The sequence below is a fragment of the Parasteatoda tepidariorum genome, chromosome 6, assembly GCF_982258835.1.
Source record: "Parasteatoda tepidariorum strain Cologne lab strain chromosome 6, Ptep-v5.0, whole genome shotgun sequence".
In the NCBI taxonomy this organism is placed as follows: domain Eukaryota; kingdom Metazoa; phylum Arthropoda; class Arachnida; order Araneae; family Theridiidae; genus Parasteatoda; species Parasteatoda tepidariorum.
In genome coordinates, this window is record NC_141760.1 from 50543838 (window position 1) to 51643259 (window position 1099422).

At 28.2% G+C, this 1099422-nt stretch overlaps 11 protein-coding genes, 5 long non-coding RNA genes and 1 pseudogene across 41 annotated transcripts; 10 read left to right on the forward strand and 7 right to left on the reverse strand.

Moving 5' to 3' along the window:
- The first annotated feature begins 13852 nt into the window (after positions 1-13852).
- LOC107436716 (uncharacterized) lies at positions 13853-455845 on the forward strand. 3 transcript variants are annotated; one of them, XR_015434629.1, is made up of 10 exons: positions 13853-14245; positions 123021-125832; positions 265690-265762; positions 320527-320644; positions 357554-357675; positions 362935-364593; positions 386211-386359; positions 417877-417956; positions 443298-443498; positions 445798-455845. It is a non-coding gene; the product is annotated as an uncharacterized LOC107436716 (long non-coding RNA). The 3 variants fall into 3 exon arrangements; XR_015434630.1 differs by lacking the exons at positions 13853-14245; positions 123021-125832 and adding an exon at positions 152303-152852; XR_015434628.1 differs by lacking the exons at positions 13853-14245; positions 123021-125832 and adding an exon at positions 197002-197461.
- LOC107436712 (nucleoside diphosphate kinase 5) lies at positions 208577-211235 on the forward strand. The gene has a single exon (XM_087165834.1). The coding sequence runs from the start codon at positions 210074-210076 to the stop codon at positions 210695-210697; it is 624 nt and encodes a 207-aa protein (XP_087021960.1). The 5' UTR covers positions 208577-210073; the 3' UTR covers positions 210698-211235.
- Positions 455846-457122: 1277 nt separating the features above from the next.
- On the reverse strand, positions 457123-581264 carry LOC107436714 (uncharacterized). Of its 5 annotated transcripts, XR_015434624.1 has the most exons (5): positions 580952-581259; positions 567577-567639; positions 514888-515081; positions 488115-488212; positions 457123-457235 (listed from the first exon to the last, which is right to left on the reverse strand). It is a non-coding gene; the product is annotated as an uncharacterized LOC107436714 (long non-coding RNA). The 5 variants fall into 5 exon arrangements; XR_015434623.1 differs by lacking the exon at positions 567577-567639 and having other exon boundaries at positions 580952-581257; XR_015434625.1 differs by lacking the exons at positions 457123-457235; positions 488115-488212; positions 567577-567639 and adding an exon at positions 509551-509686 and having other exon boundaries at positions 515043-515081; positions 580952-581255.
- A 49364-nt stretch (positions 581265-630628) lies between these two features.
- On the forward strand, positions 630629-649385 carry LOC122268980 (uncharacterized). Its single transcript, XR_015434631.1, has 2 exons — positions 630629-631346; positions 644155-649385. It is a non-coding gene; the product is annotated as an uncharacterized LOC122268980 (long non-coding RNA).
- An 85662-nt stretch (positions 649386-735047) lies between these two features.
- On the reverse strand, positions 735048-759356 carry LOC107446939 (uncharacterized). Of its 8 annotated transcripts, none has more exons than XR_011636416.2 (3): positions 758325-758473; positions 742121-742262; positions 735048-738972 (listed from the first exon to the last, which is right to left on the reverse strand). It is a non-coding gene; the product is annotated as an uncharacterized LOC107446939 (long non-coding RNA). The 8 variants fall into 8 exon arrangements; XR_015434634.1 differs by having other exon boundaries at positions 758306-758473; XR_001584454.4 differs by lacking the exon at positions 758325-758473 and adding an exon at positions 744723-745113.
- Positions 759357-761216: 1860 nt separating this feature from the next.
- On the forward strand, positions 761217-772415 carry LOC107455912 (BPTI/Kunitz domain-containing protein). 4 transcript variants are annotated; one of them, XR_015434639.1, is made up of 5 exons: positions 761217-761382; positions 762291-762380; positions 766302-766516; positions 769876-770118; positions 770547-772415. XR_015434639.1 is itself a non-coding variant. In XM_071178685.2 (3 exons), exons 1-3 carry the CDS (start codon positions 761235-761237, stop codon positions 766484-766486), a joined length of 423 nt encoding a protein of 140 aa, XP_071034786.2. In that variant the 5' UTR covers positions 761219-761234; the 3' UTR covers positions 766487-766560. The 4 variants fall into 4 exon arrangements, 2 of the variants coding, with proteins under 2 accessions (XP_071034786.2, XP_042896060.2); XR_011636415.2 differs by having other exon boundaries at positions 761224-761382; positions 762291-762467; XM_071178685.2 differs by lacking the exons at positions 769876-770118; positions 770547-772415 and having other exon boundaries at positions 761219-761382; positions 766302-766560.
- A 4536-nt stretch (positions 772416-776951) lies between these two features.
- Positions 776952-785188, forward strand: LOC107446948 (mediator of RNA polymerase II transcription subunit 24). Its single transcript, XM_087165835.1, has 2 exons — positions 776952-777406; positions 781564-785188. Exon 2 carries the CDS (start codon positions 781570-781572, stop codon positions 784669-784671), a length of 3102 nt encoding a protein of 1033 aa, XP_087021961.1. The 5' UTR covers positions 776952-777406; positions 781564-781569; the 3' UTR covers positions 784672-785188.
- A 7707-nt stretch (positions 785189-792895) lies between these two features.
- LOC107446896 (uncharacterized) lies at positions 792896-797991 on the forward strand (annotated as a pseudogene). The gene has a single exon (XR_015434632.1). The product of XR_015434632.1 is annotated as an uncharacterized LOC107446896 (transcript).
- A 3318-nt stretch (positions 797992-801309) lies between these two features.
- On the forward strand, positions 801310-822849 carry LOC107446962 (mediator of RNA polymerase II transcription subunit 24). 3 transcript variants are annotated; one of them, XM_087165837.1, is made up of 3 exons: positions 801310-801585; positions 810397-810545; positions 818667-822849. In XM_087165837.1, exon 3 carries the CDS (start codon positions 818673-818675, stop codon positions 821772-821774), a length of 3102 nt encoding a protein of 1033 aa, XP_087021963.1. In that variant the 5' UTR covers positions 801310-801585; positions 810397-810545; positions 818667-818672; the 3' UTR covers positions 821775-822849. The 3 variants fall into 3 exon arrangements, with proteins under 3 accessions (XP_087021963.1, XP_015917248.1, XP_015917254.1); XM_016061762.5 differs by lacking the exon at positions 801310-801585 and having other exon boundaries at positions 810460-810633; XM_016061768.4 differs by lacking the exon at positions 801310-801585 and having other exon boundaries at positions 810478-810564.
- LOC147808026 (uncharacterized) lies at positions 810468-815756 on the reverse strand. Its single transcript, XR_015434640.1, has 3 exons — positions 813909-815756; positions 812943-813076; positions 810468-811172 (listed from the first exon to the last, which is right to left on the reverse strand). It is a non-coding gene; the product is annotated as an uncharacterized LOC147808026 (long non-coding RNA).
- Positions 822850-826424: 3575 nt separating the features above from the next.
- On the reverse strand, positions 826425-851828 carry LOC107446996 (uncharacterized). Its single transcript, XM_016061829.4, has 6 exons — positions 851552-851828; positions 850489-850613; positions 845357-846268; positions 843433-843627; positions 829102-829234; positions 826425-826565 (listed from the first exon to the last, which is right to left on the reverse strand). The coding sequence occupies exons 1-5, from the start codon at positions 851602-851604 to the stop codon at positions 829122-829124; spliced, it is 1398 nt and encodes a 465-aa protein (XP_015917315.2). The 5' UTR covers positions 851605-851828; the 3' UTR covers positions 826425-826565; positions 829102-829121.
- A 79-nt stretch (positions 851829-851907) lies between these two features.
- LOC107446980 (tRNA (34-2'-O)-methyltransferase regulator WDR6) lies at positions 851908-913514 on the forward strand. Of its 2 annotated transcripts, XM_016061785.5 has the most exons (26): positions 851908-852048; positions 854559-854702; positions 857051-857149; positions 859531-859606; positions 861960-862136; positions 863075-863222; positions 864703-864927; positions 868317-868379; positions 869256-869324; positions 871003-871086; positions 872751-872843; positions 877396-877469; positions 878861-879015; positions 879100-879215; positions 879926-880123; positions 882128-882283; positions 884376-884450; positions 887518-887706; positions 888949-889015; positions 890379-890441; positions 893896-894072; positions 896482-896683; positions 900298-900569; positions 902870-903016; positions 905718-905889; positions 913311-913514. In XM_016061785.5, exons 2-26 carry the CDS (start codon positions 854603-854605, stop codon positions 913447-913449), a joined length of 3336 nt encoding a protein of 1111 aa, XP_015917271.2. In that variant the 5' UTR covers positions 851908-852048; positions 854559-854602; the 3' UTR covers positions 913450-913514. The 2 variants fall into 2 exon arrangements, with proteins under 2 accessions (XP_015917271.2, XP_087021962.1); XM_087165836.1 differs by lacking the exon at positions 857051-857149.
- Positions 913515-915742: 2228 nt separating this feature from the next.
- Impbeta11 (importin beta11) lies at positions 915743-960205 on the reverse strand. Its single transcript, XM_087165838.1, has 26 exons — positions 959825-960205; positions 958187-958287; positions 956236-956308; positions 954320-954523; positions 954095-954224; positions 953867-953974; positions 951921-951991; positions 949220-949319; positions 944744-944836; positions 943359-943511; positions 941981-942021; positions 940425-940560; positions 939164-939269; positions 937634-937797; positions 936689-936729; positions 934595-934660; positions 933216-933380; positions 931735-931927; positions 930038-930117; positions 927481-927561; positions 927298-927393; positions 924948-925061; positions 924140-924261; positions 920637-920735; positions 916654-916732; positions 915743-916441 (listed from the first exon to the last, which is right to left on the reverse strand). Exons 1-26 carry the CDS (start codon positions 959954-959956, stop codon positions 916277-916279), a joined length of 2913 nt encoding a protein of 970 aa, XP_087021964.1. The 5' UTR covers positions 959957-960205; the 3' UTR covers positions 915743-916276.
- Positions 960206-973991: 13786 nt separating this feature from the next.
- LOC147808027 (uncharacterized) lies at positions 973992-974630 on the forward strand. Its single transcript, XM_087166834.1, has one exon. It carries the CDS (start codon positions 973992-973994, stop codon positions 974628-974630), a length of 639 nt encoding a protein of 212 aa, XP_087022960.1.
- A 17719-nt stretch (positions 974631-992349) lies between these two features.
- LOC107446919 (lachesin) lies at positions 992350-1045047 on the forward strand. Of its 4 annotated transcripts, none has more exons than XM_016061700.4 (9): positions 992350-992724; positions 1026127-1026239; positions 1027596-1027803; positions 1030107-1030262; positions 1032317-1032445; positions 1032528-1032815; positions 1035208-1035282; positions 1036360-1036455; positions 1044740-1045047. In XM_016061700.4, the coding sequence occupies exons 1-9, from the start codon at positions 992676-992678 to the stop codon at positions 1044838-1044840; spliced, it is 1215 nt and encodes a 404-aa protein (XP_015917186.1). In that variant the 5' UTR covers positions 992350-992675; the 3' UTR covers positions 1044841-1045047. The 4 variants fall into 4 exon arrangements, with proteins under 4 accessions (XP_015917186.1, XP_071034783.1, XP_015917204.1 ...); XM_071178682.2 differs by having other exon boundaries at positions 992525-992724; positions 1026130-1026239; XM_016061718.4 differs by lacking the exon at positions 1035208-1035282 and having other exon boundaries at positions 992525-992724.
- Positions 1045048-1045096: 49 nt separating this feature from the next.
- RpL38 (ribosomal protein L38) lies at positions 1045097-1059879 on the reverse strand. Of its 3 annotated transcripts, none has more exons than XM_087165840.1 (5): positions 1059695-1059879; positions 1059498-1059538; positions 1057803-1057863; positions 1053590-1053712; positions 1045097-1045217 (listed from the first exon to the last, which is right to left on the reverse strand). In XM_087165840.1, exons 2-5 carry the CDS (start codon positions 1059498-1059500, stop codon positions 1045192-1045194), a joined length of 213 nt encoding a protein of 70 aa, XP_087021966.1. In that variant the 5' UTR covers positions 1059501-1059538; positions 1059695-1059879; the 3' UTR covers positions 1045097-1045191. The 3 variants fall into 3 exon arrangements, with proteins under 3 accessions (XP_087021966.1, XP_087021967.1, XP_087021968.1); XM_087165841.1 differs by having other exon boundaries at positions 1059650-1059720; XM_087165842.1 differs by having other exon boundaries at positions 1059608-1059720.
- A 22995-nt stretch (positions 1059880-1082874) lies between these two features.
- LOC107457374 (uncharacterized) lies at positions 1082875-1087873 on the reverse strand. The gene has a single exon (XM_043051548.3). It carries the CDS (start codon positions 1086009-1086011, stop codon positions 1083756-1083758), a length of 2256 nt encoding a protein of 751 aa, XP_042907482.2. The 5' UTR covers positions 1086012-1087873; the 3' UTR covers positions 1082875-1083755.
- Between the last annotated feature and the right edge of the window lie 11549 nt (positions 1087874-1099422).

Below are 1099422 nucleotides of genomic sequence, written 5' to 3' on the forward strand. Positions count from 1 at the left end.
CCACTGAAGGATATTTTTGTCAGCACTGTGGTCAGTGCGAGCCGTGAGCGAAATTCGTACCAACTAGCCATAATTTGATCAAGATTCATTTTAATGGGAGGCGAAAGCTCTATCCTCTGAGCCACAGCGACTTTTTCACCGAGATTTTCTTATAGCCCTCGGCTGTTCAACGACGGTAATAAAAAAATCATATTGAAAGTTTTGTATTTTAAACAAATTTAGATTTAAAAAAGACATCACTAAACCATTTTATCTTATTTTGAGAAGTTGTTATATATATGACTAATCGAAATTACATTCAAAGCTTCTATTTATGAAAAGGATAAGTTCAAAGTAGTTTTAAATGGCCTTCTCGAGGTTTACTTACGTAACAGCAAATAATAATTATTATCGAAGACTTGCAAGTTAAAACTAGTTTACTCTTTCAAATTAATATATTTTGCTTCAAATTTCCATTTTCATAACAATAAAAGTAATACAAAAATAGTTAACTAAAAAAATTTGCTTCAAACTAACTCTTTTATTTCCAATAATGAGCTTTAACTGATTTTTTTTATTTTTACAAATATATGGCTTCTGGTGTCTGCTTTACGAATCGAACCATATCCGACGAAAAAGCCAAACGGAGAAAAAAACGTAAATAAACAACAACAAAAAAAAAAAAAAAAGGAGAGAAAATCACTAGGGCAGATCAGGCTCCCCAATCGTGCGTTTACCTGAAGAAAGGAAGCCATTGCAGGATAAATTTTTGAATAATAAGTTACCTCAGTTAAGTCAGATAAGTTAAATGCACCATTATCCTACATGATTATAACTAAAAACGAAAAAACTAAGAACATGACATTTGATTTTAAAAAAAATTGCACCTTTATTTCTTAATAAGTGTCATGAATTACCTTTATTTTTAACCCGCTTGAAAATTATACCCTTCTTTACGGTATGAGTTAAACATCTGAGCATTTTGTATTGAAATAAAAAAGTACACTTCGAGAGAATAAGCATTGTCAATTTGCAGAGCTTGGAGCATAGTAGTGATAAACTTCATTTTTTTAAAAATGAAAACGCATTTTTACTTCACTCTGTTACTTAGCATTGTTTTGAAGTCGGTACTTTTAAAGTTTCCGGATCTTCCACTAGATAATTGTACAATTATAAATTCCCTTGGGGAAAAGATCACAGAAGCTCCATCTTTACCCCATTTTAAATCACACCACTGTCGCTTTTTCAGTGGTCACTTAAGATCTTTAAAATATTCAGGTGGTTCCAGGTGCTTTGATACCTGCACCATGTGGCATATTGAACAGGCGTCCCCTGGCCACATCCAGATTAGATATGACAGTTACTCCTCCTCTGATGCCATTGAACTTCTATAGGGTGCACAAAATCATGAACCTGATTTAGCCATGCTGATCTTGGGGATGTGCAGCAACAACAACAACGCAATTTTACATTTTATTTTACAACCATCGTTGAACATCAACCCAATTTTTAGGTTTACGGCTGCTAATGTTCAACTACGTAGCCTTGTAATTGTGAACCCAATCCAGAAGACAAGGGATCAAGTATTGGGAGAAATTTGCCATCGTGGAGGACTTTTTGATGGAACTACCCCGCATTTGCTTTACATGGAGAGGAAGACCACGAGAACCTCCCCCGGTTAGCCTGATGGCAAGGGGACTCTAACCCATGATCCGTCTACCACTGAGGATATTTCACATCAGCTCTGTGGTCAATGCAAGCCGGATGTGGTATTCGTATCCACCAGCCATCGCCGGGATCGAACCCCGGTTCACCTCATTGGAAGGTGAATGCACTATCCCCTGAGCCATCGCTGCTCAGCAACACAATTTGAAGAAAAGAAAAAGCTTACTGGCTAAATGAAAATAATGATGGTTAAGCTTATAACACACTCTGTTGAATATTTGGAAAATATGGCTCGTCTTTATATTGCCCTACTCCCTTTAATTATAAAACAATTTAATTAACAATAAATGCCTTAATCGTTAATATAATTAATAATAAAACTTGCATCCAATTCATAATGCTTATTTGTGAACCAAATAATCATTTCACATTAGAGCATAATACTGTAATGGCACTCAATTCACACCAAAGCATTTACTTAGACCATTGCTCGAGGAATACCGAACTAATACCAGTAAATACTTCTATCAGCAGACGTTATCTGGATATTGGTAGAGCTAAAAGACATCTATTAGACATCTTAAGCAGTGCATCTGCATGGATCGCGTGGCCAGAGTCCGGGGAGAGACGAACAGCTGTGGAGAAGTTGTTGATCGATCAGACCCGACTCTGAAGAAGAGATAATGGTCCTAGGGGGGCCTGCCTCCAAGCCACACGCACGCATAAAACCGAGACTACTGCTACTCCCTTCTGTCCCTTTCTTCTTCTTTCATTCTATCTATCCCCCCCCCTTTTCTTCCTCCCTACACCATCACCCTCTAACCATCCTTAGATCATTCCTTGTTTTGTTGTTGCTTTTACTCTTTCTCCTCTGAAGATGCTGTTTGTTGGTGGAGCATCTATTTGGAGCGAAGAAAAAAAATAATAGAAGAAAAATACTACGCCCCCGTATTATTTCGCCGAAAACGAAATGGATTCCGCTTTTCCTCTTAATTCACTTAAAAATATATAAAGGATTTTGTTTAGTTTAGCGTGGGATCTTCGTCAGATCGTGCAATGGTGTTTAGATGGATTGAAACTGTTTGGTTTGCAAACCGGTGATAGACATTTAATGAACAGAAATAAATGCTTTTTTTAAGACAGGTAAATGTATTTTATTAAGAATAATAGGTATGTTTGAAGTTTTTTTGAGGAGTAACCACAACGTTTCATTGAGTCTAAGTTACAATGAACAAGTAATAACGCAAAAAAGACATTTAGTAAGATCGTTTGCAGTGCATGAGCAAAATTTATTTTAAAATTTTTTGCTAAATTCTTTTATTCAATAATAAAAGATTTAAAATCAACTAAGACTGTAATTCTAACATATTTATGGATAAGAAAAAATGCAAGTTATTGTTGTTGTTAATTTACGTCGCACTAGAGCTGCACAATGGGCTATTGGCGACGGTCTGGGAAACATCCCGGAGGATGATCCGAAGACATGCCATCACAATTTTGATCCTCTGCGGAGGGGATGGCACCCCCGCTTCGGTAGCCCGACGACCTGCGCGCGAAGTCGAGCACTTTACGGTAGCACAGTTTAACGAGGACCAATACCGCACACCCTCGGTCCCTACGCAGAAAAATGCAAGTTAATAAAAAACAGCAACAAAAAACTGGTAATTGTTCGAATAATGCTGTATTATTAGACTATTAAATTTGAATTTAACTGCGTATGAAAAAGAAATTCGGAAAAATTACTTATGCCATCTTTGCTTAAGATTAAGAACTATATATTAATTTCTCTGCGAAAAAGTAAACACATGTCTCTGACTGTTTTAAAAAAGTAATTTTTCTTTGAACTTGCATCACAGCTCAAAGTTAATATTTTATGATTTTTGAAAGAAACCTTACTAGCTTAATATTGTTATTTCGTTTGAACACTAATTTAAATTTAAAATACGGAACTCTAAACCATAAATTAGTACAAATAACTATAGTTTTAATAGTATCAGCATAGATATTGCTCAGTATCTAAATAATAAAAAAGATGAATAAAATTTCGAAAAAAGCGTTATCCGAGAATTTTATATTTTAGGTGATGATTTTAGGTGAATTTTATATGTTAGGTGATATATTTGCACATATATCGACAACCATATTTAAATTCGGATTAAAAAAAGGGAAATAAAGCAAGCACTATCAAAGTAAATGACCATTTTTATTTTTGGTAAAACAAGTTTTTGTTAACAATATTTATTTTTGTCTGAAACCAGTCACGGTGAAAAAACCATTGAAAAAAAAGACCCCTCAAAAAATTACATTTTAAAACGCCAAAATTTTATACAGCAAAAGTTCTTATTCTATTTAGCATTACGTAGTAGCCCAGAAGCAACTAAGATCAAGCCTAATCAGTCGAAAAACTAAAATTAAAATTTATAAAACTCTTATTCTACCTGTATTGCTCTATGCAAATGAAACATGGACACTAAACGCAGCTCAGCGTACTCTTGGTGTTTTTGAAAGGAAAATCCTTAGAAATATTTTTGTCCCAGTACAGGAAAGAGGCTGCTGGCGAATCAGACACAACTTTGAATTATATAGATCCTATGGACAGTCACAGATAGTGCAGGTCATCCGAAACAATAGATTAAAATGGCTTGGCCATATCTGGAGAGGTCCAGAAAATAATGCAGTTCGAATTGCCACCTTTAAAAATCCTTCGGGATCTCGGGCTAGAGGAAAACCTCCAACTAGATGGCTGGATGACACTGCTAAAGATCTAAAAGCTGGATAAACAACTGGAAAAAAGTCGCCATGGACAGGAGGCGTTGGAGGCTACGTATGGTTGAGGCAGCCAAGGCCTGTAAGGGGCTGTAGTGCTGAAGAAGAAGTAGTAGCCCAGAAGCCGTAGTTTACTTTTTCTTCGTCGATTTACTTAATAAACCTGATATGTCATTACACGGAACCACAAAAAAGTTCTCATTTGCGTATAACAGGTTAGTGTAATACGGGAAAGAAAACAAATAAATCGGAATCAACTGATCACTAGGAAATTGTAGATAAATAGATTGAAAAACCATTTAAAAAAATGTATAGAAGTATTCCTTCGTAAAAAGGGTAAGCATTCTAAAAGTCTATTCTGTTGAAAAGAAAAAAAAAGAAAGTAAGAAAATGAAAAAATAACGATTTTGAAATGATTCGATTAAAGAGTTAGGTAGCTTAAGAACTAGAATCTGCTACACTGAGAAAAATATAAAAGATACGTAATAAGATATTACGTAAAGATATAATAAGATATTACGTACGATAATCAAACGTTGCTAGAAACTAAATCTGGTATAAAGAATGTAGATTACTGAGATGTTTTGTATTCGGAGAAAGTAACCCCTTTAAGGAGAAAAAGCAGACGCTTGCTAATGTTAAAAATCTAAGAGTAGTTTTGTGAAATAGTAGTTTTCACTTGAGTTATTTCATATCTGTCTCAAAAATTTTCCCTTACATTTAAATTGCAATGGTCGAAAAATTTTAATAGTTCTGAGTATCATATCGATATAATGCAGAAACGAAATACAAGCATATAATGCAGAACATACAAACATATTCAAACTTAATATGCTAAAATAGAAACATATAATATATAAAAAGCATACAGAATACAAAATATACCTATACATCCCATGCAATCAAATATTGCAGCACGTAAAATAAATTTTCCCAAAAAGAGACGAAACATTTAAATAATCATAATTAAATCTAAATTGCTCGTAATCAAAAATAATTATTTTGGAAAATAATTTTAACTTAATAATAATTGAATTATTTTTCCAAAACTGCTATAGAAGTGTCGGATATTTAAGAGAAATTTTTTATACTATGAAATTAACTATGCATTTAAAGAATCTGCTTAAGAGTGCGGGAGAAACTTTTCATCCCAAATTCTTGTTCATCCCTCCACATGTAATTTAAAATTTAAAGTATGGAAAAAGTGAGTTCACTCAAATCTAGGGTTAGTCAGGAAATTTCAAATACTGAAAAGAAAATTTCACAATATGAAAATGGAAAAAAAAAATATGAAAGGATAATTTTGGATTACGCAAAAGGAAAATTCTTTTCCAATAATTTGCTTGCATTTTGATATTTAAATTTTTTTCTGCAATTCAAATTTCATGACTTACTTTAGGTTTGCATGAATTCACTTTTTCAATACTTTAAATGTCAAATTTGTTATAGAGTTAAAACAGAAATTCACGATGGAAAGTTTTCGCCACAATATATCGTCCTTTGAAAAAGGGATAATGTATTGATTAGTTTAATTGTAAGATATAGTTTATATAGTAATATAGTTTGATATTGTTTAATGGTACGATAATTGAAAGTGACTATACTTTGGAAAAATTTAGAATGACATGTTCAAACTAATAAATTAAGTATTAACTCGATTCAGTTTAATATATCATTACCGTTTATTTATATTGTTTTACGTTATGATTTTTCTGAATTTTGCTTAGCTTTGAAGATTGTCCAATGTAACATCGAAACTTGTGTACTGACTGTTTAAATGCCTGTTTTTGATGTTTTACTTTGATTTTAGTCATTTGTTTGTAAAATTCCAGACAATTATTTTTAAACTTCATAAAGGGAAACACACACCTAATAAAAAAAATTCTAACTTGCTTAGAGCGAATGGACTCGTTCTACCATATATTAAAATCAAACGCATTTTTGCTCAGCATATTGGTAGAAAATAAACATTGATAAAATATTTCAGCGGGCCTTATCATTCCAATAATAATAAGCAAATTAAATATTAATGCTTAAAAAGTGTCTATAAACTAATACATGCTTACAAATATGGCATTAACATACATGTAAATAAATGTTAAAATTTTGAATGACACAATTCTGGCAGTACTGACCAAGACTCATCCATATTATTACAAAAGTCTACATATTGTAATGCAATGTATAAAAAAATTAAATCACACAATTAACTCAATCGAACTTAGTAATCAGTTTAAAAATTTTGCATATGAAAAAATACTGAAATCATAAAATAATAATGTAAGTTTTAAAGTGTATTCAACAACCATAGATTGCACAAATTGTTTTGAAAATGTTTATAGCTGATTAAATTGGAAAATGATTAACATACCTACTGTAAGCTTTGATCATCTGAAATAGTTCACTGATTTAAGGAAAACAAAAGTCTATGAATAAGTAATTGATAGACTTTAGTAAAATATGGGATTTCTTACAATTCAATTTGATGAAAACAAGCTAAACACAGAAGAAATATTGTTTACTGTGGACATCATAACGCGAAAATAGCAACAAGCAATATTTTGGATTAAATTGGACGAGAGGCGAGCTCTATGTGCTTATAGCTCTTGATTCCCAATGTTAAAAGTAGTACTGCTTAGAAGCGATGTATTCTAAACAATATAACATGGGTTCTATTCCCTTTTTCTTTCTTCTTTTTTTTGTTGAGGGAAATGAAGAGACAGTACCATTTTTCACAACATTTTAGTTTAATCTATTCTTTTGCAACGGGTTAAACTTGTTAATATTTTTCTTACATAAGCAGCGGGTTTAAACTTTTTTGTACTAGTTGCATTACCCGTTTGAATTATGAATAGAAAATACTCATAATTAGCACGGGAAAATTGGTGAAACATATAACCTCTCTACCAAACGGTCTCGCCGCTCCGCCAAATGTTCTGAATTGTAGGGGTATCGGGTTGAAATCCCGTCGTAACTCTGGGGAGTTCAACACCATGAACTTTGTGTTTGTAAGCCCGATTAAGCGTTATATTTTAAAACCACTGAAAAGATAGGTTTACGTTTAAAGACGCATCATTTGGCATATCATTTGATATTGCGTTTTAACGATAAGGTATTTTAGTAAAAACGTAAACGATCAGCACGTGATGTTTGCTTACATAATTGATGCTCGTAGCGAAGTAGCAAGTTCGAATCCCGCCGTAACCCTGGATGTATCTTCGTCCTGCCCTTCTATGAATTGTACTATCTGTCTTTCTACTTGAACAAAGTTTGTAAGCCGTACATATGCAATCGAGCACACAATCCAGTATGCATGTGTACTAGGGATGTAGTAACCCAGCGGTTAGAGAATCGGAATCTGGTCAGGAGGGGCCAGGATTCGATCCTCGACTCCACTAAGATTCCCCGAGTACTAGCGATATACGTGCTCGTAAAATCTGCCCTGTGGTCGGCCGCTGAGCAGTACAAGGATCTGGAGAAAATTTCCTCACCCTTCAGATCTATGTTTAAGTTGAGGATGTGGCTTGACTAATGAGAGACCTTCTGCAGAGGATCAAAATTGCAATGGTATGTCTTCGTATCATCCCCATGTATGTTTCACAGATCGTCGCCGACAATCCATTATGACGTAAATAAAGTTCATACCTACTTTCCGTATGTACATTTTATTTTATTTCATAACCGCGATTGAACAGCTGACCCACTTGTGAGTTTACTACCAATGTTCAACTCTGTAGTCTTGTAATTTTGTATCCTATCCAAAAGATTAAGGAACTCCTGGATCAGGTATTGGGAGAAATTCGCCTTTGTGCAGGACTTTTTGATGGAACTAACCCGCATTTGCGTTACAAGGAGAGGAAAATCAAGAGCAAACACCTCACACGGTTAATCTAACGGCAAGCGTACTCTAACCCATGATCCATCTACGACTGAGGATATTTTACGTTAGCACTGTGTTTAGGACAAGCCGGATTCAGAATTAGAATCCCATCCATCGCTGGCATTTGAACCCGGGTCACCTCATTGAGGAATCGAGTGCTTTATCCCCTGAGCTACCACGGTTATGTATGCATTAATACTATGTTTGCGCTGACCTATGACTAAATACTTCTCTATCTTATGTTACTTCTTCAACTTGACCAGGGCTTATAAGCCATACTTTGTAATGAGCATACACACTTGGGTATATGTTTATTTTATTTGAATGGCATACATTTTCAGGCCTGCGAGCTCCATTTAATCTTATAAACCTTTGTCAAATAGAAGGACAGCACGAAAATACATCCAGTGAAACAGTGGATTTCGAACCTGCTACCTCCATGCTTGGTATATGTGTAACAACAAATAAATAAATAGTAAAGTGTTTTTTATGAATTTAAATATTAAGCACGTGACTTGTGCATTAAAAAAATTATGAGCTCACATCAAATTGAAGAAAAGAAATGCAAACTAGAATATCGCAAGGATACAATAAATGATACATTCAGATTTACAGTGAGTATCGAAACCTCCACTTTCATGCTTCTGAGCTTTAGTCGGAAGAAAAATACTCCTCGGACATGAATGCTAAAAGTAAATTATATATCCTATCCGACGCTCATTCTCAATAATATTTGAAGTGAAATTATAGTTGTATAGAGGCACCAGTATCACTTTCAACTGCTAAGATAGGATACTTAACACCATTTTTCAATTATAAATAAGAGTAGCTTCAGAAATACAGGGCTTAAAATATGTAGATTGATAGGTACTTTTTTACGCTGCACTAGCCCTGCGCAATGGGCTATTGGCGACGGTTTGGGAAACATCCTTCCAGATGATCTGAAGAAACGCCATCGCAATTTTGATCCACTGTAGAGCGGATGGCTCCTCTGCTTTGGTAGCCCGACGACCTGGGCGCGAAGTCGAGCATCGTACGGTAGAACAGTTTAACGAAGACCGATACCGCGCACCCTTGGTCCCTACGCAGGCTGATCAAAGTGGTCACCCACCAACTTACTGACCGCAGCCAGTGATGTATGATGCTTGACTGTGTTCTACTGGAAACAGTGTCTTTACGATCGGTCCACTGCGGGACTGAGCAAATAACTGTTGTTGCAGTTGTAGTTCATTTACGTCGCACTTGAGCTGCACAATGGGCTATTGGCGACGGTCTGGGAAACATCCCTGAGGATGATCTGAAGACATGAAGACATGCCATCACAATTTTTGATCCTCTGCAGAGGGGATGGTAGTCCTGCTTCGGTAGCCCGACGACCTGCACGTGAAGAGCATAAAATAGGAGGAAAAAATCTTAAAAACTTTGGATTTCGGGGCCTCCCTGGCCAAGCTATATCTCCCGCCAAACACTGTGCAAAGCGTGGAGGTAACGGGTTCGATTCCCGCAGTTATCCCGGGTGTATCTTTTAGCTGTCCTTCCCTGAATTGTGTTATTTGTCCTTGTATTTGACGAAGGTTTATAAACCTAAATTGAGCACACAAGCCTGCAAATGTATGTAATTCCAATAAAGCAATAAACTTTTGATTCCGTTTGAGCAATTAAGCAGCCCTATCGGCAGCTCCGAACCGGGAAATCGCCTTTGGAGTTTAGGTTGCTGTTGCTGTAGTTCATTTACGTCGCACTAGAGCTGCAAAATGGGCTATTGGCGACGGTCTGGGAAACATCCCTGAGAATGATCCGAAGACATGCCATCACAATTTTGATCCTCTGCAGAGGAGATGACAGTCCTGCTTCGGTAGCCCGACGGCCTGCACGCAAAATCGAGCACTTTACGGTACAACAGTTTAATGAGAACCAATACCGCGCGCCCTCGGTCCCTACGTAGACTAATCCAAATGGTTACTCACACGCAGACTGACTGCAGCCAGCGATGCTTGAGTTAGGTGATCTGCTGGGAACCGTGTCTTAACGATGAGTCCACTGCGAGACTTAGAGTTTAGGATAGAGTGGAAGTTACGCTTACGGTTGCTCATACTTTTCTCTCGTGGGATATCCGCATTAAGTTCTAAGTTATTTAATAAATCTCTTAAACGATAATAACAATAATAATGATAATAAGGTAATATCTTAGAAATTTGTTATAATAAAGAAATAACTCTTCCAGTTTTAAACTTTTAATTTGGAAAACAGTCAAAATGAAAAAGGAAATAACGGCAAAGTAGAATGAGAAAAATACATATTACGTGTAAAATTCCCTTTAAATTTGGGATACAAAAATTTCTTACAAGAAAATAATACTTTTATAAATTTTATTAATTTTATGCTGATGAGAACAAACAATACGAAAATTAATGTGAGAAATTTGAACGGATATTATCGTGTGATTTTCCTGCCGAAAAAAAATGTACCGATAACAATAAAAAACTCCGACGCAATAATTAAATTTCTTGCATTTTAGAAATAAAGCATTCTTTTAAATAAAAAAAAATTAAAACTATTTATCTCATTGATTCTTGTTTTAATTAATTTCAATATTAAAAAATATGCTGATAACAATGCCCCATTTGTTTAAATAGCAATGTCAGATGTATGGTTGAAAAATAGTACTTCTTTTGCAGAAAGCCCTAATAACTTCTAAGAAGAGTCTGATCGTCTAAGAAATAGCCCCTTTCACTCCTCGTAAAAAAATGCAGCAGAAACAATAGCTCCCTTGCTTGTCCGGAATAAATTAAATTATCCCCTTCCCTAATAACCTCCTAAAAGGGGGATGCGTACAGAGGAGAATAGGGGAGTTTTTAGGCATCATTCATAAGGGCCAGTTGTCGGAAAAACTACATTTTCCTTGTAGTTAACTGTAACTACTTTATTATAAATGTAGTTAACTACAAGTACTTTCTTAAATGGAGCGACTACTAATTACTTTTGAAATGTAGTCACTACTTCACGACTTTCAGAAAAATGATTTTGAATAAAAATTTGCTTGGTAAAATATGAGGAGTTATTAAGAAGTTTTAATTCATATTTACGTGAAATACTTTTTATTTTATTCTAAAGCACTTTTCACGATTTTGTTCTCTTAACCTCCAAACTCTATTCCTTTCTCGACAGTGAATATTTAATTAAAGAAATGCTGGGAAATTATCAAATATTTGTGATTTAAGTAATCAATACTTTTTTACATCCAAGTACAATGCGAGAAACAAAAAAAAAACGGACCATCCTGTGAATAACTTTTGATCCAATGAACGGATCTTCACGTTCTAGGTCTCAATCTTAATGGTTTAAGGGGGTGACCTAAAATATGGTAATTAATTTATGCGGACAATATTTTAAGTCACAAAATCGGACACAAAAAGGCACTATATAGTTACTGTTAAATTGAGTTTTAAAAAGTCAGATATTTAAAATATGATTTCTCAGGAGCAAATCGACAGATTTCGCAACGATTTTTCCGATCAGCACACGCTTGGCCACAGCGGCGCCCGCGAAGAATTCAAATAGCAAGGATTCAGATTCAAAAGAAATTTTGTGTTTGAACTTTGTTTCTTTACTCAACTATAACATCAAAAGTAGTCGCCAGGAATCACTACAAACTGTTGTTCCTTTTTATATCACACTAATCACTATACTACTTAAAAAAATAGAAAGCCACAAAAGACGGAACAAAGAAAAAGTAGCGCACTGCGCAACAAAAGACGGAAAAAGTAGCGAGTGCAGTTGTTTCGCTACTTGAAATGCGCAACTTCCAACCACTGATAAAGACTCAACAAAACTTTTCATGAAACAAAATTTGACTGTTAAATTCTTCGAAGAAAATGTCTAATTATACGTGACTATATTTAGACCACACTTTCCAGATTTCAAATTCCCTCTTCACACACTTCGTCGAATTCAAATTCGTCGAAAAAAATGCATGTATATTCAGGGAAAGTATATTTTTGTGTCTGTAGTCGTAACTAAAAATATCATCTGCAATAATTTAAGTTAGATCTTTGAACCATCCAGATTGAGTCTTAGATAGTAGAAATCCGATCATTAGATCAAAAGTTTTTCAAATGTTTGCTTCTTTTCTGCACGCTTTATTTTATTTTACAGCCGAAGTTGAACAGCCGCCTCAATTCTGAGTTTGCGACAATCATTTTTCAACTTCATTGCCTTGTAATTTTAACCTCAACCAAGAAGACAAGGGAACTCCTGTATGAGGATTCGGGGATTCTTTGTAGAGAACTTTTTGATGGAACTAGCCAGTATTTGCACTATATGGAGAGGAAAACCACGGAAACCTCTCATGATTAGCCCGATGGCAAGAAAATTCTAATCCATGATCTTTCTACCACTGGGATATTTTTTGTCAACTCTGAGTTGATGAGAGCCGGGTGCAGAATTCCTATATAGTAGCCACCACTGGAATTCGAACCTAAGTCCCCTCATTAGAAGGCGGACGCTCTGTCCCAAGTGTTCAATTCCGTAGCCATGCAATTTTGAGTCCAATTCAGAAGACAATTAAACTCCTGGTCCAAGTATTGGGAGACAATAGCCAGCGTGGAAGATTTTTTTATGGAACTAATCCGCATTTGCGTTACATGGAGAGGAAAACCACGGAAATCTATTCTTAGCCGGACAGCAAGGAAACTCCAATTCATGATCCGTCTACCATTGAGGATATCCAGCACTATGGTCGGTGAGAGCCGGATGCGGAATTCATATCCACCAGCCACTGCTAGGATTCAAGCCCGATGCACTCATTGAGAGTCTTGTTATTACCATATATAATATGCACTTGTCAAAAGAACTTTTTTAGAACATTTAAATTTTTTTATATCATTTTAGTTTCATTTGAATTATACTATGTTTTAGAAATAAATGTTTCTTAATTTTTCAGAATATTCCCCTTACTGATATCGTACTTCAAACGATAAAGAACTTTTTACTAACTTTTAGAACGTTTCTTGTTCAAATACCGTACGTTAAACAATAAATGATCATATAGTATTTTCGAATTATTCCCTTTACAAATATCGTACTTCAAACGATAAAGAGCATTTTACTAGCTTTTAGAATGTTTCTCGTTCAAATACCGTACTTTAAACAAAAAATGATTATATAGCATTTTCGAATTATCCCCTTTACAAATATCGTACTTCAAACGATAAATAATATTTTAACAATTTTCAAAATTTTTACTTTGCGCACATCGTATTTCAAACGATAAATTATTTTTTTTTTGGTAATTCTCTAAATATTCATTTCATAAATATCTTGCTTCAAACGATAAATGATTTTTAACTGAAATCTTCATCATTGCCCATCTCAAACTGCAAATGAACTCCACCAAAGCATCGACCACTTCTACAAATCGCCGTAACGAAATCGCGACCTCTCGATTGTTTCTCCTCCCAGTTCGCTCTTTTATTTTTTTTTTAAAAAATATAAATAAATAAAACTCCACGTGGTTGTTGAGCTTGTTTTCACAGCAGACGACGACAAGACGAAATCTCAAACGATCGGTAGGGGTCTCCCGCATCAACTGAGTTCTCCCTCCATCACTCCCCATCACCTTTCTCTTTCAACGCATAGAACACTCTCCGCGGATCATCACACGAATCGTCTGCGGAGAATATCTGCAGACGATAGTTTCCTTTTCTCTACAACGGGTTGTAATTAATTAATCAGTGATACCATTTACTTATTAGTGGATAACGTGCGGTGTGTATTTAAAAGTGATTTTGTTCTTTCAAGTGATATGTTCGAAGGGATTTGTAACTAAATTGAATAATCACGTGGTAAAATTTCAAATGTGATATTTATTGCATCACCGTTGTTTATATCATGCTTTGTGGAATATAGATTTTCAAATCATATTTAAAAATATTGGATGTACAGAAAATAGTAAAGGTAAGAAATTTATATATTTATTTTGTAAATAAATGTGCTTATTTTTGCAAATATTTTTGATAGTGCGGGCATTTCTTCCAAGGAAGGGTACATTTTTATCTTGAGTTACTCAATTTTCTATCTTCCGATTCATGCTGTAGATTTCAATTCTATATATATTTTTTAGCTAAGAACTCAGATCCAAGTTTTTTAATCACACATAAAAAATAATAATTAAGATTACGTAATTCAACTGCTTAGATGTCTCATCGAACTAGTTAACGTCATGCAACTTATTTCATCAATCGAACAGTTAAAATTCACGAACTGTTAAAATTCACGAACTGTTAAAATTCACGAACTTTTAAAATTCATGATTGTTTTTAACTGATCGAGTTTATAAAATTGGTAATTAGCTGATTGAGTTAATTAACGTCATGCATTACATGTTTATTTAGCTGATCGATCTCCTGAACTCCATGCAATGTATTTAACTGATTAAACAAATAAACTTCATGTATTATATTTAACAGATCGAACTAATAAACTGCAAGCAATGATATTTAGATTGTTAAAAAAACAATGCAGCTAAAATTCAGTAAGAAAATTAAAATGAGTAATTGTATTTAGTTTGCAATGTTGACTAACTCATTCATGAAATCGGCCATGTATATGTTAAAGTTTACTTAAAAATAACATTTCCTTCAAAATTATAATTTTTTTAAACGCAAAATTTATTCCTGGAACTATTTTGTATATATTTCCCTAAAAAAAACAGAATTCGGTATCCATGTTAGATAATCGTTTTCAGAGTAATTCAAATATTGCTTGATAAGTTTATATTGCGTTTATAAGTCAAGTTTCATGCTCTTCCTTGCAAAATATATTGTAGAGATGTGAAAAAAGTAAAAATAAATTCGTGCATACATTCTCAAAATTTTAAATTTTGAGTTTTTTTTTAGTATGTATTATTGTCTAATTATGGAAAAGACATTTTTTTACATATTTTCACACAGTGAAAAGCTGGGTTTTTCCCCCATCCTACTCCGTTTATAATTAAGTTAAGTAATTAAAGGATTAATTCTTATTAAAACCCAAAAAATTCACCCTTAAAAGTTTAGAAATGTAAGTATTTATTACAAAAAATCAGCAATTAATCCATTCATTTTTATAGATGATGTATTTACTGCACTTGAGAGAAGTGCTGAATTTCCAAATTCTATAATTTTTAATAACACGAATTAAAAACTAATAATTATTTAGCAAAAAATATTAAAATAGACTATGTTGAGAGAAGACTCCTGATAATACCTTTCCCCTTGATAATATCGCAGAAATTGAATTTCTGCTGAAGCATCCTCTTCTAATAACAACTTACTATTCTTAACTTCATAGATAAATCCTACTTTCCGTCTTTTAAGAAAACTTTTGTGACAAAAATGAGTCAAAAATTATTTTGAACTAACATTTACAGATTAATTATTTTCATCATTTGTGAGAGCCCCTCTAAGTAATAACTCTTCATGAGAACGTTTGAAAAATGTTTATATTCATAATTTTAGTACCTTAACCCTTTAACGTGTTTGCACCCGATGTCCCGTTTATATATATTTTTCTGACTCTCTAATTACAAGAAAAAATATATTTCGGCATTTTTTAATTATGAAAAACAGTCTAATTGTTACTAAAAAATCTGTTCGATTATTGGACTCATATTTATACTGTAATATAAAATCCGAAAAAAGTGATTTGAAAAAATGTTTTTTTTTACTCTTATTCAAAAATGCATCAATAATTGATTTTGTAAATTAACCAAATTTCAATTATTTATAGCTTTTTTTCTTAGATCTAAATAATTGCTGCTAAGTGCACATTTGAGAAACTATTTTTCAGATGTGAGCCGCGTTTGGAAGATTTTAAACAGAAAAAGACACCGGTGTTTCATTCTGTATAATAACCATACATTATTAAAATATTAAATGTAATATTTTTTACTTATTTTGACCTAAATTAATTCAAAGTAATGAAAAAAGTACGAAAAATATGTTTATAAAAATTCTACGTCAATAGGATAAGAAGACGCTAAATCACGAGAGAAACTCTCCATGGTAAATTCTCTTAAATCTACATTAGTAATTTAAACTTGTAGTTTAGAAAAAAGTAGGTTCAGATAAACCTAGAGTAATCCATAATGTTTCAAATATAGAAAAAATATTTTCACAATATCAAAATGTAAACAAATAATAGCATGATTACTCATGATTATGCCGTGAAGGCTGCTATAACCTACTTGCATTTTGATATTTTGAATATTTGAAACTTTATGGATTACTCTAGGTTTATCTGAACCGCTTTTTCTTATATTTTAAATTACTTATGAAAATGAAAGCGAATTTTTCATGGAAAGTTTCTTCCCTGGTATAGCGTCTTCTTAAAGTAAATATTAATTCAACGATTTAGTAACTAAAAATACATGCTAAAAGTCAATTTATTAACTTAATATTAATAACTAAGCAAACATTCATGCGTTTTACACCAGAAAAAAAACATTCAAATCACAGATACTACTCAAAGAGGGGTATACATTATTCAAGTAAAAACCCACAAGACAAGATACACTTGTCTTCTTTCCTTCAGTTATTTTGTTTAACTCCTTTATTTTTGCATCAAACAAATTTATAAAATCATTTTATGTGAATTTGAGTTTGTTATAATTTTTGTATTAGGCAGAGCATAACCACTTCCGACTTCTGTGCTGCTAAACTTTACATTCAACACACTGTCATAAAGTATTTAAAACTAACAATCGTTTTATTGTTGAGTAGAGCAACTGCGAATTGCATTTATTTCTCAGCAAAAATTTCATCATGGATAAAATGAATGTAATTATAATAATTTTAAGTCCACAAGTGTAGGTTTATAAAGTTGTTGTAACAGTTTTTTTTATAAAAATTAATGTAAAAAATTTTTTCTTTAAATAAAGATATTGTGAAGCTACTCCCTCCGTATACTACAATAGTTGCGAAGTTTCAGGAATTGTAGATTTTTCTCCTTCATCCGTTTATGCAAAACAATTATTATTTTTCCTTCTGGTTTTTAAAAGCAGTTAAGGCAATGTCAGTTTTTACACGAAATTAAAAGTCCGGAAATTTTTACATTTTTAGTCATTTGTTTATTTTTTATAATTATTTGATTAATTAATTTATTTATTCGAAGAACAAAAGTTGAATTTTTAAATAACTCTCAGGATTGTCCGTTAAAGCTTTAATGATATGAATGAACAATCATATTTGAATGGTTTTAGCAAAGCAGTGGTAAGCCAAACTTTTTTCCCAAACTGTTCCTCGATATTGTTTCCAGCTAGGTGTTTCACAAGTGTTCTGAATTTCCACAACTATTTCAGGTAGTTTAGAATACCTTGAACCATAATATTTTTAAATTTTTCTACAAGGCCAAAATTGATCTAAGCATTTAAAAATTCAACTTTTATCAACTACACAATTTAAAAACACTGTATATACAAGAAACAAACAATACAAAAGCAATAAATATGGATGCAGAGTTCTGTAGAGTTCTTTTAACAATTTAATTTTTTACCAAGAACACAATTTAATGACACCGAACTATACCACATGTCAAACATTTGAATACAGAGTTCTGTAGAGTATTCAAAATGGCTAAACCAACAAAGGTCTTACATTCAAATGCGACGTTAATAAATCAATCCTCAATTATTCAAATTAAGCTACAAAATAAACATACTTAAAATATAAGAATCTGTATTTTGCTGAATCTGAAACAATTCTATTGAAATCCTCATGTATAATACATATACTATTGATCGAAATAATGCAGAACTATTCCAAATCGTTTATTACACGTATACCTATTTTCTTCTTTCTGTGAAGTCGTCACGCTATGCTTAACTAGGCTTCATACACGAAACTACTATTTAATTGTGTTGAAAGTGCGAATAGGCTCCGCCTGTCGAAGGTCTTTATCATACGTTACATATACATGAACGCTGTTTCAAGTCATTAATATTTACAAATAATAAATCACAAAAAAAGGAAAGTTTTTACATCATTAGTTAAAGGATGATTTAAATGCATTTAGAAGTAAAATATAATTGAAATTGTGAGAATTATAAATGGAATTTGAATAATGTAGTAAAAATGTTTTGTGTATTAAGAATGATTTGTAAAATGCTTTTTTTTTTTAAATTTGTCTCTTCGAGAGAAATACTGAAGTTCATTTTGTAAGGAATGTTTCAAAATAAATGTTGCCCTGTTTCGGAATTTCCAAGACGTACACTGGGGAAAAAGAATGGTCGAAACTACCAAGATATGGTAAAATTAACCAGGTTTCTGGCTCCGTAAGAACGTCCATCAGGCAGGGTAATTTTTACTGAAACGCTTTGGTAATGTTTTGGTAAAATTAACCATAAAGTATAGTTTTATAATAAGATTATATGAATGGTTTGATAATGATTTTATAAAAAATTGATAAATATATTAATATTTAGAAATTTTAATGTGATTTGCCCATTAAACTTTTTTTTGTGTATCACCTCATACTAAATTTTAACGAATACCACCAAATCTAATTTACTTAAAATAATAAAGAAAAATTAAATTTAAAAATTTAATTATAGTTAGAGAATTTTTGGAAATTACACAGACAACCTTTTCAAATTATTTGTCTTACAAACGCATCTCTCTAAAAATTTAGGTAAAACTGCATGGTAATGACTTTTTGTATAACATGCAATACTGTTTTATATAAACAATATTGCATGGTAATGACTTTTCTGCTAACAAAATCTATTATTCGGGTTAATGAAATCAAAAGATACAGCATTTGAACCATTTATTTAGTAATTTTTCCGTTCGTATCGCAATGGTTCACCAGAATTTCTGGGTTTAAAAATTATTTTTCTTATTACCTTTCATTTAGTAAAAATACAAAACTGAGATGTAAATTTAGCCAAATAAATTGTTTTCATGCCATTCTTTAATGTTTCATGATAAAATTTCCAAATTGTATCACATATTATAAAGCCATATTTTATGGTTAATTTTACAAAAATCATTACCAAAATGTTCCGGTAAAAATTGCCGAGCTTCTTGGTATTCCCATAAAACTAAAAACATTGCAAATTTGGAGATATTCTGGTAGTTTTGACTATAGTTTTTTTTCTCGGTGACTATATTTCTTTCCTAGTCTAGCATAAAATATAATTATTTGATACTTCAAAGAGGGCAAGGCTGATTTGAGTTTTAAAATGGATTTAATTTAAGTATTAAATAGATTTCATTTGAGTATTAAATAATTTTTTTACTTAATATATATTTTCTACTATATTATTTTTTCCTTTAATGTCTTAAAAACAAAAGCTATTAATAGTCACACGCAACGTTATAAGTATAATATACTGTTATCAATTCTATTTTAATATTTGAATTACAAGACTGTCATTGTTTTTCCTGAATTTCTTAATGCATGTTCTGGTATTTTAACTTTGCGACCCGATAACTTGGAGTTATAGTTCTCCATTCCATGGAGTATAGTTCTCTTTTTATAAAATGCCTAAATTCCCTTTTTATACATTCCCTTAAGTTACCTATTTATGTTGATTAGTTTTAAAAAAAAGGAAAATTCTTTCGTGTGCAAATTAGCTTTAATTCAGCCTAAAAATTAATTAGAATTTCAATACATCCAAATGATGGGTTATCTTTTTATTTAAAAATCTAAAGCATCTTAGACTTAATTCGAATAATATGTGTTTAGTAATAGTTTATATTCATATTTTTCCTTAAAATGGAAATTTAAAACAAGCAAAGTTTTATATCCCTTTATATACAACTACCTTTATTAACTAAAGCTAGTCCTTTGATTTAATTAACTTCAAAGCGAGTCAGTTTTATGATAAGAAGTGTAACAATAATAAAACATTGCGTATACGAACTTTTAAATTTTCTTTCAAAAATCTTCCATTATGTAATTAAAAATTTCATTCGAGGTGAAAACAAAAACAAATTACTTCATCCTTTTCAGGTTTTCGTTAGGCCAAGACAAGCCGTTAAAGGGAATAACAAGTACAGGTGGGAAAATAACTACAACGCCGTTTTCTTTATTCAAAACATCTTTTGTACAAGCCTTTAGAGTAATTATTCTGAAGTACATCTTTCCCTACTTGTTTATTTATTCATGAACTTCAAAACCGGCGTCTCTTTTCTCTCTATTCTTATTTATCCTGACAGTTACGGTTGTGACGAAACGGTTTTGCAAAAATGTTGCATCGGTGAGAGAAGAAGGTTCCTCCCAATGGATCTGAGAATAAATTTTACGCTAGAAAATTAATTAAATTTTTTATTTTAAATATTTTTAACTTTTACTCATAATTCTATGTTTATGCTGGGATTTCATAGTGTAGTATTGTTGAAAGGAAAGAAAAAAATATTGTATAAGATGAAGTATAAGAATAAAAGTATCTAAAATTTAATTAAGATCAAAATAAAAAAAGATTTTGTGAATTTAGTTTGGAAAACTTTTCATTCTCTGAAAAAGAAATATAAAATAATTCTAAATATTTTGTTTGCCTAAATAATTTTTGTTAATTATATTAGGTAACAAATTTAGCTAAAAAAATTGTTTAGTTAAACAAATATTATGTAATCTCTTATGTAATGTATCTCTTATGTAATCTACAGAGATTCTACTATGACAGGAATTGTAGATTTTCCGAAGAAATATTTTTAGATATCTAAGGATTGCTAATGTAAAATAAAACATTGGTGTACAGAACGTTCAGCAATCAACGCCATATATATATATATATATATATATATAATACACTCTATAACAAAAAAATCGACGCACCAAGAAGCAATCATCCGATTGCTTTGAAATTTCGTATGCATGAATGTTTTGAACAGATATGGCTGGAATGATGCCGACTGGGGACGTATAGTCTTTAGCGACGAATCCCTCTTCTAACTGTGTCCTGACGATCATAGATGACGTGTTTGGAGGCGCACAGGGCAGAGGGAGGATCCTGCCTTCACTATTGCACGCCACACCGACCCTCAACAGGGCATTATGGTCTGGGGTGCTATTTCCTTTGACAGTCGGGCCCCTTTGGTCGTCATTAGAGGTACACTTACTGCACAGCGGTACGTCGACGACATCCCAAGACCTGTTTTGCTACCGTTCCTTTTGCAGCACCCTGGACTGGTTTTTCAGCAGGACAATGCCAGACCACATCCGGCACGTGTTGCTATGAACTATCTGCAAGATTGTCAAACTCTTCCTTGACCTGCCAGATCACCAGATCTCTCTCCCATCGAGCGTGTCTGGGATATGATGGGAAGGCGATTGCATCTGGCACAGAATGTTGATGACCTCGTTCGACAATTGGATCGAATTTGGCAGGAAATACCGCAAGAGACCATCGGGGAGCTTTATCGGTCTATGCCACGCCGTGTGGCAGATTGTATCCAGGATAGAGGCGGGTCAACACCTTATTGAACTTGTTACTGTAACTCTGCAATAAATTATTCAATTGTTCTGAAATTTTATTCATTTACTATTCCGTACATTGTCTTCCTATCCACCAATTTTTGTTTCAATCGGACAACTCCTTCTTGGTGCGTCGATTTTTTTGTTATAGAGTGTATATCACTACCCTACAATAATAGAATAGACACTTTCAGTTTCTTACATTTTTTTAAAATTCTTCAACTGCATAAAGCAAAACTCAGCAAAATGGCTTAAATAATTTTCTAATGAAAATTGGTTTTAAAGTTTACTTGAATGAAATTTCTTTCTTTGTTTGAAAATTGTTTTCAATATAAAATTTCTATTCTTATATGTATGATGAAATATACGTTATGTCGCAAAATTTCAAGAAAAATATTTTTTATAAAAATACAGTTTTTTTAATTAAAAATTTGTGAACTTTTTTCTGTTTCATAAAGTGAAGCGTAATGTAAGGATTGTATATGAAGTAAATAGCCTCCATGGCTTCCCTAGTACATCTACATTCTTTTGTCAAAATTTTAAATGATCATTTTACATATAAGTGGTAAGATTTTCGCAAATACAGCGTAGGAGAAAAGATGTAAAATCCTATTATCTTGGCGACTAATTCTAATCATCAAAACGGGAAATTACTCAACTTGTTTGTGACTCAACAACGCAAATAATATTTCTCAACAACAAAATGTGTTATTTTTATTTATTTATTTATTTTCATTTGAGTAGCGCTCCATATTTAACACTCCCGAACTATGCCACTGTCTTCCTCATATCGTTGGCCAGGAATAACGCAAAATACAAATCTTATATGCACTTTGGAGCAATCTTAATTTTTTGACAAACACACTCTCAGAAACTAAATTCTCACTTTTGATGATTCAGCAATCCTTGATCCTTTCGTTAGTTTTAAGAACCGTTTCGTCTTGATTTGTGATGAAACGCGAACTCTCAAATGCACGGCGAAAATTGATCCACCTGTCGGCGCTTTATGGGAGATTGTTAACTAGAATGAAAACTCAGCGATCGAAGCTAGAAGGACGAAATTACCCATCGGATTGTAAGATGGTCAAGGAGTTGGCCTCATAGCAGGAAGATCCCGAGTTCAAATCCCGCTTCGGACATAGGTGTAATTAATCACTCTATTCTAACTGTTTCTGTGTTGATGAGACGACATTGTAAGGTGCCCTTGGAAAAATGGTCAACAGTACAGCCCGCTTGATACCAGGAAGCACTATAGTTTGTCTAAAGTAAGAACGCCCTAGTCATTCGTCTGGATTCGTGTCGGTGGCTATGGTAACGAGGTATAACTATTTCAAGTAGGGGTGTGGGATCATTGCTTATTGCAGATTTTGGCTCGGGTCGGCGAGAGACAGGGAATCTTTTTCTTCGGTGTATTGAGTTAGCCCAAGAGTGAAGAGAAGCTACCCTCCCTGAAATGCGCTATTCTTGCTTCCATAGCAGCAGACGGCCTTAGAATTTGTGGTGGGGGTAGCTCTTACCATAGACAAACTTTACGAGTCTCGCATGATGTTTTACTTTCTTCTTTCGCGAAAAAATAGAATGACGAAACATTTCTTTATATTTGACGAAATTCGTTTTCTCGAAGTGACAAAATGCTCGATCGAAACATTTACCAAGAAATGGTTTCGTCAAAAATGAAGAAAGTTTCTTAAAATTTGAGTGTCTATTTTTTTTTTTTTTTTTTTTTTTTTTTTGCAGTGCTCCTGAATCTTTTGTGTATTTGTACTAACAAGGGAAAAAATTTAATACTGTTTTAAACGCATCCTTGCAATTTTATAATTGCGCTGGAATATCAATGAAGATTATTAATAAATTCAACTACATCAAATGATTCCTATTTCATCAATTTACCTCAACTTGTCAGCCATCAGCAAAGTATCTCCTTTTGCATAAAAAATAGCGTTAATCCCAATCAAATGTAGCCTATATACAAATGAAAGCATTTATTCGACAAAGAAAAGTTCAATGAATTTCAAATAAAAGTTCGCACACGAATAAAAGATACATGAAACATCATTGTTTAAAATGAATGCAAGTAAAAAAAAAAAAGTCCAGACGCTCTTGTCTAACAGGAAATAATTTTTGTATTTACACAAAATACAAGGACATTCCGCGTTTAAATTATTCTAAATCGTTTGAAAAATCATTGCCCTAGCATTAAATAAATGTTTGCTTTGAAACATTTATTCTATGAAATATTTAATGCTTTTGAATGCCTGTATGAAATCAAATTTATTTTTACTTGTATGTATTTTTGCAACTTTTTTTTTATTTAGTAACTAAATTCGCTGCCACTGAAGCATTCATAAAAACTGTCATTATTATCAATATTACTACTTTGTTCTATTTGATAATATTGTGTAATATTTGAATTATTTACGTAAATTTTATATTAATTTATTCTCTGTATTTATTTATTTTTTTATTTTATATTCTGTTTATTCCTTTTCAAGCTCTTTTGCGACAACCATTTTTAAACACTTAACAAAAGAAATGCTGAATTAATATAATGAAAATATATTAATTGTTTAAAGCATTTCATAATTGTTAAACATTTTAAATCGTATAAAGTTTAAGAAAATGCGATGTAAGCGAAATGCGAAAGTTCCGAAAAATTTTAAATTTTTAATATTAGTCAAAGCTATTTTTTTCTCTAATATATATGTTACGGCGAATGACCGAAGTCGGTGGTTGTTGACTTTCACCGGTGAATGTCGGCAAACACCAAATACGTCGGTGAAAGATCGAATATTTCATTACATTCTTGTACATTCGGACCCTCACCGGTGTATGTCAACAATCACATAGTCGCTTTGGTGAATGCCCGAAATGTTTGTTATATCCAATTTTATATTAATTTATTCGTTGATATTATTATATTTATTTGATATATTTATATTTATTCTATATTTAAATACTTACTGACGATAGATCAGAAGAAGCATCAGTGTTTGGAGTATCGGGCAAATATATACCGGGCAGTGGCACTTAACCTTAAAAAAACATCAGTGTAGGGTATACCGAGCAAATTTATACCGGGCAAATGTAAATGTATGGCCCGATACTCCAAACACTGATGTTTCTTCTGATCTATCGTCAGTAAGTATTAAAATATCAAATAAATGTAATTATATCCACGAATAAATTCATATCAAATCGAATGTAATAAATATTTCGGACATTCACCAAAGCGACTATGTGATTGTTGACATTCTCCGGTGAAAGTCAGAAATAAGGGTATTTAGCAAATATTTCAGACAAACACCAAGCGACTGCGTGAATGTTGACATTCTCCAGATTTCGGTGTTTCACTGTAACATATACAATACTATATTTATGTAATAATATACTATATTACAGTGTTCTCCCTAAGCGTTTTAGAAGGACAGCCCACCCCGGTTACCCTTGATTCCTCTAAATGCACCCTCCTTGCCCTTTTTATAAAAATAAGCCGCCATTCCTTAAAAACACTGCCTTTTTATTTTATTTTTTCAGGAAAATTATGTCTTTTTAGTCCATTTCTGATTTATTCAGTGACTGAGAATTATTTAACTTTAATTTTTTACTTTATTCCTTCATTTTAGTAAAATTTTCCTTACGTTGTCTAGTTATATAGTTAAACTTCATTTGATATTCGGCCCCAGAGATATTCACATCTTTTATTTAAGGTGGGATATTAAGGAATTTTTCAGCTGTTATAAATTTTAAGATTATTTTTTAAATAAATACCTCTTCCTTAAAAATGCACCTTTAAATGTTTATTTTCTCATAATTTTCAGCTTAAATTATATAGAATAAGCTTTAAAGCTGTTCATTAATTAATCATTTTTCGCTTACTCTTTTTGAAGAAAGTTTAAACAAAGACGTTGTATTTTAGCTTGTCTCTACTTATTTCTTAAAAGTTCCAATTTTTCTGTTATTTTGATAATGAATGAGAATTACTTTGTGAAATATACACATAATACAGTATAAGAGAGTAATCTGAAAATCAGGTATTATATTCAGTTATTACATAATATTACATATTTTGATAAATTTTAACTGTGGTAAGTGAATGAATGCCCTTTCAAAACTCAGAGTCTTTTTCTGTGGAAAAGCACCCTGTCTATTTTTATTCCCAGAGAGAGCTCTGAATATATATATTTTTTTAATTTTGCTTTTATTTGATGAAACCAAATTCATAATTAATTTAAAATATTATCATGAAATTCAGGATTTACTTAATTAAAAATTTACTTTCCAAAATGTAAACAATTTTTTTGAAAATAATCTTAAATTGCCTAATGTGAGTAATATAAAATTGCTATTAAACAAATATTTGTTTAAAACCCTTTATCCTTTAAAGTATGTCCTAATTTTCATTAATATTTTATATGCTCTTTTATTAAATTTCGAGAATTCAGTTTAAAAATTACTAAGAATTACTCTTGTCTGTTTTAAGTTTATTTTCGGTTAATATGTTATTATATTATTTTTACAAATACATGCTTTAACATAATTTGCAAGTTTAGATTTCATTTTTTAATATGTTAAAAAATCAGTAAAATTTGTGATTAAGTAAAATCTATTTATCCACAGAAAAATGTATCTATAAATAAACCATAAATCTCTCAAAATTTAAAATTAAACATCAAAGGAAGGGATATTTTAAAATTTGTATTTAATAAAATATTTACTGAGAACAAACAATAAACAAGAGCTAATTATAGAAACTAAATTCGCTATTATTGACGTTGCGAAAAACTACTTTCGCATCTGTCGCTAAAATGGAAAAGCCTGCATTATCAAATGAAAGATGTTTTTGATAAACTTTGAAGTAAATACAACTTAAAAATTATTTGTGCCAAAAAATAATTTCTTTAACTTTAGGCATTATTTTAAACCACCCCTAAGAAAAAAATCTGTCTGCATTCGAGGATTAATCTTTGATGAGAATTCGGAAATCTTACAAACAAAAATTTTGTTGTTTAGCAAATTTTCGTTTCATAGTTTTTTGTTTGTTGGTTTATTTGATGTTTAAATAAAGATCAGAGTGAATAAAGTAACGATGTTATATGATTTAGATAAATTAGTGCGTACCACTACATGCAAATATTTTAAAACTTCAAATGAAACGCCATTTTGTTCCAGCTCTCTCGCGGTGGGACTTTGAAAATGTTGTTAAATTTACGAAAAATAAAATAGCTTTGAGTTTTTTTTTTTTTTAGTTTTTTTTTCCTACCATTTTATTAATTATTTTGAAAAAGAAAAACGTATTTGGAAGAGCTGATACCATATAATTGCTCAACATTTTTAATCTCTTGTCATGAACAGACAGAAAAATCAAAAAAGAGCGTTTCCAAATCCCACTGAACAACGAAGAAATTTTTTTTTATTGAACTTACTAAAGTTATAAGTTTGTATAATTTACTTTTTTACCCATGAATAAAATTCTTAAAGTGTTATATTTCAGATGCTAAATATTATCGTAACTACTTTAAAGTGCGTAATGATTAGAAATTATTATTTGAATATGAATTACGAAATTATTAGAAATTATTATTTAAATAAATATTTACTTTTTTAATAATTTTTATTTTTTAATGATTATTTATTTTTTATAAATATTTCATATTGAGCCGCGATGGCTCAGGGGGTAGAGCGTTCGCCTTCCATTGAGGTGAGCCGGGGTTCAATCCCGGCGAAAGCAGGTAGATATGAATTCCGCATCCGGCTTGCATCGACCACAATGCTGACGAGAAATATCCTCAGTGGTAGACGGATAATGGGTTAGAGTCCCCTTGACGGCAGGCTAACCTTGGGAGGTTCTCGTAATCTCCTTTCCATGTGATGCAAATGCGGGTTAATTCCATCAAAAAGTCCTCCACGAAGGAAAATTTCACCGAATACTTGATCCAGGAGTTCCCTTGTCTTCTGGAATGGGTTCAAAATTACAAGGCTACGGAGTTGAACATTAGTAGTCGTAAACCCATAAAACTGGGTCGGTTGTTCAACGACGGTTATAGAAAATAAAAATAAAAATTCATATTATTTGTGCTGTAAAATTTTCTTTTCTGTTCACGATTTATTTTTCACATAAATTATCAATTTACTAAATTTTTTAAACTATGGTTCCTACTTGATACTGAACTTCCTTCAATTTCAAATCAAAATTCTTAAATCTGAAATGCATCATTTTATTTATTTAAGAACGATTTTGCTGTAGCAGAATTATTCAACATTAAGTCACCTGAAAGAATGAAGGACAATAAGAGCTCTTATCGTTTAAAAACTAAATGTTTAAAATACACCAAATCACCCACAAATGTTAACAAAAATCTCGAAAATTCATTAAGCTTTTGAACAAGTTTAAAGAAAATATGTTTCTGAATGAAGAATTCAAAACAAGAATTTCTTTATATAATAAAAATACTATTATAAAAATAATTTTAATGTAATAATAATGTATTAGGACTTCAAGACGTTTACCATGTTGACTGTATGTATTCAAATTCAGATTTTGAAAAAGAGTAGCTATTTACATTTTAATGCAATATCACCATAATTAAGCCTTTAAATATATCCCAATACCAGAGAAATGCATGAGTCTGAACTAGTTAAAGCAAAACTAACTCTAATTTTTTTTTTCAGATTTCTTTAATTAATTGCTAATACGAACACTTTTGTGAAACCAAAATAATTTTTAACTTCTTTACGTAATATCACCACAATTATTGATCACCATAATAAATAATCAATATCACCATAAAATCTATCCCGATATCGGTAAAACGCATGCGTTAAAATCATATGGACGCAAAAGTAACTCTTGAATTTTTTTGGTAATTTTTTTAATTAATTTCTAAGGCAAACACTTTGTTTTTTATGTAAAGCCAAAACAAGTCTGAATATTTATGTCACAAGGAATTTCAATCTTTGAAAATATGTCACATGCTTTAGGAAGTTCGAAACGAGTAATAACCCAAAAGCTTTAATCTTTGAATTTTAATCAAGTCTAGTTTTTAAAGTAAGCGAAGTCATGCTACAAAATAACGTAAAAATTGCAATTTTTTAATGAATTTTCCAGATATTCATAAGTGTAATTTTTTTTTTTAAATTTTAGCTTCGGTTGTTTTTACATTAAATCACTGATTTTTCTCTTTTAAAATAATTTTAGTTGCTTCATTTTCTGATAATAACCACATCTTACAAGATATCTTCCAATTTACAGACATTTCCAAAATACCAATTCTTCGAAACTATTAATCTTGTTCGTTTTCCAACTTTATCATTTACTTCTAAAATGAAATTGAGAAATTATCAAATCTTCGGAAGTAGGTACGTTTTCTTAGTTTCGGAGCAAAGAGTTTTTAACCCTCAAGAATTCCATCCCATCCCGAAAGAAATTGTCCAAAGGCCCTTGGGCTATAAACGAACCAAGATGGCTTCCTACGAACATAGCCTCTAAGAAGAGGGAATGAAGTGTACTCCCTTGGGTTTTAAGGGCCCCGCCTTTGCCCTTTTAATGGTCGCCATGGGACAGGGCACTGGTCCTTTTCCACAACGGTATGGAATGACCATGTTACTGGATCGTTAATCCCGAGGACTTTATTTCATCAAGAGGTCTTGAAATCGAGTTCCAACAACAGTTGGTTTTTATCTTTTGTTCTTTGTTTTTAAAAGGTTGAGCCGGCAAACTAGGATATGGTTCTCAACCTCATTCCCTACGGAACTAACGGATTATTGAATTGGTCCTTCAGCTGTGCAGAGTTATGTGGTGGTTGTATAAATTTTAAAATGTTCCGAGGGGTGGGTGGAAGGAGATGAGTGCCTTCATTTAGAATTTATCTATAAATAATTAAAGTTGTGATTTGTCTTTTAAGCAATTTTTAAGTTTTGTAAGAGTATCTATTTTCTGTTTTATTTTAGAATTGTTCGTGTGTTTTATTTGAAATCTAGAATGTTTAAACTATTTACTGTTTTAAATATTTAATCTTTATTATTTAGATAACTTTTAAATCCAACATGGCAGCTAATGTTTTATACGGTTAAGCTGAGTTTTAAAAAAGTTTAAGGAAATATAAAAACTTTCCAAAGATGAACAATTGTGATATTTGTTTTTTATACACTTGCAAGAAGGTACTGTCAGTGTTACTTTTAAAATTTCTGATTATTCAATTGTCTTAATTCAATTATCTAATTTTTCAATTATTTTAATTATCATGGTTGTTTTCTTGAAATTTTTATATAATTTGTGCAATAATTATAAAATAAAGAGTAATACATGATTCTCTTTGCTAATTAATTTATTTTATAGTAAAGAATAACTCAAAAATTTTCCCATTTACATTTAATACTTAACATAAAACATTAATATTAGTTATTTAATATCTAATTATTTTTATCTAATTAAATCATAAAGAAATTGCTCTTTAATTGGATTTTTGCTGCTCAAAAATTAGTCCGCTGAAATACTGTAAGAATTATAATAGGGTTTTTTTTCTTACTTTATGTTTACGACGATGAAATATGTATTTTTTTGTACTTTATAATGCTTTTTTTCTAATTTTTTTATTACATCACATGATTTTTATATAGTTAACCTTAAATTGAATTTTGTTTTCATTGCTTGTTTAAAAAAATTCCGTAATTTTTATATAGTAATAAAGTAGTTTTGAAATACCGTGAAAATCTATAGTTAAATGACGAAAAGATTTTTTTACTTTATACTTAGAAGATGAATTATTTTTTTTTCATTTTGCTTTATTTTTCAAATGCTTTAATGCTTCATAATTTTATAAAATTAACCTATAATGAAATAGTGTTTTAATTTGATTTCTAACTGCAATAAAAAGTTAGTCTATTAAAATACCGGAAAAATTAGGAAATGCTTTTTTCAATAAAGGTCAATTTTGTATTTTCTCAAATTTTAACTGTCAATCCATAATTAATTCTGCCTACTTAAGATAAATATAGGAAGGAAACTTATTTAAACAAAAAATCCTAACTTTTGGCATTTATATAAAATACTTCATACTCCTGTAACTATCTATATTAAAAAGAATATTTTTAAAATGGAAAAATAAAACAAATGCGAAAAAAAAAAATATCGATAATCAATGAAGAACGTAAAAAAATGTGTGGGAAGAAAAACGTTCGAAAATGAAAGGTGGAAGTAGAGAAATTGAACAAACTACCGAGTTAGGGTAGAAAAAGTTCGAAAAGGTGGGAAATGTTTGTAGAGAGTGGTAGACAACGAGCTTTCACTCTAGGGGTAGCGGTACTCTTTTTTTTGTCAAACCTTTCAGGGGTGCCTTTTTTTCTTGCACCTTCTGTTTCTTTAACCTCTACTGGGAAAAAGAGAATTTTTTCCTTCACATCAACCTGTCTTCTAAACCCTCATCAAAAGAAGTTCACTGTACGGGATTCACTTCTTTTTTTACTTCCGGTTTTGCTATCAGGAAGAGTTGATCTTCCTATAAGCTTAATTAATCTTGTAATGGAAGTTTTTTCTTTAGAAGACTGTTTATAAAAAATATTCGAAGGTGGGTATTCACTGTGAACAAGTTTCTATTATTCTTGAATCGTTACAAAAAAAATCCTCATTATATAAAAATGATTTTATTATCTTTCTTAAATATATAATACATGTATCCCTGTTCTGTATGGATAACTCATTACTATGGAAGAAAAAAACATCTAAAAATAACTTGACTTTTTTTTTATTTGGATCTTACCTAGTGTGTGACGTTTAAAAAGGCCTATTTTTGGTAAATTTTTGAGAATTCATGGTAATTTGATAGAAATTTTAGCAGTTAGCCTTATTTTGTTTTATAACCACAGTTAAGAAGCATACTACTTATTTCACCCAGCCACCGCGGCTCAGTGGTAGTTTGCTTTAGAAGTAATTTGATTCTTTTCCCAAAATTATACCTACATATTTCTTTAAAATATGATAGACCTTTAGAAATAATTGATAATTTCTAACATTCATACTTTAAATTTGTCTTAAAAATAGGATAGATGTTCGGGGAAATTTTTTTAATTTTTTCCCATTTTTGTTTTGATAATGTTTTGTTAAGAAATATAAGAATGAATGTTCTATAGGGAGCTTTAGTGAATTGGAGCAAATTAGCTTTAACGTTAATGTATGTCTCTTTTGTGGGCGAGGAAATAAAGTATCTGCTTATTTTTTTCTTTGCAGCAAACTTCAAATTTTCGATGATCTATAAACTTTAAATGCACTTTTTTTGCTGTTTCTATTTTTGCGAAATACCCTTAGATCATTCTTCCATTCAAAGACTATTTGCATTCATTAAGATTGCTGGAATTCAATGACTCAGAAAAATTAATCCATGTTGCATAGGCTAAAATATGTTGTGTAGACTTTTTATCATTATTTGGACTCATATTTCAATAAACCGTTAATGCGAAATACCCTTAGATCTTTCTTCCATTCAAAGACTATTACTCGGTACCTGGATTCATTGAGATTGCTGAAATTTAATAACTTGGAAAAATTAATCAGCATTGTATAGACTAAAATATGTTGCATACACTCTTTATCGTTGTTTAGATTCATATTTCGATATATTCTTGATGGTGTGGTGGTACCCGGTAACTTCTTTTGGTACTTTTAGGTTAGGCGAGAGCAAAGAGAAAAGTCAGCAAACAATTTAGAACTGCTGCGAAATGAAATTTTGAAGAAAAAAAATTCATCAACTATCTTTCACTATACACCTTGACCAAAAAGTTTTTATACAACTTTTGAAGCAAGTTAGAAAATAATATAAGTGTTACTGTAGCCCCAACTCTTGCCAGACAATTTAGTGTAATGTATGTAAAAGCTAGTGGAAGCTTATATTTTGTACTACTAATAATTTTTCTCTACCTAAGTAGAATGATGAAATTTAGAGAAATTGTGATGAATAAATTAATCTAAGGAGAGCAGCCGGAGAGTATTTTTTGAGACTTGAAAGCCCTGGGGTGAAAAAGAGTTTTCATTTACAGAACTATCAGAAGGTATAATGAGATGTCCTCAGTTAATGACAGTAGAAAATCTGATAGATCGCGATCTGTTTGGACAAAAGAGACTGTGAAAAGGCTTAGGGAAAGGATACGATGAAATAGACAAAAATCTGCAAAAAATCTAGCCCGAAAGCTCAAAATATCGAGGGGATCAATTGTAAAGATTCTGAGAAAGGACTTCAGGTATAAAGCTTATAGAAAGAGCAAAATTCACGGAATTTCAGAGAGAGTAAGAGGAAAAGGAATCAGCATGAAAGGAATCAGAGGAAGAAATTCTTGCATGGTACGCTGGAGGTGAGTTTGTCTTTTCAGAAGAAAAATTATTTGGTTTGCAGTAATGTCTCAACCAACAAAATGATAAAACATGGTCAATTTCTATTGACAACATCCTTGAGAGCCAGCAATATTTTCTGTGGTATCAAAATGCTTCGTCTGTGAAAGTCTGGGGGGACTATTTCAAACTATTGTTACTTTTCAATGAAAAAGGAGTAAAAATCAGTGCCCAATATTTTAAAACTGAGGTTTTTAGAAAAGTCAAAAATTTAATTCAAAAGTATGGCTTGAAATGCCGATGGACGTCATGCATGTTGCATGTGATGGATTTGAAAAACTTGTTAAGAAAGTAAAAGGAGGTGTTATTCCAAAGCCTTTATTGTAAAGATACATAATGATTGCTATTTTAAATCAATGTAAAAAGTTTTTACATGATTTATTTTGTATTATTGTAATAAAAATTTTAAAGTGTTTGAGAAATTATTGGTCACCATAGAACTTATTAGTCAGTCATTGAGAACTTGTTGGTAACGGATACTTTCTTTCGTTCACTTGTTGAAGTAGCAAGGAAATCCCCCCCCCCCCAGAAAAAAAATTGTTGGATTGTTTTGCGTCCGACTAATCGAAAAATACTTTTCTTTCTTTTTACATACTTACATATTATATCAAAAATATACAATTTGTTAATTTTTACTGAGAGTATATGCTTTATAATATAATTATATATTAATAATATAATTTAATTCAGTATTTACTGAATTAAATTTTAGTTTTACTTCAATTTCTCGCTTATAAGAAAACTGGTTTAAAAATTTGGGGACTTCTCCTGCTTATAATTCGGTATTTTTCAAAAAAATGATTGATTTATTACAAATAATTGTATTTGGGAATAATAAATTTAACAGGTATTGCTCCCAGAAACAATTAATCAAAGATTGATCAACACAAAGAAAATCCTTTTTTTTTTCTTGCTAATAATTCGGTAATTTTTTGATACCATTTTAACTTTGTTACAAACAATTTTATTTGATGTTATGTAGACTAAAATAGGTATTTTTATCCGAAAAATTTTTTTGTCTTTTTTCATAGTTTTTTTTCATGAAAGAATGATCTTCAGTAAAAACAAATTCTTCTAATGTTCTTCCAGAAAATATTTAAAAATAAAAATTAAGTTGCGCATTCTCTACAGATTTAGAATTTTGAATAGATGCGATATTTTATTACTCTGTTAATAACTAAGTTCTCCCTGTTTTTTTAAAAAAAACTTTTTAAACATTTTAAGTTCTTAAGAATCCCATTTTCTCTACACCTTTTTTTGTCACTTGTTATGAATTTTTTAACAAAAGTTGGCTTAATCACTCTTTGTCGAAATCAACTAGGCTGTCTAAATAAAATGCTTATTTTTCCGAAATTTCTATTCTTACTCTTAATGTGCCAATCACAAGAAGATCTTTTGATTATGACCCTCTTGCAATACACGGCACAGATGGTACGAGCAGCTTAACCATTATCTTGCATTAGAACCTTTATCTTGCTGTCTTGAGCCTCTGTTACGGATTTACGGTTTTTTTACTCCGTAAGCTTTGCTGAAGAATTTTGGTAATGATTTTGGTAAAATGAAGATTAAAACTTGGTTTTATAATATGTGATGAAATTTAGTAAATGTCGTAAATTTTGGTAATTTTATCATGATAGCAGGGCATGAAAACCATTTATTTGGTTAAATTTACTTTACAGTTTTGTATTTTTTTTCTAAAGGAAACGAAATAAAAACTATAATTTTTTAAACCGGAATTTCACGTACTGTATGAAAAGAAAAATTACCTATGAATAGTTTAAATACCGTATGTACTGTCGTTGTTACCAGAATTGCTCATTTCTTTTACCAAAAATTTCATAACCATACTGTGCGGTAATTTTACCAGAATTTTTTCTCTATGTAGTTAGTATCATTTTCAATATTGGTTTTTTATTAATGACTTAATCTTCCATTAAATTAATCTTTTATTAATATATTATATTAATATACAGTTACATCAAAATATAATCATGCAATTTTAAAAAATCGTCAAAAAAAGATATTTTTAAGGCATTGTAAAAAGTACTAAATAATAAATAAACGCAAATTTAATCTTTTTCTTTTATGATAGAAAAAAAACCCAATTGAAGTAGATAGTATTGAGGAACGGATCAATATTTTAATATTTTTTACGTGTGCTTTTCATTTCTTATAGTGCAGTAAAAATAATTCAATTCTGTTCACTCTATTATAATGTAAAAATATTCATTTCTGCAAACACATATGTATTTTTCTTCCGTTCTGAGCTAGAAAACAAACAAATAAATATTTCATTAAATTAATAATACTCCTAGTTTAAAATACAAATAAAAGCAATCTGATATCCACCTGAATTTCCAAATGCTTTCTGCAAAAATATAAAATAAATAAATAAGCTATGAGAAATGTGTTTAAAATTAAATAATTGGGTCACTTTTTGTCAGAGCTGTCCTACACACACTCAAGATATAAATAAACAAAATTTTCATTCCAAAATAAACAGATTCAGTTGCACCAGTTCATCGTATAACGGGCATACCCCGTCATTTTTTTCTTTCTTTACAACACGTGAGGTATATCAGAGGGAGGGGTCGGCGTGTAGCACTTGTGACCTTACCTTCTTTTTGATTCCTCTGGGGGCAGTCATTGACCCGGGGCATACCCACGGCAGCCCTCAAGAAGAAGGTGACGCAATCATCTTCGTTCGCCTGAGTGCTACGTTTACAAACATTAACTCTTTTCTTACGCTGTGTCAAATTACAAGAAAAAAAATAAGATAATTTTTTTTTTCAGTTTTGGTTTTGGAAAGTGGACTTGATTCGTTACCTCTAACCCAGATTTACCCTCCTGAGTTTTTTTTCTACCCTAATAAAGGGTTTTTACGAACGGCTGTGGTTCATTAAAATGACATTTTCGCTCTGGTCGAAAGTAAGCTAAATGTGGAAATGAAGAAAGTCAGTTTATATATATTTTTTTTTCGTTGCTGTTGTTTCTGGTTTGTTTTTTTCGAGGGAAAAAAATTGATGAAAATGGTTAGTGGTGAAGGACTTGCTTTACGGTGATAGTGTTGCTAGGAGGCCTCTTTCAAGCCTGCTATTTTGTAAAGCGAAAGCATGAGATTTTATATAAATCTATAAAACTCGCGATTCAATTTTAAAATACTAATTCTAATCCTGTCTTATTGTTCATAATAATTATAAACCCTTCTCTTGCAGTTAAAAAAATTGTAAAAAATCTATGCATTGTTCATTTTTGTTCAATTGTGCTTATTTAAATACATTTTCCTCCTTTAGAAAATTTGAAGCATCTAAGGAAACTTTAATTTTAAAAACAAATCATATTTTGATGGATAAGATATGAAATAATAAATTTATATATATTCTTATAAGACCTGGTGCACAATATGCAAGATATCTGCTTTAAATATATAAATTAATTAATATTATATCACATTTTATGAAGTAGCAACAGTATTATATAAAAAGGGATCTAATTATTTTCATTAAGTTTTTATTGAATAAATACTCCAATTTTATTCTCTGTTTAATCTAAACTGTATCTAAATCAAAATAAAACATATTTATAAAACAATTTTCTTTTCTAAAAACGTTTAACTCAACTTTACAAACTTTATCTGGTTGTTCCATATATATTTAATTATTGTTCCAGAAAATTTAAAACTTGCTTCAAATATATTAAGTTTGATTTTATGTTTTCATATACTTGTAAATACTGAAACTTCTATTGCTTCAAAAGTTAAGGTGAAAAAGTTGATGAAGGCTTGTTTTTAGAGCTCAGAACTAGGCGCTCTTTCTCAAGACCAATCAAACGTGAGTGATAAAAACAAAACAGTTTTTTTTTTAAAAAATTAAAAATATAAAGTGTCCAAATTTGAATAAAAATAAAGGTGGTTCAAAGTGGCATTTTAATTATTTCGTGTAAATTTACACGTGTAAATTTGCACGTTAGAAAAAAAAATAAGAACAGTATTAACTATAAATAATATTCACTCATTTCAACAGTTCGTTTCATAGCGTTCACACTCTAGGTGTTTTATTTGAAGTCAGAGAATAAATTTTTATGAGATTAATGTTCGTCGGTTGCACTTTTCCCTTCTTTTACTCTAAAAATGCTAAATGATTCTCCCGTCACCTTTCCGTGGTTTTTCTCAACCTGTAACAAAAATGTGGGTTAGTTCCATCAAAATGTCTTCTACGAAAGCTAGGTTGCCACAATGTTTGATCCAAAAGTTCTTTGTTTTCTTGGCTGCGTTCAAAATTACAAGACTGAACAGTGATAGTTGCAAACTCAGAATTAGGTCGGCTGTTCAACAACGGTTATAAAAAAATATATAAAATGATTCTCCCTGGGCCACGGTGATTCAGGGAATAGAGCGTTCACCTTATAATGAGGCGACCCAGGTTCAAATGCCAGCGATGACAGGTTGAAGTGACTTCTGCTCTCAGCTCGGATCAACCACGATGCTTACTTGAAATATCCTCTGTGGTATAGGGAGCACAGAATTCCTTTGCCCTCGGGCTAACCGAATGAGCTTTCCGCGGTTTTCTTCTCTGGGTAACGCAGATGAGGATTAGCAGTTCCACTAAAAAAAGTCATTCTCTAAGGCTAGTTTCCTCTAAGGCTTGACCAAGAAGTTGCCTTGTCTTCTGAGTTGGGTTCAAAATTATAAGGCTACGGAGTAGAAAATTGGTAACCGTAAAGTCAGAATTAGGTCGATCGTTCAACACCGGTTATTAAATAAAATAAACTGATTCTCCCTTATTCCCTTTATTCCCTCTATGACTACAATCTCAGAAATTTCAAGATTTAACAAAATAAATTATTGCTCGATTGCTAAAAGAAATTAAAATAAGCTATTTCTTCGAGAGAAAAAAAATCAATTATTTCAAAATTTTCACTTCTGCTAAGTTTGTCCCCTTATTCCAAAATTTAATTAAATTTTTTGAGTACATTAATTAAATGCATGTGCTGTATTTAAAATGCATTGCTTTGTAAAAGCGGCAACATTACTTGAAATTTTTCTTAAATATACAGATTATTACAATTTCAAGATTGCGAGTACAATACAAAATTTCCCAACCCTAATATCTCTCAATAAATCACCAAATTAAATTACTTCGCATCACTAAAAGAAGAACACGCATTCTAGCATCTTGTTAAACGAAACTCGTTACCTCTTGCCGATGTTATCGTCTATGTTAACGTTCTTCCTATCCCATGTCATAAAGTTCTCGACAACTAAAAATAATCTCGCCAAATCGGCAATAAATCATCGTCTATACCAGCTATAGAGCCTGTCACTAACTGCCATACACTCCCTACCACCTCCCTTTCAAAGAAGTTTTTATATACAAGTTTTTTCTCACCTCCATCTTTTTAAATATGAGGATCCAGTTTTTTTTTCTTCCCCTCCTGTTATTCTTTGTGTTATTCTTTCCTTTTTATTAAAAGGTTTTCTTTATTTTTTCGATCATATTTTTGTGGTATTGTTAAAACTTTGTAAGTACAAGACATCTATCTGGTAATGGAGGGATTTAGCATTTCCTTATTGAACTTATTATTAGCCGATTCTGCTTGAATCATTTTAAAAAAAAACAGGTAATACTTTATACCGTTTTTTAGGCTCATTGGAAAGAACATTTTGAAGCTATTTGAAATATTTCATTTGACTGATGTAGTGAATTTTTGCGTCTTAGTATTTAGTTTAGCTTAGCATTTCCTTATTGAACTTATTATAAGCCGATTCTGTTTGAATCGTTTAAAAAGAACACGCAATACTTTATACCGTTTCTTAGGCTCATTGGAAAGAACATTTTGAAGCTATTTGAACTATTTCATTTGACTGATGTAGTGAATTTTTGTGTCTTAGTATTTAGTTTAGCTTAGCATTTCCTTATTGAACTTATTATAAGCCGATTCTGCTTGAATCATTTAAAAAAAAAACAGGTAATACTTTATACCGTTTTTTAGGCTCATTGGAATGAGCATTTTGAAGTTATTTGAAATATTTCATTTGACTGATGTAGTGAATTTTTGTGTCTTAGTATTTAGTTTAGCTTAGCATTTCCTTATTGAACTTATTATAAGCCGATTCTACTTGAATCATTTAAAAAAAAAACAGGTAATACTTTATACCGTTTTTTAGGCTCATTGGAAAGAACATTTTGAAGCTATTTGAAATATTTCATTTGACTGATGTAGTGAATTTTTGCGTCTTAGTATTTAGTTTAGCTTAGCATTTCCTTATTGAACTTATTATAAGCCGATTCTGTTTGAATCGTTTAAAAAGAACACGCAATACTTTATACCGTTTCTTAGGCTCATTGGAAAGAACATTTTGAAGCTATTTGAACTATTTCATTTGACTGATGTAGTGAATTTTTGTGTCTTAGTATTTAGTTTAGCTTAGCATTTCCTTATTGAACTTATTATAAGCCGATTCTGCTTGAATCATTTAAAAAAAAAACAGGTAATACTTTATACCGTTTTTTAGGCTCATTGGAATGAGCATTTTGAAGCTATTTGAAATATTTCATTTGACTGATGTAGTGAATTTTTGTGTCTTAGTATTTAGTTTAGCTTAGCATTTCCTTATTGAACTTATTATAAGCCGATTCTACTTGAATCATTTAAAAAAAAAACAGGTAATACTTTATACCGTTTTTTAGGCTCATTGGAATGAACATTTTGAAGCCATTTGAAATATTTCATTTGACTCATGTAATGAATTTTTGTGCCTTAGTATTTAGCTGAGTTTAGCATTTTCTTATTGAACTTATTATTAGCCGAGTCTGTTTGAATCGTTTGAAAAAACAGGTAATACTTTATACCGTTTAGGCTCATTGGAAAGAGCATTTTGCTACTTAAAATATTTTATTTGAAATGAAGTAATGAAATGTTTCCGCTTAGTATTTAGGTTAGCTTAGCATTTACTTTATACCGCTTTTTAGGCTCATTGGAAAGAGCATTTTGCTACTTAAAACATTTTATTTGAAATGAAGTATTGAAATTTTTCCACTTAGTATTTAGGTTAGCTTAGCATTTCCTTATTGAACTTATTATTAGCCAATTCTGTTTAAATCGTTTAAAAAAAACAGGTAATACTTTATACCGTTCTTTAGGCTCATTGGAAAGAACATTTTGAAGCTATATGAAATATTTCGTTTGACGCATGTACTGAATTTTTGTGTCTTAGTGTTTAGCTTAGTAATTTCGAACATTTTACAGCATTCCTATTTTTCTTTAAAAGTTCCGAAACTCTTCGAAAGGTGAATCAATTGAGCTTGGAAAGGTAAAGAAATCAAATTTTAAAATATCGTCATTTTTAAAAGTTCGATTGATCAGATACTGATTGATAGATTTCGCTCAAATTTCGTATTTTGCCTTATTAAAAATTACATTCTTTAAAATGATATAAAATTTGGTTACCGTGCAATTCAAAAATTTTCCGATTATTATTACATAAAATAATAAAAGTTGAAAAATGTTTATTAAAAATTGTTTTTTGCATTGAATTATCTTTGGATAAATGAACTTTCGAATTGTTTTTAAGTGAAATGAATTTTAAATTCGCTTAAAAAATTCTCAAGGTATGGCGAAATATAAAATTAACATTAAGGAGTCTAAATTTTGGATTGCTCTCCTGATCAAATTAATGGGGCCATGCTTATGAGATTTCGGCTACTTCCTATATTTTGGGAGTCAGAAATACGCATCTGTCAAAAGAATGTTATGTTTATTCTGAAAGCACGTTTTTGCGATTGATTTCCTAACTTAAAATATCGTCTGCGCTGATTAATTAGCATATTTGAGGTTACCACCGTGAACGATTAAGATTGATTTTTAGAACATAAAGATAATATCTAAATATTACTAGATCAAGAGTTATTCAGGGTGGTTCGTTTTTTGCGTATTTTACGCAATGCGTTTTAGAATAATAATTTTAGAAGTATTAAAATTTAAGAGGTTAAAAAAGAAAAATCTTCTAGTCTTCGATAAAACTGAAGTAAATAAAGAAAATTAAATGAGTTAGAAAAAGTCTATTTAATTTTTTAGTTTTTATTTGCGCATTTTTTTACAAATTGCTTCTTTTATTGCAATTATTCTTATATTGCGTCTAGTTCCCATATTTTGAGGGTTAAATGTCTGAATCCGTTATAAAAAGGTATGCTTATTCAGCGAAAGTACGCTTTTAGTGATCTTAAACATTTTACAATCGGTTTTTGTGTCTGATTTCGTAACTTAAAATATCGTCTGCACTAATTAATTAGTCCATTAATTAGTTAATTGAAGTCACCCCCTCGAAAGATTGAGTCCTTGTACATAAAGATCCGATGTTTTGATCAAAAGTTATTTAAGTTGGTTCCTTTTTTTTTCTTCTTTTTTTCCGCACTGTACATACTTTTATTGTAGGTCCCATAAAATATAGATCTGATGTTCCGAATTCATTCTGTAATAGAATACTTTAATTAGTTTAAACCGCTATTACTTGTAATCATATATTTTGATTGCTTCTAATCATGATTACCTGCAAGCATTTGTTGATGTGATACCAAGTACTCAGAGATCATGACTATTTGTAATCACAATTACCAGTAGACACGATTGCAAATAATCGATTACAGAGTAGTAATTATCTGCAATCAATTACAGTTTTACTCTGTCCAACTGTGGTTTTAAAAACAGAATTTGTCCATTTCCCCAAACACAAAATTTGAGCTACGTCCAGATTTATAAACTCACCAACGAGCGGATAAAATTAATAATTTTTTAAGTGCAAAAACATAGAACTAAAATTTGAGTACTAACATTTTAAGCTTAGTATAAATTATACCGACATATATGTAACAACTGTGAAAATAATAAATAAAAAATATATCATTAGAGAACTTTCATGTTCTGAAATTGAAAAGTGCCTCTTCTTATAGTGGGAAATGTTTACATTAATGTTTAATTGCTGAAATATGTTTTAAAAGTTAAAGAAAAACATATTTTAAATTGACAGAAAAATACCTTTATTTTATAGTAAGAATGAAGTTCATTATAAATTCCTGTAGGTTTGGGAAGAAGTTAAAATTATTAAGGGGCAAATTAAAGAAGAAAACTGAGCACACACTTCACACACGGTTGAAAATATTTCACTAACTGATATTTTTACACTACTAATGACTCTGTTCATGTGTATCAAAGTGTTCATATTTGTAAAAATTCAGTTAGAATGGATTCCATGTTGTGTCCTTAAACATAAAGTTCCTAATAATTATGCACCGAAATCGTCGTTTGTCTTACTTCTTTTAATATTTTTTTAAGGAAATTGCCAAGAAATGTATTAACCTCCTGAGTAATGTCATATGTTTAAGACAGTTAACACGCCATAAAGTTACCATTTCGTTTTATCTCCGAAATAAGTTTCTAAGCAGATATATCAACTGCAGGGGAAAAACACTTCTCCAACTATTCTATTTGTGTGTCTGATCAGGTCACGTCCTAGCAATCTTCCTTGTAACGGAGTCGACCAATGGTCAGTTGACCACTGCCCAAGAACGAAGCCTACTTTATGCCTAAAGAAAGAAGGAAGAAGAAAAAGGGTATAAGAAAATACGGCGAAGATAACAGAAGCCAATCGACCATCAGCCGACGTGGTGTTGGCAAGCTAAGCTAATTAGCGCGGTCTTCTTAATCAGGACCGAACCTGTGGCACGTGCCCCGAGGGCCACCCTTTACTTCGCTGTTTGGTGTGGCTAATAGAATTAAGAAGCAACTGATGGATTAAAGTGACGTCTTCTCAGCTGGTCGTGTGGAATAAGTGAACCTTGTTTCTTGGTAGAACCAAAATGAACTTCTGGATTCTATTTGTATTGATACAAGGCTAAAAAACATCTCACAATCATTTGTAAAAAAATCACCATAATATCGGACCTTAATTCAAAAATTTTATATCAAACTATTTTAGATTATGTTAGTACTCGTTAATCAAGAATTAGCAAAACATATTTTTAAAGATAAGTATATGGGTATATAGGAGTAATATACATGTTAGGTGTGGTTGTGATCAGGCCTTGAAGAGCTTTTTGTTTGATGTGTCTGATGGTTTGTTTTTTTTATAAAAAATTGAAAGCTATGGTTTGAAATAAAAGAAGAACTTAATTATACATTATTAATATTTATTAAATAATAGAATCTTACTAGAATAAAAATAAAAGAATATTCAATTTTGCTTTTGTCTACACTAAATAATTGTGTGCCGTGGCATCAACAGGTATCACAAGCGTAGGGGAAAGCAGAGTACTGGAGGACTTCAATTGCTTCTATTCTTGAGAAAAATAATCATGTTTTGAAAAAGCGAAGATTCCTTTCTAAGCGGAAAGTAAATGTAAAAGCCACAATTCTTCTAACCTTTTTATGTCTATACAAACTGTTTTCAGCAATTGCTATGATATAAAAAGAACATATAGCTTTCGTAAATTAATGTTAAACAATAAGTGCGAGTGGATGGATCAAATCTTATTCTGAGATTTGAACTCATGTGCTGCTCATTTCTTTAAGCACGTAGAATGTATAGATGAAACTGAGAAAAGATGAAATGTGGCTAATACACTGATGGCTATTAAACATGCTACATCATGAAGGAATGCAAATAACAGAATGATATTTATTGGACCTATACTTATAGTGGAAAGAACAAGTGGTTAAATTTCGCGAAATTAAGACGTGCAGAACCAGAGAAATAAGGACTTATAGTTGCCCTCTCTGACAGAAATAATACTATTTATCTGCTTGTGCAGGAAGTCAAACAGAAATTGTATGTCATTTTTATGTTCCCAAGTCAATACAGCTTCAAGACTATGCCACAGTTCATTGACAGTAATAATTTTTCGCGAGCCAATCACTCAGCAACCATTGACCACATTTTTTCTTTATTATTCAGTGACCAACAGCAGCTAGCTGACCACTTCAACAGTCGGACATGCTCTGTTTCTGAAAAAGAGAAAAAGTATAGTTAATATGTGTTGGTGCAATTTTTCTCGTCAAAAAGTAGCATTACAGGCTTTAAATTTAGGGCAGAACCATGGGCCTTAATATGTCTGAAATGTAATGGTTGATATTTGACGACAGTTGTATCCAGTGTCCACCCATATAGTCCCTGCTAGAGAAGGGCCATTATGGATCTCTCACGGGATAGGGCGTTCACCTTCCAATGAGTTAAACTAGTTCGAATCTCATCGATGGCTGATCGATACGAATTCCGCACCTGGCTCACACTGACCACAGTGATAACGTAAAATATCCTTAGTGGTAGACGGATCATGGGTTAGAGTCCCCTTGTCGTCAGGCTAACAGTGGGAGATTTTCGTAATTTTCCTTTCCTTGTAACGCAAACTCGGGTTAGTTCCATCAAAAAGTCCTCCACGAAGATGAATTTCCCCTAATACCTGATTCAAGAGTTCCATTGCCTTCTGGATTGGGTCCAAAATTAAAAAGTTATGGAGTTGAACATTAGTAGGCGTAAACCCAAAATTTGGTAAGCTGTTCAATGACGATTATGAAATAGAATAAAATATCACGATGTCAGATGAAAGTAGACAATGTGTGACAATATGACAATGTCAAGGCAAGTTTGTAACATGTGATTGTCATGATACCGCATAACACAGTTACGGTCTTTATGGTTCTGCATCCCGAACTGAGATTCGTCTTTTCATATGATTTGCCGCAATTCTTTTATCCAGGTACCAAGTTAATTAAACCACTAAAAGCTCTACTATTTGAGTCTCAGAGTATCTCAGAGTTAAAGCGAAAAGAAGCTATTGTTGCAAGTCAATATTGAAGTTAACGTCATCGAATTGTCTAAGCAAAATCTTGTTGCATAAATTACAACTCCGTTTTTTGTCTAACGATTCAGAATGTGGTTGTGAGATCCCTAGTGGCCGTGTGGATAAGATTCCTGTCTTTTCAACTGTTAGTAGAAGAGGTTGTTGAAATCTAGCACGATATTCCATCTAACCATCCTGAAACCACAGATTCCATATTCTGTGGACAGTGAAGGAATCGTTGTAAAATAAACCGCAACCCCAGAAAGTCATATTCTTTACTCAAAGTCAAACTTAAAGTCAAAGTGTATATTGATTTATTTTTCTTACACGAGGATCTAAAACACCTTTCCTTTAGCCGAAAATGTCATTAAAATTAAAATTGAATATAATTAAACTGCTGTCAAACTTCTTATTTAAAACTCATCATTGGTCTTTCGTCTACATTGCATGAATTTGCTGAAAATTGAATAATTTATCTATCATGCTAAGTTTAATCTGCCATAAAAGTTTCAAAAATGTGGTATGCCACCCTTCATAGTGTAGCAATTTTAATGGTTGACAGAGTAGAAACACCGTATAATTTCATCGGATAACTAAACTAGTTGTGATTTTATTACATTTCTTTTATAAATTTCATCAGCAGTGATTCCGGAGATACTGAAAAATTGCTTTACACACTTAAATGCTAATTTAAGTGTGAAAAAGTAAGGCGTTAAGTAAAGCGTTTTTAAAAAAATCTGAATATAAATGTGAATGGGGGGGGGGGAATTGTGGAATATCATGTATACTGAACCCATTGGAAGAGATTATAAACCTAAGGTGCGAAGAAAAATTGTTATAAAGTGTTATTCTCGAACAGTTGCACTAACTTGAATGATTTCAGAAACTTCAGCTCTAATAAAAACTAATTATAAGCATATTTACTCAATAATATTACTTAAATTACGTAATTAATTTAATTTAAATCGATTCCCTTTTGTAAAATGTAAATTAGTTTTACAATCAAACCCCTCTATAGTGAACACGGTTTATAGTGAACTCCCGATATAGTGAGCGAAATGTTCGCACCCGTGCCTTGCTACACACGTATAATGTTATTTTTTATGGATATAATGAACCAAAAAAAGAGAGGAAGTTGGATATTATGAACTTTTTTCTATCTTGGACTGATTTTCTTCATTTTTTTGTAATAATTTTGAAATTTATACTTCAAAATAAATACTTATGATTTTTAAAGCCATCTATAGCATGGAATGTAGCAATAAGCATTTTTTCTTGTTTGCTTCATTATTGAATAGCATTATTGAATTGGTTCAGCATTCAAAAAAGTCGCAATCTTCCAGTATCTGGACAAATGAATTTCCGATGAATTTGCCAAGCAATTAGGCGAGACTACTTTTGCGTGCTCGAATGGCTGGTTAGACAGGTTTAACCCCTTCCTTCTCGCTCCCGTGAATATGACGGGGTGAGGTTTCTCCCTCTATTTCTCGCTCCCGTGATATTGACCGGCTGGAGTGTTCTGTAGTAACGCTCCAATAAGAATAAAACTAATTCATTTCTTTTTCCCGGAAAACATTTTATTTCTCATTTTACACACCAGAAGATGACACCAGACCTATGATATTTTTAAGGTAATTGTGGATAGTTTATTTTAAACTAATTGCAGCACTAATCAAATACGTAATACAAATACAAAAGCCAAAAAAAATAGGCACTTTTATGACCGTTTTCTTGAAAATTAACCGATCATTAAGGGGTTAAAAAGCGGAATAACATAAATTCAGGAAAAATTATCGCAGAGTCGGAAAGTATTTCCATGTCTGATGTTGAAGATTGCTTATCAGATAAAGATTACTAATTTTTTTTGTACGCAAGACAAAGAGTAATAAAAAAAATAAAAGTTAACACATTTTTTGTTACTACGTACTCTATTTCAGTCATTTTTGTATTTCATTTTATTGGTTATTTATTTAAATAATGTGTAAAAAAGAGGGGTTAGTTAAAATTGTTGACGGATATAGTGAAGTCCCGGTTATAGTGAAACGAAATTTCGGTCTCTTGAGGGTTCACTATACCGGGATTTGACTGTATAATATGTTATGATTTTTAATCCTCTTATCGACGTAATTTTTTGATAATTCTCTTGGATTAACTTATGACTTAATATGAACATAAATAAATCTCTCAATAAATCTGCATTATCATAGATATCCTTACGCAATCAAAAAGTGCTATAACTCCTATACTGAGCAATATTATATCTCGATTAAAGCTGATACTAACAAGAAGAGGGAGAAAGTAGGGAATCAGCGAGAAGAAAAAGCCAAGACGGAGGGAAAAAAACACATAGTGGTCGACTAGAATTTCGTGTTTCTTTATTTTTTTTTTTTTTTTTTTATCCGTCCAGAAAACGAACAGACGGACGAACTAAGATACAGACTACCACCCTCCTCTGCGCCTTCACTGATGGATAGTAGTGCCAAGATCTTGGTTCAGCCAAGAGTTCTTTTTTTTTCCTGAAATTTTTTGTACCCATGCCTTTTCCGTCTTGGGGCATTACTTTATCCTAAATAAAGAGGAAAAACTGGCTGAAGATAAAGTTGTAACTACATCTACGGAATGGTAGTTTCCAAGTAAACTGCTTTGATGTCTTTTGATTCAGTTCAATTTAATTAAATCGAATCTTATTACAAAGGAAAATATAAAGGAAAATTTTTTGGGAGTAAAACTTTATTTAATGTGCATTAAGCAGATCTATTCTAATTTTCTCCGAAGATCGCTACGAAATGGACCATCCTATACATTCTGTAAAATGAACAAGAATTAGTTGTTTTTTTTTTAATAAATGAGGACACACGTGTCCAGAGAAACATGCTAATCTAACGTGCAGCTTTTTAATACTTAAAGAAAACTCTCCAAATGTAATAATGGGGAACATTTTTTGTATGTTTTTATTTTCAGTTGCATGAAATTTTTTTAACGGATCTTGGATATTTTCTCATCACTGATTTCAAATTTTCAGTCAATTTCCCAGAGTCCACTTTTTCTCAAAATGTATTATAATTCGGTTTAATAAAACCAAAATTTACGGTATTTATATGGTAATTCTGTTCATATGGTCACGGTTTACTGGAAATTTTGGTTCTCAAATTTATAGTTCTTCTAACCACACATTTAGTAAAAAATGCATAACTTGAAAGTAAATTTTAACGTATAAATTATTTTATACCATGCTGTAAGATATCATTACAAAATTACCAAATTTTATCACACATTATAAAACCATATTTTATTATTAATTTTACACAATGCATTACCAAAGAGCTTCAGTAAAAATTTCCCTGCTTTTCGGTATTCCCTCATAAATGAAAACATGGTAAATTTTACCTTATTATGGTAGTTTCGATCATACCTTTATTTCTCAGTGTGAGTTTTAACTATCAGTTAAATAATTCTTTTGCCTGATTTTTTTTACCAAAAGTTGTATAATGGAATGTCAATGTAATCTTACATCTTGAAATCAGAATTAACGATGTAATATGTTGCAAAAATTATAAATTAAGATCTCTTTTTCTGCTTTATTATCAGTGCCTGTGAGGCTTATCATTCTGAGTGAGCTTATCATCAGATTTATATATCCTCTTAATAGCAAGAGGAGGTTAATTTCCGTTTCTCTTACAATTTCTTTTTCCTTTTCTTTCTGTACACATAGAAGAAAATGTTCGTAAAATAATATTTTTTTCTGTCTGTTTCAAAGTTTGACGTAATTAATGCAGCAGTTAAGCTGAAAATTATCTATCGACCAAGTGATTAATTTGAAAACATAATAAAACCCGATACATAATTTAATAGCTATGTTTTTTCATGTACTTATTTTAATTATATTTTTATGATCTCTTTTTCAGTTCTACATTTGATTGATTTTTGCAATGTACGGCGTACTTACGCTATAAAATATACAGTTTCAATTTTTACTTAGAGAATTTTAAAATTGAAACATTTTAATGTTTAGTACACTGAGTAAAAACGGAAATACTTTTCTCTATCAAGTTTACACTCAATTTAATTTAAATTTAAGAGATTCGTTGTATTTAAGAGATTCGGTGTATCTGAGGGATGTATATTCTAGAACATCATTGCACTCAATATGGTCAGTGTGTTCCAAGAGTTCTTCAAGTACAAGTGCATTTTTAAATTCGGCAACCTTTTTGGCAAATTCAGCAATTTTTTTAAGTAAACTTAATTTAGTTACACTAAATCCTTAAGAGCTGAGGTAATAAAAAAATATTTTCTTAGATTAATCAATCAAATATAATACATCAAATATAAAAAATTTTATTGTCCTTTTTTCATCAATGCCAAACAATTATATAATTAACCTATGTTAATGTTAATTTACATAGTCGCATAATTAACCTATGCTACGTTTAAATTTTGAGTATGTTTGGTTTATTGACCTCAAATCATTTTTGAGAGGGATATTTTCTTTTTTTTTCTCTCATTTTTTTTACAAAGCTTTTGTTTTTAAGGAACATTAGGTAAATTTATTAAAAATAAAACTATTTTTATAATGTATAATTAACATGTAAGAAATTTATTATTATTATTAAATATTTATTATTATTATTATTATTAAATACTTACTAATACTAAATATTTATTATTATTATTATTAGGTATTTATTATTATTAAATATTTATTATTATTATTGTTATTAATTGCTTATTATTATTATTATTTGTTATCATTATTATGAAATGGATCATCAAGCCATGAAATCGACATTTTTTTTGCTAATGCCACTACCACTACTCCAAGGTTTAACTGAATGGTAAAAAGCAGTAAAAAAGTGTCATTATGCTAATTACTAAAAAATAAGACCCCGTCAAATCAAAAACAGTAATTTAGGAAAGTACGTTTAAATAGTGTTGCTTAGCAACTCTAGGTGAGAAATAGTTAGGGAGACTTCGCAACATAAATGATGAAAAAGTATGGAAATCTTAAAGAAAAACATGCGTGTTAATAGCATTTTAATGTGACTTTAGCATTTTGATTATGTGTTTTAATTTCGCTAAATGGAATGCCTGAAATTTAAATAATTTTCAATTATTTCGTCATAGTTATAAAACTCAAAATCCAATTTTGTGAAATTTTTATTTTTTTGCGTTTTAGTTTAAATGAAAACTAATAAACTAAACAGATATCTTCCAACTTATTTCATTCTCTTTATTTAATTCATGAAGGAGAGGAAAATATTCCGTTTAATCAAATTTTCAGTATCTTGCTTCAATAATTCTAACAAATATGATTATAAATTAAATACAAGTTTATTTTCGGCAACTTCCTGGACAAATAATTAACTTTAATATCTTAACAATATAAAAAAATATGTCAAACAGATATCGTCTACTTAATAAATGCAATTAAAAAAAACATTTTGTAAGAAATTCGTAAATAAAAACTGATAAGTTAAATAGACTTTTTTCTAACTCATTTCATTTTCTTTATTTAATCCCTAAAGTACAGAAACAAAAATTCGTTCAAACGAATTTTTTAGTATCTTGCTTCTATAATTCTACTAAGTATGTTCGTAAAAATGATGCAAGTTGAGTTTCGGCAATTTTCTGGAACTTTTAAATTTAGTTTCTTAACAATGTAAAAAAAATGTGCGAAACAGATTTCTTCTAGAAATGCAATAAAAAAAACAATTTGTATAACTGAGTTCATTGTTTTTTATTCTCCCTCAGTTAAAAATTTACAACTCTGAACAAGAAACTTAAATCCTTAAAATTAATTCATTAAATATTTAAGGAAACTAGAATGCATAAATCTGAAATTAAGATTATTAAGGAAATATTAATGCAATCAATTATCCTTTAAATGGTTAAAAAAATTATCTTAATAAGAACGTGAGATAAAACTCTATTTCATTTTTTTTTCTCATTTTAATGCTTTTAATATGTCTTAAAATTTATTTCAGATAACTGTAGGAAATTTTTTTTTTGCATATATTTAAGTTATTTTACTTTTATTTGTTATCAGTTATTTTACTCATATTTATTATTTTTAGATTTTTAATTCGTAGTTGTATAAAACGAAAACGAAACACTAATAGCAAAAACAGCTGAAAACTATCTTTTTTTTCGAAACTTAAGAAACTTTTAATTCGAAATAAACGAAAACATGCTAATATTGAGGCATGGTATTTTCAGTTTTATCAACAACAAGAAAAAAAGATTTTTTTTTTAAATTCTTGAATTTTAATATTTTTAGAAATTATTCTGAAACAATTTGTGCACAGTAAGCAAAAAAAGGACCACTTTGAATAACTTTTGATCTAGTAATGTTATCTTATCGCTCTGAAACTCAATCTCAATCGTTCAAGGAGGTAACTTCAAATATACTAATTAATTAGCGTAGACGATATTTTAAGTTAGGAAATCAATCGCAAAATCGTACTTTCTCAAAATAACCATAAAAAATTTTTCTTCAGATTCGGATTTCATTTTTGACCCCTAAAATTTAAAAAATAGCCGAAATCTGGGAAATATAGCCCCAATGCATTTCTTACTATAGTGGTTCAAAGTCTTATCTCCTTAATACTAATTTTATTTTTTGCGTGTTTCGCATTTCTTAAAAAATTGAAAAGTTTTTGCATACAATTATGGAACTCATATATTTAAAGATAATTCTATGGGGAAAAAATTATTTATTTAATATTTTATTAATAATGTTAGTAAGATAATAAATTATTTTATTATATTTTTAAAATTATTTTATTTAATATTATTATAATAGTCAAAAACAATTTTAGTTAACGTATACAACTTTTTGGCATCGTTTTAAAGAAAGTAACCTTTCTTAACAAAATAAAAAATTTGTGTGAAATCGATTGCTTCTGAGAAATTAAATTTTAAAAATATTTTCCAACAAAAATATTTTCTTTTAATTATGTATCTTTATATGGTACAATATCTCAAATCAATTACATCTGTATTTTTTAAAAAAAGCATCAAAATATCTCTGAAAACCATACAAATATCAAACTTAATAAAGCTTTAGTTTGATAAACTATTCACTACGCTAAAACTAAATACGTCTAAACAGGATATATTCGACAAACTTTTAATAGAATTCTTTAAGTAAATAAAATACAAAAGACATAAATTGTCTGTAACCATCTAAATTCGTTGAAAATAATGTCATTGTTTACTTTAATATGTCACAAAAATAATTACGTATTGCTTTATCCATTAAGTACTTTCATATAAATAAATACATTACCAGAACCAGTCAATAAATAAAGTGAACCAAGCGCTTTTCAATTAAAATCAATTTACCTAATGATGCTTTGTTCTCCTCCCCCAGCCAAAAGAAGAAAAAAAAACCACAATATAATCATCCAACGTCCAGCTAGAGGATATAAACACGCTTAAAGTACAGAATAACATCACGGAGTAGCTAAATAAAAAGAAAGATTTTTCCTTTCTCTCTATTTTTTTCCTCTTATCTTGAAAGAGAAAAGCCTCTGGTTCGCGTGCACGGTTCGGAAACAACAGGAGGTACCAACAAACAGCGAACTGTCCGACCAACTGTTGTTATACTTGCAATCAATACCTCGCTGGCTATTGCCCGCTGATACGCCACTGGATGTTGGCGGTTTTGGGCAGTTGTAAGAAGAAAAAAAAAATGAAAGTTTTCCTTTACTTCTACTGTACCGTGGTTCTGAGTATATTTTTGCTTTCCTCTATGTTGTAGAAATACCTTAGCAATATTGTTTTATTTATAATTGATGTGGTTTATTCTGAACTAGCTCAATTGAGTTTTTTTTTTCTTTCTAAGTTTGCAGGAGGGATAATTTTTTTAACCGGCATACTGAAAACGGGTAGATATTTCTTTAGGAAAGACTAAATTTTATCACTAAAAATCATTTACGATTGAGCTAGTTTCAAACCATCTCAAACATTTAAATTTTTGGATAATAATAAAATACCCTTCCAGAGTTGTAATGTTTGAAAAGAAGCAAATAATCAATTAATCTATGTTTATCAACACTGAATAATCCTACACAAAACTAAAAAACACGTATCGACACCATTAATTAAGCTAAAACAATTCCATAATTATTATTTATTACTCTTTTCGGGTGGTATTTTGTTATAAGATTAAGCAAAACATGTTTTTATAAGTTTATCCCATTAAAATAAAAAGTAATTATATTAAAATAATGATTAATTTGGCATAATGTTATAACTCATTGCTAACTACTAACAATCAAAAATTACCACAATCAGCAATTTTCTTCGCTTATGCCTTTCCGTGAGCCACAAAAACCAAGTTCTATAGAGCGTTTAGTAGGTATCTCGACAACAATTTCAGTATATTTAGTACTTAGTAAACAGTAATTAATACTACTTTAGCAGTACCTTTTACTAAAAATAATTAAGCATCTTTACTAAAAGTAATTAAGCATCAATAATATTAAAGCGAGTTTTTATGGGTATTTTAACAAGAATAAGCAGCGTTTCTCTATTAATTTAGCTTTTTAGAAATTATTTCAATTTGTGCCTATTTGAAAAATTAAATAAGTGTGGTTGCCGACAATAGCAATATGAAAATTTTTATGGTTCTCATATACGGACACGTACCTTTTCTCCTTCAACTTAGCTTTTTAATAAAAAGCATTTTTTTCAACTCAATTTATGTCTATCACAGAAATTCATTAATTGTAGTTCTCGAAAAAAAATTGTAACGAAAATTTAATTTTTTTAAAAATCATTTAGCTAATATCAATACTTATTTCGTGAAAAGTTACTGAACTATTCATAATTTCTCTATCTGTTTTATATTAATTAATAATGCAATTTAATATTACAATATAATTAATCCTATTCCTATTCCTATATTCCTATTTTATAAAACTATAGTATAAAAAAACCACCAAACTATTATTGACGACTGTGATGCTTTATTACATTTTGTGTTAAATACTACTTGTATCGCCGTTATAAATACTGTGGCAAAGATAAACTATTATACCATTATAGGTGTCAAATGTAAGTAATGTGGTAAAAATCCTATCCTCCACTCTTCGAAACGGATAAGTATCCTAATATCTCCATCCTACGTATACTTATGGCAACTAATATACAACTTTTATTCTTCACTATTTTGTATATTCTGAGCTGGTTTAACACTATTAAATTTACCATAATATGAGTTCGAAGTTCAACTCACTAAAAATAAAGATTAAATATAAAAATCATTTTTAAAATTTGATATTTAGAATTTGCCGCAATTTCTTCGTGGCTTAGTAGATTAAGCAAGATTTATTTCATTACTTCCTTTTGAGTTTCCGTGAAGTTTATGGAAACACGCTTTAAAATCGTAAATATCTATATAAAAAATGCATGATTTCATTAACCTTTCAAAATACGAATTCGTTGACGTTTGTTTTCCCCATTCGTGGCGAAATTATTAACGTTGATATTTTAACCTAGCATAAAAAACTAAAGATAAATAATTCATAGTAATATGTGATAATACAAATTTTTATTGATTAAACCTACAAACTAGCAAATCACTACTATTATAAAATATTTATCATATATTATGGAAAACTATTTTTTGAGAAGGACTGTCAAGTAGTTTCAATCATAAAAAACAGTTTTGCCCTTATTAATTTATTGAAATAGAGCTGTTTTTAAACCAACTCAATAAAAGAAGTTTGCTCCAAGCTTGTATATTATACGAATATTTAAATAAAGTTCTTTTGTTTATAATTGAGTTAAGAAGTTTCTAAATCAGCTCGAATCAACTGAAGAGGTAAATTATATCTCATACAATATATTAAATTTTTTATGGAATACTGCAAAAAAGTTCTTCATAAAGGATTTTTTCTTTATTCTATCATAATTTTGTTTGAGATGGTTTTGAAAAACTATTTGTGATTCGTTAAATTATATAAAGATAACAGTATTTTACTGTCAAGATTTCAGCCACTAAAAATTCATAATAAATGTTTTAAAAATTATTTTTAAAAATTATTTGTCTCAAAAAACATTTTATTGAAATAATATTATTTTTGCAATTTGTTTTTAAATTTTTTAGTATTTATATTTATTTTTTATATAAACTGTTTTTATTTTAAAGAAAAGAAAATATTGTATTTCATATTTTATGAAAAAACTTATGGTAACTGTGAAAAACAAAACGTTTTAAAAAATGTGCTTTAGGAATACGAAATATACGAAAGCAAATGATTTCAGGGAGAAAAACTGATCAAACTGGTTTCTAACAATGGCATTTGTTAAAACAAATACGTCAAGCAAAATTAGGCTCATTGAGTAGTTTATTATAGTTCAAAAAAAGCTTTAAATAAATAACAAAAATCTGATGTTGAAGAAACGTAACTAAACAAATTTACAGATATAAAAGTAACATCTTACTTTGAGAGAATTTATAAATATTGAAATGTCATAAATATATTACAACAAAACGCATAAACAATGATTTTTAAAGTTACAAAACAGCATTTATACACACATGAAATAAACACACAATATTGCGGTGACGTTTTCTTTTTTGGTGAAACTTAAAATTCGCTTTATTATTGTTTTACATTCTAACTTCAAACAAGAAATAACCATTATCAAACTGATGAAAAAGATAAAGATATAAAAAGATAAAAACGTGTATATCAATGTGATGTAAGTTATTTGAATACGCGACATTGTAATCGCTATAAAAACGACTTAATCCGATCTTCAAAATCTTGCCGGTCATAGAAAGAAAATTGTGCAATCCTGTTTTCACCACACGTAAACTTGTAAAGCAGAGAAATAATTTTACAGGGGAAACAAGATAATCCATAACGTTAAAGCTGTTATTCGAAGACTTTTGACTAGTTATTTATATTGACTTGTAAGACAGTGAAACACTTTTATAGGCGAAATATCAATAAAATTGTACGTCTTTATTCTACTATGGACTTTTTTAATCTTGTACAGTCTAATTAAAAAAGATCAAGTAAAATGTGCAAATCCGTGCAAGAGTGTTTAAATTCATGTAGACTAGAGACATGCAAAATTCCAACAAAATAATATATCTTAAATTTATTATTGACAATTATAAAAATTTATTATAGACATTGTTGATGTTGTACAAAATAATTGAAAACCGTAAAAAAGTGGAAGCTTCTGCTCCTTGTCCCAAGAAATGAATTTTTTAACAATGAATATATTTTTATAACTGTTATGACTTTCTAGCAGTTATTCAGGACAATTTAGATTTATCCAGGTTTAGCTTGCGCACTTTGTACTAATTATGAAAATTGCACAAAATGTTAATATGCAGAAAAGTTAGTGTTGTGCTAATCAAAAGAATTTTTGATGTAATTATTTAAAACTTTATAAAAGGTTCGAACACGGCGTTATTTATATAACAATATGCAGAACATGAGATTTACCCTTAGATTTTAAAAATATTTATGCTAATGAAAACATCTGGCCGAATTTTGTAATTTAAAAAAAAATATTATTTATGTATAAACTTATTTATTATAATTTATTTAAATGTTTTATATTAGGTGACCATCTTCTGCTCTCTTAACTCACCAGCCCAGTGTTTATGTCTTATTTATCATCTTTTTTTTTCCCTAAAAACCTATACTTTCTTAATAAAAAAACGAAGATCATTTTGCATCTGAAATATATAATTTTTATAGATTAAAATTTCATGTGGGAGAATTTTGTTAAGTTGTTAATCATAGTGAAACTAACAGTTGCCTGAATTTGAAAATAATAAGCTGTACTTTCAAAAACTATTTTAACTTAAGAATACAGCGTATGTGACACTATTAGTTTAATTAATTAGTTTAACTAATTTGAAGATACATAACGATAACCTAATGTTGTCATTATAACATTGAATTGAAAAAGGTTTTTGTCCCTCTTGAATTAATTTTTTTTTAATATTTTTAAAAAATAATTAAAATGTTAAGATTATATCTGGTAACCCCTCTATCTATCTCTTTGTCAAACTGTCTCTATTTATCTAATTAACTCTGAGTAAATAATTCGCAAACAAAACCTCACTCAAAACTGTAATAACTTTCAAACAAATTGGAATTTTGAATTCAAGGTTCATAATTTCAGTTAATTTCATAAATTAAAATAACTTTTTTAACTCATTAAATTCTAGCTCCGAAACCAATGTTGTATGAATTTTGTTAACTTTCCAAACTCTTAATTCAAAGCATCAATGTGAAAATTAGAAGACCATGTAAAAGTGTTTTCCTTTCATATTGACTTGTAAGACATTGAAACACTTTTACAGGTGAAATGGCAATTTAATTGTATGTTTTTATGCTAATTTAAACTTGTTAATCTAGTACAGTCTAATTCAAAATCATAGAGTAAAAAGTAGAAGCCCATGTAATAGTGTCTTCACTTCATATAGGAATGTAAGGCAATGAAACACTTTAACAGATGAAATTTTAATCTGATTGTTAGTCTTCAATTTTTGCTAACATTAACTAGTTAATCTAGTGCAGTCTAACTCAACATCATAAAGTAAAAAGAAGCCCATGTAATAGTGTTTTCACTCTAAATTAACTTGTAAGACATTGAAACACTTTTACAGGCGAAATATCAATATAATTGTATGTCTTGATGCTACTACAATAAACTTTGTTAATCTTGTACATTCTAATTCAAAAACCTGAAATAAAATGTAAAAGTTCTTGCAAGAGTGTTTAAATTCATATAGACTAGTGAGACATTTTTGCATGCAAAATTTTAGTACAATAATATATCTTAAATTTATTCTTAGGTAGACAACGTTGAGGTAGTGCAGTATTTAGATTTTATTTCCCCAATTTGAACCTTTGAACATAAACTTTTAAAACGTGAATATTGTTTAAATTGTCAGTCTTTAAAATTGTTCCAAAATTCTTCTTTATTCATCTACATTGAATTATTTACTTTTAACAAGCTTGATAAAACATCTTCTCTAAATTTTCATAAAATATTTTAATGAGTTAATTAATGTAAGGAATTAGTGCTAAATTGTTTAGTTAATATCTTTTTTCCAATGCCCACCTGGGGAATGACATTTCTTCAACACTGGCATCTGAAAGGCAGATTTGTTGGCTACTCTTTCATGGGCGCCATATTAGGTGAGCCAACGTTGCTCCCACAGTAAGGACAGGTAGTACAGAGAAACATCCATGAAAGAACGTCCATGCCTTGTCCGAGATTCGAACCCAGAACCTTTCTGATGCAGATTGGTCCGTTTTTATTTAATATTGAAACACTAATTGTAATGGTATATCATTCCACAAAATTATTCTTATTTAGAAAATAAATAACATCAGCGTTAAATTTGTGACCAATTCATATGTCTTCAATTGGATGTTGAATATAGTCAGTGTGGATACCTTTACACAAGCTCCACGCGTTTGTTTATGCCCAATGCTGGATATTTGAAAGCATACAGAGCCAAAAGTAATACGTAAAAACCGAATAGTTTATAACATATTGTCACTTTTATTTGAAAATTCTGACAGTAAAATATGTTGATAAAACAGGAATAAGTGAAAAGAGTAGAGAGAAAATTTGAAAGTTGCTGTTGCACCTTAAAAACGTTCTTTTGCAAGTTTCTATTCAAGTATTTACCGTCTGATTATGCAACTGTTCACGGAATTGTATTCATCATTGTTACTAATCTACGATATCTCACAGAAGAAATTTTACTAATAAATAAAACAGTTATACAAGATTTTCACTCTAGCCTTATGTCACAACCTCTCTCTCTCCTATAAAATAAATATGAGATTTTTTCCAAATTTTTACTTAAGTGCCTCCATATCACTTTTTCATACTGTTTTTCATTATTTCGTATTAATTTAGGTTGAAATAAGTGAAAAGTATTAAATTCAGTATTTTAATGTTTTACGAGTATAATTATGAAATGCAGCATGAAACAGGGGGGATTTTTTTTGGGTCAAATATAAAATCTGTCAATTACGGCTCACTTCCAAGCAATAATTTTTCAAATTTGTGTTTATTTGCCGTTCTAAGAGAAACAGTTATTCATCTCTGAATTTTTTTTAATTTGTAAAATCAATTATTGATAAATTTTTTTAAATGATTGAAAAAAAATTTTTTCCAACTACTTCGTTTGGATTTTATATTTAAAAAAAAATATAATTCCGATAATCTACCAGATTTTTTTAGTAACTATTAGACTGTTTTTAATAATTTAAAAATTCTAAAATATATTTCTGTTTGTAATTAAAACACCAGAAAAAGTATATAAAATAAAATATACCGGTCTCCCATCTGCGTAATGATTAAAAGGACAGTACTAGTATGGAAAGTAAAGGGTAGTACTAGTGTTTCATTAATCAGATTTATTTCGCATAACCAAGATGGTTCATCTGCCAAAATTTTTTAATAATATTAATATTTATATTGGATTCTGAATTTAAAGAAAAATGTTTTTTTTTTAATCAGAAAAGGCAGAAAATGGATTAAAATATCTGCTTGTTATAAACAAATATGTACTTCATTCATATGGGTATTTTGTTTATATAAACCACTTTATTTTGTGCTTCCATATTAATTATATGAATATTTAATTTAATTTAAAGTGAAACATTGAGAAAAATTAAGTTAAAAGTTGTTAAGTGCAGTTAATTAGATGTGACGGAACTTCTGTTTCAAAGCATTTTATTTAAATAGCTATAGAAAAATTATAAAATAATATAATAATAATAAAAGATAATTATATATTTTAAATTAATACTCATACATGCTTGGTATACATACGCTGTATCATTCTAAAAATAATTTAAGCAAGAATTCTGATATGTATAATTCCAGATATGCCTTTTTTAATATCTTAACTTGATGTTTATATTTCACTCGAATTAAACTTTTTTAAACTTCAGAAGATTTACCAGAGAACTAAACTTCTTTTACTAACTAGTACTACTGTTAGTTTTTCTTTGGTTATTAGGTATTATAAGTTATTAAGGCCATAAAAGATGACATTTTTGTCGAAGACCATTAACATGATTAAAGAATCAATACACAATGATACTCAATTAAGGTAATGCATAGTTCTCTTTTACTTTGCAGTGACAAACGTAAACGAAATAAACTGACAAAACGTTTTGAGTCCGAACAAAGTTTGCACAAAGGGAAAAAAAAGCATACAAACAGCTTTATTACGCATTATTTGTGAACGTGTCATGCTTTCTCTATTCAATGAAGCTGCCATATTTTCGGTCTGTGACGTCGACAAAGGGAGTAAAGACTGACAAACGATTTTACCCCCACCCCCTCAAAGAGATTCATCGAACAAAATAAAAAGGAAGAATGAGGGGATGTCTAAATTTCTACAGATGCGGGGGAGGGGGTTCGAAAGAAAAAAGAAGGCATTAAACGGAAGTTAGGCTGGATTCGAGAAATCCTGGTCACGTATCGACAAAGTGTGATCTTGGTTTTAAACTTGCGTTAGAAAAACCAATTCGGCCGAAGAAAGGGAAAACTTGATTCCGAACCAGGCTTAAGTATTTCCACAATACTGTCACGACCTCTTGACCAATCTTAACTCTACTGCCCAGCCCTCCCCCGCACTGGTACCGCGCGGAGTAATAAATGCTCTTCACTGATCCCAATCGTATTTATTAGTTCGGGGGTAAAAAACGGAGAAATGTGAAGGACGATTTTCCAGATTTAATTTGAGAGGACAAATATCGATATATCGTTCTTAAATCAATTGGCTTCAATTAATGTCTTTCCGTTTGTTTTTTTAATGTAAAATTTCGTGAAACAAAATGGAAAAATTAAGACGAATAATAATTATTAAGGCTAAATTAACACGGGAGTTTCCCTAGTGAATTGCGTACTACTACAACTTTATTAGCTTTATTATTATTTCTACTAGCGAACAGTAAAGTTTGTTGAATTTTGTAATAACTAACGGTCGGTAGAAAAGACCACTTCATAATTCTTGTTCTAATTTTAAAAACTTATTTCAATTTTTGAAAAAAATCATTAACTGAGCACATTACCTTGTTAATGTAAATGCAGATAAGAGAGACAAAATTTTAAATACAACAGTTCGCCAGATTTTCCGTTAGACTACGGAGAAAATTAAGACGAATAATAATTATTAAGGATAAATTAACACGGGAGTTTCCCTAATGAATTGCATACTAATACTACTTTATTAGCTTTAGTATTATTTCTACTAGCGAACAGTAAAGTTTGTTGAATTTTGTGATAATTAAGGGTAGGTAGAAAAGATCCCTTCACAATTCTTGTTCTATTTTTTAAAATGTATTTCAATTTTTGGAAAAAACATTTAATGAGGTGATTACTTTGCCCACGCGTATGCAGATAAGAAAGCCAGAACTAATTCAGTAGTTCGTCAGATTTTCCGTTAGTTTCTTTTAAATATTACATGATTTGATTATAAAATTTCGTAAAATAAAATAGAACAATTAATACAAGAAATAATTCTTATGCGATAAATTAACATGTAAGTGTCCTGCATACTACTACTACTTTTTAATTTTATTATTATTTCTATTAGTAAATTTCAAGGTTTGTTGAATTCTGTGATACCTTTTTTGGGATAACAAACGGTAAGTAGAAGCGATCATTTCCCAATTCTCTTTCTTGTTTTAAACGTATTTCAATTTTTGGAAAAAATTAACCGCTGTAACTACTTTGTCAAAATAAATGTAGATAAGAACTCGGTTAAATTCGTCTCAGTTAATGAAAATATTACTCTCTATAAAAAAAGAAATTTTTATTGGCATTTTCATGCAGTATATTTCATTTCATTTTTATACATTTTACTTTATATGGAATACCTTAAGATTTAAAATTTTATAATTTTCTTGCCTATTAAAATTTAACTTTGCTTAGGACTGAAAATTTTTACAATTTTCTTATGAAGGAAAGTATGAAAATTAAAGCGTATGAAAATTAAAAAATTTTCCTTATAAAAAGGAAAATTTTTTAATTTTCATACACTAAGAAAATAAGTATGTTCAAAGCTACCAGAATATGGTAAAATTTACCCTGCTTTCAGCTATATGGGAATTTTTCCAAAATGCTCGGTGATTTCTACCGAAGAGCTTTGGTAATGGTTTTGGTAAAATTAACAATAAAATATGGTGTCATAATATGTAATAAAATTTGTAAAATGTGGTAATTTTATCATGATACCTTGGAGCATGCATACAAAACATTTATTCGATTAAATTTACTTTGCAGGTTTTGAAATTAAATTTACTGCTTTTTATTTTTTACTAAATGTATGGTAATGAGGTTTATAATTTTGAAAACCAAAGTTTTTGGCAAAGTGTTGCCATATAAACAGAAAAACTAACAAATGAATGGTTTAAATACTGTATATTTTAGTTCTTAATACCAGAATTGGGGGAGGGGTAACCAGAAGTGATATTACCAAACGGTGATTTTACGAAAATATTTGTCTTCGTGTACGGATAAACATTTTACGATGGTTTCTGAAATCAAAAAATTTATATTTTTTATTGGAAATAAAATTGTTAGCGAAAATTTTAAATGTATAGTTTTGCCCTTTATATTAACTTAATAAATAAAATGTTTTAGTTTTAAAATTGTCGGCATTTTTAAAGTGTTTGAATAAAATGGTATTTGCTTATATTCGTTGCGCAAACAATTTAACAATCTGAGGCTGTTAAGGTAATACATAAATCAAGTGACTTATCAGTATTATCTTTGTTTGTTCAAGTTCACTATGACAAAAACATATTTTAAAAAAAAACTATTAAAGATATGATAAATTAAAATTTTTACAATAGAGATTTTGATATATATTACAGTAAAAGATCGACAGGCAAAGAAAAATTTTGATGTTTGTAATCTCAACATTTAAATAATTTACTAATTCTAGAGCATGCATTGCTCTGTGAAACAAGTTTTGATCAAAATAAGTATCTAAGAAATATATTATTTGAAAGGTCAAGAAGCTGAATCGGGTGGGAAAAAAGGATGATTATTCAGAGAAAGTATGTTTTACTGTTTGTTTTTGTAACTTATAAAACTAGTTATTTAGCATATTAAAGGTTAAGCCCTCAAATCATTAAATCCTAGTGCTCAAAATTACCATCATGAATTCATAAGTTCGGGTTTTTTGTGCACTGTACATGAAACGTCAGTCACAAAGAAAACTGAATTGTTTAATACAATTACTTATTTGTAGCGAAAGTAAGTTTTATTCAGGATATTAAATTGACAATATAAGTTTGTAAAAAAAATCATTGTGAGAAATTTCAGAAATCTTGCCGAATACGCGGTAAGGAATGCAACACTGGTGGAGGATACATCTATAATATGCTAAAAAGTGTGAATAAATTTCAAATGATCACTTGTTTGAGTTCTAAATCGTCAAAAAAGACTGTTCCCTTACAAAAATCTCTTAAAAGGAAGTTTAATGCTTTGGAGTTTATTTCTAAACAAAATAGAATTTTATTCTAATTTTTAGATTGAATCTTGAAGTTAGAGCCTTTTAAATAGTAATTATCAGAATTTGTGATTGAGCAGGAAATGAGTTATAATTTAAAGAAATCTCCTAAAACTAGCTCTTCGTCTATAGCAGTATTTCCAAAAGTTTTGTACGCGTACCACCAGGGGTAGGAGAGCAGCTTAGCAGGGGTGCGCGTGCTTATGCGAAATATCTTGCAACAAAATAAAATTTCAAAAAATTTTATTAAAAAACGAAGTTAATGAAAATTTACGGTTACGTATTTTTCTATTGGCTATTTATTGCAGAGTTAACAGTTAATAATTAGTGGTGTCAACAGCCAGTTGTGATTTTTAACTTTTGTGCAATTTTTTTACACAGCAACAGCAATATCATCCTTCTCACTGATACAAATTAACCTATTAACAAAACTTTGTACCAAAAAAAGCATATTTTTAAAAAAATACATTCATTTTTTTTATTAGTGGTACACTAATAAGAAATGACTACGAAAAACTTAGAAAGGGTACACAAAAGTCATAAATTTGGGAAACACTGGTCTATGGGATAATCAGAGCTTGGCAAAGTATCCGAGGTAAAAATTGTAGTTTTTAATAAATTCTTTTAATAATTACTTTTTAATAGACAAAATAAATTCCATGTGTTGTTTTTAACTTAAAAAACTGTCTAAAAAATTCATTCATATTAATAAGGTGACACTTCTGGTGTTTTTTACTTATTTCAGTTTCATTCCAATCGGCTTAAATACATTCCGTCGGTTTCCCTTAAATACGAATGATGTATTCCACATAATATGAGTTGTCGCTCCAATATATTTATATCTTATCATAACACTTCTTCTTAACATTTAAGCATCCACGCGTATTGCATAAAATGACCCAGTACAATACATTGTGTCATGATCAATTTTATTTTGTTGTTTTAAGAGCAAACCGCGTGAAATAATTGGAAGAAAGCCTTGAGTAATGTTTTCCCCCTCACGGTTCATTGCACTTGATCAATAAATCCCTATCTTCCCCCCCCCTTCCCTAAGTGTTCTCCAACAGAGACAGAGAAAGAAAACAGATTTATTTCTGTCCAAGTCAAACCAAAGAACATTTTACCTTTTCAACCACTAAAGCGATTCGGTTTACCAAACCAAACAGTTCTTCCATTTCAATCTTCTGTTTTTATTTCTACCCGGGTGAAACATAGGGGGAAAGTTTAATTGTTTGATTTCCCTTTTATAAAATGAAGCCATTTTCTATTTCCCGTAGAGAGGGATTTTTATCTCTTTAAGCTTTTGGGACTTGATCCTGATGAAACAAAGGTGACTTTTGTAAAGTGGGAAATTAGCTTGTAACTCTTGTAAATTAGACAGTTAACGTGATTATTTGGTAACCGTGGAGCAGATGGTAGTGGCGAAGAAAAACAGTTCATTGTAGATCGCGAACAGATAGACTATTATTTGAGTTAGGTTCTTATTTTAATTGTGGTTAGTGAAAACACGTGGAATTGGGGAATAAAAAAAAGTAGTTTTTGCGGTGGAAGTAAGAATTAAAACAATAAATCTTGATCTCATCCCATTTTAATGTTTCACTATAAAAATTAAGAAGGATATGATAATTTATTTATTATAATAAGCAATTTTTCTCAATTAATTAAATAAGAAAAATCAATTCTTTTAAAAAAATTTTGAAATAATGCTTCGTAAAAAGGAGAACTTCTTCAGATGAATTATAATCAACGTATAGTTGTTTATGAATTATGTATGAAAAAATTTCGTTTAATGATCAAAATTCAGAGTTAATTATATCATTTTACTAAAAAATAAATTTACAACTGCAATGAGTTTTATTTTAATCTGATTTCCTTCCTTCATCCAATTTGACCAATGAATCAGTTAAATTACTATTACTTAATTACTCTACGGCAATGGCTCCCAAATTTTTTACGCATACGAACACTTAATGATCGAACTTCTTTTGAAAGAACCATGACTTATAAAAAAAAGTTAATTAGCAAGTGGATATTCTAACCGAAGAAAAAACACTACAAATTAATTTAGTAACGTTTGAACTGTGAGAATGTTTATCGGAAAAAATAATTCTTTATTCATAAAATTGGTCATTTTATTTTGAATTTTAAAATTCAATGAGAATTACTAAGACAATCATTTTTAATGCATGACATTTCAGTAATTCATTCAACTCTTTCAATGCTGTTACTGAAAAAAAAAATTTTTTTTTCTATTTCTTTTTTATTGATATTTTACTTAAATAATATCATAAAAATAACCTAAATATTAAATAAAAAATTGATTCTAGGTTAGATACAAACCTATAACAGATTTAACAAATAATTACTTTAAAAAAAATGGTCTAACTCACTGATAACCCTTTGACCTTTGACCCACTCACTAACCCTTCGACCTTTCCCCGGAACCTTAAGGTTCCACAGAGCACCTTTTGGGAACCGCTGCTCTACGGGATAATTTCAGGAACTATTTATGTGTCTTCGCAAATAATTATTTTTATTTTTCCGTCAATCAACAGAATACTCAAGTGGGAGTTATAGTTAATAAAGTTCACTTTCTATGTCCTTTTATATTTTAACAAACTCAAAATTATTTTAAAATAACTTGTAAGGCAAGAATTGGAACATAGGCGAAAACTCTTTATGGAATTCTAATTCCTGGAATCTAATCCTCCTTAGCATCACATAAAAGAAGAAAAAACCTTCCATAGTCAGTTATTCCGAAATGGTGTCGTATACCATGATCAGTTTAATAAGGGGGATAATTTACGTCATCTTAGTAATTCGTTCTCCTCTAAACTAAATTCGAGATCAGAAAAAAGTACTTTCAATAAGGAAATCACTCTGACCTTCAAACAAAAATTGACCAATCATATTTATCTTGTGCACAAGAGTCCCTTTACGCTAAATTTCTATTTCTATTTTTTGCGTAGGTCACAAAAATGTTTGATTAACTTGCTAAAGTATGTAATATTGTTTACGTTTGTCACAGTAAACCAACTTCAAAAAATAAACTATTAAACTATACACTTTATTGATTAAATTTTGATGTTTGATATTATTCCATATCTACAGTAAGTTAAGTTTATAAAACTGCGTTTTATAGTAAACTCTTTGACGCAGAATTTTCATCAAACACATTTTTCATACTTTTATCATTAATAGTTTGTATTCATTTAAGTCAAAACAAGTGAAAAATATTATATTTAGAATTTTAATAATTTATGGTTATATATATATGAAATAGGGATAGATAGCGCAGATTGGGAAACTTGTGTCTCTTGGCAGGTATGAACTGACAACTCACTTCCAAATAATTATTTTTTTAAATTTACACTTATTTGCAGTTATTTAAGTCTAAGAGAAAGAGTAATTAGTCATTAAAATTTGTTTTTTTTTAATATACAAAATCAATTTTTGATAAATTTTTTGAACATGAATAAAAACAATTTCAAACTACATTTTCGAATATGCTGATAATCTAACATATTTATTTAGTAACTATTAAACTTCTTTTAGAATTAAAAAATACGAAATTTTTACTTGTGATTAGAGCGTCAAAAATATATATATATGAAATGAAAAATAATAATAAGTTTCATTATTTTATTAACTGCGCGTAAGCTGCAAGTATATGGAACTCATGCTCATAAAGTAATTTAAAAATATAGAGAAAACATGGGAAAAATACATTAAAGATTAATGAAAAGAGGAGAAGAAAAATTATTAAAATAAGATAATTTTCAATAATTTTTAAATCATTTTTAAAAGATACTGGAAAATGTGAATTCATTTGATTTCTCTACTCGCTTTGAGGATTGCATTTTGTGTTTTGTTCTGCATTTTTTTTTCTTTTTTTTTTGCATTTTATTTTTCATTTTCTCTTTTTGCTTGATTTGTTTTATTTCGTATATTTTTACTTAAAATGTTATATTTTCGTTTCAATTACATTTAACAACAAAAGGGAATGATTTTAATTCTACAATGTCACAGAGGATTCTGAATAGCAATCAATTTCACATAACTGCGCAATGCTCCATTTAGAAGTTTTGAGAAAGATTAACAAAAATCTCGTAGCCGTCATGCTAACCGTGGGAGATTTCCGTAGTTTTCCTCTCCATGTAATACAAATGCGGGTTAGTTGAATCAAAAAGTCTTCCGCGAAGGCAAATTTCTCCCAATACATGATCCAGGAGTTTCCTTGCCTTCTGGATCGGGATCGAATTTACAAGGCTGCGAAGTTGAACATTTATAGCCATAAACTCAAGACGGGGTCGGCTGTTCAACGGCGGTTATAAAATAAAAAACAACGTAATCTATTCCTTGTGATATTTTCTTAACTTCGATTTCATATTCCAATCCAGCACCCTAATACACGATTTTATCTCTACTTTCTAATGATTCCTTTCATAATTCACACAAAATTCAAGCAATCCACGCATCATCTATCGCATTTTCATCGCCAACTCATCCATCAGAATCTCGCGCCATTTGAAATATTAGTTCTTTTAACTGGAGTGTTTTGCGTGTCTTGGCATCACGCACAGATTTTGACTAATCCCCCTATTCGAGGGATAAAGAATCACCTGAAACAAATAACCACGTTTCTTGTTCTCAACATGATGATTGACACCGACTTTGATGGAAGAGGAGCGGAATCCATTTAATGTAATTGACTCCAATGTTAAACTAAGTATTTCCGCCGTTCCTAAATGCATGGATGACAGTATAGATCGTTCCCAAATTCTATTTGACATTCTAATGTGATACCTGCTCTGAAGCTGTGACATTCTTCTTTTGAAAAAGATGGAACGTGGGTTCGAAAGTTTCGGGAAATATGAAATGTAGCGACTTTATTGATTGCAGAAGTGAAGTTTTATTATTTTATTTCGGCTTATTTTAGTTTTATTAAATATTTTAAAATAAAAATTAGTTACCTTATATTTAAATATTGATTATTGAGTTTTTGCGGTTTAAAAGTTATAGTATATAATTATATACAGTTATGATGCAAAATGAGTTAGCATAAAGAATAATAAAATTCAATTTGTTTATGAGAACGAATTAACTCGAATATTATTGAAAAATTTCAGCAAACCAAAGCTTTTAATAAGCGAGGATATGCCGCAAAGTTAACTAAAAGTTAATTTTCATAATACCATTAAAAATGTCACTTACCTGGTTCTTCAACTAAACTCTTCAATTATGTCCGTATATGTCTTTCAGTTTTGTGTATGATTTCATAGTGTTTAATACTGATTAATTGATTTTTTTCATTCACCCCGTATAAAGAACGGGTATTCAGCTAGTAATTACATAAATTATTAAAAGCTTAGTTGATTCGTTCTTTTACTTTTAATAGTTTCTGCTTGAAATTAAATAATCAATCTTTAAATTAAAAATTAATTAAAATATAATTTTCTACATATTATTTTTTAAACTGTTATAAGCTTTCGATTGCTTTCCTGAATTAATCTGCAATCTATGATTAAATACTCAGAAGCAATCTTTTTCAAAGGGCAACACAACTAACATCTAAACGGGGGGTTTTTTTTATCACTAATCTTAAGAACTTACTTTTAGAATACTTGTCTAGAAAGATTCATAAGACTTTTCATGTCAGGGATCGCAAATAATTATCTAAATGAGAAACGTTTAACAAAATCTGATGCTAGAGATCAATCAATGAAAAGATGAAATTAAAGTCATTAAAAGCAAGTTTCAGCTAAGTTTCAAGGATTACCATGAGAATTTTATATAATCTTATAACTGAACCATTTTTATGATTAGATAAATGAAGCAACTAAAGAAAAATAAAGTTAAGAATCCATTTTGATATTCGATTCAGTCGCGACAGTGAATTAATGAGTTATACACTTGCATTGAATTAAAAAGTTAGCCATTACAATGATTGTTAAGAAGCGAAAACGAGAAATTATATTCATTTTTTCATAAAATTAAATAATTGGGTTAATTTAATTATAACAGGATTAAGAATGATTAAAAAAATTAATTTATCGAATTAAAGAAATTTTTATAAAGCTTTTAAATATGTGATATCTATAATGGCATCCCAATTAGCATCTGCCAGGAGCTATATGCTTTTTATATACTTACTTAAGAGAACATGAAAACACCGATATCATTTGAACATTAAAAAAAAAAAATTCTTTCAGTCACCGTTAAAAATCACCAGTCCACTGTCGTTCGGAAGGCTTCCGGTTTGACCCGATAGTCCGTCGCAAGAAAGAGAGATAGAATGTGGACATTGAGATTCTGGAGCGATGTGGGTGTTATCTGGAAAGGATTAGGAACTGCCGTTACTTTGTTAACCGTTCCCGTTATCCGGGGATTAAAGGAGCTAGAGGGTCGACTGTTTAAACGATGGATCATGCCAGTTGCTCTGACAAGAACTCCCTTTGCCAAAGCCATTTGATGAACTGAAGAATTTTTTTTTCTTCTTTCTTTCTTCAATCCAAAAGTTCACCATCTTCTTCATTCTTTTATTTTTTTTCTCACAAAACTACTTTTTTTTAAATTTATGATGTATTTCTTGAAGGTACGATTCAGTTAGCAATGGTTCAAAGTATGTTTTTCCATTTTTAAACTTTCATTAACTTAAATTTTTATTTTATTTTTAAACTTTTTTGTTATTTTTAAAAGAAAAAAATTTACATATATATTAGCAAGAATGATTTAGTGTTTTAAATATATTTGGTACAAACTTGAGCATAAGAAAAAATTCTAAAAGCTTTCTTCTCTAAAAAATAAATCAAATCATATTTAATTAATTTTAAACCGTTTGATTTTTTTCATGAAAAATCTGATCAAAACTACTCTTTACATGATTTTGATTAATTGTGTTAGGCGTCCTAAAAGAAGAGTTAACTTTGCTCATAAGCAATGAGACCTCAAATAATTTCACATAAACTTGAAAACTGCAAAAACAATATCATGTAAACATCGCAATGTCGATGCAATCGCTTCGGCACTATAATGAAGCGCCTTCTTCAGCGTTGAACATGAATTGAAAAAGGATAACACAGAGATGCAGAAGAAATTACAAATAAGGTACAACAAGGACAAAAAAAAGGAATTGTCTTATAGGGTTGGGAAGCAAAATCAAGCAAGATAATCAATCGAAAATTGATTAGAAAGGGAAAATAAAAGATGTTGCAGAGAATTAAGAGAAAATGGATAGAAATTAGGAGAAAATGGATTTCCAAATATTTGAACAGCTATTTATTCAAATGTTCTGCTTGCTTTTAAACCTCTTCTCAAACATGTAGAAATAGATTTTTTAATACTTAGAAATCTATTTCCTTTTTAATCTCTACATCTTGTAACATCTAAAGTTACTGCCACCTAGCATTTTTTCTTTTTTTTATTTTAAATCCTCCAACTTTGTTTTGATTCCACTGGGGAGAAAATTTTTATTGAATTATTTGATCTTGCGTAATTTGGATAGGGAGATTTTAAATCAGAAATTAGTTTTTTTATCCTAAAACTACAGTTTTTTTCAAATGTCCTTTTTAGTCAATTTTTGGTCGAAATGTGCAAGTTTAAAAGTCGAATTTATAACAGAGGGATGCACAAATATTGCGGCAAACTTCTAAGGGAGTTTGGACACATCATCGGAATTAAAATTTCATAGTACCCCATGCCCGGAAATGTCATCATATGCCTCTAGGGGCCATTCCCTATTATGAATTGTTTCTTTGTGCATTTCTGAACAAGTCATAATAGGAAGTGTCCCTATCTGCATACGATGACCTTTCCAGTCCAGGCATGGATTTCTATGCTAATTTTGCTGTAATTCTAATTATGTGCTCTAACTCTCCAAAAATTTGCCGTAACATTTACGCGACCCTTTGTTATATATAACGGGGTTTTAAACTAGTACATTTAGGCAAAAAGAATAGACTAAAAATGTCATTTAAAAAACTGTAGCTTGGAAAGGGATACCAATTGTAGATATGAAATCAGCTATATGAAAGTATCTAAGGTCCGTTCAAAAATTCTCATGCAACAGAAAACAAACAAAAATGGTTCCCCAATGTCATTTTTTTCCATGTGGTTGGTCATTCCTTTTTTCTTTGGTGTAGCTCATAATTTCTTCAGAATCTCTATTTTTCCCCCTATTTTTGACCTTAAGGTATTTCAATACTATGACGAAGCTATGATGAATTGACTAGTACAATCAAAAGCAGAAGAGTGCACTAATTATTTATCTTTCCAAGCAGGATAGTTATTTTACTCTCGTTCAAGAATGTCAAAACGATCATTACAGCCGTAACCATCCATCCAGCAGTCTAAAATTTCTAGTAAATCAGAATAATCCAGAAATCATCATTCTATAATTTCTGAATTTAACAATGATACTCCAGTATCTAAACCACATATTCAGAAAACCAGCAATCCAGAAAATCAGAGTACCCAGCTGCCATTATCAAAATAATTTCCGAGCAATTATCAAATCAGTTAACAATCAATTCATTAGAATAAATTCACACTGCAAAGTATATTTTGTCGTTTTTCGTTTAAAATTCACTTAAGTAAATCCAGCAAGCTTTGCTTGATATTCGATTACAACCAAACGCAGAAAAGCTCATTAATTAGTTTTCTTTCCTTACATGGTGGTTATTTTACTCTCTTCTACCTCAAGAATATCATAGCGATCATCACAGCAATAACAGTCTGTCCAGCAATCTTAAATTAATAGAAAACCATAATATCCTAGAAACCATCATACAATAGTTTCTTAGCCATAACAGTTATATCCCAACAATCATTATAACAACCTAAATAACCCAAAATATTCAGAAAACCAGAAATCCAGAAAATCAGAATACCCAACAGTCATTATCAAAAACATCACAGCAGTCATCAAATCAATAAACAATCAATGCAATTCAATAAATCTACACTGCGAAGTGAGTTTTAAATGCCACTTTTCATTTAAGTAAATCCTGCAAACCTTGTCTGAGAAAGTAGCACAACCAAAAGCAGCACTAATTATTTCTCTTTTCGAACATGGCCGTTATTCTCCACCCCTCTAGCTTAAGAATATCCCAGATATTGGACTGCGGTTGCAGCTCGTAAAACCCGAGTGAAAGCGAAGCAACGACACTAATTCCCCTTATAGCCACCAGGGCCAGGAGTCCCAGAACCCTTTAATACTCACCTTTAAGTGCCGCCCTGAGGAATCGAAACTCGGCCTTTTCTCCAGAATTTGTTTTTCTTTCCCTTGTAACTGCGCCAGAGAACATAAGAAGCGAGAGAAGGCATTTTTACGCCTAGGCGCCCTAGAAAACAGCCTTTCTTCTTCACTGATGTGATCCTCCACAGGCGCTTTGGTCTTAGGTTGGGGATGGTCTACGTGTAATTAGGCTGAGCCCATAATGAGTTGGTCTCTCAATATCGACCTAGACTACTGCTGAAGAAAGGATTTAATTGTTTTCTATCTCCGATGTTGTTGTGTTTGGTGGTTAGTGTTTTCCAAACCGACTATGGCTTAAGATAATATTATTTTTAAGTTTGCGGAAAACGGAAAATAATGTTTAATATGTTGTTGTAATTTTGATGAAACTTCATGGTGTGTAAAGTTATCTTTTTGGTCTGATGAGCTTTATTTATAGTGTGTAAAGTTACTTTTCGATTTATTATATTTATATAACACATACTTTTATGATAGTTATAAGGTCGTAGCGTATGATAATCGTGATGTTTCCTTTTGGATTAATGTTGTTTGGTTCAAAAGTGATAATAGTACGATTATTTTTTTTTAAAAAATGAACTTAAGAGTAATTTTATTCATTCATGAAGTGCTTTAGTGGAAATAAATATAATATTTTAAAGGCTGTATGTTACACTAAACGCTTTTTTATGTAGTTTTATGGAGTCTCTATGAAATAGTTGTGGATTAATGACAATTTATTTTACAGAATATATTATGAATTCCATTCTTCTTTTTCTTTAATCATTCATACCTATAAACTAATTCATTCCTTTTTATTTTAATATTTTCCCTTATTTATTGTTTATATATTTATTTATTTGGAAATCAATATTACTATGCGTAGAATGTTAAGTATTTTCGTCTATTACGTGCTTTGTTATATGCAATATGCAATTTTTCCTTTTTCACGGAATAAATGTTCGATACAAATTCTGTCCCTGGCTTACCTAGACCACAATGACAACGTAATATATACTCAATGGTAGGTTAGAATCCCCTTGCCGTCGAGCTAACCATGAAAGATTTTCGAAGTACACCTCTTCATATAACGTGAATTCGGATTAGTCCCATCACAATGTCCTCTACGAAAACTAGTTTGATCTAGAAGTTTACTTGCCTTCTATGTTACGTTCAAAATTTGAAGGCAGCGAAGTTGAGCATTGATATTTGTAAACTCAAAAATGGGTAATCAGTTCAACACCGATTATAAAAATTAAATAAAATTAGTTTACGGCGTCTATAACATACCACGTTTAAGCATTACTAGCTTTTGAATCAAAATGTCAATATTAGAATACATGGGGTTCGGTTTTTTATGAGCGATTACTGAACAATTTAACCCCGAATTTTAACTTATTATTAATCTACCGCAAATTTTCTTACAATGTTCTTGCTATAAAACGAATGATTCTGTTAACAAGGACAGCAATCCCGAGCTCTCGAAAAACCCTTCAACCTGTTTTCAACGCTTAAGATGCTCGTAAGATATAAATTCAGTTTCGCTGAAATAAACGAAATAAAAGTACCCCAGAAAAAAAAAGTTCTACCAGTGAAGTAAGCGTAAGAAGGAAAAAGAAAAATATCCGATCGGCGGTTAAAAAATGACAATAAATAACTGGGAGATAGAAATAAAAGGAAACGAAATTTCTATCGTTGAAAAAAGTGAATGAGATAGAGTAAGTAAACGGGAAACATAGGATTCCAACATGTTGATGGAAAACGGGCTGCTCTGTTGTCTGTAACCCCCCCCCCTCCCACAAAAAAAGCATTTATTTACAAGTGGCAGCATTTTCTAAGTCTTCGTAAGAGGATTAACTGTCGCGCAGAAAAGAACCTCGAATGTTGATCGCTGCATTGAAATTTTTGAGCATATTTGTATGATTTTTTTCCTTTTTTAGGCTAATTGTGACTTGATCAAAGAAGAATTATTATTTTTTAAATCGCATTTTATAAAAAAATAAATACATTGTAACTAGAACATTATAAGCGTTACCCTTTTGTGTAATATGGAAATAGTTTGCTGTTGTCTTTTTATGCTACAGCATGCAGTGTAAGAAAAACTTATGCAAAAATTTATCTTTGTTTAGCAAAAAGCTCTGTTAAATAAAGAAACTCACCGTTAAATGAAGAGAGAACCTTTGTTAAATAAAGAGAGAATCTCTGTTAAATAAATCAAGAATCTCTCTTAGATAAAGAGAGAATCTCTGCTTGATAAAGAGAGAATCTCTGCTTGATAAAGAGAGAATCTCTGCTTGATAAAGAGAGAATCTCTGTGAAATAAAGAGAGAATATCTGTTAAATAAAGAGAGAATTTCTGTTAAATAAATAAAATCTCTCTTAAATAAAGAGAATCTATGTTTTTGTTTAAACGCATATATGCGAGATTCTCGCTAACAAAGTTCAGAAAATATCAGTTTTTCTCCGCGTATTTCTCTAAAAAGAATTTTTCAGATAATTCAAAGTATTGCTCTTAATTTCATATGTAAATAACTATCCGGGCGAAATGGTGGATAGAGTTTTCGGCAGGAGTTCGATTTCCTGGAATAATTTTTCACCAATCATGTTTCAGTGCTTCGTTATAACCCATGTGGTTTCAGAGTCGAAAAAGATTTAAGGAGGAAAAGACGGGAAATTATTTACAAAAATTTTTGATTCTGTTTCTGTAAAATTATTAATTCCATAATTAATTTATTTTCAGAACGTTTTGTTTTTGATTCTCTGTAATTTTACATGAGACTTCTGATTCCTGATAAAGGATTTCCAGTTGATGCACCGTTATTTACAGGGATAAAAAAATTTACTGCGAGCAAATACTGTATACCAAATGTATTTAGGTAAACAAAAATACGTTTGGTGTTCTTGCAAGTTCGATGTAAATATGGCAAACTATCCTTTTTTGACACTGTATGGATAAACGAATGTACAGTGCGCCAAAAAGAAATAGACCACCCTGAATTACTTCTGATCTAATGATCGGATCTTCACATTATGTGCAGACAATATATTAAGTTACGAAATCTGACACAAATTAGACAAAATAAAACTAATATTAAATAAGAATAATAAATGATAATATAAATATTTACTAAAATTTATTTCTTGCATAGAATTTCCTTTGGATAAACGAGTTTTCTAATTGGGTGCAAAAAAATTTCAATTCACTTAAAACCTTATCGATATATAGCGAAAAACACAAAAAATAAAATTAACATGATGAAGTCCAAACTTTGACTCACTCTCCTAACAATACTATGGTAACCATGTTTCCCAAATTGCGGCGACACCCTATAGTTTGGAGGCTTACAAATCTGAATCCGTTGACGAAAAGGTATGTTTATTCAAGGAAAAGGCCTTTTTGTGTCTGATATCGTAACTTAAAATATCGTCTGCACTAATTAATAAGCATATTTGAGGACACCTTTTCGAAACTTTAAAATTGAGTTCTAGAACGTGAAGATCCGATCATTAGATCAAGGGTTATTCAGGATGGTCCTTTTTTTTATGAGAGCCGGACTGTGTTTCTTAATCTGGCTACTAATCCTTTTTGCATTTATAAAACACGCACTTACAAAAACAAAGCTATCTAAAATTTTAAAAAAACTACAATTTAAAAGAAAAATAAGAGCCTTGAAGCTTCAACAGAGGCTAACCATGATGTAAACTTTCAATGATTAAACAAATAGTTTATTTCTTTGATATTACCAGTAAACATATCAAATTAAGTCGGATGATTGAAATTCTCTGGTAAATTTCTAATTTTTATATTGTATATTTAACCAGTTTAGTACTAAATAAGTTATCTTTAGAATTGTTTCGCAGTTTTAGGGGCTTTTTCAATATTCCAACGCAATTCTGCCAAAATAAACTGAATAATCGCCAGTGATTTTTTTTTCTTTCTAAACGCATTAACTTAAAACATACGGAGGTATCTGTTTTTAAATTTGCTTGATGCTTATAGATCCAAATCTATGTCCTTCTTCTGCTGTTTATGTTATTTTGACTATCTATAGCCATAACAAAACCTATAGGCCAAAACGAGATGTCCAAAACCCAACCAATCCGTGATTTTTGATTATTCCTTTCAAAAATACGGCTCCGAAATAGCATAGATGAAAAAAATTCTCTAACTAATCTTACTATTACATTTTGTACCAAGGCAGTAGAAATAATTATAATATGTAAATATCTCGTGGTTCTAGCAGTATGCCATATTAAATATGTATCTCTGGGGGGGGGGCGTAGAATTCTCCAAATAATTTTCGGAAAACATTAGAAAAAAAATTGAGCAGTAATTTAGGTTATATTCATCACTTCTGAAGCCTCAATCCATTCTTTTTAATAAAAAGACACTCGAAAAAGAGAGTAGAGGTACCGGTAGCAATAAGAAAAGTACAACTTTCTCGGATAATCTTACAAAAGAACTCTTCAGAACAAGTACCACAAGACTAGAACTCATATGACGATTGTATCTTTTTATTTTCCATATCTGGCAGCAGTGTGGATTTTGTGTTCATAGGGTTCTTTTCAGTCTGTTCTCATCCCAGATTTCTACGAACAAAAGGAGTGGGGGTGGGGGGCATTTTCCCAGAATTCCTGTCTCTTATTACGTAATGGATGGAGAACGAAAGTGGAATTTGGTGCTGCCCGATAAGATCACAAATCTTTCTTTTGACAGTCCGTCCCGGAATCATCTTGCACCACCCCCTGCCCGTTTTTACCCCAAAATGTCCACTTGATATATATATAGAATGGATATATCTGTTCTGGATTCCTCTCTGGATGCGGATGCTTTTGTGTTTTCGGTGTGCTTTATTTCCTCGTTAAAGACGTTTAGAGACTCCCGCGGATGATGGCATGGTTTTGGTGGAAATATTGAGATCCATACTTAGATGTTTTCGGAAATGGATTATCAATCTGTATGACTTTGGAGAAGGCATTTTTATGGGAAAGGAAAATAGCCATAGATGTCTTTTTCCTTTTCTCAAAAGTATCTATTAATGTCACGGGGTTGCTTCATTTTTTTTTTCAAAGTGCGTTTTTATATGAGATGCTCTTAAAAGTTGAGTTTAGTGCTGCTCTTTGTTTTTTGTTATTCTTTTAAAGTAATCGTATTTTTGTAGTGCTTTCTACGCATATAATAGCATTTATATTAGTTTACACCAACCATATAGTACAGTGCACTCTTGATATCTCAAAGTCGAAGGGACGCTAAAACAATTTCGAGATAGTAAGTTTTCGATATAGCAAGTTCAAGGCTAAATATGTTTAAAAAAATAGAAAAATATATTCTGAAATATTACTCTAAAAAGTAGAGTCGACATAACATAAGAATAACTATTGATAAATGTGTATGTAATGACAGTTGACTATAAGTTTAAACACAACAATTATAATTTTATTTTAAAAAGTGAAGTAAAAATAATGAAACTTTAAATAGAAAAGAATTGGTTTACAATTAACTTATATTGTGATTTTTCCGAAAAGGTTTCAAAAAATTTCCTTTTCTGTTTCAAAAAATAAATTCGATATAACAAAGTATTCAGAAGAAACCTTTCAGTATTGGAATTCATAATATTCTATGCCTATTTCGAGATATCGAAGTTCAAGATAACGAGAGTATACTGTATAATCTGTTCAAAAATAGAGTATACAGATGTTTTGAAACCAGAAAAGGCATTTCATTAGAAAAAAAAATTACAAATTTTCATAATTTTTTTTTTACTGAGATAGTCTGACCTATTATATGAAATGAAAAAACATTTCACTACAAAAATTATTAGTTGAAATTTTGATATTTTTAACGTACAATAATGAAAAAAAATTATTTTGAGCTAATGAGAAAAAAGGAATACAATCTTCAATTAAATAAACTAAATATACTAGAAAATATTATAACAAACAATTTTTAAGCTATAAAATATTTTTCTTTTAATATTCGCTAACTCTAATTAATAATATCTTCATCTACATAAGCTTCAAAATCTTGATAATACATTAAAGTGAACCTTATTATCATCCTGTAATAAACAAAACTCACGCACTTAAAAACAAAACTTATTATATTGTATTATAAAATAAGATGTTTGCAAAAGTAAAAAGTTTCATTCTATGATTCATGAAATCGTTTAACGTTTTGTATGAAAGAGTGTAAAATTTTATGTCTTACTGCAAGGGCAAGCAGATGATTCGAAAAATAAATTAAGTTAAATAATTTAATTATTTTGTTCAATACAGACTTCGTGAGAAAAAATTAGCAATATCATTTCAATAAATATTTTGCGCTGTATATCATATATATATAATTACAGTTAATCCCAGCTTGTAAGCACCCTAAATACAATAAATTACTAGTTCCGAACCGAATTGTAAATTTTTTTGTTTTGTTACAGTGAGTGAAAAAAGTTTTTTGCGAAACTAACTATAATTATCAACAAAATGAAAGATCAAAATACTCCTTTCCTTTATTACATCAAAAACATTTTAAAAAAACAGTTTGATTCTCTTGATTAATGTGTGACGCTACTTATCTACTTCTGATTAATAGAAAAAAAATCTTTTATAAACAGAAATACAATATTTCATGCTTGCAAAAGGAAATTTAAAGCTAAAAAATTGCTAGTGATACGACCTTTACTTAAAAAAGTACGTTTTTATTACTTCTGAAATAAAAAAACTCGAGAAGTTTAAAAAAAGAAAATTGTAGAAAATGTGATGTTTATAATTGTATGCAATTTTGGTCTATTATTCATGAAATGGTTCATCGCTTTGTATGAGGTAATTTAAAATTTTATATTTAACTGCAGTGATAAAAAAATAATTCTAAAAGTAAATATATTTAAGTAATTTTATGTTCTTACGTGTTTTATTCAATACAGTCTTCGCAAAAAAAAGAGATTAACAATACCTTTTTTAATAAATAATTTACGCTCAATATTATATATATATTTATATTTAATCGCAGATTGTAAGGGCATTAACAACAACAATTTTATTAATTGCTAGCTCGGAATTTTAAATCATTTTCTGATTATAGTAATTGATAAAAAGTCTTCAGTCAAACTAACTATAACTATCAATGAAATGAAATTTCAAAACACTCATTTCTTTCATTTCTTCACAAACAGGAAAAACACAGTTTGATTCCCTTGATTAATACATGACACTACTTTTCTACTTCTAATTAATAAAAAAAATTACTTCTTTAAACAGATATGAAACACTTCATACATGAAAAAATAATAGAATAAAATTTTAAAACTGAAAAATTTCCAGTTCTACGATACGACATGCTGATTCCCTTGTCAACAATGCTAATTTCTCACCCACCTTCCATAGCGCTTGGAAATGCATTTTACCCTGATCTGCCCCTCTCTTCCACCATGGGTTTTCTTTTTCTGCTTTTTTATCTTTTTTTCTCTCTCGACTACAGTGGTTTTTCCAGTTTTGCTTTTCTACTTTCCATTTTCGTTACCAACTTTATGTTTTCTGTTTCAAATCACTTTCTTCTCTTCTCATTCACGTCTGGCAAGTCTTGAAAACGGGCGCCTATTTCTGAGTGCTTGAAACATGTCTACTGCTATTTCCATTTTGTATATTTTTAAAGGGAATGAAGTTTTTAATCAAGTAACACCATAATTTTACAAATTACTAGACAGAAATTGTAAATTATTTCCTTGTTGTAGTAATTTCAGAAAAGAAAAATTCTTGCAAGACTAACTATAATTATCAACAAAAAGAAACTTCAAAACACACCTTTTTTTCCTTTTCTTCAGAAACAGAAAGAAAAACAGTTTGAGCCTCTTGATTAATGTATGACACTACTTTTCTACCTCTGATTAATAAAAAAAAACATCACTTTTTTTAAACAGAAATGAAATACTTCATACCTGCAAAAAAGAGGAAAAAAAATTTTAAAGCTAAAAAATTGCCAATTCTACGATCTTTACTTAAGAGAAAAGTACTTGGGGAAACTTTGTCAGATTTTCTACTAAAGGAAAAAAAAAACTCAAAGTCAACTTTTAAAAACTGATAACTAATAGTCTTCAAGAATTACATTCTTTACTTTTTTTCAATTCTATTGATTTCTTTTTTCTTCTTTTATTTCTGCTTATGATGGTTTGCGCTTGAAAGGCCTGAGCTTCAACTTATTCCCTGGGGTGTATATATATTGGATTGAGCTATCATTTAAAAAGTTGACGAAAAGATCATTTTATTTCCGATTTGAGAAAGTGATGGATTGAAATGTCAATAATAATAATTCGAAATACTCTCCAGTCTTCATTTCTCGATTCCCAAATATGATTTGATACATTGAATCGACTTTTGCTCAGTTTGTTTAATTTTTTACTCTTGTTTCTTCTTTTTCAGTTATAAATTCAATTAGAAAAATGAAATTTTTGTAATTAATCGCTAATTTTTTATTTATTTTATTGTTTTGAATAATTCGGAAAAAATTAAATACATTTTAAAATATTGTATAACAAATGTGAAAATTGTATTTATATTTTATTTTATTTTATAACCGTCGTTGAACAGCCGACCCAATTTTCGAGTTTACGACTACTAGTTTTCAACTCCGTAGCCTTGTAATTTTGAACCCATTTCAAAAGACAAGGGAACTCCTAGATCAAGAATTTTTGGAGAAATTTGCCCTCATGGAGGACTCTTTGACGGAACTAACCAGAATTTGCGTTACATGGAGAGGAAGACCAAGAGAACTTCCTATGGTTAGCCTAAGGGCAGGGGACTCTAACCCACTATCCGTCTACCACTGAGGATAATTCACGTCAGCACTTTGGTTGGTGCAAGCTGGATGCGGATTTGTATCCACCAGTCATTGCTGGGATTCGAACATGGTTCACCTCATTGGAAGGCGAACTCTCTATTCCCTGAGTCATCGTGGCTCAAATGTATTTTTATTGAAAAAAGAATCGGTAATCTAGATATAACACGTAATAAGCATTACTAACCAACATTCATGTAAGTGAATTTCCAAGGGGAGCAGTGCACTTAAATAAAACCTGCTTTATTTGTAATTAGTTTATGTATATTGGATTGAGTTATCATTAAAACAATTAACGGAAAGATATTTTTATTTCCAATTTGACAAAGCTACGGATTTAAATGTCAACAATAATAATTCGAAATACTCTCCAGTCTTAATTTCTCGATTCCTAAATATGATTTGATACATTGAATTTGATACATTGACTTTTAATTATTTTTTCTTCTTTTTAAGAAATAAATTTAAGAAGAAAAATTGAATTCGCTGCCTTTTATTAATTGTATTGTTTTGAATATTTAGCAGAAAATTTAGCATGATTTAAATATCGTATGGCAAATGTGAAACTTGGTGCAGCCATTTATATAAAAAAAAAGAGGATCAATAATATCATCAATATCAACACGTAATAAAACATTATCGACAAAAATGCACGTAAGTTAACTTCAAAGGGAATCATTGGTGCTTATAAATGTTGCCAATTTAGAGCTTGCATAATTTATAATTGGTGTATGTACATTGGATTGAGTTAACATTCAAAACACTGACAGAAAGATAATTTTATTTCTGATTTGATAAAATGATGAATTAAAATGTCAATAATAATAATTTTAAATACTCTCCTATCTTCATATCTCAATTCCGACATATATTGTAAAAAATTCCTGATTAAATTGCACTATTAAGTATCGAGACTTTAGGTGCATCTTCCATAAAATCTGTTTCAAAGTAAAATCCATTTTTACCGTAAGTTATATATCTATTTAATTAGAGTGATTCAGTGATTTTTGCGGTACTTACTATTTTTTTTATGACCGTCGTTGATCAGCCGACCCAATTTTATGGGTTTACAACTACTAATGTTCAATGTAATTCTGAACCCAATCCAGAAGACAAGGGAACTCCTGGATCGAGTATTGGGAAAAATTTCCCTTCGTGGAGGACTTCTTGATAAAGCTAACCGTCTTTTGCGTTACATGGAGAAGAAGACCACGAGAACCTCTCACGGTTAGCCTAACGGCAAGGGGACTCTAACCCATGATTCGTCTACCACTGAGGATATTTCACGTCAGTACTGTGGTCGGTGCAAACCGGATGCGGATTCGTATCGACTGGAATTCAAACCCGGTTCGCCTCATTGGAAGGCGAACGCTCTATCCCCAGAGCCATCGCGGCTCTCGGTACTTATTATTGTTAAAATTACGGTATCTCAATTTTTTTTCGTAACATGTTACAGTTTTATGTGCTCGAATGGCTGTTTAGACAGGTTTAAAATTTGGAATAGCATAATTTGAGGAAAAATTATAGAAGAGTCGGGAAGTGTTACCCTATCTGATGTTGAGGATTGCTCATCAGCAATAGATTACTAATTTTTTTTTCTAACCGTATTAAGTGAAAGCAGTTAATAGACAGTTTTTCTCACAGTTAACAGATTGATTGATTTGACTGTTTTGTTTGAATATGGTAAAATGCCAATTAAATAAATTATTATTTAACTATTTTTTCCTAGAAATTTATACCAGTGTATACGACTTTTAACTATTTATGTTAGAAAATAGCTATTCCTTTCTACTTCTTCTTATTATTATTATAATTATTTAACATTTTGCCTGCGTTTATATCTAAAATAAAACTTTTAAATATACTTAATACAAGTTTCCACGATCGTAAAAGAATGTAATAATCCTTCATTTAGCTTAGAATCTATTTTCTCGAGTCATGAAAACTGCCTTATTCTACTATCAACTTATTGAACTAAAGGTGAATGCACCATAAAGAAAGCTTATTTACGCTGTCACTATGAAGACTTAGCGTCAAACACAACTGAGAGTTCACCTTTAACTTATGTTTCTGGCAGCGTTAACGGCAAATAAATATTGAATAGAAACTATATTTACAGTGTCTAGTCAAAAGAAACGGTAAACTATTGATGACGTAGTAACCGGGCAAATAATGAGGTAAAAAAAAAATGCAATTTGGAGGCCTACTTCCCGAGATCTTACTTTGCTAATAAGTTTCTGGGTTAAGCTGTCTGAGATTTTTGTGTTGCATCTATTTAGTTAGAGATGGATTAAGTACATCTTAGGATTACTAATGCTTAATGGCGGCGGTTTGTGTTATTTAAGAAAAATATAGTTACCAGATAGTAAAGTCAGGGGATTTCAGCTCTATTTCTGTGGTAACAGACGGTTAAGTCTGATTACTTTGATAGTTAAATTGAAAGCGGCTTTGAAATATATAGATGCTGTCGCTTTGCTTTATTTGCTTATCAAATATCAATTTATTTATTTGCTTATTCTTGTAAAATATTATATAGAAGAATGCGTAGCAGTCGAAAATACAGAAATTCAGGTGCTGCGTTTTCTGAAAGAGAAGTAATGGAGTGATTTTGCTCCTTTAGGGCTAGAAGTATACTTCAGTTGATAGAGCCAATGCGCCTGTTGGTGACTGGCTGGCTATTCAATGAATTTTTTAATTTCTCCTTCTTTTTTCTTATGTATATTAAACTAAAAGATAGATTTGATAAGCATTAATGAGAAATACTTAAATTACTTTCTTGAAAATTAAATTGAGAAATATATTTTTAAAAAAACTTATAAAGGTAAATCTCATCACATATCTGGTTTTCAAACTCTTATTTATGTTTATATATTTTGGTATATTGGTAAAACCCTTAACCGTTCTAATGCATTTTTCACGATAACTGATTTCTTGCAATATGGCAACTCACTGTAAGCCAATGAAAATTTTATTTGCTCCTTGGTTCTTTCTGGTGTTCAAAAAGTTGAAGAATTGGCTTTATAATATATCTATACAAGAGTAGCCTAAATGATTAAACAATTTTTTTAGAAAAAAGCTCTTTATTTACAAGTATACTACCTGTAAAGAGAAGTGATGCATGGAAATATACGTACGCTCATCAAGTCTCATCTAGTACAAACTATGAATGTTCTTTGTGTGCAACCTTGGTCAACTTGTACTCATCCCAATAGTAGGTTAGCTCCGTGAATATGTTCAATAGTTTATTTATATCAAAACTGATCACAACAGCAGTTATGAGTTCCTGCAATTTTTGGCATGGGAGATTCAAAAAATTGTGAGGTGCAAAGTGTATGCCTTCCAAGGCCAACTTGTGATAAAAAACGAAGTTTATGCATCACCAATGCTAACTTGTGATGGACAAAGTTAATGCTACCCCAATACGAAGTTGCGATGGACAAAATATATGTGCCCTAAATGCGAACTTGTGAAGGGAAAAGTTTATGTACCTCCAAAGCCAACTTGTGAAGGACAGAATTTATGCATCTTTAACGACAAATTTTGAAGGACAAAGTTTCTAAACTACAACGCTACCAAAGCTTATAAGCTCCCAATGCCAACTTACTTATGAAGGACAAAGTTTATGTATCGCCAATGCCAAATTTCGAAGGACAAAGTTTATGTACTCCAACGCCACCTTCTAAAATATAGAATTTATTTGCACCTAATGCCATCCTGTGAAGGACAAAGTTTATGTACCCCAAAGCCAACTTGTGTAGGACAAAGTTTGCACCCAATGCCAACTTGTGCAGAAAAAAAGTTTGTGCGATCCTAATGCCACCCTGTAAAGAGCAAAGATTATGTACCCCTAATCCCAACTCGTCAAAGGCAAAATTACGTACCCCAGTGCCGAATTGAAAAGGACGAAGTTTATGTGTTCCCAATGCCACCTTGTAAAGGACAAAGTTTATGCTCAATAACAACATACGAAGGAAAAAGTTTATGCAAACCCAATGCCAACATCATTGCTGCCTTGAGGAACATTAAAAGAAACATGCTATTGAACACATGTACGCTACTGGTTTGCCATTGGTAGGTGAGTTGGATGACTATGGGTATACTCAACGTTTGTTGGATACATCAAAAAATTAGAGAATGTATGTATTCTTGCCTGTATCACCCGTCTTTATACGCCTTGTTCGGGTAAATAAACAGTTCTTTGAAACTGTATGGATCATTTAGATTAATTCTTCTTTTCTTTAAATAGTTATAAAAATGATTTATTGATTCTACAAGGTGATAAAAGATATGCACAACATTTTTTGGATACATCAAGAAATTAATTAATGTATGTATTTTTTGCACGTATAACCCGCCTTTGTACGTCGTGTTCTGGTTAGTAAACAGTTCTTTGAAACTTTATGAATAATTTAGGTTAATTCGTCTTTTCTTGTGAAAACACAATTATAAAAGATGATTTATTGATGCTGCAAGAGTGCTAAATTCTCAACTTAAATGATCAGTTAACTTGTAATTTATTTGTAGGGGCTGGGGGGACAAGAAAACACATGTCTTTGGAGAAACGCATATCAAAAATCCTGATACTGATAAAAGAATACTGATTAAAATCACCAGAGAAGGACATCAAATTTACATTAACTTCAGTAATATTTACAGAATTTATATAAATTTTGATTCTATCATTGAACTGGATAACTTACTTTGTACGCTCTGTTATTTCACACTGGCCATTTTTTCTAATGGATTATAACAATAGCAAAAAACTTATGAACAAAATTCTTTGATCATAGGCTTATCATTTATTACTATTACTATTTAGTGTTTGAAAAAAAGCACATGTGTTTCTCTCACACAAACTAATGCAATTCTTTTCGATTTAATTTAATTTCTAAACTATATTGGTAAGAAAAAAACTGTAGTGGCGACTTGGCGAGTATTCAAAATCATTTCGATTGTTAAGTGCTTTTTATCTAATGTGTGTTTCTTAACAAGAAAAGATTAATAATGTGGCATGGTCAAAGTTATATCATCACCAATGAAGAAACTTGTTTCTTAGATATGTGCTAAAATGTGGTTAAGAACAATTCTTTGTAAAACGGAAACTAATTATAAATGATTTTTTCATTTCTAATTATTCATTTTTTGAAACTTAAGGTTTCTTTATCTATTTTTGTTTCAAATATACCTCAAATAATATTTATATTAATAGTTTTGATTCATAAAATTACTTTTTTTCCCGTTCTAAATATTTTGATCGCAAAATTTTTTTTAAATGTTGTGTTATATAAGTTCATTGAGTTTTAATTTCGTTCTTTAGTGATTTCCTTTTGTAAAACAAGGTCTTTATTTATTAATTTAAAAATTAATAATAATTTGCATTCTTACTTTATTAGAGAATAGTATCAGGAAAAAAAGCAATTGCATATTTGCAGATTTTTTATGCATATCTTCAGAACATATTTTCAAATTTTCAGAAAAATTTGCAACTAAATTAAAATAGCTACTCTAAGTAAACTACTTCAAACAGTGCTTCAAAACACGTAAACTCCAAAAGACATCTGCATCAATGAAAAAAATGTACCGGATGCAAAATGAAGAGCCTGATTTACTTTTAATCTAATACTTATATTGTCGCGCTCTAGGACTCAATTTCAATGGTTTGAGGGCCAAACCTTAAATAAGCTGATTAATAAGCGCAAACCATAACAGAAGAGCTTATATTGCTGTAAGTTGCTGTCAAAAACTATGTATTATAAATTTGTTCATATAGTTACTGAACTAAGTGCTATGTTTATTTAGGCCAATAAAAATAGATTAAAATTCAGACGAGACAAAGCTCAGGTGATTTCTTTTCCTAAAGGCGCCAAAGCTATTAAAAGGTAAGCATATATTAAATAGCAGATGTTAATGTAGTTAATAAACGAAGAAACGCAACATTTAAGAAAAAATGAAATCTGTAGCTTCTCTTGTAATAAATGTGAATACAGACAAAGAAATTTTTTCCTTATATTTTGAAGAAGAAATCGTGTCAAACAATTTTTCTCTTCCAAACCTAATCTGTCAACAGCACTCACACCCTTAACCGTCTCGGATCAACCCTTCGACACCTAATTGACTCGCTTCCAAATAATCCGTAAACGAAAGGAAGAAAAAGCCATCGCTGACCAACCTTTAATAATGCCTTGGACTGGGGGGTGGTCAAGAGCCTGGGTGGATTGGGTTCGCAATTAGACCCTCTTGCTCCTTGGTGGTATTCGCCATCTCCCGTTTGTGGCGTTTTCCTGTAATTGCATTTCTGGATATCGATAGTAGAGAAGGATATTTTGTTTTGATTCTTTTTTTCCTCTCCTTGTATGCCCCCCTAAGTCTTTTCCCTCCCCCATTCTATCCCGTGGGGTGGTCGGATGTGTGGTTAAGAGGTAGTGCAAATTCCAGGATTGATACAACGTCTTAAGGAATTCCCGAAGAGTCATAAGATGAAGTTTATGTCCCGGATGTAGACTCAATGTGGAGAAAGAAATACTGGGCAGTGATTTTTTTTTTTTTTTTTTTTTTTACTTATAGCCTAATTGATGCTTTGAGTTGAATCAGTTTATTTAAGTTATTAATAACAACATTAAAAAATTGTGACTCTATAAATATTGTTGTAGCTTTATAGATTAATAAGTTTACAATGTTGTATACAGTTAATTTTCCAAGTTTAAGCCATTATATTTCATGAAAGGAATTACTTAAAACATTTATTTAAAAAAACTAATTGAAACATTCATTAAAAAACTATAAAATTATTACTATTTATGAATGTATCTATGAAATATTATCCTGTGGCTATAAAACATACAGTTTTATTTTCTAAGGCACCCTGTGTGGTGCCTTAGAAAGGATTTTGACCTGAAATTTTCAAAACTGTTTTTCAACCTTATTTAATCTATTATTAAGTTTTCAGAGTTTTTTTTTTTTTTTTAATTATCCAACTTACGAATAGACGTACCTTTGCTTACTATAGCAACCTCTACCACAATTTTATTTTTTATTTTTCATATATATATTCTTAACAAATACTTGGTTACTTGAAAAACTCATTGTATGTTTTTCGTCAACGCGAATATTTAGTAATGGTGCGAAATGTTTTGAAATATGTTTAGAATGTTTTGAAATATGTCCGAAAATTCCATTTCGTTTCTCGCTCATCCTACTCAAATGGTTTGTCGTAGAATGTTAAAATGTCGACACTGCCCTTCCTTGTACTTCAAACTATCTGCATGCCAAGTTTGCATCGATTTCGATTGAATGGTTTACAAGTCTATAAAGGACACATGCATTCATTTATATACATAGATAGATAGATAAATGTATGTTACCGTTTTTTTACTATTTCTTAATTCTACAACAGTACGAATTTTCTATCTAAATATTCAATTTCTAATTAATTCGTTTCTAACTAGTTATCTCAACATATATTTCTCTTATATCCATCAACTCTGGTATTTCTCTACCTATTGGCAGCAATATAGTTATTATTCATTTTTTTTAGTTGTCTTAAGTAATAACATGCGTAGTATTGTATAGTTAATTATACATAAGGTATTTATTCAGAATAATTTTGTATTCAAATAGAAATAAAAACTACTTACGAATTCATTATTGAGATTTGTTTTATATTCCCTTCTAGAATGGCAGCATAAATATTAAACATAAACGAAGCAAGGGTGCTGCATACTGTCACACCAATTATTGGCGAAGGAACTTGCCTTTTTCATGCAATAGCATATTATATGTTATACGATACTCAAGTTATGACCCGAGAGGTGCGTGAGGAAGTAGTACAGAAGCATTGGGAAAAGTTTTCTATCTTATTTCAAGACAGGGATGGAAATAATTTTAATACTTCCGCTGCCTATGTTACAAACTCATACTTACGGTGCTTTGTGTGATTTAATGGCTGCTGGGCAGATATTAAATTTACGAAAATTCAATACATAAAGAAACTAGACCAAATCGTGGACATCTCTTGAAAATAGTTAAATTTGAAATTAACTTATTTTCGTATGAACTACAGCTAGATGCTGAAAAAATTCGGTTAATCTGTTGCTTAACCCTTTCAAAGCCGTGGTAAGTGTACTTGCCACCAATTTTTAAAGTCCATGCTAACTTTTCTACCATTTTAATTTAGGTTTCCATTTGTTAATAACTCCAGCTTTCTTGAAGTGCGTTTGAATAAAATTGGCAACCATTTTTTAGTATAAGAAAACGTATAAAAGTTATGAAATGCATAATTCCTTCTGAAGTTTGATGCATTCATAAAATTTATTTTATAAATAAAGAAAAATAAAAGTCAATAAGTTCCTAATAGATCGTGGTAAATATACTTACCACCAAAAAAATGGCATTAAAATTTAAATTAATTTTTTATAACCTAAATAAATTCTTCTTTTCTTATATCAATTACTATTCTCATACGAATTTCAATTCCAAAAGTTCTAGAAATAAATGGCCCACTAAAGGGTTAAAACTAATTAAGGTGTTAGGATTGGAGGTTGAGGTTGAAGAATTAGAATATTTAAATACATTTGTGTCGTGTGGGAAAATTAAAATTTTTATGTTGTACATGATAATTTTGGAATGTGATCAATCTGGTCGCCAAAGGCAGGTAATTCAATTATGCATTCATTATATAGTGAAAATACACTTAAGAAAAATTAGCTGCTAAAAAAATAATTCGTTGCTATTAAATGTTTCAAATATAATAATTAAAAAAAACCGTTCTTCCGTTAACCGAAAAACCTCTCTTCAAAAGTTAAACAGTTGACTCTAATATTAAACAGGTAGCATAACAATTAGTTCCCGCTAAATATCTCAACACCATTAGCCGTACTTTACCCTTTAATCACACCCCATAAATTAGATTCGCAAGTAATGAAAACTTATTTACTATGCAGGGAATAAACTTTAAATGCCTTAACCATTTCCTATTTTGGCAAATGCTCAAATAAGTACTTAACAAAAAAAAAAAAATTCTAATTCAGCTCATATCACGTCGTCTATCATTGTGACTATCAAGTAGGAAAACCTGTAGGAGTTCTTTGTTATATAGTTAACAGCTTATAATAGTTAAGGTTGCTGAAATAATTATTGTACTGACCACGCAAACTAAGTTTGGAACGTGTGTGTCAGTCTTTTACTTTATGGGGTAAGCAAAATATGATTTTTTTTTCTTTGTGTATTGATCGAATGTTTAGAGTTCGCGTGTGAGTTTCGTATGGATTGAGGATTAAATGGAACATAATATTTTTTATACAATTTTGTAGGTTCAATGGAAATGGTCGGTATGCGGAGTTTAGTAGAAGATTGATCATTTCTGTTGGCGTATTTTCTGAATTGCCAGAGGAAATACTCGTACTTAATTACTTTTATTGTTAAAAATGTTTTATTTTCATTTCGTAAAATGCAGTAATTTATTTATTTGGTCATATATTTATTTGTAAAATAATTTAAACACTTCAAAATACTCCTGTGGAAAATGTAATAAAAGTATTTCACATTCATTCCATATCTTCACTGAGAATAAGTCAAAACTACCTGAATATAGTAAAATTTACTGTGTTTCTTTTTCTGTGGAAACACTAAAAATACAATGTAATGTTGGAAAATTTGGTTAAATTTGGTAATTTTATCATAATACCTTAGAGCATAAGAACCATTTATTCGGTTAAACTTACTTTTTAGTTTCATATTTTCTACCGACTGTGTGGCAAGAAGAACTATAATTTTGAAAATCAGAATTTCCGGTAAATCAAAGGAATGGCTTAAAATCAGTATATTTTGGTTTTATTAACCAGAATCATGTTTTTTTCTTTCTTTTTTTTAAAAAAAAAGAGCACTAGATACGTATGACATTACTATATAGTACGGCAATTCTGAAAGAATTTTTTCTCCATGTTAGATTCTAGTTTTTTTCCCCCTTTTTTTCATAAATTATAGTAAAAATAAAAGAAATAAAATTATAGTAAGAATAAAAGAAAAATATCCTCACATTGAATTTTTTCTTTTTAATAAGTTCAGAATTTCATACTGTAGCATCCATGTTATTTTTAAATAAGACATTTTATTTAAATAAAACAACTTCAAATTTAATAATAAACACTTCATTGAAGGAAGGAATAGATCGAATCAAATTAATTCTTAACGTCAATATATTTATCTTTAATGAATTATAATAAGTTAATGGGACCATTTTGACATACATTTCTCAAAATAAGCCTGTTCTGGTTAATCTTTTCCCTTCGCTATTTTTTTCTCAATACTCTCCCATATATTGACATTCGTCATTCGTACATCGGAAGGACCACTTCCGATACAACCTTGACCACTCAGTCAAGGACACTATAATAGGTCGACCAACGTTATCTATATTGTAAGAAGGAAAGATAGTACAGAGAGAAAGGGAAAGAACATCCATGCCTCTGATCTGGATTCGAACCCGTGATCTTTCTTACTGGAGGTCAGCTCTCTGACCACTATATACGCTGTTCTTCTCCCATTGTTTTTACATTACTTTTTATTCCCAAAAAATTTTGAAAATTTAAGGAAAGGCTGATTCGGTGATCATGATTGCAATAATTAATTAATCTTTTAAATTTTTTTAAATACTAAGGGTAAACTTATAAGAATTAAATTCAATTTATTTATTTGGTTTCTCAAAATTCGTTTTTAAGTTATTATTTAGCGTTATCCCCTAATAATTACTTTTAATTGAAGACTTAGAACTTTGATTCTTCTCCTAGATAGCTTATATTTTATTTGGAGGGATGATAATCGCTTAGTATTCTATAATCACCACCCTTGATATTATTTTTTTGAAATTAATTGTTAAAAAATTAAATTAGAAAGGTTACATGTATGCGTTTCCATATTGATATTTTAGCAAGGAAAGGATGTAAAAGTTAGCGAAAGCTAACAAATCACTATTGATTTAAGGCGAGATTAAAAATTTCACAGTGCATCATACATCCGTATAATATTTGACAATAGATTTAAACCTCCTCTCAGTTTCTTTCATCGATGAAAAATATTTTGATTTTTTTTTTCTTGTTTTTCTCATTAATGAATTGACTGAAAAAGAACCGTTACTTTTTTTGTATTTAAATTTTACCGAATATGAAGAATAAATAATACTAGATTAAATTTTTCGAACGGTGTAAAGTTTATCAAACGAATTTAAGTAAGCAAACGAACTTAAGTTTAAAAAGACTGTGTTACTTTATTGATAGCATTTTAAATAATTCGTGTATTCGGATTTTATGTTTACTAAGGTGCTCCTTAACAAAAATTATTCAATAAAATACTAAAAACTCTAATAAATAGTTATTTTTATGATATAATTTATCTCAAATAATCTATAAAAATCGCATAATTTTTGCTTTTTTATAAAAGGCTGAGCAACTTTATTGAGCGTAAAAATAATCATTATTTTTACTTTTTCAGTCAAACAATGAAATAAGTAGGAGCTCTGAAAACTACCCTCTATTATACAGCTACGCAACAGTAAAAATTTAATTTTTTCAATGAAATACAAAGCAAAATGGCAATTACTCCTTTTTTTTGAAGGCTGCAACAGCCGGTATAGCAGCAACCATAATAAAGTTTGGATTGTAACATATAGTTTTAAAGTGCATAACCTTACAGTAAAAAAAATTTAAAAAATTAATTTCTTTAATTAATAATAATTATTAGCAACTAAAAAAAATTTTTTTTACTTTTAACTAAGCTAAGCAACACTTCATTCTCTTCAAATGACACCAGCAAGTATTAATTTTTGTACAAAACAACATTCAATAACCCCATTCAAAAAAAAAATATTCGTGAATGTCTTCTAGTTATTGTAAGAAGCCTCTCTTGCAAACAAAGTGAGGTTGGAACCAAAGAAAGTAAAACTTTTCCGTGAATGTCCCTTGGCGATGCTGAGTAGCTCAGTTAATGAGCAACGTCGCCTAGAAGTGGCGCATGATTCTGGGGGCTCGAATGGGATTACTACCGCCGATTACCCCGCTTAATGAATCCTTGGAGGAGAATGATCCTCAGCAATAACTCTTCCAAATGACCCTTCCCTCCCCCACACTATGTATTGTCCAGCCATCAATGTACTACAAAATCTGCCTTCTGCAATCATCTCAATAATTGGTTTGGTTTGCCTCTATAATATCATATCATTGTTTTGTTTCTTTTTCCCATGAGGTTTAAAAAAACGTGTGTGGATTTTATCACAGTACAATAATCTGCTCTGAAATCTGATTATTTTAGCTTTTTATTTAAATTTTATATATACTGTCAAATATGTGGTCTATAACTATGCATGAGATTCCTGTAGACATTCAATATACCGATCATCAGTTTCAATTACAATTGCTAGAATCGATTAGATAAAAAATAAGAATATGCTGCCTATTTATAATGCCCATCCAAATGGTTTCTGTCCCATTTGTTATTAATTGGAATTTTTTTTTTCCATTCACACGATATTTTTTCTATTATATTATTTTTTTCTAATTTTTATTTTGGTGTTGTGACATGTACACTTGCGCTAAAATATATATGTTTCCCAATAATATATTTTTCCAAAGGTGATCTATGCAAAATATGACTTTCAGTAAATATTTCTTATTTTTTATTATTTTATTTAAGTCTAATTTGAAATTCAAGTTATTTCTCAAAAAAATTTTGAATTGTACGGAATATAATTTTTTACGTCGTATGAAAAAATTCAATTTAAAATGGCAACTTGGCAAAATTTCAGCGAAATCGGTTGAACAGTTGTGAGAAATCGAATTTTAAAAATTTCATTTCTCAAAAACTATTTGACTGATTTCGCTCAAAATTTGTATTTTGCCATTTAAAACTGTGTACCTTATTTATAATTGTAAAATAATGTATACCTAAAAATTCAATTCTTTTCAACTGTTAAAAATAATAAAAAACAGTAATTATTTACTAAAAGTTTTTTTGCATGCAATTATCTTTGGATCAACGAATTTTATAGTTGTGTTCAAAAGTTTTTCAATTTGCTTAAAAAATTATTTATGGAGAAAAAAGAAAAAGTATAATTAATATTAAGGGGTCCAAACTTTGGACCACTGTCTTTCTAACTATTAGAACCATATTTCCCAAATAGTTGCTGCTCCCTATATGTAGGGGTCAGAAAAAATAGCTGAGAAAAAGGTGTGTTTCGTCTGAATCCGTCGAAAAAAGATATGTTATTTCAACGAAAATGCGTTTTTGTGTCTGATTTCGTAAGTTAAAATATCGTTTGCGCTAATTAGTAGTTAGCATATCTGATATCACTCCCTCAAACCTTTAAGATTGAGACCTAGAACGTAAAGTTCTGATCATTAGACCAAAAGTTATTCAGGGTTGTCCGTTTTTCATTCCAGTACATTCCACAGTTGTGTACAGACCACAAGAATAAAAATAAATACAAAAGTTTAATAGTATAATACAAAATATAAATTTTTTAGGCAAATTGTGATTCAACAATAGCTTTTTTTACGAAGTTCTTATAAAAAATATGGCAACAATTTAAAATGTTTAATACTTTTCGAAATCATTTTAGGCTAAATTAATATTTCTAATCAATTTATTAAAGACGTTTCGGTATGCTGCATTTAAAAAATAAATGAATACCGATATTCTGTTACATTCATCTCGAATACTAATATAATGAAACTTTTAATCAGATGTTTACTTAAACGACAGTTTAAAGTATTGTTAGTTAAAAAATTAAAATATTTATTACTTTGCTTTGTTTTTATACTCTTTATAAATTACTGGCCCATTTATTAAGGACGATGTGTTCCAGAAAAGTACCTTTTAAAAATTTATTTGCTTAAATCTTTATTCTATTAGATAAATGGCCACAATTATATTAAAATAATGAAACTTTTAATCAGATGTTTATTTAAACGGAACTACATGTCATTAGTCAGCTGTTTCAGGTACGTGAAATGCTTCACCAATCAAATAACCTCTTAAGAAAACTCTTCTCTCCTGCATTTAGTTTCTCAAAATGGTTTATCTTCATTAGTTCGTTCAGTTTCCTGATATTAATTTAGCTAAGAGCTTGAATGAATCAGGGAATACTGATTCAGCTAAAAGCTTTAAGAATACATCAGCGCTTAGCTTACAGCTTTATTTTTTTTAACCATCTCTTACATTAGATGAAATTTATTTTGTCCAACGGTGATTCTTAGACCTATGTCTGACAAATAATTTGGTCGTTTTTTTATTATTATTTATTTCAAGGAAGTAGCCAAGGCGTTGGATAACGAAACTTTTTTAAGCATAAACAATATTTCGTTTCTAAAAATTTATCTCTGTGTAGAAAAATTTTAAAAGCACTGCTGTTTTGGGTGTTCAGCTTAATGTTATATTTTGTTTTGCTGCTCAAAAACTGTAAATCTTAAATACTAGAAATTACTAAGATGGGTAATAATGTGTACAGTAATTACGAAGGAATAAAAAATTTTACATTCGACTATTTGTTTGAGAATTATTAGCTGTTAAACTTGTAGGGGGGATTTAACTTGTACCTATATTAACTTGTACCTTCTAAGATTTAACTTAACTTGTAGGGGGGGATTAACTGTTAAACTTATACCATACGGGCTGCTCTACAGGCCGCAGGAATTCAACTACAGGGTTGAAAGTTAGCAAGCTAAAAGAGCTACATTTGTTTATGAACTTAGCACTCGTGGTTTTCTTTCTTTTTTTTCAAAATTACAATTTATTAGGATTTTTTAATGATTTTTTTTTACATTTTTTGTTTTTTGTTACATTTTGTTTTGCTGCTCGAATTCCATAAGTCTTAGAAATTTAAAAATCACGAAGGTGCGTGGAAAAATGCGCAAGGATTTTGATGGAATAAAAAAAATCAAGATTCGATAATTAATTCGAGAATTAATAAATTCTAAACTTGCAATAAAAAAAAACATGTTGATTGATCTACTGTCTATATTTTGTATATACTGTCTATATTTGGTACATACTGTCTATGTCTGTACTATATTGGACGTATTGATAGGACCTCTTTGTTATATAATTTCAATGAGAGTTCTTTTCGAAATTCTTATTTGTTCAAAAGTTATCGCAAATAAGTGCTTTCCTCTTGATTTTTTTTTCTTCAAATTTTTGCTTTAAATATTAATTATTTATCCATTGTTGTAGAAAATTTATTTTTCTCTCAAAAAATCTTTATTTCCTTATTTAATAAAGCTCCCGCTCGAGTAGATGTCACTGAAAAGTAGCAAGCGAGAGAGAGAGAAAGATAGGGAGAGATTACATGTCACCTGGCACAAATCTTAACATTGCTTGAAAAATTGTTTTAATAAAAAAAAACTTAATGAATATTGATAAAAACCTTTCCTTATTTGCATTGTTTTAAGTATCTTCAACGAGTAAAATTGAATCTCATTTACTTCTTCTTATTGAATCTCATAATCTGTATTCCTTAGGGTTTAATTTTTTGACAGTACAAATTATTAGCTTTCAAATATAAGTAACCGTCGATTAACACATTAACAAAATGTTTTTAGATAAAACTGAAATAATTGTATATTTTTAAACTAAAAAGTACTGTGCTTTTGTAGAAGATATTGCGTTTAAGAAGAAATAAACAATGATGAATGAGAATCAATTACGGAGATCGGTGAGTGAAAAGAGCGGGGGTGGAACCTCCAAATTATTTTATATATGATGTTCATTTAGAACCGTTTTCCAATATTGAAAGTTAATTTTTACGTTTTTAAATTTATTTATGATTTTTTTCAGTTTATTGATTTAAGTAAATCAATAAGAAGTTTTTACATATTATTTAGCGTTATTATTACTATTTACTTATTTATTATTATTATTATTAATAATAATAATAATAATAATTTATTATTATTATTATTATTATCATCATCATCATCATTATCATTATCATTATTATTATTATTATTATTATTACTATTATTATTGAATAATACAAAACATTAGCAGAATAATGTTTGAGCAGCAAGTAATTTCTTAACAATATTTGATTATAAATTCAAAAATAAACTTAAGAAAATTGTGGGACACTTGCGAATATGAAACCTTCTTACCCTTCATATTCAATTAGAAGACAAGAACCAGTTAAGGTGGCTCTAGAAGCAATAATAATAATTTATTCCCTTACTCTAATTAATGTTTGTTTCATATGATAGGTATATATTTAAATTCGTGGGCCACAACCATAATCCCTTCATTTTACAAATTTATTATTCATACAAAATTTATTTTATTACATCAAAACTCCATTAAAGTTTCTAAAAACCTGATAGGTCAACTAATCACTTGATTCGGTTGCCAGATCAGAATACGGACTATTAATCAAATGTTAAAGAACAAACAACTGACCAAGATAAATATCTCAACAAACGTCGGGTCTTTAACATAATTCCAGCAGAAAATACAAAAATATGATCTACGTATTAGTCTTCTTTGTCTCGAAAGCCCAATGAATAAAAAGAGAAAGTGGAATAGTTTTCTTATTACTGCGATCATCATTCATTTTAGCCAAATAACTTGATTTTTTGTAATAGGGTTGCCCGAATAAGAAATAAACATGAGTAATATTATCTAAATAGCAGTAGCCATAGCAACGCAAATCAGGATTATTAATTGAAGTAATTATAATACACCACAGATTGTATATAAGTGATTGATCAGTTCGTATTAGAGCACTTAAACTAAATGTAAAGTCGTCCTTAAAATGGATGCATAGAGAAAACAAAATACTGATAGTATGATTTTTAGTGGAAGAAGGTGAGTTTAATGTGGATTGTAATGTATCCACCACTACAAAATAACAATTCCAATTCACTAGTATATAAGACATGTTAACTCGATTCTATGTCGGGGTACATTTTCATAGCTGAAGGTTGACATTGTCGATAATAACACTTCCCATAATGGTGACCCGGACGTGATGTGATTATGCCTATCTTGACAGTAACACCTACTTCGATCTGAACACGCCTACATCATTGGATGGTCCAAATTGAACAGTTGATTTGCTACTTGTGACTGCGACATTATCCACCACCTCGCGCTGTTGCTACTCAGTTTCAATCACACATAACGTACAACATATACACACCACTGCCAAAGGCAACACAGGAGTGACCATAACCGTAAACTTAATGCAGCTCTCACCATCAGGACTCAAAAAGTACGGTGATCTTAATACAGCTCACCCGGTTTCTCATAAAACAGCGATGAGTCAACTAATGGTATCCGTTCATTGAATAATGTCACAGCTATAATTCTGGTGGGAGAGTACTGTAGTATGTCTACCACTACAAAATAGCAATTCCAATTCACTAGTATATAAGACATGTTAACTCGATTCTATGTTGGGATACCTTTTCATAGATGAAGGTTGACATTGTCGATAACAACACTTCCCACATGGATATTTATCGTTACATTGTTACTGTTTAGTGCAAACACTTTCTAAAGCAAGGGGCTATAAATAAATATTGTAAAAAGAAAATTTGAACGCTGGCAATAATATTGAATCTGCCAAAACTCATATCAAGCAAACACCATAATATCTAATAAATCCAGTGCTGTTGATGAAATAATTAGTGGTTAATGAAGTGCTACGACTCATGGCATTTGTATAGTACTTTTCGTCAGGAAAGGAACAATGTTGCCACCTTCTACCACACTAAAAATCGTACTATCACGCACTATTCTATTCTGGAGGCATTCTTTTGAGCATGACATTACATTCACAATAATTGCTTTCGTGTGATTTGGTTAAGTTGTTAAATTCAGTTCAGTTCCTATTTTTTTTACTGTATTTCTAACGATAGCACACTTGTCTTGCCTTTTTTATTTGGGAACTTTCATATTTTACTCTATCAGGTCCTTTAGAAATCAGGTCCTTTAGTCCAATCTTTTTATTCAAGAATCATTTAGGTGAAAACCGCTAACTTGATTTCAATAGTCTCAAAGAATGTTCTTGTGTGGGAAATGTCCCATATACTAATTCCAATTTTGAAATCGTAGTAAATATCCTATTTATTCAAAAATGTCAATCATAATTGCCCAAAAAAAAATATTACATTTAATTTTCTTGACACTTTTAAAGAGAAGTAAGTAGAAACTCATTATTTTGATGAAATAATTCACGGTAATTATTATTATATTAGAAACAGTAATAATAAATAATATAGTCTAATAGTAATAAATTATTATTAGAAACGGTAAATAGATAATAGATTAATAAATTTTAATAAACAGTAATTAGGAACTCATTATTATAAATCATTTTTAAGTGATTTTTCCTTGTAATTTGTTGGACACTCTTAAAGAAAAACAAAACACTTTGTATATCTCTGATGCGTTCTAATTTAAGAATGCGTAAAAACTACAATGATTTGCAAATTCGACTATTACTTGCTATGCTCATTATTAAAGTTAATCATAAAAACGAAAATAGGCAGCACATCTGCAAAACCTACCGAAACAACTAATCTGATATATGTATTGTTAGATCAAAAAAGATTTCTTGCGGTGATACGTTGTCAAAAAAAAAAATATTATTTCAAAAATATTGATGCCATTTTTTTCTCCATTTTTGTATTTCCATGCTATAAGTACAGTAAAAAATAATAAAATTATTTTTGGCCTAGTTCATTTTTATACTTTCATACAAACTTATTCTCTACCGTATTTCGTGGTCTCACCTGTAGGGGGCAGTTTTTGCAGAGGTTGTTCCAACTTCCGGTAGACGATTTGCTTGCATGCATTGGTTTTATATATATATATATATATATATATATATATATATATATATATATATATATATATATATATAATTTTCGGCTTATTTTTTTATATATAATTAATCGATTGTGAAAAATTCGTTTGCAAGTGGCAGCAGTTGCTTTTCTTTTGTGTGAACTAATTTTCTATCTGTAACTACGATGTTTAATGGAATAATGCATTAAATAGTAAACACTCAAAAAAAAGAAATAGTCACGTTTGCTATGACATCAGAGAAAGAGAACAAAACTCTTTTCTGTTAATACAGATGGTGTATTCTCCTGGAAAAATATTACTCAACTCCACGTTCGTATTAGTACTGATATTAATTGCGTAATTTCTAAAGAAATCAGTGTTCTCACTAAAAATCGTCTTAACACAATCCACTAATTTTCAAAGTTATTTATAGAAAATCTATTTTCATTACAAAATCTTTATTTACTTATAAAAGATTACGTATCAAAGCTAGTGAAAATAAAATAAAAAATTGAATGGGGAAGTCGTAGCTTCTGCGTCATTAAATAATTTTTCATTGAATCCATCAATTGAAGCGAAACATTAACTGGTTCTGTGAAATTTCACTTTAATCAGCCGCATTCAACAAATAGACAAACCACCATAGATTAGGAGTTGCTTTTCCACCAACTATCTCAAAATGAAGGAAGGTAATGGTGAGGAACTACAGCACAGAAACACACACATAAAAAGGAAGAAGAAAAATGAAGCGAAATGCATTTCTTCATTACTTCCCATTTTCTTCTTTTTATCTTTAAATGTTTTGATGGATGGTGAAGAAATTTCTGAATTGGATAGTTTCACCTGAATAAATGGGCAATAGAGCCCGTGGGCGATGTTTGAGTTGGTAACATTGCTCATGTTTTCGTAAACATTGTTAGCCAAAATTAGTCCGCAATTTACGCATCTTTATCCCATTAAATATCATAGTTCGAAAAGGAATTTCTGTTTTAAGACGTTACAACCTGAACACAGAGCACCGCCATTATTTGATGTTGGAAGTGGTAAGATTGATAATGGCCCACATCTTCATAACAATTTTTAGTCAAAAAAAAAATTTGTCATTACTTATACAATTCTTTATTATTTGAAAAATTAATCTATATCAGCATTCGTGGGTGATGTTTAAAGTGGTAACATTATTAATTTCCTATTAAATAGATTCAAAAATTTTTGCTCATTTTCACATTATACTATATTATATTTTAATTTTTTTATTTAAATGTATTTCACCAGGTATCTCAACCTTTTTACGGATACGTTCCTCAATTATGAATGTATTTGTGCATAATATTTTAATATATAAACAAAATTAATACATTTATACAAAATACATGAATATATGCAGAATTTGAGCGAATATACAAAATGTATATGTATTTTCAAACTGTAACTGTATGCTTAAATGCTAGTTCCAGTGATTCTGAGCATCCTTGATATATGCATACATTTTGAAACTTATAAAGACATCGTGTGTAAATAAATCGATTTAAAATAGTTTTTAGTAAATCTTGATTTCGCACCAAAATTAAATAGATCCTGCGTTATATGGGAGCGAGAAGGGGGTTCTCGATTGTGTCGAAGTCTATTGTGAACAAACTCTGAATTGCAATTAACTAATCATAAAGAAAGGCCTACAATATTTCCGTGTTGTTGACTAATTCAAGGCGGATCCTCCCATTTTGTTTATCTTTTTGGGGATCCTCTCTTTAGAGCACAAACAACATTATTTTCATATTTTGTTGAACTTACACAAAATTGTAATTTTAATTTTGATAACCTGGTTGGTAGGGCAATGGGCCCATGTACAAGAGGTCGGGAGTTCAATCCTCGCGGCCCAAGACTACCCGTGTAGTAAATGGTGACTGGTGCACGTTAAATCTGTCGAATCTCATAGCCCTCCATGTTCACACAACAAATCAGACCTCTGGGGGTATTGATCCAGGAGTTTCCTTGTCTTCTATATTGGTTCAAAATTACAAGGCTACGGAGTTGAACATTAGTAGTCATATACCAAAAATTGGGCCTGCTGTTCAACAACGGTTATAAAATAAATCAAAATTGTAATTTTAATATAAATATAAAGAAATTCTTTGCATTTAAAAAAAAAGAAGAAAAAAAAGACTATTTAAGGAATTTTGGTTTGTTCTTCAAAAGTCTCATTCCCCGAGACAATCGCCCCCTCCCCTCTAGTGTATGATCTTGACTACATCACATATAAATAACATGCATAATTCTCTTAAATTGTCTCATAAAACAGAAATGCGTGCTACTTTTTTGCATTTCTAGAATACCCACAGAATTAACATGTGTACCCATTCTTAACTTACTAGTCTTATCCCGCTGACCAGGCTGAGTGGTTAGCGTGCCTGACTGCGGAGCTGATGGTTGCGGGTTCGAATCCCGTTCAGGACATGGATGTTTCTTTCTCTTTCTGTGTTCTATGTCCTTTATTCTGTGTGATTGTGCTCACTGGGTAACGATAAGAGAGTGGCATTTCTGAGGCCAATGGAAAATAGACCCAAGTGCCGCCATTAACCAAAAGTGTCTTATCCCAAGCCACGGTCTTACCCCACAAATAGATTGATTCTACTTTTTTTCAGTAAAAAATCATGTAAAAAAAAGCAGTGCATCCATAATCTTTAAGAACATAAGAAGATATTGCAAACTAATAATCAGTGAATATTTTGATTAAATCTGACAGTTTCTTGGTCAAACAGTCTAAATCGCACAAGCCTTTTAATCTTAACTACCTGGTCTCATCCCACTTTCCCATATATAAATTTTTTTATTATAACATGTAGTTACTAATTTTTATTTCGTAATAATTTTTATTATAACACATAAATATTCTATTATAATAACCCGAATAACAATTAAAATTAGCTGTAGAACATATAGAATCATAAATGATTTTATGTTAAGCAATTGTTAGTATGTACACTGAGAAAAAAAGTATAGTCAAAACTACAGGAATGTGACGAAATTTACCGTATTTCTGGCTCTATAGAAGCACCAAAAAGCTTTGAAATTTTTACCGGAGCGCTTTATTAATGACTTTGATAAAATTAACAATCAATTATGGTTTTAAAATTTGTGATAAAATTTGTTAAATGGGATACAGTTTGGTAATTTTTATCATGATATCTTAGCGGAATGGGATAAAAACCATTTATTCTGTTAAATATACTTTTCAGTTCGCATTTTTTTACTAAGTGTGCGGTAATAAGAACTATAATTTTGAAAACAAGAATTTCTGATAAACCTTTACCATATGAACGAAAAAATTACCAAATGAAGGGTTTAAAAACCGTTTTGGTTGTTAAAACCAGAATTTTTACCAGAAATATCCTTATCATACAGTGCGGTAATTTTAGCAGAATTCTTATTCTCCGTATAGTAATTGGTTTCATGAAAATATTTCGGGATATTTCAAATGAGAACTATTGCAGTATTATGTAATTTAGATTATATTTCAGTAACCAAGCAATTTACCCTAAACCTAATTTAAAGAACTGCGATTGCCAAATGCTACATACCACTTGCTAAATGTTACATACTAATGAATGTGTTTAACATATTATCTCGATTTTTCTAATGGCCAGATGTATTCAGAATGGGCCTTTTTTTAGACAGTAAAGCACTTAGAAAATCATTTGCAACTTGCGTAGCTTATAAACAGGGACTCAAACTCCATTAATCTTCTACAAAGTTAGGTTACGAGATTAAAAATTAAATCTCACTGTATTTATATCTGCCAAACGATGCCCTCACGCATATGAAATTGTCATACTACTAATCGTCTTTATGGCGACCTTATCATCTCAAATGGGTAAATATGTCATGTTGGCGAGCTTTTAATGATATTGCCATGCCACTCTTGCCAAGTGAATATTCTGAATTGTCTTCCATATGCATAGCACTGTATCGGACGTACGATATTTCATTCTGGTCTCTAGATATGCCATTAGGGAATTAGATATGGTCCGAGCGATAATTGCTTAATTGAGATTATGTTGCCACCTGCTATATAATTCAAGCCATAACGCTGACCATATAGTCTTGGAAATAATATGACTTGTGATGGGAAATTTTAAACATAATTAATGAGCCTAGCCGCTTGATATCTGAGATTTTAATAAGGAATCATAAAGTTTAAGCTGATGACAGTGATAATTAACTTTTGATGACTTTATATGACTTAATACTTTAAATTTACTGTGATAAATTATTTCCGTCACGTTGTATGCATAAATATAAATATGTTTATATTCCAACTTGCCATATTAGAATGCTTTATTTTCTTACCTACTTTGTTACTTACTAAAGAAGTTAATTTTCTGTTTTATTTAAAATGAAATTTTAAATGATGAAACCAATGACGTAAAGTGATAATATTTCACGTTTTTTAATGTTGTTCTTAGACTAGTAAGCAATAAAATTGATTCATTTGATTCAAATGGTTCATATTAGATAAAAAATTATTTAAAATACGTAAATTTTAAAATTTAATTAATAACAGTATCATTAGTTAGATTAGTAAGTCAAAATAATTATTCAAATTCTTGAAATAAAAGTCTTTATTTCACTCTTTTAGCCTAAGCATTTTAGATAGTAAAAATTCACAATATTTAGGAAAAGGCGGAGTAATGCCGGGTTGCTAATATACGGAGGCTAATATGCTGGTTGCTAATATGTTGGAACGTATCTGTTCAATCTAAAAACTGTCTGATTTAACCAAAATATTCATTGCATATCTATATAAAAACTACAATTTTGAATAAAAGGTCTTCATAAAAGTTCTACAAAATATAAAAATAAGGCATTTTGTGCTTTGAGGATGATGCCCGCAATAAATTTTGTCTTGGGGTCTGTCAAACATTTATTCAGCCTTGGATGAAGTTATCTTCCTCCTGCGTTGCATTGTGATTTTTGTTGGCCTAGGTGTGGAACCAACCCGCATTCACGTTACATGGAGAGAGAAACCGCGAAAACATCTCTCGGTAACCCCGACGTCAAGGGGATTCAAACCCATGATCCGTCTACCTCTCAGGATATCTCATGTGAGCACAATGGTTGGTGCTAGACGGGAGCAGAATTCGAATCGACCAGCCAACGCTGGAATTCGAACCTGGTTCACCACATTGGGAGGTGAGTGCTCTATCCCCTGATTCACCGTGGCTTATCTTAAAGCTTATGTGGAAATAATGTCTTTCATCTAAATGCCTTAAAGTGCAAAACAACGTTTTATTTATTTCTGATAGATACGTTATATGCCTTTTAAAATGATGCAATATAGTGTAGCTTTTGTTTCATTAAACTATATTCAATGCAATCTAAAGTTTGATTTCTAAAATAATGCTAGCAACATTTAAAACAAATTTTACTTCGTGTACCCTAAAAGTGGAATTTAATCTTTCAAAAGAAATGTTTCTAGATTTTTGTTCACGTTTTTCTTTTCTTTTTGTGAGTCATTTTATTTCTCCAGCCATGTATAAAAATGACTGATGGTCACTGCATCATTAACCCTCTGACTGCTCAATTAATGGATCGAATTCTCTTCAATTTATTTATTTTCCTTCTTTGCATATTTTAAATCTATATATATTGGAGAATTGAAATATGTATCTCTTCTTTCCAGAAAAGATTTTTTATGTAAATTTTTGACATGCTAAACTAAGCTGTCAGAAAAATCAATTTTAGATGTTATTACAAAAAAAAATTATAAATTTCAATTCTACAGTTACTTTCTATTTATTGCATTATATAACGAAGTAAATTGTATAAAACTTAAGAAAATGTAATGCAAAGAGAAAAAAATACCTTCAGCATACCGAAAAATCTATATCAATATTACTATCAAAACCAAAACAAATTTCAGAATCTGATAAATCATCTGAACGTTTTCTAGCAGCCATTTCTAATTAGAAAAAAGCGGCATAGTAAAGTTAGAACTATAAATACCAAGTTCCTTCAAATGCCGCAATTTATTGATTAGATGACTAACAAGGTCTGTAAAAACCTAGAAAAAAAACCAAAAACCTGGTAAAAGCCTAAATTAAACGTCTAATACTGTATAAAATTTATTTCAGTCGTTAAACGGTAAAAAGGCGACATGCGCTCCTCTATAAAGGAAGAAAAACACATGCCCGCGAAAAACACATGATGAGAAAATTTTGCTACATTTGAGTTGGACAGCCGGAGTTTGCTGCAGCTAGAGTGTTAAAATCTAGATTTTTTTCCAGATCTTTTTTTAACTATCTCCATTTCTGCCTGAACTAAATATTTTGCAGAAATGCAACCTTTACTTGAATTTTTTTGCTGAAAATTGCAGTGATCATTCCCTGATACGCATATTGATTATAAAAGAAGTACATTTTGAAAGAGTAATTTTTAGAAGCAAAGAAGATATTTTGAAAGCAGATTTTATTGAATATAAAGTCAAAGGTCATTGGACTTGAAGTCAAAGGCCTCGCAGTTTTTAAATATGTATTTTAATTTTCCAACATCATTTTATTTTACTTTTAGACTATATCATCAGACACAAAAAAAATCTTTCATTGTTCCATTTTTTCTCTTTCTCTTTACTTTTTATAAAACTCTTTTTATGAAAAGTCAATAGTTAAAAAATTCTGCATATCGCAGTTTACTGAATAATTTTTTGCATTTTTTTATTACTACTTGACATATTCTCAAAATTTTATTTATCATTCATCTTAATAGAACAAGAAGTTGCACCAGTCCAAAACAACGTGTTCCAGATTTATATTCAGTCCATCATCAATGCAATAAATTCCTATACCAATTAGGCCAATAATATTTGCCGAATCACCATACTTAACCTGTGCCTGACACGAAATTTCAATAATCGTTCTCAAATCAACAATACCGGAGGGACCTTAAGACTCTGATCCGACAACAGCTCAGAGCAGAACATATCAGCCGACACCCGTCAATCTTCATTGTTCTTCCAAACTCAATTCTCGTCTTTCGAACGCTTCTCGAAAACGATGAATATTAAAAGAGTGTGAACGATTATGATGCGTCTGGAAGCGCGTTCGTTCGGGCGAAAGAAGGCGATTGATCGACAAACGAGGAGAAAGGTAAGAGAATAGCTCTTGGTGAATGAATTTCCCGCTCGAGATGATTTTAACCTGTTGGTCGAGACTCGCGGATCGATTTCCTGTGTTTTAGCAAAAGCTTGGCGAGACGGCGATGATTTTCCTGAATGGGGTTCGTTTCCAAATTACGTCGTTATTTGAGGACGGGCACTTAGACTTAAAGCTATCGTCTGCATAGATATGAAAGCTCGCTCGTATTTTAATTTCTAAATTAGTGTATGCCTGCTTTCAATCGAAATTATGTTTCCAGAACAGGATGAGAACTACAGTTTCTGGTGCTCTGGAATGATGTTTCGAAGTTACTTGAGAATAGCACTTGCATTGACTTGAGAATGGCATTACGTTTCATATCCGTAAGTGCCAAAATATTTTCATCTTTAAAATAGTCTATAGCTATTTGCAATCAAAATAAAATTTAACTTTCAAAGTGCTGGAGATTATATATGATTTGCTATTTACAAATAGGGTTTTCTGGAAAACCGCATGTTGAATAAATTTGCCAACTTATTTTGTGATAGAAAGTAAGAATAAAATGGCGATTGGCAAGAGACAGCGTACGCAACCATACATGTAGAGTTGCACGTTCAACAACCAGTTCACAGATGACATACTTCCTAAATGTCATTTTGCTTCTTATGTGTATGCACTGGATATGATGATCTGCTATATCTGAGTATATTGCGTGCCCTGTAAGTTGTTTCTCTAGTATCCACCTGTAAGTTGCATACCTGTTTGGTATACACCTGTAAGCTGTAAGTTGTTTTCTGGTATTTTTCTGGTATACCGCTTCTAACATCGATTCAATAGAATTACTCTTTAATTTCAGAATGACCGCAATATGACCAAATGTTGAATAAATTTGTCAACATATTTTGTGATAAAAGGTAAGAATAAAATGGCGGTTGGCAACAGACAGCGTACGCAACCACACATGTAGAGTTGTTCAACAACCGGTTCACAGATGACATACCTTCTGACTGTCATTTTGCTTCTTATGTGCATGCACTGAATCATCATATCCAGTGCATGTACTGTATGCACTGGATATGATGTTTTGCTATATCTGAGTATATTACTCGCCCCGTAATTTGTTTTTATGGTATACACCTGTAAGCTGTATACCTGTCTGGTATACACCTGTAAGCTGTAAGTTGTTTTCTGGTATACAGCACCGAGCAGTTCCTCACGTTAGTTACGTATTCGAAAAGCTGAACTTCTTCTCCTATTTATATTCTTTGATCTAGGGCAGTGGTCGGCAAAGTGCGGCTACGGAGCCGCATGTGGCTCTTTGGCTCCTTAAGTGCGGCTCTGGCACAAATATCCACGGAAGGCGCAATAATATTTTCATTTTTAAAAAAACTTGGTAAGAAAAATAATTACATCTTATTTTGATAAATTAAAATTCTTCTATAAATCGAGAACATGTATAATTTTTTGTTTAAGTTAAAAGATAGATAGGTAATTAAAATTTTATATTGTAGTAAAAATACGTAACGAACATCGAGTTAAAGTTTATTAGTTTTCGATAACGTAAACACAAACCATGCACAAGCTACAGGCTGAGATTGTTCGTATGTTTTCGGCGTACACCAGTGTGATGCAAAGGTACCACAAGCATGCGCACATACTTTTTCTAAAGGAGTGGGGGTACAAATTGGCATCACAACACAAGTGGTCTGCTTTGAATGACCTGGAGAAGGAAGACATGATCATATTCAACGCTTGGAATAGTATTCCTGACTCTTACGATCAGCTAAAAAAGCTCGTGTTTGCTGTTCTTTCTCTTTTCGGTTCTACATATATATGCGAACAATCTTTTTCAAGCGTGTACATTATCAAGAGTAAACTGAGAAGTCCTCTTATTGATGAGAACTTGGAATCATGAACTCAAACTAAACTCAGTGGCGCGAAAGCCCATACAGGGCCAATGCCTACTGTGCCCATCTCAGTTTTCTTGACCTTGGGCTCTGGGGTGCAGGAGCAGATGTTCCGGTCAGGTGGTCAGTCGAACGCGGAACCCCCAGTGTTTAGTTCCCAAGCATGCTTGGTACTCATTTATCGGCCCACTGAAGAGATGAAAGGCTGAATCAACCTTGCCCGGTCCCAGGATCGAACCAGGGACCTGTGGCACGACAGCGCGAAGCGCTACCGCTCAGCCACCGGGCGTCGACTTGGAATCATGCCTAAAATTAAAAACAACAGCATACAGATCTGACTTACTCAAACTTTCCAAGGAGATGCAAGCACATTGTTCGCATTTATAAATATTTATTAAGTATGAAATTTAGTTTTATTTAGTGTACTACTTATTTAGTGTAATAAAAGTTTACTAAACAAGCAGATTTGGCTCCCAATTTGTTTTAAAAATTGTTGTAATGTTCATATTTGGCTCTTTGGCTAAAAAGTTTGCCGACCACTGATCTAGGGGATCCTGAGATCTTTTTCCAGTTTTATAGATAATTTGTACAGTTAGTTCAGATCAATGGCATTTACTAAAAATATTTTTAATAATTATTTTTATTGAAAAGTAAGGAATATCTCTTGGCTTACACTATAAAATGTCTGTACCTATTTTTGCTTAGTCTTGCATCAATAGGACACTGAAATAAACTCCTTGTTATAAATACAACCAAAATAAAGGAGTGTGAATGCCGAAAACCGCGATAATTCATTCTCGTTTTGTTATTTATTTTTCTCCTTTTTGGGAACAATAGATTAGTAAATTAATCTGATTCCTAATACGTAGTTGAATATATGTAATATTATTTTAATAAGAAAAATTAAGACATTCCTTTAAAAAAGATTAAGACTCCCTAACTAGGAACTATCTAATAAGGGTGAAACACAAGGGCTGTTTTTAAAATGACACTATTACAGCTCACCAAACCAAAATGGAAAAACGGGCATGTTAAATTGGAGTACTTTATTCTATAAAGTTCAAATCTGCAATAAAGATGAGGAGTTTCTGTTTAAGTTTTTGAACTTGCTCTCATCCGAGGGGATGAGAATGGTCGTAGAGGCTGGAATCATTTGATCCCATTCTTATATTATTGAGATTTATTATTTTTGCTATGCTTTTCAGACACTCTGTATATGGCTGTCTAGGAAATTCGTCCACTGTCATTTCTTCAAAGTAAATTATATCTAAGTAATAATCCAAGTAAATTATATCTAAGTAATAATCCAAGTAAATTATATCTAAGTAATAATCCAAGTAAATTATATCTAAGTAATAATCCAAGTAAATTATATCTAAGTAATAATCCAAGTAAATTATATCTAAGTGTCATCTAAGTAAATTATATGGATTACTAAATGTTGATTTAACGAGTTGAACAGCTTTCTGAAATAAACACAGTTCACTGAATCTGACACTTGTATTGCTCACTTCATAGCTATATTCTATATTTGATAACTGATTACTATCATAAGTCATACTAATGATTCATGAGATATGATGTAAATTAAAGGGCAGCGAAAGATTAATTTGAAGTGGAATATACAAGAAGTTAACTTAATCCTTAAGCTAGTTAGCACCTTTAATAGGTAGGCAACAAATAACTTCAGACAATTATTAATCATCTCTCATGATTCATTGGCATAACTTTTGATACTACTCAGTTCTAGACAAATATAGATATGAAGTTAGCAATGAACAAAATCAAATTTCTCCCAATACTTGATCCAGGAGTTCCCTTGTATCAAGAATTGGGAAAAATTTATTGAGTTCAAAATTACAAGGGTACAGAATTGGAAATTAGTAGTCGTAAACCCAAAATTGGGTCGGCTGTTCAACGATAGTTATAAAATAAGATAAAATAAAATCTATAAATCAGTACTGAATGAAATCCTGGGCAAAAATGTAAGTTATACAAGGCCAACTCATGGTATTTAAAATTTACCACAATCAAGCCATTTCCTCCATTACTTATCTTTTCAGATTGATCGTTCAAACCTATTTCCTCAAAATCTATATTAAAACTGTACACTATTGATGCAGTTTTGATAGATACAATATGCCAATGTAATACTTTGAATCTGTATTGGTGCATTTGGTACAAATTAAAACTGCACCATTTACCATAATACCACTAGTGTAGTGTCCATTACCAAAATCAATTAGGCATGGCAACAATACCATGACTGTTTTTTACGTTTTTTCTAAACAAATTAGTATCATTTCTCTATAAAGTTTGCTTTTTTGTACATAACTTATTTCTTTTTATTTCAATTGGCAACTTATACCAAAACTAATTAAGCATCATTGGCCTCAATAATAAAATGACGATTTTTACGGCTCTCCTAAACAAAGTCTCCTTTACTTTTTTTTTTATTTCATAACTAGTTTTTTTTATTTCAATTATTATCTACTACCACAATTAATTAAGTATCATTAGCGTCAAGAATAATTTGTCGTTTTTTACGTTTCTTTTGAACGAATCAATACCATTTCTACATTAATTTTTTTACCTTAATTTTTACCATACATATCTTATTTCTTTAATTCAATTTCCGTTAATTCAAATTTATTTAGTTTTATAAAAACATATTTTGAAAGCTTAAATATAAACATAATGAACCCGTTATTTTAGATGACTTTAGAAATACTATTATGGTGACGTAATTCGCAGATGCTGGCGCGTTTAAATGCTTATTTAGTTAATCTGACAATATGACAACATATTAAAAAGCGAACAATAAACCTTTTTTCAGTAATGAGAGCTATAAGCTAAAAGAAATCGATATTGATTTCGTCTTTAAAATATTTCACAAAAAAATAGAAAATCCATAATTTCATTTAAAACGACGGAATGAGAAAATTCCCTTTTTTAAGTAACTCAAATGAACGAACTAATTGAAAATTTTGAATAAATTTTAGCATCGGTGGCTAAATTTTCCTCCTTTGACCACTGTCCAAATTTCAGGACGACAGTGCAAACGGTTCTCGAGAGAGTGAGAGAGAGACGCTATAACTCTTCATTTCATTATAATATACAAACTAAACAGAACCTAATGCTAGTAATCTTACCACTCTCGATATAATCAAATTTACTATCTTTGCGAACATAACACCACCTTTAATTGATTTTCTGCCACACAATCAGCAGATAGTATCTCCATCACAATCCTATCAACGCTGTTCATCGGACACGTTCTGATTAAATTTATCTTACTTATGACATCCTAAGCCTCTGTTTAACAAGACATAACTAAGAAAAGAAACAAAGTAAAAAGAAGACGGTTTACCATTACTTAGTCACGAGTGACTGAGAACAAAGGACTGACAGAGCAGTGTACCTTAGAAGGACGATCAGACTTGAATTCCTCAGGGACACAGAATTTTGTTCCAAACTGTCACGTAACATGACTTCCTAGACGTCTTCGATTAAAATATCAAGGTGGATCACCGCCTCCATGGCTCGGTGAATCTCGTCAGAGCTATTTCCGGGCCTCTTCAGAAACCGTCTGGCAGCCGGTCTCTGAAAGCAAACGAGCTGGACACGGACCAGCTACCTTAAGAAATGACTCTCGATGGAGTTGTTGACAGCGTGACTAAATGTCACCCTATAAACGAGAAATTACCTTAAATTATGTCTGAAGGACTTCTTGCTGAAGCGCTTCGTAGTTTAATGCAAAAATGAGTAAATTTTTAATACGGAAAAACCAACTATTTCTCCATATTTTTCTGGTATCATACAAGTTTTGCTTCGAGATCTTTAAAGCATGGATCATTAATGCTTAGAATTTTAAAAATATTGATATCCTACTATTTTAATAAAGGTACACTAACTTCAGAAACTGTAGCATGTAGCATTTATAAATTTAGTATTGCAAAATCAGTTTCGACAAATCAATATTGCAAAAAAGAATAAATTTTTGGTATGGAAAAACCAACTGTCAATATCCATTTTACAAAGGTCAAAGAATAAAGCTCAATTTTTTTAAAAGACTTAACGGATCCTAATTAATAAAATTATGGGTTACTTTAAGGAAAATAAACAAATTTTCTACGGCTACGGAAATTATGGATTAAACTTATCAAAACGAGTTGGTAAAGCCTCATTTAAATTTCCAGATTTTTATCGAAAGTTAATTTTATATTGTGTCGCACGAATTTCTTATAAAGTTTTAAATGAAGCAGATAAAAAGTCTACGGTAATACGGAAACAAACGGGAAAAAAACTGCAGTATTCGTAAAAACAACAAATAAACCGTTGACTTTTCATACGCTATCTTTAAAAATTTCTTGAGAAATTCTTGCAACACATTTTAAAATTAACCTTATAATAAAAAATTAATATAATATCGAAAAAATTAACTAGGACTATATTATAAGCTACACCCAATGTTTTAATTCTTACTTTTCCAGCAAAATTTAATGATTTTTTTAAAAATCTTTTATTATTGTGTTAGCAATTTCGGTCTACCTGCGTTGAACCAGCGTCCTGTTATTATTACAGACTCAGGACTCCAAAACCTTCTCAATTTTGTAACATGTAAACTTTTTATTTTATTTTTTGTAACCGTCGTTGAACAGAAGTCCCAATTTTTGGGTTTACGACTACAAATGTTCCACAGCCTTGTAATTATGAACCCAATACAGATGACAAAGGAACTCCTGGATTAAGTATTGGGAGCAATTTGCCTTCGTGGAGGACTTTTTGATGGAACTAACCCGCATTTGCGTTACATGGAGAGGAAGACCACGAGAACCTCCCACGGTTAGCCTGACGGCGAGGGAACTCTAATCTATGATCCGTCTACCACTGAGGATATTTCAAGTCAGCGCTGTGGTCGGTGCAAGCCGGATGCGGATTCGCATTGACTGGGGTTCGAACCCGGTTCGCCTCATTGGAAGGCGAACGCTCTATTCCTTGAGCCGTCGCGGCTCTAACATGTAAACTTGTAAAAATCGAATCGTTATAGGCTCATTTAATTTCCTATATATTATCGTCATTTTAATCTAAAGCTAATATCAAATTGTGTTGTGCGAATTTCTTATAAAAGTTTTTAAGAAAGCAGATGAAACGTCTGCGGTATTCGAATAACAGTAATAATATCAAATATATCGCAGCCTTTTCCTCTTCTTTCTTTAAAAATTTCATGAAAAATACTTACAACTCATTTTAAAGTTAACCTTATGTAAAAATGAAATCAACCTTATAGTACCTAAAAAATTAAATGAGACTATATTATAAGTACACCCAATACTTTATTTCTTACTTTTTCCTGCAGAATCATTGAAAAGTTGTTGCATTTTTATAATTATTATTATTTCGTTGTTAATTTCGGCCTACTCGCGTTTAACTAGCGTCCTGATTCCTTTACCAGCTTAGATCTCGAAAAACTTTTCAATTTTAATACCCTAACATTAATGAAAGGGATTTTTACATAAATGTGATTATTTCTGTCGAATGTAAGAACAAATTTAAAAATAAATAAATAAGCGACTAGAACCTGATTCATTTCATCTGTATAAACATGAAATAAATTATTTTAATACCTCCCAAAGAAAATTCCATCTTACAAAATATATCTATGATAAACTGCTGTTATAAACTTTTGATTGCAACTTGCTTATTGTTACATATTTTTCACAATTATCCTAAACTGTATTACCGCCTCCTTTTAAAATATCACTGCGAATTGAGTTTTATGAGAGGGTTGTCGATCAAAAAAGCTGAGTTGGATAAATATCACGAAAGAATGCTATTAGTTGAATGTGCGTGTTGAAAAAGGCGGGAAATATGACGGGGACTTGCTGTAAAAGATGATTCTACGGAGAACGCCAGATGCGAAGATTAATCGAACGAATCGGCCTCTTGATAAAGTTGTAATGGAAGTTATGAAGTAAGATTAAGCTGGTTCGCTTTCGGGAAAGGGGAAAAAGAACTTTATACTAATACCTATTCTCTTCTTTCTTTCTTTTTTTCTTTCCTCTTCTTTTTATTTCCTATTTCATTCGATAAACGCTTGATAACTTACATTCTTCAGTCCCAAGCTCTGCTCGATTAATTTTTTCTTATTTTTTTTGTTTCGAGCTGATTCTTGATTGTATGAAATCATCTGGTCTATAAAGTTTTAGCTCATCTGCGATATTAGGTTTTTTTCATCGTATGTTTTTTGAAAATGGGTTTATTTTATTACTTTTTCTGTTATTTATTGCTTTTAATTTCGGAAATTTAAATGAATAAAATTCATGATATATTAACTGGCTCTTTTTACTCGTAAAATTAAGATGTTATACCTCTATTATGACAGACTCAGTGTTTGCGTATCATTCTTATATAGTAATCAACGTGCATATTTCTAATTACTATACTCTACAATCCTTTTTTTACTTAGAAATAGTATTAAATGATTGAAGACCTTCTGAGTAAAAAATGATTGCCCATCCTTATAGTATAGAGATTAAAAAAATTTCTTGGCTCAGATACTACAGAGATATGAGGTGGTTTCAATAAAGGATTTTAGAACTTGAACATAATGAAGGGAACTGGCTTTGCATCAGAAAGGTTCTGGGCTCAAATTCTGGATAAGGCATGGATGTTCTTTCATTCTCTGTACTATCAGTCCTTACTGCGGGAGCACCGTTGGCCCACCTAATATGGTACCTCTGAAAGAGTGGAAAACAAATCTGCCCTAATACGCCTGAATTGACGAATGTAAACCCAGGTGGGCATTGGGAAATAAATAAATGTAATCGAACTCTCCTTTATATATAATTCGAATCTCCTTTATAGATAGAATTCTCCTTTAATAATAGAAACTGATAGCAATAAAAACTAAAAGTACATAACTGTACAGAGTGGCCAAATGATTATTTCTTGGCTTGAACGGTGACTTGTCAGAGTTGTTCGTTCAACGGAAGAGCAACAGTATGTCAAAATTGCGGTGTACCTTAATCAAAAAGTACCAGCAAAAATTCCCTAAATGAACTGTTTCCACACATCGCAATGTATAATCTATGGCCAGATTGTATGTCTCAACTGCCTGCCCTTAACAAGAACGGATGTTTTCAGTTTGTAAACGATGGCAAAGATTAGGCAGCAGATGATTGGAAAATTTTCATGTGGTCAGATGAATCGCGCTGGAAGAACCCAACTGGTGGAGGCAATTTTACAGTTTTGGGAAGTTTACATGACTTTTTATACTCTTGATTCTCTTAAAACAACAAAATGTCCAAAGATGTTTAAAGGCTATCATATCATGTGCATCCTGTTGTACCAATGAAGTACCCTGCAGGTGTTTGATACTTCCATCATGAAAATGCTCCCTGGCATAAAGCTAGCATTGTCTGCAATTTATTCGAAGAGAATGACATAAACTTTATCTTGCATAATTGGCTTGCTTAATTACCAACTCTGTGAGAACCTATCGCACAGTTAGGCAGCTGAATCAGGCAGCTAGATTCAGTTTCATCAAATCTAATGAACTGGAACTATATTCTCTAATTCCTCTCACCACTTACCAGCATTTTATAGAATCATTGCAATATTAAGAACAACGGGTGAACCAACATTCTATTGTTAAGGTGGTCATAATATGGCCGTTCAATGTTTATAGCCAGGATTTTACCCATCATAGGTAATTGGTCATCTAAAAATTCATGGATTTCACCCAATATTTTATAATATTTAACCTGTTTCATTTTTAAACCAAAAAATCGGAATATTTTGATTTTCCAGCTTCGAAAATTTAGTCCTAAAAATTTGAAATTTTGAACTTTTGAAGACTTTTGTATAGAAGTACTTTATATCGCAAAAAGAAAATAAGGGTCCTTAGCCAATGATGGATAGGCTATAATTTAAAGATTTTTAACCTGAATCGTATGACTGTTCAATCATAATTAACTGGAAATGCAAACTCTTTCTTCTTCATTAGTGGCACGACAGCCCTGGTGGGACCCTCCTTTTGCAGAAGTTTTCTTCAAGGGCATCTCTACATTTGGTTACTACTCTCTATTTCTTAACCCTAAATATGTTTAAGTCATTCTTAACAGAGTCGATCTATCTTAGCGGGGTTCTACCCCATATGCATTCGTTTCCCTTTTCATGCATTCTTTTCAGATAACCAGCCAATTTAATTCGCTCGATTTTGATAAATTTTACAGTATCAGGTTCTTTAAAAATCCTGCAAAACTCTAAATTAGTTCTTCTCCACCATGAACTACTTACCTGGACCCAAACTTGTAAAATGTTTCTCCCGGAAGTCCCCAACGCCTCCGCATCACGTGAAGTCAATGCCCAAGTCTCGTATGCTAATGTCAGCTTAGATCTCATAGGACTTTAGTAAAGAAGCAATTTAATTCTCAGTTTAAGAGGGTCGGATTTTAAAAAAATTTTCAGATCCGAAAAACATGTATTTGCAAGTCTAATTCTTTTGAGTATTTCAAGACTGAAAATATTTGTAATAAGTTTCAATTTCTAAGATGGGAATTTATGGATCGAACCTTAGATGTGGCAAATATTTTGTTTTACTTTCATTTACTGACAAATTAATTATTTTTGCATTTCGCTCCAAGATTATAAACGCCTGTTTAGGAGCCTCCAATTTCCGGGACACTAAGCAAATGTTATATTCTCATAGGCCAGAATATTAACTGATTTATTAAAAATAAAAATAGTACCCCTGGTATTGATGCCTGAATCTCTAATTACTTTTTCGAGCGCTATGTTAAATAAGCGACAAATCAGTGCATCCCCTTGATACATTCCATTCTTGACCTTAAACTATTCAGTGAAGCCGCTCTTTGGGAGTGTATGTATTATAGTTTCTCTAAGCGAGGCTATAAAAGCAACAAGTTCTTCCGAAATATTTAACTCATTTCAAAACCTCTATTAATGCAATTACAAGCTGTTCTCAAATTGGACAAAGATATTGTTTATTCCGATGTCGAATTCTCTATATTTTTCAAAAATCTGTTTTAGTTAAGAAATTTGTTCAATAGCCGATCTTCCTCATCTAAATTAGCATTGATAGTCGCCGATCATATTCTCGACACATGGTAGGAGTCCTTCTTCTTCTATCTAATATCCTTTTTCGTTTCTTACCTTATATCATTCATCAATTCATCCGTTTTTGTTTTTGTTTTTTCAAGTTGTTAAGTCAACACTCGAAACTGAACTCTATGCGGTTATATGGTTTAATTTCAATTATATGTTTAATTATATCGTTAGCAAATATAAAGAATGTTATGCTACGTTAAAGGATAGTAGATGGAATTTTGCACGATGTAGAAAAAACTGATTCCTCTATAACTACTGCAGAGAGGCAAATCTCTTTCTTGTGTATCTTACAGATGGTTCTAAATTTTCATTCAGTGTGAAGTGCTTCAGTGTTCCATATATATTGAATTATGTCCCTGAATAACTGTCCACAGCTATACACTGCAGCCTTAAGAAATGTTGTCAGGTCTAGGGAATTTAATGATTTTTAGTTTCTTAATAACAGTTTCAATTCCTCCATAGAGAAGGAATCAACAATCTTAAGATTTCTATTTCTCTTGAGTCACTGTACTCTGTATGTAAATCAGAGTTCAACAGCTCATTTGGATCTTTGTAGAATATACCTCGTTGAATAACATATTTATCACTCAGTATGTTGTCTTCTTTTCCTCCGCAAAGCATTGTTCTTGGTTTGAATCTTTTTCGTTCATGATTAATTTCGTGAAAAAAAAGATCTGCTCTCTCTCGCTCCTCTAAGATCCTTAAAGAGATTTTCAAGAAAAATCTGCTTTTTTGGACTATGGATCTTCTTTTCAATTTTTCTAGCACATTGTTATTCGTCAACCACTCTTCTAGTATGCTTTCTTGGTAGCATATTTCAAACCCTTTCAATAAAAAAAAGTAAAGCTCAAGGCCATAAAAATCATATTTGTTTGTCTTTGGATCAAATAAGAATTCACATTGTAATTATCAAAACCAAAAATATGTGCTTATCCTTTATACTAAAGCAAACGTACTACGCTATCATACATTAAACTCGTTCCAAATAGATCATATCATTCTATTATATCGTAATTATCAGGAAAAATGGAATCAATTGAGCATCAAACTCTCAGATCTTTCACGGTACAAAACATACACAACTATATATACTTCATTACGGCTTAGGCCTAAATCTCCAAAACCAAGATCAGATTCTCCGTTAATGGTAGGAACCGATAGCAATAAAAGGTAAAAGCATCAAAGTATATATATATCTTTATACCACGAGAGGAAAATACTGTCCTTTAATTACGAAAGAGAGAGAACATTTTCCCTCAAGATCTCCAGAAATACCATCTCAGGTAATCTGAGTCTCTTGATTACCTCTAAAAGGACTGCGCCATAAGGTTCTCTCATTAGATCTAGGTATAATTAAGATAATGAAAGAAGGCCGCATTCAACAAGGCAGGGGCGATTCAATTTCGGGCCGTTTTGTTATGAATGTTAGATTAAGTGGTGTCGTTGGGCCACTGCCTCACCTGAGTGCGTGTCTGTAAACGCTTTAAAAGAGTTGCTGTTTCTTGGAGGCAGGTCTTTTGTTTTCGGTCCAGAAGTTGCGTTTAAAATTTGAAGTGATGAGTGGGTGGGGTAAGCGAGCGGGGAGCTGCTGCCAACACGCTAGTAAAAGTAATTGCCTAATGTGAGGTTAATTATTCGCGTAGTTTCTGTGTGTTGAAGCTTTTAAAGTCTTAATAGCGTTTTAGAAAGTTGTTGTGGGAAAATATATTAAGACGCTGCTGCGTGGGAATGTTTTCGGCTTATTCTGAATTTTAAAAATTGTTTGTTGCCTTATACGTACTTATTCAGGACAATGAAGAAAATTTCAATATCTAAATAATGCATCGGATGTTTATATAATTAACCCACCAGCATTATTGCAGACGAGGCATTTTTTATTGTATGCTGATCTAAAAATGTACACAAAACTTGAATGCCAATACCCTATTATAAAATTAGTAAACAGGACTGTAAGGTGCTTTGTATTTGCTGACCATATAGTTAAACATATAATTGAAATTTAACCCCACAACAGTTTTTGGTTCAGTTTCGGATATCAATAACTTTTAAAAAAATGGATGAATTGATGAATGATGTGAGGTAAGTAAAGAGGAAGAAGATCCCGGTTTAAAATTATGGTAAAAGTATTTACGCAATGTGAGATTAATTATTACAATAGTTACTGCGTGTTAAAGCTTTTAAAGTTTTAATAGCATTTGGAAAAAAACTGTTGTGGGAAATACATAAAATATAGCTTTACTGCCGTGCATTTGAAAAACCAATGTTAGTGCTTCACGGTTGATTCCGAGAATAGTGGCTTGACAACTATTTTCTTTCTACTGCTAATACTATGAAAGCTAAAATAGAATGCTGAAAAACTGATAAAAACAAAATTTAGTATTATTATTTTTTTTTTAAATATCCATACCATTACCATTTACAATATCCTTACCATTTACAATATCCTTACCATTACCATTACCCTTACCATACCACAAGAGGCCAAATAGTCATATTCACTCTATATCACAAACCTAATCATGATCTGTCTAAATATTCATGCATACATCTAATAACCCATCAGAAACAGTTGAATATTAATGGTAACTAAAATCGTAAATACTACACTAGCAATTGGTGGGTAATTTATTTTTCAATATGCGAAAGTAAACTTTAAAATAGAATACAAACAAGCCAGAAAAGTTTTCTTCCCTAAGCATAAAAACTTAATTCCCTTCTGAATTACTTTCACTTTCACCAGTGGTCTTTTGAATTAGTGGTTTCTGACTTGCTCTTCCTCTTCCTCGAACCTCGTTTCTTCAGAAATGTAGTCAAACATTTCGGAAGTTAAAAGAAGTACTATATGAAACATCAATTATTTTTTTCAAAATAATATTCACAAAAGCAGGTTTCGTCTATTTCTTGAAAAAAGCTTTTAATCGCTTGCGCTGGAAAGAAATTCACGCATGCGCTAACCAAAACAGTCGACTGCAACTCACTCTATTAAATGTTCGATACCTTATAGAAATTAGAGTCGGAATAGCCTGGCTACTCAGGTGTTGAACCAAGAGGTCGTGAGTTCGATCCCCGCCGGCCGAAGACTCCCAGAGAACAAAATGGCGATTGATGCTCGCTAAATATATCGGGGTCACAAAGTCCTCTAAGTTCTCATGAAAAAATCAATACCTCTGGGGGTACTGTATAGGAGACTGATTGTCATCCAGCTCTGGTCAAAATTACGATCGGCGGATAGGTGGTGTGTGAATGTGTCCTCCCTGTAAAACGGATGTGACGTATGTATGTTGTCACCAGATCATCCTCAGGGATGTTTACCAGCCCAGTGCCAATAGCCATTGTGCAGCTCTAATGCGACATAAGTGCCGTACCACAACTCACCACGAGGCATTAGATGTTCGATGCTTTATAGAAATCGGCATAATGTTTTGTTTTTTTAATTATTTCTGTGTCATGAAAAGGAATTTTTTTTTATTTCTGCGATAATTGCTTGCTGACGTGTACAGTACGTCATTGGAGATTTTGTTGGCGTGCGTGATACGTCTTTCCAAAAAAAAAATTCCTCAAAAGCTCTAATTTTTTTATGAAAAAGAAATATTTCAGCGTTTATATTTGTTTCACAACCAATATAATATAAAGCTAAATTTTATTAAAAGTTTACAAAATATAAAAATAAAATGTGCTATAACTTCTTTTTATTGAAAGTTCTAAATTTCCTTAGGCATTAAAAATGAAAGATAAAATTTTAAAAAGTTTTGAATTTTAGAAATATTTATCAGAATTTTTAATATTTGAAAAAGATTAAAAATTTTATAGAAAAATTAAAAATAATTTTGAAGAATATCTTTTTAATTGCAATCACTCCAAGTGGTTATAAAAAACAGCTTCAAAAATTTTTTAAAAAAAAGCTCAAAAATTTTAAAATTTTGCAAATGTTAAAATAAAAATCTTTAAAAAATTTAAAAATTTGAAAATATTGCAGCATTTTAAAAATTTAAAGACTTTTTAAAGTAATTTTGAAGGATGAAGAGGTTAAAGAATGGCATGCAGAAGAAAATAATTTCTGAAAGAAAATGAAATTAGTTGATTTCAGAACCAAATGCCTGAAATTCAAAAATATTTAATTTAAAAAGGCTTAACAGCTTCAAAATTTATAAAAATTTAAAAAAAAAGAAGAATCTTTAATGTTGTTTTATATTTAAAAGTTTATTCTAAATTTTTTAAAAAATTTAAACAACGAAAAAATTTTAAATATGTAACAACATTTCAGAATATTTACATGTTATTTAGAAGGTCATGTTTGTGATTACAACCGCTAGAAGTTAAGGAATAGCTTGCAAAAGAAAATAATTTAAGAAACAAATTAATTTCAGAAACAATATGAAATGAGCTGATTTCAGAACCAAATGTCTCACATCCATTCTTTAGTACATCTGATAAATAATGAACAAAATAGAATAAAATATTTACATTGCACTCTTTTTTTTCCAGATTATCTAAACTGACCAGACAGAGTCCTTCCACTTTTGGTTTTATTCACCAATCACCCATCTGATCAACGAATCTTTTCACTGAAAGAGAGAATCACATCTTGACATTTCATATTTGCCCAATCAGCCTTTTTACTAAAATACCTTCCATTCGAAGCAATCAAAAAGAAGAACAATAAAGTCTGCCACTTTTCTGCCTAACTATCCATCACAAAAGAGACGTCATCCACTCTGCAGATATAAAACAAGCTAAAGAATCGCCACTAAAGAAAAGACAATTCCTAAAAACAGGAGACGAAAAGAAAATATCTGCAGAGGCACGAAGCATTCGTTGACTCCTGGTCAGACGACGCGTGGGGTCAAGGATGACCATTAATCATTAGTCCAGCCATATCAGCCCATGAAAATAGAACAAAAAAGAAATCGAGAGTAGTGCAGAACGGGTTAGTCCAAAAGAAAAAAAGAACGATGAGTGCTGCAGAACAAGAAGGAAAAATTTTTCATCTCCAATTTGGCTCTCTCTTGGAAGAAGTATTCCAAGGAGGATTAGAAAGGAAATGTAGAAGATTGACTCTGTGGTAACACTGGCAACGAGGATTAATTTGTCAACAATTGTTGTCTGTATGAAGATGTCTGGTCTTACGGACCAATCGTTGGGGGAGGGGTAGATGAGATGCTTTTTTTTTATCGATTACGCCCCAGAGAAGTGAAAGTCATAACGTCTTCCAAAAGAAACAAAGATATTTGCTTTGGATCAAATATAAAATTAATCCTATGCTTTTTCTTCTGACTTTTCATTCCTTAAGATGTTAAGAAGTATTTTTGAATTTAATTATCCCACCCTGATCTCATTCATGTTAGTTAAAAATCTAATTTAAACACCTTTTTTATTTAAGCAATCGTAGCAGTTGATTTGAAGCTAATATCCTGTAGATATTACGGCCTAAAACATATTTGTTATTTTATGTCAGATATTTATGGTAAAGAGCCTCTTAAATTTAATTAAGATTTCTAAAAATGATTCTTAGTTAAATAATAATTATTTAATTGTTTATTTAATGGTTTACTGTCTCTAAATTTTGGTGACATTAACAGTTTTACTTAAAGTGGGGAAACAAATTTAAAAATTCAGATTATTTTAAAAATGAATCTTATTTAACTGTATTTAATTGTTTTATGATAACTATAAAACATCCTATATAATGAAATTGCAATTATGTTTTTTGGTCTTTAGGAGTCTTATTAATTGCAACTAAATTATCATTAGTAACAGTTATTATTAGATTATTAGTAGTAACTAAAAGTGAAATTTTTATTGTTTAAAAAACTCGTGTTTTACCATGATTTTTCTTTTAAATGTAAAAAATATTTTTTTTATAAAAATATTAGCATAAATAAAAATACGTATTACATTGAATTGAAAAAAAAACATGTATATAATAATAGCCATCAGAATTTTTTTAAATGTCATTATTTCAACAACAAAAAAACTAATTACCTAAAAGAAGTCATGTTATCTGAAAATTATCTTATTATTTTTCTGTCTCTAAATTTTGGAAACATTCACAGTTTTTCATATATTGTGAAAACAAAGTGAAAAATTCACATTAAATTAAAAATAAATCTTTTTAAATGTACCTAATTATTTTATGACTCCAATAAAATATCATACCTAATAAAATTGCAACTAAGTCTTTTCATTATACGGAATCTCCATAGATTTAAAAAAGTGATTACCAGTAGCAACTAAAAGTAAAATTTTTACCGTTCAAAAAGCTCAATTTTACCATCACTTTTTTTTTAATTTCAAAAACAAAATTTTTATGAAAATTGTAGCATAATTTTTTGTTTGTTTAATGAGCATTATTTAAAAAAGCTAATTGCCTGAAAGAAGTAATTTTACCTAAATTTGGTTTCAATTTAAATTTTTAAAGCACTTAATTATTTGAATAATAAATTTTGTTTTCTCTTTACCTCTAATCAAAAGATTTCCCGGCATGAAACATTAATGAAAATAATTTCTGCGTAACTCTTCCTTGAAGAAACTTTTCCAGAAACTGGTTATTATTTACTATTCTCTTAAAAACTTTAATCTTGGAAAAACAATAATAAAAAAGCATTTTCTAAAAAAAAAAGCATTTTAATCAGGAGATTAAGAAAACAAACCTGATTATTTCCAATAACCAATTATTCAGAACTTATAATTTTCTCCACCTAACTTAGGGTAAATCTATCCTCAGGCTAGCTTGTTAGCCATCCAACAAATGGAAAGATTGGGTCTCTTGACTTTAATTAAAGCATACATCTCAGAAAAAAAAAACCAATCCCAAATCTTTCATCGCACCTCACTCCCGGATTAAGAAGAACTTTCTACCCTCCAATCGACGCTTTTTCGAAAAGAAGAACTTGTGCCTCAGAAATAGAAGATAAAGAAGAAGACCGCAGAGGGATTACCTTCATTTGATGATCTTGGCTAATCTGCGGAAGAAGCGTGTCAAGACGATGGCGGTCTAGTTAGCAGTTATCCCTTCCCTAGCACTGCTTGTCTTTTGTGCTAAAGAATCAACTACGAGAAAGAAAGTTCTTTTTTTTTTCTCTACTCTCGGCACCCATCTTTTTTTATATATATAATTTCGTGTTCCATCATCTTCACGCATTGCTGTTATTGTTTGATTCTTTGGATAGCTTCAAGATGGATTATTACTTCTTTTTTTATTTTCCCTTTCCATCATACCAACCAGTTTTTGATGTGTCAACATTGTGTTAATAAAAAAAAATAATTACCTAAGGATGTAAACCATTAGGATTTCTAGGTAAGTGAATTACTATAAATTACTATTGTCTCAATATTTTATTTACTTGTTTAGATTTTAATTTAATTTCATTTTTTTTTCATACATGTTATATTTTATGCACCTTTATTAATTAGAATCGCTTTTTTTTTCTTTTTTTTTTTTGTCTGGCTTTAAAAATATATCGGAGTACCCGTGTGCTGTAAATGGCAACAAAAACCAATCAAACATAATGCCTTTTTTTTTCATGCAAAACATTTTAAGGGTATTTTTTAAAAAATTCTGATCACATTGAAATCTGTGGTGGTTGTAAGATATCTGCAAATCTCACCTTACAAAAGGATCTGAATTATACTTGTATTACCATGATTCTTAAGTTTTGAGGATTGTTTAGGGATTCAAAAGATCTTAGCACCTGGCATTACCCTGTATCATATGAATTGCTTAGAGATCGATGATTAAACATTCTTTAATGCCTTTTTTTCTCATGCAAAATATTTTAAGGGTATTTTTTTAAAAATTCTGATCACATTAAACCTGTGGCGGTTGTAAGATTTCTGCAGATCCCACCATACAAAAAGGTTCAGAATTGTACTTGCATTACCATGATTCTTAAGTTTTAAGGATTACTTAGCGATTCAAAAGAACTTAGCACCTGGCATTACCCTGTATCATATGAATGGCTTAGATATCGATAATTAAACATCATTTAATGCCTTTCTTTCATACATAATATTTTAGAGTAGTTTTCAAGTATTTCTGATCCTATTTAAGCCTGTGGCCGCTATACAAATTCTGCAGACCTCACCATACAAAAAGGGTCAGAATTATACTTATCTTACCATGGTTCCTAAATTTTGAAGATTATTTAGATTATTAAATTTTGAAGATTATTATCAAACCAACTTCTTAGTTCTTAGTACCTGGTACCATCATGTATCATATGCATGGTTTAGAGCTCGATAATTAATTAGCATTTAATGCCTTTCTTTCATGCAAAAAATTTTAAGAGTATTTTTTGAACATTTCTGATCCTATTTAAACCTGTTGCGACTATAAGAATTCTGCAGACTTTCCTATTACATGAATTTCATATTATATGAATATTGCTGTACTCATGGAGAGCGAATAGATAGCTTCAAAGCAAGGCTAAAAAAGCAAGAGAAAAATATAGTAGATCTTTAAATACATTTATTTGACTCAGATATGTCAGAATCTAGAAATAATTTTAATTTCTAAATTGCAGTTTGTTTTTTTTTTGGGGGGGGGGGGCAATAGGAATCGAAATCTGATATTAAAGTGAATTGAATTTCAACGATCAAAAGACTATTTAGAAAAAAGTTAAAGTTAAGAAAATTGTTTTCGTTACAGGTTTCATTGGTAACAGGAATTGTGATGATTAACAGATAGCTACATTTCAATGAACTAGATTCTTGAAAGTGTTGATCCGTTTTCGGTGATACCGAATGCTTAACCTGAGATTTTTTCACCTATTTTAATTTTAAAAAAATTTCACTAAAAATTAATAATGCATTAATTTTATCATTTTAGAATTATTCTTTGAAAGCGCAGACAAGTAGTTTGCAGAAAAAAGAAAAATTAACTATAGCCATATTTTGTAAATACTTTACAGCAGAAAAAAGTATTTAAAATTTATAAATTTAAAAATAAAAATAAATTCTAACTATATCGAAATTCCTATTTACTCAAAGAATAATATTGAGAATAGGTATGAGCGTTAATATGTATTTAATTTAAATATTTAATACACAGTATAAAAAATTAAAGAAATACACCGCATTAGTATGCATTGACTTAAGGAAAATCCTTCAACTCTAGTTTTTTTTCTTTTTGAACAAAAAGAAGGCAAAATTAAATTACATTACCTAAGTTTTTAAACATTAACACATAGATTGTAGTGATAATGGATAGAATTATTTTAATGGGCTAGATTTATAAAAACACCGATTTGTTTTCATGCAATACCGAATAATAAAATCTTCCCTTTATCTAAAGGTATACTACATCCATTCAATTTGTGACTGATTTTAATTAAGTAATTCGGCTGCAATGACGCATTATTTTAAATAAAAATAAATTAAATTAAATAATATTTTCCATGAATTTTAACATCACTGATTTCAGCTGAAAAGATATTTGATTCCTTGTGAAGAGCTGCATCCAATCATTTCTTCAGCTATTTTAGTGATAAATAAACAGTTTGAAATTTCAAAATCCTTCTTCCATTTTGCACAAACTCTCAAAATCACAAACTTATTTAACAAATTTTTTTTCTAGTGATATACTAAGGACGCTCATACGATATAAGTGATATAAAAACTGAAGGAGCATTGAAATAGCCTTAGCGGTTGGGGGGAGCACATGTGACGTCATAACCAATCAGGGATAATTTCTGATTGCATCACTTACCGCGACCTTTTTGGGCAATTTAAATGTCTAATAATTAAATTTATAAACATTTGAGGAAAGAAAAAAAACGATCAGATTTTTGGATTCAGGAGAGAACATCTAATGAATTAGGCTTAAAAGTTAAAAAAAAGTAAGAGATGCTATAATTGTCCATTGCAAGAGGTATTCGGTGGGTTATTTTTCTGTTTAACCCAAAAATGCATTAATTTCACTGAAAAACTTCCTTACAAAGGCAAATTTTTCTCTATCCAAGAGTTACTTTAACTTCTAAGTTGGGTCCATAATTACAAGTATATACAATAAAAATTAAGAACTTCAAAGCTGCTATATGGATCTTCTGTAAAAGTTTCTGCGTTCAAGAGTATTTCCGACTTGTCAGCTCTAGTTTAATTTCCAATAGGTCGGGTTTAAGTTCTCTGACCATTGGGTTAATTATGGAAGATGTTTGTGGGTCACTTCTCCCTGTAACTAAAAAGTAGATTAATTGCGCTAAAAAGTTTTTCACGAAGGCGAATTTGCGCCAATCTTAGAGTTACTTTAACTTCTGATAAAGAAAGAAATATATGATTAGATTCAAAATTACAAGAATATGTTTAGAATTAAACATTAGAAACTGCAAAGCTGCTATATGTATCTTCCAATCAATGTTATTTGTAAAATAAAATTTCCATTCGACTATCTAAAAATTAAAGAACTAAACAGAGACTCTCAGAAATTACGTTTAAAATTAAAGGATCTTAAAAAAGTATAATAATTGATAATTCAATATAAAATTACTCTATTAAAAGTACTTAAAAAATTTTTAAAAATACTTTACTGAAGATTCCTAAATACTATTTAAAATTCACTTTTCAGTGAATAATAAGCTATTCTTATAACTGTTAAGAGTTCGAAAATGCTGTAAAGTTTTGTCAAGGTGTTAAAACTGGTATTAAATGGTAATTTTCATGGTCACGGTATTAAATGCTCATTTTTATGGAATTTAAAGTACTTTACAGAAGGCTCCTTAAAAAATTAAATTTAAAATTAACTTTTCAGCGACTAATATGCTATTCTTATAACTGTTATGAGTTTGAAACCTGCTCTTAAGTTTCGTTCATAGATTTCGAGCGCCCTCTAGGTAAATTTTGAAAATAGCGCAGAGCATTGACGCAAAATGACAAGGTTTTTTAAAAATGAGGGAATGTGATATAATTTTTTAAAATTTGAAAAATTGCTCCTCTAAATTGCTTCGTCTCATAAAGATCGATTTTCATTATCGATCTATCTCTAAAAGGAAAAATCACGCAATCTGGATGATTTAAAACAATAATAATAATTTTTGAGCTTTGCATCTGGAAAATACTTCTTAGCATGATATTATAATTATAACTGTCGTTGAACAGCTGACTCAACTTTTGGGTTTACGACTACTAATGTTCAACTACGTAGCCTTGTAATTTTGAACCCAATCCAGAATAGAAAGGAAACTACTGAATCAAATAGTGGGAGAAACTTGCCTTCGTGAAGAACTTTTTGATAGAACTAACCAACATTTGCATTTCATAATGTGGAAGACCACGAGAACTTTCCTCGGTTAGCCTGACAGCAAGGGGACTCTAACTCATGATCCATCTACCACTGAGGTTATTTTTGTGTCAGCACTGTGATCGGTGCAAGCCGAATGCGGAATCTGTATAGACCAGTCATCGCTGAGATTCGAACCCGGTTTACCTCATTAAAAGGCGAACGCTCTATCCCCTGAGCCATCACTACTCTCGGAGCATGATAATAAATGTAGAACAAACGTAACGGTCGTGACCGCCATGGCGATTAAATATAACAAATAGCATTTAAAATTTTCTGACAATCGCCACTTTGGGTGAAAAATGTGCATTTTATTATTATTATTACTTTATTAATAATAGGGAATAATGAATATTTGATAATATTCTGAAAATCACTTTCCTACATGTTTGTTCCCTTCTTCATTTTAGAAATGAAAATTGTAGTGTTTATCATATTTTAAGAAATACTTTAAAAGAAATGCCTTACAACTGTTTTTTAATTGTTTGGAGTTTTCAATTTTAGAAAAAGTGGTCATATGTTTTCATGAGTAGCCACTGTCAAAAATGGTACTACTGGCTATTGGGCAATTAACAATTTTTCATTTTCTGATTTAGCTCTCTAATAATATATACAGTAAAAATTTGAAGCTTTGCTTCGGGTTGACGAGTATACGGAAGGGAAAAATGCTTTTTGCTAAATTCGTTTTCACTGACATAAGTAATTTAAACATAGAAAAATTAACTTCACATAAACCTAGCGTAAACCATAAAATTTTATAGCGTGAAAAAAAAATTCGAATTATGAAAATGAAAACAAATTATGTTAGGATTACGCAATGAGAAAGTACTCCTGCAATAATTTATTTGCAATTAGATTTTTTGAAAAAATATTTTTACAACTTAAAACATCATAGTTTGTCCTATGTTTATCTGAAAAAGAGCTCTGAAGAAGGCATTATCAGCAACAATCCATGGCATCATCAATCCAATATCACTCAAAAAACATTATCTCTAAATCTAAAAAAAAGAGGAATCTATAATTAACCAGCAAAGTCTTATAATTTAGTTGTACTAACATTCTAATTTTCACAAGCATTTATTAATTTAATTATTTTATGATTTCATTAAGATTCAATTTGATCTAATTAATTTAATTTATAGAAAAAATGCATCGTTACTGTTGAGTTTTCAGCCATTTTTTCTCTTAATTTTTATCAAGGCAAAACATAAATTATGAAAAAACAATAAAACAATTTAATAGCTTCTAGTTAATACTCCAGAAAATTTAAGATTTTTCTGCCTCTATTCTAAGCACTTTATTTCATATTTCGGACATAGCAGATATTCGAATTATTTCTTTCATCGCATTTTTTAGATTAAAATAAATAATAGTGAAAAGACGATTGTCATTAACAAAATGAAAAATCAGTGTAAAAGCGTCATGTTTTGCCCAAGCATTACAATAAAATATTAAATAACTATCATGGAGGTAGATTTGTGGGTCCCTTAGTCCTTCCACTTTAAAATAAAATTTTAAAAAATACACCTTTTTTTCAACCTTTCTGCTGAATATACATGTGAAGTAAATAAAAGAGGAAAAAAAATGCGTAAAAAAACATACAAATAATATAAAGATGCGGTGAAAGAATGCTCTGAAAAAGCACAACAAATAAATTTAAATTTGTTGGTTCTAAGAAATAAAAATAAAGACTGTTTATAAAGAAAGAGGGTGCAATAACATCGTAATTTTATTATATATTCAAAACCGCTCCGTACTTATTTCACTCTTCAGAAAACAGAAAAGTGAAACTGTTGGTGCTGCCATCTGCTGTTTTATCACATCAGATCGAGGTGGAAAACTATTTCAATTTCAAAAACATTGTCCTATAAATATTAATTTCTATTGTTGATAATTATTCTTTTATTAATATGAACTTTTACTTACTGAGATCAACATAATTAATCTATTATATAACTTTAAATCAAGCTGTTAAATTTAAAAATCATTCTCGTTTTTTTCTTTTTTTTTTATGCACAATTGTTCTAGATTATTTCTAAAATTTAAAAAAATATACATGTTTTAAAGGGAAATATATTTCTACGAAATTATTCAAACTAGATGTTAAGATGAACAGGGCTAGGAAAATCCACTTGAAAGATGTTTTTACACAAAGCTTCAATAAATGTCTACAAATAGTGCTGCACTCTGTTGAGCAAATTCGTAAAAAAGAACTACTTTTTAATGCTCTAAATCAGTGTTTCCCAAACTTATGACTTTGTGTACCTTTTCTAAGTTTTTCGTAACGCTATGTACCACTAATAAAAAAAATGAATGCATTTCTTATTGTAAAAAAATTGCTCAAAAGTTAAAAATCGCAACTGGCTGTTGACATCACTAATTATTAACTGTTAACTCTGCAGATAATAGCCAATAGAAAAATACGTAGTCGTAAATTTTCATGGCTAGCTTAGTTTTTAAATAAAATTTTATGAAATTTTCGTTTGTTGCAAGATATTTCACATAAGAACGTGTACCCCCGCTAAACTGTTCCCGTACCCCTGGGGGTACGCATGCCGTACTTTGGGAAACACTGCTCTAAATAAAAAAAAGTGCTTTACATCTTTTGCCTAATTATTTTTTTAAAAAATACCCAAACTTAATCTGTTAGTAATAGCAAAAAAAAGTAAGGCATATACATAATAATACAAAATGATATGATAATACAAAATAGTGTCAATGACAAACAATATACAATGAATAAAAAATGTCATAAAATTATGCCTTTGACACTTCAAATATACAGAATATTTAAATTTAAGTTTTTTTAGGTCTACCTATTTCAGTCTAAAAAGAGCTATAAATATTGAAATATTCGATAATTTTAACTGCCGTGTATACCGCTATTTGTAATATATATATATATATATATATATATATATATATATATATATATATATATATATATATATATATATATATATATATATATATATATATATATATATATATATATATATATATATATATATATATATATATATATATATATATATATATATATATATATATATATATATATATATATATATATATATATATATATATATATATATATATATATATATATATTGTAGTTTGCTAATGATATCGTAATTTATTTTGCTATATATTTTCCGTTTATATGAAGACCGTTCTTTATAGAAGTCATACGTTATTAAAATTCTTGATATAGTGAGTGAATAAGTGAATGAATGAATGAAGGATAAAATGGAGAACGAAGGGAAAGAGTGATTTCGTTCATGAATGAATCAGTCTGTAAATCGGCAAATTACATACGCAATACATAGACATACATATGTTAATGCTGAAAATGCTTTACTTCCTACCTCAAGTTTAATTTCTGCCAATCAATTTTAATTATATGTTTCTTTAATCTGAATGCTAGTTCTTATCGAGAAAAATATTCAAATACATATTCAAATGTGCAAATACAATTTTTGAATATGCAGTTAAATATTTATATTCAATATCATTTCGTTACATTCAGTTAGGTTTAAGGGGAGTCTGTCGAGCATATATCAATAACGCTAAAAATGACTTTTTTCGATGTACTTTTTCGAAGAAACTACTAATGATATCACTTTGAAATTTTTGGGGGATATTTGAGGTTTTATCATTTGCTTGCTGTGATAGTGTTTTAGCCTTAACAGGAATACGTTTTGATTTATAAAAGATTTTTGATGAAACTTTTTAAAATATAAAAAGTTCTCGGTTCATAATTTTTTAAAACAATTTCTGCCAAATACGTGCATTAACAGTTATTACAGTGTAAACATGCATATGTAAATATATTCTGTGAAAAATAACTGATAACTGCCTCAATATCTTGTTTAGATGCTGAGAAAAGGTTCATCGAAAATGGTTAGCTTTAGCATTATTGATGTATGCCCCCCCCCCCCCTATTACTATTTTGTCTTGAATCCGTTAAATTTATTCGACTCAAAGTGTAAAAATCTCAAACTCTCACTATTTTCTAATCACAATTTGTTCTCACTAAATGCTATTTTCATTTTTCTGTTTGACAAGTTTGGCTGGGTTAACTATGTACAATGTTCTAAACGTTATCAAAATTTGCAATAGTGTTGTTGCAATGGGTTTTAAGCGTTTACAACTTTACCTAATTAAATTTTTATTAACAGATCAAAGTAAATATAATTTAATTTTAATTAAATACTGATATCAGAAAGTTTATACATAACAATTCATTTCGTAGTGAAAATGTAATTTTAACATATAACGCATAAGCGCAACAAAAAGAAAAAGAAGATATGTTTATAGGTAAATGCAAAAAGGCCTTAAAGGATCGTTAAAGGATCTTTTCTACAAGCTATCATTTCTCATGAGATGTTATTTGCAGATTAAACATTTCATTGAAGTAAACCTTGCTACAAAGAAATAAATAAATAAATTTATAAAATAAAATAAAAAATAAAGTTTTACAAATCTAGACCCTATGAAAAAATCACGGCTGAAAATTTGAAATCGAAGTCGAAAACATTAGCTCGACTCTTAATCCAAGCTCGATTAATTACAAGAATCCTGTAAGTTGAAATAAGCATTTGAACGAATCAAACTGATATCATAAAAATATTTTCTACAATTTCCTAAAGGGTAAGTCTGCGTCGAATATTTCAACTACCGGCTTCAATAATCTGTACAAATATAATTATATAATAACTGTCATGGAACTATTGTATTAAAGTAAGCCTCGCAAGAAGAAAAAAAAATAATAAAGAAATAAAAAAAAATAGAAGATAAAGTTTCACAAGTTTAGACCCCGTGAAAAATCAAGGGCTTAGAATTCGAAATGGAAAACGATTTTGGTAAAGTCGAAAACTTTTGCTCAACTCTAACTCAATTTAGTTACATGTTAGGTGCTATAGGTTAAAAGAAGCGTATGACCTTATTAAAATTACATTATATAGATATTTTCCTCAAATTTCCTGAAGTGTAAGTCGGCGTTGAATAAATTCGAAGTGTGCACAAATATAATGATATAATAACTATTACAAAAACAATTAAAATTTAACAAGAAATATAAGAAAATGGTTTTTATGTTATTAAAATTATAACATTATCGGAAATATACAAATAAAATATTTTCATTTACATTTTTTTCATAAATAAAATACCACAGGAAAAATATACAAAAAAAACATGAATTTTCTAAATTCATAAATATATATATATATATATATATATATTTTACATCAGGCTAAATATTATTAGGAACTCTACATCACAGAAACCGAATTTGAGTAAAGAAAAACGTGATGTTGCTTAGCAACGCATCTCAATATAAATCTTAGGATGAAAGATTCAAATCTTTGAGTGTTTTGCAAAGATGCAGACACATTTGCAACTCATACTTTTGCTCCGAAACATCTCTGCGAGTGTTATACAAATTTATCGTTTATATTATAACAACTTTCGTAACAGAAAATGTGAAAAAGCCTTCTGTTTTTGAAATATTCTTTTCTATCCTTTTTCCATGCTTTTTTTCCTTCGGTTTAAAATATACATTTGCTGAAACAAAGTTTTTTCTTAATAATTTAAAGTGCAAATATTTTTTAACCATTGTTTTAATAAAAATGTATTGCTTTATAGAGAAATTTATAATATTAAAGAGAAGAGTTTATATCCTTTTTATAACTACAGCTTCATGTGCTAGGAACATATGAAATTTAAACATATGAACATATTGAATAGGAATTATGAAATTTGAACAGAGGGTGCAAGAAAATTTTAGCCTTCGATCATAAAATTCGTTAAAAAATTTTGTTTTACCCGTTCTGGATGGAAGTCTGGAAAAGGAATTTTTCTTATTATTTAACACTATGCATTGTTATAAATTAAACTGCGGACGATTCCTGTTTCATTTAAATATTTTAAAGATAACATCAGTAATGTTTGCTAGCTTACAGACTTTGCTAGCTTCTATTCAGTATAAAAGGATTTTATTCCAAGTTCTTCAATATTTAATTATTTTTATTCGTTATGTCTGCTAAACTAGACCAACGTGGATTGCAAGTGACGGCTATCTCACAAAATTAATATTTTTAAATTAGTTTCTGTGTTCGAATCCAGAGCAAGGCATGGATGTTCTTTCATTCTCCGTACTATCTGTCCTTACTGTGGGAGCAACGTTGGCCCTCCTAATATGGTGCCCCTGAAAGAGTGGCCAACAAATCTGCTCTTCAGGTGCTTGTATTGACGAACGGTCGTTCCCCAGGTGGGCATTGGAGAAAAAAATATTTTTAAATTTAACTGAAACTAAATGCTTATTTTTATTGTTATGCTTTTGAAACGTGTTACTATGAAACTATGTAGTTGAATGTAGTTGAACTAACGCAGTTGAATTTAAAAATCAACTGTATTGAAGTAAAAAAATTAGAACTGAAAATTAATGGAGAAAGTTTAGTTTTAAGGAACAGTAAAAAATGGTCTTACTGTTGTTGCCAATTTGTGACTGTTGTTGCCAATACTGCTTACTTTATTCTGATGTTAAATACGACTGACGTTGTGATATTTGGTTCTTTTTTAAAAAGTTCCAAATATACTAATATAGGTACTGTGGTAATAGGTTTTCTAGAAACCGAAAGTGACAAATACCGGAGATAATTACTTGATTGTGCTTAATTTTGATTAGCATCAGATAGTCTTGAGCAATAATATCATGCCAAATGATATTGAGTATAGATAATGTTTATGCTGGTGGAATAAAATCAGAATAGCGTAAATTCAATCTAATGGAAATCTCTCAGAAAAAATGGTTAAATAACAATTTATTTAATTGTTATTTTACCAAATTCAAACAAAACAGTCAAATAACTATAAATAGGATGGTATTCAAACTGTTAACTGAATTCAAATTGAAAAAAAATCAGTAATGCTTGCTAGCTTACAGCTTTGTTTAACTAAACGCGGATCTTATTGCATGCTCTTTTATAATTAAGTATTTTTAATTTGTTGCGTCAAGTAAGCTAAAGGATCCACGAGCATGGAAAGTGAAGAATAATTAAATTAGTAATCCTAAAATTATCCGAACCGTGTGTGTTTATTTTGTTTAAATAAACGTTTTTAATTCGTTTTTCTACAAAGCTTAAATTCAGCGGCCATTGCAGTAAAAAAAAATAATAAGTTATGCAACAAAGAGCAAAATTGTTGGGGAAAACTGCTCGATTGTGGTAAATTGAGGAGTTGAACATTAGTAGTCATAAACTGAGAATTGAGTCGGTTGTTCAACGTCGGTTATAAAATAATGAATTGACCACGAGCAATACCATAAGTCACCGAATGAGTTCAGATCTTTATTTAGATGAGGGGTACTCTTAAAATCGGGTTTTGCTTAATCTAATAACGTAAAGCCATCAGTAAAGTAACAAATAGTATTTTTTTTAAAAAATCATTATTATTTATGCAGGTATATGAATGAAGTTTTGTGAATGATTTCATTGAATTTAATTATATTGAGTTATTAATTTTTTTCTATATTTTTACCCCATACGAAGAAAGGGTATTCAGTTAATAAATAATCTATGTCATAATTCTATGGGAATAAATATTAGATAAGCAGGCTATATTAAAAGACATATATATATATATATATATATATATATATATATATATATATATATATATATATATATATATATATATATATATATATATATATATATATATATATATATATTAAAAGACGCAACATACAATAATTATTAATACGCAAATGAGAGAAGAACGCAAGTGAGGTCACAATAAATTATGCAGGAAAGTTTTATATGTGAATGCGAAAACACGAGACACTTCATTGATATGTGTATTAAATTATAGGCATTAATGAAGCATAAGTTTAATCTGAAGACCAATTTATAATGTAAAATATCATTTTAATTTTTATTCTACTTTTTATTTAGTAGAATATCAGAAATTATTTATTTAATTAAATTTATTGCCAAGCATAAAGATATTAAACAACACGCGCTCACAAACCAATTCACAAAATATACCACAACAAATCTAGTCGTAAAAACATTAATAATTTTAAAAAGAAACCTCTGAAAATAGCTTATTTTCCAGTGTTACTTTCTAATTATCAATGCATAAAATTCAATTCTCTTTTAAAAACCTTTATTTATTTTTTTTAATGCGCTTAAAAACCGTTTTTTGATATGCTTGTTTTTTTTTCTTCGTGAGTAAAAAAAATATGTCAACAATGAAATTTGTCTATGGGCATAAATAATAATTTCACTGTGAGTGAATATACAAACATTCATAACTTTAAATAATCCTAAATGTTTGCAAAATAGACGTTATTTGATTGAAAATATTTTGATTAAAATATTAAAAATATTTTACTAAAAAGGTTTTGCTCCATAAGCAAAAAAAAAAATCAATAGATCAATAAAAGTATGTGCATGGGTATAAACAATAACTTTACTGTGTGTCTACAAACATTCCAAAACTCAAAGAAATTTAAATTTTTTGTAGACAACATTATAGAATACATAATATTTTATTTATTTCTGTAATTTTCTTCCCATGACTAGCAAATATGTCAATAAAAGGTATGTCCATAATTTTTTTTTTCTGGTAGTCTAGAAACATCTTAAAACAGTAAACAAGCTAAAATTTTGATACGTAATAAACATTACATATTACATTACATATTACATTACATATTACATTACATATTACATTACATATTACATTACATATTACATTACATATTACATTACATATTACATTACATATTACATTACATATTACATTACATATTACATTACATATTACATTACATATTTCTCATTTAATTGCTAAATATATTTGTCAGCAAAAAAGCTCTTGCAGGGACATAAATAACAATTTTACTATACAACTACAAACATTCCAATACTTTAAACAAAAAAATTTGATGTAAAGCAAATATAATTTGATACAAAATATTTCGTTTATTTGCTAAATTCTCTCTCCATGAGCCAAAAAAATATGTCAGTAAAAAGCATGATTGTTCAGGTGCAAAGATGATTAAGCGCTCTTCAGATTTGACCTATTTTTCTAACACTAAAGGAGCTTAAAGGTATGTTAGAAACTTTCTCACGACTTTCACCCTTTGAACACTTTTTTTTCCCCTTTAAAAAAATCCACGCTCAATATGGTATTCAATAATTCTTCTGGGGAAAGAAGGGAGATTTTTAAGAAATAGTGCCATACCTCAAAAAGGTATGTTTTTCTAAACAAAGATACAAGTCAGATTACAAATAAAAATGTATAATTTTTTTTAACATTTTTCTACGTTTCTTTTAGTTTTTTTTTTTTCTTTTTTCAAAATACCAATCAATAAAATATTTAGATGTAGCTAAATAAGTTTATTCTTGACTTCGTAAACAGGGACTGAATTATATGAGATGAGGTGCAGGGCAGAAACCCAAACTTTTTTTCGTATTAGGCGAAACTGTTACTCCGATGGATGGATGGATGTATGCTCCGATCGAACATTTCGTGAAAGTGACGAAATAACTATCGTCACTTCTTTGAAGAAGCGTATTTCGTCAAAAGTAAAGAAATATTTCGCCATTATAATTTCGATTATCTAGTCTTCATTCAAGTTTCGTCATTCTAGTTAACAATCTCCCAAAAAACACTGCGATGAAGTTCCGAGTTGAGGAAACATTCTCGTCATATATTTGAGAGCTCGCGTTTCATCACAAATCACGTGATATCTTGATGAAATGATTCTCTAAATTAACGAAATACAAGTTTGCTGAATCGTTAGAAGTGAGAGTTATATTTCTGAAAGCGTACAGACATACTTTGAAACGTCTTTTTTTTTTTTTTTTCAATTGTCTTTTAAACTATATTTAATTTTTTTTTCATTTCAATTTTTTAAGTTATTGTTTTTTTTTAATTATATTTTCAGCTATATGAGATTTCGGAAAGAAGAAATTTTTGTTGCAAACCGTTGTACTTATTTTTTTTTTTTTTTTTTTTATTTCTTACCGTTGTTATTATTTTTTTTATTTATTTCGTTCTCAAAATCTGCAAGTTGATTTTTCTTCTCTGGAGACATCTGAAAACAGCAAGCTCGTTGTTTTTAAAAACTGCAATTAAAAAATTTGTCTAATTTTTTTCCTGCAGCAGGAAGCTCGATATTTTTAAAAATTGCAGCTGAACAATAAAGTAGCTTCATTTTTCTTACTAAAAGTTTCAAAATGCCAGAACTGATTTATGCCAATAACTGTGTAGCTTAGCTATTTCTATCTAGCTATTCAATCTTCCTCGATATCTTTAAAAGTTGCAATTGAAAAAAAGCTCAATTTTTATTACTAAACGTTTAAAATTCCAAAATCGATCTAAGACAATAACTGTATAGCTTAGCTATTTCTGTCGTGCAACAGTTGCTTAAAACATTCACAACCCTAACTCTGAACTTTTCCTAACATTGTTGAATTATTATTATTACTGTTATTATTATTACTGTTATTATTATTAGTTTATAAAACAATGTGATATTATAAATAATGAAAATCATTATTGTGCAGCCTATTATTTAAAAAAAATCACTATGATTTATTTTAAAATCGCTTTTGATATGTATTTGACGATTTTCGATTTTTTTTTTCCTTGAAAAGACATTCATATTTTTAAGCTTTTGTTTAATTTAAAAAAGTTCAAATTAAAAAAAAATTAAATCTTTTTTTTTTCAGCTTTCAACACCAAGAAATAGAAAATAGTACTAATTTTTCGAACCTCTTGGGCGATGAAATATTACTTCATCACGTCTTTTTTAATGTGAAATGCATGTGTGAACAAGCCCGTCCGCTTAACGTCATAGAATATAAAACAGAATTGAGCAAAAATATTTGTCATAATTCATTCAGTTGTTATAACTAAAAGATATCGAAAGCAATATAGGAAATATTTGCAACCTTATTTCTACGGGCAAAAATTTCAAAAATTTTTTTTGGAATGCTTTCAGTTTTTTACTTACATTCTAATAATTTTTTTACTGTAAAACTTTTTATTTCTTTTAAAGTTGGTTAGGTGTACAGTATTATTTATTTATTTTTTTACTTATTTATTTTATTTGCTATTGCTGGTCTACTGCAGGCACATTTGACTCGAAATACCAAATGTATTCACCAAGGGGCCGTTTAATTATTACATAAGTCCCTAATGGGAAAAGTTGCTAATTAAAAAAAGCTACAATTGACTAGTGGCAAAATTTCCTAATATCACCCTATAAGTCGCGATGGCTCGGAGGATAGCACGTTCGCCTCCCAATGGAGGCTGGTTCATATGCATTCTGCTCCCGGCTCGGACCCCCCACAGTGCAGACGTAAAATGTCTTCAGAAGCAGACGGATCATGAGTTAAAAATCTTCTTGCGATCGGACTAACCGAGGGAGGTTTTCGTGGTTTTCCTCTCCATGTAACGCAAAAGCTGGCTAGTTTCATCAAAAAATCCTAAATGAAATCTAGTTCGTCCCAATGCTTGATCCAGTAGCTCCTTTGTCTTCTAAAGGTTCAAAGGGTTAGGTTCAAAATTGTGAGGCTGCTTTATTAAACAGTGTTAGTCTTTAACTCGAAATTGGGTCGGCTGTTCAACGCCGGTTATGAAAGTAAAATTTCACCTCATAGTTAGAAACAATAATTTAAGTAACATTTTTGCATATTATTTTTAAAGATTATAAATATAAAATTTTGCCTCATAGTTAGAAAAAATAATTTATGTAACATTTTTGCATATTATTTTTAAAGATTATAAATATAAAATTTCACCTCATAGTTAGAAACAATAATTTATGTAACATTTTTGCATATTACTTTTAAAGATTATAAATATAAAATTTCACCTCATAGTTAGAAACAATAATTTATGTAAAATTTTTGCATATTATTTTTAAAGATTATAAATATAAAATTTCACCTCATAGTTAGAAACAATAATTTATGTAAAATTTTTGCATATTATTTTTAAAGATTATAAATATAAAATTTTGCCTCATAGTTAGAAAAAATAATTTATGTAACATTTTTGCGTATTATTTTTAAAGATTATAAATATAAAATTTTGCCTCATAGTTAGAAAAAATAATTTATGTAACATTTTTGAATATAATTTTTAAAGATTATAAATATGAAATTTTGCCTCATAGTTAGAAACAATAATTTATGTAACATTTTTGCACATTATTTTTAAAGATTATAAATATAAAATTTTGCCTCATAGTTAGAAAAAATAATTTATGTAACATTTTTGCATATAATTTTTAAAGATTATAAATATGAAATTTTGCCTCATAGTTAGAAACAATAATTTAAGTAACATTTTTGCACATTATTTTTAAAGATTATAAATATAAAATTTTGCCTCATAGTTAGAAACAATAATTTATGTAACATTTTTGCATATTATTTTTAAAGATTATAAATATAAAATTTCACCTCATAGTTAGAAACAATAATTTAAGTAACATTTTTGCATATTATTTTTAAAGATTATAAATATAAAATTTTGCCTCATAGTTAGAAACAATAATTTAAGTAACATTTTTGCACATTATTTTTAAAAATTATAAATATAAAATTTTGTCTCATAGTTAGAAACAATAATTTATGTAAAATTTTTGCATATTATTTTTAAAGATTATAAATATAAAATTTTGCCTCATAGTTAGAAACAATAATTTAAGTAACATTTTTGCATATTATTTTTAAAAATTATAAATATAAAATTTTGCCTCATAGTTAGAAAAAATAATTTATGTAACATTTTTGCGTATTATTTTTAAAGATTATAAATATAAAATTTCACCTCATAGTTAGAAACAATAATTTATGTAAAATTTTTGCATATTATTTTTAAAGATTACAAATATAAAATTTTGCCTCATAGTTAGAAAAAATAATTTATGTAACATTTTTGCGTATTATTTTTAAAGATTATAAATATAAAATTTTGCCTCATAGTTAGAAAAAATAATTTATGTAACATTTTTGAATATAATTTTTAAAGATTATAAATATGAAATTTTGCCTCATAGTTAGAAACAATAATTTATGTAACATTTTTGCACATTATTTTTAAAGATTATAAATATAAAATTTTGCCTCATAGTTAGAAAAAATAATTTATGTAACATTTTTGCATATAATTTTTAAAGATTATAAATATGAAATTTTGCCTCATAGTTAGAAACAATAATTTAAGTAACATTTTTGCACATTATTTTTAAAGATTATAAATATAAAATTTTGCCTCATAGTTAGAAACAATAATTTATGTAACATTTTTGCATATTATTTTTAAAGATTATAAATATAAAATTTCACCTCATAGTTAGAAACAATAATTTAAGTAACATTTTTGCATATTATTTTTAAAGATTATAAATATAAAATTTTGCCTCATAGTTAGAAACAATAATTTAAGTAACATTTTTGCACATTATTTTTAAAAATTATAAATATAAAATTTTGTCTCATAGTTAGAAACAATAATTTATGTAAAATTTTTGCATATTATTTTTAAAGATTATAAATATAAAATTTTGCCTCATAGTTAGAAACAATAATTTAAGTAACATTTTTGCATATTATTTTTAAAAATTATAAATATAAAATTTTGCCTCATAGTTAGAAAAAATAATTTATGTAACATTTTTGCGTATTATTTTTAAAGATTATAAATATAAAATTTTGTCTCATAGTTAGACACAATAATTTATGTAACATTTTTGCATATTATTTTTAAAGATTATAAATATGAAATTTTGCCTCATAGTTAGAAACAGTAATTTATGTAACATTTTTGCATATTATTTTTTAAAATTATAAATATATTGGAATTGTAAGCCTTCCCATTCTCCACTAATAAGAAAAGTTTCTTTAATGACGAGCGTGACATTTTGTTTTCTCTTATGTATACTCGAAGTTGTGCCCCCCCCCCCTCGCTATTTGTTTTTAGTCGCCATTTATCCGTCGATAACCGCCACAAGAGTAACTTCGTTTACTGTTTAATTTATTTAGGCAGTAGATTACCTACACGCCGAACACAATAAAATAATTCATCATCGTGATATTCCAGATTAATGACTCAAGTTGAAATCAAATATATCTTCGAAACATTAAACCGAGCATTGTTTCACTGCTGATGACAATAATAAAATCACGAGTGAGCTACATTTACAGATCATAACAGCTATAAAAATTAAAAGAAGAAAAAAAACAATCGGTGTCATCAACGGACGTTTTGAGCAGTGCTGACCGATTATCGTGAGGAAGTCAATGCCTTCGAAATTTCAACGGACATACAAGGTCTTCCATAACGTTCTGCTGAAGAAACCGTTTCATCTCATTTAATTGAAGCTGAGTCAACACGAAAGAAAAGGCTTTTGAAAAGGGAAAAGAAGAAACGTTGGAAAAGAAAAATGCTGGCAGACCAAACACAAACAACAGCTGGACAGTTTCTCGGCATGCAGAAATGGAAAAGGGTAGAAAATTATACTTCTTGAATGTTTCCCGCCAAAAAAGAGGCAAGCAAACGTTACGATCTCTAAAGAGAAAGTTCCATTCTTTATTGTCATTTTGTTTATTTTTTATTTCTTCTTTGACCAGCTAGCGCGTTTTTTAAAGCTAAAAAAATTCGACCTTGATATTATCTATTGCAGGCAAATGAGACTCTTTGATTATTCCACTGTGAATGTCTAATAAAAGTTTTTTTTTTTTTTTAATAAAAAAATGTAGGTTTTTCTCAGTTTGGAACGCGAAAATTTTGATGAAAGTGAATTTTTAAAAAAAATATTATTTTTACTATGCAACGCGAGGTAAAAGTGAGTTTTGAAAAATTATTTCCACCATAAGGAGTCAAAACTGATGAAAGTTCCTTTAAAAAAAATAATAAATAAATAAAACAAAATATTTCCACTGTGGAACGTGAGGGGAAATGAGTTTAAAAGAAAATTCCTCTGTAAAGAGCGAAAAATCTGAAACGTGAGATATAAGTGAGTTTTTTATTTTAAAAAAATGAAAGCGAATTCCTTAAAAAAAAATATCGTTACTCTGTAACAAAAATGAATTTTGAAATTTATTTTCAGAATTTTGAAACATTTTTACAAAATCTTTTTAGACTATATTCAGAAAAAGGATGCATTATTTAAAAAAAAAAACATTCACTTAAAGGAAAAATTGATTTGGAACTGTAAATAAGAAAATGGTGCATAAATAATAATGTGGGAATTTCGTAAAGATGAATCTTTCTAATGATAAAATGAATCAGTTTTAAATCAAAAAATTCCTAAGAAAAATTAAATATTCTATTCTTTAAACTTATTCAAATATCTTATTAAATATCTTACTTTGGAAAAATATAAAATTTGAAATTTAGTATGTTTCCACACTGCAAGTGTGCATTTAGTTTAATTATTATGACTACTTGTAATAGCTATGAGTAATGAATGTTTTTCCTCTTCTAATTATAAGGTGAAGATATCTAGTTTCAGAATATTCAGTTACTTCCTACTTATCCTCTTTGTGCCAAACTGGCACGTAAGGCCTCGAGTCTTTTTCTCCACACACTCCTGTCTTTGGCCAATCCTGTCTTGTCAATGCTCTTCTTCCCATCCAGTTAAACCTGCTCTTCTGAGATCTTCCTTAATGCATCCTTGCCATATTAGTTCAAGTTTCCCTCTTTTTCTCTTTTCGTCAGGCGCCCATGAGCTTGCAACATTTGCAGGATTGTTCCTATCTGTTATGGCCCAGCCATCTCCATCTTCGTTTCAAAATTTCTTCGTTAACAGATGGGATATTAGCTTTTGAATATTCAGTTAATCTCGAAACAAAAAGATCCCTTCTCTTAAATTATTGCAATTAAAGTTGCAATCTCAGATATATATTGCTGCTTATTTTCATTTCATTTTTCTTTTTGTTTGTTAATTTTTTTCTTTTGCGCAATGACCCACGCAAATGAATGATCTACTTTGTACAGAGCTGCATACTTGTACAGTCGGTGAGAAAAAGTTTTGTTAGAAGTAGCTACAAGTTTGTTTTAAAATATAAATCTTAGTTTTCGAAGTTTTTTAAAAATAAAAATAAATAAATGTTTTACCTACACTATGATAATTAAGAATTTATTCAAGTAGTCAGAATCTTTTTTCTTCCTCTTTTTATAATTGTACTATTTTATTACCACATCGTAAAATCCGAGGACTGTACTAGTTAAAAGCTGTAAATACGTAAAATGTGTATAAAAAAATTAGCTTTCCTTTGGATACATTTTTGAATTCTTTTTTACATACTTATTTCTCATGGCTATTCTGCTAAGTAAAAAAGAAAAATATTTATATTGGACTAGCTGTAGAGAAGACCATCTGCTAAATATCAATTCTTAAACATTTCATTAATTTTAAACATAGCTTGCTTTAAAATCCATGGAAAAAAAAACTCGTTTCTATACTTTTAAAAAAAAAGTTTAATTAAGTTTTTGAGTTCTACATAATTTTGATATCTAACGACTGTAAGAAATTCAAGCGTTATGACTTGAAAAAAAAGACGTTCTGTTTTTCAAAAAGCTCTATGACTTGAATTCGTTTTACAAAACATTTAAAGACATAAATAAAAAAAAATTATAGCTTTAAATTAATTTTTTTTTTCTTTCAGAATTTGCTCTTGTTTCAAAATTGTATTATTTGAGATTTCATGACTTGGATTTGTTTTCTAAAACATCTGAGACGCAAATAAGAATTTTTTTTTAAGACCAAACGATTTTTTGTTTCAGTCGATATTAGCGCTTGTTTTAAAATTGTATTTCTTGCATTAAAATTAATATGAGTTAGATTTCTCGTATAAAACACCATTTCAGGACATAAATAAGATTATTTTTTACGAACAAACGATTTCTTTTCCCTTTCGGAAATGATTTTATTTTAAAATTGCATTACTTATATTAAAAAATGTTATGATTCGTTTTTTTTTTTTTTTTTTTTTTAATAATTTAAGACAAAAATGGGCAATTTTTATGAACCAACTATTTTTTTCTTTCAAGAGCTCCTCTTAAAGTTTATTATTATCTTTCAAACATAGTTAAATAAATTTCTGTTTGGTAAGTAAATTGTCTCTTACATCAACTATAATAATTATTTTACAGGATATAAGAGGAAAAGCTCGCCTTTTTTTTAGGCTTTTTAACAATAGGGTAATTTGAATGTTGTTCTTAGCACTATCCCATCTAATTTAATAATTTAAAGCAGTCTTAATTAACAATATCGCAGCTTTCTTAAAATATTTTCATAAAAGCCAAATTATTGAAAGTTATTTGAATTTAAATACTAAAAAACTTTGAAGTCAGATATTTAGAATATTTTTGAGTTGCAACTTGCTTCGTTTCATTTGAAATTTCAAGTTAGGAGCAAAGAAAAAACGATGAAAAATAAAATCAATCAAGCGTTTTTTGTTTGAGACTTTAACCCCGAACTATAATTAAAGCTTCGTTTTGAAAATACAATATTGTGCAGCAACTATTTCTAACAAAAAATATGAGTGTAATTTTTTTTTATTTTTAACATTCAACATTACATTCCAATCTGCATAAACCGTACCATTTACAATTATTTCATTTTACTTTTAAACAAAATGTATTTTTAGTTAAAATACTGCTTAATCAAAAACTATATTTAAAAAATAAATTAAATTTTGTTAAAGCAGTTCATGTTTGTTAAGCATTTAACACACTTCAAAAATATTATTATAAAATTAGCTTGTTTTTGAGTCAGAAAATATTATTAAAAGATTTGTGGAAGATATTGCACATTCGAATTGGATATAAGTCTCTTTATTGAGAAAGTAGAGAAAAATTTAACCTGTCATCGAACATGAGACCGTTCCGTTAGCCAATATTTCCTCTTGCTAATGTGTCATTAAAACAATGTTGTGTTTCTAACTATTAAGAACTAATATAAAAATAAATCGACAGCAATCTCACATTTAATTGCAAAATTACAGTTTTTGGTTCATACATGACCTCGTTACCCAACATTATTTTCAAGCAACAAAATACATTTTTTTAGTTTAAATAACAGCAGAAATTTGAAACAAAAAGAAAATTAATATTAATACTACTTTAGAAAAATCATGCAATTAAAAGTGCTGAAGATCTTATTGGGTCTTGGATAAATTTGATTGAAATTTAGGATATAATAGATAATTTCGTGCTCTTAACTATGAAGAGCTAATATAAAAATAAACTGGAAATAATCCCACTTTTAATTACAAAGTTGCAGCTTTTGGTTTGAAGTATGACCTCATTACCCAACATTATTTTCAAGCAAAAAAGTACAATTTTTTCAATTTAAATAACAGGAGAATTTTTAAACAAAATAATTCTTCAAAAAGAAAATTAATATTAATACTACTTTAGAAAAATCATGCAATTAAAAGTGCTGAAATTCTTATTGGGTCTTGGATAAATTTGATTGAAATTTAGGATATAATAGATAATTTCGTGTTCTTAACTATGAAGAGCTAATATAAAAATAAACTGGAAATAATCCCACTTTTAATTACAAAGTTGCAGCTTTTGGTTTGAAGTATGACCTCATTACCCAACATTATTTTCAAGCAAAAAAAATACAATTTTTTCAATTTAAATAACAGGAGAAATTTTAAACAAAATAATTCTTCAAAAAGAAAATTAATATTAATACTACTTATGAAAAATCATGCAATTAAAAGTGCTGAAATTCTTATTGGGTCTTGGATAAATTTGATTGAAATTTAGGATATAATAGATAATTTTGTGTTCTTAACTATGAAGAGCTAATATAAAAATAAACTGGAAATAATCCCACTTTTAATTACAAAGTTGCAGCTTTTGGTTTGAAGTATGACCTCATTACCCAACATTATTTTCAAGCAAAAAAGTACAATTTTTTCAATTTAAATAACAGGAGAATTTTTAAACAAAATAATTCTTCAAAAAGAAAATTAATATTAATACTACTTATGAAAAATCATGCAATTAAAAGTGCTGAAATTCTTATTGGGTCTTGGATAAATTTGATTGAAATTTAGGATATAATAGATAATTTTGTGTTCTTAACTATGAAGAGCTAATATAAAAATAAACTGGAAATAATCCCACTTTTAATTACAAAGTTGCAGCTTTTGGTTTGAAGTATGACCTCATTACCCAACATTATTTTCAAGCAAAAAAGTACAATTTTTTCAATTTAAATAACAGGAGAAATTTTAAACAAAATAATTCTTCAAAAAGAAAATTAATATTAATACTACTTATGAAAAATCATGCAATTAAAAGTGCTGAAATTCTTATTGGGTCTTGGATAAATTTGATTGAAATTTAGGATATAATAGATAATTTCGTGTTCTTAACTATGAAGAGCTAATATAAAAATAAACTGGAAATAATCCCACTTTTAATTACAAAGTTGCAGCTTTTGGTTTGAAGTATGACCTCATTACCCAACATTATTTTCAAGCAAAAAAAATACAATTTTTTCAATTTAAATAACAGGAGAAATTTTAAACAAAATAATTCTTCAAAAAGAAAATTAATATTAATACTACTTATGAAAAATCATGCAATTAAAAGTGCTGAAATTCTTATTGGGTCTTGGATAAATTTGATTGAAATTTAGGATATAATAGATAATTTTGTGTTCTTAACTATGAAGAGCTAATATAAAAATAAACTGGAAATAATCCCACTTTTAATTACAAAGTTGCAGCTTTTGGTTTGAAGTATGACCTCATTACCCAACATTATTTTCAAGCAAAAAAAAATACAATTTTTTCAATTTAAATAACAGGAGAAATTTTAAACAAAATAATTCTCCAAAAAGAAAATTAATATTAATACTACTTATGAAAAATCATGCAATTAAAAGTGCTGAAATTCTTATTGGGTCTTGGATAAATTTGATTGAAATTTGGGATATAATAGATAATTTTGTGTTCTTAACTATGAAGAGCAAATACAAAAATAAACTGGAAATAATCCCACTTTTAATTACAAAGTTACAGCTTTTGGTTTGAAGTATGACCTCATTACCCAACATTATTATCAAGCAAAAAAAATACAATTTTTTCAATTTAAATAACAGGAGAAATTTTAAACAGAATAATTCTTCAAAAAGAAAATTATTATTAGTACTACTTATGAAAAATCATGCAATTAAAAGTGCTGAAATTCTTATTGGGTCTTGGATAAATTTGATTGAAATTTAGGATATAATAGATAATTTTGTGTTCTTAACTATGAAGAGCTAATATAAAAATAAACTGGAAATAATCCCACTTTTAATTACAAAGTTGCAGCTTTTGGTTTGAAGTATGACCTCATTACCCAACATTATTTTCAAGCAAAAAAAAATACAATTTTTTCAATTTAAATAACAGGAGAAATTTTAAACAAAATAATTCTTCAAAAAGAAAATTAATATTAATACTACTTATGAAAAATCATGCAATTAAAAGTGCTGAAATTCTTATTGGGTCTTGGATAAATTTGATTGAAATTTGGGATATAATAGATAATTTTGTGTTCTTAACTATGAAGAGCTAATACAAAAATAAACTGGAAATAATCCCACTTTTAATTACAAAGTTACAGCTTTTGGTTTGAAGTATGACCTCATTACCCAACATTATTATCAAGCAAAAAAAATACAATTTTTTCAATTTAAATAACAGGAGAAATTTTAAACAGAATAATTCTTCAAAAAGAAAATTATTATTAGTACTACTTATGAAAAATCATGCAATTAAAAGTGCTGAAATTCTTATTGGGTCTTGGATAAATTTGATTGAAATTTAGGATATAATAGATAATTTTGTGTTCTTAACTATGAAGAGCTAATATAAAAATAAACTGGAAATAATCCCACTTTTAATTACAAAGTTGCAGCTTTTGGTTTGAAGTATGACCTCATTTCCCAACATTATTTTCAAACAACAAACTACATTTTTTTTTAGTTTAAATAACAGCAGAAAAAAAAATTAATTAAAATATAATATTTAAAATTTTAAAAAAAATTCTTCCAAAAGCACAATTAATATTTATAATACTTCTGAAAAATCATGCAATTAAAATTGATGAAATTCTTATTGGGCCTTGGGTCAATTTGATTGCAATTTAGAATATGACAGACAAAAAGATACGCAGTATTATTTTTTATCTTTTTCTCCGTCCTTCACCGGCATGAAGGCATGATGAATTTATTTGCTATTCAAATCTATTATAAATATTTTTTTTTAAGCATGCACATTCCAAGAGATAAAAATATCAGTTTTTATCTTCTAATAGCTAGAAATAAGTGCCGAAATATTAATTACAATGAAAGTTCTAAGAAAAAATATTATTTAATGGGAGCGAATATTAACGAAAAGTATCATAACTGCTTTATTTTTAAAAATATTATTTGTGTAAAAGCAAAATTTAGTTATTTTTAATCACATTGAGTCATTTTTTCCCATCCTTTACTGGCATAAAAGGATGAGAAAAAAAACTGTTGTTTTTACTTTAAATTTAAATGAATTAATTGTCTATAAAGAAGTATGTAAATCCTAGAATATTAAATTTCATTTCTTAAAAACTATCACGAAACGGAGAATTATTCGCAAAATGTTAATTACAATGCAAATTCTAAGAAAAAATATGATTTCAAAGGAGAAGAAATTATCAAAATATAAGAAATGTTATAGTTTAATATATAGTATTTAAAACAAGGTAAAATTCAGTCCTTTAAAACTAATAAATATAATTTAAGAAAGATTAAAAGCAATAGCATGAAGAATAAATTAAATAAATATGTATATATACATCATGCCTCATTTTAAAACAAAAATTATTTTTCAAACTCTTCTCGTAGCAAAGAATAACCGTTTTATCACACATTGTATTTTTTTCGCTTATCAAGAGAATTATTTTTTATTCTGCATAGCCTTTTTCCTTGCTTGACAAAATTCAATTCATAAAAACATATGCTTGAAATATACTCAAAAAGAATGCCCCCTCCCTTCAATTAAGTTATTCCATAAGTATCGTATCTTTTAAATCAAATGATTATCATTTTCTAGGTATGCACTATTTACCCTTTTTATGCAATGTTTTTAGCAATTTTTTATAATATGGATTAAACAATAAATAAAGATTCTTATTATTCTTAATTATGATTTCCCAAGTTCGCCCTCATAAGTTTTGATATGGAAATAATATAGATTAAATTGCATACCAAGTATTCGAAAAGTATATTCTCATTTTTACCATTAAAAGGAAAATTCACAGAATGTTGTACAGTAAGAAAAACATTAAAAACATAAGTTAAAACATATGAAAAACAATTAAAACATAAGTTAAAGCATATGAAAAACAATTAAAACATAAGTTAAAACATATGAAAAACAAATAAACATAAGTTAAAACATATGAAAAACAATTAAACATAAGTTAAAACATATGAAAAACAATTGAAACACAAGAAAATGTATGACAGATGTACATTCAACTTCCAAATTATGAAAATTCCCCTCTCTTTCTATTTATGCAATTCTCCTATCTTTCTCGTATTCGTGAGTGGGCATCATTCCCAATTCCAAAATAAGAAGGAAGATTTGGTCTTTATCCAATCCAACCCCCTCACTCAATCTATGCAGGCCAATACTACCCTGACCTTTCCCTGCATACAATTCTCTCCTATCCACTCAGAAACTCCTAACCCCCCGCAGGGCTGGACATTCTGTAGGGGTGTCTTGTAAACTCCACCCCAGTGGTCATTCTCTCCTCCCCTATAACTGCCCATTGGTCGTTCTCCAATAAAATAACAATGCCCCTGGTCAAATCTGGGATCTGAGAAAGTTGACTTTTCCTGGGAACACGTGGCTAGATGAGGATTGGATATCTATGTTTAGATGGTCTATGGATGTGAGATAGATTGGTTTGTGTACAGCTTTGTGAACCTGTTCAAGTTATAAATAATATCATAGGCAGTAAGTTTATTTAAAATATCAATTGCGCTTTGAAAATTTTGAAAAAGATAATAATATTTATCAAAACTATTTCAGCTTACATATTACTTTTAAGCTGTTTATAACAAATGAATATTTTTGAATGTATAAAGTGAATTTTTTTTTTCTTACATCGTATGAATGAATTTAAATATTATATCATTAGTAAAATCATCAACTATTTTTTACTAGTAACTATTACTAACTATTGTTTAATATTTATTTTATTATTTAACTTTTTATCTATGAAAAAAGTAATGTTGTTTTTATTTATTTACTTTTTATTATATTGAACGCTTACCCTCCATATGCTACGTAACTTTCGCAGTTTCCGAAAACATTTTTAAGTTGCACTTAAGTTAAGGAATTAATAATAATTTTAATAAATAATTATGCACAAATTTTAATATCAATTTTAATAAATTAAAATTTAAACACACAACTTAATCCGAAACTACTTATAATTATTTATGCATAATTAAATTATAGATTTTCTAGTTAACCTCATTCCTTCTTCTTAATCCCGATAAAAAATATTTTGTCCTCATTTGTTCTGATTTTATGCATTAGTCTTTTCTCCTTAATTTCTTCTTGATTTTTGTGAGTTCAGAACATTCAATTTTCGGTAAATACGAATGATTATTCCAAAATAAACGATTTGCAGAATCGAATTTTCGATCAGCTTTTTCTTCTTTTAATTAATAATATGGTATTCGGAAAATTCAACCATTTTTTTTCGGGTGGGGGAGAAACTCTATGAATTCAGTGTTCATACTCATATTTATTATTTTTATCATATGCACGGTCAAATCTTGTAGGGTAGAGCTCTGAATAATTTCACAATTATTAATTATTAATTCATCTCTTTCATACTATTTTAAAAATGATCGATTCCAATCATACAGTAATCATACCATAAATCTTTTTATGGTTAATAGAGAGATCAATTACTAAATTACTTTTGTACGACAATGTTAGGTGGCTTAATCACTGAGTTTTTGCATTGAGATAATTGAAACCCTGAATTAAAATTATACAATTTTAGAAGTCTCGATTACAAATTTCATTTAAATATTGGTGTGAGGAAATATTACCTAATTGATGACGGTTATTTATTTATTTATTTATTTATTTATTTATTTATTTATTTATTTATGTATTTATCTTTTAATATATAGTGCTCCAATAATAAAATTATACTGGAAACTGTTCAAATTTTCTTTTCTAAGGAAGGTAATTTTGAAATTTAAAATAGTATATTAAATTACTCTTTTATGATAAAATATGCCTTTTTTATACTTTGGTAGAAAAAATTATAATTTCTTTTTTAATTTATTTCTTTCCCTTTTTAAAATTAATCGTGTATATACATACTACTCCAAAAAATTTCCTAAATTTTTTTTAAAAAATTTTTTGATCAAATTTTTTTTTTATTATTATTACTATTTATTTATTTACTTACTTATTTATTTATTTATTTTTTTTTTTTGGCCCGCAACTCGACTTGAAAGTATGTATGCTAGTGCATATAAAGTAAAAAAAAATGATTGGAAAAGTTACAGTTAGTAACAAAATTAAGCAATCTAGTAAATTTTTTTTAATATGTTTCTCTCTCTTTTTCTTATAACTCCTGAACTGTTTGTTCTATAGTTCTGAAATCCATAGTGGGCAAACGGGGTAATTTTAGCCCCGTTGCGAAAAAACGTTCGAAATTTCAATTAGATGGTTCAGGAGAAATATTTAATATATGGAATTTTCTCATTGGTTTACAATTAGTGTTATTGTTATAAATGAAACTGCAGATAGTATCAGTGATGTTTACTTGCTTATAGCCCACAATCAAAAAGTAGTTTATTTCATGTTCGTAGATATTTCTTTATTTTTTATTCGTTTTATCAGATAAATTATCAACGTGAGCGTGGTAGCATAGGTGATCTGCGTCACCAAATTTGTATTTCTTAAATAATATAAAACAACGTGTTTATTTTTTTTACATATAATTATTCTTTTAAAACGTGTTTCTATAAAACTAAATAATTTAAATTCAACGGTAATTGAAATTTTAAAAAAAATATGCTATGTAGTACTGAAAAACAAAATTAATTGAAAAATTGCACTTAATCATTTAAAAGAAAGGTAAAAAAATCGCCAAAATATTATTGACGCATATGATGTTTTATTAATTGTAGGAAACAGTATTAATCGGAATCAAAAAATATAAGCTACGTACTGCAAAGGAAAATTAATGGAGAAATAATACTACTTCATTCAGGAAATGCGCAGTATAACGCCATTCTATTATTGATGGCTATGATGCTCAATTAATTTTGGCAATAGGCACTAACTGAAATAAAAATAAAATAAACTACGTAAAAAAAAAGCATAATTAATGAAAAAATAGTTCTAATTAGTTCAGCAGGAAAGCGAAATCTCGTTATACTATTATTGAAGCCAATCATGTTCAATTAATTTTGGTAATAATGTAATTATTTTGATGAAATTGAACATTTTATAAAGTAATGATTTTTTAATACTTTAGAATACTATCAAGCAAAACCCCATCAAAAAGATTATTAAAATATTAACCTATATCATATGCTTTGAAATTCTGTTGGATATTACTGAAAAATTACTACTAGGAGAAAATAAATGTTATAAACAAATGAAACACCTATTATTTTTTTTTTCAATATTTGAAACAATCAGTTACAATAATTAGTAATGTTTACTGTCAGCATATAAAGTAATCCAATACTTTTTTTGTTAGTAATAACACAATATTAAGACCTCCTATAACTGATGCATCAATACATTCATGATTCTTAATAAAAATAATATTACTTTATTATTCCGTCAATTTGCAATTTCGTATAATTTTCCTTATAATTCCGAAAAAGTCTCCAGTTGTTGAATACGATATGCACAATCACTCTCGTAGGAAGCCCCATTCAGTAACTGAGATAGTTACTTATCTCAATGTTTATTTTTTTTAAAATACGAAAATCATTAAATAATATTTTATCAATTCAATCTCAAAAAATCCTTTCTGAAGATTTTTTTTTAACAATTTAGAATATCCAGAAGGAAATTTTTGACATTCACTACTCAAAAAATTTAATTATGTTTTCTCATTAATTCGAAAATATTCATAATTTATTAAAACAATGTTGAAAATCTAACAAACAAAGCATCCACGAATGCGAGATGATGATGTGCTCCGATTGTAAACTAACGAATCCAGGTCTAAACTCTTCTACAAGGGAATTTATAATATCACAGAAGAATCTAGGGAGAATTCCGTTCACATTTTCTTCCGTAAGCATGCGCAAAGCATCCGAGATGTCAGGTGGTTGCGTATCAGCAGTCTTATTCTTCTTGAGTTGAGAGTACCCCATTAAAATAAAAAAATAAGCAATACACTGAAAAACAAATTTAGTGGAGAAATGGTACTAACTTGTTCAAGAGGGAATAAGAAATCCTCATGAAGCCAATGGAGCTTAATTTATTTTGGTAATAGGTACTTTTGGTATTATGGCAATTAATGCCATTTTAATTAATACCAGATATACTAATATAAGTATATTTGGTACCTAATTAAATAAATTATTTCGAGAAACTGAAGTAAGATATTACCTAATTAAAAAACTTCATTCGCTTCAAAAATATGTAAATAGGAAATAACGGTAAACATGCTTCAAGCTCTCACCATTGCGCGTTAAAATGCAATTTACTCTGATTTGCTCTTTTCGGCCACTGTGGTTTTTCTTGTTCTGTTTATCATCTTTTTTCTCTCTCAGCTACTGCTGTTTTTCCAGTTTTGTTTCTCACTTTTATTTTTCCATTTTCTGTTGGCAATTTTTTGTTTCATATTTCAAATCACTCTTGCTTTTTCTCATTCACGTCTGGCAAGTCTTGAAAACGGACGCCTGTTATTGAGCGCTTAAAACTTGTCAACAACTATTTCCTATTTACATATTTCTGTTCCTTTAATAAGGTATTATTTGATACCTATAAAAACGGCATTAATGCTCTGAAGTTTTAATATAGATAATGTTTTAGTTTTAAATAACTATTAATATTTTTATTAACTTTTTTAATAAATGAGGAATATTTTTTTATTAATATTTCATGGTTTCCTAAGGAGCAAGCAATATCATTTAAATGCTGGAATTTAATGTAAATAGCTTCACTTTGAAGGGAGAAGATAAATTTTAAAGCATACGTTATTCTAAAAACCACAAATCGGATTCGAAAAAACTTCGTGAAACAAATAGCCATTTTTTTTTCAATTAAATAAATAAATAAACAAGCAAATTAACTCTTTGTAAAAAATTATACAATTTTCAATGCATAAAACGAAATAAGCAGGTCTCTGTGTAATTCGTATGTCGCTTTTTATTTACTTGTTTATTTATTTATTTAATTGATAGGTATATGACTTTGGGATTACTCGCATATAACTTCGAGTTCGCATTGAATTTGACATTAATTATCTTGAGTGACTCGTAATTGAATGTCAAACTAACAGTCGGAGGTTTTCTTGTCAGTGTTGAACAAAAAAGAATCAAAAAGAAGAAGAGTTTTAACTCAAAGAAAAGAAGAAGAGTTTTAACTCAAACAGTTAAACCCAGTTTCTCACTACCTTCCAGATGATTTCAAAATTTAAAAAATTAAAAGAAGAAATTAGTTGTAAACAGATCATTTCGCTCGACTGGGATAAAATAAAAATATGTTTTTCCTTTTTATTTAATACTATTTCCACGACATTCTATAATTCTCCTCACTTTTAATCACTTCATTTCACTTATCTAAAACCAGTAAAGATATAGAAAAAAAAAATTCTCGTGTGCCAAATTTTCCATAAACATGCAAAATGCGTTTATAAAGATGCTCTAACCATTGCAGACGATATTGGCCTAAGCCTAAGGGCTTTCCAGAAGAAAAAGTTCCTTCACCGTCTCGTCTAGCCATCCAGGGGTCAACGTCTGAAGAAGACCAACTAAAGACTGGTCTACCTTTTTGGCGTGGATAGGAAAGGGTATGAAATAATCCGACTTACTATATATTATTACTTCGCCAAAATCATCGTTTTGGGTCGTTGTACCCACTTACCCTTCCACTTTTTCCCTGCTTTGCCTAAGTGCTCACACAAAATGCGCATTTGAATTATCTATGCACACTTGCACAATCTGTTTTGCAAATCAGGTGCTTCTATTTTTTCTTTCTTTCCATTTATTTTCTTATTTTTCAAGCAGGTGCTAGAACATGCAAAATAGAAGCTCTTAAAAGTGTAAAAATTCGAATTAAAATAACAGGTGAGGAAATTAGAGTAAGAATAATCGTAATATATTTTAGAACAATAAATCGCTGCCAATAAAAGAAATAAAAGTAGTTGTGTGAAAGTTAGTGTTAATGCGTTATGTTGGAAAGATAAGACTAATTTTTAACTTTTTATACGTTGTGTCATTAAAACTAATGTTCACCTTCCTCTTTTTTTCCTTACAAGGAGTGAAATTGTCTATAAAGTTTTATTTTATTTTATTTTATTTTATTTTAAAAATCATATATCAGAAAAATGAAAGTGATACTAGAGATCAGATTGATTTTTTTTATTTGTTAGATTTTGGGGCTATTAAAAATGATTTTTTTCTTCTAACTCTAATAATTTTTTTATTAGTTTTCTTATCGACATAATTTTTATTTTATTAATTATTTTAATCTACATCATTTTATTTTTGTATTATAAGCTAATGTTGCGATTTATAGCTCTTCAGAAAGGTTTTGACAAAGATTATTTAAAATTAGAAAACGATTCCGAAAAGCCGCCATTTACAAAATCGATATTGGTAAAAAAAAATTATTATTATTTTATTTTAATTCTCTAAACATTATATTTTGAAAAAATCAGATTAAAAGATTAAGTAAATTTGTCGATTTCTCCTCATCTTAGCCGGAGATTTCTCCCAAATATTTATTAATAAACATTGGCATTTTATTCAAGCAAACACGTTAATTATACAATTCAAATATTTATATAAAATATTTGATTAGCATGTTATGATATCTTTAACCGTAGGCAAAGTTTTAAAAACATAATTTTTATTTCACTATCAGTATAAATATTGTGTGCAGGCAGAACCTCTGGGTTGGCATACCTGGATTAAGATATGTGAGCAATTTTTTTATTTTTTTATTACAAACCTCTTAAATACGGTGATGGGGCGCCAATGTTAAATATGGTAAGATGATCTCGGGGTTTAATTATTACAAAACGCCTTTAACATAAAATATTTTTAATAACAAACACGGATGATGGAATGATACAGTGGCACGGAGGAAGCTGATTACAATTAATGTTATGATTTCACATTACTGGGCAGAGCGCCATCTGTTTAGTTTCAGAAATTATTATTATTTACATTGATAAATATTATTAAAAGCTTCGGAGAGAGAGCGTTCGCTTTCTCGTCTTCCAATGAAGTAAACCGGGTTCAAATCCCAGCGATGGCTGGTTGATACGAATTCCGCATCTGGCTTGCACGGGCCACTGAGCTGATGTAAAATATCCTCATTGGTAGACGGATCATGAGTTACAGTCCCCTTGCCGTCAGGCTAACAGTGGGAGGTTCTTGTAGTCTTCGTCTCCATGTAACGTAAATGCGGGTTAGTTCCATCAAAAAGTCCCCCATTACGGAAAGTTTCTCCCAATACTTGATCCAGGAGTTCCCTCGTCTTTTGGTTTGGGTTCAAAATTACAAGGCTACGTAGTTGAACATTAGTAATCGTAGACCCGAAAAATTGGGTCGACTGTCAACGGCGACTGTAAAATGAAATACCTGACAGTTGGCGTTAACATATATCTTTAATCTAATGTAATATATATATATATATATATATATATATATATATATATATATATATATATATATATATATATATATATATATATATATATATATATATATATATATATATATATATATATATATATATATATATATATATATATATATATATATATATATATATATATATATATATATATATATATATATATATATAATATATTCTAACTACTCACCATACTAGATTTGCTCCCCTAACACCTGTAATTTCTATACAATCATTTATGTTTTGAATCTTAAGCTGATTTCAAATTAAAGTTTTTCAATTCAACTATCCCAAAACATTTAAATTTCATTTCAGAGATTATGTTTTTGATTCTATTAGGATGAAATTTATTTCTAATCATTTTGCACAGTTTTCATTCATTTTTGGATTTAAAAAAAACTGGCAGAATATTTTTCAATGTTATCTAGTAATAGAGCTAAATGTTAATTCTGAATAATGTCTCTTTTTTTTTTAAATAACATACGTTGACTGGGCACAGTTTTACAAAAATCTCATAATCAAAATAAATGTAACTTGTTTACTGCTCATTAATTATAAAACGGTGAAAAAGTTTAGATTCCGATTAAATTATATTTACCATAAAATATGCCATTGTAAGGTAAGGTAATATCGTAATTTTACTTTATGATAGCGACACATCAATTTTTTGGTTTTAATCCGTAATTCATAATAATTACCAAAATCAAAACCGTTCTCTAAATACATTTAAATTAAGAATAGCTTAAAAGTAAACAATAGATTTATAACTTTTAATTTTATGGTGATGATAACTGAAGACTGACTATGTCCGAGAATGCTCAAATCAGTCGTCCTCATATTTTTATGTCTACAGGCATGAAGGCTGTTCATCTTTGAATCAATTTGATTACAAAGACCTGATTTTGATACTTGCTTTTTCTTTATTTTCACTCAGTATTGAAAGTCACTAAAAAGAAAAACGATGACTACGACCTTCTTAACACCAAAAACCATTTGTCAAATTTGGAGTATCGTTACAAATTGTGATTTGTGCCAACTGCATTATGGATATAATAATATCCCAATTAATGGCTTTAATTGAAATTCATTGTTTGCAGATGACAGGGAGGCCTTACTACCAACAGTATGAATTATAAGTATTTATGTATATTCCAGTCTATATTTATCATCAAATACTGCTATTTCAAACCGCACTATATTCCGCTAAGAAATAATAATCCTTAACCTTTTCTTTATTTTGTACTTTTTTAGTTCCTTACGTTTACAATACTTCAAATAACTGATTTCTAACGAGTTATATATATTTTAACGATTCGTAATTTGTAAGCATAATCACTTTTGCTTTAAATTTTTTTCATCACCCACCAGTCAATTACGACCTATTTTTTAGAAGTGTGAGGAGGAAAAAATATAAAGGGATTTTTTTTTATAAAATTAGCTATCAATATTAATCATAATTATAATTATAATTAATTATAAATAATTATATTATTAATTATAAATAATAATTATAATTAATTATAATTATAATTAATATTGAAATAATTTATTAATTATAAATAATAATTATAATTAATTATAATTATAATTAATATTGAAATAATTTATTAATTATAAATAATAATTATAATTAATTATAATTATAATTAATATTGAAATAATTTATTAATTATACTTAATTATAAATAATTGTATTATTAATTATAAATAATAATTATAATTAATTATAATTATAATTAATATTGAAAAAATTTTTTAATTATAATTAATTATCGATATTAATCATAAATATTATGCATAAATTATCCGTATAGTTTGATTTTCTCCAAAAGACAACGTACATACTTCTTACCATTCATGTGATTTCTTAAAAATGTTCAGTTGAGAATCTACTGATATTAAGAAGAAGAAAAATTGAACACACATATATCCTAAGGCTGACTTTGGTCTCTGATGAAGTTGCTCTGGGGTTGGTGAGGCTGGCTTAGCTCATAAAACATGTACTGCCAAGTAACGAAAGTAAATTCCAAAAAATTTAATGTTATCTAATACAATAATTGCAATCCTATACAGTCTCTCTAGCATTTAAAATAAAAAATGCATTCTTAAAGATTAATAAACTTAGTCTTCAAATGTAAGAAAATAAAATATTACAAATAATCCTGCATAAATAATTAGTTTATGCAAGTAATTAGTTTATACTATTAGCTTATACAAATTCTTAGTTTATTCTGCACAATTATTTATTAAAAATGAATTTTTGGTGCTTGTACTAATTGATTTTGCATGCTGAAACATGACACAAAAAGTTTAAAATAATTTATAGACAATTTCAAAAAGTTATCAAAGGAGACATAAAGTAACAGTTAAGCAACGAAAATTCTGATATTTCCTGAAAAGGTTCAGGAAAAATAAGATTTATATCATCTTCAGGCATTTTTGTTCAGGATTTGTTGGATTCAAAAAGTATTTGCTTCATCAATGCATCACAAATTTCATTCATCAAAAATCATAAAGACAAGAAAAAAAAAAAAAAAAAAAAAAAAAAACATACGGATACAATCTGAAAATTAAAATGTAATAATTTTTTGAAAAAAAATTCAATGCTTGATGAAAGAACATCGAATTTCTCGTTTAATTTTTTAGGAGTGGGAATGCAAGATATTCTGTTTAACATGCCTTTTTGTCCAGTTTGACAAAAAGCAAATATATATATATATATATATATATATATATATATATATATATATATATATATATATATATATATATATATATATATATATATATATATATATATATATATATATATATATATATATATATATATATATATATATATATATATACAGAGAGAGAGAAGACAAATTTTTTTTATTTATTATGATAAAAACTAGCTTAGTGTAATTTTTGTAAATAAAATTAATAAAATGCATATTTGTAAACAAAATGAATTTAGAAAAAAAGTTTTTAAAGTATATTTTAAGAAATATTTGCTGCTAACATTTATTGCCCACAATTTTATTATTTGTCATTTCAGTCTATTAAATTAAAAATCTAACCTTTTAAAATATTGCAATTTATTTTGTTAATTTTGCAATTTACTGCTCTCTATTCTTAAAAAAAAAACAACAAATTTTAGAAACTTGCTAATGTAAAAGTGGTGCGTTTTAATTGGGCCTTGGGTGAAATGGTTTGGTAATGCTAGTGCAACATTTTAATGCAAAAAAAAAAAAAAAAAAAAATATTTAATGGCTGTAAAATAATTTACTCGAATCCAACATGCCCCTAAGTCAAATCCACCCCCCCCATATGTCTGCCGTGACCAAAAAAATAAAAAATCCTCAAAAAAAGCACTTAAAATTGCAATAACATTCAAACAAAAAGATATTTTATAAATAAAAATATAAAAAAAATAAAAAAAAAGACTGGACTTAAGTTCATAGACAATAATTGCCTTTTCTACATCTCAAATTTCAACTCTGCAGTTGCATTTCAGCGGGTATTTGGCAGTTTTTTTATTACACGTTTAGCACCCAATAATTCCAGAAAAATTATTCCATCGTACTTCTGCGTTTTTATACGCCTCTTTGCAATTTCAAGTTTCTAAATTTTATACGGTTTTTAAGCAACAGGGCAAAATGTAAGATAAAATTAAACACTCAAAACAGCGGTGTTTGCCAGCCGTGGTTCTTTTGATTTTTTTATTCAGACTAAAATTTCTATAAAAGAATTGCCTGAAAACTGTTTTTAAACAAAACTATGTAATAAAGGGAATAATACTTGTATTTCTGTAACGAATATAATTTTAAGCATATAATTTAAATTTCAAGTCAATCAATAAATATTTGTTCGAGTTACTACGCTTGAAAATAAACGCTTCGATTTGTCTTCTGAATGCATTAAACCTCTGTAAAAGTTTTAAATTTTAAGTTATTGAGATACTTTCGACCGAAAAAGAAAAAGAAAAATTCAACTTTTAGAACTTTTAGATTCCCAGTGACGCCGTAAAAATTTACACAGATGGTAGTGGACTCGGAAACCTAGCGGGTAGCGGCGTCTTCATTGAAAAATCTGAGCTAAATTACTCCATCTGTCTCCGTAATCCTGATTTCACTTCAGTCTTTCGAAGTGAATTAATCGCAATTGAACAGGGCATCGATGCTATAATCAACGAGAGTGACTTTGGAGATCTTTGGATCCTGTCGGACAGTCGCAGCTCCCTTCAACACCTACACAACTGGACTAAAGTTGGAGACAAAACAAGCATCTCCATCCTTCTTAAACTTCAACTTATTTCAAAGCACCACGACGTTCATCTTCAGTGGATACCATCCCACGTTGACATCTTTGGAAATGAGCAAGCGGATCGCTTGGCCAAGGAGGGCTGTAGTCATTTAACATCTTCGTCCTCAGCCCTTACCTTTTCTGAGTATCAATCCAAAACCAAAAGCCATTTATCAAAAAAGTGGAGGATCCCTCCCTCTCATCATTGGTATGCGGCCAAGGAACCGGGCTCTTCACTTGTTCATGTAGGTGATAGAGCATCTCAAACAGCTATTTCCAGACTGGCAAGCGGACACACGAACAGTCTCTCGTACTTTAAAGGAAGAAAGACTTATGCAGTCTGCTCTAAATGTGAAGCCCAGCAGGCCTCAGCAGAACATATCCTCGACTGCTTGGGCCTTTCCAAGGAGGACTTATATGCTTCTCCACTTCTTGTAATCGACTTTTTGAGGGTCAACAACTTACTGGATCTTGTCTGACCTCGTCAGACAATTAGAGGATAAGCAACAACAACAACAACAACTTTTAGAATGATGTTACTTTTTTTTTAGCTTTTTAAGCAAATCGTTGCATAACAAATATATATATATATATATATATATATATATATATATATATATATATATATATATATATATATATATATATATATATATATATATATATATATATATATATATATATATATATATATATATATATATATATATATATATATATATATATATATATATATATATATATTCAAGCAATCAATTATATTTTATGGTAAAACTAAACAATAAGATCTTAACTGAAAAAAAATATATGTATATAAAAACAATTTTGTTTTTGAGTCCCAATAATATATTATATCATTTTATTAGGCGTCAATTTATTTATTTCTCATTTATTTGTTCATTTTTTATTGTTTATTTTTTAATTTTGAATATTATTTTATTCATTATTTAAGCAATCAAATTGCAATTGAGTTCATTCTCAACAGGAAAAAGAAATATAATATTTTCTTCACAACATACTAACAATTTTTTTAAAATTGCATTCTGCTTTGCAAAGCAGCTGAAACATATTAATTATAGAGAGCAAAAACAATATGTAACACAAATTTTGTTATTTTTCGTTACTAACTGAGACTAAAACACTTTGACAGGACTAAAAGTCCCTTTCAAACAAGCAAACAAAACTTTCAAACTTTTGTAATATTGTTGTCACCATTTGATTCTATGAACGTGACCTGAAATTTCAGACATTTTTCCTAAAAGTAGTAAATCTCGAGGACAAATAAAAAGATATGCGTACCGATTTATGACTCTTCGGAAAAAAGCCGTAACTTCTGTTACGCGCGAATGTTTTTATAGAAGGAAATAAACTAATTTCAGACGGTTTTTAATAACATTTTTTTGGCCTTAATAAATTTCCCTTCGGCATAAAAAGTAACTCCATTTATACAAATGATTCATTGCTTTAATAAAACAGTCTCTTTGAAAGTTAAAATTTATTATATCCGTAACATAATAAAACGGTTGTAACCATCAGTGATTTATTCGCCCATTTAAAAGGTAGAATAATTACTACATTGTATTTCTTTTTTTGGAAATTTTAAACAAAAGTATGATAATCGAATTCCACTCTGACTAAGCATAATAACTAATACCACAACGCATTATAATTCAAGTTAAGGCCATATTTACCCAGTGGTTAGAAAATATAACATTAGTCCAGAGGGGCAGGGGTTCGATCCTCGACTCAGCTAAGACCCATCGAGTACATTAGATATACTGTGGCCGGTTGCTGAGCAGTATCTGGAAGAAATTTCCTTCCCTCTCAGATATAAGTAAAAATAAAAGTGACTTCACGAATGAATAGTGCTGCCATCTATCCGAGAAGTTTAGAGCTAAAACGTACTTTCATCTTTCATCCATACGGTGCTCTCCTATTAAACGAAAGGCGCGCCCTCATGCTTTAATTAGCAAAGGGTAAAGGTTGGCGTGCTTGGCTTGTCCAAGTGTCATTAGAATCATAAGTCAAATTCGACAAGCGGACTCCGCCTTTAAATTTCTTTAAAAAGAAACATAGCAAATGGATTCATAGACGTCGCAGGTGCCCACTTTTTGAGGGGGACGAAAATAAAATACACAATCATAGAGTTCTCAAAATTTTTCGCATAAGGAGGGGAAAAAATTTTATATCTACTGAATATTTGAAGAAGATTAATTATGTTTATCTCTTTCTTGTCTTTAACTTTCGTGAATTTAAATTTATGATGATTCATGAAAATTTTCTTTATTAGTCCGAAATATTGAGGGGGACTTTTAGTAATTTCTAATTATTGAGGGGGATATATACAGGCCGTCCTCTTCACCAACAACGCCCATGCATGTGATTAAACCTGCTGAACAACTTATACAAACTAAATGGCTTCTGTTAATTTTGTAATTTTTTATACATGTGTCTAAACCAGCTTAACCCATTTTCGACCAAGGATGCGCAAATCGCACAGTTCAACAAAAAGTTTCTTATTAACACTGTGACGTTTATTTTTCGCTAATTTTATTTTTCTGCTATTGTCAAGGCTTTTTAAAACATCTATGAAATATTAGTAATTCAATTGGAGTAAGCACTTTCTGTTGAGAAATTTTTAAACCACTCTAGTTTCTTGTCTTGAAACGGTTATTAACAAATTTTACTTTTTGAAAATGCATAATTATTCTACTTGAGATTAATCATATGTTTTTATAATGGATTAAAGTTGCAAGTTCTGTAAATAAAATAAAAATAGAACGATTTTCATTAAAAAAACTACTGTTCAACTAAATAATTTTTCCATTGATTTGGCCGATGGTGCATATACGGTGGTGCCATTTTGTTTCTTGAATTAAATGTTATTTTTCATGCACGAAACTTTTTCGTGTCTTAACGACTGTAATATAAGAATATTTCGATGATAATAAACCCACATTTTATAAAAAGTCTAATCTTGGCCAAAAATGGGTTAAGAATCTTTCACTAGTTAAACTAGTTTCTATTCGAAATATTTTTCTAAATAATATCTTATTATTTACAATTCGAAGTACGAACAAAGTAGCTTATCAATAACATTCTGGGAAACTAAAGAAAAAAAAATCATAACTTAGGGGTGCTTTAATTTTAAACTATAAAAAATATAAAATGAAACTTAAAGATTAATGATTTCTAACTAAATGGCATGTTTTGGCGTAAAATTACAGAAAAAAAATTCATCTTTATTTTATAAGTTGATTTGGATCATTATTCATAACAGATTGGACAACAATACTTGAAGTCACCTTAAAATTTGATTAAAGGTATTACGAAACAAATAAATAAATTAAAATTTTTGAGAAATAAATTTATAAATTTAAGAATAAATCAAATCTAAGTAACTTTTAGATATTGTTTCAGAAGTTGATTTGGATCATTATTCATAAGCGATTGAACAACTAAACCTAAAATAACCTTAAAATTTGATAAAATGCATTGTAAAATAATATTTAAATTTTTCACAATTAAAATTATAAATTTAAGAATAAATAAAACCTAATTAACTTTTATATATTGTTTTAGAAGTTGATTTGGATCATCATTCATAAACGGTTGAATAACTAAACCTGAAGTAACCTTAAAATTTGATAAAATGCATTGTAAAATAATATTTAAATTTTTCACAATTAAAATTATAAATTTAAGACTAAATAAAATCTAATTAACTTTTATATATTGTTTTAGAAGTTGATTTAGATCATTATTCATAGACGATTGAACAACTAAACCTAAAGTAACCTTAAAATTTGATAAAATGCATTGTAAAATAAATTTAAATTTTTCACTAATAAAATTATAAATTTAAGAATAAATAAAATCTAATTAACTTTTATATATTGTTTTAGAAGTTGATTTGGATCATCATTCATAAACGGTTGAATAACTAAACCAAAAGTAACCTTAAAATTTGATAAAATGCATTGTAAAATAAATTTAAATTTTTCACTAATAAAATTATAAATTTAAGAATAAATAAAATCTAATTAACTTTTATATATTGTTTTAGAAGTTGATTTGGATCATCATTCATAAACGGTTGAATAACTAAACCTGAAGTAACCTTAAAATTTGATAAAATGCATTGTAAAATAAATTTAATTTTTTTACTAATAAAATTATAAATTTAAGAATAAATAAAATCTAAGAATAACCTTGACGCTTGTCTTCTTTGTGTCTTTGAAGTATTGAAATAATTTAAGAAAATAAGAATTACGTACATCTTATTGGGTACGCAATTAAAACCAGCAGGATCATTGCTCTACTAGGGCCGTCTATATTCCTTGCAGCTATCAAATTCAAATAAATGTCATTCAAATATGTAATTTTTTTTCTTCCGCAAAACATTTTTGCCAAATCTTACCCCTCCTAAAAGATATGCTGGATTTTTATAATCAATAATCACTACTTAAAGTTAAGTAAGTAATAAATTTTATTAAATTATTATTAAAATATTTTAGTAAATTTTTATTAAATATTTTAGTAACTAGTAAATTTTATTAAAATATTTTAGACTGTGTTTGTTTGTTTTTTTCCAAAATATTTTTTTCTTTCAAAAAAGAAAAAAAAAATATGTGACATTTTCTGAGTTCTGCACCCCTTCAGGGGCAAGTATATATATGCTCACTTCTTTAAGAGAAGTTCAGGTAGGGAAGGGGAAATAAGGGGGTCGGCAAACACAAAGCATTTTTCCGTGCGTCATTCATGGGATTGGTCGTGCGAGCACTAGGCCAGTAGGACAGTTAAATTTTTTTTTGTTATTGTTACGCAACAAAAAGAAGTGTGGGGGTCTGATTCAAGGTCGTGATGGAGGGGAAAGCAGCCCTATTTGGAAAGGGGGTTACTTTATAGAAAAAAATGGTTGATTCTGTATCTTTAGGATTAGAGATTCAAAACATATGTGCCTACACTGTGATCATGTTAGTTCTTAATTGAGAACATGGATATAAACAATAAAACTTTGAATTCTGTTGTAATAAATATTTTTAATGTTTTGACCCAGTCATTTGGATTAAGTGAAAAAAAATGGATTTTCAATATTCTGTGAGTATTTTCTTTTCATTGATTGATAAAAAGCGTAATGTCAACCAGAGCTTGAATTCTATAGAGATATTACATAAATACAAAAATAAAATGCGTATTAGAATTTTCGAATACATTTTTGCTAATGAAGTTAGGTTTCATGAGTAAGCACGAAATCCAAGTTAAATTGTATAAATTTTAATTCCATTGTAAATTGCCATAACATAATAAAGTTCTAAAACTTGTGTTAATAATGTTTATTGAAAATTTACTTATATTCATATAGTATCTGAAATCACTCTTTGTAATTGTTAGTTGAAATACTATTGCTCGAACAGTAAATAACTAGACTTAATATTATGAACTAGAACAAAGACTACGTATATTACGAACACTATTTTTCTAACAGTAAATAACTCAACTTATTATAATAAACTAGAACATAAACAAGATATACTATGAACCCGATTTCTCGAACAGTAAATAGCTCAATTTAATATTAGGAACTAGAACAAAAACTAGATAAATTATGAAGAGTATTTCTCCACAGTAAATAACTTAACTTAATATTATGAACTAGAACAAAAGCTAGGTATACTATGAACACTATTTCTCGAACAGTAAATAGCTCAACTTATAATAAACTAGAACATAAACAAGATATACTATGAACCCGATTTCGATAACAGTAAATAACTCAATTTAATATTAAGAACTAGAACAAAAACTAGATAAATTATGAAGAGTATTTCTCCACAGTAAATAACTTAACTTAATATTATGAGCTAGAACAAAAGCTAGGTATACTATAAACTCTATTTCTCGAACAGTAAATAGCTCAACTTATAATAAACTAGAACATAAACAAGATATACTATGAACCCGATTTCGCCAACAGTAAATAACTCAATTTAATATTAGGAACTAGAACAAAAACTAGATAAATTATGAAGAGTATTTCTCCACAGTAAATAACTTAACTTAATATTATGAACTAGAACAAAAAACTAGGTATACTATGAACACTATTTCTCGAACAGTAAATAGCTCAACTTATAATAAACTAGAACATAAACAAGATATACTATGTACCCGATTTCGCCAACAGTAAATAGTTCAATTTAATAATAGGAACTGAAACAAAAACTAGATATACTATGAACTAGAGCAGATAAATTCATGGTTTGCACATTTTCAAAAATTAGCAGTAAAAAAATTCAATGATACTTTATGTTTTTGTCCTGATAATGTGTTACGGGTCCGTTTTCCTCCTATGTATAATGTCATTGAGATATTTTATCAAAATATATAGTGTATCAAAATATTTACTGTATCTTATGAAAACTGAGACAGTCAGTAGTAATTATAAAAGCGTATCATTGGGGCGAGTAATATATTTTTAGAGTTAATAGCGTTTCTGTCAGGTAAAGACATTTATTATTATTATTTTTATTATTATGCATTTATTAATCCAGGATCAGGTACTTATGTTTTACCTAAGCACAATTTGCTATAAAATTATTAGCATTAGCATACGCAGTGTGCAGATTATGATTTACCAATAGCTCTTTAAGTATTATTTTTTTGTTTAGAATTTGAATATAGAGATTTTTTTCCAAGTAAATTATAATATTATCCACCGACTACACTTCATGAGGTAATAGAATTTAATCCTCAAAAACTTCTCGAGACAAATAAAAATGTGGGACAAGTAGATGATATACATATTGAAAAACGTTTTAAAGCTTAAATACCAAAAAAAACTTATAAGTTAACTTGTCCGAAAGGCCTTTTTTAGTCGTTTTATCATAGCTCTATAAACTCTATAACATTTTTGAAAGCTCTGTGATGAATTAAGAAGTCATTACTTTAATTGACTAAATATGATGTAACGTGTTACGCATAAAAAAAACGAACGTGTTAATTTTGAATGTTTTTTCACTATTGCATTCAACTACCAACTATTCATAAGCATCTACATTAATTGCATCGATCCATATTGTAACTTTATCTTTGTTGTTTTTTATCTTTATTTAATGTCTTGCCCTGTATCACTATTATATCTTTGCACTATCCAATATATACTATTGCTATTCGTACGTAGCTTTCATACCATCATCGGAACATAGGTGCTCTTAAGACTATATTTGCTATTTCCCTGTGACTTTATGAAGCCATGTTCCAAATTCGAATTGTGACATTGTAATAATTATTATATGCAAAACTTAAACTTTTTTGTTTTTAAATCTGCACGTGTCACTAAGTTTGGATATTATCTCGCAAACTAGCGGTAGTTTGCTTAATGTTTTCTTGTAAACTGCATGCATGAATATAATTATTCTAAAATGTGAAAGAGTTGGAGAAACTCAGCATACATTAATCCTATTGGTTATAGTTTTACCCCAGATGTTGAAAGTATCCTGAATAGATTCAGTAATAAATAAGTATTACTCAGCTATTTATGCTAAGAGTTTTCTATATTATTAATTGCGACGAATTAAAAAATTAACTCATCTAAAAGAGGAGCAGCTTATACTCAGAATAATTTTATTTTTCACAAATATTTCAACAATTTTTTAATGTTGTGAAGAATTAATAGAAAAGAAAAACATAGCATTTTATATAGCTAATAAATTAAAGGAAACTTTTAGCGTAGGCCTTCTTAAAATTTGCCTTCCTTTGGGAAGGGGATTTCCTTATCAGGATAAAATGTATTTAGTTTTCTGCTCAGCAATAGATTGTTTGAATTGTTCCGTTCTGAAAATAAAATATTTTATCAGTCTTAGAACGCTCGTTCAGTCTTCAAAAATTTCAGCACGCAGCAAAATTCGCTAATACTATACAATAGAAAAATATGTGACCTAATAAAATGAAAATTCTTAAGCGAAATGAAATGCTATCAAGAAATATTCGTTAATTATAATTGGTTTTATTAAATAATAGTGTGATTTTTAAAAATTTTGTTTGAAATGTTTGTCTGAAAAGTTTAAGTACTTTAAGGATTTCTTAGTAAATACTGAATCAGTAGGATGAAGTGACATGTTTCCTGCAAAATATGAAGATAAACAGATTATATCCAATCAAAGGATCCGACACTAAGAATGTCAAAAGCAGCAGAATTCACTAAAAATTAAGTTTTGAAAACGTTTAGGTTAAAATCTGAAAAACCAAGTGTTTCTGAAATTTCTAGCATTTTTAATAGATCAAAGCAAGGTTTTTTATTTTATTTTATTTTATTTTATAACCGTCGTTGAGCAGCTGACCCAGCTAATGTTCAACTCCTTGCCTTGTAATTTTGAACCCAATCCAAAAGACAGGGGAACTCCTGGATTAAGTATTGGGAGAAAGTTGCTTTCGTGGAAGACCTTTTGATGGAACCAGCCACTACTGGGATTCGAATCATAGACGAAAGAAGACGAAAACTTTATCCCTTGGGCCACTACGGCTTCAAAGCGAGGTATTTATTAAGAGATGGCGTAAAAAAAGCGACAAATCTTTAGACCGATAGGCAAATTCAAAGAATAATAGCCAGGCAAAATGTGTCCTTTCGCCATAATAAAAACACACTATCGGTGAAGTAGTGTCTAAGGACACCATTCATAGGCATAACCGTGAAAGTAAATCTAGCATTTTTAAAAAAAAATTAGCCGCGAGCCATGTCTTAAAGCGCATCAAAATCTGGCAAGAATGAATTAAGAAAGAAAAATTTCAAGTTATATTGAAATAAATGTTTATCTGTACTATTCAGTAATAAGAAAAATATAGAACCTAGATGGGTCAGATGACTGGAACCTATATTGGCATGACTTCTAATAGAACTAAGGAGTTTCCTTAGCAAGCAGCAAGAAGACAAATCTCTATAGCAAGGTTGGCCAAGCTCCTTGATAGTCAAGCCATTTTTCAAATTTTGAAATTTTTCACTAGCCGCAATTAAATACGTATTTAAAAAGTATTAATTTTTTTTTACATAAATTATATTTATTGAAAACATATAAGTAAAAGTACAAAATATGTGTATTGAATTTAAATATTGAAAATTAAACACATTTATTTTACTTCTCTTGATAATTTTAAAATTTGGTGAATAATTGGTGACAGCACTTCTCAGTAATTCTTTGAGATGCTGGTTAGTTTATACTGATCGGTGTTTGGATTTCATGAATTTTAAAGTGGAATAAAATGATTCACATAAGTATGTTGGTCCGAATATCGAAATAATTCGACAGGCAGCCTTTTTTAATTCAGGATATTTTGATCCCGGTACAAATTTCCAAAATTCAGTAATCAAAATTGACTTATACTTTCATTGTAGAGCTTGATCTTCTTGCATCTCTATTAATTCTAATTCTCCAGATGCTTTTTGTGTCATAATTATACAGTCAAACCCCGCTATAGTGAAACTTCAAGGGACCGAAATTTTGGTTCACTATAACCGGGAGTTCACTATATCCGTTATGCGGGCAATTTCACTAATGGTTCCCAAACTCCTCCCTTTTATTACACGTTATTCAAATAAATGACTGAAAAATATTACGCAGTAGCAAAAAATTTGTTATTTTTTATTACTCTTCGTCCTGCGTACAAAAAAAAATTAGTAATCTTTAGCTGTTGAGCATTCCTCAACATCAGATATGGAAACATTTCCCGACTCTCAGATAATTTTTCCTGAATTTCTGTTAGTCCACTTTTTAAACTTGTCTAATCTGCCATTCGAGCAAGCACATAAAAGTAATCTCATAAAATCGCTTAGCAAATTCATCGACATTTGTCCAGATACTGGAAGATTGCGGCTTCTTTGAATGCTGAACCACTTCAGTAATGCTTCTTCAATATCCTTGTGATCTGCTTTTCTCAACTTTTTTCTGCCATTTAAATTTTTTTCATGAGCAGAAGTTGTTAATTGCCTACTTTTCCATATGTTACGAACTATAGATTTGGATAGTTTATATTCCCTGCAAATATCAGCTTGATGAAATCCATTTGCAATTTTTCTGACTATGCCCATTTTATCATCAATGGAGAACATTTTACGTTTACTGCAAGAAGCAAGCAAGAAAAAAATGCTTATCGCTACCTCCTCCACTATAGATGGTTTTAAAAATCGGTATATGTATTTATTTTGAAGTAGAAATTTCGAAATTATTACAAAAAAATGAAGAAAAAAATCAGTCGAAGACAGAAAAAAGTTCATTATATCCAGCTTCATCGCTTTTTTGGTTCACTATATCCACAAAAAATAACATTATACGGGTATAGCAAGGCACGGGACCGAACATTTCGTTCACTATATCCGGTAGTTCACTATAAACCATGTTCACTATAGCGGGGTTTGACTGTATTAGAAATGGAAAACTCACCTTGAATTGAACAACGTTGCACATAGTCTTTCATATTTGTTCTCAGTAATTTAAAAGACATTTTGAAACACATACGGAATTATAATAATTTTTTTAAATATAACAGCACAAAAATGAAAAAGGAACTCGGGTGCATTTATCGAGAGCCACAAATAATCCTTCAAAGAGCCGCATGTGGCTCGCGAGCAGCAGGTTGGCCACCCCTGCTCTATAGTATCAAGACAAACTGAAGCAGCGTATGCTCCCTTTTCAAAACATCTTCAGAGGATTTGAATGTATATTTCAACAAAACAATGCCTCGACACTCGTTCGACATAAATTGACTTTCCCAACAAAATGTTCAGGTACTGGATTGGCTTTCCCTGAGTGTAGATTTAATGCCAGTTGAGAACGTTTGGGTGCATTATTAGCTAGCTAAGTATATAAAAATAGGGAATAATATAGCACTATTGAAGATCTCCAAGACTTTATTGAGAAAACATGGTATTCTTTCCTCCCAGAAACACATCAGAAGCTAATTAATTCAATGGTAAAAAGCACATCAGATGTTATTAAGAATAACGGGGGATCAATCTCCAAGTATGATTTTTTTAAGACTACTATGCGGTTTCATTTAAGCTCTTGTGCCTAAACTTTTGAAAGACAAACATTTTTCTTTTAAATTTTATTCATCAAAGCTATGATAAAATAAATATTTTTCGGAAAAATATTTATGTCTTGTTTTTAATTACATACATGAAAATGTTTTTTGTTAACATTTTGTTGTTGCATTTAAAACTCATAATTTTTTGCTTCTGCTTAAACGTTTGAAACGGAGTATCATGAATTTACCATCATGGATAGAGAATAATTTAGAATCAGAAAGTTGACAGTAAGATTCGTGCTTGCATGCACACAAAATTGAAGAGCATTTTCAATAAAAGGAAAAAATCTGTAAATTCTTCGCTGGTAATGGTAGAAAAATATGCGTACTGCACTGTTGACGAAATAAATATAACGCAGGTGACTTCAGCATAATACAAGCATAAATTCAGATTGTTTTACTGAGATGAAAATGGTTCTCGCGGCTTCATTTAGTATCGGGATGGGTTGTTTTAGCTAATTGTAGAAATTTATTGCAATTTTGTTAACATATATAAATTTGATCTTATGAGTGGCGAATAATTTAGTATCGGTAAGTTGACAGCAATATTAGTATGTGCATACAGAAAATTTAAGTGTTTTTTTTCCAAGAAAAACCACCTCCGAATCCTTCTCAAAACATAAGTGTAACTGTTAAACAAATAAAAATGGCGCATGTTAACCAAAAAACAAATAGAATTTTCGTTAATTTCCCTCTAGCATAAGTCCAGATTGTTTTACTGTGTGATTTCTCTCGAACTTATTTCGCGTCGGTTTGGGTCGCTGCTCTAGCTATTTTTGACATTTATTGAGAATTTGTGAACAAATATATGAATTTGACCTTAAGGGCGGTGACTAATTTAGTATCAGTAAGTTGACAGTAAGATTAGTGTGTGCATACAGAAACTCGACCTAAAAAAAATCTTCGAATTCTTCGCTGAAAATGATATAAAAATATATGGCGCTGTTTTTCGAGTAAGAATGGGGTAGAAACTTTGCAATGTGTAATGGCGTAGTAAGAGTCCATCTTTTTACAAACATAAACTCGTATGTTTGCCAGCGCTAACGCCGCAATAGAGGATATATGTGCTATAAGAAGAATTATTACAACTGCAATGGCATCATCCAAACTTGTGCTGTGAGATGAGATCGTGTTCATGATGACCAAACATAGTGAGGGCAGTGGAGCATGAATGGCCGTTCTAAAAAGCCGCTAACGTGCCTTCAGTGATTTGATAGCCGGATGTATCACTGGTAAAAGATTTATCGAACCATGTCTAATAGCATAGTTTACGCAACACATACCAGCAGGGAATGATGTTTTTAGAACCTGCTGTCTCTTTGGCTAATTGATTTCGAACTCTTTCAGGTGAAACCACTGCTCTAGTTTCACTTTCTTCTCTTGCTTTTTCTTTGTCTTCACGAATTTTCTTCTTTCTCTTCTAGTGTGTTTACGATGGGGAAATAAGTTATATTTCTAAGGGATTCTTAAAAGTTCGTGGCTTCTTTTAAATCTGCCTGACAAGTGAATTTTAAGGCTGTTTATTGAAGGCTCTGTCGTCACATGAAATAACACTTTTTAATGAATATATGCTAAGTCTGAGTCTTCAGCCTATCTTTAGTGAATATGCGCTATCTGTGAGTTTGTAACAGTTCTTCGTGACTTTTAAGTTTTGCCTGTTTTTAACCAACACCTTCCTTTGTATTAAATTTGCGCCAAATATCAATATAAAGAAAGATCCCAGTTTTGTGTCACTGAAAAACGTTTGTGATCAAATTTTCCAATATTCACTCATTGTTTTGGCTAATAAAAATTTTAAATATATAAAATTGGAGAAAAATTTTGCAGAATTGACAATTTTTTTCTTTTTTAAAGTAGTGAATTTTTAAACTATTTATCCGTTCCAGAGACCAGATAATTTCTTAATACTAAATAAAGTTAAAAATTAATAGTATATAAATTCTTTTATATCATAGTTGTGATGATTTTCTTCATATTTTACGCAAAATTTTACTATTACCGTTACAATTTTTAAACTCGAGTTCTTACGCACTCAACCACATTTTGCCGCATAATTTACTAATATTCCTTTCTAGCAAACTAGATCATATATTTAAATTATTTTGCAAACTATACTGCTCTTAACATCGAATGATAACAATAAAGACTTGGAATAACAATGGTTTTCGCAAGGAGGCCATCCCCAAAGAAATATTTCTACTTTTTTTTTATTTTACTTGTTTCATTTTTAATTTTATTCATTTATTTGTTTATTTCTATTTATTTATTTATTTATTTATTTATTTATTATTTTTTTTTTTTTGATGAAAAGATAAACTTAAATTGCAAAATATTTAAAAAGGAACGAAAGAAAAAAAAATTCGGGAACTTTACGATAGTAATAAATTTAAGCATTTAATACTCTTCTTTTATATAATTTTATGATAAGTACAGTTACAAACCTTTGAGTTGCTAAAAATTTGCTTAGCAAAATAAACATTATTTACAAAAATCTTTATTACAAACAATAAATTTCTTAACTAAATTGTTTGCAATTCTGATAAATTGTTCGTAAATAAGATATTTACTTTGTTAATGATAATTTGGGTTTGAATTTTCCCTCAAATAATTTTTAAGTCACAGTACATTTTTAGGAACCTACTCGTAAACGTGCATAGGGGTCAGATATTCCTCTTTTTAGACGTTGACAAAGGAATTCCTTTCTTCTCAAAATAAATAAACTAATACCATTTTATGAAAAAAGAATTTAACTAAAGCTGATACTAAAATAAAAGAAATGTCAACCTGGCTGTCGAAGTCTGAAACGATAAATATCACTTAAACAAGGAATGACGTTACATATTCAGAGCGAGTCCCTCAGAAATACTCAATTGAATTTGTATTTTCGCACTCTCCTCAACGGATGAGATGCTTTATATTTATACATACCACTCTCTTTTTTGGCATTACCCCACCCCACACCATCTTTCCACCACCGCCTATAGATCTGGTAAATTTCATGCTGCTGTCAGGCAACCCCCATGATCATCGTATAGAAATTGTATTTGACACAGTGAGAAGATGCGAGTTAAAATAAAGCGAGAAAAATAGGCGCCTATACTGTTTGAAAACTACATTCGATTTCTTACTGGACTGGCGCATTTGAATTTAAATAAAGTTGTACACGAATTTAACTGAAATTGAATATTTTATACAATCTGTAAAATAGTTGGATAACACGTTAATTTAAAAAAAATTCAGTAAATACCGCGATTTTAATCATACGGTAAAGTTCGATATCTAGTTATCGGTTTTTGTTTGACGTTTAAAAATCATATATATTGAAGATTTCACTTCCTTAGATAATATATAAGGCAAGAATGGTTCAGAGGATAGAGCGTTCGCCTCTCAATGAGGAGTCCTGGATTCGAATCCCAGCGTTGGTTGATCCGCATCCGGCTCTCACCGACCACAGTGTTGACGTACAATATCTTCAGTGTTGATCGGATAATGGGTTAGAGTTCCCTTTCCGTCAGGCTAACCATAGGAGGTATTTTTCCGCTCCATGTAATACAAATACGGGTTAGTTCCATCGAAAAGTTCTCCTCGAAGGCACATTTCTCCCAATAGTTGATCCAGGAGTTCTCTTGTCTTCTGGATTGGGTTCAAAATTGCACGGCTGTGGAGTACAACATTGGTAGTCGGTTACTCAACGGCGGTTATATTATAAATTATGGAATTTAATGTATTACTATATAATCGCATAATATTATTTAAATAGTTTATATAATTTCATTGCAATTATATAATTTTATTCACTTCCCCATGAACTTTTATCCCAGGCCGGGAAACTTATCAGCACTAATGCAAATCAAACCACAATTTGGTTGTCACCTTATAATCCTTACTTAACCTCTCTTTCTTTTCCCGTCAAGAGCTTCGAATTAAGATTAAGGTATTTCTTTAAAGGAATCCATAAAACACAATCATTCTCATGTTTTATTCACAAATTTGTCTGGAATTAAAGAACTAATGATTGTTAGCTTCATTGTTTGTTTCAATTAGCTGAAAGAAATTAAAACAATTTTCAGACATTTATTATAAATACCTCTTAAAGTTTTTTTTATCGAATATTTGTGAAATAAAAATTAAAGAGCAATTGATACAGTGTTTTTTAATCCCAAGAGCTATAAATGCGTAGTATGATTATTTTGTCATAATATGTGCTCATTTTATTAATATGTAGCTATGGACAAAATTATTTAAAATTAAATTTAACTTTAAGAACTAAATAGAGAAGCAATTGTGTAACCACATTAATTATCGAAATAAAATCTTGCTTCAAATCCACAAAATTTTATAGTTATGCATTAATTTGAAGAAATTCGACTTTGCTATTATCAGACTTTCATAGATTCCATGTAAGACTCCATGTCTTTATAGTATTGCTTTATAGTTAATAAATAGTAATTTTTGTTTTATTTTAATACTTGAGGTTCTCTAAAACTTATGTAGAATTGTTATATACTTTCTCACGGTTCTGATTCTAATTTATATTACCATTCAGAAAATTTCAATTTCCATAGTTTAATTTATTTCACGACCCAAGCATGTTAAATCTCTTCTTACTTACGTAATATCCTTTTAAACTTTTTTATTTCCTTATCATTGTTTTGGTTTGATTTTATTCACGTGTATAACAAACTTAGCATTCCTATATTTCCACCTATAATCTACACAGCTGAGAAATGATTTTTATTTAAACTACAATATTTTATATAACATTGAAACCTCAAAAATTAGCATCTTTTACTGTATTTCAAACTATAAACACGTTGACTAAAACAACAGTTCCCAAAAGGTGTTCCGTGGTACCCTAGGGCTCCGTGGATAAGGTTACAAGGGTTTCATGAGTTAGAACCTTATTTATAACCAGTAATGATTCTCGAAACCTGTAATAGGTTTGTATTGTGGGTGAAACCTGCAATAGGTTTGTATTAAAGGTGTTCCGTGGTACCCTAGGGTTCCGTGGATAAGATCACAGGGGTTTCATGAGTTAGGACCTTATTTATAACCAGTTATGATTTTCGAAACCTGTAATAGGTCTGTATTAAAGGTGTTCCGTGGTACCTTAGGGTTCCGTGGATAAGGTCACAGGGGTTTCATGAATTAGGACCTTATTTATAACCAGCAATGATTTTCGAAACCTGTAATAGGTTTGTATTCAACCAATAATCGTCCATTTATTTAGTAATGTGGTTATTATTATGAAATCATTTAAGTAAAATGAAAATAAAAAAGAAATAGCAAATTTTAAAAAATTACTAAAAGGTACAAATGATTGTACCAGCATTTCTCAATGAACTTTAAAATTCAAAATAAAACAATCGAATTCAGGAATTAGTAATTATTTTCTCCGATAACCTTTCTCCCATTTTATATAATTTTCTTTTTTTAAAAACCATAATTCAGTTATTTTATTCAATTTGATTTTATAAATATGACAAAAATTAAAAATTGCTGCAGACTTAAGAATTCAATTGCATAAACATTTAAAACTGTTTTTGATGAAACAATGAAAAGAATTCATTCTTCACTTTTTATGTTTCTAAATTAATTTAAAGGTTTCCTTTTATTTAGCATATTTACACCTGCTGATTTGATTTTTTTTTTAATAGTCAGGGTTCCATCAAAAGAAGTTCGATCATTTGGGGTTCCGCAGCTGAAAAAAAATTGGAAACTTTTGGTTTAAAACACCCTTTCTTTAGGTTTCACGTTAATTACACGTTTTTTTTTTTTCCTTCCTCTCTCTCATTGAGCTTAATTTTCTTTTTCTCAAGCAATAACGTTATTTCAGAGAAAAGTTTAAATTCAAAAAATCAGAATTCTCACAATATTTATTAACTAATTCAATTCATAAGAATGCTTTTTTTTTTTTTTTTTTTGCAGCAGTAATTTGTTACATTGCAAACATATGCGATTCAATATATTTGCAGTCACATATTTAAATGATGTATGTACGTTTTTTTTAATGTCAGTTTAATCACTAGTCATTAGTTTTCGGTAAAACATAAACTCAGTGTTATAAATAAATAGCATAAAAAAATTTTTTTTGCTATTTATTTATTATTTATTTGATAATTATTTTTGAGAAAGTTTATGGCACTTTTATCCTAAGAAATACATAATGGACAACAGTTTTGTGCGGAAAAAAAGTTTCAAATTTTTTTTTATTGGGGAACGATTTGGAGCACAATAGTACGGAATGATGCAAGATTGAAACAGTCCTTTGATTCGAATAAATGTTTGTACTTTTTCGGATACGAAGAACCCTTAAAAATTACGGAAGTTTTCTTGCAACACACGTTTCCTAAGACTTGTCTCATGGCTTCATACTTCAACATTAATTTTTTGCTTCGAACGTTGATAAGAGATCTATCTATTCAATCAACTGGAAGCAACACAATTGTGAAGGAAAAAAAACTATTCGATCAACTACAATACAATGGAAACATCTTCAATTGAAAGCATGTAAAATTCTACCAAAATTAATATACTGGAGCGAAAAAAATCATCCAACTCATTAATCTCCATTAATTGGAGAGATCTAACCTAATAAAATAACTACTTCATTTCGACGACTTTTTTTTTAATTGTTAAGAATCTTAAAATATCTAACAATATGTAGATAAATTCAGATTTTGTCTAAATAAATACTAACAATAGCTTTCGTTTTCATAAAAAGTGGTGGAATTTCATTTTTTTTAGGGTTACGTTTGGAGGGGTTTCTTATAATTGTGACAAAGAGGTACATACCAAAAGTGGGACGTCATAGGACCGTGGGTGCGCGGTATCGGTCCTTGTTAAACTGTTCTACCACAAGTGCTCGACTTCACACGCAGGTCGTCCAAAGGTGTGACGTCATAGAACCGTGGGTGAGCGGTATCGGTCCTTGTTAAACTGTGCTACCATAAAGTGCTCGACCTCACACGCAGGTCAACCAAAGGTGTGACGTCATAGAACCGTGGGTGAGCGGTATCGGTCCTTGTTAAACTGTGCTACCATAAAGTGCTCGACCTCACACGCAGATCATCCAAAGGTGTGACGTCATAGAACCGTGGGTGCGCGGTATCGGTCCTTGTTAAACTGTGCTACCATAAAGTGCTCGACCTCACACGCAGGTCGTCTGGCTACCAAAGCAGCGGAGCCATCCCCTCTGTAGAGGATCAAAATTGCGATGATGACGTCGCCAATAGCCCATTATGCAGCTCTAGTGCGACGTAAATAAACTACCTAAATGCCTTATATTACCAACTCAGCTATATTTTGTAGCAGTTTGCAAACAAAACGTGTTTTCACTCGTGTAAGCATCGCCTTAACTAGATTTTACCTTCAGACCAAAAGGTCTTTTTTTAAAACTGACTTGATTTGCCTACAAAATAACTTAAGCAACTTTGAAAAAATATCCAATACTGAATATCATCATAGCATAATCAGAAAATGTCTGAATTTTTCTGGATGTCTTAATGCCCCTGCTCTGATTTTATTGAAGTTTACATGCATTAAGTTCTTTTATGCATCGCTAACGTTTACTGAGAATATTTAAATTTGACCTTGAAAATAATAGGAATAACTTAAATAAAAGTTTAAAAAAAGAAAAAAAAGAGCAACAAATAGTAAAATGGAAATGCCATTTTTATAGAAATATATAATCATTGCATAGGTCGAAAATGTCTGCATTTTATAGCTGCCATGCTTTCGAATATGAACTATAAAATCCTAATAGTACCAGAACTGGTATATATTTTATAGTAGTTTACAAACAAAACGCGTATCGCTCCAGCGTAAGCACTGCCGTAGGTGTCACGTAGAGTATCTAAACTTGACCTTGAGAACAATAGGAATCATTTAATACCCCCCCCCCCCGTTTCAAACGTACCTAAGTCTAATATACCATATACAACGCTGAGCGAAGTTAACCAGGAAAGGTTTGCTAGACAGATAGAGAATGTACGGGAGAAAGGCAAAGGAGAGCAGGCGGAGTTAATGACGTCACATGTCGTGCAATTATGTTCGATCTACGGGGAGGAGGAGCAATCGCGCTTCTTTGCCTAACGTGACGTCACGTAACCTTGAACTGACTAGCTCTCTCTATATATGCACAATGTCAATAACCCTTTCCTTCCACGTTATGCGGCCGTATTTTTTTTGCTGCTCCACGCCAGGCTATTTCTTTACGTTTTTTTTTTCCTTTGGATTTTTTTTTATCGTCTGCCTCCACCTCGCAAAAGTGTGTATGTACACTTGTACAGGATTGTGTCTGTTGCTAGCTGCATGTGTGCGTGCCTTGTTATCGTTTTCCTTTTTTCTTTTTCTTTTTTTGAGTGCAAAGCTTATTTTTTTTTTAGGCTTGTGATAATGGACTTTTGAAAAAAATGGGGCTTGCAGTCTGGGATTATTTTTAGCTTTTTTATAATCTCAAATTTTCGTTTGTTTTCGTTTGAACAAAATCCAGTGCTATAAGTCAGATTGTTTAGCAATGCATTTCAATTTTAGAATACTTTGCTTTTTTTTTTCTTTCGTTTTATTCAAATTTTTATGTCTTGGTGATTTTTTGTTACGAACATAATGAATTAATTTTTAAGCAACGATCATTGAATTGTTTAGTGAAAATAAACGCATAATTTCATTTTTAAAGCCAACATTGAATGAACGATCCATATCTGATTTATGCCAACTAATGTAGACTTCTGTAGTTTCGTAATTTTGAACCTAACCCAAAGGACAAGGATCGGTGCACCTCGCTATCAAGGAGGGCCTTTGAGTGGAAAGCCACAAAAACTTTCTTCGATTTGCAAGAAAAGGAGTTTTCAATCCCTAATTTGTCGAGACATTTTACTTTCGTACTGTGGTCGCCGTGAACCAATTATGAATTACGCCACGATGAGTAGGTATACGATTTAACCAGTATCGATTAGATTCGAACCTGGGTCGCCTCCCTGTTTGCAGAGGGGTGAGTGAGCCTCAAATTATATTCACATCCTGAAGTTGAAGAACAAACACATTTATGCGGATAAATTAAGAATTAGTAAAGAAAAATTTTGTAAGAAAATACATCAAAATATTACAAAAATATTTTGATGTCAAAGCATCAATATATAATATAAAAGCAATATATAATAAAAAAAAATATTTTGTTATCAAAAGCAGCAAGTGCTCTATCAAGAACATCCCAGACTGTTCGATGGGACTCAAATCTGAAGAACTGGCTGACCACTACATTCTTTGAATATATTCGGCTTCATGGTATTTCTAGACAAGCCCAGCCCATTGTGGAAGCGCTTTATCATCCATAAAAATAACTGGTGAACAACAGTGATTCCGATAAATATTACATAAGGCTCTAAGATCTTAGACTTGTACCTCAGAGAAGCCATGGTGCCTTTCTGATACTCCATCAGGTTACAGGAAAATCCACCTAAATTGGTGCATACAGCATCATATAACCTTAGACAAAAATACAGCCTGCCTATATCCTCTTCATTAAGGAACCCTGAATCAGCCTGAACGATGATTTTCAGCTTGTTCATATAGGTGAAGAGAACTAGAAAACAGGGAAACCATACTTCCAACAACATGTAAGTCGATCACATGGAGGTGTTATGGTGTATTGTAGACCAGTATAATGTTGCATGGCCCAACAGAACTGTCTTTCAGAGAAGCACTATGACTTCTATGAGGTATAGGACTAAAATCTTGGTGCTTTATGTAATATTCCTTCCGGTCCTTAGTTCCTTTTATATAGATAATAGCAAATTTCATAATATTTTCATTAAAAATTGAGTTTATTTTCAATTTTTGTGTATTATAAAAGCATTTTAATTACTAAAATATTGTTTATTTACTCAAAATAGTCCATTTTTAATAATTACGTTTAAAGAAAGGTACAATTTTTCATTTTGTGATATAAAAAAAATTTTTTTTCAGTCTTGCACTGTCATGTTTCCTGTTTTGCTTGAATTAAAACAAAAAAATGTAAATAACGAAAAACTTAAAGTGCAACATCTTTTCCTTCGTCTTTTTTTTCTTTTCTTTAACGATTTCATACTTTTTCGAAGTTAACTTTAAGATGTCGTTACTTCGTGAGAATCACCCACATACGAAGTCATCCAAGTTTAAAAATTATCTTTTCTCAGATGTGCTTAAACATAAAGGTAGTTGATGTGATATTATACGAGTGCGTTGAAGCGTAACACAAAGCAATAAATGCATATCGTCGTATATTTACGGTGTTAAAACACCTCCCTATGTAAAAGATGATTCACGCCTTTTGCTGATCTTATCAGACGGATGAATTGCATTCCCTTTTCCCGCCGTAATAAGACAATAAACTTGAAGACAAATAATGTACATCTTAAATTAAAAATAACAGGAAAATTTTTAGTTCAAAAGCATTTGATTTTTTTTTCTTGCATTATACTAGATGTATCTGTTTAAACGGAGAAACATCATGTTTTCAATTTATCAGGCTGACTATACCTCAGTAATAATTAATGTCAATCTCTCTCTCTCAAAAAATAAATAAATAAAAATAACTTAAAGCGCATCATCTTTTCCTTCGTCTTTTTTTTTCTTCCCTTTGCTGCAACAATTATAATATGCATTCTTCCTCAACTTAATAGCTCATTTATCTAAATATTCATTCGTTAATTTGAATATTCGAAGAGTGCTTTAACAAAGAAAATTCTTTGTTTACCCCATTTGTATTAAATAGGCAATTATTTTTTTAAATATTTTAGTTAAAAGAAAACTTTATTTTTTAAATATTTAATAGTTATTTAAAGATAATTACTATTTTTAATTTTAAATATTTAATAGTCATTTAAAGATAATTACTATTTTTAATTTTAAATATGAAATAGTTATTTAAAGATAATTACTATTTTTAATTTTAAATACTTAATAGTTATTTAAAGATAATTACTATTTTTAATTTTAAATATAATTACTATTATTTTAAATATGATTATTATTTTTTAAAACTAACTTAAAAAGAGACACATATTTTTTCTGATTTTCTTTTTAGTAAAATAAAATATAGACAACTAACAACTTTTATGTCTGTTGAAAAGTGTAGAAATTTTTAAATAGAGTACGCATACTTATTTGATAATCTCAAAAGTTGAACAAACATTGCATTTCATGTTTTAACATATGAACACAAATAATAACCTCAGTTTATGCTACAGTTAGAGTTTGCTAGGTAGTCCATAGTTTGCTATGTAGCTGTGTAGTCTACAGTCATACTTATGGAGTATTTTTCATACATCTAATTAATAATAATTTATTTCTCGTCAAAATTTAAAATAAAGATTTTGAGGTGAAAAAATAGATTTATTAATAAATATAACACTATGAAATGGCTGAAGAAAATGAAAATTTATAAGAGAAATATTAAAAAGAAAAAATTATTTTTTGTAATTAGATCCTTTCCATACGAAATTGAGTGATTGGTATTTTCGTTAGAAAAGGATCTTTTATCACAGAATATTTAATATTTGAATGAAATAATTAATCTCTTTAACATCTGAAAAAAAGTTACAGAAAATATTTAAAAAAAAAAAAAAAAAAAAAAAAAAAAAAAAAAAAAAAAAAAAAACAGAGACACTTCCGTAGAAAAAATCACACATTCGCAGTTTCCTTAAATTCGAATTATTGTGATAATACACACAGATAAAAACTGAAAAAGCATATAGATAATTATTAATAAATAAATTCAATTATAAAAAAATATAAAATAATTTGCCTAAAATTTTCTTTATAGAATTAGCTCTGTAATGTCACTCTGGAATTTTTGATATTTGAATGACATTATTAAGAACATTAATTGTGATTGACACGTTTTTACAGAAACAAACACTGAAATTTATGAATAGCAAAACAAAATATTAATTAGTAGAATTTAATAAAATTATTGTTATTCATTTAATTTTAATGTATGAGCAAACTGATTTATAAGGGAATTAAAATTAGTTTTACAAATTTAACTTCGTTTGTGTCCAATTCATCTATAATTGAATAAAATTATTGTACTAAATTATAATAGTTTTAATTTTATTGTGTATGTAATTTTAAATTTATAAAAGTATTATTATAAAAAACTGACAAATAACTGAAATATAAAATTATAATAACCAGGAATCAAACATAACTGAAATAAATTTTGAATGTATGACAGAAATGATGAAGTTGGGGGAAAATACATATTTTATAACGTCACTTTGACTCTATATTCAACCTGCAGAAATATCCCCTCTCCCCGTGGTAATAGAACATTTTTTTTATTGCTTCCCCTTCCCCTCAGTTTCTTGCATAAGTTATAGGTACTAAACTGCTTAAATGTGGAGACATTTATTTTTGAGTATATTCACATAAAAAGGGAGTTATTTGTTTCAACATATTGTTTTATGTAAGGAATAAATGTATTAACTTATTAAGGTTTTTCTGTGATATAAATTTCGGACTGCGTTAACACAAATGATTTTTAATGTTCTGTTTTATTGTACAACCACAACAAAAATTTGCAAAGAGACTCACCCGAAAAATAGGAAAGGGAGAAGTTTACATTTAAAGGACTTAAAGTTACAGAAAATATTAAAATAATAATTAAAAATAATGATTTTTTTTCATTTGTTATTAGTTTTTTATTTTTAACTTTCCGACTTTCCAATAATTTAATTATTTTCTTTAGCTTATATTTATTTAGAACCGTTGTTAAACAGCCGACACAACTTGAGTGTACGACTTACTAATGTTCACCTCCGTAGCCCTGTAATTTTGAACCTAATCCTGAAGACAAGGGATCTTCTGGATCAAGTATTGGGGGACATTTGTCTTCGTCACGGACTTTTTGATAGAACTAGTCCGCATTTGCGCTGCATGGAGAGCAAAACCACGAAAACTTCCCACTGTTTGCTTGACTGCAAGGAGACACTAACCCATGATCCGTCTACTATTGAGGATAATTTACGTCAGCACTGTGGATGGTGCGAGTCGGATGTAGTGTTCTTATCGACCAAAAACCGTTGGGATTCGAACCCGGTTCACCTCATTGGAAGACGATCACACTATCCCCTTAGCCACCGCGGCTCCCAAGCTTATATAAAAAGCACTCGCAATTATTCAAAACGATAAATTCCATTTTGTTCCACGTTAAACGTGCTTTTCAGTAATCTTTATATTCAGTAAACCAAGAAAAAATAATAATAATAAAATAAATAAATAAATAAAAAATGCAGAATAACTTTTTATCTAGTGATTGGATCTTCACGTTCTAGGCTTCTATCTTAATGGTTCGAGGGGGATGACCTCATGTATGTTAATTAATAAGTGCAGACGATATTTCAAATTGCAAAATTAGACACAAAAACGTACTTTCTGTGAAATAAACACACATTTGCTTTAACGGATTCGGATTTCTAACCCCCAAAATTGAGGGAATAGTAGCAATCTGGGAAACATGGATCTAGTTTGGTTAGGAGAGCGATGCGAAGCTTGGACCCCTTATTGTTCATTTTACTTTTTGTGTACTTCGCCATATCTCGAGCACTTTTGAAGCGAATTGAAAATTGTTTGCGCATAACTATAAAATTCGTTTCTTCAAAGATAATTCCATGCAAAAAATAAATTTCAGTAAATATATATTATTTTTTGTCATTTCATTTAATAATAGTTGAAAAAGTTTTGAATCGTAAGGTATAAAATTTTTTACATCATTTTAAAGTATCTAATTTTACATGGCAAAATACAAAATGTGAGCAAAATCTGTTGAATAGTTTGTAAGTAATCAAATTTTCGAAAAGTCGTATATTTAAAACTTTCGTATCGTAAAAGTCGTTCCCCTCCCCCTTTTTTTTTGAGCATTGTATATTGAACATATCAGAATGTTCAGAAATAACTGATCTATTCGTGCTCTAGCAAGCAACGACGTGTTTAATCTCTGTCTATTTTCTTACCTGTTCTGTATCACGGTTTTTTTTTTTTCTCCGTTATTTATTCATTTATTTATTTTTGTAAGCAAAAACAGGCTGAGCTAGTTGTACTCAATATTTTAACTGCTGTGTCCTATAGCTAACGTTTGCAATCATAACGTATTAATTATTTCCATAAAATAATTCCCCCCCCTGGAAATATCTTAGCATGCACCTGCTGTTTTATTCAATAGCAAAAGCCTGCAATTAAAAATTAGAAAATACATTGGGACAGCAACTATTCATTAAAATCGTTTATTCAGAGAAACTGTCCACTTTTATTAGATCGTAATCTGCAAAAAAATGTGAAATATCACCTTGACAATTGGTAATTATTCATGTGACAAAATTCCTTCCTATGAAAATGAGTTATTTGGACTTGAGTTGAATAAATTTGTTTTAATTGTTTTTCTCTTATTCAAAAGAATTTTTTTATAAATCGGGTTCTTGTATAAACGTCATCGAATGATTGAATTATTATTTATATCAAGCTAAAAATCTACAAAGATTATGATGGAAATTAAAATTAAAAACTAGACGTGATCTCCATACAATACTCTAGTATAGACCTAAAAATTTAAATTTTCTGTTAGTAGTTGGTGGTCGGTAGACTTAGTAGTCCCTTTTTTCTAAAACCTAATGAGTCGGTGACTGATATCAAGAGGACCTTTTCATTTAATACCCGTGTTTTGCGAACTTTTTTTTTGCTTGGATTAAATTATATTTTCAAAAAAATTCATATAAGATATAATGCAAAAAAATTTTTTTGCTTGGCTTAAATTATATTTTCAAAAATATTCATACAAGATATAATGCAAACATTTTTTTTTGCTTGGATTAAATTATATTTAAAAAAAAATTCATATAAGATATAATTCAATGGCTATAAAAAGTTGATTCAACATTAAAAATAACATAATTATGTGACAAAATTTAGTTAAATACACTGTCTGTAATGAATTTTTTTAAAAATATTTTAGGTGGGAAAATGCATTTAATACAAAACATTACAACTTTGAAATATGTGAATTGTTAAAGAACCAACTCTCCTTTCACGTGAATCTTTTTGTCATAAATTTATGGATTCTGATAGATTTTCTAGTTTTGTTTTTCTATTTTTCCATTTTCGCTGCCAACTTTACGTTTTCTGTTCCATATCACTTTTGTTTCTTCTCATCCACGTCTGCCAAATCTTGAAAATGGGCGTCTGTTTTTGTGTGCTTGAAGCATATCGATTGTTATATCCAATTTTAAGCAGATAAAAATGGCTTTAGTTTCTTGTGATTATGTATCTAATATTGAGCTGTTTTTTAAAAAGTCTTAAATAATTACATTATACATAGATATAATTTATTTTCTTTTTATTAAGAACTGGCAAGATTTACTGTTAAGCCATATATCAGACAGTTCAAGTGGAAATATTTTTCCAATGTAGCATCGTTACAAAATAAAAATAATGTTGTAATGCTTTATGATGATTCTACAATAATATATATATAATGATTTACATTCCAAACCATAAAACTTGTCAAAGACATATGTGCACTAATGTAGGCACTGACAAAGACTTCGAATCTAAAATGACTCGATCAATTTATTTATAGCCTCTGTCTCCGTATTTTTATGTCTAAAATTTTTTTTAAAGTGAACAACAATTGAAATAAGAAAAAAATACTTCTGATTAAAAGAAGAAAAAAAAATGCTGTTATAATCCTGTTGTATTTTTTACAATTAAGACGATGGTTGAATAATACATTCAATTCCTAGGCTTATTTACGGTCTATGTAAATTTTGAAAGTTTTAAATCAGTATTTTTTATTTTTTTTTCATAATAGTATTCATATAGTTTTTTTCATAGCTGTAAGCCAAGGGAGAGAATGTACTAAAACAAGTTTATTATTATTTTTGAAACAATGCAAAGCAATTATGTAAGTAAACATACTAATCTAAACATAATAATCTAATTAGAATTTAGTTTTAATTTATTTCCATAAATATATGAAAATAAATTAGTACATAAATTGGTCTAGGTGCATAATTGACAGACTGATTTTTAGAAATATATTTAGCTGTGTGATTCAAATTCTTAAGGCGTTGCTAGGTACCTTACTCCACAGCGTTATTAAAACATTGTTATTAAAGCATTTCTCCAAATCTCCATAACAAAATAATTATTTAGCCAAAATGTAAAAATAACTGCAAGAAAATTATTTTATTACAATCCTATCTCAGCATTTGATTTGCATAGGCAAGGTTAATTGAAATTTTGATTATAAACAATCATAATGCCAGAAGTACCTGATTTTTCGTAATATGCATTTTTTGTCAATAATATTATTAAAACGCTAAAAATCGTTTTAAAAAAATAGCTATCTGTGAAGAATACTAAATTATAATTGAATATTCTGTTCATAAAAATTAATAATTAATCTGCTGCATTTAATAAATGAGAAAAAGAAGTTTTATTACAATATCGCCAAACGTATGATTTATGCATCATAATTCTGATTATTAAAAAATTCTAATTAACGATTATAACTGATGTATCAGATACAGTGATACAAATGCTAAAGGCGCTCTTTTTTCAACAAACAATTAATTACGCTACATCTGATAATTGGATAAAAAAAATTATAATAATATCATGCTCATATAACAATTTTAATTCCTATAGAAATTTCTCAAGCAAAACAGAATCTGATTAGCTAAGGCTATAAACTGAAGAATGGGTTGCTATTGGCTTGACTAGTTAACTAGTTTTCTTTAGAAGTCTTTTCAAGCATCTTACACTATTCATGTGCATTCTGCGAATGACTGCACTGAATCTTTTTCAAAGGGTCATTTGATTGGCTGGTCAGCTTAACTTAAAATCTGTATGCTTTAGTAATCTGAACTTTCTTAACCAATCCACGATTCTTGTTATTCTTATTTTAGTATGATGTTAATTCTTAACTCACAAGTTTCAGCTTTGTAATGTATATATGAGCCTTTCTTGGGAAGTTCTCGACTTTTTTTTCTCCAACCAAACCAAACACACGCTATTCGTGATAATAATAATAATAATAATAATAATAATAATAATAATAATAAACCTTTTAATAGTTTACATTCTTTTGAATAAGGCATCAAGTAAAATTATCGTACAGTATGGTAATGACATTTTTGGCAAAAAGAAATGTCATGACCAAATCTCTTCGGTAAAAATTACCGTGCTTTTTGATATTCCCATGTTCCCAAATTATACAATATTCTGGTAGTTTAGACCATACTTTTTTTTTCAGTGTTCTATCATATTTTTCTTAAAATGATTGCTGTGGGGCTAATATTACGAAATTTTACTACGAATTTCTCTATTCTACTGTTTAGTGGTATTTTTTTAATGTAAAACTATTTCCAATGTGAAACTAACTAATGTTTACCATAATTTCAATTTGTTTATTACTTTAATATTGTTTTTCCAAAGATATACTCTATTTGAATATTTATAAAATCATTCGACAAATAAATTATGAGCCATTATGTTCGAATAATTTTTTAAATAATAGGTTCGTGTTACGCACCCTAGGAAAAATAAGGGTTCCTCAATAAGAGCACCTTTTTGTAATATTAATATTTATTTAGGTCGAAAGTCGAATGTGTATATTTTTTAATGCAAGTACTAAATAATTTCTTTATAATAATAAATTCATAATTATATTAAGAGGTAACATTTGTAATTGCTTTTTACTTTCTCAATTTTTCATATTTAAGTATGAATACATATGTATGAATAAAATTTCAAATCTATCAGAGTATTAAATTTTTGAATACGGTTACTGATTTAAATACTATCCTTGTATTGAATTTGTAACTGTCGTTGATCTATTTCGCAATTGAATTTTTTTTTAATGTTTTATAGCTAAAACAGAATGGAAAAATTAAACTGTCACAAGGATCGTCAAATCATCATTTTATGATAGTTGAAATTTTTCAAAAATATTATGACTTTGTTGATTAATAATTCATAAATGATGAAACTATCATTAGAATTGTCAAACAACGATTTTGTAATAATTGAAATTTTCCCCCAAATATTATGACCCTGTAGAATAAGAATTTATATGAATTTTAAGTTTCAAACAATTTCAACTAATGTTTTCGATATAAAATATAAAACAATGAGAAGGCACAAACGATGAAGTTTAGAGTTCATTCAGCCATTATGGTTTTATAAGCAAATACGATCAGCCTTGTCATTTCATTAGTGGTACTACTCGTTTATAATACCAGACTTTCTTCGTTACACTCTGTCTTTCTTTCTTTTTTTTCTTTCTTCTTCTTTTTTTTTTTTTTTTTTGCGTATGCTTAAAACGTTCTTTTTCTGTTAAGCAATAGCAATAAAATATCCTAAATAATCAGTTTTTTTAAACAATTTTTTTAGCAATAGCTTTGCAGATATTTTTCTTTTTAATTATTTGTTAAATATAATTTAAAAAAAAAATATCTTTTGTTTTCGTTTTTTTTCCCTGTATGCTTAAAACGTTCTCTTTCTGTTATGCAATAGCAATAAAATAACCTAAATAATCAGTTTTTTCTAACAATTTTTTTTAGCAATAGCTTTGCAGATATTTTTCTTTTTAATTATTTGTTAAATATAATTAAAAAGAAAAATATCTTTTTTTCTTGTTTTTTTTCTGTATCTTAAAACGTTATTTTTCTGTTATGCAATAGCAATAAAATAACCTAAATAATCAGTTTTTTTTTAACAATTGCTTTAGCAGTAGCTTTGCAGATATTTTTCTTTTTAATTATTTGTTAAATATAATTAAAAAGAAAAATATCTTTTTTTCCTGTTTTTTTCTTCCTGTATGCTTAAAACGTTCTTTTTCTGTTATGCAATAGCAATAAAATAACCTAAATAATCAGTTTTTTCTAACAATTTTTTTAGCAATAGCTTTGCAGATATTTTTCTTTTTAATTATTTGTTAAATATAACGTTTATTTGAAAAATCATTTTTGTTTCATTCTGCTTTTTTTTTCACTGCTCTAGTTTTATAAGGAATCAGGTGTAAAACTACATAAAAAAATACAAAGTTTTGCGTATTATTGAAATGTAGGCCTAGCATATAGTTGTGGTTTGGGGGGAAGGGGAGTAATAAAATATTTCGTTACAAGTTATAACGGTTCTATATCACAAATATTTCCCAGCAAAGTGGATGCCCTATTTAATCAAGGCCGAGTATCGTTCAAAAAATATTTCTCACACTATTCAATCGTCACGATATTCTTCTAAGATTCTTTCAACCCCCCATTCCCCCGAAGAAAGTTCAACCCTTTTATTTTACCCCTTTTTCTACCTGATTCGTAAGAAGCGAGAGAAACTCTTGTCCTACTTTAAAATCATCCCCTTATTCCCAGAGATTTTACCCGGTGACCTATTTAAATGAAATTTTTTTTAAAAAAAGAAAATATTAAATTCAAGAATACTCGTGAAGTTTTAATAGCGATATGTTTATTTTTTAAGACGTTGAATTGTTCAGTTTACTAACTCAAGTATTTCAAAATGTTTTTCATGTATTATTCTAAATATATATGCGTTCAATAAAATTTTAAGTCGTAAATTACAATATGATAAAACCAAACAAAACATTTCAACAGAGAGACAAAAATATTTTAATAAGCGTTCTTTGAAGTTTTTGTGGCTTAATTATATGACTCGCTAAATGAAATATTAAGAATGCAATTTTTTTAAAAATAAATGCATACTAAAATAGTATAAATTATAGGAATTTCGATGAGTTATAATTCATTTAAAATTACGATATTATTTTACTATTCATTTTAAGGATGTTAAACATCGGAAAATTTCTCGAACCTTCGCAATTTTTTTTTTTACAATTTCGCAATTTTTTAAATGAAATTTTAAAAAAATTGCACTCAATTCTTTTTATTCTAGAATATATTGAATATGAAAGATGTTTCAGTACATGCTGTGAAAATACATGTTTAAAAAAAAAGAAAACACTGAATGTTTAAATAAAAATATTTTTATTTAATTTACATGAGTGCTTGTTTTAAAATAATACATTTGTTAATTTATTTTTTAAAATAAATTTTAGGTTAAAAATATGAACCTTAATTTTTATATATGGTAATATAAACTATTTAGTACATTATGATGGCGTAAATCAAAATCTTTTTTCTTAATTCGTCTTTATTTAAAAAACTTTTCGTTTACAAATTTATTTTACAATTTTATTTAAAGTTTAATATTAAGTTAATTTTTTTTGTCCGGACCAACAGGAAACTAAGCCTACTTAACAAAATCTGTTTATAACTTTCCAAAAAATACCTTATGTAATTCTTTTAATAATCTTATTTGGTAATAAATACAAATCTGTGAAATGACAAAAAAGTGCCATATCATGCATATCAAATAATTTCTGACAGCATAAAAACCAAATCAATAACACTAATCATAAAAACATAAAAGCTAAGAAAAGAAACGAACTTAAGGTTATGTCCTAACTTTCCATGTGATTATGTTTTATACATTATCATGCAATTATTTTTTCTAATCGTAAAATCTTATAGGTGAATAAGTGATTCTATTTCACATTAATTTTTAAAACACAAATCTGATTAATAACTATATACTCTTTTGTAATTTTTATTAATTTAGAAATTTTACAAATAAACCCAATTAGAAAATAAGGAATGTTTTATAATTCATAAAAAATTTTCATTTTTCAATATATTTAAAAAAAATCGATACGTATTATAACCATGCCACAAAATCTATTTCAATTAAAAATAGTTCTATCACCGTTGAACATTGTATATGGATTAATATTTCCAATAAAGCCATATGTAACAACAGTTCTATCACCGTATGCAAACGCTATATTTCATAACATTCAGAACATCTTCCAACCCCTATTTTTTGTGATCTCGTTTGTATGGATAATATTTTTTAACCCTAAGCAATGGAATAAAATAAATTGAAATAATAATTAATTAAAACAAATAGTGATTTTATTTGCATTTTAAAAATTCTATGGACGTAATAAACATGCCACAAAATCTATCTCAATGAAGCAAACGCTATATTTTAGAACATCTTCCAACCCCTATTTTTTGTGATCTCGTTTATATGAATAATATTTTTTAACCCTAAGCAATGGAATTAAATAAATTAAAATAATGATCAATTAAAACAAATAGTGATTTTATTTGAATTTAAAAAATTCCATACTCGTAATAAACATGCCACAAAATCTATCTCAATGAATGTCTATCTATGCAAACGCTATATTTCATAATATTCAGAACATCTTCCAACACCTATTTTTTGTGATCTCGTTTATATAGATAATATTTTTAACCCTAAGCAATGAAATAAAATAAATTAAAATAATGATTAATTAAAGCAAATAGTGATTTTATTTGCATTTAAAAAAATTCCATACGCTTAATAAACATGCCACAAAATCTATCTCAATGAATGTCTACCTATGCAAACGCTATATTTCATAACATACAGAACATCTTCCAACCCCTATATTTTGTGATCTCGTTTATATAGATAAATTTTTTTAGCCCTAAGCAATGAAATAAAGTAATGATTAATTAAAACAAATAGTGATTTTATTTGCATTTAAAAAATACTATACGCGTAATAAGCATGCCACAAAATATATTTAAATCAATGTCTTCCTATGCAAGCACTATATTTCATAACATTTAGAACATCTTCCGACATCTATTTTTTATGATCCCGTTCATATAGGTAATATTTTTTTCCCCACTAACCAATAAAATAGAATAGAAAGATTACTGTGGAAGTTGAGGGTGTGAAACATAATTTTTTCTGTAATAGCCTGGCTGCTTTGGTAAACCCGCGGGGCACAAGAAGGCATTTTTTATGCTCTTCCCTTTACATATTACGGGGACAAACGCGACGATCGCAGCGCCAAAGCGCGTCGTTGCTATTTTACATCCCCGCTCAAGCGCTCAGTTCATCGTCTACTACAGCAACAAACAAATTAGGCTTAAAACCTCTACGCCAAAGCGAAGTGCGGTAACTCCACAGGTTGTGTTGTGTGTGTTCCTTAATATGGGCTTTCTGTGCGTGCATCTCATATTCGACTTTTCATCGAAAAGAACCGGCATGGATAATTTTACTTGTGGATTTTACTATTCAAGATTAAGTGTATTACGGATACTTAATTTCTTCCCTGATTTGCCTGCCCGGCTACCGGCATTCGGTGGTTGGTATCGCCGCTTTGGCGCCGTCGCCAATCGTGATCGAAGTGCCGCAGCTAGGCTTAGCAATGAGCCGTTACGGTGAGTTATGAAAAATCACGAAGTTAACTATTTTTTTTTTAACTTTCACTTAATTCATTTCAAAGAATTATTGACAACTGGAAGGTGTTCTAATTTTTTTTCTGGATTCATTTTCAATTTTTGTGTTCGTTTATCGTTAATTAATAATAAGTTGAATTTTAATAAGAAATGTTTTTGAGTTTTAGAGGATTAATCAACCTAATTAATTAATATAAAAAATAAGTAATATCTAAAGTGACCTGGATATATGCTTATTTAAATAGTTTAGTGATTTTTCAAACTTAAAGAAAAATATTCTTTGAAATTACTTTTTAAAAAAATCGTTTTCCTTTATCAATTTTAAATTAAAGAAATATACGAAGTCACGTTTTTCAGTGTATGGGTATTAATTTACGTGTGAGCTATACGCAAAACATGTGACGCATGAAGTCGCACTAATTCACCAAATACTCAGATTAGTATTCAATTTAAATAAATATGTAAATATGCTGTGAAAATCTAAAAATACATCGATTAAGAAATACACTTGCTCGTGTAGAATTAAACAGTGCACGGTTACCTCTTTTTGTGACGGCTGAAACACCGGTATTCAACCTCGTGTTTTCCCCGTGTGCGCGCGATCTTTCCGGCTTGTTCTATTTTCTCAGTAACATAACGGCTGTTTGTTTTTATATTGTCAATTGCTGGTGAGTTTGACTTATTTAAAATATAAAAAACAACATCCATAATATAGCTCCTAAATTTCCACAAATTAGTTTTGTATGAAATAAATTATGAGGTCAATAATTTATTGACAATCATAATGTGGTCGCCCATGTAACAACGAATATAAAAAATATATGTAAACAAAACAAAAAACAACAACCCCAGATTGACAATATATTTCTGCACAAAGCTATTTTTTTAAAATCAGTCATTTTAAGAGATTTAGAAATTTAAAGTGTTTAAGTTTTGCTTGATATTGTATTAAATGTTAAGAAATGTTTGTTAGCATAAAATAAATTTTGTCTCTCGTTTTATTAATGTTACCATCCCATTTAATTTTGTATTGATAAGTTATAATTAATAAATTCATAAATTTTTTATTAACTTTAAGTTTAGAGCTAATTTAAAAAACAAATGTTAATCAAGTCTTTTTGTATGTTTCCTTGATTTTTGCAATATAACCACCATATCATTTAAAATTAATGTTTCTAAAATCGTATTTTAAACACATCTTTCTAAAAAAAATTAAAAGTTTTTTTGTCTAGTATGTTTTAAAAAATTTTTAAGCTATACACACATTTTTGAAAGCTACAATACGTTTGTTTACTAATTCTTGCCCTCATTTTAGAAATATTGTTTAAATAAGAAACAGGTGTAATTGGTAGGTAATTTTTGCTGAATTTTTAAAATCATGTTTGTTTTTCTATTTTATTATGACTTATAGTTGTTAATTTCATAAAATCCATTCAGATATACATTTAAAGCAATTTTATAATGTTGAGTAATTAACTTGTAATAGTTTCACATTAAATGATTAATTTGCTGAAAGTTAATATTTCTGATATATTTTCGAAAAGAAGTAATTTTTTGTTTCAAAACTTCTAGTGACATTTTTTGAACTTTAAAATATGAGTTTAAATGTAATGCCACTCACTTATTTTAAATATTAATTTCATTATAAATATTTTAAAGAATAATTTATAATCAAGTAAGCTTATTTACTTTTTTTCTTAATTTTTCTTAGCATTTTAAAAACCAAAATACCTTAAATGAATAATTCAAACTATTTAAAAGTTGAAACTCAAGCAATTGTTTTCAATTAACTAAAAATTAAACTAAAAACTTCTAAAAACTAAATTTTGGAAAATATTGGTGCCCATAAATATTAACTATTTTACCAAGATTTCTTGGAAGCTAATTAGTGTTTGTTTATTAAGTCTTGCAATTCATTTTAATAATATGGAGTATATGAAACAGGAGTAATTAGTAAATTTATTGAATGTTTAGAATCATATTAATATTTTGTTATAATAGCAAGTTAGGCTCAGTAACTAACTAAAATATGTTTTACTCTAAATGTAGAACAATTTTTTTTAACAAAGTAATTTTTTAACTTGTAGTATTTCCAAAAAAACATATCTTTCTTTCTGTATTTTAATAACATTAGTTGAAACACAGAATGTGGTTGATAGACACTCTTTTTACTCACAATTTTACTGTTAGATTGTATAATTAAATGTATTTAAATGTGGTTTTATTATTTTAACACAAAATATTTTAAATTAATAATTCAAAAATTTTATTATTTAAAAAAAACAATAGATTTAAGCAATCGTTTCAAATTAAAATTTCTAAAAAATAAAGTTAGAATAAATTTTTTACTGTCTATAAAAATTTAATTGGGATTTTTTGAAAACTATGAAGTATTTATTTACTAATTCTACCTTTCATCTTATTAATTTTTGAGATTTTTAAACAAACAGGTGTAAGTGGTGATTTCTTATGAGTTTTTAAAATAATGTCTATCTCTATGCTAATTTAAGTTAGGCTTATTAACTAAATGGATTTAAAGAGAATTTCATTAATTATTAACTTTAAATATTTCTGCATGATAGATTTAATTAAAGATAATATTTCTGACATATATTCAATACAATGATACATATTTTATTTCAATTCCTAATATTAATTCTCACTCTCCCTATATATATATTTACATATCTTGTTCAAATTTTCAATTGTTAATAAAATACTTTTTATTCATCCACTTATGTTAAAATATATTTTTTTAAACTTCCAGTGGATAACACTTGATGTTAATACAGTTTTTTCAAAAATTAATTCATTATTTAAATTTAATTAATTAATTTTAGTTTTATATAGACAGCACAAAATTGCAAGGAAATTCGCTCTCTATTTTGCCACTTAATGTTGTGATTTTGCAATATGTATATACATATTTATATTAATTGTAATTATTTAATAAAAATTACTAAAATAACTTTGTTGACCCAAGTAGAATTTGACTTTAATTTTTTTGATATTACTTGTTATTACTAATTTTTTCGTGATATATTTCTTGAAATATCAAAGATTAGATAACTAATACCACGTATGAATTTTACACTTTGTTACGTAAATGTATAAGTGTCTTGTATAATTAAAAACACACTACAAGTTTTTTTATTATCATAATCTGAGTTTTTTTTTCTATCTTTGATAAGTTGGGTTTCTGAACCTCCAAAAATTCAACTTACTCTAAATTTAAGGCTATCTTAATGTTGAGCTTTGTTTACCAGTTAAATTTGAGAAATACTGTTATGACCTATTGTAATATTAGTTTTTTTTCCATCCATTCGTCACCAGTTCAAAACATAATGGTAGATATATAATTAAAGTTAACTTTTTTCTTAATATACTCTACGAATTCTTTCTTTATAATAACCAAAACCGAATTTTAATTCTCTTGGAAAGTATGTAGAGGTTATTCTACTTTTTTTGTGAAAATTCTACTAGTTTCAGTACTATGTGAAAGGTTCTGTTTCTGTGAATATATATATATATATATATATATGTATATATATATATATATATATATATATATATATATATATATATATATATATATATATATATATATATATATATATATATATATATATATATATATATATATATATATATATATATATATATACACCCTTGTGCAAATTAATTGAAACAAACTCAATAAATTCAGAAAACTAAGAGAAAATGCTATTTTATTTAAATTTATACAAACTCAAAAATTTTTAGTACATAATATGATCTCCACGACACTTTATTAACATTTGGACACGATTCGGCATGGATTCCACTAATTTTTTACAGTCATTTATAACATTTGTGTCCTTGTACCACACATGAATTAACGCCGTGATTAGCTTCTCCATAGTTGTACAGTCCATATTTAATAGGCGATTCTTGCATATGGCCCAGAGATTCTCAATTGGGTTGTTATCCGGAGAGTTCCCTGGCCATTCCAATGTCTCAATTTGATTCTCAGACATGAATTTCTTGACAATTTTGGACGCATGGCAAGGAGCTAAATCCTGTTGAAAAATCCCTGTTCCATCAGGGTATCGTTTCTTCAACTCTGGAACAACTTTTTTACCCAGAATAGTAATGTACTGCTCAGAACGCATCATACCGTCAATAGGCTGCAAAGGTCCAACCCCATTGTAACCGAAACAACCTCAAAACATCTTCTTTAAAAAAAAAAAACACGAAAAAAAAAGTTTGTTTCAATTAATTTGCACAAGGGTGTATATATACATATATTGTTATATATAACATGTTATATATAATATATATATTGTTATATATATATATATATATATATACTATATATATATATATATATTGTTATATATATATATATATATACTATATATATATATATATATATATATATATTATATATATATATATATTATATATATATATATATACTATATATATATATATATATATATATATATATATATATATATATATATATATATATATATATATATATATATATATATATATATATATATATATATGTATATATATATATATATATATATATATATATATATAGTGGAATATCTTTAAAAATTAAGCACTGATGATATTTGAATTCGTTTAAAACAATTAAAAATTAGAGATAAATGATAATATGATAGATAAATGAAAACTATTTTATTTATTTGCTTTGAAGTAAAATATATTATCTTAGTATAGCTTAGCTAACCCCTTTTTAAATAATTATTATACTGCTGTCTGGCAATAAGTAGAGGGTAATAATGCATTTATCAAAAAAAGCACAGGTTTTATATTCTTTCTTTTTCCTGCGTTTCTGTTTATGCCAATTCAAGATTTTATAAGTATTAAGTAATTTTTTCGTTTGAGATTTCTCTATTGTTTTTAATGTTTTCCTTGAATATTTCATTGAATATACCTCTGTATGTTATCAGCGATAACATCTGTGAATTGTTGTATAATTGGATTAAAGCTTTTTGAAGCATAAAGATTAGCTTTCGATAAAAAGTTATACTTATAGCATGCGTATACATCAAAAAGCATTTAAATCAAAAGCAATTATGATTTTGTTTAATTTTACAAATTTCAGTAGTGAGATACTTGGAAATTTACCTGAAAGACAGAGGGGACTGGTGTAAGCAATTTTTATAAATTTGAAAAAAAAAAAAAAAAAATGAAGCTAAGAATGATTTTCAACGGATCTTGTATTTTTTATTTTTATTTTTAAATTTTTTTTTTAAAGGTTTATCTTTATTCTGAATGGTGAACGTGGAATTATTTAATAATTTTTTTTGAAGTTTTTTTTTTACCTCATCGTAAAATTGACTGTTTAATCTAATGTTACTCTTAAAAAAGTAAAATCGAAATGGATTAAATTTTATACTTAAAAAGTACACTTGTAACAATGTTTATTTTTAGTTAATGGTAGGACTTATAAATATTAAATTATAATTAAGAAATGAACCATTTTCTTACTATGCTAAAATCCATCTTAATATTTATTAGATTCATTCAAAAACTATTTTAATACTTAATAGATTTAGCAGAAAAAGTATTAATTAATTGAAATTAACCTATTTAATTAGTTTGACAAATAAATATTAAATATCAACTGAGAAACAGGTCAATTAAATCTCATCAACTTACCATTAAATGAATTTCTGACTGACACATGTTATCACTGCTGTTAAAAAACAATAAAATCTCATGGATAACCAACACTTTAAATTAAAGCCTGAAACATCGAGAAAAAGTGTAAATATTAATTACTTTACCAAATCAATACGTTTAATTTATCATATTTAACATTCATTTTAAAATTTAATCAATTTTTTATCTCTTAATCTATGTATTTAAATACTGTATGTTATACGTAAAGTTTATGGGTAAAATGTTTTTGAATAAAATTCTTGTTAGATAACAGAATTTGCATTTATGTAAGCGCATTTATTTAAGTTTTTAAAGGTATATTTTTATTTTTTATGTCTTGGAAACCAAAAACTACTTATTAAATAACTTTTAGCGACATTACTTATATACTAATTATGTTTGCTAACATAGTTTTAAAATGATCCAATTTTGAATCTGCTACTTTTGTAGTAAATAATCTATAAAAATTAAAATTGCATTTAGTTTTCAAGATTGCATCACTTTTTTTTACTACTTAATTATTTTAAAATTGCATCAGTAACCAGTTAATTTGCAATTTTGGAAAATATTTACTTTGCTTGCATTTTTTAGTTTATAATTTTCTTTTCACTTTAAAATGGGTCATAACAATTTCATAAATTTGAAAGAATTTTTACTTCTAAATTTTATAGAGACTCTATTTTTATGTATTTTTTCCCATCCAATAGATTATACAATAAAGCATTATTTAGATCAAAACTTTTTCTACCTCACAAGTTTTGAAACTTTTGTCACCATCACTTGGAACCACATTTTTGCCCTAGGTCTTCCTGGTCCAAGTCCTGGGAGTTTTAAAATTTAATTCTTAGTAAAATATTATATTCCAATTTACATATTTGGACGCTCAGGACCATGGGCCTGAAGTCTAGTTCGTAGAGTTCCCAAATTGAAAACCTATATTAAGTTGTGAATATTATGTTCCGAATTAAATGTCTGAACACTCAGGAGATAGCTATTTCAAGGAGCCGAACTCCTGGCTATTGTTTTAAAGTTTGGCCCAAAATTTGAACAGCAAAACTGCATTATTGTACCATACAAAACTTTGACAATACAAAAGTTTCTAGCAATATTTTCCTATCTTTTATAATAAAAAGGTTTGTTGGAATATTTTCTACTTTTTACAGTACAAAAAGCTTATGGGTATATTCTTCTTGTTGTCTTGACATTTCTTTTATGTCACTATTTAACATTCCAATATCTTTTTTATCATTTGTTTAAGAATTTATAATGTGATAATCATTTATTTATCTTAATAATTATTCTGTAGTTTTAATAACAACGCATAGTAAACAGTTCTTTTTATCACAATTTGAAGGTATATTTCAGCTAAGATGGAAGTCGAGAGCATAAAATTGGGTGCAACTTTCCTCTAAAATAATTTTCTTATAAATTTTTAACTGTTAATCTGAGTTTGCTTCCCCCCCCCTTTTTTTTTTTCCTTCTTCTAAAGCTTAAGAAACGATCAAATTTCATAATTTAGTGCAATTTAATGTGGTTGCTGTGTAATTCAAAGAGAGGTCTAAATTAATTATTAGCCTGGATTTTGTTATTAAATTCATAAGAATTGGGAACAAATAGCCTTTTGGGAGCAAAACATCTTTTTGAATCTTAACAGAATTTTTTCTAGTTACTGATCATTTAATAGCTTTTGTTTAAAATCTATTGATCAACATATCCATCAGTTTCTTTCATTTTGTGTCAATGTAAGGGTTGTTGCATATTTTTGTGGTAGGTCCGTTTTTGTGAAATTGGGAAAAAATTGGAATCTAAAATTTCCGTACAATAAGGTTAATTTTTCAGGTTTTTGTTTTTTGGGCAAAGAAACAAGAAAGGAAAAAACAGAAACTAATGTTCTCTTTAGACTTTTTTTTCATTGTTTTGTTTTAGCGAATTTGTGATAAATCACACAATTTCCTGAATCTAAAATTACCCCAGAATCAAATTCTTTCTCCCAGGGTCCTATTTTTTTGAGTGTGTGAAAATAAGGTCTTGTTTTTTGTGAAGCAGAAAAAAAGAAAACCTCGTATTTCAAGAAGTTGTAGTTTTAATTATGAATTAAAGACTCCGTTTTTCAACAGAAAAATTTTGTAAAGGGTCCATTTTTAGAATTAGAACTGTTGTGAATGATTTTTTTTAAGATAAAATATTTTTTTGTAAAGGGTCCATTATCTAACCCAAGTTTTTTCTAAAATGATCTTTTCATTGGTTAAACTTTTAGTGATTTTTTTTCTTCAAAAATTTACAAGCAAAAAAAATCTTACTTAATGAAACATTTTTTGTTAAAAAATATTTTGTTGCTTCGTCTAAAATCTTTATACTCTTGTTTGGGTTTTCATTAGTTAAGTAAAGTTTTAAGTGGCATAAAGCTCAAGATTCTTTCTGTTTTCAGAAAATACGAAAGGCCACTAAAATTATTTAAGTAATAACAATTCTTTTATTCTTTTATTCTTTCTTCTAATTCTTTTATTTTATTAAGTTCGCGAATAAAGTTACAAAAAATAATTCTCCAAATTATGTGAAAACTTTATAATTATTTTGATGAACTTTAATTTTCATATTTTCCATTTTTCATTCATTAAATTTATTTCATACTTATTTCATCAAGTACTTGTACTTATTCTGTTCTCGTATCAAATGAAAGAAAGTAGCAGGTGTTTCCATATTTCAGTTATTATAATTTTCCACCGTAATGAGTGAGAGTGGATTTTTTTTTTCTTTCTTTTTTCCGAAAAATAAATTTCCTTTTTCAAAATATATTCAAGGTTTTGTGAGATAAATAATTAATAAATTATTTATCACTTCATATACTAATAATTTAAAAATAAATAAATAAATATCTTGTGTCAGTAAATTCTAACATTTGATGCTGATGTTTTTAAATTTTACTTTTTTTTTCGTTACATAATTTAGTTTACATAATTTCCTTTCCAAGTTTTAGACCTGTGAATTATGAATGATTTGTTTTAGTTATTGAAATAGTCAATTAGAGATACTACTTAATTTCGTATCAGTCTGTTATTAAGAAATTTAATATTTAATATTAGCTATTTCTAAACGTGGTAATTTGTTTTTGTTGCATTTTTTAATTTGAATGATTAACATGTGAAACTACGTTAGTAATTAAAATTTTTCTTAAAAATTGAAGAAAAAAAAATTAAACTGAAAATTAACGTTTTGTGAGTACAGTAAATTAAAAATGATTGCAATTAATAAACTAATTATTTAGCATTTTTAATGGAATAATATTAAATAATAATGAAATGTAAAATCATTTTTAAAAAATTTACTTACAAAAATTGTTATTGATATCAATTTAAAAAGCTTACAAAAATTGATATTGATATATAAAAACTTTCCCGGTTAATATCAAATGCTCATATGATAACCATTACTATTTCTCCCTCTCACAATTGATAGTTAATTAAAAGTTATAATTTCAAAATATTAATTAATGAGAATATTAATTAAATAATTGAAATCGTGATTTAAGTAACTTAATCTTTTCAGAAAAAAATCATTGATTTATATCAGCTTACTTTTTTATAGTGCTAATTTAAGTCAAAAATATTTTTTATGCAACATAATATTATGAGTACTATATTTTGAAGGGTGTGATTATTTTTGATTTTCCAAGTCCGATTTTCATTGATAATGTGAGTTTTTTCTAGAGAAATAGTGAATATGTAAATTATTGTTTGATGTTCAAAATAGATTGAAAAAAAAAAGAAAAGAAACACAAAGCAATGTGAATAAAAGTATCGTAAAACTTTAAAATTATTATTTTCTATTAACTTCATATCAAATAATTTGCTCTCTAGGTGTTTAGTTAACCTATTTAAATTATACCTATTTAGTTTTATTTTAATTTATTTTAATAGCTTGAATAAAAATTACTATGATTTGATTTATTCAGTGGCTAGTTCATTAAGTAATAGAAATAAAAATAATATATATCATATAAATAATAACTTAAATAATTTTAGCCATTTTGGTTTGAAACATTGAATAGTTTAAATGTATTATTTTTAAATAGATTTGAGTTTTAATAATACATTTTATCAAAGCGTTGATTGGTAAGTGAAAAAATATCTAATTTAAACCTAAATTTGTCTAATTTGAATCTAAATTAAATTAATCTAACTTAAATCTAAATTAAATTAATCCAATTTAATTCTAAATTAAATTATCAAAGCTTTGGTTGATTAATGGCCAATTATTGATCCCAACACTGTGATGTTGCATTATTTAATTTAGATTCATTTTACGTTAAATTATATAAATTAAGTGTTTATTTAAGGAGTATATCCTATTTTGAAAAAAAAAGATATATTTTCCAACTTTGGTTACAAAATGTCAAAAATGTTAACGACTTTCATAAATACATATTTTAAATTAGGATTTTTGTCAACCTCGAAAAAAATGAGTATGATTTCAAATGCCAAACTACTTCTTCTGATATCAATTTATAATTTCCCATCCTGAGCCTAAAAATCGAAAAAAATCTTATTCATATTAAGGCTAACAAAATATTTAATTTTTATATTTCAGTTTATTTTAAAAATAACACCGTTAGCAATTTTAGATCTAAATACCATTATTTATATTGTTTAAATGTCGTAGTTAAAATTTATCGTGTAATCGAAAAATAAGCAAAAAATATCCTAAGTCTCCAACTAAAATTTTATTCTTAGTAGGACACTGCGGCCACTGATAATAGTACAAATTTAAGTAGAAAAACACTACCAGAATTAATTTTTAAAATTTCATTTTGAAAATTTAATTAAAATTAATTGGAAATATTTTGTAAAACACATAAAAATAAATCTTACTTGAATTGCTACTTTTATTAGACTTGAATTGTTACTTTACTTACTTGTATTGTTACTTTATGAAGTTGCATTATTTAATTTAGATTCATTTTGCTTTAAATTATTTAAATTAAGTGTTTATTAAAGTATATCCTATTTTGAAGAAAAAAATTGAAAATATTTTCTAATTTGTTGGCTTACAAAATGTAAAAAATGTTCACGATTTTCATAAATTATTATTAATAGTTAAATATATTTCCCACCACCAGTAAAGTGCTATATTTAAAGATCTTTATATAGTTTTATATATCAATTAATTTTTTACTGAGTTTTGCTTCATCAGACGGTTTTTGTTAAAAGTGTTTCGCAAAAAGTAAGAATATATATTTTTAGAAAAAGGAATTACATTATTTGCGTTTAACTTTTTTATAATATTTTAATTCCAATTAAACCAACATGGAATCAGATTTCTTTTGTTACATGAATACTTTTATAATCAATAGTTTAATAAAACTGAAAAAAAGCTACACTAAGCAAAGTTAAAAGTAAACCATATTTTATGCATATATTCCACGTTTAAAGCAAAAAAATAATTTTAAAGTTATGTTAACAAGAAAATATTGTTTTTTATTTGTAAGCTTTCTATAATAATAAAATTTTTTCTCAAAAAAATTTATTGTATACAAAAATGTTTTACTTATGAAATAAAAACAAATATTAATAATTTTTGATGATTTGTTATTATCACCAACAAAAACACTACACTATGTAATTTTATGATGTAAATAATTTTTATGGATATCTCTATTGTATTCTAGGTTTTGAAATTGTTTTTTATTTATTTATTTCTTTTTGGATAAATATTAAACAAAATTATGATACTTATTCAAAATTATATAAGTATTATACAAAGCGTTTTTGACGTGACAATTTAAAAAACATGGTTAAAGGAGTATAAAAGCATCACTCGTTATATCCTATCCCAGCGGTTCCCAATTTTTTTCACCTTCGGAACCTTAAATTATCAATCTTCTTTCGACTGAGCTCCAACTTTATAAATAAAGTTTAAAGTAATTATTAACGTTATAACCTATAAAAAGACTATATTTAAAATATTTAATTAGAGAAATGAAGATTTTTCATCGTTTTATCATTAATAATCTTAAATTAGGTTTTATATTCAACAGCTAAATTTGCATTCCTTGTGCTAAATCTAGATTAGTTATGAATTTGTTTCTGGTGTTTATACTGATTAAAATAAGCTGATAATGATTAAAATAAACCGAACCTTCAAAATCAAAACTTAAAAGAACTGTTAAAAGAATAGTTATTACGAAAATTTATTTTTTGTTGTTAATGAATTTAGTTATTTTGATTTGGAGAGCATATTAAAGAATAGTAATGGAATATTATATAAATACTTTTTGTTCTTCATAATTTGATCAATATATTGTTATTAGAAATATTGTTATTATTGTATAATATATTGTTATTTTCCTTTAAAAAATGCCATTTCCATTTCATTGGGATTTTACTTGAAGTAATTTCATAAATGCAACCAAAGGATTGTATAAATTATGAATTATGGGTTGGTTCTAATTATAATCAGAAGTTTCAAACCTCATCACTAGTTATAAAAAATACTAGCTGGCGGAACCCCTTTAACTCTTACACGGAACCCTAGGGTTCCGTGGAACATCATTTGGGAACCGCTGTTCTATCCTACCTGCCTAACCGGAAACAGTATCGTAAACCCTGAACAATATATAAATCGCATCGAATTGTTTTGTTATTGCTGTTTTTTAAAAAAAATAACTAATGGATTTTGAAAAAAAGCATTATTGATGTAGAAAATTTTATTAAAAATCCAAATTCGTTTTTCTTTCTCCATTTTTTGCGGTATTTGTCTTTTTTTTGTATTAAGTTAACATTTTTTTCTTTTCTCTCTTTTTTTCTGGAGATAAAACTGTAGACTGAAGCGCTGTAGTTTAACGTAAATATTATTTTTTATGCAATTATTATAGCTTCCGTTTTGAATTCTATAGGACGAAAATTGTTCAAAACTATGAACGTTGTTTACGAAAAAACACTTGGGATAATCACCCCAAAACTGATTTCCAGGACTTCCGAAATCGAATGGATGATTAAATGCAGCGGCCTGGCCATTTTGAAGAAAAAAATCGTCCTTTTGCGAAGAGACCAAGCTCAGCGTTTTTTCTACATTAGCGGAGGTAAAGAAGGAAAGCATGACCCTTCGACTTTAGAACTCGAAAAAGCCAATTTCGACGATGATGATGTGGAACGAGATCTAAAAGCCTTCATCTATTCGATGACCACTGGTCATAGTGAAGTATTGATCATAGCAGGATTCGACGCCGTGTCCAGATGGTTGGAGCTCATTGGTCAAGCTAATACAGGACGAGAGCAAGCCAATTGCATTAACGTTTTGTTCGGCAATGGTGTACTCGGTAGTAAAAACGTTCGAACAGCTAGTAGAGAAATTCGATTTTTCTTCCCAGACACTCAATTTGAGGCTGAATTAAGCCTTGGTAGTGCCAGGGAGTACCTGTCGGAGACTGTAAACCCACATCTTCTAAAAGGTCTCGTTATCTTGTGTAAGGAAAAGCCGCAAATTCCTGTTCTTTGGTTGGCGCGGTGGCTTCTAAAAAATCGCCCTTACGAGTACTGAACTTGCCATTTAAGCTTTTCTCGAGAATAAAATTCTTTAAATTGGATCGCTTCTTATTTTCTTTCAACTTTATTTTTTGTTCACTCAATCACATTAAATAACTTATTTTCAATATAAGGGTCTTAATTATGAAGTAGAAAAGTTATTTAATTAATTTTTGATGTGTTTGTCTTGAAAATGATATAGTCGCTAATTGCCTTAAAATGTATTGAAGAAGCTATGTCTTTAATTTAAAATTTTTTTTTTTATAGTTTGTTTTATTTTATCGTCGTATTCCACTAAAATATTCGTTAAAAAAAAGTAATAAATTTGATATTTTTTAGAAATAAATTTTTTTTTTCAATTATGATTTATTATGATAATTTATGATGATTTTTTTATTTTTTCGATTTTATTAATTATTATTGTATTTTATCCAGCAAAAAGTACGGAAGTAATAATAAAAATTATGTCGATTTTAAAATTGGGGTTTATCAATTATAATTTTAAAAGTCTTAGAAATAAGCGTCAGAATAAAATCTGTAAAATATAACAAAAAAGGGGAAAAAATGGATAAAAAAAAAACCTGTTTTTTTTTCCTTATTTATTTATTATGAAACTGATAATTGCATTTTGAAGCCTTATTAACATAAATACATAGATGCATTGAAGATTTCTAGTTAGAGTCCTTATTTCTCCAATTAAAATAATTATTAAATAAAACTTTCTGAATAAGGTTTTGCACATTAGCAGCCTTCTTATAAAATGTTAATGATGTTGACTATATTTATTTAGTACATATTTACAAAAATGTTTGGATTTGTAGAGAGAATATGAAAAGATTTAAATTTTTTTTGTTTTAGAATCATCACCACTTATCGACATTGAATGCAGCTTGTTTTATATTTTTGAGTTTTGTTAAAATTAGATTAGCCAAAAGCAATTTTAAGCAACTAATTTTTTTATTTTATTTTGCAATTAGTAGTTTAAAAAATTAATTTTTGAAAAATATATTTTTGATTACTAATGACGAAAAAAAAGAGAAAATCGATTTGTAGTTTTTACGAACTGTAAATTTATTTCTTACGTTAAATTTCTCTTTTGTAAAATTGATACGTTTATTTACAAAAATATGACCATTTCTATTCTTATAGTCGTTTTTTTTATCATTGAAAAATTATTTATGCTATTAGATATCATTTTCTGATTGCAAATTCATGTAGATTGAAATTATAGTTTTAAGCAGCTGTAAAAACATAAATTTGCTTCTTCAAACGGACAAACTTGGTTCTGGAACTTGCCTTGGAGGAAAGATAAAATCTAAAATTATTGAACATAAATATCGAATAATCTGGAATTATTATTTTTATTCTTTATTTTTTGTTATGTTTCCTTATTTATTTATTTATTTATATATTTTTTTTCTTTTACGATGTGAAGGACCTTACAGATTCCTGAATTATTTATTAATAAAACTTATACATCGAGTTGCATTTAACAAGTTAAAAAATTTCCCTATTAAGTTATTGCCTCGTTTATCAACCATTCCTAGAAACGACTATAAGATAATTAAATGCCGCAGTTTAAAAATAGAAATTTCGGGTTGATATTATATTTGTAGGCTTAGGTTAGACGACTAATTTAGCAGTCAACTAATTATCTTAATCTGCTACAATTGCATTTATGCTTAACACATCAGAAAATTTAGTCTTCAATTACGAGGTATTGGAGACTACGAATTTTTATATTAGGTATTAAGAGGGGATTATTCTAAAACTTTTTTTTAATAATTAAAGTTATGATTATAAAATTAAAAAAAGAAATTACTTATTGAAGTACCGGAACCAATCTTCCTGATCTCATATCTCCTACCCTGTTGATCCCAGGCCAATCTAAAACACCTTTCCTCAAACTTCTCCACAAACATCACTCAAACAAGGTATTCAAAATGCAGAGAAAACATGGAAAAGATTACAGAATAATGAAAAGAGAAGAAGAAAATTGTTAAAATAAAATAAATAAAATATATATAAAAAAATCATCTCACACGATCTCTTTATCAGCTCACACGATTATATCGGCAAAAACGAGTGCTTTATAATATTGTATCACTATAGCGAAAGCAAAATATATCAATACAATAGTGTGAGGACCACTCAAAAAAATATTTGAAGCAAAATGGAACACATTAAGTAATATATATCACGTAAAAAACAAACAAAAAAAAATTTAAAGAAAAAACAAAACAAAATATAAAACGAAATCTATAAAGCGAGTAGCGAATTCATATGAACTTACATGTACGGAAAAAATAAAACTTTTTAATTTTCTTCATTTTTTTAATTTATAGTGCTAAATATATTTATATATATATATATCAATTTTTTTTCAAGGCAGACAATGAAATGATTGTTTTAGTGATAACCTACTAAAGGCAGCATCATTTAATAAGATGTGATTAACAAAATTCGTCCTTCCAATTTTACCCTGACGCAATCGGTTGAATGTAGAAGTGCTTTTATCAGCAAAAATTTGGCCAAAGTTTATTCACCTTTTCGTAAAAGACGCATTTATCGGAGGTATTATTGCATGACGTGTCCTTTTGTAACATTGCGACCGATACTACTGACAAAGAGTTAAGAATTCCTTGTGCTGTTAAGAAATCAAACAGCTGCTTTATATCTTACTAATGACGAACTGTGCCATTCTAAAAAACAAAGCATATATTACTCAATTCATTACGTCTCCCTTCGATCTGTTTATCAATCGCGGCCTCTATCACTCAAATCGTATTCAATATGCTGGACTCAGGCATTGAGAAAAAAAAGTATGGTAAAGCATTAAGTAGGGTCAAAAATACAAGAATACTGTAAAATTTAATTTGTTTCTGACTCTAAGGTAACACCAAAAAGCTTGGTAAATTAACTGAAGTGCTTTGGTAAAGGTTTTGGTAAAATTAGTGAAATATTTTTTTTAATGATTTGTGATAAAATTTGACAAATGTGGTTAAATTTAGTAATTTTATTATTATAGCTTAGGCCGTGGCATAAAAACTGTTTTATTCGGTTAAATTTTCTTACCGTTTTCCTTTTTTTTTTCTTTTAATTTATTACTAATCGTGTGATAATAGGAACTACAATTTTGAAAACCAGAATTTTCTGTAAACCGTTATCATATGAACGGGAAAATTACTAACTGAATGGTTTAAATACCGTATAATTTGATTTTATTTACCAAAATTTTATATATATACACACAATACTGTACGGTAATTTTACCAGAATTCTTATAATAATTACATTTTGTGTTATGTCTTCAAAATATTGTTGTTGGTGAAATGCAAAAGTTATTTATGCAATTTAAACTAACTATTAAGCGATTGTAATTATAAAAGACAATAAAAATAAAATTAATAAAATAGCAATAGTTATCTATATGTATATGTTTTTGTATGGTAATGACATTTTTGGTGAGGAAAAAAAACTATCATAATTTTTTTTTTTTGAAAAAACTAAAGTATACGGTATTAAACCCTTCATTTGGTAATTTTACCGTTCATATGGTAACGGTTAATCAAAAATTCTGATTTTCAAAATTATAGTTTTTATTGCCACACATTTAGTATAAAATACAAAACTGAAAAATAAATTTTACCGAATAAATGGTTTTTATACCTTGCTTAATGTATGATGAAATTACCAAATTTTATCTCATATTATTAACCATATTTTCTAGTTAATTTTACCAAAATCATTACCAAAGCGTTTAGGTAAAAATTACCAAGATTTGTGGCGTTCTCATAGAGACAGAAACACTGTAAGTTTTACCACATTCTTGCTTTGATTACTATATTCTTATTGTTTTACCACTTTTTGAATGCAATTTAATATATGTTGAAAAGTTAAAAAAAAATCCTTTTATCATAAATAATATATTTTAAATATAGACCATTAAAAGCTTAGAAATGATCTGTTAGGAGCTCTGTTTCATTTAAAGCTATCTGTAATTTGATTTAAAAAAGATGCTCTAATAAAAGAACTTTAAACATTCTAATATTTATTTATACCATTATTTATTTCCTAATCTAAAGAGACACAGGTAATATTACACTTCAAGTTTTAAAGTTAAACTACTGTAAGTACAGAAGCCTAAGAATCCTTTTATATTTTACTATTGTATTAAAATATATTTAATAACATGCATAACAAATAATGTTTTATAATTATATTAACACGTATTTTATTTTTACTATTTTTTATTTTTTGTGTAATTCTGTCGTGAAACTGTCATTAGAAAGGAATTAAATAATTCTACTTCAATAAAATGAAAACTAAAATAATAGTTCCACTATATTTTAGATTTTATTGGGTCTGTTTAAAAATTTCTTGAGAAGACGAGAACTCTCTATTGATCTGAAACAATGAAAGAAAATATGATTATAAAGTAGAAATTTTTTTTCCTTCACAGAATTATGATTTTTTTAATAATGCCTTATTGTTAATTATGTATGAATTAATTAGCATGTAATTTTATATTCATATATTCACAATTATATTTAAATATATTACAAAAACGTTCACATGCATATTACATAATTTCGTAAATATCATTCTAGATTTTATTAAGTTTTTGACGTCAAAAAACCACCCTTTGTTAGTAGCTCTGCGAATTTAAAGCATTAGTTATGCTCCATTTGTTTATAAAAATAAAAATTTGTTGTAGATATACTAAACTGGAGAACTCTTTTTCCCTAGTGACACAAAATTATTACAATAATATCTCAGTTATTGATGTCTACTAACTATTGGATTAAGATATCAAAAATAAATTTTAAACATTGTTTATTAAATAAAAGTATTTTAATTTAGATCTATTTTTTTTATTTCTTGGTAGATATCGAAAAGTGGAATTAAAGTTTTTATAACGCAGTCTTTAAAATGCAAACTATCCAATGAAGAATTCTTATTATAAAAAGTATTCATCCTCATCTGTGTCACGGTTACTACTACTAATATTTTCGATAGAATGGTTGGTAAACTTCTTTCTCAAATCTCTGAAATTAGTTTGTAAAAAATATCCATAATTTTTCAAAAATATTTACTTAACTTAACAAAACATCTGTGATTACAAGGAAACAGCATAAAAAAGGAAGTTTGTACTAGTATTTATAAATGAGACATAACAAAGAGATAGTACACCGAGAAAAAAGATATGGTCAAAACTACCAGAAATGGTAAAATTTACCGTGTTTCCAACTTTATAGAAACACCAAAAAGCTCAGTAATTTTTACCCACATGACTGGTAAAACTAACAATGAAATATGGTTTTATAATCTGAGACAAAATTTGATAAATGTGATGAAATATGACAATTTTATTACGATTCCTTAGAGCATGACATAAAAACCATTTATTCAATTAAATTTACTTTTCAGTTTTATATTTTTTTACTAAATGAGCTGTAATGAGAACTATAGTTTTAAAAGCCAGAATTTCCGGTAAATCATTACCATATAAACGGAAAAATTATCAAATAAATGGTTGAAATACCGTTAAAAAAAAAAAAGAAACAGTATTACTATTAGTAAATACTTTTTACCTGATAGTTCGGTAATTTTGCCAGAATTTTTTTCTCCTTGTGCAAGTCTGAAAACTTTACGTATAAACGAATTAATAATTTTTTTTTTTTTAATTTTCAGATTTAAATAAGGAATAGTAGTAAATATGTATGTATAACCCAAGTGCCGAATGTTCATGCAACCGATAAATTAGAAACTAGATAAGAAATCTGCTAAAAACTTTTTTAGTTGATTGAACTTTATCTATTGGCATTGCTAACGTTTTAGTTTATTGCTTGATTTAATCAGTTCTTTTATATTATTTTCAATATGGCTTGTTTGATTATTTTTGCTATTGGTTTTTAACATAAGCATATAATGGTATTTTTTTTCTAACATAATCCGTATAACTCTGCTAAGAATCTTATTCTGAATTGGTATCACTTCTTCTAATTATTCTTATCAATCTTTCTTCTATGAGATAAGACTTATAAATAAACGGATTTGTTTCAGGAAGGCCGAAGATACAATCTTTATTCTGTTAAATCGTTATGTAATAAGTTTTTTAAACTTTTTGTTTCTTTCTTCTTCAGCGTGTCTGCTCTTCAATGCACCGTCCGTAAACAGTACTATACAGTATTAAACAGTACTGTTTATTTATTTTCTTTCACTTTGAAGTTGCACATGCAGTCATACTTAAGCTTTAAAATGTATTTGTTTTATTAACGTTTTGGTGCATATGGGACACCGGTGTCTTTTTTATATATTTTTTTCCTGGCACTTTAATTACAAGAAAAAATATATTTTCGTATTTCTTAATTATAAAAATCAGTTAAATAGTTATCTAAAAAAATCTATTAGATTATCAGAATTATATTCGTAATAAAATATAAAACCCAAAAGAAGTATTTTGAAATTTTTTTTTTCCATTCATATTTACAAAAATTATCAATAATTAATTTTGTGAAGTTCAGTGATGATAACTGTTTCTCTTTGTTCTAAATAACTGTAAATTATTGAAAATTTCAAAAATTATTTTTTAGAAGTGAGCCTTGTTTAGAAAATTTTACCTTCACTGCAGAAAAAAACACCGGTGTTTTATGTTTTATTTCATAATTATAAAGGATTAAAAATATTTAACTTATTTTGACCTAAATTAATATAAAATGAAAAAAGTATGAAAAATATGTTTATTAAAAATTTTTCGTCTAAAGGTTAACATGATTTTTTTACTTTTTTAACTGCCATGTCAAGAAATATGTCAATGACAAATTTCTGTACTTTGAGACCATTTAAATGTTACATTCGTATTTCCTGATTAATAATTTTCTTTTCGATTAACAAGAACCAAAGTAGTTTTTGCTGGTTGAACTGTAAAAAACGCTTTCTGATTAATATTTTTATATTATAAACTAGCACAAATTGAAGTAAACTTAAAATACTAAAATAAAAATATTAATCTGAAAAATATGTTCTTATGAAATTTTTTTTATTATTGATTAACAAAAATCAATGTAAATTAATAGTAAATAATTTCTAACAGAAAACATTTGCTTATGAGTATATTTTTTTTATTATTATAAATCCGCATTTGTCAAAGTAAGCTTCTAATCAATATTATAATGATAGTCAGAAATAGGTTTTATATTAACCATTTATAATATATTAATACAAATTGCAGTTAATTTGTAAATAATAGTAAAGAATAATTATTAGAAATAAATTTTCTCATGAATATTTTTTTATGAACAGCAGTAATTTATTACAATATTTATAGGCAGTATTTAATAAACAGCAGTATAATAAAAAAAATATTCTCTAAAAAAATGTTTTTCTCTGAGCATTTTTTTAAAATTATAAATCAACAAAATAATTTTTGTCAGTTGGTTTGTTTAGAAAAAAGTTTTAAACTAAATTATATTTAAATTTGGCTGTTTAAATTTTTGTTTGACTGAATTTTAGTTGTTTTAATGGCAGAATCCATTGTCAATATAGAGACTCATTAACTAAGTTTCTAAATTATTTTAATTTTGAATTTTTTTCTTACCTGTCGATAAATTTTTGCTGTATATATTTTAAGCTGTTTATAATTTTCAACTAAAAGAAGCTTAATAACAGTTTTTTCTATTATTTTGTCCAATAGTATTGAAAAAATTGTGCTCATTTAATTGTTTTGTTTATTTAATTAATTTATTTATTTTGTTTATTTCATTTATTTATTTTGCTTATTTAATTAATTTATTTTTTGTTCTGTGAAAAAAAAAGGAAATCTTAATTTTTACTTCGAACGAAGCAATTGTTTTTATTATATATATAAATTTTATTATTTATATAAATAGCTGGACAAAATATAAATTTTGCTTTTTACTAAATCGGGACATTTTGATTTGAAGGACACTGGGACTGCAAAAAATTTGAGTTAAATGTACAAGATCATAAAGAAGCAGATTTGATATAGTATTCAGGGGTCTGTCTAGGTTTTATTGAGGGGTACCTATTTTGTGAAAATTTAGACATAATTAGACGTAATTTTGGTGTTCTCATAGAGCCAGAAACATTGTAAATTATACAACATTCTGTTAAGTTTAACCATATTTCTTTCTTAGTGCAATTACGGAATAAATACAGCATCTTAAAATTAAATTTCCTAAGTCACAACAACTGTGGTATATTTTATAAAGTCAGTACTTAAAATAAAATATTTTAAGTAATAATATTTTATAAAGTAAATTACTTTAGAATTATATTTGTTTTGTAATAACAATATATTTTATGAAGTGCAACAGATTAAAAAAATTTTTTTTTCAGTAATAACTTTTCTGACTGAATAATTTTATGAAATAGATAACATTTTATAATTACCGAAACTAATATTTTACCGTCTATTTTATTTCCTACATAACATTTGGGACCCAGATATTACATGTACTCAAATCATTCATTCAACACTTGCTTTTTGTAACGATGCGCATGCGCAAGTGTACCTTTTTTCATATAAAACATACCCCTCATTCCCTAAAATCCTTTCTCTCGTCGTTTAAAAATTAATCGGGCCTACAGGCCTTGACCTGATTTTTCAAGTGCGACCCCCTTTTCGCGGTTCCCTTTTTTATTCTCCCTGTATGGAGGCCATTGTAAAAAAGGGGAGGGGGCTCTCCCATCTTTAGAAAGGGGCCGGCACACGACTCCTCGTTGTAAAAGCGTGACAGCTATAACCATTGTGTTTCATTTCAGAAATTGCTTAATGTCAGGATACTACGAATTTTATGTTTTTCTTGTTGTAACCAACACTTTCATATGCTGCTTATAGCTCTGAAAATAAATAAATTAAAATGTTTTGTTTTAATGGTGTAAATAAGGTTACAATTAATAGCTTTAATTTTATTGCCTACTTTGGATTACATTGTTTTAGATATTTATGTATAATGCATGAAATAAAAAGACTTTGACCTTGGATTTCAAAATTTCATAATTTTATTTTCATTTCGATTGAAAGAAATTCAATATATTTAACTCCGTTATGACGTACAAATTTTCACTTATAATAATTTTTAACATGATTTCGAAATATTTCTATTAGCTGTTAAAAGTCGCTGAAATTATTAAGTTTTTTAAGAAATTTTCGAGTTATAGTTCACTCACTTTATAGGGCAGGATTGAAACTTTTAAGATAAAAACGTATTTCAGTAGAGCAAAATAAAAAGAATGAAAGTTGGTTGGAGTTAAAAAAAAAGAAGTTTTTTTTACAATATTGTGGGAGAGTAAATTTTTTAAAAAAAATAATGTCACACATCTATAATAAAATATAATTCTTAAAAACACTTGTAAATCTCAATATTCTTTAGAAAAGTTTTATTGCTTAAATATTAGAAATTTAATAGTCAAAATATTTATGGTTTGTTTGAATAAAAAAAAAAAGATAGGGGAGAGGGGGGCACATGTGAACAAATTTTTTTATTTCTTCACTTTTCGAAAAATATCATCAATTTTTCATAGTAAAAAAGTCCATATGTTTAAATAGTCTTTTCTTTGTCCCGTGGAATTTTTTGAGATTTTTCAATAAAATATTTCTTTACTTTATAATATTTTAGAAAAATGACTTCAATTGTTCACATGTGCCCCTATTGGGGGCACATGTGAACAGGCCTGGGGCACATATGAACAAGATTAAAAACACAAAGCAATCATCATATTTCAAAGAAAAAAAATCTTTAATATAACAGATATAGATACGCATTATACTGAGGGGGTTGTAGCTTACTATGTGAATTTAAATTGTACAACAGTACTGTCAATAAGAAAATAATTTTTCAGCTGTACAATAATTTTTCCGTAATTGGGTTTTTCGCAACTTCATGTTCCACGAGTGTTGTAATGGGCCTTTTTCTTTCTTCGCTAATACTCTTTCATACTTTTTTTTTCATTTTTTCTATCTTTTCCTTTTTAGCTTTAGCAATTCTATTTTCTCAGGTGTATCAGTTAATATGCGTGATGCGCGATCAACCATTTAATAAAAAAATAATTTTTCTTTGAAGGAAAAAATAATAAATTAATTATGGAAAATTAAATAATGATAATTTTAAATGCATGCATATTTTTTAAACTTATAATATCATGAGGATAATAATCTTAATACTATGTAGGGGCACTTGTGAACTGTTCATATCTGCCCCAGATGTTTTGTTCACAAGTGCCCCCATCATCCTTCTTAAACCTAACTTGAAAAATAAAGAACTTTTAATTGAGTAAAAAAAAAGAATAATTGTCATAAACTCACCTGAATGTTCATATAATGATCTGCAATAGTTAATTTTAGTTTATTAGTTGATTTATATTATGCTTTCACTTGAAGAAGCGAGTGATTATAATATATGCAACACCAGCTGATACAAAGAAATTATCAGAATAGATCAACAAAATGTCTCATTGTTCTGAAAGTTTTTCAGAGAGGTAGAACTAGTACTGCCATCAATTGAAAATTTTTCGAGATTTTTTATTTCAAATCATATTGGTAAAACATACCATGTTCACATGTGCCCCCTGTTCACATGTGCCCCCCTCTCCCCTAATTATATCACACTGTAGTTTACATATAGCTCTTAAGGTTCAGTTTTATTAAATTTTTCAACAACTTGAAAATTCTTAGTTGGCCCAATTTTTTTTCTAAGTGTAATTTTCTTACAAAAAATAAATGAAATATTTTTCACTAAGAATTATAATTTTTTTAGCAAAAGAACTTTCAATATAAAAGTTAATATAAGCGAAATAATTTCAAGAAATGGAGCAAATAAAACACATAAAGAAATAGCACACGTAAAATTTCCCATTGATTGTTTTTTTAAAAAAGCATTGAATAATTTATTACCACTTTTATATAGAGCATTGAGTAGATATTTACCATGCATAAGATAACTAACCTAACTACCATATACATTATACGTAGAAGGATCCATGTTGAAAACTACTGTTTTATGTTTATTTAAGAATGAAAGTGGAATGATTAGAATCGTTATTAGTTAAAGTGGACTTAAAGTTAAATCATTTGATAGCCAACATTGAAATCTGCACATTTATAAATTTTATAAGTATTAGATAATCTTAATTTCTATATGCCTTAAGTCATTTGAAGAGTTAATCATCATAACTTTTCATGACTGAATTTTCTATTTTTAAAATATTTTTACTTACTCTGCCACTTCTCTGATAAATTTTTGATTTTTCTTCTTTTTTTTCCGATCATTTTGTTTTTTCTGTTTAAACTACATAAATATATATGATATTATCTATAACCAATCCTACATCAAAATCTTCAGAAATATTTAAATTGTAATGAACAGCTCCCAGTACTAATTAATCATAGTTTAGTCATTTGAAAAGATAACCTTATTAATTTTTTTGAAGGGGAAAGAATTATTCAGAGAAAAAAAAATTTTTTTTCACTCTGCCCCCTTAAATTTCTACCTAATTTAAAATAATTTTTTTATTTGATTTTTATCGATTCAGATTTTGAAAAATGTTTGCCCAGAAATTTCCCCCTTTTTTATACTTTCTTAGAAAAATTGGTTCAACGTTGAAATTGAATATCAATATCTTGACCAATTATGTGGTGTTAAATTATTGTTACCCTATAAAGTATTAAATTTAATCATGTGTCTGTTCAAATTGAACAATAATATCGCGTAATTAAGGTTAAGATTACTTAATTTGCACGATACAATGGCTCAATTTGGTACCGTATTAAGGTTGAGCAAACTTGCAGGGTCCACTATTTCTAACAGAATAGTACAATCCACCGCGAACTGTAGATCGCGTACCAAGTATGATATTTTTATGATTCTATTTGGTGCGAGTGAGCAAGATTTTAAGAGCAGAATGAGTATGCCGTACACATTTTATGTTTTCTTTTGAAAAGGTAAAAATAATTATTAATCTCTCATCAAAGAAAGTAATAAGTATTTTTTTTTACTTAATTTCCATTTGAAATTATTCTTTACAATTTTAAATTATATTCTTCTATTTAAACGAATTATATTTTGCATAATCGTGTGTAAATCTTATTTGTTTTTATCTACCAGGTAGTCTATCTTTATTGTCAGTTTGAAACTGTAATTTTTCAGCCCCCACCTACCAAGAAAGGAATTAATACTGTTTTATTTTCGAAAATACTAAAAATGTACCAGTAGTTATTAAAAATTATTAAGGTTTACATATGTTTATGCAAATTTCAATTCGTTGAATGGAAGTATAAAATTTTGAATAATTTCATACTTCCCTTCAAAGGAATTAATATAAATTCGACTTAAATTTTTTTTTTAATAATTTGTTAGAGATTACTTATGCTAATATTTTTTATAAACATGAATTTCTATTTATTTTTTCGATTTAAAGTTCTATTTTAATTAAAATCTGCAATAACTTATTTAAAATTTTAATAAGTTTTATTTGTTACCAGATGCAGTCTAACCTATTGCTAGTTACTTTATTAACGATTTTTTGATAGAAAAATTAAAAAATTTGTAAATTCTTTTAACATAATTGCCATTTGAAAATTTTTTCTTTGCTACTTAAAATTCTACTGTTCTAATTAAACGAATTAAAATCTGTATGAACGTATGTAAATTTTAATCATTTTTAATAGCGACCCGAAATTCTCTAGTCACTCGAAACGATATCCTTAATAATTCTTCACGGCGGGAAGTAATGAAAAAGAAAGAAAAAAACTTTCTTTTTTACATAATCTTCTATTTAGAGGAATTTTCTTCCACTCTTCATTGCTTTAGGAAATTTCGTTTTCCCTCTCAACAAAAGGAAGAAGAAGATTCCGTGTGTTAGAAGAAGATGACGTGGAGACGAATTGATTTTCTATTTCAGCGAGTCTTTCTTTCTTTAGATGTTGAATAACGGCCCTTGTTAAGTTTTTTAGTGGGCAACAAGGACATTTTCTGACCTCCCTTCTTTCCTCCCCCTATCCCCTGTATAGATTTAAGAGATGGTGATTGATGGGAAAGCAAGTGCTCGTCTCTGAGGAGAATTCCACGACGTTTGATCAGTTTGAAGTATTTTCTGTCGCTTTTTGTCATCCGCTTTTTCTGTGCTCTTGATAGCTAATTTGCTTTAAACTTTTCGAAATGCATTTTTAAATTTAAAAAAAATGAACTTTTCTTTTATATTTCTTTTTCTAAAATTTTCTCTCGGAGAATTTAATGAAAACAATTTTTTGACTAATCAGAACTTACCATTTTAAATTACTTTTGACACTAAGGTGCTTAAATTTGTTGATCTAAAACGAATTTGATATTGAACTTTTAGGTTATTGATTTGTATTTCATAACTTAAGGACAATTTTTAGACCCATCCTTTCTTTCTGTTTTAATTAATTATGACAGAAAGATGTCAAAAATTGGCGTGATAAAATAAATTTGCTATTTAACCTTTAAGATGTTTATTTGTGTTTCGTAGCATAGTATTATTTCTAGATCATCCAATCTAAACTATTTTTTAACCACACTTTCCTATTTTAATTACTTTCGACTCGAAGGGGCCTAAATTTATCAAGCTTAATAAGTTCGGTATTGAATCTAAGATTACTATACTCTTTAAAATTTTTGTACCCATCCCCTCTTTCTGTTTTAATTAATTATGACACAAGGGTGCCTAAGATTGAAAAGCTAAAACAAATTTGATATTGAACTTTTAAGTTGTTTATTTATGTTCCGTAACTTAAGATAGTTTCTAGTGAAACCAATTAAAACAATTTTTTATCCACTGTTTCTACTTAAGTTACTTTTGTGCCTAAATTTGTCCAGCTGAAATTAATTTGGTATTGAACTTTTAGATTACCGTACTCTAAACTTCTCTCTTCTCTATCTAGTTAAATCTAATAGAGTCTAATTAAAACCATTTTTAGACCAATGCAAGCATTATATTTTAATTACTTTTTACACAAAGGTGCTTAAAAATTTTCAAGCCAAATTAAATTTCGTTTTGAATTTGTAAGTTGTTTAATTGTGTTTCATAACATAAGATTGTTTCTAGAAGTGCCAATTAAAATAATTTTTATCCACACTTTATATTTCAATTAATGCTGTCTCGAAGTTGTCTAAACGTAAGATTTGAAGCAACTGCGGATGCTCGCGTTTTCTTAGATCTTACGTATTTTTGTGTACATGGGCTCGAATTAATAACATGGGCGTGTTTCAGATAGATCAAAAAGAACGCCAACACAAAATGAGGAATTCATTATTACGAAATGTTAAAATGAATTTTGTGATGTTACAACAATTAATTGAGTTAATTAAGAATTTTTTTTTTAATGAGCTTTAGTTTAAATGGTTGGTTTTCTAATTGTATTAGGCCCATAAGAAGCTAAATATTTTTTCGTTACTTTAACAAAATCTGATTTTCATTCAAATAAATTTGATACCTTTTAAACAGCGTATGCGTACGTCAAGTGCGCATACGCAATTACTTCAAATCTATCATACGGGACGGAATGTAACATAAAAGTGCGAAATATCCCTATTAATTAAATTTGATACGTAGGTGCCTAAAACTACAAAACTGAAATAAATTTTACAGTTTTTTTACATTGAAGCAGTAGAAAATAATTTGGCAAACTGTAATTTTACAAAAATAAATAAATAAATAAATAAATGAATAAATAAATAAAGGAAAAAAAAACGTGTTTTTTAAAGGCAGTTTTTCTATGTTTAAAGGAAACAAGAATGATGGTCTTGACCAGATTATCAGGATTTTTTTGATAACCTGGGAACGAGCATTATCTTGTCTATAAGTCTTGTAGTCAGATAAAATATGGATTAAAAGAAAGTTTTTATATATAAGTTTCAATAACTCTAAAATATATTTTCGAAAAATCAAAACTTTCCCAATGCAACAATATGTTTATGGTTAAACTGCGAACATTTTTAATTTTTCACAGTGCAAATCAAATTTTCATAGAGCTGCAAATAATCACAGTGCTTACCAGATTTTTTCTCTTCACTGCGCAACACCAAATATGAGGCTTAACTCTTTACTTCTGTCAAAGTTAATTAACTAGACTGTAAAAAGTAAAAAATTAACTCCTTTGTATATTATTCAACTTCTCTTCAGAGGGGCTTATCGTAACGGCGAGTTAATTTTCATCGTGTGTAACTTTTGGGGCGGGTCGGAGATTGACATCTCTTATATATTATTCAGCTAGGCTACAAAAATTAAAATAAAGAGGCTACATTTATTACTTTTTCTGATCATGATTTTTACACACACAAACTGAGAAAAAAAAGTATGGTTAAAACTACAACAAAAGTATGGAATACCGTAAAATTTAACGTGTTTCTGGCTCTATGGGCACACCAGAAAGCTTCGTAATTTTAACTGAAGCGCTTTTGCAATGGTTTTGGTAAGTTAGCAATACTATATGATTTTATAATGTGTTATGAAATGAGGAATAATGTGGTAATTTTTTATGACACCTTAACGAATCCCTTATGAAATCACTTTACTTTTCTTTTTGGATTTTTTACTAAATGTGTGGTAATAAGAACTATAATTTTAGAAACTTGAATAGCCGGTAAATCTTTACCATAAGAGCGGAAAAATTACAAAGTGAATACCGTATATTTTGGTTTTATTAACGGGAATTAGGATTTTTTTTAAAACCAGAAATATCGTTACCATACAATACGGTCATTTTACTAGAATTTTACGTGCTGTGTAATAACGAATCCCTTATGAAATCACTTTACTTTTTTTGTGTGGATTTTTTACTAAATGTGTGGTAATAAGAACTGTAATTTTAGAAACTTGAATAGCCGGTAAATCTTTACCATAAGAGCGGAAAAATTACAAAGTGAATACCGTATATTTTGGGTTTTATAAACGGGAATTAGGATTTTTTTTAAAACCAGAAATATCGTTACCATACAATATGGTCATTTTACTAGAATTTTACGTGCTGTGTAATAACGAATCCCTTATGAAATCACTTTACTTTTTTTTTTGGATTTTTTACTAAATGTGTGGTAATAAGAACTGTAATTTTAGAAACTTGAATAGCCGGTAAATCTTTACCATAAGAGCGGAAAAATTACAAAGTGAATACCGTATATTTTGGGTTTTATAAACGGGAATTAGGATTTTTTTTAAAACCAGAAATATCGTTACCATACAATATGGTCATTTTACTAGAATTTTACGTGCTGTGTAATAACGAATCCCTTATGAAATCACTTTACTTTTTTTTTTGGATTTTTTACTAAATGTGTGGTAATAAGAACTGTAATTTTAGAAACTTGAATAGCCGGTAAATCTTTACCATAAGAGCGGAAAAATTACAAAGTGAATACCGTATATTTTGGGTTTTATAAACGGGAATTAGGATTTTTTTTAAAACCAGAAATATCGTTACCATACAATATGGTCATTTTACTAGAATTTTACGTGCTGTGTAATAACGAATCCCTTATGAAATCACTTTACTTTTTTTTTTGGATTTTTTACTAAATGTGTGGTAATAAGAACTGTTATTTTAGAAACTTGAATAGCCGGTAAATCTTTACCATAAGAGCGGAAAAATTACAAAGTGAATACCGTATATTTTGGGTTTTATTAACGGGAATTAGGATTTTTTTTAAAACCAGAAATATCGTTACCATACAATACGGTCATTTTACTAGAATTTTACGTGCTGTGTAATCAATTTCCAGTAAACCCTAGGAATTTCTTTTTTAATTTTAGACAAACTTTTAAATTCTTTTTTATTTCTAAAGTGTCTTTAATTTTCTTTTTTAACCTCTCTCGGTAAAATGACGAGTATAACACGTTTTTTCTCGAGTTAAATTTTTGATATTCTATTAGGAATCGCAATTATTTAATTTTAATCTTATCAGTAATATAAATTTTATGGACAATATGTAAGACTTATAAAGCAATTTTCTTAAAATGTAAATGATTATTTGATACACAATTTTTTATTATTAAATCTTGCTGGAAGGGTTTTCAACTGTGTAAATTTGTTCATTTCAAGTGAAAGAAAAAAAAGGAAAGAAAGTCATTTGTTCATTGTAAATTTAAAAATAAATAAATAAACAAGTTGTTAAAAAGTTTATTTTCTTTAAATAGTTACTTTTAAATTGAAAATAAAAATTAAAGAGTTTATTTTTTTTCATAAAATGTACACTGTTTATTTTTACAATTTAAAAGTAGCATTAACATTATGTTTCCATTAGTAGTACTCTGAAAACACACTTTCAATGAAATCACGATTTCTCCTTTAAAATTCGATTTTTTCCCCCTTCCTTAAGCCAAAACGAAAATGAAAAGAACAAGAGAAGAAGAAAAAAAAAAGAGTCCTTTTATTACAAAACTTTAAAAGCCGAAAAAGGCGGTATTTTTCTCCCCAATTCCCGTAAACTTTCTCTCTCTTTAGTAATGGATAAAATTCTCTGGGATATTGTTTTCAAATCCCATCGCGTAACGCTTTAACAGCCATTGGTATAAAACATTCTTTGCTTTGTGGTGTTATCTTCGAGGAATTTCTTCTCCTTTAGTGTATATAGATCTTGCTGCTATTCACTCTTTTATTGTAAAGGTAAATAACTAAGTTTCAGGGTGATGTTTGGCTGTGGAACAATTCCCTTCACTTTCACTGAAAGTTTCGTAAAATGAACTAAATCATGACTCTTTAACTTTCAAATTCTATTGAATTCTTCTACCTTTAAAATTACTCCATAGTTTTTTTTTTTTTTTTTTTTAATTTTTTTTTTAGATGTTTGAGTTATGCACCAAAAGCGTTTTTTCCTTTTGTAATTGAAGAGTGACATCACAATTCTATAAAACGGAAGATTCCTTTTTTTTTTTTTTTTTTTTTTTTTTTTCTTTGAAATTGCTGGATTATCTACGTGAAGAATTGTTTTAACTTTTCTATAGATAATCCTGAATAACGTGAAAAGAACGCAATTATGTTGAATTGTTCGTGCTCTTTTAATGTTGTTTATCTGTATTCATTTACTCGATAATTTTTAAAAATATTTAAATAATGCGGCGAAAGTATTTTCTTATGTGTAATTGAGGAATTAAGTAGAAAAACATGTTCAGTGATATCACGATTTTTAACTTTAAATTACCAATGATGCTTAATTAATTTTAGTAATAGATACTACTGCTGTTATATTAATTGATGGTTTTTAATATGCCAAATTATATTGAATATAATTAATCTTTACTTTGAATGAATGAACTTCTAAAAACATGTTTTGCTTAATCTGATAACGTAAAGCCTCAGGGAAGAACGACAAATAATAATAATAAAAAATGAATTGTAAATTAAAACAAAGTGTTAAATTATTAATATTAATTGATTGTTGATTAATATTAATGTAAAAAAATGCTTTAGTTTAATTAATTGTGTAAGTATCTGTTTACAGTCTTAAGCATGATTCCATAGTGTTGATTAATGCTGGTTTACATTTGCTTTTTTCCCCCCTGTACGAAAGGGTTATGGCAGGTTTTTAACCTTCTCTGTGAGAAAATTAGTTATATAATTTTTTTTAATGTAAATAAATTGATAACATTTATTAATTGTTCAATGATCTGTTAAAAAATTTTTAATTTTTAAATAAATCATCGAACTATTTATATTTTGAACACGTTTCAGCTAAAGACGACCATCTTGAAACCTTGAATTAGCACCTTTGCATTTTAGAGTTTTAATGTTATAATTTCTGCGTTTTCAAAATTTATCGAAATTAGTTTGAAAGGTAATTCTGAAATTTCTTGTGCCTGGTAAATATATATTTTTTCAATTTTATTTTGTTTGGAAGACAGGAAGTTGCATATTGCTCATTTGAAGTCCACAGGTTGTGTTCCTCTATTTTTACGAATTTTTCATTTTATTTTTTGTTTGACTTTATTTAAACAGCGTGTCATAATTATTTCTTTTGGGATCATGTGTGAAAAATTTTCGCGAGTTTATTACAAAAATTTCTACAATCTATATATCTCTTGAAGTTGGAAATTTCTGAAACCTTATTCAAGTCATTAGAATAACTGTAATAAAAAAAAGTTTTGAAATTACCTAACAAAATAATATTCATTTATCAAAACAAGGAATTTTTCTCCAGTTCTATAAAAATCATAATTTAATATTGGTAGTTAGTTTAATATCGGTTAGGTAGACTTGAAAACCAATATTTTCCGAAAATAAATTTCACTTTATTGAGCTATCATGAATCTTGAGTTACATGATGATAATATTTATTAATTTTTTTAAGAAAGTAAAGAATTTTAATAAATATAACTTTAACATTCATTGTGCGAAGTTAATTAAACTGATTGCAAATCTATCTATAGGTAGAATGAATGATTATATGTTGATGATTACGAGCATAGTACCCATACTATTAGTTTAACTTTAAGCATTTCATCATTGACACACAAATTGTTCTTTACATTCAAGCATTCATAAACATTAATTACTCAAAAGTATTTCCATTTTAATTCTTATTGCATGATTCGTTCGATTTGATCTTGATTCGATGTAATATAACTTTAAATTACAAAATACTTATAAACAAAGAATGTGTGAGTACTAAATAAATGTAAAGTTTTTGAATTATGTTGACTTTTAAAACTAGTTTCATTGATGCTGTTTGTATATTAAATATTTTCTCTACGAAGTAGCTTACAATATAAATAATAGTAAACTTTCTATATAGCTGAAATTTGTTTCGAATAAATAAACAAAATAATGAGTTGTTGTTGTTGTTCATTTACGTCGCACTAGAGCTGCACAATGGGCTATTGGCGACGGTCTGGGAAACACCCCTGAGGATGATCCGAAGACATGCCATCACAATTTTGATCCTCTGCAGAGGGGATATATAATGAGTAAGCAAAGGTTTTACAGGGAAGCAGTTTTAATCTTGATTTTTTTTTTAAATTGTGGATTAAACTATTAACAATAGCTGTATTCAAAATTAGATTTATGTTTAATTTAGTTCAAACCTTTTTCTATGTTTTTAACTATTCGTTTAAATTACGTTATTGTAAGTACTTTGTATTTAATATTATTAATATCGGTGTTTTAGCAATTGTATTTAATATTTTTTGATTCAGTTAATGTATCGTTTTTTTTTTTTTTTATTAAAGTGAAACTCTTATCTTAATACAAAATTATTGTATTAGTTTAAAAAAATAAAAATGAATTAAATTATATTTATTTAGAGTCATCTAAACTATTATTATCTAAACTATTTCAAACTGCATTAATACCTTTTAATTATTCAACCAGGAAGAATAATGGTTTTTAAAAAAAATTTTTTTAAGAATATAATTATGAATTAAATTGCCATTAAGAAGCAGATATAAGTTAGAACTGGTCACAATTATTTCATCCTTGCATTTCAGCTGTTCTATATAAGTAAAATAATAATAATAATAATCTTTTGTGTTTCGATACAAATATTATTGACATCTATAATATTAGTTAATGTCTTTAGTATTTGTAAATATATGTGATGCGTATATCGTATCGAATTTATAAATCTTATACTTGTAAAAATAATTATTTTTTTTGTTTTGTTTGCTAATTTCATTTGGTTTTTATTTCTTTGAGATTATGAATTAAACTAATGATTTTCAGAAGTTTCTATTATTTTTCATATGTTAATGCACGCTTATATTTCAACTATAGTTGAAATATATACAAAAACGAATATATTCGTCCCATTCAAATGATTGTTAGTTGTGTTTTTAGTTTATTAGTTATTGGTATCTGTTGATTTTGCATTAAACAAAGCATTGAGGATAACATTAAGTGTAATTTAGTGCTCCAGGAAGAATTTGAAAGCTTTAGAAAATATTTAAGTACTTTTTAACTTTAAAAAAAATTATATTGGTATGAATTTGCTGAACGGAAAAATTCAGTTAGTTGGTTCAGCAGGTAAAGTTGATATAGTCAATAATTTTGTTCCTCTAACATTTGATTAAAATTTTTCATCTCTACGTTTTTTCCCCCAAGAATTCGACGAATTCTATTTTTCCTCGGTATCGATTTTATTCAAGTTTATTCTACACGCTGTAAAAATGACTCCCAGTATCATATAAACTGCGATTGCTATGACAGAACGCGTTCCGATTTTACTTCTAGAATATTTTTTTTCCCTTACCCCCGCACTTTTACGTCTTCTTTTGAGTTTAAAGAAGAAAAAAAAAATTCGAAAAAAGAGAGGACATTTTTTTTTGTTCCATTTCGTATACATACACACATGCACAAAATAACTAGAAAAAAACGATGCTTGCAGACTGAGTTCTTATACAACTGGGGATGCTGACTCGGTGGGGGAGGAATGTGAGGGGTGGGAAGGTAGAGTAGAAAACGGAGTTACGCCCCTGGACATTCCGAGTCACCAATCGAAGGCGAAAAAATAAAAAAGAAGTCAAAAGAAAAAAGGAATGCTCGAAAGAGGCACAAACTTTACGATGTTGTCTGCCGAATTTACTACTCGCAAAATGGAAACAAAGTATAGTGGGAGCAGACCATAACTTGGGGGTGGCTATTTTATTTATTTATTTATTTTGATTTCTGGATCGTTTGATATTTGACCGTAGCGTTTGATAAGATATTCAAAAAATAATAAAGAAAACTTCTCTTGGGAATGATATTAGGAAAGACCTTATTTTGAAATTTCTTTTTGTTTATTTTATTTATTTACTTTTTTTTTCCTTTAAAAGAAATATAACGGTTTTATCTATATAATTTCTTTCAAAAACAAATGGTTCCAGATCTTTTATTAACTATTTCTGAAAACATCATTTTAGTGTGACAGTGGCGTTCGAAACAATTATAATTTGATAATGGCTATTTTTAAATGTTAATAAAACTAAAATTCTAATAATTAAACTAGTTATCCATGGCAGCTGTTCCCAAATTTTTCGGCTATGGAATCCTAAATCCCCATCTTTCGGTTGAACCCCAACTTTATAAACAAAATATATATAAAGACAATTGTGAATGCATTAACTATTTTATTAAAATACTACTTTATTTTGAAAATATTTATGAAGATTAATATTCTTCATCGTTTTATCATTAATAATCTTAAATTTGGTTTTAAGTTCGAGGGTTGATTTCGCAGCCCTGGAACTGAATCTAGTCTAGTTATGAATTTGTTTTTAGTGTATGTACATATGCTGAAATAATAAATAAAACAAGCCGAAAAATGCAGCAATGAACATTGGAAATGGTTATTAGGAAACCGAACGAATTTTGTAATTTATTATAGATTTAGAAAGTGTGATGGAAAATTTTCTTGCAATTGTGACAAATTTATCTATTTTTTATAAATTATTCAATACTAATTAAAAAAATTATGTTTCTTGAAAAAACAACTTGCTATTACTTATTTATTGGTATCTTACTTAAATAATTTTGTAAACTCCACTGAAACAAAAGTGAATAATGATTATTGATTGGATCTAATTGCAATTTCAGGATTCTAAAATGTTTTTTTTTTTGGTTTTGTTTCTTTTAAACTGTTTAAAAAAAAGGTTTTAACTCTCGGAACTTCTGAACTTTTCCACTGAACGGTAAGGGGGGAAGTTAAAGAATTAGTTAAGTTAAAGATTTATTATGAAAGTTAATCCATTGAAATTGTTCTGATTAAAAAGGAATACATTATTAAAGTTAAAGAATTTTTGTCATGAAAGTTAATGCATTGGAATAGGTCTTATTTAAAAGTAATTCGTAATCTAAGTTTACGAATTATTATTATGAAAGTTAATGCACTGGAATGGGTCATATTAAAACGTAATACTTTAAAACTTAAAAAATTATTGTTAAAGTTAATGCATTTAAATTGATTATATTTAAAGGTAATACATTATCTAAGTTAAAGAAGTATTGTTATGAAATTTAATGCATTTAACTTGGTTATATTAAAAGGTATTACATTATCTAAGTAGGTTAAGTCCCAGTCTTCAACCAATAAGTCTCTACGACTTTTTTTTTAAAGACTGTTTTCATCAAATGTTCAGAAGAATTATATTTTGGCATTGATTGTTTTTAAGTATTCTTTACTCAAACGTTTTAAAATAGGGTTACATTATCAAATTTTTGAGTTATCTGATAGCTATTTGGGCTATTTGTTAATGTCAAAGGCTGGCTACATTATCAAATTTTTGGTTGATAATGTAGCCTTTTATCTTCAAATCTGACGTAGATGTAAGTTTTTCGCAATTCTGTAAAAAGTTAATGCGTTTTTAATTACTTATGAATAATTATTTCTTGGTCTGAAAATATTTAAAAAAAAAGAAAAGAAAAAACTTTATTTATTATAATTTTTTTGAATAATTTGTCGCTTGTTTTTTCCAAGCTTTTATTATCTTACGAAATGGATATAAAATCATTTGCTTGGCGTGGCTTGTATTTTCAGGACATTGCGATTATTAAAACCTACATTCGATTTAATTTAATTCAATTAATTCAAATGTGACTTGGGCATAACTTTTTTTTAACATGAACTTTTTATATATGTGTAAATACATGGAATGCAAATAAAAGTTTAAGAAAAAAAGTACGAATAAACTTATTACATAAATGTAAAATTTTTGAAAATTATATATATTTTTTACTGATGTGAAATTAAACATACAATGTATGATCTGCAACGTATGTCTTTGGCGAGTAAATACACATAGCGACCATAAATACATTTTTTAAAAAAAATGCATTTTTATTAAATTTTTAAAATTCAAAAACATTTTTTCTTGAAATGTATTTACATTAGTGTGTTAAGTAATAAATTAATGTTTAAAAAAATATATAAATTAGCATATTAGAAATTCACTCTTGAGTTCGTTCACTTCATATTGTGTGACTTAAGTTATACTAACAGCGCATGCGCAGGAGCCTTCAAAGGAGGGCAGGAGAGTAAAAGCAAGATCCAGAGTAATAGACTTTAAAGGAAATTGTGTTGACTCAAAAGTCACATCCTATAATTCGGGAGTAAGTGCAGTTTTTCTGAGCTCGAAAATATGTATAAAAATAAGTTTAAAAAAAAAAAAATACGCGTAATTCCTAAAAATGCGTGTAATTCCTAACAATGACCTTTTACGCACTCTTAGAAATTAAACTCTCCCTTTTGACGAATCTTAGAGCTGTATTTCCTTAATTTTGAGAATTGTTTCGTCACGAAATCACATTATTTATATCAAAACTCTCAAATATATGACGAAAATGTTTCCTCAACTCGGAACTTTATAATAGTGCAATGTGGGAAATTGTTAACTAGAATGGAGACTATGCGATCGTAAATAAAATTACGAAATAAGCCGAATGGAGTGTATGGTGTTCAAGGAGTTGCCCTCGTACCGAGAAGATCCCGGGTTCGAATCCCGCCTCGGACATGGGTGATATTTGAGTATCCATTTTTTACAGTGCACGTGTAATTCTTTAAAATGGTCCCAGTGTTTTCATCATAGAAAAAAAATGGGTGAGAATTTCTCACCCTTTCTCAAAAACAGGGTGAGATTTCTAAAAACTAAAAAAACACAAAAACTCTTGAAAAAAAATAATTTCTTTAATTATAATACATTTTTAACGTCTTCTATTTTTAAAAGCATTGAATATTTTTGGTGCATCATCATAGAAGATTTTGCCTTTACAAGGTATTGGTCCATCTTACATTAGCACATAAAAAATTTGAATGTCTTACATGAAGAAACCTTACCTACGGTAAATACGTGGTTACGGAGAAATGCGTTCTGAAAGGGATTCCGTGGTTGTGTTCTGTTGTTCGAAAAGGTTCTGAACAATACTGGTAAATAGGGAAGCTCGAAAACGGGGCAGATGTTGAAAATAATGAAAGATCCAGGAAGAAAAGTGAAACGGATTTTATTCTAAATGGCATAATTCGAAGCTTTTTCCAAAGTGTGAGAAATTCGCGAATTTTGACATTTATTTATAGAATGCGCGAATTTCTCGCGGTAATCATTTTTTAATGTGAGAAAAGAAAAAAATATGCGAGATTCTCGCGTTCTCGCGCTGTAGTGAAAACACTGGGCCAAGTTCAGTCACATCTTTGTCTTAGAATAGAGTAGTTAAAATCTCAATTTTCTTGTAAAATGTGATTGGATTTTCAAGTTAAATTTACTCATTCATAATTTTTTTTTTTTTTTTGCATCAATATTTCCGTACTTTGTGCAGCTTTTATATTCAGATATTCAAAACCTAATTTTTTTCTTATTAAATCCTTCCAAGAAATTTATTATTCTAATAATTTGTCATTAACCAACATTTATTTTGAACCCAGGAAATTCACTTGAATAATTTTTATTAATATTATTGAAAATAAACCGAAAATTCTTAATCTTCGAAGTATCATTTATTAATTGTTCTGTGATTAATTTAAAGTTCTTATTTTTTAGAAAATAAGTTCATGAAAATTGATTAATAAAAATTTTCTAAACTGAAAGCGCAATTTTCTTGCAATTCACATTTTTAATAAAATACCCACGAAGTAGAGACATGTAAAACATAAATTATAGATATTCGCTGCATGAACCTATCTGCATAAACAGCCGTTAAGTTCTGTATTAAAAATTTGTTAAATGGCGTATTTAAAATTCTAAAATTTCCGAGTTTAAGAATATGACCATAAATTTTATACAATTTATTTTTTAAAGTTTAAAAAAAATAAAGGGATTTTTATTGGGAAAAGATGTTTTATAAATGGATGCCTTGTGTTTATATGCATTTTAAATCCTTTATAATGTTGTTCTGTACATTCTGTCCTCCAAACCTTCCACATTTTCAATTGAATTGAATATTTGTTATCTTTTTAGAGTTCAATATTTTTCGAATGATTTCCTTTTCCTTTTAAGCAACTTTTAAAAGCTAATATTAGCTATAAGGTGCATTGCATTACAAATATCTAAGATCCCATATTATAGCAGAATGTTTGTAATATATACTTATGAAATTCCTAAAATGCAGTGAAATGTTAAAAAATTGGTTCATATTTAATTTATATAATAAACATTATATAAATTTATATAATAAATTTATTTATATAATAAACAAATTTATTTATATAATAAACATTAAATTTATTTATATAATAAACATTATATAATAAACATTAGGTACATTTTTACTGATTAAAACTTTAAATTATTAAGAAATTTCTTACTCCTTGTAATTTTCTTTTTTAAAAAAACAATCGAAAAATGGCCATGTTAAAGTTGAACCATAATATCGATCCTTTGGTACATAATATGGTGCGAATTTTCTTCAATTTAATACGGTGAGAAATTGAACCACGTTTCCTTTGAAATTAAAGCGTATCGAAATAATATGGTTCAACTTAGCATCAGATTAATGTTGCAGCAATTTTGAAAGGTTTTTTAGTCAACATGATTCTAAATTTCTAACAATATTTAGTAAGATTATACAACAATCGTAATTGCTGCTAGGATTTTTTTGAGGCTGGTAGAAATAAATATAAAATTCATTCTATTCTTAAAAGTCGCCAAAATCTCTCTTAAAAACTGCAAAGATCGTACGGGCAGAAAAAAATTCTGGTAAAATTAACTTACTGTATTTAAATTATTCATTTGGTAATTTTCCGTTCATATGGTAACGGTTTACCGAACGTTCTACTTCAAAATTTATAGTTCTTATTTCCTACACATTTTGTAAAAAATAAAAATCAAATTTAACCAAATAAATAACTTTTATGTCATGCTCTAAGATAGGTAAAATTACTAAGTTTCCAATTTCCCCACATTAACCAAATTTTATTCCATATTATAAAACCATATTTTAATATTACTTTTACCGAAATCATTACAAAAGTTTCTCAGTAAAAATTGCCGAACTATTGGCTGTTCCCATAGAGTTTGAAACACTTTAAATTTTTATGATAGTTTTAACCATACTTTTTTTTCTTCTTAGGGTATCTTTTTTTTCCGGGAAAAAAATCATTGGTTTAAGTATATGACATTTACGGAAGCAAGTATATGTGTCGGGTTAACGTTACAGATAATTTTTTTCTTTAAAAAGAAAAAAAGGTAAAAATTTCAGGGAAAAAAAAAAGATCCCTACCCTTTTGATGTAGAACCACTGACCCCCAAGAAAAGAAGAAATGTTCTATAGAAATTTAGTAGTACGTCCTCTTAAACTATATTAGAAACCAGGAAGAAGTGTCTAGAAACTCGAGTACTTGAAATAACTAGGTCTATTAAGGAGGGAGATATCGGGAGAATATCTGTACATCACCATATATAGGGGCCGCAGCAGGTATTACACTCGTGCCATCTGGGCAAAAACCCTCTCCCCACGTGGCTGAGTTCTAGATTCGATCCCTTACCCCCCGGATATTCTTTTTTATGCATCTTTTATTTCTATAGAAAAAAATAGGAACTCTTCTGCGTCCCCAGGTCGCTTTAACAAAAGAGTTGAATGCATTTTCACCCGGCCCGGTCTGGTTTTTTTTTTCCTCTTCTCTCTTCGTTTCTTGCAATCTAAGTGAGTTTTTTTTTTTCTATTCGAGTTTTTCACACATTTCCTCCCCCCTTTTTGGAACGCGTTAAAAGATCGGGCTAAAAATCGAAAAGAAGGCGCGCGTGGAAGCATTTTTTTGTTATGAAAAAAAGGATGTAGTATTTGAGATTTTTTTTTTTTATGTAATGATTTTGATATTGCGTGTTATTCTGATTTTTATTTCCTTTTTCCTTATTTATTTATTTTTTTTAAGTTAAGTTTTTTTTCACGCATTTTTTTCTGTCCATAAATATACCGGAAACATTGCTCTTTAAGAAAGGTTGTGTTATGGAATAGGGAACTTTGTAGAAAAAAAATTGACACCGTTATAAAAACATTTGCTTCGTGCTTCTGGCACACGAGTTCCGTCTTTAAAAAAATGTAACTGATAAAAAAAAAGTTTCCTGACTTTTAGACTGAATTTTAATCTTTTTAGGTATAATGTTGTTTCATGTTTATAGTTGCATTACAAAAATATGGTTGTGGTCATGTTTTTTTTTAAAAATTTTTTAAATAAATATTCTTTGTTTTCTTTCATATAATTTATGTAATATTTCAATATTATATAGAACAGCGGTTCCCAAAAAGCAGTTTGCGGTACCCTAAAGTTCCGTGAGTAAGGACTTAAACCAGTAATCTTTTTGAAAGCTCTAAGATGTTTCTATCCAAGCAATGATCAATTTTTTGTATAATATTTATGTTAATTTTTGAAAATATTTAAGTAAAATATTGGTAAAAAAGAAGTAGCAAATTTTTAAAAAAATATTTTTTTTCAATAACAATATATTGAATAATAATGTTATTGGGAAAAAAAATATATTGAATGATAAATTATGCAATGCGTGAATGATATGCATTTACAAACGCTTGCATCAGTATCCCTGATTAAACTTAAAAATTCTAAGTAAAATAAACAATTTCAAGTCTAAAAAAAATAATGATTTTATTTAATTTGATTTGTGCATACGTCAAAAACTACTTAACTAAAAGCGGCTGCAAACTTAAGAATTTAACTGTCTAAACCTAATTTCAGGACAGTTATTGATGAAACAATGAAAAATGTTTAATATTTCACATAAGTACCTAACTTAATTTGCAGTTTTTTTTTCTGTAAACATACACACTCTTGCAATGAACTTTTTGTATAACTCAGGGTTCCGCCAAACAGAAATTCAATCGTTTGGGGTTCCGTAGCTGAAATAAAAATTGGGAAACTCTGATATAGAACACAAAATTTATCATATGTAATTATTTTTTGAGTCTTACAATTTTCTTTGAATTATCATAAATATAAGAAAATAAGATTTAAATCATGGAACACAAATATATCCGTGTATTAATTAGAAATTATCTATTTTGCTTTTTCTGTAATTGTGATAGTTTAATTAGAACTTAACTTTAATTTGTCTTTTGAATTATGTGAGAAATAAAAATATCAATGCTTTGAATTTTTATTTTCGAAAGAAATGTTTGAATATATTAACGTTGTATACGAAGATAAATATTGTACTTATTTAGTTAAATGATGTTAAGCAACACATGTTTTATGATACCAATTTAATTGCGGTTATTTTTAAGGTGTTAGCGATCAAAACTTTAAAATTATATGAATTAGTATTTAATAAGATATATTGAATTTGTGTATTATTTGAGTTTTTATGTAACGACTTTGATCATATTATTCTGATATTATTTCCTTTTGCTTATTTCTTTTTTTAAGATAAGTGTTTTTTATCCATAATTATATTGGAAATATTTCTCGTAGGAAAGGTGGAGTTATGAGAAAAGGAATTTAACTTAAGTTCTACTACAAAGGATAAAAAAAATGTTGCGTGGTTTTGTCACAATAGTTATTATAACATTAATATTTATCATTTATTTAAATGATAAAAAGGTTTCCATTTTCGTACTTTCATTAGCGCTTTCTTTCTTTCTTTATTTTTTTGCTTTCTACATAGCAACATCTTCGATGTTATATGCAACTAAAGTTATTTTCTTTAAAATTGCTTCTGTTTAAACAATTCGAAAATTTGTATATATATATATATATATATATATATATATATATATATATATATATATATATATATATATATATATATATATATATATATATATATATATATATATATATATATATATATATATATATATATATATATATATATATATATATATATATATATATATATATATATATATATATATATATATATATATATATATATATATATATATATATATATATATATATATATATATATATATATATATATATATATATTTATATATATAGTTTGAATTTATTATTGAAATAAATATTTTAATGAGCGTGTTAAAATATTTTACTAGTAACTACTATAAATAAATGTATAAAAAGTAAAATAAAAATACATAAATAAATGATTTAAAATAGTGTAAAGCCCTTCAAAAATACAATATTTTGAGATGTTTTCAATTATTTTATCACGTATATATTATATGTAAATACGCATAAAATTATATTACGTATCAAGATCGGTTTACAGTATTGTCATTTAAAAGTATTAAAAAATAGGTTTTAATGATGGTAGTTTACCTATACATGAAATTCTTATATCTATAGTTATAAAATGAGTGTTAATGTATGGAATTATTATATCTTGTTCAAAATAATTTGTGTTTTTTGTTAAAAAGAATTTTTAAATTCTTAATAAAGTTATAAAAGTGGAAATTTAAATGATACATTTTTCAGGAAAACGAAAAGTTACTCTTGTATTTACAATGGTTTAACAGTTGTTATTAACTAAATTATAGCATAAGTGAAAATGTAACACAATAATTATTAATAATTGTGTTAAATTTTCAGTTGATTTAAATAATGCCGACTGCACTGGGTTATTTTTCGACCAATACTTTGTGTATTTAAAGATAATGAATTTAGAATCAGGGATCTGTCCAGGCCAAATTTTCTACCGTTTAGCGGTACCCCCACAAATTCAACTCTAGGAGAAACGGTAGTTTCACAAAATACTTTTTCTTAAAATTTTATTTTTGTATCCCGTAGGAAACGATAAATCAATATTTTTAACATATTTTTGTGTTGATTTTTTAATATAATTTTTTTAATTTTCACAAATTATGTCTAAATTTTCACAAAATAGGTACCTCTTTGAAAAACATAGGCAGACCCCTGAGAATAAAATAATGAAAATAATAATTTTACAATAAAATATTTTCCCGATATCTAGGGAAAAGTAAATCCACTTGAAGGTTCAATGCAGTTTCAACTATTTAGTTATTTTAATTAAATTAATCGGTCCACCACATTTATCAGTTTCTTATGAAATGCACTCTTTGTTAAAGCAAAACCAATCTTGACCAAAACCGTTTTGTGAGCAACTAACTGACCAGTACCGAAATTGCGTTACCTATTGGCGGGATTTTTATGAGCGAGGAGGGGTCAATGTGTTTTCTTTTCTACCCCAATAAACGGTTATCACCCCTCGATATATTTCTCCGATTGGGTTGGTTGTCGATGTTTGCTCTAGGCTGACCCTTTTGTGTAAGGTTGAACAAATAGAATTGGGCGATATGGTTCATTTTTATAATTTTGGTTGCTTTTTTTACAAAATTGGTAGCTTTGCAGATTTTTGTGGAGGAAATTTTAGTTTTGTTTAGTAACATTTATTGCTTATTTGTGTTTTTGATTTCATTCGTAATTTTACTTAACTTTTAATTTTCAATTTAAATTACATGATAAACTATGTTGCGTTTTATAGAAAAGAGTGTAAATATTTGCTTATTATTTTATAATATAACCATTAATATTATTTTAATTCATTCAATTTATTTAGTAATATGTATAGTTTTAACATTATATTGTGCATCTAATTATATGAAATGAAAATGTTTTTCTAGTATTTATTATTTATTGACAAATTTGATTTTTGGAGGAAAAAACGTTTAATAATTTCATTTTATTTCAGTTCAAAGAGATATCAGTTTTGGATATTAGCATTTATTGTTTATTTGTGCTTTAGATATCATTTATAATTTCACTTAATACCATTTAATTTTTAGTTTAAATAACAAGATTGCGTTTTATAAAAGAGTGTGTAAAAATTTGCTTATATAATATAAATATTTTTAATTTAATTTATATAGTAATGGGTACTATTTAAACAATATTGTACACTATTGCACTACTGTAGTAATGGGTACTATTAAACAATATTGTATTGTTTAGTAATAGGTACTATTTAAACATATGATAAGGAAAATGTTTTTTTAAAATATTTATTATTTATAAAAAAAAAATTTTGGGGAGAAAAAATGCCTCATAAACTAAATGATAAATAAAATTTTTGAATCTGATTTTTCACCGCACAATTTCGTACCTTAAAATTTTATTAGTTATAATTATACTAGTACCTTTTCAATTGTTTTATGTTCTTTTATAATTATACTTTTTTATTTATGAGCTATTTCTTTTGATATTTTCTTCGTAAAAAATTTCCTAAAAGTTAAAATAAGGTGTAAAAAAATTTTCTTTAATGTTTTTAAGTCCATAATTATCTCTGAATATAATATGTAAAATATTATTTGTCTCTTAATAATACGTGAATAGAATTAAAATTCAACTTTTTGCTGAATATAAATATGAACAATTTTTCTCTAGTAACAAAAAGTCTTCGCACCACAAAATCGTGTTTAAAAAATAAAATTTCAATTTGTTTTATATTATTATACATGAAATCAAATTTAAGGGATTAAAATTCAACTAAAACTAAATATGAATTGTTTTTCTTGAATAATGAAAGATCTTTGCTTCATTGATTTAATTCAATAATTGTTTTTAATTATTGCACATAAAATCATGTTTAAGGAATAAATATTCAATTAAAACCAAATTTTTATTGGTTTTAATTTAAATAATAGTTATTTATAATAATTAACACTTATTTTTATTGGGCTATGAAATGTCGTATCATTCGATTCAAATTTTAATTTTGATATTACCTTTTTCTTTATCAAATATTTCTTTTGTAAATAAGTTTAGAAATCATGGATAAATTTTGCTCATATTTCTAAATGTAAGATAAATTTAATGCACAATGTAAAGGAAAACATACTTTCTTTTAGTAATAAATTATTTTTGTTTCAACGTTTATTATTGATTATTATTTTATTGTTAATATTATATAGAATTTTATTCTGTACTAACATGTATATTAAATGGATAGTACATTAATCTGATTGAATTTGCAAATTTTTTTAATAGTTAATAATTCAAATCTGGTTAAAGTAATGATATTATTTACCAAGCTATTAAATTTTCGATTTAAAAAATAAATAAAAGTAAAAATTGGAGGGAAATAAAAATTTAAGGAATTTCTTAAATTTAAAAAAAAAAAAAAGCTGTATTGAAAATGAAATTTGGTGATTATATAAAGATGAACTTTTAAAATATCGATAAAACTATATTAATACCAATTAATTTACATTTCACATTCGAAAAATGAATTTACAATAACAAACAGCCCAGTAACTTTTATAATGAAATAATTGTTAAATGTTAAGTATGAATACGCTAACTAACTTTTAAATAATATTGTATATAGGCTGTAAAATTATGCGTAAATCTGAAATAAATAGTTTAAAAATTGCTGTTTGTGTAAAAAAAAAATATAATAATAATTATTTTGATGTAGAAAACGTTGTAGTTTTAAATACAAAACAATTGTTTTGGTTATTTTTAGTTTCTTCCATTTCAACCAGTTTTTTTCCCGCTTAAAATTCCAACCCTGGTCATCAGAATTCCGTGAAATTTCTAGATACATATTTAAAAAAAATATATTTTTTTAAATTCATTATAAGACTTATCTTTTTTTTTTTTTTTTTAAAGTGTTGTCGATGTTATTTTAGAAAGCCATTAACTGAGAAGGTCCGTAAGTGGCACTCTTGTCGCATGTTTTGTTTTACGAATCGAATGTTTGCCAATAAAAGAGTAAAAAGTACTCTTTTATTGGCAGTCATTGGAACCTGCGTACTTCGATACAAGTTCGGAAGCAATATTCCTTAAGAATAAACAGAATCAAGTAAACCTTCATTGTTGCGAAAAGTACCTATAAAGACAGGAAATCGACCATTCACTGTATCGGTAAAAGCTCTTAGAACATATTTTATGTCAGAAAATATTTAAAATGTCCTGCCTCTCTCTCCTGTCTTCAGAAGGATATATTTATGGTTATGTAACTACTATGAAGCTCCTCTGGCGTTGGCTTCTTTCCAAATAGTTTTTAGTGGCTCATTACATTTTGCTTTTTTTATTCGGGCTTATTTCTGTTTCATTTTATCCCTTCTCCAGGGTTTTAGAATTTTCCTAATTTGTTTCTTATCCTTTGTTATGGAACTTAGAATGTCATTTATTTCGCATGTACTTTAATATTCTCGTTTTTGTTCCATTGTTGTTTATTGCGCTGCTTAGTAAATAAGAAATAAAAATAAGCTGGAATATATGGCTTAAAAAAAAGTTTTGTTCGATAAGCTATATTTAATTTATGTAGAATTAATAAGAGAAGAAAATGGCGATGTAAGTTTGTATCTCAAAAAATTCAACAACAATAATGATAATAATAGCAATAATACTAACAACAATAAGGAAAGAACGAAAGGAAATCGATAGTTTTTCGAATCAAAAAGTGAACACATACTTTAAGAAAAAATGTTTATATGATTAATTTAAAAAAATGTATTATAATATGTCAAAAAGTTATTCCAAAAACTATTTACTTGTTTTAATAACTTATTTACATGTTTAAAGTTCTTAATTATTTGCTTATTTATATTCTTACGTATTTTTTTCTTGTCGAATTTTTAAACTAAAATTATAACATAATAAACATAATAATAGAAATATCTGTTACTAATGAATTGCCTTTTTTTAAAAAAAAATTAATAAAAGTAATAATTAAAGAATATTTAGTTAACAATGATTCTGTAAATTTTAGAATTTTGTTTGTGGCATGTTCAAGTGTAAGCCAACAAATAAGCGTACAATCTTAGAAATATAACTTTACGGTTCAGCAATCCTTGACTTGTATTTAGTTAATTTTTAGATTCATTTCGTCTCAATATCACGTGATTTGTGATGAATCGCGAACTCTCAAATCTTTGACGAAAATGTTTTCTGAACTTGGAAATTCATCGCAGTGCATTGTGAACTAGAATGATGAAACTTGAATGAAGACTAGATGATTGGAATCCTAATGAAGAAATATTTCTTCACTTTTGACGAAATACGCTTTTTCAACGAAGTGTCGATAGTTATTTCGTCACTTTGACGAAATGTTTGCTCAGAGCATATATCAGGAATCAATTTTGTCGAAAACGAAAAAAGCTTCGTGAACTTTGAGTATCTATTTCTATTTTTTCTATTGAGTATCTATTTTTTGCAGTGTAACAAAAATTTTTTAGTTTATTTTTTATTTTTTTTATTTTTTTTTACTTTTAAAAGAGCGATCCGCAATAAAAAAAATTCTGATAAATTTTCTGTTACATCTATTGCATTTTTTAAATTTATTTAATAAAATACAATAAAAATAATAGTTATACCAATTCTAGAGTATTATGTTGTAAAAAAAAAAAAAAAAACTCTCTCTGTACGATTCTGAAAGATTTTAAATATGTGAATCAAAATGAAATGTGCATGTGAAGTGAATTAAAGTGAAAGCCAGGAATAAAATAAGTGGCAACATTAAAAAAAATAAAAAATAAAAGAAGGAAAGAGGAGGAGGAGGCTTGGCTCTGAGCCGACCCCTCACTGAAGTTCGGCGATCTCACACGATTCCGTGTAGGAGCAGCAAAAAGCAGGAGCATCCCTGCTGTCCTGGAAAGCATCTTAGAGCATGATGGATGCATGGAGTGATGCTCTTGAAGTATGGGCTGAGATTAAACATTCTGCCTGCCAAAGACAGAGAATGCATCTCGAGTAATCGAACAATCTCTTCCCATTCCTCTCATATCTTTCCGCATCTCTTTCCTTCTTACTTGGCTGACCATCTGGATTGGTTGGAGTTGAGTTGGGGTCAATTTTTTTTTCTTCCAAAAAATTTTGATGGATTTCTCTTTCACTACATTATATTTACATTTGGTGGATGTAATCGACCGATAGAAAATATTTGCTTAGATATTTAATTTGTTATTTGTGCCGTAGTAAAACGATATTTTCGTATAATAGTGGCGTTTAACGAATGCATCAATGGTCGTAGTTGCGCTTTCGCCAAAATTATCGCCAAGATAGTATATTTCGAAGTTTAATATTACTCCTATTGAACAAAATATATAAAAATTTTTTTTTTTTACAAAAACTGTTTTATGTAAAAAAATGTTACTTTATTTCATTTGTTTTCTTTTATTCTGTTTTCTTTTTTTCTTTTTTTAAATTGTATGAGGAGTAATACTTAAGCTTTGTTGTTTCTATTGCCACTTTCCAATTTCAGCAAGCCTGCTTGGTAAGACCAATTGAATTTAAGGTAGAGGGTGCGTTTCGTATTTTTCAGTGGCTCCATGTATGGTCAAGAATACGACTTTAACAAGCAAAGCAAAAAAATATTTTGGTATTTTTTAAGTATAAAAAAAAAACAAAAATCTGTTCGATTATTGAAATTACATTTGTACTAATGCATAGAATTAAAAAAGAAAGGTTGAAGTTTTTTTTCTTTTATATTCAAAAATTTATCAATAATTGTTTTTGTAATTTAAAGAGATTTCAATGATGAATGACTGCATCTCTTATATCTGAATAACTGCAAATTCAAACATTTATTGTTTGGAAATGAGCCATATTTGGAAAATTTTACCATTAACGCTGAAAGGACTCCGCTATCCTTTGTTCATTAACTTAAATTATTAAATTTGTATGTAAGAAATTTGTGTGAAGACTTGGTATGTACACATTTATAAATACCTAGCTGTATTTTATAACCATAAAACATTAAAATACTAAATATAATATTAAGAAGCATAAAAAATATGTTTTATGAAGATTCTGGGTCAATATAAGTTTTATGTCTTAAATACTATTTATTAATTTCATTTCTTCATCAGTACCCTTAGAGGAAAAAAACACTTTTTTTCCCTGTGGAATTTTTTTTAGTTTACAAACTATAGTTTCACCGTAATTTTTATGATTGATTAAAGAAATAATTAAGTTTTAAGAGATCTATTTAAACTTAATTACTTTATTCCCTACATTAAGATAAAATTCACATTAATTTACTCGAATGAATTTATTTTTTGAATGAGAATAAAAATCTTATTTTTCACTAATTTAAATAATATTAATAAAATATACGAAATGTTCGATTTTGTAACTTTAGCTGCAATTAAGATATTTGTAAAATATGGTAATTTTTTTAAAAATGCTTTATAATACATTAAAAGCCTTTTGCTTAAATGCATTATAAGCTGTAAACATTTAGTTCATTTACATTTCCTTGGTTTTAAATTAAATTAATGCTAATTGAATTTCATTTCTGTTTGATTTCAGTTCTGGAACTTAAAATGCTAAATGGTTTGGACATCTAAAATATATAAATTTATTTTAATTGCTCAATGTTAAGGCTTTGCATTGTGATTTATAGCAGTAGCATAAAATGTTAATTTTGAAATTAATTTAAAATAAATTTTATGTATTTTTTCTTCTTTGCGGTTTTAACTTTCGTAAGACAAATGGGTGAAAGAAAAAATTGATTTTATCTCTACAGTGCTAAAATTTGTCCAGATTTAATAACATGTAAAATAATGTTTTTTTAAATACTTTAAATGTTAAGAAAAGATTAAATAATGGAAAATTTTTGATGTATTTTTTTTTAAGTTGACGCTTTCAAAATATTTTTTAGATTTTTTAAAAATTAGATATCAATAAGAGTGTGAGGCATTTTTTTATGAATTTGTGGAAAAAGTACATTTTTGCACGTGCATTTTTATATTTCTTGCTGAATCTACTTCGGGGGTTGAGTTTAATCTTAAACATGTTTATCTTAAAAATCCTGTTTAGGAAATTACATTGCTCGCTCACATCGACTATTTTCCACTCAAATTTTAATTGTACTTGTAATTTCCCATTTATTATCCCAAATAGTACTGAAGATTTTCTCAATTTATTTTAAGATATTAAATTTTTTTTAAAATTTTGATGCAAATGAGATAAGTTATTGAAGACATTGGTATTGTTTACAATTACCAATGTCATTGAGGTGAGATTTTGAAGGATATCGACATTAAATAGCAATTGTTGATAGTTTTAATGCTGAAGAGATAAGATATTGAAGGATATAAAAATTGTTCAAAATTTTAATGTCACGAAGGTGATACATTAAATCTAAAGATGTTACTAATACAAATGGGATAATAGATATTGTATGTTATTGGAATTGTTTATAATTTTAATACCAATGAGATGAGACATTGTATTGTTAATAAATATTAATGCCAATACGATAATAGACGTTGAAGAAATTATTATTGGAATTATTTATTGTTTTAATGTCAAGAAATTATGACTTTGAAGAACTTTGGAATTGTTAACTATACTGATTCCAAAGAGATTAGACATGTTCATTTTGATGCCAATAAAATGAGACATTGAAGAGATTGGAATTATTAATCATTTTAATTCCAAGGAATTGAGGCATTGCAGGACTTGAGAATTGTTAACTATACTAATTCCAAAGAGATGAGATATGTTAATTTTAATGCCAATAAAATGAGACATTGAAGAGATTGGAATTATTAATCATTTTAATTCCAAGGAATTGAGGCATTGCAGGACTTGAGAATTGTTAACTATACTAATTCCAAAGAGATGAGATATGTTAATTTTAATGCCAATAAAATGAGACATTGAAGAGATTGGAATTATTAATCATTTTAATTCCGAGGAATTGAGGCATTGAAGGACTAAAGGATTGTTAACTATACTAATTCCAAAGAGATGATACATGATTATTTTAATGCCATTGAAAACAAAGAAATTGATAATAATTTTAAAGGACTTTGCAAATGTTAACTAAATTCCAATGAGATAAGACATAATAATTAAAATACCAAAGAAAGAATACGTTGAAGGCAAAGAATTTGATAATAATTTTGATGAAATATATATGTAGAAAAAAAAAGCTTGCTTTGTTTAATAGCTTAGTAGATTGCGTTTGAAAACACAATTTTAGCCGCTTTCATTAATTTTAGTCATTTTTAAGGGTATTTCTTATATTGCACTTCAACTTGTGTCTTAAAGAACGCGAGTACTATGGTAAGGTTTCCATTTTCCCATTGTTTTGTGCTCCATTGTACTTTGTTTTTTATATTTTCATCAGTGAGCGACACTAACTCTAGTATCTTTCATCCCTATTTCACAGGGAATAAATATGTAACGCGTCTTCGTTAATAATTCAACTTCAGAGCCGGGGCCATCCTTCCCAACACCATTTCGTTTTTCTGCGCCTTTCAGGTGCTGTGAGGGATCGATGTTTGAAATAAATAAGAAAAGGCAAAGAAAGAAAAAAAAGAAAAAAATTCAAGAGATGAAGTTAGAAAAAAGGAATGAAGAAATAGGAGTGGGGGTGGGAAGAGAGAGACATACAAGAGATGAGACTTATACTAGGACCTTCATCTCAAGGGCCTGCTTTCTCTATGGATATGTATGGGGTTGTACATATGTTTCGTGGGGGGCAATTCCCTCCTGGTCCATCTACGTGGGCTGCGTTGCTTGCATTTTAAGCGTCGGCTTTCTGAAAAATCCCGCTTCCCTACCTCCTTCTATCTTTTTCAAATGGATTCGTCTATCTTTTTTTTTTTTTTCATATATATACTTTTATTATTATTTTTAGGGATATATATTAAATTTCCGGAGCTCTGCTAGTTGCTGAGTAGAGCTTTTTTTTTATATTACTTTTTTTTTTATCTTTATTCCTTTCCCTCGAGGTAGATTCCCTTCTGAAATTGTATTTTATTTATTTATTTCTGGCGTGCGCTGGCCAGCCAGGGTCTTCGTTTTATTGCCTGGAATATAGTTTGGACTAGAATATCGGTTTATTTACTTTGTTTGCTTTTACGGCTACATAATGTCGACCAGTTCTCCTCGGGGGTGGACGAAAGAAAAAAAAAAAATGAAGGCGAGTGACTTAGCGTCCCGGGATCGTTTTGTGGTTATTGGACCGTTATGGCAATATTTTTAGAGGAGAAGTGACATTTTTTTTTTCGTTCTTCGTGTGTTCCATCTTTAAAATCTTCTCACATCTGTGTATGCGGCGCTGTTTGAATTGGCTGCTTTCTACAAAATGAATTGGTCCGTGCTAGAAAAATTTTTCGGGGTGAAAATAGAGCTTTGAAAACAGACTTGAATACCAAAGACTATTAATCTGCTTTCAACATCTGTGGAATTTCTGAGATTTTTAGTCTTTCATTTCGAAATTTTTGCTTTTATCTTCTGTCATTCATGCTCTTTTTTTTTATTTTCAAGATTTACACTATTAAATAAATATGTGATAAGATATTAATAATAAATGAAGAATATAGAATAAACAGCGATAAAAAAAAGGAGAAACTACCGAAAAAGAATAAATTATAATACTTGTGAATATTTGTGTTAATATTTTTCGCTTTGAGATGATAATGATACATTTTGAAAAATTCCCAAGCTGATATTGTAATGCAGGTTGAAAACTGTGCAGTAATAAAATGTTTTTATTTTCTACTAGCTGAATACCCGGGGATACAAAGAAAATGATTAATAAAGCGGTACAGAACGAAATTATGCACAAAACTAAAAGCTAAATATCGACACAATTTAAAAAACGAAGATGATTATTTTTTCTTTCCTTCAAGTTATTGTTAATTTTTCCCCTTTAAGTAGCTTCACGTTATTAAAACAAACAAAACATGTTTTTAGAAGTTCATCTCACCAAAGTAAAGATTAACTGTATTCAGTACGATTTGCCATAATGCTGCTGGCAAAATGTTCGAATTTTTTTTTTTTTTGTTTATTTATTTTCTGTTAGTATGATGCTCGAGGCTAATTCATGATATTCCAAATTTTCTACTATCAAGCAATTTTCCTCCGGTACTCATCATTTGGGGGGGGGGGCGTAAAAATCTATTTCCTCAGTATTTATACTAAAAGTACACAGCATTGATTCATTTGTACTAGGTACCAATTATACTAATATAATTTGTTTTGTACCTGTATTAGAGTATTTGATACAGATTAAAACTGCACTAATTACCTTAATACCAGCCTACTATCAAAATTAATTACTCATCATTAACGCTAATAACAGCATGGCGATTTGTTACGTTTCTTTACCATTTCTAGTACCAATAATATTATTTTCCTTTTTTATACATAGGTTATATTTTTTATTTTCAATTAGTGCAAATTATCAAAATTAATTGAGCATCATTGGCGTCAAAAATAGTATGGCGATTTTTTACTTTTCTTTTAAATGAATTGGTATGATTTATCCAGTAATTTTGCATTTTAGTACGTAGCTTGTTTTTTCGTTTCAGTTAATACCTATAAATTAATACCTATAAATTAATTAATCATCATTGACATGAATAGTATGGCGATTTTTACGGATACGAATCCAGTACATCTCATTTGAAGGCGAACGCTCTATCCCCTGAGCCAGAATGGCTCAGCATAGATTATTGTAGCTTCCGTTTGTTTTACTTTTCTTATTCATTATTTTTCTAATGAAATTGGACTTATTGCAAAATCTGGGTCTTTTGCAATGCTAATTGAATGTTAATTGAAGAAGTCGCAAGTATTTTCTAATATGCCGGATATTTACGAAGAATTACTCAATCAGACTTAATTTGCTTAGACTTATTGCAATAGTCCTTTAATATGGTTATTTGCAATACACCTTCACTACTTTAGACTTATTGCAAATTCCCTGATATAAATCGGACAGATTAAGCAATGAATAATACAATTTCTAATTGACAATGAATGATGCATTTTCTAATAGACAATGAATAATGAATTTAAATTTTCAATAGCCCTGTTGTATTGCAAAATGACCATTTTGTTCAATGAGCCTATGATATTATTGCTGTTAGAATTGCAGACTTGCAGAATTGCATAAATTTTTTTTCGATTGAAAATACTTCATTATTTTTAAAATAATTAAATAAGAATTGTATTGCAATAATTTTTTCAACCGTTATAATTGATTACGTTTCCAGAATGACTGTTTTATCCAAATAAAATGGAATTTAGTTGCGTAATACTAACTTCATAGAAATGTCTATAGATAAACTATCTAATGAAAAGTAAATATTACATAACTTATTTTGTTCTGTGAAGGTTCGTTTTATTTTGTCAGCTTCTAATAATACCGTTATTTGATTCTATAACTTGTAATTTGATTCTATAACTTGTATTTATTTTAATCAACTTAAGTGCTGTATTTAAAAAAGAACTGTGTTTTTTCCGCTGCTTTGTTGTATAAGTAATCAATTAAATTATACTTCAGCTTTTTCATCATACCAAATAATTTTTAATTTTTAACAGTGCCAAAATAATGAAATTCCAAATTTCATTAAATTCATTGTTTAATGAACGTTTGTTAAATTAACTTTGTTAAAATAATTCATGTATACGTAATTCTTTTGTTTCCTTTATTTTATTTATTTATTTTAGTTTATGAATTTAATTAAATATTTGCATTTTAAGATCAAATTAGGTTTTACGATTAGATCAAAGAAAATATATTTAACTTCAATGTTATTTAAAATATCACATAACATATTTATCAAAAATAATATATTTATATCCTTTCTATTCTTTTCTACATTTTTCATACATAATTTCTTTTATATATTTACTTTAGTTTATGTATTTACGTAGTTAGGATTAGCTACTTTAAACTATGGTTTAAAACACAGTTAAAAACAAACATTTTTTTTTTTTTACCAAACGGTAAATTTTCTTTTATTTATCTAAATTTTTTCAGTTTGAATGTATGGAGGAAAAAAAGGATGGTTTTCTCACATTTTTTTACAATTTCGATTTTTGTTAATATAAATTCGTTTATTTTATATAAACGCAAATCTGCAATTTTAAAAATTTACTTAGAATTCGAGCTCGCACGATAATTTAATGTGAGCAGGTTTAAGATAAAAGTTTGAAGTCTCTTAAAAATGCTTCAAATATAATAGGCTATCACAGACTGTTCTGTTAGTTTTTTAAATTAGCTAAATCATGTAATTATATAAAGAATTTAAGTTTCTCAAACTTTATTTTTATATACTTGTTAAAGATGCATAATGCTTGTTACAGTCAAAAGTATAAATGAGAATAAGATGCTTTTCTATATATATATATATATATATATATATATATATATATATATATATATATATATATATATATATATATATATATATATATATATATATATATATATATATATATATATATATATATATATATATATATATATATATATACGTATATATATATATATATATATATATATTTTTTTTTTTTTTTTTTTCCCAGTTTAACTTTAGATAAATTTTATTTTACTTGGGTAAACAAATTTATGTGGTATATAATATGCTAAGTGCATTCATTAATTATTGTAATATTTTCAAATTACAATTTTTATAATATATTTAAAAAAAAAGTGGTTTAAGAAAAAAATATTCAGAACTCATTTAAATATTATTATATATAACTAAAATATAAACATTAAAGTATTTTTCTTCTTCTTAATGCTGCAATACGTTAATAAAAACATTGTTATATTTTATATTTTAAGCTCCATTAAACAGGGCCCGCGCTAAACTTTTCAATTATTAGCCAGTATACTAGCCAAATATTAAAAGTATTCGGCAATTTTCGAAAGTGTTCGCCAAATGCAAATCTTAACAATTTTTTATATATATTTTTCTTTCCAGTGGAAAAAATCATTCTCCAATACTGTCTCCAAAACACAATTTTATTTGCGAAATTTGCGATTTTATCGCATTTGGCGTGTTGGCGAATTAAAATAAGTGATAGAAAAAGTAATTTATTCTTTTTCTAACCTCTAGAACTAAAACATACCTTTACTATTATGTGTTTTTATATTTATTTATTCCTTATTTCAATTTAATCCTTTTCATTATTCTATTATTTTTATATATTTTTTAATTGAAAAAATACATTTTCTTGTATATTTCATCCTCCTTTGTACAAAACCTCCAAAACCTGTAACAATGAGCACGAAATGTTCATCTTAACAATTGATATTAATGGCACAAATTGCACTGCTAAATTATGACATTAATGTAAATAATGCTGAAAAATGATATTTTTGTGCACAGTGATTATCAATGGATAAAACTTCTTTCTTACGCTTACTTCTGAAAAGACATTTTGATATTAAATGCTTATTTGCATGTTAAATGGAGTTGCAAAGTAATACATGTAATTTGAAATCTTTAGCTCTTAAGTTTTCATATTTGCATATTAATGGGACAAAAATATTTTTGAAATCTTTATTTGAAATATTAATTAATAGTTAAAAAAATGCCTGTAAATGCTTTTCAATGGTTTGGTTAGGGAGTGGGTAAAATTTTGAAAAAAAAGGAAGAAAAAAAAAAAAAAGACGCATTTCAGCACTGAATTTAGTTATAATATATTTTTATTGTAGTTACTTATCTGATTAATTATTTTTTCTTATTTTGACTGAATCTTTTTCATGCATATTGTCGTTGCTCTTTCCCCCCCCCCCCTCAGATTGACTTAAGATTTTAAGAGCATAGTTTATTTTCATATGCAAATGAGAAAAATAAATCTTGTTACTATTATGCGTTCTGTTTTAGAATTCGTGATTATTATTCCAACATGTTGCTTCTGTGACCTCTTTACGGTAATTTTATCCCTCAAACATTTTTTTCCCCTTCTCTCCCTGATTCTTCTGTCACCCCTCCCTCTTACTACTCTCTTTTATTATTATTATCAACTCTATCAACGGAGTCACCCAGCGGCACATTGCAAAAGAGGAAGTAAGTTTTAAAGTTTTCTTGGCAACAGAAAAAAAGAAAAAGCAGACGACATCGCCTCTCCTCATTCTTTTGAGCGCCAACGAGAGAAATAATAATAATATCAACGAAATGAATTGTGAAAGAAAAGAAAACCGTTTCTCTTTTCCACGCTGACAGATTATGAAATGGGATGGAAAACGATTTGAAAAAAAAAAGAAGGCAAAAAAAAATGAGGGAAAGAGAGTGAAAGGGGGAAGAAAGCAAAAGAATTTACTCTTCTTATGTGTCGTTTGGTTTTCTTGTTTTTATTTATAATCATGTCTTAAAGGGGTGTAAGAGTAGGTTGGACAGAAGGGTGGTTTATTGTCTTGAGAAATCTTATTTGTGGGGTATGACGTGTTTTCAGTGAGTTTTACACGTGGTCGGAATTTAAAGACATTAATGCTCATCTGCAGATAAAAAAGATCGTTTTCAAAAAGAGAAGATGATTATTTTATTTTACGCAGACGATTTTTTAAATTTATTTTCGAAACTTTTTTTAAGTGTGCCGTTTAAGATTTTGGGGACATTTTGGGTTTATTAATGCGTTTTAAATCGAATCCTTATCATTGAAAAAGAATATCTGAGCTGAACGTTTTTAGAATTCTTCACGTTGAAATTATATTTTTCTGTCTGGGAAACTTTTTTTTTTAAATGGCAGCTTTTTTTTTGTTTATTTTAAAAATTGATTTGATGTATCATTGTTTTTTTTTTTTCTTTCTTTTTTTTTCAAACTTCAGTTAATAAGCCTCTGATAGAAATTGTTTAAAAGAAAACAATCTTTGTCGATGTGTTTACGTTATGCTTATAATATGAGTTGGTTGCAAACCAATGAGTAAATTAAATTGAAAGCAATAAATAAGTAAATAATAAGCAAAATCCTTCACTTATTTACCTTTTTTTATAAGCAGTTTTTTTTTCAAAAATATATTTACTGACAACGTCTCATTTAGATTTAATTGACGTCATAATTTCTGCAAAATATTTTTTTTTTTAATTTTACTCAAGTTTCACCAATCTTGCACCTCATATTTTTTTTTCAGTCTTCAATAATGTTACTGAAAAATACCACATATTGTATGAGACATTTAAAGCAAACTTTAAATGTTAAAAGCTTCATAGAAATTTATATTTCAAAATTTTTGTATAGCTGGAGTATTATGCTTCAATATATTAATACTTATAATAAAAAGAATTAAAATGCTAATCTAAATCTTCTCTTTACCTACTTTGGCTGCAAACATTTAAAAAAAAAATGCCTGTCTTTAAAACTGCTTATTTTCTCTTTAGATTTATTTTTCAAAAAATTATGTATCAAAATTTAAAATTTGTGTCTTTTTTTTCCATTTCACACAAGCAAATCGAAGATAAATATTATATAATTTTTCAAATTTCATGTAGTTGTACTTTATAATTTTTGATATAAAGGGGAAAAGAAATTCCTTTTTAAAAATATCAAGTAATACAGTGCTTCTCTACCACGTTTTGCACGTATCTGCAGGATGAATTTTTCTCAGAGGGAGACGAATTTTTCTGCTGGATGAATTTTTTTCTATGGGGAAGAATAATTATCAAAGCATTTTTTTAACCAGTTTACAATTTGTTCTTAAAAGGCCATTATTTTAAAATTATTGTTGCGTATAATTTTTGGAATACGTGCGTATTTAAAATGTTCTATGATTGCGAAGTATACCAAATTACTGTATTAGTAAAGTATCTAATCTCAGCATCGCTTACCAATCTTTTCTAAAAGCAATCTAAGAAATAGAAACATAATTTAATAAAAATATGTTTTATTAAATTAAAAAAAAATATGTTTGTATAAGTGCCAATGTATACATTATTTTTGCATATCTTTTTAAAAATAGAAATGTGCTAGTATTAAAATGTTATTCTACCACTGTACAAATATGAGTTTAATGGTGCATTGTAGGATTTTAGAGCTGGGGAGCAATGATGATAGGTGAAAAATACAAGCAAATAAAAAAAAGTACAGAGTTGGAAAAATTGATTCATTTCAAAAACCAGCTCGAATCCATATTTTCCTTTTCAAGGAAAAATGATTTTTTTTTATCATCTTTAATTTTCAAGATTATACTATTTTATTAATTAATATTTAACCTGAGGAATTAATCTTACTTCGTAATCATGATGATAATATTAATCTCAATTTTTTGGATTTGGGTATTATAAATGAAGAAAATATCTGCTTTCTTGATTTATACGATAAAAGAAATGATTTTAATTTTAATATAAATAAGCTAATTACTTGAAATTCTAAAGTTTCTAAGAACATCTATTTAAATATCATTTAAATACCATTTTTAATCAAATGAATAAAATGAAAAGAATATGTAGTAATGTTTATTTATCCAAAAAACAAATATACGAACTCTTTCAAAATTTGATAAGAAACGATGGATACCCAACTAAAGTAATAAAATTCTATATAAAATCATTGAGTTTATTGTATATTATTGTAAATAAATTTACTAAGAAATTTTTTTGTCATTTTATATAATTTTTAGCATGTGCAAATTCATTTTGGGCAAATCCGTGGCTAAAATTATGTGCAAAACAGGCAATTCACGTTTCTTTCTCTTTTCAATTTTATTTTATTTTATTCTTAAATAAAAATAAATTTTCTAAAATTATCAATTTTAAAAAATTATTAATTTTCTAAGATTATTAATTTTCTAAAATTATAAATTTTTTAAAATTATAAATTTTTTAAAATTATAAATTTTCTAAATTATTAATTGTCAACTTCTTTAAATTATACAGTATAATATTACCTTGTGCACATCCATTTTTGGGCCCATCCTTAGTAACTAACAAATCAAACGCACTTCAGTACTGCAGTTAGAACGCACTATAAAATAAAACTCCTCTATTTACGCTTTTACCTCAATTTGCTCTTCTTTTTTCATATTTTGTTATCTGGCAATCTTGTTAAGAAAATATTTTAAATCATTCTTGAAAAATTTCCTGTTTATGTAAATTCATTTGAATTCGCAACTCGTTTTATGTTTTATTCTGTTTTTTCTTTACATTTTACTTTCTATTTTTGCGTGATATTTTTACTTTATGTGTTCTATTTTATTTGTTGTAAATTTGAGTGCTTCTCACACTATTGTATTGATATATTTTGATTTGGCTTTATTGATGCAATATTGGAAAGCACTTTTTGCGGATATAATCGTGTGAGCTGATGAAAAGATTATATCTTTTATTTTCCGGATTTTTATTAACTTTTTACTCCTTTTTTCGGATTTTTATTTTTATTAATATTATTATTTTTCTTTTTCCCCTTTTTCATTGTTCTGTAATTTTTTCCATATTTTCCCTATATTTTGATATTTGATAAACTAGATATTGAAAAAAATATTTTTAAAATCATTTGTTTTATCAGTTTTATGACATTCTCAAGCCACTTTTCTCGAAATCAATCGTGAAGCACTTACGTTTTTTTTATTTTATTGCACGGTAGTATAAAGTATATTCAGTGATGCGATTGTTGGAATAAAACGGGCATTCTTGTGCATGGGGGATTCCTAATTATTATATATATATATATATATATATATATATATATATATATATATATATATATATATATATATATATATATATATATATATATATATATATATATATATATATATATATATATATATATATATATTGAAGTGAAATTTCATGAAAAAATCCCTTACTTTAGTTGTTAGTAACAGTGCTGATAAATTTTCTGCAGGTAAATGCTTTTTTCAGACCAAATAGGGAAGTACAGCTACAAATAATTAGGAATCAACCACGTACAAGAATGCCGTTTTATTCCAACAATCGCACCACTGAATATACTGCTGTGCAATTATAAAAAACAACGTAAGTGCTTCACGATTGATTCCGTGAAAAGTGGCTTGAGAATGTCGAAAAACTGATTTTAAAAATATTTTTGGCAATATGTAGTTTACCATACAAAGCTGTCAAATATTTAAAAATCTAAATTTTGAAATTTTTGTCGTTTGCATTGATTTTTTAATTGCACGGTAGTATACATGAATTTAAAATTTTTTTTTCTTTCTCGAAGATGATATTTATAATCAATCCACTATTTCAAATAAATATTTCACAAAAAAAGGATGTTTTTAAGTAAGGGGATTCTTTTAATCCATTACACTTTTCCTCCCAAGAAAAACCAATACTTCTCTCTCTGCCGCATCCTTCTTGGAGAGAGAAAACTGAATGAACGGAGAAGCACATGGCTGCTCTTCGTTCAGATGCGCTTTCATCCCTTCACTCTTTCTGTTATGCGGTGCGCATGCTCTGATTATGTCACACACTGCTCCATATACCTCCTCTCTCCTTCACGGGGAGCAGAGAGAGAAGAGATTCCTCTTTTATTTTCGCTCCTCGCTTCTAAGGAGGGTGAAAAAAACATCTCTCCTCACACCTATTGTAGAAGTGGTTGTATCCGAAGTAGTAGTGTCGGACAGCCACGCCATCTATCGCATCCAGGTGAAATTGAAGGAGAGACGGATAATTCATTTCATTGACAGCACTTTTTTTGAATGCTAAACCTTATAATTTAATACTAAATCGTTTGGTGTTCTTATAATTTGATCATTGGCCGCTTTTTGATTGGATGTCGTGGTCTCCCTAAAGAAAATAACTTTAAATTTATATATAACGTTATTTTTTTAATATAAATGTTACTGAGGGGGATCTTTTTTATCTCTTTGATATGCCACTTCGCGAAAATTTTTGGTTTATATATATTAAGATTATTGACATTATAAAATTTCAATTTATTAAAATTACATGATAATTCGAAAACTTGAAACGAAATTAAAGGGCTATTTTTTTTTCAAACAAAAGTTTTATGGTACAAAATATGTATTTGTTATTGTAATATGTATTTTCAGGTATTGGTTTGATAATGGCTGTGCTAATTAAAAGCAAAATATGCTTAAAATAATTTTTGTTTTAAAATTATCTGGTAAAAAATTTTATTGTATATGAAATTTTTTTTAAAGTTTAAACAGATATTTATGGCAATATTACGAGCTATAAAATAGCATTGTTATTGTTTTCCATTCTTTGATATATTAACTGTCTGAATCATGTAATAGTAAATGGCAGTATAATGGTAAACCTCATTTTCAAACTGTGCTGAGGAGCATTTTAGGTATTAAAAAAAAATACCACGTGTTGGCGATTAAATGTTTCTGTGTATTGTGTTGTTATTTAGAGAGAATTCGGAAAAAATTGTAAACAATTGATTTAAAAATAATACCATGGTACAATTTGATAAAGAATGTTTATTTTTAGAAAAAATTTGGTTTATCAATATCCTGCTCCAAGCCCTTCTTTTACATTTTGCATGCTTTACTGCGATCAATATCATATAAAATCCTCATACTTTTTTTAAAAGCAAATATTTTTCCAGTAATAAAACATAAATAAAACTAACATTGTAATTTGAATTTAAAAAGATTAAGATCTAAAGCTTTGTATAATTTCCCAGGCACGGGGATTTTCACAATATTTGCTCACATTTTATAAATGGCTTCCGAATTATCAATTGTCTGCTAATGATATTTTGATGAACTTCCAACTCTCTTCATCCATCAACTGACGTAGTCGTGCAAAGATGACACTTCTAACTATTTTTCTATGCAAATATGTTAAATCGTTAAGGGCGGAATATTAACGCCTTTTTCATCAATTATGTTTACTCACGCAAGATGGAAACTTATTGTGCTGCTATTTGTCAACATTTTTGAGGGTTCGCCTTTTTCATTTTAATGTATAAAGTAAATTACAGCATAATTTTTTCTTCTTAATAATTCTAGCAGCATAAATATTTATAAAGGATTTAGCAGGTGTTGAAATCAATCATCGCGAAATATTGCCATGAATTGATGTAATAATTATTATATGTTTATTAATGGTAATTATATATGATGTATAATTATATATTTTATTTCAAGTGTTTTATTCCAACTGTTTCATTTTTAGAGCTGTTTCAAAATAACACAACACTCGTGGCAATAAGTCGTTACAACTCTCATTATTCCATCTGATTTTCGGTTATTGCACTCAGTATCACAATTTTTGAGAAATTAAATAGGTTTTTATCTAATTAAATCAAGTTTTTTATTTTATTTTAATATTAATATAGGTATTTTTTAGAATAGTTTAACGTATACAATCCAACTGTATAGTAAATTTATTGTCAATTAACATATTCTCTATACTAATAAAATCATATACTAATGAATATATCATATCTATAATATATCATATACTAATTAATTAACATTATGTTGTGGTATTATTAACAGTACGTAAAGATAATAAGTCAAACCTACAAGATAATAAATTCCTATTTTTGGTGTCCGAATTTTTTATATTTTGATTAGGCTGTAGATGATTTCAAATGCGAAAACTTATTTTTACTCATGCCACTCAAGGTTTTATTAGGATGAATGTCAAGAAATGGATAATGAGTTACGGTTGGAGCCGTAGTGGGTCAAGGGATTGAGCATTCGCCTTTCAATATAGTGAACGGGGTTTGAATCCCAGCGACGATTGGTCGGTACGAATTCCGCACCCAGCTCTCACCGACCACAGTGCTAATGTAAATTATCCTCAGTGATAGATGGATCAAGGGTTAGAGTCCCCTTGCCGTTAGGCTAACAGTGGAAGGTTTTCGCGGTTACAGAAATTTCGCCTTACAGAAATTTCTGTTTATCTACGGTTTATTATTTACATTATATGTTTGGAATTTTAAAATAATTCCCTACATGATTTTTCTAATTCTCTACATAATAATTCTAATTCTCTTCCTTTTGTTTTAAATTCTTCTTTTTGAAATTTAGGGTAGTTTATTGCGCAACATGTAATTATAGTAGCTATTTAAGAAATAATTGTTTTTTTTTTCCTTGTTGCTTTTTTTTTTTTTTTTTTTTTTTTTTTTTTTTTTTTTTTTTGTATTGATTCCAACTTTATTGATGTAGCTGTTTCAAAAATGCTTTAATCATTAATTTCATATAATCGAAAGGAGAAAAAAAAAAAAAAAAAAACGGAATAAATCTGCTGAATCTAGTGCATTTTAAATTCTTGCCAAATTTAAAGTCGACTGAAAAAGTTTTGTTTAATATTGGGACTTACACTTGTTGACGTTTTATTATATACTTAAGAATCATACTACTTTTGTTTGCTAGAAGTTAACATTAATGTTATCTTTACTGGCTATAAATAAATCTACTTCTTCATTATATAGCTTTATCAGTAATATGAATACAGCATACTCCCAATTAATTTGTGCACTGTTAGAATTTTCATTCTAAAATTATGGTAAAATAATCGACAGCAGTCATTCCATCCGATTAACCGTAAAGTTTACGGTGAAGGACATTTTTACCTTCACGGTTTTATAACCGTTTTTCAAGTAGTATTGTTAAGAAACTCTGAATACAAAACTATACGGTATTTTAACCATTTACTGCTAGGTTTTGAAACCGTGAAAAAGAAATTTAACTGGATATAGCAGCTGGGCGTTTCGTTAGGTAATGGGCATTGGGGAGTACAGGACAATCGTAACTCTTCTTGCGTTGAAGGAAATATTGTGGTATTATCGCTGGGACTTGAAACCCAATTTTGTCGATCATGAGACGTACAAATTAGCCCTATTAGCTATATTATGTACACAGTTGTAAGGAACTAAGTCGTTTCATTAGATGGGTTTAGTTGGTGCGATAAAATTCTGGTTGTTTAACCGTATTAGGTGAGCAATTTATAAGCAGTTTTTCTCTCTGTTTACAGGTTGATTACCATGTTATTTATGGTTATTTGACTGTTTTGTTTGAAGATGGTTAAATAACAACTAAATAAATTGTTATTTAACCATTTTTTTCCGAAAACTTTCTAACTGTGTTGTATTTGGATAATTTGGTAACCGCGCGTATATACAAGTTCATTAGATTATCCGGAAAGTGACAAGTTTCTGATTCATTGTGTTTAAACACCTCCAATTTATTATTTAATTTGAGCTTTGTAACATTTTATTTTTGTAAAAAGGACTAATTTAAATTAAGCCTAAATATGAAGAAAATAATGAAAAATCATGGGATATCTGCTCAGACTATCACGGGCGCTATCTTTAACTGATATGATACTAATAACATTAAAAAATTGTTTACATGATTGTAACAAAAAAATTAGTGTTGCAGTATTTCTAAAACTTAAAATAGCTTTTCCAGCATTCCTAACATTTTTTTTTAGAATTATTAATACAATAAATAGGTATAGCGAGATTTTGTCTTAAAACAAATCTTAAAAAAATAAATAAATGAGAAGGAAAAAAAATACGAGTTTAATGTATGTGTCGCAGTAGGAAAGATGTTGATCAACTAACAGAACATGTAAAAATAACAACTTTGTGGGGTGATTTCCCAAAAGAAAGTTTAAGTCAAATCTCGTAAACTGTTTTACTGGAAAGACGATATATTATTTATATATTATGGTCTATGTATTTGTAATTAATCGGTTAATGTTGTTAATCGCTGGTTATTATTCTGAATAACCAAGTGAGTCGGTTAAATTTAATAATCTATCAGAATCATTCTTACTTTCCGGTTACTATTAATAATTACCAATGAAGTTTAGTCAATTTAATAATAACTCAGTTGGCCAGAGATTTCAGGTGGTCAACTAGGCAATATCAGTTGCTTGTTTACCTTGGATGTAGACGCCCGCTCTTTGTGTTGTTGAGCGAATAATTTGTGCGAGATGGTTTTAATTCTTTTTACGTTTTTTAAGGCATTTAACATTTTTTTTCTGTCTTTTTAAAGAAAAAAATGAGTTTAGAATTTACTGGGTAGTTGCGCTTAACCTAAAATAAGTGTAGGGATGTATAGTAGTATTATATAGTGTGGTAGTATTGGTGTAGGGTATATCGGGAAGATATGTAGCGGGTAGTGGCACTTAACCTGAAAAAAAAACAGTGTAAACTGGGCAATGTCATCGGGTATACGATTATTAGAAATAATAAACAATGATTATTAACAAGAGCTGCATTGCATACACTAATATTTTCATTATTCTTTTGTAACCATATTAAAATTTATGAACTACAGATTTCAAAAATGATCTATCATCAATAATCATAATGATAAAAAAGTTAATATTTTAAAGTTATTATTTTTAATTAATTCATAGTAAAAATCAGTATGCTAATTTTCATCTTTTGTTTATTTCACCTTTATTGTTTTCATCCGAGCTTTTTGTTTCATATTTTCACCGAAGCAGTTAAGGGATTTGATCAATTCACTTACTTTCTTCGGTAAAATCATCCCACAGAGTTGTTATTTTAACATCTATCGTGAATTGGATCATTTACGTCAGATCAAATCTCTGTTTCCAGGTTTTTCCAGCGAAATATACACTCTCCGACATGTTGAACATCAACATGTCTGAGAGTCAGCATGTTGAACGTTGAATTATAATTCGGGGCACATTTGCTACAAACATTAAGCTGTTAAACTGAACCTTGTTTTCTTTTTAGTTGAACCTGTTAGAATTTTCATTCTGAAATTATGGTAAAATAACCGGCTGCAATCTTTCTATCGGAACATTTTTTTACCTTTACGGTTTTGAAACCGTTTACAACTAGTATGGTTATAAAACCATGAATACAAAACTATAAGTTTTTTTAAAACCATTTACAACTAGCTTGGTTTCAAAACCGTAAAAAAGAAATTTAATTGGATATAGGAGCTAGGCTTTTCATTAGGTAATGTACATTTGAGAGTGCAAAACACTGGAAACTCTCCGTGTGTTGAAGAGACTAGAGGATATATTATGATGTCAACGCTGAGATTCGAACCCCATTTCTGTCGGTCATGAGAATGGCAGATTCGTCCTTTCAGCTATAATATGTACCCAGCTCTAAAAAGTTTGGTTGTTTAACCGTATTAGGTGAAAGCAGTTAATAAACGTTTTTTTTTACATTTAACGGTTTGATTGCTATCTTGATTACGGTTATTTGACTGTTTTATTTGAATATGGTAAAATAACAATTAAATAAATTGTTATTTGTCATTTGTTCAGACACACTTCTAACAGTGTCATATCATATAATCAAGTTTAAGAAGTACCATGATTTATTTTAGCTTTGCATCATATTGTGGTTGCAGAAAATTCAAGCGATATCAGAACTCAATATTTTGCAAAATTTTCAATGCTGTAGTATAGGCAGTATGAATACGCATTATAATTTGTGTGATATAATGTGGGATCTTTCATTCTATTGTCTTTAAATTTGGTTTCTTTTTATTTTACAGCTGTTAAAAGTAGGACGAAGAAAGGAGCATGTTAGAATCCACTATGGAATTAGTCCGAAAGTCTCGTCAAAACGTAAGTCAATTTCTAATTTTTTGTTGTTTTTTCTTTTCTTTTATTGCTTTGAATTTTTCTTCCAAGGAATATATATATATATATATATATATATATATATATATATATATATATATATATATATATATATATATATATATATATATATATATATATATATATATATATATATATATATATATATATATATATATATATATATATATATATATATATATATATATATATATATATATATATATATATTTTAAAAGTTTAAGAAAAATATTGTAGGGAATGATTTACTTTCGAACTGGAAGTAGTCGAATTTATTTATTTTTGTATTTTTAAGTTGAACAAGATTTAGAATATTAAATTTAATATTGCATTGTGACAGTGAAGCTCTGAAGCCTCTTAGGACTGGGGAAGGGGATGTAAACACAGTCTCCATGACCTCATTATACTGCGTAAAAGACTTTTCTGTCAGACTTAGTTCATAATACCGTTTATTTTGTGTACGTCATTTAAGTCAATTAAATTTTGAAACTCTGAAAATCAGCCATCATTATTTGTTGAGCTAAGAGAATATATTGTGAGAAACAAAGAAAAGTATTAATTTTTTTTTTTTTTTTTTTTTTTTTTTTTTGTCGTGATGAGTTTTCTTTAATTTTGATAGTTTCTATACAATGTATAGATCGCTTCTGTGCATTGATTAGTGACTTATATACAGAAACGATCGATCAAAATTAAGGAAAACTTACCATGGTAAAAAAAAAGGATTTTATAACGGTTGATGAACTTAATTATGTAGATTTTCGTAATCTTGTAGTTTTTGAACCTAACTTTGAAGACAATGGAATTTCTAAGTCTTCGGAACTAACTTGTCTGCTTTTCTGCATTTTTTGTTTGAAATGGACAGTGGTTCCTGAATATTTTTACTATGAAGCCATAATAAATTGTTCTCCTTTTCGTGAGACCCTTCCTTTATATATAATTTTTTTTTTATTAATTAGCAGCTGAGAAATATACTAACTAAATGAAAGAATTATTTTGTAAATATTTAATGCAAGGAAGGGTACGTTTTAAATTCTAAAATTGTTCTTGGTTTATGCATAAGCTGAAAATAAATAAAATAAAATAAACTGAGTTATAGTTTTCATTGCTACAATTATTATTTCATTAATTTTCATTCATTGGTTATTTTATTGGTAATTTTATTTCACTGGTTACTAAAAATACACTAACCAAATAAAATAATTATTTTGTAAATATTTAATGCTAGGAAGAATACGTTTTAAATTCTAAAATTGTTCATGATTTATGCATAAGCTGAAAATAAATAAAATAAACTGAGTTATAGTTTTCATTGCTACAAACGTCAGGAATATTTAATAAAGAAATATAATTTCTAATTCTTGAATTTGGTTATTATTTCATTAATTTTCATTCATTGGTTAGGGTAACTTATTGGTAATTTTATTTCATTGGTTATTAAAAATACACTAACCAAATAAAATAATTATTTTGGAAATATTTAATGCTAAGAAGGATTTAAATTCTAAAATTGTTCATGGTTTATTCATAAGCTGAAAATAAATAAAATAAAATAAACTGAGTTATAGTTTTCATTGCTACAAACGTCAAGAATATTTAATAAAGAAATATAATTTCTAATTCTTGAATTTGGTTATTATTTCATTAATTTTCATTCATTGGTTATTTTATTGGTAATTTTATTTCATTGGTTATTAAAAATACACTAACCAAATAAAATAATTATTTTGTAAATATTTAATGCTAAGAAGGATTTAAATTCTAATATTGTTCTTGGTTTATGCATAAGCTGAAAATAAATAAAATAAACGAAGTTATAGTTTTCATTGCTACAAATTTCAAGAATATTTAATAGAGAAACATAATTCTTAATTCTTGAATTTGGTTATTATGTTTCGAATCGAAAAGTCCGAGGAAAACTGCTTATGATTTTTTTTTTAAATAAAAGCATATTCTTTTCATAATTTATTCTATAAACTGTTATTACAAAAATATTTTTTTAATAAAATATTTTGCTTCTTTTTTATTGGCATTTTACATAAATAATTTCATTTAAATAATCGAAATATTAAATTATGGATTATTTTTGGATATACATAAATCTAATTATTACTGGTTAAAAGAATGTCTTAGCTCACGAAACCTCTGTAAGCCTACTACGGAACCATAGGGTTCCGCGGAACTCCCTTTGGGAACTGCTGGAATAGGATATGAACTTTATAAACGAAAAATCACCAAAATCTCTTTCGGTTTGTGTGATATTACTAAACCCTAACTGATAATCCATCTATCGCTATATGGATCTTTTGCGTCAAAATGGTCCTTTTGCAAATAGGAACTGTATACGATTTAACAATCTTTGATCGCTACTTTCCTTGTGCCTAAAATCAGTTTTCCATTCACTGAGCTATTCGGGTTTACTTTAATAGTGTGTTGGCAAGTTAATAGTGTGTTGGCAAGTTTTTGACTTCTATCATTTTTTTGATTATTATAGCTATGGACATCACGTGTCAAAAATCTAGAAGCTTGCATTTATGTATTAGTATAAATATTATTATTTTTATTTTAAATAGCTCAATGCATCTAATTTTTAAAGGAGAAATAATAGATACTTTACTTTTCTCATGTAATTTGTCATATGTTTAAAAGAAAATGTCTTGAAAAAAAAGTACCCCTTTACTGTATAAATATACTTAAAATATAGATTATTATCTAAGAAAAGATCTGCTCTATTGTTGTAAAATTATTTTAAAGGAGACATTCTAAATTTTAATTGTAGTAAATGAAATTTTAATATTCTAATAATTGTCTATGCTTTCCCTTTACATTAAAAAAAAGATAGTAGGAGCCCTTAAATTTAAAATTTAAATTATAATAGATGTGCAGATTATTCAGAATCCTTAGCTATTTAAAATGTTAAAATTTATTTGATGCATACTTTTTTATGTTAGAGTTTATTAAATAAAAAAGTTAATTGTGTATTTATTAATTATTTTTCTTTTGGTAAATCATCTTATGTTAATGTTATCAGTTAAGTGAAACTTAAGGGAAAATATTTCTGGAGTCCTCATTTGGAATTACGATTACTTCTTTACATTGTTCATATAATTGTACTTAAAATGATTTCTGATGGATTTACTTTTTTTCTTCTTCTCAAAAGTCGGTTAATTTTTGTTTATATATTGATTTTTTACTTTTACAATGACTTTGACTTATGAATTTAGAGAGCTAAATTGTTTGATTGCAAAATGAATAAGAATTTTTTCGACCCACTTTGCAATAAAAAATAAAAAAAATTATACTTAGGATGACTTTTGACCTGGCTTAATGATCGCATTTTCACTTTGATGGTTTTAGGTACCCATCTGAAGTAAGGTAATTAATAAGTGTAGACGATAATTCAAATTAAAAATTAAATAGAAATTCGTATTTGTTTGAACAAATTTGCTAGTTTTTTTTTTAAATTTTATTTTATAGAATTGAATTTTTGAATTTGGTTAGCATCATGAAGGAATATTTTTTAAATTTTTTAAAAATATTTTTTGTTTTGTTTAGAATTAATGCCATTTTTCACCATTTCCCCAAAGCTGAAAAAAAACCTCTACGAAGCTTTTATGAAACTTTTTTACCGAAAAATTATTTCTCTGAAAAATAATTTATAATAGCTATTTATTTGTTATTTTCTTATTATATTAGTTAAAATTAGACAAGAAATATTTAGAGTGCTAGACAATTTTTACTTATTTTTTTTTTTTATACTAATGATGAAATCTAAGCATTCAGCGAAGTGTTTCTAACATTTGCTGAATATTTCAGATATTAATATATCTGGCATATTCAGCAAATGTTAGAAACACATAAAATAAAGAACAAAAAGAAAAAAAATTTGCTGAATATTTCAGTCATATTTTTTTTATTATTTTAGGCATCTTATTTCTTTGTTACTGCAAGTGAAAATTGCTTAAGTAATTCTCATTTGCCTATATCAGCGTTAGAAAAACTAATTGGTTTTTTCTTCCTTAGAGCTAGTTGTTTAACTTTACATAACCATTCATTCAAATTATTAACTTCGAGAAACTTTTAAAATTGAAATGTGTGAGTATGGACAACTCTTTCTTCCTGGGGTCACCTGACGTCCTTGGGGCAGGGGTTGTTGTCGACATCATGATGCCTGACCTCCGGCCCAAGGGCAGACGGGCGTTATCTAGGCAGATTTTTGGAAAACTGGGTTTTTGCTGCACTCGGCAAATATCCTGATACAAGGCGTATTCAAATTCTTACTTCGACCCTCCTCCTTCTCATGATGGATCGTTTACTCTTCTAAAAATTAATTTACTTTTAAAGGCTGAGACGAGCAAAAATTGGGCAATATTTCATACACTAAGTTATTTGTTTTTGCTCCTTTTAACTCTACTTTCATTGAAATTTACTGAAGCTTAGAAAATTTTTTTTTCTCTTTCATTTTCAGGTTTAAATACTATTTGCTTGTTATTATTACTTTATTAGATTTTTTAGCTTATTCAATTATTAATTTATTATCTCCATCTACCGACTAATTGTTAACCGGTTTAATTGTTATTTATTTTTATTAGTTTTTGAATTATTAGTTTATTATCCTCAGATTTCTTATTTTTTTTCTTCCTATTTAACTTTTTTCTCCCTCTTTTACAAGTGTGTTTTCTTTTTATTCAAGTTTAATAATTATTTGTTTATTATTCATAGTTTTTTAGTTTATTCGATTATTAGTTTATTGTAACCCTGTTTTTTTATCTACCCTTTTGTGTTTTTTTTTAAATTATTTTTTCACTCGAGTTTTTTTTCTTCTTTTCTTTTCAAGTTTAATTGTTATTTACTTCTATTAGTTTTTAATGAACTCAATTATTAGTTTATTACGAATTTTTTTTTTTTTTTTCTTATTTACCTTTTCTTTCTTCTTTTATTTGTGTGTTTCCTTCATTATCAAGTTTAGCTATCATTCGTTTATTATTTATAGTTTTTTAGTTAATTCAATTATTTGTTTATTATCTCCATGATTTTTTTATCTGCCTTTTTTTTCTTTACTTGTGTTTTTACTTTTTTGATTTAATTGTTATTTATTTTTATTACTCTTTTATAGTTTATTTTCCTCAGAATTCTTATTTTTTTCTTATTTTCCATACTTTCTTCGTCTTTTACTTGTGTGTTTTCTTTATTTTCAAGTTTAGTAATTATTCGTTCATTATTAATATTTTTTTTTTATAGTTTATTCAGATATTAGTTACTTATCCAGAGAATCTTGATTTTTCCTTGTTTAAATTTTTTTTGCTAGTACTGATTCATTTTCATCCTAGAGAAATTATTTAAATTTATTTTTTAATTGTAGGTAATCAAATTTTTTAGGGGTGCACAATCTCTTTCAGAAGAGAGTATCAAAAGGAAATCAAAAATTCTTTAATTCAAGAAAATTTAAAAATAAACAAATAAAATAAAATAATTAAATAAGTTAAGAAAAAAAAAATTTAAAAAGTCGGAATGGTAACAAACTTAAATCTTTTAACATTTATATTTTAGAATTTTAATGTCAATTGTTTTTTCATTTTTTTTAAAAATTAGTTTGAGAAACTTATAAAATTTATTTCCCTAGTTATCAAGATATTTTCAATTATTTTTTGGTTGCATGGTCGATTTGGTTGCATGGTTAATTTTATTTTGAAGGATGACCTGCCTTTATTTAAAACAATTAATTTTATTTGAAACATTTCCAGTAATGTTATCTCCACTTTAGCTGTTTCAAATTTTACAAGACAAGTAATGAGCAAGCATTTTGACTCGAAATTGTTCCCATGAACTTTTCCAAAATAAAACATTCTCCAAAACAAATTCATACATCACGGCTACAACCGTGTGACAGATCTCTTTCCAAATGATCGTAACCATAAATTTTTAAAAATGGTACAGTTTTAGTACAATAATATTTCTACAAATCACTATTTAAAATAGAGATTTGTAGATTTTCTTTTTTCGAGAAATATTTTTTATCACTCTTTTTTCATTTGCTCCACTGAACCTGCTCACGAAATTTTAAATTTTAAGAGTTAGGTTATGTTAAGATTTTTTTTTTCAGGTTTATTTTTAAAATAACTCTGAAAAGGTTTCAAAAATACTCACAAACCAAAAAAGTTTACTTGTTAACTGGTTCAATGTAGCATATTTCAATGAATAAAATAAAACAAAAGACATTCCAAAATATTAATTAGTTTATAAAAAAGGGTAATTTCGTTCACATAGGATAGCATACGCTCCTTGGAATAACATTGAGGAAGAAAATAACAATTCTTTGATAAACTTACTGTTAAAAACGTTGACCTACATTTATTATTTTATGTTTCACATGAGTTATTTCCGAATTATTTTATTGTTATGCTTTAATTTTAAACAACAGATAGTAATAGAACCAGTAAAGCTGTTTTTTCGCAATCTATGAGAGATAGCGCACGTGAGTAAGATATATTGTTATCAATAATACTTACAATTTAATCGTGAACAATAAGAATTGTAAGGAATCCGAACTGTTGCTAGGTAATCCTAAACAAATGTCCTAATATTATTATATCTAAAAGCAACTTCGGATGAAATGGATTTGGTACCCCTATCAGCAATAGTTGCCATATTTTGTCAGTCTGTATTTTGGCTTTTAAGAAAACTGCAGAATTTCTCTTACCACAGGAGTTGTATTTTCCTGCCGTTGTATTTTCCTGGTGTTGTATTTTCCAGCGTCGCAAACAACCAACAAACTCTCACAATTTAGTAGGAAAGATTGTGTGACTTCTCTTTTTTAACATAACCGCTTTAAAAGAAAACAATTGGTGTACGTACTGTTAGCCTAGGTCCTCAGCTTATGAGCAATCGTTTCATTTTTAAGTCCTTCACAAAGGAAAATTTCTCCCAATACTTGATCCAGGAGTTGCCTTGTCTTCTAGATTGGGTTCAAAATTACAAAGCTACGGAGCTGAACATTGAAACCCAAAAATTGGAACTCGTGAATCCAAACCCACTCGTAAACCCAAAAATTGGGTCATCTGTTCAACGACGATTATAAAATAAAGTGAAACCGTTTTATTTTAAAATATTTTATGCTAACGGCTTAGAAAATTAAAAGGAAGAGCTATGAAATAACAGGCACTCGATTTGGAGAAACAAACCCATTCATATGTTTTATCTTTGATTCTGATAACCATAAGCCTGCTCATTTAAGTATATAGTTCTATACTGCTGTTTTACAAATATCTAAAATTGTCGCTAGTATACTGTACTCTCCACCCTCCCCATCCTGGTTGTGCGCAATCTCTCTGACAACGCTACCATTCCTAGCCTTACTTTATGTGAAATATGTAGATTTGTACCATGGGTATAAACTTACCATTTAGTATGTTACTACATGTATGGTATTTATACATGTGTAATTTATTTCGGTGAAGTTTTCTATGATAGAATGGCATGTTTCACACATTCTAAATTTTGTAATACAGCTATCGCAATATTCCTCGATGATGCTGTTAGCATGTGTAATGAGTTAAACGTGAATAGTTAGTTAAAATAGTTTGGCATAACTTTGGGTACCTCGTAAATACGTATTAAACACAATGTAGATACATACTGAATTTTAATGTGCATTATTTATTTACGACTTTCTATGAATTAAACAAGCATTATTTTACGTTTTTTCATTTTTTTTAATAAATTCATTTTACGTTTCTTTTTGTTTAGTGGTTCGTTAAGGGGAGTCGGTAAGCATTGTGCGTAGCGTTTTTAAAATGTACTTAAAGATGCTTTTTTTATTGGGTGTTTTTAAAAAGTCCTTTATTTTCTCTTTCTAAAATGAGATATTTTTTTTATCATGTTGGTTTTTGTCACGAATAATGCCAAAGGCGTTGTTTCCACACTATCCTATTCAACGTTTTCACAATTCATTCAACCACAATAATAATATTATCAGGATATGCGCATTTATAAAAAATTTTTCTTTTCTAATATATATATATATATCCTAATTATATTTGGGGAGATTTCGTATCGAGATCTGTGGCAGAATAATCGCAAAATCTTGCCAATTTCCGGCAGCGGCCCGCAAGAACAGAAAAAGTAAATAAATAAAAAAAATCCACAGTAAGGGACCAACTCGAATCGTAACCACCCTCGGGCAAACATCTACAAGTTTTTTTTACCCCTTTGAAAAAAAGTTTGCAAGTTTAATATCTATTTGTACCTTGTCACCTTGGCGATTGTAGTTGGCACGATAGATCACGATGTGGATATATCCCCTTATATATATATATATATATTTAAAAAAAAAAAGAATGAAGAGTTTAAGAATATTTTTTGAGTGCGTGAAAAGTGCTTAAGATGTGCTTATTTTTCATTAAAAAAATTTGTCTGTGCACCCTGGGCAGGGTATATACCAATAATGCTAAAACTGACCTTTTTCAAGGTATCTTTTCTCAGCATATAAACAAGATATTGCTGCTGTTTTTTTTTTCAACCGAATATTTATATATACATGTTTGCACTGTGATAGCTGTTAAGACATATGTCTTTGGCAGAAATATTTTTTTTAAAAATTATAAACTAAAAACTTTTAGTTTTTTTTAAAGAAATTTTCATCATTTTTGAGCAAATATCTTTTATAACTCAAAAAGTATTTCTGTTAACGCTAAAACATTATCATAACATACAACTAATGTAATCTCAAATATCAGCCGATAAGATTGCAAGCCGATATCATATGAAGTTTCTTAGAGAAGTTACATCAAAAAAGGTCAGCATTATCGGTATATGCTCTACCGACTCCCCTTTTAATTCTTTCTTAGACGGTACATTTTTATTATTTCTTTGAAACTGAAGATAATGCCTGCCCATAAGCAGTCCGACAATACAGTTCGAAAAGCTCTGTAAGAGTCATTAAAACTTTGCTAAAAGAATCAATAATAAAAAGCAGCACGACAAAATCAATTAAAAAAAAGCATAGCATTTTTGGAACTTGTTTTGGAGTTGATTGTTTCAGACTGTTTTGGTTCAGATTGTTAAGTATAAAGCACTCAAACTATGGCTTTTTTATTTACCTTTGCGGCAGAGCTTCGAAAAACAGTGTTAAATAAGAAATATATGTAACGTCTAGTTGTGGAAGTATTTTTGTATTTAAATATCATAATATAATTTAATTTAATTTTTAAAAAGTATATATTTACTTTTTTAATATTCTTTTTTACCAAAATTTTACTGTAATATACTTTTAATAATTTCTTACGTATTGAAACACAATATTGTTCAAATTTGCAGCAACCTTAATACACTTAAAACTTGAGCCACTTTATCGTGCTAATTGATGATTTAAACTTGATTTCATGATGAAATGCACCTTGAATGAAAAATAGCTAATTTTAACACATTAATAAGATTGCAAGAAATTTTCTTTCTGTACTGGGAAAGTTTCCTACATATTATCCTATAAATTAATAATTTTAACTTGGTGAAAGGATAATATGCTTCAAATTGATCAAAGTATAGTTAAATTTTCACACCTTAATAAGGTTGCCGAAAATTTTCTCGCGTGAAAACTTCCTGCATATTATTGTCCAAATTAAATATTTAAACTTGTTAAAACAATACTAGGGTTCAACTTGAAAAAAATATGATTAAATTTATCACCTTAATAAGGTTGCTATTATTTTGGTTTGTATTATGGCTCAACGTTGAACCGTTTCACAGAGATTCTTTTATATAGTGTCTATCTTTTTATATGGAGGTTGGAAAGGGGCTGCAGTCATAGCTATTGTTAATTATTTATATTTAACCACTCTTTGGTTGATATTTTTTGAAAATTATTTATACACTCTCATAAAATAAAGGTTCAATGTTGAACCATAATATCGGTACTTTGAATCGCTCTATAGAGCAAATTTGTTGCAACTGAAATAATGTGTTGTTTGAACCATGTTTTCGTTCAAGTAGATTCACATTAACTAGTAATCAAGCTTGAAATTGAACTAAATGCTTATTGTCAAACTCGGTACTGTATTAAGGTTGCATCCAATATCCACCATAGTAGATCCACATTAACTGGTAATCAAGCTTGAAATTGAACTAAATGCTTATTGTCAAACTCGGTACTGTATTAAGGTTGCATCCAATATCCACCATAGTAGATCCACATTAACTGGTAATCAAGCTTGAAATTGAACCTAATGCCTATGGTTAAATTCGGTACTGTATTAAGGTTGCACCCAATATCCACCATAGTAGATCCACATTAACTGGTAATCAAGCTTGAAATTGAACCTAATGCCTATGGTTAAACTCGGTACTGTATTAAGGTTGCATCCAATATCCACCATAGTAGATCCACATTAACTGGTAATCAAGCTTGAAATTGAACCTAATGCATATGGTTAAACTCGGTACTGTATTAAGGTTGCATCCAATATCCACCATAGTAGATCCACATTAACTAGTAATCAATTGAAATTGAACCTAATGCCAATGGTTAAACTTGGTACTGAATTAAGGTTGCATCCGATATCCACCATACCCCGATTCAACATACATCATAATTTGTAATAGTGTAATTTTGCTATGAACGGTCAAAAGTTGTTAAAAAAAACTCATTTACGAGAGTATTTGTAACCATTGGTCGAATTTTTGTTTCATCAACTCGATTTTGTATTTTAATAAATAAAATAAAAATTATTGAATTTGATTTCATTTTAGTTCAAACGGAATCTACGGATACCCCAACTGTCCTTGTTCCATCCGGTCCGGAGCCGGTACAACCCTTTCCATCCTGACCTACATCCGCAGTTCCAGGGTCACTGGAAATCGGGACAGACGCACCTTGAACTTGTGAAAGCTCTCCTACCCCTCCTCACCCCGCTTCCCCGGCCTAGCCCACCCCTCATGTTAATGAGGGTGTGAAAATTCTCGTAATAATTATTTCTAACTTCATCCGGGCTTTCTCAAAGTTTCATCCCTCGTCTCATTATCATGTCAGTGGAACCCCGCCCTCTCTTGCTAAATCCCATGCACAGGGATGTTCGATTTAGAAGCTCATTTGCATTTTATTTTCGCATCGGGGATGATGAGTGGCAACTTCAGTTCCCCTGGTTCATGTCTGCTAATGAATAAACCAGAGAATCGCTAATCTTTTCTCTGGAGTCGTTGCACGCAGCCAAGACTTTGGTGAAGGTTGCTGGGATACGTTGCGTGGGCTTACTGAATATCCGATATTGCCCTAGAAGGTTGCTTTGCATAAAAATTAATGATTTTGCTAATTTACTTGATCTGGAAGAATCTTTTCTTTAAAATAACACTATGGTTGCCGTGATTTGCCTTTACCTTATCATCTTGTGTTTTACCATAGAATGCTCCAAAAAATTGGTTTTCTGTTGAAGGTTAATAATATCGGTACATTGAACATAGCTATCGTACATAGTTATGGTATCCATTTTTTCATTCAAGTTAAATAATTTTTTTCAAGTAGTAGTCAACTTTAAAAGGAAGATTATTATGGTTCAAATATGATTGAAAATCTTATTAAGGTTGCAGAAAATTGTAACGATGTTATCCTACATGGCTCAAAACCTTTATCACTGTTTATTTTTACAATTTATTAGTCTTTTTTGTTAGTTTCTAGATACAATCCTTTGTATTTTTTGTATACTAGAAAATCGCTAATCTTTTCTCTGGAGTCGTTGCACGCATTCAAGACTTTGGTGAAGGTTGCTGTGATACGTTGCGTGGGCTTGCTTATTTATCCGATACTGCAGTAGTAGATTACTTTGTATAAAAAATAATGACTTTGCTAATTTACCTGATCTGAGAGAATATTTTCTTTAAAATAACACAATGTTTGCTGTGATTTTTATTTGCCTTATCACCTTGTGTTCTACTGTGTTATATATACCATACCATGTTCCAAAAACATTGGTTTCCGGTTTGAAGGTAAATAATGTCGGTACCTTGAACATAATTATCGTGCAATCTTTTTGTAACCTATATACCGAGAAACTTTTCATTTCAAATTCTCTTTCACCTTTGTAAGTAATTTAAAGTATCGAGGAAGCAAGTTCAGGCAAACCTAAAGCAAGGTATGAAGTTTCAATTGTTGAAAAATATTTCATAGCATCAAAATGTAAACAAATTATGAGAGGATAACTTAGAATTACGCAATGGAGAAGTTCTCATCCAATAATTTGTTTGCATTTTTATATTTCGATAGTTTTTTTCTCAGCAATTCAAAACTTCATGGCCTACTCTGGTTTGATTTTAAATCAGCTATGTAGATGAAACAGAATTTACAATGAAACGTTTGTCGCGTGTTATAGGGTCCTCTTTAATGTTAAATAATTTTTTTTTCTTGTAGTAAACTTTAAGAGATAGATTATGTATGGTTCAAACATAATTGAAAATCTAAATATTAAGGTCATAATGTTAAGTTTAATCTTAAGGTTACAGAAAATTTTAAAGATATTATTCAACACACTCAAAAATTTTAATATTGTATTAGCCTCTTGCTTTATTTTTTAAATTCAATCCTTTGTATATGTAACTAAAAATAGATCTGTATATAACCGGTGGGTAACTGGTGATAAATGTTATTAAGGGAATTGTACGGGATAAAATGTTGTATTGTTAAGGCTTTATTTTACAAATAATTTAATGTATTTCATTCAAAAAGAAAACTCTGGGGAACATCTGATAATTTATGTAGCGCATTCCATTGGCTGTTTTTACTTTCATTATTAAAATCTCAAACGCATTAAATACATAAAAACGTAATAGGCTAAAACTGTTTCTTGTTGTTGTCGGCACAATCTTATTGGCCACAAAATCACTTAGTAAGATTCTTTAGATAATAAGGAAGGGTCAGATTTCTCTGGTGTTGTGATCAGCATAAAATTTATAAAAAGTAATAAAACTGCTTTTTTTTTTTTTTTTTTAACCTATTTGCGAATTGGGTCTTGGTTTGAATTTGATGGCGTGCACACACACTTTTCAACTGTGTTCAAGAGTAATAGTAAACACTGCGCATGCGTCGTCATTGCATGCGTTGCTATGGCGAACGCTTTTTTTTCTTTTTCTTTTCAGAAACAGGCATTTTTAATGCATTTACGTAATAATAATTTAGAGGAATTTTTATATTCTTTTTATTATTAACGTATAGTTACTGGCGGCTTGACGGGAATTTCAATCTAAATATGAATGCTGAAGAAGGAAAAGTATTTTGTGACGTCTTGAAACACGTACATAGGCAGGATTTGAAAACCAATCTGACGACAAATATCAATTGAGACAGTTTTTGCAACCCATGATTTGAAACGGAGTCAATCCAAAAAGAAAAAGCATTTGACCAATGGGTAACTAGTGATCGTTATGAAACGAGCACAAATTTTTTTAAAAATTTTTTATTTATTATTTTTTTTTATTTATTTATTATTTTTTTTTTTTATCGTCTGTAAAATATTTTTCTCTCACTCCAGATTTCTTTGGCGGTGATTTGAATAAAGTTAAATAATAAAAGACATAAAGTTACGGTTTTTTTTTTACTGGAAATTATTTCTTTTCTGTTTCCCGTTTTTAATTGCAATAATTGTTTTTTTTTTTCATTCATTGATAGGAATAAAAATAATAAAAGCTATAAAGATATTTTCCGTAAAATATTTCTCTCTCATTCATTTAACAGAATTTATTTATGTGTAATATTTACCATCCTGTTTTAGTATTTATTTTTCTCTTCTGTTATTTCTTTTTCGATTGTGATTATTATTCCAAATGAAAGGCTTAAAACTTAAAGCTTCCTTCCTGTGATATTATCTGATTATACAAGATTTTATAATAAGATATATAAAACTTTATCAAAGTTTATTAACCGTTTTACATTTATTAAACAGTAAAAAGGTTACATTTACTTTTATGTAAAACTGCTTTTAAGAAACTTGATGTAAAGCAGTCAGCAAATGCAATAGAAACAATGAATTGAAAATTTTGAAACATTATTAGGAATTAAGTTCTCGCACTGTTACTAATTAACTTTTGGGGAAAAAACACTTAACAAGTTTTTATGGTAAACAAAAATTGAATAGACATTTAAAAATATAATTGTAGATGAAGCTAGAATGGTAACCGAGCAAAAAGATTAGGTTTAAATTTTATTCCAGGAATTGAATTTGTGCTAATGCAATAAAGCATTTTGAAATTTTTCAATTCTATACTTTTTTTACCTCAAGAAAAGAAAAGTGCAGTAATTGTTGGGGTTGGTGAGCGATGCGAGCAGGCATTAGAGCCCCTTGGTTGCAGCATTTAAATTAATCTCTCATTCGTCAAAAGACATGAATTGAATTGAATTTCTTGGTCTGGTGCAATAAAAGCTGCGTCAAACTTAAACGACATCATTTGTTCGATTTAAGAGAATCAAACGGTCCATGTCTGCGGAAAGAATAACAGAAAAAGAAGAAAACTGATTGGTGTGCTTTAATCTCATGCTATCCGTGTTTACCTTAAGAAAATAACAGAGTAATTTTAAAATTTCAGCTCCTGTTATTGTGTGCCTAAAAGAAGAAAAAAAAGGACGACCCTGAATAACTTTTGATTTAAGAATCGGATCTTCAAGTTCTGGGACTCAATCTTAAAGGTTCGAGGGGGGGGGGGTGATCTCAATTATGCAAATTAATTAGTACAGACGATATTTTAAGTTACGAAATCAGACTCAAAAACGTTTTTTCTCTGAATTAACATACCTTTTTTTTTTTTGTTGACTGATTTGGATTTCTGACCCTTAAAATATAGTGGGTAGCCACAATCTGAGAAATATGGTCCCAATAGTTAGCCGCAATAGTGAAAAGTTTTGCACACAATTATAAATTCCGTTTTTCCAAAGATAATTTCATGCAAAATGTAACTTCTTGTAAATATAAATTTTTTTTATAATTTAAATAATAACAGTCGAAACCATTTTGAATTCTATTCGTTTTGAATTCTATGATTTGAAAAGAGCGGTTTTTTATAAATGCATGCCCTTTTCTTAATTTATTCAAAATATTATTATTAGAAAACTAATAATTTAAAAATAAATCTATTTCTTTTTCATTGGCAATTTAATTTCAGAATGAAAATCGAAATATTAAATAAATAATAGATTGATAACTAGATCTAATTACAAATACATATTTCAAAAATCTCTACTATGAGGCAAAAACAAGATTTTATTCTCGGAATTCCTTTCAGACTTTCACGGCGGATCACCATTATGAAACTACTGCCTTAAACCATAATAAAGTGTAAAATTTTCTGTTAAAATTGAATCATATTATGCTTTAAGAAGCCTTAGTTTGCATAATATTAGGGGGACTGGAAAGTAATGTCGTTTCGGTGCATTTGATATTTGTTATCAAGATTTTATTTTCAATCAATAATGTATTCACCTTCGTTAGCAACAACCTTTCAATGCCGGATCGAAAATGAATTGTTTTTTAAGACTAACGAATATATAATGCGCCGAAACGACATTACTTTCTACTATGACCCCCTACTACTATGGTTCAACTTATCGTATGGAGATTGCTGCAAGTTAGTCCAGTATTTTGTTTAACTGAGAACTGCCTTATAGTTGAGGACATTTATTTTTAAAAACTCTTCTCTATTTCATTCGTAATCGATGGATTCTCAAAAAATATTTTGAACTTGCCTTAAAATGATAAATCTAATTATATTTACGATTGCTCTGTTAAATTTACTCTTATAAGTTTTATTTATAAAAAATGGGGATTTTCATAAAATTGTTAAAAAGTTCCTTAAAATGTTAAATCACATTATTATTTATGATTGTACTTTTAAATTTACACTTTTAAATTTTACAAATGAAAAATATGTATTTTTAAAAAATTGTTTAAAGGTCCATTAAAATAATAAATCTAATTCTTATTTATTACTGCATTGCTAAATTGATAAATTTCCGAAATGAAAAATATAGATTTTCAACAAGTAGTTAGAAGGTGCCTAAAATGTTTTTTTTTATCCAATTATTATTTATGATTGCACTGTTAAATTTACATTTCTAAATTTAATATATGAAATATATAAATTTCGAAAGAATTGTTTAAAGGTGTATTAAAATGAATAAATTAATTGTCATTTCTGATTGCACTGTAAAATTTATACGTATAAATTTTATTTACGAAAAACATTCATTTATAAAAAAATGTTAAAAAATGCCCACTATATATTTATAAAAATCTTAATTTTAAAAATTGCAATTTTGAACTGGTTATTATTTTTTAGGCATTTTGATATGATGGAACTGTTTTATTGTTTTCTATAAAAATGTTACTATTTCTCGCCGTCTGGAGTGTTTGGCCACCTTTATCTAAGTAAGATTATTTATTAAAAATCGATGGCTGCGGTATCTGTGCCTATAGTTCATTCACTGTCTGGAAATTTTTATATATCTGGGGATTACAAAGTATCAAGGATGATTCAAGGGTAATTTCTATGCGATAGGGCGTTACTAATGTTTTGGAAGACAAACAGTAGGAAAAACTGGACCTTATCTCTCTCTTATCATTAGGAAATATTTCGTTTTCCTTTTAGGAAATTTTGCTCTTTTCTTAACTTAATATGCGTCTAAAGATGTTTGTTTTTATTATTCAGAATATATAGTATATATATACGTATTTATAATTAATAAAGAGAGAAAAAAAATTCTGGTTAAAATACCGTACTGTATGTGGTACATTTCCGATTATTATTTAAAGATTTTTTTTTTTAAAGAAAGTGTAAAACTAAAGCATTTTTTAATGCTAATATGAAATATATTTTCGTTTTGTAGTATGCGATTGCTTGAATCCTCATTTATTGGATCATACTTAAAAATTTTAAATTTGATATTTCTCATTTTGAAGATCTACTTAAATAAGTTCATACTGTTAATAAGTATTTCTGCAGAAAATATTTTTAATTTTTAGGCTCTTCCTCGAGAAAATATTTGGTATAAAAACCAGGTTTTTATGAAATATATTTTTACGCTCTGATTAAAAAATAAACTCTTTTTTACGTGTTGTTAAAAAAATGTATTTTTAGATGTAGGAAAAAAATACATTTTAATATGTTTGTATGAAATATATGATAGCTCAATTCCTGAATTATTGGATTGCAATTTTAAATCTTTTATCTTTCTCTTTTTAAGAAGTCATTTTATTAACTTAAATCAAAAATTATTGCCATTTTTTTTTGCAGGGATAACTTTAATGTTTAGTTTCTTCCAACATGAAAGCGTTAGAAAAATCTATGTTAAGATAAAATGCATTTTTACATTTTGAGGTGATATATTTGGTGACTTAGTTTCTGAACTATTGGATGACAATTTTAATTTTGTTTGTTTCTCTTTTTAAGGAACCAATTGATTAAATTCAATCATATTAGCAATGGTCTTTTTGCAGGCGTAGCTGTAATCTTTATCTTCTTTTCCCGTAAATTTGGCAAAAAAGAAAAGAAAAAAAATGCATGTTGAGATGAAATACATTTTTACATCTTGGTATAATAGCATAATTCCTGAAATGTTTGATTGCAATTTTGAGGAATTATTTGGTTAAATTCAATCATATTAGCAATTGGTTTTTGTGCAGGCATAACTTTAATCTTTACCTTCTTTCTCCGTGCATTAGGCGAAAAAAGTATGTTGAGACGATATGCATTTTTGCATTTTGGCACAACATTATTATAAATATTCGTTTCGTAATATACAATCGATTGATACCCGAAGTAAAGAATTGCGTTTTCAAATATTTTACAGCATAAATTAATATCGCTCTTTTTAAGAAGCACTTATACACTTTTATTAAGCAATTGGTATTGCAAAATTGTAAAAAACTATTCATAATTTGTGAATATAAAATAAGAGTTAAGTCACATTCTTTCAACCAGGGTCCTGCTTTTGTGAATTTGTGCAAATACAAATATTTGGTATTTAGCCTATATTGCTCAACACAGAATATTCGTTTCGGACGAATAATAGAGACAAAATCACTCACATTTTTAATAATTTCAACTGACACATTTTAAATATCACAACTTAGTTATGTATCACTTTTAGTGTGTTACGCATTAAGTAAAATTAAACAATTCTTAAATTTGTCATATTTTATTTAAAAAATTTAAAGAAATTAATTTTTATTTTCATAATATTCTATTAATTAATTTTATGAATAAATATAAATTGATCAATTATTTATTTACAGAAAACAAATTATGATTTGATATTAATAAGAATGCGCACACGATGTTTGTAAAAGTAGAAATATTTTCTTAGAATACTACATTTGGAATTTAAATTTCGGGAAACTTAGTTTGTCTCGAACCGTCTTTCTTCCCCCCCCCCCTCCGGGAAGGGTTTATTCGACTAACAAAGCAATAATGAAGATAAACAAATTTGTGAAGGGTATGATCAAAAGATAAATTATTTTGTGAAGGATCCGTTTTCATAAAAAGATATTTTGTGGTTAACGGTAACAAATTTTTTTCTAAACAGACCCCTGGTACATATTAGTTTAATAAGCAATTTAATAAGCAATCATATTGGCAATCGTTTCTACCGCAGACTCATCTTTAATCTTTAGCTTGCACCCTCTCTTAAAAATATGTGGCAAAAAAAAAAGGAAAGTGGTTTTTGAATTATGGATAGATGGCGTGTTTAATGTGATGTCGTACTCGTTGTTGCTTCAACTCATGAGGTTGTTGCACTTAAAATATTGCGATCTTTAAGTGAAATAAAAGGAAACTGTTTTTAAAATTTATTATTAAAACAAATCACTTCTTTCCTCCATTACCATCAGTTGTCTTGCTACGGCGGATCAAATCTTTAGTTGTCACAAATAAAATCGCTGTCTGGGTTTTCTGCCTAATAAAAATGTCTGGTTATACCACCAGACTAGAATTCCTGCCTCAGCTTCGATTAGGTGTTTAATCTTTATCGAATGACACATTATATAAAAGAAAGAATAAGCATTGTTCGACCACTTTTCATTCTGCTACATTAAAATCTAATGTTTTATAATGCCTGTTAGAATATCACTTTAAAACTGTCATTTTTGCAATTTCTAGACGAATTAAAAATTCAGTTTTAGAAAAATTCTATTAAATTTGAGATGCATTTTAAAAGTATATTATGTAGCTGAAATTCTTTTTGCGAAAATGTATTTGCGTAAATAATTGGAAAAGGCTATCGGGAAAAAAAATGATATACAGCGAAAAAAAGAAAGAAAAAATATCAAGACGAATAAACAAATAATGAATATAATTGTGGTTTAAAGATGAGTAAAAAGAAAAAAATCTGCACACGAACTGTAAAAATAGTATGTAAGCATGTTTTGGGTGATTTTAAATTATTTTTGTTTGCAAAATTTTTTTAATTTAATTTTTTCTTAAAATTAATTATTCTGACAATTTACTGGGATTTTATTAAAAGTTTTTTGAAAGTCAAATTTTATTATTTTCGCGATTCAGTAGAGAATAGAGTGTGGTTCTCAACTTCTTTTGAATCACCGTCTACTTTACCTAGGAAAACATTTGTATATATGTATTGTTTATATTTATAAACACAATTCACAAATCCCTTCCCCTCACATGTTTATGCAATATTTCGATAGTTAAACATTTGGGACATACTTAAAGAATGTTATATTTTAGGCTTTTATTTTTAACCGAAAAATACGTGGCTTAACATTATTTTATAATAAGGTCTCTATAGCAAGGGAGCAAAAATATTTTGTGACTTGCATGATTACTTCTTGTGATCCTAACCAATTGTTTTGTGGATTTTCCCGATTAGAAATATTTAGTCCTTATCTGTTCAGCCTTTTGGCTTTTTTTTTCTTGGTATTCTCGATTTTGTGTGTGTTCTGAACATCCTGTTTTTTACGAATACAAAGGCTAAATTTTTATTTTAAGGAATACAAATCACAAATCTTGTAGGGTTTAGCTTTGTAGTTTCACAATTCTTCTCTTTTACCAGATTTTAATAATGATCGACTTCAATGAACAATACCATACAGTAATCATATCCTAGACTTTTCAAGTAATGAATTAAGGCATCATCCCCCTATACTCTAGTGCAGAAATCTTAAGCGGCGCTAATTTGTGATTATTGAAACCGTATTTTAAAATTTTTGATGAATTAAGTCTTGGACTCGATTACAAATTTTAATTAATTAAAGATTAGAATGAAGGAATATTAACTACTTCATACTGATTGTTATTCTTTCCTTTTAATGAATGCTGTAGTACTAAAATACATTTGTCTCAAACTATTATGAGTTCATTAATATTCTTCATTAATAAAATTATACTGGAAACTGTTAGAACTTTTTCTCTGAATTCTGAAATTAAAAATATTATGTTTTACTATACTTCTTCGATAAAATTTACCTTTATTTTAGTTAAAGTAGAGCAAATTATATTTTTTTCTTCATTTTGTCCTTTTTTAAAGAAATAGTTAGGCATTGCATATTGAACAAAAAAAATCTGATTTTTCTGTAGAAATGTTTTTTCGATTTTTTGAACTTTTTCTTGCCCACTACAAGGCCTGCCTTAACGCTCATTCCAAAAGAAAATAAAAACAAGCCATTTATTATTTTTATTATTATTTAAAGAGACTCGTACTTTCTAAAAGCCTCTTACGCAAATCATGCAAGCGTAATGGGTATTTTTTTTTTTTTTTTTTTTAAATTTCATATCCGTCGTCGAACAGCCGACCCAATTTTTGGGTTTACGACTACTAATGTTCAACTCCGTACCCTTGTAATTTTGAACCCAATCCAGAAGACAAGGGAACTCCTGGATCAAGTATTGGGAGAAATCGGCCTTCGTGGAGGACTTTTTTGATGGAACTAACCCGCATTTGCCTTACACGGAGAGGAAGACCGCCAGAACCTCCCATGGTTAGCCTGACGGCAAAGGGACTCTAACCCATGATCAGTCTACCACTGAGGATATTTCACGTCAGCACTGTGGTCGGTGCAAGCTGGATGCGGATTTGTATCGACAAGCCATCGCTGGGATCGAACCCGGTTCACCTCATTGGAAGGCGAATGCTCTATCCTCTGAGCCCTCGCGGCTCAAGCGTAATGGGTTTAGAAAAATCTAAGATAACTTTGCCCAATCTAAGTCACAGATAACTTTTACATTATAATTGACTGTTTTGGCTGGATATGCCAACTTTTCCGTTCCCTCATACCCCTAAATAATTCAAGATTAATTAAGATATCATAACGAGTCGAAGAGTCCTTTGATTAGACATACTGATGATCAAGATGGGGCATTTTTAAATTTGTTCAGAGAGTTTTTTTTGTTCTGTAATTTTAGGAGATTTAGGATTATGTATATGGATTATTTCTGGTTTTCAGTACCTAATAAAATAAATACTTATTAAGTATTAACAGTATTATTATTTATGGAGTCTTCGAGATGCGGAGTTAAAACTATGATGGATTAACTCTCATCCATATTGAAACCTACGCAAAGATATCACTGAGTAATAACCGCAAAACCGTTGATGGATGTTAGAAATATATTCCTAAAACAAGGTGAAGTAATTTGAGTTGTTTAACGGCTATTTTTGAATCACGGCCTTTATAAACAAGCTAGGTCAAGGTTGTCTGGGAGGAAGAGAGAAAGAAAAAATGAATAAATTCTTCGGAGTGATTATCTGAGTGAAATGATAAATTTTTTAAATAATTCTTTCATATTTGCTCAATGCATTCACATTTTTCCTCACTTTTTCCGCTGAAGTGTAATCATTATTATTTTAATTAAAGAAATCGATTTTAATTAATTCCTAAATATGCATATAGGTCACTCAGCCGGTAATATAAATAATACGCGCACTGGCAATTAAAATTGATTTAACAATTGATTCCACTGTGACCTACTAAGATTTTGATAAAAGTGTGAATTTACTTTAAAAATATATTATCTTTAATTTTTTTTTTTTGGATGAGGCAATCTTAATGGCTCGAAGTGTTGACCTTAAAAAGCGCTACTTACTTATTGCAGACGATATTTTAAGTTATGAAATGAGATACAATAATGCATTTTCTCTAAATAAGCAAACTTTTTATCTTTGTTGTAAGATTTTGTATAACCATCCAGAAAATATGGTCCCAATGAAACGATTGAAAATGTGAACTTTTTAATGCTATTTTTATTTTTCAACGTGAATTGCAACGAAACCTTTTTTCCCCCAACCCTCCCAAAAGAAACAGATTTATTTATCTTACGATAATTCCGTACATAAAATAATTTATCATAATTATTTACTGCTTTTTGTTATAGATTATACTAATAATTAATTTAAAATTAATTAATGTAAAAACTTTTTAAAACGGCATTATTATATTAAATAAAACTTTTAGTCAGAGATATGAAATTCTAAATTCCCGTAACTCTGATATGCTTCAAAGAGGAAAATTCTTTTTTATTTTCTTAAATTGTTTTTTCAGTTTAAATTTAAAAGGCAGTTACGAAAAATTTTTTACAGTAGCAAATGACATAATATCGTAGACTTGTTTTCGGCATTTTTAAGAAAATAATAGCTTTGATTTTTTAAATTGTCGATCCTACAAAATTTTTTTTAATTTGCTGGGAGACGTGTAAAATTTAGATCCTGTAAACATATGTAAAAAATCTGTTCTCATATATCAAGTCTTATAATATTTTTTTTATTAATTAATAATTCAATAAATCTTTTAAAATGAAGAGTTTGTGTGCCTGTCTGTGTCTTTCTCTCTCTTATAACTCTTAAACTGTTTGTTTTATCGTCCTGAAATTTGGACAGCGGCTGCAAGGGACAATTTTAGTCCTCGATCCTAAAATTTGTTGGAAATGTTCAATTAGATTGTTCTGAAGATACGTTGGTCGAGGTAGCCTGGTTGGCAGGGCGCTGGACTCACGTTTATGAGATCGGGAGTTCGAATCCAGCAAACCGAAGATTCCCTGTGTAGTAAATGGTGACTGGCGCATGTTAAATCTATCGGGTCACAAAGTCCTCAATGTTCCCATACCAAATCAATATCTCTTAGGGTACTGAATTGGAAATTGATCATTCTCTGGTCCAGGTCAAAATTATGATCTGTGGATGAATGAATGAATGTAAGAATAGGTCCACTCTATAAACGTGTGTGGCAGAAGTCGAATTCTCGGCCACAGATGGCGCCAATGGAAAACAAGAACAATCGCATCCCCTCTGTCTTAAGGGCCAACAACAACAGGAGATTCGTTTGAAAAATGGAATTTTCTCATTGGTTAAATTTTAGCCATTAATTTAAACTAAACTCTAGAAGACGTATTTCGTAATATTTTAGAGATCGAATCATTGTTGTTTGGTAGCTTATAGTCCTACTTGATCAAAAAAAAGAAGAAGAAAAAAAGAGTCTATTGCACATACTACTTATTAAAAATTTTGCATATCTTTGATTAACTATGTCAGATAAATTCAACGATCAACGTGATAGAATGGGTGAACTATGTCACCAGAGTAGTATTTCTAAAATTATCTGAAACCACGTGTTTTTTTCGTTACGGTAATTTTTTGAAAGCGTGTTTCCAAAAACTAAGTAATTTAAAACCAACAGCAATTAAAATGACCAAAAAATTAGTTACGTATAGAAAAGCAAAATTGATGGAAAAGATGGTACTAATTCGTTTAGAAGCAACGTAAACAATCACTGTGCTGTTATTAACGCCAATGATGCTTAATTAATTTTGGTAACAGGTGCTAATTGAAATATTAAAAAATCTTGTTGTAAAAAGTAAGAGTAATAAATAAATGATACAATTTCGCTTTGAAGAATTGTAGAAAACATCATGCTATTATTGACGCCATGGTGCTTAAAATATAACAAGTAGGGGAGAGTGGGGTCGATTGTAACATTTTTTACTTAACTATTTTTAACTAACAAGAAATCCAATATGTTATTAGTATTAATTGACAGACGAGTAAAGTAGACTATCCTCTGCTAGAAAAAAAAATAATTACCTTATTTCAAATGTTATTATATTAGTTATTAACAATTTTTGACAGTCGTGCACTTGTTACAATTGTCCCCACTTACGGGGTCAACTGTAACAGTTCATGAATTCAACTAAAACATAGTTAATTATACATATTATCATAGTTGTGATATATTTTTTTATTGATCAAAGTAGTAGTGATATTTTAGAAGTAAAAATAATAATGAGCAGAGACCTAAAGGGTTAAACTTATAACCTTAAGAGGTTAAAAATTTTAATTTATGCTGTGAAGGGTGACAAATAAAATAATGCACATGCAACATAATATAAATGATATAGGAAATTATTGGTGGCTCCTAAAGAGTTAAGTAATCGTTTGTAAGCATAAGATTATTTATTTTCAACTGTTACAATCGTCCCTTTACTTATTGTTACAATCGTCCCCAAGACGCCATTTCAGCTTCATTTGTTAAAAACAATGCTAGTTAATTAACAAAACTAATCTTTTTTTTTAAATGTTAATTAAGGTGTCCACTTACATATTCGGTTAATAATTTTTATTTGTTTAAACAAAATTACTTTGTTACAATATAATATTCTAATACCAAAAAAAGTACTTACGTAGCGTGAAAATATCTTTTGTGATGTAACTCTTTCTAACGTACATAAAAATGGTTGCCAGCAGGGGTGTACAGTCCGCAAAAAAAAAAAAGATATCACCCTGAATAACTGTCGTTCTAATGATCGGATTTTCACGAACTATGTGTCAATCTTAATGGTTCGGGGGGGTGACCTCAAATATGCTAATTAATTAGTGCTAACTATTAATTAAGTTACGAAATCAGACACAAAAACGTACTTTCTCTGAATAAACATGTAATTTTTTTTACATATTTGGATTCCTTATCTTCAAAATATACGGGGTAGCCGCAATCTGGGAAATGTGGTCCCCATAGTTTGGTCAGGAGAGCGATTCAAAGTTTGGACCCCTTAATGTTAATTTCGTTTTTAGCGTTTTCAGTCATATTTTAAAAACTAATGAAGCAATTCAAAAAAAATTTCTCCCACTCATAAAACTCATTTACCCAAAGATAATTTCATGAAAGAAATAATTTTTAATAATTATTTATTATTTTTTATTATTTAATTAAAGTGAGGATGAAAAAATATTGAATTATTAGGTATGAATTTTTTTATACCATATTAATCCACATATTTTTTAATTGAAAAATCTAAAGTTTCAATTGTTTTTATTTATTAGAAGATGAGAAAAATTAAAATTAATTATTTTAAAAAAAATAATTTGGCGACAATGAAGAAATGATTTAATAGGGCGATTAATATTAAAATGTGATAAACTTACGACGAACTTTACTTAGCGCGAGTGGCGTAAAATTTCATTCATATTTTTTTTCGCTAATAATCGCTTGCTAATTTTTTTATTTTTATTTTTTTTAAAACTATGAAATACGATATTTCTTTTTTAGTCGTCTAAAATTCTATTTGCAATTTTGTAAAGAAATTGGAATAAAACATTTTAATCAACGAGTGCCGAATTTTATAAAAGCATGCTTGTGATAGAATATGACTATACACCAGATTTTGCCTATTTAATGTGATTATTTTTTTATTTTTTAGTTTTTTCCTCAATAACTGACACATTTTCTATAATATACCTACGTATGAATAGATTTGGAATCAATCATTTCTATCAATTATTCATATTTATCAATTTCTTGAATATATTTTTTATAAATATTAATAAAAATACATAGTCAACATTTTTAAGCATCTCTCACATCATTGCAAATTTCTCAACATCTTATATATCGTCTTAATATTAAAAGTAATTTTTTAGTCACCTATCCGGAAGTGTTTCGCAGAACTATTTTACCAACTATTTAATTAAATTTTAACATTTTTAAAAATCTTATTCTTTACCCTACTACGTTTATTATTTCATCATTATTATTTCATCAAGAAACATCATTGTAGGGTATACCGGGCAAATGTATACCAGGCAGTGGCACTTAACTAGACATAGTATATATTTCAGACATTTACCAAAGGTCTAGTCATACTAGTTCTAGTTAATTGCCACTGCCCGGTATGCATTTGCCTGGTATACCAGACACTGATGTTTTTTTAAGGTCAAGTGTCACTGCCTGGTATACATTTGCCCGGTATATCCTACACCAGTGTTTTGTTAAGGTTCAGTACCATTGCCCGATATATATTAGCCTAATACTCCAAACACTGATGTTTCTTCTAATCTATCTTCAGTAAGTATTACAATATCGAATAAATGTAATTATATCCACGAATAAATTAATATCAAATCAGATGTAATAAATATTTCGGACATTCACCAAAGCGACTATGTGATTGTCAACATTCACCGGTGAAAGTCAAGAGCCACCGATTTCGGTCATTCACAGTAACATGCACATCATTAATATAACATAATGACCTCATCAGTATGTTTTTTTTCATATTTTGCCTAAATAACATTTGTCATTCTATAGAATGCCTAGGGAAAGTATGTAATACCTCTCACATTTCATACTTTGCCTAAAAACATCCGGCATTGTATAGAATGCTTAGGCATTCTATTCAATACCGGCGTTTCATACTTTGCCGGTAACATATATAAGAAAACAAAAATAATCATAGTAGCAGTATTTGGTGGTAAATGTAGCTGTAATCGTATTTGAAGAATTATGCTGTGCGACATTTTATGGTGAATTTGCGAATGTAAGTTTTAGAATGCATCGAAAGATGAGGATGGTATTTGCTAATCATCTTTATTCAAAGAAAGCCTTGTAACCTAAATATCTAGCAGAATGAAGCGATTTAACAATGAATCTTACAATATGCAACATATTATTTCAATATCTTATTCTTAAACATAACATATTTCAGTGTTTTTAAAATACCACTAAACATTCAGCAATTCCTTGAGTTATAGAAAAAAGAAATATCGTAAATTATAGAAAACCTTGTGAATGCGCATTAGAATTACTATACAATATACATTTTATTTTTCAAGCACTTTTTTTCCTTCAAACTTTCTTGCCTAGAACACTCGATTAAAGTTGTAAAAATGATTATCCCTAAAATTTTGTATATAGCCATAATAAGTAATGTTAATTTGATTTTAGTATGAAATCCTCGAATTTTTATAGCAAAAACAACATAATCTAAATAATATCAGATAGAAAGTTCATGTATTTAAATTCTAAAAACTTATAAAATCATAAATAGTTTATAAATCGATTCAAATTTTCTTTTCAAAGGAGATTAAAATAAAATAAAAATTTGCTTTTTGGACAGAAATTAGCTTAAAAATTGTTTATATCCTAGAAACTTTGAGATATTTCTATTAAATTAAATTTTTTTACAGTCAGAAATTGGTTGCTTAGCAACCTAGTGAAATTAAGTCTTCTTCTTTTGAATTAGTCAATGGGTTACCTTAAAATATTAATTTGCGCTGGCGACTTTTATTGGCGGTTTTCTGGACTATCGCCAAATATATAAACCTTTATTGTGACCCAATTTAAGACCCAATTTTTTCAAAATTTTGTCTACCCCCCCTAATTCAAGTGTCTGGATTCCAAATATGCAAAAAAAATTATATGTTTATGCAGAGAAAGTACGATTTTGTGTCTGATTTCGTAACTTAATTAATAGTTAGCACTAATTAATTAGCATATTTAAGGTCACCCCCAGGAACCATTAAGATTGACACTTTGTTCGTGAAAATCCGATCATTAGAACGAAAGTTATTCAGGGTGATATCTTTTTTTTTTGCGGACTGTACATGTAGATTTATTAAATACACCTTGTGCGCCACCTAGGAATCAAATCTGGAACCCGACACTCGAAAGTTTTGCTCTGTTACAATCGTACCCTGTTACAATTGACCCCACTCTCCCCTACTGATATCAGGTACTGATTGATAACAAGCTTTTGATAACAAGTACTGATTGAAAAAAAAATAAGTTATGTACTAAAAAGCAAAATTAATGAAGAAGCAGTATTAAATCGTTAAGGAGGAAAATAAACAATCGCTGAACCATTTTGGTTGCATTTGGTTACAGCCGTTTTGGTTATAAATACTAGTTAAAATAAAATAACGAAAATAATTTATATTAAAAGCAAAATCAATAAGAAAATGGTACAAAATCCTTTAATAGAAGCGTAAAAAAATTTATTATTGCTTACATCAATTATACCTAATTAGTTGTAGTAATAGGTACTAATTGAATTTAAAAAAAAAACAATCTAAGAACTTTATGAACTATAATGCAAAATTAACGGAGAAATGGTGTTAATTCGTTTTGAAGAGACGTAGAAACTCACCATACTATTATTGATGCCAATGATTTTTTATTTTTACTATTATTGATGCCAATGATTTGGTAATTAGCACTACTGGTAGGTCATCGGTCCACTTTTAATAGGTAACAAATATCCTAATATAGGTACGATGTATTATGTTAGTATATTTGACACTTAATATATTTGACACCAAGCTTTAATATAGATACTGTTAAAAGAGGTTCTTCTGACGAGGCTATTCTAAACGAATAAGTGTCAGAGATAATCACTTGATTGCGGTCGATTTTGGCTATCATGAGTTGGCGTCGAGCAACAGCATCATGCCAAATGATATTGAATATAATCAATCTTTATTTGGATGGGATGAGCTACTAAAAACGTTCTTTGCTTAATCTAATAACGTAAAGCTTCCAGGAAAAACAAAATACTTTAAATAAAAAAATTTCAGTATTTTAGCTATGTATACATATTTAATCTTTAATTTTTTTACGTCATTCAATTAAATATATTAAGTCTAACTATTTCATTGTTGTATGAAATGTCTATTTTTAATTGGCTAATAATGGTAATATAAAAACCACAAACTCTTGCAAAATGAATGAAAAATCTAATCCTTAGCTTGAAATGTTTATAATTTATTTCACTAAGTATTGAAGTAAGCATTTTATTTAATAAGGATTGGCATGGCGAAGTATTTGAACTATTTTAGTTTCTGAAAAATAAATTTACTTGTTAAATTATAATCTAATAGCAAATTACTTTAAAAAAATTATTAACATATACCTGCAAATTAATTGTTTTCACGGATAATTTTTTAAAGCTGATTATATCGTTAAAATATGACTATTACATATTACATTGTCTTACATTTTAAATCAAGTTTTCAAATTCCAGCCTTACAAAAATTCCTTTGTATTTTTATCTTTTAACGTAGTATTTAAACACTTTATGTTACTTAAAACTAAAAACTGCATTCATTTTATTTAGATCAAAAATTTAGTTCATAGCAGCGAACGTTTCATACGCAATAATCTGATAACAGTAGAAAAATAATAATTTGCAAAATTATATTTTTTGAGAGTTTTTCTATAATTTATATGTGTATCACTGAAAAATCATGAGCAAAAAAAAAAAATTATAAAAAAAAAGAAAAAATAATCATACAAATCAATGTATACAATGCCTATGCATTGTAGAGTGCTCCAGACAACGTTGGTATAGAGCACTCAGTTTCTTCCCAGTGTTATATTATGATGCTTCGCCTACCTCTACATTTCATTTGAGTTAAGATCTTGACCTTCCAACGGACGTCGTCCTTAACTCTAAACCGATTGGCCGTTAGAAATAAATAAAGAATTTCCTTCTTTTCTCTTTTTTTTATTTATTGCCCTCCCCCCTTCTCTGAATGTGATGATGAGATTTTTTTTTGTCTAGTTTTCGCATATTTGTTTTTCCAAGTTTTTATTTTATTTATTTATTGTTTTAGTTTTTGAAAATTTGGAATAATAAATTAGCATTAAAGAGCTCCTTTATACCTTTCATATATTTATATAAACACCTATAGGTATTAGTGATTTGCTTATTTTGCTTGTAGAGCAGGTACGTAGACATATTGTTAGATAAATATTGTGTTTGACACTATATTTATCGCTGATAATCCATCATAAATTTAAAAAAAAAAAAATTGGTTAAAAAATCTAAAAACTCTTTGACAAACTATATTAGAACGGTTTATTTTATCACTTATTCTATTATATATATATATATATATATATATATATATATATATATATATATATATATATATATATATATATATATATATATATATATATATATATATATATATATATATATATATATATACTGTTATTCACTAAAATGCATTCTCAGTTTGGAAATGTGACTTATCATTATACTTATCCAAGTCCTTGTATAAAAATAAATACTTTTTAATTACAATGCATATTATGCTTAAATTTATCAATATATTTTTTGTATCGCATTAATACAGCGGTCAGCAAAGGATATGCTAAAGCTTACAACTAAATAAATTTAGTCTGTAAGATGCTGCTTCAGTTTTTATAAAAAAAAATTTAATAACTCTTATTTAATCACAACATTCAAAATATGTCAGAATCGCAACTTTAACGATTATTTTGATATGGACGATACACTAGATAAATCACATTCCACTATTTAGAAATCACTTTTTCAACCTTAGCATTTCTTCCTATTTATTTGTTTATTATTTTTACAAAAGAATATTATTGAGCTGCTGTACATCAGGTTATAAGAGCGTTCGTCTCCTATTCAGATGGCCCAGGTTCGAATCCCAGCGGGGAATGGTTGATACGAATTCAGCTCCCGGCTCGCACAGACGTAAAATATCTTCAGTGATATACGGATCATGGGTTAGAATCTTTTTGTCGTAGGGCTAACCCTGCGAAGTTCTCGTGGTTTTCCTCTACATGTAACGTAAATGTTCCATCAAAATGTCCTCCACAAAGGCTAGTTTGTCCCAATGCTTGATCCAGGAATTCCCTTGTCCTCTGGATTGGGTTCAAAATTGCAAGGCTACAAAATCGAACATTGGTAGCCGTAAACTCAGAATTGAATCAGCTGCTCAACGCTAGCTATAAAATAAAATGAGATTATATATTAATTTAATTAATGAGAATTTTCTAAGAGAAGGAATTTCCATTGATAATCCCTAATTTTTCTTCCCCAGTGGTACGCAATAAATATATTCTAAACATAATTTTCTCTTGGATGATTCCATTCCTGTTTATTTTTTGTTTCATTGTTCTTGTGTTCGTTTCTTGCTTGCCTCTCTTGAAGTTGCGTACTGTGTCAACGAGTTACAAAATTGCAAAAACTAATTGCAAAAGTAATTACAAACACTAATTGAGATGCCATCGCAGTCAATACTGGGCTGTTATTTATTTATTTATTTTAGTTTTTTCTCTTCATTTTTTCGCCTTCTAATCTGAAGAGATCTGATCCTACTTATGAAGCAATTTGACATCAACAACGACCTTAAACAGAAAAGCGGTTTAGTCGCGTGGATATGCTATACTAATGCATTTCTCCCTCTGTAGTATATATGATTACAATCAACTGAAAGCTGACTTCAATAGTAATTTACAATATCAGTTATACATCAATTAGTAGGTCCCAACTCACCCTAAATCCTAAACGACTATAATAAAATATCCATAAGTTTACAACATAAGAGAATTCAACCGCGCTCCCAAGTGGAGTTTGAGGCCAACTAATTTATCAGTTTTCATTAATTGGAAATAACTAGTTTATTAACTCAGAAAAAAAATCGCAAAACATTACATATTGCACAAAATGTAATCTAAAATTAAAGAAAAATCTTATTATAGAAATTGAACTATATTATTAAGCAACATTGAAATCGAATGCGAGAAAGAGACATAAACGGTTTTTTTTTCAAGAATCTTTCGCCAAAGAGAATAAAAATCACAATTTAAGAACCTTAAACTCTAAGCAAAGCTATGATTTTTAACAAAGAAAAAACATCTTGTTCGAAAAATTATCTAGGCTTTACGAGAGACATATAGCTAAGGTTAAAAAAAAGTTTTTTTTTAAATATTGCTAATTTGAAGAGATTTTTAAAATATCTTGATCAATAATCAATTATAATCAATAATCAATCATAGCTATAATTGAAAATAAATACTACTTGGGACACAGTAAAGCATTATTGAAGTTCTATTTAACTGACAAAGTGAAAAATTTTAAATTTTATAAAGATTGCAAAGGCTAAAAACACATTTTAATGTCACTCAAAGACCTTCTAAATCTGACTTTATGTAATTAATTGCATCTTTTCGAAAAGCAATCCATGATCAACATAAGTTTCTATACTCTGTCTATGGGATACCTGCAAGTGACGCGGTGTGGATATCTCGATCCTGATTGGTTGTTGAAACGTGGTATTTTTTTTATGTTAGCAACTGTATTTTTTTTCATTCCATTTTGAGTAAGCCAAGCTCGTCAAGTATCAATTTTCTCAAGTGACACATTCTATATTCTTTTACTAAGATTCTTACACAAAGATTTCAATTCTTTCACTAAATATTCCTTACTAAACACAAAAACAGACACGAAGCTATGTAGAACATAAACTAGTTATGCATCGAAGTTGACTGATACACAACACAAAAATATATCATTGTTATAAAATATATAAACAAATAATAAACCTAAGTTAAATAAAAGGCGTGGAGGAGGAAGAATTATATTTCAACAAATTCAATGTGCGATACGGCGCTGTGTTTAATTTCACGTTAACTAACATTCTAACTTATGTGGAGAAGCTTAGCTCAACTTTAACATGCCATTTTGCTTAAAAATCTGGCACTGACGTCATAGGTCTACATATGCGGGTATCCGTCATCTTCCTCTTCTCGAAGTGCAAGTACCCAATTCGCCAATACTTCTCTTCAAAGTGTTTTTAACTTTTTTATCTCATCCATATGATTTTTTCAAATTATGATCAGTTTAATGCTTTATTCCGTTGGTTTTTGTTGTTGTCACATGAAATAAAATTTTTTAGCGAATAATATACTATTATTATAACGGTTATTCATGACTTGGTTTAATATTATACCTCTTTAGAAAGCGCCCTCTATACTGATTAATAAAATGGCGCAAAATTTCCTTGTGAAGAGTAGCCACAGTTTTGTGAAAATGAAAAGCATTTTGATCTAACTTTTTAATATATAAAAAGTAAGTCTTGCTACATTGTCTGTACTCATTAAATTTTTCAAAATTTTAGAATTAATGATTGATTCTAATAAAAAAAAGTTTTATTGATTTTTTAAAAAAAAATATTCAAGTGTTTTGTTTGTTCTAAAGACCAGGTTATTCTTTATGACAAGTTGTTATTTATAGTTTAACATTATAACTTTGCTTTAGTTAAACTGTGCTTTTTATTATTATTATTATTATTTATAGTAGATTCTCGATCGATTGTTTCTCAAGGGACCCTTTATTACAGGCGATAAAAAAGGGAAACGATAAAAAATATTCAAGTGTTTTGTTTGTTCTAAAGACCAGGTTATTCTTTATGACAAGTTGTTATTTATAGTTTAACATTATAACTTTGCTTTAGTTAAACTGTGCTTTTTATTATTATTATTATTATTTATAGTAGATTCTCGATCGATTGTTTCTCAAGGGACCCTTTATTACAGGCGATAAAAAAGGGAAAACGATAAAACGAGAAATGCGGGTGAACTTTAAATATCTAACAAATAATAATAAATAAAAGTAAGGAAAAATAATAAAGAAGTATTCGATTTGAAAATAAATTAGCAATTAGTCAAAAAATTGAAAAAGTTATGTACTTAATGCAAAAATTTTGACGATGCAAAAGAAGGATGAATAGAACATATTTACTTATTTAAAATATTTTTAATGTTGGATTGAACACAATTTTTCGTTGCAGAAGCCATAAATTTTCGACATTTGTAACAGATTGCTGTTTATTTCCTGTAGGTTCCCAGGTTTCTTATTGTTTCTAAGTCCATTGTCATCACATTGCCCTTCTTCAATTTCTGCAACCATTTCTTGAACCGACAACACTACCAGTTTCACTATTTTCATCAACTGGTGTATGAACATCAATTGTGACGTTTGAGGCATTTTCAAGAAATTTTCTTCTTCATCATTAGCATCAGGAGTTACTATTTCCCCCCTTTTTATTTTCAAAACGAATTATTTAGCTTCAATATTTGTAGAAAATGTCAATAGAATTTCTGAAAGATAGACGCGAGAACCTACTAGTTTCAAAAACGATCCTCAAAAGAAAACGATTAAGATCATAGAAATAGCATTTGTGACGGGACAGTTAAATTAAGACACTATATTATATTCATATTTTTTCTTACACATTATTTACAACGCATGGCTTGCCTAACCTTTTCAACAGAAAATCTTTTTTTCTTATAATCAACTCAAGTCTTTGCAATTTAATGTCCCTTCTTCATAAAATCTACTTTAATGTGCATTCATATATAAAAATCAATCTTAAAAAAATGTTCTAGAAGATGCTTTTTTTTGCAATCGCTGGATCTAACCATGGAAATCTATCCTACAATCTGTAACAGTGGCTACCAACTAGCGCCAGCGGGCCATGTCTGGCCCGCGAAGCCTTTTTTTGTGTCCCGCGAACTAAAATATATTAGTTGTCATTTTTTTGCTGACAATTTTCGTTAAAAAGCTATATGGGTTTAATTAAAATATTTTTCTTTCGTTAAAAAAAAAAAAAAACCTAATTTCTTCGTTTCTGTGAAATTTAACATACCAACGGTGCAAAAAAATGTATTTCTCGGGTAAAAATCTACTTCTTATTTTAATTTGTAATGCAATACTTTTGTTTTATACAACTTGATAAATAGTAATATTTAATGTTCCTTCAAACATAAAAGAGTCCTACATGAAATTTTGATAAAGTTGCTGCCCGCCATTAGACTGGTGTTTTTAATTGCGTCTCCCGGCCTCATGTAAGTTGGAAACCTCTGATCTATAACCGTGTGATGTGATAACAAAATTATTTTATGGCATTATATTTCAATTATTATTATTTTTCTGCAATAAATTAACAGGTATATTTTAATTGCACGTAATGCAATCTTTTGTATGAACGCGTATACAAACAACCGTTCATTCACCTCAACGCAAATATAAACGGCATAGGCCAGACTATAAACAATTCCTCAACTGTTATTACCTATGTTGCATTTAACTTTAAAAAAAAATAAAAATAACGATGGTTAAAAAAGAATGAGACGATTTATATTGCGAGCATAATCGATAGAATGGGGAGGGGGCGCGTTTCAAAGATGATACACCTTGTAATAAGTCTTTGTGCTGTCTACCCCCCACCCCCCTTGAGGTCGCCAGACAGGCGTCTAAAAGCATACTTGTAACAATTACCTGGAAGGAAAAATTACACTACTAAAATATACGCTACACTTCATTACCTTCATCTGAAGATGACTCTTCTTGGAGTGTAGGGGAAGGGGTAAGAAATGATGAACGGTCTTCGGTAGACGGTTGAGATAGTGTATGAGGTAAGACTGGGCCAGATTTTCTCTCGATTTATATTCAAGGTCGAGGTATTTTTCTCGATTAGAATCCCTATCGTCTCTGCCTGGCTACTGGGTCTTTCTAAAGAGTCTGATGAGTTGCTTTCTTTATTTGATGTTCGGAACATATTGTTCCTTTTATTCATTTAATAGAAATATTTAATTGAGGAGCTATATTAATATGAGTGTTCGATTTCTCTTGATGGCTTTAAGATAAAATTATTTTCCACTAAACATTGTAACTGTTCATGAAAATGTCCTAGCTTTGGAAGGTTTAACTTGCAACAAGGGTGAAATTGGTGGGAATTATTTAACTAAACATTGTAACTGTTCCTAAAAACATCCTAGCTTTGGAAGGTTTAACTTGCAACAAGGGTGAAATTGGTGGGAATTATTTAACTAAACATTGTAACTGTTCCTAAAAACATCCTAACTTTGGAAGGTTTAACTTGCAACAAGGGTGAAATTGGTGGGAATTATTTAACTAAACATTGTAACTGTTCCTAAAACATCCAAGATTTGGAATGTTTAAATTGCAACAAGGGTGAAATTTGAGTGAATTATTTAACTAAACATTGTAACTGTTCCTAAAAACATTCTAGCTTTGGAATGTTTAACTTGCAACCAGGGTGAAATTGGTGTGAATTATTTAACTAAACATTGTAACTGTTCCTAAAAACATCCTAGCTTTGGAAGGTTTAACTTGCAACAAGGGTGAAATTGGCGTGAATTATTTAACTAAACATTGTAACTGTTCCTAAAAACATCCTAGCTTTGGAAGGTTTAACTTGCAACAAGGGTGAAATTGGTATGAATTAGTTAACAATTCAGTTCTACACAGAACACATTGACAACACTAAAACAAATCCAGTGACACTTTGGATTTGTTTTAGTGAAATATCTTTTCCGAAAGTCTAATATGTTTCTTTAAAAGATATGTTATACAAATTAAAATTGCTACTAAAGATTACAAAATTATTACTAAACCCGCATAAGCTAGTAACTTGTATATAGGTCATTGGAAAAATTTGTACATGGTAAGAAATTTCATGGAAAAAATGGTTAAATATCAATCTATTTAATTTCTGTTTCATCATTCTCAACAGAAATAGTCAAATAACTATAAAAAAAGGATAATATTCTAGGTGCTAACTGCACGAAAAAATTCGTTTATTGACTGTTGTTACTTAATATGCTTAAACAACCAGAATTTTGTCCGCGCCAACAGATGATTGGCACTTTAACTATTGATGGATGCTCATGCAGTATTGTTCTGTTGATATGTAAATCGTTCAATTTTGAAAAAAAACTGAACTTTTGAAAATGTTGCATAAAATTAAGGCCATGCTTACTGAAAATGGTTGTAAACTTTTAATTTTTTTTAAACTGTTAATTTTTGTAAATAAATATATAATTGATTTCAGGTATGTTTTCATAAAGTAATTTTCTATTTGACATGTTAGTTATTTATTAATTTTCGAAATTAAAATGGGTCACGATTTTATCAGAGGATTTACCAGGATTTACATTTTACAACAAGGAGGAGAGTGGAAAAAACATTACCGAGTTTTTTCCAAACATTTTCAATCAGTTAACACTTTGATCAAAAATGTTATAACAATATTAAATCACTCTAGGCATACTATAACTGTGAAGAATTTACATACTGGTGCTTAATACAACTGACGAAATGAGTCTTCGCATGAGCCTAATATTATTTGCAATTACAGTTAGATTTCATAGTTTAAAATCAAAGTTCCACCAAAAAATAAATAAACATGAATAAGCTTTTTTTGCTGTTTTATTACTGAAAACTCACTGTTCAATAAGTTTTCAGTTGTACTTAAGAAAATAAAATTGGTTCATATAAATACAATAAACGTTATCAACTTAATGTTTTAATGCTTAAAAAAGTGTCATTAAATTGGAAAATTACCTCTTAATGAAGACAGTGACACTAATTTATGTAAATATTAGAGCCATTTTCTTCATTAACTTGCAAAAAACCCGTCATGGATTGCCCAAATGTTTTAATATGACAAACGTTTTATATCCTTTAAAATTTTCCTTCTATTAAAGAATGTCTTCTTAGAATAGAATTGGGACATTTTATTTTAATTTTACAACCCTCGTTGAACAGCCAATCCAATTATGAGTTTAATATTACCAATATTCATCTCCGTAGTCTTGTAGTTTTGAACCCAATCCAGAAGACAAGGGAGCTCCAGGATCAAGCATTGGGAGAAATTTTGCTTATGCGGAGGAATTTTTAATAGAAATAACCCGCATTTGCTTTACTTGGAGAGGAAAACCATGAAAACCCACAGTTAGTCTAACACCAAGGGAACTGATCTCACTACCACTGAGGAATTGAGACATTGTCTTTGTCACCAGCAAGATACAAATTCAGCTCTTTTTGCAATGTTACGTTAGAGATTTATATGTGGACAATTCGCGGATATTCATAACTAACTTTTTATTTCAACCAAATAGTTATGATAAAATCCAGATATTTCAATTTGTGAGAACTTCCGTCATGATAAATATTTATAATACAAATTCTCGAATAAGCCGAATCTTTGATGTAGCTTTTCTCAATGACAGTTTCCATTTTCTCAATGTCAAGTATCACCCCAGACATCAAGATGAAGAGGATTTTTACGCCCGAAAATAAATCCTACTTGTATCGATCCAAACTGATCCTTTAAAATCCCGACATTCATCTGTAGCGAGATAGGGCCTCACTTCGAGAAACTTAAAAGGTTCCTTCAGGCGGTAAAATAATGATTTGGTCGAGATTTTATTCTCTATCTCTTTGCTGAGAGCGCAGGTTGTTCACGTCTTTTACTTGTCTGAGGACGGTCACTTACCTTATGCCAACAACTCCCACTGCTCACGTTCGATTCCCGCCCAAAATGTAGAATTTTTATTGGAAAAAAAGAACGCACACCTACTACGCGCACGTGTCTCTAAGAGCCACAGCTTTTGAAAAATGTTTCCATAAGCGCAAGCCAACTATAAATTTATTTTCCTCAAGAAATGACGACATTCTTTTATTATGGTTACGGTGCAAAATAATGTTGAGTTATTTCAGTTTTCATGATAAATCTTTTACTCGCCATTTTGTTTATTATTTTCTTCGTATGAGCTCATTTATTTCTAAACTTTTTTTGTTCGTTAAAAAATGTTCTAAAAAATGTTCTTTATTTTAGTTAAATATGATTATTCGTTGAATTTAGACATATTTAATATATTGTAACACGAAACACGAGATTATCTTATTCATTTTGTCGGAGGTAAACATTTTTTCCCCTTCGCTTTCAAGGCTTAGCATAGGATCAAATTAACTATCGCCCTTGGCCAAGCTATCGCCAATGGGTAATTTAATGTAACAAAGGGTAAATAAAAATGTGTCAGCCAGTCACCACTCTTTTTATTGAAAATGCAAACCATGAGCATTTTAATATTTTTTTAAATAAATATAGATTTGTTATGAATATTTTATAATATTCCGAAAAGCATTTTATTTCGTTCGTGTTTTTTAAAAATTCTTTTGTATTTACCGTACTTTATGAAATGTTTCATAAGAAATATCTTTTCTTAATTACCTTAAATACCTTTCCTTAATATCAAAAATTTTTTTTAATCGCTACAAAATTTCCAATTTTCTAAAAAGTGACCACATATTTTCAAAATTTTCCAATGTTAAATGTTATAATAGCCCGACAGCAAAATTTCATAATTTTGCCCTATACTTTCTTGCACAGGAGTGATTCTATAAATTTAGGATTATTTGCGGTGTTAATCGATATTTTTGTCCTGTTTCGATCAATTAAAAAATTGTTCAATAAAGATTTTTTCACTCCTTTTACCTTTCTGATGTTCAATTATACCGAAGTATTCATTTTTATTTTCTCAGTGAAATGTCTGCCTTGCCGCATACCTATATTTTGTTCATTCTAAAAAATTCGTACCAAATACTAAAATTTATTTTTTTCTGACGATTGATATGAATATATGAAAATACTAATAAAAAAAGTAAAATTAAATAATAATTTTATCTCAAATGTGAACTAATATTGTATCCTACGGCTTTTCAGCCATTTGGCTAAAAAGAACAAATTCACGACGAATTTCGTGAAGTTTCTCCTGGCCGAACTGCCTACAGTACCCTCTAGCTACACTTAATGAAAATAGTTGATTCTACAGATGTGAATAGCTGTCAGTCTTCATTATATTATGTGGTGTCTCTGTCGTATTTTTGTTTACTTTTGTACGATCATATTTGTAACATTGATGAACTAATAATTCTACACTATGGCTTCTTTAATTTCCTTGGCGACAGAGCTTCAAAAAACAGCGTTAAATAGTAAACCAAAACTTTTTCTAACATGTGTGTTATGCGAACGTACACTGAAAAAAAAGTGTGCCTAAACTACCAGAATATGGTAAAGTTTACCGTGTTTCTAGCTCTATGGGAACACCAAATAGCTAGGCAATTTTTACCTAAGTGCTTTGGTATTGATTTTAGTAAAATTAACAATAAAAAATGGCTTTATAACATGTGGTAAAAATTGAGTAAATGCGGTAAAATATGGTAATTTTATCATGATATTTTAGAGAAAGGCATAAAAACCATTTATAAGGTTACATTTACTTTTCAGTTCTGCATCTTTATTAAATGTGTGTAATAAGAACTATAATTTTGAAAACTGGAATTTCCGGAAAACCATTACCATATATGGACTGAAGAATGACCAAATGAATGGTTTAAATTCCGTATATTTTGGTTTTATTAATCAGAATTATGGTTTCTCATTCATTCTCTTCTTCATTATTATCTTATTCTTCCGTATTATTCCTATTCATTATCACCAGAAATATCCTTACCATACAGTACTTTAATTTAACCAGGTTTTATTTTTATCACGTTAAAAAGTTTTTTTCCCCATAAATTTTTTTTTTAATTATTTTTTTATTTTTTTATATTATTAAAAAAAATTTTTTTTTTTTTTTAAACGGCGTTCAAAAAATTTTGTCTTGCAGAATGGTCGGTGAGCTGAAAGAATGCTGGGAACCTATTAGATGGATTGATACCAATTTTTTTTCTAAATATGCTAAAAAAAAATTTAAAAAAAGTTTTACATATTGTTCCAAATCAGCCTATGTTCTGTTTCCCTAAACGTAACTTTTTTAAAAACACATCTATTTCTGCGAAAAATATTTAGTCAGTAATAACTGGCAAATATTGTAATAACTGTATATAATTCATTATATACTCATATTTCCTCTCAAGTCTTTAGTGAACACCAATTATAACTGCTTTATTAAAATCTTGTTGGTAGTCTCATTACGATTTAAGAGATTAGCGCTGACGAATAGATACTTTCTCAAAATATCATTGGATAGTGGCTGGCACCCTCATCCACTCGCCCACATTTTCTTTCCATTGAGGTTATTAGCCTGCCCAGTCTGTACCCTACAAAAAAATCTGGCCCCTCACTCTTCATCGTTCATTGGGCAAGACCCTAAAAGGGCCTCACTGCGATTAAGTATTTAAGAACCATTCGTATTTATCGCTTCTAAGAGCTCTTCTGGAATAGCGTGTTAGAAATCGCTAGATAGAATTTGGGTCATCTCTGCTTACTTAATTTGATTTTTCTTCTTATTAGTACACTTGAGTTTAAATGAAAATCTATTGATTGAATGGCTTATAAATATTCATCTTGTTTTAAGGCGAAATAGTATTGGTTTCGAATTAAGGAGCAGTTAATATTAGAGCTCATTCAAATGTTGCGTGAGTATGTTTTTTGACAGTTTTAAACTCCCCTTCCCCCTTGTCAACAAAAATAAACAAATCATTATCCACGCCCCCATGCTTACGTAAGAGGATCGCGACAACCCTCTCTTTATTTTTTGCTTCAACTTTGACTTTTACAGTAGTAATCTAATTTTAGAAGTATTCAAATAAGCTATGTAACTTTGAATGAGGGAAGAGATTTTTTTCAAAACTTTTTTTCGGCAAACTTAATTTTTTTTCTTCAAAATTAAAATTTTTCCAAGTGCGACTTTTTCCATTTTTGTTTTCTTTTTACTCTCTTTTTTTTAAATTTCAAATTTTTTTTGAGAATAGGATTTTTCTTACTTACGTAAGAGTTCGCTTACGTACCTGCTTACTCTTACTTAAGCATTGCTCGTACTTCTCCTTCTTTCTCGTCAGCAAAAATAAGCCATTCATTCTTTAATTGTTTATTGATAATGTTATTTAATTGTTGAAAAAAAGTCTCATGATAATACCTAATAATGGCTTTTTAATTTGGAGAGTAAATTAGCATTTAACTTTTTGTTTTAAATAAGCCAAAAAAAAGCAACAAAAAAAAATCGATTAAAAAAACAAACAAACAAAAAACGGATTTCCTATGCATGTTACTACGTGAGATTCATGCCAGAATGAGACGTTTACATGCCCAAACATCTTTTTCAAATGCTCATTAATTAAAGTTTGAACTTGTCAATTTTTAATCTGTTGATTTAAATGGCATTAACATTGCATCTACACAATAACTTTTATTTTACGTATAAATCAGAGCTGTTAAATATTATTAACAAGTTTGTTAAGTATTATTAACAAAGGAAGTATTAAGAGAAATATTATCAGAATTATTAAGTATTATCAGTATGCCCTTCAAAATACTATTTTGAAACGATATTTCAAAAACATTGTCGTCTTATAAAACTTAAGAATGCCGAAGTATGTTACTTTTGGAACAGTGGCTCTTAACCTATAAGGTTTTGCATCATAATATTTGCGATTGGCATGTTACGTATAAATATTTGTTACCCACTATCCCTGTTACCGAGGTGTGATTTAAGCTGATAAGAAACTCTGCTACACTAGATGCGTATTTCTCTGTTAAATTTCAGACGGGAAACATATTTGAAAAGTAGACCCTGGCAAACTGGATTTTTTTTTTTTGGGGGGGGGGGACTTCTGTTGAGAAATCTATTTGTTTCAGCTGTTCCGGATATATTACGAATGTTAACGAACCAATTAAGGGAAAAGACAAATAACTGCAAAAACATGTCGAGGTCTGCCATTTTTGAACATATATTTGTAAAATTATATAACATAGTAATATATTATATATTAGTCTAGTCGCGTAATGTTATTTAAGAATAACTATTAGGAGCCGTGACATGTTATTTAAAAGTAACCGCTACAAGCAGGACTTAATAACTTCTGGCTGCTTGTTGAAACAATCAAGTTACATAAGGCAGCCAGTCGCAAAAATTACGCCCTGATTACTAATTGCTAAATTACTCATAGGTTACTATTCACTAAAGTACACTGAGATTGATGATCAATAAATTAGCCTAAGATACTTATGCCTATATAGGAAAATAGAGTTTTGTAGAAAGAATCATCACGGTGATATAAGAGAGATTTTGTAAAGATTTCCAGTGCCCCCTATCTCTACAGCGCATGCTCGAAAATATTACAAAAAATAATATTTTTCTAATATAAAAGTTAAAAAATGAAAATTTTCTAATCAATTCCAAATTTTATATTTTAGTTCAAGAATGCTTAAAATGTATTTTGGTCATATTTTTAATGTTTATTTCAATCTCTCGTATAATAAATTCAACTATAAACAGAAAAAAAAAAAAAAAATCTGCATTAATAACGCTTTTCGCAATTTAAATGTGAGTTTAAAAAAACTTTAAAATGAGTAACAATGCTAGTCATTCATATAAAAATGCATTTTATTCAACATGAAATTTAACGACAAATTTAAAAATAAGAAAAATGGTGAGAAATTAAAATATTTAAAATAAATAGTAATTTACTTAGAGTAATGTATTTTGCCCCTTTATTAACGAATTAACATCTAAGCATTTTATCGAACTAAAATAAAACAAATGATCAAACGATCATAAAGAACTTTAAAAATTAAATTAAAAATAATTAATGAAAACGATAAACTCATTAATCTAACTGATACTAAAGTTTTTTTCCCCGTAGCGTGGCGCTAAAACTGTTTGGGCCAAACTATTGCCATGCAATGATAATAAAAAACGCTTCATCTTTCTTTTTATATGACCTAGCTTTAGAGTGGGAACTCCTTATTTATTTTTCTGTGGTTTTACATTAATAATAATAATAAATTTTTGGAGCACCTTGTATTAAATTTTAGTTTTCTTTGTCAGTAACAATCTTGTATAAAATCTTTTTACCTTTCTCTTTTTTGTATAAATTCACATTTTTCAAAATTTTATTTATACATTTTTAAAAATCTTAAATCAGTTTTATGCATAACTTATAAATTATATATTTAAAATGTGATTTGAAATTTTTTTTGTATTGTTTTATTTAATAAAACATTTTGAAAAGAAAAAGAAAAAACATTTTTTTAGTACCAAGAGGTTTTTATTTCTTCCAAAAGTAGCGCTTATTTGAAAAATATTAAAATATGATTATTTTATTCAAAGAAAGTTTAGTACATTGCTACTTAATGAATAAATAATTTTACAACAATTTCAAAGTAATGTTTCATGAAATATGTATGTAAAATATGTGTATTCCAACAGTCGGATAATACATTTTTAATACACTTCCTAAAAGAATTGCAATTTACATCAATTCTATCTACTAAATTTTATTTCAGAAATAATGTAGGCTTAGTTCACGAAATTTAAATTTGATGTCTTGAAATTCTTCAAAACTTAAATATATTTTATCTAAAATTTCGAGATTAAACAGAAAACGATAAATGAATTATCGATTAATCAAACGATATTTAATTTCTTGAAAAATAATGTATACTGTTTGGAACTTCTTATTTAGAACTGTAATTTCAAGTTTGATTTTGAAATTAAATTAGTTTTCAAATATCGTTTCAAAATTGTGTTTTATGAACGTAAGTATTTCTATGCTAACATTTGATTAGATATTAATAGATTCGAAGAATGTTTCAAATATACTTCAAATTTGAATTATATTAGTGATAATTGTTCCAGTTTATTTTAAACGCATTGTATATTCACTTAATCGTATTTAAAAAACAACTGTCTCCAAATAATGAACTTGAAATATGTTAAAAGCTTACATTTTTTACTTTTTCAAATATTTTTTTACTTAAATATTTTAAAAATATTATGCATAATAAATTTTACTAACCTTCGATTGAGAAAATATTTTTGATAGATTTCTTATACCTTAGAATTTGATTTAATATTTCTATTTAAGAAAACGCAATTCCTTTTTTTTTATTTATTTATTTTAACTATTCAAAGTTAGATTTAAAAAAAGAAAAAAAGAAAAAAAAAAACAGTATTCCCTACATAAATTGCTAAGTAATATAATCTAACCAGCTAGTCACATTTGACGATACATTTTATTTCAAGTAATTTTTTTAGTACAGTGAACCTGATGTATAGATTTGTTTTTGCATGTGGATGTATTCAAATTCTGAAGTAGAAAATCAGAGTTCATTTTGATAAAATCTGAATTTGAGTTAAAGGCTAAAATAAAAAACTCTTTAGTCTTAATATTAATTGTAAAGTGCTCTATCAATTTATTACCTCACCCTATTTAACTCTACATTTTATTTTTTGTAACTTTTTTTTATTTAATACTGAGAAGCCAATGTATGGAATTATATTTCTATGTTGATATAAGTAAATTATATGAAGAAAAATCAGAATTCATTTAAATAAAATCTGAATTTGACTTTATTTATAAAAAGGCAAAATTAAGAAATTTTATAATCTTAATATTAATTTCAAAGTTAAAGTAACTTGATCTACCAATTTACTAATTTACCTCACTTGACTCACTTTTTAAAGCAGATTTTTTTTTAAATCGTATAGATTTGTTTTTGTCAAAATTTCTAAGGATGCAGTCAAATTTCTTAAGGAAATATCAGAGTTCATTCAGATAAAATCTGAATTAGAGTTCATTTATAAAAAATACAAAATTAAATAACTTTATAGTCTTCATATTAATTGCTAAGTTATATAGGTCTTTAACTTGATATACCAACTTACCCTTCTTGACTCTACATTTTATTTTTGTTTATTTTTTAATACATTTAAAATTATATAAATATGTTGATCTAGTCAAATTTTTAAGGAAAAATCTAAGTTAATAAGGATAGTATATAAATATGAGTTCATTTTTAAAAGGGCTGAAATAAAAAACTTTACTGTCTTAATATTAATTGCAAAAATGATACCTTTTGACTTGATCTACCAAATTAATACTTTCCCCATTTGTAAACATTAATTTTTAATGCAGAGAAGCTGCCGTATTGATATGTTTCCTATTTATGTTTGTATTTTAGTTAAACTCTTACGTAAGTAATATTTTAGTTAAACCTTTTACATAAATAAATAGATAATAAAAAAATAGTAAGAAACCGACATATTTTAGAAAACTTTTTAATCTTAATTCATATTTAAATGAGACTTGAATTACTAATCCGCATTAGTCTGAAAATTATGATTTGAATTATCGAATGATTTATCAACTGTAAGGAATAATATATTAATAATATAAGGGTCTGTGGATATTCTTAAAGATCGAATTATTTTCACTGGGTAGCTTTATAGTGTCGTAAGTAGAATGAGTGATGATACACCCTTTCTTCTGTTAGTTTGTTCAATTGGTAAATATGAAACAAAAAATCGCGAATAGATCAGAAACTTGTTGATCGGAAATTTAGTAAAAGAGTTCAAGGTATAAAACATACATATGTCGATGCAAAACCTGCTAAATGTTTCCTATTCGAAACTAAGAAAATAAAAAATGATAATATGAATAAAGAATACAATACGGAGCATTCTGAGTATATAATTTTCTTTATCAGTTATGAAATTGAGAAATATCAACAGTACAGTTATTTAATTTGAATCAGATTTGACGATTTATAAAAGCTGATTCATAGCTTACATGTAAAGTTGTAGTTGTAAACATGTTGTAGTCGTGAGTAAATTAGAAATTTTTCAATCTAGAAATACTTTATATATAGTAACAATTAACTTGTAATTCGAATCAGATTCGACGATTTCCTTTTGACTTCATTCATTTTGAATAATCTAATTATTTATATTCTCCAATTTAGAGGATAGTCATGAGTAAATTTGAAATTTTTCATTCTCACATTTGGGGTACTAGTTTTCTAAATAATTTTTTCCTAAACGTTTATTACGATTTTTTTCCCTACTAATTTAAAAGTATTGGAGAAACTACAATTTTCAACGGAAAGATTTATTTAAACAACGTCCTGGAGTTTAAGTTTATTTGAAATTGTGCCTGGTAAACGTAATTTTTAACATTTTATTCCCTTTATTAATAAATATACTTAATCTTTATTGGTTTCACATTCGAAATTTTTTTTTTCCTATATAATTTTTTATTTCAATCTAAAACCAATCCTTAAATTTATTGAGGGGACGAAAAAGCGAATTATACCACTTCACGAAAGACAAAGATTTCACGAGCTACTAACTTCTTAAACGTTTTCACTGATCCAGTATCTTTTTATGACTTTTACTCGAAAAAAAAAATCTTTTAAAGGGGAAAAAATGATTTATAAATCCCTTTGGTAGAACCTTGCAAACAAACAAAGGAGGACGTGTATTTGCATTTGTGGTGAAGCACGCGTATGTTGTTGAAGACAGCGTTGCGCGAAATTTAACCGAAATCGTTGGTTCGTGAACGGACGACATCCCTCTTATTTTTTCTAAGGAGATGACGAGAACTGTTTAAAATTGCTCTTGATGCGAAGAACAATGGAGACTTAGCGTATCAAACAACATCAACGAAAGCTTGAAGAACTTATTTGGAAAAGGGAAATTTACTTTCGCTTATTTTTATTTATATATTTTTTCGTTTTTATTCAAGGAAAAAAATAAGTTTTTTTCTTTCTCCTTCGTAATGAGGAGGATTTTTTTTAAATACTTTTCATAGAGTGAAATTTTGTTTTGTCACTTTCCAGTTATTTTAAATGAAAAAAAAATGGAATACCTGTTATTTATTTGTTTCTGATGCTTGGGTATACGATTAAATTTTAAATAGATACATGATTTTTTTTTTTTATTGTTGGTCAAACAAACGCAGGAAACGTATCAGAAATATTTTAAATGCGTGGATCATCGTGAAGTAAATTCAAACTTTAGAATAGCATAGATGTTTAATTAAAAAAATAAACAACAAAATAATGTGTAATGGGAAATTTGTCTTAAATTTTTTTCTCATTATTTTTTGGGTTTTTATTAAGTTAAACAAAATTAAATATTTTCACTCTTCTATTTCGGGGAGTGATTTTTTTTTCTCTAGTTCATTTATTTTAGAATGTTGTTCCATATCTTTGTATATTTATTTCTAACAAATACAATTTTTAAAATTAAAATTGCATTTATACGTTAAACCATGAAATTATTTTTATTAATACCCTCTCGGTTTCATTGACGCCGACTTAAAAAATTACTGTAGAGAGACAACTTCAATTTAGATCTAACTAAAGCAAAATAAAATTTTTAATGGATTAAAACTTCTCATTTATAACGTGAAACAAACATTTAAATGATCATATTACAATTCTTTATGTGTTCTCGTGGTTCAAATTATAAACGGTGGTGTTTGAAGTTATTGTCTTAAATGTACCCTAATTTTTATTTATATATACTTTATCTGGCTTTGTATTCGTTTAGTTACTATTTCAAATCGAACTTTTAAATTTACATATTGTTCGAAATAATGTTTTTAATAATAACTTCAAACTTAGCAATAATTTAAAAAAAAAAAAACTATTCAGTTTAAAAAAAAAATTCTTGATACTAACATAAAAACTTACCCTTGAAAAGATCAGATCTTCGAATCTATTTATCATTACAAAAAAAAAAAGTTATAAATTAAATCTTAACTTGTGTTGGAATTGTTTTGAAGCATGGAGTAAATTTTTTACAGACGTAAAATGAATTTTTTGATTGATTAATCTTGAAATACATTTTCTATTTCTTTTTTTTATAAAATTTATTTTATTTTTAATTTTCTGGATTACGAAGATTGCTAGCAGTTATATCGCCTAAGAGATCACTTATTGCAACCAATATGATGCAGCTTGAGCCTCACTTTAAGACTTATGGAAGAATAGAGTATAAGAATTATAGATTTATCTAATAAAAAATCTACCTATCGAATAAACTGTCTAACTAGTTTCCATTAAAAGTTTGAACTAAAACGTAGTTTTGAATGTATAAAAAATTGGGGTTGATTTTTTTAGTTTACTCCTCATCTTCATCCATTTTTCACTAGATCTCTCGGTAGCAACGACACCTGGCGTAGAGAATAAGCAATTCAAAACGGAGACCTGCGCAGTTGCTCGGAATCCTTTTCGCCCTGCGCGGAGCATTGACGTTATCCGTTTCCCGCCTGTTGTAATGAAAATCGAATGTGGGTGAGTGAAAATTCCACTGGACATTGGCTATTCGAGAATTTTTCTTTGCGTTTTCCTTTTAAATCTCTTTTAATGAGACAATAAGTATGCAGTCAAAATTTTTAGCAATGAGCTGTTCAAAATTTTAATGGTCCAATGCCAATTTTATTATATTCAGATTTCAGGATAATGTAAGTATTTTCTAAAACTTTATTTCAGCGCTCAAATTTTCCTTCAGGTTAAGTAAGATTAAAATATTTTTTCTAGAAGAGACCTTTCTAAAGAGCAAGAAATGTTTCCATCTTTTTAACATCACGATCTGTAATATGCTATTCAAGTTTGCGGGTTTAATTAAGTAAATAAGTTGCGTCTTTGTATCATTACTAAATTTAAAGCCTTCAAATTCTTCGTTTATGTGATGCTTTCACTTCATGTTTGAAGAACTAGATTAACGTTGGTTTTGATCTGAAACGAAGATGAAATTTAACTTTAAAAATAAAATTGTGTGCCATCCTCTAAAATATTTTAGTTTATCCTGTCATTCATGAATTATTTTTGACATTACTTATGAAATTAACAATTTTTCAATTAATAATATAACTAACAACTTTTCTATTTTGTTTTACTAAAATGTAATCAAGTAGATTTTTAGGTTATAGATACTATCCCAATTATTAGGTTGTAGAAATATATATATATATATATATTTCAACAACCCCCATACTCCTGCTTAATGGCTTTTTTATAGTAAGGGAAAATATAGGGTTAGCAAAAAGTTTTGTAAATTTTTTTTGAGAACGGGCAAAACAGAAAAGTACTAATAAGGAAATAAAGTAAATCTAACATACAAATAATTGTGAATGCGTTCAGGCTATTTAAAAAATATACTTTAAAAAATGATTTTCCCAAATCTCCACTCGTCTAGCGTTGCTTGATAGTATTGAATACACACTTAAAATGTGTATACAATATTTTTTTAAATATTTGATGTTAATTATTAGCACATGAAAGTTTTTATATTACTTAGTTTGTATAAAAGGACGATCTCAATTAAGCAGAGATACATAGTTCCAAACCTAGTAAACCATAAAGTTTACTAGGTTTGTGATACCGCAGTTTAAATTTTATAATTACTTAAATTCTTATCATGACCCACAAATTTGTTTTAAATTGATATACAAGCATTTTAAAATACTTTTAAATATAATCAAAATTAAGTCAAAATAAATAGATAAAAAAATATGAGCCGATTATTTTTATTTTTCCTTTGGCTTATGAAAAAGTGTATTTTTTGTTAGATAAATAGTTAAGTTTTTAAGTTGCGCTGTGCATCATTTAATAATGAGAAAGGTATCGACTTTTTTCAAAAACTTGAACACAGAAGTTTATGATTTCTTGAAGACCTTATCTTATTGAAAGTTTTTAAACTATATACATTTATTTGAAAGGATAAAAACTTTGTGAAGAAGATAAAAGCATGAAAGGACAACTACAGATATTTCAGGGTTTTGAAACGATGTTCAGAATACAGACAAATGGTGAAGAAAAACAATCGTCATATCCTTTAGCATTTTTATCTGTATTCTGCACTGTAGATGCTCCACGGTTGTAGCATCGAATCCTGTTATGCAGTTCTAAACTACAGAAATACTTTTTTTTGGTGAATTTCAACGTTGCCTTTCATCTCTTTTTATTTTCCTTTTCTACATACTGCATTTTGAACAGATGAAGAGTAACTCAGGGAGGAATAACATAGTGAGTGACATTATGAAAATTTAAAATTTTTCGGATTTGAGAACATGATATTATGATCATAATATCATGAATGTTAAGAATTATCAGGGATTATATTCCAGACTTTTTGTGGAATTGTGACAATTCTATTCTCAACTTTATGAATTTGTAGAAACCTGATGATGTGAAAAATCACAAAAACAAGTTAAGATTTCTTATATATAAAAAAAATTCTTGTTTTTGTGAATTAATGAAAAATCTAATCATAATTTTTTTGAAATTTATTTGCCTTACAATCGGGTTGTTTCTGTCAGGATCTAGTTTTCATGAGTTAAGGAAAATAATCTCCTATTTTGTCGGGAGAATGGAAAAAAAAAAAACACTTTTTTCAAGGAGATGAAGTTTTAAAATCACAAAAGCGTCATCGATTCCTTTTTTTTTCTTTTCTTTTTTTTTAAAAAAAAAAGAATTTTGTGAACTATGTATTTTTGAAGTAAAGCAGATTGTGAACGTCCATTTTTAAGATAAATTTTTTTATTAAGGACCCATTTTTACAGTAAAATAATGTGTGTGGAGTCCATTTTGTGGTAAACTATTTCGCAAATGGTTCATTTTAACTATAAAATATGTGAAGGGTTCGTTAATGTACATCAATTTCCTCTGAAATGAACTCAAATAATGCATTTTTTTATCTTGTTGAGACGATAATCGAATGAGAAAAAAAAATGCTTTATAACAATTTCGAAATATTTGTTTACATTCTAAATTTTATTTCACAAGTTCATGGAAAGTGTCGTTTTACATGCTCTTCCACAAACCTCTACGATTGTGTTTTTAATGTTAACGTCGATAAGCTATATCTAGATTAAATATAGGGGAAGATTGGACAAGTTAGACCAAGGGGCACTTTGGACAGGGCTCAATTATTTTAATGCTATCAAATATGTTTTTTCCCCATTAACATGATATATCGTTTGTACTACAAATCCTATGAAAGAATCACATGGCTCGATTAAAGTTTTTTATTTATTTCTTTTTTGAACAATTTGTATGGTAGCAGTGTTAAGTAATTTTTGGAATTCTATTACTTTACCATCTAAATTTTTTTCGAAAAAGTAGAGCAATAATAAGGTTATAAGTTATTATAAGGTTTCATTGAGTTAAATCTTAAACTTAGATAATACTTGCAGCTATTTAAGTTTATATGATAAGAAGAGAAATTATCGTGGTCTTTAGTAAAACCCAGAACATGGGGTACGTTGGTGCTCTAAAAATCGGACGAGGTTGGTCCATGAAATAATTGAGAGGAACTTTATAATTAGCATTATTCTAGTTATTTTTAGAGTTAATGTTCTCTTTTTTAGCTTTACTTTACTCTTTATATATATATATATATATATATATATATATATATATATATATATATATATATATATATATATATATATATATATATATATATATATATATATATATATATATATATATATATATATATATATATATATATATATATATATATATATATATATATATATATATATATATATATATATATATATATATATATATATATATATATACACTTAACTTACACTTAACTAATTTCTCATTAAATAATGAAATTTGTCATAAATATTGCCATTTGTTAAACTGGATCAAAATTTCAATTATAAGAAATATTAAAAAGAGGAAACTGGCGAAAAAAAGACATTTTAAACAGGAAGCCTTAACAAGAAGTTAGCTATGTATTTTAAATTAAAATAACAGCAATGAAATTATTTCAAACGTCGTTACATTCTTTTTAAGGAAATATGAGTAAGAACAGAAATATTTTTTGAGCATACGATTGTCAGATTAGGTGTATCTTTTTAATGTCTTAATGTTCTATAGAGAATTAAATTGCAATGTTCGAGAGTGAATACAAATTGATAAAGATAAACGCATTTTTTATATCTAAAAAATGTGGGTAAATAAATGGTACATTTCGATGTTATAGTTCTTATTTTCTCCTGGAGGAAAATCGGAATTTCATTTGAACAGTTATTTTTTGATGAGCCCTTAAAAAACTTTAATTTGTTATGAATTATTTTAATTTATTATGTCATTTTAACTATGCAAAAATGTGTTATTAATAAAGTTAAAGGTTCAATATATTCATAGTGAAATCATTTTCATATGAATATTTTAGCTAGTAATCGCTATCCTTTTTTGTTAAGAAAATTCATCTCATTGTAAAAAGGAACTATGTATCTAATTAGGTCGTTGTGCCGATCTTTTATTATCATTTTTTCACACATTTATTCGATAATCAAGCATAATACGTGCTTTCCTCAATCCTCTTCCACGTATCACTGAAATTGTGCCCAGGCCGCGCACTATGCCTCTGTAGCATGCAAAATAAAATAAAATAAAAATGTGAGGGTAAAAAAGCGATAACTCGTCTTATGAAATTTCTTTTCCGAACTATAAATAACTATATCTAACATGAGCTTCTTTTTTTCCTGCTAAGTAGACCGAGTTTCTGCCGAGAAACGACAACGCAGTGTTCAGGAGTTATTCCAGACTTTTTGTGAAAGGTACAATTTTTTTATGAAATTGTGAAAAACCTTCTCATGATTTTGTGATTTCGTGAAAGTTAAGAGTCCTATTTTTGAGATTCCAGAATTTTTGTGAAAGATCCTGTTTATGAATTAGTGAAAAATTGATTCATTCTTTTCTGAATATAAACTCACCGTAAGAGCGGGATCTTTGTGTCAGGATCCTATTTTTTTGAACGTGTGAAAATAAGATTCTGGTTTTGTGAAATAAAACGCGAAAACAATATCTTTCAAAAATTTGTAGTTTTCTAATTGTGAATCAAAGACTTATTCTGCTCCGCTTAACAGAAGAAGAATTTTATAACTGGTTCATTTTTTTAGAATGAAAGCTAATGTGAATGTTTCGTTTTAGGATAAAATATTTTGCTAAAGGTCCGATATACCGACAGAGTAGTTTGTACAAAAATCCATGAACCGACCCTAATTTCTCTCAAAATCACCTATGATACTGCTTCACTTTCTTAAAAAAACACTTCGTCTGAAAGAAACCTATTTTTTTCAGAACAACGGAAGAAATTGGAAAAAAACCTGAATGAAATGGAAGAAACTGAAAATAATTTATAAATTGTTAAGCAATAAGTATAAGAATAGCTTGGATTTTAACAAATTATATTTAATACAGTACCATGAGGTCAAATCTACCTTTTTAAAAAAAATTATTGCAATTTTAGTATTATTTATTTTATTTTTATACATAAGTTTAGAATCTATATTTAAGAAAGAGACTTTTGAAATTTCATACTTAGCAGTATCTGATTATAAAAAATAGCATTTTCTTCAGAGCTACAGTTATCTTTATATTTTTAAGAACTTCATAAAATTTGTTATCATTTCCAATTGTCGCATTTTAGTTTTCACTTATTTATAAATGAGTTGTAAAATTAATATTATTATTTTATTGATATTACAGTTTGTTAAAGAAAATTTTATATTTAATATTTCTTTTCGAAAAAAGTTTCATCCATCTTTTCCTCTTCGGTTGGACGAACCTTATGTCTTACGGGGAAGTTTTTTCCATGGAATTTTTTCACAGATTTTTTTTATTCTTTACTGGAAAAAACTTGCCACCTCTGTTTATAAACTACAACAATGTGGGTTATCATATTTTATATATTAAAAAAAAATGATTGTTAATTTCTGTGTATTATATGTTGCCCGTCCCGTCCCGTTTTTTTGTTGTTGAAATAATTAGAAGAAAAATCTGACGCAGGTCTGAGAAAGACCTATAATGTATTTGATTAAAAATACTCCCCCCCCCCCCAAATGAAGAGAAATTCGAAATTCAATTTTTTGAATTTTTCGAGAGCTGTAACTTTTACTGATAACAGAGCTGTAAATTTTACTCAGCTGTAGCTGTTTACTGATTAAGAATTTACTAACTGATTAAGAAATTAACGTTAATTGTTTTTTATTTACTGTTATACTGATCTTATTATATTGTTTTTTTTTTTCTTTTATTAAAGTAACCAATGGATAAGAGATTAACGATTCCAATGAACGCAGTAGATGGATAATTTGGATTTGTTGTGGATTACTGGATTTTAAAGAATTTTGGATACATTTGCTTTTCACTTGAATGCGGTAAGATTGCAAACGTCTTTTTTTAATTTTGGTGTTTTTTTGTTTTTTTTTTTTGTTTTTTTTTCCAGTGCTGATTCATCAAAACTGAACAAATTCTTGTTTTTCGATGGAAAATGCATTAGTCATAAGACATCCTTCAAGGAAAGAAAAAAAATCGGTTTTACAAATATCGGCAGAATTTGCAATATATGTTCGCTCGAGGTGTGTGGCTTAATGTTTATCATGCCTTTGCTTTTTCTTGAAGTATCTGTTATTTCTCTATTTTTTCTGCTCTCGCCCCGTAAAGAAATACATTTCTTCAAAATATTTTCTCCTTCCTAGCTTTTAAAGCTACAATTTCCCTAAAAAAGTTTTAAATTGAAAGTGTTCACTTTAAGATATTATAATCTAGCGATAGGATTTAAAAAATTAAAAAAAAAAAAGAAAATTATTTTTTTCTTCAAAAAATATGAAGAAGCTTTAAAAATTATTTTTAAAAAATATTATTAAAGTCTTTTTCACTAGCAAACTGTTATTTAGTTTAAAAAGAAACGTTGATCTCTCTGCAAAGATCCACCTGCTTTGTTTGCATGTTTTTAAATGTTTTAAAACTAAAATAAGAAATTTATATAGCTTGTTTGACAAAAACTCGCATTTTTGGGTCTCTAATATTTTTAAAAAAAATTTCTATAACAGAAATAATCCATACAATTCATTTTAATCTTACTTACTTTTTAACCACATTTTAAATCTTAAAAGTTGCGATTAAAACTCAACTTGATTGCCGAGTCACACTTAAGGCACCTACCTTGTCCCACCAAAATATACTATTTAATTTATACTTTTTAAATAATTAATTTACAAAGTAATAACAAAAACTTTTTAACTCATGGGAGTCGGATTGTTTGTTCTCAAAATGTAGAACAAACCAGAATCTGCTATTTACGATCCCAATCTTTCAGCATGGTGTTGGTTAAAAGTTTTGACCCTATTATATTAGTTTTTCTTTTTGTGTTTTGCACTTTATCTCTGGAACCGAATATTTTTATTTTATTTAAATATACACATTTGCGCTATGACAATAAGAAGCAGTAAACCAAATCGAGTGAAATTTTATATGAAAATACATCAAAGTATGATAAAGCTGATGATAACAAAAAGGTATTCACACAAACCCAAGATCTTGAATTAATGAACATCATTACAAAAGAGTACAAATAAAAATTTTGCAAAATTAAAGTTGTAGAGGGTTTCATATGGAACACGATCTTCCCTGATTACAGTGCAGATTTTGTTATGAATTCTCACGTTATTTATAAGGTTGGCAAATGTTTTGAGACTTTAAAGGTTATTGGGACAGTAAATCCCATTATTCCATTTAGACAGCTCGAGAAGTGTCTGTGACAGGATTTTGCAAGGTGCAATTGCTTTTCCAAGAGCAATTCAGACATATTGTAAAGGATTCAGGTCTGGCTCATAGAGGCTGACGCTTTTCTCTAAATATATATGTCTCGACTAGTCCAACCCTGTGCGAACAAGTGTTGTCATCCATTAAAATGAACTGGAGATGATAGCGCTTTTAAACAATCTTACATAAGACTCTAAGCTCATAGGCATATACCTTAGAGAAGTCAGCGTACCTTCCTGAAAGATGCGTTCGTGTGAACATATACCTCGACCACCATAGCAGTCCATTTCCATTATGTTGGAGGGATGGTACCTGGTCCCCCGTTCATTCCATCTTTGAACTTTTCAAGAATCATTCCTTAGATTGAATCACGACTTATCAGTGAAGAGAATCATAAGCCCACCACACTAGTATCCAAGGTTGATGTAGCTTGCACCAGTTCGAAGTGCCTAACCCTGTGACCTGAATTGTCAGGAAGGTACCTTGACTTTTTTGAGGTATAAGTTTGAGATTTTTGAACCCTATGTAAGATTGTTCAAAGGTGATGTTACTCCCCAGTTCATTTTTAAGAATTCCACTACTCGTCTTTCAAAGGCTGGTCTCGAATACCTTTAAGTCGAAGACATTCAGAGAAGGAAGATAACGCAAAAGACATGGAAATGATTTTAGGGAATGGTCAGAGGGCATGGAGTGGCGAGCCAAATCTCCAGTACTGAATTCCATTAGAGCATAGTAGAAGTCATACTTTCCATACTTGATATAAACTTATTTTCCTTTGCCTTGGTGTTTGCTTTAAGTCACCAGAAGATTCCGCAAATATTATGTAGATGAAAGAACTTTTATTTACAATTTATAGAATTGATTTAACACTAGAAAGGCTAAAATACCTATATTGCCCAAAAGCAGTCAAAATGACTGCATTGTGAAAGAGTAACTAATGTATAAAGAAATTTGTTTAACATTAATTTTTAATATTTTAGGTATTATTTTCAGCTATATAACAAGTTATTAGTAAATATTAACAATAAAAAAAAATTATGTGTTGTGCAAAAAGTCACAAAATTCAAAGAAATTGTGTCATCTTTGTTTTTCTAATTGAAATTAAAAAGCTGTCAAAAAGACTTCCTTGGGCAATCCAGTGTTAAGAATTTTGTTGCTATCCCGTTTGGATTTTTCAAACAATCCTCACTTAGCACTTGAGTATATGAGTTTCTTATCATCTATGAATACCTGCTGCTCTGGAGAAAAAAATTTTGTCTTCAAATATGATTTTTCATTACTCCAGACTCATACCTTTATTTTTATCAATTTTTAATTTATTTATTTTTATAAATTTTTTATTATTTATACAATATTAAACTAAGTCTTTCATTGAGTTGACTTGCTCTTGCGAATCATTGCAAGAGTATCTCTAGACAGAGCAATTTGAAACTTGCCACACCCATCAAAATCCTCTCGGGGCATATTGTAAGAGTACACTACATGTCATCATCGCGATATTAAAAAATATCAATCTTTCATGAAACATTTATGCAACATTCAGTCATTATATGTACCACTTTTGATTAATATTTACGCTAATGAGACAGCCAATCTGATTGAAAATTATATCATAAAGGACAATTTTACTCAATGATTTTATAATATTACAAATTTGAACTTTGCATTGTAGTTCAGTCAGTGAGTTTCACCTTAAAATATCTCAGATATTTATTAAAGGCCACTAAATGCAGGGTTATGTTTCCCACTAAAAAAAAAAATTGTTTTTTCATCTATTAGATATAACTTTTTCTTAATGTTGCTGTGAAAAAAAAATTTTTTTTTACTAATTTTTGTAAAAATATTATGAAAGTTAATTATGCAGAGCAAATTTTAAAAAAGTGAATTAAGCAAAAGTTAAGAAATTGTTTACGAAATCTTGCATTAAGAATTCAAATTTGTTAAAAAAAAATACATAATGTACTTTCATACTTTTTTTCTTTTTTACAATTAAGCATTGCTCATAGATCATATAATATGGTTAAGATGCTATTTGCAATTTTTTGAGTAAGGCATTGTCCATACACTATCGTTAACACACTAAGGGGAGTTAAATCCTTGTAAAAGTAATGTTATACCATTTTGCATTGAACAGTATTTTTCACTTGCTCACAAATTCGAGTCACATTAGGGGAAAAGATTGCTCTTAGTTAATAACTAGTACTTAAAAATTATTATTTTTATAAAGCATTATTTGTAGCGTAAAATAAATAATGTATTTTCCTACTTTTTTTTTTCTTTTACAATTAGGCGTTCTCTATACTGTGGTTAAGATGTAGTACTTGTAATTTTTAGAGTGAGGCGTTGTCCATACACTATCGTTAACACACTAAAGGGAATTAAATCCTTGATATCGTTTCACACTTTTTTGATGAAACTACCTTTTAGTAATAGAAAATTAAAAAGCTGATGGTAAAGTATTTTTTATTGAAACTACCTGAATTAAGGAAGGAAAAAAAAACTGTACATGTAGTATTTTACCGTGTTGCATCGAACAGTATTTTTCGCTTGCTCACAAATTCGAGTAACATTAGGGTGAAAGATTGACTTAAAAATTATTATTTTTATAACGCATTAATTGAAGCGTGCAATTCTTTCTGTATAGAAAGTTTCAACTCGATTGCTCAAAATTTACAAAAAAAAAAAAAAAAAAAAAAAAAAAAACTCATAACTCTCACTGCACTTGAATATTTGCTTTGTATCTAGGTTTGGATGGCGAGACGAAATTATTTACGAAAAGAAAATGTGATTCTGTACATTTATCATTATGTATCATTGGAATCAAAGGTGTCTAAAATCATCAAAGTCGAAATATTATAAGCTTTCATCCCCTTACATCACAATATGAATGATAAATACTATGAGTAACACTAAATATCAAATGTATAATGCACGGTGCAAAAAAAAAAATGATAAACTTTTGATTTTAATGATTAGATCTTCACTCTCTAGGACTAAATTTTAAAGGCTCGAGGGGATTACCTCAAATATGATAATTAACAAGTGCAGACGGTATTTTAAATTACAAAATAAGACACAAAAACGTAATTTCTCTAAATAAGCATACCTTTTTTTCGATGAATTTTGGATTTCCGACCCACAAAATATAATCAAGGAAATATGGTTCATGTATTTCGGTCAGGAGTGTGCTCCTAAATTTCTCGAGATATAGTGAAATACGCAAAAAGGTAAAATTAACATTAAGGGGTACACTCTTAATGTTAATTTTACCTTTTTGCGTATTTCACTATATCTCGAAAATTTTTTAAGAGAATTGAAATATGGTCAAAATAGTTTGGTCAGGAAGACGTTCCTAAGTTTGGACACTTTAATGTTAATTTTACTTTTTTCTTATTTCAATATATCTCGAGAACTTTTAAACGAATTGAAAAATTTTTATAAGCAATTATAAAATTTGTTTACCTGAAAATAATTCCATGCGAAAATAACTTTTAGTAAATATTTATTATTTTATTTAATAAGGATGGGAAAAATTTTGAATTGTATGGGAAAAAAAATTTGACATCATTTTAAAGAACATAATTTTACCTGGCAAAATACAAGATTTGAGCTAATTCAAGTATTTTGCTAAAAAAAAAAAAAAAAAAAAAAAAAAAAAATTAAAAATTTATCTTGAAAAATTTAATTTTAAATATCTAACTTTTTTGAAATTTAATTTCTCAAGAACTATTCAACCGATTTTGCTCAAATTTTATATTTTATCATGTGAAATTATATTCTTTTAAGTAATGCAAAAAATTTTATATCTTACAATTCGAAATATTTTCGACCTTTATTAAATAAAATAATAAATATTAACTCAAAGTTATTTTTTGCATGGAATTATCTTTGGATAAACGAATTTTATTATTGTGTGCAAAAATTTTTCAATTCACTTAAAATTTTCTCGAGATGTAGTGAAATACGTAAAAAGGTAAAATTAACATTAAGGGGTACAAACTTTGGAGAGCTCTCCTTACCGAACTATTGGGACCATAATTCCCAGATTACGTCTACCTCCTATATTTTGGGGGTCAGAAATCCGAATGCGTTAAAAAAAAGGTATGATTATTCAGAGAAAATACATTTTTATGTCAGATTTCGTAACTTAAAATATCGTCAGCACTTATTAATTAGCATATTTGAGGTCACCCCTTCAATTTATTAAGATTGAATCCTAAAACGTTAAGATCCGATAATTAGGTCTAAAGTTATGCCGGTTGTTCCTTTTTTTTGGCGCACTGTAGATTGGTATTGTGATTATATTCGACAGCGATAAATACCGAACACAATGATATCGCAATAACGTCGCTTTTATCATCGACAGAACGATAGTTTCGAATGCTAGTTCTAGCACTAATATTATAGTTCTATTTAAAATCATTTTAGAATATTTTGAATTTTTTTCTTTACTTCTGATGAGTAATGAGAACAATAATGCAAATCAGTATAACTAAAAAAATATTTCGATATATCCTTAAATATCAACATTTTATGACGATATACCACCAGGGGTCTGTCCAGACATTTTGTGAAAGGTCCGTTTTTGTAAAATTGTGAAAAAATTACTCGTAATTTGTGAATATAAAATAAACGTTAAGTCACATTCTTTCAATCAGGGTCCTGCTTTTGTGAATTTGTGCAAATAGGGTCCTGTTATTGCAAAAAACTTTTTCAAGGAGTTTTTGAATTGTAAATAGATACAAAATTATGCTCAACACTGTAAAACTATAATAAAAGAAATTAAATTTTCAAAAATAAACAGCAATTGCTGTTACTAAATTAGAGATGCAATATACAAATATTTGGTATTTAGCCTATACTGCTGAACGCAGAATATTCATTTCAGACGAATAAAGGAAGAAGCTTCTGCCGAAGACAAAACTTAGCTCGTTTACATCTGTCTTCTCCCCCCCCCCCCCTTGGGAAGGGTTTATTCGATTAACAAAACAATAATGAAGATAAACAAATTTGTGAAGGGTCCGATTAAAAGATAAATTATTTTGTGAAGGGTTCGTTTTTGAGTTAAAATATTTTGTGAAGGGTCCGTTTTTGAGTTAAAATATTTTGTGAAGGGTCCGTTTTTATTAAAAGATATTTTGTGAAGGGTCCGTTAGCGGACCCAAATTTCTTCTAGACAGACCCCTGGTGTAAATTTTCGTTGTCGCCTTGCACTGGTGCATATTGTAATGATAAATAGTTTAAATATTTAAAAAAAAAAAAAAATGGCTGTCAACGGGGGTCAAGCAAACGTGTACACAAACGCGCTTACGCGACGGCACGAAGACTGCTTCAGGCTAAGAAGTTGACACTCCTGAAATCGAACTTTAATGATATGACAGGCTTTATCTCGAATTACGAGGAACGCTAGGACAGACGTTGCATGCGTGTGACGTTGCCTCTGTATAAACGTCGTATACGATATCCAGAGTTGAACGGCCACAGGTAGGGAAAGAGCAACTACTTCCCACCTACCGTTTGTCTGAGGTGTGTGTGTGTGAGTGTGCACCTTGCGATAGACCAATGTCAAGGTCAAGGCAGACTTGGGAACAAAGGCCTTTAAATGAGAGTCTGGGACTGGCCCTGCGTGAAACGTGGGCATGAATGATAAAAAAATGTAAATAAAAAGTTGAGAAATAAATGAGAAAAAAAAAAGTAGCTTAACCCTTTTTTTTATGCTGCGTCTGGTGGCTTTGCTTCCACCCCTGCGGCTGCCAGCAGGTTGGAGAAAGTATATTAAAAAAAATAATAAATAAATAAAGTAAGATAAACTTATTTTCTAATAGAGGTTATATTTATTGTGACTTCGTGGATGTTGTTTTGGTGGTTAAATAAATCATAGTTATATAGAAGTTATAACTGCTTTGTATTTCCACTGCCATTGTTATTTTAGGTTTATTCTGATCTTATATTCATGAACTGTAATGAAAAATTAATTGTTTTGAATGCGAGCTTAAATTTTATGTAATTATGCATATGAAAAAAAAATTATTTGCATTGAAATCAATAACAGTGATTAAAAAAATGTTTCTCAATTTGAAAAATAAAAAAAAATAAAACCGCTGTATATTTTATTTTTGAATAATTTTTTTAAATCTATTTTGCAAGAAAAAGTTATTTATTGTGTGGTGTAAAAAAGCGTTAACAGATTCAGGGATCACTTTGACGGACTTTTCACAAAAAACGAGCCCTTCACAAATCATTTTATCGTAAAAATGGAAATTTCATAAAATATTTTATTGTAAAAATGGACATTCCGCAATATTTTTTCATAAACTCTGCACAAATGAAAAGAAAAGTGAAAAATAAAAACGGAGCCAATGAGGTTTTTACTTCATAGTTTTAAAACTGCAAGTCCTTAAGAGAAATTTTTTTTTCTCACACAAAAGTTGGACCTTATTTTAACCCAATTGTTCATAAAAACAAAACCCTGGCAAGCAAAAAGAATCGATTATATAAAAAATTTAAGTTAAATATATTTATAGATTTTTCAAAAGTTCATAAATACGAGACCTTTCGCAAAAACATTGACCGAGGCTACCCTTTTCCAGGTTCTTCTAACTTAAATGTTAAATATCGTTTTCGTTGTAGCATCTTCCAGTATTCATCTAAGTTTCTAATCCAACTCCAGTTTAATATATATTCAGTTTAATAATTGAAATTCTAAATGTTCTTTTCTAAGTAACAATGAACATTCCATGTATAGGATGTAAAAAATTTAGAAGCGGTCCAATATCCCAAGAAATTTACATCTAATCGCAAAAGTGAATTCGGCGGATTCAAGGTATTTTTTTAAAGCTATCATATGATACCAGACTTGATCTTCCGCCTCCATCCCCTGGAGCTGGATAAGAGTAACTTTTAAAATGAACCTCTATTTTTTATTGCAGATTCAGAAAAAAGTAACCCTATTTCACAGGTTTATGAAGTTTGCCTCATAGATGGCGCTATAACCGAGACAAATGAAATGGAGATCAAGGTGTTTAAAATGGAATTATCTCCTGACCTATCAGAGAAATAAATAAAAATATTTCAATATTTTTTTTTTCAAGAAAAAAAAATTATACAATAATTTGAAACAAGTCTATTTTTATATTCTTAACAGCGATATCTCGAGGTCCATGACATAAAAAGATAAATAAATCAAAATGTTTCACTTCCCCCCCCCCCCAAATTTTTTTTAAAATAAAATATTTGATAAAAAGAAATTGAAACACGTGTATTTTATAATCTTACCAAACGGGATGAGTATCTGGATTCAATTCGCCATTCAAACAGTTTGTACCCAATTTAATTTTTCTCTGTTACAGCGCCATCTGTGAAGCATACTGCACGAACCTATAGGTTAAATTTGGCAAATAAAAAATAGGGATTCATACTTAAGATTTCAAAGTTGCCCACCACCCACTGAAAGCGTGGTGGTAACTAGCCGCCTCCAGGGGGTGATGTTGGAAAATCAAAATCGAGTTTGGATCATTAGATAGCATAAAAAATATCGAATGCATTTATTTTCACTTTTTTGATTCCATGCCTATTTCTCGAGATATTTGGCCATTTCCAAACTTTTTTACTCCCTGTACAATATCTTCTTTAAAAATACTAAGCAAACTGCTCATAAAGTTTAAAAAAGCACCTTCCATCTAGTTCATATAATCGCGAAATTATCATATGATAACGCGATCTTACTTCACTTCTACTCCAAAATCAAGTCGTTACACCCTGATCCCTCGACTCCAAATTGCTGCAGTAATCTTCTTTCTTCTCACCAGACTTAGTTTATAGCATTATTAAGCTTGCCTATTGTATATTTGGCTCATTATAACCGATTCATGTTCTTTCGTTCCAAAAATTCAGGTGATCAACCCTTATTCCATTGTATATGAAACCAATTTTTTTAAACCCGTGTACCGTTATTCTTTTTACTAAAGTCATATAATATTTACGGCTTTTATTAATAATTGAATACATTTTATATTGAAACCTAGAATAACTTATCAGGAAAAAATAATTATTCAACAATTAGAGCTGCTAAATAATATCGACTTACCAAAGTACATTTTTCAAATTTTAACGAATAAAAAGTATTGTGATTGTTGTAAGTTGAAGACCTGTTACTTTGTATGCCATGCAAAACTCCGTCTGGAAAAAAAAAATAAACAGGATGCCGAGCAGACAGAAACTAAATATGTGACACATACCACACTTGCTAATATCTAAAAACAATTAGCAGACACTCTCCTACTGAGATAGCTTGTGAGGAGAGGTGAGGAATATAAATTAAATTCTCTTAAACCTGCTAGGACATTATTTAAATCAAAAACACACCATGGTGTTGAAAAAAAAAAAAATTCTTTTTGAACCCCTGTGAACGTGATAAAAAGATATATTGCAGCACTCTATTTTTGAGTTGTAGAATCTTTATACATTATAGAATGGGTTGACATTTTGTCCGCAAGAAAATATACAAAATTGAAGAAACTGGACAGAAAGAAAGAAATTAAAAAACGACCAATACAAGAATAGTTATAAGAATAGCTAAAAATTTAGTTATTACCACCTGAAAATTATAAATTTTTACTTTAAAAAAAAAAAAAAAAATTATATATATATATATATATATATATATATATATATATATATATATATATATATATATATATATATATATATATATATTTAAAGTGAAAACTTAAAGTGATACTAATTTGTCTGTGATTCTGAATTGAAACGTTTCCGTGGTTATGACGTTGTCTGTGATTTAGACATGAATGCGTAATCGCTGATGTAATTTTGCAAAGAATCGAGGTTCCAGATTCATTTAGTGTAGTTTTTCTCCGTCAAAAGTGTTTCAGTTTTTACATAAAATTAAAAAAAAGTACTTTGATCGACGAACTGAATTGATACGAATCAATTATACACTCGATACTATTCAATTTGTATATCGGTAGTGTTTTGCAGTTATAATTGTGAGACTTCATATCCTTAGAATAGTATTAATGCATCCGTTCGCCACAGATAGACCACCGATGAAACGCGCTAAAAATAAGTGTAGACGACCTCTCTTGATTTTAATACGCAAGTTAATCATGAGAATTTCCCATTTTTGTCAGAAAATTGATGTTATATTACAGAGGTGGCCAACCTGCGGCTCGCGAACCATATTCGGCTCTTTGAAAGATTTTTTGTTTCTCTCGATAAATGTACCCTAGTTCCCTTTTCATTTTTTTGCTATTATATTTCAAAAAATTATTATCGTTCCGTTTGTGTTTCAAAATATTATTTAAATTAATGAGAACAAATATGAAAGACTAAGTGCAACATTGTTCAATTCAAGGTGAGTTTTCATTTCCAATATAATTATGACGCAAAAAGCATCTGGAGAATTAGAATTAATAGAGATGCAAGAAGATCAAGCTCTACAATTAAAATATAAGTCGATGTCGATTACTGAATTTCGGAAATTTGTACCAGAATCAAAGTATCCTGAATTAAAAAGGCTGCTTGTTGAATTATTTCAATATTCGAAACAACATACTTATGTGAATTATTTTATTCCATTTTAAAATTCGGTAAATTCAAACCCCGATCAGTATTATCTAACCAGCATCTCAAAGAATTACTGAGAAGTGCTGTCACCAATTATTCACCAAATTTGAAAGAATTTTCAAGAGAAGTAAAATAAATGTCTTTAATTTTTAATATTAAAATTCAATCTACATATTTTGTACTTTTACATATATGTTCTCAATAAATATATTTTATGTAAAAAAAGATTTTTTAATACCGCTTTTGTATACCTTTTAAATACGTATTTAATTGCGACTCCCGAAAAATTTCAAATTTCGAAAAATGGATCGACTACGAAGGAGCTTGGTCACCCCTGTTATATTGTTTTTAACTTGACCTATACTTACCTTACGCCTTGAGTATCATGCATTTAATGTTTTTTCTTTCTTTATTTTTGTTCTCTTTTGCTTTGCGGGGGTAATAGGTCGATTTTATGAGTAGCTGGTAAATGTTATGTACATAATATGCAGCAACGATTGAGATTTTTTCAGCTTCGTTACTATTAATTCGAGCAATCGGCAAACAATGTTTTCCTTGTCGCGATTTACATCTGTTTGTTAGAAACGAAACAATTCGGATGAATTACAGTATAACCCGAAGATTTGTGATTAGAACCCTAAGTTCTGTATTTAATATATATTTCGGATCATAACCCAAATGTTTAGTAAGCCACCAGACAAGACAAACTGCATCGTCTAATACGGAATCACGTGCCTTTCTGGCGTTAATAGTTTTAAGGGGTGTGGCATATTTATTTATTTAAATAAATTTAAGAAAATTACCACATTAAGATCATGTTGCAACTGCTAAACTCTACCAGTATGCTGGCTCGAGCCTCCAAAAGTGTTTGTTCCTTGATATTTTGCATTTGCCCTTGAATATTTTAATAGCATATCATTGACTTCACAAATTCTTAACTATTTGTTATTTCGAAGATGATTCATCGCTGATTTTGAAACTGAATAATGCTGCGATGATGTCATGAGGTATGTTTAAGTAAAGCCGCGAGAAATAAATTGCGATGATTTTTCGGTTGCAGGAAAATATTAAAGCAAACCAATTTTCCTGCATTGAACTGAAACATTCGGCTAATTTCAAACTAATACGTTTTCTTTTTATATCAAACTAATGGTATTTTAATTATTTTAGATGAAAATAGAAATAAATTTTAATGATTTTTCGATTGCCGGAAAATATTTACTATTATATTTGTTCGGTGCCTTTGTTAATTTTAAAACATAGCAATCATATACATTCGGATAATTTCAAACTAATACATTTTCTTTTTACATCAAATTAAGGGTATTTTAATTATTTTAAATGAACGTACGTGTTTTTTCATTCTTTCAGTTTTAACACCATTCACTTTTTTTTTCTCAAAAATAATTTTTTAAAAGATTTTTTTGAGTTTTTTTCCCATTTCCTAATTTTTTATTGAAAATTCTTGACAAATTAAGCTACTTTATGCTTGTTAAAATTTTGTTTTATGTCTTAATAAGTTCAGCTTTTAACTTGTAAAAGAATTCTCAATTGAAGAAGTATATAGAGACAGGCATCTCAACTGCAAAACAAAGCAAAAGCTTTAGAATTCTGCTAAAAGCACGAGGCCAACTGCTTCTTCTACAACCAACTTACAACATTCTTCTGCGAATTCATATCAAAATTTGTTTAATTCAATGTTTTATTACTGTATATCTAGAATCAAATTTTAAGCATCTTTGTAACTGAGAAATTAGTTGCATATTTTAAGAGTTTTATATTTTCACTTAAAATCCAATGAGTTATCAAATTAATACATTAGACCAGCGTTTCCCAAATAGTGTTCCGTGGAGCCCTAAGGTTCCGTGAAAGTGTTATAAGGGTTCCGGAACTACAACTTTTTTTTTTAAATCATGATTTTAAAACTTTAGAATACGTTCAATAATTCATTATTTCTTTAATATTTTGGTTATCTGTATGAAGCTATTTAAAATAAAGTGCCAACAAAAAACAGCTTTTCAAAATACTTTTTCATAAATTATTTTTCATAAATTATTTTTCTAACATATTGTATAACTTATGAAAAGAATATGCATTTATAAAAAATTGAATTAGTATTTCCTATCGGGATTTTCTAATAAAAATAAAATCACTAAAATCACTAATTAAGAAATATGCTTCCCTAGTAACTATTTTAAACGTTTGTAGCATTTTTTTAGTTTCCATTTTAAAGAAAATCATGATTTGACTTATTTTAATCGTTTTCAGCCTATGTATATACATCAAAAATAAATTCATTCCTAGACATAGATTCATTACTGTAGGATTATGAATTTACTGCCAGACATAAAATCTAATATGATAATTAATGACAAAACGATGAGAAAGTTCATTATTATTTTCAAAATTAAATAATATTTAATTGATTAATAAGCTCACAATTATCGTTATATACTTTATTTAAAAGTCGGGGTTCTGCTGAATTTAGGATTCCATAACCAAAATAAAGTTGGAAACCGCTGTATTAGACCATAACATGTTTTTAAACTAAATTGAAACCATTTTTCTTGCAGTGACCATTTTTTCATAATTACATAGGAAGTTTTTTTTTTTTTACCTAAACACTTGAATTATGAACTTGTGGCGAAAATTAAACCACTAAAAATATTTGAATGTTCGCATTCTAAAAGATTAAATGAATATGATTAAAATGTAAGCAGTTAAGATTTGTTTGAAAACCCCAAAGGGTTAGGAGATTTATTTTTGTTACATCAGTTGAGTCAAGCTGACAAGAATTGCACCCGAATATTTAACCTCCTTAATTTGTTTTACCTCCAGCGGCTTACGGAAAGAAGGATGTAAGAATAGAAACTATGTTTAGATGCATTGCACTAAGTTCGCGTAACATCTATTTTTCTTTTCTCTTGACTTTTAATTCAATGTCCTCCTTTATTGAAGAACCCTCATATATTAAGAAGAGCTTAGCTACATTTGTATTTCTCAGTTTTTAAAATATTGTTTAAAAATGTTGTAAGGCAGTGTTTTCCAAAGTGTGGTACGCGTACCCCCAGGGGTACGGGAGCAGTTTAGCGGGGGCGCGCGTTCTTATGCGAATTACGAAAATTTGAAAAATTTTTATTTAAAAACAAAGCTAGCCATGAAAATTTACGATTACGTATATTTTTCTGACGGCTATTTTTTGCAGAGTTAACAATTGATAATCGGTGGTGTCAACAGCCAGTTGTGATTTTTTCCTTTTGTGCAAATTTTTTATAGTAAAAAATGCATTATTTTTTTTTATTAGGGGTACACAGCGTTACGAAAAATTTAGAAAGCGTACACAAAAATCATAAGTTTGGGAAACACTGTTGTAAGGGCTTGGTTAATATAAAGCAGTGTTTCCCAAACTTATGACAATGTATTTTTGAATGAATGTATTTTTTGAATGAATGTATTTTTTGCTGTAAAAAAATTGCACAAAAGTTAAAAATTAGAACTGGCTGTTAATACCACTAATTATTAACTGTTAACTCTGCAAAAAAATAGCCAACAGAAAAATTCGTTTGCAGCAAGATATTTCGCATAAGAACACGTACCACCGCTAAACTGTTCCCGTACCCCTGGGGGTACGCGTACCACACTTTGGGAAAATTTATGATTAATTTCACATCAAATATGTTCATGGCTTTCATGGTCATCAACCGCTGCTTTGCCATTATCAAGTTTGCATCCATTTTTTAGGTATCCTTTAGAGTTCGACAAATTTTTTTTTTGTTGAGAAAACAGCCTTTATTAAAATTTTATTTTAATTTTTAGTAAGCAATGATCCTAAAATCATTAGTCTAAAGTAAACTTTGAGCTAATTTCAGCACAAAACTGCAAAAAACTCACGCTAACGGCTGTACAACAAATTTTAATGCATAAATATCAAAACATTTTTTTTCTTCTAGATCAGTGGTGCGCAAACTTTTTTCGACTGCGACCCCTTTAGTAGAGAGAAAATTTTTGGCACCCCTAGAGATAAATGTTCACAAATAAGATGTATATTTCGCGCATTTCTTTCGTTTCATCGAATAAAAACATCATCATATTTGACTCATATTAATTTTATTTATAATTTTAAGAAAATACTTTTTGTATAACACAAAAATCAGTAAATTGCCCTTTAATGAGATGTATGTGGCTGCAAGTTTCTAATTATCTCATCGATGTTTGGATGTATGTTGTTAATTGCAATTCGCATATCATCTTCAGGGTTTAAACGCGAGCGGTATTTTGTTTTTATTGAAACTAGTTTGCTAAATCCAGTTTCACATAAATACGTTGATGCAAATTGTATTAACACTCTGATGGCATTCTTGCATAAAATGGGATATTGTTTTTCCACGGATAGCCAAAATTTTTTGTCAAGGCTGAGTCTTAAATTGATTTCGACTCAGTAGTTCTCACTAATTTGAAGAGTTGAACTGCATATGTCAAAGGAAAATGGATCACGAATCCAACCAAGATTTTCAGGGAAATCCTCGAATCTTCTCGAAGAATTTTTCTTTAACTTTTCAATGTGATTTTAATGTTGAAATGATGTTTTTAAATGTAAATATATCTATATTATTTTTTTTTCCTTGATAAAATCGTTAAAGCAAGGGAACATGGTGTTGTTTTTATTCAGTTCAGTTTTGCCAGAGACTAAGCTTATTCTTCAGAGCTTGAATTTTACTGGCTGCAGTTATGATAGTTGAATTCTCACCCTGCAAGCTCAAATTTAAGTCGTTAAGTTTTTCGAAAATATCAACTAAATAGCTCAGCTTCCCTAGCCAAACTTCATTGATATAATAACTTGCCAATCTATGTTTCTTTTCGATTAAAAACGTGTACACTTCATTTCTTAAATCAAATATCCGTCGTAGTATTTTCCCACGTGAAAGCCATCTGACTTCGGTGTGTAACAGTAAATCTCTCATACGTTGAACCCATATCATTGCAAAGTATTGAAAAGAGACGGCAGTTGCATTTAATGTAGTTAATTGAACTAACAGCGTCTTGTAATACGTTGTGCAATTCTTCATCCATATCTTTTGCAACAAGAGCTTGCCGATGAATCATACAATGATTAAATACCATATGAGGCGCCACCTTCTGAATTAAGCCTCTGAGCCCCTTATTCGAACCTGTTAATGCTGCAGCACCATCAGAAAGAGTGGACAGCATGAAATTGCAATTAAACAGGGAGTGACGGCGCTTCACTCTTTATAAGTACACTGTATGGTATGCAGCATGCAGGGATAATGCATTTCATAAAAATTTGGCGACCCCCACAGGGGTCGCGACCCCTAGTTTGCGCACCACTGTTCTAGATCACTGAAATGGTTACCCGCGTTTTGATTTAAAAACTTTAGAAAATATCAAATATATAATGAAGCAGAAATGAATATATTGTTCAAAATTTATTTTTTGCAGAAAAAATTCTGACTTAAAGAAAAATACTTATTACTTTTTTAAAAAAAATACTAATACTTTATTACTTTCGTTATGTAGCACACCATCAAGCCAAAGACAAATTTGCTCATTGTTTTTTATATATATAAAAAAAGCACATTAAAATTTTGGAGGAGGCTAATAAAAGAAGCTTACTCATATAATTCCTCGATATCAACAACCTGCGGAACTGATAAATAATTTATCAACTCTTAGGGGTGGGGGGAAGGCCCAAACTGGTTCTTTTTTTGAAATACAAGTAGTTTCTCTTATCCTGAAATTCTGCATCTCAGGTGCGTCCACTCTTCAAAACTATATCTCAGTTTTCGTGTGTATTAAATTTTATGACGGAGACAAGATTGCCGTTGCAGGTCAAGGCCGAGGGCACGAGCTCAACTCGTGAAGTGGATTGCACTTTATGGAAGGCCGTTTCAGAAAAAGATTCCTTTTTTTCTTCTTTTTTTTTGGACAGCAAGAGTTTTTTGCAATTAATTATTAGCTTTCGAGTAATGACAGTGCAGCATTTGAACGCCACTGAATGCTCAAGCTTTTTGATTCATTAAGGAATGGTGATTTATAGGATTTTATTTTTATATCTCGGATTTGGATTGTGCTAACATCCGATCTGTAATAGATGATTTAAAAAAGAAAAAGAAAAATTGATTCCTTGTTTTATGAGGTTTCAGAAGTCTTAATTTTGGATTTGATGTATGAGTTTAGATAAGATTGATATGAATCGCTTTATAGTTTCACGCCATGGTTTTAAATTGTTCCAGGATTAAATCATAAATCAATATTAATTTTTGAGTAAAATTTTCTTCAATAATCTGCCAAAGAGTATTAACACCTGCAAAGGGTTTGAGAAGGCATTCTTTTCCCGCAGACAGACCAAACGCTGAGTTTCTTTTATGACGCTTAGAGACGTTTCACGATTTTAACATGTATGTTTTATTTACATATTTAAATTAAAATTTCGCGTTTTTCTTAAATGTTCGTTTAACAGAGGATAGAGCGGTCGCCTCCCAATGATGTGACTCATGTTAAAATCCAGCGGTATCTGAATAGTGCGAATTCTGCTCCAGGATCGTACTGACCACAGTGCCGACGTAAAATATCTTCCGCGGTAGATGGATCATGAGTTAGAACCCTTTTGCCGTTAGGCTAACCGTGTGAGGTTTTTGCGATTTCCTCTCCACGTAAAGCTAATGTTGGTTAGATTCATCAAAATGACCAGGAGTTCCTTAGTCTTCTGGATTGGGTTCAAAATTACAAGGCTACGGAATTGAACATTGATAGTCATAAACTCAGAATTGGGTCGGCTGTTCAGCTCAGGTTATAAAATATAAAATAAAATGAAACTATTTGAAAATTAAAAGAAAAATTTTGTGTCAAAAAAAAATATTTTTAAGCGTCGAAAAATTAGTGTTGAAAAATGATACTTTCTGGCTTTTTAAACTTAATGGTAAAAAAATAAGGTTTATACCTTATTTTATTTATTTATTTATTATTACTATTATACTATTATTATTGAATCATTCGCAAATATTGCTGTACCTATTAATTTATTTTTGTGTGCTTGAACAATACCATGCATAACATTTAAATTTCATAACAATTTTGTAGCGAATGGAGTTAATATAATAAGAGTTAAATATGTTACAGGAGCTTACATTTTGCTCAAGTAGTACGAGTCTCTTTCGAATGACTGCAACTCGGTATTCAAAAGTTATTCCAGATTTTTGTAAAATTGAGAAAAATCTACCCAGAATTTTGTAAAAACAGGGATCATATTTTGAAATTTTGAAAAAAATCTCAAAATCTAGTTGTCTATTATGACTTTAAGTAAAATGTATTGTTTTTGAGATTTCGTTTAAAATCTACTAATTTTTTTTATTTAAAATTGCCATAAAATCCTTTCTTTCAGCCAGGGTTCTGTTTATTTTCGGGGTAGATGACATTTTGTTACTTGTACATTTACAATTAGGAATTAAAGGCGCTATCGAATCAGTTTTAATGTAAAAAATATTGTGAATAGTCTGTTTTTAAGACAAAATGTTCTATTAACAGAGTAAAACTTCACCTAAATTACCACCTATTCTAATTGTTAAAGCTGAATTAGCGTTTCAATTAACAGAATGTATTTTATGTTAATTACCATTTTAGTTTTTTAAAATAATATCTTGGTATGCTTTCACATTCGATAGCGTTTTCTGTTAATAATAAAGATGATGGAGATGATTTGTTAGTTAACAGGTTGAGAATATTCCAGAAGCCGTAGTGGCTCACGGGACAGAACGCTCGATCTCCCAATGAGGTGAGAGAGGTTCTACTCCCAACAGTGACTGGTTGTTATGAACTCTGCTTCCGGCTCGCATCGAAAACAGTGCTGACTTAAAATATCCTCAGAGGTAGACGGATCATGAATTCGAGTCCCCCTTGCTGTCAAGCTAAACGTGGGAGGTTTGGTGGTTTTCCTCTCCATGTAACACAAATGCGAGTTAGTTCCATCAAAAAGTCTCCCACGAAGGCAAATTTCTCCAAGTTTCAGGAGTTCCCTTGTTTCCTGGATTGGGTTCAAAATTACAAGGCTTCGGAACTAAGCATTGGCAGTCGTAAACTCAAAATCGGGTCGGCTGCTCGAAGACGGTTTAAAATAAAATATTCCAGAACTATGCATTGAAAAATTTCTCAATTAATGTAAAACTCAGGCGTGTTTAAATTGTGTCGAATTCAATATAAACAAATATGAAATCTTGGCTCTTAGTTAAACAAATCGAACGCGACACTAAAGTTCAATGGCACTTTTTCTAATTTCACGAGATAAATTTTTTTTTTTTACATTTTACCTCTTGCTTTGTCTTTTTTCTTTTTTTCTTTCTCTGTCTGACTTAGCGACCAATCCTTTGGTCGTCTGGAAGCGTAAATAGACATCTGTAACAATAATTAGTCTAAATAAATGTTTGTATTCTTTTACCCCCACCATGTTGTGTCTGCAGGCCTGAGACTTTTTAATTCGCCTCATGGCTAGACAACATATTCCCATTTTTTCTTCACTATTTAGAATCATTTTTTTTATATATTCATTTCTTCCTTCCCCTTCTTATTTAATACTTGCCTTGTGTCTGCCGGTGCATGATAAGTCGTGCTTTTACACCCCCTCTCTCCCTCGTGACGTTTCATTGCTCGCATTATTTATTGTGATAAGTTTGGTTGATAACGCTCTACTGACGTCTGGGACCCAAAAGGAAATAACCCTTAGGATAACTTACACCAGAGATAACTAAATGAGTGTTTTTTTTTTTCGTTATTAAATTTATTATTATTGTAGTCGTGCTGCTTTCACAAAATTTCTACAATTGTCACGGTTATTTTACGAAATGCAATTTTTTTTTAAAAGTGCTTAAGCTTATTGTCGCCTTTGATTTGTCAGGTTTAAATAGGATGCATTTTTTGATCGTGTCTAAACTGTGAGTACTAATTTATAAAATAATTTTACTGTAAACTATTATTGTATATGTGAAAGCCATAGAAACCATTTGCTTTATTATTAATGTGTTTAAAATGTTTATTTTTACAATTTTTAAACATCTAATATATGAATAAAATATATGACAAATGTATTGCAGCAAAAATATTTATAAATAAAAAAATAACATAAAATAAAATAAATAACAGTAGTTTGAATAAAATCAATCAGTATGTTTGTTTTATTAATTTGGCTCATTATTGAATGCTTCACCGATTTCATTTTTATTTATTTATTTTTTTAATTTTATTTTATAGTGAAATATAATTTGAAGTAATTTGACATACTTATTTGTTATCCCTTTGACACAAAATTTTTATTAAACATATTTTTCATTATTTTTACTAAACATATTTTTCATTATTTTTATTAAACATATTTTTCATTATTTTATTGTAATTTTGTATTAATGTCAAAATGTCATTTAATGTAATGTCATTTTGTATTAAAGTCAAAATAATTGAAAAACATTATATTTAGCATTTTAATAATTTATGGTTATGAAATACAGCATGAATCACCGGTGTTAAAGATAAAAGCGTTAAAGATAAAAATTTTCTGTGTTAAAGATAAAAGTTTTCATACATGTCTCACTTCCAAACAATCATTTTTCAGATTTGCAATTATTTGCAGTTATATAGATCTAAGAAAAACAGTTTAACATCATTGAAATTTCTTTAATTTATAAAACTTTTAAATACATTTTTGCCAGTGCATGAAAAAAAATTTTTTTTTTTTTTTTACATTACTTTTTTTGGATTACTTATTTTAGTACAAATATAACCCCGATTGTCTAACAGATTTTTTTTCAGTATCTATTAGACTGTTTTTTATAATTAAAAAATACCGAAATATATTTTTGTCGTAATTAGAGCTAACTGTAACACTAGTTTGAATAGAATCAATTAATTATTTGATTTTTTAATTTGTCTCGTTATATGATACTTACCCTTTTTTTTAAATTTTTTTGTTTATTTCATGTAGAAGTACAATTTGAAGTAATTAAATACTTGTAGACACTTCTATGGGACGCGTACGATTTATCAGAGGCTATTTTTACATATTTATTTTATTTGTATCAGAAAAATAAACTTTCTAAAATTTGCATCGCATTAGTCAGAATTTACATAAATAAATTCAAAAATCATTCATTCATTAAATATTTAAAAGAGTAATATAATTTTGTGCGTTTGACTTTTTTTAGAATTTTATTTTGCTCTAAAGGTTCTTTCTTTTTTTATTTCATTCCAAAAGGACTTCCACTTTTATTTCACTCAAAATTTATTTTATTTCCTTTTAAATCTTTCTTTTTTATTTTGCTTAATGTAAAAATATAGTCTGAAATAATTAATAACATTATTACTTCAAACTACATTTCTACATTAAATTATAATTCATTACGTTTGAATACATTAGTTATAAAACATTAGTTGTGAATGCAAACATTTAAAAAATCAATAGAAATTTTATGCCTTTGACTTTAATCTTAATTACTCTACTGGTTCTTTCTTTTCTATTTCATTCCAAAAAAACTTCCTCTTTTATTCAAGCATAAATTCATTTTAAATGTTCTTTATTTATTTTTATATTACTCCAAATTTTTTTTAAAGTACTTGAATAACACTGAATTTCCCTGGCATCTGATCAAGAGAATATTGTGTTTAGGTAACAGAAAACAAGTAAAAACCGCTTTGAAACATGCAAATACAGCTTGGACGGAATAACCTGGAGATGGATCTTAGTCCCATAAATAGAATCCTAACAGGGTTAAGGAACTTTAAATTTTTAATTAACTTTTGAATCTTTTATTATTTATAGACATCTTGTGATGGTTTTGGCGGAATAATTTATTTCAATTATTCTGAGGTAATGTTAGCGACATTTTCCTCATAAACATCGATGTCAGTCATCAACACTGAGTAAAAAATAAAATTGTCTGTTTTGAGTCACCCATTTTTTTTTCATTGCGAAGAGTTTTGCGATATTTTTTTTTTTTTAATCCTTTGAGATCTTCGCTTTCAAGTTGAGGATCATTTAATATTAAAATTAAAAATATATGCCGACGTGTTAATTGAAATTGTTTTTGTCTTTTCCTATAAAAAGGAATAGAACTATAATTTTTATACCTAAAAAAATTGATAAACTTCACTTGAATTGATTAAGGGGCTATTAGCGTGGTAATGGGAGTGTCGTTTTTATAAACCTCTGAAATGGTTATTTTTTTTATTTCTGTCCTTTCAAATTTACTAACATTTTATCAAAATTAATTATAATTGTTTTGGAGTTAGCTGATGCATTTTTTAAAATACATGCATATTTTAAAATAGATATAACTAAATGTCAGGAATGACAGTGTTTAGTTACTCTGTAATTTTCCTGGATTCTTCGAGATGATTATTGGAGTGAATGACGCTCGTCTGTGATAATAGTTAGTAGCAATATATATACAAAGAAAAATTATTAAAAATTTTTTTTTTTAAATTTAATTTTTTTCAAAAAAGCAAAACTCAGAAATTAAAATAAGGAAAAGATATAATCTCGTTTTCAGCTAACACAATTATATCGACAAAAAGGAGTGCTTTCTAATATTGTATTAATATAGCCAAATTTAAATATATCACTACAAAAGTGTGAGGAGCGCAAAAATGTGAACGAAAACAAAACATATTAAGCAATTAATACAAAATAAAATATATCATGCAAAATAAAAATGAAGAAAAATTGAAGAAAAATACTGAATAAAACGCAAAATGTAACATATAAAGCGAGTAACGAATTCAAATGTCTTTCCATTTATCGGCATTTTCAAGAAATTATTTTAAATATTATCTTAACAAGTTTGCCAGATTATAAAATATGAAAATAAAAGAGTAAATAGAGGATGGTGAAATGTATTTTTAGGTTTGTTTTTACACAATTGAATCGGCTCAACATCCCTTGAATTGGATATATTATTATACAATTAATTTTATACAAGGTAATTTTATTATACTGGATAATTCAAAGTTATAATTATGAAAGAATCGATTCGTAATTATAAAATTTTAATTTTTATGTTTTTTGAAGAAATTATTATCATTTATTGAAAAAAAATTCTGTATTAAATAGTAAAAAAATTTTAGTCACGGGTTTACCCAAATTAGCTTTGCACATGATAAAAATATAAATTTAGTTAACAAATAAATTTTTGATAAATTTATTCATAATTATAACATACTATATTAATTATTGGTTTTTTTTTCTTTCTTTTTTTATTTTTTTTTTATCGTTTGGCATTCTACAGAATGCCCAGAACGTGTGGGAAATATAAATCGTTTCATAGATTGCGGCTAGTTTTAGGCATTATATACAACGCCTAATCATTCGATTAAAAGCCGGATTTCTAAGTTTGCTGGTAACCTATAAACAATTAAAGTTTTTTTTTCTTTTTAAATCTTATTTTTTACTTTTTTTCTTTTTTCATAATTTTAAACTTAGATTTTAACTTTAGAGTTTGAATTCTATAAACAGGGAGAACGATTCAAATTTTGAATGTGTAGGTGCTGCCATCTATTGTTATTATGACTAACTATGACAAAGGGACAATAATTATCATTCTGATTGAGTGGGAGAGACAACATTCACATTAATGATTTTTCTGCCGCTCTTCAAGAATGGTATTTTTCTCTTCATTATTTTATTTTTCCTAGTAATCGTAACTGGAAGACTTTTCATAAGGTTGATAAATATAGGAAACAGAGTTTTTTTCTTTGCTTAAATGAAATTATTATGTGAAAATTTATTCTCTTTTTATATTTAAATATATTTCAGAATGAGATTTGAATTTTTTGATAATTTATTGAATAGAAAACGCATAATAAAAGAGAATGTGAAAAAAAAAACATTTTTATGCGAAGTAAAAGAGAAATGTAGGTCAAAGCATTTAAATCGGACTCTACGTTTTTTTAATTTTTAATTTTTTTTTTTTTTTATAAAAAATAAACCTGAATTATTATTACTCCTTGTGATAATTAAGAAAGCATAGTATAGTAAAGCATACATACAGATACAATTATATTTGTTAATAATTACATCGATCTTTGTAATCTCATTTCAAAGATATTTTTTAAATTTAAAAAAGAAAGAAAAAATTTCTTCTTCTTTTGGCTCTTATAAGCCTATAAGATACTCAAGAAATTGACGATTATTTTTTAATTTAATTGATTGATATCAAGTAAAATTTAAAAGACTTTACACACCAAAGCATATCAGTTAATCTTAAAACGGTATTATGTTTCAAGTAAAAGAAATTCATTCACAAACATATGTTAATTCTAATCTTCAGTATCTAACCAAATCACACAACACTCACAATTGTCATCAAAAATTTAAAAATAAAATTTATAAATGTGATCTAAGTTTGAAACCTTTCTTCTAACTATCTATACCTTCTTTTTTCTCACTGTCTATCTGGGTTGCAGAAACCCTACAACACAGCAACGAGCGTTGCAGATCATAACAGCACCTACAGATTATTTTCCCTTTAAGTTTTAATTTTAAAATGCAAACAAACAAACGTAGAAAAATTGCCTGTGGCCGCTAATTAGACTGTGATGACTTAGTAGTAACCACTTTTTCTCAAACCTAATGAGTCGGTGACCAATATCGATAGGTCCTTTTCATTTAATGGACATATTTTGCAAAAAAAAAAAAAAAAAAAAAAAAAAAAATTGTTCTTTGATTAAACTTTATTTTTTTTTTAAAAATTCATATTAAAAATAATCTACGGTTATGAAAAGTTGATTTATCAATAAAAAATAAATAAATATGCGACAAAATCTATTTAAACATACAAAGCCGATACAAAGAATTTTATGTAAAAATATTTGGTTAGGTAAAATACATTTAATGTATGCATAACAACTTTGAAATATGTGAATTGTCAAAGAACTCTCCAAATTTTGATAGGTAACATTAGACATTTTAATGAAAATTCTGTTTTCCAGAGTTTCATTCTACACTGTGGTAATTTTATCATTAATCGTTTTTTTTTTAATTTTTATTTTTTTTAAAGCAATATGAAAAAGTGACAGGTTGTTTATTTAATTTAAATCGCTATTTTTTTTATTTATTTTTTATTTATTATATCTGCACCTGGAGTGGTTATTTTCATGTCTACTTAAAGGTTTAACTCGATTGCAGGCTTAACTTATTCCATTTCTATAGTATCATTGTATAAAATTGAACATAAAATCTCTATGTATAATTTTTAACAACCTCTTTATCTTTGCAAATTAATCTCGCGGTAAAATTTAATGTAGTAATCTGAAAAAGTAAGCATGATAACAACATGTACAAGTATATAATATATATATTATATACCTGCGTTGAGGTCGCAGACAAATTTGGATTTGTGAAGTTAGTGCTGCGGACTTACTCTGTAAATTCTGCAGCCGGGATTTTCTCCCAATAAGCGTCTGTTGAAGCCTATGTGACTTAACTTTTATTTTTATTAAGTAGAGAATATCGTTTAACGTATGAAAGAAGCAATTTAAATGGCATTGCTTTTTTGTTTGGCTGTATATTCAATATTGTTTATTGATACCTCGTCCCGCCCCATTCAGGGCACACGAGAGTAGAACAAACATTCTACAGACAAAACAGACATAAAACACAAAAAATTACATTTGCAGCAAGTATAAAGGACATATAAAGAAAAAATTAAAGTATGAAAATATTTACAACATTAAAGGCAAAGGCATAGTGAAATGCCTCAAACAAATGCATATTTTAGAATTTTGAAAGAATAAATGCAGAGCATTGCGACATCGAGATACGCATAAGAATTTTGATACACTTGTTAAGTACAAGAAAGTAAATGTAGATTAGTAACTGGAAAATATAAGTAGATTATTTTGACAGCTGTCGAAAGTGTAAGACCGAAAAAGGCAGTATAGGGCGAAAAAAAGCAAAATATGTATAGGTTAAACAAATTTTTAAAAAAAGTTTATTACCGATATTAGATTAAAACGTCATCTTGGAAAATTTAAAAATCTTTTATTTTAAATAATTTGCAAACTGGAAATACGAAGGAAAAAAATTTCAAAATGATGGAAGTCACTGTACAATAATTTTCTTAGTGTAAGGTATTAAGTTAAAAATAAATTGCAGTAAGATGCTAATCAGAAATATATATCTGCAACAGTTGGTAAATTGTACGAATATTTATTGATAATTTCTACAAATTTCTTTTAGAAAATGATACCCATGCTACAGTATTAAAAGAAGAAATCTTAATTGCCATATTGTTATAAGTCTTCTCTTAGTCGCGTAATTTGCAAGTTAAGTCATTTTCTGTCGGTTCTGCATTGTTTTAGCATCTTCTATAATTTATTTAGTTTAGGCTTGAAATTTTCTAATTAAAGGGGAATAAGCAATGAGTCGTAAAAACATTTAAACCCATAAGCAAATATTTTATCTTAATTATTTGCATTATTCTTAATTTGTAACTTCCTCAACTTAAATTGACTTTACAGAAAAAACATTCTTTTTAACGGACCTTCACTTCTACTAATAAGTAATGTTGTTACAGGGTGGCCATATGCCTGGAAAATCTGGAATTATCAGGAAATTTTTTTATACTGGAAAAAAACCTGGAAAAATCACGGAATTTTAAAGAAAATCTGGATTTTTTTTCTTAATTTAAATTATTTCACTATCCGTCATTCCTCTTTTTTTAGAGGGAAATTTATCGCTACACAGTTGAAATATTTGCTTGCTTTGAAATTTGCTCTATTGTAACCCTGTTAAACTAGAATGCCACATGAAACTCTTCCATAATTGCTGAATGAATGGACAAACCTTTGACCTCTTTGAAAACTATGGGACTATACAGTTTAGTAAAGGCAAAGATTATGATGGAGATGGAAAAAAGGGTTAGAATATTTGCTTCTGTTTATAAAGCAGTTTTTTCTTCTTCTGGTCTGTGGGCAGAATCCATTTATTGTTCAAGTTTGCTCTGATGATTGGGCGGTATTTTATCTTTTGACAAAACGATTCAAAATGTTTTAATTGCTTTATAAAATTCTCCAAAAAATAGTTGATTATAATTTAATAAAAGATTTTTTATTGCCATCTTTTTCTGAAAGCTTTTGTATTCCCATCCCACGAAATCAGTAAATTATTTTTTCTCAGCAAAGCCAACTAATTACTCATTTTCTTACAATCACAAACAGCAATATTAGTCGACATTAATGCTAATTTTCTCAATTTCATTTTAACCTTTTTAGCATAACCTTTTTAGGTTCTTTTACGAATCAACTATATGTTAACATATAGTTTTACTGTTTCGTTGGTAAATATTTGATTATTGATTCAAAATTCAAATTGGGTAGTAATGACAAAGTCGATAGTTCGTAAATTTTGCTTACATTCCAGAGTTCATAACTGTTTCTCCTCTTACCTTAAAAGAGCTGAAAAAAAAATAAGAAATGTATGAGAAACATGTCAAATGATGTATAAACATGGAATATAATGTTTTTTATTTATATGTGTTTATTAAGAAGAATGAAAACAAAAATTTTGTCTTTTTTGTTCTGCCCTATACAAGTAAGAATTTCTAGTTGGACAAATCCACTCTAAGGTCAACCAGATAACTAAAATTTTAAACTTAATATTTTTAAGCAAACAAGATATCATTTTGAAGGCAAAAAACTGAAGATTCATAAATAATGACTTTTAATTTTAAAATATCAGTTTTCAATATGTTATAGACTGTTAAATGAAAGGCTATATCATTTAAAATTTTTATCTGCAATAAGTAAATCTCTAACAAATGCAGTTTTTTTTAAAATTCACACTAATAATCGAAAATGGAATAAATAATATTTAAAGTAAACTGAAACAAGACAGGTTATCTTGCACAAATGTGTAAAAACATGTCACATTTTGATTTACGAAGAAAAAAAAATTCATTTAAATTTTAGAATTTTACATCCAACACAAAAATACATAATTAATTGTACTGTACCCCTAGGATTTAACATAATTAAATTATTTTTTCTGTGTAAGGCAAGATTCTAAGTTTTATTTGTATAGTCTATTTTAATTTTGAAAATAATAAATATTTTTATTGTAAATTAATATTTAATTGTTATTACGTTACATTTGTTTTTATCTATTTTCATCTATTATTTTGCTTTTTTTTTTTTTTTTTTTTTTTTTTTTTTTTTTTTTTAAATAAGGTGAAATATAAATAGAAACCATCTAAATATTCTTTTAGGTTAATTTATAATAATGTATTTCACCCTCAGTAACCTAATAAAATCTACTTAACTATGCTCTACTTAAAGTTATTTATGTGAAAACTTAAAATTGATCAATGAAGTTTTTTATATATTATTTTTCATTTAACTTTATTTGAGGTAAGCAACTCAGTTTTAATTTTTTAACAAACAATTTAACTTCCTTTAGAACATTTTAAATCAATCACTTTGCTTAGAACTGGAATAAGTGTATGTATTTAGGTTTAAAAAAAAATTTTTTTTTCAAAACATTCTGTAGTTATTTTTTTTTAATTAATTAAAAAAAATTTTTCTTCGATAAACGCAGCTCAGGCCTCTATTCAGAAACCGTTCTCGAGTTTAAACGCATGCTTATACTTAGGCTAACACAAATGCTTGTTAAAGGTTTGCCATATGCATTCAGATGTAAAGTATCAAATCTTACTTGCACAAATAAAGGTGTAGTTAGGGCTTTATATATATATATATATATATATATATATATATATATATATATATATATATATATATATATATATATATATATATATATATATATATATATATATATATATATATATATATATATATATATATATATATATATATATATACACTACCGGTCAAAAGTTTGCGAAAATTTTGAAATCTACAAAAAAAAGGTCTAAATTCAAATGTTCATAGAACTACGAAAAATCATTCAAAATGCATGAAAATTTGATATGTTCTAAAGTGAACCTTCTACAGTTAGATACATATGATCAAATTGCAATACTTCGTTTTTTGCGAACTGAATCCAGCTTTTCATCATGGGTTGTTTCTATGGTGAAAAAAGTTGTTAAGTTAGAACGCTTGCCAAACTTGCAAAAAAAATTTTCTGCACTTTCTGCTGATAGAAAATAGATATTTGAACCGTTCTATGTGAGTCCTCAAAATTTCAGATCGATTTGATTTTTTTTGACGAAGTTATAGAATTTTGAAAAACATGTGTACTATTCTCGATTTTTGAGCACTCCACATATGCGGTCTTTTGGTCCATACATCTTCTACCAAAGAACTTTTTAATTTTAACGTTTTCTATATTTTCAAATAATTAATATTGGTTATAAAACAAATATTCTTATTCATTATTGTAATTATTGTTATTAAAAAGAATTTATTATGAATATGATTAAAACAATGTCTCATAGATGTCACATTTCATCGAAAATTTGTTTGTTCTTGCAAACGATGCTCTGATATTTCGAATAGAAATCAGTTATGGGACATTTTACAACAGGAATGGAACTCTATATCACTTAAAGTGATTAATGGTTTGTTAGAACGAATGCCACGCATATGTAAGGCAATAATAAAAGTAAAAGGTGGATGGTTCGAGGAATCTAAGATTTAAATGTTAATTTATTTAATTACAAAATACGAATAAGAATATGCTATATATTTGACCTGTTGTAAATAAAATAGTTTAGAAAAATGCGAATTTTTTATACTACTGATATTATTTTTTAGAATTATTTATGTAATTATTGTTATAACTTTTTATTTTAATTTAATGTAAAGTAAAAATATCACAACAAGACTAATACACATGAGCAATAAATATAACAATAATAATTACAATAAAGAATAAGAGTATTTGTTTTATAATAATCATTAATTATTTGAAAATATAGAAAACATTAATATTAAAATTTTCTTTTGTAGAAGACGTATGGACCAAAAGACCGCATATGTGGAATGCTCAGAAATCGAAAAAAGTACACATATTTTTCAAAATTCTATAACTTCGTCAAAAAGAATCAAATCGATCTGAAATTTTGAGGGCTTACATGGAACGGTTCAAATAACTATTTTCTATCAACAGAAAGTATAAAAAATTTTTTTTTTGCAAGTTTGGCAAGTGTTCAAACTTATCAACTTTTTTCACCATAGAAACAACCCATGATGAAAAGCTGGATTCAGTTCGCAAAAAACGAAGTATTGCAATTTGATCATATGTAACTAACTGTAGAGGGTTCACTTTAGAACATATCAAATTTTCACTCCATTTGAATGATTTTTCGCAGTTCTGTGAACATTTGAATTTAGACCTTTTCCTTGTAGATTTCAAAATTTTCGCAAACTTTTGACCGGTAGTGTATATATATATATATATATATATATATATATATATTTCAGTCATTATACTGATTATCACTAACTTAAATTTATATCCAACTTGAAAAATATACATCCGAGACCGAAGTAAAAAGTTTCAGATTAATTATATATCATATTTACAAGTTAAGAATTGCAAAGAATTATTCATTCTAATGGCAGTTTTTAAATTCAGCCAAGTATACACTTAAATTACAAGCAAATTCATATAGTTTAGATAATTTGTAAATGAGTAATAATTTTTTGCTTTCGTGCAATTTACGACGGACACCAAAAATTTAATCCTTTTAATTTGAACTTATCGTAATCAGTTTTTGAACAACAAATTGTTTTTTGATAGGTTATGATGTACTAAATATTTGATATAAAAATGTTATAACTATAAACTTATGTTTTATGAGAGTTTTTCTAAGAAATTTATGTTTTTATAAACTTAAGTTTTATGAGAGTTTTTCTAGGAAATTTATGCTTAGTTTTTACGTCCGACACTATGGAATTGCTCAGTTGTAAAAACAAAACAATTAACTAATCTAAACTAAAACAACGAGTGGTTAGATTGGAAATCTAAATATTTTATTTTCAAATGTGTGAAAGGGGAATAAAATTTAAAGAATTTATCTAGTTTTTTTTCTATTGAATATGCAACAAGAAATTTGACAATTTTGCATTTGCGACATTCATTTTTGAATACTGAATATCTCTTAAAATAATAATGCTAATCCAAAGTAAACAACATTATTTAAGCATATGACTTTAGATATTGGTTTAAAGACAATTCAATAAAAGCAATATATTCTACAAACTAAACATATTATTTTCTCCGCATCTACCTTAATTTTTTAAAAATTAATGTTGTTCCACAATATGAAAAATTTTAAAAAATAAAATCTTGCTTTAAATACATTTAGTCTAATTATTTTTTTTAAGATGATTTATTAAAAAAATATTTTAAATAAAATACTGTCAACACTTTTCTTGTACTCATCCTACTCTTAATGGAGAAAAAAAAAATACTCTGACCTGAATTTATAAGCGTTTTTACTGGAAAAATCAAGGAAATTTGACTGGCCACCCGGTGGTAATTTTGTGACCAATTTCTTTAAAAGCTCTTAACTTAAATGCAGAAGTATTTACAATGACCAGCCAGGACTTTTCCGAAATCCAATTTTTCTCTTTTGAATGGTTTTCCAAGATTTGAACCTTTTGAAAGTGATCAATATAGTCTTGCTATGTAACGTGCAAATCTCTTAAATGCATCTCTCTCTTTTTTTTAAGGACATTTATATATTACATTTCCATCGAAATTTCTAAAAGTATATATGAATTCAATTTTTATTTTGATTTAAAGAGAAAATGATAGAAGAAATTGAATTCATTTATTAATAAAGGAATATTTTTAAATTTCAATTTTAAAGGGTTTTTTTTAAAAGCCGCATACTTTTATTTATTTATTTTTCTTTCTTCTTTTTTCTTTTTAGTTTTGCGTTCAACTTTTGCTAAATTAAAACATAAATTAAAAAATTATACGTCAAAAATTGTTGATCTATTATAATAAAATGAAGAGTTTGTGTCTGCATGTGTTTCTCGCTTATAACTCTAGAACCTCCTTATATACCTCAGCGTTACCGTCTTGAAATTTGGATAACGCTTACAAAGAACAAATTTCCTGATCCTAAAATTCGTCAAAGTTTTCAATTTGTTCGTGTGGTAGAGCCGTTTGAAAAATAATTTTCTCATAAGTTGAATGTTAGCCATTGTTTTAAATTAAATTAAAGACGATTTTTTTCTCCAAACATTTAACTGATAACATCAGTGATGTTTGCTAGATTATAGCTTCATTTAATCAAAAGAGAAGTTTTTTGTACGTTCTGTAATATTTAATTTTTTTCCGTTATGTTTGATAAACTAAATGCTAAATGGTCAATTTGTATTTGGTAGCATGGGTGGACTGCACCACCATATTAGTATCCATTAATTTAACTAACACCACATCTTTATTTTGTTTATAGTTATGCTTTTAAAACGTGTTTATATAAGACTAAAAATCCTTAAAATCTACTGAAATTCAATTAAGAATATAAGTTATGTGCGGAAAAGCAAAATTAATAAAGAAATGATCTTAATTCGTTTAGGGGAAACGTAAAAAATTGCCAAATTGTAATTGACGCCAATGATGCTTAATTAATTTAGACAATAGCTACATATTCGAATAGAAAAGAATAAGCTTTGTACTAGAAAATGAAATTATGGAGAAAAGGTTTTTATCTGTTTAGGTTTTCATGCCTGCCAACTTTTACCATCTTCAAAAAAGTTTTTATCTAGTGATAATAAAAGGAAATTTGAATTGACATTGTTAGCGTACTTTTCATTTATATTTAGCCCACTCATCGAATCGCATAAAGATGAATAATAGAGCTTAAATATTTATGTGTAATTTATCTAAACACAACGGTAGTCAAAATCATTTTAAATCAAATTTATTTAAACAAGAATCGAGCTTGAATGCATAAATTGTTTACGAAATTAGTTTTGAAAATAAAATCTTCCGGAAAATGCGGATGAGTTGACAGGTATAGTTTAGGGGGACCGCATTAATGCCATACTAATTATTGTTGGCGCCAATGACGCTATCATAACATTTTTATAATGCGTACTGCTGGTATTATAGTAATAAGTGCAGCTTTAATAATGAATTCTACGGATTTTCCGTAGTTTCAGAAAATATTTTTTTCTAATGATATCAAATATAGTGTATTAATATTTTTATGAATGGAACTCAAAAGAACTTTTTTCCACCATTATTTATAAATATTTTAAGCAGTATATTAAAAGTCGGATAGAAAAATAATCATGCTCTAAAGTCCTTAATAAAGTTTTATAAGAATTCTATGTGTTTTGGAAATTTCGACTTTAGTTTGCTGTCATTAATAAATGCATTATATTGGTATATTTGATAATTATTAGAACTGCACCATACTGGGCAATTTTAATACAGATACTGTGGAAATAGGTGTCTTACGGCCTCTAAAAAATTTTGGTAAACGAATATTCGGCCGATAATATTCGGCTCTTATAAAATTTTGTTAAACGAATATTTGGTTTGTTTGGTAAACATTCTTTTCGAGGAACCGTAATACTTTTGATCGTTCTCCTGAGTAAACCATTGTCTGATTTAGAAAGTTAAGTTATCAATTGCGCACATTAATATTCATATTTTAAGTAATGCCCTCGAAATAATAAGATTAGCTCCAGTACGTGAAAATCCGATCATTATTTGAAAAGTTATTCAAGGTGTTCGCTTTTATTATTTATATATTTATTTCTTCTTCTTATTTTTACTTACTGTGAATCAGTCTACTCCCCACATGAATTTAATAATTTTATTACAGATGAACTAAGTTACATTTTAGGAGCGGGCAGAAATATGGGTACTAATGTGTTGTAATGAAAGTAATAGAAAGTTTCACTAAATGATGTGAAATTTTCTCCCTATGTTATAAAGTCATTAAAGTTTTAAGTGTTCAATTTTCCATTACATTTTGTTTTGCTATGCAAAAACTATAAAACTTAGATATTCGAAATTACGGTGGGGTGTCGAAAAATATGCAGAGAGTAACGATAGAATAAAAAAATTACGTAATTTTTTTTGAAATTCCTATTTGTTTGAAAGTTATTACAACTTACAGTGTTAATTTTTTTTTATTATTTATTTATTTATTATCATTTTATTTTATTTATTTATTGATTTTTGAGAATTTTTTATTACTTTTTTGTTTTACATTGCATCTTTTTTTTCGGCTCAAAACCTATGAGCTATAAAAACTTAAAATTAGGAATGTATGTAAAAAAATGTGTAAAGAGTACGATGGAAAGAAAAACTCCTTTCTTCGAGAATTATCAGCTGTTAAACTTGTAGTGAAAACATTTCATGCGAAACGATATATAGTCCGCTAATATGCAATAACAGAGTTGAAATTCGACGCGTTGAAAGGGCTATTTTTTCATTTATAAGCTTGACATGAATTGGTTTCGAAATCCCAATTTGCTTAAAATTTAAAGATGTTTTAAGTCAGCGGTTCTTAACCTATGGGTCGCGACCCAAAATTGGGTCGCGAAGCATATTTCTTGGGTCGCGCTGAGTCGAACCAAAAAAGTTAGTAATACACCAAATAATAAGTAATACCAACATCTCCTAGAAGAAGTCATTGTGGCTTACTCAGCCTAATTTTGACTTTTTTTTGGGTCGCGACATGAACATATTTCTCAAATTTGGGTCGCGGCTTAAAAAGGTTAAGAACAACTGTTTTAAGTGACTTCTTTGCTTGAATTTTTTCCCACGTTTTTTATTTTATACATTGTTGTAGGAAAATAAATGAATAAAAATTTTTTTTTTAGAAATAAATAAATAAAAATGAATAAAATAAGGGAGTGAGAGATCAGATGTTGCCAGATATAAATTTTGACATTCTTGAAATGAAAATTTGAAAAAATCAAGAGAGATAAAACCATCATGTGATATAAAACCGTCATATGATAAAAGGTTATCGTTATATATTACTAACAATGAAAATGCCTTCTCACTTAATATTTTTGATTGTGTCACATTTTCTGTTTTTCTAAGTTAAAGTTTTTACATCTTTCAAAAATCGTTGACTATTTTTCAAATCCTGGCAACCTTTCATTTCATTACAATTCACGTCTTAACGAGACGTTCTTACATAGAATTATAATAACTATACATTTTATAAACTAAATATTGTTTAGTTTTCTTTTTTAAAGGGAAAAAAAATATCAACTAATGTGTGAAAAAATGTTGGTTAATTGTGGGGAAAAAAGAGCAAAATTTCCGAATTAAAGATTTAAAAAACATTTTTTGTAAATATTTTTGTAATAAGTAATGGTATTTTTTATCTAAACACAAAAGAAATAAATTTCAGAAGTCGCGAAGAGTTTTAAAATTTATTTTTTACTCCTATTTTCATAACTTGTAGAGAAAGTAGAAGTTCAGTTTTATATAGAACCTACCCATTATATTTATTAAAAATTGCTCCCAAAACCTGAAGTAATTGTTACAATTGTTCATTTCAACTTTTCAATCTTCTATCACATGTTTCTTTTATGATTTTCAATGTTGAATAATCTACTGTACCAAGTTTGACTCTATTGGAATATTTAAAGTTATAGCAACATATTGCAAAACGAGATGGCAAATTAGCAAAACGAAATAGAAGTAAGATTCTGTCTCAACTATAACAATTAAATACAAAATAACTTGAGAGGAAATAGTCTAGACATTTTGCTTATATATATTTCGTAGACTAATTGAAAAATCCATCTCTGCATTTCGACGTCATTATGCATTGATACAGTATCCAGTATTTTGTATTCAACTTGATATTTTTCTGGCTTTGCCCATTCAGATCATATGTAAGGCTAATTAAAAATTACTAGGATTTACTCAATCAGTCTGAATTTTCCTTCCCTTGTTATAATGAGTCTTGAAACCAAGTTGAAAAATAAATTTTTTAATAAGTTCTAGTTAATTAAAGGGAATGATTTTGAAAATAAATTCTCTCCAGTCAAAATGTCAACAGACTACCATTTTAAAATTCAAGTTAAAAAAGTTTTTGGACAGTTAACAAAATCTTTACTTATCCAAAGATAATAATTTCAATTCGCAGTGTTTTTTTTTTTTTTTGTCAAAATTCGGAACGAAAAATTTTTTCCTCTTACACTGAAAAAGAACATGGTCGAAACTACCAGAATATGGTAAAATTGATCGTTTCTCTGGTTTTATGGGAACACCAAAAATCTAGGTCCTTTTTTACCGAAGCACTTTGGTAAAACTAACAATAAAATATGATTTTATAGTATGTGGTAAAATGTGGTAAAATAGAAAAAATTTGGATTTAGTTTTTAGTTTTATATTTTTTATTAAATATGTAGCAATAAGAACTATAATTTTGAAAGTCAGAATTTCCGGTAAACCGTTACCACATGAACTGAAAAATTACCAAATGAATTTAAATACCCCATATTTTGGCTTTATTAACCAAAATTAAGTTTTTATGTATTTGTTTTCATCAGTAATGTCTTTGACATACAGTACAGTAACTTTACCAGAATTTTTTTTTATCCGAGAGTCTTCCATCAACAAAGATAGAAGAATCTTATATTCTTTCTTTGCTCTTTATTTTATTTATTTATTTATTCCTAATTCTCATAAATTTTCTCTTCTGCTCCTGTATGATTTTTTGCAAAAAGTTATTAAAAAACGATTTTGTATGTTTTGTTATTCGATATTTTGATATTATTGTTTGTTTTGATGGAAATCAAATTTTGAAATTCGTTTTAAAAATGTCTTCTGCAATGACAGCGCATTAAAATTTGATTTTTATAATACCTATCTATTAATTTTAAGCCTTTTTTTTAATGAATAATGTCCTTATTTACGTTGTGATGGATTGATTTCGATTACATTTATTTCAAATTTAGTGATGTATTCTTTTTCATTTTAGTATTACTAAGGGTACAAGTTTCTTTAGAATGTCAATGTCAACTTCGTCTTTATTTGAATACCTGCGATAGAGAAGCATGTTTATAAGATGTTGTTTGTACAAAAAATTATAGAAAGTTTGAAGTAAGTTTATTTAAGGCAACTTTCAATTTGTTTTTATTTAAGAGTATTTGTGAAAAAACAAAACTGGTATATTTAGATAAAAATATATAGGAAAAAAATATTCATACTTCTTTTTTTTCCAAAATAATTATTAATTGTGAAAAAAATTATTAAAAGAGGCAATTAAATTTTTTTTGCGTAAACCGAAAAAAAAATTAAAAAAATAGAATAATAATTAAAGGAAAAATTTAAAATTTAGATTCTTTGTTGTAAAGTGGCGTAATATTTTAGCTTGAACGTTTAAATTCTCTTATAAAATAAACACTTTTAAAAGCGTAAACTTTTGTAAATTTTTTTTGTTTCATTTATTAATTTGTATGTTGAAGTGATTCTCTACATTAACTCTAATTTTATATTTAATTTTGCAAATTTCTGTTGTAAATGCATGCGAAACTTTTCTATTGTTTGGTTATATTGGAAATATGTCTTGAAATTGAGTTGGCATTAGCCATTAATTATTCCTCGAAATAACTAAAATAATGAATTGGTGATAAAATATAAATTGATTTTTTTTAGGAAAAAGTTGTTAAATATTTAAAATATGAGGTGTGTGAGTGAGCTGGAGGTTTTTATAGAATTTTTTTTTTTTTTTTTTTAAGCTTAGTGCGCTATGTCTTTAACTGGGTGCTGTTTAAATATTATTTAAGCATATTCTTACCCCTCCCCCCATTGTCAATGGAAATGAGCCAATCACATATTTACTTACGTAATTTTCTTTTGTTTCAAAATGTTTTTTCTTTTTTCTAATTTAAATAATTTTTCTTTCGATAAACAAAATTCTGTCTTACCGAAGTCATTGCTCATACACGCCTCCCTACTTGCCTTTGAAAGTAAGCAATTTTCAAATCTCATTCATCGCTCACCTAAAATTATTCTGTGGCCTCTATTTCTGTGGTTTTTACTGCTATCCCTTACCCTTCAAAGATATAATGCTCCCCTAAACTATAACCTCACCCAAGTGTTCGTTAAATTTATCTAGATAAAGTTATTTTATTAATATATCCTTTAGAACTTTGGTTATGTTATTTTAAACTAGATCTAACATTTTTTCTCAATTAATGAAAAAAACGATAGTGTTTAAAGAAATCAGAAATTCCGCTCAAAAATTATGTCTTCTCTATAAATATTATTATTATTATTATTTTTTTTGAAATTTTAGAAATGGTCAAAATTTTAAGTTATGACCCATTAGATTAATCTAAAGTTTTGGCTAAAAGCAAATAAAAGTCTTACTATAAGAAGTGTGACTCTTTTTGAATCAACTTGCAGTGAGGATTTTTTTTTTGCAACATTCAATGTTTCAATAATTATAATTACAACTTTAAAATAATTGTTTGTTTCGTTGTTTTTGTAATGCCTAAAAGAAGTTTTGTAGCCTGAAAGGGTTGGTAATGGGGTTGAGTGCTTTCTCTCTGTAGTTTTACAGGCATTTAACCAGTCTTTTGGTGCCGGTTGTGTTTTAATGCATTATTATGCATAAAAATCAATGTTTATTTTATTGTTGTTTAAAAAATGTTCTGAAATGTATCTGGCAACTTTCTAATTTTTTTTATATATATTTATTTATTTTTTGAAATTTTTCGAAAAATTCTGGTATGGATTTCTTAGATTTCTTAGATCTCTTAGATTTCTTAGATTAGATTTCTTAGAAAATCTTAGATTTGGATTTCTTATAGTATCCTAAGCCATTCTATTTCTTTTCGCGAAATATTGTTTTAAAAATTTTTTTTAAGTGTATTGTGTTCCTCATTGTTCAAATAGGTCATTATTACCAGATTCATCAGCATTTAAAAAGTCTGCCACACAAAGTAAAATGACTAAATTTCCATTTTGATGAATTTTTCTTCTTGCTGTAAAGACTGATCCCATACTTTTTTTATGCATATTGTAGTCTTTTGAGCGTCGCAAATGAAAGTAAGATGCAGCAATATTTACATTCAGATATATTTTCCTGCTCAATGTGCTTGCATTAAAATTCAATATTAAATTTAAAGTTTCTCAATGCTCATTTATGGTATGAGTCACTTTACATTTAATAATTTAGAAAGTTAGAAACCCAAATCAAGTAAAAAAAGAGGAATATTTAATGACATGTATGTTAGCAAAACAGCTCTTCATCTGGGGACACACTGTCTGTCAACATACAGGAACCTTTCTGTCGTCAGTGGTAATACCAAAAACTGACTGTGCCTTGAGGCCCCATCTCTTTCTTTGATTAGATAATTTTACATTTACATGGTATTAAGAATTTCAAAGCTATATGAAAAAATATTGAGAGTTATTTTTAAGCTTTATTTTGAAAAAATAAATAAATAAATAAAATAAAAAATAAAAAAATAAATAAATAAATAAAATAAAAAATAAAAAAATAAATAAATAAATAAAATAAAAAATAAAAAAATAAATAATTAAACGTTGAAAATAAAAATAAACAGCTACTTTTGAATAACTGTCCCAATGCCATTGTATATAAATGCATGCAATGTATATGCAACTAAATATGTAGTTAGTTCAATAATTATAGCCCTTAATATGTTTTTTCTTTTCCTTCTTTAAAATTCTTATCAAAAATAAACTAAATTAGTAGATTAGCAACTAAATTAGTAGATAAATTAGGAAAAAAATAATGGTTGAATCACTAGTGAGGGTGGTGGGATGTAAATCCAATTTGAGTGTCTGATGAAATTTGGAGGAGGTTTTTTCTAATCGCAGTTCAATTTTTCTTTTCTTCCTAGAATAATCAAACATGTTTTGAGTTCTACCTTGGTCGGTAGTAATCCGTTAAACTTTGATTGTGTTTCTGTTCCTTCCTTTCTTAAATGTTATTTTACGGCCTCTAATGTGCGTAATTATTTATTTGCTTTCTTTTTTGACGACGATTCTCAAATTTGGTAGTTATAGAATTATCTGTTTATACTCATTAAAATTAATTTACCACTTAATTTTTCCCTAGATGTTAATGAAAGTTCATTTTTATCAAAAAGTTTTTTCTTTCCTTTACTCAGTGCAACCTTAATATAACCTTATTTTACTAATGTAAAAAATATATATAAATTTTTATATCCTTAAAATTCATAATTTTTTTTAAAATCAAAATTAATAAACACATTTAAATTTTGGGTATTACTTTTTTAATTGTGTTTGATTGTATTTAAATATTTTAAAAGGGAATTTTTTTATTTATTTTTTGGTTGCATTCTTGGAGTTTAATTTTAAAATCTTATTAAGTTACGTTCGTCAAATGGTATTTGGCCCCAATATGCAAAGAGGTTCAGGATTCTAAAGGTTAAACTCTTCATTTTTATTTTACCTTCTTTGAAAGTACATTAATGAGTCATTGGTAAGAGATGTTTGAGTCATCACTTCCTGATTTAGCGTTGGTAAACACCGAGCAAAGGAATACCTGTCATCGTTTTATTATTTGATACCTTATGTATTCTCATCGTACGATATCATGAGTCTTTAAATATAATTACTAATATGAGTAAATATTCTTCCGGTTTGACCTACTTATTATTATTTTTTCAACTTTTTTGTGTTTGCTTATATGTTTTTAAATACTTTTTTTTTTATCATGTTTATTTGCGTGATTTCTTTTTGCAGTTTTGGCATATAAGACCAGTCTTAATTTCAATATTTTATTTTTCCCTGTTTTCTTCTTTTTTTTATAACATATTAGTGTGTGAATTTAATTTTCTGAAGCTAACATTTTTGGAAAAATATGGTTCAAGACACCGATAATCACTGATATTTTGGAGTGTTGACTTGATTTAAATAATGAATGAAATTACTATTTAAATGACATAATTTTTTTTTAATGTCATTGATTTAAATCACTCTATTTTTTATAAAGAAATCATTGAATCAAGGCATTTCTTTATTTAGGATAATTTATAAAAATATTCTTAAGATAGGATTTTTTTAAAAATTGGATCTCATTGATATTGAAGACTTAATTACAGGTTATTGTATGTTGAGTTATATTTGACTTCCAAAGTATACTAAAATAAAATAAAAAATGACTAATTGTGGATTAAAGTGATATAAAACTTTTAAATTATAAATTTTCACTAGTTGCATGCGAGATAATTTGCTATTTAATAAATATATCAATTTAGTTTTGTGCTAATTTAAATAAGAAATGCTTTTAAAATTTACTGAACATTATTACATATAAATAATGACAACAAAAAAAAGAACTCATTTGATACGTAACTGACAAATTTAGTTTTTGTCTTTGCGAATTCTTGAAATTATTGAGCTTAAATAAAAACAAATTTGATTGCTTTTTTTCAATGATTAGTTCGTATTATTTATGTAATTATTTTAGCCATTTTAATTCGAAATAATAAATACTTTAGGTATTATATTGTTTTTAAATCATGTTATGAGCATTACTAATATATTTTATCTGACCTTTGATTGATATATGTAAAACAACCGGTATAAATTTTTTTTAAAAACTCGAATTTTTTTTTAAATTTATTTTATTTTTATTAATAAATTAATTAATTTATTTATTTTGAAAAAATGATTTTTGCCTGCCCTGTCTTTAAGCAAATTTTGTTGCGCACTTAATAAAGTGTTAAATTGACCAAATTATAGTGTAATGAAATATAAATCATGAGGTAATAAGGGCCAATTTAGCGCCTTATTAAAGTTGCCGCAAATTTGAACTATGCTATGGTTCTATCAGTGTACTAAAAATATATACGTAGTACTACCTGAAAATACGGAACAAATTTTTTGGTAAAATTGCCGTACTGTTTGGTAAAGATATTTCTGGTAAAAAAACAACAACATAATTCTGGTAATAAAACCAAAATATATTTGGTAACGGCTTTCGTTCATATGGCAACGGTTTACCAGAAATTCTTGTTACCAAAATTATAGTTCTTTCTACCACAAGTTTAATAAAAATACAACGAAGAGTAAATTTTACTGAATAAATAGCTTTTATGCCATGCTCCAAGGTATTATGATAAAATTACCTAATTTTAACTAGTATGATAAATCAATATTTTACTGTTAATTTTACAAAAAATCACTGCCAAAGCGCTTCGTGCTTGTTGGTGTTCCCAATGAGCCAGGAACACAGTACACTTTACCGAATTCTTGTAGTTATGGCTATACATTTTTTCTCAGTGTAAATGTTTTTTTTTCTTTTTTAAAGAAGAAAAGGTTTAATAATAAATTTAACTTCAATTCTTAATCTTTCAGGATATGGACATATATGAGAAGACGTTACATGCAGGATATTGGAACAAATGGAAGGATGTAAAGGATATTGGAACAAATACAATAATTAAAGATTCTGTATAGTCTGCAATCATCATCAAATTTGAAGTTAACCAAAACATATTACTTTCACTCAATAGTTGAAATAACTTATAAAGTTCTAATTGGGGAAAAACGAGAACAAATTTCATGAAGTCTTTGAATCTGGCTTTGAATCTTCTTTCACTTTGAATCTGGCGTATTTTGAATATAATAAAAGAAATTTAGCCTCTTATAAATTATTTATAGGTTCTACTTTTTTCGAAATCAATTACCATTCGGAAACAGTTAACTTTGTTTCTTATATTCCTTCATAAAATCATGAAACAACTTATTTGACGAAATACTAAGATTTTCGTTAAACAGTGACCTGAATGAAACAGTGACTTGAAATTGTACGGCGCCATAACAATAATATTTTAGCAACGGGCAATACTTGTTATGAGGGAATGACTTATACTACTTTATTGAAAACTTGGCAATTTTTTCAAACGTAGACTGATTACCCTCCATTTCATAGAATTTTAACAATCATTTCATGAGAATACTATTTTCAGTTTACAGTTTGAACTTAAATGGAATGTCTTGCGGAAAAATATTCATAATACGATACCAATGTTAAGAGTATATACTTTATGTACATACTTTATATTATACTACGAAGTAGAACATTGAAAATGCTCGGAACATATGCTGTATTAACACAAAAGCAAATACCATACGTAAATTAATACTAGCAAAAAATCGATACTTATAGTGAATCCTAAAGGATTGGAATATTTATCTAACATATCCTTCTGGGAATAGCATTTTCACGGAAGTCATCACCGATAATAATAATATTGCATAATCTTACATTTAGTTAATCGTTTTATCAGTAAATAGTAAATTTCAGTATTAGATTATTTCGCGGTGGTAATCTTTCATTCTCTTCAATTAACAAATGCGAATACATATATATGTATATATATTTGCTTATAAAAATGCTTTAGATACTATAGTTACAAATGTAGTTGGAAATTTTAAGCACGGCGTTAAAACAAAAAATTAAGGCTCGTGAAAATTTATCAGCGTTGTGAAGAAGCTCAAGTTGAAAACGTTATACTCATATTTATCCGTTTGAAAATTTCCTTGAAATTATTATTATCATTTAGACGTTGCATTCATAGCAAACAATTAGTATATGTCTCTCTTCTACAATTTGCCACCGTTGTATATGATGTAAACAGTTCTATGTCTCTCTTCTACAATTTGCCACCGTTGTATATGATGTAAACAGTTCTCAACAAAATTAAATTGAATAATACGAATGCATGAAATACAAAATGATTATGCATATGGTTATAGATGTATCAAATACCAATAAGAAAAATACAGTTGATTTAGGAATGTTTTGAAGTCGTCATTGTGCTAAGCAAGAAATTAAATCGAGTGCAGTTGCTTAGTGTGTGTAAAAATATCTTCGTCAGTCAAGTCGCATGGATATTCTGTTCGTAGTTGTTAAACTCAAACTTCTAAATGCTGTAACACATGAGAATAAGAGGAGACATTTTGGTTTTAGACGTATGCTGCACTAATTGCTTATAATATTACCAGAGGGAGGTAAGTATAGTTTTAAATTAATTTTAATTTTTACATTTTTAATTTAAACTTAAATATAATTTTTAATATTTTAACTTTAACTTATAAAAATCATAGAATGGGCTACCCATTTTCCCATATATCCCTATAATATATCTATAACACACCCAAATAATGACTACCTTGCATTTCAATCATCTACGAGTCAATACTGCTTACTGAGTTGTTTGTTTTACATAAACTCAAATTTCTAATTAGGTCTATATATATATATATATATATATATATATATATATATATATATATATATATATATATATATATATATATATATATATATATATATGCATATATGCATATATATATATATATATATATGTATATATATATACATATATATATATATATATATATATATATATATATATATATATATATATATATATATATATATATATATATATATATATATATATATATATATATATATATATATTTACTATATATATATATATATATATATATAGTACTATTTTCTGTTCATATCTTAAATTTGTGCCATAGTCGTTTTCTCATGGTGAGTATTTAAATGTACCATTACAGTCTGTTACAAATAACTTAGAGAGTCGGATATTAACCTTACTTTTAGGGATATAGCTAGTACAACAGTTATATCTTCCTAAGTCTTTTTTCTTTTCTTTTTTTATTGTTATAAAATATTTGATATACGGGAGGCAAATATAAATTTTGTTGTGCGACCACATTTGTTTTGTCTTCAACATAGCTAGTATACACAACTCAGTTGCAGTGGAATAACTTTTTAAAAAAATATATCAATTTATAACAAGAAAATAAGAGCATAGACATTTCGTTTGTTTAAATAAATGTTGTAACAGCCGTCCCCAAAAGATTAATATTAACTGCTTGTTGAATGTGTTTTAGAAAGAAAAAAAATTTATGTCGGTCCAAAAATTTAATTTTGAGTCATTTTATTTTATTATGGGAAGTAAAGTTACGAATAAAAAAATTTAATTTATTAAATAGTGTTTTGGGAATGAGGGCGATAACTATTGAGAATAAAAGTAAATTATTTAACGGAATCAAATGTAGAAGTATTTTTGTCTAAATTTTCAGTATTCACTGTTTATTTTTCACTTCTAATTATCTTCAGTACTTATGTTTATTTTCATATTTTTCACTGCTTTAAAAAATTTCTCGCTCTACATATCAACATTTTCGGCCTAATTTGAATAAGTCTAATGTCTTATTATCAGAGTATACCTGTCATGATCTGTTGGAACGATTCTAACCATTATGAAAATTACTTCGTATTTCATTTCTGTATATCTAACAATTTTATTTTTTAACTGTCGTTGAACAGCTGACCCAATTTTAAGTTTACGATTACCAATTAGGGATGTAACGAATAGTGATTTGACCTGATACCGAATATTCGGCCAAATACAATAGCAAGATTTTTTTGGAATTTTTTTTTATAAATATTATTTTTTATATCGAAATAAGTTAAGTGATCATTGAAAAATAATCAAAACTTAACTGTATTATTGCTATGGGATAATGGGAAAGAAAGTTTAATAGAAATGTTTAAAATAACAAAGATAATTAAATATTAAGATAATTAAAAATATTTAAGGTAAAAAAAAAACTGCTAAAGGTATTAAAAAAAGAAAACAACTAGACTAGAATTAATAAAAAAATTAGACTGAAATTAATATCCTCTTAATTCTTAAAACTAATATGTAATGCTAAATATGATATTTTCCGGAAAAAAATTATCCCTAAAACATTAAAAGAGATAATATGTCTATCTAAGACGCTTTTAAAATACAGCCCTATCTTAAAAACGCCTCTAAAAAACAAAGATCACATGCAAAAGCAAAACAGAAAAAATAAAAATTGATCTTAATTTTTGAAAGAAAATTTTACAACTCAACATTTCTATTTTCCAATTACCGTATTTAAAAAAAAAAAAAAAAAAAAAATTTAAGATTAAACTCTGATAGAAACCGCGCCGTAATATAGAAAACTATAAAATCATAAGTTTTTTGAAAAAGAAATAGCTAGATAGAAACCAAAAAAAAAAAAAAAAAAATTTCTTCTTAATTTTTAAATGTAAGATTAGAGCTAAAAATCTTAATTTAACTTTTTCAGATTGCCGTTTTTTTAGAAAAAAGTGACCATAAAAAATATAACTTTCATTAGAAACGCTCTCGTAAAATGCTGTCTTTTAAAAACGCTGATGAAAAGAAAAGTTAATAAAAAAAGAATCAAAAGAGTATGAGAAAAAAATTTGTTCTTTATTCTGTAATATAATTTTAATATTGAAAACCGCAGTTTTCTGTATTACAAGTTATCTACTTTACCATACAAGAAAAAAGTGACTATAATAGAATAAGTCTTTTAGAAACGCACTGTTAGCATGCTTTGCTTTAGTTAAAATAGAAAAACAAGAAAATATAAAGAAAAAAGAAGTTCTCAATTTTTAGAACCCCCCCCCCCCAAAAAAAAAAAATAAAAATCTTAGTCGAAAAACAATTTTCCAAATAATTTGCCGAATTTGTTGCCCTTTGGCCAAATATTCGTCCAAAGGGGCGAATAGTGGCCCAATATTCGTTACATCCCTACTACCAATATTCAACTCCGTAACCTTGTAATTTTGAACCTAATCCAGAAGACGAGAGTTTCTAGATCAAGTATACCTTCATGGAGGATTTTATGATGGTAGTAACCCGCATTTGCGTTACATGCAGAGGAAAACCATTAAAACTTCCCACAGTTAGCCTTATGGCAAGGGCACTTTAGCCCATGATTCATCTACCACTGAGGATATATTTTTGTCAGCATTGTGGTCGGTGCGAGCCGAATGCGGAATTCGTATCGACCAGCCATCGCTCAGCTCCGAACCCAGGTAACTTCATTAGAAGGTGAGCGCTCTATCCCGTGAGCCACCACTCATACGGCTCTTCTAACAGTTGTAAACTAAATTAGTTTCTGAAGTCAATTATGTAAAATCATTTAATTTCAGGGAGGGGGTACTTTTCTCCGACCCCCAAGGACCGCGAGTATAATAATAGTTTTAGTCTAATAATAGTTTTAGTCGAATTTCGTAACGCCATTGTCCATTAGACAAATTTCTTTAAAAAGACTATTCTCGGCACTTAAAAACATTTATTAAGATTTAAAATCAAATATGAATAACGAGTTATTAGATTTAAGATTCAGTATACAACTCAACAGTGAATTAAATTAAATTTTTATTTTCTTTGTAAGCTGATGATTATGTTATTATCATTTAATGTTCCTTTTCATAATGGAAATTTCAAATAAAAATATGAAACTCAAAAACATGCATAAATGTACACTAAAATAGCCGGAGCTTTACTTTATTATCTTAAGGGGAATTGGAGCATCGATAATTTTTCGACTCCGGGTTCTTTCTTGTAGAAAAGGAATACTTCAGATTTATATAGATTGAAGTCATTATTTAACAGTAAACAAACTTATAGTGTTAGTAGCAATTAATTGTTATGAAATGAACATTTCTTATCCATTAAAGCAATTGTATAAAAGACCATGACACTTTTAAGGCAATAAATTTTTTTCCCCACTTGAAAGTATAAGACAATTATGGTATGATTAACGGGAATAAAATTGACAAATAGGTTACCTTTAATATGTGGGTGATTCTTTTTAAACTTGACAATTCGGACGAAACAATTTCTTCACATTTGAAGTCTTCAAAATAATCTAAAATTTTTTGTATACTTCTTTTGTTACATTTATTAATATCTTACAGACAGCAGTGTAGTTTATTGGCATTTGCTCAAGAAAAAAAATAATAAAATAGAAATTCACCAAATCTTGAATGCCAGAAAAATGACATATTAGCTTAGAAGTTTAAAAAACAGAAGTTAATAGTAAGTAACTCAACTTAAGCCTTTATGTTAGATGAACCATAAATTGCTTAAATTAATTCTTTCTATCCACTGTGGCAAGAATCAAATTTTTTGTTGTTGCTGATGTGAATAGAATAAAATCGTGTTTAATAATCAATCATTAAATAAATAAATAACTTTGATTACATCCAACCATATTACAATCATACATAAACTTGGTATTAGGTTAATATTTGCTTTTCCTCCTTACAGTATTAGCAGTTAAAAAAAATTTCTGGTAACACTTCAATGTCGTGGAATTCATAAGTCAGGAGAATGACAGCCAGAATAATGACAAATTCGCCATTTTATAACATGTAACTTTAATTTAATATTTTGGCCTAAGACGTTTACATTCTGCAGAAAACAACAGGATTTCTTAAAATAACTCAGATAAATCTATGTAGTTAATGTTATTAATGATTTCAAGAAGCCAGGAAAATGACAACACAAAAACCTACTCATCTTGAAAATTTTTTGAAATAGATTTTGAACCAGAAAATTGGTTCTTTATTCATGCAACAAGACATGTTCCTATAGGAGGGTATCTAATCAATCTATTAACATAAGATATTGATTGCTGGCTCTATCTATTTTGGTTATAAACCACTAAATGAAAGTAGCCAAGTAAATGACAGATTTTCCTGGGACAAACAAATTATAGACAGAAAAAAATATTTTAAACGAAGTTTTTGTAAATAATACCCTCTGCGTATATTTTAGAAATGCTTACACCGGTTGAGATATAAAAAAAAATTATATATTGAAAAATTTATGGGAAGTTTTGAAGCTAAGTTATTATTGGAAACATTGGGACATGACAGGAAAATGACATTTTGAAGTTCAATTAAATTTTTTAACTATGCAAAACAGTCAATGCTAGTGCAAAGTCATTTTAAATTGCTAACAGCATCGCAATTTATTATTTTTTTAAAAAAAAAGTTCTTTCAGTATTATAGTATTAGATCTTGGAGCAAGGGACAGTGAATTGTCATAATTCGTGAGAATCAGCCATATAGATATTCTAATGAGTTGAAAAAAGAGAATAAAAATTAAGTTTTGTTATTTATTCTAATATAAAACAGCTTTAAATAAAATAACTCTTGTTTCTGTAGTTCTTCTTATGAATATTATTTAAAACAAATGGGAGTTAGCTGATAGTTAGTTTGAAATATTGATAAATTATATTAAAAAGATGAATAATCAATTATTGAAAGTGCAAGCTTTTTGAAAAAATTTATCTGAAAAATATGGGCTAATAGTAAATTTAACTAATTTAAATTAACCACACTTTAATTGAAATTTTTAATTTAAGGGAATCTAGGACACATTTTTTAAACCTTTTTCAAATTGCATGTATATATTTTTTTGTACTGAAGTATAATTTAATAAAAATACAAAATTTATTCATAAACGTTCGGAGAGACATTTAAAAAAAATTATATGTTCTAAAAGCTAATGTTTTTAAATTTTTTATGTAACTCAATATTACGTTATAACGATAAAAAAATTTAATTTATTTTCATTCAAATAATTTGTTTAATTTGTCTTCAGCATATTTTTCTAACAGAATTTTTTAAAAAAACTTTTAAAATTCCATATTTTGTCTTTTTATTAAGCTTTTTTTTAAAATAAATTAGTTGTTAAAATTTTTAACTTATTGGAAACAAATGAAAGTAAAATAACTAAAACATGCAAATTTCGAATTTCTTTGATTTATCATTTTTAGCTACTAAGATATATCGTTTTAAATATATCTTAAGATATAATTAAAAAAATTTTAAAAAAATGTGACAAAAATAAGTTATAGAAAACATTCAAAGCTTTAGTATCATTTGAAGTTAAATGTAAGGAAAAGGGATATAAAAATATTTTTTTTTTTTTTACTAAGGCACAAAAATAATTTGTTAAATCATTTTTAAGAGAATCAAAGATAAAAATATTTTCTTTCTAAGTAATGAAACAAATGCCTAACTTCGTATTATTTGCACCCTGGCCCCCTTTAAATAATTTTATAACATTGTTTAATGAAAATGCTATTGTGAAAAATGTTTTTTTCTCTCTCTTTGTTTTGTCCAGAGCCTTGTATTTTGACGGGAGGTTAAATTCTAATATTAACATCTCGTGAGATAATAGATATCACATCGTCTGTGAACCACAAACTGCTGTCATCCCATCTCTTTGCGTAATGACTGCACCTGATATAAACTCCTTATCTTTAAAACGATGATAAAGCGTCATCACAAGATTAAATAATCTCGGCCAATTTTTATGCATAATCTCGGTGCTGTAGGCAATTATTATTTTTTTTCTTCCTTTAATTGGCCACATCATAAATTGTTTTTTTTCTCGTCTAACAATAGCGATATCATCCAATCAGTATTGAACTATGCACTCAAAGTTTGCTTTTTTAAGTGTGAAAGGGAGGTTTTCGTCTGGCAGTTATTTGAGACCTGCATTGAATTGAAAAATTTATGTGATAAGAAATTGTGATAAATTATTCTATTGTGTATTAAATTTTAACACTTGTCACTTCCTAAAGAAATGTTACAATCTATCTTTTTATTTTCTGCCAGGAAAATAAGGGATGTTTTTAATTTTTTCAATCGAATTTAATATTAACTCAGGCATAAGTAAAAATGTATAAACGTTATTAAAAAAAACTCATTTCTCAAACGGTAAATTTATTAAAAGTTTCTTACACAAATTTTAAATGATAGACCAGGTTCAAAGAGATAAGAACATTCCAACCGAATTGCCTCAACATTTCAGTAAGTAATAAATAATAAAACAAAAAATATACAAGAACAATTTAATTCTGAGCATAGTGCAAAAACCTCAATACTGTCATTGAAAATAATATTTTGTAAGACTTCGTTGTAGAAGAAACAAAACAGAAGAAACAAACTAAAACTACCAAGCGAAAACCTACACTAAAACTACCAAGCTAAAAACTGAACCAACCATAGAAAAATCTCTACAAAGTATAAGGCTCTGTCCTCCTCACAAAACAACTTTCGAAAAGTAACTCTTACTCGAAAAGATTATTAAAAACAACCCACCACTTAAACAAATGTCCCTCCCTGTTTAACTAATTTATTGGTTATAAACTTGCTTCTTATTTTTGCTCTTTTATGTATTTCTAGAGCATTGAACATATAATTAATATAGCTGGAAAAATATTCCAAACCAAATAAGATTTTAAAAATTTCTCTTCTCAAAAGTTTGCAAAAATCCAAATAAACCAACAAAAACCCCTAACTCAATTTTACAGTTATGAAACTACAGGAAAGTATCTAAAATATTTAACTAAGTATCCCCCCAAAATTACTATTGCTTTCCCCCCCCCCTCTAGCAACTCTACAGAGAAACTAAACGCAAGCTAGGGCAGGTCAATTCAAAGCTTCTGATATGAAAACTAATAATAGATCGATCAGGTGTATACAAACATATGTACTATATACTAAATAACTAAAACATAAACCAAACAGGGGCAGGTTAATTTAAAATATCGTAGACTAAATTTAAGAATACGTCAATTCGTTCTTTTTCTCCCCCCCCTCCCCCCCCACCTAACGAGGAACCTGAGCTCACAAATTTAAAAGATACTTCTCAAAACGTCGTTTTGAAACAAAAAGAAAGAGTGTGAAAAGAGAAAGAGTACTACTAATAATGAAATTTTCATATCGTATTTTAGCGATTTTTAATCCAAAACAGTTTGAAAGCTCTCTTTACTTGATGCTATAGGCGGAGCCAAGTGAACGAGCTATAAATTTCAAAATGTTGGAAATTAAGTTTTTAAAATGCAGAAACATATTGTACTAATGACATATCGTTTGTTAGTTTAATACTGTACTAATGACATTAGTTTAAAGTGATTTCCTGTCAATTTCTGTAACGTATAATTTTGATTTTTCTGGCTGATCAAAATCAAAACATTTTTTAACCATTAAAAATGGCTGCTGTAATAAGACAACTTATATTCGTATATCTACTATACGCCTTCTTATAGGCTCAATAAATTAATTTCACGTGATATTTTTTATGTTCTTTGATTCTATTATTTTAACATAGTGGATCTTGAAAGAAAAAAAAAATGAATTTCCACTAAAATAATTTCTTTTTGGAAATCGAACAAAGGGATGCATAATTCACGAAGAAGCTGTCTAGACTCAGTATAAAAAATATGTGTATTTCTTCATAAACCCCCTGTATATGTCTAGAATGGTATGATTAAAATATAATATTTCTGTTAAAGAAATACTTTATTTTATCTACAACTGATAGTTGAAATAATTATGCAGTGTCTTAAAAATATTTTTATTTTGTTTATAAATTGAAATAAAAGTAGAACTATATAAAAATATTTTTGTTTTGTTTATAAATTGAAATAAAACTATAACTTTATAAAAATATTTTTATTTTGTTTATAAATTGAAGAAAGATATGTAATTTTAAAATGAATGTGGTTTACAACTTAAGGCTCTTCTGTAGAAGTGGGTACGCTAGCAAACAGGCTATAAGGAAAATTAATCATAATTTTTTCCGTTTATAAAATAAAGTTTAGATCATTCTCTTTTAAATATTAAAAAAAAAACAATACTATAATAATCATAATAAAAGTTTAACGAAGTTAAAAATTAATATTGTTTGTTTTTTATAAGGAAAGGACTAATTGATTTGCCTGATTTTGTTTTAAATATATAGTATTTCTAACTAAATAGTTTCGATTGACCTTTTATTTAAAGCTTAGATAATCGTTATATCTCAAAAATATTAATTTGTGGTGATTGGGCTAGTTTTGACATGATTTACATTTGCTATAACACACTTAAAAAATTATTATAATTTTTTTTTTTTTAATTTTTTTGATGAAGAAAAATAATTATTATGAAAAATAATTCTAAATTCATTTCATATAAAAAATACTCCCTGGAGACTGTAATAATTTTAAACCATTAATTTTTAACAATCAATAATTTACAATCAATATGTTTTAATATGATTATGAAATGTATTTATTTTTGAGTAAATGTAAAAATAAGTATCTTTTTGTAGATTAGCTTGAAAAATTTATGCATTTTTAAAAAAAATTAATTTTGCCGTCAATTTATATAACTTATTGTTACTGTTATAACTTATTGTTATGATAAACTTATTGTTACAATTTTATATTCTTATTTTTTAATTTAAAATATTTCAAATTCGTAGATTACACATTTGATGTTCATATCAAATGTACTTATGTTGAGTTAAATACTTTTCATTTTTTCACCCAAGCAAATTTTTCATGCCAAGTATATCTGTAACATGATTATGTTAACACCTGTTTTAGATTCTCCAAAACTTGCAATTTTAAAAACTATTGTAACACTTACAAAAATAAAAGTAAAGTAAATAATATTTTTACTATACATTATTGTTTTGATTTTGAAAACAGTTTGCAGTTATTACTCAACAACACATGATAGGCAAAATTTATGACAATCAGCAGTTATCTCTGGTACTTATCTGTTTTTAATAAATCTCTTTTCACATAATCTATAATAAAACTGTGCTCTTTTTAATAGGTACAAAATATATTAATATAATACTTGTACCAAAATTAGTCTATTTTCTATCTATTAAAACTGCACCAATTGATATTGTACCAGTACTGCTTATCAAATTAGTTAAAGATCATTGCATCAATAATAGTATGGCGACTTTTTAAAAGCTTCCTTAGCGAGCAAGTACCTTTTCTCCGTTAATTTTACTTTTAGTACATAGGCTTTTTTTTAAAATTTCAATTATTACCTATTACCAAAGAGAATTAAGCATCATTAGCGTCAATAATATTATGGCTATTTTTGAAGCTTCTCTTAAATCAATAAATACCATTTCTTCATTAGTTTTGCATTTTAGTACATAGATTATTTTTTATTTCAATTCGGACCTATTATCAATATTAATCAAGCATCATTTGCGCTGATAATAATATAGTGGATTTTTACGTTTGTTCTAAATTAATTAGTACTCATTTAGTAGCTCTCCATTAATTTTGCTGTTAAGTAGTTTTTTTTAAAAATTTAAATTGCCGTTGATTTTAGATTACTTAATTTTATCGAATCACGTTTTAAAAATATAACTATAAGCAAAATACGCACTTGTTTTCAGACGTGTAGCAAAATAAACGCGTATTTTTGGTGTCGTAGTCCGCCTATGCCCTACGTTCATCATTGAATTTATCTAACGTAGCGTATTAAAATAATTAAATATTATAGAACGTAGAATAAACTCTTTTTTTAAAAATATTAATGAGAGCAATCCGCTAGTAGATCTCACTGATTTTATATTTAAAACGTTTGATAAAACAGAATCGTGTGCTGTTTAATTTACATTAATAACGGTTTTCTATCCAATAATTCATACGTCTCTCAAGAACAATCTAATTGAAATATATGAACGAATTTTAGGATCGGGGACTAAAATTATCATTCCTTTAACCCTCAGTTCATATTTCAGGACGCTAGTTCTTGAGTTATAAAAGAAACACACACACAGACCTAAACACTCTTCATTTTATTATAATAGAATAATTTTTATTAATATTTTATTGAAATGAATTAACTTCTGAGAGATATGTTTTTATTTTGACTTTGAGGCTATCCATAAATAATGTTGCACTTTTTTACCCAGCATTTTTGACTCCTTTCCCTCTTCGACATTAAGTGTTAGACTTCATCATTATTTGAAAAAAACAAGGTTTATTTTTAAAAAGCTCAGAGTACCTGAGTTTTTTATAGAAAAAAAAAACTTTTTCGAGTTAATTTTAGAGAAATATTTTAAATCTTTTTAAGGAAATACTTTTTAACAGAAATATATTTTAAATCCTTAGTGATATTGCAGAATTGTCTCTCTAGGTCTCTATAACTTATGGTACCATAACATTTTGGAAATTTTAATCTACCTTTAAATTGCCAATGCATAAAACATCTTGGTTCTAAAATTCTAAATTTTCTTGAGCATAATTACATTTTTCTAGTATAAAAACTTTGGGGGAAAAAAATATAAAAATATTAATTGCAACGAATTTAAATGGATTTAAACAAATTAAGCGAATGAAAAAAACAAATAAAGCAAATAAAAAGCAAAGTAAAAAAGTAAAAAAAAAAAAAAAAAAAAATTAAATAAGTAAGGCACGATTTATGGTGACGAGAAAATAGGAGGCAGACCCTGTATTTACCTAGACTGGATTTAACTAACATAGTTCAGCAGAATCTTTTATAAAATTTTAATTCAACTTTTTAGTATTAATTCTTTTAATATATCCTTATAAATGAAATCTTTTATTCATGAAAAAAAGATTTTGGTTCACAACTGAATATTTTGTGCATAACTATCAGTAAAATGTAAAAACGTGCTCTTCTAGAAACTCATCAATGTTTACTTTCTCTAAGCTTCTTCATGCTTTTTTTCTTTAATATGAAAACAAAAATGTGATTCTCTATTTCTGCATTTAGCTTTACAACTGAAAAAAAAAAAATCTGAAACCTTATTCAATTTTAAAGCAATCGTAAAAGATTGAATACTACTTAGTTTCATAGATATGATTAAAATATATCAAAGCAGTTCTATATAATCTATAATATCATGTAATCCAAATTTAAGAAATTTTTTGCAGAGTTTTCTCTTCAAAAATTAAATAACTTTTTCAGGTTGCATAGATGATTTTATTTCATAAAAACTGATAACTTTTCATAAATAAAGTCAATTGTTGTTGATTATTGTTTATATAATTGAAATCTGGCAACATATTCAAAAAATGCATTATGATATTTGATTTGATGATATATTATGATATTTGATAATATAAATGTTTCATATAATTAATATAATTTTATTAATTTATGTAATAACCAATAAAATTTCATGTAATTAATATAATTTTATTATATAATATAATAATAAATATAATTTTTTATCATTAAAAAAATCGTAAGGTTTTACGAGCCTCAATCCCCAATATTTTGTAAGAACAGATGCTTTTTTTTTGATCCAAAAAAAAATTTTTTTTTAAACTTTAACTTTTTATTTTAATAACATTTGTGAGGTTAATAATTATAATAATTATTTTTAGTTAGGACTTAATTTAAACCAGGCTAGGGATTTTGTCCGGAAAAAACTAGACGAAATGGAATGAAGTTGATGAAATGTAAGAACCTAAACATGAGCAATGCAATTTCTTAGCCATAAGCATAATAACAGCTTAAATTTGAAAAAATTAAATTTAATATATTGCCAGAAAGTTTTTCGCAACTACTTAAAAAAATTATTTTAAATTGATCTGAAAAAAAAGTTTTTTGTTTGCAAGAAACTTTTGTTTCTTGTTTTGGAAAAGAGTTTGACAGTTTCCCACATTTCTTTCGGAGTTTTTTTTTTTTTTTTTAAATGATTCTTTTTACTGTGGAAGAAACTTTCCATCAATAGTTTAAACCATAATTACCATCAATGTTTTGAGATACAAAATAAAATTAATGTGAATACAAAACAAAATAATTAGACAAAAACAGCCTCTTTATCGTTTTAAAATAAACATAAGCTGAAAAGGAAATGTTCAAATAAATAATGTAAAAATATTTAATTTGCTAATTTCAAATGTTTTTATTTTAACCAAAGGTATGACGTCACATTTCTTGTTTACCTCTCCCCCCCCCCTTGTCACCAACTGTTATTATATCACTAACTTCTACTGCTTTCCAAACGTGATTTCATTTGTGGATAGGCCCTTTAAAAAATTTCATTTATTAATTTAATTAAATTTCCATTCTGTTTGATATAGGCAACAGAATGCATTATAATTTAAATTAAATTATAATGTTAATTTCAATTAAACGGCCAACGATATTATAATTTAAATGGCTAAAAAAAATTTGTTTTAGCTCAAAACTGCTTCATCAGTTTTTATAGTAGTAACGTTATGAGTTGGTTTCTTTTAGTAACATGTATTTATTTAGAAAAAATTATTTATTATTGTTTTAATTTCTTTTAAATTAAATTCTTCATATTTTTGCCACTATGATTATATTTACCTGCGAAAAAAGTATTTTCATTTTTATCTTATTTAAATTTTTAGCTCGATTAAAAAATTGTGGTTAATTGTTAATTGTTAATTTTTCATCGGCTGTAACAGAAATGAAGCATTTATTTATGCTGATAGGAGGTGAATTCATAAACATTTCAATTTGATTTTGTTGTGTCGAAACTCATTTCTTATGTATCAAATTTAGATATGAAGGGAAGTTCTATGCTTCCACATATGCTAAATTAATTCGCTAACTGAACCCAATAAATTACAATGCTCTCATTTATGATGTAATTTATATAAAATATTATCAAATATTTTTTTTAAATATTTATTTTAAATCTTAATCAATTCTTTATTTTCTGCTGTGGGAAAATTGTTAAATCCTGCAATATTCTAAAATTTTTATGTTATTGTTTACGAAAAACTTTTGTAAGCAGAAGGATTTTAAAAATTTTGTGAACAAAAATTACTAAAATTAAAATTTGATGATTTAATGAATAGTTTATCTCAATTCTTGGATTGTGGAAGAGCTTAAGAAAAACTATTAAACATGATATTTTATTAATAAATATCGATTGTAAAATCTTAATATTATTTGAAATTGCAAATGAATAACAAAGCAAAACTTCCTCTTAATATTTAATAATTATTAAAAGATCAATACTGTACAATTTATTTATATCTATCGTCCTCTATATAACCTTCAAAATTTCGTTTGCTCTTGAAGTTGTAAAGTGACCACCTGGTACCTAACCCCCGATGCAATATCGGTGCTATTATTGGTTAACTGGGTCAGTTAGAATAGTTTCACTGCCAACACAACTCTATTGTAGAAACCTGCAAGATTAAAATAATAGCAACTAAGGGAGTTAATACATTTGCGATTTGACCTGGTTAGAGAAAAAAAAAAAAAATTTTTTTTAAATTTATCTCCCTTCTAGTGCAGATGGTGTCTTTCCGGGAATGGTAAATCCCGAATCTCCATTATGGGAACGTTGGGACCTTTTCTCGAATTCCACCCTCCCCTTATTTAAAACCCCCTACACCCACTGGATTTTTTTTTCCCTTACACTACTGATACATATTCGGAAAAAGGGGAAGTAACGGGAAAAAAATGCATATTGTTCAAAACATTTCACCCCTCCCCCCTCTGTATTGGGGAAAGGAGTTGTGTTTTGGGGGTAAAAGTAGGTCATTCCCACTACCTTCTCTCAACCCTTTCTGTTTACCTGAGCAAAAAGGGGTAGATTTTCAAGGGTAAAAAGGGGTGTAAAGCTATGTAAGTGAAAACTCTCGGAAGAAAGCTAATTTTTTTTTCTTTCCTCTAGTCTACTCTAAATATTTCCGCTGGGATATCGTGTTATTGGAAATGGTTTTTCTTTAGATCTAGGATTTTGTATTTTTCAGTCTCACGTATGTTTTATGTCAAGGACGATCTTTATATAAGAATAGTTCTAATCATATTTGGGTCACTTTGACAACACGAAATAAGTAACATTTTACCACCTGTCTCTGTTTTAGAATTTAGTATAGTCATGTAATTGAATTTCGTTAAAATGCTTAAAAATATAGTTCCTGCCTTACAAATTTGGCTCAATTTTTTAGATTTTAATATTGCATCCATTTTTAAAATAAATTTAAAAATGCTTTTACAATTGTGTGAAAATGATTTAAGTTATGGGAAATACTATAAGATTCTTAGGAAAGGATAATATATCTAAGATTTTGTGTTTTTCAAACTCACGCTTATATTATATCAAGGACAATTTTTATAAAAGAAGAGTTAATCAGGGGTGGACTAGTGACTAAAAGATATTTATTACTGTACTAGTCCGCACTCATTTTAGCTGCCACGATTAGAATTTTTGCTAATAAATGGTAATAATATAAATTTGAATAAAAATACACTGTACTCTATACGGTAAATGTATTATATTCATAACTATTATGAAATATGATATTTTGCGACAATAACACAAACCAAAACGCGAAACAGAAAATCTAAAAGCTAATACGGAGAACCATCCTTTTTCATCAATTGCTGGTTCAGGAAACTACCGATAATTTTTTTATGGTGGTGGTTCGAGTCAAATTTTAGTGGTTTCAGACCAACAGACCACCTTTAATTTCAAGTTCAGGTTCTTATCATATTTGTCAATAATAGGATATATCATAAGATTTGTAAGATAGGATATCAGATTAGGTGTGTATTTTTTTTCAGTCTCCCGTATGTTTTTTGTCAGGAACGATTTTTATTTTATTATAATAGGTTTAATCATATTTGGTTCATTTTGACTACTCGAAGTAAGCAAATTTTCAATACCTGTCTCAATTTTAAAATTTAGTACATTTAATTGAATTTTGTTAAAGTGCCTGAACACATTTTTCAGATTTATGATTTAAAATAAATATTTTAGAATATGATATTGCATTCATTTTCAAAAAATCATTTAGAAATACTTTGACAGTTTTGTAAAAATAATTTAAGTAATGAGATGTACTATAAGATTCTTAGGATGGGTAAAGATATATTAGGTTTTGTGTTTTTCATACTCATGCTTATTTTGTGTCAAGGACGATTTTTTTTTTTTTATAATTTTAATCACGGGTAGATTAATGACTAAAAGATATAACTAGTCCCTACACATTTTCATTACTGTTCCGATTGCTTGCCTTTATTAGAATTTCGTTTTTAAACAAAAATTTAAAGAAAGGTAACAATGTGAATTTAAATGAAAATTACTGTACAGTAAATGCATTATGTTTACAATTTTTATAAAGTATATTTTAACACATACCAAAACTAGAAACCGAAAATATACCAACTCTTTACATCAATTGTTAGTCCCTGAAGTCACTAATAATTACTTTATGGTGGTTCTAGTCAAAATTTAGTGGTTTCGGATCAACAGATCTCCGTTAATTTCGAGCCCTAGTTTTAAACATATCTATCATAGGATCTATCAATAGATTCGTAAAATAACGTATAAGATTCGGTGTGTATTGTTTTTCTATCTCCCGTATGCCTTAGGTCAAGGACGATTCTTATATGAATATAATTGTTATCATATTTGGATTACTTTGACAGCACACTTAAATTAGCACATTTTACCACCTGTCTATCTTGCTGGAAGCAGCAAAGTAATGTTATTGAATTTTGTTAAATTGCTTGAAAATGACTTTTCTAATTTACTAAGTTAAATCTAATTTTAAAAAACTCCATTTTGTTGCTTTTACAGTCGAGGGCAAGATGATTGAAGTCGTTGGTTATGCCATAAGATTTATAGCCATAGATACCCTCCAACTTATGAGGATTTTGAAAATAATTCTTTCTAGTGGTAGCGAATCAAAGTAGAAATTTTTAAAGCAAATGGATCTCTCATAAAACTTTTATCAGAACTTAAGAATCTAGCCATATGGCATGCACTTTTATAAGTAATAGTGGACAAGTTACGCTAAAATTATTTTTTTTTAAATATTAAGACATTAATTTTGCTACCGTCAGAAAAGAAGATTTCTGAAACTACGGAAATTCCGTAGCAGTTGGAGGGTATGTACTATGTGAGAATTTTATTCAGTATACATATTTAATAGCATTTAATTGGTATACTGTTTGTAATAATGAATACAATATTTAATTTGTACATTACAATAATAAATCACTTGATTACGATACTTTAAAAGTTCTTTATATAACTATAAATTTCAACTATATTCCTTTATGCAAAATTTTGAAGTAAAAGAAAACTATAGTTGTTTTAATTTTTGAAGAAAATCATTCATTTTTCTTTTCATTTTGAAAGGAAATGAAATTCATTTTTCTTTTCAATTCATGTTTTTTATTTTCACTTATTTAAAAATTATTTATTAAATACTCGAAAATACAATTATAAACTATTTTTTACAATTTTTTTTAAAAGTTTTAGATTAATACTGAATTGTTTTATTTTTTTATTTATTTATTTTTTCAATGCTAAATAAGAGTTTTTTTCCACTTATATAAGTTGAAAGAAATTTCTTTTTTTTCGGGGCAGTTTTTTCCACTCTGAAAGGAACTTGCCCTACCTGATTTTAAGTAGTAAATTGATTATTTTTTCCCCGCAGAACATTTTTTTATCCCTTATCTTTTACTCCGATTCCAAATATCTTTTTTATCATTTTTTTTAATTATTCTTATTTTAAAGAAAAGGGTTGCAGAAAAAGATTTACGTATTCAATGAAAAACCTCAATTTATAAGATTTAGACACAGTAAGTTTATTTTATTTATTTACTAATTTTTGGTCTTAAGATTTAAAATAAAAATATCTTATCTTCCAAGTAAATATATAATAGTATTAACTTTGGAAGAAACACTGGTGCTTCGAATCATTTAATCAATTTAATACTAGTTCAATTTAATACTAGTTTTAATAATCATAAATCCGGGATAAATAATTTTGAGAAAATGTATCGACTGGTATTTATTTATTTATTTTTTGCTTTCCATTAATTGAGAAACAGAAATTAGTGACTGAAATTAATCTATTTCATCCTCTTATATATATATATATATATATATATATATATATATATATATATATAGTATAAGAATCTTGATCCATGAAATAATTTTTACAAGTATGCGTTCTACTTTTAGGTGAAATCGAAATAATTATTTTGCACTGAGTTGGTATTTGATACAAATAAAATTTACGTGCCCTATTTTATATTAGAACTTTATTTTTTATTTTAGAAAAAATACAAAATTTGTATTTAGTTTTATCTATAATTTTTTTCAGCATTCGAAATTTTTTTTTGAAATAAATCGAAATATATTATAATTTTAAAATAGTTTTTTTATAGTTATGCATAGGCCTCGCAAAAAACTGAAAAAAAGTTTATTTAAAAAAATAAACCGTGTTTTTGTTGTTGTTTTTAATCAAAGAGCATTTTTTAAAGTTTTGTGTTTTTTAAAAAAAATTTTATTAAAATTTCTTTTTCAGAGTTTTTTTAACTTCCATTTTAATATATTTATGTATATTGATTCCCAGTATCTCCAAATAGGATGTAAGCTGATAAATTATTTAAACCATGACTTGATAAATTGTTCCCAGCAGATATATCATAACTACAAAATGTTGCTAAAATAAGTAGTTTATTTCATAATGGGGATCCTTAGACTAATTTTGATTTCTTATTTTTTTATTCTGTTAGTAACAGTTTACGAAACTTAGAAATTTCGTCAACAAATATTGTTATGCTCTTCTGATTTTTTTTACTTTCCCTTTAGCAAGAAAAGTTGATATAAAGTACTACTACGCTCTGCTGTACTTTACCCATGTTACTCCTTGGTTAGCATTCATTTTGAGTTAGTTATCTTCTTAACTTGTTAGTTGTTTGAATTTATATACTCTTGCAATTAAAATGGCCTGCATAAGCTAAATTAAATGAAATTAATCACGAATATGATATTGAATAATATTCCTTTGGAATTTAGAAAATAACGTAGCAATATATATTTTAAAGTGCTGTCAAATATTTGTACTAACTGAGCCTGAACCTATCCAAAGCACTATACTGAGAATGGAAAAAATTTGAAGAAAATAAACAATTTTTCTTAAAAAAGTGTTTATATATATTCTCTCCTAAATTGGTGATACATGTAAAATTAATTCACTTTTTTTGATGTTCAAATTTTGAGTATTGATTTTCATAGCAAAGCATTTAGTTTTTATTGATGACAGTTATTGAGATAATCTCATAAAGTTTGAAACATCCTTTTTTGCTGAAAGTAGCTTTCCTGGAAAAATTTAATTTTATAAACCTATGCAGACATTTTCTTTGCTTTCAAAGTAGCATATTGAATATAATGTATAATTATTGATCATAATTATTCCGAATTCATTGAAATTTATTTAATTCAAAAATATTAAATAAATCATCTAGTTCAATTAAATTTTAATTATGGAAGCTATGTTACCCTTAACCTTTTCAAATGAACCTGCTGAGGGAGGTCTTATTGCTTAATACAGCACTACTCTGAGTGTTTGGTACTCATAAGTTCAAAATAGATTTTCAAAGGAACCTGCTGTACTCACAGTTTTGCATGCAAAATTGTTCAACAAATTTCAAGATTTTATTAAGTATAATTTGATTCCATGTAAAAAAAAAAAAAAAAAGAATCCACTCTTTCATTAATGCATAATTTTTAATTTTTTTTTTATATATGGGTCATTCTCACGAAAACTGTCATTTTTCAGTTCATAAAATCCCAAAAAAGTAAAGTGAATAAAAAGCTCTGAAACTTTTTATATTAATAGAAATATGTAATGGCATTATAAAGAAAGTATATATCCCATAAATTATACTTAATATTTAAATTATTTGATTTTTTAAATAATAAATTTATAATTATTAATTTATAATAATTAATAATTAATTAATTAATTTAATAAATAAATTAATTAATTTAATAAATAAATTTATTAATTTATTTTTCAAATTAATTAATAAGTAAATTAATTATTTTCACTATTTAAAAAGTGAGGGACTGACACTAATAGTGAGGGAATGATATTTTATTTTAATAAATGTTTTTATCTAAGTTACATCTACCTAAAGTTTGAAAATGATAACATACTAAGCATATCTAATATTTATTATAATTTAGTCTTATATATTTAATAGTTTTTACAGGTTTGGGAAATAAAATTGGCTGGCACGATTGAACAAAAAAAAATTTAATAATTTACTCATCTTGAATCATTCCCTCACTTCAGCGTCATTCCCTCACTTTATACACTAGTGAGGGAATGACGAATTCAATAAAATTTAAAAATAACAGTTAGGCTTTATTAATTTCTGAAGTCAATCACATACAATTATATTCATACAAGAGAGCAACATATAATTATCCACTTTCTCGATGAAGTTGTATTTTATTTTACTCTAAAAAACGACATGAGGGAATGACAAATGTAAAAAATTTTACCTGGTTTGATTCATTCAAATTTATTCCACAGCAAAGCTTCTTTAAGTTGAAGATGGAAACATACTGCAATTTTGTTCTATGATGCCAGTTGTTAACTTCTGAAGTTTTTATTAAAATATTTTTATTCTAAGATGATTGCAGGTGATAAGAACATTGTTGTGAGGGAATGACGCGAAACACTGGGGACAAAGTTTAAAATAGTGCTGTGTTAATATTTTTATCAGAAATTAAATTTAAAATTTATTTTCTGAATTCTATATTTCAATATTCTCAAATAAAAAACACAAATTTGGAAGAAAAAAATTTTTTATTTCAGAAACAATTTTTTTCTTTTTTTAAATCAGCAGTGGGGACAAGTGAGGGAATGACATATTGGTATATTTTTATTACCTAAAATTAATAAAAAATAAAAATTGATAATTTTATTTTTATTCTTTTGTTAGCTTGCATTCTGAAGGACACTTTCCATGAAAAAAATTTTTTCGTAAGTTGTAAAACAAACATAAAATATACTGGGGACATGAAAATGACTGTTTTTGTGAGAATGACCCATATATAAAAATTAACATTGTGCGTGTAATTTTATCATAAATGTTAAGTAAAAGAATGTAACGAAACAAATAAAAATAAATTGAAGGCTCAACTCTTTTTAATGTTTTCTTATGTCATTTATATATATATATAAATATTCTGATGATATAAGTGTTATGTTATTTTAATTTTTAACGTATATGATGTGTTCTATGTGTATATAATATATCGCTATTAACAAAGACCAAATGTATTACTATTTTATTATTTTTGAATCTTTTTTTCAATGATTTTTTTCTCTTTTGACATAGTGTAAAACATTCCTTAGGATACTCTGTGTGTTTGTGTTCCAATAACATCATGAACATAAGTCCACTTTCATTTTTTCTTTTTCTTTTCTTACATGGTAGGTGGGTGGGCCCCAGTTTCAACTGCACTTGTTGTAAGCCTCATTCGACAAGATTCTGCCAAAATCTGCCCGACCTTCCGCCTAGTGGCCTATTTTAAATCCCCTTTAGGATCCCCTTGTAGAACTATTTGGGAGAGCAAAAAAGGCGGAGTCAGCCCCTCCACCCAATGATTGCTCTATCCTTATTTACCAACGACCAAATAGTGATGTGCTTCTTAACATCTGCATTGCTTCCTCTGAGCCCGCCTATCCCTCAATCCCCGCCCCTCTCCTGTCAATCAAAGATGGTGTGAGCTTTATCTCGCTTCTCTTATTGGTTTATTCGAACGGTTTAAAGAAGAGAAAAAAATAAGCTAGAGGCGCATGCGGATAGTAATTGGCTACACCCCTACAACGGTCATGCTGCTCACGGCTTGCCTGCAGCGCCACGGCTTTGCAAGCGCTTGTGTTTGCCATAGCGGGTTCAGTTTTTAGGGTTAAGGAAGGATTTGAACTCGTCAGCTCAGGAATGTCGATTTCGACACTGGTGCACCTATTATTCAGCTGCCTGTTATCACTTGTGCCACATGTACCATTGAACCACTCCCTGATACTAAAATTTTCATTAGCCTTGGATTTGTGTTATGTGTCCATCATATTGTGTTACTTGTGTCTTTCTATCGTGGATGCTAAGCCTATCTTATACCATCATCTCTTCTTAATAGATTTCTTCATGCCCCTGAGTTGCATTTTAAAGAGGGAACAAATAACAGTGCCGCCACCTCTTTTATTGTTGCCAACAAGGTGTGATTATCATAGTTATTGGATTTTACTTACCCTCTGGATGTTGATGCAATTTTTTTCGCTTAAAAAGGTAGGTGTCACTTTTGTTTGATTGCATTATTTTTTAAAAAAAAATAATATCAATATATATTCCGATATTTATTAATGAAATAATTTTAAGACGAAAATTATAAGTGTCATAATTATTAAAATTGACATTTTAATTTTAACTACAGCACTCGATTCTCGATTTAGATTTAATAATAACAAATCCAAGTCCAATACCGGTGTTTCTGGAATCTAGCACCCGATTCTATTTTATCAATGAATTAAGGGTATTAGAATATGTGGTGTATGAATTTTTGGGTTAATATGTTAATTAAAATTAGGTCATGAGATTGAGACATAATTTTTTATTCTCTCACTAGTAACTACACATAATTCTTTCATAAAGGATAAGAATAAAAGCCAGTGTATTTTTTTTAAAAATCTTCGGTTGTTTTGTTTGCTAAAATTAGACTTAAAACTAAGCTTGGCACCTAATTCCTGGTCATTGAAATAAAATTTAATAAAAATCTGCTGATGTACTATTTCAATTGTTTTGTTTACTAAAATTGGAAATGGAATTTTCATAAGTTTTTTTTGTTCCTCACCATTATTCAATGAGACCTAAACCAAATACGTGTGATTCTTCAAGTTATATTCCATATTATATTCAGTTTAACTAAAAAAAATTCCCAGTGCTTCTTCATTATTGAAGTCCTATATCAGCATACCACTACTCTTTCAGCATCATCTCCCATTTTATGTTTAGTCAAGCAAAAACAAATTCCTTTTTTTTCCGTAGCATAGCAAAACCAAGGAAATAATTTAAATGTTTTGATTCACAAGAAATGATAAAAAAGAAGTAATATTTTCTTGTGATTAAATAAAAAGTACTACATGATCATATAGCATGATTTGATAGGAAGTATAAGTATCACTATACTCCACAAAAGCCTTGTGTTCCACTTTATGTTAATTTAGACTAGAACAAATAACAGTGCTTTTTTAAGATTATGTTATACAGTTGAGTATAACTGACGCATTAGCTTTAATGTTATAATTCACAAGAAAAGATAAGCACCATATAAGCTTTTGTTATTATTAAATAGAACAAGTACCTCATGATCTTATGTCATGGCTAGATAGGAAGTATACATATACTTCACTAAAGTATCCACTATACTCCACAAAAATTTTGTGTCACACTTTATGTTTAGTCAGACTAGAACTAATAACAAGGCTTTTAAAAATTAAATAATGTTATGTAGTTTAGTAAAACTGACACATTAGTTTTAATGATATAATTCACAAGAAAGGCCAAGTACCACATATTGTCTTGTTATGATTAGATAGGAAGTATGATATATATATATAATATCCTATATTAGAAGAAGAAATAGATCAATTTCAGTTTAAAGATTAACACTAATTTCTCAATTACTGGAAAACAAAAAATAAATAAATAAATACCACTAGATACATTTTCTCAAAATTATTTATCTCGGATTTATGCTTATTAAAACTAGTATTAAATTGTTTTCGAAGCACCAGTTTTTCTACCAAAGTTAATACTATTATATATTTATTCAAAATTTTCACCTCTAATGCTTACTAAGCTTTTCTAAGTTACTCTAAGCTTCTTGTGATGATTTTAATCATTGACCTGACTCTTTGTTAATAAAAACAGAATAAACACTCATATTTTGTTAAAAATACTGTTATTTGAGATTTTTTAATCCTACTCATAAATTTATTCTATATAATTACAGCTTGTGTTTTGTTTACAAAAGTTGGCAATATGAGTTTCAGACATAATATTTTCTTTTCTCTCTTGATCAAAATATTTTTCCTTTACCATGTCATGTTTTCTGAATTGAGTATTAAAATATATAATATGACATGATACTCCATTATGACTAACACAGATTAGTATCCATGCACATTATAAATATTTTTCGAAAGTGCCTTTTCTAAGCGAGTACTAAAAGTAAAATCTAATTCAATGTATTGTAGAGCAGAACAAATTACATTGTCATGTTTACTAAATAAGTTATTTGAATTTAGTCATAGTCCCTTAATATTTCACCCACTTTAAACGGATGATTTTCCATACAGGCCTATTTCTTTCCCTGCTATTTAAAATTTAACTACAGTGCCTGATTCTGTACATCCAACACAAAAAATACACACAAAAACACAAAAATTATTTTTAAAAAAAAATATTACAATTGAAAAAGGTGTGAAAATAATACTTCTCGGCTAATAAATACTGTTTTGTAGTGCAATTTAAAAAAAATCAAAATATTATATATGCAGTGTATTTTCATAAGTGTTTAGATACATTGTAGATGTTACTTCCTATTTTGGTGCTCTAAGTTCTCCTTAAAAAGAAAAATTATTTATTGGTTATTTAACAATCATTTCATTGTTTAGTTTAGTGCAAGTTATCCTTTTTTTAAAATGAGCCAACACAAGCATTATCCTTGATTTTTGAGCAAAAGTAACAATTATTATTTATTTTTTGTGACGTGCATAGCATTATTCGTCATATATTTTTGGCAACTATTAGGATAAACATTTGAGACCTGTAGACAAGAAAATTGTAGCTCCTTTTTTTAAAAAAATTTGTCAGGAACAATCTTAAAGCACAAAACAATATTAATGTTATAATGTCAATCATGGTTTAATCTCTCTAATCTAAAAATAAGTAAACATTCAAAATGGCTAAGTTTCTTACAGTTTTAAACATTAAATAAGTAAAATGGAGGAGAAACAAATATGTGTAATTTTTCTTCCCTAACATTGAGTCAGCATTTATATTAATTAACACTTGGGGAAATAAATTGTCAAACAGATCAAATTTGTTGTTTAAGTTCATAAGTTAACTGCCTATTTGTATGTAATATGACACCTTACATATTGTTAGGTCTGGGCCCCCTTTGTTAAGCAGTAAAGCATTGTAATCCAATTGGTTGTTGAATTTCATGTACGAACCAGCTATCTATGTGCATATGTTATGACACCTCACATTGCTGTAAATTCTGCTTCCTCTGCACTTATTATTATTATTTTTCTATTTAGCAGTTGAAATCGTATCTAAGGGAGTTTTTGTATGAATATAAAACTGTCTTTTGTGGATTTTTATGGGATGATAAAACTCAGTAATTTAATCAATCTCAATAATTTAAATTGTAAAATGAGAGTGCACCAAAAACACCTCAGTGGTGGGGATTTAGTGTTTGTTAATTTTTGCCCACAAGGTTAGGTTATAGATGCAATAATTATATAACATACCAAATTCTTTTTATTGAGGACATTTATCCCTTTTAAATTGCAAAATTAATAAATAAGGTAAAAAATTGCAGATAAATAGAGATTGTTGCAAAATTTTTTTACCCAATTTGTTAAGTTATTTATTTTGAAATTTAAAAGGGACTCTTCAAAAAGAATTTGGTGTGATATATAAATATTGCATATACCTTCTATCACCTTGTCAACAAAAATCAACTATATATGCACACTTGATATTTGTATGGTTCTTGATTTTTGATGAAACAGAGAAGAGAAGGCAAATACATTTAAGTTTGCATAAGTATAATTATTGATAATTCATGTTGTATTGATAAATTGTTCATGTTGCATTAAATGAAAAATTTCATTTGTAATTACAATTTCAAGTAGATTAAAAGTATTGCTTCGTAATTGATTATTGTCTCTTCAAACTGTCAGGAAACACTAACACGTGCAGTCATATCACTGTGTTAGATTAGATCTTTTCCATAAATAGGTTCATTGATAAAAATATTGCTTTAGTAGATAAATTTCATAAAATTTTCTTAAATCAAAAATTTATAAAATTTAGAGAGATTCCAACAGAAAAGCTAGTGTTTTCATTCATTTTCTATTTTCAAAAATTTTATGAAGCCAGCAGTTGAGGTAAAAAATTATAATTAAAACCTAAATACATTTATCAGAATGTTGATACATTGTAAAACAATATTTGAATTCTCATGATTATTTACATGATAAAATTTTATCATAATTGAAATTTGAACACCATTAAATCTACTATCGGTTTTGTTCTGTTAAAATTTAAGATATTAATTTTCTATAAAGTAGTGATTTGCATTTGCGAAGGGCTAAAAGCAGAAAATTTAAAAAAAAGGCCATCATCATAGTGATATCATTAATTAAATGTTTTTTTTTTTTAAAATTAATAAGTAAATAACTTTTGGTTTTGTTGTATATTCAAATATTTTAAACATATATAGTGTTATGGATTTTGCTTTGGTAAAATTACTTTGGTTATCTAGAAAAATAGTGATTGATACCTTTTCTTTACATTTTTAGAAAAATGGAATAACTAAAAAATAAAATAAAATAATTTAAAAAAAAACGTGCTATACAACTGTATTTCTTCCTTAGGTCGAAATTTTTTTATTATTACCTGCTATCTTAAAATTTATCCTTAATGAAGCAGTATTATTTTAATTTTAAAAAAGTGGGTTTGAAGAACTTACCAATTCATAAAGATAATTATATGATGTATATGGCAATGATAAATTATTCGAAAATTAGTATTGTAACTAAATATTTATCGATTTGTGATAAATGTTCAGCATTGCCAAATTCTCTGGATTTTGACAGTTACTCCTGATTTTATCAGGAGTTTTACTGATTTTTGGATATTTTAAAAAGTACTCTAAAATTGGGACAGTTTTGGAAAAATTTCGCGTGAAAATAAATTTTTTCCAGGTTTATTACCTGTTTAGGTATTCAAATAATTAAATAGTGCAATATGAAATGAACGTAATATAACGAAAATTTAAAAAAAATTAATGCTATTTCGTTACAGCAATTTATTGCAAAAAGCTGAATTTTTTTTTTTTTTTTAAATTGAGAAGTTAAAATTTTTATTTCTGTTTTTTAATGAACTGAAACATTTTATTTAAAAAAGGTAAAAAATAAGTTAAATGTAGTCAACCATTTAGTCAGTCTCAAATTCGAAAACAATTGATGTCTTTAAATTGGAAGCTTTTGGTGTAATGTTTTTTTCTCCCTGATTGATTTTTTGAAATAATCCCTAAATATTTTTATATGGAATTATTTTGTTTCGCATTCTACAGTTTGCCTTAAATTTTTACCGTATCGTGAAGTGTATTTTCTCCATTCCATATAGTTGGGTGAATCATATAAATTTACCAACACCTTTGAAAATATGCCTGTCAAGTTCTGTTCCGCAATACATTTTAAATAAAAATACTTCTATCGGATTTTATTATTTTATTGGGTTATATTATTTTTTAGAAATTCAATATTGACTAAAGCAAGTAACAACATGAATAAAACACAATTCGTGAACAAAGCACAAGTGAAATATTTATGTATTTTCTTTAGTGCTTTATTCATTTTTTTGTTTTGTTTTGTACTGTTCTGAAAAACATTGTTATTAGTTAGTTAACGCAAAAACTAAGTGCAAACATACATAATATTTATTTAATGTGGAGTTTCTCTTATTCTAATTATTTAGAAATGAACAGTGACTAAACTAGAACAGTGTTGCATCAGCTTTCTCAATCTTCGTTATTCATTTAAAGAAATGTGTTAGGGTCAATACAAAATAATTAATGTGCTATAAATATTTTACTTACATATTATAAATATAATGTATTCATAACTATATATTTTTATTTAGTGTGGGATAAGTATGTAAATTGAGACTCTTACTTCCTTTCTCTTTCCGGTAATGTAATGAAACATATTTAAAAACAGATTTTTTTTAAACATGCATTTTATGTTTTGTGCATTTACAGTTAAGTAATAAATGTGAATTTTTAGTTAGTTGATAATTTTTCGTTCCTTTGTTGATATATAAGTTAAGCAAAATACAATTGAGAATATTCTTTGCATCTTTTCTCTATTTCTAACCTTTACCCTTTATTATTTTCCCAAATTATTGAACCATATTACGCTTTAGGTTCCATTCAATAATAATAGATCAGCATTATAGTATTTCTTTGAAAAACTTTTTAATGAAAAGTTTATTTTGCTTTGTTGTATTAGGTTGAAAATGCAGGGAATTTCATCAATCTGCAAAAAAGTATATGAAATGTTAGGAAATGTAATAAAATACCCAAAAATTAGGGAAATGTACCTAAAAGTTTAATATTTTATCCAAAAAAATGGTCTTGCTATATATATATATATATATATATATATATATATATATATATATATATATATATATATATATATATATATATATATATATATATATATATATATATATATATATATATATAGGAAAAAAGATTATTTTCAAGCACAAAGAAGTGTGTTGTGATATATTTTCTTTATAAGAGTGAAACATAATTGAAAAATTGGTAATAAAATGCATGCCACGTGTTACAGAATCAGTGAAATTCGATAAAATCAGAGATTTTTTTTCATAGTATTTGTAATTATCCTGTGTCTGATTGCATTATGATAAAGACTGATTGTGATCTTAAACGTTATGATAGGTTTTTATGTAATGAATCGCATTCAAATTATTTTTAATAATTTTACTGCGCACAAAATCTTATTCTACCTAATCTTATTCTATTTTCTTGCAAAAAATCTGTTCAAAAATCTTATTTAGTGGTTCTTGAATTGTTTTTATTTATTGTGAGAGCAATTATTTATGTTTTTTTAATATTTATCAAATAAATCACTCTGGGAATGTTTTTATTCCCTACGCTTTCCACTTTCTTATTAATAGAAAAATGGTGCATCATTATATTTTAAATTGCAGATGCAATATTTCACATTAATTATGTCAATTAATTGCAATATATCACTCAGTATTCATATAAAAAGTATCTTTATAATCGAATAGCTGTTACAAGTTGATAATTTATAAATAGTTAAAACATACTTATAGTTTTCCCCCCTTCCTTTATCACGTTTTATTATAAAGTTGAGACTTGTGAAATCAGCCTCTTTTTGCTTAGTAAATGAAATTATTTCAGCGATTCTTTGTACTTATCTTGTGTATGCATGTAAGATTTATTTTTCTGTTGAATAGAACTAAATTTATAAAATCGAGATCCTCAAAATTTTAGGCGATGATGTAAAAAGGATTCAAAGTGCAGAGTCTCCTTAACCCGAATCCTTTGAAAAAAATCTTTTTATAAGTGATCATTGTTCTGCTAAGAAACACCTGCTCTGAAAACCCTAGTGGCCTATTTCGCAGGAGCCGTAGAAACACCGGTATATTCTGAAAGAAAGGGTTAACCTAGCAACGATTTTTTTTTTACCCCTCTCCCCTGACTCCACCACACTGAGACTAAGCAAAACCAGATTCACCTCGCGATGCGAGCTTCTGCTTTATTTTTGGGATTTCTCTTTAGTTCTTTGCTGATGGAAAAAAAATATATATAGTATATATATTCTCTTTCATAATGGAGGGAGGAGAAAAAGAAGAAAGAAATGTATACAACTGCCATTTTTTTTCCTTCTTTGTCTGTTATTTTTTTTAAAAAAAATACTAATACAAATGTGTAATTTTTCTTTTTTGCTTTTAATTTGTATACTTAATAATTCAATCAAGTTTTTTTTCCCCACAAGCTATAAATATCGTTTTAAGTATCTTTCTTTAAAGAAATGAAAGACGCTTAAAACTATATTATAGTTTATAGGAAAAAAAACTTGTTTGAATTATTTCAAATTGTTTTAATAATTCGTATTGTTTTAAATATCTTTTTTTTTTTAAAAAATGAAAGACGCTTAAAGCAATTCTGTAGCTTATGGGGTTAAAAAAAAAACTTGATAGATCACCTAAATTAGGAATGATGATGATTTTCAAAAAATTTTATTTTATTTTTTTAATGCGTATTGGAAGAGGAAGTATGTTATGAAAGATATACTACCCCCCTGCCTCTTTTATTATACATTCTATTCAAAATAACTTTTTTTAAATTATAGTTTTCAATTTTTTTTCCTGATGCACATAGTTCATATTTATAAAATTCTTTTTCTTCTCCAAAAGCAATATTGTTTATTATTTTCAAATTTTTCATTTCTATAAAATAATTCCAAATAAGGGTCATTTGTTTAATTCATCATTTATCAATACAAATTAGTATATATAATACAAATTAGTATATATACAAATACAAATTAGTATATATTAGTATTAGTATCATTATGACCATTCTTTCCTTAATGATAATTAAACGAAAATATATACCTATTGATTGGAGCAGTGTTTAATTAAACTCGAAACAACTTTTTAAAGTATTTATGTACTTTTTCTGGTTGTTTTCGCATCAAAATTTGAAAATTTAAATGTTCCAACACGTTTTAAAGAACAATCAATCTTTTGCATACTCAAATATGATTCGTGTATGCTCATCACTTTTATTCACAAATATAAATACATATTTTTTGTTCCCAAGCTGAAAATGGTTTATTAAACATCTAAATTATGAATGTTTAATTTTCTTTTTAAATATTCCCATACAAACACTATATTGTGCACTAATTTAAATAAAAATATTATTTTTAATGTTTAAATAAATAAAAGTTTAAATTAATATATAAATGTATAATTAGCAATAATTACCTCAAAGCAGAAATTATTGTTCAAAATATCACATTACTCAAACTTGATATTATGAGTTAATTTTAAATCGTTGTTAGTAATTTTATAAATATGGAGTTTCCAGCAGATATTTTGTTACATATGGTGGCTTATACTTTCAGTAAACCATATATGTTGAGTTTTTGATGACAACTGGTTTTCAATTTGACAAAAGTTGAAATGATAATCACGAAATCATAACGTATATGAAGTTTTAAATTGTACATTTACGATGTTAAATTAACGTATAAATATAAATATGGATTTATGCTAATATATCAATATTACAAATTTAATAAAAATTATGAAGTAAAAATTATAATTTTTTAGCAGAAAATTAATTTTTTTAAATGTTATATTTATAGTTTTTTTGTATTATTTTATTTGAGAGCTCTCATCTTTTAGTGATTTTTAAATAGTCTAAATGAAATAAAAATTTGTGCAATTATTATTTGACTTTTTTAACTTTTTAAATTAATTGCCTGGAAATATTTCATTTTGTTTTTATATCCTGTGAGTTTTTTTTAATTAATTATTTATTAGTATATATTTCGTAAAGTCCTACAACTACATAAAATTTAAATTTTAAAACTGCATGAAATTAAAAAAGAATGATTTGAAGAAAAAATATATTAAAAAAGGATTAGGAGGAATCTGTTCTTCTACGAATTTAAATTTTGTGTTTTAAGGTTTTGTGTTTTATTGTAGCTAAATTTTTATGTAAGATAATGATCGTCCAGTTAATTTAGAGAATGTTTAATATTATTTTTCCTTTTATTAGAATACCTACTATCCAGTACAACTTTTTCATTTCTTTACATCTTACAAGTTTTATAACTATAAAGCTTCCAATAGATTTTTTATTAACAAATAGGGGTCTTTATTTAATGGGTGTTTAATTATATGGCATAATAAGTATTTAATATTTGACATAACCCCTTCAAGACATTTTAAAAAAAATAGTTTAACAGCTGACTTTAAACACAATATGCAATGTGCTATTTAAAATATCAATAGAACTGCTTTTACCAATGCATAATATCAAGCATTGAAGTATTTAACAGTTTTTGTCACAGGGTTTTAAGTGTGACGTTTTTATCAAAACAGTTAAAAAGCTGTCAACCTGTTAAAAACCTGTCCGTGTCAAAGAAACTGTCATTTCCGAAGGTATACTATAAATATATATTCATCAGTTTACTAGATAGCTTTATTATAATAACAATATTCTGAGATACAATATTATAATAACAATATTCACTTTGAGGCAGTTATAGATATTCTTAGCAGTTGTGTCTTTCCCCCTCCCCTCTTTTTGGTACTAATATCTATATTGTTTTTAAGATTTTTTGTTTAAAATTATTTGCTTTTAAATTCTAGTATATTGAATTATTAAGTATCTTTACCAAGTTTCAAGTACATGCTTAACAATTTTTACTTTGCTAAGAGAATTTTTTTTTTTCATTTAATGGTTTTTTAGAGTAAGCGATAAAATTTTAAGAATTATAATTGGCTCTAAAAAGGCTTATTTTAAAGAAATGGTTGGACACTTTCAAGATATGGTAATGATAAGTTTAGAAACGTATGAAATATAAAAGTCTTTTTTTTTTTTATTTTAGACAAAATGAATTATATAAACAGGGCTTATCGCTGAGTTTGAGAAAAATCCAGGCAATTTCATTCTATTATATTCTAAATCTTAAATTTACTATTTTATTAAAAAAGTTGTTTTTTATCCATAAGAATATATTTCTTTTAATTAAAATATTAAAATCTATCTAATCACATCATGCTCACAATAATTATCCCTTTGTTAACTACAAAGCTATTTCTGATGTATGTATGACTCGTAGTTTTTACTTTTGGTGATGTGAAGGGAAACTGGATCATGTTATCCATAGATTAATTTAAATACTTTCTCTAGTTTTAAAAAAATGAATAATAAAAAATGAATAATAAAATGAATAATGAATAATAAAAAAAATCTAAATCTAAAAATCTAATGAATAATACTTAATGTTGGAATAGTAAAATAAAATATTACATATAAATCGATTAAATTCATCAAGCATTAAATAAGTTGTTTGTACCACTCATAGTATTAATTAACATAAAAATCATTAAATAATAAATTAATTTTTTAGTTATTATTTTTTTTAAAGTATTTTATCAAAGTAATATTTAAGTTTGTTATAAAAAAAAATATATTTATTATAGTATAAATTATACGTATGCCTTCATTATAGTATCTTCTGACAATTGCATTTTTATTCTAATGATACTTCATTATTCATTTAATTGAACTCTTTTAAATTAACCTAAAATCTTAGTTTCATTTTATCAACTCTTTAATTTAGTAAAAAATAAATTTAAGTTATTAAGCAAATCAAAATGTACTTTTAAAATCAAAAGTGATTTTTTACGTTTGAGGAAAAAGTAGTTAAATTTAAAAAAAAAAAAAAAAAAAAATATATATATATATATATATATATATATATATATATATATATATATATATATATATATATATATATATATATATATATATATATATATATATATATATATATATATATATATATATATATATATAAATTTTTTAAAATAACGGTCGATTGTTTTGGTGCACCCGAGTATATAGTGAGCCCTTCCTAGTATCTAAGTAACCTGAATAACTCAAAAAAGTTGGAAAAAAATTTGATTTCTGAAGAAAGTCATGAAATTTTTTAACGTTTAACGCAAAAAAGAAAAAAAAATTAAAAATCCTGTGAGGAAGATGGAATTTTTCTTTAATCAGTTTAAATTTTTTTAATATCAAGAAAAATGTTTTCCACTCTTGTGCAACTGTTTTTGTCTAAACTTCCTGTCTATTTTAAGACATTTTTCTAATATGAATAATTTGGTTTGCAATAAGAAGTGTACATTTAATCAAATATGTTCTTTTAATTGTACATTGTTAGTGAAAAAGAGCAATTTTTGTATAAGTTTGTGAATGCACATCATAAAGATAAGAAAATCAATCAATAAACACCGTTTAGATGTATAGAAAGTAATATAATCTACTACTTTACTTTTATTCATCAAATAATTTTCTTATTTTGCGATAATTATTTTAAACCTAATTACATTTTCAATGTAAATCTTTAATTTCTATTTTAAGTTTAATTTGTTAGTGAAGGTATAGAACAAGCTCTAATGTTTAAACACGTGCTCTATAACCACTTATATTTAGTTAAAATGTATATGGTTGATTGTACACCGGTTAATATTTCATAAGCTAGTACATTGGAGAAAATATTGTGAAAAGTTAATTAAAATTTATCATAAGAGTCTGGGAAAATCTGTCCTAACACAAATAGATTTCATGAAAAATGTAATTATGGTAAAAGCAATTGCAAAAATTTCACACGAAATTTAATAAAATTTTAATTTTTATTTTTATCATTAAAACAGACCATTCACGAAATAATTAAACGTACTAATGATGTCATTCATTCACAATTCAAAATTACTACTCTTTTAAAGGCATTTTTTTTAAAACTTTCTTTAATAAACAGGACCTAATTTTCACAATATCGAAGCTTTGGTTTAACGAAACAGATTTCTAGGCTAAATTTAGATTCTAAAATTTATGGGTATATTTTTCAAAATCAGGACTTTTCCCAATAAGATTGGAATGACTCTTGAAAGCATTGTATCTCGTTTTAAGCCAATTTTTAGATTTTGTGTTTAATAGATAAAAATATGAGTCAATTTTACCATAGCTATAATTCAGGAGCAGCTTGCAAAATATTATAAACGTTTCTATTAAATATTACATACCTTACCTGATTGAAAACTTCAATCGCTTCAAAAATAAACAAATATGAAATAACTGTCGACATGTTTCAAGCGCTTTAAAAATAGGCGCCCATTTTCAAGACTTGCTAGAAGTGAATGTAAAGGGGGAATGAAACTCGCTCACAGCTTTAGTTTCTTGGGATTATTTATTTAATAAAGACATTATCAAAATGTATTTTCAACTTCCTTCCAACATTTTTGTAAGAAAAAGAGTTTAAAAATTATTGTTCTATATTTTTGTTTTTATCATTACTCTAAAAGTAAAACAATCTCTTAAACAATGCTCTCTCTATTTTTATCTTAAAAAATTAAAACTAGGGTGAAATAATTAAAAGAAGATGAGAAAAAACCTCACTTTACAGAATTACAAAACTTTACAGAGTTACAAATTTTCCTTTTCTAAGCCTCTTTCATATTTTTTTTTAAAACTGCATGGTTGATTTAAATCTGAAGAAAAATAATTATATATTAAGTAAATAATACTCTCTAAAATTCTTGTGTAACCCCAATTCTGTTTACTTCGAAATAAAGTCAAATTCAAAATATAATTTTTTTTCCCCTCAAACTTTTGCTTTCTGCGTTTGATCTTGTAAATTCTTCTAGATGATGTTTTGATCTTGCAATTCTAATATTTTTAACTTTTCATCGTTACTGCGCGTTAATGTTATAAACATGTGTAAAATTAACGAATTAATCATTTATAGTTTTATTATTAAACAAACAATGTGAGTGTGTGTATGTGTTCATTGTCAAAATTAAAATTTGTTAAATTATGGGGTGTTGAGGATTCCTGGAAAAAAATTAATTTGGCTTTTGTGTGAATCGCTATAATTAAAGTTTTTATGTCAGTTAATGTCTTATTAATTAACCAAATCGATACTCCTATAGGAGTACCAAAGTGATCGTCTTATTTATGATCCTGTTCATCTGTGGTTTTTGCGTTTTATGGTTAATAATTTTTTAATGACCGAATCATTCTGTAATGTAAAATCTTAACAATTGTCTTAAAAATGAAAAGGCACAAAATTATACATAAGTATTTACCAAGTATCTGTATAAGCGTTCCGCTAGGTGGGCCCAGCTCAGGAAAACCCAGTGGGTTTTTCCAGATTCGGCCCACTTGAAAAAGCCCATCTTTATACCAAGTGCGGTTTTTTATTATTATTATTTGTTATTTCTTTATTTTTTTTACATTTTATCTTTTCCAACTAATTCTCGTTGTAATTATCAAAAATAATTACTCTTTACTAAGTTAAATTTATCAAACAATAAATTCAAAATTTCAATCTTCTTTTGCAAAACTTTAAAACATTTCAAAAATCTGATTTTTTTTTTTTTTTTTTTTTTTTTTTTTTTTTTTTTTTACAATAAATGAATTTACATACATAAAGTAAAGGTAAAGTACGTGATTAATAGAAACATATTACTAAATTATTATAAATTACTTACTTATCTATGAAACAAATAAACTGTAATACGCATACATATTGCACTAATCCAAATAAATTATTACATAATTTATTTGAATTTTAAACTCTTCATAGTTTGTTAAAATACACATTATTTATATCCAATATTTCAAAATGAACTTGACATGAAATTTTTAGACAGTGAATTCAGAAATAAATTGTTGAATTAAAAAAAAATGCCTTAAATGAATAAGTATTGTAAAAGATTAGACTAAACTATTCCCATTTTATTTTAAGATTTCTATTATAGACTGTAACTATTTCCATCTACTGTACCTTTTGCAAAAAAAATCCATGTTTAAAGATAAAGTTAGAATTTTGAACCATTATTTGAAATATGAATTAAAAGTTTATTACTCAATTATTCACTCTTTTTCTTATGACAGTTAAACAAGAAAGAACATTTTCTAATTCAGTTCAAATTATGAAATCGTTTAGGAGCTGCAAAGCAAAAAAAACTTTTTTTTACGCTTATATATTTAAAAAAATTAAAAGTTAAAAACTTTCTGGCTTTTTAAATTTTTAGTTTAATGAAATTGTCTTGACTATTAAGATTAATTTTATATTTTAACGAGTACAAAAGATGTGTTTTATTTAATTTTTTTGATTCTTATTTTGCTAATATATAATTGCTTGCTAATATTTTACTTGGTAAAAATTTTATCAATGACTAAAGAAAGATTAAATTATTTAGAGGACATAAAATTAAATTACTTATTTATCGAATGTGAATGCCTATTGTAGATATTAGTTGTCCATGATATGTTTATTAATACATAATTATTATGTACATTTTATGAGTATTTCTACATGTTCAGTAAAATTTTAGAATACGAATGTTTAAAATTTATTATCTCTTTTCATTAATTTATAAAGTGTCGTAAAGTATAATAAAAATTAATATATTAAATTAAAACTTTTTAAGTTTATAATTTTTTCCTACATTGTAAGACTTATACAAAATTCAAACATTGAAAAATAGAAATGAACATGTCATGTGCTGCAAAAAAGATACGTGCTTTTCATTTCATGAATGTATATATGTAATTTGAAACTAATCACGTAACATACTATACTTTGCCTTTTACAAGGAATCATTTCAATATCTATATCATTATGCAATTTATTATACATTTAAAAGGTAGAAAAATTATTGAAATAGTTATTTATTTTCATAACTATTTCTTTTATTAATCCCTTTGGTAATAATCAAACAATATTTTTTCAGTATATACTGGATGTTATTCTTATTTAGTATATATAAGTAGGCATAGAAAATATAATTTAAAAAAATACTTTTTTCTGGGTGAAATGGGGTTTTTTCATGAAAAAACCCACCCACTTATTCCTGGGATATCCTGGGAATTGGATTTAAAAAAATCCCCAGTGGTTCTGGGTTTTTTCTTAAAACCTGGGTTTTTGTGAACCCTGATCTGTATTGCAACGAAGTTGAAAATAATAATAATAAATCTTGCACTTGATCTTTTCTTCAGTGAATACCAGCGGATTTTTAATTTTCCTTTGGAAGAATAATTTTTTTAGTTTTTAATGCTTAAAAATAACTACCTTGCACGTTTATTTATTTATTTTTTTTTTTTAAATAAAACTTTGAACTACGTTTTTTTGAAACCTGTTTTAGTTTTAAAAAAATTAATTTCTTTGAGAAATTCCAAATGTCAAAAGATTAAAATCTTTTGACATTACGTTTTTTTAAAACATGTTTTAGTTTAAAAAAATTAATTTCTTTGAAAAATTCAAAATGTCGAAAGATTAAAATCTTTTGACGCTTTGAATTTGTACCTTTCTAGTAAAAAAAAATTATGCTATAATTTCGATGTTTTTTTTTCTTCTGTTTTTTTCAATGTTTCTTGTAATTAGTTCAGAACAAAACTTTAAAGTATCCTTTTGCAAATTATGATTTTTTTTAAAAAATTTCTTTATTAATTTTCTCTTCTTGAAAATGCGGTCGCTATAGATAGCAGCCGCCAGTTTTATGTATTACTTTGAATATTATTTAAGGTGAGATGTGTACTTCCAATTTTTTGTGTAAAGTTGTTCTAGTAAAAAATCTCCTTTTAATTTTCAAAAAATAGAGTTCTGTTTTTGTGATTTGTGAAAAAAAGTGTCTGTCCGAGCTTTTGGGAAAATAACCTATTTTTGTGATTTTTTTGAGAAATGTACTCATTTTCTGAATCGAAAAGTATTGTAGAAATGAGCATGATTCTCGTTTTATAAATCGAGTAAATATATAAAAAACGTTTTTGTGAAAATATGCAAAAACAATTTTTTAAGGGAGTTACAGTTTAAAATTTGTGAATGAAAAATCTTTTTCAAAATAAAAAATATTATGAAGAACCTGTTCTTAAGATAAAACATTTTGTGAAAAAATTGTTTTCACTGTAAAATATTTCTTGAAAAGTTAGTTTTTCTGAGTAATATTTTTTGAAGGATCCGTTTTAACGGTACGGATTTGAATTTCACCTAAAATGGCCCATGTACTTGCAGCGTTATTATTGTATATATATTTTATATAGATTTCATTTACAATAAATATATCATTTCACCATCATTATATCACTAACTGATTGGTACAGTGGACTACCATTGATTTAAATGGGACAAAAATTAACCTATGTAAACAATACTGACAAAGTTGCATGCTTTGAAAAAAAAAAGTTCTGACATTGTACTTTTATTTTCGTTGGGAAAAATAACAATTTATAAAAGTTGCTATTATAGGCGGGAATGTTGTCTAGACAGTATCCTTGAAAAGCACTCTGTTCTTTTTCAAAAATTCTCCAGTGGTCTCAGGAATGCACTTTTAGTGCGATTTCTCTTTCTTTTTTTCTTTTTTTTTAAAAGAAAAATAAATTTTTAATGAAGAATGACTGTCCAGTTACATGGGCTGTTCCCCATTGAAAACTATTTAGTTTTAAGTCCTGTCCTAAATTTTAATTGAGAGATTATGTGTGCATATGCTTGGAAAGAATAATCTTGATAAATGCTTTAAAAATTGTTTATTTTTTTAAAAAAAATTATTACATTATTAGGCCTGTTTCCCTCTAGTGTTGAATGCATGGGAGTATTTTCTTTCCCATGTCATTGCTTTGAATAAAGGACGTATATGTAACGGGCAATGTTTGTGGGGAGGAAATGTAAATTATAAAATTATATTATATTAGTATATTAATAAAATTTTCAAGGGGTGGATTTGTGACGACAAAAAAAATGCTGATTTGCAAAAATATTTGATTACCATTTGCTACATTTAATCGCTCTGCCGTCGGTGGCGACCATTAATTTTGCCTATATAATACATATGTTTTAATAATTATGAAGCTTTAAATTTTGCACAAGTCAAATAATTGCTGTAAAGCTCACTCAAAACTTTGTCTTAGTTCTTTCCCATTCGAAAAAATGTTTGATTGATTGGAAATGTATACAAACATACATTTCGGGATAAGAATTGTCATGCAGCAAGTTTTTGTAATATGTATTTGTAATTTACAAAGAACCATTTCTTATAGAAAATGATGGTTTTTCAACCTATGCTTTAAGACCGTGTCGAGACGGGAACTTTTGAGAAATATTTTGCTGTTCGAACATTGCCAAGACGCATTTTGGATTGTAAACTGTCCTACAATGATTTGAGGTGTGAATTGTCGTTTTGAACAGCCTACAATGGTTTTTGGTAAATTGTGCTTTTAAAATTTAAATTACTTCGGATAGAAAATATGAATATGCTATTTGCTCATAGCATTATAGAACAACAGCCTTAAATTATAATACCTCTCCTTGATAAATTTTTCATTTGCTGAAATTTTGCATAGGTAAGTTTTAGAATTGCTTATGATCTTTTATAAGGTTTATAGTTCCCATTTTATCTATATGGACTTACAAATGCTCTTGTTAATTTTTTTAAAATTTAAATACTGAAACTATTTTATTATTAATATCCTAGTAGGATATGCGTTTTCCCACTTATTTAATTTCGAAAGGCTTGTTTTCCAATTTATGTTGAAGTAGACACGGCACATGTTTAAGCTCATAAATTGAACTAATTACTGTTTTTAACAGTAACGTAGTTCTTAAGAATTATTTTGAATTTTGTATGTTTAAAAGAAATTATTAGTTTGTAAGGAATAAAAGTTTTTTTTTTTCTTTTTAAGTTTTATGTCCTTTGTTCCTTTGTTATGTTATGTTCTTTCCATGTGACAACAATGGAGTAAGAATTGTCCTGCTTTTAACTACTAATTGTTTTTTTTTTGTTTTTTTTCATATTATAAAGGATTTAAATCAAAAAATCAGAAATTGGTTCTTCAAATCATAATTATCGCATGATGTTTTAAAATTTATTAATTTAAACTATTAAAATATTTAAAAAAATTGAAATAATTTGGATATTTGTTTTAAGTAATTGGGGACATATCCTTTCTCAAAATATATATCATGGAAAAAAGGGATTTCGTTCTTTGTTAAGTGGAGAATCAAAGTTTTTGCTAATTAATAGAATAGTTTGATCGAAGTAGTTTTACAGAATAATTATAACTTGAAAAAAAACTATCTCCGCCTGATTTTCATTCAATAGTTCCATGTAATGAATTCAATAATTAAAGTTCAATTTTATGATTGAATTTTTTTTCCTGATAACATTGATAATTATTTTTCTACTTTTTATGCAACCTGGTTCTACTTATTACTTCTCTGTTACAGGGAGGGATAACCTTTCTCAGAAGAATGTTGCAGTAAAATTAAACAGGGGTCACAATGAATTCAAATTTAAATCAATTGATAATTTAGTGCACGGAGAAAATTCTGGTAAAGTTTACCGTATCGTGTGGTAATGACATTTCTGGTAAAAAGAACCATAATTCTGGTGATAAAGACCAAACTATACGGTATTTGAATAATTCACTTTTAATTTCTCCGTTCATAGGAAAATAGTTTACCAGAAATTCTGTTTTTCAAAATTTTGCAACCACATTTACCAAACTTTATCACATTATGAAATTATATTTTATTATTAATTTTTACCGAAATCATTTCTAAATCACTTCGATAAAATTTACCGAATTTTTTGGTGTCCCTATAGAGCCAGAAACACTAAATGTTTACCATTTTCTGGTACTTTCGACCATAGTTTTTTTCTAAGTTTGTTTATAAGTGTTGTAGTGAATAAGAATATCAATTTATCTTAAGAACAAAGAGAGAAAGTGCAGCAAATTATAGAGAATATTTGAAAAATATATATGTTATACATTTTTAAATTATAAAACTCTTAAGATTTTGCACACTTATACTTAAAATATTTAAACTAGAACTTCTCTTTTTTTTCCATAAAATTAAATATGTATATTTTTACATTGCGTAAATTACTTCTTCAACTTTTTAATAAACCTTTTATGTTTTAGTTTAAACAACATTTGTTTTGTTTGGGTTTTGCTTAAATAATTTTTTTGACTGTCGATAGATTGGAAATCTTATAACACATTGAATTTTTATATTGTAAATTCAGCACTTTTTGTAAGTTCATTCAAATCAGTTTAAATGATTATTATAAAATTTCTTATGATATGTAAGTTTTTCAAATTTAATTTTTTTTGAAGGTAAATGGCCACCAGTTGCCATTTTGGGGTAACATGTTGTGTACCCCATACTCTGACTTAAATGAACTTTCTTTTATTGGACTCTAATATGATCTTCTAACTCTAATAGAGACATTTCAATTTATAATGCATAATAATATTTGCTATGCAATTAACTGGTTTCATAATGTAGCCCCCATGAGCTTTCTCGTAGTTAATTATACCTTCTAGTGGTTAATTCGTAATTTAAATTATTTAAATTATGCTTATTCAAAATATACTGATCATCTGTTTTATTTAATGTAGCTCTGTATTGTAGCTGCATGAACCCTAAATGATCAAACTTCTTTTGGTACAACTCCAAACGTATAAACCAATAAAACACTATTTTATTTTGAAAATATTTAATTCAAGGATTGAATTCTTTTTTCATTGTTTTATCATTAATTATCATAAATTAAATTTTATGTCCCAAAGTTGAATTTGCAGTCTTGGCATTTTATCTAGTCTAGTAATTAATTTGTTTTTTGGTGTATAATTTGAAAACGAAAGAAATTCACAGAATTTTGGTTTTCTTTGAAAGGAAAACTAGAATGAACTGTTATAAATGTTGAAAATGATTATTAGAGAAACATATTTCTTTATTAGCGAATTTCTTTTTTCATTGGTACTTTACTTTTATTAATTTCTTAAAGTTAACCGAAATATTAAATCGATAGTGAATTATTGATTAAATATAAATAAATTAAAAATTCTGAATAAAATTATTTTAACTCTTCCACAGAAAGCTAGGTTTTCTACACACCACTTGGAAACCTCTGTTATAGATTATTGGTTATAAATATGATTTTTTTTGAATCCCTAAACCTGAATAATTTCTAGTTGCTTAATAATAAAAAGTATGCCTTTTCTGTTGGTTTATATCCATTCTGTAGCGGAAAGAAAGTCCTAAAATATTTATTGGATATTGCAATAAATTAAAGTACATTCGATAAAGTCAGTTAAGATAAAATGATCATACAACACAATTTAAACATTACTCTATAATTTCTTTTCAGCTTGTTTTATATGAATAGTAAAATGAGGTTGTATTGGGATAAATGTATCTCAACTGCGCGAAAATTATTTTTAATGTAAATATATTTTTTGCTGGAAGAAAAGAAAGATATAACAAAGAAAAGTGCTTAAACTGATTTTTATTTTCTAACTGCCACTTTAATTTCTAACTTTTTAACATACTTAATTCTAGCGATTCACGGAGATTTTTAACTTTACTCAACAAGCCAGAGCTTTCGTCATTAACATTTATGATGTATTGTATTGAAAATTACATAAATAAAAATGAGAAAAAGTGTAATTTTTTTTCAGTATATTTTCCAGTTATGTAGCATTATTCTGTTTGAAATTGAATCAGCTATAAATTTTTATTTCCTTTCAATAAATTAATTTCTTTTAAGAAAGAAAACTCTTTAATTCAAATATTATGAAGTTTAAGTTGTTTCAAAATTATGTTGCAAATGAAAATGTCCAAATCGTAGGCCTTGAGTTGATATAAGGCTACCCCTAAAACCATTAAAAAAAACATGCGTTTAAATTTTTAGTTAATTTTTTTTAAATCTTATTTATAAAGATTTATATTACATTTATCTCCAAGCATATTGTTCTTTAGACAAATTTTTTAACTAACAGATTTTAAACAATCTATTCTTTTTAACTGTTTTAAGTTTTAAACTTACGTTTTTAAATAAAATAAAACTTTTACGATAGTCAAACAGTTTTAATGCACTCATTGAGTTGCAGTTAATTCTATTTGGTAAATTTATTCTTTATATGTATGTAACTTTGGCTTGTTTTGATTAAATATCCACTTTTACCCAATTTGATTCGCTTTATATACCTTTTCTTCTTATTTCTCATATTAAGATATTTTTCATTTTTCGTGTAACATATTAAGGTATCCGACATGTTTCGACAACTGTTTTTAAAATATTTATATAAAACTTTAAAAAAAAACTTACACAAAAATTATTCTTATTTTATTTTTGTTTTTTAAATGACCATTTTTAGGTAAGGAGTAATTTTTTTAATTTTTTTTCCGAATATACGTTAAACACAGTAAAAAAAAATTCTGTCTTCCAAATGTGAAAAAATCTGATTTTGAAATAAACGCATGCAAAGACTTAAAATCACTAGTCTATCCACTGTTATCACCTTACACAAAAACTGCTATAACTTTGTAAATAAATGGAGTAGATGCAGGCATTCTAAATTTATAATAAACTTGATTTCGAAAATTTTGTCCAGAACAATGTTATTTCTCTAGTCTTTTTTAATAAATAGGATATAAAAAATGAATAAAAATGATATTTAAAATAAATATATGAAATATTTTTACTATTTCATGCTCTCACAATATTATATAAAATTAAATTTTAATTAAGCTTCGAAAATTTAAATGCAAATGTGTACCTATGTATAAGTTTATGTTGTACTTTTTTCATTAAAAAAATGCAATTAACGCCTATTGATTTAGAATGTTTCAGAAAGCATGATTTGGCTTTGGATCGGTTTTAAAGGCATACTGAGAAAGAAAAGTTCTCTGGAGAATTTATACAAAAATCGCATAAAACCCGTTTTATTTTTAAAACAATTTAACTGAACACTTTTTTGTCATTAAAATTCTCGCTTCGGATGTTGCATAAAATTTTCAATCTAAATAATCTCTGAGGCGTTTTCAATATTTCTTTCCCAAGTGTCTCAAATTTCTCAATTCTTCATTATCCGTTACAATCAATCACAGAAACTAATTTTTTTTAAAATCACACTTGTCGAAATTTTTGTTTGGGATCGTACAAAGTATCTGTTAATAGCTGTTTTAAATACTTTAATTTTAACCACCTTTGAATAAAATCTATTTTTTAGAAACAATTCTGGTAAGAATTCTATTGATATATTATTAATATAAACAGCTTTTGCCTACATTTCTTCTTCAAAAGTGTTTTTGGATATCGGTTATATTTTGTGAAATTTCAAATTTTGTTCTTGGCAAAAGGAGTATTTATAATAAATAGTTTTCTTTAAGCGACTTACAATTTTAACTGAGTCCGAAATGCTACTATACTTTTTTAATATAAATGAAATATTTGAAAATTTAATGAAGCTTAATCACGTACTAGTTGTTACTGAACATTTATCTATCTGAATTAAATATATTATTTAACTGGACAGTTTCTTCACCGTAGACTTCCCAAGTAGGATCGACTATTTTTTTTGTGTTTTAATTTTATGTTTTTTTTTGTAACGAATTTAGAGTAACTATAGACTTTAAAAACAAAAATTATTTTTTATTTTTTGGAACCATATAGGGTGTACGGAGTAATTCGGTCAAAGCAGCAATTTTCTAAGTTTGCATGCTTGCAAATGAAAGTGTATATATGTATGTCTCTCTCTCTATATATATATATATAGAGAGAGAGAGCGATAATTATCAGGGGTCTGTCCAGACATTTTGTGAAAGGTCCGTTTTTCGTGAAATTGTGAAAAAATTACTCGCATTCTTTCAACCAGGGTCCGCTTTTATGAATTTGTGCAAATAGGGTCCGTTATTGTAGAAAAAAAAATTTAAATGAGTTTTTAAATTGTTAAGACATACAAGATTATGCTCAACACTGTAAAATTATAATTGAAAAATTTAAATTTTAAAATATAAACAACAATTGCTGCTTCTAAATTAGAGATGCAACATACAAATATTTGGTATTTAGCCTATACTGCTGAACGCAGAATATTAATTTCGGACGAATAATGGAAGAATCGTCTGCCGAAGACAAAACTTAATTCGTTTACATCCATCTTTCCTGTTTTCTGCCCTGGAAAGGGTTTATTCGATTAATAAAATAATAATGAAGATGAACAAATTTGTGAAGGGTCCGATTAAAAGAAAAATCATTTTGTGAAGGGTCCGTTTTTAAGTTAAAATATTTTGTGAAGGGTCCGTTTTTATGAAAAGATATTTTGTGAAGGGTCCGTCAACGGACCCAAATTTCTTCTAAACAGACCCCCTGATTATATATATATATATATATATATATATATATATATATATATATATACTTTTTTTATGTAATATTTATATTTACACATTAAATTTTATATTTTATTACATTAATTTAAGCAGCTTCTGTTTGGTTCGCATTTATGATTTGGTTAAGTGGTCATGTAATATAACAAAAATTAAAATTTAATTTAAATCTGTATACTTCTACGCAGTCAAGTTATTCACTTCATTTTCTAAATATTACTTTTTTGGAATTTCTTTAACTTTAACTAGTTTTCAAATCTATATTGTTACAAATTTTTGTACTTTTTAAAAAAGTTTAATTTTGTTTTGTTTTTTAAACTCAATTTATAGAATGTATAATTTTATAAGAAATGAATTCACTAATAGACAAATTTTTAAAGGTTGCTGATATCTTGGTATCCAATGCATTTTTTAAGACAATTGAAACATGCTGATTCAAAATTTACAAACCATTTGTCTCTATAACCCACCGTTTTTTAGATATACTTCGTTGACTACTTAAATTTCAAAATAGCTATTTACTGTTTCATTGAGTACTCATTAGTTAAGAAAATAAGATAGAAATATCTAGTGGTTTAAACTATAATACACATCAAATCCATACACATTAAAACTGCTTCCTTTATTCCTACCTTACTTTCTGCGAAATATACGAAAGTTTAATACTTTTTATCTAATGTATACTTTAGTGTTGTGTTCCACTCCGAGGTTGACATTACATCTTGAACATCCACCACCCAGTAACAAATGTTAAACGGAAAACGAGCACAAAATGTTAAACGGAATCGAAAAAAAAATTTTTTTTCGCTTTCTTTCAGAGAAAAAAAGCACTGTAAAATTATAATAAAATACATCATTTTATCTGTTATAAGAATTTAACTTATAACTCCATTTCGGGCTTTGAGCGTTTTGAACATGAATTTAATCTAATTGAATATATTCTAATGAATTAGATAGTTTTTCAAAAATTAACTTTCACCCTTCATTCGATTTAAACCCTTCATTGGATTTTAAAAAAAAACTATGCAGGACTCTTAAGCAGCTGTAAAACTTTTCTGAATTCTAATTATTACGCAAATTTTGTTATGATTAAATAATGTGCAGTTAATGTTTTTCCTACTGGTAATTTTTTAAGTAAATTAATTATATTTCAATAAATATGTCATAATTTTTGTTCATATTTTTAACTCATCACAAATGAACCTCCTGAGGGATTATTGTTAATTAATACATTATAAATAATAATACTATATTAAGTATATTATAGGATTGTATTATGTACAATTAAATAAGGTTTGTAATGTGCATTAAAAGTAAGTTTTCACAAACTTCAAATTAAACTTTCTATGCAAATCGGTTTTTAAAAAAAGATTTAATTACATTCAAATAAATATCTAATTACATTAAATTCGTGTAACTGTTAAAATAGTGTCTGTGCTTCTTTTTTTCCGTTACTTTTTCTTCTGGGTTTTCCCCCCTTAATTTTCCTTCTAGGCTTCTTTGACAAAAATGTGAGTATGTGTAGTTATTTTACTCGGTGCGAGCAATGTCTATAAATGAAATATATGCAGTATTTCGTGAGATTTAAGTGGTGTTCAATGTAAATTCAACGGTTTTCCATGAAAGTTAATTTTTAATTTTCGAAACCTGAAGTGATAGAGCAAGACAGTTTTCAGATTTGAAATCAGCTGATTTAAAATCAGCATAATGAACTTCATTAAAAAAAGTAAACAACTGACCAGAATATATCAATGTTATGATTAGCTTTGTTTAGGATGATTAACTTTGTTGCAAAGGGGAAAAAAATTATAATGAAAGTTGCTGTTATTTCTTAGTTACAGAAATAATTCTTTTTGTGAAAACGAATTATAAAAAGATTAGTTAAAATTTTAAAACTTTTTATGCTTGGTGAATAAGTAACTTACAACATCAGTTTCAAAAATCTGTTTTAGAAAATATGATTGTAAAAGATTGTCTATATTAATGCTTAGGACAATACAGATTTAATGAAATTTTTTTTAAATTTTACAACTGATATTAATGCTATTTATTCAAGTTTATCTTTTCAAGTTCATTTTAAAAATAATATATTCTTAGATCCATATGAATAATATGAATTTAACTGGACTTTAAATTCTGTAAAACTTTAAAACCAGGTATATTTAGAATATATTATTTTTTCTTAAAAGAGTTATAACTAGTTGCATTTTGTATAAAATTTCCAGATAAATGTAAAAAAAACGATAAATAAATATTTTTTTCATCAAAACATTTTTAATTACATGTAAAATAATACGTCTTTAAAAATTTTTATTCAATGAAAATTTAAAATTTTGCTTTGAAAATGAATTCGTTAAGTGTAAAAATTTCAAAATTGTGTTAACAAAATATATGAACTTAATTTTTTATTTTTCAGCTTAAGATCAATAAATTTTAATTTCTATCTAAACTTAAAAATTATATCAGTATTAATTATTCTAACTTACCTAAAACGCATTTTTTATAAAATGATAGTTAACAAATAACTGCCACTAAAAATAAACTTAGAATATGTTACAGCAGTCCGTTTTTGTTATACCTAACTTTATGACGTTTTAATAATACTTTTTTTTTAAATATTTTAAATATAAAAAATTTGATTATGATATTTTAATAGTTATTTATATAATTATAAAATTAGGTTTTGCTATACTACTTTATGTAAAATATTGAAAGAAACTACGCTTGATTTAATTTCTTAAACTGTTATTGTAAACTATTTTAAAAAGTCGTTTTTGAAAAAGTGTTTCTTCTTTTTCTTCCACTTGAATTGAAAGAAACCAAATTCTTTGTAACAGTTTTTTTTCCGCGGGTTTTTTCGGCGGTTCTCTCTTCTTGATACCCCTGATTTTAAGCAGCATTAGAATTTCTTCCGGAAGAAACATATTTATACCAAATAACTGAAAGAAAGTGAGAAAAAAAACGGAAAAAACTAAAAGTGATCGATGCAAATAAGTGATGACTATTAAAAGAAGATTTTTAATTTAAAATAAATAAAACTTATCATAGTACTAAAAAGTAAAAAAGTTTTTCCCATTTAATTTTTTACAAGTGTTTTTAAACATTTTGTATAAAGATTGAGTTATTCGAAATATATGAAAATAAATGATACTTTTTTAAAAGATTTCTCTCGTGGTTAATTTTTCACTACAATTTTTTATTACCTGTGCAATTAAATTTTATATTTTTGATAATTTCTTTTCTTTTTATTAATTTTATAATTTCCTTTTTCTTTTCGACCTAAATCTTTTTTTTCTTCTTTTTTTTTCCTTTCTTTTTTTTTTTTTAGTGTTTTTAGGTTATATTATGGGTCCTATGTATTTGTAGCTTATGCGCTGTTAATAACACGTAATTAATCTGAAATATTTAAATTTCTTTGAAATTTTCTCTTTCTTTCATTCTTAATTGTTTATTGAATAGATATATACAAAAGCACAGAGAACAAAAAATATATAATATATTTTTTAATAATTTTCATTTTTGCATTAAAAATTCTTTTAAATATTCCTTTTTTTTTTTTTTTTTTTTTTTTTTTTTTTTTTTTTTGTTATATTACAGCACGCGTTCCATGCACTTATAAATGCAACTTATGTGCAGTTATAAAACTTGATTTTTCTTTGTAAATTTCTCATTTTTTTTTAATCTTAACTGTTTCTTACAATATAAATATAATATAATATAATGAATCAGAAGAAAAATACTGTAAAGCTATTAAAATGTGAAGGAAAAACAAAAACTATTACTTTGCTGTGGCATAATAAACAATTCAAAAATTTTTTAAGGTATACACCCTATAACTGAGTGTGCATTTTTCTGAGTTTAAGAATTTCTTCTTCATTTTCAAAAAGTTTCAATATCAAAAAAGCTTTAAAGTTGTTTAACAATTTATTATTTTGTAAAAACAAAATTGCAAGTTATAATTTATTAATTTGAAAATCAAAATTCAGAGATTTATGAATGAAACGTCACAATTAAAAATTCTTGGATTTATTTCAAAAATTATCACTAACTTATGATTTTAAGTTAAGGAATGTAAAAACGAAATTTATATCAAAAATATGTATTGATAAATGTCTTAAGCATATTATCTGCCTCTTAAACATATAACTAAAAAAATTGGTATGATTTTTGTAATTGTGAATACAATATGTGGTTCATTGTATAATACAATATAAAATTTTGACTATAATACTTTAAAAGTTCTTTATATAAGTAAAAGATTGAGTTTTATTATGCTCTGTTACGTAAAACATTAAAAGAAACTTCTCATAAATTTATTTTTCTTTCCAATGTTTGCTTTTTTATTTCCACTATGAATTTTAAAAATGATTTATAAAATGAATACATTTTTAAACTAGATTGCAACTATAAATAGTTTATTTTTCTTAATTGTTAATAACTTAATATTTTTTATTTTTATGGTAAGCAGTTTCTTCAATTTCTACTTCTGGGGGTATAAGAAACTTGTTTCTTTTCTTTTCGGTCTTTTTCCATGATTTTTCCGCTGTGGAAGAAACTTGCATGCTTCTCTGATTTAAATTAAGAAAAATTGGTCCAAGGTTCTACACGGTTTTGTACCTTGGTCCATTTGATGTTACGCCTTGGTTAACATTTATTTTGAGTTCTTGTCTTAAGGACTTGAAAATTGATTGAAATAGAATATTCAATTCAAATTTACTTTTAAAAAGTTTTCAAGTGATCTGCATTATCTAAAATAAAGTTTAAAAAAAGTAGCTTGATACCAAATAATATTGTGTTGATATATTTCAGAAATTTATAAATTTACTTAGAACATAAAATTTTAATCTTGTGATGGGAAATTAATTTTTCCTTCTTGTCAATTTTGCCTCATATTTAGTGAAGTCTACGAAGAATTACATTTGTGCTAATTTAATTCCTGTTGCACATGTTTTGAACCGACGGTCCAGGATACAATTCTAACAACACACACACTTTTCAGATTTTCTTAATCTTTCCAAAATATTGTTAAATATTTTTCTTAAAATATTGGTATTTTATCTTATAAAAAATGACATTTTGATACTCGGTGCTTACCCAACTTAGTATATTTTTTTTTATAATTTAAATATCGCAGGATTTTATTTTCAAATCAAACTAATTGAAGAAATTTGTTTAGTACATGAATAATCAAAATAAAAAAATATTAAAATTTTTTTTGATTAGGCTGAGAATCTAAAATGATCCATAACACAGCAAATATTATCGATTGTAACAAGTATCAATAACACAGCAGATTTTCTTCATTTAGGGACACAAATATTTTACACTGGTTCAGGCACATGCGGACCAAGGGTGCAGCATTCTCTCTTATTCACAAAAATTTTGTCCACAATAAAAATGAATATAATATTTTTTTATTTACTAAACAAACTGAACTGTCATCTTTTTTGTTCTGTTTAAACATTTTTTCCTAAATAACAATTATTAGAATTATGTAAGACATTTGCATTTGTTACTTTCAACATTTAATAAGAAATGGTAATCGAATGAAAATTTATACATTTGTGTCTCAAACTTCATTAAGCATTAAAAATTTTATCTTATTTATTTACTTCAGGTCAAAAATTTATTTAATGAATTTTCAAAATAGTCAAACTTAAAATAGTCATTTATTTTATTTAAAATTTTGGTAAATTAAAAATGATAGGGACGTGAGTTACACTAAGGTAAAATAAACAAATAAAATGCGCTTGAGTTAACTATTATTGTTTAAGAAACAGGGTCTTTCAAATCTTGCTTTTCTACATTTAATCATTAATTGTTACAATTGTTGAAGTAAATAAAAAACTTGATTTGAACTAAATGAAGTTTGATTTTTGTCAGTTTGTTCTTGGTTAACTAAATGTTTGAGTAATAGTTTTATCTAGTGTAGTAGGTTTAACGTACTACCTCATGTTTCGTATGGTAGTTTGAAAATATCTGAAGTGGTTTTTAAATTATTTATAGTTATGCAACTTTGTAGAAAAAGGAAGATACTATTTTTGTTTTTATTTTATTATTGTTTTTTGGAAAATCAAGAGCCTGATTTGCGTGCGTATTGCATTTAATCTATTATTATTTTACTGAGTTATATTTTCCTGTACAAAGGAAAAAGTGAAAAAAATGTCAATCTGGAAAAATCAGGGAAATGTCAGGAACTTAGACTAAAATAACTAAAGATTCAAGTAAAAAAAATATATATATATATTTGAGGAATCTAAAAATCCGATGTTTTTTCGAAAGAAATTGTACTTATAATAATTTTTAAAAAATTTTTATTTTCTAATCAGAAAGCACAGATATGTATTTTGTATGGATTTTATGTGTAAGAATAAGGATTAACTAAAAAATTCATAATGACAATTCTGTAACCAGTTGCAAAAATCAAAGAAATTCGATAATAACATTTGTGGCCACCCTGATTAAAAGATACCCTCATTAAATAATAAAATGGCCTTTCTTTGCCTTTTGTTTTCAACTACCAATTAAAATGAGGTAACTATTCTTTATGTTTGGTATAGTACTTAAAAAGTAAGTTTAAATTATTTTTAAATTGGTTTAATTCAATTAATTTTTTTCATCTGGCTGCAATACTGAGAAAAGGTTTGATGTAAAAATGTCTCATTCGGGGGGAAAATATATATGTCTTATTTTTAAATTATCCCAGGATCTCAAGTACTTTAATTATTTCAGTTGACTAGCTTTTTCGAATAATTTCGTTTTCGTTATCAATCTAAAAATAATTTTTTTTTTTTGACAAAGTATACAATGTAATTCTATTGAGCCGCAGTGGCTCATGGAATAGAGCTCTTATGTCCCAGTTTTGCGCCCCAGGTACGAATTCCAACCATGGCTGATCGATACAAATTCTACTCCCGGCTAAAGCCGACGACAATGCAGACGTAATTTTTTCACTGTGGTAAACGGATCATGAGTTAGAATCCCTTGCGGTCGGGCTAACCGTGGGAGATTTACGTAGTAACGCAAATGCGGTTACGTTCAATCAGAAAGGTCCTCCATCAGGGCTAATTTATTCCAGTGCTTGAAACAAAAGTTCCTATGTCTACGTGTTTAGGTTAAAAATTACAAGGCTACAGAGTTGAATATTGATAGGTGCCATTCATAAAATTAAATGTGAATTATTTAAGTTAAAAATATTTTAAATATATTAAACGAATGTTAAAAGTATCTTAAATTGATCGGATATTATATTGCATTTAAACTGTATTAGATTTATAGAAAATTCTTAATATAATAAAAAGGAAATTATTATTGAATTTGTTAAAAATATTAGTTCACAACTTAAAGAAGGAGTTCAGTTTACTTCAAAAAATTGTTGTAAAGTTATATTACTTGCAACCGAAAACAAAAAGGTTTGCTCCTTTATATGTTTTCAACGTTGAAGTATTTGTTTTCGGTTGTGACAAGTTTTAATATATAATATATTCAGCACAATAATTTTTTATAAGATTATTTTTCATGTATTGCTTGTTATCGTTGCATTAAATGACTGACTTAATGACTAAATGACTAACTAATGAAGTTGACTTGGGAGTTAGTTTCAAAAAACAATTATAAAAAATTTCTCATATAGTTTTTTTTTTTTTTTTTTTTTTTTTTTTACTGAAAGTTGGAAGTTGCATACTAACCACTCAAAATGACAGGTTATACTTTGAAAAATGTCTTTCCTGTCTGATAATTTTATTACCAATATTTCCTTAACTGCTATTGTAACCCATAAAATGAGCATACCGTATGCCTGTTATACTAAGTACTGGTATTAAATATTTCGGGAATCTGTACTTAGATTTATAATAAAGTATTTCTGTGCACTGTTTATTGCATACGGTTGATATAAGAAGCGATCAAAGCATTCGAAATATGGATGTATTCCCAATTTATATTTTACTCTCTTTTTTTTTGTTTCAGGAAATCATTTTTTTTTTTTTTCCTTTCTGGAAACACTTAGGACTACGTCAAGCCATGTAAATGAAGCAACTTTTTTTTATGTGAGTAATTATTTCATTTATTCTATAACACTTACTAAATAATGAAATATATATATTTCTAACAGTGGGAAATAATTAGTACTCATTATATATACAAATAATTAAAGCTTATGACTTTTTCTTCTTCTTTTTTGCCTGTCTTACAAACTCGAAGCAACTAAGCCTAGCAATTGTGTGTGTATTCAAACGTACCTTAAGAATAAAAACACTGTGTTGAACTTTTCTTCCTTACTATTCAATTTTTTGTTAATTTTTTTCCTTCACAATGATATAAACAAATAATGATAAGACTTATAAGTAGTATAAAAATAATTTTTTTTGTCTGCCTTCAAAACAATCTAATTAATATTCAATTTTTTCGTAAGTTTGCTTCTCTTATTTTTTTTTACAACTCCGTTGTTCTTTATTATGACCCTTTCTTGTTGATTTCATTTTTTTAATTGATCAAAATGCAAATTAGCAACGTCGGTAACTTCTATTAGTTTTTTACTTAGTTCTCAACTGAATTTTTTTTTCTCCTATTATCCGATTTCTTTCATCAGGGTAGAAGTTTTTCTTTTATAAACCTTTTGAATTTTTACAATGTACCTCTGTTTTTCAATTTGTAAATGTAAAAGGCAATGCTTGAAATATTGTGCTGGAACTAGTAATTAGATTTGATTAACTCCATATCAAAATGAACTCTTAGGTTAATTATTTTTGCTTTGTACCTTACTCAATTGCATTTGCAATATACCACACCATAAACAATTTGGTTTACTATAAAAAATAAAAAAAAGGCTTTAAGTTTGTAGAGGTTAAAATTGCGCATTAATAAATCAAACTTAAAGATTTTGGAATTATTAGAAAAATTTCTTAATTATTTACCTTAAAAAAGCATTCGAACAATAGTAGTTGAAGAATGACAACACAGATTTTTGTTAATTTCAACGTAACCATTTCACCTAACTACATTTCTATTAAAATGTATGATTTTTGAAATTATTACATAAATTATTTCAGCTGTCAGCAGTATTTAACTTAAATTTACATTTTTTCAGTTCGAAGAAGAATAGTCTAAAAATTGAAAAATAATTATTTTGATTTATTTTTAAACGTTATCATCCCAATCATCTACACTTCTACCAAAGTTTTCTGCATATATTTCATAATAGTATTAAATACGAAATATGGATTATGACTTTAAAAAAAAATATATTTTATTAAAAATTCTAACATAGTACTTTTAGCAAAAATTTGCCTGCTTAAAGCACTTAATTTTTTACTACATTTTTAGGCTTTAAAAGCTACGAATAAGAATTAAATTTTCTAATTATCATGAAAATATTGTTCATTATTTTTTTAAAAATTTACTAAGGATTTTTCTAATTCTTTTTAATTTCTATTTGCAAAATTAAGAAACGATAAATGTGTGTACTTTTAATTAATATTGAACTAGTATATTAGCCCTCTCTCTTATTATAATACTGGAGGTTTATAGAAAATGATTTATACATAAATTCTTGGAATAAAATTGACATGTCCGCCATAACCCCGCTAGTGTGTGTCCACACTATCCCCGTTTTGCCATTTGATTCTTTTAGACTTCTTAATCGTTAATTCCAGAAAGGCATATCAAAAGTGTGTTTAAAAATATGTAGTAAGCATATTAACGCATGACATTCTGCCTTTTATAATTAAAATTGATGAACAGTTAAAATTTGAAAATTATTCTTAAAATCACAATCGAAACACAAATTAAGTTTTTTTTTTATTTGCTCTGTATGTAGTTATATATAAATGCGTAAGAGTTTTGAAAATCTGCCGAAATTTATAGAGAAATTTTAAGTGATAAATAGAAAAAATGCTTCATTTGTCTACACTATCCCGATTTCTTCTATATAATATATATATATATTTTAAAATATAATGTTTTATTTTAAGTTATTGCAAAAGTGGATGACTTGGAAAAAATAATTAAATAAATAACAAGCTGTGTAATTAATGCTAGATAAATTATCCGTCAACGATATTATCGTTGATAGATTTTTTTTTTCTATTTGGAATGCTTCCTTGTGTATTTTATACGTTTTACCGCTGATTTTATAAATTAAATTTATGCTTAACCATCCTATATTTCTACTAAATTCGTTCTTCATTTACTAATTCTACTCTTTACTAATTGGATCAAATTATGGGTTTTGAAATATGGATTAATGGATGTAATAAATTTAAAAAAAAGTAAGTTGGTAGTTTTATAATTAATAAAAGCGAGGACGTTTTTCTTTCATGTTTCTTTTTTTAATTCTCCTTTTTTTGCAATAATTCATTTTACAAAACTTAGGAATGCTTATTATTTTCTTTTACTTTTTGCCTAAGTGCGAAAGAGCATTCCATGAAAAGGAAATTAGTAGATTCAAAAGCGTATTTTTGGTGGAATCTGGTTTATCTCCGTAGGAAAAAGAATATAAAATGGAGTCATTGAAATAAAATTCCCGCCAAAAATGCGAATTTGAATAATAATGATTTAAAAAAAAAATTTGGAATAAAGATCAGTTGAAGCCCCGTCAGCAATCTTCCCATCTCTATCGCTCAGGAGCTGATGCATGTACATTATCAAACTAGGACTGGTCACTCCTTCACTCTTGTCGAACATGTCCCCCTACTTGACCAAGGTCAATCATCCTCGTGATAAAAAGGCTAAAAGGGGGGAAAAGAAAATATTTGAAAATCTGGCTTGCTTAGGAATAAAAAAAAAAAAAAGAATGCACGTCGAAGTGGCCAGAGCAAGGCGAAAAGAAGGCGTGACGTTAGTTCGCGTCAGTCGGTAAGAAATAAAAAATAGCAGGCAGGTCGCTCATTGGTCAGAAAGCTCCAGACAGATCTTTTCTCAAAGTCCAACGGAATCCAGTAAAAAGCAAGAAGAAAAATGAGCAAGAATAAACATAAAAGATGAGACGGTATAGCTATGCGGAGGGGTGGAGGAGTGGACGGGCCATAGATAGCAATGCAATGTGTAGGGAGGGTTGCAGCTTACTTCGACAGTCAAGAAGAAAGTTAAAAATGGTGCTGTAACGGTCGACACGACGATTTGCCATGTGAAACTTTCTTACATGCTCCCCTGCAACTAGGCTTTTTTGGTAAGCAGCCAAACCTAATTTTTGCTAAGAGTTTCAATTTTTATGATTATAATGTTCTTTACTAAGGTATTTTAGTTAAATAATGCATAGTTTGGCCTCATACTTCTCATAAAATAGTATCGAGCCATTTTCCTAATTTTTTTATAAGTGAATGAAATTTTAGCAAGAAGTATTGCTTCTAAAAGCGCAACCAACTAATGTTTGATCATTTATGCATTTTATAATTAGTGATAATCATGATGATAATCATTTATCATGCTTATCACAGTAATGCAAATTTTTATAATTAATGCTAGATGATAATAGTGATAAGTCTTCATTAACGTTCTTCGATACACATCACTATGTAAAGTCATTTTTTATTGTTTTCTTTTAAAAACTTTGAACAGCATTAAGTTATCAGTTATTAACGATGTGAACCATAAACAGGATTTATGGTTCTCAAAATTTTCTGCAGGATGTGAATAAATATTTAACTTTTTTTTGCTTAAAAATTAAACTTAAAAGAAACTCAATATTTTTTCTATTTATGTGTATAAAAATTAAAAAACTCCAAAATGAAATACTGGTTCTAACCCTGTGACGCTATTGTCTCCTAATAATAAGAATTACTTATAATTTATTCTTTTATAATTATTTGTTTCGTAAAATGTTTCTTAATGTCATAATCCATTCCAATCAACAATAAAAATTCAGCTAACGATTTCGAAAAGGCACCATTTAAAAAATCGTTTTCTCAAGAAAAACGTATTGTTTTTGTATAAAATAAGTCTTACAATAATTTTTTTAAATCACATTTGGTTCTAAAGTAGATGAGAAACTATACAAAACAAATTTCAAGATATTTCTTCTAGAAGCACGTGTCGTGTGCATAGAAGTTGTTCACAATTTGATATATCCGATTATTGCTAAATCTTTAGGTCCTACAGCAAATATTATATCTATATATGCTTTCCTCATTTCATTATTTTCCTTGCTTCTGTTAGCTTCGCTGGATTTTATTCTTAAAAGTCCCTGGCAATCTTTTAAATTATTCTTTTGGTATTAAATGAAATAATATTATTGTTTTTATTGATATAAGAGCATTCGAGCTAATCTGACGGGAAAAATCGCTTCAAAAATTTCTAAGTACATTTTCGGTAATATCGGTTTAATGTTGAACCATAATATGGTGCAAATTTGTTTCAACCTTAATGAGGTATTTAATGTGCATCGTGTTAAGAATGCTGTAAATATGAACGTTATTCTATTTCTCTTTCAAAAATTTCTATTGGTGTTCAAATATCTTAATTATCAAATGTTATAAAAATCGTTGTTAATTGCTTAAGTTTTATTTCATAATGGAATATTATCAGCTGCAAGAAATATTATTAACTGATTGCCTTTCAACGTAAATAGAAATGTATGTTTAACATTTGAAATTGGAAAAAGGTGGCTAAAGAACTCCAATAATTCTGTTTTCATATATTTTTGTTCTGATGTTATTTTTCGATCAACTCATAGAGCATTATATTTTAGAACTGTTATAAAAATATTAATTGTGTAGTTTCCGAAACAAATTAGATATTTATATGAAAATTTTAAGACGTTAAGTTAATGTGTTTGATTATTTTACATTTATTTTCAAAGATATAATAATTTTCATGATTTGTTGGTTAAAATTTCTTTTTCATCGAAACGCATTTAAAATTAATTTTTTCAATCAAGTTTTATCTAGTTACAAGAGCAATCAATGAATTTAGTTGAAGGGTAAAAAAAAAGAGAGAAATCTGTGCATGTAACGTGTAAAAATTAAGAGCAACTTTGAAAAGATTCAAATGTAGTTTAATTTTGTATGTATTTTTCAATACAGTTTTTCCTAAGATTTTGCTATTGAGTCCGATCTCCCTTATATTTTGTTATTGAAAAATGTGTTATCTGTAACATTTACTGTTTCATTTTTTCTTTATTATAAAGGAGTTGTCTGTAGAGGTGATTTTGAAAAGAACCTTAGATTCTAGCTTCTTTTTTCAACTAAATTATTTTCTTTAAATTAGCTTTAGAAGAAAAGTTTATTTGAATCAAAATTTTTTCTAGAGATTATTTAACAAAACTTTTAATATCTCTTTATTTTAGTTATTAACTTTTTTTATGCAATTCAAGCACATTTAACGTGTCAAAAACAGTCCCATCAGTTATAATGGGAGATTTTTTGTTATTAGGTTAGAGAATTATTGTATATTGTTATTATTATTTTAAATCCTTTTTACTTAAAAACTTATTTGATAAAAAAATGTATAGGTGTAGCTTCTTTTAAAACATAATATGAATAATATTGTTTCATTTCGCATAAAAACTCATAATATATTTTTTGAAATGTATCCTTTTTTAAAAAAAAATTCTGTCATTTTCGATTTATAACTTTTGTATCACTACATGCCAAGCATTGTTTCCAATTTTAAGTTTGTTCCTATATCTGACTATCTAACAATTGTTTATTTCTATTTTGCTTAAACTCTCTTATAATTTCCTCTACCTGAGCACAACCTAATTGCAACAACAATTGTAAACATTGATATCAAAATACTAGTTGAAAGCAATTTCTAGTTGAAAACAATAAGTGTTTTCTTGTTAGAAACTCAGGTGTTGAGTTTCCTCTATACTCCCTCTAAACTCAAAATAATCGCTATTTTTATATCTATTAAAAATGAATGATTTTTCCCTAATTTCTCAAGCACTGATTTTACAAGAGAAATAATAAAAGAGGCCATTTTTATGCTTCTTGTTGATGAATGAAATGAAATGATGATGAAAATGATTTGTAGCATTATAATGAATTTGCAGAAATCACATTTAAAATGTATAAAAACACCAATAAGCAATCTTTTGAAAACAAATAGCCTTCCACCGACCACATATATCGACCTTTTTTATTTTCTTAAAACTGAGAAATTGAGTGTTTGCGAAATGTTCTTAAGATTTTCTGCCGTCACTAATCTTTTCAATTTTTCTTGCAATAAATATTCACCAAAAAAAAAAAAAAAAAGGTTTGCTGCAAAATTGATGATGCTTTTTTAAGGTTTGATGCTTTTTTAAAGGTTTGATGCAAAATATGGTTTAACCTGAAACATTAGATACTTGCCTTAGTAAATCACATGACTGTTTATTTTCTCCTGCACATTCCGGCAAATTTTTCTCAAAGTACTTATATTTAAGTATACGTTTCATTAAACCATTCAAGCTAGTATACAGAATTTTTATCCAAGGAGAGCAGGTGTCTCAAGCACCATAAATAGGAGTGGCAGTTAGTTGAAAAGCATCATATATTTTTCAACTAATTTATTAATATATTTAATACATCATCGATATTTGTTTAACAAATATTAGTAAACATGGTGCGTAGTGTTTTTAAAAATGCTTAATTTTCTCTTTTCGAAAATGAGCTTTCTTTTATTTTACCATGTCGATTTTCGCAACGTATCATGCAAACGCATAGTTTTCAAATTGTTCTATTCAACGTTTTCACAATTTACCACAATCCATTTCGGCATACCTTTGGTCCGTAACGTATGAAAGCACCAATCATTTTATAGTATGTTTGATATAATGCATGCAAGTCCGCATGTGCTTCTAGAGAGCTGGGTTCGGCGAGATTCTAATGCTTTCTTGTGCAACTCTGCTGTATTTTGCAAAATGTTTTCCATTTCAGGCTTCATTTTTCACCCCCTAAAATCGAACCGAAAAATCTCTCGATCTTTTTATGGTGTCTAATATGATCAAGAAAACAATTCTTTGTCAGAAACTAGTTATTTCATGATGATCATGTAAAGTCTTGGAAAATTATTTTGTTAATGTATATAAAGCTTAAAAATATTTTTTGAATGCTTAAAATGTTTTTAAAAGATGCTTATTTTTTGTTGAAAGATTTGGCTACGCACCCTGGTAAAATAACTGTGTGATTAAGTATAACTATATTAATAAGCATAACTAGTTTATTTTATATTTTAAAACCGTATTTGAATAGCCGACCCAATTTTGGGTTTATGACTACTAATGTTCCTTACCCTTGTATTTTTGAATCCAACCCAGAAGACAAGGGAACTCCGATCAAATCTTAGGAGAAATTTGCCTTCATTGTGGACTTTTTGATGGAGCTCACCCGCATTTGCTTTACAGGGAGTAAAAAAATACGAAAGCCGCCATCGTTTAGCCTAACGACAAGGGGAATCAAAACTATGATCCGTCTACCACTGAGGATATATCACGTCGGCACTGTGGTCGGTGCGAACTGGATGCAGAATTCGCATCGACCAGCCGTTGCTGGGATTCGAACACGGTTCACTTCATTGGAAGGCGAATGCTCTATCCCCTGAGTCTAGTATAACTATTAACTTTATTCGATAAAATTATAATTATTCTTGCTTATTTATTTATTCGAAAATCTTCTTGCGGAGAAATGACTTTGGTAGGTAGAGTTTAGTCCCACCTGGATTCCCCTTCGGCAAAGGTCCTGTTCTATATCTAAGTTCTAAATTTTTCTGAAAAATTATATTGATTGGATTTAAATCAGATTTTTTTTTTATTATAGGAAATTAAGTTTAAAATTAGTTGAATTTGCAAACATAGTAATTAAAAAATTTTATTGATAACAAATCGTAGAGTGCACTTCGTACTATATTACAGCACTAGAAATTGTCATATATGTAATACACAATTTGAATTTATTGAAAACAGAAAAGCATCTCATCATTAATTACTAAAAACCTAGCTAAAATGAATTTTTTTTAAAAATTACAAAATTATTTAAATTAATTAAAATTAATTAAAAAATTTATAAATAATTGAAATGATAAACCACATTGTGTTGTCTCATATTTACCAAACATGCTGGTAAACAAATATCTCTATGCTGGATTGCTTAACTGACCCATTAATTAAAAAAATATCTATATCAAAGAATTTATCCTGAATGCTTGAATTTATCCTTCAACGGCCTTTTTATGCCATATTAGGTTAGATTCCATTTAATACTGCAGATACAGTGAGAATCAGATATATCTTAGCAATATTAAAATGAAATGTGGCTTTGAGGATTTTCAATATGCTGTAAAATGCATATGTTATACCTGACCATCCCTTATTTGATATAAAACATCATTTTGAAAGAACTCCATATTACAATACTATAGTATATTTGATTTGAAATTGCTTTGCTAATTTGAGCTCGCCCCCAGCTTCTTGTTATATCGCATATTTGAGTATGTTGTTCTTTTTTAATGCGTCTTAAAAAAAGGAAAAACACAATTAGTTAAAATAGGTACCTCATGAAAATGGTAAAAATAAATGTAATCTTTTATTCTTATAAACATAGCTAAAACGTGTTTTTAAAGTCCAATCTGACCATATTTGTTCCATCGCTATTTTACTGGAATCATTTTAGACATTTTGTAATTTATTTACTTATTTATTTTTTAAAAATAATGCTACAGTATTTTAATAAAAAAATAATTATGAAGTTCACTTGACCATGCGATGGTAAAAATACAAAAAGATTACGTTACTCATTTGATTTTGGGAGTCTATAATATTAATTTTCTAAATATTTGCATTCAAGAACTCCTATTTTTTACCACAGTCAATAAAAGATTTTTTTTTCTAAAAATTAATGTTTTAGAAGATTGAAATTTTTACTTTTTTAATAATAAAAAATAGCATTACTTTAATATCAGGTTTTACAACAAATACCATGAAAATTAAATGTCTAATAGTGTTTCTAATGTGAAAGAATCTCCAATTGTGTTTTCAAAAGTACCTTGAAAAAAGTATGCATTTTTTTTTTTTTAAATTGCGGCATTTTATAGTAACTTAGAAATGTCTGGCATTTAAGAAAGCTAAACTATTCTTCATGATTACTATATGTTATTAAAATTTATCTTAAATTTTTTTTTTTAATTTTCTTAAAATTTTCCTGTCTACATAGTTAATGAGGAATACAAACTAAAGTCGAGCTATTGCAAACTTTCCACATTTTGAAATTATTTGCCTTAAATCTACTTGAAAAAATTTATGATTACATTTCAAATATTTAAACCGAGTCTCATTTTTTTCCTCAAACGTCAATCGTCATACCTTCATCCATCATGTATAAATTGCAGCAAACTTCTCTAAAGCAGGGTTCGTGATTTTTTTTTTTTTTTTTTTAATCAAAAGAATCAGATTTTTTTGATTTAAATCGGATTTTTTTGATTTAAAACTGATTTTTTTTATTTTTATTGAAATACACTGTAAGAACTTTAATTTGTGATTAAAAAAAATTATAAATGTTTAATCAAATTTACTTAATATTAAAACTATGTTGTAACAATATTTTAGAAGCTCTAACTAAAATAATTTTTCATTATAATACATGGCTTTGAATGCATAGCAACCATTTTGAAACAAATGCATGACTAAAATTTAAAGACTAGACGAAATAGAGAATTTAAAGAATACAGGGGTCTGTCTGGGTTTTTCTGAGAGATACCTATTTTGTGAAAATTAAAAATTATATTAGAAAATCAACACAAATATAGTAAAAATATGGATTTATCGTTTCTTACGAGACACAAAAATAAAATTTCAAGAAAAAGTATTTTGTGTGATTATTCTATCATTTTTCCTAAAGTTGAATTTGTAAAGGTACCATTAAACGGTAGTAAATTTGGCTTGGACAGACCCCTGTAATTATAACTATTAAAAGAAAGTTTCAGTTAGCAAACAATAACTTTAATTTAAAATTGTGATTTCTTTTTTTTCTCTTGATTTTTAAAATGACAAAACAAATGAAGCAGACTGTGTTTATAAATATAGTCATTCATCAAAAAATAAATAAATATTTAATCTATGTATTTTTATATTAAAATATTCATTTTTAATTCTATATCAGAATGGATAAGTTAAGCTAAAAAAAATTTTTAGAAAATCTATGTACTCATTGGAATTTTTTTTCACAAAATTTCTTTATAGAAGATCAGATAATGTAAAAGATACTGTAAACATATTATGAGAAAAAAATACCAGTTAATAACCCTACTGCATCAAATAGACTTTGAAAGAGTTTGAAAGGGAAGAATGATACTATATTAGGAAAAAAACATCTGAATTTATCAGCCCTTTTTTTTTTTTTTTTTTTTTCTTTCCTTTCTGTTTTTGGCATATTAGGGTAATTTCTTTTTAATATAACCTCAAGCTTCAGAAATATACATTTTCCACCAATAAAATATGATGTCGATTTTAATTCACGCTTTTTCATTCAAAAGGTAGAATTTTAATTAACATTACTTGTATTATTTTTTGAAAAAAATTCATGTTTATTAATTACTTTCTACAGCTATGCAAGTCTATATTAAGACAGCATTAAATGTTTACTTTAATCTATACTTTCAATCTCAAGAATCGAAACATTTTTAAAAATGTAATTTCAAATGTGTTGGAATTTAACACACACCAAGAAAGTAATTTCGTTAACTAAAATTAATAATTGCAGCAATTTATTTAAATTAAATTTTAATACTAGGAAAAGAAAATAATAAAAGTATCAAAAATTTAAAACACTGTTTTTTGACTTTTGAAATCAATATATATAGATAAAAAAAATTAGTTGATTTAAATCAATGATTTTTTTAAAAAAATCATTTGATTTAAATCATGATTTAAATCAACGAACCCTGCTCTAAAGTAAGGATTTTATTTTTATATTCTTTTTAGTTTTTTAAAAGTTTTTTTTTCTCTCTCGAATAAATCATTTTATTACCCTTCAAGGAGAAAAAATAATTCTGTCAAAATTACATCACTGTTTTGTTTTAACATTTTTTGTAAGAAAAAAATCACAATTCTGGTTAATAAAACCTCAAATTTCGGTATTTAAACCATTCATTTAGTAATTTTCCCGTTCATATGTTAATGGTCTACCAAAAATTCTGGTTTTCAAACTTATAGTTCGTATTCCCACACATTTAGTAAAAATGCAAAACTGAAAATTAAATACAACCGAATAAATGGTTTTTGTGATATGCTCTAACGCATCATGTTAAATTACCCGATTGTTAATCACACATACCAAATTTTATCACATATTGCGAAATCATAATAATTGTTAATTTTATCAAAATTATTGCCAAAGCGCTTCAGTAAAAATTACCGAGCTTTAATGATTTTCCCTTAGAGCCAAAAACACGATTAATTTTAACACATTAATATTATACGAAAGATGAGAAAAAATGGATTATATCTTAATATCTCTTACATGTGCCCTGTATTTGAAGGGTCCAATTGAAAAGAAGAAATTGCTTTAGAATATAATGTTATTTTTTTTCTACGAGACGTTTTTTTTTTTTTTTTTTAAATATTTTTTTAGAAAATAATATTTAATATAATGCGACCTAATTGTGTATAATCGTGTGATCTTTTAGGCTCAATAAACTCATTTCTATCTTACTACTTTAAAGGCTTCAAATATAAAATTGATATATATTTTTTAAAGGATTGTGTATTCATTTAAATTTATTGCATGCTACTTATTGTACCATTCTAACTAGACATTTTCATCTGTTGTCATTTATGAATAAAACAAGTTTTAAGCTTTAATATTTCTAAAGAACATTAATCCTCGTTTCTTTTTAAATGGCAGTAATTTAGTATTACCATTATTATTATTTGGGTCTATTATCTTTTCTATTTCATAGAAAACGCTTAAAATTCATTGAATATTATTAATTATTAGAATTAATTGTTAGATTCGTATTAAAACAAATTAAAAGAATAATATACATAACATTGAATTGTTATGAATTGTGTAGTATTTTTGTTTCCTCCATTATTATAAATTAATGTAGTGATCTGCATAATCCTGCACTATTTTCACTGTCTGAAATTGCAAGTTTTGCTTCATAATTGGCTTTTATTAAAAGAAATCGAAAATATTATTTTTATAGTCACATTTTGTACTCTTTTTTTTCTTTTTTTTCCATTATCCTTTTTTATCATATTTGATAAATTATTTACAAATCCCTTTATAAATTAGTTTAATTTAAACTTCCTCTATATTTGTATATACTTCGTTTCCTATTATTTTAGAAAACTCATATAAAATGACATTATAATATCAATTTATAATCAAGATTCTCTATTGTTCAAAGATACTATACAATTCATATCAATTGTTATGAATTGTTTAGTATCTTTGTTTCCTCTATTGTTCTAAATTAATGTAGTGATCTGTATATTCATTCATTATTTTTATTATCTAAAATTGCAATTTTTCCTTCATAATTGACTTTTATTAAGAAAAAATCAAAAATATTATTTTATAGTCACAGTTTGTCTTTTTTTCTTCTCTTATTTATTTATTTATTTGTTTTTCATTATCATTTTTTTTATCATATTTGTTAAATTATTTTCAAAAACCTTTATAAATTAGTTTAATTTAAACTTCCTCTATATTTGTATGTACTTCGTTTCCTATTATTTTAGAAAACTCATAAAATCACATTATAATATTAATTTATAATCAAGATCGGCAAAGTCTTTACTGGATAATCTTCATTTTCTTTCTCTCAAAAATATTAATATCAGAACTGATTCGAACTGCAATTGATAAATAAGATTTTTATATTATATTGAATAGATTATTATTAATTGAAAATAGAAGTTTATTAAAGAGGTGAGATTCGTTTTGCCGTTATATGAGTTTTAACAATCCAGGATTACTAGAATTTAACATACCATGCATTTCAAATTGGTCGTTATGGGTGTTTCTTTTCTGAATGTTGGATTGTACTAAAGAGGAAATTACAACCCCGAATTGCAATTACCTCAAGGTACCACCTTAAACTCTTAGGGGTGTGATAGTTAACTCTTATTAGGAGTATCTTAGCGTACTGACTGACGTTGAACAATTGATTCCAAATTACTCTGCTGCGCAATCTATCACAAAAATATTTCGCCAAACTTTCTGCAAAACAACCCACATTTGCGCCCACTTGCAAAATGGAGTATCGTATAGTGAGTCGCTTTTGTTTTAATTTAAATTTCATTAGCAGTTGCTTACTGCAGCAATTAAAGTGCGAGTTTGTAATAATCTACGCGTAGATCTGTCGCAAGACAGTGTTCCACTTCAGTTCGACTGTTCTAAATTTGTTTCAGCAAAAATCCCTCCTACAAAAATATTTCTACCAACTTTTTGAAGAACCTACTTGATTTGCAGTCCTCATCTGCAAGATGGAAGTTTCATTGCTGCCTCCTTTTTAATTTAAAATACCTATTTCCGAGGACATTATAAAGGAAGATGGAAGCCGTCATAGACCGCTCACTTCTACCCGTAGATCCGAACTTGTGTTCACTTGAACTCCACAAGTTTGATTTTACGGGTTGACGTGGGTAGGATTTTACACTTTTCCTGGAAGAACATATCTATCGTCTAGCTCATTTCTGTGGAACTCGTTTTAACATCGTATTTATTCTTCCTAAGTGAAACATTTAGCTTTAATAGGATATCTCTGATTTATTAGGAAAAAAATATTTTTTGTGTGATTTTGTTCTTGGAATAGATCTATCTGGCAGAGGTAAATAAATTTGTGTTGCTTTCATTTTTATATGTGCATTGACTACTTACTGAAACCTTGCTTCGATTTAAGCCGCAGATTTGGTTTCAGTTAATAAATCTTTCAGGCTAATGTAAAGGTTTTCTCAGAAAAACTGGCTATAATTTAATCTGTTATTCATTCAAGTCGTATTAGTTTTACCGTTGAGTTTACCGAGTTACTATTACGGTTTAAAATTAAAAGCAATGAAATTATTCTATAATTTTGCTGAATTGACTCAGTTGAGTTTTGCAACAACTATAAATATTTACTTTAACTGTTAAATTGTTAAAAAAAAAAAACTTTCTTAATGAAAAATGTTATAATTTTTTTACAATTGTTTCAAAATTTTAAAAATTTTACATAAAAGTTTGTAGGCATTTTTGAACAATAATTTAACTTTTCCTTATTGCAATTACTGAAGTAAAATACATAAGTTTGTTTCTATTTTTTGTGAAAATTTAAATTGTGTTATTCCAATAATTTCAGCACTTCCTTACTAATTAAAATTTCTATTTTGCCTTCCATTTCTTCCCTTTCCTAGTGATTTTTAACGTCTTCAGTTTGTTACTTTATTATTCTTTTTTTGGTTTTTGAGGCTGTTGTAGTTTTTAGCACCGTATAATTTTCGTTGGTTCTTTGTATCATTATTTTTTTTATCCTGAATTTGATGCATCATTGCCGTACCCGGCTGCTGGGCAATTCAGTATTTCATTCCATCATATCTCAAATCATACCTAAACAATCTGTGAATTGTTTATTTATCTTCACATTAACATTCCTTTTAAAAAAAAAACAAAGACGTATCTTTTAGTTATTTTTCCCCTCTTTTTTAAAAAGTTATCAAAACGTTTCTTGAGATACTTAACATAGTGTTGAGTTTCTTTCAGCATAAATCTATTGTTCCCAGAGAGTAAATGAAGCATGAAAACACCTAAAAGAATGGTAGAGATTTGCAGTGATTAAAGATAGTTTAAAAATTGTCTCAATATAGTTTTGAAACGAGTTTCGTATGTATAAAATGTAATTAAATGTTTATATTATTTTGTTTGCCCTGACTTTTCAAAATTGATTTTATTTGTTTTTTTAAAAAAAAAAGTTGAATTATTTTTCAAAACCAGTAATGTTTTTTTTTAAATTAAGTTTTTCTTATTGTGTTAATAGTATAAGAATGAATATTGAATTGCGTAATTTAATTTGTATTTTTCTTGAATCAGTATTTTTTTTAACACCAAATAAAAAATTCCTTTCGTGGTGTAAAGAAATAATATACTTTTAGAATGGAAGTTTAAAAAATATGGGCATTTATTAATGTATAATTACATGATTCACACGGAAGAAAAGAATTATTTAACGCTTATCACCACTTATCCTAATTATTTTTCATTAGACGTCATCCATACGAATTGAATTTATCATTTTATTAAATGATACATTTATTGGGTTCAATTTTTTTAGGTTTTAAATACCCCCTCATCATCAGCATCAAATAATTAAAAAATGATCTAAAATAAATTATTTTAAAATTACTTAATTAATTAATCAAAGTTAATTTTTTAAATATTAAATATACGAAGCAAATTTTTTATAGAAATGAAGCTTGTGAGGAAAAAATAATCCTTTAATATTATTTTAAATGTGAATATTAAAATGAGCAAGTTAAAAATTGTTGAGTTTGGGCATTATGATATCATTTCTAACAGTTTAGCCGTTGCTAAAACAGTGTAATAGGATTATGCTTAATAGTATTTCGCAGCTAATGCAATTGTGTCTTGGAAATTAACTTATGTGTATAGAAGTAATAAATAACTAATCGATTTAATTGAACGCTAATGAATTTTAATATAATATTAAATAATTAATATTTAATATAATATTTTGTACGCTGTATTTTTTTAATTTATGTATATAGTTTAACTTAACTAGTTATATAATTAACTGTTTTTTCCTCTCAATACAATAAAGATTTTTTATTCTTACTGATTAAGTAGCTGAATGCCCGTTCTTCGTATGGAATGAAAAAGAAAAAGGAGAAGGGAAAAAAAGAACCAACAAATTGAAATTGATCAATACTATAACAAAATCAATTTATTATTATTTGTTGCCCTTCAAGGTAGTTTTACATCATTAGCTTAAGTAAAATATGTTTTTAGAAGACATCCGATCAAAAGGGATTAACTATATTCAGCATTCTTTGACATAATGCTATTGCTCGAGGTCAATTCCTGATAGTCAAAAATTAGTTTGGCCTTACGGTAGGTCGTAAAACACCTAATTTCAGAGTACCTAAAGTAATTATCTTGGTATTAATATTAGAGTATTTAATGCCTTTTAAAACCACAGTCAACATAATACCAGTAGTACCTCTTTCCAAAACTAATTCAGCATCACTTCAGTTAATATCAATATGGCGATTTTTCATGGTTCTTCAAGACAAAAAAGTACCTTTTCTCTATTAATTTAGTTTTTCCGTACAAATTTTTTTTTTCTATGAAGTATCATTGGCGACAATATTAGCATGGCACTTTTTTTATGGTTCTCATATACGAATGCTTTTCTACATTAATTTAGCATTTTAGTGCAGAACATTTTTTTTATCAAATTTTATCCATTACTAAAATTAATTATAAGTCTTGATAATAATTATTCGACTAACTGAAGACACTAATATTCGGTTCGGAGTTGCGGACATTTATTATGAGGTTTGAGGTTCATACATATACATATAAACATTTTGCTTTATTTATATAGATATGAATCTAATCGAGAAATACTTAATTTAAACTAACTATAGAAAGCAATTTACGGCTATTCTTTTTGTTTTCTATTTTTTTTCATCTTTACTATTTTTTCCTTCTCTTTCCCTGTGATCTATGAAATACATGATATTTTTCCTAGTTCATAAATATTTCATAAGTTCACATTGACATCCATCTGCTAAGACCAATCGTGACTGAAATTTTCATATCGTAATGATAATATCTGTCCATTAACCTATAAGTACATAAAATACATTTTTCTCTTCTTCATGAAAAAATATATTCCGTTACACTAAAGTTTTTTTTTTTTTAATTAGATGGTTTTTTCTCTAAACTAAGTTTAACCCCCCTAAATGGAAAATAACGCTTTTTTAACAGTGTTATCAGTTTGATACTGTTATAACCACTTATCTAACCGTTTATTAAAATATTGATTTGGAAATTTAACTTCGAATGTCATTGTTTTTCAAATATGATCCTTATTAATTTCAACTACGTCTTAAAAGTTTAATTAGTTTAACAGTTAATGAAAAAGAGCAAAAAAAAATTTCTTTTACTCCTATTTTATGGAAATCCTCTCTTTTTACCTCCTCAATTGGATCTTGATAAGTTTGATATTTTTTTAAAACTAGATTATGAGACTTGGATTTAGAACTAGTTTAATCCAGATTCATTTCGATTTTTTTTCCTGTTATCTTGAAATTCTGATATTTTATTTTTATTTCTGAGTAATTCTGCTCAAAGTTTTTACCTGCTATTTCATCTTTTAGATTTATTTCCAGCTTTTGTAACAACATAATAATAAAGATATTTAGATTTATGAACAGAAATAATGTTATTTATTTGTTTTGGATAAATATAATCCTTAAAATATGGAGAATATCAACCTCCCTGGGCTCTATACTAAAATTACGGAATAAAAGTTGGTTCGTATTAAAATTGGCTCAACTTAAAAATATTCGCTTGATTTTTGTCTAGGTTAAAAAGTTTATTATTATTATTATGGAAAAAAAACTTATCCAGTGATTTGAACCTTAATTTAAACCTCTTTGAGTAATTTGGTTTTAAGTTTTGCTGTTAGCTTTATTTTTTAAGGCATTTCCAGCTGTTTTACTTAAATAAATAAACAATATTAATACTTAAAGATATTTATTTTATTTTTCAAACAAACAGAGGTATTTTTTATTTTATTTATTTGTTTCGGAGAAATAAAACTATTTTTAAAAATAAAAGTTGTTGGTAGTGCATCACCCTCTTAAATTGCGAAATTAAAATATCGTAATTGACTCAGTTCAAAACAATTTCCTTCAATTTCTCAAAAAAGACGCCAAAAATCACATGAAATATATAGTTATTTACTTTTAAAAAAATTAGCAGAATTCGAAAAAGAATGAGACTGAAAATTATTTTTGCGTGCAATAAAATGCGCACTTTTTTTAAATGATCATAATCAGCACTATTTCCAAAAACAATAACAATGATTCGATAGAATTATCTCAACCAATTCGAAGTATAAAATTTTCTAATTAAACTACAAAGTGGAAATAAGTTGTTTTCATAGAAATGCAATTCAAAGATTAATGTGTTTTTGTATATAACTGTATAATTTGTACTGAACTTCAATATTCCAAATAGATTAATTCAGTAATTTCAATGTTTAGAAATTTATCATTTTGGAATAAAGTACTTTAAGCTATTTTTTCATATTATATAAAAATAAAGAAAGATTTCTTAAGTCATGTTTGTGAATCTTCTGCTTCAAATAAACATTTATTCGGAAAATCAATAACCGAAGAACGTTAATAACATACAAAATGTTTTAACAACATACATTCTTAAGTCATTTATTATGGCTTGAATTAAGTAACGGGATCAGAAAATATTTTTTAAAAAAAAGTAGTTTCTCTGAAAATTCGATAGATATAACAAATGTAAGCTTGCAAACACTTTCTTATTAGCATATTTGTATTTTTAATGACTTTTAATGTTTTTGAAATGAATTAGAAAGCATAATAGTTAATAACATATAAAATTTTAAAAGCATACAATCTTCGTTATTAATTTAATATGATTTTTGAATTAAGTAACGAGATTAAAAAGAAATTTTTTAAAAAAATAGTTTCTCTGAAAACTCGATAGGTGGTCGTGTAAGCACTTTTTTTATTAGAATATTAATGTTTTTTTGGTCGACTTATAAAGTTTTTAAAATAAATTAGCAAATATATTTGTATTGTAAAGAAAAAAAGAAGTTGTTATTAATGCAATGTTTAAATTAATCTTTGTAAAATAAAAAAGCATGCTAAGAGTTAATTAAACCTTTGTTTCTTATTTATATATCTTTTAGAGATCATTAAATATTTTTACGTTTAACTTAAAAAGAATCTTATTTCTAATATGTGTCTTAAAAATCTTCAAATATTTTTATATAATTTTTTTTAATTAGTTTTTATTCCACTATTTTTTATTTATTTATTTATTTTTTTAGGATTCAGAGTGTACTAAAAATTTTAGAAAATCTTTTGATTTTTTTATCTTCATTTTTATCTATAACAAAAAATACAATGAAAACCCTTTTTTATCTTTACTCCGTGATATCTAACAGTAAAAAAATTAGTACATAGAGAATTACATAAATTTTCTTTGATTTCTTACGTGTATTTTAAATCTACCTCCCACTTTAAAGAATGGTTGTTTGAAGTCAGCTTCAAAACTAATATTTAACATCGACTTGCACACACAAATAATGGTAATAAATAAATGCACAATTCTTTCGCCTAGAAAGAAAAAAAGAAGAATAGCGTGGATGGGGCCGTTAACTGCTGTAACGGCACGTCTCGTCAATTCAAAAGTCTTATGCGTGTGCTCAGGTGAACAAACATCTTTGCGCCTTCTTTCATCTTCAAAACAAAAGGAAAGTAATTACCTGTCTTAGGAAATGACGAGGAAATCAATAAGTTGCTCTCTGCACTTTAAAACGGTTGAGCGCTAATTACGTCAGGTAAAATGCGGAATTTTAAAGTCGACACCTTCTCATTTCATTTTCACTTTAATCTAAAGTGTTGAAATGACATTTTAAAATCGAATATTGGTTTGCTCTTCTCAAAAAATTGACTGTTTTTTTAATATACTGAATTTAAGTACTTGCATTGTTCTGATTTTGTAGATTAGCTGCAAAGAAACACTTGTTGCTTCTGTCAATTAAGAGACAGCAGCTTTACGATAATATCAATCATTCGATGGTTTAATTTCAAAAATTATAAATCATTAGTGCAGATTATTTTTGAAATTTGATTCAGAAACGCACTTTTCCTGAATGTCTTTTTTTCTAACGAATGAGGATATGGTTCCAATTGTTTTTATTCAATATGTATCTAACATTTAAAGGGAAGGAGTTTTTAATATTTTTTTAATATTACAAATTAAAAGGAGGGAGTTTTTAGCGCATTTTTAATATTACGTGTAGGGAAAAAGTATTTATTTAATCGATGTCACATCAATATAACTTATCTAATTTTTTTAAAAATTCACATACTTTAGTAAATACAAATTGTATAAGATTGCATTAAAGTACTCGAAGTAATCATGCCTAAATGTTACTTTATACGATATCTAAAATAAACTCTAATTATGTTTAGATATTAATATTGCAGCAAAATCATTACTTATATTAAGTTAAGCAAGTATTTTACAAAAAAAATTATTTTAGTGCTTATGACATAAGAAAGTTATTGTAATGAGCTTTAAAGCTTAGTGTTTAAATTGGAACCATAGTGTTTAATTGGTTAATATTGTAGTTAATTTATTGCTTTAAATCCATATAGGACTTTTATTTTCTATAATGTATATTTATAACTTCTTTTCTCCCCCCCCCCCAAATTTAGTCAAGCATTGGGAACCTAATATCCACCGTATGGTTACTGCTGCGATAATTGCTCTTGCCAATCTGGGAACTTTCCGTTTAGTTAGCATCAAACGCTAATCATTACTCGATTATTTTGTATTTCAATTTATTTTGAGGAAATATTTATTTTTGATGGCAACTAATTGCTTATTGTGTTTCTTTTGTCTCTGTTTTACCGAAAATGACAAGCAACTCCTTTTTACCGATTATATTTTCGAAGAACTTTTTTAAATAAATTTTAAATTTCTTTTATTTTTATTCTTTTTAAATTTTAAAAAAAATAACGAATTTAATGGCTAACTGTTAAATATAAAGCCAAAATAATTATATGTATGTATAATTAAATAGTTTTATAGCAACTTACATAATTTATGCTTTGCTTTTATCTAATTCTTGTGAAATAATGAAAATTAAACGACATGTACTCGATCGCTTTATCTGTCAAAAGGCACAGTACGAAATTTCGGATCAAATTACGTTAAAAAGGGTCGGCACTCAGATTCATGTACTTTTTACCCGAAAATATTTCGGAATACATAAATCTAATAAACTATAGCTTTTATATTAATAATTACCATAAAATCACTGCATTACTCTTATTAAATAAATATTACTGTAAAAATTTCGGTATAATATTTTATAGTAAACATCGATTTTATGGATGATGCACCCAAAGTGCCGGTACTTTAAACCATAATTTGATTCGGAATTTTTTACTGTGTCGTCATTGATAATTCTAATTAATTATTAAAAATTATAAATTGGTTGCATATTTGGGAGCACTATAAAAATAAACGATGAATACAAAATTGTATAAGCTTTCATATTCCGTGTTTTATAAATTTGTTAAAAAAAATCCGGTACTCATCTTGGTATTGCCACCTTTTTTTTCATATTAAATAAGTGTTTCATAAATTTTTTAAAATTCCGATACTCAAATAAATGTTTTATAAATTCGTTTAAAAAAATCCGGTACTCATCTTGGTATTGCCATCTATTTTTTAAATTAAATAAGTGTTTTTTAAATTTTTAAAAATTCCGATACGCAAATAAATGTTTTATAAATTTGTTGAAAATTTCGGTACTCTTCTTGATATTGCCACCTTTTTTTCAAATTAAATAAGTGTTTTATAAATTTTTAAAAATTCCGATACACAAATAAATGTTTTATAAATTTGTTAAAAAATCCGGTACTCATCGTGGTATTGCCACCCTTTTTCAATTTAACGTAGTGAAAGGCCATGGGTTATGCTTTTATCCTAACCATCGGAGACACGGCAGAAAGAAAAAAAAAATGACCAATAGCAGCAAAGATGAGATTTTATCCTAAAAAATACATTTTTTCATGCCTCACCAATTAAGCAGAAGGAGGAAGAATAGTAATATATATATATAAAAAAAAGAGGGAAAAAAAGCTATGGCCGGTCCAGTTAGAAGTGGTAAAGCCAACGTGATGCATGATTGGATTATAAGTGGTTCCGCGTGGTTAACCAGAAATAAAAGTTTAAACATTCATCGGACGTTGAAAGGTAACTGTCCGTTCGCATTAGTTAAATTAGCGTGTTTTAAAGGGGAAATATCTGCCAATCACGAATTTCTGCTAGTTAAATGTTTCGTGTCTAATAAAATTCAATTATTCACCGATAACGCGATTATCGCGCTGCGTGTTGATAGGCTGATTTTATTAACGGTCTTTAGAATTCAATTTTTATTATTCGAATTTACGAAAGATGATTGCATTTTTATTAGTTCTCAGACAGCGCGGAAAGTTTTAGATGTAATTGAAGGTTTATATGTTTACTTATTCAACGCAATTATTTTGTATCAATAATATTTCTTTTTACTTATGTTTTTTTTTTCTGGTTACAATGTTATGTAATGTTTTTATTAAATTAGAAAATACTAGTAATACTGTTACTAAATTAGAAAAAGACAACACATGAAAAGCGTAAAGTGTCAAATTAATAAATTGAAATAGCGAGTTTTAAGATTTATAAACACATGTTTATTCACAAAATATGTTTTTGATTGAAAACCACCTCGACTTAGCATGAAAAATTAATGTACTACACTAAATACTGGCCATAAAGTATTCCTAAACTTGAGAAATAGATTGTATTCATATAAAGAGTTTTTTGGTCAATATAATACTAAGCCACATATACTTCAAACTGTTCTTTAGTATTGTTTTTAAATAGATTCTTTACAAGTTTAGAATTTCTAGTCTATAACAGCAGGGATGCAGAATATCTCCGAACGAGGTTCGGAAAAAATTCAAGTAGTCCTGGAAAATGATTTGGTCAAATAATAAAAGATTTTAAAAAAATTACAAAATTTTTAGTTCTTTGTGTCATACCAACTTACTCTCCAAAAAAAAAAAAAGATATTCATTGTTTTGTTAAATACATCACAAATAACTCTATGTGTCAGTTTTCTGTCTTTAATTTTACGAATGTTTACATTAATGGCTTATCTATGAACCTTAAGTTTTATTTTATGAATCATAATTATAATTTAATTTTATGAATTAAATTTGATTTCTGTTTTTTGAACACGCATGCTAATTTATTCACAAATCATCTAATATTTTTTTTATTGCTTTAATAAAATAAAATGCTACAAAATTCTTAATTCCTTGATCTATACCAACTTATTGTCTGAAAGAGATATTTTTTGTTATGCTAAATATAACTTTATATGTCAGTCTTTAATTTCATTAGTAGAACTTTAAATTCAATGTTATAAAATATTACTATTTTTCAATAACGGATGCGTATTTTGATTTCTCTTATTTTTAACACACATGTTAGTTTATTCAAAAACCGCTTAAATTGATTTTTTTTTTTTTAAAGAAAATTTTTGGAAAATTTTAAACCAAAAAATTTGTTTGCTCAGGAAATATTACTCTCTGAGATTTTTTCGCACCCCTGGTTAACAAAACGATACGAAGAAGCATCTTATTAACTATTTGGGAAAAGTAATGTTTTGCTCCCAAACCATTATCCTAAACAATTCAACATAACGTTCATTATATTACCCCCAGCCCGTTATATATTATCAATAGTTTGTAATAGTTTTTTTTTTTTCAATCCAGGGCATGTACTTTAATCGAATTTCAATGCGGTTTTAAAATAACTAAGTCTTATGACTTATTTTTTATGCATATTAGATAAATATATTTCTCATCAAAATGAAATAAAAGCTGAATTATCATTCCTTTCATGTACGTTTATTTATAATCAAGGCAATTTTCAATTATCTTCCATTGTTTGTGGTGTTAAGATTTTTTATTAATTAAACTAAAGCTTATTTAACTCAGAAGTTAAATTTGTTTAAGTAGAAAAATTTAAAAGTATTGTTGGAAGAAAAACAACAACATTTAAATGGTGTTTTTTCCCCCAATTAGTTATTTAGTCATCCAGTTTAGAGTCTGGACTTGTGCACTGCGTGTTGATATTTTATATATATTATTAGCAAAAATGTTTCGAAAATAAATTCTTAATTTTTCTTTTACCGTACAGTATCATAATCCAAAAAGGTGTTTTTGTGTGATCATTTCGAAAACACCCTTTGACACTTTGGGAATAAGCTATCGATCGAGGCGTGGCGATTTTTCGGCTGTTGCCTAAAATTATAATTGCATTTTGGAATGGGTAATTTTCTTTCGTTTTTCTTTTTTTATACTCTCTCGCTCTGTCCACATTCCTTAAAGATTATGATTTCCGCATTGATGATTAATTGTCATCTTAATTTGAAATACTTAGGCTATTAAAAACTAATCGAAAATTATACTTATTTGTTGAAGAATTTTTTGTGTTCGTTGCCAACTCATTGATTATGAAAATTAAAAAATTTGTTTTCGTTCCAATTTATACTGATGCTTACTTTACTTGTGACTTACTGATACTTTTTTTTTAAAAAAAAACTTTCTTTGCATGTTGAATAATATAAAATCAAATACAATCTTTTTTGTGAAGTTTTGTTTAGAGCACACACTGATTTTCAGTAACCATGTATTTATAATCAGTAACTATCATGTTTTTAAAAACACCAATTAAAATAAGAAATAATTTTAGAAATATATTACTGTTGCAAATGGTTTTGTCCTAAAATTGTTTGCAAACTGTTTAAACATTATTTTTCTGTTTAAATTAAAAAGAAAACTATTACTTTTCTATTTAAAGATAAATTTTTTTCACTTTACTAAAATAAATTATTTTAAATTAGCTTAATTGAATATCATATTTTTTCACTACTCACTTTTTCCCTTAGACTACGTGTGGTGGGAAGAAATTGCATGGCATGTAATTTTAAAAAAAGTAATAATTGAATTAAATTTAGATCATTAAGAAGAAGTTATGAAAGATATGCCACTTGTGAAAACTAATCTTAAGGCAGGGTTGGGATTTTATAAGAAGAAACATTTGATTTATTGTAAAACAGGAAAAATTTTAAGAAGCAACAAATGTAAGAAACTGCACAAAATATAAGAAACAGGACAAAATTGGAAAAAAAACTCAAAATGCCCATTAAAATTAATTATTATAATTATAAATAAGTATTATAATTATGAATAAATATTATTCATTCAATGCATTCCATACAAATAATTTAACCCATAATCGTAATAATTAAAGCTTAAGAAGGGAGGCGTATCAAATTTGATGACCTTATACGTGAGATTATAATTATGGTGATTAAATTATTTAACTCTTGTAAAACTCACGATTTGTCTTTTATTTAAGTATGCATTATTAATAAACAAACAGTGAAAGCCATTTTCCTATTCATAAGAAAATTTTGCGCAATTTCGGTGGTCAGTTCTGAAAATGATTATGATACTAATGTAATTTTATTATCAGATTATTATTATCTACTATTATTTGTCTAGTCATGTATAATTCCCACTGGCCGTCTTTAATTTCATTCCTTAATAAATAATATTTTATCTGTTCTATTTTTAGCTCTGCTATAACATTGCTTCTATTTTCTGCTGAGATAATGAGTTATGGTATGTTTTCGATGTGAGGTAGTAGGTTGTATAGTTTAGAACTACACCTTTAATGGGCGAACTATACAGCTTGCTAACTTTCCTCGATACATGCCGATTGCATCTTATGAAGACTCGGGAACTGAAGAAAAATTAGAGCTGTCTTTAGAAAAAAGTAAGAAATAAAAGACCTGTCTATTCTTTTCTTTTTTAAATGCATGTTGTCTGTTTGTATTTGCGCTTCGTCTTTGAACAATGCTGCATCAACAAAATTTTCTCGTTGCTGTAAGTACACGTCTGTAAGTTTAGAGTTGTCATAATTTTTGTTTTGTTTTACACCTTTAATGCGCGAACTATGAAGCTTACTAACTTTCCTCGATGAATGCTGATTGCATCTTATGAAGACTCAGGAACCAATGAAGAATAAGAGTTGTCATAAGAAAGAAAGAAAAGGCCTGTCTATTTTTTTTAATGCATGTTATCTAATTATGATAGTGCTTTGTCTCTTAAAAATGTTGCATCAACAGAATTTGCTCGTTGCTGTAAGCACACGTGTGTCAGTTTAGAGTTGGCATAACTTTTTGTTTTACGCCTTTAATGGGCGAACTATAAAGCTTACTAACTTTCCTCGATGAATGCTGATTGCATCTTATGAAGACTCAGGAACCAATGAAGAATAAGAGTTGTCATAAGAAATAAATAAAAGGCCTGTCTATTTTTTTTAATGCATGTTATCTATTTATGATAGTGCTTTGTCTCTTAAAAATGTTGCATCAACAGAATTTGCTCGTTGCTGTAAGCACACGTGTGTCAGTTTAGAGTTGGCATAACTTTTTGTTTTACGCCTTTAATAGGCGAACTATACAGCTTGCTAACTTTCAACGATGCATGCCGATTGTATCATATGAAGACTCGGGAACCAAAAAAGGATTAGAGCTGTCTTGAGAAAAAAGAAGAAATAAATAAGAGGTTTATCTTTTTTTTTCAACGCATGTTGTCTATTTGTGTTAGTGCTTCGTCTCTTAACAATGCTGCATCAACGGAATTTGCTCGTTGCTGTAAGTACACAGAGTAGTCATAATTTTTTGTTTTACATCTTTAATGGGCGAACTATACAGCTTGCCAACTTCCCTCGATGCATGCCTGTTGCATCTTATGAAGACTCGGAAATCAAAGCAGGATAAGCTGTCTTGAGAAGAAAAAAGGAATGGAAGGCTTGTCTATTATTTTTTTCCTTTTTTTTTTACTGTATTTGTCTATTAGTGTTTGTGCTTTATCTTTTGACAATGCTGCATCTACAGAATTTGCTGTAAGCACACGTGTGTTAGAGTAATCATAAACTTTTTGCTTTAGATTTAACTTAGGTTTGTCAAGAATTTATGCTTTAATACATACTGTGACTGGGCATACTTTTATTAGTTATGTATTCAAAAACTATTTTTAAACATATTTAGTCGAAGATTTCTTTGAAATAAGATCTAATTTAATTTCAAAGTAGTTTCGATTTTTGAAGCCCATATATTTGCATGTCAATAATTCATCTATATATTTTTATTTATATACAGTTTAAAATATAGAAATTAATTCGTTACGAGGATATAATTTACGTTTTCTGTACACGTTTACAACACACTTGTTGACTTAACTTAAAAATTATTCTTTAATAAACATTGCTGTTGTCATTATTTAATGTCAAAATAACAGTTTAAATAGCATTTTTAACTACAAAATGGGGCGTCACGATAGTTAAAAGGAAAAAATTTTATTAAATGTTTGTTAATGAGATAAACTAATATTTTTTAGTTATTTCTACATCTATTTTATTTAACAAAGTCAGCCTTCAGTGCCACTATCATTTCCTGAAAACTCAAAACTTGATGTATGTACAGCAATATTAAAATTTAACTGTAAACTTTGCGAGGAAAAATTTTTTTTTTCATTTTCATTACATTTTAAGAGACAATATTCGATCATATGTAATGAAAGATATATAGTTTTTGCCGAAGTCAGTAAGTATTAAAGGAAATTTAAATTTAAGACTTTATTTACACCAATGCCATTACACTAAAGCCTTTTACATCAATCCTACATATTTATTCTATTCAATTTATTTATTCTATTCAATTTGTTCTAATAATTGTTACTCAAAAAGAGAAGTATCTTAAATTTTCATGTACGTAAATTACTGTAAAATAAATTAAGTATTTTTGACTAAATATTATAGTATTTATGTTCACAAAATATTGTTATAAATTTTATCTGAAATAGCTGCAAGGAATTTTTCAATATTTATTGAAATGTCAGCTAAGTTTGTACATGTGACTAGTGAAATTTAATTTTATATTTAGAGTAATTAAAAATAAATTAATTTTTAGAATAACTATTCTGAAATTAAATTTAAAATTTATTCTAGTTATAGATTTAAAAAATATTCTATTTTTAGATTAAGTATTTTTATTTCTTTTACTCTGTAGCTTAACATTCTTTAAAACTACAGTTTGTTTGTGTTTCCTCACTTTGAATGGATATTTGAACTTTAAGACTCCAGGCCCAAAAACTATAACATTTGTGTAAAAGATTGTTAACTGCAAATAAAAGGTCTAGAGCCATAAGAAGTCAGAGAAGATAATTGAACTGGTGGAGTTGAAAAGGTGAAGTCCTGTAAATATAATTTTCTTGTTTTAACGCTCTGTCTTCCAATATAATCAAAAAGTTTTATTTGTTTATTTATTTTTTACTAAAATAGTTGCTTAAAAGCTTATTGTATCATGTGTGAACCTTACTTGCTTGTTACTTCTAACTATTTACAAAAAATTTATATTTGAATTGCCCATATGCAAAACCTCCTAGTTGCTTTTTTTTAAAGTTATCAATGCATTGCCACGTCTAAAGTATATTATGATAGACAAAACTATCTTGTTTGTGCAAACACTTGTGCTGCTCGTTTTGCAAGTTCACAAAAGAACAGTTCCAGGATTTTTGTCTTTTTTCTCCTGGTTTTGAATGGCAGGAATTGCATCTTATTTTCATCACTGATGCTCTTTAAAGTTTAAGTGCCACTATTACTTACACTGATTTTATGTCATTGCTCGGTATTTCCTACAGTGAAATTTTTTCTAATCTGAATTGTGTAAAATTCTTTACCATCTCTCGGTAAAAAATATTCTGATTGAAGTAATAATATTAAATAAAAATTAATACAAAGTGTGGCAAACTTTAAGTGCCGAGTTGCTTTTAAACCTAATTTTTTTATTAGAAAAGTAATATTTTATTTGATTTCGAAATTCTGAATAGGAAATAAATTTCAACTGTTATCTCTGTTTCAAGCGAAATGCTTACTTTTGTCACTTGCTGAAGATATGGAGTTCTCCACTCCATTGAGAGGCAAATTGGAATTGAAAAACCAGGACTGCTCGCTTGTTTCCTTTTTTTCCCTTTATTTTTGTAGGGGTGAAAAAATTTCCAGAAAGCTTGCAGAAAAGTTACATTTTCACGAAATACTGTGTAACTGTTAAACATGGTGCTTAAATCTGTTACTTTTTGTTTCATATATCTTAGTTGAAAGATACCTTTATTTAAAAAAAAAAAAAAAAATGGATGTGACCAGAGGACTAAATTAGCTTATTAAGAATTAACCAGACGCAAGCCGATTCTAATTTCAGCAATTTTTATGTTAATTATTAAAAACTAGTTTTTTTGTTTTTCAAAGACTACAAAAATTACAAACAAACAAAAAATCATCCAAGTAAAAAATTTATTTTCATATTAGGTCCTTAAATGTAATTAACAAATATAAGAAGTTAAAGAATAAGTTTGACCGCAAAAAATATATATGATTGAATTTTAGATTAACTAGTGAATGAAGGTTTAAGTGAGGATAAAAGTTTAATTTAAAAAAAATTAACTATAAAATAAATTACTTTCTTCCTTAACTAACATTTATACATTGAATAAATATCAACAGTTTACATACCACTAAAATTACGTTCGCTGGAAAAACTATTTCGCCAAAACACAATTTTTCTCGCTGAGTTAACGATTTTATCGCATTTTACGAGGTGGCGAATGCTTAGAGCGGGCTCTGCATATATGTAAAAAAAATTTTTAAGATACTTAAGTATCTCGTGTGTAAAAACTACCTTAATTTCAATAATTCGCGAGTAATTAGGACTACTTTTAACTTATTAATCTGTATTATTTTGCTTTTTATTAGCAAAAAGTAATCCACCTGCAGAAAGTGGCTTTCTGTTTGTATTTCAGACTACTAGAAATAAATTTATGGTGAAAAATTATCCTTCCGGATAAGGGTTCTGATGGTAGCGTATTTGTTTTTGATAGTTGTTAAATAGTTCTGAATCAGTTGACTCAATTTCATTGGTCAATGATTAAATGTAGACTAGATTTCTGATTCGTAAATGAACAAAACAAATGAAAATATCGTTCACGGGATGAAATTCTTTATATTCACGTATCGAAAAGTATTTCATAGGAACTCTTTCGAAAGGATAAACTCTCCAAATCTCAATACATAATAAAAAAAATTCTAAAAAAACTATGTTGTTTGCAAATTATTAAACATCAGCGGTTGCCATAGCAACGCATACAACGACAACGCGTGCGTACTATTTGCTCCCGAGCAAATGAGATTTTTTATAGTAAACAAAATTACATCAGCGAATTATTATTCTAGCATTGAATTAATAATTTAATTTGTGATCTGAAGCCAAAAAAAATACATTTATAATATGTTTGAAAATTCTTGTTTCTTTATCGTTCTGAGTTCATCTTTTCTTTAAACCGTGAAATCGGCCACTTAATACTTTCACTAGCTCAGACGCTGTAATTGTCCTCAAATAGTGTGCGTTTCTAGAAGTATCGGTTAATGATCTTTTAACTGCATATGATTTCATACATTTCCTTTCTTTCATTATCGCTGTTGGAAGAAAAAAAATTTCAGTATGTCTGGAGAATTTCGCTTAATGATGAATTACAAGGACATTATGCTTGTCTGAAAAACTTATTTGTTGTAAAGTTATTTATTTCTTATTGCCGAAGAGGAATAATGAATTACCAGGTATTATCTTTCTTTTATTAATGATGTTTTTTTCTTGTAAAAAAATGCCTGGAAATATTGCTTTTGGAAAAATTCGAGACTAATTCTGAAAGTTCGTTTATGGAATCGTCGTTACACTGTAAGAAATTCCGGATCAAATTACGGTAAAATGTACTGGCACACTGAGTACAGCATTTTGTAAAAGCCATTTTGCCGTAAAATTTTAAACCGTTTAACAGTAATATTCATTTAATTTCAGTTATTTTAATTTTACAGTAAATATTACTGTAAAAATGACTGTATATGATTATTTGTCTCGTAAAACTTTACCATGAAAAATAATTTTATAGTAAAAAATACTGGCAGCCTAAATGCCCATCCAGTAATTTGATTCGGAATTTTATGCAGTGTATTTATTTTAACAATGGTCAAAAGTTTTTTTGTAATTATAAGGTATAGACATTTTGAAAATTTAATAACTCGATTTTTTTTTGTTATTATTTTTATTTTTTGTCAACTTGAAAAAAGTTAAATTAACAGTAAGGGACCCAAACTTTCTGTCGTTCTTCTGCCTAAAATATTGGAAGTATATTTTAAAGTTTGCGCCCTCCTTCCCCATTTGAGAGACAAAAGTCCAAATCCGTCGACAGGAAAAGATATGTTTATTTATAGAAAACTACTTTTGTGTGCTTTGAATACATAAGTGTCCTAAAATAGGGTCTGCAGAAACGCTTAGCATATTCAAGGTTAGTATACTACTACGATTCATTGAATTTGCATCTCAATACATAAAAAATTAAAATTTAATAAAGATGTTCTTTTTTTTTATTTTACGTACTTGATTTAAAAATGTTTTTTACTGCGTGTATTACTCTTTTTATTGTCATCTTGATATTTATGCAAATACCCATGTTTCAGTCGGGTGATGCAATAATTTATCATCTTAAAAGTTCCTGCTTATGTTATCGATGTAAATCGGAAAAGTAGTGTTGAAGTTTCATCGCAAGCTATCGGGGGGGGAACGATTTCCGGGTATCGACCCAATGAGCCATCATTTTCAAGAAGAATCTTCTTTAACCCATCCATGCCAGGTGCTCTTCCCCTTCCTTCCTCAAGAAGATCGACTTGGAAGTGGGGGGTGAGGGGAGGATGGAGAAGCGTTAGATGGCAGACGATTTTCACTCCTTTTTGCTTTTGTTCCTCCAGTCGAGTACCCCTACGGCGTTCTCTCACGACCTAAAAGGTTCTGTTTGGCCGGAAGGTTCCTCGCTCCCCATCAGTTTTCGGTAGCATTATCTTTTGGCTTTTTTTTACATCGACAAGAGCGCGTGTCTCCAGATGAAATTGGTTTAAATTGTTTTCAAATAAAAAATTGATTTTGGCTAATCGATGCGTTGTTGCGAAGATAGAAAGGAAAATGCGTGATTGTAAGAGGATAAATATTGCTGTTACCTGGCTTCTTGGGATGGTATCTTTTCACCCTTTTGTTCATTCAACATCGGCGGGAACAATGAAGTGTAGTTTTACATTTTGCTCTTCAATTGCTTTTAAGTAACAAAAGAGATTTTCACCATTCTACATTAATTTTATCAGATTTTTGGGTTATTTGCAGTCTCCTCCCCCCCCCCCTCTCTCTCTCTCCATTGAAGTTTGGTCAAAAGGCGTTAAGTCTTTTTTTTTTTTCTTTCCTCAGATTTGGTTTTGATGCGTTTTGAATAATATTAAATTCATTCTTCCAAATGGAACAAATGGTTTTTGTAGGAAAATATATTAAAAGAGATTATTTGCAACATTAACCTTAAAAGAGAAGATTGTGCTTTATTGGTTAAGTTCATAATATAATTATGAATAATATATAGTATAACAACCATAAACATTTAATTAATCACTAATTGTACTGAATTGAATGTATAAACGCGTGATTTCTGCCCGATCATTTTTTTTTACTTCTGTTACCCTGTTACCTTAGTATAAAATTAAACTCTAACAAAAAAAAAAGCTAATAATCAAAATAATTTTACAAGATATCTAAAAAACTCTTTAAAATGATCTTAATATATTTCATATAATAATATTCATGTTAGATTCTTTTCTCTATTAATAATAGCACTCCACGTTTCCTTTTCATATTTAACGTCTCTTTTATATTCTGATGAAATATTGCCTTCAGTTTCTATAAGCAAACGGTTTCTATTATTCTGTGTTTTTGTTTCAAATAAAAGCTTTTATATTCAGAAACACAGTTTCATCTAACAGGATCGATTTATCAACATTTACAGTTTGATCCTTTTAATGAAAATGAGTGGCACACAACACAATGATATTCGAATAGCTCATTTCTTTTTTTGATGGAAATATATTAGCTTTAAGACTCTTTTCATTATCATGATGACTCACTTTTGGACAATTTTTGTTTGTCAGTTTTATTTTCTGCAGTGATTCATGCTTAAAAATTTTTATTTTTGAGAACATTAAAATTGCTTGTCTGACTAACTTGAGCATGCACTAATCGATAAAATAAATAAAGTTGATATATGTAGTCTTTTTATTTAATTTAAGATTAAATATAATTACAATCTTTAAAATTTAATTTTCTTTTAATTAAAGTTGAGAGTCTTTTAATTTAAGAATAATAAGTACGTTAGCCGTTTATAAAAAACTTAATCAATGTTCCCAAAGCTAAATTCTTTTTCCCTTCTAAAAAAGAAGTTATTTTAATATAGTATACTGAATATTATTTAAGTTCGAAGAAGTTCTCAGGTGCGTTAATAAACAAACGTTTAAATCTTGTTACCTCCTTTTTTGAAACCAAATCTATTTAGGTGTATGAATTTCTTTAGAGAGTCACATTCGTCCCTGAGTAGTAAATGATGAATTATAAGTATAAATTCAAAATATACTGTAAGTAATTATTATTAAAGAATAAATGTTTTCCTATAAATGTGGACTTAGGTGTTGTGGAATAGTTAAAAGTAAATTAATATTAATTAACTATAGAAAAGAATTATTACAAGTAATGTTTTTACCGGTTACTGAAAAATAAAGTGTTTAGAATTACTTTAAAATTTTTTGTTGTGTTTTATTACTTACAAAGAAAAAAACTATAAAATATTTTAATGTATTGAGCAAGGTTAGGATGTTAATGAAATGCGTTTTTTTTCCGTATGGGGTATTATTCAAAATTCATTTGCTAATTTTTTTCATCAATACTTTTTTTTTTAACTTTTGTTTACAAATTTTGAATGATATTTTTCATTTTCAGATCATTTTGATTGTGAATTATTATTTTTTATAAATTATTGTAAATTTTGCATTGAATCTTAGTTGAATTTTTTAACTAGATGTTACATATTTTTGATTCGTAAGGTGTTTTTGAACAAAAGATATATTTTAAGAATATCAAAAAATTTAGGATAATGCAATGCAATTCTGGTATTCTTATAAATTATAACTGAATCCTTCATCTTTACTAGGCATTAGTTGCAGTTATTTTTTTATTTCTTATGAAAAGTCTTAATACTATTTACGATTCATAAGTTTGTTTGTTTTTTAAAAAAACGATCACATGAAACTTGACATTTTTTGGCCATTAACATCTCATATCTTATAAAAGCGAATATAAGAAATTATTTCATTGGGATGAAACAAAATGAAGGTATAAAGGCTTAGAAAGCAAATAATTTAGTGTAAGCTTTGATTATATGATAATCAGATAGATACAAAGATTACAGTACTTAAAATATTGATTGTAGAAAGTTGAATAATATTTTTAGAATTTTATTCTGTAATATAAATTTAAAAAATATATAGGTTATTTACTATAATCAAAACTCTACTCGAGCTATAAACTACACTCAAAAGTACAGTTTTTTTTAATTGTTTTGTTTGGTCTTTTTTCCCAACCATTTTTTGTTTGGTTTGTTAGAATATTCATGAAAACTTGCTAAGATAAACTTATGTTAATTTACGATGTAAAAATAAGTGGGAAAAAAACTGTTTATCACCTTTAAATATATTAAACAATATTTTTATGATGCTTTAGGGGAGAAGTAATATATTTTTTATTCGAAAATTGTTCCTACTTGAAGAACTATTTAAAAAAATTGAGAAGTTTTATTATTATTCTTGCTTTTAGAAATATTATTATTATAACAATTTTTTTGTAATTTAAATGTAATATGCATATTGGCATTTACTTTCTTTTTGACTATCTTTTTTCTCTTGAAGATTATAATAATCAGAAAAGTTCAATATGGAGGAAATATATCTTAAATTCGTTTGCTTAACTTAAGCTATAATTTAAACAAGGAAATCCTCTTTAAATGGGGAGCGTGTAAAATTTAATGTGTAACTTTTAGATTTTATGATAAATTTTATGAAGTTGTAATTTTGGAAGTAGTTAGTTTTAGTTTAATTGACTAATAAGCAAACCACAGGCTGAGTGAAAAATAAAAAAAGAAATCGAAAATCGTGCATTTCAATTAGGAAAAAATAGTTATATAATAATTTAGTAATCATGAAATATAAATTAAAATTCTAAATGCAATTTCAAACTTCCTAATATCAATTTTTTGAATAGCATTTAATTTCTTAATATTACACAAGCAAATATGTTGTGATTTTCTCTAACATTACAAATGTGAACTGGTAAGCTATAAAAAAAAGTCTATAGATTTCCGAGAAAAATGTTTTAAGAAATGAAATAAAAAATATTTGTTTTTATCGCTGAATAATACCCTTTTATCACAAAATAAATTCCGTTTTCATCCTCATTATTGAATTTTTTCCATTTTGCCTGAAAACCTATTCTAGACTACAGCATGAAATGAAATTCGAAATAAACATATTTTAGGCATTTCGCTTTGATTTCTTTTTAAAAAATTCATAAAAGAGTTCTAGATTTTATTTTGTAACCTTTTTAGAAAATGAAATAAAAATATTTTAATTTTAGAAATTTCTTAAAACTCTTTAAACAGTTTTAAACTAACTTTAATAACTTTGATATCTTTTGTTACAAGGGTGGTAATATGTACTAATCTGGTTTAATCTTTTAAATACAGGAAACTTAATATTCTATAAGTATATAATTCATCGCTTTTTTACAATATTTTCATTATTTATTTTAATTTAAATATAAGGAAATAGGAAACAGTAAACTTATTCTATGATATGTAACTTTGATGGTTTAATACCACTTAATTTTTTTTTTCTCAAGCAGGTAGTTATTGAGCTAAACTAAACAACTAAATAAAATTCCTTGGTTTAAAGAACTTAGTTAATTTATTGTTTGTAGAAATAATTCATAAAAAAAAATTTCTCCTTTCTGTTTCTCTAAATTCAATACTTGCATTATCGAATAATTAGAAACATAATATTGGAAAAGGTGGCATTTATAAAAACCACTTATTAGGAAACACAAACTGAAACTATTCATTAAGAAATTTAATGATAATATGTGCTTCATTCATCGAGATTATGCATTGGCTGCTTAGATAGATTAGGTTTCAATTTAGAACTTCTATTTTTTTGTGAAATACATCTGCAATATGTATTTTCTTTGCATAAAATTGGTTCAAATTAGACTGTCCTAAGATACAACAAGTTATTGTACGCTGGATAATCTGCAGTTTCTACTTTAAGTGGCTGACAGATTTTTATATCAAATTTTTTTGTTTTTGAAAAAAAAAATACCATATTACAGAGGAAAACGTATGTGTATTGAAAGTTGGATTTTAGATTGTAAATATGATGATTATTGAAGCTAAAAATAACGATTAAAAAGGCCTCAAAATACAGTACACTCCCCTACTGTTCATTGTTTTATGCTCTGTACTTTTTTTCTTTCTCTTTTTCATTATTTGGATTCAAGCGTATAATTTTAAAGGATTTGGTAAAATCTGAATTACACATTTCACTTGAATTAACAACCCAAGTCCCTCTTACAACCAACCTGATATTTCTTACTCTCTCAAAAAAATAAATAAAATAAAATAAATAAATAAAAAGCTAGACAAAGCAACTATAACTGAAGCATTCTGTGATCAGACAAGAAAATTCTAGTTGTCCGAAAAAAAGTTATACAGTTCTATCCCATTTCTTATTTTTAGGGAGGGGGATGGAATGATTGAAGTTGAATAGGGGGTGAGGAGGAATAGGCGAAGAGTAACGGATGTTCAACCTTCCTACATCATGTTCTGAGGCTTTATAATGAAAGGGTTTTCGAAAATGGAAAGAACGAAAAAAAATTTTTTTTCTTGGAGGAAAATCGTTTGCTTGTTCTGAAGAGTTTATCTATTTCTTTTTTCAGATATTTCACATTTTGAACTTTTCGATTGCTTCTGAATTTTGATGCCAATTTTTGTAGCCATTTTGTATTTTATACCATCAACAACTGCGTAGTTTTGATACAATGTTGACCAGATAAAAATAATTACGACCAATATTGGAAGCAATTACTAAAAACAGATATTTATGGATTTGAAGTGTCAGGGGAAAAAAAGCCGTATCTAAATTTTATTACCATGCAATGTATTGAACATTTCATTTTTTTTTATTGATATCTATGATGTGAGTTATGTTTCAGTTTGCCTTATATATTTTAAAAAACAAACTTTCCTGCATAAAAACTTTCAATTGAAATTTATTTTAATAAAATGTTATTATTACATTTTTTTAAATAAAAAATAACTATAAAGTTTATTGCTAGATAATTTTATTTAATATTTCTAATTCTTAACATTTAAGTCCGTATATAAATGGGGTAAAAAAATTATATTTCTCAACATACCAGGAGATTTAAGTATTTGATCGAAAATTCTCATTTGGCTTCCAAAAGAAATTTTAACAAAAATCTCTATTATCGGTATGGAAGCGAGAAAAGAAAATCGATCATATTTGATAATAGTACCTCAAAAAAACATGCATTTGATGATGATGCCTAACACTATTTTTAAAAAAAAATAAAGCTCTGCATTTACTCATTCAATGTTTACTCGTGAAAAATAAACAATGAACAAACAATCTATAATAATTCTATCAAGGCAAGGCTGGTTCGTGTTCTTTATTTATGATACATATTACTTCTGAATCATGTTTAAAATACAAGTGTTGTTGTGGGTATAATTAAGGCTATTTTATTCGATAGGTTATTAATAGATGCATACACATTTAAAAAACACGTATTTTATAAACCAACATGTTCGGCAGGGCATGAAAATATTATGAAGTTTAAACTCTGATATCTAATGCTAAATTTGGAGGCACGCGCAAAAAATTATTTGTTTCATGTTTTGGTAAAAGCGCTTATCTGAGCAAAGTAAAATTTACAATAAACTGTTGACTTATTTGTTATTTAATTTTTATTCCCTTACACTATTAGAATGAATTTATACTTTGTATATGATATTTGTACTGATGATTTTTAAATAATGTAGTGAAATATTATTAAATAAAATGTAATGAGAAATATATATATGTGTGTTTCTTGACTGTGCTACTAATCTTTTAATGGTTGTTATATACTGCATGTTAATTTGTTAGTTCATTAGTTCTACACTGCACTGTCCTGGTGTTGTCTAGGACTCTAATTTTCTATCCATTAAAGTTCGATTTTGATATAGTATATAAACGTAATTAACAAACGTTGGCGCGCACAATTGCTAAACATTTTGTGTAAACATCATAAAAAACTCATTGTTAAATAGTATTTCCTTCGTTCCTGAACTTATTCTAACGCTTTTTTGTTCACTAACGTCTCTCTTGTATACTTAATGCAAAATAATCGGGTTATTTAATATTGATAACATTAATTACTAACTGCCGTAAAGGAGAACTTATAAAATTTTCAAAACATAGCTTTTGTTTCATTCACAATTGTATGTAAGCCGCATGTCGTTTTCCATCAAGTATCAGCTTCAAAGGATAATATTAATGACAAAAATACAGCTCTAAATACGTAGATACACAAGAGCTGCATGGACTATGCTTTCTCAATCTTAAAATATTTTTCACTCCTAAACGTAGTGTGTCTATTGCATATATGAATCAGATAATTTTAATTGTGTTAATTACATTTTATTTTAAAATAATTTAGAAATAAATAGAGCAAATTGTAACCCGTAAGTAGTAGTACCCTAAATAATAGAGACTTTGTCTTTAGCTGTATAATTGTTAAGTTTAAGAAAAAATTAGACTATTTTAAACATATTTCTGAAAATTAAGAATAATATATTATTTATGTTTTAAGTTATAAACATGTCTAATTAAAAAATATTTTATAACAATAACAGTGTTATTTCCCATTAAGTAATCTAATTTATATTAAACGCTATAAAATGAAAAAAAATGTGTAACATAAGCATATAATACAAGTACTCTTTTTCTTGTACTCTTTATCTTTTTAAATTTAATATTGATAAATTTTTTCTTAATATGAGCTAATTATCAAATGATTTAATTTGGTTTCCTTTTCATCGGTTTTTGGTGAAAAATTCCTTTTTTAATCCTTGTCACTTCACTTGTTTGTTTTTCAAATGATTGATTGTAAGGTCATCAAAAAATTATTAGCTGAAAAAAGTTTCATAGAAATATTTATATAGGGATTTTTATTGCATACTGTTTCCTCGATTTTCCGTCTTCGAATAAGCTTTATTTTTTTAATTGATAATTTTAAAAATAGACAAATAACATTCTGTTCTTAGTTTCAAAAATTTATTTGCACAAAACAAATATTTCATACATAAAATTTTTCCAGTTTTTTTTTATTTTGCAAACTTTCTTAACAGTTTTTAATACTTCCAGTTCTGTTTTCTCGAAGCTTCTTCAAAATTGCCTTTTGGAAAATTTTCATCTGACCATCAGCTACAAAAATACAATAAGTTTATTAGAATTATGCATTCATATTTTCATCGGGTAAAATAATATTAACCGTAATTACATATGGTAAGTTACGTGTAGCATTAAGATACTTATCAATATAGTTGAATATACCATTTAATATCATTCATGTATGTAACATCCTAAAAATTTTTCACTGTCCCATTTAAGAAAGCTGAGATACTAATTTTTTAAAAACTATTTTCGCTTTTTTTTTCGTAAATTTAAAATTGGATGCATTTTCGTTTTAATAGTCCACTGTAATTTATACAAGTTAAAAAAATAAATTAATTAACTTAATTTAAGTAACAAGGGTGTTTACTTTAATTTTAACTAATAACTAAACCAGCAATTAGAATAGTTACAATAAATCAAACTCATTGTGTAGGAGTGTTTCAATAGCATGTTTTATTAACATTCTTATATAAAATATTAATTTGTAAACACCCTTTTCAGGTGAAGGAAGACATAATAACCCCTGTACCCCACTCCCTGAGACCCTAACTTGCGATGGCCCGGGTCTCCCAGGTTAGATTCTCAGGTTTTGGGTTGCAGGTCGAAAATTCATCTTTGCACAGAAAATCAAACAAGCACCTCAACCGCCATGTAAGTCCGATTTATTTTATTTTAGTGTTTTAGTTGCATAAATCCTAAAGTTTTTAAAAGAATTTCAAATCTAATTTTCCAATTATTCATTTTTCCGTCCATGTTTAACCACAGAATTTATCTTTTTTTCAATGTCCTGACTTGTTTAGTCTACAAATTATTTGCTTCGAACTAAAATTACGTTCGTATTTTATCAATTATTTTCTATTTTATTTCTTCTGTGACGCATGTATGCATGTAAAATTGAAGTGACACGCTTAGGTAACTCGATTAATTGCATACATTAGGAAATTTAAAGCGATATTTTATTTAAATTTTCGCGAGACGCACTTCTTTCACTGATCGCTCATCTAGGTCTTCTGAAATCATAACTAAAATGATCACAGATTTAAATTCCAAACGCTTAATAAAATAGCTAAAAATTAAAATGAAATAGCTAAAAGTAATTAATTTGATTTCAAATCAAAAATTTTGATTTTTGCAAATTTTCTTATTTTATTGTTAAATTACTCCGATTTCATTTTTTGTGAAGAAAAAAAATTTTTAGTTCACATCACTTTCTAAATAGCGTAGTTTGATTCTACTTCCACGCATCGCTAACACACGGAGAAAACAATTTTGGTAAAATTACCGTACTGCATGGTAATGACATGTCTGGTAAAAAAAAAAAACGTAATTCCGGTTAATGAAATCAAAGTATGCTGCTTTTAAACCATTCATTCTTCCTTTCATAATAATTTATTTCCTTTCATATTAAGTTATGTTATATATGTTCACAGTTTACCTGAAATTCTGGTTTTCTGAATTATAGTTCTTATTACCACACATTAAGTAAAAAATACAAAATTGAAAAGTAAATGCAAACTAGTAAATGCTTTTTATGCCGTGCTCTAGATATCATGATAAAATTCACATTTTACCTCATTTTCCAAATTTTACCACATATTATGAAACCTTGTTAGCTTTACCAAAATCATTACCAAAGCTCTTCTGTTAAAATTTCCAAGCTCTTTAGTGTTCCTATTGAGCCAGAAGAATTGTAAAATTTCCCATATTCTGGTAGTTTTGACTACGCTTTTTTTCTCAGTGTGTTTTTACACGCATTTGTTTTCGCTGTGGCGTATTTAATTAAAATAATTATTATTCCCAAATATAAGTGCACTACAATATTTGATTCACACATAAGTTATTGACGGTCATTAATTAAAAATTTATTTTTCTGATATTAGAAGAATTGTTTTTTAGGTATTTAGAAATTCTTATTAAGTTCTGAAAGATCGTTCTTGCATGAAATCAAATCCCAATTTGGAAAAATGTGCAGAAAAATAATTACTTCAAAAGTAAATTTAGTAAACTCAACTTTTAAATCGAAAAATGTGTTAATTTCTTCATATTTTGGTGTTTCAGACTGACAGGGACTAAAATTGAATTTAAAAAATAAACTTATATTTAAAACTGAAAAGCTAGTTCATTTAAGAAAAAATATTTCGGCCAAGTAATTAACAATTATATAGGCTTCGCAAACCTTTATATACACATACGTATTTTGAAAAATATATGCCCAAACTAATGCTTGACAAGCAAAAGTCAACTGTCTGGGGATTGTCTCATTTAAGTCAAGAACAAATGCAAGAAAAATAGCTTTAGTTAACAATATTTTTTTTTAAATATTTAATCATTTATAAAATCATTTGTTTCTTAAATTGGATGTCTGCATGTGATGTCATCGTAGGTAAATCGCGACATTTGTCGTTTCATAAACCAATCGGGTTTGAGACACGCGTGACGGTTGCTTAGAGGTATCCAATTAAATTTGATTTAAATCACATGGTTAGCCATAATCACTTCACTTCTTCTCGAGTTGCAGGAACTCAATTTTATTTTCTCACCTTATTTTAAAACATTGTTTGTTAACAAGTTATGACGTTTCTAGTTACTCTACAACAATTTTGCTAAAGTGAAATTTAACATAATCTCATTGAAAATATGAAAGCATAATTTCTAAAACAGTAACTCTAATGATTTTTTTTTTGTCCAAAGAATATATTGCATTGTCTGGTTTAATTCAAAATTAATGTAGAAATATAAAATTAGATATAGTGACAATTTAGATTTATGAAATAGTTTACCTTTAAAAAAAATTATCTTCTTATTTTAAAATATCGTTTTTAGCAAGTTAAGATGTTTAGCTTTCTCTACTACAACTTAAAGTAAAATTCCTTAACAATATTCCTTACAGTAATCTTCTTAAATAATAGAATATAGCATTGCAAAGTAAATCATATTTCTGTTTTTCTCATTTCCCATTGCGACAAATGCACGTATTTTATAATAGCCGAGTAAATGTTATGAAAGCTTGTACAAACCATACGCAAAACGCATCTGGAAAACAGTCGAGTTTGTGCTGAAACATTAAGTTGGGTGCTTTACTTGCGTAAATACAGGCCGCTAGAAGGCTAAAGTGATCTATTCCAAATCTGGCATCCCGTTTAATTGAAATGCTAGCCCACGTATAAAACACTAGAAGCCGAGTTCTCCTAATTCGGTTACAACCCTCTCCAGCTCATCTTCATTTCACATTATTAAAATTGGAGGATTCCTCCAACTCGTTCAGTACTTTGGAGTAAAAGTCGGTTGTTGGAGTTCAGTTTGAGAACGTTTTCTCTGGAACTAATCGTTAGGGCGAAAATAAAGTGTCTGAATATTTTTATTTATTATGAACTGAAGAAAGCTCTTTAAACCAACGAGTTTCGAAACTTTCCATCTTGTTTTTTTTGTTTAATGGGAGGATGAAAAACTTTGCTCAAAGCATTTAATCTTTTAGGGCTAGCTCGACTCATACCTAAATATATTTGCTATTAATTTACATTATATTTCTGTTTTTCCTTGTAACAAAAAATATATCATCATACTTACATAATATTTTTGAAAAGGGGCCGTTTAAATATTACATAAAGAATGCTTTGTGATTTGCTTATTTTTGCTGACAAGGGCGAGGAGGTGTACACTGTAAAAAATTCCGGTAAAAAGTACCAGTCCGCAGGGTGTAGGTACTTTTTGTTCTTAAATCCATTTTTATAATGAGACATGTTACGGAACAAAGACAAAATATGATATATCTTAATTTTTACAGTAATAATTACAGTTAAATTACTGAATCGTTCTAATTAAATAAATATTAAAGTAATAATCATGGTATAATACTTTACGGTAAAAATGGATTTTACGAATGATACACCCAAAGTGGTATTGTGTGGTAGCTTAATATTGTAATTTGATCCTTAATTTTTCACAGTGTATGAGCAATGCTTATGTAGGACAGTAATATATATCGTAATAAGGATATGAAATGATCTATCTGTTGTAATTTTCTGATAAAAGAATATTAAGTGTTACAAAAACTTGAAACTGATTTTTTTTTTTATCTCTTTTTCTAAAATTATATTTATATATTTTTTCATTTGTTAATTGTCGTAAAATGACTTGTTAATGAATTGTATGTTGTAATAAAAGAAAAAGGGGATAGAGTAAAATGTAATGTATTGTAAAAGTATAATAAAAGGGGTGGAAATTTTCTTATTAACATTATTTAAAATTAAATTTTGTTCTTTATAATCATGTAAATTTCATAGAAGTATGGCTTAAATCGTGAAAATGTATAAGATTTCTGAAATTGAAACTTATTTTCAAATTAGATTTTTGGTAATAAAAAAAGCAACTAGTAGTTTAAAAGAAAAATAGTTATTCAAACACCATCGTTCGTGAATAGAATTGATGATTTCAACTTGTTTTTATAATTAATTTTATTATTTTTCTCTTTTTAATCGAAAAACAATGTTATTTATAAATCACATTGTCATCCTCTGTGCTAATTTATTTTCGAATGATGTGTATTCTTTAAATTCAATTAAAAAGATACATGTTTATAAACAATTGAGTTAGTGATGTAAGCTATTATTAAAATTTGGGGTGGTTTCTTCACCGACGTTATTAAATTAATAAAAAAAAATTATCCACTCTTACTTTAAACATCCTAAAACCTTTAATATTTGAACTAATCCTTTATTTCATCTTTAACAGCATAAAAGTCATAAAAACCTTCAACAATTTTTTTTTAATATTAAACAACACTAACTTTCTTTCAAGATCTCCTTAACGATATTTTGCCACGAAATTGTTTCCACCCTTGTTAAAAAGTATTTTTAAAAATATATATATATATTTTAATTAGTATAAAATGTTAGATATTGAAACTTATCCTTTTCTGACATCTTTGCCACATAAAATTTTTTATTTTGCCTCTTGCTTGATTATCTGCAATCAAACAAATCTTACAACTTTTAGAAACATTTTGCAATAAAAATGTCTCCTCACTTGTAAAAAACCGAAATGTATATTTTAATTATTCAGGTGTAGGGGTTTTAAATTTGAAATTAGTTTTGCTCCTAAAGCTGCAGAGTTTTCTTTAAAATGACATTTTAGTCTATTTTTTGTCAAAATGTACAGTGCGCCAAAGAAGGAAAAAAAAGAGGGGGTGGACCACCGTGAATAACTTTTGAGCTAATAATCGGATCATCACATTCTAGAACTCATTCTTAATGGTTTGAGGAGGTGACCTCAAGTAAACTAATTAATTAGTGCAGACAATTTTAATTTTGATGTTGTAAAAAAAAGTTACCGATTGATGCGACCCCCTGTTATTCATTACGTTTTTAAACTTTCATTTTGACAAAAAATAGACTAAAAGTGTCATTTAAAAGTAAAAGCTGTAGCTTGTTGAGAGAAACTAATTGCAGATTTAAAATCAGCGACGTAAAAATATCGAAGTTCCGTTTAAAAAAAATCCCATGCAACAGAAAACAAATATTAACTTATTCCTCAGTGTTATCTGCAATTAAACACCCCTTACTTTTTTTTAAAAAGTTTCTTTTGCGATATTTTACGACAAGAGTCTCCACCCTCTTCAGAAAAAAAGGCTTACTTTAATTAGTGTAAAAAGTTAAATATTAGAATTCATCGTTTTCTAACACCTTTGCAAGCAGCATTTATCAAACGTTATCAGAAAGAGTTCCGCTTACTGGGAGAGAATAGGGTGGAGATCACTGGTTATTAATTAGTGAGTGTGGCAAACTGCCAGTATGCTTTACCGAGGCTATTTACGGTTCATAGACCGTGAAATATCGAATTATAGCCGACAACGGCCTTGGTTCTTTCACGAAAAATCACAAGATTATACTCAGAAGCGGAAGTATACGTCCGAAAGAATAACGTTCTAAGTGCTTTTGTCGGCTCATCGGCACCCTATCTTCACCAATTTATTCTTTTATAATGAATCTACCCTGCGAAATATAGGAATGATTTTATATAATAACTGAAAACTTGGATATAGAAGTGCAACATTAATATTAGAAGGGGAAAATCTAGGATTTAATATGCTGAAAGAAAAGAAAACATGTAAATTATGATTAACCAAAAAATTTAATTTTAAAATCGGATTTTTTTTTTTTCTTCAGAAAAAATATCTTTGCGATTAGCGCTCTCGTTACAGTTTAAATCAGCTCATTTCTTTTAAATCGGATATTTTTCAGAAAAATATATCTTTGTGACCGGCGCTCTTGTTACAGTTTTAAATAAGCTCATTTATTTTAAGCCAACGATTTAAAATCGGATATTTTTTCACAAAAATTTGTCTTTGTGATTGGCGCTCTCGTAACAGTTTTAAATAAGCTCATTTCTTTTAAATAAACGATTTAAAATTCGATATTTTTCAGAAAAATTATCATTGTAAGTGACGCTCTTGTTTCAGTTTTAATTAATCATTTAAAAAAAAAGTTAACGATTCAATTCAAATTATTACGTTAGCATACTTATAGAAATTTTTGACCCACTGTAAAAAAAAAAATTACTGAATCCAACACTTTATATACTTATGTCAGATATTTAAGGAAAGAAATCTGGTAAATAATATTTAATTATTACTAATATTCATTAATTTTTTGTTTAATATATATATATATTTATATATATAATGTGGTGTTCTTTTAAAACAATAAATGTTGAAATTGATCTGACAAAGCAGGCAGCGGTAAAAACATGGAAGGGTGCAGAGAACAACTTTTGAATATTTTCTTTACGGATCAAACATCCCCGATTCCTGAATATAGTACACTAGTTCCGATCGTTTCTGAACACGTTTTGCTCTATAAAAGTGGCATGAGATTTTAGTTTTTATTAAATAGTTTTATAATGTAAAACTTTATTGCGTATTAAATTTTAAATTAATTCACCCATTCATTGGATTGTTGGAAATCATTTTTATCTTTTATTACCACCGTATTCTCAAATAGTATACATTCAAGAAAATTATATTATAATTTTTAGTTTTGATTTAAAGAAATGTTTAAATTAAAAATTCAAGTAATTAAAAACGTTAACTAATACATCGGCATTCGTAAGTAAACGAGAAAAGAACCAAGGTTATACCAGATTCATAATTCTGGTACCCATTACAATGGAGTCAAAAACATTGCAATTTTAATTTACATTATATCTGCTGAGAAATAATAGAGCATGTCAGACATTCACGGGGTTCTAAACTTGCCAATATTTTTCAATTTTATTCACTTTTCTAAAATAGCTGTAATTCTAAATAAAAACAAATTTTAGATTTTTTTTCTCAATCTACAAAGAGGTTTTGTATGCATGATATTTAGAATTTTTAAGGTGTGACTGTTGGACCTAAAAATATAACTAATTATGTCTAATGCAAATATGAAATGCAAACCAATATGTATTTCATATTTTGCAATATTAAGATATCTTGTAATTAATACGATGCAGCAAATGTATGAATCTTAATTGTATAAATTTATATATACATACATACATATATATATATATATATACATATATATACATATATATATATATATATACAGTGGAGCATCGTTTATACGACGATCACTTATACGACGTTTACATTTATACGACGTTTTAGTGTGGTCCCAAATCATTCCTATTCATTTTAATGTAAAAATATATCGTTTATACGACGCACAGAATCGGTTATACGTCGATTTTTAGATTTTGTTCTTTATTTAATTTTTTATTTTTTCTTGTGTATTTTAAAAAAGGGCGGAATTTGCCAACATGAGTGATACAGAAAAGGGTGCCAACAAGAATGCTTGGATGACGACCGTAATTTTTACTAAATGACTGAAAAAACTTGACAATGTTATGAAGAGGGAAAAAATAAAAATTTTGCTATTCATCGACCAATGTCCAGCGCACCCATCGATACTAATTATTTTGGAAAATGTAAAAGCTCTCTTTTTTCCTGCAAATTGCACAAGTGCGCTTCAGCCATTAAATTTGGCCGTGATTAGAAATCTAAAATTTCATCATAGAAAGCAGTAAGTTCAACTCGCTATTCAAAGCATTGCATTGTAGAGACTAATAGCAAGAAAATATAATTAAAACTAACATACATTCAAATTGCTCACCTTAATTTTTCTTCTTTGGTTATTTGTTTGTTTTGCTTTGTCTAATTTAGAAATTTATGCAAATCAACACGCTAAACATTAAAATTAACTGAAAACAGAGTTAGTTTCAGTTTTAGAAGTAAAAATCGATTATACGACGTTATCGTTTATACGACGTTTTTCGGTGGTCCCTTCGGCGTCGTATAAACGATGCTCCACTGACCATATATATATATATATATATATATATATATATATATATATATATATATATATATATGTATATATATATATATATATATATATATATATATATATATATATATATATATATATATATATATATATATATATATATATATATATATTGTCACCTTGTATTAACATGATATTAATCTAAGAATTAACCTGAATATTTTTGAGTAAAGCTAAAAACCAAATTTTTCTTATTCCATACAAAATTGAGTTACTCTGTTTAAATACGAATACAAAGAAAATGTATTGAGTATGTATGAACACAGAAAAAAAGGACACAAAAATTAAATTTGAATTTATAAAGAAAATGCTCTTCTCATTGCAGTTAGCAATTTATCTTCAAATTATTTCCGCTTGCTCCAGTCTAACCTCCTTCCCTAAAATTTAAATTAAAACATCAGTTCTAATTTTAAACACGAGTTTTCTTTTCATCAAAAACCGTTCCATATCTCTACGTTTTCCAAAAGAATTTATTGTTTTTTTCCCTATTATGCAACATTATAGAGGTTTTTTCTTTTCTTTATTATGCAACAGATTAGCAAACCAAGCAAAGAAACGTGTCGAGACATTTCATTAACACTTTTATTTCCGTAAAAATTTCAACTCACGAAGTCAAATGTCGCTGGTGGAATATATTTTTTCAATTACCTTTTGCCTTCAAGTCAAGAGGAAGGAAAAGAAGTACGCGAGGAGAGAGAAAAAAAAAGAAAGAAGAAATTCTACCTTATATATATTTTTATTTCAATCTTCTTTTTTTTTTTTTACTTCTATCCTTTTACATGTCTATAACTGGGTAAATCTCTCATTCATCATTTGTTTGGTTCCAGCTGCCGTGCTCGTCGAAATGGGTAACCTTGAGGGGGCCTCTTTTTTTTTCAAAAGGAAAGGAGGGATGAGATGATGTGAGGTGGTATTATTATTTTTTTGTTTGTTTATTCCCCCTTTATTTTTTCTTACCCCCCTAATGCGAGTGGCACGCGTTTTGAGTATCTAGGTTAGTGGGTAGAATAGGGATCTTTAAAGGGAGGGGGGAGTCAGTATCCCAAATATTCAACAATATTGGAGGGACTGTGAAGGAAGTGACTTGTAATATTCTGCGTAACGTACCTGTTCGAATCCGTATTCATCCCACCCCATTTTTTTTTTTTTTATGTATGTATACTCGATGAAAACGGTTTAGAATTACAGCTATATGAATTTGTTACGTTGCGAACAACTTTATGAATATTCTGTACTTGAAAAGTATATTTTCTCATTTGAATATTAAATGCATATTTCTATGTACAGTTGAAAAATATATATTAGTTCCGCACTGAAAAAAAAAAAAGTATGGTCGAAAATATCAGAATTATGGTAAAATTTATCGTGTTCCTGGCTCTATGGAAACACCAAAAACCCTGGCAATTTTTACTGGAGTACTTTAGTTATGATTTTCGCAAAATTAATAATGAAATATGGTTTTATAATGTGTGAAAAATTTAGTAAGCGTAGTAAAATTTGGTTATTTTATCATAATATAAGAAAAATATTAGAAGAACCATTTATTCAGTTAAATTTACTTTTAAGTTTTGATTTTTTTACTAAATGGTGTGGTAATAAGATTATAATATAGTAAACCAAAATTTTCGGTAAACCGTTACCATATGAACAAAAAAATTACCAAATGTATGATTTAAATATCCTATATTTTAGTTATACCATAATTATGGTTTCTAGTTCCAATTATTTAACCATTATGGCTTCTTTTAACCAGAAATATTATGTACAGTGCGGCAATTTTACCAAAATTTTTTTCTCCTTGTGGAGTAATAAAATTATGCATTACATGACCATGTAAGCGGGTGTTTCTAATACGTTTATAGTTCATTTAATTTAAATTTTGCTTTAACAAAATTAATTTCGTAAAATAGACGAATTAATTCTACAAGCTTTTGCTTATTTTTTACTTTATTAAAAATAGTTTGCTTAGAAAAATACTATGATAGTTTAAGCTACGATGTATTTATTTTCAGTTAATAATATGTGGCCTTTGTTTTATCACATCAAAACGAGTTTAAAATTGCTTTCCCCCCCTTTTTTTTTCTTCTTTTTTTTTTTAAATAACACTAGCACCAGCTGCATTTTTACGCACGACTGAAAACATTAAAACTTAAAGTTATTTAAAAGCGGTTTTATGAATAAAACTCACTAAGATTTTTGAATTATAATATAAAATAAATTATTACGAAATATTAGTAGTTGTTACTAACCTAACTCTAGTAACACAATTATGCTTTATTTGCATTTTAAAACATCTCTATGTATATTATACATCTAATTTTTGAAAAGTAACTGAATCATATTTATAAATAGTGTTGTTAAAGTAGATATTTAATATTCTCTTTCCTTACAACCCTGTAGATTTTGTTGAACATTGCAATCAATCGATAAAATTCATATTGGAATCTTTCTAAGAATGTTAGAATCAAATACCACTATTTTTTAACACATGTAAGAGATTTTATAATTCATATTTAATCAAATTATATTCGATAATTATACGTAAAAAGTGTACGTATTATATGTGAAATACGTATATATATTTAAAAATGTTTCATAAAAATATACTTTTTAGTTGCACCTATTTTGTAAAATAATAATCATTAAGGAAATAGTATTTTGCCGTGCATGTTTCATTTATTGATTTTTTGGAGATTTAATTTTTGTATTTTTCCCAGACTTTTCTAGTCAGAAATGTTTTTCACTTTGGGAGGGAAAAAAATCGTTTCATATGATGTGAAAGAAAAGGCTGCAAAATTTATTTTAATTACTGCTAGAACCTTTTATGCAACAGATTTTCAAGCGTCGTCATTAAGAAAATATTATAGTTATTTACACTTTTATGTAAAGAAAAAAGTGAGAAAAAAAAACAAAGGGGAAAAAAATCTATAAAATCAAATCTAATAATTCTTTTTTTCATTTTTTTTTTCAGTTTTCATACAGCTTGTTGTTTTAATAAATACTTTTTTTTTACAACAAGCGGAATTTTAAATTGTTTATCTAACTCTTACAGGTGCTATACGAGTAAGAAATTATAGCTAAACAATTACTTTCTGAAAACAGCTGCTATAATTCAACTAAAAAAGATCAATTACTACATGCAGTTATGTATATAATTTTATCTCCCACCTATATTAATAATCATAATCTATTGTCCCTTTTATTACTATGTACTGCATTTTTTAGAAAAATAATTATCTTTTAAAATCTGAATTTTAACTAAATGATTACGAAGTTTTCGAAGTAATAACTTACGATCCGAATAGTCAGTTCAAATTTAATAGTAATGAACAGTTGATTCAAATGTCTATACCTGAATTTATTAAACGGCTGTTATAGAGTAACGATCATGGTTAATTTTCTCGACATTCACTAAACTATTTGATAGCTGGTTTGTTTGATTAACTTTTAAATGCTTTTTTTATCGTTTGTAAAAATTGAATAAAAAAGAGAGAAATTTTAAAGTTTTATTTTAAATTAAACTCCTAACAAAGTCGTTCTGAAATACTGCTCGATAAATAAATAATCTCACAAATACTAAATTTCATTGCCCTCATACAAAAAAAAGAACGAAAAAAATAAACTTTTTTTCCCCACGTGATAAAAAAAGTTAGGCATTTTCACAAAAAAAAGTGGCGAAAAAAATGATCTAATTTTTTTCTCACTCCCTGAGTGCTAAAGCGTGGGGAGCACGTGTCAGGGGCTTAAGTAGGGGCAAGGGGCCCGTGGGGTGTGAAGAGCAACTACTGGGGTGGGCACAACTGTCAACGGGCCTTGTAATCTGTGGCTTAACGCTCATAAAAAAAAAAAGGGAAATGGCCCCAAGAAACGCTGATCAATTCTAAGATTATGTTGTGTGCCTCTTTTTTGAAGGGCCATTTAATATCAATAAACGAAAAAATATGTTACTGAGCTGTTTAAGTAAGGACCAATTTGTACTAAGGATATCACGCATTTATTTTGCTTTTACCCTCAAAGAATATATATTTATAGTTTTTTTTTTTACAACCTTTCGATTTATGTTACGGCGTGTTTTTGGACTAATTTGTGGTTTCGGTTTTCAGCTTACTGAAGGTACTACGACTTGATAAAAAATATTAAATAAATAAGAGGGAAAACAATTTTAAACTATGGTTTTTTGCGGCGGGGAATGTATTTGATAATATAGTATGAAAAATAATGTAGTAAGGTAAGATATATATATTATGTATTTTTCTATTAATGACTATACTTTTATTATTCATTAGGTGATACCCTGTAATTATATATTATATTATTAGATATATTTACTTATTATCTAATTATATTGTAATAAGTTGATGTTTTAGAGCTCATGGTTACAGTTTTCTGCTCATAGTAGGAATTGTGACGTGTTAAAACAAATAAAAAGGCCCAGTGCATAATTTTGTTGAGAAGTGATTAATGTTAGATTCACAAAATGTAAAACTTAGATGATTTTGTTTTCAACCGATGTGGTATTTACTCAATAATCTATTGAGTTAATATTTAATTAGGTTACAAATATAACGAAGAAAATTATGATGTTGCATTTTGAAATTTATCTAAAAACAAATATTAAGGTTTTTTTCCAGTTACGTAATGTTGGGATTAATGCATCTTTTAGAGTAGAGTTTTTAGCAGGGTCATGCCTTTATTCGATAAGCCTGCAAACTTATATTTCATGTGTCCGTAACATTTATTCCGTTTTGAGTGTTATCTTTTTTACTACCTAAAATTGTTATCTTTGTTTCTCTTTTAAGTTTGCTTTTCTTGTAATTAAATTAAAGAATTCTTTAATTATGCGTCACTGCGATCAAAGTTAAATTTTAGGGTCGCAAAAGCATGTGTCACTAAATATTTTAAGCTTCAAAATAGACCCTTAAAAAAGATTTTTTTTTTACAGAACTTACTCATTTGTTGTTTTTATTAAGTAGAAAAAATAAAAAATTTTGTAAAACTTTTTTGGAAAAAGTGTGGGCAGATGAACAGTCTTTTCTTTTATTCCAATCCATAACGCATCTCAATCTATATTTAAAACATATTCATTAACTTAAGTTGAATCGATTAAGAAACGTTATAAAAGGGATCTCAAGCAGTTGAAGAGGGTCGATTTGAAGTTAAGGGAATAGTTATCACAGGTATTAAAAATCCCTTTTATTTTATGAAATGGTGGAAGTAAACAGACCATAATATCGCTAACTCGTTATTTAATCGTGTCATTGTTTATTTTAGAAAAATAAATAACTCTTTATTCCGCAAAATTATAGATTTCGAGACTTGACAATAAGATGGCGTGTAGAAAAATGTGCAAGGAGTTCGATGGAATAAACAAAATTTAACATTCGATTATTAGTTCGAGAATTATCAACTGTTTAACTTATAATAAAAAAAATGCCATGTAGGTATTAGTCGCTGAAAGACAACTACATAGCTGTAGATTTTCGAGCTAAAAGGGCAGTTTGCATTTAGAAAATCAAAACTTTTTTTTTCTTTTCGAAATTTCAATTTGCCGTTTTAAATGCTTTTTTCGCAACTTCTTTCACTTGCGTTTCTTTTCTTTTTTTGAATAAATAAAAATAAGTAAAAAAATGAATAAATAAAAACAAAAAAGAGACATTCGATGTCGCCAAATATAAATCTTAACATTTATAGGGATATTTTGAGAAATGTAAAAAGACTCTAGAAACATAAAATATCTGTTTCCAACTTGAACTGTTATATAACAACGTTATAAATTGTTATTTTAACAAGTAAAATTACTTCTCATTTATCATTGACTCACACATTCTGTAGTCTAAAGTTCAACATTTTGTTTTAAGTACAGCTGATTATTTCCTCAAGTCCAATAATTAGCAATTAAATGGAATAAATTAGTTGAGAAATAAAAATTCTGGAACTCTCATTTCTCCTCCACCCCTTCAGTTTTTCAGACTTAAACACAAAAATAGAAGAAAATATGAAATAATTTTTAGCGCAGAACTTCCAAAATCTATTTTGAAACATTAATAGAAAACACAAAAAAGAAATAGCTATCAAATTTTCTTGAGCAAAAAATTTTTTAAATAACATCTAATTTTCCAGACATTAATATATATACACAAAAAAGATGTAATGAATTTACTAATAAAATGTTTTCATTTTAAAGGTGTTACCTTTTCTGAAATTTAGCATATACTTCTCCCGACTTACACGATTTGAACTTTTACCCGCGTAAACATTTGAATCATTAAAAAATTAAAAAAAATTTCTTGAATTCTATCGAATTAAATTTAACACATATTTTTTAAGAAACTCCATATTTTTCAAATTTGAAAAAAAGTTATAAACTTACCTTTCCGCAGTGAATCTAAATACGAAAATGCAAGCTGGTACTCGTGACTTCAACTTTGAATATTCTTTTTGGTATTAACAGGTTTCTGAAAGTTTGCTATTGGTCATCATTGTTGCATGATAGCAATAATTATTTTTTTCTGTGTGTGATTAGACACGCATGAATTATTTTGATGCTCGCTCCCTGACAGTTTTTTAATCCTTTCCTTTCTATAAATTACGTTATAGCCTTAGAAATCTTTCGTATAATGTCTAAGCACTTTGAATCTATTTCTAATTAAAAACATTTTTTTTCCTTCGATCTTTAGAGGGTTTTGGTTTGCAAATTAGTAAAATTCATTTATTCTTTCAATTTATTGATTCTGGATTTATAACAAGCAATTTTTTTCATAATTAATTTACTTCCGTCTTTTTCCCTCCTATCTTTTTATTGACCATAATCGTGTAATACTGCTGTTATTTTTTTAATTATTATAAAATTAGGCTTATTTTACATGTTTCCTAACCCCCAAAAATTATTAAATGAAAAAATTATTAAATATATTCTTTTTTTTTTTTTATAAATATTTTTAGAAAAAAACTTTTTTGTTCTAGATTTGTGTTTCTGACACAAACTAAAGCAGGTACCCATGAATCTTAAAATTAAAACTTATGAAAAATATTTACCAAAAATTGTATTTAATTTAAACAAAAACTAAAGTGCCTTTATAATGGAATCTATTTTAAAACCATGTACTATTGAGCTTTTTGAAAATACTAAAACAATTTTTCTTAATTCACGAAAAAGAAGTATTTTTTGTCTTCCCTTTGGTATACGTCATAATGTACTGAGTTATAGGTTTGAAATTAAACACTGCGTTTAATAGATGAGTAAAAAAATAATAAGATCATATTATTTACACCATTGTAACTAAAAATAAAAGAACCGAATAATATTATTATTATTTTTAAATTTATCTTTATTTTCATTATATAAGAATGTTAAATGGCTAAATATTTTGGTGAAGATATTTCCAACAGAATTTCTTTCTACTAATTTAAATTTACACATAATCATCATAAATTGTACACGGTGAAGGAGTTTTCGAATAATTTTCTGTTATTTTATTTACAAAATTCGATTTAAAAGAAAAGTACTGTTATTAGTGGCATGTAATTTTCATTCTTTCTTTTATAAAAATTGAATTTTTCCGAAACGAAAGAATGAAGTACTTTATCTTGTTTTTCTGGGGGGGGGGATTCGAAAACTTTGGAACGGCACTAAATCCTTGATCTCAAAAGAACACTGCATCAATATTTTTTCAAAAACTTACAATGTAAAATGAACGTCATCCCCTTTTTTGAAGTAAGACATAGTCACTTTTTTTTCTCGTCTTTTGAGGTGTTCGTATGAGTATGATGAAATAAGAAGAATTTTACAAAAAAATTATTCTATAAACAATCTTTTAAAATTTAAGCATCTATCTTTTAAATTTCAGCATCTATCTTTTAAATTTCAGCATCTATCTTTTAAATTTAGGCATCTTTATTTTATTTTGAAAACATGCTTTTTCAATTTTAAAAGTAACAAAAAAGTTAGAAAGCTATAAAGTCAGCCACTTTTATATTTTCCTTTTTCGAAGCTCCATATTTCAGAGATGGTAAAGATATCTCTTGTTAAAAAGTTGACTGATAAATAAACACAAAAACAAAAAAATAATAATAATATTTTTGTGTTCCTTATTTTGCCATGAAACTGCGGAATATTTTAAGCGTCTTTTTATAAAACTTCACATATATAATTTATTTCATTGCATAAATTACTTGTCTGCTGAATATTCGTTCTTCGAATGAGTTAACAAACAAAAAAGTAAATAATCAATCGGTATTAATAAGCACTACAGAACTGAAAGTCATATGCCAACACACTGAAAAAAGATTGAAATACACTCAATTTTTTTATGTATGTATTTGCTGCCCTCCCCAGTGACTGTGCGTTATTAGATTAAGTAAAACACACTTTCAGAAGTTTAGCTTATCTGAAAAATGTGAAATCTTAATGATCAATTGCACGTGCCATTCTTTTTATTTTACTTGATCTTACTTGACATAACAAATGAAAATAATTCATTGTTTAAGAACATGCAATTAACTCTCAGTGCAACTCGTTTTTGGCTGGCAAATATAGGAATCAAATAAATTAAAAAAGAACTTTCTGAAGTTTATTTTGCTAACCTATAAAAAGAGAAATTTATTTTCGAAATTACCTCCCGAATTTTCGAACGATTTTAATGCGTTGCTCCCTAAATTTCAGGATCACAGGGCAAATGTTTCTGGAGTTATAAGATAGACATGCACACAAACTTTTACTTTTATTGTTATTATCTTCGTAATTCTTACAATATCACCACCAGACGTCTTAAGATGATAAAAATAAACTTACCGCAACTAATTAAAATAAATAAAAATTTAAAAGTAGCTCAAAAAATATAAATAGATATTAAAAAAAATTTTTTTTCAAGCATAACACTATTGATTTTTATTTGACATCAAACATGATGAAGTAATCCATATCTCTGAAAAAAAGTTTTTTTTTTCTTTTATCAGATTATTGTAAAATCAATTTATCCCAAATACCTTTAAAAAAAGCGATTTTTTTTTTACGTGAATCTGAGAGTATAAATTTTTTAATACCTTATATTTTGATTTGAGAAAAGGAAATTAGTTCTTTTCCTCTAAAAATTGAACGACTTTATTTTGTCAAAAGATTTTTAATTATAACTGTATCACTATAGAAAAGATGCTTTTTGAAAACCGTTTGCTTAGTATTAAACATAATCGTCTTATGTATTATACATAACAACAATATTCGGAATAAAATCTATTCTTGAAAAGAACTGAACGAGAAATACGTATTCACACCAACAAATCGCCAAGAAGTAGATCTTGTTTATCTTCTTTTTTTTTTCCACCGAACTCTGACGCTAAAGATGGAAGATTTTGAAAGACCAGAAGGAAAAAAAAAATCGCACTAGATACATTTTTTTTTCCTTCATCCACGCCTCCATTCATAGTCTCTTGTGACGTCAGTATCAGCCAAAAGCTTGGAATGGAAAGTTGGAACGATATCGATTTTTTGGCGGGATATGTAAGACCGAAGCTTTGGAATAAGTGAGCTCGATGCTACCTGAGTTTGCATCAAGGGACTTGGCAGCTGCGCCAGCAGCCACATTAGAGATACCATTAGCGATTCTTAATTAGAGGGGTGGAAGCATTTGTTGAGTAGTTTCAAATTTTCCTTTACTTTTTTTTTATTGCTTTCATTAAACTGTTGTATTCTTCGAGCGCGATTTGGTTGCGTCTATCGATTCTTCTGGTGTTCTCTTACGAACGAGTTTCAATATATGTTCCAAAAGATGTATTTCCATCTTTTGAATTTATCATTTTATTTTCTCTAACATTCGGAGCGTTTTATAGATAGGATGCCTTTTAATAGAAACTTTAATAAATAAAATTTATCGTGATTATTTAGTAATGTTTTTATGGAGTATGTTTTTCCATTACGATAATCAAAGGTTAAAGATATAAATTTCTAAAGATAAATTTTTATAAATCTTACGATTCACGAGTTGGAATTTACGAAGAAGAATTTGACTTATTATGAAAGTGGAGCATTTGGTTCCAAAACCATCTTGAACCACTTTATTTCAAAATTAATTTTTATTTTAAAATAATTAGTTTATATATAGATTCGTTTTAATTTAATTCTACTTAACTTTTGCCTAAAGTTACCTTATTATTTTAGTAAAAAGTTATAAGGCGTTATACAGCGTTAATCATCATCAGTTAAATGCCATAATCAGTTAAAGTCTGCCATAAATTACTAAAAGTAAGATATGAATACAATACTAATACTTGTTATTTATAAGGAAAGGACAATCAATCAGCTTTAAGTTGACCATTTTGCCTTTAATTGCTTTTTTTTTTTTAGCTTCTTTTAAAAACTAAAATTTATTTGAAACTATATATTTTTTTTAAATATCAAAATTTCTTCATCAGAAATTTTTCATGAGAAAGTTTAACTAAGGTCTTAAATATTTTAATTAATAATATTAATTTTGCGCTACTACTTCGCCGATCTATTTATTTTATATTTTAGTCAAATAGTCTTGAACCTGTGACAACCAACTTTTATTATGATTCTTCATATGAATGTAGTTTCAAGCATAAATATAATATGTTATTTCTTATAAACTATAAATAATACTTAAAATAATTCCCATTGTTATGCTAACCTAATATTCTGTTCTTTTTTCTTAAACTTTGTTTTAGAAAATTATTTCGTCATTATTTATTGCTTGATATTATTGCTTATAAGGACACAGTTAAATAAAAAAAAATTAATCAATGTAATTAAAATGAAAAGCAAACTTAATTTTTATCCTTTTGAGATATTTTTGTTTAAATTTAGTTCAAAATTCTCAGGAATTTTTGTTCAAAAAAGTACTTAAAGTTTATTAATTTATTTTAAATATTTTTAAATGTTAACAATTTAAAAAGAAAAAAAAATGCAGGAATAAATTAACTCCGATATTTAACCCAATAATTATTTCGTAAAAAAGACTCTAAGCACCTTTATTATTTTTCTCCTTCTCTACAATTTTAAAAACCTGAACTATTTACCCCACATAAGTTGCTTTCCTGTGTAATAGTTGTTTTTCTTCTATTGTAAATCAATGCTCGGCAGGAAAAGTGTTATACAGATTTGTTCGTAAATGAGACAAATGAAATCTGAACACCATTTCTGATTTTCAACGAAGAACATGTTTTTTACTGAAGAAAAGTAACAACATATATATTTTTACAAATAGAATATGAAGAGCTTTGATTGACATACAGTTAGATCAAAATGAAGTTTCACTTTATTTTGATTAAAATTTTTGCATGCAAGTGTGAATAAGTCAAAACAAACAAAAATCTGACATATTTTGTCCTATCGAATGTCCTGGAAATTAAGATTTAATTTTCCTTAAATTTCTGGGCAAATTGGAGAATTGTGGAAATGTGAGACATCGCGTTTTTAAATGATGTTAAGCATTAAAAAATAGAGATTCGTGTCTCAAAAAATTAATAAGCTAATGTTTTAGTTAAAAAATTTTAGAATTTTTTTTGCCTTTGATTTCCTTATAGTTTTTTGAAAATATTTCAAGAATTCTCCAGAATACCCCTGAGAAATCACTTAAACCCGATCTTTTAAAGGCAAATGGTCATCACACTCTTCCCGATCTTTTAGAAATTCAGGGTAAAATAAATAAATAAAAATCGTTTAATATTTTTCAGGGTTAGAAAATTAAAAAAAAATTATCTAATTTTTCAATATAAAAGAAATTTAAAAAATACTTAATATAATTTTTTCGGGTTAAAAAATTTATTTAATTTTTCAGATGAAAAAAAAGAAAAAAATGCTTAATTTAATTTCAGGATAAAAAAAGATGGATTAAAATGTTAAATATAGTTTTTTCAGGGCAAAAAAATAGGAAAAAAAATTTTATATGATTTTTTAGGATAAAAAAATTTTAAATCTTATGATAATTCTGTAAATTCATTTAAATCTTATTTTAATGGATGGATAAATTTAATCAAAATCTAATGGATAGATATTTATCTAAGATAAAATTTAAGCTTTCGGCCTATTTTTATCTGTTTAATCTATCCAATAATAAAAATTACCAAACTTTTTTATTTTTATTTTGTTTGTATATGCGTGGAGGAAAAATAATGAATATCTTAAAAAATGTATAAAAAAGTAAAATAGTGTTTCCTTAATTTCCGCTAACATTGTTGGCACATTGTTATACTGGCACAATTCCGCTAACATTGACACATTAGTTATACTGGCTCCCGACTTATAGTTATGTTTTTAATTTCAATTTACCAAAATATTGTTACTACTGTTTTTTGAGGCAGTTTCAACGGTGTATAATCAACATATTTAGCAGCATATAATCAAAAGCTTTAAGCATTATTTAATCAAATTAATAAGCTGAAAAGTAAGTTAATGATTTTACACTAAAATTATAAAAATAACAATTTTTTTAAAAAAAATTTCACCCTACGTAAATTTTCTCACTTCAAAAATAAACATTACACCACACTAGAAATTAAGTTTCTTCATTTATGGAGAAAAAAAAAAATTTTTATTTCAATTTTTTCAAAACAGAATCAACATTTCTTTTATCACCAAAAGCATTTTTTCAGAAACATAACCAAATGTAATGTTATTTCGTTCTAAAACATAAACATTAATTCCACTTACAGAGTGCAGTTATATTAACAAAACAAAGAAACAAAAAGATTTATATTTTCAGCTATTTTTTCATCGCCAACCAAAAAATAAACCGAAAATTAGATTCATCTCTTTAGCTAACGTCGACTTCCAGTACTGTTTTACACAATTTGACTTTGTGTTACAGGAATTTACTTCCGCTAATAATTCTTCCAAATTGCAAACAAAACTAAATTCGAAATGAGTTCGCCAGCCCAACACTGTAAGCCTAGAGGAGCTTCCAGAAAATAAATATCGCACCATTGTTGTTGGCGGGAAATTAGTTATAACGAAGTAAACTCCGTACATTTGAAAGCAACGTATGACTTTAATTACACGCATAAATCCTCGCTTGGAAAGGTCTAGAAATGCTGGCTTGGCTATTCGAATCTTTCCCCAAAGAGTCTCCAAAAGATATCTCTTAGTTTAAAAGAGAGAGAAAAGCATTTTATGGCGTGGAAAAGCGCCAGAAAATGCTTTTGCAAACGGCTTCAGAGAAAGTGAATTGATTGAGTCTTACTGTAAAAGAAAATCTTGCAATACTTTTGCAGCAGGAGGGTAAATTTTCCATCTTATTTTGCTGCTCTCTGCGGGCTCACTTGGCGAGATTAATTATCGACGGTAATGTCTTTTACCTCCTGTTTGTTCCACCCTAGGGGCTTTTCACTAACGACTCTTTTCCAAAGCATCTTATTCTGAAGGTTGGAGAAATCCTGGCTCTCAACCCTTTTCCGAGTTTAATTAGTTTCTTGCACTCAAATTTTTGGAGACATTTTTTTTTCTTTCTCGGAATGGAGAGTCGTTTACACTTGGTTATTTACATAAATTGGGAATTCATATGCTACCACGAAATTCTAAACCATGAACTTGTTTATTTTTTGATTCCATCTCTGAAATTCTTATATTTTAAGCCTAATTAAACTCGATGCCAGTTACTCTCGCTTACATGAGTAATTAAAGTACTCCGAACTCCAGCAGTTTTAATATTAGATAAGTAGATTGGTTTCAAAGCAAACCTTATCAAACTGGAAACTTTTTTTTTCCAGTTTTCTTTTTAAATTTTATTTATACATCAATGTAAGTATAAAACTGAAAGAATTTTAGTGTGTCTTAACCATTAAACAAACCTTACTACACTGATATAAATTTTGGAGTGCGTTCAATCATGATGTCGATCGATGGTTCAATTTAATCGTAAACATATTCAAATTTAACCAATTATTAAAACTGCTGGCATATTTGCAACGTATTATGGTTTAAGATACTAATATTATGGTTCAACTTTGAGCTGATTTTTATGAGAATTTACAAATTTGGCACTGTAAAAAATTCCGGATCAAATTGCGGTATGTAGTACGGTAAAAGCATTTTGGGTGTATCATCCTTAAAATTAGCGTAAAGCATTATACTGTAATTTTTACACCAATATTTATTTCAGTTAAATGATTCAGTGATTTCACGGTAAATATTTAACGGTATATCAGATTTTTTGATCCGTAACATGCTCTGGTGAAACTGGATTTCATGATAAAAAATACCGGCTCTCTGAGTACCGATACCTTTTACCGTAATTTGATCCAGAATTTTTTACGGTGTAGAAAATAAATTCAAGGCTATAATTGCTAACTGCTTTATTTTAGTTGAACAAAATCATAGCCCTGTCAATTGCTATTTATTAAAATGATCATGTCGTATGAAATCTTTAAAATCTGCAATAATTATTTCTTTTAAATTTTTTTTTGTAATGAAACTTATTAATGAAATGCATTTCAAGATAACTTACTCTTAGAATATCTTCTTAAATTAAACTAAAGTATCGAGATGCATTAACCATTTAATTTCTGATTTAATATAAATTTTTATTTGTAAAATTCAAGATTTTAAATTTGATTTGTGAAATCTAGGGGAATCAATTCATGCTCTAGATTTTTCACTTTTCTATCTCAAATGCATGATTCATCCCGATTGCATATGCTTAAAAACTTTCTTCATAAAAACACCGTGGGACTAAAAGATGAAATGCACTTCTTAAGCACGTGTGACCGATATTAGTAATGGTAGGATTAAAGCAGGCATCACCCTGAACTCTTACATCAAAGAAGGGTTTAAAGAGGTGTGAGTTTTCATGGGGTGTAAGGGATGAAGAAAAAAAAAATTATTAATGGGGTCAGCAGTTCCTCTTAAACGGGAAGTAAGATTTCCTTATACCCAAATCCCGAAGAAACCCTCCTTGGCTATTGTAACCACCCGATTGAAGAATATAAATGTTTGATGACCTGATTATTTTTTTATTGGGAGGGGATTTCAGGGGATAAGGAAGTAAAAATCAGGTGACGTGTCTAACATGCTTTTCCTTTCGAAACTTATCTCATGTAGTATTTAAGGGATTATTATATTTTTTTTACCTCGTTGCACCCCTTCTATTTTGCACCTCTTCTAAGGTCATGTTCATGAAATGAAAAAAGGGGTTGAGGGTACCCTTTTTTTTAAATTCTGACTTCCGCGTGGGAAAAGAACGCGGTACTATTGTATCGGGGTTAATAAACGAAAGTGGGGTTTGAAAGGGGTTTTTCGGGAGTTTTTCTGCTGCGGAATGTTCGCTTCTTTCTTGAACGGGAGTTTTTCTGCGTTTTTTGAAAACTTTCAATTTTTGCCCCAGTTGGTGATTTGACAAGTGCTGATTTAGAGAAAGCTTCTTTCGTTAAGGTATGCACCTTTTCACTTGTCCACATTAATGTTATACGCTATATGTGCTTTTAATGTTTTCTAGTTAGTCTTGCCAAACAGTAATTCAATTTTAAAAATTAGTATACTTGTTTCTTTTTTCTAAAATTTCATAAAATTTAAATTATTTTTCTTAAATGCTTGCACATCAATGAGCACGCTTTTTTATAATTAGTTAAGTACAAAATAAAACGTTTCCAAATATCGGCTACAAGTGTCTAATTAAAGGCTGAATAGAAAAAAAAAATTCCTCTGTAGATAAATGTATTATTTCAATTCGTATTTTCTTTTCATTGAAACACTATTTAGATGTCGATTTTATTTAATATTGATTTAGGAGTCATAATGAAAAAAATTTCTTACAAAGGCTTTTCCCGACTTTTAATTTAATAATAAAACTAACTGGACTTAAAAAATATTATATGTGAACGAAAATACTTATTAAAGCATACAAAAGATCGATATTATAAATGTTATTAGGTAAAATTAAGTTGATCCGGGAAAATTAATGTAATTTTTGAACACTCTGAAATTGTTTGAATGTTTTTTTTTTTTCAAATGCCTACATATCTTTTGCAAAATATTTTTAAAAACGTTATAAGATTTTTAAAAATTTATGATTTTATTTTTGATATGAATATTGATGATTTTATTTTGACACCTAAATAAATTTCCCTTTCATTTTGAATAAAAAATGTTCTTATTTTGATTTGTGTTCAGTAAATTTTGTATTAGTGCTCAAAAGAAAAATATCTAAAAAGTTTCTAAAATTAATATTTCCTAATTTTACGTCATATTTATTTATACTTTACATTTAAATGTTTGCAGTTAAATGTTAATATTCTAAATTTTATGAAGTTATCTTTAAAAACTTTTTATACAGATTGTTTTAAATTTGGAAAAAAAAAACACGTAAAAAATGATCATTGTGAAAAATATCCCTCTCACTTTCAACTTTACTTTTTATTTTATAACCGTCGTTGAACAGCCGACACAAATTTGGGTTTACGACTGCTAATGTTCTACTTCGTAGCCTTGTAATTTTGAACCCAATCCAGAAGACAAGAGAACTCCTGGATCAAGTATTGGGAGAAATTTGTCTGCGTGTGAACTTTTGGATGGAACCGCATTTGCGTTGCATGGAGAGGAAGACCACGAAAACCTCCCTCGGTTAGCCTGACGGCAAGAGGACTCTAACCCATCATCTGTCTTCCACTGAAGATATTTCCCGTTGGCACTGTGGTCGGTGCAAGCTGGATGCGGAATTCGTATAGACCTCTCTGGGATTTGGACCCGGTTCACCTCATTAGAAGGCGAACTCTCTTTCCTCTGAACCATCGCGGTTTTTTAAACTTTACTTGGGGGAAGAAAAAAAAACATACTCAAATCCTAACTTGCCTTTTAACTGATTTATCTTTTATTATTGAGTATTTTTAAGAAAAAATCTGGCATATCAAATAGTTTCCAACAGTCGTCAAATGGTGCTTTTTGTTTAAACAGCGAATTATGTCATATTTTGTGAATTATGTCATATTTTTGATAATCATAAATTTCATAATTTAAGGAATTTTATTGCCAGTTTGAATTCATGACGGTTTAGGGTCAAAATACTTTTAAACTTACCATAGTGATATTTTTATTTAATTTCTATAATTGTAGTATTTTATTGACTACTTCGTTTTTATTTAGTCACTAAAAATCGGGAAGAAACTGTTAAATTTTTTTTTCTATTTTTTCCTGAGTTCAGACGGGCTAGTGTTTAAAAAAATAACATTTAGGATAGTGATTTCCGGGCTCATGCTCATATTGCATGCTTAACCTTGGTTTCCAAAAGTGAGACTAAACTCATTTCTAGTATCTTACTTTAAATCACAAGCAGTAGTTCAATTTCTAATTTTTGCCTTTTTTTAATTATTACTAAAGGGCACTATCGCCTGCTTGCTATTGGTGTTTTTTGTAAAGATGCTTAAGACTGCTTACTCCTTTAATATTTAAGTTTTTAGTTCTTTGTTTCAACGCGAAAAAAAAAACTGATGGATTAAGAGACAATATTCATATATACGTCTTTGGGTTTTATATAATATAGATAGGCCAGCGGAATAACTTTTTGTCCATTTATTTTTTTATTTACCAAGTTCAAGGGGAAACCCTTAATTTTCTTCTATTTTTCAAATAAAATGTTAAATGATTTCGAGTACAGGGTGCGTAGCCAAACCTTTCAACAAAAAATAAGCACCCTTTAAGTACTTTTAAAGCACTCAAAGAATATTTTTAAGCACTATATACATTAACAAAATGCAAAATAATTTTAAAAGACTTTACATGATCATGATATAACAACTAGTTTCTCACAAAAAACTCTTTTTTTATTTTATTATATTCTTCTTCTCTTCTTCGTCTCATTGGCACGACAGCCTTAGATGGGCCCTGGCTTTCCCAACAAGCCCATGCCAAGACATTCTTCCCTTAGCCAAGGTTCTCCAGTTTATTATCTTTAAAACTTGTAGGTCCTTTTCAAGGCAGTCTAAAAATCTTAGGTTTGGTCGTCCTCTTTTTCTTGTACCTGTTGGTTTTATTATATTAGCCACCATAAAAAGATCGAGAGATTTTTCGGTTCGAAAAATGAGGGTAGAAAATAAGGCCTGAAATTGAGAATATCTTGCAAAATACAGCAGAGTTGCACATGAGAGTGCTAGAATCTCACCAAACCCAGCTCAGTAGACGCACATGCGGACTCGCAAGTATTTCATCAAACATGTAAAATTATTGGCGCTAACGATTGGAAATAGATTGAATTGTGAAAAGAGGGAACGTGGAATAGAACAATTGAAACGCACTCTTTTGCAGAATACGTGGCGAAAATCAACACGGTAAAGAAAAAAAACTCATTTACGAAAAGGGATTACCAAACACTTTTTAAAAAAAACCAATGAAAAAAGCACATTTAAGGGATTTTAAAAATCGAAAATAAGCACATTTAAGCACTATTTAAAAACGCTACGCACCATGGAGTAGGTTTGTGCTTAAAAAATTGCGTTCATAATAACTAGGCTCGGATTACATGTCTGGATCAGGTCATCTAATATAAACCTAACGCCCTAGTTTATCTTTGTTAATTAAGCGCAATCTTTCAAATTCAATAATAAAAACTGAGAAAAAGTAGTAATTTTTTCGAATAGCATTTAGTTTATTAACTGATTAAATACTTCATTCCCTTCAAAAATATATAAATATGTAAGAACAGTCGACGGGTTTAAGCGTTCAAAAACAGGCGCCCATTTTCAAGTCTTATCAGATGTGATGGAGAAGAAATAAAAGTGATTTGAAGTATAAAATAAAAGTTGATAAAGAAAAATTAAAAAATATAGGTGAGAAATGAAACTAGAAACGCCACAATAGCCGAGATGGTAAGAATGAAAAGCAGAAGAAGAAAAACGACAGTGACCGAGAGAGGAAAATCAGGGTAAAATGCATTTAGCGATTCATTTATTTTTTTATAAATTTTCCGAAGGTTCATAATTTTACATATTTTTCCTCAAATAAATAGTTATTGTGAACAAATATATCAGCAGCCTCAACTGGTGACATTTTTATTAGATTTCATTTTTGTTCTGTAATTAATATTTTAAGCAGTTGCATTCAAAAGAGGAAAATGTTTTTTGATTTTATCAGAAAAAGTTTCTTTTGTAATAGAAATTTTTTGCTTCAATGCTGTGTTTGCACTTTTTCTGTTAAAACTCTTTTTAAAACCAGCTTACAAAGCAGGTGTTTGTCTTGTCAATCAGAAGAAGCGTAGGTATTATTTTTCACTTTTGAAACTGTGAAGAAGAAGAAAAAAAATTCTATTGTATTGTGTTGAATGACAGTTGCAGTTGCTGATTTCTATTCATTTCCAAATAATTGCTCACCCTGTACTTTTTCATTTGATGCTTGGTTTACTGAACTGCAAGACTTGCATAATTTTCATGACGAAAAAAAGTGCCGATTCTTTTTTTTAGGAGTACTGAACTATAACAAATGTTTTTATTTATCAGGCTGAAATTGAATTTTATTTTTAATGAAAAAAGAAAAAACTTTCCGAGATAAAATAATAATTATTTTTTAAACATGCTATAAGGAACGGAAGGTTTAAACGGAAGGTTTTAGTCAAGGAGTTTGTGTTTGGTCGGTACATTGCATTACATATGTGGAGTAAAAGCTAAAAAATTTTTTTTCCAAAGTTTTCGAATATGTTTTTTTTTTTATCATATGAGTCATATTTTTATTATAAATTATTATCGGAGTTTGTAATGCACCTCTTTACAACCCCTCTATTTTCCTAATTTAAATTGCTATTGCTTCTGTATTTTACTAAGTTGAAACGATTCGCCAAAATTACAAATAATTGAAACAAATCTAATTTTTTAGTTTAATTCTTAAATTTACTAAAAATTTCCCAATTTGGACAAAAGTTTCCACCCAATAATCGTTAAAAATAGATTCATCAGTCTCAATTTTAGAAAATTATAAGCACAGAAAAAAAAAACTTTGAAAACTTTTTTTTACGTAAAAGTAACTTTTTAAATATCAAAAAATACGATCATAAACGCTTTTCATTTTTACATACCCTATGCTTCTCTTCATATTAACATTTTGCTCCGTTTTTTTTTTTTTTTTTTTTTTTTTTTTTTTTTTTGATGCAGAAGGTCCTTGCGAAAAAGAAACCAACACACAACAATCCTGAATAACAGCTACAAACTTCCAGCAGTTTATTTCATGTAACTCTCTAAAAAGTTATATTTAATACGAACACAGTGCCTTTAGAAAACTGTCTCAAAGATTGCAACTTAGTTCGTGAAAATCCAATTCTTAGTTTCGAATGAGATTTCCTTTTGCACTAAGCTTATATAAAAAAGAAATTTAATACTTATTAAACAGAATAAAATCTATGTGATAGAAACTGTTTTGGATAGGAATCATATTTTAAATACCACTTAAATTTTCCCATTGCTTAACCAAAGCAATGATATTGAAAGGATAAAAATTAAAATGAATATTTTTCCTTTTAATTCACATCTCTATATGACTATTTGAGCCTAACAATGTGGTCAAAATTGTAGCGTTTCAAAATAGTGTTCAATCTTCAAATATCTTGCTACGCGTTGATTAATTACCTTGCATCACAAGCAAGACAAAGATTGTCAGTTTCTACAAAAGATACTTACCTTTTCGTCTGCTTTGAAGCATGTTTCACTTTTACAAACTTATTTTCCACACATCTTTATTGCATAATACAATGTATAGTTGATTAATATATAGTTAACACACATAGGAACAAAATAGGTACCGCAAATACTTTTTCTGGGTTAAATTACCTGTTCATGACATATACATAAAGTTACACCAAATGAAAATTGAAATGAATATTTTTTCTTTCAATTCACATCTCTGCTTGACTTTTGGAGTTTAACTGTGTGGTCAAAATTCTGACGTTTCAAAAAAGTGTTCAATCTTCAAGTATCTTGCTATGCGATGGTTAATTACCTTATATCAGAAGCTGGACAAACATTGTCTGTTTCTACAAAATTACCTTTTACTTACCTTTTCGTTTGCTTAGAAGTATGTTTCATATTTGCAAACTTAATTTCCAGGCATCTTCATAGCATTATAAGATATTAAGGTTAATTAAAATACTACAAATACACTCAGAAGAGCCGGATGCCTCAGGGGATAGAGCGTTCGCCTTCCAATGAGGTGAACCGGGTTCGAATCCCGGTGATGGCTGGTCGATACGAATCCGTATCCGGCTTGCACCGACCACAGTGCTGACGTGAAATATCCTCAGTGGTAGACGGATCATGGGTTAGAGTCCCCTTGCCGTCAGGAAAACCGTGGGAGGTTCTCGTGGTCTTCCTCTCCATGTAACGCAAATGCGAGTTAGTTCCATCAAAAGTTCTCCACGAAGGCAAATTTCTCCCTATACTTGATCCAAGAGTTCCTTTGTCTTCTAGATTGGGTTCAAAATTTCAAGGCTACGGAGTTGAACATTAGTAGTCGTAAACCCAAAAATTGGGTCGGCTGTTCAACGACGGTTGTAAAAAAAATTACACTCGGAAGTAATAAAATAGGTAAAAAATAAATACATTTAAATATATTAGCAAATGACACAAATAATAAGTCGTATCAGATGAAAATTATCAAAATTGTGTGAATATGGAACTGTAAACGGAGAAATGAAGACGTGCATTTGAGGCGTTAATTTTTAAAACCATCTCAATCTAGATCAAAAATTTAAAAAGCAAGAACAAATTTCTATTTAGGCATTCAAAATTAGGTCAACGTAGTTCAAAATAGTACTCAAGTACATTGTTACTTCTTAATAATGTAAATTTACAAAAAATAAATTTGAAAGAAATAGATAAGTAAATAATAAAAAAAGTAAGTATAGGTCATTAAAAGGTTTTGATGTTTTTTTTAATAAATAATATAATGATTATAAAATAAATAATTAAACTGCTTTTCGCATAAACCAATCTATTTTCATTTTTTTCTTTTTTTTTTTTTTTGCTAACTTCCATCCATAGAATCCTTTTTTAATTGATGCATTTGGATATTACAATCATAGATTATTTTATTATCATATATAATTTTATTATATTACAATCATATATTGGATATAACAAACATAATCAGGAACCTAAGTAAAAAATAAACATCCTTACTTTTCAATATTAAAAAAAAAGCAATTAAAATATTATTTTAAATTAAACATGAACAAACTCTTATTATTTTTAATTTTTTCAATACAGTTTTGATAATCTTTTAATATTAATTATGAGAATAAAAATCTTAACTAATTTTATTCTCTTAACAACAAAAAATCATTATTTTTTTAATATTAAATGTGAGAATAGCAATAATATTTTATTTCAGGTATTGAAAAGGAAAATAAAATACTTTAATTATTAAAGCTAATAAAAATGCATCATAATAGCAAAGAATCGAAAAATAAACTAACAAATAAAATTTTATAACAAGTAAATTTTATTTGTTAGTTTATTTTTCTACTATTCTTTACTATTATCCATGATTATTATGCCTTATTATAATACATTATACAACATTAATGAAAATTCTTGTGCATACTTTTCTTTTCATTGAAAGCCAACAATGATCTCAACTGTAGTGGATATTCCACGATCTCTTTTATCTTTCTATTCTGGAAAGCTGGAACCTTCTTTAGGCTGGAAAGATTATAAAATAATTAAAAATCCTTCATATGAGCTTTACTTCTTTTGTATGAATATTTATCATGAACTATGAATAGTTATCAGAAACTATTTTTTTTTTTTTTTTGTAATGATTATGTAAAATCTTTTAAAATGTTTTTACCTTTCTTTGATTTCGTCAATTCAGAACTTTAAACAAAAGGAAGAAATAATTTTTATTACTGTACATATCCTGATAATGATTTCTTCTTTCTTTTTAAAAAAAAGTAATTAAAAATATTTATGTGCTTAAAAAGTGCTTATTTTTTGTTGAAAAATCTGGCAATTCACCCTGTAAATACAAGGTGTAAATAGCGATTTCTTTAAACGCCTTTTATGCACACAGATGTGACAATTTCATCAATTTTTACCGAAAGGGGATTACAAGCTGCGTTTGTTCTTATTAGAGCCTCCATGGCATGCTTTATAGCAGTATATCTCGACCCTATTTATTCGAAGGATCATTAAAATAAATATAAATAAAATTTAAATTAATTTGTTTACAAATAATATATTTTCTATTCAAACCAGGTAGTCATGTCTAGGTTGCAAAAGAATACCACTAAATGCGAAATAAATAAAAAGAAAATAAACATTCAAAAACAAATAACTAAATTTAATGTGATTGCTGTTGTTGTATGTTGTTGACAAACATGTCAATTCTAGGTGTCAACCATTTACAACAGCACGTAGCACTGCCAAATTATGTAAAAATAAAAACAAAAACTTTTTCATATTTTTTCTATTTAATGTTGTTTGCGTTTAAACGCGATAAATGTAAAAATTGCAGGAAAAAAGCAAAAACTAAATCTGAACTGCTTATTTACTGAAATGACATGATTTCAAATCGGGGAGCACAAAATCTCTTCTGATTAAATATTATAGGAAGAAACTCTGTTGCCAAAATATCACTTTGACAAAATACTGCCCATGAGTGCAAAATTCATATAATATTATTAATTTATAAAAATGTTAGACGATAATTGAAAATCTTTCGAAGGAACATTTCATTATGTTTTAACGAAATTCGATCCAATTCCGTTCATTTCCAGGCCATTGTGACAAATTAGGTAGCATTCTTTGAATTTTCCCTTTGATTATGGACTTCTCACCGAACTGGCTAAGCAACCGGCTAAATTCAAAGTAAGTTTTCCCTAAACAGCGCAGAGTGTTCACTTACTAGAGAAAAGAAAAATTTAAAAGACATTCTAAAAAGAACGGTTTTAAAAATATGTTTAAACGTAAAAATGTTAAAATCTAAATGTCATTAAGAGTTTTGGTCATTAAATAAAGAGATTGGTAAAATTTTCTTTCGCAGGAAGCTCCTTACAGTTGTTTGTTTCCTAACCTGATGTCTTTTATTGCAGTATAATGTCTCTTAGAACATTTTTTATTTGTTCTTCAATTGTGGGATATTTTGTTTGCGTGATGATATAGACTCACGAAAGATATAGATATCTTTTTCATCGTGTCATTTTTTTTCATTTCAATATTCAACCTATAATTTGTTCTACTACGTGCATCAAATAATTTTTGATCCAGTAATAATTAGTTTTAATTATATAATCTCGAAAAAAAAGTCAATAGTCGTTCGTATTCGCGCATTAATATGCTGACCTCCAAAAGGAAACAAAAATTCCTATAAGACATAAAATAATGGCTATAAAACACTCTTTTATTAATAAAAACATTTAATTCATTTAGCCTTTAAAAGAAAAGACACGCAAGTAAGTAATCATGCTCAGTTATTAAATTCCTATGTCTCGTTCTAGTCACATTTGGTTAGCATTCAGAATAATTTTTAAAAAAAATCCATACTGAAATTTTATACTTAAATTTTTTTAGTTTTTCCAGACCAAATCTGCTAATAGTGTAAGTTAAAAAATTTATCATTACATTCATCGTCTTTTTTTATTTATTTACTTATTTATTTTGCTGAACTGTTACATAATGTTTCAGTTTGGAAAAATTAATTAAATTAATTCCTAAAAGGTTAACATTCAACCTTTTGAATTTCGCTGAGTTTTAAATGCTGGTAGCTTATGATTTAAGTTATGTTTCTTATTTAAGTTATACTCTAATAGTATTTTGAAAGCAATTTCCACAAAAAATTACATTAGCCTGATGAAGTTTTCAAAATTATTAATCCATAAATATTTAGGAGAACTTCATAACCTGCATCACCAAATCAGTATGTTACCTGAATTATGATTTTTAAAAAATGACCAAGCCGCGAAGACATACAAAAGTAAAGACATAGACTTTCAAAATTCTTATATTAACTCCGTTCCTAATTATATATATGAAAGGAAAAAAAAAACTTTAACGAAATTCAATAGCATGAAAAAAGTTTTAACATCAATAAATCGGTTTTTAGTAGCACATTCGTTTAAAATTTTTTAAAAAAAACTGAACAAGAGGACACATGATGAAAGTAGTTGCAAAATGTCTAAACTTTAATCTTTTTTTTTTCTTTTTTTGTACAATTTACCGAATTTTGGGTAAAATTCTTTGAGTAAATTGTAGGCTCTTTTCTGGCCCATGTTCAAATTGCTTTAATTTTTTTTTTTTTTTTTTTTTTTGAAAATTGGAAAATTTAATCATTTAAATCAAAGTAAAATAAAAAAAATCTATCAAAAAATTAATGATGTAAAATAAATTTTAACGATCAGAAAATTTCAACAAAAACAAAAAATTTTAATTGTGAACAATAACCAGTGAGTGGATCGTGTAAAAAAAAGGGGAAAAATGAAAATTGATTAAATGGTTTTTTAAGAAAAACTTCATCAATTTGACCATTTGTACTTGAGAAAGACCATCTATCTTTATCAATGATGATAGATACTTGATATATTTTAAAAATGTACTCAAATAACAGCTACATATATATTTGATAATTCTAAAAAATATATATAAATAATTCTTTTTAAAAATAATCTCTATTTCGTTTTTTTAATACAATTTTTTTTTTTTTTTATTTCTCAAATATCTGTTATCAGATAATATGTCCTTTAAAAATGTACTCAAATAACAGCTATATATTTTTCAAAAGAATAAATAATAATAAAATTATGTATATTATGGTATGTTTTTATACTTTCATCTTTTTCACCACCCCCTTATTTCGATTAAATATCCTAAGTTGAATCGATGTAGCAATCATAGGGATTAAAAAAAGATACCTTTTCGGATCATTAAAAGACTTGTACGAATCGTAACGGGTTACAGAATTAAGCCGTTAGAGGATTACCTCTAACTTAGTGGGTATCCGCAAAGGCAATATTTCATAAGTGAAATTGTAATATTTTTATAAGTCAAATTAATTTTGAGGTGCCCTAATTTTCGACAGCGTATCTGCCTATACTTATTGGGATTCCTATTTTCCAATTTGCGGCTACTCACTCTATTTTATGACGATTACTTATGTTCTGCTCCATAGCCTTATAATTTTGAACCTCATCCAGAAGACAAGGGAACTCCTGGATCAAGTATTGGGAGAAATTTGCCTTCGTGAAGGTCTTTTTGAGGGAACAAACCCGCAGTTGCGTTACATTGAGAGGAAAACCTCCTACGGTTAGCCTGACGGCAAGGGGACTCTAACCCATGATCCGTCTAACTCTAAAAATATTTTACGCCAGCACTGTGGTGGTGCAAGTCGGATGCGGAATTCGTATCGATCAGCCATTGCTGAGATTCGAACCCAATTCCTCTCATTAGAAGGCGAACGCTTTATCCTCTGTGACATCATGGCTCAATCCACCTTATTTTGAAGGTTGATAATCCAAATCTATCGAAAAATCAATATTCTAAGAAAGTATGTTTTGTATTTCATTTCATTCTTTTAAATATCGCCCGCACTAATTAATTAGCATATTTAAGGTTAATCTCTCGAATCATTAAGATTCAGTCTTAGTGCGATAATTCGATCAAAAGTTATCAAGGTGTTCGCTTTTTTTATTTTTTATTTTTATTTGGCTCACTGAACTTGTTCAACTTGTATTCTACTTTCAATGAACCAATGTCTTGAGTACAAAAACATTTTTTTTTAGGGCCAATTGTTTCTGTGTTGAAAGGATGTTTGTTTTAAATTGTTCTTAATTTTGTCAGCATTGGAATAGTTCACTGTTAGCTTATAATTTTCTGTGTTGGTTTAAATTTTTGTGTGAACTCTCTGAAACTGAAAAAGCAAATGTAGCAATTATATATGTGGGACATGAAAAATAGTGAAGAGATGAAATAGACAAATGAGATGGCAACAATATATAATGCATAAAAAAATAACAAATAAATATATAAATGAATGAATAAAAAAAAATCACTTTTCTTGCTGTTAATTAATTCAAATCTCATTCAACTTATCCTTTAAATGCACGCTTTTATATGTTCAATTAACAGTTAACTAATTCTTAAATTGCTTCGTTTCTTCAACATAATCTTATAAAATTATACAACTATTTTCTTTCCATAATTCGATTTGTCTACGTGCAGGATATCTATATTGTTTTTTGTTATTTTGACTACTGACATCCCCTCCCTGCTGGTGATAACAGATCAAGTCGAATCATAATTAATATAATTCGATTTATAAAAATCGAACGCCTACGGAAATTGTTCAAAAATGTGCATTTCCTATTGAAGGGAAATATTACATTTAGTGCTACATAAATTATTTCTTACTGCAACAGGTCTGTACTACCCTACTTTTGTTTAGCCATGGTAAAAATGAAGTATCTCCTGGTAAATAAATTTTGAAATACCGAACTTTTTACAAATTTATGCCGAAGAAAACAAATACAAACATTTAATCTGTTATATCTTCGATGTAATTTCATGGGAAATGTAAGAGTTGCTAAAGATGCATATAATAAGTAAAACTATAGTGGTGGTTTAAAAAATTGCCATGATTAGAAATACATTATAATATCATTCAGTCGGTAATCATATATTAACGCGACTGCTGCAGTTGCTTCTCTTTTACAACAAAAGAGGGGACTAAATGTGATGCAATAAAGCAAAATAAATAATTAAAATAAAACAAAGAAGTAAATTTTTTAAAAATGACAAGTTGACTACTAATGACACTACTTTTACTATAAATGACACATCTAATAATTTCAATAATTAAAAAAAATAGATTAATATTTTGGTGGTTTAAAGAATTGCCATGATTAAAAATGCATTAGAATATCATTCTGTCAGACATCATATATTAACGCAACTGCTACAGTTGCTTCTCTTTTATAATAAAAGTTCTAACTAAATATGATGCAATAAATTAAATAAATAAAATAAAAAATACATATTTTAAAAATGTCGAGTTGCACCACTTTTACAATAAACGACGCATCGAATAATTAAACTATAACATTTGGTGGTTTAAGGAATTGCCTTGATTAAAAATGTATTGGAATATCATTCAGTCAGTGATCATATATATATATCATATATTAACGCGACTGTTACAGTTTCTTCACTTTTTTAATAAAAGATGTAACTAAATATGATGCAACAAGTCAAAAGAAGATAAATAAATAAATAATATGAAAAATACACATTTTAATAATGTCGAGTTGCACCACTTTTACAATAAACGACGCATCGAATAATTAAACTATAACATTTGGTGGTTTAAGGAATTGCCTTGATTAAAAATGTATTGGAATATCATTCAGTCAGTGATCATATATATATATCATATATTAACGCGACTGTTACAGTTTCTTCACTTTTTTAATAAAAGATGTAACTAAATATGATGCAACAAGTCAAAAGAAGATAAATAAATAAATAATATGAAAAATACACATTTTAATAATGTCGAGTTGCACCACTTTTACAATAAACGACGCATCGAATAATTAAACTATAACATTTGGTGGTTTAAGGAATTGCCTTGATTAAAAATGTATTGGAATATCATTCAGTCAGTGATCATATATATATATCATATATTAACGCGACTGTTACAGTTTCTTCACTTTTTTAATAAAAGATGTAACTAAATATGATGCAACAAGTCAAAAGAAGATAAATAAATAAATAATATGAAAAATACACATTTTAATAATGTCGAGTTGCACCACTTTTACAATAAACGACGCATCGAATAATTAAACTATAACATTTGGTGGTTTAAGGAATTGCCTTGATTAAAAATGTATTGGAATATCATTCAGTCAGTGATCATATATATATATCATATATTAACGCGACTGTTACAGTTTCTTCACTTTTTTAATAAAAGATGTAACTAAATATGATGCAACAAGTCAAAAGAAGATAAATAAATAAATAATATGAAAAATACACATTTTAATAATGTCGAGTTGCACCACTTTTACAATAAACGACGCATCGAATAATTAAACTATAACATTTGGTGGTTTAAGGAATTGCCTTGATTAAAAATGTATTGGAATATCATTCAGTCAGTGATCATATATATATATCATATATTAACGCGACTGTTACAGTTTCTTCACTTTTTTAATAAAAGATGTAACTAAATATGATGCAACAAGTCAAAAGAAGATAAATAAATAAATAATATGAAAAATACACATTTTAATAATGTCGAGTTGCACCACTTTTACAATAAACGACGCATCGAATAATTAAACTATAACATTTGGTGGTTTAAGGAATTGCCTTGATTAAAAATGTATTGGAATATCATTCAGTCAGTGATCATATATATATATCATATATTAACGCGACTGTTACAGTTTCTTCACTTTTTTAATAAAAGATGTAACTAAATATGATGCAACAAGTCAAAAGAAGATAAATAAATAAATAATATGAAAAATACACATTTTAATAATGTCGAGTTGCACCACTTTTACAATAAACGACGCATCGAATAATTAAACTATAACATTTGGTGGTTTAAGGAATTGCCTTGATTAAAAATGTATTGGAATATCATTCAGTCAGTGATCATATATATATATCATATATTAACGCGACTGTTACAGTTTCTTCACTTTTTTAATAAAAGATGTAACTAAATATGATGCAACAAGTCAAAAGAAGATAAATAAATAAATAATATGAAAAATACACATTTTAATAATGTCGAGTTGCACCACTTTTACAATAAACGACGCATCGAATAATTAAACTATAACATTTGGTGGTTTAAGGAATTGCCTTGATTAAAAATGTATTGGAATATCATTCAGTCAGTGATCATATATATATATCATATATTAACGCGACTGTTACAGTTTCTTCACTTTTTTAATAAAAGATGTAACTAAATATGATGCAACAAGTCAAAAGAAGATAAATAAATAAATAATATGAAAAATACACATTTTAATAATGTCGAGTTGCACCACTTTTACAATAAACGACGCATCGAATAATTAAACTATAACATTTGGTGGTTTAAGGAATTGCCTTGATTAAAAATGTATTGGAATATCATTCAGTCAGTGATCATATATATATATCATATATTAACGCGACTGTTACAGTTTCTTCACTTTTTTAATAAAAGATGTAACTAAATATGATGCAACAAGTCAAAAGAAGATAAATAAATAAATAATATGAAAAATACACATTTTAATAATGTCGAGTTGCACCACTTTTACAATAAACGACGCATCGAATAATTAAACTATAACATTTGGTGGTTTAAGGAATTGCCTTGATTAAAAATGTATTGGAATATCATTCAGTCAGTGATCATATATATATATCATATATTAACGCGACTGTTACAGTTTCTTCACTTTTTTAATAAAAGATGTAACTAAATATGATGCAACAAGTCAAAAGAAGATAAATAAATAAATAATATGAAAAATACACATTTTAATAATGTCGAGTTGCACCACTTTTACAATAAACGACGCATCGAATAATTAAACTATAACATTTGGTGGTTTAAGGAATTGCCTTGATTAAAAATGTATTGGAATATCATTCAGTCAGTGATCATATATATATATATCATATATTAACGCGACTGTTACAGTTTCTTCACTTTTTTAATAAAAGATGTAACTAAATATGATGCAACAAGTCAAAAGAAGATAAATAAATAAATAATATGAAAAATACACATTTTAATAATGTCGAGTTGCACCACTTTTACAATAAACGACGCATCGAATAATTAAACTATAACATTTGGTGGTTTAAGGAATTGCCTTGATTAAAAATGTATTGGAATATCATTCAGTCAGTGATCATATATATATATCATATATTAACGCGACTGTTACAGTTTCTTCACTTTTTTAATAAAAGATGTAACTAAATATGATGCAACAAGTCAAAAGAAGATAAATAAATAAATAATATGAAAAATACACATTTTAATAATGTCGAGTTGCACCACTTTTACAATAAACGACGCATCGAATAATTAAACTATAACATTTGGTGGTTTAAGGAATTGCCTTGATTGAAAATGTATTGGAATATCATTCAGTCAGTGATCATATATATATATCATATATTAACGCGACTGTTACAGTTTCTTCACTTTTTTAATAAAAGATGTAACTAAATATGATGCAACAAGTCAAAAGAAGATAAATAAATAAATAATATGAAAAATACACATTTTAATAATGTCGAGTTGCACCACTTTTACAATAAACGACGCATCGAATAATTAAACTATAACATTTGGTGGTTTAAGGAATTGCCTTGATTGAAAATGATTTAGAATATCATTCAGTCAGTGATCTTATATTAACTCGACTGTTACAGTTTCTTCATTTTTTTAATAAAAGATGTGACTAAATATGATGCAAAAAAACGAAAGTGGGTAAATAAATTAATAAAATAAAAAACACATATTTTTAATAATGTCGAGTTGCACCACTTTTACAATGAACAGCACATCTAATAATTAAACTGTAACATTTGGTGGTGTATGGAATTGCCTTGATTAAAAATGCATTAGAATATCATTCAGTCAGTGATCTTATATTAACTCGACTATTACAGTTTCTTCATTTTTTAAATAAAAGATGTGACTAAATATGATGCAAAAAAAACAAAAGTGGATAAATAAATTAATGAAATAAAAAATACATATTTTTAATAATGTCGAATTACATCAATTTTACAATGAACGGCACATCTAATAATTAAACTGTAACATTTGGTGGTGTAATGGTTAAAAATGCATTAGAATATCGTCAAGTAAGTGATCATAGGTTAACGCGACTGCTATCGTTCGCTTATTTTTTATAATAAAGGATGTGATTATATATGATGCAACAAAATAATAAATAAATAAATCCAAAAAAATAAATAAAATAAAAAAATACGTATTAAATGTACATATAAAAATACATATTAAAAGGTGTAACTACATTACACCACTTTTACAATGAACGACACATCTAATAATTAAAACTGTAGATTAAGATTTGGTGGTTTAAAGGATTGCCCTGATTAAAAATGCATCGCCAAATGAAATAATAAAGAAAGTTGGCGTCGAAATACTGTCAAAGATAATCAAGAAAAGAGGAAGGGATCGTGAGCATTAATCTTACGTGAAAACGAGTTTATTGGCTGACTAAACGTAACTCAACTACGTTTTCCAGGCACGTTTCTTTCACGTTTTCCCTAATCGTCCATTCTGCACACCAGGGGAATTCTTCCTTATCTTCACTTTTATGCAAATGAGGATGAGGGCTGGGCCATTCTCTTTCTAACACAGACTTCATTTAGGACTGTTATTTATGACACTGAAGGAAAACTATGTCTGCGTCACACACTTTTTAACGACTGTATTTCTTTTGGAGAGATCAGATGAATTGTTTTTTACTGCTTCTCATATTGTTTCTTATAAAGATGCATTTCACAAAATAAATAAATGAATGAGAAATAATATATTTTTTTACAGGATTTATTTGTCTCTAATAACGTTTTTGTAAAAAGAAATTAAACTTACAACGTCATGAAGTATGTATTTTTTTCCAATGGGAAATTGAACCTTTAATATAGTGACACTTTTATTAGAATAGGAAATCGAATCTTCAACTTCATAGCGCATTTTATTTATTTAAGGAAATTATATGCTTATCAGCAACACCTGACTCAGTTTTTATTTTAACATTCAGTGTACTTATAAAAAAAAAGGGAGTTATTTTTTTCAGTTAAAATAATATTTAGAATAACGCAATCATATAAACGCAAGTATGCTAATATATTAATGTGATTCGAGAATTTAGTTTCAGAAGTGTAATATAAATCTTAATGTTTGTTTATAGTTAAAAAAAAATTTATAAAGCAATTTTATCGAATTTCGCATAGTTTTTAATCTGGAGTTTGCAAAAAATAATTAAGTGTGGGTAAATTCAAGTCTCTGAGAGATAATTTAATATTTTTAATTAATGTTTACTTATTTGCATTTTAAGTCCTTTAATGTCGAAGTTTTTAAAATTTCACTTTCCTTATGTAGATAAGTAGGTAGGTATTTTATTTACGTCGCACTAGAGCTGCACAATGGGCTATTGGCTACTATCTGGGAAACTTCCCTGAGGATGATCCGAAGACATGCCATCGCAATTTTGATCCTCTGCTGTGGGGATGGCTTATGCTATTAGCATGCAATCATTGCTTTGGTAGCTCGACGACCTGCGCGCGAAGTTGAGCACTTTACGGGAGAACAGTTTAGTGAGGACACCCTCGGTCCCTACGCAAGTTGATGAAAGTGGTCATCACCCCCCCCCCCCACTCACTGACTGCTGCCAGTGATGCTTCGGTGTTCGACTGGAACTCGTGTATTTACGATCAATCCACTACGGGGCATTTCCTTACTTAAATAGTATTAAGACTTATAATTATAATTAATTATGATTGTAAATTGCTAAAACGATTGTTCAAGATGTCACTCGATGCTTATTCATATGTCAACATAAATCATGATTAAACCACATATAAATAATCATTTTAAATGACATTCCCCTTTTTGTTGCTAATTATTGTACTAGCAAACGACTTTAATTCTGTCGGTTGCAAAAGAGAGAAGAAAAAAAGTATGCATAATGTAATAGCATAAACAAAGTAAATAAATTTACATGTAACGAAAAAAACTATGAATGGAAAATATACCGTAAATAAGAATAAAAAAATAGTGACCTAATGTTTACATCAATTCATATGCTCAGCATTCATATTTTCGTAAGCTATATGAAGATCGAAAACACGCACAAAAAATGCAGGAATAATTTTTTTAATGTTGACATTTGAATGGAAGAAAACCCACTCAAAATGAAATAAAATACATAAATGGAATTAGTTAAAAAAATAATAAGGAAAAGAGGTTGAAATTAGTCAAATTTATAAAATAGTGTGCAAAAAAAGATACATTCTTGAAAAAATTCATTTGTATTGAAGCAGAATTATTGAATTAAGGATTGGTATTGCAAAACTTGTTAGATTACCAGAATACGGCATTTTCCAGAAGATTTTTATTTGTTCCATAGCTTGAACAAAAAATGATATTCGATAATATTAGAAAATTGGGAAGAGACAGCTGTAAAAATTTTCGCAACACATACACTATGCATTTTAATAAACGTGACCAAACTTTATTTATTTTCTTTTTTTTCTTTTTGAAATTTTCCCTCGAAATATAGAATGCATTTTTATGAATTCTTAAAGAATCACGTTAGAAAGTTTAAATATACTAAATTTTACGACTTTTAAAAAATTTGCTATATTCATAGCCAGTGGAAGGGGTACATGAAGCCACAGAGCCACAAATTTTTTAAAAGTCGTAAAATTTAGTAAAATGCACGAACTTTTTTTTATTGGAATTTATTTTTATTATATATTATTAATAAGGTTTAAGGCTATTATTTCTACAACAACCTCATGTTTCCTCACCAAAATTATGTAACCAATTGTTGACTCGCAAATTAAATATGAAAAAAAAACTTTTTTTTCGAATAATTACTGTTTGGAAAAGTGGTAAAAAAAATTTAAAGTCTCTACAGTTGATATTCACAAGATAGCATGCAATCGACAGATTTTTCACACATCTCCGACTAGCTGTCTCAATGGTTTTAATTAAACATTTCTACGCACAGGTTAATTTTAATCAGAACTAATCATCTCTGTATATGAAATCTACAACGAGATTCCATTGGAATATTTGGAAATCCCCAGCATAACGTAAACAAGCCTTTCCTTTTAGGTAAAAGGATTTGTTAATCGATTAATCCAAATCATTAAAATTATCCGTTCCTTTCGTAATTATATGTGCTCGCACATTCATGTGAAAATGTTATGGCCAGTGACAACCGGATTTGGGGATAAATTGGTTTGACTGAGGTAAGGTGCAAGCATTAAAAGGCTATTAACATGATCGCGATTGCAGCGCCAAATCTACACCGTTTACGAAAAGAGGTTGAAGAATTGGGAAGCAAAGCATTATTTTCTTTCTGTGACCTGAGCGCCATCTACTTTTTTAAAATAAGATTAAACTTTTCATTTTAAAAATATAAGTCGTTTTGTGTTTATATTTTTATCTAATTTTTTATTTAATAATTTTATTACATCTCTTCGATAAAAAATCGAGACTGTCACAAATGCACGCAGAAGAAAGAGTATTTTTCCTAAATATTAGTATAGATTTTCGAGTATACATAATGTTTAATAAATATTTTAAATTAGTTTTTTTAATTTCATATATTGCTTGATTTTCGGTTTATTAATTTTTATCTTGGTAATATAAAAAATATTTGTTTTTTCTTTTTAGTATAATTATCCAAACGTGCTTAATTGTGTATAAGCTAAAGTTTATTAGAAGCTACACTTGTAATTTTTTCGATTCTTGTAAAGAAAAAGCTGGTTTAAATTTTATACCCAGTTTGAAATTAGGATTAAATTTTAAAATGATTAATATAGTTTTGTAAATTCAATAAATTATGTCAGAATTTCCAAAAGAAAATATGATAAAAAATAAAATAATTTTTCATTGAAAAAATTAGTTAAATCGTTACATTAACAAATTACTACATTGATTATAATAAAAAAACTCAAGTTTTCAAATAAAATAATGCAGCCTTTGTGCATTACATAAGACGGAAAAAAAAGAACAATGAATATTTTATTAAATACAAATATATTTTCTATGTATCTCCTTAATTTGCATATAAATAAAGCGTTTTGTACAGTACAAAATTTTTTATGACCAACAAATAGTTTTTAAAGTGAATATGTAATGCTTACAAAATTTTTGCAACAGGATTTAAATTTTATTAGAATTACATTTTGATTATTCATATGAAAATAAATACATTTTATGTTCACCTCTGTTGACAACTGTAATGAAGAAAAAATAAAGTTTTAATTTCAGTTTTAATTTTAGTTTTAGATATAGTTTTTACAGTAGTAAAGTTTTAGTCTTAGATATAGTTTTTATGGTAGTAAAGTTTTAATTTTGGATATTGTTTTTATTGTAGTAAAGTTTTAATTTTAGATATAAATTTTATAGTAGTCAAGTTTTAGTTTTAGTTATAGTTTTTATGGTAGTAAAGTTTTGATTTTAGTTTTAGATATAGTTTTTATAGCAGTAAAGTTTTAATTTTACTTTGAGATATAGTTTTTATAATAGTAAAGTTTTAATTTTAGTTTAAATTTAGTTTTTTAAATTTTAATTTAAAAATAAGTTCTACTTATACCAGTGGTTCCCAAATTGTGTTCCTCTTAACCCTTAGAATCACCCTCCGGGGAAGAGTTAAAGGGGTTCCAAAAGTTGGGAAGTTCTATTTTTTAACTAGTAATTGTTTCGAAATTTTTTTATTACATTTAAAATTAATTAATAATTTATTATCTATTTAATATTTCGGTTGTCCTTATGAAATTAATAAAAGTAAATTGCCAATAAAAAAGATATTGTGAATTGTTTTTTTAAAAAAAATAAATAACTTTTATAATAACAATATAATGCACTAATTATGAAAAGGACATGCATTTATAAAAAAAATTGCCTTTGTATTTTCTAATTCGGCTTTTCAAATCAAAATCAAATAACTGAATTCGTAAATACAGAAATATTTTTCCCCAATAACTATTTTCAACGTTTCAGCAGTTTTCCTAAGAGCAGTTTTAGTTTTTCTTTCAAAGAAAAATATAAGTCTGCCTATTTTATTCGTTTATATAATACCCAAAACAAATTTATTACTAGACTAAATAAAGCCCAAGGACTGCGAATTTAATTATGGGACATAAAACCTAATTTAAGATAATTAATTATAAAACAATGAAAAAAAATCATTCCTCTGATTAAATATTTTCAAAATAAAATTATATTTTATTTGTTTATACGTTCACAATTATCTTCTACGTGTTCTTTACTTATTAAGTCGAGGTTCCACCGATGAAAGTTTGATTATTTAGGGTTCCACATTCAAAATTGGGAACCGCTGACTTATACAATTGCACGTAATAAAAAATTATTTTCTTACCCACTAATAAAAATTTAATTGTAATTTGTATCGTAAACTTATTTTAAGAAATTTCACTTCTTTAAAGCAAATATATTTTTTATTGAGCAATTGTGAAATAAGTAATTATCGTAACGTACATTAATAAATAATAAAACTCAAGAAAACATAATTTCTGTAAGACAAAAGAAAAAGAGAATACTTCGAATGCAAAAGAAAAAAGGATTAAAATAGTAGAAAAAAATTGAGATAATATAAATATTTTGATACCGAACTCATCAAATAATTCTAAATTTATTTATCAATCGATACATGAATAAGTCCCTTATAATTGAAGAGAAAATATTTAATTCTATAATGGATGCAAATTATTCTGAGAATTTTGACCAACTCTTTTCGTAGAAATTGGAAACCACGCGGCTATTTACAAAGTAGCTGTCCATCATAGCTATTTTGTTGGAAGAATCTATTAACATTATTAGAATGAAAATGGATTTGCAGATTTTATTCTGAGAATTCATTAATCTTCTATAAATATTTAGTTTCACAACAAAACCACAGTAAACACTTACAATCTAGATAATTCCCAGAGTTATAAAATGAACACATTAATCAAGATTTTTAATTTTAACATGTTTACGGAAAAAAGAAATTTCAGTATTATATAGTGATAGTGAATTTCAATATTTTAAATATGAATCTTTAATTTATGTTTTAAATTTTTTTAATGAATGTATTTAAGATAAATTTAGGTGGTTAGTTTTATGTTGAATATTTTATTATTCCGTGAAACAAATTAATAAATATTGTAAAAAACCAAGACCATACTAGCCAAGGCCAAGTATTTGTGAAAATATTAATTAGAATATATTGAAACTGTTTTTCTTTTTTTAAATTGATTTTCCGCTTAAAATTGCCTTACTGAACAAATTATAATAAATTAGGGTCACGTATTAAGAATTGAATGTAAATAATTAAATTCAAATTAATTAAATAATGAAATTAATTAAATTTAATTATTTAATTTTTCATTAATTTCAAATTAGCACCTAACTTTCTCAGCTACTAAGCTTTTTTAAATGCTGTTGATGCTTGCCATTTGAAAGTTTGCATGGAATGCATAGTTACAAAAATAATTAAATTTCAATTTATGTATTTTTCTATAAGTGACCTTAAATAATACAATAATTAAATTTCTGTTGTTTCCTTTTATAGAATGAATTTCAACTAGTATACCTCCACCTCCATCACATTTTACATATTAATTTTAATTATTTATTAGAAATATACAGTTGCTCGGAAAGTAATTTAGTTTTTTTTACAAACAGAGGACTCAATTGCATTTTTTTTTTTTACATTTAAGTCGAATAATCATTAAAAATTTTGAAAGCTAATATAGGAAGGCTTACTTGTGAATTAGATTGATTCTACGCCGTAGTCTTTGGTTGGTGTCCTTTCAAAAATAGAAAGTAAGAAGCAGCATTTTCGGCATAGTTTACTTCTTCTACAATCGAAAAAGTAAAAATGCTGTTCAAGCGAGAAAAATATTATCCGATTTGTATGGAGAAGATGCATTGATGTTAAGCCAGTGCCAAAACTGGTTTGCAAAATTTGTACCAAAAATTGTTATAAAAGTTATTGTTGCAAAATGATTATTATGAGTAATACCTTTACTTTAAATACGGAGGTCAAAAATCATCTGAATCAGTTTTTTGAAATTAAGGAACAAAAATTTTGTGAGCTGATTATCATGCTACTACTGGAAGGACGGCAAAAGTTATTGAACCAGAATAGACAATATACACTGAGGTGATAAAAGTCATAGGATAGCAATATGCAAATATATAGACGGCAATACTATCGTGTACAAAATGTATATATGGGTAGTACACTTTCAGGACTTTTATTTGCGTTCTTTTATTCATCTGAGAATGTCTCTAATGGAATAATGATGGCAAGACGAGAATTCATAGATTTTGAACGTGGAATGGTACTTGGAGCTAGACGCATGGGCATTCCATTTCGGAAATTGGGAGGGAATTCCTAAATCTACATCATTCCAAAATCTACAGTGGTCTACATCATTCCTAAATCTAAAGAGTGTGCCAAGAATACCTAATTTCAGGCATAACCACAAACTATAGACAACGTTGTGGCCGATCGTCTGCATTTAATAACAGACAACCGGCGTGTGTTTGGAATTGTCAGTTTTAGCAGCTTAAAAACATTGCGTGAAATAACTTAGAAAGCTTCAATGCGGGACGTGAAATAGACATGTTTGTTACGCGAAAATCGGCTGTAATGAGATATGGCAGAAAAGGACTAACTCGAGTTTATTTTCTAACAGCACGACATCACGTCTCTTGGGCTCGTGACCATATTGGTTGGACCCTAGACGACTGGTAAACTGTAGCGTGGTCAGGTGGGTCACACGATTTCAGCTTATCAGAACTGATGGGAGAGTTCGAGTGTGGCACCAGGAAGCCATGGACCCAAGTTGTTAACAAGGCACTGTGCAATTTGTTTGTTGCACTATAATTGTGTATGCTTCATTTTTATGGCATGGACTGGGTCCTATCCGATTACACAGACCATTGTCACAGAGCCTTAATTGTTTGCGACTGGTTCGAAATACATTCTAGACAATTCCAGGAGATTGATTTGGCTACCTAGATCACCCGATTGAAATCCCATGGAACATTCATGAGATATAATCCGGAGGTCAGTTCGTGCACAAAGTCCTGCTCCCACAACACTTTCGCAATTATGAAAATGCCATATATTCCTACATGACTAAATATTCCTGCAAGAGACTTCAAACTACTTGTTTAGTCAATGCCACGTCGAGTTTCTGAACTTTTTAAAATAATTATATTTTGTGGCAACAGTTCTATTCATTAATGAAAAATAATTTTATTTTAAAATTTAACTGCTAAAATAAATAAAATGAATATTATAATGTTGTTAATGGTAGTTTTCACAAAATCTGTTTTTGTTATTATTTTTCTCCTTTTTGTAAAAAGTATCGATATACAATATACATATTTTAAAAAATTTCAAATAAACTTGAAATTCTTCAAAATTTATTCATCTTACAAAAATTGAGAAATTCTTCCACAATCCTTGTAAGGTAAGGATTTTACCATCTGCAATGATAAATTTTTGAATTTTCATTCCCAACTTAACAATTTTCTGAAGATTTTAAAATTAAATGTTATTAAATTCTAAGGGGTTATGATTATTAAAAAAACATGTTTCCATCATAAATTTTGGTAGAGATGCTTTCAAAATTTTTTATAAATATTCATAATAAAAATGGTACTATAACAATCTTTAATATCCATAAAATAAAAAATTTGCTCAGTAATTTTTTTCTTTTAATTATACAATGAAAAAATAATTTATATACGCAAAAAACATGCTTTTAAATTTTGCCATGTACAAAAAAAATTTCTGAATTTTCAATCTAAACTTTGAAATAAAATTTAAATGTAGAAAATTGCTGACACTGCCAATAACACAAAATGTATATTAAGCATGTTAATGAACTTTTAGAGAAATAAATTTATTCTATAATTTTAATATATTTTAATAATTTATTTGAGTCCCCTCCGATAATAAATTATGTCTACACCACTGACGAAAAAGCGCCGTTTGACAAATTTTTTCTTCTATTTCTAACCACCATTTTTTTTGAACCACCATTTTGGTTTTAGATAATTACCAAATTATGTTTAACCGTTATTAAATATTAATTCACACAGAAAACACTTATTTTTTAACAATTAAAACGATGCAAACAATTTTCAAAATTTAATTAATTCTATGGAAGAGTCACTTTTTTTGCTTTAACTTCGTTACAATTTTTTTCTCTATTTAGTGACAGTATAATAAAATAGCACTCATACTTTTTTAAATATATGATCTATGAATCAGATTTAACAAAAAAGAATGTAATTTTTTTCGTGATTTATTAAATAGATAAGTGTATTGCATGAATCGCGAAAGCAATTTATATATTTAACTTTAATACTTAACATTAGAATAAGGGATAAAAATTGTTCAATTTTTATTTGTAAAATTCAGAATAATCCTCAAATCCAGATAAATTCGTATAATTATTGTAATTGTTTATTGTTAGAGATATGTGTGTGCAATACGTATTTGAGTAACAATTCATAAATATAAGTCAAAAAATTGATCAATGCTTGGATATTTTGAAAATATTTGAAATTTAACAAAGGGACTATTTTTCACTTTCTCTCTTTTTAGTGATTACGTGATTTTTTTTTTTTTCATTTACAAATTCAAAACATACTATTACTTATAAATTATTCACCGTAAGCTTTTATAAGAAGCAAGAAGCTTCAAAATTCGCACACATGAAGATCTTCATATTTGGCGACCGTTAATTGCGCCATAAAAATGTTTGAGCAGGTGTAAATATGATGAACTGCTCGGCAGGTGTAAATAAGTCTACACCAGTTAGTGTGAATGGCAATTCTACACCAAATTTTTCGTAAATGACGTCTTGAATTAAATAAATATTCAATTCCAAGCCTTAATTTTAAAAATTCCTACTTTATTTATTGTTAAACAGGAGGTGTAATGACTGTTTTTCACCAACTTCCAGATCATATTTTCCAGTTATTTGGGATGGCTTACTAATACTAATGCGAGAAAGAAAAGTTATAAAATTCTACATTCTTCTAAGTGTTAAAACTTTATAGAAATATTCTCCCCTTTATCCGTTGCCAATAGAAAATATTTAACGAAAATGGGATTATACCGCCACATCGTGTCCTGATATTTGAAAATTAGTCATTCGGCTATTTTTTATATTCTGCGTGGTTCAGAGTTTTGTGTTTTAATGCAAATAAGACGTTGCCAACCGAAAAAACAAATTCAGTATTTTTTTTTCGGGATTACCTTAAGAGATTTATTTACTAGTGATTTTTTTTCTGTTATTTGAATGTTTAAAATAAAAGGTTTATCACTATTTGCCTATCGCACTCTTTTGAATATTGCTAAAACATCATTCTTTTGTTTTAAAATTCGAACTATAAATATGCACAGTGCGCAAAATAAAATCTAACTACCCTGACTAACGTTTGATCTATTGATCGGTCGGATCTTCAAAAACTATAACTCAATCTTAATGGTTCAAGGGGGTGATCCTAATTATGCTAATTAATTTGTGCAGACCATATTTAAAGTTACTAAATCAAGAGCAGAAAGGTACTCTTTCTGAATTTACTTGCTTTTTTTTCCTGATGAATTTCGATTTCTGACCTTCAAAAAAGAGGAGTAGCTGCAATTTGGGAAATATGGTCCCAATAGTTTGGCCAGGAGAGCGATCGAAAGTTTGAACCCTTAATGTTAATTTTACTTTTTACGTATTTCGCTATATATCGAGGTATTTTTAAGCGTATTAAAAAATATTTGCACACAATTATAAAATTTGTTTATTCAAAGATAATATCATCCAAAAATAATTTTTAATCATTATTTATTATTTTATTTAATGATGGAAGAAAAATGTTTGAATCGGAAGGTAAACAAATTTTTGCATCATTTTAAAGAATACATTTTTCTGTGAAAAAATACAAAATTGGAACGAAATCGGTCGAATAGTTTCTGAGAAATTGAATTTTAAAAAAGTCATAAATTTAAAATTGAATATCTCAGAAACTCTTCGTCAGATATATTGGTGAATATCAATAATAGTAGTCTTATATAGCCGTTAAACTATAACTAAACACTTAACAGCCTAGTAAATAAAATATACTGCAAATTATAAAAAAGTTCAATTAGCAGGTAACTGAATGAGGGGGGAGGGCTGAAATGGAAAAAAAATTAACTTTTTCATTTTGGGGGCCAAACTATTATTGTCTCCTGTGATGTTTAATTATTTCTGACATAGGCTCCACTGGTTTTCTGGTAAGAGGTGAGAGCCTAGTATACTAACATAGATACTGTGGTAATAGGGCTTTTACAGACCCCAGAATCCCATAGGTATCCAAAAAATGCACCCCTTTATTCACGCATTTAGTTTTTTATTTTAAAATAGTTGATATTTAAAACTTTTTTTTCAAAAGAATTGTATTTGAAAATTAAGTTTAAGGTAAGCATGATAGAATAATAGATATTTTTATTTACAGAAATCATAATTATTTAATTATCATTTGATTAATTAATAATATAATTATTATGTAAAAAATTTAAATTTGGGTCAGTTTCAATTGTTGTGTAATTTTCTGTAAACACTAAGAACATGTATTATGTAACCTTAGATGAGTTAAATCAAGTTTTAGTTCAGCTTATCTTTGTGTAAGAATTATTAGATCTTGTATGGTTATATGTTTCGACTTAGCATATTATTAAAGTTGCGAGAAATTTGAGTTATAATACGGCTTGTCACGAAACAACATTTTTTGTAAACATTTTAAGTAGATTTCAACTGTTATAATTGTTTCACAATATTTAAATTACATAGTTGAAATGTTTCTTGGCATGCCGGAAATTTGTCAGATATCATGGGGGAAAAATCTTGGCATCTTTCTTCTTCTTAAATGATGATTAAAAGTAATTCCACAAAAGAATTTTTTGATTACAACCTTTGAGGTTCAATGCTTTAACTAGCTGAAATAATTATAAGCAGTTCATGAATACCGATTCATTCTTTTCAACAAAATGTCAAAGCAAAATTTAAAAGCAATAAATCGGTGCTCGATATCTTTAAAGTTTTTACCATTTATTAGGGTAATGCAACGTTTGTTTGCTCGTATATTACTTTATATAAATACGTATTTATACCTCTATGTAATTTATTATATAAGTTACAAAAAATTACCTGATTTAGTAGTAATAAATACCATGCTTTTTTACAAAGTTTAATATTTCATTTTTGTTGTTTTATTACAGATGGATATTTAATCACATGAATGGGATAAACATCAGATCTCCAAGTAGCGCTTCATTGGTTGGCAAGATGAAGACATAACTCTCCAGTTTTGGATACCTGAATATAGAGAATGATATTTATTGAAACTAAAATTTCAATTATATATTCTATGACTGGATGTCCCAGAATATATAATTGAATTATATTCTATGACTGATGTCACAGAATATGTAATTGAAATAAAATAAAACTAAAGTTTTAATTTATTTCCATGACTTAATGCAAAATCAACCGAAATAAATATTTCTAGTTAAAAACTGCAAGTTCAAATACTTTTGTTGAATAATTTTTAGCAGAATGAGCAACTTTCCTTCCTGCAACTGTTGTCTGCCCAAGCATTAAGTCACAGATTTAATTGAACATTCTCTAATGTAAGCGCAATAGTGGATTAACATATTTAAAAATACAACTGCTCCGTTAAATTTCACATGTCAAATCTGCCAGCATATTTTGAAAGACAACAAGGATAGCTTTAAGGAATAGTGATATATCCCTGCCAGCTTTTGTAGCAACCAGTTGTTGTTAGCAATACAGGATTGTTCTGCAAATTTATTGCAATCGAAATAGGGGATAAATTGAGTGGTTTCTTTTTTATTTTCATTGCAAGTTAAAATGGTTCAACTTAAGCATAAACATAATTCAATATAACATAATTCAAAATAACTTAATAAAATAAAGTTACAGCAAATTCTCACTATAATATTATTCAAATTGATAAATTTTAGTTTAATGAACTATTTTTTCTCGGATCTAATTTGAGCAAAAAGTTCAAATCTTAAGCCTTATAAAATTAACAGCGTTTTTAAAATTGTTTCATGTAGTTTCTACACTGTTAGAATTGAAGTTTCTACACTGTTAGAAAGTGTTCTACACTGTTACATCAAAACTATGGTAAAATAACCGCAGAAGCCCGATTAACCATAAAGTTTATAGTAAAGAACATTTTTTACCTTTACGGCTTTGAAACCGTTTACAACTTCTTTACTTATAAAACCATGAATATATAAATATACAGGTTTTTTAACCATTTACAATTAACATTGGTTTAACATCATTAAAAAAATTAAACAAGACATTGGAGCACATAGGTTTTTCGTTAGATAATGGGCGTTGGAGAGTGCAGACATTGGAAACTCTTCATGTGCTGAAGGAAAGTGCAGGACATTGGAAACTCTTCATGTGCTGAAGGGAAGTGCAGGACATTGGAAACTCTTCATGTGCTGAAGGGAAGTGCAGGACATTGGAAACTCTTCATGTGCTGAAGGGAAGTGCAGGACATTGGAAAATCTTCATGTGTTGAAAGGAAGTGCAGGACATTGGAAACTCTTCATGTGCTGAAAGGAAGTGCAGGACTTTGGAAACTCTTCATGTGCTGAAGGGAAGTGCAGGACATTGGAAAATCTTCATGTGTTGAAAGGAAGTGCAGGACATTGGAAACTCTTCATGTGCTGAAAGGAAGTGCAGGACTTTGGAAACTCTTCATGTGCTGAAGGGAAGTGCAGGACATTGGAAACTCTTCATGTGTTGAAAGGAATGGAGGAAATATTGTGGTGTCAAAGCTGGGACTCGAACCCCCGCTCTGTCGGTCAGAACACTGACAGATTTGCCCTATCAGCTATAATATGTGCGCAGTTGCCGTGAACTAAGTCTCTTTGTTAGGTGGGCCTAGTTGGTGCGATAAAATTCCGGTTGTTTAACTGTGATTGGTGAAAGTAGTTAATAAACGGTTTTTCTCATAGTTAACAATTTGAACACCATCTTGTTTATGCTTATTTGACAGTTTTGTTTGAAGATGGTAAAATAACGCGTAAATAAATTGTTATTTAACCATTTTTTTTTTTCGAAAAATTTCTAGAAGTGTATAGAACATGAATTAGGGAGATAGATATTTGAAGATTCATACTCAAAATGTTTATTTTATTTTTGAATCAAGCTAAGTATAATGTTTTATACTTTCAAAAAAACTATAATGCTTCTTAAAAAAGGCAAGAAATAATTTTGGGGTTAGTTCACTATATTTCGTGCATAAAATTAATCATTTTCGGATAGTTAAAAATTGTCTGATATTTTATATTGTTTATATGCTTACACTGCTTGCAATTTTAGAAAGCGATAAGTCCCGATTGTAGTGTAAATACACTCTTAAATATTAAGAAAACGGATCAGAATAAAATTATTTCCAATGAAAAATAGAACTTCTGAAAATTATTTACTGATTTCGATCGATTTTCAATATTATTTTAATTTTTATTTGTTTATTTGTATGCATACATTAATAGATAGTAGAGTTTATCAAGAATTGGGGTATTGCAGAAATTTAAAATACTACAAATGACAATATCACATGTCGCCATTGTTATACTGCTATGATTATTATTACTGTTATCATTATTATAATTTCTTTAATAACTATAGTTCCCAATACTTTTATATTTAAAGTGACTATACATACTTTTATATTTAAAGTGGGTTAAAGTTTATACTTTGCTATTTTATTCTTGATTTTAAAATATTTGATTATGAATGATATTAAACACTATCATATTTAATAATTAATTTCTGCCTACTTATTAATGGTCTAATAATCATTCAATACAGTTTTAAGGGCTGACGAAAGTTTTAAAAAAAATTCTGTTCAAGCTAGTTATTTTTTTCTTCTTTTCAAAAAGCAAAACTATCTTTAAAAAGTACAAGCAATGACAGCTATGATGCTGAAGCCAATTGTTGAGTACTACAATGTTTATACTGTTTCACACTAAAAAAAGTTCCAGATTGAACCACAAATAATTCCAAAATATAGTAACATCTTACTTTGAACCACATATCACAGTAGTGAAACAGAAAACAAACAGTACAAACTTGCAGCACTCTTATAACACAGTTGAACTGTAGTATCATGCAACTTGATGATGTGAAAACTTGATTAGCTCCAAAACTTATTTAGGTTGACTTTTTACACCTCAAAAATTTTTGAAGCTAACGAAGGTTTTACATTATTAATTATTTCTTTTAGCTTTTTTAGATTGTTTATTTAATACCATGTAACTTACTTGCTCAGTAATATCATTCAACTTCAGACCATAAAGTATCATCAAATTAACACGATAATACGAATCGTTCAACTTATTTTTAACTGTTTCATAATGTGAGTTAACATTTTCTTTTTTCTTTACGATATAAATTAACAAAACTTGGATATTTTTGTGAAAATTAATAAAATACTTCTATAAATCACAATAAAATATTGTTCACTTTGTTTGTGTCGATTTCTTTGTCATAACACATTTACCAGTTACACTTTGCTCAAGTAATGTTAAAAGCGGCAGAAGCAAATAATTTTCTATATTGTCTTTACAATTTGACTGTATAATTTTGCATCTACATTATGAGCATTAACGCATATTGATAAATTGATTTTTTAAAAAGGCATCTTTGAAAAGTTCGAAATAAATTAATCGTAATTTTTTTATAAATATTAGCGAAAGTTTTTAAGACAAAATTACTTAAAATGCAAAGCTACGCTTTACAGTTCGCAGAGCGACCTGGTAGGATGCCGCACATGAAGTGATTTTGGTTTTTTAAATCGGGTTCAAAATTAAAATATCAATTTTTTGCCAATTAATTTTGTAACTAAACTAAAAACAAGGAAAGAACTAAAAAAACTAACCTTTACCTTAACCTTTAAAAAAACTGAACTTATCAATAAATGACAAAATTCTTTTAGCCTTTGGACAATTAAATAATTTCAGAAGTACTTACTCAGATTATTTTTTATATTTGCCTTATGAAGATGAGTGATGAAAGTCAGAACAAGGATCATTTCGTAAATAATAGACGGTAAAATTAGGGGAGGGCTGGAACTTATTTTAAAACTTATGATTTGTGCCCAATAAGGAAGGATATCTGAAGTTTACAACTTCTCCAGTAGGTGAGCTTTAGCCGCCATCTTGAATTTACTGAGGAAAATTTCAAAAGGATTAAAAACTGAAATATTACTATATAGACACTGCCGACCGGACTGTGTAGGGGTCAGGGAATTGGCCTTGCATCAGAAAGGTTCTAGGTTCGAATCCCGGACCAGGCATGGATGTTCCTTCATTCTCTATACTATCTGTGGGAGCAACGTTGGCACACCTAATATGGTGCCCCTAAAAGAATGACCAACAAATCTGCTTTGTAAATGCCTGAATTAGCGAAATGTTAACACAGATGGGCATTAGAAGTAAAAATAAAAACTATTTAGACAAATGAGGTATTGTCTCCCATGTATTATTTTGAGCCGAATCGAATGATATCAAAAGCAATATAAGACAGATATTATTATGGACTTAATAAATATGAAATATAAAAAGTACAGTTTTCGGTTATGTTTCTTTTACGAATTTAAAGAACTTATCTAGACAAATAAGATGTCGTTTCCTATGTCTCTTTTTTATACACTGAATTGCACAAAGAGAAACCAAAGTAAATAAAACTAATCGTTGAAATTATGCAGAAAAAGTACTGTTTTGTATTTATTCCTACCACTTCTCTGATATTACAATATAGAGAAGAATCCTATACGTTATTTTAACCAAAATCAAATAAGACATAAACAAGTCAAAAGACCTAATAGCTTCGAAGTTATAAGAGATTCAATTAAATATTTCTTTTTATTTTTAACGCCTGAAACACTTGGAACTTGGAAACTATTAGTTATATTGACATACTTTTTATTTTATTGAATTTAGCGAAAGAAAAATAAATAAGAAACAATGCTTTACTTGCCTGAATAGCAAAGTCAGAGGCATAAATAGGTACAAAAACTATGTATACTTTTTTTTAATACAGAAAACCTTTATAGGTTCTAGACTCCTATCGACTTACAGTTTTAATGTCATTCAAATAAGCGTAAAACAGTTTAAAGAGTCAAATACTTCGCAGGTGTTTGTATCAATGTCAGAGGCATAGATACCTCAGTTTCTATGCATAAAAATACAAAACTCTACTTTTTATAAACAAAAGCCTTAAAAATTTTCAGAATATTAGTTTTATCAATTTAGTTTTGGGCTCATTCGATTTTGTGGGAAAAAAACAACACCATAGAAGGTAACAACTTCTTAGTGAAAATAGGAATTTCAGAAGGGTAATTCAAAAACTCTACTTTTTATACTCCATTTTTTACTAAGTCTCATGTAACTTCTGCACTATTACTCCCATCTATTTAATTTTAGTGTCAATTTACTAGTCATAAGAAGAAGACACGTAGAAAACAATACCTCATTTGCCAAGATGGTAATGCTTGAATTTCTTCCCCTTTTGATCTTCTCTTTGCCTCTGTAAATCCAAGATGGTGGTTTAAGCTCATTTCATAGAGGAGGCAAACTTCATTTTTTCATTTTAGATCCAAACCACAACTTTTGAAGCAACTTACGTCCAATTATTGAGCTATTTTTGTGATACGAGAATCGACCTAAAAGACAGAAGAGAACATAAATTATATTTCAAATCTAATTGCCTTGGAAAATAAATAATCAGTTCTTTATTAACATATAGTGATTAAAAGAAGAAAAATTTTTAAACCATTTTAGGCTTAAACAGAAATTCTACCCCCCATAATATTCAAACGTCAAAAGTAAACGTTTTAAAGTTTAACGTAGAAACAAAGGTGTAAGTTAAGTCAACGCCACTCATTATTGCAAATGAATGCATGGAAAATATTGTTTCACTTTTTACTATATATTTAATGCTATAATAAGTAATATGTACACATATTTTGCTATTTTAGGAACAATATAAAAATGCTTTTTTTTAATCTATTAAAAAATGTCTAAGATTAATGCAGGAAGTAAAAGAAAATATATAAACTAGGACTAAACAACTTATTTATTGTTTTTCTAAACAATAAGTTAAATTTCGTTAATAATATATAAATTCGCAAATTTTATATTTCTCAACAGCAAAATTTATTTTTCGTACTAAGCATCAGTGTAAAAACGAGACTTATACGGTTATAGTATAGGGGAATGGGGGTTCATAGAGTATAGGGGAAACTATTGTACTTTGTAACACTTTTCGATATTCAATTTTACTTCGAAAACTCGACACAAGCAATTTGAAAATTAAAATTTATAAGTTATTTAAAGTAGACATTGAAAATTGTCTGGGGAAACAGTACCTTGTGGTAGCATTAGCTGTACTAATTTTATCCCAATAAACTCAATTTTTTATACACAAAATTGCAGATGCATTGTGTACTGCACAAATAACTATTAAAAAGTAACCCATTACATAGTTTCCTACAGCATTTTTGAATAAAGAATGCATTTCCCAAAAGTCTTTTTATCCACCCTTGTATCCAAAAGTTAAGAAACAAACACACTTTTTGCAGATTACTTAATAAAAAGAAAACCAAATCACGTGAAATTGGTCACTGTCAAAATATAACCAAATGATAACAAAACGAATAATGAACTACATTGATCACATTATCAAGTTATGTTATTCGTATATGTACAACATCAAGTTATGTTATTCGTATTTGTGGAGGATTAAATATGAGGTATATTATCTCCCTTTCTGTCCTTAGAGAAAGCTCAGTTTCAAAATAAGAGAATAATTTTAAAAAATGACTTCGGATTTTTTAATATTAAAAAAAAAATTAGTTTTCAGGAACAATTAAACAAAAATGATTCCTAAACTGACCTTCTTAACGCAAAACATGTAACCATATTTTTAAAAATATATTCGAAATTTTAACTGTTAAAAATTCCCGTTCTTTTTACATACTTTCACTGTATATTTGGAGATTTAAAACTACGTCAACAAAACGGTTTTTCACTGTTTTTCATTCTAATCATAAACAGATTAAAACTGTCAGCTCAAATTCTAGTTTTTGTATGTAGTTTGGCTTACCGCACGATAGCTCTACCTTTTTCCAAATCGTTTTGCAATTATTTTTTATACTTGGTCTTATTTCCAGCAATTATTTTATGGTTTTGAACATTGCATAAGTAAAAATGCAATTCAATTTTATGGTGAAATTGATATTCTACCTGATTATTATATTTCTCTTGATGTAATTTTTAGGTAAGTTTACCAGACAATAGTTTTTAATAATTTTTACACTTAAATATTATTTCAAAAAGTAAAACTTTTAAGATATAAAACCGCTTAAGATTTTTTTTATACTGGCGAACTAGAGCTGCGGTAGCTCACAAGACAGAGCTCTCCAATTCCAACGAGGTGACCCAGGTTTGAATCCCAGCATCGACTGGCACGAACCGACCACAATGCTGACACAATTACTTTATAGAATTTTTTGTTAATATAACAGAGTCAGTTTGTTAAAATAACGGAATTTGGTTATCAAAATAACAATATTATATAATATGAATTTAAAAAAAAGGGTATCTCTGAGCATAGTATTTTCTGTGGAAATAAAATAAACGTTTCATACTGGCATATCCAGCTGACAGTTATTTTTATGTAGATTTTTTTTTTCTTTTACAATGCTTGCTATGAAAAAATAAAGCTTAATTTGAAAGTATAAGACATTGGATGGCATTTTTAAAAATTATTTATGTTTAAAAAATCTAAGTTTCAACGTGCAATTCTTTAAAGACAATTTCGAAACTGCCCTTTGTTACGGCAAACATGTAACCATATTTTCATAAATTTGCTTGACTTTCAAACGCAATTACTATTTCAAATTAAAGCTCAACTTCCGAAAAGAGTAACACTATCTTTAAAAAAAAGATATTCTATAAAAAATAATATTCTATAAAAAACAATATTCTAAAAACATAGTTATTATGATGTTATTCTGTAAAAATAATTTCTCAATTTTTTGCAACGCTAAACATGTAACCATTTTTCCAAAATCATAATCAAGTTTAAACCAGTTATGATATTTGAAATTTAACTTCAACTCCGACGTACAAGACATTTATCTTAATAAAAGACATATTAATAAATAAAAAAAAAACTATTTTATTTTAAATGCATCAGTTTTGTGAAACTACCCTGTAAATTAATTTCTAAATTGTCCTCTCAACGATAAACGGGTAACCATGTTTTCAAAATCATACTAGAGTTTCTATTTAAAATTAAATTTCAACTCCGATGTACAAGACACTTATATCATAAAAGGCATATTAATAAAAGAATTTTTGTTGTTGTTCTAAATGCATCAGTTTTGTGAAACTATCCTGCAAATTAATTTTTAAATTGTCCTTTTCAACGCTAAACGTGTAACCATGTTTACAAAATCGTACTCGAACTTCAACCCGTTACGCTTTAAAAAAAATTAAACATCAGTTTACAAGTATAATGCTTGTTTTCATTGAATGAATATAATTAGGAACTATTTATATTCACAAAATATTAATTTTTGGGGTGTAATTTTTTAAAAACAATTTTGAAGCTGTTCTTTCTAACGATAAACGTGTAGCCATATTTTCATTAACTTACTCTACTTTTGAATGCACATGGTATTTAAAATAAATTTATTGCTCGCAATATATTTATTTTAAATACCATGTGCAATATCTTACTTAGAAATATCTTAATGAAAAACATATGCTAAGAAACTATTTATGTTCTAAAAATATAAACTTTATGATTTTACCCTATAAATTAATTTCTGAATTGTCTTTTATAATGTTAAATGGGCAACCAGGTTTTAAAATTCACTGTTGAGTTTCAACTGACAGTGTTATAAAAATCAAAGCTCAGTTTCGAAGTAGAAAGCACAATTTAATTTACTGACATTCGTAATTTGTCGAAACTATTTATGTCCGAAATATATTGGTTTGCATTTCAGAAAATTAATTTTGTAACTGTTTTTTTATTCAATAAATAGATAACCTTTTTTTAAAAAGCCTTTTTGTAATCTGGCCGAACCTTCTATTTTTTAAAAAAAAAATTTAAACTCAGCTTTAAATCCTAAGAAAGTGTCCTAAAGTAAAACACATTCTAAGAAATTTTTTATGTGCTAAAAATGTAAGTTTCGCAGTGCATATTCTTTAAAAATAATTCCTAAAATTTAAAAATAATTCCTGCAACTCGAAACTTCTATTCATAATTTTATAAAAACCACGGTTTTAGTTACCCATTCTGTAAAAAAATTAAAACAGAACTATGAAGAATAAGGCAGAATCCTATAAAGAGACTTAAGTCGAAACTATTTATGCCCGAAAAATATAGATTTCGCGCTGTATTTTATTAAATTATTTTCTTATTTTTAATTTTAAAGTGTAACAACAGTAAACAAAAACATAGCAAAAATATTGTTCACCAGTGTTATTAATGATACGCATGATCAAAGCTCAGTTTTGAAGTATAAGATATAATTTTGCAGAGCAGCATGTGCTAAAACTATTTATGTCCAAAAATTTGAGATTTTTCGGAGATTCTAAGTAAAATTAATTTTTAAATCACCTTTAAGCACGGTAATATTAATAGAGTTATATTAATAAAGATGTTCGATTTTCAATTGCTCTATAAAAATTAACACTTGAATTTAAAAATATAAGACATCATTTTATAGGGTATTTAGGTGCAAAAACATGAACTATTAATTTTTATTTTGAAGAGGCATAACCTTTTTTTACAAATAAAGTAAAATATTAGTAAAATAAGAAAAAATTGAATTTATCTGCGACCAACTGACATAAAAGTATTTTTTTTTATAATGAATGTAGAAACGTTTTATGTTTAAAAGTGTTTGCAGTGCAATTTAATAAAGAAAATAAATAATTGTGAAATTTCCCTTCGTAACGTTAAATGTCTAGTCACACTTTCATGAACATTCTCTAGTTTCGACCGCCAATGCTGTAAAAATTAAACATCAGTTGCGGAGTATGGAGCATCATTTTATTCATCGACATTTGTAGGATATAATTAGATAAAAAATAGTTTCGTTTCGCAATCTCGTAAAAAATATATATATTTTTTAAATTATCCTTTATAGCGTTTGTGTGGGTATATTTCCAAAAGAATACTCGAGTTTAGACTGTATATATTATAGGTATAAACTATTCACTCATGTTTGTGAAAATTGCTAAACCATTCAAGAAATTACGCTTTCTGTACCAAACTTACATGAAGTGAGTATCAAGTGAGCTTAAATATGCAAATGTTTAATATTGCTAAGTGATGACTGATGTATCACCATTGTGTCAGTATATTTAGACTACGTTCCGGCAATATAAAGAATATATTTCATTAATTTCTGAAAACTCCTTCATGGTGCTACAATTTTCACAAACATTAGTGTATGAGCTGTAGTGTCTCAGGGGATAGAGCGTTCGCATTCCAGCGCTGTAAACCGGGTGTGAATATCAGCGACCACAGTGCTGACAAAAAATATCCTCACATGGTAGACGGTTCATAGGTTAGAGTATCCTCGCCATCAGGTTAACCGTGGGAGGTTTTCGTAGTTTCCCTCTCCATGTAACGCAAATGCGGGTTAGCGTCATCAAAAAGTCCTCCACCAAGGCAAATTTTTCTCAATACTTGATCCAGGAGTTTCCTTGTCTTCTGGATTGGGTTCAAAATTACAGGGCTATGGAGTTAAACATTAGTAGTCGTAAATTTAAAATTGGGTAGGCTGTTCAATGACAGTTATAAAAAAACGTTAGCGTATATTAGCTCCAAAGTATGATTGCATCATTTTACAGAATGAGATTCGTAAAAGCTCTTTTGTGGCAAAAAAAAATTTAAGTTTTGTGGTGCATTTTTGTTAAATTTACTTCTAAACAGTCATTTGTATAGCTAAGCGTTAAGCGGTATTTCTATAAACGTACTCGAATTACGACCGCGCATGATTTATAAAATTACAAATCAGGCCAATGGGGGGCAGCAGCTTTTAGGGCATTGCGTTACAGAATTACATCATTGTTGTAAAATTAGTTTCTAAATAGCCCTAGAGTTATAAATGTTATATTTTGAAAACCTGCTCGATTTTATAATACCCACATGTTGCAAAATAATTATACCTCAACTCGAAAGCATCAGTCATCATTTTACAAAATAGCGTTCATAATATGCGTATAAGGTAGTATTTATGTTCTAAAAACATAGGTTGTGTAGTTTAATTTTGTGAAAATAATTTGAAATTGTACAGAGCAGTACTTCTCTATGGTCCATCGCGTAACTGAAAACTGGTTAACCATATATTTTCAAAAAAATATTTCGAGTTTTGACTAATCATGTCATAGAAAATTAAAGCTGATCTTTCAAGGGATAAAATTTTATTTTATAGAATGACATTCGCACAAATTATTTAAGTCTAAAAATTTTTGCTTGCGTAGTTTAATGTTGTAAAAACAATTCTGTCAAAGCTGCCCTTTTCATGCTTAAGTTCCAGCTATATTTTCATACAAACACTTGAGTTCGATTGTGCAGGTAATAAAAAGAAAATACGTTTTATCCCTGAAATGCTTAAAGGTTATCTTTCTTTTTTAACAAATACATGGCTATAAAATTTTAGAATTAAATGGTTTTTTTTCTGCCTTAATGATACAGAATTTTGAATATACACACCTATCAAACGTTTGTATTAGGATTGCCTAAAAATTAAGCAAGTGGGATAGATATTATTTTTAAAGATGTATGTTTAAAATTCCGAAATTCAGTACCGTTGGAGCGGAAAAAGAGATTACGTACTTTTTAATTATAAATTTTGTAGATGTATAGGTTATAAAAAAGATTGTAACGTTTAAGCAGAATTCTGTGAATTTTTTTTGATTTTTTGAATTTCAGTCTGTTTTTTCTAACTTTTGGTCCTCTGATGAGGATAAGTAATAAGATTTTAAATTTCTTCCAAATGTTGGTTGTTGATAACTTTCCTCCCTACTATTTATATATTACATTATAAGTGAGCTTTTTGTTTTGAACATACTTCAATATGCGTGTTACAGACATGGGTCATAAATTGAAATGAGTGTTTTAAAAAACGGATATAGCTTGAAATTATTTAAGAAAATAGATACTGCTCAAAATCCGCATTTAAGAAAATAGACCACAGCAACGAATTGCGCTTTTTAGATGTTAAATCCAAATTTTAACAACTGAACCAGAAATTTCGCTTTCTTATTTTAACACCATATAAAACATTAACAATACAGAAAAAAAAAACTCGTACTCCGGGGTCAAGAAGTCTGAGTATATTACAAATGGCAGCCATTAAAAAGTAACTGTAAATCTTCAAAAACCATTTAGTTTAAATTTTTTGAAAATACTATTTTTTTATGAATTAGTTTTGATTCAGTAATTGATTCTTTAAAAATTATAATACTCATGAAAATTGTTTAAAAAACAGAATCAAAGGCTACTCGATTTTCTCAAATAGATATGCCTATTTTCTTAAGCACTCATTTTAAGCTGAGTCCATTTCCATAAATATACTTTTTGAGCAGTGGCCATTTTCTTAATTATACATTTTTAGCTGTGTTCTATTTTTTAAACACGCCTTACAAGCTATGTTTATTTTCTTAAACAAACATTTTGAGCTCTGTCCAGAATAAAAATTAACCGACCTTGAGCTTCGTCCTAAAAAAAAGTATGTTATAGATTTTAAAAGTTAATTTTAACGTTTTTCTCATAGATTATGTAAATTTTCGATTTGCTTGAATACGTAACCCATAATCTTAAGTTACAAAGTTCGTGACACTAAGTAGACAAAAATCATTGATTACTAAGTGACAAATAAGTCTTTGAATCATATCTTGCAGATAGGAATCCAAAAATTTTAAATAAATTTTATCATTTAAAATTTGAAAACAAATTATCAGAATATATTAATTTGCCTATACTTTATTAACAAAAAGAAAAAACAGTCTTTAATATAAACTTCTTAACAAAAAAAAATATTAGAAATGAATTGACAATAAGGAAGTGACAATTAAGTCGATTTCTTTTAATGCTTACTTATCTATGTGCTCAAGCCTTCATATGTTACAGACACGGATACAATTTGTATGTCATTTCCGACTTATTTTTTCGTCGTAAATAAATTATGTTATCAATATGGGTTAATTTTTAAATTACAGATCACGTCACAGAGCGTTTGATCTTCGCCGAATTTACTTTTCAACAGTTGAAATTAAACATACCATGTCAAATAATAAGACATTGAATCTTATCTTCGAGTTTATGGGATAAATAATTTTAGAACAGATTGAAGATTAATTTTTCATTCATTTAGAAATGATTATAAAAAATATATTAACGATAAAAATTATGATATGCAATTTTAATATTTATCTTTATGGAGCCAGTTACTGAATACTATTCATGTATAGTTTTAAATTGGTTATTTATCTTCGAGATTTGAAATTTTTGGCGTTTTAATGCATTATTTCTTATTATGTTTGTTATATTGTTTCGTAATTCGTGAGTCGTAATTCGTAAGATATTTGAAAGTGGGGTATAATTACTTGAAAAATATAAACTTTTTTTGTGGAGTACACGTTCTTTAATGTAGTTTTTTTTTTCTAGTTGTCCATATAAATCTATAAATTTGAATTGCAAAATCTGAAAATATATCAGTCTCTCTCATTGGACATTAAAAATAATAAAAGTGACATTAAAAATTTTATACGATTAAAAATTTGACACGATTTAAAAAAAACATTTAGTGCAGTATAAAGTTATATGCAACGTAATGTATCAAATAATTAATACTTTTTCAGCATTAAATGTTGAAGATACAAGGAAATTCTTCTGTGGTTTATGATTTTGTTTCTATTTAAAAAGAATAAAGTTTTTCATTATTATTTATTCATGTAACCGAAAAACAAAATTTTAAGATTACATTTCTCAAAATTTTAAAACTTTAATTCACAATCAAGAAACGAAAAAAAATAATGATAATTCCCCCGAAATCAGAACATAACATTTTAAGATACATAAATGAGAAATTCACATTTTCATCATAGATTTAGAAAATAAGGAAGAAAAATGACGTAGAAAATTGAGAAAATGGCGAAGGGAAAATGTTGAATCAAAGAAAACCCAGTTAATAATCATTACTTATATATGGGTGATTCTCTCGAAATACGACAATTGACAGTCTATTACTCCAAGATCTAATATACTATACTACTAAAAGAACTTTTTTTTAAAAAAATTTAATAAATAGCATTACTGTTAGCATTTTAAAATGACTTTGCCTGAGCATTGATTGTTTTATATATTTAAAAAATTTAATTGATTTCAAAATGTCATTTCCCTGGTATGTCACAAGCAATATTTCCAATAATAACTAGACTAAAAACTTCCCATACATTTTTCAATATTTAATTTTTTTTTATCTCAACCGTTGTAAGCATTTTTAGAATATATGCAGAGGGTATTATTTCCAAAAACTTCGTTGAAAATGATTTTTCCTCTGAATAATTTGTTTGTCACATGAAAATCAGTCATTTTTCTGGCCACTTTTTTTAGTTATTTATAACCAAAATAAATAGCACCAGCAATTAATATCTCAGATTAAGAGATTGATTAGAATACTTTCCTATCAGAAGATGTCTTATTGCAGGAAAAAAGAACCAACTTTCTGACTCAAAATCTATTTCAAAAAATTTTACAAGGTGAGTAGGTTTTTATGTTGTCATTTTCCTGTCCTCTTGAAATCATTAATAACATAAACTATTTACATTTACTACAGTTATTTCAAAAAATCCTGATGTTTTTTGCGGAAAGTAAACGTCTTAGGACGAAACGTTAAATTAAAGTTAAATGCTGTAAAATGGCAAATTGTCATTACCCTGGCTGTCATTTTCCTGGCTTATGAATGCAAGGACATTAAAACTGTTACCAAAATTTTTTAAACTGTAAAGAGGGAAAACAAATATTAACTTAATACCCTGTTTATGTAAGATGCTTGTATGCAATTAAAGTTATTTATTTATTTAATGATTGATTATTATATGCAATTTTATTCTGTACATATCAACAACAAAAACATTTTTGATTCTTTCTACAGTTGATAAAAGAATTAATTTAAACAATTCATGGTCCATCTAACACAAAAGCTTTAGGTTATTCAAAACACAAATAACTTACTATTAGCTTAAAATGACTGTTTTCTTAACTTCTAAGCTAATATGTCATTTTCCTGGCATTCAAAATTCGGTGAGTTTCTATTTTTTTTCTTGAGAAAATGTCAATAAACTACACTGCTGTCCGCAAGGTATTAATAAATGTAACTAAATGAATATACAAAAAAAAATTTCGATTATTTTGAGGAATTTTTTTTTTTTTTCGAATTGCCAAGTTTCCAAAGAATCACCTATATAGCCAACTTATGGTATGCCATTTCAACAATGTGCCATTTTCTAAAAAATGCTCAACACAATTTTTTTCCCCATTGAATAAAACGAAATAAAAATATCTGGATAAAAATCACGAGATTATATTTTGGGTTAGTTTATACTCTCCTTTCACTATTATATTACTTTCTACAACACCCCTGTCATCACATAGTTTTACCAAAAATATTCTGATATAGCGAGAAACGGAGTTTGTTGATCCACTTTTAGTTTTTATCTCATTAAAAATTTAACCACACGGTTTGATTTTTTAATAAGATAAATTACTTACTTTCCCACATTTAAGATTTTTTTTTCTTCAAGATAATCAATTGGTATTTTTTTTAATAATAATTTTTTTTGAAAAAAAAACAAAAAAAAAAAAACATTGAATAGAGGATCAACATGTCCCGACTACGGGGTCCATTGGCCCATGTGGCTTAATCCGCCACATGGGGCACGTTGGAGCACGTAACGTAACAAAAATGTATTCAGAAACAATATTAAAAGATAAATTTTATCCAATTCAGTAATTGCAGTATATTCTTGCACATTTAAAATCTATTTTTAAAAACTAATAGAATTTTATAAAATGAAACGTGACAATTGCTTAAAATAAATTAGAGCAAATTATAAGTACGAAAACAAATATCAAATAATAGCGGCGAAATTCAAAGGTCTGGATTCATGAAGGATAAGAATTATATCTTCTTCATGGATTATTGTTAATAGACATTTGTTGTATATAAAAAACTTTTTTATCTCCATTTTACACAAATTGAATTCATGTTAAGTAATTAAAAAAACATACAATCACAATTTTAAAACCTTACGTGTGTAAAAGTATTATCTTTAGTCATAATTCATTAAAAAATTTAATGTTTAGTGAATTTTTCAAATTAGAATGCACAACATATTTTTTGCGTAATTTTAATGAGTGGTAGGTACAAAATATTGTATTTAAAGTATATTTCTTGTCCCGAACTAAATTCTAAATTTTGTTTCAGTTTAGCAATAGATAAAAACAATAGTTTTGACTTATTTTTTTGTTCAATGTGAATAAGTTTAGTGCAATTTTTATGAATAAGATCAATAAAATGCATATTTATAGAGAACATAAATTTAATGTATTTTTATGTATTTTTCATGAAATATTTGTTAGCTTTTAATTTGTTATTTTTCATTTCAGACTTGTGTAGCTTGAATGCTTCAAAAAAATTTTTTGATGTCCTTTATCCTTCTAAAAATTAGCAAATTCAAATAATCATTATTAAGAATATCTCCATGAGATAGATTATTAAATAACTCTAAAATAACTGGAATAATAGTTATGATAAAATTTATTTCAATTATTTTGATGGTACAACTTACGCCGGTTTTTAGGGGACCAACATACTCCATATGATTTCACTAGAGATCACAATAATTTCTCTCCTAATCATATGAACTTAAATAACTGCCAGTATTAATTACATTAAAGTTCTAATCTTACACTTGCAATTTATTGCTCTATTGTACAAAAAAATTAGAAGGTAAATTAGAAGAGTTATAAAAATTACTTAGCAATTCCAAAAATACAACTTGTTGAAATAAAAATGGTACACTTTAATTAAGGTATGTGATTATTTAATAGGATAATAGTGGTGCAGTATGTTAATGAAAAAAAACATTTAATAGCATTAAAATAGCTGAACCTAATCCAGCGTTGTTCAACCCACACCTATTTTGATTTTTGTAGAAAAACTTTAAAACAATATTCATTTTAAAGGTTTATTCCTCCCAATGATTTTTAACCCCAAATCAGATCGTGTGATTTTTGGACCACTTCCAAATCGAATGTTAACAAGCATAAGCTATCACTTAAAACTTATATACAGTCAAACCCCGCTATAATGAACACGGTTTATAGTGAACGCCAGGATATAGGGAACGAAATGTTCGGTCCCGTGCTTAGCTATACACGTATAATGTTATTTTTTGTGGATATAGTGAACCAAAAAAGAGAGGAAGTTGGATATTATGAACTTTTTTCTAACTTCGACTGATTTTTCTTCTTCATTTTTTTGCAATAATTTTGAAATGTCTACTTCAAAATAAATACTTATACTGATTTTTAAAACCATCTATAGAGTGGAAAGTAGTGATAAGCATCTTTTCTTGTTTGCTACTTTTATCTCACTTTCCCATCCTTAAATAAAGGCAGATGTATGGACAAAATTTTTCCTGAATCAGCTTCGCATCAGCTAAAGAATATAAATATTATTTTCGTACACAAGACGAAGAGTAATAAAAAATAAAAATAAGTTAACACATTTTTTGTTACTACGTATTATTTTTCAGTCATTTTTGTATTTCATTTTAATGGTCATTTATTTAAATAATGTGCAATAAAGAAAGGAATTCTTAACCATTAAGTTAAAATAAACTCCTGGTTATAGTGAACTGAAATTTCGGTTCCTTGAAGGTTCCCTATAGCGGGGTTTAACTGTATATATATAATCCTATTAATGATAAATACATTGCAATATTCAATAAAAAAAAATTTTAAGATTTAAACAAAAAGTAAAATAAAGCTGCCAAGATTAATAATTTCTGCCTCTCTTATCGCAAATGTAACTGGTATTTCGCCATTTCGTTTCTTAACATTTCATCATATAATTTACCAATCAATTTCTATCATTTATATCTGAAACTATTAATTTTCCTCAGGGATTTTTATTATTCTTACAAACTGTCGTTGCGTGATGATCTCTATCTATTAATTGACATCGCAACAGTCAAGCCAAAGGAGCAATGACAGAAATGAAATCTGCATTAAGTATTCCTGTCCAAGTCTTTTCCAATTATTCATAATCACTGAGTGGCCTGCGTATCAGATGAGGAAGAGATGGAAATCAAAACAAATTTTATTAAAGAATCAATCAAATAAAAGTGAATAGACAGCAGACCGGAACTAATGATTCAAACGAGAGTTACATTTTGAGCAGCAAAAGTTGACACTTCTATATAAAAATATATATTATTTGCATTCTGCAATGCACAACTTGAAGAGTGCAAAAATTGCAGGAAGATTTTAAAGTTTCTAAACTGTTGGAAATTTCTCGAAAAAATGGTTAAATAAATATATATATTTGTTATTTTACCATATTCAATTAAAACAGTAAATGACCATCAATAAAATGATATGCAAACTGCTAATTGTGAGAAAAAGTTTTTATTAACTGCTTTCACCTAATAAGATTAAGCAACCAGAATTTTATTGCACCAACTTATACCCCCAGAGGTATAATTTGTTGTGGGAATGTGGAAAACTTTGTGACCCGACAGATTTAACGTGCACCATTCACTGCACGGGGATTCGAACCCCCGTTCTCACTTCATAAACTAAAATTTGTTCGCGATCTCAACACAGTCAATTAAAGGCTTATCATCATCATGATAATTGGCCAAGCAGCCCAATCTCAGTCAATGCCTTCCTTTGACGATTTATCCATAATGCCTTCCGATTTCAACACTTAGCAATTAAAGACTCCTATTGTAATAATTGGTCTTAATCTAACACGGATAAGCAAAATTTGCATATGTAAGGTTAATAAATAACAGTTCATGCTGTTAAAAATTTTAATCACTTTAGAGTTTTAAACAATAATGCTATGAAAAAGACGATATAAATTTCGATGTAGTCAGAAACCAAGGGGCAAAAAATTAATTACTTTTTTTTAAGCTATTAGAATGAAAATGATTTTTTTTATTTTTGAAAATTAATTTTCCTTAGCTTATTATATACAGACTACTTTTTTAGTTTCGGATTATAAATTTTTTTTATAATCCAGAAAATTATTGCATATATTAGATTAAAAATCCCAATTTACAGATCTAACAGCCGACTCATTTTTTTCCTTCCTTTTTTGTTCCAGATTTCAAAACAGAATAACATTTTTATCTTTCATCAAAGAGGATAGAAAAATATTTTTCTCCCTTTGCTCTTTAATTTTCCCTTTGTTTCTGTCACAAGACTTAGGCCGTTCTTACTTAATCTCAGTAATTTTATCTTTTCCTTCCCAAATATGAGATAAAAAAAATAATAATTTGCTGAAGCTGTAATAATTTGCAGAACCCACTACGATGCTGGAATGTTTCTGCTACTAGGATTGAGTAAAGCGTAAATAAACGATCCAAAAATTATAAAATATTCATAATTTATAGATCTTATATCGCTATGAAACTTTCAGCAATTATACAAAAAAAAGGAAATAAAAAATTTTAAAAAATTCATCAACTGTGTCCTGACCGTTAAAGAGATGAATTTTTCGAGTATTCTACTAGGCGATTCAAAAAGCGATTTGTCGCAAAAATGTCAAAAAGCGATATGTAGCTTTTGAAAATATTCAACAAGGTCAACTCATAATTTGCAATTCTGTTGTTGCTTTTTATCCGGAAAACGCAAAGTAATTTATTGAGAACAAATAACCTTGAAAATTAGGTATCGAAAATTACTGTGAGCCTGCCCCGTTTTACATCTCTTTATTCACGAGAGAAAAAAAAAACTCAAAAACCAAATTTAACTTATTGTTTAACACAATCGAATAAAAACATTTTAAACCCAAATTTTAAACTTCTTAATCAACATTTTATTTTTCCAATATGTGAGTCAGGCACAAGTCGATGATATAACACTTTGTTACGTTAAATTCCTTCCGGAGAAAAATCTGGTATTGACGGGAAAAATCACAGGGTTTTAACAAGGTTGCTTAGCAACGAATACATTATAATAAAACCCTTGCTGTTCAATGAATTATTCGACGAAATTTCTATTGAACATCGCTGATTGTTTCCTTGTTTAGTATGGCCTTGGCGCAATATAGCCGCTATAGCAACTATAAATCAATCAATATTTATTTATCATATTATAAACTGCCGAATAAATTATTACTGAGTTTCTTAAATATATTAAGGAAAGCACGCATGTATCAACTATCAAGAGTTCTACTGCAATTAAAAGTTAAAAGCTTGCGACAAAATTTTATTGGTACAAGAAGAAAAAAAAGCATAGTTCATTCTGACTTGAAGAATTAGTTATTAGTTCAAATTTATTTAGGTAGGTAATGAAAGCCTTGTGCTTTAAGATATCGGATTCTCAGAATAAATAACACTTGCAAATTCCATAACTTTAAAAAAATATAAGTAAGAAGATCTATTGAAACACATAATTAACCTTATTTAGTCATAAATTCCTCCTTAACTTATTAATATGTATTTCTGAGACTTGTTTAAAAAATAGTAATCACTCTAACTAACATATAAGATAAGGAAACCATATCATTTTACGATATACTTACTTATATTCTTAAGATAAATTCCATATTATTGTAATAATTTCGTAACTTTAACTTCCATAAAACAATTTTATAATAGTTATTTAATATTTATTTAATATTTATTTATTAATAATAACTTAAATAATTATTTTGTAACTTTAAATAAATAAAGTAAGAAATATCTATTGGAGCATATAATTATCCTTTTTGAACCATAAATTCATCCTTTGACTATCCAAACATACAAGCTTGTTTTAATCGCGTTAATTATTATCTGTATAACAACAAAAACAATGTTCTAAAAGCGATTCATTAAAGAAAGGATAATGCAAAGATCTGACAGAATCCCGCCAAAATTGTATCTTATTAATCGTTTGCTTTTTTCCTCATCGTTACAAATCATTAAATAAAGAAATAAAGAAGTGTGGTGGCATGAGTGTGTGCAAGCGTCCTACGCACCCTGTCACGTGCTCGTCTAGACAGCCACTCGACACTGGAGCTGCATCATTATATAACATATCAAACGTTCTAATGTCTGGATATCAGGTGCGTTGAACCCATTCCTTTTATTTTTTTTTCTTTTCTTTCGAAGACATAAGCCTTAATTTATTTTTTTTATTTTTCAGATTAATTTCTTGGACCATTAATCACTGACCTTCATCAAAGCAACATTTTTTTTTTCGTTTTTGTTTATTTGCTAAGCATTTTTTTTTTCGTTTAAATTAATGCCAGACGATTTGTTGTTATTATAGTTTTTCTCTTGAATCGTGTAACAAGCTTGAAGATATTTGAATTTTGGCGGGAAAGAGAAACAGTTTTTGGCAACAGAGCGCTGATGTTTAGAGCTGTTCGAGTAAAGAGCGAGCGAAGGATTGATGTTTTTCTTTCTTTTTCTTTTTATATTGAAGATGAGTTCTTGATAAATAGGTTATGATGATACTTGCGTTAAAATAACATTCTGGCTTAAAATGAAAGACTGATTTTCAAATAATAAATCAAATTTTAAAAAAATAAATCAAATCATTTTTTGAATAGTAGGATATGTTCTAGAAATAAAAATACGTCGTTGGAATTGGAAAACAATGCAAATCAAACCATAAATTAAAGAAATATATGAATTTGATTAATTATACAATATTTATACAATTATAGAACAATTAATCAAAGTAATAATACATATAATAATAAACTAATAATATATATAATAATAAGCTAATAATAATAATTCTTATTTTTAGTTTAAGAGTAAAATTAAAAAGAAACAAAGCTTTTAGGCAACTTTGTAATGAATTGACAAACTGATTGTATTTTTAATGAAACGAAAAAAAGCTCAGATTATTCAATTATAATAAACTTAATCAATTTAAGTTTTTTCTTATGCTTACTGTATTAAAAATGAACGATTTAAGGCTGAGGAATATTATGAATTGTTCAGCACTCGCAATGGTTTCAATTGAAATAACAATCATGCTAGATATGGCGCTCAACAATTTAAGCAACTTGTACGCTTTCAAAATCTATTAATCGAACACAATGAAATAAATTTAAAATGATTGGAGAGCTGGTAACAGATTCGTCTTAGAAAGACACTCATGAAATAAATCAGTTAAGTCGAAAACAAATCATGCAGTAATTCATTCATCCGTTAACACAATGGACTGATTAATGTTTGTGTGAACAACTTTATGAACCACTAACATAAAGAATTATTTATGCTGACTCACAGGCATTATAAAATCACCACAGGAATACCAATAATGCAGAAAATCATAAAAAGTGTAGTCAAATGATATAGCGGATCGTTCAAGTAGCCTAATATTTGCGTGACACTTTAGGACACATATCCAATTCCTAATTGATAATTCGGATGTAGACGAGTGGTCTCATAAGTGTGTGCGTGCAATGGGTCAAAATCACTAACACTTAAGTAAGTTTTCTTTTCTTTTTGCACCTGCTGCAAAAGGAAATCACGCAAGGACATCACGGAAAATGGTGGACAAGGCGTCAGACAGAATGTCCTCTTTATAAGTGAGCAGTCGTGAATTTAATTTAATTTATTCTGACATGCGTATTAATTACTATACAGTAATATTATGTAATTTTAACTCTAGCATTTTAAAGAATTAATTTAGGACAGGTTGCGATCGAGTATATAAACGCAAATTGATAGAGAAGCATATATTTTCCTTCTTTTATTTAGTCTTTACTTTTAAATTATTTCTTTATTACTTTCTTATGTGCTGTTATTTTAAGCTTTAGGACCATTTTTTATGCATAGCATAACTAACCTAAAGATAAAGCCTTAAAAAAAATTCTACCTTATTTTCTATGAATGAAAGACTTGGGGTACTATAGTGATAAAACACACACTTTTCTAAGGTGACATCGAATTGTTCCTTTGCATTGTTTATAGATGAGTACAAGCTTCTGGAATTTCCTTTTGATAGCAGATCATTAAACAGAAAGATCTTACTGCGTACATGAAAACCGTTTTTCTTCGTTTTTTTTTCTCCCGAAAAACGATCTTGAAAGCTTCCTAGAACAATCTGAATTTCATAAATATAAATAAAATATCAAATTGTTATAACTAGCCATTTAATAGAATTTAAAAAAAACATGTATTTCTTTTAAGATTGTCATTCCGATATTTTCTACAATAAAAGTTTAAAATTGAAAATTAATGTTCATAAAATCGGTTTCGGACAAAATTTACTAGCTCTATGAGTAAGCACATTAGATTTAATCTTCTTTGTTTGCGTAAGACTTCTGAACGCAGACATGAGCAGGCATATTTATAATATAGACCGCTATAGCTGTTTAAAATGGCTCCCATAAAAAATTTAAATAAAAAAAATCTTAACTGATGTTGTTGTTACATTGTTTAATTCAAAAGTTCAATTTGATAAATTTTAATAAGAATCGAATAAAAAATTGTAAACGAAAATCATAGGTTTGATCAACTTTTCTGTGGTAGAGTATAAGTTGAAGAACAAAAAAGATTCAGAATCCATTAGAATTTCAGAATCTTTTTTAATGTCAATTAAGTTTTCTGTCAAGAGGAAAAAAATAAATTTTTTCATCATATTTAAGAAAATATATCAATACCAATTATTTACAAAATATTTTAAGTAGAATTTTAAAATGTTTGATAGCATATTTTTAGAAGATTGCATATTTTTTATTCGCAAAAGGAATGAAAGAATCGTAAATAATATTTACCGTTTTGAAGCATCATAAGCAGGCAAAATTATTCATGCCAAAGAGAACGGGTTAAAGAGAAAGCTTGGTTCTGTCTATCATCTAAATACAACTGTGGAAACAAAACTAAGTAATGTCTTTAAATAGGAAAATTTCCAAAGCCAGTCTTGCTATCTCTTTACATTCGCTAAAAAAAATTAAGACTGTAATCTCTTCGTTCCTGATTTTTTGTTTATTTAAATTACCCATAATTAAATACGTCAGATTAATTAGCTACTTAAATTATTTCCCCGTCTTTGGGTGGGCTACAGCCCGCCCAAACTATGAATGGTATCTCTCAATTGAAACGATTCAACTCTTTATGCAGAAAAGTAATAAAACTTTAGTTACTCATCTTTGAAAATCTGAATAATTATAATCGAAGCCACTTAAGAAGTCAATTATATTTTTATATTTAGAAACTCTGGTAGTTGATTCACATAATAAAGGAAAGCGTGAAACGACCGCCACTTTGTTCCTCGTCCTCACGATCTTCTCATTATAAAAACTGTTTCGCAATAACGCTCTCTCCATTTGCTCTTCTTTTTTTGTGATTGAGCAATCCATTTTAAGCCCATTTGGATTTAACAACTGAAATATGATACCATTTTGTCTTGAGCTCAATCTCATTTTCCCAGGTCAAATCGTGTGGCTTGGGGTTAGGCCGCATCGAAATAAATTGCTCTCACCTCTTCACGCACTCAAAGAACTCCTATTGTTGATTTAATATATATATATATATATATATATATATATATATATATATATATATATATATATATATATATATATATATATATATATATATATATATATATATATATATATATATATATATATATATATATATATATATATATATATATATACTAGGGGGCTAAGCCCCCTGTTCGCTGCCGCTCACAAACCCCGATGATTGCTTAGCAATAATTGTCTTTTCTTGACAGAAAACAGTTTTTCTAAAAAAGTTAAAATTGCTCACTTAACGAAAAAATGTAAAATAAGTTGCAGGTGAAAAATAAAACTAGAAAAACTACAGTAGCCCAAATGAGGCAAATCAGCGCCATCAGAATTTTTATTTTTAAGAATATGTCAAAAATTATTTGTTGCAAAAATTATTATTTGCCATTTGAATTTAACAACTGTAAAATGATACTATTTTGTCTTGCACTCAATCTCATTTTCCCAGGTCAAATCTTGTGGCTTGAGGTTAGATTGCTTTGAAATAAATTGCTATTACCTCTTCACGCATTTAAAGAACTCCTTTTGGTTATTAAAAAAAAATTCTTTTTTGCTGATTATCTTTAAAAAAAATCTGCCTTTGCAGAAATTTGTTGTGAAATATGAAAAATTTTCCTTGAAATGTGAGCTACTCAATGTCTTACGCGGATCTTAGGATTCGGTTTTTAAATCGGGATTATTTAACATTCATTTTGATTAGTAATTTTGAATCAAAAGATTCCTATAAATTCTATCGATTTTAAAACGATGATTTCAGCAAAAATAATCGATACAATAATATTGATATTTCGCATATAATACGTTATTGGAAATTTTAGAGTTATCCCTACACCTTATGAATGCCTTAATTATTATTAATTGTGTATTGATTGCATTTTAAGTTAGGATAAGAGTAACTTTAGGATTTGTATTGTAAAACAAAATCTATAAAAAAAAATTGTATATTTTAGATGAGAATTTATTCTTCAAACATACTTCAAAGAGTATACTTCAAAAATAATAAACTTTAATACTTCAAAAATATAGTATTTTTTCACGAAATGAAAAAATTATAAGAAATGATTGATATTGTAAAAACTTAAGTTGCTTCAAAAAGTAAGTATGAAAATGTAAATATGTTTCCAACGTTTGAAATAAGAGTCCACTTTCAAGATTCACAAAACGTGAATGTGGAGAACAAAATGGATTTTAAAAAGAAGACACAAAATTGCCAACTGAAAAAAATGAAAAATAAGTTAAAGGTGAAAAACAAAACTGGAAAAAACTGCGGTAACCGAGAAAGGAAAACCATGGCAATAAGAATTTTTCTTTTTTCGGAATATTTCAAAAATTATTACTTTCATAATGCACTCTATTTGACGTATCTTAACAGTTAGGAAATCGAATTGATTGTGAGTAAGCGTCTTCAATGCTACCATACTTCTACAGAAACTATAGTTCGCCGTTAAAATATGTATATTTTTTTATAATTAGGATATATATTTTTTAATTTTCAAGATTCTGTCTATTGTATTAATATTGTATTTTAGAATGTATATTTCTATCTGCTTCCACCAGCTCAGTTTGAATTCGTCTTCAATATTTTCTCTGTACTACACGGGTATACTTGATTTATAAACTAATTTTATTTTAAGAATTAATGGGTATGTATCCTAAATTAAAGATTCTTACTTTATGTCGTGTAGTAAAAGCAACCGACTCTTATGTGCATGATATCTTACGACAAATGTAAATGTAAGTTTAACTGCGTACCGAAAATGGAGTCAGTTTCTTTAACATAGTGGTGTAAAAGAATATTTTTGGTGCTTCATTATGCCAGGAATTTGGTCCTTGAATCTACGCTTCACTGTGAAAGCATTTGGACTATAGTTACCACCATTTTTGGAGTTAAGATAAACTAAATGCATTTTTTAAGTACAAAACTTCAAAAAAAGAATATAAAATACAATAAACAATTATTTGAACACAATAAGCAATTATTTGGAAAAATTAATGCAAATATATTACTAAAAATGTGATTGTTTTTTAAACTAAACGTTTTTACATTGGAGTCATAAATTGATTCTAATGCGCATGAAAATAGGCATTGTAAGCAAGCAAACTAAAAATGTATAAATAAATAACGGTGAAAAAATAAATAAAAAATATGACTATATTTACTGTAAAAGATTTTAGCTTCTTCAACATCACATATGGTGGCAACTGTGCACCAAATTTTTTTTACAGCGTACTTAGGTGTAAAGTAGTAGCCATCATTTTTGGTGTTAACATACATTTTAAAAAGATACACTTTAAAAAGCATTTTGGAAAAGAAAAAAACTTTTATAATTACTAATATAGAGACCCATGGACCACCTTCTTCAGAATTTTTTGACTTATTTATTGGAAGAAGTAACAGTATAAAATATTAAAAATTCGTCAATTACAAGTGTTATGTTTGTGAAAAAGTAACTTGAAATAATTGTTAAATAGTACTCATGAATTGATGAATTTCTTACGGCTATTTTATGTGTACTTGAAATTCTTAAAACTCATCTTCTCGAGGGCATCTTCATAAAAAATGTGATACCTATTAAACTTATCTGGTGTTTCGTAAAGCGAATATTATGATTGAGAGTAAATATAGAGCTTGATTTAATCCTCCAGACTTTTTAAACTGAATGATTGTGAATAAAAACGTCATCCTGATACTTCTACGCATTTTGATTCGCTACATGTTCTAATATTACTTTTTCAATATTTAAGAAATTGGGAAGTAAAAAAAAAAGTTGTAGCAAAATAAATAAATAAATATAAAAATTAACATTTGTGAAAAAAAGAACTATTCTTACAAAATAAATAATTTCTACATTAAAACTTTAATTTTGGGGAGAATTAACTGCTAAGTGAAGCATGCCTGTTTTATAAATTGAATTAGGTAGGTTTTATATGCTTACATTTACAGCAGATATGCCAGAAGTTCTCTAAATAACAGTTATAATTTGTTTTCTGTAGACTGCCTTTTTGAGAAAGAAATGCATGAAAGAGAACTGAACTTAAAATTAGCATTAATTTAAGTCCTGCAGAGATAGAATAAATAGACGAAGAATAATTGCGTTGAAAGTAATAAAAATTACCTCATTAATTATTGTGTTTTACAGTGTATTTTACTTTGAATTTGTATAAAAACTATAAAAAGAATTTGAAATAGTAATGTAATATATAGTATATACCTATATGGTATTAAAATAACTGCCAATGTTGTAAAAATTACAAAAAAAATTATTTCAGACATCACATTAAAGAATTAATGTAAACTATAACTCCATCTTAGTATTTTCATAACCTGAATTCGAGTTTTTATATTTATTTAATAAAAATATTCGTTTTAATATAAAAAATACTTTTAACATAAAACTCATTGACATTGAACTATCCAAATTAAAAGTAATAATAAAATCTTACCAAATAAAGATAAATTGGAAAATAAATTATGCTAGGTAAAATATTCTACTGTGTCCATTCAGCGAAAAGTTAATAAAATTACTTTTTAACTCAGTTCATTTCAGTTGTTATAAAAGCAAAAGATTCCTTAAAATCAAGTTAGTAATTATTGCTCTCAGATTGAAAAACTAATTGATCTATCAACTTCAAAATTCTGCTTAAAACACTGTTAATTTCAATTGCCTATTTTTTTAACATTAAAAAACTGCATTTTTATAATAAATATAATTCGATATATTATTATTAGAATTTTTTTTTAAAGTTTTGAATTTTTCTTAAACGCAAACGATAATTTAAATTACGAAATAAAACAAAAAATGTTAACTTTTCTTTGAGTAAATATAAGTTTATGTAGACAGAATTTGATTTGAATTCTTTGTTACTTTTTACGAAGAAATGTTCTTACAAAACAGTTCGTCAAATGCATATTTGAGTAAGTTCTATTTAATTTAATACTTTTATTTTTCCATTCCTTTTCTTATTTTTTGATTTTCTTAGTTGATGATTGAAGAAGCGTTAAAAATATGTTTAATTAAATTCTTTTGAAAATATATTTTTAGTTCTTTTGAATTTTTAGACATTCTTTAGTGGATTAATGATATGAGAAAATGATTTTGTCTTTTAGATGTTTCAAAATACTGAATTGCACGTATTTTTCTCTAACTAGAAATTTATATTTTCTTTTTTTTATAAAAAAGGAAACCATCTGCATATTTTTAACATTTATAATAATTGAACAGTATTTTTACTAATTATCAAAATAAAAGTATTATTCAAACACATAATTATTAATTGATACTCTTAAAGTATTAAATTTTTTTAACGTATTAAGAAGTGAAGAAAACTGCACAGCTTTCAGAAAAGAATTAATTTCTAATCTTCAAAAATTAATTTTCCCAATCTAAAACTCCTGCAGAATTTGGCTCATTCTATGAAAAATTTAAGTTTTTAACTGTATATTTAAAAAAAAAAATAATAAAAGAAAAAATGTCTTGAAATCAAATAAGATATCCATTGGTTAATAAAAACCATGTGACATTTAAACATACAAGTAATAAACAAATTATTATTTCCGTAATATTTTGCTGCTAATGCAGGATTTTGTAGATCATGCACTATTAAAACTTTTGACGCATATTGAACCATAACATCGTGCAATTTTTTTCTGCAACCTTAATAAGATAACTTGCACCATATTACTGTTCACACGCATGATTACTCAAGACAATCCTACTCAACCTGGATCGGAATATCTTTTAATTTTATACATTATTTAAACTGAATCAGATTCGCAGGAAGTTTCAGTTCTAGGTACCTATTTATGATGCAACCTTGAACCATTTTTTCCGAGAATGTGGATTAGGAGTGAATCTTAGTAGATTAAAGAGATGAGTCTGGCTCATCTTTCCTGTACTCTTTTTCCGTACAGGTTCTCTTCTTACAATAAGGTAGGTAGCACAGTAAGATTCTTAAGCCCCATAACTGTCTACCTACATTTGCTAGTATGAATTTGCTTTTTGTTCGAATAGAAAATATTGTTCTCAAAGGTTCTCCACTTAAAAAAAAAATTTATTATAAGAGTAAATATGCGTTTTTAAACAACCAATATGATTAAAAGGATTCGTTTAAAAAAATATTGACTGCGATTTACAGCGTAATCAGGGAAAATAACTTTATATTCAGTAATGGTTTGAATCCTTTTTCAACGTCATATTCGAAAAATCTCTTGGAATTTTTTCCGATCTGACTTCTCAATGAACAACTCAGTTTAAAAAACTTGGTGATATTTTATATATTTGGGATTTGGTGGACCGCTCCTATGAAAGATTTAATTATAAATGTAATTGACTAAATGCAAACGCTATTTTTTCTTTATTTTTAATCTATTTATTTAGATTACTGATACAATGTTATTTATATTTATTTAAGAAAATAATGTTTAAAAGCACTTTTTAAACAAAATATTCAATTCAATTACTTATTATGTTACATGAGTGCGAATGTTTTATCAAATGTATTTACTTAGTTAGTACATCTAAAATATACATAACAGAACTTGTCGCTAAATTCACAGAAAAAAAAAGCTTTTAAAAAAAAATAATAATTTTCAATAGATAAATTGAAAAAAATATTTCAAATTTAAACTGCGGGGAATCTCTTGGTCACAATAAACGTAAAAAAAACATGAAATTGATACTTAACCACTTTTTTTAGAAGTGTTTTTAGGGGTTAAATAGTGTTAGTGGTAAATTCGTAAAAATTACATTATATTAATAGGTAAAACCCGATTAATAATGACGGTAATAATGCTACTTAAAAAAATCATAAAGATAAATTAAATAATGTGGCAAATAGGATACTTTAATAAGTAACCCCTGGATATATTAATTTGATTTATGTGATTTTTCTAAATTTGAATAAAATATATTAATAAATGTCTAAGTATTAATATTACATTAATACATCTAACTCAGTGACTAAGATTTACCTATACTTGCAAGTATGATATGGGATAATTGTAACAAGTTTTAGGTTACTAATGAATTATTCATTAAGGTTACAAAGGAATTATTCATTATTTATTCTGTGCAAAACTTCTTTACAAACTTTTCAAAAACTATATTTCAGTTACTTGGTATATGTAGATTACAAAGCATTCAAAGCATTTAAATATTTTTCGTATATCATATTTTTCTATTTAATATTTTAGATCCATATTTTATTATCTACTTCTATTTTATTTTCTATTTTCTAGATTATTTAGATCTAATAAAAACTACTACCAAATTCTAAAATCACCACAGAAGAATAACTACTCTCTAAAATTAATGGTTCACGGAAAATACTTTAATTACGATGAATTTATAATCTAATTCATTTTAGCCTCAAAAAATACCAACACCAACCAGAAATTTTCTGATCCGCTACACTTACAAATCTCAAAAAACTAAAAGTTTTCGTTTGCTATAACAATTTTTACTACCAGCAATATCAATGACAAAGTATTAGTTAGCAAACAACAAAAATTAGTAACTAAACACTTTCAGTGAAAGCAACTGAAATCAAATTTATATAGAGTCGTGATACATTGAGAAAAAAAAGCAGCTACCAGAATATGGTAAAGTTTACCGTATTTCAGGCTCTTTAGGGACACCAAAAAAAATTTATTATTTGGTTAAATTTGCTTTTCAGTATCGTAATTTTTTACTATATGCGTGGAATGAAAATTATAATTTTGAAAAGCAGAATTTATGGTAACCCGTTACCATTTGAACAGAAAAATTATCAAACAAATTATTTAAATGCAGTCAGTATATTTTGGTTTTATTATTCAGAATTTTGGTTTTTAATTAATTGTTCATTTACGTCGCACAGGAGCCGTCACACAATGTTGTTGTTTTTTTTTTTTTTTTTTTTTTTTTTTTTTTTTTTTTAAATATTATCAAACCAGAAATGTCGTTACCTTACACTACGGTATTTTTGCCAGAATTTTTGTTTCTCCATTTAAGGAAGCACTTTTCTAAAGCTTTTTTCTTATAAACATGTAAATACTTATTGCTGTAGTGTTTCGAAAATTTTCAAAATCTAATTCCTAACAATTTAAAATGAAGTTGATGATTGTTTTTTGCATTAATTAAAAATATTTCAGAGAAGTTTGAAAAGCTCTTTTCAGTTAATAAGTATAACAGAAAAAATGCACTTGTGCCTTCAAAATGACTCATGAAGCTCAATGTTAATCAATTTGGTATCATTTGGGTTAATTTTTTTTTATTTATTGACATGATGGAACAATTACATGTTCAGGAATAATTTAAAGAAAGATTCAAAATACATACACGGAGAAAAGCATTCTGGTAAAATTACCGTACTGTAAGGTAAGGATATTTCTGATATAAAGAAATCATATTTCTGGTTGATAAAACCGAAATAAACGGTATTTAGACCATTTATTTTGTAATTTTTTTGTTCACATAATAATGGTTTATCGAAAATTCCGGTGTATGAAATTATAGTTCTTACTACAACATATCTAGTAAAAAATTTAAAACTGAAGAGTAAATTTAACCAAATAAATGAAATACCATGCTCTTAGGTATCACGTTAAAATTATTTTATCACAAATTATAAAACCTTGTTTTATTGTTAATTTTACCAAAATAATTACGAAACATTTCGGGAAAAAATTACAAAGTTTTATTTATTTATTTATTTATTTTGTTCTCATAAAGCCAGAAACACGGTAAACTTTGCCATATTCTGGTAGTTTTTACCATACTTTTTTCACAGTGTAGTTGGTTTTTAAAACTCGTATTTTTATCGTAGCAAAAATATTTCAAAATATTTTTTGCACTGATCTGATTTTGATAATAACCGGTAAGTTTTGTATTTCTTTTGGAAAATTCTAAGTAAATTTACTTAACCCTGAAATTCAGAATTTATTTACCATATGTTCAATAAAAATGGCTTAATAAAACAAAAATAAATAGTCAAAAATGTTAATAAGTTACTTAGTAAACAAGAAAATTGCGTCCATTACTAATCCTCAGTAGGTTTGCATGAATGAAATGAAATCCCTTTTCGTTCTGAAGAAGACTCTTAAGAGAACCCTTTACTGATGTAGACATGGCAAATATGCATTTACCTATATAAGTAACTTGAAATTTAAGAAAAAATAATAAGTAAATAAATCGAGTTTAGGCAAACTTAAAAAAAACCAAGAAGTTTCAAACACGGATTTTTTTTTCTTCAAAATAATCAAAATGCAAACAAAATGTGGTAGAATTACTGAAGATTATACAGAAGGAAGTTATTGTGCAATAATTTGTTTGCATTTTGATACGCTGAAAACATATTTTCATCATTCGAAAATTCATAGTTCATCATTCAAGCTTAATGGTTCATCATCCGAAACTTCATGGTAACTCACTTTTCTCGAAACTTTAAAATACCAATTAAGGTTAAACAGAATTTGTCATAAAAAGTTCTTACTATGGAATAGTGTCTTTTTAAGAATGTGTAAGGAACTGGCAAATAATTGAAGAGAGTTTACGGAAAAAAAAAATTTAAATGGTTTAAAATTGAGGCACTCTAAATAGTATTTTTTTTTTTTTTTTGTATCAATACAAATTTTGTAGCAATAAGTAAAAACAAAAAAATTTTGTCTTTAAACAAAAATGCAAAAGGGTTAAATATTTAAAAAATATTTTTAAAAAAAGTAGTTATTTGTTTATTTTTAATAATCTAAGAAATAGCAGTGTTAAAAATTCAGAAATTTCAAAATATTATGGAATAACGGATAGCAAACGATTTTCAATATCGCCACAACGTAACACAATCCCACCTGAGAATGGCCTTCAAAATCAAACCCACACTTCCGAATCTCCCCTCCCCCCCTACTCCGCCACTGCTTTGTCACAAAAATTCCTTTTAACGTCATTTAACGTGATCTGGTATTCAAGAAGTACGCACAACGGCATTTTCTTAACCCTTTCGAAACCACAAAAAAAAAATTAGAAGACACTGAAAAAAAGTTACAAGTCCGTTTGTTAAAAATGAGGTCACCCCTTTGATCCCCAAACTGGGTGGGGGATAGGTGGAGAGGGGATCGTCCAAACATAGGCCAAGGTTTCGAGCTGGCGCTATGCAGCTGCTGTTGCGCGCCGATGACGCACCAGTGTATGAGTGCATGCTTGCTTCAAGACGTAAAAGGATGGGAAGAAGCCTGGAATCCGTTTTTTGTTCTTTCCCAGGTATGTTCCACCTGCAAGGAACGGGCCATTGAGATGGCCAGCTTTCGGACTCCGCCCTTTACCCTGAAACCTTTTACGTTATAATTTCCATTTTTTTTTTTTTAATTTAAACCTTGCTAATTTGTTTGTTGTTGGTCATAACCCTTTCCTCACCAGGCATTCTTTATCTTTTTGCATCTGTTCCCGCTGTCCTATGGCCATCTGGCGTACAAAGCCGACGCTGCCCAGTCCCTCCACTATTTTAATCGATTTTATTTCGTAGAGTGAATTTTCTTCTTGTGCGGGGTGGAGCGGTAATTCCACATCGAACGATTCAAGAATTTTCTAGATAGGTGTCTTCTGCGCATGGAACGTGGATAAGTACAGGAAACTTCAATCGATCGCATTCATGTATGTGTTTGGAAATATTCTTATGGGGTGGGGAGTATTTTTGGGAACATGCTATGCGAAGAGGTCATTTGCAGGGCTGGGCATTGGTGAGAAAGCTATAAAATGCATATTCAGATAGTCGTAAACTCGACTCTTAAGAGATTTATGTATTTTAACGATCGAATATTGTATTAAATATTATAAAACGTTTCATATTTATGTTACGAACTGCATATTTTATTAGTTTAATAAAATGGAGTTTTAAAGCAAAATTTGTTAGCTCGTGCGACGTAAAAGTTTACGAAATTGAGATATCGGTCCTGAAAGGCACGAAATTGGAATTAATTTTAATTATCTTATCTGAAAATCTCACTTTACGAACCTTTAAACTTACATAAAAATTGTATAAAATTCTAAACAGAACCACTGGAAAATGCAATTCGCAATACATTTCAAATATTAATTAACCCTTTAGTTTAGTCATCACGTTTACAAATAAATAAGTAAAAAAAAAATGTTTTACCATACAGCCGGCATCTACTCAGCATCTATTACTAATTTGGTTTATTTTATTTTTTGAATTAGAATTTGCATTCTTCTATCTTGAATTAGTTTTGCCTTGTCTGGATTGAAAGAGGATGCATGAGTTCCAAATTTTTATGCTTTAAATGTTTTCTTTGTTGATGGTAGTTCATACATAATATTAACAATCTTTTAGATGAAATATTTTCAAAGTTGTTTCAACCTTTCTAAATATTCAAGTAATTGCTATAGTTTCTTTTTAACTATAGTTTTATAGTTTTTTTAAAACATTTTTGCGTGAAATATATATTTGTAATCAGCTTCCGAAAGTCAAAGTAATTTTATCTGCTGACTTTATAAAAATAAAATTTCAACTCAATTAAAATATTGAAAATGGTATCTGCTGACTTTATCTAAAGTTAAACTTCATATTAATTGAATTTCTTCTATAGGATGCTCACAGGTCTGCAAAAATTAAAGATAGATCTATTAATTTATTTGTAATGAGAAAATTTATATTGAGAAATACAGAATAATTAATTCGTTTCATTATTTATATTTACAAATGTAAATGATATTAATTGATATTATATGGTCTTCCATACTCACGACGAAGTTTGTATCTTCATTTTTTTTATTGTCAAATCGAGCTATAGTAATGACGAGTTAGTTCTCTGTAATTAGTTTTACCTGATGACCTAAGATTTCCAGTCAATGAAGGTTTAATTGAATGAATCTATTAATTTATATTCAAGAAGGGATTTATTTCATCTTTCCACACGCGACGAGGTGTATTTCCAACAATTAAAAAACTCTGACGCAGCAATTACATTTTTTGGTAATTTAAAAATATACAAAATAATAAGTTACTACTGTAAAAATTACGGTTTATCAGATTTTTTGTTTTGTAAAATTTTACGATAAATATGGATTTTACAGTAAAGCATACCGATACCACTGATCGCCGATCCTTTTTACATGTATATACGTACAAAAAGTTTCATATTTCGAAGCGTTTTCTTCTTGTAATTTTTATTTATTTTTTAGGAATAATATTTTGTAAGGTGTCAAATTATAGCTTTAAATCACTGTTTTTAGGAAATCAAGACTCTGAATTCCAATTTTTTTTTTTTAAATGTTAAAGTAGTTTCAACAGATTTAATTTTGAAGTTTCTTTCGTTCGCTTTGAAGGATCCTGATCCCTTAAACTTTTTCTTACCTAACTACTTTTTTAAGCGGATTTTTCTTGGTGCTTTTTTATATTTCATTCAAAATAACACAAATAAAAAATTTTCTACTTTCATTTTATCTTCCCCTTCTAATCCGTACTGCATTTTAACAAAAGAATTTCATTTTTTATACTACACAATTTCCTTTCATGAACAAATAATTTCATCCTGTTTCTGTCTTTAATTACGACAATTCGTTCGTAATTCGTAAGACAATTTCATAAAAAAGAAAGTTTATTAGCAAAAGAGCGTGAAAACTAAGGCGAAAAGTGCATAGTGATTTAATTGTCAATTTTGCCTTGAAAAATTAAGAAGAAAAAAAATGGATTCCAAACAAATTGTAACTGTCATTAGCAAAGAATGCACTGTAGAATAATTAAACTAGAAATTTTTATATTCAATAAATCATTCATATTTGAAAGTTTTTAACAACGAGTTTTGCTATCTATCTCATTATAAAAAGAGGTGAAAATAGTTTCAATAAAATGTACTAATAGGAAGTTTTATAAAGAAATGTTTATTAAAAAATTGAAAAATATTTTTACCTTCATTATTATAAAATCATACACTGTTAGAATTTTTGAAGCACGTGGAACCTCAATATCGTACAAATTCACCATAACTGATTCCCATGCCAAACTGAACCATATTATGATTTAAATATCTATACCAATATTATGGTTCAACGTGAACCAATTTTTTTAAGAATATACAATAAGAAAGACTAGAATAATGATAACCCAAAAATTCCTTTAAAATGCATTTAAAAATGCAAAAAAAAAAAAAAAAAAAATCTCCAAATACCACCAGAAAGGACTAGCTCTTACAGCTTTCGGAAACCTTTTATTTATTAACTTTTTTTAAATCGTAAATGCAAATGAATCGTAATTTGTGTTAAATAAATATTATAAAATGGAAACAATAAAAATAAATATGTAATTTATAAATAAAATGAAATGTAAAGAAATACTTGAAAGACAAAAACACAGTAAAAATTTTTTTAATATTGACTCCATTTTTGGTGATGAGCTAAACTAAATGCTTTTCTAAGTACAGAACTGTTGTTATCGAACAAAAAATTTAATAAAATTGTCAAAATGAGAATTGTTAGAAAGATTTAATGCCAATATATTACTTAAAACGAGCTTGTTGTTTATACGTAATATTTCTTGCAATGGTGCCATTAAATTGATTCTAGTGTGCATGAAAATGTGTGTTATCAGTAAACTAGCAAACAAAAATTGAATAAATAAAACTAACAATGAAAACAAAAGTGTTTTTCATGCACTTTAAAAAATTTCAGTTTACTATAACACCAAAAATGATGGAAACTATACAGCACAATTTTTCACAGTGTAGGAATATATTAATTTTTAGGTAAAATCTTCAAGACATGAACTGCATTATATTATCAAATGTTTTTAGATATATTTAAAATTGAAAGACCATTGTCCAAAAACAAATTCAAAAAAACTCTGTTCAACATCAAAGCTTGTTATTGGAGGGTATTTAAAGATTCATTGCAAAATTTATACTAATTTGCAAATAAAAAATTAATTCATATGCGCGGTGCTACTAAAAGTAAAAAATATCATTAAAAATTCATAAAAAAAATTATTATAAAAGGGAAAAAATCTAAAATAAATAAAGGAATTGCAGAAAAAATTAATAAAGAGGAAAAAGATAACCCAAAATGCAAATAAAATGCATTTATTATTAACATCCTAGTTCTGTTCATGTTTATAGCTCGGACCCACATCTTTCTCTTTTTTTTTTTTTTTTTTTTTGTTGACAGGGGGACAGAGGAATCAAGCAGCCTTGAACCAATTGGAGTAGCGTGAGAGAGGGCATACCTTTTGTTTCAAGAAACTGTTAGTTTATTTTAAATTTTCTGAATAAATGGATATTTATTTTCTTCTATGTATGTCTATTTTTAAATAAATGTAAGTATGAAATTTAAAAAAACAAAACAAAAACGAACAGTTTTCTAAGAGCAAAAAATGTACCCCACTCACGCTACACTTATGCTTGAAGCCCCTGAAGTCCAAGTAGGTCTTATAATATTGTTTTGCCCAGTAACTAACAACAGTCATAAAGCAACAAATTATTAAAAATGAAGGAACTTGGATCAATTTTCTTCATTGAAATGTGTTCTGTAATAAATGCATCGCACTCATTTTTAATGGCGTATCTTGTTCAAGCTATCCTTAAAAGTATTGCTTTCACATCTTTTCCCTTTTCATATATACAACATATTTGTAACTCGTCGCTTTTGTCTTCATAGAAATTAAATTATTGCATGGATGTTTAAACTCAAAACTTAATTCAAAATAAATGAAATACACTTTCTAACATAAAATGCAAGTTTTCATTAAGTATTTGGCCCAAAAATACAATAATATGTGAATATAAATTCAGAAAATTTAGTTGCATGTTCCCTAAACGGATACCATCGTCGAATTTTACTTTTAAGCGGAGTCAGATGAAATCCCAAACATGTTATTTTTCAAATATATATCTTACACAAGGAACAAATATATATATATATATATATATATATATATATATATATATATATATATATATATATATATATATATATATATATATATATATATATATATATATATATATATATATATATATATATATATATATATATATATATATATATATATATAAAATCAGTATCCATCTTAAAAATAATAATATTTTCCTATTTTTTTAAAAAATAAATCAGTTAGTTTTACCATAAAAGGGGCTACTTTGCATCAAAATATGTGACTCTTGAAAATATAGTCTCAATTGCTGAAACATGTTTTATATTATATTTTACAATATTTCTCTTAGATTTATGATACAAATAAGAAATATTGATGATTATGCCTATTCAGTGAAGATAAACATGGATAAAATAACATTTATTAAATAAATGTAACTTAGAAATAATAAGGAATTGTGCCTATTACTGTAGAAAACAAAATGAAAATTAATAAGGTCACTTTTGAGAGAAAAATAAATATAAATTCGAAAAGTATGTGAAAAATATGAGTAAACTGCTGTGCAAAAATGAATATGATTTAGAAAAATATATTAAGCCACCTTATAAAAAAATTATAAAGATTAAATAAGACAGCTTATCACGCGAAACAAAATAAAAATTAGATGAGCAAGTGTAAAAATATTATAAGAAACTTTACTGAGTTAAGATTAATTTGAAATAGAAAAACAAAATTTCCTACTATGTAAAAATTAATATTTATTTAAAACTAAACGAATATTTTACATTTGCTGTCATAAATATCAATTAGAAAACAGATAACAATTGGGGACATTTATTTTATAAAAATAAATATTAACAAAAATAAAACAAGGAGCGAAATAAAAAGGTGATGGCGAGGTGAACCATAAAACCGAAAAGATTAAACCTCATTAAAATTGATTACACAATTCTTCTATGGTCCAAATCGAAAGGCAGTCGAATAAATTATAATAATTACAATAATGGGGATAAATCAATATGAAATCATGGTTTATAACTGCATTTGATAGTTTTGCTTAATTTCATACAAAAATACTAGTTAAACCCGTGTAAATAAAAGCTATTTGCATTTTTTAAAGAAAGGTTTAAAATAGTACTTATAAGTAAAGAAATGTATTTCAGAATGCGCAAAAAAATTTATAATTAGTAATAAAATAAATTTATATTAGCAAACTATCTGCTCATAAGGGATTTTAATAGATTAAAGACTTTTAGTCAAAATTTTCTAGATGTTGAATAAAATTGTTTTGTAAATTTATTTACTTATTTTTTGATGACTGCAATAAAATTACTGGTGCAATAATGACATATATATAATGGCATATATCAATATACCGTAATTTCATAATTACAATAACAATTTTTAGGTAATTTCGATTAAAAACACTTTGCGTATGTGTTCGTTTTTTAATAAAATTTTACTAAGTACTTTGATTAGAATTTTGGAACGAGTTGAATCATAATATCGCAATAATTTTTGTAAACTTTACGCAAACTTTAATACTATTTTTAACATATTATTTTTTAAGAAGAACTATGAGATGAACACTTTGTACTACTATATATCTTTTCTTTTAGTTAAAGAAATTTTTTAACTAATGCATCTTTTATGTTCGCGTAGCAAATGTTTTTCTTTAAAGAAGTTAATTTTACAATGGTTTTAGAACCAATCGCACAGCATAACTGTATTCAAATACTCAAATTCTTCAACCCCCTCCTACAAACCTAATAGCTGAATTAGTTTCAAACAATATATTAACCAATTTTTTTTTCACCGTCAAGCTAGTAGTAGCACACGCAGAAGTATTTTATTTCAATTTTGACTATTTTCAAAAGATGTCCACGATATTGTTAATGTTTTTCATGTATTGAATTTTACTAATAATTTAAAATCTCTCTATCAGCCATTAAATCACACAAACTCGGAATATTTCAATATAGTAGACAATAGAAGTAAAATTATTTCCATCTATGTTGTGAGATAAGATAGAAACTCATCCGATGCTCCATTACGCGCTTTACTACTTCCTCTCTCGAGTCAGAACTTGAGTATCATATAAACATATGTATGCTATTGCTCGAAAAAATGCTTGCTCCTTCACGAATAATTGGTATGACAGAATGGGGCAAAATAGCTATGTTTATATTTAAAATTTCTCTCTCTAAGGCGCTTCAAAAACGAATCAAAATAAATCCAAATAATTACTTTGTAACTAAGCTTTTATTTCCATAAAAGTACAAAATTATTATAAATAAATGTTTAATTTAAAGCTAACTACTCAACCCTCCTTAAATTATCACTAAATACTACATTTCGAAATAAATCTAAATAAATGCTTAACGTATGACTAGTTTTTCTTAACACTGCTTAAAGTATCACTTAGGACAACCTAATAAAATAAATAATTACTATAGTGCTGCCAATAGGTAGAGATAAGTCCGAGATTATGGTTCCCCATACGAGAAATATATAGATATATTATAACTTCACTCGAGGTTTTTTTATAATGAATTTTAAGGAAAATTTTAAATATTGGGAGTATTTTGTAACCGATAAATAAAAATGTCACATGCTAAAAGTAAACCATTTGCTTAAAGGGAAAAAAGCACATTTTTGCATATTTTAAATTTTAGGATAATAATACATTCATAATTTAAGTAACCATGACGAATATAGTATGAATACGAAATCTGCAGGCAAACTTACACATCTCGGGGTGTAATTTGTGAGAATGGACATTGAAAGATCAGAACAAATTAAGAGATTTGTCATACGTATAAGAAGCCGAACATTGTGACAACGATATGAATTAAAAGAATTCAATTGTTTAGATATACCCTAGAATGTATTCGGAAAAAAAGGTTAAAATGTCATTAGACTACAAACCAGGCTGGTCAAGATGTGAAGGAAGTTCTGGAACTAGTTGGAAGGAGTAAGTTGAAGAGAACTTGAAATTATCAACTACAAGATAAAGTTGATTAACAGAAAGGGAGAGTCCAAAATCTTAAGAAAGACCAGAGCTGTGCAAGGGATGTAGCACCAGGCTGATGATGAATGCAAACTATAGCTTAAAAAATGACTGTCCATGTTTAATTGTGCAAATTTCATCGAAGTGATTTACTTTACAAATGAGTGTTACGAAGTTTTAAATAGACTCTGGAGTTATAACGAAAATATACTGAGAAAGAAAACTGATTTGAATATTAATTTTGCGGGGTCTTACTTCATCTGAGACGGCAAAAAGACTATAGTACACTGTAAAAATATTGTTTGTATTTTACATCAAGAGTTGTAGAAATTACAGCTATTCTTTATAGTGTAAGCCTGAAAATTATCAACTACAAGATAAAGTTGATTAACAGAAAGGGAGAGTCCAAAATCTTAAGAAAGACCAGAGCTGTGCAAGGGATGTAGCACCAGGCTGATGATGAATGCAAACTATAGCTTAAAAAATGACTGTCCATGTTTAATTGTGCAAATTTCATCGAAGTGATTTACTTTACAAATGAGTGTTACGAAGTTTTAAATAGACTCTGGAGTTATAACGAAAATATACTGAGAAAGAAAACTGATTTGAATATTAATTTTGCGGGGTCTTACTTCATCTGAGACGGCAAAAAGACTATAGTACACTGTAAAAATATTGTTTGTATTTTACATCAAGAGTTGTAGAAATTACAGCTATTCTTTATAGTGTAAGCCTGAAAAATGTACGTCACCAGTCTTAAAAAAATGAGAAAAATTTATCAAAATAAAATTTAGTTATTTTAGCTTTTTTTAATTAAATTCATTTATACTATTTGAAGTAATAAAAAGAAGTATAATGTTGCTGATTCTTGTCGTTAACATCCATATCAGTATGCATTTGAAGCATTTTGAACAAAAATTTTGTGCAAACAGGTTTGGAGTGCTTTTAGAAGTCAAAGACAAATTTGTATATCTCATTCATGTCGAATAGAATTCTTTTCTATAACATTTTGAATAATTTCAAACATTAGTCTTAGAAAGTAGTCTTAGAATATTTTGTTTCAAAAATGCCCATTGTTATAACAATACATCAAAACATATTTTTAACACCGAAAACTAAACTGATTAAATGATTTTTTGAACTATAATGGACCTTTCGACCCAATAAAACGAATTCTTAGGTTATAGAATTTTTTTTTCTTCAGAATTCTATTTCCTTGAATATTTTAACAAAATCCTTATTATGGATCATCTGATCAACTTGAAACTCTTGGAAAAAAATTCTATTTTGTCAATTGCATGTCGATTTGCAAATACTAAGAATTAAGAAAATACGATTTGAGTCATTATTTAGACTTTACTTTTTTAAAACAAAATTTTCAATTATGTGGCAATAATATTTTACACTTGCATTGTTTTTGTCATAAAATTTAATTACTTGAAAACAATTATTGTTAGATCTATTGCTCAAAAATAAACTTAAAAATTCTAAAGGAGAAAATAAAATAATATTTTTTTTAAATAAATAAGGTAAAGTAGTGATTTTTTATAAAACCATTTAGATAAGGCTGTAATTTTGCGGTATTTCTTAATTTTTTAATATCATCAAACAAATGCAAAAAGAAATTGAAATTCATAAAAATTAAGATTTATTTTATTTTACACTGAGAAAAAAAGTACCGTCAAAACTACCAGAATGAGGCAAAATTCATCGCGTGGTGGGATGAAAACACCAAAGAGCTCGGTAATTATTTACCTAAACGTTTTGGTAATAATTTTGATAAAATTAACTGCAAAATATGATTTTAGAATACGAGATAGAATTTTGTATGTTGGGTAAAATTCGGTAATTTTATTATGATAACATGGCATATAAGCTACTTATTCGGATAAATTTACTTTTTAGTTTTTTTGTTTTGTTTATGCTAAATGTTTGGTACTGAGAGCCATAATTATGCATATATATATATATATATATATATATATATATATATATATATATATATATATATATATATATATATATATATATATATATATATATATATATATATATATATATATATATATATATATATATATATATATATATATATATATATATATATATATATAAATATATATATATATATAAATATATATATATATATATATATATAAATCTGGAAAATGTTTCCAAATTTCCTTATAATGCAGTATCTGTAGAAGAAAATCTAACCAAGCATTTTACTGAAAGTATTCTCTCAATTGAGAACAAATAATGAACAATTTTATCGAAGGGGGGGGAGGGGATGACAAAACGCTTTTAATCTCACCCGCTGGAATTGTTCTAATACACAAGTTGAATGACTCGAAACCAACAAACGATACTTTCTTTTACACTCGCTGACAGCTAGAACAGGTGTTAGAAGGTAAGATTTGCCTCCAAGCAACAATAGTAGCAATTTCACGCATAAAAAATGGCAACTATCGGCATTAGTAAATGTCGATATTTAATCAGTGGGATTGGAGATGAAATATCATTGATAAAGATTAGCAGGTGACTCGAATTCACTTATATTCTTTTTCTTCTTTTTTTCCTTTTAAAAAAAAAGCTTACATACCATAATAGTAACTTAATCTTTGCTTAGGGTTTTTAATATAACAGAAAAACGACATTTTTTTTCTCATTTAATTTCAGAACTGTTAAAACTAAGTTCTGAAAATGAAGGTACTCGAAAGTCACTCGCTAATAGGGTTAATTTTTCTTTACAGATATTAGTTTTTAGGATCTAAATTAAATGTATTTTATTTTATTTTTTAAACGTCGTAGAGTAGTCGATCCAATTTTGAGTTTGCGGCTACCAATATTTAACTCCGAAGCCTTTAATTTTGAACCCAATCCAAAAGACGAGGGAACTCTTGGATAAAATTGCAAAAACCATGTCACACGGTTAGCCTGCCGGCAAGGGAACTTATACCTATGATCCGTCTACCACTGAAGATATTTTACGTAAGCAATGTGGTCAATGTGGTCAGAGCAATTCTGGCTATAAAAGGTTAATTTAATTTAAGACCCCTTAATCGGAAATTTTAATATTTGCATTTACAACAAAAACCATTGGAATGTTTTAAATGATTAACAATGTTTTTTTTTTCAATTGTTCGATAGTTTAAAGGTATTTTTTTCCAACTGTATTTATTCATCGCGCATTCGATTCTCTATAAATGGTTTTGCTCATATTTATATTTTCATTGATTTACATCTACGCAACCAATGCGAAAATGTTAAAATCCTTATTTTATTTTATTTTATTTTACAACCGTTGTTGCACAGTCGACCCACTCCTGAGTTATCAAACTCCTTAGATTTGAAATTGTGAATCCAACCCAGAAGACAAGGGAACTCCTGGATCAAGCATTGGGACAAACTAGCCTTCGCGAAGAATATTTTGTTGAAGTAAGCCACATTTGCGTGGATAGCCCGTTATCAAGGGGGTTTTAATCCATGATCCGTCTACCACTGGACTGAGGATATTCTACGTAAGCACTGTGGTCAGAGCAAACCGGCAGAATTCGTATCAACCAATGATAGCTGGGATTCGAATCAGGGTTACCCCATTGGAAGCCAAACGGTTTATCCCCTCAGCCACAGCAGCTCTAAAAATGTTTTTTCAAAAAGTACATGCTTGCACATATGCATGGGTCTACAAATCCTGAATTTCTAGTCACCACGGCTCCAAAAAATCATAGTTGGCTCCCAAAATTTTGATAAAATTTAACATAAAAGAAAAAAGCTATAGTATTCGATAAAATACAGGCTTTTTAAAATCGGTACTGGTGCCTAAAATGTTGTATTTTTATTGACCGCCAAGCATAAATATATTTTTTTAATCCAACCTTATTTAAAAAATCTGAAGTTTAAAATCAAAATTATAATTCAAAATACGCCAAAATAACAGAATTGCTAACTTCAAAAATCTATGTAAAAAAGCTCTCAAGTTTATGAAAATTTACATATCAAAATATTCTAGTTCTTCAATCTTAAAAGAGCCAAGTCCGTATTCCTTAAAACAATTTTATATTTTATTTTATATCCGTCTTTGAGCAGCCGACCCAATTTTGGGTTTACGACTACTAATGTTTAACTCCGTAGCCTTGTAATTTTGAACCAATCCAGAAGACAAGAAAACTCCTGGGTCAGTACTCCCAGAGGTATGATTTGTTATGGGAACATGGAGGACTTTGAGACTCGACAGATTTAACGTGCATCAGTCACCATTTAATACACGGGGAGTCTTCAGTCGGCTGGGATCGAACCCACGAACTCTTGGACTTGGGCCCAGTGCCCTACCAATCAGGCTATCCCGGCCCTGTAAAACAAGTTTTAACTAATCACAGTACAGATATTGAAATCTAAACTATTTGTGCAACACTGCAAGAAAACGGATTTGTATCGCCAAAATTTAATGACTTAAAATAAAACAGCACTAGTTTAAAACAATTAAAGAAATATCTAAATGAACTGAATATTTTTGTTAGTTAGTTTAAAGTTAAAATTTGTTCGCTACACTTTATTGATGCTTAGTTCCTTTCAAATATTTTTAGGAATTATAAATTATGCAGAAAATTGTTAACAAATTGTTCAGTGGAATAATCATGAAAGCATAAATAAAACTATCATTTTATTACAAAATGTTTTCTAAATTGAATACTTTTGTTAGTCACATGTCATATGTTAGTCACATGATGTGTGATGTGATATAGATTTAGCATTTCTATACTTTCTGAATTGTTCTTGATTCGTTCATTCAGCAAGTTCGAAGTTTTTTTTAATTTTTTAGATCTGTTTACAAAATAGAAAATAAGAATATTTTGGAAATTTTGAAGTAATTGTAACTAAAACTCGAACTTATTTATGCAATGTAAATGAAATAGTATGAATAGAATTCAAGAATTTAAAAAAAATTAATTTTATCATTTTCATGCCTTCGAATGTGTTTTAATACTTTGAAATGGTTTAATCAAAGATTTGTGCATTCGAATTTTGAAATTTTGCGTAGTCTCTTTCGGTTCATTTGTTCAAAACTTCAAAAGTGTTTTTCTCCAAGTCTGCATACTTCATTCACTCAAACAAATATTTTCCTATATATTTCAGATTTAAACTGTGCATTGAAAACTACATTCTTTATAGAAATACATAGTATTATACCATTTTTTTTTTGTTATAAGCAATTTTTTATGTAATTTTTAATTTTTCAATGAAAAAATTCCTATTTTTGCAAAAATTGATAGATTAAAAATATATTATGTACAGTGTACAAAAAAGAATAAGAAAGCATAAAATAAATGAAAAAAAAGAATGGATCACCCTGAATATCTCTTGATCTAATGATCGAATCTTAATGTTCTAAGACTCATTCTTAATGGAACGACAGAGTGACCTCATATATGCTAATTAATTAGTGTATTCGATCTTTTCAAGTACGAAATCAGACATAAAAGCGTACTTTCTCAGAATAAATAAATCTTTTCTTTGACGGATTCTTATTTCTGATCTCCAAAATATAGGGGGTAACCACAATCTGGGAATTATGGTCCTCATAGTTCGGCCAGGAGAGTGATCCAAAGTTTGGACTTCTTGATTTTAACTTTACTTTTTGCGTATTTCGCCATATCTCGAGAACTTGTTAAGTGAATTGAAAAATTCGAGCAAAATTCGTTGATCGAAATATAATTCCACGCGAAAAATAAATGTTAGTAAATATTTATTATTTTTTATTACTTTATTTAATAAAAGTCGAAAAATATTTGAATTTTAAGATATAGAATTTTTGTATCATTTTAAAGAATGTATTTTTACATACCAAAATACACAATTTAAGAAATCGGTTGAATGGTTCCTAAGAAATCGAATTTTAAAGAAGTCGTATATGTTAAAATATGGGGACTATATTTCCCAGATTGCGGCAACTCCCTGTATTTTGGGGGTCCAGAAATTCGAATCCATCGAAAAAAGATATGCTTGTTCAGAGAAAATACGTTTATATGTCTGCTTTCGTAACTTAAAATATCGTCTGCTCCAATTAATTAGCATATTTGAGGTCACCCCCTCGAACCATTAAGAATGAGTCCTAAAGCGTGAAGATCGATCATTAGATCAAAAGTTATTCAGGGTTGTCCTTTTTTTTTTGCACACTGCACTTCTACGCATGTACAATTAAAAAAAATTAATCTTCATTTCATCTCAAAGTTACAGGTGTACTTGTTATTCTATAAGTCCGTCAAAAAGAAAGATTTAAAGTAAATCTGTGGCATTTTCCTTTGTATCACTACGAAAAAAATTTAATTTTACAACCCTCTAATTATATAATAAAGAATTTTCTAAAAAATTGTGTTTAATAAATTGTCTCCCTGAAAAATTCTTAAAATAATTTTATTTTATCCGTTGCTAGACTATTTCATTCCTTTCGTAAAAAAGTTACCTAAGTTAGCTTAATCTTTTTTAGCTTAATTATGTAAATTTTTTTTATGCAGATTAAAGAAGATTAAGTTAACTTTACAGAAAAATACTAATTAAGGCATAGCTAGGAAAATTTGGAAAAGGAAAAGAGACATTTTGCGGGAAAAATGTCTGCTTTGGAAATGTTAGGAGTAATGTTAGGAAGTGTGTAGCCGACCGGCCTGTGGGGGGCAGGGAGCTGTCCTTGCATCAGAAAGGTTCTGGGTTCGAATCCCGGGCAAGGCATGGATGTTCTTTTCTTCTCTGTACTATCTGCCCTCACTGTGGGAGTGACGTTGGCCTACCTAATATGGTGCCCCTGAAAGAGAGGCCAGCAAAATCGCCCTGTAAATGCCTGAATTGACGGATGTTAACACAGGTGGGCATTGGAGAAAAAAAATATTAGGAAGTGAGAAATGTTACTTTTGTGAGAAATGTTTATTTTGAAATACTGGAAAGATAAGTAATAGCAGGTTTCAAGAAATGCCAGTTTTGGAACAATTTGAAGAATTTGTAAGGCATAGCAAGTTAGGTGAAATTTTGTGAAAAATGTTTATTTTGGAACGCTTTGAAGTATTGGTAAGGTAAATCATAGCATGTTTGAGGAAGTTTAGTGAGAAATGCCTGTTTCGGAATAATTTGAAGTGTTGGTAAGGTAAAGAATACTAGTTTGGAGAAATGTTTTGGAAAATGCCTGTTTTGCAACAAAGTAAAGTATTGATAAGGTAAATGATAGCTAGCATGCATGAAGAGATGTCTCTTTTGGAACAGTTTGAGGTATTGGTAAGGTATCAGGTATGGAAAAATTTAGTGAGAAGCATCTGTTTTGGAAAAGTTTGAAGTATTAGTAAATTAAACGATAGCAGTTTGGGAGAAAACTTTTGAGAAATACTTGCTTTGAAAACAGTTTGAAGTATTAGTAGTTGTTGTTGTTAATTTGCGTCGCACTAGAGCTGCGCAATGGGCTATTGGCGACGGTCTGGGAAGCATCCCGGAGTATGATCCGAAGACATGCCATCACAATTTTGATCCTCTGCGGAGGGGATGGCACCCCCAGGGCTAAAGAGAATAGAAGGGCTAGTTCACTCCGCTCTTAGAGCTGAAGCTACGATTTCCCTCCTCATGACGTCACTGTGTCCACAGATCTCGGAGATCGCAAGCAAAGATATGATAACTTTGCATCTTTCTCTTTGTAAAAATAAGTTATACTTTTTCTGGTTATTAGCCTTCAAACTTTACGTAATTGACACATTATTTCCGTTCATAAACATAGTTAAAAAAAACTTTCTTGGTTATTATATTAAAAAAAATACCATTTTAAACTTATAAAAATGTTTTGCTAGTTGGTGAAAATGACACGATAAATACTTTATTTTAAAAAGTTCAGTTTTAACTTTAACTATTAAGAAAACTGAAGGCATATATCGACACTTTTTTTATCTACATATTCTTTTATAACGATAAGTTAAGTTAAATTTAGAATCCCTGATTTTAAAATATGTCATTAATAGCAATTTGTTCTTACTTAATCATTAGGAAACATCGACCTTAAACGCTAATTACTGAAACAAAATAATAATTTAGGTTCATAATGACATTAGAAATTTTACAATTGTTTATAGACATTTAAATTTACGATGATATAATTTATAGATATTTAAATTGAAGAGAATATAATTTTTAAAAAAAATCATAAATATTTAGAATAACTACATTAGAAAATATGTTATGAAATTAGGAGAATTTCAACTATATACTATGTATTTTATTTATACTTTTTATTTACATTTTAATTTTCTTTGACTTTATCCATTTTTTAATTCTTTTCACCTGCCTTTCTTTATGAAGTAACGAGGCGGTTTCTATTTAGATAATGAATTTTTATAAAAGTTCTTTACGACAGAATAAACGTATTGCTGTTTTATATTAACTATGTCATTTCGGAATCCATTCTTTACATAGTTGCTCATTTACTTTAGGGAACACGCAAAAAATTATACTTTTTCCTTTTGTTTTTGTATCAGAATTATTGCAAGTTGCAATCGCGCAAACTGGCATTTCGATAATAGTTTTAAATTCTTGTAAATTCACTGCAAAAACTGAGGAAAGTCATTATAGAAAATAACAAATGTCTTAGAATATCTTGCAAAAAGAAATGATCCAATATTAGTTAGAGCTAGTAAGGTCAAACGCTCCGTTCTTGAAGTAAAAGTGCGAGCTTTGCGCCAAAGTGACGTCACTAGAGTGACGTCAGAGGATCGGCGCGGCGAGAGATACTTCAAAGGAGTGAACCAGCCCTTCTATTCTCTTTAGCCCTGTGGCACCCCCCGCTTCGGTAGCCCGACGAGCTGAGCGCGAAGTCGAGCACTTTACGGTAGCACAGTTTAACGAGACCCAATACCGCACACACTCGATCCCTACGCAGACTGATCCAAGTGGTCACCCACCCGCACACTGACCGCAAACAGTGATGCTTGACTTCGGTGATCTGCTGCGAACCGTGTCTTAACGATCAGTCCACTGCGGGACTGAAGTATTAGTAAGATAAATGATAGCAAGTTTGAAGAAATTTGAGAAAAGTATCTCTTTTTAACGATGGTATAAATTAGAGTAGATTTAGATACATTTTGTGAAAAACGTAACTCTTTTTAGCATTAATAAAATAAATTACAGCAGATTTGAAAATTATTTTTGCTTTTGACCAGTTTGTGGTATTGATACTAATGTAGTACTGTTAGTATGATAGGAAAAAATGGAATAGTGTTTGAGATATTTTTTGAAAAACGTCTGTTTTGGAATATTTCTAGGAATAGTCGGAAAAAACTAGCTGGGTAAAAGTAACTGGGGAAAAAACTAGTTGCGAGAAATATCTACCTCAAACAGTTTGGTGCAGTTTGATTCGTTTAGAGCAGTTTAAAAAAGTAGTCACAATACTGCATTATTTAAGTGACAATTAAACTTATTAAAAATGTCTTGCGATTTTTTTAGTCTATTTTATAAAACACGTCAGCTTAGGTACCAAAAATGTTTCACTATTTTGTTTTTTAATATTCTAAACGAGGATTAGATGCTTGAAATATCACGTATACACTTTTCAAAATTTTAATAATAGTTTACTATTAACTTTCTTATAACTTGGAAAAGTTAATTTTCTCACTATGTCAAAAATAATAATAGTCTATCAAATTTAACACAATAATAATTCAACTCATTTCATTACCTCTTTTCAGTATTTTTAGACTTCGTTTTATTACAACGATGAAATATCCTTTCATAAAATTTTACATTTCCCTGACTTCATACATTTATTTGATAGGTTCGTTTTTCAAGTGTTCACAAGAAATTACTTCAAAAATCTCTTAGATTAATAGTCAAGGGGAAGGTGAAAAAAAAATTTCATTCCCATATTTTAAAACTAATGAAAAAAATACCCATATTTTAAAACTCCAGTTTTAAAGAGTTACAGGCCATACTACACTGCAAAAAGTGAGCAATAAATAATATTATAATTTAAATTTAAACCAGACCTTAAAAAATTGATTTGCAGAGATTCAAAATAGTTATGCATTTTCAAATAAAATTTTGTCCTTCTTTTTCTTTAAATTTGTAACGCATATTATATTGCCTTCACATTTTTTTTTATTACTTTTAAATATTTCAAAGTTAATTTTTATATCCGTATAAAGAACTTTTTTTAAATACAATTAGTCAAATTCTTATAAAGATTGAATAAATAATAGCAAAGTCATACAACTCTAAATCCATTTTTTATTGACGCATGGGAGATAAAAACTGTAACGGTTCAGAAAAAAATTCTTTTTTAGTTTAAATGCCATTCATTGAATGTTCATATTTGAATGTGCACATGGAATTTAAGGGGGGCGGGGAAGCAAGTTGGATCGACATCAAAAATGCCCTCCAAATTCTTAAGTCAAAGCTAAGAAGAAACGGCAATCTTTCTTCTGTTAGGAAACACAGAAAAGAACGAAGCCGAAACAAAAGACACCATTTCAACTACTGTAGAAGAAAAATGTCATCTAAAAAGCTGATAAACCGAAACAGCTTGAACGCCAACCTTTCTGACAAGAACGAGTTTTGCGAACGTGATGAGGCATCTGCTGCTATCCGTTGTCGCCTCGCTACACTTTCACTCCCTCTATTTTCACGGTCATCTCTCCTCACTTTCAATCATTCCACCTCTTCCTCTACATCCCTCTACCAGTCGAGAATTCCGGTTTCTCTGCACCTACATCTACCCCTTTCGTCTCTAAAAAAACTTTTTTTTCTTCATCCTATCTCATCTAACGTTTCATGAAGTTCGCCAGCGAAGTTTTTTACTCATTCCGTAGCCCTTTTAGGAAGATGTTGCGATTTGTTCTTAGACATTTGGATTTCCAAAAATTTTTAGGTAGATGAATTTACTCATTTCGTAGCCCTTCAGGAAGATATTTCTATTTGTCCTTCGACATATTAATTTCAAAAAATTCCTTGGCAGATAAATTTACCCATTACGTTGTACTTTAGGAAGATGTTTCTATTTGTTCTTAGACACTAATATTTCCAAAAATTTTTAGGCAGATGAATTTACTAATTTCATAGCCCTTCAGGAAGATGCTTCTATTTGTCCTTCGACATTGAATTTCCAAAAATTCTTTGGAAGATAAATTTACCCATTACCGTATACCCACTTTAGGCAGATGAATTTACTAATTTCGTAGCCCTTCAGGAAGATGTTTCAATTTGTAATTCGACATTGAATTTCCAAAAATTCTTCGGAAGATAAATTTACCCATTACGGGGCACTTTAAGAAGGTTCTTCTATTTGTTCTTAGACACTTAGATTTCCAAAAATTCTTAGGCAGATAAATTTATTCATTTCGTAGCCCTTTATGAAGATGTTTTCATTTGTTCTCAGACATTTGGATTTCTTAACATTCTAGGAAGATAAATTTACTCATTCCGTAGGCCTTTAGAAAGATACTATTTTCATTTGTTCTTAGACTTTGAATTTCTAAATATTAAGTAGATAAATTTACTTATCCCGTAGTCCTTTAGAAAGATGTTCTTAAACATTGAATTTCCAAAAATTCTTTGATAGATAAATTTACTCACTCCGTAGTCCTTTAAGAAGATATTTTGATTTGTTCTTAGACATCGGGTTTCTGATATTCTTTAAAGATACCGAGCGATATCTCAAGACGATATTGTCTGATAACGTTAGAGAATAGCGATTCTCAGAAATAATGCCGTTTTCCTTATTTAGAAAATGGGAAGAAAAAGAGAGGAAAAAAAACGCTTTTTTCATACTCGAAGTTACGAAATTTTTTCGTATTCTTAATTTATGGTTTCTAACTTTTTCGGTTTTTGATTTTATAAGCCATAAAATCCCATTAAAACTGAGAATTTTTTTTAAATTAAATTCAGTTCCTTATAAAAAAATATTAAATTTAACTTAATTTGTGTATTAGTAAATTTGAATATTTTTAAATATCTCTCTTTAGTCATCGGATAATGTACAGTATTCGATGATGCAAATACAATATTTCCCAGGTTTTTGTATCATGTAATAAAACTAAATCGGTTTAGAGCTCTTTGAATAAAAAATAGAGAAATGAAATTAGGATTTTAATTTGTGAATTATGTTAGCTAAATCAGTGAACATTTCCTAACACTAGAATATGATCAGAACTAATAAAATACCTTGCAGGAAGAACTTTAGTATTCTATTTCGTTGCATTCAAACGAAATATTTTTAAAATATTCTTTCCGTGGTTTAGAAAAACCATTTTAATAAAAAATGCAGCTTTTAAAAGAAAAGGTTAGATAAATTTAATAACATAATATGAATATCTATATCATTAGAATATGAAAAGCTATATTTTTCGTACAGAATAACCAAATTATATTTAAAAAATAACGATTTTTAGTGTTTGTTGTTTTGACTTATTCCTTAAATCAGTAAAAATTAAAATAAATAAATAAATGAAAAATTCTAACATATTTATGAAAAATAGTATATTTATGGTTACTTAAATATCTCTGATTAAGAATGATAAAATATTATATTTACACCAGAAGAAAATTACTTAGCGGTAACATTTTAAAACGTATCATAATAGCATCCTGTGTGATAAATTTTACTTATTTTAATAAACATGTTTATAGGTCTAGGAAGTCTTCCTCCGTGAATTTCCAAAACAGTTAAAATACCATATAGAAAGATATTTTTTTTTTTCTAATATAATATTACTTATTAGAGTCCTCTATATGAGATACTTTACAAACCATATTTTGAATTTTAAAAAAATTAATGCTGTATAGTGACAATATGTATGCAAGAAAAAGGACAGTGTTTTTTTTCTAATTAAATGAATTTACCAAAATAATGAAAAATATATTTGAAATATTTTTTAAATTTAACGCAATATATTAGTGTCTCCATCTGAGAAATTTTATTAATGATTTTAGCATATCTTTGTAAAATACAATAAGGTTAATTAGTTAGTTTTAGAGTAATAAAAATTGAAATTATTTTCTTTATTTTTAAATTTTTATCGTCAGTTTTTTTAATTATCAGGAGTAATAGTTTTTATTTTTAAAAAAATATTTTTTTAATATGCATTCAGCATAATTTTTTTCGTCCTCTTGCTAGAATTGCTATTATGTCTTAAACCAATACATTTGTTTTTAAATTTATTGATCCCTATTATTGTTCCTTTTAAATTAAACTTTTTAATAAAAGAGACTTTTTAAACAGTTTAAATGATGGGGAAAAAATAGTTTTTCTTTTAAACGCAATGAAATATAATTTAAGTTATCTTCACGAGGTATTTTATCTTTTTATTAGTGTTTTAATAAAAGTATTTACTGAGATTATTTTGAATTGAAATTATAATTAGTTTAAAATCATAAGTTAATTTCATACTATTGATTTTATTTGGAGTACAATTAAACTTGTAGCGATTATCAATAAAAAGAGAATGCCAATATAAAATTTTCTTAATTGTTATTTCACTGAAATTTTTTTAATTTTTAAATGTATAATGTTTAACATTTTATTTTATAAAAAAAGTGTCGTTATTTGCCCGAGCAATTTAAATGGAAGAAAATACTAAAACATAACAACATAGGAAAATCTTTTTTAAATTATGCTTATGTTACGAAGTTATGTTATGAAGCAAGAAATTGATAACACTCATGACCTATTTAATGGTAATCAATTAATATTTTTATTTATGTAGCTCAAAGAAATTAAAACGAAAAAAATCGACCTATGAGGAAATTTTTAGCCCATTATTAGTTATTACTAACATTGATAGATGGCGCTACCTTTAGAAAATAAAAAGAAGATATATCGCCTGCTAAATCTAAAGACCAGTATATTGTATATCTATTATTGTATAACGATACGTATTGTGCTTTATTATATAAAAGTTGATGCATACGTGTGTCCACTCAATGCATAGAAATAAATCACAAATTTCTTATTAAGCAAAAGACCTTTGAAACAATGATGCAGAAATAAAAATAATTTTTCAAATTCAAACGAGTATTCACCGGAGAAAAAAAAATCTGCTAATTGGATTAATTAAACAAAAATTATTATTATTATAAAAGTTTTTTTATTCAGTTTTAAAATAATTTTTACCTTTTGCATATTTATGAACTTAAAAAAATATAGAATTAAAACGTAATACAAACTCGTTTAGTGTTATAAAGTTTAAAACTGCCCAATAACCACATTATCAGAATAATATAATTAAAACAATTCCTTAAAAAACGAGTGGTCACATCAGATTAAGGAAAACCAGGACAGAAGAATCAGGAATATTTTCAATCTTGTTTGTAAAAATTATGACGTAATATATATACAAAAAAAAAATACTTTAATGACTTAAATTTTTAAAAAATTACATTTATTATCTTAATAAGTTTGTGTTAAATTTTTTGTGGTAAATACTTTACTATCTGCATTCTTATTTGACATTTCATAAACGTTTGACATACATGATATTTACCCATTTTTTAACATTATTAGTTAGACTACTGTGATAAAACTAATTTAATAGATAATATTATATTATATACAGTCCACATTTAAATAAATGACCTATAAATAGAAATACAAAAATGATTAAGAAACAATATGTAGTGTGTTAAGTTTTATTTTTTATAACTCTTCGTCTTGCGTACAGAAAATTTAGGGATGACCTTTATTTAGAAATGGGAAACTGAGGTAGAAGAAGCAAACAAGAAAAATGCTTATGGCTATATTCCACTCAATAGATTGTTTTAAAAATCGTGTGTATGTGTATTTTATGTAGAAATTTCAAAATTACCAAAAAATGAAGAAAAAAAATCAGTCGAAGACAAAATAAAGCTCAAAAGCTATCCGATTTCTTCTCTTCGTTTGGTTCTCTATATCCACAAAAAATAATATTATATGTTATAGCAAGGCACGGGAGCGAACATTTCGTTCACTATAACCGGAAGTTCACTATAAATCATGTTCACTATAGCGGGGTTTGACTATAGTTTGATATTAAATTTCAAAATTTAAAAAAAAAATTTGTAAGGAGAATAAAAAAATGTGCAAAATAAATTTAAAAAAAATCATATTGAACCGAGTCTCAATGTGCCACAGTTGATTAATCGGTCAGCCATAATTTCACTAAACTGTAAACACTTTTGGCGGATAGTTGCCACCATTTTTGCTGTAAAAGTGAACTAAAATTTTTTACAGTGTTACTTTCCCACTGTTTTATTCTTATTTATTAATTTGAACATTTTTTGTTTGTTTAATTACTGACATGCGCATTAGAATCAATTTAACGGCTGCATTGAAAAAAACAAACATTTTATTTAAAAACAAGCACATTTTTATCTATTCCACTGATTCTTTCAAGCAAATAATTATTCTATTAATTTTATACAATTTTCTGCACGATAACTACAATTCTGTATTTAATGGTATTTAGTTTATCTCAACACTAAAAATGGTGGCAACTTTATGAAATTTTTTTTTTGCAGTCTAGGGGGTCGCGAGTTTGACATGAAAATCTAGGTAAGGGAAAATTTCACAAACTAAAAAAAAGTACTAAAAATAACTAATGTCAAGCATCTATACCTGTAAATTATAGACAAGCTACAGACTAATAGTGATTATTAAAATAATAAGGAAAATAAAAGGAGAGAAGCAAATTGGGGAGATGAAATCTAAAGAAAATTAAATGCGTGCATTTAGAGGAAATAAAAATTTGTGTAAAATTCATATGAAGAAAAATGGCTGAGTTCGTAAAGTAAAAAGGTAATTTATCCCTGGATAATTATGCATGAATTTATGCAGTCCATTATAAAGTGTTTCGAATGATTCTTTCCAGGAATCAAAAGAAATTACAAAAATAATTTATAAGTACAAGACCATATGTTGTCAAATGCAATTTGAATAATAATAACTGCGCTGGATTTTCTGTAAGTTAATCACTTCTGGTTAGATAGCATTAATTTAAATAGTACTTGCAATATGAGGATCAAGATAAGATAAATAAAAGAATGCTTTTTCTAAATAAATAAAAATTACTTTACTTTACGAAGAGTTACTTTATCTGACGAGTTACTTTATCCAAATAATTAAAAAATATTTGGATAAAGAAAAATAAATAAAAATTAAGAAATAAAAGAAATTTTTTTGAAAAAAAATAAGAAAAAATAAATAAAAAAACTTTTATAGATATATGATTCTTAAATTGGAAAAAAAAACTCTTCTGAAACTTAAGCTTTCATGAAAATGCTTAACCTAACAAACATTAATAATAAAACAATAGAGGTAGTAAACTTGTGCCAATATCAAAAATCTACCTGGAAACTCCAAAAAATGGGCGTACAGAGGAAAGGCTCTTAAGATGGAATTAAAAATCAATGTAAACAAACTAAGTACACACTGTACATACACAAAATTTAATAGTTAGAAAGTGAAAAATCTACATTTTCATTGTAAACAACTTTACTTACTAGGTCACTGAAATCAACAACATCTGAATCAACGGCAGAAATTCGAGGAAGGGTAATGAGAACCTTAATGGAATACAAAAATATAAAACATCAAATGTAATCCTAATGGGAAAAAAATATTTCGCTATTTATTAAAGTAAGTGTTCTTGGATTAATTTTAACAAATGTATGCGAGACTTGGGTTGGTGAGGACATGTCGGTCGTCTTTAAGCGAAATATCCTGAAAAGTATATTCAGTAGCATTAGAAAGAAATTGGCTAAGAAGATTTAATTTAGAGCTACTTTGCTGACATAAGGAACCAGATATTATTAATATCAATAAACAAAGTAAAATGGACAGGCCTCTAAAAAAATTCTCCATACCAGACAGCAGACACACAAAAAGGCAAACCAAATTTAAAATGGTTATGTGTTTTGGAAAAAGATTTGCTTGTACTGCGGGCATGAAATTAGAGAAAACACTTGTAGATAGATAACTAGACTAGAATAAAAAAATTCTTGAAAAGGCCAGAGCCAACTACTGGCTGTCGAGCCAATGAAGAAGAAGAATGTACATACAAGTTCTAAATATTAAAATATTTATCCATTCTTAGAGAATCGTAAATCGTCATTTATGAGAATATTTTATATTCGTCAACTTCATTAGTTGATGAAACGAAAAGATATTCTATCTCATAATATGGAAGGGGCCTCATACAAAAGTATAAATGCAGTTTTGTTCTTAATTCTAACAATAATTAATTTGTTCTTGGAGTTTGGCTTTCACTTAAGCATTCAAACTTTAAATTGTTAAAAAAAAGTGCAAACTTTTTTTACTAACAAATGAAAAGGTTTTATACATATTTTTTTAAACTGCAACATTTAGCTGTTATAAGCTAATATCTTTTGTATTATGTTTGTTCAAAATAATTTAAATTATTGCAAGCTAAGAATATTAGAGAATTTTTTATTTTAATTAATTCATTCTTCAAAAACGTGCAACGGAAAATTAACTGCTGTGTTACTAGAAGTGTCGTAAAAATGTTTTTGCTATTAATTAGAACAAAAGTTTCTTCTAAGAAAATGCATATTTAATTATTTGATCATAATGAAACAAAATTGAAAAACAATTTTTAATTGCCAAAAAATTTAAAATAATTTTAATTTAATATATTTTTAATATAAAAGAAATGATGATTGGAAAAGTTTTCAAAAACAATGAAACATTTTTGAAGTTTCCCGTCAAGTTTTATACGAGGCGAGCATTGGCGTGACGCAGGTTAGGATTCCAGAAATTCTTATATTACTCTCGTCTAGCACCGACCTCAATGTTGACTCAAAATATCCCCAGTAATATATGGATCATGGTTTTTATAGTCGCTTTGTCATCAAGCTAACGGTGGAACGCTTAGCAATTTTTCTACTATATGCAATGCAAAAAAGGGTAATTTTATTTTTAAAAAATATTTTACGAAGGCAAATTTGTTCCATTGCTTGATATAGACATTCTCTTATCCTGAGGGTAGGATTCAAAATTACAAGGTTGAACATTGAAAACTACATATTCACTTTATGGATCAGGTGTTCCATACCGGTTGACAGAAAAAAGTTGTCCACCCAGAGCTGTTTCCGTCTTCCTTACAAATGGGTGACAGTTGCAATAGTCATTTTTCAAGACCCACCTTCAGCTTCTTAGCAAAAGTCTCAAGAAATATTTTATAACGAATACTTCGTATTACTTTGTAATGCATATAGATCGAATTATATAATAGATTTTTATACAATAAGATACAACATTCTTTTAATAACAAAGACAGTCCTATTCAAGGTTTTAAGAAGTAATGATCATGCCCCTTTGTTTTCCTCAAAATTAACGTTTTCATTAATCTCTAAGAATAATTAATCATAAAAGGTCAACAACGAATAATTAATCACTCGATTCTAAGACAAATGATACTTGATACAAAGTAGTCTTTCTTTCTAAAGCGACAAGGGTTATGTCTGTCTCATTTGATACTTAGTATCATTAGATAAAATGATTCCTCTGTCCTTTTAAAAGTAAATCTGCTTTTCATGCATTGGAAGTTGCTTTCTGGAATATTAATCTCACTTTTATTTTTATGTTTTTGTTATCAATGTACCAGAAGCTAACGCCTAATCCCCCCTCCCCCTCTATATTATATTAAGTTACAGGGATGTATATTTAACTTCTTACAGGGATCATTTGCATACTAAATATTGAAATGCTTATTATACTTTCTTGCTAGACTAATATAACTCGAAAAACAGGAATCAAAAATTTATTCAAGTACATGTATTTATATAGTCAAATAAAAATGTATGGTCTTCATATGTGTATAATTGCAGCTTAGATTATTCTGGCAATATTCAAAGATTTCTGCAGGAAATTTTTTGTTATTTGTTATATTAACTATTATTTGTACTATTTGGTATGTACTGTTAAGCAAGATTTGTGAATAGTGACACTTGTATTGTAAGGGATCATCCCCCATAGACCTAAGTTTTCTTTCAAATTTTTTCTTTCCTTATGATACCATCACATTTTGGTGTACGGACGATTATTGTAAGGTATTTAATTTTGTCTTATGAGGCAAAATAAAATTTGTGGAAAATCCCTTATTATTCAGAGCTTCATTTTAAGAAGTAAAAATATTACTTAGAGAATTGCTAGAAATTTTTTAAATTTACAAGATATTTATATTAGACGTTTTTCATCGGTTACTAAATGCGATTCACTACAAAATAAAGAGAAATTAGAAAGAACTGCCTTAAATGCTCATATTCTGCGCGATTCTCAATAAGTTTTTTTTAATTTTAAACCAATAAATATATGCATAACTAATTAAAAAATTTTAAAAAATTTTGTTTGATTTTATTACATATTTTTAAAGTTGTTGCAAAATAAAAACACAATAGAGAAAAATATTAGCTTTTTATAAAAATTTTCAGTGCATCTAAAAATATTTAAGATAGGTTTACGAAATTGTATGCAACTATCGCAAACGACATCCAAAGAAATCGATACAAGTTACAAGCTTATTACTATATTTTTTTTGTTGCTTGGATTAAATTAAAAAAAAAAACAATCATATCAGAAATAATCTACAACTATAAAAATTAAGTTAGCAATAAGAACAATATAACTATGAAACAAAAATTAATTAAATATACCGACTTTAAAAAACCTAATGCAGAAACATTTGAGGAGGCAAAATACATTTAATATATACCTTACAACTTTGATATATGTAAATTGTTAAAGAATTCACCTTTCACACGAATCTTTCCGCCATAAATTGATTGAATCCGAAGAATCAAAATTTTGAAAGGAAACCTTGTACATTTTAGTGAAAATTTTGCTATCCAGAATTTCTTTTTAGATTGATATTTACTTTTATCATTAAATGATTTTTTAAAAATATGAAAAAGTATTCGATTATTTAAGTCACCACTATTTTTGTTGACTCGTCACATGGGGAGTGGTTATTTGCAGGTCTAACTATTAGTCTAATTTTGATTTTTTGAACCTGATATTCTCTAAGTCCAAAAACATTTAGCTTGTACAAAAGCTCCGTCAAGCTCCTTTTTTTTCATTGGAATTCCAGTTTGTACGAAAGTTAATTTTTTTTAGTGAATATTGATCAGTTATAAATTTTTTTTTTATTGGAAACAAAAAAAAAATTATTCATATTAACAAATACAAGTGATAGATGAGTTTATGCTTGAAATAAAAGTTTCGATACTAAAATTTCAAAAGATAGTTGAATATTAAAAAAGCGACTAGAAATCGACAGTTTAAATAACAGATGAACAGTTAATACATAAAATAAAACGCATTTTTGAATCAATCAATGAACATTATGAAATTATTCAAATGTTTGAAAAATTGGATTTCTGATTGAAAAAAATTGACTAAAAGATTTGAAAACATCACCCCAATATTCCGGTTTTTATTGCAAATTTCAGAAATTATTCATAGAAAACTAAGGAAAGTAAAATAAGCACCAAGCTTACGCAAGCATTCTATTTATGAGAGAAGTAAACTTTAAGTATGTATCTGCATTTTTTTGTTGTTTATTTTAATATTCGAACCGAAGTTCAGGTAACTTTGGGAAACTTTTATCAAAGGGGGATAAATAAAAAACGTGTAAACTACTATATGGAAAAAAGAATTTTGGTTGAATTACCGCACTTGTATGACATCTTTGGTAATTAAAAAAACCAAAATATACCGACGGTATTTGAACTATTCACATGTTAATTTTCCCTGTCGTATGGTAATGGTTCACTGGAAATATTGGTTTTCAAATTTATAGTTCTTATTGCCGCACATTTAATAGAAAATACAAAACTGAAAAGTTAATTTAACCAAATAAATAGTTTTTATACCATGCTCAAAGGTAGGGGTTCCCAAATGGTGTTATTCTGTACCCTAGGGTTCTGTAGGAAGGTCGGGGGGGGGGGTTCAGAGAGTTTGAACATTTTTAATTTTACGATTTTCGAAACCAGCCTCTAAATTTAAATCCAAATTATCATATATTAATTTTTATGAAATTATTTAATTAAAATGCTTGTGAAAAAAAGATAAGTCAAATTAAAAATCTATATTTCCTTATAACAATATGTTAAAAAAGTAATGAAAAGGATATGCATTTATGAAATTCATCAGTATTTCGCCCCAAATAAAAATTGGGACCCGCTGCTCTAAGACATGATGAAATTATCAAATTTTACCACATTTACTACTAAATAGAATAGTAATAAAACCATATTTTATAGCTTATTTTACCAAAATCATTACAACAGCGCTTCATGCTTTTTAGTGTTCCCATAGAACCAGAAACATGGTAAATTTTATCATATCTGGTAATTTTGAGCATATTTTTTCTTAGTGTACCATTAATTTTATTGAACTTGTCAAAAGAGCAATTTATGAGGTCTTTGAGAACAAGTACTACCCCATCAGTAACCACAAAAAAGCGTCTTTCATATGATCAGCATTTCACACTATTTGTACTGTTGACATTATTTGCACTTTTACTATATAAACAGCAATATTGTAACACAGAAAGTTTCATCGCTATTTTTCAGTGAAATTTGTTTCACTAAGCGAAACAAAAATATGTTATGAAATAACTTTTATTTTTCAATGGAATTTGTTTCACAAAGAGAAACAAAAATATGTTATGAAATAAAATTTATTTTTCAATGAAATTTATTTCCCAAAGAGAAGCAAATATATGTTATGAAATAAGTTATATTTTTCAATGAAATTTATTTCACAAAGAGCAACAAAAATATGAAATGAAATAAAATTTATTTTTTAATGAAATTTGTTTCACAAAGAGAAACAAAAATATGTAATAAAATGAATTTTATTTTTCAATGAAATATGTTTCACAAAGAAAAAACATAAATATGTTATGAAATAAATGTTATTTCTCAATGAAATTTGTTTCACAAAGAGAAACAAAAATATGTTATGAAATAAAATTTATTTTTCAATGAAATTTAGTTCCCAAAGAGGAACAAAGATGAATTCGAAATAAATTACAAATCCTCATTGGCAGACGGATGAACCAGAAACTAATAAATTACATGATTTTTTTGTTTTATGTTAAATTGGTATTTGAGTAGTTAAAACGGAACAAAATGGTTTTCTAATAGAGCAGCGCCTTTCGAATATTTTAATATTTAAGTTATCGATTAATTCAATTAATTTCAGGTATTCTGATGCATTTAATAACTCAACATTGCAACTTCGAAAAATAACATTAATTGCAGGTTAACTGTAAAGTTACACGTGTTAAAAATTTTAGTCTATGTTTAACCATAATATTGTGAAAATTTTAGTCAACCTTAATAAGGTGTTAATTGGAACTATGTTTCTGTTTAAGTTGAATTACAATATTGTGTAATTAAGTTTACTAAACATAATAATATGATTCAAGTTAGCATCATATTCAGGTTGCAAAAAATTTTTCAAGGTACTGACATTATGGGTCAATATTGAGTCAATTTTTCTGAAAATATAAAACACAAAACGCATATTTTCCTGTTAATAAACACATAGTATGTAACATATGTTCACATTCCAAAATGTTTTTAAACCGGACTCGAAATGTAAGATAATTTGTAACATAAAAATAATTAATTTCTGTCATATGATGACAAGGCATAACATTGCGTACTGACAGTTTCTTTAACCCTTTGCCGCAGATGAGACACCGGTGTGCCTTTTATGTATTTTTTTTCTGGCGCTCTAAATGCAAGCAAGAAAATATTTATTTTGGTATTTTTTAATTGTAAAAAAATAACAACTATGCGGTTTTTCAACCATTTACAACTAGCATGGTTTCAAAACTGAAATTTAACTGGACATTGGAGCTAGCCTTTTCGTTAAGTAATAACAAGCAGGGGCAGGAAACTCTTTATGCGTTAAGAGGAATGGAGGAAATATTGTGGTGTTAAAGCTGGCATTCGAACCCCCGCTCTGACTGTTCTGGGACTCACAGATTTGCCCTCTCTGCTATAATATGTACCAAACTGTAAGGAAGTAAGTGGCTTCATTAGGTGGGCTTAGTCAAAGCGATAAAATTCTAGTTGTTTAACCGTATTGGGTAAAAGCAGTTAATAAACGATTTTTCTCTCAGTTAACAGTTTGAATACCATCTTATTTATGGTTATTTGACTATTATGTTTGAATATGGTAAAATAACAATTATATAAATTGTTGTTTAACCATTTTTCCGAGAAATTTCTAATAGTGTGCATATGAATGAATCTGTATTATAAGAAGATATATTATAATTATAATGTGAAATAAATCTATATTATAATGTGAAATAAATCTATATTATAATGTGAAATAAATCTACTCGTCAATGAGACTTATATCATTCTAATAGTTAAAATAGAAAATGGTTTTTATAGTTCGCTCTAGATTTGTTCCATATTTCCTTCTATATAAATGTTAAGTATCTGACGTCATCTAATTTCTCTCTTAAATTATTACTTCTGGCATGAGTTCAACCGCTGTAAAATAAAGCATTTTTGCATGTTTTTCGTAAGGTATATACGCTAAACACTGTAAGAAAAATTTCTACAGCCCGAAACAAAAATTTCTTTGAGGATTTTACTTATAAGGCTATCAACTATGTCGTGAATTATTATCTTAAAAGTAAATATAAACACTTCTGAGATCGGAATCAATGTAGTTAAAAAAGTAATTTTTTAAAAATTTCCGCACTTGTCTTAGCAAAAAAAAAGAAAAACATGTATGAAAAATTAAATTCTAATTTTTCTCTTAGTTTGTAGTTCAAAACAAGTGTGCTAAAATCGTAAAAGCTCATAAAAAATTGAAAACAATTATTTTAAAAGCAACACAAAATATCGTGTTTAAGGTGTTGTATGATGTGAGAAAATTTGATTCTGAGCTAAACGCATTTGAAAACTTGAAACATTTATGACTTTATAGTACAAACAAAAGTAAAGTATATTTAGAAAGCTAAGAGTACAAGATTTCTAAATTTATAATAGACTCAATTTCGAAACTTTTACCCGAAATCATGTATTTTTACTAGTCAGATTACCTTAAAGCAAAAAAGGGATAAAAAGTCATGAAAAAAAAGTCTTTAAAATTACAGTAACTTTAAAACGAAATAGAATTTGGATAAATAAATAAATAAAGTAAAATAAATGAAAAATTAAAAGTTAAATTAATGTTCTGTTCATAAATTAAATGTTCCTTTCAGAAATCAAATTCTATCTTTGTGTTTGCTGTTCAACTAGCTGTAAAGCTGCTCACGTGTTTTTTTTGAAAGTTTATCAAGTTTAAAAGTTTCTCGAATTAATTAATCATTCCATACATTTTGGATAGCAGTTTTGTTTCTTCTGCTCTTATATATTAGCTTGGAACTCATAGTGTATTAAACTATTTAACTTCCTTTTTAACGAGGATTCCAAAAATATTAATTGACAATTTATACTTATTTTTACACTTCACTGTTTTTTCAGATTTCTAACCACCGATTTCTACTCAAATAAAAGTGTTAGAATTATGAATGCCGCCTTTTATTTATATAATTCTATCTGGGACATTATGTTAGCAAAATGAATAATATAAGTCATACAAAAAATAAAAATTTCAAGTTAATTTTGGTTATTTGGTAATACGTAATAATTTGAAATATGTAGTTGGTGACCTTTTTTTTTTATCTCTAAATCAAAATTTGGTAAGAAAAAATAGTAGATTTTTTCTATTAATTGAGCTACTAATGAATTATATTCGTAAAATAAATTACAGTAAAGGAGAATAATTTTATTTAAATATCATTTCCAGAAAATTTTGTATATATATATATATATATTTCAAAATGAAGATAAAACAAGGAAAAATTATAGACATATGAAAAAAAAAGGGGGGGGGATAATAAGTAATTGATTAAAATTTTTAAGTTAATTATGTATTTTACATTTAATTTATATTTTTATATTTTTTCGTTTCAAAAAGACTATTAAAGCCTTTTTATTAATGTAATATATCAAAATATTTATTATATGAGAGATCGCGTTGAATTTATTATGTCCTAAATATTATAGATAAGAATACAGTTTTAATGTGTACAATATCACTTCTGTATCCTGTCCCTGTTAAAGTTATTTATTTAATGAAATTACAAAGCATGTTAAATATATATCATACGTATTTTTTCAGCTAATTATTTATCTTTTTAGAAATTTTCCTTCAGTCTTTTTTTTCCCTTCAATTAATTTACCAGACGTCCTTTATTTTACTTGTCACAGCTGTTCCTTAATATAAATATTATTAAAGTGAAAGCTAGTAAGCTGTATTAATGACACTGGAAAAAAAATTCCTATGACTTCTTATTTTTTCTCTGCAGGTGACATATGATAATTTTTCTGACCAAAAGTTAAATATTTTTGCAGCTAAAACAGCTTAAGTACACGAAGAAAAAAGTTCTTTTACTAGTACACTACTGTATATTATTAATAATTCTGGTAATAAAAGCTGAAATATACGGTTTTTAAGCTATTCACTTGTTAATTTTTCCGTTTCTATGGTAACGGTTTACCAGAAATTTTGGTTTTCAAAATTATAGCTCTCTTTAACACACAGTTAGTAAATATTACAAAATTGAAGAGTAAATTAAAACAAATAAATGGATTTTAGGTTTTATGCCCTGCTCCAAATTTTCATGATAAAATTACCAAATGTTGCCACATTTACTAAAGTTTGTCATACAGTATAAAACCATATTTTATTGTTAATCTTACCAAAGCGTTTCGGTAAAAATTTCCGAGCTTTTCGTTGTTCCCATAACACGGTAAATTTTATTATATTCTGGTAGTTGACTACACTTTTTTACAAATAAATATAAACCTTAATATGTTATTTTATTTTTATAGGTTAGCGGATATTTTATGATTAATAACCATTCTGAAGAATAATTTTAGAAAAAAACATGATGATGTTAGTAAACCTAGCAACGTTTAAACTCAAATATTTTTCAAGATATTTTGTCCCAATCACTATTGTGTCCTTTTAAATGTGACTTAAATATTTTTTTCTTGTCTTAATTTATTTAAAGATTGTTTCATGAAATATCTATACATAAAAGCATCTAAAAAGCTCTTCATAAAAACTCTTCAATGATATCAGTTTCAAAAAAAATTGTTGTTCAGAAATCATACTTTATACTTTCGAATCGCCTAATTTCTTAAGAATCAATTTGTGCATCGTTTATAATGTTTCTCTTTAATTAGCTGTTTATATTTAAAAAAATTTAAGCATATATGAAATAGTAATCAGGCTTTAAAAATTACGTAATTATTTAATTAATTTATCTTTCATAATAAAATAATAAAATGAAGTAACGCAGAAATATTTATATAAAAAATTTAGCTGTGGAAATTATAAAAACTGTCGCAGAAGAAACATATTGCACAGTTAAAGTAAGAGAAATAACGTTAATTTCATATTAAAAAATTACTGTTTTAATAATTTATTTAAGGAAAGCTTATATTTTTAACTTTCGTATTTTTTCTGATTGCAATTTGAAGAAACTTCAACGAAAAAGAAAAACTTTCAAATATTTTTATTCTTTAATAGACACAGAAGTAAAATCGTAGATATTTCAAAATAACTAAAAACATTTTATGATTTGTTGAAATTAATATTTGAGCATAGTAAAGTTTGCGATTGAATAGCATACAACAAATTTAATAAATATGTTCTCAGCTAAATGTGTTAAATTTTTAAACATCTACCGAATTTGTTAAATTTGAATTTAATTTTGAATTTTAAACTAAAAATTGATCAGGGAAATAATTAAAAAGAGCGTGCATGAAAAAAATTTTTTAATTAATATCTCTTAACTCCATATTAATTTTGTACATTAAATATAGAAAAGATACCAGACTGCAGAATTTATATCTAAATTCATTAAAAGTTTATTTTCTGCAAATTTTTATCAGTTTCAAAATGCATGATTTATTCTTCAAGATTAAACGTATTCTTTTTTTAAATTCAAACCTTCATTTATTTCGGAGGTGCATAAACCGTGGTTCTGGCGAAACATTTAGCCTAAAAATAATTTGAAAAAATTACATACTTCTTAACAAAAATTTATGACTGCTATACAAACTAATTTCATTATGTTTTAAAATGGCACGGAAATTATCGTATTAAACTTCTAAAACAGAGTGGAACAAATTCAAATACTATTATAACTTGTTAAGTGTTCAAATCAAAAAGTTTATGTTCTAAACATGTGACATAAAACAAGCACAAAACATGCTTATAACAAATATAGCTGAAATACTTACGTAAAAATTAAATATGTCGATAGTAAATAAAATCGTAAAAAAAGAATAAAATTATTCATCCACAAGGAAAAATTAAAAACTTGCTGTATTTTAATTTTATCAACGAAGGCAACATCAGCAAAGTTGCACTTTAAAAAAAAATTATACTTCTTAAATAAATATAATTACCTGTACTTTGTAGTTAACTTTTAAGGCATATGTATGTAAGCTTAATTAAAAAAGAATCATTAATTTATTAACGATACAAACACTGAATTTATTGTTGCCCTTCTCTAAAAATAAATAAAGCATCCTTAAGCCTTGTAATTTAACATTTAAATCATGTTTGCATTTAAATTAAATATAACGTGTTGGCATAACTTAACAGTAAAATGGAATGCTTTAAAAATTCAATTTTTAAACAGACATTCGATCAATTTTATAAAATATTTCCAATTCTTCAACAAATGAAGATATCAAAAAATCGTTGTTAGCCGTAAGAATTTTTAGTTTAAAACATAATAAAATTACTAAAATTTAATATTTTATTTCTTAAAATTATATATGAGTTAGATCTAAAACAATCAACAATAATATGATAAGTATAAAATTAAAATATTAATTTTGTGGTAAAGAAAATAACATTTACAATTTATTTCTTAAACTGAAATTTCAAATTTCAACTCAAATTCTGTTTACGTTTTCCTACTCTGAAATATTAATTTTTTTTTTTTTTTTTTGTGTTTGATATTAGGCGGACACAAAACTTAATTTTCAAACAATAAATTAATGTGTGATAAAGTAACTTCAAAAACAAAATGTTACGAAAAGTAATTTAAAAAAAGAAAGAAAACATTTTATGGAAAGGAAATTTTTATTCTTCGCAAAATTTTCAACTAAAATTTTTTGCTTAGTTTCCTAGATTTAAATTTTTTTTTTTTGCTTAGATAAAAGGCTACGAGGTTCGAAGTATTGAAAAATTAACTATGGTAATAAATAGAGTTTCAAATAAAAGTGTTAGAAAAAGTAAATTTGGAAAGAAAATATTTTTTGAAAAATTAATAATAGTCACTGTTTACTATTTGCAAGTCTTCAGCTATAATTTTCTCAATAAAATTATCTTTGCTCAATTTCTAGATTTAAATATTTTCATTGTAGATGTAAGCGAGACTTAAAAACTTTAAAAGGAAAATTTAGAGTGTGAGTTACTAAGCATTATGTTAAATAACTATTTGTTTGCAAAAACGTAAATAAAAAAATTTTCAAAAGTAAAAGAGAGAAATTTTTGGCTAGAATTTTTAGTTTAAGTCGCATTATTTTTCAATTTTTTTTCTTTTTTTCTCAATGGCAAATCTAAAACTTAAAATAAAATTTATTAATAATAACAAAATTATAAAAAGAAGATAAATCATAAATTTATTAAATTCTCAATAAAAATTAAACTTAATAGTTTTTAAATAAAAAAAAGTAAATAGAATCTTCAGTTTGAATCATATTTTTTTCTCAGTTTTCAAAATAAGTTTGATAATTCCTTTACTTGAGGTAAATCCAAAATTAAAATAAAACTTATAAGCAATTAGCGAAATTTTAAAATTTAAATGAATCATAAAATTGTAATATTTTTTCGATACAAGAAAATTAAACTTCTCATTTCTTTAAATATAAAGAAAGAAATAAAATTTTCAATCTGAATCATATTTTTTCTCTATTTTCAATCTAAGTTTTATTTCCCTTTTCTTCAGGTAAATCCAAAACTTAAGTAAAACTTATGAACAATTAGCAAAATTATAAAAAATAAAATAAATCATAAAATTATTATATTTTTCTGTACAGAAGATTAAAGTTAATATTTTTTTAAAAACTTTAAGAAATGAATAGAATTTTCAGTTTGAATCATATTTTTTCCTAATTTTCAAACTAAGTATTATTTCACTATTGTACTATACTTGAGGTAAATCTGAAACTTAAGTAAAACTTATAAACAATTAGCTAATCACAAAGAATTAAATAAATTACAAAATAATAACATATTTTCTTTACAAAAAAATTTAAATTAATACTTTTTTATAAATATAAAAAAATAATTAAAATTTTCAATTTTAATCATGTCTTAATTTTCAGAACAAGTCTTATTTCTCCCTTAGACTATACTTGAGGTAAATCCAAAACTTAAGTAAAACTTATAAACATTTAGAAAAATTATGTTTAAAAAAAAGTAAATCGTTAAATTATTATATTTTTTCTGAACATAAGATTAAAATAAATATTTTTTTTAAAAAAATAAGGAAATGAAAGGAATTTTCAGTTTGAATCCTATTTTTTCCCAATTTGCAAACTAAGTTTTATTTCGCCTTTACACTGTACTTGAAGTAAATCCAAAACTTACTAACAATTAGAAAATTTAATAAATCAAGAAATTATAATAATTTTTCTGTACAAAAAAATTAAACTTAATTTTACTATTTAAACATAAAGAAATAAACATATAAGAAGGTTAAATACCAAAACATGAAAAACTCAAACAAAAAGTAAACCAAAAATGTCCTACTTTTTCCCAAAGAAAAGAACGGTGCGGTATCCACTGAATTACTCTCACTTTCTACCCAACATCGCTCAGAATTCTCAGAATGCAGGTGAACTACATCCCTGCCCCGCCAACTTTCCGGCTGCCCCACAGGTGCTACCGGCATATCACTGCGAGGCCTAATAAGCCTAATCCCAGATGCGGCACATTAGTTTATTCTAATGCGGACGACGTCTGCGTTCTTCTCGGCTTGACGAAGGAGAGATTCGTCGTTTCGGTGTCTGATATCGGATGGGCGAGACATCTTCGTCTGCCGAAGGTTAAGCTAGTTGCCGTAATTAATAGTCTGGTTTCGGTTTATAGTCGCGCGTTAACGTTTGGTCTGTTGATATAGTTAGTGGCTTGAAGCCATAGATAAGGAATGTATCGGTGAATGTAGTTAAAGATTTATTGGATTGTTGTGGCTGTTTAACTATATTTAAGCCGGATATTTGTACACATGTGAGCGCATCAGTGCTAAAGCGGCGTATGGAATACTAGGTTTTCATACAAACAATTATCGTTTGAAAATTTGAGAAAACTCATTCGTAATATTAACTGATTTGGCTTGAACAGAATCGTCAAGAAGATTGTTTAGACAAAGAACGCATCATGAACTGTTTATGCTAAAACCTTTTACAAAAAGATTTGATAAAAACAAATATTATTTAGTAAAAATTTATAAATTCCAAAGCTTATACATAAAATTGACACAAATATTGAATTTTTATGTAATAGAAAAATTGGTAAAAAAAACGTGTATCGATAAATTCTTCACTAGTTTTTGGACTCACAAAAATTATAAAAAATATAATTTTACGAACGCTGATGACAGAACACCTGGTTAGTGTATTTTTGAAAATATCGTTGAGTTTAACATATTTAATTTTACTATTTTTCAATTAAAAAAATCAATATTCATCCGCAAATGCTTAAAATTTTTATTATTTAGTAAAAGTTAGCCACAAAGTTTATATTTGAAATTAATACAACTATTAAATCCTTTGTGTTATGGTAAAATTGGTAAAAAGAAATTGTATTGGCAAAGAATTTATTCCTAAATGTCGGTGCTACAATAGAAGCACCTGAATTTGTTGTTGAGTTAACATTAGATTTCCGGAACTCATTCCTGAAATTGATAAAAATTTGTTGTGTTTGAAACAAATTTCATAATTAAGAAATATAGTTAATTATTGTGGGTGATTAAGCTCATCTGTAACCGGTTTGCTGTATACGTACTAGTACATCGATACGAAAAAAATTGATGGTGTACAGGGTTTCTCTAAAAGCAATTTATTCAATAAGCATTCAAGTTCCGGAGCTCGCTCATAAAATTAACAAAAACCTCTTATTTGTTGCAGAATTTAAGCGCCAGAATAAACAAATTAATATCCAAATTTTTTTAACGACCAAAAATTCCATATCCAAATATTTTTTTTTTCAATATCAAAATTTATTTCTCACTCATTTCAAATCTAAAATTGGAAAAGAAAATTATCAAAAAGGACTACGCAAGTTAGTTTAATAAGCGTAATTTTTTTTCCTTCTTACTTCTTTCTTTCTGATTCGAAATTTCCTAACGGTGCATTGTAAGAAGTAATTACGTTGGAACAGATATATTTTTATTTCTTAACTGTGAAAACATATTAGAATATTCTTCGATACATTTGCTAAGAAAATTAAGGTTTCTCGTATTTTTAAACTTTATGATAAGCATATTTTGGATAAATACTTCAATTTGCGTTCAAGCTTGAATTGGAAGCTATTGTCAGGCTTGGGGATTTAAATTACACAGCAACAATTTTATTTTATTCCTATAAAGTTCAGTGTTTTTTTTGGACAGTGTTAAATGCAAATTAAGCAATCAATTGTGGCCATTACGTTAAATGTCAAGCAATAATCTTGCATTATGCTATAATATAGGAGTGTTTTAAATTTTTCTGAAGAAAATTTAAATTTTTTTTTATGTAAACGGAACTTAGGCGTTAGAGGGCTAAAAAGCACTTATTTATAAAAAATAATAATAAATAAATAAATAAAAAAATAATAAAATAAAAAACTTTATTTAATAACCGTATTCCTCTTCAAATAAATGTAAGTTTCTATTTACACCGTCATAAAATGAGTTTTTTTCATGCTGGGTTCGAGCCCTGACCCAATTGATAATGAGTAAATTCTAGGAACGTTTCAACTTTTTTTAAAACTAAAACAAAATTTTCAGACAATAATTTTTTAATTCATTTTTTATTTAATCTCATGAGTTTATTTAAGTAGAAAAAGTATTGTTGGGGAAAAAAGTCATCTAGGCATTAATGGAATAATAAACAATTTATTAACAAAAAAAAAATTAACGATATTGAAAACTCTATTTGACATGCGTATGATTCAAGTAATAATTTTATTTCTTTTTGTTTTGTGTGAATAACATGAATTTGCATAGTAACTGAGTTGGGGTAACGGTAAACAAATATTTTCAGACAATTTTCTTTTATACATATTTCTCCTGATTTCAAGAAATTTCTCGGCATAAGTTGAAAGTTTTTTGGAGTGTATGTATGAACGGATGTATACAGTCCGCAGAAAAAAAGGAATATTCTGAATAACTTTTGATCCAGTCATCAGATCTTCACTAACTAATGCAGACGATTTTTCAGATTATGAAATCTAACACAAAAACATACTTTCTCTGAATAAACGTGCCTTTTTTTTCATTTTTTTTTTTCTTGAACCGAATTGGATTTCTTACTTTCAAAACATAAGGTTAGTCCCAATCTGGGGGAGATATGGCCCCAATAGTTTGGGTAGGAGAGCGGTTCAAAGCTTAATTTTATTTTTATTTTTTAATTTTACTTTCATTTTTTGTTAATTTTACTTTTATTATTTAATTTTACTTTTATTTTTTAATTTTACTTTCATTTTTTAATTTTACTTTTATTTTTTAATTTTACTTTTATTTTTTAATTTTACTTTTATTTTTTAATTTTACTTTTATTTTTTAATTTTACTTTCATTTTTTAATTTTACTTTTATTATTTAATTTTACTTTTATTTTTTAATTTTACTTTCATTTTTTAATTTTACTTTTATTTTTTAATTTTACTTTTATTTTTTAATTTTACTTTTATTTTTTAATTTTACTTTTATTTCTTAATTTCACTTTCATTTTTTGTTAATTTTACTTTTATTATTTAATTTTACTTTTATTTTTTAATTTTACTTTCATTTTTTAATTTTACTTTTATTTTTTAATTTTACTTTTATTTTTTAATTTTACTTTTATTTTTTAATTTTACTTTTATTTCTTAATTTCACTTTCATTTTTTGTTAATTTTACTTTTATTATTTAATTTTACTTTTATTTTTTAATTTTACTTTTATTTTTTAATTTTACTTTCCTTTTTTAATTTTACTTTCATTTTTTAATTTCACTTTCATTTTTCAATTTTACTTTTCGCCTATTTCACCACATCTCGAAGAGTCTTTAAGTGACTCGAAATATTTTTGCCCACAATTATAAAATTCGTTTATCCAAAGACAATTTCAAGCAAAAAATAATTTTAAACTTTTATTTTTTAATTTATTATTTTATTTTATAACAATTTAAAAAAGTTTGAGTATTTAGGTATAAAAATTTTCACTTCATTTTGAAGATTGTAATGTCATAAAGCCAACTACAAAGCTGCAATGAAATTGGTCGTACAGTTCCTGAGTAATCGAGTTTTAAATATACGACTTGCTAAAAATTCGATTTCTCAGAATCGACCTCTTTCACATTGTGTATTTTGCTCAATACAATTACATTCTTTAAAATGATGTAAATTTTTATACCTAACAATTCAGAAATATTTCAACTATTAATAAAATAATAAAAATAATGAATAGTTAGTACAAAATTATTTTTTCACTCTGAAGGATTTTTAGATAAATGAATTTTATAATTGTATACAAAAACTTTTTTGCTTCAAAAGTTGAGATATAAGAAGCAGAAATTAAAATTAACATTAAGGAGTTGAAACTTTCGAAAGCTCTCTTACCCGAACTATTGGGACCATAGTTTGAAGCTAAGGAATCTAAATCCGCCGGAAAAAAAAGGCATCTTTATTCGGAGAAAGATTCGTAACTTAAAATACCGTTTGCACACGAAGGAAACATTTTTGGACTTAGTAAGGACATTTAGTAGGGACATTTTTGGTACAAAAATAAATAAATAAATAAAAAAGGACAATAAATAAATAAAAAAAGACCTGATTCTGGTAATGCAACCAAAATACGTGGTATTTAAATGATTTATTTGGTAATATTTCTAATCACATGGTTATGGTTTATAAAAAAATTCGGGTTTCTTAAATTATAGTTCTTATTAGAACACATTTTGTAAAAATATAAAGCCAAAACACAAATTTAACCGAATAAATGATTTTTAAGCCATGGTCTAAGGTAACAAGATAAAATTTGATGAAGTTTTCATAAAGTATCATGATAAAGTTTTTCTGACATATACAAAGGAAAAGCATGGTAATAAAATCATACTTTATAAATTATTTTACCAAAAGTCATTATCAAAGCACTTCGACAAAATTTGCAGTGCTTTTCGTGTTCCCATACAGCCAGAAGCAAGATAAATTTTACAGTATTCTGGCAGTTTTGATCATAATTTTCTACTCATTACACTAATTAATTAGCATGTATGAAATCAGCACTTTTAACTATTATGATTGAGTCCTAGTTACGTGAAGATGCGATCACTGGATCAAAAGTAATTCAGAATGCGCTTTTTATTTGCACACGGTACATTTTTTCATACATACATACAATCAGACAGACTTTCATCGATAGGTTAAATGTCTTGAAATCAAGAGAAAAATGTACAAAAGAATTATTATCTCAAAATATATGTTTACCATACCATTACTCGAACTTAATACCATGCAAACCAAAAAAAAAACAAAAAAAAAATTAAAACAAAATTCAAAATAAACTTTTTTTTAATTACTATTTTTTAATACGTGGAAATCCGATTTTTCGATAGAAAGTTATTAAGGGTATTCTTTTTTTTTTGCGCACTGTATCCAAATTATTACCTTCAGTACATCCATCCATACATTGATTTGCGTCGTGCTTTTTTTTTTCCTTCTTCTTTTTCTTTTTTTTTCTGCAATTTGATAATTTTCATATCATGGATTTAAAACAGCCACCACTTTCCAGCGAGCTGTGGTTTGTTTGCAATATGTAAAATACTAAAATTGTTGCTACCTATTGTTACAGATTAAGCTTTTCTTACTGTCTTTTGCATGGCTTTATATACTAACGCATTGTTTTTTCAGAAAATTTTCGGATTAATTTACAACTTTTTTCATCGTCTTAATCATGGGTAAATGTCCCACATGAAATATTAAAAATAAAACTTTTCATTTTTACTGTGTCAACGCTATTTTTTATGGAAACAATATGTTTACGACTTTTTCAAGAGATATAAATAAACGAAATCTAATTTTAAGAAAAAATTCGCTTAAAACTTTCTAAAATCGAAGATCAATGTAAGACTCTCTAAGAGTTTAAATGTTGAAGTAAAAATGCATGCTACTATCAAATACCAAAGTTATATTTTTTTTTTCTAATTGTGAAGGGTTTATAAGTCATTATTTTTATTTATTTATTTTTCACATGAGTGGGCTTGCGTGGGTCAAGACAAAGAACGGCTTTTAAACTCTTGTCAAATAGAAGAGCATGTTGCGTAAATTTGAGAAGAATTGCACAGATGCATCCAGAGTCAAAACGGTATTCAAACGTTCAAACGCTACATCCACATTTCAAAGCGCTTGATAGAACAGTAAATAAACTTCGTAAAAATTTAAATACTTACTTTGTATGTCATTAAAATTTATCTGCAAAAACTCATTTATTTTCTAATTTTTAAATTATTTTAAAAATGGCGACTAACTGTGATTAGTAAATTAAACCTCAAAGTAATTTGTCAGTTAATAGAAGTGAGTAAATAATCTGCAAATGAAATAATCCTTTATGCTACCACAAACACTTAAGCTAGTCGTAAATCAAAAATTAAAGAAGTGGCTTAGGTGTAATAGTTTAAAAAATTGAACGTCAGAAAAACACTATGATGGCGAAAAAGGAAAATATACCTCTCGAATTTATTTTTTTTTTGGGGGGGGGGTGAATTTTTTAATGCATGTAAGTATAGCTGATAAGTAATGCCTTAAAAAAATTCAAATTTAGACATTGTTGGAAAATTTTAATCGGAGTTGTTTTACTTGAAATAACAATTGGTTATTTTAAGTTAACTGGTACTAATTTATTTATTTGTTTTATTTATTTATTTTACTTATTTTATTTATTTATTTATTTGTTTATTTATTTATTTGTTTATTTATTTATTTATTTGTTTGTTTGTTTATTTATTTGCTTGTTTATTTATTTATTTTACTTATTTTTGTTCATTTATTTATTCTTTATTTAATTAATTAATTTATTTATTTTGAAATTGATCCCCTTTAACAGGTTGCATTAATTACCAATGTTTAAATTAAAGATAAAAGGAAAAAAAAATTTCCTTATATGAAGTTTCTGCATTGAAAAAGTTTTAAAATAAAATATAATGTTTTAACATTTTTGACTATCATTTGAATGATATCGGTATTTTATATCGTTTATATTGAGACGAAAAAACAAATACAAATGAATAAAAAATTATATTTTTACGTGTGATAAGGATGTAATGGTTGGCAATTAAAAATAACCTTTAAAAATATTTGTTAAGTTAAATGCGTTTAACGTTTGCAAAGACCTACTCCAGACACTCTTGATTTTATTAATCGCAAAAACAATTTTTAGCATGTCTTACGATATTATTATTATCAGATCACAATTAACCACTTAATTGTACGATTTTTCTTAGCTATAGAAATTTACACAGCAAAAATGCTCTAAAGTTTATTCCTTTATTTTATTCCCCTTATTCTTCAATGTTGTTGTTATTGTCGTTTGCCATTAAGGCAGAGGGGGTGCGACTGCTCTTAATTTCCAGTGGCGCCATCTATGGCCATGAATTCGACTTCAACCACACCCATACGTGACACCCATTTATAAACCCATTCATACATCCATTCCTTCGACCACCAATCGTAATTTTGACCTGAATCAGAGAACGATCAATCTTCAATTCAGTACCCCCAGAAGTATTGATTTGTTATGGGAAAATGGAGGATTTTGTGACCCTATGGATTTAACGTGCACCAGTCACCATTTACTACACTAGGAGTCTTCGGCCGGCTGGATTCGAATTCCCGTTCCCACGAACATGAGCCCAGCGCCCTGCCAACCAAGCTATTCCGGCCCTTATTGCTCTATAAATCAAATATTTCAAAATCACGCGAGATATATTGCTTTTTAATAGTTGTAAAAATAGCTGCACTGATTCATTGCGAAAAACATCTCGTACCTCTAATTTTTAATATGCATCAGTTATGAATTATGCTTAAGGCCCCAATATTAAAATTTCAACTTAAATGTAAACCTGATTCTATATAACGAGCATTATTAAGCTAATAATAAATGAAAAAAATTATAAATTATGTTTTCAAACTAGTATAACCCAAATTCTCTGAAAGAAACTCCATATGTGAAGAAAATATTTTAAATAGCAAAAATCAATACCATTAATATTTTGAATGGTGCACATAAATTTTGCTATCTCAGTTAGATATTTGTTTATTAAAGCATTTAAGAATGTCGAAAAAATTAAGAAACATTACATGAAATTATTCTTTATCTATCTATTTTCTTCGTTGGTATTGTGTACCATAGTTTTTAAAAATAAATCGCAAAATCACTTAATTTAATGCAGAATCATTGGGTTTAAGTGTAGAGAGAAAATTTTAAAATCACTTATCTGAAATATAAATTTTTTTCTTATTCAAATCAGAAGATGTCTTCGATTTCGAAGAACATATGCAACATAAGAAGATATGTTTCTGAAGCTTTTGATAAGTATATTACAATAAAACTAATCTTTTTTTTTTCCGAATGGCAGGCACTGAACTTGATTCGTTTCGCCTTAGAAGATGCCAGAGTTGTTACTCATTTCGCGTTACCCAATTTGCACCTGTGAACCAAAGTCACGGAAGCGAGTAACATTGCCCACGCCACACTGCCACAAACCCGTTCATAGGGTGGGCCACTCATCACACACAACAGAGGACAACACAAGAGAGAGAAACATCCATGCCCAGAGCGGGATTCGCACCCGCGGACATTGGCTTTGCAGTCAGGAGCGCTAACCGCTCGGCCACCTGGCCGGCAATAAAACTAATCTAATATTATAACGGGGTGTTTTGGCAATTTTCTTTAAAAATAATATGAATTTGAATTTTCTATTGACGATCTTAAAATTCTGTTTCTTGGTTTGGATATTTATTCAATTGTTTTTATTTATTTGATTCTGAAAAAAAGAAAAAACGATACTGTAGAACTTTATTTTCAAATTTTTATTTTTATTTTTAGTGCTGCAAGATTTTTTTTAGCTGTCCTATTCAAACTCACGAGTCTTAATGTCGTGTCTGTCCAACTTTAGATTTCTCATTAACACATCATGTAAATAAATTGACCAATCATTTTTAAATTTACTCGTCTCAGTAACAACCAAATTTACAATCGGGTATTTGCACTTCAAGAAGAAGATCACGAATACTAGCAAATGTGACCTATGAAGGCAGCTCAGCTGGTCGTTTATAAGCAAAATGGCGTGTTAATCGCTTCCCTGATTATCCCGAGTTGACTCGGGTGTATTTAATGCAAATATTTATTATCCCGAGTTGACTCGGGTGTATTTAATGCAAATATTTATTATCCCGAGTTGACTCGGGTGTATTTAATGCAAATATTTATTGTCCCGAGTTGACTCGGGTGTATTTAATGCAAATATTTATTATCCCGAGTTGACTCGGGTGTATTTAATGCAAATATTTATTATCCCGAGTTGACTCGGGTGTATTTAATGCAAATATTTATTATCCCGAGTTAACTCGGGTGTATTTATTGCAAATATTTATTATCCCGAGTTGACTCGGGTGTATTTATTGCAAATATTTATTATCTCGAGTTAACTCGGGTGTATTTATTGCAAATATTTATTATCCCGAGTTGACTCGGGTGTTTTTATTGCAAATATTTATTATCCCGAGAAAACTCGAGCATAGCAGAATTTGTCAGCACATTTTGTTTAAACACGTCATTACACGGCCGGAAGCAAAATAAAATCTGCTGTAATTGGAAGTTTGCTCAGGTTTTTTTTTTTTTTTTGGGGGGGGGGGGGTTGAGTTTTGCTCTTGGATTGTGGGACTGCACACGTGTTTTGTGCGTTTTATTATGTTTTGTTATAGCTCTTGGTATTTATTAATAAAATTAAAAAAAATTAATTTTTCGCTTTTTTTACCTTTTATAGATAAAGGAAGCGGTTAAAGTTGAGTAACATTTCTCCACGTAAGTTAGAATGTTAATTAACGGGAAGTTGATTAAATGCAGCGCCGTATCGCTGATCGAATTTATTGAAATATAATTCCTTTTCGTCTACGTCTTTTACTTAACTTAACTGTATTATTTATGCATTTTATTGTAACCGTGATATATTTTTGTTTTGCGTACCGATGCATAATTAGTTTGTTTATATTCTGCATGCCTTTGTGCCATTCTTTGTGTTAAGTAAGACATATATAGAAAAAGAATTGAAATCTTCGGGAAGGAATATAGAATGTGTCTCTAAAGAGAATTGATATATGCCAGGCTTGGCTTACTCATAATAGAATGAAAAAACAATTGCTAACATAAACAAATGCCACGTTTTAACAACGAAATCAGGATCGAAATACCACATTGCGTCACTTACAGATATCCCATTCTAAATGAATATTTTTTTTTATTTGCCAGAATTTAAACGTACTATCATTTAACCCCTTATGGAGTAATTTTTTTGTATTAAAAAAAAGCTGAAGTATTTTTGGAACAGATATTGATTTATAAGAAAAAAAAATTCATTTTGCTTACTATCTAAAATTAATTTGCTTTTTGAGACTAATTTTTTTGATGGGCAGGCGGGTGGGGCTTTCAAAGTTTTACCCACAGTAAAAAATTTATAAACTTGAACTTCTTTGCTTATAAATAACCAAATGTTTAAACTCTGTGTTCATAACTACAAATAAACTGCATGAAAATTAGTCATTTGTATGATCGCACAAAATATAGAGCTCCAGTATTGGTAGATTCCTTGATCCCACGCAATACTTTCCTTACACACACTTTCATGTAAACAAAGCCTATCATTTTTTTTAAAAATATTTTTTATCTGCTGATGACCTCACAAATCATAAGTGGAAAATATCTTCCCATTGACATTTAAAAATTTATGAAGTTGATGGGAACTATACTTCCAGTTGACATTTAAAAATTTATGAAGTTGGTGGGAACTATACTTCCCATTGACATTTAAAAATTTATGAAGTTGGTGGGAACTATACTTCCAGTTGACATTTAAAAATTTATGAAGTTGATGGGAACTATACTTCCCATTGACATTTAAAAATTTATGAAGTTTATGGGAACTATACTTCCAGTTGACATTTAAAAATTTATGAAGTTGATGGGAACTATACTTCCCATTGACATTTAAAAATTTATGAAGTTGATGGGAACTATACTTCCCATTGACATTTAAAAATTTATGAAGTTGATGGGAACTATACTTCCCATTGACATTTAAAAATTTATGAAGTTGGTGGGAACTATACTTCCCATTGACATTTAAAAATTTATGAAGTTGGTGGGAACTATACTTCCCATTGACATTTAAAAATCTATGAAGTTGGTGAGACACACTTCCCATGGTACAACATACAACTTACATTTATTATACATATGATTGATTTATTTATGTGTAGTGGTGATCAAAGTCATTTTAAAATTAAATTAAAATACATAAAAATTAAAATGAAATTTATAAATTTTATTACCATTTTCAATTCAAAATTCGAAAAAGAATCTGTTACGATTGGCTTGTATGCGCTGTGATTTCTGCCATTAATGAGTTATGAAATAAGAGACAATCAAATTAGTGAAAACGCTGTGCTAACTAACAAATAACATTAAAAGAAATGTAAACACTATTATTTTCTCCACACTTACATATTTTACATGTTGTTAAAACGCATGCACCGTCCTAATAACTATCTTAACTATACAATTTCAGAAAACTTTATTCAACTTCGAACGAGCGTTGAAATTGCATGATACTGTTGTTCAAAGGTTGCTGAAAATTTTAATTATATTATGGTGCAAAGTGTTCCAAAATTTCTAACAGTGAATTAGGTAATTTATTGTTTATTCAAATTGGAAAAATTACATTAATTCCTCGTGTATGTTTTTTTTTTAATTACTTCGAAATATATCTGATAATGCAGTGTTTTTTTCTCTCGAAAAATTTGAAAGATAGAACAACGAATTTAATTGTTTTATGGCTCAAACATTGTGGAAAATTCTTCCGTTTAACTTGATGAATAAATTGATGAATGTGTTTAATTCGAAACAAAAATTGTTGTTCATCTCATTTTTAATAAAAAATTATAAAAATTTATTAAAAGTTACTCATTTTACCGTTATCGTTGCATTGTTTCCTTTATTTTCAGTTAATATCCGTTAAATATAAAAAAAAAAATTTTTTTTAACATTTCCATTTCTGCATGTGGATAAAAGATGTTATTTAAATAAGAAGATGCATTTCATTCGTCAGGAAATACTTAGGGTAAAAATAAGAGAGTAAATTAACTCGATTATTCGAATGATTTTTCGTCTCATTTTTATTAAAAAGTAATAAAAATAGCTTAAAAGTTACTCATTTTACCATTATCGTTGCATTGTTTCCTTTACCTTCATTTAATATCCGTTAAATATATAAATAAGAAACTTCTAAACATTTCCATTTCTGCAAGTGGATAAAAGATGTTATTTAAATAAGAAGATGCATTTCATTCGTCAGGAAATACTTAGGATAAAAATAAGAGAGTAAATTGATTCGATTATAAATCACCCTCATGAATTATAAACGTCAACATTATGGATATGTTTGCATCACAACTGGTGAGTAAATATGTCTAAATACGGAATATTATATCGACAGTTTTGAGAGTTCCCTAAACCGTTAAGGGCAATTTAATATTTTCCTTATTTGCATCTTTAATGATAATTAGTATTTTAGCTATTTTTAAAGGGATTTTAAAATGCAAAGGTTATAGATTTATCATTCCTAAAAGGGGTTAATTATAATAAAAATCTATTTATTTCCATTAGATCAATTAAAAATGCTTTGCTTAAGTGTGGAATTCATTTATTCTACAGACTTTTTTGATACACTTAGAAAAAAATTTATGGTTAAACCTACCAGAATATGATAAACTTTAACGCGTTTCTGACTCTATGGAAACACCCAAAATTTCATGAATTTTTGCTGAAGCACTTTGGTTATGATTTTGGAAAATTTAACAATAAAATATGGTTTTTATAATAAGTGATAAAATTTGGTAATTGTGATTAAATTTTGGTAATTTTATCATGGTATCTTAGAGTATTTCGTAAAAACCATTTATTAGGTTTAAAAAAATTTCTTTCAGTTTTGTATTTTTTACTAAATGTGTGATAATAAGGACTAAAATTTTGTAAATTAGAATTTACAGTAAACCGTTATCATATGAACAGCAAAATTACCTAATTAATGGTTTAAATACCCTGCATTTTGGTTTTATTAACAAGAATTGTAGTTCTTTTTACCAGAAATGTCATCTCATTACCATATATTACGATAATTTTATCAGATTTTTAATTCTCCGTGAAATGTGCAGAATAACTAAGGTGATTTATTAAAATGCTAAAAAAGTGATTTTTTTCTACCAGGGTAATCTGCAACCTACGTAGATGATCTACACATTACCTACTATACATTCGTTAAAGTGAAAATAGGGCCAACCATAACGTTTCTGTACTTTTAAATTAACTTAATGTTATGTATTTTTCGCTATCTAAAAAACAAAGTTGCTACAATCAAGCAAGCAACGCCGAAGGAATCTAACATTAATCATTTTAAAAATATTTAATGTAAAAAATCTAATGGTTTAAAATATTATTACTTTTAAGAAATTTAACGCGTCGTTATTTATTCTTCGGTTCGTAAATAAAGTCAATACAGTAAAACAATTAACAAATTAGTTTAAAAAATGAGAGAAACATTTGAACTATAACAATATAGAGTTGTTGATTTACAAATTACTTAGGTCAATGGCGAAAAACTCTTGATTTTGCACTTCAACGGATCACCCTAGATAACTTACTGAGCAACTAGTTAAAGTGTATATTAACGACTTTCGAACTATAGCGGTTACATATATATTATATCATATACATTATATCATATACATTATATCATATTTATTATATCATATTCATTATATCATAAACAGAATAGTTGTTTTCCAAAACGAGTTTACGAAGTATAAAATGCAGAATTTATTTAGTTTAATTAAATAATAGTAAATTATTTAATAAGAAATAATAGAAATTATCTAAAGGTTTTATAATCGACCAGCTAAATGTTTTATAATAGAGTCTATTATAAGGGTTTTATAATAATCAACTCTATGTTAAATTAATTAATTAATATGACTTTGAAATAGTATACTGAGACTGGCTTAAAAAGGAATTAACTGCTCAAGAGAAACAATTTAAAATATGTTTTTTTACCAATTATATCAAATGAAAGTTGTAAATGAAAAATGTTTTACTGCTGTGTTAAAGATATTGAAATTTGGTTTGCTAAGCTGCTTTTCAAATTTATGGCAAGATTAAGTGCTAAATTGAGAAAACTACGGCTCAAATTTTTCTTTTTATACTTGAGTACAATGATAGTAGGGTTCAGCTATAAATAATATAGGATTCAAATCACATTATATATTTTATTATTTTTTCATGTCTTATACATAAATTTTACGGTCTTTCAGTACTTAATTTAACTAAAATAAATAAATGAAAATAAAATTTAAAATTTTTAAATTTTTACTTGTTTCATGTAACTAAAATAAAACTAATATGCCATTTCCTCACATGTCCTCATTGTTAAATTAAAATAAGAATAATTTTTTTTCAAAAATTAAGCAATAAGTTTGTCTGGTTTGCATTTTTTTCATTTTAGAATATTAAAATAAACAATTCGGAAAATCAAATTTAATCTCAATATATAATGTATACATAATAATTTTATCGCAAAGTTTCATACCTTAATTTTTACAGTAATATGCATTTAGTTACAGGCATTCAGTGATTTTCTTGTAAAATTATGGTATATTAGATTTTTTTTCCTTGAAATATTGCGGTAAAAATGGATTTTACGATAAAAAGTGCTGGTACCCTAAGTGCCTGCAGTTTTAGGCAGCGCTCAGGAAACTATGTATTGAATCAAATGAAATTTTATAGAAAATACACCAAATTATGGAGAAAAAAGCAACAATGCTAACTAAAATATAAGCTTATGGTCATCAGTTGGTGGGTATTAAAGCAAGATTGCTCAAAAATGAGGCAAAAAAGCTTTTTGGATGACCCTCCCATACGAAAAAAACTAGTCTCGCAGTGAATTCTTGAACTTTACACGAAATTGCCTTACGTTTCATGAGACTAAATCAAAGATCTAGAGGCAATAAATCCCACTCCTATATTAAGAGACTTACCCCCTCGAATTATCTGGGGGGTGAGGAGTAGTAATTATACTGCTTAGAACAGTCTAAAAATATGCTTGATGGAATTGAGGTCTGAATAGTTGACTGTCCACTCCATCCTTTGAACATCTTAAGCTTTTAAAGTATTTTTCGACTAGCTCAAACTTGTGTAGACGTGTGTTTGTATCCATAAAAATAACCTGATGACCGACGTCATCTCGGAAAAATTTTGCACAGGGCTCTAAGATCTCAACCCTATACATCAGAGAAGTCGAGGTGCTTTTCTGAATGACGTGCTGCACTGGGAAGCAGTTCAACACCATTACCATAACATTTCAAGGTGAAGCGATGGTACCAGGTGATTGATTTTCAAATGCGTCGAGAATCGTCGTTAGTACACGTTAGTAAAGAAGACATAGGTCCACTGCAACAGTATTTAAGTTGATATTGTTTGCATCACCTCAGGTGGATTATCTCATAGCCTCGAGTGACAGGAGAGCTTCCCGATTTCTATGATCATTGAGGTTTTCAAGCCCTTGTGTAAGGTTTCTTATAGTTTGTTTAAAGTAAGAACTCTACTAGCCATTCGTCTGGACCCGTGTCGGTGGCTATGGTAACGAGGTATAACTATTTCAAGTAGGGGTCATTGTTTAGGACAGGTTTTGGCTCGGGTCAGCGGGAGAAAGGGAATCTTTTTCTTCGTTCTATTGTGTTAGTCCTAGAGTGTAGAGAAGCTACCCTCCCTGCGATACGCTATTCCTGTTTCCATAGCAGGAAATGCTTCAGACTTCGTGGTGGTGGTTGTTCTTACCGTAGACAAACTATAGAGGCATTTTCAATCATCAGTTCATTTATATGGATACCAACACGCGTCCATACAAGGTACGTTAATATTTTGTAGACTAAGATATTGAAAGGATGAAGATATTGAAAGGATGAAGTGACCAGTTAGATATCCTGATCTTAATTCCATCGAAGATATGCGGACTGATATGCGGAAGAACAATTGCAGCTCCCGTTCTCTCCTCCTAAAAAACTCCCGAATTAAAATCCACTAACTAACAGGACAAGTATGGTTTATTGTTTCATGACCTTAGGTTTTTGACCCCAAGACATTTGTGTCCTCCATAAACAGTATAAGAATCCCTTATAAGGCAGCATTTTTGTTCGAGGGGGGTCATACCTAATATTAAAACCTCCACAAGGATACTTTTATTACATTTTTTAATTTATTTTATTGTACTGTCCATCCACATGGTCTTGCGTTAATACCTTTACCTTTTATTTACAAGATTTTTTTTCGCACTTTAATCAATTTTCCTATAAAATTTCACTTTATTCAGTTCATTATTTCTTGCGTTATCTTCAAAAATGGTGCTTGTTTATTAACTCTTCTACATTAGTATATTTTTACACTGTAATAAATTCATCATTCCTTAACTAATGAATGAAATAAAGAAATGCTGCTTTAACCTCTTCGAGACGGGCGAGTCATATATGCATTCTCAGGTTGGCGACAATCCGGGTAAATAAGATAAAATTGGTAGCCAAACTATTTTTATAGCAATTTATTTGTGGGTGGAGTAAAATAGTTAGCTTTATTTAATTCTCCACTACTTAGTTCAAATTAAAATTTATGTAGTTAACTTTCAAGGAATAACGACTGGGTGTGTTAGATTTAAAATGAAAGCAAAAGTAAGTTTGTCAATTTAGCCGTGCCCAAGCTTTAGCTCCCGTTTTTTAATTTTTTCCATCCTAATTCTGACGTCGTGCGAATAGTATATTTATGACTCTCCCGTCCCAAGGAGGTAAAGTGAGTCGTGATGTAAAGATTCTAGAACATTAATTATTGTTTAAAACTATTGTTTAAACGTGCTTTTTGTTTCTTGAATTATTATAGTGAGAAATTACAGTAGCATATGATTACAATTAACATCACTTTCATTTTTTTGGACTTATAAATTTATAAGGGCTGCTTTTATGAAAATTATTTCGAAACACAACTGGTGCCAGTCGATCTGATGCTATTAGCGCTCTATTATTATTGTTATTATATATTATCTATTGTTATTATTATAACTCTTATTATTTATTTAGAGCCACGGTAAGTCAAACGTTCGCCTCTTAGTGAGAGGACACCAGCTTCGAATCCCGGCGGTGGCTGGCTGATACGTATTCTGCTCCTGAATCGCTCCAACCACAGTACTGACGTAAAGTATAATCAGTGGTAGAGGGATTATGTCTAAGAATACCATTACTGTCTGGTTAGCTCCATCAGAAAGTACTTCACGAAGGTTAAGTTGCCCCAATGCTCAATCTAGGAGCCTTCTGGGTTGAGTTCATAACTGCAAGGCTGCGGAGGTAAACATAGATGATCGCAAATTCAGAATTGGGTCGTCTTTTCAACGCCAGTTATAAAATTTTAAAATCTTGAAATTAATATTATTTGTATTTATTAATTTGATCTATTTATTCATATGTCGTGATTTTTTGCATTCATGTATTTATTTTTTTAATGACTATGTAGTGACACTGTCTGTTAATTTACACTAATTTTATGTTTCAGGCTTTTTCATCTAAAGTTTTTGTATCAACCTTGCTGTAGAGTTTTGGAAGCGGTTTTGAAGTTACGCAAGTAATAAAGTCAATCTTTGTTAAACAAGATTTCTCAGCACGAAAAAAATTTAAGTAATTGAACTAATATTTATTAACTAATCAAACAAAAATCTAAAAACTGAACTCATAATATTTTCATATCAGAATGTTCCTTCGACTTTTTCCTAAAATAGTGGGTCCTATTTTTTTAATAGCTTTTTTAATATAGTCTCTTATTTTTAATAGTTTTTTTAATGTAGTCTCCTATTTTTTTAATAGCTTTTTTAATGTAATCTCATATTTTTTAATAGCTTTTTCAATATAGTCTCCTATTTTTTAATAGCTTTTTTAATATAGTCTCGTATTTTTTAATAGCTTTTTTAATATAGTCTCTTATTTTTAATAGCTTTTTTAATATAGTCACCTATTTTTAATAGCTTTTTTAATATAGTCTCTTATTTTTTAATAGCTTTTTTAATATAGTCTCCTATTTTTAATAGCTTTTTTAATATAGTCTCTTATTTTTTAATAGCTTTTTTAATATAGTCTCCTATTTTTAATAGCTTTTTTAATATAGTCTCGTATTTTTTTATTAGCTTTTGTGCAATAAGAGTGAAAGGCGCGGGATTAAAATTTTTTGAGACAGCGGCAACGACAAAAGCAACTTTTTATTTATTGTTTCCCTAAATATTGGAAGAAAGCCCTTAAAACCATTAGAAGCCAAAGCTCCCGCTATGGGAAAAACTACTCTTTATTTTTTTCCTGCTTCCCCGTCAGGGATTTATTTAAATTATCTCACTGTATTACTAAATATAAATTCCGATAATTTTACATTATTTTTTATGAGAATGAAAAATACTAAGTATTTAAATTTTATGCTGAAAATAGAATGAAATTTTTTTTCCCCATTCACTTTTTCGAGCACAATTCTTAAAAATTGTGGAAAATCTTTAGAAGTAAGTGACCTTCAACACCTGTCAAAAGCTGATTCAAATAATTTACAACAGGTAGTTGATAACGACCTCCCTGCTCATCACCTAATATGGGAGCTTTGGCGGGAAGTATCGAAAACAAGCTATAAATATAAAACTAATTAATTTTTTGTACAAAATCTTTTATTCTACTAAATGCTATAATTCTAAAGAAAATATTACCGTTTGACATAGCGGCACCTAATGGTACAGGATAAATTTGGAAGTGCTCAATTGACCCACGGATTAAATTAGTGAAAATTGCAAAGAAACTGTAAAATATTGCGAAATAATCGTACATAAGAGTTTCAATGCGAGTTTTTAAACATCTGAACCGAAATTTAGTAAAAATAAGAAAAAAGTGCACTCTGTAAAAAATTCCTAATCAAATTACTGCGAAAAGCACCGGCATTCAAGGTGACGGTACTTTTTACCATAAAATCCATTATTACTGGAACATGATACGGAACATAAAATTTTATAAACCATAATTTTTACATTAATAATTAACGTAAAGTCCCTGCATCACTCTAATTAAATAACTGTAAAAATTACGATATAAGACTTTACGGTAGAAGTGAATTTTACCGTAATTTGATCCGGTATATTTCACAGTGCATCTGTAGAGATAAAAAATAATAATTTTAATTTCTATCAAATAGAATAAACAGTCCGAGGATTTCATTCTTGCTGAAATTTGAAAAAAAATTAAAATAGTTTTTTTTATTTTTTATTTATTTATTTTTTTTTTTTAGTTTTTTTTAAAATATCAAGATCAGTGCTCTATCAAAAACCGTTAAGAAAATTTCGCTATAATATTGTGTGAAAGAATTCCTGTCGATGGAGTTCCATCAGGCTTTTATATTAACAAGATCAGGTATTTTTTAAAGTATGATTAAATTGAATTATCGAATTAATATTTATCAAAAGATAGCAATTTTCATCCTATTTTCATTATTGCTTAATTCTAAAAAAAAAAAAGCTGTTTCTCATGTTAAATATTTTCACTGAATGTATTAGCTTAGAGAAACGGTAATCTTCTACTATTTTTTTCCTGCAAGCTTTTAAATTATTGTTAATTTTAGAATTGTATTAAAATTGTAACAAAATATAATAATTTCAACACTTACTCGTTTTTCTCCCCTTTAGCCATGTGTAAAGTCAAGGCTTACAAAAAAAACTTTCACATCTAAATAGTCAATGAAATTTGAGCTACATTTTAATTACTCATGTTTGAAAAGATTTTAAAGTGAAAAAGAACCGAATTATGTTACTCAATTAGCATCAAAAACACTATGAAATGATTTATAAGTTTTAAAACAATTTATATTTCAAACTTTTAAGCTGCTTTAAACTCCTTAAAATTATGAGAAATTTTAAAGATTTTCATTAAAAAACTAAACTAAAAGAAGTTTGCAAATCTTGTAACTGACACAATTACCACAAGGTATATTTTGAGACATTATGTGCAATTTTATAGGTCATTCTTATAATAATTTAAATATTATGAAATATCATATTAGCTACCTAATTTGAGGCAAGGTTTTAATTTTTTTATTTTTAGAATACTCAATATTTATTATTGTTTATTAAGTAAACAAAACCAGAACATGGATTCAAGCATTTTAATCGGAATACAATTGTTAAAAATAACTGTTTAAGGTAAAATGTCCTCTTTCTTTTTTTAAAAAAACATTGATTGGCCCATTTATATAAAAACCAATCTAATATAAAGGCGTCGATTTAAAATATTTCGTAGAATATCAAGTTTTAATACTATCTGATTCCAAAAATGTTAGTTTATCCTGCAGCCTTCAGGAAGGCATAGATATGAGAATGCATCTAAAGGAAAAAAGAAGGGGAAAAAAGCTTAGCAATGGCTTTTAATTTTGGATATTTAAATTAAGATTCCGAGTACCCCCTCTTTCTATAGCGAGATTAAAAGTTCGTTAACACTTCGTTCCAAAAAGAACAGTTGCACAGTCAAGACTTAACTCTCACGATACCTTCATTAATTTAACTGAGTTGTCACATTTTGAGCCCCACTCTATTCTTAGGATTCATTTGTCATTTTCTGTTTCACGCTTGAACTAAATTGCTCCTGTAAGCTACGTTTGCCATTTACTTCATTTTAAATTCTTTCTTACTTACTCTTCGATATTTGGTTATTAGTATTTGTAGGAAAATCTTTATCATTAAATATATTTTTACACAAACTCCGTTTAGTTTGTAATTAAGACCCAAACTTAGATGACATAATTTTTTTTACACTTCTGTTAAATCATTTGTTTTTTAGATTATTTCAGAGCAAAGAGGGAATTTTTTATTTTAGTTTTTTAACCAGATTTACAGAGAACTTCAAAGAAAATTGCACCTTAATTTTGCATCTTAAGGTATCTGACTAGTGCAACTATAGTAGTAGTTTGAACTACAGACTAAGAGAAAAAAAGTAGAATTTCATTTTTCATGCATGTTAAATGTTTACGAATTTACTTTTTTAACTACATTTATCCCTAACTTAGTAGTATATGCACTTGTTTTTTAAATAATGATTCAAAACATAGTTACCTAGTCTTCTCAATAAAATTCTCAAAGGATTTTTAGCTTTAGAGGATAGAAATTGTTTTTACAGTGTTCAGCCTCTATGCAAATAAATGCCTTATTTTTACCTAAAAATGGCCATTAAAAATAATAATAATATATTTTTGCCAGTTTTATGAGTTTTTACACATAATAAAACTAATAAACTAGTTTTTTAATCTTTTATATTAGTATATATAAAAAATATTGTCGGATACCTTAATGTAGATATTTTAAAACAATTGCAAGCAGGAATGCACAAACTATGACCAGCGGGCCAAAAGTAGCCCCCGAAGAACTTGCCCCCTGAACTATCTAAAATACTGAAAAGCATTAAAAAAAATTACAAATTATTTTTTAAGCCATGTTCTTTAACAGAAAATTGCTGATCTAGTTTTTAGCCTTTCTCAAAGTATGAAAGTTCTATTAATGTAATGGGACCAAAGTTTGAAGTGAAATGTAATTACTAATGAATTTGTACAAACTAAAAGAGAAGAAAAAAATTCACAAGCTGACAAGATAAATGAAAAAAAAAACATTTTAAATTTCAAATTTCTAGCAATAGTAATTACATAGATCTGATACTATATTTGTTTCACATTTTATTTTCTGAATATTAGTGAAAGTTACTTTTTGGTTAAATGTCAATTTATGGTGCTTTTCTTGTTATGTGTCCACAAATTTACAATAATTTACTTTGTAATCTAATAAATAAATTTGCTTAAATTTATTTACAATAATTCTTATTATCTGTAGAGGAAGATTATACATTGATGACTTATTCTCAATGCTTTCAATCAGAATCTTAATATTTTCCAAATTTATATAAAACTGGATACGTTAATGTTGGCACCCAACTCTGTATTTTGTAGTTTTTTTAGCCAACTGCCTGATTACATGTTATATGCAGCATTATGTATTATATTATATTATATTATATTATATTATATTATATTATATTATATTATATTATATTATATTATATTATATTATATTATATTATATTATATTATATTATATTATATTATATTATATTATATTATATTATATTATATTATATTATATTATATTATATTATATTATATTATATTATATTATATTATATTATATTATATTATATTATATTATATTATATTATATTATATTATATTATATTATATTGCCACAATCAAACTATAAGAACTTCTACGCCAAATTCATGATTCTGAAAATATAGTTTTAAAATTAAGGATTGAATCATAACATGTATAAATATTGAATCATATGAAAAGTTAGTAATGGAAATGGTAATTTGTTTTATGATTTTCTTCAAATACTAAATGCTTTTTTAAAACAATAAGTAAATGTGGTTTTCGTGTTTTCAAAAATTAATTTAATAAATTCTTAAAGGGTGGAATAAAAACTGATTTAAATTTTGCTGTAGAGGAATAAAAATAAAATTTTTATGTACAATGAACGATTTTTTCTTCTACAATTTACATTTGCTTTTTTGTTAATAATTTTTACAAAATATAAGATTTTAAATACAAATTTTAAAGATCTTTTTGTCGGTAAAGGTCGCTTATGACTATCAATTAAAATGTCTCCTCGTAATTGAAAAGTTTACAAATAAAAATAAAATTCTTCATAGGTAGAAGTCTTATAACTGTTCTTATAGAGAATACATAATTTTAAAACTGAAGAATTATTTTTATCTACCATTTGTATTTAAATATTTATCAAAACAGCAAATGTTTTTTTTAAAAATAATAATTGAAGATCAAGAGATTATTTTTTTAAAAAAAATAACGTTGGGATTGGCACATAATGCATTTTTAGGATTACTTAGTTATGACACAGTAATAACGTGAAAAATCGGTTCTTCCCGGGAGTTATTACAGAGTGAAGATGGGTCATACTGTGGTAAAACCCTTCTAGTCCGTGGGAAAAGCATTTTTTCTCCGAATCATCTTTCATGAACATAAACCATTCTTCTCCACCAGTCTTTAATGATTTACCCTTTCTGAAACTAACATCATCAGTCAGTGATTAACACGATGAGACAACAAATAAGCTTGATTTTGTAAATAGAAAAACTCAAAAATAAAATTATTCTAGGGAGAAAAAGAATAGTGCTTATAGATTTCACGTATATAAATACAAGAATATGAGTAAATAATTATTAAAAATCTAAATGGTTTTTTTCTCTTCAACAAATCGTAAAAAAAATTTGCAATAGTAGTCTTACTATTTATGGTTTTGGCGATAACACAAATCCTTGCTAACAAAATGCCAATTGAATTATGTTTGCTCCCTTTCTGTTTTCGAATATTCGCTCATTTTTAGCAATATACGTATAAAATTTATATGCTTAAATTATATTAAAATACATAGTGTCCATAATCTCGAAGGACACTAAATAGAATTCCATCATTCATTCATTATTAAAATAATGCCTGTTTTTTTGGGGGGTATATATGCTGAAAAGTTCAAAAATATTTGAAAAGCTGCAGTGTATATACATTTCTTTTTCGATAAATTCCACAGTAATCAGTGAAACTACATAACTGCTTTCAATAATGTTGATAATTAATACTTTTTTAGTTCTGTTGAAAAGAATTTTGAGAAGAAAAAAAGCACCTCAAAAGACTTAGTACTTACTTACTGGTTGCACTTTCCATAGACTTCGGCCCTCACAACCACTGTGTATCGCTGATATTTCCACAATATTCCTGCGTTACTGTTATATATCTGCACTCTGTCCATAAACTGGCCTTTAGCTATAGGCCCAAACTACTACAGTATAGGAAAGGGCGATATATAACCTGAGTTAGGACAGAATGGTAAAGGGGAGGAGGGGTTGAGAGTCCTTGTAATAATGCAAGTCCGAAATGTGGGAGGCATAGAGCATCATGGGCAACTGCACTACATTACAGCATTAGGCTTAACTCAAGCCCCTTTAAGGTTGTCTTATCCTAAATGACGGCTTTTAATCATGGTTATAATGGCAGCTTTATAAAGTCTCCATATCTTTTGCGTGATACATGACTTCATGTATTATGTTGCTTTAAGTCAATTTTAAACCAATAATTAATACTTATCGATTACTGATACGTACTTTTCTTTGTTAAGATAGATTGATAAATGTGATGTTTCGCCAACTTATGACTGAAATTTTGTGTAAAAAACACACTGTAAAAAATCTGTTAAATATACGGAAATAAATGTTAGCTGATGTGTCAGTATAAAACCGTTTATTTAGCGATAAAATATTGTTATTTAAAAACAGACGCTCAGATAAGTACTGCTATTGAAACAAACAAAATTGGTTATTTTAATAAACAAACTCTGTTATTTTAATAAAAAATTCTATAAAATAACTATGTCAGCAATATGAACGGTGTGAGCAGAGAGCTGCATTTGTACGAGCAGTCGACGCTGGGATTTGAACCTGGGTCGAATAGTCGAAAGGCGAAAACCCTGTTCTTTGAGTTACCATAGCTCTAAAAGTATAAAATGTGCAGAAAAATCTTTAACTATTCTATATCCTAAGAATGTTACTTCTTGAAACAATATTTAAGTGTAAAAACGATTAAAACTGGTGCGGGCTACCTGCATAAAAATTACGGATGTCTGGTTACTTAACTTACCAAAAAATCATGTCTGAAGAAATATTATTTATAATATTAATATTATATTTAAGAAATATAACAATCCGGTAGACTACCAATTTGACAATAAAATTGAATCGCAGTTTTATTTGTACGATGTTCGAACCATAAAATAATTGATAAAAAATAAAAGCAAGCATAGAAAATAATCATAAATTGATTTGAAAAAGAAAAAAGGTAGAGTTATTATACGGTAAGCAAAACTGCATGCAAAAGCTAGAATTTGAATTGACGGTCTTAATCCGTTTATGATTAGGATGAGAAACAGAGAAAACCGTTTTGCCAACCAAACCGCTATAAACCGTGAAATCTACAGAGAAAGTCTGTAAAAAGAAGAGGAATTTTTTACAGTGCTCAAATTACGAAAAAAAAAAAAAAAAAAAAAAAAAAAAAAAAAAAAAAAAAACAGTTTTTTTCTTTTTCTTTTGACAGTTATTTTCTTTGAAAAATATATTTTTCTTTTGTAGAATTTAGAGTTTTTTTTTTCAGTGTATGTTAAATTTAACTTTCAAACTATAAAACTACAAAATACTGTTGTATGGCAGTTTATTAACTTAAAGTACCATGATGAGACAAATAGAAAAGCTATTTTAAAAATAGCGTCATTTACGTGTTGAATCATTTTTCAATAAAGTCATGAATTTTTGAACATTTAGAAAAAATATTTAACATCAAAGGCATGAGTAAGACATGTTTTGGGTGCTAAATTTTTCAATAGAAGTGTTTTAAAAACTTCAGTAAAAGCAAATTACAACATTTTTGTTTATAGAAAATGTAACTGAAAAAACTTAAAAGGTGGTAAAAAATCTTGAAAATTTTAGCAACAGTTTATGCTTTTATATCCATAAGATCAGGAAAAAAAAACTATGGTAAACTTTGAATTACAAATAAACATTGCTCTAATTAAATATATTATCGAAATAGAATAGTTGTTGATAAAAAGACGGCTGTCGACGATCACACTTGTTCTTAGTTTTCTCTTAAATGTTAAAAAATTCATTAGGGTCTTGTTAGACTTTTTTTTTATTACTTAATCCGTTTTTATGAAGCTGAGATGGCTCAGCGTTCGCCTTCCATTGAGGTGAACCGGGTTCGAAACCCAGCTATGGCTATTCGATACGAATTCCGCATCCGGCTTGTACTGACCACACTGCTGAAGTAAAATATCCTCAGTGGTTGACGGATCATGGGTTAGAGCCTTCTTGCCTTCAGGCTTACTTAAAGTACCATGATGAGGTGTTCGTGGTCTTCCCCTCTATGTAACGAAAATGTTGGTTAGTTCCGACAAAAAAGTCCTCCACGTCCTCTCCCAATACTTGATCCAGGAGTTTCCCTGTCTTCTGGATTGGGTTCGAAATTACTGCTCGAAATTACTGCTGTTGAACGACTGTTATCAAATAAAAAATTATTAAAAAATCCGTTCTTATTAACTTGCTTTCGAGTGTGCAACAAAGGAATCATGCAATGAAAATTTAGTCCGTTTCCCGACTAGCTAGAGCATTCAGATCCTCAACCGGAGGTCCGTTTCCGATAACAATGCAAATTTCAATCGTTTCAAGTTCGCAACAAACAAAATATATCGCGATGTTATCTCCAAAGGAGATTTATAGTTAAACCAATTTCTGATATTTTAAAAAGTATATACAGCACTCAAATTTTGCTTAGAGCTCTATGTTAGATGACGATACCAGTTCAAACCACTTCCTGATCGCACCATGAAGAGTTCCTCCTTAAAAACTCTTCATGGAATGTCGAGTTTTTAAAGATGTCGTTAATCGGAATTTCGAATGCCGTTAATCGAAATTTCGACTCACTAGAAAGCAATAATGCAAAATATAATTATTTCCTAAATGTTGCTTGAAACATTTCCCCCTCTTTGATTATCGTAATTATGACTGTTTTTTGGCATAAGCAGATCAGCAAACAATTAGAAAGAAAAATAATCAAAGAAAATTAAAATTTCAAAATCTTCGTTCCTCAATTAAAAGAATCTGGGTTGTATTTGATGCCCAACCGTTAAATTGAAATCTGATTATAAAATTTTTAATGAGAATCAAACGAAACTTTTAAAAAAAATAATAATAATTGCTAGAACCAGATGGAGATAGATCGTGAAACATTTAATGATCAGAATAATAAGGATTTGGAAGAAGGAAAAAAAATGTATCTCTATTTAAGAAGTCTTCTGGAATTACCAAACGGTCTTCAATCTGCTAGATCAAAATTTCTCAAGGTCAGACAACTGGTTCATTCATAAGACAAAACCAGTCATAAGATTACGTTTATAAAAGAATGACCGTTTTCAGTGAAAGGGAAAAAGATATAGGAAGAAAAAAAAAAGGGTTAATAATTTCAGGATTTTTTTTTCTTTCGTTAATATTGAAAAGGATTTTTTTTATAAAAGATAAATAGACGAAAGCGAGTTTTGCCTGAACTGTTTTGAATATTAAGAAAAGCACAAGAATATTTTTATTGATTAATCGGCAGACAATATATTTTTAGCAGCAGACGATATATATATATATTTTTTGGAATCTCAATTTATTTTATATTAATCATTTAATACGTTGTTAAATCCATATCATGTTTCTAAAAAGAAATAAGAGAAAAAAAATACAAGCAGAATTCTTTTTAAATAAATAATCCCTAGAAACTGAAGCGGAAATATATACTTGATTAAAAACTTCCTCTGCTTCAAAAAATATGATGATAATACCATTTTCTTATTTTTGAAGCCAATGAATATTTTAATAAACTAAGGAATTCTTTTTAGTACATTTTAAATATATTTTAAGTACATTGAAGACATCTTTAAGGCATCTTTTTAGTTTATTTTAAGTGACTAATAACATCAGCTTTCATAGAAAAAACTGCTTTATGCCAAAGAAACAACAATATTTGCGAAGCCGCCCCTAATTCAATGATAATCTCTGCTGTTGAAGAAATTTAGTCGTGTTGAAATTATTTTTGGATAATTTTTTTAACTTTTAACAAGAGATTAAATGTTGTTCAAAAATTTGTACTACATTTTTCTTTATGGAAAATATGACAGCAGATTCGCTCATACTTAAACATTCGAAGACCGTTCACGCGAGTATGATATGCTTCAATGAAGTAGCTGGTACGTAATGAAAAGCAGAACGGTATTTAATGATTTAATGTAAGACACTGCATTGATACATGACTGAGGAAAAAAAATGGTATAAGTCTATGAAAGCTGATTCGAAGAAAAAACAATTTTGCGCGACAGCAGGAAAGATTTTTAAAACATTTCGGTTCATCTTCATTGAGTAATAACTCTCGGGGAAAACCGATTTATTACGTTACTGATTTGTAAAAACTTACTAATTTTCAAGAGTGGTCGATTCAATCGCATTTTTGCGAAAAAGGGGCATAAGTCGCTCTTCCCCCTTGGTTTTCATGTGACCCAAATAAAATAATTAAATACAATCATAAGCTAGTTAAATTTTTCAAACGCGAGTTTTATGTAACCAAAGAATATTAGTAAAATTATAGCATGAAAGAATAAACAAAAAAAGCAAAGAACAATAAAGAAAAAAAAAGAATTAAGAAAAAAAAGAAAAATAAACAAAGGAAGCTAAACAAGTTATTTAGAATTCATCTCATCTGTTGTTAGTCTAAATTTGTTACTTTGTATCTAGTTGAGCGAATGCGGCTCATATTTTATACTTTAATTGGGATAAAACGGATTAAAACACTGCCTGTTTAGAAAAAAGCGTGGACAGCATATTTTTTCTTCTTCTCTAAAGTGCTTATAAAGATACATTGTAAAGAGTATGACAAAACTACAAAATTTCCAATGAAAATAAAATTGAGGATTATCTTCCTAAATTATGCATTATTCACGAAACAATTCAATTAAGGATTGAGTGATGCGAATGCATAATAGTTCTAATCGGTTTATTTTTTGTCATGCATGCATATTTGTAACGCTTTGATGCTTCTATGAAATATTTATTTTATTCTCGGGTTTTAAAGTGATATAGGTATTGTATGTTTATGCAGACTTATAATCTAAGGCCTAAAAAGCAATATTACGATATTTAATGATGCAAAGTTTATACTAAAAATCCTAAATTCACAGATTTTATAATCAGGTTTTAAACTTTTTGGCACATTATATACTTTTGCAATTTAATTATAACGCAAAAAGAAAGCTTAAAAAGTGAGTTAATAGCTTGTAATATAATAGCTTATTCAAAAGAAAAAAGAGCCTCAATACTAAATTCAAAATTTATCTATTTTATTTTTAAATATTAAAGTGTTATACTCATCACTTATTTTTGTATGCAAGCTTATTCTAAAGCAGAAAGAAAGAATATATAAAGTTACATAATATAGACGATAGTAAATAATATCAAAAGCATATTTCAAAGAGAAAAAGTTAAATAACTTTAAATTCACAGATTTTAGTTTATAATTGATATCTATATATTTATAATTGATATCCATATATTTATAATTGATATCTATATATTTATAATTGATATCATACCAATATCAATATTGATATCATAAAGATATCAATTATAAATATCTTATTATGATATCCTTTCATTTTTTCGTAATTTCTCGAATTTTTCTCGTAATTTTCCATTGACGCTTTAAATTTTACTTGTCTCTACTTTTAAATAATTTTTTGCATACTGTTTATGATGTCATATAAACGAGCACATTTAAAATAAAAATCCAAAATCGATCACGATAGGATTTACCAAAAAAAACAAAAAGAACTATAACTAACTAAAATTTGATCGACTTTTACTAGTAAATTTCACGACCATCCTTCGGTAAATATCAAAACATACGCCAGATTTGATTTGATACTAACTTATTATTCGATATTTAAATATTTATTCTATATTTTAATGTCCGATTATAATAGATTAGGAAAAGTATCAGAGTTGGAATACTTTGCAGGTGTGGAAATAATAACCGATATTCTATACCCTACGTTTTTTAAAATATATAATAAGATCTTTGCCCGGTATTCTCAACGCTGATGTTTTGTTTTTAAATTTAAGTGGTATATCCCAATATTTTCCACACTGATGTTTTTTGTTTTTTTGATTAAGTTTCAACCGAAATGCCTTATATACTTTGCTCGGTATTCCATACACTGATATTGATGTGTTTTAAAGTTAAGTGCCCTCTCCCGGAATATATTTGCCCAGTTTTTCCTACACTGATGCTTTTTTAGGGTTAAGTGCCATTGTCTGGCATATATTTTCCCGGTATTCCCGAAACTGATGTTTTTCCAAAATGAACATTAAAAATATCAATGAATAAGCTAATATCAGATCAGACATAATTTTTCGGACATTTATAATAGCTTCTATATGATTGTTGACATTCACCGGTGAAAGTCTTTCCAGATTACATATTACATACAACAAATATGTTGACAACTTTCTAAAACATATTCAAATCATTCATGAAATCGGAAATATATTAATTAAGTGAACAAAATCAACTTACTTTAATTACAAAATCAACAAAATTTTTACCGACAACTAGCTTTTAAGAGAAGTTTCAAAAGTTACTCAAAAATTAACTCCCTCAAATATCTAAAACAACTCACTATTTTCAGTTAAAAAGTATACAACTCATACACCTAAATATTTGTCCCATTTGTGACTTTCCTTTAATAATTAAATAGAAAGAGGGGGGAAATTTTGTACTTTTAAGTATTTCAAATTCTATTAAAATATGAATTAATGAAATAATTTGTACGAGAAAAAACTTTCAATACTGAGCCACAAAATTACAAAATCCCAATGATAGTTTTTCTAAATAGTTCTATAAAACTTTCATTCCTGCAAGTAGGTAATTTGAATTAAACTGTTGATAGAAACATTGAATAAAATTTTTAAAAAAATTGGAAATAAAAAAATTAACACGAAGAATGAAAAAAAAAAATTTAACTTGTTATTTTATTAAATGGTACCATGCCCATTTCCCTCAATAATAATTTTAAAAAAGTGAAAAAAAAAATGGCGCAAATCAGAATTCTAAATGCAATTAATGCTTCAGTAACTCCAATTCAACAAGTAATAAAGGGATACCTGCAAGTGACGTAGTGTGGGTATGTCGATCTTGATTGGTTGTTGATTGTTGTTGTTGTTGTTGTTAATTTACGTCGCACTAGAGCTGCACATTGGGCTATTGGCGACGGTCTGGGAAACATCCCGGAGGATGATCCGAAGACATGCCATCACAATTTTGATCCTCTGCGGAGGGGATGGCACCCCCGCTTCGGTAGCCCAGCGACCTGCGCGAGAAGTCGAGCACTTTACGGTAGCACAGTTTAACGGGGACCCATACCGCACACCCTCGGTTCCTACGCAGACTGATCGAAGTGGTCACCCACCCGCACACTGACCGTAGGCAGTGATGCTTGACTTCAGTGATCTGCTGGGAACCGTGTCTTAACGATCAGTCCACTGCGGGACGATTGGTTGTTGAAACGTGGTTGTTTACGTTTGCAACTGTTATTTTCATTCTATTTCGAGTAAATCAATTCCGTCAAGTATCAATTTTCTCAAGTGACGCGTTCTATATTCTTTCACATAGATTCTTTTGCAAAGATTTTAATTCTTTCTGTCTATATTTCTTACTTAACGCAAAGACAGACATAAAGCCATGTAGAGCATAAATTTATTGTGCATCGAAGTTTCCAGGTACACAAAACAAATATATATATATCGGTTACAATAAAATACATAAACAAATAATAAATCTAAGTTAAGTAAAAGACGCAGACGAAAAGGAGTTATGTTTCTATAAATTCGCTGGGCTGTAAGATATTGTATTTAATTAACTTTACGTTAATTAACATTCTAACTTATGTGGAGAAACTTTGCTCTACTTTAACTCGCCATTTTGCTTATAAACGATCAGCTGGCACTGACGTCGAAGGATACACAAGTGGGTATCCGTGATCTTTTTCTTGGAAATACAAGTACCCAATTGAGAAAAGTCTTCGAAGTTTCAGTAAACATGTAGGAAACAGTTGAAGGGCTGTAACTCGTCGGCCAAGCATGTACGTCACATACTCCTATCGGATTGAACTGAGGTGAGAGTGCAGGCCATTCCGAAAGGATGATAAATATCCTCAGATTGTAGGGATTCGTTTACTATATTTGTTCAGTTTTTCATTTGTTTGCCTTCCATAAACATAAATTCTGCGCCAATGGCACCCCTACACATTGTGCAAGAATGAGATCCCAATAAATTTTATCTATCATAGTTCCTATTTGAACACGCATATCAGTTCTGAAGCTCAATATAATTATACCCCAAACCAGCAATCCTTCACCACCACAACAGTCATTGAATGATATCTTATGGTAACGGGTACCTGACTTTCTAAATATGAATGTATGACGTGAATCAGACTGCAAACTAAAACTGGACTTGTCTACACTGTGATGACGTCAACATTGCATGTACTTTTCTCCTGGTTAATCTCTGGGAACGGTTGCCGAAAGTGGAACACAGCTGACAGGTCTACGAGCATACTAGACCAATATTTTCCAAACATCTGTACACGGTCTGCCTTGAAACTGTGGTACCCGTGGCTGCAGATAACTGCCCAGACAGATTGGCTGCTGCGTTCTATTTGCTTCATTTGGCGATTTCTGCAAAATAACGTCTTCGTTCGGTGTTGTAACTTAAGAGCTACCTGTATTGTAACTTCTACTAACATTTCTATCCTCTTGGAATTATTGTTAAAATTTAGACATGGTACTTCGAACAATTCCAAGTTCCTCGGATCCTTACATTTGAGTACGCCCATATTACAGGCGGTCGATAATTCGACTACAAAAAAATCATCCAGTATGCGTTCTCTGTATCATAATTATTTGGTTATGGCGCTTATGAACAATTTTACTTCTTTGCCACCATTCCTTATGTACACCTCTCTTACATTCTCGTCATTGGGACGTAATATCGGCGTCACCAGGTGACTTTCTGTAATATGTGTATTATTCTTGAAGATGTGTGTGATAATTTTGAGGGGAGAATCTTTACTTCAGAGTTCGATTTCCACTTGCTTCTGAATTATCTTTAATTTATGGACAAGAGTGTAATCAATATCAAGTTTCAATCAAAATCAAGTTTCTAAGTTTTTTTAATAGTTTTATCGCAACAAAGCAAAATTTAATGTTAAGTGGACATCCGAAACAGTGGCGATGACGATTCTAATGATTATTCAATACAGAGAAATTAGGAATTTGATTGTCATCTGTAAAAACAAAGCAATTAAAATTCGAAGTATACGAAAGATACCTACATATAACAGATATACTGATCTTTGCATCTGCTGCCAACAAGGTTCACCTAAACATTATCTCACTAGCTGTTCCTATACTGTTTCCTGGCATACTTGTCATCTTTGTAAAATTATGAACATCATTATGTTACTTTCTTCCTCTGAAGTGTTTATTATACAACCTAGCATAGTCTCAATGAGATTATTATGTAACAAATTCTATATCACTGTATTTATATACTGCATATACTGCTATTGTCTTGTACATATCAAAAATTCAAAATAAATACAGCTGACTGGGCCCGTTCCTTGCCTGGGGTGGAGCTGGACTGGTGTCCAAGTCCTGGGCTTTATGGTTAAGGGTTTTCTATAACCTAGGTACATGCTCAAGGCTTGGAAGAAAGAAGAAAAGGAAAGTATACGAAGGAATGATTTTTCCTAGCAGATAGTGTCCAAACGGTATTGGTATCAAATTCAATGCAAAATTATTTTCAATAAGACCTCAACGCTAAATCTATTCTGTTATTAGAATCGCAATTCTGTAAGTTTGTCTACCACGGTTAGATCAAATTATAGCTGAAATCTAAAAGTGTATTAAATGATTGTTTATGAAGAAAATGTTTATCTCTTCAAATACTTACATTGCACAACTAACGTGCAAAAATTGCTGTGAGCATTAACGCAAGTTGAATTTTCCTTATAAAAAAATTAAAAGAAAGAAAACTTGAGATTCGATAACCATTTTTTTTCTTGCTTAAAAATCTCCCTGTATTTCTTTATATGGATTTTAAAAAAAAGTGATCTTATGTTTTAAACAACAATTTTCGATCATAACAAATATCTTACGAATGGTTCATATGGGCGTTAATACGAGTCATGTATATTATATATACATGGCTCGTAATAATTTTTCCTTTTTTTACTGTTTTTAGCTTCATCATCATTATCAAGTCTTAAAGGTAGGTCGTTAGCTTAATTGCGGTAATAGAATAAAATTAATTCGATAGAAGCTTTTATTTTAATGAAAAAGATACTAATTAACTCACTAAAAATAGAACATAAGGAGGTAACTGATAAGCCATCAATTTATTTCAGATAATTCTTTTTTAAACATTCTTGATATGAATTATTGCTACATGAGCGCTTGTAGTTAATATTATACTTGTATTTACGTACTTATTATAGGGCAATAAATTAATTTTGTACCTACATTTCATAAAATAATTTTTTATTTATCTAGCAGATGTCTATAAGTTTGAATGGGAACAAGTTTTCTTTAATCACTATCTTTCCGCTTAATGCATTCAGACGTGCATAAGAACCTGATTAATGAAAGAAAAGTCATAATTCTCTTCTAGATTTGAATATCTATGACAATTTTCTAAAGAATGGCGTAGCAGTTTCCTCTGGCGCTGACAAAATAATTTGAATTAATAACATTGGGGAACAAATTTTTCGTTGCATTCATACAAATATTTGATCTTGCCCGAGTCGGGTGTAGGGATTTCAAATCTTATATAAGATTTGCCTCTAGATTTCTTTTTTACAGATTTTTTTGATGCTACAGATTTTTTTTAAAATTACATTTTCAGTCTATAAGCGAAAAAAAATTGTTTTTTCTTGTAATCTATAATAATAAAAGAAAATTGGAGATTTGTTTGCTAATATATAAGAATAAGGTGATTTTGTCACAATTCTATCGGTTGTTAATTTGATTCATATTTTTTTTTTTTGTTATTAAAAATCGGCTCTTTAATTTTGATTGGTTTACAGACTGCTCATGTAAGAAAATTTTTAGATTAAAATTGACAGTAATTTGCCATGTATTTATATAAAAAAGCAATAAAAGTAATAATAAGAAATAAATAAAGTAATAATAAGAAATAAATAAAATAATAATAAGAAAGAGTCAAACTTTTAATCTATAAATAGCAATATTTTTGAATCATTTTCTAATTTTCAATTTTGAACCTTTCTTTTATTTTAATGTAATGAAAGATAATTACACATTTTTTGGAATTATTGCAGAATAATGAAATTGTTTTGCATTGCCAAATGATTGCTAAATGATTCTAAGTTGCGTAAAAGTTGAATACTAGTTTCCTTTCTTCTTGAATTCTGATTAAATTCGATACATATGTGCCTGAATTTTTCAAACTAAGCGCTTATAAGTTTCAACTGGGAATCTTGAAAATTGAATATAGTGGAGATATAGAGTGCTAAAGAAGTTTAGAAATAATATGGTTTACTTATCCTCTTTCTGGAATCTAGGAGCTATCGCGACAAGGGGTTAACTCTCAAATTTCTTATAAATACTTAGAGTCTCAGCCCATTGCTTACACCGTTCACCAACTCCCGTAACTACTTCACATTCATCTTTATTTTCTCTTAAAAGTCGATATTTCCCAAGCAACAAGGAATATTTTGTTAGTAAAATATAAACTTTTTAATATAATTTTATGAAAGAATATTTTGTTACGATGTAAATCGTAATGAAATGATATCTTTAATGGAAAAAAAAGAATGGCCAAAATGCTCATTGGCTAGTTAAATTAGCAAAAAAATACGATGATTTTATAACTTCAGAGCATAGCATAAAAACTATTTATTTGGTTAGATGTACTTTTCAGCTTTGTATTTTTTACTAAATAGAAGTAAAATTTGGAAAACCAGAATTTCTGGTAAACCGTTACAATATGAACAGGAAAATTAACAATTAAAGATTTAAATACCATACATGATTTTACTGACCAGTTGAAATTATTTTATCTCTTTATAAAACTTAAGAAATTTCAATATAAAATGCTATTGGCATCTCTTCCTTTCGATAATTACTTACTAATTATAATTCATAAATTTTTTCCATAAAATTATCACTATTCCAGAAAATTCGTAGATCCCCGACTTTTGTAATCCCTATTATTCAATGAACGTAGTAAAAAAAAATCCAATCTTTCATGTATTAAAAAGTTTAAAATAGTTTTAAAATAATGAGTAGAGTTTCCGACAAACCAAATACAATCTTAAATTGTATATTTTAATAATGCTTTGTTTGGAATTTGCAAGTAACTATGTTAAAGCAAACTATCAATATGCATGGTCAATATCACCCATTAGAATGAAAACTACATATAGTTAAAACATTCTGCTCCAATTTAAAGGACTACCCAATTCCCTTGTCTTTTGGATATGTAGTCTTAGTAATTACTCGTCCAATGCAAAATTACAATTCTGTTGTCCTCTTTGTAAATGCCTGAATGAATACCACTTACAGAACTAATAAACTGACTTCTCTTTCCATACTTTGGCGTTCAATTTAATCACCAAATCGGGATAGGGCGGAATTCGAACTGAGAAGTTAATGTTTTGAGTTCAAATGCTTGGTAGATTGTACTGTCTATTCTTAGGTTTGCAATTTCGGAAACTATGAATAATTAATTTCAAATATGAAATTTGATTTACATCAAATATTTCATAGAACAAATAATCCAGCTGTTTTGCATAGAGTAAGATTAAATTGGGATGCTTTAGTGAGATATTTTTTGTTGGCTTTATTATGATTTTTTTTAAATACAAGAAAATTAACATAAATTAGGAATATTTTTCTAATCACAATACTACACATTTAGAATCCGTTTCGAAATATGCAAATCTGGAAGTTACAAATTCCAGAAACAAACAACAAAAAGTAGTTTTCATCTTCTTCTTCAAATCAAAATAATTCAAAGCTCAAAAATGTACATTTTGTTTCTCTGTACTAATCAGATTGACTTCTTTTGCTTTTAGCATAAAAATAAAATTTTAAGGATTTTATGAAAGTTGTATTGATAGAATTTAGTGAAACTATAACAAGTGCATGTAAATTGAATTTTACAACATTTTAATTTCTAGCCAAAAATTGAAATAGATATACCTTGGCTAAAGGAAAATATATCATAATAATAATATTAAAGTACTTAACTTAACTTATACTTAACTTAACTTATACTTAACTTATACTTAACTTATACTTAACTTACACTTAACTTATACTTAACTTATACTTAACTTAACTTAGCTTTAACTTATACTTAAGATAAGTCAAATATTCCCGACACTTAAGCGTCCAATAAATATTAATAATAAATGGATAAAAACTAATTACATAATAAATTAAAATTATTTAATTCGAGTCTAAATCGGAATAAATAAGTAACTATTTTATTTGAAACAATAAATAGTTCAATGGAATTTACTCTAACAATACTGGTGTCGAGAATATTTGGCACTTTTGACTGATCAACCCCTCATGTTTGACATTTCTGATAGATCACTTTCAACATCTATAGAACAAGTTGTTACTCCCCTCGTTAGCTTCAGTTTAGCACCCTTGTAGTTTACGAACGCGGTAAATCCGCTTTTACACTACTTCTTTAGTAATATTTCAGCATTGAAATATATTTATTTTTATTTCGATTGTCAACGAAATAAATTTAAAAAATATGGATAAATTTGACGAGCTTTAATTAAAATTTATCGCTTGTGAAGATGATCTCGAAAAATTTAATGACATATAAAAACAATTTAGTATTACATATCAAATAAAAAACCAACAAAAATGTGGGCGAGCGTAAGCGAGTTTTGAACAATTTTGGACTCCATTCCTCTTCATTCAGCAATAAGAAAAAAAAATATTAAAAAAAAAATCACAATTCACAAACTCCTAAAATATGTAAGCAAGACCGGGATAGCCTGGTCGGTAGGGTGCTGGGCCCATGTCCAAGAGGTCGTGGGTTCGATCCTCGCCGACCGAAGACTCCCCGTGTAGTAAATGGTGACTGATGCACGCTAAATCTGTCGAGTCTCAAAGTCCTCCATGTTCCCACAACAAATCAATACCTCTGGGGGTACTGATCCAGGAGTTTCCTTGTCTTCTGGATTGGTTCAAAATTACAAGGCTACGGAGTTGAACATTAGTAGTCGTAAACCCATGAAATTGGGTCGGCTGTTCAACGACAGTTATAAAATAAAATAAAAAATATGTAAGCCTACAACTTACATGCTTATGAATGAAAGTGACAACTCCCGTTTTATCTTTTGCTTTAACTTTGACTTTTACAATTATAATCTAATTTAATGATTAAATTCAAATAAATTATGTGATTTTGTATGAAGGAAAATTTGTGTTTCATTTTAAAATTTTGCGTGGAATATCTATCAGGAATCCTATGTGTTTTCAATTCCACAATTCCATAGTTCTTTTAAAAGAAATTTTTTCCCAACATTTTCTTTCCCATAGCTTAACTTTTAAAAACGAAGAAATTAAGAAAATTACGAAGTTTTATTTACTGCGTATAAGCTGCAAGCATATAGAACTCATAACATAAGTTTAAAATGTAGAGAAAACATGGAAAATAATTAAGATTAAGTAGAGAGAAGAAGAAAAATTATTAAAATGAAATATTTTTTAAAAATATTTATAAAAAGAATTTCATTAATTTTTTAAGAAAACAAAATAGTTAAAAGATATAATCTCGTCATCAGCTCCCACGATTATATCCGCAAAAAGGAGTGCTTTCTAATATTGTATTAACACAGCCAAAGCAAAATATATCAATAGTGTGAAAATAGAACACATTAAGTAAAAATATATATACGAAACAAAACAAATCAAGCAAATAACAGAAAATAAAATGTAAGAAAAATGCAGAACAAAACAATAAGGCGAGTAGCGAACTCACACGTACCGGAATCCTTCAATAATGATAAAAATATTTTAAGATTGCCAGATTACAAAATATGAAAATAGAAGCGCAAATAGAATTTGAAGGGTAAATAGAGGAATCTCTTACGGAGAGTTCTCACTACAGTGCTAAAGCGCGTTCGATTTGTTAGTTGCCTTGGATTGGTCCGAAAATGGACGTGCGCTAGGTAATACTATTATGCTGGATAATTTAAAGTTTATAATTAATAAGATTGATATTTAATTATACAATTTTAATGATTTTAGAAACATTTGTTGAAAACATTGTTGTTAACATTTGTTGAAAAAAGAGACATGATTTGCCTGGTTTGCATAGATTTTTAGCCACAGATTTACCAGAACTGGATTTGCACATGGTAAAAATATAAATTTAGCAAGCAAAAAATTTTTTAGTAAATTAATTAATAATAGTAACAATTAATTCAATGATTTTATATAGAATCTTATTTTATTAGTTAGGTGTCCATTGCTTTTTTATGAAATTTTTAAAGAGTTCTTGTGTCAATTTTTGAATTCCTATAAAATTTAGAACAATCACATGTGGGTTTAATATTTACCTATTTAAACTTGACACCATTTTCTCTCTAACTACTTAAATAAAATAACAATATTATTAAAGAAGGTTTTTCTTGGGTTATCACTAATTATCTACCAATTTTAGAATTTACTAAACAAAATAAAATTAATTCTATTGCAAATTTTGATTTCTAGTATCTCTTCAATAGCATTCCCTTTTCAAAACTAAAAGATGTTCTTTTGAGTTATTACTATAATTGTAAAAATATCCTTAATTGCGATTTTGATTATTCGGAAATTCTAATTAATTTTTGTCTTATTAAAAATTGTCTTTATAGTGAAAAACATATTTTTATTTAAATTGGTGGAATATACAAGAATCTAATTTTTCATCTCTCTTAGCTAACTTACTTTATACTATTATGAAAAAAAATTATACTGTTGATAATAAATTTGTCTTTAGACTTATTGATGATTTAATTGTCTCTACTTTTCAAGATTATACAATTTTATTAAATAATATTTAGCCTGAGACAGATACGCGGCTATAGAAGGTAGGGGAGCCCTCATATATAAAAGATAATATTTATCAGTTTTTTAAATTTTTCATTTTTTCTAAAATTTATAAATAAACTAAACGGATTTTTGTATGTTTGCTTACTTTGAAAGAAACCTGATAATGAAACCTAAGTGTAACCTGAAGACTTTTTCATAACCTGAGTGTAACCTGAAAACTTTTTCATAACCTGAGTGTAACCTAAAGACTTTTTCATAATCTAAGCTTAATTCCTCTCTAGCGACAATGTAACGAAAAGAAGAAATTTTCATGAACTCAAATAAAGTTCAATTGTCAAAACATATAACAGAAATGTTACAATTTATGTTGCATGTCTGTAGTTATGCATATACTTTTTATTCTTCTTTTTTTATAGTTCTGATTGATACGAAAGCAAGTAGAAATTTTACCTCTTTTATCTAATATTTCAATCACGTGTATTTGCACGAAAGTGTTAAGAAAAAAAAAATTTTTTTTCTCAACTCTTTATCCACGTTTTAAAGCGGCTAGTTTGAACACACCTGCTAACACCAATAGGCGGGAGAAGAAAAAAATTGTTGCCATTTCTCACTTTTAAAATCTTAGTTTCTTAACACCTGCGTGCCTGACCTATATCGTTTGCTAACTTCTTAAGATTGCAATGTTCTTAATCATACTTTGTAAAATAAATTGGTGGGCATTCCCTTGTCTGAAACAATCTCATCGACAAATTATCGTTTTTTTTTTGTTCACCTCTTTCTTCGATTTGAGAATCGATTTTAAGAAAAACGAAAGGATGTGCATCAGAAAGAAAGCGATAATTAGAAAATGGAATTGTTGAAAAATAAGGGTTACAAATGGAATTAAAAAAATATATGTTAGCATTCGAACAAAGAGGGTGGCGCAATATTTAAGCTGCTAGAGCTTCCACTTATGATTACCGCAGGTGGTAAAGAAAAAAATGACATTCGAGAAAATTAAAAATTGAAAGCGGAAAGGGTTGACAGTGATCAGCTGAATTACCCTGCGGTGGCGGAAATATAAATTGGAAGATAGGCATATTGAATAAAAGGAAATGCATACTTTTAATGATATGGACAATTATTATTGTAAGGAACGCGTAAAAAAATAAAATTATAATCACTACATCTAATTTGATTGATGCTCCTTAGTTATAAAAATAAATATTTAAGAAACAAACACACTGCACAAATTGTTTTAAATCTCATCAACTAATCCTTATGCCTTTTTGTTTAAACCATAAGAGTCAACAGTTCAATAGTTCGACATCGGACTTTTCTGAGAGCTCGCGTTCGGCTTATATTCTATTAAAATTTTACCCGGATTCAAGTAAAGTATTAACGCTTTTTTTGTTTTTTATTTTCGATTGTTTTTGTAATAAAAAGAATTTTTTGACTTAGTTACAGTTAAATCTTTCGGGAGCGACGACTCTCTGTTCCACAGTAAAATGGCTGTTAATGGAGATTGGTCGTTCTTAGAAGTTACCTGCATTGTTTTCATAATATTATCGAAGATACATGATTTTCCCCAAAAGATTTTAATTTTAGTTAATGTCATTTTCTTGGAGCGGAAATGCCACTTGTGTTCGCGTCATGAGGAAATTTAGCGTCAATAAAAAAAAGATCTCTACTGATATGAGTATGGATAAAAACAAATTTACCAATTATGAATTATAGAACTATTTAAAATGAACAATTATATTTTTTGTTTTTTGTATTTAATTTTATATCATTAAATTAGTTTGCTTTAAAATATGAGAAGAGGTTTGATTATTAAATATGCTTAGTTTTTTATTAAAATGACTCTTTTTCTCAATTAACTTCCAACTCTAAAATAATCGTCTTTAGGGCACTCTGATTGCAACATGAAGCTGTAGATCCCTTTCAGAAATCGTCAAAAAATACTCTCTAAATACTTTGAATACATTTATATTTTGATTACACTTATTTGTATTCTAATTATTTTTGTTTTTTCGTGTTTCCTTATTTGGCCTTTTTTACATTTGATGCAAAGCTTTGCCCGGTCGCTGGGAGAGGTTTTGATGATCTCTCCTAAAGGTTTTCTTCAACATAAAACTTATTAAAAAAATTCCGTGCCTCCCAAAAGTGGTCGAAAGCGAGGATGTCGCTACACAGAGGTGGTCTTTTCTGGAGTTCACTGTAAAATTTTGTAACAATTACACAAGTAATAAATCACAAAATGTTAAATATTTTTCTAAATAATTTTTCATCTCTCAAAAATATTCTAAATTTCCTTCTCCTCACTTGTAGGACTTAACTTTTAACTAACCGGAGTCGGAGTCGATTGAATACTTTTGACTCCGACTCCAGCAAAATTTTCTTCGACTCCGAATTCAAACCTGAATATTTAATTTTGGTTAAGTCAAGTAGATAAACACAAACTTCTTTAATCAGTATTAGTTATTCATAATTGATACACGGAGAAAAAATTCCGGTAAAATTACCTTACTATAGTAATAACATTTCTGGTAAAAAAAAAATTCTGATTAATAAAACCAAAACATATGGTTCACTGATTTGGTAATTTTTCCGTTGATATGGGAGCAGTTCATCGGAAATTCTGGTCATTAAAATTGTTTTTCGTATTACCACACATTTAGTAACAAGTGCAAAACTGAAAAAGACATTTAACCGTATAAATGTTGTTTATGCCATGTCCTAAGGAACTGTGATAAAATTACCAATTTTTACCATATTTACCAAATTTTAATCACATGTTTTAAAGCCATATTTTATTGTCAATTTTACTAAAATAATTACCAAAGCAATTTGGGAAAAATTACCTAGCTTTTTCGTGTTTCCATAGAGCCAGAAACACGGTAAATTTTCCATATTCCGGAAGTTATGACCATATTTTTTCCCAGCGTGGAATTCTTTAGAGCTTTTTTTATGTAAGCAGCTTTATCAGTTTATATTTAAAATAAGAGTTTCTGCTATTCCTTAAAATTTACAATCAAATCAAATAAAAGAATATTTCACATCATTCATAATAATAAAGAACAAAATAATTTTCAAGTAGTTGAATTCAGATTGTTAAAGCTTTATATTTAAAGCAACTCAAAATCAATCGATGATCATATAAAAAGTTGAATCATTAACTTATTATATTACTTTGAAAAAAAGTGTGGAAAAGTTCCTTGATAATCCCTAATGATTCTCTTAAAGAGTAAATAAATATCACATTTCTTGCACAAGCAAATACATAATTATACAAATAGTGCATAATTATATAACTATTCTATATCTTTATATAATATATAATGAATATAACTATTTATATAAAGATAATGAATATAACTATTCATTATCTTTATTTAATCATTAGAATTAAGAAGAAAAAAACACACATTTATTTATCTTTATTTCTTTATTTCATCACAATTATAGAATTAAGAAACACACATTTAAGAAACAACACATAAAAACACACACATTTATTTGTAATTCAAACAATATCTTGCTAGGCTATAAGTATTTTTATTAAAAATAATACATTAAAGTGAAAAAAGTAACTAATTCGCAAGATTAGGTTCATTTCAAAATCAAGCGCATGGCAACACACATTTATTTATCTTTATTTCTTTATTTCATCACAATTATAGAATTAAGAGACACACATTTAAGAAACATCACATAAAAACACACACATTTATTTGTAATCCAAACAATATCTTGCTAGGCTATAAGTATTTTTATTAAAAATAATACATTAAAGTGAAAAAAGTAACTAATTCGCAAGATTAGTTTCATTTCAAAATCAAGCGCATGGCAACACACAGGAAAAACTGCATAAAACTTCTTAAATCCAGTTTTTGTCGCCAGTATGGCTGAGACGAAAACGATGATGTATTAACGTGATTTATACAAAAATAAAAGAAAAAAACTCTGTGGAAAAAAATGGAATAAATTACTGTGAAAGTCACAACTGAGCGAAGAGAGAGAGAGAGAGAGATGAACTTTTTTTTTTCCAACTTGAGGCTAAGAAACCTTGACCTTGCATATACCGAACAGAAAGGAAGTATCTTTTAGATGATGTAAGGTAAATAAAATATAATAATTATGGATTTATTCATTAGAGCTCTTCTTAAAAGTGTTAATGGCTTCAAAAGCCACGAAATGAAATAGAGACTCTGTAAAAAAAATTGTATACGGTTATCCCAATATCATGTTCTTCTTAATTTTTAAATTTATTTTGAATTTATTTTGAATTTAGTTCAATATTCGTAGAGATTGGTACAGGAATATGTTTAATAATATATATATATCTATTCAAATTAACTTACCTATCATTCAAAATGAAGATAATCGGTCACATTTAAATGGAAAAAAATGCTAGAAATGTTCAAAATAATGAAACTAAGAAGAAAAAAAAAGTATGGTCAAAACTATCAGAAAATGGTAAAATTTACCGGGTTTCTGGCTCTATGGGAACACCAGAAAGATCGGTAATGATTTGTGACTGACAAGAAAATATGCTAATTTTTTTGGTAAATTCAGAAATTTTTTCGGCAATGATTTTGCTAAAATTAACAATAAAATATGGTTTTATAATACCAATAAAATTTGTACAAATGAGGAAAAATTGGATAATTTTATCTTGATACCTTAGAACATGTCATAAAAACCATTTATTTGATAAAATTTACTTTTCTGTTTCGTATTTTTCTATGAAATGTGGGGAAATAAGAAATTTAATTTTGAATATTAGAATAATTTGGTAAACTGTTACCATATGAACAAAAAAATTACTTAATAAATAGTTTTAATATTGTATATTTCAGTTTTGTTATGAAAATTATGAGGTTTTTTTTTTCTTCTTCTTTTTTTTTTACCAAAAGCGTCATTACCAAGCAATACATGTAATTTTACTCGCTTTTTTTTATCCATGCAGAAATGACAGGTGTCTTCTAAAATTAAAATTTATAAAAACTTTGCCATCGTCTTTGCCATTACATGTTATGTGCTTTTTCACTTCCCTTTTTAGTTTTATATTTTTTACGAAAAGCGTGGTAGTAAGAGCCATAATTTTAAAAACCAGAATTTTCGGTAAACCATTGCCATATGAACGGAAAAATTACCAAACGAATGGTTCAATGTACTGTAAAATTTGGTTTCCTTAATTAGAACATGTTTTTTTTTTTTACCGGAAATGCCTTTACCATACAGTACAGTAATTTTCAAGATTTTTTTCTTTATGTAAGTTCTTTTACCCAATTTATAAATACTTTTCACACCCCTCTTCTTTACATGTTTTGCAAACCTGGAAAATTCTCTAAAATATGTTTCTGCCCTTAACTCTCCATACTGTAATATTTTTAAATACTGCTATTATAGGACAAAGATGGGGTTAATTTATATCATTTAAACAAATGTATAGATGGGTGGACAGGAAAAAAAATGTAAATACCTTTTTAACGTCCACTTTATTTTTTAAAAAAAATTCGCGTATCTAGAATTGTAAAACATGTGTTGTGGTCTGATCCGATTTCTTTTTACACAACTTTGTGGTTTAAGCTAACGGTGTTCTTGCATTACTTAATTTGACAGCTGTAACTGGTTACATTACTCTTCCTGCTTTGCGGTTTTGATTGTTTTCTAAAATAAGATGTAGATTTTATGATGTTTTTTTCTTCCTTTTTTGTGTTTACTTAATCTCATGTGTTGCGGTTTGGGATAATAATTGGTTTCAGCTAATTACAGTTACATGATTGAAATGATTTTAAACATACCATTATATTAAGTACCATTTTGTCACCTTTGATGTAATACATTAACACTCATTTTTTTTCTTTAATGTTGTGGTTTTTCTGTCCATTATTTAAATCGTTCTATCGAATGACGTTACAGTTAGCTTTAAATTTAGCGGAATAAAAACAGAGCTTTTCAGATCTTGTTAGCTTGTCAGTCAAGCAACATTTTAATCGATATTTCTTTTTCTTTTTTTTTTTTTTTTTAATTATCTAAAGAGTGACTCAAAGAATACAACTTAAAAAAATATTTTCGATTTCTTAGCCTTTTTTACTATTCCTTTAAACTATTCTTTTTTTTAGTAATAGGATTTCGAAAGCTTTATTAGTTTAATTCAGTAAAATACTAAGTAAATAAAATAGTTAGCTAGTTCTTTCTTTGATGTTTCATCCTTCGGGTTTGTAGTTTTCGAATGCTGAAGAAAATTGCGAGAAAAGAATATATTGAATCCCTTTTCTCATTTCCAATGAAGAAATTGGTAAAAGTAAAATACGTACTTTAAAGATATAACTTAAATATCGTCTATCTGCACTAATACATTGGCATATTCGAGGTCATCCGCCTGAACTATTAAGATTGAGTCCTGGAACACGAAGATCCAATTATTAGATCAAAAGTTATTCAGGGTGGTCCGTTTTTTATTTTACGTACTGTATATAAAATACTGTTGTGTCCGATAATTTAATGCCTTAGTAATATTAAACGTCTATCGCATTTTAGTAAAAAGAAAAACATTAAAAATTTAAAATCATTAACTCCATAACTACGTCACTTTTTGAATCACGTGTTCGAAATGCATTCTTTTCTCATTATGAAACTTAATAAATGGACGAATATCAGGAAATTTTAAATATTCTCCATCAAAATGCCTAGAAAGTATAAAATTTGAAATACAGAAAATATGCAAGTAAATGTTTCTTGTACTTCCATTCTCATTAAAGAACAGGTTTAAGAGTTTCAGCAATTAAATATACCTATGAATTTCTGTAGTATTTACTCCAAAGTAGCAGTTAAAGATTTAAAAAAAAAGAAAAAGAAGCTTTAACACTCTTTTTGAGTCTCTTTCGTCTCATGAATAATATGCTATTTTACTATCGTTCTCTTTACTTAACAGTTATTCAAAATTGTTTAAATTTTGTCACCCTATAAAGAGCGTTTCTTCTACTAGACCTGAAAATTTAAATGTTCAGTTAGTAGCCAGTGGCGGGTAGACTTTAACTTAGTAGCAGCCACATTTCCCCCTTCGCCTTCCATGGCTGATTGATGCGAATTCCGCACCCGGCTCTCACCGACCACAGTGCTGACCTGAAATATCCTCAGTGGTAGACGGATCATGGGTTAGAGTCCCCTATTGCCCTCAGGCTAACCATGGGAGGTTTTCGTGGTTTTCCTCCAAATGTAACGCAAATGAGGGTTAGTTCCATCAAAATGTCCTCCACTAAGGCAAATTTCTCCCGATACTTGATCCAGGAATTCTCCTGTCTTCTGGATTGGGCTCAAAATTACAAGGCTACGGAGGTAAACATTAGTTGTCGTAAACCCAACAAATTGGGTTGACTGTTCAACGACGGTTATAAAATAAAATTAAAACCTTTTGAGTTTGTATCTGATATCGATAGATTCTTTTCATTTATTAGCCACTTTTCTTATACTTTATTTATTTTTTTTTTGATTAATTTATATATATTTAAAAAAAAATCATATTAGAAATAATCTACGACTATAAAGAAATTTATTTTACAATAAAAATGACATAAAAATATGACAAAATTTAATTAAACATACTGATTTTAAGGAAATCTGTTTAAAAATATTTGGGGAAGTGAAATACATTTACATGTATGCAAGACAACTTTGAAATAAGTGAATTCTTAAAAAAAAAAAAAAAAAAAAAAAAACTTTTTTACCACACGAATTTTTTCAACACAATTCTAAAGCATCAAAATTTTGATCTAAAGGAATTCTAAAAGTATCTAAAGGATTCTAAAGGATCAAAATTTTGATCTAAAGGAATTCTAAAAGTATCTAAAGGATTCTAAAGCATCAAAATTTTGATCTAAAGGAATTCTAAAAGTATCTAAAGGATTCTAAAGCATCAAAATTTTGATCTAAAGGAATTCTAAAAGTATCTAAAGGATTCTAAAGCATCAAAATTTTGATCTAAAGGAATTCTAAAAGTATCTAAAGGATTCTAAAGGATCAAAATTTTGAATGGAGTCATTGGATATCTTAATGAAAATTTTGTTTTCCAGAGTCTTTCTGCATTGATCATTAAACTAGTTGATCATTAACTATCATTAAACTATTCTCAAAACAAATAAACGAATAATAAATAAATAAGTAATAAATAGAAATGAATAAATAAGAGCACTGTGGGAAAAAGGGACCAATTGTTTATTTAATTCTAGTCGACACTTTCTTTTGTTAACTCGCCACTCGGCGAGGGGTTATTTTCAGGTCTTCCTTATACTGATGAAAATAATATCATGAAATTTCAATATAAAGAAAATCCAGTTTTATTACCTCGCTTTTATTTTTTTTTAAGAAAAAGGGGGGAGTTGGAGGAGATAGAGGTCGCATCAGGTCTACATTTTTAATGTTGAAAAGTCATTAAATTATTACATTGCTTTGTCTCATAAAATCATACAAAGGGAAAAATTTTTGTTTTTAATAATTTTCATTTAATATAAAAAAATTTCAAAATTAATTTTAAATATTTATTGTTTTAAAGCCAAGTCAACTAATGCTAAATAATATTCTATAATATTCTATAGCTATTTCATGCTAAATAATATTCTTTATGTTCCACTGCACTCATAATGACAATTTTCTTCTCTAAACATGATAATAAAAGATACTGAAAAATTTGCCGATACTATTATTCATGTTATTTGGGTATTATCGCGTAATAAAAATTTCAATATTCATATTTCAATATTTCGAACCAAATATTATATTCATTTTGCTGAATTTACCGTAACAGTATAAAAGACTTAGAAAAAAAGATAAGATTTCATTTAAGCTACACTATCCTTGTTTCCATAATAATAAAAAAACTTTATTAAAACAAAGTTATTTTGTTTATTATCCACATTATTTGAATCTTACCTAATAATAATTTAAAAATAACAGAAATCTGAAAACATTACACTGTACTCGCACTATTTATTATACTATATTTTATTTGCTCAACTACTTAAAATTTTTTCTATCTTACTAGAATAATCATTTTAACATGTTTAGAATATAACGCTTAAATAATCAGTAGTTATTGTACAACTTACTTCAAGAAATAAAGAATAATCCGAGCCTGAATGAAAAATATCGTATTATTTTTCTGATTAAATATTATATTTCTTCTCACGATGTCTTAGTTGCATCAGCTAAAGAACCTAATAATATTGTATGAGTCCCGCAGCTTTTTTTACTATTTTACTTTCTTTCTAAAATGTATTAAGATGGCGCTAAAAATAATCATAGTTATCATTTAAACTGTTAAAGAATTAGTCAGTAATTTAGAATTGATATAAATCTAAATATAATTCTAATTTTTTTTCAGGTTGAATAATATTTTTATTTTACTTTCTTTATAAGACTATAATGACGCTAGATATATGCCATAGATGTTATTCAAACAGCTTAAGGAACATTCAGTAATTTATAACTGATTCAAGTATAAATATTCCACATTATTTTTCTGAATGAATACTATCTTTATACTATACAACTTTCCCAGCATTAAAATAACGCTAAAATGTGCCATAGATGTTATTCAAACTGCTTAAGTATCATTCTGCAACTTATAAATGATTCAAATCTGAATGTTCCACATTATTTTTCTGAATGAATATTATCTGTATATTTTACTTTTATTCCAGTATTAAAATGATACTAAAATACACCCTATATGTTATTCAAACTGCTTCAGAACTATTCATTATTTACAGCTAATTTAAGTCTAAATAGTCCCCATATTTTTTCCGAATAAAAATAAACTTTATATCTTACTTTCTGTCCAGTATTAAAGTGATGCTAAACATACAACACGTATATTATTTAAGCTGCTTAAAAATTCAACAATCAAAAACTGAATATACCGCATTATTTTTTGTATGACATTTATCTTTATTTAAAAAAGAAAGAAAAAAAAATTTTCTCATTCCTTAGATGAAAATTCCCTATGGAATTAAAAAAAAAAAAAAAAGAAGAAGAAAAAACTGGAATTCTGACGTTTTATGCTGCATCAAAATCGTTCTATTTTGCATCCGCTACTGCCTAGCTGACTTCTGGCCACTAAAAAATGACCTTGAATCGAAAGCTTCCTCCATATAACGGAGATAATAATACAAGTATAGACGAGGTCCGAATTACGCCAGACGTTCTTTCTCCACACACATGCATCCATTCATCTGGGCACACTGCAGTACTACATCTACCTCAAGACGGCGAGATTTTCTTTTCATTTATTTATTTTTTATACCTCCCAATCTCCATCCAAACCCTCTTTCCGGGTCGAAAGAGTTGAAATAATGCTCCCACGGTTGGAGTAGCCAGCATCTTAGAGTCAGGGGGGGGAGAAAACTCATAAAACCTTATAGAAGAAAGTGACTTGGAAATTATTTTGAATAAATCGTTTGCAGATTTCGAACACTAAATTTGAGATGCGTTTCTCTGGAGGAATTGGGTCATATCTCCTTCGAAATCTGGTATTGTCACGTGTTTAACCTTCACCGCGATGAGTGGGGAACGAACATTCCTTCCCCCAATTTTATTTACAGGAGGGTGAAGTTAAGTTTTGAAAACTTTAATGGAATGTGTTGGTAACAGATTTTGGCAGATGTTTTAAATTGGAACATGTGTTTGAAGGACTGCCGTTTTAAGAAAGGTGTTTTCTATTAAATTTTAAAGAATTGGATGTGGAAAGGGGTGTTATGCATCAACGGGTGAGTACGTATAGTGGATTTTTTTCTTTTTTTTCTTCTGCAAAAAGTTGTGTAGATCACTTTCTTCGTTCATATCTAGTCCAAGTTCAAAAATTTCAAGTTGAGTGCCTTATTTGTTGATTGATTCGTGGGACGTTTTCAGATCTGAATTTAGTATTTCAATAAAACGAGGAATGTAATGATTTTGTTTTTAAATTAGAATATTGTTAGGACCAAATTAAACTCGTAGTCTTCATGTAATTCAAGGATATTTCGCAATTTTTAATTTCGGTTTTTTTTCTTGAAGTATAATTACTTTATTAATATATTTATTTACACTTAAAGATTTAGGATTCCGTCTGGTAATTATCATAGTGATCAAACTATTCATATTTAAAATTAAAATCATAAATCTTAAAAATCTAAATAATTTGAAAAAAATTATGCTTTTAGGTTTTATTCTACAAAAATGTTTGATGAATGTATAAAACAAACTAAAATTCAAAGATGTATTTTATTTTACAATAAAAAATAGATAAATATTTTCTTTTCTAAGAACAAAGAAATTTTTAAATTCTTCATTTAAGTGTTTTTATTCTTTATTTAATTGTTAATGATGATCTTTAAATACTTTAATTGTTAATTGCGATACGAAGTCAAATTCTCAAGTTTAATGTATTTTATTACAAAATATTTTATTAATACTGTTGCTAGAGTTCGATTAAAATAGAAAAAAAATCTATTAAAATAAAAACATTCGATTAAAATAAAAATGAAATACATTTTATTGAAATAAATAAATAAATAAATAAATTCCAATAAAATAAAAAAAGATAAATTATCTTGAAATAAAAAATAAAATTAATTCTATTAACGTAAAAAAATTAATTCGATTAAAATAGAAAAAAAACCATTTAAATAAAAAAGATACATCTTATTAAAATCAATATAGTAATCTTAAAATAAGATTTATCTTTATATTGAAAATAATATTTATCTTTATGTTAATTGTTTGGTATCTTTTATTAGTCTTTCACTATACAGTAAAGAATTTAAGTAGACGTGTAAAATAAAATGTTAAATCAAGCATGAATTGCTCTCTCAGGGAGTTAAGTTTTTGAAAATTTTTCACGATTTTAGATTATTTCATTTTTTTTCATTTAGACTTCCTTTATTTTCTTACAATTATTTACTACTATTTTTGAAATTTCTCCGATTAATTTTTTCATTAATCTCAGGTTCATCAATATTAATATAAATGAACACCAATATTTAAGGTACATCAACAAAATTTTCATGTTTAATAATTATGATATAATTATAAGTCTAGTTTTTCATATATAATTGGAAGATTAAAAGGTAAAATATTGCAGTTTTTAGCCACTTCTTTAATTTTTAAATAATTAATGCAATTATATAATATACCTGCAAAATGATTTTTTTCAAGCTTTTCCTTAATTAATTACCATTTTGTTAGAAGAATTTATATGTGTATAATGTTTAGCAATAATATCGTTTTAATTATGTGACATCTAATATTTTGAGGACGTTCTCTAAATTTCAATTCTCTAAACTTTAATTTGATGAAACGAAATTCAAATCAAATTTTTTTAAAAAAAAATGTATATATTATTCTAAAAAAGTTGCAATTAATTCTAGAAAAACTAAAGAATCCCAATTACAATAAAAGTGGATAATTCTTTTCTCTGTTAAAATAGGAAATAGATATTCAGGTTAAGATTTTTTTTACAAAAATAGAAAATGGGCAGATATTTTTGCATGTTTACATCTGTTATATTGTTTTTAATATACACTCAAATCACAATAAACAATCACAAGTGAGAATTCACTATTTTAACATTCTTTTACCATGAATATACGTTTTTGGAAGAAAAAACTATTTTATAGGTGCTTAAAATAAATCAGGGGCTAAACTGTATTATGCAATTCGTGCATATGAAAAATGAAGCAATGCTTTTTCATTAGATATATAAATTTTACTATCTGAAGTAGTTAAACAGCATTAACTAGAAAAAAGAGTTTTAAAGTGAGACTGCAATATGAATCTTGACGAATGGAAATAGTATTTTTACAAAGTAGTAAACAAAATATTAACCCCACCCTCCTTCATTCACAAAAATAATTTACATCTATTTCCTTTTTTTTCTTTTTAATTATGCTCCAAAATAAAATATTTGAGGATGTTACTTCTCTTTTAGTTACTTTTTATAACAATTTATAATAATATAATTTTTAATTACACCAATACGAGATAAATAGCGATTTAGAATTACTTTAATTTACCTGAAATCGCATGTAATTTGTGCATTTTTTAGTTAGAATTTTAAAACCTAAATGTAAGAATTAGTATTATAATTCTTGTTCAAAAAAGTTTTACATAATATATAAGGATATCGTTTTTAACTAATAAAATTGTTTTTTTTTTTTTTTTTTTATATTTCTTGTAAAGTGATTTCAGTGAAATTTTGTTAACCTATGCCAGATAAACTATCATTTTGATTAGCAATTGTTACAAGTTTCATCAGTCTTTAAAAAATCGTAATTACTATAAAATTACAAATCTAAATGATCGCCATACATGATATTTTATAATATAAGGTATTAATTGATTTTGAATTTTTATGTACTATATTATCTAGTAAGAATTGACAAGTTATACAATTTTTCAAAAAAATATTAGAAATAATATTTAATTATTATCAATTTAATAATATAAAAATATCAATTTATTAAGACAATTAAAGTGAAAAATGTTTCATTTTCGTTTATTAAACGTAAATAAACATTGATTATGTAACATTAGTTATTAAGTTTAAATAAAATATTTTTGCAATTTTTTAATTTATGTACGCAAATGAAAAGAACTTTAATCCCGTAAACCACCATGTAAAACTTAACTTGCAATAATACTCCACTTTATCTGATTTAATCTACTTAGAAAGCTTAAAGCTTTTTATCTCAAATTATGTTATATGTTTATCATGTATTGTCTAATTCTCTTTAGTTTTATCCTAAATAAATTCTTCTCCTATCATACTGCTAGTTTTTTTTAAGACTATAATAATTTTTGTTTAAATTATGATTTTTTGTGTTTAATTATATGAATAATTTTTGTCTTAAGTTATCAGATTATATAAAATTATCGTTTCATATTATACGAGGCAAAAGTAAAAATCTCCTAAGTAAAACGTCAGTGTGAATATTCAATAAAAATATATATTTACTATGTGTTAGAATAAAATTTTAGTCGATTTTAAGGTGATAAGCTTGGTTTTTCATATTTTTAAGGTGATAAGTTACCTCACCCAAGCTGTGACTATGTACCTCAGAAAACAGTATTTTTAAAAATTTCATTGCCTTTTAGAATAAAGTTTCAAGCACCACATAAAAAGAGAATAGTGAAGATAAATACAATCTTTTATGATATATCCAGAACGTTGCGGTTTAAAAGATACATACATGTGCAAACAAAACGGGACGCAAAGTCATCTCGTTTTAGAATGTTAGAATGAAACAATTTAAAACAAGATATTTATTGTTTAAATTTAGCTTACGAAATGAACAGATTAGTTTTCATGAAATTTAAGGCATTTATGTTTTGCTTCAAAATATAAGATTAAAAGTTTTTTTTATTCTTGTTTTGTGATGAATTTTTTCCTCATCTTAATCACTCAGAAACACCAATTGCACGTGTTATGGAGGTTATAAAAGTCATAAATTTTTTTAAAAAATGGTTAAAAATTTAGCACTAAATGCATTACTTATGTTTAGTTAACATTATATTTAGGATGCATTATATCGGTTTTTTTTATAACGTTTGTAGTTTTAAAGACATTTTTCGTGCAGGATGTCACCACTTTGTACAAAAAATATTTAAAAAATATATATGCATTAAAAACTACAATAATAAAAAGCATCCTGTTAATTTTTAAATGAATCGGATGAAAATTTAAATTTATGTAGTTCGTAATTAGCAAATGAAATAGACAACATTTCGAAGAAAAGAACATTTTATTCTGGAGTTCATTTCTAATTACTATAGCCCGGATTTTGATGACCTAAAAAATCTCAACTAATGCCCTTAAAAAGTGCAAAAAATGCCCTTAAAAATGCAAAAATTGCACAAAAATGCCTTAAATAAAGCAAAAATATTGAATTAAAAAAATATTTTGGTCTTTAAAATTATTATGAGTCATTTAAAAAATATAAAGCAATGCAATACTTGTTCTACGTTCATTAAAGTTTGAAAAATATGTTTTATATCCTAAAAAACAAAAAAAGGAAAATATATTGACACCAAACAAAATATTTTCATTTTGTATAGAAACTTTAATGGATATAACAACCTCCATCTCATAATATTACTAAATATCAGAATTACATTGGATTATTAAATGTTTTTTGATAATTTGAAATGTAAACGAGCGTCTCTTGTCTGAAAGTAAATTTTCATTCCTGCAGAAGCTTCTTTCAACGTCTACTGATGTTATAGGTGCGTACTTGAAAAAGACGGTCTCACTTACTTAGAATTCTTCTTCAATTTGAAAAGATTTTGCTTCACCTGTTAATATTCCATAGATTTTCTTCATTGTTTGGAAGCCAGTGTAATAATGAAAATTGATAAAAAAAACAGTAAAAATTGGAAAAAATTAACAAAAAACTTTAAAAAATGCATTAAAATACGCCCCAAAATTTAAAGAAAAATGCCCTATAAATCTAAAAAAATGCTCTAATAGACAAAAAATGTTCACAAATGCAAAAAATGCAAAAAAATGCAAATGTCATCAAAATCCGGGCCTTACTAATTACGATATTTGGGTTTGGCACTTCTCTAAGACTGCGCCCGGGGGCAGATATCCCCCTCTAACTACGCCATTGTAAGCATGGGTTAAGAAGATTGAAATGTCATTATTTTTTGAATATAAACACAGTGACTAAGAAACGCCTTATTTTATTATGTTACATCACCCGTGTGTTTATAGAAAAGAAGGCAAAATTATTCATTGACCTTGACTCTAGTATTTCTTTTAAATCGATGCCCTTTTTTAAAAAAAAACATCTTTCAGAGTTAAAAACTAAGATAAGTTTGTTTTAAACTCATGAAACTAGGGAAGTATTCCCAAAGGATAATTTGAATTCTAATTTTTTTAAAATGTCATTGAAGTTGAACTACTAGGGCTCCCTATTTTTCTCTAATAATGAAGCTAAAATGAATTGTTTTTATAGCTTTTTATTTTTTACGGCTTACTGTTTTTCTAAAACTTAAATAAAAATAATAAAGTTTTTCCTTCCTTCTTTAGATTAGAAATTTTGAATTTTTATGGTTCTGCATTTTTTGCGATATTACAAAATAGAAATGTTTCCTCACAGTTTCTTAATTTTCACCTTTTTTTTTAATACTGAAACAAAATAGAAATGTTTCTTTATAGTTTAAAATGTAAATATATAGAGTGCTAAATTTTGAAAAAATTGATTTACAATTACAAATCGAACTTTTTATTGATCAAATAATAAAATAAATCAAATAATGTTTCTAATATTTTTATTTTATTTTTATTTATTGTTTCATTTAATTTTATTTTATTTATTTTTGTTTGATTGGACGTCTGTCATGCGTAGAAGAAGAATCGAAAAAGCATTGATAAATCCAATAAGAGTAAATTTTTAAAAACATAAAAATTACTTTTTTTTTTCACGAAGTAATTTAAAATATATTTTAAAACATCAAAATCTTTTCTTCTTTTAATGAAATCTGCTAAAAAAAATTTCAGGGAAAATTATATATAACGATAACAAATAAACAAATTTAAAAATGCTTATGCATTTGATGCATACATATTTATTTAAATTCAGAAGTATGCTGATAAAATAAAATCACGAAACAAATTTACACAATGCATAATTTTTATGACTATTTATTTCTATGAAAATGAATGAAAAAAGTTTGCAAAAATTACTAATATTTTTGTTTCCCTTTCAGTATAACTCTTAAGTAATAAAAATCTTAAGTAATAAAAATTTTGCTAAAAGAATTAAAAGCATAAAATTGCATTACTTTTTTTCTGTGAAATTTAATTTCAGAGAAATTGATCCTATGAAGATCAACTGACAGAATCAAACAATTATAAAAATCAATAAAAGTCTAATAAATTATAATATAGTAAACTATTATAAAATAAGACAAAATTAATAAAAGATTATTTTAATAAAACTTTGAAACAATTTCTTTATCTTCAATTTTCTAAGAGAATTTCAGACCAAACTTGGACTAAACAATTGTTTCAAAAATGGGTAAAGTTATTAAGTTTGTAATATTTATCAGAACTGTTAAAAAATTAAGAAATTTGTTTATGCAATTTATATAATAATTTTTTATATTAAAGTTTTTCTGTAATTGAGGGTAAAAATTGTGTCTCCCCTATTTTTACATGTTTTTATAGCAACCCATACATTGTGAATATCTGAATATTTTTTTTTTCAAAAATAAATAATATCTTTGTAATAATGATACCTGTAACAAAAACACTACAAAATTTCGTAACAACCTTAACATAATAAAAATATAAATATAATATTTTTATAATTAGTTGGTTGAATTATTTCAATTGAATTTTTTGTGTGCATACTTAAAACTACGTTTTACGTGTGGTATTTTTCTCTCTATTTCCGTAATTTTGTAAGTCTATACTCATATATAATGTTAATATACATACAAAGCATGAAACTTTTGTTTTCAAGATTGAAATTTTAGCCGTTATTTAATAGTATTCTTCGCACTGCTTTTATTTGTTTCACTAAATTTGATCTTTCATCCTATTTATTGCATATATTGTTGAATGAACTATATTTTAAAATCAGAATTAGATATTGTTCTCGTTAAATAATTTAAAACATTTCTGATTTACAAATGTCTATGTAAAACTTATTGACATTTTAATATAGGCTATAGTTTTAGTACATTCTGGACAACTATTTTTAATTATGAGAGTAAAAATTCAAGGTTCTAAATATGCATTTTCAAAATTAAAAATTCTGTGGACTGATGCAGAAATTGAATTATAAGTAAACACTGAAATTAAATTTTCCGACAATTTTAAAAATAAAATTTTAAATCGAAAATATATCTTCAATCAATTGTAATCTATAAATTAGTGGTAGGTCTAAAAATAAAAGGACAGCGGATAATTACATAACACTGCTAAAAGCAACGCATTTATCTATTTTATAAAAGTTAAAATGTGGGATCTTTTTTTTTCTTCTCATTTTAACATAGAATTTATGATTTATAATAATTTCTTTTGGTTTGTAAAGTTCAGGTTAGTAAGCAAAAAATCTCATTTTTACTGTACTAATATTTTAATATTTTATAAAATAATTGATAAACAATACTTTTCGCTAATTTGTTGAAAAATTTATGTTAGGAAATAATTTTTAAGCAATATTTTGCTTAATCATTTTGAAATATGAGTGATTTATATAAGAATTACTTTTGAAAAATAAACCATTGCTGTAAAAATAATATTTTACTAAAAACATTAAATATTATATGCCTCCTATTAACTTAAAGAAAAAATTTGTATCTTTTATAATTGATATGCTTAAACAAAAGTTTTCATAAAGATATTTTATGTGTAAGTTCATAAACATGCATAAATTTTACATCTATTAGAAAATTTTTGGGCATTAATTTTGATGCATAAAAGAGTAAGAATTTACAAATTATAACTATTTTTCGAAAACTTATTTTTGTTTTATAATTTTTTTCATTACTTGCAATTAAAATCTTTAATTTCTAAATTCTTGCTCGCTTAAAAAACCATGATTGATTATTGGTAATTTTCTCCTATTATTTCAGATTATTTCTTTGAGATTTAATAAATCTATTTTTCTTACTTTCTTATTCTTTTCTTCCTTTTTTTTCAAAAAATCTTTCTTTCTGTGTTATTATTATATTATATGCATTATGTGTTGCGCATTATTATTATTTTTTTTTTTTTATCTTCAACTAACAGAAAAATAAGCATGGTAAAGTAAAAAATAAGCAAAAAAATTTTAAAAAAATACATAGGACAAATTATAAAGAGAAGCAACATTTTCATTAAAATGTTAAAGAAAAGCAAGTTATTAAATTAATTTTAATTTTAAACAATCTTTTTTCTCTATTAAAATTTAAAGAATTTACTATATAGGAAGGGATCTCTGTTTTTTTCTTTTTTAAAAATTGTGTGAAAATGTTTTGCTTGAAAAAATTTAAAATTTCACGAAATAAAATAAATTCTTGATACTGTAAAAATGTCGGACATTTTGGAAACCATTTTGAAGAAGACAGCTTGTGCATTTTTATGAAAATAATAACTTGTGCCGCCATCTGTCGTCAATAGAAGAAAAAATGCCTTATTCTTTTGAGAAATACGAAACCTATTTGGCATTAGTTTACGCATGCGCTCTTTTATAAAGCAATTTCATTATAGGGTTTTGAGTATGTATTAAAACTTATTAAAGCTTGTTTAAAACAAGGAAAAATTAATGCAATTAGGAAAAAATTAAATTCCATTGTTTGACCTAAAATTCGAAGAAAAACTTATGAAAGGTATCACTAAGTATTTTAGGAAATGAAGAACAAAATTTTGCATTATTAAAATAATTGAAACCATAGACATATTTAACTTTTGTCAATTCATGATCAATACAGTGCATATTTAATTATACTTTTTGTAATTTTAAATCGCAGATTATGAAATAATTTTATTTTATGGTGGAAATAATAAACCAAATAGTGACAGAAAAAGGGCAATTTTCTGAACTAAGAAATTATTATAATTATATAATTCTCTGAAAAAAGATTTTTAAATTTCTTAAAATGTGCTAAATTTGTTACAAAATATATCAATTAATAAACAAGAGATAAATGTAACACAACTTCATTCAATTATTATTTCAGAATTACTTTTTTTCTAAAAATCATTACATAGTTTTCATATAAGCTTTTTTATGTTTCTAAAAAGAAAATTTCTTTATGTATAGTTTTCTTACATTGTTAATACAATGTTAAGACACAAAAAATAATAACAAGACTCTACTCAATTTCATTGTGGATACATTTTTAATTTCTCAATGATATACCATAATTTTCATCAGATTGGTTTCCATTTTATAAAGAAAACTTTACAACCTAAAACGAACTAATTAAGATGAATTATTAAAGAAATATTCCTATTAAATCGTTCTTATACTATTTATTTTTAAAAGTGACAAGTATTCAACATAGTTTCATTTTTTATCATGTTCATCAAATAAAGAAAAAAGGAAATCGAAGAAAAAAAATATTATTAATGCATATTTAATAATACCCAAGATAATGCTTGCGCTTATATAATTTTTATTCTTTAAATATCAATTAGATTCTCGACAATTCAATAAAATAGAGTTTTTGAAAATATTTGTATTATATTTTAAAGATACAGTAGAAAAATGAAGAAAAGAACAAATTTTTCGAAAATTATTTTTCATCCTTCTGGAAATAAGACTTAGTGAAGAAATGAGTTTTTAATTTTAGTTTTGTTCAATTTTTTAATTAAACTCAATTTAGGGAATACTATAACATTTTACTGGAACTATAAGAAAGTTCTATGACATATGAAAGAATTATTAGCCCTATATGTTGGAAAAGACAACTCATCCATGAAACCTAGATATCAATTCTACTTGTTTTTATGTACTTGGAAATCATACATCTTTGCTTAAATATGATGGTTAAATTAAAAATTTCCTTAGGTAGTACAAAAGCATAAAATCAAGTTTAAATAACCCTGGAATTACATTATACTTGATATCATTACCATTTAACCTATCTTAGTGAAATTGTAATTAAGTGTTATTTATAATAAGAATAGAAAAGCTTTGCTGCTTATAAGCAAGCAATTTATATAAATGTATAAAACTATTTAGAATTATGAATTTGATGAAAAATTTTATGAAATACTAATCTAAAAATTTGTTACGAATGAACAAAAAAGCAGTTATTTCTTACTTAAATATTTTTATTAGTATGCTTATGTCTTATAGACATAGCTATTGTAGACTAATATACTATTTTTTAATTTAAATTTGAATTGAATTTAAATTGACTGAAATTTAATTGAAATTCAATTGAAATTTGATTGATTTTTGATTGAAATTTAAATTGAATTTAAATTTTATGTCAGTCCCGTTTATTCCGTCCTTGTCTCACTAAACCATTTTATCTTACGTAGCGCTTCTTCAACAATTTATGTTGCATCTGATAAAAAGTTGCATTGTGACACATTTGCTTTTATAAAAACATCAAATTTAGTTTTATATAAAGTTACCGTTAAAGTATATAATTCAGTTATTTCATAGAATTAGGGGTCGGAATAGGCTGGTCGGCAGGGCGGAGGACTCACGTTCGTGAGTTCGAATCCAGCCTTTCGACTGGTGCACGTTAAATTTGTCGGGTCACAAAGACCTCCATTTTCTATAACAAATTATACCTCTGGGGGTGCTGAATTGGAGATTGATCGTTCTGTGGTTCAGGTCAAAATTACGATCTGTGGATGAATGAATGGATGTGAGAATGGATCAGCCGTATAAAACGGGTGTGACTTATGTGTGTGGTAGAAGTCGAATTATTGGCCATAAGATGGCGCCACTGTAAAACAAGAACAGTGACACCCCCTCTGCCTTATTGAGCGACGACAACAACAGCATTTCAGAAAATAACTTGGTTTTTCATGAAGTAACTAGACAAGTTAGTTAAAGTATATAATAGATAAAAAATTTCATACTTTTCCTATTTATTCTATGAAATATTTAATGATGACCGTTAAAGTAAAAAATAAACAATTTCAAAGTTATTTTGTAAATTAATTGATCATAAATAGGTAAAATCCCCCGAAAAATGCATTTTATCCCTTTTGCGGATGATTAATTGATAAATAATAAGGAAAAGTAGGTGATATAATTTATTATTGCTTATATTAATAACTACGTCATATTAAAAGCAACGAAATGACGCGCACCTACACTCACATGTCATTGCAAAGCAGCTTTAAGCTGTTCTGAATTGACTAAAAGCAGCTAGAACCGGTTCAAAGAACTTTCTAGTGCTGTATTTCATACTTTAACGATCAAATAATCGTTATTCTATAGAATACCTGGATAAATCGTAAAATTCAATAATTTTATATACTTTATCTGACTTGCCTGGTTATTTCATGAAATAACCAGTTATTCTATGAAATAACGGGTTTCACACTTTAACGGTAACATATATATAGACTAAAAATATTATAATGTTATTCTTTAAAACTTATTTATTTGCATATTGCATATTTATTTATTGTACTGTGTACATGTGACGGCTATTGCCCTTTATTTTTTTCTGTAAATGTGAGAAATAATTACGGTAGTGAGAAAAGGAAAGTGAATTTGTACAGTCGTGTCAGTCAAAATGATATATATTTTGATATTTTTTTCTCTCTAATTTTGCGTATGTAATGGCATTTGTTAGAAAATAATACTTTTAGAAGTAATGAATTATTTTTAAAATGGTTCATAAACATATCTGGAGAATATCCGTCTTTTAATAACAGAGCTAGAATGTTTGTATCAAAATTTCTACTACACTGTTAGAATTTTCATTTTGAAATTATGGTAAAATAATCGGCAGGTTTACAGAGAAGAAAATTTTTTATCTTTACGGTTTTAAACCCGTTTAAAACTAGTACGGTTAAAAAGCCATGAATAAAAAAAAAATTACGGTTTTATAACCGTTTATAACTAGCATGGTTTCGAAACCGTAGAAAAAGATAATTAACTGGGCATTGGATATATTTTAGCAGCTTTATGGTGCTACCATCTAGGCGTGAATGAGATTATCGTACTCTAATAGTTCAAGGATAGAATTTAGGGAGTGTAAGATACGGGAAACTATTCATGCGTTAGAGGAAATATTATGATGTCAACGCTGAAACTGGAACCCCCGATCTGCCGGTCATCAGATAAACATATTAGCCCTCTCGGCTATAATATGTAGCAATCAGAAAGGAACTAAGTGGCTTCATTAGGTGATCCTAGTTGGTGCGATAAAATTCTGGTTGTGAAACCATATTAGATGAAAGCAGTTAATAAACGGTTTTTCTCACAGTGAACAGTTTGAATACCATCTTTACGGTTATTGGACTGTATCGTTTGAATATGGTAAAGTAACAATTAAATAGATTGTCATTTAACAATTTTTTTCAAGAAGTTTCTAACAGTGTAGAGTGTTGGCTAAAGATAAGATTTAGACAAAACTTCCATTTGTTTTGCTTAATTCTGATCTCAAAAAAAATTTTTTTTCAATTAATTATAGAGGATTTTTCCTTGCACTTATTTTCTTCTTAAATATTAAATAAGTCGTGTACAAATAAAAAATGGCAGCTGCAAATCAAAGATTTAACTTATGCAACAGAGGTTCCTGTCAAATACTAAAATGGTCCTATAATAGAGAAATATTATGACATAATTAAAAAATGGTTATTTGCCAAAATCAAATAATTATGACAATTTTCCTTGTATTGTTTTGATATTCTGCACCAACACTGTCACAAAGAGACAACATAGTATTAATTAAGTTAAAAAAAAAATTAGGAAAATCAAAATTTAAAAAAAAAATTCTGTAAGAAGCAAAAGCTTTATGATAAATCGTATCTTTCTTATCTTGATATTTTAAGTTAAGTTGTTTACATAGTGCTCACTAATTTATTTATTATTTACTAATTTGTATACAATTGTCTTCCTGCTTTAGGTTTTACTCTGAGTTTGAAATTTTATTGAAAAGAGCTAAGTTTGAGCGGACAATTTGGAAGAAATATCAAGGAACAAGCAGAAGGTGATGGTATTCATACAGATCTTAAACAAGGATTTAAAAACACATTTCAAAACTATATATTTAAGAAACCATATGGGTAATTAGAAAGAGTAGAAACTTTGCTGAAAAATTGAAGAGGTTTGGAAATAGCTTTAAAAAAAATTGTTGGTTCAAAATTTTGTCACCAGAGGGCGAATTAATGTTTAAAAAAATCTATTCTGCAAATGGAAAAGTGTGCTTTAAAAAAAAAATTTTTATATAAAATCTTCTGGCTCAGACTGAATGATACTAAAATAAACCATAGACGAATTAAAATAAAATAGCCGCATCATGATTTCCATCAGCACAATAAGTGATTTAAAAAAATAAAAAATAATGTAATTCACATAGTGGGACAGTCCATGAAATACTTTATTGAGACACATAGCCTTACCCGCATGATTCATTGCTTACAACTTTTTTGGAAATAACGTCATTTTATAAAAACAAAACTTAATTACCAATTTTACATCATCAAAAAAGTAATATAGCATTTGTAAGTTGTTTTAAAAAAAATGTCCTGAATTTTTCTTTTATCCACATCTGGTACAGTTCAATTAAATTTTTAGGACTGTTAATGTTTGAACGATAACGTGTCTTTAATTTGCTTTGCTTAATATGATACATAAAAGCGGAATTAGGACAAATTTCGAAAACAATGTTTTAAATTAAATGAGTTAAGAACGGTGGCTAAAAAATTAACATATTTATACTTACAGGAATTATAATACAATTTTTTAAATATACACGGAAATGAACCATTGCTGCTTATTTGAAAAATTAATATAAGATTTTCTGGTAATTTGAAATTTAATTATTCAAGTTAAAGCTTATTGGATGAAAAAAATTTCCAACATTTAAAAAAGGGGAGAAACTAGTAAAAACATAATACAGTCGAAAGATTTTATAAAAATGAGTATTTTTTTAAAATTATTATTGAAGTGTGGTGGAAATCAACAAACATGATTAGCGTATGGGAAACACAAAGCATAAAACCTTTTTTTTTTGGGGGGGGGGGCTTTACATATCATCTGTTATTACACTACAGTGCAAATGTAAATCTGAATTCTTTAAAAAGATAATTTAAGACAATTTATGAATCTAAGATTTGGTCATAAATGAAATTACTTTGTTTTTTACTCAGAGTACTGTTTGATATTTCTAAAAAAACTTAATTTTGGTTAATAAAACCAAAACATACAGTATTTAAATCATTCGTGTGCTTATTTTTCCGGTCCATTTACCAGAAATTCTGTTTTTGAAATCATAGTTCTTATCACCACACATTTTGTAAAAAATATAAAACTTGAAAGTAAATTTAACCGAATAAATAATGCCAGGCTCTAAATCATGATAAAATTAAAAAATTTTATTATATATTATATAACTTTAGTTAATTATTAATTTTATCGAAATCATTACCAGAGCGCTTCGGTAAAAATTACCGAGCTCTTTAGTGTTCCTATAGAGCTAGAAACATGGTATATTTTAAATTTTACCATATTATGGTAGTGTTATCAATCAGAAAATCACAGTGAAATAAAAGTAATAACGTGTGTGCCATTTCTTATTCATAAAAGAGAAAAGCACTTAAGTAGTGCTAACTTTTAGTGTAGCACTTAATCATTATATTGAAATATACGAATGGCAGAAGAGCCTAAAGTACAGCAGCAGACACAAGTACTACGCACTTAATGTAACGAAATGAAATAGAGTCACCAACTAAATTTGACGCAAAAAAAGTTTATTTATTATTACTGGGAACTATTTTACTGTACCTGGAGATCGTCATAAACTTTGAGGATTATTTATCCTTATTTTCATAACAGTATCAAACAAAATTTCAGCTGTTTTGTTAGCAATTTAATAACATATGGAAATAAAAAGTTATGTACAAACTTCTATTTATATATAAATTTCCCGTTAAAATTCCAATATTTAACTAATCAGAAACGGGTTATGACCCGTATCTTTCTAGATCTACCCTATCAAATCTGACTGGATCACCATGTAACCTTTCGGGATGTGGACCACTTCTCAAGACAGTATCCTTTATTATTGTTTTTGTTATGTATTCAGTTTATTGTATTATCGTATTAGAATGTATTAGTGTATTGTATTACCATATTTTGTTTTTGTTCGTATTTCACATTGAGAAAAAAAATTCTGGTAAAATTACCTAACTGTATCGTAATAAAATTTCTGGAAATTAAAACCATAATTCCGGTTAATAAAATCAAAATGTTCGGTATTTAAATCACTCATTTGGTAACTTTGTTCATATGGTACTGACTCACCGGAAATTCTGGTTTTTATAACTATAGTTCTTATTACTACACATTTTATCTATATAAAAAAATACAAAACTGAAAAGTAAATTTAACCGAATAAAAAAAATTATGCCATGCTCTAAGGTATCATAATAAAATTACCAAATTTTAAAACATATTACAGAACCATATTTTACTATTAATTTAAAAGACTCTGCATTTTACCATATTCTAGTTGTTTTGACTACACTCTTTTTCTCAACGAGGAATTATCAGAATAATCTAGTTAACATTTAGTACAGTACAAAGATGAATCATCTGTACTTTTACCCCCAAATTCTAATTTTAATATAAAGCAACATTCAGTACGTACCTTTTCGTCTCATATTAGCAGTTTGAATATATCAGAATACAAAGTGACTTACATAATTGGGATAATTTCTGCGGTATTAGGAAACAATTTGATTCCTCACATAATTAAAGTGATATGTATCAATAAATACTAAATTAAGACGTCGGAAAATGTTTACAGTGGCTGATTTATGACTGCACTCAATGTTGTAATTTATATATTTCATCACTCGATTCAAGACTGCTCAAATGATATTTAAAAACTTTCTTCTTAAAATAAATAATTTTTGAAAGTCTCAAATTTTCCACAATCATTTAGTAATATTTCTAATTATGTAATATATTTTAGCACTAATTGTGCGTCAATATTTACTGACAATTAAATTTTAAAAAACGTGAGCTTTTACCAGGATTATAAAATAATAATAGTTGAATTTGTATATCCTTGAAATAATAGAATTGATATAGAATTTATAAGTCCTTTATTTTTGATGTAATTTGCATATCCTTGAATTGCCACCTTAAATATGGATCAATTTCAAGGTTCAGTGCCATTATTGTTTTCCGAAAAATATCCTCTTTAAGATGCAAGTAATTTTGTATTATTCTTCTCTACATTTTAAGAATTAAAAGATACCCTCTAGAGCAAGAAATACAGAATTATAGGGAATTATTGAAGATAGAATATTATTTTAAATAAATTATCGTAAAGAGAATTGAAAATATAGTTATTCAAAACATTCAAAACAAATTTTTTTCCTCAAAGTTATTACCAGAAACTAAAAATTCTAATGAAAACAATATTTTAATGCAATTATGTGATTTATAACGGCGTTAAGTACTTTAAATTGCATTCTAAAATTGTTATATTAAACAATTAATAAAAATATAAGAATTTGCATTACTTAAACTTTAAGGAAAATGTCACATTTTCAAATATTTATATCTCAAGATAAATTTGATCAATTTTACTTTAAATTTTGAATTTTGTTATTTAAAAATAAATCGATGAAAAAGATATAAAAATTGTATTTCTTGTCTGTAAATAAATAAAATACTGAATAATTATATAAAGCAATTATCTTTAAAAAAAATAAATATTATCATTGTGTACATTAATCTTTGATTTGGAGAAGAAATGTTTTGTGCCTGATTACGCAACTTGATTAATAAATAGCTTTAACTAATTAGAGTGTTAGAGTTTCTTTAAATCATTAAAAATGGCTTATAGAGCATGAAAACTTATAAACAAATGTGTGAAAAAGATTCAAATGATATAAAATAATTAATTGTTCTTTAAAATTACGTATTCCTATTTAACAATTTTTTATCCGGTTTCCAAATGACGCTGAATTTCACGTAACAAAATAAAGCAAAAAATTCTAAACTGTGTTAAATTAATTATTTTAAAAAAATTTTTATGAATTAATTTCCATTGTACAACATTTTTTTCTTCTTTTAAAAGATTAAAATAAGGTAAAAGGCATAAATATTTAAAGAATCAATATCTACTTTTTCTTAAAAATTTTGCTTTACATCTATTTTACTTCAAAAATGTGCAGACGTGCTAGCAGTTGAATTCAATACAGCTTATATATTAACCAATATGTAAATCTACTCTGTTAAGATTTTCATTCTAAAATTATTGTAAAATAACCGGCAGCAGTCTGGCCATCCAATAAACCGTAAAGATTACGGTAAAGAGCATTTTTTTTTACCTTTGCGGTTTTGAAACTGAATACAACTAGTATGGTTAAAAAATCATGAATACAAAACTATACGGTATTTTATGCTTTTAAAACTAACATGGTTTCAAAATGACGGAAATGATAGGCTTTTTGTGTTAAGCATTTTTATGGTGATGTTATCTATGCGTGAATAAGAGCATCGTATTCTAATATTCCAGGGTCACAAATTGGAAATTGAAAGATAATGGAAACTCTTCACGTGCTGATGGGAATGGAAGAAACATTGTGTGTCAATACTGGGACTCGATCCCCCGTTCCGTTGGTCACGAGGTTGACAGATAAACCCTCTCCGCTGTAATATGTACCCAACTGCAAGGAATTATGTGGCTTTATTAGGTGGGCCTGGTGGGTGCAATAAAATTCTGATCGTTTAACCATATTAGGTGAAGGCAGCTAATAAACAGTACTATTAACGGTACACATAATAACAGTTTGAATACCATCTTATTTATGGCTATTTGACTGTTTTATTTGAAAACGATAAATGACAATTAATTAAATTGTTATTTAATCATTTTTTCTGAGATATTTCTTACAGTGTATTAGGGTTTCCAAATAAACTTTACCTATATCTTTAATAGAATGCTCTAACATTGTAACAAATAACACCTCAATAACTCCATCGAGATATTACTGTCATCCTCTAACACTTTTAGTGAATACTTTAATGAATCAATTTTGCCCATCGGATTTATACCATGGGGCCATAAATGCCAATTGAAACATTTGCAGAAAACTTCTTAGTAAGTGTTTTAGGTTGTGTTATTGTCAAAAAAAGGAGATTATGTAGGATGTTCCATAATGACCACCTTTAATACACATTTTTAGAATCATTTTCTAAAATGAAGTTGAAAGCAGTATAAATGTAAGGAAAGTAAAAGTAATATTTTAATGGAGGAAGTAATAACTCTATCAGAACCTAATTAATCATTATTGTAAGAAAGTGGAAATGAAAACATTCCATTCCTTGACGTAAAGAGAGGGAAAGTACCTAATTTTATCTAAAATAAACATTGCTTTTAACTTTTTCAAAAGTTATAAATACCATAGCTTCTTATTTAATGAGCCTGTTTAATTAAGCGGCTGGATTCTATGGATCATTTAAGTGAAAAAAGATACTTCACAGCACTAAAAGCTTACAAATTAATAAATCCCTTTTTTTTTTTGATTAACTTCATTTAAAACTGGTAAACTTTTGATTTTTTGAAGACCTTCTACAATTACTTCTTTAAACCAAAAGTTAATTTTCGATTAAAATATTAAGCATATTGCAGTGTGGGACATGATTTGTAATGTTTCCATATTTTCTTCATTAAAAGTGGAAACAATTTAATTTGTAAAGCTCGTCTGATAGATAACCCAGGGTAAAGGAGAAATCTTAAGTATAAGCTTACAGAAAAGGTTAAGAAGACGGCATTAATCACTATTTTTTGTTTCTATGATCTTCGAGATGCAATTTTAAATTAAAATAATCTAAAGTAAATAAAAGATACTATGTTTTTTTAAGGTATTTTTTTGGAATTATGGAATTCTCTTTCAATTTATAAAAACATGTCCCATCCCTCTTTAATGCATGTATGGGATAGGACCTTTTTCTTATAATTTTAATCTGTTCATAAAGCTATTCTTTTAATAATCAAATTTACCTCATAATTACTAATTTATAATTATATTTAAAATTATTACTATGTTTATCATCGAAATTATATTTAAAAATATTAATATGTATATGTTTTAAAAATAAGAGCATTTTTTAACTCTATGTTTGAAACTTACTGTATTTTAACAGTAGAAATAAAATAATAGCAAATATTTTTGTGATAGATGTCTTGTCAGTTTCTACTGACCCTATCTAAATTATTTTGCAATATTATAATTTTATATTAATTCGTACGAATACAAAAGTGTTCGTAAAATGCTTACTGATAAGCACAAAGCTCTTGGTTTAAAAAAATGTGAAGCAAAATATTTTCATGAAAAAATAAGAAAAACAGCAAAACTTCCTTGTCAAAACCTAGTGAGTCATTATTTTAAAAAAATATTTTTTCTGATAACAAATCATCATTATAACTATAATAACTGAATATGAACTCCATGGCTTAAATTAAATATGCATTTATTGTAATTTGAAAACAGAAACCTGTTTTGTTATAGTTGAAAGAGTTAAGACGTTTTCATATCCTCCTATTTTGTGTCTCCTCAACACAGAAATATATTTTTTAAAAAATAAATAATTAATTCTAAATGTTTGATGAGGATCTGTGGCTATATTAATTTGAAAAACTAAATATTGCTCAATGAAATCAGTTTCCTCATATAAAGTAAGAATAATACAATCATGGTTTCAAACCAATTATCTCTCTTTTATAAGAATTTTGAAATGGTCGCAATACATCTATGAAATAAAGATCTATATTATTCTATTTTAAAAACTAAAGTTTGCCTTTCAAGTTTAAAAAAATTGGAGTACCTTAAATTTTTTTTAACACGAACCTACGTTCCTCAAACTGGTTTTGATAACTTCAGTTAAATTTGCAGTGGAGCTCTATATTTATTTTATTAAAAGGGAAGAGGGCGATAGTGGAAGTAATTTTTAATTCTATATGCCTTCAAGTGTAATATTTATTTTTACAAAAAAAGTTGAAATTTTTATTTATTATGCTTTTTATAAACATGGCTTTTTAACTTTTATCTTTCTTATTATGAAATACATACATAATAAAATAATTAGGCAAACTTAAATTTAATTTACAAAGGAGAACATGAAAAAGCAGATAAAACATGGATAACTTACCAAAAGAATTCGTGATAGTATATGCAATTATCCACCACAGCACATTTGTTGAGCGCTCCATACAAATGCAAGACGAGCTGCATCAGTCTCATTTATGTGTCAGTAGTGTTATTTTTTAATATAGTTTCGATAATTCATGTTTCTCTATAAAGCAACACCAATAAACATTTTTAAAAACACATCTATGTCTTTTCTTTTACAAAATCATACGCTGTGCATATTATAAAAGTAGTTACCCTGCATCGATAGTAAAAATACATGCTAAATCAGAAATGAACTCACAGCATTGAAAATTGATGGTCACTTAATAAAAGCACCATCAATATTTAAAGTATATACCGAAGAGCCAATAAATTATGACCACCCTCCATCTATAACAATGGGCTCGCCCAGGTTTTCATGGTTTCTCGCCCAGGAACAATGTTTTCATGAGGCACATTAGGACCCATAATCTTCATAGAACAATCCCTGACGCCTGTAAGCTACTCGAACATAGTTGCAGACCAGGTTTACCCATTCATGGCAACAGTTTTTCCTGCGGGGGATGGTGTTACCAACAGGATAATGCACCATGTCATAAGGGTCGAATAGTCATGGATTGGTTCGAAGAACATTCCAGTGACTATCAAATCATGTCTTGGCCCCCAAATTTACCTGACCTTAATCCAATTGAGCATTTGTGGTCCTACTTGGAAAACCAAATTCGTGCTGCCACGCTACCCCCTCGCAATATGAGGGAATTACAGGACCAGTTGGTGAGCGCTTGGTACCAGATACCTCAGACTACCTATCAGCACTTGTGGAATCAATGCCACGAAGAGTGCTAGCAGTTTTGAGGGCTAAATGTGGTCCTACATGTTATTAGCAGGGTGTTCATAATGTAATGGCTCTTCGGTGTGTGTATATATATATTTTATTTGTTACTAGCGATTTCTGTACATACACACTCTTAAGTACATCTGGCACTTGATACTGCAGAACAAAACAAAAGGTCCTAGTCTCATTTCACATTAACACTAGCGAAACTATTTGATCTACACAACCCAATTAAACCCAAGACTCCTTTAAATAAAACTATCTTTAGTCGCTTCATATATTCACAAGGCTGCAAAATACTTCTTTCCACGCGGTAGGAGAGAAGATGGTTATGTGCCTTACGGCAGGGCTGATTGTGCACCGGAAAAATTCCGGAAGTTTCCGGAGATCGAAGGTCCAGATGTTTCAAAAAATCATGGGTCACAGAAGTTTCCGCAAATCAAATTTTCAAAGGTGGAACTTAAAAGCACAGTTTATTTTATTTGTCAGAGAGATACTTTAGAGAGAGTCAGAGAGATACTTTATAAGCTTATATTCATGATCAATATTAATTTTTTATCAGTAAACAGTTGTTATAATCATAAACTCCAGAAAGAAAGGCATATTTCTAAATTTTAATTACTTCTCCAGGTCATCATAGATATGTGTAAATGGTATAGGTATGTGTAAAATTTTAAATATATTTTAAGTAAACTAAGAAATATTGAGGAAAAGGGGAAAAAATTTTGTTTAAATTTTTTTCAATTTAAACTGTCTTTTTTTTATAATTTTTTAAACTCAATTTTCCGGAATTTTGAATTGGGCTCACAATTACCCCTGCTTACGGACAAGATAGTAACATTGACGCATTGATCGCAGACGCCATGTGCATTGAAGTGCAGGAAAAAAAAACAGTGATGTTAATAGAAAAAAAGTACATCGATCTCTCTTGAGGAAGAAATCTTAAAAGCGAGCACAGGAAATGAGAATACTTTTGTAACAATCCCAGGAAAAAGACATCACTAGAATGTAATTAAGATGCTGAATAATCATGCATCGGAAAGAAACCAAGACCAGCCTACTACCGAACTTCATCACCAGCCACGTAAAATTCACAACCTTAACACTGCACTAACAGTAAACTCGGTAACAGTAAGCTCACTTTTAACAACACAGAAAAAATTCTTCTCTAGGCCAACAAAAACCTAAAAGTACCTTTACAAATGTAGAACTAGATTCTACCATTTCCGAAATCAACCCTAAAATGGCTCAGATCTCATTTGTTGTAGCATGATATAGTACTTTAGTGAAAAACCAAAAGACAACTACTTGAGGTTGTTAATCTTTATTGGACTACTGGAAATGTGATAACTATCTGGAAAACCTTTGTCGTAAATCCAATTTTCAAACCAAGCAAGAATGCATCCAATTTACAAAAGCTATAGTAAACCTATATCTCTGGCCAGTAAGCTTATGAAACGACTGATTCACTGCAGACTTATGAATTGGTTAATCGAACAAAAAAAATCCACTTCTATCAAGCTGAACATATTAAATATTTTTCCCAATTGTACAAACTGGAGCTCATGGTCTTCTATGGAGAAAAGTATGCACTGCGGCGTCATCAGGCCAGCATTAGAGTGTTTCCCTGTCTGGGAAATTCATCAGAAATATTTGAAGCGCATCTCCAACAGAGTCGTCAACTCTTGGGTAGAAACAAAATGACTCCGCAGATCATCAACTCTACACTTGGACATAAGACAACAGGGAAATCACGAGCCTTTCTCTATAAATATCCCTTCAGATCCTTATATTTCCATCAAACCACCTCTTAAGACTTTAATGACCTTGCTCAAAGAAAGAACCCAATCAAGTGCTATCAGAAAGACAGTGACACAATCAATTCATTTTTCTAGAAAATTGAGTAATAATCTATACAGATGTTCTTCTGATAACAATTTTAATAGAGGCGGTGCAGACATCCTTATTACTCACCCTTCTGGAGGAAGAGCAAGTTAAACTTCCCGCTGTTTAAATAGCTTCGAATTTCCATTGCGAATTGATTTCAATTGAATCTCTTACACTATTTAGAAGACCAGACAGAAGGAGTGATCATTCTCTCTGATTCGAGATCAGCACCAAAGGCATTTTGTAATGGGGAAACAAATTTCACCCAAAGCAACAACACCCTTCTGAAGCAATTTTAAAAAAATACCAGCACCCTCCAGTGGATTGTTATACATAAGATTTCATTGATGGAAATGTGCGCGCAGACGTCTTTCTAAGGAAGTCCAAGAGTTGGGATCAGTCCCGCTTCTTCACCTGTTGTAATGACCTTCTAGCCACGTTGGCTACCTCTGAGGACGCAAATGCGGTTGTCGCGCACAAACTTTTCAAGGAAACTTTACGAAAAAAAACTTCATTCCAGATCTTAACTGTCCTAAAAATCTCTTACTGGCAATATCAAGACTCCGTACTGGACATATCAAGGTCATGAAGATATCTTCAGATAAAACCACCAGGTACTATGCTGACATTGCCCCCAAACCCAATCAATGCCAGAACACATTTTCAATTCACAGGCTATTTTACCTACAATTTTTTAACCTAGCTCACCACCAAAAGATAACCTAGGTGCCAAATCGCATAACTCATGTTCTGAATTTTCGGAAATATTTAGTTACGAAATAAACATAACATTATTTTTTATTATTATTGTTTGAAAATTATGGCTGGTAAAAATTTTCAGGTATAAATATTCCGTTTGGGAATGGAGATACTGTAGCTTCAAAATATTTGTCACACACGATTTTTTATTTGCAGCTTTTCTTTCATTCCATAACTCATAACAAAGGAAGTGTACATTTGCATGTATTTGTAGCACCATTTTTCCGTTCTAATTATGTAATTACATTTAAACGCACAGTAATGTGTAACGAAATTAAAATTATAAAGATAAGCAATATTATAAAAAAATAACTATGTTTTGAGATAGAAAAACAACCTATTAGCCTGATATTAAATGCTATTAACTCTGAATTCTAAGGAGTTCTTATTAGTTTTTTAATAATAAAGTTCAGAACATAGATTTCGTATACTTTGCGTGTACATATTTTCTTTTCTTTTGGTTTGAATATCCTGAAATCATATGAAAAATCAGATAACTAATTTGAAATATCTAGTTTTTAATTGAAAAATTATTACTACAGAAATAAAAAAAGGTAGCATCAATAATAATTATCATAGTTGAACCTGAAATGCAGCACACAATATTGCTCTCTCGCATTAGAAAAAACACCACCACCAAATGCAGAATACAATTTGAAGTTACAAAAGTATGGGATGTTTAAATATAACAGTACACTTTAAAAAAGGGTTTCTTAAAATTGAACAAAAACGTGTCAAACTCTGAAGCAAATATAGTCGATTTTGAAAACCCCAGGTATACAAAATTGAAACGGCATACACTCATTTTAGAGCAAAAAGCAATTTCAAACGAGATGAGGAGACATTTGTTGGCTGCCAACAGGATTCGAACCGAGGATCTCCGGGCTCGCAGTAGCATGCTCTAAACACCGTACACACGATTCCGAACAAATTTAGGACTTGATTTTACCTTAACAGCCGCGTCTGTAAACATTTGACATAATTCAGTTTTTTTTAACAAAAAAATACTATTTATATTTAATATATAGTTTTGTTTTACGAAGTTTGAACTGTTTAAGTTAACTGTGTTTTATAAAATTATAACTGTTTAGGTACATTTTTTGCTTTTGAAAGATATTAACTATATGGAACACAAAAATTCCTATTTGGAGTTTAAAAATAATTCCCCTCGTGCCTTTTTAAATAGAATAAAGATATATCTTACACCTCTTAAGATTATACGTATATAATAAATGTGAAGAAAATTTGAAAGTAAATTATTAATAAGTTACAGAAATGTAGATTAAATAAATGAGAAGTGTGTCTTGAAGTTCTGTCATACTACTGTTCGTTCTCACAGAAATAGCAATATCTGCAAATATTTGAAAAAAATACGTTCATTTTTCGTTTCATAAAAGAAAAACATTTTTTTTTTTATAATATCTAATCCTACTTACAAAGAAAACTACACAATAAAACTTTAAATTTCGGCAAAATCATGATGAAATGTATTTTTTGAAAGTTGGATGGATCAATAGTTATAGCGCAGAAAATAAATACAATAAAAAACGATACATGAAACAAAACAAGTTTGCACCATGTTTTTTATACAGAATGAAAAACTACAAATGCTTTCATTGCATCTTCGCCCATTTTTAAAAATATCATTATATTTTTAAATAAAAATCACATAATTTACAGATAATATTAATCTTTGACTTCTAAAATTATAACAACATAAGACGGTATAGTTGTTAACACTCAGATAATTGAATCTGTAATAAATATACTGTATACAAAATTACTACTCCTTCGCATAAATAGTATTGAAAGCTGCATCTACAAAAAAATTTTTAAAAATTCATTATTTTTTATATTTTTCATAAAATTGCACAGTTTATATTTAATATGTTTTTCACTTTACAAAATTATAATTAATAATAAAACAATTCATGTCTCAGAAAAACATTGAAGAAAGACAATTTCATAAAAGTAGCTTTGGTGCATCGACAGTGATAAATAACACAGAGAAAAAGTCTATGTTGAATCTGAATTGAAAAAATACAATACAAGAACTATTCACGCGTATTTTTAAGCAAAAAGTTCTCTTCTTTCTCTTTTCTCCTGAAACTTGAAGATCGTGATATTTTGGGCACATAACATAGTATGGCATATCAAAATATTGAATGAATTGTTCATGAAATATTTATGAATATTGAATGAATTGTTCACTAGAGAAATGTTTATCTTTAGCAGGTTTGAAATAAAATCCTCTATACCTCTAAGGGTTTAATTTTTAATTAAGAACAACAAAGTGCTAGATTTAATATTTATATTAGTTACTCGGTTAAAATGAGTAATTACTCAAAGTACGCATTCGCGTTCCTAAAAAAGTACTAATATTCAAACAATAGTTGAATGTTATAATTAAATAACTACAATTTAAATTTTTACGGTTCGTAAACGAATTCTAAAACAATAAAATGAATCATCTTAACCATATATATCTAAGCAATGGAAGAGAAGTAAGAACCATACACAATTTTTAGTTGTAACTTTGGATTATAAAGAAGTAAACTTACTAGCCATTTATGTACTTATATTTTAACTGTGCTTGTTATAGCTGAGTTTTACTGATTCTATTTCTTTGCAGCTGTTAAATTATAAATGTTCCCTACATTTACCTGTCCTCATGTTAAGCACATTATTTACAAACATTATATGGTATGTTCTACTGTGAACAGAGAAAATAAAATCTATTTTGATAATTTTCGGAAAACATATATTTTCAAAAAATATCACTAATCAGTATTTATTGTTCTATTTTCTTATAGAAGATAACTAGTGTATATCAAACACATAAACCTATATTATATTCAGTATAGAAATAAATTTAAGAACAACAAAAATAAAGACAAGTTAAAATAATCGAATCAAATTAAAATTTATTTATTTAATGTAATGACAAAAAAAAAATTAATTTTTTTTGGTTATGTCTTAAATTCATAATCCTCTAAATATTCACGAATTTTTAGAATTGAAATAATGCTTATAAAACAATAAATATAAGCGAATTTCTTAAACTTAATCATATATAATAAAAGAAAACGATAAACTGAGTTCAATTTACTATCAGATTTACTATCGTCATTGTCTCTCTGTACTTTAAGCACTGATATTTTTGGTGCTTAGAGGTAGAAACATTGAAAGAGTCCGCTACATGACGCAGATGGAGCTGCTCCGAATCTTCAGAGTAGTAGTAACCATTGTCATACTAAAGAGTTAACAAAGTTTAATCAGTTTTCAACAAGAGAGTGGAGATATTCCCACCTTCTTATTCTTTTTTTCTCTTATTTATTTTATTTCATTATTTTTTTGCAAATAAACAATTCAGTTTTTTTAAAAAAAATATTTTATCACCAAACTTTTATTTGTAACACATGGTTGTATGTACACTGGTGTGCAAAACTTAAGCAACAAGTGCGTTTTTTGTCATAACTCTACAAGAAATCATCCGATTGACAGCGTCTCCATTCCTCCTTTAACGCATCTTTCAGCTGATGGGTGTTACCAGGAGGATACTGTCGTGTCGCAAGACGTCTCCCTAATGCATCCCACACATGCTCTATGGGATTTAGATCTGGAGAGTAAGTTGGCCAATCCATTCGTGTGATATCTTCACTTTCCAGTAGCTCTTGAACACTAGCAGTACGGTGTGGCCGGGCATTGCATCCATAAAAATGAAGTCTGGTCCAATGGCCCCTTGGAACAGACGCACATGGGGTAGGATTACCTCATTGCAGTAGCGCTCTCCACTTACAGAATCTCGGTCGAAGATCTGAAGCTCAGTCCGCCCGTTCAACATAATGCCACCCCAGACGACAACTCCAGGGCCACCGTAACGATCTCTTTCCGCGATGTTATTGGGATGAAATCGAGCTTCAACCTTTCTCCAAATTAACTGACGTTCAGAATCGCTTGTAGCACTAAAACGGCTCTCATCTGCGAAGAGGACGCGACTCCATTGATGAGGTGCCCAGGTTTCGTGTTCTCTGCACCACTCTAAACGGTGCCACCGATGGCTAACTTTTAAAGGTATGCAGCGTTCAGGACGTCTAGCAAATAAGCTACCTTTGTGGAGGCGCCACTGTAAATCTTGATACTTGTCGTCCTGTGGCTGTGCACAGTTGCTGAGATACGGCGCTCGCTGACTGAAAACGGTTTCTTTTCGCCTGGAGGACAATGTAACTGTCATCTCTTGGTGTTGTTTTCCTTGGACGTCCACCACCAACCTTCCGAACAGCTGTACCAGTAGCTTTAAAGGCATTCCAAGCACGAGAAACAACACTTTTGTTGATCCCGAACTCTTCGGCGACACTGGTCACACTACACCCCTCCTCAAGCTTCCCAATCATTCTTCCTCGAGTAAAGTCGTCTAAATGATTTCTTGAAGACATTTTTCACAAAACAAATCACTTGCACTTGCAGCGAATGTCGTTAACTACGGTGCTCTTCATCCTTTTATCACAGCTTTGACCTGCGCGGGCCGACACGCAAGGTTTACGTACACTTACATCACTTACGACGCTTTATTTCTAAAATTTGCATACAAATAATGTTTCTACTGAATTACATGCATATTATACTGCAATTTCATGGCTATCTTATACTTTGTTGGGGAGCTGTGGCCGAAAAACCACTTGTTGCTTAAGTTTTGCACACCAGTGTATCTTTCATTAAAACTTTTTTATCGAAATATAAATTTGTTTTAAATACGCGTAAGGAAATTGAGAATCTGATTCATGTAGTTTAAGCAGAAACATCAGTTCTGATCCAGTAAAACGTTTTATTAGGTTTCTAAAAATCGTGAATCAAACATTATATTTTTTAGATTTTAATCTTTTTTTTTCATATTAATTTATTGAATTGTTAATAAAATAAATATAATTAAAAATAGAATTATAACGTCGCAAAGTAACTATAAAATGAATCGATAAGCAATTTAGGTATCTGTATCACGGAAAGAGCTAATTTTTTTTATTACACCATGTAATTTAATATATTTCAAAACGTCACTTAAATTACAAGTGCGTAACGTAGAATTAAGGTATCATTTTCCAGAAAAAGTAATATGGCAAAGAACACTTTATATAAATTCGTATTTATTACATAAAAAATAAATATCGGAATGGAAACTATGCAGTAAGCGAACCTCCACATTCTAAAAAAATTCTGTTATATTACAGAAAATTTCTGGCAGAGATTATCCGTATGTTAGAGAAAAAACACATTGACAGAAATTTCCGATAACAAAACACTACAGAAAATATTTTTATGCACCAGGTATTTTCCGTAGATAAGGGTGCAGCAGAGAAATATTGCATGAAGGTAGGTGTTTTTCGTCTGATTTTTAAAATTTTGTTTTAAAATTAAAAGTTTTATAATTATTCAACCGTTCCAAAGCGGGATATGAACCCGGTCCCTTCCTGGTATGAGGCCAACTCTTTGACTGCTATGCAGGCAATTCAATGCATCAAATAATTTGTTGCCGCTTTGATACCAAATTTTTCCATATTCGAAACTGAAAAAAATTTGTACCCAACGGAAACAATCTGAATGTGTTTCAATGGTTGCAGATTTCATTTGTTAACAGAAAAAATGTATTTTTTGACAGATAAGAACGTAGTTTAACTGTAAATTTTTCATAAATATATATTCTATGCAGAGTATGAAACTTAAAGTTACAGTAGTATAAATTTGTTAAATAGTGTATATACCATATTACAGTAAAAAAAAGCTGCATTTTGACTTAAAAGAAGCCTCTGCAAGTATTATTAAAATGCAAAGTGTGAAAAAAAATCAACTTTTTAACACATAACTTTTGATCTAACGATCAGATTGTCATGCACTAAAATTAAATTTTGGCATTTAGAGGGATTAAACTAAATATGCTAATTAATTTGTGCTGAAAATATTTTAAATTACGCTATAAAATTGGCTGCTTATCAATTACAATGTGAGGAACTATCAACACTCTCGAAAATATATTTATATTAATGGAGGTGGCATATTGTTGAGATTTTAAACCCCCTAATGTTAATTTCAATTTTTGTGTATTTTCTCTTATTTCTGGAACTATTTAAAAAAATCTTTGCACGCGTTTTTAATGCACTCGTTTGTCAAAAAAATTATTCTACGCAAAAAGGAAGAAAAAACACTTTTAGAAATATTTATTATTTATTTAAGCAATTTTTGTAATCATCACGTTTGCAAATTTTTACATTGTTTTCAAGTAGGTTTTTAATGGAAAAATAGATGATTTTAGAGAAATAAGTTAAGTTTCTGAATAATTAAATTTGAAAGAAATCGAATTTTATGAATTGTCATTTTCCAATTAATATTAACATTAACTTTTGCCAACTTTTACCGTCTACACTATTAAGAACATATTTTTCAGAATGATACCACTCGCTCTATTTTCATAAACAAGAATTCGAATCCGTTGAAAAAAATTAAATTTATTCAGACGAAGTACATTTTTGTGTCTGATTTCGTAACCTAAGATGCAGTCAACATACAAATAAACTCGAAATTTAAGGAAAAAAGTCTACAAAAAAACATTAATTACTTCCTAAATAGTTGTAAGTAAAGATTCATAATGTAAAATTTGAAGTTGCAGCAATAGAAAAGTAAGTAAATAAAGTATTTGTTCAATAATAGTCTAAAGATATTGTGTTTTTTATTGAAAAGCAACAACTGAAATTATTAATAATACGTATATTCATTTTATAACTTAATCCATTTTAATGATATACATTAAAAATTAATTAGTACTGCATAAGAACATTTAAGTTTGATAAGGATATTGACAAAAGTGAATTCTGAAAAATAGTTTCCCCGTATTCACAGCAATTATGGGAAGAAAACCTTTTTACTGAATCTTAAATAATGTAGGGAGAGAGTAGTACCTTAGACCAGTATAAAAACGCGTGCTCCCTCGTGAAGAAATTTCGCTTTTGGTATATGAAGTGTTAATGCCTGTAACTAAAGGTACTATCCAATGTGTCATGCACCATTTCAGGTTTTTCAGGCATATGCTAAAAAACCTTTTTTTTAAGAAAAAAGTAACTGATTTGAAAATAAAACCCTACAAAAATTGCAGTTGAAAATGGAACTAAGGTAGATAAGTATTGAAATGTCTTTTTAAGATAAAATACCAAAAAAAGTTTGTTTTTTTTTAAATATTTTTGTTAGGGTTAAAAAAAATCAAAAAAGTGCATGCTTGGTGTCCCTTGGTTCAGTCTCTGTATTGTAAAAACTCTTTCAAATTCAATTTTTTTAAATTTTCTTATAAAAAAAAGTTTGCGTTGTGAATTTACCTAGGTCTTGACGTATTTTAGAAGTGTCATTTATAGATATAGTCTATACGTCTTTAGATAGTCCTACTTTGGTGTATATAATGATCCGATATTGTATTTGGACCCTATTTCCTTGAAAATAATGCTGTAAAAGTGAAAGGTGTTCGATATCGTGTAATGTTAACTAAATCTTTTTTAGCCTGAACTGAATGATATTAATCAAGAGAATATATGGTTGGAACTGAACGATACAAACCTCATTTTTCTAATTAAACGATTGCTTTATTGAGACAAACAGTTTTCGAAGAATCAGTGCAAGAAATCGCGATCGTCTCGAATGGATCTTTATGGCCTTATGGATCTCACTACGAGAAAAGCCAGGTTTGTAAAAGCAATCCACGATCTATTCCAAAACTAAAGGAGGATATTATTTGTATTATTTGGGAGATAGAGTCACAATTATGTCAAATTGTCATCCAAAATTTTAACAAAAGAGTGGTCATTTGTTAGATATTATTTTTCGTTTATAAATGGCACAACTGATATTCAATTATCAATAAAAACTCTATTAAAATAAATGTAAATATCCTGTTTTACTGAATATTTAAAATTTTTTGTCTAATTTGAAAGACCCTTTACCTTAGAGAGGTCCGAAGTATGTGATAAGGCTCAGTAGTTAAAGTAATTAAAGTTTTAAAATGCAACAGTAGAAAATTTAAAAGTAATTAAGTAAAGTTGTTACCGTTTTATAACTGGAGAAGTTATATTTTGCATTAAGAAAGCAACAACTGTAATTAATTTTTTTTAAGTGCACAATATTTTTTGAAAATCACCAAATTTATCTTTAAGATATAACTTTACGTTAGAAAATGATAATTGCCGCATAAAAATATTTTAAATCTTATGAGGACATATACAAGAGCTATTTCTGTAAAAATCGATAGTTATTATAAAGAATGAACGTAGATACCTAATTTAAAATAATTACAACTCATGAAAAATTCTTAAAAATAAAAAAAAAATCATCCAACACATATTTAATTTTTTTTTTCATGCATAAGTATAAAAGTATCAAAGAATAAAAATCATTTTTGTTTGCCTCCTTCAACAGTATCTGATTAATCACAATTATTTAAAGAATTTCTTTCATTAATTATAATTACATATACATGGTACATAAAGTCATACATTAAATGTAGCCATGCTAAAAATATTTTTATGTATTTATTACAAAGTACTATAAATTTTTGAATTTACTTCTGTTACAATGTAAATTGTCTGACATTAATTAAATTGTGGGAAGGGAAGTAATTATGTAGACTAATTGTAGTATGATAGACAAACGATAACAGATTTTTCATTAACAAATACTTTTAATAAATTAATTTTTTTCTGTAGAATCACGCATAAATTTTATGTTAGAAAATTATAACTGCAAATGAATTGTTACTGCGGCAAGGGTATTATCGAGAGCAATTTCTGTAAAAGTTGTTTCTCCGCCTCAATAGTAATCACGCAGAGAAAACCTTTATGCTGCCGCGTAACTGAAAAAACTTTCATAACTGCTCTTATTAATCTCTAGATAAGGACACGTAAATGTGTGCTATATGATATCAAAGTTAACTTACAATATTGTTCTGATTTAAGTATTAAAGCAGTTTTGCAGTTTGTAAACTTAGAGTTATTTATTTTTACGTAAACAATTAAGCGAAATTCCCCATACACATACAAAATAAGTTTTCCGGATAGCTAAAAAATTATTTCATCCGCTCTATTAGTCCAAAAAAAAAAAAGATAGTAGAAAACTCAAATCCTGCCGAAAGAAAATGTGTGAACATGCTTTTGCAACGTATGTCTCCATAATGTTGATAATTCTTAAATCTTTTCTGTTTTTTTCATTCTGAAATTTTAAATTGATTATTTTTTGTGTAAATCTTTTTGGAAGTTTAACTGAAATGTAATAAAGCTTTAAACATTCAGTTTTTTAAACGAATTAGCCTTTTTTTTTAATAAGAAAGTATGTTCCATTATTTGAAGAATTAGAGCTTAAAACTTATTTCGTTCAAATTAGAAAGTAATTTTCGGCATATTGATTCATTTATTGATTTTTTCAAAATGTTGTAAACAAACGAAGTTTAGAAAACTTGCTCTATTTATTGGAATTCGTGATAAAGAGCATCTTTTTATAATGATATGGAATATAGATTTGATATTTGAACTTTTTGTGAAACAAAAATTAATTTCAGTGGATAAAAATATTTATCAGGATTTTCATTTTGTGGTTTTGCACGTATTTTTAATTTTTTTTACGATTTAAACTATTGGGTGAAGAGAAATAAATGTTGAACCCAACCATGTTTGGTGGTAGCCTTCTAATTGAAGCAATTTTAGCATTTGTGTTCAACTTTATCATGCTTCGAAAATATTTTGGAACTTTTGTAATTCAAGTAATAACAAGCCTAAATGCAAAAATTGGGATCTAACTCAGTTTTTCTTAATATTTTATCTTTATTTTTTTTTCTTTTATTGACAACTGATTTGAATTTTAAATAAATTTATTTTGAAAACTTTACGTAGATCTATGTTTCAGAAATCAAATATCCTTCCAATTTATTCCAATAAGGCAGCACTTACATTGGAAAGACAAGTGGTTGCACATGAATTTGAAACATTTGTAATTATGCTATTGAAGTCAGCAGGATTACCATAACAAAAAAGAAATAGAAAGAAAGGCAAACTAGATATCGAAAACAGCTAATAAAGCAATAAAATTTGTCACGAATAGTTTATTGAATAAACTAGATGTAATTTTCTCTTAGAATGTTTTTTATATTTGTATCAAAAATATGTAAAATCATTTTTAGGATGAGAAAGTCATGTGTCCGATTAAAACAACAACACTGAAGAATTTTATTAGGATCACTTTACGTCAACAGGGCTAATTATTTTATCTCGACGAGGAATCGGTCTCCAGAGAAAATTCTTGATAATTTGGTTCGTAAGTGCCTTGATCAGTTGAATTTAATTCGGTAGTCTAAGAAAATGAGAATTATAATTGTTAAGACTAAGAAAATATCATTGTGCATTGGCATTGTATAATATTAAAAACTTTTGCTTAAATTTTTATTACATTTTATTGAAACTCATTAAAAAAAAAGTTTTGCTGATTTTTTTTCTTTGAAATAAAAATTTATGGAACAAATATTTATCCAAATTAATAGGTTAAAACAAGATCGTAACAAAAATGGCCAATTTTTTAGAACGGTGATCTAAAATTTTTCAGGAATTTCTTTTGCAACCTTTGGTAAGGCATAAAGAAACTACTCAAAAAGCCTACCTAAAACATGAAGAAAAAAAACTGGCTTGATATATGACTTTTTAAATTTCTAATTATAAAGTTGCTTGAAAAATGAGCATCAATTTATTCAAACAGGAAGTAGTAAAGCTTTTGGCGTAAGAGAGTATCAGTTAATAAATATTTATTTAAATAAATGAAATTCTATGATATGTCCCATACACTTTTCACCCAGAATCTATTTGTAGAAAAGTTAAGTTACTCTTAAATTCACTTCAATTCTTTATGATCAAAATTTAATCATGCACGTTGATATATTATTATAATTCTTGTTACTGGGATGTTTGGTATTCATTAAATTTGCTAAATCTAGTTTATCAACTACCAAATTTTATCAATATTTGAAATGAAAAAAAGAGGTGGATTTATTAAATGGTTTACGACATTGGAAATGTATTTATTTCCGTAACTTGAACGATATATTACTTTATTCTGTTATCATATCAAACTTATAAACTATTTTGCTCTGAGTGAAGGAAAACTACAAAAAAATTCCTCATTCATAAAAATCTTGGAAATACTAAAAACATGAATCGTTTGACAAGGAAGTTATCCGATATATCAGTCGCAGTTCAAGCTACATTTTTATACAGTTAATATTTTTGATTACGATATAATATATATTAAACATTTTGTCTACTTTTCATCCATTGAAAAAATGTAAGTTATTAATTATAAATGTAAGTTACATTAAAAAAAATTTAAAGAGTCCCTGAAATTTCAGTAAAAGTGCGATAAATAATATAATCGAAAAAAATCACGCTTAACGATCAACAACGATTTCAAACGATTCCGGGTATGAATTTTAATTTAGCAAATAAATTTTTATCAGACTTTTGCAGGAACTCTTGAATTTATGACTTAAAACAATAAACTTTTTATTATATTTTCATATTTCAATTTAATCTTAATTTATTTTCATACTTCAATTTAATCTTTTAAATTAAGCCTTTTAAACGAAAATATCAAGATTTCCGATTAAGAAGAAAATTTCGAATTAAACTAATCTTTTATAGACAACAATTCCCTTCGTTCGCGAAATGAATTAAACTTAGTGACGTAATGGACGAAACAATCGCATTTTTTGATAATTAATAATAATATGCACTTCGAATTTGAAATTATTAATTTTATGCATGATTCAGAACTCAAAAATATATCTCTAACAAAATAATTCAGCCCGATAGTTGAATGACACTTTGGGCTTCCTTCCTTGTGAGTAAGAAACGATTATTCTATCATCTGAATTACCCTAGTTGTGTAACTTAATACCGATCATATACATCAATATATTAATCTTCATGATTTCCTTTTAGTCAAAAGAATTTAATATAAAGAAGGCGAGGAAACAATGAGTTTCCATTATTACAATTTCAGTAGGTTTTAGAAAAAAATTTAAAATAAATTTATCCAAAAATAAGTAATGAAACATACTTAATTTCTCTAAAGTATGTATGTTTTAAACATGTATTCGGCAATAAACATTTGCATTCAACTAAAATGCATAAGAATTAGTTAAAGGCATCCCGATATTTTTGTGTTTTTCACAAGTATCATATAATGACAGACGTAATCTGAATCAGTACAGTCGAACAGTAAAAATAAAACTTAAATGAACATTTGATGCTGTGTCATATTGAAGAGTGTAGAAAACTAGAGACTAGAAAGAATTATTAAGACTTTCTAATTTATCATAAACTGAAAAAGCTTCCTCTAACTCAATTATATTTATGGTTTCCTATTTTGCAAGTGTTCTTACGATTTTAGTAACCAATGTCGAAGCTTACTTTTACTTGAGATTTCATCTCTTTGAAGACAAAAATATATATGATATCTAAGTCTATTCTATTTATGAGCTAAAACTAAATCATCTTTTAACAAATTGACCTATATTTTATAAATTGTTTGCAAATAATCTTTTTCTTCTTCTTCAAATTAATAGAACAGATGCTCATTAAATGCCTTTTTGGTAATTGAAACTGAATTTTAAATTACGCAGCCAAATTGAAATTCCACATTTTCAAAAAATTCAATATCAATTTTTAGTTAAGTAAAATTTTTGTAACGTTTTCTATATCAGATTTAATGTCTGCCCTTTTTTGATCGATCGCATTCACAAGTAACATTAGATGCCACACCTACCTGAAGGACTTCCTGCTAGTAAAATATTTGTTTAACAGATGGCGCTTTCGAATGCGCGAGGTACTAGAAATTAAATATGCAAAGAGATTATTACGCTCCCCTCCTAATTTAAAATGCCGGAGGTAATTTCACTGGCTGAATAATCTGGGGGATTCGCCTCGTCCCAGGCCTCTTTCGAATATTTGATATAGCCGCATTTCATTAGTCCTTGAGATAAGGGTGACGTCAAACTGACGTTTAATTTTCGACCATTTTTGATGGATCTAATTTTAATTACTGTAAAGGAATATGTGTTCTTTGAAAATCTGATTTATTTATTTGTTAATACAACTTATTTATCATTTAAGTTATGCAGCAGAATAGAATTAACATTATTCCTGTTATTTTGAGGTTGTATAGAACGCAAAATTCTTCTGCTGAATTCGGCTTAGTTTAACCCTTTGGTGTGTTTTGTAATCTTTTAAGTGAGATTGACAGTACGAATTAGTTTTTCAAAACATAAAGCATTTTACACGACTGTAATCCATTTTAATTTTTATCAATCATTAAAAGAACAATGGAAGAAAGGCTTACAATATCTTTTTAATGTTTTAATTCTATTTTTAAGCATTGTTTGATACTATAGCGACACATAAAAACATAGCTCAGGAAAAAGAAATCCTGAAGTAAGACAGCAGGGATGCAGATTATCACAGAATCGGCAGATTAATTTTGTGCTTTGAAATGAAAAGATGTATTATTTAAATATTATCATTTGCAAGTTCATTCTTTTTGTTAATATTTGTTTTTCCTTTGTGATTTCTTCATTTTGTTAAATTTGTACAGATGTGCCTTCTCTGAAACAAAATTATTTATTTTTAATCATTATTTCTCCTTTTAACACATCTTTAGGATTGTTTTGTATCGAAATTATAATTGTGAACTGACAGAACAGTGCATGCGACAAAAAGAAAAAATTTTACTTTTATAACTGGCTTTTAATATGCAGGGATTTATTCCATTTTTTAAGTATCATTTTGAGAAATTTAAACTAAATGCAAACAACAAAGTTTTTACATACAATTTACAAATACTTTTTCTTTTCAAATTTCGCTGCACATATTTTAATTTAAGCTGATATTTTACAATAATTACTTCTGTTAGACTGTCTCCAGACCCCTGAATTTGAGTTTATGAAGATGCACTGTAAAAATTACTATTTAAATCAACCAGAATACGATACAATTTACCGTTTTTCAGGCTCTATGGGAACACTAAAAAGGTCGGTAATTTTTACCGAAGTGCGATGGCAATATTTTTGGTAAATTTAACATCAAAATATGGGTGATGAAGTTTGGCAGTTGCAGTACAATTTGGTCATTCTATCATGATACCTTAAAGCATAGCATGAAAACCATTTACTTGGTTAAATTTAGTCTTCAGTTTTGTATTTTTTACTAAATGAACTATAATTTTGAAAAACAGAATTTCTGGTAAAACTTTACCATATGAATGGAAAAATTACCATATGAATGGTTTAAATAACGCATAATTTGTTTTCTAATACCAGAATTATGTTGTTGTTTTTTCTTTTTTCTCTGTGTAGTGATGCATATTGACACCATACATGTAATCAAAAATTACAGAAAGATTGATCCTTGTATGAATATCCGCTTGATATCATTGTATGGATATCCTTTTCATCAAATTTCCCTCTCTCATGTGTGAGCGTTTTGATGTATCATTAAAATATTTACTATACAAAACTGTAAAAATATCCTTTTCTTTAATTCTTTTAAAATAATTGTGTCAAATTCTAGAAGGACTGTGCATGAATACAATATTGAAGTTTTCTATGTCAAGTGCGAATATCGTTACTTCGACGAATATCATTTTTTATGACGAATATCTAATGTATGAATATCATTTTTTGTTAGTGTATCATTTTTCAATTTCAAATCATTTTTTCCTTATTTTAACGTAACGTTTAAATTTTAAAAATTATTTTAAAAAACATTACTCTAAAATGTATAAAAAACGATTTTGACGTTTTTTATAAGGCCTTGAGCTAAGTCTAGAAATCATTTATTAAAACAATTTAAATATAGATAACATCATTTGATAAATCATTTAAAGTTTCGTAGACTATGAAACCATAAGTCTTTGAAAAAAATGTTTGAACAAAATATTACAAAATAACATTAAATATTTTGATTTAATAAAATCAGAAAAAATTTAGCTAGAATATTAAAAATCATTTTTTACAGTAATATCGACATTTTTAAAGCACGATATAAGTGGGTAGATATTCATGTTAATTTAGCTTTTATAAAAGTATGGACATAATCAGTAAATACCTGTCTAATGTATTATATGCAAGATAAACAGCAGTATTGTCTTGTCTTATTAAATTATGAATATCATTTGAGTATAAATTATTTTTTAATGTCACGGTATTTTTTTTCACCTTTTTTTTCGTAAACACTTTTTTGCTATGAGAAAAAATATAAAAACAATTGATTAATACACGTGTTTCCAAAGCAATATTTTAAAAATTTTATCTCACACGGAGAAAAATATTCTGGTAAAATTACTTAACTGTATTTTGTAAAATTTTGATTTTTCTAAGTAATAATATTTCTGTTTAATGTTAAAAAATATACGATATTTAAACCATTCATTTGGAAATTTTTTATTATAATACCTTTAGATAATTTCCATTATTTCATTTTAAATGATTTACTATTATTAAATTAAATTAAGTTAATTCTGTACTACTTTTTATATTTTGTAAACTCGTTTTAAAAACAGCTAATCTGATTATGATATAATTTATATTTTATCGTTATAGCTCGAAAGTCGTTAATATGTACATTATCTAGTTAATCTGCAGATTGACTTGAATGATCCATCAAAGTGAGGTATCAAGAGTTTTTCACAATTGACCGCGGTTATTTGTATCTTAACGATCTCCACATTGTTAAAGTTAAAATCTTTGTTTCTCTTATTCCTTAAACTAATTCGTTGATTCACTGTAAAAAATTTCAGAAACTAATTTTGACTCAACAAAAATGTTCCCGAAAATCTCAGAGAACTTCATTTAATAGCATGTTTGTATCGATCAATTGAGAAAATTTTATTTTATTTTAAAAATTGTAAAACTGAATCGCTTTGACAATGATTTAGTTTCAGAGGTTTCCTAAATATTCAGAAACGATTTTTAAAAATTACATGCACCTTAGCTGCTTCCATATATTCATAAAAAATTTCGGGATAATTTTTAAGAACTGTTTTACTGTATTGACATGATTCTTTATATATTGTGAAATAAATAAATGACATTGTCTTAAGTTCTTTAGTTGTAATTCTACAGTTGTCATTCTTCCGACGAAGATCTTATTTTCCCTTTAGAGAATGTGTAGCGGGTAATATGCAAATCATTTATGTTGTTTGAAGACTACCTAAGTAGTTTAAATGAAAATTTTTTTATCCAAGTTGATATGCACACTATACGGAGAAAAAAAATTCTGTTAGAATCATTGTACTGAATAATAATGACATTTCGAATAAAAAAATAAAACACCATAATTCTAGTTAATAAAACCAAAATATACGGTAATTAAACCAATTGAAAATTTTCAGTTCATACTTTAACGGTTTACGTAAATTCGGATTTCCAAAACTATAGTCCTTATTACCTCACATTTAGTAAAAAATACAAAACTGAAAAGTAAGTTTTATAGAATAAATGGTTTTTATGCCATGCTATCAAAAAAGTAGAGACTATAATATTGGTACGTTAAATCAAAATATTACCGAATTAATATTGTGAATTAAGGTGTAAATTAAACCATGTTTCCGTTGAAATTGAGCCCTAATATCACGCAACTAAATTAGAGGTTGATTAATTCGCGCGATAATTGGTTTCAAATTGACAATGAATTAAGACTGCAACGAGGTATTATAGTTTAACTCCCTTCAAAAATTTCAACACTGCAACTTAACAACTTTTTTCTCTCTATCATACACCCATCTAACATACTTAATAACATCTTAAACTGACTTTATATATCAGTTTATTATTCATGAGTAATTTATGAGTAATCAACAGATTAGTTTACTGAAAGAAAAAGAGGTATCGTGAAAACTACCAGAATGTAATAAAATGTACCGTGTTTCTGACTCTATGAGAACACCAAAAGGCTCACTAATTTTTACGAAGTGAATTGATAATAGTTTTATTAAAATTAACAATAAGATATGGTTTTACAATATGTGATAAAATTTAGTAAATTTGGTAAAATTTGATAATTTATATCATAGTACCTTAAAGCATGACATAAAAACCATTTATTCGGTTAAATTTACTTTTCAGTTTTGTATTTTTCACTAAATGTATGGTAATATGAACCATAATTTTGAAAACCAGAATTTCCGGTAAACCGTTATCATATGAACGGTTTACCCAATGATAAGTAGATAAGTACTTTAATTATGTCGCACTACAGCTGCACTTTGGGCTATTGGCGGCGTTCTGCGAAACATCCCTGAGGATGACCCGAAGACATGGCATCGCAATTTTGATCCTCTGCAGAGGGGATAGTTCCCCTGCTTTGGTAGTCCGATGGCCCGCGAGAGAAGTCAAGCACTTTACAGTTGAACAGTTAAGGAAACCCGATACCGTGCACCCTCGGTCAATACACTGGGTGATCAAAATGCTCACCCACCCTCATACTGACCACAACCCTTGACTTCGGTGTTGAAGTGGAAACCGTGTCTTTACGAACACTCCACTGTGAAACCTACCCGACAATCAATGAATAGTTTAAATTTCATGTATTTTGGTTTTATTAACCTGAATTATGCTTGGCTGTTTTTTTTAACCAGAAATGTTATTATCAAGCAGTGCGCCAGTCTTAACCCATTTTCGACCAAAGGTGCTTTAACGCACCACCTCAATATTTTTTTAATAACACTATGACGTATATCGTTCACTAATTAAATTTTTTTTTTTGTTACTGCCAAGATTTTGAAAACACCTATAAAATATTAATAATTCAATTGGAAAAAAACACTTTCCGTTTAGAAATTTTGAAATGGTCATTGACGAATTCGACTTTTTGGAAGTGCATAATTATTCCATTTGAAATAAATCATATGTTTTTATGACGGATTAAAGTTGCAAGTTCTGTAAGTAAAATAAAGTCGAACTAATTTCATAAAAAAACTGATGTTCAACTGAAAGGTTTGTCCTTTAATTAAAATGGTGCATATATGCACCATTTTATTTCTTGAATAAAATATTATTTTTCATGTACAAAATTTTTTTTTGCCTTTTAATAAATGTAATTTAAGCATATTTCAATGAAAATAATTCATTTTTTATTTTATTTATATTTACAAGATTTACATTTAAATAATACATATGTTTGGCCTAAAATGAATTAACCTAATAATAATGAGGTATTCCTAATTCATGAGAAATCAATCGATTCGTATAGAACTTTAAGATTCATGCTGTCATCGGAATATGTTCAAGCTTCCATTTTAAATTTATTGTTATTTTATTTGATATTATTATTGGAAGAGGTTAAATCGCAGAGTTACATTAAAGTATATGACATAAGGAGCTATAACCAAAAAAATTTAAATTCTTAACTAATACCTATTTAACATGAACGTCAGCAAATATACTTCAAAAAGTATGGAAGCTGTGATTAAAGTTTTTTAATTTTATGGGTGTTTTGCCTTTATATCATTCAGAAAAAAATACCAAAATTCAAAAATTTGAATGACAATAATACTGCAGTTTTGAGTCCAATAATAGATTAAAATTTTCTCCAATATTTTTCAAAACGCTCCCTTTTGCTTTTCAGTTCACGCAAACTTCTTTTCATAACGTCAATAATAGAAATTTAAAGTTATAAATAAGGAAATAAAAATTTTAAATTTAAATATATATATATTAAACACCGAACGTATTGGTTAGCGATAAGCAATTATCAGTGAGTCTGTCAAGAAACTTTTTGAAGGGCATTCGACAAAATTTTAAGCTACCATTTTAATTAATCAAACTATAGTTTTTGGTGACAATTACCACAATTAACATGTAAGCCATTAGATGTTTCTATGTAGAGCAGTTATCAAGAAGGTATATTGGAAACTTCGGAAGTACCTATCTGACTGCAATGCTAAGATGTCAAAATATTACCGATTGAAAAAATTAGGAAATTTAAAAACGTTTGAGGATTTCATTCGATATTCCCTATCATTAAATTCCAATTATCATATTATGGAAACGATAATAATATAATAATGTATTATGATTGAAAGGTAAATGCAAAGAAAATAATGTTTTTAAAATGCAATGCGATATTTTTTTTAATGCCATAACCATGAATTTTATATGGATCGACAGATTTTGAAACACTGATAAGAAAACAACACTTGTCACAATATTTTAGAGATATTGTAATAAATACTTAAAATTACTTTCCACGCAAAATTACTATTCTAAAATTACCTTTCATCTTATGGATTACAAGCCATAGTACAAGAAGGAGAACATCTTAATAACTGAAAATCTAATTATTGGATTTTCAAGTACTAAGCTACAATCTTAATGATTCGAGAGGCATTAACCATTAAATAAGTTACAATATTTGTGCAAACAGTTTTTTAAGTTTTCGAAATCTAGCACAAAAACAACGCATTTTCTCTGCATAAGCAGAACTTTTCTCTTTTTTTTTTATTCATTGGATTTGGATTCGTGACTCTCGAAAATATAGAGAGTAGTAGCGACCTGGAAATTATGATCTCAAGAGCATTCAAAAGTTTGAGCTTCATAATTCCAATTTCACTTTTTTGCGCTGACTACGATCAAAAAAGTTGTAGTATCCTTTTTACACTTGCTCCACCTCCCCCTCCCCTGAATAGTATCAAAAGAGTCGTATTCATAAATTTATATTTCTCCTGGACAATTTGACTGATCCCTTTCAAATTTTGTCATTTAAAATTATCTACCATGCAAAATTTGATGATTGATGAAAAAATTTGCAAGCCTTATAATTCCAAAATTATTTATCCATTGTTAAAATTGCAAAAAATTCTTTTGATTCGCTTAAATAGTTTCGGTTTGGTGAAAAGCGCAAAATAAAAAAATAATAAATAAATTAACAAGGCAAAATTTTTGACCGCTGTCTTGCCTACACTATTGAGACCCTATTTTCGAAGGTGCGAATAACTACAATATTTTGAGAATAATTCCATCAAAAGAAATGCGTTGATGCACAGAAATTACGTCTTCATTTCAGATTTAATAACTTAAAATATCATCCGCATAATTATTTCAACATATTTGAGGTTAATTCGTCGAATCATCAATACTGCATCTTAAATGGAGAAAAAAATATTCTCGTAAAATTACCGTACTGTATGGTTATGGCATTCCTAAAAAAGTAATAAAATAAATAAATAAACATAATTTTGATAACAGAAACCAAAATATACGGTATATAAATCCTTTATTCAGTAACAAATATAAAACTGATATGTAAGTGCCATGCTTTAAGGTATTCTAAAAAAATTACTAAGTTTTACCACATTTACCAAATCTTACCACGCATTATAAAACCATATTTTATTGTTAATTTTAATGTAATCATTACCAAAGTGATTTAACAAAAATCCCATATAGTCAGTAACGCGATGAATTTTACAATTATCTGATAGTTTTGACCCTACTTTTTTCTCAATGTAGATTTAGAAGCTACATTTGACTAATATATTTTTGACTACTAATAATTGTTTTTGATTATCAAAAGAACTATTTTTATACATTGCTTGTGCAAAGCATAATGTTTTAGGTTTTTTTTTTATACTTACACTGAGAAACGTCTATGCGAAGTCTATCTGAAAAAGCGTAAACTGAACAAAAAAAAAAAAAAAAAAAAAAAAAAAAAACGTAAAACAGTGCCCAATTTTGTTTTAAATGAATTTTCTGAAAAACTCTTGATAAAATATAAATAACGAAGGGATTATGTACGATTCAATGCCCTTTAGATATATATTTATTTAAAAATTAGTATTATAAACTACTATTTATACATAGGTCACTCATAAATGAAAATTCATTTCATACATATCAAAAATAAAAATTTAATGCAAATTAAACTTAATTTCAACAGTTTTAAATCCACGTCAAATCATTATATTTTTCCATTGTTTCAGGTGATGAAGGAAGGACCTGTCACGACGAATTAAGCGAACGTGATTTGTCAACGCGTTCAGCCAATCGGAGGCGACGATTTACCAGGATTAAAGGAGAGAATTTAAATTCCGAACATCTTGCAGCTCTTTAACGATTCCTGCCTCTGTCTTATCTTCCATCCATTACGATTCCAAGGATGTAATTGCAGAGATTCGAGAGTTTGGTCATCGCCATGAGACTGGGCATGGGCTTGGTCAGGGGGGGGGGCGGAAACGACACGAATGCCAACTGTTCCGTCTGTAACTCTATAACTAAAGGGAGAGAACTTGCAATATGTTGACATGGTCGACCGACATTATGTAAAATGTTACTGTGGAAGCTGTCTCTATTGTTACAATGTCTCCAATTGATGAGAAACGATTAGTTAAGTTGTAAATGCTCTCCCTGTACTTTCATTAACATGCTTGAAATCATTAATCAATCATACTTTAATCACCGTTCTTTGAGATATTTGCATCTATTCGTGAACAACATAAAGGGCTATAGATCTGCTGAAATCTATATCTGCTAAAAGCTCTATCTATCTAACTGTTTAGTAGTTCATAGCTAAAAAAATAATTTCTAAAAAATAGTTCAATCATGATTATTTTTTGATCGCATTTTTATTTGAATTTCACCATAACTGTTGATAAAAGATAATTGTTAGTAAAAAAATATTGTTTGCCTTAATTTTGACACGAATTATAAAATTTCTGAAAATAATTTGAATAGAAAAAAAGTTAAACAACAGGGTTCCAAACCAAAAATTTCATAATTCTTTTTAAAATTTTTTAAATGATTTGTGCAGCAGATGGTTTGTTTGCAAACATACACTGAGTGAAAAAAAGTGTGATCAAAACTACTAGAATATGATAAAATTTATCGAGTTTCTGGCTGCTCTATGGGAACACCAAAATCCTCGTTTATTTTGATCGTAACCCTTTGTCAATGACTTTGGTAACATTAACAATAAAATCGGGTTCTATATTATATGATAAAATTTGATAAATGTGGTAAAATTTTATTATTTCATCATACCTTAGAGCATGGTATAAAAGTCATTTATTCGGTTAAATTTATTTTTTTGTTTTTCATATTTAATAAATTTTCCTTTGCAATTTTTTTTAAGGTTTTTTTACTTTTCAAAGCCTTAAATGGTATCTGTATGATTGTATTTCTTAAAGGAATATTCTTCTTTATGTAAAACTCGTTTTCTTTTAATCTTTGAAGATAGTTAATTAAGTTAACTGAGATACTGAAATTAATATTTTGATTGCTGTAAAAAATTGAGGGGTGTTGCTTTCAAAAAAATTTATCTTCTCTTTCAATTAATTTATCCTGCCTCTCATTTCGTTCTATAAATTGACTCTGACTCATATACACATTTTGCTATTTAAAGTTAAATCTAAATCTTGTAATTATATGCTTTAAACTATTGAAAATACATCTTATCAATAGATATTTAAAAATTGAAACAGAGAGAATGTTTAAAATGAGGAGGTTGGAGAGGATAATTGGAAAGCTAGCTATTTCTTTGTAAATAATTTTTAATGGTTTTAATTTCATTGATATCTATCAACTTTCGTTTTTTGATAGTTTTTGAAAAGTAACGAGATATAAAATAAAAATCCCGGCAAAATGCGTTGATGTTATTTTTATCATACTGTTCATGATACAAATACCGTTTTTTTTCTTCCTGAAATAGAATAACAAATCTAATGTTTATAGTAAGGTTTTTAGAAGTATCAAATGTCATTTAATATTATAATATCGGTTAATAAAATAACTAGTTTACCATTTAGGTATCTTTATTATCCCCAGCAGTGAAAGGCGGATATTGTAAATATTATCTTAATAAGTAATCCTTACATTATTTTAATATAGTCATCACAGTGTTATAGTACAAAATATTTCACAAGGAGGAGCGTTTCCGACATATTATGCAAGCACATTTTTGTTTTTAAATAGTGTCTAGAAGTGTTACAGAAAATTTTTCTTCGCACTGTATTTTATTTCAAATTATTTATCCTCGGAATATAGTTTCGGTATTTCGGGACAAATATGGCTTATACAGTACAACAGTAAGATATGATATTGCAAGTAAAATTTGAGGAATTTTACTGTTTAACAAACTCTAAGAGAACAAATTTTTGTAGTGCTTTAGAAAACTACAGAAATAAGCGAAGTGTACTGTAAATGGTTTTGAAAATTAGTCTAAAAAAAAACTACATAATTATCAAAAATACGATTTCATCGAAAAACCAATGAGTGCGCCGTTCTCCCGCGTCCTGCTCCGCTGCACCAATGATAGTTATAGTCAAATGTTAAGCCGGCTTTGTGTAAAGAGTTACTATGAAATTTTGATGCTATATTTTATAATCGGTGTTGAATATCCGACACAATTCTGAGTTTACAGCTATCAATGTCCAACTTCGCAGCCTTGTAGTTTTGAACATAACCCAAAAGACAAGGGAACTAGTTGATCAAACCTTCGTGGTGGCCTTTTTAATGGATATTTTAAAGGAACTAACCTGCATTTGCATATCATAGAGTGGGAGACCGATATAATTTCTCATTTTTAGCCCGACGGCAAGGGGATTCAAACCCATGATCCATCTGCGACTAAGAATATTTTATGTCAGCATTGTGGTCAGTGCAAATCAGGAACAGAATTCATTTTAACCAGTCACCGCTGGGATTCGAAACAGGGTCAACTCATTGGGAGGCGAACGCTCTCTCCCCTGAGCCACCACGGCACAATTTTTAATGTTAGTCAGAAAGCGTATAAGTCATCCAATGTGTACACAAACTCTAGTCGTGACGTATTTACCATGCAACTAAATACTATACATGGTGAATCTTTATTTGAATCCATAACGAACCTAAGACCAACGAAAAGTTTGATATGTGTGTCCAACGAAAGCAAGCGCAACTGTTAACGCAAGGTTTTATTTCTTTTTTCTTTAAAAGTAAATAAATAAATAAAAAGAGAGAGAGAGTTTGTTCGTGTTTAAATCATTTCTAATAAGTATCATTGCCAATTTTTCCCCATTCAAATAAAAAAGAAGAAATGGAATTTTAAACTATATTTACGGCAGTTTTGAAAAAATTATGTTCTAAAATTGTGAATTCTGTGAAACTTTTAAATCATCGTTTCCTTGAGCAACCAAGCATATATTTCCACGGTTGTCATTAATTTCCTAGAGCCATTACCTTTAGTGCAGAGTACATTACTAATGCCAGTTTCTAATAAACGTGAAGTAACTCGCCAAGAAGCATTTTGAAAATGACTCACTAATTGAAATAGATGGTACGACTTCGTTGAAACAAGTTTAATCCTGAAATTTGGTGACTGGACATGCCTGGCATTTCAATGTATGTGAGTTCCCCTCTCTTGCAAATGACATCCAGAGCTCTCGGCTCGTCGCTTCACTTGTCAAGTAACTTGAGATTTGCTTGTCCCTAATAGACCAACAGAGTATTTGGGGAGTTGCTGAAATTCTGTGTCAACGGTAAGGTCATCTAAGCTACCATCTGGAGATTTCACCTTATTGAATTCCTTTGGAATTGTTTCCGAACAAATGTTGACATAAGGACTGTAATTTCTGGTTCTTGCACGATGGTAGTCGGCAGTTGCTGATATGCATTAAATTATTTAATACGTCTGTTCATCGATATTAAAAGAATAATCGTAGGTATGAGATTAGGGTTTTATTCGAGTAAATACGATTTATGTTATTAAAACTATTTTAAATCCTCCTTGAAGTGAGCATTTTTTTTTCTTCAGAAATAAAGAGTTGAAAGGTTCTTATCGGTCTGCTTAACTACCATTCAAGCCATATTTATTATTAGTAAGACAATTGAATTAAAAAAAAATGTTGTAGAAACGAATACGTTTAGCTGGTTAAATACAATAATTACAGAAAAGATTTTTTTCTGATGGATTGAATGATTAGTAAAATATTTATTTGGTATTTTGCGTTGCTTAAAAACTTTAATTGGCGAAAACTCCCACAAGTGACAAAAGAATCTTATTAAAAAATCTTTGTTATTGAGAAAGAATCGTTCTAGGAATCTTTAAAGTATTTTTTTTAGCTATTAATGCGTTAGTTATCAAAATATATATTAGGTTTCAAATGATTAGTAGTCTTTCAGATGACTGTAGTTGGGAATCTCACTGGTGTAGTTTTTACAACTACTACCATGTGACTTAATAATTTATTTATATGTGAATACGAATCTAGAGCTTGCATTTAGCTCTTTTTTTATTTTATAAATTCTAGTTAACCACTTTTCATCATATTTAATAAATAAATAAAAAAATCACAGAAAAAAAATGTTTCCTTAAAAAAAATTATTGCGTTTTTACTTAATAAAGCTTTGTATCAAAAACTAAAACATGTTGTTTTTTTCTTGTTTCCTAGCAAAAAAACCAAAATCCTTCAATTTGTATCAAAAGAAAGTCAACTCGATGGTTGAACGAGTCAAATATAGCTCAACGAACAAATCCAAATGATTAAACTATTTTAAAGTATAAAAAGCTTTCTTCTTTTTAAAGTCTCATTTTGCACATCCAGAGTCTGGTTGGATTTTTTGAAAAGGGTTTCAGTCGTTTTTCCAAAAGCTTCAGTTAGATATTTGTACTCTTTTTTCCCTTCAATTTAGTTTCGTTACGCTTTTTTTTTTCAATACTATTTATCATGCTCACCATTTAGTTAAAAGCTTAACGCGTCATCTCATGCATTCAATCTTTTCAGAACAAGATTTTTGTGAAATATATTAAACTATAGTAACAAGAAATCTTCTTATAAAAAAATTTTAGCACTGCACCATCTGCATAATTTTTATATACAGCTGGTAAAGCCATGTGAAAAGCATAAAAAGTTACCAACAGCTTGCAATGTACATCAAAACTTTCACACTCACAAGTCATAAATCTATATAATGGAAATATAAGAAACTCATTTTATCTGCACTAGCCTTGTATTAGTACGGAGTAATAAACCCATGACCTCAACATGATCACTTTTATTTCAACGCAACAGTCGTTAGTGGTCAATCTAACGGCTTTCAACAATCAACCAGATTTTCACCAACCTTGAGATTAGCTTCACCCACTGCTTACTATCTTCAACACATCCCCATCGCATAACACAACCACACCATTAGGTTCAAAAGGCTCGGAACATAATATTAGTATAAGTATTCACTATCACTAACAGCAACCGTGAACTTATGATGAATAGCTGGTGAAAATAGCTTCTACAAAAGACGCCCGCCATGTAGATCAAGGTTGAGACGTTTCACTATTCATGTTGAATAGAATTAGAGAGAGTAGAAGCTTACCCTTTCTTACTTTCAAGTATCAGGGAAAGTAGGGCATTGAAAGAACTTACCCGATTTTGAACCTTGACATTATTTAAATAGACACCCCCTTTCACTGTATCGCTTTCTCCGTCAGGTTTAAAATCTATAGTGATCATCAGGTTCTTTTTCTTAAGTAAAGGGTAAAAAAGTTTAAGGTTTTACGTTGAAATATGATGATTGATACAGCGTAAAATATAGGGTGTAGACAGTTTGATTCTGATCGCAAATAGGAACGATTCGGAATTTAAGGTGTGGCACTTTTAATATCTTAGCTTTTTAAATAATTTGAAATTGAAATTGCATTTAAGTAATAAAGTAAAATTTAATATTAAGAAATAGCGGGAAATTTCTGCATTTTGATTCAGATTGCTAGGTTTAAAGGTGAGTAAAAAACCAATATATTTATTTTCTTAACGAATACAGTCTAACTTCGGTATCATGAATGTTACAGCTGTGTTATGAATTTCATATCTCACTAATTTTAATATTTCTTTTTTTCAAAAATTTTTAATCTAAATTTTAAAAAAAAAACTTTTAGCCTTTTAATTTTAATTTATTCTGTTGTGTTTAATTTTAACAACTTTTTAGTTAAAATTAAGCACAATAGAATAAAAAAAAATTCAAAATTGTTAGCTTCTTAAAAAAATAATTACTTTAAAATCAATACATTTAGATTTAAAAAGTGGGATGGACTTTAGATATGTTTTCTTTTCGCGTATCTTAACACATCCTGTGAATAAAAAAATTCTGCGAATAAAGTAGGAAAAATTTTCATATCGGGATTAAAAAACTGTCCAAAAACTTCGCATATATTTAATTTATTTCTTTTTGACTTTCGAAAACAGCCTGTATCTTAAATCTTTACGGATAGCCACTCTATGTAAGTGTACAAGCGAAATATGATTTTAAAATATATATTTCCCAGTTGTTAAAAAATAACGCAAAACCTGCCATTTGGACGAATGAGGAGACTTAACAGGTGCAACGTTTTGTTTAGTTTTTTTAGAAAATGTTTTTAAACTATTTCATTTCTGTTGAATAGGTCTATGATTATTGTTCTAACTGAAGTGTGTTAAGAATAACTAATAAACAAGTCTCGCTCTAAGGATTCCCTACCTCACCAAGTGCGATAAATTTGTGAATTCAGCGGGGAAAAAATTTGCTTTGGCGAATGATTTTTTCCACCAAAAAGAAAAATATATATCCCCTTCAATCCTGGGAAGATAAACAAAAGGTTTAAAAAAATGCTTCGAACAAATCCTGTATTTTTTGTTCGATTACGGTAATTTGCGTTAGATACGTCACATAACTAATTAAAATCCAGAAATGTAAGCATCAGTAACAAGAGAGATTACGTAAGCATGAGACAAACTACCGTAAAATACCGATTAATACGTTCGTTACCGGATCGCTTGATATCGCATGACGAAATTCTTTCCTACAGTTAGTTTCAATAAAACAGATTAAATGGTGACAAGATGCATAATCATCCAAATATTTTTGTGGAAAATATATTTTCTCGTGACAGTAACATATTAATAATGTGACAACAACATAATGTAATTTGAGGTTTATATATTACTGTTTTCTAGTCTAAAAAGTAATCAAAAATTAACACCAACCTATTTCTACTTCTTTCCCATTCATTGCTCATTTACTCCTCCACAACTGCAAATTGACCCCTGATTTTAATTTTATAAAATAATTCAATTCATAGTAAATTTGTATTTTGATTTAATTTTCTTACGGGAAAAAATCAATGTGAAGAAATTGTTAAGGTTGTTCATTTGACTTGGAATTTTAAAAACTGTCTAATACTTTTGATGTTTGGCTAATTTACTGGCAAATAATTCGAAGTTCTTAGAGCAGGCTCTATATATGTGATATTTTTTCTTGTCATAAAATTTAGCAGTTAAATATCCATGCACTTTTATGACTTAAAATAATGCCTCGAGCATAAAACAAGTGCATAATATCTTTTAATAAGTAAGAAACACGAAGTAATAAATCAACATTAAAAATTTCAGATCTCATTTTTTCATAACAAGCAATACTATTTCTAATCTTTGATTAAATACTACATTATTAGTTTTTTCTTAGAGATTTTTTCTTATTTCCAAACCACTGTACCTTTCTAAATTTTTATTCTCAATTTTATAAACTAAATTGAAATATATCATTGTCATTCGAATTTATTGAATTTAAAAAAAAATTTCACAAATATTTAGTTACCTTCAATTGAATTAATTTTTTTTATAAAAAATTCTTAAAATAAGTTAATTTAAGTTCAGTAAATTTAATTAATTTCATTACTTATTTTAGTTTAATTATTTAATTTAGTAAAGCTTGACTTTTACACATTTTAGAAAAAATATCTATTAGAAATCAAAATTTGATACATTTTAAGTTGCCTTTATTATCACCATACAATTTAACTATATTAAAAACGAAATTTACTGAAAATTCAGCATAACTGCCATAATCCATTGAACTTACTTAAAGAAAAATAATATGATACTGATATATAATATGAAACTACTTCAATAATACTTCAATTCGAACACCCATCGTATTTTAAACTGCATCCTTTAAACTTAACTTATTTAATAAACATGCGCCTAAACCATTGATTTCTAGCCTAATAGTTAAAAGTAGAATTCCATAGTTTAACTTAAACTTTTTGTTGCATTCTCAACTAAATTTTTTAAATTTAGAGTTATCACTTCACCAAGAATTATTGAATTTGTTTTTTTAAATATTGTGTAAGAACAATGCAGTGAAAATATGTTATTCATTATAGGGAATTATGTATCATTTAAAACTTATTGTACTTATTTCGTTTTCTTTTCTTTCTTTTTTTAATGTGGAATTAAAAGTATACGTATTTTATTTCATGTTAAGGGATCACTTGAATATTCATTCATTAATCATATGGCAACAGCAAATTGCTTATTCGTTATCAATTAATTCTGAATTGGTTTTTTTACGTTATAGCAATTGGAAACATTTGGGGAAAAAACTATTTTGATTATAAGTTATTTTTGAAATTTAAATGAACGTTATAACAATTCTAGATTAGAGAAATTTTTAGAATTGAACTTTTTTTCATATAAAATACCTTATTTTTTTGCAAGTTCTTGCATTTCTTTATGTTTTATAAATAGTTTGTCACAGACACTAAGCAACTATGCACTGTCAGAAATTTCTAAGAAAAAATGGTTAACTTATTTAATTCTTATTCTTTCATATTCAGACGAAACAGTCAAATAACCATAAATAAGATGGTATTCAAAGTGTTAACTGTGAGAAAAACCGTTTATTAACCGCTTTCACCTAATACGGTTGAAAAACCAGAATTTAATTGCACCAACTAAGCCCAACCTAATAAAGCCACTTAGTTCCTTACAACTGCGTACATATTATAGGCAAGAGTACTAATCTGTCAGTCTCGTGACCAACAGAACTGGAGTTCGAATCCCAGCATTGACGCCACAGCATTTACTCCGTTCCTTTCAACACACGAGAAGTTCCCAGTGTCCAGAACTTTCAATCAGTAGGGGATAGTGGGGTCAATTGTAACAGGGTACGATTGTAACAGAGCAAAAATTTCGAGTGTCGGGTTCTAGATTTAGTTTCTAGGTGGTGCACAAGGTGTATTTGATAAATCTACATGTACACCCCTGCTGGCAATCATTTTTATGTACTTCTGAAACAGTTACATCACAAAAGATATTTTCACGTTACGTAAGCACTTTTTTTGGTATTAGAATATTATATTGTAACAAAGTAATTTTGTTTAAACAAATAAAAACTATTAACCGAATATGTAAATGGACACCTTAATTAACATTTCAAAATAAAAAAAGATTAGTTTTGTTAATTAACTAGCATTGTTTTTAACAAATGAAGCTGAAATGGCGTCTTGGGGACGATTGTAACAATAAGTAAAGGGACGATTGTAACAGCTGAAAATAAATAATCTTATGTTTACAAACCATTACTTAACTCTTTAAGAACCACCAATAGTTTCCTATATCATTTATATTATGTTGCATGGGCATTATTTTATTTGTCACCTTTCACATTATAATTAAAAATTTTGACCCCATAAAGTTAAAAGTTTAACCCTTTAGGTCTCTGCTCATTATTATTTTTACTCCTAAAATATCACTACTATTTTGATCAATAAAAAAATATATCACAACTATGATAAAATGTATAATTAACTATGTTTTAGTTGAATTTATGAACTGTTACAATTGACCCCGTAAGTGGGGACAATTGTAACAAGTGCACGACTGTCAAAAATTGTTAATAACTAATATAATAACATTTCAAATAAGGTTTTTTTTATTTCTAGTAGAGAATAGTCTACTTTACTCGTCTGTCAATTAATACTAATAATATATTGGATTTTTTGTTAGTTAAAAATAGTTAAGTAAAAAATGTTACAATTGACCCCACTCTCCCCTATCTTACACTCTCTATTTACACTCTCCAATGTCCATTGTCTAACGAAAAAGTCAATTCCTGTGGTCTGTTGAATTTATTTTTTACGGTTTTGAAACCATATTAGTTGTAAAAGGTTAATAAACCGTATAGTTTCGTATTTAGACATGGTTTTATAACCATACTAGTTGTTGGTTATATACGGTTTCAAAACCGTAAAGGTAAAAAATGTTCTTTGTCGTAAACCTTACGGAAAATCGGATGGACATACTGATGCTGGTTATTTCACCATAATTTAGATTGAAAATTCTAACAGTGAGCCAATTCTCCCATTTGGATACTTGTCTTTGTTTGGTGATTGTTACAGTAATTGTTTTGTGATACAAATTACAATCACTTGTTAAAGTAAATTTAACTTCTATCACAAATTTATGTATTTATTATTTATATAATTATTATTATTTATATAGTTAATATTATTTATTATATTTCATAAACTAATACTACTGATTAAGTATGGCATTTTTTTTTAAATCATTTACAAGAAGATTCTTATCTCGTTACATGCAGAATATACGATGTAACGTTTTTTGCAAAATGAAAATAATTACAAATCTAAAATAAAATACAAATCACATATTGTTAAAAAAAAAACAATTCATAAGTTTGTTTGTTTTTAATTTGTTATTTAAAATTAAAATTGTAGATCAAAACTTTCAAATTATAGACTTTTAGCATAATAATAAATAAGAATAATAATGAAAGTAAATAAGTTCTTAAAGATATTAAAAGGAACTAAATGAGATGATCCTAATTATCATATTTTTATTTTTAATTTCATTTTTTTTGTTTCATTTGCTTCTAACAAAATCTTAATAAATCGAAGCTAATAATTAATAAATATGAAATTTAGCATAAGAAAATTAATCTAAAAAGACTGAAATGCTTCAGTTTGTTTAAGGAAAAATTTACTATAAGGGCTAATAACTAACAAAAATAATCCAATTTTTTGCATGGTATCAACTAAATCAATTATTTACTATTACTAAATCAATATATTACAACCGAAATTATTTCTTACAAAACAAATCAAGAAACTCTTTATCAAAAAAAAAAAAAATTTAAACAGATCAGAATTTCTATTTTTAAAGTTTATACCAATTCTTCGAACGCTAACATTAACAAACTTTTCTTCAAGTTTCTTTTCTTTAAGTTAAGGAATAGCCTTTATTTCCACCTTTTTTAAAGAATGTTGTTCCATCCTTCATAACACTTTGCATAAGCTAATGTTAAAGAAATTAACATTTTATTCGCACCATTTCTTTAGTTTTATTTATTAAATTTAAGTTTAATGTTATGCGCATATTATAGATTAAACCATCGAATAATTTAAATTCCACGCATTTTATTATTATTGTTGTTAGAATGAAACTAATACAAAAAAAGTCACATCAGATTTTCGATATTTTTTTTTATCAAAGACAAAAACTAATAATTGAAAATAAGGAGTTTTTTTCATTACTTTAGAATATTATTTTTAAATAAAATAAGAAATATTAATCAAGTTTGCGAAAAGTTTTGTTATTAATTAAAATCTCTTTGAATACTATTATCACATAATTTTTCAGAATGTAAAAATTCCACAGTCATATTTTGTATATGAAACTTAACAATTCTTTTCCTATATGATTTTTAAGCTACTGCTGAAACTGAATACCAAATGCGTCCTGATTGATTTACCTCATTTTATTTAAAATTAAAAATAATTTAAAACTGACTACTGGAAAATAATTCTAGGAAAACATGCTATAGAAGTTTTTCGAAAAATTTAATTATTTGCAGTAAATAATTTTTGAATAAATAATTATTTTTAATTCGTAATACTTTAGAGAGATAGTAATACTTTTTTAATGCTTTGAACTTTCCATAATTTCTAAAGACATTACAAGCAACATTACGACGAAGTTGTTAGAAATTATTAAGTAAAACAATGTCATTGGTAAAATTTTAAATTAAAATATACTTTAATTGGGTTGCCAACTGCTACGCTTTTTTCAAAATATTTAAGTAATTACAGTTAAAAAAAACTAAAGCTTTCAGAACTTTTAGCAATTTTACTAACATTTTAAAAGCCTTTTCCCGAAATAGCTGGAACAAAGTTTTGAATAATTTACATATAGTGGTGAAAAAAATAAACTTAAATGAAATTTACGAAATAAAGAATCATACATTGAAATATAAACTTGAATCCCAAATGCTTTATATATGCACCCTGCTTTAATATAAAGTTTCAATACATTAACTAGATTAGCAAATTACGACTAAAATACATTGAGCAAAAATTAGAAAAGTAGTAATTAAGTGGTCAAAAACAATTGAAATAGTATATGAAATATAATTTTAATATATATGAAGGTTTTTTTTGAAAACTTTATAGTTCAACTTAACAAAACGACAGAATGATAGCAATTATTATATCTTAAATGTAACTATCGAATTCTTATTAAACAGAAAATGGTTGAATTATTTACCTAAAACAATTTGAAAGAAATACTTTTAAACTATAATAATTAAGAAATACTTTTTTTACTCGCTTTTACTTTATTTTACTTAAATGAAGGAAAATATTTAAAAAAACCATTACCGCTTATAACTTAACACTTAATTGAAAGGGTAAGTATTATAGTTGAGCTAATTAAATAATAATAATATATTATTAAATTGCGTGTTATAGCAATCAATGATTTTCAAAACATAAAAGCTTTTAGTTTCTGTTAGAGTTATTAGAAACACGACAAACGAACGAATCTCTCTTAAAATAGTCTTAAAAACATATAAAAAAGAAAGTGAAATGATAAACTTATACTAATCTTTTCGTAAAAGATATGTGCATTTTTAATATGATTTACACATTTGTATTATTGATAATAGCTATTGTAATTACTAATTATAGCTTCTCATTATGAATAATGCAAAGACATTGCTTGATTACAAACTTCTAATTTTAGTTTAAGATTAAAGAAATTGATGCGGTAAGATATTACTTGTTTAAAAACTTTATTCGCTCCAAAAATATACAATTATTTTCTATTTTTCCTTCTCACTTTTATTTTTCTCTTTCTCATTGGAAACTTTACGTTTTTTATAATTTAAATCACTTATGTTTCTACTCATTCACGTTTGACAAGGCTTGAAATGGACACCTATTTTTCAGTGATGACTGTTATTTCCAACTTGCATATTTTCGGCGCGAATGAGGCTTTTAGTCAAATAATATCTTACCGATTCAATTTCTTGAGATACAAATATAAAGTCCTTAATACAAAGGCAGCTATGAATATGTCTTTAATACAAAGACATATTCATAGCCCGTATATAATTAAATTAATGATAAGGAGGACTCGTATAACAGAAAACTAAAAATAAAAAATTTCAAAATAGAAATGAAAAAATATAAGAAAATTGCAGAATTGCAGGGGGGGGAAAACAAAAAATATTGCTAGACAGAATGCATAAATTTCTAAACAAAACAGATTCATAAAATAAAAAACCTAACTGATTATGCTAAAAGTTACGTATTATATTTGAAAGAAGAAAGTTCCTGGAATAAGTTTAAGAATTCTCTGTTCAAGTATTCGTAATAAAAAAAATACACTTTAGCACATTTTAACTCTTATAACTTGTCTGATTATTGAAAATATGAATTTTAGAAAATTATTTTGTATTATTGTATATAAATTATAATATTTTCAAAAATGTATAAATTACCTTCATTTAATTTGTTTTATCTGACTTACAATTTTCAAAAAAGGATTTAAAAAATAGAAATGCTTTTAGAGTTTGTAAGTTACATTTTTAAAAGTGCTTTAAATGTTATATTTGTTTGAAATTATACCTGCTGTATAATCCCTATTTATGCATTTCCACATTTATTGATCGTAATTATTAATTTAAAATGATAATTTATTTAAGAATACTATGCATTAGATTGATTATTCTAAAAAAAATTATTTAACTTTGGTTTTTTACTTTCAATTTTTCTTCATATTAATAAAAATTTGAAAATTACAATAAATGTGGCAATGCATAAATAGGAGTTATACACCTGGTATAATTTCAACCAAATATAAGTTTAAAAACCCTTTTAAAAATGTAATTTACAAACTCTAATAGTATTTCTATTTTTTAAATCCTTAATTGAAAATATCGTATGACATTCTTTATTTATGACTATTTTTTTGCACAAATTAAATATAAATCTATAATAAAATTATTTTGGCTTTAAATATTCAAATTTAGTTTGAAAATTTCACCAATTTATATATTTTCTATAATTTTACACAACTTTTATAATTTAAGGTGCATTTTTAATGTTATTTCTTTAACTTTAAACAGCAATCTAAGTCTGTTTATTGAACATATTTTTAAATTACGAAAAGGAAAGACGAAGAAACTAAATTTTATCTAATTTAAAATGTCATTAAAATTTATCTTTCTAGTGCATTTTGCATGGAGGAAAAAAAAGTAAACGATACGCACGAAAAGTATCGAAATTTGAAAGAAAACCACAACACAATAATCATTGAAAGAAAAACTATAATCTCTAAATTTCAGTAAATCTGATTTAGTAAAGTGTCGCATTAAAAGGTCTGAAATTTTATATTCCAGCTCGTTCTTCGGTCCATGCGTTTGAAATAAATAAAAAAAAAAAACTGAAATCAAAAGTAAATAAATACAAATATGTTATTGGCAATTTGTAGTAGACTATTCTCATCGAAATATTCAAATCTGCTAACTATTTTGATACAATAATTTTTTGTTTTACAATTGCAAGGTAACTCTTTTAGTGTATTTTTATGGTAGATATATCTTTATATGGGACGGTAAAAATCTTTAACGAGCAAAAACATTTTTGCTAACCAACTACATATATATATATATATATATATATATATATATATATATATATATATATATATATATATATATATATATATATATATATATATATATATATATATATATATATATATATATATATATATATATATATATATATATATATATATATATATATATATATATATATATATATATATATATATATATATATATATATATATATATATATATATATATATATATATATATATATATATATATATATATATATATATATATACGGTATTTAAACCACTGATCTAGTAATTTTTTCATTCATATGATAACGATTTGCGGAAAATTAAAATTTTCTAAATTATAGATCTTATTATCCCACATTCAATAAAAAATCCAAAACAGAAGAGTAAATTTAACCAAATAAATGGTTTTTATACCATGCTCTAAAGTGTCATGATAAAAATACGAAATTTTATCTCATAATATAAAATCATGTTGTAAATTTTGCTAAAATCATTTCCAAAATGATTCAGTAAAATTTACCAAGCTTTTTGGTGCTTCCATAGAGTCAGAAACAAGGTAAATTTTACTTTATTCTGTTAGTTTTGAAAATATCTTTTTTCAGTTTTAATGTAAACGCATATTTCTTTCAGTTTTCATTGGCTTTAATATTTCATTTTTTAAAGTTGTTCCTAGCAAACACTCCGCATCACATCATATCAGATAATTCATCCAATCAGTTTAGTAGCTTTTATTTTTTCAAATCATAACCTTTAGGGTGTTAACAATATTCCTAAAAGTATTTTTGTTTAAATGTGTTTTATTTATTCTGAATCATACTCTTTATGTTCTTAACAAATAGAGTAAAATTTTATCTTTCGTCTATCGTTAAAGCATGATCATAATTCCCTTAAAAAATTTTAAATTAGCTATTTCATAATTTATTCAATGGCCTTATTCACTACCAAAACAGCAGTATTGATTGGTTATTTTTCTTATCTGCAACGAGTTTATTTACATCATCTTTATTTCGTTCTATTTTTGATATATTAATCAGATAAAAAAAAATTTAATTAAGGTTGCTTTTTTCTTAATATTAATGTTTAAAAAAAACTCTCATTTTTAAAACAAAACATTGATGTAATTCAAATTTGATTTTTCTTTACGAAATAGAAAATCGGTCTAACTAAAAAGAAATTCTTGTTAGGTATTTAAAAGCTTAAATTTAATTTTATCTCTGTAACACATTAGTGTTTGGGTAATAGTTTTGATAAATATTTTGCACAGTAGTATTTGTATATTATGAAATCAGTTGAGTAGTTGCGTTAAACAAAACGTCCCTCAAATTTACTTATTTATTTTTCAAAAACATGGAAAAATTTACAAAATGTTTTAGGCTCAATACTATAGGCTAACTAAAAGATTTGAAATTGCAAACTGCAAGCAAATAGCAGTTTCAGTCATTTTTTTCTAAGATCTTTTGATACAGTAAAAATACTGCCTCTTTATAGCTTTGTTCAGAATTTGTACTTCCGTTTTATTGCATTATAAAAATAAGTTTGAAATATTGTGAAAGCTAATTTGATTTACAAAAATAAATTAGCAAAAAATCTTTAATGTTTTACATCAAAACATTTTAAACAAAAATTAGAACTTTAAAATGCAAATTATTGATTTCAGCTGCTGAAAAAAGATATAATGCCCGTTAATAAAACGTCAGAATAAAATTAATCTAAAGTATGTCACTTCATTAGTTAATAATATTAGTTAGTATTCCAAGTGTTAAAATAATAACGAACTTATTTATGAATTTAATCTTGTGACAGTTATTTACATAATGATGGTCAAATATTTACCCAGAATAATCAGTATTAGTCATAAACCCATTCAACCGTTTCCCAATTATTTACAAAATAATTAAGCAACTTGTACAGCAGAGATTGTTTAGGAAAGAAACAATTTTTTACGGAATAAATTACAGCTTATATCTCAAAGAGATCTTAGTTGTGACGTTGATCAAAGTGTTGACATATTTGATCTTACGATCAAATACGTCAACACTTTCAAAATTGTCTCTATCACCATAATAATAAAATTATTAAAACCAAAGTATGATTTAAAACAAATATATAAGACTATTAAATCAAACTGAATTAAAAAAGATTTAAGTAATAATTTTTTTTCACTCGACAATAGTAAGAACAAACAACATTTCCAAAAACACCGTTACAGGGAATAAAATCTGCATATAAAACCATTGAATAAGACAAAATATGCAGTTAAGGCAATTGTATGTGATAAAATCTGAACGTAAGACTTTGGTATGAGACAAAATGTAGATGTATTGCACGTGACCTATTAAATGAGATGTTATCGAAAAGCATTCCAAAGCATATATTATATAGGTTTCAACGCCCTCAGAATCTATTCAATCATTCCCTATAGGAATGGCAAAGACAAACAACTTTCTCAACAGTTCATAGACTAGAACAAACTTCCCATTCTCTTCTAATTTTCCAATTTTCTACGTGATCTATCACTGCCAACTACCTAAGTGTCCACTTTCTGCAGCTAAGCCCTTACATTTTCACGAGCTTTTGACCTCTTGGTTTGCAATCACCTAACACTCGTACTCCCAACACAGCCTTGTTGAAGATGATGGATGGGGGTTGGATGGATCGTCTTCATCCGAGGGACCCATTCAACTCGCATATTTCCTCGGTCGTGTTGCTGAGCCCTACCCCGTGAAAGGAAATCCTACCTCCGATTCAGCCCCGTAATTGAAATGTGCTGGAGAAATCAGACCCCCAGGAAAAGGTACCGATGGGGATTTATATTTCACTCCCATACCTGCCCGTCGAAGATTCCGGAGAAAAGCTCATTTGAAACAGCAATGTTTGCATTGTTAACTGAGGATTGCGAAGTGAAGAAGCATAATGCATGTACGATTCATTAATTTGCGAAAAGTAGAATTTTTTTTGAAATTTGAATTTAAAAAAATTAGAGCAAAATTCTCATTAAAAAAAATTTAAATGGGCTGATTAAGAATTTGGTCATAATAGGAAAATTCTTGACAGGATAAAATGAAATTCGGAAAGAAAATAAATGAAGAATAGTAATAAACTGTACTTCTGATAGTATTTTTGAGAAAAAGTTTATATTTTTTCACTCAATAAAATATTAAACAGATAATTTCTATTAAAATAACTTTTATATCTGAATTATAAATTTGGAAAGAAATAAACTAAATTTAGAAAGAGAAAAAATGAGTAATCAAAATATAGGTTCATTCAGAATTTTAATATTTCGTTACAAAATATTCCGAAATAGAAAATTAAAAATTTTAAATTAAATCATTTTTCATAAAACATTTTGAGTCTTGATTATAAATATTTTCCTAAAACGAGATTAATTGCAAAAAACCAATATTATAAGCAAAAAATAAATTATTGCCGGATGAAAGATAATAACATAATCATTCTTTTAAAAACATCGTATATTTGTGAACATTCTTACTTAGTTTGGAGTCATTTTTAACTTTGTTTCATTCTTGTAAACCATTTTTATTCTATTTAATTCTTATAAATAAATAAAAAAATTGAACACGCGTCTTTATAAAAAAAAACTTATTAGGTGGATTATGAGTTCTGAAATTTTAAAAATAAAATAAGTCCTTAATATACAAAAATTGTCACCTAATCTTTGTTTTAAAAAAAAGACATTTTATGCAGATTATAAATTTAGTTACAAAACTTTTCTAAACAAAATAGAAATCTAAGAAAAAGAAATTAACATTTTCTAAATAAGTCACTTTTTTAAAAAATTGTTGGATTTCGGCACTTTTATCTTACTAAGAAGCTTTACAAGCAACTCTATTCTATAAATAAATAAGCAAAAATTTATGTTGACTATATATTTGTATAAAAATTAAATTTGAGGAATAAAAAATACTAGTAAAAAGCTAGCACATTATCTTTGTTCAGAAAACATCTTAATATGAGAATTTAAAAAAGTCAGTCAAGAAACAAAATTTCTAAATGAAATGGAATTAAGTCTAAACGAAAGCAAATGAAATATCACGAAATGGGTAATTCTTTCAAAAGTTGTAGATTCCTGGAAAAAATTTCGTATCACAGAATAGAAGTAAACGTTTTTACAAAAAATTTTCTATTTGATGATGACAAAAATTTACCTACTTTTAGCTATAAAAGCTCTCTCGAATCTTGAGGAATATTTTATGTAGCAAGTATTTTTATTTAATTAATTATTTTATTGATAAATAAGTATTATTCAATTTCTTGCACCAGTAATAGCAAGCGCGCAGATAACTTAAAAGCAATATTATGTTCGAACAAAACAAGAATTTCCCCGGTCATGCAAAATCAAAATCAACAATAAAATTTTTACTATTGCATAAAGGATTGGGTTTGAGTGTTCCGATAAGCGCTCACCATTCTTCTTATTTTGTTTCCAAAGTTCTCGAATTCATAATGCAAACAATTTTTTTCCTATAACCACTTTTTAACTACAATTAATTTTAAGTTGAAGCATAGAAGTTCAAGTTATTATACCATAAAAATATCAAATTACAAGAATAGAGCAAAAGAGCAACACTTCGAAAAATGAAATAATGCATTTGTACAAGATTAATCATAATACATGCTCTTAATATATATTTTTAGAATCCTTTTCAAGAATGAAGTAAAAAAGTATATTTTCTACAGTCAATGTTTAAGGCAGGAAAAACAGAAAAGTTATCGAAATTTGACTAATCGCAACTAAAGCAGGGCGAGACTGTAACAGAGAAGATTTAAAAGACGATTATTAGCAGAGACATCTTTAAGTTTTATCAAGCAATCAAACAATGCTTTCAGTGTCATCTTCTTCGATCAGTCTCGATCCTCAGAATTGCTAACTTTAGAAGAAAAAAAAATCTTTTAAGTATTAGTTTTTTTTCTAGTTTCATCTTTAATGAAGATCCTAAAAATATATATTAAAAAAGTTCATTATGAACCCATCTATATGTATCGCAGTATAATGTAATGTAAATTTTTTAACAATTTCTATAATAAAAAATGTTCATAAAAAAAGTCAAATTTGGAGAACTTACTAGTGATTCAAACAACAGCGTTTGTCTGTTCTTAATTCACAAATGGAATCTAGAAAGTCAGAATTTAAAACCACTTCTTCTTCCTAATTTGTGATTTAAAAAAAAGATATTCACAATGAATAAGAAAATAGCTAAAATAATTTACGCAGTGCTCAAACATTTGGTAATAAAATAGTAAATGCTAGATATATACATCCATTATATCATCTATTTAACACAAATGTTCTTGTGTATTCAGTTTAAAGAATATATATTTGACTTGGAATAGATTATTAAATGAAATGAGTTTGTAATAGTTTTGCCTTAAGTTTTAAAATAGAAATTATAAAAATTTAATATAAATATTGATTTTTAAAGTACCTCATTTAAAAACATATATGTTCCTGTATGCCTTATTCAAGAATTATAAATTTGACTTGGTTTATTATATTCTACGAAACTAAACAATCGACTATTTAGAATAAATTGCCATGGGAAAAAAGTAATAGTTTTGCTTTAAGTCATAAAATGATACAATTGATGTATTTAAATATTTATTCTAAAAGTTTCTTCTCTTGTTCTTAAAATCTCTCATTTTGTATGGTCAATTCAAGAAATATAAATTTAACTTTATTCTTGAATTCTAGAAACTTGAAAGTAAATAGAGCGCTACATGAAAAGGATCAGCTATAGTTTTGCTTAAAGTCATAAAAAGAAAATTTTAGATATTAAATATGAACGTGCATTTTAAAATAATAATATAAATTTAATTGCATGTTGAATTAAAGAAACAAGAATTTAGCTTGAATTTTAAACTCCACGAAACTTTAAGTCAGGTGTTCCTGATATACTGTTACGTGAAAAGAGTTACCAACATATTAAAATAAAATTTAAAAAAAGCAATAAACAAGTATTTTTTTTTAATTTAGTGACCATTAATTCCTTGAGAAATAAACTAAAATTTAAAATTTTGCTCATGCGAAATATAAAATAAGTTCTTGTATTTCAACATTTCATCACTTCGATGCGTTTCAAATGTAATTCTAATCTAAATTAATAAATTAAACTATTATTCAATTTACTTGAAGCACATAGTATTTTTTAGTTAAAAATATCATTTAACAAAAAAAATGTCTCTGATAGAAAATTTGAAATTTGTTAGAACAGTTTTTATTTGCTAAGCCTAATTCTATTATCATTTTATTCTCTTGTTCAAATATTTTTTTAAAATAATCTAAATAAAATCTTACCTTTGAGTCAGAAAGTATTCTTTAGATGTGCATTAAAATAACATTTAGATGTGCATTAAAATAACATCCAAGTTTATTTTAACAAAATGTTAAAGATAAATTCAATACAAAGAAGCTCAATCAAAAGTGCTTAAATAAACATTTTCAATCAAAAATTCTTTTTAAGCTGTAATGTTTGCATTGTTATGGAATCTTAGAAGACTCTAAATAAAGATCTATATTATAAATTTTTCTTCAGAAATTTGACGTATTATTTAAAAATTAAAAGCTTTTAATTTTTTGTTAAATATTTAAACACGCTATTCATACTGTATTGCTTAAAAACATATATTTAATATTAAAAATAATTAGTTATAAAACGTAAATTCTGCGTTCCAACTAGATGATTATTGCGATCGATTACTATTATTAATCGTTTGTGGCTTTTACTTTAAATATAGCGTTGCATTTTCAATCTTAAAAATTTCAAATTTTGATTTAAAAATTCATACAATTTAGGAAATATTGCTCTGTAGGAAATTTCAAAATAAATAGCATCTAAAAATCGAAATTTATTTAAAGATAAAACTTGAAAATTAGAACAATATAATGAATTTGCTTCACTTATAGAATCGTTTGCTAAATACATTTTTTTTTAACTAAAATAAAATTTATTAAAGAGCAAGACAATGTATTTTGTTAAACATTATTTCCAAGAAATAATTTTAGCGTGTAACACAAAATTCAATGTTTAACAATTACATATTTCGTACTATAAATATGAGATTATTTTCTTTTAAATCTGGGAAAATATAACCATGCACATTAGAGAAAATATATTTCATGTAAAATTATTTAAATTCTTTTTATTTATTTATTTATTTATTTATTTATTTATTTATTTACTTATTTTGCCTAAAGCTATGTATTTTTGCCCCAATTTCTTTCATGCTCTGTGCAATTCTCAATAATCATATAATCAAAGTCATATAATATTTTTTTATCATTATTTTATATCATTACTTTAATAGCAATAAGCGAATATCGATAAATAAATGAGCTCAAATTTTAATATCGAAAAATTCATTATGTAACTAAAATCAAGAAAATGTTTAAAGTATTCTAAAGGTTAAAATTTTGGAATTTTTTAAATTCTTTGTCATGTTTAAATAGGATAAGCATGAAATATTAATCAGATAAATATATTGATACGAGTTTTGAAAAAAACTAATTTCAGTAGAGTTTTTAACTATATAAAAGTATAGTTTATTTGATTTCAAACTTATCACTAAGAACCTAAACCCTTTCGATTGCGTTATTTTTAAGAAAATTATTTTATAAAACTGACTGAATTTCATGAAGTATGATGAATGAAACTTGCATATTTTTTTATATTGTGTACAAGATAATGTTGATAAATTATTTTTGTTATAAATTTGCTTAAACATTAAAACTAAATATATATGTTGAAAACTATTTTGTTTATGTATTCAACTTTTTATTTTTGCATCTACAAATTTTATGGGTAACAAAATTTGGCACACACACACACACACACACAAAAATGCAACTGCTATACTTCTCAATGTCTCCATTTTAGAGCTGATTTATATTAAAATTTTGATTATTTTTATTTAAAAATATCTAAATGAAAATATAAAACCATAAGTAAATAAAAAGGAGGTTAGTCTAAAATATCATGCTTGTTGAGTTTCAGTCATTTAAATTGGATAAACTTTAAACCCCAACTTTATTTTACATCGATAAGTGAAGTATGCAACAAAAATTATCTACGCAAATTCTAATGTTTACAATGTACGGAAGAGATTCATAATATTTAAAAAAAATGAATCGTTTGTTTCGTAACAACATGTCATATACGTTTCTGAAAAGTCTAAAAAAATTCTAAAATAAATCAGATAAATTATAATATAAGTAATTGTAATTGTGTACTTACACTTCAAGAAGAAAACGATAACAGATACCCACACATGTGGCCCATGACGTGAGCTATAGCTGATTGTTTAAATGAAAAAATTTGCGAGTTAAAGTTGAGCTAAGTTTCTCCACATGAGTTAGAATGTTATTTAACGTTAATTAACATTAACGTTAATTAAGTACAGCGCCGAATCACACATCAAATTCGTTGAAATACAATTCCTTCTAGTCTACGTCTTTTACTTAACTTAGATTTATTAATTGTTTATGTATTTTATTGTAACCGAGATATATTTTTGTTTTGCGTATTCGGCAACTTCGATGCATAATTAGTTTATGTTCCATATGGCTTTGTGCCTGTATGTGTGTTCACTAAGAAATATATAGTGAAAGAATATAGAATGTGTCACTTAAGAGAATTGATACTTAACTTGCTTGGTTTAGTCGAAATAGAATGGCAAGAACAGTTACAAATAACAGCAAATAACTGTAAACAAATGTCACGTTTCAACAAACAGTCAGGATTCAGATACCCACACTACGTCACTTGCAGGTATCCCATTGTTTAAGTAATTGTAATCGATATAAGTAATTGTGATGCCAACTATACGTTAGGAAACTGGCTAATCTCCTTAAAGGCAAATATTTAACAATTATGCCTGAAAATTTAATGATAATTCCGATTATTCTTCCATAACAGGCAATACTTAAATATCAAGATTTATTTTCGGATTTTTATTATTAGCATTACTGCTATTACTGAAAGCATAATTTGATGTTAAACTCATCTTTAAAAAACTGAAATATTATAATTTCGTTGTATTAATAACATTATTTTACGGAACTTAATGAAATGAGATTTACAAAACTAATATATTGTTAGGTTTTTTACAAGGTACTATTGACATGCTTTATAACCGTAGTTGAACAGTCGACCCAATTTCGGGATTACAACTACTAATATTCAACTCCATATTCTTACAATTTTGGACTCAATCCAGAAGACAAGGAAACTACTGGATCAAGTATTGGGAGACATTCGACTTTCTGGAAGATTTTTTATCGAACTAACACACGTTTACGTTACATGGAGAGGAAAACCACGAAAACTTCACATGATTTGTCTAACGGCAAGGGGACTCTAACCCATGATCCGTCTACCACTGAGGATATTTTACGTAAGCACTGTGATCAGTGCGAGCCGGGTGCGGAATTCGTATCGATCTGCCATCGCTGGGAGTTGAACCCGTTTCATCTCATTGGAAAGCGAACGTTCTATCCCTTGAGCCACCACGGTTCTATTAACATGTTTAACTACTTCCCTTATAAATCGGTTTAAGCATTGAAATTGCATATAAGAGTCGAAAGCGAATCCATTTTTCCCCTACAGATAGAACCGCCAATAAAAAGAAGAACAACTTTCATTTCAAGTTTAATTTCAGATACATTTGCTTTAATTAAAGATTTTTAATTTTGTTTGAATCAAATAATTTAAATCAACTAATTGAAATTTTCAAGTTCCGAAAACATGTAAAATAAATTAACTTTCTTCAACTCCTATGAGTAAAATAAAATTGTGGAAATCTGTACTTCTCATAAAACTGGCACTCTTCTAATGTTCTGATTTTGGAGGGAAAAAATGCAAATTATTTAAAATAAACAAGCTTTGTCTATAAAAAAAATATTTAATGAAACAGTCTCCTTACAAAGAGGCCTATGCTTATCTCTTCTCGTCAGTCTTAATTAAACATTTTAACTTGAATAGGTCAGAAGGGGAAAAAAGTACAAAACTCTTTCCTAAATTAGATCTCAATAATACATGAAGATACACTGAGAGAAAATTCTGGTAAAATAATTGAACTGTATGGTAACGACTTTTCTGGTAAAAATGCCACAATTCTGGTTAAAATACCATAAATCTAATCAAAAAGTCTAGTATATAAGCCAATTTTTCCTTTCATATGGTAAAAGCTTACTGGAAATTCTGGTTTTTAAAATTATAGTTCTTATTACCACATATTTAATAAAATATATATAACTTAAAAGTAAATTGAACCGAATAAATGACTTTTATGCCCTGTTCTAAGACATCAAGATAAAATTACTAAATTTTACCACATATACTAAAGCTATATACTGCACATTATATACCGTATATAAAGTTATATGCACATTTATAAAGTTATTTTGTATATAAAGTTCTATACATATTACCGTAAGGATATTTCTGTTAAAAATAAATAAATAAATAAAAACATATTTCTGGCTAACAAAAAGAAAATAAACGGTATTTAAATATTTCATTTGGTAATTTTTTCCGTTCACATGCACTGAAAAAAATAATCTGTAAATCACAGGGAAATTCTGCCTTTTTAACAGAGAAATGCCAATATTTCATTTACCAGTATGTTTCCGTTAATATTATCTGTTATATATGTATCCGTTAATATAACCTGTGGCGACGATAACAGTTTACCGGAAATTTTGTTTTTCATAATTATAGTTCTTATTACCACACATTTAGTAAAAAAATACAAAACTGAGAAGTAAATTTAACCGAATAAATGGTTTTTATGCTATTCTCTTAGATAAAGTTACCAAGCTTTGTAACATATTATAAAACCATATTTTATTGTTAATTTTGACATCATTACCTAACTGATATCATTAAGATTATAAATTTTTTTTTCTTGTGTTCTCATAGAGCTCGAAACACGGTAAATGTTACCCTTTTCTGGTAGTTTTGACAATACTTTTTCTCTAATGTAGAAATAACATTATAAACGCAGTAAAAGGATTCGAAACATAGAAAATTATGGTAGTACTGTAAACAAATAGTATCATCAATATTGAGAAATTGAAGATCACAGCAGTACTGAAAAAAGGTAACGTCATCAGTACCGAGAGGGATAATGTTATAAACTCGCTTGCATGATGAACTTGCTCTTCCAAAACAGTAGCATTTTTCTCGAACTTTATTAATTGAGTTTATTAATTTTTTTATTTTACAATTTTTTTATTTTATCTTATTGTACTCTTTTTTTCAATCCAGAATCTTATTTCCTTGAGGCTCATCAAAGCCATCATGAAATATCATTATAATGCATATCGCATTTAAAATTGATGTAGCTATGTTATGACGAATTGTAACAATAAAAACATGAACTTAATGTTTAAAAAAAAAATTGAAGTGGTGTTTATTTTCAGAGCCACATCAGTTTATTTTCTTACCTTCAAGAAAATAGTCAAATACGCGTCTTAACCAGTATTTGAATTTAGATTAAAATGCTTAGAAAGAGCAATGGGAATATATTTGCTCCTTTTATTCCCTTATTCTTATTTTATTCTATTCTTATCTCCTCTCTTTTATTTTTATTTGCTTTATTTTATTCTGTTTATGAAATAAAATCTTGAGTTCACTTAAAAAAATTAATAAATAAATAAATAAATTTTAAGGATGTTTAAAAACAAAACAAAAAAAAAACACTCAGAATAGCTCACAAGCTGGAGAAAAAAGATTAATTTATGAAAAATTGCGATCTAAACTCATACTTTATTATTTTTTTCATGCTTTAATGAAAAAAATAATAACTCGGCTAATTTTCTGACTAACATAACAACATAACTGAACATAAACTAGGAACCCTTTTGAAGCATTCTGCTTTACTTAAAGTAAAACCCATTGGAATAAAGCCGGTACGTTTAAGTATTACGATTTGTAATTAAATTATGATTAACATGCATAAACTCTGAGCAATAATCGTAGTGCATATTAATGCATAGAAGGGCTTAAATCTAGATTCGGTGCGAACCTCTGAAGGCGACTATATATCCTTGCGTCACTAACAGCTCAGGTAGATCCTGAATTCTAAATCCTATTCCCGTATTCTAGATGAATGGTTATATGCCTTTATCAGAGGGTCGTCCATACATAAATTTCACTGTATAAACATGAACGTTATAATCGCGCTGATGAATGCGTCTGCGCAAACTTTGGGTTTGTAACACTGCGTACCCCATAACGACCTATAATTGAAGCATGCGCATACCTTGTATGGATTTGAAATGAGCAAATCAGTCAATTTGTGAGCGGGATAACTATTAATTTATGCCACTTTCACGGTCCCCTGGCAATTAGTAAGGTCGAATTATCATAATAACAACTACAGAATTGTGCAAATGCTAGCTTTTGTGCTAATCATTCGGTGCATTTGTGATAGGACTATAGATATTTTGCTGAAACTTATATGTAACTGTTTCCTAAATACTAAATTGAATTTATTTCTAGTGCAGCATTCAGTCAGGATACATACAAGATAGCTATCAAAATAATACTACTATTTCATACAACTTCTTAAGACAAAAACCAGTCAATTTATCCGTCACAAAGTTGATGGAAAGAAAGTTTACGAATTCGTCTTTGGAAATGGTAGTTATCGTAACTCAGAATATAAAATTAATAGCATAAATTTAGCAATAGTTGAAAGCAAACAATAGTTTCGATGCTATAAACCAGTACCATTACCAGTGGCAAGAAGAAATAAAAAGAAACACAGAGATATCGGGGAATCAATTATTTAAAAATAAACATATATATCAATTCTTTAATATCTCTGCTTTGTTCAATTATCGAAATCACAGTTATTTCCTGTGCGGCATTCAAATCAGGTTCATTAAAATTTGAATATCAAAACAATAGTCATAATTCTTTAAACTTTTTTTTATAAAAACAGCCATTTAACCCCTCAGGGTGTCCTTGGATGGAAAATCTTTAAAATAATGCAAGTTAATTTTGAAAATGCAGTTGTTGAGGTTTACAGATAAAAAGATTTTAAAGGATGCGTAGAGAAAACAATAATTTTCTTCGTGTTGGAGAAAATACAGAAAGTAAGCAACAAAATTATTGAAAACCAAATGGCTATTTCGGTACTACGTGGAGAAAAAGAATCGGATAAATGACGGCACGGCATAGTAATGACAATTTTGGTAAAATAAATAAATAAATAAAATATAAAAATGAAAGCATAATTTTGGTTAATGAAAAACCAAAATATACGGTATTTTCAATATTCATTTGATAAAATTTCCCTTCCTATGGCAACGGCTTGCAGGGAATTCTAGTTTCCAAAAATATGATTCTTTTTACCACACATTTAATAAAAAATACAAAACTGAAAAAGTAAATTTAACTGAATAAATGGTTTTTATACCATGCTCTAATGTATCAAGATAAAATTACCAAATTTTATCACACATTGTAAAATCATATTTTGTAGTTAATTTTACCAAAATCATTACCAAAGTGCATCGGTAAAAATTACTAAGTTTTTTTTAGGTTCCCATAGAACCAAAAAAGTGTTACATTTTACCATATTCTGGTAGTTTTGACCATACTTTCCAAATTTTGAAAAAAAAGGAGACAAAACTTTACAAACTGTTTTTGTTGTTTTAGGTTTTCAACGAATTGATACTTTGCATTATGCGGTTAAAAAACTATGAGAACTGTATGCGGACATATAAGATATTAGTATACATTTAAGAATTACCAACTGTAAAATTAACATTTATTTTCCTTTTTATACTAATTGAATAAATTTTCGAGCATGATTAATCCAGTTTTTGGTGAATTATGGCAAAAGAATGAGAAATAAACAAATTAATTTAAAGAGTTTTCACTCACTAGTTATCTTTAGTAAGGGATATAATTAGATCCGTTTTGTTGTAATACTAAATTTGTTTGCAACTGAAATTTAACTTAACTGATAAATTAAACTTAAGTTTTAACAGCATTGATGTTAACAGTATCGATAAACAAATTTGTCAAATTATTCTGCCATTGTAAATAAGATTTTTGAATTATTTAAAAAAAATTAACGGACAATTTACAGTTATTTCCAGATTTCGTAACGCATCAACTTCAATTCTTATTTTTTAAAAAAAGCGAAGTTATGCAAACATGAATTAGTCATGAAAGGTATATATTTTTATTAGGTGTAAGAAGGGATACTCTATATTTGTCTGAAAGGATACTATATTGTCCATATCAATATGATACATCGATTTTCAAACAACTTTGAATCTAATGACCCCGATTTAATTCATAAAAAGCCATGTTTGCATAACCCAATCTTGTGACAAAAAAAGCAATAGCTTTGTAGCTCAAATATAAAAAAAATAACAAAAACATTATAAATTTCATGTTTAAAACTACGAAAAAGGGCATTTAAAGAAATTTTTAGCAGCAATATAAAAATATCATATTCGTGATAATAGTAAAAGAAATTGAATTCTTCCGTTGGTTAAAATACTAATTTTCGCAATTTATAACTGAAATTAATGCATTACATAGAAAAGAAACTAGAAGGGTATTTTCCTTTCCCACCAATGTTAGATGTACAGTACAGGTTAAAAAATATTTTCATATTATTATTTCATCTAGTGGATTCATCTATTTATAGTATTCATGAGATTAAGACCTTCACGAGTAAAGACTAATTAGTTCCTTTTTTATTAATGTTTAATTAAAAATAACTTGATAAAGTATACTGGAAATTAGTGGAAGTATTAAATAAAAAGATAAGCTTAAAATTGTGATAAGAATATGCCATTTATAACCGTAGTTGAACAGGTGACCCAAATTTTTTTACGACTACTGTTCTACGATAAGCCATACAATTTTAAACCCAATCTGGAATACAACTGAACTCCTGGATCAAGTATGTATTGGGAATAATTTTGCTTTCGTGGTGAACTTTTTGATGGAACTAACCCGCATTTGAGTTACATGGGGAGAAAAATCACGAAAACCTTCCACGGTTAGCCTGATGGCAAGGGGACTCTAACCCATGATACGTCTACAACTGAGAATATTTCACGTCAACTCTGTGGTTGTTGCGAGCCGGGTGCGGAAGTAGTATCAATCAGCTATCACTGGAATTCGAACACGGTTCACCTCAATGGAAGGCGAATGCTCTATCCTCTGAGCCACCACGTCTCAGTGTACGTCATTTTATTTTTAAAAAAAATATATGTATTTTATAATATCTACTTAAAATTCAAAATGGTGGTTGTCGTTCTAAATTAGGAACTTCAACGCGTGTTTCATGGGCACTAGTGAATCACGGGTGATATTTTAGTGTCCCACTGAATTATTTCATGTGGTTTAAAACAATTTTATAAGAAAATTAAAAAAATCCATAGAATGACTTAGATTTAAAATGATATTTAATAGCACGATATTCGCAGGTGATATTTATAAAAAGCTTGACAAGCTGTTATGTTTAGTGTTTCTTTATGACTGTAATAATAAAACACTAAATAGACCAATCAGTACAAAAACACAAATCGAAAACTAGAATCCATTTGACAGAGCAGAAATATTCTTTGAGAACTTCGATTGCAAATCTCTCACGTGATTAAGCTTTTGCTTTAGTTAAACAAAAACAGTTTCTGACAACATTTCAAAAGCTCATATTTATTAGGTATATATGCCACCCTTTTTGGTGTTGAAGTAATCTAAATATATTTTAAAGTATGGAACTGTAGTAAAATTGACAAAAATAAATAAAATTGATAAATAGTAATTGTTTGAAAGAATTTGCGCAAATATATTACTAAAGATGTGTTGGCTATTAAATGAAATGTTTTTGCAATAAGGCCATTAAATTTATTTTAATGCGCATTAAAATATATATTGTCTTTAAACTAACACAAAGACTGTCTTTAAACTAACAAAAGATCCCACACTAACTCGCCTGCAGTCAAACTTCTATTTAAACCAATTCTTAACGGGCCACGGAGTTTTCGGAATATATCAGCAGAAATTCTTCAATAAACGAGCAAATTGTAAATTTTGTGGCAGAGTACAAGACATTGACCACCTCATAAAATTTTGTCCCAAATTCCAGAGGATCCGTGGCAGAAAATGGGATCAATACACTCAACATCAACTTTATGCTGATATTGACTGCAGGGAGAAAATCATCGAAATTCTTAAATATACCCTCGATGATCTGCTTGCCCCTGCGAGCACACCTGACTAATTTTATCTGGTTTTATTTTTAAACTTTCGGCTTTTAGGTTTTCTGGTTTTAAATTTCTGCTCTTAGGATTTTACTCCGGCACTTGCCGTTTCCATGACTTTATTCTCCCCTTAAACTAGCATCTTCCTTATACATAGGACATTCAAAATGAAATCTTGCTCTTGGTCAAGTTCAGCCCCCTCTGTCTTACCTGGGGTAATCTTTGAGTGTTATCACCTCAGTGAAACTTTGGTTTACCTTAGAACATTTTAATCTTAGAGGCACTTAGCCTTGAAAGGGAGACACTTGAACTTTTAGTCTACTATTTTATTTATTCTATTGGCCTTATTTTAGTCCTTTTATTTTTAATGTGATTTTTCATATTTTACCATTTGATGTTTTACTTGACCTTACTTTTATATGTTTTTACCTGTATTTTTGACACTTTTATTGTCGGTTGATTTTATCCACTTTGATGTTTTAAGCACTTTTAATCTTTATTCTGTTTTATTTTTATTTCACTTTTTCGATTTTGGGATTCATCCTATGTGTTTTAATCTTTTTAATTTAGTACTTTTACTTTTCTGTAGTTTGGTAGTGTTTAGTCACGTGCAAACGGGTGAAACCCTTATCCGCAAACTCCTTCGGGGGTAGGTCGGTTACTATTGGTCTTAAACTAACACACAAAAAATGCAAGAAAACCAAAATTTTCGGTAAACCGTTACCATACGAACGGAAAAATTACTATATAAATGGTTTAAATACCGTATGTTTCGGTTTTATTAACTAGAATTATTATTATTATTTATTTTTTTCAAAATTCATTTGTTCAAAAAGTTTTTTTATATTTAAGTGTAAGGGGAAAAAATAGTATTAAAGTATATTTCAATAATTAGATTGAAAAATATTCAATGAAAATTATAAATTGCAGGACTAATGTGAACGAAATTTCTGAAATCAGTATTGTATCAGAAAGAGTAAAAATGTCCACTGTAAAAAAATCTGGATTCAATAATGGTGAAAAGTACTGGCACCATGAGTGCAGTATTTACCGGCACCATGAGTCCATTTTACCGAAAAATCCATTTTATCGTAAAATCCATTTTACTTTAAAATTTACTTTTACAATATAATTTTATACCGAAATATTTACAGTAATATTTATTTATCAACAGTGATTCAGTGATTTTGCAGTAAATATTACTGTATAAAAATTATTTTTGTTCGATAAAATTTTGCGGTAAAAAGTACTGGCAACCTAATTGCCGAGACTTATTACCCAATGTGATCCAGAATTTATTTTCAGTGTACTTGCTTTCCTTTAATGTTTTATTCTATGTCATTAAGACATTTGACAAGGGATTTGGAAAAATTTTAGTCAATAAGACATGCTCATTCAAGGAAAAATGATAAATAAAGAACAAATGTATCATATTATACTGCTGTCACCACAAGGTCGTAATCTTAATTTGGAACTATCTGATGTCCGGCTAAAAGAAAAAAAATTTGGAGCTGTTAGAGAATGTGAACGATTATTCTTCATAAAATGAGCATTAGTAGAAACTTGCAAGCACAAAAATCTATAATTATTAAACAAAAGTGAAGAAAAAGTATCATTTTAAGGAAATTAGTAGAGAAGGAACATAAAAGAATGATGCATATCAATAAATTTACACTAATTTTTGATTTTTGGTATTGAATCTTCATTAATATTATTTGTGTATCATAGATTTTTAAATAAAGATTAAGTTACATAAAATTTTAAAGCTAATTTTAACGTAATTATAAATGTAACGAATGTAGTGAAATGTATACATATAAATGTGAATATTAAACTCGAATGAAGTGAAATGTATACATATAAATGTGAATATTAATCACGAATATAATTAAATGTTTACATATAAGTGTGGTTATTCAACTTTTAAAAGTATTGTCTTTTACGAGTGTTGAAGCATACAAGGAGAAATTAATGTTATGAAAAAAAAGATATCACATTTTCCACACAATATATTGCTGTAAACTTTTAGAAAAAGCATATTGAGTATGTTCTTGTTAACTCAATAAATTAAAAATGAAAATATTATTGTGAGAGCTTTCAAATTTCAAACAAAAACCAATTTTAAGTTCAAAAGTTTCACATTTCAATCAAATGTTTTCATTTCCACAACTTACTAAATATTGCTGTAGTAGATATTTTTGCTCCAAAAATATTCCGTGACAATTCCACATCGTCAATTACTCATATATTAGTCAAATAAACATTAAACAAACCTCTGCCTGAACTATCTTTGCAACAAATTTGAATACATAAAATATAAATAAACCCATGTTCGTAAAAAAAAATTTATGTTTGCCCTCTAATTTTATTTAAAAATGAAAATAAAAATAGACTCTTCAGAAAAGGCACAATTTGAAAAACTGCTTTATCTGAAGCGTGTGGATATTTTTCTTACTTTAAAACATTGTTGGAATAAGAAAATAAAAAGTAAACAAAAGGAACCTGAATATCTGCATTTTAAAATTCTAAGCATAAAAAAATCATATTATTTAATATTGTTTCAAATATTTATTAATAAATTAAATTTTGAAAAAAAAACCGTAAATAATTAATAACTATTTCTTTTTTTTGCACGCAATTTTCTTTGAGAGAAATGAGTTTAAAGTGGTGAGTAAAATATTAAATGAACATGAAATGACGAAAACAGAATTAATGAAAATCGAATTTTCAACTGATCTTGTGAGTCATTTTACGGGGTAATATTTTTTATATAGCAGCCCCTTTCACTCTCATGTCGTAAGATCTAAAAATCATACGTCACAGGAAAAAAAATCTGTTTACTTATGACAGTTAAGGGTCAAAAACATTCAGTGTTCCATAGTAATGCAAACTTGGGCTTCGTAGCAACAAATCTAGGTGACAAATTACGCTGATCTACTATTCATGTTTCTACTAGTCTTAAGTAACTTATAAATAGAGCCAAATTTAACTGCATTATTTATTGTGTTTCACAAGTTATTAGTTATTGTTAGAAAACATTATTTTTCTCCAAGGAGATAACAAACTGCAGTGAATGCAAACTACAGTTTCTTGAGTTAAATCGACAAATATAGTCAGTGCAAAAAAAAAAATAATAATAATAACTTTTATACTAATCCAGGTGAAATTTTCTTAACAGACCTCAATTTAAAACCCTTTGACTTTCATGATTACAGAAATTATTATATGAAGAGTATCTTGTTTTTTTTAACCATATTTCTTTATTATGGTTCATTTATCTTCAGAAAAATGCGATAATTATGGTCAAATTGTTTAAATAACAAATTATTTAGGATGTTTTCAGTGCTTATTTTTGTTAATTACGCTCTTATCACAGGAATCAGTGTCTGTAAAAATCTCGCTTTCACAAAAAAAAAAATTTATATATAATTATATTATAGCCTTTTTAAAAAAAAAAAGCTCAAATCTTTTAAGACCAGATCATTGAAGGATTAAATATGATGAATTCAGCTCTCGTTTCTATAATTTGCTATAATAATTGCAGGAATTAAAATCTGGGGAATATCTCGCTTTTGCTAACCATGATACTAACTTTACAAAAAAACTAAATTCTTATATAATCAAATGGTTTAAAAAATAAACTATAGAGAAAGTTTTCAGTATTTATTTATTTTTTTACTTACTTTTATAATATCAGGAATAAATGTATGAGAAATACCTCGCTTTTTGTGATATTATCTCTCTATATTAAAAATTCGTAAAAGCCGCCATCTTTGTTCTGCGTATTAAACTTAACTTTCTATTTCGTTTTGCCACGCAAAAACTATACGACTTAGGAGCTTAAAATTACTAAAGTGTCAAAAATGCGGAGGAATTTCGCTGAAATGTGAAAATCAATATCATTAATTCGAGAATCTTTAAAATATCAACTGTCAATTTTCAAACAATCGAATGTTAAACTTATTGGGAGAAATACCAAACTACTCTACAGGAGGGCAGCAGAAATGCAACGAAGCAGTTGAAGTTTGTCATGCTAAAAGGGACATATTAATTAATGAGCTTAGCACAGAGTTTTGGTCAAAATTCCAACTTGTTCGAAAGTTATTCCAATTTTAAGTACTTTTTGCAACTTTTTTTTCCTTTCTTCCTTTTTTCCCCCTTGCTTTTACGTTAGATTTTGCTTCGCTGCACTAAATCTATAAGACTTAGAGACTTGGAAATGCGAAGGCATGTAAAAAAATGCACAAAGAGTTCGATGGAATAAAAAAAAATTTACTATTCGATTATTAGTTCTGGAGTTACTACCTATTAAAAACTTCTAGAACAAAGAAGAAAAAAATGTTTGCCAATTTACTGTCCTCTGAAATGCAACTACAGAGTTGAATGAAGTACTGATAGCATTATTTTACATTATTAACTTAACGATAGTTTTTCTTTTCGAAATTCTTATTTGCTCGAAAGGTATCGGAATTTTAAATATTTTTTTCCTTTTAAATAACGATTATTTGTTGTTAGTTAAGATGAGATTTTGCCAGATATAAATCTTATCATTTATATTGAGACTTAAAAATTAAAAACTGAATGGAGATAAGAACTGTTTTCAATGAGAACTGTAATCGTTATAGATTGTTTACAAGTAAAATTAGTTCTCATTTATTACTTCTCATTGTGTATCACATTTTGTATTCCTAAGTTTAAATTTTTTTCAAGCACATTTGATTATTTTTCAAACCCATCTATCCTTTCATTTCGTTACAATTAACTTATTAATAAATTAGACTTACAAAAAATTATAATAATATTTTATAAACAAGATTATTGACCTTTTAGGAAAACTGACTTGATTTTAACTGAAAATTGAATTTGACTTTCAAGACAAAAGAAGAAGAAAAAACTTTCAAGAAGATCAAAGGTGAAGGGTACGTCCACGACAGCTGATTTTGAGAAATAATGAATTTTCGCGCAGACAGAAACTGTTTTCTAATAGAATTACCCATTTTCACTGTGTAATAACTCACAGAGGAAACCGATTTTCCATGTTATTGATTTGCTAAAACAAAGGAGCAGATAACAATTCATTCGTGATTTTTGTAGAAAAAATGGATATAAACCGTTCATGCCCTTCAATGATGAATGAAAAGCAATGACGGGGTGTTAGTTCTAGGAGGGGGGGGAGCCAGCTAGTCTTCATAAAAAAGCTATAGCCATTTAAGGCTAAATCATTTAAAGAAGAAATAGGTGGGATGTTTCAGTCTTTATTTTTGTCATCTACTTTTATACTGGAATTAATATCTGCGGAGTATTTCTCTTTTGCAATATTACTTTTACAACATTTTATAATCTTATAAGGTTAAGCAAGGAATTATTTCTCCAGCCTATTTTTATTATGTGCATTCATGATCACAAGAATAAGGTCTCGCTTTCGAAAAGAATGATATTATTTTTACAAAATCCTATTGCTTTTTTAAAGAGAAAAAAAAGTAAAGGCACTGAAGCAAAGAAACAATATTATACATAATAAATATGACGTTTAATGCGAAAAATATTATGTTTCTGCCATAGGTAAATTTTAAAAAACAAAATAGTTCCTGAACTATTTTGTTTTTTGTAAAAATTGTAATACGAACTACAAGTTTTTCAGGCAGTTTACTGAACTGACACTTTTTTCCTGCTTGTATCAAATTTTAAAAAATATGTTTAGTTGCCACTCGTGATTAAAAATCCCCCATAATTTGCTGCTGAAACTTTTGGTTATTAAAATAAATCACCAAATGTTGGTAGAGTACGATGACCTACTTCAGTTTGAACTCAATTTGCAATTTCAAACACAAATATTGTAACTTCCCCTAAATAAATCCCATTTCCTCTCCTTTAATTAAATTTTAGAAATGTGTAGCAATCCGTTGTAATCTAGATACAACATTCGCTCCTGAACCAATATAAGCTAGCCCTAACGCTTCAGTAGGCTTTACTTGAAATTAACAATTATTGATCTCAAAAACAAACTTTGAAAATTAATTACTGACTCTCACTGTATCTCGTTAAAACAAGAATTCTCCAACGTACATCATTAGCAAACATTTGACGTAGAAAATCTCCCCTCTGATGCAAATGTTCTTTAATGATCGCCTGCGGGGAGAACAATAGAATGCAGCGAATCGCATCGCTGTCTAATCCTCTCGGAACTGTCAGAGAGGATTACTAATTGAATTTATTTAAAGGAAGCCGTCCGAAAATTGTAGATACAATTACACACGTCCGAGGCACTGTGCATTCTCATTGTTTTATTCCTTTTCTCTACAGTTATTAACAACGCTCTCTCTCTCCTGGCTTCCAGCCATGATCATTATCATACCCCCTTGGAACGCTTGACTGGATGTTAGTTCATCCCACGTACAAATATCATTCGAAAGATCATTGGGAGGGAGCTCTATTCTGGCCACTCCCCAGTTCTCCCACATAATTCGCATTCTAATGAGTATGGGCTTCAACGAACCCACCCTGACAAAGGAATTCCAACTTCGAATCAGGGGTTGGAATGTTCAATCTGGTCTCCACCCTATTCGGAATGCATTCGGAGATGAGGATTGGACAAACCAATCCATCACCGGAAATGGAAATCTCGGCTAAGCCCCTCACTCCAGACACAAAAATAATCAATTCGAGAAGTAGGGGGATGTCGGCGCTGACAACTTCTCTAAATTAAAATCAGCTCATCAGTATCCCCTGCCCCGTTATCAATGGAAGCGCCATCTGGCGTGCGCAAATATCTAAAATCTATCCTGCAAATGATTTGAGAGATGTTATGAGAATCCAATGATTTTCACCGGAATGAGATATGTATCTCTTGTTTGAATTCAAGTGAAGTGATATGACGGGTGACAGGGCTTGTCTTGTAACGAAAACTGATTCATCTAGTTGCTCGTTCGTGCTGATAGTCGGCTTTCACCCTGAGTCAGAGGCATTAACATAAATATTAATTCCTTCGGTTCGGTTCCTCTTTTGAATTATCGGTTTTGTCAAAGCTGTGTCTGTTAATTATTCAAAAGATGAATGATATGTCACAAAAGAAGTTCGAAAGAGAATTCATTTATACTGGCAGGCAATATTTCTTTATTATTTATTGAAAGTCTACGTTTGAGTTTCCTTTAAATAAAAATGGAAACTGAAGAATAATGTCACATATTGCCAATGAAGTATTAAAAAAAAACATTTTTAATATAACACTTGTTAACAGTTAAAAAAATCTTTCTCTGTCATCTCACAATCAAACAAGATATTTTGAGATCTATTTTATGTTTTGTGCAGTTGATACTATGTCTTAAAATGAAGTCCAGAATTTCATATCTATGAGGGGATTCGAAAAGCTGTTTTTTTAATAACAGATAAGGACCGAATCGACCAGAAGAAATAAGACTACGTCAGAAATTGCAGGCTTCACTACTTAAGATCTTAATCACAGATTCGACAATTCCCGCTATAAGAAATTGAGTAAATGTTTAAATTAATTTTTTGGAACATTTTGACAGGAATCTCGAAGGCTTTGAAGTGATACGATAGGATCAGTATTAAAGACAATTTTTTTGTCATTAAGAAGACACTTAACCGCAGAAGAACCCCTTCATAGCAAATTCTTTTCCCCCAACAATAATAGTTTAAAATTTAAAGTATAGAAAAAGTATAGTTCAATCCAAACACCAAAATGCAAAAAATATGAAGTGGGTATGTGATCATGCAATAATTTTTTTGGTGTTTTGAAATTTTAAAAGCATTTTTTCGATATTTGGTATTTCATGATCTATTCTAGGTTTATCTAACTCAGTTTTCTCTAAATTTTAAAATGCCAATGAAGGTGAAACGGAATTCGCCATGAAAAGTTTTTCCCACAATATAGCGTCTTTTTAAAGCATGGGATAAGTCCAAATATAGATTCTAACTCAATAGACGTTTGTGCTCTAAGTGGGATAATTATGTATAGGGTGTTCCCTATTGACCACCTTTAACATATTTTAAAGAAACTTTTGGAATTCTTACAAAACTGTAAACATTAATCTTTAAAAAACTATGAAAATTAGAAATTGCAAATTAATATTGAGGAGAAAAGAAGGAATTTTCAAACTAAAAACAATCATTACTGAATTATTTGGCCAGTTGGAACCCACCTTACAGCTTCTTTCTCAAAGAAACAGGTTTTAGATTACTTTACTTCCTCTTTTGCTCTTATTAGACCTGAAAATAACCACTCGCCACTTGGTGAGTCAGCAACAAAAAGTGGCGACTTAATACTAGAAAGACGTAAACTTAGTATATACCTATATTGCCCAAAAGCAGTCAAAATGACTGGATTGTATAAATAATGTCTAAAAAAATTTTTTTTAATTAATTTTTAATATTTTTTATATTATTTACAGTTATATAACAAGTTATTAAGTAAATTAGTAATTTATCATTAGTAAATATTAACAATATTTACTAATCATTAGTAAATATTAACAATAAAAAAATTATATGTTGTACAAAATTCTAAGAAATTGTGTCATTATTGTTTTTCTAATTGAAATTAAAAGCAGTCAAAATGACTTCCATAGGCAATCCAGTGTTAAATAAACAACCAGTCCTTTTTTTTCCTATAGTTTTCCTTTTTTAAAGAAAAAAAAGGATTGTTTTATGATAAAAATACATCAATGACGAAAGAGACCCTGATAACAGGATTTTCATTAAAATGCCCAATATCTCCATTCAAAATTTTGATCCATTAGAATCCAACAATATGTGGTGTAAGGATTTCGATAGAAGGAGAGCTCTTTAATAATGTACATATTTCAAATTTGTACAGTAAATGTATTTTGCCTCACCAAATAGTCAGTATGTTTAACTAAATTTTGTCTCATATTTATATTATTTTTTGTTGAATTAACTTTGATTATTTCAAATATGAATTTATTTTTTAAAATATAATTTATTCCAAGTAAAAAAAATTTGCAATAAGTGGCTGTTAAAAGAAAAGGACCTATCGATATTGGTCACCGACATTAGATATGAGGAAAAAGGGGCTACTAAGTTATTAGAATCTACCTGCCACTGGCTACTAATTGAAAATTTAAATTTGCAGGCCTAGCTCTTATCGATGTCTATAGAGATTGGCCACAGCTTTAAAACGCCTTTATTTTCACTAATATTAATTTTCGACCACTATTATGCTTAAATTTTTTTTCTACACTTTCGACAAGGATTCTGAAAATGTACATTAAAAGCAGTTCATACAAAATACCCAGAATTTATATTATAAAAAAATAAAAAATAAATTTAAAACAAAACGAGAAAAGAAAGCGACGAAAGAAAGAAGGATCTCTTAAAACTAGGATATTCTGCTGTCAATTTTTTTTTTTCCTTAGGGTTATAATATCTGATTAATACAATCTCAAACTTCCAATTGTTTGTACTCATACAAGTGAATATTAAGTACTTTACTTTGTACTGCCCCTTATATACTTATATTATACTTTGATAAATATCGCCAAACATTCATATATTATTTTCATTTCGTTGTTACATATGTTTTTAAAGGAAATAACACAGATAAATTCGATTTATTTGTCTTTAGTCTGAATTTATTTCAGAATTCATTTGATACTGCAAATGTCCTCTTCGTTAAACCAAGAAAAAGGTGAATAACTCAGTGTATTCCAGCAATTCTAAATTTGATGGAGGAAAAAAAATTTAATTTAATTCAGTTAAAATTTTCTATCATACATAAATGAAAATTACATTTAAAGTACGCATAAAATTACGTTGTTTCGCATTTAAAATGTTCGATAACGTTTTGTTATTGCTTGAAGCAATGTTTTTCAAACAATTAATGAAATATATTTACTTTTGAGTAAAACGGAAAATAAATACTAAATGTTGCGCAAGAAGTCCACCCAGTGTTTTAATTTTTTTACTGAAATGTTCCCTTTAGTATCATTTAATTGAACAATGAAGCTTATTTTAAAGTTATTTATTTGGTCACTTGCACAATTGGAAATGTCTAAAATTCAATTTCCCTCTTAATTTTTATTTATTTTTCGTTTATTTACTTTTTTTATTTATTTATTTTTTTTTTTTTTGAACTTTTATGCTTTTTACATGAATTCGGATTAGTCCAGTAATCTGTTTCTACAAGTTCGGATTCTGGATTTTAAAAAAAAATTCAAAACATGACATAAAATCACGTTAAAAAGGTGAGTCAAATTTGTCAGCACAGTGCTATTTGCTTAAATGTTATAAGATCTGAATACGGTATATTGTCAGCTAAGCAGAAGACAGCAGTACTTCGCGCTATTGAACAATATAATTAAAAAATGCATAGAATAAGATTCTTTAGTTTATAGTTAACGACATATCTATAAAAAGAAAATTATGTATGATTTGTGAAATTATACTACTAAAATTTCAGTCCTAATTTTCCTTAAAATATTTCAATTTTCTTGAAAGTATGAAGAATAATTAAAAAAAAAAGTTTTAAAGTATCAGTAAAATATGCTTACATATTTTCTGAAAATATGCTAAAATTATTAATGCCATTATTAATGTAAAGTATGCTATTTTTTTAGTATCATGGGAGTTGAACATTCAAACCATATTGGATTTGCTAAAATCAATAACCGTAACCTAGTCATTTTGAACCCAACCAAATAATAAATCCAATAATCCAAATATATAATCCAATCAAATAATAAATCCAACCAATAATCAAACTCTTGGATTAAGCATAAGGATTAACTCGCCTTTGTGAAGATTTTTCATGGAGGAAACTAACACCAAGATGGAAAATAAAACCACTAAAGTCACGCACGAAGAGCAGGATGGCAGGGGTATTTTAACCCATCACAAATTGATTTGTTACCCAATACGTAATATGGTGCATCTTGTTTTCCACCAAAAAGAATTTAAAACTGAAATTTAAAAAATTATTTTGAAAATTCACACACACAAAAAAAATAGCTTATTAAAACAAAAATTATGCGTTTTCCTTCATCCCTTTACAATGCATTTTAATTTAAAATATTGGGAAAACTACAGCGTGACTATGTGCGATTATGTGTCCATGAATTTAGGTGACTGTGTGCTTAATTGTAGGCACGTAGATACGAACACATAGAAAGGTTGCACTTATGGTTACGAAATTTAAGGTCCAAATGGTATATCTCAAGCCAAATTTGAAATTTTTTATTAGTGCTTTAGAGGTTTCTTTTAATTTTCAAATTTTTCCATGCAATTAACATTACACCATTATTACAGTTTTAATGTAGATAATTTTAATTTTTCTTTAAAAATAATAATACTAGAATAATTAATATTAAAATTATTACTGCAGTTCAAATGCACATGTTTCTAATCCTTAATTGTTCGAAAATGATAATATCTAGATAATGAATATTTTAAGCATTTTTGCAGCTTAAATACGTATGATTTCTATTTTTTTTTTCAATTTTAACACTAATAAGGATAATTGGGATCATTATTTCGGAAATCATTACTTGTTTAAAAATGATAATATAAGGGTGAGGAATATTAAAGATAAAGCTTAAATTCACACGATTTCAATTTCTTTTTAATAATAACATTGAGATAAGGTCTGTTGGGACCATTATTGCTGCAATCTTTAATTGTCTGAAATTGATAATATCAAGATAATGAATGTAGTTTGAATCCATATTATTTTTGGATTTAGATTAACCATTTACTTACCATATGTCACTATTAATCGTTTAAATATAATTTTAAAAAAAATTTTAAAGTTAAAAATAATTATCAAAATTGTTTCATCAATAGCAGTTACCTAAGATATAGACACTGTAATGAAATTAATTCGGTAAAAAAGTTGGTTAAAAGTGAAAATATCATAAGTAATATTATTACGTTCATGATATTTATACTGTATGGCATTAGGATAAAATTTAAAATACAACAAATATCTTCTTTATAATGAGTTCGTAAATTTATCACACTCTTAATACTAAAGTATTAACTCATATCATGTCGAAGGAAATGGAAATATGATAAGAATTAATAAATATCAATTATTTCCTGAAATATATTTTTAAAACAATAATTTATGGTTATGCATACGAGAGTCACTCTGAAATTTTTGAGATACAACTAGGTTTTTAAACTTACACTTACAAAATTTGTTCAAAGTAGTCTCCTCCTGCATCAATACACTTTTGTATTCGAGTTTTCCACAGATTAAATGCCTCAAGCCATTCATTTCTTGGAATAGATGGGGAAAAAATACATTTATAGACCCATCAATCTCTTCTTCTGAATGAAAACGTCGTCCACGTATGTTCTTTTTTATTTTAAAGAATAACCAAAAGTCACACATGGCTAGATCAGATGAACACGGCGGATGTTCTATCACTTTAATTTGTTTTTATTTAAGAAACTCAACTGTTAATCCGGTTGTATGTGAAGATACATTGTCATGGTGAAGCATTAGTCCCCTAACATTCACTTCTTGTAGAATTTCTGGAAGACATTTAGTGGTATAAGTTGATGACTTTGACCAATCCCGTACTTCTGAGGAAAGCGGCATACTTCGCTTTTTTCAGTGCGCGTTGTCTTTTCACCATTGTCAGCATGGTATCATCTTCAAAGACCCATACTTTGTTTTCTTGACGCGTTGGGACGTCAAAAAACGGTATGTATGTTTTATCATCCGTTATACTTTTAGAAATGATGCGGTGGCCACCATCATTTAGAAATTTAAGAGTTTCTTTACTGATTCTGACACGCTCCTCTTTTTGGTGCTCAAGCACAAGTCGATTATGGGGGACCCAACGGCAAACTACTTTTTTCATATGTAATTCGTCATGAATAATTTTGTGTATGGCTGCGGATCCAATATTAAGTTCCTTCTGTATAATTTGATTGGTACAGCGATTATCATCCTTTAATATTTTTCGTATGGCAGACACATTATCCGGGATTACAGCCGACCGCGGCCTTCCTGCGTGTTCTTCACTCTGAAGAAAATTGCGACCACTGCTAAATTCTTTAATCCATCTGAATACAGTAGCACGAGCTGGAGATTCATCACCAAATGCTAATTGCAACCGTTGAACGCATTCTTGATTTAATCCTGCTTTAAAATCGTAGAAAATCATAGCGCGAAAATGTTCTCGCGTCAACTCCATTTTCTCTTCTGTTTAAAATTTATTCTACGCTAAACAAGTTGAAGTAAGTCAGTAAAAAATCGTCTGCTGCATTAAAATACTTAGTATTTCAAAATTAAACAGTTATTTTCATTTTGTAAATTCTCGTCTACCCGTATCTCAAAAATTTCAGAGTAACCCTCATATTTTCAATACACAATACCACAAATTTGTTTTTGGAAGAAAAAAACTATCAATAAATATTTTTCCTTCATGGCTAGGCAAATTTTATTTTTTCCTAAAGCTAAACTATTAATTCTTCTCATATTAAATAGACTAAGTGTGTGATAATGATTGATAACACTAGGAAAGGCATTTTTGTTGCGTTTATACAAATATATGATCTTGCCTGATTCGGATGAGGGAATTCCAAATCCCTTGGTCCTGAAGCTTAAGATTTTTATTTAAAATACATTTTTATATATATATATATATATATATATGTATATATATATACATATATATATATATATATATATATATATATATATATATATATATATATATATATATATATATATATATATATATATATATATATATATAGAGAGAGAGAGAGAGAGAGAGAGAGAGAGAGAGAGAGAGAGAGAGAGAGAGAGAGAGAGAGAGAGAGAGAGAGAGAGTCTATTTTTTTTCGGAATGTATACTGCGCAGAAAAATAAATAAATAAACGTATCACCATGAATAACTTTTGATCGGATCTTCACAATCTAGGACTCAATCTTAATGGTTCAAGAAGTTGACCTCGTTAATTAATTATTGAAGGCGATATTTTAGGTTAAAAAGGCGATATATTAGGTTATAAATTTAGATTATTTAATTATACACAAAAACGAACTTTCTCCAAATAAACATGCTGATTTTTTCAACTGATTTGAATTTTTGACCCCCTAAATATAGGAGGTAGTCGCAACCTGGGAATATAGTCGCCATAGTTTGGTCAAGAGAACGATCCAAAGTTTGGACCCTTAATGCTAATTTTACTTTTTGTGTACTTTGCTATGTTTAAGCGAATTGAAAAACTTTAGCACATAATAATAAAATTTGTTTATCCAAAGATAATTCCATGCAAAAGATAACATTTAGCAATTATTTATTTTTTATTATTTTATTTAAAGCCAGTCGAAAAGATTTTGTATTGCAAGGTATATAAATTTTTGAAACATTTTGCAAGAATGCAATTTTATTAGGAAAAATACAAATTTTAAATCCTAACCCAAATTTTAAATCCAGTTCCTGAAAAAACGAATTTTAAATAAATGCCTATTTTAGAATTTGATTTCTCAGGAACTATTTGATCGATTTCGTCCAATTTTGTATTTTGTCCTTAAAAGGATATAGAAAATTGTATACCTTGCTATTCATAATTTTTACACATAATATTAAATGAAATAATAAAAAATTACATAATTATTAAAATTTATTTACAATAATTTTTTTTTTGTATGAGATTGTCTTTTTATAAACTTTATAATTCTAATCAAGAATTTTTCGATTCACTTAAAAAGTTCTCGAGATATGACGAAATACTTAAAAAGTGAAACTAGCATTAAAAGATCCAAACTTTAGTTCGCTCCCCTGAACACACTATGGGGTCCATATTTTCCGGTTTATGCCTACCCTGTTCATTTTGGGGATCGAAAATCCGAATTCGTCGATAAAATAATATGTTTATTCAAAGAAAGTACGTTTTTGTGTCTGATTTCGTAACTTAAAATATCGTCTGCACTAATTAATAAGGTCACCTCCGACGCGAACTTCTTGAGAAGTTAGGGCACATCATTAGAATCAAAATTGAATGGGAACCCATACCTGTCACACGCAGCTAGAGTCGCTTCTCTATCACAGCCTATTCAGAAGCACACGAAGAAACAGTTCATAATAAGGAAACACTACTAGTGGCGTATAACGTCATGCATGGGGTATGATGGGGCGTCCAGGCATGGGGTTCAATACAATTTTAACCCTGATGGTTTGCTCAAACTCCCCTAGAAATTTGTCGCGATATTTATGCACCCACTGTTATATATAACGTAATTAAATTCGACAAAAATAGACTATAAATGTGATTTAAAAAGCTGTAATTTGCAGAGAAGTAGATTGCAGATTTGAAATCAACGACGTAAAAATATGCAAGATCCGTTAAAAAATCTCATGAAACCAGAAAAAAAAACATTTGCAAGTGTAATTAATGTCTAAATTTTATTTTATAACACAAAAAGCAATTTATGTTACTGCGTAATTTTGGGACGCAATACTACAATTATCCTTTTGTCAAAAAAATATCATAAATATTTTTACTTAATGGCTTCATAAATTTGCTTCCAACTAATGCAAAACTTTCAATTCTCGTCATATTAAACAATTAAAAATTTGAGGACTATTGATAAAAATCACCTAAAATTTATTTAGCAAAAATTAAAATGCCAAGATATAATTTTGAAACTTTTAAAGTCTATTAGAATGAAGTTCTATCTTTGAAAATAGCCTGTGCTTAGAAGCTTTTCCGTTCACGAATCCAAAAAAATAAGACGAATGGTAACAGTTCGATGGAGAAGGTGGTAGACCTCTACAATAGTTTCCGATTCTAATGCCCTTATTCAGTTGTTGATTTTAACGATGATGGCTATAGTCAACACTATCATATCATTAGCTGTATCCTATACACAAATTCCAGTAAGCATCAGTAGACAGTTGATGAGTGGGAAAATCGATTCAATTCAGCCCTATTATCTCCAGTTTGCATGTCAGGTTTACACTACTGCGTTCTACTTAGTTGGATTGTTTAACACTCTCAAACTATAGGTTTAACCTAGTGAGTTGTTCCGTATAACTGTAAGTTATTTAATCCACCTAAATACAAAGATTTACTCACAGATCTGCAGTTTTAAGCAAAAAGAATTGTGAGCGTACTCGACGTATATCAAAAATTCAAATCAACATACACTGTTAAAAATGTCCAGAAAAAAGTGGTTAAGCAGTTTATTTAATTTTTATTTCACCAGATTCAAACAAAACAGTCAAGTAACCATAATTAAGATGGTATTCAAACTGTTAACTGGGAGAAAAATCGTTTATTAACCGCTTTCACCTAATACGGTTAAACAACCAGGATTTCATCACAACAACTAAGCCATCCTAATGAAGTCACTTAGTTCCTTGCAGCTGCGTAGATATTATAGCCAATAGGGCTAATCTGTCAGTCTCATGGCCGACAGAACAGAGGTTCGAATCCTAGCGTTGACACCACAATATTCCCTCTATTCCCTTCAGCACTCGAAGAATTTCCAGTGTCCTGCATTGTCCAAAGCCCATTACCTAACGAAAGGCCAAGCTCCGATATCTAGTTAACTTCTTTTTTACGGTTTTGAAACCATGCTGGTTATAAATGGTTAAAAACCATTTAGTTTTATATTCACGGTTTTATAACTATACTAGTTGTAACTGGCTTAAAACCGTAAAGGTAAAAAGAGTTTCTACCGTAAACCAAAAAAAATAAAAACCGTAAAAAAAATAAAAACCGTAAACTTTACGGTTAATTGGATGGACAGACTGTTGCTGGTTATTTAACCCTTAATTTTGGAATATTAATTTTATTAGGTTAATTTTAGAATAAAAATTCTAACAATGTGGCATAAAAATCGTCTACATTGAGGCATTTCAGAAAATAGCGTCATTTTCGTGAGAAAAATTCCCAAACTTTTTTATGCAATGAACAGAGCGGAAAAAAAGTAGACATTCTCAATAGCTTTTATTAATGATCGAATTTTCACGTATTAAGAAGAAATCTGTCGAATAGCACTCTAGAAATCAAATTTTAAGTTTATAACTTTTTAAAATTAGATTATCTGTTAACTATTAGATCAATTTTGTTTAAATTTTGCATTTTTCATTTAAAATTATATACTTTGAAATAATGTGAAAATGTGTATACCTGGCAATTCAAAATGTTTTCAACTATTATTAAATAAAGTAACAAATAACTATTAAAAATCATATTTACATGGAAACAGCTTTGGATAAACGAATTTTAAACTGTATGCAAACATTTTTCAAATTGGCTTAAAAAGCTCTCGACATAAAGCGAAATATATAAAAAGTGAAATTAAGGTTAGGACGCCTCTATCCTCACATTCTTGGATTTTATGAAGAATTTTTAATTTGTGTTTCTCTGATATTTCTTTGTACTTAACAAAATTGTTATGGTATAGTTATATTAGACAGCACAATATCTTTTTTTTTTTTTTAAAAAAGGCAGAAAATAAAGGCATCGCTTTATTAGATCAGGAGAAATAGCGCTTGATAATTTTTGGAGCTTTTATGAATTTTTCCTCAAAACTTTAAAGCAATAAAATGATGCGATTTGTGGTTTTAATTAAGTAATTTAAAACTACACGTTTCTCAGTTTTTAGATTTTTCAAAATCTATTCTTTTATTATATTATTTTAGTGTTAATTAGATAAAAATAGATATGATTATCAAAAATCTAAAAGCAGGCAACTGTATACTAATTTAACCACCAATCAAAAACTGTTGATTGCAGAATTGTACTGGCATAATTTTTCGCAGAAAAAAATCTAAAATACAGCTCTATTAAGCTGTTTTTTTAATGCTCCATCGCCATATGAAATGATGCTTTTTTGCGAATAATGTACTATTTTCATAACTGCTGTGAGTTAGCCGACAGTACTCATGATTGTTGCAACAAGTTTAGCCTATCTAAAGCCAGCGTTGTCGATGCCTATTCTAAAAAAAAAAAAAAAAAAAAAAAAAAAAAAAAAAATAAAGAAAAGCGCAAAACGTCAATATGGAGAAAATGGTTAATGGTCTAATTTTTTAATATTCAAAAGTTTACTCCAATGCTGCATTATCTGGGCTTATAAAAATTTACAAAAACTAAGAATAGGACAGAGATTTTAATAATTTTCATCTAGGCTGAAAAATGTCGCCAAATTGGCGATATTTAAAAAAGCTTAATAACTCTTAAAATATTTAAGCTATTTGTCCATTCTAAAGCCCAGATAATTCTTCACAGCAAGATGATATATATATATAATTTCAAGTCATCTTTTTCTTTCAAGCGTAAGGCACTTAAACCATGGCTCTTTTATTTTCCTAGTCGACAGAGCTTTGAAAAACCTTGTTAATATCTCAAATTGTGATTGGATGGTGGCCTTGTATTTTGTTTACTATCAAAAATAGTAAATATCCGCTCATCAGTGTCTGTGTTAAAGTTAAATTAAGAAGATTAAATGTATATCCACTGATGAGTTCGATCGGGCGAGGAATAGCCTCTAAACTTATACTTTTATACTGTCTCGTAAAAATAACTTTACTGATTCTTATGTGTAACATATCTTACTGTAACTATAAATCTTAATGTTGCTGAATAACCAACATGGTGGTTGGTGGTGGCAATTTTACACCAAGTAGTGTAAAAAAATATTCTTGGTGTTTTACTGCACCACTTCTCACCTGCCTAAACTATTGAGACCATTTTTCAGATTTCAGCTTTCCCCATTATTCCCAAAAAATGTATGTTAGTTAAAACATAATTCGTTTATGTGTCTGTTCTCGTAACTTCAATTATCCTCAGCACTAACTATTAGAATATATAAGGTAAGGCATTTGAATTATTTAACACATCCCCGTCTTGACAGCCCTGATAACTGAAACTGTTCGAAAGTTAAGCGAGGGTGGTGTCCAGACTTAGTGGTCTCTCTATATATTTACAGATATATAATTACATTTTCAAAAAATATGACATCCATTACTTAGTATGAAACCAATTTTAAAGAAACCATATTAAAATTACGAATGAATCTCGAGGGGCAAAAAATTTTCAAAATGTCCGTTTAGAAAATAATAAAGTCGCCATCAAAAAAATATGGCAAATGTGCAAATTAAATCTAATTTACACGATTGCTACAAATGGATTACTACGAGCCATTTTCCACCCTCCTGAAAACTTAGTCAAATGGTTATTCATGAGAACTCATAGCTACCTAAGCTTCAACTTTTCAATTAATAGTCTAGTTAAATTTTTTACGATGTTTTATAAATAGTATAAAATAAAAAATTTTCTAACATATAATAATTTCTTCATATATTTTGAATTTTCGAACAATATGGTGTCTATTAATTCTTTTGGAATCAGTTTCAGATAAATTCCATGGTACAAAAAAAAAAAATTCCATTATTCGGAATTTGGCAGTCATATTCGTTTAAATAGACACCAATAAAAAAAAATGGGGCAAATATAGCAATTAAAAAAATGCTACATAACATTTCAGTCTGACTTAAAATGCATTATTTTTATAATATGTAATGATGAAATTGAAATTGATGATGAATTACTTTTTGTGGGTCTGTGGATCAAATATAACTTTTTTTTACAATTTCTGTACGTGCATGGGGATTTTCAAAAAAATATGGCACTCGTTTTTCCAAACAACACAGGTTTTAAATGAATTCACCAGAACAAAAATTAAACAGACTTCGCAAAATGTCTACCAAATAATATCATGTAATCGAAAGATTAGGCTAGGAATTAAAAAAATTTATTAGGTCTATTTATCTAAAAAACTATCTAAAAAAATTTATTTATCTAAAAAAAGGTGCTGAAAGAGTACTTTATAGCTGAAAATATAGTTCTGATAATTGGCAATGATAATGCTTCCGTTTTTAATCAAAATTTAAACAAAGTAAATTGGCGATGTTTAAAAATTATTTCAAGAGAATATTTTTGAATGGGCACACCACAGGCAAAAATTAGAAAATGCTATAAATTTTCATTCCATCTACAATGGAATGATAAATTAACAAACCATCATTATCACTCTAATCTGTTCTTTTCTTTGACATTGATCCATGCTGTCCACCCAAATACCACCAAAGTAGTTTCTGGATAGATGGTTAGAAATCTTCTCCGACTCAAAGATTATTTGAATGTGGGTGGCAAAGTGCACATAAAAAATATTTAATCTGCGTTTCGCTTTCTTACATTTCATATTTTTTTCAGGTTTCCTTAAATCGAATGTCTTTTACTTAGAGACAAATGCAATAAGGCTGTTATTCAAAGGAACCGAAATCAACAGAATTGTCCCTGTAATAGAGAGTGTCTCTCTTTTAGAAGTGTCCCCATCAGGAAGTACTTTTACATTTTCCTTCTATCTCATGATGTGTATTTTCCCTTCCCTGATGTTATTGTATTTTTCTTTTCTTTTAAGATGTGAGAGTTTTACTAGTGGTATGCCTTAGTACGAACATCTACGTATATTTTAGGTACACAAATACAGTTTTGATGCGAACTTATTGACGTAACGTAACAACCCTGTCAATTTAAATGTACCTTTCGAAGGAAGATCCATCGCCTATGATTGTTGTTGTAGTTAATTTTACGTCGAACTAGAGCTGCGCTATGGGCTATTGGCGACGGTCTGGGAAACATACCTGAGGATGATCCGAAGGCATGCCATTACAATTTTGATCCTCTGCAGAGGGGATGGCACCCCCGCTTCGGTAGCCCGAAGACCTGCACGTGAAGTCGAGCATTTTACGGTAGAACAGTTTAACGAGGACCAATACCGCACAACCTCGGTCCCTACGGAGATTGATCCAAGTGATCACCCATCCGCACACTGACCGCAACCAGTGATGCTTGACTTCGGTGATCTGCTAGAAACCGTGTCTTAACGATCAGTTCAGTGCGGGACCCATCACCTAAGAAGTACCTATAAAACAAACATTTGATGAAACTATTATCGCCGAAATGAACGCAATTCGATAATACAGATTAAATGTTGATCCAAGGGGTCGGAATTTGATGAACGATTGTTTCCTTTTTTGCATACTTAGTCATCTCTTTAGACAGGAAATTTAAAAGTTTACAAACGCAATCGTAAAACTAATTTTTCCAAGGATAAAAATTTATTTTAAAAAAAATGAATATCATATAATTTGTATAATTTAATTTTAATTTATGGGTCGGGATAGCTAAAACTCCCGGTTTAGTAAATGGTGACTGATGCATGTTAAATCTGTTGAGTCGCAAAGTCCTCCATGATCCCATAACAAATCAATACCTCTGAGGGTACTGGATTGGAGACCGATCGTTTTCTGATTCAGGTTAAAATTACGATCTGTGGATGAATGAATGTATGTATGAATGGGTCCGCTCTATAAAACGGATGTGACGTATGGTGTGGCAGAAGTTGAATTCTTGGCCATAGATGGCGCCTGGAAAATAACAACAGTCGCACCCCTCTGTCTAAACAGGCATACGAAAGCAAGCAAGCAATTTTAGTTTATAAAATTGAATGAATTTATATTTATTTATATTATAATTTAATTTTGAATTGTCAGGTACACCGATACTTACATGACTTAAAACTATGCAATTTTAACTGAAAAAATCCAAAGTTTGAACAGAATCGGTTGAATAGTTATTGATAGGTGAAATTTTAAAATTACGATTTTTTTTAAACATCACAACTCAGAAACAATTCTGAAATCTTAGACTCAAAATTTTGTATTTTGTCATTAAAAATTACTTGGTTAAAAATTAAATAAAAACTTGCATACCTTACAATTACAAAAATTTCGGACCGTTAATAAATAAAATTATTGATAAAAACTGAAAATGTTTTAAATATTGTGTATTATACATAGCATTATCTTTGAATAAACGAATTTTACAATTATATAAAAAAGAATTTATTACATTAAATAGTTTCGCAGATATGTTGAATTCGAAAAAAATGACAGTAACATTGCGGGGACCTTCAACGACCGCTATTCCTGCCTCAACTAAGGGGACCCTATTTCCCAGAAAGCGAGCAACCAGGATAGATAAAACACCAAACAAAATACCTAAAATAACGGTTAGTTAACCTTTTAGCTGGCACAATCGCTGGCCTTATAACATCTTGAAATGGTATCCTCACGACATCATACAATCAAGAAAATGACTCCAGACTAGGTTTTATTTTTTATTTTAATAACCGTCCTTGAACAACCCACCCAAATTTGGGTTTACGACTACTAATGTTCAACTCCGTAGCCTTGTAATTTTGAACCCAATCCAGAAGACAAGGGAACTCCTGGATCGAGTAGTGGGAAAAATTTGCCTTCGTGGAGGACTTTTTTGATGGAGCTAACCCGCATTTGCGTTACATGGAAAGTAAGACCACAAGAACCTCCCACGGTTAGCCTGGCGGCAAGGGGACTCTAACCCATGATCCATCTATCAATGAGGATATTTCACGTCAGCACTGTGGTCGGTGCAAGCCGGATGCGGTATTCGCATCGACTGGGGTTCGAAGCCGGTTCGTTTCATTGGAAGGCAAACGTTCTATCCCCTGAGCCATCGTGGCTCTAATTAGCATATTTAAGGTTAGTTTCTAGAACTGCTGGTCAGACGGTCGAGGGATTAGGGTGCCTGACTGCGAAGCCAGTGGCTGCGGGTTTGAAACCCCCTCAGGGCATGACCGTTTCTCCCCGTGTTGTTCTCTATCGTGTGAATGTGGCACATCCTGTAAACGGGTACCTGTGGCAGTGTGACTTAGGTTCACAGGTGCCCACCGGGTAAAGTTAAATAAGTAACACTTCCGACATCTTCCCACGCGAAGGACGTAAAAGTCAATTACCTGCTATTAGAAAAAAAAATTCTAGAACTATAAGGATCGCATCATTGTATTTGAAAAAAAAAACATGTGAAAATCCGAGTATTAGATCAAAAGTTATTAAAGTGGTCCGTTTATTATTTTGCAAACTGTACAGTGCGGGGGGAAAACGAAACACATTGGATAATTTTTGATCCTAATAATGAAATTTTCACGAACTAAGACTCAGTCTTAATGGATCAAGGGTCCCTTGCCTTGAATAAACATACCTTTTCATGGTATATTTAGATTCTTGATCTTCAAATTATGAACGAAAGTTTAGACCTCTTCATATTTATTTTACTTCTTGCTCATTTCGCCATGTCTCTGGAATTATTTAAGCGAATCTAAACATTTTTGCTCAGAATTATAAAATTGGTTTATCCAAAGACAATTCCATGTAAAAATATAATTGTTAATAATTATTTAATTTAATACTAGACGAAAAAAAATTTTGAAAGAAGGTATAAAAATTTATACAATATTTTAAAGAATGCAAAGAAAAAATGCTTTTGTATAAAGTGTGAATCCATTCATTTTTATTTTATTTTTTTACGCATTTCGCCATTTAACGAGAACTTTTTTAAGGGAATCGAAAATTTTTTGAACTGCATTATAAAATTCGTTTATCACAAGATACATAATTCCATGAAAAAAAAATTATTAATTATTTAATATTATTAAAATTAAACGTATTATTATACAAAAAAATGTTTAAATTGTAGGTGTAAAAATATTTATATAATTTTATCGAGCGTAATATTATATGATTAAATGCAAAATTTGAATGAAATCGGTCGAATAGTTTCTAAGTTGTATTTTAAAGAAAGTAGTATATTTAAAATTTGATTTCACAAGAACTATCCGACCAATTTCGTTCAAATTTAGTATTTTGCCTCAGGGTTCGTGAAACGATTTTTTTTTTTTTTTTAAATCCACCCTGTTTCTTTATAAAGGTAAAAATCTTTTTACATAATTTAATTTTCTACTATATTGATATAATACTTTTAGTTTAGATGTAACCAAATGAAAACTTACATTTTTCTTAAAAAATCTTGTCAATTTTGAGTTCAATTACTAATGTGAGTCTGTGTTACTTTAAATAAACATTATGCAATTTTATAAAACGTTTATGTATTTTTACGCTTCTGGTAAACTTCACAAAATAAATTGTGTGCAAATTTAACAAAAATCACCAACTTCATGTTACGACAGTTTTTTAAAATTAGTTAAATCAAAGGTTTATTTTACTTATTATTTTGTTAAATAATACATTACTTTTACATTAATCAGAAGTATCTTACTTTTAAGTTTAGTTTAAGAACTTTTTCTGATATTAATGCAAACTAATTTTTATATATCATTATGTTTCTGAATTGTTGAATGTTTATGTTCTCCTGAATTAACTATTGAAACCATACATTTCTTAGATAGCAGTAACCTCCCAGCTCCACAAGGGTCAGGAAACCTAATTCGTCGAAAAAAGGGTATGTTTATTCACAGAAAGTACATTTATGTGTCTGCTTTAATTAATTAGCAACTCAGGATGTTTTTTTCTTTCGATTTTAAGTTAAAATTTGCCTTCGAATTAGATGTATTCTGTATATTATGAATTATGTGCTACGTTTTAAGAGGACGATATGATGCTAGAAAAATCCTTCATGGAAAATTCTCTTTCACCTACATATACATAAAAGTGTAACAAAGTTATTGTATTATTCAAAGTTTTGAGGGCCGACCGGCCTGTGTAGGGGGCAGGGAACTGTCCTTGCATCAGAAAGGTCCTGGGTTCGAATCCCGGGAAAGGCATGGATGTTTCTTTCTCTCTGTGTGTGTTCTATGTCCTTTCTCATTTGTGTGTGAATGTGACCCGCCCTGTAAACGGGTTGTGGCTGTGTGCATGGCGTGGCAAAAGTCGAATTCCTGGCCATAGATGGCGCCACTGAAAAACAGGAACAATCGCACCCCTACTGCCTAAACAGGCGTACGACAAAAAAAAAAAGTTTGAGGAAAGAGAGTTCAAGTAAGCCTAGAGTAAATAATGAAATTTCAAATGCTGAAAAAAACCTTTTCAAACTATCAAATGTAAACAAATTATGGAAGTGGGTAAGTAATTGTGCAATAATTTGAAAACATTTCTTCAGCATTTAAAGCTTAAGGTTTACCTGAACTTTCTTTCTAAACTTTAGACTAATAATGGAGATTAAACAGAATTTGCTATGAAAAGTTTCGCGTATGGTATAACATCCTCTTAAGAACTTCATCAGTATGAAACTTCACACTACCCGAACTTAATTAGATTTGAAAGTCAGTTAATCTCAGAGAAATTGCTCAAGACAAGTGATCTCTGTGCTGCCTAATTCAGAAAACTGTGAAATTTTCGTTTCCTGTTACAGTAGACCTGAAAATAAGCGCTTGTCAAGTGGCGAGTCAACGAAAAATGTCTCCATTCAAAACTTTGATCCTTCAGAATTCATCAATTTGTGGTAGAAAGATTCACGTGGAAGGCGAGCTCTTTAAGAATTCACATATTTCAAAATTGTGACATATTTTGCCTACCCAAATATTTTTACATAAAGTTCTTCACGAAATTTTATCACACATTTCTTTTATTTTTTCTAATTCTTGGATTAACTTTTTATAGCAGTAGAATATTTATAACATAACTTTTTTCAAAAATACAATTTAAATCAAAGAAAAAACAAAGTTTGCAAAAATTGACTGTTAAATGAAAAGGACATATCATTATTGGTTCATCGACTCATTAGGTTTGAAGAAAAAGTGACTACTAAGTCACTAGAGCCTACGGGCCACTGGCTACTATCTGAAAATTTAAATTTTAAAGCTAAGCGACAGTTAAATTTTTACAAAACAAAGACTAAGTTTGTAGAAATATTCAGCTTCTGGACTATTTTCACATTGCAAAATTTAATAATTACAAAATAAATATAGGTATAAAGTAACTTAATAGCAATTAAAAACTTTTATGTAATATAATCAATAGGCTAGAAAATGTTGATATTTTTTATTGAGTTTTTCTTTTCTGTTTTAATTACTCCAAAAGTCAACCACAACCAACCAGTACACACAACTCTAAAAAATTCTTGCTTTTAATTGTCACCCAGTTTTAAATATTAAATATATTTTATAATAATTTGTAGAACCCTAACTATGACTCACAAAAATATTCTTTTAGAATATTAAATTTAAAATTCAACACGTTCTTAAAATGTAGTTCATGAAATGAATATTTAACTATTCTTATCAACTTCTTATTTTGTAGAATACTGACTTAAATTTAGTTATCTAGAGTTGAAGGCATTTTATTATATTTGGTGAGATATAAACTAATATCTCTACTTTCAGAAATTCAGTTTAGTGAAATTGTAAAAGATCAAATTTTTATAGCTCAGTACAAATTCTGTGGATTTTTTAGGTATTTTTCAAAATTAAAAGTTTAAAAAAAAATAATGTATTAACACCACAAATAATTAAACTGATAAACACTTTCTTCATGCACAAAATGTAATAAAATTGATGAGAATTGCTCTCCCAAATCTAGATTTCAAATTAAAATACTATTCAACTAATGTAAACATACACGAAAAAATTCTAAAAAAGTGTAGGCTATCGAACATGAGCTAGAAATGGGAAAGATTAAGATCATCTATTAAAATATCATTTTATGCTTCAGAGACATGGACTCTAAGAAATAGGGAAGAGAAGTTATTAGCAACCTTTGAAAGGAAGGTCCTATGAACCATCTTTGGTGCTATCCTATATATATGTATATATATATATATATATATCAGGGTTTCCGCTACGGTAGCTTTTTTCGCAAAATGCGAAAAGACCCCTCAAAAATGCTAAAATTCAACAAAGCATTTTCGCATTTTTGCTAAAGGATTTTACTAAATTCCGTTAAAAAAATGGGGATGATGTGAAAAATGTGAATGGGGATTATTTAAACACATCTTAATGCAACGATGTAAAAACATGTCATTTAATGAATTACTTTTATTTTTATATACCAATGATGTGTCTGAACAGTACCCATTAATAACTTCTGTTATAGAGTATTGTGCAACAATACCAATGCACACTGTTGACTGTGAAAGGGGCTTTAGCTGCCTTAATTTGATTAAAACTAATATTCGAAACAGGTTGCTAATCAACCATGTAAACAATTTGTTAATGATTAATATTGAGGGCCCTGAAAGTGCATTTAACTTTCAAGAAGCATTTGTAAAATGGGCAAACATGAAAGAAAGGAAGATTGTTAATTATAAACCAAAATGTTTTGATAAATAATAAATGTGTTTTTTTTTGTTATAGGTATTCTTTTTGATATTCTTGTACATTAAGCTATTCTTTGTCAGATAACTTACAGTACTTGTTTGATATAAAGTAATTTTATAAGCCTAATGGCATTTTAGCATTTTGCTAAAACTTTTTTTCAGATTTTAGCTTTTTTGCTAATGAATTTTTAGACTCAGCTTAAACCCTGATATATATATATATATATATATATATATATATATATATATATATATATATATATATATATATATATATATATATATATATATATATATATATATATATATATATATATATATATATATATATATATATATAAGTTCAAAGTGTAGAGAATTATAACTTATTTTATGAATTCTACATACTTGTTGCTTATGCGTAGTAACTAAAACTTATTGATTTTCATAATTTTCTTTGTTTTTCTCTTTTTGAATTTATATATATATATATATAATGAAAAGTAATGATACCCTTTATAAACACTGCCTTCTTATCCATAATCCAAGTTTAAGAAAAATTAATAAACTGTTAAAATAATAATTACACACAAAAATTATCTGTGTTTATATACAAAAATTATCTGTGTTTAATTCTGATTGCTATATTACAAATATTTACTTTCTCAGGATTATACTCAATGGGTTAAAAGTTACTTTTTTTCCAATTGGATATATTAATAAATTTCTTAAGTGATTTTAAATCCTAAAATTATTTTTTAAATAAATAAAAAAAAAAAATTTTTTTTAAAGAATCAAATTCAAATTTAGTTACCATATCATATTACACAATTTGATAAATGTTTACGGTTTTAAGTGAGTGTCCTATCAAAACTCAAAGCGCCCTTTTCTGTGAGGAAGAAGACAATATTAATGCAAAACAATGCTAATATCATATCAATCAATCAAAATATCAAAAATAAATCGAATAAATGTCAAATTTAATTGAACTTTATTGACTTGAGGCTTTCGCAAAACAAAGAGTAGTTATGTTTTAGTTTAATGGTGCCACATTTTCTCCCTTCCTGTAAAAGTTTCATTACCTTTTTCTTTAAAAAAAATTCTTTTTGACCTCACTAGATGGAGCAACCTGTACTACTTGGACAGAATTTTATTGTGTGTGTGTTTTTTTTTATTTTAACATTTTTAGATTTATGCAAGGTTCTTGTCATTTTTATGTTTCAAATTTTTAAAAAACTGCTCCTTGTGGTAGTATCTAATAGTTAAATTAAACTATTTGTTTAGTTAAATTAAATTTAATCATTGTTTAATTTAATTTTTGTAGTTAATAAAATCAAAATCCAGTTAAATAAATCATTGTTTAATTTAATTTTTGTATTTCATATTATTTCAAAAAATAATTTGTTTATTTTTTTCCTCATTGTGTTACAATATTAATACTACCTCAATATACTGATTTTGAAGTGTATATATATTGCAAATTTTGGGTAGTTAAGCTGAAACTAATCAAAAAATTGCCAAATTTATTAATAAAAAAACTACTCTAAATCTATAATAGTAAAATAGCCTGATAAAAGAATAACAAATGCAATAAAATTTATATAAGTCACATTTGAAATCCAAATAGTATATCCAAAATCAGTTTGAATAAAATATTAGATTAGCAACATACAAAAAAATTGTTTAACTTGTAGCAAAATTACAGTAAAAACTGATCTTGAATCACTAAAAATATATAGAAGTATAGCTTGCAAAAAATAAATAGATTAAATTTTTAAAAAATTATGTATATTCAAAATCAGTACACAGATTATAAAAACCAATCTAAAAAATACAGGTGCTGAATTAATAAATTTAGGTGCTTAATACATTTGTATTGAATGTACAGGATATCTGCTACATTTTAGATTTTCAAATCCATATGACTTTTCATGACTAATTTCAAGAATTTTTCCTGACTTAACGAAGTTACTATTTTCTCCGACTAAAAACACAAAAATAAATTTAAAAAAAGCATAATAACATTAATTCAAATGATAGATATAACTAAAACTGTTACACTATGCATTTTCATAGATTTTAAATTTTAAAAAAAGAGTAAAGAAAGAGTTGAAGCAGTAAAATAGGGGATAAAAAATAAAAATATAAAAGCAAATTATTTTCTTGTTTTCTGCAGAATTATATTCTAAAGATACTTTACTTCTTCTAAAAGGAAAGAAATACTCCAATGACTCAATGAATAAAAAAAAATTCGCCAATGACTGGCTTGATTCAGCTAGAATTTTAAATTGATAAAATATAAAAAAATTCTGAAATCACAGAAGTTTAAAAGATAATTCCTTCAAGAAATGATGTTCTTTTTTTCATTTTTTGAAAGAACACCATAATTTTTAGAGGACAGGATAAAACATTTTATATTTTAATAAAAGACTGTGAAAGGGAATTTGTTACAAATACAGATATTCGGAATATCAGAACACCATAAAATGTTGATTTTTGTTTTTAAACTAGAAGAAAGAGTGTTCAAGCAGCTGTCTGGAGAACATATATCAGAACAAAAAAAGGATGAGTAGATTTGTTTGAAGAACAGATAAGAACCATGTAGTCAACTCACTAAGGGGTTAAGGTTACATACCTGCTAACATTCGAGAAATACAATAACAAAGATTTTACTAGGGACATTTTTTAGGCTACCGAGTAAAGTTTTGGTACTTCATGCATAATTATGCAAGTCAAAAAGAGAAATTCATAATCTGAAATATAAATACTAACATTTAGTGAAGTAAAAAATATGTATATAAATCTTAACCTAAAGAAGATTTTTTTTAAACCATTAATAATAACTTAAACTATTAACACTCAACATCAGTACTAGCAACAGCACTATCTATTGAGGAATTAAAGGAGCATTTTTGCCATCAACAGATATTTTAGCACCAATTTTTTTCTTTCTTTTCTTTTTAATTTTTTCAACAAATATGGAGAAAAGTGAGAATATACTGGTAGTCTTAAAATACGAGAGTCTTCGTTAAAAAACAGGATACTTCGCAAGTAAGAGCTTAGCTTTTTACACTATTTCCCTAATTTGGTAAAATTCAAAAGGGCATAGAAAATTTAGAAAAAATTTTTTCCCCTGGTCAACATAGGAAAGTTTTAGAATAGCACTTTGTAACAGTGTTGGATAAATTTGGTTCATTTTAGAGGCCAACATACAAGATGACAGGTAGTTAAGTTAAAGATTTTGCTCCCTTTTATATTAAATAATAAATTCTGTTTTTAAAAATTGAGATCAACTTGCAAGGATGGTCAACTTCATAGGTTTCATTGTATAATATGTAGTCTTATATATTAAATGGATTGAGACGGCGACTAACTAAAAGAAGGAACATTCATATTAAAATACAAATGCTATAAGCTCAAACTATAGTATTATTTACTGATATATTCAACATTTCTATGAAACAGATTTTGTTCATTGGAAAAAGTCATACCACGGAAAGATGTTTCATCAGGAGTTATTATTTTTTATTAAATAAATTTTAGCTTATACATTTAATATCAAACTTCTCTTTTATAAATATATAAAGAATTATGGAATGAATGATATTTAAAATAATTAAAGCAACAACAGTTAGACAAGGAAGCCAATATATATCTTTTTTTTTTCTGTAGTCAAAAGATTACTTTTCTTATGGCAATAGAGACAATTTTATAAGAAAATATTAAAATGCAAAATTAGACAATTAAAATTTAAAAATCACATTTTCTTTTAAAAAAAAAAACATTAAAAGGGACTTGGGTACAAGGGATAGTATAATGATTAATGTTAAATGTTGATAAAAGTATTCAAAGGTTTAAATTAAATTTAATTTTAAAAAATTACTCGTTACCACAAAAAATGAAAATCTGGCTAAAAATTACAGCAACAATGCTACTGAAAGAAATGGTTATTCTGAAACTGAAAAAATATAAAACAAAAAACACCATTAGAAAGTAGGACGTTTTGCAATTTTGAAAAGAAAAGTCATAGAAATCTCAGAAAGTTTGTGGGCATTCCATGTTACACAAGAAACATAACAGTAAAGTTACGGAAATAAATAATCATTCTGAGACAGAAAAGATAAACCTAAAAATAAAACACCTTTAAAAAAGGAGAAAATTTAACTTTTTTTGTGCTTTTCAAAAAGCAAGTCACTATAAATCCCAGAAAATTGATAGTTAGATCATTATCCCATGTTATGTGTGAAACATTAAGATTGAGAATATTTTTATTTTTGCATCAAACAAAAGCAGAACAATAAACAATAAATTACTAATAAATAAAATACGTAAAGTGTTAACAAAAATGTGTACACAACTTTGTGTCATATGTGATCTAATAAGCAACAAATGATAAATAAATATTAGATTTTGTACAAAGAAATAACGATTTAACAAACTACTTAGTTGCAGTATTAATAGTAAATAATCTGTTTTTATGTACTGTACAGCTCAAAGAATGAGCAAAGAAATGTGTTACATTATAAAAACTTGAGCCACATTTCCTGCATGCGTAACAAGGTTTACGGAAATGTTCATTTACGTGTGTCATTAATGAAGTCTTTGAGCAAAATGTTTTGAAACACTTCTCGCAATGAAGAGGCCTTTCTCCCATGTGCACAAATATATGTGTTTGCAAAGATGAAAATGAAATAAAACTTTTACCACAACAAAAACAAACAGTGTTTCTTCCATCACAGGAATAACAGTGTCTCTCCATTATGCAACAGATTGAGGATGTAAACTTGCAGCTAGGACATGAAAATAAAGGCCCAACTTTTATTTTTTGAACTATTCTACATTGATGTATAATTCCTGAAGTTTGAATGGTCTCTTTGTTAGAGCTGGTAAATACTGAATCTGAAAACAGGAAGAAAAAAACATATATAGTTTCTTTTATAATAAAAATAACTATATAAAAAAGTTATTTGAAACCTAATAACAGATTTGATTCGTATCTTTGAAAATAAATTTAAAAAAATTTCAGAGATACTGTAGCAAAAAGAAATTAAATCAACACGTTTAACAGATGGCGAAATTTAATAATTTTGTCACCCATTAACTTTTGTGATAGCCTCTTCTCACCAAATTAACAAAATAATGTAGGATGGGCATTAGGGAAGTAAAGCTTAGAATTTGAAGGGTGAAAAATATTGGATCAAAATAATAACGAAATTTAAAAGAATTTAAACTAGGCAAAAAATAACCATATTTCAATCTATATTTAATTCTTGTATAAATTTAGTAATAGTTTTCTAATCGAAATAGCATTTTAAAATATGAGCATCACTTCAAAAAATATATATTTATCTCCTATAATTAAAAATTTTTAAATTCTTCAACTTATTTTGATTAAATAAAATTAATTAATGAAAATATTTAAGAATGTTTGAAGGCTAGAAAAATGATAATATATAGTATATACAATAATGAGATTCTTTAAAGACTGCCCTTAATGATATGTTTTTAGATTAATTGTCAAAAATGAAGACATAAAATTATATATATCACACATCACAAATTATTACAGTAGACTCCCAATTATTCAAGATAAAGTGGACCATATCCAACTCGGATAACCAAAAAACTAGGTTAAAGCAAAGAATATAAAAAAGGAAAAAAACAGAGTAGGTATAAATGTAATATATTTAACAAATGCAAAATCTATATGAATACACCACATACAATTCATATTATAATTAAAAAGTTACCTAAAAACACTTAAAAGGCATACTTTACGAGAATTAAAGAGTTTTTACTTATCAAAGTCCTTAATCGTTTTCTGTTTTACATTACTATGGCGCTTTTCTGCAGCAATTTTTTGCCATTTTTTTAGGAATAACAGGAAGGCTGGTGTCTCCTCTTCTTTTTGTTCTATATATTCAGTAGCACTATCGATAGCTTTCACTCCATCTGCTTGAGAGGTTTTTATATGTTGATTTTCATCGTCACTGTCTTTATCTACGATAGATTCATTTTCATTATTGACGATATTAACGGTCATTTCATCGGTAATTTCATGTTGTCCGTCAGTTTGTTTTCCTGAGTGTTTAGTAGATAAAATTCAGAATATCTTTCAGCCATAGTTTTAAAAATAAAAAATAAGTAGAACAAAAAATCCTTGAAATATTTGACAGTTTAGTTAAAGCGGAAACTCGGATGATCACTACTCTACTGTATTCGAAAGACGAAGAATATTATCAAAATCTAATAACCCCAATTTAGAAAGATGGCTGCACAGAACATCAAGATCTGTTTGACACTAGTTAAAACAGGAGCAAATTTCTATAAATCGTTATTCCAATTCTTCTCTAATTCCTTGTCCAATCAAACAAGTTTTTGTGTTATGTAAACCTTTTTCAATTATGATTTATCTAATTACAATGGCATTTTTTGAGTTTTCTTAGCTTCAACATTGGTTTGTTATCCTTAATATGGATACATCTTGTCTTTATTTTTGACAAGAATTCTATAAATATATATTAAGGGCATTCTTTACAGAACACATTATATATACCTTAATTAAATGTAACACATATAACAATAATAATTCGCAGAAAAATTATACATGCATTAATTTTTATGAGAAATAACATTTATAAAACTAACTAATGTTTTAAAAAAGTAAATAAAAGAAAGTAAACATTTGTGTTAATAAAAAAATATAATAAATTATAAGAAAACTAAATTTAAATAAACTTTTTATGCAAAACAAAAGAACAAAAGAAAAACATTGAAAATAGAAAAATTAAAAGAATACTATACTTTAAAGAATGTGTGAATGTAAATTTTTTTTTAAAAAAATAGGGATAATTGATTACCTCCTTATGATTAAATACAATTTTAAAGTTAAAAAGATGAAAAAAAAAAAAAAGATGTAAAAAAAAATGTCTATGACTCTATTCAATAAAAAATACAATTCAGTCTTGTTATTGAGAAATACATCCTGAAAGAAAGAGAAAGAAGTGTTAAAAAGAGAAACAGAAAATTAAAGTTACATAAAATATAGAAAGAAAGAATGAATCAGTTTAAATAAAATAAAGTAGAAAGTCTCATATCTGTTCTCCAAAAATTTTTGCACACTTTAACAATGAAGATAAACAAATCGCTTTTCAAAAATAATCACCTAACTGAAAAACTTTGTTTTGATTTATATTGGAAATTTTTTTAATAAAAAATCTACTCTATTCCATTTTTTTTAAATATTATTATTTAATAAGTTTGATTCACTTTTCTAATTTGATGCTTTTTTCCTTTATAATGTTATTTCTATCTGAATACCAGGGCTACTTATTTTTCACATCAAATATAAAAAGGAAGATAAAAATGAAAGAAAAAGAAAGTTCAACTTATTATCTGATTGCTTTTATATTTTATCAGTGGTATTTATTGTATCATAATTAACATACTTTATCATATTAAGCACTATTATAATAAAAAATACCACATATTGTCACATCAAGCAATACCATATTAACTCATAGTAAATGAAATGTCATGTAACTGATGACAAAACATTATTGTGGATATATCCTCCATATATTTTTATTGAATAATGCATGTTTTGTTCCTTGTTTACTATCAAGACCTATCATACAAGTTCCAACAATTTAGGGTATGAGACTTTCCACTGTTGTAAGCAAGCATCATTTTTTAGAAGAAAGTAAAATATTTATAAATTAATGCAAAAAAGAAAGAAAAGAAAGAGCAATTTTTAATTAGGTGTAAAAATTATAAGGAACAAAGAAAATACAAGATGAACAAAAATATCTTTCCACCTTTGATAGGCATTACATTAAAAAAAAATCTTTACATATAGTTTGTCTAAAGTAAGAACTCCTCCAGCCATTTGTCTGGACCCATAGCGGTAACAACAGTAAGGAGGTTTAACTATTTCAAGTAGGGGTGTGGGGTCATCGTTTAGGATAGGTTTTGGCTTGGCTCAGTGAGAAATGGGGAATCTTTTTCTACGGTCTATTATGTTAGCCCTAGAATGAAGTGACACTACCTCCCTGAAATGTCCTCTTCTTGTTTCCATATCAGCAGACGGCTTCAGACTTTGTGACGGGGGCAGTTCTTACCATAGACAAACTGTACTGAAGCTTGTGCATATTTAGTCTCAATCAATAGCAATTTATATCTCAATCAAACTGCAAAAGAGAAAGATGTTAATCCGGGTTTTAAAAACACTTAAGAATCACAGTGTCTACAAATAAAAAGCATGTAGAAAAAAAAAGGATTTTTTGTTCTCCTAAAGTAAAAACAGTTTTTTTATTCAACATAAAAAAACAACTAACAAGTTGTTACTACAAGTGCTAGTACTAAAACTTATCTGTCTCACATTAGATATTATAGCACTTCAAAGTTGGAAACATCATTTTAATTCATCTAACCGTGATTGTGTATTGAATCTGAATGCCAGTACATTATGATAAAAATATCAACGTAATAAATTCTGCATGAAAATAAATAATGTAACTTAAAACAATAAAAACATAAAGAGTAAAAATTTTCTGAGATAAAAATTTTAAGTCATCAACAATTTGGATAATGTAAGAAATATAGAAAACAAAAAAACTACATAAGAAAAAAATTAGAAAGGCATAAATTATAAGGTGAAGATAATATAAAAAAACAATTAGAAAGGTTCAAAACAACAAAAGAAAGACAATAAAGATTTTAAACTTTGTTCTCAGTAAAACAATAGTTTCAAAACTATTTTTACCAAAAAATTGGAGAGAATTTTAGAAAAAAATTTTTTTTCCTAATTGAAAAGCCAATAAGTTATTATTAGTTAATATTGTGCACTAATTACATAAATTAATATTCTGAATTTTATGAGCGTTCTCTTGCAGTTTATTTAAGATCATTTGAGATTAACAAAACTGTTAGAAAAATATAATGAAATTTTAATGCTTACTTTTTCAAAATAGTATATCAGCATACTAAGAATAAGCAATACATAACAATATATAATTTCTCAATTTAAATTAATGTTACAAGAATAATATTTCAAAATCTCACTAATATAGAAAACGCTGGAAAAAAACAATCTGGAAAAGTATAAAATTTAAAAAGGATAATAATAAAGAAAATTCTAAGATTTTTTTTTATAAGGTTAAGTCATTAGTTTTAAAACTAAGAGATTCTAAATTTTAAAACTAGTAGAGCTGTATCTTATAAATTTTCAGAAAAAAAATATATATATCTCTTCTATCCCTAATTGGAAAGTCAATAAATAATATCTCTATCTTGTACAAATAAACAAAAACTGATATCATAAATTATATAAAGGTTCACTTGCACTAATTTTTATCAAAAAACCCATTCAATATCAGTAGAAAAACACAATTAAAATAAATTTTCAAAATAATTTATCAGCATGATCTCAGAAAGCTACACAAAGCTTTTAAATCTTTTTTTTCTGCAATACTATAGTAGCATAAAAGAAATGTTTCTGACTTGCTACTGATCAATGGATTCTGAAAGGAATGAAAAATTAAATGTTAGTAAGAGAAAATTATTAGATAAGAAAAAATATAAACTGTAAACAAAATTAATGAACTCAAAAAAAAAAAAAAAATGTGAATCAAGAATCATAAAAATTAGGATATATAATATCATTAAAATTATAAAAATAATACAATATAATTTTAAAATTAAAAACATTAAAGTGAAATTATAAAATTGATAATATTATAAAATTGAAATGCAAAGTGGGAAAATAATATTAAAATTATAAAATTAAAGTGAAAAAAAATTAACTGGTCTTTAATAAAAAATAAAAAGTGATGTATTATTGTTCTAAAGAAATATCTCACAAATGAAAAAAAAACTATGAGCAGAATGTTACAAAGAGTGAAACAAAATTGGTAAAAGTTATCATGAATTATTATAATAACATCTTAACTGATGCCTGTTTTGTTATTACAAATTCTTCAGGTTAAGCATAAAATTTTATCAACAGAAAACAATGCAACAAGGCCTAAAATCTGTTTATGTTGCTATAAGCTTTTCCTTCTGATCAAGTTTTGATAAACCCTGTTGAAAAATGCATACTCAATTAAAATTAGCATTATACTACAATCATTGACATATGCAATGAGATGAGATAAATAGCAATTAACTTAATCTAAACTTAGAGTGTTTCCAGAATAAAAATAACTCAGCATTTCTGAACATAAGTTTTTTTCTATAATTATCATTAAAGGTTTTTCTTAAAAAAAGATATCCAAAAGAAAAAATTTTGCAATTCAAAAGAAGAAATTCCTTAGAAAATGAAACAAAGAAAAATATTTGCTAAAATATTTTTGTAGTTAAAGAAAACGTCGAATAAGGAATGAATGAATGATTGAAATGCATCTTATTATATTAGAAATTAAAATAACACTACATGAGTGAATAAGAAAAAAAAAGGAATCTTTAGTATCAGTTGTTATAATGAAATAGTTGTTATATTAAGAAGCTGTCTTAAAGATAGGAAATCATATATCATTAAAGACAATGTCAATAATGCTTTAATTTTTTTTTTTCAAATTAGATGTGATACATCAAACATACACTTGAATTTTCCTACATTCAGAAAAACTACTACATAAATTTCTATGTACCTTAACATGTTCTTTTCCATATAATGCATATTAAATACATTCCTTGAGCATAGTTTTGCATAATACATTATGAAGTATTTCATTAAAAGGGTTCAAGAAAAAACCTAATTTTTTATCAAAATTAACATGAAGATTTTGAGTATCATATAGTTAGTATTAAAGCTAAATATTGCTAATGGAAAAATCTGCTTGCTAAACACACGTTATTACACTAAAATCCCTTTACTTTTAGTTCTTAAATAAATAAAAAAACAAATAATTTTACAATAAATGTCTCTTAAATCATATAATTTAAAACCTACATTTCGAAATAAAAAAACCTGACCTATTAGAAAATCTAGAATAATTTATGATAATAAACATTGTATGTTTTCATAATTCGAATTAAAAATGTATTGGGATGATTATCATAACTACGGCAAGGCCAAGTGCCGCCAATTTTTTGGCGACCTATTTAGATAGGCCGCCAAGGGGTAGGAGGAAAAAGAGAAACCCGATCATGACATCACGACGGAAAGGGGGAAGATGGGGGAAAGAAAAGGCGCTCTCTAAGAGGAGAGGACCAAAAAAGAACGGTGTTACCGTCGTGATATCAGGAACGGGGAGAAAATTGAAATAACAGGTACAGAAGATAGAAAAAAAAATCGCATGCAAAATGTAAACATAGTTCAAGAGTGAAAAATCTGGATTTTAAAGAAACAAGGCTAACAAATAGAAAATCAAAGATAAACATAAATAAACACTTACTTATGGAAACTCTATTCAAGTAGGCTAATCAATTTTAAAATTGTTAAGCTTTAACTGTTAATTCTAAATGGAAAGTTTGGCAAACGTAATAATTTTTATATTTATTGCATATTAAATACTATGCTTTTCAGGTAACATTCTTAATAAAACAAAACTAATTTTTTAAAAATAGTTTTAAACTTTCCCTCAGAAATTTCTAATTAAATTTCAATTTATGGTTATCGATTTCTAAAACATAAATTTTAAGCAAAATCATACTAACTTTAAATTTATATTTAATTTTTTAAAGAATTATATTAAATTATAATTATTAAAACTGAATACATAATACTTTTTCTTCCAATATTTACACATTATAATACTCTATACAATTTTGATCTTATTCAAACAAATTAAGCAAAGTAAATGGTGTTTTTTTTTTAAACATAAATTTTAAGCAAAATCATACTAACTTTATATTTACTTTTAAAATTTATATTTACTTTTTTAAAGAAACAATAATTAGTAAAAAATAAAGATGCATTACGTCTAAATTATACACTATAAAATTTTTAAAATACATACAGGGAAAGAAACTTACTTCATTTACGAATAAACATCGAGCCGAAAGAGAAGGGGGGGAAATAAACAGTAATTTTTTAATAGCAAATCTTAAATTAACAAAAAAAGAAGTTTGAAATTAAAAAATAAAATTATATTTATTGCGAATTAGACAATTATTAATTCAAATAAAAACTCTTACAAAAAAACAGTTTGTGTAACTTTCCACACAGCCATATTGAAAGAAAGAAGTGCGCGCTTTTCTATCGAACCAATCAAAACGTTAGTTTGGCGTGTTCGGCGGGAAGCTTGACAAAGTATCGGGTGATCTTTTTCTTAGAAGGCATTCCTCCCACAGCCTTAGAGGAGCCTAAGCCCACAGCTGCACTGGGGGGAAAATTCATCAATGTCAAAGTTCATCTTCTAGAAAAGACCGCTCTCTTCCTATTCAACTGAGCAATCTGAAATTATCACACCCCCTTCAATGGGACTTAGAGGAAATTTATTACCATTGCAATACTGAAGTTATGCTTTCATGACTAAAAAAATATTCCTTATTAACTAAATTTTTTATAACTTAAATTATTTCGTAATAGTAACTTCCATCAATAATTAGGGTGAATAAAATTCAAAATAAATTACATTTTTTAATAATAAGAACATTCCATCAAGTAAAAATGTATGTATCACGACAGCGATTCCCAAATTTTTTTCGATTATGAAACCCTAAATGATCCAACTTTTTTCGACGGAACTCCGATTTTGTAAATGTAATAATTTTACGCATGTAACAATTTAAAACGCCTTATGTAAACATTTAATGCATTTATATCCACGAACTAATTTTCAGATGCACTAAATAACTTAAAAATTATTGAACTCCTAATAATTAACATTTCAACATATTTTTCGCTCAAATAATTTCTCGGTATTAACTTCTGTTTCGAATTCTATAAATAACACTTATAGTCTTCAATTAATTATTAAAAAGAAGTTTTATTTAGTGTCAATAGAAAGGGGTTAATGGGTTCAATCATTTAATCTTTTTTTCATGGTTTTTCAGAAATCTAGATTCTGATATTTTATTAATACTTCAGCCTCGGGGGGGGGGAGTGCCAAAAGGAACTGCCATGTAATAAATCAATTATATGCATTTGCCTTCAATAAAATTGACCCAACCTAATATTTATTTCTGAGTTCAAAAATTGATCTCAGAAATAAATATTGGGCAGGGTCAATAAGGTTCATATAATAAACTAGTTTTAAAGTCCTGCATTCACGAATTCGCCTCTCCCCTTCTATGACTTCTCATTTATTAATTCCATATAGCTGATTACGACCTTAAAGGTTTTTATCAAAAAGGATGGAAATAGTGCACTTAATCGTCGTTGACGATTGATATAGTTGCTTACCAATCTGCAGTGGACGTTAACCCATTTTTATTACATATTAACTGAAACTGAAAAATAAAATTTAAAAAAATTCTTTTTTATTATTCACTTTCGAATAAGGTTTCTTAGTTTAAGAAATTCTAAATTGTTACTTTTATACATGTAATATAAAAGAAATAAATGATAAAAAGTCATTAAGAGTGGTGAAATACGATTCCTCTAAATTTCTCTCATCAATCCCACAATTTAAATTGAGAAATTCTGATGTCGGTGAAAATCTTCTTGTTTTTCACATTTGAATTATTTATTTTCTGGTTGTCTTTCTTTGAAGATTGAAGTCTTTCGAATTTTCTATTTTGAAGAATTCAAATAATAAAATCAATAATACAGAAAGTTACATTAAGATTGAGAAGAAGGACACATCCATAAAATAATATTTAAAAAAAAATTAATCTTTGACATAATGAACTTATTTCGGGACATTTTATTATTCGTGCTTACATAAAACTGAAGCATAACGGAATAAAATTATCTATTGGTAACGATGCAATATGTTCAATTTCTCTCCGGTTGAGTTGCTTTACCATCAGGCTAACAATGGACGGTTTTTCTCTTCTCCCACGAATACGCGTTAGTTTTAACTACAAAATTCTTCACGAAATCGAATTTGGTCGACTTGATAAGGTTGCTGGGCTTGACTTAGGAATCCTCTTATCTTCTAGGTGTAGCTGAAAATTACAAGGTTTAACATTAACAGCTGCAAATGCCTTAGGTAGCTCCCATCGTCCATAAGTTGCGCCTGTAGTTTATACATATATACACCTAGATTTCTTTTTTTCTGTTTAGTTTTGAATAACTGGACCCAGCCAAATTTTAGGACCCGCTACGTATTATTAGCATTTAATTATTATCATATTATTAGCCTAATTATTAGCATTTATTTATGATGTGCTTAAACTTCAGATGTAGCCAATAATTCAAAAACTCTTTGTTTTTCCAAAATGAAAAATACTGAAGCTGAATATATTTTCCCGAATCGACAAATTGTTTGGTTATTTGCGGAACAGATAAAAATACCGTGTTTTTTATTGTTATCAAATCAGTAAATAATTCTTTTCTTTGCAAGTCGACTTTCTTAGAAGTTGATTTTCTTAGATAAAAATATTTAAATAGTATTCATTACATCCTGCTTCACTTGTAATCTTTATTATTTTTATTTTGTCACACTTTATTAACGTCATTTTTTGATCAACGTATCTACACGCACTGTAAGATAGCCTATTTCGAAACTTCTGTTCTTATGATATTAAACTATACATTTATGATTTAAATTAATCTTAGCAAGTGTTATTTTTATAACCATAAGTTTAATGACTACAATGAAGATTTATAACATAATTTACCCAATTGTAAAAATATAAAATTCTGTATATTGTATATACCGGTATATAAGTCGACCCGCTATATTTTTGATTGTGCTCTTGTAATTTTTGGTATGTCAGGTGTATAAGTTGACTGCTGAAAAAACCAAATATGAAAATTTTTAAAACGAAAAAACATGGGAAAAAAATTATTAAATCTATAAAGACTATTAAGTGTAGAAAAAAAAACTATTAAGTCTAGTATCTGCAAAATTTTCTTTAGTTGAAAATATTCCACACTGTACTCACTCGCATTTATGTTACATAAAATGCTTTGTAATTATTGTAAAATCTAATAAAAAATGTGGAATTTCGAATTCTTTGGATGAGGGTGGAGAAAATTTTGTGTGGAACTCAGTAGTTTAAATTTGAAGCTTTATGGTATTTTTTTTTAAGTTTTTCATTGTGTTATATTTTTTGAAATAACTTCTCTTATTTAAATTTTTCTATCTGAAAGTAATTTAAAAAACGAATTTTGAAAAAAAAAACTTTAAAAGTAAAATTTATTGCAAGCATATTAAGAATAGTGTTGTAAAGGGCAAATTGATACAGAGTTATTCATATCTATCTCATTGAGTGAAATGCATCGATATTTCATGATCAACGAATGTCCGACTTTATTACGTCAAATTTTGAATTCTTTTATTATTATTTCTTACTCTTTGTTTTATTATATTTTATTCTTATTTCTTTTATTATTTATATTTTTTCAACCTTATTTTTATTATTATTATTTCCACCATACAACTAAGATTTTTCTAATGAATGATTATTATTAAATTTAATATTAAATGAATCTCCTACAATGTCAGATGTTAGATTATACAAGATTTCAAGGTACTTCTGCCATGGGGATTTATGCACCTTGAACTCGTTCTCGACATAAGAAAAAAAAAATTGCGCCAGAAACATACAAATAAAGCGCCTTAAAAAAAAAAAACTGGAAAAAATAAATGAGTGATAGCTAAAAAATTTTCAAGACAACTGAAAAATGCTTAAATTTATCTTTCATTCGTAAATTCGATTCTTGAGTTATTTTTTCCACCAATATATATTTCCTTTAAATTAAATATTTTTTAACTGCTTAAAATATCTAGTTTTATCCCACATTTGCGACCACTTTGAAAAATTTTCCAAACCGTGGGAACCCTGCAGCAAGTAAAATAAAATTTTATGCGTTTTTTTTCAACTTTTTAATTTTTTAACTTTAAGCAACTTTAAAATAGTTATTGACTAACATAAAGGAAATGAGAGATAAATGTGCGAAAGATTTTAATAATAAAAAAAATTGGGAAAAAATGCTATTACAGTTGGCCGTCTTAATAGAGTATACTACAAATAAATTTCTTAGTATAAAAAGGTGGATTTTTTTTTATCAATTATATTTTTTAGATATTTTAACTCTTCTTTCTTCTCATCATAAAGTTTATTCTATAATAATTTATGCTTTTTCCAAAAATAAATTTAATTTTTTCGATTTAACAAAGTCTTAACAATGCGCGGATACTTCGAATTTACTTCACCATTTTTTAAAAAACCCATGCAGGAATTTTTAATACATTTTTTTACAATTAATCGTTTTATATATTTAGTTTATCTTTAAAACAGTTTTTCATATTTTTCGAACCATAGTTGTAGAGTTGGTAGTTGAAAACCCATGCAGGAATTTTTAATACATTTTTTTACAATTAATCGTTTTATATATTTAGTTTATCTTTAAAACAGTTTTTCATATTTTTCGAACCATAGTTGTAGAGTTGGTAGTTGAAATTTTCGACTCCAAATTTTTCAGAAAGCCAACCACCGACTTATAATGTATTGAAATTTTCATTTAATCTTAGATTCAAGACATTCATTTGTAAAAAATATTAATGCACAATCACGCATAACAAATAAATGTCTTAGCCCAAGCTGAATCTTTAAATATTGAAGGAAACTAACCATGATACATTAAATTTAATTTTTACCTTTAGAACTTAGCTTAATAAATTTGACTTAGGAATTTTATGAGCTGAAGGATACCTTATTTGTTAAATATTTAATTAAATAATTTATAAGTATGTATTATTTGCTATGAAAATTGTTGCAATGTTAACATGGATTGTCATGAAATCATTTTTTTAAATACATTTTTAATTATAAAAGTGTATTAGGATATAATTATTTAAAAAGTAAGTAATTTTACAAAAAAAAAATATGTTTAATTATGCGTCAGTAATATGAACCTATCAATCTAAAAGATATTCGTTAACTTTATTATTTGTAATGTATTTATGCTTTTAGAAATAATTACAGCTCCATAGACAATATTAATTTTAAAATAGTCCAAATCATGAATTAAAGTTTGTAAAAATACGAAATAGTTTTGAAAGATCGCCTTGAAGGTGAAAATAGAATGAATTGCAAAAAATAATAAAAGTAACAGAAACATTTCGTTCCTCTTTCTAATTTTCTTTCTATTTAAGTTCCCTCCTCCCCCCCCCCTTTTTTTTATCTCAATGGTGATTTATATTTTCGCAATTAATATCATTTATTTTCATTTAATCATAACGTTTTGCCGTTTCCAGAAAATCAATAGCTAGATTGTCCCTCAGTCTCAATAGCTTTATGTGTACTTTTTTAAGATTTTAGTAAAAAAAAAATAGGCTCAAAAACGTTTAAAGATTATAAATTAATTTTGTAATAAGTAATAATTTAAACGATTGTAGTAAGATTAATAAAAGTAATATTTCTATCCTCATGATTATAAACATTCGTCTAAATCATTTTCATAATCGGAGTTGGGCTAATTTTTTTACAATTCCGATTTATAGATATGATTATTTTAAATGCAGAATTTATTGAAAAGTTAGGAAAAGGTTATTTAGTTGAGTCAGATTACAAATTCTCTCTATGACCCAGCTCTCATTTGATTTTTGTATTTATAAACTTTAAGAAAAGCTTTTTTTCTTTTTTTAATTTTTGCAGCTAATTTTGCTCAATATGAAGATTTATTTGATTACACCAATTAAATATTTTTCCTTGAACAAATTTCAATAAAATACACTGCGGTTTGTAAGATATTAGTAAATGTAACTAAATAAATATACAAAAAAATGATTATTTTGAAGATTTTAAATTTGAAAGAAAAAATTTTTTCCAATTGTCATGTTTCCAAAGAATCACCCATATAACTGTCTGATATTAACATTTCAAGTTACTTAAGCTTACATATAAATCAAATGCCTTAAGTCTGAATCTATTGTCTGCAACTGGATCGCAATATTATTAGGCTTGCTTAATTTTTAGTGGGATGATAAGTGGTTATGAAGAAAGTTTGAAATAAAAAATTTATGATAGAATTTTTAAATAAAAATGAAAGCTTAATGCAAGCATTACTTTTTATAAGCATTTATGGAGAAAAAAAATTTTGCTAAATCTATGTAAATTATAGGAAATTTTGCCATTTATAATGGACATTTTAAAGGAATTATTAAATATATTGTAAGAAATGGTGTATTATATTTATACAGTATTTGACTATTTCAAAACGAAATCTTATCAATGAACACACAAGAAGGCCTCCCATCCATTAATCATATGGTACTTGCGAACCTAATCCCCGCACCATGACGAAAGTGCTACAGCGGATGTTAGCAATAAAGCCCTGACGTTGGAATTAATGGTTGTTGGTTGATAATAGATTACTAAAAGTTCAATGTTGATTGTTAAAAATTAAATTTATAATTATTATATAAGATTACAAATGAGATGAGTTAAATTATAATCATTAAGATATATAACCTGAGTTTCATGTCAAAATTACTGATTTAAATAAATTGCAAGTTGCATTTTATTTAATAATAAAAAATACTATTTTCGACTATTCGAATTATCTGTAAACATAGCATAATTTCTCTTATTGTTTATTATACTTTGCTTAGTTAAAGCCTCTCTTTATAAACAATTTAAATTAAACCCCCCTCCCTCTCCATTTTTAAATTGAAAATAATACAGAGATGAATGTGCTCCGGAAAAAATTCGGGTTTCCAGATGTTTCGCTATCCGCGATCAGGAAATCCACAGTCCAGAAGTTTACAGAAATCATCTATCACATTTATGTATAAAAATTCTTGTATATTTTATTTAAAAATATTAGAACTAGAATTTATTCTTGGCATCTCTTTCATTTGTAAATATTTTTTCTGGTAAAATAATAAATGTGATTAGAGATAAAAGTAAACTAAATACATAATTATTAATTTAAATTATGCTGCATATAATTTATGTAGACTTTCACGTTGTGAAAATATCAATGATTTAAATTTATAAAGATATTAATTTTTTGAAATGCGTCATTAATTTTTTGAAATGCGTCATTAATGATTTTACTCAGGAAATTTTCAGGATTTTTTAATTGGGCTCACAATCACCCCTGATAATAAGAATAGGGGTGGAAAATAAGACACTACTCGTAAGCGGAATGAAACAAATTTTTTTATTTGTCATGCTGCTCGAGAATATTTCAAATAAGAAGTTAAAAAATTCTGTAGAAAATTAGCTATTAGTTGTGGTGCAGCTACATTTTCTTACAACTCTGAAATCAAGAAATTGATCCTCTTTTGTATTCTTAGCAATTGCAATCGAAAATCTCCTTTTATAAATAATGTTGCTTGCTAGTTGAAGGCATCACATATGATTGTGATTTTTGGAACTTACAATAACACTGCATGGCTAGATTAAAACAAGAGAAAAACAAGCTTAATTTCCCGATACATAGATATTAAATAATTGTTTTATACATATTAAATTGGATTTTTACTTACTATATTGTAGATTTAATAAGATAGCTAATCCATATACACAGTCCAGTCACATTAATGTGACCACTACCTACTTTCGACCTCAACGTGAAATAACCGATCACGGAAGGCAGGTGACAGCACATTACAGTGAATTGTATATATAGGATGTCCTAAGGCATCTGAAAGCATTTCAATCGTTGGCGTAATGCAGAAACGTAGCGATTTATCCGACGTCCAAAAGGGCATGATTATAGGCTTTCGGGCCAATGGTGGAAGTATTTCGGAAACGGCTGATTTTGTGAACTGTTCGCGTGCCGCCGTGGTAAAAGTATACCGTGCATGGCAAAATGGCACTATACAAAACAAGCGGCGTACACACATGTGGTGCACCACGGGCCATAGATGACAGAGGCGAACGAAGGCTATGGAGATGCTTTCAGGCGAATAGACGAGCAACTGACCACCCAGATGAATCAAGGGTCTACCAAGAGTGTATCCTCAACCACTGTTCAGCTAACGTTGCTGCGCATGGGCCTCCGCAGCAGACGCCTGGTTAATGCACCTATGCTGACTGCTGTTAATCGGCGACGAAGGCTGGAATTTGCACTCCAGTACAGTAACTGGACACCCACAGAATGGCAACAGGTGGCTTTTTCCGATGAATCACGTTTTATACTACATCGCACAGATGGACGTTGGCGTATACTGCGAGAAACGTCTGAAAGCAAACATCCTGCAACAATTGCCGGAAGGCTGCAGGCTGGAGGAGGGAGCATTATGGTTTGGGGAATGTTTTCCTGGCATTCACTGGATGCACTCATCATTGTGGAAGGCACGATGGATCAGCACAAGTACGCATCTGTCCTTGCGGACCATGTCCACCCCTACATGCGAATGATTTTTCCTCAGAATGATGGCATCTACCAGTAGGACAATGCGTGGTATCATACAGCTCGCAGTGTATGTGCGTGGCTCGAAGAGCACCAGGATGAGTTTACCGTACTCCCCTGGACAGCAAACTCACCGGATTTAAATCCAATCGAGAATCTGGGGGACCACCTCGATCGGGTTGTTTGCGCCATGGATCCTCAACAGCGTAATCTAGCGCAGCTGGCCACGGCACTGGAGTCGGCATGGCTCAACATCCCAGTCAACACCTTCAGAAACCTAATTGACTCTCCTTCTGCATGTCTCGCAGCGGTTCGCTCTGCCAAAGGTGGTAATTCTGGATTTTGACAGGTGGTTACATTAATGTGACTGGACTGTGTATTTTCAATGTTTATTAACACATCATTGCTCATTTTAATTTAAAGTGTATAACAGCAAAAATATATTTCATTAATAAAAACTAGTAGGACAAATTATTACTCGTACTAAGATGCAGTTTCCCTGTTTTGAGAGGCACATTTAAGATATGCAATTTAATCACTGCGGGTGCAAATAATAATTTAATACACGATTTAAAAAGCAAAATCATACTCTTTTTTTTTTTAATAAATATTCCTTCAGATTTTTGACTTAATAGCTTGAGACGAATAACAAAACATTTCTAACAGTGTTATTGATAAAGATGTTGAGCCATAAATACTAAATAAAAAGACTCATTCTTGTATTGATATCTCTGTTAATGAATATATTCGGACTTCTCTTTTTGAATTAAAATGTGCCTGGTTTTTGGGAAAGTACTGCACAATTTTCTCAGATTTTTTTGTCCACTCTTTTTGGAAAGCTTATTACGTGTAAAATAATAAATTATATTGATTTTTGAAATGGGTAGTTTTAAAAATACAAGCTACAGGGGATACGCAATGCATACGAATCGTCAGACATAATTTCCATCCTAGAGCCTTTGATACATCAGATACTGTTCAAACAATTTTCAGTTTGCTTCTATGTAATAAAATAATAAATTCGAACTCATTGAACTTCATAGCTTCGAATTTGGAAAATCATTTTAACACATTATTTTACCCAATATCAGCTTTCTAAAAATGCAAAAAAGGAAAAGTTACGTTAAAAATACATCAGGGAATAAAAATCTTAAATACATATTTAATATCATAATAAACAAATATCTCTCTAAGAAATGGGTAAATAAAAAATGTTTTATAAAAATAAATAAACTTACCTTCCTCTCTCCTTCGTCATTGTCTAAAATTGAGAAAAAACTGCTCCTCCCCCCATCTATTATAAAATAGCGGCTGACTATGAAGATTTTATTCATTTATTTATTTTAACGAAAAAAACATCTTAAAATTTCCTTTAAAGAAATGTAAGGTCAAGAGGAATTTTAAAAAAGTTACACAAGTGAATGAAATGTTTCTTATGAAACTCGTCTCTTAAAGAAAAGATTAATATGTCATTAAATATTATTGTTTGAAGTTTTTGATTATTGGAATATGTCTAACAAAAGTGGATACTAATTTATTTTATTTTGTTAAAAAATCTTTAATGTTACGAGATGTTTCAAATATGACTTTTAACATTAGTGAAAAGAAAGCTCATTCGTTTTTACGGGACGTGGTGTAACGCATGATACTCGTCGCCTCTAGCACATGATCTTATTAAAATGAAAAAAATAATTAGAGATAGTAATAATTTCTGTTATATATGTCAGGAACAATGATAATTACCATATTAGCGACTTGGTTACATTTAAAACGAAACATAGGACTCAATTCCTTTTTTTTTTTTTTATTTATTTATTTTAAATATTACGGCAGTTTCAGAATTGCATAAGATTTGAAAAATATTCATTAAAAGATTCGGGAATTTTTTTGCAAATTTTCATAAGATCATGTGATAGAATTTTCATAAGATCATGGGTTTTGTGCTTTTATAAGATCATGTAATACAAATATTAAAACACAAAATTCTCTTTGCAATATTAAGTAATAATTTTAATTAAATCTTTCAATTTTAGTTTTAATCTGAAACTCTAAGCAGGAATTTAATTTTAAAATTTTATGACTGTGAAGAGCATTGACCTGATGACGTATTCTGATGCATTGATTGTATTGACTTGTTTGGAGTTCTCTCAGAAATGTTTTTTATTTTCAATTTCTTAGTAAAAAAAATAATAAATAATTAAATAGATAAATGAAATATTATTTTTACTGATTTGATTTAAATTTTAACAAAATCTTTTTATCGCGTTTAAAGTTTTTTTTTTTTTTAATTAAACTCCAAATTTATAATTGAAATACGTGCAATGGAAACTAGTATTATACTTGCGAACAACTTTTTTCCGAGTTTAAGTGTTAATTATGATGAAAGTTGACATTGTTGACAATGTAATTTTCTCTATAAATCAACTACAGATATTTTTTAAGATGCAAGCAATCATGCTTATAATTATGAAATAAGACTTGGTTTTTGTACTTTATCACTTTTGAAATTGCATTTGAATAAAATAATGTTAAAGTAAAGTGCTGCGTATGATAATGAAATATATATAAATATTTTTTTAAAACTTTTGAAACTGCAAACAACTGAATAAAATAATAAGGTTAAAGTAAAGCACTTTAAATGTATTAATTGCTTTCTCAGGTCTATTCCTTGAGATCTATCTTAATTTATTATTTGTGTAAAAGTATCGATTCCTTTGTGAATAATGTCTTATATATATTTCCAATTGAAAATTATCATATAATTGAAAATTAATTCTGATTAAATGTTTAATTTGACGAAAAACGATTTAATAAAATATCATACATCTGAAAAAGCAAACAAGTGATTCAAATTTTTTTTTGAATGTATAAAGTGCTTCCTTAACTCATTTCTCAAATCTATTATAGTTCATTATTAGCGTAACAATATGTATTTCATTCTGAAGAATTTTTATTATGCATTTGGAATAAGAAAATTCGTTACATTTGAAATTGCAAACTTTTTAGGTAATTGCCATAAGATCTTCATCCTAATTAAAAATTAATAAAAATAAGGTTAAAGTAAAACATTTAAATGTCTAAGCTTTCTTAGAAACGTTTTCCTCAGATCCATCTTAAATGCATTTTGTATTGAAAAATGTAGAGTTCTTAAATCTTCATCCTATTGAAAAATGAATAAAATGTTTAAATCAAATATGAATTATATTTCAGAAACAAAGAAAAGAAACTGTGGTGCATTATAAGACTTTTTAAAACTATTATTCAAATGTAATCTCATTAATTTTGAGTCAAACAGATTTTTTAAAAAAAAAGAATAAAAGGATTAATAACTTTAGATTAGACGTTTGCAAAACGTCTGTTTTATCTTTAGGAACTGACACCGTGAGTACGTTATTCAAGAACTAATATTTTGTACACGTTATTTAAGAACAAGAAATCGGAACCGGTTACTTAATAACTGATATATCTTAACCGATAAGTTCTAAGGAGTAGTCAGGGAATTTGAGCCAATGAGAAGGAAGAGGCGTAAACGTCATGATCCGAGGAAAACTGGTTCCCTCCGCCAGAAACGTTATCTTCCTTCCTCGGCGACTCTTCGCCAACTTGCCGTAGTTATGATAATATCCCCAATGTATTTTTCTCAGCTATTTTTTTTTCAACAGAATTATTTTAACATTATTATTTTAAATCTCCCTCCAAAACAAATACATAAGATTCCTTATTCAAAAATAAATTTAACAACAATATATTGCTTTAAAATTCATAAAAATTATTACTACAGCGATTTATTTTTAAAAGAGGTATATATACTATTAAAATATCAACAAACGTAAGATAATAAACGTATCTGTTATTAAATATATCTGTTATTAAGTATGAACATCAGTGAAAATAAAAATTCTGCTGTTCTAATTCATATTTAGTTTTGTGTGCAAACGCTTCCGCTCTCTTATTTCTGTTAATTTACGTACGCATAAAATAGGTTCTACTGCCTTATTTTCTTCTATGCAAGCTAAGAGCAAACAAAAATCGGGTGATTGTAAGCGCTGATTCCGTTCTTACTGCAAAACCATTCTCACTACATCAGTTCATGGACTTCCGTTGAGAGATGTTGTTGTTGTAGTTCATTTACGTCGCACTAGAGCTGCTCAATGGGCTATTGGCGACGGTCTGGGAAACATCCCTGAGGATGAGCCGAAGACATGCCATCAAAATTTCGATCCTCTGCAGAGGGGATGGCACCCCCGCTTCGGTAGCCCGATGACCTGCGCGCGAAGTCGAGCACTTTACGGTTGAACAGTTTAATGAGGACCAATACCGCACACCCTCGGTCCCTACGCAGACTGATCCAAGTGGTCAGCCACCCGCACACTGACCGCAACCAGTGATGCTTGACTTCGGTGATCTGCTGGGAACCGTGTCTTAGCGATCAGTCCACTGCGGGACTTCATTGAGAGAAAAGGCGAAACTGTTGAAAGTTTTTAACTGGAGAATATATTTTACCAATCAGGTTCTCAATCTTTTGTGATGGTCGAACGGTGATGCGGGAGTTCTACTCAGTGAGAATGACCCTTGAATTTTTTTTTCTGTCTGTCTTTTGGCGATGGCAACACTCGAATACGCCGTCTGGGGAGAGACCGGTTTCATGCCTTTGGCCCTTTTCCCTTCTCTCTCCTCCGCTTTTCGGTTGTATAGGAATGTACTACGATATTTCCCCTTTTCTTAACATTTTTCTTTAATAAAAGTATTTTTTAAAATTTCCATTATGCTTTTCTTTAGAACTATGTTTAACGTAGTTTTCAGCTCCATATAGTTTACCAACTAAAAAGATTTTGATCTATATGAAAATCATGAGAGAAACTAACGTACTTCCTTCCTCTATGACTCTCCACACGCTAATGGGGAAAGCATGCGAAGTGCTGCCATAGGTAAATAGTTCTGCTCTACTCCACCTGCAGGCCATTTCGATCTCCAACTGAAAGAATATTTACCATTTAAAAAAAGTATATAGTTAGAAATTACTGTAAAAATTTTATTTTCTACTGTATTTAAAAAAGTAAACTTTAGCAGTTTTTTCCTCATTTATCCTCCTAGTTTAAATAAAAGGTTCGAAAATAAGGAATTTTAATTTCTACAATATAATCCTGCATGCCTGTACAGGACAATGATACTGTACTGCGCTATTCTTAATAGTATAGTTATGTTTATAATTTTCTTTATTGATGAACAAAAAACAAAATTTATAGAACGAACGAAAACGAACGCTTGCTGTAGATAACTATAAGTTATCGTATAGGTTATCTACGGCAAAATTATCTAAGTTATCTAAAGGACAGGAGTTTTCAGTTTCACCTTGGTTCAATTATCAATGCTTCTAGCAATATTTCAGAAGAAATAAAGTCTAGGATACACAAATGAAATGAATTATTTTACTTATACTAATACTTATTCAAGAACAAACTTCTTACTACGGAAATCAGGTCAAAGATCCATAAAATAGACCTAGACAGTAAAGAATGAGAGTAGAACTTAGATTTTAACAACAAAAAACTTGACCTACTAATTTTCGAACGGAAAATTTTGAGAAGAATTTTCAGACCAATAAAAGTAAATAATACACAGTGGAGAGAAGAAGAAATAATAGTAACCTGACAATTTGATTAAACGAAAAAACATAAATCGTTTTATTAAATCCAGACGTTGAGCACATTGAAAGATTAAATGATTATTGGAAACTTTTGAACTTGAAACCATTAGAAAGACAGAAAAATAGATAGTTTGAAGATACCAGCAAAGATCTAACTATTATGAAGATGAAAAACTGGAAGTCTAAAGCCAAAAATTGAAAAGTCCAGAACGATATTATTCCGGAAGTCAAGCAGGCACTACAGCAAGCTGTAGTGCTTTATTAAAAAAAAAAGATCTTTATCTGTCATAATTTTATTAAACTGATTTAAATTACAAACATTAAATAGGAAAAAATAAAGTAGTAACTTACGTGGGGGAAATATCATTTAGTGAATTGCTGCTATCATATTCACTAAACAGAAAAAATTAAAAAACTTTTAAAAAAGATCATTACATTAAACAATTTATAAGATATTTTGCTTCTTTGTAAACACTACGGATCTGGGTCTTAAAGTACAAGCATTTAACATCAGGTCTTAGAAAGGGGAGCCTAAACTTATTTCAATTGAAATTCTAAAGAAAAATAAGAACATGAATAAAACTTTGAATTTAAAACTAAAATTACTGTAATATATACAGGTTAGAACAGTGTTGCAAGTTTTTAGTAAAATATTGAGTTATGTAACGAGATTTAAATACACGGGGGAAAAAATTTCAATACACAAAAGTAAAATATAAAACTAAAAATTCATTATTTTTGCTGGAAATGATAGTTGTTGGTATTTGTCAAATCGATATAACTTATTCCTGCTCAAAACATAAAGTACTGGAAATTAAAATTTGAAAAAAAAAATTATATAGAATAATAATATAGCATAAACAAGTTAATAAATAAGTGAAATATTAATAAATAAATAAAATTAATTAAATGAATAAATTAAAATTAAAGAAATGGAACCACCGTTAGGTTATTATCATATTCTTAATGTTAATACAAATTCGGAAACCATGAGTCAATTTCACTTCTGTATTTACTTATTTATTTTTATCGTAATCACTCTGAAAACTGCAGATAATCAATAAGAAGTCATTTATTTACATTATCACGTTAATGTGTGAACTAACATATGGAACAGCTGGATCACAAAAAAAAAAGGAGTTTGAGAATTTTTTTCTCCTGGTTAAAGGTGCCAAACGCAATATGTTTACTACAATACTCATTTATATTTTAATTCAACACATTATTCAGATCACAAAAGGTAAAATCTTTACTCTTCAAATTTTATCTTTTTATATTTGATTGAAATATTTATTGAAACAATAGCAATTATAACTAACTGTAAACTGTATTCATTACACTAAAATGCCTTATAATTTTGTTATGCCTTGTAATTTTTATGTTATGATTTTGAGAAACATTAATAATGATATCGTAAGGGTATGAGTTATCTCAATTTGTATTATTATTTTAAAAATTTACTTGGTACTGGGCTGTGTTTACTTTCATAAATATTGCCTGTCTCAAGAAACTATACCGTCGTACCAGTTATTAGAGACAGAACAAAACTCCCTTTTTTTCAGCAATAATAAGTATATATATATATATATATATATATATATATATATATATATATATATATATATATATATATATATATATATATATATATATATATATATACAAAAAAAATTAAAAATTATTAAAATATTATGCGGACAAAAGATAGCATATTAATATTTAAGCGAGGAAAAAAACAAAAACACTATGGAATTACTATGATAGAGGATAGTTGGATAAAAATAATAAAATCAGTCAAATTCCCAATTAAAATTTGGCATAATCTATCAGGTTTTGATGTTTTCAGTCTCGTATATTTTTCCTGGTTTAAATATTAATTTGCGATATTAATCAATTGGTGTGTATACTCTCCTACTTCAGTTAATCAAGGACTCTAAAAATATTCTTTTATGCAGTCTTTACGGTACACTCTATATAGCCACAACTATGTAATATGCTTTAATAAATTTGATGTAAATAATACGATTACGACTGCTACGTCAGTTGTTATTCAGATTGCTATGCAATCAGTTAATTATATATAGTCAATTATACATATCCAAATAAGATATAATGAAGTTCTTTTTAAATTTTCCTTTTTTTTTATAGGACTTTCAAAAGAAGATTTATGCTCTTTGGATCCAGATTTTGGGGGATGTTCTGATTATACTGAATTGTTTTATTATAATCGATTTACAGGTGAATGCCACGAATTTATTTTTGGAGGATGTCTTGGAAATAAAAACAGTTTTGAATCAAAAGAAGTGTGCCGAGAATATTGTAAAGGTAGAAAATGCAATACAATAATTATATTTTTCACTACAAAAATGTAGTCGTTAAAAATTTAGATAATTACGTTACTCATCAGGAACAACAGATTAAATTTTTAGAAATGCATAATTTTAAAAAATATATATAAGCATATAAAAGAAATGAAAGCATATAAGACAAATATATAACATCTATAAACAAATATAAAAAAAATATAAACAAACAACAACAAAAAAAAACAGATATAAACAAATACGTTTATAAAAGCAGTTTAAAATAGAATTTAATAAAATTGCACGCATGATTTAATAACTTCAATAAAATGTATTTATAGAAAGAATACAAACGTCTTCAAAAGACTTCTCAGGCAGACCAGAATTGATGTTTCACTGAAGAAAAGGAAAGAAAATACACAAAAAAAGAAAGAAAGCTTAAAAATGTAGCACTTATTGAATTGAAACATTAGTATGTTATTTGATATGAAGTTACCCAGTACACAGCATTTGCATTGGTGTGTAAGTTTTGGGGTTAAACTACTCCTTCTGAGATAAAATTTAGAAATGCTTACTTAAATTTTTTCGTAAATTCTAGTTTCAGCAACATACTTTTACTCACAATTCAGACCCCCCCCTTACATATGCGAAGTGGTTTAGAATTAAAACATAACTATACAAGTTTTAAGTTAACAATAACTGTTACCGGCCACTCATGTTTCCCATAAGTCCGCAAAAAAAATTACCGCGTAAAAGTCCGCCCATCATCAAAAAGAACCACCATTTACTCATTCCTCTCTCAAAAAAAAAATTCAACTTCACAAAAAATAATTTTTTTTTACTAGTATGTTCCTTCCACCTTCATCAAGCAGTGGACTGATCATGTTCAATGACTGATCAAGACACTGTTCCCAGCAGATCACCGAAGTCAAGCATCACTGGCTGCGGTCAGTGTGCGGGTGGATGATTATTTGGATCAGTCTGCGTAGGAACTGAGGGTGTGCGGTATTGGTCCTCGTTAAACTATTCTACCGTAAAGTGCTCGACTTCGCGTGCAGGTCGTCGGGCTACCGAAGCGGGGGTGCCATCCCCTCTGCGGCGGATCAAAATTGTGATGGCATGTCTTCGGATCATCCTCAGAGATGTTTCCCAGACCGTCACCACAATAGCCCATTGTGCAGCTCTAGTGCCACGTAAATGAACAGATCAAATCAAATCCTTCCACCTTCACATAAGTTCCTCCTTTTAGGATATCACTCACTTATGATGTCATGTTGTTGTTGTTCTTCATTTACGTCGCACTGGAGCTGCAAAATGATTAACGACGGTCCGGAAAACATCCCTGAGGATGATCCAAAGACATGCCATCACAATTTTGATCCTCTGCAGAGGGGATGGTACCCCCCTCCTCGGTAGCCCGACGACTTGCACACGAAGTCGAGCACTTTACGGTAAAACAGTTTAACGAGGACCAATACCGCACACCCTCGGTCCCTACGCAGACTGATCCAAGTGGTCACCCACCCGCACACTGACAGTAGCCAGTGATGCTTGACTTCGGTGATTTTATTTTATTTTCTTCTCGATTAACAGACCCCCTATTTTTCACTCTCTCATTATTTTCGATCGGAGGTGCGTGCCCAGTGCACAGGTACTCCGTTGCCTAAAAGCGTCCCGCAGTGGACTGATCGTTAAGACACGGTTCCCAGCAGAACACCGAAGTCAAGCATCACTGGCTACTGTCAGTGTGCGGGTGGGTGACCACTTGGATCAGTCTGCGTAGGGACCGAAGGTGTGCGGTATTGGTCCTCGTTAAACTGTGCTACCGTAAAGTGCTCGACTTCGCGCGCAGGTCGTCGGGCTACCGAAGCGGGGGTGCCATCCCTTCCGCAGAGGATCAAAATTGTGATGGCATGTCTTCGGATCATCCTCCGGGATGTTTCCCAGACCGTCGCCAATAGCCCATTGTGCAGCTCTAGTGCGACGTAAAATAACAACAGCAACCGTTGCCTAAAAGCAACACCACTCGCCCTTGACTTCGGTGATCTGCTGCGGGACCACTGCGGGACCTTACGATGTCGTATTAACGATTGATGATTTGCAAATCAATGAAAGCAATAAGCTAAGCAAATTTACGCTAAGATCTACCAAAGCCTAGATCTGCCAAACAGTCTGGGTATCCCCAAACAGATAACGTTTTCCACACTGCTATTGCATATTAAAGCTTAACCAATTCTATTTCGTGTTTTATGCCAAATGCTTTATTTTAAGAAATACTTTTTATTAAAAATATATATAAGCATTTGTTAATTAAAATTATGTAGATTATTCAAAGCTTAAATTTTTCATGAAGTGGAGAAATGTAAATTTTTAAAACGGCCTAGTGTGATGGATTATACGGGCATATTGTGCCTGTTTGGGGATACCCAGCCCGAAAATAATTTCATTTGTGTGGTGTGGGCTTTATGCTATAAAAAGACATTCTGAATCGAAAATCAATTTTTGCAGCTAAAAAAAAAATTCCAACCGGCTTATATTATCTGATCTTCCCTCATCAATGACTATGCTGAGCATTAAAGCTCGAAATTCTTCTCGACTTCTTTACTGATAGCAGTAGGAGAATTGCCTGGCCATAAAGAAATTACCATTGACTTTATTGATGTGGAAATAAATGTACTGATGAAGAATCTCGAACTTATAAAGCGGGAATAATTTGATGCCTAAAAATGATGTACTCTAATATCCAATTTGTACCTGCGAAGACATAGATAAGGTGTTAAATTGTATGCTTCCTTCCTCAGCCATGACACACTTTTCACTTAATCCAACTAAAGCAACTTACCTAATCACTGATGCAATAGCATCCTAATTCAGGAATGAATTTTTGAATGAGATTAAAAATTCCTTCTATGTTTTAGAATATGATGAAACTACAAACAATGCTAGTTTCAAAGAGCTAAATACTAGAATTCGTTTTTGGTCTGAAATAAATAAAGTTTTTTCTCATCACTTGGAGACATTTTTTTTAAGCCATGCAGAAGATGTTAACAACATCTAAAATCTTCTCTAAATAATGCAGGTTTGACTTTTTCAAACTTGTTAATGCTTTCCAGTGATGAATCTAATGTTAACAAAGCCATATTTAATCTAATGAATGAAGAAATAAAATCAATTAGAGGTGTTGGGTTGCTAAATATGGGATTTTGCAACTTACACATGCTACAGAATGCATTTATAAAATGTTTTTGGATCTAATATTTCTGATTGAACTATTGCATTATTTCACTATTTTGATGGATGGCCTGCTAGTGAAGATTTTCAAAGTGTTTTGGTTGAAAAACAGATTAAAGACCTTTGCTTTATCAAACATTTAACTTCAAGATGGCTTACTTTAGAATCAGCTATTATTAGAATTTTGGGAAGGAATTGTTCACTACTTTATGAAATTTATGCCTCTCAGAGAAAGAGTTTAATGAGCATAATTTTTGTTCTATCATCTTTGTACCATTACTGAAAAAAAATACTTGAAAATAAAAATATGTGTTAATTACTTAAGATATACTTAGTAGTATTTTATCTAACGTACTTGCTGAAAAAACATTTATTATAATAATTAAAAAATAATTGAGTGCATTTTATTTGTAATATTTTAGATTAGTATATTGATTATAAAAATGTATATTTGTTTATAATGGATCAATTCTGCTTTCATAAAGTTGGATCCCATTTTAACAAATGGGTCCCCTTTTCAATTAAAATGGCACCATTTTTTTATTTTTTTTTAAATTTCAAAAGTGTTGAGGGACCTACTGTTATATTATTTTATATTGTTTAAATAGATATTTTTGTCTTTTAGGAATGGAAGAAAAAAAAGTTTGTGATAAGAAGCCTGTCCGAGGACCTTGTGAAGGTTTTATCCGTCGATATTTTTTTAATCAAGAGACTCAAGAATGTGAAGAATTTATTTATGGAGGTTGCAGGGGAAATTCCAACAATTTCCGTACCCTAACGGAATGTAAAGAGTTCTGCACTCATGTATAACAACGGACAGACACATAAATACCATTGAAAGTAGCCTAGGAAAATAAATTATATCTTATATAATTTTTTTTAAATGTTTGTTTGATTCTGTTACTCTTAACCTTCATTAGTTGTTTTTTAAGTTAGCAAATATTTAGCATTTATTATTTTACTTTTCACAGTTCACAAAAATAAAAGATTTTAAATTATGGAATACAAAATTATTTTATTCAAAAGTTTTTGAATTTGCCCCCGGTTTGAATCTGGGACCAAACCAGGATGGCAATGAACAGTATTGATATTTTCTCGGGGTTTTTGGACATTTTAGAGCACAGAGAATTCCATCAAACCGACTTGTGGATGGTGTTTTCAATATAAATGTAAACAACAACCAGCTCTTGGCCTGCTTTACTTGTTAAGAAAGTATACAGCAGCCTACTACAGTTAATTCTTCGCAGCGGTATTTTTAAACTGATAATTTTGATTTTAAGAAAAGAAATTAATGATATAAATTTTGAGCTCAAATCTGCCATATTTCATAAGATATTAAGTAAATCTACTGAGCTCTGGTGAATTTGTTTTAGTTACTTATAAATGTATTGTTATAAAAGGTGACATAATTGCTAGATTTAGAAAGAACTCGCTTTTTTGACAGTCTTGATTTGACCATTTTTTCCTGTTTATTACTGTTTGTTCTTCTTGTATATCATGCACCATCATGTGGTAGTGTTAGCATATTATTCTAGTATTATTAAGTTCATTTTGCAAATTACCGTTTAGGTTTAAATTTATAAGTTGGTATATTGTTGACAAGGTAAGTAGTGTTTCATAATGATTCTTTTTTTTAGGTGATGATTCTTCTGTCTAGAAATTGCAATCCTTCAAATAAAGATTCTTATAAGGATTAATTTTTTAAAAAAAGAAACTAATAAAAAAACACGTATGCAAGAAATACTGCTCAAGAGAGTCTCAATGATCACGCTGTGAGCCAAATGACTTCGAAATACGCCAGAAACAATAAACCTGAAGTGTAGACTGTAAAGAGTTTGCAATGTATCCTAGTGTAGAAAACACCATCCATAAAATTAATATAAATTCTCTTTCCTATTTTATATTAAACTATAGTGTCTTCTAGACATTATAATAAAACTATTTAGAAACTAGGGGTTAAATTTGAGGAAATATTTGAAATTCTAATTTAGGAAACATTCCCACATTTTGTTCTAGATGTTTGAGCGAATATTTAGAAACTAACTCTTTAAAGACCAGAAGTGATCTGGACTACTTAACCACCCTCCCGGCTCTGTTGAAGCCACTAAAGGGTGCATGGGTAGTCGATTGGGTGGGGATGAGCTGCTTGATAGTGATGTGTAGAAACTCATTGTAAGGAAAAAGGAGTGCAGTTTTCATGCTTTATTTGGGAACGTTTCCCCCTGTGGTTTTAGATAAACAAAATATCCTTTTAGTTTGTCACAGATTTGTTTGTTATTGGAACTGGACCATTTTATTTACTTTTTAAAAATTCGGGAATTGCAGCCTTTTGTGAATTAATTTTTGAATTTCCAGCGCCCATTAAGACAAATATCTTTTTAATAAAATTGCAATGTGTTTGCTGTTGACTACCAAACATATACTTTTTATATAATTGAAAATACACGCTAATAAATACTGAAAGTACAGAGAGCATTATACAGAACGTTGTGTAATGCTCTCTGTTAATCGCTGATAATAATGTTATGATTAGTTCATAGAAATTTAGATCCTTGAATGAAAAAAAGAGTAATATTTTGATCATTTAATAAACTTTTTATAGGTTTTTTGTTTTAGGTAACATATAATTTTGAAACATTTTATTTCTTTCCATTTTGTTCTCCATTATCCTGTTTGGTATTTTTCAGTATTCAATTTTGACTACAGTGTGCTTTTTATTATTGAATGATAGAGAATAGATAAATATTTTAATATGTATATTTCTAAACTTGAACATAGAAATATGTTTTAAACTTAATTTTACTTTAGCAAGAGAAAAAAAAATTTAAATTATAAGATTCTTATTAAAGTTTTGATTTTAAGCTCAATTATAGAAAACTGAATTTAATTCAATCTAAATACAGAATTAACATTATATAATGCATACATTAAAATGCCTTTTTATATAATTTTAAATACAGAGTATCCACGCACCTGTCCAGTCATGAATTTTGGTACTGAACAAAATTTCTCATGATTTTAATTATTTTTTTTAAAGTCATGGATGTAGGCCTGCGAAAAATTTTATTTTTAAAATTGAATCCCCCCCCCCCCATTTCAACATGTTCTGAATATCTGAATTTGTCACAAAATCCCCACTCAGAGTCATATTTTATTAAAATATAAAATGTTTTTATAATATTCTCTCTTTAAAAATTATGATGTTCATTCAAAAAATTGAAGAAAAAACATTTCTAGAGCGAAGTATTTTAAACTTCTGTGATTTCAAAATTATTATTAATTATTTTTATTTTATCTATTTAAAATTCTAGCTGAAGCAAGCCAGTCATTGGCAATTTTTTTTTATTCGGAAGTGAGAACAGAGAAATCCGGAGTATTTCTTTCTTTTCTGATGGACAAGAAAAGTATCTTTAGAATATAATTCTTGAGAAAAAAAATATTTGCTCAGCTATTATTTTTTCAGCTATTTTATTACTTCAACTCTTTCTTTACTCTGTTTTATGAATTTAAAATCAATAAATATGAAGATGCAGAGTATAACAGTTTTAGTTATGGAAACTCATGAATTTGAAAAACCCAAAATGTATCAGATACCCTGTAAAAACTATAAAAATATTTATCATAAAGGATGAAGCTTTTTTTTTTCTTTTAAAAATTTGTTTCATTGCATTATATTTGCATCACAATAGCAATTTTGTTCTTATTAGTATTAATTTCTAATTACTTTCAAGCCTTAAATTTGGACGCAATATATCCTGTTAACAAAGTTAATGTTATGTGGTTTTATACTTAAAATGCTTCCAAAATTAAATAAATCAGTTATTAAGAATAATAAATTATATAAAATTATTGTTTATGGGAAATTGCTTTCAGGAAAAGGAGTGTTGTGAATGTTATTTCACTGAAATGTAAACAGTTTTGATAATGCAGTAACTGTATGTAAGTAACTCAATAGGTATGGAACAATATCGTAGATCTTCCTAAATGAAATGGTTGTTCAGATTTCGAATGTAATGTTTTTTAGTAATTTATTGTTATGAAAATAACTTTTTAAATTCGAATATATTTTCTTTAAGAACCAAATTATATACTCTGATTGTAAACCAGATCTTTTTAATCATTATTTACTTTTTTACTGCTCTTACAATTTCCAAATAAGTCCATTGTTTTGTTTATTGACTTAATTTGGTCTTTTATAGTCAAAATACGACAAAGGCAGGTTATTAAATTGACCCCAACATCCCCCTCAAATTCAGCTCAAATTGCAAAACACGTAAGAGTGAAGTGGGAAAAAAGATGTTGCAGACGCTGTGCAAAACTGAAAGTTAAAACTGTCAGTGGTAATTTTGTGAAAAGTACTTGGATATGCCAGGCATGTCAAGTAAGCCTCTGCATTGATTGCTTTGGAAAACATCATGATGAAATGAAAAACTAGAAAACAGGTAGTTAAGTTTATTTATCCCTTTTAAACATTTAGTATATATAAAGCAGTCATATATTTACGTACTTATTCAAATATAATCATTCAAATATAGTTTTTTTAGTAATCTATAATAGAAGGTATATAATTTCATTGTCTAGCATTAATATAACGCATCATTTTATGTTGCAAACATTCAATTAATTATTAATAAATTTTTCTATAAGACATTCTTTTTAATAAGAGAATAAGTGACAAATAAAGTCATTTATCGAATAGCATTTACAAAGTAAAATTTATACTGAATTAGTTTTGTTTGTAGTAAAGTGTAATGAAGACGTACCATTTTTACTTTTTCTGTTTCTCTTTGACACTAAATCGTAATGGGATAAAAAATAAATCATAAAAAATATTTTTTATTACTTTTTAATGATTTATTTTAAATTTCAGTTGAAGGCTCTTTACAGAATGGAAAGTCTAATATGATGTTCATCTTCAATTTGTGATACAAAGACAGTTTCTAATCATCTTGATAAAATTGTTATATATTTGTAGATCCATTGAAAATAACTTATATAAAGCAACACTATTTAAGCTTTAAAATTACTCATTATGCATTAATAAACAATGATTTTAAACATTTTATATTTATGAAGTTACATTTGATGAATCAATACAGTTTCTGGAGAATAATAGTATTGAATTTGTTTTACTATGAATTTTTATGCATAAAAATATTTCTATAATAGTTGACAAATTTTGAGTGCTTATCTCACCCTTAAATTTATTTATACTTTATTGAAAAAAATCTCTGAATCCAAAAAATAAAATTTTTTCATTTCATAACTTGATTGCCAGGTAGAAACATATAAAGTAATAAGGAATCAGTAAAATTTTTAACTATAACATTCCATAATTTTGAATTATTATTACAAAGGATATACAATAAAATATTTTATTTTTGATTGTGAACACCAACATTTTTCATTGTGCCTCACAAGTGTTCGTAATGTTTAATTTATTTTTTATCGTGTATCTCATTCACATAGTTTATTTTATTTTACAAAAGCATTTATTTATTGTACTTATTTTTCGTTTATGAATCAATTGTATATATGTTTTCTGAACTGACATGCCTAAAGTTTGCGCCCATGAGAAATTTGCAAATATTTGTAATTGTGCCCCACTAAGATTTGAATTGGGGTTCACAAGTGTTCATAATTAATTTTTAGTATGTACCTCACCCACATATTTTAGCTGTCAAAAGCATTTATTTATGCGTATTTTTCATTTATTCATATTTTTCATTATTTCATTTCTTCATTTATACAGATTATGAATGAATTGCATGTATATTTTCTGAAATGACATGCCTAAAGTCCATGTGAAATTTGCGACTATTTTTAATTGTACCTCACTAATATTTTCGTCTGTGCCTCACAAATTTTTTAATGTTTTTCTTAGCATGTACCTCATCCATATAGTTTAGCGGTCAAAAGCATTTATTTTTTCATTTATCAATATAACGAATAAATTATGCATGCTTTCTTTCTTTTCTTTTTTTCTAAACTTCCATGTCTAAAGCTTTATATTATGATATGAGATATTGTATAGTTTTAATAGTGCCTCATCAACATTTTTTATTAAACCGCACAAGCATTCATTGTATTTTTATTAGCATGTTCTTTATATTATGATATGAGATATTGTATAGTTTTAATAGTGCCTCATCAACATTTTTTATTAAACCGCACAAGCATTCATTGTATTTTTATTAGCATGTTCTTCATCCGCAAAGTGTAACTGTTTGATGTTTAGTTATCGACTGCATTTGCGTTTTTTGAGGGCATTTATTTTTACATATTTTTTGTTTATTAATATTGAAAATGAATTACGCTTGTATTTTTTGAGCTGATTGTGCCTTACTAATATTTTTAATAGTGCCTCACCAATATTTGTTTTATTTTTCTTAATTTGCATCTCATTCACACAGCTAAGTTGTCAAAAGCATTTATTTATTTATTTTACCTATTTTTCATTTATCAATATTACGAATAAATACATATGTTTTTTTTTCTTAACTGCCACATCTAAAGCTTTCTCAGCTGAGATGTTGTAAGTAGTTTTAATAGTGCCTCATCAACATTTTTTATTGTACCTCGCAAGTGTTCATAATGTTTTTCTTGGTATGCACTTCATCCACAAAATATAACATTTTCGACTTACTAAAAACATAATTGTGTGAATACAAAGTAAATTTTAATTTTCTTTGTGATGTGACTTATAAAAAAGAATTATATGGAAGTTTTTGCATATCAATTAAGTTATTTTTTTATGTTGTTAATTATTTTCAATGGTGCCGAAAAAGTAAAAGAAAAAAGGAGATAAAAATATGTATTTCTTTAAATAGCCATTATTAATTATGTATAGATTTTTTTTATTATTTATTTATTACTTTTTTACAGTTATATTGTCAGAATCAATACTCTGGTTTTCTTACAATATTTACTTATTACACTTGACAATAATCACTGTTTGCATTTAAAATGTGAAAATGTCTGTTTTTCTTTCATTTATAGAAGGGTTTTCATCAGGAACACTATTTACCTGATTTTAGTACACAGTAAGAGGATAATGCATCATTTCTTAATTCAAACTTATGTTAGAGGTTTGTTAAATAGTAGAGAACTATCATTGTGTAATCATATTCCTTTTCTTTTAGTATTTTGGAGTTAACAGAATAAATGGTGGAAGGTAACCAGCTGATAGTGAAGAAAAAATATGCTAATTTGTGTTATGGATAAAAAGAAACCTGATAGTGTGATACCTTTTCAAATCATTAGGCAGGTGAAAACGAGTCTGAATATTATAAATTGAAGATTTCAAAGGAATCTTCATTCAAAGGTGAGAAAGGTTTAACTGCAACTGAAATTTTTTTTTATTCATGAATAAATGTAGTTTGGAAAAGTTAAAATAAATAAAAATATGCTTGTATGAATTTAAAATGAAGGGATTCTTAAAGAATTTATAATTATGCTTAAGAAAGATGTATACTTTACTTTTATGATGATTATCTTCATATTTAAATGTGAAAAAATTTAAAATAAAATTAAATATTTTTAAACTTATGATTTTGAAGACTTAAAAATATTTTATTTTGTTTCCTTCTTATCCAACAAAATTAAAGGAGGACCCCACCCTGAAATGGTAAAATATTAACACTTTCCTTGAATTTTTTTTTAAGTAATAGAGACAATGCAGAGACTCCTGGTTTTTCTATGTTATTCTGGTTTTTCTATGTTATTCTGGTTTTTCTATGTTATTTAGCTACAATTTAAGTCTATTTTAAAAAATTTTCTTTTACAAAATAATAAAAAATAAGTTGGTGGCAGCTCCGTGTGTGGCTGGTCATCAAAAAGTAGCACCTCACTGGCCTCATGGATTTAGAAGTCCTGGAAAACGATTTTGTTTAGATTTTCTGAATCATAAAGACATTATCTAAAAAGTAGCATAGCCGTTTTTTGATTTTCGCAAATTTCCAAAATGGCGGCAACTTTAAAAAAAAGTTAAGTTTTTCATTAAAAAAATATTCATTAAATTACTATTATAAAATCGAAGTATAAAAATATTAAAAAAATCCTATGCTACTTTCTAAAGAATATATTTTTACGTAATTTAAAATAAAGAACAGCTTATTTCGTTGTATATATCATGAGAAAATCGTTAGGCCAGGTCCAAAAACAGCGTTTTGAGATAAGCGTGTTTAAAGTTTTGACTTATGGTAGGGGAAAACGTTTAATTTTATATATATAATGGTCGATAAATGAAATGCCTACAGTAAGTTACTATATGCAGTCAACAGAATGGATGAGACAAAAAAAGAATGTCATCCCTCCTAATCCGGCCGAACGGGCCTTTCTACCTGCTTAGCGACGACTCTCTATTTTCCGGTATAACTTCCAAACGAAGTTAGGTACCGAGAAATCGTTTTAGACAGACATTAAGAAGGGTACAAAGATTCGAAAAATGCAATAAATTCTTTTTAGAATTTTTGAAATAGTCAGGGTGGGGGAGTCCCCCATTTATAAAATTATGTTATTATGAAAAATGTATCACTGCAATTGCAGCCTTCATTAATTCTAATAATAAAATAATTTTTTATAAATTCATAGTTAACAAGGGAAAAATAAAGTTTTTCTGCATATTTTTTTGGTAAAAAAGATTTTACAAAGGAAATTTTTTTTTGTCCATCTGAACTCATTTTACTTACAGAACTAAAGTACACCTACAAGACCACTGAAGTGTACTTTCAAATGAAAAAAAATAAATACTGAATGAAGACAAGTACAGATAAATTGTAGAAACTTGTATCATAAACAAATGACTTGAAGTAGGAGAAAACAGATGTAGTTAAATAAATAACTAAAAAAAAAATATCTGATAATAAGTCAGACATTTTGAAAGTTACTTCTGTTATTTTTTCCAAGTATTCAATTAAATCAGGAAAATAGTTCAAGTAAATATTTCTCTAATTATTTATGCAAAAAAATTTCCATTATCAAACTTTAATATTATTAGAACTTTATTTGACTCATAAAGCTAAAAAAAAAGCGTGATTTCAGTTAATATTAACTCAAAAAATAATTTTAAAAATTTTTTTTTGTTACTTTGAGAAAACTGAATTTTCAACACATTTTCCAGATAAATTTTTTTTTGTATGATATAGCAATTTTTAAAAAATGTGTTTTAAGATAAAATAACCCCAAATTAAAAAAAAAATAATGTATAATGAAAGGGAGATATGAAAAAAATAAAAATCTGATTGTTTACATAATTCCCGCCTTTGAATATTTAACCAGAAACCCGTATAATAAGTGATGTTCAATAGTTTGATTTATTAGTGACATGGGAGTGAACAAAGTGGGTGAGTTCATATGCGATTTTTCTCTTCTGAAAAACGATGGTAAAATTTCCACTGCTTGGGTCGTTAAGAGATCGCGGATACGATTTTTTCGCCTGCGAATAAGTACTTTGGTGAAATATTTTTACTCGCTAAAAAGTATCATTTAGGAGAATGTTCTCTTATACTTTTGTAGTACTATTTCCTAAGTCCCGCAGTGGACTGATCGTCAAGACTCAGTGGTTGTGGTCAGTTGGATCAGTCTGCATAGGGAACGAGGGTGTGCGGTTTTGAGCCTCTTAAAACTGTTCTACCGTAAAGTGCTCGACTTCGCTTGCAGGTCGTTGGGCTACCGAAGCGGAGGCACCATCCCCTCTGCAGTGGATCAGACTCTGGTGTATCCTAGACCGTCACCAATAGCCTATTGTGTAGCTCTAGTTTGACGTAAATGAACTACAACAAACTTTTTTCTTAAACCAGTTGTTCGAACGTTTAAGCTTTTTAATCTGAGCTAGTGGAACACAAGTGGTTCTATCTGCATATGAGTTCCGCACCACCGATGGAGAAAGACAACCTGAGTTGTTAGATCTTTGCTGGAGGTGGCGATTGGAGATACGTGAATCATATGCATCCCCTTAATTCGATCTCAATATACTTCGACTCTCGAGGTAGGTACTTTATTTACGTCGCACTAGAGCTGCACAGTGGGCTGTCGGAGCCTAATGGAAACATCCATGAGAATAATCCGAAGACTTGCCATCGCAATTTTGATCCTCTGCAGAGGGGAAAGCTCCTGCACTTTCGTACCCCCAACGACCTGCGAGACAAGTCAAGCACTTTACTGTAGAACAGTTTAACAAGGACCGATACCGCACACTCTCGGTACCCCACCCACCTAGTGACCGCAACCAGTTATGCCTGACTTCGATGTTTTACTGGGAACTGAGTCCTTACGATCAGTTCATTGCGGGACTGCTTCGCCTTTCGAATGTTGCTCTTAAATATTAATAAATTCAAAATAGCTGCATTTCGCATCACTACACACCAGGGTTTCCGCCACGGTAGCTTTTTTCGCAAAATGCGAAAAGACCTCTCAAAAATGCTAAAATTCAACAAAGCATTTTCGCATTTTTGCTAAAGGATTTTACTAAATTCCATTTAAAAAAAAAACTTCCGCGAAAAACCATGACGCTAACATCCATGTAAAAAACTTGATCAAACAAGAAAGAGAATTACAGCATTATGGTGTAAAGGAAATCCGTTGCATTTTCAATTTGTTTTCGAAATCTCCCAGAAAAGATTTTCAGTTTACAGAAACTGAATTACTTTGTGAATGGGGATTATTTAAACACATCTTAATGCAACGATGTAAAAACATGTCATTTAATGAATTACTTTTATTTTTATATACCAATGATGTGTCTGAACAGTACCCATTAATAACTTTTGTTATAGAGTATTGTGCAACAATACCAATGCACACTGTTGACTGTGAAAGGGGCTTTAATTGCCTTAATTTGATTAAAACTAATATTCGAAACAGGTTGTTAATCAACCATGTAAACAACTTGTTAATGATTAATATTGAGGGCCCTGAAAGTGCATTTAACTTTCAAGAAGCATTTGTAAAATGGGCAAACATGAAAGAAAGGAAGATTGTTAATTATAAACCAAAATGTTTTGATAAATAATAAATGTGTTTTTTTTTTTTTTTTTTGTAGGTATTCTTTTTGATATTCTTGTACATTAAGCTATTCTTTGTCAGATAACTTACAGTACTTGTTTGATATAAAGTAATTTTATAAGCCTAATGGCATTTTAGCATTTTGCTAAAAAAAAATTTCAGATTTTAGCTTTTTTGCTAATGAATTTTTAGACTCAGCTTAAACCCTGCTACACAAGACAGCGCTAAAGGGACTACCATACCGCATGCGAAAAACTCGTACATGCCAACTTTATTAGTGAGAAAGATAACTATCTGATTAGCGAGTTTTCCGCCTGTAAATATCTTTCAGGTTCTCATCACGTTAATTTTTCAAAGCAGCGCCTTAACGTAGAGACATTTCCCGTGCGAGAGCAAGCGCATGCACTCACTCTTGATGGATAACGGAAGTGCATGAAACATATGCAGCCAGAATGGTGCGTTAACTGGTCATCTGATTTTTCTAACTTTACCTCAGTCCATTAAAGCTAAAACCTTTATAAGATATAAAGTAAACAGATGTAAATTATGTCATTACACCAACTAACCTGTCATCAGCGTCAAAGAGGAACCAAGGAACTATTTGAATAAAATTAACAAATGTTACATAAAAATGACAAATAAGAAAAGATATTATAAGTAAATGTAAAAATTCTTACATTGTGTTGATAAATTTTTTATGACTGCTGATCTACTTGTTATGTTGTAGTAAGTCACAATTATTCTTGCAGAAGTTTCAATTTTTTTTTTTTTTTTTTGAGTGATAAACTGTATGGATAAAAGATGCTACTCTTTGTTTATTATTTCAGTTAAATTAATAAAAATTACTATCAATAAATTTATTGAAGTTTTATTCATTAGTATATATTAGTTGTAATTGTATAAATGTACACCTTTGAAATGAATAGTGAAATATATTATTTAATTGAAAATTAATCTCTAAATTTTAGGGGTGGTTATAAATGTACCTTGTATGTAGTTAAACAAGTCTAGCTCCCACTCATATTCGCAGGGGTATAGAATTATATTAAGACAGACTTCTTTTTTAGATGGGTTCAGAGAGATAGGCACAGTTAGAGGTTTATTCTGAGAGGCTCCTTATAATTAACCCAAATATTATATATAAATATTATTACCAATATAAATAATATATAACTTAATGTTTAAATATACATTTGGTACATTTTAAACATTAAGTTAACTGTTAGAAACATTATTTTTCTTAAAATATGTTATATTAATTTTACTCAAACTCTTCTGCTTACCAAGAATGCTAATTAAAGTTATATCTATAATTATAAAAGTAACTATACTCAAGATAGCTTATTAAAAATCTAAATTAAGGAAGGGGTATAAAACGGTTAGTTAAAAAGCCTTTATAAAATTCCCTTATGAACATAACCTAGATTCAGTGAGAAATTTTCCGTGCACTTATTGAAAATTATTTTATTGAGACTGTCAGAAAAAATGTATTGAACTGTTCATAAATTTTATTTCTTGTTGAAAGAATTTTGCAATACCTTTTCAGTTTCTTCAAAAATTGTATGTAGATAATCAATAAAAAGAAATAATCCAGGGTTTCTCATATGCATTTTTCTGAAGCACACCCCATGGCTAGCAATTAATTGTTGATGCAATGTCATAGGGGTGGGTGTTCTGAGATTATTCATAAACTTTTCATTTTTGGGATAATTATCAATAATCTAATTTTTACTTTTAAAAAAAAAATTCTCATGAAATTTTAGAAATGGTCATATATCTTACAATATATATATATATATATATATATATTTAACTACATATAGTTAAAAATATAATTTGCTGTTTATTTACTAAAATTAAACCTATTAAAAGATGCTACTATAATTACCTACGTATTTACACATATGACATTGTTATCCATCTAGACAAGTAAGGCGTTGACTCCATTGCATTTTTTTAACCAATCTTTAGGAACAGAAGTTCAATAATTGTTTAAATATTATATAAAGTCTTAAGTAAATAATTACAAAAAAGACAAAACAGTATTTCTTTTTACACTAATCTTTTATAACTGTATGGAAACTTAAGTTTTCTTAGCGAATACTTAGACATTAAAATCAATGCCTCACTTGCCTGGAAAGCAATACTACCCACATTAATATGAGCCAAAATCTGTTCTCTTTCAAATTAAAAATTTAAATAATAGATATATTTATTTGGGTGTGATTACATTCGTTTCAGTGTACAAAATTACAACAGAAATATTATATCACTTACCTAGGTAACAATGAGTATGTTCTGCCCCACCCTCTCAGTTAATTCCAAAATGTGACTAAAGTTCAATTTGGTTGAGGGTGTTAACTTCAATTATTCATTTTGTGCTTAAATTGCGCATTTTAAAAAACATTTTACAGTTTTTTCATAATTATTTCTGTATTCTTTTATTGAGGTACACGACTCAAAGGTTAGAGTCGTATTATATGAAAGTTGAATCATTGAATTGATTTTTTTTCCTGTTATATTTTAAGCTTCTTTTTTTGCAAATTTCATGCTTGTCTAGTTTTCGAAAAGGAAGTAAATGATCTGTAAAATTATTTAGGTACTATTTATTAGTATGTATGAACTAAAGTAAATACCTTTGTGGTTCACTGTTGGCACAAGTAGATACAAGTCAAAGTCTATGAAAATAGTCTCTTTTCTAAGATTTTTTGATGGATGATCTTTAATTTTTGATGCAAAGATCCACTGAAACTGATTATGTCTTGATAGTTAGTGCAGAAGTAGTACAACATAAAGTAATGATCAGTGGTATGGTTCACTTATTTTACAAAAAATATTACCACTTGTAAAAAGATGTTTTTCTCAAAATTCCAGATCATTTTCAGTTTTTCCCTAAAACCAAGAAAAAAGTTTTTCTCAATGAAATGAAAAAGAGTTTATCTAATAGTTTTATTTAAAGAATATGTCCTGATAATTTCAACAAAATCAAAAACCTTAAGTATCCACCCTTGCATGACTCTTTCTTTTCACGTGTAAAATGTTTAAACTCTGTTTATAATTCTATTTCGCCGGCCTAGTGGTCAGCGTGCCTGACTGCGAAGCCAATGGCTGCGGGTTCGAATCCCGCTCTAGGCATGGATGTTTCTCTCTCTGTGTGTTGTCTTCTGATGTGTGAATGTATGAATGTGGCCCACTCTATGAACAGGTATTTGTGGCAGTGTGGCGTGGGTAATGTTGCTCGCCTCCATGACTTTGGTTCACAGGTGCCCATTGGGTAATGATAAATGAGCAACACTTCCGGCATCTTCTAAGGCACAGAACGAAAGTTCAGTGCCTGCCGTTATTTAAAGAAAAATTATAATTCTATTTCAGATTTGCAGAAAATATTTTAAAGTTTTAATCATCAGTTACTTTGTGTAAATTACAGGTGCACAGCCTGCAACCCACAAGAGCTTCTAAATGCAAATGTATGATTTTTTCTTTTTTTTTTCTTTTTGAAAAATAAAAAAATTTTGAATCACACATTTGAGTCATCAATTTTAACTCCCTCAATTCGCACCAATTCTATTATAAATTTATTTCTCAATTGCTTTTTCCTTTGTAATTGATTTAGAACTCCACATGATTTTCAAAAAACTTAATATTTTTAATACTTTGATACTTTTTAATACAAATCTTAGTTGCATATTCTTTTTATCCTCACAGACAAGATTAAACCACACTTAAATTTTATTGCAATTTTTTGTCTTGCATTTGGTTAATCAATTTTTGAGACTTTTGTTTGGCTTTGTCAGAATCTCCTAGTATATTCACTTGTTTTGTGAATTAATTTTGCATCAATTACAGTTATCAATTTCTACATGATTTTGAAAATCCCAATTTTTTTTATAGCGGTGTTATTCCAGAATACAAAATAAGAATAATCACCAAAAAAGTGACTGAAAAACTACACAAATTTCTGATGGAATCTGCGTAATTTGAGTGCTAAGGTGATGACTCAAATAAGCAATTTAAGGTTCCAATTTTTTTTTCTTTTCAAAATAGAAAAATATAATAAATCCTTCATCATGTTCAAATGCTGCCAAAAGCTGCTTTTCAACAGCTTGCTGGTTGTGCACCCCTAGATTACAATAAAAAATCAGGAAAAACTAGGAATATATTTTTTTCATGGAACAAAGATACTAGCAAAGTGTTTGATAAACCTTAATTTCTTAAACATTTTTTTTCATTCTAAGTGTTGAACATTAACTCAGTGCTCATACATAGATATATTGACTTTTTAGTAAGATTTCTCTGTATTGCTCAAAACTATATCTTTCTTTTTTCTTATTTTTTAATTTTTACCATTTTACGTTTCTCATTATAAATTTATTTTCCTCTTTATAATTTTGAATTTCATAAATTATGTTTTCTATAATATTTTAACATTTCCATTTTGGTTTTTTAAATATTTTATTAAATTAATCAAATCATAATATCCCATGATCAAAATATTAAAATTGAATATTTTAATTTTTCTTGTAAAAGAAAAAAAAAAAGGAAATGCATTCCAGTGTTAATATTTCACGGCAATGTCATAAGTTCAAAAAACACATTTTATTGTAAAACTACTGAAAATTTCTGTGGTTACTACAGAAAAAAAAGATCATTATAGCAGATAAGTAAAAACTTTTAACATGCTTAGCTATTTTTTTTTTTCATAGATTATGCAGCTATTAGAATTGTGGTTTTTTAATCATGTTTTTTTTCTTCCTCTTTTTCCAATTTGGATAAAATTAAATTTATGTAAAATAAAATGTTCTTTATTTTGTGAGTTAATTTTTTTTGTTTTTTGTTTTGTTATTATATTTTGAAAATTTTGTTGAATTATTTTCCCTTAACAGATAATCATGGATACCAGCAAAACACGGAGCATTAAATCACTTTTGCTACAAGCTTGGAGAGAAAGATGGTCAGATGTTTCATGGGGTATTAGAATCAAAAGTGTTCTTCCACGTGGAGTAAGTGGTGATGTTTATGATTTAGCTGACTGTATTCTTCAACAAGCATTAGTTGGACCAGGATCAAACAATTTATTCATGTCTTATCTCATGCATTCTCTTAGCTCTAGAGTTGTTTCATATGGTGCAGTCTTATCTAGTATAGGCAGATATCAAAGTTTTTATAAGCCTTATTGCATTTTGAGTTTACTTGATTTACTAAGAACATTTCAATCAAGAATAGGCTGTCATGGCAATGAAGAAGAATGCATTGCTTTATGTAAAGCTGTGGTTAGTGTTACTCATTGGTTGTACTCCTGCATTTATCATTCTATAACTAAACTAACTGAATTGAAACAAAGTCCAGAACACATTTCAATTATTGAAAAGTCATATGAAGCCCTTTTTTATTTTAGTAATACCACTTTTATTAAATCTTTACTTTACGTTGGAAAGTATGAAGATCAAGCTATGTATACCCAAATGCTTCAAAAACATAAAGAACTTGAAGAGAAGTTAGCAATAGTTCCAAATACAACAAATGTTTCAAAAGAAGTAATTGAAAGTGCATTGAGTCTAGTTAGCTCAGTTGATAATTTACCAGTTGTTCCATCAGAAAATGTTTCAAAAAACAAACTTCAAACCTTAGCTAGCACTTTAAACATAATGGTTGAAATCGATGCTATTTTAAATCCTGCAAGTGATGCATCAGCATTTGTGAGTCACTTGCTTTTAGTGAAAAAGCTACAGAATTTTAAACTATCACAAGTTTATAGCGAACTTATCCGCGCTTGTTTGATTGGTATAGCCAGTGGCACAGGTTCATTTGAAGATGATTTAAAGTGGTTTGCATTTACATTTTTGAAACTACCGGACATTATTTCTAACATCCAGTCTCTTCAAATTGAAAGTGAAGAAGACTCCTTTGAGAAAAGTTTAGATATGTTACTACATTATTCACCTTTGTTGGATCTCACTGATTTAAAGAGCAATTGTGATACTTTGCAGTATGTAGCACAGGAGTTTTGCAAGGCAAGAATAATGACAGAAGGTCAGGGAATGAGTTTCCTTGGTCGAAGACAAAATGATTCCTTCAAATCAGCAAGTCTCATGTATCAGAATATGGGAGGAGTGAAACTTCCATCTCCTAAACAGAGTCCTCAGTGGGACCAGGCAAATATACCAAGTTCTTTACAAGCAGAACATACTCTTAAAACTATTTTAAAACTGCTAGATTCTGATTACTCAAAGATTCAAGAAGCTCTCCTTGGTGTGCTCTGTCATATATTACCTTTAAGAAAATTTAAACTTATTCTTGCTGCAGCTGCTGCTACTGGGAAATTGCATACTTTTATTACTAAATTAATTGAATGCAATGATTTTAATAAATATTTTGCTTCTGAAAATGCTAAAGCTGCCCAGACCCGTGCTTTAACTTTTGATGTCACCTTTCTCTTATTATTTTATATTTCTCAATATTATGGCACTGAAATTGTCCTTGGGCTTTCTACTATAAAAGATTCTTTTTTTGTTCAGTGGATATCAAAGAACCTAGCTGAAGATGGGAAGTTTAAATGTCCAGATCTTGTATTGTCTCGAAATGACCAAGCAACAGTTGACTTGTTGTTAGCTCAGTTCTTAAACACAGAGCATGATATGAGCCCTCATCAAGTGAAATGGCATGAAGTTTGCCTTAATGCTCCAGCTGCTGCTAGAGAGATACTTGTTGCTTGGGAGCATGGAGCATTATCCACAGAAAAAGTTAAATTGGTTTTAGATCACATTAAAAGTCAAATGTGCTGTCTTCCAGTTTGTATTTCAGTTTGGCTTTGCAACTACATCAACGTTCTTCATCATGAAGAACGTCTGAAACCCATGAATATGCTTCAGCATTTCATTGCTCCTCCAGCAGTGGAGTCTGTTACTTCACCTTCTGAGTCCCCATCAGCTAGTGGTAGGCAAACACCTCAACTTCCAGGCAGTGAGCAAAGTAATGCATTTTATTCTGGACGTTGTAGCCTGATGATTGGGATTATAAAAATAATGATGTGGGATCTGCACCCTCCGTTACAGCTAAAATCTAAAATTGCACCTCTCATCCCTCACGGTTTGACAGTTAAAGAACCCTTAGGCAAAATTTTAGATGAAGTTTTTAATGACGTGCACTATCGTGGATGGCTTGACATAAAATCTATTCATTATTTTGAAACATTACTTTGTGTTGGTGGAGCACGTTGGATATGTGATGCTCTTGTTCGTCGTATACTGGGCTATCAATTTCTTCAAGACATCAATAGAGCTGTTGACATGGTAATTGGCATATTTTATCTAGATATTGAACAATGCGCTCTTGCTTTGTTATTGCATGTTCTTCCCTTTTATCTTTATAGTGAAGCTCATCAGGAACAGTTAGCAGAACCCTACGGTAGTGCCTTGTCACGTTTAACTGTCATTACAACATATGCAGCATTGCAATCACGCCAGTGCTCTTCGGGAAATAGTGTTAAAACTGGTTGCAAAAGAAGCCATCGTGAAGTTGACATTGATGACACACGAGATCACACAGAGCACAGTAGGCCCACAAAAATACATAGAAGTAACGCTGAATTGCTAGAGGATACACCATTTGAGCTACAAAATCTTAGTGATGAGCATATGCGCAATGCAGTAGCTAATCCTATCAATAAAGCAATCGCTGATTTGATGCGTACCCTACTAGTAATTGCTTCAGATGCAACAATCAGTGCTAGGTCTTATTTTCCTATTCGATTTTTAGAGCAAGTTGTTCTATGTGCTAAAGATCAAGCTTCTCAAATTTTACAGTTTATGCCTTTAGGGCTTGTTGGATTGCTTCTGAAAAAATACCCTGAAGAATTTAGCCCTGAGTTAATTTTGGCAGTCAGTAGCATGCAGAGCCCAAAAGCTCGTAAGGTGGCAGCATTGAGTTTGTGCCAACTCACCATTGCTCAAAACAGGCTCACTACTAAAACTCAATGCTGGTTAGATTTTTAATTTTTGTTTGCTAAAAAACCAACTGCTCTGGTTTGGTGAAAGTCATGGGAAATTTTTGATTTTTAGAAATTTTTTTTTCTAGATATATTTAGAGGTATTTTCTCAATTCATTATATATATGTATATATTTTTTTTTTCGTTTTTAAGTTTCACGCAATATTTCTCATTTAATATTTATTTTTACTATTTAATGGTAGGTTACTTAAAATATTTACAGAGACTGAAATGTGCATCAAACTCATTTTGTTTAACTTATATATTTTTTTTAAAAAGTATAGTTCAAGTGTCATTATTGTCCCTTGTCTTTATCATACATTTCCGAACTTAAATAATATACTATATTATGAAAGTATCTCTGAGATGAATTCATACATATTTTCGTATCTTATTATTGTCTACTTGAATATTTATAATCTATATTCTTAGAACAGTTTGTATATTTTTTCATACACATTACTTTGTGTGTGTCTTTTGTACTTCTATGAAAAGTGCCAATAAAACACTTTAGATAACTCTAGTTTAATAAAATATAACTTTAAAGCTATAAAGAACACTTTTATCTTCATAATCTTGATTAATTGCAGTTCCATTTCTTTTAGGTTCAACAAGCATAATTTTACCTTAAAGAACCGTGGTGGTAACCGCAGCCAATCCAGTCCGATTTTTAAGTGTAAACAAAAATATTTTTGGCGCTCCTTTCTTTTATGGATACTAATAATAGGTGTTTACAGAGTAAAATAAATTTTAGTGATAATTTTAAAAAGAAATTAAATTCTGCAGTTTTTTTTTTATTTATTTGTTTTTAATAAAAATGTGGTACAAACTACTTATATAATATACTTTTATTGTAGATTCTATAGAGCAAAAAAATATTTTTTTTGGTACTTTTAGCAATTTTAGAAGAGCAATCAAAATGTTGGATACCTGTATTATATTTAAATTTTATCTACTTATCAGTTATGCGTGTTAAAAAAAAAATCACGCAGTTATAAATCTTACCCTTCAAAGTAAAAAATTATTTTATTAAATAATGATCACATTGCATTTCTACATATTTTAAGTAATAAAAACATAAAACCTGATCAAAATATTACAAAAAATTCAAAATAGTTTAAATATATACATATTGAGTTATTCAGATGCCCGTTAGCAGAAATCCTCCAGCTACAGATTGTTTTAGAATCTGAAGATTATTTATCATTTGCGTTTTTTTATCGCTAAAAAGTAAGCAAACAAATGGTGAAAATTTTCTGAGACTACTTTTTAAAACATCTATAATCTTGCTTCTAATAAAAATTTAAAAGATGAATTCTGAGAACACCACAGAGTACAAAAAGTACAGATTTTTTTTCTGTTACTTGATTAGACTTAACTGTATAACAAATTGCTCCATTTTTTTCGGTATCATTGTATAAAATTCAACTTAAACTTGAACAAAAATTAAATCTATAATTTTTCAAGGATATTTTGCAAATTTTACTACATGTTTGTTAGTTTAAGCTGGATTTTATATAATCATTATCTGACTTCGTTGATGTTGTACATAAATTTCGATTTTCGAATATAGTGCTGCAGATTTACACCCTAAATTCTGATACCGGGTTCAGATGTTTCATTCAAAAGTATTTTACTTGATTACGGGAAATCACAGCAGAATATTTAATATAAATAGCAGTACATTTCTATATTCTATTCACTTTTAAAATTATTTTCCTTTAAAATTATTTCCCATCATAATTGCCTAACCTTACACCAGCATATTTCCATATATTCTGATTGCTATGACATTTCCAAAATGTCTGTTCCTGATATTTTGCTTAAAAGTACAAATGATTTTTAGTAATTGTGCATTTAAATTTTGCAAGCTAGATAGCAATAGGTTTCTGAAAATGTGGATATTTACATAATTGATTATAAGAAAAAACGTGTTAAAAAATAATTTACAATTTTATGTGACAAAAACAACATTAATTTCTGGTTCACCTAATATGCCACAAAAAAGATTAAATTATTCATTAAGACTTTGAAATCAAAAATTTATTTATATTTAATATTTAAAAGTAAAAACTTGACGCTATGGAAAAATGCAAAATTTTTATTGGATATTAGAAAAAAAAACAAATACAGTGATATAATTTTTAATATGTTAATGTTTAAAAAAATTATTTATCTGAAAACCATGGGCATCAATCAATGGAAACTCATCGTCTGATAGCCCAATCATCAAATGGAAACGACTTGTTGCCAAATTGAAACGACTATCGTGCAGATCGAAGAAGAATATTTCGGACATTTTAAAATTATCATTATTTTTATAAAAAATCAGTAGGAAAGTGAAAATAAAAAGATTGAAATGTAATCACTAAATTTAGGAAAGGGAAAAATAAAAAAACAGTATTTTGAATTTTATTTAAAAAATATCTCGTATATATATTTAAGCTTATAATTTATCAAGAGGAGGGTTAACAAACAATGTTATAATTTTCATTTTTGTACAAATTTTTAACTTTAATAATGATAAAATAACAAAAAAATAAAACTGAAAGTAAGAAAAATATAGAAACCCATAAAATTTTGAATTCTAAAAATCAACATTAAATTAATGTAATAGCAATATATATTAGTTTTTAAAATCCGTTTTGACAAATTTAACTGTTAAAATTATAATATTCTAGACTCATTAAATAATTTTAATTGGAAATATTTTAAATCACAGAAGGAAAAAACATAAAAGAATAGAAAAAGAAGCGAACTAAGATTTAATAATAATAAAAAAAATCACCACTACTCTAACAAGTTCACATTATTTTATATTAATTTAAAGGAAAACCGTATATTTTGAATTTTTTTAAAACTAAAATTGTAGCATTTTAACGAAATCATATAGTGATAAAATAAAAGAAAACAAAATGATTATAAAACATTTAAATAAATGTATTTTGAAAAGTTAAAATTTATAGAATTGTTACTTAAGTGAAGGAATGCAATACATTTTGTAATTTTTTTTAAGATGATGAAGCAAAGAGTAACTTGAATCAGCAATTGCTGATACAATTTTGGAATTTGAAGAACTTATAAAAATTTCAGATGGATGCTTTCCTTAAATGCACTATGCAGTAGAACAGTGGTCTCCAACTGGCGGCCGGGGGGCCGCATCCGGGCCGCGAAGCTTTTATTTGCGGCCCGCGAACTAAAATACATTAGTTGTCTTTTTTTTTTTGCGAACAATTTTCGTAAAAAATCAGTATGGGTTTAAAATACTTTTCTCGTTAATAAAAACCTAATTTCTTCGTTTCTGTGAAACTTAACATACCAACGGTGCAAAAAAATTTATTTCTCAGATTTTGCATCCAGGAAAATATTTATTCAAATACAAAAATAATAGTGTATGTTGCTCTTTTTTATTTCATTTTTTTGTATTTTGTGAATATAATTTAGCATGTGTGTATCAGAAATTTTCTCGGAGAAATTCTCCGATTTAACTTTTTGAAACCACTCATTTTGGACGAAAATATTTACACACACATTTGTAAATTTTAAATGTAAATATCTATTCTCTGGTGGTTGCAGCAGGCAAACCTTAATTTTCTCATTGAACATTTTGTGTGCTAATAAGCAAGTTTTAATACCAACCTTTTTAAAGTTTTATATCTCAATAAATAGATATCTGTTGCACATTAATTGTTTAATACATGGGTGCATGTTAAAGTTATTGTAGCGGGAATTTTTTAATATGCAATTAAATATTTTTAAAAATCTACTTCTTATTTTAATTTGTAATTCAATACAATTGTTTTTTACAACTTGGTAAAAATCTGACAGTAATATTTAATGTTCCTTCAAACATAAAAGAGTCCCACATAAAATTTTGATAAAGTTGCGGCCCGCCATTTGATTAGTGTTTTTAATTGTGGCCCCCGACCTCATGTAAGTTGGAAACCCCTGCAGTAGAATATTCAAGGAGCGTCTGTTATTCCTTTCTTCAAACAAAGCAATTGTTAATTTTTCTGACAAATCAGGAACCACCTTTCGCCTATTTAATTAATTTATTTTTGTTAAAAATCTAGTGTCAAACGTATTTTGTGAATAGACCAATGTTGCACCAATTTTCGCTACTTTTAATTTTTCTTTGAAGAAAATCGCCTACCTTCATAAAACAAATTTTTGTGCAGAACATTGTGCGTGGAGAATTTGCTAAAGGCAAGTCAATGACTATAAATTCTAAAGGAAAGTCTGATTATAAATTCTAAAGGAAACTCAAAAGACTTTAATTTCTGTGAGTGATCATCATCTGCTCATACAGATCGTAAATTATCAGGGCAGGATATCATCGGCCCTGATGAATAGAGATAAGTCAATTAATGTTGCATTGCTACAAAGTTTATAAAGTTATTTTGTTGCCAGAGTATTAGGTATACATACCTCAATATTTTATTTGAAGAAAATAAGTGAATCTTAACTTTTAATTTTCAACAAGCGAGCGAAAAAAAAAACTTTTAGAAAACGGGGGGAAAATACTTAAAATAAAAATCTAGCTTTACCAGGCTTATACCTCGGACGGTAACTTATTAAATATTTTTCTGTCTCCCTAATTTTCTTTAAAGAGCTGAGGGAGTAAAGCATTCGCCTCCTAATGAGGTGAACTGGGTTCGAATCTCAGCGATGGTTGGGCGATAGGAATTCCGCACCCAAATCGCCCCTACCACAATGCTGACGTAAAATTTCTCAGTGGTAGACGGATCATGAGCTAGAATCCCCTTGTCGTCAAGCTAAATTTAGAAGGTTTTCGTGGTTTTCCACTCCATGTAACGCAAATGCGGACAGTTCTATCAAAAAGTCCTCCACGAAAGCTAATTTCTCCCACTGCTTGATCCAGGATAGGATATTCCTTGTCTTCTGGATTGGTTTCAAAATTACAAGGGTACGAAGTTGAACATTAGTAGTCGTAAACCCAATATTGGGTCGGGTGTTAAACGGCGGTTATAAAATAAAAAAAAAATTTAAGAAATTGCTGGCAATTTTTTTTTTTTTTATTAGTTCAAAATATAATAACATAAGTACTAAAATATTATAAAATAATATAATAAAATATGGATAGTATAATTGAAGAAATGAATTAGTTTTTAATCTATTTGGCAGAAATTTTTGTTTTGTAATTACTGTCCCTATCTGAAATGCAGTCAGTGGAAACAATTACCTAAGTGTCTGTACTTACTTTACTAATTCACTTTTACTCTCTCACTTCTTTAACACTGTAATATTTTAAATAAGTAACTAGTTGACTCAGAATATTTATTTAATATAACTTTTGTACTTTCCTCATTATTTTGTATGAATTTAGCTCAAAATAAGTGGAAAATATTATATTTAGCATTTTAATTATTTATGGTTATGAAATTCAACATGATGCCCTCCTTTTCTGAACTTTAGAATTTTCCAAACATAGCTCACTTTTAAACAGTTTTCAAATTTGCAGTAATTTAGAACTAAACTAAGAGAAACATTGAAATGTCTTTAATTACAATATCAATTATTGATATATTTTTGAATAAGAATGAGAAAAGGATGCGCGTGATTCACTTGTCGTGTAGGGTGAATCACTTCATGCGAAAAATTCGTGTATGCGAAAGAGAGCTTGATTTGTGAAATATATGTCGAAATATAAATCGCGAAAAGCTCGCCAATCGGCTCGTTCACCTACCCATGGAACCTTTTAGGAAAGGAATATCCAAAACACATCGAAAAATATTTCTAAGAATTCTTCTTTTTGAAGATAAAATCTAGTGCCTGAAAAAATCGCTCTATTAAATTTAATAATCTTATATGAAAGATCTATTTCAACTTTACATTCCATACTTTTTTCTGAATCATATTATACTTCAAACATTAAAATATGCAAAAAGTATACAGAAACACATAGTTATACTATTTGGGTTCCACAGGGGGAGGGGACTGATCGTAAAGACACTGTTCCCCACAGAAAACCGAAGTCAAGCATCACTGGCTACGGTCAGTAAGCGGGTGGATGACAACTTTGATTAGCCTGCGAAGGGACCGAGGCTGCACAGTATCGATTCTCGTTAAACTTTTCTTCCGTAAAGTGCTCGACTTCGCGCGCAGGTCGTCGGGCTACCGAAGCAGGGGAACCATCCCTTCTGCAGAGATTCTAAAAATTCCTCATATATTGAAAAAAAAAAGGGAAAAAATAAAAGAAAAATAAGGAAGAAGAAAAAGAAAAGGAAATAATTAGAATTTGCAATAAGGCACAAATGAAAACCATGAAAAAGTTTTGATAACAAACTAATTGAACTGTAGCTGACAATTATGAGACTCTATCTCAGCAATTATTAACATTTTCCAGTTTATTGTTCTTCATGAAATTAAGTGTTTTGGGCAGCTTAGATTGCTCATAAAACTGTTCTTTATTTTATTTTAATTATTATTTTATTTTAATTATCATTTTTATATGTTTTAAATTAGCACTTAAATTGTTTTTCTTTTTTTTAATTTTATTTATTTCAAGTATTTGAATTTTAGACCAATATAAAAATAAATTTTTAAGAACACATTAATTTTTTCATTTTAAAATTTACAAATTATAAATCTTGAAAGAAATGTGTTATGATTTTTCTGGCATATAGACAGAATGCTATTATTTATCATAACAATTAATAATCGCGACCTATCGATTTAACGCCTGTATCGGCAGGCCGATACAGCGACTTTCGTTCCAGGCGATGCATCAGAAATCTGATTTAAGCAGTCGAGTAAAGAAGACGAACGATATAGCGATACAAGACACGCAAGGATCTTTTACGTTCCGATGGATGCCATCTCGAGCTGGGGAAGACGATGTTCGTATCGTTATATTGAAACGGCCTTGATTGATGAGCGGTAGAATCAGTTTTGAGAACATATATCGTGATCTCGCATGTTCGTTTCCGCACCTCTTAATTTTCTTTGGCGCGACTTGATATCGTTTTTTGCAGATTATTTTCAGTAGGACTGACTTTGTGATCGCCGTCGTTACCTTGTTCTGAACGTAATCTATTATTGAAAAGAATATATAGAGAAGTGTTTCTTAATTAATAAGGTAAATTTTTCTTTGAAACAAAAGTTTCTTTTTTATTTTTAAATGTAAAAATTAATTTTGATATTATATGTTTAAGTATTATTGTACATTATTGAATTAATTACAAACGGAAATCTAATTTAAGGGGCCCATAAAGAATTAAATTAAAAAGTAATTAAATTTGTTAGGCTATTTTTTACTTTATTTTAATTTATTAAAAACTTTTCGGATAAAACAATAATTTAAAGGGCTTTTATTACTGATTTTAAATTTATAAATCTTTAGTTGTTTTCCTTTTTATAAATAAAATTATAACAAAACTTATTTTTCCTCTTTTGGATTTGGACGAGTCAAATAACTTTGTTTATTCAAAAAAATTAGTAATGTTTGCGATTGCGACTTCTTTTTTTAAAATCATTTAGCACTTCGTTTTATTAAAGAGTATAATCGTGTTTTTTAATTTTGTTTCAATATTGTCAGTTGAATATGTTATTGAATATCATAATTCTTTTGTTTTTATTTTTAAGAAATTAAACCTTACTTTGTTTTTTCGCTCAGAATTCGGTAATTATTCAATTTAACTTAATTATTTATGTGAAATAATAATGATAAAAAATAGTGTTGTTTTAAAAGTGTTTTTTTTTTTTTTTTTTTTTTTTTTTTTTTTTTTTTTTTTTTAATTTGTTTAGCACTTTGTTTTAAGCATACGAATAATTTTTAACGAACTTATTTCTTAAATTTTCTTTCTATATTGTTAGGTAAATATATTGATAAATTTCAATTTTATTTATTTTTTTATTATTTATTTTTAAACTAAGAAATCTTTCGTTTTTCGCGCGATCATTTTTAGAAAATATAACAATATCTTTCTTAAGCAAAACATATACATCAAATTCATAAATTGATTTAAATCAATCTGAGTATGAAGTTTTGATAGAAATCCGACTTTCTGCTCCTTACAAGTAAATGAATTTCAAAAATACTATATCGCGATGCAAAACTGACGATGCATCACAATATAAAATTTCTTATATCGCCCAATCCTATACACAAGCAAAGGAGGGGATACAAGCATTTATATTCATTGTCCACGAAGTACTTCGATTGGTTTGAAAAGATTATCAAACCAAGCATGCGCATTTGCAAAAATGTCATTCTAGTAAACCTGGCAAAACATTTAAGCAATAAAGATGAAAACGATGGCGTAATCGACCAATCAAATGCCTCTATTTATTAAAAAGTCGGTCAGCCAAGCAACAGATGCTCTATATTTCGAGGCGAACTCTTACTGAAGGTTAGAAGGGAAATGAAAAGGCCTCCTCTCGTATCCTTTGGCCAAGATGTAAACAACTCTCATCGCTTTTGTATACTGCTTTCTTGAAAAAATTTTTACCGAGATAACTGTATTAAAACTTAATGTCTTACTTAGACCGAAGAAGACATTAATTAACCATATTTGTGTAAAGGAAAGTTTTAAAAAAGTTGTTTTTGATTTGCAACTACTTGGATCAAATTTATAAGTCCGCGTATTAGTAATCTCACACATGTAATTACCCTCGTAGTAATGGAAACAATATAGAAAGCTTTTGAAAAAGGTTATTTCCATCCAGATCTAATTCATACATTATCTTCTTTATATGAAAAAAAATCGATGTGAATGACAAAATATCTTTTTTCTGACAGTTAATAAAATTCGTATCGTGCGTGCATAAATTTTTTTAAAAAACATTCTGTTTTCTGTACAATTCATTGTGTGAAAATTCTCCAAACTATATTCTGTACATTCATTGTGTGAAAATTCTCCAAACTATATTCTGTACATTCATTGTGTGAAAATTCTCCATGGGTAAAGGAAATATTATTATATTATGGCAATCTCAATCTATGTAGCAACACTAGCAGCAAATAGTCTCTGTGCAATGTGCATGGTTGCAATGAAGTTCTAACAGAAAATTATTTTCATACATGGAAATTTAATGTTTGTGTTGATAAGTTTCCAATTGTAGTTCATAATTATTTTTTGTTATTATGAAACATTTTACTTCTGTTCTAAAAATTAAAAAAAAAAAAAAGAAGTAGTTTCATTTCATTGCTTTGTGTTCATAATTTGGAAATAATTTATTTAGGCAGGCATTGTGATAAATTAATCAAGGAAAAAAAGTATAATTTGGTACAAGTTACACTTTAAACGAACTTTTCATGCAGTGCGTTATTAAACAGTTATAAATAGATCAAAATTACTGACTACTGCAGATAATTAAGCTGTGTGTCACTTTCATAAAACATGTACGATAAAACATATATTTATACACAAGAGATTTAAATTGTGATTTTCTTGTTCACACTGAGAAAGTGTTTACTGTATTCAATTTGTGCAATTAAATACTGTTAAATAGAATTAAACTTTGTTGACTTTCTCGTATTTATGTTAATGAATAAGAGCTTGCTTTTCTTGTGCATGATAGAACATTGAAATAAAAATTTGAAATGAAATTTTTTTATTATTATTATAGATAATTTCAATCTTTTTATGTCAGTGAAAGTGAAATTTTTTTTTTGCCTTTCTTCGTTTATAATTAAATATTTCTGCAGTGTCTTAGTTAATGAAATCAAGTTTGATAATTTCATGTTCATAATTGTTATCATCATGTTAATATCACAAAGTAAAATAATTTAATTTAGTTTTGTATCTTTATATATTCAACAAAAGAGAAATATTAAAGTTGGTTGTGAAAAATAAGAAATGTTAGCATCTCAATATAATTTAAATTAATGCTTTCACAGATGCACTTATTAATAGGTCATATTTCTTCAGTATTATATTTTACTTAATTAAATATTTAGTCTAAGTAAGTGACTTAATAAAGCATGTTCTTTTTTGTATCATATGCTATTAAAGGCCTAACTTAATTCAGAATAAGTATCATTCTGTAAGTAAACCTTATTCTTGTTATTGTAACAAGAGGTTTTCAGGAAAATGTCCGACTTATACTGGTGAGAAGCCTTTTTCTTGTAGTATATGTAAGAAGATATTCCTAATGAATGATTATGAATAAACATAGTTGTGTTCTTACTGGGGAATAACCTTATTCTTGTACTATATGTAAAAAGAGTTTTTTCGGAGAAGAGTAATATGACTAAACATTGTCATGCTGATACTGGTGAGAAACTTTATTCTTGTAGTATATGTAATAAGAGTTTTTCACTAAAAGGTAATCTGAAAAGACACAGTCGTATTCATACTGGTGAGAAACCTTATTCTTGTAGTATATGTAATAAGAGCTTTTCACTTAAAAATAATCTGAAAAGTCACAGTCGTGTTCATACTGGGAACTACAAGAAACCTTTTTCGTGTAGTATATGTAATAAAAAATTTTCAGAAAGAGTATTTCTGAATGCACACAGTCGTGTGCATACTGGGGAGAAACCTTATTCTTGTACTATATGTAATAAGAGTTTTTCACTAAAAAGTAGTCTGAAAAGACACAGTCGTATTCATACTGGTGAGAAACCTTATTCTTGTAGTATATGTAATAAGAGCTTTTCACTTAAAAGTAATCTGACCAGTCACAGTCGTGTTCATACTGGTGAGAGGCGGAAGCCTTATTCTTGTAGTATATGTAATAAGAGTTTTTCACAAAAAGGTAATCTGACACGACACAGTCTTGTTCATACAGGTGAGAAACCTTATTCTTGTAGTATATGTAATAAGAGTTTTTCACATAAAGGTCATCTCATTACACACGGTCTTGTTCACACTGGTGAGAAGCTTTTTTCTTGTAGTAAATGTAATAAAAGTTTCTCACTAAAAAGTAATCTGAAAAACCACTATCGTGTTCATACTGGTGAGAAGCCTTATTCTTGTAATATTTGTAATAAGAGTTTTTCACAAAAAGGTAATCTGACACTACATGGTCTTGTTCATACTGGTGAGAAGCCTTATTCTTGTAGTATATGTAATCAAAATTTTTCACTAAAAATAAATCTGACCAGACACAGTCGTGTTCATACTGGGAACAAGAAACCTTTTTCTTGTAGTATATGTAATAAAAAATTTTCAGATAAAGTATTTCTGAGTGTACACAGTCGTGTGCATACTGGGGAGAAACCTTATTCTTGTACTATATGTAATAAGAGTTTTTCACTTAAAGGTAGTCTGAAAAGACACAGCCGTGTTCACACTGGTGAGAAGCCTTATTCTTGCAGTTTATGTAACATAAGTGTTTCATTAAAAAGTAATCTGAAAAAACACTGTCTTGTTCATACTGATGAGAAGCCTTATTCTTGCAGTTTTTGTCATAAGAGTTTTTCACAAAAACTGATTCTGAATCAACACAGTCGTGTTCATACTGGTGAGAAGCCTTTTTCTTGTAGTATATGTAATAAGAGTTTTTCACAAAAAGGTAATCTGACACAACACAGTCTTGTTCATACTAGTGAGAAGCCTTATTCTTGTAGTATATGTAATAAAAGTTTTTCACTAAAAAGTAATCTGAAGAAACACAATCGTGTTCATACTGATGAGAAGCCTTTTTCTTGTAGTATATGTAATAAGAGTTTTTCACAAAAAGGTAATCTGACACAACACAGTCTTGTTCATACTAGTGAGAAGCCTTATTCTTGTAGTATATGTAATAAGAGTTTTTCACAAAAAGGTAATCTGACACAACACAGTCTTGTTCATACTAGTGAGAAGCCTTATTCTTGTAGTATATGTAATAAAAAATTTTCACTGAAAAATAGTCTGACCAGTCACAGTTGTGTTCATACTGGGGAGAAACCTTATTCATGTAGTGTATGTAGTAAGAGTTTTTCATATGAAAGTTATCTCATTAGACACAGTCTTGTTCACACTGGTGCGAAGCTTTTTTCTTGTAGTAAATGTAATAAAAGTTTTTCACTAAAAAGTAATCTGAAGAAACACAATCGTGTTCATACTGGTGATAAGCCTTATTCTTGTAGTATATGTAATAAGAGTTTTTCACTAAAAAGTTATCTGAAAGAACACCATCGTATTCATACTGGTGAGAAACCTTATTCTTGTACTATATGTAATAAGAGTTTTTCACTTAAAGGTAGTCTGAAAAGACACAGCCGTGTTCACACTGGTGAGAAGCCTTATTCTTGCAGTTTATGTAATATAAGTGTTTCATTTAAAAGTAATCTGAAAAAACACTTTTGTTCATACTGATGAGAAGCCTTATTCTTGCAGTTAATGTCATAAAAGTTTTTCACAAAAACTGATTCTGAATCGACACAGTCATGTTCATACTGGAGAGAAACCTTATTCTCGAAGTATATGCAATAAGAGTTTTTCAAAAAAAAGTCATCTCACTAGATACGGTCGTGTTCTTACTGGTGGAAGCCTTATTTTTAGTTGGTTTAAGAAACATTTAAGTATTATCGATTGCTTCATAAAATCAATTTCTTGTTTTTCAAGGCAAGTCATTTAAATATTTACTGATCATAAATTTTTTTAATCTCACTTGAACGTTTTTGAGACTATTTTCAACCAAAAATTAGAAGAATGCAGAAGATTTCTCAAACTCTTAAAAAATAATCGTAATTATTAAATCATAAGTTTTTTTTTAATTCAAAAAACTATTTAACTAAATAATTAAATTTAATCAGGAAATATGCAAAGGATTTTAATTTGTTATTTTGAAATAGCTGTCCAGTTCATTGAAAAAAAAATTTTGTTATGATATCTTTATGTATAAGTGTGTGATATTAATAAGTAGTTCTTTTCTTATAATGGTTTAGCACCTTTTCAATATCTTGTTATAAATATTTCTATTTTTCTATAAACAGTTGAAATAAAATGCACTTTGTTTATTTTTATACTTATATTGTGTATTATAACATAATGGATAAAGAAATCTAGTTCAAAAAATTTTTCAAAGAAATTTTATAAAAATTATTTTTTTTAGTACAATTTCCATATCTTGTACAAAATATATTTCTATTTTTTTTTATAGACAATTAAAATAAAATGCACTTACTTTAAAATTGCATTTGCAAATTTTTTAATGAAATTCTATACATTTGTAAAAGACATTCTTTAAAATTTATTTCCTATTTTTTAAAGCTATTATAATGATGTTCATGTGAAGTGATTTATCGTCACATTTTATGTAAAGTAAGGATGTTCAACTTTTTTTGCAATCATGTTCCTAATGTTATTTAATATATTTTTTGTTGAGTGTGTAATAAAATATTTTTTCAAAATAAATAGCTTTCTGGTTGATCATAGTCGTGTTTATTATGGTGTGATATACTATTGTACATTATAGAAGGTATAAAAAGTTGAATTCATAAGATTGCCATAGGTAGAGAGTTCTGCTCTGCGCCACCTGCACCCCATTTCGATCGCCAATTTACCCATCCTGTAATTTTATTTTGATACAAAAAAAAATCTATTTGATTATTTCAAACAGAAATCTTTATCAACAATTGGCGATCGAAATGGGCTACAGGTGGCGTTGAGCAGAACTCTCTACCTATGGCAACATTTCGCACGCTGTCACCATTAGCGTGTGGAATGTCATAGAAAAAGGAAGTACGTTAGTTTCTGTCTTGATTTTCATATAGATTAAAATATTTTAAGTTGGAAACTATATGGAACTGAAAACTACATTAAACATAGTTCTAAAGAAAAGTATCATGGAATTTTTAAAAAATATTTTTATTAAATAAAGAGGAAAAATATTAAGAAAAGGGTTAGTTCTAAAAGAAAGCATCATGGAAATTTAAAAAAAATATTATTTCATTATTTATTATATTATTTATTCTCAAATTATATATGTAGATTATCCCTTCATTACCTTTAGATGACATACCACGCAACAAAATTTTTCAATTGTAAGATCTCGATATGAATTTCAATATGTAACTTAAAAGCAGAGTATCTGAATGCTAGTTGAAATTATTCATTCAAAATTAAAAAACTACTTACCCGAAAAACAATTATTAATTTTAATTGGACTCAGACGTAGTTGCCCTAAGGAAATAGTCCTCTTTGAGGCTGATCTTCAACCCCTCCAAACTAGAAGAAAGGCTAATCTCACCAATTACTTCAACAAACTTTCTAGCTATGGTCAGCACAATAGAACATCTCTTTACCTTAACAACTGGCGCAACAATCAGCGACTGAAGAAAAACAGTCCATTCAGTCATGCTGAACTTCTGCATTTGCCTTCTGAAGACGTTGAGCCCCACTCCTTAAAATCTTATCTGAATCCTTCAGAGGGAATCCCCCGAGTCCATTTCCACTTCGACTTTTCTGCTCCGGTCACAAAGAAAGATCTTATCCCAGCTGAACTGGCAGCTAGCTTTGGAAATTTTAGGTGAGATTCCCAGTGACGCCGTAAAAATTTACACAGATGGTAGTGGACTCGGAAACCTAGCTGGTAGCGGCGTCTTCATTGAAAAATCTGAGCAAAATTACTCCATCTGTCTCCGTAATCCTGATTTCACTTCAGTCTTTCGAAGTGAATTAATCGCAATTGAACAGGGCATCGATGCTATAATTAACGAGAGTGACTTTGGAGATCTTTGGATCCTGTCGGACAGTCGCAGCTCTCTTCAACACCTACACAACTGGACTAAAGTAGGAGACAAAACAAGCATCTCCATCCTTCTTAAACTTCAACTTATTGCAAAACACCACGACGTTCATCTTCAGTGGATACCATATGGATATCGTTCAGTGGATATCCCACGTTGACATCTTTGAAAATGAGCAAGCGGATCGCTTGGCCAAGGAGGGCTGTAGTCATTTAACATCTTCGTCCTCAGCCCTTACCTTTTCTGAGTATCAGTCTAAAATCAAAAGCCATCTATCAAAAAAGTGGAGGATCCCCCCCCTCTCATCATTGGTATGCGGCCAAGGAACCGGGCTCTTCACTTGTTCATATAGGTGATAGAGCATCTCAAACAGCTATTTCCAGACTGGCAAGCGGACACACGAACAGTCTCTCGTACTTTAAAGGAAGAAAGACTTATGCAGTCTGCTCTAAATGTGAAGCCCAGCAGGCCTCAGCAGCACATATCCTCGACTGCTTGGGCCTTTTCAAGGAGGACTTATATGCTTCTCCACTTCTTGTAATCGACTTTTTGAGGGTCAACAACAAACTTCTGGATCTTGTCTGACCTCGTCAGACAATTAGAGGATAAGTAACAACAACAACAATTATTAATAATCAGCACAAATGATACTATTTCAAATAATTCGATTATTCTTTATTGATTTTTTCCGAATTATATAGATACAAAAATATATACTATTATATCCCATATAGCACTTATCTTCCGAAACCTTTCCCTAGGACCTCCCAAATGCATCCCTTTCTTCCGAGGGAAGGCGCGGATAAATAGGGGAAAGCCGAGAAAAATTCCATTCTAACATTCCTACGGATAACGATACGTAGGAAGTCCTTCGGAAACATCGCCTACGGATATTCCTCCACCGGTCATCCGTTAGAAATCAATCCAATGGATTTTTCTCCCTGGTTATTCCGTAGGAGCATCATAATTACTTATGTCTGTGCGTGCAACCGGTTGAGCAATTGCGCATGCGCTAGATGTGCTTGACTAGAATTTAATTCTCCCCAAAGAATTTTTGAAAAGTAACCCTGCTGAAGAAATTGCGCGGATGTATACATAGTTTGTTGCTTACAGGTGTAAGCAAGTGTAGCTATGTTGACTGTTGTAATTTTGAGCTCTTCATTTATGATTCTGTAAATAAAGTAAGTTAATCGTTTTGAATAATTTTTTTCAGTTTATAATATTGTATCTATGTATTTTAAACGTTTACCACATTTTATAATTCTAATTATCTGTGTTAAAGTTGTTAATGATTTCCACGTTACTGAGTTAGGCTTAGTAACATACTTGTTCTCCGATTTAATCTTTGATATAATAAGAAATGTCTGTTAATAAAAAGAGTATTATTTTAAAGATACGATAGTTTATTATTTTGTATGTGTTTTGTTTGTATTTTGTTTATTATTTTGTTTGGCTCAGTGGGGCTTTAGTGAGGGAACTTGTTTATTATTTTGATATCAAGTCTTTCCTTCTATTGCCCCTTCTAAGCCGCATCGTTTGATTTCCACAAACAACTTGGAGTTTTTGGGAATCTAATAATGTAGATGTATTAGTAAGTATAATTATATGTATTAGTAGCCTAAGGGAAAGCCATAGGATTCAAATCTACCTCAGCACTTCCTAAAGAGTGTACCCGAGGAAAGTATGCGTCCTTGAAACTTCCTCAGTTCTTCCTTAGGAGACTGCCCGGGGAAAGTCATCGGAAAGTATGAGACCTTGAAACTTCCTCATCATTTTTCCTCGGCTCCTCCTATGGAGTGACTTTCGGGAAGCCCGCCGGAGGAACTGAGGAATTGAAAGGTGCGGACATTTTGCATTACTGAGGAGCTCCGCGGGAGGAATTCGGGAAAAGTCGGGAGCTCCGAGGGAGGTTGAGCGATTCCTCCGTGGGAGCTACTACGGAAGAATTTTTGCTATATGGGATAAAGAAACAGAATATTCTACAATTGTAGGTAAAAATTATTGTGAAATTGTTCTTCAAATGGACGCGTTTTGCTTCAGAAAGATTTACCAATGCTCTGGGTCGTTTTTTTCAGCCTTTTCATTAATTTTGCTTCTTTATTGCTGCTGAAAAAAAAACGTCGTACTCTATCAATGATTCTGACAGAACTAAATGAACACTTAATAAATAAAGCCTGAAAATATCTTCCCCGCTAGAGCAAGCGTTTGCCATCGCTGATTGTTGCGATCATATGCAGCGAAAATGGTGCGTCCGTCAAGCTTCAAAGCTTTGCATTGTGGTGCGCAAGAGCAATAACATAACAAGCATTTATATTTAGTTTTATGAAAAATAAAAACAACGTTGCTAAGACAACTCAATAATAATAATTACTATATTGACGTTCCAGACATTGGGATGTAAAAGTATTAATGGATTTATATATTTTATATTAACTTGTAAATAACTGTGTATATTAAATGTTGTGATGTCTCCAATTTACTTCGTTTTTATTTATCCAAAATCGCACATAGTAGGAAGATAAAAAACCTTCCCTTACAACTGGTGACCCGGACGTGATTTGATCACGCAAGTAACGCCCACTTCGCAATCTCTCAACGGTCTCCAAATTGTTGCAATCTTTCAAAAACTATTCTGAGATGTTGCTGCTCAGTCTCGTCTCAAAGATACACACAACGTCGGCCAGCACACACTCGACTGCTAAAGGCAACAGAGGAGCAACCACTACTGTGAAGTTAATACACCTCTCACATTCATTCAGCACTCAAAACTCCGGTGACTCTCTCTCCCGGTCTTTCACAAAAGTACATCAACTAGTGAGATCTGTTCATCGAATTATATCCCTGATAAAATTCTGGTGGGGGAGTACTGTGGCGTAACTACCACTACAAAAGTTTAACATCATTCACTAGTATATAAAGCATGCTAACTTGATTCAATCACGGGGTACCTTTTGATAGATGACGGTTGGCATGGTCAATAACTCCACCCCCACATTGGTGACCTCAGGACGTGATTAGTTTAACAGTGCGAAGATTTTATTTGGATAAAAGGAAGATTTGTGCATTACCATTATTTTATAATTATCTTTATATTAAACATGGAGGAAAGCACAAACGATAATTTAAATTCATCAACTCAAGATAATGTGAATTTAGAAGTAAACAAAGTGGCAGTTAAACCACCAATTTTTTGGCGACATAAACCTAAGTTATGGTTCTTACAACTTGAAGCACAGTTTGCTAACGGCAATATTACTCGTGATTTAACTAAGTATAACATTGTCGTCGCCTCATTGGACGAAAATGTCTTAGATTTCGTAGAGGATATTTTGTTAAACCCGCCAATGAATGGAAAATACGACGCCTTAAAAAATGCATTGTTAAGTAGATTGACAGATTCTGAAGAAGCCAGGTTAAAAAAGGTGTTGACTACACTTAATCTTGGCGATAAGCGTCCATCTGACTTGTTGCGACAAATGGAAGGTTGGCATGATCGATGACTCCGCCCCCCTCATTGGTGACCTTCGAACGTGATTTGATCACGCAAGTAACGCCCACTTCGCAATCTCTCAGCGGTTACGCCTACTTCGATGGATAGTCCACATTGTACGGTTGACTTGCTAATTTGTGAAAGCAACATTCACTCTCCTGCGCTGTTGCTGCTCAGTCTCGTCTCAAAGATACACACAACGTCGGCCAGCACACACATTAGACTGCTAAAGGCAACAGAGGAGCAACCACTACTGTGAAGTTAATACACCTCTCACATTCATTCAGCACTCAAAACTCCGGTGACTCTCTCTCCCGGTCTTTCACAAAAGTACATCAACTAGTGAGATCTGTTCATCGAAATTTATTTGGCCATCAATAAACAAAGACATTCGTGATTGGACCAAAAGTTGTTTGAAATGCCAGAAATCCAAAATTTCTAAACATAATCATTCTCCATTACAAGAATATCCTATAGTTGGTCAACGATTTCAAGACATTAATCTAGACCTGATTGGACCTTTGCCATCATCAGAAGGATTTCGTTATTGCCTTACGATAATTGATCGCTACACGAGATGGGCAGAAGCCATTCCTTTACCTGATATTCGAGCAGAGACAGTTTCTGATGCTTATGTGGCGACACTAACTTTGAACTTTTGTGATCTGGCAACTAAACAAAAAGATTCAGTTTAGTTTTCTGTCACAAAGAGATCGAGTTTAGCTTTTGTGTTCCACTCGAGATAACGTCAGCGATCTTTGTCTATAGTTGTGTTCTAATATTTTCACGAATGTTATTTTACTTGTTAAATGTTACTGTTAAGTTTTACTGTTAAGTTTTACTGTTAAGTTTTACTGTTAAGTTTTACTGTTAAGTTTAGTTGTTAAGTTTTACTGTTCTTATTTCATTTACTTAAAGCATTAGTTTCAATTACATAGACTTATATATATCTGCTAAACTGGTGACAACGGACGTGATGGATGGCGAAAATGGAAACAGTTCTAAAACGGAGCCAGCAATGCCAGAACTTTCGCGTGTAGCTGTTAAAGTTCCCCAATTTTGGAAAGAAAATCCTGCAATATGGTTTTCACAGGTGGAAGCTCAGTTTATCACTGCGGGAATTACTCAAGATAGCACAAAATATCATACGATCGTCGCTTCAATCGAGACGGACATTTTATCGCAGGTCAGTGACATTATCACTTCACCTCCAGTTACAAACATGTATGATACTTTAAAGCAAAGATTAATTGAAATATTCAGTATTTCTGAAGAACATCGTTTGAAAAAACTCTTGCAAGATATCGCATTAGGTGATAGACGACCATCAGCATTGCTGCGACAAATGCAAGATTTGGCTGGTGATCGTGTTGGCGACGCATTGCTAAAATCATTATGGCTTCAAAGACTTCCCACACAAGTGCAAGCTATTTTAAGTACTTCACCAGATCCTCTTAATAAATTAGCTATAATGGCGGATAAGATTGCTGATGTTACTTTTTCAAATGAAATATTCTCTGCTAGTTCAGAAACGAAACAAAAAGTGCCAAACGATGGCGATAATTCAAATACTATCGAATCGCTGCAAGCTCAAGTGTGTGAATTAAATAAAAAACTTGATATAGTGTTGCGTTTCCGAGGTCGAAGCCCTGGTAAAAATATGAATAAACACCGTAATCGATCCACAAGCAAAAATAGACTTTGCTGGTACCATTACCGTTTTCGTGAAAGAGCTAACAAATGTATCCAACCATGCAGTTTCAAGCAGGAAAACTAGACGGCCATGCGTTACTGGCGGCGAACGCCAACGGCCATGCAAATTGTCGCCTTATAGTTATTGATAGGACATTAGGTCTTAAATTATTAGTAGACACTGGCGCAGATATTTCTGTTTTGCCACCTTCTCAGAATGAACGCAATAAGACTCCGTCCATCTTGAAACTCGTTGCTGCTAATGGTTCTCAAATTCCGATTTATGGAACACGAAAATTGGATCTTGATATTGGACTGCGTCGCATCTTTCCCTGGACGTTTACTATTGCTGATGTATCACGACCCATTCTTGGAGCTGATTTTTTATCACATTATGACATTTTAGTGGATCTAAAATCCAAGTCGTTAATTGATAAGCTAACTAATGTTACATTTCGCGGAAAAATTTCTTATGAATCAACGCCTAAAATAACTGTGTTGAAAACGTCTGCGGAATTTCATTCTTTAATTAGTGAATACCAAGACATTTTCGAGGAGAGAAAACCAGAAAAAAGGACTATACCTCACAATATCAGTCATGTCATCGAAACAAAGGGTCGACCAGTGGTTTCAAAAGCGAGAAGACTATCTGTTGATAAAATGGAAGCGGCAAAAGCAGAATTTAATTACTTAGTACACCAAGGAATATGTAGCCCATCCAAAAGTTGCTGGTCAAGCCCATTGCACATGGTTGAAAAATCGGATGGTTCTTGGCGACCATGTGGAGACTACCGTGCGTTAAATGCCAATACACTTCCTGACAAGTATCCCATTCGTCATTTACACGATTTTTCTACAAATTTACATGGAAAAACTGTCTTCACAACGCTTGATCTTCGCCGAGCTTATCATCAAGTGCCCATGCGCAAGGAAGACATCAACAAAACTGCCATCATCACCCCATTTGGACTTTTTGAATTTAATTTCATGACTTTTGGGTTGAGAAATGCTGCACAGACGATGCAGCGTTTTGTTGACCAGGTTCTACAAGGGTTAAACTTCTGTTATGTCTACATTGACGATATTTTGATTGCCTCGTCTACAATCCAAGAACATCTCCTTCATGTTAAGGAAGTTTGCAAACGTTTGAGACTATATGGACTCAGCGTTAACCTCTCAAAATGCACCTTTGCTGCTGAAAAGGTCAAATTCTTAGGTCATCTGGTTGATGAACATGGTATTATGCCATTACCAGACAAAGTTGAAGCGATTTCCACTTATCCTAAGCCAACAACAGTAAGCGAACTCAGACGATTTTTAGGAATTCTAAATTTCTATCGTAAATTCTTGCCGCATGCTGCTCAAAAGCAATTACCATTAAATCAAATGCTTGGCCGTTGTAAGAAAAATGACAAAACTCCTCTTTCTTGGACAACTGAAGCTGAAAACTCATTCCAATCTTGTAGAGCAGAATTAAAAGAAATTTCTTATTTGGCTCATCCGAATTCATCTGCAGTGCTGGCTTTGATGACAGATGCTTCAGATACTGCTGTTGGTGCTTGTGTTCATCAGAAAAGTCATCAAGATGCAGAGTGGCAGCCTTTAGGTTTCTTTTCTCGTAAATTGAGTGCTGCGGAGAAAAAGTATAGTGCCTATGATCGTGAACTCCTTGCAATTTTTACATCCATAAAATACTTTCGTTACATGTTGGAAGGAACTAATTTTATAGTGTTCACTGATCATAAACCTTTAACGCATGCATTAACCCAAAAATATGACAAGCTTTCACCACGGCAAATTCATCAACTAAATTTCATCAGCGAATTCACCAATGACATCCGGCACATCAGCGGCTTAAACAACACAGTTGCTGATGCCTTTTCCAGAATTCAACAGATTGCAGTTCTAATGGACTTAAATTATGCTGATATTGCTCAAGAACAAATAAATGATCCAGAATTAGAAGCCTTACTTAACAGTGAAACTGGTCTGCAGTTGAAAAAGATTAGCATTTCTGATCCGAATACTTTCCTATATTGTGATACCTCTACTGGGATGATCCGGCCATATATTCCAAAATCACATCGCACTGCAGTTTTCCATTGCTTGCACGATCTGGCTCACCCTGGAATAAAAGCAACCGTCAAACTTATAAGTGAGAGATTCATTTGGCCAAACATTAAAGAAGATGTCTCCCTCTTGACAAAGAGTTGTGTATCATGCCAACGTTCCAAGATCACGAGACATGTGCATTCTCCTCTCTCTAGATTTACGGTTCCCAACAAGCGATTCAATCATGTAAATATTGATTTGGTAGGTCCTCTGCCGTCTTCGCAAGGATTTACATATTGTTTAACTTGCATAGACAGATTTACTCGTTGGCCTGAAGCAATACCATTAACAGATATAAAAGCTGAAACTGTTGCTCAGGGATTTTACAGTGGATGGATCGCACGTTTTGGAGTACCTCAAAGAGTGACAACCGATAGAGGAACCCAATTTACTAGTGAACTTTTTAAATGCTTTGCAAATACATTTGGCATACACCTGTCACGGACTACATCATATCATCCACAGGCTAATGGCCTGATTGAAAGATGGCACAGTGTTCTTAAAGCATCAATTATGTGTCACACATCAGTAAATTGGACTCTTGCCCTACCTTTAGTTCTGTGGGGGCGGAGTTAATCGACCATGCCAACCTTCATCTATCAAAAGGTACCTCGTGATAGAATCAAGTTAGCATGCTTTATATACTACTGAATGATGTTTTAACTTTTTGTAGTGGTAGTTACGCCACAGTACTCCCCCACCAGAATTTTATCTGGGATATAATTCGATGAACAGATCTCACTAGTTGATGTACTTGTGAAAGACCGGGAGAGAGTCACCGGATTTTTTGAGTGCTGAATGTGAGAGGTGTATTAACATCACAGTCGATGTCGCTCCTGTGTTGCCATTAGCAGTCGAGAGTATGCAGGCGTTGAGAGTGTAGGCGATGTGTGAATGTTCGAGACGAGACTGAGAAGCAACAGCGCAGGAGGTGAATGATGCTTTCACAAATAGCAAGTCAACCGTTCAATGTGGACTATCCATCGAAGTAGGCGTAACCGTTGAGAGATTGCAAAGTGGGCGTTACTTGCGTGATCAGATCACGTCCGGGTCACCAATCTGTGGTGATTAGATTAAATAATATTAAATAAATTGATTCAATAAAATTAATAATCACAACAGTTTAATAATAATTAAAAAAAAAAGAAATCATATTAAGTTACAATGTAAAAGACTGACAAGATTAACGACAGCAGCATTTTAAGAGAGGTGAATGTTCACCGGCTAGCAAGCCCGAATGAATGTTTATATTCAGCTGTTGCCAGATTCTGGAAACTAAAGTTTGAGCACAAGAGATGTTGCCATCACATAAAAAGGTTGAGGGAAATGTTTTGCACTGCCATCTGGCGAGCAGAGTTCATCGCCATCTGGTGAGAAGGTGGTTCACCACAGTCTAATCACCACAGTTCTACTGGGACTGAGAACTGTTTTTCGAGAAGACCTACAATCTTCCACGGCAGAAATGGTCTATGGAGAAAATCTTCATCTTCCAGGTCAATTTTTTTCTGATGAAGAATTGGATGTGACAGAACCTGATTTTATCAAGAAATTAAAGAAACACGTTCAACAGTTAAAACCAAAGCAAACAGCTTACCATTCTTCTCCATCTACATTCGTTTTCCGAGACCTAGATACATGTTCTCATGTCTTTTTACGTGTTGATGCTATGAGACCTTCATTAGCAACGCCTTATACAGGTCCTTATAAAGTAATTTCTCGAAATGACAAAAATTTCACAATTCTTTTAAATAATAAAAGGAGTACTGTAAGCATCGACAGACTTAAACCTGCTCATCTACTACCTGATCAAGATACTTCCAATCCTCTATCAACACAACCAGAACCTACACCTAAAGAAACATCTCAGCCCCAAAAGCAAATTGTAAAAGAAACTCCTCCAGATCAGAACATTCCAATTTGAACTCGCTCTGGAAGACGAGTTCACTTCCCTGCCAAATATGCACAGTTTTCTACATAAAATTTTGTCTAAAATTTTTTTGCAGGAAGGGGGATGGTGTGGCGACACTAACTTTGAACTTTTGTGATCTGGCAACTAAACAAAAAGATTCAGTTTAGTTTTCTGTCACAAAGAGATCGAGTTTAGCTTTTGTGTTCCACTCGAGATAACGTCAGCGATCTTTGTCTATAGTTGTGTTCTAATATTTTCACGAATGTTATTTTACTTGTTAAATGTTATATTAAAGTTGTTAAGTTTTACTGTTCTTATTTCATTTACTTAAAGCATTAGTTTCAATTACATAGACTTATATATATCTGCTAAACTTTATTAAAAAATTGGATCGCTCGCTACGGTATTCCAAGCGTAATTACAACTGATCAGGGTGCGCAATTTGAGTCTCAATTGTTCCAAGAACTTTCGAAATTACTTGGTTTTAAAAGAAATAGAACTACTGCATATCACCCACAAGCTAATGGCTGTGTAGAACGTTGGCATCGTACTTTGAAAGCAAGCATAATGTGTCATGAAAATCCGAGCTGGACAAAGTCATTTCCGATTATTCTACTTGGTTTACGCACAACCTTGCGAGATGACTGTCAAGCCACCCCAGCAGAACTCTTGTATGGTGAAAATATAAACCTACCATATGACTTTTTTGAAAATTCAAACATTGAAGCGCAATCAGAATTCATTCAGAATTTAAAAAGCACCATGGAAAAATTAAAACCCGTCCCATTTCGTCATCACTCGAAGCAGAAACCATTTATATTCAAAGATTTAAAAACTTGCTCACACGTGTTTGTCCGTACTGACAGTGTTCGTCATAGTTTGCAACAACCATATCATGGACCATATAAAGTTTTAAAGAGAACCGATAAAATTTTCACTGTTAAAATGAAGCAAAAAGAAGTTAATGTATCTATAGATAGAATAAAGCCCTATTTTTCGGACAATTCTACAGAATCTGAAAAGACTTCAGAAACACCTTTACTGGTTGAAAAGAATTTTGGGCCTATTTCATCGTCTACAATTTCTAAAGCTGCTACAAAGCAAGGCAATGGAAACAAAAGAGTGAAGCTTGTTATTCCACCCCAAGTGACTAGATCTGGACGTACAGTGCGCATTCCAGCACGTTACACATGAGGTTCTTCATCGTTCGAGTACCTCACTAGGAGGGGAGTGCTGTGGTGCGCAAGAGCAATAACATAACAAGCATTTATATTTAGTTTTATGAAAAATAAAAACAACGTTGCTAAGACAACTCAATAATAATAATTACTATATTGACGTTCCAGACATTGGGATGTAAAAGTATTAATGGATTTATATATTTTATATTAACTTGTAAATAACTGTGTATATTAAATGTTGTGATGTCTCCAATTTACTTCGTTTTTATTTATCCAAAATCGCACATTGGCGATCGCAACACTCGAATACGCCATCTGGGGAGAGACCGGTTTCATGCCTTTAGCCCTTCTCCCTTCCCTCTCCTCCTCTTTTCAGTTGTATAGGAATGTACTACGATATTTTCCCTTTTCTTAATATTTTTCCTCTTTATTTAATAAAAATATTTTTTTAAAATTCCATGATACTTTTCTTTAGAACTATGTTTAATGTAGTTTTCAGTTCCATATAGTTTTTCAAGTTAAAAGATGTTAATCTATATGAAAATCAAGAGAGAAACTAACGTACCTCCTTCCTCTATGACTTTCCACACGCTAATGGGGAAAGCATGTGAAGTGTTGCCATAGGAAAAGTGTTCTGCTCTACGCCACCTGCAGCCTATTTCGATCGCCAATAGTAGGAAGATAAAAAAACCTTTCCTTACAGCATCTCTCGATGGAAGCTAAAACCTTAAGTTAGTTATAATGATAGCGATTGTGATATATAATCAATACCAATCAAACAAAGTCAGCATCAAAGGAACTTGTTGGAGTTAAATTAACAAATTTTACATAAAAATGACAAAATAAAATAAGGTCCAATAAATAAACCTAAGTATTCTTTTTTTTTAAAATTTTGGCTCATAACTGCTCTTTTACTTGTCTAACATCCTGTTACGTTATAGTAAGTCAATTATTACTGCTGAGTTTTCTATTGTTTTTGGTTTCATTATTTAAAATAACTTAAAAAACTGTATACTACGTCAAAAGTATGATGCTTTTTGTTTATTATCGTAGTGAATTTAACAATAAAAGTCATAATTACATTTATTGTCGATTTATTTATTAGTAGTTTAGTAATAATTGTAAGACCCAACTTTGAAAGGAATAGTGAAAACTTGTTATTTAATTGCCAATTAACCGTTAACGTTTAAGTGTGGTAATAATACAATGCATGTTTTAAAATATATTTAGTTTAAACTCATATTGCAGGAGTATGATATATATATTAATGAACAATTTCATGGTAAGGCCAACATATTAACCTAAATTTTAAAATTTATATTTGTGAGCAAACAATGTATTATATCGAAAGTAACAATCTGAAGATTTCGAAATGGTTACTTTTAACTAATTAATGTTAGTTTTGAACTTGAAAGTAATGAACATTTTTACCATAAATTAATAATTAATTATTTTTGCGTCCAATATTTACACCCAACACTATTTGGTCAAATAAGTACGGACAATTTACCTTGTATAACTACTTTAAAATCTTCCTTTGAACTTGATAGCCTCATCAAAAAATACAATACCGTATTTGATGATATTGAATATACGCCAAACCAAACTCAAACTCACGATACCACTCATGTTATTGAGACTAAAGGACCTCCTGTGGCAGCTAAGGCTAGACGATTATCTGCTGACAAGCTAGAAGCAGCTAAAGCTGAATTTTCTGTTTTGGTCCCGAAAGGGATTTGCAGCCCTTCTAATAGTTGTTGGAGATTAATGATATGATCAGGAATAAATGGGCGGAGTTATTCGTCCATTTATTCCTGAAAAATTTCGTATCCAAGTATTTGACGCCATGCATAACCTTGCTCATCCTGGTGTTAAAACTACTGTGAAGCTAATTACTGATCGTTTTATTTGGCCAAACATGAAAAGAGAAATCGCAAAACTAGCCAAATCATGCATAGCATGTCAAAAAGCAAAGATTTCTCGCCATGTTCACTCGCCGCTGCAAGAATTTATTGTTCCAAGCAAAAGATTTAGCCATATAAACATTGATTTAGTTGGACCTATGCCTTCTTCACAAGGGTTTTCATATTGTCTCACATGTATCGATAGGTACACGAGATGGACTGAGGCAATACCGTTGACAAATATGCAAGCCGAGACAGTTGCTCAATCTCTTTACACTCATTGGTTTGCTAGATATGGGATTCCTGAAGGTATAACAACTGATCGAGGATCTCAGTTCAGAAGTGAACTGTTTCGTACTTTAGCAAAAAACTTTGGTATACGTCTTTCATATACAACGTCATATCATCCTCAAGCGAACAGAATGATAGAAAGGTGGCATAGGGTTCTTAAGCAATCCATTATGTGTCATACCTCAATCCACTGGACTTTTGCTTTACCTGCTGTGTTACTTGGATTGCGCTCTGTGTATAGAGAGGATCTGGGATGTTCTCCAGCTGAGTTGGTTTATGGAGAGAATCTGCGTCTTCCGGGACAATTTTTTACTTCTTCAGAAATAGAGAAGGTCGATAATACATTTTTGCAAAAATTGAATCGTCACCTACAAGATCTTAAGCCAGTTCCGACCTCTTCTCACGACAAAAGACATGTTTTTGTTTTCAAAGACCTGGCTGCTTGCACACACGTTTTCTTACGAGTTGATGCAGTAAAACCAACTCTTCATTCACCCTACACTGGACCATATGAAGTTTACAGTCGTAACGACAAAACTTTCACTATCAGAATCAAAGGTAAAAACTGTGTAGTGTCAATTGATAGAGTAAAACTAGCTCATTTACTCTCAGATAGTTCTGATTTAGCAGAACCACCAGATATTCCTTCCAAATTGGTACAAAATGCTCCTGTTTTACAACCAACTGAAAGTGATCGAATTCCTGCTGCTATAAGAAAGACTCGTTTTGGACGAGTAGTACACTTCCCAAAAAGGCTAACTGAGGAATTTGAACTTTAATTATTTTTTTTTCCAGAAGGGGAGATGGTGTGGCGACCGCCATCTATCGTTAAATACTTTCACTGCGCTGAAACCGTCTACCAGTTGTCGCGTGCAATCATTATCTAGCCACGCGCTTGCTTTTTATAAAGAAAAACATTATCGTTCTTTTTCTTGCCATATTTTTACAGATCTGTTATATTTAATAATAAAACTTGTTAAGTTTGTTTGTTATGTGAATTCGTGTTTATTGATAAGTTAATTCACCTTCTGATCTATACTACCACGAACTACACGAATTTACACGTCCCATGCCAGTGCTTATCTTTTCATTACATGTGCAACCTATTTACATATGGAAATAGGTGGCATATATATTATGATATGTATCACATTTTGCTTTTATTGTAAAAGCAAAATGTAGGGTGACCTGGGGTAATTCCTGATCAAAAAATGCAAACATCTATTTTGTGAAAAAACTATTCAAAATAGAATTTTAATATTTACTGGAAGTTTGAGGCTATATGAGATGAGTGCTATGCCACCTTCTTTTGTTTGAAAATCTAATTAGAATTTAAAAGATTTTAAATTTTTAGTGATCAGGAATTACCCCTGGTCTTGATCATTTCTGGGGTAATTAAGATACAAGCAAGGTTAGACAAACCAGAAATGGTGCAAATCAGAATACAGTCTTGTATACAGTTAAAAATAAATTTTATGACGATAGTTAAAATATATTTTATAGTTGTTCCACTTAAATATGAACTGTTATTTAAGACAATTAGCTATTTTATATACTATTTATAAGAAGAAATGACAATGATCAGGAATTACCCCAGTGATCAATAATTACCCCATCTGTAGGGGGCAATATTTGATATAGTTTCCTATAATCAATTATAATGTTTACAGTAGATGTGAAACAATTAAACAAAAGCTTACACTATTTTTATATAAAAAAAAAAGAAAGTAACTCAAAATATTTATTATTAAGAGAAGGAGGGGGATCTTTGCAGAAATGTGCACATTTTGAAACCCATCTTTGAAATGGAAAATACAGAAAGCAGTTCAAAAGATATTTATTTTGTTAGATTAAACAAAAAACTATTATTAAGTAAATGTAGTTATACTTTAGTAAAGTGTACAAGCATTCTTGTCCATGTCTCAAATTTAAAAAAAAAAAATATTTTTTAAATAAAACTTAGGTGATCATTATTTACCCCAGAAACAGAGTGATCGTGAATTACCCCGGGTCACCCTACTTGTAAAAGAAATGAAATTTGAATAAAACCATCCAAATATTCTTTTAAGCTAATTTAGACTAATGAATTTCACCTCTGTAACTTTATAAAATCTGCTAAACTGTTCTGTATTTAAAGTAAAGTTATTTATAATATGAACTGTGAAACTTATTTGCTTAATTTTTTTTCAAAGTTAATAACTCAATTTTAATTTTTTTTTTTAAAACATCTCGATTCCATTAAAAAAAAATTCCATTTCAGATCATTAAACTGTTTAAATATTATAAATGTTTGAAGTAAGTAAGCACAGAAAAGACATAGCAGTTTTTTTTATACACAAATATTTTATAACTTTTTAACTGTAACTGAAGTTAAGTGTTCTTATTCATTATTTAAAAAAAAAAAAAAAAACCAGGATTGAGAAAGATGTGGTGTGCATTTTAAATTTTCTTTATCTACTTAGACAAAATTGAACCACACTTAAATTTTATTTTAAAATTATTGTGACACAGTAATTTTGAATTTTGCATTTGGCTAATCACTTTATGATACTTTTGAATGCCACAATCTCCCGGTATATTTCTTGGAGAAAAAGGCGTTAGGTTGCAAACATCTTATAAACTATAAAATCTAACGCCAACTTTGCAAAACTTATTAAATAATACTAAAGTTTATTGAAATGAGAAAATTAGAATTCTAAAATAGACATGAAACTACACTCAACAAATTATACATCACTCTTATAAGAACAAAACATAACTTTACTAACTAAAAGCAGAGGTACTCCCCCTTCTTCCAAGGATGGAAATGACACATCCTTTCATTGCCACAGTAGAGGGGAAAATCTGCCCAATTATTGTTTACACTTTAGACTTAAATTATTTGTTTACCTTTAGCTAAAGTCTCAAAAAATATCCATGTGTTCTACAAATTGCTTTTCCATCAATTACAGCTACAAATTTCCACACATATTAAAAATCAAATTTTTTTTTTATAGCCAAGGACTCAAACTTTGAAAAATTGAGAAATGTGCCAAATTTTCAAAATGCAAAGATTGTGCAATAAGATTTTTATTTAAAATTTAAAGGAATAATTTTTTTTTTTTGCAATGTCGACTTATATTTTTCTCCTTTGAGATTTAGGTTAATTATACAGTTAAGTTCCTATTTTAAGTTAGTTTAAGACTTATTATTTCTCACCATCTCTATTTGTTTTAGTTTTTAGAATATATTGCGTAAAATGTAAATATATTTTATTTCATGTAGAATTTTCTAATATCTCTAGATTTAAAATGTTTTAGTTTTTATTTACTAATAACCATTATTCAATTTACCTGGTGTTTCGCTTGGTTTTTAAAAATTTATTTTGAATGTAGACTTATTTCAATAAGCTAAAAAAAAGTTAGTTAAAATGTTATTTGTTTTAGTGTATTGAAATGAATCAGCATAAATCACATTTCATTTGAACTTTCGTTTTTTTACTGTTACAGATTATAATTTTCAATAATTAAATTACAAGCTAACGAGTTCATAATTAAATTGTAAGTGATTTTAAATAATGCTTTTAATTGCTGCTATTTAATATTGTATAGACATTCTAGTCCTTTGAAACTTCAGAACATATCAAGTCCAACGTTTGAATATAAATAATTGACCTTGCTGTGCAGATAAAATTTAGAAATTTTCCATAGTGTTCCAGATAAATATTGACGTTTCTTCTACTGAGCTTATAGAATTTGCTTAAAGTGCTAATTTTATTTAAAAACAGTGATTAAAGAAAAAATTTTTTCTATATGTGTTTGATACATGCAGATCTGTTGTTTTAAATGGTCTTTAATATTTTGAAAGGGAAAAAAAAAAAAAAAAAAAACTGAAGTTTTAAATGTCTGAGTATCAGCATAAAGTAATTTTATTTGCTATTGACTTATTGAGGTGTTATAACCCATGTAACAAAATCTGCTTTGCATTCAAATCTGCACTGATTGGTTGCCATTAGTCATTGGAATTTTCCTTTGAGTGAAAATGAAAATGCTTTGTTACTTACGGCAACCATAATAAAGGCATTTGTTGAATTGAATAAGGTAAACCAATTATATACTTTAGTCATATAATTGAGAAGTCTCTATTTATGTGGTCAGGTTTTGGTGTCACATAATAAATATGTAATGCAGAAAGCATATTGCCAAATCAAATCTTAAGCTTAGTTTTTTTTTGATAATTTAAGCTGATTAATTGATTCTGGATATTTCAGTTTCTTTCAAACACTGCAATATGGTTTTAAAAACTGCTTTTAATGAAATTGAAATCTTCATTTAGTTAGTTTCTGATTCTGCAAATTTTTTTTTGAATTATGATTGACTTCGTTTTTTTTTTCTTAATATTTTCCAAAATTCTTGATTTATTATGCTCCAGGAAAGCTCTAAAATCACCAAAAAATCTGAGATATACTCATAACTTCCACAACTATATTTTTACAAATTTTGGTATTGAAGTAAATTTAAAAAAAAAAAAAAAATTCATTCAAATTCTCATTTAATAGCATTATTTCCAATTTTTTCACCTTCATCTTTAAATATATAATTCTTGTAAATGTAATGTATTCATCTTCTATGTCTTCTCTTTAAACGTATTCATAAAATTAGTAGCAGAATTTATGGAATGTATCTGCAGCACTATCTTCATAAATCAAAATTGGTCTGTAACTTTTTGGCAGTCAGACAGTGTATTATTACTATAAAAATTCAGCTTATATATGTAACTAACATATTTGCAATTATGTAACATGTAATCCGACAAATTATTTGCAATTATGTAACATGTTTTCAATTATTATCATAACAAAATTTACAATTAAAGTCCTTAAACAGCATATAAAAAATTTTGTTGTTTAAATTTAAATTGAATTTTATATAATAATACTAAAAATAATGGAATAAATTCCTAAATAGTTGAGTGTTTCTTAAACTGTGTAATTTAATAACAGAGAAAAAAATTCTTTACTCTTTATTTTTTGTGGTGGTCCAGCTTTTTAAATTTTACTACAAACAAGTTTAGAGATGTTTTAAAAAAATAGTCACAGCAGTACACATTTGTTTGTGTAGTGTTTCAATTTTAAAAATTATAAAAAGAGAACTTCGATGAAAAATAATCTGCAACGTTCATTGGTGTGCCGGTGGATTTCTGCTACCAAGCTCATTGGATTAAATATACTATATTCATCTTCTCTTCTATATTTATCATTTCTCCATAAAACAAACTTTTAAAACTGATAAAAATTATTAATTTATGAATGTTTTAATAAAAAGGGTCATCTCAATGTGCCACTGAGCAAGGAGATATGCATTATACTCCCTTCTATTTTGAAAAATTAAAACTTATTCATTGCCTCTTGCCAGGGTCATCTGTCTGAAAAATTCTGAGTTAACGCTGAAAGTCTTATATTTTAGTTTATTTCTGTCTTTTTTTTTAAAAAATCAAATTTTTTATAGGTTAATAGCACATTCTTTTACACTAAAAATTTATTAGTCTTCAATAATTAAAAAAACCACTAGAATATTATATAGTTTTTGATAAAAAAAAAAAAGTACAAGCATTTTGTTTGTTATATGTGAATGTCTTAATCAACATCTTATTCTTTCTAAGCATTGAATGTTATATCAGTGCCCATACAAAACTTTTCTATTAGCTCTTCAGTTATATTTCCTTATATTCATAACTTTATCGTTTTTTATTTTTTTACCATTTTCCATTTCTTATTAATTTGTTTTTTTTTTCTTCTTTCATAATTTCTAATTTCATCAATTATATTATTTATAATATTTCTATTTTAGTTTTTAAATTGTTTTATTATATTAATTAAATCATATAATGCCATGATCAAAATATTAAAATTTAACATTCTAATTTTTTCATGTATGTATTCATGTGTTAATATTTCTTGATAATGTCTTAAGTTTACGGAACACATTTTGTTGTATAACTACTGAAAATTTTAATGGTTTGAAATAAGGATAATCATGAAAAAGAAGGGAGAACTTTTCCTAAAGAATATACATAGGGGACGAAAGCTAGCTTTGATAGACATAATGCGAACTGGTCCCCCAAGACGTAGTGCAGTTCCTGCGTAAGAAAAAGCACCATTTGGGGGCACAAAAGCAGATGTTTTTAAAACTGGTTTTCTCCCTCTTTTCCTCCAAGTCACTACTGGGGTAAGGGAAGACAGAAGTTTTTTTTATATGTTATAGGTTTGTTCTACATTTTTGCACTTTTTATAAACATGACTGTACTATTAAGTAAGATATTTCTTCCATAATACATTTATATCATCCATGTTGATAAAATCGGCTAACATATTTTGAGATAAAAAGAAAGAATAAAATAGAGATTGGCAGGTGACAGCATAAGTAAGCATGCATGTAGAGTCGCCCAACAACCAATTCACAGGTGGTGTACCTCCTGATTCTCACTTTGCTTCTCACGCTCAGATGCTGGACTTTAGCACTGTTATATCTGAGTATGTTTCTCACCCTATAAGTTCTTCTTCTGGTGTAGCATGCTAAGTGAGGTAAAAGAAAGTAATACATTTCTATGTTCTTTACTTTAACCTTACTTAGCATTTTATTTTTTTTAAACATATTATGTAACCACACAATTATGGTTTTTAAACCTTTTTTTCTGTTTTGATTAAATTAATGTAAAATAAAAATTTATTTATTTTGTGAGTTTATAATATTTTTATTATTATATTTTACAATTTAGTTGAATTATTTTCCTTCAACAGGTCATCATGGATACCAGCAAAACACGGAGTATTAAATCACTTTTGCTACAAGCTTGGAGAGAAAGATGGTCTGATGTGTCATGGGGCATTCGAATCAAAAGTGTTCTTCCACGTGGAGTAAGTGGTGACGTTTATGATTTAGCTGACTGTATTCTTCAACAAGCATTAGTTGGACCAGGACCAAACAATTTATTCATGTCATATCTCATGCATTCTCTTAGCTCTAGAGTTGTTTCATATGGTGCAGTCTTATCTAGTATAGGTAGATACCAAAGTTTTTACAAGCCATATTGCATTTTGAGTTTACTCGATTTGCTAAGAACATTTCAATCAAGAATAGGCTGTCATGGCAATGAAGAAGAATGCATTGCTTTATGTAAAGCTGTAGTTAGTGTTACACATTGGTTGTATTCATGTGTTTATCATTCCATAACTAAATTAACTGAATTGAAACAAAGTCCAGAACATATTTCAATTATGGAAAAATCTTATGAAGCTCTTTTTTATTTTAGTAATTCCACTTTTATTAAATCTTTGCTTTATGTTGGAAAGTTTGAAGATCAAGCCATGTATACCCAAATGCTTCAAAAACATAAAGAACTTGAAGAAAAGTTAGCAATAGTTCCAAGTGCAACAAATGTTTCAAAAGAAATAATTGAAGGTGCATTGAGTCTAGTTAGCTCAGTTGATAATTTACCAGTTGTTCCATCAGAAAATGTTTCAAAAAACAAACTTCAAACCTTAGCTAGCACTTTAAACATAATGGTTGGAATCGATGCTATTTTAAATCCTGCTAGTGATGCATCAGCATTTGTGAGTCAATTGCTTTTAGTGAAAAAGCTGCAAAATTTTAAACTATCGCAAGTTTATTGCGAACTTATCCGTGCTTGTTTGATTGGTATAGCCAGTAGCACAGGTTCATTTGAAGATGATTTAAAATGGTTTGCATTTACATTTTTGAAACTACCAAACATTATTTCTAACATCCAGTCCCTTCAAACTGAAAGTGAAGAAGACTCCTTTGAGAAAAGTCTAGATATGTTACTACATTATTCACCTTTGTTGGATCTCACTGATTTAAAGAGCAATTGTGATACTTTACAATATGTAGCACAGGAGTTTTGCAAAGCAAAAATAATGACAGAAAGTCAGGGAATGAGTTTCCTTGGTCGAAGACAAAATGATTCTTTTAAAGCTGCAAATCTCAAAGGTCAGAATATTGGAGGAGTGAAACCTCCAACACCTAAACCGAGTCCTCAGTGGGGCCAGGCAAATATACCACTCACTTTACGAGCAGAACATACTCTTAATACGATTTTGAAGTCACTAGATTCTGATTATTCAAAAATTCAAGAAGCTCTCCTTGGTGTTCTCTGTCATATATTGCCTTTAAGAAATTTTAAATTAATTCTTGCTGCGGCTGCTGCTACTGGGAAATTGCATACTTTTATTACTAAATTAATTGGATATAATGATTATAATAAATATGTTGCTTCTGAAAATGCTAAAGCTGCCCAGACCCGTGCTTTAACTTTTGATGTCACCTTTCTCTTATTATTTTATATTTCTCAGTACTATGGTACTGAAATAGTCCTTGGGCATTCTACTAAAAAAGATTCTTTTTTCGTTCAGTGGATATCAGAGAACCTAGCTGAAGGTGGGAAGTTTAAATGTCCGGATCTTGTTTTGTCTCGATGTGACCAACCTACAGTTGACATGTTGTTAGCTCAGTTCTTAAACACAGAGCATGATATGAGCACTCATCAAGTAAAATGGCATGAAGTTTGCCTTAATGCTCCAGCTGCTGCTAGAGAGATACTTATTGCTTGGGAGCATGGAGCATTATCCACAGAAAAAGTTAAAATGGTTTTAGATCACATTAAAAGTCAAATATGCTGTCTTCCTGTTTGTATTTCAGCTTGGCTTTGCAACTACATCAATGTTCTTCATCATGAGGAACGTCTGAAACCCATGAATATGCTTCAGCATTTCATTGCTCCTCCAGCAGTGGAGTCTGTTACTTCACCTTCTGAGTCCCCATCTGCTAGTGGTAGGCAAACACCTCAACTGCCAGGCAATGAGCAAAGTAATGCATTTTATTCTGGACGTTGTAGCCTGATGATTGGTATTATAAAAATAATGATGTGGGATCTGCATCCTCCCTTACAGCTAAAATCTAAAATTGCACCTCTCATCCCTCACGGTTTGACGGTTAAAGAACCTTTAGGCAAAATTTTAGATGAAGTTTTTAATGATGTGCACTATCGTGGATGGCTTGACATAAAATCTATTCATTATTTTGACACATTACTTTGTGTTGGTGGAGCACGTTGGCTATGTGATGCTCTTGTTCGTCGTGTACTGGGCTATCAATTTCTTCAAGACATCAATAGAGCTGTTGACATGATAATTGGTATATTTTATTTAGATATTGAACAATGTGCTCTTGCTTTGTTATTGCATGTTCTTCCCTTTTATCTTTATAGTGAAGCTCATCAAGAACAGTTAGCAGAGCCCTACGGTAGTGCCCTGTCACGTTTAACTGTTATTACAACATATGCAGCATTGCAATCACGCCAGTGCTCTTCAGGAAATCGTGTGAAAACTGGTTGTAAAAGAAGCCATCGTGAAGTTGACATTGATGACACACGAGATCACACAGAGCACAGTAGGCCCACAAAAATACATAGAAGTAATGCTGAATTGCTAGAGGATACACCATTTGAGCTACAAAATCTTAGTGATGAGCATATGCGCAATGCAGTAGCTAATCCTATCAATAAAGCAATCGCTGATTTGATGCGTACCCTACTAGTGATTGCTTCAGACGCAACAATCAGTGCTAGGTCTTATTTTCCTATTCGATTTTTGGAACAAGTTGTTCTATGTGCTAAAGATCAAGCTTCTTCAATTTTACAGTTTATGCCTTTAGGGCTTGTTGGATTGCTTCTGAAAAAATACCCTGAAGAATTTAGCCATGAGTTAATTTTGGCAGTCAGTAGCATGCAGAGCCCAAGAGCTCGTAAAGTAGCGGCATTGAGTTTGTGTCAACTTACCATTGCTCAAAATAGACTCACCACTAAAAATCAGTGCTGGTTAGGTTTTTAATTTGTTAGCTAAAAAACCAACTGTTCTATTTTGATAAAGGTTATAGTACACTTTTTATTTTTGACATTTTTTAAAGATATATTACTGTAACACGGTAACTTAAATTGTGTGAACTTATTAGATGTAATATAAAATGGACACTTGATTTTGTAAAGTAGCATTGTTGATGCTTCTTAAAAACAGTGAATGTTTTTTCTTCCTTAAATTATTTTAAGATAATTTTAGAAAATTTAAAGATAGTTTTTGAGTATTTTATAATTAATAAATGCAAAATTATGTTTAAATTTTGTTGAAAATTAATAAAGATCTCTTTTTTTTTTCAGTAGTAATTTTATATTGTACAATCAAATTTATTATACGGTATTAAGTGTTATAAAAATTCAAAGAGTTAGAAGTATTTTTCTAAAAATTTTAAAAAGTTCGTAAATAATAAGAATTTTTGCAAAATTGTCTTTTTTTATTTCCATTTTGTTTTATTGGACACAAAGTAGTTCATAGTTTTTATTAAACATACTTTTTAAGTTTTTATAAAGTTGAAAATTCTAAAATATTTCTATGAATATACATGTTATGCTTGCTAGAGCAATTGCAAATACTTAAAAACGTCTTGTATAAAATTACTGAACAAATATGTTGGGAAAGAATGCCAAAAACTGAAAGTGGCCAACAACACCACATAATGTATTTTAAAGATTTATTTATTATTATATTGATCATTAAGTTACATATATGAATATGAATTGGATTTATAACTTATTATTTCATATTGTGCACAGTAGTTCTTTTCTAAATCTCTTATTATTTTGATAAGTCTCTGTAATGAATAAGCAAATGGTAGGATTGAATCTTTATATTATTGTATTTAATGAACTGACTCTTAATACCAACAATGATTTATTTTTATCATTTTATTGTAAATTTGTATAACTGAAAGATATACATTCTGTTGTTAACCAAAAGTTTTTCTATGTGTTCGTTAATGTATTCGCTTTTCAAAACTGATTAAGGAATTTCATTGCTTTATTTATTTATATTTTTCCTTGATATGCTTTAAATAAATTTGAAATAAATCATAGATCCTTCTTTGTATTACAAAAAGTTATCACAGCTCCTTATCCCTAGATGAATCCTCATTTAAATCTCGATTTTATCATCCTTATTTATTTTCATCGCAAATCTAAATTATTTTTTAATGGTTATTTTGGTATTGATCTTATTGCTACACATTATTATGTGGTTCTGAAAGTCCCAATTTTTTAATGCATTATTATTATGACATTCGAATCATGCAATAAATGATCTTTTTAAAGTTCATCAATCGCTTTTCGACAATTTTTCACTTGGGGATTAAAATAATTACTTTTTAGTGCGCATTAATTGTGTCAATTATATTGCAAAAACAAATGTCTTTTTTTAATTTTTTTTTATGGTTTTTCAGTAGTTATTGCTATGTTTTTCCATATGGTTTTGAAGATCATGATATTTAAATACAATATTAATGCAACTCACAAAATTCGAAAAGTGGAAAAATGCATTCATTTTTAACTGTTTATTATTTGTAGTTTGTTTACAAATTCCTTTTAGCTTTATTTAAAAATATTAAGACTCTTATAATTTACTTAACATACATGTCTAACATTAAGTACTGAGTTTTGATCTTAATTTGCATTACAATGGTTTTGTTTGAATTTTTATTATTTTAAACCCTATATACTTTCTTTAATTAAAATATTTGATTTCTATTTATTTTACTAAACAGAATATTTATTTTTAAATTTATTTCTGTGAACTTTAAAGCTTTTTACTTTTCTCCATTTGTTTTCATTTATTTTGTTTAATCTATATTTTTAAGGGAATATTTTAAGGAAAAAAAACTAATTGCATTATTTAATTTTAATTGAGGTTTAATGTTAAGGATCAAATCTATTGAAATATATTACTAAGTTAATTGATAAAAATAATTAATGGTCTAGAACACTGATATTCATATAAAAACTACTATAATTGCCTTTGTCTGTCTAAATACTCAAAAATGCTGTGTAACCCCTAGATTAGAAAATATTTTCATAAAAATATAAGAATATTTTGGAATGATATTCTGAATTTTCTGCATTTCATTGATAAACAAATTCACTAACTATTATATAATAACTATATATTTTTCTTACAACATAGAAGTCTCATAAGTAATGAAAGACATTCTGAAAATTGTGAGAAATTACTTTATTTTATATGTCCAAGATTTTTGGATTTATTAAAAGTGCATTAAGGTTATTTCCCAAAGTGAGCTACACTACAGCATTAGCACAGTTTTTAATTCCAAGAACAAGTCTTATATGGCCATCTTTATATTCTTTTCAAGAATGTACAATTTATCAAATAATAAATCAGTAGGTAGTAAATCTATTTAGTAATAAGTAAAATATTGCTATTTTGAAAAAATTATATCAAACTTTATTGTTTATGTTTTCTCAAAACAGCAATGTTTGCTGACAGCTGATTGGTTTTTCTTAGTTATTCCAGTTATCACCAATAAAGAAATGATTATTATAAAATTTAAATTATCAAAGATTATTTGCAATGGTTTAAGAAGTTTTGTGATGTAAAAAAAAAAAAAATATTTATCCATAGTAAAAATAAAATAGAAAAGGTATTTGTAAAATTGATGATAAAACTATTATAAAAACTACAATTGTAAACTTTTTCAATATAGTATGATATTCACAAATACCGATATCGATACAAATTAACCTAGAATCTCAAAGTTAAAGGAAAAATTTTGGGAGGAGAACAATAACAAAAAAAAAGTTATTTTTAAAATTTAATTATTCAAAAATTAAATTTTTTAAAAGATAGTATTTTTCTCTCCCCTATAAGGTAGATATTAATTATAAAAAATAAAATATAAGAAAGACACAAAGCAAGACTTAGAAACTCATTCTATGCCATTTCTTGTCAAGCAGAGTTTTTCTATATTTTAATATAAGGGGATAAAATGGATTTTTTTAAATTAAATTCTAAGCTCTCAAAATTTTATGTCAAGCAAAGAGTTAATAAAAAACAATTTAAAATTTACTACCGAAAAATTGCATGTGTTATTATTTTGTTTAATGTTTAGTTGAAAAGACTGAACTTCATCAATCATTATAAATATATTGATTGGTTTTATATTTTGCTTCTCTCGAAAAAGCTTTTAGTTTAAAATGATTGATTAGCTTCAGATTGATTGACTCTGCATTTGCTGATATTTTAGAAAAGCACTTCTGATGGCAAGTTAATAGTTGATGACAAAATTATAATTTTCAATGACAATTATATAAGTTGTGTAACAGTTAAATGACTTTTTTTAAAAAAAAAATGATGTTCTTTGTATTCCAAGTTAAATAACAAAGCATTTTTCATATCTTTTATAGAAGCCTACAAATTGAAATAAATACTCCAGTTTTTATATTTTGATTAATTCTCGTAACTACTAGAAATTTTTTACCATTTTTTGAAATCTTTAGCTCTGTTGATACCGAACAACAATAATCCAAACAGAAATAGACAGAGAAAATATTTCTGCAATTCTCTGTAAAAAAATTAATAGCTTTTGATATTTTAATTTCTAGGTAAGATAATAGGTAAAACTATTTAAGGGAATGCAAATAAATATATAGAGTGCACGGTGTTTTAAAAGTTCTTATTTTTGGTTTTCATTTTAAAAAAATTCTGAAAAGTGCTAATTTTTATTTGATTGTCAGTAAGGAATTCATTTTTCTTTTATGTAAGATTTTTTAAGGTTATTTCTCTTCGATAAAATAAAAAATTTCTCTTTGTTATGTTGATTGTCACCATAAAAATTTAAACATTTGATTTAATAGATGATCATTTAGCATATTTTATTTATGATAAGAATTTATAAATTTTTTTAGTTTGCTTAATTGTCTTCATCTTTATCAACTTGGTATTACTAAAAAAATATTAATCATATAAATGCTTTTGTTTAGTATCGGGATTGGTAAAATTCATGATTTTTTAAAAATGAATTAAAGTTAATAGTATTATTATAAATGTATTAACAGTATTATTTAAAAACAATAAAATAGTTGATATTTCTAACTGAAATGTTTCAAAAATTGTTTTAACTATTACAAACTAATCACTGAATAAATAAAATCATGGTTATTTTTGTTCAAACAAATGATTTTAAAGTCAGTTAAAGAATAAAATAATTTATATCAGAATACATTAAAGATAAAAAAATATTGTAAGTTTCTCTGTATTTAATTTCAAATCAAAGTGTATATTGTTTTGTTTTCATTTTTGACAAGGAATTGAAATATATTTGTTTACTTTAGCATAATATTTATAAGTCTGGGCAATGAAATAACTTTTGAAATATTAAAAAATATGATCACAAGCATTTTTTATTTACAAAAAGTGGCTTTTCTTTTAGATTCGTTATTTGCACTATTTCTTATAATTAACATAGATAGTGCTGGCTAACTGACAACAACAACAATTTACAACTTACATACTCGCAGCAATTATAAGAACAGCAGTTTATTTGCCAAAAAGAGTTATTTCATCTAAAAAAATCCTTGAAGAACAGCCTCAGGTAAATGGAAATAATAAAAAAAAAATATTTAACGAATGTGAGAAAGTAGATAGGATGAAACAATAACATTTATTTATAAGCAATTTTTTGATGAAAATGTATTTACATATTATTAGGAGACAAAAAATAAATAATGTTCTTTGATCAGGATGACATAATGGTCTTCCAGATTCTTTATTATAAGAAGTTTCCTAAAATGAATAAAGAAAAAAAAATTATATGACAATGATATAGATAATTAAATTATCTTCAAACAATGCTGATTTAAAGCTGAATTATTTAAAGCGAAATAATGATTTTAATCTGAATGGTAGGTGGTATATGGTCTACGGTTAGTTGAAATATATCAGAATGATTGGAAACAATTAACCAAGTGTACAGTGCCCCCTCCCTCCCAAAAAAGAAATATTGAATAACTTTTGATCTAATATGATCAGATATTTATGTGCTAGGACTCAATGGTTCGAGGGGGTTACCTCAAATAAGTTAAATAGTGCAAATGATATTTTCAGTAACTAAATCAGGCAACAAAAAAATTATCTGATTAAACATTTTCTCTTTTTTTTCAAGGCATTTGGATTTCTGACTCTCAAAGTATAGGGCCGCTACGCTATCTTGGAAATATGGTAACAATTGTTTGGTAATGTAGAGCGGTTCTAAGTTTGGACCCCTTATCGTTATTTTACTTTTTGTGTATTTCACCATATCTCAAGAATTTTTAAGCGAATCGAAAAACTTATGCACACAATTATAAAATTTGTTTATCTAAAAATCATTTTACACAAAAAATAATTTTCAATAATTATTTATTTTTTATTATTTTATTTAATAATATTCGAAAAATTAGAATTGTAAGGTATATAAATTTTAAATGAATGCAATTTTATTAAGCAAAATACAAATTTTCAACAAAATCGGTTCCCGATAAATCAAACTTTAAAAAAGCTGTCTGTAGAAATCTAATTTTAAACAAACAACTTAATTTTTGATTTTGATTTTAAAATTTGTTTTCTCAGAAACTATTCAATCAAATTTCCTATTTTGCTTTATAAAATTACATTCTTTACAATTTTCTAAAAATTTTAATAATTTTTTTGACAATTATTAAATGCGACAAAAAATAATTATTTAAAAAAAATTTTAAAAAATGAAATATCTTTGTGTAAACGAATTTTATAATTATGGGTCAAAATTTTTAGATTCGTTTAAAAGATTCTTAAAATATGACGAAATACGCAAAAAGTAAAACTAACATTAAAGGGATCAAAACTTAACCAAAACTAGACCAAACGATTGCGGCCACGTATTTTGAGGCTCAGAAATCTAAATCCGTCGTAAAAAAGTATGTTTATTCAGAAAAGAGAGAGAGAGTACGTTTTTGAGTCTGAATTCGTATTTTAAAATATCGTCTTAACTTTCCTTTTTATTAGCGTTTTTATTATGATAGCATTTTTTAATGAGCGTTTCTAACGAACGTTATTCTGTTGTGGTCATTTTTTTTCTAAAAATGCGGCAATGTGAAAAAGTTAAATTATGATTTTTAAAAGTTAAATTGAGTTGGTTTTTTAGTTTAGTTTTATCTAGTTTTTTCTTTTTCAAAAAAAAAACAAACTATAAATAGACGATTTTATTAAGTACACAATAGAATTCAACAATATTTTTATTTAACGATTTTCAATTAGCAATTTAATTTAGCATTTTAATTCTGTGAGTTTTATGAATTGTATAAAGCTTGCAGTTGCAAGATTTAAAATATGCTTTTCATTCAATAATGTTAATGTATTCATTTATTCCAAATCCAGGACCCCAGTAGGAAAATGGGAACCTTTCAAACGAAAAAGTCTATTAGGAGAAACTTTAATCTCCCTTCAGGATTCGAACTAATTCCATTTCGATCGTTGATTTAGGAAATGTAATAAATTACATTTCCCATCAATAATTCGATATGTATTCCCATTAACTCAAATAAAAGAACTGAGATTGGACTAGCGTATTACCAATTAATAAGTTAAGGAAATAAAAGGTGATAATCTGTTTTGGATTTCGGTATCGAAAAATCAATAATAATGAGAAATGATAATGAAAGTTCAATAATTAAAGCGTTTTATACGAGATAAAATTTCTTTTGGGAGAGGTGGTGGGGCTTCTAAAAATGATATCATTTACTTATGCGTAAACATAGCTTTGTTTAGTCTTTATTCAAGGATAAAATTCTAGTTTATAGAATGAAATAAATTTTTTTTACATGCATTTTAAGTCAACTAAAAAGGAAAAAATAAATTTAGTTTTGTCAGATGCCTGGAAAAAAGGGTGGACACAATACTTAATGAATGTCAAAGTAATTTTCCGTTTTGATGAAGTTGAATCTATAGAAGTATTCAAGTATTCCGCCACCTTCAAAAACATAGTTTTTAGATTTTTTTATTTTTATTTCCTTTTTTTCAGTTATGCAGGTAAGTGATCGAAATTTTAATTGCTAACTTCTTCTTTCACAGAAAAAAAATAAATAAATAAAAAAAATTTTTTTAAATTTTATTTCAGTACACCAAAATGAGTTTTTTTTTCCTCTCTAACTTTCACTTAAAATTTAAGACTAAATCACTTAAATTTAAAAGTTGCAATTGATGAAAATAAGAAATAATAAGGAATCTTTATAAATAACAAAATTTCTACTAAAACACAATGTTACCATAGTTGTTAGTATAATTTAATTTGCATAATTTATACCTAACAAGTGGGATTTCGAATCATAGGAGTCCAAGTTTTTCTTTTTCCTTCTGTTTTTTCTTTACTAAATCGATATTTCTGTCTCTCCATGTACTTTTTCTTAGCTTGATTGGGCGACTTCCAACATACCTACCTAAAAGGTAACAAGATAAATGGAAACATTTTTAGATAAAATATACTATCGTAGTAGTTTAAATAGAATTTTTATATTAAAAATACATAGAACTCCGTGCATGTAAATGATTTAAAAGTCAGTTTAATTTACAGAAATTCACTTAAAATTCCAGACATATAATTGCTTTCGTTATTTTGAATCAATTTCACATTTAGAAGCTCTTTTTCTCAAAAATTCAAGTGCATACAGAGACGAACTCAATGCGGAATTAATAAAAATATCATAAAAGCTCAATCAAATCAAATTTAAACGGCGCAAGAAACTGTGTCTGACGATGCAAAAATAATAAGATTCGGCATAAAAAACATAAAAAAGTAGAAAGATAATTAGCATTAAAGCACCTCGTTGAGAAAGAGCTTTTATCTAATTATACTTTACAAGGATTTTATGACGCATGTCAAGGTAAAGTTAAAAAAAATTTTTTTTTTTTGTTTTCAAATTTCTTTTGAGTGTTTCCAAAACATTTTGTTTTATTTTTTTCACGAATCAAAATCCATAACAGATTTTATTCTCTTTGACAGGAAAAAAAATCGATCATAGATATTCAAATTTCATTTTCTTTCTTTTCTAAAAAAATAAATAAAAAAATAATAACTTCAGACGATTTTAATCTTTGCTAATGACTTATTAGAAGCGGATAATACAAAATGATTGTTCTAGTATGAGTATCAATAACAGATCTTTTTATTATTGCTATGTATACAAAAGTAAATTAAAAAAAACATATATAATTTAATCATCTTAAACAGTAATTATTTCTTCTTTTTAACGTACAAACCATTCTTAATGTATTTAAAAAGATAAACAAGCTATTCGGGAAAGCATGCGTCGTATTTTTGTCCCTGAGTAGTTTTTCTCAAAATATTCAATTGTTTCCTACACAATTCGAAAAGCACACACATTTTATTTATTTTAAAGGGCATTTTGTTTGTGTTTTGAGTTTATTTTCTTTCAATAATCTTGGGGGGAAAATTGGAACACAAATGTTGAATTGATGAGCAAAAAATAAATAATAATCGAATTTTATAATTAAATAAGGCCTCAAATGTCATGTCTCAAAAAACATATATTTTTTAGAAAATAAAATAAGTATTTCTTTTCTTAACTCCACACAATAATGTTTCTTAATGACTTTCTCTAATGTGTATTTTTTGAAACCTTGTCTAAAAAAAGCACAACTAGGGGCTGTAAAGGGAGGAAAAAACAAAATCGCTTTAGAAAACAAAAGTATACTATTCAGGAAGGTTTGAGTAGCAATATCAAAACATGTTTGATTACTGGGAAATTTGATAATCGTTTATCAAATTGATTCTGATACTCTGCACACTTACCTTTCTTTTCATGTTGAAAGTTTTTTTATTTTTTTTTTATCCTATCTTAAATGTAACTACGTATCAGGGGCGGATCCAGAAATTTTTCCTGGTGAGGGTCATAGACTCATATCCCTCCCTCCCCCCACAATTAATATTTTTATAAATTTTTTTTTTAAATATTAGGAAAAAACGGGTTTTTAATGCTATTCTTTTCATTTATTTTTTTCATAATGAACAATAGAACAATACATTAATAATTCAAGTATTCAAAACCTTTAAATAATAAATGTAATGCGTTTTTTTTAGAAACTTTGGCAAATACAATCTTTGGTTAAACCTATTGAAGCGCACTTCAACATTATTAATGTTTATAATGAAACTACGACGAATTTTGTTTTAATCTTTTGGATCATGATTCTTGAAACAATGGAGAACATAATTAGATGGGGGAAAAAAATCTCTTTTTCCGACCTACCTAGGTGTATATGCCCCCTTAAATAATTTTTAAAATATTTTATTTCTTTTGTAAACTATAAAAAAATTTTTATTTTTTTTTCTATTTTTTTGTCCCGCTGGATCCGCCACTGCTACGTATCATCGATGAATTTTTTTACTATAAAAATGTGAGAGTAGAGGGTGCTAAAATTTAGAAAATCTGTTTCAAAAGTTGGGACCACTAATGGCTTTGAACTTAAATAATTTTTATAATAATAAACATAATTAATTTTTACAATTTCCACCATATCCTAAGAACGAAAGAGCGAATCAAAAACTTTTTGCACCCGCACATATAATCCATTATAATTAGGTTTAAGGCTGCATTGCATCGTGACCAACGACATGATTGTATTGCGCCTTTACTTTACTTCCCATTCAAGCTGGAACACATCGACCTGAAGCAGGGTGGGTTTCAAGCACCCGATAAGGTTCGAACCCCAGTTCTTTACAATGAGCTCAGTGCCTTAAACCACTGAGCCATCGCTGCTCCAAATAAAGCCCATAACACAAAGAAAATCTCAAAAAAAAAAAAAAAAAAAGGTAACTTATAATTTTAAAAATCCTAAAAACAAAAATTTATTTTGAGCAAATTTTGGATTTTATCATTTAAAATTAAGTAGTTTAAGAGGTTGTTAATCAATGTATACCTTAAAATAAAAAATTTTCATGATCGGTAAGCTAAATAAGAATAAATAATCCTTAAATTTTATAAACAATAATTAGATATAACTAGTTCTTCGTACAGGATGAACAAAAAGAAAATAATCCATAAATCAGCTCTGAACATTACTAAAATATCACGCACAAACGCCAACATAGACATACGCCAACATAGACAATTAATAAAGCAAAAATAATTCCATTTTTTTAACATAAAATTTTGCCCTTCGTAGAGTGACTTTGCGTTATTAGATTAAGCAAAACACGTTTTTAATACTTCATCCAGGCCGGGAGAGCTTGGTTGGCAGGGTGCTGGACTCAAGTATATGTGAACGGGAGTTCGAATCCAACCAGCCGAAGACTCATCGCGTAGTAAATGGTGACTGGTGCAAGTTAAATCTGTCGAATCACAAAGTCCTCCATTTTCCCATAACAAATCAATACCTCTGGGGGTACTGAATTGCAGATTGTTCTCTGGTTCAGGTCAGAATTACGATTTGTGGATAAATGAATGGATCCGTATTAACGTGTGTGACGTTAATACGGACTTGGTGGGTTTATTTGGCAGAAGTCGAATTCTAGGCCATAGATGGCGCCACTGGAAAACAAGAGCAATCGCACCACCCCTGTCTTAATATCCGACGACAACAACAATACTTCATCCATCGAAAAAAAGATTAACTGTATTTATTTGGAATAACACTGTCGCGTGAGATCAATTTTCGACACAATTAAGTAATTTTCGATGGTACGTAACACGTATCCCTTTCGGGCGATCGTATAAAACCTTTCTCTACAGTATCTATATTAGAACTGTTCAGTACTGATACAGTTTTAACAAGCATCGATAACAAGTACACAAAAACTAGAAATTCTGTCACTTCACTTAGAATCTAAGTCTATCTTCTAGGGCAGTGCTTCCCAAACTTCAGTGTACCCTTTCTAAATTTTTCATAACGCTGTGTACCACTAATAAAAAAAAAATTATTTTTTACTGTAAAAAAATAGCACAAAAGTTAAAAATCACAACTGGCTGTTGACACCACTAATTATCAACTGTTAACTTTGCAAAAAATAGCCAATAGAAAATTACGTAATCGTAAATTTTCCTGGCTAGCTTTGTTTTTAAATAAAATTTTTTGAAATTTTCGTTTGTTGCAACATATTTCGCATAAGAAGGCGTACCACACTTTGGGTAACACTGATCTAAGGTCACACTTGCTAATGCCCAGCCTGACTGAAATTTTTAATAGAAAATTGCTGTTCTGGAAAGGGTTAAAACTGCATTAATTGTTACAATACCGAAACTAACTAAGCACCATTTGCTTTAATTAAAGTATGATTATTTTTCATTCTGCTAAGTTAATTAAAACAATTTCTCCAATAATTTTCCTCTTTAGTATATAGCTATTTTTTCAATCAGTACATATTGAGCCTTGAGGGCTCAGGGGATAGAGTGTTCGCTTTCTAATGAGGTGAACTGAGTTCGAATCCCAGCGATGGCAGGTCGATACAAATTCCGCACATGCTCGTACCGACCACAGTGCTGACGTAAAATATCCTCAGAGGTAGACGGATCATGGGTTAGAGTTCCCATGCCATCAGGCTAATCTTGGGAAGTTTTCGTGGTTTTCCTATCCATGTAATGCAAATGAGGGTTAGTTCCATCAAAAAGTCCTCCATGAAGGCACATTTCTCCGAATACTTGATCCAGGAGTTTCCTTGTTTCTTGGATTGGGTTCAAAATTACAAGGCTACAGAGTTGAACATCAGTAGTCGTAAACCTTAAATTGGGTCGGCTGTTCAACGACAGTTATAAAATTAGTACATATTAACCGAAATATTATATATATCAGGAAGGCAACGAATATGTAGTATTCGGCCATTTTGTCGAGTATTCGGCAACGTATTTTTTGGAAAAGTATTTCCCAACAAAGTTTTTTGGAGAAAATTTGAATAGATTTGATAAAAAATAATCTAAAATCGTATTTCACTATACATTATTAGAAATTGTAGACATCACATATCTGTTAAGTTCTAAAACATGTTAATTTATGTTTTGAAAGACAAATGGAAAAGCGAAATTTGAAGAATTGAAACTAGATTACTTTATGCTGAGGTCATGAGTTTTGTATTGAATTTTTTTTGAAAAATTTTATTCAGGCAATTTCGCCGTTTTTTCACCATTTTAAGTACTAAAAATGGAAAACTTTTAATTTATTTATTTATTTCAGCCATTTTTTTGTTTTATTATATTTTTAATAGCATCCATACACGTTTAAGTAGCACTTATTACTAAATCATTGCAGTCACGTTTCTTTTAGACAAATTAGTATTATTTATTCATTAATTTTGCTTTTCATTACATAACAAATTTATTTTCATTTCAAAAACCGTTGATTTTAATTATTCAGTTTTATAGAGTCGCCTTTTTAAAGCGTAATTATAAACAAAAGAAACATGCGTCTTCACATAAATTTAGGAATACTAATTTGGTTACGTAGTCTATCTGTAAACTTCACTGATGCTACCATTAAAATATTTGAAATAACAAAATCTGCGGTTTAATTCATATGAATAGCGAGTTCTAAATCAATGAAAAAATTCTATTTTTCAAACGCTTCAGGAACGATCTAACTGAAATTTTTTAATGATTTTTAGGATCGGGGGGTGAAATTGCCTCTTTCATCTGCTGTTTAAATAACAGAACTCTAACACAAAAGGTACTGGTGTTATAAGAGAGACAAAACACAAACTCTTCATTTCATTCTTATTGATTATTCTTTTAAACAAATTTAAACAAAATTAATTAAAATAAAAATAAATAATAATTTTTAATGTCTAATAAAAATTGTATGAAACTTTCAAAAGCTTTAAAAAATGAAACAAACATCATAGATTTTTTAAAATTCACTCAACTCTTCACTTTTTAATTTTTGTAACTTTACAAATTCGAAATTCATATGGAAAATAAATACAATTGTTTTGAAATAAGTGTACAATTTCTAACTTGGCAAAAAAATCCAAAACGCATTAAAATATTTTGTTGACTGAAAATGACAAAATTAAGCATAAATTAATAAAATAACAGTAGGTACCACCCACAGCATATTTTTCAGCCAATCAAAACCTTTTAGACAGAAAAAGAGAAAAGCAAGGCAGTCAGTCACATTTGAGAGAGTTTGTATCTTCATTTTCAAATGAGAGTTCACTCAATAAACTCATATAAGTTGTATTTTCCTAAAAAGCAGGTAAGATGCAGACTTTTTTGCTTTCCTTAGATTTTATTAAATTTTTTTTAAATTTACATTTTTTAAAAATACATCTTTGATTTACATATTTTCAAATTTTATGATTCATACATAGATTTTGAAAATTAGTTTTTAGCTCGATTAATTTATCTCACAATTTATTCTTTTTCTTAAAAAAAGAAAGAAAAGAAAATATTACGATTTAATTAATTTGTAATAAAATCAGATTCAATAGAAGAATCTATGTACATACAATTCTTTTAAAATGAAAGCTATAGGACAAAACGATACCATTTAGTAGTTTGAAACAAAAGTTCTGTAAATGGGAACATTTAAATTTAGCATTATCTTCGTATTTATGTATTTTCGAGATGTTAAATTTTAAATTAATGGTGACAGAATTATAGTGAAGTTCTTAATGGATATTATCACTTCCGACTACGAAGTTTGGATAGATTTTCTATCTAATTTAGATAACTTGAATCATGAATTTTAGCAACACTACACAACAAAATAACAGCAAATATTTTCTACTCTAGTCAGCTCAGACCAATTTAAAATAGTAGCATTTCCTTATATTTTTACGCTGTGGCATTTGCGCTAAATTAGAGACACAAACAGAAATATTTTATATTATTATTATATAATTAATTAAAAAGATGAGAAACTTATTTCAGTAGAAAATGAAATTTTTAAAAAAAACAACATGAAGAAATAGAAAAGCATTGAAATATTTTATAGATTGAAATTATTTCTTTTGAGTAAGCAAAACAGAAAAAGAAAAATAAACACAACAGATTTTCATGCGCCTAATAACTTGAATTTTTTTAAATTATTAGTTTTAAAATCTTGGACTTGGATTAGTTTTAAAATCGACTTTCAAGAACAACCGATTTTTCGGACATCCGATCCAATTTCATCAATTTTAATTTTTAAAAAAATTACTAATTTTGATAATATTAAATCGATGTTAAACTTACGAAGTTGAAAAGAAAGTTGATCGATCCATAAACGCATCCGTAAGAAAAAAAAGAAAAGATTTATCCTGTTCCTTAATGAAGATTATTTCTTATAATCCTATTTCTTCTTTTTTCTTTTGATAGAATATTCTGGAAAGCATGAAACAAAATAGAGTATTTCCTTTACAGAATTCAAATTTTAGGTTATTATTTTTATTTTTGGAAATAATAATTGAAAAAAGAATAAACATATGGCAGGAATTAACTTCTTTGTATTGGTTAATTTTCGAAATTAGGTGTCATTTTGAAATCGAAAAAGCAGTTTTTTTTCTTTTCCTTTTTGTTGCTTAAAGGTCAGGTAATTTTTCAAAGTAATTAAACGCACATACTTCTTTTACATGCTTTTTTATACAGTTCCCTCATTTTTAAAAAAAATGTTTTTCTCTTCAGCTATTACACTTTTAGACAAATACGATGAAAATTGTCATTCACGTCTTTTGTCATAATTCTGATCATTTTTACGCATTCCAGACTACGATATGTCATGTATTACTTTAATATCGTTAATAGCGTGTAGATTTAAAAGAAAACCTTGTAAATAATTTCACCAGATTGGGTAATATTTTAAGAAACAAAAATTCAAAAACTAAATTCTAAAAAAATATTAAAATTCCATTTGATAATACTAAAATTCTATATACAGTGGAACCCGCTTAAAAAGTTCCCTTTTAAGAAGTTTTCCCGCGTAAGAAGTTATTTTTAAAAAAAACCAATTACCATAATGTTAAATTTACTTTTATAAGAAGTTTTTTTCCCGTTTAAGAAGTTTCCACTCCTAATTTCAATTTTTTAAAATTTTATTTAAAATGTCTTATTTAGTTTTAACTTGCCCTTACAAACACATGTATGGGTACTGACCACTGACCTTCATCACTCCTTTGTTACAAAAAAAGGTGACTTATCAGGAACAGGTGTGAGCAAAGGAATGTGAACCTTTAGATGAACTATGAAACTGATAAGAATGTAGGGAATAGCTTTGTCATTGTGTCCACCTTAAATGAATAGCCTGGTGACTCACGAACTTCACTGCTGTCCACACCCATTCAATAACTGAAGAGAAAGATACATCTAAACATTTAGCAGCATTTCGTTGAAAATTTTCTTAGTGTAGGCGCTTATGTTATCTTAAAAATCATCGTAAAAAGTTTGATTTTTGTGGAAAATGTCCTGTAAAGGCATTAAGCGTAAAGCTCTATCTATTGATGACAAAGTAAAAATTTTAAAAGCTGTTGACAGTTATCCTCAATTAACACGAGTTCAAATAGCAAAAAATTTAGATCTTCCTGTTACCACGTTAAATGGCATTATTGCTAAGAAAGACATCATCTTAAACTCTTCTTGCTCCGGTGCATCCCAGAAAGTAAAAAAAGTGAAGAAAGGAAAATACGAAAATATTGAAGAGAAACTGATGATATGGTTTAAACAAGCAAGATCCGCCAACATACCTGTCAACGGAACTCTTCTTAGAGGAAAAGCATTAGAGATTGCGGAGAAATTGAATGTTGATTTTACGCCTTCCAATGGATGGATTGATCGGATGAAAAAAAGAGCTGGTCTAGTTTATAAAACAATTAAAGGAGATTGTAACAGCGTTGATTTACAAGAAGCTGAAGAATGGAAAGCTAAATTACCTGAAATTATTTCAGGGTATCAACCAAAGAACATTTTTAACATGGATGAATGTGGACTGTTTTTCAATCTTTTACCAGATAAAACTTTTGCCTTTAAAGGTGAACCCTGTCATGGCGAAAAAACAGTAAAGAACGTTTGACAATTTTAGTTGGGGCCAGTATGAATGGTATAGAAAAATTACCGATTTTAGTTATCGGTAAATCGAAAAAACCAAGATGCTTTCGAAATGTTAAGTCACTGCCTTGTGATTATGACAGTAATCAAAAATCCTGGATGACAATTAAAATTTTTGAAACGTATTTGAAAAAATTAGACAGTAAGATGCGAAAAGAAAAACGAAACATCATAATCTTCGTAGACAACTGCGCTGCTCATTCCAAGGAGAATAAGTACACTAACATCAAGTTGCAGTTCTTACCACCAAATTCTACTTCTGTTCTACAACCAATGGATCAGGGAGTTATTAAGGTATTTAAGCAGCATTATAAAATGCGACTTGTGAAACGGATGCTGGAAGGACTTGAAAATACTGGAGAGCTAAAAAAAGTCAATATGTTAGAAGCGATTGAGTTAATTGTATCAGCATGGGAATTAATAACACCATCTGCCATTGCTAACTGTTTTCGGAAAGCTGGATTCTCTGACGGAGATACAACTGAAGAATATCTCTTAGAAGCTGAATATGAAATATCAGATGAAGACGAAGAAACAAACGTAAATTTTGTTAATGATTGGAAGTCATTCAAAAATAAACTTAATTTCACAGCATCGTTTGAAGAATATGTATCCGTTGACGACGAAATTTTACCTTGTGATATGCTGACATTAGAGGATATTTGTGATGTTACAAATGATACAGAAGAATTCAGTGAAACTGAAGAAGATATTGCTAAACCACCTAGCTTTTCTGATGCCAGGAAAGGGCTGGATACTTTTAGGAAATTTATTTACACTGTTGAAAATGTACCCCCGGAAATGTTTAAATTTTTACAGCAGTTGGACAATTTTCACTTAAAGGTAGGTGAGAAAAGACAAAAACAAACCACTTTACACGATTTTTTCTCACAGAAATCTAGTCAATTATTGTAACAACGTATATTACATTGTATGAAACAAAAAATAAAGTAGGTTACTTTGTTTTTATTTATTAGCAATTTTTTTTCTAAATGAATATTAAAATTCAATATTTATTTCATTAGGCTGAGAATTTAATATAAGTTACACAATTTCAAATTTTTTAGTTTTTTATTAATGTGTTTTTAAGTTTCACCGTTTAATAAGTTTTCCCGTTTAATAAGTCGTTTCTTTCCACTCCTTTGAAAAACTTCTTAAACGGGTTCTACTGTATATGTATTAAAATATTTCTTGCATTATGGTATCAAACACGTCAAAGAGAGAAATTATAATGACAGCAAATAAAAACATTAGTTTAATGCTTTTACTTGGTGTTTTAATTAGCAACTTGGGCTCATTTGGCTTTGATAGCACCAAATTATGAAAACAACCTAATTATAAAACCACCTTAAAAAAGATGCTAGCTTCCAAGCTAAGTGGAGATTTACTACTGTTAGCTTTTAGCCATTTTTCAAGGTACGAAATATAAAACTTAGCATATTCACTATGGTTTGATTTAAGCTGTATTTATATTATTACATTATCTACAAAAAAAGTGCAAGTTTATTTGCATACATTGGTATGCAATGAACTGCCTATAATTACAGCAAAGTTTTCATAAAAACATAAGTTTAATGTAATTCAATTTTACTTGAAGACTTGCAATTAAAGGTTGACAATTTAAAGGTTTTCAAAGGGAAAAAAGAACTTATTTTATAATGCCATTAAAATATGAAATAAGTTTAATCAAAAATTGTGAACTGAACTAAAATATAATTATAGATTGAACTAAATTCTCAAGTTAAGAGCACAATAAAATTACCCAGGTACTCGTTTCAACTAAAAAGTGCAAGAACATTTTCGTATCAAACATAAGATCGAATTTTTTTAAATTTCAAACTTCAAAATTTCATGAAAATTAACAAAATTAAATTCTTTAAAATTATACTAATAATTAGACAGATTAACACATAAGTGCTTTAATTTTAAGTTGTTCTCAATTTTTAACGATTATTTTAGTTCCTATAATTTTTTCTACTTATAGTAAAGATAATATTTTTTCTTAATTATTTTCAATTTATAATGATAATATTCTACTATAATGATGAATAATAAAATATTTAAATTAAATCTAATACTAAATCTTACTAAGCGTAAAAATATTGCATTTTAAATCTTAAATTATTTACCAATGAAAAAAAAAAAAAATAGATTGAATTCGACAAGAAAAATCAGATTCATTATTAAAACTTTTGAAAGAAACTATTTTCATTTCACTTACATGGTGAAAAGAAATACAACTTTGCTTGAACAGATAGATAATACATAAGCAGCAATATAAGCATAATAGTTAAGATTTGAAAAATAAGCAGCAATAAAAGCTAATAATCCATTATTTACAAATGGTAAATTTTTTTTTAACAAGCATTGAAATAAAATAGAGGAATTTGAAAGTTACTTATAGCAGAATTACTACAAAAATTGCCTGTTTTCGGACTCATTGATTCAATTTGTACAGGAGTGAAGCAACATTCTAAATAAACAGCCATAGCTGTGAATCATATCTGAGTTATCCACATCAATAGTGAGTATAAACAAATAACAAAACTAAGTAATGATATTATAAAGTTTGATTTACATACTTGTATAATTTGAAAAACGAGAATATAAAGTTATGGATTGCTATATTTTCAGTTTCCTTTCAATTATCTTCGTCAATATTGCATGCTTTGCTTAAGTAGTGAAATAAGGTATAAATTTGCTAGTAGATTCAAAATGGTTTAATTAAATATATTTTATTTTAATTTCTTTAATTATTAGTTTCTTTGAGACATGGTGGAAAGTAACAAAAGCACAATATTATTATCAATCGGATCAGAACTAAGTTAAAAACTATTTGTGGCAAAAATAAAGCAGCTCCAGGTATCTTATGCACAGGATGAACCTGCTTTCATTTATGTACACTCTTAGAAATTTTAGAACAGATTAAACCATACTATCATTTAAATTTGTTCTAATTTTAATATGGCACAAATTTGAGCCATATTTTTGTACTTCATATATTCCACTCGAAGTACTATGGTTCAACTTGAAAGCATGGGTCAGTTTGACATACCATTTAAATCTGCTGCAACCTTAATATGGCACCAACTTGAACCACAATTCTTTACTTCGTAAATTTCACTCATGGTACTATGGTTCAATTTGAAAGGACGCCTGGGTCAATTTCACATAATATCATTTAAATTTGTTGTAACATTAATATAGCACCATATTTGAACCAAACTTCTATACTTAAATTTCACTCATGGTCACATGATTCCACTTCTTGATGGACACATGATTCCAAGGAAGCATAGGTCAATTTGACATCAGATTAAAGTTGCAGCAAATTTGATTCAAAATACCAATATAACGGTTAAGTGTTGAATCTATTTTCAAGAAAGAGTAGGATTTGTTTCAGTACTAGATATAAGAACAAATTATGTTTTAATTCAAAATATGTTGCTTTCATTTGAACTAATATTTATCATTTACTTCTTTATAGACATGGTGAAAAGAACCAAAAGCATGATACTAATATTAATCTGTCAAATCATGGTTATACAAAAATCACTCGCTTTCAAATTACCTGTGTCAGAAATACAAGCTGGACATTACAGTTATAAACAAGAAATGGAGCCGAATGAACCAACTTCCCAAAACTCTAAATTCTACAAAAATGTCAATTTTAATGAAAAGGGGAAATTGCTTTTCATAGATTTAACACAATTAGCTCACAGATCTGCATCATATCCAAGACTACAAAGAAACAAGTCACCAGAAAATCTATTGGGAATTGACATTACAGCTTTATCAAAAAATCCAGATCCAGGTCTCCCTGTTGTAAGCAATAACGGAAAATTTGGTGCAGCAAATTTTGGGGCACTAGACCCAAAATTCGATAGATTACCAAGCATTAAAACAGAGTTTGAAGTTTTATATCCAGCTGCTAGAACATATAAAAGTTCTGAAACACAAAAGTCATATCCTATGCCGCAGTTTCCATTCAACATAATTATACCTTATTATTCAGTATTAGCTGATAAATTACATAAAAACTTTAAACCAAATTCTGAAACTGAGAAATTACAAACCACAAATTTCGTACAACAGTTACTACAAAATGCATCATCCAATTCACCATTTAACAAAAAAGTTTAAGAAGTCTTTCTGTATAGATTTAAAAATTTCTAAAAATGTTTTTCTTTTCAAATGGTCAATAAAGTATCTGCCAATTAGTATTTTATTCAACTATTCAGTTATAATAAATTAATGAACTGCATTCAATACTTTGAGTTAAATTAAATTAATTTATAAATTTTGTTAAAATTGGCACTAAGTATAATATATAAACATTTGGAGACTAAAATGGAGCTATAACTGCTTAAAATTTAAATTTTTAAAAAAGCCCTCTATTAATCATAGAAAAAAAGATAAAAAAAAGAAAGATTGTTATCATTTCTTAAAGGAAATTATTTTAAATTAAATAAATTGAATTGGTGGCTTCGACAATAATTATTAGTAAACATGAAATTAACATAAAATTAAAATAAAACAAATTAACTGTTAAAATGTGCAAGAACAGGTCAGTCCTTAACAGGAAAGCTCACCCAGATGCACACAATGTTTCGGGCCCTGAGTCGCTATGCAACTCCTTATGATGCGCCCTATCTACCGTCTAAGTTTGTAACTGCTATGCTGAATCACCCTCTAGTTGTTGAGCAAAAGAAAATCTTTAGTTTATATTAGTATTTTCTTTTACAGTTTTATTTTATAGGAGAGTTTTATCTTCTCAAGGATGAAATGTTTTGTTATGATTTGCAAGTTTATTTATTTTATAGGAGAGTTTTATCCTCTCAAGGATGAAATGTTTTGTTATGATTTGCAAGTTTATTTATTTTGTAGGAGAGTTTTATCCTCTCAAGGATGAAATATTTTGTTATGATTTGCAAGTTTATTTTAAACAAATTTGAAATTACAACTACAATAAAATACAAATTCTAACATAGGATTAATTGATAAATAGAATTGTAGATAAAAAAAGATTTAAAAATATAAATTTTAATGAAAAAAAAATTAAAAAAAAAAATTAAAGGAATCAGAACTTTTAGTAACCAACTTTTAAAACTTTAAAGTTTCACAATGTAATTTTTGAGTGGATAGTAAATAACAACTTCATTGCTTATAATGCCTTTTTACATAAGAAATGAGGGCAAAGGCCCATATTTGCTAAAGGTAAGAAAAATAAGATTTATACTCTATCTTAACTACACATACAATGTGTCAATTAAAGTATATGAAACAATGTTTACAACAATGCATAAGAGCAATGCTTTAGGATTTTGACGATAATTATTAGACTAATCATAACTCTTTAATATAACAGTTTCATCCATTATAAAACCATCAAAAACTGGTACACATAAAAAAAAATCAAAAAAAATCCTGTTTCAACAAAATTGCAGCTTCTCAATAAAAATACACAAAACCAATAAATTAATATGCACATAGATAAAAAAAATACATATATTTTCAGATCTTTTTACTATTTTTCACAATTTAGTTGCAAAATTAACAGACAACAGAGAACCTGCAATGAAAACTTATTAATAAAATAAGAATCTTACCATTCATTTCTCTCATTGCTTTAATGAAATCTTGAGGATCTTTAAAGCTTACAAATCCATATCCTTTAGTTTTATTTGTTCTTTTATCTCTAATGACTTTGGCTTTACCAAATGATGGATACTTACTAAAAGCTCTAATCAAAACTTCATCAGTTACATCATTTCCAAGATCACCACAAAAAATTCTAAAATCATCTGAAAAGTTAAATTAAAAAAAAAAAAAAAAAAAAAAAAAATTATTTGTTTATAAATAAATAATGTATATTACATAATAATTTTTTATACAAGCAAAAATAAATTATTATCCAACTCTTTGAAGGTTTCATGAATATTTTAAAAGCTGACATCTTTTGGTAGACCTAAGTACAAGTTATGGTAAAATAAATTGTAATTAAAGGAAAATATAACTTAAAACTTTAATTATGAATGAAATATTTTATAACCCTTTAGCTATTTCATAAATTTTGGAAAATTTACTCCAATGCATCTTTACCGTGTGGAAAATAGGTGTGCTAAGTGAAGGAGCATAGTTTAAAATACTATATTTTATGCAATGAACTCCCATAAAGTTAAAGTAAAAGATAGGTAAGTCAGAAGCATGGGTAAAAAGAGAAAGTCGGAAAAGTCTGGAAAAAAGAGAATAATCACAAATTTTCCAATCAATAATGTTTTAAACTACTAAAATGATATATTATTACATTATGATTTAATTATGGAATAACAATTTTGTTAACTTTTTTGTAATTATTTATATTCATAGTATATATATTTCAATTTTAGGAATAATTTTGTATCAAAAATGTGTTTTTGTCCTCTCATCTTGGAAAATATAGGTTTTCGCCAGGACGGTTTTTACCGGTATTTACCATGGTTTTTTCAACCTGCGGCAAAATCTTGCCAACCCTGGTTTTGACCCATTTCCAAACCCCCCCCCCCTCCAATTTTTTTTTTTTAACTTAATAAAATCCAGACTCAAGTGAATCTTTTTAAACATAATCAAAATTTTTCCTTTCTTATATCAATAGTTATTTCTTATTTCACTTATCAATAATAATACAAAAACATAAATAATCCTACTTTCAAAACTTAGGGTAGATAAATATGTATGAAATTTTGAATTAATATAATATTGTTTTGCTTCAATATTGAAAAATCACTTTGTCTTTAAATATTTTGATGGACATGTTTTTAGCTTTAAGAAGTTCTTATAAAAGATTTTTTTCAGTAATCTTTAATCATAAATACTATGAAAAGTTGAAAGAAAATACATTTAAACTACATTTCAATTGGTGCATAACATAGTTTTAAAAGTAACTGACTAATAAACATTTAATTTAAAATGTAGGATTTATCTTAGCCTTATTGTTAAATTCATTTATTTATTTTTAATTTTTGCTCCAAGTAAAGATTTTTATTATTTTTCTTGAAAATAAGGACTAAATTCTTATTTATTAGGTATAGTAATAAACTGAATTAGACAAATAATATTTTAGAATAGCTACCCAGATAAAATAAGACCAGTATTGTGGGATTTAATCAAGCATATTCTTTGAAGAATCCCATACACTACTCAATTCTAATTCAAATTACTATTCAATATATACGCAAAGCAAGTAGTACATCTTTTTTACTAATTAAAATTTCCATAAATAGAATAATTCTGAAACTATCTTAGTTAAAAAAACACATAATAAACAATTGTTAAAATAAATAACTATTTTATTATGTTATTAACCATTATGGTCAAATATTCAAAAACAAGTAGAACTCATTTAATGCAAAAATAGTTATGAGGAGATAATTAATAATTAAAGATTTAATTATTATGTAATATGAGTATTAGTTATTACAAATGAATTTTCACTATTGATAATTTTTGAAATAACAGAGTTCAACAGTATATTAAATTAATATATAGTTTTACCTGTCTCCCAGTCAAGAAGCGAATTGTCTTCCCATGCTTGACCACCAGCCATACGAACAATTTTCTTTTTCTTCTCTTTCTTTTTACTAACAACAGTTTCTTCATTTGATGTAGAAGTTGGCACATTTGGCCCAACAGTAGAGTCTTCGGTTTTAGTTGGAAATGATTTATTGACTTTTTGAAAGTTAGAAACATTAGCTGAAGTACTAACTGTAGTAGTAGTAATCTGTCCATTTGTACTTGAGACAGTTGCAGATGCATTTTCTGAAAGAGTTTTAACAAAAGGGGCAGCATAAATAGCAGGAGAGGCTTCTACAACTGATGAAGATTCACTAGTTGAAGATGGCGCATCCGAAGCAGATACATCAATATCGTCACCTTGAGCTGAATTATTCGGGTTAAAATATTGTTGCTCGTTTGAATCTCCTGTCATATTCATTGGTAATGCTGAAGGAGGACAGAATCCAGGGGGCATTGGAAGGCCCATACCCATTTGATGAGGCATATGCATTGGCATAACTCCATGTGACATTGGATGCATAGGTCCGTGCATGGGTGGCATTGGAGGTCCTGTTGGAACATGGCCCATAGGGGGCATATGTCCCATAGACATATGACCCATTGGTGGCATAGATGACATAGGGGGTGCTTGATGTTGTGGACCAAAAGGACCAGGGGGTGGAAAGGGACCTGGAGGTCCACTCATTGACATGTAATTTGGGCGTAAAGGAGGTTTTGGAGGTTGTCTTTGCAATTGGTGAGGAATAAATCGTACAGAAGCAGGAGATTGCGGAGCTGCAGGAGGTGGACCTTGAAGAGAAGGAGGTGGAGGCGGTGGTCTTAACATAGTAGGAGTGGTGGAAGAAGGAGGAGATAGTGGTGGCGGTGGAGGCGGAGGAGCTTTAATTAAAGCTGAAACATTATAAATATTACATATCTTAATTATAGATAATAAAAAAACAAATAATGACTTTTAACATTTTAGCAAATTTTTAGGATATCACAGTAAGATATGAGAATCAATCTATAATGATTCTTATTACGACAACATCAAATTTATTTGTTGAATCTTCAGCATAAACTCAAAGAGTTCTGCTAGAAATTGTATATAACTTACATTATTATTTTCCTTAACAATAACAAATTAAGTGAATAATTTTTGTTTAAAAAATATAGCAATTTTAAGAAATACAAAGCCAAAATAATTCTTAAGAAAATATATGATTCAAACAACAAAAAATTGTTAGAATTTAACAATGAATAAAAATTTTTAAACAAACATTTAAAATGTATTTGAATATTACTGATTCAAAAACAAATCTATTGGATTCATTGGGAATTGAAATTAAATCTTTCTTGATATTTACTTACTTTGGTTGTCATCTGAAATTAAATAGATCACAATATTTTTTTTTTAGGTAATTCAGTTTGTTAAACAGGGCATAGGAGAGAACCATATTTTTAATACATAAATACATAGTACAGTCGAACTCGTTTATAACGAGCACAAAGGGACCGTAACATGTACTCGTTAAATCCGAGTTCTCATAATAAACGGGTCCTTAAGGCAGGCGTGCAACCAGAAGAGGGGGGGGGGGGGTGGAGGTCAAATTATTGAGTTTACATAAAATTTAATTAATACTTACTTTAATTAATATAATTAAATAATTTTCTTAATTTAATGACAACTATTCCCCCCCCCCCAACCAGCAAAAAATTTCTAGTTGCACTACAGTCTTAAAGGAAAGAAGCAATAAACGGAAAGAAAAATAAAGGAAAAGATTCTTACCAAAACATTTATTTTTTTCATTAATCTACATATTTAAAATAATAGTTTGTTAGCTTACTTTGAAGTTTCAGTTCGCGGTTTTCTTTTATTTCGCGCGCATTTCTTATCATTTTGAAAAAAAGATTGCAAGACAGAAAAATATTGCTCGCTAAAACAGGGTCTTGCTCGTTAAAAGCGACTTCTGTTCCATAGACTTAACATTGATCCAACCAAATATTCTCGTTTCCCTCGTTAAATCCGAGCTCGTTATAAACGAGTTCGACTGTAGTAGAATTTTAAATAAATAAGTTATAAAATTATTATTTTTTAAAGAGTAATGCCATTTCTTTACCTCTTAAAATTAATAAGCTTCTAAAAACATGAAACATTATAGAGCTGGACCAGACTTAACTCCAACTAAGTAAGAAATTATTTTGATTTAAATTTATTAGATCTTCTCAACCATCTTTAGTTGGTTTCAATAGCATTTTTTTAAATGTTTTATAATTATTACATCGATTATTTACACTCAGCCTACTTCGTAGTTAAAATTTATAGCATTATATTGAAGCCTGAGAAAATCTGTGAACAAAAAAATTCTAATTTTTTATTCTGCTAATGACAAATGTTGCTTTATTAAATTCACAATTTTCAGTTGACAATTGCAAGTTTAGTTGACGATTCAGTTGATTTTTTTTTCTTTCTCTAACTCTTTATTCACTAAAATGAAAATTTTTAGTAACCATTCAGAGGAATAACAATATGTCAGGATGCAAGAGATATCTGGTTAACATACTACTTTTGACATATATAGCTGCAATTTTGGATAGTTGGCAGTAGCCAACTGGTTTAATTAATCAGCAGTAAACACGGCTAAAAATTATAAACTGAAAAAACACTTTACAAGTAACAAAAAGGGCAATATTAAAGAAGTAAAAAGCAATTGGTTTATTTTTAAGGTTTTTCAGAAAATGTTTTTTTCACATGAAGAAAATCAAATAACAAATAAACAAACAAATTTTGATGTCCACTTTCCTCAATTGAGACTAGACAGATTTTGATAGTGCTTTCGATTGAAATTTAAAGTTCTTCATCTGTGTTGAAAAATTATTCTTTTTTAAAATTATTATCTAATTATATACCTACATCAATAGAAGGATATAAAATAAAATTTACCTTCCTCTTTATCTGCAACAAAATTAAAGTAGAACAAACATTTGCAATTTGATAATGGCTAACGAATATGTATAGCAAATAAATGCATTCCCTATCTGTATTAGGCATAATTTACATCTCTCTCATGTGCCGGCCAGGTGGCCGAGCGGTTAGCGTGCCTGACGGCGAAGCCAATGGCTGCGGGTTCGAATCCCGCTCTGGGCATGGATGTTTCTCTCTGTGCTGTCCTCTGTTGTGTGTGATGTGTGAATGTGGCCCACCCTATGAACGGGTTTGTGGCAGTGTGGCGTGGGTAATGTTGCTCGCCTCCGTGACTTAGGTTCACAGGCGCCCACTGGGTAACGCTAAATGAGCAACACTTCCGGCATCTTCCGAGGCGAAGAACGAGAGTTCAAGTGCCTGCCGTTATTTAAAAAAAAAAAAAAAAAACATCTCTCTCATGTAATTGTAAATGTATTTTTAAAAATAATTTTAATTTTGAAAAATTTCATTCATAATTTTTTAGAGTTAAATAATAAGAATTGAAATAAAATTTACCATGCTTTTTATCTGCAACAAAATTAATATGCATGTTAATTTATATAGAGTTATTAGCAAAAACTCAACTTTTAACCAACTTGCTTTGCTTAATTTTTCAGACTTGGAGATTGAATAAATGTAACTACAATTTTGGGAAAGACCTTAATTCAGAAATATAATGATAAGGGTTGATGATTGTGAATGCAATTCAATTATTTAAGAAAAATACAGTGCTAGATATTTTTTGTCTATATTATAGCAGAGAAATTTGAAATTAAATTCATTTTAGTTTTCCTTAGTAGCAAAATTAAAATACTAGTAAATTTTTTTGTCAAACATAGACTTTAAGTTTTGAATTTTCAGAACTTAATTTGTTCAAAATTTTTTTTTCAAAGTTTCAACAAGCATCTTTTAAGCATTATTATACTTAATAATAATAAACACATTCTATAGCTTTTGAACTAACATTATGAACTTGCCAAATCATATTTTATATTGCATATTTCAAAAATATTTAACATAAAATAATTGAAGAAATACATAAAAAATTTTTAAGAGCTGAATTTGCTACTCATGAAAAAAATAATAAATCTGTTATTATACATCATAATGATAAATGTGTTTATTATACATAATAATGATTAACTCGTTCTACTACTAACATTATCTACTCGTTCTATGATCTAGCATTATCTACTAGCCAAATCATATTTTATATTGCATATTTAAAAGATCTTTAAAGTAGTATAAAAAACTTAAAGAAGTAGATTTAAAATTTTTAAACAAATTTTAAAAGCTAAATTTGTTACTCATGAAGAAAAACCAAATTTTTATGAAGAATAAAACTCACCTTCATGTTGTTCTGAAATTATAAAACAGATGACTTTCCAAAAGTTTCGAAAGAGTCTATGACAAAATATTAATTTTTTCTTAAGAAATTACTTAATTTACAAATCATAAATACTAAAAACTATTGTTTTTATATTTTTAAATCTTAACTGTATTTATAATAGATCACCTTTTTTAGATAAAAATTGTTCAAAATAACTTTCAAAAATTAATTTTTGCCTTTTACTGTAATTTCTTAGATTATACGTATATTTAAATGAAAAAAAAAATTGCCATGGCACTGAATTTTTAGATAGTTACATGTCATGCTGGTATTTTTAAACTTAAATTATTCTAGATCAATGCTCTCTAAAATTTTTATCCCCGCAGTAATATATTTGATAATATTTACTACTATTTGGTAAATATTTGATAATTTTAGAGGGGGGGGGGGCAGACATTGATTGTTTATATTTTAGATGGGTTTTATTTAATAATTTTATTTTAATTGTATTTAAACATGCCTTCAAAACAAAATACAATTACATAGATATAATGGTATGGCTTGTGGAGTTATGGGTGTAGCTTTAAGTGACAGATCTCAATTTCTCTTAGGTTAAGTTTTATCTCAGGTCCCAGTTAATCTCTTAAGTTTCATCTCTCGTCCATAGAAAGTCGCAGAGACCCGCAAGAAACACACAACAGTAAATAAAATGGAAATAATTTAATGTTCCTTGAGCCGCTTGGTACTACCAGTTTGAGGACTATCGTTCTAGATGATTAAAAAATAAATTATAGATGTTTATGAAACTAAAATGTTCATAAAGTAGGATTCACATACCATCAGGAATTAGAACTGATACTGAAGGAGGAGCCGGAGGGGGAGACAACGGTTTGCTGTTTTTTGAAGATGGAGCAGTTGAAGAGGCTTTAGTTTCGCCAGGTCCAGCAATCTCAAGCTCAAATCTAAAGAATTAAAAAAAAAAAAAAAAAGCGAATGAAATTTGTGGTAATACATAGTAATTAGAAATTTAAAAGCTTTTTTTCACATATTTCAACACAAATAGAAATCAGCACAAAACCAAGGCTTTGATGAATGGAATGTGCAATAAAAAGAGCTTCCTGAAATTGAGTTTATGTAAATAGAACCCTTTGAAGCAGGATATTCTGTTTATAGAATCTTTTAAAATAATAATACTAAATATAAAGTTTTATATTAGTTGAAATGAATATGTACACATTAAATTTTTTCAGAATATTTTTGAAACATAAAATACCAAAGTAATTATGCAAGCAAGAGAAGAACTGTTTCACATTCAAACTAAATGACAATTTAGTTTCGGCCAATAGTACTTAATGGTTCAAGTTTTTAACAATTTTTTGTTAGTAGTCAGGTTACTTAGATTAATTTTAAGATGATACAATAATAGTTTTAAATGGGCATAGCAAAGAATTTACTCCTTAAAGTCGATTTCTTAATATATTTTGCTCTTTAAAAAGACATTAACAAATTTTTTTTTTTTTGAAACTGAACTGAAAGATCTTAATTTCTGTTCTCGCTATCATCATACAAACTTTTAGTCAATTGTTGACGAGCATTGCTCGTTGTTAGTCCATTTTGAATCGGTTGAAAATAAATAATTTCAATATTAACTTATAATTTTTCGTATAACATCATTCTTAAAGGGAAAAAAAAATAACTGACCAAAAAAACTAGTTAAAATAGCAGTAGTAACTTAAAGACAACATGAGAATAAAGCATAATTTACTAAGTTTTCAACAACAATACTCAATCGTAAGTAGTATAAGTTAAAGAATTTGATACGAAATATTAATGTGGGCAAAACTTAAAACATTTAAACTGATATCTAGAAATATATTCCAAATGAATAAACATTTATTACCGATTCATCTCTTCTTCCATCTCTTTACGTCGTTCTTCTGACATAAGAGACATTTTGGAAACTTATTTAATATAGCCAAACCGTAAAAACACTAATAATAAATTCGAAGAAAATTTAAATGTAATATAACTAGAATAAAATGCATAAAATTCTCTTTGATTGCTAATAGTTCATCAACCAACGAGCCAGTCAAAATAAACAAACAAGTAGAATTGAAAGTTGCGGTTGCAGCTAGCTTTTCAGGAAAGCTAATAGATAATTTCAGTAAATCGAAAATTAAACAAATAGAGTTTATTTGTGAACAAATAAAATAATTTTTTTCTTTTTTTGAAAATGTTTTCATTTGGTTTTCATCCCTTGAACACGAACGATACCAATATTGATGAAGTGTACATCAATATTGATGAAATGATATCAACATGATTAGCAACGAGTAAGAAGAGTAAACAAGCATGCAATCTTCCTAGACACTCTTTTAGCATTTCTTACAGATTTAGGTATAACACTCATTTTTTACTACTTTTTATTTTTAAATTTACTTGATTTCGTATCTTACTAATTCTTAAAAATTCAACAATGTTTCATAAAGTGCATATATTCAAAATTAAATTCTTTAATTGATATCCACAGCAAACATCGTCTAAAGTTAAAGTGTTAACCCCCCCTCTCTCGTTTCTACTTATGTTAGAAGTCGTATTATTCATATCATACAGCAATATATTTTTAAATAAAAAAGGAGAAATTGTTATCTATATATACTCAAGGTGAATCATAAAGAGGTATACAGTGCAGGGCTCGTAAAACAGCCCGTCCTCGACGGTCAAAAATTCTCCGCGGACAACGAATTTCTCGAATCCGACGTCCGTGGACGGCCATTTTCCCGTTAATGTTCGTGATACATTTTCAATTTTTGTTATGTTACGAGAGTCTTGTAAGTTACAAGGCAGCAAAATGACCCACAATACAGCAACATACTGCGCATATATTGATGTTTTCTCTGCCTGGGAGTACTGCAGCGGTTGAGAGGGGCTTTGCAGCAATAAACTTACAAAAAAACACAATACGTACTGGTCTTGAACAAGATGCTTTAAAAACAATTATGAACATCTACTTAAATGGGAAACCTCCATTCAGATTTCTGTGCAGAAACCTCTGTAAATCATTGGCTTGATTGTGGAACTGGCAAACGTCATATTTGATTCATTTAAAAAACGCAGTACCCTCGGATAACTTGACATTCTAGATAACCCTTGTCATTTAAATTATTTCATAAAAGAAATACTGGTTACTATTAGTAACCTAGTATTTCTTTTATTACTGTGTAATGTAATCCTAATAACGACTAATTCATTGTGCAATTTATATAAATGTTTGTAATAAATAGGAGAAAATAATTTTTTTATTTATTTAAAAGCGACGGGTTAGCTTCAACGGAGGACGGGTGCATTGCTGGACGAGCCGTCCTCGGGGACGGGTAAAATTTCTGAGTTTTTTCGAGCCCTGATACAGTGTTAACGCACTATATATTAACATGTAAGATCTGTATGTTTCTTGCAACAGAATTGCTTGAAATCATGATAAGTTTTATTAGAGGCGTTCTATGTGTGACCCTTTAGTCTCATGACACACATTAAAACACTAATCCATTTCTGCCCAAAGGTGGTTAAAAATAATGATTTTGCCAATCGCTTAATTTTCACCCATGAAACAATATTGTATGTCAGGGTAAACAAGAAAATATTGTCTTTTTGGAGAACATCTTTTTTGGAATCTCAAATTTTCAGAGCAACGTGGGCAAGATTGCTTTAGAGAAAGTTATAAGAAATGCTGAAATCAATATCAGAGGCAACATATTTTCAAAATCTATTCAAATATTGGCGTATGCGGATGATTTAGACATCATTGCAAGAACTGTTCCTGCATTAAAAGAAGCTTTCCTTTCTTTGGAGCTTGCTGCTAGGGATATGGGACTAATCATTAATACCGATAAGACCAAATACATGCCTGTACTTGCTAAATTAAATTCTAGTGAATCCTATCTGGAGATTGGTTCCCACAGGTTTCAGACTGTTCAGAATTTTACTTACCTTTGTTCAATAGTTACTGCCGACAATAACGTAGACAATGAGATTCGGAGTCGTCTAAATTGTTCAAATAAAGCTTTTTATGGTTTAAAGCATTTTTTCAAATCCTCTCTTTTATCAAAAAATACAAAACTTTTACTTTATAATACATTAATTAGGCCAATACTTACCTATGGCTCTGAGACCTGGAACCTAACTCAAGCTAGTGAAAATAAAATTGCCATTTTTGAGAGAAAAGTTTTGAGGGTCATCCTTGGTGGGATAAAAATAAATAATTCCTGGAGAAGACGATATAATACTGAACTGTATAAAATCTACAGAGAGCCAGATATTGTGAAATTCATAAAAATAAATCGAATGAACTGGGCAGCTCACAATTTCAGAAGGAATGATGACTCAAATTTAAAGAAAATCCTATTACACAAACCCCTAACGAACAGGAAAAGAGGTAGACCCAGGCTGAGATGGCTGGATTTAGTTGAGACTGATTTCCTTACTCTAAAGGAGAAAAACTGACGAACAAGTGTCAAAAGTAGAGAGAAGTGGATTCGAATTCAAAGGAAGGCACTGACCCACCCTGGGCTGTCTAGCCAGATATGATGATGATTATTTTTGATTTATACTGCATTGAAACTGCATACTTCTTTATGTATGACCCTGATATATATAAATATAGCTTGCTTTTAGTTCTTTTAAATTTGAATAGCGATATTAAAACAATTTTGAGTTAAAATCATTTATTTACTTTACTTTTTTATTTACTAATTGCTATTTATATTATTTTTGATTTACAACTTTACTTTTTACTAAACTCTAAATGGTGCTACTCTTTTTTTAAATTTATTCTAAATAGTAGGTACTACTTTTATTTGTATTTTTACTTTTTGTATACATTATAGTGATTATTTTTCGTTAATTTTTAGACCTGGAAATCATTATGCTAAATTGATCTGCTACAACTGAATTCATGGAGTCAAACATTTCTGATTGGTCTGATGGGTTTCAACGAATCTCGCTTTGTACCCATATTACTGCTCTGAAACTCTTTAAAAACTTCTTGTTTGTAGGCAAGTAAAGAGCTATAGTTACATTTTATATCAAAAATGTTTTGTATTAAGTATACCTAAAATAGCTAACTATTTAAACTTTTATCTTTGTAATTTAATGTGGGCATGACATGAAGGTATCTTCATGAATTCATGGTACCTTATTGACTCTGCTGGAATCAGCAGCTTTTAGCTAAATCTATGGCAATACATAAGTTAAGTGCAAATATGAGGGAATAAAAATGTGCATGGACTAGCTGCTTTGTTTGTCCTCTTTACTCTCAGATAGTGAATTAAATAATTATATGGCATTCAGTCTTTTAAGTCCAATCTGTCTTCACTTATTCACATTTCAGGGCTTCATGTTGACTTCTGCCTTCATGAATTCTATATTTTGTAGTTCCACATTGTCTTTGCTACCTTCAACAACTTTGCTGTTTATCCATTCTTTTAAGTACTATATGCATACATAGATTATGTAAAATATGTGCATATATTTTTGATTTATTTGATTAAAATAAAAACTTTATGTTATCAAAGGTTTAATACTGTTTCAATATTTACATCTCCTTTATTTTGAAATAAAACAAAGAAATAAATTTGCTCTTTTGTTCCAAAGTGAGTTAGAAAGCTTTATATAGTGTTCACCGCACCTGTTTCCAAGCTTTTAAATGCTTATTACTATAAATGCTTATAACACAAAATTAAAGAAAAGTTGCTAAATATAGTTTTTTATATATGTATATATATATATTTATAAAATTGCATTTCAAATGCTTTGGAAGCAGGGTTGGCGTTTTCGCGTTTTGGACATCATTAACTGGTTTTGGGCAGGACACGTGGGTTTTACTGTCCTAAACTGGGTAAAACTGTCCAAAACCTTGAACTTTGGTAAAAGGTAAAAATTCTATAGGTGTAACCATTGTACACATAATAATTACATGTATCAATAAATATTTGATATTTTTTATACAATTTGCTTTAACTTATCAAAATAATATAATATAATAGGAAAAGGTTTATAATTTTTAAACCTCCATAATTCATTGAACAACAAAAGTGAATACCTAATCCTTTAAATATAAATATGCTTTTAATACTGATAAATAATATTTTTGCATAAGGATAAATAATGCAATATTAAAAAACAATAATTTTTTTTAAAAAAATACTAAATTTGTTTAAAAATTAACCTTTTATTTTTCACAATATTTTTTTTTAAAAATTTTATAATTTCTGCATCACAGGATGATAAAAAAAGACATCTATTTTTTAAAAAAATTGCTTTTAAATATAAATATATTAGTTTAAATTGAAAATACAAAATAACTGAAAAATGTCCTAACAGTTTTGAAGGGCATAACATCAGTTTCAGTTATTGACACTGGTGATGTATCACCACTATGCTAAAAGAATTGAACATGAATGAAATAACAGTATTCTTGAATAGTACTATAGGTAAATAAACCTGTTTATGACTAACCAAGCACTTAGTCCCTAATAACTTAACCTGTATGGCAAGGTCCAACTTCAGTTATGTACTATTGAATGAGAGGACCAATTGAACTTGATTACTGATTAATCTTCCTTTGTTTAATGTTTAATTTGAAGAGTCAAACAATATTAATAAAGCATTATACTTTTAAAAACAAATATTCTGTAGTAAATTTAATTATCAATATGTTATTAGTTCTATGTTTATTTTACCTCTTAAATATTGTTCAGATAAAATTGTGACATAATTTGAGTAAAAGGGTTTTGGACAGGACGGTTTAAACCAGGGTTTAAACCATGGATTAATCCATTCTGTCCTAAACCTTGGCAACCCTGTTAGGAAGGTTTGAATTAGTTTATCAAATTATAGGCTCAATTTATTACTTTCTAGACTCCTCCCTAGTTTCCTTACCCACAAGTCTTTGTCTGCTTTTATTTAAAAAAAATTAAAAGATTATTTGTCTGAACAATGCTGATTCGCAATAGAGTGCTTTAAATGATACAAAATATGTTTTTCAAATATTGCAAGAAAATAATTTAATATTGGAAAATTTAAAATATTGCAAAGCAATCCCAAAAGAAGAAAATAAGAATCTAGAAAGAAAAAAAAATCACCACAGCCATTTAAAAGTTATTTGTGAAAATGTTATTTGAAATAAAACATTTACACAATTCTGGAATGTTTACAAACTGCAGGAAAAGTCAATGCATTTGTTGAGTTACTAGTAAGCAGACACATTAACAGATTTCCTGGTCCTATATGTTAAGTTCGTGTATGTTAATAATGTTAAATTTGATATACATATTTGTAAGAGTTAACTCTCATATTTGAATATGATTAATGCATCTTTATAATCTTTTTATTATCATTTTAGCTGAAAGCAATGAAATTCAAATTTATGATTGGAAATTGAGAGAATTGTTATGGAAAAGTGCTATTTTTGATAGTTGCACCATACATGGCATTAGAATTAGTAAGACATAGTTTATATATAGTCATTTTAAAATTTTGAAAAAAAATCAAAAGTCATATATTCTTATCTTATAATTTTATTGCAAAAATTATTTATAGCATTTGATATTTAAAAATTATATCTACTATGGTTTTAAGTTCTTTTTTTAACGTAGGCAAATTTAGTGTGATATCTGTTGTAGAAATTTTTCATGTTTAGAATTGTTTTTGTCATTATTTTTCTTTCTAAGTATTTTTAATTAATTGGGTGCTAAATTTTTGTTTTCCTTAGATTATGTTTTAATTTGTTGAAGAAAAGTAATCTCCATTATCAACACCTTAACTACCAACTTTGCACCAGTGCAAGATGCTACACTAGAGTTTATATTACACTAGCATGAGATTGCCAACAAACATGCTAGTTTGCTTTGCACATTTTTTCTTACATAAATTTTTGAATTCCAATGTTAGCATTAGTGAAATATTAAAACAAGGTTTTTAGTTACCATAGAGTAAAACAATAGTCTTGCAGGGTACTGTAATTTTTTTATAAAGATACTTAAATCGTGTTTCAACATTGTATTTTAATTATATATTTCAAAGTACAGTAGGGAACCGATTATCCGGAACGATCGGGACCATCACTATTCCGGATAACTGATTTTTCCGGTTTTCTGAATCGCTACAAAAAGCCATTTTTTTATTGTTAAACCCAACTAAAATAAATAAAAAATTTGGAAATAATCTTAAAAAGAAGAATAAACGATGAAGTAATACACTGATGATTATTTCCTTAATGATGGTAAGGTGAACATCTTTAAAAGAAAAATATTGTGAGGAAAATTTTTTTTTTTAAATGGCGGGAAAATTTATCGAATTTCGTTCCGGTTTTTTAGTTTTCCGGTTTTCTGATTTCCGGATAACGGGTTCTGTACTGTAATGTTATTTTTAAATTATTCAAAAATTGAAAATTACAAAATTCAATCAAATCATTCTAAAAAGTTCTCATTTCTAGATTTTCAAAAAAACAAAAAAACAAAGCTTCTTTTTTAGTGTTTGATTTTGATTTGCAATTTAAAGAACTTTTTTCAGTATAATTTGTTTATGTCTTCCATGGGAATATTACAAAATTGTTTTGTTTCAAACAGGAAAATATTTATATCACAAATTACTAGTAAAAAGATATAAATAATTACTATAAACTCAGGATTTTGTGATAAATGTGTTTTCTTAAGAAATGAAATTCAAGCGATTGCAAATGTTCTTACAACTCAGTGTTAAATTAATCTCATAGAAAAATAATGATGACAATTTTTCTTATTTTCAGGCCAATTTTTGTAGTGCTGTTTCTTTCCCCTGCTAAAAAATGCATCATAAGCTCACGCACTCTTTTTGCCACTTAAACAAATTATTTTTAAATATTCATTTCTCTTAAATTGTATAAATGGTGCAGCATGTATCAAACATTTTTTATTTTCAAGTAAAACTTAAAAATAATATTTTGCAACATTAAGAAAGTGTTAGTTTAATAATTTATTTTTATTAGTATTAGATATTATTAGTATTAGGTTTTATTATATTTATTAAATAGTCAGTATTTTAGTAAATATACTGATAATTTTTTTCTACTAATATTTAAAAAAAAAATTTTTTTTGAATTACCTATAATTAATTTTATATCTGATATTTTTTTTTTTGGCATTTTGATTTAAAATTAATAGTAATTTTTTTTTTTTTTTACTTTTTCAAAGGAAACAAAGATTTTATAGTCATGAATTTATATTTCATGAATTTATAATCATGAAATATATTTATAGTCATAGTATTTATAGAATAGTATTTATAGTCATGAATTTATTTTTTTATGGAATGAATAGTCACTAATTTTCTGGTTGATTCACTATATTTGGTATTAATCTTCAATATTTTTTCTGAAAATTAAGACTTTACCAAAATTAAAAATTATATGAAAATTGTAAAAAAAATTTGAGATCAAATCTTTTTATTTCATTCTATTCAGAACACAAAATCCAAAACTCTAAAAGAAAATAAGGATAAAAATAATTTTTTTTTTTTACATCAATTATAACTATGTCAGTTTTAATACAATTTATAGGTATAAATGAATGTTTAAGAAAACATGTTTTAAGAATTTTTTTTTGTTCTATGTTTAAAATAATATGTTATTGAATTTTTATTATTTCCTATCATGTTATTATTTGGAAATAATTTTTTATTGATATTTCTTGTTGAGAAATTTAAAAAACTAATAATATAATTTTTTAAATTTTTTTTATGAGATTTAAGAAAAAAAAACCTAAAGTATGTTTTTATTTTGTTTTAATGACTTCATATGAATTTTTATGTGTTTTTTTCACATTAATTTGATTTATTACTTTTTAGGTGATAATCATAAATTCCTCGCTTTTGGTGCAAAGCATATCAGAGTCCTATCCTTCATTCTCGACGCTGAAATAAGGTTTGGTTGATGTATTTTAATTTCTTGAGATTTTTTTCACATAAAAAATAAGTCAAGATATAAAATTTATTGAATTAAGTTGATATTGAATTTGAACATTTAATGAGTTAAGTTATAAATGTGCTTATTATTTATTAAAAAACTGATAAATGAGAGAAAACTTATGAAGTTTGCAAATATAAGAAGGATATTTAAAATGTAGTTATAATATCCTAAATTTTTTTTAAAATATAGTTAACACAAATTTATTAAATCTTTATTAAAGATAAAGAGGAAATCTGTTTCACACATTCCCCTTCCCTTTGGCACTGGTTTCAAAATAAAAATAACAAAGCTTCTTTGTTTTCTATTGTCTGGTCTCTTTACAACTAAATATTTTTCCTACATTTAAAACTTTTAAACCTTTACTTTTCAAATTCTTTTCTATCCAAATCATTGGCTTCAAAAATTAAGATGGTAAAGATAAGCATTTTGCTAGCTTTGAAAGCAGGGCCCATTATATAGACCCACAAAAGTGTGAATGATGAAAATAAAACAGATTTGAAAAAAGAAATGCAATGTTGCCTTAGAAAATTGGAAAGAAAATTAATACCAACATTGTTCCCTTTAGCTGGTTTCTTTCTTTCTTTTGTTTTGAAACTTTATTTTCTTTTCTATCTTTTTTTGTTGTTGTTGTTGGAAATATTGCATTTATTTTTTTAAATCTGCTTTGTTTTCATTATTTATATTTTGGTGAGTCTTGATATTGGGTAAATGTTTTGAACTTTGGAAACATGCTGGACTTTTCCTCCTTCATTTTTTAAGCTAGGTTTTTAAGTTGACCAGTATGTTTTCTATTGCTTCACATTATCTAAATTCTCCCGTAGATCCCCTCTGTAACATCCCTTTTCAAAGGGAATTTTCCATCCCTGATTGACGGTATTATAGATATCATTGTGATTAAAACGCAATCAAATGCTAATTTAAAGAGTCTCTTGTTGTAGATAAAAATTAGAATAATTTTTTAATAATAATTTTTCTAAGTATCTCAAGATTTTCATTGATTTTTTAAAAAGAATTTAATACAAATTTGAAAATTTTTTTAAAATTGTTTTTTTAATAAAATAATTTTTTATATTTTAATATTCTAGATTGAATCCCAAGTATGGCCAATCACTTGAGGCCAATCATTTTCTAAATGTTCTGGTTAATATTTGATTAAAAATTATTAATGTTAAAAATCAAACTTTGCCATATAAAGTCATTCACAATGATGGAATAATGATGAATGTTTCAACAGAATTCTATCTTTAACACTATATCAATGCCCAATAATTTTTTCACATATCTTAATAGCAAGTTGTTGTAATCAATAGAATCTATTATGTTATTTTTAGATAAATTTATCGATTGATTTGTTTTAGCTGTTTACGTAATGAAATCTTTGTGTTAAACATTTACCTGATTTTCACCAATTTTAAGTAAGTTTATTAGAAATCGTCTTAGGTTTATTAATTTTTAAGGTGAAAATTTTCACAGTTACTATTAAAATTCTTTGTTTAGCAATATTTTGCTGCCTTGGCATTAACTTTGGCTGTTTGTCTTGCTAACTCCTGATCATATAGTTTTTATTTATTATTCAGATGAAAAACAGGTGTCAATAAAAAAAATAATTATTTAGTAATTGCTATACATTACACTCTTTAAATATTTAAAAACCAATTACATATCAATATTTTTACATTTCTGTTTTTACCTAGGTAAATATGGTTCCTAATTACATTCTTCTCATAGTTAAATTTTTGATTTATGGAGTTTGAGAGTAATAATAAACTAAATTCAAGTTTTTTAAGAGAAAAAGATGCTTTATTTGTGTTGTTACTTTTGCAAACCACTGTTATTTTCACATATACCAAAACTGGTACTTTGTCTATTGTCAGATTGAGTGATACTTATTGTTTAAATAAGTATAAGGAGTTTAGTGTAAGTGTTAAATAATACTTTTGTTTTTCTGACTGCAAGTATTAGAACATAATAAAATGGTAAACCAAAAAAATTTGTGGTATACCGCCTTCTTGCTTAAGGTGGCAGCATGCTTGTCTTTAAAAATCAACTATTTCAGATATTTATTTTATTGCTAAAGCGCTATGAATCTTTACTTAAAGGAAATATTTACCATAAATTATTTTAAATTAATCTTTTACAAAGCTTACTTTGATTTTATCCAATTTATTTTCATCTTAAATTTTCTTGCCAAAAATAATTCTGTTTGTGCTATAAGATAAACACAGTAGCGAAAAAAGCAAATTTGAAATGTTTCCTTCTTTTGAAAGTATTTATTATTAAATTCTATTTTTTTTAAAATTTCTTTTAGTCTAACCCATTCCCATGCCATAAATTTAAAAGATTGGATCCTAGATGTGCAATGGATATGTAAAAAAGAGGAAATAGAATACACTGTTGCTGCTTTGACTGCTCATAATTGCTTAATTTTATTAAATGAATCAGGGGAAATCTTACAATCATATCATTGTGCAGAAAACTGTATATTGTATCCTTTTTCATTTATTTTTGTAATTCGAATGATAAATACATTGAAAATTGATAAAAAGTTAAGTAACAATTGCATTATACCTTACTCATTCACATGCAGTTTTATATAATTTTAAAATTATATGTATGTGTTTAAAAGAAAATCAAAGGACACTCAGTTCTTTTGATCATTATTTCTTAATTTTAGTTGTAATTTTTCTGATGCGATACCAAAGATATCTAAAATACCACCTAAGACATCTTAATTAACGACTTTCAAATGTTAGCTAATTATATACAAATTCATTATATTAAATTATATTATGCAGATAGGATATATTATATTTTTAAATTTAATCAGTGAAATTGACTTAATTTTGTACTTTATATATTTAATTGTTGAATTACAGCTCAGTTTGATTTTGATTCAAAAGCAATTGTTGAATAATACTCAGTTTGATTGTTTTGATGTAAGTTTTTTTTCTTTTTTTTTTCCGTACAGCAAGCAAATTTTTCTTAACATTAAAAATCCAATTAAATTGCGTTTAAACTGTGATAAAAAATACACCAGAATCTGTAAATTATGTTGAATTGATTATGCAGTCTGCATTTTAGTAAGTAAGAAAAATCTTTTTCTGCCACAAACAAGTATTTATTTTGGTTTAAGTAACAAACGCAAACTTAATTGACTGAATAGCCGAAACAGAAAAAGTTATTTTTTTTCTGTTTTGAAACACGAACAGAAAACTAGAATTGCATTGATTCATTAGATTATTAATTTTTTTTGCACTTGAAAATTATTTTAATAATTATTTTTTTTATTTATATTTTGTATTGTACAAGAGACTAGTCTTAAATCAATTGTTTTATTTTTATTGAGGTACTACTACTTTTTATTTTTACAATTAATGTTTTTTTAAAATGCAGATATTTCTTTTTCTTTAATGACATGATCAGATATTCAGCATCAATTATTTCTTGTGAATATCATTCGCTAGTTCTTGCTGTTGGAACTGTTTTTCAGAAAATTCTTATATGGTCTCCCTTTTCTAATCAGAATGATGTTAGCAGAAATGAGCCATTTCACCAATTATCTGGACATCAGGTATTTTGTACTTTTGATTTAAGATTGGTTATTGCATTTCTCAATCAAACTAATTAAAATCGGTGGCTACAGTATTTATGAAAAGTTAATACTTTTTAAATAAAAACTAATGTTATAAAAAAGTGAATATTTAGCCTTTTTTTACACTGGTCGATTCTTAATTTTATTCAATTGCTGCTGTGTTTCAGAATCAAGAAGAGTCATACTTTTCACCTTAGTAAAGGTTGACAAATATGTTAATCACAAGAAATTTTTGTTTTATATCTTGTGAGAAAAGTGTTTTATTATTTCATAGATGGTCTGCTTGTCTGAAACCATTATAACTTGGCTTATAACCTCTAAAGAATGATCTTTACTAGCCCACAGACCAAAGAATATTGAAAGTAAAAAGAAAAGTCCAGCTCTTCGAAAACACAAGTAATGCTGAAAATGCTCAGTACGAGATGCTATAACAGATAAATAACTTACAGGGCGAGCAATATTCTCATTTAGCATATGCGTGCTTGAGTCAAAATGTCATTCTGGAACTATGCCATCTGAACTGTTGTTAGTTGGTCACATTGCTTCCAGTATACCATCATTTTAGTTCTTCTGTTCTGTCTTGACCACCAGTTATATCCAATATTTTTGATAGAAATTAATTCTTTAGAAATATTACAATAAATGCAGTATTAATAAATAATGAAAACAAAAGCAGAAACCAATCATAAATGAAAACAGAAATCATTCCTCCTCACACCCAACTTCAGCAGTCAACCACCTTGAGATGTTTAATAATCTTACCTACTGATTTCTAAATGGTAGTTAGGAGAAGAAGTGGATGCTAACCTGTTTCAAGAGGTACATTTGCTACAATGCTCCATAAAGTTGCTTTTTTCTTTGCATAGGAAAGGGTCTTATCTACCACTGGAAAACTGGTTTACATTATGTCTATGCAACCTAGCCTTTTCCTCCTATGTATATTTTTCTAACAATTATTATAGATGGAGCATAAATTATATCTATGATATATGTCTTATTGTGAATGAGTGTATTCTCCTATAGTGTATTCTAATATAAAGTAAATGTAAAAAAAAAAAAATCAAATTATATTATTTCAATAGCAATTTTTAAAATTTTCTTTTAATTAGTCTGATTATTAAAAGAGTCAGAATCTTGAGTCAATTAACTTTCAGGAACATTCCTTAAACTCATTTTTTTTAATCAATTAATATTATAATAAGGTTTCTAATTGAGACTCAAAATTTTGTTATTATTTTTATAAATTAGCGAAATTGTGTGATGTTGTGTAATATATTTTGTAATAATTTATAAGTAACATTAACAATATTTTCTCACTAGCAAAATTGTTATAAAGAAAATCAAACTTTTCAATACAAAGAAAATTTGTCTTATTATGCTGCTAGTTATCAGGAAAGCTTAAAATATTTATAAAAGGCTTATAGTTGCAGATAATAATTAAAACTTATTGTATTTTTAGGGCGTTATTTTCTCTGTTACCTACAATGAACAACATAAAATCATTTGCTCTACATCTGATGATCGTAGTTTAAGAGTTTGGAAAGTTCACAGTAAAGATCAATTTGCCTCTTCTCTTGAATTCTGGAGAAACTCTACTATTGAATCAATTTATGTTCTTTATGCTCATGAATCAAGAGTATGGAGATCTTTAATTTTAAATTCTTGTATTCTAAGTATAGGAGAGGTAAGTAAAATATTTATGTTATGAAGCAATTGTTCTGTGCTTGATAATTAAAATATATATATAACTGAAGTGTTTTTTATTATTGTTTTTCATTGTTGCAAGAGCATTTGTAAATTATTGGCTAATTCCTCTAGTTCTTTTTTATAGCTCACTCTAAAAACCATTTTGTTTTAAATACTCTAAATGACTTATTTTCAGTTAAAATCGTTAGTGGTTCTGTATTTATTATTTAATTCAACATTTTTTTCCCTTAAGTATTTCAACTAGAGTCAAAACAGACCTTTTATTCAAAAATATGCTCATATTATATTCACTCTAAAAAGCATTTTGTTTTAAATACTCTAAATTATTTATTTTCAGTTAAAATCATTAGTGGTTCTGTATTCATTATTTAATTCAAAATTTTTTTTTCTTAAATATTTCAACTAGAGGCAAAACAGACCTTTTATTCAAAAATATGCTCATGTTAGATAAAATTCAACTAGAGGCAAAACAGACCTTTTATTCGAAAATATGCTCATGTTAGATAAAATTTATTTTACTATCTTAGTATTTCTTTCGAGTTTTTTTTTCTACTTTTTAATTCTTTTAATGCCATGTCTAGGATTTACTCACTTAGTGTCATATAGAGAATGAGATTATGTTATCAGGGATCTCAGACCTCCTATATTTCCTATTATTTTCAAACCACTCCCTTTTTTTTCCTCCTATTTCCTACTTTTTCCTATTTTTTTTTTCAAATCATCTGTCGTTTCTGCTATTCCCCTTTGAGCATAGTGATAGCCAAGGAACAGAAAAATCACTGGAAATCACTTGAATTGTAACTGCACCTGTTTTTCAATTCATTTGTTTTGAATGGAGTGTAGTAAAACATGAATTCTTATTCAGTACACCAGCTTCTGTGTCTGGTTGCCAATTTATGTTCAATCAGAGTAGAGGAGAAATAAAATCGCACAGCTTAAAGATTGTGATACACATGTTTTTCCTTCTGATTTCGATTCATATTTTAGCAAAATGGTGAAACAAGTTAAATTTCAAATAGTATTAATCCCCGTGGCAGAATTGGGGCGACATTGTTGCAGAACATTACAGCGTTTTTGCAGAAAGATTTTTCATTTGGGAAGGGACAAATTTTGGTTTTCCTTTTTGCATAATTTTAAAAAAGAATGTTTTTTTCCCAGTAGAATTTTTTTTCATGGATGTCTTTCTTGCTTATCAAAGAGGAAAGAAATGATCATGATTTTTTTCTTCTCATTTGAGATTTTTAAAGAAATCGGTAATGACTGTCTTTAGCTAGAATTTTAAATTAATATAAAATAAAATATTCAGAAATCACGAGTTTTTCTATAAATTATGTTCTTTCTTTAATTTTTTTTTCTTTAAAGAGCACCATATTTTACATACACTTATCTTAGTATCTCTCTTTTAAAAAGTCCTACTCCCTAGATACGTGATCTATATTTTGGGCGTGACTGCACAGATTTTGCGATTTGTAAATTTATATACAAATTTTAATTCATTATTTCTTAAATTATTTTCGAATTTTAATTTGTGTAATGATTTACAAAATTCGACAGAGGAAATAATTTAGTGCATTTTTCCACCTACAAAATGCGAGAATATCGCCCATAATATTAGAATTTAAAAAATATTACTTTTACAATTAAAATGTTTATAAATTTTTTTTCTATACTTTCTTCTGTAAACACAACGTTTCTGTTACTTTAAATTAGTAACTGTTATAATTAAAGGTATCTTAAAGCAAATATTAGTGCTAGGGAAGTTTATCGCAGAAAGACTGAAAAAATTCTGCCACAAGGCTCTTGATTGTTTTTAATAAATGCTGATATTATTACGTCGTGCAAAGTTCAAATCTTGGAATCGAGAAATCACTCTTTAACATGCCCAATTTGCACCGATATGGTTAATCCATATGGTGTTGTACGACAGTCATTGCTACGAATTTGCACATTAAAAAAAATTCTCAATGTTTTTTTAAAATTTTTTTTATTACGTGTGAATCTCATCATTACATATTTCATAATATGCTTTTTTAATGCGACAATTTCAAAATTTTTTCAGCAATTATTGCTAGCTCTACTGATTTCCATAGGGTTTTTTAAATTCCGGTTATGTCTCAGTTCATATTATTTCTTCACATAAAATTTGAATTGTGCATTTAAATAATCACTTTTTGGCGTACTTATTTTATGCCGATTGTATCGTAAATCCATGTTGTGTTTTGATTATATTTCTGGTAGTTATTGAAATTCACATAATTTTTAAACATCCTGATATATATCTGACAATATGGAAAATTTCAATCACGCATTTGAATATTTAATTTTTAACTCAATGATTTTATTGAATTTTTTTGGCAGTTATTGTTATTGATTTCCATTTAGTTTTTAAAATCCAATATTTTTAATACTGTATTATTACAACAACCGAATCCCGAAACAAAACACTAATTTAGCAACCCCTTTTTGAAAAGTCTGATCTGATTCGTGTAATTTTAAAGTGCATCTTTTTTTCCCCGGTAGTTACTGTTATGGATTTCACAATTTTTAATTATTTTTTAATATGAGTAATTTCGCTGTAGATCTTTTTTTTAGGTAGTTACTGCTATGGATTTCAAAATTTTTAGTTTTTTTTTTTATGTAATAATGATTTGCAAAAAAAAGAAATAAATCATGTTTTTTCCAACAAAATGCAAGAATCTTGCTCAAATTATTAGAATAAAAAAATATTTCGCATTAAAATAAAAAAAACTTATGTACAATTTTATTTAATCGAAATATTTTTTTTCGTAAACGCAATGTTTCTATTACTTTATGCCTTAGTAGATCATGTATCTGCAATTTTTCCTTATATCTCTTCTTGATGTACTATTAAAAATAGCATTCAGTGGCATTAATGATGACAATTGCTATTACACTTTATTTAATTTTTGTTGTTGCTTATAGCAAAAACTTGTAAGGCTTTAACAACTTCGTGTTACTAACTTGTTTGAGTTGAAGTTTAGTGTTAAAAAAAGTAAAGCATTCCTGTTATAGTTCATTGTGGTCATGGAAGACGTTTAAGGAGAGTAAAGGCTCTGGAATTTTGAAGTTTAGTGTAGTTGTTCAAAACGAAAGGAAACGAGGGATCTTTATTCCTGTTTCATTTTAGTCTTTTTTATTGCTATTTTAACATGGAAGCATGTATTTGCTATCAATGACAAACTTGCTATAACTACAAATCTGTTATTGTGAATTGCCATTATAATGGGTTTTTACCATGTTAAAATTATATTACTTAGAAAGTTATGTCAAAGAATATGAATAAAGCTCACTTAATCTGTGTTTCACTTTTTATGCTGAAATTTTTTTTCTCACTCCTATTTTTAGGACTCTTTCATCTGTGTTTGGAGTTTGGAAGGAACATTACTTAAGAAGTTCAAAGGACACAAGGTTCATTGAAATCTTTTGCTAAAGTTTTTTTCCCCAGCTCTCTTGGTTTAATGTGCATTTCATTATTTTATTGTTTTAGCTTCCACTTATAGTAAAGCTCTTTACATTTACAAAATTTGGATTTGCTTAGTGTAGGTTTTTTTTAATAATAATTTTTCTTATAAGCTTTTTTTAAAAATTAATAGTTAGCACCAATCAATAATATATTATATAACATTGGGCATCTTATGCAATGATAAATGATTTATGTTTTTTTAAAAAAAATTGTATTATAAAAATCATTTGCTTATTTATGTTCAATGGACGATGATTGCATTAAAAAAAATTCAGGAAGTGTAACACTAAGGCACTATTGATTCTGAACTTAAAATGTAAATAGTTTACCTGAAAATATATTCGAATCAATTTCTGGAAGAAATCTAACCCTTTTTGATCCCATGCAATCAGCCACCAATTCTTATTGAGAATCAACATATTACGAATAAAAAGATATAGTTATACAAAATCTGTTTGTTTAATTCTGAATGAACCAAAGAAAATGAAGGAAAAAAAATGATTGAAATTGGCAAAACATGGGATATATTTCTAAATAAGTATAGGCTGCTTAAAGTTATGCTGCTAAATTCAAAATATGCTGCTAATTCTAATATTTGTTACAGCAACTATCTGTCCAAAAACTGTGAACTTTTTATTGTTTGGGAAAAGTTGATAACATCACATTACAAACAAACATTTTTAAACAGCTAGTTTAAAAATTGCATTCACCACTAATATTTTATTTAAAAAATTGGCATTTCTTTTCCAGTTTCATTTTTGATATTTTAATTATTATTTTAAATAAATTACATGTATATGTATATTTATATATTTTAATAGAATGGAAGCATTTGGTGCATTGAAACCACTGTTCAAGATAATAATCTAAATCAAGAAAACATATTTGCTGTAAGATTTCTTACTCTCAATTTGCATTTTGTATTTATATGTTATGTGTTTTAACTTAGTAATGAAAATACTTTTCTAGTTATGTTCTTTTTGCACATCTGTCTAACATGTATTTGGAGTGAAAAATTAATGTTATTTTCACCAGCTTTTTATTCTAGCTATACTATTTTCATTTTTAATGGTCATCAAAAAGTATGTATAGCATAGAAAACAATGAAGTAAGTTGAAGAAAAATGAAGTTTTAAGCTTTACATAGAACCTGGGATAATTTTATATTCACGCAAGTTATTTGTATTTTTAAAATTTTTCGGATTGATATGGATATGAGAAAACAATTTGCAAATTTTTTTTTGACTATATAATGTTACTTAATTTTTTAATTCATTATTTTAATTATTTTCTTTTTTGACTTACGTATTTTAAACTGGGATTTTTAGGGAAATTTGTAATTCAGAATTTTAAAGATAGACACTTGTAGACTTCAATTATCTTAAATTTGTTGTGCAAATATTATAAATGAACTTTTCAATTGTTTATTGTGTCATATTTTCCCAGCATTCTTTTGTGCTTAGCATGTAATTAGAGTATAAAAAAAGAAATTGTCATTTGAATTGAGTGGTAGAAGTTTCAAGTTATTGACAATTAAAATCTCAATACCTCATTTATCATCATTGCTTAAATAAGGAAAATAAATAAATAATCAGTCATAATAAAAATAATAAACATTTTAAAAATAAAAATAATAATTTAAAAAGGGAATTCTTTTTTTTTTTTGTATTGTATTTTATAATTTATCAATAAAAGTTTATAAATTTTCAATCGCAATAATTTCTAAGTGTACAGTTTTATACTTTTAAATAATTTCTAAAAATTTTAAGGTCATAGTACATTATAGTTTTTTTTAATATAGTTGTCATAGCTGTTCAGAAACTTACTGTAATGTAGGACCATTTTTTTAAATTCCAATATTAAGTTCTTTTGTTGCCAAGCATTTAAGCAAGATTATCACTTTGAGGTCTTTATCATTTGTGAACTCTAAATCATCTCAACCTATCTGTTATATGTGATTACCTCCCCTTCTGAATTTTGTTGTGCAATCCGGATTTTTCTTCGTTAAACATGTCATATAATAATTAAATTATAGTTATATCATTGTTCATTAAATTATAGCATTGTTCATTGCACTATTATCATATATATTCTGCCAAGCATTTTGTGCATTTGTAAAACAAATGACCCTATGCACACAATTTGTATTATTTTTAATGTTTTCATCCATTTCAAGAGATTGTAATACAAAGATACTACAGCTCAAAAGGTACTACAGTTGGCAAAAGTTAGCCCCCATTGAGGTAGTTCAGAGCTTACTGGTGTGCATCTAGTCATGTCATAATGATTACTGTGAATTCATGAAGACCCTTATGTGTCACTTAGTTAAAAATCTATTTTAAATAGTTGATTTTAATATTGTTTGCTGTGCTTTTGCTATTTACATAACATTTTGAAATTATATTCTCAGCCTTTTATTAGTATTTTCAATTTAATACCAAGTTTTAAAAAGTTATGAAATAATAAAAATAAAATAATAAAAATATTTAACTATTAAACATAGAAATAATATTTTTACTAGATGTATATTTTTATAATTTTTAATAAAATTTGTTTTTTTTATTAATAGTTTACTGGTGGAAGTGATGGTGGTGTATATATTTGGGATGTATCTCAAGCCCTTCAATCAAATCTGATTTCACAGTTATCACAAGTAAGTATTTTTGAAACTTTGTTCAAAACTGTACTGCTGTAACCGTCAATTATGAAATAGTTTTTACAGTATTTCATTTAATATTTTTAGACAGGTTAGGTTGGAATTCATTTTTTCTTATATAATTTTGGAACTATAACAATTTCTTAATTTTCTCAGTATTGTTCTTTCTAATTCTTGTGTAACATCTCATTTTCAAGAGCATTGAAGTGAGTTTTCATTATAAATTTTTAGTTGAACTGAAATAAGTTATTAATGTCAGTTGTTGTTATTTAGGCTATAAATAAAAAAGGGATATTATTTAAAAATGCTGGAATTAAAAACACTCATCATATACTTTTATTAGTCAATAAAATTTTAATAATGCCTATATCTCATCGTTAACAGACGATTTAGGCATATGCATATCTATTTAAGCTTATACATATCCATCATACTTTCTAGTTTTTTTTTTTTTTTTATAAAGAGGAATTTTTTTTTAATAAGTTTCAAAAGATATTAACAACAGGTTTGTACTGCAGCTTCTATGGATAAAAATTAAATTTATGTATTTTTAAAATCTAATAACAAGCGTAAAAATTAAACTTTTGAACAGTTTTATATCCACTAATATAATATTTTAGAGATTTTATTACTTTTGACATTTATGTAAAATGGCCTTGTGTAAAACCTAGCCGGATATAAAATGTATAAAATTATGTGTAAAAATATTTTGTAATTGTTTTCAATTGTTTACAATTTAATTTGTCATTTCTTAAATAATTTTATTAGCCTTTTAATGAAAAGAATATTTTTATTCTAAGGAGATTAAAATAATAAGTCAATTGATGCCATTTCTTAATCATTTTGCTAGACTCAGTTGGAAAAATACTTCATGATAATTGAGAATTAAGATAAAGAATTTTCTAACTATTTCAAATGGGAGGAAATTAGGAGTTTCTCTCTTAAAATTTTACAAAGTATTTACATAATTTAAATTTAATTTTTAATTATTTTAATGGAAGAATTTTACTGAATGTTTAAAATTTCTCGAATGTTAAAGTTCTTTGACTGTTTTAATATTTTATCAGATTTTTGAATCCATATTTCAAATATAATACACAAAAATAATTTTCTTTGAGCCAAATTCTTTTGCCTAATCCTTTCCAAATCCTTTTCATCATTATATTTGGTATCACAGCCAGGGTGCGTCAAGGCTTTTTGTTAAAGATTCCTTCAGGACAACCTCTATTTTGACCTGGAGTGTCACTTTTTTACCCCATTCACTCCAAAACCTATTCTGATTTCATAGAATTGAGCCATCATTGTTTGGCCTTCCACTTTTCCGACTTGTGAAGGCTTTGGCACAAAAAATTTTTTTCCTGGTTTTTTTTCTCCTTCCATTCTAGCAATATGAGCAGCTCATATTTTAAATTTTTATACTTTTGATGATATCAGGTTCTTTAAAATGTCCATAAATTGAGTTAAATGCCTTCGCCTAAGTCTATTTTCTTTCTGTATTTTAGCTTTAAAATTTCATTATAATACTATTTATAAGCATTCAAAATTTTAAATTTTTTTTAATTTTTTCATAATTATGATATGATAAAGTACCTGAATACGATAAACTTTTTTTTCTAATGTTTTTCATTTTAATATTTCAAATTTATCCTTTTCTATTTCAGGAAAGTAACATATTCCAATCTCTCTTAAATAATCCAAATGCTGACAAGGCTGTTAGTCATCTTCCACCTGACAGGGGCCTAAAAAAAAATAAGGTATTTTTATGATTTTTTTGTTTGTTTTGATTTTCAACATAAAAACCTATGGAAAAGCATTTCTTCATTAGCTTGCAGAATTTATTAACATGTGGGGTGTATTAAACCCAAAAAAAAAAAAAAAATGTTTTTAACTTGCGAGAATGAAATTCTTTGCTGCATTCAGAAGCTAAATTTCTTTCTGTGTTTTGCCTTCCATACCAGGTTTTCTTTAAATTTGCATTTTAGATAAGGTTTATTTTATTAAAAAGGTTTATTTTATTAAAAATGGGGTATGTGAGAATTCACATTCCTGAAAAAATTACATTTTTCATGCTTATTCTTAAATATATAATTATATTTTTAATTAAATTTTTTAAAGTGCATTATGGCAAGAGAGTGAGAGAGAAAGAGAGCTAGTATAAATTTGATATGCTACAACTGTGAGATTTATTAATAATTTCATGAATACTAATTTTAATATGGTTTTAACTTATATTTGAAATTAATTCTTTACAACTGAAGTTTTATTCACTTAAGGATATAAATAGAAATCAATTTTTAAACTGAATTACACTATGGATTAGTATCTTAAGTGTTAGGATATGTGATATCTTTCATGTCAGCAGCTTTTTGTGACACATCTTTTACTGGGTTAAGTTGATTTGTTTAATTTATTTTTTTCATAGTTACTTAAATTTATTATCTTCTATTTTTAAGGAATTAATTCAAAGTTAGAGTAATATTGAAGTAAAATAAAGTTTTTTGATGTGTATTTAATATTTACCAAAGTACAATTAGCTTACTTTTATTGCTAAATTATTTATGCTTTTCTTAGTTTTAATTTTATGATATTTATTAATTTGACATGATTTTTCTGCCAATTTGTTTTACAATTTTTTTTAACTGTCAATGCAATCAAATTCAGTACTTCAAAATGGTTTTAATAATATAAATTTATTACTCTAACATTTAATTTTAATATAGGTTACTTTGCTTCATTATTATTTCAAAGTTTAATAATAATAGTTTCTATTCATTATTTTGATTGTTTAACATTTTCAAACCAGATATATTCTGATTCAGTAAAAACAGAGAGGTAAATTCTTAATCAAAAGTTTAAAAATGCGCAGCTTTTTCACTTGGCCCTTTAATTTAAAAGTCAGCACAAAGCCATGATTGATTTTAGAACCTACTTGCAATAAAATTTTTGATAGTATGGTTCAACAAAATGTAGTATTTTGTTGACTATCTATAATTATTAAAATTTTTGAATCTTATTTATTGAATAAAATCTTGTAAAATAAAATATAAAATTTAACTGTGATATTCCAGTTGGTATATAAGAGAGTACTACTATTTATTTATACAAATTTATTATCTTATTTATCTTTTATGAATATCAATTTTAATATGAATATATTAAATATGAATTTTAACAAACAGATGATAATAATATTATTTACAATGTTGGTACAATTCATATGTTATTATTTGTGCATTGTTTATTTTATGATTAAATTGCAAACAGTATTTTGTTAGTAAAAAGGTGTAACTTATATTAATATTAAATATGAATTTTAACAAACAGATGATAATAATATTATTTACAATGTTGGTACAATTCATATGTTATTATTTGTGCATTGTTTATTTTATGATTACATTGCAAACAGTATTTCGTTAGTAAAAAGGTGTAACTTATATTAAAGGAATTGTTAATAATTAATTAATGTTTACATAATCATTAGATGTAATTTATTCAAAGTAATCTTATCTTATGTATATTTATAAATAGAATAATTGACAGCCAGTTAATATTTTCTGATCTATTCAAATGCATTCCAACCGTCCACGATTAATATATAAATATATTATTGTATTTCTACATTAAATATACATTGCATTTTTTAGACCTAATTTCAAGCAAATTAATACAATTAAATGCTTTGATAAGTTATTTCAAAATTTTTCTGAAAATATGTAACTTATAGATTTAACTTGAGGTATAAAAATACTATTTCAACTTTATTTTACTAGAAAAAGTGTATTGAAATGTGATTTTAATTAAATTACTCTCCTTGCCTGATAAGCAAGCAATAGCAATCATAAAACATATAATAAATTTATATTTCCAAGCTTTTATTTTTATGAATTTTTGTTTTTTTTCTCTTCAAAATAAAATTTTGTTTTATATAAGGATTGGAAAATTGTTTTTTTAAGGTCTGTGTTTTCAAATTTCTTTTTCTTTTCTTTTTTAAAATTTTTTTACTTAATTAATAATTAATAAGAGAATAATCAATAGCATTTAGGAAATATTTAAATATTTTCGTAATTGAGAAAAAAAAACATGGAAATATCTTTCAAATTACTGAATGCTTCAGTTTTTTATTGATACAGTGAAACTTCTCGAGAGCAACCACTCTCTGCTCCACAATATATTGGTTAGTCATTCTTAGAGGTTACCTTCATTGGCTTCAAAATGCCATCGAGGATACATGATTTTTCGCAAACTATTTTCATTTTAGCCACCCCCGTGGCAGAAACATGGCGACACAGCGACATTGTCGCAGAAAGCGACTGAGTTCTTGCAGAAAGATTTTTTTTATTTGGGAAATAAAAATTTTTGGTTTGCCACGAACAAAAGTTCTCAAAAAAGATTCTGCAGAAACAGAAGCTGTTTTACCAACAAAAAAAAAAACAAACATTTTCTACAGAAACAAAAAATTTCTGCAGAAGCAATAATGGTTCTGCAAAATTTTTTTCTTACAGAATTGTTTAAAATATATTTTTTTTCTAGCGTACCCCGGAAGGAGAAAGCGCGCGCAATTCTCCGTTAATCTCCAACACAAACAGTTACTGGATAAAAAGGGGAGAATTTTTTTCCCTTTACTAAGCTATTTTTGAAAATTTGCCAACTTCGGCCTCTATCGCTGGCGCAGTAATTTGCTTTGTGTTTTCTTATGAAAACAGAGGATTTTATATTTTTTGCACTTATGTGGAAAATTTCATGCGTAAAAAGATTCTTTTTTTTAAAAAATCATGTCTAGCGAAAAGGTTATTTGTTGCAATTGTGAAGCCACAATAATTAAAACAAATTTGAAAACTGATTTTTCAAGGCGGCATTCCAAAGAAGAAATAAGATGGAAGTGGACAACATCTAGCGATATCAGAGATTTTTTTCTGGAAGGCGACAGGAAAAGAAGCTTCCCACGCTACTAATATTGAAAAAAAAAAACGTTCTAGATTCGAATCAAATATTCTTACTAGTAGCGATATCGATAGTAAGGATGAGACAGCATTTCCAACAAATCAAGAAATTTTAGAAGCAGTAAAAAGTAACTTGTTTTATAAATTTAATCTTTTTGTCCATTCTTAGCTATTTCTATAAGTTCTGTCTTATTACAGGTTCTGGGTAGTCTTTATTTATGCTCTAGTAAGCATTTTTGTCTGCAGATCTATACATTTATAATTTTTCGTTATTATCGAAGATTATGCAAATTTATTCTTAAACAATTTAAACTTATTAAGAAATGTAAACTTATATATTATGAAATTAAGAAAAAAAAATCTTCACAGTTTTATTTTATGCATGTAGATTTATTTTATAAACACGAATTTCATCTATTATTATAAATTCATTACACATACATTTATAACGATAAAAATATCTTGCAGAAAGATATTGGTTCTAGTTAGGTTTGTCGCAGAAAGTCAGGAAAAATTCTGCCACAGGGTTAGCCACTATCACTTTCTTGGGGCAGAAATGCCACTTGTGTTGACATTGTAAAAACCGGATTGATGAATAAACTTTAGGGTCAATAAAAATGATCCCTACTGATATAATTATGTGTGAAAACAAATTTACTAATTATCATGGAGAGAGAACTGTTATAATAAGTAAATAAGTAAAGAATTATGTTTTTGTTCACATTTAATTGTATTTCATATAAATTAGTTAACTTTAAAGCGTGTTTGTTTGAGATGCTTAGTTTTTTCTAAAATAATTTCTTTTTGTTAAATAATTTTCTTTGTGAAATCATTTTTTTTTAAAATTTAACTTTCATCTCTAAAATTAAATCATTTATAGCATTTTCTTTAGTTTAGTCTGATTGCAACATGAATTTGTAGATGAATCTTTCAGAGATTGCCAAAAAGAGGTCTCTAAATAAGAGCCTCACACAAATATCTTGAATGCATTTCAATCTACTTATTTGTTTTGTTAAAATTTTTTGTTTTGATTTTTTTTTCGTGTTTTCTTAACAAACCTTTTCAGCATTTGATGCAAAGGATTGCCCGGCTGCTGCAAGAGGTTTTGATAGTCATAGACTTACATTTCAAAGACATTTTTTCATAGACTTGAGGTTTTCTTCCACACAAAGTCTATGAAAAAATTCGTGCTTACCTAAAGTAGTCGTAAATAGAGGAGATCGTTACGCAGGGGTGATCTTTGCTGGAGGTTTCACTGTATCTCCATATGCTTAACATAATCTTCTGTGATTTTATATTTACTAGATTTCAATTTATTGTATGTCTGACTATTGTTTGTATTTTTATAGAATTTTTTTTTCAGTGCATTTTTCCTAGATTATGCTCATTGTACACAGAAGGGGATGATGAATCTATTTTAATTTATATGGGGACTGAGTGAGTATTTTTTGATTTTCTTTTTCATTCTTTCTTAGTGAAATTTCACCTCTTTATGTATGTGCATTTTCAATTAAGCCCATAATGAAATAAAAAGGATCTGATATGCCCGGAGGGGCAGAAATAAGTCAATCTGCAGCTCCATCTTCATAAAGCATTATTTGTCTGCAGCCCGTGCAAACAGGTGGTGTGTATTATTCTAAAAATAAGGTTTCCAAAACTATGTATAGCAAAAATAGAATTTACAATTTTAAGGAAGATAAAAATTGAGCACAATAAATGTATGTTATTAAAAAATTTGAAATATCTGAAATTAATATTAATAAGATAATTAATATGAATAATTGTAACTAAGAAATTTGTACACACCAGCTGTCTGTAACCCGTGCAAACAGATGTTGTGTGTTATTCTAAAAATAAAGGCTTCCAAAACTATGTATTGCAAAAATAGAATTTACAATTTTAAGGAAGATAAAAATTGAACACAGTAAATGCATGTTATTTAAAAATTTGAAATATATGAAATTAATATTAATAAGATAATTAATATGAATAATTGTAACTAAGAAATAAATCCATATGTGAAGTATCTAAATAACTAAACAGAAAAAAATTTATGAACATTGAATTTAGTTCAAAATTAATATAATAAAATTTATCCAGATTTACTAAATTCAGAATAACAAATTACAACAAAGATGTCTGTAAATTTTAAGTGGTTGAAAAATGGAATAAATTTATTTTTAAACTAATTATCAATAATAAAACAAAATTATGTTTTTTGAAAGCATTATCTAAACTATGAAAAAATAATAGCAACTTTTGATATCACAGATTGCTTAAATGCTACTGCCAGAAATGTCTTAATATTTATGAAATGAGTCGTTAATATTTATAATGAATGAGTCATTGAGATGGATATGAGTATTATGCATATTCTTAAAATTTTGCTCATAATTGGCTTCTTTCTATTATGTTTTTTTTTTCATCACCTGTATACAATTTTTTTAACGTTATATTTAGATTAATTAATGCATATTATGTTGAAGAAACATTTTGTCAGCATGTGTGAGATATAGAGAAAATTTGTTTTTATGTGATGTCATTTCCTTTTCTATTTCTGACAATGTGTAACATAGTTAATGAGTGCTTATTTCTCCTACTGATTTTTTTGCAAGTGTAATTCTACATTTTCCTAACATTTTCTTATACCCCATTCTTACTATTTTCCCTAACCACAAATATTATGACACAATTTTCTGATGTTTTATCTATGAAGTGCATTTTTAAAAAAAATTTTAAAGCAGCAGTTACATATTATTTATATTTTAATATTTTGACATACAAATTTGTTTTAATCTTCCCTTAAAATCTATGAAAATATTTTGCAGAAAATTATCTAAGTACAATCTGAAAACAAAAATGTGGGACGATGTTTTTCTTGATTATTCTATTACTAATTATTGTATTATGTCGATATCAAGTGGTAGTTCCTATATAGCCTTAGGTACATTCGATGGTGAACTAATTCTAATACACAGGCAAGGTAATAATTTTTTTCCAGTACTAATATTACTTTCATATTTTATGGTATCTTCAGTTATGTATATTTTTTTCCAAAATTTTTTAGAGCTAAATGATAAAAGGTACAAGAAATTACAAGCACATGATAGTATGATATGCTCTTTGCATTGGTGCAGCAAAACAGGTGATGCTCTTCTTTCATGTGGAACAGAAGGACATTTGGTATTTGTTGTTTATTAGTAATACTATTATTAATACTAATAAAATGTTAACTTAATATAGTTTATCAGGGTGCATAGCGTTTTTAAAAAATGCTTAAAGGTGCTTATTTTCAATTTTCGTTTTTTAAAAGCCCTTAAAGGTGCTTTTTTCATTGGGTGTTTTTAAAAAGTGCTTAATTTTCCATGTTTCAAAATGAGATTTTTCCTATACTATGTTGATTTTTGCTTCGAATTATGCAAAAAGAAAAAGAAACACAGTTCACATTGTTCTATTCAACATTTTCTAAATTAATTCAACCTCAATCTATTTACGCGTATTGTCAGTCCGTAGCATATGAAAACGCCATTTGCTTTACATGATTCAAAATTTCATGATTTGTGACAATTGTAAAAAACAGTGCCAAATGGTTTTTTTTGGTTTTGTTTTTTTGACATGATGGTTCAAACAAAAACCGTCAATTGTCAAAAACTTTCCAACCCTGCATAACTATGATATTTTTTTAAAGTGCTTAAAAATATTTTTTGAGTGCTTGAAAAGTGCTTCAGAGGTGCTTATTTTTTGTTGAATAATTTGACTACGCACCCTGTTTATTTTTTTTATGAAATATCTGATAACACATGAATATAATGGCAAGATTATTTATTTATAATTTTTACAGCAATTAAATGTAACAGTTAGAGCAATTATATTTTATTTACATGTATTTACAGACTCTATGGAGAGTATCCTATGAGGAGGAATTTGAAGTTCAGTGTTTGCAAAAATTTTTTCTTCCAAAATGTAAAGGTCATTGGTGGTCAACAACAGCATTGCATATCAGCTCAGATACATTCTTGGTTGTTGGCGATAGAGGTGGCAGTGTGTCTGCATATAGTTATTCTGTTGAATTAGATGAAAATAATGAGATGGTTTGTTAATGCCTTTTTTTGTTTTTAAGAAATTAAATTCTCTAACAGAACACTCAAAAAGTGAAATCCATGCAATCTTTAAATTGCTTTGATCTTCTATTTTTTAAAAAAAAGATTTTTTTCAATAATTGCCTTTAATTTTATTTTGCAAAAATCAGATTTTATGTTTATTAGTTATTTTTTATATTTTTTTTGGTAACTTGGTTTAAGCGCATTTTGTATGTCATTTATTTGAGATTCACCTTTTTATTAAAAAATAAATATGAATATTATGACTCTGAAGGTATCCAAGTTTTTCTTTAATACAGTGCAGAACCTCTTATCCGGAAATCGGAAAACCAGATAACCGGAATGAAATTCGGAACCGGAAATTAATTTTCTTCCATTAAAAAAATTATTTTTTCCTGCTAGATTTTAAGCCCATTTTGTTATATAGAGCGTACGGCGTATCGAGTTGACGAAAGAGCTGATATAGAGGACTGATCAAAAGCCGTTTGTAGACAAATCTCACATAAGCACAAATAGCTTATATATGTTATTAATGTTAATAATAACATTAATAACATATATAAGCCTGTACATAATTTCTTTCCTTATTTAAACTTAAGTGTATTATTATTTATCATTTTTTATTATTTCTAAAACTATTTCAAAAGAATTTTTTAGTTTCGTTTTATAAACATTAAAGAAAACTGCATTTTGTAGCGATTCAAAAAACCGGAAAAATCAGTTATCCGGAATCGCGATGGTCCCGATCGTTCCAGATAATCGGTTCTCTACTGTACTTATTTTGCTTTGCTTCTGACTTAATTCGTAACAGCGTTTAACTGGGTTACTCGGAGTATGTAATATATTAAGTTTTTTATTTCCAGTATTGTCAGGAGTTCGGTACAACATAGCTTGAAATGCAAATTAATTTGTAAAAGCTTGATAAATTAATTTTTTTAAACCTTTCAATGATTCACTGTTATGACTGTTGCATTCTATTAATCAAGAATCGTTTTTCATGATAAAGACCAAGTAATCAAGCTATTTTATTTTATTTTATAACCGTCGTTGAATAGCTGACCCGATTCTGGGTTTACGACTACCAATGTTCAACTCCATAGCTTTGTACCTTATCCAGAAGACAAGGCAACTCTTGGATCACAGATTTTGAAAATATTTGTCTTCGGGGTGAGGGAGTTTTGATAGAACTAACCTGCATTTGCTTTGCATGAAAAGGAAAACTACAAAAACCTAACATGATTAGTTTGATGGCAAGCAGACTCTAACCCATGATCCATCTACTACTGTGGATATTTTACGTCAGCACTGTGGCCAGTGCGAGTTAGGTGTGCAATTTGTATCACCATCCATCGCTGGGATTCAAACCTGGTTCACCCCATTGGGAGGCGAGCACCTCTCCTGAGTCCCCATGGCCCTAAGGAATCAAGTTAGTTCCAGTCTTTAATACAATTCAAATATCCCTCTTATAAGTTACTAAGAATATGCCCATCAGCTCACATTAAACACCGTTTTTTTTTTCATTCCAAGCTTAATTTTAGGTTTGATAATTTTTTTTTTATTCATTTAGCTCGTATTGGCCCATTTTGTTCCAACAAAGTGAAAATTCACCTTTTTGTATTGATTTCATAACTTTTTTTTCAAAAACATTGTGAAACACTTGCAGGGCAGAAAATTGAAATTATACTTTATTAGTCTTAGCTACCACTTTACTTTTTAAAAAAATTGGATTGGCGTGATTTTAGATAGATTATATAAAATATCTATATTTCTAATATATTATGGTGGATATAAATTCCTTGTTTCTTCAAAATAAATTCAAAGAATCAAATAATTAAATTAATTATCCTTAGATTGTCTTTGCATTGCTTTGAATTTTTGTGCACTAAAAATGTTCTGCCAAATTTAAGATATTTTTTCTATAAATATATTTGACTGAACTTTTGTTTTCTGTATGTAAGCAATAAAATTCATTGTTTTAAAGCTTTTGTTTTGCAGGGTGAACCGTTCATGAGATTCAACAATATTCATGGTGATAATGGAGTTACTGATATTCAAGAGCATAACTTATTTTATTATAGTTCTGGTCGAGATGGTAAAGTGAACCAATATTCTTGGATTGACGAAGATTTTAAACTACTTCATACTCTTAAAGTAGGAAAAATATTAGCTTTTTTTTTGTTTTCTTTTGAAAGCTTTTGTTATACAAACAAAAATTTCTCACAAATATTATTATACTATCCATATATGTTAATTTCTACCAGGTCTTGGCACTTGATCTTGACTAAGAATAATGATAACTAATGGCTACAAATCTTGGGCGCTTGATCGCCACAGTGGCTAGAAAATTCTAGCTTGCACTCAGTTTTTCCGTAGAATTTAATGAATTTTTTAAACCCTTAAAAATCGGAATATTTTTAAAAAAAATATTTTTCTTAACAAATCATAGCAAAATCTATATTTAAATAGTATGCAGGTTTGTCATGTGATTTTTTTTTAGTACATTAGACTTGATTAACCAATATCGAATTATCCAGGTTGTGGATTATCTGGAACAACTCCCCCTCAAAAAAAAGAAAAATTGTGAATTGCAGTTGCTTCAAAGTGCAGGAAGACCGGATTATTCTTAATCCTTCCTATTGTATTGAACTCCACCAGCCGACCTTGAATACAGTTAGCCGGTTTTGCTCCAGTTCTGAAATGCTGACAGTTGGAGGGAGGCGAGATATGATTCAACTGTTGTCCCAGTATTAGTGTTGTTCAAATTAAAAATTTTACGCATGATTTACATTCTGTTAGTAGTATTAGCATGTCGAAATTCAAAAGGGTTGTCCTTAGTACAAACCAAAAGCTGGAAATAATTAAAAAAACTAGAAAATGGACAAGAAGTTAAAACTTTAATATGAAATTGGTAATTAAACTATGTGAGACATTATGTAAAAGTTATTAAATTTTCTATCCTTATTTCATCAAAATGTGCATAAAATGGATTGTTTAAAACGAAGCATTTTCTGACCATCCCGATTAATCTAGAATCTACATTATAATATGAATCAGTGTTTTCACTACAGCGCGAGAACGCGAGAATCTCGCATATTTTTTTCTTTTTTCTTTTCTCGCATTAAAAAATGATTACCGCGAGAAATTCGCGCATTCTATAAATCAATTTCAATATTCGCGAATTTCTCGCATTTCGGAAAAAGCTTCGAATTACGCCATTTAGAATAAAATCCGTTTCACTTTTCTTACGGGATCTTTCATTATTTTCAACATCTGTCCCATTATCTAGCTTCCCTATTTACCAGTATTGTTCAGAACCTTTTCGAACAACAGAACACAACCACGGAACCCCTTTCAAAATACATTTCTCTGCAACCACGCGTTTACCGTAGGTAAGGTTTCTTCATGTAATACGTTCAAATTTTTTATGCACTAATGTAAGATGGAAAAATATCTTGTAAAGGCAAAATATTCTATGATGATGTATCAAAAATATTCAATACTTTAAAAAGTAGAAGACGTTAAAAATGTATTATAATTAAAGAAATGATTTTTTTTTTCAAGAGTTTTTGCGTTTTTTTAGAAATCTCACTTAACTTTTTGAAATCTCACCCTGTGTTTGAGAAAGGGTGAGAAATTCTCACCCATTTTTTTTCTATGATGAAAACACTGTATGAATGGTCTTTTTCTAACTTCATAAATATTACACTAGCTTTCATTCAATAGCATGCTAGCTCCTAGAAATCCTGAGTGCTAGAAATTTCAAATTTTAAGTGAACTTCAATTTTTTTATTGCTGACTATTAGTAGTAATATGCATCTTAAGAAATTTTGTATTCTAAACAATTTATAGTTATAGTTTAATAATTGCTTCACTTAAAAAAAAAAATTTGATTCTTTTTACCTAAAATTTTGATTATTTATTATACTTACCACTATTCTATCCAATAAATTAGAATCTAACTTAAAATTAGATAAACTATAAAAATAATGTCTGCTGCCCAGTTAAATTAATATCTGTGCTGGCTGTATTCCAAACAAGTTAGCTGGAAAAGTTTTACTTTATTCATTCTAAATGTTTTTATACTTATTTTTGAAGTAAATAAAAACCTTTAGAAAACATAATTATTGCTATAAAATATAATAAAGCTCTTTTTTCTGATAGTCAATTATCAATGCTTCATTACTTGTATATTTTAAATTTTTTTATCTATACATAATTAATCTAAATTTTTTTATATTTTCAGGTATCTCATGATTTGGAATGGATCGGAAAGATGATTTTTTATGAGTCTCATTTACTTCTCGTTGGATTTCATACAGTAAGTACTAACTAAGTAGTGGGGCTTGTTATTTGTTATGCTATTGCATTCATAGTAAGTCAAGCATTCATCCACAATGAATAAAATAAGTTAAAAGTGACCTTTCTGTCTTTTTCCCCCTACCTTTTATACCATCAATTTTGTTTCAAATACTCTAACCTTATGCACCATTACCGCACTTCTTTTTATTAGCAACCTCTTTTTTAGGCTAATCCCCTCACAAGAATTTATATTTGATGATGAAGTGAAAAATTTTACTTTTTCAATAGTGTTTAGTGCTTGTGTCTACTTATTCTTCGTAAAGCAGGAAGACTTAAGATAGAGTTTTTCTTCTGATCTTTTCTTCTTCCTAATTTCCATTTTTTTATATCCTGAAAAGTAGACAAGTATACATAGTATACATCGATTCAAGCTTATTCTAGAATCTAGTTTTTCACAAAAAGGAAAAAAATAATTCTGGAGTAGTCACTGTTGAAAAGCAATTTATATTTTTCTTTCTTTAAAAATTCTTCAACTTCATCTCATTAAATAAATCAAGGGCATTACAAAGTTTTTTTTCCCAACCTTTGTCTGATCTTGGCATTATGACTGCCATCGATCTATGTTGGATAGCTCAAATAGTTAAAAAATATAAGTTACAATGAATTTTAGTGATATATTCTCTGTTACAATGTTATGTTCAGAATAAGGGACCAAATGGTCTCTATGTCTGTCGTTAGCATTACATAAAGGGCAAGTTGGGAAATCTGATAAATGATGACATGATGATGACGACCTGTTGTAAGCACGAGTTTTCTTAGGCACACATGCCAAATTTTTTTACGGTTAGTGACACTAACAGGCAGATTGCAAGACTTTCTAATAGGGAGAGCCTAAATCTTCCCTTTTAGAGCATACCCATTCATCTCTTAGAGATAAGTCCTAAATTTAGCATCTCTGATTCTTTTATCAATTGATAGCAAATATCTCAGAATCGGAAAGGTTCGCATCCTACAACAGGAAGAACGGGGAAAATGTGAAAAAATTCAAGGAATTTAAAAATAATCTAAGAGAACAGGTAATTTTGAATTTTTCTTTACGAACTGGGAAAAAACAGGCAATTTAATTTCTTATTTTTGTCTTTTAAAAATTTCAGTCCTCTCAAAGGGTAAACTAAGGGATATTTAAAGATGATAGTTCATCTATATTATATTATTTCATTTATTATATCATTATTTGTTTTATGCTGAGCTGTTTCTTATTTCTCTAAGTTTTTTCAGAAACTAAAACTTAGCATCGTTGTTGTAATGTACCTCACAGGAGTGCTATGAATATGTGTTTTCTCTTAAAATATTGTGTATATTATGTGCAGGCAAAACACAGGGATTTTTTTCTTCTTCAGATATGGCAACCCTGACGAGCCTCGGCCAGAGTCATTTACTCAGCTCAAACTTATTACTCTGCATAAACGTAAATAATATGAGTAGTTTAACATTATAATATGAGTATAATGTTAAAGGAAGTAAATCATAGTTTTATCAGAATTTTCGTGACTTTATATCTTGAGAAGTGATCAGATAGTAGTACAAAATTTAATTATTGAGCCATGTTTATGAAAAAAGGTCATATTTTAAGAGTAAGCAAGAAATTGAATAACAATATCACAAACTATATCACTATAAACTATATATAAGCAAGAAATTGAATAACTATATCACTATAAACTATATCACAATGATAAAAATAAAAAAGGCAAAATTTTTGGAATCCTCTTATTTTTTAATTATTTTGTGAGTAATCAGCAAGTGATTTTTAAATATAAGTAATGTTTAAAAAACAAAACAAAGATTTTTAATAAAATCTTAGTTTTATCAAACTTTTCCTGATTTTTATCGTGAAGAAGTGGTCAGAATTGAGAAATTTAAATCATTCAAATTTGCATGTCTTATTTATCAATTGAAATTTGTACTTTACATGTTATTTAATCGTTTTATAATACTATAAGTTTAATAGACCATAAAATAAATCTACAAATTCAAATAGACTTTTCCATTTAATACAAAAAATTAAAATTTTGTATTTTCTTTAATTCTTTGCTTATTTTATGTTTTAAAGGTCTCTGTCATCTGCTTGCTTTGTTTTACCCCTCTACTTGCTTCACAATCATCCTTGTTTCTCGATGGTGAACAAATTTTTACATCAAAATAAAAACTATTCAAGTTAAAGATCCCAAAATGTTTTGATGGTGTTAACAAAAGTTATTTTAAGAAAAAATTTAAACCTAATTTTTATGCTTGGTTAACATTGGAATTTTATATAGAAACTGTTATTTATTTTTTTTAAATTTATTCCTATTTACTTTTTTCATTTTTTTGGTTACTATAAACACTTACTAAAAGTTTTTCTCTTCCAAAGAGATTGTTCATCAATAGTACGAAAAGATATTTCTTAATAATGCTACACGGTTTAAAATCGTTATTTTGTGTTAACAACTTTTAACTGCATTACTTTACTGAACATATAACATAAAATTTAATTTTAACTTCTAAAACTAAGACTGATTTTAACTTCTTCACAATTTGATATTTGTAAAATGATCACTAAATATCTTAATCATAAAATGTTGCATAAAAAGATATTATTGTAACTTTGTAATAAAGTACATATTTTTTAATTTTTAGCTTTTAATTTTGAATGATAATTTAAGTCAATTACCCAATAATTATTAAACAATAATCTTTAGTAGAGATGGTAAATATAAATTGCTGATAAATTCCCTAAAAAATTTACAAATAAATAAGTAACTTTTATTTATTTTATAGTGATAAAGTGCAAAAAATACTTAATTCTTGTTAATCATACTTAAGTATGATTAATAATACTTATTAATCATACTTAATTTAATACTTATTCATCATATCATCTGATTTTTCTGCCCAATGAGAATGCATGAAAATGGTAAAACAGCACATATCTTTTATGATATACATATAATAGTAATAATATGCATTTTCAAAATTATTTGTTATATTTTTATTCTTTTTTTCCCCTTTACCAAATATTGAATATGATTTCTCTGTTGAAATAGAAAAATTTTGTTGTCTGGAGTAGCCATCTTGAGAGTGCAGTGATGACTGTTGAATGTGGTGGTGGTCACAGATCTTGGGACTTTTCTCTTACTGAAGAAGGCATGGCTACATTTGTTGCTATTCAGAAGAAAGATATAATATATTACCAACAAGATTTGCGCCACATGATCAAAGAATCTGTCTTAAAGGTAAATATATGTCAATTTTTGAGAAAATATATTTATATATGTGAAAATTGATGTTTTCAGTTGAGAACATGTTATATTTTCAGTTTATATCAAAATAATAGGTCCACTTTTCATTTTTCAAATACTCAATTATTAATTGACAATAAGAATTATTTTTTGGTGGAAATAAACAATCATAAATATTTAGGATGCAATTCGATGCAAAAATTATTAATTTTAATAAATAATTTGATGCAAAAATAATAATAATTCTTTATTCAAATTTATTTTTAGACCATTTTGAAAAAAATTGGTCAACGTGTATAAAACTTTGCACTAAAACATTTATATCCCCAGAATTTTCATTGTTACCTTATTCTTTTGCTGTCCAGTTCAGTTCAACGTATGCCCGGTGGTTGAGTGGTAGCGCTTCGCTCTTTCATGCCACATATCATGGGTTCAATGCTCGAACTGGGCAAGGTTGACTCAGCCTTTCATCCCTTCAGTGGGTCGATAAATTAATACCAAGCATGCTTGGAAACTAAACTTTCGGGGTTCTGCATTTGGCTGACAACCTGACCAGAGCATCTGCTCCTGCACCCCAGATCCCAAGGTCAAGAAAACTGAGATGGACACAGTTGGCCTTGGCCCTCTATGGGCTGTCATGCCACTGAGCTTAGTTTAGTTTTAGTTCAGTTCAATGAAAAATAATTCAACCAACTTTCATGCGAAAATTTATAAGGAAACTCAAAAGGAAATGAAAATTAAATGCTCACACACTTCAAATTTTTAGAAAAATATAAGAACTTAATTGCTGACCCAATATGTCCTAAAATGTAACCAATTTTACTGCATGTCCTTTGATAAACTTATTATGAAGCATGCAGATATTTTTGATGCTAATGCGTATCAGGTTATAGAAATTTAAAAAAAAAATTGTTGTAACTGTTTTATTATATTCTACATCACCATGCAAGAGTAATATGGAAAAATAAAAGAAAGCCGTCACTACTTCAGTTTGTAAACTAATAATTTCTCTTCTTTTATTTATAAAAAATCATAAATGCAAGATTGTTCCTCGAAAATTGTTCAGGTGTTATTTGAAAGGAATTATTATCATTTTCACTATTTTCAATATTGTCACTATTTTCATTTCTCAAATAATTATATTGAATAAATGATGAGATAATGATTATATTTTTTTTAGATATTGTTATGAAATTTGATCTTTTTTCCTCAACTGTACTGTTTTATTTTTCTTAGGATGGACTTTCGGGACAAAAAATTTGTTGCTTAACTTACTTGTATACACAGAGTTCAGAAAATCAAGGTCAGTATTCCTTTAAAATATTTCATTTATTTTTAAGCCCAGAAAAATATTTTTCTTTATACTGAGCAAAAGACTATGGGTTTTCATCAAAAAAATTGTCTTAGAATTGAAAGGCTTGGTGTAATTTAATGATGAGCTATATTTTAAAAAATTTTTTATTCATATATCGAACTGCAGGCTTCATACCGTTTTCAGAAAGTGCTTAACTTTTTCTTAAGCATGTCTATTTTCTTCGCGAATCATACAAAAAACCAAGGTTTTCAAATTTTTATATTCAAAGTTTTCGCAATTCATTCAATCAATTTCGGCATACCGTTGGACTTCAGTGTATAAAAGTGTCAATCATTTTGCATGTTTGATAAAATACTTGCAGAGCTTTGTATGTGTGTATACCGAGCTGGTTTCGACGAGAAAGGAAGGATTCTTGCACTGTCATGTGTAATTCTGCTACATTTTGCAAGAAATTCTCATTTTTGGGATCAAACCGAAAAATCTCTCAAATTTTTGCTGATCACAGGGCCCTACTGAACGTTGCTAAAAATTAATTTTCATTAATAGCAAAAGTTTTAATCAATTTTCTGATTTGTCATTCCGAAAACTTTTAATTCATTACTTAATGATTTGATTTAAAAACAGTTGAACTAAAAAAATTCAATTATATCAGATTTGTTAAATATTATGAGTGTAGGGACCATATATATAATAATTTACTTCTGACAAAAATGTTAGTTTCAATAGTCATTGTATTTGCATTTCAAATTTATTTCATTTTTTTTAATCGTTTCATTAAACAAATACTGAACCAAGTAACAAAGTGTAATAAAAATTATTAGGGGTCATTCACTAATTTACATTTGAATGAGAGGGATCGGAAAGTAATGTCGTTTCGGTGCATTTGATCTTTGCTATCAAGATTTTATTTCATATCAATGATTCGTTCACCCTCGTTAGCAACAACCTTTCAATGCCGGATCGAAAATGAGTCGGAATGGATCTAAAAAAATTCATTGGTTTTTAAGACTAATATTTAATGCGTCGAAATGACATTACTTTCCGGTCCCCCCAATAATATGAATGAATTAAAGTTTTAGTTTGCTTAGTCTTTTTTTAGTAATTCTTTACATATGTATGTAAATTCAGTATGATCAATAATATTAATCTTGTTGAATATGTCTTTATAAATAATTTTTATTTAAATTTATAAAATACATTTGATAACCTTTTTAATAATTTTGTTTATATTTTGCATTTTGTGAGAAATTTAATTTCTTGAATTATTTCGAATTCTATTTGTATATTAAATGCATTTGGTATTCAATATTGAATGTATATTATATTTATACTTTAAATTCCTTATTACTAGATCCATGGTCCATTTTATTATGTGGTGGTGAAGATAATACTCTACAAGTAATTAAATTAACCTGTATCCTTTGAGAATTACATACATTTATTGCAAACTATGAGATACATTTATTGCTATATATCACACACGAAAGTGATGACTAAATTACTATCCCACCTGTTGGATATTGTCTTGTTTGAGTTATTGCTTTAATTTGACGAAGTCACTCAGATAAGACATGCAGTGTAAAAATTACGGATAAATTTTTAAAGGATTATAAGACAAATGTTTTTATGTTTAGAAAAAATAATTTGTGCAACCCATTTAAAAATTAATATATAAAATTGTAAACCTTCTCAAATTCTTACACTGATCTTCACTTACTGTGAAAAAAAATAATAAATTGATACTAAAACATCTATTTTACAAAGACACGTAAAAGGATCCATTACTTTACTGTGTAAAAATGTTGTAAAATAGTACTTCTGCAATAAAAAATCAAAATTTTGATATAACTTTCAAAATTTTAATGTAACATTCATAACAACATTAAATTAATGTAGAGTAAAACTGTTTTGATAATGAAAGAAAACTATCAGACTCTGCTATGGATTGTTTAAAAATGTCAATTTATTATTCACTACTGAAAATGTACTTAACTTGATTCTTTTTCATGTAAAAATATATTTACGAATCTTTTTTTTAAAAAAAACTTCTCTTTGTAGTCACATGTTTTGTATATCATATTTGCATAAAAGTAATTTGTTTGAAAATTTCTAAATATTTAATTAATGATAGTTGTTAAAGAAATCTTTACAATCGAGCAGTCTGATTTGATTATAAACATTACTATCATCTAAAAATTTACAAAAAAGTTTAAACTAGAAAATATAAAACAAAAATATTTTCAAAAATCAGAAGAGGTGTTAATAATGCAGTGAATTCTCTTTATGATGGCATGTGTTATCCAAATGATGAAAAACAATGTAGTTTCTATAATAATGAACAAAGATATTAATTTAACTGATATACTACATAATTTTATCAAATTTGGGTTATATTTTATAATATTTTTTACAAATTCTTTAGTTGAGCACATTGAATAATGATAATACAGTCGGACTTCTATTTAACGAACTTCCATTTTGCAAATTTCTCTATTTTGCGATTTTTTCCAAAAAAAACCAAGAACATTTTGGAAATTTCTTCGTAAAATAACTTAGATAGCCAAGTGAATTTTCTATTTAATGAACTTTTCCAAAAGTTCTCTTTCCCTATTTCCCAAAATATTTCAGAACATTTCAAACTTGTTAACACATTTTATGGGGGAAATGACTTTGAATTGATTTTCAAAGCCACTTTACTTTTAGAGAAAGCAGTAAAATCCATTTCCCTTTTTGTTAACATTTCAAACGAAAAACTCAGACACAACGGATTTTATCCGTAGCAGTTAAACTTTAGAACTCATGCAGTAATGTATGTTTAACATTACTTTTTATAATAAATGCAGCTATAATTTTATACATAAATTTATCTCTTTTTTTTTTAGTTGAAAATGTATGTAGCATGATAGTGTAACATTGGATAATGTTTTGCTCTATTCTTGCTTTCCATACAAATTTCGTTTATGGTTAAGATTTATTAAATAAATAGTAGATACTAGCTTACAAGATGAAGGTATATCAATTGTTGTTTTAATTATGTCTAGTGTTTATGAATTTAAAACCTATTTTGTAGATTAAGTATTTCAAAAGGTGATATTCTATTTAACGAATTTTCCATATAACAAAGTTATCGGGATTTAACGACTTAGTTAAATAGAGGTTCGACTGTACTTATGTAAAAGATACAATCAAGATAACTTACTCAATATTCATAAGTAGGAATTTTTTTTAACTGTCGAATAAGAAGAAATTTATAGTGGATATAGTGCTATAAATGGAGAACATTAAAACACTAACTTTGAAAAAAATAAGTTTTTTTTTCTTTTCTTGTTTTGTGAGTTTTATATATTAGTAGCTTGGGTTGTCTAGTTATTTTTTTTTCAAAACTTTAACTGGCTAAGATAATCATAACTGTGTATACCTAATTGGTAAAAAATTATGTTACCTATTTATGTACATATCCACTATGTGTGCAATTTCCTAAATGAAATCATGTTAAAATCAGAGTAAACATGTAATAAAATTTGGTGTTTACAGTATCATTTTATTTTCTGTGGAAAAATTAGCATTTTAAGCTTAATAAAATAATCTATCAACATATACTGACAGTATAATACAAAGTATTATTCTTCTTCTTATTTTTTTAAAATACTTATTAGTCATTTGTTGTTCAATTTTGCACTGTTGAGAAAAGGAAAACTTGGATTTCATTTTAACTTGCAAATAATTAATCATAATACTCTTAAAATGTGTGTTTTTAAATTCAATAGTTTAAAAACTTCTGTTCAGCTATATTCTTTAGTGACTAATCATTTAATAGGGCTGCTAGTTTTAACTACACTCCTGTGAGATGACAAATCAAATAATGTGTATCTTGAAAATACAAACAGTTCTTTCAAATATGTAAAATAGTAATTTTCATTTAGTTACTTTAAATTTCAAAAATTTTATTCGTAAGTTATAAGTATATTTATAAAAAGGGACAATGTTCAACTGTTCAGTTCATGAATTCTGCCAGACAAGTGTATGTGAAATTTCTATTAAGAAAAATCGATGATGTACATTTAACAGTGTGGAAAACTTCTGAAAAGAGTGTGGGGATCTTTTTTGGTATTGTATTTTGATGTGCTACTTACGTGTGATTAGAAAATTTTAAATTTAACATATAATTCCGAATATAAGCCAGAGAGTTTTAGAAAATTTTCAAAAGCTTAAGTTTGGGGGTTTGCTTATAATTGGATGCACTTACATAATTGGATGCAAGAACATCGCCATCCGAAATACTTCTCCTTTTATCAAGCATCAGCTATAATCATTAAATATTGCAATACGCAAAATAATAGGTGAAAACTTATACCTAAATATAAAAATTGAAAAATTTGAAAGGAATGTTATTGTTTTCTAATTACAAATTCGTAAGCTTTTAAAATTTGGATTACAAATACTTATTTTATCCACTGTGCAGCCGTTACTATAAGAATACTTATTATGATGCACATATTTATTTCTAATGATAGCAAGCCTTATTTTTTTTTTACATCGACTTTGATACAAGTATATATTTTGGGTGTGGGCACATACTCATGGAGTTATACACGGATGGGCTTATATTTGGAAATATGCAGTATATGTATAAATGAAAATATAAATGAAACTTATAGCAATTCCAATACAATTATTTTTCCACAAACTGACGCCAGCCTGTCTACCTGTGTTTGAGTAACAATGATCTAAATTCTACCTTGTATTTGAATTTCATAAAGTCAGTATCGAGCATAGGTTAGATACTTCTTTTTTCTTATTTTATTTTTTTACTAAATATAAACATGTCATTTTGTTTTGTGCATTTCCCTTCCTTAGCTAACTGATAGATGCACCTGATGGAACAGCTGAATTTGTCACTTTGAGCAAACTTTCAGGGCATTTATCTAACATTCGAGCTATCGACAAAGAAAAAATGTTGAATATAGACTACTGGCTTTTAGCATCTGTTGGAGGACGTTCTCAGCTAATCCTATGGAAATATTACTATGACACTTATGGAGATTGTACTAAAGAGTGTTAAATATACTCAATTGTATTCATTTTAGAGTGTTAACGAAAAATGATAATTTTTATTATTTCATTCATGTTTAAATTGTCCAATTGAATTGTTGCTTCAAATTATTTTTGAAGAAATTCATACCATCTTTCGTGAGAACTCCATTTAATTAATATGGAAACAAAAATTAAACATGTTAGAATAATAGGGCAGAATTAAGCAAAAGACACATCTCTCGCTACCTTAACAATTGCGATATTAGTTCCACAGCCTTATTTAAGTTGATTAGGGTAACAGCCAGCTAGAAAGTCTGAAGAAATTCTGGGGGAAAAGGCATCAATCTCATTATGTGTCCAAATTATGTATTAGAAAGTTTAAATCTTTCAATGTTCTAAATTTTTAATTTTTTCCCCCCAACTTTTCTTGTTTGGTTTGTATACATCAGTAGTTACCAACTGGCGGCCCGCGGCCCCCGTCTGATCCGCAAAGCCTTTTTTGGTGACCGGCAAACTAAAATATATTAGTTGTCATTTTTTGCGGACAATTTTCGTAAAAAATCTATAAGGGTTTTAAGTACTTTTAAGCTTTATATCTTAACAATTTATATCTATTAACAGTTTGATACCATTAATTGTTTAATACATTGGTGCACATTTAAGTTATTGTAGTCAGAATTTTTTAATATGCAATTAAATATATTTGAAAATCTACTTATTTTAATTTGTAATTCAATGCTTTTGTTTTGTACCAGTTTCATGTAAGTTTGGCCCCCAGCCTCATGTAAGTTGGAAACATTATAGAGTGCATACAATAGAGAAATTTAATACATAATGGAGTCTATAATTACTCTTTAACATGCAACGAATGAATTATAATTAAAAGATCCCGGTCTTTTTTTTTCAATCACAATCGAGAGTCTTTTGTAGGGCCTTTCCATATGCATTTTCTTATTCACTTTATTATTTAAAAATTTTGCTCTAAGGATGAAGAGTTAATGAATGAAATTAACATATTTACATCACACTGCAACATCTTGACTCTTCTAACAAGATTTTATAGATGTTGTCTACTTGAAGCAGAGTTAAATGCAAAAAGTGCATATTCAAACAAAATATATTATTTAATAAAAACTTAACATGCTTTTTTTCTGAAAAAGCAAATAAATAAATAAATAATTAAGGAATTATTTAATTTATCTTCTTTTGTTAAATTCACTTTATGATTACTCATTTTAATACTAATTAATTGGATTTCTTAAATAAATCCTTTTTATCAAACTCTATGACTTTTTGAATAATCTGGCAATTAATCGACAACATATAAATCTGATAATTGAAATTGAAAATCTCTTTGCTAACTGCTCATGTCATTTTGCGGTGTGCTATGCTAATCGGAAAAATCTCCAGTATTTTTCATTCATCTTGACATTTTTCAGTCTTATTTTATAACCTCCGTTGAACAGCCGACCCATTTTTGGGTTTATAACTACTAGTGTTCAACTCCATAACCATGTAATTTTGAACCTATTCCAAAAGACAAGGGAGCTCCTGGATTAAGTATTGGGAGATATTTGCTTTCGTGGAGAACTTATAACTCCACGGAAATAGGAAATTTGCAATAAGCCCAGAGTCGTAAAATTTTATTATAAATTGTACAATTTAGCTGATTGTGTGATCTTCATACATTTCTAGATATCTAAAGGCAGCATATAGGCTAAGTGTAATGAATCTGAAAGAAATTAAGTAGGTTTGAGAATACTTAAGATTTCTTTTATTAGCTTGGTGCATTACCTAATACTGGCAACATTTGCAAAGAGCTAAATTTTAAATTAGTCTATGACACATGCATGTAACAGGAAGTTGAAAACTAACCATTATACTAGCCAAGATTAGATCAAGATTTTTGACATAGCATGTGTTAATAACTGGCTAAAACTGTGAAATAAAAAAGGGGGAAGATAGTCACAATGTCATAATTCATTTAAAACAACTTTAAATACTGATACATTCTACTATATAAATATATGGTTTTGTTATAGTTTAAGTTTATGCAGTTGAGAAATACATTTTAATTTCATCTTCACATTTTATTTTGTTAGAGAGCTTTTGTTTGGAATTATTCTGTCAACTCCTTATTTAGCACAATCATTATATTTTCACATTAATGAAATAGACATATTTTGTTGTGTTATTGTAATTTTCAATTTGGTTTTTAAACTTAAAATCTTATTAAACTGTATCATTGAATTAGTTTATAGATATTTATATCAATACATAAATGTAATTTTTTAAGGTTTTTAGTACAGGATTTTGACTTCCATTGTTAAAATCATGAAAAGTTTTTTGACCCCGATATTGATATTATTGACTTGAGTTCTAGATTTTGTTAATTTTAAAACCACATTTTATTTTCACAGATGCGATATGTCAACAGCTGAAGTCTACCTTGCTAATGGGGTCTAGTGAAAATTCGATGTTGAAGTTTAGAGGAAGTGATCCAACTGAATCGCAAACTAGATTAATGGATGTTTCCATTTCACGTGCAAGTGGCAATACTGTAATAGATAATTGGAATAATCACTACGATATTGGGGTGGCTTGTTCTGATGGTTATTTTAGGTGAATAAATCAAACACTGATTTTTTTTAATGTAAATATCTCAATTTTCTCTACAGTGTGTCCCAAGGAAGGTGTATTATTAATACAGGGTGTTCCAAAAGTCATGATTTATATGTTAGGGGGTGATATAAGACAACTAGACAAGTACAAATCTTCATACAATCCATGGTCGGAATGCATGTCGTAAAGCGCTAGAGCACGTAACATGATGTATCACAGAATGATGAGAAACAAAACAGAAATAGAATGAAGATAAACCAATAAAATGAAGAAAAACGTTTTATTCAACAAAATGAAATTAAACAACATTGAGTCCCCCATCATAAAAATCTCAAAATTGTGGCCGCTAACATTGAGGCTTCACATCAGCAAAGGAGTGACCGTCTTATGTTGGGGGCAAACATCAGCCATCTCTCTTATGGTGTCAGGGATATCTGGGCAACAAGGCTTTCAGTAAAATCTGTGAGACCATCGTCTTAGATAAGACTCTTCATACGACCCTAAAAGAAAAAGTCAAGTCATAGAATTAAATGTTCCAACCCAGAAAAAAAGTCCGTTATGACTTGTGAAAAAAGACTTGTTATGACTTGCGTTCGAACCATGAATTGTATGGTGATTTTTGTTTGTCTAATTTTCTTTTACCCCCCTTTAAGGTACATAAGTACCATAAGTTTTGGGACACCCTTTATCAATAATATATATTATTAAACTGTTTTAGATACTAAATGAATATGGGGTGATCTACTTTTTAAACTAAATGTATCAATTATCTGACAGACTATTTCAGATGCGCCATATTACTCGAGCAATTTTCATACTGTCTTACATTCTTGGTTTTGGTATCATACTGATAGATTAAAAAATATATAATCTGTTATTAAACATCTGTTATTAATTAACAGATAAAATAAAAATATGTTATCGATTATCACACATAAATTAATTCATTTACATTAGTTTTAGTAACCTAGAATAATAAGGATGAAGGAGAGGTGTTTTTATGATGGTATTATAGCTACTCGAGAGTTTTGTTTGATAAAGATGAATCACAATTGTTTGTACTGAGGCTGGAATTTCTCGACCTCTCTGCTTTCTAGGAGTCCTTACTCTAGCATAATAAGAATAATAATAGGAAGGAAAAATCTTTCTTAATTCTAATAACATGATGTGGCTAAAAAATTAAGAAACAATTTTTAATATAACTTAACAAATTATAACACATAATAATAAAAATAGTCTTATTGCAATTTTCAGCAATGGATCCCAAGTCTTCTGCTTTTGCATCTATCTCATTCCCGATGAAATGATTGCTTTAGTGAGTCCAATCTTTTGTTTCCAGTCTTTTATGTGATCTAGTGTAGGAGCTAGACTCTAAAATGGACTACACACTGTTATCCATGGGATTGAGATCTGGCGAGTAGGGTGACTATTCTTTAGATAATATCATGTCCAAAAAATGCTCTGTGCACCACTCTTGTGTCTTTTTGGCTGTGTAAGCTAATGAGTGTGGAGTCTTGTCGAAACACCCTGTTTCAATTGCTATAGTGCTTTTTGGCCCACCCAAGTATAACAACTTCTTGAATATCCACTGGTAAATTTTTTGATTTATTTTAATTCTCTCATCCACAAAAAACCAGTGATGTTTTGCAGATTGTAGAAAGTCGTCACCCAACCATGACTAACTTTGGATTTTTGGGATGTTCAACAATTGCTGAGAGGCTTAGAGCATCTACAGACTAGATTTTTTCCTTTTGGGAATTATGAGCTCGTTGGACAGTTAAGAGCTTCTCATCAGGGAAAAGGAATCTCTCTCAACACTGACGTACAGCTCATTGTTAAAAATTTCAACGAGTGTTTGTGTCTCTGCATTGCTGTAGGAGGTGGCTACTTTGAAACCAATTACATTTATTTGTAAAAGTCTGCTTTTTTTACAATTAATATTTGCTAGATTTTGTTAATTTATTAATATTTTAACAAAGTTTTATTAAAAATAGTTTATCCTTTTTTTTTTTTTTGCTGCACCCTACATTCTCTACATCTAAAATGTTGTTGGAGATGGAGTAGGTTGTTGAAAACATTTCCTGGCATGTTGGTACTTTTAACAGGCAGTGTGTCCCCTAATGAAGTGCTATTTTTGCTAACATACCTATCTTTAAAATTTTGTTTTTGCTTATTTTTGGTTTCTGACTTTTAGTTTAAATTGTTTACATGAGACAAACTTGGTTTTAGCTGCTGTTATCGCTTTTGACTTATTATTTTTAAGTCCTAATCCTAAAATTTTTTTCTTAAAATTTGTTTTAATCAATTTCATTCTTTGATTAGATGTTGGTACCTTTTCAATATTTCTAATAATCATTCTGAATTTCATTCCTTCCAAAGCATTTTGTAAAAGCTAACAAGTAGAAAATAATAACTGTTTTAATAATGCAAGCTTTAGATATCTTTGGAATTTAAATTCTAGAATTCTTCTTCAGGGTTAATACCATTTTTAAAAGTTTACTTTAATTAAGAATGAGAACATGATATCGTATCGGCATCAATAAAATCTTGGTTAAGCAATGATTGAGGTGGCCTCACTGCGGTGCCACTTGTAACCTTCAAGTGTAACTTGCTTTGCACACTCTTGCTTTAAATAATATTTCGAAGATCGTACTAAACTATATATTATGTCACTCATCATAAAAGTACAATTTAAACTAAAAACAGACTTTTTAATGCTGTTGCATAAAACTAGGTCTGAAAGTTTTCTATGTCTAACTGAAAAGGATAGTTTAGATTTATTGTTATTTACTAAAGGGATCAGCTCACTGTCGCTTGTCAGCCACCAATAATCGCTATGCAATTATGTTTTTATTTGCTTTGCAAACAAAATGAAATACATTTTAGTGTCGAGGATTAGCTCATGATTACTCTTTTTCCTAAACTCTTGGATGCTCCTTATAAAGAGCTTAGTTCCATTAGTTCAAACTAAAACAATATACACAAAAAACAATTCTCAATAAAAAAAAAATTAAAAGAAAAAAAACTTATTGACAAACAAATTAAAACATTAAATAATTAGTTAATACTAAGTAATATTGCAAAAGCAAATAATATTGTAAGTGTTAACTTATAAAATAACTTAGTTTCACTTAGACAAAAAGCAAACTCTAAAATAAAAACATATAAACCTGAATAAATTGAAATTTAACAAATGAGTATTGAGACGATCAGAGGAAAGAAACTTTTTGACGCTTTTATCAGCAACTGGTTGTTATGGAATAACCAAGGTGGCAAGAGAAAAAAAAAACATTGAAAAGTAAAGGGAATTTCAACAATTTAGAAAAGTTAGGGAAATTAATTAATTTGAGTCTGCAGTACCTTAAATTTTAATATTTTTTCATGTAATTTTTTTTTCAATTACAACTTTTACAGAAAGTCCTTTTTATTATTTTATGTACACAAATAAGGGATAACTGTAAAACTAATAATAAAATTTTGACTACCTGTTACAAAAACAGGTAGTCAAACAGGTAGGGTGCTTGTGGACACTCTGGATTACTTTCCTGTAACATTTGATTAACATAATTATATAATTTTGATTTGTTTACTTAAAGTTACTCATTTATTTACAGATTGTATAATTTCGATATCGATGAAAACGAACTTACAATAAAACACTCATTTAAGCATAATGAAAATTGTATCCTTAAACTTGTGAGTGATCGTTCCAATTTGGTAGCTGCTACACAGCAAATTTCATACATTATTGGAGCAACAAATGGAAGCTTGAAAGTCCTTCAGCATGACAACTTACATGGGGAGTATCTAAATATGATTGAAGCAGAGGACATGAAGAACTCTCATCAATCTGGCATCAATGCTTTAGATTACAGGTTTCTAGTAGGTAATATGCAAAATATGAATGTTTTCATCTATGGTTTGATTATTATTTCTGTATTTTAAAGCTTCTTAACCTATGACTCTCATTCACAATATTAAGTTTGAAACTAAAAGGAAAAAAAAAAGTCTTATTTAAAAAAAAAAAGTTTCTTACGGCAAAATGGAAAAAATAACTGTGAAAAAATGTGTAGTTTTGGCTAAATTGTACTAATTTCTATTTTACATAAGATTTAGCTTTACAGTTTCCACTTTTAACTTTTAAGCTCTTCACAAAAATTCTATTTGTTTTCACATTTGGACAAAGTTGCGTAAATTTTTTTCTTGCATTGTAAAGTTGATTCTTGAAATGGAAATATACTATCTGAAACAAAATGTTTCTGTTTTTTTCTCACTTTTAATTTTAAGGCATTTTTAAGAGATTTTTATTCTAACGCATTTTAAAGGAAAATATTGAATTGATTTTTGCAAAAATGTAAAAGTTATAGCGTACTATATATATCGAGCATGGCGTACAACACAGGATAGGCCGTGACATATATAAAATTAATTATTTTTGCATTTTTATTTCAATAAAAATTTTTGTCGTATTTTGCATTCCATATCTCGTCATTTTGTTAAAAATAATTTAAAAAAATGAAAAATTGTTGATGCCAACTTCCGCCAAACAATTTATAGGTTTATAAACATTTTTATACATTTATAAACTAATTTACTGTTTAGACTATTCACTAAAATGCTCTTCAATAATTCGTCCATAAACAAATTCACAGCTATTTGTAGTTAATACACCTATACATACTACATATACAATACACATATATAATACACCTGTACAGGTAGTTAATACTAACTTGTTAATTTACTAATTGTTTTTTTTTACATTCCTCTTTCTTACTTTATTCACATGCTATACCTAAAATCGTTTATGGCAACAGTTCTCATTTCTGCCATTGTGTGTTCTGAAATACTTGTCTTGGAATTTATAACTGGTCTCTCAAACCCCTGAAGGTTTTAATAGTTATTGATAACTATGAGAAATTAGATGACTAAACACCTCTTAAAATATAAAATAATCTTCTAAGCATTTCGTGAGAAATTTTTTTAAAGAAAGGCCAAATATTTAAAGTGTCTTAACTGGTGCATTGTGATGTTTTTGAATTGTTGCACTCAATCTCAGGTAATTTTTTTTATGGGAAACTATGTACAAGCCCTGTAAATATATCTCTTTCTGCATCTTTACAGGAATTCAGTGCTGTAGTTAGAAAAAAATATTTGGGAGACCTGATCTTTTTATAGGGTACCTGTCATCACTGACTGATTTTTGTCGTAAAGAAAAAACGACCAGTTTAAAATACTTGGAAAGCTTTAATTAAAAAAAAGCAGATATTTTTTTATTTTATAAAAAGGGGGGTTTGTTGTCAATTTGCAAGATTTTTATCTTTGGTATATTGATCATAAAAGCTATTGATAAAATAATTGCATGATATTATAAACTATATAAATTTCTATTAAATATTACTGAGTGGGTACACATTTTTAATTAGCATTTGAAAAGTACTATGCACTTCTGATTTATTAAACACATTGCATTAATAGCAACTAAAGAAGTTCACAATTGTAATAATAACTTATATTACTTACTTTGAAAGTGTCTATTCAAATAAAGAGTGAGCTAACTCCAAGAACACCTCTTTTTTATTGCTTGAATGTAATTAATTGCTCTTAGATTAATTTCCTTGTTTACCAGATTATAAAATATGTATAACAGAGTTATAAAAAAAAGTAATCTAATTTAATATTCAAAATTTTGCAAACCACATGAAATTAATTGAAAGCAACTTTATATAAAGATTTTGTTCTCATTAAATACTGTTAAATGTCGTTTAAATATTTACTTTAATTACTTAGCTTATCAGCTATATCAAAAATTTTAAGCACTAAACATCTCTGAATTTAAATTTTTTAACAGGATTATTCTCATTGCTACTGTTTACAGATGAGGCCCAAAATAGCACCAATCTAATTTGAAAGCTCACTTGTGCGTTTGATTCTGATTAAAGAACAATAGATAATTTTCACAGAGTGACCATTTTTTTTTCTAGAACCGAGCAGAAATTTTTATTTCATGTCGTAAAAATAAATACATAATCAAAAAGAAGGAAAAGGAATTGTTTTGAAATATTTATCAAATTATTTAAAAAAAAGTTCTTAATACAGCAAACCAAATATTTGGGAAAATGGCTCCGAACTACAGTACTGCATGAATCGAAACACTCTTAATTATGATTTTTCTTTTACTTGTAGCTTCAGTGTGGATGATTTGTTCAGGTGGAGATGACAATAGTTTGATGGTTGCTTTCATAGATTTTAAGGCATTGCCTTCTGTTAAGAATCTAATCAAAGTTGTATCAAAATATCACATTTCGAATGCACATGCTTCGCAAATAACTGGTAAGTAAAATCATAAGCTAATAATATACAATTAAAATACTTAGAGCAAGATAATGATGTTCCATTTTCAAATTGTTCAAGAGATTATTTGGTTGAAAGCATTAAGCAATAAAATCTTTCTGTATTTTGTGCTGTTACCTAGTGAAAATTATTATAATAATTATCTATTAACAATACTATAGAACAATTCGATATAAAAATGCCACTTTTGCAAAAATTGTAACTCATCACTATTTTGCCCCAAGCTCTTTGAAATAGTAAAAAGTTAATGACATTTATTGTTAAAAAAATCATGAAATTTAAGTAAATTTATCAAGCAGTTATTTTGTAGAAAATATTTAAACTTGTGATGTAACCCTTTGATGCAGATGTCCCCACTGGTGTCCCTTTTGCATATTTTTTCTGACGCTCTAATTACTAGCAAAAATATATTTAGGTATTTAATTATAAAAACAATCTAATAGTTACTAAAAAAAATCCCAATAAAGTAGTTTTTTAAAAAAAAGATCCTTCGAATTCAAAAATTTAATAATTGGTTTTGTAAATTAAAGAAATTTCACTGAGGAAAACTGTTTCTGTAAGATATAGAAATAATTACAAATAAGAGCAATTTTTAAAAATTAATGTTCGGAAGTGAGCTGTGGTTGGAAGATTTTACCTTTTAACTCAGAAAAAGTCACCAGTGTTTCATAAACATAAATAATCAAAATGCTAAAGATAATATTTTTCATTTATTACCACCTATATTAATACTAAATAACGAAAAAAGTATGTTTAATTAAAATCTGTGTCAAAAGGTTAATTGATTAAATATTGTATATATTTTTTATGATATTCAGAGTTTTGATTATTTTCATGCCCATCTTTAATTATTAAACAATCCTTAAGGTCCAGATAATTAATAAAAATAAATAACGCTCTGTAATGCGCAGTTTATAAATTAATTACAAAAACTTTGATTATCTGACTTTTTTATTTATCATCTCCATTTATCTGATTTTTCCATTTATGAATAAAATACTTATACAAAATTTTTATTTTTAAGCCTATTATGATCAAACAGACAAAGTTAAAAAAAATGAAAAATTTAGTATAATAGCCTATAATTTATGGTTTTTATTGCATCATCCTGTTATGCCTCAAAATTTATTATAATTCAATAATAATAAATGGGCAATTCCACGGAAGTGTCAACTTTTAAGTGAAATTTTTTTTTATGAATTGCATATTTTAATTTAAAAAATATGTTCAAAAATAGCCAAAGTCTACATATTGCTGTGTCATTTTTGATAATCTTAAATTTTTTGAATCTGGCAGCATTCTAAAGTAATCACATGGCTGACAAGTTAATTGTTCACATTTGTGCTCAAATTGTTTTCTTGAAAAATACTTATGAAATAAAAGAAATGTATCTTTCTTTTGCAATATTTTGATAAAAATATGCATATAGAACAAAATTTAAACATTTTAAGTTTAATATATAAAATAAAAGTAACTTCTTTTACGTCATTCCGTCACATGTCTTAATAATGCATAAATTTTCTGAGAACGAAGATAAGATGTGACATTGGAAAGTTAGATATAAAACCTCTTCAGAGACAACCTAATTTTCAAACTGTTGAAATTTTTACTAATTCTTACATAAATATTAATCCTGTTTATCTGTTACATTCTGTTTATCATTTACATATTAATAAAACATTTTTTAAATGAAGGTTTTCTTCTACTAAACTTTTTGTCATGCCGTCACAGCAAATAGATGTTAATAACTGCTAGCCAACCTGAGGTTAATTTTCTAAATTCACATTTTACATTGCTTACACATTATACTAAAAGTATAAAATAGTTCAGAAAAATAATAGCAGCAAAATTCGCAGAAACTACCAGTTCTAAGCAGCATGCCAAAAGCTTGGTTGCCAAAATGTCATTCCGTCACGCAAATAAAAAGTTCATAAAATCAAAAGTAAAAAAGATAGAAAATCCTGTTTTTTTAGTTTATGAAGCGCATTATGCCAATAATAATGATATGCATGAGAAAAATTTTTTTTATTTGAAATTAGATACATAGAAACTTCAATTAATTGTTATTTTGCAAATCAAAATGTCATTCTGTCACATATGGAATTGCCCAAATATCAATAATAAATTATTCTTCATAAACTGCGATAATTTTAATTGTGTATGGTTTGTAAAATATGTGAATATGTAAAAAGCTACCGCTTAATCACATATTTCATGTAAATCAGCTTTCATAATATTATCTTTAAATAAATGTTTCAAACCTTGTTATTTGGCTTGTGTTAGCTACTATAGATAATTTTCTAGCTTTATTATATTTAATTTTTATTGTTTTAAAAAGAATCGAATCTTTATTATGATTCAATAATTTATAAATTCAAAACATTTAACTCAAGAGCCATTCACTATTTTCCATTTTTAGTATGATTTTAATTAGGTTTTCCTTTTTTGCCTGATTTTATCTTTATCAAACCATTATAATTGATAATAGCAAAATAATTGTAAATGCCTCTAGGTCACATTAAATATCTTCATAAAAATATTTAGCCTATTTTTTTTAGTAATTTTAACTATAGTTTAAGTTTTATCTTTCAAACCAATACCATTAAATGTATGACATTTAAAAATGTAATTTTTCATTCAAAAATCAGTTCAGTTACAAAAATTTCACATTTATTCACAGGTGTTAAGATCCTTGATCCATTTACAATAGTATCAACATCTGTTGATCAAAGACTCAATGTATGGAAAGTAAACTACATTAATTCTCCTACCACTGCAGTAACTATCAATCTTCATAGATCTGTGATTTCTCTCATTCCGGATATAGCGAATTTGGAGTATTGGGAGAATAGGTAAGGTTTTCTGTCTTTCTTGTTTTGGGAATAGTTTTATTCATTTTGTTTGTTTGTAAATTCCTGCTGAAATTGTTCTATGGTAAATAATTATATTTAATTCTGATCTTTCTTTGATTGTATTTTAATACTCTAAAACTAGTTGTTATTTATATTTATAATCAAATCATTATATTAATCATGAAATAATTTTCTTGTGCCATATACTTATTACTGATATAAATTTTAATTTCATATGAAAAATAATAATTAGAATAAACATTGGAGTGGAGAGTATCCTGCTTACTATGTGACAATTATTATTTATGACAATTTTTTATTATAATAGTTTTTCCCTGTTACAGTAGATAAAAACACCATTTTTCCGTAATGTGCAGGAAATGAAAAGGGGCTGTTCATTTTCTGCACATTACGGACATTACATCTGATAATGGCTTAATTATCAGATTTCATTTCATTCATTGCTGAATAGTTAAATTACATCTTACACTGAATCATAAAATTATTAATTTATATTTTTTTGACATATTAGCATATTGTAAAACTTTTAAACTATTTTCTGCACCTAAAAACTATTTTAGGTGTTCTGGATCGAACACCAAATTTGAATTATTTAAAACATAATTAAAGTTGTTTAAGGTTGCGTGCTTTAATTATTGGAACAATAAAAAAACTTAATTTAAACCATTTTTTTAATAACAATAATATAAAAAGATAATAATAAAAAATACAACTGACAACTCGTAATTAGCAATTCTAGAGCTCGAATATGAATGAACAGAATGTGTGAAAAAAATAGAATGAGTAAATAAAATAATGTGACGCCATCTGCTGGCATTTATTGAAGTTACGGTCCACCACAGTACTCCCCCCCCCCCAAGTGCCTAAGCATTGAGAGGCTATAAGTATCTGGGGTTGAACCGTACTTTGCGGCTGGAGCGAGTCGTGATGTCTGCACGAAATTTTGACATTTTCTTTGGCTTGAAATTTTGTCATTGATTGGATGCCTCCTTAGGCCATATGTCTGGGGCTGTTGTAATCTTTTCCTCACTTCTGCTAGTTACTGAGGCCTGATTTATATAATTCACAAAAAGGGTGATTTCTTCAAAGAAAAATTTATTTTATGCTTATTTAATAACTATAAAAGCAACACTAGTTAGAGTTCTGAAATACTCTTTGGTATTTTTGAATTTTCTGATAGCTTTTCAGCATTTGAATCCAATACACAAATACTATTCTTTGTTTTTAAATTCTAATCAGCCAATATTTATACTTTATTTTACCAAGTTTATCCAACTGGTAGACCACAGGGAATTGTATTTCCTAATTTTTTTTGTATTTTAGTTTTCAATAATAAAAGATGACTGTAAATACTTTTAAAAAGAAGTAAATAGAATTAATTTTTTGGTTTTAAAAAGTAATTTTTAATAGATTTCACAAAATCTTCCTTGTTATCAAACCTAAACAGCATTTGTAGGCATCTAAGCATGACCCTCTTCTACTTCAGTGACACAACAGCCCTGGGTGGGCTTGGTCTTCTCTAGGTGTCTTTATTATCCCTTAATCATTTTCATTTAATTACAATTTCCACAAGAAAGAGGCATTTTTGATACAGTCTCTTTATTTCACTTGTTACCTTTTTCCATTTTCACTTGTCAATTAGTTTAATGTAGTATAGACTTTTCTGGTTCTTGTGGTGTTAAATTTTGACAAAATATTGCTAATAGTTCTTTGTTAATAGGAATAGGAAGTGTATTACCTTTTTCCGAATATCCAAATTGCTGATAATCAAATTAATCCTGGAATGTTAAAGAAAAATTGTTTCCAAAAGTAGAAATTTTATAAGCTCTTAATGGAAGTTTATCATGCCAAGAAAAACTGAATTTCTAACAACTGTCATCTTCATATAGCAAAACCACCAGAAGATGAAAGCTTAGTTCTTTTTTTAATATGATTGAAAAAACATATTATGAGATATATATATATTTCTGTGGAGTTAACATAGAATTTTATTAAGAAACAGTACAATAAATGTTTTTTGAAATTTTAGTTCAAAAAAGAGCTTTTAACTTATAGTTAGTACAATTTTTACATGAAGACAATGAGCAACAGTTTTGATATTTTCAAAAATGCTTTTACAAACTGGCCCATAAAAATTCTGTTGTTTCAGTATGATGAAATACTCTCATTAAGGAATCTTAGTATTATTCTGTCACCTATTATCACGTTTTATATTATTCTGTAGTTTCCCCTTTTTTTGTAAAAAAAAAACTCATACTTTCTGGAACATATTTATTGGCAACAAGAACAGCATTGTTTCAGCTATTTTTCAACATAGCCACCACCAGAATTGAGACACTTGTCTTACGTGGGATCAACTTTTGTATCCCTTTATCGTAGAACTCTGCCGTCTGTGAATGGAACTACGTGGTGAAACAGTAAACGCTGACCGTTACTGTGAAACACTACGGAATTTGCGATGTGCCATTCGAAACAAGAGGCGTGGAATGCTTACTGCAGTCGTTGTGCTCCTCCATGACAATGTTCGTTCACATACAGCTCGATGCAATTTGGCTGGGAGTTCTTTGATCATCCATCCTACAGCCCTAATCTTGCTCCCAGCAATTTTCACGTTTTCTTGAACCTCAAGAAATTCCTGTCCTCCTGTGAGCGTTTTGGCAACGACAAAGAGCTGGAGAGATTTGTCACACGCTGGTTCCATTCACAGACGGCAGAGTTCTACGACAGAGGGATACAAAAGTTGATCCCACAATATGACAAGTGTCTCAATTCTGGTGGTGGCTATGTCAAAAAATAGCTGAAACATTGTTATACTTGTTAGCAATAAATATGTTCCAGACAGTGTGAGTTCTTTTTTTTTTAAAAAATAGGGAAACTTACTTTCTGGATGCGCCTCATATGAAGTCCTGTTTGTTAATCGATAGACTTGTTATTTCAACACCCACTAAAACGTCAGAAACGAACCGTTTATTCCAATAAAGCGACCGAAATTTTGTTACATTTTTTTTGAATCCAAGAAAATTACTCTTTCCAAAAATTTCTATGATACAGATGATAAAATTGTTTGCACTTTCCAAACTAACATTTATTGAATTGAAATGAATCGATGGGTAGAAAAAGTCTCCAAGAAACTATTGAAATCACTATCTCTTTTGATGTAACTGCTCAATAAACATGAAATATCTTAAATTCTCTAGGAATGAAGACAGAGTAACAGGACCAAATTTTTTATTCAAGGTGCTCTTAAGCATACTCTATGGTCTAACAGATATTTTAATAATGATTACTTTTCACTGTAGGGAGTTGGAAGTGTATATTGCATTCTCATGTGGAAATAGGAGTCTCCTGTAGGTCAAGTTTCACAACGTTTGTTAATTTTTTTATGAAGGGTTTGACAGGTTCATTGTATGTCTCCTCAAAACTACAGCTTTCAAGATAAGGGTAATTGCTTTCAGGTGCATTAGGGGGTATCCCATTGCCCCCCCCCCCTAGAAAGAGCCCCACTTAATATTCTCTTGGCGTGATATAGCTATTTTCTCTTGGCGCTTACATGATAAAGAGGTTGCTATATAGCCTGGTATGAAATAGGATTTTTCCTCTCAGCAAGAGTGAGATCGAAGTCTTAGTTATCAGAGGGAAAACTTTCAAAGAATGAACAAAGCAAAAGAGCTTTAACTTGACTAATTTTGAATATCATGAATAGCTTAGCTTGGTCTAGCGACTTATGTAATTTATGGATTTATGTAATGTTTCTGCAATTTTTAATAAACTATAGAAATAAATAAAATTTCTATCAGAACCTTTTTTCTAAACATTGAAATTATTTTGACCTAAGCTGTTATTAAGAAGTATTTGAATTCTTTAAAAAACATTTTAATTGTAGCTCAACTTAAATTTTTCATCGAATACAATTATTACATCAATTAAAATTAACGAAATCGATCATAATGTTATTATTATTATGATTAATAATTTTAAACTACATGATTTATCATCTGTATCAAAGAGGTTTGAAAATGAAACACATATAAGAATTTAGCATAATAAGGTAATTGCACCGTAAAAACATAATAAGAAATTATAATTTTATTTCAGAATTTTATGTGATTATGATTGAACCTATTTCTTACTGATATTTAAACCATGATACAGAATTGCGAAATAAAGAATTAAATTAAATTCATGTGTCATGTTCAGTAATGAACTGAGAAATCATTCAATAGTCTCTTTAATAGTAGTATTAACAAAATTTTAGCAGCAATTTTGTTTATTATTATATTAAGGTTTTATAATTTTCTACGATTATTTTTTTTTGATCCTGAAGCTTTCCTTTTTAAAACTTAGTTTTCTTTTCCACAAATTTTTCGAAAATTTATTAACTTCCAGAAAAATCCACTTTAACTTCAAACCGAGATAAATATAGTTGATAGGTTTTCGTCATACGAAATGAAGGAATATAATTCTATCTGCTGAATCCTTGAAAAATACTTGAATTTCATTTTGATTTTCAAGAGCCCGAAGAAGTATTTGAATATAATGCTAAATCCTTGAGAAATTCAAATTGACCTTGAAAAATCTCGGAAACCGCCATATTTCTTGCATTTTTTAGTTGAACTTCTCGCCCAAACCATTAATTTTTATTAATTAAGCAAACTTTTTCCAAGTTTTGACATGTTTTTCATTAATTTATTCATTGATATGATCTGCTTTACGTTTTATAAATGACCTGGGATTTTCTTCCTTTATGCCCAAACCACTAATTTTTATTAACTGAGCATACTTTTTCCAAGTTTTGACATGTTTTTCTTTATTAATTTATTCATTGATATGATCTGCTTTACTTTTTATAAATGACCTGGGATTTTCTCTCTTTATGATACATGTTTTTAAAGTTGGTTACTTCTGTATATTAATATCATTACAACATTAACGTTTTGTTTGATTAAAATTTGATTTTCAGGGACTTAATTTGATTATAATCTTATTTTACCACAGACATTCAAAATTATTAAGCATATCTGTTAATGCTAGCATTGTTCTTTACATGCCATATAAGACTCTTTTACAAATAAAAATCTTTTAATAACTTTAATTGGTATATTTTCCATTTTCTTTACGTTAACTGTAGATTTGTTAATATAAATAACTTTAAGTATACTTTGTTTTTTATTTTGTATAGAATGTTTGAAGCATGTTGCGTAGCGTTTTTAAAAAGTTCTTGTGCTTACTTTCGTTTTTTAAAAGCCCTTAAAGATGCTGTTTTAATTGGGTGTTTTTAAAAAGTGCTTAATTTTCCCTTTTCAAATACGAGATTTTTTTCTTGACATGTCAATTTTGGTATTATGCAAAAGCGTGCTTTTCACATTGAAGCGAGGAAAAATATAATAAAAACCGGAATCTATGAGGTAGGAGAAATTCAAAACATTGAAAAAATTTTGAACAGCAGAATTAAACGAAAGTAGTTTAAAGCCAATAGGAAATATTTCTCAAGAAATACTTTAATAGTGTTTAGGTCATGGAAATTCTCATACTTAAAAAAGTTTTAAAGCTTTCAAGGGTTTAAGAGACTGGCTATAAATTACGAACGAGATTATTATTTTGTTAAAGAGATTGAGCGAATAATTTTAGGAGAACTGAACAAACAAAATATTTTAAAGCTTGGATCTTAAATTCAAAATTTAACTAAGACTAATTTTTTATGAATTAATTTTAATATACTCGGTTTTAGAAAAATCATTCAAAAATTTAATTAAATATAATTACAGTGAAACCCCGATTTTACGTTTTCTGTCGGACTAGCGATAAAAAACCCTCGAAGCAGAATAACATAAAATCGGGGTTAAACAAACAAAAACAAAATATTTTAAAGCTTGGATCTTAAGTTCAAAATTTAACTAAGACTAATTTTATATAAATTCATTTTAATGTATTCGGTTTTAGAAAAATCATTCAAAAATTTAATTAAATATAATTACATTTTTAAAATCTTTGAATAATTTTTTTTAGTTAAATTTCTTTACTTTTTACTGATTCATCCCATTTCATACGAAAATAAGAGACAAATAAGAAAGCTTTTCTCCCCAAAAATCCGTAAGTTACATTCTCCCACTAAAGGTAGAATAAATCAACTATGTCCAACAAAAACGAGGTAAATCGGATTTACATTTTAGACCCTTTATTGTCTTTGGCGTCATAAGAATTTGGCGAATAATGACCTCCTTGACCAGGTTTGTGTTTTCAGTAGATTTCCTCTGCCTACTCCATCAATCATTCAGGTAGAAAAACTTTTTAGCAGAAGCGTACAAGACAGCAGTTGCGTACAGACTCCTTAGAAATAAAAAAGTCTCTGAGGAGTACTTGGAACTACTTAGATTTTCAAATTAGTCCTTAGAAACTCCTTAGATTATTGCATTGCATAGATAAACTTACTAAGTTTGCACTTTAACAAGATTTATTACAATATTTGAAACTGAAAAATGTATTTATGTGTAAAAGTGATAACTTTATTTATTTTTCTTGATGAAGTTTAACAAAGTCAAAATTTATTTCAAAAGGGCTAGAAAAAAATATGCAAAATATACATTTCAGCAAGTCCCTTATAATAACTGCTTTTTAATTTTAAAAAAAAACTGTCTAGTTATCTTTTACACAAAGTTTTTAAATTTTTGATAAGTCCTTAAAATTTTAGACTCCTTGGATTTCTTCTGATCTCTGTATGAACCCTGTATATATTATTCTTGTCTGAATACTGTATTCAGGCTTTTGTTAAGTGATGTATTAAGTGGTTTATTTTAGTTTTAAAACATGTAATATTTCTAAACTAGATTTAAAACATGTACACAGAAAACATGCATTCTTGATTTTATTTTTACTTAGTAGTTCCTCTGGAATGTAATGATCTCTGGTTTAGTGATGATCATTTTGGTACCCAGCATAACAACTTATGATTAAATATTTGCTACATTTTTGTATATTCGCTATATAGCAAACTTACGTTATAACGTCCATTTAGGTTTGGACCATACAGGGTCGTTATATCAGGTGTGGACAGTATGTTATATTTTCAACTAAATATAATGTTTGTTAGTCATTTGCATTAAAGTAATTAAAGATAACAAATACTACACTGTCATAGGTTACTTTTGCTACTTTAGCACAAAGGTTATTTTAATACCATTAGAGACAACAGAAAAATTTCATAGATTTTTTTTTAAAAGCTCTCTCTGAAGCAGTGTTTATTTTTAATAAGCTTTAAAATATGCATAAAATAACTTATAAGTTAGGATTTAGCTAAAATATATTTATAGACTTTGTTTGTCATATTAAATCATCAAATCGGAAAGCATAACTCAAATTCCATTTCAGATAATTTGTTACTTACATTTTTCACTTTGTTACAGTGACTTTAATGAATGGAATTTGGCAGTATGTGGTCAAGGATTTGAAGTTTTTAGATTTACAAAGGAAGATGATCTGGATTTTAAGGAACTTATACTGCATTTCATACAAGATCCCTATCCTTATCTTAAAGTGCATTGATTTAAATTGTATTATTGTAAATAAAATTTTCTAACTTTTAATAAAAAAATATTTTTTGTTTTAAAGATTATTGTTTCTTGTCATATTAAAGATTGGTAAGTACAAGCATGTATAAATTGCTTGTTGATTTTATGATTTTTTTTTTATAATAAAAGTATTAAGAATACTGAATTTTTAAAAAAATACACAGCTTTTTCTCCTGTAAAAATTACCGTTATTTTAGGTTCAGAACCTTTATTTTAAAGAGAAACTGTCAAACTTTCTAGAGGTGCAGCAGCCAGTGTTGTGATTGATGTCATTAGCTCCATTTTTAAATGAATTATGTGAAGGATTTAATTTTAAAATAAAAAATAATTCCTCCTAAACAGACTTGTGTCAAAACATTAAAAAAAGAGCTTAAGCTTCAAAAGTAATAAAACCCTGCGACTATTTTCTTTACACCTTTTCCTATGATGACCACAATTGTCTAAATCAGTGGTACCCGATTTTTTCTAGCTATGGAACCCTAAATGATCACGCTTCTTTAAGCGGAAATCCGAGCCTAACAAAAAGTTCACCATTAGCTGTGAATATACTAAAAAAAAAAAAAAAGACAACCACTATTTATTTTGAAATGATTTAATGTGTAAATTGAAATATTAAGTATTATGAAATATTTTTTTTTTTTTTTTTGGTGTATGCTTCTGCTGAAAATGAGTAAAATAAGCTGAATTATGGTTTTCAAATAGGAACTGTTTCAAACCATGAGAATTATTAGCAGAAATTCTTTATTATTGAATGTAGTTATTTTATTTTGAATCAAAAAGCTTGATGAGAAATACTTATGAAATTCTTATAAATACATATCCTTTTAATAATTTATTCTGTATATTGTTATTTAAAAAAATATTTCAAATTTCACTTTTTTTTCCATTCACATTTTACACAAAGATGAGCGAAATATCATCTAACCTAATCTTGTTCATATAAACGAGCGAAGTATTAATTAAATTATGGATTATTACTAGTTAAAAATATCAAGAAAAGAATTCAAAATAATTAAAGCAATTAAAAATAATACTTCCAGTGGAAAAACGCGCTAAGCAGCTGAGAATCCAAATAGAATTGAAACATAAGAAACAATAAAAAATGAATAAATATGACAACTACAGCCGACGTCTTCAGGGCGTACCAGCTCCGGAAACCATGAAAGCAAAACCTTTTTTATCGAGAGAGCATGACAAATGTCTAAATTGCTCTCTCTGTATCCCAAGGTTTTGCCAAAGTCCAGGAAGAGAATATAAAATACATAAAGCAAATACAGAAGTATAAAATCAAGAGAAATACATAATAATATGCACAAAAGCTTACTTGAAACAAAAATCCAATAACCAAATTACACTACTGACCGCCAAACACAACTAAATTGAAATAAACATAAAAACAACGCCCCCTAATTTGCGTAGAAGGAGGAAAAAAAGAGAGAGAAAATAGTGACATCATTAATAGAAATGCTTGACTGGGGCAGTTCGATCAAGACTTGATCTTGCCCTATTATTCTCTTCCTGGACTTTGGCAAAACCTTTAAGGTACGTGAGAGCAATTTTAGACATTTGTCGTGCTCTCTTGATAGAAAAGGATTTGCTTTTATGACTTCCGTATCTTGTACTCCCTAAAGATGTCAGCTTCAGTTAAACGTATTTATTCATTGTTTCTTTGGTTAAAAATATCCTAACTCCATGGATCCCTATCATCCTTCTATGAAATCTTAGGGTTGTGTTGAACATTTTTTGGGAACCACTTGCCTAAATTATCTATACTACAACTGTCCAAGGGTGGTTGTAAGCAGATATTGTATTTGAAATAAACTAAGTCCAATAAAAAAAAAGACTAAATGTAAGCATTTCAATAAACAATGTTACTAGCCTGCAATTTCATAAGCTTGATAAATTAAAGTAAATAAATTTAGAAATTCTTTAGGAAAATAACTGGAAATTTTTGAAAATATTAGAGATCTATGAATTTTCTTTAAGAATTATAATTTTTTTTTAATGCAAGCACTGTTTTATTTAGGGCAATCATTTTAAAGAAAAGATATGAAATAACTAATAAGAAAGATATGAAAGGCATTCCAAACCAAAAATGAACACTTTTAAAAGGTATACATATTCTGGGTGGGATTTTACGTTAGCATTCTGAATGATGAACATCAAAAGAAAAAATAGGAAATACAAGACTTTTCCCAAATTATAGAAAAAATAGGAGAATTGCGAGGCATGTCCTTTGGAGCAACTTTAGAGTAAAGAAGCAAAACTCATAAAAAAGATTTATTTTTCAAAATTTTTTGGCTTCAACAAAACAAAAATTAAACACAATAAAATATAATGAGCAATGAAAGGAAAATAAGTGTCGACTAGTTAATGATGATAAAGATGCTATTAACTTTTAACATAAAAGTTTACATACAAATAATTCCCAAAGAAAAAAAAAAGCTCAAAATTGCAAATAAAAAATATTAAGAGATTACTAAAAATTGTAATGGATTAAAAGAATTCTGACAACCCGCTTGCTTTAAGTCAAAAAGAATAAGTTAACAAACAATTGATGATATAAATTGCATTTAAACTTGTCAGTGCACATATCCTTCTTTTAAACATTTATGTTTCTGTTCTCATTTAAGTTTTTGATTGTTTTTTATGGCACAAAAAATATTCCTATCATTAAAAACAACTGTAAAAATTAGATTTATTTCATACTCAATATTTCATAATATGATCGTCCCACGTGTTCCTTATTTACATGATTCATTCTTTAGCATGCTCATATAAAAGGTATTGCATTTACAATTTTATGATTGCTTTAGGTAGACTTGCAATTCATCCATGGTTTCAACATCAACTGTAGACATAAGATCTTGAAATTTTGTAGCACCTACTGATTGCTGTAAGGCCATTACTTGGTTGTATAAATAATCTCTCAATACCACTGTATAAACAGGATCCAATAATGTTAACTGTTAAAATAAGTAAAAACAGTTTAAAATTTTAATAAACTGACAACAAAATTTATCTGTAGAATAATCGTAATAAGTGTACATTTTGTCAGTGACTTCACTGTAATTAGAGATTATTATTGTAAAAATTTAACTTACTTTTCAGTTAATTTAATTCTAATACTAAACACATAATTGATACACTAACTGTATAAAAATATACTGAGTATTACCTCCCGTTTTCTTTTATCTTGTTCTGTTTCAATTTCTTCATCTAGATCAGATATTTCTCCTGGATTAATGACCAACATACTATGTAAAAAAGATCAGAAAAATAATAATTTAAACTTAAAAAAATATATATATTAAAATAGATTAGATTTTTTTATGCCTTTAATAATTAAAATATTTTCTTTTGGACAAAATTATTTGATGACAATTTATTATTATTTTTGCAAAAAATCCCCCAGTGTAAAAATGTTCCATCTTAGAATGACTGAATTGTAAAATGGCAACTGTAAGTAATTAATGGGTGTAGAATGTGAATAATTCATACATCAAATTATCTATTGTCTTTGTATAAATTTTAAAGTAAATTTTTTCATCTAGTCACCTCTTCAATTAATGCAACATTTAATTTCGATTATAAAAGTAGGTTATCAATAATTCAAGACTTACCATCAGTTAATCTACTAATTAATAGATGGAAATTACTGAAGCTATGTAAGATAAGATGGTTTCTACATCATTGAGTAAAGAAATAACTAGGAGAAGGCTGGAATTAAGGAAAGCTATTTATTTAGTAGGTACCGAATATAAAAAAATTATCTTTTTAAGTTATGCCTATTTATAAGCTTGTTATTCTTATCTAGTCATGTGAGGTAATGATTCTTATGCATTTTTTACATTGAATCAATTAAAACCAAAATCAAGTCAATAGAACAATTATTTTAAAAGTTCTGAAACATGAAACATATGTTAATTTTTGGATTTATATATATTTACACAGCCTGTTATATATATTATACCTGTCTAGACAAGCCAGGTATTGTTTCCAATGTGCTTTTTCACACTGAATCAAAAGAAACTAAAAGCACATCAATAGGACTAAAAGAAACAACAGTTATAACTGCTTTATGTGTAAATACATCTAAGTTAAGAATTATACTGAAAACTCAAAAAAGTTCTTAATTATTAGCTCTGTTAGTCACATTTGATTCAGAGTAAACAAAGATTTTACTTAGAATATCCGACACATAACTAAAAAAACTGTATTTTATTTAATATATCATGTATACTTAAACCATCAACTTTTTCTCTCCATTTCGATTAAAAAATAATACATACGAAATTATAATTCACTTGTCTGAATAGCTATGCATTACTGATTAAACTTCTTTACTGAAAACTGCAATACTGATAAAGTTTTAAAGTATTAGCTCTATTTACATTGTTTTGATTTCATACAATTTCAACATAAATAGAAGAAAAAAACAGAAAAATACCTCATTTGTCTAGATACTAAAGTTAACTTTATTCCATTTTTGACCATTTCTCCACCTTAGTAAATGGTGACTAAAGCTCCCCTTGGAGGAATGGCAAACTGTACATTTTGGGCCTAAAGCTCAACTTTAAAATGATTCCCAGCTTTATCCCAATTATTTCTGAATTAAGCTTTTTTTTAAACATTCCTGCATGAAACATAAGTTTCTGATACGTATTTCACTTTTAAAAGTTTAGAGATAGTCATGATATCAAATAACATGATAAAATTTTGAATGTTTAACATACTATGGTGAGACGGAATATCCTAACCCTCTCATACAAATGTTAAAAAAGAAAATTTTTTTTTAATTACTTTTAAAGATTTATATAACATTTAAAGTGGCACTTTAAAGTACTGTTGATAAATAAATAGTCAACTAAATAAAAATAAAACTATCTGCATATGAACTCAAACAATACAATACAAAGTAATACATAAACAATACAAGTAATACAATACCAAAACATTTCAAAGGAAATGATTTTAGGACATGTTTTGGAATAGGAAATAGCTATAATTAAAGTTAAGCTTTAAATTTTTGTGCTTGATTTTATAGTAAAAACTACTGTTTTACTGTAAAACAACTATAAAAAAAACATATTTTGTTGGTTTTATACTTTTAGTCATACAATATTTTTAACTCAAAATGTGCATGAATTGTATTTTTTGCCTGATGTTTCAGGTTATGAAACAGATCAAAGAGCAAAATTTCTAATTCATATTCATAAAAAGAAAAATTCTTACTGTAGAATACTTTATGTACTTATGCATAGACAATATTACAGGACTGGAACAATTATAAAGTTGGTCTTTTTCTTTTATCTGCCAGGAGTTGGATTAATTATTTTGGACTATAAATCAGTTTTTCTTCCAAAATACTTTTTTTGTCTAGGTAAAATTAATCTTAAGTTATGTTATGCCAATGTTTAAGTTACTATATAAAATTATTCTTATAGCTGATTAATAATTGCTAATTTTATTGATCCAGAAAATCGGTAAGATAACATATATATGCAATAATATTAGTACCGCAAATTCCAGATGATTAGTCTAGACCAGTGATTCCAAATTTTTTATAGCTAAAGAACCCTAAGTGATCAACATTCTTTCAGGGACTTTATAAATAAAGTATATAAAAACAATTGCAAACCTATTAACTTAGCAGAGAATACTTTCCTTTGAAAATGCTTAAAAAGAGAAATGAAATTTGTACAATGTTTTATCACAAATACTTTTAATTTAGGTATTATGTCCCACAGTTTAATTCAGATTTGGAGTTGAATGTAGTCTAGTTATGAATTCATTTTTGGTGTTTATAAACTGAAAATGAATAAAATAGGCAAGAAAACTAAAAAGAACTGCAAAGAAGTTTAATAAATAGCTACTAGGAAAACTTATTTATTAACCAATTAATTCTTTTTATTTTGAATTTTTTAAAATTAATCTCAACTTCATAAAGTAATACATTGTTATTTGAAAAATTATGCTTACTTTGAAAAAAGAATTTTATTTTTTCATTGCTTTAAAATGCAATGCTCAATACATTGAATATTTTAAATAATTGGATAAAGGCAATCGAAATATTATATGAATAATAGATTATTGACTGGATCTAAATATAATTACAAACATAATAAAAAAATGGTTAAAAATAATCCCATAGCTGACAACCTTAGGAATCAAAAATTAGGAACACTATATGCGACAAAATAATAGGCAAAAATTACGAGAGTAAGACCAAAATTTAACTATTAAATAATAACATTAATAGACATATATTTAAATACCGTATGTAAATTAGTAAAACAAAACTAGAAGCACTATGTTTTGTGGGAAATTAATAATATTAATATTTTATAATTAGGAATACCGGTATAATAATTTCGAAGCAACCATTACCTATTAATACACAATTATTCTTCTCAAAATTATAAAACACAGGTAAATAATAATCTGCATCACAAACAAATATTTCTGATGCAAGTGTAAAAATACTACAATAAATTTTTTAAAAAATAATAATAGTTTCTAAAGATTCATCTTAGTGAAATGATCCGCAACAGCTATTGGAATAGTATTTTCTAATAAAAAGCTGTTAAAAATTACCTCAGCACAATAAACACAGGAAGCGTGGTTGCGGCTATCAGAATACGGAATTGGTTTAAAAGCAAATATACTGCAATTTTATGAAAATTCAGATTTTTTATAAAAATTTCAGATTTGATTTAAAAATTAGGAACAAATCCAAAAAATTTAGAACAGTTGGCAGCTATGCAATCCTGACTCACGAAACTCCTTTACCACTTCTACAAAACCCTAGGGTTCTGTGGAACACTATTTGGGAACTGCTGTTCTAGAATGTATTTGATATCCTGGTATTCTCATTGGTAAGCAATTTAAAAGAATGTTTGGATTTTACATTGTTGAATGTTAAATCAATGGAAACATTTTAAAATTGGTGAAAACAATTCCACCCAATCAAAAACTAGAAATCTGAATTACAAAGTTTGGATGACCTCTATCATAACATTAAGATTTGTAACTCTTAATGGCACATTTAGCCCACAAAATTACAAAAACTCTGTTTTAAGTTTTCAGTAATAAAGCTCCAGGATGATAAAAATTACATCAGATGTGAAATGATCAAAACAGAAAAATTATTAGACTCACTCATCAGATCCAGAACAGTTTTCTCTATTAACTTTTGTAATATCATATAAAACTTCAACAACAGCTAAAAGTATTCCACATATTTTTTCATGAACAGTGCTGAAAAAATAGTTCAACAAAATGTATTAGTATTCTATTTATGCCAGTTCAAGTTAATGATTTAAAACAACTGACAATAGGCAGAAATATAGAAATCAATATTTATAATTCTTAACGATTTAGGTCTAGGTGATCTTAGGTCAAAGTTAGAGAGTAAAATAAAAAGGATTAAAATTTTCTGGTTGGACAACAAACACTCATTAGTGCAAAAAGCAGACTATAAAAAAAATTTTAACTTTTGGTTTTTAATAAAACACATTATGCAGGGTTTCCACTCTTCTTAACAAAGCAAAAATTAAGCACTTTTAGGGACTTCTTTTGAAAAAATTAAAGACTTTTCGGAAAAATCAAGAACCAGTGGCAAGGCCAATTATTTACCTTTCTTAAAAAAGTAATTCAATAAATAAATAAAAAATAACAGAAAACAATTTTATTATAATGTAAATACTAATATAATTGTATTAATTAACAGGGCTCGCCAAAGAAGGACTATGCAATTTTTGCAAACCCGGGTCGGTTTTTTAAAAAATATTTTCAGATTAACGACATCTATGAAACTAATCCGTATTCCAATTTTAATGATTTTATCGAAACAAACAAGAAGAAACAAGGAATATATTATTATAACAATTTTTTATATTTTGCTACTAGACATGCATCACATATTCAGTTGTGGGCCAAGTTTGCTAAATATTCTGTTGTGCCCAAAAAATTCTTTCTTTTCTATTAATAAAATGTTTCATTTATAAAGGAATTAAAAGAATTAATAAAAAAAAGTTTAATTAGAGTTATGCATGAGAGTAGTTTCCTTAACCCCTTCCTTCTCGCTCCCGTGAAAATGACGGGGTGAGTTTTCGCCCACGATTTCTCGCTCCCGTGATATTGACCGGCTGGAGTGTTCTTTAGTAATGCGCCAATAAGAATAAAACTAATTCATTTCTTTTGCACGCAAAACATTTTATTTCTCATTTTACACACCTGATGGCAGTACCAGAATATTTTTAAGGTAATTGCAGATAGTTTATTTTAAACTAGTTGCAGCACTAATCAAATACATAGTACAAATACAAAAGCCCCCCCCCCAAAAAAAATGCACTATTGTGACCGTTTTCTTGAAACTTAACTGATTGTTAAGGGGTAACTATATGATGTCATGTTAAATTAAGTCCTATTTCAAGTAAAAACAGGCCATACTGATATCCATGCACCTTAAATCATTCCATTTTTTTTCACTAAGCTTAATTTAATATTTAAAAAAAAAAAAATTCATTGCAATAAATATCTTTATGAAAGTTTTTATAACATAAAAATATAATTATGTTTGAGAAAATTTATAATTTTTGCACCAATATGTTTTTTATTAGTTCTCAGGGAAACATATAAATGAAAGGGTCTAGAACAATTTTTCAAAGGTATCAATACATTTCTATTGTCAGAAAATTTGTAAGGTTTCTTATATAACAAATACTGATAAGTTATTTATTTTTAAATCCACGATCATTTATAGATATTTATTTGTAATATTTCTTTATCATCCTCTATCATTCTCAATATTATTCTCTACCATTATTATGATTTGATATTTTATTTTTATCCCAGATTAACAGTTTAAACCGAAAGCTGAATTATAAAGTATACCTGTAATATCACCTTATCAGGTAAAGTTTTGTAAAAAAATATTAATGAAAAACATTTGTAACTTAACCATTTTGAAACTATTACTAAACAGAAAATCTGTTATATTTACTTTTATGATAAGCTTTGTATAAAATTATTTCCATCCAAAACTGATATTAGGACTTAATTTTACATAATATTTACTAAACAATCTGGCAAAAAACATGAACTAATTTTAAAGCAGCCAAAAGTTAATAAAAAACAGTATATTAAGTTGCAATATTAACTGAATAAAATGATTATTAAAATGTAAGCTGGAATTTTATTCTATTAGACATTAATAACAAAAAGTTAATTGAGTAGATTTACATTTTTAAGCAACAATCTGTTTATCCTTAAGAAATAAAAATAATAGCAAAAGAATTTAAAACTTGAAGGAAAAAAATTTTACATTGCAACAAAACAAGTTATAAATAGTTACCAAATATTTAACTTTTTTGTAAGCAGCAAAACATGTATTCTTATTTAGTACTCAGGAATAGAAATTTAAAGTACTTCAGAAAAAACAGTATTTTCATCAAAAACTCAATAAACCCCAGGTTTTGGATGAAAAACCTAGGTGGGCTGTGATTTTTCAAACACTGTTTTACAGATAAGTTTAGTTTTTAACAGCATCGTGAATTTTAAAAAATGTTACTGCTTTCTATAAATTTACAGTTACCTATCACACATTGAAATATTATACAAATTAATTTAATTCTTCAAGAATTTTAGAAATAGTTTTTGATATAGACTCTGCTTAAAAAAGAATTCTGATACTTCTTTTCTTAGGACTTTACTTCATTTCTATAAGCAGAGGCGTTTCCAGTAGAACTCAATTTCTTTAATTCTGACGTCTTTCAATTTCAGTTCTACTTAGGTACCCTAGCTCCTCCCTCCCCCCAAAAAAAGCACTATCTCTTCCATGTGACCCCTTTGTCCACACTGTATTCTTTTCTTTTAGATTGATTTACTCTAATCATAGAGTATTATTCTAGGCAAAAGGCAGAATATATTAATGAAAGAACAAATATATTAATGAAAGAACAAATATATTAATGAAAAGTCATGCTTCCTTCCCCTTGCCTGTTGCCCCCTCACACACTTTTCTCCCTAAAACTCCCTCCCTTTGATGCATGGTCTAATTTTAGGTGATAAAAGAACGACTTTTTGTTGTAAAAAATTAAACTGAAAAATTGTTCCAATAGCTGAAAATAGTGAGGCTGAAAAATTAAGGACTTTAAACCTTGTACCAAAAGTAAGTACTTTAAAGAGCCCTTATTTTCCAAAATTAAGCAGTTTTTAAATCCCATGGAATCCCTGTTATTAGTCATGGTAAAGTAATAATGAAAAGTTGTCAACCACTTGGGAACAAATTTTTTGTTGTATTTATACAAATACTTGATCTTGCCTTATTCGGGTGTGGGGTTTTTAAATCAGAAACTAGTTTTTCTCCTAACGCAACTTTCTTTTAATGACATTTTCAGTCCATTTTCTGTCGAAAAGTAAAAGCTTATAAACGTTATATAAAACAGAGGGTCACATAAATGTTGTAACAAACTTCTATAGGAAGTAGGACACACAATCAGGACTAAAACTACATAGAAAAACGTGGCAGTATACGTCTTCGCATGCAGCCGGAAGAGCTTTACTATTATGACATGTTCAGAGGCACATGAAGAAACAGTTCATAATAGTGAACGGACCCTAGCCAGTAGCATTCTAAAAAAAAATAATAAAAAACTTACTTCATATTAGAAGTCAGAAGACAAGTTAAAGCTAATCCAAGAAGTTTCTTCCTCTGGATAGGATTTGCAAGAGGCATTCTTTCAAGCCATAATATTAGAAAATCATCTAGGATGCTCCCCACCTTTAGTTGCATTGAACACAAAAATGAAAGAAATGATTACAGACTTTTTTTAAAAAATTAACAATCACAAATCATACTTCACTGTGTAATGTAAAAGGATTGATCAATTAGTTGAAGGGGGAAAAAAGCATTTTAATGGTGATAAATACACAGTAAGGCCTTTTATGGGTTCTTGAGAATAATTATTGTCACAAAACAAAAATTGCCAATTTCACAAGATTAATAGATTTTTAAATATTTTTCTCTTTAAAAAAGTAAGAAAGTTGAAATTTTGAGTAAATATTTTTTAATGAAAATAATTTGTTAACAATTAATTTTTAGAGCATCTTAAAACTATATGTAAAACTTCAAATAACTGATAACTGCCAAAACAAAACAAAAAAACCTTTATTTCAAAGGAAGGAATCATGAACTACTATAGAAGCATTAATTATTCATTAGGTAGTAGTAAAGGAATCATTAAGTATCATATATTTATCTTATTTCCTCACGATAAAATCTTCAATTTAACGAATTAAAGTTAACAAAATAATTTCATAATCAATAAAATAACTTTGATAACATAATTGATTGGAATGCAAAAATATTTTGAATTGCTATTTTTCTTTTTAATTTAATAAAAAAAGCTTTTAAAGCTAGATTATGAAATGTAAGGGTGAAAGAAAAAAAATAAAAATTTTGCTTACATCTTTCCGGCATTCATCTGCTTTGGCTTGTAAAATTCTACTAAAACAGTTTGGGTTGTGTAATATAACTCTGGACAAAATACTCAATTGAATAGTTGAACTCAAAGGCAGTTCCTAAATTATAAAAAGAAAAACTAAGCAAGGAAATCAGTAAGTAAACAAAATTAGACATATAACAACAAGAAATGTATACCTCAAACTATTTTAGATATAAAAAAGAAAAATATGTTATAGAAACAGATTTTGAAAGGTCCTCTGAAGAAATTTCCTCATATCATTACCAAAATTAATTTCAAATGCTTTATTTTCAATAAAGATTTTTCAATTCCAAAGAAAAGATTTCATCACAGATAAATTTAGTAGTTCTGCATTTAATTTATCAGAATTTCATCACAAAAGTTAGCTTCATAATTTTCTATTTTTTTACAAAAAATTTTACAATAATTTTCAGAATCTTTTTATTTAAATAAAATCTATAAAATTTCTAACAAATAAGAATCGAAAAATTTACAGAGTTTTAGTTTTTAAACAGTTATTTTTAGTGTAAACTCTGTGGCAGAATTTTTCTGAGCTATCTGTGACAAAACTCTCTATTACTAATATTTTTTCTGCACAATACTTTTAATAATAACCAACATATATGCTACAAATTTAAAATAACAAAAGCGTTGTGTTTACAAAAAACTATATAATTTTCTTAATAAAACATACAATAATATCTTATTACAATATTATGGATGAAATTCTCGCATTTTGTGGGAGAGGGACACAAAAATTATTTCCTTCTTTGCACTTTGCAAATAATCATCACAATAAATTTAAAAAAATTAAAAATTATGAAATCTATAGAAGTAATCACACAAATCGGGATCCTCACATGCATGTTTTGCTTTGAGATTAAGGTTGTTACAATAAATAATATCGCATAAAAAAATATTGGATTTAAAAACTATGGAGAAATCAATAGCAATAACTGCCAAAAATTTGATAGAATTATTGCCTTAAAAGGTAAATACTGAAATGCACTTTTCGAATTTTTCATATTGTTTCAAATATATCAGGATACTTAAAATTCATGTGAAAATCAATATCAATAACTGCCGTACATTCGAAACATGGCATTGATTTACAATACTATCATCGTAAATTAAGCTTGTCAAAAAGTTATTATCTAAATGCCTGATTCAAATGTAACGTGTAAATTTTTGTAGAAAAGAAAAGTAATTTTCTTTTACTTTTCAAAAGAAAATCCTCCAGCAAGAACTCTGTAGTGTTCTGCGACAATGTATCCGAGTCGCTGCTATTCAGCCAAGAGTGGTATAAGATTATAAATTTTATTATATACATATAAGGACATATATGCAAGTAAGATCATAAGATCACATAAACCATTTGACTGTGAAAAGGAGTCACACGCAAAAAAAAAGTTTAAAGTGGTTATATTCAGCAATATTTCATTTAAACAGCAAACCTTACTTATATAAACAGCTAAGATTACATTCTGATTGATAAATTTAAAAAACAAATAGACCAAACACAGACTAATAAGAGTTTAAACACAGTAATAGGGTACTATAAATTTCTTTAAATTTTTAAATTTCCTAACTAAGAAACATTTTTAAATTTCCTAACTTTTCCGGAGCACAATCATCTCTGATAAGGTCACATAAACCATTTGACCCATGAAAAGGAGTCACAGGCATAAAAAAATTTAAAGTGGTTATATTCAGTAAAAAATACAGCTATTTTATATACAGCTTAAATTACATTCTGATTGAGCAATTTAAAAAATATAGGCAAAACACAGACTAATAAGAGTTTAAACGCAGTTATAGGGTACTATAAATTTTTTTACATTTTTAAATTCACTTACTAAAAAAAGATATACATTTTAAAATTGTTATTTTGAAAGTTATTTTCAGATATTTCTTTAAAAATTTAAATTTTAATGCAGAAACAAAGTAATAAATAAATTGTAATTAGAAAAATATAAATTTAAAAAATTATAAAAAGTTTAATAAATATAAGTTGAAAAAAATCAAAAACATAACTATTAAGGAAAAATGGTGAATCTAAATTCAGTTTACAATAAAAAAAAAGTAGTAGGCAATAAATATAGAAGCAAAACTGAATATTGCAACGTAAAAGTTGTTAATAATTTTAATAATAATTTTTAAAAAGTTTAAATTTTGAAAAGTTATTTGGATTTAAACACATTAATTCTTAAGCCTTTAGTGTTTAAACTGTTTATTGTAACAATAATTTAACTGCTGATGCTAACTACTGATGCATACAACAAACATGTTACTAAAGTAACATAATAAGTTCTTCAAATACTACAAAGTCTTACATATTTATCTAAGGCTAAAGTCAACACATAAGGCAATAATGGTTCAAATAGCACTGGACCATCCTCCGGAAATAAAATGAACACAGTTTCAACAACCTAAAATTAAATAACGACTTACAATTTTAGCAGATTTCAGATAATAAAATAAAAATTTGTATAGATAAAAACATAAGAGAAACTAACCTTTAGTAACATATCAACACCCTCAGACTTCATGTCTTTAATAGTGCCGTGGAATGTTTCAACTAGTGCTTGGCCATAATTCTACAAAGATATTAAGCACATAAATATTCAATTCAAAAACTAATTTTCAGATAATAATAAATTTTAAGATCACAATAAAAGTTCAATAAAATACAGAATAATGTTGGGGTAAACAGCAAGCGGCCTGCAGATTGTTCTGAACACAATAAAAAGAAAATTTTTTGATAAAAAAATGTCGCAAAATTTGAGCCATCACTTTCTGGTGCGCTCAATTTCTAGAGATTCTATAGTAAATCTAAGTTGTTTATGTATAACTTTTTCAGCGTTTATTGCTACGAAAATCTGCTTTTTTCTTTTTTGTTTTTTTTAAATAAATATTTTTAATACGCATGTTTTTTTATTTTTAAACCATGCAGAATTTCATAGCAATAACAGTTGAAAAAGTGGGGTTTTTTTTTGTTAGAATTTATATTTCTTTTCCCAAATTTATATGTATGTATGTATGTATGTATATATACATATGTGTGTGTATAGACACTCCTGCAAAATGGATGCCTCTCAATATGGACATATTTTTAATTCCCTGTGAATCTTCCATAAACAAAGTATTACGTACATTAACAGCAAAGCGGACACTCCTGTAACTGGACATTCATTTTTACCCTAAAACGTTATTTTCTATCTCTTTAAACTGGACACTATTTTTTCTAAATTTGAAAAATCCATAACTAAAAATATTGTTAAGCTATTTCACTAGTTAACAATTAATCTTTCTCCTATCACCTTGCCTTATTTTTGAAAAGAAAGGAGAGAAAATGATACTGCTCAGTTGGAGAGCGATATCTTTTGATCTTTCCATCTGGACAACACAGGTTATGAGATCCCACAAGCTGAAATGACATCTTAAATGCTCTCAACGCTTCTTCCCCATTGAAAATTTCTTTCATTTTCTTATAAATTTGAAGACTGTAATTAACACGGCTGGGGTTAAAAAAGATAATAGAAATATAGTAGTTGAGATAAATAAAACATTTATTCAGACACTTGATAGATGATTAATTGTGAATATATCAACTCCATAGGTCCTCATACTTTACAGGTAAGCATTGATTTCTTTTGTTTTCTGTAAATCACAGAAGGTTTACTTTTAAAGAGGTTTTAACAACATTTCCTATCAAGTGATAGGAAGGAGTTAGGGGGTGTAAACCTAATAATTGAAACCGACTGAGGATTAAAAGCTCTTAATTGGTATCATAGGACTAACTTGAATATCTGTTTTAATAGGAAAATTATATTCATTTATCTGTAGCTACATCTAGAATTATGTATTAATATCTAACTATTTCATAGATTCTATTTGTGTAGAAAAAAATATTTTTTAAAGTTTAAATAAATATCCTTGTAGATAGTCATTGTAGATTATCTACAAGGATATTGAATATATATATAAATATTCTAAAAACAATTAATATATATATATATATATATATATATATATATATATATATATATATATATATATATATATATATATATATATATATATATATATATATATATAATTTTTTTAATAAATCAATTATTGACAAAAAGGGAATTTTTAAAAAAAAAATAGTATCAGGTTTTTCATAGTTAGTTTACCAATAAACATATTTAGTGCTTAAAACACTAATGTTTACCATATTTGCCCCCCATATAACTAGATATACAAGCGGCCCTTCTTTAGTCAACCTGTTATGCAAGTGGCTCCTTAGTCAAAAAGGTTGTGCACCCCAGATCAAAATTAATTGTTAAAATAACAATGAATAAACTAAAGGAAACATTTGTTAGCTAGCAGCATGAAACAAGAGTTTTAGATTTTTTGGGGAAAAAAAGAAAGAAAAACATATAACAACAATTGATAAAATTAATTTACTTGGAAATATCAATATGAATGTCTTTTCTGAAAATAATGCCTCTTATTTAATCATTAATGATACATTTTTTAAATTAATATTAAATAAAATAGTGTACTAAATTAATTATTAAAGGAAAAGGAAACAAATTTTCATCTACAAATAAAGGATAAAATATACCTAATTACAAACGATATGATTTTTATAAATTCCGTACTAAGAATATAAATTTTTTAATGCAAAAACATTATAGAAAGGTGAAAAAAAAACTTTTAATGTAAACTATGTATATATATATATATATATATATATATATATATATATATATATATATATATATATATATATATATATATATATATATATATATATATATATATAATTAATATACTGGTATGGTGGCATACCATATAATATGCAGCCATACCAATAAAAATATATTCTTTTTTTGAATTAATACTGAAACAAGAATGTGATTTTTTGTATTAAAATATAGTAAAGGAATTAAAAAACTTTCAATGAAAATCCATCTTAATATAAATATAAGAAAAACAGAGTTAATTTTTCATATGGCTTCTAATTTGTATGTGCTGCTTAATTATCATTGTATTTATTAAAAAAAATTATAATATTAAACTTACCTTGAGAAAATCTTTAGGGTTCAACAAAAGATAGGCTTCTGCAATACGTATACACGGAGGAAGAGAATCACCTTTATACTCTGAAAAATACAATATTGCCATTAATAAAAAATCATCTCCATGTTTTATTACAACCAATTTGCAACTAAGGAAAAACGACACCATTATTTGAGATAACAATTTCATAACCATTGCAAACAATAAGAACTGTCATAATAGCAGGATATCCACCACAAAAGGTACGGCTTTAGTACAGATACTTCAAAATCATGTGTCATTCAAAATGAATGAAAGTTATTAAAACAAAATGTTAAATATATATAAAATGAGTTCTAAACAGCTTTAAAATATAGTCCAAATGAAACTTGCACCATTTTTGTACCATTTGTTTTCCTTTAAGCGTTAAATAAACATTGTATACAATGTAAATATAAACTATACAATAGAGCATACAATACATTGTAGCTATACAACAGTATTGTATGTACTATACAATTACAGTGTTAAGTACATACAATGTAATTATAATGATACCTAATTTTAAAAAAAAAAGCTTATCACACAAAAAGTTACCATGATATAAATTTTTATGTTCTATAACTATATCTCAAACAAATAAAAATTTACTTTAGATATTAATACCTTTTTTTGCAATGCTAAACTCAGAAGAAATACATATGATACACATTTGGTTCAGATTAAGAATTTAAGTATAATTAAAGAATTCAGAAGAAGAAAGATACACATTGCATTTTTAAAAGGTTCATATTTCTCAGGGAAAGATCTAATATTAGTTTCATTTAATAATAAACATTAATTTATTTAACCAACTAATAAAATTTCAAAGATCTTAGTATAGTTCGTTCACCAGGAGTTGGCACTTCACTCCACCTTTATCATGTAGTATCCGGCAATACCATTTCGTTATTTTTGGGAGAAGGATACGAACAAGGTTGCTATTTGGTTGTTATATAATTATTTATTTTGCAATCCTTATGTGCATTTTTTTAACATTAAATATTTCATAAATTTAATAATATTTCTCTCTTTTGAGTGAATAGTTTGTCCTTTTCGAGATATTTTGCTGCAATATATTTAATTAGCTAGAGTAACAAAAGGTATAATAGCAGATGATAAAGCGGAGTAAGTGACTGAAAAAGAATTTACTGTTTGCGTTTGACGCATACTAAAGGGTTGTTTCAATTTCAAGCAGGAAAACATTTCTCCTTTTAGACCTGCGTTGAAATAAACTCTTCGTCCCAGTAGGCGGAGAAAAGTGCCAACTCCTGGCGAATGAACTATAGATTCTTTTACAGTAGAAGAAAGTTGCAAGTGCATTTTTGCAGTAGAAGAAAGTTGCAAGTGCAAGGACAAACAAACGACAAGTAATTCAGGAAACCTGTGTTTTAGTAGCAAATTTAAGTGAATGTTGATAAATGAACAATTTATATGAGTGCTACAAATGTACAAAATTTCTCAAACGGATGCTTGAGGAATCTAAATTTTCTAGACTTGATCTTTGTTTCCTATTGCTAATACATAAACTCTAAAAAAATGCCCTTAATTATTAAACTGCTTCTTTGAGCCTTTCTCCACTCATTAGTTAAATGTATGTGACATCAAAAATCAATAACAATCTCAAAAGCATTAATTTTAAACAATATTAAAAATATTCTATTAGCATCAAAATGACATACCTAGCAAGGGGAATAGATGAGAAGCAAGTTTTAAGAGTTCATCAGGACAAACAGACGTGTTATCAAGAATTGCCCACCATAAGTCTAATCCATCTTCCAATAGATAAACATGAGGGGGTTGGTGTACATCTGTACTTAAGGCAATCATAGGAACTAATAAAGGCTGCAACGACTCGCTTAAAGTCCCTAAACCCTGAAACAAAATTTTACAATAATAAATAAACTGATACATCAAAAATAAAAGCATTTATTTATATAGCATAAGTTTTAAGAGTTTATAACTTTTGTGTATAATTTAAAAACTCAATAATTAACATTAAAGTTCATAAGCATAATCAGTAAAGTGCTTTAAACATTGAGGAAATTTTAATAGTTTTTTTTAAACAAAAGCTTTAAAAAGAACTCTTCACTAAGTTGTATAGAATACATTCTTAATACTCTATATATTGTAAAAACACATAACCTGTACCACTTTTCTTTATCCTGAAAAAAAATTCAGTTGGTTTAATAATTTTATTTATTTATTTATTTTATTTGAATTATTTTTACTTAATTCAAGAACAACCAACACCAGAGTTTTAAAATAAGTTGGATAACATCTAGAAAAACTATTGTAATAAATACTTTATGTTTATGACAGGGCATTTTTTTGAGGAAAACAATTTTAAGCCGAATAGTTCAAACTCTGACAGATTTGATTTTGTTTTGTTTTTCTACTGAGAAAAATTACCTTAAACTTAAATAAAAAATAATTTTTTAATTTCTTTTTGATTTCAAAGAACAGTATTAAAGAGAAGAAAAAAAGTACATCGCAGTTTGAAAAATAATATGCTTCAAGAAATGGGAGTTTAAATGTTGTAAACTTTTATTGGCATTAATCATCTTATTTTAAATAAAAAAAATTGTATAACGAGGAAAAGAAAAAATATTCAGATGCTAACTTGCTGCTATTAGCCTGTTATGATTAACCTGTTAAGGCAAATAAATATTTTTCTTCAAATAAAATTGCTCTTTAACAAAATTGGATAATTTATATTACAATAAATTTATAAAATCATAATTAAAAAATAAAAATTCATCAAAGTGTAAATATTTTTTTTGATAAATCCAATAAATAATGTTCCCAATATTTTAGTATTTTTTTAAAACTATTTAACTGAAACTTCCTTCGTGAAGCAACACATTTTAACTGGTGTTAGATGCTATTAATTATATTTTAATGAACAGACTGGCTTAAGTTATAATTAAATACTGCTTTAACAACCTTATTTTCCCACAATTTGATTTTGGATTCATTTTTGCAATATTAAATTCCATAGCACCATATTTTTTATTCAATGTTGATGTCTATTGATTACTTAAAAAAAGAATTATAGTAAAATATAATGAAAATAAACAGTTTTCATAATGATAACTATTATTTTTAGATCTCAAATTTAAGAGCTATGTATAAGAAGAAAGTATAAAAGATAAACAATTACCTGGACTAAATGAACAAAACAAGATATAATAGCACAGCGAAGCATATTATGATCACCACAAGTGTCCCATAACTGAGGTAGATAATGCAACAAAGCTTCAGCATGCGGTCTAATTTCACTACCCATTCGCTCTACCACAAATGATATCACATGAAGTATCGACATCTAGAAGAATAAGGTAAAATACATTATTCGTTTAATGTTTCAAATTATATCACTTAAAAAAAAGCTTCAAATAAATATTTGAAACATTCAAATAAAACCATTATACTATATAATAACCAATAGTTCAATAAAATTAACATTTTTAAAGCAACATGTTAAAGCACCAATATTGTAAAGATTTAATATTTAATTTGTTATCATGATTGGAATTTCAGAATAAACATTATTTATTTATCATTTCTAGTTTTTAATGACACCAATATAATTTCTCTCTCCCCTTATTGTTACTATTTTTTATAAGTGTCAATTGCAATAACTTTCGATGTCATTAAAACGAAACATTTCAGAAAATAAAGTAATATTAAAAATAAAAAAATTTGGTAGCAGTAGGCAGGTAGTAAACTTGCTAGTACTGTCATACATGCATTAAAAAAATTATTCAATATTCAATAACAAAATTCAACTTAAATGAGAATATACTCAGTTTTTTCTAACAGTTTTTTTTTCAGTAATTTTATACTCAACAGAGAATGAGGTATTATAAATGTGCTAAATTATTATTATCAGTTTTATTTTATACAATCTTCTTCAATTTATTTTTTAAATTGTGTTGCCTTAAATATTAAATAAGAGTCAATTAATACGGGCATTTCTGGATTCAGATATAAATTTACTTTAAAAAATTTTAAATACAAGTTTTGGTAAAGTTAAATTCCCAATTCAATACCTGTGAAAAATCTGAATCTTATGTTGCGGTTCTGAACTTTTTATTTGAAATTTCTATATCTCGATAAGAACAATTCTTGTTAGATATTATTTTATCATAGCTTTGTTTTTAATTTTAATAATTTGCAGAAAATATAAACAATATAAATAAAAGTAGCCTATTTACACATTTAAGCTTATATTTTTAAAGAATTTTTATTTTTTAAAAGCAATTAAAAACAAAATGATATGTCAAAGACTAAATTTCTTATTATGTTACTCTAATCTATTGCTTCACAAATAACACATTTATTGCCTAAATACTTTTAGTTAATAAAAAAATGCCTTCCTTTTTCATGATAGCAGTAAAAGCAAAGAGCTTTTGATAAGTTCATACCAGCAAAAACAACAAACTAAATGAATATCTATGATTTTAAAAATTTCAAATTCTCATACAAATTTAAGAACAATAAATATTTTGAACATTATTCTTTTTTAAAGAAAATTACCTTTAAATCACACTCTTTAACTTCTTTAAGAAGCAGAAAAAGGGCAGTGGTGAAACCCTCTAGGAACTAAAAGAAAAAGAAAATTACTTAAGTACAATATGAACAGTTTATTTAACCAATTGAAAATTATTTGTTGCAAAATTTTTAATTGTGCTTGGGATCTCAAAACTCAGCTAGCTTGATCAAATCAATAACCTAAGAGCATTTGTGCATAGAATACTACTGAACTCTAATAAATAAATAAACAGAAAATGAAACTCTAATTATCCAATTTCTAACAATCCAGGTATCCTATAATTAAAATAAATAAATAAGAGATAATTAATATAATAAATAATGAGAGAAATTTAAAATAAATAATGAGAGATTACAGAATTTTAAGGCAAGGAATGTATTAAATCAAGAAATGTTATCAGCAAAATAAAAATGAAGCAGATAAATTTGCAAGAATTTAACTTGCATTGTTTTTCTAGGTATTCAATAAATACATAAAAAAATAATTTTTAGTGCCAGTAAATATAATCAAGTTAATTGGGAGTTCAAATGCACAGAGTAACTTTTATGAAAAATTAGGAAAATATAAATCAATAAATGGCTGGAAATGATTAAAAGTAATATATAAAGATTCTTCTGTCAGTAATAATTGTAATATTTTGAAAGCGATTTGTTTTCCATAATTTTTTCTATTGGAATAAATTTCTTTTAGTTTATAAAAATTAGAAAAATGTTTTGATTTAGCTAGAACCGTTTAAACCTGGTAAGCTGTTGTAATCTACTGAAAAACCTAGTAGAGTTTGCTAAGCAGTCAGAACAAACAACAGCTTTCTTTTTCTCACACTCTCCAATACACCATTTAATTTTCTTATTCTTTATTATTTTAATTCACTAACATGAGAAGTTGTTCACGTGAAAAAATAAAGAAATGACAAAATAGAGAAACAATTCCAGACTAGCATAGCATCAGTGAGTTTTTAAAACTGGATATAGGTCAAAAGTGTGTGCATATAAAAAAGGAGAAAGCTGAAAATGTGTGTTTACAAAAAGGGACAAAGCTCGTAATGCTTGTTACGAAAATGGGCTCAGCAAAAAATGTACCTTACCAGTTTTTAACAAAAGTTTGATAACTAAATGGCGAATTGCTTGCTTACATTTTCTTACCTATTTAAATACAAAGCATAATCATTATGTGCTGAGCCATGGAGGCTCAGAGGATAAAGAGCTCACCTCCCAATGAAGTGCTTAGATTCAAATCCCACACCGACTGAAATATTCTCAGTGTTAGACGGATCATGGGTTAGAGTTTCCTTTTTGTCAGGCTAACCCTGAGAGATTTTTGTGGTTTGCCTCTCCATGTAACACAAATTTGAGGTAGTTCCTTCAAAAGCTTTCCACAAAGGCAAATTTCACTCATTACTTGATCCAGAAATTCTCTTGTCTTCTGGATTAAATTCAAAATTACAAGGCTAGAGTTGAACATTGGTAGACATAAACTCAAAATTTGGGTCCACTGTTCAATGAAATTTATAAAATAAAATCATTACGGAGCAAAGTAGGCATCTTAGAGTTGGAGTGGCTAAGCATATTACAGGTGGAGCTTTTCAGGTGAAACAAGTTTATATCTTTAATTTGCCTGGGCGTAATTTTTTTACTCAAAACAAAATTTTAAAATGGAATATATTTTTAAACAAAAAAAATCCCAATTTGTAAAGAATAATTATGTTCAGTAGTTTAATTACCTTATAATATCTTTTATACTATAAATAAAAAGGTGGTAAGACTCAGCAAAAACATAAAACTTTAAAAGACTCAATTTTTTTTGGTCTGTACTGTATATCGAGCTAATACAACTAATCCTTATATAAAATGAATGCTTTTATTATCAATACAAGATAAAATGGCATAAATATTTTTGAAAAGTTACATTTCAACATTATAAGACATACAAAATCACTAACAAATTTTATAATAATTTAATAAGAATGTTTAAAAATTAAAGAAGCAGAGTAAATTAGATTATAAAGAAGCACAGAAAGTATTTATATATTTCAAAAATAACAATTAAAACCAAAAAATAAGCAAAGTTGTTTCACTTACTGGTAGGAACTGTTCTGAATTGAACTCAAAATCATCAACAGGTAAACAAAGTTAAGCAAAATGTACTGTGAATAAAAATAATTTTGATGCATGGGAAAAGTGAAGCCCATGCTTAATGATGGTTGATTTAATTTGATTCATAAATTTATTTGAAAATTTAAAATATAAATTAAGAAATTTAAAACAAATAAACTCTAATTATAGACCAGTTGAAATCAAGAGGTTAGCAAAGAGATAGTTGAAGCAAATTAGGTTATGTTATTATAACTAAGGAAATCAAAGAAGAAAAAAAAATTTAATCCTTATTGTACTCAAAATTCAAAATAATTTTTTTTTCTTCATAATCCCAACCATGAATCATAAACTTTATTATAATTTTTTGGGAAACAAATGAGTTAAAAAAAGGATTAAATTCTGATCATTTTCTGAGTCGGGGTTCTCATATCAAGCAAAACAGTTAAAATGATTTTAACTTAATGTGCAATAAAATTTTGGGTAAATTTTCTCTAAAGAAGAGCTGCATAAAAAAATTGACAGACTGCAAGTCTTCTATTTATTATTTCTGGGATGGAAATGAATAGAATGCTGCTTTATTTATATATTCTTAACTTTATAATCAAAAGGAATAAAACTTTTATAAAATCTACATAACCTCCAAATCTCTTTAAGAGTTGTAGTTTGAACAAGTAAAAGCATAAAAACTTCTGTTTTGTGCACTAAAAATATTAACATTTTTTTAAAAATTTTACATATTATATTTGGAATACTTTTTTTTAAAGCAGTAATACAAATAGAGAGAAATAAATCTTAATAGGGAGAAATGGAGTAGCAAAATAAATGTTTTTTTTTTTCACTTGTTCAAGTGAGTATAATTGCAAACCCATTACATTTTACTGAGATTAAGCATTTGTTTGAGTAGTAGACCAATTCTAAGTGAAAGGATATCAACTTTGAGAGTATTAGATGCAGCAAGTCGGACAATGAGATTTTCTTCACTGTTTAACATTTTCAAAATGACTTCATACAGCAAAGGTCTCATGTCAGGAGACATTTTAACACCAACCCACTGTCCAATAAGCCAGATTACCCTACGCCTGATGATGTGATACCTGTTAAAAAAGTACATGATGTAATATTCTATTTATTATTTTTGTTAAATAAATCTTTCCCTCAAATATATTAAACTACATTACAATTTACAATGTCTTCTAATTTTGAGTTCTTTCATTGATGGTCTAGAATAAAATTTTAGCATGTACAAAGAAGTTTGATAAATGATAATAATTCAATTTAGAATGGAATTTAATTTAGAAAGGAATAATTTAGAATGGAACTTCGATAAGCCAAATAAATTTGGGCAGTTTGAAGTTCAGATTACTAAATGATTAAATTAATTGAAATCTCAATCATTCATGATAAAATCATAACTACAAGCTATATTGTTTTTCAATAAGGTTAAATTACAATGCTATCATTAAAATCTAAAAAAAAATTTGTACTTGTTCTCTTACTGCAACAGAACAACAGATGTTTTCAATAACATTCAAAGACTATCTATTTGAAAATTATTGTTACATAAACTAAAACATTAAAAGATTACTTTTCACTGTTAAAATTATCCATTAAATTGCCAAAAAATTTCCAAATGGCATATTTGCATCGCTTTAACATCTATTTATCACAATTTATATTCGAATAATTTATGTCTACTTTAAACGATAGCTTTTCTATAATTTATAGCAATACAAATCGTTATTATTTTTCCAAACCAAATCGTGCAGCTCTTTTTAAACTCAGTTTTGGAACAACATTTAAAAGGGGCGTTTTTGGAGGATTATGGATAATTAAGTTATAAAAAAAAAAAAAACACTCTCCTCAGTAGCAGTTTGAAGCTTGCCCAGTTTTAAATTGATGATGATCAGTTTGTCTGAGAAAGAAAGGTGACCATATTTCCCAGTTTGCAGTTTGTGACTAACCGCTATATATTTGGGGTCAGAAATCTAAATCTGTTGAAAAAATGGCATATTTATTCGGAGAAAGTATGTTTTTTGTGGCTGATTCCAAAACTTTAAATATTGTCTGAGCTTATTAATTAGCATTCTTGAGGTCATCCTTTTGAGCTATTACGATTGAGTCCCTGAGCGTGAAAATCCAATTATTAGATCAAAAGTCATTCAGGGTGGTCCAATTTTTTTTTCTTTGCCAACTGTACATAGATAGATTATTTCTTTAAACCAATACACTACAATATTTAAAATTATGAATTAAATCATTTGCTAGCTAATAATTTTAAGAATCTTAACTATATTAGACAATAATTATATATCTTTACAAGTGCCAAAAACACACACACACATAATGCAAAAATTATTTTAAAAAAAATAAATTTAATCAATGATGAAATGTTAATCTTAAATTTAAGTAAATTATTTTATATGAATAAAATGATGTAAATATAAGTAACCATGTACAAACCCAGGTTCCTTGTTTTGTAATTCAGCAATAAGAACATTAGTAAACCAAGCATCAAAATCAATTTCATCATATAAATCAAAAGCGGCTAGCCCAACAGCATTGTAAACTGTAAAAAACAAGCTGGACTGAATTCTCTTACATAATAATATTTATAAATATAAAAATATTGAAACCTTGAAAAAATATATTGCCAAAAACTTATTTTCCAAAACTTGCATAATAACAATAATTTTTAAATTAACAATTGCATGTATTCTAAATTAATAATAGGATACGCCTTTAAACATAACTACTGACTTTTTTTAGAAATTATACATATAAATTTCAATTTTATAGCAATTTTTGACAACTTAATATGTTTCAATGAAAAATTAAGTGCAATACAAGAAAAAATGAAGCATTTCAGAATCAACTCCTATTAACAAAAGTAAATGGGAACTAGAGGCCTGAATAAATAAGATTCTACTGTAATTGCCAAATTTATTTCACAATTAATATTTTTTTATTTAATTATAAGCAACAAAAACTTTATCATAAGCTAATCATGTTTAAAATTTATATATAAAAATTCCGTACATTGTGTTTATAAAAAAAGAAAATAACTAAGAAAAAATACTTCAATTAAAATGAACATGATAAATTTAACAAAACTTTAATCAGTCTATATACTTAACTATGTAATAAGAAAAAAAAAATGTTGTTCTTACTTTGAATTAAGTTAATAGATTAAAAAATATTTGTAGAATAACTTTACAGCATTATATAACAAGCATAACTTTATAAGATATAAGATTTATTTTCCAGACTAAACTGTTCACAAAATGAGCTTTGAGTTATTAAAAAAACAATTTTAAAGTTTTAAAAATGTAAGATCAAAAAAAAAATATTTTTGTTAATTTCAGTTAAAATATGTAAACATAAAAATTCTAGAAGTGTTTTGAACTATAATATTTTTTTAAAAATCATTTGTCAGTCAAAATACATAAACATAAAAATTCTAGAAATGTTTTGAGCTATTCATAAAACAAAATAATTTCTAAAAGCAATAATTTCCAAAATAAATGATTTCCAAAGCAATTTATAAAACAAAAACACATTGGATATAGAGAAATAATGAAATTAACCAATCAGTTATTTACCTAAAGAAATATACAATCCTAACAATCTAAATGTTAATATTAAAAAATAAAATAAAAATTAAATGAGTAATACAAAAAGACATTAAGAATAATCTTGAAAATAAATATGAAATATATTATACCTGCATCTTTCTTTAATATTCCAAACAGATCTGTAGTTTTAGTTGTTTGACTGTTTTGCAAAACTTCAACAACCAGTGGAGTGAGCAAATTTCGGAATTCATGAAAGAGTGTCAAAAAGAAAACTTCTGTACATGGCTGAAATTAACATAAATATTTATATTTCTTTAGCAGAGTCAAAATACAAAAAATTTCTAACTATAAATTTTTACAGTTTATGAATTATAAAGAAAATTAATGAAATAAATAAATAATTGAAAGAAATAATAAATGAGCAAGTTCTATGCATTAGTTATTGCCTAAAAATTAAGAAGAAAAGTTAAATTATTCATTCCTAAGTTGTTTTTAAGTTAAATTGTAGCAATTAAAATACATAAAATTATATAAAGAAACCACTACAGTTGAACTTTTGTTTGAGGGTCCACTCTACTTAATGCTAGACTCTATTTTAGTCTACATGTTGAAAAGTAGAAAAGTCTCAACATTCGGACTACAGAATGTCTGTTTAAGGAGGAAATTTTTTTATGGATAAATTCTTTCTTTATCACAATGAGACAATTTTCTGGGAGTTGAAAGTTAGTTAATAGGATTACAAGTTAATAAATAGACCATGATTCTTAAACTGTGGCAAAATTATTTTAATAAATGATTTAACCCTTTCGCAATGAGTTTTTTTTTATTTTTTTATAAGAGAACAATTTTGATAGCATAAACTATGAGATGGGCAACATTATGTAAGATAGTGCCTTCTATGTTCTGTGAATGAAAATACCTTCAAAAATATTGGCAGGACTGGTACGAAAGTCTTCCATTAGACAGAGAAGCGTTTCTGTCCCAAATTTTTTTTTTGAAAGTTGCTTGGGGCATGAGTGTCCCATTAGGCGCGAAAGGGTTAAGAGATGTAGATAGGATTTATTATGACTTTATAAATAAATAGGATGAAGAAGAAAGGGGTGCTAAAAATTAAATAACATAAGAGTCACCATTGCTTTCTTATAGAGAAGCAACTACTACTCTTGATATTTTAAAACGATATACTATCTCATCTACTAGTGGAAGAAGGCTCCTTTAATTTGCTTAAAAAACTAGAAGAAAAAGTTATTAAAACGTGCCACAATTGAATCAACAAGTTTCATTTTTGTAAAAGATTCAATTTTTGCTCTTTTTAACTTCTTTTTTAATATTCTACTTAATTCTCGTATCACTGTATTTCTATAATAAAAAATAAGGTAAAGAAAATATCTTTAAACATGCTAATTTATTATGAAATAATTTTACTGTATTGAAATACAAAAGTCTGAAAGGAGAAGCTTTGCATAAGCTATTTTTTTATGGATGCACTCTATTTAAAGAAGATCTTTTTGTGTTTCATTTAACATAGTTAAATAGAGAGCCAACTGTATTTTAAACTCTACATTTTCACAAGTATTATATCCCTTTTTTTCTACTGCTCAATTTACTTATATTCAATTCTTTTAAAATAATATTTAAAAAAAATTAATATTTCAAATAAAAATTTTGGTTTTTAAGAATTGAAAGAAATGGGATAAAAACTTACACGCAAACTAAATTTCCAGGATTCACCCCCTTCTTCAGATGCTGTAAATTAAAAGAACAAAAAATATATATTTTTGCTAACAGAATAAAAGGAACAAGAATTAAAAATATTTTGACTTATAAGAAAATAATAAAAAGTTCGTGATTGACATAAATCAAACTATTTGTATAATAATAAAAGACATATTTTCTTATTGGCACGTTTAAGAAGAGGAAAATAATAAGGCGTGTACTTAAATAAAATATATAGGATTGTTTTTCCTGTATTTTTCATTAAATAATTACACTCTTTTAATAAAAAAAAAATTCAATAAATAAACTAAACAAGTATATGAGCATATATTACAGAGAAATCAAGATTTATCTAAGAAAGGAGATTTTATAAATAAAAATAATACTGACTGACTCTGACTGTTATTATTTTGAGAAGTAACATTTCCATGAAAACAATAGACAAAAAGGTAAAACTGTGATAACAAAACATATTATGAAGTAGGCTAGCAAAATCTTTCATTAAAAAGTTTAAGATTTTATACTAATAAAAATGTTCATGACAGTGGGTATGTTCTTCTTAAACCTGAAAAGAAAAACTTGATATGATGATGCATTTAACTATTCTAAAAGCTCAGTAGCAGATTTTGGAGCTAAACAAATCTTATAATATTAGTATTTCTTAGATAAATAATTTTTTTTATCATTTACTTTATGTATAAACATTTAATATTCAATATTATTGAACTAAAACTTTTGTTTGTTTTAAAATTACTGTGAACTAATTTGGTGGAATTAACAACTTACATTTTGATTTCATTACATTTTATTATTAGATAAAGAAATGAAAAGTTTAACAGTAGTTTCAATTTATGTTTTATTTTTAAATTGAAAAAAAAATTTAAATGTTTGAAAAAAATTCAATCATAAAAAGCTTAGACTCATACATTCCTTAAAATACAAACTTTAAAAATTTTAATAAAAGAAAAAATTTCTTTCACCTAAATCAAAATAAAAACCTTTTGTTTGATTGCAAAAGGTCATTTAAATTCCTTTTATTGATTCTAAAGGATATTCACTTATTTTCAAAAATGAAAGTAAAATTTTTAATCATAGTAAATTTCACTAATTTTAAAAGGCAAATTACCCATTCTAATAAATATTTATTCAATACAGAATAACTTTTACAAGCGTTTGGTGCACCAAAAGCTTAACAAGCAGAAAAATATTTTATCAATCCAAATTATACAAAATTTGTATTTTTTTTAGTATGCTCTTCAGCTTAAAATTATATAAATTCAAAATTGACAAATTTCACACAAAATATAGAGCTAGTGGCATTTCTCAAAGAATTTAAGAAAAAGTAAGGTTATATTTGAGAAACTTACCAAATTCTTCTGGACTATTTTCCCAGCTTGAAATGTCCTCATTTGTTAACAAAAAATATCTTGACAACAATTGATCACATATTTCTTTGAGAACAGGAAGAGTGAAAAAGGAAACTTTAATGCTATGGGCTTCAATAGTCAGAGGGTTTTTCTCTATAAAAATATTTTGTAGGAAAAAAAACTTAGCTAACTTTAAAACAGAATGAAAAAATTTAGCAAATAATTTAGAATCAGCTACTCAACTTAAGTATTAAAATGAAATAATTAATAATTTATATGTATTTAAATTTTTTGCTAAGTAATAATCAGAAACAATAGTTAAATTATTATTTATATCAATATTACCACCAAAGTATGTAAGGTGCTAACTTTTGCCAGAGTAGATGAGATATAATGATAATAAATATTTTAGACATACACCAAGCAACTCCCAGCAACTGAATGCTGACATTCATTAATTTTGCTTTTACAGTGAAATGCGCATAAAAACTCATATAAGTAGCAACTGATTTTAACAGGAAATTAAGTCAATTAGTACAAGAATAAAACTGACAACTTAAAAAAAAAAACTAAACAAACTTTTAAAACTTTTGTACATCTTCAATATTTATTGCTCAACAAATTTATTACTTTATAACTTATAGTAATGCAGAATATCTTCATCCTTTCAGCAAAGCATAATTTGAAAACTGCACCAGGAAACTTGTATTATTTTTATTTAAAAATTTTTAATGAGTAACATTCAAATTACAATATAGAACTTTCAGTTTTTCACAAAAAAATTTAACACTTAAAGAACTTATGAGATTATTCAATCATGATGTTAAAGTGCATTTTTTACCCAATTATATCAAGACACATTAGAATGAATTTATTAAGTTTTGATATTAATTTCATCAACTAATAAAACTACAGTATTATATCCAACACAAAACTAAGTGAGCAACTGCTAAAAGTAGAATATGATAATACAACTATCAACAGCAGAATATGAGATACAACTATAACAACTAAGATAATACAACTATAACAACTAACGAAAGCTTCAATGGGATTAAATAGTGAATATTGATAAATCAACACTGGAATGTGGTCAAACTAATAATTGATTAACACAGACCCATCAAATAGAATACAATCAATACAGTGGTAATAAGGCAAGACCGTTATGCATTTGAGTTATGTGCAAAATTGCAAAATATTCCAAATATATTTCATTATATTATAACAGAAAATATACTGATTATGCTAAATACAGTGAATAGTAAATACAGATATGACTAGACAAGACTGTTCATATGATTAAAACTAACTTGTTAATAATAAAATACACCGTTTTTTAAAATTTTAATTTAACTTATAAGAGAAAGAAAATGTTAATTTACCTTCAATTACTTTTGCTGGCTTGTATTCTTGGCAAATTAATATGCTTTTAACAACATTCATGAACTGAACAATGAGTCTTTCATACAATTTATCTGCAAATACATTTTAAAAGTTAAAAAGTTTTTTTTTTGCGAAAAAAAATAAATATAAAAAAATTGTAAATAGATATTTATTATTTACACAAACATTTTCTCAGTTAGTACTTTGAACATTTCTTAAGATAGAATTGAGTTCAGTATTAACTAACTGGCACACAAAATTTGAAATCAACCATACATTGGCAAATGTAAACTGATTAAATTGCTAAGTGCAAACTGTTAAGTTTACACTTTTTTAGTTTAAACGTTAAGTTAAACTGATCAAACTGTGCTAGAATCAAATATCAGGGGAGAAAAAGAAAAATTGTCCACAAAGTTGCAAGATTTGTGTTTAACAGATGAAGGAATACCATTTGGCACGCATGTGAAGAAGTCTTCTTAAAAAAAAAAAAATCTTTCTCTATGAATACTTTGAAATATTTTTTATGTCATTTTATTTATTACAATGCTATTTTTCAAACTTAAAAGCTTTTTGACAATCAAATCATAAAAAATACTTACAACCTTAAAATTTTATAACAAGATTTCAAGAAGATATATATTTAAGAATATATTCCTATATATATATATTCAAGAAGAAATTACATTCATATAATTCTCTGGAGATAGAAAAGGGAGAAGTAGAATAATTTCCTTTTGGAAGGGAACGCATAGAAAAAAACACTAGAAAGTTAACACTAGTTCATAATCTAATATAAATTTACCTGTAAAATGTCACTGTTAAGTCACAAATTAATTAGATTCTCACACTATACCAAGACTTTAAACTATATAATTAATTAAAAAAAAACTTATATATATCATCATAAACCATATTGCAATACCATTTATACAACTCAATTTTAGAAAAAGCATATTACTTTATTTAATAATTAGTGACCTATTTTACAGAATAAATTTCAGTTTAATTAGTGGTACAAATTACAAAAACTGAAATTAACTTTAAAATCAACTTCTAACTTTAAATTAAATAGTTAAATTTAATTTTAACTACAAAAAAATTTACAATGCAAGAACTCTCAATAAAAGGGTTAAAAGAACAATTTCTTAACCCTTTAACTTTCAGTTATAACTATCAGTGAACTATCTTATGGGAATCTATTCAAAATATTTTAGAAAATAAATATAGGTGTGGATTGAAGAAAAACTTTTAACTGTTTATGTCTTAAATAATTAGTTAGTTAATATTATTAATAATACCTTTCTTAATTATAGTAATAGTAACAAAATGCTATAGTAACAAATGCAATTTCTTAGATATAGTAACAAAATGTTAAATAACATGTTCTTATACTATGTATAAGAATATGTTATTTAACATTTGTCTTATACATCAAAATATATAAGAACAGTTATTTAACAAAATGGTAAATAACTGTTCTTATACATTTCGAAAAAATAGTTTAAACAACTATTATTAACTATTTAACTAGAGAAATAACAGTTTGCTAAAATGTAGAATTTCTAATAAAAATAATAAACAATTAAGACATTTTTTTAAAATTGCTTTTCTTAAATTTAGAATTTCGCACTAAAAATAATGCAGGTACATAAGGCTTGGAAACTTATACAAAATGTAATACAAAGCAGTGATCAACAAATAATTAATAAAATTTATATTATAAATTAAATAATTAATGGATCAATAACTTTACAGCTAAAAAAGAAAACAGTGTAACTAAAAATTAATTGATGAGCACAGTAATAAGAAATAAAAAAAAAATTTCAGAATAATTTAACTTTAGACTGGACATAAAAATCTAATCTTAAAGCCTATTGATAACAAGGGTCCAAAAATAACCGAAGATTTTAAAAAATTCATTAAAGAACGAAAGGAGATAAAAAAAATTACAGTTTGCTGTGTTCTGTTCAAGAAATCAGTTGTTAAAGTTAATTCTCATTTGTCAAGTTAATTCTCATTACGTTTTGAAATTAGTTGTGAAATTCATCAATAAATGAAGCTACAGAGTCACAAAAAATGCACAAAAATATTTTCTGCTGAACCAAAGACCATTCCAACTTTTTTTTTTTTTTGCGTAACCATCAGTTAATTTTGTTCTCAGATTGTGCCACAATGTAACAAATAGTGGTTACTTTGAAAACATTGCTTAATAGTTATTATCTATTGGAAGCACTATCTTTCACATAATAACTAACTTCGAAACTTAATGAAAATATAGCCTGGTTTCCCGAATAAAACTGTTGCACACTATACATTTTCATCTCTTTTCAATTTTATTTTCCTCAATATAATTTTCAAATTGCTTGTCATTTTTGGAACACTTGGTATTCGTATTCTAAAAACAAAACTTTTTTTATTGAAAATGTAAAAATTTCAGAAAATATTAATGCTATATATCAATAAAACCTTTAAAAGACATTCAAAAATAAAAGGCGAGAAATAATTTTATCTGAACATTTTCTGACATTTCTTTAATCATTCTAAAATTTAGTAATAAAATAATACAATAAATTTTGTAGCAAACAAATCATCTCAAAATAGATACAATTTATAGCATCATTCAAAACATAATTATGTATAAAAAATATATATAACCATCACGCATTCCTGGAATTTAAATTTGAAATGCCTATTTTAATTTACAAAATTGAATAGCAGCAGAAACTTTACATGTGATCTATAGAACTTGGTGAGTACAAAACAGTTTAAATTTTATAATCTCTAATTTAACAAGAACAATTTAACTTAATGCAATTCCAAGTATAAATGAGAGCAAAGAAAGTTAACACTCAAATCACTCATTGATAAAAAATAAATAAAATATTTTTGAAACTTAAGAAATATGTAAATGTTAATAAAAAAATATTTCAAAGTTAAAAAAAAGCAACAAAACTTTAAAAAAAAAAAATTACAATTGTATAAAAATGCAACTACACTATTTTACAACTACTTAAGCTTAAATGGGCAAGGGCATGACATATTATTAAGTATAGAAAACTATATCCTACCAAATAAATTTTTTTTTGTCACAGTGATAATTAAAATGCAAATTATAAAATTAATAGTAACATGTGTGGTGTGGCTAAATAAAAAAAGGGAAAAAAGGGGGGTGACTAGCATTAAGTCAAATTAAGATTAAATAAAATTTAGAATATTATTAAGTAAAGTCGAAAAAGATGAAAGTGGGGTACATTACGATTGTATGATGCAAAGGATCAGGTACGTGCAACCGAGGAACATGCTGAAAAAAAGGAAGGAAGAGAAAACAACTTACATAATAAAGTAACTCACCAAACCCATAGTAAAGGATGCTATACGATTATTTATTACAAATTTAACATATTTGAACTGCAATAAAACTTGGCAAACATGCCAACAAAAAGTCTCGGCTCACGCCGAAAACCAAACAACACTTCTGGTGAAATAGCAACAACTAACTGTTTCTTCGTTATGAAGATAGGCGAGAAAAACCTCGCCAAAAAATTAAAATTTTACGAATATCGCATTGGTTGGACGGAGAAGGATCAGAGGGGCAAATCACAGAGCTGCAAATATTGGCCAACTGGCGAAATTAATTGTTAAGCTCCGTGCCAAACATGAAGCAGGGTTGTCAAAAGTGGTGACACACCTGGAAAAGAATTTTGTGGAATGTTCTGGAACATTCTTGGCGCCATCATAAGATCAAAAGAAGCGCTTTGCATTTGATGCAAGCCGAAACAAAGGAAAACGGACATGGGGTCATTCCTTCTCAATCCAACAAAGGGGTTTGCTGACTGGACATACATCTTGCTGTCAGCGAAGCAACAAAAGGAGGAATCTTCTTTTAAAGGAAGAACATAAATGCAGAGAAAGATTACTTTTCCAAGGTTACAAAAATATACTTGAGGCTTAAAATTTAAAGATTACATTAAAATATTGCAAGTAATTATTGAATACTGACAAATAAATAACATTAATTACAAGTGTAAAAAGAAGAAATTAAAAACCATACAATTAAATAAAATTTGAATATTACCATTAAGCTGTCACATAATTACATTATTAACAAATGAACAATTAACCAATGATTATTAAATTAGATGAATAATGATGATTAGATAAATTAGATGATTAGATAATGAAATTAGAATTAACAAATGATTTTAATTAATATGCAGTATACCATACTACAACACGATATAATAAATATTAAGTATGAAAAACTATACACTTTCAAGAAAAAAAAACTATTTATTTATTTTGTTACAGTGGTAATTAAAATGCCCATTGTACAGTAATAAGTAACATTAAACTCTGTTAGATTTTCAGTTCAAGTTAATTTCTCAAACTTAATTTTCATAGCTTAATCCAAAAAGAAAGAAAAAATTAAATTTGTGATTATTTTTTTTACTTCAGTTGAAAAAGATTTTATTTACCTTGTAAACTTCTATTAAAACAAAATGTGATGCAACATTCTAGAGTAGGTTGGATGAACTGCACAAAAGAAAATGGCTGAAGATCTACAACATCTCTAAGCTAAGAAAAAAAAGTATTAGTAAAGAAAACAGAAAATATAAATCCAAAATAACAACCAAGCAAAAACTAAATGTTAACATTCTGACTTAAAAAGGCTGCACTACATCATAGTTACAGACTTAATAGCAGTACATTTAGATCTTAATAGTAATTTGAAGAGATAAACTATGCTGATCTAGTACAATGATTTTGAATTAAAATATCATAGAACAAAAATATCAGTCAAGAGAATATAAGTACAGTAGGGAACCGATTATCCGGAACGATCGGGACCATCACTATTCCGGATAACTGATTTTTCCGGTTTTCTGAATCGCTACAAAAAGCCGTTTTTTTATTGTTAAACCCAACTAAAAAAAAATTTTTTTTAGGAAATAATCTTGAAAAGAAAAAACGATGAAGTAATACACTAATGATTATTTCCAAAATGATGGTAAGGTGAACATCTTTCAAAAAAGAAAGAAAAATCCTAAAATCTTATAAGGAAAAAAAAATTTTGTTTAAAAAATGGCGGGAAAATTTATCGAATTTCGTTCCGGTTTTCTGATTTCCGGATAACGGGTTCTGTACTGTATTATTGGGAAAAGATTGTCAGAACAATGGTAGGGAATACTGCTGTGTTCCAGTTCTTTAACCAGGTTGGTGTACAGAAAACTGCATCCTAGAAACTAATAATGATTACTACTAATTTTTAGGAATATTTTTCATAGCTCAAAGAAACCATAGCTTAGAAATTCTTACTATAAACTTTTAAATTATTTCAATAATTTTAAGAATGAAATTTTATGTGAGAGAAAAGGATTATTGAATAAATATACTCATTTATATTTTAACAATCGCCAATTGGTCCAAAAGCACAACTTAGATCATTTTGTAACAATTCTAGTTGAGCTATTTTTATCTACTAATATTTATATTAACTCTTTCAGTTATAAATAAATAACAGTTAGAAAAAATTCAAAATATAAATGTAACATAATACGATTTCCAGAACAACGATAGATAAAACTTTTTAATCTTTCAGAGCTAGGAACTTAACAGCGGTAATAAACTTAATGATGGAACCATAACTTTCTTTTTCTGAAATTGCAAAGAAAAAAAAGAACAAAAAACTTTTAACTCTTTGTATTTACTGCACTTCAATTGAGAAGAGCAAAATACTATTTTGAATTTGATAAACATTTCATAATTACAAAAATATATTCAGTGAATCTAGCTAAATTCTCGCCATGCATTATAGCTATTTGGCTTGAATAAGGGCAAAAAACTATAGTTAAAATAATATTAATACTTTGTTTTATTACTTATTCATTTCTTTTATCACAATGTTATAAATACAGTTTTTTTATGAATAAAATTATAAAGAAAAATGTTTAGTGGAAATTATTGGATATCCGATTTGTATTAATTTCAAAAAAGCTTTTTGTAGCAAATTTCCAACCATAACAAAAAATAATACATGAAAAAATCAAATAAACATCTAACATATAAGGTATGAATAAAACTAACAAAAATAAACAGAATTATTTATTTTTGCAAAAATTTTTTGAATAACTTATCAGGTCAACCAACAGTAATTCAAAAATTTTGAAATCAACTAAATTTATTTTTTTATTGAACATTAAAAAGATATTTATTATATTGAAAGGAAGGAAACTAAAAATATTATTACAAATAATTTACAACATGTAATGTCTTTTTTTTTTTACATTTTAGAACAAAAGAACTTTATCAGTTTTTAAATATATGATTTTCGGAACCCTGGCATGTTCTTGTATCTAACAGCAGAGGCAACAAATGCTTGGTTCAAAATAATAGTATATATCATAGATAATTACGTTTATTTTAAATGAGTTGAGTCGAATAATGAGTTTGTGAAAAAGGGCAAGTTAAAAGGCAGTATTATTTACAAATTTTTAATAACTTATTATTAACTATATTATAGATATTCTCCCCTAATACCCACTGCAACTTATATTACTAAATTATTTTGCCTGTTGTTGGTTTTAAGAAAAATTGCATCGCATTATCTATTTAACAGGTTCTCTGGTCAATTACATTATATTTCATCAATGACACACAAAAGAGTAAATGTGTATGAAAATTCTTTTAAGTTAAAGAAATGCAACAAAAATGGAATACTAATCATAAATTTTCGAAAAATCGATCATAGACCAAAAGTCATTTTCAGAGTTCAGAACTTAGTAAAATAATAATTTAAGAAGAGCTTTTAGAAGTCATTATTTGATACTTGTGCTTTTATGAAGTGTCATTTTGAAGTTAGGATTAAATGATGCTAATTTCTTATTAAACTGATCCTTGCAAATAAGCCATAAGAGCTAGACTATCAAATTCTTTCTGATGTGAAATTTACAAGAATATTTCACCAATTATATAATTAAACTTACAATTTCTTCAACTGATATAAATTATTTACATTCCTTCTACGTTTTTTTAGTTTGTACATTTAGTTAGTTCAAGAGACAAAAAAATAGGAAATAAGAGAAAGACATTAATTATATCTGTTAATGAATAAAGTGTATAAATTTTAATGCACAGTTTACAGAATGTATTAAAATACATTTTATTTCATATACTTACAATTTTTACAAGCAAAACTATATACTTTTCACAAACATCAAAAACCGTTCCTTTGTTTTGCAAATACATTCCTTGAAAAAATATTAAGGATTTAATGAATGCATTTGTTATATAAAGAAATAAACATTTTGTTTAATTTCAAAAGCTTATATGCTTTATTATTTAATTTAGAAGTTCAATACATCTAATCATCTTGACATAATCTGCTTCTTTTAAGGGAAAAAAACAGAACTTAAGTAAAATATAGCCTTTCTGCTTGTTACCTTTAACTAAGGGGTCCCCAACCATATGCTCGCGGGCACCATGGTGCATATCAATCAGTATAGGTGCGCCTGCTGCTTGTGCGCAATGATAAAATACTTTGGTTTTCCATTTTCCAAAAAAATGCTATGCAAATGCATACTGAAGTACGCTGGCTCAGTAAAAACAAAGTACTTGATAAATTTATGCCTTAAATTAAAGAAATAAAAAATTATCTTGCAGCCAAAAATCACTTATTTTTAGAACGGAGAGATCCTCTTTGGCTAGCAAATTTGTCTTTCATAACGGGCATAAAGGGAAAACTAAATAATTTAAACTTGGAGCTGCAAGGAAAGGACAAACATATAGCAAGAACGATAGGGGCTATAAACTTGTTTAGAGCTAAGCTAGTTTTGTGGATATCACATTTGAAAATGAAGTCTCCTTTGCATTTTCCAAACAAGAAAAAATTGATAGGTGACAGTGAAATTGACTTATCATCATTTGTCATAAATCTCCAATTGCTTCAAGATCAATTCGAAAAGCGCATTCAACAATTTAATATCATTGAGCCTATGGTCACCTTTTTTGTAAATCCTTTTACCAACTAAATAAACGTAACCAAAATAGCAACATATATTTCAGAATTTCTTCAAGTAAGGTGAAAAGAAGTGGAAATAAAAATTTCGGATCTTCAGAATATTATCCTCAAAACTATTATATCAGATGATAAATTTGGGAAAATAGTTGACAGAAATAAATTTCCATTCTTAAAAAGAGAATCATATAAAACACAGTCGTTTTTTGATTCCACAAATGCAAATCTCGACTTACAGATGAACACCTTGATGATTGCTTGCGAGCAGGAATTTCATCATATTCTCCCAATAGTGAAACGCTGGAGAGTGAAATGCTCAGCCAAAGATCACATTGACTGTATTTTATAAATAATTTTTATACTTTGTTTTGAAGGCAATTCAGTAATCAATTATTTTACACAAGAATATTAATACTAATTATTATCATATGTTAAATTAATTTTTAAAATTAAATTTTTTGCGTATTAGTGTGTATTATTATCTATGTCTATCAACTATAAATTTATCATGAAAAAATAAATGGTGATCGCCATTCGACCGATATTCTGGTATTTGCTCTTGGGTACAAAAAGGTCGGGGACCCCTGCCTTGAATCCATTATATGGATATTCATATTCATGAGTAAAACTTTATATAGAGTTTTCTATTAATAGTTCAACTAATGCAAGTTTGTATTTTCTCTGAGTGGCTGCTTTAAAATATCTAAAAATATGGTCAGAAAAAATTGCATAAGAAAATGTATAACTATGTATGAAAAATTTCACTACTATATACAAAAAAAACTGTCAAAATATTTCAAAAATACATAATGTATTAATAATGTGTTTCTTAATCAAATAAAACGTAAATGAATGAGCAGAAATTTCTTTTCCTCCACGTTACTTTTTCAGCATTTTTACAAATTGAAAGAATAGAAACAAATTTTACTCAGTTAAAAAAAAATTTAAGTATTGGAAAGTTTAAGTAATTCAAAAAGGTTATTTAATGAATTAGGAATGATAAAGTTAATATTTGAATACCGATTAAAACATAAACCAAAGGTCACTAAAATTTATTGTCAATAAATAATTATGATAGATTCTAAAAAATGAATTTAAAAATACTTACTGCAGTCTAAAAATGGTCCAATTTGTTGATATATGAGTAAAATAAAATTCACAGCATCTGGTTCTTTGGAGCATTCTTTAAAGCCAAAAGTGACTAACTTTCGTAAAACTAAAAATTTAATAACAAAATAACATAGTATCAACAGAATGAAAAATCTACTAAGAAAACAAAACATTGACAACAATAATAAAATAGAAACATATACAATACACATAATTACAAACTTACTTTTTAATGTTAAAAAAGAGTTATCAAGTAGTTCCCTAACTTGAAGAGCATCACCATTAACTTCCTGGAGAAATAATTTGCTGTAATTTATCCACTGGTGAAAAATATTTGAGAATATTGTACTTGTAAGCTAAATAAGAAAAAAAATTCAATTACCTTTTCGTTCACATTTTACCCACGTTTCAGTAAATACAACAAATACCAGAAATAAAAAACAGACTTAACCTGATAAAAAATACGACGATCCCCTGTCAATCTTTTGGAAGATAAAGCTTTTATCACATGCTGCATGGTTAATAAGGCTCTCTGCTGTTCAAGTTTATTAACGGATTGTGTACTATTTAATAGTGTTGGAAATAGCTCAGCCCACTCTTTAGGGAAGTCAAAACGAGCTATTTTTGAGATTATGACAGCAAATTGAAGGGCAATCTGTAATTAACATACAATATTAAGGTGGAAAAATTTACTTCTTCATAATTCAAAATGTATAATTCAATAATGTTTTTTACAAGCAAAATATTTTTTAAAATGTTATCTTAAAATTAACTAAAATCTTACAAAATTAAAAGTAATAAAACAACACAATTACTTATGCATGCACGATTAATTAATTTAAACAAGAATATAAATCCAAATTTAATTAATTTAAAATATTTCTCTAAAACTTTCATTAAAACAAGTTTAGAGTAGTTTTAAGAGTATTCAATTAAAATTTTATGTGCATTGACACCAAAAAAAAAATTTTGAAAAGGCAAGTTAAGATTTTTCTTCTTTTTTTTTTGTCCACGCATTAAAGCGAGCCAATATGGAATGATGGAACAGTGAATAAGGTGCTGAGCCTTATTAAGTACGGTGATATGATCTCAGATCTCAGGGTTTCAATCATAACAAACGCCTTTTAACATAATGTATATTTAATAACAAAAGGATGATGATAATGGTACAGTGTCATGGAAGAAACGGATTAGAAAACTAATGATTTTACATTTATGCGCAGAGCGCCATCTATTGAGTTTTAGAAATTATAATTAATATGAAGAAATATTATTAACAAGCCTGTTGTAAAGTATTAGGGTTCAATCCCTGGCAGTAACTTAAACCCTTCCATCTTCAAACTGGTGGATACCAGCTTGTCTAAGAAATAAATGCAGTTGATGCACAATATTGACATTTTAACTATAATAATTCAAAAAGACACAAAGCTGTATATATATATATACTATATATACACAGTGGTGGCCAAAACTGTGGACACTTTTTGAAAGCTTCATGTTTTTCAACTTTGTGTGCTTGTAGAATATATTAATTTTCACTTAAATACAAACGTTTATATATCAAATTGAAGGTAATTTAATGTAAAATTTAATAATAAAAACAGTATTACAAAAAAGTTATGCAATTAATAGTAAGATCTATCTTAGATTTGCATTTTTTTAAAGTGATACTTACACAATCAATGCTTAGTAGGATAACCCTTAATTTTTAAGACAGCTTCACAGCGTCTTTTCATCGAGTGAACGAGTGTTTGTAGTTCATCTTTCGTAATCACATGGTGCCAAGAATCAATTATAGCTTCACTTAGATGTCTTTTATTGGATGGACGTTTTTTTTTGTACAAGAATTTTCAAACGCCCACACAAATGTTTAATTGGATTGAGATCAGGGCTGTTTCCTGGCCATGGTAATATATCTATGCCTTTATTTTGAAAGCATGCTTTGCATACTTTTGCTGTGTGGCATGAAGCTGAATCCTGCTAAAAAATAAATGGTTCGTTGTTGGGGAAGAGATCCCTGATGGAAGGCATCAATTTTGGTTTGTGTGGATCCCTGATGGAAGGTATCAATTTTGGAAATCAATGCCACCGTGACCGGTGGCATTGATTTTATTAAAGGATGATTTTAACATGTATTAATATTGTAATGATTCGGTTCTTGCCGATTTGATTTTATAAGGCGGCTGATTTTATTATCCGGTGATTTTATTAGCGGCGGGCACTATATATATATATATATATATATATATATATATATAGGACACACATTAATATCAAATTAGTTTCTCTTCAAAAGTATTTATAGCATACAAAAATATATAAAACTGTGACAGTAAAAAAGTTAAAAACCAAACAAAAATAACTTACTTGGTTGACTTGTTCATTCAAACACATCAATAATTTCTGTTTGATTGCAATCCTCTCCTCATTTTCAATAGAACTAAAATAAATAAATGAAAAACAATAACGAAAAACTAACAATTAGAACTAAAATTTGCTATTTAAAATTCCAAAAATAAATAAAATGATTAAAGAAAACAATAATAAAAACAAATTTTTGATATGTTACATTCACAAAACTCTAAATAATAACTATTTAAATTCATTAACTAACTAAAATATTTCATGTATAAAGCATGCGAAACTTTATATAAAACAAAGATAAAAGTACATTCATATTTTATGATTTTCACATGACCTGGGGTGACTGTGAGCTCAACTCAAAAATCCCGAAAATTTCTTGAGTAAAATGATTAATGACACATATCAAAAAATTAATGTCTTGATAAATTTAAATCATTGACATTTTCAAAACATAAATTTCTAAATAAATTATATTTCAAATAATTTCAATAAATAATTATTTATAAGTTTACTTTTATCTCTAATCCCATTTATTATTCTACCAGAAAAATATTTACAAATGAAAGAGATGCCAAGCAAAAATTCTAGTTCTAATATTTTTAAATAAAATAAACAAGAATTTTTATGCATAAATGTGATCAATGATTTCTTGAAACTGTTGGACCTTGGATGTCTGGAAATTTTCAGATTACGGTTAGAGAAAAATCCGGAAATCCAAATATTATCCACAGCATAATCATCAGGGCATGAGTAATAAAGATTGGGTGAGGCTCACTTTTGGTAGCCTGAGCCTAGACAAGATTAAAACTTAACATCGATTTACAAGTTTGTTGTTAGTTAAACTCCAAATTATTTATTTATATGTTAGGTATAAACCAGCATCTGTGGCCATTACTTAAACTCTAAATCAAGCAATGGCAAATTCGGAATGAGAATAAAACATTCTGAACAACCAAAAATTTTTGATAAAAAAAAAAATTAGTTGTTAAAATGTTTTTATTATCAAAACTAAAAAAAAAAATTTATGTCAAAGAGGAAGCCCTCAAATCGTCTTAAACTACTGAGTTTAAATACTAAGTCTACATTACTAAGTCTATACTTCTAAATGAAACATAAAATATTTTGCATGGTTTTTAGAGTATAACAAAAGTTATTTATAAACTGATAGCTCATTAAAGTAGTAACTTAATTCACTAGTAGTCACATCGACAAATCTCGATAATGCCACAACTACATAGAAAATATGGATGATCTTTATGAATCGGGTATAATAATTATAAAAAACTACTAAAATTTAAATTCTTAGAGATCTAATTTTTTTTTTTAACTAACTGAATATCACAATGTTCCCTTAATATTCAAAACATTTATTAATAATGTATAATACAAAATACACATAATATAAAATACAAACCACACCTGAACTTTCAGATGAAAATACAAGAAAAGAAATTAAAAGATTTTAAAAATAAAACAAACTATAGTAAAATTTAAAAGAAAATGAGAGTAAATTTTTATTTTAAAAACAGTATTCTTTTTTTGAGATATTTTTAAATTAATATTCAGAAATTCTGTAATTACAAATCAAGCATTAATTGTTGAAATAATTACTTCAAAAGTTTTTTAGATTACTGTTTTAACCTTCAAACTAATAATTAAAATAGAAAGGAATAACAGTAAATTTTTTTAAAATCATATAGTTCTAATACCTAAAAAATCTGTAATTACATATAGAGTTTAGATTTTATAAAAATATTTTATATGTTTTATATAATTTGTGTAATTTGGACAAGTCTTACATAATATTATTATCACAGTAAAGAAAGAAACAATAACTTAGAATAAAACAATAACTTTTTCTTCTTGTTATAATCAATTATATTTTTTATAATTTTCTGTTAAATTATATTTTAAAAAAATTACTAAATAATATTAATATCCCACTTCTACTTACTTGGGAGCAGTTTTACGCCAGTAACGATCAACACCATTTTTAATGCACAAGGCTGATAACCATCGTATGTTAACATGCAAATTGATATCACAGGCTATGTTCTAAAAACAATACAAAGATAAGTTAATATCTGGTATTTGATTATTCAAAAATTTGATAAAATGATTTTCCTTTGAAAAGAGAGTAATTATCTGTTAAATGAGACTATAAAACTCAACATTATTAGTAATGCAAGTGTTATAACTTTAATTAATTGTAATAATAGGTACTATTAAAATAGTGTTCATAAGCACTAGGTACTGTGGTATTAGATACCTAACATATTATAGGTACTATGGTAATATAGTTTTTACAGCCTTCTATGTCATAAAGAACTGCAAAAATGAAATAACTCTAAACAATAATTTTTAAAGATGCAAATTTTACAAAATAGTTAAAAAACTAAAAATTTTATAGTTAAACATACAGGGATTTATTGGTGTTTCTAGAAACATTTACCAATTTTCTTCAAAAGCTAGCATATTATGTAATAAAATAAAGCATACTCTTTTAAAAATAAAGATAATAAACATTTTTTATTTTGTATCCAAAAAATAAAGTGGTTTAAGGTATGTTTGCTTTTTAACACTTTTCTAATCTTTGAATCAACCTTTGTGTCAGATCTATGTTACTATTCTCTATTTTATACTAAAATATTGTTGATTATCATTCTCATCTTCATTTAAAAAAAACTTTTTGCTTGCTTAGTATGATTACATAAAAAATAGTCAACAGTGACCTACACATTTCACTTAAGATTTGCAAGCAACTTATAAGATTCCCTTTTTCAATTTTCAGATTAAATTAAAAATCAAAGTTTAAAAGATCGAGCCTGATGTTATAAGATTTTCAAAAAAACAAAAAAAGACACATTTTAGAATGCTCTGGTTGAATTTAATGTTAAGATTTTCTTTTTGATTTTATAAACAAAAATAAATTGAACTTCATCCTATCATCCCTAAAAAAACTATGAAATCATCCCTAAAAAACAATTTAATCATACAACTGAAATATCAAAAGGTAGCTTATTGCTATGAAGGCCCCTTCGCCAAGGCAAAAAAATGTGCGAGATCTGTTCGGCCTTGATAATATTATACAATATCAAAATTAAAACAATGGGAAAAAATTTTAAAATATGCTAAGTTACAGATTTTTTTCATATTTAGACTGTTTTAGTCGCAAATATTACACAATAAAATATTTCTCAATTTACTAAGGTGTGAAGTGGAAACTCATGTGTTGTTTATTTAAAAAAATTGCAGCAAGTTTTATTTTTTTAATTTAATGTCATCCTCTTTGTATTTATTTAAGAAGGCTAACTCTTCTATTTTCGAGATTTTTGAACAATAATTTTGCCGACTTTGCTTAGCTCGGCCTGTAGGAAAGTTATATTTTTTAACGAGCCGATTTTGCGATAGACATTATAATTTTTAAAAAATGAAGTCAGGTAACAAATCTCTAAGGTTGATTTCAGGTAGATTATGCTTTAAAATAGGACATAGTGATAGAAAAATAATATTAATAACAAAATAAAATGACATAAGAAAAAGGACCATAAGAAATTAGTCATATTAACAAGTTGCAACTTCAACAATATACCAATAAAATAGAATAAAATCCTCTTTCAGTCTCCCAACTCTTCAACTGAATTTCTGCATCTTTTAAAAGTTCAGCATTCTGACTAGATGCTTTTGTCAAAGCTCCTAAAACTATGTTGTATTGATTATCCATCTCTATCAACGTGATTACTAAAGATCAAGATTTATCTAAATGCTAAAAACATGAATGATATTATTTCGATTTCAATTTAAAGTAAATGATAATCTCTTGAACATAAAGATTATATATTTGTACTATGATAACATAATTTAATTAGAAATTGTCAGATATAGCGGCTCGTGTTTACATTTAGACACTTTATGGATTTGTTTGTTTAAACGTATTGAGCTACCTTTTGTTGCCCGTCTTAAAATTGGTCTATTGCAACAATGGCAGTGTTTCAAATTCATAAGCAACAAGCATTCCCACTGCATGCGATTGTCGCACCTTTAAGGGCACATCCAATGGATGGGTGATCGTGTAAAGCTAAGGGTGGTGGCGCTAGTGGTAAAATTGCTCTTTCAAGACTTCCGGGTTACTGCTTCCGATATATTTTTACGCCGCAGATTAAAAAACGCGCCACCATATTATTGCATCATATATTTTGCAGTATTTCACATGCACCGAGTTCTTTCTTTCAGCTTTAAGCTTCAGCATTATCATATTACTATTATAATCATTAGAATATTTTTTAATTAGGCTAACTTAAAAAGATTCTTTTGGTGAAATTTTTTTCAAATGTAGCCAAATAAGGGATAAAATACAAAACATGGCAAACCTTAAGAATTATTCACTATGAGATATTAACTTTCCAAAATTTTTTTTGGTCTTACGACCTCTGAGAATCAATACATTTCTGAAAGCTCTTATGAATGGTACAATTATACTTAGATTTGACCCCAAATTACAATAACAAAACTGCATAGAATATTAGGATTGTTCACACATCGCCTCGTAGTCATAACATAAGCGGAGGGATACACCGGAAATTTTCTAAATTTCTTCCGGTTTAAGGACGCTTGTTATTGTTTACATTAGACCACCCATCCATAGCTAAGACAAATCCAATATCTAAACGTTTTGGATAAAATTTATTAAAAAAAAAAAAATAGTGCGTGGACTCCCTCCGCACGGAAGAAGTTAAACTTCACAACCAGCGACGTTAATTGTAGAAGAATCAGCAGTCGTAGCAGGATCGCTAGTTCTATTCAACGACTCTTTTTCCTGCTCCGCTCGCTTCCGTGCTCTGTAATCACGGTAATATTGTGCATTTTTCCCTCGTGAACCCCTTGAACCAGTGGAAGTGCTTGTGGTTGTCTCATCGTCTCGCCCTGGAAAATGTATTTGTATTAATAATGTATGTTAATGCGTCATAATGTAATTTCAAAAGAGAAAACCTGACAATCAATTGATATTCACAAGAGATGTACCTTGACATAACCTTAAATCCGTCGCATGGGATTGTTTTCACTAATTTTTTACAATTGTTATCCACTAAATTTGAAAATAAAAAATGTAGCGTTAAACGTTTAACGCAACCTTGTTGGAAGTCGCATAAGAAGTATAACTTCAAAAATACTACTCTATTCGCGATCGCAACGAACTATAGGGGGGGTTTTTGTATGAGACGGATACCTGCGATTTCCATATGAACAGTGATTCAGTTACTCTAGAGACGTTTTTAATGTAGCACGTAGCATTGCAACGTTCCTTCTTTATTGTGGCTAATTAAATTTAAAAAAGAAAAATATTTGGTATTCTTTCTTATGCAAACGAAAACAAAATGGTATCTCTTTTAATTAGAGAAGGAATATCCAAAACACATCGAAAAAATATTTGCACATTAACAGAAAAAAATATGTATATTCTTATAAGAGTTAAAACCTAATGCCCGAGAAATAGTTTTACTAAATTTAATAATATAACATGAAAGGCCCATTTAAACTTTACATTCTATAGTTTTAAAAATCATATTACTTCAAAAATTAAAATAAAAAGAAAGTATACATAAACCTTATAATTTTATGAAATTAAATTTTGTAAAAAACGTTTTTTGACAACAATTTTTATCAAAAAATTTCAAGTTTCAATAAAAAACATTATTTAGAAACTAAGAAACGTAAAATAAAGAATGCTGACGAAACAAAAAAAAAAAAAAAAAAAAAAACAATTCTTTTTTGTCTTCATTTTTAGTGCTACGAAAATTCGTCTTTGGGATTTGCCAAAAACAAAACAAGATGCAATTTTATTTCTTCAGGAGGGAAATATTTTACCGAAAAAACGAAAATGTACCAATTTCCAACAACATGAAACTTTATCTTGGTAAACGTACGTTTTGGAAATGTTATTTCATTTGGAATCTTATTTATCAGAGTTCATATGGCGATATGATTGTTTTGAATCTATGCTAAACTCTATATCGGCTCATTTTCCACCGAAATCCGACTGACTACTTTGACTTTAAATAAAGTGTTTTATTTTATGATTTGTCGCAAAAATTTTAAGTGTAGATTGGCGGCACTTGAAAACCGCCAAATCTGTAGCGGCGGTGGCGTTAATACGTAAGTACAGAATTTTTATTCCATACTTTTCTGAATCATATTACTTCAAACCTTAGAATATACAAGTATACATAAACGCATAATGTTATACCATTTAATTTTTCAAAAAAGTATTTTGACAACAATTTTTATTGAAAAATTATAAACTAAAAAACGGAAAATAAAGAATTCTTAGGATTAAAAACGATTTTAAGTATTCTTTGCATTGAAATAAAAACTTTCATATTGTTTCTTTTTTTATTATTCTTATAGTTCTTAATCTTGGTTTCAGACGTAAAAAACCATTCTGTAGAGAACTATCATCAAATAAGAAAAAAAAATATTTACAAGCAAATTTTTTATTATAAAAATCATAACACTCACCTGTTTTATAAATCCGCAGAATTCCAAATGAAATGTTCTTCGTTTGAAAATTTTATTTTCAAATGATATATGCATAGATTATCCCTTTATTACTTTTAGATAACATACCACACATCAAAATTTTATAAATGTAAGATCTCGATATGAATTTGAATATGTAGCTTAAAAACAGAATAGCTGAATTCTAGTTTAAATTATACCTTCAAAACAAAAAAAATAATTACCAAGAAAACGATCCAAATTTATTATTAATCAGCACAAATGAATCTATTTCAAGTAGTTCGGATGATTCTTTATTTTTGTTTTACGAATAATATAGATACAGAAATATATACTATTCTATAAAGAACAGCAATATTCTATAACTATATATTATACAGTTCTGTGCATATTCTGAATTCTTATTTATTCATTGGAATGACGAAAGCAATGCTGATTTCACTTTAATTTGTAATGAATTGAAGACAGAAAAAATTATTTTACCGTAATACACACAATCTGTAACAGCAAGTGATCATGAAATTGGAAGTTATGTTGTTGGTAACAGAAAGGTAAAAATTATTGAGAAATTGTTCTTCAAATGCTTGGCGTGTTCTGCTTCAATGTTTGGCATGTTCTGGTTAGTTTTTTCAATAAGTTCTACCTTTTCCTTAGGGAAATTTTGCTTCTTATTTGCTGCTAATGAAATGGCGTCCGTCATTGCCAATGGCTTTGTGGGAACTAATGTCCGATATTTTCAGTCTCCCGCTAGATGGCGTACTCGAGCGTTGCGATCGCGAATGCTAAAAGCAAATTTCCTCGAGAAATCGCACCAATTTGCCTAAGAGAACTAGTAAAAAATTATCAAACTATTACAATACAGATTACGCCTAATTAATTTTAGTTATAAATAATAATTAAAATTATTACTAAGTACTCTCTGAAGAAAAATTAATGGAGAAAAGGTCCTAATTCGTTTTGGAGAAACGTAAAAAATCGCCATACTATTATTGACAAAAATGATGCGTAATTAATTTTTCAATGGGCCCCTCTCGTATTAAGATAATTGATCCAGTTTTAATAGATACCAAATATATTAATATAGGTACAATGTATTATGTTAGTATATTTTATACCTATCAAAACTGCATCAATATTTTGAAGCTTTAATGTATAGATACAGTGCAAAGATGATTTTTATAGTCCCTCTAAGGCGGATTTAAGGCAGTGTTTCCCAAAGTGAGGTACGCGTATCCCCAGGATTTACGATTACGTATTTTTGAATTGACTATTTTTTTTTTTTTTTTTTGTAGAATTAACAGCTAATAATTGATGGTGTCAACAGCCAGTTGTGATTTTTAACTTTTGTGCCACTTTTTTATAGTAAAAAATACATTATATATATATATATATATATATATATATATATATATATATATATATATATATATATATATATATATATATATATATATATATATATATATATATATATATATATATATATATATATATATATATATATATATATATATATATATATATATATATATATATATATATATATATATATATATATATATATATATATATACTATATATATATATATATATATATATATATATATATATATATATATATATATATATATATATATATTTTTTTTTTTTTTTTTTAGTGTTACATAGCGTTACGAAAAATTTAGAAAGGGTACGCGAAAGACATAAGTTTGGGAAACACTGCACTAAGGGAATAAGTGCCGGAGAAAATCGATCGATTGTGGTGATTGATTGTTTTGACTATCGATGATCAGATGTCGCGACAATCAGCAGTATCGCTACAAATGATATTGAATTCAGTAATTCTTCATTTTGATGGGGTGGACTACCGAGATGGGTTTTGCTCCAACTCTTAAGTCACCGGGAAGGACAAAATAAAATTTTAAAAAATGCAATTACTTTAGCAATATTCATTGTGGAGCATGATTTCGTAGTGTTGTTTTGTACTAATATGCTTATTGTTTACTTTTTTTTAATACTCTAATGCTAAATTTAAGGCTGTATTAGAATCAACTTTCGCATATAATGTGTAAATGGAATTTCTGCTTATTTGTCTAAAAGTTTTGGTTATTGCGTACAATTCGCGATCGCAACGCTCGAGTACGCCGTCTAGCGGGAGCCTGTAAATATCAGACATTAATTTATCAAGTTTTCATTTAGTTCCATCAAAGTCATTGGCAGAATCAGACGCCATTTTTAGCAGCAAATAAGAAACTAAATTTCCCTAAGGAAAAGGCCGAAGAACTTGAAAAAAATCTCCAGAATATTAGTAAATCTTTCAGGAACAGAACACGCCAAACATTTGAAGAAAAATTCCTCAATAATTTTTAATTTCTATTATCAACAAACTTGCAACTGATGACTTCCGATTTCGGATACTGTTACAGATGTGTGTATTAAGGTAAAATGCATTTCTTCTGTCTTCAATTCATTACGAATTAAAGTGAAGTCAACATTGCTTTCGTCATTCCAGTGAATAAATATGAATTCAGAACATACAGAATTGTAATAGTTATAGAATATTCTTCTTCGTTATGGAATAGTATATATTTCTGTATCCATATAATTCGGAAAACAACAATAAAAAATTATCCAAGTTACTTGAAATAGTGCCATTTGTGCTGATTCTTAATTAATTTTAATCGTTTTCTTGGTAAGTTTTTTTTAGTTTTGAAAGAATAAATAATTTCAACTAGAATTCAGCAGTTCTGTTTTTAAGATACATATTCAAATTCATATCAATTATAAAATTTTGCTGTGTAGTATGTTATCTAAAAGTAATGAAGGGATAAATTATGTATCTATTATTTGAGAATAAAGTTTTCAAACAAGGAACTTATCATTTTGGAATTCTCCAGGAATTATAAATCAGGTAAGTGCAATGATTTTTACAATAAAAAATTTGCTTGTAAATATTTTTTTTTCATTTGATGATAGTTCTCTATAGAATGGTTTTTTACGTCTGATTAAGAACTATAAGAATAATAAAAAAAGAAACAATATGAAAGTTTTTATTTCAATGTAAAGAATTCTTGAAATCGTTTTTTTTTATCCTAAGAATTCTTTATTTTCCGTTTTTTAGTTTATAATTTTTTGATAAAAATTGTTCTCAAAATACTTTTTTTGAAAAATTAAATGGTATAACATTATGCGTTTATGTATACTTCTTGTATATTCCAATGCTTGAAGTAATATGATTCAGAAAAGTATGAAATAAAAATTCGGTACTTACGTATTAACGCCACCGCCGCTACAGATTTGGCGGTTTTTAAGTGCCGCCAATCTACACTTAAAATTTTTGCGACAATTGGGTATAATATAGCCTACGTCACAGGTTGTGTTGTTCCTACTAAATTTAACCCATGAACGGCATTTTCTGCGAGCCTAACTTCAAGCCACAAATAAACAAACGAAGTGTTCGATCGTTTAAATAGCTGCTCGCCAGATTTTATTGCATTATAAAGAAAAGTTATTGAAACTAAATACAACTAAATAAACAACAACAACTAAAACAAATAACAACAACTACTAATAACAATAACTAAATAAACAACAACTAAATTCCATTCGTTTAGCATTGCGTCATATGTTGTTCCTACTAAATCGAAGTAGTTGTGTTTTTTTCATATTATACCCAATTCATAAAATAAAACACTTTATTTAAAATCAAAATAGTCAATCGGATTTCGGTGGAAAATGAGCCGATATAGAGTTTAGCATAGATTCAAAACAATCGTATCGCCATATGAACTCTGATAAATAAGATTCCAAATGAAATAACATTTCCAAAACGTACGTTTACCAAGATAAAGTTTCATGTTGTGGGAATTGGGTATACTATAGCCTACGTCACAGGTTGTGTTATTCCTACTAAATTTAACCCATGAACGGCATTTTCTGCGAGCCTAACTTCAAGCCACAAATAAACAAACGAAGTGTTCGATCGTTTAAATAGCTGTTCGCCAGATTTTATTGCATTGTAAAGAAAAGTTATTGAAACTAAATACAACTAAATAAACAACAAAAACTAAAACAAATAACAACAACTACTAATAACAATAACTAAATAAACAGCAACTAAATTCCATTCGTTGAGCATTGCGTCATATGTTGTTCCTACTAAATCGAAGTAGTTGTGTTTTTTTTATATTATACCCAATTGGTACATTTTCATTTTTTCGGTAAAATATTTCCCTCCTGAAAAAATAAAATTGCATCTTGTTTTGTTTTTGGCAAATCCCAAAGACGAATTTTCGTAGCACTAAAAATGGCGACAAAAAAGAATTGTTTTTTTGTTTTTGTTTCGTCAGCATTCTTTATTTTACGTTTCTTAGTTTCTAAATAATGATTTTTATTAAAACTTGAAATTTTTTGATAAAAATTGTTGTCAAAAAACTTCGTTTACAAAATTAAATTTCATAAAATTATGAGGCTTATGTATACTTTTTGTTCATTTTAATTTTTGAAGTAATATGATTCTTAAAACTATAGAATGTAAAGTTTAAATGGGCCTTTCATGTTATACCATTAAATTTAGTAATACAATTTCTCGGGCATTAGGTTTTAACTCTTATAAGAATATACATATTTTTTTCTGTTAATGTACAAATATTTTTCCGATGTGTTTTGGATATTCCTTCTCTAATAAAAAGAGATACCATTTTGTTTTCGGTTGTACAAGAAAGAATATCAAGCATTTTTCTTTTTTAAATTTAATAAGCCACATTTAAGAAGGAACGTTGCAATGCTACACGCTACATTAACGACGTTTCCAGAGTAACTGAATGACTGTTCATATAGAAATCGCAGGTATGCGTCTCATACAACAACGCCCCCTATAGTTCGTTGCGATCGCGAATAGTCCCTAAGCGTAAACTAAACAAACACTGACTAGCTTTTGCAAAATTTGATGTTTTGAAACTATTTTTATTACATGGGTTGTGTGATTTAGGATAGATACCCCGTCTTGACTATCCATTCACGAATCTAGATATCATAACGGGAAACTTTTATCAAATTGAAGCTATCTTTAAAGACACATCATCATAGACATGTTTATTTTTTAAGATTTCTTTTTGTTTTTCAATTTTAAAGTTTTTCTTTTCTTTTAGAATGATGTAAAAGTTCATTCGGTGACTTTGCAACAGAGATGTCCAAGATAGAGGCTGACCTGTAAATTAGGTGGATCGGAAAGTAATGAGCTTCGCTCATTAATTATTCGTTATTCGAAAATCCAATTCATTTTTTTCGATCCATTTCGATTCATTTTCGATCCAGCATTGAAAGGTTGTTGCTAGTGAGAGTGAATACATTATTGATTAAAAATAAAATCTTGATAACAAATATCAAATGCACCGAAACGACATTACTTTCCGGTTTACTTAATGGATGGTGTTTTCAGTAGTAGTCAGAATGTAAACAATAACAATCTCGAACTGTATGCCTGCTCTAGTTCCGGTTAGAATGTTTGCAGCTGCTTACTACATGTTATTCTGCGAGGCGATATTTTGAAACGGATAAATTTGTTTTCAATCAAATAAATTAATTAGACAATTTCTGTGCTTAAATCTACCGTATTTCATAAGATATTAATGTTATTATGTAATTCTGGTGAGTTTGAAGTGAAAATTTGTTTTAGTTATTTAGATATATATTGTTAAAAAAAGGTGACATGGTTGCTAGATTTTGAATAACTCGGCTTTTTTGGCAGTCTTGATTTGGACTCTTTCCATTTGTTTATTACTGTTTGTTCGTGTTGCAAGCTGTGAACCATCTTATGTTAGTGTTAGCATTGCAGTATCCTCACTACCGAGTCAAACTCCCAAACAACAACTGCCCCCTGACGCAGTTGTGAGATGAGACTATGCTACTTCAACTTCTACTTCCGAACTTTGAACTGAAGTGAACTGTAGTTTTGCTAAAATATAAACATTCACGCACAAGTTCGTTCACGAGATGTTGTTCATCTGATTTTTTTCTCACTCGCGATCGTCAGCGAGATATGTTTTTTTATTTCATGTAACCTTTAATTATTTTATTTTAATTACATTAAAATGTAATATTTTGGATCAACTATTATTTCATTTCTGCTGCATTAAAGACAGGATTGGACTTCGTGTTCGGGTCTGAACCTGTAGTGGTGACCCTTGAAAAAAAAATTTTAAGCATGCAGTAGCGACAGAGGATCTCGTTACATCCTTTATTTAATTGAAATCTTTCACGTGTAGAAACTTTCAATGAACTGACACGGTTCTTAAACTACCAAATAAATCTTCATTTCGTGCACGAATGGATAATTTAGCATGCCTGATATTCTCCGCCTGATGATTGGTTGATCCATCGCCAAAAGCCTCTCCAATACAAGGTAAGACCTTATATTTGTCCATTTTCTTATCAGTTATTTGAGCTTTACCATGCCGAACAACGATACTCAGCAAACGCAGGTTAGCAGAGTAGGGTTAAAATTACCTCCCTTTTGGGACAAACACGCCGTACTTTGTGTTATAAATCGAGCATGCTATAGCGAGCCTCACGCCATTTTTGTTTATCATGTAGAGTTGCACTTTCGTAATCTGGCAACTTCTATTTCTTGTATATTCTGAGTTTATTTTTTCTAATCGTTCTTTTCCTTTTTTGTTTCTAAGTTCTTATTAAATACTAATTTAAAATAGCTGTCACCTTTATTTTGCTAATATTTACAACAGGTTATGGGCTATTAGCAACGTTTTATTGCGTGGATAGTTGTTTTTGACGACGTGTATGAACTTTTGTATGCCAAATCGTGAGTAGTACTTCGTTTTTCATTAACGTTAGTGGTGAAGTGATTGCTCATTTTTGTGAATTAACAGTTTGGCGATGGAAGGAAAGAACTTTATACAGTGCGCGAAGTTGGAAGGTGCGTCCAACTGGACTGACTGGAAATTAGAAATCAACTCTTTATTCGTCCTAAATGATTGTGTTGGAATTCTGGATGGCTCAGTTGTAGAACCGTCGGTACCTGTGAAAAACGCCAGTGCCGAGACGGTCAACGAATACAACAAAGCGCTCGTATCCTACACAAAGACGAATGCAAAAGCCGCAATAATTATTCGATCAAATGTATCGACGGATATTTTAAATTTAATTCGTATGCATGGTAACTCTGCACGGGAAATATGGATGGAGTTGCTCAACAACTTCGACAAAGTGTCGAGTGTAAAATTGGATACTCTCCTTCAACAATTTTTCACTTTCAAAATAGAAAAGGATGAAGACGTAATGAAGTCTCTCGCACGTTTGCGTACGTTATGGGTAGACTTGCAACGGGAGCAGGAGGCGAGCGGCGAAGGGAAGTTGCCTCAAAATCTGCTTATGCCGCGCATATTATCGATTCTTCCGGATGACGAATTCAGGGAGTTCAAGTCACAGTGGGACTCGATACCAAAAGCTGAAAAGTCACCTGAGAGATTGATGGAACAAATAAAAATGCGCCTTCAAAGGCAGAATGTATGCATAAAAGAAGACGTTGCAACAGCTTTTGTAACAAGCGGTGCAAGGTACAGTGTCAACGGAGAGAAGAAATGGAGGAAGGGGACAAAGTACCAGATGGCGAGAAAATCTCAACCTTCAACAGCTACAGGTATAAAACTTAGTAAGGCCAATGATGGTGTGAAAAGTTTTCGTGGAAATTGTTTTCGGTGCAATAAGCCAGGGCACATGGGAAAATTTTGTCCTGATTTTCCAGACAAGCCGAAGATGTCGGGTAATAAACCGAAACTTTTCTTACTCATTGTAGTGCTTTTATTTGCCAAAATAACAGTAGCCGAAATGTATGGCTCAAAGACGATGGAGCTACAGCTCACATCACAAATTCAGCCGAATATTTCAAGACGTATCGTCATTTTGACAAGCCAGCAGAAATCGTAGTTGGTAACAAACAGACAATACCAGCTTATGGCTGCGGAGAAATTAACATGTGCGCAACTGTTGGAACCCTACAAAAGTCTATTGAACTCAGTGATGTATTATATGCACCAGATATCGGCAAAAATTTACTATCAGCGTCAAAGGCTATGAAACGAGGAATCTCAAACTTCGGAGATTCAGATGACATGATTTGTCGTTTCTTTCGTAAAGAAAACCCGGAAAATATACTTTTAGAAGATCCATGTTCATCAAGTGGTCTCTTTGTATTACGTGCAAAACCGGTCAAGCCAGAAGGAGGTTCTGCTGCTTCAGCTTACCTAGTCGACGATGACGTAACAACACCTTACCCTGATACGACAATGATGACAACGACAAAACTGCCACTTTCAGTTTGGCACAGAAGACTTGGGCATCAGGGAGTACAATATGTGAAACAGTACTTACGCCAAAATGGTATAGATTTCATCGATGATGGACTCTTTTGTGAACCTTGCAGGTATGGTAAACAGTGCCGACGGACTTTCAAATCAAAACGATTTAAAACGAAGGAGTCAGGTGAAATCATACATGCAGATTTACTCGAATCACCAATTTTGTCAAGAGTTGGAAAGAAGTACATGCTAGTGATCAAAGATGATTATTCCAAATTTCGAAGTGTAGAATTTCTGAGACACAAAGATGAAGCTGTTGATAAAGTTAAATTGTTCTTACTCAGGCTAATAAGGACGGCATAAATGTGAAAGAACTGGTTACAGACGGCGGTCGTGAGTTCGAGAATGCTAAGATGGCTAAACTGACTGATGATGAAGGCATCAAGTTAAGAATCACTATGCCGTACACACCAGAACAAAATGGTGCAGTTGAAAGAGAAAACCGCACAATAATGGACTCAGTTCGTACTATGCTCAAAGATACAGGCTTACCACAGTTTTTATGGGCAGAAGCAGCATCGACGGCTGTCTACGTTCTTAATCGAACTGGACCAAGTAAAATCACAGGAAAATCTCCATTCGAAGTATGGTTCGGACGCAAGCCGAAAATCGACAAGTTTCGAATTTTTGGATCAACTGCTTTTGTACATGTACCGAATGCCAACAGAAGTAAGCTGGACGACAAGGCTGTAAAGGGATATTTGGTTGGATATTGTGATTATGATGGCTATCGTGTTTTCATACCATCAAAGAATGACACAATCAAGAGCTCCAATGTGGTGTTCAACGAGCAGCAGATAGGTCCCACTTCCCTGTCTTCAGAAACTACTTCTAGTGCCAGTACATCAACTGGTATGCAGTTTGAAATTTCAGGCAGTTCTGACAGTACTGACTTGCAGGAGGGTGAAAATCTTCGCAATGTAGAAGATGAACCATCACAGATGACGACGCATGGATTGCGTGACCGATCAACTATACGCCGCCCGCCCAGATTTAATTACTATGAAGTGTACAGCAGCATCCTGAATTTGACAGACCCCAATCATATGCAGAAGCTATGAAGTCTTCGATGCTTGTCAACTGGAAACGAGCCATGGACGAAGAGATGGCTTCGCAAAACAAGCACGGTACGTGGAAACTTGTTGAACCACCTGAAGGAAGAAAGATTCTTGCAAATCGCTGGGTTTACAAAGTGAACACTAACCCAGACGGCTCTATCGAAAGATTTAAGGCTCGATTACTCGCGAAAGGATATACGCAGACGAAAGATATCGACTACAGGGAGACTTTTAGTCCAGTGCGTCGCTACGACACTATTCGAGCTCTAATTGCAACAGCAGCTAAGGAGAAATTAAAATTATTTCAAATTGACGTGGAGACAGCTTTCCTTTATGGTGATTTGACTGAAGATATATACATGTATCAACCCGAAGGATATGATGACGGAAGCGGACGTATATGCAGGATGATCCGACCTTTGTACGGTCTTAAACAAGCTGGTCGATGCTGGAATGCCAAGTTTACCGACGTGCTAAAGAAGCATGGTATGACCCAAAGCAAATCTGACCACTGCCTCTTCACTCGTAAAGATTCGGGACACAAGATGCTGATGGCGATTTACGTCGATGATGGTATTGTTGCTGTACAAGACGAAGCATCATTCCTCACCTTTATGAACGAACTCAAGCAACATTTTAACCTTAGAGTGACAACGTTAAATTGTTTTCTTGGTCTACAAGTTGAACAGTTGAAGGACGGTTCAATCTTTTTGCACCAAGAAGCATTCACTAAAAAGATGCTAGAGCGTTTTGGGGATGCTACCAAAACATCACGCATTCCGGTGAAAAAGGCAAATCTGAAAGTTGAATATGAACTTCCGAATGCTGATGGAATGATAAAGATCAAGGAGGCAAATCCTCTTAGCAGTCACATTCCATACAGATCAGCAGTAGGTAGCTTACTTTATTTAGCAATGGGAACCCGACCTGACATTGCTTATGCAGTAAGTTTAGTATCTCGTAAATTAGACAATCCCACAGAAACTGATTGGGAAATTGTGCAGACAACATTCAGGTATCTTCGTACTACCGCTGCACATGGCATTGTATATAGCAGTACAGATGATAGAAGTCTTATGTTGTTTAGTGATGCAGATAACAACAGTTGTGCTGAAACTCGGAAATCTCGCACAGGTGTGATATCTTTCTACGGTGGAGGTGCAATTACTTGGAGAAGTAAGTTGCAGGAGGCTATATCTAATTCAACAACAGAAGCAGAGTTTATGGCAGCAGCGGATGCGACAAAAGATCTGATATGGTTAAAGCGCCTGTTTGCCGAGATAGCCAACGACGTCTCATTACCAATCCTCCAAATTGATAATCAAAGTACCATCAAATACATCAAAAATCCGATGTTTCACGCTCGCACTAAGCACATCGATCAAAGATACAAGTTTGTCCAAGATGAGTTTTCGAAAAGACATTTTGAATTAGGTTACGTCAGAAGTGATGAGCAGCGAGCAGACATTCTGACGAAGGCACTTCGAGCACCTCAGTTTCATGCTCAAAAGACATGTAAGAGCAGTTCTTTGAGTGACAATATTGACTACTGACTGTTTTCATGCTCGAAGGAGGCTGTTATAAATCGAGCATGCTATAGCGAGCCTCACGCCATTTTTGTTTATCATGTAGAGTTGCACTTTCGTAATCTGGCAACTTCTATTTCTTGTATATTCTGAGTTTATTTTTTCTAATCGTTCTTTTCCTTTTTTGTTTCTAAGTTCTTATTAAATACTAATTTAAAATAGCTGTCACCTTTATTTTGCTAATATTTACAACACTTTGGTTCGCTAATATAGAAGCACAGTTTATGGTATCCGGCATAACTCAAGATGATACGAAGTTTTATTGCGTGGTATCGGCCCTAGCCTCCGACATCTCGAGTTATGTTAGCGATATCGTGCTCTCACCGCCAGCCACGGAGAAGTATTCAGCCCTCAAATCGCGGTTGATTAATGAATTTTCGGACTCCGAACAAAGACGAATAAAAGCGGTACTTTCGGAATTGACCTTAGGAGAGGACAAACCTTCACATTTATTGCGGAAAATGAAACAACTAGCGGACAAAATTCTTAGCGAGGATGTGCTAAAAACGCTCTGGCTTCAGCGTTTGCCCAATCAAGTGCAGGCGATACTTTCAGTCTCTGACGATAATACAGAAAAGCTCGCAGTAATGGCGGACAAAATTCATGAAACCACAGGCGGTAATGTCGATGCAGTACGTTGCTCAAATCCATCTTCTGAAATGAGTGAATTGCGAACACAAATAGCGGAACTTACTAAACAAGTTGAACGCCTTTCCCGAAATCGCGAACGCAACAATTCTTTTCGCCAGCGTAATCGCTCACAAACACCCAAAAAGTATGATCAGTGTTGGTATCATTTTAAATTCGGAGATGCAGCGAAACGCTGTAAGTCCCCTTGCAAGTTTAAAAAACAGGAAAACTAGAGAAGAAATCACATACTCTGGCGCAATGTGATTTCGAACCCGATAATAAAAGTCGCCTTTTTGTATCTGACCCTGTTTCAAAATTAACATATCTAGTGGATAGCGGTAGCGATGTTTGTGTTTTACCGTACAAGCGACACGCTTTTAAAATTAGCAGCGAAAATAACATAACATTATATTCCGCGAATGGTACAACTATCAAAACATATGGCGTTAAAATGGTAACACTAAGTTTAAATTTACGTCGTAAATTTCAGTGGACATTTATTCTTGCTGACATAAGTAAGCCTATTATCGGGGCAGATTTTTTGCGACATTACGGTTTGTTGATAGACCTTAAACATGGCTGTCTTAAAGATCCGCTGACCAATCTTGTCAGCACGGGCACTAAGTCCGCGGATGACACACCTCAAGTAACTTTAATTGCAAATGACGCTACTTATCGGGATATTTTGAACAAATACAGTGACGTGATACGCCCCTATCCTAAAATCAGAGAGGTAAAACATAATACCGTTCACAGGATCTTAACTCGCGGACAACCAGTTTTTGCGCGACCGCGCAGATTACATCCAGCGAAATTAGCGGCAGCCAAGCGCGAATTCGAATATATGTTAGAACATGGTATATGCCGCCCTAGCACATCAAATTGGTCTAGTCCTTTACACCTAGTGCCTAAAGACAACGGAAATGATTTCCGACCGACTGGAGATTACAGAGCATTAAACCGGATCACAATTCCGGATAGATATCCTTTGCCCCATTTACAAGACTTTTCCAGTCAATTACACGGTAAAGTTATTTTTTCGAAAGTAGATTTAGTTCGCGCATATCACCAGATACCAGTACACCCAGACGATATTTCCAAAACTGCAATAACGACCCCATTTGGTTTATACGAGTTTTTATTCACGCCGTTTGGATTGTCCAATGCGGCGCAAACATTTCAAAGATTCATTAATGAAGTTTTGCAAGGTTTTGATTTTGTTTTTGTTTATTTGGATGATATCCTTATAGCAAGCAGTACAGAGAAAGAACATAAAAACCACATCGAAATGGTTTTGAAAAGACTCGCGGATTACGGTATTCGCATAAATTTAAACAAATGTGTCTTGGGTGTCCCGGAATTATCCTTTTTAGGTTATTTAGTAAATAAAGATGGAATTAGGCCACAACCGGAACGCGTTGAACCAATTTTAAAATGTGCATTGCCTCAAACCACAAAGGAATTACAACGTTTCCTTGGATTATTAAATTATTATCGTAGAAACATTAAAAATGCTGCCCATATTCAAGCCCCTCTTAACGATATGCTTAAAGGCAAGAAAAGTAAGGGAAAAAATTATCTCGAGTGGAACGAATCTCAAACTTTAGCATTTGAGTCATGTAAAAAACAGATTGCTGAGGCCACCATTTTAACTCATCCTGACCCGGAAGCTCATTTAACCCTTTTCACGGACGCTAGCGACTCAGCTGTAGGAGCTTCACTTAATCAAATTACGAATGCTAACAATGAACAAAATATCAAACCTTTGGCATTTTTCTCGTCAAAATTATCACCGGCACAGCAAAAATGGTCTACTTTTGATCGCGAACTTTATGCGATTTACGCAGCCATTCGTCATTTTAAACATATGCTTGAAGGCCGTCAGTTCACGATTTTCACGGATCATAGGCCACTCACATACGCTTTTCTCCAAAAATCGGATAAGTGTTCCCCACGACAATTACGACATTTGGACTATATCGGTCAATTCAGTACTGATATTCGGTTCGTTAAAGGTTCCGAAAATATACCAGCCGATATGCTATCGAGGTTAGATGCTTTAGAACTTTCAGATATTTTAGATTATGCAGCCGTTGCACAGGCCCAAAGTACAGATTCCGAATTACAGGACCTCAGAAAATCAAACACGGGTTTGAAATTTCAAAAAATGATAGTACCAGGTACTAATGTCCAACTCTTCTGCGATACTTCTACCCAAAACGTTCGTCCTTATCTTCCGCTTGAATTTAGAAAAAGCATTTTTGACGCATTACATAATCTCGCTCACCCAGGCATAAAAGCCACTGTGAAACTTCTCACGTCGCGATTCGTATGGCTAGACATAAAGAAAGATATCACAAAGTGGACACGAACGTGTATACCATGTCAGAAAGCTAAGATAAACCGTCATACAAACAGCCCAGTTCAGACTATAAAGGTCCCTGACAAAAGATTCGAACATATACATATAGATATTGTAGGACCCCTCCCACCTTCTCGCGGTTATTCGTATTGTTTGACAATGATTGACCGTTTCACTCGTTGGGTTGAGGCTCGTCCAATTTCAGACATTTCGGCCGAAACAGTAGCTAGTGCGTTATACGAAAGTTGGATCGCACGATTTGGCATTCCTAAAATAGTGACAACAGATCAGGGTAAACAATTTGAATGTCAACTATTTAAATCATTAATGACATTATTAGGCATTAAACACATCCATACGACGGCATATCACCCCATTTCTAATGGCTTGATTGAAAATTGGCACCGTACGTTGAAAGCCTCATTAAAAGCTCATCTAACTGATCGTTGGACAGAGGTCTTACCCACAGTATTATTGGGAATGCGTACTGCATTCCGGGAATCCATAAAGGCTACAACAGCTGAACTGGTTTACGGAACTGCCTTGAAGTTGCCGGGAGAATTTCTAATGCCAACACCAAAGGATTTCAATGCCAGTGAATTTGTGCAACGCCTGAAAGAAAACATGGCAAAGTTGTCCCCTTCTCCAACCAAGAATCATGACACCAAGAGCCGAACATTCATCTCGACCGACCTCAAATCGTGCAAGCAAGTTTTCATCCGGCACGATGCTGTTCAACCGCCACTTAAGCCAGCTTACGATGGACCCTTCGAGGTACTGGAAAGAACAGACAAGGTATATAAAGTTCAAGTCGGCAACAAATCCAAGTTTGTGACCATAGACAGACTAAAGCCAGCCTACATCTTGAACATTCCAGAGTCAGAACCAGAGCCTGTGACCTACCATCCTAGCCCACCTCCGGAAGTTACTGAGCCAACAACAACAAATGTTGAACAAGCAGAGGACAAGGCTAAGCATACACGATCAGGACGTAAAGTACGTTTCCCTGCACAATTCAAGTAACGTTACACTAGGAGGGGGGTACTGCAGTATCCTCACTACCGAGTCAAACTCCCAAACAACAACTGCCCCCTGACGCAGTTGTGAGATGAGACTATGCTACTTCAACTTCTACTTCCGAACTTTGAACTGAAGTGAACTGTAGTTTTGCTAAAATATAAACATTCACGCACAAGTTCGTTCACGAGATGTTGTTCATCTGATTTTTTTCTCACTCGCGATCGTCAGCGAGATATGTTTTTTTATTTCATGTAACCTTTAATTATTTTATTTTAATTACATTAAAATGTAATATTTTGGATCAACTATTATTTCATTTCTGCTGCATTAAAGACAGGATTGAACTTCGTGTTCGGGTCTGAACCTGTAGCATATTGCTCGAGGAGCAAGATTAATTTATACATTATAATTCAGGTTTAAATTTGAAAGTTGGCATATATTATTGACACGTTGTGAGCCAAATGGCTTTGAAAAACACAGGGAGCAGTAACCCGGAAGTATAAGAGGTATACAGCTTTCAGCGCTCCCTAGTGTAGAAAGCACGATCCATATAAATCAATTAATTGTCGTTTGCACCATTATTTTTATTGGACAATATTCATATTCCTTTCCCCGTAGGAACGTATTCCTATTGGTTGCTATCTGCAACTGATTGATCATTGATAGACAGGTAAGTGAAACGACGTTAGACATTTCACTTACGTTATAATGTCGTTTGAATGACGTTTGACGTCTATAGACATCTCTATTCGAGCTTTCTTGAAGGGAAAAAAATGTATGTAAATTTATGACACGTAAAAGCGATTGACAATTCAATGTTAACTCTTTCATCTCCCTTCCGTTAGAAATCATTTTCCCTCATAATTTATTTATTTATTTCATTTTGAAAGTAACATTTGTTGAACCCTTCATTGCGAAAACAAAACCCCGAATGTGTGGTATTTCTACAGTATTTTAAATGAGTTCAGTTCTTAGGTTGTTGTACATTTTTAATTTTTTAAATATTTCACTATCGGTTCCTATTGAAAAAGTAATAACTTCTGAGAATGATTATTGATACAGTCAGTGATTAAAGGGAGAAAAGAACAAGAGGAATAAAGAAGAGAAATTGATTTATCGCCAAATGGACGAAACATCGAATCGAATTTGGGAAATACTTACAATTACAGAACTGGAAATTCTGTTTACATTTCAAATTATCAAATAAATTGTTTGGGGGCTTTGGGATCGTGGTGGTGAAACCGAATTATGTACAGCCACCATATGCTTTTTTTTCCCTCCATCTAAATTGTAACTGCAATGCTCATGCATACGGCTGTTTGCCTTCAGATAATGACTAAAGATGATAATAGCTCTAATTAGTGCGGCTCCAGTGTAACGTTAACTATTAAAATAATTTCAAATAAAATTAAATAATATTAATAAACAGAAAAGTTGTTTAGAATAATCTATAATTAGAATGATTGAAATAATCTAGCTGATTTAAGTTGGATGAATTCTACCTAGTTTCAGTGAAAGCTTTTCTGAGTAATACAAAAAAATATTTTGTTAAAATGTATTTTAGTATTTTGATTGTTCATTCATTAATTTTTTGTTTTTTAAATTATTTTTATTTATTTACTATTTTCATTTATTTTATTTATTTATTATTTTTATTTATTTATTATTTTTATTTATTTATTATTTTTATTTATTTATTATTTTTATTTATTTATTATTTTTATTTATTTATTATTTTTATTTATTTATTTATTTTAATTAATTTATGGAGGACTAAAAAGTATAAGTAAGGTGAGTCATTAAGAGAATAAATTCATTGTTTCGTTTAATCTGTTAATTTATTCTCCTTAACAGAAGTTAACAAATCTTCTTATTGAAATAACTCATAATAAATTTTAGTGGGGATATTTTTTTTAATGAATCTGTTATTGAATTATTGATGAAGACGTTTGGAAGTGAATATTAAAACTAAATGACATAATTCAAAAGAAACTGCAAAACATCAAATTAAAAAAAAGATAGATATTTACCAGTTTTCGATCGACAAAATTCCTAAAGATATTCGAGCATTTCATAGGGATAAATCAATTAAAAAAAAAGAAGGAATAATTCTGCCATTTATAGGTTAACTCATATGATGCATAATAGGAAGCATGTCAGCTTGGCGATATAATCTCAAAATGGGTGTCATTTCAATACTATTCTATGACTTATTTTTTAAATAACTTTTTAAATACTTTTTTAATGATAAAATGGTATGAAAATCCAGATTTAGGTATAAAAAAATAGAAAAATTCTGAATATATAAATAATGTTATACCTTATAATTCAAAATTTTTTTCATCATTAACAAATTAATTAATAAAAATTTCAAGCTTCACTTCCGTTAAATTGCATATTTGTATTTAGGCCGAGGGCTTCTTGTAAAAGAATTGTTGCAGTTAAACTAATAATTCAAAAAATTTGAAGAGAAATGTGATATATTGAAATAATATTCAAGCAACACATTTTTGAATCGTCATAGCTTCCAGCATTTCAAAAACTTTATTTACAAACCCTATTCTGGGGGTAATAAATCCAAATTTTGGAATAAAAGAAAAGGTGAATGTTTTGGTCTAAATAAGCATATTCCACCCAGCTGTTACAGTTAACTGTTATACATATTTTAAGATTTTCTTTTGAGTTATTATCTAAGCACTTCACAAAATCAAATCCGATCAACCGCTCAAAAGTTATAAGTACAATCCATTCTTCTTTTTTTTTTCCTGACTGTACATATGGAGGGCAGAAATCGGCTGCAACTAAGACTTTAAATTCTTCGTAATTGGGTATAATATAAAAAAAACACAACTACTTCCACTTAGTAGGAATAACATTTACCATGACGCAATGCTAAATTCTATGCCACTATCCACATAAATGCCACTATCCACATAAATCAATTATTAATCAAAAATCGAATATCAATTACTTTTCTTTATAATGCAATAAAATCTGGCGAGCAGCTATTTAAACGATCAAACACTTCGTTTGTTTATTTGTGGCTTGAAGTTAGGCTCGCAGAAAATGCCGTTCATGGGTTAAATTTAGTAGGAATAACACAACCTGTGACGTAGGCTATAGTATACCCAATTTATTAATAAATGTTTAAGTTTTCACAATATTATCACTCACTAGGGTCAAATTTCAAATACTTTAACCTTGAGTGTGTAAATGCGCATTTGAGGCAAATTTTTGACTTCAAATATAGCGGGCTGTAGTCACACACGCCACTTGTGCAATTTAACTGGAACCAAATAATAATTAGAAAAAGAATATGTCTCAAGCTTTGGGATCATGTACTAAAATTATCGTTCTTCGACAAAATAAAACTTTTTTTGCAGTTTTTCTTAACTTAAATAAATTGTCGTTTTAAATAATAATAAAAGGGATGAGGTTGTGTGTGTCTGTGTGTCTTTCTCTTATAACTCCAGCACCGCTTGCGCTTAAGTCTTGAATTTAGGACTGTGGGAGTAAAGGGCAATTTTGGCATCCGATCCTAAAGACAGTTCAATCCCGCAGTGGACTGAGCGTTAAGACACGGTTCCCAGCAGATTACCGAAGTCAAGCAGCACTGGCTACGGTCAGTATGCGGGTGGGTGACCACTTGGATCAGTCTGCGTAGGGACCGAGGGTGTGCGGTATGGGTCCTCGTTAAAGTCGCCTAGTCTGTACGGGAGAGACTTATGAAAAATCAATTTTCCTTATTGCTTAAGCATTAATCCTTGTCAAATGAAACTAACGTTGCTGTTTCTTCATACATAAGAAAAGATAAAACTAGTGATGTTTGCTAGCTTACGACTCTATTTAATAGTGAAAAAAGGAGTTTGTTGCTCGTTCGTTAATATTTACTTATTTTTTGTTCATTATGCCAGGTAAGTTTAATGATCAACGTGGATGACATGTGTCACCTAATTAATATCTGAAACTGTACGTTTATTTTGCTTATAGTTATGCTTTTAAAATTTATTCAGATGAAACTATATAATTTAGAATCAATAGTAATTGAAAAAAAAAGCGTTATGCACTGAAAAGAAAAATTTATGAAAAAAAAGTACTTATTCGTTAAGGGGGACAGTAAAAAATAACTCTTATTGACGCCAATGATGCTTAATTAATTTTGTTAATAGGTACTGAGTGGAATTATAAATCGACAATGTCAACCTTCTTCTATCAAAAGGTACCTCGAGATAGAATCAAGTTAACATGTCCTACATACCCTCCAACTGCTACGGAATTTCCGTAGTTTCAGAAATCTTCTTTTCAGACGGTAGCAAAATTAATGTCTTAATATTTAAAAAAAAATTATTTTAGCGTAACTTGTCCACTATTACTTATAAAAGTGCATGCCATATGACTAGATTCTTAAGTTCTGATAAAAGTTTTATGAGAGATCCATTTGCTTTAAAAATTTCTACCTCGGGTAGCTACCACTAGAAAGAATTATTTTCAAAATCCTCATAAGTTGGAGGGTATGTGTCCTATATACTAGGGAATTGGTATTCAATATTTATAGTGGTAGTTACACCACATTACTCTCCCTACAGAATTTTATCTGTGATAGAATTCGATGAACGATTACAATCAGTTGATTCACGCTGTTTATTTATTTATATCAATTTTTGCTCATTACATTTTTTTAAACTTTTTATAACATTTCGCTCATTTTTTTTCCTTATTTTTTTGTTTATAGCATTTCGCTCATTTTTTTTTATCTTCGATATTGTTTATTGACCGGGAGACTTTTATTACTTCACCGGAGTTTCTTTTTTCTTTGAGCGGTATATTTTGAGGCAAATCAACTGTTTTATGTGGATCAATATTGGCAAGTTCTTATCACGTCCGGATCACCATTGAGGGGAATTATAAATCGACAATGTCAGCCTTCCTCTATAAAAAGGCAGGGCTAAAGAGAATAGAAGGGCTGGTTCACTCCTTTGAAGTATCTTTCGCCGCGCCGATCCTCCGACGTCACTCTAGTGACGTCACTTTGGCGCAAAGCTCGCACTTTTACTTCAAGAACGGAGCGTTTGGCCTTACTAGCTCTAATTAATATTGGAATTATTTCTTTTTGCGAGATATTCTAAGACATTTGTTATTTTCTATAATGACTTTCCTCAGTTTTTGCAGTGAATTTGCAAGAATTTAAAACTATTATCGAAATGCCAGTTTGCGCGATTGCAACTTGCAAAAATTCTGATATAAAAACAAAAGGAAAAAGTATAATTTTTCGCGTGTTCCCTAAAGTAAATGAACAACTATGTAAAGAATGGATTCCGAAATGACACAGTTAATATAAAACAGCAATACGTTTTTTCTAGCGTTAAGAACTTTTATAAAAATTCGTTATCTAAATAGAAACCGCCTCGTTACTTCATAAAGAAAGGCAGGTGAAAAGAATTAAAAAATAGATAAAGTCAAAGAAAATTAAAATGTAAGTAAAAAGTATAAATAAAATATATAGTATATAGTTGAAATTCTCCTAATTTCATAACATATTTTTTAATGTAGTTATTCTAAATATTTATGATTTTTTTTAAAAATTATATTCTCTTCAATTTAAATATCTATAAATTATATCATCGTAAATTTAAATGTCTATAAACAATTGTAAAATTTCTAATGTCATTATGAACCTAAGTTATTATTTTGTTTCAGTAATTAGCGTTTAAGGTTGATGTTTCCTAATGATTAAGTATGAACAAATTGCTATTAACGACATATTTTAAAATCAGGGATTCTAAATTTAACTTAACTTATCTTTATAAAAGAATATGTAGATAAAAAAAGTGTCGATATATGCCTTCATTTTTCTTAATAGTTAAAGTTAAAACTGAACTTTTTAAAATAAAGTATTTATCGTGTCATTTTCACCAACTAGCAAAACATTTTTATAAGTTTAAAATGGTATTTTTTTTAATATAATAACCAAGAAAGTTTTTTTTGAACTATGTTTATGAACGGAAATAATGTGTTAATTACGTAAAGTTTGAAGGCTAATAACCAGAAAAAGTCTAACTTATTTTTACAAAGAGAAAGATGCAAAGTTATCATATCTTTGCTTGCGATCTCCGAGATCTGTGGACACAGTGACGTCATGAGGAGGGAAATCGTAGCTTCAGCTCTAAGAGCGGAGTGAACTAGCCCTTCTATTCTCTTTAGCCCTGATAAAAAGGTACCTCAAGATAGAATCAAGTTAATATGTCTTATATACTAGTGAATTGGTATTCAATATTTATAGTGGTAGTTACAGTACTATTGGTATTATGGCAATTGGTACTGTGTAAATATGTACCAAATATACTAATATATATACAAATAACTAAGGAAACTACTATAAATACTGCGGTAATAGATTTTTTTATGGACACCCGAAAGAGATAAATACCGGGGAAAAATTGCTTGATTGTAAATTTTGAAAATCATCCGTAGGCCTGAGGAAACAACATCACACCAAATGATACTGAAAACTGTTTATCTTTACTTTGATGGGATGAATTTTTAAAAACGTGATTTGATTAATTTAGTAACGTAACCACAATAGAATACGTAACCACAAATAATGATAAATAAAACAATTTGGAATTCTTTTAGCATTATTAAATGCGTCTGTAAGCCCCTTTGAGTTTTATGCATGATTTCGCGGTGTTAATAAATTCCAATTTATTGACTAGTTGCTTTTTCTTCACCCGTGCAAAGAACGAGTATTCAGCTAGTGTGAAATAAAACACTTCCATACCATTTAAAATGTTTAATTTTCTAAAATTTTTAATAAGCACTTTCATTCCAAATGCGAATTAAGGATTGTAATTAGCACCATCGAAAAATCCTATCGTCGAAAAACTAAGTGCTAAAGAGAACGAACTTTTTTGCACTTATTAAATTACATTTATTGGTTTATAAATTAAATTATTTTGATAATTAGAGTCATTTTGAAGAATTCAGATACTTGAATATTATTTGTTTCCTCCGAAGTAAAAACATATTTAGATGATATTTAAAATTTTAAATCAGAAGTTAAAACCAGATAGAATTTTTCTTTTAAACTTTATTTATAATTGTTATAATGTTTTCAGTGGCTTTCATCATGTTTAACTGTTATTATTTTAATATCTTAATTTTCACACTTCAGCAGTGGAAAAGAGTTTGGATAGAAGGGTACAGGTTACGAGAAAGATGAAATTATCCAGATTACCCCTCACACTCAATTTCGAGAAATAATAAACGTCGTTAATGGTTCTGCGTCAAATGAAATTAGCGTTCGTTAAATATGATGGCGGCTTGGAAGCCCTCGTATTAATCTAATGGAATAGACGGAAGCATACGTCTATGATGAAGTATCTTCTGTCGAGCAAGTATAACTAATTTCTCGTTGGCTTTAGAGCTATTCCATTCGAAATAAATAGCAAGCAAACACTCCCTTTGAATAAGATAAAACAATAACTAGTCTAGGAATGCAAAAAGAAAAAGTATTTGTTTTCATCAAAAGTCTCTGTGAAATGAAAGATTCGTAATAGGAGAATGAAAAAAAGAATTTTTTTTTTAAATATATTTTTTGCCTTATTTCTTTTCAACATCAAATAAACTAAATTCTTATTTGAATAAGCATTTTCATAATTATAATAAAAATAGCTTTTATAAAGATGAAATTAGTGAGATCAATATGAAAACAAAGCCCATTTCCTGAAAATAAACTGAGAAATATAGCATAGTGAATAAAAGCAATTAAATGTAGCAGATAATTTTTTGTTTCAAGTTAAGCTTCAATTTTAAAAAATCTCACTAAAAAAATTTTAAACTTGAACTTAATCTACTATAAATAAATTTAAACACGAATTAATTCTGTTAAACACGAATGTATTCCGTGTCTACTTCTCCCGGAAACTAAATAAGAAATGAAAGAAACTTTGCAACCATTTTTTCATTGCTTTTAATCATTAATTATGTTTCGATAATTGTTTCAATAGGTTTCTAATGTAAACAATTGGAAAATTCCAATTTAGTATTCTAATTCTAAAATTTCAACTTTAGTGTATTGTGATTATGCAAGGAGGAAAAAAAAATTCGTTAAAATTATCGTACTGTATGGTAATGATATTTCTGTTGAAATGAATAAATAAAAAAAACAACAAAATTTTGATAATAAAACCAAAATATACGGTATTTAAACCATTCAATTAGTAATTTTTCCATTCATAAAGCAACGGTTTACAGTAAATTCTGGCTTTCAAAACTATAGTTTTTATAACCACATAATTAGTAAAATATGCAAAATTGAAAAGTAAATTTGACCAAATAAATGGTTTTCATGCCATGCTCTAAAGCATCATGATAAAATTACCAAATTTTTCCACATTTGTCAAATTTTATTGCATATAAAAAAAACTATATTTTATTGTTAATTTTACTAAAATCATTAATTCGGTAAAAATTACCAATCACTGCTGTAAAAATTACCAAACTTTTTGGTGTTTTCAAAGAGCCAGAACAAGGTAAATTTTACCACATTCTGGCATTTTTAATCGTATTTCTTTTTAGTGTATTGCTTCCTGTCTAATGCATTGTGTTTCTATTGTTTTCACTTTGATGTATTTTGAATCCATTAATTAAACTTTAATGTACTCTTATTCAATTGGTTCCATTTTAATGCATTGTGTTTCGATTCTTTCCATTTTAATATATTAAAATGGTTTATTGTGTTTTAATCCCTCTTATGTTTTTAATTCTTTTCTTAAATTTACTTTAGCATATTCAATGTAAATGGGCAAAAAATAAACTTTCTGAAATAATGCTCACTTTCATCTAACTCAGAAAACGAGGGAACTTCTGAATCAATTACGGAAACAGTTTGGCCTCATAGATTTTGTGCATGAAGCAAAGTCTTTTTTTTTTAAATTTTGTTAAATGAAAATGTAAACCTCTCATTGTTAATTCGAAGGCCTATAGAGCTCATGATTCGTCTATCGTTTTGCATATTTTGATTGAAAAAAAAAACTTAGACTATCAAACTATCAATCCATATATAGTCAATTATGCACATTTTGAAGTAATAAGTAAATAAATTGCTTATCAAACTGAATAACAATTTTATGATCATATTTTTGCTCGTTAATTACCTTTTTTTTAAAAAAAATAATTCTTGTTGTAATTTTTTGCAATTCGCGAGCCTTTCTGAAACTATATAACGCTGTGTAAACCTTCAGAATTTTTCGAACCGTGCATTTTAAAGTGCTATGAATATAAATCATGTGACAGATGAAGGAAAATATTTTTTTTTTAAAAAAGTGTTATCCATTTCCATTAAATTAGACATCGTATGTTGTGAGTAATTTTTTCCTCGTTAACAATTTCCATTCATATATTATATTTTTAGTCAAATTAAATGAGGAATACACATCGGAAGGTGTTGAAACTTATTTTTTAATTAAATAAAACTATTTTGAGTAAGATCATTATACCGCGGTTATGAAGTGATTAAAAAATTTTTTCCCACTCTACCTAACTACAATCAATAGTTTTCTGTCACATTAGTAAAACTATTTTCCTTCCTATCACACGCAGTTGAGCTTAAGGCATTTTATATAAAAACAATTTTCTGAAAAACGAAGTTCAAAAAAAGAGAAACATAATCCCCGGGGCGACCATTCTTATTGACTCGCAAAAAACGTCTTGGAACAAAAAGCTATTTTTTAAAAAAAAAAAAGAAACCTAAACCAAAAAATGGAATTAAATCTAGTAACTTGTCCTCAGATCAATGCTCGCTAAACGGAGAAGAAGATCAGCAAAATTAAGAACAGATCAGCGAAATGCAGTCTTCCAGAGTCAAAGACTAACGTTACCATTTCACTTCAAAGCATTCACGATTCGATTAATTTTCGAGTAGAATTTATACCGATCGCTTGCGGAATATTTTGTGTTGCCATCGTAGCCGGGAGAAATCGTTGTGATTAAGTCATATAAGAGAATACTTAAATTGATGTATTCTCAAAGCAAGCTCAAGTAGCATCTTGGACTATAAGGCACCGTAGGCAACATAACATGTTCTTGAAATTGAAATTAATTTCAATTAATATATCAGGAAATATGAGAATAAAAGTTGATTACAGCAAAACGGAGATATTAGAAGCAATATTAACGCTACTTATCTAGAACGCAATATCGTGGGGAGGCGAAAAATATTTGGACAACATATGTTCATTTGTTTCAGATGTTCAATTCGTAACTGAGCAAATTAATGAAATTTATTTTAAATGACAGAATACCAATTTTTTTTGCTTAATTTGTTAAGTGGCAGCAGTTTATTGATTTTATTTTTTTCATTGTTTGTTTCCTATTGATTTCACTTTCATTATTGACTTTCTCTTTAAAAATTGTATTGAAGTTAACAACTATTACAATAAAGACTAGGCTGATACAAAATGACTAATACTTATACAAAATGTATACAATTAATCGAATGAGTTCCATGTAAGTTTTTGCAATTATCCTTTCGCCAAAAACAGTATTCTATACAGTTTAATACTAAACAGGACGAATTTTTTTATTTCAACGTATCAACTAAAAATATAATTTTTTTTATGCTGCATTATTTTCTGCTAATGCAGTAATCTTTGGTTAATAATGTATTAACATTGAATTGTTTTATTTTTTATCTAAATTAGAAATAAGCTAACATGAATAAACTTACTTCCACTGAACTATAATAAAATTAAGAAAAATATGCATACATCTAAATGGGAAATATATTTTATGAGACAGAGTTTGCTAATAATTTTTCTCACATTAAAATGAAAAAGTAAAAATAATATATATATTCGTTATTATGAATTGAAAATGATCGGTAATATTATTTTGTTGAGCTTTGTTCATTTTAACTAAAAATATAGTTGATTTTCTTTTTTTTTAAATTATTTAAAAATCAAAACATTAATATTATTTTATATTTTGCGTGAATATTGCAAATGAATTCAGCTAAAAAACCTTTAAATCTTAAGACTTTGAAAACTAAAGATTAAAACCTTTAACTTGAAAACATTTAATTCATGGTATAAAAAATATTGTTTCCAGGTAGAGTTTAGTTAAATTATGCGAAACACATATCGAAGTAAATATTTTTTTCAATAATTTCAGGAAAAAAAATATTTCTCAGCACAACTTTTAAGCATTTTTAATATATTGCTCCTCTTTCCAAATTATGAAGTACATAATTCCCGCTGAGATTACATAATAGAAACCTGTTTAACAATACTTTTAGGTAATCAGGAGTTTTTTCATTGTAAACTGTATGTTTCGTACGTCATACTCATGCCTTTTTTTTATCTTTAGAGTTAATAAAAGAAAGTTAAATAATCATTTATATTATTTTTAGAAACTTGCAAAATAAGCGAAAGTTAACAAAGCGTCGATAACTAAATGTTTTTTTTTTCTAATGAGAAGTTTGAATGGCATATTTTCTCATTTCTATTCAAAAGTAATAACAAACTACTAAAAATTTCAATAGTTACTTGTGTAAGAAACAATTAAATAAATAATGATTATGAGAGAAGTGCATTAGTTTATTTTTACACTTACGATTGATTGAAAGACGTTTGTTTTATGTTGAACTACAAAAAGTATTATTAATTTTTTCCTTCCCTGTGGACAAGTTATCATATTCAACAAAATTTATAAAAGGAAAAAGAAAATAGAAGAAAAAGAAAATCGAAGGAAAATAAAGAAATTTTGAGAGTTCTTTCAAAAACCATGAAAAAAAGTTCTTTTTAAATCTTATACTTCAAGAGGAAAGTTTGTTTATGTTTCTTAAACTTTGTTAAGAATGATATAAATGTGCAAAATGCAAAATTTTATTAAAATAAAGCCAGTTTGAGCTACAAAAGAATCAGCCCAGGTGCATCTAGTAAAGTATTTTCTATAGAAAAGATAGCCTTTTAGATAGAACACATGCTCTCAAATATTGTTTTTTATAGCAAAGAAGAAAAAATCAATATCTGCAAATATTGGCCACAATAGAATAACCGATTTTTCAGGGGTAAATGAATTCATGAAATTAACGTAAAAACAACCTAATAATGACCAGTAATAAGTTAAAATTCCGTTAGCTTATTTGAACTTAACACTTTTCTTCTACCTTAATTTGCATTATTCATTAAATCTGGTCATTTAATTTATAAAATTCCGTCATTTTCAATTTCAATGAAACTTAAAATAAAACATGTTTCCTTACAGAAACAATTCAACGAATTGATAATTTATTCATTTATTAGTTATTCATTTGCCTGATATTAAAAAATAAATAACTACTATAAAATCATTGCACATAGAATTTATAAAATCATGGCAAAAGATAATTCATAATTGCTAAATATATTAATAAGTAAATCAATTCCGTTACAGCTGATTGTGGGTCATAGAGAATAAAACTCTACAATTTCGTGACTAACGGCATGATGGTGGTAATGTGGTCAGCATTGAGCTTCAACCGTCTTTACTTACCAGACAAGCTTGTACCAATCGATTTGAAGCAGAAGGTTTTTCAAGTCGTAGTCGAGGATCGAACCCCAGTTCTTCACAATAACAACTTAGTGTCTAAATCATTGTTCCTAAATACATTATCAATTAAAATTAAGAACATCAATAATATATTAATAATTTATAATATCTCCTACACTATATTAATAGTGTATAATTTTTTATCCGTATAATTTATACGTATTTATAAAATGATACATTTTATCGACTGTCACAGATGAAAACATTATAATGAAAAGTAATTTTTGTAAACTTTTTCTCCTTTTTTATATTGAAATTAATTATCAACCGTTAGAAATAAAATCATATGAATGAATTTCTTATTCATAATTAATGATAAACTAATTAATATCTTTTTTTTAAAGAAATATTAAAGAAGGAGATTATGATTATCCTTAATTAAAGATTAAAATTTTAGTCTTAGTTTCTAAGTAACTCTGCTAAATAACAATTATTTGCTCAAAGCTAAAGATCAACTGTATAGCTTTAATTTTGAGAAAGTTTATTAAGATTATTAATAATATACTGCTATGTAATAAATCCTCGTCAAATAATTTATAAAATATTCTAAGATTTTAAAACCAATCAAATATGTTTGCAGCGGCACATTTGATTAACCATCTTAACATTATTAATTATTGTTATGAAATAAATCCTCGTCAAATAATTCATAAAATATTCTGAGATTTTTAAAGCAATCAAATATGTATGGAGAGACATATTAGATTAGCGACATTAAAATTATTAATTATATACCGTTATGCAATAAATCCTGGTAAAATAAATTAAGAAAAATTCAGATATTTTAAAAACCGTAAAATTTACATGGAGTGGTAATTCCAATTTTTCAACCTAAGCTTTTTTTAGAGTTAAATACTTTTGTAAACTCTCAATTATATTTCACAAACTGATGGTTTCAGCGTTTGAAGGAACAACTAAGATTATTGTCTCCTTATGTTAGGAGGAGATCCAAAACACAAAAATCTTCTAAGTTTCAAGTTTTTTATGTTTTAAAAATAATTTCTGCATTTTAAAAATTTTTAAAGTCTTTTGAACAAATGGGTGAATCTTTCTAGTATACTTCAAATCACAGACCAGTGAAAAATAAAATAAAAATAAAATAAATAAAAACTCAAAATAATGTTTTAAAAAGAATTTGATTCTAAGTTTCTATAATTGATAAATTATTAACGTAAAATAATTTGTTACTCGAGACGTAGCTAGATCTGTTTTTTATATTTAAAAACGATGGTTTAGGATGGAAAATTAGAAAACGATTACGAAATCAGTAACTTATCGCTTGCTCGTAAAAATGTGTTCTCCTGTTCTCACATTGGTTCAAATCTTTAAACATTATTTTAATTAAAATATGGTGCATCAAAAAGTTGTTTTCGGTTACAAGAACAAGGATAAAAGTGAAGTGAATATTTTTTTTTTAAAGTTATATTCCTGTGGTATGCAACAGAAATAAGATTTACTTCGAGAAATTTGAGAGTTAATTTTACGGAATTTCGTCAGAAAGAGGTATAAACGGAATTTTTCTATACTTTAATATTAAGGGAAAACTTTTTTGAAACATCACTAGAAAAAAAGTTTCTTCCCCAACTACGATTGAAAATATATTCTTCCGGCAAATTATTTTAAGAAGTTTCCTCAAACTAAATATTTTGAATATCGGATAAAAGTGATAAATATTATAAATAATCTAAGCACAGAATAGAAACTTCTATTATACCAATTTTCAAACAATACTTTGAATAATTTATTTCTTTTCTCTTAAAAAAAAAGAAGCCCATTCATCTTCACTTCCCCACCCTAATGAAAATGAGCAAGGTGATAAAGCAACACTGCAAAATCAGATTAACTCAGTTTCCTTCAACCTGAACATTGTTGTATGACCAACTTTGCGTGACAACAAGCTTATAAATTTGATTAATAACAGCAAACCCTCTTCAAAAATAAAAGTCACGGCTTGGAATCGCCAAAATTGAATTCTTTTCTCCAGTTCTTAATCACAAACTGAATAGTACGAAAGCGCTTGCGCCAGCTCTCAATTCCTTGACCAATGGAAGAATAACAGGCAACTCAGCGCCCCATAAACTTTTTCTCGGGCATTTCCAGCGCCTATTACCGCTTAAACGAGATGCGGATATGATACGCTGGTGAGAAGGTGAAGAAAATATAGTGATCGTAATTTAACTCTGACTTTTGTTGTTCTTAAGGGTGTTAACGTCATAGAATTTGTATTTTATTGTACAGTATCATTTTTTGTGGAACCTTTTTGACGGCATTGATGACATCCAGAAAATTGTAGCTAGTAAAGAAGGTGATGTGGCTCTGTTTGATGTTAATATCTGGAGTGGCGATCTATCAACATGGTAGGTAAACTTTTTTTTAATATTGAACTAAATATAAATTTTTTATTTGATACACTTTAAAAAAATTTTTGGTGAATAGTTGCCGCCATTTTTGGTTAAAACACTAAACTTTTTTTTTGTTGAAAAGAACTAAAATTTTTAAAATTTAATTAAATATGAAATTTAAAAGATTTTCATGACTATTATTATTTTTGTTACATTTATACAGATTTAAACCTTTTAAAAGCATATTTAACTTCCTTAAAAATTTATATAAAAGACAGATCACACAAAAATTTTATAATATCATAGATCATATTGTAAGATCTTTTAAATGTGATTAGATCCCATAAAAATGTTATTTTTATAAAAAGTTTTATTTACTTAGTAACAAATGTTAAGGTTTTTAAAAATACACATGAGGTAATGTTTAAAAATGCAACAAAATACATAAAAAAATGTCTTAAAATTTCATTCATGCCAATAGTTGAAGACTTTTTTATTATTTTTTTTGCTATTTTTAAGCTTTAAGTTATAACATTTATTTTTCTAACTGCTTAATTTTATTGTTATTAACTTTTGTATCATGCAGTTTTTATTAAATTTTTATTGAACAACTATCTATCACTTATCGATCGTAATGCTTAGAATTCAAAACTTTTATTGGTAATTAGAACTACAATTTAAATCGTCGTTCACTTCGGAAATTGTTTTATATTTGCTATCTCTTTTTTGGTATTTCTTTTCAGCTCACTTGGTTGTAACTTTCCCTTCGAATAAAAAAAAAATACTAATATTTTTATGTCAATGTAAAAATATTATGTTAAAATGGTATATTTCAATAACAACTTCATTCATAGTAACTTTTTTTAATCGTATGTACATTGAGAGACTTTATCACAAATAAAATAGAAAAAGTAACACATAGAGGTCACAAATTAGTATTTAATTGTAGAAAATAAGAATAATAAAAAAACACTGTTGAAAATACCCGAATCATTCTGCTTTTTTCCCCCAGCAATCTAATAGGCTTTTATATTTTTCAGTTCTACCATTTTCCGTAGTTATTCATAAGATTTCGATACCATTTCCTTTTCTTCCCCCTCGCTTCAATATTAATTTTTAACTCCCATAGTTAAGGCGTTAGCGCAATCGGTTAAGGCGTCGCTCGCACAGCTGGTTGGAGAGCTGGGAGTAGTGAGTTCGATCCTGGCGGCTGCTGAAACAACCGGCGTGTATACGCATTAAGGTGGGTGATCGTCAAATCTGTAGTAGAAATAATTCATCTCGGTGGTTGTGGTGCGGAAGCTACGTCAAAATTACGTGGCCTTAAATTACGTAAAAATTACGTGGCCTTCCTACCCTGGCAGTTGAAAGATAAAACCCTGATGGCTGGGTGGTTGATCATAGTTGCATTTTAAAAGAAAAATATTAATTGTTACTAATTTAAAATTAATAAATGATATTAGAATTAATAAATTAATCTAAAAAAAATTTGAATATAGTGAATTAGTAGTTTAATGGTGTTGGAGAAATAAGAGATTAAAATTACAATTGTAATTTGGGAATGGAATAAAGACACATGCATCGAACCAAAGTCTATGGATAATATGATAAAAAATCATATTGCATTCAATTTCAAAGTAAAAACAAACATATAAAATTAAGTTTTAAAATAGAATCGGAAAAAAATTTATAAAAATTAGGTTACTGTGATCGTTTACTAAATGTGGTATCGCAAAACACAGTATAACGCAGTGACCCAATAGGTTCAATGGTCAAACTACGCGAGGTTGACATTGAACTGATAGGTACCATTAAAATTTAGGATAATAAATTAAGAATCAAATTAGAACAAAATAAATGAAATATAACTTAAAGAGTTGAGATAAAATTACTAATAATATTCAAGACACGAAAAATAATATTTTAACGAAAAATTATACATATGTTTCCAATAGCAACATGCCACTAAAAATATATCAAACTAAGGTGCACCACGTGCAGAAAATATTAAAAGAAAGAAAAAGAAGATGCTTTTAAATGCTCTACTCATATATCTTTAATTCTATCTTATTAGTTTTTTTTAAACATAAAGCTACGTAACAAGCAAATGAGCGAACATAAAGTTGGAACACAATTTTAACAAAAACGTGTACATAAGTCTAAATCTATCGAGAAATGGGTTACAGTTCAAAATTTATAAAAGGATTTGAAATCTAGCGTAATACAATATCAAAGATATAAGAGAAAGTTAGTTTTTAAGTGTATTGAGTACAGTGATCTCGAAATTCAAATCATTACAAAACGCCTTTAACAGAATGTATATTTAACAACAAAAAAGGTATAATGTTAATGCTGCAGTGTCAGAGACGAATCTAAATAACAATAAACTCTACATTGTTGCACAGAGCGCAATTAATGGATTTTAAAAAATATTGTTAACAATACAAAAGGAACATTTATTTGTCCTAACTAGCACTTAGGAAAGTATAAAATGAAAGTATCTTAGTATAAAAGAAACAATCAAAGGTATAAAGAGGCAGATATAAGGAATATATGAGTTACTGAAAAGGAAGTGAGAAGCATTATGAAGATATGATTGATTTTTATCATTAGCTAACTATCAAGAATATAAAGGTTTAAAAATTTGTATGAGTAATTAAACAGAAGAAAAAAGATGTAGAAAAAAAAATTAATTCCCTCGATACAGACCTAAGTCCGAATCTCGAAGAAAGGAATTGGGACCTTTCAGAGTGTTTCAGTGTTAAAAAAATTAAAAAATTGTTGACTGCTAAATTTTAGGACAAACCTACAGATAAACGATAACCAATTAAAAGTTACGAAGTAGAAAATTTGAAGAAAAAAAAAACAAAAAAAAAACTGATGATTGAAATTGGTTAAGTAAGCTCCCCAGAAACACGAAGAAGAAAAAAATGAATGTCTGCGATTTTGAGAAAAACAAAGTCATAAAATATTTTCAGTGACGTACCGTTACTTTTGAGAGTGGCACTTGTCTCTTCAACAAGAAATTTAGAACCAAGCATGGACCGCAGAAAGCGAAGATGGGCACATAAAAGGTTGAAATTCCTTTCCAAAAGAAAATTGAAACAAATTGAAGACAGGAAATATTAAACATTATATTTACATTGAAACAAGAAAATTACAGCAATTAAGAAAAATCACTTGAAAATTTCACATTGAATGGACTAAAACAGTTATGAAATTAAAGGTAGATAAATAAAAAAATTAAATTAATAAGATGAAAAGATTTAAATAAAAAGGAATAAATGTAACATTATACTAAGTGTAATTGCGACACCAAGTCAGAGGAAAAATAAAAGTGAGGAACTTAGTAGTGGATTTCATTTAATTTCAATAAAAGCTAATGCTCTTTTAAAGTATTTGAAATACTATTTGTAAGTGGTTCACTATATGTCAACCGATGAAACAGACATTTCTCCTTTTACAATAACAATCTGATTTTATAATTGTTAAATGAGAATTGATATTTCACGGGCTAAAAATGCAATATGTGTGGGCAACCCCACACATATTTAGAAAAGTCACCTGTGACTTTAGAGTTTCTGCTTAAAAATATCTGGAAGTTGTTTATTATTATCGATTTTTTTTCTTCGAATATATAATTTTTTTAAAAATAATTATAGCAATTCATAGTTGGTTTTTGTTTGTGAGATTATTGTGAGTTAAAATTAAGACTACAATACTGAAATGTACGCTTTCCTGTTGTTAGAATTCTAAAAGTCATAACATGAAATAAAAATATACACATATATATAATAACAAACATTTAGACCTTAGTATTGTTTTCCGATGGTTCAAATGACGATCTGATCGGGTAAAATATGCTGAAATTCAGACACTATTTAAATTGCAATAAAAATATTTTCTTTCGTTTCTATTTTATTTTATTTTTCCTTTTAGTAATTTGTACAATTTTAGCTTCATTTGAATGAGGAGACAAAAAGTTAATATTTTGACAGTATGCTAGATAGGTTTAAAAATATCCTTTTTATCATAACTTATTTTTTATGTTAAATTAAACTTTTTAAGATTAAATTTTTAAATTGTTTAAACGAGTAACTTCTTTTGTAGTTTATACACAGGGAAGAAAAGCATGGTCAAAAGTACCAGAATATGGTAAAGTTTACCATGTTTACTATGGTAACAAATGCACATGAAAAAAATAACGGTAAAACTAATAATCAAATATGGTTTAAAAAACATGTAATAGAATTTAGTAAATTTATCATGATACTTTGGAGCATGGCATAAAAACTATTTATTCGGTTAAATTTACTTAGCACTGTTTTGTGAAGTTTTGTAATTTTTACTAAATGTGTAGTAATAAAAACAATTTTGAAGACCAGAATTTATGATAAATCATTACCATATGAGCGTAACAATTACCAAATGAATAATGGTTTAAATAACACACATTTTGTTTTTTTCTTTACCAAAATTATGTTTATTTTTTTTTACCAGAATTGTCATTATCATACAGTTCGGTATCTTTACCAGAATTTTTTTTTCTCTTTATAGAAATTACTCCGGACAAAAATTTAATATTTAAAAATAATTCTAACAATTTTAAATAAGTTTTAATTTACCCATTTCCCTTTTGTCCCATTTTACAAACAATAAATTTAAAAAAAAAAAACATTACAAATAATTAATAAACTTGCTGCCTTTGAACACAACTCTTTGCAAAGCTGATTTTCGCTCAACATGTTAAAACTAAATTCAAAACTCAAATCGTGGGTGAATATCTGTACCCCTTTTAATAATTGGTTATTGAAGAAGAAATGGTTATTCATGGTATTTAGGGGATGTGAAGTTGGTGTTATCTCCTAACTATTAAAAATAGTTGTGGTTACATATTATAAATATGGATGGTCAGCAGAGTGTGTAATTCTCATAAATGTTCATCTTTAAAGAAAAAAAATAGAGAAGGAAGAAAAAATAGTGGAGGAAGATTAGAAAAAGAGAAGTTATAGCTTCGAACAAAAATTCCAAGAAAAAAATTTATGTTCCTTCAATTTAATCAACTTTATTTCAGGAATTTTATTGATATTTCAAATATTTTTATTACTAGATATATAATGAAATATCTGGGTGCCAAAAATTAAAGACTGTTTATTGCAATAAGTAAATTAATATTAATACCAGGAAATTTTTTTTATACGTTTAAAAATATTGCAAGAAATTAAACTAAATTAATTAATCATTTTCTGTTTCATTTTTTAATTATTATTCTTCATCTATTGAATTTAAATAACTTAGAAAAAGTCATTTTTAACCATTGCTTTCATCGGACATCAATGCACCTAGTTATAAATTTTCGTGCTTTTTAAAATCGGTAGGCAAAATAAATACATAAATAAATATCAAGTGCTTCGTAAAGTATTAAGAATCAAAGTCTTAATTATTATCAGAATAATAAAATAAAATTCAGTAATTTTTTATAGATTTTATTTATATATTACAAGTTTTCTGTGACGATAACAGTTATGTTTCCACTTAATCATTAGATTCATAAAAGGAAGAAATTATGGTTAATTCCTTAAGCTTTTATTTATTTATATTTTAATTCTTCTATACATTAAAACTAATACTAAGACGCAGTTGAGATAGCTCAAAAGTGGATTAAACCCGAACCAAAAAAAGTCATAACATCAAAACGTCAAACTACTATGTACCTTTCTCGTTGTATGAGTAGTCAAAAATTGACGAATACCTTACTATAATTTTGAGAGTGAATCGAGGAAGACCAACACGAGGCGATAGAAATAATAGTTCCGAAGTTTAAAGGTTTTTATGTACAAAAGGTATCTATTTGCCTATATGACATTACTGTCTAGACAAGTAAGGTATTGCTCCCTTTTTATTATTGCACACTAAATCATATGAGAACAAATACGAGTTAATAGGACTTATAATTGAGAAGTTGTAAGGAATTTGTGTATAAAAAGTAACATTTTCCCTAGTGTTTATTTTCACTTTTATCATTACTAAAGTTATTATATCTAGGCAAATAACATAGTTCTCCCTGTGTACTGTGAATCTAATGTGACCAAATATTAGTTTGATGGACAAATAGTTTAGAAGTTATGCTGGTTTAATTCATGCAAAGCGAAATTCAAAAATAATACTTTTTTTTTTTAAAAAAATATTTTTTCACTGTTAATTAAATCAACTCGAGTTCGGTCTGCTTCAATTAGACGTAAATGACCACACCGGAAGACATAACTTATATATTTAATTAGTAATGTGATTTTTGTAAATAAGTAATTCTTGTAAATAGGCTTAAAAAATATATGATAACAAAAAATATTTCCTAAAAAAAAAGATTCAAAAAAATATACACAATACAATAATGTATTATTGAAAATAAAAGTCTTGCTTCTGAACTATTACTTGTATCGTCTTAAAACTGGTTCACTTCGATTCAACGTAAATTTCCCCGAAAAAATATCTAACTTGTCTAGCTGATAATTAAATAGTTAAATTTGTTTAGATAACAATGCTCAAATAACAATTTAGATACTTAAATAAGTACAATTACATAATTGTACTTTTTGACCCTATAACTTCTTCAACCTTCTTTAAACCTTTATAACTTCAGATGAAATACGTAGATCTATCTCGAGGTTAGTCTCATTCGATTTAACGTAAAAAAACTAACCCTATTTGGTTCAGATGCAAAACCGGTCATCTCCAATACATAAAGTATTTAGTGAAAGCAGCGCGCGTGTAGTTAGGGAATTATTAAATTTTTTTATTTATTTGGATTGAGCGAGTTTTGCAGCTTACTTCGGAGTTGGTCGATTTTACTATAAACTAAAGCAACAAAAAAAAGAGGGCTTTTTTAGAAAAATTATTACCCAATATTTTTTTCCGAAGATAACTTTATTAATAGTTGTATTAAGTCATTATAAACAATGGCTATAATTTCCCCTGTACATTTTTTTTTTGGCAATTGAAAATAAGTATCATAATTCCTTTAAATTAACATTGCTTCTAGTTTAGCCGAAAAGCAACGTGAATAAAGCACAAATCAGGTACAGAAATGGACATACTTGTTGTTTCGAATGGTTGGGAATGGAAATGGAAATGGTTGTTGTTTCGGCTCTCTGGACAAGAACCTTCCTAAGTGTCTTAACACCAAATGACGTCAGAAATGTAAAGAAACTGATTTAACCAATAAAGACATAAAACCATAAAAGACAAAGGACCAAGTTTGAACAAGATAGAAGGGTGATTAAGAAACAAGTGTCAGGAGGTTTGGCGGGATATTTAAAAATATGGAGTGATTATTAGAGATCCATAAGTAAAAAGTAGTGTTGAATGATTTTATCAGAAAAAAACTCAAACTTATGATTAAAACTCCATCTATGTAATGCAATGGAAGATCTTTTGATATCCTGTTACTTTGACATATCTTTCGTGTTTCTTATGTCGAAGTTTAAGGTACGCTTACTTTAAATTTATACATATCTTTAGAGCCTTGGTGGCTCAGGAGATAGAGCATTCCTTTTCTAATGAAGTGAGCCGGGTTCGAATCATAGCGAAGGCTAATCGATACGAATTCCGCTCCCGGCTTACATCGGCCACATTGCTGGTGCAAAATATCTTCAGGGGTAAATGGATTAAGGGTTAGAGTCCCTTTGCCGTCTGGCTCTAACCGTGAGAGGTTTTAGTGGTTTTCCTCACCGTGTAACGAAAATGCGGGTCAGTTCCATCAACAAGTCCACCACGAAGGCATATTTCTTTCAATAGTTGATCCAGGATATCCCTTGACTTCTGGATTACGTTCAAAATTACAAGGCTATGGAGTTGAACATTGGTAGTCATAAACCAAAAATTGGGTTAGCTGTTCAACAACCGTTATAAAATAAAATATACATACCTTCAGTAAGGCGTTACTGAGTGTTTGAAATGAAAAGGTTACATATATATCTTTAAAGTAAATATATTTTTAAAAATGAAATTAACGTTTAACTAAAAATAATTATTTTTCTTATCAAAAAAGTAATTTAGAAATATTGTAAATAATTTAAATGTTTCTACTTGGGTGTGTAAAAGAATCTTTTTGCTTTAAAATTGAGATTTTATTTATGAGTGTCTAAGAAGATAAAAATAACTTTTCCGAACGAAAAGAAAGTAGCACTTTAAAAAAAAATCCTACTGATTTACTTATATTATTCTTTGAAAAAATTTTAAATGTAATGATAAATAAAGAAGATGAACTGAATAGGTCGGAAAAATTAGCATAAAAAATTACAAAAATGAAATAAAATTAATATAAAATATTCATATGCTAACTTAAAACAAGCGTTAAATGTATAAAAATGTGGCTATGGTTAAAAATTAATATGAGAATTTATATACCAGAATTGAACATATCAGAAAAAAAGGTGATGCAAAAGCTGAACATTGAGAGGCAAAATGAATAATGCGGAAAAAATAAATAAATACAAAAAAATGAATGTTTATCCTGTGTTGTCAAAAAGTATTTTTAAACCATATTTCAAGTTAGATAATTCCAAAAATAATAAATATTTTGAATTATATTAGGAAATCTAAATTTAGTGATTGAAGAAACGTTTCTGTTTGAACAGAAATTGTTTGAATTTTCTTTAATACGAATTTAAATATACAAGTAATTGAAATAATTTTGAATTAAAATAATTGAATGTCAGCGAATAATGTCACAAAATTATGTCAAAAATTATTTTTTAAATTTTAATATCCGAAAAGTTCTTTTGTTTCAGTCATGCAAATTTTACAACACGTAATTAATTAGAATAACATATACTCGAATTAGAAAAAAGTGTTTTTTTCTTCTAAATTGGCTTATTTTGAATGCCAAATGAATTGTTCACCGAAATAAGCACAAAAGAGTTGCGTGACTTGCCCATCCTGTAAAATGACAAATGGCACTCTTCGCAAAAAGGCATTAAATTTTGCCCATTATGGTTGAAGGTTTAGCAACAGTGAAACTAGAAATATGTACTGACATCTTCAATTTAGTAAAAGAATTTGAAGTGAAATTGAATGCAGTTCACACGTTTTATTGCTACTTTTGATTTGACATTATCTTTGTTACTGTTGCTATTTCGTTTTTAATATGAATTATTAAAAACTACCCCTTGAAACCTTCTTTTATATTTATTTTGACGAAATATTTCGGTGTCTTTTTTGAACGCTTGCGCTTTTTACCTGAATCATGTTAATTATTTTATTCATTATATTTATTTATAAAGAAGATTAGATGTGGTGGCGGAGAAATAAGTATGTTATAATTTTACACAGATATCACATATTTTATATATATTCCTTTTACGCAAAGTTATAACATAAAAAGTTTTGATATGAAAAGTTTCAACTATTCTTATTACTCTGAGAAAAAAAATTCTGGAAAAATTATCGCACTGTATGGTAATCTGGTAAAAAAGAATTTTAAAAAAGCAATAATTCTGGTGAATAAAATTAAAATATACAGTATTTAAACCACTCATTTGATAATTATTCCATTCAAATGGTTGCGTTTTTTTTTTCTTCGGAAATTCTAGTTTTCGAAATTACAGTTCTTATTACTTTACATTTAGTAAAAAATACGAAACTAAGAACTAAACTTAACCGAATAAATAGTTTCAAAACCACGGTGTAAGGTTGCAGGTAAACCACGGGGCAAATTTTAAAACAAATCTTATCACATGTTGTAAAACCATATCCTTGTTAATTTTACCAAAATTATTACTAAAGCGCATTGGTAAAAATCACCGAGTTTTTTAGTGTTCCCAAAGAGCCAGAAACACGGTAAATTTTACCATTTTGTAGTAGTTTTGGCTATACTTTTAAACTCAGCGTATATTATTATGCAAGGTTTTCTATATATATATATATATATATATATATATATATATATATATATATATATATATATATATATATATATATATATATATATATATATATATATATATATATATATATATATATATATATATATATATATATATATAATATATATATATATATATATATATATATATATATATATATATATATATATATATATATATATATATATATATATATATATATATATGTGTGTGTGTGTGTGTGTAATATATGTTGCATGTGTTATATATATGTAATATATGTTGCATGTGTTATCTATATGTGTATGTTATTATGTAAGGTTTTCTATAACGTTCTTTTGCAAAAGAAATGAGAATGCTAAAAACAAAAACAGAAAAATATTTTAAAATTTGAGGTATAAAAAGTTTTAATGCTTTTTTCATTTGATGATTAATTATAAAATTGCACACAAGTGCTATTTTTTTGAAATCAAATAATAAACATTTATAATGATATGAAACTGCCAATAATGATTACTGAAACCGTAACAGGCTGTAATGATCATTTAATAATGTGAGCGAGAGAGATAATTATGTAGAAGTTAGGCTTAATTTGTTGTTAAATTAATAGATCTTAAGCAATAAAATTTTACGATATTTATACATTAAAATTAAAACTCATAGAAACTATTACGTTAAAGTGAAAGCTAATTTTGATGGGCATAAAAGTATTTTCATTTCTGAAAAATAATTCGAGTGATGCTGCTCAAATTTTGGGGTTCACCATTTTAAAATGTGCTGTTTGAAATAATGTAAATATTTGTATATAGTAAAAATTTGTGTGTATTCAAATTTGTAAATCAGTTCATAATTTAAATAGATAGCAAAAAAATAATAAAGAATTTTTTAAAATAAATTATATTCTGTTAGAAATTTTTTTTAGACTAAACAGTATTGCGAATTCGTATTTGTTTTTTTTTTATTCCTTTAAACAGTTGCTTAGATAAGGTGAAATACGGAAAATGTGAAATGTACATTAAGAGAACCAAGCATTCGTCCGCTCATCTAACTAAATTATTGGAACAATATTTTCAAGATTACGGCATTAAGGCTAACCCCTTCCCTATTTTAAATAAGAAAATTCCGATTCTGGTTATAGTTAAGGCTGTTCCTTTAAATCATTAAAGAAATGCTTATCGTTTATCTACACACAATCTTAAATCACACAAGGTTGAAGAAAAGAAGTAAATGGGTTAAAATACATTTCAATTCAGTATGTAAAAGAAAGGTTAAGTTGAGAAAAAAAAATTATTTCATTATTTGGAATTCATTGCATCGATATCAAACCATTTTTTGTTGCTAACACTAGCTCTTACTCTGCAAGTAAATTACTCCAGGGATGAATAATAAAAGAAGCGACTGTTTTGAAATAAACAAGAGTAAAAAAAAATATTTAAGAGGAATGAATTTTTTAGAAAAAGTGACTGTTTTTTGAATTGACCTTTTTTCAACCAAATTCTAATTCTCAAATGATTTAGTTTGAACAATCTGAATTCTAAGTTTTTGCTTTTGTTTATAGCTAAAAAAACTATGTTTTTCTTCATTATATCAAAACGAAATTGTGAACTTTTTATTTCCGTGATGTGCAATGATATATATATATTGATATTGTATTTATTATATACTAAAAGAGTTGAAGAAGTAAAATAAGAAAACGAATTATGATTATGAAAATGCTTTCCATAAAAAATAATTTATTTTAGTGATAGAATTAAGTCATCAATAGTGAGGATAATTGAGGTTCACTTCAAGAAACGTGAAATTTTGTGACACATGCTACACATTTTGTGACATAAATTTTGTGAATTATGCGGTATGTAGAAAGGAAAAAGGGAAAAAGAATCACTTGGAATAATCATTTTGATCTAATGATCGGATTTTCATTAGCACTCAATCTTAATGGGTCATGGGGGTGACCTTAAATATGCTTATTAATTTGTACGGTCTACATTTTAAGCTACAAAATCAGACACAAAAAATTATTTCACTTAACATACTTTTTTGTTGTAGCTGGATTTGGATTCTTTACCCATAAATTGCAGGAGGTAGCTGCAATCTGGGAAATATAGTTTCAAATAGTTTGATCAGGAAAGTGGTCAAAACTTAGGACAGTTAATTTTAATTTTAAGAGAATTTAAAAAAATTTGCACACAATCATAAAATATTTCTATTTAAAAATATTTCCATGCGAATTTTTTTTTTACAATTATTTATAATTTTTTATTATTTTATTTATTAGCTGAAAAAAATTTGAATTGTAAGGTATTAAGTCATTCATCACTTTTTAAGTCATTTTAAAGAAGAAAATTTTACAGGGCATAAAACAAAATTTGGCGAAATTGATCTCATAGTATTATTATTATAATTTATACTTATAGTATAATTTATAGGACTAAAGATACGATTTTTTTATAGTGTTTTCATACGTTAATAATATAATTACGACTTACTAGAATAATTTATACGACTAAATATATTATTTTTTGAAGTATTTTTATACGTTAATAATATAATTATGCCTACCAAAATTGTAGATCTGTTAATTACATATCAATTAATTAAGGTGTTGTTAACATGATTTTTTTCGAATGTTAATGTCGCAAAGTGCTTGTCACTAAATGTAAGCTTGAAAGCAACTTTGATATAAACTTAAGTTTAATGTTTTACATAAGTGCAATATTTTTTCCACTTAGTTGCAATTTTGGCTTTTTATACATAAATGGGTAAGATTCTGCTTAAATTTAAAGTTCTTAAAGATGCCAATTTGTAGAAAATAATGTAACCAATTATTACAAATGAATTAGTTTTAATTTTTTTGAGAATAATAGATTTAAAATATTTTATTAGATTAGTTAAGTTATGCAATGTATTGCTGGTCTAAAACCTCTAAGACGTAGCAGATTAAAATGTAAATGAATAGTTTTAAAATCTTGAAATATTAAATCAGGATATTAGAGGGGCATGGAATGTTATATATAGTACTTGTAAGTTCAATAAACCACAAGAATTAATTTTTAAGCACTATTTTAATCAGGCTAAAAGGAAAAATACACTCAATAAATAAATAATAAATAAACAAATTTCTAATGCAAGATAAGTCTTTTGACATCTTTTTCATGACATCTCATTTATCATACCTAGTTTCTTCGCTACTAAGCATTAATAAAAAAAGATGCTGCATAATTTCAAGACATGATTTGTATGTAAGCATTAATTATATTTTAATTGCAAGATCTTTGAGAATTCAAAAGCGCATATTCATAAATTCTATTAAATATATAATTATTATTTTTCTGCTATTCTTTTGCGGTACTTTCTATACATTCAACAAATAAAATTGTATAAATAATTATGCATAGTATAAAAGAAGTGCTAAATGGCAAAAACTCCAGAATCAGTCATGCTGCCGTGAATTTAACGATACTAAACCAAAGTTTTGGTATCAAACGTAACTACAACCTAAGTCTAAATTTTAAAAAAATAAAGAAAAGAAAGAAAAAAAAGAAAAGAGAGAGAGAGAGATAAAGATCAATAGGGTACTTAGGGATTGTGAAAACCGCTTGTATCTGATAAAAATTAACCTTGGTTAGAGATAATTATTAATTATCAACAACATAATAATAATGTGTAACTATAAATGTATGTTTCATAATTTAATTAAATTCGATTCGAATTCAATTAAATTCGATTTCCTTTGTTAACTGTCTTTTCGATAATTAAACTTGGTGATGTATTTATAAACGAAACATTTTGAAATTATGAAATGGGATTTTTAGAAACAGCATTCATTTGTTTTATAATTTAAAAATCACTTTAAGTAACAAGAGAGCCCTGGTGGCTCAAGGGATAGAGCACTCGCCACCAACTGAGGTGACCTAGGTTCGAATCACAACGTTGGCTGGTCGACCCGAATTCTGATCCCGGCTAGCTCTAAACACAGAACTGACATAAAACATTCTCAGTGGTAGAAGGATGATGGGTTAGAATTCCCTTGTCCTCGGGCTAACACTGGGGGTTTTCGTTTTGTTCCTCTCTGTGTAAAGCTAACTCACATTTCGTAAGTCCTCCACGAAGGCTAGTTTGCTTCAATACTTGAACCACGAGTTCCCTTGTCTTCTGGATTGGATTCAATATTACAAGGCTACGGAATTGAACCGTGATAGTCGTAAATTTAAAATTGGGTCTGCTGTTAAAAGCTGCTTATGAAACTAACAGGAACAAATTATAAAAATTGTATAGATTTTTACCAGTTAGAAAATAGCTGATTTTCATTTAAATACTTGCATGCATTTTAAATGAGGTAGTTTCGGCATAATATAAATTTTTTAAAATATCTATAAATTTAAAAGCTACTTTAAAGTTTTGAAATAATTCGAAATAGCGAGTAGAAGAGTTTATATGTTAGTATACTATCACATTGATTTAACGAAAAAATCACCATTTTCTTTCACTCACAAATTCACGATTTGTCAGTAGGAATCCTTTCGATTTTATCTCAATAAATACATAATCCTTTCTTTATCAAAATTCAAACTGCTCTTTTTTCACGAACCTTATTCGAAATGTAAAATGAATTTTCTGTTCTTCATAATTTATTCATAGTTACTTCTGTTTAGATCCTGTAAGGATTTGCTTGGGAAAGAAAAAAACTGGTTTTCATAGTAAATCTCTCAACAGGGTATTCTGGAAAATGGGTTGGTTATAAGAAATGAGAAGAGTTTCTTATTATTTAAAAGCTTTCTGAAAGCTAACAAAATTGATGCTTCAAAAACAGATTGAATCACAGTGGAGATAAATTTGGCGGAACAAGAACAATAAAACATTGGCAAATTTGGAGCAAAGGATAAACTGAGACGAAAAAATACAAAATGTAAAAAAGGTTTTTAAACTACAACAAAAATATAGTGAATATTCAATGTAAGTTTAAATTTTACGAACATATTGTCATCGAAATTTTGAATTGTGAAACTAAACAAATAAATAACACAAAAGAGAGGGCGAAATCATGTTTGGAAACTATACCTGATTTTGAAAGATGCTTTTGGATGCTGATTGGAGGAAAAAATGGTGGGGAAAAAATTCTGTAGTACCATTTTTTCATAAATTGAAAACTTTGATTTCCGTAGACACCAATCCATTATATTTCAATCTACTGAAGAAAGTTATATCATTCAGTATTGTAAGTTATCACTAATTTATAAAGCTAGAAACTTCATAAGCTAGCCTGGGATGAGAAAAATTTAGAACGTTTTAAGAACCCAACCAAGAAGACAAGGGAACATCTAGATCAAACATTGGGACAAACTAGCCTTCGTGGAGGACTTTTTGATGGAACTAATCCTCATGAGCGTTACATTGAGAGGAAAGATACGAAAAACTTCCCATGGTAAGCTTGGCCGCAAGGGAATTCTATCCGAGATCCTTTTATCACTGAGGAAATTCTTGAGGAATACTCAGTTGTTGGTGCGAGCTGATAGCGGAACTCTTATCAACCAGCCAATTCTAGGATTCGAACCTGAGTCTGGGAGGCAAATGCTCAATCTCTTGAATCACTGAGATTTGTTAAGAAAAATTGTAGATAATTTCTGGGTTTGTGTCAGTTCAGAGATATAAATTGCTCTGGTTTTCTTAAGGATAAGCGAGGATGTTTCCAGTCCAGCAAAATGCAAGAGTTATAAAAACAAAATATCTTAATTATAATAATATGTGAATTGAAATTAGAAGCCATTACAGCTTTAAACTTTCATTCTTGCTCTTTATTAAGTATTTAATACACTTAATCCGAAAAATCTCTTAAAGAATTTTAGCATATTTCTCAACATCATTTCCTTAATTATTAACAAAACATTCGCATTGTATTGATAACAAAAACTTATTATCTCTCACATCCATCTTCTAAAAATAAAAAAAGAGCTCTACTTTTAGCATATAAATCGTTCTACTCTTTTAAATCGTTAATTTTAAATTTAAAGACTTCCAACTAATTCTATAGTTTAACTCATAAAACGTAATCATGTTACGAAAATCAATAAAGCAAACATCATAAAATACATTTTTATAACTGCCGTAATCATTTTTACAGCATCTATGAGATATTTTCCAGAGATCAATTTCTCAATTTTGAACATCGTAAGATAATGCTGACAGCCTTCGTAATGGAAACTATTTTGCCGCCTTTTTTATCTTCTATATAAGATTTTAAACACGGTCACACAACAGAACCAACTTGTTTTATAAATATATGTTGTTTAATAGAATGGAGGCTTACGTTTTATATTTTCGGAGAAAAAAATAATATTGAAAAGTTTCTAAGGATTCAATGTCACGTAAATAACAAACATAACGAAGAAGTCACCAATTCTATGCACAGATTTAAGTTGCTTAAAATAATTATGAATTATTTTGTTCCATTTTATTGAGTTGTTCTTAAGCAAGTGTCGTTCCTTTGAACAATTATTCAAGTACAGATAATCAAATAATGTTAAAAAGATTTCCTGACGCTATATTTAACAAAGGACTAAATATCACTTTTACTTATTTTAAATACTGGACTTGTACTCATGCTTTTATAATTTAGAAAAATATTTCGGTAGCTTATATATTATTATGCAGAAATTATTACTATTATTATCATTTTTCGAATCATGCAAAAATGAATTCATAAAAAAAATATATTTATCTCCTTGTGACTTGCCATAATTGAATCAGTTTTAATAAAATATTTTAATAATAATAATCAGTTTTAATAAAATATTTATCTATAGCATTAGCTTTATTTTATTTTCTAATCGGTGTCGAACATTTGACCCAATCCTGAGCTTGCGGCTATAAAAGACATACACCGAACCCTAGTAATTTTGAACCCAACTCAGAAGACATGGGAACTCCAATATCAAGCATTGGGACTAACTAGCCTTCAATTAGGACTTTTTTTTATGTTACTAACCAGTATTTTCATAACTTGGAGAGGAAAACTACGAAAACTTCCCACTGTTAGCTCGACGGTAAGGGGATTCTAACCCAGGATCCATCTACCACTAAGGATATTTTACGTCCGCACTCAAGTCTGAGAGAGACGGGAGCCGAATTCGTATAAACTAGTCGCAGCTGGAGCTCGAACCTAGGCACCCCATTGGCTGCGAGAGCTCTATCCCTTGTGCCATCACGGCTCACAGTGTTAACTATACCAGGTGCAAGTATTACATAGAAGAAAAATTTAAAAATATCAAAAAATATTAATAATAATAAAATCTAGGAAAACTAGCATCACTCTTTATTAATTTTATAGCAAAATATCAATTATAAATGTGACAAAATAACTGTTATAATAGTAAATTTGGCATAGAAATATATATCGCTAATTCATTTTTTTTTTTTTTTTCATTTTCAACTAGTAGAAACGCTGAATAAGTAAGTTGGCTAATGCGTAAAGCAAGTTAATCGAATTGCGTACAGTCATATTAATACATCAGTTATACAATTATATCTAAAAAATATATATATTTGGGTCAATAATGCAACTGAAATTGCAATAGTTAAAAAATGAAAGAAACAAAAAATACAAATTTAAAAATAAATCAGTTTTATCAAATTCTTTAGAGATGATAGAAATTGAGAATCGGATTTCCGCTAACAATTGTTGTTTATTAATAAAGACGAAATAATTTGCTTACAATTGTTTGACATTAAAAGGCAACTTTTAAATTTTAAAAGCTTAGTTTAAATCTACGGTTGTTAAGGACTTGAAAAACATATTAATTAGAAATACACCTGGAATCCCTTGATTTGTTTTATATAAGAGAACTAGTCATTGAACGGTACACAATCTATGCCACATATTAGAAGACTTTTTAATATTTTTATACGACTCCACACCCCTCCTGGATGAACATATTTTAAAAACGACTTTTAACTAAAAATTATGTTGTGTAAAATATTTAAAGTATTGATCTCGATAGTTTAAAAAGATTTGGATAATTTCAAGGATTCTGAAAATTTAAAATTAAATTTAATTAATTATATTATTTTTGATGGCGGTCAGATATTTCGTGCGTAGGACAAGCTTTAAAAGAAACGACGGAAATTCTTGCTATGTTTCTAACCAATAGATAATTTAGTTAAATTTTTGGATTATGGGTAGGAATTCACATAGTTAAACCATACTTTTACGTTTTAAGGTGCAAAGGTTATTTTCAGTGTTGACTGTAATCCTGAGCTTAATTTTTAAATAAATAAATAAGCAAAACCAAGCTCTCGTTAAAGAGTGCGTTATATCATGGGAGAAAGTAGTAAACCTAGGTTACACCATGAAGTTTCAAATGATTTTTAAAAAAATTCATAATATGAAAATGCAAATAAATTAGATCAGTATTACGCAGTGGTGAAGCTGTCCTGGAAAAATTCGCTTGCATTTTAATATATTGGCAATTGCTTTTCATTATTTGAAACTTCATGGCTTATTCAAGGTTCACCTTAAAAGGTTTTCTCGATATTTTGATTTTTAAATTATGTAGGTGGAAAATAATTTGCCATGAAAGGTTTCTTCTGCTGTACACATTCCTCTCAAAACATTCTTTTTTCGATTTGCTATTTATTTCCTCCTTGTTCATCCTTCACCCTTATCGGTGGACTTTTCCTGCTTTTTATCTTAAAGCCTGATGATGGGAAGCTCGTCCCTTGTCCAGGAATAATTTTTGTATGATGAAAGATAGAAGAAAAAACCAATTGAGGCTTAAATTACCAGAAATGCTTCTTTTAAATAATACATTATACATATTTTGCGCTCTTGAGTTAACTATTGTTTTGACACGATACTTTTTGTGGCTAAAGCTTCGGTGGGCTCTTTTGAACCGTTTTTTAAGAAAAATTATTTCATTTTTTTAATAAAATTATTTTTAACTTTGAATATTTTTACTAAATACCAACAACGAAGTATTTTTTCCCTTTATTCTGATTGCAGGGGTATTTAAATAAATGCTTTTAAAATCTGGTTTACTTAACCAAAATGTTTCAGTAACAATGTACTAAACAATTTAATTATTTTTACACTGTACTGTTTTTTTTCCGTTGCATTATTTGCACTTTAGGCGAGATTACATCGCATTAATTGTCAAAGGTCTGCTTCATTTTCAAAATCTCCATTACATATTTATAGGCATTGCACTCATGAAAATATAAAGAAGTACATTTCGTTCACCAGTTTCATAAATTGGAGTTTCAGATCAGGTTCACCACATCCATCTCAATCAGATGACCCAAATAAAATCTTCTCTGATTAAGACAAAAGTGCAATATCCGACTCACGTCATACCTGCTAAAAAAAAGAAAAAAGATGAAGGAAAGAAAAACAAAATGGCGACAGGAATTAAGGAATGGATGACTGGGAGACCACATTCAACCTCCGTCTCACGTACAAACTTTGACCGAGTATTATTGACACGAACTTGATGCAGAAAGAAGGGGAAAACAGTAAGGGGTGGGCAAAGAATATGTATTTCCAACCCCCATCACTTCCAGAAGCTTCTGGAACACCAACAAAGACCCTTACATCTTTTAAAACAGAAGTCTTAGTGAACAAGATAATCGTCAAATTTATCTTGAAACAAGGCAATGACAGGAATGAGATGTTGGGAAGGGGGTAAGGCCGAAGGTTTAATAATGTCTTTAAGCTCTACGACGTGATCATTAGAGTTTTGACTAGCTGTTATAATCTTTGGCGAAAAAGAGTTCCACGATATATATATTTCTTCTCGCTTGCTTTCTTCTTTTGTTCTAATTTTGGGTTTTGTAAGTGTGGTTCTGAATTATACAAAAGTTGGGAAAGAAACTTTTCGGGAATGGAAGTAGATTGGCGTTAAGTTTCAGTGAGTTATATTATCTTGGATCTTAACTTTTATCAATCCTATTTGAATTAACTCTCACCAGTGTTGAAGAACATTTGCAGAGGTTACATGCTTACGCTTCACAAGAGATGCAATTAAAAACGTGATTTGGAATTGGTAACTGGAATACACTGTTAGAAATTTCTCGGAAAAAATTTATCAACTGTCAAAAAAACAATTTATTTAATTGTAATGTTACTATGTTTAAACAAGACAGTCATATAACCGTAAATAAGATGGTATTCAAACTGCTAACTGTGAGAAAAATCACTTATTAACTGTTTTATCCAATACAGTCAAACAACCAGAATTTTATAGCACCAACTAGGTCCACTTAATGAAGCCACTTAGTTCTTTGCAATTGGTTGTATATCATATCCGAGATGACTAATCTGTCAATCTCATGACCGACAGAACGGGGGTTCGAGTTGCAGCGTTGATACCACAATATTTCATCCATTCCCTTTAATACATGAAAAGTTTCCAGTGGCTTGCACTCCGCAGTTTGTGACCTTGGACAATTAGAATACCATACTCTCATTCTCACATAGATTATATCACCATAATGCTGCTTAATACAAAAAAACAACAATTACTTTCTATCTGTTACGATAGGTGAAACAACTATGTAGGCTAATTAAACCATATTCCATGGTTCATAAGATAAAACACAACACAATCACCACATAACTCCAATGCAATTACATAATAATTACGAAGCCAAGCTCCAATGTTCGGTTAAATGTCTCTTTTACGGTTTTGACACCATGCTAGTAGTAAAGGGTTAAAAAGTAGTAAAGGGAATTTTGTATTCATGGTTCTTTAACCATACTAATTGTAAAAGGATTCAAAGGTAAATAATTTTCTTTACCGTAAACTTTACGGCTAATTTTATAGACAGACTGCTGGTGTTTATTTCAACATAATTTTGAAATGAAAATTCTAACAGTGTATCAAATATGTCCCTTGTTAAAGTTTCGTACCATTTCAATATTCCATTCCTTATAACTCGTGGAGCATCTATTTAAAGTGCTAAAATATTTTGATGTTTACTTATTTTGAAAGATATATCCAAACAATAATGTAAATATCAGTATTCTCTAACCCTTTATTCATTAGATTCTGTAATTTTAACTATCAAGAATGAGAGCTATGTTTTTATTTCATTTCTGAAATTCTTTACAATGATGATTATTAATGAATCTAAAATTTAGTTTTGCATATTCAACACTTTTTAGTATTTCATAATTAAATAAATAGTAAAATTCACATATTTCCCAAACTATTCTGAAATACTGATCACTTTACAATTTAATTTTAAGAACAAATGACTTTGTTCTTAAAATTAAATTGTTTATTTCTGATGCAACTAATAATTGTGATGTTTTTTTAGTAAGCAAATATTATCGTTTTTAATAAAGAGTACGAGAAATTTGATTTTAATTTTAAGCAACATTTAAGATATAGTATGACAATAGAAAAGTACCTTTACTTACTAATGTCTTTAGGTAAGGACCAATGCAGTAAAAATTAATTAAAATGCTTTTGAATATTAAGAGTATTTATAAAGAAACCCTAATTTTATAGTAAATTTAATTACAAAATTTCATTTTAAACCTTCCCCTCAGCACAAATGATAACTATAAACAATTGAAATTCTCATGACAGTTTTAAAATGTGGCCTATGAACATGTGTACTGTATTTAAAACGTAAGGAAAAAAAAAATTTCCGCGATCACTCCTTAAATTCTTTACTTCATCTAAAGATGTATGATAAATATTTTAATTAGTTCTTTAATATATTTTCAAGAGCAATTGTGTTGTTAAATTTCGGGATGTTATTTATATATATATACAGGGTGGTCCTAAAATATATGTCAAAAATGTAAAGGTAGGTAGAGGGGACATAAATAAGCATATTTCGGAAAGGAATGTGTGTGCGGTAATGGCAAATTAAAGCACTAGCTTGTAAAGCAGTATGAATCAGAGGAAACTGAAAAGCCAAGTAAAGACAAAAGAAAATAAAAATTTATCAACAGAGGTGCTCGAAAGAGCAGCCACCAACATCGACACAAGATTCACAGCGACGGCGCATGGATCGGCGTACATTAGAAAAGACGTTAGGCATGTCGAGCACATGTAAAGCAGCAACGGACAAGCGGGTAACAACATCTTCTTGATGGGACTCTCGTACACCAGGCTTTTAATATGACCCCAAAAGAAAAAATCCAAGCAGGTTAAATCAGGAGAACGCGGTGGCCAGGTAACTGGACCACCCCGTCCTATCCAATGCTGAACGTAGACAGCGTCCAGGTGATTTCTGACGCTCCCTGTACATCCTCTGAGCAGCAAATTCGTTTCCTTGCGCAGGTTAAATCAGGAGAACGCGGTGGCTTTAGGTAACTGGACCACCTCGTCCTATCCAATGCTGAACGTAGACAACGTCCAGGTGATTTCTGACGCTCCCTGTACATCCTCTGAGCAGCAAATTCGTTTCCTTATACATGAAATGCACGTCGGCCAGCTCCACATTAGTGAAACGATGCATGCTGTTTGAGATCCGTGCGGGAATCCAGCTAGCAAGCGCTTTTATAAGCCGCAGTCATCAGCGCTCCCTACCAGCTCAAGGCGGCATTACCGCACATACAATCCTATAAGAAATATGCTTATTTAAGTCCCCTCTACCAACCTTTACATTATTGACATATATTTTAGGACCACCCTGCATATATATATATTTATATATATACATGTATATAATGAATGCAGGTTATTCTTTTAAAATTCTGAGATGAAATAAACTTATGTTTATCTTAACGGCATATTACTATTTTTTTAATGAAAATTGTTTTGTTTCATATTCAGTTAGAATTTATTGAGAATAAAGTAGATAGATAGATAGAACTTACTGAGTACTATGCGTATAATGTAGAATTCTAGTAAGAAATTAAACAATTTGTCCTAAAGGTTATTGCCCTTTAATGTTAAAGAATGGAAAAATTATGCAATAATATTTCCTATAAAAATTTGGCAAAATAAGCCTTCAAATTACGTAGAGTTGGAAAATTATTTTTGCATAATAATATGTTCGCCAAATAGTGTTTGAATAAGCATTTTTTTTTTATTCAAAATAATTCTTTAGAGTTTCAAAAAGAAACCTTTTTTTTTAAAAAATGATTCTATAACTAACGGATATCTTGACTGGTTGACTTTCAAACTTTTCTCTTAAAATAAATTTAAGCACACCCGAAACATTTTGGGAAACAAACCACTCAGTCGGAATGCAACGTATATTCCTCTATTTCTTATAATTCTATAGATACAAAATTTGTTTTTTCCTTAATATTAGGTATCACTTGCTTTAAAATTATTAATTCAATTAGTGGGGAACTAAAAGAAAAATTCCAATAATTCTACAATTAATGTAGTGTTAATATATTTTACGGGAAAAAAATAATAAAACCACAAAACCAAAAATGCCCAAATATAATGCTGCCAACTAAATAAAATAAAAAGTGGAAAGAACAAATGGATATTTCGTCGACTCTCTTCTTCTCAACACTCTGAATCGTTAACAAAGACTTCTTTGATGTATAGCTACAGTAGGTTCTCCATTACATCGCCGAAAGTGCTGCAAAAACTGACCACTTATGAACCCCTAGCCCCTTACGTGAGGACATTAACTATTCTGATGGACTCCTGACCCCGTAATGACATTGCTCGGAGTTATGTTGATTTTCCTATTGAGTTCTTTTTTTCTTTTCAGCGTCGCAACCAGGCGAAAATGGGTTAATATTAGATGTGGATGCTTCTTCGTTTATAATTTACGATACACTTGGACCGATGCTAGGGTATAAGGGTGTTGTGATGAACGTGCCCTTCATGGACTTACCCTTTCCTTCTTATTGTACAGAAACCATTGTTCTGACTATAAAAATTCCCCTTAATCAATTTGCACATTTTTAATTAGTTTATATTTATCAATTAACTCGCTTATTTTGATACCAGTGAATATTACTTAATTATTTTATTGTCATTTAACATTTTTGCCGTCGAATATAAAATTAAAAAACATTTGCATTCATATATTTTAAGAAATAAGTTTAACTTTAAATTTTGAAAAACTTAAAAATAATTTGCGCTACGAAAAGTGTCTTTGTAGACTTACTTTGAGTGTGGTAAACTTGTTATTTAAGATGATTTGATATATTCAATTCACATTCAATGTGTTTTGAAATGTTTACAGTACTTTTTGAGTGATGGTAAAATAGTATATCCATTTCTATCTGTTTTTAAAACATTACACCAATTTGTAATAGATAATGGTAATTTTTTTTCATCGCTTTAATCAACCTTCTGTAATATAGAAAAATATAAAATTAGTTTTGTGATTTGTAAAACGTTTAACTTAAAAACAAAAGAAGAGTAATATTGTGAACAAACTGCTTGAAAACTAAGTACATTGTATTGTAAAAAATTTATATATTTTTAACAAAATTGTAAATATTTCAAAATTAAAATTTTAAATTTAATGTCCAGCTTAGTTTTCTAAAACACAATTAACATTCTTTGCAAACTTATCATTGACTTGTAATAAACGTAATAATTATATTTGATATTTAAGTCAGTTGCTTCGTTAAATTCAATTAAAAAAATTTCAAAAAGTGTCAGAAATATAACCATTTTAAATCTGTAACACATACTATCGTAAGAATTTTTATTGAACAATTTTTATTAAGCAATTTTCATTAAGAAATATTCCAATTGAAAGTAGAAAAAAAAACTAAAAGATATTCTACACAATATTTAATAGTCTAAATTTAACTTTAAAAAAGCTTATGAAAATCTCACTCATAAATTCGATTTTCACACTCTTGCCTTTCATATCCTGAATTTAACAGTTTCATATTTTTTCTCAACAGCGAGTTCGAAATCTTTACAAATATATATCGAAAAATGTCTGGTCGAAGTTTTATTCCTTGTAATAGTCAGCGAAGTCAGCGAAATAGTACCTTTTTGAAACTTATTGCTTCATGGAAAATTATTTGACTTCAAATTTTATTCATATTCAGTTTAAAAAATTTTTTATAAATATTTTTATTCAAATTAAATTATACAATGCTTTGGGGAAATCACAATAATTTCAATTAATTAAAACTTAATACACAAATCTATCACAGAAAAACAGTTAAAAATATTTTTAGTAGCTATTCTAAATGTCATTTGGAGACTGCATTATTTTGATGCCCAACAAAATTATGTTTGATTTTCCAGTTTTATTAACATTTCAATATCAAAATTATTTTTTAAAAGCTACTATAACTGTTCTGACGTGCATCTTAGTTTAGAAATGATCTGAATTACTTTTTTCTAATTCATTAAATAGTTCCATTGATAGCAGTCGAAATCCTTGTTCATATTTATAATAATTTATTCTATTGAATATGATTATAATTCAATTATAATTTTGTAGATAATAAGCATAACTCATCAATTATTTATTTAGATAATGATAATTTACAAGTAAATTCGCGTACTCTTCAAACACAAAAACACCTGACCCACATCCCACACGAAAATACCTTATAAAAAAGCTGCTAAAATTTTATTCATTTAATTATATTATCAATTTTAATATACCATTAACGTGTTTCACAAATAATTGATCCTGTTTAAATTTAAAAATACTCTCTTTCTACTGAGGAGAACCTTTATAATAACTATAAATGTCAGTGTCTTTTGTCATGTTACTGTCTTTTGGTATATGTTACTGTCTTTTTACATATATATATAAACTCAAGTCATAATAATATTATTTTTACTATAACTACTGAATATTATTTCTACTATACCCGTTGCTTGATATCACTATTCAACTTTTGAAGAGACTTTTGCAACTCTTTTCGGATCGATCCTCGATCCGTTCTTACGTCTCTCGCTCAGCAAATATTACGGCGCAGTTGTCAAGAACATTATTGTCGCCAAGGTTTCAACAATTTGCTCGAACGTAGACTAAAACTTTCAGGTATTGCAACAGTAGTGCGACTATATAGTTATGTACCCCAAGTCATTTCTCTGAATATAATGTGTTTTTTTTTTTTTTTTTTTTTGACAGAAAATACAACAAACAAAATACTTAATGCGTAAACTAAAATAATATAAAACACTAATATTCACTGTTTCTCTTTTGTGCTCATAATCTATTTAATTAAAATATTAATATAATTTTTAAGTAATTAAAATTAAAAGAGAAGGAATTTTATTTTGTTATGAAATTTAAATGTTATTAAAAATGTAAACTGCTCAAGCCCTTGGCGGGCTTATCAAATGAAAAAATATAGCCCTATTCGTTTTTTGTTAAAAAAAGAACTAAATTTAAATCAAGAAATACTATCTAGATTAAAAATAATATCATGCTGATGTTTGCCACTTACAAATAACACTGGGTAGTTATCGGCAATTGGGTATAATATGAAAAAAACACAACTACTTCGATTTAGTAGGAACAACATATGACGCAATGCTAAACGAATGGAATTTAGTTGTTATTTATTTAGTTATTGTTATTAGTAGTTGTTGTTATTTGTTTTAGTTGTTGTTGTTTATTTAGTTGTATTTAGTTTCAATAACTTTTCTTTATAATGCAATAAAATCTGACGAGCAGCTATTTAAACGAACACTTCGTTTGTTTATTTGTGGCTTGAAGTTAGGCTCGCAGAAAATGCCGTTCATGGGTTAAATTTAGTAGGAGCAACACAACCTGTGACGTAGGCTATATTATACCCAATTAAAACTTAGTTATGTTAATTTGTGAATAAATGATTCGATGCCCAGAGTAGGCACTTGCTAATAAATCTCACGCACTTTTTTTTCCATTTTGAATTCTATAATGGTTTGTAAATTACCCAGTTTCATACAAAAACAAAGTTGTTCATAATAGCGGCCATATAAACTTAAAATACTATATAAATAAAATTGCTAAAATAAGTTTCTTTAGTATTTCATTCATTTAGCCACGATTTCCCTTTATTTGAAACAATAGCCAATTATTATTTATTTAAGATTCAGAAATCATATTTCGAGACCATTGCTACATAGAAACTACTTATACAGAAATCATCAATATTCTTACGTTACTTATAGTAGATATTTATCTAGAATTCCGAAAGTGCAAACTATAAATTTTATTCAAAATACTTAGTTTTATAATAGAATGCTCAATTTTTTCTTTTATTTGTCAACGCACTTCATTTCAATTGATTCCAAACAATAACCTTATAGTATACATTTCAATTGTGATAGACCTGTTTTCTCTGCCATGTAATTATCGTGGCAGGGTAACTACTTATACAATAGTCATCCGTCTTCAATATATCTACGTTACTTAATGGGGACATGTATCTTGAATTTTGTGAAATAAAAATCTTATATCATAATCAAAAAGTATAATTTTACTACAAAATGTTTATTTCCCCCCTTCCTTTTGCCGCTGCAGCTAGTTATTCTTAACATTAACCTAATGGTATCCGTTTGAAATGCGGTAAACGTGGTTTCTCTGCCTTGTAACTATCGTTGCAGGGTAACTACTTATACAGAAATCTTCTATCAAGAATATCGTAAAGACCATTTATCTTGAATTTTGTAACATAAATATTATACGGTATTTTCGAAATGAATAATTTTACGATAAAATTTTTATTTTTTTCTCTTTGATTCTTGCGATCTTTTTTTTCTTACAAACACTATACTAATTGTATTTATTTAAGTTTCTGTAAACACATTTTCACGGCTACGCAACTTCCTTAGTAAGAAAACTAGTTTTACAGTATTCCACACTTAAAAATTTAGATACGTATCTTAAATTTCGTGACGTAAAAAATGAAAATAAAATTCGAAATGTAAACTCTGGTGATTTAAATGCATTTTTTTTTCCTTTCAAATAAACCGTTTTGTTACTGCTTTAAGCGGAACATAACTATTTTGAAATGTATTCCATTAAATAATTAAATTTTCTTTGCTCTGTAACTGTTATTGCAGAGAAACTACTTGTACAAGCGTCGTATCTCGTTAATATCTGTTCGCTTTGATTTATGGAACATAACTATTTTAATTTGCATTCGATTCAATTCTGACTCGCTAAGTATAGGAAGTAACCGCAATCTGAGAAACATGATCCTACAGACAAACATCCGTTTGGACCCCTTAAAGCCAATTTTTCTTTTTACAAATTTGGATACATCTCGAAAACTTTTTAAGCGAATTGAAAAGTTTTTTCATGATTTTGTTTAACCAAACATAATTACATGCAAAAAATATTTTTGAGCAATTTATTATTTTCATTATTTTATTAAATGATAGCCGTAAAATTTTTAAACTTCATTTAAATAAAATGTAATTTCATACGGCAAATTACAACATTTAAAGGAGTAGCTCTTGAGAAATCAAACTTTTAATATCTGACTTTTTAAAATTCGAATAGTCAATTTATTTTGTTTATTTTTTTAACGCACTGCGCTTTATTTTTTCCTGGTAATTAATAATTAATAAAAAAAATAATGGGGTAAAAGAGAAATATCAAATTTTTTAGATGAATTACTATTCCTTTTTATTATTAATTCAGTGTATTGTCCTCCTTTATTGGGAGATATTACAAGTATCCGTACTAAAATATGAGCAACACTTTTTTTAAAAAAAAATGCATTTTAAACAAAATCAGTCATAAAACGACTGTTTATTCTCCATTTCTTTAACATTTTCAATTTCTACTTGAAAAGCGATGATGTCGTTGGGCATTTATATTCTATCGGTATAAAATGAAAATAATGGCTTGAAAGAAGAATATCGAAATTTTTTAGAGTAGATACAATTCCTTTTTCTTAATTAAATGAGTAACATTTTCCTCTTCTACTCAGGAATAATACTGGTACTTTACTTTTTACAGGTATCCGAACTAAAATATAAACAATACTCATTAACAATTTGAATAAAATCAATAAAAACGCAACTATTTATTTTTTTAAAACTTTTTTAACTTCTATTTAGAAAGCGATAATATTGTTAAGCAATTTTTATGCTATCGTTATAAAAGAAAATTTATGTGGTAAAAGAAATTTTGAAATATCGATGAAATACCATTCTTTTTTTTTAATTAAATATGTATGTTGTCCTCTTTAATTGGAGAAAAAGATTGGTACTTTTTACTGGTATCCATACTAAAATTTAAACACTCCTTTTTTTAAAGAAAATATATACATTTTTAACAAAATCAGTAATAAAACGACTACTTACTCTTCTTTTTTTTTTTTAACTTTTTCAACTTCTATTTGGAAAGCGATGATATCGTTAAGCATTTTTTTATGCTATCGTGTGTAATCGTAAATAACCTATTTATCACCTAAAAAAACCCAAGTGATGATATATGTCTGAATCGTGAGGCCAATCCATTTTAACTTTATTAGTACTTTATACTCCCGCAGGATAGAAGGAAAAGAAGCCTGTATGAGCCATTCTGCATTTCTCGATGAATTCACAACGCAGACGATTTTTATTTTTATTTCTTAAATTTATCTTTTGCGCCAAACCATTAGAAATTCACCATCTGAAGAAAAAAAATTGTTTTTGTTTCAAGTAAAAGGAGAGTTGTAAGAACTGAAAACAAAAGACGATTTTAAATTTCGTCTGACCTCAACAGAAAACTAAGAGATAGAGATAAACTGAAGTGAAAAGAGAAAGGGGGAATAAAACACCCATTCTTCTTTTTTCCCTCCCCATTTTATCTAGATGTAGCAAATATGAGATGTATATAACTATCATGAGGATCCTTTTCCCCCTTCCCCCTTACGTACAGGCGGTATCGCAAAAAAATACTTCACCATTTTATTTTCATCTTTTTTCTATTCACTATATATTACAGATACTATTATTATTATTTTCTTTTTGGCGCTTTTTCCACTTATTCTACGAGATGGCCACGCTCAATATTTCATGCCATTCACGGTATTCCATTTCTTCAGAAGCAGTTTCTATTTGCCAAAGAGGATTCCTTTGGGGATATAGACGCCAACATTGCCTCTTCGCCAAGAATATTGTGTTACCATCTTAGTTCGCTCGAAGAGAAAATTTGGCCATCTAAAAATATAAAAAAAAGATATGTCTTATAGAAGAATACATGCGGTTTTTGTGGCCCCCAGCCTACCTAAAAGCAAATTTGGGGGGATGGTAGTATTAGGATCTATGAGCGATACCGGTCATGAAATATCGCGCTTCTTAATGGAATTATATCAGCTTCCTTTTTACAACTGTTTCTATTTCAAAGGTGATGATAAACCTATTATATGAGATGGGATAAAATATGATGTTTTCCTAAAACTAGACCTTAAATGTGTGAAAAGACAAATAGAAGACTATTTCTTGCACCAAATAATTTTCCGTTATTAATGAATATGCGATGCTTTCGTCAATCCTTACAACAACGCAGTTAATAAAACATTTTTAACAAATGGAAAGAGTCACCTAAGTTAAATCCTAAAAGCATTTTTATTTCGATGTTGATGAAAAACAATTTCATAACATTTCATTTAACACTAGAAAGACTGAAACTTAGTATAGACCTATATTGTCCAAGAGCAGTCAAAATTACTGGATTGTGAAAGAATAACTAATGTGTAAAGAAATTTGTTTCAAATTAATTAATATTTTTTTATTATTTACAGTTATATAACAAGTTATTAGTAAATATTAACAATAAAAAAAATTATATGTTGCACAAAAAGTCACTAAGCTCTAAGATACATTATTGTTTTTCTAATTGAAATTAAAAAGCAGGCAATATAGTTTTTATAATTAATTAGTTATTACTAATTTTAACAAATATGCGTTGCTTTATATTGATCTATCCTGAAATGAAAGGAATTATAACTTTTTCAGGAAATTCTATTTGAAAAATAACTTTCCTATATAAATATTTCATCCAGTGATTAACAATTTCTGATAATTAATATAATTAACTTTTTGCGTTTCAGTTGTTTTCAACGTAATGTAAATACTTTTTTAAAAAAAAGACACTTTAAAGTAAGTAACATATTAAAATTATGTCCTCTGCTTAAAAAGGAAAGTTGGTTTCCAAATTGAAATGCTAGTTTCCCAAATTAGCCTCCAATTTATTTAAGTAAATAAGGAGAGTATTTGGGATAGAAATAGATATATTTTATATGCTATGTACGCGAAACATTTTGTTAGATAAAAGACTGTCAAATCAAATTCTTTATTTTATATATATATATATATATATATATATATATATATATATATATATATATATATATATATATATATATATATATATATATATATATATATATATATATATATATATATATATATATATATATATATATATATATATATATATATATATATATATATATATATATATATATATATATATATTTTATAGGTTAGTGAAGAGGCCAGTCATTTGCCTTCCTTGTGTATTCTTACGCCTCATCAAAATTATTTATTACTCATAGCAAATCGTTTAATCTTTCCTTATATGGAAGTGAAAGATCTTAAAATAACTTCTCTTTTGAAATATAAATCTAATTATTATTCATTGGCATGTTTTTAGCCTTGAAGTCCCAAAATAGAATTTCTACCCTTATCCTTTACCAAAGATATTTTATGAAAACGAATGAAGTTTTAATGCTTTTATTAATAGAAGTAGTTAATATTTATATTACATATATATATATAGTCCATTTTTTAAAAAGCAACAGCTCCAAAAATGCCAGGTCCTCAGACAACAAAATGATGACCACATTTTCAAAACCTTTAGGAAAGCATTTTATTAAAAAATAAAACGATTTTCATCTGGTATATAGATTGTTTCTGCAATGCTATCTAATGAAAATTCATGATGCTTGTCAAGTAGCTCTTTCCATGAAATCGTCTGATATAAAAATGTCACTTTTTGAAAAATTTGAATTAACACTACATTGACAAACCTTTCAATAAGATAATCTTCATCATAATATTATTTAATTATTATATGATATTGAGTTATTATATGATTAACTTTTTTTTAGACAAAAAATAATTTTTCTCTTCATTGAAAGAGTACAAACGATATTTTAGTATTAGCTGAAAGAATTTTTCTGTTGAACACCTGTATAAGATTTAACATTCTGCACCGAACTCACAGTCTAAAGGAACAGCGCCGATCTCTTTTAACAAGTGCGTTCTGAATTATGAAACAGCCATTCTAGTAAATGAGATAGTGGAGGCGCATCTCTTTGTTCCTCTTCTTGAACGATTTTTTGTTCTTTTGTAACTGTACTCACTTCTGCGTTCATAATTGCCAACTCTCTCTAATTGCTCTCTATAATCAGCTCGATTGAATCATGGCTTCCCGCTCTCTCCCCTTTTTTATTTCTTCCTCTTGTTTAGCTATTCAGTGTTGTCATCTTTAGGCCAAGGTTAATGCTTCTGATTTGTAAAAAAAAATTTATCTTGTGAATTGTAGTGTTTATATAGCGATAAAAGCCCTAATAGTGAAGATCATATCTTTAAAAATAATTCTGACAAAGCTTTAACGTTATTGATATGTGTTAAAGTCAAGTTATAGAAACGTAGGAAATGGAAAAAATATAATAACCAATATTAAATAAATAATCCCAAGAAACTGAAGAAGGAAGATATTTTTTATTTTTGATATATATTCTAAGATCAGATTTTCAAGACTTGTCAAAAATGGAAAAATGAAAATGAGAAGCAAAACTAGAAAAACTACAATAGCCGAGCGGGCAAAAAGATGAAAAACAGAACAAGAAATGTAGCCACTAAATGTTGTCGTGTCACTACTGTCGTTAACAAGGGAAACCCTTTTTAACGACATTAGTACCTCACTATCTGTCCGTAACGCGTGGAAATGCATTTTACCCTGATTCACCCCTTTCAGCCACTTTGGTTTTCCTGTTCTGTTTTACATCTTCTTTTTTTTTCTTGCTCGGCTAATATAGTTTTTCTAGTTCTTTTTTTCACCCTTATTTTTCTATTTTCCGTAGGCGAATTTAGGCTTCGTATTTCAGAACAATTTTGTTTATCATCCAATAGTGTTATAGAGCATAAATTTTTTTCAAGGGAAAAACAATTTAATATTAAGAAAATTAAAACAAGAATATATTGAAATTGAAGTTGAGAAAAACTTGAGATAATTATACATGTATTTATTTGTTTGTTTGTTCATTTATTTATTATTATTATTCATTTTTAACAGTTAGCAAAATGTGTATCGATATGTCTAATATAAATTTTTCATTGTACCTTATAACTGTATCAAGGAAATGAAAACAATATATAATAAGTCTTTAAACTATTCAATGCTCCTTCAAAATAATTTGCAATTTTGTACAATTCAACATTACGAATTGAATACAAAAACAAATGAACACACACCTTTGCATTTAAAATCTATAAATCATGAAATTATTAAAAAGATTTAAAATTTAGAAATAAACCGATCAGAACTTATTAAAAATTTGCTTTGAGATAAATGAGGTTTAAATTAATGTAAACATGAATTTAATTTTATTTTTCAGCAGAAGGACATCCTTCCATGCCTACATTTGCAGGACCTGTTTCAAGTTTGACGGTTGCTAAAGGAAGGGATGCCACAATGAAATGTGTAGTTGATCATTTAGGGGATTATAGGGTAATCCGTATACTTTTATTTAAACTATTTTCCTTTCTCTTCTTAATTATTTAGACATAGTTAATAAAAATATAAAGAAAACATGAAAAATAATGTAATAAAGATTAATGGAAAAAGAAGAAGAAAAATTATTAAAATGAATTGTTTTTAAAAATATTTGTAAGTAAAATTTATTTAAAGAAATATTAAAAAGATGTAGTTGATCATTTAGGGCATTATAGGGTAATCCATATACTTTTATTTAAGCTATTTTGCTTTCTTTTTTTTAATTATTTAGACATAGTTAATAAAAATTAGACTAATTAATAAAAATAAAGAGAAAACATGGAAAATAATATAATAAAGATTAATGGAAAAAGAAGAAGAAAAATTATTAAAATGAATTGTTTTTAAAAATATTTTTAAGTAAAATTTATTTAAAAAAATATTAAAAAGATGTAGTTGATCATTTAGGGGATTATAGGGTAATCCTTTTATTTTTATTTAAACTATTTTCCTTTCTTTTTTTAATTATTTAGACAAAGTTAATAAAAATTAGACTAATTAATAAAAATATAGAGAAAACATGAAAAATAATGTAATAAAGATTAATGGAAAAAGAAGAAGAAAAATTATTAAAATGAATTGTTTTTAAAAATATTTTTAAAAAAAATTTATTTAAAAAAATATTAAAAAGATGTAGTTGATCATTTAGGGGATTATAGGTTAATCCGTATACTTTTATTTAAACTATTTTCTTTTCTTTTTTTTTTAATTATTTAGACACTAAAAAAAAATTCTCTAGTTAATACAAACATAGAAAAAACAAGAAGTTCATAATAGGGAAACGTCCTTAGTGACATGACGTATGATGACATTTACTGATTCCTGTACAATTTTTACTCTAATTATGTGATATAACTCTTCTAGAAGTTTGTAGGCAACATTTATATGACCCCCTGTTATGCATAACGTATTTAAACTTGCACATTTTGACGAAAAATGGATTAAAAATGTTGTTAAAAATTGTAGCTTGAAGATAGAAACCAATTGGAGATTTGAAATCCTGCAACGTGAAAATACCCGAGATCCGTCACAAAAAATATCATGCAACAAAAAACAGACAAAAATTTATTCCATATTGTAATTTGTTGACAAAAATTTGGTTAAAAAATATTTCTCATATATATTTTCTTTTTAAATGAATTTATCAATTTAAAATAGCTGGCTATAATAATTGCTAACTTATGTTACAAATTGACTGTACAGTATCTTAATTTTTTAAAAGCTACATTTTAAGATTAAATTAATAGTTATTGAAATCTTTTCATTGTTTTCTTTCTTTCTATGTATTAAAAGAAACCTCTTGTCTAGTAGGTAGCTTGGGTTCACGTGGACAAGCAAACTTTACTTACAATTCACACTCATGTCATCACTAGGAACAAACGCGTTTCCGTCTCTCACTACAATTTCAGAACATGGCTGTTACATTTGAAAAGCGTGGAGCCCGAAGATAGTGGATACTATATGTGCCAAGTCAATACTCAACCAATGATTAGTCAAGTTGGATACTTAGAAATAGTTGGTAAGAAGAACAACTCTATGCAATATTTATTAATTTATGAATTATTCATTTTTTAATTTTGCTTAGGGTAATGGGATATTACAACTTTAAAGAAATGAAGTGGTTATGTTTCACCATGTGATTTAAATCAGATTTGAGTGACGTCACGCGTGGTTGTCGAACCTGATTGGCTTCTTAATCGACAAATGCTAATATTTACCTATGATTGCGTCATATGCAGGTACACAATTAGGAATAAGATGGGCGTAATTAACAAGTTTCGAAAAATTTCATGAATTTAACATTAAAAAAAAAACAGTGAGCCTGACTAAATGGTGCAGTTTACAGGGAGCATAAAAATGATTAATAAAAATGTACTGTCTGAATAACTTTTGGTCAAACGATCGGATTTTCACTCAATAAAATTCAATATTAATGGTCCGAAGGCTTACCTTTAAATACACTAATTGGTGCAAATGGAATCGCGAAGGCTCAGTGGATAGAGCATTCACCTCCCAATGAGGTGACGATCCCAGCGATAGCTGGTTGATATGAATTTTGCTCCTAGTTCGCACCGATTACAGTGATGACGTAAAATATCCTCAGTGGTAGACGGATCATGGATTAGAATTCCCTTTTTCTCTGGAATAACAGTAGGAAGGTTTGTGGTTTTCCTCTCTATGCTACTCAAATGAGGGTTGGTTCCATCAAAAAGTTTTCCACGAAGACCAGTTTGACAGAATGCTCGATCGAGAAGTTCCCTTATCTTCTGGGTTAGGTTCAAAATTATAAGGCTACGGAGTTGAACATTGATATTGATAGAACTGATGACATTGATAGTAACTCAGAATTGGGTCGGCTGTCAACGTTGGTTATAAAATAAAATTAGCGTAAATGATTTTAGATTACAAATTCGGATATCAAAACGTACTTTCACCGAAAAAGCATACCTTTTCTTCGGGGATTTTCGATTCTTTGGATTAATATGATACCAATAATTTGATCAGGAAAGCGAAACCACTTAATGTTAATTTTACTTTTTGCATATTTCGCCGCATCTCGAAAACTTTTAATGCGAATCGAAAATTTTTTGCACACAACTATAAAATTTGTTAATTCAATGATAAAAATTAATTCATGCAAAAATAATAATAATAATAATATTTAATAATTATTTACTATTTTTTAATATTTTATTTAATAATAGTCGAAATATTTTTAAATTGCAAAGTATACAATTTTTTCTGGCCATTTTACAAAATTTTAAATAAAAAAATTTAAAAATTCAATAATCAAGCTTTTTACAGCTCATGTCTAAATCTAAGACAGCAGATTTGATAACTTAAAATTGTATAAATATGTAGAGAAATTTCGTTTCACTTTACGACATCTACCAAATTTTATCGTTTTTGATGTTATAAGTTCCGCTTAACCGAACAAAATTAAACAATACACTATATTTCACACCCAAAACAGCAATAGCTTCTTTTAATATTTATTTGTAAAAAAATAAAGCGATATTAGACCGTTAAGGGAAGTCATATTACAAACGTATATCAAGATCATTACAAATATTTATAATGTGTACTAATTCGAAAACTTTGATTTTGATAAATGCTAATGATTATCTTTAATTATTTATACGCACTTTCTGGAACAGATAGTGGAATGTCACTCGAAACCAAAGCTTATTTTTTTAAACACTTGTGTTAATTAACTTCGCGTAAATGAAAACCAATAATTTAAAAAAATTTTGCCTGTTAAAATTCTGTCATAGAAATTTATAAAATTCAAAATTTAACTTTTATTAAAAATATTTAACGAGGTATCATTAAATTTTTATGAAATACACAGGCATATTTAAGATAATTTTCTTGACAACAAAAAGAAAAACATGTATTTTGTATTAAGATTTTATTAAGGTATTAAAAATTTGTCAATTGCTTTTGGAAGAAAAATCAATTAATTGATAATAAATAATTTATTTCAAAGCGCTAGAAAATCATAATGCATACTAATTGATATAAAAATTTAATAGTTTAAAATTTACTATTACAGGAAGCCGATATTATCAATGGATAGATTCTCAATCATTTACTCAAAAAATCATATTCTTATGTTTATTTTAAAATTGAGAATAAGATAGAAACAAATGCCCAAACTGCACCAATTATTAATAAAATTATCAACAAATGCCCAAACTGCACCAATTATCAATGTTAACATTTACAGGTAAATTATGGAATACTCCGGCATTTTTTTCTTGATATGTTATTTTTTTATAATTCAGGGCATTGCATATCTGCTTTGTTTCCATTTTTCAGTACCTCCTGAATTTGTAAATGAAGTTATCAATAGAAACATATCAGTTGCAGAAAACGCCAATATTACTCTATCCTGTAGAGCTACCGGAAATCCCATACCAAAGATAAAGTGGAGGAGAGAAGACGGACAACCTATCATTATTGGGCAGCAAAAAAGTACACACTATTCGTATGATCTAGTACTTGAACATCAAAATTTATATAATGTATAATATAATTGTTGAACATCAAAAATAAATATAATCGATTTAATGGCATCACAAGTTATCCTTTACAAGTCACTACCTTTCCCCTATTTTTTAAGTGACACATACCATACAAATTACCTGAATTTCCCCCTGGTAATTCCTGAATATCAAAAATAACTATAGTAGATTTAATGGCATCACAAGTTACTTACCCTTTTACCATTCTTTAAGTGACACATACCTTATAAGTTACCTGAATTTCCCCCTGATAACAGCTCGATACACAGAAATTACTTATTGTCTACATAGAAATTTTGGTTATTTTCCCAAAAAAGCTCGGTTCAATAATTTTAAAAATATGTCTGATTATTATGCTTCAAATCTATACATTAAAAGCAAAAAGTTGACTACACAGCATGATTGCCCAATGCGCTTCAAAAAGAGCTTCTTAAACTTAACAGAAATCGCTTAAGGTAGATCACTGGTCTCTCCACCCTCAAGAGACACCTTTACATTATGGGTATCGCACCCGACCTTTTTTGTCATCTCGAGGAGGAAACTTCAAGACATATTTGTGAGTGTAAAGTTTATTCTGTTCAAAGATTTGACAGAATAGACTGGGATAAAATTGTGTTAAGGCCTGAGAATTACAGGATTTTCCTGTCAGGTGCTTGCTGAACCTTGTTTCAGCTATTATCGTGATCTAGGGTTTGGGTACAATAAACCTCTGGTCAATGCGCCTTGCTCCTCGGAGCTGCTTAACCTTTAAGTCTAATAATCAACGATTAAAATATCTTAACTTTTCTTCATGTACTTTTTATGCATCAGAACCATGTTTTTATATTAAAAATTACTCAAATATTAAAATCATATTATCTTTAAAAGTAACTGATATCGAAATACCATTTTAAGCCTAAATTATTTATTGGAGATTAAGCAAATTATCTTTTTAGTAATACTTTTTGGGTAATACCTTTGAACATTAAAAATACATTATCATAACGTGTTTATATTAAAAATGACACAAATCTTAAAATCATATTATCCTCTGCAACTGGCATTGAAAGTACCTTTTTAAACCTAATCTAAAAAACATAGATTAAGTAAATTATGCTTTTATTAATGCTTAATGGATAATACTTTTAAACATCAAAAGCGGATTTTTATAACATGTTTATAGTAAAAATGACTTAAATCTTAGAATAATTTTTTCCTCAAAAATAACTTATATCGAAATACCATTTAAAGCCTAATCTTGTTATCATTGACAAAGTAAATTCGGCATTTTTTCACATTTTCAAGCATTAATAACTATCTAATAAACATTTTAGAAGTTTTTTTAGCACTTTGACGCGGATGGAGCAAAGGTGTTCCTTCTAAATATTTTTTCTCCAACTATCTAATTACATGCAAAAATATATTTATGTATTTTTTAAATAATAAAAACAGTTTAATAGATACTTAAAAAATCTGTTAGATTATTAGAATTATATTTGTACAAAAATATAAAATCCAAAAAAGTAGTCTGAAAAAAGAAATTTTCATTCATATTCAAAGATTTAGCAATAATTGATATTGTAAATTAAAGAAACTTCAATGATGAATAATGGTTTCTCTTAGATCTAAATAATTGCAAATTTGAAAAACTATTGTTTGGAAATGAGTTGTGTTTGGAAGATTTTACCTTTAGCACAGAAAAAGAAACCGTTGTTTCATGCAGTATTTCATAACCATAAATTATTAAAATGCTAAATGTAATATTTTTCACTTATTTTGATCTAAATTAAAACAGAATAATGAAAAAGTAGGAAAAATATGTTCCATAAAAATTCTACGTCAAAGGTTGAATTGAATGCTTTAGATCTTATGCATTTTAGACAAAATTTCAATTAATAGATCAAAAGATATTTCATCTTTCTCCAAACTTCCTTTCTTGACACACATTTATTTATTTAGTACTTAATGACCAAAGTTTTTAAATTAACTATTTGCTATTAATTTAAGATAATTTCCTACTTTTAGTGGATCTATTTGATGGAGAGGAATTAATTCTACGCAAAGTATCTCGTCAAAGTATGGGAGCGTATTTGTGCATAGCATCCAATGGTGTACCACCGGCCATAAGTCGACGAATGCACATTGATATAACCTGTAAGTTTTATCAACTTCTTATGAACAAAAATCTAAAATTATAGCGAGACAAGTCATGCATACTTATTTAAGAAATTTTCAGTTCCTCCCATGATCTGGATCCCAAACCAGCTTGTTGGCGCAGCTGAAGGCAATCCTATTGCACTGGAATGCAATACTGAAGCGCACCCCGCTGCCACTAATTTTTGGGTGAGGAATGACCACGTCGTTGGTGCGTCCAGTGAAAAATATGAAACCTATCAGATTGTAAATGGATATAAAGTTCACATGAAGATAGTGGTAAAGAATCTAAATAAAGATGATTTTGGTGTATACAGATGTGTATCGAAAAATGCTTTAGGAGAAACGGCTGGATCCGTTAATTTGTACAGTAAGCATTGCCATATCTATTCTTCTTCGTCTCATAAAAAAAATTAAAGAAATAATAAAATCTAGCCGCCTTTGGCAACCAGCTAGATCACCTTTCAAAATTATCTTGTATAACCTATAAACTTTATTGGTAACCGAATCGAATGCACAGTACAACTGTATTTAAATAACTTACTTCTTCTACCACTCCTCTAATCCTAACACCTTAGTTAGTTTTAAACAATATATTTACTATTTTTTTTCTCACCTTTTTGCTCGAAAAGGCAAGTTCCGTCACCAACAGTTGCCATGACGATATGCGGCACAATAGCACCGTTTTTGTTTAAAATTTCTACAGCCACTTTAGAAAGGATCAAAAAGTTACTGTTTATTTCTGTGGAAGTTAAAAATTATTCTAAATAAATACTTCGTATAATCGTATAATTAAATAATATAATCGTATAATATAAATAATCGTATAATTAACTATTCAACACTATTTAAATTAATACTTAAGCCATATGCGTGTTCGAGGGGGGAGACACTTTTTGTTTTTAGAAAACCGTTCGTTTATTTTAAGTTTTATGTATATACGCATGTTTATTTTTTATATGAATGTATATTTATACATAAATGTGTACATAAAACTTGTTGTTACTGACGTATGCCTGCTTTAGGCAGAGGGGGTGCGATAGTTCTTGTTTTTCCAGTGACGCCATTTATGGCCAAGAATTCGACTTCTGCCACAACATACGTTGCACCCGTTTATAGGGCGGACCCATTCATACATCCATTCATTCATCCACTGATCATAATTTTGACCTGAATCAGAGAACGATCGATCTCCAATCCAGTACCCCCAGAGGTTTTGATTTGTTATGGGAACATGGAGGACTTTTCGCGACTCGACAGATTTAACGTGCATCAGTCACTTTACTACACGGGGAGTCTTCGGCAGGCGGGATTCGAACCCACGAACTCTCAGACATGGGCCCATATATATAACTTAAAATAGGCGAACAGTTTTCTAAAAATAAAGAGTGTGCACCTTCACGACAACCTAAAAAAATGAATCTAAATATATACTTAACGTAAAATTAGTTTTTCAACGCTAATTAATGAAAGAAAAAAAACTTTGCAAATGGTTTACAAACAGCATACCTCTTGATGCTGAATTTTGTTATTTTTATTCAATGCGAAATACTATAGGAATTTTTCACAATTCATTCATTATATTGTTATTAGAAAAACATTGTTTTGAAATTTCTTCTTTCTTCACAAGAATTTCTATTAGATAGGAATTATTAACACTTTCGCTGCCGATCCCGCACCAGGGCGTGACGAAATTCCTTCTAGTAGTTTGTGTCTAAAAAAACAGATCAAGTGGTAGCAAGGTGTATATTAACGTCCAACTATTTCTCAGAAAATACGATATTTTCTCACCAAAATAACACATTGTTTATTGAAATAAAGTTATTGTGAATTTTAAAAACTAAAGTAGTTGTTTAAGAAATAAAAGTTAACTTTAATTTTATTATTATCGATTGCCACTTTTCAATGAAAGACACAGCATAATCACCTGTTCTCGGCTGGCAGTGAACGTGTTAAATGAATGATGAATTATTAATCGCATATAAATTTAATTACTGGTTACGAAAATCATAAAGAGTTTTAAAAAAAAAATTCTATTTCTCGGAAGCCCTATGACCCTTCGCGGAACACCATTTAGGAACCACAGGTATAAGGTATCATTATCAGGCTAATTCTTCGACCAGGTAGCGACAAAATTGTTGCTGTTGTCATTAAAAATTTTATGACTTTCTGACACTATCTATAGTTTGTCAAGTAAGAACTCACCTAACCATTTGTCTGGACCCGTGGCGGTGACTATGGTAACGAGGTATAACTATTTCTAGTAGGGGTTTGGAGTCACTGTTTAGGACAGGTTTTGGTCGGCGAGAGAAAGGGTAACTTTTTCTATAGTCTACTGTGTTAGCCCTAGAGTGAAGAGAAGCTACCCTTCCTGAATTGCGCTATTCTTGTTTCCATATCAGCAGATAGCCTCAGACTTTGTGTCGAGGGGAGTTCTTAACGTAGACAAACTTTATGTAATGTTCATATATTTTTCAATAAAAAAATAAAGAATACAATAAAAAAAAGGTTCTATCTTTAGACTCGATATAAATGATTAGTAAAAGACAGAAAATTGTTGAATGTTGCCGAATTCTATTTAAAATGCTCAGTCATTTTAATCAACGATAAAACTAACGTACCCAGATGATTTTAATTAATAAACAAATTAAAATAAGTGTTTAATAAGTGTTATTTCATTAAAATTGCAACGAAGAACTAAATCTGTATGTTTATTACGAAAATTTTAAATTTAGTAACTTGTTATATCTTTATACTTTCAGAAATTAAAACAAGCACCCACAATATCATTCCTCCAGTATCAACTCCGCCAGAACAACCTATAATCAATATACTAGGTATTATTTTAATACTACTTGATACCATTGTAATAAGTTCCGTTATAAATAAGTCAAATAATTTATACAGTTACTTGATACAATTTTGAAAACTTGAGAAAAGAAAATTATCTTCATCTTATCTTGCAAAATACTTTTATATCTGTCTTGTATATGGACAAAATTTAAGTAAACAAAATTCAAAACAGAAAATTTATAAAGAATGATAAAGAAAAAAAGATTAATTTCATTCATTCACTTCACATAGTTAACCTGATAATAATTTTGATATTTCTTGCCACGCACAATGCACAATAAAAAAAAATAAAAAAAAACTGACCACCTTGAATAACTTTTGATCTAATAATCGATTCTTCACGTTCTAAAACTCAAACTTAATGGTTTGAGGGGGTAACCTCAAATATGCTAATTAATTATTGCAGACGATATTTTAATTTACAAAATAAGACACAAAAACGTGCTTTCTATGAATAAATATAACTCCTTTTCTGCAGATTAGGATTTCTGATCCCCAAAATATATCCGCAATCTGGGAAATATGGCCCCCATAGTTTGGTCAATAGAGCGATCCAAAGTTCGGACCACATAATGTTAATTGTACTTTTTGCTTATTTCGCCGTATCTCGAAAACTTTTAAAGCGAATTGAAAAACATTTGCTCACAATTATAAAATTCGTTTATACAATGCTAATACCATGCAAAAAATAAATTTTAGCAAATATTTATTATTTTTTTATTTTTCTATTTAATAATAGTCGAAAATTTTTGAATTGTTAGGTATACAATTTTTAACATCACTTTAAAGCATCTAATTTTACTTTACAAGGTATATAATTTTACATTAAAGTATTAATTTTACAATTAGCGGAGCCTCTCTCTCTAAGTTGCTAGCGAGCGATAACTGGCACTGGCAAACTCGAACAACACAGGAATGGTTTACACTGATGGAATGAAGTTAAATTGCATAATATTATGCTAATTTGTCATCCATTTATTTAAATTTAAGTTGACAAATGAAATTATTTTGAAATTAAATTAGTAAATGTCATTCATTTATAATCTTTTTTTTACATTTAGAAGAAACAGAGGAAGAAAAATTAAGCAAAACAAGCATGCAAGACAATTTGTCATTACAAGAACAAGAAACAGAATTTAGCATTGAACACAGTACAGGTAATGTTAATTTTACATTTGCCTACACTTATACGCATTCTTGTTTTTTGATCTAAAAAATAATATTTTCAATCTAATAATTATACTTTATATGTTTTGTTCATTTTAACGATAAAATTACAAAGATCAGGGCAATATATTGATAACACTTACTTTTAAATAATTCAGGAGAACACTTTTAGTGAAAAACGCCTAAAAATGTTCTTATAAGCAGTAAGATATTTCTGTGTATTGTTCTATTTATCTAGTACTGATGTAGAGATTCAGGAAACTTGTGTAGTACATATCGGAAAGCTGTACAATTTCATGCAAAAATGTCGTTCTCCCTGAGTCGACATTAAATTGTCGAGCTCCCAACTAACTTGGTGAATAATGGTGGATTTAAAATTTAATGTGAGAGATGTAATGTGTTAGATTTCTGTGCCCCAGAAGAAAACTTAAGGCTACTCTTATTCCCACTCGGTGCTTTTTTTTTAACATCTGGTTTACCTTTTTTTTTTCAATTAAAATATGAACCGCATTCGATTTTTTTGTAAAATATTTAAGGATTTACTATAGATATATCTATTTCTTACTTTTGAAAGTGTTCTTATGGAAAGATACATTGCTGTTTTTATTAGTTCATTCTTCATAAATTGCCATTATTTAAGTTTATATCGATATAATACGCGAAATAAAATATTCCCATACATTTTTGTCGCTTGATAATCGCATTTTCTTTGCCTAAAAGAACCGGTAATATTTTAACAAAAATCAAAAGCTTAGTCATTTAAATTGCTGTACTAAATCCAATTTTACAGCTGTTTAATGTTTTTTTTTTATATTTTATAATTACATAATTTCTTAATTAAAATAAATATTTGTAATGATTATTTTATTTAGACTTGTTTAAATATTCATTAAATGTATTATTATTATTTTTTTTGTTGAAAATGTGGTTTTATTGATAAAAACATAATAAACAAACAACTTCGAAATGTTTTCTTTCATATATTTCTGTACAAATACATAAATTTATTTTACAAATGTATTAACTACATTGTGCACAAATACAATCAATTCTTGATATTGTGAACTCGTGTAAGAAGACACTAAATAATTTCGCGAGATCGATTTTTTTTTTAATAATTCAGTCAAATTACTAACATAATTTTTTCCAAATAGTTATTTCAAATAATGAAAACATCTTAATTTTTTCAACTGAGTTTTGGTGAAGCAGTTCTACTTCGACATCTACCTTTTTGATTACAACTTCAGATATTATAAACTATATGTACTTCCACTGTTCTCAATTACTCACTCCTTAAATATAAGTTTCTACAAGGTTCATTAAAGGTCAAGTTTTTTATGAGCAGATGTACGCTTCTAACATGTCCATTTCTTAAGAAATGAATAATTTAGGCAGCTTTTTAAACATTCTTATTAGTTTCGAGAAATTATTCAAGAAAAATTTAAGAATTAGAATTCAATTTTTTTTTTTTAAATTCTTCAGAAATTAATGTCAAGATCTTTTCGATCATAAATATTTCGGAAAGTCAAGCGCCCTCTCTCTAAAAAATGTTTCTCTCTATTGGCAATATAGCAACAATGTAGGGGTTTTAAATTTATTTTTTCGCGATATAGAAAAATTCATGTTATCAAAGTTTCCAGTTTTTAATATCAGCGTTATTTATTATATATTTACGTATATATATTATTTATGATAAAATTAGAACAATAAAAACTAACAAATTATGCCTCAAATTATAAATTCATGATTTCATTACTCTAGATCAATCGTAGACAATGAACCATTAAGTAAAGTAAAATTGACTAACGATTTGTTTTAAAATGCAGCCCAAAACTCTGTGCTCGAATTTCACAGACGAGTACTTTTTTTCCTGCAAGTCTGTTTGCTCCTTTAAAATTAAATAATTTTGTTTATTATTTATTTTAACTATCAGACATTAAAATTACACCAATTAATTGAAATATAAAGAGTAAAATAAAAATATGCATAAGTAGAGCTTTTAAAATAATAAGAAATAATGCATAAGTGGTTTAATGCATAAAATATTTGCTTATACTTATTACTAGCCATACCTAAATACCACATTTGTAGCAACAGTTTAAGGATCGGCAACCTTTTGAAATGAAAGAGCCAAAAGTTACAATTTTACAGAATTTCCCGCGTTTAAAGAGCCACTAAAAATTTTTGATTTAATACTATAGAATTTTTTTATGTATATTTAATTTTTAGTTAAAAAAACGATTTTGAATACATTTATTCTTTATTTTTGAAATACGTTAATAATTTTTTTTAAATTTAGTTTTCAAATTAAATTTTTAATTTTTTAAAATTATTTCTTTTGGGGGGGATAAGAATACTTGGATAATTAAAATTCGATGAAAATTGTAAATTTTCTTACTAATTCTTGTCAAATTTTTAACAGAAAACGCGATTTTTTTTCTATTGAATGTGCAACGAAACACAATCTTATCAGATAGATTTTATAATCAAATTTTTTAATTTTTCATAGCAATTCCGCAATAATATTCATTTATATTATATCAAAATTTTTTCACAATTTTCCTTTTTTAAGAAATATGTACCGTCTATTCTTGTAATTGTTAAAAAAATTTTTTTAAGCACTTAATTATTGAACATTTAAATAAATTAAAAAAATTTTTGTCAAAGCAAACGTTAAATCGACTTATGATGAAGTGCTAGAAACGATGGTCACATACTTTTTCTATTTATTGTAAAAAATTTTAAAATTTATAGAGCTTCAAGCTTTCCGACTCAAATAATTTAACATTTTTTTAAAAAATTAATTTAATAAAAGTCATTGAAAGTAACGATCTTCTATTATTTTAAATATCTTTTGTAAGCAAAATTACAACATTATTGTATTTGATTATGAAATTTAATAATATGCAGGTGATTCGGAGTGACGGCTCTTAATATGCATTTAAGGAAATTTTGTTTCAAGTGAACGCGAAAAAGAAAGGATAGAGGTCACACGTTAGAATTTTAACTATCGAAAACAAACTAATCACTATTGAGGAAGGCAAGTGTAAAAAGGCGATTAACGATTTTTTACCAAATTAAATAACTTTATAAATTAAAAACTTTAACATTCACCTGGCAATTAAACAGGCCTGTTATTATTACTATTATTATAAAGATTATTATCAATGTATTGTATTAGATATTTTTTAAATTCATATGCTTGTTTTTTCCCTTTTAAATTTTAATTTACTACTTCCGCTGAAGTAGATTTTTATCTTTATTTTTGACAAGGTTTATAAAAATTTATATTAAGGGTGGTCTTTTCATAACATCATGTTTTACATAATAATAACATGTGATACACATCAAAGGCTTTAAAAAATGTAGATGAGAATTAAATTAGTATTTGTTCATTAAATTGAAAAATTATCAGACATCAATTATGACTCGTGCATTTTTTTTTAAAATTCTTAATCTAAGTAGGATTCTTTTTCATGCATTTCAAATATTATATGCGTATTTATTTAATTTTAGTAATCTTATTTGCGAATAATTATTTTTAATGCTTATTTATTACTAAAATTTTATTTTTCATTTTTATTTAATAATTTATTTATTTTTATTATTCATTTTATAATTTACATTGTTATTAATATAAGAGCTGTGATTAAAATCTTGAATGGGGATATAGAAATAGTTCTTTTTTTCTAGGGGGGGGGATGAACTAGTTTTGGAAGTACAGATAAATTTTTTCATGCATTCTTGCCTTAAATAATTTGTAGAATGCTAAATTTTTTATCCGAATATTTCTTTATATGAAAATAACACAATATAAATAATAAATAAAATTTTAAAAAATTTAACTATGTATTCAAACATTGTAGCATGATAAATCATAAATATTTGTAAAATTTGATGATTTGTAAATAATGCTTTCCCGAAGAACGTTTAAGTTTTTTTTTTTTAAATATTAAATAAAAAAAAATACCCTTAAATCGCAAAATTATTTTTTTTCTAGTTAAGGCAGTTAAAGTACAATTTTTTTAATTATTTATTTTGTTAATTATCGTGCCTTTTAATACAAAACTGCGAATTGAGTTTTTACATAATTACAAAAATATTAAGTTTCTTTATACTAATAACTAACTTAAACAAATGGAAAATTGTTAACTTAAGTCTAAAATATAAAATAAAAAACATTAAATATATACGAAATACATCAACGTAGTAACAAAAAAGATTTAAAAAAAATTATTTAAAAAAAAAACTGAAGCTTTTCTATTTTTAAACGCATTAAATTTTTAATAAAATAAGCATTAGTATAGTTTTGTTCATAAAGGATTGCAGTTTGAACTTATTATAAAAACAAATACTACGAACAAATATAGAATTTGATTTTTGAAATTTCAATTAAATAAAAAATGATCTCAACTGAAAAAATTAAATTTAAAAATAAATTGCTATTTCAAACACAAAATTAAAAAGCTTAGTAAATAACTTTTAAAAAAGGAAAAAGAATTCCTATATTTAGAATTCAAATGTGATTTATCTATTTCTATCTCAAGCTCCTACTTATGAATATAAATAACATAAAAAAATTTTAATTGCTCTTTTTTCTTTCTTTTAATCATTTTACTAAAGAAAAGAGATTAAAATTTTTTTTATCTACTTCAGAAAAATCAATTTTTACCCATATATATTTTTAAAACAATAATTTTTTTTTTCTTTTTTGAAAAAAAGTCTTATACCTAAATTTTGAAGCAATAATTGAGGAATTAATTTATTTTGAAAATAACATATTTAATGCAATTTAATTTTACCTTAATATTTAAACAATAAGACTGCAAATAGTAAATAATCGTAAAATATTTATACTTACATTCAATAAATATTGTATATGGATTAATATTTCCTATAAAGCCATATGTAACAACACACAACACATTCAATAATAATATTAATTTATAAAATACGCTTTGAGTAACTAAGTACTTGTAAACTGGTACTGGACAATTCAGTGAAGTAACTGGTGGGGTGAGTGAAAAGAAACTGGACAGTCATATAGAGAAAATAACAGCTGTATGTGCATTGAGCCCTTTCCTTACCCTTCTTAACGACATGGACAAAGATATTGTCTTTATTCTTAGAAAGAGTAAGAGAAAACGTGAGAAAAAGGCATTTCTAGCTAAATACTTTTAAAACACCCTGGATTTTTCAAGTTGACAGAAATTTCCGGGGTTTTGTCTGCTGTTTCACAAGATGAGAGCCACGGGCACCATCCTTTTTTTGGTGCCTTTTCATAGTGTTGGTAACGGCATGCTCAAACAGACAACAGACTTGATACTTTTCTGGGTGAATACTCGGAATGAGACACCCCTCTAACCCCCGTTAACGACGAGCCTGAGCGTAGCGGTTTGTAATTACCGGTTATAATAGAAAGCTCTTGAGAAATTAGGTACTTAAAAATATTTCTTCTTATTTTTAAGTGTTTTGGTAACAATTTATAAATTTTTTCGTATGGAACTGGAGAGCCGCAGCTTTACATCAAAAGAGCCACCTGTGGCTCGCGAGCCACAGGTTGCCGACCCCTGGATTCAAAAGTTAAAATGATGATCCTAGACATTAGTGACCCCTTTATAAACAAACACACAACATGTACAATTTGCACGACTTAAGCAAAATTTATCTCGGGAGTACATATTATGCTAATTTCTACTCATTGTTTAGTTTTAAAAAAATAAGTTGTCACCAGCATAATTTTATGAACTGAGCAACTCACACATAGTAAATGTTACCTGCATGTAATTAAATTTTATTTATATTTAATAATTTATCCCCTCTGTTTGAGATCAAGCCTTGATCCATCAATACCAGACAGTTGCCCTTAAACCAATGAGGAAATTTGAGCCATTCATCTATAGTAGGAAAGCATATCTTAATGACAATAAAAAGAATATATGACAAGTGCTTAGAATAATCCTTCCATAAACCAAGGTACATAAGACGTTTTATACTTGTCTGAACTTCAGCACGCTGATTTCAAGAGAGACGCCCAAACCTCTCAAAAGCAGTCGTGGGAGTAACCCTAAGACAGCCCGCCATGGTTACACAGACCTTTTTTTGCAGTCTAGATCTGATGAAGCTCATCTTAATCCTAGACCACCGGGTAGTTGTGTTGTGCCATATGTGACAATAGGACTAATAATCATTGAGTACATCCAGAGCCGGATTATACCTTTCGTGGGCCCTCCCCTCCTTCCTCCTTTTCAAAATATATGCTAAAATTTTCTAGCATATTTTTTTTTACATTTTAATTAATATGGATTTTAATATACAAATTTGCTTAGCGAACTTTATCTGCAATACCGACATACTGCCGATATAGCAGTAGATATCGATAATACCATTATGATTAGTTCGATCGATAACAATGTTAAAGATAAACTTGTGAATACTTTTCCTAACGTTCACATTGCATTAAGAATATATTTGTCGATTCTTGGATCAAATACAGAAGGAGAAAGATTTTTCTCCAGATTAAAATTGATAAAAAATTATTTGCGTTCAACAATGATCGTTTAGCATCGCTCGCACTTATGTCTATTGAATACGACATTTTGCGTAGTCTTGGAATTCGACAGCTAATACAAGATTTCGTTGAATCCAAAAATCGCGTGAAAAGTAATATATTAGATCATAAGATTCTGCAAAATAATTTATTACCGAAAAATATTATATTTTTAAATGTATCTTCATGATTTTGTGCAAAATACACTTGTTTTTAAAGCTAAATTATTTTTGTCAAATTTTTTTCTCCCAAGTTTTTCGTAGACCCCTGAATTTCGTAGGCCCTAAGCACGTGCCTATAGGTTAATCCGGCCCTGAGTACATCATTAAGTAAATCTTGGGGCATAAGCACCAGGTTCTATCAACAGAATTTCTAAAAGACCAAAACATACCCTGCAGACACAGTATTACAGCCCACCCACCCCCCGAGAACAATACTTTCTCAGCGAGTTCTAACCTATAATCAAAGTAATACACATCACCTAGATTAAGACGGCTTTTCCTGGTGAAGGCCACGAGACTTACCTCAGAAGGGTTAACACACAAGCCAGATTCAGAGCATCATCTAGAAGTGCACCGTTCACAATTTCAGACTGTTTTGCCTCTGACAACAACATAATCAACGTACCCAACACAAGGAATGGGGGACAAAACCCCTCCTTAAGGGTAGCCGGAAACGTTTTTATATCACTGCATTTTAAGTGTTTTTGAAAGACATTGTTAACACGTTGAACGCCATGCTAATTTTACATGGCTTGCCTATCAGGCCAAAATGATTTTCTCAGTATGTATTGCATTAACTTCTTCAAACCATTTTAGTACTGATTACAATATAAAAAAATTAAAAGCATTAAAAATGTACTCGAATTATGTGTTCCTAATATTCTTAGCTTCGCACGTCACCGGTGACCTCGGCGCTAAGAATAAACCCGGTTCCGGTCACCCCCAAGGCATTCAACGTGTTCATGTTTCATAATCTTTATCAGAAAAATAATTTTTTTTAGTACTTAAGGTTAGTTTTAAGAATTAAGAGGATTTTTTTCAACTTTAGTTTTTTTAATATATCTTATAAACTTTTCCAATTTAGCTTAATATCCAATTATCTTCTTTACCCCACACTAACAATACAGCGAAGTTATGAGTATCTTTCAATAAAAACTTAACATTACTGTGTTTTTTTTTTGTTTTTTCCAAATGGTGCTATTAGGTCGCCAAATCACTATTCGGTACATCTCTACCTTCCATATTACTTCCCCTTCTTAAATTTTTAGCAGTACACCTCTACTTTTTCGATTCTGTAACTTTTTGTAATCTCTTAATTATCTAAATTAATATTTCTATTCTTTTGCTAACTTGATATATGTAACCTTGCAACATGCCAAAATTTATGCAACAGTATGTTTAATAGTAGACTAATTACTTGGCATTAAAATTACATAAAATAATGATTTCTTATTTCTCCATAAGTATATGTTAATGGTGATCTGGGATAGGCTACAGTTGATAAATATTCGAAAACTTATTAGTCAATTTAATATTACTACCCTACTTTGAAGGATTCACAATACATTTTTCAATTATACTTGCCCAGATTGTCACTAGTTGAATTTATTTTTCAATAATTTTTAGAAATAATTCATGGAAGAGCAACTCAACTCAGGACATTTCTTAAATGTGATTTACAGTAACTTACATAAAAACTAACATTCTCTTTTCTGCTTTTAGATTCATCCAATTCTACAAGTATTCCCTGTGCATCAGTTGAACCTGTCCTCATTATTGCACTACTACTTCAAATACTTAAATTTCATGCAGACTACATTTGAACTGAAATAAATGAACTAATATACGTGATATGAAATAGTGAACTCTCAAGCCTCAGCTTTAAAATTGTACATATGGAACTACAGATCAATTTAAGCCTTTATAACCTAGGCACTGTCCCCCATCATAAAACTTATGTCTAATATTTAATTGAAATTATATTGTTTCATTTTGTTTTAGATCTGAATAAATGACTTGTTTACATTCAATTATCTATTTTTCATGGATAAACACAATGATGGAAAAAAAGGAAACAAATAAATAGAATGAGTTTAATGATAATATGAAATCAAAGAATTTATAACAGCATTTTACCACATTTTTTTTATTTATAGAGATTTTATACACAACATTCACTTTAATTCCTTAACCTGCAAACCTAAAAGAAAAAGGGAATAAAATGTCAATATAACATAATTACATCAGTTACAATTTAAATGTTGGGTAAAAACACTTTGATAGAAAATGACTCAGCCAAATTTTTTAAATTAACAACCCAATAATTTTGAATTTGTTAAGACCTAACTAATATTAATACTGAATCAAACAAACAATAATTGTACTAAAAAGTTCAAGACCTACAGAAGAAGTAGAGCAAGGCGCAAAATATCTACTTGCCAGCTCGCAATAGGTGACCAAATATTTAAGACTGGCGAGTGTTCAGTCTTAAATATTGTGCTTCAAACTACCTCTTTTTCCCAGCTTGCAGCAGACACATCAAAAATAATGCGCAAGAGTTTCAGCAAGATTAACAAAAAATTTAGCAAAAAGACAAAAATCTGTCATGTGTATAACACCTCTGCATCACAAAAAAGGGCAGTCATTCAACACCATAAAAATTCATCATTAATTGATAAGCAACTTAAAAGATTTTTTTTTATTTCATTTAAATTGCAAATTTGGAGAAAATAAGCATTTAAAGTAGCATTTTTAAGAATTTTTTTTTAATTAAAACCATTAAAAATTAAGGAATTGAGGATAATCCTAAAAGTAAATATTTGCAGTAGAAATCATAATTAAACCTATAAACAGATAATTTTACAAGTGTGTAATTATTTAATAATAACGTTGACCCAGATAATAACGTTGTGCTATTTTAAATTTTTTAGTTTTTACTATCTGTTATGGTCCACCAAAAAGTTTTTAACTGTCAGAAATTTTTCAACTGCTTACATTTTTTAGAGCAAACAGTGCGAGCAACTGACTCGCATAGTAAGATAAAACATTAAGTATCTGCACACACAATCCATAAGTACTGGCAAGCTCATTTTATTTATGAATATCAAAAATTTTATTAAATATCTAACTAACAAAAACTACCTAATATTTTTATTTATTCTAGACAATACATATATTTATATATATGCATGCACATTAAGAACATAAGAGAAAGATTAATAGAATTAGAAATTTAAGAATTTCATTCATATAAAGTAATTATCATACAAAGTAATATTAGTAATTTCACTGCAAATGAAATTACATCAAAAGATTTCCTGTCACCACAAATGTTTATTTTTGTTGTAAAGCGATAGTCGCATCTAGTTGAGTTGTAAGAAAGACTAGCTGATTGTAGCTTGTCCACTAATGATGATATATCTAATCTTTGGGCTAAAGTGGCAGTTGCATCTTTCCCCCTTGAGAGCAACTTGCATACAACTTAACATTGACATTTTTCTAACGTGCATAATTCATGATTATGTCGTCTGCTTATTATCTTTCCCCCCATTGCCAACCTTCACGCAGATCCTTTTATATAATATTACAATTAACATTAAAAAAGGACCCACAAAACTGGAGATTCTCCGCTAATGTAAACACGCACAGAGGGTGCACATGCATCGATATTCTCTAACTATGCTGATTAGTGCCGTTAGAACTGAAATTTCCTGACCTGATGTAGAAGAATATAAAAATCATGTTAAAGAAATTAAATTGTATACAGCTGCTTGAATAATTAGCAGGCATAAGTTCATTCCCTAATACTCGAGTTACCAACTTCTACATGAACTATAAATTGTTGAAACCAAAAGCAACCAAACAGATTACATCCCAACAACAGATTACTATCCCTGGTAAAGAAATTTATTGTATTCCAGAAATGCCGATCCCAGAAATTTAGAAAGTCTGAGGCTTTTTTAAACCACAACAACAAAAGGAAAAATGAAAAATTCATAATAACAGAATGTACATACTTTCATAAATTTATAAAAGTAAATTTAGCCCTAAAAATTTCAAAATAATTTCTTTATATATATATGTTGCAAAATAAAGATATTATATATATATATCTATAACAAGTTGACCAACTGATTGGTACGCATGCAAACTAAAACCAAGAATATTTGTTCAAAACTTTAAGGATGGAATCAAAACACAAGTTCTGGCACCGAAGGCATAGCTTTGGTTCATGTCCCTCCCTTAAGCATTCACATCATCACCATTAGGGTGACAGAGTGCCAAGATAAGGAGGTTTTCTTAATAAGGCTGAAATAATATCCAAAGAACGTAATCAGAGCACAAATGAATGAAATGAATGCACACAAAAAAGGAAAGACATAATTGATAATTTTTTTTAAAAAATGTGTTCAAAACTTTAAGGATGGAATCAAAACACAAGTTCTGGCACCGAAGGCATAGCTTTGGTTCATGTCCCTCCCTTAAGCATTCACATCATCACCATTAGGGTGACAGAGTGCCAAGATAAGGAGGTTTTCTTAATAAGGCTGAAATAATATCCAAAGAACGTAATCAGAGCACAAATGAATGAAATGAATGCACACAAAAAAGGAAAGACATAATTGATAATTTTTTTTAAAAAATGTGTTCAAAACTTTAAGGATGGAATCAAAACACAAGTTCTGGCACCGAAGGCATAGCTTTGGTTCATGTCCCTCCCTTAAGCATTCACATCATCACCATTAGGGTGACAGAGTGCCAAGATAAGGAGGTTTTCTTAATAAGGCTGAAATAATATCCAAAGAACGTAATCAGAGCACAAATGAATGAAATGAATGCACACAAAAAAGGAAAGACATAATTGATAATTTTTTTTAAAAAATGTGTTCAAAACTTTAAGGATGGAATCAAAACACAAGTTCTGGCACCGAAGGCATAGCTTTGGTTCATGTCCCTCCCTTAAGCATTCACATCATCACCATTAGGGTGACAGAGTGCCAAGATAAGGAGGTTTTCTTAATAAGGCTGAAATAATATCCAAAGAACGTAATCAGAGCACAAATGAATGAAATGAATGCACACAAAAAAGGAAAGACATAATTGATAATTTTTTTTAAAAAATGTGTTCAAAACTTTAAGGATGGAATCAAAACACAAGTTCTGGCACCGAAGGCATAGCTTTGGTTCATGTCCCTCCCTTAAGCATTCACATCATCACCATTAGGGTGACAGAGTGCCAAGATAAGGAGGTTTTCTTAATAAGGCTGAAATAATATCCAAAGAACGTAATCAGAGCACAAATGAATGAAATGAATGCACACAAAAAAGGAAAGACATAATTGATAATTTTTTTTAAAAAATGTGTTCAAAACTTTAAGGATGGAATCAAAACACAAGTTCTGGCACCGAAGGCATAGCTTTGGTTCATGTCCCTCCCTTAAGCATTCACATCATCACCATTAGGGTGACAGAGTGCCAAGATAAGGAGGTTTTCTTAATAAGGCTGAAATAATATCCAAAGAACGTAATCAGAGCACAAATGAATGAAATGAATGCACACAAAAAAGGAAAGACATAATTGATAATTTTTTTTAAAAAATGTGTTCAAAACTTTAAGGATGGAATCAAAACACAAGTTCTGGCACCGAAGGCATAGCTTTGGTTCATGTCCCTCCCTTAAGCATTCACATCATCACCATTAGGGTGACAGAGTGCCAAGATAAGGAGGTTTTCTTAATAAGGCTGAAATAATATCCAAAGAACGTAATCAGAGCACAAATGAATGAAATGAATGCACACAAAAAAGGAAAGACATAATTGATAATTTTTTTTAAAAAATGTGTTCAAAACTTTAAGGATGGAATCAAAACACAAGTTCTGGCACCGAAGGCATAGCTTTGGTTCATGTCCCTCCCTTAAGCATTCACATCATCACCATTAGGGTGACAGAGTGCCAAGATAAGGAGGTTTTCTTAATAAGGCTGAAATAATATCCAAAGAACGTAATCAGAGCACAAATGAATGAAATGAATGCACACAAAAAAGGAAAGACATAATTGATAATTTTTTTTAAAAAATGTGTTCAAAACTTTAAGGATGGAATCAAAACACAAGTTCTGGCACCGAAGGCATAGCTTTGGTTCATGTCCCTCCCTTAAGCATTCACATCATCACCATTAGGGTGACAGAGTGCCAAGATAAGGAGGTTTTCTTAATAAGGCTGAAATAATATCCAAAGAACGTAATCAGAGCACAAATGAATGAAATGAATGCACACAAAAAAGGAAAGACATAATTGATAATTTTTTTAAAAAAATGTGTTCAAAACTTTAAGGATGGAATCAAAACACAAGTTCTGGCACCGAAGGCATAGCTTTGGTTCATGTCCCTCCCTTAAGCATTCACATCATCACCATTAGGGTGACAGAGTGCCAAGATAAGGAGGTTTTCTTAATAAGGCTGAAATAATATCCAAAGAACGTAATCAGAGCACAAATGAATGAAATGAATGCACACAAAAAAGGAAAGACATAATTGATAATTTTTTTAAAAAAATGTGTTCAAAACTTTAAGGATGGAATCAAAACACAAGTTCTGGCACCGAAGGCATAGCTTTGGTTCATGTCCCTCCCTTAAGCATTCACATCATCACCATTAGGGTGACAGAGTGCCAAGATAAGGAGGTTTTCTTAATAAGGCTGAAATAATATCCAAAGAACGTAATCAGAGCACAAATGAATGAAATGAATGCACACAAAAAAGGAAAGACATAATTGATAATTTTTTTAAAAAAATGTGTTCAAAACTTTAAGGATGGAATCAAAACACAAGTTCTGGCACCGAAGGCATAGCTTTGGTTCATGTCCCTCCCTTAAGCATTCACATCATCACCATTAGGGTGACAGAGTGCCAAGATAAGGAGGTTTTCTTAATAAGGCTGAAATAATATCCAAAGAACGTAATCAGAGCACAAATGAATGAAATGAATGCACACAAAAAAGGAAAGACATAATTGATAATTTTTTTAAAAAAATGTGTTCAAAACTTTAAGGATGGAATCAAAACACAAGTTCTGGCACCGAAGGCATAGCTTTGGTTCATGTCCCTCCCTTAAGCATTCACATCATCACCATTTAGGTGACAGAGTGCCAAGATAAGGAGGTTTTCTTTATAAGTCTGAAATAATATCCAAAGAATGTAATCAATGCACAAAAGAATGCAGAAAAAATAAAAGAAAAATCTGGCCTGAAACAAAGCCTGTCTTAAATATTAATTCAACATCCCAACATAAAATAGTTATGACTCGTAACGAAATTCACCGACACTGCTCTAAGCAAATGGTAAGAAGAGCTCTTATTATAAACAGACCACAGCCATTGCTCTCCCTGGGCACTTTTTTTGCACTTTGATCTCAATAAATGCACTTTTTTTGTAAAAATAAACCACTATCCCTTAAAAACAGTACCTTTTTTTTCATATTCCATTTTGAAACAAATTAATTCACTGTTTAAATAATTACCAACTGGTTAAATTATCTGTTTATAGGTTTAATTCTAAATACTATTCAAATATTTACTTTGTTAGGATTACTCTGAACTGAGTAAGTTTTAATAAATATCTTTAATCGGGGGTGGGGGATATTAGTAAACTGCTTAAGTGATTTTAAAACTATTTTTTAATTAAATTTCATTTCTTTTCTAAAAGAAATGAGCCTTCAAATATTTATCTTCTCTTAATTTTTAGATTAAATTATAAATAAATGCTTTTAAGTTTTTTATCAATTGTTTTTCTTTTTGTTAGTTTACTTTTCTTGAAAACATGCACAGAGACTGCATAAAAGGCAATATCTGTGCATTTATTAACAACAAATTTTCCCTACTTTGTTGAGAAATAATTACTTATTGAAATAAACACATAAAATAGCAAAGAGGGTAATTTGAAAATTATTGAGTAGAAAAAATACAGTATTTTTCATAATATTACACATTAAAACATTTTTACAGTGTTAAGTGAGTGTCTTTTTAAAACTATAAGTGCCTTTTCCAGAGAGCCCTGCCAAACAATAAAGCATTCAATCTGACATTAAAAGTAAAGGAATAAAAAATTATTGTTAAAAAGATAATTAGGTTCTTATTAACTTAAAATTCTCAAAATATCCATGTTCAAGTTTGATTCACTTCGTAAAGATAAAAGTCCAGAACAAAGGCGACAAGCTAGCATTAGTATGTGCACAACGAAGATGACTAAGCCAAAAGAAACGAGTTTATGTGCTAACTTAATATACAAAGAGATTTATTACAAATAAAATAATAAGTTCAACTGAATATAATAAATTTATAAAAAGTTCACCTAATCACTAGGCTAAAAAATATTAACATGAGCTAAATATTTTTTTAATGTGCTCTAAGTGTGAGGTACAAATATTTATCTCACTCACTAACAAAATCTAAAATTAAACAGAAGTTTTATCAGCAAATCTTTTCGAATTTTCAGAATTAGAATTCTTACTTTAACTTAAACTTTTCAGAATACCCATGTTCAAGTTTGATTCACTTCATTCAGATAAAAATTCAAAACAAAGGCGACAAACTAGAATTAGTTTATGCACAATAAAGATGATTAAGCTAAAAGAAATGCTAAATCAATGAGTTCTTGTGCCAACTGAATATACAGAAATTTACAAATAAAATAAGTTCAAATGAATTTAATGAACTTAGAAGTTCACCTTATCACTAAACTTAAAAATATTAACATGAGCTAAATATTTTTTAATACTTTCGTGCACCCTAAGAGTTAGGTACAAATATTTAACTCACTCACAAAAATAATCAAAAATAGAAGTCTTATCAGCAACTTAACTCAAAATAAGTAGAACAAAACTTCACAAATGTGATAATGATAACGTCATATATACATACCTGCCAACTTTTACGCATTTGGCGTAAAATTTTATTTTTATATTTAAAGTGGTAGTAAATATATACTAATTTTCCTTTCATAAACTTAATTCATAAATGATTTTGATCACCACTATTCTTAAAAAAATTAAACATACATATTAATATGTGTTAAAATTATGGTTGTCAGTTTAAGCTTTTTCAAATAAAACATATTTTTTTGCTTAAAATTGAAATTTTCATTTCATTTTAATACCACTGGGAAAAATCATAATGGAAGGGATTAAAAGTTGGCAGGTATATATATATTTTAATCCGTAAATCCCTCACCTACAAATAAAGAACGAGTACAGAATCTTACGAGCATTCAATAATTAACTGATTTCAAATTCAGTGTTCAATTGCTTTAAGAAATTATTTATCAATTACTAATGTACTAAATTAAACATATGAATGCAACCACCAGCAATTATAGTCTCACTAAAGAAAAAAGAATTCTTTAGTCAAACGATAATTCATTAGTGTGCTGCAAGAATTTTAAAATTCTTGCAACACATTTAAAATAAATGCTTTCTAAGCTGCTTATACAACTTAGTCCCTTATTACATTTCTCAACATGCTGATGCAATGCTGATATCAACAATCACTTTTCTAAGAGCTGCGGTGGCTTCCAATGAGGTGAACTGGGTTTGAATTCCAGCAATTGCTGATAGCTACGAATTCCGCACCCGGCCATCACCAACAAATGCAAGTTAGTTCTAGCAAAAAGTCCTCCAGGAAGGCTAATTTTCCCAATACTTGATCCAGGAGTTCCCTTGTTTTTTGGATTGGGTTATTGGGTCAAAATTACAAGACTTGGGAGATGAACATTCTTTTATTTCTTTATCAATGATGATTATTATTACTATACTCAAGATTAACTATAACTATATCAAATTGCACAAAAGGATCACATTATATGTTAAAATTATGTTCAGGAAATTAAGATCATAAAAAAATTAATTTTATGTAATCTTAATATTCCTGGTTCATTTCCTCCTTGAAGCATTCTCAACATCACCACTAAGGTGAAGGAGACCTAGATGAGGAGGTTAACAGCATAATTATAATAAGAGCATTTAGTTTTTTCTTAATGTTCTGTTAAATGTTAGAATAAAAATAAGTCTTTCGCTACAAAACTAAACAAAAACTTTCTGTTACAGGATAAACTCCAGGCAGTTGACATGTGTTGTAACCACTAAGAAAGCAGGTTTTTAAGCATATTCTTCTAGGTATGATGATATCAAAATGAGTTTTTTAATACTTCACTTTTTATAATCCACGCATGCATTTACAATACCAACATATAGAAAAACTCATTTCTTTAGCGTATAATTTTGTGCGAAGCTGCTTATTAAATTGAAAACACTAAGTAAACTCTATTATCATATACAGCTTTTACAAGCAAGTATATTAAAAAATTTTAGAATGATAAACAAAAGGTAATAAAAACAAATTTAAATACTGAAAACTTTCATAAAATACTGAAAAACAAAATCTTTCCACAGAAAATATTATAAAACCATATCATGTAAGTTATTTTTTTTTAAAAAATCTATTGAACATCAAAATAAATTTATCACTTATATTAATTTGTTTAAAAAAATTAAGCTCAATAGAGTTTTCTTGAACTTACCAGGTGGCAATGACTGCTTCAGTTTTTCAGCCTTTTCCCTGTCTTGGATCACAAATGTATACAGAAATCTGCTACATCGCACTTTAAATTTTACATTATCCCTGTTTTTCTTAATTTTTACAGCTGGAAAAAAAATATTACTTTAATCTTCACTTCAAACAAGACAAACTTTTGTCTTATCCACAGATAAAACACCAAAATAAATGATACCATATGTTACCATTAAAGTGTGAAATCCGTATTTCCTAGATTAAATAGTTATTTCAGGAAATGACTAGATATTGAATTCTACAACTTACTAGGTATTATTTAAAATAATGATTACTTGATTGTTAAAATATGAAATAAGGCAAAAGACTTACAGCTGCTTTGCAAAGCCGTGTGTGCGTAGACCCCACTGCTCTCAGACATAGTTATTAATATAAGCAATAATAAATAATATATTCTGCTTTTCATTATTATCAATCAATTAATCATTCACAATAGGGATAAAATGTATTTTTCAAGAGTTTTAACTTTTCATAATCAATTAATTTATAAAATAACTTTGAAATAGTTTATTTTTCACTTTACCGGCATTAGTAATAAGTTGTGTGAAATTTTTTTCTTGAATATGTACTTTAACTGACCAATCGAGTTATTTCATGAAATACCTAGTTATACTATGAAATAACTAAATTATACACTTTAACGGTAATATATAAAACAATAAACATAGTAAGCAAAAATGCCTAGATGTTTAAATGGCAGCAATGAATCATTTAGTGTTAAATGTTTTTTTACACTTTTTTATACAAACATTACTTTAACAGTATTACCTTTATGAAACTTTTTAAGCTAATTTTTAATCTCATTCACTAAGATTTTTTTAAATAAGATAGAAGTAGTGAAAGAAATGAAAATGTTCATCTTTTAAATAACATATGAAATATTATATTATCTAGAACAGGGGTTTCCAACTTACATGAAGCAGGGGCCTCAATTAAAAACCAGTCAAATGGCGGGCAACAACTTTATCAAAATTTTATATAGGATTCTTTTATGTTTGAAGGAGCACTAAATATTACTGTCAGATTTTTATCAATTTGTACAAAACAAAAGTAGTAAATTACAAATATATGTAGATTTTTACCTAAGAAAAAAAATTTTTTTTTTACCATTGGTGTGTTAAATTATACAGGAACAAAGAAATTAAGTTTTTTTTAATGGAGAAACGTACTTAAATAAAGGCTTCACAGGCCGGATGTGGCTCGTCGGCCACCAGTTGGTAACCACTGATCCAGAAGATAATAGTGCTATTATGCTATTATTTATGATCTCTAGTAAAAAAGAACCGTTCATAAATGAAGACAATGAGCATTAACTAGTTAATTTCCACTTCACTGTTATATATCTTGATGAAGAAATAGACTATGTTCACTTTTAGAAAACTGATATATGTTGTAACTAGGACTGGGCGATGTAAGAAATTTTATATCATGATGCATCATCAGTTAGACATTGCAATTTAGCATATGTTCAAAAATAATCCTTCAGAAGTCTTTCAAATTATCAAACATAAATAAAAAAGTATATATCTATTACAAAACAAAATGCATTAAGTAAAAACAAACCCAAGCTTATTTTTTTTTAAAATAAATTGGTAATTATAATTAAAGTTACTTTTTTTTAAAATTAAAATTGACTTAAGATTTATTGGTATATAAGTAATAATAAAACTAACAAAATATTTTACATGCATGCATTAAAAATTAAAAGGAAAAAAACAAACTGAAGAAATGTTCACTTTAGTAAAACATTTTTCAAATTATTTGTTGAAAAAAAAAATTCCTTTTGAAACATTGTTAGACCTTGTTTAATTTATTTACTATTAAAAAACTTTTTTGAAAATAAAATCGACTGAGGATTTATTTGTTAAAAAATGATACTGTCTAAAACATTTTTAATTTTAAGAAAATTTTAAAAAAAAAACAAAAACTTTTAAGTATTATTGTTAAATTATTAAAAAGGGTCAAAACATTGCTGAACTTTTTATTCAATTAAAAAAAAATATTTGTTTTAACTATTAGCCAAATTTTTTTTATAATTAAAAACGACTGAAGATTTATTTGTTTAAAAATAATCTAATTACTATACTCGGGTGCATTGAATAAATTTTAAAAAAAAACTAACTTTGTATAACTAAGTTAAAAACAAAATACCCCTATTAAATTGTATGATTGTAAATTGATACCCCCATTAAAATGAATAATTAAAAAAAAAAACAATGAAGAATCTTTTTTTTATTTATATTTTCTTTTCATTAATAGATTGATTTAGAACGAAAATTTAAGATAACAGCGATTGCCCAACGATCGCCAAGCGACAGTAGGTCTACTAAAAATAATTGACAAGAATCGTTAAATCCAGACAGACCAAAAAAAAAAGAAAAAGACGAAGAAAAAGCGACTAAATAATGCACAATGAAATGATCGCTAAGTAACAAAAGTCTTACTGAATATAATGTACATTAAATATTATTAAACTAAATTAATATTCTAATAATAAATATTATTAAACGTTATATCCCTACAAAATAAAGTGCACAGCGATCACAAAATAATATAAGTCCAGCTGAAAATAATCTTCAAGTAAACTTTCTAAGACAAAAAAAACTCAAAAAGAAACTATTCATAGCGTTCTATTTCACCACTGATCCTCACACGAAACCGGGAGCTCTGATTCAATTCACCTATCGTTGTTTAACATAACAAAACTAATAGTCTTCATAGCTAGACGTTATCAACAGCTCCGCAGTTAGACAAAATCAAAATCGTCCCTGTCAGTGCGGTGACCGCATTAGCATAGGCAAGGAATTGCATATGTTAAATGGTTAAACCGCGAGTGTTGCCTTAAATGACAACAGCTTAAATCAGATTTTTAATGCATCGCCTAAAACGAAAGTCTTTATATCGGTTTGCTGATATATGCATTAAATCGATATTTCATAATGCATAGAAGCCCAGTCCTTGTCATAACATACATACCTTTATCAGGGGTCTGTCCAGACAAAATGACTCGTAATTTGAGAATATAAATAAATGTTAGGTCAAATTCTTTCAACCAGGTTCCTGCTTTTGTTCATTCATACTAATAGGGTCCAGTTATTGCGAAAAACTTTTTCAAAGAGTTTTTAAATTGTAAATAGAAATTGCAACAGTCAACACTGTAAAATTATAATTAAAAAAATTATATTTTCAAAAAAAAAGAACAGCAATAGCTGCTACTAAATTAGAGATGCAACATACAAGTATTTGGTTTTTAGCCTGTACAGCTGAACGCAGAATATTCATTCCGGACGAATAAAGGAAGAAGCATCTGCCGAAGACAAAACTTAGTTCGTTTACAGTCTTACTTTTTCCCTCCCGGGAAGGGTTTATTTGATTAACAAAACAATAATGAAGATAAACAAAGTTGTGAAGGGTCCGATTAAAAGATAATATATTATGTGAAGGGTCCGTTTTTATGAAGATATTTTGTGAAGGGTCTGTCTTCTAAACAGACCCCTGATTATAATAACACATAACTATAAAATAATCAATTACTTGTAATATTTTCTCCATATTGATCAGGATGGGGCTTAGGACACAATACATCAAAAACCAGTTGACCTTTAGAAATTTGTCAAAAACCAAGGGCAAGTTTCATTTTTGACATTTTATTTTTTAAATACTAAATTGTGCACAATACTTGCATCATATACTGCCATAAATATGATTAACATTATCAATCACGAAAAAATAATAGAATTATTGATCTTGGTTTTTCTAATGGTAATATTAATTCTTTAAGACACTTAATTCAGCTTCTATTACAAGTAATAATTATGAGTTACTATGTATCAATCTAAATATTTATCTTAATTCTTCTAATTGTTACAAGTTTCAATTTAGGCATATTTTTCAGATTTAGTAAAATTACAAGTTTTTGCCCATAATTTAAATTATATTATTGTATCATAAGTTTACTTAATGAACTAATATAAAAATATAAATGATTATTTCCATGAGTAAATTTTTTTACAATCAATTCAAGGGCTTAAATTACTATTAATATTTAATGCAGTTATCAGAATATCCTGGAAATCTAAGTTAAAAATGCTATTTCTTTAAAATAATTTAATTAAAGTTTTAAATCTATTGAATAAATCATAAAATTACTGAAAAAAAATTACATTTAGCATCTTTCCTTCTTGCTGTTAGAAGAAATTCCTTGATTTCCATTATCTGGCGAGGCTGAAATAAAACAAAACTTGTTAAAATAAAGAAAATTCTGACGTGTTGATTCTGAAATATTAAATCTTTAATATTTTTTTCTCATTAAAGAGAAGTATAAAGAAAACAGTAAAAGAACATTTAAATAACCATTTCAAATTATTTTATATCATGCAAAAAATATTCTAAATCTTATCAATTTTTCAAGTTAAAATAAAACTTAATTAAGATAATCTTTACAAGCTAATTCAGGAACATTAAGTGACACTAAATAAAATTCTATACATTTTCTTCAATTATGGCTTGCATAAGAAGGAATATGAAATAAGATTTAACTGGGACACTCGGACACTTATTGTGACTTGTAGTGCCAACTACTATCGCCAAGGAGCCAAATACTTGCCCTGTTGTGGTTACGAGTTAAACCTTTCAAGTATGTCCTTTTTGTGGTTTTTTTTTAAAGTTTCTCACAGGCCGATGCCCCAGATCACGATAAGAAATCTCTAGAGTAACATACAACATTGGTAAACAAATTTACTATATTTCTAGCATGAAATTTGAATAATTTACATTTTTCTCATAAAAATAATTTACTTGAATAGTATAGTTTAAGTATGAAAAAAAATTACAAAAATTTTATACTGTGCTGCCCTTTACAATGCTTATGTTACATTTGAACAAATATGGGGAGATTTCCATGTTGTGAATTCGGCAAAAAAACCACCAAGTCTCGCCAACTTCCGAGAGCAACCCTCTAAGAAGTACCCCTCTGGCGTATCACCGGACAAACCTGATTTTTCTTTTTAAAAAACTTTTAAGGTTTAAAAACGAATTTGGCACCTTGACGATTGTAGATGGCGCGGCCAATCACGATACCGAAATGTTTCTCAATTGTAAATCTGAACTCAAGACTAATATATTGAAAGGTTTTGTAGATTCAAGTAAGAAAACAAGCACATAATGCCTAAATAACACTTAATAAGTGAAAACTACCACTACCAGAATTGGATACAGATATGAAATTATCAAAGAGCTGAATTTATTTCAAGAATTAATCCTAATAAATGTCAGAACTTACTACCCTTGATAGCAAAGCATAAAATGCACAATTTGTAGGTATGATAGAAATTCAATTTAAAAATCTATTTCACAACTCTGTTAAACAATAATAAAATTGATAGCAATTTAATTTTAAATATCATTACATGATGTAAGAAACAATATAGAAAATGAATAAGAAAAGAAGTGAAATCAATAGAATTGGTTAACATTGTTTTCAATATTTATCGTATGCGTTGAAAAAAAATCTGATTAAATTTTGATTTATCAAGACAAGGCAACAAGGAGTTTGAATAACATTGCTCTTAAAAAAACGGTTGCTTAACACATTAAGACATTGTTAAAAAAACTGATAAATTTAAGATTCTACGATCGAAATATAGTAAAACTACTTCTTCCTTAATATTCTCGTTTATTTAAAATAAGTATTTTAACACAATAAGATAAGTATTTATAACACGCTTAGAATGTTTAGTGCATGTTCCACTTCTGGATCGAATTATTGTTGCCCCGTAATTAAATTGTACTATACTACATTATTGTGCTATTTTCATTTCTGTATCTTCAATTAATTGAAAAAAAAAGGTGTTACTTACCATTTTGAAAGAGTAAGAGATACTTTGTGGTTTTATCCGAGCTGAAAGTGAAAACAAATATTAGACTTATGGCTGAGAATAAAAACATAATACAAATCTAAAAATCATACAGTGATTAATTAGTGATATGAAATGAAATAAGTATGATTCACCCAGCAGATGTTTAAAGATTTGATATCATCAAATTAACAACTTACGCTTTGTTTCTGTCGATGTTTAACAAGAAAAGAGGATAGAGAAATCAATATTACGGGAGATGGTTAACAGTTACTTTCGATGCTGAACAATACAAAACAAATACTTTAACTTCTATTTATAGTTTTACTCGGATTTGCGAGTAAGATTGGCGATTGCAACGCTTGTATACGCCATCTGGGGAGAGAGCCTTTGACCCTCCCCCCTCCTCCTCCTTTCAGTTGTATTGACGATCGCAACACTCGAATACGCCTGAAGTTGATAACTCGCAACCATCGAACAAGCTAGGAATAAAAAAATGACGTCATTTAGACGTCACGTTTCTACTCCTAGGGAATAGTAGCCTTACTAGGGAAAACCTGTAACCTCGTGCTTTTGAACGGATTACCTAACAATTTGCTCTGGTGAAAGCCTCTCGATGTTGTTGTTGTTATTAATTTACGTCGCACTAGAGCTGCACAATGGGCTATTGGCGACGGTCTGGGAAACATCCCGGAGGATGATCCGAAGACATGCCATCACAATTTTGATCCTCTGCAGAGGGGATGGCACCCCTGCTTCGGCAGCCCGACGACCTGCGCGCGAAGTCGAGCACTGAAAGCCTCTCGAATAGGATCGTTTAACCAGGGCTAAAGAGAATACAAGGGCTAGTTCACTCCGCTCTTAGAGCTGAAGCTACGATTTCCCTCATGACGTCACTGTGTCTACAGATCTCGGAGATCGCAAGCAAAGATATGATAACTTTGCATCTTTCTCTTGTAAAAATAAGTTAGACTTTTTCTGGTTATTAGCCTTCAAACTTTACGAAATTAACACATTATTTCCGTTCATAAACATAGTTCAAAAAAAACTTTCCTGGTTATTATATTAAAAAAGTACCATTTTAAACTTATAAAAATGTTTTGCTAGATGGTGAAAATGACACGATAAATACTTTATTTTAAAAAGTTCAGTTTTAACTTTAACTATTAAGAAAAATGGAGGCATATATCGACACTTTTTTTATCTACATATTCTTTTATAAAGATAAGTTAAGTTAAATTTAGAATCCCTGATTTTAAAATATGTCGTTAATAGCAATTTGTTCATACTTAATCATTAGGAAACATCAACCTTAAACGCTAATTACTGAAACAAAATAATAATTTAGGTTCATAATGACATCAGAAATTTTACAATTGTTTATAGACATTTAAATTTACGATGATATAATATATAGATATTTAAATTGAAGAGAATATAATTTTTTAAAAAAATCATAAATATTTAGAATAACTACATTAAAAAATATGTTATGAAATTAGGAGAATTTCAACTATATACTATATATTTCATTTATACTTTTTACTTACATTTTAATTTTCTTTGACTTTATCTATTTTTTAATTCTTTTCACCTGCCTTTCTTTATGAAGTAGCGAGGCGGTTTCTATTTAGATAATGAATTTTTATAAAAGTTCTTTACGACAGAATAAACGTATTGCGGTTTTATATTAACTGTGTCATTTCGGAATCCATTCTTTACATAGTTGTTCATTTACTTTAGGGAACACGCGAAAAATTATACTTTTTCCTTTTGTTTTTATATCAGAATTTTTGCAAGTTGCAATCGCGCAAACTGGCATTTCGATAATAGTTTTAAATTCTTGTAAATTCACCGCAAAAACTGTGGAAAGTCATTATAGAAAATAACAAATGTCTCAGAATATCTCGCAAAAAGAAATGATCCAATATTAGTTAGAGCTAGTTAGACCAAACGCTCCGTTCTTGAAGTAAAAGTGCGAGCTTTGCGCCAAAGTGACGTCACTAGAGTGACGTCGGAGGATCGGCGCGGCAAGAGATACTTCAAAGGAGTGAACCAGCCCTTCTATTCTCTTTAGCCCTGACGTTTAACGCTGGGATTATATTAGATTTCCGATTTCAAAGATAATTTTAAACCAGATATTCTATTATTTTTGATAATCATTTACCTAGATATTCTATGAATATATTTCAGAAATAATTTTTTCTCTCACTAATTTATTATTTCATATAATAAGTCAATTAAATAATTAGTTTCTTGCAGAACTTACAATAAAATCTATAATAATCTTGCACAACTTTAAATAAAACTTGAACATCTTTTTGATCCTAATTTTTGTGTATTCTTAGCCATAATATGTTTAGTATAATTATTGCCATGTTTTTATTAACTTTTATTTTTGTGGCGTAACTACCACTACAAATGTTAAATAACAAATCAGTAGTATATAAAACATGTTAACTCGGTTCTATCTTGAGGTACCTTTTGGTAGATGAAAGTTGACATGTCTATAATTAAATCCCCCACATTTTAACTACCTTGTAATATTTGCAAAATATATAGAGAAAAAGTGCACCCTAGTTTAAAGAGAAACTCATTTTTCAGTGAAGTTTTGAAATTTTTTCTTTAAAAAAATCGGTGAGTTATAACTAAGATTAGTACATACAGAGCCGGATTATACCTTTCGTAGGCCCTAGGCACAGAGCCGGATTATACCTTTCGTAGGCCCTAGGCATAGCCGTTTTTGGGCCCTCCCCTCCTTCCCCCACTCCTCCCCTCTTTTCAAAATATATGCTAAAATTTTCTTGCATATTTTTTTTTACATTTTTATTAATATGGATTTTAATTTACAAATTTGTTTATTGAACTTTATCTGCAATACCGACATACTGCCGATATTGCAGTTGATATCGATAATACCATTATGATTAGTTCGATCGATAACTATGTAAACACTTCACGTCAACAATACAACAACAAACCAGCAAAGAAAACAGTGAAATTGATAGTGAGATTAATTACAAGAAATATTTATACAGTAGAGAACCAATTATCTGGGATGCTCGGGAGCATTGCTATCCCGGATGTCTGAATTTCCCAGTTTTCTGGATCGACCAAAAAGTGTCATTAATCGATGTTTTATCGAACCCGAATTACAAGGAAATTACACAAAAATTTGTCAGAATCTGAGATTAAACTAAAAGCGCAAAATTTGGTGAAAATTTACTCATCCGATTTAGAGAAAAACTTTGTAGATGAATTTTTACTATTTTCAAATTTATATGAACATAAATCTGCACAAGAAATGTTGAAGGCTCAAATTAAAGATAAACTTGTGAAAACTTTTCCTAACGTTCACATTGCATTAAGAATATATTTGTCGATTCTTGGATCAAATGCAGAAGGAGAAAGATCTTTCTCCAGATTAAAATTGATAAAAAATTATTTGCGTTCAACAATGAATCAAGATCGTTTGGCATCGCTCGCACTTATGTCTATTGAATACGACATTTTGCGTAGTTTGGAATTCGACAGCATAATACAAGATTTCGTTGAATCCAAAAATCGCAAAAAAGTAATATATTAGATCATAAGATTCTGCAAAATAATTTATTACCGAAAAATATTATATTTTTATTTGTATCTTCATAATTTTGTGCAAAATACACTTGTTTTTAAAGCTAAATTATTTTTGTCAACAAATTTTTTTCTCCCAAGTTTTTCGTAGGCCCCTGAATTTCGTAGGCCCTAGGCACGTGCCTAGTGTGCCTATAGGCTAATCCAGCCCTGAGTACATAATAAATAAATAAGGTTACTATAAGCAAATCGTATATAATATAAATAAGAAGTAAGAATAAATTGTTTACTGATTTTACTGCTGTACAATTTTCTTTTAGACATTTGAAAGAACGGAAGCTTTCACAATATAATCGCTTTTGAAATTATTATGAAGTATTTGATTACTTTAGATGCATAATTAAGAAACATAATTTCATTTCTTTTCACTTGTCTTCTGATAGAACTCTCTTTTAGGTATGAACCGAACCGGGTAGAAGAATCAGGTAAGAAACCTTTCATTGATACCTGTTCTATTGTCTATTGAAGTAGAATAAGAATTAAGTTTTCTTTTTGACATGGCATCCCTTCCGGGATATCGGTTCGTATGTTAATAAAATAAGAATTATTACTATAAACATTTGATTGATAGTGTTATAAAAATAAATGGACACTGGAACTGAAAATCCTGTGAATGATAATAGCTCCAAAAGGGCCATTTCTAAGTTCTAAGCTAATTTCTAACTAGGCTAATTTCTAAGATTGAATCAGAAATTCAAAAAAACGAAATAACTGATGAAGAAACCAAAATTGAACTAATTATTGAACAATTAGATGATAAATTCGAGTCTCTCAAAACAGTTGATTCTGAATTAGAGAATCTGTTTAAACCATAGGATACAGATAAAGAATTAGAAACCGCCGAAGAATACCGTGAAAAGATAGTACCTTGGAAACATTTCTCTTTTTTTCACAAACTGTTAGTAAATATAGTTATAAATGAATCGATTCACTTATAATAAATACAATAAAGCAAACAAATACTACATATTAAAGGCCTGTTCAGACGATCCAATTTCTTGGACAGAGATCATCCAAGAACTTGGTCCAACTTCTTGGACGATTGGCTATCGAAATGGGCTGCAGGTGGCGTAGAGCAGAACTCTTTTCCTATGGCAACACTTCACATGATTTCCCCATTAGCGTGTGGAAAGTCATAGAGGAAGGAAGTACGTTAGTTTCTCTCTTGATTTTCATATAGATTAAAATCTTTTAACTTGAAAAACTATATGGAACTGAAAACTACATTAAACATAGTTCTAAAGAAAAGTATCACGGAAATTTTTAAAAATATTTTTATTAAGTAAAAAGGAAAAATATTAAGGAAAGGGAAAATATCGTAGTACATTCCTATATAACTGAAAAGAGGAGGAGAGGGAAGGGAGAAGGGCTAAAGGCATGAAACCGGTCTCTCCCCAGATGGCGTATTCGAGTGTTGCGATCGCGAATAGTAGAGCATGTTCTACTTTCCATCCAAGTTTTTTCTCCCTTAACCAATCAGCGTCTTAGGTTTCGTGACGTCAACGAGCAGGCAGCAAATTATGTCATTTAGTTGTCTGTTTTCATCTATTTTAATCCAAATAAATTGATCTGTTGAGGTTTATTTGTGTTATTATGATTTTATTTGAATTTATTTAGTAATTTTAAACTTATGTAAGTATTATTTTATAATGTTGAATACGAACAATGCGCAAGTTTTTCTTTCAACGAATCAGTGACACTCAAGAACTTGGATAGTGTCGACGAATCATCCAATTTCTTTGGACAGAGAAATCCGTCCAACTTCTCGCATTCAAGAACTTGGACCGTGTAAACAGGCCTTAAATTCTGGAAGAAAGATTTCATTCTCTTTCAGAAACAAGGCTGTGATCTCTGTGAAAGAGGTCACGAACCCCTCGCAAGGGAAAAAAGATTAAAGGATAAACAAAAGCCATTGGTCACTTTCTTACAACTATTGATACACAACATTACTTCCTACGGGGAGGGTCCAAACCTTTGTTGGAGGGCTGGGATTCCCTTCACTGCTCTCTTTGGGGGTTGCAAGTTTAGGATTTTGTTTCACTATCAGACAGGGGTATAGAATAGGCTCCAGGGAATAGTGACGTCACCGTCTGTGTTCCAAGACTAAGAGGTTAGGGGTCCAGGGGAGAGACTGGTTTCATGCCTTTAGCCCTTTTCTTTTTCTTATTATTTTTCCTTTTTATCTAATAAAAATATTTCTAGTAATCTAGTCTAAAAAATTCTAGTAATACCAAGCACGTAGGTATAGTTTTTTCATGGGGGGTGTTTTGTGATTGAGGAATTTATTAATTAGATGTAATTTAATTAAACCAGTTACATACATACAAGTAAACTCATTTTGGTTTTGCTAAAATAACCTAATACAGAAATTTTCACTGTAAGCTTCATTTAAAACTAAAAATCACAACCAGTGATCTAAATGAGATCAAAATAAAGGCAAGACATAAACGTCGTTGATCGCTTCCCTTCGATTGGGAGATAAGCGAAATTCAAATGAAAAGAACATTAAAACAAAATCACCGTTATCGTCAAATATTCACGTATAAAATATCAATAAAAATTCATTTGTTCACCGCAAATTATAATGCGTTTAAGCAGCCAAAATAATATATAAAAAATGAATTCTTTTCGAAGTAGAATATATGAGTAATTTTCAGAAAATACGACACATATCAATTTTTTTAACCTTTTGGATTGGAATACTATATTTTTTTTTAAAAAAAATAATAGTTTATTAAGGTAACTCTAATTAATACCTTATAAAGAGCAATGTACAATAGTTAACAAGTATTTAGCAGTTTGCAATTATTCCTTGGCATTCAAGTGCCAGAAAAATTACAATTTGTAATTTTATAGCTTTTACTTTCATGTTCCATTTCTTTTTAGTTAGTCTTGGCGCGATTAATCACAAGACATTATTAAACAGCTCACATTGAATAATATAGTTTATATTAATTATTTAGAGAACGCAGGAAAATGACAATGTGTAAAATCATTCCAAAAAGCTAATAATAATGGTGTTAAATAAACTTTAAAAAAAAAAAGTCATTTTATTCTATGATATCAGATTTCAATGGCAGTTACATTAAATTGTCGCATTTAACTCGTAGATATATGGTATATTCGCAGAAGTCGGTAAATGAATATATCTTCGCACAAATTTTTCTTTTTGTTTATTTCAATAATATCCTGTTAAACTACGTTATTAAATAGAAGGTGTAAAACTTTAATAATGAACCAAAAATATTAATAAATACAAAAGATATACAGCACAGAAAAAAAATTTAGATACAAAGCCTCAAAATATTTCGTAAATAAATTGAATGAAAAAATCCGTGTTTCGTAAGGTCGTGGACTATCAAATTTGGATTTTGATGGAGTGGCCGCGGGCATTTCAACATTTAAAGAATTACTTATCAAACTAAATTAAATTTAAATGTCACAGAAACAATTAATTCTTTTAAGTTTGTTGACTTTAAAAACAAGTTTTCGTTACTTAATCAGTATAATGCATTATGTGTTTGTACCGCAGTGGGCTGATCGTTAAGACACGGCTCCCATCAGATCGCCGAAGTCAAGCATCACTGACTACGGTCAGTGTGCGGGTGTGTGACCACTTGGATCAGTCTGCGTAGGGACCGCGGGTGTGCGGTATTGGTCCTCGTTAAACTGTGCTACCGTAAAGTGCTCGACTTCGCGCACAGGTCGTCGGGCTACCGAAGCGGGGGTGCTATCCCCTCCGCAGAGGATCAAAATTGTGATGGCATGTCTTCGGATCATCATCCGGGATGTTTCCCAGACCGTCGCCAATAGCCCAATGTGCAGCTCTAGTGCGACGTAAATTAACAACAACAACAGCATCATGCGTTTAAATGTTTTATACGCGCACACACACATGATATATATATTACAGTTAAGCAGGGCTGAAATATATATATATTTCAACTCCTGTCAAAGCTTCACCATAGAATGGAATACAATTAATATTCTTACCATTCTGATCTTAAATTTTTGTATCATGTACGACAATAATGACTTGATGATATTTTTTAAAGCAATTTCTACTTAGTTCTTAAGTCAAAGCATAAAATATCTTCAAACTCTTAGAATCAAAGTATTATTTTTAAGGTAGTTTACTCTTTTATTTAACTTGATTTCTTTTTTTATTCAGTGTCAGACTTAGTTTAGTGCAGCGTAATTATTGTTAATTTTATTTGCTTACACTGTTTACACAAGATTATGGTTAACAAATAAAAATTTTGAGATCATTTATAAAAAATTGAATGCAGTTGCAATGATAAATTTTTCATATCTGTTTTGTGATTCGTTTTTAAGTGAACTGAATTTCAATAAAATTTTCCTAAGTTAAACACAAAATTATTCATTTAAAATTAAAGAAAAACAGCATTCATTATAAGGAATTACTAAGCAATAACATACTCATGAAAGATATATATATATATATATATATATATATATATATATATATATATATATATATATATATGTGGAGTTTGGAGCTGTTGTTATAGTATTATAGTGTAATAACTGCGAACATTGCGTCATCCACCATCTTGTAATATTAAAGGAAGTTGCATCATCCTCGTGACATTGAGAGGCGCCAGCCAGACCAGAAGGGGAACTTCCGAAGGGAAACTCCCGAATTTATAATTAACTCTTAACTTTATACCATAGAACACTCTAATTTTTAGTCACATGCAATCCGGAGACCACTGCGAGAAGGCAGCTCTCCCCATGTCACTGTTATATCGTTCTAACCTTTTATTTCTATTAAATTGTTATGTTTATTAAATTATCGTCATCATTTACTCCTATGCTGCACTATCTCCCACAAATAATGGGGGCTCGGCCCATAGAGTTGAAATACTGGGTAGAGAGAGTAGAATAACCCCCGACCCGTGGACAAGATAAAGTCGCGTGACTGTAGCCCTAACTTGCCGTTCACTGAGACCGCTTCGATTCCCGTCCATTCGTTTAGCATTGCGATCGTCTGATGCAATTAACTGTCTGTCTTTTTAATTCAGAGATAAGAGTGGTACAATAGTCCTGAGCATTTTGCTGCACGGAGAAGTTTTCTAGGGACTGTCCGATAACTTTTTACAAGAAAGGGCGACATTTTTTTCCACTTTTTCTATTTTAAAATTGATTTTAAAATTTTTCCGATACTCAGTCATGCTCTGATAATCATGTTTTATTTGCTTTAATAATCAATTACGCTCGTTTTTGCTCATTTTTTTTGCATTTAACATAAGTTATATTGTTTCTTAAACTTTAAACTTATAATGTTTCAGTATATTTCAATATATACTCTATTTTTAGCTGAAATAGCTGCAAAGCTTTGTTGGCTTCCTTGGCGAGATACTTTAGCGCCAAGGAACAGTTGAGTTAACTTTCGGTTTTGTTTTAGTTCTCTTTAAATGTCGATATCATTTCTGTATATTCTGAAGATTTTGTATATCTTTACCTCTTGATTACTAAAACCCAATATTTATCTTGTTCTAAAATGTTTATGTTTCCTTTAAATATATATATTTAAATAAAAAATATGGTACATAAGAAGTTGTGTTCTTTAAATTACATAGGAATGCTTAAAAAACAAATTATTTGTATATTCTTATATGTTTGATGAATAATTAAATTCTATGAAATATTTTTAGTATTTAAATATAAAATAGTGTATAGTAGTTTTAGTGTTAATTTTTAATAAAATTGTATAATTCTGTTACTGTACATAAAATGAATACAAATTATGTACTATTTAGAAAATAAATTAAGGTATATTTAATAAAATCATTAAGTACTTGTTTATCTTCTTTTTATTCAAAAATAGTTGCTATATTGGAAATACTTTATTTTACTAGTATATTAAAGCGTAGAATTAGTTTGATTTAGTGCAACAAATTTAGAAAACATAACATAGAAGTGACTAAGTTTTATAGGAGTAAATTAGCGCATGTGATGCATTGGTATGGAATAAACTGCTCAGACGGCCAAGGCTTACAGCTGGCTGTGGTGCAAAGAGTTAACATCGTGAACCTTTCCTGCAAAATTTCAACTGTTTTTACCTTTGTATAGATTGTATATATTTAATTTGCAGCTGGCTAAAAGATATAGTTTTAAATGCGCTTACTATTTTTAAGAAAATTACATTTTTTATGGAGGGGCATTGTAATTTTCTTAATGTGCATAAAATGATTATGGTTTTTTTATTTGTAAAATAAAATATTTTTAACTGTTACTTTTTAAGTTACTGGTTTTCTGTATAAAAATTATTAAATATACATTGACCTATAATAGTTGCATAAATTTACCTCATAAAAAGTTGCATAAATTGCAATTTCTATCACAAATAAAAGTAAGATATTTTAATTATAAGTTCGTCATTAGTTTCAATCTACATTTAGTACAAAGTAAAAATTCTAATTGCTTTCTCTTTTATTTAAGTATTTTTTGTTTAAATTTTGAAAGCTTTTCTACTAGTCTCTTTGTGTGTACAATTCAAACTTCCTAGTAATTTATGAAAATAGATTTTACATGAAATACAAAGTAAAATTTCTAATTAAACTCTTTTATTATTTTCTTTGATTAGTTTAATGCTTTTAATCTTATATTTTTCTCTATTTGGAGCTGAAAACTTTTATATTAGAATAAATATTTTATTTCATATTTAGACAAATTGTTGAGTATTAAGTTAAAATGCAACAGCAGTTTATTTTTGAAAATATCTATTTTAAGTGTCAGGAAAAAAAGAAGTCAAAATTCTAAATTAATAATGTAAATAATCTTTATTGTATAAATAATTTAATGTATTCAATATATAAATAAAATTCTAAACGTAATTAAATTTAATCAAAAATATGTTTTCTAAGTAATCTATTCTACTAAACGGGTTTTATTTTCCTCGAAGCTATTTTTCCCGAAATTTAATATTACCTCTCGAACAGTCTCTTGGTGAGCATAAATAAAAATGATAAAAGTGTTGCAACATTAACGTTATTTCTAAACATCGAACTTTTTTCAGACAATCTGTTTAATTTTACAATTTGTTTTATCTAACAGTGATAGAACTTTAAAAACGTAAAGATTAAATTTATTTTTTAAACGAACTTATGTTTCATTAAAAAAGAAAGGCAACATTTTCAAATTCACATTTTAAGCCCTGGTAGATTTAAAAAAAATCCTGATTTTTGTATCGAAGTTATTGTTTTTTTTTTTTTAAAAAATAACAATAATTAAATGTAATAATAGTTATTACAATATATATTGTTAATTTTTTTTTTAAATAGGTCTTTGCAATAAAAGCATTTAAAAAAAAATTTCTGAATATAGTAATAAATATAAGTGATGCAGAATATCGTTTTTTACTTTTATATAATGAATAAATTTTAAGGAATAATGTTAAGGGTAAAGACGAGAACTACTGAAATTTTTTTAGTAAAGGCAGTACTTTAATTAAAAATTATTTGTTAAGAAAAAGAAACTCCTCATGTTTTAAAAACCCATTTAATAATATTTAAGAAATGTGATTAACGAAAATATTTTTTTTCTCTCTTTCAAATGCTCCGATTATTTGCACATCGGTAATATCGAAATAAATCTGTTTAAAAACTTAGTGCGCCAACATTTGTGATACTGCGCCAAGTATTGCACTCTTTCCATCACGTGATTGTAGCTCTTTGCTTGCTATCTGTGGCGTGTCTTTTCGGAAGGAATAAAGCGAACTTGGTTCCTCTACCTACTATTTCAACTCTATGGCTCGGCCGGGATTTGAACGGCGAGCTGTAACTATTTCCGAACTCTGAAATCCCGCGAAGGGGATTTTAACCAACTACTTCGAAATCCCGAGAAGGGGATATTTTTCAGCTTCGTCAGCCAAGTAACTTCAGAAATTCCGAGAAGGGGACATTCACCGAAAAAAAAAAAAGGAAAGCAAAAGTCTGCGCTCGAGAAGGAGATCCAGATTTTGTTCCTATTTTAAATCCCGAGTAGGGGAATCACCGAACTGTTCACCGAAATTCTACGCTCGTGGAGGAGCGATTTATCAAAGTGCAGCAAAAGCAGCTGGAATCCACGAATTTTCTGGAGTCATACTGATCGAGAGGGGAGAAGTGCAGCAAAAAATCAGCGACTGGAGAAAAGCAGCAGCAGAGACCTCTGAACTTTCCTAAATCAGCAATAACCGGATCTGTCGCGAAGAACAGAATTGATCCAGAAACTTCTGTCGCGAAGGACAGAATTGATCCAGAAACTTCTGTCGAGAAGGGCAGAATTGATCCAGAAACTTTCCGAAATTATTGGAATATCCTGTGCAAATCAGCAAGGCAGTCAACTTTTCCGGGGAAGTGCAATCGTGAAATGCTTGGATACGAATCTGGTTTGAATCAGCGAATCGAGAAACATTGGATTACCATTGGACACTGAGAGTCTCTTCAATCAAGGTAGGAAATTTTCAATTTTAAAAATCTATAAAAATTCAAAGAAAGAAGACCTAGTAAAAGTATTAGAGGAATAGGAGGCATCGCAGACAGCAGCGATAATATCGTTAAATTAAAAGAAAAAATTGAATGTTCCAAAATATTTAAGAATGATTCTGAATTTGTCAAAAATTTGATAACTAACGCTGTAGAAGAAAGAGTACAAACAGCAGACAGGGAACTTAAACAAAGCGAAATTCAGATTGAGTTAGAAAAATTAAAATTAGAAAGACTCGAGAAAGAAATGCTTTTGTTAGAGGCTAAAAACAAAGCATTTGAAATAGACCCTCCCAAAACAATAAATGATACACCTGAAACAAACATTGAGAATTTAATTCATAGCATTAAAACTCTATCTCTACCAGTTCCATCGAAACCTGAAAATTTTAATCAATTTTTTTCATCGTTGGAAAGAGCTTTTAGTACGAAAAACGTAAATGAGGGGCTTAAAGCTGAAATCTTAAATAATATGCTAGGTGAAAAAGCAAACAGCATCTTGTTATACATTGAAGATGAGGATTTAAAAAACTATGAAAAATTAAAAGCTTTAATATTGCGCGATTTTCAACTAACTCCCCAAGAATGTTTGAATAACTTTAAAAATGCCTCAAAATTTAAAGAAGAAACATATATTCAATTTGCTACTCGCTTAAATTCACATTTTGAGTATTATTGCAAATTGAAACATTTAAATCATTATGCAACTTAATCATATCCGATAAAATAATTGAGACATTAAATAAAGAGATGGCCAGTCATATTTTAATCCGTCAGGGAGAAAATTGGTTTAATCCCGTCGAGTTAGGACGAGAATTGGACATTTACACTACGTCAAAAAATATGTCTTACAGAGAAGTTTCTAATACCCATAAATATGAGCAGAACAATTTTTTTCGCATCGAAAACAGGGATTTCAGAAAAAACCAGCCGGATCGTTTTTCTCAAACGATAAATAAACAAAATAGAGCGGAGAAACAATGCTATATTTGCGGAGACATTAGTCATTTAGCACGTGATTGTAAAAAGAGAATGAAAAAAACATATGATTCCAGAAGCGATAAATCAGAAAGAAAAAATACCCCTCCCAGTGATAACTTAAAATATGAAAGCTTTAGTGTTAATTCCTGCAAACCATCTGGAGAGAATAATTTTAAGCACGAGTTGAAGTATGCTGAGATTTATTTGAATGGAAATCCCGTTCAAGCCATAATTGATTCTGGGGCTGAAATATCGGTGATTAATTCAAATAAAATAAAAATAAGTGAGCCGCCGTTGTCTAATATAATATTAACATCGTGTTTTGGAAATAGGCAAACAGCGAAACTTGTAGAGATCCATATCTCTTTAATTCCCAATGAGTCAGGGTTGAAGGTCAACTCCGCTATTTCAGAACATTTAACTTGTGACTGTATAATTACGCCTACGCTCTATAATCAATTAATAAATCCAGGTCAGCTTTCTTCAAGTGTAAATACTCAAATCGTAAATTCTAAGAGTGAAGATTCTTATGAGTGTTCTTGTTTGAATATTAATGATTCTTGCTCTTGTGAATGTTTTTTATTTAATATCAATAATGTGTCTGGTAATTATGAAATGGTACATCGCCCAGGTAAACAAATGAAACATGTTGATTGTTTAAGTAGATATCCTATTATGCATATTACTTGTGACGAATTAACCTCTAAAATTGTTACTAACCAGATAAATGATGAATATATTAACTCTGTTAAACAACTTTTGGAAAATAAATCAGTTGACGATTTTGTGGTAAAAAATAATGTTTTATATAAACTTGAGAATGATAATTATTTACTAGTGGTTCCACAACAAATGCAAACTGACATTATCAAATCTACACATGCTAACGGTCATTTTGGTATAACTAAAACTCTTGCTGTACTTAAACAAAACTATTATTTTCCAGATATGAAAAAATGTGTTGAAAATGTTGTAAGTAATTGTATAGAGTGTATATTAGTAAATAGGAAGGCAGGAAAACGAGAAGGGTTATTGAATCCGATTCCAAAAAATAAAATTCCCTTAGATACTTACCATATCGATTTCATTGGTCCCATGTCATCAACTAATAAAAACTATAAACATATTCTCACCGTGGTAGATGCTTTTACCAAATTTGTTTGGTTCTACCCAACCAAATCTACGTCAAGTCAAGAGGCAATAGATAAGTTAAAAGCTCAACTAATAACTTTTGGAAATCCTTCACGAATAATTACTGACCGTGGTACTGCGTTTACTTCAACAGATTTTGAGACTTATTGCCAAGATGAAGGTATCGAACATGTGAAAATAACAACAGGCATTCCTCGTGGTAATGGACAAGTAGAAATAATGCATAAGATCCTCATACCGATAGTGGCAAAACTATCAATAAGAGATCCTACAAAGTGGTACAAATTTGCTCCAACAGTACATCGTACCATTAATTCTACAGTTTCTCGGAGTACTCAAATGACACCATTCCAACTTTTAACCGGAGTGAAAATGAAGACAAAAGAGGACTTACAAATTCTACAAATGTTAGAGAAAGAACACATAGAATCATTTATCCAAGATAGAGAGAACATTCGAGAAGAAGCCAAAAAGAATATTTTGAAGATCCAAGAAGAGAACCGCAAGCAGTACAATAAAAGAAGAAAGAAAGCCAACGAATATCAAATAGGAGACTTAGTTGCAATCCAGAGAACTCAGTTTGGATCTGGTCTCAAATTAAGACCCAAGTTCTTCGGTCCATACCAAATCACAAAAGTGAAGAAGAATGATAGATATGATGTGCAAAAAGTCGGGAATCACGATGGACCGAACAATACTTCATCTTCAGCTGACCACATGAAACCGTGGCCAGTTAATTAAAATTGCTTTTTATATTTTTGCACTTTGCTTTCTCGTTTTTTTTCTTTTTTTCAGGTAACTGTGTCTGGTAGCTATTCTGATGAAAATGAGGGCATTTTGTTCTCAGGATGGAGTTTGGAGCTGTTGTTATAGTATTATAGTGTAATAACTGCGAACATTGCGTCATCCACCATCTTGTAATATTAAAGGAAGTTGCATCATCCTCGTGACATTGAGAGGCGCCAGCCAGACCAGAAGGGGAACTTCCGAAGGGAAACTCCCGAATTTATAATTAACTCTTAACTTTATACCATAGAACACTCTAATTTTTAGTCACATGCAATCCGGAGACCACTGCGAGAAGGCAGCTCTCCCCATGTCACTGTTATATCGTTCTAACCTTTTATTTCTATTAAATTGTTATGTTTATTAAATTATCGTCATCATTTACTCCTATGCTGCACTATCTCCCACATATATATCACTAAAAATAAACATTAAATGCATAATTTTTATTTAGTTCCAGAACATGTTATCACAATCTTAATTATACGGAAAATTTACGAGTTACGTTAAGTTTATTATTACGAAAAATTTATAATTATGAAAAATATATTATTACGAAAAATTTATTATTGGTTAATAATTTTTTTCATTACAGGTTAGAAACTCTTCGATACTATTCTGATATTTTGTAATTTAAACTGATATTATTTAATAAGTGGGTGTAAAGGTTTCCTGTTAATCTGTTGTGTTAGCAGTGGCGTATCTAGGGTATGGCAAGTATGGCGAATGCCATGGGCGCATTAATTCAGAAAGGCGCAAAATCGATGAACATGAACGATTTTTTTACTTAAAAATTTTATTAGGTGTTTTTTTATATATATATATATATATATATATATATATATATATATATATATATATATATATATATATATATATATATATATATATATATATATATATATATATATATATATATATATATATATATATATATATATATATATATATATATATATATATATATATATATATATATATATATATATATATATATATATATATATATATATATATATATATATATATATATATATATATATATATATGCGCCTTTTTGAAATAATGTGAGTCGAAAAGAAGACGTCGTCCTTTGGACTCTTTTTGTCACTGGGGGAGTGAAGTATGAAAGGGAACCGCTAATCGTAAAACCAAAGTAGGCGACGAGCGTCGAACAATTCAGATTAAATATAATTTGTTAATGTTCATGAATATATTCACGATAAATACTAAAATAAACAAACGAAAAAAAAATAACTTTTTTCTTTTCTGCTGCTATATTTACGACGATTTCAGCAAAAACCAAAATAATGCTTAGTTTTTAATAATTATAATTATTGCTCTCTTTGCTAACTTTTTGATACATTCCAATAAAAAAAATTTTGATTTTAGAAAATTTTCTAAATAATTCACATTTAATTTTCATCAAAATCCTTTTACGAAGTGCTTTTAACCACATATATAATTTTAAATGAATTGAAAATTTTCAAAAATGCAGCTTATCATTGCTTCACAACAAGTCAAAGCTGTAATAGAAAGAATTTAAGTTATCGATACGAAAAAAAAAGAAGAGACAAAATATAAGCTCATTATTCATAATTGAAAATTTAAGAGAATTTAATTTTTTTTTCTCTTTTCAATGTATTATGCATTTCATTTTTTCAATTAAAAATGAGAAATAAAGCATAAACAAAACTTAAAATTAGTTGAGGAAACAAATAAAAAAAAAAAATTCTGGTATAAGCGATCATAAAATAAGCAATTTAATAATGTTCATTCAAAAGAGTTATTCACGCATAAGAGTTTTAAAGTTCACAGTCTTCTAAATAAACAAGACATTATTTATAAGACTTTATTGAAACTAACTCATAGCCAAACTATAATATTGCATAAGGAAAAAAAAAACACTGAAATAGCCTCAAAAAATCATGGTTATATATAAAAATAAAATAATTAACTAAATAAAATAATTTCAATTACAAAAGTATAAAATATGTACTAGTATTAAGAATGTATGTTATTATTATGTGTTAGTGTAAATTATTTCAAAGGCTTATATAGCCTGTGCTATGTATGATGTTGTAGCTCTTGAATAGTAAATATATCGATATAAATCAATGTCTTTTTCCTCAGCAATGCATAACGCATTTATTTAAAATCATGTACTTTTCAATAATAAGAACAAAAAACAAATCCTAAAAATATTTATTGATTTTTATTTAGAATAGTTTACTTTGTTATTCAAAATTAAATTGTCAATCAATTTAATCAAATCAATTAAAAATAATTTACTTAAAAAATGCTTTTCGACTTAGATTATTTGACATTATTTATGCATATTTGAAAATACTGTACTTAAAATTAAACTATGGTAAAGAAACTGAATTTTTAAATCTAAAATATTTATCCATATGAAAAAATATAACAGACTAAAAAAATGAAAGACGAACGAACGAAAAGAATACAAAGAATCCACAATAAATTTTTATTTTCTTTATTTTTCCACTACCACAAGCGAAGAGAAAAAATAAACAATTCGTTCCTCCTCTTCGTATCACATTGCAAGACTGTAGTCCTTCTAAAAAGGCAATTAACCGGAGTAAAGGATGGAACCCCTTCAGGCAGAGATAGCTTTGGTGATGACCAGAGGACAGAGAAATGTAAAAACCATGGGGTGTCTCATGCTTGTAAATCTTTAGTTTAATCAGGGGTTGAAATCTCTTTGAAAAACGTTTTCGGAATCTGATGAATAGATTTCAAAAAGAACCCCAGCTGTAAATCAGTGTAAATCCTTGCAAAACAGGAAATATTTGCCACCCATGGTGAGAATCACCTCCACAGAAGTGTGAAATACTAAAAATAGGAGGTGCCTGTGCCTCTGCTGGCTCATCAACTAATTTAAACCAATGACGCGATTTAACCATGAATACACAATGCACCCCACTATTTTGAAAAATAAAGACATACGTAATTGTAAGTTCTTAGGTGTTCACTCTCATATAAAAAATTCTGCTCCTACTAGTTGTTATTTCTAAATTTAATTCAAGAAAATAAATATTTAAAGTCTATTTTGGAATTTTATAATCTAATTTGATAGGTTACATCTTTCAAAATTCATTCAATTATTTAAGTGGTAGGATTTTTCTTCCTTGATTGAAGGTAATTATTTCCTAAATATTTAAAAAAATGTACTCCTGTAAATGTAATCCTAAATATTTAAATTAAAATACATAAATTATTATATTAGTTAGTATTATAGACGTTCGTTATATTTTCTAGAAATGATGTTTATATGAAGGGATGCCAACTGCTATAATATATATTTATAATATTTTTTAGTTTTTATTACTGTTGTTTTATGACAAAACATTTAATATGCACATTGATTGTTTTGTATTAATAATTATATATTCTATGATTAAATACTCGTTAATGCATTATTATTAAAATTAATATGTAATAAAAAAAACAACAAATGTTAATATTTCAAATGTTATTGGGTACATAATTTTTAAAATTTTCTGAAAATTAATTGCGATAGGTAAATAATTTTGTGTATATTAAGTTCACAAGTTGCCAACCACCTAAAAATGTCTTTATTTTTATTCATTAATGAATAAATTTTGAATTTTACCTCTTGTAAAACTTCGATTTTTTCTTTTTTCCTTTGAATTGTTTGATTAAGAAACATATCGTCAGTTGTTGGCATTTTTTTTCTTTTTTTTGTACTCTAAGTTACAGAAGTATTATTCACTCACAATTTTTATTATATTTTAATGCTTTTAAATGTGAATTTCAGTAATCCTTCCATTTTCAAATTAAAAATAAAAAAAAGAACTTTTCAATTTTTGAAGACATGTTTGTTTTGAATTATTAAATTTTATCAAACTGTCTTCGAGTTATGGAGCACGCTTCCTTACTTCTCGGGCACAAAATTTTGCAAATCTTTCTCCTATATTTTTTCTTTTATTTCAAATTGCCATTTTCTTTCATTAAAAAAAATAGATTAAATAAATACTACTTTTTCAATTTTACATAAATACTAATTTTTTAATTTTTAAGTCTTTTACAATATATATCACTTTCATTAAATTTATGTCACTTCATATCATATTGCATGAAAAAAAAATGGTATACTGTTTTAAAATGGGTTTATAAAGTGTCTTCTATTTATATATTATATTTATTTCTTATAATCAAAGTAAAATAGTAACAAAATAATATTAAAGTTATAATATGTAGTTTATAACCAAATCATTACAACAGTTTAGTAACTTGAAAATAAAAGTTATCAATAAAGATATAATCACAATAATATTTTTTCATTAAATAATTATCTTAATTTTAAGAATAAAAAAATTAAAAAAATAAGCATCCAATGCATTGAAAAACTAGAGCCTGTATAGTTATGAAGCATGTGTATTCCTATAAAGCATTTTCATAAAGATGCAAAAAGTCATCTTCTCAAATATTTCAATGATTTGTATATTTCTTATTCCTTAAAAACAACTTTTACATCTAATTAATTTTTATTAGTTTTAAATTTTTTTTTCTTTTTTAAACCTGTTCTGCAGGTTAGTCAAAATTCATGTAGTTCGAATTCCTGAAAAATCGAATTTCAAAAAAGTCGGATATTTAAAATTTGATTTCTCATTAACTGTTCGACCAATTTTGCTGAACTATTGTATTTTCCCATGTTAAATTACCTTCTTTTGAAGCGATATAAATAATGCTTACTTGCAATTCAAATTTTTAAGACCATTATTAAATAAAATAATAAATATTTACTAAAAGTTATTGACCTTTATAATTGTGCAAAATTTTTTTTTTCACTTTGCTTGAAAATCTCTCGAGGTACTTCTCAGATTGCGATTACGCCCTACATTTTGAGTTTCAGAAATTCAAATTCGTCGTAAAAAGGCGAAATGGCATCTATAAACAGAAACTTTAGAGAAAGTACGTTTTGGTATCTGATTTCGTAACTTAAATTATCGTACCTGACCTATTAATTATCATATTTTAATTCACCCCTTGAACCATTGAGACGAGAATAAAGTTTATCTGATCATTAGATCAAAAGTTATCAGGGTAGTCCGTTTATTTATTTTTGTGCACTGAACATCTAAAAATTTATAATTCAAATCTGTTTAATGTTTTGCTTTATCTTTAATTTGTTCCATTGTGATGCGAAGAGAATTTTTCATAATTTGCTTTGTTTTTTTATTGCACATACCAGAATGTATTCTGGTCTATTTCTTAACTTTTTGCCTTTTTTTTACTGATAGCAGAAGAATTATTTCTAGATATCCCTAAAACTAAAACGTCAACTTCCTCTAATTTATTTCTCAATAAAGAATGTATTATTGTCGATATTAAGTTTAGTGTTTTGTATATAATTATGTGTATATATTTTTATATTATCTCTTATTATATAATGTTTATAAAACTTAATTATATTAAGAGCATCGGTTTTTTTTATTGAACAGTAAATAAACTTACCAAAATATATCTTTTGATTGTAGCTATTTTATTTGTAATTATCATAACAAATTATTTACACTGTGATCTTTAATGAATTTATTATATCGCGATGATTTTATCGTTTTGATGTTAGCAAAGCGTGATTATTTAAAAAAAAATTATTTCCTTCAGTTTTAATTTTGAAAATGTTGGGTAATCATCCGGTTATGTTATGGTTCGTCTGTAACTCAGAGCTACGTTTGTTATGTGTGCGTATTTTTGTTACCAAATTATATTTCTAAAACTTTAAAATATATTTGTGCCTAATTAAACAGCTCGTTAGAATTTTTATTGACTATTGAGAAAACGCAATAGAATCTTCTATAAAAATGACAAAAAAAAGTACTTTATTACTTACCAATGAGGATTTCGAATACACGTAAATTAAAAAGAGATGATTTTATTGTTATATTTATTTACGTATCAATTCGTTTTTTTTTTTTTTTAAATTCAATGCAGTCTTTTTGCAATATTGTCAAAAGAGTTAAATACTTCTAACAATGCTTTTATTTTGTATTGGATAAAAAAAGGAAGAAAAATAAAAGAGAATATCAATATTTTAGAAAGGGCGCCAGTAAGAGATTTGCCATAGGCGCTTCTTTCCATAGATACGCCTCTGTGTGTTAGGGATTCATTATTTACTAAATTTCAGTTGGCGTATATTTTTTTTAAAGATTTCTTCACAAGGTCTATGCATATAATAGTTAAAGAAAAAGGGGTCTCGACTCTGTCATAAATATATTTGAAATTAAGTAGACAAAAAAAAAAATCTATTTGAGCTGATTTAAATCATTCTTAGAAAGTACTGAATTGTTTTTTTAATTAACAATTTTAGTAATTTTTATGATAATTTAAAGGTTTGTTCACATTTGTTTTAATTTTATAAAGCTGTTATATATATCGCTACTTTTGATTATGCAATGAAGTATTATCGTTTAAAATTTTTCAATATTATAAGTAACTTCCCTTGCAATAAGATCCCAAGAAGGGAAAGCTAGTAATAGAAAGTTTTTTTAATTTTCTAAAAAATAGTTAAACTTTACGTTACGCTTACACATTTATAATAAGATAGTTTAAATGATTAATTACTCTAAGCTATTCATTTATGAAATTTTTGTGTTTTATTATAAAATTAAATGTAACATGGATATTTCAATTCTGACTGAATTATAATAAATTTGTTTTAATTTTCAGTTTAAAATTTCAAAAATTTTTAAGTCCGATTTCATAATCATAAAATAAGAGCAGAAATTGTGAATTAAAAATAAAATTGTGCATGAATAATCAAATTTACTAAATAAATTTATTTGTTGTACAGTTTAAATGTTACATATATGCGGAAATATAAAAACATTATAAATGTTACATATATGCGGAAAGATTGATTTAATACAAATATTTGCTTACCTCCAATATTTTTGATGCAAGTTCTTTATATAGCCAATGAAAGATCACATTTTATTTACAGAAACAGAATTACACAATACAAATTAAAAATTAATGGACGAAATTAACAAGTAAAAATTAATCAGGAAGAAAATATAAAACGAAATTTTAAATAAAATGCTACTTTAAACAAAAGGAAAAATCTAAAACTTAGAGCTTTTAGGATGAGTGTCTAAGACAAAGTTCCCAGACAGAATGACCGAAAAAATTGCCAAGGAAGTTTTTATGTCCTGAAAAGGTTAACATATGAGTCCTAGTTAAAGGCAGTCCTAGAAATCCAAGAGAATTCTTTGTTTGAGGCATGCATTTTATGACCGTAAATAGGATCTGTGTATAGCCGATATTTTAAAAAGTAGATGAGATAAGATAGAACCCATTGAAAGAACATTTTTCCTTAGAGTAACATGAGATGGGCTGACTACTTTTCTGAGGGGAGAAGTTTTGTGGGTGGTAAATCAAGAGGAAAGGGATGTGGGATGCTATCTAATTTAATCACTGAAGATAAGCGTTTGTTGCTCTCTTGATGAATGGGTAGCAAAGAGGCAGCAGTGATTGTTTTATTTCTGTTACAGACTAATAAAAGCCTCAAAATAAAATGTCATGGGAATTCTCCATTCTTTTTCCAGTAAATAAAATATTTAAAAATTTTGTAAAATTAAGGAAAAATTATTTATAGTATTAAAAAAAAAAAAAGAAAGAAACATTGCTCTGTACAATGGGGGGTGTTTGAACACCCCCCTTATCTACGTTCCTGAGTAATACTTTTCTTCTAGAGAAAAGTATTATTTTTCTTTAGAACTATGTTTAATGTAGTTTTCAGTTTCATATAGTTTCCCAACTTAAAAGATTTTAATCTATATGAAAATCAAGAGAGAAACTAACGTACTTCCTTCCTCTATGACTTTCCACACGCTAATGGGGAAAGCATGTAAAGTGTTGCCATAGGTAGAGAGTTCTGCTCTACGCCACCTGCAGATTTTTTTTAATAATATTACAGGATCAAAATAAAATTACAGGATGGGTAAATTGGCGATCGAAATGGGCTGCAGGTGGCGCAGAGCTGAACTCTCTACCTATGGCAATCTTATGAATTCAACTTTTTATGGGGCCTCCCTGGCCGAGCGGTATCACAAGTCCAAACGCTCTGTTAAGCGTGGAGGTAGCGGGTTCGAATCCCGCCGTAACCCTGGATGTATTCTTTGTGATGTCTTTCTCTGAATTGTTCTATCTGTATTTTCTACTTGACAATGACTTATAAGCCTATATTGAGCACACAAGTCAGCAATGTATGTAATTTCAATATATCAACTTTTTATACCTTCTATAATGTACAATAGTAAATCACACCATAATAAACACGACTATGATCAACCAGAAAGCTATTTATTATGTAAAAATATTTTATTACACACTCAACAAAAAATATATTAAATACCATTAGGAACATGATTGTAAAAAAAGTTTAACATCCTGACTTTACATAAAATGGGACAAAAAATCACTTCATATGAACATTATAATAGCTTTAAAAAATAGGAAATAAATTGAAATTAAATAAATTTTAAAGAATGTCTTTTACAAATGTATAGAATTTCATTAAAAATTTGCAAATGCAATTTTAAAGTAAGTGCATTTTATTTTAATTGTCTATAGAAAAATAGAAATATATTTTGTACAAGATATGGAAATTGTACTAAAAATAATAATTTTTATAAAAAATATCTTTGAAAAATTTTTTGAACTTAATTTCTTTATCTATTATGTTATAATACACAGTATAATTATAAAATTAAATAAAGTGCTTTTTATTTCAACCATTTATAGAAAAATAGAAATATTTATAACAAAATATTGAAAATGTGCTGAATTATAAGAAAACAACTACATATTAATATCACACACTTATACATAAAGACCTCATGACAAATTTTTTTTTTAATGAACTGGACAGCTATTTCAAAATGACAAATTAAAATCCTTTGAATATTTCCTTATTAAATTAATTTATTTAGTTAAATAGATTTTGGAATTTAAAAAAAAAAACTTATGGTTTACTAATTACGATTATTTTGTAAGAGTTTGAGTAATCCTGAGCGTTCTTCAAATTTTTGGGTGAAAATAGTCTCAAAAACGTTCAAATGCAATTAAAAAATTTTATGATCAGTAAATATTTAAATGACTTGTCTTGAAAAACAAGAAATTGATTTTATGAAGCAATCTATAATACTTTACATGTTTCATAAACCAACTAAAAATAAGGCTTCTCACCAGTATGAACAAGACCGTGCCTAATGAGATGACTTTTTTGTGAAAAACTCTTATTACATATACTACACGAATAAGGTTTCTCTCCAGTATGAACACGACTGTGTTGATTCAGAAGCAGTTTTTGTGAAAAACTTTTATGACATAAACTGCAAGAATAAGGCTTCTCACTAGTATGAACAAGACTGTGTCGTGTCAGATTACCTTTTTGAGAAAAAGTCTTATTACATATACTACAAGAATAAGGCTTATCACCAGTATGAACACGACTATGTTGATTCAGAATCAGTTTTTGTGAAAAACTCTTATGACAAAAACTGCAAGAATAAGGCTTCTCATCAGTATGAACAAGACAGTGCTTTTTCAGATTACTTTTTAATGAAAAACTTATATTACATAAACTGCAAGAATAAGGCTTCTCACCAGTGTGAACACGGCTGTGTCTTTTCAGACAACCTTTAAGTGAAAAACTCTTATTACATATAGTACAAGAATAAGGTTTCTCCCCAGTATGCACACGACTGTGTACATTCAGAAATACTCTTTCTGAAAATTTTTTATTACATATACTACAAGAAAAAGGTTTCTTGTAGTTCCCAGTATGAACACGACTGTGTCTGGTCAGTCTTATTTTTCGTGAAAATTTTTCATTACATATACTACAAGAATAAGGCTTCTCACCAGTATGAACAAGACCATGTTGTGTCAGATTACCTTTTTGTGAAAAACTCTTATTACAAATACTACAAGAATAAGGTTTATCACCAGTATGAACACGATTGTGTTCTTTCAGATTACTTTTTAGTGAAAAACTTTTATTACATTTACTACAAGAAAAAAGCCTCTCACCAGTGTGAACAAGATCATGTCTAATGAGATGACCTTTTCGTGAAAAACTCTTATTACATACACTACAAGAATAAGGTTTCTCACCTGTATGAACACGGCTGTGACTGGTCAGACTTTTTTTCAGTGAAAATTTTTTATTACATATACTACAAGAATAAGGCTTCTCACTAGTATGAACAAGACTGTGTCGTGTCAGATTACCTTTTTGTGAAAAACTCTTATTACATATACTACAAGAATAAGGCTTCTCTCCAGTATGAATATGATGGTGTTCTTTAAGATTACTTTTTAGTGAAAAACTCTTATTACATATACTACAAGAATAAGGCTTCCGCCTTTCACCAGTATGAACACGACTGTGACTGGTCAGATTACTTTTAAGTGAAAAGCTCTTATTACATATACTACAAGAATAAGGTTTCTCACCAGTATGAATAAGACTGTGTCTCTTCAGACTACCTTTTAGTGAAAAACTTTTATTACATATAGTACAAGAATAAGGTTTCTCCCCAGTATGCACACGACTGTGTACATTCAGAAATACTCTTTCTGAAAATTTTTTATTACATATACTACAAGAAAAAGGTTTCTTGTAGTTCCCAGTATGAACACGACTGTGTCTGGTCAGATTTCTTTTTAGTGAAAATTTTTGATTACATATACTACAAGAATAAGGCTTTTCACCAGTATGAACAAGACCATGTAGAGTCAGACTACTTTTTTGTGAAAAACTCTTATTACAAATACTACAAGAATAAGGCTTATCACCAGTATGAACACGATTGTGTTTTTTCAGAGTACTTTTTTGTGAAAAACTTTTATTACATTTACTACAAGAAAAAAGCTTCTCACCAGTGTGAACAAGACCATGTCCAATGAGATTACTTTTTCGTGAAAAACTCTTATTACATATACTACAAGAATAAGGTTTCTCACCTGTATGAACACGACTGTGACTGGTCAGATTATTTTTCAGTGAAAATTTTTTATTACATATACTACAAGAATAAGGCTTCTCACTAGTATGAACAAGACTGTGTCGTGTCAGATTACCTTTTTGTGAAAAACTCTTATTACATATACTACAAGAATAAGGCTTCTCTCCAGTATGAATATAATAGTGTTCTTTAAGATTACTTTTTAGTGAAAAACTCTTATTACATATACTACAAGAATAAGGCTTCCGCCTCTCACCAGTATGAACATAACTGTGACTGGTCAGATTACTTTTAAGTGAAAAGCTCTTATTACATATACTACAAGAATAAGGTTTCTCACCAGTATGAATACAACTGTGTCTTTTCAGACTACCTTTTAGTGAAAAACTCTTATTACATATACTACAAGAATAAAGTTTCTCACCAGTATCAGCATGACAATGTTTAGTCATATTAATCTTCTCCGAAAAAACTCTTTTTACATATAGTACAAGAATAAGGTTTTTCCCCAGTAAACACACAAATGTTTTTTTTTAATTATCCTTCAATAAGAATATCTTCTTACATATACTAAAAGAAAAAGGCTTCTCACCAGTATGAGTCGGACATTTTCCTGAAAACCTCTTGCTACAATAACAAGAATAAGGTTTACTTACAGGATGATACTTATTCTGAATTAAGTTAGGCCCTTAATACAAAAAAGAACATGCTGTATTAAGTCACTTACTTTGACTAAATTTTTAATTAAGTAAAATATAATACTGAAGAAATATGATTTATTAATAGGTGCATCTGTGAAAGCATTCATTTAAATTATATTGAGATGTTAAAATTTTTTATTTTTCACAATCAACTTTAACATTTCTCTTTTGTTGAACATACCAAGATACAAAACTAAATTAAATTATTTTACTTTGTGATATTAACATGATGATAACAATTATGAACATGAAATTATCAAACTTGATTTCATTAACTAAGACAATGCAGAAATATAGTTCATTATAAACGAAGAAAGGCAACAAAAAAAAATTTCACTTTCACAGACTTAAAAGGATTGAAATTATCTATAATAATATTAAAAAATCTTTCATTTCAAATTTTTAAATCAACGTTCTATCATGCACAAGAAAAGCAAGCTCTTATTCATTAACATAAATACGAGATAGTCAACAAAGTTTAATTCTATTTACGAGTATTAAATTGCTCAAATTGAATACAAAAAACATTTTCTCAGTGTGAACAAGAAAATCACAATTTAAATTTCTTGTGTATAAATATATGGTTTATGAAAGTGACACACAGCTTAATTATCTGCGGTAGTCAGTAATCTTGATCTATTTATAACTGTTTAATAATGCACTGCATTAAAAGTTCGTTTAAAGTGTTACTTGTACCAAATTATACTTTTTTTCCTTGATTAATTTATCACAATGCCTGTCTAAATAAATTATGTCTAAATTATGAACACAAAGCAATGAAATGAAACTACTTCTTTTTTTTTTAATTTTTAGAACAGAAGTAAAATGTTTTATAATAACGAAAAATAATTATGAACTACAATTGGAAACTCAGGAACACAAACATTAAATTTCCATGTATGAAAATAATTTTCTGTTAGAACTTCATTGCGTCCATGCACAGAGACTATTTGCTGCTAGTGTTGCTACATAGATAGACATTGCCTTTATATAATAATATTCCCTTTACCCATGGAGAATTTTCACACAATGAATGTACAGAATATACTTTGGAGAATTTTCACACAATGAATCGTCCAGAAAACAGAATGTTTTTAAAAAAAATTTATGCACGCACGATACGAATTTTATTAACTGTCAGAAAAAAGATATTTTATCATTCACATCGATTTTTTTTCGTATAAAGATGATAATGTATGATTTAGATCTGGATGGAAATAACCTTTTTCAAAAGCTTTCTATATTGTTTCCATTACAACGAGGGTAATTACATGTGTGAGATTACGAATCCGCGGACTTATAAATTTGATCCAAGTAGTTGCAAATCAAAAACAACTTTTTTAAAACTTTCCTTTACACAAATATGGTTAATTAATGTCTTCTTCGGTCTAAGTAAGACATTATGTTTTAATACAGTTATCTCGGTAAAAATTTTTTCAAGAAAGAACTATACAAAAACGATGATAGTTGTTTACATCTTCGCCAAAGGATACGAGAGGAGGCCTTTTCATTTCCCTTCTAACCTTCAGTTCGGCCCGAAATATAGAGCAGCTTTTGCTTAGCTGACCGACTTTTTAATAAATAGAGGCATTTGATTGGCCGATTAAGTCATCGTTTTCATCTTTATTGCTTAATTGTTTTGTCAGGTTTACTAGAATGGCATTTTTGTTCAATTTCGCTAATGCGCATGCTTGGTTTGATAATATTTTCAAACCAATCGAAGTACTTCGTAGAGCAGAAAGTCTACGAAGAAATTCTTGTAAGGAGCAGAAAGTCGGTTTTCTATCAAAACTTCATACTCAGATTGATTTAAATCAATTTATGAATTTGATGTATATGTTTTGCTTAAGAAAGATATTAATGTTATATTTTCTAAAAATGATCGCGCAAAAAACGAAAGATTTCTTAGTTTAAAAATAAAAAAATAAATAAAATTGAAATTTATCAATATATTTACCTAACAATATAGAAAGAAAATTTAAGAAATAAGTTCGTTAAAAATTATTTGTATGCTTAAAACAAAGTGCTAAACAAATTAAAAAAAAACAAAAACACTTTTAAAACAACACTATTTTTTATCACTATTATTTCACATAAATAATTAAGTTAAATTGAATAATTACCGAATTCTGAGCAAAAAAACAAAGTTGGGTTTAATTTCTTAAAAATAAAAACAAAAGAATTATGATATTCGGTAATATATTCAACTGACAATATTGAAAGAAAATTAAAAAACACGATTATACTCTTTAATAAAACAAAGTCCTAAATGATTTTAAAAAAAGAAGTCGCAATCGCAAACATAACTAATTTTTTTGAATAAACAAAGTTGATTGACTTATGTCCAAATCCAAAGGAGGAAAAATAAGTTTTGTTATAATTTCATTATCACAAAGTCAGTCCCACTAATAATAATCTGCAAGAAACGATATCAAGTCGCGACAAAGCAGAAAAAAAAACTAAGAGGTGCGGAAACTAACATGCGAGATCACGATATATGTTCTCAAAACTGATTCTGATTCTACCGCTCATCAATCAAGGCCGTTTCAATATAACGATACGAACATCGTCTTCCCCAGCGCGAGTTGGCATCGGAACGTAAAAGATCCTTGCATGTCTTGTATCGCTATATAGTATATCGCTATATCGTTCGTCTTCTTTACTCGACGGCTTAAATCAGATTTCTGATGCATCGCCTGGAACGAAAGTCGCTGTATCGGCCTGCCGATACAGGCGTTAAATCGATATGTCGCGATATATCGATTTATAGTCCAGTCCTACTTGTGTAAGTTCAAACAAAGACATAAAGATAGAAAGATCAATCACTATACCAGACGAATGTCAGGGTGAACTATGACATCACTGGTCTCTACTCTATTTTTTTTTATTTGATTTTTATTAATTGTTATGATAAATAATAACATTCTGTCTATATGCCAGAAAAATCATAACACATTTTTTTCATATTTTTTTAAAGGTTTATAATGTATAAATTTTAAAATGAAAAAATTAATGTATTCTTAAAAATTGATTTTTATATTGGTCTAAAATCAAATACTTGAAATAAATAAAATTAAAAAACAGAAAAACAATTTAAGTGCTAATTAAAAACATATAAAAAATATGAAAATAATAATTAAAATAAAATAATAATTAAAATAAAATAAAGAACAGTTTTATGAGCAATCTAAGCTGCCCAAAACACTTAATTTCATGAAGAACAATAAATTGGAAAATGTTAATAATTGCTGAGATAGAGTCTCATAATTGTCTGCTACCGTTCAATTAGTTTGTTACTAAAACTTTTTCATGGTTTTCATTTGTGCCCTATTGTAAATTCTAATTATTTTCATTTAAAAAGTCTTTAAAAATATAATTTCATTCCTGTATTTAAATTACAAGTAACTTTGATATCTGGGTTGTGTACAAAAATACAAAAAGGTACAAAAAATTTTTTAGAGCATTTCACAACATTTACTTAGATGGGCTATATATCAAAGATGATAAAAAAAATGATTGATTATTATAAAATGATTTCATTGCTGTAATGAACATTTCGTGATGGAATCCTATTTCAATCAAGAAATCTGACAAACGTTTTCGTGGTTTTCCTTAACTTGTATCGTAGAATTTGGTTACTACAATAGCTTTTATAAGTATGCCTTTATTCTGATACTTAAATTGCAAGTTACTTTGATTCCTGGGTTGTGTAAAAAAATATTAATATAAGAAGAGTGTTTAGAATATTCACTAAGATGTCAGATTGTTTTTCAAAGATGATAAAAAAATTATTGATTATAAAATAAATTTCATTGCGATAATTAACATTTATCTGGAAACCTATTACCATTCAGCAATTTAAAAGACTTTTTCATGGTTTCCCTTCGCATGTAACGTAAATTTTATTTTTTTAATTTAATCTTCATTAAAATAAACTATTCTTACATGAATATGATTGTATTCCGATACTTAAATTGTTAATTACTATGATTTCTGAATTGAATTAAAAATAAGAAGGGCTTTTCGTTACATTCACAAAGATGATAAGCTTCACAAGAATGATAAAAAAAATTATTGGTTATTAGAAAATAATTTCTTTTAGATCATAAACATTTAGCTGCAATCCAATTACTGATAAAAGCAATTTTAAAAACCTTTTCGTGGTTTTCCTTAGCGTGTAACGCAAAATTTAATAATTTTAATTAAAATAAGTTATTTTTATAGCAATTGTACTTCGATATTTAAAATCCAACTTACTTTGATTTCTGGGATGAGTTAATAAGAAGAGCTTTTCGTTCTGTTCAGAAAGATGGTACCCTTAAGGATAATAATAATAAAAAAAATGGTTGTTTACAAAAAATATTTTCAATGAGGTGATGATGAACATTTAGCTTAAATCTATTATCACCAAGCAATTAAAAAAAAAAAGCATTTTCGTGGTTTTCCTTTTTGCGTGTAACACAAAATGTGATTATTTTGATATTATTCCGATGCTTAAATTGCAAGTTATCTTATTTTATATACCAATAAAAGCAACCTGAAAAGCATTTTCGTTTGTTTTTCTTAGCGTGTAATGCGAAATTTGATAATTTTAATTTCAATTTAATCTTGATTTTAATTAGTTATTTTTATAATTTTCATAAATATGGTTTTATTCCAATACTTAAATAGCGAGTTACTTTGATTTTCGGGTTGAGTCAGTGAACTACAAAAATTTAAAGAGCATCTCATTATACTCACAAAAATGCTAAAAAAATTATTCATTAATTAAAAAATTCGTTGCGATTACTGAGCTTTTAAATAGAATCAAACAATCTGAAATATATTTTCGTGGTTCCCCTTTACGCGTAACGCAAAATATGATTGTTTTCTCAAACTTTTATTCAAGCAAGAAAAGAAAAGAAAAAAATTTATAATCTTACATCTTCTATCATCTTCTAACATCTTCTTACATCTTCTTACATCTTCTGACTCTTCAACACTACTGTTAGAAAATTTGACGGGTCATTAGGTTGTCTTTTGTCAACATCTGAATGAAATTCGAACAAATAGTATTGTATTTGTAATGGCGAAAATATCAAAATGATGAAATAAACATGAACTTTTTATACAGTGTTAAAAGTACTCGGGTTCCTTTGATTTTATTATTTTACTAATAACTTTTTCTAGTATGTTATATTGAAATATCTGATATCTTGAAATGTCTGATATCTGAAAAATTCTAGCCAAATATTCTTTGAGTCAAGAAAAGACAAAAAAAAAAAAAAAAATAAAAAAAAAAAAAAAATAAAAAAGAAAGAAAACTTTCAATTTTTTTGAAATATACTTGGCTTTTAATCACAAACGCCTTAAAAATTTTGCTCTCGATAAAAATAATTTCAAATGTTTTTAATCCTTCATCTCTAATTAACCTCGTTATATCATGTTTTTGATCAAAGTTCAGCAGGGTGATTGTTCTTTCTCTCCTAAATATTAATTTGATCCCTACACACGTTTTCATAATGATTCGTAAAATATATATTAACGGCCCGGATTAGACAAAACAGAACTATATTCTTCAAAAATGGCAATTATTTAATTTAAAATTTATCCTTTTGTGTGTGATAACATCTCATTGTCAACCATGTCAGTGTCACGTATCAATGACATCCGATAAAAATCTAAATGTCAATGCACACATTAACTGAGGTTAAGGGATGAACTGAATGCTTAGTAAAATAAGAGCTTCCTTTGATGATATGTTTTTTAGACAAGTGGTGTAATCAGGGGCGGACTAAGGCCTAGGCAACATAGGCACGTGCCGAGGGCCCGTAATTTTTGGGGCCCGAAATTTAGGTTTTCAATTTTTGTAATTAATTTTTATTTTTATTTAACAGAAAAACTTGATATTCATAATTATAGCTGAAACGTATTCAAATTATGCCGAATCTTTGATAGATAAAGACGACAAGGGTGGACGAAGGATTTACAACTCACTAAGTGAACGAAATAAAGGAAGCCAAATTTTACTCTCTAATTATTGATTCAACACCTGATATATCTCACGTAGATCAGCTGACCGTTATTATTCGCTATGTTCTTCCAAGTGATATAAAAGAAAGATTTTTGGGATTTCTTCCTATATTTTCTCATACTGGTATAAACTTGGAAAAAGTCATTTAAGAATTTTTAAATAATGTAGATTTAGACATCACTAACTGTCTGGGGCAGGGTTATGATAATGCGTTTAATATGTCAGGTAAATATAAAGGACTCCAATCTAGAATAAAAGAACATATTTTTTCTGTCTATTTTATAGCATGCACAAATCATTCATTAAATTTAATTGGAAACGCTGCTGCCGAAAATTGGAAGCATGGAAAATTACATTCGCATCGTTGCATTGCTTTTTTCAATATCGTGCAGGAATTGTACGTATTTTTTTCAAATTCTACACATAGGGGGAATGCATTCCAAAAATTTTGTAAGAGCAAACACTTGAGTATGAAACCTATTTGTGACACCAGGTGGTCTGCTATTTTCCAATATTGTGAAATCCTTAAATGAAAATTATGAAGAAATTAAACATTGCTTACGTCATTTTTCCTCAAACAAAGATGAAAAACCATTAACAAGATTCAAAGCTGTCGATTTACATAAAAAACTTGATACATTTGAGTATGTACTGTTACTTTCTATATGGGAAAAGATTTTAGAGAGAATAGATGCTTCAAACAAGACTCTTCAACAAAAAGACGAATCTTTAAATACAGCAGTTTTAATATATGATTCATTGATAGATTTCATACCAACTGTTAATGATTTTGACAATTAAGAAAAAGAAGCAAAAAAAGTTAAAGATATTGGAAATACTAATGATAAAAAACGGCAGAAAATACGAAAATACGATTTCATGATGAAATTCCAGAACATGAAATATGATTCAGTGGCAAAGAACATTTTAAAGTTAAAATTTTTTGTTCTATGCAATTCTTTAACATTAAAAAAAGATCTGAGGGATATAGAACTATTAACAATAAATTCAAAACAATTTTTCATGATAGTGATGTTTGTGACTCTTCAATCGAGGAATTAAAATTTTATGAACAAGATTTAAAGCTAGCAAAACTGGAAAATGAAGTATTGCAATTTAAGACTTTTATAAGTAAATAAAATATTATTTCGCTTGTATCCATGTGGTCATTTATTCAGGAAAATAATATTATTGCAATATTCCCTAATTTAAACATAATTCTGAGAATTTATTTAACCCTTCCAATAAGCAATGCAAGCGACGAAAGATCAATCTCAGTAATAGTCAGAATAAAAAAATTCTAAGATCCACATTAGGCCAACGAAAATTAAATAGTTTATCATTACTTTATATAAAAAAAGAGTTATTAAATAACTGTACTAATTATGACAAACTAATTGACGAGTTTTCAGTATTAAAAGTGAGAAAAAAAGGCAATATAACTCAATCTGGGTATATTTGTTTAAGTATTATTGTTTGTTCTAATAAATTATGTTTATGTTTGTTTGCTTTAATAAATCATGTTTATTTAATTTTTGTACATCTATATTATTTTTACCCTTGTTTACCTTGGAACCCGATAATTAAATAGAACTACACACTGTATGCTTTAAAGCCAAACTACCAAACGCAAAGTATGCGTCATGCCTGAAAAATAGGGTCCCGCAGTGGACTGATCGTTAAGACACGGTTCCCAGCAGATCACCGAAGTCAAGCATCACTGGCTACGGTCAGTGTGCGGGTGGGTGACCCCTTGGATCAGTCTGCGTAGGGACCGAGGGTGTGCGGTATTGGTCCTCGTTAAACTGTGCTACCGTAAAGTGCTCGACTTCGCGCGGTGGTGGTCGGGCTACCGAAGCGGGGGTGCCATCCCCTCCGCAGAGGATCAAAATTGTGATGGCATGTCTTCGGATCATCCTCCGAGATGTTTCCCAGACCGTCGCCAATAGCCCATTGTGCAGCTCTAGTATGACGTAAATTAACAACAACAACAACTGAAAAATAGGCCCGAAATTATAATGTTGCCTAGGGCCCGCTTTAGCCTTAGTCCGCCACTGGGTGTAATCGTCTAATAATTATTTTTTTTAAATCGTTACAAGAAAGGTTTGCAAGGGTATATTTTTTCAGACACATGTGAGTTAATTTAAATCAAATGCACTGGGGGACAAAATTAAAAGATGGAAGACATTTTCCCAAATATCTAAAAAAATACTGAATATAAAGAAATGAAATTTGGTATGGATATACCTTATTCCATGATAATAAAGTATGCAAAAAAAAATGAAAGTGCCATTCACTGGCAAGATCTATTGCCAATAAATCCAATGTAGTCTGAACTTAAGGATAAAAGATGACAATAAAAGTGAGGCTTGTACAGTGTGTGTTGCCTCTAGTATGGTGTATGGTCACCCCTGACAGACAGACAGCATGCACAACGAATATGCATGCTGTTAATAAGGGAGTTAAGGAGGAACTTGTGGAAGACCCTCCCATCCTTCCACCAGAACAATTTTTAACTCCAGAATGGTTCTGGGGGGAGGTTGGTGCATCGCAATAGCTCTCCTAAGAGCATCCCAAGCATGTTCAATAGGATGCAGGTCAGGGGATTAGACTGGCCAATCCATTCGTTGAATATCCTCGCTTTCCAGATACTCATCAACCATGAGAGCCCTATGTGATCGCGCATTGTTGTCCATAAAAATGAACTCAGGGCCAACAGCGCTCCTGAAAAGACGCACATAGGGCTCTAGGACCTCCTGCCTGTATCTCTGGGCATTCACGGTACCATTGTAAAACACAGGGAGCGGTGTGCGGGTATCTTGCATGTGCGAATGAATGTGCGAAAATGCTTTCCATCTCTTAATTTTGTCCACCAGTGTAAATGTACTATATGTTTATATGTACTCACTTTTCCTTTCTAAAGGAATCCAGCGAATAAAAGAGTATGCATGCTTGCCAAGTTTTATCCAACCAAAAAATAAGATAGATTCAATACCTCCCTAATTTACTCTTCTTATATATTTGAATTTTTGTATTAAAGAAATATATGAAATTTAAAATTGAAGCCTAGCTAACAGAGCAGAATTTCGCAACGAGTTGTGATAAGAGGCGTGTAAAAACTTAAGTACGACATTTTAAATACAGTAGGTTGTTGTCGTTGTTCTTCAAATATAATAAAGAGAAAACGTTTTACCAATGAATTTAATAAAAATAATTCCGTTTTGGTTGTATTCTTCAATTTTTATTGCTAACTAATCATATAACCAATATATTTAGAGAAAAAACTTTTTGAATCTTGCATAATTTTCAGAAAACCACTGATGCACACTTAAACCCTATTTCTTATAATCATAGTCATCTGTATTTTATAAAACAATCGAATACGAGGTCGAATTTCCAGTCAGAATGAGAGGGGGAAAAAGAACATACATACGAGGGACAAGCTTATAAATTATAAAATTATCTATGAAAACTCATAACTAAATGCTTTCTATTTATGGATGGGTGATCGTGTAAAGCTAAGGGTGGTGGCGCTAGTGATAAAATTGCTCTTTCGAGACTTCCGGGTTACTGCTTCCGATATATTTTTACGCAGCAGATTGAAAAAACGCGCCATCATATTATTGCATCATATCTTATGCAGTATTTCACATGTACCGAGTTCTTTCTTTCAGCCTTTAAACTTCAGCATTATCATATTAATATTATAATCATTAGGATATTTTCTAATTAGGCTAACTTAAAAAGATATTTTTGGCGACATTTTATTCAAATGTAGCCAAATAAGGGATAAAATACAAAACATGGCAAACCTTAAGAATTATTCACAATGAGATATTAACTTTCCAAAAATTTTTTTGGCCTTACGACCTCTGAGAATCAATACATTTCTGAAAGCTCTTATGAATGGTACAATTATGTTTAGATTTGAACCCAAATTACAATAACAAAACTGCATAGAATATTAGGCTTGTTCACACATCGCCTCGTAGTCATAACATAAGCGGAGGGATACACTGGAAATTTTCTAAATTTTTTCCGGTTTAAGGACGCTTGTTATTGTTTACATTAGACCACCCATCCATTCACGTAATTGGTATAATTGGTATTATCACGTTGGTATTATTTGCAACTTTCACACTATCTTTGTTAAACATCTTGTCTTTTAGGCGTCCTCTTTTCTTCTAATTCTTTGGGAGACTTACTCCACTGCATCCTGGTATTGCTGAAAAATAAAATATCGATAAACCATTTTTCATATGCTTTACTATAATCCTTATCTTAAGTTAAAACAAAAAAGTCGACTCATAGGTGAGGGTCGCAAATTAATCTTTATCCAACTGTAGTACAAAAACGCTAGTGAATTTCACAAATCGCTGTACAAGAAGGTGGATGCACTGAACAAGAAACAGAGAGGAGTTTAAAAACACCTATAACTAAATCTCTTTTAGTATTTATTACATCCTCTTTATTCTATTTGATTTGTTAAATTTCTTAGAATTTTTGTTTTTAGTGCTTTAAAAAATTTGCAACTCCCATTTCATTACATTTTTGTTGCCATCTTTGATAAGAATTCTTAAAATATATGTTAACGGTTATATCTTTACGGACTATTTCAGAGCAAACTTTCACGAATTCAATATTTGGTCCTAAACTTTTTGTTGCAATAAATTTCTGTTGTAATGTAAAATTCAATTTTAATTCAATAATTTTTTTTTTATTAGAATGGTAGACCTATAAGGAAATTCAAATATTGATATCATAGTTAGAATTTTTATTCCTTAATATTTATAAATACTTTTCCCAGGATGTGGAGATTTTCTAACTTAGTCTTAATGTACTCTTAAAAAAGGAGAATATTTAAACCCACCCTTTATTTAGATCACCTCTCGATTTGCAAATCTTAATAAATAAGATCCCATGTTTTAATCCACCCGCTACACATCTACTACCCGTCCATGTTATCCAATAACTGCTGTTATTACTGGCAGGGGAGGCTGCTCTAAGTATACTGATTTCTCAGGATCTATATACATCCAAATATTCTGAAAATGTAATCACTTGTTCTTCCAACTATAATGTATGTTCCCAATAAATATCATTCTGTTACTTGCACTCCTTCTTTGTGTAGCAATTTTATTGGTCATTAGTGTATACTGTATTTTTATTATTATATTATAAAAGGTCATTTGAATTCTGACAAATATTTAAGTTACATGGTTTTCTTGAATAAGCATGATTTTAACATCCCCATGTTTCTATACATTTCGAAACTGAATTTTGCAAACATGTTCTTCCGTCAAACCTGCTCTACACGTTCTTTAACTAAGTTCTTGTCCCGCAGTGGACGGATCATAAAGACACGGTTAACTTGTGCTTTTCAATATTATTCTAAATTTTAATTTTAAAAATATCATTTACAGTAGTAATGTTATCACAGCAGCATCAAACAAATCATAAAATATGTAAACAGAAAACTTTAATACATGTAAAGTAATTCTTAAAACCAATAATATAATAAAATGTAAATCAATATTTTTATTTTAATACCATTTAAGCATATTCATACAAGGAAAGTTGATAACTTTAATGGTTACTTTAAAATTACGGTGCAAAATAATTATTAATTTATCCTTTTACTCATAAGAAACAGAAAAGTGGTTTCCTTCCAACCTTGTATTATTAAAGTTATAACTTATTTGTTATTTATATTTCCTTTAAAATAATATTCAATACACACACACACTAAAAATAATTTTTATAATTAACAACAAAAATTTTTGCTTTAAATAAAAACACAGATCCGACAAAAATGCTACGAAAATGATACCTGCAAAATTACTGATTTCTGTAGTGAGGTAGCTGCAATATATGGCTAGCAAGTAAAAATGTTGACACCTAGAGCCATTTTATATCAAGCGGTGCAATACTAATGTCCAGTATCCTTTGAATCTCTTTGCAAGAAAAAAAAATATTGTAAGGAAAAATATGTATTTCCTAGTGTATTCGTAACATCATTCCAGTTCAAACGTTTTCGCCATTTTCGCTCACTATAAAAAATTGAGCATCCAAGCTCTTGGCAATCACCCATTTCAGCTGATCGCCAAAGTTTAGGGTTATAAAACGGCTGGCATTCAAGACAGTGCGGAGAATTAAATTTAATTTACTTAAAATCTAGCTGTTGTTTTTGCTCATTTACGTCGCACTAGAGCTGCACAATGGGCTATTGGCGACGGTCTGGGAAACATCCCTGAGGAAGATCCGAAGACATGCCATCACAATTTTGATCCTCTGCAGAGTGGATTTTAAAATCTAGCAAAATATAAAATATATTAGTTATTAAAATTTGATAAAATGAATCTAGATCCTTTAAAGTAAAATTCTAGATACTTTAATAAATTTATAATATTTTTTTGTGACAAAAGCGATGTAAAATAATGCAACTTTGGAATTGTTCTCTTCTTTGAACAAACTCCGTAAATTTTTGAAAGCATAAACGTAGTGATGATTCAAAATGCACCCTTTTTGGTGCAGGCTGAGAAGGAAAGAAAGCGTATAGTTTGCAACTTGCGAGAAATTCAGTTATAGGAAATTCCTCCCTGAATTTTGGAATACATTTCTTGCATCAATATAATTAAAAATAAAATAAATCCCTAAGACATTGAAAGTAAATTATAGCTATTGAATTTTGAATAGTAACTAATTCGAATTGTTTTCTCAAAAAGTTGATTGTAAGTTAAATTTAGCGGCTCTACAATAATAATAATAAATGAACTAAAAATATTTTATTTATAGACTACGAAAGCTAGATAGAAAGATTCTTCCTAAAATACTGTTTTGAAGTAATGATTTTTTATTCCAATAGGGGAAGTAACTATAATCGTTCTCAACATTATTTTTATTTTATTTTTTTGCGAAATGTGTTGTTAGCTTATGAATATTATTTTTTTAGAACTCTTTGATCGCAAATCCCTCTCTCATAAAGTTTTACATTGCTTTTTTTCCATTTAAATGTTCGCATTAAAAATAATATTGATATATTATTTGTCTGCACCACAGCCCCTTTTAACCTTTATTAGAGTAGAAGCATTTAAGTCTTTTATTGAATATACAGTCGGACTTCTATATAACGAACTTCCATTTTACGAA

What these genes read in the sequence shown, in the direction of transcription:
- LOC107436712 (XM_087165834.1), top strand. Translation starts at nt 210,074, where the DNA reads ATGAACGTTGTTTACGAAAAAACACTTGGGATAATCACCCCAAAACTG.
- LOC107455912 (XM_043040126.3), top strand. Translation starts at nt 761,235, where the DNA reads ATGTGTGAACTAACATATGGAACAGCTGGATCACAAAAAAAAAAGGAG. An exon ending in CATTATTCAGATCACAAAAG is followed by an intron (nt 761,383 to 762,290) that starts GTAAAATCTTTA and finishes TTTTTTTTATAG; the next exon opens with GACTTTCAAAAGAAGATTTA. An exon ending in GTGCCGAGAATATTGTAAAG is followed by an intron (nt 762,468 to 766,301) that starts GTAGAAAATGCA and finishes TTTGTCTTTTAG; the next exon opens with GAATGGAAGAAAAAAAAGTT.
- LOC107446948 (XM_087165835.1), top strand. Translation starts at nt 781,570, where the DNA reads ATGGATACCAGCAAAACACGGAGCATTAAATCACTTTTGCTACAAGCT.
- LOC107446962 (XM_087165837.1), top strand. Translation starts at nt 818,673, where the DNA reads ATGGATACCAGCAAAACACGGAGTATTAAATCACTTTTGCTACAAGCT.
- LOC107446996 (XM_016061829.4), bottom strand. Translation starts at nt 851,604, where the DNA reads ATGTCTCTTATGTCAGAAGAACGACGTAAAGAGATGGAAGAAGAGATG. An exon ending in ATCAGTTCTAATTCCTGATG is followed by an intron (nt 846,269 to 850,488) that starts GTATGTGAATCC and finishes ATAATGTTTCAG; the next exon opens with CTTTAATTAAAGCTCCTCCG. An exon ending in AGCAATGAGAGAAATGAATG is followed by an intron (nt 829,235 to 843,432) that starts GTAAGATTCTTA and finishes GTTACCTTTTAG; the next exon opens with GTAGGTATGTTGGAAGTCGC.
- LOC107446980 (XM_016061785.5), top strand. Translation starts at nt 854,603, where the DNA reads ATGGAGTCAAACATTTCTGATTGGTCTGATGGGTTTCAACGAATCTCG. An exon ending in CATACATGGCATTAGAATTA is followed by an intron (nt 857,150 to 859,530) that starts GTAAGACATAGT and finishes ATTACTTTTTAG; the next exon opens with GTGATAATCATAAATTCCTC. An exon ending in AATTCTAATACACAGGCAAG is followed by an intron (nt 879,016 to 879,099) that starts GTAATAATTTTT and finishes AAAATTTTTTAG; the next exon opens with AGCTAAATGATAAAAGGTAC.
- Impbeta11 (XM_087165838.1), bottom strand. Translation starts at nt 959,956, where the DNA reads ATGGATAATCAATACAACATAGTTTTAGGAGCTTTGACAAAAGCATCT. An exon ending in TTAAAGAGTGTGATTTAAAG is followed by an intron (nt 933,381 to 934,594) that starts GTAATTTTCTTT and finishes TTATTCTTCTAG; the next exon opens with ATGTCGATACTTCATGTGAT. An exon ending in AAGATAAAAGAAAACGGGAG is followed by an intron (nt 916,442 to 916,653) that starts GTAATACTCAGT and finishes TTATTTTAACAG; the next exon opens with TTAACATTATTGGATCCTGT.
- LOC147808027 (XM_087166834.1), top strand. Translation starts at nt 973,992, where the DNA reads ATGGTATCCGGCATAACTCAAGATGATACGAAGTTTTATTGCGTGGTA.
- LOC107446919 (XM_016061700.4), top strand. Translation starts at nt 992,676, where the DNA reads ATGTGGCTCTGTTTGATGTTAATATCTGGAGTGGCGATCTATCAACAT. An exon ending in ATCATTTAGGGGATTATAGG is followed by an intron (nt 1,026,240 to 1,027,595) that starts GTAATCCGTATA and finishes CTTGTCTAGTAG; the next exon opens with GTAGCTTGGGTTCACGTGGA. An exon ending in TGGATACTTAGAAATAGTTG is followed by an intron (nt 1,027,804 to 1,030,106) that starts GTAAGAAGAACA and finishes TCCATTTTTCAG; the next exon opens with TACCTCCTGAATTTGTAAAT.
- RpL38 (XM_087165840.1), bottom strand. An exon ending in AAGAAGGAAAGATGCTAAAT is followed by an intron (nt 1,053,713 to 1,057,802) that starts GTAATTTTTTTT and finishes TTTTTTTTCCAG; the next exon opens with CTGTAAAAATTAAGAAAAAC. An exon ending in GAAGCAGTCATTGCCACCTG is followed by an intron (nt 1,045,218 to 1,053,589) that starts GTAAGTTCAAGA and finishes TTTTTCTTTTAG; the next exon opens with GTTTGCAGGTTAAGGAATTA.
- LOC107457374 (XM_043051548.3), bottom strand. Translation starts at nt 1,086,011, where the DNA reads ATGACTAAACATTGTCATGCTGATACTGGTGAGAAACTTTATTCTTGT.